This window comes from Erithacus rubecula (assembly GCF_903797595.1).
Source record: "Erithacus rubecula genome assembly, chromosome: 10".
Classification (NCBI taxonomy): Eukaryota; Metazoa; Chordata; class Aves; order Passeriformes; family Muscicapidae; genus Erithacus; species Erithacus rubecula.
The window spans coordinates 20488038-21421947 of NC_136662.1; the positions used below are offsets into that span (position 1 = coordinate 20488038).

The 933910-nt window shown below is 39.3% G+C and overlaps 4 protein-coding genes across 20 annotated transcripts in view; 1 reads left to right on the forward strand and 3 right to left on the reverse strand.

The window, feature by feature from the left end:
• Positions 1 to 47071: 47071 nt before the first annotated feature.
• Positions 47072 to 596528, reverse strand: LOC306806119 (BEN domain-containing protein 5). 3 transcript variants are annotated; one of them, XM_079314569.1, is made up of 11 exons: positions 596479 to 596528; positions 579475 to 579597; positions 550781 to 550905; positions 383551 to 383645; positions 250736 to 250952; positions 138808 to 138847; positions 63923 to 64056; positions 61906 to 62281; positions 55702 to 55850; positions 51086 to 51299; positions 47072 to 47270 (listed from the first exon to the last, which is right to left on the reverse strand). In XM_079314569.1, exons 1-11 carry the CDS (start codon positions 596519 to 596521, stop codon positions 47110 to 47112), a joined length of 1677 nt encoding a protein of 558 aa, XP_079170695.1. In that variant the 5' UTR covers positions 596522 to 596528; the 3' UTR covers positions 47072 to 47109. The 3 variants fall into 3 exon arrangements, with proteins under 3 accessions (XP_079170695.1, XP_079170693.1, XP_079170694.1); XM_079314567.1 differs by lacking the exons at positions 138808 to 138847; positions 250736 to 250952; positions 383551 to 383645; ... (1 more) ...; positions 579475 to 579597; positions 596479 to 596528 and adding an exon at positions 77352 to 77696; XM_079314568.1 differs by lacking the exons at positions 63923 to 64056; positions 138808 to 138847; positions 250736 to 250952; ... (2 more) ...; positions 579475 to 579597; positions 596479 to 596528 and adding an exon at positions 77352 to 77481.
• A 264-nt stretch (positions 596529 to 596792) lies between these two features.
• ELAVL4 (ELAV like RNA binding protein 4) lies at positions 596793 to 695387 on the forward strand. Of its 14 annotated transcripts, none has more exons than XM_079314553.1 (7): positions 596793 to 597508; positions 654413 to 654653; positions 676976 to 677079; positions 686938 to 687091; positions 687475 to 687700; positions 689100 to 689138; positions 693119 to 695387. In XM_079314553.1, exons 1-7 carry the CDS (start codon positions 597305 to 597307, stop codon positions 693465 to 693467), a joined length of 1317 nt encoding a protein of 438 aa, XP_079170679.1. In that variant the 5' UTR covers positions 596793 to 597304; the 3' UTR covers positions 693468 to 695387. The 14 variants fall into 14 exon arrangements, with proteins under 14 accessions (XP_079170679.1, XP_079170686.1, XP_079170685.1 ...); XM_079314559.1 differs by having other exon boundaries at positions 596794 to 597508; positions 693140 to 695387; XM_079314565.1 differs by lacking the exon at positions 596793 to 597508 and adding an exon at positions 615800 to 615898.
• A 161006-nt stretch (positions 695388 to 856393) lies between these two features.
• DMRTA2 (DMRT like family A2) lies at positions 856394 to 858937 on the reverse strand. 2 transcript variants are annotated; one of them, XM_079313717.1, is made up of 2 exons: positions 858298 to 858937; positions 856394 to 858111 (listed from the first exon to the last, which is right to left on the reverse strand). In XM_079313717.1, exons 1-2 carry the CDS (start codon positions 858788 to 858790, stop codon positions 857234 to 857236), a joined length of 1371 nt encoding a protein of 456 aa, XP_079169843.1. In that variant the 5' UTR covers positions 858791 to 858937; the 3' UTR covers positions 856394 to 857233. The 2 variants fall into 2 exon arrangements, with proteins under 2 accessions (XP_079169843.1, XP_079169844.1); XM_079313718.1 differs by having other exon boundaries at positions 856394 to 858109; positions 858266 to 858937.
• A 13108-nt stretch (positions 858938 to 872045) lies between these two features.
• The window catches only part of FAF1 (Fas associated factor 1), a 148881-nt gene continuing 87016 nt past the window's right edge, over positions 872046 to 933910 (reverse strand). The window contains 12 exon segments of the mRNA XM_079314543.1: positions 872046 to 874321; positions 886784 to 886969; positions 886971 to 887000; positions 889902 to 889979; positions 890301 to 890381; positions 899656 to 899744; positions 902173 to 902309; positions 913059 to 913213; positions 920618 to 920699; positions 921670 to 921733; positions 922618 to 922744; positions 923395 to 923490. Of these exon segments, the coding sequence (XP_079170669.1) occupies positions 874238 to 874321; positions 886784 to 886969; positions 886971 to 887000; positions 889902 to 889979; positions 890301 to 890381; positions 899656 to 899744; positions 902173 to 902309; positions 913059 to 913213; positions 920618 to 920699; positions 921670 to 921733; positions 922618 to 922744; positions 923395 to 923490 (1209 nt within the window). The 3' untranslated portion in view covers positions 872046 to 874237.

Sequence of the window (933910 nt, forward strand, 5' to 3'; positions counted from 1 at the left end):
TTGTACCCAGATACAAAAGCTTGCTTGTCTGCCATGAGCACTAAGACTTCAAACTGCAAGCAAAAACCTGATTATTTGGTATTACTGAGAATGCCACTCTTACAGAAATTCAGCAGTGTCTTGATAAGGTTTTATCAGCATTTCAGAAAAAAAAAAAAAGTATCATTTAGGTGAAAAAAAAACCTTCATGCTTATGAATTTGTATCCTTCCAATGTTGAGATGCTGCTGATAAGCTTTGGTTTGACAGGAGTGATGCAGATGACACAGTGGAGAGAGAGTGAATATTTGCCTGTCTTTGCCCAACAGAACTTGGGTTTAAGCCACAGTCCAGTGTGCTCCTCTCCTACCCATCTCCTTGCAGACTGAAAGCTCTGCCATCAAGGCAAAAACCCCAGAAATACAGAAAAGACTTGGCAGGGCCCCAGTTGTTCAGCCCAACTGTTCAGCCCCTCTGTCTCACCCCATAGGCTGGGGAATGGCCATTCCAGACCAAGCACAAGCCTGGAGGGTGCCACACCCCAAGTGACACAGGGATGGGTGCCCAGGGTTGACATGGCTCCTGTGATCCTGACCTTGGATTAATGGAAATTAGAGGGGCATAAATTATCTCCTGTGCTGGGCTAATTCCTTCCCTCTGCAAGGAAATCCTTGTCTCCAAATAAAACAAAAGCTTTCTCCTTCCTTCCATGGTGCCTCCAAGCAGATGTTCATATGTTCCCTATTCTGAGTGCTGATACAGCCCAGAAAGGTTATCTAATTACAGAAACAATACTTATTGGATGCACTAATGCTTCTGCAATTTTAATAGCAATATGATAGCTAGGATTTATATTATTTTCCTTTTCTGATTAATTATTTACATAGAGACAAGCATAGATTATTAAGTACGTGTGCGCTGTACCAGGCTGCAAGGAGATTTTTTTAAAAAGAAAAGGGAAGAAACAGACTCTAAACTTTTTTGGAAACAATCACCTAAGTGCTTTGATACCCTGTGATCCAGCAATTTTCATTTAGGCTCCTGGGACATTGGTTCAGAGCACAGCTTTGATCCAAGACACTACAGGTAATGTGATTTTGGTAGCAAGCTACAGTGGGGAGAGAAAACACTGATGTCAACACATCCATCCAGGAAAGCTGTGTTTAGCCATAACCCTGACCAAATGCCTCAGAGAAGTGCATGGCACTGGGAAATATAATGAAATTTAGTTTGTTTTGCAGTGATTGTTCACCTGTTCCCATGTACTGTGTCCCAAAGGTGCTAACTAGAATCAGGGGAAAATTTAGGAATGACCAAGACTTCAGAGACAGACATCTGTCATCTATCCAACCCATTTCAAAGCATGGCCATGAGTTCCTCAAGTAGACTGTACTCTGGTGAAAGAACACATTTCCCTTCTTTTTAGTTAAAAATCCTCCAACATCTGTCTAAAACTTATTATCTTTTCCTAAGATCAAGTAGTTCTCAGAGACTCACCCCAATATACTTTAACAGACAAGTCAGATAATTACTACTAAATGGCAACATTGAGCCTGGCCAGCTATTCAGGTGGGATGATCTCATTATCAATATTTCATTTAAAAAATTCAAATTAGCTTAAGACACTCTTAAGACTACAGATAAAATTCTGCCCTTTACAGAAAACTTAAAAACATGACCACTGCACCACCATTCAGCTTGAATGACAATCCTCTGTTTAACATCTGTGCAAATTCATCCACATTTATTTATCATTCTGCATACCAAAAAGCACTTTGCTAACTTTCTGCAAGTCCAGATATTTCTATGAAATGGTGTTGTGGTAAAATTAATGAGAGGAAACTCCTAAGGAGGAAAAAGACAAATCTTTATGCTTATATCATAAAATTAATTTGGCCTGGAAAGAAATTAATCCTATCAAGTTTTAATCAGGTGGTGACTTTGCTTTGATTTGTGAATAACAGTTTTAATAAAAGATATTTCACAGAACAGAAGAATCTCTAGTGCAAAATGCCCCACAGTCTCCTCCTTTGACTGGGAAATTCTGGTCATTAAAAAAAGCCAAAGCAAAAGCAGAACTATCACTACTCACCTCATCTGCAGCTATGAAAACGTGAGTGAGAGGTCAGAGGAGGGTGGGGGAGAAAGCTAGTCCTTGGGAAAAAGGGCTGGAAAAGATAAAATCTAATTAGACTCTAAAATCCCACCACCCTTCACAGGTTAGGAGAGAACAAAAGCAGGAGTCCATGAGCCTTAGCAGGGCATGCTGCTCCTCCTCACATCAGCTTTCATGGTATTGCAGGTGGATTAGGAAAATCACTTCATAAAGGCACAAATTCACCATAAAAGATGGAGGGCATTCCTCCTCCCCCCAGTAGGAGCAGGCAGCTGCAGCCAGTCCAGCCTCAGGATCATGGGCTGGGCAGGGGAGGGATGGGATGCCCTCCAAGTGGCTGGAGGACACAGAGACACAAGACAGCCCTCCTAATCCCTGCCTCTGGAATACAGATGTGCCACCCTTTCAGCTTCCAGACAGGGGAACAACAGCTCCAGAAGAGGAAGAGATTTGGGAACAGAAACATGAGTGCATCACACAGCTCACAAAGGGCATGGCTTAGTGGAGTTATTCCACAGCCACAGAAAGAGCCTTGATCCACATCAAAGGTGGCAGAAACATGGACCAAGGATAAATCCCATCTTCTCCAACACCTGGAGGGAAATCAGACACTCTGGGAAAGGAGCAGGAAGGAATGTGGCAATTTGTGTATCTGGGAACTGGAATAGCCTTGGTACCTTTCCAGCCTCGGCTGCTGGGGATGGTGGCACACCCAAGGGAAAGCAGAACTCCTCGTGCTGGGGATGGTGACACACCAAAGGGAAAGCAGAGCTCATGGATGAAAGCAGACCCATTCTTGGTGTTTGTAGTCAGGCTGCAGCCTCTGAGCACTGCAGCAGCATCTCCCTTGTGCCAGCCCTGCTCCCCCAGGCTGTTCCTGCAGCACTGGGCTGGGAGCCAGCACCTCTCTGCCTGCAAGGAGCAAAGCAGATCCAGACAGAACTCCTGCCCCCCTATTTTCTGGTGAGGCCTTCACAATAGAGTAAATCTCAGGTAGCAGTGAGCCCTGCTGTGCAGGGCAAAGCTGAGTGTGACTGAGAAACCCTTCCATCACACTGTCACAGAAAGCAAGTTCCCTGGGGCTTGAAGGAAGGCTGTGCCTTAAACGATTTGCTCTTTAATGGGCCTTTTCTTTGCAATCAGCATGGGAACTTGGAAAAACCACTGGTTTGGTTTGCAGAGTGTGCAGTCCTGAGCCCACGGAACCCACGCAGCTCCCTGTCCCCCCTGCCTGATTGGCAGCCCTGCCAAAAGAGCCTCCCTGCAATTTCTGCAGCATGCATTGTATTAAAAATAATACCCTTCTGATTTTAAAAAGAGTTTTTAAAAATACGCCATTGTAACATCACCTTGCTAAAAACTGAAAAAGATGCATTTTTAGTAACAGAAATGTTACTGAAAGAAGTCTAGAACAGGGCAGTTTGGCCCACATGAGCCCTGCAGACCCAGAGTGAGACAGCATCCTCAGAAAGAAGAGGGATTCAGGGTGAGTGTAAAGGAACCTCTGGGGCCAGTGAGAGGGGAGATCAACCCTGACTTTGTTCTTACCCTCTCTAGAGAGAGAACAGGAGGGATGGGAGCTCCTGAGGGTGACCTTGCACAGCTTGCAGGGCAGTGCTGAATGCTCTCAGTGCAATGCACACACTGCACCAGAACTGGGGGGTGCTGCAAGACTCAGCCTCAGCCAGAGCCAATGGATGTGCAGGGAGGAGCCCTCCCACTGTCTGCCATCCCTGCCACAGCCCCCTCAGAGCCTGCTCTCCATGAGCAGTCATGGTTTAGGCTCCAGCACACACCTAGGGCAGGACAGATGTTGTCCCCCAGGTCACACCTGGAGCGTCCTGTGGACCAGAGCACTGAGCCAAGCCACCATCTGTCATCTCTGCAGCCAGACCAGCCCTATTCCCCTTGTGCCCTGCATCTCCCACCCTGATTTCTTCCTGGCCTCTTTCTCCAAGGGCTCAGTTGCCATTAGCATTTCTCACCCTTTAGGAGAGATGCAGAGGACTAAGGCTGAGCAGCAGCCTCTAACCCCTTCTCCTGAAACAAGCTTAGTCTTTGTTGCACTGTATTTACTTCTGTTTTCCAAGGGTAGGGAAAAGCAAACAATGTAGAAAACCTTTAATTTCACATTTTTTCCCAGCTGGTAAAAATGATAGCTGGATATGCACACATCAGTATAATCGTCTCCTAAACAAATGGCACAATGACAAACCGAGGGGGCGGGGAGAGGGGGAGCAGAGCACAAGCTGGTGTTTTCAATTTAGAAAGTATGCATTATTTACACTGCCATTATTCCACTCAATTTGAGTTCACGCTTTAGTCCTAATTTCAGTATAATCAAAGTCAATGAATATTTAATCAGCATTGCTTCCAGAAATTGAGTAATGCCATTAACATAATGTCCCCAGGACTTCAATGCCGATTTTCCTCAAAAGCATGGGACTTCCACTCTTCCTGCCCTTCCCCCCATCACTTTAACCAGTTGGTGCTCTGATCCCCACCTTTGCTGGGCTCATCTAGGTGGGACCTGCCCAAAATGCAGTGAATGGGAGCAGCACTTCCCAAAGGCAGAGATGTGTCCCCACTGATGCTGATCCAGCCCCAGGATAGGTAATAAAAGTGGAGCATTTCACTTCAATATGGCTCAGTGTGGATAAGCATCATAATAACAATAATCCATTTGCACTTCTGGAGCACCTTCAAGTGGAGGGGCTCGAGTCATTCTGCAGGCATTAATTAATGCCTCCACCCCCCTGCAAGGAAAACACTTATTTGTGTGATAGCTAATCTACAGATAGGAAAACTGGAGCATGATGAGGTTAAGTGCCTGGTTTTCAGCCACCCAGGAATCCAGTGGCATTTGGGCAGAAGTCTGGAGCTCTGGCTGCCTCCAAGCTTCCTTCCCTAACCAACAGACTGTGCTGCTTCACCTAAAATGAGACCAAGAAAAGCAGCAGTACCTATGAATATTTATGAACAATACAAAATTACAGCATAAAAAATTGTACAGACATTTCAGAGCTGCTAAGTGATGGCTCCAGAGCTGTATCTCTATGTGCACAGAGCATTCAGCAGTCAGTGCACACATGCCCCCTCCAGTGGGGCTGCATCTAATCTATCATCTTTTCTAACATGACTATCACTGTAATATCTCAGCAATGCCTTCAGCTGAAGACCTATCACAGCCTTCCATCGATCTCAGCTGGTTTATAAAGCTTTTCTCCATGGTGCTGGAAAATCTGTGGGGCATGTATCTTAAAATATTGGATAAATTCCCCACTTTCCCTTCTGTAAGTCTAGATAGAGCTTTAATGCAACCTTTATCAGTAATGAACAATCTCTTGTTCTCTCATAAAATTAGAATTAATCCTTTTTTATGTTAATAAGGGAAGGAACAAAGTTCAATTTTGTTCACACAACATATACAGTTGGGAAGTCTGAGGTTACATACAGAAAGTACTTAGAAAGTTACTCTAACCTGATTTTTTAGACGGTTTTGATAGTTTATGATCATCACACTTTCACAAACTCTTCCCTGAACAATTTCTTGTTACATATCAGTTCACTGATCCCCTATTTGCAAATCTATCTGTTGATCTCAGTAGGCTCCAGCATGGCACAGACTCACTTCACTGCAGGTCTCCTCTTCAGTAATGGCATTAAGGATCATTTGTCAACTGCTGGAGGTTTCTGGGCTTCACAAGTGCATGTGGTATATGGAAATTTTCAGTCCCCACCTCTGAGAGAGGTCTTCAAAAGTATTTTTTTTTAAAGTTTGCAGAACCAGTAATACCAATATTACTAATTTTGCTGAATTTCATCATAGTTGTAACCAAGTTGTAAGTCAAGCACAGTCCTGCTGGCCTGGCCATGCATTTAGGCTGAGGTGGGCAAAGATAAAGTAGCACCTGACTAATTCACCCTCCAGTTCCATAGAATTACCCTGATGTGGGTAAATATGAAGATAGAGTTTGCAGTCATTTAAAAAGCCTTATTCTTGTCTCATGACAAGAGTCTGCTCCTGGAGATAGAATGGAGGAAATAAATGGTGCAGGTGGAGCAGGGATGGAGGAGTAAAGCCTGCAGAGGAAGTGAGGAAGGAGTTTGCTGGAGTAGGACTGGGGAGGTATTTGTTATGGTCTGGAGAAAGGCAGAGACTTGCTCAGCTCAGAAGCTCAAGTCAGCAGCAAAGAATAGCTTGTACATGTCACTGGCATCACAGGATGAAAGCCCCCTGTAATCTCCAGGAAAGCACTTCTATAAGCCCAGGTAGCATTTTTCCAACCTATCTTGTCCTTAATAACAAATATTTTGAAGGCAGAAGATTAATGGTTTTGTGGAAGTGACATGTTCTGCTCTCTCTTGATGAAGTTGTCTCAGCCATGCTCTGCCAACACCCCCTGCCACCCCCCACTTACCCCAAAGGCTTTAAACATGAACCTTAGCAAACACCACAGCCACCCTGGCTGAGAGAAGCACACCTGGCAGCAGCTGCCTTTCAGCAGTAAAAGGAATGAAACATGGAGCTGCTGCCCTGGAAAACCCCACCCTCACCAACTCTGAATGGAGACCAGCAGCTCTGACAACATCTAGGGATACTCTCCTAGAAGGAGGACAAGGCAGAGTCTCGTGTGGTCTGCAGCTCACCAACACCCACAGAAGGGCAATCAGCTCTCACAGCACTGTTGGGAAGGTTTTCACAGCCCAGCTCCTGACAGGCACAGAAAGAGTTAAGCTGGAGGGTGGGGGAGAAGCCAGAGGATTGCCATAACATATCATCAGTGGGACTATTAATAGGGTTCAGGTTATAACTTATTCATGAACTTGTGCACTTTTCACTCGTACAGTATGGCAGGGTAACTCAGGAACACTTATGAATGACACTGCTAATGCACCAAAGAGAAAGGAAACACAGTTCTGCTGCTGTTGCACATTAAACCTATCTATTGCTCTTCAAGACCACAGCAGATCAGTCAAGCAGACATGGATACTGCAGTTAAAGGATCAGCCCTCAGAGCATCACTACCCCCGCTGGGTCTGGGATGCCTTTGGCAGACAGGCAGCACGTGAAATCTTTTCATCTTGGCAATACTCACACAATTTGCTGTGTGATTCCTGTTTCAGCAAACACTTCTGAGCATTGTCAGGCTCAACAGGTAGCACCTCTCTCCATGGCAGTGGAGGCCCAGTGCCAGCCCAAAGGAGTTTCTCTTGCTCTCTGCAAACCCAATGGAATTCAGACCACTGTGGTGGGGAACCCTCCTTGGAGGTTCCACAATACAACTCACAGTAACCTGATGCTGATAAACTGGGACAAAGCAGAGTCCAAAAGGCTTCACACCCTGAAAAATCAGCTCTGTGGGTTTTGAAGTTCACCTCCATGGTTGTGAATAGCCCCGAGGACAGGTGAGAACAACCCCTGGCACCAGGAGGTTGTGGCTGACAGGCAGCACCTACAACATCAAAATAGAGCTCACAGAAATGTGAAGGCTCAAATTCCCATTGCTACTTTGGCTCCTGAGGGAACTGAAGACTTACACGATGGCACTAATAATTTAGGACTTAATAGATGTGGCAGAGGCAATGGGGTGTGTCAATGGCAAGGCTGAGGGAAGAACCTAGCTACCCCTAGGGACCAAGTTTATTCCTCTCACCTACACCCCTGAAAGAGATTTAGCACTTGTCACTGGTCACTGTTTTATCTCCAGTGTCTTAATTGTCTGCCTGCTAGTTAGGGCTCATTGTATGTTCTATTGATTGTTGTTTCCCCACTAATTGACTGTGTGGTTGTTGGCTTCTTTAATTGCCATCCTGAAAGGCACTGTAAATTGTCCTACATCAACATTAGTGATGGTGAGAAAACCAGAGTGGTGCAAGGAATTTCAGTATTAATATAGTGGGGAAACAACAAGGTCTTGGAATGCTCTCAGCCCATTTAATCCTCTCTCTCAGCCAACTCATCCTAACCTTCTACACCAAACACTAAAGTTTTCACTTCCATATTCTGGACTCAAGTGCTGGTTTTGATCTATATTCTGGTTCAGTATTGATTAACCCAGATGATGGATGTACAGGGCCCACAGCACATCCTTTCCAACACATATGCTTCCCAGCTCCTCCTCCAGTTATCCAAGTCTGGCCCAACACACAGAAGTCAATGGGTATTTTCTTTAGACTTACACAGACCTTTTGGTCCAGGTCTTGAAACATTTATTACTTCTCACAGACCTAAGGATACAGACAAGGGACCAAGGGAGATTTTTAAAGTTGTCTAATTCCTACTAATTAACTCAGCTGTGTTAGAGCCGTTGAAAGTTTGACAGAGCACTCACAAGCATTTTTAGAGTTGAATTGCTTTACCTGGCTCAGTGCTGCAGCCCCCATATTTGCAAACACTGTCTGCATATGCCAAACTCTTAATCCAGATACACAGGACAGGATGAGTCAGTCATGCGATGCATTTAACTGTTCCAGAGATGACAGAAGACTATGAGAATAAAGATTAATTAAAGACCCAGACAAGGAAAAAAAAAATCTTTTTTTTTTCTTTTTTTTTTTTTTTCTTTTTGTTCTTTTTTTTTTTTTTTTTTTTTTCAGAAACCATTTAGCAGTGAAAGGCACTGGGCATTATTTGAGGCTTATTTAATTCATGCTGGCTCTCTTTCTTTTCTGAAATAGCATCAATACTGCAATTGATTCCAGGCCTTTTCTTAGAAGAATCCCAGTTCTAATTTAATCCTATTGAGCAGCAGTCAGAAGCCCACCAAGGGAGGAATTCCACTCATTTTAGCAAAATGGCCAAACAGTGGTGGGTTTGACAAAACCAAAAGATATGCCTTTTGCCTGTTTTTGAAGGGTAACTATCACTACAGCAGTCCCTATCTCTGCCACTGCCTACTCCCAAAAAGGCAACATCCAGCACCTTGCTTGTTTTCCTATTAAGGCAACAAAAGTGCTTTGCTAAGTTTTGTGTAAAAATGGAAATATATTTTCAAAGATGATAAATGGTCCTTTTGGCTCCTGATGCTTTTTTTTTTTTTTTTTTTTTCTTCTAGGTAAGAAAAAATCCCTCTCTTCCTGTTCAAGTGTTCTCAAGCTGAAAGTTCTTTTTCACACAGCTTTTCAACCAGTCAGTACAGGAGGTCACATATCAGCTGATGAGAATATGCTATGAAAACTTGTCTTCCTACATATCCTGACCTCTCTCTTATTCCTTCTCACCTCCCCTCCCTCCAAGATGTAAGAAAAGCAACAGAAAAAGAGGAATTCCCCCCTCAACATTTGAAATCTATCCTCAGCCTTCTCTAAATCACTTGAGTAGTTCTTACTGTGAGCGAGGAGCTGAGGGGGACTATGAGTTATCCTGCCACATTTACAGGGCTTTCTCTAATTTCAGGACACTGCTCTTGAACTTTAATGGAATGATTAGTGATGTGCAGCAGCAGGAGCAAGAGGAGAAACACAGCTCAAGCCAGGAAAGCCTAGGGATGCAATCCCATCCATCTTTAGATGCCACTTCCCCAACAATATCTGCTGTGAGCACCAATTCATTAGACTGCTGCAATCTCTGCAGTAACAGCCCCAGCCTGTCCCCACTGCCTCCACCAAGCCCTTGTTAAACCCTTACAAGTCAGTGTAGAACCAATTTGCTGAGGCTTCACTGCTTCCCTGCACTAACCTTATTAACCTTTAGGCACAGCAGAAGGGTTGTTGTGTTTATTTGCTGAAGCATCTGCCTTGAAGTGATAAGGAGTGTGGGGAAAAGGGAGGGACATCTCCCAGCAGTGCTCGCCTGGCCTGTCCCACAGGTCCTGGCAGGGCACAGGTCCATCAGCCAGTGAGAGCAGGCCAAGGGGGCTCTGTCTCATGGCCTGAGCAAGTGCCAGGCTTAGCTGGGCTTTTTTCAGAGATGGAAGGAGGAGTTCAATTTCCATGGTCCTGCTGCTCTGTGCAGATGTTCTGTCTGGCTTCACTTTGCTCTTTTATCTACAAATAAACCAACTCACCTCTCTCTCCTTCAGAGTTCTGCATTTGTGTGCACCCAGGGTTAACTGTAGACCACGTCTTGAACTTCTTCTAAAACTTAAACTCAGAATTCTTTGGCTGCCTTTCTGTCACCTCTTATATGAAGCTGTCCCTATTTTCCACACTACCTTGGATCAACTTGTCTCTGGAACCAGATTCATACTCAGCAGCTTGATAAAGAAGAATACACATGAACACACACAAACCAACATAATCCACATCTAATTCTAAGGAGCTGATGGTTACCTAGGATGGTTCACTTTATAAATGAGAATACATGAAATATCCTGCTGAGAAGACAGGACTACTCAGTAATTCTGCAGCTTTGTGCAATGCTCAGGTATTCTGAAGTTTTTCTATCTTTTGACAGTTTAAGCAAGACCAGCTTCTCTGTCCTAAAGCCTTTAACTCTCACCTTTCTCCCACAACAGGGGCCTGTTTCTCCCACGCCTTCCAGTCCAGTCTCATCACCTACTGCAAACCCCACAGGGAGTAAAAAGAAATAAATATTTCCTTTACCCATAGTTTTCATGTCCTTGGTATGTACTTGTCAACATTAGTCAACTGAAAACTTCTTGCTGGAACCTGATCTGATGGACCACATTATTTCCTAGCTCTGCCTTACTGTAGGAACACAAATAGAGAAGGTGGCAGAGGCTCTTAAACAAGAGGGGGAATAGAGAATCTCTGAGAGTTTTATATCTGCATTTTGAGGTGCCTGACAAAAGTCTGCAAGCACATTTTGCCTGTGAACAGCACGCTACCCACCACGTCTGAAGGTGCCAAAAAAGCAAAACTTGGAACACACACAGGGGAAGGACTGAGTTGAAAAAAATCCAGTTCAGTATCTACAACCAAGAAGCACATAAATGAGTCTTGCACTCCTCTTTCCTCATCTTCACTCTGTGGCCACTCTCCAAAGAGAAGGCAGTGTGATGAGCCAGGGGAAAGCAAAGCAAAACACCCCTGTTTCAAGATCTCATTAACTGGGAAGCAAATAAGTGCACTGAACCTTTCATTCCTCAAGCTGAAACAGGAAAAGTTAAGAGGAGGGAAAAAAAAGACTTTTAAAGTGTCAGAATTTTTTGTTTCTCATCTCTAATGGTGCCTCTGCACATCTTTAATAGCTGATCCTCCACGAAACCCTTGGGAGCAAGGTTTGGGGAGCCAGGACTTACTGGAGTGCTTACATCCACATTTCAAATCCCAAAGCCCTTCCACAGAAAATGAGATGATTGAAAAACTGCATGAAGTGTCTCCCCCATTTAATCTAGAAGCTTATTAGCTTTTTTTTTTACTACTGAACCATCAAGATTTACTGGCTCCATGCCTTCACTCTCCTCTCCTCTTCCTCTGGGCCAAAATTCTTCCTTAGTTTTCCTGCTCCAACCTTCTCAGAACTTCACCCTTCATCTCTGCAGGGAGGGGAGGAAGGCAAGCAGCCTTTATATAGCAGCTAGAGGGGGTCAGAGATTTAAATTTACCCAGAGGACAGATTATTTTTTAAAAAACCAAAACCAACCACCCAGAAACAATAAGTGAGAGTCAAGGCTTTGTCTTTGTTTCAAGGAGAAGAACGGAGTCAAATGCCTGTGATGGTGACCAGGGATCCTCCCACCTTCAGGAAAACAAAACATCTGAACACAAAGTTTTACACAGGTTATAGTTAGCTAAAGGGTCTTTTTTTATGCAAAAGGAAATTAATCCTAAGGAAAGCAGAAGCCTGATTAATTTTTCAAGTCATCCACTTTATTAAATAAATACAGGGAAGAATCAATGTCTTCTGCTGAAATTCAGCAAAACATCCTTGGCATTTTGGAACATCCCTTTTAATTTCCACTGGGGGTGATTTTTTTTCTCTTTCAAACTATTTTTTTCTTTTTTTGAAGATTTAATAATTCAAGACCATAATTCCTCACTTACTACATGTTTATTTGCTTTCAGCTTCTTAAGATCAATGTACTTATGTCTAAAAATGATCAAAAGTTCTACTAAAAGTGCAAATAATTTCTAAGCAGCCTACCAAAGCAATGCTTCTAAACAATGGTCAATAAGCAATCCTACAACAACAGATGTGATAAAGAATTAACTATTGATTGTACTGCCTTAGGACTTCAGATCACTACAGAGACTTGGCCCAAAACATCTGCACAAACCCTGAGGTATGCATGATCCCACTTTTCAGAAGGTCTCTCCACTCCAGCTTGTGTCGTAGCACTCAGCCAAAGTTAAAAAGAACTTTTCATTTGCCTAAACTGGAGCCCACTAGGCTTTGCTAATTTTTATCTGCTAAAAGTGCCTCTGTTACTTAAAAATCTGATATTTGACTGGGAGCTCAGGCCAACACCCCTCAGTTTCAAGGGAGAGAAGGGCTGGGGTACCCTTCAAATCATGCCCTAGAGATACCAGGCTGAATTTCTTTCTTTCTTTTTTTTTTTTTTTTTTCCCTTTTTTCCCAGTTAATATTTAAAATTACTAAACTGACATGGAAAGAAGCATTTTTAAGATCACTGAATTCCTTTAATTTCCTTGAGGGAAACTAAAGACACCTAAACACACCCATGAAACTTGGGGTCCAGTTCTTTGCCTTTAGATTCTGTAAAACGTGTGGCATAAAGATGCTGATTACACAACACCACAGTGCTAAAGGAGAAACTGAAACTCAGGGATGCCCAGATCCTTTATCTGTTAAATATCTTTGTAAAACCATGAGAAAAATGCACAGCTCCAGATCACCCCAGCCCCTTGCCCAGCATGCCAGGAGCATGGTTGGGATTGCAATTACTGCCAAGCCTGGAATTGCCCAAGCACTGACATCATCACTGTCATGGAAACCCAGAGGATTTGTCACAGGGAACTGAGACCTGGTGCCTGGGAAGCAGCAGTGAGAGCTCGAGTTCCCATTCCAGGGTTCCCATTCCAGGGTTCCCATTCCAAAAGCAGCAAGTGCCTCTGGCTCATCTCCCTGCCCTGGAGAGCTCCTCTGCTCTGTGCTGTGCCCACAAAGGTCACTGCTGGAGGGGACTCTCAGCCTGCTCCCCTTAAGCCAGACAGCAACTGAAGCTTAAGAAAAGTTTTACTTTCCCTTGTGCTCTGATTTTCACTTTGGGTCACTTCCCTTCCAGCAGCACGAGAGGCAAGAGGATTCACCCTGGCTGATGGAGTCAGCTGCTGACAATACATTACACTTAAAATTCCTTTTAATATTCTGCTTAGACACACTGTAAAAGAAGAATGGATATCCCGAATAATTAAAATATGTTTAATTTGCATGGAGCTCAGGGCATTGTTCTGACATCAAACATCACTGTCAACCATATGTGGAATTTCAACTGCCAAGTGCTTCATTTATGTGAAAATTAGCTTAAGTGTACAAAGAATGAAAAATTTATGATTATTTCACATTTTAATAAATGCAGTGCTATGCATTAATTTAGACTTCTAAAACAATTTTGACAGTGACAGGGGAATCCTTCACAGACTAAGTGCTGCAGCACGTCGTGTTTCACATGTCCTGCGGAATTATGTGCTGGAGTGTTAAGGCAGTTAGATTTTTATGTTTTTAAACAAAGACATTATATGACTATATCACTTAAAATACTGCCTCGCTTTTCCCATGAGATGGCACAGAACCCATCAAGAGCTTTCAGACAGATCAGCGTCTCACATTGCACAAAAATGTTTGCAGTGAGAAAAAAAAAAAAAAAAAGTGCACATATTACACTGCTCAATGTAACAGGCGCTGGCAACTTTCCCCAGACTTTTGTTGTACAGGAAAATCACTTGGGTGGTGACAGGATCCTCCACAAGGTGCTAAGATCTGGCACCAGTGCATTCTTTTTCATGAGCATCTTCTGTTCTTCACAGTAAAACACAAAGCTGCTCCACCTCTCACTCCTTTTAGGCCAGGGGGGATTTCTCCAGGCCTAAATGGAAATATCACAGTGTTTTACAGTCTGGGGTACCCTAGACTAAGAGAGGAGACATTGGCAACACCTCACAAACTGCTCCCTCTTCAATTGGCACTTTTCATACAATGGTCAACTTTGACTTTTGCATGAAAAAACTAATAAAGCACTTCTGTAAATATGGAATCATAGGATCATTGACTAGTTTGGGTTGGAAGGGACCTTTAAAAGTCATCTGGTCCAGCCTCCTGCAATGAGCATCTTCTACCAACATCTGAAATTCTGCACAGACCCCCTGAACTCATAATATAACTGGCACAAAGAAAGAAGAGGATTTCAGCCATTGTCAGCCCACATAAGTCTGACTTTTGTGCTTTGTAAGATCTGGCATTTACAGACATGTTAAACACAGTATACTCCCCTCTCTGCATGTATTGCATGCTCAAAATCTACATTAAAAGGAGGTTATTAGCACCATCCTGCCAGAGTTCAGAAAAGAGACCAAAACCAACTTCATTCTGCCATTTCCTAAGGTGGGGCTCTTTGAACAAATCCCTTTGGTGTATTTCCATTTCTTCTTTTCTTTCTTTCTTTTTTTTTTTTTAAAGAAAGCAAACTTATAAAAATGGAAATTCTATCACATAGCTTCACCTTGAGCACAGATGAATTATAAACAGAGTTTGATCCTTTAGATCCACCTAGAGTTCTCAGCATGTGAGCTTATCTAGTAACCAAAAGCAGCAAAAAGCCTTCATCCTATCTGAGAATCAGCTCTGAAAGGAGATGAGATCAGACACATGCTTTGCTATTGGCTTTCATGGCTGTTTCCTGACAGCAAAATGGCACTAAGAATAAAGAACCTTAAGACCCATTCCAGCTGCTTTAAACAGGTGTGATCTGGCAGGCACAGCTACTTCTGAAAACTGAATCGTGACTCAAAATCTCCACTTCATGGTGTGGTTACTTCTGGCTTTTGTTGTCCAAATGCTGATCTGATTCCTTGCTGCAATGACACCAGGAGCAGGACTAACCTCTGCTAGGACAGGGGAAAACTTTTGCCCTCTGTCTTTGGCATAAGAAAGCTTGGCCTGCCACTCCCTGCCACTGCTCTGATGCCTCTGTAGCCCTGAGGCTGAGTTTGCACTCATCCACTCAGTATCTGTCAAAAAACATCACAATGCAAACAAGAAAATCAATGTTTAGGGGTTTTTTTAACAAGTTATTTTACTGACATTTATGCTGCAAGTGCAAGGTGGTGTTTGATAGCACTGGCCTACCAGGGCAGGGGAAATAATGGCTCAAAAAAAACCCCAAAACCCTGGAATGAAAACATCTCCACGGGCTTTAAACTGGATAGTAGATATCTCAAAACTTACATAATCACCTCAAGTAGGATTTCAAAAGTATTCTGCTCCAGTCTTGTTGCATTTCCACCACAAATTGAAGATAATTTGAAGCACTAATTTGAATAGAGACCTTTACGAGCCTTAATGTTTCCCCAGCACTTTTTACTAAGCTTTTGTGCAGCCTGTAAGTCAGATGGGAGTGGTATTTGCATATTTGTAAAATAGCAAGTGGATCCTTTTTATCTGGAGAATACAACTGAAAACTGCCATCAGAAATAAAGGGAAAATCTAGAAGTATGCATTTAGAAGCAGATGAGGGGCTGGCCCTTTATTTGGCTATCAATTTGTGCAGAATACCACTGTCTGAATTTGTAGGGGGAAAAATTTCTTGTGATTTGAGGAGCACAGTGGGATGTTTTCAGCCAGATGAAATTGAGATCATTCTGGTATTAAATATTTGCTGGAGGAGGTTAGGCCTTCAACCTAATACCAGCAGGCTGCCCCAAGGAATTGTTCCTAACTGCAGAATATTTTGTCAAAAGCACTATCAGCACATGCAATTTTCAAACCAGTAACACTAAACCAGAGGGCTGCAGCTGGGGAGAAGGAAAAGGCAGTGAAAAGGCAGAAAAAAACAGAAGGAAAGGGGAGCTTGCACCAGCCAGGAGACCAAGGCAGCAGCCAAGAGATAAGATATAAAATTTTTGTTTATATCAGGAATGACCAAACCTCAACTTCCCCTCCCCATTTTGCAGCACCAAGGCAAGGGACAAAACAGGATCAGCACAGACTGAAACCCCACAAGTGAGACTCTCACATTAAATAAAAATGAACTGAAAACTTGACAGTCACCTGTCTGATGCCAAAACAGGAATTGTCCCTTCCCCTCACTGAATTATATGACCCCACACTGTGCTCCAGAGCAGTAAAAATATTAGAGATTTTGTGTGCAAGCAATGCTGCTGAACTCTGATGCTCATACTGTGGGGCAGGGTTTCTGCACTAGCCCAAGGCCATAGTCCAAGAAGACTTAAAAAGACAAAGCTCATTAGATGTAAATAAAAAGGCAGCATGATTCAGGTTGGTCAACACATTTTTAGTGATCATACATCTGCCTAAATACAAATCTATTATACAGCTACAAATCCACCAGGTGCAGAACACCTGGAGGAGCCCAGGGTGGCTGTAGAGCCTGGTGATACAGAACACCCAGCCAAGCCCTGCAGAGAATCACTAAGCTTGGAAAAGACCTCCAAGCTCATCATCCTTGGACAGAAAGCCACCAGGAGCAGATCACCTTGGAGCAGCTGTCTGGACAGCTCCAGCCTCCAGCCCAGAGACAAGCAGAGCTACAGCAGCACAGCTGCCCCCTCTCACTGCCTGGCACATCAGCCAAAACTGATTGAAGCTTCACCTAGGTCTGTCCCTCCCCAGCAGGTCCCTGGCTGCTGTAAGGCTGAACGGGGTTTGGACCCCTCTGGACAGGTCTGTACAAATCTGGGCCCTGCATGTGCACAGCCAAAAACCATATTTAGTTGCTGTGTTATGCTGTCCAGTTATTGCTGCACATTCTGCTGTTAGTTCTCATGTCTCTCTCACTCCCTAGCTGTTTTTGTGTATTTCTAAGTGTTTACAACAGGTGCACAGCATGAGAAAGTTTTGGGAGTTTTTGATAACTTGTTTGAAACCCCCCAAGGAAGCTGGAACATCAATATGCTAAACTGGGAGAGAAGACATTGAAAACATTGAATACCAAGATTAGAAGATTCAAGATAGCAGGGGCAGGTGAAGATTTTGAAGACCACCAATTACAAACTTCTGGGGGGTTGAAGGATTGGATTGATATTCTAAAACTTCCTGCAGCTGGCTGTGTGTGCAAACAGAGCTGTGCTCACACAGGGGAATCCCCAGAGGGATGTGCCCCCAAGGTTCTGCAGTGCTGAAAAGCTGGGCTTGTGCCCCTAATCCTCCAAGCAGGAGGCAGGGGATGAACTCAGTGACTGGAAAAGGGATGTTTTCCCCTCCTTCCCACACCTCCTGCCAGCTGCTTGCAGCAGGGCTGGCGTGGGATTTGCAGCCAGCTGCTCACCTTGGGAGGTGCAGTGCCAAAGAGCAGGTAGATGGAACAGGGAGAATCTGTCAAGGACTTCAGAGAAACAAAAAAAGGAAAAAGAAAAGGAAAAAAAGAGAATTAAATAGAAAACGGGGTTGGGGGATAATTACAAAACAAGTATTTTTAATGGTTGCTGGCAGAAACCCCAACCCTTGTATTTAAATGGCTTTTTTAATTAAAAAACAGCAGGCTATGAATGCTAATCTCTCTGAGCAGAAAGCTCCTGATGGTTTGCCTGTTTCCAAAAGACTAAATCAATCAGCAAGAAGGCTAACCCCATCTTGGGAGCAGTCACTGCAGAAGGGCCTCAACTTCCAGAGTCTACGTGTGCTGCACTCCTGAGCACACAGGGCAGGTGTCAACTAACACCAGAACTGCAACATTCACAAAACATGCCCAATAATACTTTAACTTTTGGGTTTTTTTTCCTAGATCTGATCTGTCTTTCCTTGTTACTTCAGAATGTTTCTTTTTTTTTTCTAGCTAAAAATATCAGTGGAGGCCTGCCAGGCTAAAATGTGCAGTTTGAGTCCCTAAGTGTTTGGGTAGGGAATATTTCAATTGCTCCACATTTTTGCCTATGTAAACTATTTAACTTGCAAATCAGAAAGCAATGTTGTATGACACACTTGGGTTTTTCTTGGAATCTCAGCAGACATGCAGAGAAAAAAACAGCATATTACCAGCAGAGAGAGTAAGAGGAGAAGAGAAAAAGAGAGAGAGAAAGAGAGAGAGAAGGATGTCAACCATGTAGTACAAAAATAAATTGTTAGCAATTTTTTATGAACTGAGTTTTCCCAAATGTAAAGCAATTTAACAATTTTGTGCCATTGCAATTCACAGGATCTGTGGGTAGAGGGATTTTAAAGGAAAACCCAGCCCTATTTTATTCTGTGTCGAGAATTATGTGTCATTTTGTTTCTTTCCCACATTTTATATTTGTATAAAGTGTGAGAGAAAGTAAGCCTCACTGGGGAAGGCCACTAGCAGGAAAAAGCAGGAGAAAATCCTGTTGCTGCAGAGCAGTGGAAAGCTTCCCAACCTGGCACTGCCATGCAGTTTGCAAAAAAATAAATCCAAATATTTTGTATATGCATTTAAGTTAACCCGGTCTGCTGGTCTTACAGAGATGATCAAGAAACATTTTGTGCCAAGCTGCTGCAGAGACAGAGAGATAAAGAGGTCTGGAAGGTTTCTTCAAAGGCAGTGAGAGTTTATTCTCCACCAAGGCTGTTTCTGAGACAGGTCCAAGTGAAAAGCTCAAAGATATCACCCCTAACTCTGTGTGACCACACTTGATGTGCCTGGATGCTTTGTGCAGCTGGTGCCATAACTCTGAGGTGCCCTGTAAGACTCCAGGATGAAAGAAGCTTTGCAGAGGTCCTATTCAAATTACTGCCTGGGTGCCCTTTCCTTAAATCAGCCTAAGCTTTCACTGGGATCAAGGTAAGGAACAGCTCCAAGGAATTTCTCAGCAAATTCATTTTGCAGGATGCTGATTTCTCATTATGAGAGAACACAAATCCATTTGACAAGAAATGTTCTCTTTCCATTCTCATTTTGTTTCACAACCTATGGCCTAAACCTCAGGTGAATTTTCAAACAAGCCAGAGTTTGTCCTTGCAAAGGAACCTCTGCAGGAAACAAACACAGAGAGCATGTTGGCATCCTTTGTGTTATTGCCCAGTGCAGCAAGAGAGCTCAGGACCACCTTGACAAAAGAGATGTGTACCCCTCACTCTGCATGCAAGAAACCAAAAAATATTGTGCAGATTTCTGTGAATTGTTGCCAAGCTGCTCTTTCCCTCCCATTCACAGATGGGGGAACCTGAGGGATGGCTGATAGGAAACCAGGCCTGTGGAAACTCCAAAGTGATTTGGGAGCTAGATCAAATGAAACCTCTTGTATTTCTGGAACTAGACCACTCTGTGCTCCAAAACCAATAAACTGATGTTTCATGAGGTGATGGCTGACTTTATACATTTTGCATTCAAGTGTCACACTGACACTTGCCATTCTTGGCACTGAGGGGCTAAATTTATCACTTTCTTTGTTAATATGCCCTAGGAAAGACAGATTAGAGATGTCCTCTTGGCCGGGTTGCAGCAGCTCCCTGTTAATGCAGCCAGGAGCAGCCACAGCAGAAATCCCTTCCAGCTTGATTTGCTCTCTCCATTGAACAGCAGCCTGTGGATCAAACAGCACTTGCTGTCCACCTGCTTCTCAAGTGCAACAGAGCAGAAGAAAACTGCTCTGACAATTTGAAAGAGGACTACAACCAATTTAGAAGGAAATGATTGCACAGAGTCCAGCCCAGTGCCTCGACCAGCGTCACGGAGCAATCCTTCACTAAATGTGCTGGGCCTGGCACTCTGCTGCTTCAAATGAGTTCAGCAAAACCAGCTCCACAACCATGGCTCACTGCAAAACACTTCCACTCCAGGGCATCACTCTGCATCACTCATACTTTCATACCTTCAAAGGGTATTTCTACCGTGCTTTTTATCTCTTGAAACAGACTAATATAGATAAAATATGGCAAATGCAGCCCCTTTGATGACTAATAATCTTATTTCATTAAGGGAAACAGGAAAAGCTCTGGTATAGATGTAAACACCAATTTGTTCATCATATCTAGACCTAGTTCTCCACTTACAACAGATCTCTGCTAGTTAAGTATGGAGCAAATAGCACTGGGAGCTATACTTAGCTAAGATTGATCCTTAAACCTCTGGATTTTCAGATGAGAAATTCACATTTTTGTTTGGTTGAACACTGTTGACCTAAACATCACTTGCTGTCATGGAACTGCATCAAGTATTCATTGACTTTGAGACCCAAACTACAGTTCAGCATTTTCTAAGGTACTTCAGAAAGAAGCTTGGGTTGTAGCAGTTCATCCTGAAGTCTCTAATGCCACCTACAATTAATTTCTTTGCCAAGAATCAAGTCAGTCAGTGTCCCTCTGTGCTCCAGAAGGCTGCAGGGACTGTCAGAGCAAACCTCACAGGACACTGCTTGAGAAATCCCAGGAAGTCAGTGGGAAGCCAAGCTGAGCTCTGGTGCTATTGGGACAGCATAAATACCACAATGGATAAAGCATCCACAAAACAACAACAACAAAAACCCCCTAAACAAGGAAAAAATACACACAAGCAAACAAAACATGAACATATACTTCCAGGAAAGCCTCAGGGAGAGGGAAACAGCTTGTTGTTGTGGGTGATTTAGGTTAATAATGGTCAAATAACATGACCTAGAAGGGATCAGCAGGAAGGGCAGAGTTCCTTTCTTTAAGAGCTATATGGCTACAAGTTGCACAGCTACCAGTTACATGGCTAAAAACTTCAAATGCTTCTGCAAGAAAACATCACAGATAAAGCACAGCCACAGATTATCTTCCCCTTTCCATATACCATGGAAATTTGTTTGAAACTAAACTGACTGTCTTTTTCCAGCTTGCCATGGCTTCTGAAGGGAACAGCACCAAAAAGCTGCAGAAGTGATGACTAATAGAGGTGGGGTTGTTTTCCCTACAGAATTTGAACAGCAGAAGGAACCACTAGACTGCATTGCCCAACTTGTAACAAAGCTCTTCCCTCCCATTAAGTTGCTACAGACATTTTTAGCTTCTTGATGGTTATAATGGCATTAGGCTGATTATCAACTCATTAGGGTCCCAAGTCTTACTTGTGAGGTGGAGAATGAAGTCTAACTCCTTTATGGTCCTGCCCTACTTCCTAGGAAAGCCCAGCAAGGTTGGGAACAGGAGCATCATCAATGTTTTCAGGTGAGCATTGCTCACACACTGAACCAAGTTACTGTTATTATATTTTAGTCTGGCATCTGGAATTTGAATTACTGGAAGACCATCTTCATGTAACTTTTATCTGCAAATCTGACAGCTGTAATAAACACTACTGTACATTTCCCCTGGAGGAGAGGAGAGGAGAGGAGAGGAGAGGAGAGGAGAGGAGAGGAGAGGAGAGGAGAGGAGAGGAGAGGAGAGGAGAGGAGAGGAGAGGAGAGGAGAGGAGAGGAGAGGAGAGGAGAGGAGAGGAGAGGAGAGGAGAGGAGAGGAGAGGAGAGGAGAGGAGAGGAGAGGAGAGGAGAGGAGAGGAGAGGAGAGGAGAGGAGAGGAGAGGAGAGGAGAGGAGAGGAGAGGAGAGGAGAGGAGAGGAGAGGAGAGGAGAGGAGAGGAGAGGAGAGGAGAGGAGAGGAGAGGAGAGGAGAGGAGAGGAGAGGAGAGGAGAGGAGAGGAGAGGAGAGGAGAGGAGAGGAGAGGAGAGGAGAGGAGAGGAGAGGAGAGGAGAGGAGAGGAGAGAAGCAGTCTGTAGGGTGGGTGGACAAGGGGGAGGCATCCCAGCCCCAGTGCTCCCAGGAGCTCCCCCAGATGAGTTCCCATCCCTCCTGACCTTCCAGACCAGCTGTTCCAGACACTCTGATGTGGTTTGGGACCAAGGGAAATCAGGGGGTTCAGACTGCAGGGAGGCCATGGCACAGATCCACCGGGCTGGAGCCATGGTGGGAACCCTCTGCTCCAGGGAAGTGTGGAGGGAAGCACAAGCAAAGCAGCATCCCCAGGCTTTGGGCACATCTGGCTGTCACTGCACAGGGGGCTCCTGCCAGCGAGGCACCATGAGCTGTGCTCATCCTGCTCCTCACCACCTCCCACAGGTGAGGAACCCATCCCTGCCCTGGATCCCTGAATTTGACCTCACTGGAGCCAGATGTGCTCCCTGGTCTCCAGTCCCTCCCTTTTAAATGTCCCAGCAGCTCCTCTTGGGTGCCTTTCAGAAGCTCTGGCTGCAGCTGCAGAGCTCACTCTGTTCTTCACTAAGATCAAACTGGGCTTTCAATGACATAATTACAGCTTTATATTAAAATGTTATATTTAAATGATCTCATTCTTCATCAGCAAAGGATATCCCTAACCAAAACAAATTCTTCTATATCATTTATTGTATTTAAGATAATTCAATTCATGCTGGAAGGCAGCGAATGAATAAATTCCACAGCACTTTATTTAAATATTTTTGAACAAATCTTGAAAGATGTTTTCATTTAGCTGAAAGCAGACTAATAGCAATTTTTTCCTCTGCCACAATAAAAAATATGGGTTTCTTTTTATTGCACTTGTTAAAATAAATGGCATTTTTAATAAAGACTGTCCCCATAACAACATATATGATTTGATCACATTATGAAATAAATGTCATGTGAGATTATACATTTCAAAGCAGACAGTTTATGTTCCTTTAGTTATTAAATTCAATCAGTTCTACTTTTTTTTTTTTTTTCCTGAAGGCAGGTATGGTTTTGATTAAAACGTGACCCCAAAAGCAGAATAATTTTAGTGAGAGTGCATTTTCATTTTTTGAAGGTTTATCTACCTTCCCATAGGAACTTAGAAGGAAAAAAAACACCATGACTTTCAATGGCAGAATTAAAATTTGGTTTTCTTTGACTGACATTTTTATTCCCAAGAAGACCATGTTACAGCACAGTGCTGAGTGGAAAACTTCAAGCAAACTAACTAGTTACTTTGCTTTTAGCCCATACAATGGGTCTGATGGTACAATTGGTCCCAGTACCCATCTCCTTGTACAGAAATCCAAAGGCAGGAGACTGCCTGTGACAGGGAACCACACTGGCCCATAGAACCTGCAGGGAAATTTGATTTCCTCCAGAAACTACCTGAGAACTATTAGATGCAAACATGGGAATGCAGGGAACCAGCCAGAATTCCCATTGCTAATTTCTGGATCATTTTAGGAATGCAAAAATCACTTTGGAAGGGAAGGCTTCATGGTGCCCTTGAGGTCTCACAACACCAAAGACAGAATCTGGATCTGCCAGCCCCAGGCTGTGACTATCACTGCTTGCTCTTCAGACACTGAATTTCTCTCTAAACCCTCCATCCTTTTCAGACACTTCAGCAGCACAACAGTCTTGTTTCAACAAATGAAGCTCCTGTTAAAAATCACTGACAACACGGGTGTCGGCTTAATAAAGAAATTACTTTTAATCTAAACATCACCATCTGTCAGGCCCTGAAAAGGAAAAAACAAGAAAAAAAATGTGCAGTGATGCACAGCCATGGAGCAACATTTGAAAGCTCACATGCCAGCTCTCACTGAGCATGAACACTGAATATTAAACAAACACCTGAATGTGCCACCACCCAAAACTATCACTGCATTTTCTGTTCCCTGCTCTGGCTTATGGGAAGCATTGCAGCCTCCACCAGCTGTGTCACCTTTAATTATCCATGGGAAGCACACAGGATGTTCCTTCAGGAATCTCAGGGTGGGCACAGAGCTTGTCCTGTGATTGGGGTCAGGGCCAGGGAAGCCCAGCAGGAGGGATGGGCTCAGCCTGAGGGTCCCACCCTGACACCTGCACTGCCCCAGGAGCTGCTGGCAGCTCAGGGTGACTCTTACCAGCACCTGGGCCAGGTGCTGAAGGCAGAGCTGTGGATAAAGGATGAAGAGGGGAGGATGCAGAGCCAAATCATCAGTGAACACAAGGCATGGAGGAGCAGCTTTCTGCAGTACTGTCAGGAATTTTGCTGGAGAAAAGGTTCTTATCACTGGCTCCTGTTGAGGTTGGATGAACTGATGGGAAGCTGGCTGGGTTAGGAGCAAAGTCAGTGATTGACTTCCCCATCACTCCCAACAGCTCTGAGCAAAAATAATCCTGGGATTAAACGATTCCACCAGCAGCTGAGCTCTAAGGAAGCTTGGTCTGTGCTTGCTGTGCCCCTCCAGCAATCCCAAGGGCTCTGTGACCCTTCCATCAACCTGTTTATTAATATTAACAGTAATAATTAAACATGACTGCCCAGCCCTCCCCTGGTGCAGAGGAGCAGTAGTGTGTGCCCACCCCATGCCACCACCCAGGGCAGCTGGGCCAGCAGGGAAGGGGCTGGCAAACCCAGAAATGCCCTGGCAGCCACCACTGGCAACCGAGGATGGCTGTGGGCAAACCCAGAGTGAACAGTCAAATGTTTTACAGACACTTAGCTGATCTCCCAATATCCTGCTAAACCTCTCAGGAAGTGCTCAGCAAACCCTGCTGCCTGTGCACTGCAAGTGACAGTCTCCTGCAATTAAAAATGCCTGGAAATGGTGCTCCACTCCTCTGCACAAATAATCCAGACTACAAGCAAATGCACAAAATAAAATTGCTTTCTCAGAAGCAGCTGTGGGGCATCTGGAAAAAAGATGTTCAGGAAACCCAAGCAGAAATCAGTGACCAGACTTGCTCCTTCAGCAGCTCCTGCCCCACTGTCTCCTGTTTTCTGGAGCAAACTCTCCTTGTGGAGAATTTGTACTGAACTGCTCTGAAAAGGTAAAAAAATGCACAAAAATGCATCTTTACCAGCCAGCATCCCTCTGCTCACAAGGGTTGCTTGCTGTGCTGGTGATGGTAGAAATAAAGCCAATTAAAACCAAACTCCAGAAGTCAATCAAATTTTTTGCCCTTCATCCCTTTGTTGTGAGGGAACACTGCATGTTCTCCTCAAGTTACCTCCCCAAGCAACAGTCCCATTTACTTTTTGACCTCTGTAAATTAAAACAAGTTTGGAGCTCTCTTGTTTCAGAGCTGTGACTCCATTTACTTGTGAAATTGTTTATTCAAGCAATTCCCACTCTGTAGCATCAAAGTTTGTTGTTAATAGTTGCAGACCACTAATCTACACGATGAATATAACAAAGCTTGTGGAAGAATCCCAAATGGACAGGCATGATAAGAGATGGGAGAAAGAGGCTGGCAAAGCTCCAGGTACACAGTATTTTTGTGCCTGACCTCTTTAATTACTTCAACACCAAGCTGACTGGCAGATGAGCTTCAGAGCTACTCCAGTGACTACCAAGGACTTTCATTTCTGTTAAAAAGATGAGGCTTAATTTTTATTCCACACTACGGAGGTACCTCCATCCAGAGCAATTCACCACAGCACAAAGAGGAAATCATTTTAAAACTTTAAAATAACAAAACTTCACAGCACAGCAAATGTACACATACACACATATTACCCTTCTGAGTGTCACTGCCAGGGAAATATCTGATTGCCAACAGGGGATTAAGGGTTGTGTTGCCACCTCAAGGTCTCAGCTGCAGGAAAGTGAGGGTGAGACTCTGGAATGATGCTCTGCTGCTTGTTTGAGCCACTCATCCTAAGGGAACAACACAGGGACCATGGCTGCAGCCACTGCTCCTGGCCCTGGGGGACCAGTGGCAATGATGTCTGGGTAAGAGGTTACTGGCAAATGAAGGTTCTCCATTTCAAAGGTAAAATTCTTGGTTTGTGTTGGTGGGTTGGGTTTTTTCTTTCTTTTTTTTTTTTTTTTTTCTTTTTTCTTTTAAGATTTGCAACACTTCAAAAGCAGCAAAGTATAACACTTTGATTTTTTTCTCATTTTATCTGATGGCATAAAATCATAATGTGTATCTGCAGCTGAAATCAGCATCAAGCTGGAGAGATCCTGACTTTTGGAACTTCTCCCTAGTAGCTGAGATTTTGCCTTTCCTCTCCCAACTTATCAGGAGCCTGTCTCCTTTCCCCACACCTTGCTGTAGTCTGTAACTGAGAAGGTTTAAAATTTCTTAAAGATTTTCACCAAATATCTGTAACTCCCTTCACCCTGGGATTGGAAATTGGAGAGGGAAAAAAGATGTTTCAGCTGCAATTTGTCTAAAATTATGAAGCCAAGACAGAATCCTTCACTAGCTTTTCTGCTATATACCTTCTATTAAAATTAGCAATATCTGATTTTGGAATAAAAAAAATTAACAGACCACAATGTAATACTATCTTGCACTTGACAACTGAAAAGATCTTGCAAGAGTGAATAAAATTTCATGAAGTACAAAAAGTTATGATTATCATGTGCATTTACTGAAGAAAAACATTTAAATGACTGAACAAATGTTAAATGGCAAAAGCAGACCTCCCTCCCAAAATCAGTGAAAACTACCTGGTTCAACACTACTGATTTGGGTGAGCAACTTGGGTTTGACTGATGCTCATCATTTTTTTCACTGCAAAGTGGAGTTGTTACTGACCCTCCAGGCTGAACTGGACAAATAATTTTGTATTACAGTCTTGTCAATCCAGAAAGTATCAAGACCTGAGCCTGAAATTTCATTTTTAACCTGAGATATGGAACAAAACTCTACTGCTGGTGAGAGATCTGCAAGATGGATTAGGAAGAATTTTGCTTTTGGTTTGATGTTCAAATTAGATTACTAATTCAGAGACTCCTTTTACTGTTTAATAAATTCAGATGGAAAGGAAAGATACAAATTCTCTCAGTTCTCTTGCTACTTAATATATTCAGATGAAAAGGAAAGATAGAGCATAATCAACACGTGTTAATTTATGCAGATCTTTCCCTAGCTCCATGTTTTAAAATGTCTTTTTTAGATAAAAGGCCAATAATACTCAGCATTTTTCATCTTCAAAGTGCTTTGAAAATATTAACTAGCAGATCAGCACAGCACAACCAACAGGGTCCATAAAGATTAGCATCCCTGTTTAAAGAGCAGTTCCAGGCAGAAAGGTTATGGGATTTCCTCACTCACCAGAAGCCTATGCCAAGGAGAGGTGCAGATTAGCAAATTCATAACTTGAGGTGCAGCACTTAGATTACACCCTGTGCTCAAAGCCATCCAGCACTTGTGATGCCTGTGCTGAATCTTGATAAAGCCACACACTACTTGAAGCTTAAAAGATGCAAAAAATGGGCATCCTGTAGAAAAAAGGTGCATTGAGGGGGAGTGTTCAAGCAGTGCATCATTCTGTTCAGGAGCAGTGCCATGAGATAAGAGAGACTGTCACTAAGTGCTAAACGCAGCTCTTACACTGGATCCAGCACCTGGCACTGGGCTGCTGCCAGCTCCTTGGAGCTGCAAAGACCCTGCTGCCAACCTCAGCACTGGGGATGAGTCTGGGAAGGGACCCTGCACTGCCCTGAGCACAGGGCTGGGGCAGCACGGCCAGGTGAAACCCTCAATGGAGCTCAGTGGACCTCTCAATGTGCTCAGTACACCCAGTGAAGCTGTCCATGTGCTCAGCACAGCCAGTGGAGCTCTCAATGGGCTCAGCACAGCCAGTGAAGCTCTCAATGGGCTCAGCACACCCAGTGGAGCTGTCAATGTGCTCAGCACAGCCAGTGAAGCTCTCAATGTGCTCAGCACACCCAGTGGAGCTGTCAATGGGCTCAGCACACCCAGTGGAGCTCTCAATGGGCTCAGCACAGCCAGTGGAGCTCTCAGTGGGCTCAGCACACCCAGTGGAGCTCTCAGTGGGCTCAGCACACCCAGTGCAGCTCTCAGTGGGCTCAGCACACCCAGTGAAGCTCTCAATGGGCTCAGCACACCCAGTGAAGCTGTCCATGTGCTCAGCACAGCCAGTGCAGCTCTCAGTGGGCTCAGCACACCCAGTGAAGCTCTCAGTGCACTCAGTGAGTGCCTCCCAGCTCACCAAGCTCCTGTCTGCTCCTCCCAGAGCTGATAAGCAGATCCAGCTCTGATCAGTGCCAAGGGTTCCGTGGGCACATTCCTGTCTCTCACAGAGGGCATAAACAGATTGCACTGAGCAGTTTCAGCAGTTTGTTTACAAAGGAAGAACACTTTCTAGCTCACCCATTGGCAGGTCCTTCCTGTCACCCTGGCTCAACCTGAGCTATGCCACTGGAAAAACTTTCACTGTGAGCAGTTTCTACACTTCTCCTTTCAAGTTCATTATTTCCTTCCTGTTCATTATTTTCTGCCAATAAAATAAAGGCACTTTCCTGAATATCATCAGTAAGGAAACAGGGAAAGGGGTGCACAAAGATGGGTGTGCATTAGATTCGCCTCAGCTGCTAAGGGCAGGGAATGTGAGAACAGGGCATACCCCACAGAAAGGCAAAGCAACAGAGACACACAAGAGCAGGCCAGTGTGAAAATCATAATGACAGAGGGATTAATGCAAGCCACAGATATAGGGAACCCTTCTTTGTGTGTATTTTTATTTCCTTTCCTTATTAAAAGTGGACAGCATAAGGGAAAGCGAGGATCTCTTGATGAAAAAAAAAAAAAAAAAAGCAGAACTGAAAATATTCCCAGGCTGTAAGTGGGTCATGTGGAGCACCAAACCTTGCTGTAACATCAGGGCTCTGTGAATCCATGCAATGTCTGGTTTTTTTTAGACCCAGGGTGTTGCTGTGAGTTGTTTTGGGGAGTGCCCCCAGCACTTTCTCCAGTCATTCATAACAAGCTCAGTTATGCAAGGGCGATGGGCTGTGAGCCAGGAGGTGAAATGGCACAGCAATGTTCTAGCCCAGGGCCTCTAAGACAAACAGCAGGGTGAGAAAGGAGAGTTTGCCAGAGTTCAGTACTCAGTGCTGGCTAGGGCTGCCCTTCTGCAAGCACCAACCCAGGGCCCTGCCTCCCCTCAGAGCCCCTCCAGCCACAGACACCTCTGAGAACAGTGCTGGGAGCTGGGGGTGCTCAGCATGCAGAAAAGGAGACTCAGGGGTGACCCCATCACTCTACAGCTCCCTGAAAGATGGCTGTGCTCAGGTGGGGTTGGTCCCCTCCAGGCAGCACTGACAACCAGAGGACACAGTCTCAAGCTCTGCCAGGTTGGATATTAGGAAAAAAACTTTTTCATGGAAGGAGTGAACAAATACTGAAATTATCTGCCTGGGGAGGTAGTGGAGTCACTATCCCTGGATGTGTTTAAAAGAAGACTGGATGTGGCACTGAGTGCCATGGTCTAGTTGAGGTTTAGGGCTGGGTTGGACTCGATGATCTTGAAGGTCCCTTCCAACCCAGTAATTCTGTGAATTCTGTGAATTCTGCTGGAACTGCCACTGAGGGCTTTTATCCCAGATAACCCCAACCCTTCCTGGCAGGGCAGCTTCCTTCCCTGCCTCTTGGGCAGATGTAAAACCCCTGGCAGGAGGAGTTCTCCACCAGGGATAAAGGATGGGGTTCCCTTCTACCACAGTGCTCCACCCCACAGCCACACCTGCACACCTCCTGCCTCATCTGCCCTCAGCCCTTGCAGAGGGAAGCCAGACACCAGCCTCAGGCAGTGGGCTCTGAGAGAGCTCAGCACTGAATCAAAGGCTGCATGTCATCTGTCAGCACTATCTGTAATTATAACTGCTTCTCACTACGTCTCTCAGAGTAAAATACTCATCTGTTCCAAAAAAACAGACCCACCAAACATTTAAATACTGTCTGAATACAATGCCTGGCTTGCAGCACACTTTATCAAAGGTCTGGGCTACCAAAAATAGTGTGCTCCATGGGAAAAGTAATATCCGCTTTAGCTTTCAAATATTTGGGGTTTTTTATTAAAAATGTGTACAACAAAAGCCTTACACTGTTGTCATACACAAAAGAGATAACAAATGGCATACACAAAGCAGATAAAAAATGCAAAGAAGTGGAAATCTGTCAGCTACTAATATCAAAAGGCCACACAGAGAATGAAAGGCAAAAAAGTTTTTCGCTAGATGAGCAAAGCAAGCAGCACATGAGGGGACAGCCATTCCCACAGAACTGAGCAGGACAGAGGTGTTCCCTCAGCTGATGGCTGGGAAAGTGACAGCAGGGCCAACCCAGGGTGGAGGAACTGGTGACAGGGGAGCCCCTCCTTGGCAGGTCCCAGCTGCCACCAGCCCCTTCTGCCTTTGTGAGCTCCAAACTGGTGCAGCAGCTTTGAAAAGCTCACTGATGTCAGTGCTGTGAAATCCACACACCCATTGTCAGGTGGCATTAGACTGATCAGCTTCTGATCCCGCCATTTGCTCCTGCACACACAAAGCAGAAATGGCTGTCTCTGGAGATTCCAGACGTGCACAAAAACAGAAATCTCCACAAATTGCACTGAAGGCTCATGGGGAAAGCTTTGGGCAGAATGGAAGTTTGTTGGGGGGAAAAAAAAAAAACCCCTTTAAACCTGGGGCTAATCCCTTAATTTCTAATAATAAAAATACTTCTAAAAAAAAAAAAAAATAAAAAAAAGAAAAAAAAAAGAAAAAGAAACCCAAAATCAAACTGGTAACAAACAGAAATTTGCTTTAACTTAGCATTTTAGGTAGGGTAGAAGAGTGATGTATATAACAGATTTTTCTAATGAACAGGAAACCACATTGGGAGGAAGAAGGAACAGGAGTCACAGCTCTGGAAGCAACCAAGGCAACCAGTTTAAGAAACCTCTGCTACACAACTTCTCCATTTCCAGGTGCCTGTTGAAAGGAAGACAACCCTTTTCTGACTTCATCAGGCATTTATGAAAAATATTTCCTACCTTTTGTTCATCTCTATTCCTGTGTAAAGTATTTATGTTTTCACACTTCAGGATCCTTTAAAAGATAAATTACTTTTGACAACCTATGCTTCTTTTTAGGGAAATTTAGGGAAAATATTGATGTCTGCTGGTTTACATCACTGTAATGGATGATTTGAAGATCTATAAAGATAGAAAATGAAATCATGTTTGTTGGGGTTTTTTTTTTCCTTAAACTGATATTAAACTTTCCTTCTTTTGACCTTTTGGACTGGCTTGCACATGACACCATTTCATTTGCATTCCAGCCAAACATAACACTCTCAGTGTCATGTCAGGTAGAACAAAGTCAGACAAACTCAGAAAAATAGCTGGTTTGGATTTTCAACCACTGGCAATGACACCAAGGTTGAGAAGATGTCAGTTTTTTTAGGACAGCAGTTGTGTCACAGCTGCTGTGAAAAAAAAACTGCTGAAGGAGCTGGGCATTGGAAAGCTCCCAGCAGAACCATCTATTGACAGAGCAGGCTGATCCAAACAGATATTTCACCAGCTTCCATCTTTCTGCTGGGAAAGTTTGAAGATGAATTTCTTTGTATTTGGCTAGAGAGTTTGCTCAGCAAGTTTGCTTAACTGGTTAAAGCACTGAAAGGGGAAGTACACAACAAAACGTGCTCCCACACAGCAGTGTGAGCTCTGTGGGCAGGAAGGGACAATAATGCTGGAGAAGACTCCAACTAGAAGCATGGGCCATTGCATTCAGAGCCCAAATATTTGGCATTTACAGAGCAGTAATTGACCTGTGAACAGGACACTCAGAAGTTCAGAAGGGCTGTGTACAAAATGTCAGTCACTGATGAGTCAATCAGTACCACATCTGGAGAAATGAAATATAGAAGCTCATGGCTTTGGGATCCAATATAAATGGAACATTTTGAAAAATGCTTTGCTTGCCACTGCTTCCCTGAACAAAGGTGAGTTCCACATGAGGTATTTGTCATCCTTAGTCACCAATGCAAAGTTCAATTAGTGACACTGCAGCCACACAGCTCCAGCTAAAGCTCAGGGTGTCCTTTGCTAGCACGAGCATCCCAACACCCTGAGTACATCCCAGGAAGGTTTGTCTCATCTCCAGGGCACCTGGGGGAGACTGAGCACATGTCCACAGTGTTCACACTCGGGCCACTCCTCCCAAAACATTTCCTGCAGTCAGGCCTGCCTCACTTTGGTTTCATTGATGGCCACCCTCATCTCTCCAGAGTGACATTTTAACTGTGCATTCCCTTTTTTTGGTCTGTCAGCTCCCAGTCTCACCTAAACAGCTGGGTAGCTTTGGCTGGAGTCCAGAATTAACATAAGTTGTTTTTAACCTCTCGATGCAAAGGCCTTTCATGTGGTTCCCCTGTGTGACCTCTGGGCACTAGGGTCTGCTATTAAAAAACACCACCACACACAAACCACCAGCGTCCTGAGACAGCTGTGCAGAGCCTTGGGCCTGAGTGGTATCTGGGCACTGCCATGGTACAGAGCATTATTCTCACCACTTCTGAGCCAAACACCCTAGTACAGCACCAGAAGCGGCTCCGAAGGATGCCCCTGGGGTATTTAAATACCATTCAAGTTTTAATTTTTACCATTTTAGCACCCAAACTCCCTTGCAGTGTCAGACAATCAGGTTTCCTGCCTAAATGAGCACTGCACTGCATCCTGTCCACTGTCCAAGGCAGGCAGGGCTGCTGCAGGGTGAGGAGAGGGTTTGAAGCACAGGTATGAGCTTCACTGTTGAAGATCTTGGCCATGATTACAAAAACTCAAGCTGCCAGTGATCAGTGGCTCCTCTGCCCTGCAGCAGCAAATCCCCACTGCAAAGCGCTCAGGCACAGCTGTGCCAGAGCTGGGTGGAATTTGCTGATGAAAGGACTTTGAGACTAAAAGTTAGTCTACTTTTTCCAACTTTCCAGCTCTCAAATGGAGATATTACTGCTTTGTACAAACCCTTGAAACATCAGGCCATGTGTGCTTCAGAGGTCAGACGAGGACTTGGGCACAGCTCTGCGAACGTTGGCTTACATAACGGAGCGTGGTGTGCTCAGGCTGGCTCGGGGATCCAGGTGCTGTGCCACTGGCACAGGAGGTATTAGTAAGTGCTTAGCAATGTGGGGTAGGCTGCTCCTCTGTAATTGCAGGGATGCACAAAGCATGAGTGGTTATTTGCTCATCTGAGCAACTCTGTCAGCGGATGGTTATCCAGGGAGCAGCAATCCTGCCCCACACTCGGAGCCTGCCCTCCCTGCTCTGGCCATCAGGGCACAAAGCCTGGGAAAACTACACCCACTTGAGCCTGCATGCTTGACAGGGCCCCCAAATATTTGTGTTGACTCAGTAATTCAAGAGTTATAATCCCATCGCTAAATATCAGCTGGCCCTCATCATTTCCCATTCGGAGAGGACAGAATGAGAAACCATTAGTTTACTTTTGGCTTCTGTACAAAACAGTGCATTCTCCCAGGCAGCAGCCATCCATTCCATCAGTGCTAGCAGAGCACTCACAGCAGAGAGGTCCTGGTCCAGGACAGGGGTTGCTAAGCAATATGGAAATACAAACAATAAATGAATAACAGCCACCTGCAAAAGATTACACACTGAGGTATACCTTACTGTGAAAGCCTGGGTTTCAAACTTCATCTCATTTGGATTCAAATTTGCTGAAATCAAATTTATAAAGAAGGAATGATTATTGTAGAGGATGTTTTGAGAGATGTAAACACTTTCTTTTCTATTACTGTGATTCACTTTGGGTTGCTCTCTACTGTTAGGCATTTAAAGCATGCAGCTCTGTGGAATACAATGGCTGGTTTGCTTATTACAGCACACACTGGAAACTGCTGAAATATATTTTTCTGTCAACACATATTTGCGATTCCCATATTTAGGAGTGACTGCTACCCCGTGTACACGTGTCGTCAGCGTGACTGATGTCAGCGCGGTGTTTGCACAACTCCCTTCGGCAGAGATGAAAAGCTGCTCCTAAGAAATCCTCTTTACAGGCCCAGCTATGCCAACACCCCATACTAGGCCATCTCACTGAAGAAACTTCCTCTCAAGGCCACCTTGCACTCTGTACCCGCCCTGAGCTTGAGCAACGGGCTGCTACTGTGAGAGGGCAGATTCCTTCCCCCCAGGCTCGGTTTGTGACCCATTGGAAAGGTTCCCGTTGCCTCTGGTAGGAATTCAGAGCTGCTCTGCAGCACAGCCCACGCCGAGGGCTGCTCAGGGCAGCAGAACTGCACAGAGCAGTGCAGGCAACCAGATCCTGCAGCTGGGGCTTCAGGATTCCATCACGCCTCGGGAACGTGATCCAGAGAGTAAAGCACAAAAGATGCACCCTCTGGTCCAGAGTGTTGGTGCCCAAGGACCTGTGAACCAGCACGGGTATGTGGTTCTGGGCACTCCCACAAGCAAAGCCAATTTGGGGTTTTTTGGATTGTAATGGGAAATAAGGGGGAAAAAATCCCTCACTTTTTACCAGTGGAAACCCTGCAACACAATTCACTCTAAACCTTGACATCCAGTTCAGCCACAGCAGCACTCAGACTCCTGTTCTGGCCCTCTGGGAACCAAACTGACCCCCATGTTGTGCACTTTCACAGTAAACCCTGAAGTAGTTTGACTTCTTTTGGCTCACAGAGAGAGGGGGTAGGTTTGCAGCCACTGTAGTGCCATTGCTCTTGCACACACACACAGAGCTATGATTTGCTAAACTGCAGCAATTTAATTGCCAGCTGAACCTTTGTGATCAAAAGATTATCCTATCTGGGGCTAAATGCTCTTCTCCTCCTTTGTACACAACTGGTATAGTCTTACCCTGTACCCAAAACAAACAACAAAAGGTAACATGCCCCGGTTTATTGGTGTTTTGTTTTGTTTTTTAAGAAGCTTTCAGCTGGAGTTTCCTCCCTGGCTCGGAGGCAGAAGGGCGGCTGCAGAGGATGGGAAGGTAAAACTGTGTGCACATCCCAAATGGGCAACTTCTGTGGGAAGGTGTGTGGTGTTTGGGATCCCGGGGAAGTGGAGCAAGGCAAGGCGGTGCTGAGGCAGCAGAGGGAATTAGACTAATCCCAGGCACCAGGGAGGTGCCAGGTTACACTGCCAGGAGAAGCTCAGGTTCGCTTTCTCAGGAATGCACTCCCTTGTAACTCGGCTAACGAGGAGATTTCACTCCACATTTTTGCTTAAGCTCACAATCACTCCCAGCTTCGAGATTAATCTGCACAATAAACACAACAACAGCAACTAGAACTGGGGGCATCAGGGAGCAACATGGACACTCGGCAGGGTTTTTTCAGGGATATTACACATGCAGATCAGGAGTTAAAAAGTTCAAAATGAATCTTGCAACAAGTCCTCAAGGCAAGTGCCACTGAAAGAGCAAATACAGATGAGTGTGACATTACACACCATCAGCTCGTCTGAGCTATTCATATCTAATAAATACATAAAGAAAAAACAATGGTGAAGCTCAGTCTGATATTGCAACAGCACCATGGGGAAGTGGAAGTACAGTACCCCAGAAATCAGATCCATCAAACTATAGTGGCTTAAATATCCAAGTGTCACTATTTGAAGCTACCCAAGAACCTTGAAAACTCAGTTCCCATTAAATTTATCTTCCAGATGGCTTTCCAGATCCCAGCCTCAAGTTTTCACCAACATTCCCCATTTTATAAAAGCCTTTGGATGGTTTCCTGGTAAAGAAAATACAGTGCTATTTGACTTTTAGAACAGAGAATTTGGGGTTGTGTCATCAGTGCTCATTTCTGACTCAAGCCATGACGCTGAACAAATCACCAGCTCCCTATTTCTGAGAACTATCAGTCATTTACAGGAAGGAAAACTACTTGCTCTGCTGGGACAATTTGAAGCTTCATTAAATGTTTACAAATAGTTTTAGAGTGGGTAAAAATCTCCATAAAAGCAAAGGCAGTTTGCATTAATGCACTGGTTAAGGACAGACTCTAGAGAGACAAGCTAAAGGCACCATACTGGGAGGTAATATCAGTATGATGTGGCAACAGAGAAATACCAGATGGGAAGTAGAGATGCCTCCAGATGACTTTCAGAAGTGGAATAATGGAGGTGAGATTAAGTTTGACACCAAGTTCCTACAGTGATAGGAAGTCTGGTATACATTAACTCAAAGGAAGGATAACAACCTCAGCAGAGCCATTGATTGCAGCTGAATTATGAGCCCTCAGTATGACAAAGCCATGAAGATATTTCTAGAGAAAGGCATTTCTGGAAAGATAATGTCTCTGTAAAATGTACTGTTACCACTCAAGATAAAACTCAGCACAAAAGCATCACTTTTGTGATCAGGCAAGTGCAGGAGACACTGAGTAGGATAACAGCAGATGAATTGGTGAGTGTATCTCCCAGGAAAAATTTAAAAGACAGGTCAGCCTGGCAAAGGTAAAGTGGATATGATCTCTCATAAACTCTTCAAAGATAGGGGAAAAAAAGCTGCTCAAAATTGGCAGCAATATTCACTCAAGAACAAACAAATAGACTGCAGCTCATGAGTAAATTCAAACTAGAAGCTGGGTGGAGGGAAACAAAATAATCAAGTCCTCTAGAGCTATATTCTCAGTTTATCTGCCATTAACGTAGAAAAAACAAAATTGGAACAGATGAACCTGTGGAATATTGGGACTTCAACAGCACAGGACCAATAACTTCAATCCTGTGTTACGAGTCCAGCAGCAGCTCCAGACACTTCCAGTGCTACAGAATAGTGGAACAGATATTCTTGGAGAAATTTCCAAAATGAGCAAGAAGACTCTTCCATCTTATAAATTCTTCCGTTCCATAGCAGACTGTAATGTTTATTTTAACTCACCCAAAATATCATCATCTTATTCCTCCACTAGCCCAAGCCTTCTAAATGAAACTGAACTATCTAACACATTCATACAGTTTGATGTGACCTGCAGCAAGGCAATTCAGACTACAGCTGGAATGATTATTTCACTATTTATTCCCTCTTTCAAGAAAAAAACTCACATATATCATGATGTATGAATTCCTGGCTTGATAAGGTGCTGTGTTCTTTTTAACACATCCTTTCCTGGGTTTCAGTGTAATACACCCAGTATCCATAATGCTCAAGACACCACCCACATTTTCTACCAACATCTTTAATACAGAAAATTCATTTGTGTCCTTCTACAGGCAAAACACTGCCAGGTGATTTTAGGCAAACAAGAGATTGTCACATAGCTTCCAGCACTGGGAGTCAGGGAGGGATTAGCAGCAGCAGGAGCTTCCATCCTGTGCTCAGGCTCCACTAAGCAGTGCCCAGGGACTCTGGCTCTGCAAGGATGTAGGTCATGCCCGAGGGGACACGGGCAGTCCTGCAGGAGCCTGCAGGCAATTAAGAGCAGTGATGCAGCTGAGCATCACCACAGGCACTGGAAAGGGATTTCCCCTGAGACTGCAAATCGCAGGCAGGAACAATCTATTCATCTTCCATGTCCCTGACAAGAAGGGATGACTTGGTTAGAAAGCCTTTAAAATGCAATGAGTCACTTCTCAAAGGAGGTCACCGGTTACTGAAATTTTGCTGAAGTATTAAATACAGAGAAAACCCTTGAATAACAAATATGAATCCCTTTAATCGTACCACATCTGATCCTTCCAGTAATTACATTTGGGGTACCTGACAGTACAAATAGGTGATTCTCACATGCAGAGCAGAGGCAATACTGGCCAACAAACCATCTCTCTGCTAAAAAAGCTCTGCTGAAGTTGGTTTCCCCAGAAAAGAGTTTGTGGAGCCAGTGGCACTCTGGATCTCACCACAGGCAGGGATTGAGGAGAAACAAATCTCTCACATGCACAGGATGGAAATCAAGCAACATCTTGCACCACAGAGGTGAAACCTCTCAGGTACAGGTTCTGCCTGAGCTCCAGAATAGGAAATTGGATTAATCAGGTAAAAAAGGAGACCTCAAGAGCAACTTCTGCACCACCCACAACCCTGCACAACATCACCAAGGCCTTGCCCAGAGTGTTTAATAATCCTGCAGCACTGGGGTAAGGGCATCGACTGGTTTCTGCCCTTGGTATTACAACATTCACTTAAACTGCTCTGATCTCACTCCTCCCATCATTAAGCCACTAGTTAGTTAAAACCTACCCAGCCCCTCCCAAATCACATGGGAAAGGGCCACCTTCCACCAGCACCACAGAGGGAAGGAAGAACTTTGCCAGTATTTTTTTCTTGAGGTCATAATTTTAACTAGATTGGCTCAGCAATGATGTCCTGTCCATTCTTTGGAAGCTGGACAAATAAGCACATGAGCTTTAAATTGGCAGAGATATTAATTTCAAATCAATAGGAAGCATAAAAATATCAATTGGCATTTAGGAGTGAAACATTAATTACTTTTCAAAGGGTGCAGTACACAAATTTTCTGGTGCCTTTACAAATAGAAAGAAGTCAATAACATGATTTCATAACATTTATAAATGACTAAGTTAATTAAGAGGGAATCCTCAGAGAGATGATGAAGGAAATTTAGAAGAACCTTGTCTAGCACTATTCAAAATTCTCAAAGGAAGGAAGTGACTTCTTAGAAGAGATTAATTGTAAGTTTTTTTACTTTACCTTGATAGAATATTTGTTTACATATATAAGCTGGTTTTGACCTTCAAAATTCTGGCAAAGAACAATTTTCATTAAACCATCCCAGCGGAGGAACTTGGCAGTTCCTCATCTCATCTCTGAGGTTAAGAGAGGATTTTGATCATTCAGCAGGAATGGTCAAACAAAATGTGTGTAATTCCTACCCAAAGCAACCTTCCATTTATTACAGCAAGGGCTGATGCACAGCAAGCTCTTCTGTCAGGTCTGATTCCTTCATGGGACCTGGCTGGAGGCTGCAGAGTGAAGTAATTCCACAAAAGTTGAAGTTTCTCCCTAAGGATACCCTACCCAGTTCTGAGAAGGTATCACAACATAATGGTGATCTCTCTTCACCATTCCTTGTCAATTCAAAGGCATTTTCAGCCAAGGAAACCCTGCACACCTTCTGAAGACACATTCTACAGCAGTAAAATGGCTCTGGTTGCCCTTTGTTCTAAGTTTTATTACTTCAGTGTCCCATTTTCTGTGAAACTCTGTTCACCTGCTGCCCTTCACAGCCCTGTCACCCACCTGCCTGGCCCAGCTGTGAGCACAGGAAAAAGCAGTTGGGAAAGCAGGAAGAACATGCTCTGTCTCCTCACTGGCATGTGAGAGGGACAGAATCAAAGAAGAAAGTGTCGTAGAGATAAACACTCCTTTGGAGAACAACATTTCCAGGACAGAGCTATACTCAGTATTAGAGTCAAAAGGAAATACCCTGGGACATCAACTGGTTGAGAATCAAATAATATCAGGGTTTTGGGTTTTTTTCTATAAAATTAAATTAAGGTTGGCCCACAAAATGAAATTACTATTGTATATCACATTCTAATACAAAGTGACATGTGTCCTAAACCACCAGATTGTATCACATTAACTAAACCAAACACTCCTAGAGAAAGTATTTCTATTAAACTAAAATGAGTTTGGGTAGGCATAAAAGAGAACTATTATAAAAATGAGTCAGTCATGAAAATCTGTGGTGGTAGGAGAGTGAAAGCACTCAGTCTATTGAGGTGTTCATGAGCTGCATAAATACTGGGAGAAGATATTAAGGCAAATCAAGAACCAGGGATAAGAAGTTAAGCCAAAAAGACTCACAGAGAAATAAGGCACAAGTTGAGCAGCAAAGGTAGCACTAAGCACTGGAATAAACTACTCAAAGAAAAGATGGATTTTACACTTTGATGGATTCTCAAGAATGCTTGATTTTCTGAACAGCATTGCTGTGGTCCAGCCAAGGCTTCTTTCCAAGGGAGCAGCTGAGTGAAGTTTTGTGATGTGTTCTGCAGGGAGCCACAGCAGCTCATGCAATGGCCCAGCAGCTTGCACACCTTTAGGCACAGCTAAACATCTTCATCAAGAGCCACACTCAGATCACAGAATTGGAAATTTCTTCCTTCCCCAATTCACCAGGTGGCTGTTTTCACACAGCAGCTGGGAAAAGGAAGTAACAGAGGGCAGATTAAAGCCACAGATCAGAATAAATCTGTCAAGGTGCCCCAGGCTTTCCACCACTCATCTGGGCACTGCCATTAGGTGGGAAACTGCCAAGCCACTGACCCTCTGCAAAAGCAGGGGAACCTCTGAGAAATGAATGTTTTTAAGAGATACTGCTGAAAGATTTACTCATTCCATCTTATCACCTAAAGACCTCCACATGACAATTAAATTTTCTTTGCTATAATCTAGGGATTGCCAGGGCAGGGGAAAAACCCCAAAAAACCCCAAAAAACAAATCCACAAAAAACCCAACAAGAACATGCTGCTATGTGAAGTTCCTGAATGGCAAAGTCTGTCTTATGGTGACAGCAGCACTACCAGATCTCCCAAGGAAATCAGATCTCACTCTCTAACTCTGTGTCAGTCACCCCCAGGAATTACAAGCAGGTATTTCACTTTAGAGCCCTGCTGACAATTCGCAAGGCAGGAATCATGAAACATTCCCATCTTGTCCCTCTGAGGCAAGCACAGAGGACAGGCTCCCATTTGCAGAAGGAGCAGCATGGAAAAAAGAAAGCCAGGAAGGCAGGGCTGGGGACCATCAGGAACATTATCAAGTTGTGGATTTACACAGAATAATAGCACATCACACCTGTACACATACAGCTGTGTATGTGCACTGGATAGAGGTCCCTGGCTGCAGAAGAAAATGGTGATTTTGCCACTTCTCAAAGGTTAAATTCTGGGAACATTAAGAGACTTTTGAAATTAATACAACTTTTCACTGATTAAAACCTCAAATGCCAGTTAAACTGCTTGGGATTTTGCTGTTTGGCTACTGACTTCACCTCAATTGTACATACCAAAAGGGGAAAGGGGGAAATGCCTACATGACCCTTCTACAACCTCTTCTTTGCCTTCCTGCACCATCAGACTTAGGATACTCCTCCACATGGGGCTGGATGAGTGAATCCCAGTTATTTTGTAATTCAGGAAAGCCTGGGTGGAAGTTGCACATGTCCTCCAAAGTGGCAATAAACAACCTTTCTTGGATGAGCTGCATTAGGGGACAAAACCTAGAGAGAAGCCAACCCTCAAGGTTGTCCTTCCCCATCCTAGCAAAGAGCAGAGATGATCCTACAACAGCACCTTCATCTTTGCTTAGCCCCAGATGGCACCCCTTGATTGCTTATTCCTGTAAGGATCTACAGCAAAAAGCAGAATTTGGTCCTGGAAGATGAAAGAGTCCTTGCAGAAGCAAAGAAACCAGCAAGTGTCAAAGAATTTTAATATACAATGCAGGAAAAGAAAGCAAAATCCTACTTTACAGAGTTTTAGTTTTTCATAAGCTAAGACTCTTAAAGAAATGAAAACACAGAACATTAACTTGGAGGCAATGCTTTGACCCATCCACCTTCAATCCTACACATTCTGAGAATTAGTCTCTAAAGGTACTTCCATAAATCCTGCAGAGGACTCCATAAGGAAAGGTAAAATCATAGTTCATCTGGCTCACAAAACCAAAATGTCCAAATGGACTATTTTCAAGTATCAGTGGCTTAATACCCCAGCTGAAACATGGAGAAAGACATCTCCCAGAACACTGATACTCAGTAAATTACAAGAAAAATGAGAAACACATGAAAGCACATTTTTTTTAAACTATACTACAATTCAGTAAGATTTATATAAACATTTGGGCTGACATTAAAGATATATTTGAGTATAAAGAATATGAAACTCCCAGCAAAGCATTTTCATGTGAGTCTCCTGTGGAAGGAGCTGGTGCCAGTGTGATATGGCACTATCAAGGCACATTCCCTCTGCTGCTGTCCCAGGACATCGTTCACATGCACCAGGGTGAGCCCCAAAGGGTGTTCAGAGCCACTTCCTCAGCCATGAAACCTGCACCCCTCTCCATTCCAAAAGCATGAAAGCTCACGGCAACTATAAAGGATACACAAGCACCAACACACATAATTTCTTATCTTCTATTGTGCAGAACTTTTAGTGAAAGTTACTTTTTACAATAAAAGCTAAATCACCCCCAGCCTACACCTCTCTTGGGTTGTTCAGGAAATTTTCTGTGACTCTTTAATTTCAAATCACCAAAGAACAAAATTCAGCATGACAGTAAGTGGCCTGATGCAATAAACATATATATTCATAAAGACTTTAGTTCCATTAAGGCTTTACTATCAATAAACAAGGAACATAAAGTTGATATTCTGCTAAAAGTGGAGGAAACAATTTCCTTTGTAGGAAGAAGTTTTCTAGCCAGAAGGCAGCATAGAAAAGAATCCTTTAGGCTCAGCTTCTTCCTCCCCTCCCAGACTCACTTTCACCTTTGTTCTGAACCAGCCATAATGCAACTTCATCTGATGCTGTAAGAGGTATTCTCCTCTTTATGATAAACAAATGATCTCACAACCACAGGACCATGATCTCACTGCAGGACAAGAGGGTATCTGACGCACGGAATGAAAATTATTGTTCAAACATAAATAGGAGAAATAATTGCAAAAGTAACACAGATGAACAACCACACAAATTAATTCCTTCTTGAATCACTGTTCCTGTTTTCCAAGTCCAAATGATTCTGTTTTCCTATTTAGGAACCCTGAGGGGATGAAATAATATCCAAGATGGTGAAATTAAAAATTAGCTATTGAGCATGAAACATGCAATGATTGCACTTCATAACGCTTTTATTGCCTCGGTATTGTATGAATCACTTCAGAGTTCCACACTGTTATGATGAAAAAAATGACACCAATAAAGTCTGAGCAATTGATGTTATGACTTCATCAATCCGAGACTAAAGGCACGCACAGAATGACAAATATTTTCAAAAGTATGGATAAAGCTACCACCTCATTCTGAGCAGGCACAAGTTGTGTCTTTGTCTCTTTCAGAAGAGAATTCTCATGTCAAAAAGATGGAATACTGAAATAATCCTCAGTACAGCTCCATGTGACACAACCTCACTTTCCCTTTCTGAAACCAGCCAGATTTGGTGTTCTCAAGAGCTATGAACACAGTTAATACACAGTGAAGCTACAGCTAATACACAATGTTCCCAATTCACACAATTCTCTGAGGTTCTGCATCAAGATTGCATCATTTTAACAATGACCTGCACTTAGCTTTAATCTTTAAAGTCTATAGATTCCAGAAGTATGAAGTAGAATTATCTTTGCAATTTCACTAAATCCCAAGAAGTTCAATTTATTGCGACTAAAAACTTCCAAAAGGACAATAATCTCTGCTTAAGAGAACAAAGCAGCCATCACAGTAATCTCTCAGACACAACATCAAAGGTAAGGTGCAGAGAAGTGACCTCCCACAGGGAGAATGCACCTGCTTTTGACAGCCAACAGCTAGCCAATGCAACCTTGAATTCCTACTTAGAGTTCAACTTCAACATAATGATTTTATTATTTGAAAAAAAACCCCTCCCAACTCTATAAAGCAACAGTAAATCCCAACCTGTTCTGGAACACCAGAAACTAACAATTTTTTCCTTTCTGTAATAAATACTAGCTTTTATTTTTTTTAATTGAGTGGCTAGATTTCCTGACTCAGGTATTAAAGTTCCTGGTAGGATTCTTTCCTTTAACACAACAGCTCATATCCCTTATAAAATCACTAATAGAAAATAAAGCCCTTTTTGTTAACTCTAATCTTGCTACCTTGCAAGTGTGCCAGAGGCATTTTAATATGGATCAGTTCATGAATATCACAAATTACGGCAGCAATGTGTGGCAACAAAAGATCAGATTATTCATATAACAGCAATACCTCCTTCCTGCTTTGATTAAAAAAAAAAAAGAAAGAGTAAACAGTCCCTTCCTCTTAAATCCGTGTCTTTCTGATCCTTACAAATCCAGGTTTACAGTATGAGGTAATGGCACAGCACAAATCTTAGAATGACAAATGAGGGGTGTTACAGGGTGTAATAAAAACTACTTTGTTTTCTGTCAAAACTCTCTCCTGTTTCTCATGATGTACAGGTATGAAGTTACCCTAGAGCAGGAAAAAGTTAGCAGGGACTATTTCTATAAAGTTTCCTATGGTAGATTCACAGCAGACTCAAATGAACAAACTACATTCAGGCAGGCACAATTATGGAAGAATTAATGTACCAACAAGAACAGCCCTGGCCATAAATGCAGTGTAGGAAAATGAAATGAAACTCACAGTTAATTTATACATCAGTTTTGCAATGCAGAAAAACACACCCCATTAAAGTTCCTATTTTTCTTGGGTATTGCTGGATCACCTAACTGCAGCCTATTTCCTTACTTCAAACACACTGGGAAACAATTGTACAACCTTGTCACTGGCTCATATGGAGGGAAAGACAAGAGTAATGACCTAATAGAAGTATAAAATGTTATTCATACACCCATTACCCCTGCTGAGCCCCAGCATGCTGCCATACAACCACAGTATGCAAAAATGGCTTATTAGTAGCAAAACGATAATTTCCAGTATCAAAAGATTTAGTTGAAGTTGTAATATAATAAAGAGGTGTTCTACCTTTAATATGTCCTATTCCTTTAATATTACTCAAAGTTTTGAGTGACACATTAAATGCCATTTGTCCAGTCCAATGGACACATTTCTTAGCTCCCATTGATACTACATTTCAAAAGGAACTGAACTTTTTTGTGCCACCCAAATATCTCTGTTGAACTAAAATAAAAACTAACCTGGGCTGATGAAACCTCTGGGAAAAACCTTAATGAAGCCTTCCATGACACCCTGCCCGAGGAGAACATGTAAATTCTTCAGCAAAACGCAGCATTAACATCTGATGGGACAAGTATGTCAAGAAGCCATAAAAAGATGATGCTGGTTTTGCAGAAGGAATTAACACCTGATTTTTGGGGCCAGGCTGGAGTCCTAACTCTAATTAAATTCTAAGCTGCTTTTTCCAGGTTTCATAAAATACTGTCTCAAATAGGCTTATCTTCTAAGAAGTACAGCTTGATCTTCTCGTTAAAGAATCTGTTACAATGGAAACACATTAGTACTAAAGCCGTGAAAGACTGAGGAAATTATGGACATTTTTCTCAAAATAGTGGGTTGCCTTAATATCACTTAAAAAAACCCCTAACCTTGTACATTCACAAGTCTGCTTGAAATGGGGTAACTTGCTGTTTAAATGTTTTTTAATATCATCTCTATTTTGTTCTTTAATTAATAAAAGGCTACATGCATTGACATTTTAAACAATAATTTGTTATTTACCATCCCAAACTAGGAATCATAAACACTTATGCACTTCATTAAACACTAGCTAAGAACACTTCTTATATTAGGGGACAGGGGAGGCTGCTCAAAGAAACTTCAGGGCACACGTAATACACTGGAATAACACATTCCTGCTCTTTCCACCCCTCACCACAAAAGCTCTGGCTCCATCCTCTGGGAAGCAACTGTTGTGAAATAACCCTGGAAATCAGTGGGATCTGACACACCTGTTCAATCACACGTGTGGGGCTAAGGGGAGGGACAGGAATGCAGGAACACCAGAGGTGAAAGTGGGGTGTTCCTGTTTGGCAGCACAGCATGGGGTTGGTGCAAGGCAACCATGAAAGTGGACTTCAGAAAGCAGAAAGCAAACACTTAGGACTTAAGACATTGTTTACATATAGGTGATGTACAGGGAGAAACAGCCTGGTGTTTGTCTCATTTCTTCCAAGAGAGGAACAGCAGTTCCAGCACACCTCCTCCTCCTCTCCCCTCCTTTTTTTCTTCCACCCACCCAACCCTTTAAAAAATTATGGAATCATTTAGGTTGAAAAACACCTTTAAGATCATCAAGCCCAGGCATTCATCCCACCACTGAACCATGTCCCCAGGAGCCACACCTACACCTTTTAAATACTTCCAGGCATGGTGAGCCCACCCCAGCAGCCTGTTCCAAGTTATCTACATTTACAGGACACTGAAAAAGGCTTCACATCAGGGTGGACTGGTGCATAGGAAGGTGATAAGAAACTGGAAGTTTTTCAAAACTACAGGAAACAGAATTGCAGTGGTAGAAAAGGAACAAATCCTGACACTCAGGAACAAGCACCCTGAAAGACAGATAATCACATCTGTGAGTATAAAATAAATGGAAGGTGAATTGAGATCACTAATATAACAAACCCTCAAAATTCATCAATCCACACCTCAAGTTATCTCTAAATCCTTCATGAAAAGAGACTTCAGGTTATTTTGTTTCACTTACACACAATAACATATACTTCAGTTGACAATGTTTTTCTAAAAACTTTGCATTGCAAGTCTAACTTCAATGTAGAAAATTATTTTTATTTGTAATTAAAATTTGTGCTAAAAGTGTCCATTGTTAAATTATGGACCCAAACAAAATTGTACTAAATTTTCTACTGTACATACTCTTGCCATAGTGTGGCAATTTTTAAACTGTTTGAAAGTACAAATACACTAAAAAGGTAATATTTCAAGAACAGTAATATGGACACACTGAGGAATTTCATACCACAACAAGAAATCTGAAGTGTCTTGGTCCCTGAAAAAGAACTGGTTTTAGATTTATTTATTAAAATGAATTATCATGTTTTTACAACTTACAGCTTTTCATTCTTTGTTGTTTATTGGTGGATATTTTTTTTTTAACTGTGTTGGTAATAGTGATCTACCTACAAGATAACTGAAAAAGAAACGTTCTTTGTGTATTTTTGATCAAATATATTGTTAGAGATCAAAACAAAGATTTATAAAAACAAACGATTGAAACTTCATTTCAGAAAAAACACTTTGTAAAACACAATAAAACCCTTTTCAATAGCAAAGTGAATTTTGTACAGTTCTTCCTTCTAAGCAGATGTTTTACTGCAGCTGAGATCCACTAACTCCAGTAAAACTCAATGTAGGGCAAACGGGTCGGTGTCCACAGAACCACAACCTATGTACAACTGCAGGTAACAAACTGCAACTCACTGGAGAAAGCTTGGAAAGTTCAGTTTTCATTCTGAGTGAACTTACAATATATCTTACATTAGTTAAAAGCAGTTTACACCATGACAGAACCGCTCGAAAAACGAATCAGTTCTAGGAAGAGAGAACACTTCATGTCAGCTTCTTCCATCAGCAAAAATGCCACACAAATCAAAAACCAACACTTAAGTAAAACACTAAGACTTTATTAAAAATCCAAAGTTTATTGCAAATTGTACTTTGCAATTTCTCTCCTTTCTTCATTTTTACATGATTTATTGATATCCATGATTTTTTCACAGATGTACTTGTTGACTTTGGAGAGTCTCTGTGCAATTTCAGTTTCATCCACAGTTTCTTGTGCTATTCTATCATACAAACATTCTGGGGAGAAAAAAAAAAAAAGAAAGAGTTATTAGGATATTTTTAGAAAACAATACAGCCCTGAGTTGGGCTAACTACTCAAGAGACAGCAATGAGTAAGCACTGTGTATATTTGTTGCAAGACAAGAGAAGTTTTCCTTGATTCACTGTCTATCTTGTTAAAGTCAAGATTTGTCACCAACTTGAATCAGTGGCATGAACAACTTCCAGTTATGCTGTGACTACATTAATAGGCTTTCCATACAGAAACAAGGCTAGACCCAACCTTTTACAGTGGCAGCCTTGCCTGCCCGACTCCTGCACTTGTCTGAATCTCCACAGCAGATTCAGTCTCTTTCCAGGTGAAGTCCCACCAGAGCTGTGTCCACAGTAAGTCACTCCCACCTTCACCCCTTCAGGAGGGTATGGAAATGACAATGCTTAGGAAGAGAAGCAGTAACCAGCAGAAGACTTTAACTCATTTATTTCATTTTTTTATATCTCTTCCACATACATTAATGCCCATTTTTTTGTTGTTTTTTTAATCAGCTGCCCTGTCCCTGGGCTTATTTCACTTTTATTAGTGGACTATTCAGGATAAGCAACATTTCCTTGCATGTTGAACAATACTCTTTGTGAAATACACATTATCTGGAACACAAAAAGCAAGAGATAGCAATAACTGCAAAAGCAATGTGGGCAGTGAAAGTTGAGACAATTTTTCTTCCAAGTTTTGGAAGTTTGGTGCCAGAATTCTGCAGAAGTTACTGAAATGTGAAGTGGTGCAACACATGCAACTCCTTAGTGACAGGCAGGTCTGGGTTTTTTGGTTTTCATAAACAGATCGAAGTATTTTATTGTGTAGGCTTCCCAGACTGGTTAAACAAACTCTGTTCTGCTTTGCCTAGTGATCTATTCCATTAGCTGTTTATTGCTTCTTATACAGAAAGCCATAGAGATTATTGCTTAATTAACGTGGTTTACAACATTTCTAATGCACCATATTAAAAAGTTATGAAAATTAAGTACTATGCATGCTTTGTAGTTCATTTGGAAATCTCTGAGAAGTTTTATAAAAGGTTATTTTGCATTAACAAGGTTTATAACAGTGCACATCCATCATACTTTTTATCATTTCTTTATTACATACTACACAGTGGGGATTTTTAAGAAGCTATAGAGATATCAGACACATTAAGAGCTAATGTTGTCGTTCAAAAATCTATTTTAAATAAGTTAGTCTGTGTCCACAGAATGATGAGAACATCTAAAGCAATGAGAATTTTATGTTGTAAGACGTACTGAATATAAAATAAATGAAATTAACCAGCATGCAGCCTGATAGCTGAAATGCTGATCATCCCTAAACTATGATTGGAAATACAACACCTAAGAAAAGGCACACCACTGAGAGACTGAAGAAAGGCAGTGTGTTTGCAGGACATAAGCTGGCCCTACAACAGTGTTAGGAACACTCCCAGGCAGATACACCCAGTAAGGTGACCTCCCAGTGAAAGACAGGCTGTGTTGTTTAGCCACAAAGTCAAGCAATGAATCACTTGACAGAACTCATTCAAAAGCTGTAATTTTAAAAGTTGCTCTGAACCAGACAGATCCTTGATCACAGTTTTCCCTCTCCATCTCTTCAATTTCTGTGAGGGGGTGCAGAAGTTTAGTACTTGCATAAGGATACTGGCTTAGGGCTTCAAAGACTAATTTGGGGTTTCTGCTCCCTCATCTTTCAGCTTTACAGGAGCACACAGACACCCCTTTGTACTGCTGAATACCAAAGATTCACGTAGAACTCAAAGGCTAACCAGGGGCTTCACTACTTTTTGTGATGCCTGATCCAAATCACTGGCTATGCAAGCTCCCTCACATTTCACCTATTTGTCCCCTTGCTGGTCATGTTTTTGTCTTGTTTTGCTTTCTTCTCCATGGTGGGGCAAGACCTGCTAACACTGACGCAAAGGACACGACAACATGGAAAATCATGGTTATGAGCTACCCAGTCCTACTGATAAAGGCAGCCTGACACCTCCAACACTGGCCATGCAGTTTAACTGGATCAAGAGACTGTACAGGCTGCAGTCTAACAAAAGGGGAATCAGAGACAAGGTGAAAGGAACACTAAAAAGAGGAACATGGAAAATCAGGGCATGTAACAGTAGAATTCAAATGAGGGTTGAGGCTTGAAGCAGAAGTATGACAGAAAACACAGAAAAACGAGGAAATAGGGAAGAGCTGAATTGCTGGTGAGGGTAAAGGTATGGAAAAGAAGAAAGGGAAGGACCCCATCTGCCTCTCATCATGTACCTGTTGGAGCAGACTCCCAAACTTACTGTAGTCAGGGGAGTTAGAAGAAAGCTATCATTTAAATGGCTCAAGAAACACAGAGTGACCCTGACAGAAGTAGAAAAGGAAATTCTCACAGAAAACCTTGCCAGCAGCATTGAGGAGCAAAAGCCTCCAGCAGGGAAACTGGAAACCACACTGCAATGGGTCAGTGGAAAATAACCCCTTTTTGCTGCATGCTTGTAAACACACACCAGGGCAACCAATTCTGCTTCCCACCTGGAGCTGACAAGGGGAGCCACTGCCACAGAGTGGATTCCTTATGTGGCCAGCACATCACTGCTCAGCTATATGTGTAAGAATGGTACCTAAAGACCCCAGACAGAACTAGAAAATCAGCATGGAACAGCTTCCACTTCCACATATAATCTTGAAGCAGATTAATGAAAAACCCCATGTCTTCTACTCATGTCTTACAAACTAAGAAAGATGACAGCACAAAGGTAGGTTTCCAACTTTTCCCCACACAACACAGACACAGACACACGCACACACTCAGAGAGGAATCCTATTTCCTACTCCAAAACATGGTACTTTCATGGCCGATTACAACACCTCTTAATGAGTTCACAGTTAAGGGCACGTAGCAACTAAGACCAGGAAATGCAGAATAATGAAGTTCTACCAAATGGGGAGGTTTCTTTCAGCCCTACTGCAATTTAGTATGAACACAAAACCTAAAAATCCAATTTCAGTATGTAGTCCATGAGGAACCAACTCACTTCTGACTTAAAAAGAAGCCTGAAATACCAAGAGAGACAGAAATGATGCAACACAGGCATGATGATACAAAGGGACTGAAATTCACCATTCAGCTTAAATAAAGGAGAAGGCCTCCTCCCTCTCAAAGCACTACACACATGGACTCAGGCTTGCAGTTACTGAAAGTGTCATTGCAATTTTCCCTACCAGATGAGGTCAGGATTTACACTTCCTGTCCAAATTCCAATTCAAGTGCAACAATTAATTTTTACTATTTCCATTTTCTTCACTTAAAAGGGTAAAGCTATTCTTTCTTGCCTTTGAAGGTATGTGTATTTTTATAGTCACAGCTATAATAATTTCTGTGCCTCATGCCAGAGCTGGTTATGTTCTGGATGAAAGAATGTGGTAAAGCTACTCTCATTCTTGTTCAAAGGAATATATGCACTTTAAAATATTAGCAAGTTATAAATGTATTCTAGAACAACATGTTGTTCTCCAGGCTCAGAGTCTTGCCCTACAAGTGGTCTAAAATGATGATCTTTTCAAACCTTACTGAAGTCAATGTACAACTCTTCAGCTGTGGAGGCCTGCACTGTGCACAGCTATTGCAATGTGTTTTACTGTTCCTGGGTACGTATGCACTTCACAATGCAATAGCAATCTGAATTACAATTTTTAATCAGTTAATTTTAAATGAGCTGAAAAGAAGCATCTTTCAACTCGGTGATTAATGGTTAAACTCCAAAGCAGGAAGCAAAAGTTTTCAAATAACCTACCTCTGACAATGCTTAATTTGTGAGGTGAGAGAGGTGGCTTGGGAACGGCATCTTTCTTTTTTTTGGTTGCAACTCCTGTGACACTTCTGTTCTTGAGAACATCTGTTCCCCAAATCATAACCGCTAGATTTTTTGTATACTTTGAATCTCCTTGTGTTACTTGCAGCTGGTGCCATTTCTCCTCATCTACCCAAATTCCACTGCCAAGATGGACCTAGAAGGTAGTAATAATAACAACTTATCTATGGTATGTAGCACACAACAGTATCCAAGTGCTGTAGGAACATTAATATTAGGAACTAAAATAACAGTAATTAGGGCTGAACAAATCCATTTTGCCTAACTCTGAAACTTTTCCAACTTTGTGGGTCAGGGAGTTCAAGTCAACCTCAATATATAATATAGTTCCTTTTAGTAATCTCTACTTTTCCCCCCCACATAACCTCTCTCCTGAAAGACTGTGGTCAGGAATAGAGATCGAAGAAGGAAACAGTGAACACATCCATTATTACAAAATTATGCACAGCATATAAACCAAGCAATTGCACCAGCCTAATTCAGGAGCAAGATGAAACACTTCCCTTCAGCTAAAACAGACTTTACCCAAAGCATATTCCAGAGGCAGTAGAGAGGGAATTACTTCCTAAGTTGTATTCTGTACCTGTTGGCAAGACCCAGCCTGATTGTTTAAAGTAACTGGAAAGGGAGAAAGGATCTTGAGAGCTCCAGTTTCAATACAAGCCAGGAGAGTTTGGAAGCTTTGTAAAACTTCCAGTTCTAACACAAAGTGTGTCTATCATGTACAATCAATGTAAATGCACCACATGAATACTGTTTTGTGGTTAGGCAATGACCCATTGCAGCAACATCATAAACTTTCCATTATCTGAACAATGGGAAGTGAATGTGCTTCACTGAAGTAGTAAAGGAAGATAATACAGGTACTGGGAAATGCAGTGTGAAGCCACTGGAGAGTCTTTAAAAGGAAGATGCTCAAGTCTGGTTTTGCTTATTAGTCTTGCTCAGCACTGACTGCTTGGCTGTCTCCCACAGGGCTACCCTGTCTCTACCCCAAGATTCCCAGTGCTGCACTCTTAAGACAAATGCTGGACAAGATTCTGAGCACCATCCTTAGGCTGCCACTGTGTGTTGGAGCTGATAGTCCTGCCACTCAGGACACCTTCACACAGCAGCATGGAGACAACTCCACGAGTAACCAGCACAAGTCTGACACAAGTGCAACAGGACACACACGCTGGCCCGTGTGGAACCACAAATACTTTGTACCCTGTACATCCCTGCTCCAGTTCCTGAACTACCTCTGCACACAGCAAGCTTTGTTCACATGGACTTTACTCACTGGGACACACACTTGCTCTCATCAAAGTAAGGGAAGGCGTGAGCTACACCTCCCAACTGGATCAGAGCTCACTGCACTTACCTTCAGACAATCTGGACAAGTGCAAAACAGCAAACAGCTGGATTGCTACATACACAAAATCTAGCTTTGATTAGATCTGGTCCAATCAGGGTCTTTCTGTAATATTAACACTTAAAAAAAACTTCTGACCTTCTTATGACTAAAAAAAATCCTGTCAACAAAATCCCATAGCAAAACTGCATCAGAAGACTGTTTGCCTTAACTGCCCTGCCCTTAATTTCCTGTGGTTTTACTCATTTCATCAGGCTTTACATAAACTGTGCCTGCTACCCATACAAATTTGAGCTGTATCACAGAAGTCCCATTAAATGCAATGAAAATTGGACAAAGCTACTTTAAAATTTTATATACCAAACATTATACTGCCTGTATTCAACTGAATACCATTTTTCCTTTAAATAGAAACCTGCTTTAACTATTAATGAGGACTATAACCCCAAGAAATTTTTTATTACAACAGTATCCTTCAAAAGCAACTAGATGTTTAAAAACTTAAATAGAGTAATATGACTGGTTTGGCTACAAGCTATGTTATATATAAAAAAAACTCTACCATCCTTAAATCATAAAACCATGCAGCAAGCTGCCTCTCCTGCAGAATCTTCTACACTAAAGGGATTCTAAGAAGTTTTTCATAAATCTGCATGGGAAGAAATTAAACTAGTAATAACCACAACACACCCCTGTTTTTAATTTTTATCTGTTATTGAGCCTCTTCATAAATGATTTTTTAAAAAGCACACTCTTTTGGTGCTCTCTACATATTCTGCAAGGCAATTGCAATGAGGAGTGAGCAGCCTGTGCTCAGAAAACAATCTCAGTACATTTTTAAATTCAGTTATTACTCGTTAGATCTTGGAAAAGTTCTGCAGTAAAATGTTTGAAAGTTACCTAGAAAATAACTAAGATTAGAAATGTTGTGACATAGCAAATTTTGGGTGTCTGTATTACATTAGTTGTAGGGACTGTTGTATTTGATCAAAAATTCAATTCCTCTCTGCCAAAATTAGGGTTTGCCTTTGCCAAAGATTATTTAGTCTCTTAAGCTACTACATTATTCATTAGCTTGAAGTTACTCAAAAGAAAAGAACAAGTCACAGGAAGTATTTTGAATATTTATGCTTCAGACAGATCATCTCTTCTTTTAACATGATTCATTTATTAAAAAAGCAATTGCTGGTATGAAACACCTATGGCAACAGCAACGATGTGACAGACAGCCACAGCCAGAGCAATCTTATGTCTCCCTTTTTCTATTTCTAGCACATTTCTAGCACAGTGAGGAATTCAATGTGCTCGTGTCTCAGTTTACCTCTCTACAACAGGCCTGGTACTGTTTCCTATCAATCCCAAAGCTCTGTACTCCACACTCAGAATACATTCCCTTCTTGCTGGAAGAGCTGCCCCATGAGCCAGACTCTTGTCTTGATGAAATCAATGGGAAATTTACTCCCAATTTCAGCAACTGCCGGATCAACCTTCAAGCACAATGCAACAGAGACAGCAGTGAATTCAAAGCAACGCTCACCAGCGTGGCTGTGCTAACATCTGCAATAGATCTAAAACCTGCCTCATAAGATGAACTCTTTTTTTTTTTTTTTTCCTTTCTTCTTCTTCTTCCTTTTTTTTTAATGAATTCTATAGGCTCTTTTTCAGTGACTCCGTTTTCCCTCCAGAGGGAAGAGATTTATCTGCTTTGAAAGAATCCTACTAAGATCAAATCTGGTGCCACAAAGGGTAAGATTTGTAAAAAAAGTATTTCAACTACACTAGTGGTGCATATCAATAAAGGAATACTGAAATAAAGCCATAAATGCAGAAAACTGAAGAAAACTACTCTCCAACACTCCAAATACATTATTAGTTCACATTTTTGGCATCTGAGCTGGCTGTAGACCCGGTAAATAGGCAAACCAAGAACCAAAATTATAAAAAGGGAATTAAAGAGATACTAATATCTGTAAAGACAGAAAACATCAGCAAAAGAAGTGTCAAGAAGCTGACAGATGAAAAAAGAGTGCAGGAAAGCTGTATACAAATACTAAAGGATGTGCCCTATCCCACAGACCTTAAGTGGAAGAGAAGGAGGTAAAGAAAACTCACACAGTAATACACCCTAAGTACTCACTGCACAAATTTACACAAAATAATCAAGCAAGATGCATATTTAAATATATTAGGGAAGAAAAGCTATCTGAACCAAAATCCTGTCAAACTGTCATGATTCTACTATTTTTCATGTACATTCTGTCCTCAATGATATGCTGAATTCATCTTCAAGAGGGACAGACATTGTGCAGTCAATATTTTAGCACAAATCTGAAAATGCAGTTTCATGCTATATTCCATCAGTAATTCCACTGTAAGGCAAAGCTGGAATGATGTTTCCTCCCTAAGGGTTCTCAGATTAGAGTACCAAATGCATCTATATACACCAAGAAACAGGATCTGCACAGGCAGTTCTGAAGGGCTTATAGTTTTGGTTAAGAAACATCACATTTATCTAATGAAAACAGATGTAAAAGCAGGCCTAGGTAGAAGAGCAGTCAATGTGTTAAACACACTGAAACCTGAGAAACTCTCAGTCAGGTTCTGGAAAACTGGAGCAAGATGGTATTTCAGCAACTTCACAAAGTCTCTGGAAAGTAGCACTACATCAGCTCAATGCAGTGGCAATGCTCCTACCAGCATCAAGGGAACCCATTTTCCTTCCAGGGTTCATAATGACCTCCTGCACTCCAACCCAAACATGAGGGCTTCTCTGCAATATGACTACAGCACATTATAAATATTAAAAAACTTTTGTGAAGAAGTATTTTTGGTAAAGTAGACTCATGTAGCTTTATAATGTGGGTTACTGACTTTGGTCAATATTTGGTGCATTTATGGATGTTACCCACTGAAGACTATGTCAATTTGCCTGTGCATGCATATTTAATAACTATATTCCTCATGCTGCACAGCATTCAATGATCTACCACTGAGGATATTTTTCTATGCTACTCATATCTGTGTAACTTCACAATTCTCCTCAGCATAACTGCACACCTTCATGAAAACTGGGGAAGCTTGTATGAGCTGCTACCATGCAAAACCCCACAGTCATGAAAATTCCACAAGAACATCACCAGATGGACATTTAAAAATTACTCATGCTATATTTAATATAAAATACCTTTCCATTCTCGAGAATATACTTGTCCATTACTGGAACTGGGGCAGGGTAGTACGTTGATGTATTTGCTTCCTCACTGAAGGTCTTCTGTACCTCAGGTTCAGGCTCAATTGATTCAGGTTTTACTTTTTCAACCTCAATGGCAGGTCCTAGATAGTTAAGAAAAGAGAGCTGTCTGCTATCCCAGAGAACATGAAATCAATCCCTTCATCACCCATGATTAGCATAAAATAACATATTAATCATGTTCATTTTAAAGTTAGAAGTAATCTAAACCAAAATGTTACTTCTGAACATCAATAACTAAAAGCAGGATAAGTATTCCTGCTTTATAAACATTAAAATGTTTAATTTTAATTTAAGTGCTTAATTTTATTCCTAAAGCATAAGGACAATTACAGATATGGGTAAGATTTCTTCAATGCACACTAAGGAAATTATGTTAAAATGACACTGAAATTATAAACCAAAAGCAACAATAGTAATTCTTCAAATAAGAATTGCTATATAGTTGCATAGGAACCTGCGTAATTTACTGTTATAATTACATAAATTATCCACACAGAATTACAGATTTTATAGAAATCCAAAATATCTTTAGATATAACAGAGGTGTATAAAAATAGTGAGGATCTGAAGAAATGCTATGAAGGAAACAGGCTCCTTATGCTGAAGTATCATGCACAGAAAGAATATCAAAGGTTAGAAAAACCCCACATAAATTAGAATTTTGATTGTCCAATCCATCCAACACTGATTTTTATTTTTAAGGTAATTAACAAAAATTATGCACACATTAAACAGTGGAATACTACTAAGCATATGTTTGAGACGTAAAAGCAGGATAATTATTTTGTCAGTCATCAACTTTTCCAGATCCAAGTTATAAATGTTCCTAAAAGGACAGAAGCACAAACTAAAAATAATCTGTGAACTGGATTTCATGACTCCATTCATTGCAGGGGTTCCACCAGAATCCTAGGCTATGGCCCCAAGCCTATCAGTGTCCCTTGATGTGCGGCTCTAGGATCCCAAGAAGCTCCAGCAGGCACTGAAGTTCCATGCAGGGCTGGTGGCTCCACAGCACAGCAAAGCTTAGACTCTGGACACCACGGAAATACACCACATCCAGAACTCTAAGGATAACTTGTTGACACTAGATTGTACCAGGCTGGTGCTGAGAGCACTGCACCACTCTGCAGCCCAACCTTGACATCTTCAGCCAGTGACAACTCAATCATCAGAGCACCCTTGAGCTCCCTGCCCAGTGTTTGTGCACAGGGACCCAGCCCTGAACTGATCCAACTCTGCAAGTCATGCTGGCACCACAACTCAGGTCTTAGTCACTCATCTTAAATAGTTCCTGTGCCTGGAACAAGCACAGCATCCATCCCTCCTACTTTGTGCAGTTTCATTTAGGGATTATTATACAGCGATAGCAGTGCTTCCTCCGTTGTCAGCATTTGACATTTATCCTATAGCTTATTCTACACCTACATAGCCAGCTAAATGTTCTCAGCTGGCTGCCACTCCACGCTCATCAACGACTAGAAGTTGTCTTGGCAACTCAGACAATCCTACACTGCAGTTCCACCAACAAGAGGGTCTTGAGAGCCAGCCCCAATGCAAGCATGGCACAAAAAGAGAAGAAATCACAGAACATCCCATCTGCATTATAATTTCACAGTGATCTTAGTAAGCACCTCTAGTACCAAACTTCCTAAACTTGAGCCTGTAAAGCTGATTCAGAGTGGGGCAAGACCCAGATTGTTTAAAGCACCCAAAGCCTGTATGGGCACAACTGAACCAGCAGATGCAGGGATGTAATTGCCAGTGACCTTAAGTCATTTCTGAAGCTGTTAATTTAAGAAAACATTCTTCAGCAAAGGGCTATTTTCTCATACTTTGAAAGTCACTTCGAGGAAGACACCTAAGTATAACCACCTTCTTCCTGGCAGGAAACGTTTATTTCCCTTTAATCACTTTTTCTAGTCCCTACTTAGAAGTCTCTTACTCTTTTTAGTCATATATTGACACAGCTGGAATTTGGTTTCCGGAGCTTCCCCAAGGAAAAAGCTGATTAAAGTCCACAACAACCACAGCTTTCACAGGTCAGAATACCTCTGCTCCAATTCATGCTTTACTACTTGCTTAGAAGTCACCAAAAGAAAGCCTTTAAAACCTCTTTTTTAATATCCTGATTTTTGATTCCCAAACAGAAACCTGCCTCTAACTAGGCAGTCTCCACAACTAAATTCTGCATTTTCAGCCCTGCATGCTGTGAATTGCACATGCAACCTGCACTCCTGCCTGCCTGCCAACAGAGCAGTGTGCCCCATTCACTACACTCTAAGTTCCTCCTCTCTGCATCTTATTTTAAAGATTATGAATGGGACATATAAAAATATATACATCTATCTAAAGGCTTAGTAATGACAGCACTTAGTAAAAAGGATCAGAAAAAAAAAAAGAAAAAAAAAAAAAGACAATTTTTGGAATGCAAGAAGGAAACACGTTTTATTGCAAAATCTCTCTCCTTCTGACTGCAGTTTTTTGATAATATCCGAGAGGCCAGCAAATTCAAATCAGGATGAAGAAGTGCCTTTACCATCCCTTTTCCTCTAAAATGCATCTTAGAATGCATGCTACTCCTAAAATTGGTAAGAAAATAAAAATTAATTGACTGATAAAGTGGTCAGCATAAATTTGTAAGCAGTAAGTTTTTACACATGAACTACCAGAATTTGAAACAAAACAACACAAATCTGAGAAGTGATAATACTGGTACTTTCTGTACTTGACAGAAACCTTGGGCCTTTTTTTTTTTAAACATCAAAATGCCAAACAAATCTAGAAAAGCTGAAAAACAGTAATTCCTGACATGTGCTAAAACATAAATCCCACTTCATTCTCTCTACTCTGGTGTCAGTCCCAAGACACTGTAAACTGGATCACTGAAATTAAACTGGGATTAAAAATAAAACCTTGAGGGTCTGTGTGCACGTGCTGATGAATCAATGTTTCTGAATGAATATGAATATGTGTCCTGACTTTGGAGCAACACTAATTCTCAGCAATATAACGTGAAAATGAAGAAACTATCAGGGAGCTAAAAACACACACAGCATCATCCCTATACAATTTCAGTACTTCTGACCGTATTTCCAGCCACAGGAAGCTGCTCAGATCTGCCCAGGCAGACAGATGTTTTTTCAAGAAGCTATTGATATTCTTCTTTTGCAATCCAAGGGCTATTTAAAGTCCCTAGAAGGGAGAGTCAGTTATTTAATTCTTTAAATTATCTTATTCTCTATTGATAAAAAGAGGCAAATTAGTTGTGTTTTCAGGTGCAACAAAACAAACTGCAAAGGCCTACAGCTGCAGGGCTTCTCCAAGTGAGCAAGGCAAGAGGCTGCACACATTATTCCAGGAGCTCAAGAGGGACACCATAACCTTTTCCACAACAGTCATCACATTTTTTCCACTGCTCTGCTCCCCAGAGCCCTGGTGAAATGCCTGGCTCCTCTGTGAAGGCATGTGCTGGGAAACAATACCCTAAAATCATAAAGATGGTATCAAGCACTTTTCCATGGATCAGTACTGATTTCACTACTGTCATCTGCTTCCAAGGTTTCTTTTGTGACAAAGAGCAATTCGGTGTCACCATGAGGAAGATGAACCTCCCCACTCCTGCCACAAAAGTGGCTCCAGTTTAGCAGCAGAGCTGAAGTCTCAAGTACAGTACATTGACTTCCAGCTCCTCACTGAATTCAACACGTTGATGGGAAATTAGGAGGCTGACTACTTGACTGCACGTTAGCTCAAGAGGCTGCTCTATATTTGATCTGCAAGTCTAAAATGGCAACAGGCACGCATTTCCCACAGCTGCAATTCATCAGCACAAACCAGCTGTCATCTCATGCAAAGAAATCACAAGTCTCTAAGGTGAAACAGAAATGCAATTAGTTTGCATTAAGTCCAGCCTGCTGGAAGTGCAGTGTAACATAAATTACATGTAATTTGAAACTCTAGGTTTAAGAGATCACTGCAACTGTAGATGAATTCAGGATGTAATTTATTTTCAGAACAATTTTCAGAGATTATTCGCATACCCAAACATACCTCATTTAAAAGATGGAAAATTAAGGAAGACTAAAAAGTCTTTACGTATCTATTCTTGATTAAAAGTAGTACTTTTTCATACTGTCATCAGACTCTCTAATTTAGAACATGCTGAAGATGTCTCCCTTGCTAATTATTCATAAGTTTTGTATTGATCTTTCTAGAACATGGTTGTTTCTCTGCTGTGAATGAGGCTAAAAGGAAAAACAACAGAGTAAGCAACAGTTAATACTGAGTCTTTAGAATACAAACCCTGTGAAGGACAAAGCCAGCACTGCCAAATTCTACCTTCATCATCTAGTGTTCCTTACAAGTAATAATAATAAGGGATTTTTTTGGGAAGTGTCATATACTTGATATTTTTCCAGGTGTGTGATTAATATTAAATAACTTGTCTTCAATGCAATTGGGATTTGTTTTCAGTTGTCAGAATGATGCATACAATAGAAATTCATGCCCAATATTTAGAGAAGATTCAGTATTTTTCCCAGGGTTTCTTTTCCTCTTTTTGTTTTTTCTTTTTTGTTTGTTTGTTTGTTTCCTTTTTTGTCCTAAGGTTTCTTTATTTGGCTGAAGCACAAAAATGCATCTTCTTTTTCTTAAAGTGAAAGAGACAGAATTCAGTAGCTGTCTTCATTTCACTGCTGGTCTCACCACTCCAACTGCTGTCAAGTCTACCAACTAAATTGGTACTTTATGCTGTTCAGCCCCATTGCCTACCAACATCTGGCTTGTGCTCCATTCTCATAAATTCCAGCTAACTACTTGCAGATGAAGAAACATCTTTCTATCCAAGGAAAATTTTAGAAAGCTCAGTGGAATCTCCTGCCAACCACATCGTGTTTTTCAGGCTGCGGCAACCTTGCCTATTTAGTTTTATTTAGAAAGTTAACTGGAATGTTTATGGTAAGTAACAACATTTTAATTATGCACAGTGTAACAATGATGAGCATTCACAATCAGACACCCAGTTTAGGTTGTGGGACACTCCAAGAACCTGGCTCCAAGGGTGTGGGCACACCTGAACACATGCTACAGCACAGGCACATGCTCTCCCAGGTCCAGCTCTGTGAGGGTAACTCAGACCCACATGCAAATTGCATGCACTCGTTCCAGTCCAGGAGAAGAGCCAATTTCCAATTGACATGCAAAAATTAAGTTTCCAGATACACAAAGGCAGACGTAAGAATGGCATGCTAAGTTTGGATGCACAGATTTCAACCAAGTTTCAGTGACCGAGCAAATCTTCAACACAGCAGTACCACATTCTAATTGCAAATAAATGTAATTAGTCAAAATTTTGAAGGTATTCCAAGGCTACCATCTTCAATGAAAAGGATGAACTTTTTATTTTGTCTTTTTTCCCGTTTATTCCAACATAATGCTTAAATAACTGTTATAAACCCAAACAAAGGAGCAATTGACCCAAGATATTTAAAGCTGAAATCCAAATTACAAAAGCCTGCATTTTGCAACAAGTGTTGATAAGCGGGATGCTAATATAAAGTTTTTTAATTATGCTTTAACAATCCATTGTTTTTCAAATAGCATGGCTGTTTAAAGCCACTGCTAAAACTTCAGGAATATATCACATTCTAATAAGCTACTAATGGGAAGAGGGGTCAGAAAATGGAAGATAACATAGTCATATAACAATAAACAAAATCCCTAACTGCAAAGGATAAATTCATTTTAGCCCAACTATTCATTCCAGCGCCTTTTCTTTACTTTCTCTTTTTTTTTTTTTTTTTTTTAAACTGGAACATATTGGTATATTTTGCAGATGATGCTTTATTAACTTTTTTAGCATATATTGGAAAGTCAGAGACTCTTTATAATACAGCTGCTTAAAATGGAACTCTGATTCAGCCATACCAGCACAAAGACCTCTAGTTTTTAAAGAAAACCCCAGACGTACATAGCATACAAATTCGACACATATTGTACAGCCACAGCAGAAAACCCTTTTAACATTCAATGTCCAGTTTAACAACCACCGCTATTCTTCAAATACATTTCCATTACTACTGATCACACCTGCAAAATTCATTCAAACCAGTCCCACTTAAGTCCGGCACTTACCACTACCTAGTCTTAGCAGCAGTACATCCTGGAGCCTCCTGTTCAAGTCTCTGAGCTCTTTCATTTCTGACACGAGTGCCCCATACTCCTTTAGCTTCTTTGCCTGTTGCACAAGCTGTCTCCGCGTCCTCTCCAGCTCCTGTTGAATGTGTCTCATTTCTTCCTGTTGCTGCTGGTAACTCCTCAGCAATTCCTCATAGAGAATCCGAGGAACTACAGCATCGTCCATATTGTTCATGCCCTCTGTAGCCTCCATAAAAGCCTCCTCAGGGCTGGAAGTATTACTGAGACTCATCCCGTTCTGTTTCTCAAGGCGAGCAACAACTGCTTCAATGCTTTTGTGTGTACCTTCACTTTGTTTCCTCCCATCTTGTCTCTGCACGTTACAATAAAAAACAAGTAAATTAGGAGAGCGGTAAGACCTAATAAAATCAAACTTCTACAGTCTTGGGAACTATTAATATTCTTGTTTTCCAAAAAACTAAGACAAAGCCAGTCTGCAAAAAACTTTTGCTGAACAGGTTCTTATGGACATAACATACAGCATAACCAGCAACTGTAACTCAGCTAAATGCATGTACAAACTTTGAGGCAGTTCCTGCATTTGTGCAATGCTTACAAAATCAGTATATATAGGTCACTTGATTCCATATCATTAATTTCTTTTTTTAAAAGTGGATCTAGATCTGTCTTTCTTTAAAGTTTACCCTTAACATTCAGATTTCTGACAGCAACTGATTTTCTGATAAGCAAAAGAAAGAACCAACTGTGTGCTCCACTTGTCACCTGTGACGACACCAGAGGTGAAAGCAGCAGAGGCACAAAGCTGTTCTGTGAACTGAGGGCTTGTCCTTCCCACACTTTGGGAGACAAAACCTCCTCTGACTATCCCTGCAGCACGTTCACCCAACTGCCTGATGCAGGTGACTGAGTTAACACTATCAGCAAACACTGAAAGGGATTTGAAAACACTGAAGCTGGAGACAGAATATATCATCCAGCCTCATCTTCCTTATCAACTGATTCCTTCTATATTAGTACTGCATTGCAGAGGCTTCAGGTCCTGAGAACTCTCAGTGGAATTTTACCTTCAGTCATCTGCACAAACCCTACAAATTAAATCACACAACTTTCTTGGGCCTGGATAGTGGGATTAATATGTGACAGTACAGGTAAAGTCACTAAGTTTTACTGGCCAAATAGGAAAAGACATTTGAATTTCCAAGCAACTGCAAGGAAAGCAAATGCAGCTCATAGATTAGGGCTGAGAAGCTGACACTATCAAATGCCCATACCACAATATCCACGAGTTATGTGGCAGAAGACAAAATTATTTGATGATATACCTGCTGCATTCATGTTCTTAAAAAAAAAATTAACCATTAAATAAAAAGCTGGCCCACCACAAGGAAATGTACTAATATCACTCCTGCAGCTGCAAAACACATAGAGCCATAGAGCAATATCTTATTCTGAAGGTTGGCAGAATTCGAAAGAAATAATTTGATATCAAAAAATAAATACATTTCCATAGTGAGTTTCTAGTATTTGAACCTAAAAAGGCAACTGGGAGTTATAATGGAGTGATCCAGTCCTGTCAATTCTTTTTCTCAGTCAGTGCTGTAGCTGGGCAGTCTCAGAGCACCCCTCCCGATTCCAAACAAGCAGTGAGCAAAATGTCACAAGTGCCACCAAGAGCAGCTAGCACAGCCAGGTACTGGTGACTTTGGAGGCATTCTGGGCCTGAGTGGAAGAGCATTGTTGCACCAGGCTCAGATGGCAGTTACACTGTGCAGACAGTATACACAGGAAAACGTCTGACTGCACTCAAATCAGGTTTTGAAAAACCCATACCCCACCCCCCCACACAATGTGACCCAATTTCACCAAACACACTGTTTTAAGGGGATCAAAAGCAAGTCTGGAATTCTTAAGCTAGGACACTTGTATATGCCCCAAGCACTTATAAAAAAAATTAAAAAAGGAAAGGAGGTAAAAAAAAAAAAGACTTCAGTACCTTACTGTGTCTAAGCTCCACATCTTCTTCCCCATAATCTGTAACCTCCCCAGCTTCTTCTATGTGATTGAGAGAGAGTTTGGGGATTTTAATTTTCTTCTGCATCACACTGTTCTCAAGGTCAGTTTTGTCCTCTAAAAGGTATATTAAAAATAAGGTTTTGTTACATTAATCAGCGTTCTTACATCCAGATACTACACAACTTAGGCAAGACCAGTTAAAAAACCCAACCTCCCATGCTCCAATCCCCTCATAATAGCATGATCAAATTAGTCCATGGTGTAAATCCACTGATACCCACTGGCAATTCTAGAGTTTCAACTGGGGATCAGTCTGGCCCAACAACACGAACAAATACTGAAAAATGCCAACCTAAATTCAAGCAATCAAAAGTGCTGATGAGTGGCTTGTACTGTCACCAAAGTAAGAGTTGAAGAGGCTTTAAATAAAACTTCCTGTAATGTTTTAAATTATGTTTACCAATGTTATTTTCATATTCATAACCCTTTCCTGCAGTTCAAACTCTGCTTAGGGTTAAAGTGAAAATAAACTTGATAATTCATCCCATACTCTAACCATCAACTGTCAGCAGCACAGATCTATTTGCACACACGACAGATTCTGCTGTTCTGCAAAGTGCAGGGCTGGAAAAGGGAATGCTGCTGGAGAGCTTCAAAGTGCATTACACAAAAGTTGCATAAGAATCAAATTTGTAACAAAATTACTACACAACTCCTACTTCATTAATTAATGGAATGCATCCTTTTCCTTTAGACACTACTGGTAAAGCTAATAAATATCTATATGAATCTTTGCATCTCACTAAAAATTTGAAATAAAATATTTTCAAGTCTCAATATCTCCAAATTAGGTATTTAAAAATATTAAATCTGAAAATACATTCAAAATATTTTAATATTCCTGAAAATGTAGAGAGGGGACAGTGAACCAAGAGTACAGTCTCCCAAAATGAGGCTGTGATGGTTAAAATTCTTGCAGAACAGACAAGGTCTGAAAAGATTTACTTGCTCCTGACAGTGTCAAGGAGAATTGCATTTAAACTATCAAGCATTGCCTTCATACACTGAGAGCTTATGAACAGGAAAACATTTTGAGTCTTCTTATCCACCTGCAAATTTATTCTGCAAAGTGTCCCATGAATATTTTTGAAAGTGCCAAGGAGGATGGTCCCCATGAGTGCTTAGTTGCATTGACTTTTGCTTTCTCAAATTAGCATCTCTCCACAGGACCTCAAAATGGTTCGTGTTGACAGTGTAGGAAAGGGAAACAAAGGTAAATCACTGTTTAATGAGGAGCAAGGCATTCATTAGAAATGAATTACACAGATGAATGCAATTCATTTTGTTACAGATAGAAATGGATCTCTTGTAGGCAAATGGTGATATTACAGCCCAAGGCTATGTAAAAAGAATAGGCAAAGAACATGCAGAATGAGACATTAGACAACCTGAAATGAAACGCAGATGGTAGCAATAAATACTAAGACAGATGCAAAAAGAAACAGATAAACAACAAAAAACAGCTAGGCTTATTTTAGATCATTCTCCATTCCCCAGAGCACTGTGGATGCTTATCCCAGTAAAACAAAAAGGCAATCCAACTGTTTCAGTTTTGAAAGATAAACCTCTATGTTTTCATTTATCTGGAAAATGTAGGTTCATTAGAAAAGTGAGATAAGCCAATTCTAATGCCAGAGAGACAAGAAGAAAATAAGGGAGCCCTTCCCAAAAAAACCAAATATTGCAAACTTCCAGACTGAAGGATAGACTGATGGGTATTGGTATGTTCTTGGAATTAAGAATAAATGAATCCACATTGAAAAGGGCAAAAAGAGAAAACCACCAACTTTTTCTGTGTTCACGTATTTTGGGACATTAGACAGACTGAGGAATCATTTGCTGAAATACGTTCTCTCAGTTCCTTGGAGGAAGGGCAGCACATGCACACTGCAGAGCCAGCTTCTCCAGACTGCTCAGGCAAACCATCTTCCATAGGCCATGCAGGTGACCTCCTCCTTCACTTAAAGGACTGAGAGCAGGTTTTGTCCTCTGAAATAAGCCATGGCCTCACAACCAGATGGTGACAATCCATTACTTGATATGGTTAACAAGTTTGTCTGCTGACAAGTCATTGAGGGCACCAGAAGCCAGAACCCCAAACCAAGTGGACAGGGGCAGGAGCCATCCTCCCCATGGCAGGGAAAAGCAACCCTTGAAACAATCAAGGACAGGGTCACAGAGCAGTAAGTGCCTGTGCAGACTACAGAAGTCAGCAAATACTTTCCAGTGGAAAAAACCAACATTAAAACAAAAACAATTTGGGAGAACAGTAATATTTATCTTTGATTTTGGCTTTTAAAGTCAATTCATAAAGGTTAATAACACATTCAGGCACTTAACAATGAGAATACAAGAAAATACTTCGTTTGGAGTCAAAGAAAACAAATGCAAATAATCTGAATTCTTCATTCTCTTCACTCTCCACTCAATTTCAGTTTGCCTATGAAATTTATGTTTGCAAAACTTCACTGGTTTTGAAGTTTGTTTATACATCTCCTTACAAATGCTTATCTTGTACATTGCTGGCATGTAACTATCAACACAGTTCTCTTTCAGTTCATTTGACTTTTTGGTTTTACTGTTTATCTATATGAACCAGTATGATGAAGAAAGGAACTGTTTTCTCCACGCACAAAATTTGAAGAAACAATGAGAGAAGTTAAAGCACAGGAACTTTCAATGTAGTCAGTAAGCAAATAAATGTCCCTCTGCCTTCCAACAACAATACATATAATATTTTTTTACATATGCTCTGGTCTTTGAAAGCTTTTTTATACCTAACACAATCCATCCAGTGTGTTGAATATGAAAAGGCCTTTTGTTCTTTTTCTTTTTTTTAAGTGCATTTCTAACCTCTGTTGTCTTCTGCATTAGCTGCAGATAGAGCCAGAAAAATCTCAGTCTGAATTTGAGATTAATGCTAGAGCTCTGGTTCTTGTTCTGTAAATATTAATGGAATTTGGGAAGGGGTGGGAGGGAGAGAGTGGAGACTGGGGGAAGGGTAGGAGAAACATGAACATGCATTTACAGCAACTCTCTTTAGGATTCTCTGTCTGTTGTGGCGGCAAACAAAAGGTACAAAAGAAGAATCCAGCAAAAAACAAGATCACACCTGTGATTTTGAGCCAGAAGAAAACCATGACAGGTACCAGATACATGGAGAAGCTGCAATTCAGTGCCTGAGGCTACAGAAGAGAGAGAAGGGCAGCCTAAAAGCATTGTAGCTCAGAGCTTCATTTTGTAACAATCCAAATCACTTGTCTGGACTTTGTTCCGAGTCATTTAAACCTTGCTAGAAGTTAAAAATTACACCTTCCCTTAGGTGGCTATGATCAGCTTGTTATAAAGTTGTGCCTATTGTTTTCCCTAGATATGCAATGAGTGGTTCAGTGATATCAATTACTGAGAACTAGCACTTAACATACTTAATTAGGCACTCATAACAAAATATGCAGGGTGGAATGCACGATACAAGAATGGATTCCCTCTGTTCTTTAGGAAGGGACATTCTGAAAGACACATGTAAATTAGGAAAAATTGCTTTTGTTCACAGAGAATCTGGCATTCCGTGATTCAAGATAAAGTGTAAAGCATGCTGGAATAATTGTACTCCAAGAAAAGGTCAGACTTGGAGAGATGTTGGCAGTCAGTTCCTCACGGTACCGAGCTCAAGAGCCAGGGCACACAAGACAGCATCTCTCCCATCCAGACTTCTCCCAGAGCTGAACAGGCAGTCAGAAATAAGTGAACTGCTGAGGAATTTCAGAGTGCCTGGGAACACATTTGGCCTCAGCAGTGCTCAAAGAAAGAAAAGCCTAAACAGCAACACTACATTAGAAAATCTCTATCAACTAGCAAAGGATAAACTGTTCCTGGAATGCTTTCTTCAATGAGGCCCTCATTTCAGTGTCTGGATGGATGGATCCAGTCCAAAAGGTAACAGCTTTATGTCTGGAGGGGAACCGAGGCAGAAAAAGAAACTTTAACAGGGCAGGGAGTTGGTTAAATCCAAGGAGAAGTATGTTAGTGCTCTAAAACTGAAAACTCTATTGTGGGAAGTAAAATAAAACTATGAAAATCTCAAAGTCTCCTTAAAGCATCTCTTGCTTTCCAATTTAGAAATAAGGACTGAACAAACTAATCCCTTCAAAAAAGAGCTCAAATGCTGATTTTTTTCCATCTTTGGAATGAAAGCTGGAAAAATAAAGGAAGAGAGCTCTGCACTCCAAATGGATGAGGGAAGGCAGGTCTGGTATCAGTCCAAAAAAGGGGCTTGGCAATGCTATAAATCTTACAGTAATAAAATGAAAGAACCTTGAACAGAATTCGTCCTTCCCCTAAGCCTTCAAAAAAATTCCACTCCTTGTGAAAAATGATATGCTGACAGATGAAAAAACTTATCATCAGCCTTCCCATTTCCAGGCATGTACCCAGCACATATGGACAACACCTGCACAAGATTCCCCACACACTGCTGCCCTGAACTGGCTTGCTACTGATCCAGCCAGCTTGCTTCTACAGAGAAGGTAAGATCACCTGCCTGGGCAGGCTGTGCACTGGTTACAGATCAGGAAAAGCAAAAGATGCATAAGAACCAAAGCAGAGATCCCATAACCAAAGGTGTATGTCGTGCTTTAAAGGAAACACACCAAGCACAACAGGGTATGGATTCCCAAGTGCCACTTACACACAAATAAACAATATTCAGTACTGCTGTGACTGAGAAGGAAAACAGCATGATAATAATAATAATTTTAAAAAGCCACCTAGCTTATTTGAAGCTGGGAAAAAAAAAGAACTATAAATTACTTTCTTAGCTAATTTAATGCAAACATTAAAGGAGGATTTGAAGAGGAAGGAGATGAGGTTTCAGAAAACGGAATGATCCTGCTGGCTCAGAAGATATTCAGGATACAAAACAAAAAGAAATGTGCCTCACATAAAACAAGTCTGAGCTAGGAGTACACCGAGATTACAACCACTACCAAAGAAGAAACTGAGAATGACAGTAACAAACACAGGCCAACAGACAGCAGCAGAAATGCAGAAGTTATTTGAAGAGGACAGGTGCCACCAAAATCACTGCAGCTAAAAAAGGGAGGAGTGTGCTAAAACAGGGTCAACCAGGTGCTGGCACAGTCAATTCAGGATTTGGGTAGTAAATTGTTTTGCTATATTTTTTTTTGCAGACTAGAGGAGAGCTTTATTGGAAGGACAGAGAAAAAGATTCCAGAAACAAACACTGGGTAGAGAGAAAACACTTCAGAAGTATATTTAGCTGGACAGAAAGGTAGGGCTGAGTGTAAGTAATAAAGTGGATGAGGAGTATGTAAGAGACAGCAAGATTTTGAGCTGGAAATTACAAACGAGATTATTCTTCTTCTTGACTCTAAATTCAAGGCAAATGGACAAAAATTGTAAAAAAATATGTTGGGACATCCTAAATATAAGCTGAAAAAGATTTCTGCTAAGGGAGTCAGAAAGGGAAGCTGAGAAAAAAATGTAAGTGAGAAAAGTTAGCAATAAAAAGGCAGAGCTGAGAGATGCCATCATCTGGGCTTGTATGACTCCCAAAATTTTAAGAACTAAGTAGTTCTGCAGCACTTTGCCAGAAAGAGAAAATGACAGCAACACACAAATGAGTGACTGGAAGGTTGTCTTCAGAGCACAAAGAAGAGTGAGCAAAGAAGTCAGGGAAGAACAACACATCAAGCAACACTGTGACAGGCAGGGCTGATAAGCACAGGAAGGTGAAGACGTGCACTTGAGGAACTGGCCCAAAAGGCTGCTAAATCTTGTGAAGTGAATTTCAATAATGTCTAAAGAATAGCAAACAGGGTGAAAATAATTCTTAATCAAACTGGGGAAAGGCAAGATAGAAAGGTCTTAAACCACAGCTTGACAGGTTTAGAGATGATGGGTAAGAAGGATGATGTGCCTAAAGCCTGAACCAGGACTGCTCACTGATGATGGAGGGAAAGCCACACCTGCTTTGTACAAAGGCACTAAAGAAGGGAGAGAAAGATAAAGGAGCCAAAAATCCTACAGAAGCAGAGCACAGATTATATAAACCTCTTAAGTCTTCTCTGAAGTCCTACATCAAGACTGCTCTTGCTCATTAATATTTAATACAACAACACAAGTTAATGCATAGAGCATGGACCTGCTGCTCTCACAAAACCCAAAAGAAACTAAAACCAAAAAACCCTACCATGCCAGCTACTGAAGCAAACAATGTTGAGGTCCCAATGCGACTTTTCTTCCAGAGGAACAACAGATACCCAGGCTAATTCTAGTAGGAGTCAGAGTTATTGATATGGCCACCTATTTGTAGTCAAATTTCTAATACACATGAAGACTCTCAAGTATTTTGGAACATTCTCCCTTTTAACGTGCTCACTTACCAGCAGATTGTTCAGATCCACAGATCTGCAAGAAAAACTTGCATGTATTTTCTTCCTTAATTTTCATTATTAATATGAAATCTGTTTTTCAGTTCAGAAGTGAATACAAAGTCTCATCAAAAATAATTAATCAAAGGCTACAAGGCTCAAACTAATACAACTAAAAATAGTCATTATTCTTTGTCAGCAAAACTCTCCCTTTATTTAACTTTTACTGTTTCTAGAACTTGGCTGCAACACAAACACATGGAGCTGGACAATAAAGCTAAGAAAAGACTATGCTGAGAAACAGGAAATCAGACTCTCTACAAGACTGAGGATGGTTTTAATCCTGGATCCAATATTTACTTAAATAGTGACCTCGAATAATTCAAACTTTTCATCTTACTGTCCCCATCTAGCCCACTGAAGTGTTGTACAGATTTGTTAATATTTGTACAATACTCTGCACATGTCAAACACAAAGGATTACAGCTATTATGGAACAACTCTCTTAATCCTTTCTGAAACAAATACACTAATACAGCATTACCATTAAATTTAAAAGAAACTCTGAAAACAAGCAGGATGTGAAAATGTCATCCTTTAAATCCTTCCTCTGCACCTACACATGAAACTCAACTATGGGCTTTACTTTTCAAAAACGTGATAAATATTTTACAAAAAACATTTAGAACAAAAGCTATGCATTTCTTTAGAAGTTCAAAAGTTCATTTAAAGAGATCATCAATCTCAATGACAGCTATAATTTGTCAATCTGGCTGCCCTCAGCAGCTCATCTGTATTAGACTGTACAATTATATTAGGACCAAACCCTGTGATGATGTGATGATCACAGAGGCCACAAAGCCATGGAGATGCTGCCCACGAGCTGCACTGCAGGTAAAGCTGCAGCCCACAAAGAGCACTCCAGGAATCCTCCACATCTCTGCCCAAGGAATAAGCTCACTATGGAAATAGAAGGTAGATTCAGGTATTTCTTCATACAAAAATAACAATGTGGTTCAGCCTCTATTAATTTTAAAGGAAATCTTAAAAAAATGCAAATAATTGACTGACTGGCACCTAGGCAATACACTGGAAAAAAAATGTTTTACTCTTAAATTATGAAAACAAAAACATTAAGTTACATTTTTTCCCTTTTCACTCCCCTGCAAATTTTAGCATATTTTAATTAGTTTTAGTTACCATAGCTACCATAACCATACTATCTTTGAAGTCAATTTTATTAAAATCCAGAAATTCATGTTTTTACTGTATGCTAGCTGAGCTTATACAACATTTACATGCATAACTGGTATTAAGTGGTGCAACATAGGTACTAAGACCAAGAAAAACAACAATAGTGTAAGTCACCTGTATGTCTTTATGTTATAAAAATAAATCTGACTATTAAGGTGAACCAAAAGGCAAATGTGATTGAGAAACAAGCAGGTCAGTTGAGAAGGGTTAACGACAAATAAACCAAAAAACTGTATACTCCAAATAAGCAGGGTAATACAGAAATATAGCAAATTAAATATAAGTGCAAAATCTTCTTGCACAGATAAATCCCAGATTTTAAATTATTTTTTACTGGTATTTAGCCTGCTGATGACATCACCACTCTCATTAGGGTTATTTTAAACCATTACTTAGCAAATAGTTTTAAAAGTTCCAAATTTTTTTTGCTGCTGCCATTTAGCTTTGTGTCAATGTGCCATAATAAGGCTTCAACACTGAACAAACAGAAATTACACCAAAAAGACTCCAAAAAATCGTGCCTTTGTACAAGTCCTTCATACCTCAGATATGGTCCTACACTAGAATTCAGAAGGGAAAAAAAATCCTCCACCCTTCATCTTACATGAGTTAAAAATAAACCAAAATGGATCAAATACAAAATGAGTGTGAAATTTAGCTTTAAATATTTTTCATGAATACTGCCACACTTGTGTTCAGAACTATATTTAGGAGTGTGAAGTAGTTAGTTACTCTGTTATAGAAATTGATTTGCTGAACCTCTGTGTACAGCCAGCCTTTTTACCGGCTGAAAAGGTAAAAACACAGCAGCAGCACTTCAGCTGAGAGTGACAGAGTGGCTGTGCACATCAAATATCACAGTAAAAATTAAAAAAAAAAATTAAAAATAAAATTGCTATTCTGACCAAGGTTACTTCAGCAGTGGCTGAACTGCTGGGTTTGGTTTCTCTCAGTGACTGGAGTGGGCCCTTGGCATGGCAGGCACGGGAGGTGACACCAGCATTAGGGACAGCTGGACTTGCTGCTCAAGGACAGCGACACAAAAGCTCATCCCAAGTATTCCCAAACCAACCAAGGAAGAATCAAACAAATTTAAAAGAGCCTGTGAAGAACCACTACCAGTACTGGGAGGTTTCCTGCAACCCCTTCTTTACTCAGGACAACCCCAGAAGCATCTGCAGGTGCTCTGACATTTTTCCTGGTGCCATTTCTCCCCAGGTGTCTGTCACACATCCCAGCAGGGGACAGGCTCAGAGACTCCCAGGAACAAAGTATCAGCTGTCCCTACCACAATGTTTCATTCACCCTACCCACCGCCCTGGGAAAGGAAACGGGACAGGTGGAGCATGGGATGGAGCAAGGGGACAGTGGCCACAGGCAGGACCTGCTCTGTGTGCTCCAACTCCCCAAGCTGTTGGAATGATGCAAGCAGGAAAACCCACGGAGAACTGAGACTACAGAAATACTAATAAAAGCTTGGATTTAAATATTACACATCAAGATGACTTCCTGATCTAAATTTTGTGTATTAAAATAATCTAAAACCTCATGTGGCAATTTTTTCCCGTATTCCAGAATTTGGCAAAGGGTCTTTCCTCCATAAACTTTCCACAGCAGAGAAGCTTGGATGCACACTAAGAAGTTGAAACACTCTCAACCTTACTCAAAACTCAGTCCTAGAATAATTTAATTAAAATTTTTTCTATGAACAGAGATTTTACATCCTTCTGAAATATACAGTAACATCTCACCATGACCTGCACAGGCTCTTAAAACCTAAAAAAAAAATAAATCTCACATAACCTACTCCAATAAAAAGTGGAGCATATAATTTTATAAAGGAGCAAGAAAGGATAGAGATGCACCAGGTATTAACACATTTGCTGTGGAAGCTAAGGAATTGCTATGAGAATCTGATGGAGATATGTTTGCTATGAAAGTGTGGGTGGAAATGTTGAGGGCAGCAGCTAGAAAGCACAATTATTTACTTGTTAAGAAACACAGCCTGAAGAAGGGAACTTTTAGAAGTCCCTGAAACTCAATTAATTCCACCTAATATTCATCACTTAGAAAAGAAAGAAAAAGCTCCAGTGGAGTCATCCAAAGATCATGCTGCTAATAAGGTGCATATGCTCATAGCTAAAATTCTGCTAGTGTCTATAAGACACATGTGGAAAAGCTGCAAGTGGCACATGTGTGTCAAGGAGAGGGACCAGAAAACACAGCTTTGGAGCATTTTGAGAAAAGAAGAAAAAGGAAGGATGTAGATGATCAGGAAACAGACTCAAGCTCTTCCTGAAAATTGTCTGCTATTTTTGTATTCCCAACAAGACAGACCAGCTAACGTCACCTCAAGAAAGTGCTCTGTAGTCAAAATCCAGTCTGCTGAGTTCTATTTTCAAGAGGCAAGCAAAACTATTCCTTTATTAGTACATAGCATCAACTGCTGGTAGCCAAATGGTGAAATTGTTAAAGCAAGGGACATTCAGTTTAATATGCCTCTGTGGTTGGAAGGTCTAGAACAATCTGAGTCAGGTCAGCCTTTCTGGTTTGAGCCCTGCATTTTGGATAACTTCTGAAAGAAGGTTCCCAGGCCAGCACATCCCAGCAGTCTCAGCAGTTCCCAACCATGCACACAGGGACACAAGGGAAGCACAGCTGCTCACAGCTCATCTGCAACTCTTCTCTAACACTGTCATGTACTACTCCCCACAGAATAAAAGACAGCAGCATTTATCTCCACAACATACCAAGTCTCTCACAATTACCTGATGCTCTGAGCATGTCCCAACACACTTCCCTCTTGTCTTTTTCATTTTTAAACTTATGATGCCTTTACAGCAGCACTCTCTGCTCTTCAGCAACTATTGCACTGGCTTCCAAGCATCCAACCTCAGCACAAAGGATCAAAGAATTGCTTCCAAACTCTCCCAAAAGAGGACAATTGTTTTATCAACTCTTTACACAACCAATGCTCCAATAAAGCTTTGCATTATGGGCATAAATCTGTACTTAGGCCTGTGTGAATTCCTACATTACAAGGGTAGAAGTCTGAAAGGTATCTAATTTTTTTTAGATATAACAGGAAATTAAAACTTTCAAAAGAAAAAAAAACATTATTATGCGTCTTGTATCTGTGTTCTTTCTTTCCTTTTTTCAAGTTGCTAGAAAGGAAAAACAAATGGATCTGTTTCTCAAACAGTGATTAATTTCCACTGCATGGACAGTGTTTGATCATGAAAACATATATAAAAAGCTAGAACTTTGCTTACTTGAGCAGCTTTACGTGCATGAAAATTGGTCACCATTCAAACTGTAAAAGAACACTTTGCAGGCTCAAAACCCCCCATTTCCCCCTCTTATTCTTTCTTGTTGTTTGTTTAATTTAATATCTGTAGCATAACTTTGATCCTGAAACCTCTAAGGGGAAATTCTTGGACCTAAGCAGTAAACCCTTAAAGTCACTGATGTATGGTTTATGCAAAAAAAATTCAATCAGTTATATTTTAAATATAAAAGCAACTTTATACACATTATTTACCTTATTACTAAAATAGTCTGGAAACCTTCAGAACTAAAAGTTCTGTACTAGTATGTGAAACATTATTACAGACTTGCAAAATTATTTTTAACTAAATAAGCAGTTAGTATAACATTACACTTCCAGTGTTTGCCATAAAAACTTGTCATAATCTGAGTTGGTCACTACAAAGCAATAATCGTGCTATGATGTCTTCATGGAAGACCCAGATTTCTCTTCAGTGTTTTTAACCAGAATAAAAACAAACACCAATATTAACATTTTGGGGAGAAATGACAACTTTAGAAATGACCCTTTGTATAAAACCTCTGTTGAATTCACCTAAGGTATTGTTACATGGTACAGGGTGGAAAGAAGCACAAGAGTAAAGACTCATTTGGTGTTCAGGTGAGAAGTTTTCCAAGAATGCAAAACACTGATCTAGTCAGAATATACTCAGATCTGACAGCTGTAATAAAGACAGCTGTGTGTTTCCTTGTGTTCCTTGCTCAACAGGAGAATTTCCTGTAGAAATTAGAATCTCTGGAGAGCAATTAGTGCAAATCACTAATACAGGTAACAACTCCTGTTCTCTGGAGGAAACAGCATATATTGGTTTGTTCTGGTTCAAGAGACATGAAACAAAGAGAAAATGCACAGAGAAAATCAGGAGAGCACATCTTGAGCAGACAGAGGCTCTGCCTGGAACAAGGGAACTGGCAAAAATAAGAATTTGATGGTGGAAAACTGAGGCACCCTGATGGGCTCAACATGTGAGCAAAGGGTCTGTTTCTAAATATTTCTCTGGAGAACTTTAGCTGTGTTGAGACAGGAGGAATGGAAAGGGCAGTGTCCTCCAGTGGGACAGAGGAAGGAGAAGTCCAATGGGATGCTGCCTTTGGAAAGAGAATGTGGCAGAGAACCTGCAAGAAACACTTCACATACACTCCTCTGCCTGAGACAGGACAGACAAAACATGGGCTGGCACAGGACAACAAAAACTTGGCAGGAGAATCCACTCCTCTGCTAGAGGGCCTAACTAGTTCTCCTGAACTTCTGGAGTTGAGAATACTCAGAAACTGGAAGAGCTTTGCAGAGAACTCATGTTTGGCTGCTCCTCGTTCTTTTGAGGTATTTATTTATGGCCAATGCTAGAAGTAGGATAATGGCAAAAGTCACTGGCTGACCAGGGACAAACTGGGCCACCACCAGACTAAACTGGTTTAGGAGTTGCTAACTTCCAAAAATAAAATAAGAAAAATACCAGTTCTACAAGACTTTTACACCAAGTTACTCTGTTCAGACATCAGAACTGCCTTCTAAGAGCTCAGTACTAAACAAAATTGTGGTTTAGCCCATTCCATATTCAGGGAAACAGACATAACCACTACTTAACCAAAAGTGGAAAGGTCAGGATAAGAACCGTGTCCCCTTTGCTACCCAGACTGACATTTCAAATGGTCATTACAATCTTCGAAAAGCCTATTGGGCAAGTCCACACTAACCAGCAATTTCCTACAACCACAAACTTCCTTTCCATGTCAACTATGACTATGGCAGCGAGGAAACAATACAAAGTGTTCAAGGAAACACTGTGCCAAAGAGTCGCTATCTGGGGACAATGTATCAACAGCACTATCTCCCACGGGCTGAACACCTTCAAATGGGCAAAACACGGGGTTATTTCCTAGTACGCGCTCTAATTGGTCCTCTTAGCTTGGAGACATTTGTTTTCTTTAAACATGAAGCAAACCAAACGAAGCAAGCCCCGGTTAACAAGAGCAGTACCTGGAGGTCTGGTTCCACTACTGCCTTCCAATTCGTGAAGTCATTTAAACTAACACAGCGGACATAAAACAGCACCCCTCAAATTTGCCAACAACTGCAAAGGTACACAAATGACTCCATGCACTATAAATAAGCCGCAGACGAAAATCTAAACTTTTTTTTTTTTTTTTTTTTTAAGTTTCCACCGTCCCCGTCCCCATCACCAGCACCGCGCCCCTCCATCCTCCGGGTCCCGCGGGGGGCATCTCGGGGGTCGCGGGGATTTTGGGAACCGACCCTGGGGCCCCTCCCCGGGCCCGGGCCCGCTCGGAGCGGCCCCTCCCCAGCCCGGCCCCGCTCCCTCCGCGGGGAGGGGGCGGCATCGCGGCCCCGCCGCCGGCCCGGCCCGCCCTCACCTGCCAGCGCCAGGATCTGGGCCTTGTGCAGCAGCAGCCGGTCGCCCCACTCGCCGGGGCTCTCGTCGTCCTCGTCCGCCGCCTCCTCGGGGTTGCGGTACACGGTGTAGACCTTCTGGTTGTCGAAGTCCTGCTGGGAGGTGGGGCTGAAGTCCCGCACGCGGGACACGGGCAGCGCGTAGCACACGTTGTCCTCTAGGAACCGCACGAACGCGTACATGGTGCGGGGCGGCCGCGCGGCTCCGCGCCCGCCGCCGTATTGTTCCTGCGGCCGCCTCTGCGCTCGGCTGAGCGGGCCTGGCCGCGCCGCCCGCCGGGCCCCAGACGGCGCCGGCCAGGCGCGAGCAATCCAGCGCGGAGCGACGCGAGCGGGGCGGGCCCGGGCGGGGGGAGCGGCGGCGGCCGCGGCCCCTCTGGCTGCCCGCCGGCAACAGCGCCACGGGCCCGGCCCGACGGGCACACACGGACCCGCCACCGCACCGGGCACACAGCCCGCACGGCCCGCACGGCCCCGGCACCTGCGCCAGGGGCACGGGTCCCACGTTCCGACCCGGAGCCCGGCCCCAGGAAAGGCCTCGGGAAGCTCTTTTTGCCCCCAAAACTCCGTGCAGGTGTGCCGCAGAAATAGGCTTTGTTCCAGAGAATCATGGAGTGGTTCGTGTTGGAAGAGATCTTAAAGATCATGTCGTTCTTACCCTGCAGACGGGCAGCACCTTCTGCTGGATCAGATTGCTCAGAGCCACATCCCGCCTGGCCTTGGACACTTCCAGGGATGGGGCATCCATGACTTCCCTGGACAAATTGTACCAGGGCCTCACCACCCTGACCACCCTCAAGAATTTTTCTGATAGCCAATCTAAACCTACACTCCTCCAATTTGAAGCTGTTCCCCCTTGTCTGGTCACTCCATGCTCTTGTAATAAATCTCTCATCTTTCCTCTAAGTCCTTTTCAGGTGCTGCAAGGCCACAATAAGGAAAGCCTTCTCCAGGCTGAACAATCCCGATTCTCTCAGTCTTTTTTCCTTGGAGAGGTGGTCCATTGCTCTGATCAACTTGGTGCTCACCTTTGGAGGGCAAACAGAGGGGTGGCACACTGTGAGATTTGTTCCAAGGGTTGGAGCAGATCCAGTGAGTGCAGGGAATAGGGGCAAGAGGGACCTGTCCAGGAGAGTGGATGATTCCCGGCCAGACAGCAGGACTCAGAGACCCGCGCTCATCTGCCACTTGGCAGCAGCACTCAAGCATCAGCTTTTACATGAAGCTCCTCTTGGTAACACAGAACCACCTGCACTCCATCATTCCATTCCCTGGGGGTTGCTGGAAGAGCACAAAGCTCCCCCATCCTCCCCCAAAAGAGCACAGAGAGCTGGGGAGTGCTGTGCAGGTGCGTCAGAACATGGGTTAGAGACAGCACAAATTTTACCACTAATCCCCAAACTTTTGGAGACTCCTAGATACTGAGTTTGGGCTTCACATATGAAAAGAGCAATGTGGCGAAATTGATTATGGTTCTGAGCAGACTTGTGGTGCTGTTTCTGGTCCTGAGGTTTGTGTTACCCAACCAGACTTACCAAACAGAACAATCACGAATAGTTGCCTATTTAGTGTAAAAATAGAAAAGAAAAAAAAAAAAATCACCGAATGAGTATGAGAGAAGGGGTATCACAAGTTTTTTGTTTACAAAACACCAACACAAAATGAAACCAAAATATATAGTCTTTGTGGGTTTTCATATCCCTAGGCACTTGCAGTATTATCTCTGCCTGTTGCACTGAGTAAAACCACGCTGAACTTGTTTTTCCTGGTTATCTTTTATAGTCTTCTCTTAGATGGGGACAAACCACAAACTGGAAAACATGGAGTTCAGTTTTGACTGAGCACTGGCACAGGTTTCCAGAGAGCTTATGGAGTTTCCATAAAGCTGAGTTGGAGGTAACTCAAAAGCATCTGGACGTGGTCTTGGGTAACCCCTTGAGCTGGGGCTGGATTAGGTGAGCTCCTGAGGCCTCTTCCAACCTCAGCCATTCTATGACAGTGCCAGAAACTTTTGGCTGTGCCCAGCAGAAATCTGCCTCTCTTAAACAGCACATGAAAACATAAGGAATCCATACAGGTGTAGTTAAGCCAATGTAAGCATTTCACCCACAAGCTGTAAACTTCCCATACAGTAATGGCAGCTTTATTATTTTAGCAATTACAGAGTTTTGCAAATACTCCAGTTTAAGATTGGGAATTTAAATGGCAGTACTTTTTGTTAACAATAAAGTATTGCCAGACTGGTGTGTAATTACAGGCAAATATAAGCGTGCTACAAAGTATGGATGACAAATGTATTCTAGTAACAAGTCTGCAAGGGAAATTAAATTCCAGCAAGGATTGTGTTGCTGATCAAACAATACCAGCTGCTGTAGCACTGCTGTCTCCTCTACCTCATGTTACTGTGGGGTACAGGGAACTGCAGAGAGATGACAGGACAGCCTGATTGCTGGAATTACTCCTTGGACTGTTAAAATTACATGAAGGACAGGTTTGTCCTACTGAGTGGCCAGAGGGATTGGGTCAACTCCCTCCTGCCAGGATTGTATTCCCACCACAGCTGAATTCCATTAGGGGTGTGTAAGGCTGCTGTCCAGGGAAAGGAACTTGGAGCAATGGTAACACTGGAAATAAAAGGAAACAAAGAGAGGACTCAAAAATTAGTTTGAGTTTGAAGGGGAGAGATCTCTGGGTACCAAGGACACCTGGGCAATTCGTCCCTATGAAAGAAAACCAAAGGCTTCATGTGAAGGCAGCTAGTACCATAGTGAATTGGTTGGTTGGTTGGTTGGTTGGCTGGTTGGGGTTTTTGGGGAAAGGAACACTCTTAACTGGTGTAATATTTTATAATATTTTACATTTGAATGTTCAATTACAGGGAAGACTGTAAAGATTTTTGTATCAGCAGCAGAAAAAATATAAGGTCTCAAATCCTTTAGGCAGGCTGTTTCACAGTTCTCCACTGAAGGACATTTTTGGGAACAGATAAAAGGGTCGGGATAACAAATGCATGTTTACTCTTGGTCCCTTGCACACAAATTGAGCTGGAGGCATTCTAATGCTAAAGAATTAATAATGATCCCATACATTTTTTTTCTTCTGCCTACAAGGAACAGTGTTAATTTCTGGCTTTAAAATCTATAAATAATCTGCACTGGTTAGCTGTGAAGCTGAGGAAAAATCCATTAAAGCAGCGAATGAAACACAAGTCACTTGTCACTCCTGTCTTTTGGACCTTTCCCATTTCTACTAATGGTTAGCCAGCTGCTTTAACATAGAGTTGAGCTTGAAGTTTAAAGGTGCAGAGCTATTTTAAAGGTGTAGATTTTAAAACTCATTGTTAAGAGAATTACTGGAACCTCACTGGATTTAAATCCTCAAGCCAGTCCAACCTTTTAGAAACAGCACAGTCCTACTGTGAAGTAAATTGTTGTACTTTCAAAATGCAAATCAAGCCTCAGCTTAGAAAGTAATACTGTCAATCCAAGAGTGGAGAAACCACAGAGCACAGTCCCAGCCCTTGTGGGACTCCTGAGTGGCTCTTTCTTGGAACACTACTTATATTTTCCTAGTGTTATTTTTCTTGAAAAGTAAAGAAAGCATCCAAGCAAAAGCGGATGTCTGCAGCTTTCCTGTGCACTCTGTGTTTTCACTTAAAAACACTAAATGAAAAGCTAATAGTTCCAATAAAAGTTATGCAAGTGCTAAATCTCTTTTCACAGCAAAACATTAAAATTAGGCTCATCATTCACATTATTCCATATTTAGTACCACATTCTCCAAGGACACCATATTGATTTGAAATCTGCTAAAGAAAAATTCCCATTTCCTTTTACTGTTCTGGTGGAGCTGATTCCCTTCTACCTGACTCTTCAGCAGTAACCATACATTGAACTACTTCTAGGAATCCCTACACATTGAATATGTGGTTTAGAAAACTACTGTTTTCTTGTGGATTTATTTGTCCTCCAAGTAGTGCATGTCTTACACAATTGTTTTCAAGCTTAAATATATCTTGAAGGAAAGATATATTCACAATTTTTTTGGGTAACACTCTATTGGACCAATGGCATTAAAAGTCATACAGGTTAAAGAGGAACTCAGCTAACAGTGCACAAGAACTGAAGACTATTCAAATGTTTATATATGTTCAGTCATACAATATACTCATAATCTGGCTAATTTTTATAAAGAACATGATCACAGAGTGATCAGAAGATACCTCCATTCCACAGATTGCATTTTCTGTCATACAATAAAGTGCAAGACAAAGTTACTTCAATGTATAAATTAATTTTCCTCTGAACAAAGTCATGTACAGCTTCTAGGTGTTTTGAGAGAGAAGGTGGTTGGAAGGAGGGAATCTACTATCCTGATGGAGCAGGCTAAGTATTCCAGAGGGTTGTTTCCCTTTATAATTTAAAATAAAATTTAACTGTTGAGACACTGTTGCCACACTGTTACTTTCAGCATCACAGTGATTGCATATAAAAATATAAACAACAAGAAAAAAAGAGAGGTCCTGTTCCTGTGTGATCCTAGAAGATGGATAAGAAAATATTTGTGTCCATATATAATTCTAAAGCAGTCCATTACCAAGAGTAAGGCAACCTAGATTACACAGATAAATTCTGAAGATTTAGTCTTTTGAAATCTATGGCCTTAAACCATCCTCAGTCCCAATTCCTCTGAGTGATCTAACTTTTCTCAGGGCTGTGGATAATACTCAATCATCTTTTACAGTAAACACTCACACCCTCACAGAATATTCTTTCAAAGAAATGAAACCCAGGGAACACTTTATGGATCCATTCGCATAGGAGACACTTATTTCCCAGCTGGTGCATTCTGTAGCATGAAAAGGTAACGATTAAGCCAAAGTGTCCACAGGAGAAGGCACTTTTCTCACTGCTAATGACTGGCTGGAGAAACCAAGCACCAAAGAAAAAGCCAGACAGTCATTAACTGCTGAAAATTCCTGACCTAAAGGTCATTATTGCTATTACAAAAATGGAAAATGAAAAAGTAATTATTTTCTTTGGGTTTTTATATGTATTAAAAATATGAAATTCTGGTGTCTGTTGCTGTGGATACTGGTCTATAAGGTACTTGTCTTTCCCATTCTGGCAGGCTATGCAATGGATAGATCTGGGACTGGCAGCCCTGCAGGAATGTGTGCCAGACTGTATTTTCCTCTTCCAAATTACAGGTTAAACGTGCCCACAGAAAGTCAACAGGAGCCAGGAGACGCTGCCAGTCGGCACCATCGGTGAGAGCAGCAATTCCCCACCCTCACCCAGCCTTGTCTGGGAGCTGCAAGTGACTCTCAAACGTGGCCTCAAACAGCTCCTACCCTCATGAACACCATTCCAGATCTTGCTGAATGCCATCTTTTGCACTCAGGGGAAATGCTGTTTTCCATGTGATGAGCTCCTTTCCTGTGAGGAAAGCTGGCAGTGCTCTGTGTGAGCTGGCTCGTGCGTGGACTCACCTGTAAAACGCGTCCTTCAGGTGCCATTGCCACCGTCTGCAAAACTGCTCTAGAGACGATATTGCTCTTGCAGCACAAATGATCTTTATTGCTGCTACCATCCACTGATGGCTTCAGCCTATATATTTTCACTCTAACTGGAAATTTTATTTGAGATTTGCCCTTTCCTATTATAAACCAGACTTTCCCCTGGCTTTTGACAGGCGTTTTACTAATATGACTCTAAAAGTAGCTTTACGTACATAGATTTTGCACCACTGCAAGAATTTGATTCCTTCTGTACTTCAGATGAAAAAGTGACTTTCTTTTGGCAAAGACTAAAGCCTTTTTGTAACCTTTGGGCTTCAGTGTAAAATATCATTACTAGACAGTGCCTGTGATGATGTTATGGTTTAGATGGATCCTCTAAGTAAGATGGTATTAATGACCCTTTTTCGTAATCTTTTCATTTTGGTTTTCTATTTTCATGTCTGTACAGCACTGTTCTGTCTTGAACGAGTTTTTATGTCTCATACTGACAGGGAAAATGATCCTGCAGCCCTTTTCTGCAGAGACCTATTCTGCTTGAGAGGTTCATACAAGTAATGTAGGATAGGCACAGAAGGAAAGGAGGTCAGCTACTAAAAATGCAGGACTGCATTTTTTCCAGAAAAGTACCTCCACATACTCCCACTTTCCTTAAGAAATCTGATTCTAGCAAGAGTGAGGACAGGCTCCAGAGATGGTTCTTGCTGTTTTGGAAGGTTCTGGACAATCAGCAGCTGCAGGAATTGGATTGAGTGAAGGCAGAGTCAAAACTGCTTAAATAGATGTTTTTAGAACGCAGTGCTTTTTAATTTATACTCCTGTCATATTCCTTCTAATCCCTTTTAAAGCTGGTTATATTTCATTATAAAGTGAGTTTTTAGAAAATGTTCCCAAGACTTAGTGCTCACATCTCACTACTTCAGAAGGTAGAGTTTTCTGCTCCTAATGAAAGTCACAATCAGAGATGGACCAGCTGCTCTTCTGAAGAACAACTAATGTGAGCACATAAAATCCTGTTGTGGAAGGTGAAAGGGAGATAACAGAACAGGAATAATCCTTGGAATATTTCAGAAAAGTGCCTTCCTCAGCTGTGTATTGTCAATAATCATGTTTAAATTAAAAGAACAGAAAATGAAAGCTGAAACTGCTGGCAAGTGAAAGTGCTCCCTGATCTAAAATCCTTCACTGTGCTCTCTGAACCTCTCCACTCTAAGTACAACCAGACATCTTTATCATTTATGAGTTACAAATGAAGCTGCACCTAGTCTGCTCTAGTAGGTGAATTTAAAAAAAAAACAAAACAAAACAACAACAAAAAAACCAACAACACATATTAAGCAAATGTGAATTGGAAGGAGTTGCTGTGACCCAGCTCCCAGAAATTCATACAAGGGGGTAACTGTGATAGACCCCTCCAAGAATTGTTCTAGTTTTTCAAAGCAGAGTAACTCCTCTTATCTCGCACGGCGTTGATGATTGTCCCACTTACAAGGAAGGTGTTCCCTCAAAATAGAAAATGGCATAGGAAACTGATAATCCAAGAGGTGTTTGAAACCTCAAGGGTGTTCTTGCTTTGCTGGTATTTTCCACAAAAGCCTGAGCAACATCTATTGTTCCATAATATTTAACATTCAGGGGAATCAGGATCTTTTTTAAAGTGTGATCAGAAAGCAGGGCCCTTCCTAGGCTGTCCCAGAATTCCTCATAACAAAGAAAGCTTTGTTTCATAAAGAAATACCTTGCACTGGAATACCCTAGGGAAACCAGGGTTTGGATTTTTTAAAACAAAGACGGGAATGTTCGAGTTCGAGGTTCCCTTTAAGTACTCCTCTAACATGAATATTTTTAAGGATGCTCTATCAAGTTCATGCATGAAATGTCATCCAGCCGTTAGTATATTTCTATGCAAATACAGCTGTGAAAGCTAATAACTGAAATCTGCATTTTTTCCACATTTCCAGTGTATTAAGCAACTTCTCATTCTTTCCTGTTTTGCAACTCACATTAGCCTCTTGTATCAATAAAACAAAGCTTGGGTTATACTGCTTCCTGCTTGAATTCTCTGCAAACATCAAGGGTGGACATTTGAATAAGCAATTTAATGTATACATTTTTATTCAGTTCAGTGTACTGATTTTCTCCTGGTAGGAATAAGAATTCTGCAAGATGACTGCAGAGAAACACACCATCAGAATATGAATTGGAATATTCTTGCAACGCTTTTCAGTGCGGATGGTGTGATATTAAGATTAGAATCCTGCATATAATCAGATTTTGATGCTTGTACACATAGTCTGGTATTTCTTTTCCTTTACAAGGTTTGTATGCAAAAACACATCAATCCAATATTTGGAACATGCACTGTCTGCAGATACTACACAGTCCAAACTGATGAAAAAATAATGTCAGGGAAAATGAGAAAGTGTCTGGGGCACTGCAGCATACAGACTTTGCTAAATTCATCAGAAGTAGTTTTACTGTTCTGAAGACAGAAAATATTGCAAAACCAGTCCTTCCAGAACAGTGAGAGCAAACAGGGCTCGTGTCCATCCCTTTATTAAATCTTGGACTAAAGATTGACTCTTTGGGAGCTGTAAATATTTCTCTAATCTTTCAAATTCTCTGATATGATACACAGAGAATTTCTTCCAAATGGCCTGTATTTTCCAAATTCCCTCTCTTATTTTTAACAGTACATATAAGAGGCAATAAAACAGAAAAGATAGGATAGGTGGGGATTTTATTAGAAGCAAAAGGGGGCATATAGAGAATATATCACAGTGTTTAGGGAATAAGGCATACCTTCAGCCTTTATCCAAAAATGCAAGAGAAAAGACCACAAAGCAAAGGAAGCCAGAATTTTGTTTAAGGGCTAAAAGGAATCAGACTAGTGCAGTAGCTCAAGATTCTGCTTGAATAGTTAACTGATTGGCAAGTAAGCTAATAATGCTTTAGATAAATTTTCACTGATGAGAAGTGATGAACTGACACATTTCTTAAGAAGTAATGACAGTTCAGGAGACACCATTGTCTGTCCTGCTTCTGACCTGGAGGCATTAGCTAAAATCACAGAATCCTGGGGTCATTTAGGTTGGAAAAGACCTTTAAGATTATCAATTCCAATCATTAACTCATCACTGCCAAACCCACCACCAAACCATATCCCTGAGCACCACATTTACACCTCTTTTAAATACCTCCAGGGATGGTTACACCACTTCCCTAGCAGCCAGTTCCAGGGCTTGACAGCCCTTTCAGGAAAGAAATTTTTCCTATCTAATCTAATCCAAGCCTTCCCTGATCCAGCTTGAGGCTGTTTTGCCTTGTCCTATTGTTTATTACTCAGGAGGAGTGACCAACTCCTGCCTGGCTACAACCTCTTCCATGGAGCTGTGGGCAGTGGTAAGGTGTCCCCTGATCCCCCTGTTCCCAGGCTGAGCCCCAGCTCCCCCAGCTGCTCCTGCCCACACTGGGGCTCCAGACCTGCCCCAGCTGCAGTGCCCTTCCCTGGATCGCTGCAGCCCCTCAGGGTCAGCTGTGTCAGGAGGGGCCAGAGCTGGGCACAGCCCTCGAGTGTGGCCTCACAGTGCCCAGCACAGGGGACAGTCCCTGCTGCCACACCATTGCTGCACAGGCCAGGTGCCACTGCCCTTCCTGCCCACCTGGGCACAGCTGGCTCCTGTTCAGCTGCTGCCACCAGCACCCCCAGGACATTTTCATGGTCTCTCCAAAAATCTCACTAAAATCACTCTGGACAGTTCTCATGGGTTTAGTTTGTTGTGGGTTTTTTTGACTCTGTTAACCAAAAGAACAAGGATAGTAGCTCTTCTTGCCCTACATCACGTAGCAAAATGAACTCTAAGAGAGGTTGGACCTAGCAAGGACTCTGGTGGACCTCAGATATCTATATGCAGCTTTACAATCCAAGAAAACCCACAGAGTTATTGCTTACCCTGCAGGGCTCTCTCAGTACAAGATCTCAAATACCATCTGTGCTCAGTGTGGAAGCTGCCAAAACCCCATCCACAGAAACCATGGAGCACAGTGTTGTAACTCCCATTGCTCTGGAGCAAAGATTGAAAAAGGCACCTCCGTCCTCTTACTTTAATAGCCTGGAATTCTCACCCCTGGCAGGTGCAGATACAGGGGTCCTTTCAGAACTAGGCCAAGGAGATTTCATTCAAAATCCACCAACAAGACCATGAGATCACCAGAGTGGTGTCTCCCACTTTTAATTGACAAACTCCTCACTGGGACTCTTGCCTGGCAAGGGAGGTGCTTGACTTTGGTTCCCCCATCTGCCTGAAGGGGCTCAGCCTCCCACTCTGCACCTCCACTTGTAAAATCCTTTTCTTCACCTAAACACACATAACTTCCTCGAGTCAGAACCCCCAGGAGAGGAGTGCATCTGTCTCCCAGGCCCTGCTCAATGCATTACACTCCAGATGAGTTCTTACTGATCACTTGTGAAGGCAAAAGCACAGCAAGTAACCAAGATAACTGCAGGGTCATGGATTTCTTCCACTGAGAGCAAACTGCTTTCAATTTACTCATGTTCACAGAATCATAGAATAGTTTGGGTTGGAAGGGACCTTAAAGATTATCTAAAATCACCTCCCTTGACCTGCTGACCATGCTTCTCTTGATAGGTTTGACTTTCTGGGCTACAGGCACACATGGCTGTTGAGCTTCTCATTAACCAAAATCCTCAAGTCCTTCTCCTCAGGGCTGCTCTTAATCCATTCTCTGTCCTGCCTTGGATTGCCCCAGTCCATGTGCAGGACCTTATTTTAAGAGCACATATGTAAGAGCAGCCAATGTAAATCAGCAAATTTGCAGAACACTTGTTATTCCTCAATAATTTCTTTAGGGGTCTGTATTCTAGAGAGAAAAGTATTGCTAAAGTGGGAAGTAAAAAATGTAAGTAGCAATTAGACTTTCTCTTAAATACTCAAATAGCTCCAAGGTTATGTTTTCTCTGAAAAATATTCTCAGTGAGTGTATTTGGTGCTCTTGCAACACATTATATGTTTTAGCTTCTTTGGGGATTTAGTTTTTTTAAACTTTCAGATTTTAAGGCAGATGGAAGTGGAAAAAATGTTTACATATGAATGCCTCGCTTTAATTGTTTTGCATTTTGGGGTTTTTTGATTGTGGTCCTTTCTCAAATAGCAAAATCAATATAAATGCCATGCTTAGGAAGACTAGGAAGAAAACTAGAATTCTTTCTGTCTTAATTTTTTTTCCTAAAATGGCAGCTATGTCTTTGAGCTGCTATTTAATTAACATCAGTGGAAGACTGTCAGTAATCAGTACTGCTGAGTGGTTTATTTACTTGGAAGAAAATACGGGTTTCAGTGCTCAACTTTCATCTTTTAAGTTTAGAAGTTTTGGTACCAGCGATATAATTTGCAAAGTTATCTCTAGGCAATTAAAATATATTCTATCATTTAACCTTTGGATGATGTATAAATATGCATAGACACTCCTACAAGGCAATTTGTCTGCCAATCTGGAAAATGCTAACGCTGTAGTCAATAAGTCAACAGTCTGTAATGTTAAATTATGAAATCAGAGAGAAGTGCAGTTCACATTCATTCCAGATATAAAGATCCTAAGGATTTCCAATTTTCTGTGTGGGACAATAAATTTCAAAGATGACTGTATTGTGCCCCAATAATCATGATCTGCACAGCGTGTTCAGGTATTGTTGGAGAGATTAAAACCACAAAAACAGAGCAGAACAGCTCAGCATCAGATAATCACAAGCAATTCTATGTCAGCAACAGACAGCTGGAGACATATGCCAACAATATTGTAAAAGTGGGAAAATGGAGATTTCGTGACAGCAAGGACGTGGGTTTCATACATTAAGCTAAATCTCAACCCAAAACATTGAAATTGTTCACAAGTAACATCTCTCTGTCACAGTGTTCAGAAAGTCTACCATTTAGCATAAAAACTATGTAAAGCAAAATTAGGCAGAAGAAGGTATTTGTTTCTCTAATATTTTGCATGTTAAGCACCTATTTGATTTCAGTATTATCATGGACAAAGAGATTGGAATATTTTTTGCCAGATCAGCTGGAAGAGCTGTCCAGTTATGGACCAGACTTCGTGAGAATCTTGTGTGGAAAAGCAGTTAGATGGAATTTTACCTACAAATATTTGTCTAAAGATTTTTGCTTCCAAGTACAGTTTAAAAGAAAATGAACAAATCTTGACCTAACTTCAGTTATTCTGTTTTCCCCTTTCCCTTGAGTTTCAAGTGTCCCTGTTCTTCCCTGACACTCATTCCCATCTATCCCCGCTTTTGTCTTTCACTTTTTAAAATTAAACATCTACTAAGAAGTAAGTCCAAGAATAAAGGCTGAAAAAATCCTATTATAATTATTGCTGTGAAGCAGAAGAGAGAGCAGGGAAAATACTTAGACTTGTGAAGCAAAAAATAATCTACCTTTCTACTGCTTTCTCTCAAAGCCTCCTTTATAGACCCATAAAATCCTTTTCTTTCTTTTTTCTTTAGGTGACCATGTAAAATCAAGATAAAAAATTCAAGATTCTGAACCCAAAAAGCCCCAAGTTTCCTCTTTTCATAAACAATTCTCAGAAAACCCTTTGTATGTTGAATTTCTTGTAAAAACAGGGAATAGCTTGAAAATATTCATGAGGAAGTAAAAACTGTTGTGATGAGTTCACTTCCCCTGCATATGAAGAACAGTTTCAAAGTGATGTTTTATAGAGGTGGCTGGGTGTGAACATTTTCTGATTTTACTGTTGAAGAAGATTTTACTGCCTTTGTATTTCAGGTGTTTTATCCTGCGATCTTGCCATGATTCCTGAAGCTGTGACTCTCAGGGAGGGTAGGGGAGGCAAGTGACTTGTGAGGAAGCTCAGGCCAGGGTCCCTGAGGTGTTTGTATTTTAGGACTGGCACGGATTGAAGAGCGATGCAACGCTTGAGGCGCCGATGAAAGAGTTTGAAAAACCAATGCAATAAGAGGCGTCAGCGGGGAATGGCAGATTGATTGCAACAACTAATGCCAAAAAGTTCTGAGAAGAAGAAAAATGTAGTCTGAGTAAAAGAAATAAAGAGGAAAGGAGGGAAAGGATAGTAAGAGCTTGCACGCCTCCGGCAACTTGCCTGCAGATCGATGTGCATCGGGGACAATTAATCGAGCAATTCCTGACTGGTTTTTACACTGGTGTGTAAACCTTAATGATGCTCTTCAGTCCAGATCAGCAGGTTGGATTGACAGGATCTACCCTAAAACTCAACTTTACTAAAACTAGCGTGGCTTGATGAAGCTCATCTTTTGCATGAATGGAAGGCCAGCACGTCCAGATGAGAGATTGCCATCAATTTAGGGGTAGGAGGGACCATGGTCTCTGGAAATGATTACTGGTTCCTCAAATATGTAGCATAGACTGGAAACGTGGTGTGGCTGAAACAATATAGGGTAAGTTTTAACCTACACCTTCTCCTTCTTCCCCCCCCCCCCCCCCCCCCCAGATTAATACCTCAGTTTGTATGATAGCTTTTTTAAACAAACAAGAACAGAAACTCTAAATTTGGGATGTAGTGAATCACTCTGAACCACAAACCTGTATGAACAGAGGCCCCAAACCAGCATACCCAGTCCTGAGAGGTTCACAGGGACACAAAGATGATATTCCAACCCTACAGGCCCCATGCACAGCACCCATCTGCTGTCACAGCAGGATGTGGCTGCAACAATCCTACATCTGATGATTAAAACCTACTTTAACTTGTGTTTGGGGTCACTACCATGCAAAATGCATTACAGCAGCCTCCATGCTCCTCTCCAGCTGGAGAACAGCCCATCAGATTGGCACTGCTGGAGGAAAACTAGAGCCACCTCACAGTCTCACCTTACCCAGGCCAGAACACTGACTGCTGCAAAAAACATGAATCAGGAGTAAAACAGAGCGCTGAATACATTAATCAAAATGATCACCCTTGCAAGATCTGCTAAGAACAAAGAAAACAAATCCAAGGAAAGTTAACACTAGAAGCCATTTGCAAGGCTGCGCAAGTCAGCTAATGAAATAACTGTCAATTGTAGACACAAACCTTTTGTGCTTTCACACAATTTAAATATAAAGTAATTTGCATTCAGGTATCCAAGTCTCCCTGAAAAAAAGATTAACAATAGGATTCGCTTTCTTTCTAACAACCTTTTTTCTCCCTCCCTTCCCCCCAGGGGTGGCTCTGATAAGGTCACCTTATTAATGCAGATCTCTGTTTTTCAGAAAGCAGCCAGGAGTTTAACTGTTTCACTGTGAAATGATCTATGAGATGAGAACAGTCCATTTTTTATCCTTGATTGATCATTTCAGCATATATAACAGCAAATCCTAAGGGACACCACTCAAATCCCTGCCTCAGAATGACCTAGAGACTCAGCTCTAAAACGTGTTGCGCTCCACTACACAATCCTTCAGCGTTTTTTCTTAACTTCGCATTTTCCACTGAACATAATAAAGTTGCTTTGCATCATTACAGTTCTCTATAGGAAAAAAAAAATCTCATAAATAAGTAAAAAAGTTTTAACGGCTGAGAATTGGGTGCCACTGCAGCCTGCTGAGGGACTGAGCCATCAAGCAGTTAATGCCTTTTCCCCAGACACAAAGGCAGGAGGGGGTCTATGATCTCAATTCAGGTGTCACGGCTTCTCATTTCCTTCCCTGGCCACCAGACACCTGTTTCCCTGCTCTTAATAGCCTGTGATGGGAACTGCCTGGTGCCAAAATCACAGACTCTGCCTCCTATATGATGAGTTGAAAATAAAGTGACTGCCCTTTATTTTTTTTTTTTTTTAGTTATTTACTGTGTCTAAGCTTTATCTCAATTCCATTGTTGGGTTATTCTTCTCCATTCTGTGCGCTTCCAGCCAACTAATCTTCATTTTGCTTTTTTTTGATGACTTTATGCTGACATATACAGAGACCTTAAATAAATCATTACGAATATAAATAGCAATGGCTGGATTACAAAGGATTCTGGAACACTTGTGATAGTAAATTAGCAGGCAGGCAAACCTACAGCTGCCAGCAGCTGATGTAATATTTTAGAGAATTGTTTTCTAGATTGCGTAAGGGAGAATTGCTGTCCTTTGAGCTTCATTCTCGGTTTCTTTCAATCTGTCAAACAGTTCAACAATGTGATGCTCACACAAAGTTCACAGAGAAACAGCTTATAAATCCCAAATGCCATACACATAGAGTGGGGAAATGCAAGCCTGAAACACAAGCTAGAATTTAGGGGGAAAAAATTCACAGAGATATCTATTGCTAACAGCACCCCTAAACAGATAGACATTATATCCACTGAAACAGCTACCACATCAAGGAACAGTTGAACAAATTTCCCCCTTTTTCCTTCCATCCTTTCTTCATAAACATTAAACTCCAACAGACAATTGTATTATAATAGTGCAGCCTGTAAATTCCTGTAATCAACTGATGGAGCAACATTAATTATGGAGACTTTGTACAGGCCACACATATCTTTACATCCCTTTATAAAATGCTGACACATTCCCCATCTAAAAGGGATTACAATCACAGAGGATGATCCTGCAAATGCCTACTATTGAATGTAGCATTTGCTATCATGAGTAAGCCCACTGAAGCTACCAGAAACTCACATGGCCAGACAAAAAGCTCTGATTCACATATATGACTAACAAAGGTATTCAGACCACAACATTTTCTATCTGACTATGCTTTTGCAGACTGAGATTTAGAGGGTTGATGCTCTCAGACTTGAGAATCAGTCTGGGACAGCAGGCTGGCTGTGAGATGACGCAGGTAAGAGGTGCAAGAACAGGTAGTGGCTGCCCTCGGAAATAAGCTTAAAGAAGGAATACAAAATTTGGGAAGCTGTGCCAGAAAGGCATCAGGTATTTGTGTTGTAATGATGATGAAGTTGAGATGGGAGGGGTACATGACGTAGAAGGGATACAGGAGATAATAGCAGAGATGTACTAAAGACAGGATTTGGATTAGGTGGGATTTAGCCAGCAGGGACAGAAGGCTCAGCGCTAATATCGAAAAGATGGGGAAGCAATAAAAGGATTCAAAGAGCAAGAGGCTTAGTTGTGAGCAGCAGGAGAAGTGATTCTTAGCCAATCCACTGCACTTTGGTAGTAGCTGTTGCTCCAAAGGCAGCAAACAGAAGTTACAGAAGACAAAACAGTCTCATAAAACTCCGTGATGACAGCAAAGAGTCGGGCTCCTGATCTTGTGCCGGTTTGGCAGGCGGGTCTGTGGTGACTCAGGCAAATGAAGCAACCTTACAAATATCATGTAAAAGTAGCTCATGTAGCAAGCACCCTGAGATGGAATGCCCTTGAATTGGAAGGAATATGCTGTTCCCTGGCACAACATGTAACTGCCTTTCACTTGTCTCATTTGTAGAGAGTGATTTCAGTCTTTGGCAGCGATGAGTGGCACATGTTGGAGGTGTTTTGCCTAAAGGTGTGCTATTTCATTAGCTGGATGTTGCTTAACAAAGTCTCATCATTTCAGAAGGCACACTGTAATGAATTATTTGCAGGTTATCACTGATGGATACATAAAATCCACTGAAAGCATCAACTGTCACTCAGCAATAGCATGGCCTGAATATTTATTACCTTTTATTTACTTTATGTCTATTCTATATCATGGACAGGTAAGAATCCTAAGACACGTTAAAAATCATTTCTGCTGATAAACATCCACAATGTTAAAATCAATCTCTTTTCATCCCCACCCAAAACAAAGCAATTCTCCCTCCTCCTTTGCCTCTGTATTAGTAAAGGCATGAGTTTAGGGAGAGATCTTGCTACAGTGCCTGGTGTTGGCCAGCTCATATCCTCCCACAGGCAGTAAAAATCCCCCTGAAAAATCACCAGTGGCACACAACAGATCCAGGGACAGAATAAAGCAAGAAAGCAAGATTAGTGTAACAATGGTTAGCTTTAGTGTAGAGCATTATAAGGTCAAATTTCTGGTTGCTGGTCTGGGTGACTATTTTTACAGCACAGTGTAACTGAGAAAGGGGCTGCTGCCTATTCTCAGGTTTGTGTTAAGGCTCTTGGTATGCCCAGTGGGAATGAGAGCCTTCCCAACAGTTTGGCACCACACGGGGCTGGCTTTACCTTGGTTTTCATAATAAATTCCTGCCTGTTGAATATTAGAGATACCTTCAATTGCAGACATTGTAAATTGCAAAATTGTAAATATTGGTGATATTCTTCTGAAAATCTTATACTTCCCAAAGTGATTTTTTTAAAGGTTACTAGTACTTGAGAGATGGGGGTCTGTGGGATTACAGTCTAGGTATGGCAATTTTGGGATGACACACCAAAGAGAAGTATGTCTGGCAAAGGTGGAAAAACAACAAAGAGAAGAATATTTTTAAATTACTTCAAAACACAACTTGAAGCCACAAACACGTCCCTTTTAAGAGAAGGAATGAACTCTTGTCTTCTATGTTGCTTTTCAAAGAATAAAACAAATGAGAAAGGGATTGAGATCTCAGGGTAGTTCAGAATAGCTGTAACACTGCAGCTAAAGGGTTGTTACTCTTCACTTTGCAGCAGTGTGAACTTCCATAAACATAGAATGACAGGTACAAACCCAGCAGTGGCAGTAGGTCAGAACACAATAAGGGTACAAATGGGGAGTGCTGGCAGCAAATCTAGATCATGAAATGTAAAGCCCTCCTGCAGAGACAAGGAAGGTGAAAAAGTTGCACTTTTTGTAATAAAACACATCATCTGATTCACATTTCTATCATCAGGTTGTTTTTTGGTTTTGTTTGTAATTTGCATGAAATATCCTGAGTTGAGCCTGGATTTCATTGAAGTAAATAGACTAAGTTTTTTAATGACCTTCACCTGCTGCTTATATTCTGGTCTCTTAGGTCCTAGAGGGATTTGAGGATAAAGGAAAAAATAGAACCAAACCAAATCAAAAGAACAAGCCTAACTGGATTAAAATAAATAAGCCTATATATACAGTCCTCAATTATTGACAACTCTTTGGATTATTACTTCTGAATTGAAGCTGACATGCCCCCATGTGATGCACTAAAGCAGTTTAAAGCTGATACAGTAATTTAAGGGCTCAACTCCTTCCTTAACATAAAACTAGAGTGTTTTGATTTGTTGGAACTTGGGCAATTAGCAATGATACATTTGCTGACAGGTCTTGAGCAGGAACAATCACAAACACTGTGCACTTGGTACAAGATTTATTTGTCAGAGTGCATGCTTTTTAAATCTGAGTAAAAATGGATTTTGTAAACTGATTGAGATTAATTAAAGGTATAACTCAGGGAAGGAAAAAAATGACTCACTGCACATTTATTTTCAGATCATTTTTCTCTGGAAAGTTTGCAGGTCTAACAAGCAGAAGCTACTGACACAGCGTGCAAATGGTTCTGCTTTCACATCACAGAGAGAGGGATTTTTTTTCTCATTTTTCTTTCCTTGGCTTGTCTGGAAGCCAGGTGTCCAGTCTGTGAGGTTCCTGCCAAGGAACCAAGGAAAAATGTGTATTTCTGAGGAGAAGCTGACCTTACCAACTTCAGGAAAGATTAAGAGTATGATTCTGGAAGACCTGGGAAAGTACTTTCTGTATGAAATTCCTCAGAAGTCAGGAGGCAAATATAGAAGAGCTTAAAATATAAATTTGCTCATGTATTTTTTTTTAATGCTTAAGTCTGTAAACACCAAAGAAGAAAAAAAAGTGATGTAAATTATAAAAGTTTCAGCAGTGGTCGCAGGCTGCAGTGTCCCAGTGCAAGCCTATGACTTTATCCACTTCCTCAAAAGGCTTTTTGTACAACTGCAGCTTTTATTGTCATTAAAAAAAAAAACCAAACAAAAAAACCCCCAACATATATATATATATATATATATATATATATATATATATATATATATAAAACTGAAAGCCCCAATATATTTGTATTTCAGATGATTCAGCTACTGTAAATTGACACCCCAGGAAGGGGCTGAAGAGACACCCGTGCAGTTCTGCCCCATGTCACTGCTCCAGTACAGGCTGGTGCAGCTGCTGAGCTGAATCCCTTACTCAAACCCTGCTTTTTCCCTGGAGAAGCTGGGAGCAGCTCTCCTACAGCACACACCTTTCACACAGGTGGTCCAGACCTCAGCCCCAGAAGCCATAGTGCCATAATACCTTATAGCAGCAGCAACCCAATTATTTTCTTGCAAGCAAGAGCAGACATTCCACCCCCTTCCTGAAAGGATCATTTTCTGTGGGATAACACAGGGAAGTTCAGTGAGAGAGATCCCTGAGAGTGATGCACTGGGAAGTGAGTATTAAACCAGACAAAACATACCTGGTTCTTTTATCATCCAGTGTGAAAGAGAGATGAAGCAGAGATTTCAGGACTTAACATGAAACATCAAAATTATCAGTTGTGCCCAGACCTAAGAACAAAATATTATTTATCAAAGTATTGGACAAAACTTCAATGTAGAATGGGCAGCCAGAAACAAAAAACCATATTTTTTAAGATGCCCAAGTTCCTTTGGGTATTTTTACTCAAAGGGGTCATTAACAGACAGACTTCCCAAAGTCTGCACCATTTCCATCCATGCCACTGCCCTTGCTCAGAGGGGCAAGTCCTCAAAGCAACTCGTTTGAACAATAGAAATGAATGGAAAGTGAAAAGAAAGTCCAGTGGCCAGAGCTGCTGCCCATGCTTGGTTATTCTGGTACTGCTCTCTGGGGAGCACTGCTCCCAGCCAGCACTGCAGAAAGGGACTCTTGCTACCTTCCAGCCTGGCCAGAAAGGATAATCTATCTGAGTGCCTGTGAAAATCACATAATCCTTTTCCATCAGGATTAATATCCAATGTCACACTAGTCTGATACATACAGGATGAAGTCTGACACTTCTTGTTATAAAGGTCATGCAAGGAAACAATCTCTGCATCCCCAAAGCAGGACCCATAAGTGACAAATTTCCATTCCCCTTCTGTGTGTGTTAAAGAGGCAATCTTCATCATCCCCATTTTTATTTATTCCTGGGAACAATTTCCACCTGGTGAGCCTGGAGCCTGTACCTGGGTAGGTTTGTTCCAGCTGCAGCAATAGTTTAATGGGAGTAAAGCTAACGCAGCATCCCTCCTCCCCTGTGTGGTTCAGCTGCTGCCTGTCCCCCTGCAGAGATACCTGTTGTGATTCTTGCAGGAGAAAAATGACCCATTTTCAGGTACACACAAAGAAGCATTACAAAATAAACCAAACTGCTGCCTGCACTTCATCACAAGTTACAGCAACCTCATCACCTGCAGAAAATGTGTTATTACATATATGAGACAGATCATAACTGGAAGTTGGAGGCTCAAGAGTCATAAATTCAGGCACAAACAGTAAGGAAATGTATTTTTCCTCGTTCATTTTTAGCCAACAGTATGTGAACAGCAGTTTGAAAAGCTGGTGAAGCAAGGAGGCTTGGAACAACTACAGCACATTCAGTCGACATAAGGACGGGATCAGGTCTTGTTATGTATTCATCTTCTTCTACCTTGTTAAAATCTAATCCAACTTGCACCATCTTCAAGACCTGGAGCAGGCCCAGAAGAGCAAATCAAGCTTTCCTCGATGGCATAGAGCAGGCAGGTCCTGCCTTTTGGGATTATTAAAAGATCCCATTTTACATCTTAACCCCGCAGGCAGAAACAAGTCTGCAAGTCACCTTACATGAAGAAATGAAGGAAGGTGTTACATCATTAAAAGCCAGGCTAGTATTTCTAAGTGGAGGCACACACATTAACTAATTGAATCATTATCTTCTTATCTTGGGGAGCCAAGCTGGTGTTACTCCAGATTAAAATGCAAATGTTCACCATCTTTCAAATAGTAATGTAAATTTGAAGTTGGGGACTAACCTTTCTGTAAGCTTTAACTGCTCTCTCTGCTCTCCAGGCTGCAGACAGTGTTATTCTGATTGCTCACACTGCTGAACCCAGAATGTCTATCCATATTAGTATTTTTTCAACTTTTGCCATCTTCAGCTTCAATATTTTATAATTTTTCATAACAGCTCAATACTTCATAAACAATGTACCTTAGGAAATAATAGGTATACATACATCTTACTGATAGTATAGGCATCAGCTTACTAAAAAGCTATCAGCCTTTCATAGAGACCAAACAATTAATAATAAAATACAGAATTAGGAAATAAGTTATCCAGACTGAGTGTCCTGTTCCTCCCCTTTCATCATTTTCAGGGATTCTTTCACTGGTATTGACTTGAAAATACCACAAAAAGAAATATTGTAGGACAGGATTAAAATTCAGAATGAGCATGACAAATTGAAGAAAGAGCCTGATGAAAAAATGGTGACAGATCAATAAGGACAAGGTTATACAATAAGAATACCTAACTGAACAAATACAAGCTAGAAGATGACCTGAGAGAGAGAGATTTTGCAAGAAACTGTGACATATCTTAAATCAGAAACTCAACCCAATTCAAGAGCATTAGACTTTGCAAATGAGGCAAATATGAAATACAGGATTTGATCTGCCTGCTCTGTTCAGCTTTTATAGGGCCTTAGTGGAGCACTGAAGAAATTGTGCAGGGGGTCCTGGGCAGAGCAAGGACTTGTACAGAGGTGACACACCCGAAATGGCTGGAAGGACTGGGGTTGTTTGGTCTTATAAAATGCAAATTTCAGGCCTTTAAAAGTCTGTTGTGGAAAAGGAAAGGAATTATTTATTCTATTTTGTGAAAGGGGTAGAAGAAATGGACTTTTTAGCTCTGCATGATCAGTTTAGTTCAGACATCAGCAGACTGCTCTGACCTGAGGCTGCAGGATGGGGATGGGGAGTCTCTGTCCCTGGAGGTTACAGAAACATCCCCAACCATGGTGTGTGTTTCCTTGGCTTGGGTTGGGCCAGATGGCAATCCAGGAATCTCCTGGGACAACTGTCCAAGACTTTGGATATCCTAACTATCCTAACTTTGGCTAGGATAACCAGAGAGTGAGTGATAAGGGTGCTAACCCAAGAAAACTAGGGCACTAACCCTAGTTTGGTGGTAAGGGTACTAACCCAAAGGAAACAAGTTCCAGCTACACTCTTCTTGCAAAATTCCAGAATTGCACCATGTATTCCTGATCCCAGACACCCGGTGTTTCAGGAGAGACCAAAAGTATGACAGTGAGATGTTTGCTCCTGCATTGTGCCTGCAGCAAACCCAAAGACATCTCTGTGCCACAGGGCCCTGCAGATCCTGCAGCAGGCAGGGTGTTGTCACTTGGGGCAGAGGAGATGAACAGGCTCCTCTGGAGTTAGAGACTGCTCAGCAATGTGGTCACACCAGTCACAGCCTGGAAATATCCCATGGGAAGTGCTGGTGTACCTCATAAATGACAGGCTACTTCAGCAGGAGCAAACAGGAGGAGTATAACCATGTGGACTGAAACAATAAATTGCTGTCTGATGTGTCAATTCCTTTTATTTAGTCAACAGCTATCCAATTCAGTATATTTGCTGTGAAGGAGGCAGAGAAAAGCTGGCAAAACCAAGATGAACTCTGAAGGGGGAAAAAAACCCAACCTTTTTAATGTTGTTTTTTTTTTTTTTTTTTTGTGACCCATATTTTTAAGCATTTATTCACATTGACTTTTTAAGGGAGAGAAATACACATAATTTGCACTTTGGGATAAGTTGAAGGTGTCCATGCAATTTCATGGATGGCAGAATACCAATTTTGTTTAAATGATAGAGTCCCACCACATGTCTCTCATTTAAATGACCTGAAAATAAGAGATATGAAGGCATAAGCAAGAACAGAAAATGAACCTAAATATATAAAACTAGTGCATTGTGTGATATTTTTTGGTGTGTATTTCACTGTGAGTACCAAGCCCACTCTTGGACATTGTTATCCCTGGCATTAGTCCCCTTCAGAGTGGTTATCCTCATCACAAGCAACCCAGAGTTCTGCTGGGTGTTTACAAAACAGGCAAACACTTAGGGAAAACTCCCAACTCACTAACAAAGCCAGGAGATGGAATTTTTGTTCATAAAACCCATACTGTGTTGGAAGAGCAATATAGCCCTTCTGTGGGACCCATGGTACAATAAAAGCAGCAAAAGCTGGATGTCATCCAGGATTCCCATAGCATTGGAACATTGGCATTGCAAGAATTTTATTTCCAAGTTGCAACAAACAAATGAGGGGAAAAAGCAAAGAAGTTAAAAGTGAAGTGTCCTGAAGACAATAATACCAGATTTTGTTTTCAAAAACTGAAATATTTAGGTCTTGTAGCACAAAAAATATTTCAAACTCAGCATCATTCCACATTTTTTTCTCAACTTCATCCAGTCAACTTTGGCTTCATATACTCTAACTCCTCTTCCCCTATTTATTTGCTTTGTTTTTATTCACTTTCCTGAGATTCTTCTATGTCCTCTCTCACTTTTCCTATTTCTCAGAGGAACAGATGATAGAAAGTTTTCATACATTTTTCTCTCTGTCTTTCCCAGAAACTACTCTGAAATCAGCTGTCCATCTGAAATGCGACAAAGCCTTCAACATCAAATTCTTTGCCTCAAGTTTACCCAGGTATTGTCTTCTCTGAGCTTGTAGTCTCACATCTCCGTGAAAATAAAAAGCCTCTCCTGTTTATTAGGTAACACGTGAATTCTGAATGAAGTTCCTTGAGGTCCAAATCAAGCTGGGATGTTTGGCTCCCAGCAACAGCACCCAGTGTTCTAATCCAGGAGGTCACTGTCTTCTCCAGGCACATCTGTCCAGCACATCCTTGCCAGCCCTGAATCTGAGCATAACTCTACCCACACATCCTTCATGCAAATAACTTCTTAAAAATACTTTTCCAAGAAAGCACATCAGTATAAGTCCAGAGGAATAAACAGAGGCAAACATGTTTTGAAAATTCAGCATGAGTGAAGTGTAACCTCCTCTGCTTGGAAATTTAACCATCATTAAATTCTCTGGCATTGTGTATCTTTATTTACTATTCCCATGTAGGATCTATTCCTGTTTCCACTCACCTTAGTGGCTTCTGGGTGGGTTTTGAGATCTTAACTTCCACTGAGAAGAAAGCAAATGTTCATTTAGCATCAGCCAAAGTGGCAGAGCACATGTGTTATCCTCAACATTGTCAGTAGGTAAATTTTTCCACCTGTGCAGAGGATCATTCTGTTGTGTGGCAAGTGGAATCCCACTTTCAGATTGGATCATTTCATACACCCAGCACCTTTCTGAATGCCCAGGGGGCCAAACCTGGGTGAGCTCTGGCTCAGGACCAGGTAGGACATGAAAGATGGTGCCTCACTCCCCAGCCACGAGGCTGCAGTCAGCAGCTCTCACAAATGAATCACTGCCTCATTTTTTCCTGCACATTCTTTATGCACTGTATAAGTGTTTAATAAAAGCTTTACAGTAGTGCTTTTATTTTGCCTAATTCTTTTTAATTTTCCTACGCTTTAATTAGCTGCATTTAATTCACACAAAATAAAGTATTAGGTTTGTGCTTTCCTTTGGGCCAAGTCATCATACTTCCAGGAATCATTAAAGTACACATGGGCCCAGCAATGTAAACTTACTTGTAATATTAAAAGGACTATTTAACAAGAGCTGTAACTGTTGATTTCCTTTCCAGATTTGTCACAGTCCAAATGCTGAAAGCGAGTAAATAGTATATTTCATTACAGACATTATTCTGACATTTGTTCAAATAACATTCCTTGTTTTGTATGACCTTAAGAAAAACAAGTGCCTTACTTCAGAGCAGGATACGTCCCTTTGACTTGTAAAGAGCAGCAGATTGCAGCATGGTTCAGTACTATGACATCCTTGTGCAATTTCACTGCAATTAATTCTGAGTTTGGGGGGCTTTTTGAGGCTTCTTAATTTATTTTAACTGTGCCATCTCTGGGAGCTATGAAGCAGTTGCCCTGGTCATATTGGGAGGGAAGGTGTGTTAAGCAGTGAACAGCAGTGTTTTCAAGTGTTCATTCCACTTACTGAAATAAAGGAATGCACTTGGTAAAGGTGCCCTAACTACAGCACTGAGCATTTCTGCAGCACTGAAACTGCAGTTTTCCCCACTCCTTGGATGGGGAAAGGTGCAAAAGCTAGAGGATTTGTACAAATATAGATGTGCAATTCAGAGCAAACTAGGACAATAGAAACATCCTAATAGGCAGTGCACAATGAATGCAGAAAGAATTTCATATACACATTCTCCAGTTGCTTTCAGGGGGAAAATAACATATTGCATAGTTCCATATAGCTGAGGAATCCTTTCTTTTCCTGAGTTTTCTGTTGAAAAGGATAGTGTCCCTTGACTTTGCTGCTGTTGTACATGAGCTGTGGCTCTGCACAGTCCTGCAGCAGCATACCTGTCCCCAGGCCAGCACGTCCTGTTTGGAGCAGCCCAAAGGGAGCAGCCCCAGCCCAGGGAAATGGCTCAGCCAGGCTGGAACTGCAAACCCACCCAGCAGAAACATCCATCACGTTATAAATATCCCATTCCCATCCTCTAGCAGATGGAGCACAGCACTTGCCTCGCTAATCAGCAGAATATAATTCACCTAAACTCTCAAACCCAACACATTCCCGCTGGAGGAAATTACTCAAATTCACCTGCAGTTTTTCTGAAGAAGTGCAAACTGCAGAGGGGAGCGTATGCCTTTGCTGACAAAAGCTCAAAGGAAAATAATGAACATTAGGGAAAGACAATAAACAGAAAGCCCCATATGTTGTGAGGGGGGAAAAAAAGAATAATCTGATGTGCTTACTGGCTTACCAAAATAGAGACTTAATTTACTTCAAGAATTGAGGTATTTTTCTATATTTTATTTTAAACAGAACAGAGAAGGTACTGTGAGGCAGATTTTTGAGCTATTTAAACATAAAACTTCTAAAAAATTATAGGTTTACCATTCTGAGTCCCATTCACATTTTCTGGCTGTTCATATACCCTTAGAATATGCAGCAAGTAAAGGTAGAGAGCAAGAAAAGATAGTGGGGAAAGGGAAATGTAAATACATTTTTAAAAATCCAACACATAATATTGTTGATATGAAAACAAAATGAAAGGCAAACCCAGAAAGGCCCAAATTCTGAACACAGACTGCTAACCACCAAAATAAAGGTTTCATATGGAGGCTTATTTCCTATTTTAATCCAGTTTTCAGCTTTTCAATGCTACCAGTTCATTCCATGGGGTATCATTGTTCTTTCTTCCCTGGATTCTCATGTTTCTGTACCAGGTGACAACAGGCAGATCTCAGATGTTCAGGAGAGCAAGTGAGCACCTCAGCTCTTCTCCCATAATCAGCAGCTGCTATTTAAAATCTCCTGGCTCAGACTTCAGGACCCTTGTGCAGAGGGCAGTCAGTCATAATTAAAACAGAAGTTTCTACCCCTCTTTACACAAAATGAGACAGATCAGGAAGGCAGCTCCCTGTGGGTATTGCTCAGCATCATCTGATCACCCCCTATCTGCTGAGACAAATGAATTTCTAGCAAAAATCATGAACTACAGAAACATCAAAAATTCCTGCAAGTAGAACATTCCTAGAAGTGCAGAAATTGCTTTTGACCTTGAAGGGGAAGCATAGAGAGCAAAACTATAAAATTCAGAAGTCAGGAAAGAGCCTGATTTAGAGCTTGATTTTAATCCATACAGCTGAGTAACTGGCAACTTTACAAAGCCAGCATTGTAATCTGTGTGCCCACAAAGGGCTTGGTGGCAGCCTGCAGTGTGTGCTCCTTGGGAAGAGGGAGGAGTTCCACCTGGAGCTGTGCTGGAGGCCCATTCACAGCCCTGTGTAAAGGACATATTTTATTGAACTGAAAATATGGTACAGAAGGCATTACCTTGCCTTATCCAAGGAAGTTCTGTGCAATGATTTGTCTGATTTTCTTGCAGTATTTAAATTAAAATGCTGTTCTGTCTATTGGCTTATTATCTTACCAGAACTGAGAAATTAAAATTACATAGGTCTTGTGCATGGGCATGTACACTTTTACCTGAATTTAAAACTTTTTGCAAAACTAACATGAAATTTGCATGTTTCACAACAATTCCTCTAACAATGGAGTTCTGTTCGCCTGTTTATCTAATCTTGATGCAAATAAAATAAAACAAAACAAAACAGAAATAACCTGACGCTTCAAAACAACCAATGGTCACAGACAGACAGTCAGGCAGATTTGAATTTTGGGAAACCTTTAAACTTTTGAAATTAGAGGGAGCTGAATCCTCCTTTAGGCAGCCTGCAGCTTTCAGCCACGCTTGAAACACTGATGGGATAAACTGCCACCAGACTGGAAATGGCTCAGAAAGAGCTGGAAAGTGAGATGCCAAGAGAAAAAAGGGACTGCACAAGGTGGGAAAGAAAGGTCGTGCTAGTGTTGGGGAAAGACCAGGAGAAATTTTGGAGAATGTTTCTCTTTGCACATGAGCCATAATGAGCTGGGTGTAAAACTAAAGGGCCAAATGATGTATTATGAAAGAGCTCGAAATGACGGAACATATGCGTTAACATATTTCAAGTGATATGTTTTAAAAACATTATCAAGCTTTTATGCACATGTTGCATCGTTCATCTCCTAAATTCTGCTGCGAGATCTGTGGGAGGAGATAGCCTGCTTGCTTTGATTCCCAGCCTTCACTTTGTGTGCTGCCTGCACACAGTCCCAAATGTGCCTGGAGAACAAGATTAACCCCTGATGTGCAACCACACAACACAGTCGTGTTGTCCCTGCTTCTTCAGTGAAACAAGGAAATCCATGGCCTATTGCTTCACCACCAGGTAACTCAGGAATAGCTGCACTGCACTGATGGGACACCCAGGGATGGCTGTACAGGTGCCCTTTTTGCCTCACAGCTCTAGAGGTATATCAAGAAATAACATATGTGCACAGTAATGTTTTAAGGTGTATTTTCAACCAGACATCTGAAAGCACAAAGGGCAGTGAATGTTAACCCAGACCTGATGTGCAGCTCCTTTTTTGCTCAGTGCACCCTTGACCAGACTGCACAAGGGCAGGAGCATTACCCTACAAAAACACTGCTCAAGCCAATCCTAAAACACACTGACACACACAACTGGTATTCATATTGAGCATTTCAGCATCAATTATGGAGATCAAGGAGTTTGTTTGATGAAAAAGCTTCAGGGGTCTAACAGGTATTTACTGTACAAGTCAAATGAAAGACATCTGAGAGCTGCAAGAGCACAAACCCGCAGTGACTGTGGGGCAGGATACAGGAATTGGAAACAAAACTTTACAATGGTTTGAAACCTCAGAAATGGTCATTAGAGATTTTTGGATAGAAATAGCTGTACAAGGAAGCCATGAATGCCAGCTTTACTTTGTCTTTAAATGGGCATTCAAAATAGAAAGTCTGATTTACTTGAAGGAAGCTACAAGAAACCTGAAGTTCACGTGTAGTGAATAGGTTCAAAAGAGAAGTTGTGGTTACAGCAAGAGGCAGTGGATATTTCATGTTAGCAGTTGCTGCAGCACCACAAGATTATCAGTTCTTGAGAAGAGTGATCTGACAACTGAAAATAGGAAGAGAAGTGGCAGCAAGGTTAAGGCATGGTCAATGCTGTGGAGAAAAGGGTTCTGGCTCCTGTCTCAGTAATTTCTGTACTAGCATTGGTGGAAGTAGAACAGGGATCTTGTCAGTCATCTTAATTTTCCTAAGATTTTGTTTCTCTTATGAGTAGGAAATTTAAGCTGGTATGTGGGTGAAAGCAAGAACTCATGAAAATAAACATGAAACATACTGAACACCCCACATGTCTGTGGTTTGATCCTGTGCAGCACATGCTGCTAGAGCCTGCAATAAGTGACACTGTGCACAGCCCTGCTCTCCCATCCCTGTCCCTGAGCAGTGCCAGTCAGCATAGCCAGGGGCAGGATTTCTCCTTGGCACATGAACAACTTCTCTTCTCTTTGTGGCTCCATTTTTACCACCATCCCAAAGAGGTCTAGAAAACCTTTCCTGCTGGGCTGCCAATAAGATGCAGAAATTATTAATCACACACAGAGACTCTTTGGCAGCTCAAGGCCACATGGTTCTTCATCAGACACTGGGTATCAGCCACTGATTTTTAGCTGCAGTGGCACACCAATAGAGAGCCTGCTCTCACCAACACCTGCAACATCACTCACAAAATCTGCCCTTCACTGCACAACTCCACTGGCTCCCTCCCTAGCACACAGCAGCCACCCACCTTAGAAGAGATGATAAACTTTGCTCTTCACCACTAAACTTCAAAAGGGTTTGTCATTCAGGTGGCAGAATAGTTCATAGCAGCTAAAATTGCTGCAGTGACAGCATTACCTGTTAATCGTCTGCCCACTGATAGAATCTCTCCTTACAGTTATGTATGCCCTCTCTTTAGGAAGCAGCCAGTTTCAGTAAAACATCATTAATATAATTAATATATTTCATTACCTTTGTTCTGCTTCAGTTATTTTTCAATGAAAAAGCTGAAGAATTTCAATAGCTAGGAGAAGAAATAATGTCACCTTGAATACAGAATTTCTTCATTATGATTCCTGAATTTGATTTCCAGCATGGAAGTAGAATGTATTTGTCAGGATAATGGCCAAAAAGGGAAACAATAGGAAGCCTTTGTTATTTTAAATAGTTAAGTTGTTACACAATATGATGGACTTCTTCTGTTGTACCTTAATGGATAGTAACACAATCAATAAATGGCTGTAACAATTTCATTCTGCTTCACCTGCTGTAATTGAAAAATAACTCAAGCAGAACTTTGGAGTAGTTTGTGATGTATATTTTTTTCTTCTGCCCTACTCTGTCCTTTTCTTTTTTTTTTTTTTTTTTTTTTTGATTAAGATAAAGATTACACTTTAGTGATTGGAGTAGGTGTGATTGTTATTATAAACACCTTTCAACAAGCTGTTGTACCCTGAGAACAATCCTGCAAGGCTACAAAAGAATGAATGAAATCAAGGGGAAAAAACATGGATCTGAGTGGCATGAACAAGGATGTCATTGGTAGAGAGAGGAAATAGGAAGGAACAAGATGCTGCCATTCACTGCCTGAGACTGTTCAATCTAGAGTGGACACCACTTCCTCTGCTAGAAGCTGACTAACAGAAAACTACAGACCTAAAGTCCATCAGTTCTGTTTGTGACAAATCTGAAGGATCTGAAGGAATTCCAGGCAGAGGATTTTTGTGTTATAGATGCTGTTTCAACTGTATTTTTACCCAGCTTTAACTTTTACCCAGTATTAAGACACATGTACTGAAATCACATCCAAAAGAATTGTTTATAAGAACTTCTGTATGAGAATTCCAAATGGTGATGCAGTAATCATGTAAAGATGAATACTACAAAGTATGGAAATTTGGAATGGATGCCATGTTTAAAAGCAGATATGGAAACAGTTAAAGAGCACTAAGCCCACCATGTGTGCTTCAAGTGCACAGGAAAGACTAAAAACATTATAAAAATATTGTTTTGCTTTTTAAGAAGTGAAATGTAACAAGCACGACCCATTTTCAAAGTAGGAGCTCCTAACTTTTCCCCCCTAGTACAAGACAAGGACAAATCTTAGAGTGGAATCTACGAATCTAATTCCACAGACCATAGAACCTAGTTCCAACCCCCTCAATACTGGTGATAACAGACAAGAGGTGCCATTTACTCCCTTAATTACTTTCTAGAGTGATTGGTTTGGGAGTTTTAGGTTTTTCTTATTTGGTTTTGGCTTTTTTAATATAAACATTGCCTCTCTATATTTTGTACTAAAGAAATTAGGGCTATAGAAATGTGACCCGAGCTTGTGGCAGAGAGAGATGAGATCATCTTGCGTTCCTGTGGATTTGTTTCACCACCAGCCTGAGAAAGTTCTGCCCTCCACAAATGAGTTTTCCTGTTACTACAAAGAGTGAGTTTTGTTGTGTGGAGAGACTGTCACTGTGGTCCTGCTACAAAGCAAGGGGCAGCCTGATCAGGGAAGTGTTTGAGTTTAAAGTTTCCGGACATGACCTTCCATCTGATGTCTGGAAGCTTTGTTTGGAAGAAACAATAGTGACAGTTGCTATCTTTTAGTGTTTCACAGAGCAGCCATCAGTCATGTAAGGTCTTCAGAGGGAGAATGATTTGCTGCATTGTGACCTCAGTGCTGCTAATGAGCCAGTCTGAGCTGAACAGCCAATGAAGGCACTTTGGTGATATCATAATGGACTGTAACACTAAAAAGTTATGAATTTGTCAGCTGTTAACTGACATAGTTAACTCCTGTAGCAAACCTAAAGATTCCAATTCCAAAGAAAACACAAATGTTTTTTGTCATATTTGTCAAGCATCAAAGCTGATTGTTTATACAGTTTCTCATCCTGTTTAAAGAATACTTGGGGGAAAATAATCCACTTTAAAATCCCTTCCAACTTAAACTCTTCTCTTTGGGCACTTCAGTCCACAGCAGTCTCATTTTCTGGGTTCCCTTACTGCTCACTTCTCGCTAATTAGAGCCAAGAGAATAGATCACAGCAAGTAACTTACTCAACAAATTTAGCTTCTTTTCTGCTCTCCAAATGTCTGCAAGCAGATTGCAATTTCCTCAAAACTGTTCATTATTCAAATTTACTGTATATATTTTTTCTCCCTCTGAGTATTTCTCTATGGATTGATCAAGAACAGTTTGCTTTAAGTATTCTGTATTCAAAATCCCAGCTGCCTTCAGTAGTTGTGATTAAATATAGAAGTCATGTGATATCATTCCTGCTTCTCAAATGCAAAAGCATAACTCTTTTTCAGACCCCAATTTGGCAAAGAACTTAAGCATGTGCCTAAAATTAAGCCCAAACGTTCTGCACCACAGAGATGAAACTATTTACCTCATTAAAGTTTAACATGCTTTTAAACACTTTCTTGGATCCAAGCCAAACAGCATCTCCTATCCCCCCTCCCAAGCAACACAAGGAATTTTACTCATTTACTTGGATTATTTGTTCCCCTAGCTCCAGTTTTAACAAAACATTTAATATATAGGATACTGCTAAGTTCATGATTTGCCTTTACTGAGTCTCTCTCCCAGCCACAAAAGTGCTAGTTCCAATGATCTTCCCAGTCTGGGAATTATTTTAACTAAATTTCATTCTTAGTTATATGACAAGGCTAAGAACACATTATATTTAACATTATTATGGACAAACACACAGTCCATATGGGAAACCAATACCCACCTGGTGTCTCCTGGAACCACCACAGGGTCCTACTGTTTAAAACCCACTGGAGCAACCACTTGAAAATTCAGATGGAAATTATTTCTGTAATGATGGTCTCCAAGAGGTCACAGGAGAGTACATTTGATAAAGTTTAACACTTCACTTTGCAGGAGTTCACACATTTCCTCCTGCATCAGAGATCAGTGTGTTCCTGATGGCCTGAGGTGTGAAACTGTCTCCTGTCCCATGGCAACAATATTTTCAGATGCTTAATAGCAAGTAAGACTTATGTAGAAGAAGGTAACAAATAAAACAAACAAAAAAACCCAACAAAACCCCCACCTCCCAGAAAGAGAATTCACAACTGTTAACTGTTAACTGTGAAGACAATGTGTTTATCATTATCTTGGCTTGTCAATGAGAAGTTCTAGAACTGATTTACCCAATCAGTGCGCTCAGGATTGCGCCCTGAAAAACTTCCTAAAAGTTTCTTCTGAAATACCTTAGTAGTTTTTACTAAAAGGCTGCAGGAACATTATGTCAAGACCACATCCAGATTAGGGCTCATGAAAACATCCCCCACAAAGAAGTCACTGCTCACATGGAGTAAACACAGGAATCCCTGCTCAGAGCAAGAGAATCATTTGGGGATGGCAATGATGTGTAGCTCTGATGTGTTGTACTCAACTCAAGGAAGAGCAGCCCAGGGAAGCCCAGTGCAGCCATCCTTATGTCCAGGGCCAGGAGCAGGACAAGGAGGAAACAGCAGTTTGAAGAGGGCAGGTCTAAGCCACAAGGAACTCTCAAAATCCTGGCCTAATTATGGCAAAAAGCAATCAAACTTTTTATGCTAAGTCACCTACTGATCTAGAAGCTCAACTCGTTCTGCCTAAAGAAATTTCTAACTGGAAATGTAGGTTAAACCCAGAAGTTGTTAATCTAACAATGTGGAGCAGAAAAAACACTTGGAAGATTGAAAGGAAGACCTTGTAGGAGAGGGTGGAAGCAGAAAAGAGATTTTCCTGTTAAAGATTTTCATGACTTTCAATAGCAAAGAATGCCATAAGGAGTCAGACCAGCTGAATGTTTTCAAGACATGGAGAGATAATATCTAAACAATGCCAAGTAGTCCAATTTATAAACATCAATGTATTATATCCACTGTGTACATTTATTTTTAAATAGTGTATATATTCTTTGAGAGGTTTTGTAATACCTCATGAACCTATGCTGTGTGTGACAGATGCAGATTCTTCCTGATTGCATGTTGGTTTTATATATTTATATTGAAACATGGTCACATTCGGGTGTGATACACAAGGTGTGGTCAGTGCATACCTTTCCAAAATAGTGGTTGATTATCTGTAACTCAATTGATATACACAAGGGGAATTCTGAGGGTTTATGCTGGATATTATGTGGGAAAGAGCTGACTGTGTGTTTTGTAATGGGTTGTAGAGTTCATAGCAGGCAATTCCCCTCAAACGTGCAAGGTTCCACAAAGTAGAAGACATGAAGCAAAGTGCAAAAATATCTCTGATTTTTTTCTCATGTCTCCTGCTGCAACTGAGTCATGCCCATCATTCTCTCACATCTGGTCTTTCAATGCTGTCACTGTGAGCAGGACGAGCTCAGAGGGGAGACTGCAAAGTGACTCAGAACAAAAACTCACTGACAGACTGGATGACAAAAAATCCAAACCCAAACCAAAGCTTTAAGGACAGATAGACCCTGGAGTCATTCAGCTTTTGATCTTGGTGGCAATGTGCAAAGCCTGTGGTTTCTCACTACATGGACCAATGTGTCCAAACTTATCATATCCAGCACAACTTACCTGGAGCTGGCATCTGATGCATGTGCTGAGATAATTTGAAAGAGATGTTTCACGTCACTGTCTCAGACTCTAACTTCGAATGAACACTAATTTCCAAACGTATCCTTAAATAAACACACACATAACACAAATAGGACTTGCAAGCTCATTTGAAAATAAATTAGTGCATTCAGTGTATCACCAGGAGAGGGTGTCTTCAATGCCTTTCAGCAGTTCTATGAGCTAACCAGGCATCTAGCAAGAATTGCAGTGCAGAAACAGAAATTCTCCTCTGGTGGGAGTTTGAATCAGTAGGTAAACAATTTCAAGGTAATCATTTAATGGGAAAAAAAAGAAAAGCCATTTTTTAGTACACATGAAAGGACAGGAATATGCAGCCTAGCAATCCTCACTGTGATGGTTCCTCTGAAGCTCTGGAAGGTACAGTGGTGCTGGTGGTGCTAAGCAGACAGTGTCGCACAAGGCGCCGTTGCTGTGGTGTGAATGCAGATTCTGGTTACACTGTCAGCTCTGAGCCAAGCTTTTCCTGTAGCCTGCATTTCCAGAACTCAACAATATTGACATAGCATCCATTTCTGTCACACCTTCCATCCCACAGAATCCCGGAGCGCGAGCTGAACTCAGATCAGCTCCATACGGGATGGCTTCGCCCAGCGCCGAAGCGCAGCAGCCGTGGAGCTGCACATGGCAGTGCCCAGACCCCGTGTGACAGGGAATGGCACCAGCTGAGTGCAATGGGGACACCTGCCCAAATGCCACTGCTGAGGCTAAACCTGGTGCCAGCATGCCGGGGAAGGGGCTGAGCAGCATTGCTGCCTTAACGTGCCCCAGGCCGGCTTAAAATCCTGCAGATTTCAAGGGTAGTACCCTAATTTATCTTCCAGTGCCTTTTCATCTCTGGCTTATAATTCCTATATATTTTGGAGCAGTTGTAATCAAATGCACATGTCACTTCAAAGAGCTAATGATAAAGCAGATTCCATTGCTCTGGAAGGCACAGTTTCCATGATGTATTTTGGTGAAACCTTTGGCAGCTAGAGGTCAGACTGCTTTAATTGTACAACAGCAAAGAACAAAAGGACTAATAAATGTATTTGCACCTGAAAAGGCCACCCAAAAAAAAAAAAAAGTGCAAAGCAGTAAATTTTTTAATGCTTATCAGCTGCAGAAAGGTATCCACATAATAGACTTCACAGAACAAATTTATGATTCTGCAAATGTTCCCCTCATTTAAATCAGCATCCCAGTGACTTTATATCTGCAAATCACCCTAAAATCCTGATGGCCTGAAATACTAAATGCCACAATGGACCATCTCATGTTCATTCTTCCTGGTAAACAGGGAGGAGGATCTATCATAATGACACTGGGGCCTTTTTGAGGAGCCCAAGGTCTGGCAATTATGCATATTAGGCTGAGTGTTTAAGTCCAATAATGGGGTTTTAGTGATGGATGGATCATCCTTTCCTGTACTTCTAAGATGCTTGTGATAGCTGAATTGTCCCCAAGTGGCACCCATAAATTTTGGCCTTTCAGAAAGACCCACATATTGTGTAGGTATCACCCAAAGCCCTCATTAGTTAGACTGTGACCTTTGGTGCGTGACTATCAGGCAAAGCCTACAAAAGGCCCGTGTTCGATTAGCACTGCAATTTGTTCATTATCTCCTGACAGGAATTTGCAAGTGTCAAAGACAATTCTGTTATGAAAAGGTCAAGATCTGAATGGTGGGGAGAGAGGGCATCACTCTCAGAAATTCTGCCCCAGCAGTAGAAACCACCACCTGATTCTCACCCACTTTGTCTGGGTACAAGAAGCCAGGAGCAGGTAAATTGCAATTTCACATAATTCATCATCACAGGAGTTAAATCACTTCAGGATAAAAACGGGTTTTCTGCTTTTTTACTTAAAATTATGGAAATTGTTTCTGACAGCAAATTGCTCCTAATTAATTTACGGTCTCTGCTGGGAAAACGCACTGTACTGTTGATTTCTACCTTCTACAGACTTAATTATTAAAAAAGCAAAATTTTCCTAAACTATTAACTTGTGTGCTGCCAGAATTAAGAGTTATAAGAACTGGAAGGGAGGCTGGGTCTGGTGTGCAGCCAGTCTGAGGTTACACAGCACACCTGCAGACAAATGATCCCTCCCGTATCACCCTGGTAATATAAGCAGGATTATCGCCATTTCAGAAGACTCGATTTTGTTTCATTTTGGAAAAAAGTCAAGCTTCTACAATGGCACCACTGTCTGTCACACCATTAGGCTGCCCTGTAGCTCTGGCATCTCTTGGCTGTTTCCTTGGATGAGCTGAGACCTGCAGTGGGTGATGGACACCCAGCACTGGCTCATCCTCAGCTCTCGGTTTTCCTGTGCCCTACCTGAGGCTGTGAAGCAGTGCACAACACTATAAATACTTCTCTGATGACAAGCTGTCATGTCACTAATGTGGGAAGGGGGGAAAGTGACTGTGCTGAGAACACCAGGTTCTCAAACTTATGGAACGTCTGAGTCAGAGCAGAGTGGACAAGATGGAAAAGATGGAAAAGATGGAGAGATGCAGGCTCATAGTCAGGTGAAAGCCAGAATGCAGAAATACAAATTTCATCAGCTCTGCTTCCCTAGAGAGGCTGAGGAGAAGAGAACCATTGCTACTTTGAGAAAAATGGGTATTAGATCTTTAGGGCTGGGGACTGCAACCAACCAACAAAAAGGAAAGAAACAGAAGGATCACAAAATCTCTGTAATTAAAATTAGGGGAGTGAGAGGTGAATGGCCAAGATCAGGACTAGGCTACTAGTACTTGAGGGGAGAAAAGAGAGAAGCCACAAGCCATGTTTCCAGTGCAGCCCACCTGCACCTCCTGGGAACAATAGCACGGCCTCAGACTAGTGGTATAGAGGTCTGAGAGGGCACTGAAATGTCTCCTAATCCACAAGGATAAAATTCTCTTGTCTTGGATGTTTTCACCTTTTCCATCTAGACTCCAGCTGAGTCTCAGTGCCAAACTTCCTCAGCAGCACAGAGGTGGAACATGCACTGTGATCCATTCCCCTGTTATTTTCTTGAGGTGCAGGACATTCAATTACACTCTTTATTGGAATTCAAAACTTGTAGTTATCTCTTTGGCAACTGATGATAAAACCTTTGATAGTGCATACTGGCATTGGCAAAATGTCAAAAGACCTACTGTACAAGCACAGAAAATTTGACCCACTTTTGTAATACTACATGGGTCAGAGTCTTACAGTAAATCCAGTGGGAAAGTTTGGCACAAGCCCATTTGATCCATGATATTTAGTTCTACAAGTCAGATTTACTCAGCTGCTATCATTTTCTAAGCTGTCCCTGCTGAATGATTCCCATCACTTCCTGCATGAGAGAAAGCAGCAGCAGATCACAGAAGAATCTAGAAAATGTTGTTCTAATATTTTTTACATCACTCCTTTGCTGACAGCTGTGACATTTAAGAGGAGAGGAGGATTGGTGAATGAGGATTCACGGCACTCTTGGTTGCCATCAGGGAAACAGCAGCATTGGCACAGAGGGGATGTGCATGTTATTAAAGTACAAACAAATACACTTGAGCCTGATACACTTTAAACCTGAGACTACACGAAAAGGGGCATTGTTGCCATCTGAGAAAACACTTCATATTATCATAGAGAATAAAAAAAAAATAGAGTTTGAGGGCAAACAAACCCTGCAACAATTTGCACAGCTATTAAAAAAAAACAAAAGCAAACCTCCAAACAATTAAAGGAAACAAACAAAAAACAAACAAAACCAAACTTCACAGCAAAATCAAGCACTAAAAGGCCAGAAAAACAAATTAAGGCTAGGAGCTATTAGAGAATTACACAGCACACATGGCAACCTGAACTCTACCCTTTCAGCAACAATTTGAAAAAGAGTCAAAATAAAAGAAGAAAATTGTTAGAAATCAGGATATTTGTGATTACTGTGAAAAATACTGCAAACACCATAAAATATTAATACAAAATTGGTCACTCAATAGTCTTCATTCTTTCCTTTGTTTCTTATAAACAGACATTAGTCCAATTTGCTCAGTGTAAGGAGAGTGGCCAATTTAAACTTGTGGTAATAGTTTTTCTTTAAAATGTCAACCAGTAATCAATATTGCTTCCTGCCCACAAAACATTTAAGCATGTACCTCATTTAGAATTCTAAATAAAAATGTATGATGTTTATGAAGACATGTTTGATGTTCTTCACTGTCTCATGAAGCGAGCAAAGACCACAGTCTGAGGTCATGTCAGGAAGTGATAATCAGTGAGTACAGGCAGCTGGGCTGGAATGTTACCTGAGCTTCCTGCTGCCATTAGGGAAAACACCTGAGCTGAATGACAATAGAGAGTCACACTGCGAGTTCTGCCAGTTCAGCTGGGAAGGGAGCACTGCTGGGCTTGGTGGTTAATACAAAGAGGAGAAGTTAATAATTACAGAATGTAACAGTATAATTTTGAAGCGACTTAAGGGAAATTCCCTTCTTGATAAAGGGAAGTTTACTGTTCCTATGGATAAAATGCAGGATGAGCAAATGATTCACTAAAGATAATAATATAAAAAGACATCAATGATAGTTAATGTGCTATCTCATCAGATGGAGAAAACTAAAAATTTAACATGCAGTAGGAGACTTCAACCTCAAAACAAGTCCCCTTTATCCTAAGGACATTCTCTAGGAGGCACATGGAATTATACTGGGAGTTTTTTACTGACAGGCTCAGGTAGTGACCCTGGCAGGAACAGTCAACAAAAGCAAGCAGCCAGTAAAACTCTTGACTGCTGCAATGCGTGTGATGTGGGACTGACCCCAAGGACATCTGGCAGCTTCAGCTGGTGCAGGAGGTGGCTGCCTGCCACAGAGGATGAGTAAATGGACAAGAGCATATTGCACCTGCTCTTGGGCTCCTGCTGGCTGCCACTCTCGTTCCAGGTGCAAGCTGAAGTGCTGGTTATTAACTATGAAGTCCTTGGTGATGTAGCAGCTCAGCAGCCTCAGAATGTCAAACACAAAGGCTTGATTTTCCTGTGATCTTTAGGTGTAGTGAAAGTACTGTCCTAAATGAAATGTTTCTTGATCAGCATCCAATCCAACTGCCCAGCATCCCCTGTGGCAGCCTTCTGGTGCAACTAGTGACACTCTGGATGCACTGCTCCACTTAATGGTCCCCCAGATCATCCTCAGGTGAGGCACCCTGGATCTGACCTTTCTGTGACAGCAGTTTTGATCCCATCAGAAATCCCCTTGGTGCAAATCAAACAGTTTTTCATCAAAGCTTCAGCATGAGCAACAATTCTAACTGTAAAGCAGACAGTGATGAGTATGCACTGTTTATTTAGAGTTAAGGTTTTGCCTTTCATTTAATGCTGTGACACTTGAATGCTTCTGTGATGGGCTTATAAATGTCTGCAACTACAAAAATGTAGCAGGTAAGGTGGAGCAAAAATCTTTGCAAAAATGGAAGTGGAAAAAGCAGAAGTACACTCCTGTGATATAATTTGCTGGGTAGAGGTCTGGGACAGAGGCCATGACTTCCACAGCCTGTTCCTGAATGTGACACTGAATGACATCATGGCAGTTGTGTATCTCTGCCAGTTAATCATAAGAGATGAAAAATCCCCAATTCTTACATAAAGACTGAGATCACAAAGTGACAAGCTATGAACTATACTGCTAAGATTCCCACCATTAGCATTTGTGATAACCAATTTAAACATGAAAAGATTTCCAACAACCTAAATCCCAAGTGCCCAAACAAGAAGTCATTTTACAAACAGAAAAGAAAAACCATCATGTCATGCTCAAAAGAGAAACAACCATCAGATTTCAGAAAATTCCCACTTTTCCAAATGCTCTTCCTGTGCAAGGATAGGGGACCTGCTGGCCAGCTGCATCTCCTTTGCCACTATGGTATGGCTTTATAAATTAATTTTAAACCCTGAATTCTAGTGGGAACAAAGTTTCACAGGTACAGTAAGTGAAGACAGCGCTTTTCATGGTTATTTAAGTAAAATATCCTAAAATAAAGTGTTAGGCTGCCAAATTCACTAACTTTGTCAAAATCTTCTGAAGGTAAATATTATTTGTTAGCAAGAGGAACATTTAGCAATAACTAGCATTGGAGAGAAAGCATGAAGGGTTTTTTGCAATTGCTCTTTGCCAGCACAAATGCTCCAGGACAGTGTTAGCTTGGCAGAGGTTAGAAATAGCATTCCTGACTATTTTGACAGCTTAAAGACTGTATTTCTTATTAGTTTGGATTTCTTTTGCCTGCAGTATGCATACTTAGAGTAACTCTTGAACCTGTTGAACAATTTCAAGCTCTTAGACAAAGGCTAGTAGCCTGCAAAATCAGAGGCTCCTTCAATATTAATGAAAACAGGCAGACCATTCAAGGAGAAAGAGACTATTAAAGTGTCTTCATCAGGGGAAAATTTGTAGTATGAGCTCAATACTTATTAAAGACCAGGAAACCTGTACTTGCAAGCAGGCATTATTAATCTTTCTGCTAAGAGAACTGCTTATTCCAAAGGAGTGCATGGTGCTGCTGTGCTTCCAAGATATAAGATGACAAATTCATTACGTGTCAAAGTAACTGTTTATACATCAGAAATGGAGCAGACACAGGCACTAATAGGGCTCTTTGTGTGCCTTAGGTGAGCTGCTTTCTCTCCAAAGCCCCAGCCTGTGCAGCTGAATTCCTCACACTTGTTTGTGGATCACAGTGGTACACGGAGAGAGGATGAGGAGCAAATCTTGGGGAAGCAAACAGAGCCAGGCAAAATGCAGAGCCTCAGCCAGAAAGCTTTTTGCACAGACCTCACATGCCTCTGCTGGAAAAGAGGAGAGAGCTCTGCATCTGGCTGGTGCAGCTGCCAAAGCCACCCCAAGAGTGAGGGAGAAAAGCAGAGCTGAGGAATGCCAAGGGCAGCACAAACATCTCCGCCAGCACAGGGATGTGATGCCAAGTGAGAGCAGGATTGCCTCCTCCACCTTGAAATGGCATGCCTCTTTAATAAAGGAAATTTGGATGGAGGAACAACTTGCCTGGGCACATGGCTTTATATGTAAAAGGAATAAATGACCAAAACACTTGAGTCTGCACCTACAGCAAGCCCAGTGGTAGTGTGAAAGCTGCCAGCATAACTAAATGAAATCTGCATTGGTGCCAACCACAATCCTCAGCTGAGCAGAATATTGCAGAGCTTGGCAGCTGGGGTCTCTGACTGCCTTTCAAACAGGTGGAGAGGAGCACAAATGAGACCTCAGTATCTGGTGATCCCAAAGAATCAATGGATTGAAATGATAGTGCCAGGGACTGCAGGAAACCGTGAAAAGGAAAAAAATGGACAAGAGTGAAGCTAAACTAGGACATGAAAATCCAGGGTAGGCCAGAAAACATTGCATCTCTCAACAACAAAACAGCAAAATCAAACTGTATTTCCTATTTGTATTTAGGTTATGGACTTTTTTAAGGCGTAAAAGCACATTAGACTTAGAATAGCCTCTGAAGCAGATGAAGACATTTACTCTGCAATTCACTGATGATATGACACCAATGTTGTCATGTATCCAATTGCAAAAATCCAGATTATTCCTTCTTTTGATCCCTGGAAAAGAGAAGCCTCAGACACCTTTGAGAAAGTATCGTCATCAATACTGGAGCACGTACTGCCACAGGGAGGGAAAGGACTGAGTCTGGAAAATGAAATATTTGAACTTCAGCCTTCCTGTATTTCTTCTACAACAAATGAATAGAGGAGGGGTGCAGAGTCCATGGGGAATAGCAATAAATTAGACAACTTTTTCAGGTCTGCCATGACTTCAGAGCCCAAGCTGATGGTGAATGAAAGTTATGTCCATCTGTGGGTTGCTTGCTGGCAGAGTAGTTTAGCAAATGCTTTTGTGGCACAGGTCCTGTTCCTGGCTGTCATAATTGACACTAATTAACCCCCTTGCTGACAGCCTTGGGGGAAAAGGCCAGGGGCTGCATGGGCACAAGGGCTGGACTGTCCTTTCCTCCTCCAGCTTGTCTCCTTCAGGGAGGAGTGGAGGTACACTGGGGCATGCTTGGCCTCCAAGTGTCTGTTCTGGCCATGAACACACCAAACTCCTCTGCTGGAAATTTCTGGACTGCCTGGCTTTCTGCAAATCTATTCAATAACAAGGGTAGGACCAGAGGGTGTATTTTACAAACAGAGCCCAGCAGAGACATTACCAAGGCAGACATAATTTAATTGTTTGTCAGCATTCAGCATACTCTCCATTAAAATTCAAAGAATAACCCGGACCCCAGAAGAATTATGGATAAGAAGTATGGTTTATGCAATGTTATTTCTATTTCTTATGCACAGGAGCATCTTTCTTCTAACACCGTGCTGGAAGTGTTAGGTTACCCTGTTAAATTTTTCAAGTCTGCCACTGAGAAGAAAAGACCAATGCTGTGATGAAACTGAAGAAATGTTCTCAGAGGTTTTTAATGTACCAGCTTTTTCAGAAGATGGCGACTTTGGTGTGTCATTGAATGAGGTCTTCACACTCTTAAAGCTGATATCCAGTGTGTAAAAGTCTAGAGCTCTTATACAAACACAGAGTAACCCTGGAAGTTGGACTTTGTTTATACCAACTAGCAAAAGACTGCTACCAAGTGAAAAGTCATACAAACAAATCTGCTAAACAGAGCAGTATTTCTGGGTAAATCAATCTCTCATTTGGCTTTACTTCAGACTTCTGTCAACTAGATGCTCTCCTTACAGACCATTTAGGGAATCAAAACTAAACAGATAAATGAATAACAGAGCATAAAAACCCTCACTTTTCATGGTATGCAATCCACTCGCTGGTCAAAGTTTTGACCATTTCCCCCATTGAAGGCAAAACAAAAAATACCTTCCCACTGTTCAGTAAGAATTCCTACAAGTTTAAGGGGAGAAGAGAAAAAAATGCTTCATAAAAGGGAAACCTCTAAAAGTAATTCACAGAGAAGCCAAGATAGTATCAAGGATACTTATCAAATCGTTCTTGAAATGAGATCAATTGATTACTGTGAGTTCCACAAAAATAAAGCATTAACATTCAGGAACAGACTCCACCTTCTGCATTCTTTCCAACACCAACCCATGTCAATTCTTTCCCAAGAGGAAAAATGCCTTTGGCAATGGAGGGTTGTAGTATGCTGGGACACTGTGTCAAGGCTTGGTGCATGAAATGTGACAATTCTCCAAGGTTTTCATACTAGGCAAGGTTTTCATAAATAGCAAATACAGCATCTAAAAGTGTCGTATTAATTCAAATCAGAAAACTGAAAAAAACTCCACAACAACTTAGAATCTTATTTTGCCAGTTCCAAGAGGAGAGACTGCTCCTGCATGCTCAAGGATCCACCCACAACAGGCTTTACCACACAGATCTCACAGCAGGCTGAAGCCTTAAATATTGCATGCAACTTTCAAGGCTTGCAGCCAAACTGCAGGTAGCAACATGTAAATTCTTAGAAGCCTAGTGAGCCTGTTATCCTTATGTCATTTGTCCATTCTGATTATTATTAGCCCTTTTAAAATGGTAAAATAGTAAAACATGCTTCCAGGTAAAAGAGCTCAGGGTATGAGCACATATTTCATTAAGAGAAGTATTAACTAGCATTTCTGAAAGGTTTCACATTCAATGGCAGCATCATTTTGCTTATCAAATGAAGAAGTCCAACCTTCCAGCTGTAAAGATAACAATGACTAAATATTGTTCAAAACATAAACCAGCACATACTTAGATGCTTGCCTTGCCTTTCCACATGATGCATTGCAATAACAGCTGCTATTTTACTTTGTTAACAGAGATTTTTCTCTCACTAAATTTAACAATACTCAAAGCAATTTGAGTGCATTTTGGTGGTGCCCTGAGTTAAAAATAATTTGGGATAAACATGTTTGACAACTAGTAAGTTAATGGAACATTTATTTCCTCCATATGACATCCTAAGCATTTTAGGTTTTGAAGCCTGTCTTCTGCGTATCTGTGCATCTCATGCTTTGGTTCACATCACAGAGCAATCCTGGAGCACACAAAATGGATTCTCCCTGGATGGAATTTAATTAGAAGATGTGCTCCAATCACCAACAGGCATTCCAGCCACAGAAGCAGACTAGAGCTGATCCAATGGGAAAATCTCAGGAATGCAAGGAGTAGGTATGGTCATGTCTGCAGTGCCAAATGTTCTGCTACAAAAATCCAATTCTGTCAGTCCATACAATTTGCTAATCTAAACACATCTTGAGCAACAGGAATTGGGATTAACTCTGAGTATTTATCTCAATTGTCTCCACTTGAGTTTCTTTGCATGCTCAGTGTAAATGTTTTCAGATATTTCAGTTGCATGGGGCAAAGAGGAATGAACGTTTTGGTTCTTTTCATTTCTTGTTGAGGTGACATAAGTAGTGGCTGATGGGAAATAAAACAAATACTGCAGATTGTTTTGATTCCTGTCAAGGCTGTTATTACACTCTTCACATATGACTTTTTTTTTTTTTTTAAACACTTTGCAAAATAACATGTCTGCTGTTTCACATTGCTGTTGTCAAATAGTCCAGGCTATCTCAACATTCTTCCTGTCATGTTGCAGAATATGGCAGAGGATGGATCAAAAATTATTTTCTGGGTTTCTGAGCTGAGAAAAAACATGGATTCCCACAATGAATACTCTTATTCTTTGAGAGCATCCCCCATCTTTGAATTTCAGTTGCTCTTCATAACCTCTCCAAGGATGTGCAGAAAAAAAACAGCTTTTTTATTGCATTTGGAATAGAAAAGGACTGTATGTGTAACTTTTAAAACAAATCTCTCAGGCACAGTGATGTTCAGTACATTGCTTTAATTGTTTTGAATCTGAAAGTTAAATTCTATTACCTGCACCACAACTTGAATATGAAGTCCTACGAAATGCTCTTATTTGTCAAGTTGGCTGAGTGAGGAGAGCACTATCCTTACAGGGATTTCAAATCAATCCTATTCCAGGAGGTAACTGCCACTACTAATAAGGATTTTGTTTGCAATTTGCTGTACGTTTCCTCAGGATGTCACTTTGCACATCAAGCAAGCCTGCAGGCACTCACTCCACTCCAAACAATATAAAGCCATTAAATTCTTTTGCCTTGTTAAGGTGAAACACAAACTTCCAACCACCTAAGTGGTAGGTAGAAAACTAATGTTCAACCCTATGCAAGTGAGTTTCTTCCATGTTATTATTTTAGCAATGTGATCTCCCCACCTCCAGTTTGATCTTTAACTTTTGTGAGACTGTCAGAGTTTCACATACAAAATAAGAATAATGTGGGTTTTTTCCAGAAGCAGATCTGCTCTGTTCACTCCTTATTCTCCATTCTTCCAATAGCTTTTGCTTTTCTGGTACATTGCAAATCAACCCAAAGATTTCCAGGGGTAGTTCATCACACTGGACACTCAAAGTGCAAGAGGAGGGAAGTACAACAGTACAATGTCTTTTTTTGGTGGACTGCTCAATCCTATGCCTGATCCAACCATTTTGAGGGGTTTGTAAGCATCATCCCATTTGTCCATGTAGATCTATTAACTTCAGAGTACTTCAGCAGATGAATTACTGTGCTTGACTCCCTGTTCTCTTGTCTCTTTCTTGCTTATCACAGCATGAAATACTTTACCTGGTTTACATGGTGTAATTGAAATCAGGAAAAAATGCACTGACTGTTTGAGAGCTGACCTGTAGCTCTGCTCTTGTGCTGGATCTACACAGACTCTGTTCTAAAACTTCACATATTCTATTAAACTCTGACTTTACCACTTCTCCTTGGTAGCTTTTCTAGCTCTAGTGCTATAACTCTTGGCTGTGAGCACACCCTGGTAGCACTTGGATGTGTTTATCTCCTCTGACTAAAGGGCAGATCTTCCCAGAAATCCATCTCTGATGCTCTGCCCATTTCAACACTGTCTGAGCACTACAGAGAGACTCTGAGCAAAACAAAGCTGTAAATTATTTACCTACTTCATTCTAAACCGAGGCAAGCAATGATTTCATCCCTCCACAGCAAGTCCATGTAATTTCAGGCAGCCTTGGAGAGCACCAGTCCAGCTCATGCCCCACCCAGGGCAGTTAATATTACTGCAAATACTCTGCTTTAAATTTCACATCAGGCCACACAAAAGACCTTTGCCTGTTGCCATGGGATTCTGGTCCTGATTGTAAGAGATACACAAAATACCTTTTGACAGTTCTTTGCTGTAAATATGTTCTTATTGTAAATTGATCTCTTATTTTGTGTGTGTCCAGGGACATAATTCCCATGAAAACTTTGGATTGTAGCTCTCCCATTTGTGTAACACAAACAGGCATGTGCACAAAAGGCTGCTCTACTAAAGGTAAATTACATATCTGATTTGGAAATTGTTTTGAAAGACAAATACACACATGCCAGCAGCAGGCTCAGAGCTTACCTTCAAATGTGTGTTACAGCATCTCCCTGTCTCACTTTTGATGACCTAAACTGAGCTTAATGTCATAATTTAAACTGGTTTCTCAAATTCTGATATTTCAGTGCATTTTCTTTGTAAGTGGAAACCAGAATAGATGTGTTGAGATATAAAGTATTTTGAGATACAGTTTTGATTTTCTGGTCCATTCTGTGTCCTTCTGTGTATATTCCATAAAAAAAAAAAAGAAAAGAAATTGTTTGAATATATATCTTTTCAGGCTTCATCCTACTTAATTACTAGAGAAATACAATCCCACATTATTTTGGTCAATGCTGCTCCATCAAACAGGCTTTGGTTCATTCCTGGCTTTAAGAAGCAGAAACCTAGGGGGTTTTTTCTATGCAGAAATGCATGATATTGTGTGAAGGATCCAGCCAGTCAGGAGATCAAGGTTGCATTGTGTGACAAACCTTTCTACATCTTTCTTTACCACTCAACAGTGATGTTTTAATCACTGAGAAATCATCATTAGAGGTTGCATTGGGCCCCTGCTGTGAAAGGAACCCATTAAAGAGAGCCCCATTCAAGGGAGGCTCCCCCATGATGAGTGATGTGTGGGATGTGTCAGTTGACTGAACTTTACCTTATTTAATGCATTCTGTATTTTTAAAAGGCTTCAAGGCAGTAATCAAACACCTTAAAAAGTTTACGCAGCTTTATCAACTATATAAGTTATATACTGAAAGGCCAAAAAGAATTGTTGGAAAAATCCTTTTTCTCACTAAACACTGACTGCCTTTCATTAGTATTTAACTTTTGCTAACTAAACCTTCACCAGCCTTTTAATTAGTTTCCTGGAGGTTGTTGTCAAAATACCAGTCTGGTCTAACCTCAGTCACAGGAGCTGCCTTTCAGAGTATTTGCACAATAAAATGCCAACTCTCCATCTCCAAGACATGTTCATTTAGCAGAGCATTGGGTCTGAGGTGATGCAGCTCCTCTAGAACTCCTGTACTCCTGATTTATGAGTGTTTATCCCCAACAAAATCCCCCTCTGTTATTGCTGGACTTGAAAGCATTTTACTCCAAGTAGAAACTAAAAGAAACTCTTACCAAGCACATTGACCTTTTGAACATTATCACTTTGAACTAAAACCTGAGTTTTAGTTTATTTAGAATTAAAGAGATCCCAGAAAATACACTAAACTAGAACTTTTAGTTTTGCCCACATGGATTTTTCCTTCATGTCTTTTATTTTCTTTTTTCTCCCCTCTTTCCTTCCCCTCTCCTATTTATACATGAAAGCTATTTATGTCCCCTATTCTCATTAAGGCTAAACATTTGCTATTAATTTTAAATGCTTTCTTCATTGTACCACTGAACCATAACGGATTTTTTAGCTAAATTGTTTTCTTTCATGTTGAGGGATGTAGCTTTGGAGATACACAATTAATACATTTTCTTACCAAAATAGCCCCCAAAAAACTCACACAGAAAAAGAACAGAAAAGTATTTTCTGTTCAAATATTTGCTAAGAAATTTCTACAGCTGTGGGAATTTAGTCCTTCTCAAACACACCATAGGACAGCTTTCTCTTCTCCCTTAATGAATATAAACTTGTTATGATCCTTGGGCCAGTAGTAACTTGTATTTATTGCTGTATTTATCCACCATCATGTGGCTCAAAAAACAGTTATGCAGCAGTGGATGCAGCATCTTTAACTATAAAAAAAAAACCCATAAAATTTAGAAACTCAGTTCAAGCTCCATTCCATAGTGGTAGATCCTACAGGAAAAAAAAAAAAAAAAAAAAAAAAAAAAAAAAAAAAAAAAAGCAGCAAAAACCAGAAAATCACAGTTCTACTTGATTTCTTTCCAGATGAAGCAATTTTGCTGATCATCCTCATTGTCTTTCAGAGTACCTCTGCTGGCTCTGCCACCTATCTTGTAAGCCGTGCATTGTTACACCTAATTTACTCTTTAGTTTTGCTGATATCAAACACTGAATTTTGACTGCCTTTGTGCTCTGAGCAGATGTTTGCAGAGGCTCTGGGATGTCACTCCTGAGGGGTAAGAGCTCCACAGGTCAAGACAACAGCACAGAAATTTGGGGCACAGCATCCATTCTATCTCAAGGAGCTTTCAGCTTCCATATGATGAAATGCAATCCCTGAGCAGGGGGTGCCTTTCTGGACCCGGCTGCCCAAGGTGAGTGTCTGTGCTCCAGGGGACAACTTTTGGAAGGTAATGCCAGCATGGACAGGGTGTTTCTTTCTTTGTGGAACTGATCACCTGTGAACAATGGATACAGATAAAACACGGGAGAAAATGTTCTGGCTTTTCCAACCACTGATCTGTGACCCACAGAGCTGCTCAGCTAACACAATGGTGTAGTTTAAAGTTTCAGGAACACGCTGCAGGTTTCCAAACTCCCTCAGCTGTTTGCTGGGAAAGGTTTGAAGCTATACTAATGAGCTGTGCAATCTAGTGCCCAGCTTTTCAACTGTTCCTATAGATAAGTCCATATAGATACTCCTCATATAAACAGGAGCTCTGTTTTGCATTTAACTTGGCAAATAAAGACCTAAATATACAAATATACAGAATTTAATCCAAAGTGTCTCCTTTGATGTTGATATAAAGTTTGCAATAAATAAGAGATAAAATATGTAAGTATTTGAACAAAAACATAATTAAAAGAAATGAGAGAAACTCTTGTTTCCACAGCTGGCCATTGGTGCTAATTGCCAGCCTCACATTCCATCTTCAGGGCTCACTTGATTAAGGTAGCCATGACATATTTTCTGTCAAGAAGCCATTCCTGTCTATAAAGATACATATCCCAACTTCACTCTCCCAAAATAGCAAACTCATTCTGATTTTTTAAGACATACAAGTGCTGCAGATTCACTCATGCTCATGGCAGGGATCTGCCTCACTTGGGATACATGCAAAAGAATTTTATTATTTCTTTTTTAATCACCTGCTATTGTTTTTCCAGCTCTTCACTTTCCAATACAACTTAAAACCACCCAACCTCCCACTAAATCCATTCCTCAGCAACAATAACTCTGCAAGAATGAATGTTACAGGAATGATGTTTCCTTACTACCAATAATTTAATTATAAAATCCATCTTGGTATCCTCACTCTCTGTTGCCAGCACCAAGTGGACAAGGCTGGGAGGCTCCTCCACTGCCTGGTGTATCTCAGCCTTGGTGCTGAGGAGCTGTCTTCTCCTGGGATAAGAGCCTAATTTATCATCTCTATAATGATGCATGTTTCTTGTATCATCCAGCTGCCTTCTTTGGAAGAAACGGACAGCTAAATAGATTTAAATAGATTGTATCCTAATTAATAATTAACATTTAAAGCAGATATACAGAATGGCTCACTGCCAAGTGGGAAATAAACCCCTTTTCTTCAAGATACAATTAATTTCTTCCAGAGATGAAATGATAAGAAGTACAAGAAAATATTTAGCAACATTTATCAGCACACTGAAATAGAAGTATTATGACCTGAAAAATGTATGGAAAGGTTCCTAACATCTGGTCCTCCTTGATAGTATTCTTCCATGGTGCTCAAACAAAATGCTGAATAACAAACATGCCACAAAGCTCTGTCTCCTATCCCTAAAGTCTGCTTTTCCCTACTCTTTTTTTTTCTCTCCCTTCTGTCTAAAAAAAAAAAATAAAATGTATGAAATTAATCCTGTGAAGAAAAAAATATCCAGGATTCAGAGGAGAAATCCTGACATTTCTACTTATTCTCAGCAAAGTCTGGAGAAAAGTGAGATTGAACACTGACCAGCTTTACAGACCCTCTCACAGCAAAGACTGCAGGACCACTTTGCTGCCACTTTTAAGCTCCAGGCTGTTATGCTGTGAATATAGGAAGGGATATTACTCCATGGCATTTGAAGACAAGCCTGAAAACATGCATTACACATATATTTTTATAGTAAATAAAGCATTCTTTCCCCCATAACTCCAGCAGTGCAATCCAGTGCTATTAAACTCAGTGCTTACATTTTGCATTTTCTCAATCCCTTTCTATCCAGGGAGCATTTCCTCTTCCCTCCAAGCACAGCTGCTTTAATCCCAGGGCCCAGAATGCAGATCCATTTCAGCCCTGACAGCAGGAGCAGAGAACAAGGAGCCACAGCAAGACCTGCTGAGCCCCAAGGCTGCTGTCACTCCCTCTGCCTCAGCTTCCATAGGTGCTATTTCCCTCTAGCCTGCATATTTTGGAAACAGCAGGCAGAGATGGGGTGGTAGCCTGTGCTCCACCCTGACTTTTGACATAATGATGATTTTTACCATCCCTTCCAGTGCAAGCCATTCTGTGATTCTATGGTGTATTTCAGGTGGAAAAAAAATGAAGAATTCAGGTCTTTTCCAGATGGGGACTGCTCCCAGCAAAGGATTTCCCTGCTGATGGATCCTTTGGTGCCACTGCAATAACCCAGATAATTCCAAATTGTTATCTTGAGCCAGAGCCTACAGGTCAAACTGGCCAAGAGGCTTCAAATGGAAGTTGACATCATCTCTGAGTAAGTGAACATTAAAAGGAAGGAACAGACTTTATTGTTAAGGCTGTGCTAGGCAAACATCTCTTGCAGAAAGTGAATAATAAATATGCTGTGTGCCATAGTAATGTCCATGGGGGAGGTAAGGAATTGCTATAAAACATACTATTCTAACTACTACAGATGTTGCTGCTAGAATTTACAGTTTTCCCTGTGTGCTTATCTCTCCTCACCAGTTTCTGCACGTTGAATCACATTCAAACATGGGCCATTTTAAGCCATCTTTTTATTATTTTAACCTTTTTTTTTTTTTTGGAGCTACAATTAATTTCTTCTGTGCTATTCTATAATGTTAAATAGATTCAAGACCTGTATTTACAAACCACATGCAATCCTATTTTGGCACATGGAAATTACATGCAAATACATTCTAAATTAGTTTGTTTATCACTCCAGAATTCTAATCCAAAGGTTTTGTTTTTTTAAATTTAGTTTTTATTCTGACATGTTTACAAATGAGTTTGACTCTGGAAAATAACTTAATAAACTCAGGGTTAGCTATGCAATTAAAGGAGGCATCTGGGAACCATAAAACCTGGAAAACAATATTTACATCTTTTGTACATCCTTTTTTTTTTCCTCCCTTAAATTCATAATTTCAAAATATTGCTGTTATTTTCATGTGAGGACAAACAGCAAGAATTCATTTTTATATCCAATGACCCCTCTCTCCAACAAGCAATTCATAGGGTAGCACTGGATAAAATGCATAGAGATTTCATTAAAAAAAAAAAAGAAAAGAAAAGAAAAAAAGGAGAAGATGAAAAATAACTGAATTAACATTGATCATGACTTTTCAACAGCATTTCTTATTATTACGGCCAGGCAAAGTCTCCTGTGGGCAGTAAAGCTTTCCCATGTATTATTAGCCCTCCACAGAAAGCTATGAAAAGACACAAATCTGTTTTGTCACAGGACAGAAGAGCATTTAGTTATAAGAGAAAGTATGGCCATAACCCATTGTGGGGTGGAAGGTGAAGAAAACAGAGCCATGGACGGAGCCTGGGGAGAGCAATTCGCGCAGTTAATTGCTGAGCAGCACGGGCAGCCTGGGCTGCAGCACACTGCAGGGCAGCCTGGCCTCCCAGGCTGTGCAGGTGAGCAGCAGCCCTGCAGCCTGCAGCCCTGCTCCTGCAGCCTGGGAACACCACTGCTCCTGTCTCCAGAGGAGTTTGGGGATGCCACAAGTGGCCGGTGCAAAGCCGGCACCCTGGGTGTCCCCCAGAGCAGGGAATGCCTTGCTTGGCTGTGCTGCTGCTGCTGCTCCAGCCCAGAGCCCACAGGAGACCATTCAGGAAAGCTTCCCAGTGTACAGAATGCATCTCCCAGAGTGAGGGGGCTCAGTTCAGGATCAGTGTGAAGTCGCTCTTGTCAGGTTTGTCCAACCTTTGACAAGAATTAGGGGTTTGGTCCAGGTCAGCTGCAATTTAACTGTTCTGGATCAGATCCCAAAGCAAACGTGCAGCAGGTCTAAGTGAGGGTTCCATTTGCATCCAACTTCAGGCCCTACACCCTCACAGTCCCTGCAAGGAAGCTGGGCTCAGCACAGGGCACAGGCAGCAGCACAACAGAATTTTGCATCACTGTGAGGCTCCCGGGAGGAAGGGCAGAAAATCAGGGTCTGTGCAGATAATCCTTTCTTCCTTCCTTCCAGCAGTCCCCAGAGGATAAGGACAAGGGATGCAGCTGTGCAACAGGGCAGGTAATATAATAAAGCATCAAGAATAACACAATCTCCTGCTATCTCCTAGGTATTTTGGAAACAGTTATTTTCATTTTGATTCATATGGCCCAGAAATGTGACTCTGGTTTATGCTGCCTCCCCCTAATGCTCTCTGCCTTGTGCCCCTTCCCCTCTCTGCCTGGCTCCTCTGGCAGCACTCTGTCCTGGCACTCACAGCATCTTTGCAGTCCAGAGCAGGGTCTTGTGCAATGTCAGGAGCAGACCATGCTGTTAAAACAGTATTTCACCTTCCCTTAACCCTCTTCTTAAGGACACTGCAGTGCTCCTACTGCCTAACAGTGCTCATGTTATCTCACTGAGCAGCATCTCAAATGACTCCCTCCAAAACTGCACTGAGCTGTGTGATGCACAGGTCTCTTTTCCACCATGGCTTATGCTGCACTTACAGTCTGAATTCACAGAACCAGCACACCTTCCCCATTCAAATCTCTACTAAAAATTCCTTTCTTACAAGCTCAAAATAATAATAAGGGCTCTAGGTTATCCTTTCTTGTGGGTTTCCCTGTGACCTTGGCTGACTGCTTTAACAGAATTGTTCTGCATGCAAAATAAAAAGAGCCCACTGGCTATCCTTAGAAACAAATGAGCTTAGGGAAAGTCCTTTGTGCAGTTCCAGCTCCCCCCTTCCTCAGTCCCACTCATTGTTGCTGTATAATCACCACTGGTTTTGCTATTTTCTGTTACATCAGAGATTGGAGGAAAGGGGGAGCAAAGAGACACAGTTCTGTGAAAATAACATTTTATTTTTGACATTCTCTTTCCATGTTTCCCATCCACTGCTCTGAGCTTTGTCTGCTTAAGTTGCCAACTGTTCAGGAGCAGCTTGATGTTACTGCATCCAGTGATACCTGTGGACTGGGGTACATGGATGCTGCTAAAATAGAAATGAAGCACAGGTGCTGCCTCTGCCTGGCTAGGTGAAAACAAAAAAGACACAAGCTGAGGTTCAGGCCCAGGTGCAATTCTGCTGCACTGGAATCACAGCACCCTAAAGCCAGTGGAAAAAAAGGACTTGGGGCTTTTCTGTCTCTAGTACAGCACCCAAGAAATGGGGCTTGGAGGCATCTGTCCCCAGACTGGTGAGGCTGCAGCACAGCTGTTCAGGGCTCTGCTGGCTCATGCATTTCTGCATTGTGTTCTATTTTGTAGTGTCAATATAATCCTCTGCTGCCTTCTAGATATTTAATACACTGACTTCTACTTAGTCTAATTCAAGTCACTCAGCAAGAAGAAATGTGCCTAAGTGAAGAGTGACAGGTGACCTTGAAAATTAAAATTTCATTAAAAAGGAAGGAAACTTTCCATCCTTTTTAAAAACATCTGATACTGAAGAAATAAGGGGTTTATAAGAAAAAATAAGTTTCTATTTTAAGTTTTCCCTGAGCTTACACAAAAAGAGAAGCACAATACACCTGTGCACAGACTTGCTCCTTTTCAGTCCCTCTAAAGGAATGAGATGCTCATTCTGCACATTGTGAAGTAAAACAGAAAGTATTATGTGCAAACATTTACAGCATAAAAAGCCTTGTCACCTGGGATACTTGCTGCTTCTGAAAATTCTGATCAAAGATAAGAACCAAGACAACTCATTGTAATCAATTATGCACAGATAGTCCTCAGCCTGTGTGCAATTCATAAAAATAATACTAAAAACACAACGTGGATTTACATGCAGAAATGAAATATGGACATGGTCAGAACACTAATCTTCTGATTGCTATCTGAAATTGGCAATCCTGGCGCTTTGAGGGAGTCTCTGGCTAGGAACTGTTCCCTTGAAGAAGTTCCCAGCAGTCCTTCAGCAGCTCCAGCTTACACAGGAGAGCTGCAGAGCCACAGCCCAGGGCTGGGGGTGGCAGGAGGCAGCACCCAGGGAGTCAGTGCTGCAACAACCTGCACATGGGATTTGTGTCTGTGCAGCAGAGATTATTAACACTCCCACAACCCCAGAGTCCTCATGGTGCACAGAAAGCCATTATTTGACAACCTGACTGAATTTAACAGAAGAAGGGTGCCAGGCCATATCCCATGTGTAGCACAGGGTCCCCTATATGTGACAGTGATCACTGGTCACATTAGCCACTAAATCTAAAAGGGAAGTTGAAAATGTGTCCAGGTTTCAGACAGTATGAACATGCCATGACTGTTGTCCTCACAAATACCAAATTCACACTTTGAGGTCTTTTCAACATCTTTTCCACTCACCCTTATAACAGTGAAGTCAAGGAATTCATGTTGCAATATCAATCGTCTCATCAACTTCCCAGCCCTCAAAACCTGCACAATATTCAGATTTCCACGTGAGGATTTGTTCTGTTTTGCTGCAGCTGATATCCTTTCGTCACAGGTCTTACACATTTTTGCCCAGGTGAGCCCCAAAGAGTACCTGGTGACTTAATGAGCAGATCAATTACTGTTCATAAGAAAAGATACTGTCTCTTTAAAGGTTATTTGAAGGTTGATTGCTATCTTATTGCTTATATCCTGCAAATCTATTCAGCCTTATGAATGAATTTGACCTTTTTATACTTACTGGGGGAAAAAAACAGAACAGAAGTTAATTTAGAGCTCTATAATACAACACTTTTTCCCAGAGAAATGAAAGGGCATTCAAATCGATACCTGCACAATAACACTCTGATGAATGTTTGCACCCAATTTTCTCATTTTGCTAACTTGAGACTGGGCATTTTGAATAGTTCTCAAAGAACATATTCTTTATGTGCTGTGAAGTATGTGGTATTGTGTCCAAACAATGCTAGAGGATAATCATTATAGGAGTGTCACTGGGCCTGAAAAGGTCAGTTAGTTAGAAATGTCAGCTTTCAATGCAACTGTGCTGGACCTTCCCATGTAAGGATCCAATTAAAGGGACATGCCAAGGTGCATGGAAACACCATGGTGACCCAGAATAATAATAAGGGATTGTGGTAAAGCTTGATATTTTTCTTCAAAAGTAATGGATTAGCCTTTAGAATATCATCTCTTCAGTCTTATTTTGGTTTTGCAAATATCACTTCTTCTACATGTATCCAAAAAAAGGTCACTTTTTTAAATGCAAAGGTGGGGATGAAACAGCCTTACTGAAAGTAAACATTCTACAAGCAAATGGGGATAAAGTTCTGGTTTCATTGTTGAATCAAGAAAGTGTCATTTCAGTAAAACACAGAACTGGGATATTTGAGATGGATGTGGGCAATCTTTGGGGACACAGGTGGAGATAGGTCAGGGGACAGGCAGAAAGATCAGGGAGGACTTATTCTCTTGGGACATGTGTAAGGGAAGGGAAAAGGGAATTGGAGCAGGAGGCATCTCTGCAATTATTATTCTCACAAATGCAGAGGTAAAACTGAGAATTAAGAAGGTACTGATCTGTATGAATGAGCAATTACAAGTAACAATATTATTTCTCCTTATCACAGCAAATGGAAATTCTTACAGCTCTGCAGATACTGTAAAGATGAGAAATTGGATATAGTAAAATTTTCTAATTAGCCTCAGGACAGCTGAAGCCACCTAATGGCACAAAAAGAGTAAAAAGAGTCCACGTCTTCCTTCTGCTCTCTGTTAGTGCAATCATCTTGCTAAAGTTTCATCAAGTCTGGAACAAACTTCTTCCTGTAGTTTTATGGCTCAGCTAACACAGACAACATGGGAATTCCACTTTGAACTGAGATTTTAGCATTTATATTTTATTTCTATGGTAGGGAAATTCTTGTACTGTGGGTTCAGACAAACCAGTTGGGGTCTATTGCCTTGCTGAGATTCTGACTCCCCTGGTTATCTCATATTGTGGGCAAATAGGTGGATTAATACCCAGTGATATGGGAAATAATTCACTGAGCATTAAAAGAGTCAATTATTACTGGAATTCTAAGTAATTTCTTTTTTCCACCAGCTTTGCAAGTAAAAGAGCATGCAAAGCTTCACTAACAAACATGAGCCGTGGTTATGTTGGGCTGTTTAAAATCTTCAATGCCATCCTTTGACATATACTCAGACCAAAATCAATGTGCTATTAATTAATAAGGACTTGCAAAAAAAAAAAAAAAAAAAAAAGAAGTCCCCGAGTTTTAGCAGCAAACAACTTTCTGTCACATTCTATTAGTTGGTATCATTTTTACTAATACCTGTCTTATAGCTTCATGACTTTGAGTTCATATTATTTTCATGCTTCAATTAGAAAGAAGTTGATAGCCAGACTATCCAGGAAGGTAATGGAAAAGTCTTGTAGCAGGGCTTAGTGGTGGAATTTATAGTTAAATGAAACTTTGAAATATACTATAAAACTTGTTCTTCCTTTACATACTTTTACTTGAGGTCTCATAAGCAGTAATATGTAGAAATGCAAAACTTAATCAGCTAAAAAATATAGCAAATCCCACATATCACTTTATGCAATGCCAGGAGAGCAGAAATATATTTTCCTAACCAGAGGAAATTAACTAGGCAACAGTCCTATATCTATAATTTAAAGCAGTAAAATATGTATGGCAGAAGCTAAAGCCACCTTAAAAGAATTCAGAGTAGCAGTATATCACAAATTAATGAAATGGAGACATTTTTAGAGCATGCAGCACTGATGATATTAAAGGGGGCACAATATTTCACCACATAGATCAGACTGATAAATACTTCTAAAGTCAAGCTTTTTTCCCTGTTTAAAAGTGTAAGAGCTTGAATATTAGGAGGAAGCACACACAAACCATTAATATTTCTGATCAAATCTCAATGGAGATTAGGATTATTTTACTCTGTCCCTGCATGTAAAACTGGGATGTGGTTTAGACATTAGGAAAATCCGAGTAAATCAAAAGCCAGGAGTCAGCATTTATATTTTTTTCATCTAAAACAGAGCTGAAAGAAACTTTAAAAAATTACTTTATATTCTGTGCTTTAGCCAAGCTGGACACTATGGAATATTCAACTACCCCAAGTTTTTTAAATGCAATCAATTTACTGCTGCCAAATGTAGTAGGTTTATATACATCTGGGAAACATGCACCTACTGTGCTGATGAATTTCTCCTGACATTGCACTGATTTCAAGAGAATGTTATTTTAAATTGGCAGTAGAGAGACTGGTAGAGAAGGATAAAGCCCTGAGGATGGCTGAATCAAAGAGAATTTCAAAAGAATTTTCCTGATGGTTCTTGGATAATATCACATGTTAGCTATTTTCAAAGCCAATAGTTTCCAACACACTTCCATTTATGGTATCAATAATTAAAAAATACTTCAGTGGGAGAGGAACTTACCTTACTGAGAAGAGAAATTGGAAAGCTGTATTATTATCATAAACACAGGAGATGCAAAAAGCTGTGTCTCCATGGAAAAGCTATGGAAACAGGGGTATCTTATTTGCAGCTGTTGAGTGGTTACCACAAAATGTGATGTGATTGCATGTGCGTGTTCAAAGTGCTACTAGAACATGATCACAGAGAAATGAAGGGCAGATCCTCATCTCCTTTGTGCAACAAGGCCAAATTAAACTACCTCAAGCTTTGGTCCTAAACCTCAAAGACAACTGGAATAGCGTTAAGGAAATATTTTGGATCCAATTCAGAGGTAAAGCTGGCTTTAAAGAAAATTTAAATTACCAAAACTTAAATCTCATTATGTCCCACTCCCTGCCAGCATGTCCCTGCCAGCTCCTAATGAATTTTTAACATCCTTCCCCCACCCCACTGCGCACATCAGCTCTGACTCGGGCACCCTGAACTGTACAGCTGCACTCTAATTGTACCTCACATGTCAAGGGGCAGGAAGAAAGGAGTGTGGCGAGAGCATTGATGAATTTAACTTAACATTCTCCAGCTACTCAGCAGCAAGGCAGAGCAGTGAACTCCCCTCCACATTTTACAGGGGTGTCAGTTACTTCAAAGGAATATATTGGAGCACGAGGGAGTCTGGCTTGTTCCCAGCTTATGCATCATTTGTGTCTGGCTGTTTCTGGAGATCCACAGCAAAGCAAAGACTTCCTCCAGTTTGGGGCACAGTGTGGAGCTTTCCGTGCCTGCTTCATTAGGGTGCTGGAAGAGGTGAGCCCTGCATGTTGCATACAAACGTGTAGCTGGAGCTGCAGCTCCAACCATCTGTGTTTCTTCCTGTTCTTTCATTTTTTTCACTTTTGCTCAGACTTCTCTCAGTCCAGAGTATAGATTAAAGGTCTGTGCTTGTTCAGTTTAACATACAGACGTGCTTTAAGGGCAGAACCTGTTCAGCCAGGTGTCAGGAGGCCTAGCACACTCTGCTTGGGGGTTGGAAGCCATGGGGAGCAGGGCAGGAGGCAGCGCTGGGACTAGGGACCAAGAAACAGGCACAGATTGTGACCCTGTGGTGATTCCTGGGGAATCATGCAACAGCCATGGCCATGGGGAGCAGGGTGACTGCCAAGAGATAATATTAAGGTTTCTGTGATTGCACAAACTCTCTTTAAATGTTTTAGTGCTCGGATCTCAACAACACTTAACTTACATTAATGGCATTATTTTACCTTGAAATTAACCTCATTAATCGGCTGATGAGTTTTTGGAAATCGTTTTAGTAGCACATGGAGAAGAGCTGTTGTACTATCTGCAGTGGATCACCATCAATTCTTGACTAAAGGTAGAAAAACTGGCTCAAGATCTTCACACACACACACAAGAAAGAGAGACGATATTCATTGTGACAGAGGTGCAAATCTCAGAGGTCACCTTTTCTTTTGAAGCCCTTTGTCTATTCTTACAATTAAGCAATAGGGTTTTGGTGGCCGACACCCCTTGTGGGACACAGAGGACTTTCACAGCTCCAACTAAAGCTGTGTGACCTCTGCCAAAAGCAAAGGCTGCCTGCCTGCGGCAAGGTGGAGAACAGAAACAAGTCCCAGAGGATTGCCAGGTGCAACTAAACAGCTCAGCCCCTCATTTGAATCAGTAAATTAAGGGTTGACAGTGATTATGGCTGATCTCAGCCATCATAACCGATATCACGACTTTGTAAAAGCAGACTGTCAATGTCAGATCTTAGAGCTAGGACTCAAAGAATTAAATATTTTAAAGTAGCAGTCTCCAAAGACAGATAAAAGCCCCAAGGCTATGATTTATTTTATTTTATTTTTGTATTTGTAGGGCTGAAACTAGACCTTTTAATCCACAGGCTGACATTTTCCAATTCTACAAGGAATTGAGTGCCTAACTCTTTGAACCTCTTTGAAAAATCTCAGCTGTAGGCTTTTTGGTAAATTCGGCCTGATCCAGAACCAAGCTGCTTTTGAGAATGCCTCACTGAAGGTAAAACTACAGACACTTTATTATGCAATCATGAACAAGTATTATATTTTTCCTATGCATCCAGTTATGGTATATTTGTGGTAAAATATCAAAGGGTAAAACTTGCATTTCAGAAAAGGTATGCATTATATAAAGCTTCCTCCCCCCTTTTAATGCAGTATGCCTACCTACACAGTTATTGAAGATCCTTCTAACTAATTGCTGTGTTCATTTAGTAGATCACCTTATTAAAAAGAGATCTGAAACTACAGCTACTTACTGATCACACCTATGCACAAACTCAATCCAATCAACCCTTTTACAGTGAATACTGTATCAGAAATTATGAGAAAGGTATCATAAGTTTGTTTTACAGAAAAGTCTCATATTAAGTCATTCTGGTCCCCAACCTTCTTTTTCCCTTATTGAAAAAGTGCCTGTGGACTTCAGTGCCCTTATCCAAGATCAGAGATCTTTATTTTTTCTTTTTCCTCTAGAAACAGAGAATGCTGAAGATATGGAAGATGAAAAATGTGCCATGTTTGTCCTTGAAGTTAGAGTTAGAATAGTGACAATAGCTGTATCACACTGTATTGTTGCTTTTATCAGCAAGTGCCCTGAGCATACATTAACATAATTGCAAACTGCGTGAAAAGTGAACATGCAGAAATGTGATGCAATTGCCAATAGCCTCAAACATCTGTCCCAACAAAGTGTTCCTCCTCCTTATTTTAATTCTTATTATTTTAACAAGGTTAGTGAAGGAGAAACCATGTCACAGATTATATCTACATTTAGAGTGTCAGAACAATTATTGATGGAAAATTGTTATCCAAGCAAATGTGTGTCACATTTTGTTCACTTCCCATAACACCTGTTCACTCTGCTAACACATGATTACCAGTTAGGGCCAGAATTCATTAGTCTCAGTTAAAGCCCACCTGAAAGCTTAATTCCTACACACATCTGAAAAACGAACAAAATTAACCAAAATGTGGCACTATTGGAGCAGGGCTTCATCTGGAGCTGGTGGGCAGCAAATTTCTGTAGCAGCTAATGGAAAGAAAGTGAGCCAGGCAAATAGGAATTCATTAAAAGCCACCCAGCCTTAAGGGCTGAGGTCACAGAGAAGCTCAACTGAACTAACCTGCATTTCCACCACGGGGCTGAGACCTTCAAAACTCAGTCTTGCCAGAGGCACACACTTTCCCAGTAAGAATAAATTTTGGTTTATCTCCTCAACAGGCACATTGCAAAATCCATAATGAAGCAGATAGTTTAAGGCATTTTAATTCTACCTAAATATTTTCTGACCCACTTTGGGGTTCTCAGCCCGGAGCCTGGACCTTGTGTCTCCTTCCACACACATAGAGTGTGACCATCTTCCAACTGCCCAAACTGCTCCCATTTGCCACCAAGGAAAGTCAAGCTTGCACTTCTGTGATACTTGAACACACTTTGTGAATTTGAGGGCATCTGCCCTGCAGATATACCACTAACTGTAACCCCAGGAGGCTTAAAGAAATATCAGCACTCCAATTCATAGAGTAAAGGTCTGAAGAGGCAGCTCTGTGAACGGATAACTGCCCGGGGCTTTGCCAAGCACAATATAGCTGTCACTTGTTATTAGCTGAAAGATTTTCTGGGGAACAGTGTTTTTCATTTTGCATGTCAGAGACGGGGGAAAAAACACATTTAGACAACCATGTGTTTAAGAGAAGAGAAGGGAGCGGCGCGGCAGAGCTCACTTACCGGGGCTGGTTATTGTCAGGAGGTCAAGCCGCCGTTTCTGCTGAAAAACAAATTATAAAAGGAATTGTTAAAAGGGGACTAATTTTAGTGGGTCAGCTTAGACCTGCAAAGTAAGTGTTCTGACATTTACAGCAGGATTAATTACAAGTTACATGGCTCACAGTAACTCTTTTGGAAGGGATCCACGTGTACTTTATAAGGGAGAAAAAAAACCCCTTCCTCAGTCCTTTTAATGTGTTTTTATTTGCACTTATAAAGTGTTACTATTTCTTTTTTGGAACATATACATGAAATGGATAGCTGGAAGCACAGATGGACCGATATATTTATAAAAGTGATTTCTGATTCCACAGGGAAGAAGACATGGAACCAGGACAAGCAGCTCTAAGTTCTTTATTCATATCAATCACTGACTCAATGCCTGTATGTGATCAAACACAATTATATTGCCTTGGGGTGAACCTTTCAAAGACATGTAAGAGGATCTAGACAAACTCAGGACTGATAAAAGAAAAGCTTCTTTTCATGCTGAGTGCAGTCAGCCCATGGATCCCGTTGCCACTGGATATCCCTCACCCCAAAGCTTGCCAGATCTGATCATCACTGGATATGTGTACAAATACCAAAATGCATTTATGGTGGCAAATAATCAAGTTTACACGGAGGACTGGTTTCTGGAATGGCTGCAAACCTTCACAGGGTAAACAAATCCACACTATGAGAAAGTAAGGATCTCTTTTGGCCTGGAACAAGCTATTCCACCAAAGCCTTTGTGTTGGTGGGGTGCATCTGAGGTTCCCTTTTCCCATAACATGTAGCCAGTGCTTTTGCCTACTCCATGTTCCCAGGCTTAGGTGATGTCTCCACCACTGTCTCTCTGTAGCTTGCCCCTTAATTCCAGGTGTTCCTGGACCATGATCATCTTTTTTCACTTTTCTGTGGGCAGAGAATTTTCCATCACAAGCAGGGCTTTCCCCATCCCACAGACAGACTGTTACTGCCCTTTCATCATAGCACTTTCCAACTTACTGTCTTCTTCCTAACTTTGCCCAACATCAGTGTGTCTAGCAGGTATTGAAGATTATACTGTCCAGTTTAATTTCTCTCTCCTAATTTGCTCAATAATGTCTGTGTTACTTTCATTTATTGTCAGCCCTATTGATCTTCCAATCTAATTCTCATCACTGCACTCACTGTATTCCCTATGTGACAGCTGAAAGTCCTTGAGGAGGAAACATTGACTTGGTATTCCCTACCCTGAGTGCTCTTCCTTGGAGATCATGACTGATGGAACTCCTTTCCAAACCCATCATTTCTCTGTGGTAAAGCTCCACTGGTTGATGTGCATGGACACAGTTGGTCATCCACTGAATACACTTGAGCTGTGTTGGGCACAACAGCAAATTTGGCCTGCTGGGAAGGCATGTGGGGTGTCAGGCTGGAAAAAATTTTCTGAAACTTTCCCCGCCTTCAGTTCCTTACCTCTGGCACAACACAAAATATATTGGAGAGAAAATTCCTACCTGTCTTTTTCCACTCCTTATTCTCTTAACTCTGCTGTCATTCGAGCATGACCTCAGCAGTGTGCTCGAGCACATTTGCTTTAGTGTAAAATACTGGGGCCAGTGTATGCCAAACCTTTCTCCAGGTGTGCCAGGGTAAAAGAGAGCAGAATATCCTGCTGCTGCCTTGTGCCACCTGCTCACCCCCCTCCTTTCCTGGGAGCAGCAAAGCAGAGCAAGAAATATTGTGTGTGAGCACAGGACCCACCTCCCAGTGGGAGCCGTGAGACAAAACTTCTCCTAATGAGCTAAATTTTCTATAGATCCTGCACCTTAATCCTGATTCATATGTACAAAGCTGTGAAATGCCAGAGCTTAGCCCCCACTGGGCCAAAAGCTTTGCTTACATTTCTCAGCACAACTGGAACTCCAAATGCTGTATATCTAATGAACAGCTAGAGCAGAAAATATATATCCAAAGCCTATACTCCATGAAAGCCTCTCCACTAGGAAAAAAGGTGGAATATAAATATCCTGCATCAAACAAACTTGGAAAATGTAAAGATATGGAACAAAGAGAAAGAAATGCAGCCCAACTGGCCCCCAGTCCTGATCTGAGTCTGTTAAATGGGGTAAAAATAAATATTAAATAAAAAACCAGAATAGCTTAGCTTTGTCAGGAAAACAAAAGCACATAGGACAGGTCAAACAAATGGGAAACAAAATGAAATTATTACAAGTCAAATGTTCAGTTTGTAACGTTTTTCCAGTTTGAATACTGCCTTCAAGCTGACCTTGGAAAAAACAAATTAACTCCAGATCCAGGAAATCTTTGTGTATATGTTGAACTTTAAGCTGAAGTTATTTCTCTGACTTCAAGTGGAGCAGCACTGATCTTTTGCATCTAACACCCAACTGCTGCAAGGGATTTGAAATGCCACCAGGTTCTTGGCACTGGCTCCACCCAAGTGCTCCAGCCTGGAGCTTGGTGGTTCCTGCCTGGTGACAGAAAGAGGAAAAAATTCTCAGCTCTGACCTTCACTGGTCCTTGAGGAGGTTTCTCTGATTTAGCTCATCGAGGGGAGTTTGTGTACACTCACCCCAGCCCTGGAGAGAAGCAAACAGCACAGTGCATTTCAGAGTTGTGCATTTAAACATGCAGAAATGCCCTAATTATGGACACAATCACTTTCCAGAAATTCCTGCCTGCTCTGAGATCTCAGGGCTAGCTCTGCTGTTTCCAGGGCTCAGCTGGATGCAAGCAGCCTAGTAACTAGATGGATTTAAAAAAAAAAACTAAACAAAAAAACCCAGACAGACTCACTTATGAGTAGCTATAAAAACAGCAGTATTTGAATTTAAAGAGAGAGACATTACAAATGTCACACCCATTAATAAAATAATTTAATCAGAAAAATCATGGCTGTGGGGCTTTATATATTTGCTTCTTTCTTCAGTGGTGAAAGATGCAAATTGCAGCTGTGGCCCCCCTCCAGCATGATCACCCTCTCCCTGTTTTGACAGATTTCTTGAAAGACTCAGCTCACAAGATGTCTGGCTTTTTTTGTTCTGCCTTTAGGAATTTTCCACTTCTCAAACACCTGCCCCTGCTGAGATGCTTGGGACCATCCCAATCTTCAGGCAACCTACCGTCCCAAGAATTTCTTACAATCTGAGCACTGAAATGCAATGAGTGTCATCCCTTGTGGGGAAGGTGGTGACAGCTTCCCGTGTCCCTAAGGCTGGATTTCACCCACGTTGACAAAAGGGCATTCCATGAGAGACACAAAGATGATCCCCACTGCATCAGCCCTAATTTATAAGAGCCAAACAGAAATATTCCCTGCATCATCACAGTATCCCTGCTGCTGTAATCCTGTCCTGCCCTTAAGGGGCAGCATCCTCTGTCCCTCTCTGCTGGCTGTTTGAGATCCCAAGGGCAGGAAGAGGCCACTGGTGATTCATTCTGCTTCCCACCTGGAGCAGTTTCCATTGCTGGCACTACCCAGAGGCACAGTCCCTGCAGTGCACCAGGGCTCCCAGCAAACCTGCAGCAGATCGTGCTCACTGCCACAAAATTAACACAATCTTTAATTAATGCAATAAGCACTGATGAGTAATAAATCATATTAAAATACAAGGAAGGCAATTTTTTAATAAATTAAGCATTGATTCACTCAATAAATATTAATCTACTAAGCATCAAGAATTCATTACATTTTAGGAAACCAGTTGAAGGATGTCACTGGTGAGCTGGTCTGCAGTGTGCAGAATGTCCCTGTTCACCCATAATGTACACTTGCTTTTAACTAATTCCTGAATTTATCAAGTTAAACAACTTGCCTGAAAGTGAGTCTGGATTACTATTCCATTGCAAGATGCAATTTTCTTGACACAGATTCTAACTCACCACTCGGATTTTTTCTGTTCCTTAGAAACTTCTTTTCTAAGTACCTCCTTTCTCTTCCTTGGTTTTGGAGGTCTTTAAAATATTTGCTGACTGGTGTCATTTAATTTTCACCTCAATTAACTTAGCAAGAGTTGCAAAACTGGGAAAAAAATTGCAAGGGGAGTGTAAATTAACTCATTCATTTAAGTTTAGCTTATCTATGAGATGTTCTTTCACACTTTACTCTCTGCAGAGTTCCTCCAACCTTTTATATAGATGTGGGATGTGCTGCACTTGCTTTGACTCTTATCTACAGATTAGCAAAAGAGAAGGGAAAAAAAGCCAGATGCAAAGATGCCCCACGAGACTGATATGGAGCTGTTTCTGTAGCAACCGGTGATTTTCTTCTCATGTAAGAATGAGCCTCGTCATATCTAATTCTGAATGTATCTGGGCCTTCCTTGCCAGCCAAAGCTGTGTCAAGTATTAAGTCAATATAGTCAGAAAGAGTGATAAAAAAGCAATTATAAAGTCATCTTCCTACTCCTCCTCCAGCCATGATCCAAAAGCTATCCCCATCTCCAAGGCCCCAGTGCCCAGCAGTGCAGGTGAGTGGGGATGGAGCTGGCAGCAGCTAGTCAGGAGCTGCTCCACACGTGAGGCTGGAAGCTCCTTCAGCTTCCCAGCCATCCCCATCCCAGGAGCCAGCAGAGGTGCTTCTGGACAGAAAGGCATCTATTCCTGCCTTGCTCTGAGTCTCCATATAACATTCCTAAGCCCAGAGCTGGGATCAGCTTCAGCTCTAGAGAGCTGCTCTTGGGTTTGTGCCTTTCACTGCCTTTGCTCTGTCAGTTTTTGCTGCAGTGAACCCAAAACCAGGCTGCCCATCACTGACAGCTCCCTCACAGGAAGCTGGAATTGACTCTGGGACCTCAACAGGACTTTGTCTTCCAAAATGTGTTTTACCCAGCCTGGTCTCTGCTATTGATTTCTTTCCCCTAATTTGAGTGTGTTTTGAACATGTGTCTGTCCCTCACCACCTTCAATTTACTGTGCAGGGGGTTTAAGATTGAAATTAAGTCCATGATGTAATTTTTTTTCCTGGAAACTTTGCCACAAGTTGTCACTAATAGCACCTTTTCTTTTTGACTTCAAACTAGTGGTTTTTTTCTGTAAACTTTGTTGACATAAGAGTAATTGAAACCAGTGTATCTTATCACAAATAAAGCTGAGGATGTACTGAAGGGTGCATTTCACATTTCTGAGGGCTTTATGACTGCCACACTCTGTAACATCAGTGCTTTGGAAATCTGTCCTTTCACATTGTGGCATGAAAGAACCCAGGAGCTCAGAAAAGGATCAGGGATATCCCAGGTGTGCAACTGGGCACAGTTGGGTGGCACAAGGTGACTGCCCACAGGCACCACCATGGTTTGCATTGGACGGAAAATGTGCAGGAGGGGCAGGTTAAAGGCTCTACCCCATTCTTTCTGGTTGCCACCTATTGTTGGACAGGTTAAGAATTATTCAGTGCTGATCAGCACCTGGATAAATTTTCTAGGTAAGGCTTTGATGAAGGAAGATGTTGGGGGAAAAGTGAGCATTCATAACTACCTCAAATGCAAGTTTCACTACTTGTATCTCCTTTCTTCAGAGTGCAAGAGTTACCTCCAAAGATAAACTCTTGATTTAAGTAATGATAAAAAAAACTACTAATTTGAATCCTGTAAAAATTGATAATTCAATGATTTAAAGTTACCCTTTTTTTCCCTACATGATGCTGAGCAATAATCTTTTCTTTCCATCCTGAAATCACAGGCTTTTGTTCACATAATGAAACAAGATCTCACATTTTGTACTTCCTTTATGATTAGCTGCTAAAGTTTCCTGGTATAATGATAAAATGAACCAGTCAGCTTGTTGACACTTGACTGGGATTTTAGCAAATTGCATCTGCTGTAGCCTACCCTGTGGAATCAATTATTGATAATATAGGTGTGGAAGAACATTTATAAAGTGGTTTGGGATATGTTATTGCTCATGCTAAGAACTATAATGAGCATTTTAAACCATTTTGACAGTGACCTATGCAGATATTTGATCGCTGCAATATGTGGTGACTCAATTCTGGTTTAGAAACAAAACCAAGTCCAAATAATGACAGACAGTGCCAAACCTTTAAGCTACTTTACTCGTTCTTCCAGTGCATATACTGTCCTGCTTAATATCTGACACTTGCCTATTTCTTTCCCAAAAGATGATGCATGGTACCTTCCTTCTTTCCCCAAGCACTGCCAAACAAGTAGCTGAGAGTTGTCCTTCTTCCCCCTTAACTATTTGTCTCAGGAACAGGAGATCCACACATAATGCTCTTACAGCCCTGTTGTGCTCCAAAGCTGTGTAGAATGAGCATTAATACAACAAAGGGTCAGAAAAGGTGGAGAAGCCATGTGTTAGCACACAGTCAGTATAACCTGTGGCAGTACAGGAGCCCCCAGGTGAGCAGGTTCCTACCAAAAGCTGCAGATCATTGCCCAAGCCATGGGAGGCTGAGCTCCCACTGCCAATGGGCACTCTCAGCTTTAGGGGCCCCACAAATTCATGGTCTCTTCCACATATTCTGGAGTGACATCTACTGGTACTTCATCTATACATTGCCTTATTGACATAAGCAGCACTCATGAAATAATAACCAGATTCGTAGTGAACCACTAGAAATCCAAAGAGAGGCACCTCTATGTTCACTGTAATATTAACACTCACAGCAGAAAGTTGGTAATGCTGGCTTTCTCTGGAAAGTAAGGCAGCAGGAAGGAGCTGCTTTGGAATGAACTGGTCCTTAACTTTGCCAATAAAAGTTATGACAGCAGAAAGCCTCTTCTGACTGAGGGACAATAAAGTGATGTAGCCAATACCTTTGTTCTGCTCCTTCCCAAAAGCTCTGAGCCTGCAAGAAATGAAGGAAGAGAAGAGATCCATTTCTCCATGCTCTGGCCTCACATCCTTATTGGCATCAAGCCTTTTTTTAGCTGCACTAAAAAAAAAAGGTGGCTTGTGCATGTTTTAAATGTACTTGCATAGCAAGGACTCAGAATCTACTCATTCCACAATTTAACTCAGCACTCCAAGGGGTTTGTTTTGGTGAAACACTGCCATGCAGGTTTTTCAGTTTCTTGTATTACTATGTAAATTGCAGAGCTGTGGTTATAATCCTGTGCTTGTGACATCAATTACTTAACGCCTATAGAGATTATTGTAATGCCACAAACAACAGATTATGTTTTAAAGTACATAGGAAGCAGCAGGAGCTAATAAACTCTTCTATTTAAGATTTATTTATCTTGAAAAATAGAGTAAACAAGGGCAGGAAAACCTGCACAGAACCCACACAGTGCCATTAACAACCCAAATCTATCCATGACACAGATCCCTTTGGGCACTGCCTTGCCATTCTTTAGCTGTGATTCCTTACACTGAGTTGTAGCAAGGAAAGGGAGAGCATTTCTGAAAGCAATTATGAACTTTGAAAGTTCACCATTTGTTGGGGGGTGGGGGGGAGAGAAGCAACAGTGTTCAATGAATGTTTAATTAGAAACAAAGCATATCTGCCTATACCAGTAATGGGATATTGACTGACCAGCAATTGTTTATGGGCTGGTTTAGATAACAGACAGGACAGATTAACCCCCAAAATTGGCAATTTTAAAATAAACATGCAATTGTATGAGCCTGTAATTGCATCATAAGGGAGACACAAATCCAGGGGTTCATGTCCCTGCTCTGGCCCATCTGGACCTTGAAACTGAGCTCTGAACCCACAAATCATTTCTCCCAAACATTCTTTTGCTATCTATACCTAAATAAATATTTATTCAAATTAGGTCTTAAGTTCCAAAATTCATGTCTGACCTAAGCAGCTTAGCTACCAGTTAGTAGTTTAGTAGCAGTTTTCTATTCTCTCCACATCAACTAATACTAAGTTTAATAAATTGTCTTCATGCCAGAATAGAGCCATGACACTGGTGGGGAGAAGAATGGCTTGGATTCAAAGACATTATTGGTGTGTGAAAAAATGGAATTCTAGGAGAAGAGGGGAAAAAAACCCCAAACACCTAGGATTCTGAAAATGTTGGGAAAATTTCTGAAACATGAGAATTTTTCACTGGAAGAGTGACTGACTCCAGCCCTCCAAGCTTTGTTCAGGCATCACCACAGCCAAAGACTTGTCTGCAATAGGGACAGGCAGGAGGGAAGGGGGAATAACTGTGTTTTCACATTTAAACTAGGAGGATTGTTGAAAATCCCTCCCCAACCCCCACATATTGTGTAATGTTTCTTAATCACTGCATATAACTCAAGGCAACATGATAAAAATTGCAGCAAAAAGCCAAATTAGGATCTATTATGTATGGACAAATATATAAATTTATATGTCCAACTATTTTGGTCTCATCTAATTTCAAGCTTTTCATCTAATTTCAGTTTGAGTCTGTTTCCTTTCACAATCCATGGCAGTGAGTTTGTTTTTCTATTGCTCAAAATTATTTTTTTTTCAAAACCAGACCACTGCTTGTCATATTCACTTCAACAAATGAATCAGAGCATCCCAATCTTTATTCTCCAAAACCTGCCTATTTAATTACAGCCCATGACAGCACTGTCTGGAGAAGTCAAATGGCACAAATGAGCGTGGGCTCTTCTGAAGGTAAAAGGAACAATTTGACTTTCCAAACAGACCCATCACTTTCTCTTTTTTTTTTTTTTTTTTGAAGTAATGTCGTTGTACTTCCCTATGAAATGTGCCAAAATCATTACTAATTCCTGCAGCTGAGTATCTGGAGCCACTGAACTTGTGGAACAAAGAACATTCAGGCTGCAACTGCTATCAGAATTCCTCAGGACTACCAGGGCAGCTCTGGGACTCCCTACAGCCACTCCCAGGGTCACTCTGCCTTTGTACACTACCTGGTGTAATCCACGTTTAATCAATGGGTGGTGTCTCTAGAATTGCAATTAAAAAAGTCAAAGGGAGGCTACTGGAGCCAAGGCAGCATTTGACTCTATACATCTCAACTGGGACAGATTTATTTTAGTTTTTAAATTTGGCAATTTAAACCCAAATCCTTCACCCAGGTTCTTTAAACTGTGAAAATCATTGCAGGGGAATTTTCACTTACAGCAGTTGAAGAGAGTTATATATGTTATAAATAATATGTTATGTTACATTAAAGGAGAAAATAAAAGTTTGGTTCATCAAAATCACCGAGCTGAGTTAGTTTGCCTGAAAGCAGCCTCAAATGGAGACCATCCATCTCATCTTAGAAAATGAGGCCATCCAGATATTACAAGTTTGCTCCTCTCCTCAGTCCATGTCAGTTTATTCTGACTAATAAAATAGGGGACAACATTTGTCCTGTCAGCCGAACAGAGATAAGAGGTCTGAAATCCTCATTTCATTAGCCTCATTGCTAAGTGGTTCAAATTATCTCTCTTTTACAGTTGTTCTATAAGCAATTCACTGACACCTGCTACCTGATGTATATCTAATGGTTAAAAAACCCAGAGCACACACTTGTGAAAAGTCTGGCAAACTGGGGACTACTTTGAGCACCAGGACCTAGGGGAAGAGAGAAGGGAACCAAATGCCCTATTAACCAATTTTAACATGAAACTGCTCATTTTTTGTGTCACAAATGTGGAGAGGCTTCAGGGTTCAGTCTGGCTGAGTTTCCCCAGCTGCCCCTGGTGAGACAAGCACTGAGGGCAGATCCTGCCCCTCAGAACCAGATCCCACAAGACTGAGGCTGAGATTTGCTCACGTGTAACAAATATTTAACAAGGATGTGGTAACTCTGTCATGAGATACTGCAAAGCAGTTGTCCTTTTGGCTGCACAGAAAATATGTTTCTCTGAGTAATGTGAAATGTGGATGTTTAGCTGTGATTTGTGACTCACTCTGAAGTTTCCATTTTTTTCAGAAATAGATAGTTATGTATTTTAATTGCTGCCATGGCCCTCATTTACATTCTTCCGTTTTTAGAAGAAATCCAAGAGGTTTCCAAACATCCATTGAGCATTAACCTTAAAAATTAATTATCTGGATGTTTACAAAAACATTTACACACTGTTATGAAAAGCAATCTGCTTCCCCAAAGAGCACCTATTTTTCAGTTAGCAAAAAAGCTGTGGAATGTCAGGAATAACTCAGGAGGAAGCATCAGTCCATCATTTCAAATCAATTTCACAGTTGCAGGAAAGGTGAACAAAGTTTCCACAGGTGAAAATGCCAGGAAAATTTATCTTTGTTCTTAGCTTGAACTCCATTGTGTCAGACAGCAATATTTCAGAGGGATTTTTTTGTTTTTCTTTTTTGGTTTTGTTTTTTTTTTTTCTTTTTGAAAGACCAACACAAATGTAAATGTTCCAATTTATAGTGGCAAAATTAGGTGTCAGATTCATTCTTGTTTTCAGTGAGCTTAAATTTTTCTTTTGGGCACTGAAGACAGAGAACATTTTTCCTGCTGAAATGTGGCTCCCCTTGCCACAGTCCTGCAGGTTTGAGTAACAGAGGAGATGCAGGAGCCCAGCTCAGCTTTGCCCTCTCCAGTCCCAGCCTCCCCAGAGAAAAGTTTATTGCCCACAGACCACTGCAAAAGAAAGTCTCTCTGCTATTTCAGCCACCAGAAATATGTATGTGCTAATTTACAACTGAAAAAAAAAAAAAAAAAAAGAAAAAAGAAAAAAGAAAAAAGAGAGTTCAGGTATTTTATATCCCCAAATAAATAAACTGAACTGTTCAGACAATACAATAGAATCAGTATTTTCAAATGAGCTTTTTAATGAAGCCTGAATAGATTTCCAGCCCACATGAGCGGAAAACTAAGTAAAATCATTGGGGATTACTGTTAAAAAGCTCCGTGGAAAAAAAAAAAAAAAAAGAAAAAAGAAAAAGAAAGAGAAACTGATCTTAGGGCAGAAAAGGCACTTTGCATACAAGGAATTGGCAAAGCAAGGACCAGAGGAGGAGAAAGTGTTAAGAGAACTGAAGATAAAAAAGGTGTCATTAGGAAGATGGCTTTGGAGCAGATTACAAAGAAACAAGATGAAATTTTTCTTAAAACCAAATAAGCAAACAAAGCAGCTCCCCCAGCCCTCTGATCAGCAAAGAAATCAGAACTGTCAGCTTTCATCTGCCTCGTACAATAAACCTAAACTCAAAAGAATGGTTAAGTTCTGATTCAAGCCACACAAAGCTAATTTTTGCTGGCCATGGCTTTCCCTACCTATGTGTTTTGGACTCTGAGGAACATGAGATTTTCTAGGTTGGAGAGTGTTTTAGTATTTCTACTGTGTCAACTTTGAATTATGCACGGATTTTTAAATATGGAACTGTTCCTCTGCTTATGATGACAGGCACATTCACATCATATAAAATTGGGAATGAGGAGAGCTAAACAAAGCCAGTGAGTTCTGAATTGATCACCTAAAACATCTGCTGTATTGCTTAGGAATTGCAGCACATATGGTATATCAGAGCATCCAATATTTGGAGGCACACTACCTATGCAGAACATCCATAAAATGTCAGAAACACCCATTTTGGCCATTTCAGTCTTAACTCTGAGTGTTCTTTTTTTTAAATAAAATGCCTAAAATTGTTCCTGGGTTTATTTTTCTGTTTTATCATGTAATTTGATTGCAATCAACTTATCTGCTGCCCTAAGTCTCCCCTGTGTTTCTGTGCACTGGGAATGCTAATAGTGTTCAAAACAACAAAAAGAACATAATGGAAAAGAGAAAAAGAAGTGATCATCTAAATGTGATCCTTCCTATCTCAGCCAATCTACTCCTTGCACTTATTCTGAGTCTCACCACCATTAGGGTACAATAATCCCACAGCAACCCTTACACAATATTGATTAACAACAAATCAGAAATATGCATTTAAAATGGGATTTTGCTCTGATTTAATCATCCTGCTATATCACACTCCAGATCTTGTTAAGAGAATGGATGTAACATTTTTCAACGACTGACCTCAGAGTGAATTAGACACCCAAATAATTTTTAGGCAATAATGTATTTTTCAGAATGATTTTAAGCATCAAAATCTCACTAAACAGATCAGATTGGAGCCTCTGATTTTGCATAAAAAAAAAAAGAATAGCAAGGCAAAACATCTCAAATCATAAATAAAAGTATTTTTTTAAAATCCTGTTGGCTAACTATTTGCTTTGCTTTGCAAGTTTTGCTTTGATTTGGGGGAGATTAGAGAGGCTGGACTGTCAGACTATATCCCAAAGGGAGAGAGAGCTGCTGTGCAAAACAGAGAGATACCAAATGGGCCACTGGAGCCACAGAGCCAGAGGAACCATTACATTGAAAATAAATTCTTCAGATGGGAACTAGTCTAGGGAACAGTACCAGTTCAGAAAAGATGGCAGAAATCAGCTAAAATACTTGCAGTTTCTTATGCCAGAGTTTCCTTTAACCAGTTCAAGCTCAGAAGGAGGTAAGGGTGAACCATGAATCAACACTCACTGAGTCTCTATGGTAAACTTATTATTTGTTGTTGCAGTCTCTTACAGAACTCAAGACAAAGGCTTTCCCTCTGCAGGTAAACACTAATAAAAGTGCCAGTATATTCTCTTTCTGCTTTGAACCTAATCCATGGGTAAAAATCAGTAGCAAGTTGCATAATTCTTAAAACCCCTCCAAAATGTATTGGATTACATTCTACAAGTGATTACAAATAAACCCAGCAGTAATTTACATTTTGTATCTTCAGGCAGACTGGAGAGATCCTCCTCACCTGTCCAAAAACATTCAGAATTTCAGAATTAATTCAGTATTTCAGAATAAAAACATCATTCTGGGGTGGCCAAGAGGTGAATCAGGTACTGGTTTTGACAATTCCAGCTCACATAAACAGAAGGCAATGTGAAACACAAATTGCAACACACAAAATCATTTAAAACAAGTGCTGTGCCTAGCAAGCATTGTCCAGTTTAGCAGGATTGTTATTTCTAACACTGGAATGCTAAAATATGGTATTTAATGAAGCTGCATTGTGCACTTAATGATAACCAGCTGAATAATTCTGAAAATGAAAAGCTTATTTTCTCTCTTTGTACTCTGAGGTCATAGAAACCTAAGAGGACAAAACTCACAGCTCACATTATCTGTGCCATAAACTTATTCTAAACCTAAAAGGCCTCAAATTTTGTAAGAAAAACAAAATTCAGAGCTTTATTAAAGAGCAGTTCCCAAAAGCAAAACTATTGCTGGAGCAGAGAGAATTCTGTGAGGGCTCCCTCTTTTGGCAACAAAATAAAAACTCAGACCATCACAAAAAGCTTTTCACAAGGGGCTCTTTGCTTTCAGGAGTACAAAACTCACATCACATACAGCCTGGCCTGATTGTGTTTTATCTTCCAGGGAACACCTCAGCTGCCCAAAAGCCTTCATTTAGCAATCCAAAAAATGCTGCTGCGCTTGAATTTTGGAGTTGCTTATACTGTCCCTTGATTCTGAAGAGCACTTGGAGCAAGAGGAACCACCCAAAATTCCTCATTTTGCTGGGAGCAAAACCTTCCTGGGAGCTAAGAGTCATGGGACTGGCCAGGAGCAGGCAGAAACAAAAGCAATTTGGCATAGGCTGGGATAAAAATCACAGGATTAGTCAAGAAAATAGGTCACAGAGGACAGGCCAAAGAACAAGTGTGAAAAATGGCTTTTTCTGATTAGTCCCTTCCTGGGAAGTGTGCCAGAAAGTACAGAAGGTCCCCAAGAAATTTCCTCAGGCCAAGTTTCACTGTGCAGCTTTTCCACAGAAGCTGTCAAATGGAAAAACATCTCGAGATTTTTTATTGCTATTGGGATTGCTGGCATGGAAGTTTTTTACCTGGGCCTGGAGTTTCTAGGAGCTGCTGATGGCTGGGGAAGGGGCTCTGTCCTGAGGGGGCTGCACTGGCAAGGTGCAAGGTGCTGCACCTCAATAGGTGCATATATATATATATATATATATATATATATATATATACTTTTTTTTTTTTTTTTTTAAAGGTAAGAAAGGCTTTGGATAACTTTTTCCTTTGTTTCTCTGTACATCGCCTACATTCTGAAACTCTATTTTTACAATGGGAGCTTCTTAGCAACTTTTAGTAAGGGTTATTGAAATTTAAAAGTTCATTATGTTATAATTGTCTCATCTAGGCCTCAAAGGCTTTTGTGTTATTGCTGTCCTGTGGGGAATCAAAGAAGAGGGTGCTGGCTATGTGAACTCAGGGAGAGCTCCATATAAACATGACAGATATTAGGGGGTCTTTCAATTTAAATACCCTGTCTGCAAAAGGCAGATTATTCTGGATTTATACACATAAAGAGAATATCATGCTAACTTTTTATTAAAAATTAAAATCTTTTGAGTCACAACAGAAATCAATATACCACAATTTGAGTGAAGTAGAATGATGATCCTGTGGTTAAGTAATTGAAAAGGGAATTGAGTAATCTGTCATTCTCCCTGCTCTGGGCAACTTAGCTCTGGGTGTTTTAAGCACTGCGTGGTAGGCTCCTAAAAGAGTTAGACATCATGTTTCCAAAAGCAATTTCAGCAAGCAAGGCAGCATTTTGGGTACATTCCTAAATAAAAGTTGTATTTTTTACATTTTGCACATCCTGGAATTGTGGCCTTTTCTAACATCCTGGGCTAAGAAGGTTCAAGGAGCTCAGCAAGGTGTCCAGCAAGGATGGAGGGCATGGCCACATGATCTGAGACAGCCAAGCATTGCCCAGCCTGGCAGGTGAGAAGTGACCACAGCTGTGAAATGTGAGGCTGGGCAGGAGCTGCTGAGAGCTCTCAAACTGCAGGGCAGGTCTGAACCCAGCCCCTCTGCTTGGAGCAGCACTAGACCTGGCTCTGAAAAGCATCCTGAGAAGCCTGACACCTCAAATCAATGCCAAAAATGAGACTGAACTACCTAAAGTACTTATGCATTACTGTACATAGTGTTGTGGAGGTCAAGCTCTAAATTCAAGAACTCTTTGGAAATCTGAATCCCTCAGCTCAGCAAAAAGGCTGCAGTATTTTCTTTCTTTTGTTCTTTCCCTCTCTTACCACCATAAGTTTGTCCTGTCTGGGAGAACATCGTGCAGTTGAGGTGTCAGACTAAGTTTTTTGTGCAGATTGTCCTTTGCTGTATGTATATACACAGTTCCAAACATCACTGCCTGTTATCCTGTGGCATGAACCAGAGTGAGGTGGGCATAGATGGATAACCACAAGGATTTAAAGGCAACACAAATGCAGAAAGGTGGATGGTGAAGACAGCAATGATGATGCAATTCTGTATGAAAATATATCTGTACAAACAGTATGGGTAAAATCTGTCCAGGTTTCAGCATGGACCAGAATAACCTCCAGAATCTGGAGTGATGTTTCCTTTCAGTACCTGCCATCAGTGCCTTTCCTGCACCCAACTGCAGCAGCTCAGGAAGAGAAGTGTTTGCCTTCATTTTGAATTTGCCTGTCTTTTGTCACAACCTTAATTTCATCGAGTTGCTGAGTTTTGTATCTTTATAAAATGCACTATTCAAGCTTCCAGCAGACATGCAGACGAGCCTTATCCTAAAGCACCTCATCTCTATTTACCCCAGGATAATTAGTCACATAAATTAGAAGTCATTACCAAAGGCTATAAAAACCTTTAGCAAAGGCTTTGTTGACGGGCTAAGCATGTTTAAAACACTTTTAGGTCTGAGGGTGGGAAGAGAGGGGAATGTATGTGGGGGGAGGTGGGGGGGGAAGAGAAATATCATCATCAGAGGAAGGAAATTCTGGCAGAGAAAATGGGGCTGTGTTAATCTGTATTCATTCCTAAAGAAAGACTTAGACCATTGTGTGCTGCCACGGTGATATATAACAGAGGACATTTAAAATGCCAAGCCATAAAAGTGTATTTTCTTCATTACATTTTCGTTGAATGCTTTGATCTTCCCATTTTACGCTATAAGTTTGATTCATCATTACTTTCCAGTAAGAAACTGCCACATTTGATTGTGGAAAGAAGAATTCTTATCTAATTGCAATTTGTAAGCACAGGATTTAGTGTATTGTTGCCTGAAAAATGGAACTGTCTAAATTATTTTCCCTGAAACTAACATCCTCAACAAATAAAAGCAACATATGATAGCTGGGCATAATTAAAGAAAAATGACACCTACTGTTACATGAATAAAGAAAATATGTTGATGACTAGAAAGAGGAAAAAAAACCCGTGATTTCCCTGCAGTTTTGGTAAAACAGAAAAGCATCGCATTTTAGTTCTTTTAACACATTTGTTCAATGAATTGGAAAAAAAGCAATCCCATCCTCCAAAGCAGGCTGTAATGTACAGTTATTTCCCTGCAGTCAGAGCAGTGCTCGTCAGACATTTTGGATTTACTGTGCAAGCACAGCAGCCCTGTCTGAGTGCTGGACACCCAGCAGCCTTTTCCTGAGCAATGGCATAGCAATGAGAAAACAGCCACGAAAATCTGGGCATGTCCAAAAACCTCCCTGAAAGGTCCCAATTTGCAGCTTCACTTTCCACAGCCATTTTGATCTCTTAAGGTGTCTATACATATTTTATAAAATCAGTTTTCAAGCAACTTTCTGCTTCTTCAAACCTTTTCTTTTTTATTTTCTGCTTTATTTCTTGTCATCCTAGTTCCCTCACATGTGCTTATCTATTCCTTTCCCCAATATTAAGCAACTCATAGAAAACCTCTGGTAACAAAACACGTAATATTCTGTTATCATTTGGCATTTTACCATCCAAAGCTTAGAGTATTTGTATTTTTCTCCTTTGTTTTCAGCACTGTCCTGTCTCACCCCTCCCCACAGCATTCACATATTCATTACAGATGCCTTGATAAACTCTTTTCCACTCCATGGGGTATGAATAGGGTTATGGAAATCACCTATCTATAGCAATACATGATAACAAATATGCAGTGATAGCTCTGGGAGATGAATTATTCCCCCTTCTCAACAGCATCAGAACAGTATAATTTGTAACCTGTTGGAGGAAATGCTATCCTGATATTAGCAAGTTTTCCAGCCCATTCTGAGATCCATTCTGCTCTAGCTACTCCCCCAATGTACTCAAGAAAGTTTGAAGATTGGATATTTCTACCCAAGCTGGCAATGCAGCTTTGACTGCAGAGAAGATATATTCAGACAATAATGTGTAATGTACTTATAGAAATATACCTAGAATATGACTAAGTGCTACAGGAGCACTATTACAATCTATTATAATTATTACTTGTAAGCAAATATAAACACAGTCACAAGAAATACTATGAGTCCCTAAAAATAAAAAAAAATAATTATGTCTCTTCCCTGCTTAGAAATTGTATTGTCTCAAAATACAGAGTTTTACTCCCAGTAGAAGCATAGTAGTAATGACTGAGTTTTGCAAGACAAAAATAAATAAATAAAATGGTTACTCTGGAATTCAGGTCATACTGCAGCAGCAATGGGGTTGAGCAGCTGTGTGAGGGATGTAGCCAAAACCTGGTTAGAAGCCACTGGCCTTTTCTAGAGATAGAAGAAACACTGACATGAGTCACCTCCTGAGCCACCTGCAAGCTGCATATCAACAAGCTCTCAAAATAGCAGAATGGTGGGGGGGGGTGTGGGCATATGCATCTCTTTCTTGGAACAGGATCTCCAGTTAGTAATAATAAATAAGTAATGAAAAGAGGGTTTTATGCAAGAATAAAATATGTTTTTCAGACGCCCAGGTACTGAACTGGGTATGAAATTTGACAACAGCTGCACAAGAATTCCAGAGCTGGAGAAAGAGTCCTTACTAAGGTAATGTGATAATAGAAGATTAGTGCCCATTTTACCAAGATTTTTCCCTCATGATGGCTCCAGTGTCAGATCCCACCTCGATTCATTACATGGAATTGTTCTCTGCATTGCCAAACATCAGGACAAGCCCCAGTATTGGGGCAGAAGAATTTTGCTGTGCACCTCACGTGAATATCATGTAAAATCCAGGACACTGAGCTCCAAACGCAGTTATTCCAGTGTCAGTGTGGGTGCTGAGCTTGCCAGGCAGTGCTTGTGTCCCAGCACCACTGGGAGCTGCTGTCACAGGCTGGCAGCAGCCCTGTCCCTGCCTGCAGCCACAGTTACCTCTCCTGTATATGGAGAAGGACCAATCGGATTAGAAAACACTTATTGGCATTAAGCATCCATTAGATGATCTCCCAAGGTCCCTTCCAACCTCAATGATTCTATGAAATATTCTTTTATGTCAATAAACACAAGGAGATCTGATCAAATATTGATTTCCAGCGCTGCTCTTCCCGAGGCAGCTTCTCTATAACATTGTGAGGAGTCAAGAGATGGGGAGGATGAGGGATGTTATCCTCTACCCTGTCTCTCTTTTGAAGCCTCAGGGAGCTCTCTACAGATTCAAGAGAAACAAAACACATATGGCTTTGAAGAGAGACAGCTCCTTCTTAGGACCATTTGGGTCTGAAGGGTTTTTTTTGGACCATTCAAAGGAGAAGCTTTGTACCAGGCTCTGGATGTCCCCTTCCCCACGTGAACTCCACTAGCTTCTCCAAATCTAAGATATTAATAAAAATAAAAGGAAAAAACAAGACCATATCCTGGCATCTTAGCCCAAGCAGAATTGTTGTTGTTAAGAAAATTTCAATTTCTCTCAAACAAGTTATGGCTATTGCTGTAGACACTCAGTTCACGTAGAAGATTTCTGGATATTGCAATGATAGATAAAAGCCCTAAAATACCTGGGATAAAGGACTGACCCTGGCCCACACTATTTCAAAATATTTGCCTGGCAAAATCAAAATGTGATCTTCTTCAGTAATAAAGAGAGCATTATTTAATTATTTTTCAATTTCCCCTAAAAGTTCCACAATGTACAAAGAAAGTGACATTACTGCAGGGCACATCACAAGCATTTGGGAGAGTAGGAAAGAAAAAGGAAAACTCTCCCACTGAGCTCCTCTTTTTCCAGAAGCATCATTCTATGATCAGGAATGATCTGTTTTGATTTTTTCTTTTCTTAATAGCTTTCCTATATTGTACCAAAATTTTTTTTTTTTCTTGATTGCAGAAAACATTTTCAGTCTGGAATAATTTTTAGCTACTTCATTAAATTGTCCTAAAACACAAAGAATTTCAAAACAGTGTGCTTTTATGATGTGAAAATCCATTCTAGAGCTTTATGGAGCTACTGCTGTGAAATCATAAATCAGCATGGGCAAAACAATGAACCATAATATTTCGCACTGATGTGGGAGGAACAGTTTCTGGTCTTTTATATAACTTCTAATCTATGTTAAGCAAGTAGCATTAAGTCTGACTTAGAGACTGTCAGAGTTTGAAAACAGGTATGATAAAGAAAAAGAATTCACTATTTCCTATCAAACAGTGTAAACTAAGGGCCTTTCATCTGAGCATCCTCAAATCCAAAATTAATTTGGTGGAGTCCTGCAGTAGCTCTGTGCTTCTGAAACTCAGTTGCCCATTTTTAATGGAGAATGGCAAAATACCTTGTGGGGATACAGAGTAATTTAAAGCATTATGAAGACAAAATACTAAGTACCACTTCTTACTGTACACACCATTTCATCAGGGCATTTTTAATCAGCATGCCTCTGAGAGAGCCGAGCTCAGCTCCACAATATTTAATGTCAATGGCTGCTGGTTAGCAGGGGTGGCAATTCTGCTTAGTGGGGACATCTTCCAGTGATTTAGCAGTGATTAGTGCTTCTCAGTCTCCTGCTGACTGTGGCTGCTCCTTTCTCTAACAATAGCTGCTTGCTTTCCTCAGCCCCTCTGCCTGCTAGAAATTGCTTTCAGTGTTTTTCCAGCACCCTCTTCTTCCTGCCATCCTCCTCATTTCCTAGAAAGAGCTTTGGTCCCAAGGGCTTGGGAAGACCCTACTGCACAGCCAGAGATGCTGTGACTGGCCCAGCTGGCAGCACTGCACTGCTGTGGGAGCATCCAGTCCCTTTCTCAATGCATTCAACATTTAACTCCCCCTCCGTGGATCTGTTCAGTGACAACCAAACACTTTGATGCAAGTTTTCAGTTCCCTGGGTATGTTGTAGGAAGGGAGTTTTTTAATGACCTACTTCATCCATTCAACAGGGAGCTCAGCACACACTGGCCATTTAAGAAATTCAACGTTTTGATAATTTTTGTTTGGTCCTTTTCTCTGGAACAGAATTACTTTGCACATTCTGTCTCTAGTGTGCTCACATATTAAATCCCAGTAAATGTATCAGTGGTGCTGAAGTCTGCTAAAATTCCAGACCTGCAATTTCAATCCTTTACTTTAAATCTGTAATATCATTTGACTGCTTCCTTCCCAACATTGTTAAAAAAGTGGTTGTTCTTTTGTGGGTTGGACTGGTTAAGTGATGATTCATTAAATTCCAAGAAAAAAAAAATTAAAATATTTTTAATAATTAGTTTCATTAAAATTTAATAACAATGCAGCTTGAATAGAATCCTGATTTAGTGACAGAAAACGGCAGAAAGAGTCCTTGCTTTTCCTTTCTTCTCACTGCAGAACAATATCCTCCTCTCACAGGACACTTTGGGCTCATTATATCAGCAGTAGATGATACCATGTCTAAAATATCAGTTATCTGTTATTGGTTTTGCCATAAACTTCTTGTGTAATCTTCAGCAAGTTACTAGTTTACCATCTAAAGCAATTAACCTCATATTGTGCTTCACCTGTTCTAGACATTATATGATTTTATTAATAAATATAATGGCAAGAACAGATAGAAGGATATTTTTAAGTGTTTTAAAGGAGAGACAATTCTAAAATACTAGGGGTTTGTGGTTTGTCTTTTTTTCCTTTGCTAACAACCAGGGAACCTTAAAGGAAATCTCTGAGCAATACCTCAGAGGAATTCCTGGTATCCACTGCTTTTAGAAGAATTTGCAAATTTTTTGGTATTCAAATGGCATCAATAAAATGATGGTTTATGAACACTCTTTAAAATGCAGAGAGGGAAAGAGAATACAGAAAGCTGTATAATAATACAATATTCCAAAGACTGCAGCCTATGAACCCAAGACAATAAGGACTCTATAACAATGGAATTCTACAGTGTACATAGAGTTTTGATATCAGACTATTTTTTAATCAGAGAATGAATTTTATCAATGTTGGTCTAAAGTAACCTTGGGCACCGTTAAGATTGCTAAAGGGGGAAGGAGTCTGGATAAAATAATTACATATAAATCTCCAAGAAGAAATTGCATTTGATCCCAAGTACACATTGAATATATTACAACCAGGCTATTTTTAAAATACTTACTCAAAGAGATTGAACAATAAGGATTTTCTTGGGCATGAAAAGGGAAAAAAAAGCACCTACTTTTAATAAACATTTTATAAATTGTCCTTATACTTCTTTAAAGACTGCAGAAGAAATATTCTCTTGACATAAATAGTTCTAGATCTGCATCTTCAGAAAAGCAAGGCCCATGAAGTCTCAAAATTTGTACCTCTAGATTGCAAACTACAAGTAATTTCAGAACAGAAACAGAAAATTATGAATCCAGCCACTGTTGGAACTGGAGTCCAGCTGAACTGCTGCACTGACAGCATTTGTAGGGGCTCACTTTTAGCTCCATTTTCAGCAGTGCCAAGAAAGACAATTTGGGGCAGTTGAGAGCACTGGGGCCCCCACCAGCACTGCAGCCATCCTGAGCTGATCAGCCTCTCAAGATGCCTCAGCACCACACTCAGGCTTGGCACACAAGTGGCAAGATTTTTCAGCATTGTTCAGGAATCAAAACTTTTTTATTTTCCTTTTTTTTCTGTTCATTTTACGGTGAATTCTACACGTGTGGAAAACTATGCTCAGCAAGTGAAAAATGTCCACTGGAGACCAAAGTTCCTGAGATTGGGATAAGGTACATCTTGAACTTCTCCCTCAAAAGTTGCTGCCATGCCAAAGCCACTGAAAACTTGGTATTATTGAGGCAGCCCAAGTGAAGCTTAGCTGTATTTCTTGCTCAGAAACAATCTGGTGCACTGATTTGCATAATGGTGCACACATTTGCATTGTGAGCAACTTTTGTAGTATTGTATGTGAATGTTCCATGTGTCCTAGGACTGACTGAAGTTCACAGCCTTGGATATTTAGAAACTAATCATTAATGTAAGTTAGTTATCTTGTGTCTTTAATATCAATGGATGGATAAAATCCCTTCTATAGGATGAATCTTTTTACTTATCTTGGATAAATATCTTAGGGGAGAGTGAATCATCTCTTAGAGTTTCCTTGCATACACCAGCAATTTAGAAAGAGCCCAAATTGGCTCAAACAAGATCTTAACTAAGGTTTATCATCAGATGAAATTAATTTCACCCTAAAGTTTGTCAAGACTGGAAGGCACATGAGGACAGCTACTTCCCTGAGCCATCCAGCTGCTGATGCTTCTTTCTGGATTAGGTATTTTAAACTTAATCTTTGTAGGAAGATTCTCAACACAGTAGTAAAGAAAGGAGGCAGAAACTTCCATTTCTAGTTTAAGTCCCTTTAGCAAGAGATGTTATAGAATAAAAAAATCTAAAAATAGAGAAAGGAATTTTGAAATACTTAAACCACATTACATAAGCAGAACTAACAAGCAAAACAAGTCAGATGAATTTCAAATGGTACTAAATATAACCTTGTAAATAATAGCATTCTAGAAGGATGATTTTCTGAACCAGAAAGCCAGTGAGCATTAATGGACAGAACTTCTGTGAGAGATAACAAAACGAATGGAGGTTAAGGGTTGAACATTTTGTTCTGTTTATTCTCTGAAATCCAATTAACTTCAGGTATTTGAGAAGACAAAGCTTGAAGAACACATCTGAAGGAATGTAAGGGATTGAAACTCCTGAAGGAACAGGAAGAACTCTTGATACAAACATTGCCACACATCCAACAGGGTAAATTCTTTGAATTAGGCATGAAAGAAACAAGAGCCCTTCCCAACAGTCTGGAATGGAGGTATTTTTGTAATTTCTGATCTTCTTTCTGTGCCTCTAAAGTCATCACCTCCAGCAGCTTGAAATCCAGCCCTGCTGCCTGTGCCAGATACCTGTATTCATTAGCACCAGCACCTAACAATTGCTGTGTGGCACCCACTCACCATTGGGGTTAGGGGCTCATTTGTGCTCCTTGGATGCACAGGAAAAAAGAAAAGTTGAGATGCATAAGCAGATCTTGCACAAACAATTTTTTAGTGATTTAAAAAAAAAAAAGGGAAAATCTTCCCCCAAAAGAAAGGAAAAACTCAAGCTATTTTACTGGAATATAGGTGTGGTACAAACACAGCATAAGTTTGTAAGCTCAGTAACTAGCAAAACTTTTGACAAAGATGTATGAAGGTGGATCTGTCATGAAGCTTCTGCAGCACTGAGGGAAAAACACTCAGTCACAGTGGAGAACAAGAGAGAGGAGCAAACTCTGACAGGATGAGCTATAACCTTCCAGTCATCAGGTCCATGCATGCTCAATGTGAGCCTCACATGTTGCTCTGCTTTCACAAGAACAAGCACAAAGCAGCTAAAAGAAAACAGCTCCACACTGAACAGTCAGGATTGACCCAGGAGAGAGGCACAGCATAAAACCAAATATATATACACAGGTATACATTCAGCTTCCAGAAACTGATCAAAACCAGACCATGGGCTCAACTGCTAGGATTAGGTGTGCCTGATGTTATTTGTGTTTGCATTTGTATATGAAGAAAACAACCTGCTTGGAAACAGCTCGTGGGCAATGACAGGTACAATGTTAATTTTTTTTCCATCTAATGGCTGGGTTGAGGAAACTTCTTTGCAAATTAAGCCGCTGCAAGAAATCCAAGGATGAAGTGACTGTGTTGTACTGAACAGGAGTTTCAGCTAATTTCAGGCAAAAACATTCTTTCATTCTCACCTAAAAGTTCTGTATCTCCATCATGGAGCTTTAGTGCAGAAACTGATATTAACTTCTGCTGGGTTATACTAAAAATAAAAAGTCATAGGAAAATAAGCTCAGAGATACTAGATATCAGTAAAATACAAATGGTTGCACAAAACTAGTTGTAATTTGTATAGCTGGAAGCAAAGGTAGATAAACACCTGAACAGAAACCATAAAAATTGAGGATTTGTACTCTCCAAAATCAGTAGAATTTCCATATTTCTGGACCATCTATATTCTCTCAAAGACTAAGTTTGCAGGAGAACTTTCTCTGTATAGACATGTTTTGAAAATGGCAGTCTGTCAAGTCACACTATGTGGGATCCATCCCACTTACCTTTACAGGATATGCATCAAAGCTGAACTGGTCAACTGGGATTTTCTTAAAATAAGAGAAACAGGTCCCTCCAAAGGACTTTTAGTCTCATCTATTGTAAACAACAAGCTCAGGATGGAGTACAGTACCCTGTAAATGTGGTTTTTTTGGCTTTTTGTCTTCATCTATTCCTGAAGAAATCCAACTCTAATTGATAAGAATAGACAAGAATAATTCTCCCCAGTAAGACAACATATTAGCATGTTCTCCTGGAGTCACAGACATGTTTCAGAAATAAAGAGCAGCCTTGGCTGAGGGAGGGAATGCAGAATTGGATCCCTATAGTGCTAGACAGAGTGCCAACAAAATTGGCTGTAGCTGAAAGGTATCAAATCAGCTCTCCATCTCATTGCTGTCCATGCAACTCTGTATTCCCTGTAGTGCTGCTTCTCCTCTTTCACCCTACTGTGGTTGATTTGGGATTAAAATATGAAAGCAACTAGAGCAGAGTAGTTTTATTAAGCAGCTGCTGTAGAGGAGGGCTTTGAGCTACCTCCTGTTACTTTGAAAGATACAATGCCAATAAATCTACTTCTGAGTAATGCTAACAACATGCTCAGTGTTAGTGCTGGTCCTGCCCTGTTTGCTTGTCCTGTGAGAAAGATGAATGGCTGTCATGCCTCACATGAGAATCATAAATAGCCTGGTATGAGAAAACGAATTCAGTGTTTATGGGGCACCAGTGCCAGTGAAAGCATTTGTTGGGAGCATTCCAGCTCTGGCTTGCTTGTGAAAACCACTGAGTTTTCTTTTCTCACATCAGTCCTTCTAGTAAAGAGCCTTTGGAGTTTATGCCCACATCAGTATGAACACTGTGAGGGAAGCAGTGCCTGCTTTTACTTGGAGAGAGGGTTACCAATGCTTCCATAAATTATGTTCTAAGCCTGTGGCTGTAGCAGTAAAAAAACCCCAAAACTAAAAACAAAACAAAACGTTAAACAACCAAAAAAAAAATAATCTTTATTCTGCTTCTATGAAAACTGAGCTCAGAGATTTCACAGAAATGGGAGCTAGAACTGAAAAGCTGGACAGCACTGAAGCCAGGAAAGGAAGCAGGATTTCTCTAAAAGGTCTGGGACAAGGTTATCAATCTATATAGGCAACATTCTTTAATGAGGAACTTGTAGGCAGAACAAAATAAACAGTATGGGTGGCAACTTGCAGTCTCAATTATCTGGAAACAACTGTATTTGTTGAGAATAATTTTGAAATCAGAATGTCTCTCCAAGTAAATATCCAATGTCAGTTATATTGGATGACTTGTTTACTCTACATTAAGGAGGTTCACATCCATTTGTACCCAGCAAACTAAAACAGGCACTGCCAGCCAATTAAACTGGTCCCAGATACTGTCTATAGATCTGTAAATGGCCATTTTTTAATATATTTGTCAATTCCTATTTTAATTATGTAAGAAGTACATTTTATAATCATCAAATTAAAACAGAAGCTAACCCATCTCATTAAACCTCTCTGAAAGGAAACAAAATGCATACTGAAGTGACAAATACCAATTGTTGAATCATCTATCAGTATTGAGAGCCAACAAGCATTTTCCTTAAAAACCCTGAAAAAAGTGAAGCAGCATTTCTGAAATAAATGGCAATATAACCTGAAATGGAGAGGCCACTCCTGCTTATTCTTCACCCTCAGTGGGTGCCTTGGTTTTGACTAACTGGGAATGTCGTGTGAAGAGACTTCCACAGTGCAGTGCAATAAGGAGCTCCTGGGAGTGGGATTTTCTGGGGTAGATTTTAAGGGAATAGAAATAGCATTTGGCTACTAAACTCCTGACTCCATAGCTCCTACAAATTTGAGCCAAATTCTCCAACAGGGAATGGTTAGTAACACGGATAAATGTGTTTCTACTCCATACCCTGCAGCATCTCCAACCTTCATTACACAATGAGAACCACAGCCCATACTCCATCCTAGCTACCCTGAGTTAAACCATGCTGAAAATTTCTGGGCTTCTTGGAGTCTATGGACAGACCACTTGATCAGACAACATTTGGAGCCAGATTTTCTGCTGGCTTAACACCATTAGTGTTGGTGGAGTTGTGCCAACAGAGAATTTGGCCCTTGAACCTGGAGTCTGTTTTCTGAAAACCTGTCCATTTCTGAGCAACCACAGAATGTGCTGTGGAGGGCACACAGAGACCAAAGCAAATAAGAAGCACTTTTTTTTTTTTTTTAATCCATGTGAGTACTTTTGGTCTGCCACCAAAAAATAAATAGTGCCTTCAGCTTCTCACCATCTGCAGCACCTGTAATTGCACAGTCCAGGCTCCAAAGGGGCCTGCAGGCTGAAACTGGTTTTGGTTTTTGATCTTACAAATGCTCCATCTCCTGTGAGGTAATGCTGATTTAGTAAGACTTTTTCAAGGTTTAACTGTCTGACAGTACATGTGCAATTCACTTGTCACCTGCATGCAAGCACTGTCTCTAATATGTCCTGCCTATCTTTTCAAACCATTTTTTAGCAGTCAGGAAAGATTTTTTTCACTGTTTTCTTTTCCCTTACTGTTCCTTTTTTTTTTTTTTTGCCTGCTGGCAATAATTATAAGTTGTGCAGACACAAAAAAAAAGCGGATATTAAATACTCTGTATTTTATTAAAAATACTGTCATAGGCTTCAGTCCTGAACCAGCAGTCTGACTAACACATATTTGCCTTCCTTTGGGACATAAACATAGTCATTATTCCTGACAAAAACAAAAACATAAACAAACAAAAAAAAAAAACAACAAAAAAAAACCACCCAAAAATAAGAACAAGAAGAAAAAAGGGGGTGGGGGAAGAATTGTAGCTATTTAGTATCAATTTAAGGTTTTCATTTACTGCCTTGCAATGCAGTAATGTACATGCATCTGTGTAATTGTTTTTCATATGCATGCTAGTTGAAATGCATCCCACTTCTTAGATTCATACCAATTAAACTGTTATAGCCTATATTCTGGGATTAATTTATATTTTTTATATTATATTATATTACATTATAAATATTGACATGTCACTCCTCCCCTTTAATTGACCTTTTCATAATAATACCTTCTGTGAAGAAATCCAGTTTGCTCAAAATTCTGCACAAAATTTTTTATCCTATCCTAGTCCAAGGATGTTTGGCCAATTCTTCAGGTGTTATAGCATTAGCTGATTTATACCAGCTGAAGGTCTCATATCTCATTTCAAACTGTGTTTCACTTCAGTTCTCAGACTGTTGTGATAATTCTTCAACTTGATCAGCTCCATTTGTGCAGTTGTCATACCTTTTCTTTCACTCCTCATTTGCTGAAGAAAGGTGTAGGTGAAGAACTTACCCACAATGTTAAATTCTATAAAAATCTCTGATCCAATGCCCAGGGAAAAAAAATCCTCTTTATAGGCTTCATGCTGTATTTTCTGCTTACTGCTTGGTTTTTAGAAATGTTTGCTGATCACTGTTCAATGCAATTCTGACTGGAATCAAACAAATTGGACTGGGGTTGAATTGCTGGGATAAAATGCTGTTTTACAGCTCAGCTCTATTTTCTGCAAAATGTGAGAAAGAGAAGACCCTCTGCTGAAGTTCTATTGGAACAGCAGGATTAAAGTAAATGAAATTGGGCAAAAGCTCTAACTTCTGAGCTTTGGAGTCCAGAGATAGTCTTAGATAAAATATCTTTAATCAACTTAATACCACAACAGTTAAGGAAAGACCTTGTGTCATGTTCTTAGGGTGAGAGATCAGAGCATTCTGAATTTGTATATAGATAATACAGTGGCTGGGATATTGGTTTCATTTCTGTCTGATCCAGGAAATGGAATTCACTTCTTGGACATACAAAACACCAGATAATACTCTCACAGTCCTTTGCTTCTGGGTAGTATCTATCCTCAAATGATCTGAAAATGTATTACATGGAGTGAACTGCACAGCAGTTCAGTAAAGCATGAAGATTGGACTTGATTATCAGACAGCATTAGTACTCCAGACCTTAAAAATATTTCTTTACCTGCTGCATTACATTCTGGTCACTGTATCTCAAAGAGTGTTAACACTTTGAAACAGATGAAATAAGTGTTGTGGGCACACAGCTCAGAGCATACAGCAAAGGCTGGGGCCTCCTCATTTAGAAGGAAAAAACCATTACAGACAGTAAGTAATGGTGTAAAAGAATTAATCTGACTGACATTTACCACTATTAAGTGGCAGGAGACAAGGACAGTTCAATGAAATGGAAGGGCTGAACATTTGAAACATTATATTAATAATTCTTACAATGTGCATAGCTAATCTCTGAAACGCTCTAGCACGAACCAGAAAAGAAAGATTTAGTATGATTTAAGAATTACTTGATTTCTGTACATCTAATGAGAATATTCAGGGGTACTTTTGGGTAGAAACAAGTAAAGGAATTAGCTCTTTGCTTAGAATAAGACTTAATAATTTTCTGGTATTTTAAGAAGAAATCAGGCCATAATATGTAATTCCATGGCTGTCCACTTTAGGGACTCTCAATGATGTGTTTGTTACAGCTCATTGCTGGTTACAGGATGAAGTTGCTCTTTCATCTGATTTGGTGTGGTCACTCTTTTACAAATGGTTGGGGTGAGGTAAGAGTGATTTACATGAGGTGACAGAGAGAATCAGTGACACAGCTGGGAGCAGATCCCAGGAGGCTCTATCTCAGCTCCAATAGCTAAGAAGTTGACACTACTCACTTCTCAGTTTTGTAAATAAAGGAACAAAGACTTCTTCAACAGAGAAAAAAGGCACATTAACTTTGGAAGGATGAGGCATTTATTATCTGTATGCACATATAATATAACAACAGTTAATGGCCTCTTCCGATTTATATTGCCTGTTCACACACTGGTAACTAGCCACAAAATAATTAGCAACTTGAACTTCTGCCCTGGGTGAAAAGATTCATTTCTAGATACCACTGTTTCCTCAAGTACCTGAAGTTTCTGCTAGAAAGTAACAGGAAAAGAAATACATAGAAATACATCACAAATTAATTTTCTATTTGAACCCTGTTAAGCCTAAAGAAGGACACACTTCACTCATCTCAGACTTTTTGGGATATACTGATGTACTTTAGCACCTTCATGCCACTTCCAGTACTGCCAGCAATCCTCCCCAAATCTAAAGCATCTGGTTGCATTTCTGATCAACATCACGAAGGAATACAGTCCCTGTAAAAAGCTGAATTTGACTTGGACATAAACTTAATTATCAGACTCAGACCATATAATTCACTTGGTAAATTATATCCTGCCTTAGTGCTGCTGAGGTCACTGCCAGGGGATCAAAAAAGAGTGAAAGTTGGATGAAAGTCCAATATATCAGACTAGTGAGATGTTACAAAGGAATGTGTATTTTGAATTCAACAGAGGCAGTTCTGAAACATTCAAAAAATTATCATTCATTGTCATGGCTTTCATGGTCCAAAGGCTCCTGGTGTCTTGTTTCTGAGAAAGCAAGCAGACTTCTCTTTCTAAGCACTGCTCTGTGTATGCATCAAAATTTACTTTGTTTTGACCATCTTTGTGCAAAACCCTATTTTCTCTTTAATTATCACCACTAAAACTTGTGTTTAAATAAGCAATCCAATCTCTGTGTGGAAATCCACTGCATATCTGTTTGATCTGAAGGCAAACTGATGTGTTCAATCTACTGAAAGCAAATCTGTGACATGAATATTCACAGTCCATTTAAACAAAGCTTCACAAAATAATTTGAGTGGTTACTGAAAAACACTGCAGAAGGTGCTGTGCCTGGTGAATTCTCTCTTCTCAGATGTTTGAAAAGATAATTGCTGCCTACACCTTCTATATGGAGAGATTAAAAAAAGACTTTAGACAATAAGATGCAAGAATACATTACTCTTACCAGTGGGCAGAAATATCTCATCCATGTGTACAGTTGACATAAATCCAAATTAAGGCTGATGTGGAGAGTCTTATACTCTGATTGCCAGTTCTGTACTTGCCTTTATACAAAGTCTTTAGCCTCTGAAAGACTGTCAAGTTTATTTTCCTTAGCTCAGCATTCATGCATGCAGATACATGCATAAGCATTCAACCTCTTATCCATCCTTCAATTTTTTGTATACACTGAGAAGGCTCAGAAAGCAAAATATGCTGATATAACTTCATTTAGCTTGCTTCTAAGATGGTTTTAGTCATCAGGGTGTAGGCTGCTGTTTACACTAGATGACTGTCCCCTGGGTAAAGAGCTACCTGAAGGAATGGGGCTTTGGGGAGAGCTGCTTTTCTCTGTGAATTCAGATCCTGCCTATGAATTCCCAACTCCCAACATTCAGAGCTCACACACCACTGAAGGGGAGAAGAAAAAACGCAATTAGAAGATCAAGTAGGTATAAGTGTGAGAGCTGAGCAGGAAAGTGCTGGCACATCTCTGTTTCCCTCGTGCTTGTGCAGCTGCTCCCTTGTGGCCAGGCACGTTTGGTGTCAGCCCAGGTCACCGGAGCCAAGCCAGAGTCAGGGTTTGCACCCCCAGCTGCAGCTCAGGGAGATTCCTAGAGAAACACCAGTGCTGCCCCTCTGCTCAGTGTCCCTGTAACACCCATCACTCGCTTTTTCCCTAGTTATTTAATGTTCTGACTATTTGTAGCTCCTGTGAGGGCCCCAAGAACCCCTGACCCATGGGGCACACTGGAACAGTGATCAGTGGTGGAAGTTCAGTAGGATCAGGAATCCACTCTGGTAACCTTTCCCTGACTGCTGACCACTGCTGGAGCAAGAAGCTGGAATGCATAGGCCTGTGGTCTCCCCCACAATTAATGTTATTCCATTATTTACTATTATTCCTGATATTTGCCCAGTCACATGGATGTAAAAGCACCATGCTAGAAGCTTCTCACAGAACCTGTGAGCTTACCACACTGTCCTCATCCACAGCCCTGTAAAAATAATCCTAAAAACTTTACCATTTGTATAATGTGTTCAGGGAGAGTTACGAATACCTGCAAACTGAGGGAAGCCAGGTATCCATTCATCCATGCACCTGCACCTGTCTGTTTTTCAAGTATGTGTTTTGTATTTGGTGACATCAGCATTAGTGACCCAAGGGAGCACTCCTGATGTCCACAAAATGACTTTTATTTAGAGACTGCAAGCCTTTAAATAATGATACTGAAAAATGTTCTTATTTAGCCACATCTGTAAGGTTTTACTCATGCACTGCTTAGTATTAACATGCTGTGTTTATCTCTAAGTACCAAACTCCTTTCTGTCCAAAAAAATGATACTGAAAATGCATAAAAGCAACATACTGTGAATAAACAGCTTATCTTGGGGGAGAAAGATAAAATTCACGAAACTAAAAATGGGGAAAACCTCCTTCACTGTTGAATTTACCATTTATAGATTAATCTGTCCATTGTGCTGCTATGAAAAGCTTTTCTGGCATTCTACTCAGAAAAACAAAATCTACATTTAAATGAATGTAAGGGTGTACTACAGCAGGAGCCTGTCAGACTGTTTTATACCTCATTGCTATAATTTAATGTTATTGATGCAACCTAGATTATGTTTGAGAAATGAGATCGTGCAAATTCTCTCTCATAAATCAACCAATGTGGCACAAAATATTAGGCTACAGCATTATGTAGTTCTGAAACTATTATATGACCTCAAAGTTCCCTAAAAGGCTTCAAATTGGCATAGACTAAGAATTTGCTAAGGGTATGTTTTCAAAGGGAAATAGCTGTTGCGTGTTCATGGCTTCAACATTATACTATGCCAGTAATAAAACACCAGTGATGCATGCAAATGGAAAATCGTGCTGCTTTTTGTGGTAAAAAGGTTAATTCCTTTGGAAGAAACCAAGTCCCTGGATAAAAAGCATATCTCAGCCACCTGACTAAGACACAGAGATTTCAGTACAGTTTTATTGTATACGAGGGCTAGGAAAATCTAATAATATCCCGCTTTTTTCCCTAAGATTCAGCAGGTAAAAGCTCTGATTGAATTTCATCTTGATTTCATTAAATATTCATAAAGGCCAATTAGAAGGGCAGCTAAGTAGGCCACAAGGCTCCCTTCCATCATCCTGTCAGAGGCAGTCCATCAGACAGTCCTGTTTGCATTAGGGCCTGTAGTCAATATCTTCATTCAATCTTTATGTAGTATCCCTCTAAATCACTGCTCCATCCCACTTTACGGCTTTTATGGACAGACAAGGGGGGAAAAAATCTAATAATTCTGAAGGCAAGATGCTTACTCGGTAGAAAGCAAAATGCAAATGAGAAAAAACATCCTCAATCAAATGTTGGAATGAAAATCTTTTCTTTAATGAGCAATGACATTGGTAGAGCACTGATTACATTGAAGAAAAACTGTTTAAAATTCATAATCAATCAAGCAAGTTTATTTTAACCTTTCATGACTAAACCGCTGGGTTACAGTTTAATTTATTGATGGTGCTTATCTCTCCCTTCAACCACTAATTTTAAAATTACAACCCATATAGAATATGCTGAGTTGAGTCACAAAAATATATACTGATGTTTATATTCAAAGAAACCTATTAGCTCTGCCTGTTTCCCTTTAAAGATTCAGTGGCCTTTCTATACATGCCATGTTATATATATTTGCAGTTTATGCAACTGAAATGCATTAACTCCACTGATGCCTTGCTGGACTGAACTATTGTGGCAGTTTTCATATTCAGGTCTGTTTGTTAGATAGAGCTGAGCAATTATTGCTTTTTTTAGGTTAGCAGAAGGTAGTGCTTCATCCTGCCACTAACCACCCACTCCTGGCTCAGATGGCATTGTCTCCCTTGAAACTTCATGAAATTCAAGGATTTTGCAGATCGGCTTTCTGTGAGCTTTCTAAATTTGTCTATATCAGGTATCATTAAAAGAAAATTATTTTCTTTACTATTGGCTGTCTGTCCAAACAGACTTAGAGAATGCTGTGGGTTATAGCAAGGTAAGATTGGTTTATATCATTTGAAACAGTTGCCTTTGCTTGAATTCCTGGGTCATACAACACCAAAATGTTGTCCCAATGTGGTTTTAAAAGACTCTCAAGCTCTCTCTTCCATTTCCTGAAAATAATCTTTCCAACCTAACACTGGCCATGGAAATTTAAGTGCCACCATTCTGTGTTTAAAAAACTATTACCATAAATTCCAGAGACCTAATGGGAACAAGCCCCACCAGTTTCTAAGGGCTGTGTCCATTTCCCTCATCACGATTCCCTGAGATCCTTTTGCAGAGCAAACTCTGTAGGTTTTTTTCCTGTACAGCAACTCCATGTTTCCTTCCTACAGTATTTCCATGTGCTCAGTTAAACAAGCTGTACCTAATCCTTAATTAATATTTTCTGTTCATTTTCTTTTTTCAATGTGTTTAATTAGTAACTACCTACTTCTCTTGGTGACAAAGAAATTGAAGGATGGATATCACTGGGAGTTGTTAGCAAGTAGGGGAGACAATTGTATGTCTTTGTTATACAGCTTCACCTGAGGACACTTGACAGTCTCAAAGAGGTTGCCATGAGAATAAATATATTTTTGAATAGTCTTCTTTTATTTTCTCAGCAACATATTAGATTATTAAAATGTACTTCCAGCATTCTTTATATTAAAAATTGTAATAAAATCTACTTTACTCAATTTTGAACAGACATTGGAATATTCTTTTCCACCCAACTCTCTGTCCTCCTTAGTGTTTGTACAGCTCCATTAGAGTGAAATGTGGATCTCTGGGCAATTCTGATTTCAGTCATCTGAGAGGCTGAAAAAATATGGTCATCCCATTTAACATGCCCTGTAAACTACTGACACACAACATTTTGTCTTCTTGGTCTGTGCTTCTTCTGCACCTGGTCCTGCTTCCTCAGGTCAGGCCAGAACCATGAGCAAATTATTCAGGGCTCCCAGCAGGGTGAAGCAAAACATGTTTAAGCCTTCCATAGGCCACTAGAATGACAGAGCCTTTAAAATATTTGAGTATCATTATAATGGAGTAGGCATTTTCTACCTGTTCTCTGTTCACTTTTTAAAATCTTGGTCCCATTTCAGTACCAGTTAATTTGAAAAACAACAAGAATAAAGCACACAGAAGCTGCTTTAGGCAGACTAAAAATAACTTACTGTGTTGGACATTCCTACCCATAAACTGCTGGCATTAACCATAAACCATCCTAATCACCACTGGAACTACATTTCTGTAGCTTTCTTAAACTGTGAGCAGAGAAAATCCCTGACCTGTAAAAAAACTAGAAAAATGTCAAATGGCTCAGTTTGTAGCTTGTGTTCAAATGATTATTTAAAGACTCCATCCTGAAAAATTTAAAGCTTAAGTAAACTACTTCTTTCCATTCTTCCCCCTCTGTGTTAAGAAAAAACATGTCAAATATTCACTTGTATTTGCTACAATGGCAGCCAAAAAATCCCTGACAGGATGTTGGGAACCACCAGGAAAGCTGTTGCATACAAGCCAGAATGATTTTGCTGCTATACACACCCTTGTGAACATGAATGTTTGGAATCCTGTGTTTGGTTCTGCATTCTAGGAAGGGCACGTGGAGTACTGCATCCAGCTCTGGGACATGAGGAGGATGTGGACCAGCCTGAGAAGAACAAAGGTGATCAGGAGATTGGATCACCTCTCCTGTGAGGAAAGGCTGGGAGAGTTGGTGTTGGTCAGCCTGGAGCAGTGAAAGCTCTTGTGCTTTCAGTACTTACTGGGGGCCTGTAAGAAACACGGGCACAGACTTTTTGGCAGGGTCTGTAACAGTAGGACAAGGGGGAAACCAAAAGGGAAACTATTATAAGTAGAAAATAATAGATTCAAACTAGATATAAGGGTAACTTTTATTACAGTGAGGGTGATAAAACACTGGCACAGGTTGCCCACAGAGGTCATGGATGCCACATCCCTGGAAACAATCAGAGTGAGGTTGGACAGGGCTCTAAACATCCTGATCTAGATCTCCCTGTTCACTGCAGGGGTTTGGACTAGATGGCCTTTAAAGGTCCCTTCCAACCCAAATCTTTCTGAGATGCTACATTTCTATGACTCTATGGCATAGCAGAAGGAGAGAGGGTACAGAGAAGAATTAAAAATGAGTGAGATGATGAAGAAGCTGCCTAGTGAGGAGATTTTGAAAATGCTGATATTTTTTCAGCATGTAGAGAAGTCTGTAAGATGAGACAGAGGGTTACAGAATCCTGGAGCTTGGGGATAATATGGAATCAGACAACACAGTTGCCACTCAGCAAATGTCCTAATTAAAACCAGGTGCCATTATTCTTACTGAAACCAGTGAAGCAGAGGGTTAAACCAGACAAAATTATAGTGTTTAAATAGCAGGGACTGAACTTCTGGAATTTGTAGCCACAGGAGGCCATGGAGACAGATAACATTGGCAAGTTTAAAAAGAACTCCAGGGACATCAGGTCCACAAACAGATCCTGAAGTGAATAGGAGAGGATGTATTTTTAATGTCCCTAATCCAATGCTGGTGGCTGCTGAGAGGCTGAGAAGGGAAGGCACTGCAAGCAGTGGCCAGCCTGATCCACCCTCTTTATTGAGCATCTCTTGCTGCCACTGTGGGAAACAGAGCCCTGAGTTAGACAGACCCCTGCCTGCCTCAGCAGGGCCTCTCTGATGTTTCTGTATTGCTCTGCAAAACTGAATGTTCTCTGAACGATGTGCAGATTGCACCTTTACATGGTAGGTTTAAAAATAAAAAGAGATAAGTTGAGCAAAAAATGTATGACATGTTTTTAGGAGGTTACAGAGAAAGGATACTGGAGTCTATAATAGTGCAGAAGAATTTGAAGTGTCAGGGACCAGTGGTGAGAGGAATGGAAACCAGAAATAAAATGGGAAAACGGTTTTCTTAGGGCTGAAAGGATGGTGGATACCCAAGTGCAGATGGAAGAGCATGAATCATTTGTGGCCTTAGTTCTGCTTGTCTGTTAAATGAGGTTTATGCTATTTATCCTGACAGAAAACACAGAAGCTTAATTTGTTATGTTTCAAAGAATTTTGTAGAAGCTGAAATGCAAATTGCTTGGAGATGGATCCAAAATGTGCATAATTCAATAAGGCAATTTTCAATAATTTCCAAGATGCCCTGTGGAAGCCAGCTCTTAGCACTGCACACCAGGTTTAACAGCTAGCTGCTCCATGAGGGCATTTGTTTTGCAAACCATGCTCTCATCATCTTCTGGAGGAAATCAGGGATGGATGAACTTTTAAGTTCCTAACACCAAATGAAATTGGAAGTAATTTCCCCTTTAGAGCACATCATGTTGTACTCACCATCCTAGATCATCGAGAAAACAAAAAGTGACTTCTTTTTTTTTTTGATAAAGAGGGCTATTTGAACTGAAACACTATTCTTACTCCTGTACAGATAAAATCTGTTCAGGAGCAGCCTTTAATGATTTTAGTTGCTTTCAGAAATGTTTGCTGATCTACACATCAAGAGGAATCAGAAGAATTTGTGGGGATTTTTCTGCTTCTTTTTAGGAGCACATTTCTCTCTCCATATTTTTGCAGTTTCTCACATTCTTGCTCTGGATACACACAATTACTTCCATTAGGCAGCCTAGATACACCAAGAGAGAAATAGGAATGTTTCCCTTTATCCTCCAAAAGCAAATGTAATCATGTTCCCTTGCTGATTTGTGTTTTGAAATTACCATTCTAATCCAATAGTTTAATTTTATTATACCCTTCAGTCTAACAGACCAGGCAGAGAATGTGTAATCACAAACAAAGGGCCAAATCCTGCTTGCCATACTAATGGGAGTAGTCCCACTGATTATAATGGGACTACATCAAGCTTTACCCTTAACTAATGTGAAATGAGATAAACACACTCAGACTCTGCTGCAGGGTTTTCTTGGAGCATTTCTTGAGGCTTGTTACTGAGATTTTAAAATACAGTCTAATGCAGTGGTTAAAGTACTGCCAAAGTGGAAAAAACATCTTCATTGGAAAGTGCAAGCATTCTGATATTTAGCCTATGTTGAGATAAAAAGCCTCAAATATAGTATTTATATACAGGCATTTGAGGTGTTTAAACAGAATATATTTTACCATCCATTTGCAAAAGAAGCAATGTGATCTTTCAAGTCTAAACCCACAAATTTAACTACTTTCTGCTTCTAAACAGAATTAGTTATAAATCAGAGTGGTGATGGGGAAAAGGACACCTCATCAGCTCCCCCATTAGTTCAGGTGCTCATCCCACACAGAGGTTCCTTTGCCCTGTGTCCCTGAGGTCACACAGCATCTGCAGAGCTTGTGGGGGGAAATCACTCTTTGATTTCTCTCAGCTCCCAAACCCATGTTTGCCTGATATTCTCAAACCTTTTCAGGCAAGGCTTCAAGGTAAAGAAAATCTAAGTTGTAAAGGGTAGCTGAGACTTATAAAAGAAATCAGGTGGGAGACTTGTAGAGAGAGGTGTTAAATAGTTGCAATATGGGCAAAGAAAGAGCTATAAAGTGAAAAATAAATCCTGGGAAAGACTACAGCAAACCTATGCTGCTGCCTAAGCAGTAAAACCATTGCCAGGCTATTAAAAACCTACTTTTAAATAATATAATTGATTCCCTACCTCTCCACCCCAACCTTCTGTACAACCAGAATGGAAATATTTGGAAAGCAATTCAGGACAGAAAAGAAACAAGGGGAAAGGAGAGGTTTAGTACTTGGATTTGGCGTTTTTGGTGAGCTTTTTAATACTTTTTCCCCTGAAATGGTCTGTTCTCAGTTGTTTCAGAACCTAGGTGGCTCTGAGTAATATTCAAACTTTTCAATTTTTTAACATTATGTTTATTTCTGTCAGCTGAATGATCTCTTTATCCAGTTCTCTGATTTAGTATACTACAAACAAAATACAGCTTTAAAGCCTTCATACGTTTCCATTATCAGGTCCTATGTGCACATTTGGCTTTTTATTCTTGACTATATGTTATTTACACAGAACATCTTTCCTTGGACTCATAAAAGTGTCTAACTGACCATGTTTCTGATATACAAGAGTCAGTCAATATAAAAGATGTAGAATGAATTGATGACCAAAACTTGACTTTTCCAAGCCATCATCAGCAGTGCAATAAAAATGATTCAAACACCCAGCATGAGTCATACTGGCAATCTGATGGGATCATTGTTTCCCAAAAAGGAAGCCTATACAGAAGCCTCTGTGCTATTCACTTCACCAGCCTTCTTTTAAAATAATAAAGCAATACTAGGCTTGTCAGAAATCAGGTCTTACCCACTCCTCAAACACCCCTGCCATTCCCCTCTTCCTAAGAAAGCCTGGGGACACACTACAGCCTTAGAGCACATCTCAAAGGGGAAAAAACAGAATCCAGACCACTTCAGAAGTACTTCCCAAAACCAGGGTTCCTTTCCAGGAAAGAAAACCTGGTGCCCTCCCTTTTACCCTGCTTTAGATCCATTCAACTCTGGATTAGGTTAAGGAGGTCACACTCCTTTGCAACTGAATTGATGCACCTTATTTAGGAGTTAAGTCACCATAAGCAACCTAAACAGCTAAGGGAGAGAGACAGACACCTCCAGAAAGCATGAGTCAACCTAAGATCAAATTCACTATGGAAGTGCCTTTTTCTTCACTGATTACTAAGAAAGCCCCAGATCAAGCTCCTAGCTTAGAGTAAATCTCAGCAAAATGCTAAAAAAAAGATCAGTTAGGGCTGTAGACATCTGCAGAGGCAGGCCAATACCTTAATCCAAACCAGACAGCCAGTAGCTATCACAGCTCACTAACAATATCTACTCCCATTTTACACCAGCTTTCTCTAGAGAAAATTCCTTATTCTGTAAAGACAGCCAAAGCATGCAAAGGACTTTGGATCAGTGAAAATGAGGGACAAAACTGGCCTAAATTCACCTGCCTTCTTCCATTCCCCTATGGCACAAGGGGAAGGTTTCACTTTAGCCATTTCTATTCATATATGTTCTAGACACACACATATATATATATCATTTTTTATCACATATATATTTCTATTCATATATGTAAATAGGGAAATATATTATGCAGTGTTCTAGCCTCACTGCAGTGCTGGTGAAGTGGACAAGATAAGCCTGATCCAAGGCCATGGTGATGTGGATGGTGCTCCTCATCCACCACTTATGTTAGAGAAGTTGTGCTCATAGCATGTGCCAGCTGTTCACACAAATGACAGCAAAATGTGTCAGTTCTGTTCAGGAGAAAATAGTACAAAAGTGGCCTTACTTTTTTAGTTCTCAAACTGAGACACCAAGATTATTGATATTTTTGCCCAGAAGTGATATGTGGCATCCCAAAATGCATACTTTAAAAAACATTAAATAATAGTTACTGACCTTTCCTGTCCTGCTGTAACAAGATACAGTCCAGCAAGCTCCTTTTGAGTTTCACTAAGGAAAGGAAAGGATTTTAAATGCCACATAAGGCACTCCACAGCCTTCTCCCCACTTTATTCTTCTAAGAGCTCATGTGAAGGGTTCTCTTGACACAGAATTTTAGAAGCTGAAATACAAACTAAAGGAGACCAAGAACCATCAGGACAAAAATATCTGAACCTTCTGCCCCTTTAGAAGGAACATATGAAGAGCATCCAAAGTGCTCAAGCTTCAGCTCCTAGAGAGGAAGCTATAGCTGGAGGTAATGGGGATAATGCTCTTCCAGCTTGGAGCAGCTCACTGAGCCACCCTGCAGGGGAAAAAAGTGGCACAAAAACTTTGAATGGCTCTGATTTTGTACTCTTCTACCCTCCTCTGGTGGTTTGTGTGGACAAGCAGTCTCCTTGCATGGCAAAAGTCAAAACAGCATTATCCAAGCACATTTAAAGCAAATTGGGAGATCAAGAGGCAGACAAAACTCACAGACTGAAACTGGAGGTGCCACAGAACTGTAATATGATAAATAACAGCTATAGCAAATTCAGAGGATATTTTGTTTATTCTTTGCCAGAGGTAGAACAAATGTTGAGTGACCAGCAATGGATTGATTTTTCTCTGTCAGCTAGTGCTGTTCAGCTTCTGAATTGTAATTATTATACTACTATTACCTGAGAGTCAAAAACCTACTCAAGGGTTTCCTTCATCATGCACAGAACAGGAAACCTGGGAGTAAAAACTCAGCAAAAAATTAATACAACTATAAATATAAATGGTTAACAAACGTTGATGTGAGAGGCACACATTTTCCTCTGACTGGAGCTGCTCACACTTCCAGTAACTAATACCTCATTCAGAAGGTCTGAAATTCAGCCATCCCATAAAGCAAGGACAAGGACTCATGGTCAGCTACAATGTGGTGCACCAAGGCAGGCATGCCAGCTTTCTATTATCATGGTGAGATTCCATCACTGCATTAAGCCAAGTTGCTTGACAGCTATGAAAAAGACAGCTTCATCCACTTTTATCAGAACACTGACCTTCTCAGGAAATAATAGGATATATCCTGCTATCATTTCTCACATGAAACTCCTGTTGGGGTCAATAGGAATTTGGCTTAAAAATGTGAAATCAGTACTTGGCCCATAATGTTTAGTGCCACATAACAGGCTTTTGGGAAAGGATCCAATGTTAAGCATCAGCTCTCATTAACTACACTGCAGATTCCATTTCAAAAGACTTTCTGAAATTTACTGTGCAAATTAAGTACCAAGAGCCAGATCCTGAGCTGAAGTAAATCAGAATACCCATGATGGAGTCAAAGAAATAAGCTCAATAAAAATCAGTCAATGAGCTCAATACAGCTAAAGAAAACTACACAACAGAGAATCTGGCCCAATGAATAATTTTTTTAGTCCAAGCAACACTGCAGAATTTTTTATCTGCAATGACTGATCTTTTCTGCATATTCTGTGGTTCTTCACCTGTGAAAGGTCATAAGATGAAACTGCTGGAAACCCTAAAACAACAAAGGCTGTACCATGAATAAATTCAGTTTTGGACTCTAAAACAGAATTTTATCCTACTATAACAAATAACATTCTCTTTGGAATTTTGTGATTGTCTGACTTTTCTTGTGATAGAATAATAGCATAATTTACTATCTAACACCTGCCTACAGGAAGGGGTGAAGTTCTCTTTTGCCTACTTATTGTCCTGAATTTTATAGTCCTCTCTGTTATGTACAAAAGGAAATAGGCCCAAATGTTTATTTTGCAATGAAGCCACTCCTAAATATGTAGCTTTCTCTCCTCTTGTTTGAATATATCTTACCCAGTCTAAAGCCCTGCATCCACATTCCTAAGAAAATGTATTTCAACTATCTTACAGATTACAAGTCTGTAGCATTAAGTGTTTGTAGAGATCAAAAACCTCCAAACAGGCATTCAGACAACTAGATATAAACATTTGGACTAGAATTTTAATCAAGTCATAAAACTCATTTTTCCAAGGCACAAATATTACAGTTTTTAACAATAATTTTTAGTACCATAGATGTCCTAACAAAAAAACAGGGCTATTTTAAGCTAAGCACTGCACAAATGCCAACCAAGGTGAGAGTTACAAAGATAATAATACAGAAGTCCTGTCAAAACCTCTCCAACACTCCAGAGAGCAAAAGATGGAGCAGTAAAAGCAATGCACTTTAAAAAAATGCACTTTATGATACTGTATTGCAACAAGTCATCTTCTCTCTGTGTATAATTTGGGTTTACAGGAGGTCTTTGCACCTTGGAATTTATCTGGTAAAACTAAACGCTGGAGATGAATCTGGCATGTGCCTTAGACCATGCAGCATTCTGGCAGGATCAGCAAAGCCCTAAATAGAGCCCACATAAAAACCAACTCCATTACCCTCCTCTCTCTTTGCAATATTCCTTCAGCTTGTGCTTGAAGGCCATCAAAATATGAAATTACCTTAAATATGGAAGCTGCATGACAACATTTCAATTAAAAAGCTTTTAGGAAAGGTCATGGAGAGCATCCATAATATATTTCCAAAGGTCTTGGGAAGGAGAAGGGTACAATATGGGTCACATCACAATTATGGTAAATTGGGTAAAATACAGTTTCCTGAGACTGCTCTGAGCAGAATAAAAGTGATTGAGAAAGTCACAATATGACAGGTATTAATAAGTACTACCTATCATAATGTCTGATATCTTTTATCAAAAGGATCCCAGAGCACTTTGTAAAACTCCACATGGAGTAATTTCTTTTATCACTAACACATTCCCATATTTCTAAGAAAGCAGTGCACTGATGAACTCTACACAGCAGCACAGCATGACATTTTTCAGAATCCCAGAAAGGGAAGAATACAATTTCTGCTTGAAATTTGGGCAGGGAAATCTACATTTGGGGGTAAGTTCTCACTAGCATAGTACATTTTCAATAGCAAACATCCTGAAGTGCTGCTTCCTTCTGGCCAAAGACAAGAACATCCAGCACAGCTGTGCACTGTGTAACAACTTTTTTAGAGTAAGTTCAGAAGAGGAGCATTAGTTACTGAATCACAGGGAATATGCCCTGCAAAATCCATGTGCAATACCAAGGTTTCCTCTCAAAGCACTGCCTCAGATCAAGATCACCTGAATTATCAGAACAGAAGAGATTCCAGTCCATGTGTACTGCAATTCCCACATTCTATGTTATTTGACAGTCAGTAAGCTGTCCAAAACCTTCCTGGAATCTCACCTGAGTATCTAGGAAAGATGAACTGTGTTAAAAGCCATAATGTGCTTAAATGATAAAAAATACAAACAAAGAAACAGATAGATTACTAAAGAGGAAATCTTCAAGGGCCTGGATCTGACAGGTTTGTCAATATCAAGCAACAATATATGCTTAGAGTAAGGAGAGGATGAAAACAAAGACCTATTACCAAGTATCAAATATTTCCACTTGGTTCAGACTGCTATCTTCTTACTTTGTCTTCCTTGAAGTCTTTGCCCATTCTTAAAATATCTGTCTATCTATCTATCTATTTATCTATCTATCTATCTATCTATCTATCTATCTATCTATCTATTAATCTATCTTCAGTGAAACAACAATGCAAAAATGTGATTTTTTTTTCCTATGCCCATAAGGCTGGGAGGAAGCATGCCTCATGTCAGAAGGATGCAAAATTACAGGGAAAGAGCTCTCAGGAAACAAATCTGTCTCTTGTGTCTTGGGAGTTTAATTTCTGTGACTATGGATTTTTTTCTAGGTATTATTATTTTTTTCCATGCCTGTGAAGGCTAAAGGAATAATTATATTGCAAGAGTTCAACCTCAGAAAACTTTTTATTTGCAAAGGTATATACAACTTCATCTGTTAATCTTAAAATCCCTCCTTTTCCACATCATACAATTGAAAATCTGCCAGGTTTTTTTAATATGGTTTCCATAATTTTGATGATGTCGAGACAAATATTCACGCGGTTTTTCAAAGTAAGGAGAGTTTGAGGTCTTTAAAAATCTGTGAAACTCTTTTATTGAATGCAATGTCTCAAATGAGGACTCGATTTTTTGAAATATGAAACCCTTCCATATTTACATGCATTTCTCTAGGTCCTATCTCTCCCTTGCCTTGAATTTTTCCCTGTCTTCATAATGTCCTGGCAGGGCTAAGGTAAGAGGACATTGCAATCCTCTGGATGCTATGGATAACCATTCCCATCACTTCTATTATTTCTTAAATCCTGTGGGATCTGCACATGGGGATTCCTGCCTCCACATGTGCGTGTGCGCACACACACACACACACACACACACACACACACACACACACACACACAAAAAGGATTATTTTATGCTGACATTCAGCTGCCAGCTCATTTTATCCTGGTCTTTATAAAATAATATCCTAAGTAGCCTATTAGCTTTAAGGTCAAAGTCTTTGTCTATTTCGTAAATCTGCTCTCTGCTCTCCCCCGCCCCCCGCTTCCTTTCCTTTCATTACCCTTTCCTGTCAGTGATCTGCTCCCGCCTGCTGCCCATGCGAGCGGCGGGTTCCCCTCGGTGCGGGGAGCGCTGGGCCGCCGCCGGTTGCGGTCTGTGTTCATTGCCCAGCGCCGGCCCTGCCGAGCCCTCGGCCCTGCCTGCTGCCGTGCGGTGCGAGGCGCTGGCCCGGGCCGCTTCCCGTGCCTCGGCTGGCCCTGCCGAGCCCTCAGCCCTGCCTGCTGCCGTGCGGTGCGAGGCGCTGGCCCGGGCCGCTTCCCGTGCCTCGGCTGGCCCGTGCTCGTCAGGCTGCTCCAATGCTCGGCCTGGTCGCCGCTCTTGGGCTCTGTCTGAGGCAAAGGGCGCCTCTAAACACGCACAGCTCCGTGCAGGGCAGCGATCTGCGGGTGTGGAGCGTGCTGTGAGAGCGGCCTTGGTGAGCTGGCAGCTGCAGGTTTATGAAGCGTCTGCAGCCACTGGCACTGCTCGGATGGGGAAGGTGTGCTGGAGCCTTCTCTGATCTGTGGAGGCTACCCAAAAGGGCAGAGTTCATTTTCCTTGTTCCTCTGCTGAACTAAAACAGTTATTAGACACTGTTAGGCAGCCTAAAGTCTCCCAAGTGGTGATTTGCCTTCCCAAAGGAGCCGAATGCTTCTTTCAAATGATCTCAGGCACAGATTATCCTTTTCTCTCCTTGTGTGCAAATTGCACAAGTTCTTATTTCGTCCTCTGTATTTATTGCCCTTCCCTGTAAAAACCCATCTTAAAATTTCACTCTTCCATTGGGAAAGTAAAGCTGAGCAGTGCTGCTGTTTCTAAAAAAATATTTATTAGGGGAAGATCATTCTAACATCAGCTAAAAGCTTCTGTGTGTCTTTTGTATCTGCTCTTCAAATCCTTAATCTTTAAAGTGCTCACAACGAGGAAAATGCCTTAATGCTAAGCAGTCTCTAGCAGATTTGAAAGTTAAATTCAAGCAGCATTTATCTCAGCATCAATGGGAAGGATTTATCCTATTACCTATCCCTGCCATTGACAAGAATAGGTCCTGTGTATCTCCAGCACACAATGGGAAGCAGACTCATCTAAAACTTCTTATAAAAAAACCACCTTTGATCCAAGCAGTATCAAACTGTATGACAACAGTTATAGTGATAATACTGTATATCACACGGAGGATAATTGATAAACTGAAAGGAAGCCAAAGCAATAATTTAAAAGAAAGAAAAAAAAAAAAAAGAGAAACCTTTCATACCATAGAGTTACGAAGACCTTGCCCCTGGATTTGTTTGCAGTGCTTTGCTTAAGGTTTAATTCTATTGATTACACATTCCATTTTCCAAAGTGCCATTTGCCTGAAGGAGCAGGTGGTGTTTGCTGTTTCCATTTAACTGATATATTAGCCATGTGGTGCACTGCATCAGTGGGCAGTATTAATCAATTTACGGCAAGATGACAGAGAGAATCACTCACAGCAAAATTGCAAGGGGGAAAAAAAGGACAAAAGCAGGAAAATAATGACCATTAATGGGGAACTTGAAAACAGAAAAAAAAAAAAAAATCAAAATCTGGGCTTTTAATACTTCTCTTTCATAACAATTGGAATTGGAAAAATTTAGGAGCAGCCAGTGTTTGAAAGGAGACAAATACCACTATGTTCAGCGCAGTACTTTTTGTAAGCACTTTGCTGTTTGGCATTGTGTGATGAATACACAGTCACAGACCTCGATACTTGCTGAGAAACTTAGATTTCCCTCCCTTAAATAAAAGCAAAATGCATCATACAAGATCGAAGCTAGTACAGCTCTTTTCTTGGAAGATCCATTAAGTTTCTACATGTGAGAATGATTTTTGTGCTATTTTATATATTATTTGAATAAAGATTTTCCATTTGTGAATTTAGCATGACAATTTCTATGACACTGAGGTCTTTAGGTTCAAATCAGCCAGTTCCTTCTATTTGCACGATTTTTGTTTTTATTAAAAAGAAAATAAATAAAAAAGACTAAATTTCACAGTGCTCTGTAATTGTGGTTTTTAAAAAATACATCTTGATTTAAATTCAGTGAGAAAATAGAGAAAGACACATGCATAGGAGGGCAAGTGACTTCCTCTCTATTTGCAGTCAGGAAATTCATACCTTTCTTCAGAAATCACAGGAAAGGCACCAAACTTTAGCTAAATAGCTTTGCACTCCAATTTGCTTCCACATCCACAAAATAAAGAATTGACAGAGGGGTTTCAGGTTCCCCAAGAGTGTCCCCAGCAGGAGCTTAGAGGGCCTTGCCTTTCCCAGTCATGTCAGTCACACCAGAGGAGGAGCAGCACAAATCTCACTGTTCTTCCTGTCCCCATCCAACATTTTCACCCTGCCAAACTGGGCCAGGCCCACCCTGCCCCGCGGTGTCCCCATTCTGCTAACAAAGAAATGCCCTGGCCACATCCACAGCTGGGTTAATTTGGATGGTCCAGCAGAAGTTGAGTTCAGGCTCCAAGGCCAGCTGGATCAGACCCTAAAAACCTGATCCAGTGAGTGCCACCCCTGCCCATGGCAGGGACCAGCTGAGCTTCAAGGGCTTTTCTGCCCAAACCATTCAATTATTCTATGATTCTATAAGCCACAGGAAAGAGCCAGGATGGCTGAAGATTCCTTGAAGTTTGCAGAATCAAAGGATTCTGCAAGAAATGCAAACCCTCACACTGAATACCTAGCAACACACTGACAAAGAGCTGAAAGGAATGTGAGCCCATGTAAAAGGAGAGACTCCATTTAGGAAAACTGTCAGATGTTCCTGAATGGCATGTAATCCATCTCCTTTGTCTCCTCACACATGCTGTCTCCTATAAACTGACTTATCCCTAAGTATCTGATGCATTTTGTTGTTTAATATTCTATCCTTCCTTATTGTTATAAAGTATGATGATGCAGTGAAACTATGCTTCATAAATTAACAAATAATAATAAAACACTGCTTCAGGAACTTGTCTAAATGATGGAATGTTATCATGAATCATAGCCTTAATGAGGATAAAGGAAATGTTTGACAATGGAGCATCATATTGCAAAATTCAATGCAATGAAGTTGTAACAGCTCTCAGTAGCACCACGTCATTAAGTAAATTTAGCAAACTTTTCAATTAGATGCCACATCCTGGATGTAATAACCTTGTGGAGAGTTTGCTTTTGTATCTTTTGTGTTTTTTCTTTTTTGCATCTCTGGACAGAGAGGGAGTTTGAACATCTGAGCAAGTTTACAGGGTCTAAGTGAAGATGACAATAATGTGAAAAGCAGAACTGGGAAAATCACTTTAAAACATTAAGTGAAATTGTACATGGGCTAATTTACAGGCTAGGGACTCTTAAGGGAAATTTCTTTTATCCTCCTGAGCTACTTCATAGCAAAACATTATCAGGAAACCATTTTAAAAAATCATGCCAGCTTAGGAATTGCCACAATTAATGAATCTCATGGACCGATCTTCCCCATTGTTCTTTCCTTAACAATGTCTAATAGCTTGTATTTTGGAAGAAAATGTGAAAAAGCCCCACAGCCTTGCTGCACACAGCTGTAAGGTTACTCCCTTTGGTCTCCTCACAATCACTGAAATGAAATAATTTAATGCTGAAGCATATGCTTTAATATTATGGGAAACTTGTTAGGCAATTAGAACTCCAGCTTTTCTTTATAAGCACTCAAGGAGCTGATCTTAAGGGAATGTTTCTATATTTTTGGTCTCTGATACACCTGGTGTCTAACAGCTCCACAGTGGATTTTTTCATGGTACTAGTCCAGTAGCAGGCACTATTCTTGCCACCCTGTGGATTACCATTGTTTTTCATGGGTTTTTATCTGTTTGCTGTGATTTTTGTTGCAATACATTATGTAAAGACACAACATAGCAGCTGCTGAGTGTTCCATCACTTTTGCCAAGCTTTGCAGCTCTCACTCATACAGGCACACCCAGGATATGAGATGCTAAGTAGTTCAGGAGATGCAGAGTGTCCACACATCAGCAGGAAGGTCTACTCACATCTCTACCCACCAAAATAGAGGACATGGAAATACAGCTGTGATTCTGTGATTCCTGCTTTAGCATTTTCACTCAGTGCTTTCTGCTCAAACATGAAAATCTATTTAGTGATGCTTTAAGTAGCTGCAATAGATTACCACAAGTCATGATGCAGGAGTAGGGGACCTTAACATCCTCTACATTAATATTTCTTTTTTGTTGTTGTTTTGTTTTACACATCCAACACAGTTCTGGTGTCAGGTTGCTTATCTGCTGTTGTGAAGGGACTCAGAATAATGCTGCTCACACTTCCTGAGAGAAGGGACAGATGCCTAGGAGCTGCAAGTGCCTTCATCTCTCTGAAAGGAGTCGTGGGACAGCAGAGTGACCTTCCCTGGCAGTAGGAATGATGCCATTGATGACTACAGAGCACATTCCCAAAGCACTGCAGAGCACCTTGCAGCTCTGCTCTTTACCTCCATCAGCATCACAACCTTCCAGGAGTGCTGTGATTTCAGCCCTGAGCTCATTCCTCTCCTTGTCTCCTGAGGAAAACAAGCAATTTATTTTCTCCTCTGTAGCAGTGCCCTCCTTCCTGGCCTGGCACATCACTCCCAGTCACTTGGTGTGATGTAAGGGTGGGCAGAGACTGGCCCTCATCAGCAATTCTGCACAGTTGTGCCCATGTAGAATAAAAGCAGCTTTCTCCACACCAGGCTGCTTATTAAACAGCTCTTAATGGTTTGTGAGACCTTCCCTCTTCCCTCTGCCTCCAAAAATGTACACTGCTTTATGGGACTTGTGGGAACTACAGGCTGACTACGTAGAACTAGAAAAGGATGAATTCTAATTAAGAGATAATGTCAGTGGAATAGAACTTTGTCACAGGATAATGATCCCCTGCTGTTAGATAAATATGGAAGCAAAACTTAGGGAGTTTTTGAAAATAAACAGTGAGGTGATGCCAAGATGTTTATATTCAGAAAGGGAAACATTTATCCCTCTGCAGTATTTCTATTTCATGGGGTTTTTTAATTAAACAAAACCAGTCCTTCCCTGCCATCCAACAGAAAACATCTTCATTAATGACCTTGGCCTAGCAAACCATCAACAATGTACAATCCTCACTGAAATCCAAGAGAGGTGGAAAGCAGCACTGGCAGGTTCACCTTAGGGAAGTAATAGAGTTTTAAGAATGCCATCAATAAAGCTTAGCAATGATTAGTAATATTTTTCCACTTATTAATACTCAAATTACTAGCTATAATGAGCCAAACTACCTTCTGGCAAAACTCCTTTTTGTCAATGGATGTATGCCAGCAGGCAATTTGGTTCAGTGTTTTACATTTACTGTATATGTATTCAGTGGGCAAATTTTGATCTGTTACCTGTTTATATTTGGAGCACATCAACAAAAGTCAGTGGAATCACACACTGAAAACTATGCAAAATTTGCTTATTAATGCTTTCACACTGTATTTCTTTAATTTACAATTTCCTGGGGAAAAATAGAGCTTGCAAAATACAGTGACTTACCAAAATCTAAAGGAAAAAAAGCTGCAGAAGTCAAACTGTATGGCAGTGACTTTGTTTGCTATGTCTGCCAAAAATAGTTCTCTTCCTCCAATGCAGCTGGAAGTCACATGAAATTTAGTGAGTTGCAAATGTGTGGGGAGAAAACCTGGCTGCTGCTTCAGGCTGCAGAAAAGGGGATCAGAAACACCAAGCTTGGAAATTCCGGGTAACCAACCACAGGCTCTGTTTTTGACTCTCTGTTTAAGGGAAAAGCCTTGTTATCACTCTATTTTCTGGTCTCTAGTGAATCTAGGATATAATCATGGTGCAGTTGTTGGTCCCAAGTTCTTGGATATCTTTGGGGTAAATCCCACAAATGAATATCAGCCCTGCACCAGTGCTGATGCCAGCTCTGGAGTGGTTTCTCTACTATCTCCAGCATAAAGGAAGGAGGAAATTTTTGAAGGATGCCATGGAGGCATCAATGTGGCATCAAGAGAGAAGCAGCACTGACATGCCATCAGTTGGAACTTGTCTCACATGACAGAACCTATGCCACAAAGATTCAGCTGCTTCCCCACGCAATTCAGGCTCCATTCTATCCCAAATCACAGATTTTGTCAACTGACAAAAAAGCATTGCACAGATATTTCAGCAAGAATGAGCATAGTTTTAGTAAAATTGATTAAATGAATCTGGTACACCTATACATTGTTTTTCTGTTCTGTTCTTTTCATAATATGGTATTTAGCTGTCAGGAATTAGGATCAGGAAAATTCAGTGGCTTGTGGTTGTTTTGAGTCTTTTTTTCTAGATGAGCAAGTATAAAATAAAATCAATTAAAAAGCAGGAATGCAATTTCTAGTGACATTTTGCAATGACTGATTAATATATTTTGAATATTTTTCTACCATAAATCTACTTGGTTTGATTTTTTTCCCTAGGAAACTATTTAAAAATGAATCAACTTGTCAACATTTTGTTTATCCTTAAATAGCATCATTGCTGTTGTTGTTCTTGTTGTTATTAGTGGAGAGTAACTTTGTTTTTTCCATCCAGAGTATTCCAGGAGCTCTGTCTCCCTGCCTGGCCCAACTATTTGATATTCAGGATGCTTTGCCCCTTCTTCCATTGCTATGACAAGGTTACACAAAGTCTGCAGCTCTGTGAAAACAGGTTCCTCTGGAAGCTGCAACTCTGACAGACTTCGTACACAGCAAGGCACCCGTGACATCCTGGCGTCTGCCAGCTCCATTCTTGCTTGATTAGCTCTTGGTTACCTCAGTGATAATGTCTGGAGGCACTGATTAATGCACAATAATGGTACATCTCACTGGAAAGATAAGCTTATAGAAGATCAATTAAACAGTGGCAATTTCACAGGCTGCAAGCTGGAAGAATGGTACCAGCAGCCTTTTCTGGGAGCTGTTTTTTAACCAGTCTCCTTTGCTTGCTCTAAAATTTTCATTTAAAACACTGACTATCATCGGTGGGGGGAAAAAGAAACACTCTGAAAATGAAAGGTGATGGTACCCATTAAAATTACAAGGGAAAATGAATATGAATCAAGGCCCCTGAACATTCCTTCAGCTGTCAGAAGGCTACAAATTCTGCTTTGATGATAAGACAAGAAGTTTTTTCAAATGCAAACTTGCCATAAATGGTACATAGGAGAATGCCATTGTTTCATGCAATTACATTGTTGCCTGGGCAACCATGTACAAAAGTTAATGTAAGTACAGGTTTAAAGATGAAGTGTCTCCTGAATTGGAATAAAACCCCATTTAATAGTATAGATGATCCACAGGGAAAAAAAATGACCTGAATGTAACTATATAAAGACCTCTTCTTGAGAAGGAGTATAAATTAAAGGTTATCTTCCTCCTTCAGTTTTTAGTCAGTCATTTTAATAATAACAATAATAAAAGCAGAAATCATGAGGTACTATATCTTAATAGATATAACAATGAAAATTCAAAGAACATGACTATTATCTTCATATCAGAAAACTTTAGAGAGATTCATCCTCTAAATAAAAATTTCACATGACAGTTTTTCTCATAAGGGCATTTAGCACAGACAACAAATTATTTTGCCCTAGAAAACAGTACTATGAGAAAGTATTTCATTGAAATGCATCCAGAGATTGCTCTTCCAATAATTATATTTAATGCAGATGGGGAGGGAGAAAGCCCATATTGTACTGGGCAGTCACTTTTATTACTGGAATGACTACACTTCTTCCTATCATCAGGCTGGATTTAATGGCAGAATTATGGCCCATTATGTCCATTGCAATGACTTCTCCGGAAGAGGGTGGCCAAAGATATATATTTGAATGTGGAACTAAAATACACTGTTGAATGTATTCTTCAGGGAATTTTTCCTCTCTGGTCACAAGCCAAAGTGGAGAAACATCCAGAAATCATGACAGACGAAGGCCATGAAACAGCAAAAGAGCACAATTTAAGAAAGACAAAGATGCCCCTTGTTATGCAGTCATGGGTTTGGGGGTTTTTCAATAAAAATATAATCTGCAAGGCATCCTGCATTTACATCCCTATTTACAATGACAGCAACTGTCTCTGCCTGTCAAATCAAAAGAAATAACTTTCTCAATTTGTAGTGAAGATTAAAAATACTCTTCTTTCTTTTCTTTACAAATACAAGTATTATTTTTGAAGGAAAAATAAACTCCTGTGCAGCCTTTGTCGCTGTAAAAAAAACTCAAAGATGTGTCCTGTATTTAGAAAGGACAAAACACAAGAAAACTTATTGAAAGGAACAATGCTGTACTACTGCAGACATAGAGCAGCTGACCTAGCAGGTCTTTTCCATCTCTTATTTCTTTGGCTCTGTGAGAAATGCTACAAATGCATAATAAAGTCTAACACATATTCACTAAGACACCGAGAAACTGAAATAAATATTAAAATAACACAATTTTGCCTGCTAGGAAATGGTAACTGTGTTTTGCTGAAAATGTCAGGTAGAGAGAAAGGAGATTTCTGGCCGATGTTGGAAGAAAAACCTCTTTGTGTTAATCCAGTTGGGCATGATTTTCACAAGTGCAGAACACTTAAAACTCCACTTGAAGTCAATAGAAGCTGCAAGTGCTCAGCACTTCTCAAAATCAAGCCCCTTGGGAACTGGTGAAGAACAAAGAGCAAGGAACTTGTGTGTCAGATAAACTGACTGTCAAAATTTGTAGAGCTGCCATCATCTTTTCATTTAAACGTGTTCTTAACACCTTCCTCTGCCTCTGAGTGATAGCTATAAGTCACTCCAATCTGGCACTGGTTAGGCAAGCAGCAAGCTAAGATTTCTGCATTTATGTTAATGCATTTGATTTGGAATGATCATCTTGCATGTGGAACTCCGCATCTGTACTTTTTAATGTATTTAACACACTTGTGTTGTTTCCTACCCATGTTGAAGTTATTAGAACAGATACTTTCATAAAACATCAATTAGATGTAATCAGTTCTCTCCTTATTTTATTTTATTTTATTTTTATTTTTAAGCATTATTAAGGATTTCTCCAAAGATGGAAGACCAAAAAATCAACAAATTATCCACCTTAAGCACAGTGGTTATCAACCTGAGCTTGTAGAGATTGCATGATTATTAAATTGACATTACAAACCACAGGTAATTGGAAGGTATCAATCTTTGGGCGTCTGTCAGATTAGGGTTATAAATCAACACAGTTAAGAACAAAAAAGGAATCGGACATTGAGCCATTTTCTTAAAAATATACTGACAACTCCAGCAACTGTAGTTTGTCTCTGAGGAAATAGGAGAGCTTAAAACACCATCTCAATAAAGAAATGAGATCTTATAGGAATTATTATGAAGAGGAAGAAATGTCTGGTTATAACTCATATAATAATAATAGTATGAATAATACTTTGCATTGGTTTAGAGCCTTCTCTCTCAGAAGCTGGAAAAATTTATAAAATTTATAAAAATTTATAGATCAATCTTGACACCTTGGAGGTGCACTATTATCTTTGTTTTACAGATATTAAACTAAAGGCAAACAGATTCGACACATCTTGCTAGATTAACACTTGGAGCAAGCATTAAATCCAGTCTTTGCAAGAAATGCTGGCCTTCTGTGGAAGCAAGGCAGAATTATCAGTTCATCTGTTGGTATAATCCAGATCATACGAAATTGCTCTTGAACCTGATGGTCAGTGACATTTGAAAGAACTGAAGTCTCAATAATTGGTAATTTCCTCCTGAAGTCTGGAGGCGAGCAAAGGCAATGATCCAACATAGTGTCCCTCTGGCATCAAGGTCTACATTTTCCAGACCTTTCTTTTGGCAACAATACCTGATAGCCAACATGAACATAAAACTCAGGACAAGCCATGGTTTGTTTTTCCTGCCCAGAGGATCTCCTGGAGCGCATCTTGTGATAAGGGGAAGAGGTGGGGTTATATTGGGGCTGGGTGACACAGTAAACAGAACTGTGGGATACCAGGGTTAATCAGCTCTGCTGAAAGAATATTTATGTGTGCTTAGTTAAAACATAAAAATTTATTTCAGAAGCCAGTCCTTTTGGAAAAAAACCCATCAAACACCTGAGTGCTAAAACACATCTTTCAATATCTATCCTTCATTTTTGCCTAATGACATATGCTTGGATAGCCACCAATCCAGAGTACTTTGGAAAAGATCTTAATCTGTCTGAAATGGAAGAGCTGTCACACTGAGATAAGCTCAAGGACTAAAAATTTGTTTTACTAAAAATTGCTATCTGGAAATTCTTTCTGTAGCAAGGTAAACAGTTCCAGCTAACCTACTTTCTCCAGAGTCAAAAGAAATATTTTCAAAGGATACCAGAGGTTCACATACCAAAACGCATACGAATTCTCTGTGCTTGCTTATATACTTGTGTTTATCATGACTGGGTACCTATCACAATGCCAGCCTAACAGAAGTGAAAGTCAATAAGCATCTAAGTATGTGCTCCCATGCACAATGGCAATAATACTTCACTGGATGACTGAAGGCATAAATGCATTGCCACAGCAATGTGAATAGGTGAGGTTCAAACTGATGGAAACTGTTTTTGAGATGCATATCCTGGTGAGGGGCCAGAATTATATGGTTTATTAGGATCCTTGGGTTCAGCCAGTACAGATCTTACTGTCCACAGCAAATTCCGGGATTGCACTGTTGATGGTGCATTATCCATGTAGTGCTACATAAAATCAACACAACGGTGAAGAAATATTGGCTACAACCAAGTAATAAAGCTCCCACCTAATATGAGGCCCATTATTAATGAGGAGAAATAAATTATGTGCTTTATGTCTTCTTTGAAGTTCCCCAATGTAACATGGTCTCTTTTACGCCTTGTATAGATTTTGAAGACTGGTGTAAGAGTCATATGGATCTCTTTGAAAGATAAAAGGTTTTTATGTATGAGGTATGGAAGACCATGTAGTTCAGTTCACCTCAGCTGCAGAGCTGTAGTGATAATATATAAATCATCATGCCACCAGGGCTAGGTATCTTTGAAGGATCTCTACATTTGAAGCTCTCCTAATCTCAGATCTGATTCTCTTTATCTCTTCAATCAGAAGACGAGGCAATATATTAGAGAGCAAGGTGGAAGCATAACTGACGAGTTCCCCATTTAACAATGACTCAGGCTACAAAGAAGAAATTTCCAGGATTTCAGAACTGCCCCAAGGTCAGCTGCCTTCACTCACGCTCGTTTTGGAAGCAGTTCAGTGGAAGATTGGCTTTGGAGGATGCCCCCAGTACAGGAAGTTTACACAGGACCACAAGTTTGACGCATTGCACGATGTGATGCTGTGGGGAAGACAAGCATCTTCCCTGAGCTTTGGATCCTCCCAGTTAGTGAACAGACCAGCTCAGCACACCGGGGGAGAGCAGCACAGTTGACAGGCCCATTCGATTTCAATTAGCATTTCAGCTTCAGCTGACAAGTCAGAAAGACAGAGTAGGGGAAAGCTGAATGCGAGACAGCGAAACATGGCACAGAAACTCAGCAGACAGGGAAATAATGTAAAGGCTGCTTGATTTGCAAATTGACTCAAGCAGCAAAATCAGTTTCCTTATTATTATTTTACAAGACAGAAAATTAAGGGGGGTGATGCAGATATATAACTACATGAAATTATTTAAACCTCAAAGAAAATATCTGGAAAATGTGAATGGTTCATCCCTTTAAAGTGGTGCAGAAGTAACAGGCAGGGGGAGCTCCTCTATTGGTCACAGGTGAGATTAAAACCAGAAGGTCTAGAAGCTGCTGCCATTGCTGAGCTGGGGCAATACTGGCCACCTGCTCATTAAAGTGTCTGACAGAGCTACCAAAAAATTCAAGGCTATGGGATTTCCCACCAGTTACAAGATGAGTGGACACAAAAGTCAGGATCTATTACAACTGGCATTTTTGGCGAAAATAAGCTACACTTCAGATCTATTTTCCCTGAGGGTTTTGAAGAAGGGGGACAGATGGTTGGATAATTTATACCATTTGGCATGAGGTTACATTTGAAAAAAAGAGAGAAGAGAAAATAAAGGAAACCGAGAGAGACAGAGAGGCATGAGCTATACATAACTGAGCTGAGAGGCAATCACTAGACACAGATTTGCTCAGGCAACACTACCAGTATGTGTCACCAAATATTATAATGGCAATTTTAAATGAAAGATAGGGATTGGTGACTCCACCAAGGAGAAATTAGAGTGGACAATACAAACATTTATTTTTTAAACACTCCCATCTGAAGATCTCAGAAAGCTCTTGCATCCATTTGTTTACATTAATACATGATCGTGCTCTTCACTTCATATTCTTGCACATCCAAAGGTATCAGGTTTCAGTGGCTCACTTCCTCCAGACTTCAGCTTGCAGCAAATACTACCATTTTTCTTGTACAGCAATGAACAGGTAAAGTTCCAGCTAATACCAGATCAATTTTAAGAGTGATCATATTAAAAAAAATTCAAATATGATGGCCAATTGCAGTGTAATGAACTTCAGAGCACATAAAAGTGGAGATGAGCTCAATGGAGTAATAAACGCTACACTTTCCAAAACTGAGAAATAACAAATCATCTACAGGGCACTGCAAATAGAAACACAGTAAATTGAAGGTCTTTTTCAGCCTGGCTTGTTGAAGAATTAAGTTTATGTAAAAATCCCTGTTAATCTGTCAGTCTTTTCTACCATCACTGCACCCACCAGCCAACCTTCACTAAACTCTCAAGGACATCTGATTGATACATGCATGTTTGGTGGTTTAGGCACAGGAATGGGTTGCTCTGTGAAGCTGGGGATGCTGCATCCCTGGACATGCCCAAGGCCAGGTTGGAGTGGGCTCTGAGGAAGCTGCTCTAGTGGAAGGTCTCCCTGCCTATGGCAGGGTGTGGGACAAGGTGATCTCTAAGATCCCTTCCAACCCAAACCAGGTTATGTAGGGGTAAATAAAGGAGAGACAAACTAGATCCACATCTTAGGAAGAACTCACAGGCTAAATAAACTTCCCGGTGTGTTACACAGCACAGCTGCCATGCAAAGCAGCACCACAGGGAGCCTGCATGCACTGCCCATTGCTTCCATGTTGATCTGCAAAATAAATCCAAACCAACAAATTTCCCTGAGCTTCTCTGGCTGGTGGAGCTGTGACACTTACCTCAGCAGCCTCAATTTCCAACCCCAGCACTGCTCAGTAGCTAACATTTACTCTCTTAAATGTGTTCCCACCTCGGGAAGGTCTTGGAAAAAGCCAAAGCAATCAAAATACATAAGGAGAGCTGTGTCAAATCTAAAGCTGTAAATATTAAAAAGCCATTGCATGAATATTGCAAAGCTAAATGCTGCATGTTGGCAGGAAGCCCACAGTTGCCAGTGACCTTCTTTGGGAAGGGAAGGCTGACCTCCAAAGAGGCGTGTGGGGGCTGCCTGTGTTTGTGTTTATTGTGCATATAAATACATGCTGGTCTGTTGACCAAGTTTGTGGGACATTTACAGTAGTTATTAAACTCAATCTGTATTGTTTCAACCTTTCCAGAGCTCTGACAATGTTTGTACAATAAATGCTGTCATCTACAAAAGAAACTGGGTGAAAAAACTAAAAGGAAAGCAGGATAAAATGGGGCAGAGAGGCTGTCACAGCCTTGGTGGCTTCCCAGGTGGTGACAGGAGATGCTGAGACCAAGGTGGGCAGCCAGTGCTGCAGCCTCAGGAGAGGCTCCACCTCTCAGAGCTGAAGCAGAAAGCAGCTGCTCTGTCCTGGCCACACACAGGCAGCTGTGGCTGCACAGACTCTACTACATTTGCACCAAGAATCTGTTTGTGCTTGGTGCAGACTGGGAGAGGCACAGCATGAGCCAAGATGGTGAACCTTTGGAAATGCCTGAATGTTCAACATTTACAGTGACCATGACCAGGCAGCCTTGCTGTGCCTCTTGGATTTGACATTTGGTGTGAAACCATCTCTGCCAGAATGAAAAATCCAGACAAACCCACCACAATTAATCTGAACTTGCTCCAGTGGAAAAAAAATCAGACCAAGTTTTGAAAATCCCCATCACCTTCACAGAGGGAAAGAAACCACAGAAGATGATCTTTTAGTAGAGGAAGGGTTGGTGAACACCTTAGACACATCTCTGGCACTAAGGTTTTTATTCACTGGGCTTTTAATTTGTTTTCACAGCGGTTTGAACAAATTGAATTTGTTAATTAAAGCGGTAAAATGAAATGCTGAACATTATTGACTAGATGCTAATTACATTAGAAGAGATATCGGGGGAAGGAGGAGTCCTTGTTTTCAATAGCCAGGACAAATCATATTAAGAGAGACAAGTGATCAGTCTGAGCCTAAATTCTGCAGGGAAAAAACTGTTTACATGTTGTGGTTTAATGTTTATCATTCATGATCTTCAATTGGCAATACCAATAGAAACATGATTACTGCAGCTTGCTATTGTACCTCTTTTCAAAATTCACTCTAGTTTATAACATTCACTAAGCAGAGGTCATTACCCAATTAAATGCAATGATGCTCACTGTGCTAATCAGGAAGGACATTATTTTAAAGTTGGCCTCATGAAAATGCAAGCAGTTCACATTCCATGTCTGAAAAGCCCTTTGAGTGTTCAAGCTGTAACTTTCAGTATTAAAAAAATTATTATCAAGTTGATTGTTTTGTTTCTTCATACTCCCTTTCATTTAATGACCTTAATTTCCATATTAGCATATTATTTTCAGCAAAATTTTAATTTCACCCTTCATCTATTTGCATGGGAATGGCTGGAATTTGGTATTACTTTCTTCAGTATAATTTAACATAAATATAATCATAGTCCTTCCTGTTAATGAGCACTACAAAATTTCTGTTATGGGGGTACCCAGCCCCAACCCTGTGTGAGTTATTTGTAAACAAAATGCTTTGGCCACATGACAGCAATCACTACCTTCAAAAAAATCTCTGTAAAATCCCACTGCTATGAAAATACCAAGAGATTTTGGTTCCTGGGATACCTAAATAATGTCTGAAAATAGAACTGAGCCCCTAGATTACTCAATTGATAATTAATATTGTACTCTGCACGCAGCAGTTCCTTTCCAGATTGGAGCTGTAGATACCAATGTGTGATCAAAGTGCAGTGCAGCTTAAGCCCTCAGAGTTATACTGACTTTGCAGTGTGAACAGGTGCAATAAAGATTACCAGCAGCTTTCTGTGCCACTACCATCCAACAGCTCAGGATCCAGAGAGAGGGGATTTGCTGAGTAAGAGGAACCATTTTTAGACTGACCATTTTCTTCCTCTCCATTGTACTCATAATCATGACCCTGTTTTGAACACCATCAGGATACTTAATGCTTTACAAAAACACAAGGAGACTTTTGGAAAGAATGAAGGCATTTTGTTCTAAAAGGATCAAGTCTCTGCTGCTCATAAATACACTGTAAACAATAGATGAAGGCACATTATAAAGAAACAATTGTAGCACAGAGAATCAGTGTCAAACCTTGCTGGGCAGAGGGAATAAACATTGTTCTTCCTTTAGAGTCACAGCAGAGAAGTGGCAATAAAATGATAAAGGACTGATTAATGTAAATGGAATAAACTGAAGCATCAATTCCTATGTCTAAGAAACAGGAGTGGAGCAAAAAAAACCTGAACTGCAACCATCAGGAACAGAAAAAGCAGCTGCAAAGCAGGGCATGACCACCTGCATTAGCTTAAGCAATGAGTGCAATAAAGCCCCCAGCACTGGAAGGTGATAAATTAAAGGTTCTCAGCTCTGGCATTTTGAGAGTGCCTTAACAGACACAAAGAGAAAACAAACAAATGTTCTTCCTGTTAGCTGTTAAGAGCATGTACTTTGTTCTCCTTTCCAGTATGTACAAACAATGCAGAGAATGGCCTAAATGACACATTTCAATTTTCTTTCTTTTGGTAAGTTAATTGCCTGACAGCAACACAACCTGGCTGGGCTCAGTAGGTCCCAAATGTGTAACTTTATCCATTCAGGCAGGCTCATTGAATTTGTGGGTTTGCACAATGGACCCTTTGAGCATGGTCAGTGCTAGGGAGAGTGGTGGCCCTGGGAATGGTGGAGCTCCAAAGCCCCTTGAGGCTGGAAACAAAGCCAGTCAAACCACTGAATACATTGGGAATGACCCCATGTATGGCCAGTAGGTCTGACAGACTCAGGATAGATCCATGATGCATAAGAAAGGACTTATGATGCATAAATAAGGCTGAAATTGAGGCTGATTTTCACAATGGTTCTATGTATTTAGAAAAATAGATTCCTCCAATAATAGTTTGGGACTTTTTTTCTCACACATCTTTTACAGAGAACATAGAATGCGACCTTATAATATGTAAAAACCAGGTACAATACAGAGAGCTGACAGGTACAGCACTGGCTGATGGGTCTGCAGAGACTCCTTCAAGGTACAGATGTGCAGCCTGCACCTCTGGGAACCCACCTCTTCAGATGGCACCAACTTCAAATAGAATCAGCCACTTATTCTCTGCTTACTCCTTTTTGAAGTTCTCAAAGAGAGCAGAATAGCAGTCAAGAGCCTGATCCTTCCTGCCTAACCTCATTCTGGTCTTTCCCTGAGCATGTTTTGAGTTTTTTGGTATCTGAAAAAAAAACAAAATCTGGTTCTGTGTCTATCTAATAGTAAATCTGTTGAAGACTACTCTCCAATAAACCAGATTTATTCCAATTAAGTCTGCCCTTTGCTAGTTCTAACTTTTTATTGTTATGTACTTCATTTACACTCTAAACTATGAGTAGCTTGGGTATTGAGTTTTTGGAGTTGTCTCCTGAACAAGTTTCCTTGAACATTTTTGAATGGGTTGCATATAACACAAAGTTTAAGCTTGAGCCAAATTCTTGCCCAAAGAAATGGAAGAGAGAAAAAACCAGAAACCTGAAGTAAAATCCATGGAAATGCCACAGTGGAAGTTATTACCACTAATACTTCCGAGCTCCTGCTGTGTTGATGGGGCTTTACAGATACTCAGTGTAGGTCTGTTGCTCAACAAAAGAATTTTGCTCTATGTTTGCATGGAAGAAGTAATAAATTTATTACAATCAGTGAGCAAAATCCAAAAAGATTGGACATCTGCCTTGGAATCTGCTCGCTATACAGAAAACTGTTTAATATTGGCAAAGAAACAAATCTGAGAAGAGCACAGGACCTAATTAAAGGAGACGTGCTTAGAAAACAGATACCAAAATGACAGATGACTACTTTTGGACTAGAGATGAACTATGAAGAGAGAGTATGAGGTTTAGGGTGTTTAGTTTTTGAGGTTGTCAGGGTTCTTGTTAGAACTCTGTGGGTGCCAGCACAGCACAAGGCTGGTCCCTAGCAGTCCCCTCTATGCCTCTGTGTTTCAGAAAGGTTTGCTTTGCAATCTCTTCAGGGAGGATTGAGCACACCCTGCTCCACCAGAAATACACATTACAGAGAGGAGAGGCTTTAATTGATCTCCTTCAATATAGCTGAGGGGAAATGCACAGAACAGACTTACCATGAATTTACTGTTTAGATGTTTTATTGATTAAAAATAAATGGCCGATATGGCAAGTCTCTGTCTGCACATTGTTACCTTTTTATTTCAACTAATGCTCAAACAGAAAAGTAGCCTTGCTGCAGGGCCCCTCCATTTCATTCCTGTTCTGGCATGAAAAGTTTATACCTGACATCAGAAGGATACTCCTTTTTAAGTTTTTATTTATTGAAATGGGCAGTTTATTATCATCCTTTCTTTGGCTTAGACAGTTTAATGCCTGTTCTGACATCACAAGAGAAAGAATTTCACTTTTTCCATGTGACAGAAAATCAGTTCTTAAAACTTCAAATGTAATGTCACCATTGCCTTTACCAAGCCACTGGAGCTCAGGACTGAGTTCTGCAGAACACACCTGTGCACAGTCAGAAAATTCTAGGCAACATTACCCTCTGGAGCTGTCTGTGTTTTGAGAATTGTGTCTGGATTCCAAAGATCAAAACTTTGCTTTCTGCTTGCCTTCCACCTGCATTTCAGAAAAGCAAGAATTCTAACTTCACAAGGATTGCTTGTTAGATAGTGCTCCTGGCTCTCAGGAAACTTTCAGAAGCTTCAACTGGCTCAGAGGAATCTAAAATTAAAGGATGACCTTAGTGACCTTCATCATGAAAGTCTGTGCCAGCTAGCAATAATCTGGTTCATATTTTGGGAAGTCAGTAAAAACATCACCAAGGAAAAAAGTTTTAAAAATGAATGTAAAAAGCCAAGGGTATTGAAATTAGCACCAAATTTGGACAGACATTTAAGTTTCCATTTCCAGTAATTTCTGAGTGTGGTCAATGAACACGAAGAATTTCAGTACATTTCCTCCAGAACAGATTAATGCTGCAATCAAAAGCACTAAACTAAAACACTAAATATAATTGAAAAAGTAGGAACTGGAAGTCCTTGGTCAGGCTAATGGATGTAAGAACTGAAGCAATTTGTGAGCTCTTGTTGCTCCCTCTGAGCTGTTCCCTACCACTCTGGTAATGACACTGTACCACAAAGTTTGTCACTGGAGTGCTAGAACAAACCAACAAAGAGTCAAAAGGTATCTCACCTCTGAAGAAATTGTCTCCAGATTTGTCTTAGAAGCAGAAGGAGTTCATATTGCAGTGGTTTGAAGTAAGCCTGTGGGTGTTTGGACTTACTGAGATCTGCAGCTGTGTACTGAAAGTGTTACTCTAACCTTGCTACAGAGACACGTCCCACTCTTGTGACAAAAATGCACCTGTATGTACACAAAACCTAGGCTGTGTTCTACCTAAAATATTCCAAACCAGACAAGCTAGGGATGTCCCTGTACCCCCTGCAGGCTGTTGTGCAGGATATCCCAAGTGTGGGGGCCACCCCAGCACCACAGGAGGTGACACAGTGAACTAAACACTACAAGGGGTAATTAGGGCACACTCCATTACCAGCAGCACTGCACCAGTAATGACACCCCTCTCACAACACTGGAGCTGGGTGCTTTAAAGAAGAGGACTCTGGACCTTGAATTCCTTTGTTTTGCCATTCACATGCTATGGAGTCAGATCCTTTTCAGAGCTGATGTTCTGTCAATGCACTCATTACGGTTTAGCTGAGGTCTGTGTATTGTTCTTCATATATATTCACAGCATACAGTAAACTCTAATAGCTCCTTTGGAGCTTTAACACTGTATGCTGTAAATGGTTATTAACAATAGTATTCATTCATTTACATGTAATGGATTCATAATAGCAAAAGTAGAGTGAAAATCTTATGCTGTAATATAAAAAAGTAGATACTGCATAAAGGCAGCATTTTAATACTCAATATTCTGACTGCTTTAATTATTTTTTAAATATCAATAGGTCCTGCTTCAGTAGCTTGTAAAATTATAGAAACCAAAGCAGCCCTTGTGTCCAAGGAGCACAATTAAGAGGGTGCACAAAGCCAGGGATCCCCACAGGCCCAGTCACCCCACAGACCTGCCCGTGGTGGGGGTGGGAATCCATTCCCATAATGATCTCTGCCAGGGAATGGGCACCAGGATGGAGATGATCCCCTCCCTGCAGTGCCCAGCATTGGATGTCTGCCCTCCAGGCACTCACAGGTGCTCCAGGAAGTTGCAATCCGTGTGCTGGAAGGCAGAGGAGGGAAAAGAAGAAAACCACAGGGAGGAATTCATAACACTTTCCAAAATCTACAGGCAGGTCCTGTAACCTCCACCTGGTCACCTTTAATAGGACATCCTTTAACCACTCAAACTTCTCTGGAAGGGAAACTGAAGCTGACATAAATTTCCAAAATGGCTCCATGGAACTGAGAAATGAAGTCCTGCATTTCTGAGGAGTGCTACCACAGAGGAACAAATTTCCAAATAGGAAAATCCTCAAAAGACTTCCTCACCGAAAACTGTGCTTTTCAGCCCCAGTGTATATCACCAGAACCTTGTTTTTTTTCTAATGCTTCAAATAAAAATACCAGCAAATAAGTCAAATGGCTGCAATTTAGGACAGACAAAGACACTGCACAGAAAATGTCTGAGGCATGCACTCCCCACAGCCACAGTGGCAAACATCTAATGGAACCTTACAAAGGCAGCTCACCACTGGTGCAGAGAAAGGGACAGAGAGAAAGCAGCAGCTCTGGGGCCCTTCCTAATAAAGTGAAGAAGAAATAGTATTTCTTTGTGGGTTATTTTAGGGTTTCTATTAATTTAAACCCAGCTAAAGCTAACCAAAGGAACAGATTTGAAAATGGAGTTACTAGCAAACCATGAACACACTATGAAGACTGACACCACTGTGAGAAAGCAGTTGAGCTTCCAGTATAGGTTTGCTCAAGTCATGTTTTATTTATCTAAGAGTTTGGTACTGCTGGGAGTGCATTTTCTGTGGATTTTTTTTTTTTTTTCAGAACTTGAGATGGCTTCTCTCGGCACAGTCTGAGATGGTAGAATCACATAAGGATATCAGGTCTCATTATATCAGCTTAATAATTAGTTTCTTTAGTAATCCAGAAATCTAATGGAAACTGTAAACATCAATACAAATTTAGCTTTAGTTGGTATCCTCTGAATACCACTAATTTAGCCATTAGTTAGATTGCTTCATAACATAAATGCAATGCCTTTCTTCCCAAGCAATAAGATTAAATAGAAGAGGAAAAGCATGCATGTATTCATGATAGTGAGCAACAGATATGCCATTAAAGGGATTTTTTGGAATCTGAGAGGGTTCATGTATAGCATAAAGGATATTGAAGCTTGTGTCTAGCACAGACACAGGAAAAGAAATAGATTTTTAAGGTATTCACTGCATAAACTGTTTTTGGAAGCCAAGTCCAATGCTCAGTAAAATCCACCAGCAGTTATTTATCACACAAGAATAATTTGCTTCAATACTTGAATACTTCACAGTGAACAGTAAAGAGCAAATGTTGCTCTTTGTTTTACTGTTTCTTTTTTTTAATTTGGCTATACAAAGGTACTGTAATCACACTGACATAAGCCTTGTTCTAATTTACCTGTGGTTTACAGCTGTTGTTTTCAAGCTTACACTAAAGGTCAGCAGGGCTACTTGTATTCCTGTCAAGGACATTTAAAACATCTTATAAATCAGTAATATTTGGGGAAAACAGAATCAAGAAAATTACAGCTGCAATGCCATTTATTTTTGTCTGCTTATTAAACTACTATTCCAATGTATTTTATATCTGTAACTATTTAATATAATTAACTGCAAGGCAATGACATTTTTTATAGCACTGGAGATAAAAAGCTAATATGTTAACCCCCAGGACCCAATTTTTGTGAGGTGAGAGTTTGCTCATTATATTCAAATTAGTAGAGATACAACAGCACAGGCAGTTATATAGCTTATCTTTTCTGCAAATATATGTAGACCACTCTAAAATGATTTGCCTTTTTTCTTCCCTGGCTATAAATAACTGGAAAGATAGATTTCTGGTTCATGCTAAAAGTGAGTCTTAAACTGTGAATATCACAGAAAAAGAACTGTTATTTTACATTTGAATGTAAATGTTTACTTCTTTCTATATCATAACTATCTCTTTGTTCATAGGAATGAAAAATAAAGCTTAATATATTCAGAGTTTCATTGCTATTAGCAACACAAAAATCAGCTTCATCTCTGATCACAACTGATTAAAAATAATATTCTATTGTAATTATCAAAATTGTACCCAATCAAAAGAGCTACGGTATTGCAGGCATATTCAAAAATTCATGGACAGAGGGCAAGGAAGGAGGTTAGAAAATCTTAATGTGAAAGCAATTTGTATGATCTGCATTGTAACTTAATCAACAACAAAAACAAAGTCATTTCTTCTGCACTCCTAGTTTGTATTTTTATATTTAACTGTGTTCTGAGTGGTGCCAATTACCAATGTGAGAGTTACAGACTTGATTATCTCCCTGATTCTAGAGAGTCCTGTTCCATTGATAAGAATATCTGGTACACAGCCTGTATCACACAATGCTGCTCCATCGCCTGATATTGAGTTAAAAGGACCATAAATCCTGCTTGGCAACCTGGTCTGCTGGAATAATGGAAAGTACTTGGCAGCAGTGGCTGAGCTGTAATTCAAGCTCATCTCCTCAGACAACTGGAGAGGGACACACATGGCCGCAGAACTCATTTCGGAGTCTGAAAGCCATTAAACATCTTTTGCTGGCTTCTACACCAAGGACTGTGATGCCAGAGCCTCAGTGCCAAGGGATACCCAAAGGGAAGGCATATGGTCTGCTTTCACTTGTGCTGAAGAGTTCATTCCTGTTATTTAAAGAAATAATGGGATGTATGCTTCTTTCTTTATCAACACCCTGTCTATTTTGAAGGAGGTATAATGATATATAATTAAATCTAATACTGTATTTAAGCCTCCTTCACACTGTGCACTGTTGTATCTGTAAAATGGTGGATGTGCAAGGAAGGGAGCCCAGCTCACCTGTGTGCTCCTCCAAAGAGTGAGAAGTGTCAGAGGCATCACTCCTCTGTGCTTTTCCAGTTCCACAGTAAACCCTGCTGTGGACATTTTCTATCAAGAGGGCAAGGAATGCTGCTTCTGATGTATAGCAAGTACCAAAGACTCACTCTCTGGCAGAAATGAATGCTTGTAAAAGCAATCAATGTTTCCCCTTGTGTAATCTTCCCTTACATGATCTAGTCTCACATCAAACCCCTCATCTTAGCACACAACTGAAATCTGCAAAATTAATGTCAATATTAATAAAGTTGTCAGTGCAGTGTGTTAGAACTGTGTGCAAAAAACCTAGAGTTGGTTTAGAGAAACAGTACAGCACTAGCTTATTGTGAGTCTTTATTTCATTCCATGTAGGAAAGGAAATCTTCATTCCTGTAGGATTCACAGACTGGCTGTGACACCAACACTAAATATAACCAGCAGCCAGAAATAAGGAACAGAAAGAGCAGGTACAAAGTAATGAGAGAAATCTATAAGAAACTGGAATGGGGTTAGAATTCTTTGCATCTTTTTATCAAGCATACTTATAGGGAAAAAGGAGTGGAGCTGGTGCTGCTGGATAAGCAGACCAATGCTCCAGCCTTTGAGATCTGCTGTTCTTACAGCTCATTTAAAGCCTTGCCTGCATTCCTTGAATCAATACCCAGGCAGCTGTTTTGACAATCTCACTCTGATGGTGTTTCTCCTGGAAGGATGGACAAAGGGGAGAGAGCCCTCAAAGACTTCCAAGGCAGAAACAGACTGAAACATCAGATACCAATTGCTGAGATTGACACCACAAAACCCAACACCTGGTCAAGGAACATTAGGTGAATGAGTCAGTGACAGAATGGATGTGGCAAGATAAACAAGCTAGTGTTTATAACAAAATGTAGATCGATTTAAATATATAATTTCTGTGTTATAAATCATATTTTTACCATTAAATGCCCACACTGGCAACACTACAAAAATATGAATCCCAAAAAGATCCAAAAAACCAGATACAAATCAAATCTGAAGTATCTATTCCTTCTTCCCCTCACCTTTTATTCATCTAGGGAATGGAAATTTCACAATCAGATGATTTCATAAAAAGCAAGTTTCATAAAAGAGTTAAAAAACAAGTCAGATAAATGAGAGCAGGTACTACTGCACCTCCCAGAGTAAACACACTAATGGAGGGATAATTATTCCATTAAGACACAGGCTACAACAAGACAATGAAACTGAACATAGAAACATCAATTTTATAACTCACTGTGCTATAATTATTCTCTGGCTCAGTGAATGCATATACCCTTTCAGAAACCTACCGTGCCTTTCATCTTACATAAAGGATTTAACCCACACACAGGAAATACAGCCTTCTGTAACATTCCCACATTACTCCCTGCACACTGCTAGATACTGCTCATTTATAGTAAAATCTGACTATTTGCAACATCTGAGGAATGTTGTCTGAATGGCTTTTTTTCAAATATGTGTCTGACCTGATTACATCTTCCTCAACCACACATCCAAGAATACAATATATTCCTAAGCTTCAAACTAAACTGTTCATGGGGAAAGCTGGGAAGAATTCAAAATCTTCAATGTGAATGCTAATCATGATGTATAATTGGAGGACAAAGATATTTCCTTTTAAAATCCAGGAACAGGAATGACCCCTTGTAAATAACACAGTACAGATTCTTTTATAGATATCTAAACACATTTTCCAAGCAACATTCACCCATTTAAAATCACACCAAAAAACCCCAATACAAATTAATGTGATTCAAGAGTTTCATTTATATCTACTACAGGTCCTGAACAAAAACCAATGTACTATTGACCCAGCAGATACTCTTAATAATATTCTGTTGTTTCTCCATGCATAGGACACCCATTGCTATGAAGAGGAGTTTCTATGTATAGGGAGATGGAATCCAAATAAATCCAGCAGAAATTTGAACAAAATTTGTCCTGTAAACTATTTGTGAAGTCTGCTTGGTAAAGCATTAACCATTTTTGTCGTGCAGTGCTTTCAAACACAGCCAGTACTTTGTGTAGCACATACTGCTGATTGTGTTTAGTTTATATATGAAAATACTGATTTACAACACTTCTCTCTGCCCAAGCAATACCACATGAACACACACATCTGGTAAACTTGCTGATAACTCACACAGAGAACCCTGTGAGTTCATTCTGAATTATAATATCTCTGTACAGCTGAGTAACAACAACCAGCAGAAAATCATTCAAAGGTTTTCCTGTAAAACACGAGGTTAGTAACCAACGGTCAACTTCACTGGGTTCCTTTATCCCTATCAAAAGCAAATCGTTGCCATGCAATTTGTTTGCCCTGAAGCTACAGAAACTAGGCACTGACTCCCTCTGCTCTGTCATTCCTGATCCCATCCTTTCAGCTGGTAAAAGTGCCAGTTTAGTGCTATCAAATGTGAAAAATCAATATGCTGGCAGACACCAGTAGCACGTTGAGCCATCAGACCATAACAGTCTGAGATCAGTTTTATTTTTTTCCCCTTTGTTTTTGTGCTGCATTTTCCCTACTGTCTTATCTGGAGTCACTGGATAGAAGCCATCTATCAATCAAGTAAAGTCTCAACAAGGTTTATTACTCAGCTGCTCAAAACAGGGAATATAGATCAGGCCTCATTATTATCACAGAATATGTTAGAATCTACTTTATTTTTGCAGTGATTCTTTCTCTTTGCCACATCAACCTAATGGCATAACTTTAATTGACCCACAGGCTACTGACTTACTGAGAAATGTATCTGAGATTTCCTATAAATAAAAGGTCCCTGAACAAATTGGAAAAAAAACCCCCAATTTGCAATGTCATTAATATCTGTGGTCAGTATTTTATTTACTTTGCTCAATTGTATTTGTACATGTGCCTGCAGGAACCAATGGCCACAAACCATTTCTTTGAATTCTTGGAAATGTCTTCTCCACAGCAATTAAAATTTATGATCCCTCCATTCTAATGCAAAGCAGGTTATTTTCCAAAACTGTTTTTCAATGTGTGCTTCTTACAGCAAAGAAAACAGAATGCTTCATGTTTTCCAACTTCAGTAGAACTAATTCTGGAATAAGAGTTACCCATCTATTTATGTACATCAGTGGATGTAGGCCACAGAGAGAAGATTTGCAGAGGTGTGGAACTCTTACATGAGCCAAGCACCACCTCCACACTGGCTTCATCTGTCCTCATCTGTAATGAAGCTGATCATCTGAAGGATGAGTCAGCCTGGTACAAGCCTGGCACACAACGCTAGTTTTCCTTACTGCTACATAAGGGGCAGGAACTGGGTCTAATTTCTTCCCCCTTAAAATCCCAACTTTCAAAACAGGCAATCCCATTGTAATTTTATCATAATTAAAGACTGAGGCGTACAGTGACAGCACTGCTCTCTGAATTCAGAGATTCATTCCGGGATTTCTTGCTATCCTGTAATTAGCACAATGAAGAACCTTGAAATTCACTTAGCAATTAGCAGTGATGAACAAAAATGAGTTGCCTTTAAGGCACTTAGGCCATATTCACACATCTTATTTTAAGAAGCAAGCTGCCTAATTTCCACACCTGCAAACTGTGCTCCTGGATCTGGAAGGATGATTCAGACAGCTTAAGTTAGGACTGAAAGTTTTTTTGTAACTGACACAGTTTGGATCCAACCAGGCACTGCTTTCCTCCCCACTGGCAGTCACACTGAGTCCTACCCTGTCCTCTTATTCTAAATCTGAGATATGCCACATCTAAAGGCTTTAAATCCCAGGTCAAATAGCAAAAGAAGCCAGCTAAAGGCCAGCTTTGCATGTCATGGCTGCTGCTGTCCAGAAGGATTTCCAGGATGTGTCAGTATTACATGTGTCAAAGAAGCCAGGAGAAATGCCCTGGATGTCAGGAGGCTTGTCAATAACTCTAAACCTCAGAGCAGGAGAAGCAGGTAACCAGAAAATGACTCTTTGCATATTCAACTGTTTGATAAACTCTGAAAATGCAATTTAATGGTGCTGTACAAATGCCAGGATTGTTGCTCTTTTAGAAATGAAAAGATTAAAAAGCAATATATATTGCATTATCCCTCTCCTGTGCCACCAAGGAATGTGCCAGCCAATATTCGTCATAGAAAAGCCCTCATTCTCACCTTTTGCAGTTTACATCTACTCTTGACAACAAATATCTCTATGATTAAGTGTATAATCCCATTTCTTTGCTGTGATGGATTGTTGACCAAATAATTAAACTATTTCTATTTTTTTTTTATTTATTTTGGATCTGTACTTAAATAGGCGAGATCAGTAAGAGGCATTACTTTAATCCCACTGTGGTTTTAATTTGTTTTACTTTGTGCATGCTGAGAAGGTCTTTCTTCCACATGCTTCCAGAAACCAAGAACAGTGAGGTCAAAGCCTGGTTCTTTCCTTGGATTGAGACACAGGATTCCTGCTGAGTGCAGCAGCAACCACCCAAGTGCAAGTGATGGGAAATAAAAAGCCACTGGGACATCTTCAACTTTGTAAAACTCAAATCAAACTAGATGTTTGATTGATTGATACATATATTTATGATGTGCTGTCTCAATATCAGTAGATTAAAGCACATTAATGACAGACTAACCCCCTTTTTTTTTTTTACTTGAGAAATGTTTATAATATGGAAGCAAATTTTTTAAAGTATTTTAAATAAATCAGTCTTCTATAAGGAACTTAGCTGCATTTTTTCCTCTTTCCATGTACTTAACTATGGTTTGTGAGAAAGAAGAAGTCTTTTTTCTGTTATTGGATTCTTCAAAAGTGAAGAAAGCATACCTATTTGACATATGTTTCATAAACCACTAAAAAAAATAAGAAAACTCTAATGTTCACCCAAAGTTCACAGGAGGAATAATTTTGGTTCACACTGGTAATCATGAGCAGCAGTGGGCAAAGGCTGACAGGAGAGTTCCTTGGCAGCCTGAGAAGTGAGGCCACCATAGCATCCTGCTGATACCTTATTTAAAACACATCCTACTCAGTCATACCCACTTTATCACCATGGCATACCTCACACTGGAAAGTTTTACAAAAACTGCCACTGATCTATGTCATTTATTTCTACTTGAGCCAATTAAAGAACAGTGACTGGAAAAGCTTTCTCAGTGAATTATTTCCATTTGGACTACAAACTTGGGCAAATCTGGAGTTTTGTGATAACCTTGTTTCAGTATTTTTAAGCAACTGATAGAGAGAAGTGAAACAATACCAAACAGATTAGGGCATTATCTATCCAATTAAGAAAGAGAAAGGAACACTCCAGTCTTGGATGATTTGGCAAGTAATGCATTTGTGTGCACTTTTTTCCCCTTTATTGTTACAAAGCAATGACTTGGACCCAAACTGCTTTATTGTTGTAAATATTAAACACTTTACTCAGGGATGATTCAGCTTCATTTCCCTAAACCAGCTTCTATTCACCTCCTTAGAGGCAGGCAGGGATAGGGAGGAGGAAGTGCACATTAAAGGGAAACACATTCACATATGTTTTTGGCCTGGACCCAGGAGTCAGGTCTTGCTGCCTCTCAGTACAATGGAATTTTGCCACTGACTTCAATGGGAACAGAAATGGACCACTGGGCTACAAACCACCCCAACACTGTAATGGAACAGGAACACTCTCATGGATCAGTGTGTTCCTGCACTGGTTAGTGGAGGAGCTGCCAGATGTCATTCAAAATAAAATTTCTCAGTAGAAATTTAAGCCACAACACTAAGCAGATAGTTGAAAAAGTTTAGGTGTTATCAGTGGATTTCAAGTTAACTGATACAGATGCAAGGAGTTACAGCAGAATAAGAAATCACCTATTGCACCTGGATATGCCAAAGTATCTTAGAACATATTTCAGCTCTAACCAAGAAACTAATGAAGACTTTGTGGATGAGCAATGGGTCTGAGAAACAACTTACTCTTTATACCATCTTCCTTTGTGACCATGGGAAAAGCATTCATCTTGTTTACTCCATCTTTAAAATTGGGCTAAGTGTATATTATTCATCTCTAGGAAGGCTGAGTTATTGATGGCAATGGCTGAGTAACTGTTCACCATTATTTATTATTATCAGAACTGAAAGCTTTGCAATGGATCAGACATATAAAATCTAATAATTTCTCTTTATCAGTGAGCCAAGCTAAACAGAACTTGATTTTCTTGTAACAAAACTAACATAACTGTGCTTTCCTTCTCTTCCTCTGGTAATCTAATGATTGCACCCTCCTACATTTAAAAAAGCTATTGAGAAAGCAAATGTGCAGAAAGTTTTCCATGGAAACCTATTGGACTGTAGATCCAGAGTTCCAGGCTTTTGACCTTAAATTTTTCTCATCTACTACAAAAGAGATTGTGAAAGCTGAAATAAGTAGTTAATCACAGTGGCATCTTCTAAGTATCATTTTTATTCCAAGAACAGGAACTTTATCATGTTAAACCCCATATAACCCATCTGCAACCCATTCCCAGTGAGCCAGAGATAAATCCCTGTGACACCAGCAAAGCCTTCACTCCATGCTTTGCAATTTGCAGGGGCAGCTGAAGCAAAGTCCTGGAAGGAGCTGAGGAATTGGCAGTTAGAAGGAAACACAGAAAACTTGTGCCCAGTTGCCAGAGTCAGATATCTCCAGGCTAGTGTTATTTCACCTTGAGCACTAAAAAAATTGAGATAAGAGTTGAAATAGCACATTTCATATTTTTTTTTTAATTAAGTACAGTTCACTTTCAGAGGTAGGAAGCTCATTTAACAGGATGCATTACTGCAGAACTCATGAGCACAAACTTTTCTGAGCTTACCTGTTCTTGTTTAATGGAAAATAGATTGGTGTACTGAAATCATGTGCTATCCTTTGTCAATGGATCTCCCATAGAAACCAGTGAAACTCCCTTCTCAAGGGATCCAGAGCAAGCAGAATGTTTAATCAAGAATGTGAAAGATCTTGACTATGTTTGTTACAAATCTCATGTACAGACTGATGGCACTTATATTCACATTAAAGGAGTGCTTAGAGCTTCTAAATTCTTATTGTTTTCCAACACAGTTTATATTTTTTGACTTTAAGAAATTATAAGCAAGATACCAAATGGATCTTCAGTAATCAATACAGATTGATTGATACAATCAATCAATCAATCAATATCTTCAATCAGATGGATTGAAGATACAGAAATCAAGGGCTACTAAAACACCACAACTTGGTGTTACTTTATTTATGCAAGGTAAGAAAAATAAATAAATTTGCTCTTGTTGGATGAGTGTCACTAGTGGACATGTAACCCACAACGTTTTGGCTACCTCCATGAATGATTAATTAAAAGAAAAAATAGTTAATCAAGATAAACTTCTATACCTACCTAACTGAGGACTGAAAGTTTATCATGTCTAAATATGTTTCTCATACATTTACTGCAAATTAGTTTTTGAAAGTGAATTTCAAGGTCTACTGACTCCAAGGTTCACTAACTCAGTTTTCATTAAGTTTTCACAAATGATCTACTGTAGCATTATTCTTTTATAGTAGTGGAGATTTAAGGCCCGGTATGAAAAGCAATTATACTGTCAGAAAAGTGTATTTTGACTTATTAAAAAATTGAAAGGTTTCATGAAACTATTTATTTTGGTGTTCATTTGGAGTGCATGTTGACAGTGCTATGAAGAAAGACTATTTCTGGGTTGTATCTCTCGTTGTACCTTCTTGTTGAAAACTTGAGATAATCTTAAACAGCAAATATGTTAAATACCTGTGTAGGTAATAAATACAAGGTACTTTGAGATTCTGCCCTGCAAATGGCCCACAGAATTTATTGTGCTAGATCTGTTTTAAATTAATGATGCATGTATGTTAGTTAAAAGTATATTAATTTTATTTCTGTAAATACTGAAGATGCTTTCAAGAAAACCTGATGAGTTATGCAAGCCATATCAAGAAACAATGTTGTCCATTTTTTTTGGATCAGTTGTTTCAACTGCATTGCATTAACTTTTTCCTATTACCTTATTATCCTGCAGAGTTATTTTTATATCCTGTTTGAGCACTACTCATCTCGAATAACTGTGACTTAGAGAACAACCACAATGCTCTCTTCTGGTGAAAGGCTGGGGAAAGCTTAAAATATGAGGAAAGGATTTACCCTCCAATTGTTACATGGCACCTAGGAATAAATTCAGCTGTTTGCCTCTTGACTTCCTTTTCAGAGCAAGTGACTAAGAAGTATTTAAGGAAAGGACAAAAAGTGGGTGATAATTGATTCAACTTAACCCTTGATCTTGTTACACAAAAGCCATTGTAGAAGAGAGGAGGAAGGGATGACATTGCTACTTAGCTGCTTCTAAAAGTCAATGCCTACACAAGCATCAGAAATTAAGGGGTTTTTTTCTGCCTCTAAAAAAATAGCACCATGTAATTTCTTTTTTATCCATCTCAATTAGGTTACTTCAATTATTGTGTATATTAGTCATGAAAAATAATAACTTCCATATCTATCCTTTTTGCCTGGCCTTGTCCAATCGTATAATCATGTAAATTGACATGAAATTCTAGGAACTACTAGAAAGGACTCAGATGGTTTTCTTTGAAGGAATCTCATTATGTCCAAGCCAGAAAACAACACTAGGTGTGAGATGAATGTATATGCTAATGCAAGGCTTGTAGGAAATAAGCAGGAGGAATAGGAAGTGTTAAATAACTAATAAAAACCTCACCACAGCTTTTCTGAAAATGTGTTGCATGGTACTGGTCCTACCAACTCCTGGTTAAATGCTGAGACATTGAGATTTTGCTATTGTTATTGATTTCCCTTAATTACATTGATTCTAGAGGTTATGCACTGGTATTGTTTAAACTATAAATACTCATTACATCCATTAGGATCTTTACTTCGAGAAGTGAAGAAGAAGCTCTGTAATAACTACAGAAAACAGCTTTAGTTATAACTTATGGTACTAGAAACAAATTGTCAGTAGGATCCAGTTCCTAGGTGTTAGTAATGAGTCTCTTCATTAACAGTTAGCTATTAATTAAGCCTCCAAGCTCGTGGTCTATTTACATACTCTCTCTAAATGCATTGATACTCTAGCACTCAAGACAAGGGGTTTATTTTCCTAATTCTAAAAGCTAAGGGGCTGTTCCCCTTCTGGCAGGTTTACAAAACTCTTCATACTTTTAATAGTTCTACATGTAAAATCTTGCACTGAAAACGACCTAATTAGGTTTAAAGGAACAGATATAGATTTACATCAGTTAGTGTGGATTCTTTATAATTTACCTTCTGTGAGTTCTCCTGGAGTTTTCCCAGCCTCATGTGTCTTTCTCTTAGCTCTTCCCTTCTACATTGTCTGCTCCTCTAAAGGCCATAGATCATTTCCTGTTCTGCAGCTGAAATAGCACAGCTTCAAAGGCTGTGACTAACATCATTTAAACCATTATCATTTTTTACCCAACTATTATTAAACAAATTGATTTCCCCCCAGTCTTCACGATAAAGAAAATCATTCATTCAGTTTGTGTGTTCTTGGAAATCTATGTTTCTTCTTTGAATCACATAATAGCAGGAATTAGAAAAAATGATCCTTTATCTGATGTCAGTAAGTTGGGCAAAGCTATTACATTTGTCATCATGTAGGAAACTGCCAATTTTTGCAACTAATATTTTTTGATTCATTCACTACTCAAAAATTATAATTGCCTTTGAACCTTTTTAATTGTCTCACTGGAAAGAAGAAAACTTTGGACTGTATCTGATGTGACTTTATCAGCATGTTGGAAAAACTTGAAATTTGAGATGTTGGTTTAAAATAACCTCTTCATGTTCCAAGTAGCAAAAACTTTTCTAGACAAAACAAACATGTTTTGAAGATGGGAAATGTTAGCAAGACATTAAAATATTTTTTCTTTTTTTATCTACCTTAAAATCTAAAGCACTTGCCCCATAAATATGGCATAGAGACTGAATGATCTGCCATGTGTCATATTCCATCATCCCCCAGTCCCTTTCATCCCCTCATTGCATATTTTCTCTATGCAGTAGGACTCAAGTGAAAAGGATGATGGTGTTTTTGCCAGCCATAAAGTCTGCATATCTCCACAAAAATCCTTTGTAAAAAGATATAGAAAGTAATACAATGACATCTGTGATGAATCTGGGTAGTCATGTGAGAAATACCACGCTCAGCACACATTCTGGTAAGAAACAGCTGATATCTGTTCCCATTTAATAGAACTACTCTTGCTAGTAGAATAAACAAAGTTTTTATTTATTCTGCTGTTAGTTATATAAAATCATTTCATGTGAGTGCCTGCTAGCAGAATCTGAATAAAGCAGCCAATCCTGTTCATTTCCATGACAGATGGTATAAAGCAGTGTTTAAGGCACTGGTGGGAAAATGGAGAGAGAGATTTTAATCTTGAATTCCCCATGGTGCTGCAGAACAGCAGCAATGCCAGCTCACCGTTCTGTGCCTCTGTTTACCTTTTCTGCATTTCAGAGGGGAGCTTTTCTCTCTGGGTGCATTCATCCAGTGCCTGCATGAAAAGGCCACAGCACCAGTGGGAGCACTGAACAGTGTCCCAGGATGTGCCCCAGCAGTGATACCAGTTTTATGTAAACTTCTTATTTACTCTATAAAAGAACTGCAGTGTACAAACAGTATTCACTGAGAAAGGCACGCTGGTAGAGATTTTCTCCCTGAACTGTCATTCTGCCACATAATGTGAAAGAGCTTAAAGTTCACTGAAAGGGTTATCTGAATTCCATGGCTAGTAAATGAGCGAGTTTTTTGGCAATAAATTCATGCAAAGCCAGGGCTGCTGAACTTCAACAGCTGACACTGGCTTCTGCAGGTGCGAAATCACAGATGGCTACATGTCATTACTGCCACAGAAGTGCTACTGAATTCACTAACATTTGCCAGGCTGTGCAGAATACTGTACACACAATATGCTATAGAATTCAGGCAGCCCTGGACAACATATATTCAGGATACTCCACTGTGCTCAGTAATAAACAAATGACTCGATGTGTAGGTGCTACATTAACATCCATATCTTTGTTCTTCAGACATCACCTTGTCCTTTTAAAGAGGATTACAGTTCACACCCAGGAGGACCTGGTTTTGTGCACAACACATGGCAAGGTCAAACTAGACATATATAAAGCTTTAGTCTCCAACATGGTGTCCCTGACACTGTTGTTAGGGATGAGAGTTTGGCCAATCATCAATGACAATTTTGTCCTTGCTTTGCCTCCTCCTGCTGCAGGAAACAAGCCCCAGGCTACTGCAAGCAGTTCATACACTGGGACAGAGCAGGCTCAGTAATTCAGGACCTATTATTTAGCAAGAGAATGAGCTGTGATCCTTCTTATCCCCCACAGAAAATAACAGAAGCCAACAAGACCTTATGTTTGTAAGTCAGCACACACCTTCTCACTGATTTAAGTTCTCATGTTTCTGCCTCACTTTAAGAGGAATTTTTTTATATTGAAATTGCATTCAGGGTAATAACCAATTTACAATTTTTTTTTCACATTCCTATTGCAGACAAATAGATTGTGATCAGAAGTGTTTTAAAACTACAATTCTACTAATGTTATCTACTTGACAAATTGCCCATAATATGTGAGAAAACCAAACAAAGTTATACTAATCCAGACTTCAGAGAACAAAAGTATCAGCCACGGCTCATTTTGTAGTTCATTTTGCTTCTACTCAGATACTTAGATTCTTATCCCTAAAATGGAACATAGATGAAGGACAAAAAAAACCTGAGAAGTCACTCTGTTACTTAACAGGAGCTTTAAAGATTGACCACTAAGTTGCAGGCATCCAGAGGGCAAAATCTGGTCTTTATATATTTTCTGAGATAGAGAACACTTGCTGTAATGGGAGATTATAAAAGTGGAAAGAGATATTACATTTTTTTCCCCTAAAAGATAGTGGAGAGTAAGTAACTACAGGCTAAGAATTCTCCTTTGCTAACCTGTCTAAAATACAATAATTACATGACAGAGTAAAAGTGATCCTGTGCCAACAGAAATCCATGGCAGCTAATCACACTGCTGTATGGCTGACCACGTACTTAGTGATATAAACAAATTAATTCCCAAAAGATAGCTAATCCAGCTTTTCTAGCCCCCTAGTAACATTGTGGAGCCTGTGCACTAATACCTAACAGCATGTACTTTATATCATTTGGTGGCAACTTTTCCATTAACTGGCAACAAAGGACTTTTTTATTTGGATTTAGAAATTCCCAAAGCAAATTTCTGAAGGGCAAACTTACATAACGCCATTTAATTTGCAATGATTCCAGATCCCAACAGTGTGAGAGCTCCTGCTGAAGCCTGTTCTGTTTCCTTTAACCAGAAATGTGATGGTTATAACAACAGACCAAACCTGCAGTGTGCCTGCAATGTAAAAAAAATAGCACCTCCTCAGATAAAAGACAAATACACATTCCAGCACAACCTTTATCACACATTTTGGTTAGACTAGCATGGGGCTGGATGAAAGGACACACAGTTGTCTAATGAGCTCTTGGAGCTGCTCTAAACAAAAAACCAACCAACCAAGAAAAGGGGCCAAAATCTCATTGCCTCATTTGGAACCCTCTGCCTGTTCAATGGAGGAAGGATCTGTCTCCACCCAAGTTTCACCATCTACTTTCAAGAGACACAAAAAAAAAAACTATGTCATGTCACATTCCTGTAATGATGCAGGAATTATTAGCTCTCATAAATTCAAATCACTGAAATAAAACAATCTCATATGATCCTCTCTCTTCCCTCCAAAATAAATACGTCAAATTTATCTCTAAAGCTACTTTCCCTAAGTGTCCTATTTTCCTTTTACAATATGTGGCAGCATTAGAATATCATTATTCTCTGGCAGTAGATGTTTAAGAACACTTTGATAGTGTTTAAATATTTTTTTTCCTTTTTAGACTGATTTATTGTACATTCCAAAAATACCCTGGAGCAAAACATTTGTTTTAGTTTGGGAAAGGAAAAGTCAAAAATATATTTGCTATATTTATCTCAGTCAAACCCAAATTTGAACTCAATCTTCCAAAGTACAAAAAACTCCCAGGAAATGAAACAAAAACATATATACCCCTTACTTCTGTCCTTCTCCTTCATTCTCTGTATTGATACAGAACTTGTGTCTCCAGAGGCATAACCCTTTATTCTTTGAGTTAATTTTTTTTTCCTCCAAGTGGTTATATTGATAAAAATTTAATAACATGTTCTGAAGACTCTGACTTTCCCTTGCATATCTTCATTCCTTGCAATTTCTGTTGTGGACCATAATCTAACCTCCACATACTTTTACCATAGGAATGTAGGAAATAATGAATATGTGCATAGTTAGTGAAAAGTGATGAAAACCAGGACAGGACAGCTGCATAAATAATTCTAATTGTGAAGGAAAGTCTAATGACCCACCTGTAATTCACTCTGTACCCTGGTAAAGACAAACGGGTTTACACAGGGGCTGAAGTTAGATAAAGCTGGTCTGAGTTTCAAGTTAGAACACTAAGCACTTAAAATGTACTTATTAATGATTGTTAAAAAGTCCTTTTTTACTTTAATGACTGTATAATAGAGGCTTGCCTGTATCCTCAGTCTACAGATGGCTGACAAATATTGGTTAAGTAGTGAATTCTGATATACTGGTAACTGAACAAAACAAACAACTTAGCAATGAAAAATTTCCAATGGAACTTTCTGACACAAGTTCATATATTACTTAGTGTAACTTCAAGAGCCTCCCTCTGCCATTTTAGAATGGTGTTGGTCTCCTAGGGATCTCTGCTGTCCCAGTGCAAATACCTCAGCTACTCAAGGTATCTAAAGCCTAGAAAGGCTTCTGAACAACTGACTCTTGTCTCAAACAATGCCAACAACAAGTGGGAGGAAGATCAAATAAAAGGGCTCAATTTCAAAGATGTTACACACTTTCCACTCTGCAAAATCAACAACCATGGTGAGAAAATTATCTCATTTAATTTATGATGAATGTTTTTCTAGATCCAATAAGCAAATATTTTTCTCACGTTTCTGACTCCATTTTCTGCCTTTGATAATCTTTTACATTGTCTGAAGCAGCTCTCTTTCATGATCAGCTCTCTGAAAATACTCTCTAAGGGGAAAAGACAAGTCATTCTGAAGAAGAGTTGTTCTCTTTGGACTAACCTGAACTAGTGTAAGCTGACAGCATCTTCCATTTATCACCAGGTCAGTTACTATGGAGCAGTTCATGCACTGTAAATTAACACCTCTGTTTAAATATCACTAATTTATTCACATGCTCACTCTCTTAATCTTAGCCAGAGAATTGCATTAGACTGCAACAGCCACAGAAGACAAAAATTTAGTTATAAGCAAGCCACATCCATATATATGATTTTACAATATTTTTAAATACTCTTTTGACACTCTAGTCCTCAGTATTTACAAAACAAAAATTATATATTACTAAAGAGATGATTATGTGCAATCCCACTAATATTTGAACCATTCAACCCCATTCAGCTTTCTACACAAAAAATACATATTGGGGAATGGTGCATATGGAAAGCATATGGAGTATGGCTAAAATGGAACAAAGCCACCTTTTGGGTAAGAATTCTGTATTAAGTACTCACACCTGCAGACTAGCAGTGATGGCACTCTAACACATGCAAGTTATTCTCCCCTCTGAATTCAGCCAGTGGCTCTTTAACTGACAGACACCAGTATGAAGCCATGGCTTCATTCCCAGCAAATTCATCTGTCTCAGGGAGCAAAGGAGAACGTAACATTGGAATTATGCATGAGAACCAACTATGGAAACTTATCTGGATTGACCAAGAAAGGAAAAATAGCCCAGACATATGGGGTGGTGTAGGAAAAGGCACAGATTCTCCTGTAGGAGCATGGGACTGCCAGAACAGCTAAGCATAAACAGCCAGCTGAGAGCAAGAAATGTCTGAGAATGAAGGGCAAAATGAGCTGGGTAGGAGGAAGAAGCCAGATAACTCTGAGCTGAAAATGAAGGGATTTGGTTTGGTTTAGAAGGAAACTCTAATCCAGCTCTTAGACCTCAAGGAAGAGGGTAGTAGAGAATATTAGGCTAGAAAGGCTAAGGGTATGTTTCATGAATTTCAAGGTTGTGCACTCTCCTTCAAAGAATCCAGAGAAGTTTATAGTACAAGAAGCTAAAAATATTTCTAGATACTAATACAGCAATGCAGGTCACATTAACATACAGTTTTGTAAGGAATGGTATATAAATTAGAACTATTTGAAAAGGACTGGAAATAATAAGCTCATATAGAATGATAAATGTGTGTTATTAATGCTCTGTTGTCTTAATTGCAAGGCTTTTGTTCTCTATTACAGAATGAGAATATTCCCTGCAAAACAATTATTCTCTTGATTGTTGGTTAGATTAGCATTTGCCACAGGGTTTTATGCTTCACAAAATATTTTTCCTTGCATGAAGAAACCATGAAAGGCAGGCAAAGAGCAAACATTGAAGTCAAAGAAAACAGATCATGTTTGCTCTGTCATTCTGCCTTAATCATCTAACTGGTCATTTATGGATGGGAATGCTTCCCACCTGAGGAAGAAGTGAACAGAGCTCACATGCTCAGTTCAGAATTTGATGGGTGGGTATTTTGTGTGTCATTCCAGAAAAGCAAACAAACAAAAAAACTATGGAGGCATTTTATTGGAGCTGTTTCCAACATCTTGTGGCCAAACCTGAAATCTTATTTGTTCATATGCTGCCTACTGATAGAGTAATACAAACATCATGGAACTGAAAATACAAGTAAAGAAACCTTTATTTTAAGATATTTATGACTCAGCAGGTCATAATTTTCCAATCACTAGGTGAGTCAGAATTAAGCCTGTGAAAGTACAAGACTTGATCCTTCATCTGCAGTGCAAGAATCACTGTCCTGACCATTCCTGTAATCAGGTAATCCAGGGCTGTTGCAATGGAATGTGTCTCAGCCAAATTCCCAGTCTGGTACTTCCCCCTGTCTCAGCTTGCTCCTGCAATTTCATGTGGATATAGAGCTCAGTCTGTTCTCCCTGACCAGGGAGGTGAGGCTGTGTGTGGCTAAATGGCTGTTGCCCTGGTTAATGTTTATGATAATGCCACTTTGAGATACTTTTGTGAAAAGCACAACAGAAATACAAAGGACAAGTCCCTGACTCCAACCCGGAGGAAGCAGATCAGATAGAGACAGACAGAAAACCACCCTGTGAGGTTTGTACCCAAGCAATGAATGCAAATGAAGTCTTGCAGCATTTTTGACAGCAGCAGCAAGGTTAGGGGATGTGTGCATATCATGGTTTATTGCTAATCGAGATTATGGGCCGTGTTTATTCAATCAATACCAGCATGTCTGAGGGGACTGAGAAGGCACTAATAAGGACACACATTGCTTAGGGTAAACACAGAACTGATTACAGCCACATCCACTTGATTTGGCAACTAAGATGTAAAGGGATATTTTCAAGATGCTGATAGTGGCACGTAGAATTCACCTGACAATGAGAGAAGCAGACAGCACCTTCTGGGTTCTCTCTTACTCTTAGAACAACAATCCTGGGACTCACCATGGGTCAGGCTCAGCTCCTGGCAGACTCTCAAACCACTGCATTGAGAATATTTAGTGTCTAGCCACACTCTGCAGCAGGGAATATAGGCACAAGCCAGGTAAGTCATAAAGATATTCCTCTCTTACTCTGTATACCCAGGCTGCCAAATTGTGCTCCCTAAGAGACTGCAAGCCAGCAAAGGATCTGACACAGAGACTATGTGCCATGGGACAATGAAGCACAGAGATGCTCAGAAGTTGGCTCTAAGATCACAGTGGGATACTGAATGTAAATTGCACTACGGAAGTCTATTGCACATCTAGATTTGATCAGAAAACAGAACTGTGTGATTGCTGTACAGTGAAGAAATCCTTTGAGAATAAATATTCACACTGTTATTGTTCCAAAGATGAATGATCATACTGGCCCCCAAGAATGCCCTCACAGAAATAATCTGTTCAGACTTTTCAGGCATACATGTGCATGCCATTTTAAGTGAGGAAAGAAACAATCTTGCCTCGATAGAGCTTGTATTCTGACAGGAATGTCAGCTACATCGCTTGGGACTCTAAAAAAAGGACTTGAAGGCATAAAATTGAAATCAGGAGGAATTTTGGTAGAGAAACCCAGAGCTGCAATCCTGAGTTGTGAACCTCAGCTGCCACTTGTATCCCATTCATTCAGCATTTTGTGGCTGTAAAGCTGACTAGAGACTAGCAAGTTCTGCTTTGGCACCCACTCAGAATTGCCTGAGTTGTGACAGAGCTGAGCAGTTTGGCTCTTAACCCAGTCAGGCAAAAGGAGACTTGGCATTGCTGATGATGAAAAAAAAATAGTTTTTTGGAGAATTAAATGCATTTTTTTCAATTTGCTGAAATAGAGTAATTCTAATCATTAGCAGAGGTACAGAATGGCCTGACTGCTGCATTTAAGATCTTGGTTTTTCTATGCACACAATGGTACAGCACATTAACTCTTCTGCTAAAGTAGCCCTGGATGACATTGCATCTGCACTGTGATGGATCTCCAGCCACTTCCTGGAACACACTGGTGCAGTGCACAAAATCTAACTTTGTGGTTTTTTCCTACATATATTTTTTCAGATACAGGAACTTATAAAACAAGACCAACACTGTAATCACAAAGCACTCAGACTCTGTCACTATTTTCTCATCTTTCAGGAGCTTACTGGTGACACTTGCCTCCAGGTCTGGTGGTGCTGCAGTTCCTGTGAAAGTCCAGTAGAACTGAGAATGCCTGACAATTTGACAAACTCTCACAGGAATTTCATACTTGGTGCCAGCAGAATAATATGGAAAAAAAAAATAAAATTGGTATTTCCTTAGAACTTTGTCACAGAGCAGTAACTATGAAGTAAAATAAATCACATGGTCATCATCCATAGGCAAGTCTGGAAGCTGATACCTGGAAATTCTTTTGAAATCAATGACAAAGTTTATACCCTTTAACAGTGCAAGAGAGAACAAACGAAAAGGTTCTTTGACTGTTCCCCTCTGAGTTGTAGCATCAGATAGACACGATTCTGGAAGTGTGCTCACAGTCAAAACCTGAATAGCAGCCACTGAGATCTTTGACAAGGCTCAGAAATACCTCAAAATGAGCAAGTCTCATCACCATAGAGGAAAATTGCACATGGTACAGCATCATCCCCTCTCAACCTCCACCTCCCTGGAAATCCATCAAGTGTTCTGAGGGAGAGGCACTGGGGAAAAGGGCTGGGAAGGCAGGTAGGAACAACACAATTTGTGCAAGAACTGTTAGATTTCTTTCTCCCTTAAGCTTTTGCACGTAGATCCCTCACACTGCAGGGAATATTAAACACCACTGTAGACTAAATGTCATTCCCTGACTACCCACACAAGTTGGATAAAGCCAGGGGGAACTGCTCTCCCAAAAGTTTCAAAGAGGAGGGAGTAAACAGAAGTTCTTCCAAACCCAGGTAAGAAACTGAGGTGGCAGCAGGCTCAGGTGATCCTTGCTCCACCTGGTCATGGGGACTTTTGCAGGCTTTAAGCAGAGAAGGAATTGCTAATTCCCAAGTTTCATACATACAAGTACATATGAACATAAAATACACCATCTTCAAAGAGTTCCTTGATAAACTACCAACATTTCAGCAAAAGAGTTGTAGTTAAAGAATGAACTGCAGTATTGCAATCCAAACAATAAAACAAAACCAAAACAAACCAAAAAAAAAACCCCAAACCCCCCTAAAACCCAGAGACAAATCCTAAACATATGGCAGTAGAATTCAAATACTTCTTTTCCCTTTATTCACAGTAAAATACTTATATAGACACACAAGCTGCAAATGTCAGTGTCTAATGTATCAAATATGCAATATATAGTGTAATAGCTGAAACTTCCATCTTCTTCATGTAAAGATGAATGCACTCTTTAACTGGAAGAAGCAATCATAAGGAATGCATCACTAGGGCTATTTACTATCTGTTATTGGCAGTCCAACATTTCCAAGCATGTTTGGAAGGAATCTTTAGACAGTGTATTCAGCAATTTTAAAGATTGTCCTGGTATTATTTACAGACTCCAAGCAGAAGTGTTATTTCTAAATAATTTAGGGCACTGTTCTCAAAACTCTCCTAACAGTTGTAAATGTGTCAACTCTCACAATGACACATTTACCCAATTTTGCAACCTCTCTTAAATCTGGTTATTCCAATCCTCATCCCACCACCCATCCCACTTTTGCTAGTCCCAAAAATGCCTCTGGCACCCCAAATGCCAACAGCAGCACTCTGTTATTCACCCCTCCTCCTCTTCTGTCCATTATCTACAGGTAAATATCATATTACTCCCAGGATTACAGGTGTGCTGGGCTGGGCTGGAGCAGAGTTAATTTTCTTCACAGTAGTTCCTTTGGGGCTATGTTTAGGATTTATGCTGAAAACACTGTTGGTAATACAGGGATGTTTTACCTATTGCTGGACCAAAGGCAGAGCTGCCTTGTTGTTCATGCCAAAGGGTGTCAGAGTTTATGGGATTCCTCCTCGTTCTTTTCTTCTGCTTAGAAAAACTCCTGCTTAAGAAAAGTCACTAAAAAGTGCTATCAGAAATACCAAAACTGGCTGATTTATACCTGCAGTAGTGGTTTGTCATAGCCAGACTACATTGTGTTCTTAGAAAAATATCAAATAGGTCTTCAGGATTTTGCAAATGGAGGAAATACATTTGTGGGTAAATCTTCATCTCAATCTTCTCTCATATGAAAGGAAGCCACAGTTTAATCTGAGACTGGCATAATTCTCTTAAGTCTCTGCACCTTCAGACTAGCAGTCATCCTCAGCAAGGTCAGCTCATCCAAGCCATCCTTGCCTTTTTCATGTGACAAGATCAAACCAACACATCAAACCCAAAATACAATGAAAATATTCTCATTTAATTGCTTTGAAGAAATCACTCACACAGAAGTTCTTCCCAATTTGTCACACCAATGGCAGACTCAGTTTAATGTGATGAGCAGTGAAAATTGCACCATTTTGGCCAACATTAAGACAAAAGGTGTTTTGAACATACATCATTACCTGTTGAATTAATGCTTGCCTGTGCATATAGGCTTATCTGTGTGTGCCTATATGTAATTACATTTCACCCTCCCCAGCCTTTTCCTCTCTCACATTCCCACACATGCAGCCTTGGAAAGGAGAAAAACCTTCTGTGTATTTTTATTGGCCTGTCAATCTGCTAACTTTTTTTTCTTCCATAACTAGAATGTCATGTAGCATGTCAGTCTTCCTGCTTTCTCTTTCACCAGAATTAAGCACCCTGCATGACTGCAGAGAAAGCTACTGGAGGAAAAGGCAATTTCTTTTCAACATTTAGATTTGATACAAGAGGTGCCATACACTGTGCATCTAGGAAAAGAGACATTATGATCAAATCCAACAAAGTTTAGATCTAAAGTATCCTGTCTCCTGTCCTCTATTAAAATATATCTTGAGAAAAAGGCACAGATTTCACTTGGTGGAGTAAAAACAAGCAGAATTCTTATCAAACTAGGAATCAAATCCAAAGCATCCATGAAGAGGCTTAGATATAAATCTTTGAAGTCTCACTTTGAAACTGACCCCTGAGGTTTGGGTGACCACCAAAATGTTACAGCATGAAATTTAGGAGACAAGGTTTATCAGTGCTTCTTTAAAGAAATCAGCAGGTGATGCTTGCAGTGATGCTGGCACAAGGATACTCACTCACCATTCCAAATTTTCCCCTTCCATGCTGATATTCCATCCATCTCCCTCCCTCCTTTCCCTGTGCCCCCCCAAAAATGCAATGCTTAAACTGCATGAAAAAATACAATAACTAAATATGTTCCTAGAATAATCTGGGAGCTGGCATGACTATCTGTCTTTAAGTGTGAGCATTCATAGCTCTGTTTCAAAAGCTATTCAAAGCTGCATAGCCTTTTGCAGGGACAAATGGGGCTGCTGCCAGTTTTCACCAAGTTATAAAAATTTCAGCGTCACAATAAATTGTGAGACAAGGAGAAGAGAAATTCAATTTAACAAGGAACTCGTAACTTTTCATTGAAGGAGTGCTCAATTGTGGGACAAGGAAGAAAGAGTGAGAGGTACAGTGTGCATCAATATCTTATCCCTTTCTTTCTGGGTTGTCCTTGGAGGCTTGTCCATAATTTACTTTCCCAGGGGAAATTTAACACAAGTGTAGCAATTTTTCCTTTCATCCTACTGATAGACTAAGCTAGCCTCAGAAAAAAGGGAAGGGAAAAAAGAAGGAGAATGGGAAGATCCACAGATATTGTTTACCCTGCAGATCATGCATTATTTTTACCTTCAGATGTACATATTTTGATAGTAGTGCTAACTGGGCACACACACTCATACACTGGGGCAGTGTGATCAATGGCAGGGGTCAATAATCCCATTTTCAGAAACAGTTCTGCTGCAGACTGAAATGAAAAAGAGTAAAGTCTAGAGTAATGAAATGTGACAGAGCCACATTCACTGCCATCCTCCAAATAGGGAGAGAAATACATTTCTACATGAGGAAATCCAAACTTCCAAATTAGCTCCACTCATATAATAAGCAAGGCTACACATGGCATCATCCTTAGAATTTGACTTCTTCAATTAACTATAATATGATCTCACAAAGTCTGATTTTTGTTGGAGTATGAATGACTAACCTTCAGGTTTCCTTGTGAGCAAACAACCTATCTCATTAGTTCACAATATTAATCAAATCTTTTATTCTCTCTTTAGATTTGTTGTATCACAGTGATATTATAGCTTCTTCAATTGGTTAAATCAAAAAATGATCTATAAACAATCACAGTGCATTTAGTATCATAATTGTCAATGCATCTCATTACACTGGGCAGGGCTGGTGACAGCTGGCAAATCTGTCCTTGATCTATGAGCAGTCCCAGACCTGGATGAAGCTGCCCCTCAGTCAATGTAAATGTCAGAAGCAATAGCACTGTGTTATAAAGTGTGATCACTGAAACAGGGGAGCCTCCTTCCAAAGCACTGAGCAGATCCAAGGGTAGGAACAAGCCTAGGGTGTTCTCCCTGTGGCAAACTGTGGGTATAAATGCAACAATATTAATTTGGTGGAACTTTGCAGCCCTGTATCAAAGTGGCTTAGAGGAATAGGAAAACCAGCAGAGCAGGCATTAAGGACTTTAACTGCTGGAAGGAAGCTGCAAAGAGATGGGTATTTTCTTGTCCTGTCCTTGGGTTTCCCCCATGTCACAAATAAAGTTCTGTAATCTGTTTGTTATGGATAAGATGGTTGGGTTTGTGTATCTCTATATTAGCCATTTACTCATCCTAATCCACCCTTTCCATTCTACCTTCCGTTTTCCCAAATTCTGCTTCTGGAAAAGTGACTTCCATTTCTATAAAATTAAAAATCTCAGTATAGACAAGAAATGCAAATGTCTGCAGTAATAATTTCATTAAGTTTTTGACTTACTTCCAATTGTCACCAGGATTTAAAATGGGTAATTCCATGAATTCAATAAAGTATATGTTCAGTGCATGAAGTGATAATTGAAGAAAATTCCTTAGAAGTAGTAATTAAAGAATTAACATGTAATGAAGATGTTTTTGATGCAAATTCCAAAAAATAGGTATTACTTAACACTGTCCAATCTCTGAATTTAAGATCTAAAAGAAAAGGTGGAGGTACTGCAGCTGTGGCCAACAGCTGGTGAGGTGATGGATGATGAGGAGCAGGTTAATCAGAAAACTGGTCACTGTGTTATTTGGACCACTTCAAACTCTGTGGTCTAGATGCAAGGAAATGTGGAAGTAAATATTTATGAATAAAAATACCCACAGACAAGGACTGCTACAGCAATGGAAAGGAAATACCCATCTGGTAGGGATTAAAGGTGAAAATCCAAATAAGTGTGTAGATGACACACATACATGAAGAGGCATCAAGGGTAACAAAAACCACTTTATAGATACTCCATTAAGAGGGATATCAAGGAAAAGGCTACCCTGCTTCTTAAGGAAGAAGTGAAATGTGATGGATGATGCCAAAAGACTAATGAATATCTATTTTTTCACCTCAGTCTTTACTATAAGGTCAATCACAATCATGTATCTATCACAATTAATATCACTGACAAAGAGCCAGACTCAAGCCTCAAATAGGGAAGGTACAATATTCAGGGTACTTAGATAAAGTGGATGTTTTTAAACAGGCTGAGTCTAATGAATTTCATCCACCAGTACTTATAGAGCTAAATGGGAATCTCAAAGTCATCAGGGCTTATCTCTGAGAACTTAAAAAGGACAGTGGATAAAGTGGAAGTCCTAGAAAAGGCCCAGTGTAATGTCTACCTTTAAAAAGTATTCTAAAGAAAAAGGCAAGCCTGACAATTGTGAGCCAATCAGCTTATCTTCAATTCATGGAAAAATACTGAAACAAATAGCCCAACTCTGTAAGTGCCTGGAAGGTAATGAGAACATGTATAACATCCAACATGGATTTGTCAAGAACAATCATGTCAGAGCAATCTAATTTTCTTCCCTGATAAGGTAACAGGCCTTGTGGACAGAGGAAAAGCATCAGATGTCATTCGTACTTTGGACTCTTTTTGATCCTCTTCCACTTATCAATCTTCTAAGCAAACCATGGAAGCATGATACAGATGAAACAAGCAAAAGTGGCTGTAACACTAATTAAGAAAAACATACTTGGGGGTGTGATTAGCAATGTTCCTATTGACATGAAAAGTTACCTCACATGCCAATCTGAAGGAGGCCCTCCTAAGCCTGGCAACGTTTAAGATTTTGATTAATGACCTAGAAAATAGTATCACATATACACTTGTTGTGACAAGATCCTTCTCAGAGGCATTATAAATACACTGGATTTATAATGAACAGGGTTCAGAGAAAACACAATGAATTTAAGGATCTGATTTGGAAGCCACAATGCTTGTTCAGTAGGGATAAATGCAGAGTACTTCACTGAGCCAAGAAAAATTAACTACTTGGGATGGAGAAGCACTGACATTGGTAGCCATTCTGTAGAAAATTAAAATTTACTGTGGATCAAAGCTGGATAATCCATCAACAATATCATGCTGCTCCAGTAAAGATGAATGTCCTACTGCAATGGATAAATTAGTTCTACTTTGCTTGACACAGAAGAATCTTTCTACTCAGCGCCAGGAAAGCTGCAGCTGCATTATTTGATCCAGTCTGAAGAACAGCATCTCCAAAAAGCAAGGACCAACTTGTGATAACCCAGAATAAATTTGTGATTTAGAAAACACAAGAATTGAGGTTGTTAAAAAAGGGGGGAAAGTACAGATATAACTAAAATGCTGCTAAAAAAACCTAAAAAAAATAAAAGCAAACAAAAACATGGAGGAGGAAAAAAAAAAAGAAAGGAAAAAAGCCCCAAACCACAGAACTGGTAAACTGCTCTTTGTGCTGATGTTAGATAGGGCAAGGCATAAATGACTTAAAGAGCAGCCAGGGAGACTGAGGCTAGATTTTAGGAAAAAAACTGTCAAGCAGCAAGAAGCAATAAACAGTAGAGAAGACAGATTGCCTGTGGAAGTTCTGGAATACTCCTGGAAAAAGCTGTCAGAAATAATACAGAAATCTGCCCAAAATAAGTGTGGATTTTGCCACACTAAAAGGGTGATCCAGATTGTCCAAAGGTCCTTCCCACTCATGTGATTCCATGAGCCCTACTGAAATGTCCCAGAAATGAGATCCTTGCACATGATATTTGGGAACAGTGAGCAGGATTAAATATCTGCATTTTTCCAAACAAAGTATTTTATAAAGCTGAACAAAACAATGGAAATTTAGAAACTATATTTTTTTTAAAAGATGTTGAGAAAGTGAAACAGACACAGCAAGAAGCCACAGAAAATACTTAAGGGCTGAATATAATATCTTGACATGAGACTCAAGTACTACAATGTGTTGCATTTCCATTACCATTAACTTCCCATCTCTATCCCCCCATCGAAGCTAATGACTTCTTAATCTTGTAGCAAAAAATTAGCTACCAGAGGAAAAAATATTATACAATTCAAGATTAATTCAACTCACAAATTAGATTTATGTTTTTAACAGTGAGAGTAATCAGACACTGGAACAAATTACCAAAGGAAGCAGTAGATACTCTGCTTCCTGATGCCTTGAAATCAAGACTGGATGCTTTCCCCAAAGACAGGCTTCAGTCATACCTAGGTTAAAAGTTCAACCCAAGGCAATAGAGGTTTAATTTAACAGTCTGTGATATCCTAGAGGGATCCCACAATTGTTGAAAGTCCAGGAATTAATTTAAAGTGAGCCTGAACTTCTTTTCATCTGAACAGGAGGGTCCCTACACTCACAGCCTGGTATTGCAACCTGAAATGGCATTGTTTCCACTGAGATATCATATTTTCATACACTGGGTATTTTTTTTCCACAGCTCTATGAACTCAGAAATATCCTTTCCCAACAAAAAGTTGGGAAATGAAAAAAAAAAAGTTTAAAAATCACATCTTCCCTCAAACCCTTGAAACATATTTTGCTCAACCAACAGAAAACAAAAAGTTATAGAAATCTGAATGGTAATTTGAAGATATGTTTCTCCTTTTCAGAACTTTGAGAGTCTACTTTTTAATGCCTTATTTAGTCTGTAAAAGTTCTGCCTGCTTTAAGAGCAAAAGGATTAATGGTTTCAAATTCCAGTGTGTTGACCTTTATTCAACATTAAAATGCTTATTTGAGCATTCTGCCATGGTACCAGTAAGCCCCTGTCTAATGAAAATTGTAAGGGAAAGAAAGTTTAACTCCCTTATGCCCACAAATAGAATTATTTTGCATTAGGAGGTTTAGGGGATCTTTTCTGCACACACACAAAGATAACATTGATGCAAAGTGCACTAAAACCACAGAGTATACATGCTATTGCTCTGGCTGCAAGTTGAATGTTAGAGCAATATTAATAATTATGAAAAACAAAAATGGTTAAGAGCTCCTGCTCCCACGTTATTGCCCTGTATTACTTGTGACATCCAATAATTTTAGGTGAAGTCAAACAAAATAAAATCATACTAGTTACTTCTGAAATAAATTACAGAATTTTATGCCAAACACCAAAAAGCCTGATGAAAACTAAAGAAGCAATTTACATACCAGGGCACACAGTGTGCTAAGGCAGCAAATCAAAGTGGGGAAGAGGAGGCCAAGATGGATTTTGGGTGGTGCTGAGAGTAGGGAGGGTGAGCAGTAAATGCTTTGGCTGACACAGCAGGAAGGGCTGGGGAGAGGCTGAAGGCAATAAAGGCACAGTGCTGCTGCAGAGCTGCAGGGCACCTGCACTCAGACAAGCATTGTCTTTGGAGGCTGATGCAGAGGAGGAAAGCCTTAATCACTGAATCCTTACTCCTCTGATATTGACTCAGATAACAGCTATGCAGAAAGAGAGGCAGGGAAACATTTTTGTCAAGCAGCTCCCAGTCACCCCTCGTCAGCTGAGAAGGAAACAGGAACAAATGCAATCCAGAGCATCAGCCACGCAGAGATGGCACATGCAAGAAATTAATTGCCAGCTAAGGTTTGTGGTAGCAGCCTTACCTTATTTCAGTAAATATTTTTCCTCTATAAAACATTACAGGTTAGTCTTTTAAGTACTGAAAGGTTTCTTGTGCAAAACCACAGTTGTTGCAACAGTTTGTAGAATAAAAAATAAATTGCTCAGAACCTAAAGAGCTAAAATAACTTCCCAGTGATAAAAAAGTAATCTACAGCTTATCTGAAGAAGAGGCTTTGAGCAAGCACATTTTAAAATGTTACAATAATTTTGTAAGAATTACAAAATGTGTCATAACTAAAGTTAGTCGTGACTAAGAAATTATGCATAGGACAAGTAAGGAACAGCAGAATCAACACTGCAGGAATGTGCAGGTTTAAGGAGATGAGAATAGTAGACAGGAAAATCAATTTATTGCATGATAAATGTTCATATGCAAAATAGCGTGAGCAAAAAAACCCAGCTGTGAAGAATGTGGCAGTGAAGGGGATCAAATCATTATGCATCAGAGTGAATATTTCATCATTCTAATTCCAACTTCCTGTGCAAATATTAACAGAACCGCAGGAAAAGAAAAATCCTACAAAGCATGCCAGCATTTTGCTAAAAATACATACAACCACTCCAGAACGGCAAATATAATTCAAAATTCCCAACTCTCTTAGAAGTCTGACTTCACTGAACATAGAATAAATTCAGGCACAGAGAAAATCAGAATGGAGAAGGTAGAGGTGGATTTATTTCTGCCTCTTAAACAACTTTTAAATAAACTTAAGGCAAGGCAAGATATGCTCACAGTAAATAAAAGGAATAAACTTAGAGAGAGGAGGACAAAAAAAAAGTGTTCTCTAAAGATTTTTTTCTAATTATGTTCTTTTATTGCACATTGAAATTCAAATTAATTATTTTAATATTTTTTTAACCTAACTCTAAAAGGAACACAAAACCTTTATTTAAAAAACACATTCTGTGAGTGACTGCAAAAATAATGGTGCCTGCTAGCAGCACTGATGCCTCTAAAGAAATATATATTTAGTTTGGCTTACTCAGCAGTGCTCCAAAAAACTAGTATTCATTCTGGGCAGAATATGCATTTTTAATAAATACCAACAAAAAAGGGGGGAAATCAATTCAACACAGAAAAAAGGGCCATAAAGTTTTTTCTAGCTCTAAAGTCTTAGCCCAGTTCCTTTTTCAGACATATAAAGACAGCACAACAATGAAACACTGCAAGATTTAACTGAGCTCCCCAAGTTTCTGCAGGTAAAAATGAGGACACCATATACATCATTCCTGTGGCAAGCAGTTGGCTGCCAGGACAAGGACTGGGGATACCCCCAGTGTGCCATCCTACCCACAAGGGACATAGGGATTGCTGCCAATCTATCCAGTAATTGGTCCTTACTTCAGCCATGAATCTCAAATATAAACACTGCTGTACTGTGAATCAAAATATTGTTTGCCATAGCTCATTGTTCATCTCATTCCAAATTTGATGCCACGCAATTAGCAAAACTACTCTAAATTTATCTCCAAAGCTTATGTGCAGCATGTTGGACTTGTGAAAAGAAACAGGCATGTGGTAAAACATGTTCCTGTTTTTGCTGATTCTCAGCATAAATGTTTCCTTCTCTCTTATCAGCTGCCTGAACACCAGCATGCTACAATCAACTTCCTGCTAGTTAGTTAAGATTCTTGCTTGCTTGCCTTTCTTCTCTAAATACAGCTCTCTCGTGCTGCTATTGATCAGTGACTGAAGAAAGAAAGCCAGGATGAAACCTCTTTTTCTTTCCTTTCTTTTTTTGTTATTGATATTTTTTAAAAGGTCCTTTCATCTCTTCCTCTACCAGGAAAGCATTACTTGATGGAAATACAAGAATAATGAATCTAAAGCTGTTCAACACCAAACTACCTAGAAATGGAAAAGATCCCCCTAGAATTGAGCCTCCTGCTTCTCAGTGAAGCAGCACACATGCACTCCAATTACTTTCTCAGTTACAACGTCAGTAACTCATGGAAATTCTGTTCCAGTCAATAGTGCTTCCACAGATTATGTGCCATTGGGAACAAGGATGGGACTTGACCCACTTATTTTTGGTCATTAAAAAAACTTCAAGGATGATAGGTAGCAGATCAAAATATTAAATATGATTTTATAGTCCAAGACTTATAGCCTCACGCTGCTCGTGAAGTCTCTACTTCCAAGCAGTTTATGCCATTAGCAGGAGGGGTTAATTCCAGCAGAACTTTTGAAAGCCACTTCCCACTTCTCTGGTCATCCCTCTAAACACAGGAGTAGCAGAGGTAGCTGAAAACAGAGCAATGTATATTTAGCCTGCAGTGTTATACAACCTGTCTGTTAACAAATGCAAGACACAAAGTAAAGTCATGTAACCCAATTGAAACTGTTCGTACTGGAGGTTGATTTCCCTTGGGAAACTGAAACATCAAGTAAGAAACTGAACCAGTTAAATATAACCTTTTTAAAGGGCAAAAGAATTCAAAGGTAATCAAGGATTTTTTTTTCCTCAGAAGGGCATTTATAATTATATTCCACTCTTATTTATAACAACCCTTTTAATGTTGGTACTACAAAGAACTCCACAGAAACCCAGCTTTTCTTTATATAACAGGATTCAATCTCCACGTGGTTTTCATATGCAAAACATCTTCTACACAAGGTATACACTGACAAAAGCACATTTCCCTGAAGAAACAAGGAATGTGTTTTCAAAGTGGTTCATGAGGGTTCAGCCATATGCCTTTTGCTAATATTGTGGGAGACTCGAGAAGAAATCCTTAACTCTTGTTTTGAGAAAATAATGGCAAGTGACTCCAAGTGCACACACAGTGAGCTCACAACCTAGTGTTTAATTTTCTTTATTATCCTAGAATACACTTAATGGCTTGCTTTGATCTACTGATTACTGAGGAGAAGGAGACAGAACAATTATTAAGCTGATTGTTTCAGTTTCTTTCCACTGGTTCAGCAGGTATAAGTTAAGAAGTAGAAATGATGGGCACCAGAAGCATATTTCAAAATTCAGCATCAGAGTGACCAGGTGTTCTGTGATTAATCATTCAAGATCCCAAGTTTCGTGTTCATGTTGTGTTAGGACACAACATCTTGTGTTATGAAAACAACAGTGGGAATTTCAGAGTGGGATCTGGAGGTGCACAAAGCCAATGAGAAGGAAATCTACAACAAAGGGTAAGGATAGATTTGGGTGGGACAAGCTCTTGCACAGAAGGTCTGCTGGATGCAGTAGAAATGAATTATATAGAAACCTGCTGCTGTGCATGCTTCCATCTTCTACAGACCCAGCAGATACACAGTCTCACACTGCAGTCTGCTCCCCTTGAACAATAAAAACAATGGAAAGGGCAGAGCCTTCACACAGCCAGAGATGCTATCAAATTATGCTGCACAGATTAAAAACATGCAGGAGTTTCCCAGGATGATATAAATTATTGATCTATCCCATTTCTCATGTTTCCCAAATGCTTGTAAATGTTACTATACAAAAACATCTGTACAAAACTGCCTTAATAAATTTATTCCACGAAGAAAAAAAAAGTTAATTTAATCTCAGAATCACATGAGAGACATTCTGTTTGAGAAGCAGCAAGCATGCAGAATCCCAGTGTGGATTCCATTGTGCATACCTGCTCAAACCCTCAGCATTCACCCTCTGAACACCTGCAAGTGCCTGACAGAGGCAATTGGGCTGGTGATTTCTTACCCACAACAGGCAATCTGTTGATACACTGTGAAACCAGTATTAGGAGATGCTTTAGTCAAAATGCTGCAGGTTATTAATCACAGCTTTGGGGTTTCTGACAGGATGTTTTGATAAAATAAATCTATTTTAAGTGACTGTAATGAAATACTAACCGGTTTTTGAAGGGCTTTTAAGATGTTTTTAAGAAGTTTCAGATCAAAGACTCAGTTAATGTAACCTCCATGCATTAAATATTTAGTACTTATTCAGTCACTTGAGCACTCAGGCATCTTGACATTGTAAAAGGAGGAGAGGGAAATTGAGTTTAAGTCAGTTTTACACAGTGGGATTTTTCAGTTTTTATGTTAAAATCCCAAGCATGTAATTTTAATACAAAGGGGTCTATTCTTCTACAACAGTATATGCACCACCCATTAAAGGAATTCTTTGTTCACCTGCACAGATGGGAGAATAAATCCTCTATAGTGTCACTTCAGTAGAAACTGTTGTGCTGGGATTAACATCATGATTGAACATTATTCTGTCTCTGAGCTCTCTGATGGACAAAACCAAATGCACACACTTCTCTTTCCTGCACAAGTAGGCACTTAGAAGGAACACAGATTTTTAACAATGGCAGATAAATTTAAGCAAGTTCTTTTTAGATTTGGATTATGTGATTATAAGATATTTCCATTTTCTAGCATCCCTGAATTCCAACAGCTGCTCTTTACCATTTCATTTCTTCCAAGAAATGCGCAGAGGTCTCCAAAACAGATCAGGGAAATAATCCTATTTGGGGACTTATTAAAAGAGATGTCTTAAATTAATAAACTGCAGATTAGTAGGGGCTGGATATCCATTCTGAAAATTAAACACTATATATAAATTTTACAATTTCTGAAGCACCACCTTTCTTGTGAAAGCTTGCTGAGCATAGTAGGAACTTGAGGATGACTTCAAGCAGAATGAAGACACTCTTGAGTGCATTTCTTGGCTCACTTGCAGAGGATTATAGACACTAAAATATTAAAAATTGCCTTTACAGCTATTGCCGTGACCCACATTAACATCTATTCTCAGAATCAAGGAAAGTACTGTGCATTTGTATCTTGTTTAATACAAACATGGACACATCCAAGTTCTTTGATTTGCACAGTTGCTCTAAGGCTATGGTATTTCACATTAATTTGTAATACGTAAAGGAAAGAAACAACCTTACCTTAAACACTACCAATATATGAAAAAAAAAAAACCCAGCAAATGGTTCTGCATGGTTTTCACAGACATTTCCCAAATTTCATCACAAACATTTCCCCAAAATTTACAATGTGATTGAAGATGACTGCACCCTAATTTGAAAAAATCTAAAACTGACCTCTGAAGTAATGGCAGCAATACATATTCCCAAATCTGGTAAGGCATCATCATTGCATGACCCTATTTGTCATAAGTGTCTTCTGAATGTTAAGCAAGCACAAAGGCTGTGTGTCACCACAGGCTCAGCCCTGACACTGGAAGACAAACAGCACTGAAAACTGCACATGGATCTCCTGCTACCCACATGATCTCATCTGTTTTTATCAAAGAATTGTCTCGTTTTTCCCTGCTTTCACTGCTGGCCATGGCTCTGGAGCTCCTATCTTCTCTGCCTTTCTAAATTATATAAACACATGGTGCAGGAAGGTGCAAGGTGATTTTACAGGAATAAGACATTTCTTGGTATGTAACTTGAGTATTTCATATGCATGGTTGCCTCTGTGTGCATGCCACACTGAGAAACTCCCAAACAGTAAATTAAACAAATTAATCCTTGCTCTGCTGAAGAAGAAACTATGTCAGAATGTCTATGCAAAGAATTCCAAACCACAAGACAATCCTCACCACATAAAGGATGTTAAGTACTCCAACAGGTCCCTCACTGATTTACCCAACAGTCAGAATGTATCTACAATGTCCTACTGAACAACTTCATGTCTGTGTTTCTTTTGTGGTTTCTTTGTTTTTGTTGAGAGTGAAGACCTGTGTTAAAACCACCTAAACAGCCAATGAATCAAGATGAATCCTGAATAATTTATCTGTGTGAAAGTAGATCTCTAAAGATTTCCTGGAATCTTAGAAATAATTATATCCTCAAAGCAGGAAGTTTAGGAAAAGACAGAGATAATAATTTGGTTAATTCTGAAACAACTACCATCTAGATGCAATCTAGGAGAACCTTTACTGTAATGAGGCACAGCTCAGGAGAAGTCAGGTATCAGATCCTGTCCTGCTGCGTCTGTCACTGACATTGTACTCCAAATGAAGGCAGCTAGGACAGGGGCAGGGTAAGAAGATTGTGACCAATGCTCCAGTGCAGGTGTCATAAAAATGAGAGGAAGTGGTTTTGATAATAACAAAAAAAAGTCTTTATCCAATTCCATACTGAATGAAGCATTTTGAAATACTCAACTTGACTGCTGCATTTTCAGATGCTCTGTGGATTAAAAATGAAAAAGGAAGAAATAAAGAAAAATGGAAAGGGGAGGCTGTCCAAAATTAGCAATATTAAAACATTAAATATTTCAAATGGTATTGATCAAATGACAGGAAATGTGAGAATTATCACATATGTTTACCTATAGAAATTAATGCCATTCAGATAGATTCCAGTTTATTGTAAGTTATAATGTTTCAACTTATAATGAATATGACCTTTTGAAATCAGGATATATCCATACATAATGTTTTGAGATGTAATGGACTTCTGAAAATAAGCAATCTTGGCTATATGTTAGATATTAACAGGAGAATTATTCCAGGCTTTCAGAATTTGGGATCATTTGAGTAACTATCAGTTTACACAACTCTGATAGGAAGGTGTTTCCCAGAGAGATTAAATGTGGACTGTCCCTGGAACCAAAACTGTAAAATTTTGTGCTCATGTTGGCTGCAGCCAGGGGTGCAGATGAGTATTCCCAGCACACAGGATGTGGTATGAAGCTGCTGTAAGGAATTCTATCCATGATCAGTGCTGAAATGCATCTGCCACCAGTGCTGAGTGCAGCCAGGGAGATCTGATGATGTGTGATCAGCTCCAGAGGTTTACTATCATGACACATGATTGTCATGCAGTCAGCTTTGTTCCTTGCCTTATCATCATTATGGGGCTTTTGAATCCAAGAAAGAATATGTTGAAACACCTTTGTAATTTCTAGCAAATTCAATGCAATGCCCAGAAGAGCCCAGTGTTCTGAACATGGGTTCCTGTTAAAAGTCTCCTGTTGATGTTTTCCAATAAATCATGTAGTGTGTGCTGCTAACAGAGTACAGGCTATCCTGCTTTCTAGCACATGGAGAAACTTCTGCAGCTAATCAAAGAAGTGAATTAGTATTTTAGGGATGCTAATCACCATTAGTCCAAGGTCTTTCTAAACCTCTTGTTGTGATTCAGAACTATTGCATGTAAAGTTAATAATTTGTGACTTTATGAAAGAGAAGAGAGATTGTCTGCATCTCAAAAAATACATAAATATAAAAAAGGGTCACTCCCCTCGTTTATTTAAAAAAAAAAAAAAAAAAAAGGATTATGGAGCAATCATTCTGTGGTCCCCTGTTGCAGGAAAGAACTACTTTCTTTCCAAGTTTTCAGATTGAGGATGTCAGGAAATTTGTGCCATTGCATGTAAACACATGAAACTGGGGTGGAAATAATTTCTTGTTAAAAAAAGAACACAGGTGCAGTTCTTATCAAATAATAAAGACAGATGAGAACAGGAAAGGTTTTGACATGCAATTGTCATTCACTTCTACCAAAAATTTGCTTGGAATATTCTGGAGATGGCTGCTACAGGAACCATCAGTTTACTTTTCTTGGTACTACCTGATGGCTCATACTGGCTTTGCAGTACATAGAAAGGGAAGCAGTTGTTGTCCAGGAGCTTTGCAATACATTGATTTTCCTTTTTCTTTTTTTTTTCTTTTTTTTTTTTTTTTTTTATTTAACTTTATAATGAGCAGAGAGAGAGTGGCATATATAAAGTCATTGTATTGCAACATTTATAAATTCACTGTAGTTCTAAAGGAAGTCCAGATGTCTAAAAGAGGAGTTTGTTTTTGCCTGTATTTCTCTGGGAAGATGAAAAATCTGAGATTTCAGAGACCACAGTCATTCTGCTCCATTATTGTCATAGCAACAAATGATCTTGAAGCACTGTATGCAACATCTATAGCCATTTGCAGTATAGCTCTAGCTACTAACTTGTTTCTGTTAATGGCTGGCATGAACCAGTCTCTGTAATCTCTGCAATTTAATTGATGAACCACAAAACAAATGGTCATAGTTAATAAAATTATATTTTGCCATCTGTGTCCAGTAATGAGAAAATCTGAATTATAGGAATGAAAAAGAATGAAGTTTTCTTCCAAACAGATCAATGCATCCCACCTCTTTGTCAGCATTAAATTAGATGTTATCTGTTGCTGTGCATTTCCCTCCTTGGTTGCCATGGCTAATGGGAGTTTCAGCCAAGATGGACAAGAATTCTGTTTGACCATGGGGAATGTAATACCTTTTTCTCTGTTTTCCTATGAGTCTGTGTAGTATGAGTCTACAATCTTATTTGGTCTGAGTGCATCCAAGTCTCACTTATAGGAGGACAATTTTGTTCAGCTCTGCAGTGCTATTTGCTGTTACAAAAACTTATCTATTTCTATAAAAGAAATCTAGGGGATATGTGTAGTTTTATTCCTAAAGCCCTGAAGGATTTCAAAATCAGCTGGAGCTGAAGGCAAATCTGGTGCTGCCACAGTATCTCATAAGGGTGATTACAACAGCAGAAAAGTACACCTTTGGAACACAAATTCTGTTTTCCTGAGTTCACATTCTGAGCAGTTTGTTCTCTTGAGAGTAAGGATATAAATTGTGTGGACTCTCCATAAAGAGGCCACTACAATTTAAAGGAAAAACCAAAACAAGAAACAACCCATCCCAAAACCTTTTATAAATTCTCTAGGAATTGCTATATCATTAATTCCCACAAAAGATAGATGGTCCCCACACAGAAGATAAGCAGAGTAATTTATGGTGATAACTTGATTGCCTAGACCATGCCAAAGATTTGGACCATTTCCCTAAGCTTTAGAGAGGAAGACAGACTAAGGCAAGAAGGAGAGCATATTGTATCCACTCACAGGAGACAAAGAACATGCAATGCTGCTGAGCACCCTGTTTTGTGCAGCAAAGCTATTCTTGTTCTACACAGCACCTTCCAGATTTTGAAATATTCATTGTTTGGATTAATATCTATGTCTAGGTCTCAGACAAGACTTGATGGATCTCACTGTATTGCCAAAATATCTCCTTTTTTTTCACCACAGTACCATCAACCTCTGTTTTAGTCGTCATCTGTTAATCTATAAAGTGCCCTTAATCAGTCATCTCTGACATTCCTATAAATTTCCCATCAGACATAACACATTACAGGCTATTTTTCATTCTCAGAAGGCAAATAAGAAAAACAGACTTGAGGTCCTGAATCACATAAACTGTACAAAATAGCAGACTCATTTCCAGCCCTTTTCCTGAAAACCACCGCCATAATTTGAGAAGCTCAGTACCTACAAATAGGGCCTAGTTTCCAAAACACTAAAATTATTTTTTTGAGGGGTGTAAACGTTAGAAGTTGGGGTTCAGTTTTGTGATCAGGAGCTCTGAAAAGGGAAGTTTGTGTTCCCAGCATGTGCAGAAGAGGATGTGCAGAGGCGCGGCGAGGGCGCGGGGATCGGCTGCGCTGTCCAGGGTCCTGACAGGGACGGGAGATCGGTCCTGCTCCCAACTCCAAAATCACCTGGATGCCACGCTGACCTCTGGAAATGAACATCCAAGGCTTTACACAAGCTGCTTCCAAGCAGTCCAGGTTTCTGAAATAGTCTCCTTTCCCATTCTTCTGCAGTCAGAAGAATGTCATGAACTTTAACTCACTGATATTTATGCAATATTTTGGAGGCTGACAGAGCAAAGTTAAAAAAAAAAAAAAAAAGGTTCTCTTTAAAGACAGGCATGAAATTTTCCCTTATTCCATGCTGAGAACTGTGCAGCATTCATAAATATGGAAAGACTAGTTAATATTTTAATTCTAAGCAACATAGATTTTTTAAAAGGGGGGTGGGGGGAAAGAAAAACAAACAACATTTAACAATATGCAGCTGTTACTAATGAATTAAGAAGCTGATTAAAAATAGAATTATGGATATTAATGCATTATTGTAAACCACCACAATGCAGAAAATCTAAGTGGAGGAAAAAAGTATGTATTATAAAATCATGAAGTTGCCAGATTTTGATAAAGTAATAATCATCTTAAATTTTAACTAATTAGGAGTAAGTGTAAAAATGGATGCAATTAATGAGAAATTAAAAATATATGGAAGGAAAATTATTTCTAAAACAGATTTTTCTTTCATGCATACTCATGAAAACTCCTGAAATGGATGGTGTCTCTTCTTTGTCTTCCTCCATGTTACACATTTGTTAGAACATCTGAAAAGGTTGCTCAGAAAAACACACTTTCTGTAGAAAGGTATGTCCACAATTCTAGGGAATTCTGAGTGAAAATATTTGACTGTGGGCCTAAGGCTGGCTTTTTTTTTTCCACTGGAAATGTCATGTAACTGGGGCCTTTTCAATCCGTGTTCATTTTCTCAGATTGTTCTCTGCTGCCACAGTATGGTGCTCAGCTGCTGTTTGAAAACATGAAAAAGAGGATCTTTATCAGAGACTGCAGTTCTTTTCATGTACCAATATGACTGGTTGCCATGTAAGAGCTCTTTTAAAGAGCATTAAAAAGGCTTTAAGCTGTATCTTACATTTCCTGAGTGAAAAAAACAGTTTTCAATTAAGTACCTACTGCTTTACATTAAAAAGCTCATGTCTCCTCGTGTTGTTTGTATGTCATTTTGTCTTCAAAACAAAGATAAATATTGCTTTCAGTATTTGTGGATAATAGCAGCACTTCAACAGCAGCAGGCTTTTTCTATGAAAACACTCTTTTTTGTCTTTTCCAGGAATATCATAATCTTTTAAAATAAAATATATTTGAATGTAACATGATGTCTTAAAAAAAGGATGGCACTGGCCTCGTTTACATGTAAGTTTGATGTTCTCCATCATTACACTATTCTTTGATTCAAAAATACTTTGCTAACAGTGTAGAAAAGGGTCATTAACATCATACTGAAATCAACAACAGACCAATAATATCTCTCAGCTGTGCTTTCTTACATGTATTATGTTTTCATGAGCCTTACTTTCTCTCTTCAAGTACATATCTTCAAATACTGAGGTCAACAGTAAGGATGCACTGAGCCAGCTGGGGCCACCTGAGCTAGACTGCCTTGGTATCTACTATCTTATAATCTGCATCAAAAATATGTTCTTATGTCTTTATTTTCTCATTTCTATACGATATCTCCCCAAATCCCTTCTGACATACAGGCAGAAGTCTTCTTAGAGCCAGCTTTTAGATTAAGGTTTAAGGACAAAAGAGATAAAGTCTTACTGAACATGTGCATGGCAAGGACAAAGAGCTCCAGGATTAGTACAAATCTCTTATGCAGAAGACCTCAAATTCACACCTTACTCATATACTACTAAAAAAAAAAAGATTGCTGAGCAGTAGAGGGATTCACTTTATACACAGACATTCAGCATATTTATAGAGAAGTGCAAAAAAGGAGGGGTTTATTATTATTTTTTTCCTGTGGTCATGTTGTTATAGTGGTAGTACAAGTTCACAACAAAACACTAGGGCACCAAGCCTAAGTGCTGATTGCTTTGACACTGGAGCTTAAGGACATCTTTACACACATTCAGCTTGAAGTCATGAACTGCCAGTAACTTTACCATGTCTATTTAACATGCTTAAGTTTAAATCTACACTTAAGTGTTTTGCTGGATCAGAGACACAATACTCAGTTTACATAAATTATGTGAACGAGATTTTGCCTGAGGTATTTAGAGATTTTAATACATTATACTTACATTCTAGAACTGGTATAAAGTTAAATCAATAAATAGTTCTTTCTTTGGTTAAATTAAAAGGCATAAATCCAAATCCTTTGGACTGAGCAGACTTTAAAATTGTTAAATAAATCTTCAATCCCAAGGTTTTAGCCCTACAGGTAATGTGTGCCAGGCTAACCATCTTCTGGATCTACAGTCAAAGAATAAAGATAAAAATACTGCACCAGTCCCACAGATGCATTACACAGTCACCACTCAGGAGATCTAAACAGAAACCAACTCAAACACAGCCAAAATCCCAGCAGAGTCAATGCAGTGAAGTGCTACGGGGCAAATGTAGTTAATAGCTCCACATAGCACGATTTCCCCTCCGTGCGAGTACATTCAGCATCACTATCAACATGGTAATTATTGCTTAATGCTGTGCTACAAAGCAGAGAAAACAAATCTCTGGGAATGGAAGTGCAAGAAGACTGAAGGCATTCTAGGGTTTTCTCAGGGTTCTAAGGGCCCTACATACCCTCAAAGTACACAATGGCCTGCAGGGCAACTAAATAAATTTTAAAACCATGAAAAAGCTTTATGTTGGTGTACACACAGGACCTCAGACTGAGGGGGTTTTTTATGAGATTATATTAATTGGTTCTGCTATGTTATTTCCCAAGCACCAACTAAAAAACAGGCATTCTAGTCAGCACTGAAAATGGAAATTAAAAATGTATTCTTCATGTCCCCAGAAGCTTAGGGTGCAGTAACTAAAGGCAACAGCCTAGATCTGAGGTTGAACTTTCTGTGTGGACAAAACCAGCAGGTTTCCCACTGGGATTCAAGTCACTCCATGGAGCTTTGTGGCACTCAACCAAGTAGGAGAAAGTGCTGAGAACAGGGATGAGTAAAACCTGCCTTTTACTTGAAATTTGCCATTGCTGTGAGAAAAGGAGTCAGACCCCAAAAAGCCTTCCTGCACCTGGCTGTTAGTTCAGCCATTTCAGGACATCTGACTAGATCATTAGTGTTCCCTTTCCAGGTGGAAGCCTGGACAAGTAACATGTCATTTCAACCTTTCTGGAAATGCAGCAGTACATATTAAGGGATGGACCAGATAGGGAAGACAATAGACAGAAGGACAAGGAAGACAAGTCCTAGACCAGGATATGGAGTCATGTGAAATGGTACTGAGATGGGGATATCGAGTGCCCAGAGGAGAACATGACTACCTTGTGCAGTCCTGGTATTTAAAAGACCTCACAGCTATTTTGGATTTGCCCTTCACAGCTCAAAGAGATAAGGGGAATGAATAGGAAAGAACAAAGCAGGATAAGTAACATAAGAGCAGAAAACAAATACCACAGCTTCTTTCTTCTAGCTATCTTAGGAGAGTATAAACTAAATGGAAAGAAAAGGGAAGGTTAGATTTGAGGCAAAGAAAGGGCAAGCCAGATGAAGGACAAGTGTGGAGTAAAGGTGAGAAGAGTCTGACTTGGAAATAGGAAGAGCCATGAAGCAAAAGGCCAACCTGAACAGCTACAAAAAGTCCAGTGGAAACTTCAGAAAGGTCACTGACTTTCCAAAGGTTTCCCTGAGTGGCTACAAGATCAAAGGGTGAAGCTTGGAACCTGTGCATGAAAACAGTTTGCATAGACTAACTTTGCCACACATAATTCATTTATTGTCATTTCTTTCAGGAAGTTCTTTTCTTAATAAAATAGATCATAACATTTTTATTTTTTTCCTTCAGCGGATTTCTTACCTCAATGGACTTTTGGCACTCAAAGGTTCTTTTTTGGTGAAGTGCTTTTTCCATTAGGTTTTTTTTTTGTTTTTTTTTTTTTTTTTTTAATGGTGAATGCTGGTTATAAAATGTGAGCTGCAAAACGGACTTAAGATTTGAATCCTTCTTCAAAATTTATGATTTTTTTACTCATAGTTAGATAAAAAACAGTTAAAGCAAATCTTTCTAGAAATTATTTTGCTTTATCGAACAGTCTTCTTTCTGTAATTTAAGAAATAACCAGTTTATGCATTTAGTAACCTTGCATGATAATAGCTGCAAATGATGATATTATTGAGTTTGGGTTTTTTCAAAAATTATCTATTGCTCCCAACTTGAACCAAAGTATTTCTTGGTTTTACCATTAATCTTTGTATATATCCTACAGACAGATGGCAACATTCAACAGTACCATCATTTCACCTATCCTTCCTACTCTGTGATTCCCACAGGCCCAGTTATCTCCCAGAACTCCCTTTAAATTGTAACAAAGAAATTTTCCTTAAAACTGATGGTATAGAATAGTCCCCTGTAATTTTTCATGTTATTTATATAATCTCCCTGGTAGCACACTGTGCTATTATATGCTATAAATCATATTTTATTTTGGAAAGAACTGCTGGTGGTGTTATTTTTAGGTCCAACTCTACTTCTGCTGATATCCAATCCAGCTAAGAAAATAGCTGTAGGAACATTTAAAATTTCACATACAGTGTTGGGATGACATCCATATTATGAATGTTTTGGGAACAGCAGTACTATAGGAGTAAAAAATACACCAGTGACTAAAGAGAACGTGTCCTGAGTATATACATAGCTGAGCTTTTACGCTACTGAGAAATGAGAAAGGAGATTTGCTTTTCCTAAGCACATTTCTGTGGCCTTTTTCAGGCCAAGTAAATTGCCACAAATTACATTTACATGACATTTCAACCTAGTTACAGTCAAATCCATTGGAAAATACAGTATCTGACACCAACAGGATTTCAAAGGTACCTTACATCACCCAGAAGCCTGTAACTTCTATTTTTTTTTTCAAAGCCTGAGAATATACTTTTCTTTTACAGAGCTGTTATTACATAACCCAGAGATGAATGCAGAAATGAGAAATTTAACCTTAGAAAAACTGCCTATTTTCTTTGCTTCATGCTTTAAAACGTTCATAACTGAGCAGTTAAAAATGGACCAGTAGAAAGCGGTAGAACCGATCAAGTATTTTTACCAGGGTACGAAGTCATTTAGTCAGTAAATAAAGGAAATTTGATCAACGAAGCGGCAACGTGACATCTGCTGTGCAGTTTCACAGTCTTAGGGCATCATTCTGCTCTCTCTGGTACCAGCATGGTTCAGGAGTAACTCATGTAAATTAAAAGCACACCCCAAAGTGGTGTGGAGTCAGGAGGAAGCACTGTGTTCCAGTCTGTGTCTTTCAGTGTTCCATATCTGACTTAAGAGATCGGCTCATTTACAGAGCCCTACATTAGACATATTGCCTTCTTGTTTTAAAATATGTGTGTTTAATATTTAATTTAACAGAATTCCATATTCCAGTCTCTGTGTACTGTGCAAGTCCCTTTGAGGCTCGTGGTTTGTATGTGCAGTCACAACTCTCCTCAAGTGTAATTTGGAAGCACCATTGCCTAATGGAGTGAAAGGAAGTATCTGGCTCTGATTAATCCTGGTTCTCTTTGGAGTGAGTAATGAAAATAATGCCCAGTCAGTGTCAATTTGTGAAGTGGGCTGTAGGAGTTGAGCCAGGCTGCCCAAAACTCATTTAATTTATTATGTGTGTCCGTGGAATGCTGGTGTAGGTACAGGTGCTGTCAATTGTCCACACACTTCAAGCACACACAGGCAATTTGAACTACCAGCTTCAAATGACAGCACACTCCAAAATTTTGCCAACTCTAAAAATTAATTATACTGCTGCACACATAGCTATTGCATGTGAGACTGAATAAGTATCATAAAATAGGTACTGTAAATGCAAAATGTGCTGGTGCTTACCTTTTCACAGAAATACAAAAATTATTTTTAACTCTCTTGAGCAGTGAAATACTGCATAGTATTTGTAGAGAGGAGAGACACATCAATAATATGCAGAAAAGTAATTCCACAATTTTAAAAAAAGCTCACAGATTTTGAACTTCTGATCTGTTGAGGCAAACCAAAGAAAATCTGAAGTTACCCAAGGCCAATAACAGCAGAATGAAAATAGGAGTTTAAATGGTACCTGGGTGACCATATCAGCTCACTTGCAGGAGAGACTATTTTCAAGAACATTTGGCACATCTAGAATGTGGGATAGCTCTCTGAAGTAAAGAATATGAACATTAAAAGGTCAGAAATAGTACAGCTAAGTTTTCCATTTAAATGGGAATGGGAAACTGCCATTTGGCTCTGAACCATTTTGTCATTCTGCATCCTAATGACAATTACTTGTCCCATACTGATATTTCACTTTCAATTTTCATAGAATTAGTGATAGTATTTCAGGAGTTAACAGAGGCAGAGTACTTTCTTTAGAGAAGACATGAAATTAGATTAGAAATTAGATTGCCTTGAAAACATTATATGCAGCAAAATGTGCACTCAGAAAGCCTCCAGGAGTAATCCTCTAGGCATGGCTTCTTGTGACTTGAGTTTTACTTTTCCACAGCAAAGGAAAAAAAACATAAAACAACAAACCAAAACAGCTCCAAAGATCTGTGGTGAGATTCTGCCATCTCCAAGACACACAACTAAAAACCACATAATCCAGGAGAAGTGAGATTGTTTCAAACTTCCCCAGCCCCACAATCACAGACTGCAGCAGGGGGCTGTGAAATTCCCCTGGAATGAACCCGAGGGGACCAGCAGCTACCTGGCAGCTGGGCAGATGTGCTGCAGCTTCCCCTTCCACCTTATCCCCCCTCAGCCCTGTGCCAGCATGAGGACTCAGGAGCTTGTCCTCAGAAGGCATCTCTAAACTACCTTTCACCAAGAGCTGCCAGGGTACCCTCCCTTGGCCAGGAATAGAGCTTCTAAGGGCCTCTTTATGCCAATCTGATTCCTCTTGTCTTACATAAGGGGCCAGGGCAGGGACACAGCTCGCTTTCTGAGCTCTAAATCTATCCTATATGGCACGCAATTCTCCAAAGTACAGCCAGCTTCTGCTTTTATGGAGCACTGTGCAGTGAAGAATGAAGGATCCTGTTTTTCACCATTTAAAGATGTATGATAGCAACAAAGCTCTATGTTAAAATATTTAACTCGCAGAGAACTTATGGAAATTGTCTATTCAAGCTCAGCAAAGACATTAAATTACCAAGCTGTTCTAGGACAGTTGTGTGTGGAGAAAAGCCAGAAATGCTCTGAGATTGTAATGTTGCTCACAAAGATTACAGTATGAGCCTGATTCAGAAGCTTTTTTATACAGCTTGGTGAGCTGCAAAATGTTACCATATCAATTTCTGCAAAACATACTGTGTGTGTACATATAGATATAAAAGCAGGACTTATACACAGCACATTTCCTGCCACATTTTGAGTGGCATCTGTTTGTTTAGTGTGCTGAAATATGAAAAATAATATTTAGCGACTACTGGTAACACAATGTTAACAAGATTTAAGAGTATAGCTCTGTCTGTCAAAATGCAGATAAAAGACAAATCCTTCTATCTCTGTGTTTTAATCAGTCAGATCAGAGGTTTGATGAATATGCAAATGTGACTGTTTATACACTAGTTTCAGAGTGAAAGGAAACAAATTCAGTTTCATTATAGAATTAATGACATCTCTGTCCTCTAAGATTAAGAATTAAAGCCCTACGTGCATTTAGATGATAGTGCTCTTTCTGCCCAGCCTCTGCTGATTTTACTTTTCTATTTTTCAATACTCCTTTCCCTTATAATTGTTTGCCCCCCTAATTGGAATGATCAATAATTAATGCCAGCTCATGGATATGCAATAGTCATCTTTAGAACCAGAACTGTACTGAACGTACAGAAAGGGTTAAAAATTACTTCTTTTGTTAATTCTGTTTTTACTCTTGTCTATAAGTTAATTTTTTCATCCAAGTTTTATGCCACCATAGGATCTCAATGGCCTTCTTCAATGATGGAAGCCTTTTATTTGTTTCAGTGCAGGGTATACATATGATTTCATTTTGATGTTCACAATATATGCTGGGTTTCTTTTCAAAGCCCCTGCTGCTGGGATCAGCAGCCTTCACAGCTTTCTGATTCTGAAACACACACTACAAGTTTAGACCAAATCAAATCTCAGAGAAAAGATTAAGAGTGTGGTACAAGTGCATTATAAAGTCTGAGAAAGAAAAAGTTTTTTAAAAAAGAGATTTAAGCTATTATTTTTTAATCTGATGATTTCTGAGTTGACATGGGAGTGGCTGAGTCATGCTTGCCAAATCCCCTGGACAGGCAACATTTCAGAAGAAGATTACAGCAAAGTGAGCAGAAGTTCAGCCTTACCATTAACCCTCCTTCCTGCTCCAGAAGAACCATGACACTTCATTTTATGTGGCCATTAGGATCTACACAGACACCACTGAATCCCTTTTAATTGCAAATCACCAAAGCACAAATTTTTAAGAGAAAACAAAATTGCTATTTTGTGAATGTTTTGCATTATTTTATCAAGAAATGTTATCTTCTGGGTTCAACACCCCATATTTCTTTCTGAACAGAAAAGCTCTTCCAGAAAGACAAAAGATCAGAGTACTCTAAAAATCACATTTCTTCATAAAGATGTTTCAGTTTCATTTTTTAATGTCTTTAGAGGTGAACTGATCCTACACAGGAATCTAGCATTGCCTTGACTATCACAAAGGAAATATTTTATGTGAAATTAAATTAGCATTTGTCTACATTTCACCATGCAAGTACACTTCCTCCTGTGTCATTGATAGCAAGAAAACAAATAGGTGTTTGTGGGTGCTTGGGCAAGGATGATGAACCCTACTCTGGGAGCATTGAAGGGTAGGTAGCCACAAAGAATCATGCTGGCAGGTGTGCCTGGTGCTTACCACGCTGAGCCCCAGCAGCTCCCTGCAGAAGTAGTCCATGTTCCTCCTCTGGAGGTTGCCCAGGTAGTGCTGGAGGCGGGTGTAGGTGTAGGGGTAGCAATAGGCAAACTGGTAAGTGTCGTCCTCTCGGTCGAAGCAGAAAGCAAAGGACATGACATAGTTCTTCCTGTGGTCTGGGCAGCGGTAGTAGTACACGTTTTTGGAGGGGATTCTTTGCCTGAAAAATAAAAACATGTATGGATTTGTGTTAATTGTTGCATTTCTACATGGATATATGACATCTGAACCAAAATGAAAAAATGAATCTCTGTGTGAGATTCAGATTTCCTCCAAAGCAAAGGAAGGGGAACAGCTTGAACAGCCCAGGAGCTGGCCAGGAGATCCCAGAGCCTGTGTTTGGGAGCACTTGTGCAGACCAGGGCTGTGACAGCTCTGGGGCCACTGTCACCACAGGGACTGCAGCACTGCCCAAGCTGGCAGAGTCACCACTGCAGGGAGAGCATCATGCAACCAGGGAAACACATTCCCATAAAGTGAAAAGGATGGCAGGGTGTCCAAATATCCTCCACCTCACTGTCAGGCTGCTGCAGCCTCCCTCCACCCACAGCTCAAACACAGGCCCCAGTCAAACCTACATCCTTTCTTAGAGTTCAATTCACCAGCACACAGAGGGGACACAGCTAATGAACAAATGTCAATATAAGGCAACTCTGACAAAACTATTACTGAAATTCAGAACATCTTTATATATATGTATGTAAATATATATGTATGCATATGTACATCCTTAATAGTTAGGATACATATCAACATCTAGCCAAAAAAATGGACCAAAAGATAAATTCTTGAGGTTAAAAAACAAACCAACAAATAATCAAAAAATCATATAAAAAACCTTCAGGTATGGAAAATAACTATGTATTAAAATAGAAACAAAGGAGAAACGAGATTTTTTCCCATTCCAAATTGGACTGCTGCCCTCCCTGACATTTTCTGGTTTGTCTGACAAGATAGAAATGAATATACATGGTAGTAAATTATTATGATAAAGACATTTATGTCATTTTTATCAAGGTGGTATCTCTGAGGAATAACAAATATCTGCCTGCAATCTCTCACACAACTCCAATTATTTTCTTACTTTTCAAGAGAAATAACTAATATTTCAGAGGTGGGGCAAAAACTTGTTCTATGGATGAGAAATGTTCACTATTTCTGTTTGTATGCTTTATTAATTTCTTAGGTGGAATTTCCAGCTTCATTCAAAGAGGAATAGTCTCCAATCATGCCATGCACTTGTAATTTGTTGTAAGTAACTTACCAGTCATGTTTGGCAACAAAATGCTATGGTCCTGCAGACTCTACCTGATTCAATTACAGAACCTTATAAACAGGTCTCATCTAATGATTGAAGCAGATCTCAGCTGATCTGGGATCATGGTGAGGGAAAAGCATAACAAGATTTACAGACATAGCAGCAGTAATGTGTCTCTGTAATCGTTCTGAGAAGCTGGTCTGCTGCAGAGCCTCAGCTTTGGCCTCTCATTGCTAATATGGACTAGAGGACAAAACCCTCTCATTATACACAGGTACATGTTTGCCAATTAGCAGCAGTTAACGAGTCTGACCAGCAAGACTCAGGATCTACAAAGAGAAACAGAAAGGAACTGAGATTTTCTTGACAAAGCAAAATAAAGAACCAGTGAAGCAGTTAATTACACCCAGAAAAAGAATTTATCTGCCCTTTTTAATGCCCTGCTTCTTGAACACTCAGAGCCTCAATAACTTCACCATCATGACCAAGCATGAGCCAGCTGTGCCCAGGTGGCTAAGAAGGCCAATGGCACCTGGCTAGTACCAGCAATGGTGTGGCCAGCAGGGCCAGGGCAGTGACTGTCCCCTGTACTCAGCACTAGTGAGGCCACATCTCACATTTAGATTGGATATGAGGGAATATTTCTTCAATGAAAGGTTGTCAAGTATTGGAAGAGGCTGTCCAGGCAAGTGGTGGAGTCACCATTCCCAAAGGTGTTTAAGGGATGTGCAGATGTGGCACTTGGGGACGTGTTTTAGGGGCAGCACCAGCAGTGCCAGCATAAAAGTTGGACTCAATAATATTAAAGGACTTTTCCAACCGAATGAATCTATGGTTTGATGATTTTTTTTGTTAAATAAGACACTTGCTCCTCACTAAGATCTGCAAATTATATTTAACACACAAATATAAAAGACAGGAAAACAAACCTTTTATTTTTTTTTTTAAGTATCAGTAGGGAAAAAAAGCCACCAGCCATCTGCATGCAGCACTCTTACCTAATGGTTTTCTTCAGTATCTTAACATATTTCTATCATTCACCCTCACTCTGGAGTGCTATAGGACATCCCTCATTTGATCTCAAATCAAGCAGATGATATGGCAGTGGGTAAATGTATTCCAGCTCCCAGTCCTCAAACCGTAATGCAAGTTTAAACAGTATGTTGCTGAGTTGTTGAACTTTATTTGTTTCCAAATTAGCATGGGAAAAATAATAAAGGACAAGCTTCGCTTTGTGCTATAAAAATTTCATGTAAAATGAGACCAATAGGAGGAAATTCAGGATTTTAGAAAGGCTAATGCCAATTGAAATTCATCTGCTGATAGTTAATGTTTAAATGACACATAGTTCTCCTTGGTTCAATAACTTTCTACTTTTAAGCAAGTTGAAGACAACTTTGTTAATGTATTAAAGGCACTTTTGATATTTCATTCCCTTTCCCCTTCATTATAAAAGCTAAGCATCTGTTTTATTATCCACTTTGACACATCACTTTATGGCTGCATTTGGCTATTATGGCTAATCTTGATGTCTAGGACATCTGGTATTGACATTTCACTATCTGGTGTCTGACACAACAGCAGAAACCATCCTCAGTTCCCAGGTTTAAATTCACCCTCCCAGGGCAAAAAGTGCCCAAACTCTTAATTCAAACCATATCTTCCAAAAATAATTATAATAGTACTCCTGTCACTGCTAATCTATTTTTATCTCTCCTAGCACTTTGTCACTGCTAATCTATTTGTGAGTCATATAGAGAAAGAGAGTTAGCGTTTAGATCCCAACAACACATCTTTACACACAGGAGCTTAATCAGATTGAGATCTTATCAGGGAATTAAAGAAGAAAAGAAAAAAGGGAGAGAAAAGGAAAGAAAAGAGACAAAGTGCAAGATATCACCAACTGAGTTTTTGATAACAAAAAGACATTGCTCAGTTCTTGAATTAACCTTTGTGTCCTAGACACACTATTGTTTACTCTTTCCCTTTTTTGTTCTGTGCCTTCTGGAAAAGGACACCCACACACTGTGGCAGCAGCTGCTCCTATTAATTTAAAGCTATTACAAAAATTAAAATTAAACCCAATTACTTTGGCTGGTTTATAGCTGGGGAACGGCTTAGTCTGATTGTTCCCTCTGGTTATGGACAAAAACAATATTCCTACCTACAGGCAGCTGCCAGTGGAATACTAATGCATCTAGGGCCTGGCAGGAGCAGATTCAGAATGCAGTATAACTGCATATCTTACTAAAGAAAAATATCTTATCATGGATCTGCAGAAATGCACCAACTTCTGACGCTGTGAGTCACAATGAAGCTGATTTGTAGTTAGAGGCAGGAAGGCAAAATGATGGTGGAAACCTCAGTGCTCTGATTTGTCCCTTTGCATTTCCAGGCAGCTCTCACTCAGCAATGCATCCTGCTAATTGATACACAACTGCCTGGATCTCTGAGTTCCTGAATGGTTATTTAAAGGAGAAATAACCACCCCCAGTCCAAGTGCAGCCACAGAGAACAACGTGAAAACAACTCATTTCCAGTCTGTTTTCTAGATGCATTTAAAGAAACGAAGCTTGATATTATACATCAGTTTGACACAAATTCAGAATGCCTGTTCTTAAAGATAAACACAAAACTCTTCTGTCCAAGGAAGAAGGAAGCACAGAAATGTGGAGTCTCTCTCTATTTTGATGCCAATAGTCCAGTGCCAAAAGCTTGAGCCTTTGAGTGTCCTCTCCTCCCACCTGACAAGGCAGCACTCCCAGCCCAGCAGATTTGTTGCTCCAAGTGTGAGTGTGCATGTGCTTGCCTGTTCCTGTCTCCTTGCTTCAGTGCAGTCTGGATTCAGGACATTTGCTCTGTTTTGGTACTGTGCAATAGGATCAAATTTTTCAGTGTACAAAAAATAACAATTCCAACTGTAGTCCTTACGCAGTGTCAAAACCTGATGACTTTAGAGGTCCATGAGTTTAGTCTTTGGTACTACAAGAGGCAGTAAGGGATATAATACAGAACTTAAAAAACTTCATCCTAACTATACATCTAATTTGAACATAATTTCAACTTCAACTCTAAGAATTTTGACTTTAAAATCAAACTTTACTATCTCTCCTTTCTTTTTCTTTTTCTTTTTCTTTTTCTTTTTCTTTTTCTTTTTCTTTTTCTTTTTCTTTTTCTTTTTCTTTTTCTTTTTCTTTTTCTTTTTCTTTTTCTTTTTCTTTTCTTTCTTTCTTTCTTTCTTTCTTTCTTTCTTTCTTTCTTTCTTTCTTTCTTTCTTTCTTTCTTTCCTTCTTTCTTTCTTTCTGCTACTTTCTGCTTATTTCCATTTGAAAACAGGGAGTTAATAAATTCTTTGGAGGACAAACACTGGAGGTACTGGTGGTACTGCTTTGTGGCATCTAATTTTTAAACATCCAAGGGTGCTAATCAAGTCCTCTTGTGCCACCACAGCACAAATAATTACAAAATAACAATTTTTGGAAGGCTTTCCTCTCCCTATTGCATGACCAAAGCAGGGAGCTCTGGCCCAGCCAAATTCCCAATGACTTTAATGAGCAGCATAAATAGTCTTTGGACTGCTTTTAATATGGCACTCACAAAGTAATTATTCAGTTCCTTGCCTCCACAGGATCAGGTTAGACATACCATAGTCAGTAGACTTCAAAGGAAAATGATGATCTTTGGAACAAAAACAAAAAACTGCAGGTGCTGTGAAAAATCGATGGCCAAAAGAAAAATCAGGGGATCTGACTTGTAGAGAAATGCTCAAGTTGTGGTGCAGAGTTAGCTGTGGTGACACACTGTGGTGATCATTTTCAATTGCCATCAGTTTGCATGGGTAAAGGTAATACTTCACAAATTTTCAAATTTCCAAGCCTGCCTACAGAACTCAAAGGGGTGGGCCTGAGTCACAGTCTCAGGCAGCACTAAGCCCACTGACCCAAACCTTGATTCTGCTTCAACTTTGAAAAATAACCTCCAGGTATTTACTGATGTTGTCCTAAATACTAGACTTGGCCACTCTTTCTGAGTGCTTAAATTTTAGTCCTAAAGCTGGATGCCCCCAGTTATTAACTGCAAGAAATCCAACAAGCTCTGGATAAAATCTAAGGATGTAAATCATGTGCTGAAAACTCCTCTTCTGGGAGGCAGCCCTTTCCCACTGCAGGCCTTCCTGACTACTTTCTCTGTAGTCTAAGTCATTATTTTTCTTCTTGCTTATTCTTGTTGACAAGTGGAGCTGACCATCTTCAAAATTCTTAGCTTACTTGTGACAAAATAAGTTTGTAGGGTTTTTTTCTTGCACATAATTTTATATTTGATTCACAGAGCATGGAGTGACAGTGAATATGTCAGATGGTGTTAAATATTTTTTGCAGACAACTGAATGGGTTTTGGCACAGCTAACTCAGTTCCAGACACTGCAAAATAGGTCCTGCTTTTATTCTTCCTACTGTGTATTACAATGTTCCCCAAATAATTTCATAACTTAAGACCTCAAGGCTTTCCACCTCTAACAGTACCTGTTTTCTTCTTCTTCTTAACTGTAAAAATCAAAATATTATGTAATTTTGTTTTATAAAAATCAGAAACTACACATTAAACACGCAGCTTTCATTTTTTTATTGAAATAATTAAACAACCTCTATCAAAAATGTGTGGGAATTCAAATATGAACTCTTCATTCTTTACAATCTCAAGGAGAAAACACTGCATTTTTAACCATTTTTTCCATAAAATTTCATGAATTCATTAAGCCTTTTTTTTAGAGAGAGAGACAGAGAGAGCTAGCATGTTAAATGTTTATAATAGACATTTGTTGAGTACCTGTATCAGCACTAGTCCTTATTTTTTAATGAGACCAACATATCAGATGAATCCGTCTCACTAGAGTATCCAGAATATACATTACTCCTTTTTTATTACTTAAAAGCCAAAACTTTGAATTAGATTTTTGTGAGCAAACGCTATGAGAATTATTTCCCAGATTTTATACTTCGGATGTGTTCAGGAAGAACTTGCTAATAATGGTTTTTATACAAGCTGTGTCTTCAACATAAGGAAAGCTTTGTAGTGAAGAGAAGCAATAAACAAAATCATAGCAGTGGGAAATGTCCTTGGTCCTCTGTTTGCAGAACACTTTACACAAATGTGGTCCAACAGGCCAGTCTTGTAGGTCCTACAATAACCAAAACATAAAGAAACCTTTTCTACCTAAAACCAGAGGAAATCAGTGGAATTCATTACTCTTAAGAGTGACAAGAAATAGTGAGGAAAGGGAGGCATGGGGAAGAAGCAGGGAAGGGATTCCTGATTATGATATATGAAGCAATGATGAAAACCTGTCCCCAGGTTCTGCTGGCAGAAATGAAGTCACCATCCTTCAGTTTGCCAGAATTAGGAGAATGAAAGGGAGGGCTGATAAAGTATAAACTGGCAAGAAATAAATTTTTAAACCACTGAATTAATTTTTAGCAACTTCACATGAGATAGGGAAACACTCAATATCTCAAATGGAGAAAAGTGCTAGTTTCAGCTTCTGCAAACCTCAATTTGGTTTTATGGGAGGAGGTTTCATTCATTGCTATTACTCCTCACTTGTCTAGCTCCCCTAAACACGAAATTTGTCCACAAAAGTCAAAATTTGTCACTTTTTCGACAAAACACTTTAATATGCCTGAGAGCAGCTGTCAGCTGATAGCAAAATCCAAAATCTTCTGCCAGAAGCAGGTACAAGTGGGATTTCCAGGGCACAAGCAGCCAGTTCCCCTTCTTGCTCCCTCCTGCCTACCCTCAGAGCCAAAGCTATACTCCCCCCTCCATCTTTTGTTTATTCTGTCCAGTTGCTAAATCTTAAACTGCAGTGGATTTCCTCTGAAACAGCAGCTCCAATACTGCAATTATTCTACAGAAACTCTCTTTTAAACTGCAGCGATAATGAATGGTGCTGATTTTTTCTTCTGTTGAAATATGATTTGCCTACTGACCACAGGTATTCCAGCCATGGATTGTTTCAATAGAAATATCTCTATGCAGTGTTTGTAAATTACAAAAAAAAAAGAAAGAGAAGGAGAAAAGGCAACTTTCCACAAAAATACTAGTCAGCCATACATTTGTTGTGATCCTCTGAAGATATCATGAGTGCAAGAGAAGGATGCAGGGGCAGGCATTTATGTCCTGAAATGCAGCTACCATGAGAAAAAAACCAAATACAGATTAAAAATTAAATTTAAAAATAGTTTAATTGGCACATGAGAATTTGTGATAAGAATCACTGAATAACGTAAAGAACAAGGGAAGTAAAGGATTGACACACCACTGCAGTTCCAAAGTTTTCAATGTAGAAAAGGAAAACACAAGGATTTTGAAGAAACTGAGAAAGAGTAGCCACAAATGCTGTAAATAAGTGGAAATATTTAAAAGAATAAAGTCAGCATAAATAATGCTGTACCAGAAAAAAGGTGAGGACAAGAAATGTTCCACCTCAGCACAATGCCTGTCCTGGCTGTGACCTGTGCCAGACCCTGGCCACAAAAGATCAACACTCCTGACAACTTCAGAGACAATTTGAACACACTGACATCAGGGAGAAAATAAGCAAATGAAATGCAGAGGACTGTGTATCACTGACTGCATTGGAAAAGAAGGAAGGTCAGGAGACAGAGAGAAGGGGACAGGGCTGGCACACCATGAGTACACCAGGTTCAAATGCACCAGAAACAAGGTAATGGAATTACTTAAATGCTCTTTTAGGCCTTTGCTTATCTACTACCTCTGGAAAGAAAAAATATTCTTGAGAGAATCACGGCCTGGACAAATTTTAGGAAAGCCTTCTGGTGAGAAATAGTTAATTCTTACTAAGAATCTCTTCAAAACACATTTATTTCAATTTTTTTTCTACAGACAATTCAAATTAATTCCAAAGAATTTCACTGAACAATTTATCCATTAGCATAATAACTTAACATCTTCATGACAAAATTCAGCATTTTACTCCATAATTCCTTCCTGTCTCCACTATAATCTGACATACAATCCCTCCAGATTATTGACTGGAAGGCACAGGATGATACAGGCTGTGAAACTGAGTCCTTATGATGTTTGGAGCATGTGTTGGCCTGGGAATGAGGGACCAACCTCAATCCCAAAATCAAGTCCCTAAACTGTACTACCAGTAGACCACTGGGTCAGCTCTAATAGCCTCTTAGCCTCAATTACCTAATTAGCCTTTTCTTCAGTCTCCTCTTCTCCCTTTCCCATCTGTTCATCTATTCCCACCACTCCCTGTTCTTCTGCAAGAATAATTTTTTAAATCTATGTTAACTTCATTTAGGTTAGTCTCAGGTGACTTCTCTATGCAAGAATAATTTATAAGTCTCATAAGAGCCCCAAGTTGAAGAAGCTTTTCAGTAACATATGAATTCTGAAATCCATGTTTAAAATGTTGATGATATCAACAGTCTAAATACAAAGTTGAGATTTTTAATTTATGTCATTTAAATGTGAATTTTAAGTAACTAACAAAGGAAGGAGAACAGACAAGAAAGAGGTTTTTGCCAGTTGTAGCTTGGTTGACACTGAACTGCCCTTAGCAAGATCTCAAACCCTCTGGAAGTCTTTGCCTTCCCAAAGTATATTATTCCTGATAAAGATCAGTGCATCTCTGATAGTAGATGATGTATGAGCAGGATAAAGACAAGAGAAAACAGGAAATTGTCATCATGGATCAGACTTTGTTAGCTGGGGAAACTTCCCCATAATATTTTGCTTTATCCTCTCATCTGTCTACACACAATAAAGACTGAGTTCAGTAATTCATTTTTAATGCCCCATTTCTTACGCCTTCTAGCACCTTGTTCATTTTTTCTACCATAACAGCATCTCAAATGACTTCTGCTGTGGAAGTGCCAACAGCAATGTTCAGGGCTTTTCCCTTTAGTCACAAGGTAACGTTTTTGTGTGGTTTCCTCCACAGACTACTTCTCATTTATCAGGAATGAGCCTTCTTGCTAGATCACCCAGAAGTTTGCAACAGTGTGCTACAGGCTTAAATTACTTAAGTAATTACACATCATTTGTAAATGTTACCACCTAATCCTTCACCTCTCTCTCTCAAGATCATTAATAAAGATATTTAGCATGTGACCTGATAGCTAACTTTAAGGAACACAGCTGCTGGCCTTTTACTGGGATGAAAACTGACCACGTAGCCCTCTGCCTTTTTGTCTCCTTGTCGGGTTTTGATCTATGGGGATACTTGCCCTGTCACCATATGTGACTACTTAGCCTTTGCAGCACTGTCTTGTGACAGACTTTGTCACATGCTTTTAAAAAGTCAAAATACATTATGTCAGGCAGCTGGCCTCATAAGCCTGGGAGCTGAAACTCAAAGGTGAGGAAACATTCCCAGGAATTCCCGGGGGAAAGTGTGTACCTTGGCATCCAATGCAATCAAAGGGAGATAAACTGGAAAGGTTGGTGAGAAAGCCAGAAACACCTTCCTTTGGCACATATTGTAACTATACATCTCAGTAAAATTATATTTTTTTTCTGTTGCAAAGGGAGTTACTTCATTGCAAGGAGAAAATGTGGAAAAGCCCACATCAACCAACTGTCCAAGTGAGTCAATCCAGGAAGAGTATATAGCAACAAAATACAAAGGTTACATCTTAGGGAAAAAAAAAAACAACAAACCAACAGAGGGGGATTAAAAGGAGACTTGACTTAAAGCCTTCTGCAAGACATGCAAGTGCCAGAAGCTGCCTGGTTCCCATGGACTGCAGAGCACCCAGAGCTGTGGCCAGCAGAAGCAATAAGTGTGACCTGCAAGGGAATGTGTGGCTGGGAGAGAGAAGAGCAGCTAACAAAACAACCCAGTGGTACAATGATACCTCAGGAACTGGTTATTGCTACTCTGAACATCCAACCTGACAGAGTTCTCTTTGATCCTTTTCAGGAAAACGTTGTTTATTTTACCACCTTATCCCTTTTTGTGAGTGGGGGAAATTCTCTCTCTGAGCACCAGTGAGTTCAGGACTGGTTTTTGGGAAAGGGATGATGTCAGCATATCAGCAGATGATCCCCTTAAATTCAGACATGGCCTTTCTTGCTGTCAATCAAGTCCAGGGGAAAAGGGTTATCTAACTCTTTTATTCCTCTGTCTTTCCTGTGTGGCTGTGACAGGGCCCTGACAGAGGCGGGATGCTGGGCTAGAGGGAATTTTGGTCTGATCCAGGATGATCATTCTAATTCCTTTTTATGGGCACATTCACAGAGTTCTAAGCAATGTAGTGAAACATGGTTTTCCTTTGCTGAACCTGTTCTCATTAGAGTCTCTCACATCACGATCTTCCAGGTGTTTTATTATTCCCTTTCAAATTCCTGCTTCGACCATTTGCAATGTGCAGATGCAATGCTTACTGGTCTAAATATAGGATAAACCCCAGATACTTACCAACCCTCTGGAAAAGAGCTTGGTTTTAATGAGAGTGCATATCTTTGTTAGCAGTTCAGCTAATTCATTCCTAATCTTCTTCAGAATTCTTTTATACATAAATCATGTGGGACTGATGATTTACTACTTTTTAATTAATGTTTTTGCTCCATCTTCCCAATCTCTGATAGTGCCTCATCTTTATTCCCAGAGAAGAGAAGGTCTGAGATAGGTACCTACTTGTTTGGCATAAAGACTGATTTATGCTGTAGAACCTGATTTCTTTGCATGAAAACACATAATTTTAAAACATGTACAAGACATGACAACGTGAGAGCAAAATAATTTAAATTCAGCATCGCCAAGTTTTCTATTTCTTCCCCAGGCTACACATCTTGCACGTACACAAATTTTATTCTCCATGCTCTTCCATGAACTCCTTCAAATTCCCTCCTTTCACCTCCCTCCATAGAAAAAGTACTTTATAATATCCTCCTGCTTTTGAGAGTGTTGCAGAGTACCCATCTCCAAGGGTGCTTGCATTTCTCTACAGCAAGGAGAGGCTGCAGGTCTCCCATTCATCCCCAGTGCCAGCATGTGGCCTGTTAGCAATAGCAACACTGCATTTTCAGGGCTAAACCTGCATTGTGCTGGGCAGCCCTGCCTTTTGTGTCCTTTAGTTATCTCTTCTTGAGGCAGCACTCAGAGCATTAAACACACAGCAGAGGAAAACAATGAAGCCTGGAAGGAAAAGCCTCAGTTTTCCCAGGCAGAAGGGAGCAACAAACATGGCAAGTTCTTTTCTTGGAAGATGAAAATGAATGAAACAGGGCTTCAATACTCTGGCTCACAGACCAAGAGCTACTGCTTTGCAAGCACCCTGGGCCTCCCAACTCCAGCACATGCTGACCTCAATCCCTCTCCCCACCAAGCCCAGCTCTAAGAGAAAACACCAGCTAGATGGCCACCTCAAGAAAAATTCTTATTTTATGAGGGGAAAAAATTCCAAGATTTTCTCACTACTTAAATTCTTTGCCATCTTATTCACATTGGTCTTTTTGCCAGATGATGCTGGTTCAGAAATAACCCAAGCAGGCTTTCTTCCCCAGGTAACAGAGATGAACCTCATGCAAAGGTGCTGGCCTCAGTCTGCAGGGGAAATAAAAGGCAATTCCCTCCTTCCCTCTTCTCAAACATTCCTAGCTGCTGACCCCACAGCAGTATTGATCTAAAGAGCAGACTAAGTGTCCTGCTCTCTCAGTCACTCCTTATTTTTAGTACACATGGAAACACAGGAGCAGAAGAAAAAAACTGGGACTGGGAGGACATAGCAGTCAGAAACCATTGTACACACATGGGATTTCTCATCCCAGACACAAAGTTAAAAAAATGAGATGCTGCAATGTTTGGAGCTGTTGAGGACAGGAGAAATTGAAAAATGGTGTGTTACAATAATCTTGTTTTTCCAAACTGTATGTGTGATATCACCCAGGCCACTCCAATTTTTCATAATAATACTTACAGCATCATTTTTCTTGATAGCCCTTTAAAAAATATTCATTTTGGGAAAACTCTGTGGTTTGTTGTTTTGCTTTTTTTTTTCTCTCTACCTGAACAGTCAGTGTCACAAAAATGGAGCAACTGCAATCCTTATGCATATTTAAAAATACTGCCCCATTTCACCGTGCTGAGTTTGTTTAGACTACAAGAGCATTACCTCCTTTACCCTCTTCTGCAATATAACTAGACATGATGGTGAGGGGAAGGGAAATGCAAGATGCATTTTGTTAAATTACAAGTTTTATTTAGCCTTGAAAGACACTTCACATTTTCCTGCAGCTAACAAAGTTCTAGACACTTTCCTTCCTCTTCAGACTGTTATAAAACATGGTGAGAGAAGACAGGCACTGCTCCCAGGTCAGCATGGAGGCTGATACCTGTGAGAGGATGGTGTGAGCTGTATAAAAGGTACTTGTCTAAAAGACAGTGATCACCAATGCAGGTAGAACTTGATATCTAGTAAAAAAAAAAAAAATAATTTCTGTGCTCTCAGGGAATGTAATCAAAATAGAGGAGACCCTCCTCCCTCTTCACCCCTCCAAGATTCTCTGAGCTAAATCTTCAGGAAGCTCTGGGAAGAGGTATGGAGGTTTATAACACTTTGAGTTCCAAGTGACAGATTTGTACCTGTAAAAACTATGCCTCCAATGATTTCTAGGCACACATTGTAAGGCTCCAGAGAGGTAACTCTTAAAATCACTGTTCAAATGTTTGCACTTCCAGGGCCCAATCAATGAGACAATCTAAGCAGATGCTGCACTAGTTGCTAGTCCAGGTCAATCACCACATATTTCTAGTACTGTGAAATACATATGGTTCTCATAGATTTCAGCTGAGGAAAAAGTGGGCAGAGGAAACCATAAAAGAAAGTCTTAGGTCACAGACTCCAAAGATAAAATTAAAAAAAGGAAAACAGAAAAGAACCCAAGATGATGGAGTAGCCTTCCATGTTTCTCAGTGTCTCCTGAACTGATCAGCACCAAAAACTATGAAATACAATTTAAACATGAAGTCATACTTGGAAGAATGTGAAATCTTTATGTAAAGCAAAATATGATAAATTCCATCTGCTTTGTCTTTCTGTTTTCCAAATGAAATATTAGTAAGTAGCAGTAATGCTCCTCAGTTTCTATCAGTTTTTACCCTGCTATTACCTTCACCATGTTAGACCACCCTCCATACCAAAGATTAACATCCACAGAAAAGCCAGTAGGACTATCACTGCATTTTATTTATATTTGATGTAAGGTTTCCTGGGGATTGTTTTACAGTTCTCCCAGGAGCTCATCTGTTTCACATTTCTAAAGGTTTGGTCCAAATACTAACTCCTATTTTGGACAAGTAAGACTTTATAAGACTGGCACTTTTGTTAAAAACAGCAGTCTTTACTGCAATCAGGCTGAGGTGTTGAAACAAAGCATCTAAAAATCTTCCAAACAGTGTCAAGAAGCAGTAATATTTATGCTTAAATAAGAGAAAATAAGAGAAAGCAACATATGGGATACAAAAAACTTTTATAAGCAAATCATTTTCAAAATGCTCCATATATCATGTATTTCCAGCAGAATGACAGGACATTTGTCAAAATACTTGTAGGAAATTTTTGTAAGCATACTTGACAAATAATATACACAGCTATCAGTTTAAACACACAAATGGTGAAAAGTTAGCTTGTAATAACCTTAAATATTTAAAGGCTTTCAAGCAGGAGTGACAATTTCTTATCTGTTGTTTTTCCAGGCAATATCATGTATTAAATATTGTCCCTCTGGTCTTTAAATGGGATCAGAAGGCATAGAGGTGTTACATATCCAAACACAGGTGTGTGTTAACTGTTATGGCCAGCATCTTAGGAAATTCAGACACGTTATACTGAAGATAAAATGTATGATATTTTCACTGAAATAGTGGGGAAAGTTCAATATACATACACTGTAATTAATAAAAAAAATACATCAAGGTATTACTTAGCCCACTGGTTTGAAATCTTCGTAAAAGACTGCATCAGTATTATTTTCTCACAGTTGTACATTAGCTTAGCTTTAAGCAGATGCACAGTCCTGCTGAACATGAGCCACAGTTTTAAGCAGGATTCATAAATTAGTCTTTAGCATTAAGAGGCAGGAAGGTAGATGCCATTTCCTATTCCATTAATGACTATAAAAATTGAAGCACGGGGAAAATATATGCTGAAAGGTCTTAAAAGTTAACAGCTGACTTTTAAAAAGGAAGCGTACACAGTACATTAAAACATGAAAACAGAAAAACAAAACCTATTTCTGTGTAGTTTCATACAACATTTGTATGTATAAAAACATAGGTATGTATTTGTTTAAGTCCCACAGCACTAAAAATGAAAATACAAAAATTCTAAAAGTTCTTTAGCTTTATTTGCCCGGATTAGAACTAGGAGAAAAAAGATGTTATGGCTTACAGCATTTTCAGCTGGATGTGATCATGCCCATATTCCTTTATAAATCTCTGCCCCAGAATCATTAAACTTGATGTCCATTAGCCATGAAGGCCTGGCTGTTAAACACTTAGACCAGCTATAATCCATGGCACACAGCAATGCTAGTGCAGATAACTGGCCCTGCAGTGTTCCTGCTGCAAGGTCGCTGGAATGTCCCCCAGGAGATGCCTGGTTTGTGTTTGTCCCATGCTGCTGAAGTGTGTGCTCACATCACACTCTCAGGGGAATGGGCTAAAAGGCCAGGGCATTGCCATAACTCAAGCAAACCAAGTCTCAACCCAACTTTCAATGACAGATCTGTTTGCACAGTTGCTGCTGTCAGCCAGATCCTAGCACTCCATTGTTAGAATTCAGTGTGGTTTAAGTGACAAGACACAGCTACTGCAGACAGCCAGCACAAAAACTGCCTATCACTCTTATTATTTTAAAATTGCTACTATTAAATTCAAAACAGACAATATAAATGGAAACATCAAAAAAAAGTATTGTCTTAATTTGAAATTATGAACACCAGAAGGGAAATAAAATGACCTCAGGAATAAATAAGAAGAGCACACACCAACCATCAGCCATGCTTTTGTTTTACAACTGTCTTGCTAGTTTCTGACTGGCTGAAGCCTCTGGTGTGCCAGAGAAATGTGCTGTAACTCATCATTCACCCCCCCAAAACCCCCTGATCAGCCAATAGCTGTTACAGCCACACAGTGTCCCAGGATTTGCACAATCAGGAAAAGCTCTTCAAACTGCGCAGCAGAAATGCTGCAAACCCAAAAATGAAGACCTAAAGAAAGGCTTGTAAATGCAACATTGCATTTCAACCTCCTGGATGATGACACAAGATCTCTCTGACAGTTGCCTGATAGAAAGCTAATGGAGCTAGCAAATTCGGGAGAGATAAGAAAGGCACAGAAGCACTGCCTATTAGAACAACAGATTGAACTGGCATAAGCAAACACATCCAGCCAGAAGTGCTCATGGGCCTCAAAGCTTTCTGCTTTTCTCAACTTGGCCAGTTCATTTCATAAAATATTTTACCTTTAGCTCGCATCCAGTTCATGACTGAGCATACTTGTTACAGGTTGGTTGTGCCTTGGATTCCTTTTCGGTCTCTCCCAAGCAAACACTCTCAGTGACTCATCCTACATCTCCACTTTTCCCAGAATCGTGTCTCATGATTTCCTCCCACCTCCTTCCACCACCGTAACACATTTCATCAGCAAAATATGCAAAAACCCACCTCAGACTTCCTTTGGAAAGCCATGGTCATAAGAGAAGTGCAATGATTTAGAATAGTATCCAAAAATCAGAATTGTTATCTGTCAGTCGAACCTGATAATCTGAGTAAAGACCTTATGTGTAGTTTAAAACCTGGACTATCCCCTAAATTGCTAGGCCACATTCAAGCTGACCAGGGAAATATTAACATTAAACTTACAAATGACACCTGCAGTGACAGAGATAAGTGACTGGCATACCTGACTTCAGCATTTGCAAGCATTACTATGTAATACATTAAGCCAATTTAAAAACCCAAAAGTTATATTACAGTGTTGTCTGTTTTCCACTGCGTCAGGCAGCCTTTTAACCTGCAAAATCTCATATATTAGTATTAAAACATTTTGTTCCATCTCAGAGAATGATTCTGTCTCTGTCAATACCTCACTGTATCTCACCAGCCTTTTAAGAGCAGTTTCAGGCATGTAAAGAATAATGAAAAGTTCAGAAATTTATTTTGATTTCCTGCAATATGCTACCCAACAGTTTTCTGTTGTGTTATATGACCTTTCTGCCTAGCTAGTGTTTTGCTATTGATTTTAATTACTCAGTTTAATTTACTGCATGCCAACACAAAGCTGTTTACTCCTACTTGCCAAAATGTTGTCGTAGTCTCCCAGAGGAGGGCAAAATGAGAAAACTGTATATGTTTTACAGTTACATGCTATTCATTATAAAGAATTTAATAGATTCACTTCACATAAATGTCACTGCGCTCACATGTAGCCACTAAACACACCAAAACATCACACGGGAATGAAAATTCTGAGCCATTCAGAGAAGAGATAGAATATAAAAGCCTTAATTCATGAAAGGCTTTGACTAGAAGCAGTTTAGACTTTCTGCTTTGCCATTCTCCTCGGAACAAGTGAGGGAGTTAGGACCATATGTTCCCCTTCTGCATAAAAAAAATCATGGACAGAAAGGAATGAGTCCTAGAACCACACAGTGATTATAAATGCAGGTAAAGTCTACCTTGCTCCCAATCCAACTGCAGGGTGATAAAGATGGAATGCTAATTTCTGACCACTCTTCTGTGCTCCCCTTCTTGCCACACATGGCAGAAATGAACAAACCTCTTTGTGAGGTTTGCAAGTATTAGCAGAATGTTCTTCCAAGAGGAATTATGTCGGCATGATAGAAGTTGGCAACACTGGAAGATGAAGGAAGCTCATTTCTGAGGTAACAGCTGAGCCCTTTTACTGAGCAGTGCTTATCAGCCCAGTTCCTCTGTGAGGAGACATAGGAAGGGATAGGAGGGTTGGAGAAACTCTGGAGAAGAATCTCTGTCTCTTACTACACCTTGGAAAACCTATAAGTGAATTAAACCTTTTCCTTCTTCAGAGAGAAAATGTTTTTTTTTTAAAAAAAGGCAATTTCAAACCCTCACACCAGCTCGACATTTCTGCTAGACATGAAAATTCACAAAGAGGTAATTTAGTTCCCATATAATTATTTTGAAACCTACTGATCCATGGTTATGGGATCCTATTGTGCTGGGATTCTAGAGACCAAAAAAAAAATGCCCAAACTTGCTCCAATGATGAATAAAAATAGCTTTTGGTGCATTTGATCATCTTTGAAAGTGTGCATTATACTGACTAAGATTCATGTTTTTTAAACACCAGGTCATCTACCAGCTCTTTGATTTCAATTGTGTTTAAAAATAGGATCATCTGATGATAGTACTGTGTTATAAAAGCTTCACCAACTTAGCTCAATTGTGGAGTGCACTTGAGGAATGATAAAATCTTTGGACAAAGTTGAATATCAAGATGATACATGCTAAGAATATGAAAATTCTCTATTTGAGTACCTTGTTTACAGAGTGAGAGTCAATCTCCTGCAGAACCTTTGAAAATTGTATTTTAAATTAGGGGAGAAAATGATCGAAAATACTAAACCCATTAATTTTTCATAGTGCTTTGTATTTGTTTATTGCGGTTTTATGTTTACCATAATATTCTTCCCAAATTAGAGATTTTTATCCTGAGACTCTCACCACTACAAAGCATTTGTAAAACTATAAAGTCAAGCTCTTAAAACAACACTTATTCAGAACCATGATGATTCACAATGAAAATATGTATAGCCTAAAAATTTCTTATGACCTTGATGTAAACCATAAACTGAACAAGATTTCCTTAAAATCTCGGCCTGTGTTTGCTCAGTGCAGGGACAGATTTACATGAAGGTTTCCAAAAGGTTGAAATGAGGCAGGAAAACTATTGCTTCATCTTCCATGTACTTTGTGCAGACCAAAAGGTCTTTGGAGGGCAGACTCTTCCTTAGAACATTGGCTGGTAGTTTAGAACTAAATCTTCAACAGATTCTCTAGTCTAAATAAAGTGTATTTGCTGCCTGTCCAATGCAAGCAAAGAGTCAGACATCTCTGAATGTGAGGCTGCAGGAAATGCCCAGGACCAGGACAATGTCCTCTGCTCTATGCTCACAGGATAATTCAAGTTGGAAGGGACCTCAAGAGGTCATCAAATCCAACTTCCCTCTCAAGCCAGGGTCAGCTGTGAGATCAGAGCAGGTTTTTCAAGAGGTTTATCCAGTCAGGTCATGCAGTCCTGGTGGCAGTGGCAGTGTCATTTGCTGGCCACTATATCAGCAGTTAGCAGCACTCAGGACAGCCCAGCTTGAAGGAGACCTGCCATGACTCTCACCTCTGCCTAAGAGTTGTCCCCTCAGGCAGGGACTCACCAGCCTGCTGCTGGCTTGGCTTGGCCAGGAAACACCTCTGTTCTTACATACATGGTCCATTTCACATGAGGGGGATTTGGAGATTTGTTGGATAAGAAAACTTTCACCACCTACCTTATACATACTTGTTTTCTGCACACCCTGGGAAGTTCTCTCTGACCTGATCCCACCCAGCAGATCAGGCCCAGAATAGGCTGAAGAATTCCCAAGTCTTGGCAGAAGCCAAAGATTAGGACTTGGCTCCTGACATTATTACAAATGATGAATGTATAGATGCATCCAGGGTCTTTAACCATCCAAGAAATTCAGAAGTCAAAGCATAGGAACTTAGAGACTAAAAATGTTTGTGAACTTACAAAGCTAGACAGCAGCCCTGAAGGGATTTTAGTAACTTCACATCTATACTTGGGTTTCAATAACTGGAATCAAACTCGATTCTAACCAAGTTCTTGTGAAGATCCATCTCCTAGACCAGACAACTGGCAGAGCGTCACAATACCAACTGATAACAGCACCAAAACCCAGCAGACTTCAAGAAAGCTCATTAATAGTCTCACAGAGCTAAAATAAATATGAAGCAAAACTGAAGAAAAAACATAATTCAATATTCAAAACCTTATTCCCAAATTCTCCAGGTGGCACTGTGTACAAAATTATACATCTAAACTCAACATCTAGTCTTCCAACATCCAGTATTAAAAATGCCAAATCTGAAATAATTCACCAGCCAGTGAAATGCTTGCTATCATTAGCAGCACTGCTCAAAATCAGAGTGGTAAATAGTAAATCAGAGAAACTTCTCATGGCAGTAAGCATTATGCCCACAAGTAAGAGTTTATAGTCACCAGCCCAACAAATGTCATGCTATGACTTTTCTAGCTATAGCATTAATAAGATGCCAAACTATACTGTGAAAAAATACATAGATGCTGAAAACATATTTGGCTTTTCTCTTTTTTTCTCTTTTACACGTTGTCTATACAGATTCAATGAGGAAATGGAAGTCTGTCACTCCAATGCTGTGAGAAATAAATTATTTGCACTGCATAGTTTATTGTTCCATCTCACAGATTTTTTTGACCACTAGCAAGTGATTTTTAAGTAGCATGCAGACATGCAGCCTAGTCTTCTGCATGCTTTCATGCTTACAATCCTTTGCCAAAAAGGAAACATCTTCACACCAGGCTCTACACCCAACAGGACAAGTAAAGTACAAGTTGTTTATTAATAGCCCCCAAGTGTTTGCAGGGGGACTCTGCCCATGTGAACAGGCCTGTCACCAGCTGGTCCTGCTGAAAGGACAATGCACTTCCACAGCTGAAGTCATGGGATGGACTGTAGATCTGCTTTCAGCCTTGAGATCTACTCATGTGCTGCTTTATGACATTTCAGATTTGAAACATTCAGGTATCTTTTTGTTTTTCTTTTTCTATTTTTTTCTAAGATAGCTTTTTTCACAGGTTCTGTAACTTATTATAAGCTTGTGTGAATCTTCAGGACATAAAGTCCTTGATCCTAGGAGACCAGTGAAAGGTGTCTTATACCTATCTGACAGTTCCTTATACATCATGACTATGAAGGTTTTAATGGATCATGGACTGAATTATGAAATTCTAATATGCTCTGACTTTTTTTCTTTACTCTAAAATTAGGATTTTTCCCTTGAAAGATCATTAAAACTTTCCCCTATTATTTGTTATGATAAATCAGCCTTTACCCATAACCAGCTTGGAGACCTTTAAAACTTCTGAGCCCAGAATTTCCATTTGAATGAGTCATGGTTGTTCTCACAATAACCCCAATTCTCTCTCCTTGTTAATATGGTTGCCCCTGGTGCTGCATTAGCTAATCCCTTCAAGAAGCCAGCTAGCTGGACCTGGAATTGGAAGTTCAAAGGTCACCCCCAAACTGATATCTCTCCTGTGGCAACATGAGGTGAGCCATGATACAGAGGGTTTCCTTTTTTATTTTTTAATAGATCTAGCATCCTTTGCTGCTGACAAAATTACTCCCTATGACCTAGTAGCATGTAAGCATTTCCTATTTTATACAGTAACTAGAGTTTTTCTGCTAAAGGAACATGACTCTTAAGATTTATACCCCTGGTTATATTGCATTTGGAAATATTTTGGGCTACTCTGTTTATTTATTCTTCTTTTCTTCCTTACTCATAATAATACCCTAGATACCTGAAAACGGTATCACTTTTATATGAAACTGGGCTGTCTGCCAGTTTCTGGAATTTAGCTTTCTAGCTAGACCTAGTCTTCTTTAATATTCAGGAGATACAGACCTGTTATTTTAACCAGAATACATTTCACTATCTACAGATTCTTGGAGTATCTCTATTAGAAGTGCAATGATATACAGCACAGGGCTTAACTTAATTTAAAGAGTTAGTTATGCACTGCCCAAACAATATAGATCTGCTTTTACAAACTTTCAAAATCAAAACAAGCCAAAGGTATATAAAATTTATTGTGTCCACCAAGGATTGTCAAGCTTTCTCCCATGAAATAAAAGGCACTTAAAAATACCAGATATCTTTTTCAGAATGCTCAATCCCTCACTGAGAATTACAGGGTAAAATACTTCATGGCCACACAAAAATGGCTCATGTTTAGAGGTTCTTGTTATGTATCTCTCTGGAGATAAAGAGTTATCTCTCTGACTGTATAAAACATTGCCTTTTCCAACTGTAAAACCTTTTCATATGTTCTGCTGAGTCTGATTTTGGAAAGACAAAAGGACATTTTGTCTCTAACAGTCTGCTTCAGAATAAGGGATTTATCAGAAAGGAAGATGCAAACTGAGAATATGCAGGTGCATGTTGTAATTTACTGTACATTGTGGCATCACCTAAAACACTCCTTGAAAGTGATTATTCTGTTTTCTGCTTTTCCTGTATTGTCTCTGAAATATTTTTTTTTTTACCAATACATGTGTACATACTTCTGCTAGAAATTTTGCAAAGATGGTTTTGTGATATTATCCTTTGACATTTGTACTACAAAGTCCAGTTTAGCTCGGGGGGAAAAAAAGGTAAATAACAGGAGTTTTAAAACATACACCTATGTAAGAAAATTTTTAACAGATGTTCTTCACAGGGTTATTATCCCATTCATAATTCCACTTCTTAGAATGAAACAGCTACCTTGCTGGTACAAAATAACCTTGTGTTATACTATTTCTGCAAGGAAATAAAAAGGGAAAGGTAAGTTATAATATATTTCAGAGGTGAAGGAATACTTATGTTACTGTTTCCATTGCAATATCATAGCCTTGCTAATGGCAGCCTGCTGCGCAGGTAAAAAGAAAAAGGGAAAAAAAGGAAAAAGGGAAAAAAGGGAAGAAAGGGAACCTGGTTAATTAGAGTACAGTTGCTGCTTTATTGCAGCATTACTGCTAAGTGCACTGAGATGCCTTCCCATAGGCAGGTGCTGGTGGCTGTACAGCTCATTTAGCCTGGGTGAGTAATGTCAGATCAGGAGGAGAGAAAGGCTTGTGTCTTCAAACTTTCAATCTGCCTCCATTATCTGTGATCAAGGTGGAACCACAGGGGAGTGGAATTACTGGCAGGTCTAGGACAAGTGAAGAGACAGTGAATCTATAAGACATATTAATCATCTTTCCCTTCTCTTGGCTGGCGCCAGCCTGTGCCTCCGACTCCCCGGCGCCAGGCAAATGGATTCTCTGTCCCCACAGGTACAAGCCAGTGCCTTTCAGGGGCAAGTCATCAGAATAATAATTACTGACACTGCTGAGATCAGCCCTAACCAGTCCAAAAGAGAAGAGAAAGTAGGAGAGAAACGCATTTCCTGAACTTTCATACTGGTATTTACGGCATTACAATATTTTTCAATTACATTAAGGACTTCCAAATTATATAATTCTGAATCTAGGTTTCTCAGTATTGTAGTAGCATCACCAATGTAGTATGACTATTTAAAATCTTCACAGTTTCTCTTTAAAACATAATTTAGATCTGTTGCTGAGGTGTGAGCACAGAAAAGTGGATATTGCATCAGCTATATTATGACAAGTGTTGTAACTCAGTTGATATTAAAAAGAACATGATCCTTACATGTGTTCCTTAGCTTAGCTCTGAAACAGAACACAACACAGGTTTGCTATAGCTACTCTTAGTCATAAATATGAAATAAGCATTAATATAAGAATCACTAGTAATACTATGCAGCAATAGCCACATATATACACATATAAATATACAAACCCAGAAATCTTTTAAAGGCATAAAAAATTTAAAACCAGATAATTTAACACAGTATCACTATTCTGTATTTTATTATAGCATGGAGAATTTTTAATGCCTTTCCTCTCCAAAGCATTATTTATAAACACAAACAATGTAATACACTGCATTATCAAACTTAAATAGAAGGATAAACTCCAGCAAAAATCTATTTCTGTTCTGTTTCAATTCAGTAATTGTACCAATATCTGAAGATTTAAGAATAAGAAATAAGGCAATTTGTTACATTTTACACTGTAGAGAAAATGTTACATTATAACATATTGTACATTAGAGCATAGAATATGAAATATTTTCTTGGTCCCGATTACAATCAGTTCAATATCTGACTGTTAATGATACCAAGCTCAATATAAGAGTATTACAGAAAAATGTCAAATTACTTGCTAGAATAACACGACAAAACTGGCTCATTAACATATGCTGCTTGATGCACCCTCCATGTAAACACAAATCTTAATTTCAAGAGTTTACATCATAAAGTATCTGACCTTGAGTTCAGCTTGGAGTTCGCCACACACCTGCAGCCATGTAAGCAACAATAATGCTAATGTTTGTGTTTGCCATTTTGTGTTAAGGACCAAAAAAAATTTAAAAAAAAAGTAAAATAAATGGATTCAAACAGTAACATGTGTTCATTTATTTTCAAATCAGCAATTTCGAAGTTTACTGACAGACAGTACAGAGCAAGAGAATGACTTGAAAATGCAAAATCAAATCAAATCCCTGCTTTCTTGGTGATCAGCTGCAGCAGCAGCTCCAAGTCAGCCAATCCACACTCACTATTGATTTTTCTGCTGGTCTTAAGTGACTTTGGACACTGATCAATGTTCTAAAAGAGAAATATTAAATCTCATAAAGAAAAATGCACATCTGACTAAAGAGCAGCAATGAAAGCAAAAGTTTGCCAAAAGATAAAAGGATGTGCATAATTAATGATAGTCAGGCTCTCAGAACACAGACAGCCACTCTAAGAGCAAAATTAAGCTAATATATATATTCTTGTGTGTGAGAATTGTAGAATCAAAATTTCTTTCACATGCTCTCCAAACTATTTCGAATTTTATCTGCCAAAATAAACAATCCTTGTGCCTGCAGTGCTTACTGTTATTATAGATATATAGACCCTGAGAATATATAAAATAGCAAGGGAAAGGTGTTGTTAGATTTTTTAAGTAAAAGATGCTTTAAAAAATAAACCATTAAAAGTTCATAACTATTCCATTATTTCCATATTCCACTGTTTATTGTAACTTTGCTCCTTTTTTTTTTTTTTTAATAAAGACCACAGATTTTTTCAGGAAATTTATCATTAATTTAATGAGCTATAACTGTTTGGTTTCTTTTTTTTTTTTTGAACTGTGTGCAAAGGAGAACCTTGATGTACGAGAAAGCCCAGCTAAGACCCTTGGATAGATACAGTGTATTCAGATATCAGCTGGCGTGACAGTGCCTAATCCTGAGTAACGTGACCAAGAGCCAAGGGAATGCTATTTCTCTCCGTTGTTCCAAACAACAGATGCTGTCAATTAACTTTAAGCAGCGTCCAAGAAAACCCTTTTGTTATATTTTGCAGTATTATGCAGAAAGTGTCACCTCTGGAAATGAGGGAACAAGCTGTTTTTCATTATCATTCAATTGTCCCAATCAATCTGACAATTACAAAGAGAAAAAGTCTTAATCACTAGACACATGCTAGTTGCTGCTAGTTTTACCAGCTGCAAAGAAAAAAAAAGGGAAGAAAAAGAACTACAGCCCCCCACAAACAACAGAAACAACAAAAAAACACAAACAGAAAAATCCAAAAACTGTTTTCCCATTTAGAGATGTAACCCAAAAGCATACCTGCATTAGGGTGAAAGATAATTGAATACACAGTGTTATGCTAGGTATGGGAATAGCCACTGCAACAAATTAGTAATTAAATCAGCTTATGCTGTTGATTTACTGTGGCTTTTATAGAAGTACCATTTGCTGTGTACAAAGAAACAGCCATCAGCATCTTATTCATTTGAATACAAGAAAAGTTGTTCATTAAAGTTGTGACTAGCGAATTTCCATATCATTAAAGTACTGTATACATAAGCAATAAAGGAGCTTTCTGGGAGCTGGTGAGACAATGAGTGTAAATACAGATGGCCAGATTCATTTATTTGGCCGGAGGGACTGAGGCTGCATAAAGGTGGCATTGCCAGAAGGGACATGGGCAGGGCTGGAGCTACTGCTTTGGTGACCCTCCTCAAGAGCCTCAGACAATAAATGCAGTAACCTCCACAGGATGGAAAATCTCCTTTGATCTTCTGAGCTGTGCTTGCCTGCACTGATGAGGAGCACATGTAACATTTTTATGCAGAAAATTCAAACAATGTCATACTACGTCTGTGAGGAAAGATACTCTCACTCTCAGTTTCTGCTCTTTGAGTCCCAACTGTTTGGTAAACTGACTCACCATGATACCTTCACCTGGGCTGCTCATCCCACCAGTGTTCATGAGAAAACAAAGGAAAAATTGGTGGCCCACTCCTCAGGGACCATAAAGTTCCTACATAACCTGTATTTGAACAGTAAACAAGCAACAGATTTGGCCTGCCATCAGGAATTTGAAGGATTTGATCTACCTGGAATTTCTATAGCAATAAATACCATCCCATGGAAAAAATAATGGTACTTTTCAGCAGCATTGAAATGTTCTCTTTCCTACCATCAGCCAGACTAGAGCAGCAGGCAGCAGCTTTTGGAACAGAACTGGCATCCAGAGTCGCTCGGTGACACATGCACTGGCTGGTGAGTGACATCCATTAGAATAGGTATTCCAGTAAATGCCAGATATGTGACACTGAAAGTATCTGTCTGATGCAAGTCTTTCAGCATATGCCAGTTATGTTTTGTCATCTCTTCTCAAACAGCTCCCCTGTCACTAAAAACACAGCAAACATTCTGCATTCCCCACCACGCTGCTCTGGCCATCAACATCTGGCCACTAAAAAAGGGCCACAGATGGAAATTATTCCAGAACTATTGGCAACCTTGTTGAATCCTTCTGCCTGTTGCCATTCTTGAAGCAAACAAGGGTGAAAAAACAATGCCTTGGTTTGCTGACATTCTCACTCAAGAAGATACACGTGGCTTTTTTGTGCATTTATCAAAAAGGGCCCACTCTCCTTCATCTGACTGTGCAGGACAGGATCTTTCAAAAAACTGCATTACAGTGAGATCCCTGGGCCCTGATGCTGTTCAGATAAAAGTGTGCTTACACTCTGGAGGCCAAGACTATGATGCTGGCACATAAACCTGGATTCCGGTTTTTGTCCTCAGGAAGTCTGCTAGTCACAATAAATCCAAACCATACACATAAAGATATAAAGATCAGTGCACAAAAGAGATTCACAATAAATATTAAAACAAAACACATATCTTACAGCAATCCATAAGACTTAGATGAGAAGGAAATTTTATACCTGAGGCATGAAGAAGAAAGAACAGGTAAGCTTTTTTGATAAAAAAAGAGAACTCTCAGGTGCTGAATTTGGCAATCACACACAGGTTTGCACACTCTGACCAATAAATCTATGAAATTGCAGTCCTGGTCTACGAGGCAATGAATATCAAAGTGGGACAACTCAGATTAAAACAAATAATTTCCATTTCTAGTCCCTTTAGAGATGAGAATTATGGACATCATGGGCCCTGCAAAGGCCACCTGCCCAGGGTGTAAAAATAGTCTTTGACCCAAACCTGTCTAAAACCATGAGATGACAAGGAAACCAGGGGCAGCTGGTTCTGAGAGTTTTCTCAAGAGGTGGCAAATTTGTGCCTGGTTGTAAAACTACTCATTCTTCTTTGCAGGCTTTTCAGATTTCTCAACTGTTCAAGCTAGTTCAGGTTTTACTAAAGGCACACCACATAAAGATGGGAAGAGGATTTTGCCCTCACTAGGCCCTTTCAATTGGAGTTTTCTGACCTCACCCCAATTAACCTGTAAAATTGATACAAGTCACTCAGAGGGGGAATCTCAGTTACTGTGGGATTGCTGATCCATTAAAGATTTTTTTTCACTGTAAAAGATCCTTATTTTATAGCATAAGGTGTTATTTACTATCTACAGTGATAGCATAGATCCCACACAGACCTGATTTGCTTGTGTGAGGAAAATTTAGCTCTTTCTATAAAATATAGAAGATGGTACTTAAATTTTTATTTTTGAAAGACTAATATCCTTTTGAAAAATAAATTTTAAAGAGGCAAAAAGAGCATTTTTTGAGATGTGTATGTTCATTTGCATTAAAGAGAGGAAAATAATGCTAATTAGTCTTTTAATAGATCTTTGGTTTTGGTTTTTTGTCCAAAGCTGAGAAAGAAGTTTGCTTGATCCATTTCTCTTTGCAGGGTTCAACTGCTCTTGCTATAAAATTAAACACTTCTGTAAGATAAAGTCAACATCAGAATAGAGTTAGCATATCCTTTCCATTTTATCTTGATAGTGGAGAAAAAAAGTAGTAACTTTTTATTGTAAATATACTGATCTGCATGTGTCTGTTCAGTCTTTCAAGATTAGAGTCAAATAAACTCTTGAGTCTATGTTGCTTCATTCTTGAATTCTTTATTCTTCATTCTGCTGTGTAGAACTTACAGAACAGAGAAAACAGGTGTATTTATGAGGTTATGAGGCACTCAACTAGACTCTTGCCATTTTTATTTACAGTTGGACTGCAAGAGTGCATGTGTACAAGTGCTGCTTCAGAATGACCAAAACTGTTCAAAACACTTTTCATCCAGAAGAAAAAGGAAAAAGGACTAATCATCACAGAAGAAATGCTTTGCTTTTACTTAGAATAAAATGTCCTAGTAAAAACCAAACTCATTTTGAAATTAATCAAGATTTAATTTGCAAAACATATAGGCACCTGGGAAAAAAGTAAAAATTTTAAAAGTAAGAAACGTGAATGATATTATGCACAAAGCTTATTTCCAAATACAGCACTGGGCAGCCTTAGAGGACACAGTGGCCCCCTGAGAAGACCCAGCTTGGCACCATCAGAGAACACAAATATTGCAAGTGAACCTCAGCACCTCCAGGGGAAGGTTCAAAAGGAGGAATGAAGCCAATTCAGGATTATAAAATGTGTAGAGGAGAAAAAGCAAACTTTAAAGGAAAAACATTCTCTTTGGTGTATTTAAATAGAATTAAGAAGTTGCTGCAAGGAGCATGGGCAGTGATGGAGGGGTAGCTCTGGCTTTCCACAGGAACTCACAGCCATCCCAGGAAATCAACAGCAGCCAAAGCTCACCCTGTGCCAGCCCTCACAGGCAGTGGGGTTAAAGAAGGAGGAAATTCTCCTCTGCTGCTTTGGGCTGCGTGTCTGGAGACAATCCTGCTCAGAGCCAGAGGGGCAGGAAGTAATTCCTCATCTCACACTGCTGCTTCTTGGCCTTCACCAAAATTTCCCTGCTGTCACTGAGGAAGAGATGCTGCTAGAGTACCTAGAAAGATGTATAAAAAAAAATAACCTTCCAGAAGCCAATTAAAATGTAGGCCAAATGCTCAGGGAAAATTTCTGTAAACACAGGTGGAGTGTGCCAGCTCTGTGGAAAGTGGGTGTTTTTAATAAATGTGGTGGTGAAGGGCTGCATGGCAGACTGCTGGGGGGAGTCAGAAACCTGCAGCTGCTTCCTGGGGATGAAGGGGGAAAATCCAGCCATGGTAGGGTCTGAGTCAACAGGGCAGGCCTGGCTTTTGTCATCAGGGCAGCAACCAGAGAAAACAAGTATGAAAAGGAATTATTAGAGAAGGTGGCTATCTGAATGCAGAAATGATTTTAAATGGTAATAAATGAAAAGAGTAAGAGGAAAAATGGCACTTTGGACAGAATGCCAATGTGCACTTAGATGACCTGGAATTGTTTGCTTAACCCACCAGAGATGAAAGGGCAGACTGGAATACATTTAAAAACTCTCAAACATTTTGTAATACATTTAAGTAGGGATGAACTGGGGAGAAGTTATGGAACAATTCTTAATGGTATTTAGAAATCTACACAACATTCCCTAATCATACAAGGATCAGGCAGGAAAGGACATTCCTCAGTATTTTCACCAATACATTTTTGATAATCTCCTCATCTTGGCCCATTCCAGGGGAAATCTTACTACTCAGAATGTATTTACCACAATGGATATAAAAATAAAGATGGGAAAGAAACAGAGCCCAGCCCTCCTGCAGCTAATGGCACTAATCAGCTATTGATGAGAGTCTTCAGTGTTAGTAATAGACCAAGCATGGATGAAGAATGCTTACTGTTGATTTATTAGCAAGATATTCCTATGACAGGGAAGAACTGCTGTTGGAGAAAATGCCTGTTCAGTGGGAGAATAATATCAGGTAATAGGAGCATTGTACACAGGTTCAAGCCCTTCTGTCCTGCCCATCCCTGGCAGGCTCTGTGAGCTGCTGTGAAGATGACCTTAGTGGGAAGCATGCAAAATACAGGATGCATCTCTGCCTCAGGAAGCTAATTAAAAAGAAAAAGCAAGATAAAATATGTGGAAATACCTTTAGCTAATTCAGATCTTTGGCTGATAATAATACAAGACAAATTGCAAAGATCTGATACAAGTTCTGTGTGGGTTTTAAACTATGTGAAGTATTTTCTTTGCAAAATTGGATGGAGTATTTTTATTCTTAATAACTGAAAGTGTAATGTACTGTATTTTATGCTATTATAGAATTGTGTAAAGGTTATTTTGCTGCTAGTTCAATGCATATTTTCATATGCAAATGACACAAATTAAATTATCTTGAATACTAGCAGAAATTCCAGGAGAATAGTATTTTAAATATAAATCATCATCCCCTCAAGTCATGCTATAGATAGAAAATTGCTTCTGTATTTATATTTTTTCATTAAAAATAAAATGATTAATTTCACAAGTTAATTTACCTTCCCCAACACAACACCAAAATTGAAATTAAATATTCTAATGCTTAGAGATATTAAAGAACCATTTATTGAAAGCAACTTATTGTTTTAGGAACATCTTCTTGATAAGTGCATGTTGTTCCTGCACTACTACAATATTTGTAATGATTTTATTGAACAGACTGTGCATTGCTGCTTGGGTTTTGCTAAGATTTACAGAATTCTTATTTTCTCAAGAACATACAAGGTATTTTATGCACAACTTTACACTGAGTGTTTTTCCAATTTTGGATATTTGAAGAGAACTCTGCAGCAGCCTTGGCTGTGAATTTTAGGGTAAGGCCTGACTGCAGTGCAGTGATGTCTCAGGATAGTCTCAGGATGGTTGATGGGAACAACCTGCTCCCCCCACACACCATGTGTGTGAATAAACTCACTTTTATTTCCACACAGCTTTCTTTCTATTATAACCTGATCATAACCTTCAAAGATGAATCTTGGTGAACCATGGTAATGGGTTTATAAGAATAAGACATGAAAACACCTCCAGCATTTTCATAGCCTCATCTTTTCCCTCAAAAGAAGTCCTCCTTTCATTTAATAATAGGGCTTATTCTTTCTTCTATTATTAAAATGATAGCTTTGCTCTCTTTTAGATTTTTATATTGTGCCTAACTAAGGTCAAAGAAAGCTCAGCTTGGGCATCTCTTTGCAATAATTTCATGTTGGAGGGACAAGAAATGTATGTAGCAGGGAAATTATCCCATCAGCTAGACAAGAACCTGTGTTTAGTCACTGAGCCACTTGAAGGTTAATCAGATCTCCAACCAATCCCATCAACACGGATGTGATGAATATTTGATTCAGACTAATTAGTACGCAAATCCAGACATTCTGAAGGTATTTGGAATGGCTTAGACAGTGACCTGGAAAAAGAATAGAGATGGCAATACTCCCCATTATTATGCTCCAAAAATTACTACAGTCCCCCTTAGGTCACCTTCACAATCCCAGAGAACTTGCAGGTGTGAATAACAATAATCAGAAATTATGGTGGATGTTGTCATTTCTCTTTTTTTTGTCAGTATTTCCCTGGAAATGGAGATCATGGACCTCATGGTTGTGCTCAGCCTGGAGGAGAATGTAGTTCCAAAGGGTGAGGATACACTTATACCAAAGATGTAATATTTGTTACTTTATGCATTCCCAAAGGCTTGAAATAAGATGATAAAACTTAGTCTAGCCAATGCTTTCAGCAATTCCATCTTCATATCAATGTTATTTCTGTTACAGAGCAAAACACTACCCAGGCTAAGGCAGAAAGGAAGTGCTCCCTCTAGCTGGATCTCTCCCTCCCCAAGGATTTCTTCCCTGGGACAGTTTTGTGTACTGCAGGCACGTATGGCACACAGGGCTTCAGAGCAGGATAAGCAATTACTGCATTAGAAGCAAAAGAAACTTTAAACCTGTGATTTATATAACACCATGATTGGCAAATTGTTATCATCAGTCTTGCCAAACATGCATTTCCCTTCCCACCAAAGTACTGCACTGAGTTACACTGAGGTTTATAAACCAAATCCACCAAGTCCTAACACTGGCCTGCAAGCAGTGACATTTAGAATTTCTAAATGGGTGAATACAAAAAGAGAAAAAAATGCCCTAAGTGGCCTTTCTTCTTCACCAGACAAAAGGCTTTACAAGGGGAGCACTCTTTGTTGGACAGATCATTTTTCTTGTCAGCTTTTGACACTGTTTTGATTATAGAGTCAGGAATAACTCTGTGAGAACACTATTATTAACTAAAAAGGTTAATATCTTGACTTGGATTTCTCTTCTTTTTTAGAAAGAAGTTGAAACAAATTTTAGATTAAGATTTAAAAGAAGGGCCCACACAAATTCTAAATCAGAAATGTCAAAAGTAAAACAAGTGGTATGTTCTCTCAAAATATGATGATGTAGTAAAAGAAAATTTTTATCTTGAGTGGTTACCTAAGTATGAGCCTACCTTGCCTTACATGATTCCCAGTCAGCAAGTGTGCAAACTTTTCATTTTGACTGTGAAGAAATATCCAATTTTTACTGAAGCAAAAAAGAACTGTGCTACAGAAGGAATTTCAAGCAGTTTTACTACCACTGACAGACAGAAACAAGAATATAGAAATAAATGGGAAAAGCCATTCATTGAATAAAGGGTGCCATTACACAGGGTGCTAAACTTCCTCCCTTTAATGAGGCTTGACCATGTCCTAGCACTTTCCATGGTCACTTTGACTCAACATGACTAACAAATTGCAGACTTGAACATGAATGATGGATTTCTGCACATTAATAAAAAATGAATAATTGGAATACATTTTTTTCTTCTTCAGATCAGATTACTGAGGGATCTATACAGGCTTACATGTACACAGAGCCACACAGTTTGCAGGAAAATAAAAAAAAAAAAAAAAAAGACTAAAAAATGTGATCCATTACCTATCAGCCTACAGGATCAAATGGAGATGCTCCAAGGATATCTTTACTCCATGAGTTTGCAGGACTGGACCCTAAACTGACCAGTCAAGTGACCTAAAGGCTTTTAAAAAAAGACTTAAAAATACCCCATAGCACTTAAACCACCTCACTTGTCAGTTTATAATGAGCTGTGAAACAGATGCAGAAATAGAGCAGAAGGGAAACAGAAAGATGGGAAATTGCTGAAAGAACCTCTCACAGCTTTAGCCTGCAGAGAAATCCAGTGCCAAACCATACCTGTGCCTACCCAGCAACTGACCACTAAAATTACATTTCCAGGAAAAAGTGTACAGTTTTTGGAATAACCTGAAGAAACTATCTTATTATAAAGCTCTACTGCCTTTATGCCAAAAGTGTGCCTAGAAAAATGTCTCAATTTTTTATATTACTACATTAATGCATTTGAAAATCCTGTAAAGCCCAGCATTCATGTTTAACAAATGTATAAAAAAAAATTAAACACTGAGATAAATTGTGAGAGAAACATTTTATAGGTATCTGACAGCTTTACTCAGGAAAAAAATAACTTATTGATAGGTATTTCTTTACAAGATAATTAGATTTCTTTCATGGTTTAAAGAAATATATAAGATATTTAGAAACTACACAGGCAAATTTTCCTTCATGTTTTCATTACACATCCTAGAAATATAACAAAAATGGCACATTTTTGAAACAACAAAAAAATGTCTCTGAATGAGCCAATATTTCAAAATGATAATACATGACAAAATATATCAAAATAATTATAAAAATGATTCAGACAAAAGTGACTGTACATATTTTAAGTTAAATAGCAAGCTGGCAGTCTAACCAAGAAAATCTTCAGCTTCTCATTCATTTTTCTTCACAGATTTTAAAGAAACAAGAGAATGGCTGAGGTTGGAAGGGACCTCTGTAGATTGTTTGATCCAAGCCCTGCCTAGAGCAGGATCTGCTTCTGCAGGTTCTTCAGGAATGGTCTGAGTGAGGCTTAAAGAACTCCATGAATGGACACTCCACAACCTCTCTGGGCAACCTGCTTCTGCATTTGACCACCCTTATCACTAAAAAGGCTTTTTCCTACACTTAAAGGAAATTTCCTGCACTTCCATTTGTGTCCATTGCCTCATCCTGTCACTGGGCACCAGAAGGAATAGAACTGGCTCTGCCCTGTCTGGTCTGGGACATCAGGTATTTATAGACACTGATAATATTGCCCCTGAGCCTTCTCTGCTCCATGCTCAAGACTCAGCTGTGCAGCACCTTCCCATGGCAGAGATTCTCCAGCCCCTGACCAGCTTTGTGAGAATGAGCTCTGCATGTCTGCCTGGTACTGGGGAGCCCAGACTGAAGCACAGCATCCCAGATGTGTTCCACCAGCACTGAGGGAAAATGAGGATCTCCCTCCTCCTTCCAGCAGTGCTTCCCTGCTTCCACTTATGGCATCCTATGGGCTTTTTTAGATTAATGAAAATATATTAAACTACTGGAAACTGTTAACAAAAAAATTAAGATCAAAGGCAACAGCTAAAAAAATGAGATGAGGGTTCAGTATGGAAATATGGCCCCACAGTCTCAGATTCAATATAACAGCTTCTATATAAAGCAGAGCTGTTCTGAGAACAGTGTTGTAAAAAATCCACATGCTTTGCTTCTAAGAAAAAGGATGTTTTGACATTAGTTTTAGGTAGGTCAAGCATTTACTTTCAGATTTTATTTGTAAAGCAAAAAACTGTTATCACAGAGAGGAAAAAGAAGGTATGCTAGCTAGCAACAGGGAGTTGATTAATGCACAGCTGAAGACCTAAAAATGCCATGAATTTCCTGGCAAAGTATGTTAACGAGCAACAGGGAGCTGATGCAGCTGAGGACAAAAAATTCCATGAATTTGTTGGCAAACCCATAGAAACTGCACATGTTACTGCAGGACACTAAATGCATAGTCCTGCAAGATGCTGGGTCTCACCCCAGCAATTAAATCCTTCACAAACTCAAGTCCTGTTCTGGGCTAACGATTGATCAGTTTAAGGGCCCTATTTTTGTTATCTTCAGCACATTGTTTACACTTCTCAGAATTAGTCTATTTCCTTTTAATTACAGTTTGGCAAATCATTGCTCCCAACTGTTTGTTCAAAGACACTTTGAAAAACAAGCCTTTAAGTTTCAGAAGTAAATTATTACAACTGCACACAGTTATGCTCAAAATCCAAACAGGAGCATGGATTTCTCACTGAGGGACTCATCACACTTCTTTCTAGAATCTGGATGAACCTTCATGGTGTAACACTTTTGCAAATATTTAGTCTTTCAGAAGAGGATTCATGCCCAATGGCATGAATTACCAGGGGGGAAAAATGCACAGAGAAGATGTGTTTGTGTAAAAAGATCAAAGATTCATCCAAATTGATGTCCAATGACTAATAATTAACACAAACAGGTTCTGAGGATAAATATAACAACATCAGTGCAGGTATTATGAAGGGAGTTAAAGTGCAAAAGGATTCAAAATGTGACCTTTTCATCTCATGTGCAATCCACAGACAAACGTAGAGATATGCAAAAATCAGGAAGGAAGAAAAACAGATGATAATTGTTAACAAACAATAGGATTTGCAGACAATAGGTAATTTCTAAGAAATAAGATTGCAGGTTCATAAAAATAACAGGGCAGCTACACAAAAAAAACCGTTATCCCATCTAAGAGATTGCTGAGGAAACAATAAGGCTACAGAGATCCTAACTTGGGTCCTGGAAATGTGCCTTATCACAATATGACACCTCCAACAGAGCATTTCCCACTTCTCAGGAAGGCTAGAGGTGAGGGAGAGGATCACAGGGAAGGAACTGTTCTGTTCTCACTTCTGTGGCAAGCTGGGCACACCCTGGGGTGTGGATCTCCCCTTTGCAGGGCAGTGACAGGCACTCTATCAACATCCCTTGCTTCAGGCTTCACAAAGTATTTGGCTTCCTCTCTCATAATATTTGGAATGAAAACAGCACTATCCAAATGTCATGAACCTCCATTTTCTTTAATTAAATTGACTACACTGATGGAGCCAGAAAGGTTTTTGAACATGAGGAATCACTCCATGAAATATTTCTAGTGTGGGCCCCTTGTAAATTTACCCTTCTCTGGCAGCTTTATGAATAAAAAAAAAAGAAAACTGGACTGAAAGAAAACGTGATGATATGCTGGGTAACATATGCAGTATACACTTTGAGAATAATGACATGGAGAAATCACTGGGGTATTCATACTTTAATATAAGGAAAGTCATATTGAGTTAGGTCAGTGGTCCATCTAACTCAAAACTGTCTCTGCATTTGGCAAATACAAGTTCTGCAGAACACAACCTAAAAAGAGAGAGAAAAAATCACTCAGCAGCTATTCCACTTTAGAACAAGGAGCTTCTGGATAGGATGAACACCATGGTAATTAGGGATTCAATGGAAGAGCAAAACCAAATACAGATCATATACATGCAATGAGTACAGGTCTGCACCATCAGGCAGAATAAAGTTTTGATAGCAACACTTCAAGAAAAAAAGAAAAAGTTGTAATAATGGAAAAGTCTGGAAGAGAATCATATTTCATCTGTGGCTCACTGAAAGGGCATGTCTGCAGTAGAGCCTCTGCTGATGCTGCAGAGCAGCTACACTCAGATGGGCAGCACAGCCTGGGAGATGGCACAGTCATGCTCGGGCAGCTGTGACAGCCCAAAAAGCTGCCCAGGTTTGTGGGTGACATTTAGAAGGCAGAAACATTTGTAACCTCAGCTGAATAAGGGCCAGTGAAGGCCCAAGACTGAAAACTGAAACTAAAGTAATTCAAACTAAGAACAGCGTGTGCATTTTCAAACATGGGGATTATTGATCATCGAAATGAAAAATAAATTAAAAATAAATCTTAAAAGATTCTATTAATCACCCTGTGTGACCTGACATCCATAAATCAAGACTAGAAGGTTTTCTGAGAGATGCACTGTAACTCAGACCAACATTTTGAGCTCACTGCAGAATTTATGAGTATTACTCTAAAATCTGTTGTGTGTGAGAAGCAGTACCAGATGACCATGGTGGTACATGGTATTCTTAGCAGCCAGGTGAGCAGTGCTCTCTGCATTCTTATGAGTGCAGATACTGGCTTATTCCCCTGGGCTTTCTCAGTGTTCCTAGAAGCAGGTATTCCAGCAAAGGAGAGGAGACAGGCCCTTGGACTCTTTCTAGAGCACAGCCAATGGAATCAGCCAGATGATGAGTACAGGGTGCTGTACCTTTGTGAAAGATAAACTCACTCCATGCAACTCACAATTTGTGGTGAGGATAATCTGGGTAAAGAGAGAGGCCAAGCAGAGCTCACACACACATACCAGCAGTAAAATGTTTACATCTGGGTTCTGTTTACTGGCCACATCTTTCACAGACCTCTTAGCTTCTATTTACAACATATCTTCTTCAAAAATTATAAATTGTTTTAGCTGGAACTGTCAGCACTATGCTGACAATGCTTAGCTGTATTGATTTTATGATGGAATATTATTTGCTTTGTTGAAGGTTTTGCAGAGCTGTTTCTAATCTAGTGATAGATGTTGGCAAACTATCCTTAGGAATTTTAACATTCTGACAGTTCTTGCAGTCTGAATATAATTAATAAAAAAAAAAAGCTGTAGCAAACTGCTTAGTGGAACAAGACTATGGTTTGAGTCATTTCATTACAGTCTTTGACTAACAAATTGGAATCAATTTGTAAGGATAGAACAGAAGATTATTTTGGCATTTAAAGTATATTTAGAATGAGGGAAAGATAAGATACCTCTTTTTGTTCCAACATTTAACTCTTTGTCTCCAAGATACACATTTTATTACTTTGGGGATTAATAATTTTAGTTTCTCTTTTTTGCTTTTACTCTCTGTTCACCTGATATACCTACTTCCACCTCTCTTCAGACTCATTATGAATCTAGCCAATAATTTGGGATGCAGTGAGTTAAACTGAGAATTACTAGAGATTTTTTTGCTTTGTGTGTAGCAAAAGAAAAACAGGAAAAACAACAATAAAAATGAAGCAATATTTTAGAGCAGAGCTAAGCTGGTTTGATATGGTTTCTGATACAGTTTCCAATACAGTTTCTCCACGACAAGCAAAAGAAATGAGCCCATTTGAGCAAATTAAAAGTTGGCTGGGAGGAGCACCAGGGAGCACAGCACAAGGAACAAGAGCAGAGCCCTGAACAATGAAAGCAGGGAGATGTTGGATTTTGTTGCACTGAGGCTTGCTTTTCAAACCATCTGCTCCTCAGGCGTGAAGGAGTTGAAAAAGTGACCTGGATACGTGACTGGACCATACAAAACACAATAGGAGGCACATGCTTTTTAATTAAAACAGGGATGAAACAGCAAAACATCTGCTGAAGAAAAGTCTTTATCTGGCTTTACAAATTTATCGTATGTTCTCAGTTAGAGGAAAATCTTAATAGTCCTATTTGGGATGCTGCAAGTATTTTCTAAACTGAAATAGGGATAACTTTATGTGGGAAAGGACCTTCCATATTGTTTTTATCTGAGAAGTCATCTCTCTTTTATCATCAAGTAAGACACACTGCTACATAAAGAAAATACAATATGGATGTTCTTTCATATTAGCCTTTAACCATGATTAAAATAGGGTTCTATAAAGCCAGAGATGCTAAAGTCTCTGGGATTTGCAATTATATTTGGCAGCAAACAAATGGGAACTACAGCATATAAACAAAAGGCAGGAAGATAACTATGAAACATTTTATCAATGCTCAGCAAGAAAGAACATTTATATCTTGAGCTGAGAGACGAGCCCATCCTTCATGGCTTAAACAGAAAAAAATGTTCTTTTGGATCCATGCAGACAGACTGAAAATGACTGTGGGAGCATTAGATTCTTAAAATTCCAAGCTAAGAAAATTTCTGTGGTATCTGATTTGTTTTATCTTAATTTCATAGCACATAAGTATTCAAGATAAGAATTTCCCTACTTTTGAAGTGATTAGAGGCAAATCTGTTAGCCAAAACAGCTAAACAAGGTATTATTATTTTTAAATGCTTCAGAAATTCTGTATGTGTTTAAAACCACCCTGCTTCAGCTTTATTTCCATTCAAGGGCACAAAGCTAGCTGCCAATAAAAATAAATTATCTGGGAAGCAATCAGAAAACCTCACAAACATTAAATAAAATGCCATAAGGTACTGTACCAGGAGTACCATACCATAAGGTACCATAAGCACTGAAATATATTGTATGTCAAACTGTGTTAGCAAATATGCTTCTCTAACACTCATCAAGGAGCAGAAAAATCCCAGCTTCTATTCCCCTAATCCTTAGAGCAGAAAGCATTCTATAAATAGATGTTTTAAAAAATGGTATATTGCTGTTGTTCCAATATTTTACCGTTACTGCTCACTTACAGTATCTGACTTGCTTCCTAAATGTATGCAAGGAATTTAATATTTAGAGCTCGTATGGAAGGCAAAAATTTCAATCTTAGATTGAAATTAAAGATGAACACTTCCTGGACTCAGTCAGAGCTCTCTTAAATGCTGCCCAGGTCTTCAATACTCAATAAAAACCATTTCCAAGTCCTTTCTCTGTACATCTGCAAATCTGAGCAGAATCCTATTGATAACATATCCTGAATTTGAGCTTCATTTGCTGAGATAAAACATCTGATATAGATGATGGGGGCACACAAATGAAGGTTTAAGCTGAGCCAGGGGTGTCAGGATGGGAGAGGAAGAAATGAGGGGACATTCCTGTCACTCCTTGTGCCCCACTATGGCAATGCCACATTGATGTGTTTGTACAGCACCTGCCTTTCACAAAGCTGTGGTTGGTGCATAAATGGAAAATGCTGAGATGGGGAGGAGCTGGATACACCATTTGCACCTTCAAAGAGCAAATACAATGATTTGGGTAAACCAGCAGCACTAGTGTAAGCCTAGCAGAGGTTTCTATGTCCTCTCCTCCAGTGTTAAAGATATCTCCTCAACAATGCTTCGTACTTTGTTGTCTATAAAAATTAAATGCAAAATATAAATACACAGCTCTGTTCTACAGGATAATTTAAACTCTTTGTTCATCACCACTTCTCCTCCTTCCACTTGAAAGGCAGAAAAATAAGAAGTCTAAAGAAAATTGTCGCTGTGTTCAGCTATTTCTCCTCTCTGGGAACTCCCTGAACTGCACAAAAAGGAGAAAAATAGGGTGGACACTGAACATCAGATGAGACTGGACACCTTCCAGAGCACTCCTGATGCACCTTCTGTATGTTTTCTCAGTGTTCCTAGAAGCAGGTCCATGCTTTTTAAAGAATACAGCCCTAAAAACAGTTCAGGCACCTGAGCTGCAAACTTTGGACCTGTGTCCTCAATTCACAGTGACCCACAAATAGCCAAATAGACTTCAATTTATAATTCTCCTTTTCCCTCTTCTTTGTAAAAACAGCTGCCCTAAGAAGAAGGTTAAAGTGACACGTTGCTTAAAAAACATCACCTGCTAACATCTTTATTAAGCAATTGCATTTGAATCCTTAATGCCAATTGTAAAGTTTCTATTGGATTTCTAGGATTCTGTTTAAAGCAGGACTTATTTTACTTCTTTAATGTTGGTGGATCCCTGACAGCTTACATCATTACTCCAAAGGATACAAAGGACTTAAAAGTACCTTTCAGGCATTGATTTCAATCAAACAGCAGTGGAGGAAAATGAACTTGTGTGTGAAAGGTTTGAATCTTCTGACATAACATTTCCTCACATTTGCAAGTAGGTTGAATGCTGCAATTGAATAACTGCATTGAAAAAAATTAAATATATGAATACTTGCACTATTTTTTTTTATTATTTTTATGTCCCAGTGATGATAATCTAACAAGGATACGTTTTTCAATCACATCTCATTACTAAATGAAAGTCTTTTATACTTCTTTGAATGGAGATGCGGAAAATGGCAAAGTCAGCACTGGAATTCAGCAGTGCTGAAATTTGTCACCACTACAAGACAAAGTAGGCTTTGTTGTCATTTCAGCATGATTATTTTTCCCATAAGATTCTGACTCACCCCCACAATCATTTTCAACAAAAAAAAAAGTAAAAGGAGAAAAAATGGGCTTTTTAAAGCAAAAACATAGCTTCTAAAATAAACTTCCCTGAACAAAACATTTCTTGTTTTTCAGATTTCATGTCCTTGATTAAATATTAAAGATGAAACATTGCAGAGCATCAGCAACTTTCTTCATTAAACCAAAGGGACATCCTGAAGATATCCTTGTGTTTTATTTCTGCCTGGCTATACCACGGGATCAGCAGAATATGCAACTAACATAACCTTGACCACTGCCTTACACATTCAACAGGGACCTGGGTTTTACATAGCATTATCCCTGGAGTTATCTATTTTAGTTTTTCTATTTGTATGTGTTTAGACACAAATTATTTACAAACTGTTGGTTTGCAGTGACTAATTTAAGGAAAACAAAAACAAAAACAAAAACAAAAAAACCAAAAAAAAAACCAAAAAAAAAAAAAAAACAAAGAAGAAAAGAAAATCAGCAAAAAGATCTTTCAAAAAACTCTGTGCAGTCTTGAGTAAGCAGGAGATGGAAAACAAAAAAACAGAAGGAGCAAGTGAACAGGGCAACTCCTGAAGCCAGAGCTTTCTATTCAAGAGCAGCTTATGATGAAAGGCACAAAACAGAGATACATCCCAGGCAATTCCTGGATCAGAAGAGTATTGATTATCAAGATTATATTCCTGTCCACAAATCAAGCTCAGTGCAATATAAAAATAGTAGGAAAAGGAAAATTCACTGCTGAGGAGAGCTATGAATCACTAAGGAGTTAGAGGCAGGTAGTTTGACATAAAGACAAATATCTTAAGAGGTTGTTTCCTATGATGAATTATGAAAAACTGGTTTTTGACTTGAAATGCTGCACTTTCCATTACACCTATGCATGGGTTGAAATATTTCAAAAGTGTTTTTTACAGAAAATAAAGGTGTGGTGGGGTAATCAACAAATACAAAGAGAAGGTCACTGATCAATGGCTAGAAAACACAGAGAGGCTAAAGTGACACTTCCACCAAATTAATACTTATTTAAACAAATCCAATCCAGGAAATGAGCACAAGGCATTTTCATAGGAGCCAAGAGCATGGCAATGGGTGCTCCTGCACGTGGTAAAACAGGCTCTGCTTCAAGGTTTTAGCTGTGGCAAGGCCTGAAAAATACTTGAGCCAGTGTCTTACACATCTTCAATAACTTCATAAATCTCACCAAAAGTCCACCCTGAACCTAGGAAATTGTAAGCCAGTGACATCTGAAGAAATATTTCTTAAAATACAAGAAAGGAAAAGAAAAAAAGTCCATTACTTTATCTTCCATTTTTCAAACACTTCATTTAATTAAAACACTCCATGACAGTTCTTTTCAAGACATGCTCTGACCAGACACAAACACAGTGAAGTGCTGCACAGAGAACAATATGACTCCAAGATCAGAAGAGTTTGCTTTTAAATTTTGTATATAAGAATCCAAGGAGAATGCAACAAAAAAAACCAATAAAAGTCTCTTTTCATTTAGAAGGTTAAATTACTATAACTTTTTTTGTGTTAATTTGTGTTTTTTCTTAAAATAAGCATTGAAGATTAAATGAATAGAAATTGACAACTGAGGAAATTCTGATTCCTGAAAAGTCAGTTTGTAAAACACCACTTCAGAAATTAAACTCTTCCTGTACAACTTCTTCTAACAGTAATGGAGCGTGTAGGACTAACAGCATAACAAGCTAAAAATAAGCTCTCACAGATATTAAAAGTAGATGCCAAGAAGGAGATCTGGACATTTGTCTGAATTCAGATTCTCACTTGGCAGTGTTCTGAAGGCAAACCTAATTAAAGGTTACAGTTGGCTACATTGCATTACCCAGACATCACAGACTATAATTGTTCTAGGACCATGTGAGTGTTTAATTTCTACAAAAAAATACCTCACAGTTAAATTAAACATTTATCTATTTAAGATAGTGAGCTAAACCACCCACTCAAAAGAAAAGAAAAGAAATCAGAAAAGGTAACTGAATGAATAGCAACATAGCAGAAAACTTTTGCTGGTTCAACTTCCACTACCATATGCAGCATGAAGCTCACAGCACTACCACATGCAGAAGGCTGTTGCATAGGGAAAATTAGTTTATTTTCTGAGAAATACAGGAAATCTCTCTCTCCTCTCTTGTTTCTGTACAATTAATGCAGCACTGGTTAGGCACGTCTGGAATTGGGCACCTAACACAATAATAGTCAAGACTGAAATGAAATTAAACTTAAGAACAAAGTTCCACCTTTCACTGAGCATAGGGCAGAGCACTACTATGGAGTGCCAAACACTTACTAAATTAGCTCCTTGGCCCAAGTGCATCTCAGCTAAAACTGTCCACCTCTCAAGATGCAGGCTGTCTTTTTTTGGGGGTGAACTTCTCTCCTTCCCTGCTGCAATGAATGCTGAGAGTTCCTTCCAAATGGAGCAGGAAGAAATTGGGCCATGAAACTTGAACCTGGTCCATTGATGCACCTGAAGCCCATCAACCCACTGGTTTTCTTGGGCAACTTAACCCTGAAGACACAAAAAACTGTAAGAACCCAAAAACTCTGGAATTAGGCCTTAATTTCCTGAGCTGAGCCTCCATGATCTGATTTTAGCATACAACAATCTCTCTAAAGCCTCCCAGAGGCACTTGAACAGTCAAATTTGGTCAGCTATACTCTTTGGTGCTGATGCCTCACTTTTTTTGTAGCAGTATGATGGGTGGATTACTCACACTGGGAGTAGGAGGCAGTGGATTCAAATCTCTGAACAGTCTGATGGAACCAAATTTGTATTTTCCATGTCCTGGGAGAATGACTAAATCCCTGCCTCCAGCCTGATGACTCTAACTGAGTTTCCATGCTCCACTGCCTGCAATATACATGTATTTTACAAGAGATCTTCACTGGATAAAAAAGAAATATTGTGGGTCACCTGATGTAAATGGTACTATGGATCTTTAAGTATTTGATGAAAAGTTGAACTGTTCAAAAAATGTTACCTTCTTGGACTTCAAAGATCTGTGAAGGATCCACACTCCAAGTAAAAGTTTTAATTCCTGAGAATAAGAGGGAGGAAAATAGTGCTAGAAGTGGTTTGAGGATATCTGCCAAATTTGATGTGCAATTGGCACAGATCTGGCTCAGTGTCCATGCACATACATCAACAACTTGGGTTGCCAGGGAATGTTGGAATTGAACTGGATTAGTGCCCCCAACACACCTTGCAGTTTCAAGGATCTCAGCCGCAAAGAGCATCCTTAGATTTGAATCTTGGGAGACCCAAATCCAGACAGGTACTCATCACCTCATTGCTGTTTCCCCAAGGTCAGCCTCAAGTTTCACATTGATCAGCTACAACCCAGGGAAAAAACACGGCCAAAGCCTGGTTTCAACTAACAGCTCCTGCTGAGGCAGCTATTTAATTTTGCTGTCTTAGAACAAAACTTTCAGAGGTGTTCTGTTTGCTTAAAGACAAAAGGCTTATTTATACTCTGATTTTATATCCCTATCAGACACTTGCATTTCCAGAGGATGGATATGTTTAGAAATTCATCTATGTAAATAAAGTGACTTACACAGCTCTGGGTCCCTGAACAACAGATTTACAAATAAATCAATGGGTTTGTTCTGTTCCAGCTGGAAATCTTTCACCTGAAGTCATGCAAAGTGGATCCTATCTTACTTTGTACATCATCAGCAAAAACTCTCAGCTGAATTTTGGCAGCATCGTATTTGCTATGAGTGACAAAGAGGAAGAGACAAAAGAATTGCTCTGTTTTCAAGAGGAGGTGGAATCTGCAGAATCTGGCTGCAACAATCCATGTTTTTCAAGTGGCTACATGCCCCATGGGGTCTTTTGCACTGGTGAGAAGGAAATGCTAGTGTGAAAGAGAAGAAAGCTACAAACACATGTGCTACCCCCTTTATCATAAAGTCAGTGTTCTGTGACTTCAACATTTTAAATTAATTTATATTAAAATAAGAAACTCACATAAAACATGCATTAGTTAGGCTGGCAGATTTAGACCTCTGTGCTGAAATGGACAACTCCAACACAAGAGAAACATACAGTAATGCATTGAAATTACAGTGTATTAAATACAAAAAACAAGGTTATGGTCGAAAACAATATGAACTTAAAAATTCATGGTTACTCATGCTACACCATATGTCTTCCACCACCTAGCCACAACAGGGTGCCCTTTAATTACTCTGCTAATGTGCTCTTTGTGTCTAAGTGCTGGAGGACATATGGTACATTTCAGTTGTAGCCATGAATTTCATGTCTTTAATGCTTTCTGTCAAAATTGAGATGTCCTTCTCAATGTATACATGTGTATACATTTGAATTCATATGCTGGTATTGTCACCTCTTTGAATCCCTATAGTGTTCTGCATCTCGTGGTGGAACTCATTTATACTCCATTTCAGGAGCAAATGGATAAAAACATTGAAATCTTTTATATTTTTATTGTAAAGATATATTAAAACAAAACAAAAACACAGCACCACCTATTTAATGACCTGGAAGAGGGAGGGATAGGCAGCTTAATCACCAGTTACATAAAAATGGCTTTTTAGTTTCAAACTTTCTGGCTGAGCTTACACACAGAAATACTAAGTGAATCGACTGCACTTCTGGCTCATTCTTTGAGATTGTATCAGAGAGCAGCTTTGCAATTTATTGTCATGTGCTGCTGTCCATTAACAGACAATATTTTTAATATATTTTTTCATTTCAGGTTGAAAAGGAAGAAGGTTTTGTCAGTCTCCTCAATTTTTCTGCAAGTGACAGTTCAGATAGGAGCTGATGAATGAAAATGCCATTCTGATGTGCCTAATGTACTGTAGGCAGCAATCAGATCTTTGGTATAAACAAGGTGCAACACGGACTTCAGAACATGGTATTCCTCATCTTAAAAGGTGTCAGTGTCTAGACAAAGAGGATGACATCCTTCAAAGTGCCTTTGGAAATTAGACAGCGATTCAATGCACCCTGGACTCAGATGGTGGTGATGTGCCTGATGTATGTACAGTCAAGACAATTAAGTTACATTAATCACATTCTGAGTCAATTACAGTTCCAGAGAGATTTGGGATTTGCCCTATGTAGGAAGAAAGCTCATTTTATGTTCCAGTTACAATAAAGAATTTTTCAAGCATCTCCTGTGTCATTTAGGGGTTTAAATCAGACACAGCTCTCGCATCAGCCACTGAATTCTACAGCACTTCTTCCAGACCCCTGAACTGCAACCTGCAAAGGCTTCAAATGCTGCTGCTCAGCCTGAACAGATCAAGGTCAAATATTGTGCTAGAAAATATAGGTTTAAAGTACCCCATGCCATTTTACAGGTTAGGAAACTTACAGACTGTTCCATTTTGCAGTAAATAGCTAGTGAGAAAATGTAGCTCCATGATGGGTTGAGTTTACTCTTTCAGGCTTGATGATGTTGCTGCTACTTTTAAATTAACCAATATTCTGATGATTGTCTTTGATCTGTAAACTCACATGAAGTGCAGTTTCTTACCTGGAGGAATGTTGGGTACAAACTGGAAGTTCAGCTGTTCCTTACTCTGGAGACCATAAATAAATTCCCAATCTAAACTAGTTTCTGAATATGACCAAAACACAATAATCTCTAAATTAATCACAGGAAAAGAATTGTTAAACTGAAAAACACAGAGAACTTCCCCTCTACAATGACTGCCTAGAACTAGTGTCCCTTTTTGTTGCCTTTTATCAGCATATGAGCTCCATTAGAGACAAGGGAGCAGGAGAACCATGGCATGAGGAGATTAGGTTATTGGGGATTATGTGGACAAATTCCACACATTCTTACATAAAATGAAAACTCTCTGCAGCCATTTATGATTTATTTTGCTTGAAACTATGCCAACTGCATTATAGCTGTTTGAGACCAATCTGCCAAAATTCACAGGATAAAGCAAAATGTTTACAAGGTAATGCAACTTGCTGCACAAGATGGCTAACAGCACATACAGCTAAAGATTCACAGCTATTCAGGGGAAAAGAGACAAAGTGCTGTAAACAATTTGCTATGAAATAGCTTTCAAAACACTGCCCAAACCAGATAAAACACTAGAGGCTATAAAAATTGTCAGAAATTGCAAGTTCATGCTTTCAGTAACCCTCCAACTTGGCAGTGTCTTTCTACAATTGCATTAAAGGAAAATAAATTCTATTTACATGGGCAATGAGCTCAGTTTCCATATTTGCAACTTCCAAAGACAGTCCGAGTGCAAGGCCGACCTGGGAGGTCAAATTAATTACAACTGTCTCTTGTAAAGGTTTGTATATTGGAAAATTGCAGCTAATCTGAATTCATATCCAGTGCAATAAAATGTCATTTGAAGTAGAAAAACAGAATAAACTATTTCGTGGAGGATTAGTTAATTGCAAACAAAGTATAATAGATTACTCTGAATCAAAGTCTCCTTATGGGAGATCAAGGATTATGCTTATTTTAGCACTGGGACAATGACTCAGATTTCTTCACACAAATTTAGGCAGCAAAAATAAAACTAAAATGTAAAATCAGCCATACTCATTATTTACTATTACTGCAGCTAGAACTTGCAAAAATAAAACATATTGCCTCAGAAATATGACATTAATTTTTTAAAAATTGTTTTATAGTAATGAAAGGATTAAACAGAAGCATATAGCACTGATAATCTAAAATTAGAGAAAGTTTTAAATCCAACAGGCTTTTCTGGTATATTTCCATTAATGTGGGGTGTTTGACAAACACCTTTTTCTTAAAAAATATGCTTGTGTGGTTCAGGCTTGACTTTATATCTATGACTGCACTGAAATTAACTGAGAAAAGACCTGAGCAAAATGATATTTAGATAGGAGGATACCTTCAACTATCAGTCTACATGCAATGACAGAAGTCCTAGATGGCCTATTATGGTGAAAGAAAAATAAAATGCCTTTTTTCTTTTAGGTTGGAGGGTGTGGGGTCTTTTTTGATATTTATTTATTTATATATTTATTTATTTTTAGTTTTCATTAACTGCTAAACATAAGAAGATTTTTTTTTTTCTTCTGTCCAGAAAATAAAAAAGTTCCCTTGTGGTTGATTTTCATCCAGTTTCTTCATGAAAGAACTATCAAAGAAAGTTACAGTCTATATTACTTTTCATTTCAGAAGGATTTCAGCAATCCCTAAACCTCCAATAGTATCTTCTTGACAACCTAATCTCTTTGTAGTAATAGCTAAATTAAACCAAACTGTCATCAGTGAAAGCTCTCAAGAGTGACTCAAGGATATTCAGTACACATGATCTATAAAAGTACAATAACCCATCTTTTAAAAAAACTGGTTAGGATAGAAATTTTTACTGAAGACCAAAGTCTTCACAGGATATTTAACAATTATTTTTGTCTATTCTCATCTTCCAAATGACCTTAATTGCTCTTATTAGAAATTTAGCTTCAGAAATTACATCTTCGTTGGCCATAAAAAACAAACCCACACCAAAAAACTAATATAAACTAAAAATTATTGTTGCTGAGTTGAACATAAAAACAACTATAAAATACCACAGATTGTATTTCCATATAATTAGTGTAATGCCCAGACACTTAAATCATTTCAGGTATTTCTATGAGGGCAAGAAAAACAAGTTGTGCAAACAATGCAGGAATGCCACACTTCAGTAAGGAATGAAGGCATCCAATCCTGCTTAACACAATACCACCTTTGAGAAAGAAGGGAAGAAACTGATTTTTATTCCCACAAATTGAAACAGAGGAAGAAAAGAGGTGTGAAAGAAATTTTACTTGAGCTGCCCATCATTCTTGACAAGCATTTATACTTGGCTGGAACCTGAAATGCTCAATGATGAGAGCAGGATACAGATCTGGTCAAGACAGAATATCTGACCACAAAATCCACCTCACTACACAACCCCATAATTCAGATAATGCCACTTTCATTTAGTTAAAAGAATATGTGAAACATGCTGCTAAACACAGGAAAAAAAAGCCCTGAATTCCACATTTCACCAGATTTCCCCTTCCATGGAAAAAAGTAGGGCTGTTTTAAAATATCAGGAACATTTTTCATTGTGAAGTGTAGCTATGGTATTTTCCTTGCTCTGAGTGGAGAATGGGATATACACCATGATAAACTTTACACTAAGTGTGATAAACATTAACTTCCATATTGAGAATCCCTAAAACCACTGATACCAATTACACAGCCTGAAAAATGTCAGAGCTCCAAACTACTATCGTGATTTGCACTTCGAGTTCTCTAAGGCCAGAAGGATAAATCCATTTCAGAGCACCTACAGATTTTTGAATACTGATTTTGCTGCAGGTAGTGTAGCTTTGCAATTGAAAATCAAACTCCTTGTTACTGGCTGTACATGTAGATTTAAAGCAACAGTTTAGAAACCCAAGTTTAGAAACAATTTACCTATATTCTTAATTAAGGAGTGTTAAGAAGATGAGACAGTCCCAGGAGCCCCTGGGACATATTGCTGTGTAAAACAAAGTGGGGATGAATGCTATTGTGAGCAACAGTAGATATCACTACTTTATCCCTCTGGTTTTCTCCAGTTTTGGGGATTTTTAAAAATTAACATATGAGGAGATGATAAATAAAAACTCTCAGACATTTTTTTACAAGACATAAAACTAATTTGCATGCTGTCTTGCTTTGAGGTTGCAGCAACAGATACCATTTTCAGAGACAGGGACACACTTGTCACCACGATGACTAGAACTGAATTCTCGTTATCTCTGGAACACAACAGAATATGTTTAAGATGAGGAAACAAAACAAGGAGAGCAAAAACATTTTGTTTCCCCATTTGTAGGAAGAGAATTCAAAAAATGGGAGGTAGGAATATGCACAAACCAGCACTTTGCAATTCCTGAGCAGTCAGGTGGGTTCAGCACCCTCCAGCTTTACTCAGCTGAGTAGGTGGCAGCTATTTAATGAAACAGCATTTTAAGAGCACCAAGTGAAAAGTCCATACTGGGTGTTATTAGTGCATTGTGTCCTCCGTGAGAGTGATGGAAAGCAGGAGCTGCTAAGTGGCATCAGTCAAATACAAGGATCTGTTAGTGATGCTGTCACCTGCACTGAGCGCTCTGCTCTCGCCCTGCTCTGCCACTCACAGCCCCTGTCTGTCAGCCCGAGGTTATCTCTGAACTTTGGCACCTGCAGGCACATTTAGACATGGTAACACGCAAAACACCTTTTTCTCACTCATCAACACTTTGTATTACAGTGTCAGAGAGAGGATATTGCACAAAGGACCCTGACTATCCAAACTGGCTGGTGAGATGTCAAAGCCATTTTGTGGCAATCAAATGAACATATTTATTCACAGATGAAATAACTGAACATAGATTTATCATAGTTTTGATTCAGTCCTCGTCTTTCCTGCAGGAACAAACAAAAGCTTTCATCTTGGACAGCAATGCAGATGGTAAAAGCAAAAGAACATTACAGAAAAAGATCTGTCTTAAAATTCAGACTTTATATAACAAATTACTTGAAAGGGCAAACAGAATGCTGTCATATTCCTTTCCATGTTAGAAGGAGCCCCACAGCACAATTTCTATTTTAAATAAAAAGAAATACTGTAAAAGTTAAATAATTAAGAAAAATCTTCAAGCCCTAGTAATTGGAAGGGTCCCAAAATCCCTTTGTGTTTCATGTTGAGATGCACAGAGAGTTGTTCGTATTTAATTGAAAATGTATTAACATTACAATTTCAAAGGATCAAAAATAAAAGGAGTTTCCTGAAAATTTAAACCAGGCTTTCAGTGTTTCCTGTTGTGCAGAAGAAAGATCTATTTTTAATAGTATAAATTGTAGAAAAGGACCTAAAGAGGGCAATTTCTTCATTCTTCAGGGAAACTGGTGGGAAGTAAAATGGTGTATAATTAGGTTTTGTGGGTTTTCTTTTCAAATATATTTAAAACTTTGTGAAGGTTAACGCTCCCATACATCTGCATTCAAGCACAAACTTTATTTGAATGGTGTTTTCACTAATTTTAGATCCCATTAATTTAAATTTACAAATACTAAAGGCTACTCCTTTGAAACCCTTAAAAAGGTTTACACTTTCTTTTTCATGTTTTAAAACTCTTGCTTATTATAATATTGCATATTCTTTAAATGTTAATTATTTTTCCTTCTTGATATATTATGGATATCCTTATAGCCTCAAGAAAAGACCTAGATTACATTTATAAAAACATATATATGAACTAAAAGGTAAAAAAAAAAGGAAATTAACCTACTCATAGGAAACATAATTGTTAAGGTGGGGAAAGGCCTTTAACATCACCAAGTCCAACAGTCACCATGTTCACTATTGAACCATGTCCTCAAGTTCCATATCTACACATTGGTTGAACACTTTTAGAGATTGCAGCTCCACCATTTTTCTGGATAACCTGTTCTAATGCTTGGCAGCTGTTTCTGAGATTTTTTTTTCCGCCCTGGAGCAACTTGAGGCCATTTCTACTTGTCCTGTCACTTCTTAACTGGGAGAAGAGGCCACCCCTGACCTCACTACAGCCTCCTCTGGGGGACTTGTGGAGAGTGATGAGGTCCCTCCTTTCCTCCAGGATAAACATCCCCAGCTCCCTCAGCTGCTCCTCACAGGACTGCTGCTCCAGACCCTTCAGCTTTGCTGCACCAAGATCCTATTTCTGAAAATTAATCTTCCCAGGTGGATATTTGCAGCTAAAGTGAAAGCAAGCACAATCAATTTAAAAGAATTGTCAGGAAGAATTGTACTCAAACACCCCAGTATTTTATTAGATATATATATATATATTTAAAGCTGTTTTCTTACACCTTGTGATGCCTCTTAAAAACTGTAATTTCATAGCAAGTAGTCACTCACTGCTCATGCCATTTTATGAGAAAGTGCAATCAATGGCACAACAGTAATTGGGAAACATCATGCTTATCAAACTGTACTTTTACTTTGGTCTCCAATTATCCAAAACTTTGAAAGGTCTAATGCATAAGCCAGACAGAATGCCTTAGATCAATACTAGTGGAGTGAGCAGCTGACACTTCTTAGCACCATAAATTAAATGATTACATCAATCATTTTTCTTTTTTTATGTAAACAATGTTAAGGCAACAGAACACTGCCACGGGATCAATGTCTCCTGCTTGGAAAATAAATTCTTCAACACTTATGCAGCAGCAGGAGATCACTATTGTACAACAACAGTCTATACCATTTCCTTAATTACAGCAACAGTCATTAGTGTTTGTGCTGGGTTTGGGTAGGAGAGAGTTAATTTTATTCCTAGTAGCTGCTATAGTGCTGTGGTTTGGATTTAGGATGAGAACAATATTGCTAAGATCAGTGCTTCAATGTTGCTGAGCAGTATTTACATTTGTCAAGGACTTTTAAGCTTCTCTGCTTTTTGTATTTTATTTTTGGTATATCAATGATATTATTATTATTATTATTATTATTATTATTATTATTATTATTATTTAAACTATTAAACAGTTCTTGTCTCAACCCATAACAAGTTTTCTTACTTTATCTTTCCAGTTCTCTTCCCCATCCCACTGCGGAATATGAACAAGCAGCTGGATGGTTCTTGGGGCTAAACCATGACACTTATAAGAAGAAATATTGAGTTTCTGTTACAACACACTTCCTTTTAGGGCATACTTTTACAGCTCCAGAAAGGGCAGGAGCTGGTGCTTCAAGGTTTTAACAAAACACAAAATGATCAGAAAATAGAAAGGAAGTGCACCCAGTATGTCTGATCAGTACTCAAACCCCTACATAGGAGCTGGTCAGCAAACAGCAAGGGTGAGGTCAAACTGATTTGCTGCACAGAAGCATCCACATCTCCTTAGTGGGGTACAGCTCCCCTTCAGTGCCCCTGCACACGCCTGACACGCACACGAGCAGCAGGACACTGCAGGAGCTGCTGGAACCCCTGCCCATGCATCCCTGCCCTTCTCAGAGCTGTGCCAGCACTCTTGGCTGAGCACCTACAGAAGGCATATGGTGCACCTTGATGTGTGGTAACAACTCCAGAATGTGTTCTCACACCTGTGTGACCCATCCACACAGACTTCCCCAATCCATCCCCACACTTATTTCAGCCATGTGTCCAACCCTACTAGCTGCTGATTTTGCCAATCACTCCTTATTCAGAAGTCACTCCTGCAAATGGAGGTACAGCTGGTCAGGATTTCATCCTTTGCCAAGATACAGGTAGTTCCTGGTTTTCTCCACTGCTTGCTGTGAGCAAACTACAAATGCAAGGATGATGCTGGAGCCCAATATAATTTCACTATCCAAATCTACAGGTGCCAGTTTTTATTTCAGGAATGTATTTGTGTCCTGAAAATGCAGCTCATCAGTGATATTGACTGCTCACACACTTCTATCAACACAGAAATGATAATTCACCTGTTAATACCACAATATCAAAAACATAATAAATCTGAGATACACCAGGTTCCAGTTAACTCCTTTTAGAGACTGATATGCTCCCATCACCTATTGCCTAATCCTTTGTGTTAAGAAGATCTGCTCCTTTTCCAGTTCAGCACTCTGGAACCACAATAGATCACCTCAAACCATTCCCAGGAAAACCCATCTCACTGTGTTGAGTCAGGCTTTGTAAGGCTCAGCCTCCTGGGGGGGTTGTTCCCTGCACTGCTATTCTGCTCTGCCTAATTCTTCATCCCTTATAGTTCTTTATTTAAATATATTCTTTATGTAATCTACAACAGAAAAATAAGAATCCAGGACTTATTAATTTATGTCAACTTTTTCATATACAAGCATCAAATAAACCATATAGATTTGCAAATCACAAATCTCTGGCCTTTATTGCAGGTGAAAATTTGCAGGGACATTTGAGAATAATGTCCAAATACCTCTGCGTTTCTCCATGGGCTAATGAGTAGTTTAACATGGTAAAAACAAAATGCTGGCTTGCCAAGCATATAATTCAAGCAAAATTTCCAAGAAAATGTTTAAGTAGATATTTTCTCCCTAATCAATAAAATTGGAGTCATAAGTTCTTTGTGCTTTTTGTGTTTCTATTCAGACAGTTTTTTTTCTATTTTATTCTATATGCCAATTTGGATGTGATGCTCCACAAAAATGGATCATGTTACATTTCAAGAATTAGATAACTGGAGTAAGGGAAACAAAATATTTTGATCACATCTCATCCAGCAAGAATATCTGATCTCCTCCCAAAAAAAGCAACAACTCAAGGCTTCAGCAGAATCATATTACTCTGCTGAGGGATATTGGAGAGGCAGCTTCCATTACAAGTGTCTGCCACTGCCTAATTAACCAGTGGGCTTTGGGGCACAGTTGCCTCAGAATACCTACTTTTGTCTTTGACACTTGGAAATGAAGCTCTGTAAGAGAACACTGGGCCCCTGGGAATAAGCATGCAATTTCCAGAACTCAGCTGAGACCTCCTGCTTGCATGGTAATGAAGCAGGCAGACAGAGCAGGGCTGAATTTGGGAGAAGTTTCTTAAAGAGGGTGACAAAGTGGAGAGAGAGGCTCCTTTCCACTCTTTTCTAAGTTGAGTAAGATGTCTCTGCTACCAAGATTGCAGTGACTTCATTATTACTTCTGAGAAGGAGCTGGTGGAGGTGACTAATGACAAGTGTGACAGATGTGATTGGGAACATCGGATGTGACCCAGGCTGTGCTGCTCTCCTCTCAACAACAATGCAGTCAGAAGAGACTTTCACTCTGAGCCTTTGCTAATAGTTCATAATAAAAAGAAATTCCATGCTGGAAAAAAAAAGGAATCAAAAGCTCAGCCTTAACCTTGAGGTGGTTTCATCATTTGAAGCAGCTGACATATTGCCTTACTGGATCAGACACACACTCATATCCTCCAAAAAAAGATATGGCAACAGTAATAGATGTCCTAAAGCAAGAGTTTCAGTTTATAATGACTCATGGTGCAACTGCATTCTCAGAAATTAAGTATAGTGTAAATGATATGACTATTTTGCTAGAGTGGGGTGTAAGCTTAGATGAAACATCCAAGAGAATAATCCTATTATGGCCTGGCAGCTGGGTAGCTGTAAGAAAAGAAACAAGTTGTTTATACATCTGAGTCATCATCTACTGAACTAAATTATTTGAATGTGAAGGCTTTGAGACCTTTCATTAATGAACATGTGGGAAAAACATGCCTAATGTTAGTCTATAAAGACAAGTGGGGCAAAAAATTGGCTGCAGAAAAAAGCAAAATTATATGTAATAATATTAAATAACAAGAAGTAAGATTTTGGTAATAATTACAGATCTGGAGGAGAAAAAAAAGAGTTCCAAAGACAGTAAAAATTTTGTTCAGGCAGTGAATTTATCCCCCTGTCTAGTTCATCTTTATATATTGAAAGAATGAAAGGTTGCAACTGAGAACTACCATAATGAGATATTTTACTGACATATTTTTACCCATTAGACAAAACCAGCATCTTTTCCACAAGTAAGAGTTCCTATTGTTCCATTAAAGCTAGACAATTTTAGGCCAGGCTGTTTTGTCATCAATCTAGTCTGGTCTCACTGGTATCTGAAATTTGCATCAAATGCTAAAGGTTGGAATGCCTCAAATCATTAATTTTGGGCAGCTGTTAAAGAAGTGCAAGCACAGGCCAGGCACTTGCTCTTTGCCACACGTGGGTGCTTTGCTACATTGAGCATCCATAACAAAAGACACAACCCCACTGAATCCAACTCTGCAAACAGAACACACAAACACCTAAATGACACTGAAATTGATAAAGTTAACCACAGCCAGCAAAACACATGTTTTGATGAACAGGTGCTTCAAGGAAATATTCTGAAAAGTCCAGTTTATTCACAGTTGTGGCTATAAAATAAGGAGATGTCAACACTTATGTCACCCTCCCAACTCTTGCTATATTAAGTTATTGACTTTTACCTTTCCTAGCAATAGCAAAGCATTTGGAGTAAGTGCCAAATTGGGCCAGTACCAATGATAATCAGTTAAAAAAGCAAAATATATTTGGCACCAGATACCAACAAGGTTCACCACTACCATCCTTAATGAATAACATTACTCATTTCTTGTGTGCAGGCAGCTGTCATTTTGAAGCAGATAAGACAAACCTTCCTTTGCATGTTCTTCTGGAGATTACAGAGCACTACTCAATTCAACTGCTGCAGATAAACTTTTGGGGATACCATTACCCTGCTGATAAAATCTCACAGTTCTGCTCTAGCATAGGGCCCAGGCACATTGTGATAGGATCATTGGAGGCAACTAAATTAGTATGTGAGCAAATGGTCAATAACAGGAAATGGACAGAAGGACATAGGACATCAGAAAAAAGGTACAGAAGGATGTGGTAATAGATGCCTCCCCAGAGCTGACATTTGCTCATAATCAGGGTTTCTCCCAGCTGACCTACTTCACCTTGAAGCAGCCAACATTTCTGGGCTGTGTCATTAATTTCTCACACAGAGACACACTATTCTTAAATAAAAATTAAAAACAAAATCCAAGCTCCATACATTTATGTCTCAGCTTCACCACTCACATTCCAGCTAATTTTCCCTCTGTGATAAAAAACAAATCTCTGTGCATTTATAGACTAGTAGCTGGTAGCTATTAATGTTAGCACTTTACCTTGCTGTCTTTTAAGGTGTTTGGCCTGTTACAGGGGACAACAACCAGGGGGTGAAGATATTGTGGTGATATTGGTGCCCATACCTCACTGAGATCAACACTGCTCTGTATTGTTTCACTCCATGCAGGTATCATCACACAAAGGTGATAACACCACTGTTAATTTTTCACCTTTTTTCCAACAATCCCACTTACCCAATGCTTTTATTACTTAGCCTATTCCATACTGTTGGTGAAGCTATTAAATACACACATTTCAGTCTCAGAGGAAAGCTGTAGTAATCATACTATGCTTGAGCATGTTTTGAGACAAGTGACACTGGGCCAGCAGTTTTAATTGCCTTGAGTTGGTGAGAATCAGATATAGCCAAACACTGTCACACTATAAATGGAAGTGTAATGGGTATGAGATAAACAGAAGCACAAACAACTCAGCTGCAAATGAGCAAAATCTGTTCACAAGGCAGTCTTATGAAATATTTGAGCACTTCTGTGCATTATGCTTTTGCTTGGACTATTACCAGTCAGGTGCATCAGCCATTACTGGGAATTACAAACCTGATTTGTCATGTGCTATGGTAAAATTTGCCCTGAAAACAAAAGGCCATCTAAACCAGGTTCCAGCTCTTTTTCTTAGACTGCTCCAGCTTGTTCTAGAACTCCCTCCCTGCATTTCACTCCTGCTTTCAGCCCTTGGCTTTGACAAGAGTTTAATACTTGTTAATAATCATAGTCCTTATCCATAATGCTGACCACAGTGAGGAGTTCTGGGCTCTGCACAGCCAGCATCGCTGCTGCTGCAGTGTTCCAGAACTGGCCTGCCTCCTGGAGGGACCATGTCTTCCCTCTCCAATGATTTTTCCATAGTCTGGCTTGTGCTAATCCTGACTAGCAACTTCCAGCACTCCAAGGTTCTTATTTCCCATTCTTAGCAGGAATTGGAAAATACCCATTTCTGCCTGTTGACATGCCAACAAACATCTCAAGTGTGGGTCATTGACTCAAGCATTGTCCCCCTTGCTGGCAGCCCCCTCAAACATTTCCTGTAACCACACTGCTCTGAACCAGCTGTGGCTTCCAGCCACCCTCCCCTCTAAACACTAATCTAAGCCCAAGGAAATAATCAATCTCAAAGTTAACCCCTTCACTGATTCAATCCTACAGAAATGTAAACTTGAAAAAGATATAGTAGCTCTCTAGCAAGTTTAAACATCTGTATTGCCAGGATAACACTCTCCCATGGCAGCAGCAAGTTTGGCCTGTGATTCAGTGAAGCACAGATTCATATTCTCATATTAAGAAATTTCACTGTGAAGAAAATTGTTCATTTTTTACAAAATTGTCTTCATAGTATAATAATTTAATATCTCCCTACTGGCAATAGATCCAAATATCCAGGTTATTCTTAGAACCAACATTTTAAAAATATTTTTAAAAATTATTATTATAGCTATTTATGTGGCTGCCACAGCATAGCATTAGACTATTTGGTCCCTGAAGAACTAATTCTAAAACAAGTTTCTGGCACAGCAGGCTGTGCTTTATGGATTGGAAATTTAGGAAAATACTGAAAATTAACCAAGGAATGAGCACAAGACCTGGCAATCATACTTTCCACCCCAGTTCAAGTCCAGAATTTGTTATTTAGATGGCTAAAAAACCCAAAAAACCAACCCACACTCCAGTGGGCACTGTGTCCACCCTCACAGGATGCTCTCACAAACCAAGCAGGCCAGTGCTCAGATTTCTGGTGTGGGTGAGCTATCTAAAGCTTTAGCACAGCACATGAGTACCACACACCACCATATGCTTGGAAGTGCACGACATCTGCTTAAAAACAAGACATTTCTACCCTACCAGGAGGTGTGTGCATGCAAAAAGGAGCCCCACCACACAATCTGACACACACATCCAGCCTTGATATAGGAGGCATTCATAAGACATTCACATGAGAGGAGATGCTGACATTTCAGTCCCAAGAGATGACCTGCAGCCACTTGAGGAATCCTCGAGCAATCTCTTAGAAAGGAGTAGCAGAGAGCAAGAGAGCCAGGTCAGTTTAATGACAGAGAAGGTCAGCAGCCCTGATTTAAGCTACATTTAATAAAAATGCATTGCAGTAAAGACCTGATAAGCTGAGAAAATGAATAGAAAAATAGCTGCAATTCATTAGTTATTTATCATTTTTATCAGTCCTCTCATTTTAAATGTATAAGTTATTACACAGTTTGAACAAAACTGCTTAATAAAACCGTATATCAACTGCAGAGTCTAAGATGGCCACCTGCTCAGCTAAAATTATAGCATCAATACATTAAATAATTATTCCTCTATAGATGTATATATATCTACACTTTTTCAAGCTTTGGGATTTTGGATGGAATTTTCAACCACTACTTGTAACTACAGGATGCAATCAAGAGGTGGCAGCAGAATTGTCAAGTACTCCTCTCTAGAAATACATTTTGTGTGCTTCATTCTAGAAGCAGACCATTTCCTTGACATCCCCCACAGAGGAACAGTTCTCAACTCTCATTATAAACTTGGATTTTTAATCACTTCTTCTTACAAGTTTCGTGCATGTAAGAACACATGTTCATATATATCCTGTACTATATTGCCAAGTAGGCAACGTAAGAAATGTTCTTAAACTTGACTGTGTTTATACTTTCAGTTTTTCTGGGATCAGCTGACTATGCAGTCACTACTACCAGCTAATTTAAACAACTTAAACTGACAGAACATCTTACAGCAATTTCGTGTTGAACCATGACACGTGTACAAGCATTAGCATCATAGCCAGAGTGTTACAGCTGAAACACAAAAAGGAGCACAGGAAGAAATCACTAATTTTCAGGATGTTCTTTGTGACTACAAATACATAATTCTAGGAGGACGATTCTGTTCCAGACAACAAAACCTCAACATTTAAAGACAAATTTTAATGCACAAATGTGTGAATCAACACAAGAATGCATGAGGTGCTTTGCCTCCTACTGTCATTCTCTGCATGTGACCAACAATAGGAATTGGAAAAACTCCAGCAGCTGTGTTGAAGTGTCTGCAGTTTTGCACAGATGCCCAGTTACATTCTGGTCAGTGCTTGTACCATACATAGCACATGGGAAAGCATGGACAAGCACAATGGGTAGAAAAATAAAGGGCATATCAAAATAGCAGCAAGTCTGCAAAATTAAATAGATGAATTTTTAAATCTTGACCTATACCCTTTCTGCATATGCAAAATAATGAATTTTTCATTGCATAGCAAAATCTTCCTTGTATTTTCCATGGAATCCAAGCAACACTGAGGAAACAAAAGGCAGGACAGAGTTACTGATGTGCAGCTGTTCTTTGCTTTGCTTTCTCTTTAGCACTCAGTACATGACTTGCTGCACACTCTGCAGAAGGGGCAATCAGCAAATTTGTGGTTGGGTTCATCACAAGCAGTCATTTGTGTCCCATGTTCCCAGACTTTTCCAGTGTTACATTCAGAGCAGCTTCACTGCATTCTGTGAGGAGGAGCAGAGGTAAAACAGAGCTGCTCCTCCTGCCTGGAGAAGTGCAGCTGCCCCACCTTGGGCTGTGTGGGCAAAGCTGGGGGATCCCCAAATCCACAGCTCCAGAGCAGGTGGAACCAGAGTTCCCAGTCAGTCCTTTGAGAGAACCACTATTCCCAGCTGGTCCTTGGTCACACCCAGCAAGAGTGGTGGAGGACACTCCTTGACCTCAACCCAGTGATGGCAAACATTGACCCAGGGTAGGAGACAAGCAAGATAGTGGCACTGTCTGGGACATGTAGAAAATACATCAGTTTTTTAAAGTAAAATAAATAATTGATCCTAGGTCTCTTTCTGTCAAGAAGGCAAAACACAATTATTCTTTATGCATTTTGTGGGGAATTTGCATCAAAAAATCTGAAGTACTAGGACATTCATAGATCACTTACATTTGTTAATGCTGTTCAAATAAAAGCCTTGTTTTAACGGAAAAATAATGACACTTATGTTGAGATTTTCCATGGTTGAAACCAGTGGTACTACTAGAAGATATATAAAATATAAAGCACATTGCATAACTCCTATTTTTAGTTAATTATATTGCAATTTGATGCATCGTTCTGGGGTTATTTCACCCCTCTTACTTAGCCTTCAGCCAACACTGAAAATGCTTTTGTAGAGTAAATTGAAACCAACACTGGAAGCTGTTTCACACTTAGGAATTAGGTCCTTTATGATGAAATGATACACCTCATGATAAAACCTGATATCACACTGATGCTGCTGGAACTGAATCCCCTAAGCTGCTGAACAGACACATCAATCCCTTCAATTTTGGAACAACAGTTTTGTAACTCATTTATGACCTTATATGTCTGAAGTAAGGAAAGAAAACCATCACAAACTAGTATAGCAAACTATTCAAGGAAACACCAATATTTTGTGATTTAAGACTGAAGTACAAAAGTAGTTAAAATGATAACACAGCTTACATGCCACACTCTTTTGCTAATAATTTTGGCGTTTTAGCCAGTCATAGCAAAAGCACCTGAGTTCCTGGTGATCACTGGCATGAATGTAAAAACAAAACCCTTGCATGCTGCACAAATCCCCATCACCCAGGGCTTTACTGCCGGCAGCCCTTGGCATTCATCACCATCCCACTGCTACTGAGATCCTTTGCACACAGTTATCTCCATAGGACCCGCGGTAATTTAGATGAAGAACATGAATTTGCATCAGAACAGAAAAAGGCCATTTGGCCCCGGATCCTCACTTTCCAAGTACTTATCTCAACATAGAGATTGACAAAAAAACCCAACCAACCTTCCTTTTTGAACTGAATCCCAAGCTGCTGTAGGGACACAAAACAAGTAAGACAAAATAACAAACCAGATGCCACAGGGAAGGCAGGTAAGAGGGGAGATGGAGCCTCTCAATGACTGCTGACTTTGAGCCATCTTTAAAACAATTCTATTAAAATGATTCAACTTCAGCTCTCCTTACCCACAGAGTACTGTAATGCCACTGAAATTAAGAGAATTATTTTGCATTATTATTTTGCAAGAGTGCCAAGGGCAGGAAGATTTGCCTCGTAAATCACTTACAAGTCTTTAAATCACCATACAATAGAAATAGCTCCTTAAAAATCACTCATTCAGTAGTTAAGTTCCATATATTAATGTATATCTTGTGTCTTTATCTATATTCAGTATAAACTCATTTGTAGAATAAGAAAAACCAGGAATGAACTGTGGAGGGCCTGGTAAGGATTGAAAGAAAATAACAAATTCCAATGACTTCTCCTATTTTAATAGCAGAATTAGAATGTACAGATGAGGGAGAAGAAGTCCATTCAAATAGGAAACACATAAAAGCCAGAACTGAAGTGACAATCCTAAACCAGTTGTTTCAGTGTCTGCAGTGAAGGGTGATGGGACAGACAAATCTGATTCACAGCAAGGAGCAGGATTTAGTTGTACAGCAGCAGATAAGAGTGGAGATGAGGGATGGCAAGCTTTTGTAGAGTTGTGTTGACTAAGAAGAAATATGTACCAGGGACTGGACAGATAAAATATAGCTGGTGATATAAACCAGAACAGTATGTCAGTATTTCTGCTGGTAAACTCAAATATTATACAGCCTCCACATCTGCATTAGAGTCTGGAAAGAATTTACCAATATTTATGTTAATCAAATATTTAAAATCTAATATATTAAAAATTATTATATTAAAAATAAAAAGTCACTGTTCTCTCATTTTTTGTTTATGCTGTAACACAACAGCTGTGATAACATATTTTCAGTTATCTGATGCATCCACAAACCACAGTCTCTAGGAAGACAACAAATTAAAACTGAAAATAAATAAATAACTGCATTAAATGGACAAATTAGAGAAGCCATGCTCAATAGAAGAAAAACCTCTGAAGTAATGAGCTACTGATAACGTGTCCAATCCAAAAGAGGTACTCTGTACAATGCATAGACCTTGGCAGGTCACCAAAAGGTGAGAGACGTACAGGTTTTACCAAAAATATTCAGCCTTCTCGAGCACCTACTTCTGGTGCTCCCTGCAGGTAGCCCAAACTCCATCCCAGCCTGGAGTTTTATCTTCACTGGCTCCAGCTGCCAAGGAGGGTAAGTTAAATGGAGGCACAAGATGCAGAGGCTGAAGTGTAATTTACCCCACCTGAACAGAGCAGCAAGGCAGCCCCTGCACTGATGCCCATCTTTCCAACAATATGGGAAGGAAGCCTTGGCTTCTGGATTACCCCTCCTCCCACTGTCCCTTCAAGTCACATTGATTTTAAGAAAGACTAGAGTTCAGTAAGTCTAAAACCAGTAATTTGTGAGCCTAATCCTGCACAGCCTACAAGGAAAAGAACACACAAATGGTGTTTCTGAAATTTCACAGAGTTTACTCATGACTGAAACACATCTACCCTACAGCAGGAAGCTGGTCCTGCTGCTCCCTGCACATGCTGCAGATCCAAGTAACTCTCCAAAAGTAATCTTAAACAGACCCCATTACAGTAAACCCCAGCAAGAGGTGAAAATCTATAATTAATGATCACTGTCAATTTAGCATCTCTCATGAGCGATTCCAGAAAGCTGAAGTCTTGACATTTTGAGAGTTATCAGAATCAATTTAATTAGCTGAAAAATGGTTATTCTCAGTATAATGACCACTCTAAATGTTCCTAAAGTACCTGAGGATGTCAGGATTTAAAAGCATTCAGAAGGACTTACCTGTTGAGAGACTGATGCACTCCACGAAGTGGAAGATATGGCAGATATGGTGCAGGGAATAAAAGGCTATCAAAAGGATTACAAACAGACACACAATTCTGATGTTTCATAATATTTAAGTACCCTGAAACAGTTATTCATTACTATACAGTACAGTACTATACATTCATGATTGATGCAGACTTTCCCAGTTTTAAAATTATTAGTGTAAATTATGATTATGCCATAGCAATTCCAGAAAAATGATTGATCTTCTTTTCCCATTAAATTAAGATTCAAAGAGAATGTACTGGGGAGAAAGTCACCCCACAACTCAATCAGTTCTTTAAACAGATAACACAGGATACAGGAATTATTCAGGGTTTTAATGAGACTTAGTGCAGAAAGCAACAACAAAAATCCTGAGGCAAAACCTCACCAATTAGGAGACTTTTTATCTTGCTTTATGTTTAGCTTAGAAACTTTTGCATCCCTTCAGTCTACAAGCAAAAAAATTCTTTACATAGCAGGTTTCAAAGATTGCCTAACAATCAATATTTGGGAAGAGCTACATGAGAAATTTCCCCTGTGAGTTGGCAATGACTCTGATTCCCCAAGGTCTGTGTTACTGACATTGCTGCAAATGTAGTGCAAGCAATGAAAAATGGAAGCTGCACATACTGTGCTTTCCCTGTTGCCTTTACTCAAGTCATAACTCACTCTTGCATATACTGTAATTTAACCTGTGGAGATCCCAGAGGGGGCTGTACAAACACCGTGTGGAAACTTAACCCGATCATTAAAACAGTATCACAGATTTTGCAGATTATTGAGTGTTTTCCAGTAGATCACTCAGCTGAATTTTCTTGGGTTAAGCAGGGCTTTGACCAATTCAGAAATTAATTTTTCATATTAGGTAAATCCCCACAGTACTTTGGCACCTGAAATCAGCCAGAAGTTGAAAAATTAAAGCCATTTCTGCATGTTTTCTGACAGACCTATATCTCTCCCTTAGCATGTCCCTTAAGGTGTCATAAGTCACTTGATAAAAAAAATAAAATACACCTACTGGTTTTACCAGTATATTTATACCTCTACTGGTTTTAAATTTGGAGCTGGGCAGCTACTAAAGTTATGCTTTGAGGAAAAGCTCGATCTTTGGGCAAAGACTGTTCTCTCACAAAAACCCAGCTGAAGTCTGGCACCCATTCAGACCTGATACCCACCACTCAAATTGTTAGCAGGTATTAGCTGTCACGTTCCATTAGCCCCTCATCATGCTATCTTGCATCATGCCAGCATATAATGTGATTTAATGGGACATGACGTGACATATGTGATGTGACGTGATGTGATGTGACAGCTACCATTTAAAGGGGAACACACCTATTTTCGAATTAGATGTCCATTATCAATTAAAGCTGCTCTGGTGATGGTCAGAAATTTATATGTCAAGCCCAAGCAAAACTAACCAGCATGTGTTGCCTGTGCTACCGAACTGATGAGCTGGGAATCCGCCAGCTACCCAAATTATCCTTGGGTAATTTGACAGATCTGTAATATAAGCTCTGTGTATCAGTTCCATGTCATATTTGCTCAGTACTACTGAAAGCATGTTTTTGCCATTTTTCTCCTTCATCCATCATAATTAAAATCACCTAAAACGGTGATTTCCAAGCTGCAACTTGAGTTCTGTTATTATCAGCTGCTGTTCTCAGTACGTGAGAGAAAAAGAGGACAAAGAATATTGTGCTGTAGCCGCAGTGAACAAAGTGCTGAGAGCATGGCAAAAACGGTCATTTAACTGACCACATACAATGTGGAACTAATAGGGAAGTTAGGAAGAGCAGCACACAGTGTGAGCAATAAAACCTTTCTGCATCCACTCCTGCGTGATGATGTTTTCTCCCTCGGTAAAGACATTAAGTGCTTGATGTTTAAAACCAAAAAAAATTTGCATAGGTGCAATGAGATTGTCATAAATCTGTTGTAGGCAACAGGCTATGCAATGTATGCATAATTCAGAAGGAGAGAGAGCTTGCAGATGAGTTTAGCGTACGGGTGAAATTCAGACGCTGTAGTGCAGCAGCTTTGTAATGCATAAGGAATGCACATTACCCTTATGCAGATTAAAGTATCGATTCTTCATCATTGCCTAGTTTAGCCATTAATATTCATGGCAAGCCCCGGGGCTGGTCACCTTGCGAGGACAGCCCCGTGCTCGGGTGCCTGGGCTCTGCAGAGCGCTCTGGAGCATCACCCTGACATGGCTTCCCGGCAGCGAGATCCCTGCGCTGGCTGCTCACTTGACTGCTTCTCATCATCTTGCTGCTGCTGCAAAAAAGGGGAAAGCTGCTGCCTCTAGATTTCCCGATGCAAAAATTGCACTTCAAGGCCGGATGGCAGCTTGAAGGTCACACACGCTGACGCCTCGCATGCCAGAGACAGGAAGCCTAATTTTAGCCCACAAGAAACTAGAGTGCTGATTAGAAAAAATGAGATTCTATAATGCTTCAAACGCTTTACAGGGGAAAATTATTCTTAGCACAAGATATCCCATCGTACCTATGGGATGCAATGCTTCAAGGATGTAGAAAGAAAAGGTTTCCATAATAAGTGGTGGAAATGAATGAAAAGTAATTACACAATTGTCTAAAGCAGTGAATGTTGAAAGAGAGTGTGTATATAATAGGATTATATAGTGATTCTTTACCTTATGCTCATCCAGCATTATAGGATAATAGAGAAATAAGTAGCAGGCTATGGATTAAAGGCACTGGAAATATTTATAGTTTTATTTCCTGGCATAGCAGTTCCTAAAAAACCTGCAACATGCACTGTAGACTGTGCCATCTTTTCCTCCACAAAACACTCCCAGATTTAGTATGAAGGCTACTACACGGGTCTGTCTTATCAGAGAGCCTGGTCTCACCCGAGTGGCCAGGCAGGAGCAGACAGCCTGTGTGGGATCTGCCCCTGATGCTCTGCTAAGTGCCAGTGGCTGTTCCATGAATTGGAGCCTGGTGCCTTAAGAAAGGGAAGCTATGTTGCTAAGAGAGGTTGTTTCACAGCCAGTTCCATTCATGATCATGCATATTTTCCCCTTCTCCTCTTTGAAGCCTGTATCATTCTTGCATAATATGTTGCACTCACTTTCAGAGAAAAGCAACTCTCTCCCAGGTTTGTAAAACTGTGCTTAAGAGCATTCAGTGGCCAGAAGAGATGGGCAGGTAGAAAGAGCCATGACCAGCTCCCTACATATCACTTGCAGCAGCTGCTGGGAATCACACCAGGAGTCTCCAGATGGGCAAACCCCTGGAAGAGCTCAGCAGGAGCTGCATGGCTGCCAGACCAGCTCTGCTCTCTCACACTGGATACACCCAGTGTACCACTGATGCACATGATGACCATCAACGAGAAATGCTGTGCCTTCCACGTCCTTTGTCTCAGTAAAAGAGCAGCTTTGGGAAAGCTTTGGGAAAAGATTAATTTGGAATTTTCACTTTCCTGTTCTCAGTTACATACATTACTTAACATTCCCACAGTCCTCACTGTAATTATCAAGTTCTCAAATAGTTGTAAGAACAATTCCTGAACTTCCTACAATGCAATAACAAAACAAGCACTACCAGTTCATAAAACATGATACAAAGATTATTACCAACATTTCTCCTCCCCCAGACTTTTTGTCTCTTTCAAATCATAAGAATAACATTGAGTTCTGGATTTACTTTGATAAGCATTTCTGAATGCATTTTTTCCTAAAGCATTTTAATAGAAAAATGGAAATAAATGTACCAGAGCATGGAGCAGCAAAGTTAAAGGGAGCGGTGCCCCATTCAAAAGTTTCAATCAAATTCTCCTATAGGCACTTGACCCATCAGATATGGTGAAACTTGTTTGCTTACATGTGCCTATTGATGGAGACTTGACAGATCATTGGCATGAATTGCTGAATATATGCTCATTAATGTACAGAGCATTTTTATTACTTCTTTACATGATAATTTGGAACTATATGCTTGTCCCTTTACTTCATTCTATATAGAGTTCTTGAAAAAGCATTGCAAACAAGCAGGAACTGGTAAAGGGAAATCAGTGCTGAATTGCTTGGGGTTATATTCCTGTATTTTGCACCTTCAGGCACAGTGTTTATTTAATTATAATGATATATTTACCACTGGGGAATTTCTGTTCCCATCCAGATTCAAAAGTTCACATTAAGGTCAGAAATTGCATTTTAGACTCAAACTTCAGCTTCCAAGTCTGACCTGTTTTTTTTCAACACACAGAGAGTACACAATTCCTCAAATTCAGGTAAATTTGAAAAGCAGTTGAGAACATAAAAACAGCCACATTGAGACCAGAAACCCCTCTAGCACAGTATTCCATCTCCAAGAATGGCCATAAGTGGATAAGTAGGGAAAAGTATAAAAAACAAAAAAAATATAAATCATTATTTCCCCTAATATTCACCCAGGTTTCACTTATTCACAGCTTAGGGACTTACTAAACCAGACACAGTATCCATGCGCTCAGCTAAACCTCAGTGAATTTCTCCTCCATGAACTTGACCATTCTCCCCTTCAGCCAACAGAGAATTTTACCACCCATCAATCTTTTGGCAAGATCACCTACCCACTACATGAGATCAGTGTCCTTTTATTTCTTTTAAATCTGGCTCCTGCTACCTTCATTTGATTTCCCCTGGCTCTTGGACAAGATACTGTGAAGAGAATGTGAACAACTGAGCCTTATCTGCACTTTATGATTTTATAGACTGCTATCACAGTCTCCATCAGCCCTCTCTCTTCCAGACTGAAAGATCCTCATTTATTTAATCATTCCTAATGCAGAAGCTCTTCCATGCTTTCTTATCTTTTAGCCCTTCCATGGGGCCCTCTTCAGATCTATCACAGCCTTGTGGAGACTGGGGAGGAGGGAGGTCTGTAGGGGTGGCAAAAACTTCTCAGTGTCTAGATGGAGCCAGATCATGGATTTTCATACAACACAAAAATTATATTCTAAATTTTTATATTTTTAATTTTCTAATGATTTCTAGTATTTGATTTGTCTTCTTAGATCTCAGAATACATCTATGCAAAGCTGCTCAAAAAATCTCAGACACGTTTTTTAGATGACTATTGAAACAAAGACACTTTGCAGAAATAGTTCCATGCCTCTTGCCTGTGCCTCCCAGCTCAAAGGCCAGTCTGGTTTTCTGCTCCTTGGTCCTAGTGCTGGCTGTTCCCAGGTCAGCAGGACTGTGGTATTCCCTGGATTTCCCAGCTTCCAGTCCCTCTGGAGCCAGTTTCCAGACAAAGGCCTTGTGGCAGCTTATTTGGGTCTTGGAAACTGGCAACTGAACAAAAAAGCTGCCAAACGTTTCCAGCTTTGTTTATACTTAAAGGAATTGTTCTAACAGGCTGATCAGCTGCCCTGTTGTTGCTTATTAGTGGGCAAACACAACCAATGGGAATTGTGTTACTTTCTGCCCACAGTTACAAGGAATTTCCAAGGCTTTGCTTTTGCAAATATGCTTTTGCATATTACCTATTTCCCCTTGGAAAAAATCTGGATTGCCTTTGATAAGGAAAACAATGCAGGATTTTTACAAAACAAATATTTGCAGAATTATATTGTGGATTTGGTCTTGTTTCCTGATTTTGCACCCACTTTGAGAAGAACTTTTTCACAAATAATTTTTTCAATACCAGGACCAAGCACAATTTGTTTACTGAAAGTGAAAAAAGAATACATTTGTTTAGATTTCTGCCACCTTCAGATGACTTTTTCACAGATGTTAAAGATGTACATTATTTAATAAGTCACATCATTAGAAGGATATCTAAAATCAAATCTATTGAATTGTCAATAGACAGAATTAAGACTTCAGATTTATTTCAGCAGGGAAATAACTTATTTATATGTTCATACTGGTAACTGTTTCTCCAGAGGAAAAAAATTACTATCCATATACACATTCCAATTCCCTGATGAATTCTTCCATTGCCATGTGAAAACTTTTACACCTGAATAATCAGCTGTTTGATGGCTTACCATTAAATCAATCAATAATTCAAGCATGGTTTAGATTCCCATGCAGGGAGGTGGCAGCAAAATGAAACAAACAAAAAAAACCACAACTGTAAATATTCCTAGAACATATTTTCATTTAAAACCAAGTAGCATTTATTTATTAAAAAGCTTCAGCTATATTAGAAATTCAAAACATCTCTTTTCAGAGCAGAACATCCCAAATTACTAAACTTTCCAATTCTTATAGAGACCTTTTCTCACAAATCTATGCCTTGTACTCTGATTCTTGGAGATGATCTTTACTCTCACTGGTTTAAAAGGGCAGCTTGAATGATGAAGTGTTGCAGTAGAGGTCTACTGCATTTCAAATTTTAGACGCCCCCCCAAAAAATGAAAAAAATTTTGGCAGCTTTATGAAAGTATCTGCTCTTCCTAAAATAGAAGCAACAGAATACGCTTCAGCGACTCTTTGACTACACAAATCAGCAATTGCAAAGATCAGATGATTGTTCTTTTAGTACAGGAAAGAATCTCAATAGTTTTATAACAGAACAACTCCCATGTGATTTCTTTTTTTATTTTAGAAGACAAAATATAATCGTTTTAACCCAAGGATTAAAGTGCCTTTCTCCTTCAGTTATATAAATCCTACACCAGATTAGAAGACAAAATCATATCTCTGTCTACATTATGACCTGAAATGAAACAGGTTTTTTGCTATATTGACAGAAATATTTATCTCTAGGGGCCTGCATTTGCTCTTACTGAAGTTAATGCAAAAAAATCTAATTGGTTTCAATGGCAGCAGGAAACATTCTGGGGCTCCATTCATGCTCCTTTCTGGAGGAAACACAAGGAGCACATTTGTGACCATTATCCCCTCCCTCTTTTATCATTTATCCTTTCTTTTCCTTTTGCCCCACATTTCAAAATTTTAATAGCCAGACATAATTGCTGGGGCTAGAAAGAAACTGCCATGTGGGAAATGTATTTCTTGGGCACCTTTGAATTATTTCAAACTGTCAGCTCTCAGAGACTTCTGGCTGGCAAGACTCCTGCTCTGTTCCACAGTGTCAAATTCTATGTTGGATATTGTCCATTTCTTGGAAAGATGTACAGAATTATACTTGTACTTTGCATTAAAGATATAGCTAATTTTTTATACATGAGCCTGAAGATGCAAAGTATTACATTAACTGGATCAGATTTTCATGAAGGAAACAAGGGAAGGAAAAACATGGAAAAGGCAAAAATGTTTTAAGTACAAGTGAAAAACATAAAAATATCCTGCTTTCGTCTAATTGTTTTCCTATAGGGATGCTTTTCATTGCTGGTTGGAAGGGTTCTTTTTTCAGTATACTTGAAACAAAACAGACATTATTAGTGAAAATTCACAAAGGGATTTAGTGAAGAAATTAAGAATGAAAGGACAAGGGCTGATGGCCAGACAGGAATGGAAAAGCTAAGACACTATTCCTGGCATGGGCTGGGTTGGTAGATACCTTAAGCAGCATCTATTCCCAGCCCCCTGCCATGGGCAGGGACACCAGCCACTGTCCCAGGCTGCTCAGAGCCCCATCCAGCCTGGGGAGCACCCTGGGGATGGGGCAGCCACAGCTTCCCTGGGAAACCTGTGTCACTGCCCCCCTGCTCTCACAGTAAAGAATTTCTCCCTAATATCTCATTCCTAACCACAACGACAGAAAAGGTCAGAATTCACACTGCTCACATTAATATTGCAAATCCACCTCTACAGAAATGGGAAACAAATTGAAATTAATTCATTGTTTGCTGGTTTCCATCTCCTCAAGTCTTCTGAGCAATCAAATCTAAAACTAGTACAAGGTGACTACTCAAGTATCTTTCAAAAAGAAGCCAACTGCAGAAGAGTTTTTTCTGTGACTTTGTTCACTCAAACCAAGTGTTTCCACACTGCTAGAAGTATTTCCATAAGTAAAGCCCAGTTGCAATCTAGTCACACACACACTAATCATACACAGCTCTTTTTCCAGGCATATTATTTACATTATGGATTTATTATTGTCTTCTGTTATGTTGACACGAAATAATCTTTCATCTCCTTCTATGTTAAAAGAGTGCAAGCGTCCTTTGCTCAGTAAATAATTCAAAGACATATAAATATTTTAAGAACAATAAGCAGTATATTTTGCAGCAGTGGAAGAGAACTGAAATTAGTTATTTGTAGCTGAGATCTTGATTGCAGCAACATAATTGTTTTTCAGTTTTCATTATCCCACAGTGAACCAAATTTCTCCCTTTACTTTCAGACACTGAATATTTAGTTTCATCTGCTAAAGTAATTTTTATGAAAAAACACAAAAGCATTCAAGCATGAATTTCCAATGCTTCCAAAATATCTGTGCTAAACAAGAAGAAATTTGCTTATAATAATTTGCTTGTCCTGCATACAAAATCTTAAACCATGGTATATTAATCTTTTTTGTCAAATATTGTGTTTATGGGTTAGTAGATACAACCTCAAAGAATACTTGAATATAATTAACTCGTGAAAAAGTTTCAGCTAAAAGGAGCTTTTCTTGATGACACTGAAATAACAAAGAAGAAAATTTCTTATTCTTTTTATATTCACATAGTAACTATAGTTGAAATGATAAATCAAAACTGACCCACAGTCAAAAGCAATAGAAGTTCAGAAAGCTGAATAATGTGCAGACACAGCAAAAATTCATTTGGGAATCGCTTATTGCTAACTATTTCTCTATGATCTGAGGCTGGCCTTCAGATCTGCAATGCAGATCTCCAAAATCTGGAAGGAGACAGGCTATAAGGCCTGGCAGGAGATCTACATTAATATTGTCAATGCATTCACATGTCATCTTCTTTCCCTTAAAAGATTAGCACAGAATTTGTGTCTCCCATTCTTTTTTCAGTGTTGGATAGGCCTGCCCTAAAACATATATAAGAAACAAACCTTGGAACTCTATGTAGTAGTGAAATTCTAGCTACAGTTGAGTTGGTATTAATTTCAAATTATGAAGGATGAAGAGTTTCAGAAAAAAAAAGAAAATATATAAAGCTATAGATTGCTTGCAGAGCAAACAGTCACCCATCTCTGAGCAGCCAATCCCTGTCACTCCCTCTCTCTGGATAAGGATATTTTGTAAGGAAGCATTTGGCTGCAGTTCTTCAACATGGCTTTGACAGCAGCAAACCTCAGTGCTGCAGACAAATCTTTGAACCCTCAGAAATTTACAACTTCAATTTAAATCGTGCTTCTGAAACACAGACAGTGCAAAATCCAGAGAAAAACATCTATTTGATCAGGTATTTTCTATGAAGGTGATTAAAAATATACTTGTGGGGGTTTTTTTAGCCATTTGTGGACATAGATAAAAGTAAGCATGTCCCATGCCTCAGTAAAATTTAACTGGAGACTGCATTCCAGCTCCATCACATTACACTGCATGGCAAATACAGGGCTCAGAAAAACTTTGTCAGAGGAAAGAGAAATATTTTGAGGAGACATGACCAGGAGTATGAAACTCAGGTATTGACCTCACCCAGTCCCTTTTACAAAGTAACACATCCTTTCCGAAATCTTTCTCCATTTAAAACAAGGAGATTTTACAAGTTTTTGGGTTAAGTCCCTTTTTCTTCATCCTATTGTGTCTTTCCTTTGCTTTCTCCTGAATACAGCTTGTTATCCTTTGGTTTTTCCCCCTCTTCCTGTTTGTTTTAGAAGTCTGAGGGTTACATAAAAAACTCTTTCAAGTCCAACAGAAATTTAGTAGCTGCCCTTGTGACATTGATAAAGATGAAGGATACACTTGACTTAAAACAGTAGCAAAAAAAATTGGAAATATCCCATTATAAAATACAGAAGAAATAACCCCTTCAGCCCTCAGAAATATCAGAGATAAAGCTGACACATTTGCATACTCCCAAAAATGGAAAACAACAATTTGAATACTGCAACTACCTTTTCAAACATATTTCTAATCTTTCAAGAGAGCAGGTTGTAAATGTGAGTGCTTATTTAATTATCTGATGCACGTTTTGCCATAGGCATTTTATTTTCAAATCCAGATGAAAGTATTGGAAAAAACCTAACCAGAATTCTTCCAGCTCCAGACACCTAAGGCAAGACCAGTATTTTCCCCTCATGCAACAACTTTACAGACCTTGTACCTGGAAACCTGCAGGACCAGGTTGTTTTTTTTTATTTTGACCAAGTTTCCAATCTAAATTTCTGTCAATCTCTACCTCAGCATTTTGGGAGAGACATGATGATTCACATGAGTTTCACCATAGAGACCAGTGAGGACCATTACATACACCACAGTGAAGTATTTGAGAAAAGGTCAATCTGGGACCTTTAAGAAATTACTGGTATAACCATGGATTTTGTTTAGATTACTTTATGAGTAAAAAACATGATAACAAGACTTCCTAATTGACTATATCCCATGGACTTTAAACGTGTCAGAGCAATTTAGCCTTTAAAGCACTACATAAAATATTTTATCACATCTCTGCCTCAGTAACTTTAATAAACTACACAGCCTTCAGGGACCAGGCTCCTTATAAATTAACTGCCTTCAACTTGCTGCACAAGGGTCTTTATCTGTTGTCAGCTTAATTATGTGTTTAATTTTATTTTTAACATTTTTTTAAATGACCCACACTAAGAGAACCCTAGATTGTTTAATTAAACAAATGAATATGGTTATATCTAGCATGATCAAAGCACTAATTTGTCATACTAATGTTTTATATGAAGCTGATAGTTCCATTGTAGTGCTGATACACTAGTTTAGTCTAAAGTTTATCAGCTCACCTTTGCAGCAGTAATTTAAAGTTTAACTTTGTTCCACCGCCCTCTTACAACTAATTGGCTGTAGCTTTTCCCTGGTGTCTCAACAGAAGCCAGGCTCTAATAAGTTATTAAGCAATTGCTAATGCATTATTGCTTATGCATGTGTTCCAAACTCACACTCTGCTCCAGAAGGGCTCAGATGAGTGTTGAGTAGCAGAACACAGCTGCACAAGTTGTTCACTTCAGCTGCAAAGGCCTCAGAGCACTTTAGCCACTTATGCTAAAGGGTAACAGGATGGGGAGAAGAGGCTTTCTGCTCTCCCTGTTGATTTGGCTGCAACAGGGAGGAAAGGAAAGAGAACCAAAGTTTGTCAGCCCCAGTCCTCAGAAAACACTCACCTGTGTTGGGGAGTCTTCATCCCCCTATATGCTCCCAAAAAGTAGTTTACTTTTCACACTGAAGTATGATTAAATTAGAACAAAATCATTGGAAACCAGGCTGTTCTGCTGTTCTGTGACAGCACAGAGCAACAAGGTTCCATCAGACATTCAGTCTCACTGTGTGAGCAGCTGTGATAGGCAAAGATATTCTCCCTTCCCTTCCAAACCAACCTCGAGATTGGAGACATAATTAAGGAATGAGACCCTGATTTTGTACACATAAAACCAGGAGCTGAAGCCAGGTCTCCCAAACCTGAGAAAGGCTCTAACACTACATGGGTGCATAACAGTGCAGAATGAAGGACAACAGTAGTTTTAGGGGTGCAAACAGGATATTCAGAACCCATATTCAGCACAGCTCCTCACTGCAAGGTTACAATGAAAGGACACAGTCCCAGGGCACTGAGGCAGGTACTAAGCCCTTCAGCTGAATTTAAATTACCCATTGCCCTCACTTTGCAAAGAGTAAGGAAGTGAAAAAGGGAGCTAATGGGATTGTAAAAAGAGACCCACAGAAGAATTTGGGTGTTTGGGATTTAGTGAGAAGGCACAGTGGTGATGGCACCCTGTCTTTATGGAAGTTGTGTCTCCCTTTGAGGCTCTCCATATTCCCACTTTCCCCCAAGAGCAAGCCTTTTCCTTCATAGAATTATTAGTGTTTCATTTTCATGACTTTTCAGTCAATATTGTATTTTTTTTTGATGGACTGACTCCTGACCCATGCACGCCAGGACTGGCAATAAGGGCAGACACATTTGCCTGCTTTAATATTAATATTAATATCTCTTATGTTGCCCTTTTAGGAAACTGCTTAGGAGTCGTAGTCATGTAACACAGTAAAGGGAATCAATTGTTTCACATTTACTGCAGGCCACAACAACCCTCCTTCCCCAGCCATGTGACAGAGCTCACAGAATTGACAAGGCAGCAGATGTGGGAACAGGATGAAGCACTAAGCAGGGGCTGTTTCCCCACCAGGCTGCAGGGTCCATTTGGTCCAGAAAGCAGAGAAGAGGGCATAGTAGGGTGTGACAAAGTCCTTCCTGCCACAGGGATGCCAACTATCACAATGGCTAATTTATACCAGGGCTTTTTCTAAGTATGGATTTAAAACTCAGGTCAGTAGAAGTCAAATATGTATTTTTTGAAACCTTCAGTGCCAGGATGACACCAGGCAGTAGATGGGAATGGTGCAGGGTGACACAATTTGATTGATGATGGCTCCACAGTGCATATGCAGAGCAACTTCACAAAATGATAGAAAGCACCTGGTAAAAGTCCATGGTGAAGGTCAGAGCTGACAGAACCTTTATATATGTGGGAAGATGCCAGGGAAAGAGCTATAACTTTTAGGAATGCTAAAAGAAGTAAAAAGCTGAAAAGTACAATTGCAAGATCTTGTGGAATTTATGGCTTGCTTGGTTAATGTGTCTGGCTTGCTGAATGATAGCTCCATTGTGGCAAAAATACAATAGCAGAAAGTGAAGTTCAACTGCCCATCTTTCTGGACAAAATGTAGAACTTTCTCTTTGTTCACAGTGCCCCTCAGACCAACAAGGATTCACTTGTTTTCTCAAATGCATTGCAGATGCTCATAAGTTATTACCCAATTACTTTTTTTGCCACATGCATCCAGGCAGTTAGTACATAAAATTTAAGACTCACGCTTAATGGAAAACTTTGAGAAGGATTTTAGTTAAAATGCTTCTCTATATAAACCCCAGATTTTTTTCTGTTTTCTTGGATAAATTTTCTGCAAGTCTTTTGATTTTAGGAATTTCATTTGTTCCTCTGGTTTTGTCTTCATCTGAAACCATTATGTTTTACTCATTTTTCTCCATAGAATTTATGTCATCAATGAAGCATGATGACTTCAAGGCAGAAACAGCAAATAAACATTTAATGTTTTCAAAATTAAAATATAAAAATATTGGTTTAACACAAGCAAAATGTGATAGCTACACATTGCAGAGCTGCCAGTGGGGCCAAATCATCAAATGAAAGCAATAATTGATTTAAAAGGTACTGTGCTAGGTTTCCCCTAGCTGAAAAGCTAGCTGAATTAAAGATATGATTGACAACTTCTTCTTTTCAAGCTTTCTGAATCATAACTCACTAAGAATGGTTTTTCAGTTGTTGTAATTATGATGAAGCTCATGACTTAAGCCAAAGCTTCCCACACTGAATGTTTGGACTTAGATGTTCCTTTGACTGTTGTATGAACCCTGTCCAGATTAAAAACTTTCATATCATCACTATTTGCTCCTCTCTGTAAAAGTTTTTAAAATATCAACTGAACTCCCCCAAGATTCATATACTGATTTGTAGTAGTCATGTTTTCCTCTTGGGTTCAGTTGCTGATCTAGAAAATAAGCCAGGTTTTTCTCCCATACTCCTGATTTCTGTCTTCCCCATGATGGAGTTCTGTGGATGAGGAAGCCTCTAAAGAAGAGAAACAGACCAAGTGGCTAAGAAACTGAAGATGGGGTTTATTCCTAATGGCTTATCCACTCCACTGGAAATGTCAGAGCTAGGTTTGCAGCCAGAGACAGAGAGGTTTTGCAATTGGAGCCCTGCACAGCCTTGTCTCAGGGAGGGCATTCCCACAGCCCACAGTCCCTGCCCAGGAGCCAGCTGGAAGAGCCTCTGACCTGCCCATACACAAACACAGGCTCTGGGTGTGCACATGGAGGCAACTGGGCTGGCCTAATAACTCCTCTGGTTTTACAGGTTGGTGTCCAGTTATATTTTTACACATAGTCCATTAGATGAAATAATTACTCCACATCTATCAGGTAGGGGTGAAGGGACCATCAGCTACTGCAGCTGGTAAGAAATGGCACATAACAAATTACACTTGATTTATAAATTAGAAGAATCAGATTCCCAGTCCAACTCTCAAAAACATCATTACTTCAGGTAATGTGGTACATTACATGATGCACCTAACTTCTGCAAACTTCTAATTGTTGCTAAGAAATCCATTCCTTCTCTGAAGTCATCAGATATTTCACTTACATTGAGAATTCTATTCTATGACAGTACCAGTTAAACATCCATTTATTTTTTTCTATGCGTTTCTCATTTGCTGAAAGCCTGGGCAACAGTACACCTTAGGTTAATCCTAACATTTTAATTAGTTCCAAGCTGACAGCTATTTGTACTTTCAGTAATAAATTTTAAAGTCACTGAAAAGTAGATTAGTGTGTAATTTAGGAAAGCTTGCTCATGTGTTTCACTCCTCTGTGAAAGAGACACGCTCATGAGATTAAGCTCTAGCCTGGCAGAGAACCTGTTTTTCCTAGCACATATTTGCTTCTGATGTCATAAATTATGTTTAAATCCTGACTTAGCCAGCCTGTTGGTGGCAAGTAGTTCACAGAAGACAGATCATTTGCAGGTAGAACACTCAGGAAAGTGGCCCCACTCTTGGAGATACTGCCTGGTTGATGAACTAATTTGACCTTCCTCAGTTCTTTTTGTTTTACATGAGCTGTTCCAGTACAACTGCCCATGGAGGTCACTGCATTTGCAAGCAAATTAAGTTGGCTTTGCCATAACTCACACCTCTGGATGGTCTCTCTCTCCATAAATACTTCTGGAAGACCTGTATTACCAGTGCTCCCGTTCATCTCAGACTACTGTATGTCATTTATGACAGAAACAAAACTACTGTGCTCAAAGGAAAGGTCTTATTGGAAGGCTGGTGTGTTGTTTTATTTATTTTGGAGGAAACTGGTTCTCCAACTAGAGAAAGTGACCCTGGCAGTGGACAGGGTCAGGTCAGACTTAGCCAGTCATAAAATTATGCAGAACTCATCATTCTTCAATATATACTCCAGGGAGTGAAAGAGAAATGAAAACCTCTTCCAGAGTATACAAGTCATCTTTCTTTGCAACTCTAGACACCACACAAATACACCTGATTTTCAAATGTCTTACAATATTGTGAAGTTATAATATTGAATTTTACAAATTAATTCACTGCTGTACCATCAGTTTTGAACCTTCCTTGTGCATCCATAAATAAAATAGGAATGTGTTTTCTGTTACAGATGCTGGAAATGACTAGATAATGCATTTCACAACCATGCCAATGGTTATTTTCTTTCACTCATCATCTTTTGTTCACTGCCAGTTATTTCAGTTGGCAGATGTGGTTTCACAATCCTCTATAATTGTATCTGCTAACATTGCATAGCTGAAAGTTCCTCCCAAGAGCATCTTTAGATATTTCTTATGTCCACTGCAGGTCTGTTTCCTATTAGTTATTTCCTTACAGAATAATTTCTTTAGTAAATGCCTTTTACCCAACAGTGGAAGGCATTCTCCTTATCTAACTGTGATAGGAAATGGCACCACACATTCCCTTTTCAGCTTCTGGCTAGCCCAGCACAAAAATAAAGCAACTGTGCTCCTCAGTAAGAGCTCAGCTAACCCCACTGCTAGTGTTTCCTCTTTCTATATTAATTGTTCACATTCCTGCAGGGGATGACTAGAGAGGCACCTACCAGAGGGTTTTCCCAGCAAAAAGAAGCAGAATAATGTAGGATATGCTAGGTCTGATCTGTTTAGTGATCAGTAAATGTAGACCACAATAAAAACTGATTTAAAATGTTAAGAAATTCTCTAGGTGTTTTGACAGTAGGCATAAACAAGTGGCACATGACTGATATTAGAACAGATACAGCAGTTAATTCAAAAAAATTTTCACATTTTGACTCTTCTCCCCACCATCCCAATCTTATAGAGAATCAAACAGTATCTAATCAATATTTAATGTTTTCCCTACTGCTTCATAAAAATATTTTCAATTCCCTTCAGCCAGTCATATTAATCACAAAAAGTTCAGTTGCTGTTCTAGAAATATTTTGAAACCCCATGCATACATACATGCAGGAAGTGAGAGTAAATAGTTGCTGTAAACATAATGAAAAACTGCTAAAATTTAGACTTTGCTAAAAACTAATTTGATTTCTCAGTTATGTTAGAATCATCACAAACACTAATCTACAGCTGGTAGTCTCAACTGTTCCTTCACTTGTATGTGATTAAAGATGGGTATAAAAGTCTAAAACAAATGTGAAAATTAAAATTGAAATTTCAAAAATACACTGCTGAAAATAGGACAAGATTTTTTTCCTTCTTTAATTATGTCTGAATTGTAACTTATTTCTTACATCATGGAATGCTTTATATTGGAAAAGATCTAGCTCCAAACCCCTTGCCTTGGGCAGTGACACCTTGCACTGAACCAGGTTGCTCAGAACCTGCCCTCTGAAGAATTTCTTCTTACTATGCAGTCTAAACCTACCATCTGTCACTTTAAAGCTATAAAAAACAACAACAACAAAAAAGAAACAAAAAAAAACAAAACAAAAAACAAACAAAACAAAAACAAATAGCCACAAAAACTCAAACAACAAAAATCACAAAAACAACACCCAAAAAACCAAACCCACATGCACACAAAAAAAAACCCCAACAAAAAAACCCCAAAAACCAACCAACCAACCAACCAAAAAAATCCCAACAACAACAACAACAACAACCCCCACCCCAACAAACAAAAAAAAAAATTCACTCCACAAAAAACCCAAACCACAACCAAACAAAAAAAAGAAAATCCAACTGCAGAGATTCTGCTCAGGATGAATGATGATAACTAGACCAGAAAAAGGGATTTTTCTAATTTTAAAGGTATTTAAACATTTCCTTAAGGAGTTTTAAATATACTGTGCTGGTTTTGACTGTGACAGAGTAGGTTTTTTCATAGCAGCCAGTATGGAGCTATATTTTAGGTTTTGCTGAAAACAGTTTTGATAGCACAGGTATGTTTTAGTTATTGCCAAGCAGTGCTTACACAGAAACATCAACTAACAATAAACAATTCCTGTGATTTACACCCTTCCTTTGAGACAAGAAAATTTACATCATAATAAAACTAGTTTCCCACCCTGGGGGAGCAGCTGTGCTGAACTCTACACAGCAAATAACATTGGGATGTGTCCTGTCAAGCAAATGGGAAGAATAGCTGGGGTGCAGTCTCACAGCATCCAGCCTGGGAAGCACAGATATGCCCTGACGTTTGGAAAAGCTATCCAGCAGGGATGTTACAACAGAAGAGCAATATAACCCACTTCTCAATCCTCTAGTCAATTGGAGCTGTCAAGTGGCACCTTGTACTTGGCTAATGTGAAACTCTCAAGAATGTCCAACAGTTGGGTGCTGTCAAGTATTTTGCTGAAATCTCAAGTCCTTAAGCAAGAAAGTCTAATAGGATATGTATGGAAATCATGCAAAGTACTACTAAGGATGTGACAAATCATAAGATAGGAATAGCTTCAAAGCCCAGCAGCATGTGCCAATCTGTGCCCTGATTACTGATTAACATTCAGAAACATTTCAGAGAGAAGCCAGACTCAAGACAGGATTGGAAGTGATATATGTTATGTGAGAGGTACATTCATTTTCATAAGTGACTCTTCAGAGACTTTGATAATTCCCAGAGGGACCTCCCTCTAATGATTTAACAAAGTGATCAAGGATCAAGGCACCTAGAATTCATGAACAGCATGACACTGCCTCCCTTTCATGTCTGACATCCTAAGGACAAAGAAACTATGAAAGGTTCACAGCTGTAACAAAAGTGAGAATTGTTAAAATACATCACTGTAGTGGCAGTGATGGCAGTTGCAAAGGAATCCATCTACACTCACCAAAACTTTCCAACAAACAAATTATTCTAGTAAAAATTCCCTCTAACCTTTTTCAGTATGATACCTTTTCACGTGTTCCATACTCTTCTACTATGACTCCACAAATGTAGCATCATATTAGGTGGACTATTCTTAGATCAGTAGAGCAGCCTTTATATCAATTCTTTGGGATTTGCCTTGCCTCTATGCCCACCCAGCTACTCTCAGCTGTTGCTTGTATCTGTTTTTTCTAAGGCACGTTCACAACCAGCATAAACTGCTGCGGTGCTATGACAAAGAGAAGAGAGTGTCTGTTTGCCATATTCAATATCCCAGGTTACTGTAAGAGAGGAGTAACATGAATTAACAGGCCTGGTTTACTATGAAGATCCTGTTCATTTTTGCTAGAACATTCCCAACTACTAAAAAACTCCCCATATATTAAAAAATAGCAATGCAAACAAAGTGTGGACTGGCACATATAAAACAAGATAAGACAGGACAAGAAGTCACTCAGAAAACAGCATTAATATGTCTCAGCTTCCTTTGGAGAAGTACAGAGACACAGAAAGGAGCAAGTAAAGCACACAGGGATGCTGAAGTCCATATGTTATCTTGAGAAAAAACTCCTCCCAGTGATGGGCATCTGGGACCAGCAGATGCCAGGTTTGCCTAATGAGGGGCCACAGCAGCTCCCAGCCCTGTGACAGGATGAAGGGCAGTGCAAAGAGACATTCCCCACCACAGCTAAAGGCAGATCTGCCAATGCTGCTGCCACAGCAAAGAACACTGTGATCACATTAACTTAAAAAGAGTGAAAGGGAAGTGAATTTAAAAAGCTTAAATACCAGACAGGTGTTTACCACTCCCATACACTGCAATCTAGATTTGATAGCAATGCAATATTTGATTATGATAATTAGGCACAAATTTTTCTGTCACATATGGAACTGACTCCTAGGCTCCTTTTCCCACACCCCTTTTACTTAGCAGTTACTAAAATAAAGTTCACTGACTTCAATATGAATTTTGCTCAAATTCTGTTTCAACTCCTTTTGTCCTACTCTTGAAGGGAATTTTTCTCATTTGCCTGATTAAACTGCTTTGGTTGCTGAGAATCCAGGAATGTCTCAGCAAGTCAGGATACATTTTCCTGAGAAACAGGAATTCTGGGAGGTCTTATTCTATTAATTGATCCATTTCTGTGAGTGCAGATAAATATGCACTGAGCAGTATATAATTTGTTTGCAAAATAGGTAAACATAGCTTAAGCTATCTCAGCTGAAGTCCATGGAAATCACTGAGTGACCTCTATTAAAGGGCCTTAGGCTTTTACACTGAAGCTGTAAGATCCAAGGGGCAATTACTAAGGAAGGAAACCAATAAATTACATGAACTGAAATGTGTGTGGTCTGTCTGCTGCTATGGATGCTTTCTACAGTAGTATTTGAAATATTGCCTTAAGGGAACACTGATCATTTCAATGTATTTCATATTACCCTAGGAAAAAGTTCCAAGCCAAACACCAAATATTTTTTGAAGCAAAAAATTAAATAAATAAAAAATGCCTGCTTAACATTGCTAAACATTGAGTGTGGAAATGAGGTTCAGATAAGCATTAAAAAATTTGACCCTGAATCAATATATAATAAAATTTATATTTAAATAAATGTAAATTCTTTAAAACAAAGATGAGACACTTGTGAACTCATGAAGAGTCTAGCCTTTAATATTTTATACATATTTTAATAATTCTGCTGTTTGTATTCTCTTCTCTCTAAGTGAAGGTTATACCTGGAATTGTCATGAAGACGGTAAGAAGTACTTCAAACTATCTACATCCAGATTTGCATTTTCTTAGAAGTTTATGTCATTTGAATGTAATGATTTTTTTAAAGGTCCTCGTTGTGTCTAGCAGACAAGATAGGATTCCAACTAATTCTTTTCTCCTTTGATCCTTTACAGGACCTTGCAACATTTCCAAACACAGAGTTTCTACATTTTCTCAGTGGATAAAATCCAAATCTCTGTGAAAAGAGTGAAAGAATCCTCCTTGTTCCTAGCAAGTTTTGGAAAAGAACCAATATACCATGTTGACTGCAGGTATACTCAGGAGTGAGTCTTCATTTTCTTTTCATTTTACTCAGTTATCTTTTCTCATAAATTAATAGCAGTGGCTTGTGAAATTTAAAGTTTTGGTAGAAATATTCTACTTGGAAGACATCATAAAAATAGGTGTATCTTTAATGTGAGCCAACTGCTTAGTAGATTATAAACAAACTCATAATGCCAAACACTGCAAGCAATTTTCAGTGAAAACTCGTTTAGTAACCCCTGTCTAAAATTTGATTACTGTATTTGGTACATTGATTTAGCAATGAAAGTAACAACAATATCATCATTTTAAACTTCCTTGCAGGAGTGTTGTAGAGATACACTTAAGTTCATGTTTGTGTAGCTCTCCCTGTCTGCTTTAAATTATGAAATGCATTATTTAAGGAGAGTGATAACAGCTCTAATTGCAAATAAAAACAGGGTGTATCTTTGAAAAGTGCCCCTGTGAGACGTTACAGCTAAACCCAGTACTACAGGAACAGCACATAAAACTTGATAGATTATAGAAAAAAGCCCAGTGACAGTTTTCATGGTCTGTTCACCACATATTGTATTTCTGAAGAAAACATTCTTAGTTAAATTTGCTCAGTGAGCAACAGAAACACTGTTATTTATGTGTACTTAGAAGCTCCTATTACAGACTAAGGCCTCACTGTGCAAGGTGCAGTACTAATATAACAAAAACTTGCCCAGCTGGAAAGGATGCATGATTAATATTATAAATATGCTCTGTTTACTGTTGTACTGCAACCTTTATATTTCAGTTCAGACACTTCCTGTCCATTACCAGCTGCTTCTGATGTCCCACTGAATTCCCAAGTGCTACCATGACATCTCACACTGTGTTGGATCTCACTAATGCCACACTTGTTCTGGAAAAAGAGTAGGAGGGGTTGTCTGCTATTTAGTCCTGATAAAAATCCATAAACATTGCAAACATTGTGTTTTCTTCCCTAACTTCCAGAAATTCTACAGCTCACCCTCCCAGGACATTCAGTGTTGGGACAACACTCTCAGACACACAGTGGGGCTCTTGGGGCTGATGTGTGCAGGGCCAGGATATGGACTTCAGTGATCCTTGTGGGCTTTTTCCAACTCAGGATATTCTATGATTCTATGAAAAACATAAGAATAATTGACATGTTTTGCACTAGATTTAGGGTTGGGTTTCACTGCTGCACAAGCTTGCTGATTTTAGTTTTAATGGTATTAAAAAGTGGTAACACTATCAACAATGGGAGTAGGCTATCTGTTATGCAGATACCACTGCCTGATAGAGAACCTACTTTACTCTCAATTCATTTCCTTTCTTTGAGATATGCAAAAATTGAAGACAAAGTTTTACCTTGATAAAGGCCTGCTTCTTTTTCTGCAAGCTTTAAACTCAGGTTGGCTGATGAAGTATGCAATGCTCTCACAATGCACCTCCCAACTAGTGGGACTGGTGACTTTGCCTTCAGTTTGAGCTGTCTCTCACTCATAAAGCATAAAAATATAATTAGTGTATCACTCAGCACTCAATGGTATGTTCTTTATGTTCATGTAATTTATCTCCAATTTGTCAAAGCTCCTGTCAAATTGCCTACCGCTACATGGTGCCTTATTCTAGGTCTGTCCATTGACATGAAAGTCTTGAAACCAGGCAGATGGTTTTGTGAAGTAAAGACTGTTTTGCCTCCAGCAAGAAGCTTGTAGATTAAAAGAAAGGTTAATTCAAAAATAATTCAAGGTAAAGATAAAAATTTGACAGATGCGCGCAGTTCTTTCGCCAATCCCTTTTTCCATGGTGTCACTGTAGTATTTATATATTCTAGATCATACCTATGTGGAAGTGTACAAAATTTATCATGGGAGCAAGGATCTGAAATTTATTCCTAATCAGAAAAGAGTATCCTGGCAACATTGCTAGTCTAAATTCCCTTAGCCCACAGGCCACGAGTAACCCCCGCAGCTCTGCTTTCAAAGTCCTCTGAGCAGATATTGTCAAGACTTTGTGGTATAGATTATCTGGTTTGGCAGTATCACATTCTGCTCATGTGGAATGTCAGTGTAGGCTTGTGAAATGATCTTTAAAAAGCAAATTAATTTTTAGAAAAATGCTATCTTCCAAAGGAATGTAATCAAGATGTCACATGGGAAATTGCAATGCCTCCTGGTTTCAGAAGGGTAGTGAGCAGAAGAACAATCTCCTTTGTATCTGTCGGTTTTATGTCAAGTTTTACATATATAATTCTAAAAAAACCCCAAGCTAGTGAGATGTCCTGTGCCTGTCTATTTTAGAAGGGAAGAGAAAGAAGTAGGTAATATTCTAACACAGTAACAAATCAAATTATTATTTCAAATTTGCCCACCAAATCTGTTCCACTCATGCCCAAGGAGCTTTACAAACATTAATGACTTGAAAGTATGACTTAAACTAGGGCTCCTTTTACTAAAACAGACATTAAATGAATGGTAGCAATGAGAAGTTATGAATGAACTTTACAGAGTTTGGATATTTGGCTTAAATAATTATCCACATCTGGCAGTTAACTACAGCACCATCATAAAAAGATTTTACTTTGAAGTAAGATGAACATCTTTGAAATAATTGGATCTTGGATGTTAAAAAATTTCTTCTACTTCATGCTGCAAGATGTGTTAGAAATATCTTCAACACAGCCTTTTCCATGGCATTCTGGCATTATTTTAGAAGTGTTTTATATATCTATAATTCTATTTTAGAATTGTCTTGAATAAGCCAAACAACGCTTAACAAAACAAGATAATTTGTGACATATGTTCTTTGTGGCTATGTCTCAGATTTAACTACAACAATTTTGACACAGTTAAAACAAAGTTTTTTGATAAGGATTTCTCCACATTCATATCTCAGCTTTCCTACTGTTTTGTCTCAGGACAAGGAGATGACTTGCACAACATTTCACTACCAGCAACTGAGGGCCAAGATCCAGGCAGGGCTCCCCCAGTTTAGCAGTGCCCATCTGGTTTGTCCCCTGTCTATGGCATCACAGCAGTTTGTGTATAAAAATTGCAGTAGGGGTAAAACTGGCACCCAGCCCTGCCAGAGAGCACAGAGCAGGGGTAAAGGACAGGCAGGAAAATTCCCTTGGATTTGGCTCCAGCCACTTAGCTCCAAGATCTTAAACCAAATCTCAAGCACAGCTATTAAAGAGACACACCCCAAACAGACTAAGCTTTGTGTTCAGAAGTGATGGATTTTCCTGAAGCCTCAGTGCCTTAGCTATGCAAGACACATTTGCCATGCTGAAATAAGAACTAAATACCTTTGCAAATCACAACTTCAGAATTGAAACAGGGACAAAACCTGTGAGATCTATAAGCCTCCATCCTTTTTTCTTTTCTTTTACCCTTCCTTTCTGACCACTAAAACTATTCTCATCCTGTATGTTGGTTCCTCCACTCATTTCAGTTTCATTTGTATCACTGTCATACATCTACTAGGTGACTTCCCTCGCCCAGATTTAGGGACTAGATCTTTCCAGCCTGTGCCAGAAGATTTTTGAATTCCAGTATTTGCAGAGGTTGTTTCTGCAGTCAGGCATAGCTAATGGTAGCTATTCTGAAACAGACAACATCTGTTTCAGTACTTTTAACTCAATTTTATCAGCCACTCCATGTCCACCATTCTTATTTTCTCCTGCTGTCATTTTACAGGACATTTTCTCAACTTTGCTTTTTGCAAATATTACCCTGATTGAGACTAGATAAGTGAACAAATGCCACTGGCAGTGCCACTAAGCAGCGATGTTTCATCCAGCTTACAGAGGTTAATACTCAGGATTTAATGGAACAGAACTGCGACTTCTGTAGCTTTAAGAAAGCTGTCCATGCTAACCTTAGTTTTTCCTTTCAGTATGACTTCTAATTTGATCAAACCCTGTAAGTATCTAGTGTGAAACAGATGGTGTGTGTTTGGGAAAGTTTAAAAAGGGAGCATAATATACTCCCTTTGGCGGGCGCCTGTGCAATGCATCTGTTCTCTCTGCAGCGCGGCTCCTCTCCCGGCTGCAGGCGGGCGCTGAGCCTCCCCACGCCGCGCTGAACCACATCACCCTGCTCCCCTCTGCTCGGGCTCCCCTTGCAACCCACTGATCAACTAATCAAACCTTCTTCTTCTTCTCTCTCTATCTTTTTTTTTTTTTTTTTTTTTTTTTTTTTTAAATGAAGGACAAGAATTAACGTAATGAGGACTTTCACAGAGCCCTTTAATTCGCGACCTGCGGTTGAGGTTTGGGAAGGTTCAAGATGCTCTGTGTGAAAAGCACAGATAACTGCAGAGAGTTTTGGATGGGGGCAGAGCAGCTCCTGTCCCACCCAGCCGTGTCAGACACTGAAGAGCAGCAGGGGGATGCAGCACACCTGGAGTGCACAGTGCCCACCTTGTGATTGCCTCCAAAACCAGAGCTCAGCAAGAGCAAGGAGCTAAACTGATCATCAGGCTGAGGGGCAGCCCCACACCTAATCCTCACTTTCTCCTGGCAGAAAAAAGAAAAGCAATACAGGTGGGCATCCCCCCCTCCCTCTTTAAATCTACATTAAAATGGTCACAGAATTATCTCTTAGCTCAGAATGGCAATGCCCATCAGTTTGCTCCAGAGTCCAGGGTTGAGATCAGGTGATTCAGTGGGTTAAATCAACATTCATACTGACATTGATTTGGTTTCCTGTGTATCATCCAACAGAGACATGGTTTTAAAACTTCACCCCACACACATAGCACCAGTGAAATAATAAATCAGAGCCTGGCTTAAGTTGTCAGCAAAAATATTTTTGGGGTCTAGTCACGAAGATGAGGATGTGCATAGCACGTAAGCTTTAAGGAAATTAGTAGCCAAGAGCACTAAGATCTCATCAATAATCACCTTTGCATTAAAACACTGATGAGTCATGAGCAGTACTCTGTGATTATCCAGACTTCGTGCTGGCTGCACAGACCCTGGCTTTAGAGAGAAACTGGAGCTGTGATTCCAGCTTCACTACTAGAGAAACAACACACAGATCAGGAAAGGAGTCTGAGCCAGAGAGTAACAAAAAAAGCTGAAATCTTCTGTATCCAGAATGCTGTTCATTCTATGCAACCTCTCGCCAATATTTTTTTTCCTTTCAGTGATTATACACCAGTATTATGTGAGGAAATAATTTGAGCCACAATTCACCGATGTTATTTCCAATATTTTGAGCCTTATTTTTATCAACAATTGCCCACCGGCCAAAGAGATTCACACATCTGTTTATAATCAAAACAGCTTCAGGTACTGATCCTGGAAAATCTTAATTGTTTCAGGCATTTCAGTATGATACTTCTTTAAAAATCAAATCACTGCAATGCTCTTTGAGATTCCAAATATATTATTATATTTCTGAACTCTGCTAGTTCTAGTGACATATTTTGATTTCTGACATTTCAAACTGGTTCTTTTCATCTGTTAAATTTAAACCAAAGGTAGAGAAACCAAAAGCTAAATCTCAGCAGCACTTCAGGGTAGTAATAATCTTGTGAAATGACCTCTTGGTTCCTGTATTCCCCCAATACCATTTTCAAAAGTCACTTTTAAGGTAATATAAAAATTTAATTAAAGTTAATGAATTGCTTTGAGACTGCCAGATTATTGCAAAAAATAAAGTAAATGAAAAAGTGTTTTCTTCTTACTGAAGAATTCAGACAAGGAGGAAAGCACCACTGTAAAAATTCAGGACAAGTATAGGGCCTTTCTTTAGATAAAATAGATTTTATTTTCCTCTTCAATTTTCAGAATAAAAGGTTGGCCATGGAATGTACAGCTGCTTCTGTGATATACAGCATATAAAGCAAACCTAGAAAGTAGTTGCCTGTTCTATAGATAGTTTCATTAATCTAAATGATTAAGCAGTTTATATTATCATTTTTTAAAAACATAAATCAATTAAAAAGTAATAGGGAATTCTGGAAAATGGAATTCCTCACTGCATACTGCAAACCCCAGTCTCACTTGTTATAAATACTTAAACAGAAAAAAATAAACTTTATTATTTAAAGGCAAATAAAGCTACGCTTCTCTCTCTAACTGGAAAGTCCCAGAGGCTTTATATTCTAAAGTCTTTCCTCTAAAAGATTTTTCCAATTTATTTTCAAAATAGAAACCAGCAGGACGAAGGACTAAAGGGTCCCAATGGAATGGAAGTGTAGGAATGATCTTCCTTTTCATTCTACTCAGATTTGTTTAACTACAAAAATTCTAACACATTTGGCCACGACTGGGACGAATCAACTTAACTAACTTTGCTTTCTTGCTGTCCGTGACCTTGTGGTCAGCATAAAACTAAACAAAATGAATTCAATACTTTTGGCTAACTGCATTCCAATACAAGAATTAGAGAACTTCACTGAGCTGGAATGTGCAATCAAAAGCACCAACCACGGACGGCTAAGCTGACTCTTACCTGCACTGGCACTGAGACCAGCGCTCACCTTTGGCAGCAAAGAAAGCCACAGAGCCAGGGGGAGGCCAGGGCTCTCCACCTGCAGCTGGGGATGTGTCACCTGCAGCACAGCCTGACACCTCTGCCCCTCTCCTCTCACAGGGCTGGGCACTGGGCAAACCCTGCCCTACTCAGCAGAGCTCTGTTTTTCGGGGACAGAAGGCTGAGAGGTGTCCGTCCATACCACCAGCACTTGCAGCAGGGCTTGTGCTGATCAGGAACCAGGTGAAGCCAACCAGAACTTTCTGTTTTCCAGTTAAGCACCACATGCAGCCCTGATGATGGAGATCCAGGTAATAAAAAGATCCCTGATCAGACCCATCGTTTAAAATGAGTTTTGCATAAAGTGACACACATGTAAACATTAGTTTTCTGATGAATACCGTGCCTGTGATAGCGCTGACATTTTGCTAGAGCTATTTCTAAACATTTATTGTTTGTTCCCACAGAAGAATACTGGTGAGTGAGTGAAATATCTGGGGAAATGTTGCATCTCCAATCAAAGCCAGCAGAGTAGAACAGCAGGCACATTTTATGTACAGGTTTAGGCATTTATCAATAACTCTCAGTTATGAGACTGATGCTCAGTGTTACTCAGGCATGAGGCTAACAAACCTCTTAATAGACTAGGATTAAAATTCAAATGCTCAAGAAATATATTTGTAGCTGCAGTTTTACTAGTAATAGAATAAACTGCATAATTTGTAAAGTTTTTGGCATAGTGATTCTCTCAAACCACAATATATAGACACAACTTGAACATAATTTGGCTTTAATTATAGTTGTAATAGTAAGCACTATATGAAGTTTATTAATCTCTGCCATAGTTAGCAAGGTGGACTTTACTTCTGAAAGCATGAATCAACTGTAGAATAAAAGCAAATGTAAAATCTCCATTTTGTATATACTAGCAGCATCAAAAAAAAGGGGGGGATGCAGAAAAAATCAGGCACAAAAAATCACATTTAAAAATGTAAAGCCATCGACAGCACAAGCTAAACCTTTAAACATGATAGATAATTACATAGCATTTGAACACTGATTATTAATTTGGATTCTGTACTATGCTTGTAGCTAAAAATTACTCTGGCATTAAAACTAGAGCTAAACCCAGGCAAACAGTGTGCTATTTTTACAGAATATCTATGTTTGATTACAATACCAGAGGGAGAAGGAAATACAGACAGAATGGCCATACCTACACCTCTCACACAATAATAAAGTGGGCAGGAGTTCCAACAGGATTCCTGATTCTCCTGTGATGCTCCTGAAGGAAACCTACTCCCAAGCTCTGCAGTTGGGGAATCAAGCACAGGCACAGCCAGAACAAGATAGAAAATGCTGCCTCTGCCCACAGAACAACTGAGACTTTCAGGAACCTTTCTTGTGACAAGATCTCAGACATTTTTCCTGGATAATTCTTATTCTACTGTGAAAGACCCATTCAAGGAAAAAAAAAATGCTCCTGTTGATTAAGCTGTTCATCCAGAAGATAGGGTAAATTTTACCCTTTCTCTGACTTCACTTTACAGGAATAAACAAAAAAGGTATTCTATATGATTGCTCTTTCCTTCCCTGACCTTCTCTGTACCTGTGCCAAGCATAGTCACCTTTTATGAAAATAGATAGTAAAAAATATACACAATACTGCACAGAGTATCCTTTGGCTTTAGTATACCCCAATTCAGCCCATTTTTTGAGTACTCAGAAGACAAAGATAAGGCACACATGGACAAATTTACATTCTTTGTATGAGTAATTCCAAGCCACAATTCTACCTTTTTCATTTTGTATAGTATATAATAGTTCCATAAAATGAGACAGTCATTTGGTCCACAAAAAACACACTAAGAAGTGTACAGGTGTAGATAAGAACAAGTCTTTTTATTTGCATAAAGTAAAAATTGGGTCTGTGTTATTTCATTCCTCCTATCCTGGCCTCAGTATTAATTTAAAGGGTGACTTCCTAATCATCTAAGAAGGCTGGAGTGGGAGGTATTAAAAATATATTTTAACTAGATCTTGAATGACCAAAAATATAAATTGGCCCAAATTTGACTTTCAACAGACAGAATGGAATCTAGTTAATGCTGGATCAACAGAGAAATATATTTAGAAATGCAATAGAAAATGCCCCAGTAGATCAAGGACCTTTTGCATCTCCTCACTTTCATTCCTATGCATGCATAGAAATATCCTGCACACTTGCTATTTTTTGGTTTTTGCATTAAGTCTGCCTTTATAATACATCTTCTCTATTTTTTATATGTTGGAGATGAGTCATGTCACACTCCAGTCACCACTAAAATCCTACTTCTTGTACCTACGTGGGTATCAACATATGCTTGGGTTATTAGAGATTTCAAGTAGAAATTAAAAAAAATACCATAAGGTACTCTAGCTCTGTCCATTAACAACTGGTCAGACAATCAATGCTGAAATATACTGAAAGAATTAATTATTTAAAAGAGTAATAGAGACAGTTCTGCTTATGCTTTTCCTTGTAAAGTAAGAAAACTGTGATCTGAAAATCTCCTGTCTCATCACAGGGCTCCTACATGTTCTGTTTCCAGAGACTTTTTGCTGTTTGAAATTACTTCTAATTTTAGGGAGACACTGAAACTCAAGATAAGATAAAATGCTAAGAACCATGCATACCTTCTTTTTCAGTCCTTTTAAGTGCATATGTTATTGCCCACACACATCTAGCATATAATTGTTGGCAGTGATGTTTTTTGGCTGGCACATCCTTTGGTGGTTGAAGGTTTCTGTATTGCTAAAATGAAATGGTATGACTGCCTCAGAGCGAGACAGTTAGGGGGGTGGGAAAAGTTCATATTGACATACTGCACTTTCCCAATTAAGTTAAATATCACCACACTCAGAAAATGCTCTGCTGAGAGATTTGGTCTCTACCTTTGCTACAAGATTTTGGCAGTTTGTTGGCATTTAGCAGTTAATTTTGCCAAACTGCAGACAAGGCTAAGGGACAAAAATTACTCCATTATATTTCTGATTGTCTGGCAGACTTACATTTGCCCAAGGGCAAATCTCTCAGATGAATATTTTTAAAGCTAGAGTGGCTCATCCAAATTATCTCTTTTCAGCTGCTGGGGATGCTTGGTATTCTCTGGTAATCAGAGAGCAGCAATTGCTTATTGGACACCTGAAAGATCAAAAGATAGAGGCCACATAGAAGCCACTTTTGTTTCTCATCATTTACAGGCTTAGGATCCCTTGATTAGACAAAGGATAGATAAAACTTGGACAGTGTCTGCAGATTTCCACACTGTCCTGCCAATTCGCCTGAAGCCTTATCTGGAAAGATTGCTTTAAGATGTCAGAGGGAAGTTCATCCTCATGCTCACAGAAGCTGCCAAAAAGAATGTAATTGTGACAGGTTTTGTTTTTTGTTGTTGTTTTTTTGAATGTGAATACCATCAGTTCCTTTCACACAGACTCCCAAACAACCATCAGATGATAATGAATTTCTGTCAATACAGACCCGAGCCAAATTTGAACTGGCAAGCTACAAATGAAAGGCTCTCTATCTGTTACCTATCACCTGGGCTATCCATTCCTTCCTACTCACACTTATTCCTAATTTACAAATAAACTGTCATTCAAAGTCAAAGACTAAAATTAGTTAGGGAAAATAAAGAAACACTGTTTAAATACACACTTCACACCCAGATTTTACAGTAGCAGCAAACAGTGAAGCCATGAAGTGGTGAGGAAATACACTGGGTGCACTATTACTGCAACTACAAGTGCCTTCTCTGACATGTTAAGCACAATTCAATATTCAGCCAGGACTCTTCATTTATGGCCTAGCCTCACCCACTGTCACTTGAGGAGGACATGGGAGAAGAGCTTACACTTATTTTACAGAAAGATGTTTCCCAGATGAGAAATCCTAAACAAGAAAGCTCTGAGCCCCCCATTTTTCAAGCATGCAACAGCCAAGATCCCTCACTGCTCTGGTCATGAAAATGGTAGTAGAACTCCAATGATTCCAGAACCAGCTCTGCCAGCAAACACTTTGATACCTACTGTGGTCTCAGCCTTCCCACATAAGGAGTTCAGCAGAGCTATCAATGGGAGATGCCACAATGCCACTGACAGCAGCAGGAAATGAAACTGAGACTAATGGGTCAATTTGTTACATCTCCAGCAAGTGGACTGGATTCTTTTAGAGGCTGCTGGTATTTTTTTAATGTGTTCTGACATTCAAAGGAGTTCTACATAGTCCCCACTAGGAAAGAACTGAAATTCAATTGACCACTGATTTTGCAAAACACTTCCCATTTCCCAGCCTGACTGCATACACTGTATTTTAAAAGAGTATCATCTATTAAGTGAATCAGTTTGCAATGCACATGAGATATCTCGGGATTTGTTTTGTGCAGCAGTGAGGAAATGGCTGAGAATTAAAGACCAAGAAAAAGGATGGATATGGAAATGGACCTAGGGCTGAGAGAGACATCTTAACACCCAATAAATGGAAGAAATACCTACCCAATAAATGGAAGAAATACCTACCCAAGACCAGCCACAAAGTATGTTCACACATAAACACTACTGAAACAATGAGCATGCAAAAAAAAAATTCCCTTGAAGACATCTCGACATGGCTTTCTAAACAAAAAAACCAATCCATTAGCAGACTTGTGTTCAACTCCCAGTGTTCTTCCACATGAAACTCAAGTCTTTCACAATCCCATAAAACCTGGTATCAGCACAGCCTAATTAAAATCTTTGTTCCAGTAGAATTAATGAAATGAAGGAATAGATGTAGCTAAGCAAATTTTAAATACATGTGAATGGTATTTAAAAATATAAGTATTTAAAAATTTAAAGAAAAGTTCTTTGTCAACATGAGGAAGCTGTATGCACCAATTCTACAGACCAAGAAGTGGGAGAGTGTTTGTTTACCTCAGGTACCTGTGATTTTTGGCTCTTAGCAGGGAGCTTCCAAACACTTCTAACAGAACAGAGCACACACTGTTTAATTTAAATTGAAAGATTTCTAACCTGAACTCCCTTGACTTTACCATGAGTATTTCTTCCTGCCAGGTCCCTCAATCTCTGCCTCCAGTGGAGCAGGATCATGGTTAAAATTGACCCTTCTGCTGTATCCTCCCCCCTGCAGCACTGAACCTGATGAAGCAACCCTGGGTATAGGTAAGGTTCTGAGAGCCTGAACCCAGTGACAGCAACCCACTGTGATACATACAGCTCATGAGACAAGGTTGAGCAAATAAATGAGTTTAAATGTTTCAAGTACTGAAAAAGCTGACAAAAATTAAAAAAAAAAAAAAATTAACCAACCTCAGCCTACATAGAAAAAAAGGGACCAATTAATAATTTGTTTAATAATTAAACCAAATGTCAGATAAATGCCTCCAGTTTTGTAGCAGTGGCACATGGTCCATGACTATATACTGTGGTTTCAGAGAACTATTGTCAGTGGTTTCCATTTAAGAGCAGCAAAGGTCCCATCTATAGGTGGAGACCTTTGTTTCTCTGCCACCTGCAGCCCTGTGGTTACTGAGAATAAGGACTATTACATGTGCAGTTTAGCAAACATTAGTATTTCATATTCCTCTATGTTAATTACTAATGGAATGCAATTAACTGATTCTCTCATGAACTGTGATACCAGATATAACAAGCCTGATTCCTTTCTCACTGTGACATAAATTAGCAGTAACTTCATTAATGCAAATAACATTATATTGTATAAAAAGGATGAATGGATGAAAATAGAGACGAGTTAGGATAATCTAATACCAGGGCAACACATTAGTACAATACATCAAGCCAAGGAATAACAGAAAATATTTTACAGGACTAATACATTTTTAAAACACTGCTATGATAACATGCTCAAAACTGCATTTGTTACATTTCTAAAAGCCTCACAAAATGCAAGGAACCATTCAGAAATGCAGATTAGTGAAGGCTACCTGATGTCTTGGCCATCCTCTGCTGAAAGGTAGCAGCAAGCAGAGAATTTGGTGTTTCAATTTTCATTTTAAGGGATTAACATTTCTCCCTCATACTAATTTAAATTTCACCTTAATTTGCCTCTCTAAGCTGTGTGTTTGAGTTTCCTAATTAAATGTAAATACTTAGTGCATTTTTAAAAATAATCTGGTTTAAACTCTGTAAGAAAGTAGCACGTAGTCTTTAAAAATGTCACATCTGAAAAAAAATTAAAGCTTTACGTACAAATAACAAGATTTGAGTCACTTCAAAGGTCAGAAGTTAAATGTTTAATTTCCATGGTTGTTGTCTAGAATCTTCCTAGCCTCCTACTAGTGGTCCTTTAGGCACAGCCACCAAAGGTCAGGATATTAAATGCGATAGGAATTAAGAAAGGTACAAATATTTCTTAGAGGCTGCAGTTTGGCACACAGATAGTTAAAAGCTCCATGTGTTAATAAGTTGTCCATGATTCAGAAAAATCTCTATTTATCAAGATCCAAACTGCACAGTCTGGTTGGGGGAGAATAAGTGAATAAGAAGAACAAGAAATACCATCCCCCGCTGGATACACACCACTGATTCTTTTGCACCTACCAAGTAGAAGGGCTTGACAAGATATATTTGTTTTTCAGTTAATATTCATAAAAGGTGTGAATAGGATTCAGAACTTTTTAGTACAAAGCAAATCCAAACAAAAGGAATACTCAAATTAAAACTCTCATTTTTTTCAAGACACAGCAGCCTTTTCTAAGCTTTATTAGAAAATTATCATGCCAGCTGTCTCTTTTCCCTGACTGTTATTCACACAATATGCCTCTCTCTTGTTTCTTTTCAGCTTTGTACATGTATAATAATGAGTTTTCTAGAATGGAAAACCCAGTGGAATATTAAAATTGCAAAGAGCAGCTCTTTGAGTTAATTTCACTAAAGTGCATCACAACATAATACAGTGTAGTAAGAATGAATTTCTAATAGGAATTCATTCATGGAAAAATTAATTAAAGAAAATGTTATTGCTAATATAGCATTTCATATACATACTGTTATGTATTGGCAGCAATAACAGCTAAACATTCAAAAAACCAAACTGCACATGACATAGTTCCTGCCCTGTATCATGAAAAATATCTTTTCACAGTAGCACAGCACATATTGACTTAAGAAACTTACAAAATACAAAGCATGTATAATACTAACATTACTAAATACAGAGCATGAGGAAGACCACTCCTCACAGATATTTTTTACCAAATGCTTAAATTAAAAAAAAAATCTCTATCAGAATTTATTATACTGATAAGTATACCTTATCAGAATGAAAATTAGTAATAATAATAATGTTGGTCAAAAAATATAAGAATTAAAATGAAATTTTCTAATAAAAAGGAGACAATGTCAACATAAAAGATTGGGATATCACATAGAATGAAAAACCTTGAGGACTAAAGTAATAGAAGTAGGATGAAATTCAGTGCAGTGAAGGGTATGTAACTGGAGACTAAAAATTATGAACCTGAACTACAGGACACTGAAGAGGGGAGGAAGAAAAATACATATAGGATGATACAAATAGACTTTTTAAAAAATGGCAAATCTGATCACAGCTAGGATACATCAATCAGTTCATTTCCCAAAGAGGTTAAAAATGCTCCCAGGACTATTTAAAGCACTGACAAGGCCCTACCTGGGTACACAAAGGAATTGGAAAAGATGCAGGGAAGTATAATACAGGAATTAGGAAGGGCTATACTATCAAATAAAAGGAGCCAAATATGAATTGCCTCATTTGGAAAGTTAAAAAAGCCTGCAGATAGAAATATTTGTTTAAGGGGGAAAATCAAGCTAAAAATCAGAGCTGTAACTGAAACAAATGGTCATGAACAAAATCAGAATAAATCAGTCATGAATAAATTTAGCCTAGGGATTAGGAGGCTTCTAACCATCAGAGAACCAAAGCACAGACTCAGAATCCAAAGGTATAAAAATATGTTTCTTTTAATTTGGAATGTGATAGATTGTGAAAATTTTATGTGAAATAATTGCCTGTGATAGAAGAGGACCAAGCAATATGGTTTCAGGAGATTCCTTCCAATCCCAAGTTCTTAAATTCATATTCAACTATGCAAATTACCCTCACTCTATGTCAAACAGCATACATACATCTCTGTCTCATAAAGATCAAAATGTTTTCCTGTTTTTCAGCATATTTCAATTATAGCTTTCAATGTTTTGAATTTTTGTTTTTCCTAATAGGCTCAAACTTGCTTTAAATATTTGCTCATGAAACCACATTTATACATCTGACTTCTTGTCCTAGGTACTCAGTGTTCCTGTTACATAACATTTCTGTAGCAGAACAAGCAGAAGCAATCCCAAAACAAAGCAGTCTTTACCTTGGTATTCATTTATCATGGGATATGCAAGTTTTAACCTCCTTCAGCAAAGGGGAAATCACAACCTCACATACTACATGAAAACTTTTAATGCATCCCACAGTATCTGTGTCACATAAGCACATCACCAAGCACTTTGGATTCTGTCTTGGAGGTTTTTCTAGATGTACACACCCAGATTTGACTTCATGAATATTTTAAACACAAGTTTCAAATGTTTAGCCACACACAGGAAAGCAAGTAATGAGCAGACAGCAATCAGAAGGGGATAGACTGCAATGATCACAGGGACAGGCTGATAAACCAGCTGCTGGCAAGGTGCTTCTCTCCACTCAACACCACCTTCCTTTGTTTTTTTTAGTGTGTAAAGTGCTGTTCAGAATATCTGATAAACAGAAAATAAAGTCAAATAATGATAATTTTCCTGCAATATATTACAGATGTCTAGTCAATCATGTGTCACCTTTATTTAAACCTGTGAGGAATGAAAGTGATATGAAAAGCCTCACTGTGCACAAAGTTATATATTTAAAAGCAAATTTACAAATCTGCAGTTTAGCCCTTTGAAGCTTTTTGGAGCTTTCCCATTTATTTCAAGGCCTATAGACATGTTCTCTTTTTTTTCTATCATCTAAACATTAAAATTGCAGCTCCCTTAGGATGAATGACTTGTGCTCAGAGTTGACTTTTTATCAATCATGTTAATTTGGAAATAAGCTATTGGTTTGACTTTTTATTCATCATAGTCAAAAGGGGATTGTGTTAGCCCTGTCCCATTTGCCCTTAATTAACAACCATTGAGTCCCCATATTAATTAGCAGAGCTATTAGTAATGTTACATCACTCTTCACTATAGTAGATAATTAAAAGTCCAATTAATAAAACTCTGGTATTCATAATTTGTATAAACCTATTATGAAACAATAAACCTGATTGCACTATATCTTTTTACATGTTTGTTTATTGATATTACACTGTCTGAATTTAAAAATAATCCACTGCCTTATAAAGGTGTTTAAGTGGTGGCTTTAGTTTCATCCAGCTGGTACATGAAACTTCTGAGATGACAGATTTCAATACCTCCTGAAAGAGCCCAAGAAATAATTGCCACTATTGGAAACGAGCAACACTTGGGTACATGTTGTTTTGGGGACTTTTTTTACATTTACACAACCACGAACGTTCATTTTTATTTATAACACAGCACCAGAGCCTGATTGATTCCTGCTTGTGCACAGGAGGTGCGATCCAGAAGACAGCAACTTTAAATGACAGCTACAGCTTAATTGGCATCATCCAAGGGAAGCTGTCCTGCTGAAGCACTGAACCATCATCTCCCTAAGGCACCTTGGCCCTGCCACATCCCCAGTCAGCATCACTTTTGCATTTTCAGATAAAGTGCCTCAGGGCCCTTTGCTGGAAGATCTGTGCCAAGGACCTCTGAAACCATAAAACCCAACGCCTTAAAACTTTTTGTCACAGTATTTGATGAAAACAAGGCAGAGATTTACATCAATAAAAATCTGGACAGGTGAAAATTGTCAAAGATGCTCAGGTGACAGTGGCAAGATACTTAAAGCTGAATTAGTCCTGCTTATCTTGTACCCACAATACAGCTTCTGGGGGATAACCATAAAATCAATGGGTTATTCCTCAAAATTTAATTAATGCCTTTTGATCATTTTCACAAGTCTACCAGATAAGCTAAAAGGTAATAGGTAGAAATATCATTTGTAGATTCCTACAGCTTCTGAGCTGCAAAGGAAACAACAAATCATAAATGAAACCTGTTGGAAAAGTGACACCAAATTTATTTTCAGATACTTGCCCAAAACCTTTTGTCAAGGCTAATTTAACTCTACCTGCTTTCCTAACAGTATTTCCACTGCTTTTAAGTGGTGTTTATAAATCCTTGGTCACAGTTTCCAAGGGCCTTCAAGATCTTCTGTGAAATCTGCTGTTATATGAGGTTTTGAAATCCTGATACATGTTAAATATTTCCTGCTCAAATCATTGCAGTGACTGAGTACTCACAGCCCCCAAAGATGTTAATTCCTTTTCTTTTGGGTTTTTATCCTGGGTTATAGTCTCTAATCATCACTTAATATTTTTTTATAGACAATTTATAAATACAGTGATAAAAGCCTATTCTCCAGGATTTTGAAATCTTCTGTGTGAAATAAGCAACGACTTTGATTTAAATTCTAGGAAGACATTCAAGAAGTCACTGTCTCCTCACCAAAGAAATTCATTTAAATTTCAAGTTTAAAGTTAAATCTAATTCTGCAACCCTGTTTAATTAAGCAATCTTTAGCTCTTTTCACTGAGGATTTGTAACTCCCTACTGCATTCTCACTAGAACTAGTTAGATTTGCTGAGTTTAATTTTTATCACAGTTCTCTGGCTTTCTACTTCTGTCATGTACTCCCAGGCAAAAACCACCTGTTAAAAAGCCCTACAAGCTTTCATTTGTAATAAGAGGTTAAAAATTAGAGAAAAGCGGCAGAAATGTATGCCAACTCTGACATTCCCTCAGGAAACGTTGCAAGTTAGGGAAATTTTTCAATATTATGAACTAAAGGCTTAGGCTGTCATTTCTGTGGGAATTGCTGATATTCTGCTGCTATGACTTTTGTGCAAATGAAACTCTGTGTGGGTGAGAACTGTATTTAAGTAGAGTGGCTGTGAATTTATAAAATGCAGACAAGATGTTCTACTGCAATTTAGTAAGAATTCACAATTGCAAACAAACAGGAAACATACCTCAAAGCCAGCTTATCAATATGCAGGTGAAAGACAGAGAAAAGAGTATTTCCCACTACAGCCTCTCTTCTCCACCTTTTCCTTCAACTAAATGTATTCTCATGTCACAAAGTACTGCTCATGAAAGCAATAATATGAAAAGAAATGATACCTATTTAATATATTAGCATCTTGAAAGGATGTGCACCTCGAGTTGTGGTTCGTGGAAAAAAATGATACATCTATAATATAACCTGATTTTATAATTTACTCTTCCTACATTGGAAATTCAAGATAGTGACTCACTTTCCAGCACATTTTCAACACAATGCAATATTGATACTGTGAAGTAATTTCCTAAAGCTTCAAGGAGTTTCCAGCATCCAGGTATTTTGATCATCTCCGTCACTCATATTTTGTAGTTCTTTGAAAGAAGCTTTGGTTATAAACCAAATGGCAAGGAAAATACTTGTCATATTTCTTAAAATCTATTTAATGTCTCTTACAAAGCCCCATTTAGAAGGATTTTTAAATAGCTAGAATACCAAACTTCTAATTTATTTTTTTTTAAACAGAAGTATTTTACCCATTTCTCTAAAGAAGAATGAAAGCATTCTTCTTCTTGACTTTTTAAAACTTTTCATTACAACAGCAGCCAACAACAGCAATCTTGGCAACATCAGTATAGCTGAATTGCAGATATGCATTTTAGTGGTGTACCCAACCCCCTTTTTTAATTTTGTGAGCAGTTTATCTGCTGGTATCATTACCTTACCATAGAAAGCTTCTCCCTGCTTTTCCCTCCTGTTAGTGAGGAAAGACTCTGGACAAAAAGATTAAGGTATGAGAACAGAGATTTCAGAGTGCAGAATACCACAGATAATATGGTGAAGTAGGGAAAACCTATACCTCATTTCATACCCTAAGCATGAATATTTAGACTCAGTTTCATGCTATATTTAAAATACCTTCCCTATAATCAGCACATCACACTGACACATGCTGGTGGTGGATCTGACCCTTTATCCACAGCAAGGCTTCATTCCTAAGCAAAATACAGAGTCTTGCATCTGAAGTGGCTATCAGGCACTTCACAGAAACAACATGACATGACAGCTCATCAGAAGAGGAAGTGAAGATGATAATTAATTGGAATTTTGAGGGAAAATTTTGGAAGAATATAATTAGAATACTAAGACTAACTAATTCTTACTTGTGTGAAAAGAACCTTGAGGCTTTTTAGTAAAAGAGGTTACACACATCACTGACTTTCCAAGAAATAATGCAGGACACCATTGACCTCAGCCTCAAATGTTCCTGAAAGTAAATTACAGCAGCTATGCCTGTGTTTGTAGGGTTCAGCTAAATCACTACTCAGTTAAAATAAATGCTTGCTTTTCATTAGATTTGATGAAATCACTAATGATGTTTCTAGACTAAAAAATTACAATCCTTTTATCTGAGAAAAATAGTCATAGATTGGTGGGTATTAGAACACCTGAAATGACTGTCTGCTTGTTCTACATAACCAGGAAAAAGTCAATGTCCACAATAAGTAAACTTTCTCCCTTTAGCTGTTTTAACTGTTCTACAGAACATAAATTAGGGCATTGGTTTTTTATTATTAAAATGCTACAACAAAGATAATCAGAGTAACATCCCATGTTGTAATGAAGTAGCCAACAGAGCAAAGAAATTAAAACAACAATTGAGAAATCTGGAGAGCTATGACTCCTTTTTATTAGAGATGCTTTAGACTGTGTGCCAACAAGGTTCCAAACTGAAGTGGAATCTCTCACCCTGTCCATGTACACTGTCATTCATCCTATCAGCTCATTCCCTGATGTGACCCTGGAGATACTCATTAAATGAAGGGGTCTTAAGTGACAAGATGGTGAAAAAAAGACAAAAAATAATAAACCAGTTTCAGTAAGCTGAAAATTTTAAACTATGCTAAGGAGATCTGCCATCTGGGATGTTGGAATGCAAAGAAAAGGAGCATTTGGAGTTGGAATATGAGTCTAGTATGGGGGCATGTTGTTTCTACTCCTATGGATTCATCACTCTTCTTCAAGCCAGCATATTCTCTTTTCTGTAACTTCATAAGCAAGGATCAGAATTCATCCATCAATTCTCAGCAACGTCCTTGTGTCCAGCATAGCAGGAGATGAACATGGATTGATTTTGGTTCAGCCTTTACTCTTTAGTCTGCCTGCAGAGACATTCCCACCAGAAGGAGAACTACACACATTATACCCTACACTGCTATGAAGAGTCACAACTGCCCCACAACAGCCAGGCATTTTTGAGAGTAGCAGTAGATCCTTGCAGGTTTTAAAAAGGATATTTTTATCACTGTAGAGGTGTGCATATGTAAATGATAGGAAGAGAGAGACCCGCCAAGTCTTACTCATCTGATGGCAGACAATTTCTTCACCCTGCACCTATTTTAAGACAGCTTTTAAAACTATCTGTACCTACAAAGAAATAGGCAGTGTGTATTTCAAGGAGACATTTAGAATCACACAGCTTGACAGCAGAAAAGGGGGTAGAAATTTCTCTGCCCAAAGAGTGGATGGCCTTTCAATAAATCTTCAGAAACGAACTCATCCGTGACCTTGAATTTAAGAGTAGAAAAATTCTGTTCTGCATAGGATTATCTGTTAAACATATGCTATACCTAAAGTAGGCCATTGAATACCAAACAAATAGCAACTAAGAAGGAATTACCTGAAATTTGTGATTTCTGTGTTTTGACTAAATAATCAGAAGAGTCCTTCCTCAAGTAAGTATTCACAGCCTGTCTCCTGCTCTGCTACCAGGAGTTTAAATTTGCTGTTTATCCTTCCTATAAACATCCATCCGTATCATGACAGGTTCAGAAGAATCTGAGACTTGTCTGTCACATCCCCAAATCAGCCTGCACAGATGACTCTGCAAACACCCTGCACTGCCACCTGGGCATTCAACAGAGCAGAGGCTGAGCTCCACCTCAAACAGGCAGGTGGGCAGCACGTTGCTGCTTCCCTGAGTCAGTGAGCCCTGAAACAAGGAGCATCAACAACAGGAATCCTGTCACCTTGCCAATTCTGTCCTGTTCTTTCCCCATGTACCCAGCAGTAAACTGAAGAGCTAAACATACCAGTTGTTTTTCCTGTTTTGAGCATAGAGCACATATTAACAAAGAGCAAATTATTCTACTTTTTCATCATTCCTTGAAAAATGAAGCATTGCTGTGTGCTATCACAATGGTTTATTTGCTGTGGCACTCAGTTCAGCACGTTCCTTTAGAAATTTATAGCCGCATTAAAGTGAGTCCTTGTGAGGAGAAGGAGACTGGCTGGAAGAACTGAGGTGAACAGAGTTTCAGGCTGTGTCAAGGCTACAGATTTCTGCCAGAATCAATGCAATGGTTGTGGACAAGTACCAATTAAATTCCTGCTGTTGGAAGGGTTCACTCAAATACTCATAATCTAGATCTACTGACCAGCATAAAGTGCAGCAACTCCATCATAATGTTACCAGGGAAAGTTTCTGCTATAGGCATAGACCTGGTACATGAAACCAGAGACTGATACATGTTTCAACTTCTGTGGAATATCTGTTCATTTCATTCATTCTTTTTATCCTCCAACTCTAAAATTTTGGCTTCTCTAACTCAGTAAAATCAATTCTTCAAAGAAATTCAGGGAAATTATACCTGGCAGGTCAGAAATGCACAACAAACATGACAGATATTCAACAAAGTGGATTAACAAATGCTTAACTTGCCACCTTTCTGCCTATAGTCCCTGTTGCCTTGTAAATCAGGCTGCAGAAGGACACAGCAAGAAAAAGTGGTGCCCAGAGAGGTCAGTGCCAATGCTGAATCAGAGCTCCCAGCAGAGCTGGGATCATCGCTGCTCCCGGCAGCGCCAGACTGACTCAGCCCGAGCAGGAACGAGTGTCCCGTGCCTGCAGCCTGCTTCCCATCCAGCACCTGCAGAGCCCACCCCAGCATCATCCACTGACTTCCATCCAACAGGGGCCTGGCTGTGAATGCTGCCAATGGTGACTTTGCAGAGGCTGATTTACCAGGGATCTAAAGCACCAAGTGTTTTAGCACCACTTTTAATTTGCTCTATGAATGCAGTAAATGATTTATCGTTGTCATCCACACTGATTTCTGTATCATTACAAAGTCAGTCAAAAACTTGGAAAAGTCCTTAATTGAATTTTAGGCAAATCTGAATTTGCCCTCCCTAGAAAATTTGAATAGACAGCTACATTTAGTATTTTTAGTGTTACCTTATCACAAAGCCACTTAAAAGGCTTAATTTGAGACTACAGCCTGACTGGAATGTTTTTTTTAACATTTAAAATTTTTCAGAATACTGCTTAAGTGCTCCTCAGTAGACAAATTCACTTAAAGATATTTTCAGTTCCTGTGAAGGATTTTCTGAACTTCAGCTATGACATATTCCTGGATTCATTTCACCCTTTGTCAGCTGCAACTCCCATGTCTACAATAAAAGGCTGGGCCTCTCAGATATAGGTGTTTATATGATTCTATTCTCTATGGACTGGCTTGACTAGACAATGAAATACCTGGAAGCCTTTAGATACAATGGAAGAAGACCAATAAAGTAAGTGGAAGTGTGTTTTTAATAAACTGATTTTAAATTTCCTTATATGCATCATAAGCTCTTGCATCCCCAAGAGGGCTTATTAGATATAGATAAAATGTTTTAGAAAATTCCTATCACCTAACTACTTTAAGCCGCATTAATCATTTTAAATTCCACCCAAATCATGAGCAAAAACTCTGTGCTCATTTAATGAATATAAATGCTTTCACTTCCATAGCTAAATTTCTTGGGCTGAAGTTTTACAAACATTTAATGGAAGATATTCACAGAAAATCCATTAAACAAATAAAAGGTTGCATGTGCAAATTTCCTGTGCAGTATGCTGTGTGGAAATTCATCCCCTTTATTACTTAGCATTTTCTTTTCAAATATCAGGGTTGGATTTTAAATACTTAAAAGTCATTCTTTCAATACTTTGGATTTTTTTTTATTTTTTCCATTTCATTACTTATAATATTTCTTAAAAAGAAAAGTCTTTCCTTGCAAATCATTCCAAGACTTCCCTAGCCAAGGAATGGCACAGAAATCTGTGGACATATTCTTTATTCATTCTCTTAGATATCTTCATTGTATATATACTGAAATGCAGATGTTTTTTGAGAGATTAGATTTCCTGGCTACTACATTTATTATCTAAATAAACAGCACTTATTTCTGGCAGTTTTTATTCTGTGTTTCACACTCCGAAATCTCTGATCAGAAACTTTCTGTTTTCCTTCGAGACCCACAGACACTGTTCTTTCCCATTTTATAGTCTGTGCCTGTGCTGAGCTGCCAGTGGGCATCCCATAATGCCAGGGCTATGAACAGGAATATGCAGATGACGCTTCCTCTGCATTAAACTCCAGCCAGCTGTCCCAGGGTAGGATGACACCAACGACTTGATGAAGGCAGCTGGCTGAAGTGAAACTCAGATCACAAGATAGCAGATTAGTCAAGGATAAATGGCAAAGGACTGGGGTTTGGGAATTCTCTGCTCAGTTTCTGTTTCTACTCCATTTGTGACCTTAAGTAAATCACTCAGCCCCAGAACCCCAAGAGGTAATTAGACATCAAATTTCCAAAGATTTCGTCGTTTCAGTTTCCAAACCTAAGCAGATCTAAACCCTAATTAAAATTTCCAGGTCAGATCTGAGTCAAAGCTGTGAACACCAAGACTATTCTTTCTATCCTGGTATATGCAGTTATAACAGACTTATTTTGGTGAAGTTTATGTCAGGGATGCATCACCTCAGTGCACTTGAGGCTTCTCTCAATTAGGCAAAAACTCTTGAGAAGCCACCATGTCCTTCAGGCTCACAGCACAGAACAGCAGCTCATGGGCAGAGAGCAATGCTCTGTTTGTGAGGCACCCATAAAATACATTTCTGGAATTCCATAAATGAATTTAGTTAGACAGAAAACCAAAAGAGAAGCAAACTAGTTAGCCTGGATTGAAGAACTCTGCCTTCTCAGTGTGAAAAGGGTACAAAATCTCCAGTGCCACTTAAATGGAAAGTGCAGGAATAGAAACAGTTGCACAAAGCAGCTTCTTCCATCCTTTTCTGACTGAGCAAGTATGCTAAAAATTCAGACTACTTACATTCAGAGAAATACTAATGCAAGAGCTTTCTTGGCATATCACCTAGCACTCTGGGAACTCCACAGAAACTAAGCAACTGCCTCACTAGGTAGGATATTTTTAAAAGTTCAAGAAGATTAAGTGCCCAAATGCGAGAGAAATAAAGTAGAAGTTTTATATTTAACTCTTTTCAGCCTTCTTTGAAAAAATCAAGAACAGTATTCCCAGGTGAATTACAGCTTTGACTTCCTAACTCCCAACTTTGCACATACTTTCTGTATTAGTAATAACGTCTCCAATAAAACTCATCCATGCAATAAGCTCACTGAAGCCAAAGAAATTACAGTGATGACTACTTTGGTCTACTGTTTCTTAATTAGCTTCTTTCACATTCAATTGACTGTGTTTTAGCCAGCTCTACAAAACCAAAGGTTATTGTATAGAGAGTCACTTCTTTGCCGTGCTGGTTGTAAGTCACAGTGATCTGCAGAAGCCTCTGCACCCAGCCCTGCCCATCTCAGGGGCAGGAGGCAGCTGCCCTGTGGCTCAGCCAGCTGGGCTCTGCAGAAGGTTCTCTGCAGGGCTGGATGTTTGCAGCTGGGAGGAGTTTGGCCATAGGCACAGGACAGGTAGGCTGCCAAACATTCCCTCCTCCAGAGGAGGATGAATACTTCCAGAAGCAGTATTTGGTTTTTGTTTTTGTTTTTTTTACCTTCACTGGCAAACTCTCTGAAGAGCACCCTGGAGACACAAACTAGCTGGAAGCACCTGGTGCTGCAAATGTCCCCTGGGGCAGAACTTCTGCAGTTACAGCAAGGGCACAGGGACACTTACTGACACTTACTGACCTTGTTGGATGTTTGGATCTACAGAAATCTCAGAGAAGCAGAAAGTTTTAAAGGCTATGTCCCTGGGGTCTACAGGGAACAAAAAAACACATATTTTCCCAAGCTGCAGATTTTCAGTGCATACACTAACAAGAAGAACCATGTGCAATTTCTTGGCCTTCCCATATGTATTTCCCAAAAGGATACAAAGTGGGTCACACATGAATGGAGACACAGATGAATTTCTACCATCAAATATTAACAAGTCTGAGCAATTTTTTGAATCTGAAACTCATTTCATTAGGCATTCCTGAACATATTTGAGGTTTGGAGCTAACACACACAAGACTTCAAACACACAAGCAAGTTGTCTCTTAAATGCCCTCCACCACAAAACACTTTTGTGCTTCCACACAGTTCTCTTCATTCTATCCTTCCATATCTCAGACCAGGGCTTGACATCTCTTTCATCCCACTTTAGATTCTGCCTGTAGACTAAGTGGATCTGCTCTCGCTTCTCCAAAGGCCACCCATCCAGCCCTTTGGTTTGGAGCTGCCTGGATAAATTCCCATAGTGAACCTCACTCAGAGTGCACACCATGGACACATCTCAATGGACAGGACACATCTCTCACCCCATTCCTACTTTCCAACATCAGGGTTCTTCTGATCTTTAAACTGTATTTACTGCAAGGGTTCAAATCCAGTGTAAAGTGGAGTATTTCACAGGTCCAGGCAGAGGTGGAAGGGCAGAGAAGCAGAACCTTATCTAGATAGTTTGAGCTTGGTTGTTTGGTTGGGTTTTTTAATAGAGATGGTTTGAACTTTGCATAATCATTCAGGATTTTCTTAGCTACTCAGGCAGATTAATGTATTTTACCTGTCCCTAGAATGCCACTCAGTATTTTTTTGGACTTGCTTAAAATTTGCCACTGCTTTTAACGGATGTCCCTTCAAGCAAAGACATAGATGTCTTAAAAATGTTTATTTTCAAGACATAGATGTCTTGAAAACACAGGAATCAAACAAGGAAGTTCACTACTTAAACTGTGCTAAGGAGACACCATTTCAGTGGAGACAAGAGAAAATCAGCAGTGCAGTTCCATATGGCCAACAAGTACTGAAACTTATTTTCTATTTTCTAACAATTTTTAATGACAGGAAAAAAAAAAAAAAAAAAAGAAAAAAAAAAGGGGAAAAAAGAAAAGGATAAATATTTTACAATCACATTCTGAAATGTCACAGTCCCAATAGGTCTAGAAGGATATTCCAGAAGGATTAGCATATTTTTTTCTCTTTTTTGTCTTTTTCAGGATAGCCACAATATTTCAGGGCCTAACATAGCTGGAGCCCAACTTTAACAGCAATCCTCAAATACTTCCTTTATAATTTAAATATATACATATAACTAAGGAAAAAAAGGAATAGAAAGTTAAAATAGAAAGTTAAGTTAATAGAAAGAATATATATAACAAAGGAAAAAAAGTAATAGAAAGTTAGAAATCCATTTTAAAAATCCTTCTCTCAGGAATGTAACCCAGAGTGATAAAGAACAAGGCATTTATCTTCATTTGCAGGGTATAATATAAGACAACTTGGTCTGCTTTGCCCCTTGTGAATTGTTTCAGCACCCCAAATGTATGAAAAACAACACTGCTATTGTACTTAGCAGAACTCTTTCCATATATTTATTTATATTTTTTTAATCTTTTAAAAGGCACAAACAACCTGTCAGATATATTCAAGCATATGCAAAATTCTAACTAGACAGACAAAAATAATCTTTGTTCTTTTTCCCCATGTGCTCTGTGGGAGTTTTGTCTTGTTTGTGTGATTGATCAGTTTGTATTTTACTTCAGCAAAATCATTTTTCAGACACGGTACATGCAGTTTGGAAGCAGAAGAAAAATATTCCAGGCAGAGCTTTTACTGGACAGCATAAAGTCAATACAGAAAACTGCAGTGTTCAACTAGATTACAAAGTGTCCCACCAAATAACATTAGAATCCTTCTCAGAAACAAGGATTTGAGTTTTTCTTCCCCAGTACCCAGGTTGTTTCCTGAGTGGTTTGGGAGGGTGGGGTGGGTGATGAACCCCAAACAAGATTTTTAACATCCACTTTATTTTCTGTGAAAAATAAGCCTTTTGGGGATCAAATGGCAAATGAAACACCAGAATATTGGCAGACAAATTTAAAGACAGCAATGAATGCATCAGTCACCTTCAGAAAAGGTCACATTTCTTTTGATCATTCTTCAGTATGCTGTAATAATAGAAGCATAGCTGTACTTCCCATGTATTCCTCTTCATGTTCTCCCTTCCCATCTGACCTTACAAAGATAGCCTCTATGAATTCCTATTTTGCCATCAGAGTATAGTAATGCTCTTTTTGTCAGCAATGAAGGTGAAAGATAGTCATGCTATCTTTCAACTGTACTACTTGGAAGGTAGTTCCTTGCTCTTGCCCTTGGCAATCTTTAAATAAATTTGTTAATCATTAAGATTGCTTCCTATAACTTATCCCACAGCTGCCTTTCTTTTTGACACTAAGTTTTATAACTTGCATTCCTTGTACATCTCAAACATCCTTGTCAATGGGAGATTGAGGCATGTACAGAAGGCAGAATTACAATCACTGTCTGTAAATTACTTTTAATTCATAGCAATTCTTCAGAGTTCTTGACACAAAAGTGTTGACAGGCTATGCATTTCCTCAACAGAATTTCCTTCCACAAAACACCCATCTAAAACAAATCACTCGCATTTTCTTCTCTTTAGTTATGGCAGCATTTATTAAATTGGGTGAAACTTTACAAAATTTCTACATTCAGAGGGTTAAAAGCCACAAAAGTGAAAGATATCACTAGAACACTGCAGGCACTTTTGTGCAGATTTCCAAAGCTAAAATTGTACTTCACCCTGAGCGTAGCGTTCTCCCCTCGTGCGAATGCATGTATTCTGCTAATCACAGTCATCACTGCATCCTACTTCACTGCTCAATGATGGGGGAAAGGATCTTTCATTCCCAAAATAGCTCTGATCTTGTAAGTGTGCTCATCAGCCAGTTTAGACAGTGCCATCTAATTGAAGTCAATCACAGAAAAATTATTAAAAACAAGTTTGAAAAAGCAGCGTGTATGTGACAACAATGCAGCAAACCCTCTCACAGCCTTCTGCCTCCACAGTATTTGTTGCTTTTGCAATATCTAACTTGATCATTTTTCTAGACAGGAATTTTTAGAATCCTCTGCAAATAACTCACAGTATCAATAGTAATCAACACAGCAGGAGTCACCATCTTTAACATTCCTATCTTTTTTTTCAGAACCATACTGCTGTTTACCCAGAAGTTAAAGGAGAATCCTGTAATTTCTGGGGGGGAGGGAGGAAAAAAAAGTAGGTTGCTGTTTTAGTGTGTTTTCCAGATACTCATCCCTTACTCTGACACTCTGAGTGACCTTAGGCATTTCAATTGACCTCAGCCAGCTTCAGTCAGCTCAGCTAAAAGACAGAGTCTCTTTGAAAAGCAGATGTTGTACCAGTGCTGCGTTTTCTTGGATAAATGCATTTAAAATTAAAAGAAAGCTATGACTGTTCAATGACCTTTCAGTACACTTAATGTCAAGGGCCTTTCTTTTGGAGACTGAGTGTCTATCTGGAATTGCTAATGCAATTTAAAGGAAAAAGAGAAAAATCAAATTGTAACAGCTCAGAGAGATGCAGAGGTAGGGATTGCCTTTTCATTGATATTATATGCTTTGGCTCTATCACATCTTTTTTCTGGGTCTAATTCAAGATAAATCATGCATAGTATTGTAATAGCTTATATTCATGCAGCTTTTCATTTTAAGTTCTGTATTTATGCTGAATCTTTCATGCCAAAACATCTCAAAATACAACATCCAAACCTAAACTTTTAATCAAAAAAACCCCAAACTGACAGGAAGCTAAGAAACAACCCCGGGTATGTGCAAGAAGAAACAACAGTTTACATAATGAGGATACCATCTCCCTCAATATCCCTGGGCCCTGCCATCTGAGCAGGGATGTTTGCACTTGTCAGGTACTGATCCCACACGCTGTGCTAGCAGCTGTGAGCCACCAGCAGGGCGAGCAGTGCAGGCTTTGGTGGCCTGGGTGACTGACAGCCCCAGGGCTGGGGACAGCTCTGCCAGGGGCTGGAGCAGCTCCTGGAGTGGGCAGGAGTGTTCATCTCTCCTCTGCCAGTGACTCAGCACATGCACACACATTCCAGTGCCATCTCCTATAGAATTTAATCATTTTAGTCACTGCCTGCTCTTTTCACCATTGTACTTGCCTGCTTTTGCTTTTTAAGGAAAGATATTACAATATGGGCTGATCTTTTTTTTTTTTTTTTTCCAATCCAGCAAACCAGGTGTTATTTTATTCATCTAATAAGGCTAAATCAGTTACCAGTTACTTCTTAACTGGATCCACATGTGTCTTCATTTAAAGGAAACTGCTTTTAGTGCAGCTCTCCAGGAAGTATTGTCTTAAGCCAGGCACCATTCTGCTTACTGTTACATCTTCTATTAACACAAGTGCAATGCCTTGCAAAGAAAAAATACATCACTATTTCACACAGTAAAGCCATCCCAAGTTTCTCTCATCACCAGTGCTCCCATAAGTATGAGGAAAAATGGAAGGGAAAAGTAAACAGTATTAAAAATTCCCATATTCCAAACCCATGACTGCTCCTAATCCTTTGCCAAGCCTGTATGTGCTGTAGATCCTTGCTGTAAATGTGCTGGACTGTCAGCTTTAGAGGGCTGTTAACTCCATCTCACGATGAACTGCACCCACAACTCAAGGAAAAGGTGACAAAGAAGGTGTTTTGGTGTTTGACTTGATCCTCATCCCCTGTTTATCTGAAGCATCTGCTTGCAGCAGACTGATGTGGCAGAATCCTCCTGCAGAAAGTGAATTCTTTGCATGTTTGCTGAGCTACTGTACAGGGGGGGAGGAAACCTGCCCTGACCATCAGTGCCTGTCACCCTCCCAGTGGCCACTGCTCACTTCTTGAGGAGGACAGCACATGTTCCTGCCCCTCTAGCTCTCCCAGTTCACAGCCTGGTATTACCAAAAAATGAACAAAAATCCAGTAATTATTTATTAAGAAAAAGGGATAACAATTAGGAGTTTTAATGTTACAATATTACTATTAAATAAACATGATTACTGTAGTTTTAATGCATACTCTTCATTATCTTCCGTTGGCTTGAGTTGTATGTGTGAAAAAAGAAATTCTATGGCCTTCCTAATAAATAAGATTCAAGTACTGTTTATGCTTTGCAAACAGTAGCTGACTTTATCACTTGAAAACATTGTGAATAATTTTGAATCATTCTCTGAAGACTACTAACTGAATTCCCTTAGATATTTTGGGAGTCTCTTTTTACATTTAGATACCTGAGTTGATACCTGCAGACTGTTTAATTGTCCATGCACTCAGACCAACACAACTGACACAAATATCCTCAAGGGCCATATCAAAAGCTTTGTTAAAGCTGAGGTAAATAACAACTTTCCTATCATTCACCAATCCATTTATCCTATCATAGAAGGCAATCAGGTCGATTAAGCATCCAAATGCCTTCCTCTTCACAAGCCCAGAGATATCTTCAAGAGCACCTGCTCCATACAGGGCCCAAGGTGAGTTCATGTGCCCTGTGCTTCCCCAAGCTGACCTCTTGGCCATTTTGAAGATGGGGGCAACATTTGTCTTTGTCCAGTCAACAAGAAACTCTCCCTGTTTCCATTTCCATTCCCAGGCATGGACAGTGGCAGAGGCCATCAGCCAGCCCCCTGAGCACCTTGGATGGTGCCCATCTTCCTCCCTGCCCTTCCTTCCTGGCACTGGAGGGATGGAGCTCCTGCAGTCTTGTCCCTCAATCTGTCACTCCAGCACTGCAATAACCAGTGTAAGAGTGGGAACTGCACTTAACGCATTTGCTCTGCACAAAACACTTTTTATGCTGTCTGTGTCTCACAACCTTATCATTTCCTCACAACAGAAAGATCAATCAATTTCATAAGCAATGTCTTCCAGGCTGGCTTTGATATTAAATGGTAGGATAGCATTCCCAACACCTTAATCCTCACATGCTCATACATGTTCAGCTGCAACAATTTTGACATGCGGGTCAAAAGGTTGATTTGAGAATAACCAAAGCAGTTCATAAGGTTAATTTGATAACATCCAAACCTGTAATCTGCAATCAACTGAAGGAAGGAAGGACCTCCTGCTGCACAGGTGGTACAAAGATACCCATGTTAGCCATAGCAGCTGGGGAACAAAAATCAACAACGTTGTTGTAGTAAATTCACAATGTGTACACAAACCCTCTGAAACAATGTGCATAAACACCTCCTGTGAGAAACAAAAGCAGTCAAAAATGAAAATACAACAGTCTGCTGTGATCTACACCATTTAATGTCTCACATGCAGTCATGCCTATGATTCTGCATTAATTTCATTTCCCATGATCCCAGCTTTATAATCTGGGACTGCTGAATTCTCAGACAGGAATATTGACCTGTCAGACATTTCTGATGTGGGATCATATATTCCCAGTACTGTAGTTTTATCGCTCACAATTACAGTCTGTCAAAGCCACACTACCTGTGCCCGCATGCATGACAACAGTGCTTGTGACTGCCCCTGTCTGCTGGGGCTGCAGAGTCAGCTGGACAGCTGATTCCCCCAAACACTCACAACACACAATCCTACACTCTGCTTCCAGGCAGACACAAAAATCACTGAAAGGACCTCATTGAGACCCTGCTGGTTGAGCACACCAGCAGAGCAGTAGTGAATTATTGTTTCTTTATCACACCCTTCACAGATTCCAAAAGCTAACTGGTCTCTGCTTCTTCCCAGCCCAGAATGCCACCACCCCTCTGTAGCAGCTGTGTCATGTTCCCCACTCCTCTCACCAGCCCAGGCAACGTGTTCCCCCAACAGATTTCACATTTCCTACAGACAGATCCCCTACTCGAGCTGTTCCCCGAACAGCTCTACAATGTTCCTTCCCAGAACCCTACAATATTTGCCAATAATTTCTCTTATAGATTCCCTGTAACACATTGTTTGTGTGCTCTTGATTATGTTCTACCAGGCTACTTACCCCATTTTCTGTGTCTAATTCTGATGTTACCATGGTACCATAATCAGTGTGAGAAATAGAGATTCTACAACAGTAGAACACCTTTTACTGCACCACCCTTTCACTGAAAAGGAAGCAGTCCACCTCAAGATTGACTCTTTTTTCTTCTTTTTTTAACTGAACTATTACCTAAAATCCCCAAGAGCTTTCTAAAATATTTGCCCTTTACTGTTTAAACTTTTTTTTCATATTTGAAGTCTTCCATTGAGCAACACAATTCCCAACAAAGTGATTTCAGAGAGAGAAAAAATAACACAAAAACTAAAAAAATACAAAAAAAAACCATCCCCAAAAGAAATAAACAAAACAAAAGAAAAAAAACACCAAACCAACAACAACAACAAAAACAACAACAAAAACCCAAATCACAAAGAGAAACCACCAACCAAAATGACAAAAAACCCCTCACAGATCTGAATACCAGATATGTAATGGGTGGTTATGGGAAATACAGACTCCTAATCACCACACTCCTGGTTCTTGCTAGACTCTCACCAACAACAGAACAAATCTGTCATCTATTTCAAGCTTAGATGAGACCAGATTATTAAAAGCATAAGGATTTTTGTAAGATACTGGCAAATATCTTATGAGATCAACTGATATTTCAAAATTCCCATCCAATGATGGTTTTTGCATGCTCTGAAGAGAATCAGACTTTTAAAAACAGCACCCATCACACATAGAAGCACATGCCCTGCAGGAAGCAGCAACCCCACCAGTCCTGTAGGCTCCAGGAAGAAAGGTTGGATCTCATCAATGACCCAGGGGCCACACTGCATTCATTCATAGGCACTGAATATTTTTTCACCACTGTCTGGTGTATCACTGCTACCAGGAATGAGTGGTAATTGATCCAGCAGTGCAAGCACCATCTCAGTCTTACACAGCTGTGGTGGAACTGCTTCAAAGTCACTTTTCCAGCAGCCAGGCAGCACCTATAGCTTCATTACTAAAAGCAGCATGCTGGAAGCAAGAGAACAGATAAGCCTGGGAGGGTCTTTGAAATTATTCATAGTCTTTCTACTGACAGTTTCAGCAGAACTTTTAACATTAAACAGCTTGCAAACAGAGATCAACAGCACATCAGCTCGTACTGACTACAAACCTTCTGCAGGTTTCAAGCGATACGCAGTGGGCATTAGCACAGCTCAAAGTGTTTTAAAAAAAGACTGTAGGAAGCTGGAAAATGCAGATATTTCAAGCATAATTCATGATCTAACTGTTGCTTATGATAATTTTGTTGTGCAATATATCCTGTACAATTCTTGAAGGGAATAATTTGTATTATTTTCTCATTATAAAACTCATTTTTTTAGCCATTGGAAAATAAAGAATGGCTGGATTTGAACCCATTTCTTTAGCAATGGGACACTATGTGATTGACAATGCAATTACCAGTGTAAAGTTTTTGATATGGCAAGTAATACTTAAAATAGAACTTCAATATTTTTCATGTACAGAGCTGTGGGTTTTGTAACAACCTGTTTTTCTGCAACTCAAGAAATCTTCACAGGTTCAAGAAAAATTCCTTTAAACTTGATATTTGTGAAGAGAGTCATGCATATAAGAGACATTCAAGCATTCCATGGAAAGGTTGGTGAAATTAACGTTTCAATTACACGAAGAGAACAGTTACACTTTTATAGATCTGCGTGAACTGAAAGAACCTTTTTTATTTAAAAAACATTAAAAATCTGTCTCCTCTAACGATATTGAGAGATATTTTAGACCTCAATTTCCATATCTACTTTAAGCCAAGTTAGTATGTAGGCATGTAACATTAATGTCGACATTCCTTCCCCTCCACTATCATTTTTCTCATCTAAGCTTGCCAGGTACTTTCTGACAGCTGGAAGCCACTGAGATTTGCCAGATTCAACCTCTTGTATGGAGGTCCATCTATTAGTGCCAAAAAAAAAAAAAAAAAAAGAATATACCATAATTATTTAGTTAGGCCATTTAAAAAATACTTATTTCACCTTTTGACTTAAATCTTCACTTTTCTTGAAGAAAATATGAATGTCTATTCACTTGCCTTTCTCTTCTGTGACTACACAGAACAGGGTCTGGATCCTGTACAATGTAGATGCAGTTTCACAGAGGCCAATGTTCTGTTTTGTATCGTGCTTCTGTTAAGACTGGTGATTTGTTAGGATATTTCCTTCTTTCTCTTAGAGCTTCTCCTACTGCTATAAATCTCTTAACTTTTTGTTTTGTCTCTACCCTTTCTTATTACCGGTTTTCATCACAATTGCTGACAGAAGCTTTCCATTTCTTTATGGAGGATGGTAGGACTCCTCACCCTTCCAATCTATTCTGGTAAAAGAGATCAAAATGCAAACCCTGCTGAGGAACTTTCTTTCACCTTGAACTTCACTGCTCATGATCAAGCCTGTCTCTTGGTTATCCTAGGCCAAGACACATGGCAGCTTCTCAGCCAGGTATGAGTGCTGCTCAGCACTGAGACTAAGCCTGGAACTTGCCTGTGTTTTCTGAGGACACCAGGAAGGCAGCACAACAGAACCTGCAGTAGCTGGTACAGCTGAAGAGAAGCTGCAGGTGTATTCAAACATGTCTTGGCAGGAATGCAAGCGTGGAGGAGAATAGAGTGTTCCAGCTGGCCACTGGGGGAATGAATTGAGGGGGATTTTTATATGCCACCACAATTTTCCACAGGCAGCTCATGATCCAGAACCATTTTCTAAAATAAAAGAGAGAGCTTGACTTCAGCTACAATCTGTCTCTACCTGCCTTTAGATTGACCTGAGCCAGCTGCTCTTCACACAGGTGCAGATCCCACCCAGGCAAAGGATGTTTGGGACACAGTCCTTAGGAATGGAAGCAAGTGGGATTTAGGGTTGATGGCCACCTGTGCATTTCTGGCATTTGGGAGAAGTCTACATCCATCAAGGCACTTAAAAATGTGCTCAACTTTGACTTCAATCCAGCTCTCAAAATAAAGTGAATGCTTCACCTGAGACCACAAAATCCTGTGATATAATGGAGGAAATGAGCCTACCTTACACTGGTTTAAATCTAAAAATGACTCCAGCTAAATCCAGAGGTTTCTCCAGATTTTCCCTGATGTGAAAATAAGTACTGACCTACTGGATTCACAAACCCCACAGCCACTCAGTTCTTTATCTTGTAAGTTCATTCTTTACTTTCTCAACAGAAATATCCATATAATTATTCTATGCATGAGTAATATTGGCTCAGAAAACCAACTAACATGGGATTCAGCAGACCCAAGAATTATGCAAAGACTCTTTTAAGCAGCTTACTATTTAAAAAAACTTTTTTTTTAAAAGTGCATCTACCAAAATAGCAATAAAGTTCTTTGCATACAAGCAAATTAGCAATATTTCTTCAGTTCAACTGAAAAGCTGTGGACATTGAAAATTAAAAACAGTCATTCCATGAGGAGAGAAAATCTGCATAATAATAAAAAAATATAGTTTTAAAGGAAATGTGAGAATGTCTTTTTGTGAGAGTGCATAAATGATAATTAGATGGGAGACAGAAGGAAAATAAGAATAAATATATATATATATATTTTAAACAACCCAGAGATATTGCACCCACTACAAAAATGGGCCACAGTCCCCCTTTTGTCAGGTGTAGTTTTACTGCAATTAGTGAAGCCACATCAGTCTGCTTGGACTAAGTATAACATCACCTAAATATTTTAAATTTCTAAGCAATATTTCCCTACAATTATTTCTTTCTCATTGTTCCTACCCTTTCCCTACCTTTATACTGTCTTTGGATGCCAATGGGTGGTTATGGAAAACATTTGCTGTCATATCAAGAGCTTTCAGCCTCCAGTAACCCTGTTAGAACAGGTCTTTAATTAGCATTATAAATAATTGCTGACTACATTTTTGTTCTGGGATGCAGAGAAAAGTTGATTTGAAACTAATTCCAATTCAGGAATTCTATTTCTTTTTCTGCAGTTCAGAGATAGAGATGGAAGAATGGTCCTCGCTCAGAAGTGACTGGCAACCTCTTTATACATTATTTTCCAGGTCATTTCACTGAGTGTTTTGCAGGTATTTCATTTCATTCTTTGGCAACTGACCCAAAACTTTGAGCTGGATTACTTGAGAGATAGGCATTGTCTTTGGTATCCTTGGGTAAAATAAATCTATTTTTCTAGCCTATAATTCTTCCCAATATACCAGTAAAGACTTCTCAGCTCTCGGATTTTTTCTTTACAATGGCATTTTGGCCTTAATTATTAGGATCAGAAGAAAAACATCCATATCATTATAAATTAGAAAATGTTTAATAAGAATGAGCTTGAACAAATTTTTGTTATAATGAAAGGATTAAGGTGCCTGATAGCATTAATATTTAGGAAAAATTAAACAAAATTGCTTTTTATCTGCTGCAAACTATGTTTAATATTTAATATGCCACATTATAAGGGCACCATTAGCACAAAGGGTATGACAACCTTTGTGTTACTAACCTTCATTTCAGAGGTTCAAACTTAGTTGGAAAAACTTCTGAAAGCTAAATTTAAAACCATGTGTAGGGTGGTGGTTTTTGGTTTTTTTTGGCAGTTAGACCTAAGAAAAACTTCAAACCTGTGCAGAGCTCCAGCAGAACACTGTGCAAACAGTGGGGCTAAAGAGGCTGCCTCTTGCTGGCTCTCCTGACCCAGCACATGGTTTATTTAGAAGGGAGCATGAGTTTAATTGTTCTGGAACTTTTGGGAAGCCTTTCTGTTGCTTAACTTGGAGTGTCTGGGTATATTTTTAGACAGCTTTAAAACATTAAAAAAAGTATTCTGAGGTGATGAAATGTGATTTCTTTTTCAGTAATCTAGCTAGAGATAACTCTTATGTAAATATTGTGAGAGGAAAATTCTAGCTCTCAGATTATAATAAATGAGAATAAATATTCCTTTATAACTTATAAAATGTGCTAAATCTGCTAGGACTGGTAGTATGCTTCTGAAAAAAAAAATCACTTTCTGAAGTCTGAAATCCTGGAAACTTTCACATTTTCCCTGGGAGTTCAAACAAATAAATCTCCAGAAAAAAAAGCAAAATAAGTAAGCCCCAGAACCCATGTTGGACTTGCTTACAGCCACCCATGTATGGCATGAAATTTTAAGGTAATAATGTAACAGTATAATGTAGTAAATTTGGTACTAGATTTTTTACTGCTTGCAGATCACTGAACTGAGAAACAAATAAAATGAAAAATTCTGAGGTTGTGCCTAAGCTGCTCCTTACAATGACCTTGAAAAAAAATCTATTATCTTTTGCCTTTATCTCTCCTCCTGTAAAATGTGATAATAAATACTAATTAGATCTTCTATCTTGGGATGGAGCTCTGAGCAGAAAACAGAAAAACCTTACAAACACTTTGTTTTTGCTGGCTGAATTTCCAAAGTCAGCCTCACATTCTATAACTCTTTAAAACCTATCAGATCACTAGGAGTTATGTTTAAAGCTCTCCTTCCACCTGAGCTGACTTTCATTTTATCCATCCAAGTCAATTCTTTTCATCTCCACCCACATCCAAGGCAGCTGCTGGACTGGGGAGCAGGTTCAGCTCTGTTGTGCAATCCATGTCTGGTGCCAAAATTTCAAGAACCATGGCTTTTTCCATTCTCTATTTCTTACAGATTGTTACTGATTTGTTACTTTCCTCCTCTGCAAAACAAAACAAAAAAAAAAAAAGCTTCACAATTATTTTATTGTTACTGTGGTGTAACTGTACCCATTGCCAGCTCCTGAACACTCCTGAATTTTCACAGCTGTAACACACTTGTTTCCAAGGCACAGCTTTCTGAAGTTCACATCTCACATTCAAGAAAATCCAGTATTAAACAGGAGAAAATAAGTTCAAACCATGTCAGAGACACTGCAGTTCATTATTAGCTTCAAGATCTTCAGACTCTGGCACATATAGTGGCATTTAGATACAACAGGAAAAATTAAGGGACATTTGCAGTCTCATAGATAGGAAAAAAGAGTAGTTGATCAGCATTTCAAAACTACAACTGTTCCATTTGAAACTAAGATGGAAGATATCCAGCAGAATCTTGAATAAAATGAAGGTAAAAAATGAGTACTGTTCAAAAATTCTCCAGACTCAAGTCTCAGTAGAATAGTAACAAGATACATTTCTTGGATCTATACTTTAATAAAATGGACTTCTATTATAGGTTTTTTTTAACTTTGACTATAATATCTGCATCGTGTCACTTAGGGTCAGAATGTTTTTTGATATTTTAAAGTGTTTATAATCCCCTCCCAATGCAAAAGTGGTAGGATAGCAACATGAGAAATGAGTACAGAAATACATTTTGAAACTGGAACTCAAAATATCAAGTATCGGTACTTAAAGGTATATCTTAAAAATATATTCCAATAAATTGCTTTTATTGAGGCATTAGTGATGATTAAGCTCTCATGCATGTGGCTCATGCTGTCAGGCAGATCATATTAGTGATACTTGTAAATGTTGTGCATCTGCTATAAAGTATCTCAGCTTCACTTACCAGAAGGTTTTCTAAACATTAATTCACGTTTTTGGTGGCTTCAAGAGAGATAGCTTTTATTAATTACATGTTAAATTAAAGCTACAAACAGCCTTTATTTATGTTAGTGCAAGATTCTATCAGTGGATATCTTTATTTCATTGCACTGTACTTTCCAAGAACTAAAGCCTTCAAAATAAACTGTAACAACAAGTTTGGTTTGGACCTAAAATTTTGTATCAACCTTTGAAACAAAGAACAAAAGGAAACCTTCAGTTTCAATTGAAAATATTAAGGTATTGAAATGTCAGGTTGTGCTGAAAGCCTATATTTGGAGGGCAGAAACTTCCCCAGTATGAAATCCCTCCTTCAAGGAAGGCAAACTGAAATCCAAACCAAAACTAAAAAAGCAAACCTTTGGAAATGCACCGTGCCATTTTCACTGCCATCACTCTCCCTCCCAGGTGTACGTGCTGCTTTGAGTGTCCTGACCATTTGCTAGAGAAGAGTTTCCTTACCTGCAGAATTTCAGGGGAAACCACACAGTGGCAGTACTGTGAATGCAAACACTCTGTTCTGCTGTGCAGCAGCTGCTAAGAACGAAAATACAGTTTTCCATCCTTGGTTATGGTTAAGTTGGTTGTTTCTTTTCTATATAGAACATGTACTTTATTTCCTTCTTTAATTTTAGCATCCAGAGGCCCTGGGCACAGTCACACATTTCACTCCAGGCTACTATTTTCCTGCCATTTGTATCCACTCCTTCACTTCCTCTACTCAGATATGTTTGTAAAGCCCAGTTCCTTAGTGCACACTTGGAATTCTTTGCCAAAAGAAAATGAAAGGGAAACAAACTGAAGGAGCATCCCCCATATGAAAATACCAACACACCCACCCTAGACATTTATGATTCATTGAGGTTGCTGGTTTCTGTACTTTCATAGCACACAAAAACAAGTTGATGAGTATTAGAAATGACAAATCCAGACTGCTCTGTTCACTTTCCTGTTTGCTGAGACTCTTGTCAAAGACAGCAGCCACACAGATCACAGATGTTAACTTCTGATTTACAGGTACCTCACATCAGCTGGGAAATTTCCACTCTTGTGGAAATTTCCTCCCAGTGAATATTCTCCAATTGCAAATAATTGTCTGGTTCTAAATACCCCAGATTTCAGGCAGGAATGTAACAGTTAACATGAACATGTATTCTTGAAGAGTGTGACATACAGCACAGGGTCTGTTGTTTGCTTGTTTTTTAACTTGTACAGAAAACTATATTTATATCCATTATTCCCACCTAAATCAATTCCCCTTCATTTCACCAGGTACACACACAGTGCACAGTATTTCTCTTTTTTTTTCCCCCCTCCTTTCAAAGCAAGCTTTCTCCCAGCAGGGGTTAACACTCAGACAATCTGAATGTGTTTCCTTCCCTACTTATCTTGACTTACTTTGCTTTTAGCTACAGAAGCTGCTCCTGAAGGTAAAGCCCTTCTGACTGCACATGCAGCAGCACTTTTCCCCTGGCTGAGTCATTCCTCAAGTTCACAGAGTTGAAACAAGCCAAACACTTCCTGGGCAGGATTTGCATCACAATCCTTTCCACCTGTACCCCCAGGATGGAGACAGTCCCTCAGGAGAGCCCAGAGAATTATGTTTAATAAAAAAACTACACAGAAAAATACACATGCTACATGACTCCCCTTCACTGACTGAATGACATTTAAAAAACAACCATAAGAACATTAAAGTATCCAGTACTGTAGCAGATGGGGGAAAAATTCTTTTTCTTATCAAAACTAAATAATTATATTACTCTGGTGGTGAAGCCATGAGGTACGGGTGTTTTGTAACTCCACTAGGAAAAATATTAGGAGAAGACTTTATTGAATATTTAACTTGCATATTCCTCAATTTCTTTCTATGGTAAACCTATGCTTTAAGTTGAATCTCTTTATCTTGAGCTGAAATGTCCCCGCCCAGAATTTTTCTAAATGGCATCACATATTTACAATAAAGAATTCCAAAAGAATTCTCCACAGAATGAATTCAATCTTTTTTACAGCAGCACCTCAGAAAGGCTAAAAAAAGTGATATCTTCAAACAAAAAGCACACAGAAACACCATTTTCTTCCCCAATCTCAACAGCAATTCCTATTAGGGAAGTTACTAATTTTACCATTTTGCATCATTTTACCAGAAGTCCAGTTACTCAGTGTAAGTCCATAACAAATTAATAACCAATCCTTAATAAAAATCCAACCCTTGAGCTGCTGAGAGGACACAGAACACTTCTGTGCTTCTCATGGCACTGTCCCTTTGGTCACACATTTTGGGGCAGATGGCAGCAGGGTGAGCACCCACACCTTGCTCACACACTGCAGGTGCCTCTGAAGGGACAGGCTGTGCCAAGACCCACATCCTCTCACCATGGATGTCAGCCTCTCATGGGGCTGCTGGTGTCTGTGCAAGACCACAGAATGGGGAATAAATAAAGAATAAGCCTAGAAAAGGTAAGTGTAGGAGCTGTGGAATCCCTTCCTGGCTGGGATGTGTGGGGCTCCCCTCCTGTCTCAGAGCCTCTGGCAGCAGGTACAGCCCTGAGGGTGGCACCTGAATGGCTCAGAAACACCCACCTGCACTGCTCTCCTGTCACCTGCACTGCTCTCCTGTCACCCACCTGCTCTCCACTCCTGTCACCCACCTGTATGGTTGTGTTGTGGGCAAATCCAGTGTCCAGCCTGGGAATGCCAACACAGGTGCTGGGGAAATGCCCCAGACCAGCTGCCCAATACCCCAGGAGTCTCCATAAAGACAAAGCAGCCCTGCATCCCACCCAGACATGCTGGGCAGAAGGCAGGGAAACCTGTAAGGAAAGCTGCAAGGACACCTGAGGGTGTGAGGGTGGTGATGAAGGCACTGTGTTGTTCAAACCTCCACTAAAGATCCGTGGTTTCCAGAGGGATGCTGCTCCAGCCAAGAACCATCCCTGCCCAGACCATCACCCAGCACAGCCCATCCCCTCTCCAGCAGCACTCTGATTTTCCAGAGGCAGGGAACTGTCAACAAAGCTGCCAGCTTTCCACTGAGAGCCTGGAGCCTCACCTTTCCATTACCCAAAGCATCTGACAGCCAGTTATCCTCGTGCTGCCTGAGCAGTACTAGACAGAATGATTGGAATTAGTATTTGCTGCCAAAAAATATTGGATACTTTCTAATCACACTAGGAGAGCTCTTGCAAGGCTTTCAATCTCAGAGATGCTTAATATAGTGAAGCAGGAAGAAGAAGTTTCACTTTCAAGCTGGAATTCAATAATCCTACTTGAAAAACAAACTTTAACCACTGCCTCAGCATCTAAAGATACAGGAAAGATCTTATCCCTATTGTATTATCATTAAATTTTAATTCTCTCAAACCTGTGCCATATCATACAGAAGTTAATTCATAACTTATCCCTAGTAATCACAGCATAAAAATGAGGTTTTTATCTTTTGGGTTTGTATACAACAGTTGAATCCCATGAGTCCAAGTTCAATATACAGCACCTATTATTTTAATGTTCTGTTCCTGCATTATCACTTGCCATACTTATTTGCTGCTTATTTTCTCAACAGTTCTCAATTTCCACAGTACAGCAAAATGTATTTGTCTTCTATTTTAAGTTCTATTAAAAGAGAAATTGAACTCTTTGCTTTGACTTTTACCATGGCACTTCGAATATAAGGCAAGTCTCACTTTTAACAGAAGTTTGCACCTTTCCCTCAGCACTAAACATTGTTTCTTCACAGCAAATGAATAAAAACTTTGTTGTTAATGATTCAAGCAAGCATTTAAAAATATTAGGCAGGATATTGCAGCCCTAACTTTGCTTAGAATTGTATTTCTCATGTATTGCACATTCTATGCTTTTATGTCATATGTAAATTTAAACAGTACTATGTATTTTTAAAACTCTGTGTTGAAAATCTTTAAAGTTGCAAGGCTAAGTGAAGGAAAGCCAAAATTTAACCTGACTGTGCTGCGTCCTGGTGCATTCTCAATTATATTATGCCATAGGTTATTACATCTTGTTAAATTCAACTTGTCTAGCACTCTTCAGACCATTAAAAGATTCTTAAAGAGATGTTACATTTTCTGATTACAGTTTTTGGCTCTTATTTGTGTAGTCTTGTGTTAACAGTCTGATTTTCAAGTACATTTCTTGGTGACACTCAGCTTTGTCTGTGTAGAGCTCTTACTACTAAGTACTTACAGCTGATAAATGCCATTCTTAACAGAGGTGATTTTCATTCTGCTTCACTCCATTAGTCCAAAGTATAAAATTGCAATGAAAAGCTGCAATGTCCTCTTGGTAGTTTGACTCTACTTTGAGCTCACTGCTGCCCATATTTATCTAACTTACAGACTCATTTTTGGGGGAAAAAAAAGCTTCAATTTTATGTACTTTTTGTTAAACCTGCCAAGGTTGGGGACCCAGTTCTGTGAACACTTTTCATGCAATCAGTTCCACCAAATGCCCATCACCTGAGAAGAGAGAATGACCTGTTTCAGGATGGGATATAATGCACAGCTCTGGTCATATTGTGCAGCTATTAAACTCAATACCATGGACAGTAGTGGGAAAAACCGACAATTCAGTTGTTTCAAACTGCCACAAAATCTCCCAACTGCAAATTTCACTGTAGTTTGCACCAGTGATGGGGGAGATATTTTCAAGCAACTGTACACTTTTAAGATTTTTGAATTTCTCATCAAAACCCCAGTAATTAAGTATTTATAGATGACAAAAATGCACCTAACAGGAACAAACCCATTTGTTTCTTATGTGCTTCAAACTTTTCATGAATAAAGTAGTACCAAGGGTAACCTTTCATGAATACAACCTTAGGGATCACAGGGTGCCCTCAATCAACGCAGGGAACTCATGTTGACAGAGTATATGGGAAACAGATTGAGGTATTAAAGCACATAGCCTCTGGTGTTTCAGATGTAAATACTATAACCATCAAATATTTAGACTCTTATGTAAGCAGTATGTCATTTTTTAAACAGTTACTGCTTGGAATAAATCTTTAAGGATGGAATTTTCAGAAGTGCTCAGTATTGGCCTAACTTTGCTCTTACTGAAATCAATCATAAAATTTTCACAACTTAAAAAAGGACTTTGTCTGTTTATATGTTTCCACAGCACTAAACACAATAAGTCTTGATCCTGGCTGGGGCCTTTTGACTCTGCTGTAATCTAAATAAATTGATTTATAGGAGATCAGTTAGATAAATGATGAGGGAACACACACATACATATAAAACAGCTAGGGTTTTTCATGATGGCCTTTGGAACTTCTTCATCATTTTCTCTTTGAATCCTAAAACTCATTTGCCTTCTTTTATATTAATTTCCTTGTTATTAGTTTTCTACAACATAATTCCATCTTACATTTCCAGTGAAGTATCTCTCCAATAGAACGTTACTTGACACAATGACACAAACAAATCCCATTTAATCTACACAATAAACATATTCATTTTGGGATCTGACTCACACATTGTTTCAGCAGAATATAATCTCTCCTCTATTTCCACAAAAGCTTTTGTCAATAACAGTGATATGGAACCTCCTCTATACTTCAGGAATTATCACCTTTGCTGAGCTGGGAAAGAGGAAGAGACTGTGTTCCTTTTATAGGTTTGTAGATTGGTTAGAACTGTTTCTTTTGTTATTTTGCAAGATTCTCACAAACATTAATTTACCCAGGGTCTGGCAGTTACTTCACTTTAATATACATGCCAACCTGAAACCTGTCTAAAAAGATCTTATTTTCTTCCAAAGAGCTGCACTAAGACCAAGACAAAACTGCTTTTCACTCAACGTGGGATTTCAAGAGGTCAATACGAAAACGCCTTTCTCTCTCTTTTCTCCAAATAAAATGCTGCAAGTTGTTGAAATGGAGCTGTGGTTCCACAGACAATCCTCAAGGCATTTGTGGGAGCTGCTACCCTCCCTCCCTTATTCCCAGCTCCATTACTGCTCCTGTGGTTGGAGCTCTACAGCTGATTTTGGATCTCTGCAATGACCCAGTCCAAGACAAACTCCTCTTTTTCTCCCTGGAAAGTTTGGTTTTACCCTGGGCCCACTCCCAGCCTGGTGCTCCTGTGCAGAGCTGCTCCAGGATGAGGGAGGGGGCAGCTCTGAGGAGCTGGAGCTGCTCCTGGCAAGGACTGCACCAACACCCACCTGTGCCACGGGACACATTCCTGAACCTCCAAAAGCATCCTCAGCACATCCCTCAGGAAAGCAGGAGCAAGCACACATGACAGTATAAAGTTGGCAAAAGAACAAACCTCCAAGAGTAGCCAAAGTTGTAAAATAGGCCAAGGAAGGAATCAGGTAATGATAACACTTCTTTACCTAAATTCAGGTGATGTTATCACTAGCCCCAGCCTGCTATGTATTTTATAGTAAGCAATTTTAGTCTTTCAGATTAGCAAGCTATATATATATTTAGTGCTTTATTCTCAAAGTGTTTCACCACAAATGACAGCTCATTTCACAAACAGCTTATCTTATGGCTAAAGATATATAAATACATACTAAAAATGCTGCTGAAAGTCTCAGAATGTATAATGCAGCCTGGTAGACATGGTAGTGATTGTAACACTGCATTGTAGACACAAATGTTAAAGAAACTTGGCAAGAAGCAACACTCAAAGCTACTCAAAATTCAGATTTTCTCAGACTTGTCCCCTTCTGATGAATGGAACATATGGGAGTATTGTTCATAAAACTTAGATTGCTTTTCTTGATGTCTACCAAAATTCCTCATCATGACAATATTTACCAAGATACATACAGATTCAAATTTGAATTAATTACCCAGAAGTTTTTCTGTGCTTCCAGGTTTGCTGGAAAAGAAAAGCACTTCAGAAGCAATGTGTTGTGAGCATTTAGCAGTAGATGTTGTAGCAGCAGAGGTAGCAGCAGAGTGCTTGCTGGGGAAGGGAGCTACCCAGTTAAAAGCCATCAATGCTGACTGAGATAAAAGACAGGGAAGAAAGCAACTGCTTTGCCAAGAAGCAGTTTGAAATCTGACATTATAAACAAAACACATTTAGATGTAGACATAAATCTTCTGTATGCTAAGGGCTCAATAATATTTTAGCTAGCCTTATTACTCACAAACAAACAGTTCCTGAAATACAGCATCAGAACTCCAGAACAGCCTTTAACCTTGTGTTCATCCACTCAAGAGCCATGTTATTTATTATCCTTTATCCCTTAATTATGGGGACTTCACCTACTGCTCTCTGCTCATTTGAAATGCAGAATAAAATACAATGGATGTCTGAAGACTTAACAGGTGTCAACCAGATATTTGCCAGCTACTGCTACTATTCTACTGGGAGGAGCTGCTGTTCTATAAATACTAATTAGAGTTTTGCACATGATCTTGCTGAAATACCTAAGGTGATGAGTGGCCAGTTGTTACTTTTAAAAGATTAGCACAATTTGAAAAACTAATGTCCCCAATGAGGCAATGCTCACACTGAATAATCAAGAGTTATAGCTGTTCTCTGCCCAAAGGGAATATTTGCTCACTTCATCATTTGGAAAATCTGCTGCCTCTCGAACAACTCACTCTTCTATTTAACTTTGAGAAACTTGCAAAACTTTGTGCAATCAATATAATAGTACAGTATATGTAGTTATATGGTCTTCCACTGCTATGCCCACATGGCAGCCTTTATTACCTTTACTTACAAAGACAGAGCTCTTAGTGTGAAATCATGGTTAAGAAACTGCAACAAAAAAATTTTTTGCTTAAATCAAGCGGCAAAGAAAAATAGGATTACAGTATAAAGTCCACAAAAACAGCCAAAATTCAATTTCCTTAAATCCCTCTCCCTTCAAATTCTTCACCCCCACTAAATAGGAAAAACAGACACAGGCAAAACAGAACAGGTCTCTGTGATACTGAGGTTTTATATTAAATTTTTTTATATAATAACTTCTTATTTTAAAATCCTCTCCAATTCTCTATAATCTTGGTGTAGTACAGATAAAAAACCAGTTAATTTTAAGCAAAATGTTAAAGTGACACGGCCCATTTCCTTGGTTTATAATAAAATCTTGAGTTTCATCTTGTCCAGTCTGCTATGAAAAGCAAGTGATGTCCCAAGGTGTGACACATTGCTGTATTTCTATATGTGAGCTGTGCTTCAATGCAGTGAAATTTGATACAACTGATACAATCCCTTATTAATTAGTGTCAATGACCATGTATGGGGAAAACATATATATCATTTTAATCAGCATTTTTTTTCAGGCTTTTAAATTTTTTTTTAAAGAAATCATTTTCTTTACAGTGAAACCTATATTTTTCCTTATCTGTCAAGGATATCCCTACTGCTTCCTCTTTTCCAGTAGCTCATTACTGGAAATGTTTGGCCTTACTTCAAAAGAGAAGAATATGTCAACACCAGAACATCTGTGTCCACATAGAGTGCTTTGATGACAGTGATATACTCCATTTACATCAGTAACACTGAGCTGAACCTTGATGCTGTCTGCATTTAAAGATCTTACCCCACAGGGCAAGAGAATACAGGTCAAAAACGTTGATCTCTGTTTGATACACTCTCTACTTCAAGAGCACTTGGCAGCAATTTGTTCCAGAGTCAAGAATCAAACTCACAAAGTGTTGCAAAGCTCGGAGCCATGTTTGCATAACCACATTCAAAACAAATATTAAAATTCACAGTCTCTGGAGGCCAATCTACTTTTGATATGCAGGGGTTTGTGAGCAATACGGTCAAATTCTAGCCTGAATACAGTAGGAAGTTTCTCATTTAAATCAAAAAGCCATAACTCAGGCTTGAACATCTGTTATTAAGAGAGATAATGTACCTATATCTCTCAAATGAAAAAAGGAAAACAGGCACTTTATTATCTAAAATTCAAATTTGAGTATCTAAACAGGGAGTGGAATAGTTATGTGTGACACAGAGTTGTGCCTGTCAGTGTGGCCAGAGGAAGTTGGGTGATTTTCAGTATGGAACAAATGCCTCCACAGGCAGGCACAACAATGATTAATTCCTCAAATATGTCATACAGAAGAGTTCAGAGGTGAAGCCTGAGCCACAGAGTGTTTGTAGCCCATGGCTACTGGCAATCTTCCTTTTAACTGGATTTTAAAACCTTTAGTGTTTCTTCTTTTTGTAATTAATATATAATTTTCTAATTTAACTACATTGTGTCCACTAAACAGCTATGCTGACATAAACCCTAATATGAGGTGGAGAGTTTCAATAATTTCCTTCCACACCTTCCTCCCCTCATGTAAAGCTCAGCACTTTTGCAGCAGGGAATGATCCAGTATTGCTTACAAGACTAATACATACAAAACATCAAACAGCATCCAATCAATGCAGCTGGATATTGCCCTGCTCGTGCTCAAGGACCACAACCACCTGTGTGCTGCAATAGCAGCTGCAAGTACTGGTAAATCCTATTTCAGCAAACAGAGAAAGAGAAAATTCTGTTTACAGGTTGCACTAGAATGCCATGGAAACAGATACAGAGGTAACTGTGAAAGGCATAATCCAAATGGAAGACAGCCCTGATAGAGCTCATATATCCAAAAATAATATATATGTTTTCCCACTTGGAAAACACATGCATAAATCCTATTAACATCAAGACAGAAAATTATACTGAGTAGACCCCAATATCACTAAGGTCCCTGATAAGAGTATGAATTAATGTGCACCTTCAAAGCAGAGCAAGATGTTTTCATATGCAGACTATTAGAAAAAAATAAAAATATCTTAATAGAATAATCATCTTTTTAAAGAAAAAAAAAATTACATCTTGAATTTTTGAAACGGGATTAAAGTGTGGTAGTAGCCCTGTAAAAGGAAGCTGCTCAGCACCTGCTGCCTACACTGTGCCTGGCTTCAGGCAATGTTATTCATTCCTTGCTTTCATGGGAGCAAAACACATCCTCTAAAAATATAAAACACAAAAATAAATAGATCTCTGGGGAAATGGAAGAGAAATCTGTTTTAAAAATAGTGAAGGAGCCTCTACGTTCTAAAAAAATAAGTCCATTTTGCATTGTTTTGTAAGATTTACACTTTAATTTGAAACCAAAGTAAGGCATAAAATTTGTATGAAAGCAATATCTGATTTATAGATAAACTTAAAACACAATACACTTAGCTGCAAATACCAGACCCCAGCGAGAGAAGGAAAAGGTTTTGAAAGATGATTAAAATAGGCTTGATAAATTTGGCCCTGAAATGCCCCAAAAGATTTTTCTGAAGTTAAATAGTAAACACAATTAACATGACTTTTGCTACAAAAACACTAATGGATTCTTTTAATTAATTTTAAATGTTATTCCATGTTCCTATTGAGCTGGAATTGACTCAATGCACTAACTGTACTGTGAGACAGTTCTTTTGTCCACGACCTTCTCATCTAGACAAAAAAACAAATATCCATTCTGTTGGAAATAAGAAGAGGAAGCCACATAATGAGAACAATCTTATGACCACCATTTCCATTTTGTGAGTGAAAAATTTGTGAGAGTTGAAGCATTTAAGAGAGATATATTTATGAATCCCAGATAATGTCCAGCTTGATCAAATGTATTACCAATTAACCAATAAAAAGTAGCAGCTGTGAAGGCTGACAAGAATAACTTACTGTACACCTCTGGCCTAACCTCACAATCCATATTCAAACAAATCTCTTGGCAAAGGCAAATCATACAATTCTTGGGAGTCTTGCATGCATTCAGACTCACTAGATTTACATATTATTATTCACAGTAGATGTTTCATTACATTTGCTTTGAGAAAATGTACAATCTATATGGGTATTCACATGTTTAATATGCACATGACTTCCCATTTTGTACATTTTCTGTAGCTGATGATGAGGTTGTTTGGTCTCCCTCTGTCTTACACCAGGCACTGCTCATTCACTTGAGATCAACTCGTGGCAGAACTCACATTCCTCCACCAAATCCAGCCACCCCAAAACAGGCAGAACAATTCCAAGCAGCTTTTCAAAACCAGACCAACCCCAGTCCATCTCCCATAATATTTGCAGGGCTTTTTTTGGAGATTAATGCAGGCCAAAAATGGTACAATTACTGTCCTAAGAGCAGGACAGTCACTGAAAAACAATTTTCCCCAAGCCCTGACTGCTCAGTTTGCTCAAATGGACATCTCTTCAGTCATGCCACTTGAAACAAGGCACTGCAAGGGGCCTCCAGAGTTCACACTGCTCAGCTGCTCCAAAGAGAACCTGCCCTCACAACACTGCTGTATCAAGGTTCTCATACTCCCATGCTCCTCAGCCATGGGGTCTTTGGTACAAGTGCCAAGTCAAACACTGATATCTCATTAACTCTTAGAGAATAACTCACCATTTTGGTCGGCTTGTGGATTTCACCATTGGAGCCATCCCATCTCTGTAGAGGCTTTTTGTTTTGCTGAAGTTGACAACATTGAAAATTACTCTCTAGAGGGAAAAAAAAGAAAAAGAAAAGAGATCAGGTATAAATTCTAAAAGAGCTTCAACATGTGTTGTCTATACCAGATGCATAAAAATTTACACAGATAATATATGAAATAGATATGTACATTATGAATTGCTATTCTCCATAGACTTCAGATAATGGATATCCTGTCTGTTCTAACTATTTAAAATGTCCCTGTTGTTTTACACTGCATTGATATATCTGAAATATATGTTTTTAATTTAGCATGCTGATTTTTCAGTAGGAACCCTAGCCAGACAAAAAAAAAAAAAAATAAGCAGAGCAAGTCCAGTGTGCTGCAGTTAACATTACAGAGATGGATGGAAAGCTGGGAGATGGGGTAGCATTCCTTGTGAAAATCTTCACAGAATTAGAGGATAGAAACACAGAATTGCTGAAGCTGGAAAAGGCTTCCAAGATCAAGCCCAACCATTAATCCAGCACTGCCAAATCCACAGCTCATGTCCCTGAGCACCACATCTCCATCCCTCTGGAGAAAGCAATGACTTCCCTGATCAGATAGTTCCAATCCTTGACAGCCCTTTCAATACCTAAACAGAAATTGCATGTAGTCATCAGTTGTTTGAGTGTGATAGATAAAGAGAAAAGATTCTAAATCTGATATTATTTTAAACTAAAACTTTGGGAAAGCTGTAGGTGATATTTAACAGGTCAAGGGAAGAGCAAAATTTAGATCTTTAAGGGTAATGGACTGATACTAAAAGCAAATTAATGCAGGGGGAAGACAAGAGAAAACAGCGACAAAACCTTTCTTTTTGCCATCTGTTTGCTTCAAGTCATTTCATACAAAATTACTTATTCTGTGTCTGTTAAGAAAGTCTAAATTGAATCTAGCTCATCTCATGGAGTACACTGACTTTTCAGATGGTAAATGCAGTGTCCCTCATTTGTTGTACTCTTTTGATACCCAGCATGGATGTACTGCAACAAAATAAAATATGAAGTCTAAATTAGTTTTTATAAAACAGTCCATAATATAGTGGTACATTCAGTTTCTAGATGTCTCTTTACATTTGTTTTTTAAAGGTAGAAGTGAAGACAAACCACTAAAAATTATATTCACACTTTTCTTTTAGAATAAACTATTGTAATATTAGCACCTTTCATAATGGTGCATGAGAAGCTTAAGAACTGATTGATCACTATTTAAAATCAAACAATTTTTGACTAAAACAATAAGATCAATTAAGCTTTCATAGGTAAAACTTTCCAAAAACAAATCTGGACTTTCCAGGCAGTCTGCTCAGGCAACAGGGAGTGATAAGATTAAAGTGAAAGGAATCAGCAGTGGGACACAGACAGGAACCAGGCACATTTATCCTTTCATATGGGGCAGGGAGGAAGCCAGGGAAGCTGCATAGCCCTAAGAAGCTCTGTACTCAAGAAAAATTAAGCAAGTTTTTCAGAGGTAAGGTAGTGCTGAAGATTTTCTGAATGGGTGGGAACACATACTGCCATGTTGCAAATTCTGCAAATCAGTAAAAGCAAAATCTAAAAATAACCTGTAGGTTTGACTAGAACTGACATGAAAAACTAGCAAGTTGAGAAAATCACTTTCTTAAAGGTGGTAATTTGATTTTGCACCAAAGGTTGTGAAGAAACTACATATCCCCACACAAGAGTTTTCATGTATTTTGAGATTTTTTTCATGGTCATGAAATTAATTTATTTTTATAACTCTGGATAAAAGAATGCACTTAATTTACAGAATGTTATGTTTGTAATTTGAAGTATTTAGGATATTGCTTATCTGATGAAATATCCACCTTGGGAGGTCTCTAGTTCTCCATCTTCTTATGTTTACCATGGATGACTTCAATCTAGAGAATGGTGTTTAAGTCTCTACATTCTTTATGCTCTACATGCAAGTATTCCTCTCTATTAGAATGCTCAGATTTTCCTCTATTACTTAACTCTCTTCATATTTTTGAAAACAAATTAAGTTGCAACAAATTGGTTTGTTAATCTTGATGTTTGCATGGAGTGAATGAAACAAACAAGATCTCCAAACCAATTGCCTTAAACTTTGGATGCAATCATGTCACTGTTGGAAAGGGAAAGTTGCTAATTTTGTTACATACTGACTCAGAGCAGACAGCTGGTAGAGAATGTTCTTATTCCAATCAAGCTTATTTTGTATAATGAGTTGGGCAAATGTACACAACTGGGTAAGCAATGTATATAAAAACAAAAATATGCAGCTCATTTAACAAGACAGTGCAGATGATAGCGTTCCGAGCACTGCCGCTGGCCGCGGAGCCAGCAGCGAGCAACGCGTGCACTGCCCCAGCGTGGCACCCAGCTAGGCTGGCAGAACCTACAATCCAGCAGCACAGAACAGGACTTCATCTGCACACACCACTGAAGTGATGAAGCACACAAACCAAGGCACTCAAATGAGCAGCTGAACCCCGTCAAGTATTCCTGGTGATAGTTAAAATAGTCCGCGCAGCTCAGGCAGTGAAGTGTGCGAAAATGTAATGACTGCAGGATACACACTGGAAAAATATCCAGCTTGCTCAATAAGGTATGCAAACAGCTTTGAACTGAATGCCATCATAAAAGGCTGTGATACAGCAATCAAAGTTTTGCTGAACAAATCTAATTTTTAGTCTATCTAAACTTCTATCCTTTAACGCACCCGTTATGCAGCATAGAGAATAAAAGAACTAGAAACAAACTGTGCACATTAAAACACTTTTTTCCAAGAAAATTAACACTATTCTGAATGATTATATAAGTTATAGAGATGTACAAGATTGTCATCTTATAAGCAATATAATTGAGATACTCTAAAATGAGTGTTCAAGAATTTAAGAAAGGTCAAGTTAAGAAAATAAAACTAGATTAAATGTACCTAAAATTTCGTAGAAATTTTTCTGGTCTCCAGAGCATCAATACAGAGAAAAATGGTGGGAATTTTGGCAATAAAAATACTTGTTGGGAGTGCATGAATACTACTAAAAGAAGCAATATTCAAACTGATACTGAGATTATAATTCTGTGCTTTCACATCAGATTTAAAATAAAATCTTAAATCTATTGCATTATTTTGACAAACAGATCTGCAGTTTCTGGGTAGGTGGAAGAGGTGTGGTGCAGAAAAGCCTCTCAGGACAGCACAGAGTCAAACCATGTTCTTGGGGATGCACCAGGATGTGTTGTGGCCTCACAGCACGAGGAGAGACAAATGCTGCAGTCCTGGGCTCTGTGCTTGGGCTGCCAAATCTGAGACAAAACTCATAGAGAACATGAGACAAGGCAGGCAAGTTCTGCCCACTGGGAGAAGAAGGAGGAGGACCTCTTTCCATAACATGGGCATTAAGTTTGAATTTCAAGGTATCTTGCTGATGAAACCATTTTAACAGAAAACAAAGGAAAAGCTTGGTACTTCCTTTAGCCCTAAAATTTAATGATTATGTCCTGTTTTCCTTACAGTCCATTGCTGACTTACTTCAGGAATTAAAAGCACAAACAGGTGTTAAGGGATACTCAGTGTGTTTAACACAAGCAAGATGATGAACCATAAACAAAAGGAGGAAAGGTGGATGAAATATGTCACATTTTTTTCTTCTTGCCAGCAGTTTTCCTGACTGGAGCTGGAAGGAGTTGCTGTATCTGGGGGCAGGCAGACAGCAGGGTGGTTTTGGTTTGGAGCTGCAGGCACTGAGAGTGGATGGTTGTATTGAGCATCATATTCCAACAGGCTGGAGGGAGCACAGAGCTCACCCAGCTCCCAGCAGCTTTCCAAAAGAAAGTCACACCTCTGACAAAGGTCAAGTGCCTTCCCCCAGGATAAGGACACTCTTAGGTCCCTTCAAAAAGTCTCCCAGTTTTATTTTGCATGGTTTTCCCTGGCCTGCTGCTCACAGAAATAACTGTGCAGCTCTGGCTGACATTAAAAGGGAAAAAAATAAAAACAAACACACCATAGAACACCACAAAATTCTGCCTGAGGCAGACACCTGGCAGGGAAAATTTTGTGTCAAATCATTACAAGTATGAGAAGTTTTAACTAACTGAAAATAGGGTTTGCAGTAGGAAGTGTCAGGCCTTCTTAATATTGATGTAACATACATATATTAAATATTTTAAATTATAGAATATATTTAATAATAATAGAATAATAATTTCAATTCAGTGAATAATGCTTAATGCTACCAGTATGAGCTATCAAAGTACCTGGGGACCAATTGTTTGAAGTCAGTCATGAACAATTTCTTCATTTAGCCAGCCAAAATAAAAGAACTGGGCACTAAGTATTACTACTAAGATTTTCAGCTGAAATTAAGTTCTGAGGTTTTGTGCTTTGAATGAACATTAAAGATCCAAAATTGGATACCATGGGGCTCTGCCTTGCTTACCCTGCTTGATATCTTGCTTTCCTCTCCTATAGATTCTTTAGATATTACAGTGTTTTGTGAATTTCTGAAACCTGCATCTTTTTTTGAGTTGAGTTCTTGCCTTGGCAAGAATCTTGGTTATCCTTTCCTTTCTCCTTTCCTTCTTTAAAAAAAAAATAAAAATAAATAAAGATGTGTGTTTTCATCTCTTTAAAGGGCAGGTCTACTTCAGAAGGAGAAAAAGAAAAAAAAAAACCAAAAAAACACAAAGAAAGAAAAATGAACCAACCCCATGACATGTGAGATTTTGAGACACCATTTATGAATGTGAGAAAGTGGCAACATGGGATTGCTGCCTGCTCACCAAAAAAAGTGTTGCATTTTGGTATTTGAGTCAGAAGGTCCTTAGGATCTTTTCTGACAAAGCACCTTATACAAACAGTACAAAAAAAAATTACACTGGAGGGACTTCCAAATGGAAAGAAAAAAAGTGTCACCTGCAACTGTTATCAATGCTGAAGAAAACAAGTAATATAACAGTCAGGTCTGTGCAAAATCCCCAATGAGAATGTACAAATAGCGTTTTTCTGACCTTTTCAAATTTAAATCATTCATTACTGCTAACATTTTAAAATAACCCATGCTTTTCTTTTCCCTTTGTAGGAACATTTGTCCTTTCGAATGGAAAAGTTTTTAATATTGACAGCATTTAGCCTTTTTCTCTTCAGCTAAGGAGCTTTCAAAACCTGCTGATGCTCAGGAGGGGAACATGAATTCTCACTTTCAGAGGGGGGAGGATGCTGGGGACCACTGAGAGCTCCTCCAGCCTCTCTCATCAGCTGCACCTGTGTCTTGTTAACAGTGGAAACTGTCGAGTCTTTAAAGCACAATGAAATTTTAGGAAAGTGACGCAGCAAATGTATAACAGATTGTGAATTATTGGTGTTTTTCCCTTGGTAGAGATCTTCACTTAGCTACTTGAAAGCAAGGAATGCTGAAGTCTGAGATGTTGCAAAGAGCAACATTAAAATGAGACCCCAAGGATTTTAATACAGCAAGACCTCTGATACGATGCTTTGCCAACTATTAAGTTAGTTTAGCATTTATTGTGCTATTTATCTGTTTGTGGGAGATTTTCTTGGGTTTGATGCTAGCCCAGCACCCTTAAGCTGTGTGAGTGTTTTTCAGGTAATGGGGTTTAACAGTGTGTCAATGCCAAAAAATATTTTAAAAAATAATGACTAGTCTAGGCATTTTCCTAGTTATATGTTCTTTCTATCCTTTCTTTGCCCTCAAACTAATATACTTAGGCATGGACCCACAAGAGGGGTAAGATCTGTGGAGGCCAGTGCTCCTTTCCATTTGGAATTTCACATTTACCTCATTAAGTTCCATGGAGGGGAAACTGTGGAGAAGACCCTTTTCCAGCAGAAAGCTTCCAAAAGTATTTACAGAGGAATTGCTACTCCCTGTTTAATGTCATGCTGTGGACTGACCACTAACCTGGCTTCTCTGTGTGACCTGCTGGACTTGAAAATTATGAGAGCAAAAGTCACTCCAAGTTATCCCAACTCAACTTTTCTCTGAAAAACAGCAACTTTTTCAATGAACAGAACAGCAATATTGTTCTCTTGCAATCATAAGTCAGCTTTCTGTTTTAACTTTTCATCTGAACATCAATAATCTGACACTTCCAATTGAAAACTCAGAAATGTCCATTTGGAAAGCCAGCAGTTGTGTAATTAGACTGACTCCTGTTCCTTGCTCCCTTGGGCCAAAATCTCCAATAGAATTGCAAATGTGTCACAAGACATATATTGGATTGTGTTGATTCATCAAAAAGAAAATAGCACAAGTCCTGACATGGCATATAACCAGGCTACAGAGTTATTTAAAATAGGTTTGAAGCTGAAACCTTCTTGCCATTTTTTCCATTCTTTGTAGCAAAAGGTCAAAATTTTTGCAAAAATAACAAAGGCATCTTTATTTAATTAGCTTGGGGGGAATAAAACACAATACTTTTATTATTTTCTATCTCTTAATATATATGCAGGCTTTGGCAAAAGAACCATTGCTGGGAAATTGCAGAGCTGCAGGAATGTGTGAGCAACTTTTTATTTGATAACTGACAGGTGCCTGAGCCCTGTTGGTCTTGTCATTGCCTTTCTCCATACCCATGAATATTTTCAGCAATCAGTAATACAAGAATACAGTGCATAGTCTTTCTCTGAGACATTCTCAACCAGCTAAATTATTTCCTAATAGATTCCATGCCACATTGCAGCCACTGCCAGATGACATTTGAAGTAGCATCATGTATTAAACTCATTCTGCATAATTACAGAAGCTATCCATGTTTAGGTTCTATATTCTTTTCAATCAATATTATGGCTGCAGGTGGATAGTAACAGCTGGCTGTTCTGGAACGTGTTAGCAAAATTTGCGGATATCTTACATCCCTCAAGAGGAAGCAGCTGAAAAGACTTACATTTTCCTTTTCCTAATAGAAATTATTTAGCCAGTGAGAAGAAATGCTACAAAGTTTTGTAGGATTTGAAATAGTTAGAATAATAACATCTTCTTGGTGGTACAAAAAGATAATGCTATCAATGAAATGTTTTCTAGTCCAAATCCCCTCCATGCTGCAGGGCCCAAAGGAGGCATCAAAACAAGGAGATCAGTCTGGAAAAGAGAAAGAGCCACAAAAAGCCACCACATACAGGAACTGTGGTAAGAACCAAAAGCCCATCTTTATGAGTACTGGCATAAAGTGTGTCCTGGAGAGCAGAGCATGAAGTAGCACTAAGTTCATGTGGGAACATTCCCTGCACAGGCTGCTTTTCTGGGCCACTCATAAAGTGCAAACCAGCCCATGATCCAGAATCAAAGGCTCCCTCACCACCAAACGAGACCCTGGTGATGGACACCAAATGATGCAGAGCTTAAAGCATGCAGGTGGAGCGCTGAGCACTCTCACCCAAAACACTGCACACAGCAGGTGACAGTGGCACTAACAATGATAGAGTGGCACTGCTATTTGTATGGATCATGATTTTGCTCAACCCCTAAACACACAGAAGGTAATAATCACGATTTAAATAGCATGCAAACAGAAAGGCAGAAATCCATCTGATACCCAGGCTGGAAGATGAGAATGAAAAAGCCTTTTCAAGTGTGGGTCCTTGTGAGGAAGATAAAGAAAGTCCTGTTAAGAGAGAAATTTGGATGAAGCTTTTCCAGCAATTGTTTACTCTGTATTTTTGCAGCTGGCATTTTTCACAGTTAAAACCTAATGTTTGTCTGGAGCTTGTGGGAAAATTCTGTGGGGGGAAAAGAAGGAGAGGATAGCACATAGAAGGCAAGACAGGATATATGGGAGAGCTCAGAAACCAGCACTGATGTATTTGCCTCAGTGTTCTCTGATGGGTTACAAAACAATGACATTTTGATGTGTACAAGCCCTGGTTATTAGTGCCAGTGGTCTTGGTCACGTTACTGGGATCACAGCCTTGCAAACGTAAACCTCTCTATTTACTTCTCCTGTAACTAAGCACAGATGGGCTTTGTGTCCAGGTTATTCATGGAGGTCCTTGGTTTTCCCTTTATTTTCTTTAATTCAAGCATTTTAGTAGCTATTACAATGAAACCTTTGAACCTTCTATGTTCTTCCATGCATGGCTCTGAATAGTAATAGAATAAAGGTTTCCCATATTATACAGCTCCTTTATATTTAGACAGAATTTGAATTGGATCCTTACTGGAGTAGCTGCAGTGCTCCTGAAAAAAATACTTTTTTTTTTTTTTGAGGGAAAATATAAACTATATGCTATCAATTTCATTAAAATAAGGGATATTGTTACAGCATGTACCCTCTAGTTTTCCTTTGCAAAATTAATAATCCCTTCTATTTCTATATAGCAGGGTTAAAATATTATTGGTTTCTTTTCCTGCTCTTTCTAGCTGAATCCTTTTGCATACTGCAACATTCACACAATTCACTGATTTCTATAAGAAAATGTAATCGATGTGTTAGTGTACATTGGAATTTTAGCATTGACAACCAGGAGCTTGCAGTATTGATTTGAAAAAAAATGCTCATGATTTCTACAGTTCTTCAGCACTATTTCTTGTATTTTCAATTTTCACTGCTTAGAAGTCTACTCCAAGAGTTTAACTCATTTACTAACAGACTATTCAAAGTTTTGTGCTTCAAAAGAAAACCCAAGAGTAAGTAGAAGGAAATCTGATGTAATACCTGCTATTTTTTGTATACCTATTTGACATTTAGAATAAGACCTCAGAACTGCCTTAACCAGCCCTAATAGTGAAGGGATATATGAATTGTACTCAAAGCTTTGAAAATCCCATTCTGAAGCTGAAATGCTGAATGTTAGATTCAAATGCTGATCTCTGTCTGTTTGCAAAGGTGATTCACAGCATGTGGAATAAACATGTTTTGGCAGTGTCAGGAGCTAAACAGCCAAACAAAAGAACAGGGAGGATTTCAATAGAAAAGTTAAGTGTCTTAAAGCAAGGTGCCCTGTGCTGTGTTTGAGTAACACAGGTGTCATTCTCCCCTGGCATTCCTCCCTGGCAGTGGAAAGGGAAAAAATGCTCAGCAATGGCAAATTCTCATTACTGGGGTGAACAGTATAACTGCAGTCCAGTCAGTCAGGTCCTTTTTCTCTCAAATGACAGAGGTAAAATTTCATTTTGCCCTGCCTGAGCTTAAAATGGAGATTAAAAAATCTGTGTTAAGGAAAGCTCTCAAATACATAAATATTTAGCCCCACTTGAAGTGTTCCTAGAAGCTTAAAGTTAAGCAAACATTCACACTTTCTACTGAAAATGGGTGGATTTCTGATTCAGAATTTAAGACAGCCTAGAATTATGGGAGAAAAATGCTGGGTTTGCCAAAAATCCCATAGGCACCATTTATCCTTAGTAAGTGATCACTGTAGATTGGAACTGATGTTTCTGCAGCTTTGGGATGCAGCAACATTTTTATTACTGTTACAGATCAACTTTAAGTGTAATATTGTTTTGTTAGTTTATGTAAATCAATCTGCTGTATGAATAAAAGGAATTTGGAAATGGATCACTCATCTTTATTGGCTTTGAAGTACAAAGTATTTGGTACTTTGCTCAAACTATTATTTTATATTGAGTTACAAGAAATATTGCTCAGATACTCAGCACAAATTCTGGTAATTTTCCATCAAAAACAAGACTCCAAAAAGATATAAATATGGTACAGTGCTGAACATAATTCTAAAAAAAATTGTATCATGTATGGCCAAAGCCTCTTTCAGTATGATACAGATTTGATTTTCCTTCAGATCACTTCCAAAAGGTAGAGCAGAAATCTGCTGTGAAGTGCCCTCCTGGTAGAGAAAACATCATCTCTAAATGGTTGCTTATTCTTCTGCAAAGCAACAGCAACAGCAGGCTGCTATGAGGCAACTATGAATGCTCTGTGCATTTTAACAGGTAAATTCTGCACTCTTTAATATGCCAGGTTGATGGAATATTCAAAGTTGCTGAAAACCCTTCTGGGGAAATGTGAAAATTGATAACATTGCTTCTCATAGCTCAGTATTTTAATACAACATCTCAATATTAACCGTAATGCTGCAAAAAGATCTTTCACACTTTATGTTGTTCAATTTTTTCATTTTGGAAAAGACTCAAGAGTTTTTTTGGAAACCATATGTAAATTTAATTCCTAGAATTTTAAAAAATCGTAACAGCAGAAGATACAAATTATTAGCAAAAAAAATTTTTAGTCAAAGATCCAAGATATTCCTCAGTTCCCTTACAAAGTAATCACAGCTGATCATCTCTCATTTCCCAGAGTATCATTTCAACCCTGAGTTTCCAGAACACTAATGCAGTTTACACTTAATTCTGCTGCAATGCATATGATAAGTTTTCCCCTGATTTTACTCATATCTATAGTTACATCACCTCATGAGCACTGCTCTGACAGCCAGCCTATGACTGTGCATCACAGAGGCAAAAGTCTGCAAATACTATTTTGGTGGCCAAGCCTGGGGAGGGAAAGGAACCCACTTATCACTAGGGAGGCAGGAAGATACAAACAAAAAAAGTGCATGCACTGGCAGGAGCAGAAGACTTTCAATAAATAAGTATGCTAATATGACCTTACAAATAATGAGAAGTTTCCCACAAATCTGAAACAGTGCTCTGTCACCAAAATGCAATTCCCATTGCAAGGGAGAATGTTTTTCTGTGGTCCTCAGTGCTTGACACTGGACTCAACAGGAATTTTAGCTATGCCAGGAATAAAGACTGAAGCTGTAAATGTGACTGTGAGAAATAAAATGGTGACTCAGATTTGGGATGTCAGCTGCAAGAGCAGCACACTGTGAGTCCCAAGAGGGTGAAATCCATGGCTTAGCACTGCCCTAGTTCTGGATCATTAGGGATTTCCTCAAAGAGCACAGCCTCACCCCAGCTGCTGAGATCCCCAGGGTGGGAGAGCTGAGTCATCCAGGCTCTGTGGCAGCACTGAGTGCAAACTTTGCACCCAAGGCTCTCTGAGATGGGGACCTTCCCTCCAGGGGTGACAGTGACAGCACTGCACTGGTGACCTGGCACAGCACAGCCTCAGACCACAGCCTGCAGACAAACAGCCCCTCACATCAACTAGCCCCTGTGCTTTCCCTGTGTCTAAAGGCAGCTCTGATAGTGTTTATTTGTCTGTACCATGCCAGCTCCTATGAAATTCTAACATAAAAATATGACCATGAAGATTTCTCCAAGGTAAAAAATGCCCATCTTCCAAAAATGAGTGGCAGTCAGGTTCCCTCTTTTGGAAAGAACAATTCCTCTTCTCATATTGTTTCTTATAACACATGCTTTGAGCCTTTTCTTCCTCAAGGAATTGACTTTTAAAAGTGTGCCTATAGGAAAAAAAAAACACAACTGCCTTGCAGGATAGATTAAAATTTTGTCCAAGTTTGTAACTCTATTACCCTAACAATAAACCAGATTATAGGATATTTTACTAGAACACTGACAATTCTAAAACCTATTAAAAATATGAACAAATCAATAAAGATAAAGCTGAATTATACATATAAGGAACATTTTCTTTATTGAACAATTCTTATAGATCGCTTTGAAATAACACTGTTCTAGATGTTTGCTTGGATGATCTTATTGCTGAGTTTCAATGTGATAACTATAGCAGTTCTGCATTATATCCTTATCAACAGCAAACAAGAAGAAGAATGGAAAGACATTCAGATATAAACATATATGAAGTCTCTTGTAAATAGCTTCAAGGGTTTAACCACATTAACAGCATGTTTATTATTAAAAAAAAAATTGCTAAAACACAGCTGAGAAAAGAAAGAGTTTCATTACAAACACAACCCTGGTAAATATGTTGAATTACTCTAGTTAGTTACTTCTGCTGAAACCTGTGTTATAGAATAGAATTAGTAAAGAATTATGATCTTTTATGTATGCATGAAATGTAAACCAGGGAAATGGCCTGGAAAAATTGAAAAAATCTGTTTTGATGTTTATAGAAAGTTTTCTTTGCATTTTATAAGTTTCTGTATATAAATACAAGGTTAGCAGAGTAAATTATAGTCTGAAACCAGGGCAGCTCTGGCCCCCAGAATCTGACATTGCTGACCACAAAAGGATTTTAAGGTTTATTTGAATCCTAATAGATTTCTAATTGAGCTAAAATAGCTATTTCATCACCAGAACATGTTATGGCAGACTACATTTTCTAATATTCATCCAAGTTTCCCAAAGAAAGATACCATTGCATAGGCAGATTTTTCATAGGAAAAAGTCAGGGTAATTCATTTCTCTTTGCTTCTCTCACCCCTGGGACGACCTCTCACAATAAGAATTGTCAGTGCCTTATTTATAATGGCAGATCTCAGGTTTGATTCTGGCAGCTTTTGATCTCTTGATGGCCCAAAAGCTTTCAAATACAGAGGAATCTGATGCTTTTTTGGCATCCTGCAGTGTGCCTAAACCTCAAAAGCAAGTTTTAGTCCCAGAAGTGAATTACTGAAGCAGTGTAAACAAAACACAAACGTCACAAAATGATGAATATCTCAAACAAAATGTCTTTGTCAGACAGATGACAACCTCAGATCACTTGAAAAGCATTTGTAGAAACTCTGCAATCTGCAAACAAACTTCTGTTTTACAACCCAAAACTAAAAAGTACATGAATACAATGAATTATTAAAACAGCAAATATTCTTTTTTTGACATTCATGTAAAAATTCAAATATCTCCATTCTTTTAAACATTTAGTCCATGTAAAAAAAAAAATCCCTGCATGTTTCTACACCACAGAAATGTACATAACTACCCAGTCACAACATAGCTGTCAGAAAAAGGATATAAGAGCTCCACTGAACACTGTCTTCAACAAAGCTCTCATATCTGATTTATTGAAAAAGAACAGAATAAATGAGAGGCAAAATATTTTATATTATTTGAAGACATAACTTTTGAGGAGTATGTGACAGTGAGAGCTATTTTATCCCTACAAACCTCTTTTTGAGGTATGACCTCTAGACAGATGCAGAAAACATTTGTTGCACATTTCAAATAGGAGAAGGTCTGGCTTTTTGCTCTATTAATACATTATTGTTAAACTCTTAGCAAAGCTTAAGGTTTTCTTTTTTCATTGTGATGATGGAAAGGGAAAGCAGAGAGGAAGGAGAGGGAAAGGACCACGCTCTGCTATAAGAAATGTCAGGTTGTTTGGTTTTTATTTTAGCACAAAGATGCAGTAAAAGTGGTTTGACAATTTTCAGTTGTATGTCCCTCAGTGCTGCTTTCAGGTTGCAGTGGATGCTGTAAAATACCAGATCTATGCCTCAGTCTATTAGAAATCATGCTTTATTTTTTTTAAAGCAAACTGGAAACACAGATAAAATGTTGTAGACTAGCAGGCTTGATACTGTAACCTTTTTATACCAGCTGTAACTACATTAACAAAAAGATAGTTGCTATAATATCATTACTGGGAATCAAGGCACTTTGAAAATCTTTGGTCTTTGTGCCAGTTTCTAGTGGAGTCAAATTAGCAATAATGCTCTGTATTAGTAACGCAGCCACTAGTAAAAAAAAAAAAAAAAAAATTCAAAAGAAGTGAGAATACATTTGGAAATAATTCAAAGAGATTGGGGAATGACAGCAGAGGATTTGCCAGACTAATGAAATTCCTTGTTCCTAACCTTTAAATACCCGTGTGTACTGTACCAGGCCCCATTCTGACTAAATCTGTGCTGTTAGGTTTACAAATAAAACTGCTAACCTTTTGCATTATTGATCAGGGATGGCATGCCTAGCCCACAGTCCTATTTACATTCTATTTCTTTGACACTTCTAAGATATAATGTGTCTTCTACAAAACAAGAGCTCTTCCCATTTCAACCCTGCAGTTTGTGTTCTTCGTGCAATTTAATGGCTGTAATCAATTTAGAAGCTTAGTCTTTGAATAGTAGATAAAACTTGCAATATTTATTGGTAAATAAATGCCTAATTATAATAATTTAGGAACATTTCCAGTATCATGTTTTTTTCTAAATAAATAGCTCCAAAAATTATCTCCTTCATATAACAATAATACTTAAATAAAGATTGTGTAACAACTTACATCACTCTAATGTTATCATGAAGAAATTTTGCGCCTATTTTAAACAAAATGCAAGACTTTTTTAAACTGAAGAATTAGAAATAAGTATGTAGTTTCGAAGATAGAAAATTTAACCTCATGTTCTGGACAGAGATGAACTAAGCCTTCCTTCCCAAGGCTTGCAAAATGGAAGTTGGCACAGCACCAAAGACAAATTTAGATAAAATGCGCCAGGTCTTGAAAAATTTTGTGCTTCAGGACAATTGGGAAAAAATCTGACTCCTTATTCCTGAATGTAGTGATCAAATGCTCTTTAACAGTAGGTGTGCTGCTCACCCACACACTTGCTGACCAGAATCACCTTATAAATTCTTCAAAAGGACCTTGAAAGTTTTAAAACTGTTCCTCAGGTTCCAAATGTGCCCACTCGTACCACAAGGCACTTTAAGTATCAGTGTTTCTGAAGTTAGAAAAGGAAAATCATCAGCCACTTCAAGCAGGTCCTGCTTTGACACCAGAAAGTCAATTCACTCAGCTTAGCAGCATTCAATTCTCAACAACATTTTGTTCTGGGTCTCTGTCAAGTTATTCTAGGCTGTGAAATTGTCAGGAATGATGGATGACTATCAGCCTTCTGCTATCTTTTTCTTTCTCCTTAGAGATTTGTGGCTGCTGACTGCAAAGCAAATTCCTCTTTTCTCTTTTTTTTTTTTTTTTTGCACAACACACCAAATGAACAACAGTAATTATGAGAAAGCCTACACTACAATTATTTTAGCACTTAACTTTGTATTGACATCTTAAGAGACAGAGCTCTCTAGATTGATTAGCAATGATATAGCTTCCTGCCTTTTACTACCACTGCTGCAGTCATCCTTTACATGCAATTTCTTCAAAATAAAAACCCCCACTGTTATTTTATCTTAATATTTAAATTAAAATTTGAACTAATATCTGAAAAAAATCTAATACTAATATTAGTCCAGGGCATTATTATTATTATACTAGAATTTCAAACTGTGTAGTATTTGTAACACAATCAAAGCTGACTAAAGAGAATAATTTAAGGATAATGGGATTTTGTTGGGCAATATGCTAAAGCTACATTATTTTTCCAGGTTGAAATCCTTGCTTGAACAAATCCTGTTTGTCCAGCCATTGCAGTCCTGGCATGTAGAGGGGAAAAATTACTGAAAAATTACTGACAGAATTTGATCTCAAGAATTTAAACCATTTACTAAAATTAAATACAGAAAGAAACATCTGGCCTGGAAAATGAACAATTTTGGAAGGAAAAATGCAACAGTGAGAGAAAATAAACTGGGACATCCTTCAAACCCATGCCAATTATGATCCAGTCTCCCATATTTCTATTGTATTCAAAATAACTGCAAAATTTCTCACAAACAGTTCTCTAGCAATAACAACACATTAATTAATCTCCATTACTCTCAGTCACAAAGCTGTTCCTTCCAATTACACATCAGATCTGCTCAACTCACTACACAGGGCTGCACAACACAGTGAAATGGAGTCTGCTCCACCCCAGAGCATGGACAATCCTGAAAAACACCTCCAGCACCCCCAAGGAAAGCATTATCAGATATCATCATCATTGCCTTTAACACTAAATTCAAAGAAAAGCAGAACACTTCAAAAAGCCTAAATAATGCAGAAATAAATGTATCCCAGCCAGGCCAAAGGCTGACATTGATCTGTTTATTTTATCACATGAAATACATGGGAGAGAGAAATATAAGTTTGTCCTTCATAAGTTCCTTTAATAAGGCAGGAAACATTTTTGGGATTTAGAATTTACAAAATCTGAAAGTGGATGCATACAAATGGTATTCACATACAGACTTCCTCCTTGACCTTTTTTTTACTTTAAATTCACTTTTTATGTTGTGTCCTGTTTCTTTTAACTAACAAGTATTCTACCCACAGACATTTAATCCAGATTTGATGGGGTTATTAACTAATTTGCTACTGTTTCAGTATTCTCTCATTTCCCTCAGCTTCACTAATGGAAAACCATTTTATTATGGGATAATTTTCAACAAGTAAATCCCAACTAAATGATGCAGACTACAGAAAAATGGAAACTCTGCTACCTAGAAAAACAAAATTTGAGGAATAATGGCAAAATTCAGCTAAGTGCCTTTGCATGACATCCTACCACCCCTGGATTCCCCAGAATACACTGCAGGTCCTACCATTTGTTATGGGATTTATTTATATGTTCACTGTACAGAGGTTCTCACCAGGAAACCAGGGAAGGTTTCAGCTGGTATGAACAGTAAATTTCCTTCATGCTTTGGACTGCTGCGACAGAATTCTCTCATAGCACTGACAGAGGGATTAATAAGTGTTTAAACTGCATGGTTCACTCCCACAAAAAGTATCAGAAGGTCAGTTTAATTTTTTCTGAATTTCAGTATATAAAAGTTTACTTCTCCTAGGTTTAGAAAATTAAGGAGTTTTGACCTGTGAGCACAAGGTGCCTTTCAGCACAACTCTTGCATACAGGGATTTGACCACTTTTATGGTGTACCAGAAGTTATATTGACTTTTGCAGGAAAAAAATGACTGAAATAAAAAATCAAATCAGCCCAAACTGAGGTTTCAGAACTTGGCCATAAGTAGGATTGTCCCTCCCTTACTCAAAAAAATTACTTTCAAACATGGGGTCACTACCAGGTCAAAGACTATCAGAATCTTTAATCTAGAAATCTGTAATATACAAAGTCAAATTTTCCATTGAAGGTACCTAATCACTGGGACTGTATTATCCCAATTAATCCTTAATCAGATAAATTAACTCACTGGTATGTTCAAAAAATTTTTCAATCTTTTCCTGGAGTAGGAAAATGAATATAACCTCTCCTAGGAAATGTCCTAAATGTCTCCCTCAAAAAGTCATTAGCTGGAATCTGTGGTATATGGTAACTTAATGTCAGAAAAAGAGGTAACAGACGTTAACAGTCCCTTAATGAGATGAAATGCAATTTAAACCGTAATCTCATTACCTAAAAATAAATAAACCTCTTCTGCTTTACCTTTTGGACTTAGCTTAGGCCTATTTGTTTTATCTCCATTTAGGTTTCAACTTTAATCATATCTCAGAAGCTTTTACACAGAAGAACTGCAGGGGCAACTGAGTTTGTCTACAATATTTGCTTACTTGTGGCTGTTTACTCTGAAATTCCTCATTTGCTGCCAAATAGAAGGCAATGTCCAAAGCCATAGAGCAGAGATAAGAGTTTAAATCTCACTATCAAGAGAATCACCTTCTCAACAGAAAAGTTGGAACCATATTAAATCAAATATTACTTTACTTCCAATGCATTAATTTATTTTTCTTATGCCAGGAGTATCCAGATATGTGTACAAATAAATGTGGTTTGAACCCTTTTTTATCATTTTATAACATTTTAATATTGTTATCTTCCAGCCTGTAAGAATGCAGAATTTTATTGGTAGCTGTGTGAATAAAATATGTATGGATATCTGTCCATATTATATTAAAAAAGAGGGAATGAGAGAGTAAAAGAAGAACTATATTCTTCATGCATGTAATGTATTAAATACTGATACTTAATATCTGCAGGAAGCATGAGTTTAAAAAGAATTTCCAAAAAGAAAAGCAAACCACTTCCCACTCCACAAGACATTTATACACAAAATACTGTATGAACAGTCTCCCAAGGAAACCACATGAAACAAAAAGCCAAATTAATCTCCAGTTCTCCAAAATTTCAAATGCAGCATATTTCCTTCTAACCCATTACTATGCTCCAGCTAGGCAAAAGGCTCACATTTACCTATTTTCCTTGATTATATTAAATTATATTACATTATATGTGTAACATACATACCCCATGTATTAAGTAGAAATTAAAATGCTTCTCCCTCACAGTTTATGAACCAGGAATCATTTGACACTTACTGTATTCACAAATTTGCAAGATGAGAGTGGGTGCCTTTGGAAAAGGTCATCTTTTCTCTGTCATTCTCCACCCCTCTGCAAACTATTTTTTATATCAGAAAGAGAGCATTTTCTATGTTAAGTTACTCTTAGCACCCCAAAATAAATGATAGCACCTTGGAAGCTGAGCTGTTCTCCTACACCACTCCACCAGGGGTTCTCCGGCACCACTTTCCACAAGGGCATGGCCTGGGACATGTTGACTCATTCATAAAAATAAACAAGGAGTGACAACTAAAATAGTGAGGACAACTGGAATCCCAGTTTGTGGAGAGCAATGCCACAAAGGGAGGTCACAGCTGGGGCTACACAGAACTGATGATGTTTTTATGGAAGGAGAGGTAAGAGAGCTCACCCTCCTGGCTGGCACCTTGGGACAGACACAAGAAGAAAACTTTGTAATACATAATTCAGGGGAACAGCATTTTACTTGACACATCATGTTTTCTAAAAGATGTGCAAGTCTACTCTTATCAGGTATCAAGTTTAGTTACTCAAATTTTTTAAGCTCTCAAGTCTATCTTTTCTTTAATAAACTCATGAAGTCCTTCTTGTACATTGCTGAATGACCTGTCTTTTCTCTTGCTGTATTTGAAAATGAAAACAGAAAAAAATCTGCAAAATTTAAGTAATGGAGAAGAATTGAAGGATTTCAACATTTCCTAGCTGAAGACTCTGGAAGTATGTATGGAAATCTCTAGGCCATGGTAGTTTTCAGAAATTAAATACATTTTACTGAATAAATCCTTTCTCTTCCTTTCAGTTCTGTCATGATTTGTTTTCACGTGAGTTGCATTTTTTGACAGAACCTGTTGCAAACATAACAATGTAAACTATCCATTAATTAAGGAATTCTTTTAAAGCTGAGGAATGATCAGATTTTAGACATCAACAGAAAACATTCTGAAGCACTGTGACAGAAACTCAAGCAACATTCAACCAATGCTGATCATGCCCATCTTTTTTATTCTCCCAGAATTATAAGATTAAAATTGAGCAATCTTCATATTCAACTAAAAAAGTTTTGCAGATAAAACATTTTTAAGACTTTTACTTCTACAGGATTCAAAGATATTTATATCATGGCCATGTCCCACCCTTTTCATGTTTGAAAGGCTGACCAATTGAGGTATCAGTAATATTTGAAGAAGAAATGATCAGGACTCCTGTTATATGCCTACAAGTAACAATTATATTTCTATATTATGCATAATAGGGAAAATAACTGAAATCAAATATTTATTCGTATTTTCTGTTAGTCTGCAGCCAGTCCAATCCCTCTGTAAGTGAACAGTAACATTATCAGCTGCAAAGGAAAACACACTCTCAAAGTTCAAAACGTTTGGTCACACTGTACCTTTTATATTATATGATATTTCAGAAACATTTTCACTTCCTTCTTCAAAGTAATCAAATAGACATATAAGGCTGGAAAAGTATTAAAAAAATTTGATATTGTAGTTGTGAAATCTCAGGAGCCATGGAGAAGAATATACCTTTTCAACCAAGCTTTTAATTATTTTTTCCCCAGCTGCAGACAGGAGCTAGCATAGTTTATTCTGCAGTATCTCACACATCTCACAACAATTTCAAACACACTGACATTCCCAACACTGAAAGCCCTCCATGTCCCCTCTGCCATACCCCCTGGAAAAACCTTTTTGACCACACCAGCCCTCCCAGGGGCAGCAAAATTCAATTTTGCCTAAACAGCTGACAAGCCTTAAGCTGCCTCTGATATGAATAATAAGCAATGATCCCATTGGACTCAGCATTGCACAGAGACATAACAATGAGTTGGTCCCTGCCACAAAAGCTTACAAGTTAATTAATGAAAAAACAGGTTTAGCCCTATCTGTAAAACAATACAAAGATGTTAATGGCAATCCCGTGGTGGGGGTCCAGTACTGCATGAGGTGCTGCAAAACTTTTAGTCCAAAAAGGCAGGACTTGGGCATATTTCTGTTTCCTTAAAACTACTCTTCTAAAGCCATCCAGAAAGTAGTAGGAAGAAGGGAAATGTTAAAGGAAGAGGTTAAAATTAAAGCTGTCTCTCTGCTATAGTCTGGGGTTTAATCCAGTTATCCCAGACTGTTGGTTTTTTTTCCCTAATCTTGGCATTTAAGCATTTTGTGATTCTTTCAATTTGCTAAAAAAACAGAATGATCATATTAAAGTATTTCTCCTTTGTGACTTTTAACAACTTAACACAAGAGAATATAATCCTAGGCAGTGTTACACCCTCCTACAGATAGGTAGAGGTGATAACTCTAAACTGTGTGAACTGCACTTTTTATCTCTCTGATGTTACTATTATTAACTGTTTCACTGTGGATAATTTTAGCACAAACATACAGGAATTCTAACTTATAGTCAAAAAACAACATTACATTTCTTCAAGCCATGAAGAATTCAGCTTCCACAGTGCTTCCTCAACCCCAACAACTTTTTTTTAATACTTTTGTAATGAACTATTAGGCAAATCTGCCGCAGCATGAGAACAAACTATTAAATGCAATGAAATATAAATAGCTCGAGGTGCTACTGAGAAAAAAGATGCACTATAACACTTTAAACAGTGGCTTCTAGTCTGGGTGAAAATACCAGTTCCAGTGTTATTCCCACTGGAAAGGCATTTTAAGTGCAGTGGCACAAAGCCTGTAGGATTCATTTGCAGAAGCCTCCACAAATGTTTTCTCCAGGGTTTACACCTACCTGCCTGTGTGCTTTAGAGTGTGGGGAATTCCCAGGGCCATACCTACAGTCTCATCACTTTTTTTACAGATTCTGTATGGCTGCAGGCTCCAGGGTGTCATTGCTGTAAATAGCAGGAGGCTTGAGGAAAGCTCCCTGAATAAACCCAGGTAAAACTCTGTCTAGACAGGTGAGGCAGTTTGAGTTTGAATTTTGGGGTTCAAGAGGAGGGAAAGAAAACCCCACTGTGCATGGAGTGTTCTGCCTGCAGGTTTCTGCCTTGCACAAGGAAGAGCTGACAGGTGATTCTTTGTTAATTCTTATTAAATTTTACTTTAGCTATCCTGTTGCCCCTGGGACAGCATCTCTTTTTTCATGCAAACTAAAACAGAAATAAAATTTCAGGGAAAATGTCACACAATGAAAATAACTTGAACTAGAAATAGGGGTTTATTAGAACTGTGGTCTTCACAATGCAAACCATGTAGAGTGACCACAACTACTCACAGGAAGGCTCTATGCAAAGAATATATCTAAATGTTTAAAATTAATTATGCCAGTCTATTATTTCTATCCATTAGGGAAATGTTTGGTTTAATTTTTCATCTACTTTAATTAACAAATATAAAATATAAATAAATTAAGGAAGAGGATGTTACTAGGGTGAAAAAAACCTCAGTAAACTAGAAAATTCTTTGCACATTGTCCAGACTGTTGTTTTTTTTTTAAATTCCCTAAACATTTGACAAATCAAAACTTATAAAGAAACAGATAAGAATAAATTTAAATAATTTGTGGTTTCTAAATGTAACAGAAAATTACAGGAAAATAAATATTAAATAACTTTGCCGTTCCAAGGAGAAATGGGAAAAATTCCCATTATCCAACATAACACAGAATTCTCTGTTTCTTATTTGCTGCAGTTGATCTAGCAGATACACAGCAACATGATGCTCCTAAGCATTTCTGAAATCAGACAGAATGGATCTCTGAATTTTGTCTGTGTCACAGACATCTGACTTAAAAATGGAAAGCACTGTACTCTGACTTCTATTTCTGAAATTTCTATTTATCCTCTAAGGGCATATTTTTAGGATATTCAGAAACTCACAGATGAGATTATTCTTATTTGACTCTTCCACTTGTCCTATATATAAGTTGAGAGAAATTTCAGCTAAATGCATCATTTAGTATAAATTTATCTAGAAATGTATTCAGCAATATTTGAGGAAAGTGGTCCTTTTAAACCTCTGAAAATTCCTGATGCTTCCCTAGGTCTGGAGTCTTCAGAATTTGCTTTTTCTTCTCAGAACACTTTTGATTACCAAGACTGAATTGTTTCAAATTACTGTTGTGGTGAAGAAGAGTTTGTGTTTCCAAATACTTTTATCTCCTGTCTGTTTTCCAAAACTTTCAGGCTCTGTTCTATTAATTTTTCTCTGCCTGGGTGCACTGCTAACTGCAACATAAATCATCTAAAGACATGGATTTATCACATCTGGAAGATTCTCTTCAGCACTGTCTGCAAGGTTAAACCTTTACTTTTTAATTCACTCACATTTCTCATTTCCCCATTTTATCTGGCACATTTAAACGAGATGCAAAATATACTTTCTACTAACTCACAAAATAACTGTGACAGGGCATAACAGCTGTGGAAAATGGAGAATGGACCCTCAAAATGTTCACAGAAGGGATATCAGGACTCTGGGACACTGCTCCCACATGTAAGGTCAAGCAGGAGTCGATTAATCAGGATCCTATAGCAGGAAAATGTTTTCTCAAATCTGAGGCACAGAGCTGTGGCTGGTTGGGCACTGGGCACTTTCCCAGGAGTGCTGCTCCATCCCATCTCACAGCCCTGAGTCTGGCACGTTTTTTAACCTCAAGGTAAATCATAAGACCTCTGGTGGACCCCACTTTTCCATGACCAGAAATAAAATGGCAGCCCTAACCTGTCTTCCCTTAGTTAATTAGTCTTATCCAATTAATATCTGAAAGCTCCAACATCAAATGAAACACTGTTTATAGACTGTTACTTGCATAGCCCTGGTAATGGACAAACAAGACAGAAAATGAGAGGAAAGAGAACATTGATTGCCAATGCATCAGCTTTCTCCTATTGCTATCCTATCTCATCAGTCCTTCCTGCTTCAAACACTCCCATTGCCACTTTTCCAGTGGAAAAAAAACCTGAATGTACTTCATAAGGCTGGAAGTATATTTGCAAATGAAGTGGTACAGGCAATGTGCACTGATCAGGTGGGAAGCTCTGGATAACTACCGAGTGCCAAGGTGAAAGAGCATCTGACCACAGGCAGTGAAGCAGGATTTTATCCCTAATAATATTGCAGCCAGATGAAAAATAAGAGCTTAGATCCAAAATCCTGCAAGGCTTTCTCAGCCTGGGACTTCAGCAGCAGCAGCATCCCAGCAGAAACAGCTCTGGTTTGTATCTGACTGCCTCGTTTCAAAGAGTGGCTCACACCAGAGATATGCAAGTAGAAAAAGTTGAAATGTGTGTTAAATATCAGGAAGTACAAAGACTGACATTTATCTGAAAGTATTTTTAATAATGGTTCCACTTTTTCACAAAAAAAAAACCTATTCTCAATAACACCTGCCTCCTTCTGTTATCTGGAGGAGGCATTTCCATGACTCTAGTGTGAAATAGGAAAAAAGGAAATAGAAAATTGGAGCAAGCCTACATGTGCTGCTAAACAAAATGGTTTCTGAATTAAAACGAATCTGACATGCATTTTTTAAAGCTTGCTCTGCCTAGATAGGTTTAAAATATAAGCAGCTTTGCCAGTAAATAAGCAGGTAAACAGCAGAGGAGGGCATGATAAGGGAAGGACCAAGTCAACACCCTCCCCAGAAAAGGAGAGCCTGCAATTAAGAAATAAGATAACACCAGGAGTCTTATCTCCATTTCAGTCGCAGATGTGCCCATATGATTTATATGTGAAAAACAATATCAAAACAAGCCAAATCAAAACAGTGCTCACATTTATGGGGCTGTGAGTTTGTACTTCTCTTCAGTTACACAGTGATAATTAAGAGTAGACATTTGAAACACCCACTTCAAAAAACCGAACATACTTAATATAGGGTAAGATAACACAGAACTTAGTAAAGATGTCAGCTCAGTCTAAAATCATAATTACTGTGTACAACTTGCTCCTGAGAGGTTTTCCCAGTAGAAATAATTGCATTACTTCAAGTTCCTTTTATTAAAAAAAAAAAAAAATTATAGATAGGCATAACATGTAATTTTGCAAACAAAAAATACTGTTTTCCTTTTATTCCCAGATTTTATATTTCCCCGGCAAAATGCTGCAGACTGCAGGGAAAACAGTAACATTCAGCTTGGAGTAAACTTTAACACTTTGAATCAGATTATATTTAAATTAAACAGCTGCACAATTAATGATAGAATAAGCAAACTTCCTAATTACCCAAAGTATAACTTTAATTTTTATGATCTTGTTATCTGTTACCCACCAGCTGGACTACTGCATTCCTTTCTGGCCCTCATCCTACCCAAAAGAATATTTTGGTTGTTCTGAAGAAAAAAAAACAGTTACAGAAGGTTGATATATTGAGATTTTGAACACAAGTAGTAGCTTTGCTTTTGCATTTTAAATTATTGCCTAGGCTCCACAGTGCATATATCACCACCCCATAACCCTCATCAAACCTAAAGTTTTTGATGGAATGATGTATTTTTACAAAAGATATCAGGCTGATTAAAGATTTCAAATGATGGACAAATCCATTATTTCCTAAGTTGGTTGAAAATGTTGAATATCTCCCACTGCTGCAAACGTGTGGTGCCTTTCTAGGGCCTGGATTTGTTCCCACTGACTGGATATTCCCACTCCTTTGGAGACATGAAATGTGAGCTGTCCCTACCCTGTGTCTGAGCAGTGTGGGCACAAAGGTCTGCAGGTCCTTGAGTGCTACAACAATAAAAGAAAATCACAGGAAGCAGGTAAAAATGGCATTTATGGTATTTATAGCAGCCATATGCTGAAAACACTGGTTCCTTCAGTCAGTCTCCTCAACTCTCTGTATCCCCCACTTGGATTATATTTGGCTTCATTTAAATTGAAGGGAACAAAACTCTCAGCATTTCAATCTATTAGTTCCATTAAAAAGAGGTTTCCTTTTATTGGCACAATCTGATCTTGTGGTTGAAAGTATTTACTTATAGAGATGTGTTACATTTACAGAATTGTGCAATATATTAATACTCGATCAGGATACAAAAAAATAATTTTCTTGTTTATCTGCTTCCCACAGAGGCTCTTATCAAATGCTGCAAAAGCAACCTCAGTCTTTATAGATATTTCCAAAATTTGCAGACTATCAATTACAAATCAGCCTTGATCATCTGGGGGTGGGGGGAGAATAAAAAAGCACACTTTACTTTAAAGTCTCCATATCCAGTTTTTCCCTCATATTTGAAGTTAAGGAGAAAAGATTATTTTCTTTTACTTTTAAATGAATCAGCATTTACTCACAGTCTGGTAACTGACCACAGTCATATTTCTCTCCAGTAAGTTTTAAGCCCCTGAGACTGCAGAAGAGACTTTTTTTACCCCTTCTTTCTAAAGTGACAAGGCTGAAAGTGGAGTAGAAATACAGCAAATGTACTCAGTGAATGTCATAGTTTGCAAGCAATTAAAAAAAAAAAAAAAAAACCCAAAACACTCTATGTGTTTTTACATGTTAATAAACCTAGATAAAATCCTAGAGTAATGCCTAAATTTATGTTTCTGAGTTTATCCATCAGGAATGTAGTGTGAACCAAACTGCAGCTGGAGTGCCCTCATTTTCTCCTATGTGATTTGGTGTGATTTTTTGTAAAGAAAAATTTCAAAGGGAATCTCACAACAGCACCTTGGTCTCAAACAACCCTAAGCTTAGAAAGAAAAATTGGAGGTTCAATCCAATTGCTGCAAGTGGGCTGAGCATGAGGGATGATCCAAATAAACCTTTGATGTGGGAGGAGTTCACTTTTAGGTTTGAACTCTGGGCCCATCTTCATGAATTTCACAAATCAGCTGTGAAAACAATTGCATTCACAGTGTGAAGATTCCTGAGCTATTCTATAACTCATTAAGTGTGTGTTAAAAGTCAAATCAATTATTTCCTCATAGACACCAAACAAGTTCTAGCTACATAATAAATAGAAGAAACACTATTTATTAAGTAACAAGTGTAATTATTTCCTGAGCAATCACGTTCTCTTCCCTTTGAAATAATAATTTCCTTTGTTCTCCCAGCCTTCGGCTTCTTCCCCACTCATTTTCATCTTCTATTACAAATTTCCTTGTGGATTGCTGCCTTGTTTGGATGTAGAAAATGACTAAGAAAGGAGGAGATTCTCCCAAACAGCTTTTCTAATAGACAGTATTTACACCCACATTTCAGAGCTGGGGAAAACTGATATCTCTTCAAGTTTCATTTGCTATCCAGGGTAGAGTCCCCCTCACTGGAAGTTTTTGAGATCCCATTGCTCAAGGTACTAAATAATCTCATCTAAACTCATTGCTCACAAAATGGCTCCCACCAAGCTCCCTTCCAAACTGGGCTATTCTGTGATCTTGTACTTTGAACAAAGAGAACTTTTCTCCCTCCCCAGCAGCAAATCCCATGGAAGCTACAATGCTTGCCAGCTCTGTAAGAAAATGGAAACAATTGGAACGATTGAAATAGTGACAGGGAAGGACATGTTCTCTCTGAGTGACCTCTGTGCAAGAAGACCACTGAACCTATGTGGAGCCTTACTATTGTTCAGTAGAACTTATTTGATAAAATGATGATGACAACTTTCTTTATCAGAATCTTCCCCTCCCATTCCATCTTCATTTTAAATTTGAGAATTCAGCACTATATTTTATTAAGCATAACTTGATTACGTGAAGACACTGTGATGATATTACTATTGACTAGGATATTAGAATAACCTTGAAAAACAGAATTCTTTTAGAACATTAAATGATCCTATTAATAGTTTCAACCTCTGCTCCCTGCTACCACTACTCTCTATGGACTCTGTAGCACAAAAGTAGAAATTAAAGGAGAGTGATAATGTGCACTCTCGATTTTCTCTATATTTTTATATATGTACATATCATGTTCACCTACAACTAAATGCATGAACCTCTGCTCTTCTGCCCTGAAGTCAACCTCCACATGAAGGCTGACCATTTAAAGGACAGCAAATTCCAGACATCAGGTGGTAATCAAGGTTGGTCACATCCAAAGAACAGGCTGAACAGAAGAGAGTTCTCCTCATAGGTGGCAAACGAAATTTCATGCTGCCCTGCCTCACCCATTCTTCCTTCAACAGCCTCTGTGTGAGGTAAATTTCTCACCAGGGAGAGAGGAGCAGCATGACAGAGACAGTGCTCCAGCCCTGACATGGTGAGCTCTCACTCTCACTTCTGCCTGTCAGCAATAATTCCCTCCAGCAGGGCCAGCTGAGATGTGTCCAAGCACACCCAACCCCACACAGGCACAGGGCAGCCCTAACCCTTCCCCCAGAGTCACTGCACACACCTGGAAAACAAACTGCAGTGGGGAAGGCTGATTGAGCTGCTGGGAGAGAAATAAAAGCCATAATTTGTGCAACAGAGATGTGAAAATAACTGATTTCTCAGCCAAACAGCTGAACAAAAATGTTATCAGCTTAATCAGGTTAGCAGATGTGATGTTTTTAAAGTAATTTTCTTTAGCCTTAAGAAACTAACTGAAGTCCATTAGAACTTGGTCCTAGAATCTGGGAAATCTCAGGAAAATCTCCACTGGATATGGCCACTGCCTTGTAGTCAAACAGGGAACAGACTCCAAACTTTCCTTGCACCACCTAGCTGAGTGTCTCTGCCTCTAGGTTAAAGGGTTTTTGCAGATTTGAATCATCTCAACATTATTTTACATTAATAATGTCAAAACATCCCTTATCAGGTAACTTCTGAGTGCTTGTGTCCTTGCTTAGATCAGAGTTGTTCAAGAAACTGCTGCCAGAAATTCATTCTCCAAGTCAGTTTTTTTGACCATGTTAGTCTTTAAATCCCTGTACACATTTTTTTCACAGCTGTATCCAAGTTATTCACCTTCATTTGCAAAACTCTTTACAGCTCAGATTAAAACACGCTACAATAATTTTGTTTCTCTCCTTAAGCCCTCACACAAATCCCAGCATACTGTATATCCAAATTTGATGAGCTGTAATGAGAACAAAATAGTAAATTATCATGTTCCAAACCATCATATTAAAATGATGCAGTGGTTAGGAAATTATGTACTGAATAGAGCAGAGCATTATTTAAACTCTACAGAGTTTAAATCTATATTAACTCCAGTGAACTCACTGAGATTTACATGGATGTTCCTGGGGACAAATTCTGACCCACAGACCTTTGGGAAGTATATTAGGGCTGTGAGGTTTTGTAAGTAGGGCATAGTGAGGATTACATCGCATTTTAATAGAAAGCCTGTCCTTAGAAGTGAAGGGTTTTGCACTTGTTGGAAGGGGCTTGTCAAATGAGAAATAGGAGAGCAGGAGGAACTGAAGAATAGCAGCCTTATGTCATGGGTAGTCATATGAAAGGCAGCCTTGAATAGACTGCACTATAAAGAAAGAATATTGTTATGTTTTCTGACAAGGATCTGGTTTGCTAAGTGATTCTTGAACTCCACAGGGGGACTTGTCTCTTCACCTTGATTTAAAAGAACGTACAAACAATACCACTTAAAATATGCTCAGGCTGTCTTCTGATTTCACTGAAAGAATCTCAGAACAAGGCAAAACAGATGGTACTGAAGCCCTTTCCTTTAGCTAATACTGGCTGTACTTATAAGTCTGGAAAGAGCGAGAGGTTTAAGAGGAAAAACAGACCTTATGGTTTGTTGTTTTTTTTCTTTTAATTGTCAGGGTTTATAAATAAAGAGAAAGTTATTAATCCAATTATTTTCTCTGAAGTATTGATTCACTGCAGTGATCCAAGCTAACTGATACTGTGAGTTGCCTTTTCATCAACAGCAGAAAAGAGCTTAATACATTGGATCAGTTCTCCATAATAATAAATGGACTAGAGTTTATTTATCATTTTGATTAAAGTAATTTCCCTGTAGATCTGCAGTTTCTTATGTTAGAAACAGAATTCTTTGATGCATTTATAGGTATTCTACTTGTTATACATAACTCTCTCATTGTCATTCTTTTCTAAAAAGACAATGTTCATTTCACCATTTCTTGCATTTTTACTCATATTCCCAAGGAGAAAAACAAAAACCATGCATCACCACAAAAGACCGGTTCTCTATAATCCTGGAGAAAAGCTTATAACAACAAGATGCTTGGATTATTACAGGAAATTTATAAATACTAATAGAAATTAAAACAAACTGTCACAAATATTTTTTGTTATCTATTCTTCCAGAGGATAAAAAGGCAGAAAAGAGCACCAAGAAGTCTGAGATTGAAGAGAGCCTTTGTTACCATAGATACTGGGCAGGTGTGTCATTCTCAACTATAAGCACACATATGATAAGAGTCTTCTGACTGCAAATGCACCTGAATAAAACAAGGAAGAGTTGTAACAGAAAAAGAAAAGGAGGTAGAGAGACAGAGCTGTTTCACACCTCCAGCTTATCTCCTAGTTGATGTGTTATCAAGTCTCTGAAATTTCCATCTAAACAAAGAGCAAGCAGATTTTTAGAATTTGCTGGGTTGTGAGCTTTCAAATCTGTTCACCCTGTATTTCACCACTTTCACGTAGATTTTAATACCAAATAGTCATGAGATGAGTGATATTTCTAGATATCTAAGTCTGTCTTTCAGACCTTTCTGTCTTCACACACAGAAGTTGAAAATAATATCTTTTTTTCTTGGAGATCTGTGAGAAAAGCAGAGGAGAAAAAATAGCTGATGGCAACAATTGTTGTTTAGAAAAGAGACAAAATGTTTAAAAATTCTGTTTCTCAAAACTTCTAAATGTATATTAGAGATGCACTTGCTAACACCCAGCAGCAGTAACAACCTACACAAAATGATAGAAAATTCTTTCAAATTGCCAGTCCCAACTCTGTATTCTTGAAATGTAAAGAAAATGTTCATGCAAAAGTTTAAAGGTAGGAATCAACCTTCTTTGGATGCACGTGTGATTATCTTTGGAAGACTATTCAAGCTGTTTTCATTAAATGGCTTCCACTATTCACCAACAAAACAATTGATAGTTTGTATCAACCATGTACATATCAAAGGAGAAAAAAATTGAAAGAAACAACAAACACTACACCAAATTATTTTTTAATTATTATGTTCCTATCACTGTAACTGAGATATAGGAATTTCCTTTCCCTTGCAGTCAAATTCACTGGGGATAATGGCTTGGAATATGAGTTGTTAAACAAAAAGTCAATCTGCCTACTTAATCTACATATTGGCTTATTTGTGAGATAATCCCTATGAATCTTATTTATTTCTTCCCAACAGGCAGAAGACTGTCTTTTACAACGTTTGCTAGAGATAAAAAATAGAGACAAAAATGCAACAAAACTCTGATTTAAGCCTTTCTAAAAAAAAAACAAAAAAAAAAAACCAAAAAAAAAAGAAAGAAAAAAAAGTTTTGTTTCAGTTGTGGATAGTGATTTTATCTGAATGATCTGTGTATCTGCCCATCTCACTTCTGTTATAGCAACTTCATGTGCGTTGTATCAATGTCACCAGATCTTTTTTCCTGAAAGATGTGCAAGCAGAGTTTCATTGAGAAGGCAGAAAACCCTGTGTGAGCCAAAGCTTAGCAGGTATTTCATCAAAGAAGGGGTAGACCTCTGGGAATATAAAGCATTAGTCATTACAGGGAAATTAATGATGATCTTTACCTTAAATATCTTCTTCATGTCTGTGAATAATAACAACTTGATGTATCTAACTATGTTTCTATCTCAATCCACAAATGTAGGCAGAAATTACTTCCAGTATTCCAATAATAAAATCACATTTCTGAGGAACTATTAGAACATTGGCTGCCGCTTTTCTCCAGCTGGCTACTCCCTGGCCTTGCAGAAGAGCTTCTGTTCCTCCTGGAATTGAAGAACCATCTTGTGACCCAGAAGGAAACTGAGTTTGTCACCCTGAGGTTCCCAGGAGGTGACCATAGACAAGGTGCCACCACCACACACCTCACATGTGACTTTCAGAAAGCAGGGGGGCTTCATCCCTAGCTTTTGAAAATGCCTTCTTTCAATGCAACAAAATGAGTCCCCACCACAGGATGTCACTGAAGCTCATACTTCACAGGAGCATGGGATTTTGCATTGCCATCCGAGTCAGAATGCAATTCTTCACATTAGCTTTAATTAGATAGAGTCATGTTCTTCAGCTTGATGATAGTATAGACTTCTATGACTAATTATTCTCAGTAATCACAATGCTAACAAAAATCTTTATATAGTAGAAATCATCCATTAATTGAATGTTAATCTCATGAGGCCATTTACCCATTTATCCATTTATGTTTTCACTAAAAGCTAACAGCACATATACGTTTTTCAAAGAAGCAGCATAAAATATTTTTCTGATATTATCTTGAGGCTGTATGCCAGATGAAGTAAACTTCATTCTTCACCTCCAGCCATCAAGTCTCACTCCAAAAAGCTATCCAAACTCTGAGATGCATCATCAGTCTATCCACAGACAGCAGTACTGCCCAGATCCAAGTGCCAAGAAAATCCTGCCCCACCTGCTTCCAAGATTATTTGAATTTGGAATCCTTAGTAATATACAAGCCATGGCCCTCTACCAGCTAGGAAACTACTTGATTTCACTTCAAGAATTCAACAGGTCTTCATCAAAAAAATAAGAATGATTGTCCAATTAGCCCTCTCATCTCTGTTTTCCCAGCTGGTAAAAGAGAAGTAGGAGTGACAAAATCCTCTCTTGGCCCAATTTGACATTTTCTTTCTTCTTCAAGAATGCAATAAGTTGTCTAATAGTGAAATCTCTTTCCCCTTCCTTACATACCTTGATAAAACAAAGTCAATTACCATCCAATTCCAAGCTTTGTTTTCTGAGGGTATTCACAAGGAAATATATCAAAGGCTGCATAAAAGATCAACTGAGGTGAACATCTTCCATTAGCACAATGTGGATTGCAGCAAGGATTAGGAATAGAGGTTGCCCTAACAGCATCATTCAGTTTTTGTTGATGAAGGGCATTTCTTTACCTTTTTCCCCCTGGACCACAGCAGCATGCAATAGATTTCATCTCTATAATTTTCTGATACACCACAGGAAGGGATGTCTACTAAAATTTCTTCAGAGACCCCATGTCTTGCATGGAGGGACACATGCACAGGGCAGACATGAAGCACTACACAATCTCTCCACATTTCAGTTGCAGAAACATTCTTTTCATCCAGATTGACTTTGTGTTAAGCCAAGAGCATCAGTTAACCATCAGTGAACTGCTGAAACTTAATTGAGGAACAGCACTGGTTCTGAGAGCTCTGAGAGCAGGTGATATTTTGAGGCATTGCCATTGCAGTGAAGGCTTTTTTGGAAGTTCCCAGCTGGGAATGTCTGAGCCATTCTTCAGTCTGATGATTCTCAGACTCCACCTCATTGCAGAATCTGTGAACTGCCTGGCAATTTGACTAGAAAATTGTTCCATATTTAATGTGATGGCCTGGTTTCATTGATGTCTGCTGCTGTAGTCTGCTGCCATGTATTTCCCTCATCCCACCCTCTCCCACAGGCCATCAAATTCTTCAAACTCCCATCTGCAGAACACACCAGCAGCAGACACCATAAGGTTCAGGGATACTTCCTTTTCTTTGGTGCCCTGTTTTCCTACAACTCCTTCTGACAGAGAAACCATTCATAGGAAAATTCAAACAGTGAAGTACAGCAGTACATATCCTTAGTCACTAAGATTTTCAAGAACAGTTCTGAATTCCACTCTCTGCTTCTCCTGAAGTTTAAATAATTCTCTCCTCCAAGTGATCTATGTGCCCATCCCAGGGCAAAAACCTCCATGAAAAGGACTTTATTATCACAATTCCACTTCTGACACAAAAGACAGGTACAGCTCCATCACGTATCAGATGAAATTTTTTAATGAGCTGCTTTGGAGCCTGGGATAATTTATGTCACAGTCTGTCATTCCAAGTACAAACACTCATTTGACCTGTTGTCTGATAACAAAACCCTAACATAATTTTAAAAACAAATGGAGGGGGAGGGGGTTACATTACATGATTGCCCTACAGGAGGGCAGGACAGAAGTATCACTCATGATGAATCATGGGTCTGTGGCAATGGCTTAATGAATATATATGCTGCTACTTCTAATCCAGGATTGTGCTTTTTGTCATGTTTCAGGAAAATAAATGGAAAAGAACCTCAGTTAGCTGGGCTGCAGTAACACACAAAGAAGACAATTGGTTCTGTCCATGCTAATTTCTGGCATCCTTGTATTTTCCTATAACTTCAGGGTTTTATTATGAAATTATAGTTCATTTATGAAAGCTGTTATGGAACAGACATAAAATCCTCTCAGACTTAGGTCAAATGAAAACTAAGCATTAACTAGTGCAGAGGCAGGAAAGGACTACTGTATATTTTTTGTTGTTTTGTGGGGCTTTTTTTTTTCCTTGGGAATTTAAAATCTGCATTTAACAGTGGTAATGGTTGAGAGATAATCCCTGGAACCACTTAAGACAGAGAACTTTGTTACTGCTTGTCCTTATCTGGATAATCAAATAATAAAGTCCAACTGGCTACCAAAGCAGAGCTTTCAACTTAACTCTGAAATACTTTAAATGTAATTTGTTCAGTAAACTGCAGTACATTAAATTTCTATATTAAGTAAATTATAAGGAAGAGTGCACTTTGCAAAATTAAAAAGTGCTCCGTTAACTTATCTATTACTCCTCTGGGAAAGTTTCCAAAGTGTGTCTAGTACAATTAGGTACTTTCTTTATGGACAGTCTATAGCCAGGAAAGTATTCTTGCAGCTCAGCAAATGTGTTTCCAGTATTGTTGTAGACTTCTTTTCATTTTCCAAGGTGAAACTCTCTGATCACAAACACCATTTTCCTAGGTTGTATGGGCAGATTGAAGAGTTTTAGATAAAAATAACTACCTAAATCAGTATCTGGCAGTTAGAATCAAAGAAATATTGATCACATGCTTTTAAGTGGCTTTTTAAAAAAGTACTCTTCGGAAATGCATTTAGAATAAAAGTAAGTGGGATACAAGATACAGTGGATTTACTTCAATAAAGTCCCACCACAAAGCAATTACAAACTGCCTTCATCACATGCTTTAGAATAAAAAGGAGATACTACATTCAAGATGTCATTTTCATAAGAAAATATACCAATGTTTCACAGGGATATGAAAAACAAATAACCCCAAACAACAAAACCTAAACTGATTTTCACTATTTGGATACTGAAGTCTGAGTGTGTAGGAGTCTCAGTCCCCTATCAGTGAGATGAACCAACTGATCAATGCTTTTTAGTTACAGTCTCTTCTTAATTACTGTAATGGCAAAAATCTTATTTGCATCATATGCTTCCCTTTGGACCTTGCCAGACAACGTCCAAGAGTAAAAAAAAAAGGGGAGGAGGACCCCTTGCAGTGCAAGAAATGGCTGCCAAAACCCCCAGAAAGTTAACATTCCTAAAAGAACTGTTGTATTTTGTTAGTGTGTGTCAGCCAGAAAATAAATATGCTGAAACTGCATCTGTGGAAGCTTATAGAAGTATCAAAGATTAAGGTCACAACATAGCCAGGCTTTCAAATCATCCATATTGAGAGCTCTGCAAAAGCTGAAGACCCTGGATGTTAGCGACAACAGGCACCATCAGAAACATCCTCTCCCAAAGAAAAACTGCACCAGCTGAGAAATCACAAATATCTACAGCAGAATGTCTGAACTCCAAGTCAGTGATGTGCTTGCTAGTATTTCAATATCACCCTTCCCACAGAAAAAATTCCCACAACTTCTGATTTTAAATGCCATGATCCCAGAAAGAATTTCCCATGAACAGCAGTCATGCTAAAAGCAGAAAATAACTCCTAGCATGTGTGTGGTTTTTTACCACCACAACTCATGGTCTCTTTTCAGCCACCTACTTTTCAAGGCCTGGGTTGTGCATGCCCAGGCTTCAGCAGCTGACACACAGCTGGCCATGACTTCTGGACATGTTAAAATAATGACCACTTGCCAAATGAGAGAATTGTTTGTGGCTGTCAGGGAGGACCTTGGCAGTGCCCTGCTGCTGCTGTAAGTGGCTGCTGACTCCAGTGTGATTAGAGAGGTGGCTTCTACACACCTTTTGCATCTGTATGAATGATGCATTGTTGAAACAAGATCGTCCCAAAGAGTCATCTTACTGAAATATCTCTCAAGGATTTAGACAGCTTTATTACCAGTTGAATACTCAGCAATTATAAATATATTACCCGTTTTATTCCAAACTGCCTTTTCATGAGCTGGCTCTGCCAGGGCACAGGCACAAGGTGAACCACACACTGCACACAGAAAAGCCCGTAGAAGAATAAATAATCTGGATAGCTCTCTGGCTGGAGACAGCTGGTGCTGACTCAGGTACAGTGGAGCCTGGCAGACACTGTCATTCACATCCTCGAGCCCTTAGAGGAGTTAGTTTGAAAAATAAGCTCTGGAGATGTGTGTATGTGTGTCATCATGCCAGCTGTCAGGGCTCTGACAGTCCCACCTCAGCATGTGAGGACTGGATCAAGGCAACCAGGCCAAAAAAAAGGAAGTGTTATCTTGTCTTTCTGAGCTCTTTAACAGTGTGGTGTCACTAAAGGCACCATTTAGAACGAGTTCTGATTCCTTAGCTCAGGCACTTCTCTGCCAGTTCTTGATTTCCCCAAGACAATGCCAGAACTGTCACACACAGTCAAACTGAGGAACATCAGGGGAAAATCCCAGTCATCCAAGAAGCCATAATAAAGACCAAAGATTATCATCCAGCCCACCTGGAAGCTGCAAACACAATGAGCTATTTGGAAAAGATGGTGACAACCTCAAACTCGAGTGACTCTTGTTTGTGCCAAACTGAACAGGTTCTGCACCTCTCTGAGCTCACTGCACACAGAGCAGGTCCTGCTGAGTGGTGGAAGTCTAACACCAGCTCACTTCCACATCTTGCAAACCTGGCTTTGTCTTTGCTTGGAGCTCTTCCCAGCAACGTTCTTTCTGAGAGGCTCTTCAGCTACACTGAGGATGTTACATCTAAAAACAGATGCCAGCTCCTGCCAGCAAATGCAAAATGGCTCGTCGCCTTGCAGTGTAATCTGCCCACGCTCGCATTTTGTATCAGTGGCTATTTGCAATTTTCTTCCAGGATTTTTGTGATACTTGTGCACATTATGAACCTAAATTTTTACAGAAAATGTCTAATAGTTATCATCAAGTAAGCTAAAGTGCTTATTGAATATTCCCTGTTTTAATTTTCAAGTAGATCTACAAGTACTGAAAACCAAGCAGCAATTTGCTTCCATCCCCAGGATTCTTTTCCTTTCCATTCCTCAAGTCTATGAAACATTTGTCACAGGTAGCATATATAAAATGCATTGAGAGACATTTGCCTTCCCACTCTTCCTTACAGAACAATCTTTAAACCTTTTGGGATGCATGCTGCAAATAGGATTTTAATTTTCAGTATTTATACATTTAATGCATAGCAGATGACTTAACTCCTACTCCTATTTGCTTGGAGTCTTTTATTGTGGATAAATTTGGAGGATTGCTGTGGCAAGTGTGTGTTGGGGGAAATTCTACTATTTCATATGCTGTACTAAAGTCATAGGACTGTATTTCAGCTTAAGAGGGGAAGAAAAATACCTCCTATTTAGAGGAAATAATAATTGGCAACAGCTCATCACCATCTCCAAATGTAAGCAACTGAATTAGGGATCTGGGCCACTTGCTGGCAAAACTCACCTCTTCCAATATTTACAGTACCACTATTTATATCCACAGGCTTTATAGGAAATGATGTCCTCAAAAAGGTGTCTGAACTATAGTATAGTCAGGTATCTACAATAATCTCAAGTCATCAATGTCCATCAATGCAAACAAAACAATTTGCTTAGAAGAACATTTCACAAAATTCCTCTTCTCTTCTTTCCACCTTCAGGAAGTGCAGCCTGCTGACACAACTTCTCATCCTTTTCCCATATTTTCTTTCATTCCCACAGCTGCAGTACCAGGATGCAGCCTCTGGATTGATCCTACTCAGCCTGAAACCCAAAGTCAAGGAGGCAGTGTCAAAAGACATATTTTCCCCAAACTGGGAGTTTCAATCCCAACCTTCCAGCTTTAAACCAGCACCTACATTGCTTTTGGTGCCCACAATGTGAATGAAAACTGCTTTTGTGGACAGAAAAATCTTGAGTGAGCAAACTGGCAAGCAGATTCCCACCTTCTCTATCATGTCCAGAAGTCAGGGAACTGTTTTTTTGTTTTGTTGGGGTTTTTTTTGAATGCTGCATCTTATTGCAACTGGCACAGCTTTATCAGGTCTCTATTGAGCTGTTCCACAGGAGCACATCCTGGCTTTATACAGACCTGACAGAATACAAGAAATGTCTTCTCACTCATCATCAGATTGTTAGTAAACAAGGCACATTAAGCAGTGTTTCTGTTCAACAAAGACCCTGCTGGGTAATTTTGGATCATTTACCCCCGATTAACCATTAATTGCTACATAAAATTTTAATCTCCATTTAAACAGACTAAAGCTCTGTGTCTGTTTCTGTGTCAGCCTCAAGACAGCAGTAACTTTGCAGCTGTGGAATACTGACAGCTTTGTACTTCCTAAACAGAAAGGCAACATCATGCACAACCCAAATTGAAATGAGTAATTAAAAAAAAAAAAATTAGAAAAAAAGAAGATAAAAATTGCAGTTGTGAAGAAGATCAAGAAAGGGTGAAAAGGGAAAGAGCAAGAAGGTCAAGAAACTAAAAAAAGGAAAGTGTGAAAAGCAGAGTTTTATTTTTGATAATAGGGTAAGTATTGCCTTTAAAGGAACTGAAAGTTCTTTAACACCTTGAAGGAGTTAACCCCTACAAATGATTTTTTAAAAAGAATTTCTAATATAATTACTCAACCAAAACCTAACAAATTTTGCTGCCATACCACTTTCCTCTGTGATTTGTGCACAGAGTGATCACCATGGGCTCACTACATGGGTGATTTCTGCTGGGCTCTGCCACTTGGCAGAACAATCTATAGTTTGGTGACTGATGCTAAAAGGGATATATTGATCCAGAACACCACATCCTTAAAAAAAAACCCAAATAAAAATAGCACGTTTATAAACATCTTCTCCTGCCATAACCACAAAGGATAGAAGGAAAAATCACTCTTTCTCATGTGCATCTCCACACACAACCAGAGGAAGCTCCAAGATTCTTGCCAGGAAGGGACTGATCACGTACTGAAGGGAAAAGCAGATGTCCCATGGGCAAAGTCAAATGTAAAGCAAATAGCTCCTTGGAGCCTGACTTCTAAAGAAAGGGAGAAATAAAGAAGATCTATGGCTTCCCTCAGCCAAAGAGTGAAATCCTGACTCCACTGATGCCAGTTGTTCAGTCAGGATGGAATATTAACCAGAATGTTTAAACAAAAAGAAAGAGAGCTGCTTGTAACAAATTTTGCCACCTTGTTTTATCCTAGATGTTAGGGAATTTACTCCCAGCTTCAATTTTGTGCCTATGTAAAACCTCTTTTTTTCAGTTTCTCCCTCTTCTTGGACTTTGCAAGCTCTGTGTGCAGTCCTAGGCAGTATTTAATCCTCATTTGCATCCTGAATTAAATGAGGCACTATTGAAATGTTGAGCTTTGTGCAGGCCCTCTAACTAAAAAAGAATTTCCTGCTGACTTTGGGATATTTTGACACGATCCTGCTCCTCAGTTCTTGGCATCATGAGTCTTTTCTGCAAATGCATGCACCTGCTTTAGGAAGAGCTTGACATATTAAGGACTTATAGAACCAGATCCATCACTGAAAATAAATAGAGAAAAACTAACAACAATGCATTTTACTAATATGCTTCTCCTTAATGTTATGAAATTGCTAAAAAAGCATTCACAGGAAAAAGTTACAAAAATTTATGGTTCCTATGTTGTTAGTTATACAAAAATAATTTCCTTTATCATAAAAATGGCCTTACAAATGATTATTTTTATTATTTTTAATGCTATTTGTATAAAAGCAAAAGTGTAAATCTCCAAGCTAAGACATATTTAAGGCATATTTAAACAGACTCAGGAAGGCAGATATTCACATTTTAATTAATAGGCCTTCAAAGGCAGATCCTGGTAAACTATCTATCTGGACACAAATCTGTTCCTTGCTCCTCAGAAAAAAAATACAAGATGTCTCATGGATTAAATGTAAATGTAAATGAGGGAGATAATTTGTTTCTTTTTCTGAATAAAAGTGTGAAAAGAGAAAGTTACTGTTCTTTGTTTTCTGATTTCTGTGTTGAGGTTAAAATAATGAACAACAGCCATGGGAACAATAAGAATTTCTTACCCATATAAATAACAAACATCTGAGGAAAAGGATTTTATGTGGGGTTTTTTTTCTATCACATGAGGCAATAGTGGAAATAAATGAATTTTTATGAGCCATGTGAAGATCTTCCAGACAAAATTATGCCAAGGATGTCTGCCAGAAAAATTTGGGCTTTCTCTGATTGATCTCCATTATTACTAAAATCCTTGACAACACACAGCAAATACAGTCTTGGAATTTCAGTTATGACTTCTGTGGTAAATACATCCAATCCCCTACCATCAAAAGACTGAGACTACCAGTAAAGGAAACCTTAAATATGTTTTTTAACTGAGGAAGGAACTGTTAGTGGGGCACTTTTCTTAGATATGTATTTGCTTTTGATTTTAAAACACCTTTAGTTGGAGTAAATTCAGTGTTGGTAAGATTAAATCCACAGCACATCCCCAAAAAATCCATCAAAATTCTGAGGCTGTAGGGAAAACTTGCATAAAAGTAGCTGTCTTAAGCCACAAAAAATGCTTTTCAAAATACTCTGAAAAGGACAGTAAGTGTTGATCCTTTGTGTATATCATGGTAGGGAAAAAGTGCATCAGTCAATTGCTGCTGTGTATGAAGAGGGTTCAGGTAACAGTGAAATCCTTGCTCATCACCTCCCTGGACATTTTGAAGGGCATCCAATGAAATGTCTGAGTAGAAGATTTGTAAGACAGCACCTATGTATGCAGCTAACATGAAAACTCAAGTGAATTTGGGATGCTGACTGCAGGCACCAGCACAGTCATTCCTCATCTATGATTTGAGTTTATTCATGTTCCTATAAGGAAATTAATTAAAGCCATGTTATGTGATGGTCTTCACAAAAACTCCTTAAATACAGAAGATATTCCTTACCAGACAGAGAGCAAAGTCACAAAATAAAATTGCAAGTTAATCACCAAACTTTGCAGTTTTGGATTATTGATAATTATGAGTATTCCCACAGATTGCTCTGGCAAAGTGCAAACAACAAGACCAAAGTGAAAGGGCTGTCAGCTAACATCCAGCCCCCAAAAAACATCAGTAAACAATTTGCAGAGCCTGGCTGAGAAATTTGACTCAGGAGTGTTGTTTAATGGAAATATTGGGGCTCAGGGTCCCATTCCAGCTTGGGAAGTGTCATCACTGAACTCCTCCCAACTTTCCATCAGGAATTCACTGGACAGGATCCAGCTCTGTGCCCCCTGGCATTTCTGTCCCCATAGCAGTACAGGGAAGAACCCACAGCCCATGTCCTTCCTCTCCATGAGCCCAAAGGGTGGAGTGCTCATCAGTTTTGCCAAATTCTGAATTGTAGGTGGCTTTTGGCAGCCCTTGGTAGTGGCTAATTTTTGTTTAATCTTACAGTTTAATCTCCATGCATAGAAATGCAATGTTGGTGGCTAATTAAACTGAATTGTGCAAACCAAAGGATCCATGCCTCTGCCATGCCCCAAAGATCCTCTACATTTAATAAACTCTTCCTGTACTGCATTTCTACTTTATTATAAAGCACCCATTCAGATTTGGGACAATTCCAAGCAGCAGACAACTATAATTTTCAACAATTTGAACTGATACAATAAAAATGCTATTTCCTTTTCTTGCTAACTTGCCAGCTCCCCTAAAACCAAGGCTTTATGTGAGGAAGAAATCACCTGTTCCATCTTTTCCTTTCTGGGTCAGTATGAGTACAAATTCCTCCCCTAAGTCTCATGAGATTCTGAGGTGCTTTCTCAGAAAAGCTTCTGCACCAAAGTCGTTACTCTGATTTCATGGAGAGATTGTGACAGGACCAGAAGGAATAGTAAGAAAAAGGAAAAAACAGACTTGGGTAGGACTGGAAAAAGATAAAATTCAAATGTTTGTTTTTCAAAACAGAATTAAAGATACATGAAATTGATGGTTGACAATCATTTATGGACCCTGAATGATTGACTACAAATTAGATTTAAACTTACCATTATTTCAGAACAGTTTGGAATCTGAGCTGAATATTTTCCAAGGCCTAATAGTAGGAATTTGATAACATTATGCAAAGTAGTATATCCAGCATAATACTAAACCACCATAGAATAAAACAGAAACAGCAATCACTGCTATAATATGTAGGAGTTTAAGGCGTGAAGCAAACACAAGCCATTGATAAAAGTCAACATTTGCCAGGCATTACCATACAGTTCCTGCAGATACCTCCCATTCTGAGTGGAGAAAAAACCCAATGAATTGTTATATACTACTATGAAATAACTGATGGCATGTTTATGACCTTTTCAGATCAAAAGCAAATTATAGCTTATAATGAGAATATTTACACAATAATGTGAATTCAGTATGCTGCATATCAAATTTAACCACAAATCAGGAATTGGAATGGTAAAATGCCACACAGTACTTCATTATGATTCAGGATAGCCAGGTGATAATTCTAGTGCTTTGCTGATTATAATTTCTTTAGCACACAATGTAATGAAAGAAAAAATGGGAACAGTGGAAACATTTTGGCATGATTAAATGGCCACTGTGTTCAAACAAAAGTTCTGATCTAAATCTATTCTGAATTAAATAGCTGCCAGAAAGAGTATTAATCTAACGCCTGGGCAGTGGAATGGGACTTGTGATTTGGCTTCTTTTTCCAGCCCCATGGGACACTGCACCAAGCCTCTGTTTTTTAGTTTTCATATCCATTTTACAAATGGATATCACCATGCATTTTACAGCCAATGTACTGACGTATTAACACACTCAGGAAATAGACAGGAGTGCATCTACCTTTTCCAAGAACAAGTCCAACACAGAGGGTCCAAATAAAATTTAATGTGGACAGCATGATGTATGAGTTAAAATCAAACCCAAGTAAAATAGGTATTTGGCACACAAAGATATTTTTTATGTATTTAACTGTCGGTATGATTTAGTTAAGTTTTATTAAGCTTTCTGTTCCACATCTTTACAACTATGATATAAACAAAAATTTATACTGTCAAAACACCGAGTCTAAATTGTGTTGTTTTATTTCTACTATAATAAATACAGCAGATATGGCTCTACTAGAAATGCATGGCAATATTTTGTAAATGGAGAGGACCAGAGCAGGGGAATCAGTCAAAATGTCCAAGGACAGGGCTGCCACCCAGGCTGGAGAAAAACGAAGTTAGGAATCTTATGAAACTTAGCAAGGAGAAATATAAAGTCCTGCAACCCCTTGCCATGACAGAGGGCTGGGAACTGCTTGGCAGAACAAGTTTCAGAGGAGCCAGCCATTTGCCCTAGCAGCAAAGGACAGCAGCATCCTTGGGTGTGTGAACAGGAGTATGGCCGGGGGATGCAGCAAAGCAATTACTCCTCTCTACTCAGCCCTTGTCTAGTTTTGCCCCTTCAGATAAAAGAGAGGCACTGATCATCTGGAGCAAGTTCAGCAGAGGGCCACCAGGATGGCTGTGGGGTGAGCACTTGCTCTGGGGCTGGAGGGGCAGGGTTTGCTCAGTCTGGAGAGGAGACACCACACCCCAGAGCCCACAAAGGGCTGCACAGAGAGAGACCTGGCTCTCCACAGCAGTGCATCCCAGCAGAATGAGCACAACTGACACAAACTGAAATTAGAGCAGGTCTGATGGCATAGAAGGAGAAACTTTTTTCCCATGAGGACAGCACAGAGAGGTTGTGCCACTGCTATCCCTGGAGGTTTTCAAGATCTGACTGGATAAAGCCCTGAGCAACTTGGTCTGATTTCACAGCTGGCTCTGCTTTGAGAAAGAGGCTGGACTACAGATCTCCTGAGGTCCTTTCCAATCTCAATTATTCTGTGATTCCACGATTCTGTAATTAACTGAGCATGAAACCTAAGCTGGAAAGAAATTAAATTGCTTTCTTCTTACCCCAACCCTCTGTCAAACTACTTTTTGTTTAATTATTTCTGAGTGCTGACATGGAGAGCTAGCTTTCAGTATTCTCCAGTAAATAAAGTTATGTAGCTTGACTGACTGCACAAAATTTGACATATTGGAGCTTGGTGCAGTGAAGAAAGCATGTGGATTTTTAGTCTGATGTGTATATTTTTATATTGAAACTGCCTATGACTCAGAACAACTCAAGAAAGAAACTACTGCACAGCAGGATTCACAATCAAGGACCAGCTTACTGATTTTAAATTTCCTGCATATTTACTAAAGCATTGCTTAATGTACTTTTCTCTTGTGTGTCCCAGTCTTAAAGGCAATAGAAATTGCAAAAGATACAGTGAAGTTCAATAATTATAATCCTATCCTAATTAGCATGATGCATTTTTAGTCAGACCTTTAATTATTTGCATATAAGCAGGTCTGTGGAATCTCATGAACAGAAAACAACAAATAGTGGGCATTTGGATTTGGAGGCAGAAGCCTTCTATATGTATTCTGTCAGATGTAGAGGCCAGATGACCTGCTTCTTTGGAGGCTTTAGAAAATGAAATGGAAATGATTCTGTGAAGAGCAGAGGCCATGATCTCTTCACATCCTACTCATATTCCCTTGCCCTTCCTGCCTGCTTCTCTGGGATTATCTATTTTGACTTCACACAGAGAAGTTTAAGCACACAAAACCCATGGACCTTTTACCCACCCCAGATGTAAGCTCATATGTCTTCCTTAGTGGCTGAATATGAACACTGTGCTCACAACTCTCAGTGCTCTTGTCCCATGAGGGAGTTTGGATCATGTTTAAATTAGTTTTTAGTGTCTCAAGATCAAATGAGAGGATAAACATGATCAGCCAAACACAGAGAAGAAACAGTTAAGAAAGTCATGGCTAAGTTGCAGCTGTTTTTCTCTCCTCAGCACACATCCTCCTGAAGGCAGCCAGGGTGGCTTATTGTATCTCCAATCCTGGATATTGACAGAATGAGGTAGAAGTTAATGGCTGAATGCAGCAACAGGCCTTGTAGCCAAAAAAGCAAAATAAGCACATTGCACACAGCTCTATTTTTTATTAAATACAGTTTAAAGCCTGGCATTAAGGGTGTTGTTTTTTGTTTTTCTAAAAATCCCAGATCGTTTGAGGACAGGCTGCCAAGTTCATCCATCAACTCAGCCACTAAAATATTGGTGTTCTAAAAAATTTATACAGCATGAGTTCTCCACAACCTGCAACTGTGGAGACTTTTGTTTTTAAATTATAGTCTTCCACTTCATTTCAATCCTTTTTCTTAAAAGGCAAGGTCTGTGTTTTAGAAAAACATCTTTGCCTTCTGTGAGCTATATGGCCTTGAGAAGAACAGGTATTTTCTGCAGGATGCAGGTCCCAGAGGCTGGAGGATGGGAATTTTAAGTATGTATTTAGCTGTGTCTCCATGATAGACTTACAGCTTTCTTCTGGGAAATCTCATTTTCTGTTACCACGAGTCAGAATGTTCTACAATGAACTCTGACTTCTCAAAAACAGAATTTTAGGCAATGAAACGTCTCATTCTACAATAAACACACACCTTCAACTGTTGTTTTTATAGAATCAGAATAATTCAGGTCAGAAGCAACCTTGGGAGGTTATCTCAGCCAAGTTCCTGCTCAAAGCAAATTTTATATTCAAGAAGAAAATATAGGCTATGTGTAATGATTATGCTGGAACTTAATTAGCCTCAAAAAGATAACATCCTAACCTCTGTCCAGTTCTCTTTCATGTAGAGGGATGACATACAGTCAGAAGTGTACAAGAATATAGTCTGTATTGTGAAACAAAAATACATCTGACACAAATGTCATAAGGCATAAAACAGCACAGGGAAGTTATAAAGGTAAAAACTGAACTTTGCACATGAACCAATACAAACCCAATCTCCCTTCATGACAAGTTTCCCTTTTCAAAATAATTCAACTTCTTTAAGAACAGCAAAAGGGAGAAGAAAGTGATTATCATGGGTTTATTAAGGAAAAATCCATTAAAATGCATTTCAAATGCATTAAAGTCTGTGTGTTGACACAAAATCCTGATTGTATTTATTTATGACTAAAAAGAGAATAAAGACACAGAAATTCCTGAATTTCAGGGATTTTGGTGAAGCATCCCTTAATGTCACTGGTATGAAGTGCAGCATTGCAGGGGGCTCACAGCTGGCCCTGCAACCTCAGCTGCTGCAAATTCCAACCAGAGCTGCAACTCTGAAAAACACTTTAAATGCAAAAATCTGCCTCTGCTGATTCCCAGAGCAGTGTGTCCAGCCTTATAACATGTCCCACACAGGGACAGGACTCCTGTGCTCATGAGAAACCTGTGCAGTATTTGGTTTTTACCTACAGTGGCTTTAGTGAGGGAAACATCTGTCCCTCCTTCAGCCACACCTACCTGGCCATTATAACTTGCATTATAAGCAGCACAAGCATAAAACTTTCCCTGTTCCTGGAACAAGGCTGGACTCATTCATGATTTGGATATCAACTGACATGGAGCCTGCAGAAGATGAGGATCATGTCTCATTATTATCACTAAGATGCCAAACAGTGCAGTGACTCCTCTTCAAATTCAGCTAATTTTCCTCAATAAAACAACAAAAAAGTGCTCACTCTAAAATTCTCTGCAAATCCCAATGCAACGTCTGGTAAATGACAATAAAATGCAACCTGTGGCTAATACTTTTATTAGATATTGACAAGAATGTAAAACTATTCCTGCAACAGACAAACCACCAGTTTTATTAAACTATGACAGAATTGTTCCTAACATGTGGTAGCAAGCACATTAGTTCTGCATGACGGTGTAACTTTGCAAAGTAAGCCATATGTGGAAGTTTAATTGTTGTTTGTTTATTAAGCTAGTTGCAAAACTGTTAATTATGTACTAATACAATGCTAAAAATTGTCCAATAATTATCTAAATACGTTTGCTGCTTTCTCTGATGAACCAATCTCATGCATTCTAAGCAAATATTCACATATCCTGCTCAAGGGTCAGATTTTAGCACTGTTCAGTCTCTCTGAGACTCAGCCAATGGCAGCAAAGATATACATGATCACCACAGGTAATTGAACCATTCCAAAAGAATTTTTGATAGCAAAAGATCTCCACATGCAGAAATACAAACTCATGGAACAGAAAAATAATGTAATTAGTTCAGAGAATGTTAAAAGTGTGATAGAACTCAGCTTACACAGATTGAGCCAACAGTGAGCCTGTAATTTAGATACAGAGTTTGTCAGGAGCTGATGCTGCTAAAACAATACATGGCCAAAAATATTTTTACAGTAACCACTTAAAAAGGTAAAAACCATAAAGGGTTGGTGAAAAGAAAAATGAAGGGGAAAAAGTCCAAACAAGCTGAAAATTCCTATTAAAAATAAATACAAACAGCTTTCCTTTTCCTCTATACCATATTTAAGGGGAGCTCTCTTTAACCAGCCAAGAGATTAATCCTTCTTTTTTTCTTTTTTACAATATCACACAAACACAACCAAAACACACAAATAAAACTTTGAATACACCAGCACCCTGAACTGCACATACAACTGTTACTGGCTCAGGCAACACTTAGTGACAAAGCTTATGGCTTTCCATCTGTCACCCAAAAAGCCGGCAGCAACACGGCACAGCCTCGGAGCTGAGCTCGGTGACCTGCTGCACGGGGGGAGGATTCCCTCCTCATCTGGCTGCTGCAGAGCTCAGCATGCAGCAGGGCTGCCCAGGACAGCTGGGCACACAAAAGAGGGGACAGCTCATCCCAGCTGGGGAAACTTCCCACGTCACCCTGGAAGCATTTCTTGATAAAATCGGGAAATCGGAAACAGGCGCAGCGAACTCCGAGGGAAAGAGGAGAGCATGGAAGTTCAGCAGGACCATTCTCTGGTTTGCTGGCAGGCCCTAGAAGTGGGTTATGTTCAGTCCAATTTCTCCAGCCCACCTGAAATGAAGTTCCTCTCAACAGAGGCAAATTACACCATCTTGTGCAAGAGTTTCCTACGCCAAAGACAAAATTTATATTGATGTGAATCCTAGCTTTCCCCAAGAGACAGGCCTTTCAAGGTGAAAAGCAAAAAAAGGCTACAATTTAATAAAAAAAAAAAAAACTAGATTAGGCCTTTCCTATTTCTGTCTGTGGTATTGTAGGGGGAAATATGTGCAGTCTTTGTGCAATGAGTGCCTTGAACTGATTGGCAATCAGCAAAACTGCTAGTTTCCAGAGAAAATGGACTGAGGACATCCAAAAATTTCTGAAAAATACCCAAAGCCTTCAGCTTGTCCTCAGAGGAGATTTTCTGATATTAAAAGATGACACAACTAGAGAAAGCCCAGATATATGATTGCAGTAGCAAAGAAGAATTTTCATGAACAGACAAAAGTTGTAATTAGTTTAAACCCTCCTTGTCTGTTTGTATAATATTTTTGAGCAGATGGCTTTGGCAAAGAGCTGGGATTTGCACGCCCACTTGCATTTTGCAGTGATAAAATAGAGATGAAAGACATATCTTAGGTCATCCAGTCCATTGCCCTATCAGTGAAGGATTGATCCCTGCAGCATGTAAACCAGCAGTCAACTATTTGCCATCTGATGCACACAGTTATCCAAACAGAAGGGATCTATAGGGAAGATCACCAGGCATAGAGAGAGGGGGGTGAGATGCATAAGAAACCAGGAACGTTTACATTGGTAAAGGAAAAAATATTTACTGCAGAATTAGCTTCATGGAGAGTCAATAGTCACGAGAGAGCAAGGCTTCAGCTACAAAAGCAAAATGTTTTGTAAGATGGGGATTTAAAACATAGCAAATCGTTGGTCTTACTACCAGTGTAGAAGAGCCATCTCTGCTGCTTCCAATGCTTGTGAAGAAAAGGCAAAGGAATCAGAGTCATCCTTGCAAAGTTAGACATTTTGCAACCACAGATTACTGTATGGCTTTCAGGCAGCCTTCCAATCCTGAAACAAGGGAAGTTGGGAATGCTCTCACATGGATTCTGGCATTCTGAAACATATTGATCACTTCTCCAGGTATTTCTAGTATATGTTTCATTTTACTTCCTATTTACCATTTGTTCAGTGTTATAGCCCCCCAATTTTCATAACTAAGTTTCCTTTCCTTTATGCTGTTTCTTTGAAAAAGTTCTTCTGACAATTGTCTATATCAAAACCAGGTTGAAGCAATGATTTAGACTGTCCATACTAAGAGGATTTAGACTGTGCCTTTTACTTTTTGCATTTAAATACAGAGCCATTCTGCAGGTCTTTTACCAATTCTGCTCCTACATAATCCATATTTAGCAGTTTCATTTACTAAAAAAAGCATGCAGTGCTTCCTGTAAAGAACAGTTCTGCAAAACAAAGGCAAAATACACATAACTCTAAGTTGTGAGTCAATCCACACAAGTGAAGATCTGTATTATATTCTATTTATATATACATTAAAAAGCCCAAACCCATTCCATTTGATTTTCTCCCTCAGATACGTACTTAGCATCTAAATATTCTAATTATTATTTGAATGATGGTAAATGAAAAGCCCCAGTAGCCTATTGACGTGTGCTTATCACATCTTCAATTCTCATCTGAGCACTTCTAAAGCCCCTTTTGAGCTTGTATTTCAGCATTTCCCTAAAAATAATGGGAGCTATAATTAGAGCCATGCAGTAACAAGACTTAACAAATAACAATCAAAAGACAGCCACCAACAGTTAAAATACAGAAGAGGAGGAACATCAAGGCCATATATCAATGAGAACTCTCTATAAATCAGAGCAGCACAAACAGTGCTCAGACCTCTGGTAAATGTCTACATCAGAATTGCACAGGTTAGATTGGCAGATTAGATAAATAAATCCAATTCTTTCTCTCTCAGAGGGAAAAGATACAATGCCAGGTACACAGATGACAATAGAAGCTTTTGCATTATTACTCAAAAGGCAAATAATAAGGACCTTTTATTTAACAAAAAAAAACAAAAAAACAAAGTGGTTCTATTTATGCATTCCATGGATTTTCTCACCCTGCAAGGCTACTGTCATTGAATGACACTGAGTTCAGACTTCCCCACAACCCAAAAAGAAAAGGAAAAAAAGAAAATAAATTAAGAAAGACAAGAAAAAAAGATAGCTTTCTTTCAGGAGAGGTGGCGTTTTAAAACTATAGATGTGTAATAGACTTAACGACATCATCCACAGACTTGGAAATAAATCTAATAACTACACCTCTGGCTAGATAACAGAGGTAAATACAGTCCAGAAGGCCTATTTTTGCTTTACTTTCAGCTTCTTACTTACTTTTAGATTTAACTGGATGGAGACTGTGAATTAAGGGAAACAGAAATCAGATATGATGAAAAAAATTCCTCATGCACAAAGAAATAGCACAGAAAAGACAGCGGGCTTTAAATTTTTCTTGGAAACAAAATACCATTTTGTACATCCTATTGGAGGACTTCAGTGTATTCCAAAATTACAAAATACACCTAAAAATACACATCATGAGGGGGAACACTCAGGATCTTACTGAAGGTTGTTCAAACACCAGCTGCAAACCTGAGAGCAGATTTCAGAGTCAGAGTCCTTCAACTTTGTGCTCTTTCACCACAAATACTTCCCTCCACTGCTGACAACAGGGAAATCTCAATGTACCAAAGCAAATTTTGATTTTGCAGTAATCAAGCTATTTCCTAGGCCAAAATGGCTGCTGAAAAACTCTGCCTGGTTCAGTAACTAAACTTGTACAGTATTGCAAAGGTGATTCTGTAAAGCAGCACAAAGTCCCAGTGACTGCCAAAAGGAAAGGAATGGCAGTAACAGGATCTACCTGCTCTGCCTCCTCCAGTTCATTAAATATCCTCTGATAGTAACAAAAATAAAATCAAAATAAAATAAGGGAAATTCTCCAATAAGGACAAAATTACAAAAATTATGTCACACATGAGTACACAGAGCCTCCGTTTCCTTTTGGGTATTCCAAAGAGAATAGTGTTCTTCATCATTCCACCAATTTACTGCTGCAAAATTGAACAGATCTAAAATTGAGTGCACTGCAAGGAAGTCTAGAGATCACACCCTTCCCTTTCAAAAACTGCCTAGGAGACTGTTTATTAAGGTGTATTTTGATGCTCCAGAGACTCTAATTCTAAGCACTGTGCTGCTGAATTTCCATCACAAGTGCAGCTTGTTTCATACCATGAAAACTACTCCTTTTATTGGCATTTCTTAACAATGGAAATACAGTGTTTCATAGCTTTGGAATAAATAAAAAGATTGTTACACAAAACCTGTCTATTGTCCCAACTTATGAGAATGTTTTTGTCAGAACAGTGCTAAAAAACCTGATTCCAGTTGGCTAAAGAAACCAAAAAAAACAACCCAGAACAAAACAAAATCAGACACAAAATCAGCTCAGTGTAACAGATTGATCTCATGGTAGCAACATGAGATTTGCAATTGAAAACGTGCAACAGAGAAAAAGCTCTCCCCAAAAATACTGATTTTAGCTGAGTCACTTCTCTTGGGTTACCCATAGCTCATTAGGGGATGGGGCAGGGCACTGGCAGTGAGGTGAGAAGCTCTCCCTGCCCTACACTCAAGCAGGCAGAGGAAACAAGGGCACTGCTTTCCCTCCATTCCCTTGGAGTGCAGTTCTGCCACAACTCAGAGCCATAAACAAGGCTTCTTGCCCATGAGTATGGAAAAAAATGAAATTATTCTAGACGGACAGTAGTGAAAATTATGATTAAAGAACAAAGATTTGGTGGGAAACAGGCTCTGGGAATTGAAATGCAAGCCTGTCTTGGTGTGTTTGAGGGAAATGCAATGTCTTTTACCCTAAAAGACCATTGCTTCCCTTTCCTACAGAGACTAAAGCTTCCTTTAGACTCTGTGAACAGAAATGTTGTAAGGGTTAGACAATAGTCCTTAAACACCTTTCAAATGCTTCATTTAAACATGAATGCAATAATATAGACACTGAGAAAAGAACCAGCTGATTAGCCAGTCTGATTTAGCATGTGTATTTAATAAAGATAAAAAACCACCTTTTTCTGCTTTCCAGCAAGTAAATGCCTTATCTATGAACTTAAATTTTTCCAATGTTTTATCCTTTGAAATGAAAAAAATATTAAAATAAGACATAATCAGCACAAATTTGTTGGAAGAAAAAAAAAAGAAAATAAACCTTTTTACAGTTTCGTTGCTATTTGCATGCCAAATGTAAACTTGAAGCAAAGTGACCTTGGTTATAAAAAATAAGAAAGCAATGTCAGAATTCATAGGACCTACCATTAGTATTTCATTCTGACAGGTAGGAAATAGGCATGTCAGCAGTGAATGTTACAGACTGAGCTGTGGCCCTGATCGCAGTCAAAGCGGTAAATTTCTGCCTACAAAAGTAATTTCCATCAAAAACAAAAAGTGCTTAAATAATACAACTATCTCGATATGAAAATAGCTTTCTATGGCTGAGCTCAAAGGCAAACAAATGGAAATGCAACAAATAGCTTTTGTATTGTGTAAATGCCAGAAAAGTAACATTAGGTGCCATTAAATTGTACAATGGTTAAATATTCGGTGAGATTTCTAGTTCCTAGAAACTTTTTCCACAGGAAAACTCTACTGAAAAGAATGGTTACACAAAGGCTTCATATATGGGTTTATTATATTCAAAAATTTGAATAATAACACTGAAATTAAGAAAGCAATATCTGTACCTATTCAACTACTTGTGATGTGATCAAATAATCATTCAAATGTTCAATAATTAATAGATGCATGAGCCAAAGTTTCCATTACTAATATAATCAGTAATGAGACTTACTACCTTTACTTAAAAAAATTTAGGTGGAAAGACTAAATTAAATACCAGTGAAACCAAATTTTTACAATCAAGGCAAGCCCATGAATAATGCAGCAAAGTTCTAATAAGTTTACTTTTATTTTGATACATGAAGTTCAAAGGGCATTCCTGCCTTCATTTTCAAACTGCATTACCAATTCTAATATTTTATCTCCCTGGAGAATCTAATGGAATTTCACATTGTATACTACCACCTACATTACCAAGAAAAGAAAAAAATCTTCTTTGTAATCAGAAAGATCTAACATACTTTGCAGGAGTAGTAAAAAATTCGCAAGCTGCAAACCTAATAATGGAGGTCTTTACTAAGAGTATTCCCTGCCATACTAATAATGGACAGATTACTCAGAAAATAATTTTGAATTATAAATAGTTGGTTCTTCTCATGGTTTTTTTTGTTGTTGTTGTTGTTTTTTTTTTCCCCAGACTGTTGCTTTTACCATACCAAAAAGAATCAGGAAAGATGCAAAAACAAACTGGAGTGGTCTGGGGAAGAACAGAATCAGGAATGGTTTCCACCACATTATGTTACTCCTATTAGTGAACTTGCTGACTGTTCTCAGCAGGTTCTGCATAGAGACTTTCCACTTTCATTTAAGTGGAAATTGGACATTGAAAGTAAAAGGGGATGGAACTGGGGAAATAGGGAATAATTGATTATGGGTTTTACAAGCACTACTAAAGGGAATGTCAGTTCCCTTGGCTCCTGACCAAGATTTAGTCCAATTCATCTGTTATACACACGTTTATCCTTCTACCTACAAAAACAATGTTCTTAAATATTATCCACTGTACAAATATACAGCCCTATACTTCAGGGAACATAATTTGAGAATTGTTTTAATGTGAAAAAATTAGACTAGAGCAACATGGCTTCAACATGTTCTCTTTTTCATCATGTCTTTAACAAAAGCTAGAAGGACTACTCCCCGAAGGATTAAAAAAATAGGTCATAGATAAATCCAAAGCAAAATCATTTAAATAAAGATTTGATAAAATAAAATACTTTGTGAGCATCTAGTAGAAATAATGTACAGAAAATCATCTAAGATAGGAGCCAGTGGTTCAGAAACATTTTCCCACACTTAGCCTTTATTTTAGCAATGTACTGTGTAAGGGATTTATCGTGACACAGTGGGAAGAAAAACACCCAAGTGTCTCTGACCTCACCTGCTGTTGTTGGCACCTTTGAAACCTTCCCTTCCCCCTCAGTGGACTCTAATACCTCTGATCTCATTTCCTTCTTATAATTGCTGAGCACACACACAGTTTAATATACGAACTTGTACCTTTCATATTGTCAGAAGAACTATCAGAATACTTACACTAAATCCTTGTACATTTTGCCTTATTTTACCAAAGGATTACGTATCTCTCCCATTCACATATAAAACATGTCTTTTAATGATGTACTTCTAGAAAAGTCTAATTAAAATTCAATGCATAAGAGCGTGCAAGGGTTGATAACCCACAGAACTCAGCAGACCCTAGTTAACATTCTAATGCATCCTCCATTTGGAGAGAGACAGTAAGACTTTTCCACCTCGGTGGCAGACACTAATGATACTTGCAAATATGACTAATGTCTTCATTGGTGAAAAATTAATGCACCACAATAATTTTTCTACCTGGGGTTAATGAACATGTCAGATGCTGAAAATGAGTTGTTTGAAAGTAAATTACTATAATCTATATTTAGAAGACTCTGCTCTTGGAAAAAAAAAATCTATGGTGTGTTTGATGTCTCCTGCTTATTTTTGTCATGAATTTTGCTGTCCACCCAGTGAGACTACACTATGCTGACTTTTCTGTTGGTACAAGGGAATGTTTTCTTTTTCCTAGAATGCCCACTTTTTTATGGGGAGAAGTCCAGTTTGACTCTACTTGCCACAAACATTCTTTCAGCTATACAAGCAGTAGGAGCAAGCTGACATCTGTGAAAAACAGCTAATCTTCACTAAGGTTAAACCCAAAGCAGCATCTCACTAAGAATTTTGGAAAATCCAGATCCTCACTTTACAGCTTGTCTCTCATCTGAAGAAGAGGGAAAAGTTTTGCAATTTCTTCCTCTCCCCCAGCTCCCCTTTTCCTTTACGAAAATGAATGCTCTGTGAAGCTGTATGAATAGAAAATAGCTTCAAGAAATAGCCATAGCAGAGAGAAAGGAGTTGCTCTGCCAGTGAAGGGAGTTTAAGTCACTACAGATCAGCCTAAAATTTTTAGAGCTATGCTCCTTCCAGAGCACTTGGGGTTTCAGCTGCCCAGTGGGGACTGGTACAATCTGGTTATGGGAATTAGTAGCAATTTTGAAATATGGGGCTTATTCCTCATGTTGGAATCATCCTTTGCTTTCAACTGTGATCACTTTTTCAGAAAATATGCAAATGCATTCATCTTCTAAATGCCATTTCTAACAGAGCACAGAACTCCAACTCCACATTTAGCACTGCAAGTGTAACTCCACAACATTTCTTTCAGAATGTGCAAGCAGAGAAAAAAAAGGGTACAGAAGAGTATGCCTGGCCTTTATTCAGGTTTCAGCAGCAGCTCGTGGTGAGTTTAGGGAGTTAGCAGGATTCTGAATCAAAATGTAAAGGCTTTAAGTAATGACAGATTCAATACATTCCTTCACAACCCATCCCAAAGGCTAAGCATTCCTTCCTACTGTCAAAACATATGCACATTATTTACTTCTGATACCATGCTGACTTTAATTCTGGCCATAAGACATTTTCAGCTAGTTTTAAAAGCTTTCCAGTAGGAGATGCCTTTACCTACATGAGCAGTTCCACACTATGACTTGGCGACTTCTTGGTTATGTGCTCAAAAATAGAGAAACAGAACTTGTGTAAATGACAATGATTCAGTGCTTGAGGCTGTATAAATATTCCATGTCTCTGCATTTCCTGGTCACATATGGGTGTCTGGCAAATGTGAGCCAGCCCTATGGAACCACAGTCAGTACTCAGAATTAATCCTGTTCCAGGGAACACCTGGAACTGAGTGATGAATCCAGTCCACTTCCAGCAGAGCGAAGACTTTTTCTGAGAATTATCAATTCATTCTAGCACAGCAAATCTGCTCAAATCTGGGTCTCACAGGCTACTGAAATAATCACTTCTCAGATGACAGTATGTTTACTATTTTCTAGATTCTTATGGGTAAAACATTAGGAATTTTGCTGTAAACCATTTTTTCCTCCAATTTTATTTCAACTTTTTGAACAATGATTGCTTTCCCTCATTTCTTGTTTTTTACAGTGCTTGAGTTAGGATAGCAAACACACAATAGAACTTTACTATTCTTAAATAAGCTGTCTACCCACAAAAATTTTGTCACTCCACTTTGACAGATCAAGTAATAATTTTATCTACCATGGGAGAGTATAAACTGTACCAGTACAGGAATCATAGTGGGCGTATAAGCTGTAACCATCATAAATGACACTTTTTATTCCCTTTGAAAATCCTCCTGATTTATTACATTTACTTAGAGACTGTCACAGCTTATTTTTACTAGACATATTTTTTTTTAACATTCCATCAAGTGAGCTTCTATGTGATGCAGAGCAAACTGATAGAAAATGGTGACACTCTCACCCAAGCTGTCATTATTCAAAATGATTTCTTCTGCTCAGGTTGTTTTCATTTAGTAAAATAATTTGATTTTTCTATGTCTGCCCACATTCTATTCACAGGAGGAAAAGGAAGCTCAAAACAATGTCTTCTGCATTTAATATGCAAGGAGAATGTTTAATAGAATCATTTGCAGGATAATTAAAAGTCTGCTGATACATCTTAAGAAAGTGTGAAACAAAGTACAAAATGAATAGAGCCAAATGGCAATTGCTTATTTCTGTAGAATAAGTGCTAAGTCAAAGAGGTCATAATTGCTGTTTTGCATATGGAAAACAGTTAACAGGGTTTTATAGATATATTTTCTGCAGTAAAGCTAAAGCTGATTGTTTTCATACAGAAGTTCATTGAATATCACAAATGAAAAGGTTACAGGGTAGTCCTGCTAGCTCTGCCTGTGATATCAAGGAAAAGAAGTCCATAAATTCAAATACAACTAAGGAATGGCTTCAGTTGAAGTTCCATTCCTGCTCACATTCATAAATGGCACATTCAGCTTCACTACAGCTCTTCTGAAACAAACCTGACATTTTCTATCAAACCAAAAGAAATCTACCCATTTCATTTACATGACACCTATCAAAATGCTAATAATGTATAGTTAATAAATGGTTGTACTCTGTTCCCCAAGCTCTGTCCCCATACACTCTAAGTTTTTAAAAGAAATTTTCTTAAGTCCACCTTGTGAGGCAGATACCTAAGCCCTATTATGAAATATGGGAATTGTGTGTGCTCACTGAGGACAGACTATGGCCACCAGCTGTGCCAGTTATCCTGATTATATTCATTTCTCATGAAGTGGATAGCCCCTTATCTGGCTTTTTTATGACTACAAATTAGTTCTTAATTACAGTCAGTCATTGTAATTTCAGAGCAACTGCTAGCTCAAGCATTGACCCATTTTAGTGAATTATAAGCAAAGTATATATCAGAGATTCCTTTATTCCCCAAACACTTAAAAAAAAAAAAAAGAAAATTCTTAAAATCTGGCATCCCTGTTCCACTCCTGCCTACTGTTTAGACATTATCACAACTGTTCCCTACATCTGCTGATGTTCACCTCCAAATAACTGTTGCCATGAGACTGTGCAATTTAAGTAAAAAAAAAAAAAAAAAAAAAAAAAAAAAAAAAAAAAAAAAAAAGCAAAGAAAATAAAACCCTAAGAAGTAATGTAAAGATCCTGCCACCCAAATTAATGCAAGTCAAGGATCTGACTGTAAGCACAATGCATTCTGTTAGCTCTCTGAGACAGTAACCAATTGCTGCAGTGACTTTACTTGTGACTGCTTTTAGGTCGAGGGAGAAGAGAATTATGCCACAGCCTCTAATTATCTGTATTTAGAGAGTGTAAGCATTGTAGTGATCCCTATTCAGAGACAGAAAAACTTCTGCCTGACTTGAATTGTTAATGCTATTGTTGTGATTTCAGTAGCATGGAGGAAGTTACAAATCCAGGTGGCATTTGCAGTGGGAATCTTACACACTGCATTGTTCTGATGTCACATTTTATGCCTGTGCAGCTATTTGGCACCACCACAGACTCACTCATCCAGTGGTGATCTGATTTGAAAGCCAGTTAAACCCAGTGAAACACAATGGAAAGAGTGGATTCAGCATTTCGTTTTCTTAGATCCAATTGTTAATAGAGCAAAAACTTTCACAGCACATTGTAACGTGGTGATTTTCCTTGATTCCAGTGTTCCTGGTGTGCTAGACTGTGCATGGATGCTCAAGTCTTTGCATTTATGTTTTCAACTTACATGTATTTTGCATTCCACATCTTCCCACAAGGGTCTGTTTTCCCACATTGTGTCAGGTGCCAGGTCTGTGTTCAGCACTCCTGGGAGAGGCATCAGTGCCGTGCTCTGCTGATTCCCCCCTGGGGAACCAGGACCTGAAAATGTGCCCTGGCTTATTTCTCTGGAAAGGGTTCAGCCTGCTCCCCAGCTCCAGCAAACTGACACAAAGGTCAAGGGCTGGAGACAGAGGCAAGGGCATGGCCTGCTGCACTGTCCACCTGCCCCAGGGAGCAGCAGCAGAGCTGCCTCTGCAGTGCTGTAAAGTGCCAAGGCAGAGGAAGCTCCTCACATCCTCACCAAAGAGTGTGCTTGTCACACAGAGCCCCGAGCAAGTATTAGAATTCAGCTGCCAGAACTAGAAAGACCAAGACACAGCCACAGTCCCAGTGTCTGTCATGTTGGGAAGTGAGAAAAATGTAACACATCCACTTGGAGCATTGACAGATACTGAATCGGAGCTGATGCTTTTCCTGCCTAAGAGGTAACACAGAGATCAAAAAAATTCATGCACTTGTCTTACACATCCTGCACTAACTTGAGACTAATGCCATGTCCCACACAGAGCAAATGATACATTAATTTCTTTAGCAAATACATAGAGATCCATTTTGTTTACTTTAAAGGAAAAACACTGCAAGGGTTTCCACAGTGAAGAAAGGCAGAATGAACAAACTAACTATGATATGCCAGGAACCTCTTCACCATCAGTTTTCAAGTCATTCTTCCTTACTCTTCTGCTTCTGGGCTAATTAATTATACACTAAACATACTGCTAGTGAGATACAAATAATTAATTAAACATGGTCACAGGCTAGAACATTAATTGTGACAATATATTACACTTACTGCTGCCTGTCTCTCTTAGCTAATATGAACTTAGCAACATGTAGGGATTCCTGCCTGGCAAATATGTCTGCACATTTACTGTAATAAAAACCTGCACAGAACAGTATTTATTGTTTCTATGGGGCAATGTCTAGACAGTAGTAAGGAAATCTGCCTTTCTTTACACCATGACAGGAGGTCAAAACTTCATTGTGCTCACTCAGATCTCTTAGAAAAAAAAAAAAAATCACTGATTTTCTCTGTTTTTTTTCATGGGGGTTCTCTGAAGAAGCAGAGTTTGAGCTGGTGAAAAGGGAAGGAAGAAGAAGAGCTGGGCAGAGAAAGAATAAACTTCAGCAAACACAATATTAAGCCGATTTTAGGGGTTCCAGGGCTAGCAAGCACACAGGTATTATTCCCAGCAAGACCAAGAAGATTCCTTAAAGAGATTAGTAACATTTACCTTGAGCACAGGAAATGTTCTGAGAATTCATCACTTGATGCCTACAGTGCTGAAAACACAGCATGCTGCAGCAGCATTAAGTATTATTAGTGTGCTTACCTGCAGCTCCTATATCCTACCAGATGGCACCCAGAGTTTACTTTGCTTTCTCTTTGAAAATTACCAGGAAAAAAAAAAACAAAACAACACGCTATTCATGAGAAGGTATTATTGCAGTTTTTGGTGCATAAAATATAAAAATAACCATTTTTAAGACAATAGTGCTGCTGGATTTTTTTTTCCTTCAGTTTTGGGGGGAGAGTCAGATATGGCATGTACACAGGAAGAGAATAATTCATAGCACACACTTAAGTGAACAAGACTTTTGAGGCAGATTAAACTACATAAGCATAAGAGAGAGAATCAAGAGCTAAAATACCTTGGCAAAGGTTGTGAGCTTTTTGAGGTCTTTAGAAAGAAAATTGTGCCATAGATACATAACCATTTAATAGATAAAACATTTAAATTATTTGTGCTGTAACTTTTATGCATAGTGTGTGTGCTTAAATTGCTTTTAAAAAGTGATGGTTAATTTTTCAGTTGTTCTATCATTTCTCTTTGGCTGGAAAGAGAAGAGTTTTATGACACCTTTTTTTGGCAAGAGGATTTAGCACCTTCGAGTACTGAAGTTCATTCATTAGCATAAGCTTTTATTATAAGCCATAAATTCTTCTTTATTTCAACTGCTAGAGGTGAGGACATCAAGGCACCATCTCCCATCAGTGGTAGATGGAAACATCTCCCATTTGATTTTAATATACAAAGCACATGTTTGAATATTTAGTGCAAGCATCCTCATATTTTAAAGGCTACCATTAACAAACCAGCATGTAAAATTCATGTCAAATATATTATAAAAAAACCCAAAACCCTAAAACACAAAACACAGAAGCAAAAGAGAAATGTAAGTGAAGTGCCTTATTTCTATCACTAATTTCACCTCATTTATGAAGACGGGCTTTTTTAAAATGATTCATTCTACAATTCTGATTATTTTTAGTACAAGTATCTGTGCTGCAGTCATGCCACCAACCTGAACTATGGGCCAGGATATTATGCTAAACCATTGCAATCATTAAATAAAATCTAAATGAATAGGTTTTTTTAATGCAATAACTATAATAAATAAATATAAGAGCTAAAACACTCTTTTATCCAGGCATCTCAATTTACTTTTTTCTTTTTCAGAAATAAAAACTGAAATGACACTGTTCATTAAACTGATATCTTCCATCTTTTATGGATGGCATTTTGTAGACTTTATCCGTATCAGTCTGGTGTAATTTGACTTTTATTAACACTTACCATCATCAGAATATTGCAAGCAATTGTTTTTATGAAAATAAGATACAAATGAGAGACCAGTATAAAGACTTCATAGAAGTCTTGCATTTCAAGAGAACACAATCAGAGACATAATTTTAGTTTATATTATGTTGCTTCCTAAAGACAATGAACTAACTAGAAAAATACTTCTTTTATTTTAATGTTCATTCAAAGAGAGGGAAAAAAACTCATCAGAATAAACCTGTAAAGATCATAAATTTTGCCTAGGGGAAAAAAGTATAGTGTTATTGTTTAATATTCTTGTTTGCTGTCAGGTGTTTGGAAAACAGAAAACACTGCTTTGCTTTACAGAAATATTTTACAGCCTCACATACAAAGTCAATCTGAATCTCCAATTACAAGGATCAAAATCAATGGGATGGAGATGACAGGGACACAATATAAAGTTCAGTTTGTCACACCAGTAAGAAGTACCACTGTGTTTTATACCATAGCACTCATATCCCTGAGATTTTAAGCATTAATGTCAAAATTCCCTCACAGAAAAAAAAAAAGAAAAAGACAATGAAGTCATATCTTCCTTCACCCCTCTGTGAAACTCTTGCTAAAAGTAATTAGAAATGAGTACTGTGCTTTTCAAAAAAAAAAACAAAAAACAAACAAACCCTTTGTTCTTTGATAAAAATAAAGATTACAGGATAATGTTTTCCATTTTCCAAAGAAGGAATAATTTAGAAAGCTTTCTAGGATTTTCTTTGAACTACATTTATATTCCTCTATGCTGATAGCAAGCACAAGGAAATGTGCTTTCCTATATTTCAGCACTTAAGCCCCACTCATAAAAATTAGGTGCTTAGGAACCAATTAAATAGCTTTGCCTTAGTGAGCAGAGTGTTACAAACGAGTGAGAATAGTCACCTGTGGTCCCAGTTTGGACTCATATTTCCCATTAATAGTTGTTTCTTATTAACAGTTGTTAGGAACAGAAAAAGAAAATATTTTGGAAATTTAATCACACCAGGATAACTCATAGGTAATTACATATGAAAAACTACAAATTATTTTGCTTTGTACTCAAAGTTTGAGCAAAAAAGACACCACTGAGGACTAGAAGCTTAGAAGTAACATAGATATTTTCTGATTTCCTGATTTGTTGGTTTGATGTCATGTGAACAGGCTGTTCTTGGGATATTTCATACTGAATATTCATCAGTGGCAGAGAAGAAGGAGGAAAGGGTGTAAATAAATTTATTCAAGGTATCCATGTGTTTTTCTCTTTGGGGACAATTTCACCCACTTTTTGTCAGAGGTTAATTACCTCCCATAAAGTAAAATGAAGACTTTGGATTTTTACTTCAGAGTCTTTTGGGCCTCAACATCCACAGAGATTATGTCATATCCAGAAAGGTAAAACCCCAGAGTAGTTAAAACCCCAGAGCAATCCTACTTGCCTACCATGTCTTTATTACTACACCCTCCTGATGACAAAGCATTCTGCTCAAGCTCAGAACAAAAGATCGTAAAATGCATTTTCATAGCACAGCCAAAATTGCTGTGGTAATAAAAATTTATTTTCTTTTTCTCTTTGAAGGCTACTGCATAGGCAATCCATTATTAGTGGCTCACAGCCAGCAACTGACTGTGAATTGAGCTGGTGAATTAATCAGCCTATGTAGCAAAGCACCCAGAATCCTGGGTATGTGAGTGTGCAAAAGAGGTCCCAAACAATGACAATTTTTCCATTTCTCTAATGCAAATGGTTTAATGATGGAACACCCCATTCCTCTAATGTCCATTTGGGTGTTTCTTATAACTACTTGAATATTCACTTGAACTTAATTCCTTCCACCATCAATTTGGGAACTGATGAAAATACTGCTTCCTCATATATTCCCAAAATAGCAATGTATCTCCCAGAGAGTTGAAATATGAGATATACATTGCTAAATCTGCTGCTTTCATAGCTGAGCTGCTTCTTCACAATGGGGAGAGTGACTCTGCATATTCTTTCTTTCCTTTATAAATCTGGCATTATAGTGCTGCTTGTTATCACTGGATTAATCTGTCTTCAAGACAACTGTAAAGTTACATAAATATTTGAGCTCTGACCTTCGGTGTATTCCCAGGTTTCTCCAAGTCTTTTACCTGATGATGATCCAAGAACATTTTTAGTGCTCAATGATGGATGCATCACTTTAGCATTGCTTGGCAGAGGATTAGAGGAAAAGGGATATCTCCATATGTAGCTGAGATCTTCCCATAAATCTACCCAAATTTAACCTCCTTATTTTGAAGGACAGATAAAAGCAGGATGACTCCAAAATTCCAGATCAAGGGTCATCTTGAATAAAACCTACTCTTTCAGTTCCAAAGAACTGTCTTCTCTAGATCTCTGTCTCTAGCCATACAGATACTTTGGGAAAGGTTCTGAAAAATACTGAAGGGTAAGTATAGCCCAGAAATAAAGGTAATAATCTGACTGATCCATTGTTTCCAGTTTCTTTGACTCCAAAATTTTTTGAACAATTTGTAACCACGAGAGGAATGGTATAGATTATTTATATTAATCATAACAGCTTTTAAACTAATCTTCCCAGACATAAAATAGTTACACTTCCATTTTGGAACTTCCACAGTTCCACTTTGCTTTCACGGAAGGAAAAAGCAAATCATGAGTGTAATGCCTTTTCTTATTTTTTAATTTAAAGGGCAAAAATATAAGCCCTACAAGAGAAAAACAAAACAATAGCCTATGAATTCTTCAGCAGACAACTGAGATTCCCATGAACCAGCACCAAAATCCAGAGCAGACTGCAGTGATACTAAAACCTAAATATCTCCATAGACTTATATTAAAAATCCCCTCTGCTTTCCTATTAGTGTAAATTGCTGAGGTCCAGTCATTTCTTGTCGTTTAAATCTCCTTGTGGAGGTTTCTTTGTTTCTGAGAAACAGGGAAATGTTCACAGCACACTGGAAGCTCCATGTGTCACATGTGTGTCCCCTGTACTCATGGCAGTGGCTTTAATCTGCCATTTCTGTAGTGCAGTGTCAATTCTGCTTTCAAGTTTAGAGATTGTCCTTGACTGTAGATCCCAACAGAGAGGACAGCAACTCTACAAATCAAAAATTTCCCTTCTGCACACCTTTATCAAGCTTCACTGCTCTTTCTCTGTACATGCAAAGGCTTTTGTCAGGTTTCTCCAAAGCGTGCCCAAAATATCCTGGATGTGTAAGAACACTGGAAAGGTACAATGTAAGACAACAAATTGCCAGAGCAGCAGAATTTGCTGGGAGGTTTCAATATCACATTGTCAGCTCCCTGTTTTAACTTCATGTGCTTTCCTCGACAGCAAGGCTGGAACAGAACTACTGCCTGTGCTGTCGGCACACCAAGAAACTTGACCCCACAACTCAACCAGTCACATATTCCATGTTCCCAAGCATGGATCCCACTCACAGACCATGCACACTAAGGATTTGCAGTCGCCAGTGATGAAAGGACTGCAGGACAGCAAAATTCCTTGTCTTCAACGAGCAGAGGTGAAACTGCTCTCTGCAGTCTCTAAAGACATCATGCAATGCTTGCAGCACAGAGGGTGTTACATGAAACTGATAAAAAGATGTGGTGTTTGCCATTTGGGCAGTCAAAATTCCTGACATTCCATCCTGGCCAAAATTTTGCTGCCAGTCCACTGGGAAATAAGGAGAGAGCAAGCAAAAACCAAAAAAACTAAAACCAAACAAACAAACAAACAAACAAGCATCCCTATATCTGCCTTGATAGTGTAATTGTGCAGAAACCTCCTGAAACTAATTTTATGAAACTAAATTCATCCACTGCAATCATTTTAAGGAATATTTGATTGCAAAAAGTACTCTGGGCTGTACCTTACCAAGATGAAAAGCTAATTTGATTGGAAATTCAGTGAACTCAATAACTTCAACGCTTGACATTGCTCAGGAAAGAATTTTGTCCAGCAAGTAAAGAAAATGATATTTCTGTGACTAACACAGCACAGATGATCTTTTTCATTTGTTTCCAGAGGCAGATGTTTTCTCTTGGTATTTGAACTCTAGAAATGTGGTAGAGGACAGAATCACAAATACACACAAATATAAACACACTCAGCTCCTGCCAGATTTGCAGAGCAAGGGGGAATGGTGCCATGAGGGTGGGTATTCTCTGAAGTCTTCCATGCCCCAGGAGCAAGACTGAAGCAACTGCTGTGTTCCTACAGAGACTAAGGATAACCCTGCCTCTTGGAAATCATCCTTGGAACAGAAAGCCTTCATGACCACAATCAGTGCTGCTGATCTTACTTTGTTATAATTACTGTCAGAGTAAACAGAATACTCATGCAAGAATCCAGGAGAATGATATTGGAATTTGGTGCTGTATAGAACAAAACACACAAAGCTTAGTTGTGTGCCCACACCCACAGCATTTTTCAAGTAACTCTGCTTATTGAAAACTCTTCATGATTTGTACAAACATATTATCTCTGTTTTCTACTTGGCCAATATGTCTTTCTTTGTCTCCATCCCTGCAGGAATAAACATTAATTCCCAATAAGTATATTATTATAAATAAGTATATAATATGACTATATATGAATATATATAATCATTATGTATTATAAAAATATGAGTATATAATGAATGAATGACTATACCATTTCTGTAATTTTTTTTTTTTCAGAATGCAAAAGTTTCTTGTCTTTCTAAAATGTTGAAATAAAAGGATATCTGCATTAAATAATAGATTCTGGGGCCATGCTCAGAGCCATCATCTCCTGGATTATTTTCAGGCAAACACTCATAATCCAGTTTTTCTTAGCAATAGTTGCTTTTGTGCAAGTGACATGAGTAGAAGTGTGTTGTTGACATTTCAGTCTACATAAACTAGCAGAGAAAAGACCCAGTGTGGAGGTGACATATGATATTTGCAGTATAGAAAGATCTTGTTACAACCTTTTCCTGTTCCATGAGGGACCTCTCCCTGAGGCAAGCCTATAGTTTTCTGCAGTCAAAAATGGCACACCTTGCTATCAACAGTCTCTTGCTTCAGGGCCACGGGCTCTCCTGCCTGCTCCTGCTACCTCCATCTTGCAGCAATTCTTTAAAGGTTATTCACTGTTATTACACCCCAAACGCCCCTGATTTCTTCCCCCTTGCTCCTACAGCTCCCAGCAAATCTTCAGATGGTATTAACACCTCCCAGCAGCACTATTGTGCTTCTGCTCCTCACTGCCTACTCTACTTCAAGGTAATTTTTTTCCAAACCCTTTTCAGAATGCCCTTGTCCTCCACTATTCCCAAGCTGTACATGGATTACAAAGCTGGGCAAGTGCAGCACATAACACATACAGGGGCAACATCATCCTTACAATACCAAGTGAAATCTCAGATGAGAGATATTTCTCATCTGGACCATTGCCATTATCAGTATATTTCCATTAATTTATCATTTTTATTTCTTCCTCTGGTATCTCTTCATGAATATTTCCTTTCTGTGCTAAAATTACCTTTTAAATTTATGCTGAGTAGTAAGACAATGTGGTTACCGTAAATAATTCAGCAATGTAAAATATTTGAAAAAACTCTGGGGGAAACTGGTTATTTACATAACTAAAGTTTCTAACGAATATGAAGCTGACAATTTTACTTGCTTCATCATCATAAAACTTCAGAGTTTTTGTCATTGACCAGGACTCTGTTGTGCCAAGTGCTGTTCACTAAATGCTGTGTAAGCAGAGAACAAAACCCCAGCTCCTGCCCCAGACAGCTCACCATCTGCAAGACAAGGGGAATATGGACAGATGGAGAGGGATGGAAGGTGACAAGATGCTTGTGATCACTGCTGTAGGCAGGAGTCAGAGCAGAACACTCTCATCCAGTTTTAAACAGGCATCACAGAAAAGAAGGGTTTTAGGGAGATACAACACCCCTAAGCCACTGGAATAGATCAGCCATTTGCCATTTGTTTTCACTTTTTAATTTGAATGCTCCTTTTTCCTCTCTCCACTCTCAGGTTCTCTCTGAATAAAAACTTGTAGTAAAAATCAAAAACAGTGCAACTTTCACTTGGAGAAACTCCACTTGCTGATAAATTCACATAATGTCATTTAAACACCCCCTTGGAGTTTTATAAATACATTAGCATATTTTATAATGTATACAAGATTATGCACTTGCTTGAATGCAAGACTTGTACCTATTTTACTGTTGTTAGCAAAGACATGGCTTGAAATTCAGACCTAAACCACTCTGTCAGAGGAAAAAAAAAGGTGAAATGACTAAATATAATTGATGATGATATAAGCAGTAGGGTTTAATCTACTGTAATATATACCAACACATCAGGCAAAATTTCACCTCAGTCTGCACAGAACTCCTGCTGGAGACTCTGGGAATAGCAGTAACAGGGACACTACACACAGACAAAATGGAGTTTATAACTTTTACAAAAGAAAATAAGGGAGATTATAGCTCCAACAAATCAATATGGATGGGAGGAGGAGAAATACACTCTCTGCATCTCTTCAGATTACCTACATCCTGGTAAATTTAATAACTTGATTTTTATAGTGAAAAGCAAAACATGCATCCTTTAAAAATTTGTACTGCCTGATATAGTAGATTTTAAACAATTAAAGCCTAACTCCTCTCTAAGTGAATGTAATTTTAGGATGAAAACAAAGCAGAACAAGTATTTCAATTAGCACTTACATTTTTACTCTGAGAAGCATTTAAAAAAAAAAAAAAAATTATCACAGGTCCAAGCCAGGAGTGCACACTTCACAGATGCAAACACAAACTGTGGCTGCAGGGAGGAATCTATGTGTACAAATCTTCATTTCTAGTCACAATGGATTTTCTGAATTACTAATATATTTACAAACCAACTAAAAAACACAAACCAAATTATATGTTCACATTTCTCCTATCAGACCAGGATCCTCATCTTGTCTCAGACTGAAGAGATACCAGCACAAATCATCCTGCTGACATAAAAATCATCACTGAAGGGTAGAACCAAACTTTAAGTAGGTAAATGATTTTACTTTACTATTTGGCACAGTTTTCCCCAACTTCATGTGCATTATTCCTATCTGAAACTTCTTTATGCAGCCACATGTCAGAGATGACTTGGACAAGGCAAAGACAAAGCAAAGACCTTCCACAGGTCAGTAAATGTATATAAATATATTTCAAAATAATGCACCATGGTGTCCAGGCCCAGCTGTGGCCTCAGGTATTGCAGCTGCATACATTTTACTCCAGTAGGCTGCAAGACATAATTCCAGTGTTATCTTTTTCCCTACCAGAAAAGTGCAGCTGCTACAGCCATTTCACTTTATTCCTCCTCATCACTACCCTGGTTGATTTAACTGTGGTAATATCTCAAACTTATAAAAATACCTTGCTGATTCCACAAGCTGCAGCACTGTATAAATTGCTTTCCAGTGCCTTTGCATAGACCAGGCTTAACATAAAAGGGAAATGCTTCCATCCATGTGTCAGCAATATGATAAATAGCAGTGATGGAAGGCAGAGAGGAGGCTTTGTGTGAAAAACTTACTTAAACTTCCCCCTCCACTCTGGTACATCAAAGAGGGTTTAATTGTCTGAAGCAGCACAAAAATGAGGCACATGGTGCTGGGAGCTGTGCAAGCAGAGGTTTGCTCTCTGCACACTGCATGGAATGCTCACCAGGAGCACAGTGTGTAGAAGAGGCTGCTTGGGAGGAGAAGCAAGACAGAAGTTTGGACAGGGGAGAGCAGAGTGTGATAGGAGACAGAAGATGCAGAAGTTAAATAGGTACTAGTTTAAGCTGCCATGACACATACAGCCAGACAAAAAGTACAACCTCTTCCTCAACAGCACTGAGCTGCAGGAATGAAATGGAGAATAAAAAGAAATTATTAAGGGGGAAAAAAAACCATGAAAACATCAACAGAGGAAAACACAAGAGAAAAGAAAGCAAAGCTGACTGAGATATGAGACAGTTCTAGAAACAAAACAAAATCTCCTGACAGCACAAATGCAAAATGGGGACAAACTGTGAATAAAGATGGTTAAAGGCAGGCCTCAGTTTACTGCTGGCATAGTTAATATGCTGCACCAGGTTGGAGGGAGATAAGAGCTGCTGCTGCTCTGCTGAAACACCCAGCTGGAGCAGCACTCAGTGACCGCAGCGCGCCTGCAGCCACCCCACTGCTCAGCCCAGAGACACCAAAACACGGCACCACAGCACAGGGCATTCCAGCAAAGACAATCAGACACCAGTGCCACATTGCAACAGCAGCCAAAGGCAAGAAAAGAGTAAAAGAATGAGCATTCTTCATGGGGAGAAGTCTTTAATGTTTGGCAGATACCAGAAAAAGACATGTATTGCACCTGCAGCTAACAACACGAATAAAAGGAATTGTATTAGTAGAAGCTAAATAAATGTTTGCTAAATAATACACAATATGTATAATTTGTATAAATTTTTATTTTTCAGTTTTCAGCCATTCTTTTCAAACACCTCTAATGATTCAGTAGCTGAATTAACTAAGAGAAGAGAAAAAAAACAGCCCCAATCTCTGGAAAGCAGCTTAGGTGTGGAAGGACAAGTATTCTGAATTAAGATATCTTGGTTACCAATCTCAGGGTTTAATTTATTCAGTTTGCCTCCAAGAGTTGAACAGACTTGGGTGGGCAATTCGAAAACTATTTAATCTCATCCCTAAAAACAAATGCAGTGATTCTCAAGAAGTTGTTAACTGAACAAACAACAGAAAGATAATCAGCTTTCTGCCATATGTTCCTTTTTTTATTTAAACAAAAATATCCATTCTTTGTTCAATCCAGTGTCCATCCAAGTTAATGGAAAGACTCTTACTAGCTGGAAAAGTCCTGGAATAAAGTTTATGTGGTTTTACATTTGGAATAGTTTTGTATATTAGCAGTACAACTGTCCCAAACTTCATCAGTTGAAAAACTTTTAAAGTGTTCTCAGTCGGTGTTAGTTGACATGTTACAACTCTGGGCTCCAGGAATTCAACACAGCAACTGGGTTCTTAAACTGTATTCACAAATGCTCATGTGTGCACTCAGCTTCCTGCTTTGTTGATGAAAAAATTCTATTTGAGCATAAAATGCCCATTGCTTTGGGTACACAAAGGTAAACCTTTTCTCATTTCAAGATGTCTTCCTATTTGCATTCATTCCAGATGGAAGACTTGGAGAAATAAGAAATTAGTTTCTTGTGGGCTAAATAGATTCCCTAAAATTTGAGATAAAACCTGGTTTCAGCAAATAAAGGTATTATTTAAGTACATTAAATACTTGGATTTCAATTTATTCAAATATCTTAATTATTGAATTTAAATACAGTATTTAAATATTTAAATATAGTGTTTAAATAGATATTAATTAAAGATAGGGGGAAGCATTACTTTGGAATAAAATGTAGAACAGCCCTCAAGAAGTTATATTAGCCTTAGTTCTGAAAAAATATCTTTGGTTCTGGTCCTCCTCATAAAAAGATGGAAGATCATTCTAATTATATCTGCTTCTGATGAACTGTTTCCTATTTTGCTCTCAAGTGGCTCAAGTCATGCACAGAGACTTCATAAGCCAAGCTTTCCCTCATGCAAATATTGGGTACCACCATAAACGTTCCCATTATCACCATATCCTGCAAACCTAAAAGAGGTGAAATTTCCCCCTGAAATGATATTTTTCCCATTTACAAAACATTGAGTTTCACAACAGTAACAAGTACCTTTTTTAAATTAAATATTGCCATCTTGCATATATAAAAAATAAAAAACAAAGCAAACCCAAACCACAACACCACAAAAACAAGAGGCAAGGAGGAAAGATGTCTTTGATACTTGTACCTGACCTCAAAGAGCCATTGCACAGCTACTGGACCCAGAACATTTTTAGAAACCAGATGTTTTTCCCTACTTGGAAACCACAATGGGGACGTGACAGCTTAGGAAGCCAGTCCACAGAGATCTGCTGCAGAAGCCAAACCCAGGAACCTCCTCTGTGCCTAGAGGAGGAATTCTGACCCAGCCAACCATGTTAGTGATGGATACAGTGACAGACAGAAATAAAGTCTTATATAATTTCCCCCCCTGCAATTCAGGCTTTGCAGCAATCCTTGACCAAATTCTGGCAAACGAGCATACAGGAATCCAGCATAGTCTGAGCTGCAGCCTCCACAAATATTGCAAAGGTGCAGCTTGAAATTTTCAGGCACATTAAGTGCCTGGAAATTTTCAAATATTCATTTGCAAGAATTATTGTACATCAATGCCCAAGTCTTCAGAGCAGCAGTCCCCAAAAAGGCTGTGCTAGAGAGCAGGAATGGAAGGCTTCTACCAACAGGTGGGCAAATTGATTTTCAGTGCCCTCCAGCTTGGGTCTGTGCAACCCAATGAAATGTAATCTCATCACTTATTAAGTTTAACTACTTTTATATCAAGGCAACATTGAAGACAAACATTTTCAAGTGAATTCCAAATTTTTCATTTTCAGTGAGTTCCCCTCATTCAGACATGGCAATAAAATAATCAGCTGGTGGTGCAGTACCAGTATGGCAGAACACATAAAAGAAATTATATGGACTTAGCCTACATGAGAAAATTGCTCACCAATGTGAGAGAAAATGGGGTCTGGACAGAAGTTTCACATTACTGGGATACCAGTGCACCTTTTGCTTCCCAAGTTGCAGCAGAGCTCTTTGGCTATTGCACTCAAGCTGCATCACACCCTCACACTCACACTCCTCCTCCTCCTCCTCCTCTCTCTTGTCTCCCTCATCCTCCCCCAAAATGACTGGCACTATGAACACTTCTGTAGTGTATGATCCAGATCTGGGTGGCCTCACTCCTCCAGTTCCCTCTTCCTTTTCGTATTGAGAAGCCTGAAAAACTCACATAATTTGTTTCAGCATCAAGCAGATTTTACTTTAAGTCAATGACAGGATTTCCATGAGCTTCAAAGGATGTGGCAGTAGATCCTCTTGGTGTCAAGGTATATTCCAATGCTAGATTAAACATAGCATTTCTTTCACAAGTTTATTTTCTCATCCCAGATCACTGGCAAACAATGAATTCTATGCTATTGCATAACTTGTATTTTCTGTCAAGATACTTCCATATAACATTAGAGGCATTACCTTTTATCAAAAAGAATTGCAAAATAATATGTGGATGAAATTTCCTACCATGAAGATGTTAGTCTAAATGTTTTGATTGCATTATGAAAAACCTCTTAAAATGAAATTTCTACACTATAAAAGCATTTTTAGTAGATTACAAAACACTTAAGTAGCGGATATGACTAATTCAATAAAAGTCAATAGGAAACTGATATGATTACACTTTTTCCATTTTTACTTCCGCTTCATTTATCATTTTCTCTCAAAACACATGCCTGTATCTTCATGAAATTTCATTTATATAAGCAACATTACTCATGTTTCATGAATTTGACCAGGTTCAGAAACTAAAATTACCTTAGTGGACTCGTGTATTAAAGTTCTGACCCTGCTGGCCCCAGCTAATAGAACAAACTCTGGTGTGAGGCAGGTTTTACTTAAGCTGAAATAAAGAATCTGTATTTTCCTTATAATGCTGCAGCCACATGTCAAAGTAAATTATTTAAGCAAGTAATTCTGCTAGCAGATGTATCCATGAAGTGCCAGATTGTGTAGGAGAGCAGGAAGATAGCCCTGCTCCAAGGCCAGCCACAAGTGTCCCTCCCACACTCTCCCACAAGGCAGAGCAATTCACTACTGCAACCCAAGTCTGAAGTTGTGAATGCATAAAGAACCATGTGGTTAAAAAGAAAAAGAGCAATCTGCATAAACTGAATCCTGAAGTTCCTTATTTAATTTAAACTTAAATCTTGTTCACCATAGATCTCAAAGTACTTTACAAAGCAGCATAAGCCTTATTATCTTGCTGAAGTTAAAAGGAGATTGTCCTGAGGAAGGAAAGAATAAGGATTTCAGGATTTGTCTCAACAAAAGGTATAAAAACCTGCTAGAGTTGAACAGATGTGTTACATCACAGAAAAGCTAAAATTTTAATTTTTTTCCATTAAGTTTTCTTTATCAAATTAATAAAAATAGCATCTTCTAATACATTGTAAATCAATATTAGAGCATTTACTTATTTAATTAGTGGTTACAAGTTTGGGAACTTTTTAATGTACCAATGAAAATTTTCAGATAGGAGTTATATATATCATTTTCAGAAGAGATTAAGGGCAGTTCACAAGAGAGCAACAGAACAATTTTACAGTCTGTCCATGTAGAAAGAGGATTTTTGGTGAGTACAGAGCATAACTGCAATGGCCTTTTCTGGTTCAGTTTAGCAGCTACAAACATAAAGCACTGCTAGATGTAACAGGAGCCCCTGTTGTGATGTCTGGATGGAACAGACATCTGGAAGACACCTAGACAAGCTGGGCACACATTTTCCCCTGGAATTTAGAAGGCAATAAGGTATGGGACCACCAAGAGACTTGGTCCTTGTGACAAAGCTTGTCACAGCTGAGGAGCAGAGACATGAACCTCAGATGCAAGAAAAAATTCCCTAAATAGTGTTGGAAAAGGCCATGTGCTTTAGGAATTCCCAGCAGGGACACAACCCTTGGGGAAGCCAGTGAAACCAGGGGAGTTTAGGAACAAGAACAGACCTTAAACACCAGTTTGGAAAGGACACTCCTTCCTCTAGGATCACTCCAGGCAGGAGGCAGAGGAGATTCACACTCTATTCCAAACTAAATTAAAGAATCATGGACTGAACACTCATCTCCAGAGCATGGGTTGTGCTTTGGGTGACCAGGAATGACCTTGGCAGCTCAGGCAGGCAATGGACTGAAGACACAGAAAGAACTTTAGTGGCAAAATCTCAAGTATCTACCAGACTTCAGACATCTGATGGCTTGGAGGATTTAAAAGATCACATAAATTAGGTGGAATTTAGACACCATTTGCTTGCCAGTTTCTGGAAGTACTTTTCTTTTTAAATCACATCCTTTCTATCTGTAATAGAAGGCAATTATATATTTGGACTTGAGATCATGTAATATTTTGAAAATTTACAATATAAATATTTCTCACAGAGTTGTAATTTTCTTCAGGTGATCATAAGAGCTACAGCACATTTATCTGACTAACAATGCAGGAAGATATATACATATTTCAGGATTAATGATAGGGTGCTTAAAGCAGCTTGCAATAATACTCTGAGAAGAATAAGAGGTTGTCATTAAAAAAAAGGCAGAGAAAAATTTTGGGATTGCAAACTAGAATTATTCTGCATAGCTAGTTCTACTTGTTACTTTAATATGCTATAACTTTGCTGATGTGAATGAAAGGCATATTATCAGATATTGTTTTGTTTATTGTCACTTAAGTGGCTCCTGATTGCTGGAGGTATCTTCATCAGACTGGGCATAAAACCATGCATTTAACATGGGTGCATATTTTGCCCATTTTCACAACATATTTTTGGCTAATACAGCTAGAGAAAACTGTAAAATAAAATTTTCTATTTTTGCAATGACAAGGTCACAAGTTCCAATTCAACATTGTTTAAAAAAAATAGATGGCATTAGAGCTTGAGAAATTTATTTAACATTCCCTAGCCTGCTGTCTAAGCCCCTTGTTACAGGCAAAAATGCCAGTGGTAACATGCTCTAAAAGCCTCATCTTCTACAATTGAAAGGAATACAACATTTGTGTATCACTCACAGTATGAGGTATTTATTTATAATGCTGCAAACTGTCAGCTCCTGGTTTATTTCCATTATATAGAGGATGTCAGGAACTGTCAAGAGGAAGAGCTTTACCAAGGGACAAGCCATGGAAAGGCAGAGGATGGGGTGGATGCTGCAGAGAACATGCACTGCTGGGAGCTCTTATGGGGCAGCCACAGACTGTGGGGTACCACAGCCCCCAGGGTGGGGCTGAGCACAACTTCCTCCACTCAGGGTTCACTCAGGGTTGCTGAGATGAAAAAAATGAAGAATTAAAACCTGTACATATAAAATAGATCAAGGAAACAGTCATTTAAGGAAGGAAAAAAAAAGCATTTATGCTAAAGAAAACCCAAAAAAGGAATAAGGAAACAGCCATGATTAAATTTAGACTGAGAATTAGTTGACTATTTCTAACCATCTGAGAAGTGAAATTGTAGAAACCTGTCTTACTATGAGTGCTGGGTTAATAACCTAACCCATCCAATCCCTGAGGCTCAGCCTCTGAAAAAACCATCATCTGCACATCTCCATGGAAGAGTGTCAGAGATATAAACTCACTGAGAACAACCAAGGATATAAACTCACTGAGAACAACCAAGGACACGAGAAGCAGATTAGGAGCATTAGCACAGTTCTCCACCCACTGTTTGCTTTCTCGTCTGCTTCCTCTTTCCTCCACAGCATTGCAGAGAAGTTTATATAAATGACTTTTGGAATCTCGTGTTCCCTCTTTCTTCACACTTATTTTATCTCTTTCTTCACTCTGACTATGCATTCTAAGCCCTGCCCTTGATTTTGTCCACCTCTTTTCCCACAAAGACTATTCTCTTTGAATGTTGCGTTCCCTTTCATAATTTAACAGTCCTTTCCTCTCCCACACATCCTGGCACCCACAATTTTTATTCCCATCTGCTGCTTTATGCCTAGGATTGAAATATTTACCAGAAACATAGTAACTAGTGAACTAAATGAAGAAATGGAGCCCATTTTCCAGAGACAATATGTAGAGAGCAAACCAAATCATTTTGTTCAGCTCCAGATAGATAGACTGATACCTCTAATCCATACTGGGAAGACAAATAAACAGCTTTTAGCAGGGATGAACAAAAGTATCTAAAGTGAAGCCCAAGACACAGCAGCTTTGAGAAGACTATTTCTTTATGACCTAGAAATATACGGTAGTTGCAAGAAAGAAAATCCTGAAAATCTTATCACTGCATATGGAAATTCCTCTGAGTGTGTTCTTCTCAAACTCAAACCCATGTTTTCTCACATTCAACCAATGTTGTATAAAAAAACCTGAAGAGTCCTTACTCACCACGCTTTGTGGGAAAGAAAGAACACTTCATCTTTCCTTCCTGACTTACCACAACACAGCACTTTTGTGTTCCTGAGGTGAGATTACAGGTGACAGCAAGACAGATTAGCAAAAGAATAATAGGCTGCCTTCAGGTGGCTGTTCTACACCAAATTCTTCCACCAACATCTCCTTCTTCTCACTGCTCTCAGAAGTGGCACCTGAGTGGAAGCAGACCTGGTCTTGGAAGTTCTGTTCATCCCATGTTTCTCCAAGGGGCTTCCTCCACAACACTGTACCCAGCTCTAAACACACAAATTTTGTGTGATTAGAGAAATCTTAACAAGCCTGATACAGCTGTTACAGTCTGCCTTGCCTGCTGTGGTGGGAAAATTGTCCTTCACATAAGCAACAAGGGAGAGCAAACTGGAAGTGGCACAGCAAAACAGTAGAAGAGGGTTCCTTGCTCACTTGTGAGCACCCCTGAGCTGCAGACCACCAAACACTGCCAGGCTGAACCTTGCACGGACATTTCCTGGACATGTCAGTCCATTTGGCTGAGAGTTGCAGCAATTGTTGATTTTTTACATTTTCCTAAGGTTTATTTTATTTTTATTTTGCTTTCGTGTTTCCCTTTTCCCCCAGACCTGCTTGCTCTGATGAGTTTCTGCCCATTGGGGAAAAAACACCCACTGATAGAGCTGTATAAAAATCAGGAATAATTATAACCATTATGTACCTTTCCCAAAAATAGAAACCTTAAAGTTTTAGATTTCAGGAGGTCTCTTGCATCCAGTCTGCATTATTGGTCTATTCAATGAGGAAAATAACTTGTCATTAGCTTAACACAGAAACCACTGTAGATACTCTTAATCATACACCAGGTTTCTTTTTACTTTTACTTTCCACAAAATGGAGCAGAGGAGCCACTTTGCTTTTTTACATGCTAATCACTTTCAAAACACCTGTATCTCCTTTGTCAACTGTGCATCTTTTATTAGTATTGGCGAATTGTATTTAAACAGAATCCTCAAAAGTCCCAGATATGAAAGAACAATCAACATGTCAACTCACATATTAGTAAGAGACTATCACACATCAGATCTTTTCAATGTTTGTGATTCTATTGGGATAATATGGATTGAAATAGTATATCACAAACACAGAAAGGAAAGTCTCCAGTGACAACAGTACATCAATGATGTCAAAACACTGTCAAATAAAGCTATTATTCTTCCAGCTGATACTTTCACTTACATAGTTTGCCTTTGTTATGTTGTAATTTCCCCTGTATTTTCATTGTTCAAAATTCAAGCAATTATTAATTTTATACGCGCACGTCAGATCAGACATTAAACACAGGAATATTTTAAGCCTTGGGAGTTATGCTGTTCATTACAGAACTGTCTTCCCTCTGAGGAAAGCCTTTCATGCCTTACAGTGTACCATAAATGGAACCTCTTTGTTTTTAAACACCACTGAACATATAGATGAAAACTAGGAATGAACTGTGTAGTTTATTTCATTGCTTGCTATAACAGTGGGCAGAAATAGTTTAATAGGGAAAAACTTTTGTGACATTATGCCCTAAAGCCCTCTCTGAGCACAAAAAGACATGACTTTCCTGGAAAGATTTAGCAAAGCCACCCAAAAAAAGCAAGATATAAATGCTTTTTAAGTGCTCTCATCAGCTTCTGCAAGCTTTGAAGTTGTAGCATGCATTAAAAGTAGGTTATTGCATGTTTCTGTACACAAAAATATTTTTTTAAAAGGATCTCTCTTATAAAAAGAGTAGATGAGCAGCAATCAAGTAACACTCTTTCTAATTTACTATCCATTATCTGTGCAGCTTTGAGTGAACAGAACCCCCTGTTCTAAATACAACATCTGTGGAAAGAAAGTATCTTTCCCAACTTCGTAAAGTACTACGAAATGCTGGATAAAAGGTTATTTCTTAATACAAAATTTATCAACCCTACAAAAAAAGCAGTATAATTGATATTAAAGTGCTAAGCACACTCAGTAGGAACTAATGATAAATACTGCTACCAAGCACATTTAGTGTTACATTCTTCCACCTGCCTCTCTTCTGTGCTCTTTTGTGGAAATTATCATCTTTTGCTTATTCTTGGGGAAAACAAAACCAAAAATATCAAAATGTCTTGCACTTCTTACTTATGGAAAGAAATAACTCAGTGTCCTGTCCCACAGTACTCATATATGCAAGTCTAGGAGTAGAGCAATTAAACACAGATAGATATCTCTTTAAGCTCCAGTCACAGTTGACATCCCTGAAGACCTAAATCTCTTCAAACACATGGATTCTTCAGGCTGAAAGACAGGATATTATAAATAGCTGCAAAGAGACAATTCCATAATTATATTACATTTTCACCCAGTCTAAAAATATTCATAAAGTAGAGACTTTTAGTAAGTTTTCAGAGTGCAGAAATATGACTGTGAATCCATTATTCTATTCCTCTTTTGAGTATGAAAGAGCCACACAACTTTCCTCTGCTTCTAACACGTAGACAAAAAACAAAATATAATACATGCTTCCTGGCAAAACAAATTGTTGCATATATCTCTGTAATGGCAAAATGGAAACACTGATTCTTTCTCCTTTAATCTCTGTACTTCTTTTTGAAGATAACACTGGGCTGATTTTTGCTTTTTTTTTTTTTTTTTTTTTTTTTTTTTTTTTTTTTTAAGGAAATAATACCTTTGGCACATTCTGTCAATAATTCTGTCATTTTGCAACCTGCCCACAGAAAACCTGTCTCCATGGTCCTTCTTTCATCTATTTGGCATCACTTCAGAAGAAGAAGCAACTGCACTTGTCGCTGTACCAACACCCCAGTCCTGGGCTAAAGCCTGAGATTACAGGTAAATATTATCTGTCTGGGGAGGTGATGCTGCCCTCAGGGCTGCCTCTGGCAGCCAAAATATAATAAATCATAGGGTTGGGACTGCCCTTAAATAGAGAGGGAGTTCACTTCCCAGGATCTAGTAAGCAGAACTACCATACTCATATCTTATGACTGTGACTAAAGAAAGCCATTATTTATTGATATGACTGTTATTATTTTAGATCCCTAATAATAGCTGGCACTGGGCATACACGTGGTCCTTGGACTGAGAATATTTTTAAATAAGTCTAAAGAGCATGTGGAGACTTGAGGTAATGCTGTTAAAACAGAATATTGTTACATTTGAATAAGAGGTGGCTGCTTCAATCTTTGTACTGAGACAGCAGGGGCGAGTCAGGGTTTACCACAGGAATTCTGCATTTTCACACGACTCAATTAACCCACTTCATGATTTGAAACAATTCTGTGATTCCAGCCAGGGGAGAAGGCACGAAGAGCACATCCCTAGGACTGCTCTGCTGGTGCTGTAAGAGAGATTCTGAAGAGAGCTGGCATCTCTTATTCAGCCAAGTAGGGTGCCTGGGTGGGACACTGGCAAGTTTTTGACCCCTCCAAAACACTTCCATGCTTAATATTTTGCTTATTCCATCCTACAATAATTTTATCAGTACATCTGGTTTAAAAAAAAACAACAAAAAAAAAAACAAAAAAAACCCTACTGCTCACAATCCCTAATCTGCTTAGAAGATGGATTCTCCATGTCAAATGAGACTTTAGTAGGACCCTAACTCAGCTGAATAAGGGATAACTCAAATCCTTCCTTCAGTCTTTCCCCTGACTTTCATGTGCTGAAACCAAACTGATTGGTTTGGAGTGAAGTTACAAAAAATGGCCAAAATTTTTTTCCTCCAGGAAGAAGTTTCAATAAACTTGAAATGTAAAAAATATTATCATATTTTGAAAACATTTTTTCTAAGTCTGTAGTCTGGTCAGATCAAACTTTCTTTTAGAGTGGAGATTTCTAAAAAATATCCACTTTTATGGCTATTTAGTTTGCATTTAAATTAGATTAATCAGAAAGGCATACTAATGTATATTTATTTGGTTCAATCATAGCAAGCTGACTTTATTTGGAAAGTGGTATATACATCTTGCTGAGTCTAACACATTTATATTTAATGAAAATAATTTTCACCAAGTATTTTTCCTCATATGATCACTCTCAGTAGTAATTTCCTGTTGTTATTCTCCTCTCCTTAATCTAAATTCTGTTCAACTTGCTTAAGTAAGTAGTAATTTGTCCTTCTGTGCATGATGGTTGTGGTATCTCATCACATTTACAATAGTTTTTCCACTATAATGGCAACTTCTTTTTTGAGAAGAAGAGCTCCTCTTGATGATGATGACTAAATTATGTGTGTATCAGAGAATGTGGCTCAGATTAAAAACAGAGCTGAGTGGACATTTTATGCCTCTTGCCCATCAGAGCTTGGAGGGGAGACAAAAATATAGAAGGAAGACCTAGAGAAAGACTTCTGAAAAAGTCTTGTGAACTACAGCCAGGCACCCAAATCACCAATTAAATCACATGATTTAATGATGCTGCTCAGGGGATTGTACAGTGGAGAGAAAAGGGCCAGGTAGATCTAACACTGGGCTTGGTGTTTATATTTCATCAGTTCAGGGAGCAATAGAATGTGGCCACAACCCACAGAACCAGGCTACAAAGATTAAATGTGCTGTAGAATTGTACCCAAAGTGTTTGGCATGTTGCACACTCATTTGCACAGTGCTGCAGTCCAGGAGTTCTGGTCAATCTGAAACTAATTATTTCTTGGTAGACAAGTGTATTTCTGTCGGGTGAAGCTCCATTCAGTACTTGTCTCCAAAGCATTTAGAATCTTATTATAATCCATGTGACCTGTTTCTATTTTAAGTGGAGTAATTCACCAAACTGACACTGATAATTCCAACTAAAGTTTTACAGTCAATCACAGGAAGTACTGTGTGGGGAGACTTCTTTCTTTCTTTCTCTTCATGATTTTTTATTTTTGTTTTTGGTTTTTGCTATCTTTGTATTTTATAAAAGTAGGAATTAATCTTGTATCAATGCAGTTTTTGCACTGTAGACGCCTTATGACACAGGCAAGGCTGGCAGCAACTGCTAAATTGTCACATTTGATTTCTTAGATGCTAAAATAAGGTGTTTTGAGAAGGATCATATTTGGATAGTATGTTTTCTTAATTACTTGGTTTATAGCATAGGAACAAGATAAAGTCAATCTGGTACGATAGGAACTCATGTAGTAACCTGCACCAGAAGCAAAAGGATCAACCTGTGATCTCAGGCTATTCTACCATGTTTGTCTGTCAGATAGTTTTAAAATATATTTTTATAAAGAATCAGAAGACTGGGTGATTTCTCATGTGACTTAGCACCTTTTCTGTGTGACAGTTAAAGAAAAGCCAATACCTGAATGTTTCCCAGACTCAGTGTGTGAGATGACCTTTCAAAAATCACTTTGCCATGGAATGGCTCAGTTCCCCATCTGTGAGATGGCAATAATATTTCTTATGACATACCTAAGCACCTTCAAGATCCACTCACAAGTGTTCATATCGGAACACATCAGTTAACTTAGGCAACAACAACAATAGTTTTAGGCAATAAACTAAATTCTTAAAAACGTGTAATTAAATGAGAAATAAACCCCCCATTCTGCTCAGCACTTGTTCAGACCCACCAGCAATAAGATGTCTACTTTTAGTCCTCCCTGGATCTTGACAGACACTGAAAATCTGCCAGTGGTCCAGCAGGAGGCCACCACAATGATTAAGGTGTTGCAGAGCTTAAAATACAAAGAAACATTGAGGTCTTGGATTTGTTCAGCTTAGAGGGCTGAGAGCAGTGAGTAAAAACACTGGCAGTGAAAAATTGCAGCTAACCCTGGCAAGAGCCATGTCTTGACAGATCTTAATTCTGCTGAAAAGTATTCCTATAAAAGCCTACATAGTTTGTCTTGCTCTGGAGCATTACAAATGTAAGAAATGCAAGGAAGGCCTTATGGCATTTGAATAGCCAATTCCATTGATCCAGTGCAGGCACAAAGATCAAATTCTTGACTGTCCACCCCAGACTTTGTGAGAAGTGTTTGCCAATAGGACTTGCCAATGCATTTCTAAAGCAGAAGAGATGAATCACAGATATTGTTATTCTGTGGGAAAACACACCAGTTCCCCAGACAAATCACCCCTTTGCATTAAGGAGCTGATGTGACACTTCCTTGCTTGTTCATGCAAAGCACAGCTATGCTGGTGTCTGTCATTAAATGGATGCTTTAACCAGCAATGGCCAGGAGCTTTCTCCATTGCTCTGTCACACAGCAAAGACTGAACCTCTTCTCACAGGAAACCACCCAGGGAACATCCCTTGAGTTGCTATGTTGGGATGGATATTCTGCTACTGGCTAAGGGAATCATGTTGTCCAGTAGCAATATATTTAAAAAAAAGAAAAAGGTAAAAAATAGAAGTGATCCTCAAAGCTGGTAGGCTAAGTAGAATTCAGATATTGGAGCAAACAAAACAAAACAAAATCAGCAAATTATCTGATTACCAAACAGGCAGAGGTAAGCTGAGTAAGTACAGTCATCTCTGAGTTGAAACACCATGACTACTTCCATGAATATGAAGAATTTTTACCTACACACACAGAATGAGGGTAGACACAATTATCCATGTTTGTTCTTCATAGATTAGAAGGGAATATCTGAAGACTATAATACAGCACATGAAACTTTTTTGTCTGTAAAAAACTTAATGTGTTCTTGAATTTAAAGTATCTCCTATAAAAGAGAGGAGAACTAAAGGAAAATGAGCACCAACAATTGCTTACCAGAGAACCCAACAATAATGCTCTCCAAATATGGGTCACATCGAAACGACAATAACAAAATGATAACTAAAAACTTATATAATGCACATCGTTGGTAATGCTGTCAGAAAATCAATTCAGACAAATTTAAGCCTCATATTGAATTCATTACTTTTCAAAAGTATTTCAGATAATCTAAAATGCTTGCCCATGCCAGGAATTTACACACAGCTGCATAACATGTTGGTGGGGACAATTTCCTTAAGTGTAGGAAAGGATACAAAGGAATGCAATTGTAAATGTAATGGGCACAGGAAAATAAAACCTATATATGTGGTTTATATGTGCATTAGATAGCCAGACAGATATATTACTGCTCAATTATCCTGACTATGTGCACAATGCTACCAGCTTTGAAATTATTTGAAACTTTATTACGTGTTTCAGTGTCATGTTCACTGCTGTATCCATGATGAAGTAAAAACACTAAACCTTTCCAAAATGGGATCCTGGAGGCCACCCAGTTATTAATTTTACTATGAAAACTAAGAGAAGAAACTGAATGCAGGTAACAAAGTTTGTGAAGCACATAACAAAACAGTGGCCACAAACATTTTTGATGAGGATTTAACAGAAGTCTGTGATCTTAGCAGATTTGAGATAAACAAAGAGAAGCAATAATCATATATAACTAGCATGAGGCACCTCTGCATCCAGAGGTGATTTGTATACATCATTTACTCTTATATATTCTAATTTTGTGAGAAAAGAAAAATCTGTACAGGTTTTAGAGATGATCTGTACAAAGCTGTATTGCCACTTGTGAAAAGGAAAGAAATGAAATAAAAACAAGTTGGACATGCATTAAAGAAGGAATATCTTTCAGTATTGTCTCAGGTGAGGCGAGACTTATCTGCAAACTGAAATAAGATCTTAATATTTGGTTTAAACTATGCTACATGAAAATGGAGAAAATTCTTATCTGTACTTAAGGCAGGAGTTTGAAGTACACTGGAATATTTGTCTTCTATCTGAACTGTTGGGAAAAAATATGGATAATCTTTCTGAGGAATGCAATCATTGGGGTTCAAATTTGCTCCACCCTTATTGAGAAGCCAAATAAAAATAGTAAGCTTCCACTTTGAATAGATGTCTAAGCAAAACAGAAAGTAACTCAATGGAGACTTATGCATGCAGTTGTGTGCCTACAAAATGCAGGTGGTTATGGAATATTTCTGTGTTTTCTCCTACAGTGACATTTATACCACAGGTTATTCACATTTACCTGGTACCAGAGACTCAGGCATGATGCAAAGGATTCATCCTGTACTTGCAATTTTGCATTCAAGAGGAGTTGCTGTGGTCTAGGTATCCTAGACAGTAAGCAAGCTTGCATTCACAAGCCATATTTATCTATGACACAAAACTGATTAAAACAAAACAACTGATGGGAAAAAAGCAAAATGAAATCAGTTGATATTAATATCAGCTCCTAGAAGTGATTGCAACAGCGAGCATTTAGCATTCCTAAGCATTGCTGTAAAAAGCAAAAAAAATAATGTTACAAATAATCAAATATACATTAAAAATATAATTTAATCATCATTCTGTTCCAGCAGTCTTGAATGAAGATTTTGGCTAAACAATAATGCATAAACTACATGTACAGCAGCTCCTTTCTCAAGGAAAGGTTCACAATACTTTTCTATGATTTGTGTATGCCACCAATGTACCTTTTCTTTGCTTGTGCCATTTCACAGAGCAATTATTTTGATTGTTTTTTATTATGTTCACTTTTATCTGCTCAGTGTCGGGGCAGCAAGGAACACACTCAGGCCTCACTCTTCAAACACATCTGAGATGCTTCCATTTTTGTTTTTTTTTAACTTTTAAGGCAAGGAGTTGAAGTCTGCTGAATTTCAGAATTGCTATGAATTGATTACATTCAATTAGATAATATTTTACTGAGCATTTGCTTTAAAAAGCATTTTTAAATTTGACTGCACACTTCATGTTCTTTCCAGCTTACACAGCTATACAGCACTGCATAAATTATATTCATATTGAAGATTGATAGTTTGGTCTATAAATTGTGCATTATTGGAGAATAGGTGCTGTGTAAGTAGGTGACAAAACCTGCTGCCACCAGACATCAATCAGCTCTGGATATCACCAGCTCCTGCATTACTGTCAAAAGATGGGAAGTGTCCCATATGAGGAGCACCCAAATGCAGAGAAGGGGACAGCAGCCTAATAAGAACTCTGTGATTAGTAGGAATTAATAATTAATCCCACCTTTTTAATCTTTGCTTTTAAACAGTTAAGCTGCCACTTAGAAGAGGCATATTGTCAGCAAAACCTAATTCTTTTTAATCCATGTGCTGCCTGCATGACATTCCTGTGGTTTTTCCCACACACACTGAACTCGGAGGCAATGCCAAAGAGACAATATCTTGCTTAACACAAAATCTGTGTTAAGCCTTTCACTGAGTACAATAACTCCTTAAGTACCCATGAAAACCCACGGCAAGCACTTTCAGACATGGGATGATGTCTTTCATTTTGACTTTAAAGCTGAAAATTCGGTCAGTTTGAAATATTCTGTATCAAAAGTTGAGACAGAGCACCCATTAGCTCCACTGAACTTCAAATGTCTCACCAATGACAATTTATACTGCATTTGCAAAGGCAACAATTACCTCTAATGCCATTTTTCCTTTGTTCTGATGGCCTTTTGTGATCTCTTACCTCATTGAAAAATCCTGTGATTTTAATCAATACATAGTTAACAGCAAAATGTTGTAAAAACATCTTCTCTGACTATGTCAAAACTCCCCTGTATACCATATCCAGCATCTACAGACTGATAACAAAAAACATGTCAAGTGCAACATCACTAAGCACTAGCCAGCTCTTATTTTAATAGTATCCATAAATGGTGGCTAATTTAAGTGCATTGTATTGGACTGATAATGGAGTCTCAGTTATTGCTCATCTCTAGAAGCATCTATTCATATGTAAAGCAAAGACATTAGCCATGTAATTAGCCTGCAGCATAACTATCATCCTTCACTCAATCATTTCAGTTCCAACTGCCCAAACAATAGTAACATTTCACAATGTTTTCACTTGAAATAGCTGGTGCCTTAATCATAGTGTGAATTTCTTATGAAAAGCTCCCACAGATAGTGTACATCATGCTGGGAAAATGAGTTTAAGTACAAGAAACCGATTAAAACTCTAACAATCTCCTAAGGATAATTTGTTAAAGGGGTTTTGTTACTTTGCGTTTGCTCTAAAAATAATCTAGTTCTTTATTAAAAGGTTCAGCACCTTAATAACTACTTAAGATTGTATAAGAATTATCAATGTTTTTCCTTTTGTTGGCTACATACATTTATATTAAACAGAAATGCAATTTTACTGTTAATTTTAATAATATTTCCACATATTTCTATTTCATTATTCATGATTCTGTTCTGAAAGCAAAAAAAAAAAAAATCTAATCACTCTAAGCAATTATAGGAAAAATCCAAGTTTATTTTAGGATGGAATTTAAACTAAAAGGGCCTTTATGATGTTTTCTGCCATAGTAGGGCCCTAGTTCTGACTTGTGTAACCCATCTTCCTTTTTTCCTATATTCTTGCATTTATGAATGTTGTTTTCAAGACATATTAAGTTTCACATGTTTTGTAACATATTCCCTATTATTTTAATCCATGCTTACAGTGTCAGTTAAAGCTGACTTTGAAGGTCACACTTAGTCTTAGACATGAGCTATCCATCCCTCCTTGTCCATGCATTTATTGGTATCTACAAATAAAAAACATCCCCACTGCTTACTAGAAATGATCTGCCTCAGGCAGGACAAGCAAACCTGTTCCTGCTTCCCAATGCATTTGTAATCATGGGATCTTGCCCACACAGGGCAGGAAAGCATGGGCTTGTGGAAAGGTTTATCTCAGATCCTGGGTTCTGTGAGTCTGAGCTGAGAAAAGCTGTTACCAGGAGACTGCAGAGATTTGCAAGTTGAGGATTGCCAGCTCAAGAAGATTGTAAGGTCAGTCTAACATATTCCAAGACCCTTTAGTGTCTGAAACCCAAAAAATTAACTATTCAAAGAGACTCCAAGAATGACCTCGTGTGTAAGATACTGCAAGCAGTGTTTGCTTTTTCTAAAAAGAGCATCCTCAGAAGCAATCTGACACAAAAAGGTATCAGCAGAGGGGAAGGAAAAAAAAAAAGAGAGGGGAGGATTGCGATCTAGAAAAGCCAAAACAGTCACTTGGAGCCTGGAAATGCTCAGAAAAATAATTTTCTCCAGCCATATCACAGACATTCTCCTTTGTATTCCACTCATTTATGTAAGGAACAGTAAAGTGAGCCTTTAAATTTATTCTCTTTCTACATTAAATTCCTTCTTTAGCATTTCATAAAAACATTCAAATCTTTTCCTCAAACATCTCCAGTTGAGGAAAAAATAATTGGAAAACTACTACAATTTGCAAGTACAGTCTACATAAATTTACCTCAGCATATTATGTAAAATGACTGAATACCTCAAAGCCTCAGTGTTTGTTAGTTGGCAAGTTTCCAGTGCTGTTCCAATAATTTCTACTCCAATAACAGTATGATAAATAATTTTACTGAGCTAAGATGGAACTGAAGTTGTGTGCACTTTCATGAAAATATGATTATCTTAAAATCAAATATGAGATTTCAAACTGAACATATGAATAAGAGCTGCAAATGTGATGTCAGTGCCTAGTAGGGACCCTAAGAGTAATGGAAGTGAAATTACATGTATATTGTATTATCTTTACAGTAGTTTGGAGACCTGGTTTTATGGATAGAATAGCAAAACAGCACAGGAAAATGTGAATTAATTAATCCAAATGATAGTGCAGAAGGTACTCTCCGACCTAAGCTGCAGATAATGAGAAAAAAACAGGCAATTGCACTTCTTAACTTGCCAGAGTCCCAAGGTGAAGCAAGAGTAGAGTTCTCAGTTGCTCAGGGAAACTTTCAGCAAGCCCAAAATGGAAAGGGCCACTGAAGTACTGCGTGCTGGACCAGCTCCATTTGTTTAATTTAAGGGAGACAGCTGCTGCGATTTACATAAATTGTGCTTTATTGATCCACAGAGATTCTTGTGGCAGCTTGCCTTCCCCCAGAAAAAAAAAGAAAAGAATGCCTTGTCATCCTCCCCATGTCTTAGAGGCAGCACTGCACCACAAGAAATACTGATCAGGTTTTTGCATTTATTCAGAGTTTAGAGTTGAAGTTTGAAGAGGTGCAATATCAACTTGCAGTATCAGAGATTAGGTTTTGGTTTCATGTGGGAAAAAAATATATCAGAAATAGAGACAGGAGGAAAAGCATATTGTAAAGCATGTTAAACAGCAGGAGAAAGGTGGGAACATGAAAATATTTGTGCACCATCTCTGTTTTCTTTCTGAACAATTTTTTTAAGGACAGGAATAAATAGATTTTTTGGGGATAGTGGTAAATATATCTCTCTGAGGGCACAGCATAGAGGAAGGCCCAGAGGATCCAAGCTTTCATGTGAGCTGCCACTTCAATATGTGCATTGCAGGAGACAGGTAGGATAAATTAAACAATGTTTGTACAGTGTTGTGAAAATTGCAAATGCTGTAAAAGTGCTAAGAATTACTATTAGGTTCAAGACATATGCAAAGGACTCTGTAAGACAAAAAAAAAAAATCCACCAAAAAATTAGTACCAGCTAACCCAGATATATTCTAATTACACACACCTACTTCTATCAGGTACTCAAACTTGTTTCCATGCCAATGTCAGCCTCTGGATTAGCCATGGGCAACTACTGGGAAACAGCAAGAGTAGAAAAGGAAGAAAATAAAATATCTATTGAGCCACAGGGTGTTGGGGAAAGAAGAAGAGGCACTGGAGAGGCGCAGCAGGATCCTCAGGCAGAACACTCCGAGTGCTTTGCCACCCACTGCCCGCACATTGCTCTGGGCTAAAACCCAGCTCAGCCCAATGCAGCCAATAGAAAATGACATCTGCGACATCCTAAGGTTAGCCTCACATTAATTAAACCATCACAGTGCTGCACTGTTATCCTCTTTACTTATTTCTTTTGTGGATTTTACTTTTCCTTGAGAAACAGTCATTTCCAATTAGAATTTTGTAATAAATCTGAATGTCAGAATTCCCCAAGTATGAATGTCATCTTTGTTTAGAGGCTGGAAGGAGGAACTGAAAGCAGAGATGTCCTTGAGCACTAAAATTAGCTGAAATACTCATCTACCACAGGAACCTGAATGTGGCATTAGACCTCAAACTGGCTACATGAGAATTATTGCAAAAGAACATTCCAGGACTCTCTGCTTCCCCAAAAGCTACGGGCTGTGTGTGCTGATCCCTGCACTGCCGAGATTCCCAGGTGAAATCAGAACCTGGCAACTGCAAATCCAACACCATCAAACCACCAAATGCTACCTACAGCCTTCAGATTGTCCCCTTCCCACCAGTATTTTACCACTGAGGATTTCCTGCTCCTACAGTCTCTGCTCTGATGCTTCAGGATCACGGGAAAGTTTGGACTTGAGTTATTTCATGCAAGTGGCCAAGAGGGAGCCCCTGCTCTCTGCAAGGTTCCTGTGCAAATGCCACACCTCTGTGCAGGGGATGCAAATCCACCTTCCCAGCCAAGGACCAGCTGCCTACATGGCAATTTCCCTCCCATCATTTGCTGCACTGAAGATACTTCAGGGAGACAACCAAGTAACCCCTTCATGCAAAATTTGCAGTAAGAAAACATGGATCCCATGGTCCAGATTGCCTTTGAGGTATTATTATATCAGATGTGTGATTACTCACTTCCATCTATTGTTATACACTCTGCATTCTTCCTACATTTGCCTAAGAAAATTATGGTACTGGTTATTAAGCAACAGATTTTTTTTCTTTTTTGCCAAAGGGTACACAACAATAAAATGCATTTTTTTTTTCAAATATAATTGTTTCTGCTCAGAAGCAAGAGTTTATAAACATGTTGCCATGTGAACTGAATCAAGAAAACTGCCCTTTCTACTTTTATCTCAGCCTTCAGGAAAAGTGAGAACTGCATTAAAGATGGGGTTTAACCTTTCAGTAAAGTTGTTGCAGGCATTTTGAATATTTTCATATGGCTAAGTTTGTTCTGTATTTCATAAGAATTACAGAGGTATTACTTTGTACTGAATGCCAGAGCTGCACACTTAGAAAATGGCAGTAGAATTTAGCAATATTGCTGCATACCAGAGGTAAACCTACATTCACTACTCCAACATTTCACTCAGCCATCCTTCACTCAAAGCAATTTAACGTGGAAAAAAAGAATTAAATCATTGGAATACAATAAGGAGAAATACATCAGTCATCTGACAAGAGGACTGTCACTGCTGCACAATGTACAGATCATTTGCCAAAGTCAGAGGTGACAGAAAATTAAGCAATATACAAACACAACTAAAAGAACCAGGTAGGCCTGAAAAGGCATAAAATAAATCACTTTGTCCTGCCAAGGTTAAGGCTGAACCATGAACTTTCTTGTATTTGGGATTGTATAGAAGAGAGTAGATCTTGAGATCTCATGCACAGAAGCTGAGTTTATTCCACCTCAAAGTTTTTTACTCCATGACTCATCTAGAACAGCCAATGCTGCAGCAGCAGCAGTTTTAAGCAACCCCAAGGTTTGGAATAGACAAGAAACATGGAATTATTTACTACAGCTTGGGCCCTGATAATTGCCAGGATAAGGGAGATGAACAAGGTAGAAGCTATTCCAAACACAGAACTCTGGGTGAAGCAAAACTTGTCTTTCCTATTATAACAAGACATTATAATCTGCACAATTAAAGTCTTCTGGACTGGGCAATCTTTTTTTTTTTTTTTTGTTAAATGCTTCTTTCTTGTCAGTGTCAAGGTTTGTTGCTTTATAGAAAATTCTCTTTTTTAAAATAAAATAGTTGGTTTTGACATGCAAAATTTGCTCTTCAACTGAAAAGTAACAGAAACACAATATTTATAACCTGAGGGTGCCTGCAATGAAAGTGCAAGCAAACTAAGATATGATAAACCACACAAAACCAAGCAAAAGTGTTTCTTTGTCCCATTAAAGCATTAGGTGGAAGAAATCTGTTAGGCCTTCTGATACATTTTCTTGTAAATGAACATTTTTACTGACTAGAGATATTTATGTATGCGAATATAGCAGAATAATTAACAGTACAGTAATAACATGAGTGTGTACAAAACTGCCCATTAAGATTCCACACACAGTCCTGATTACTGACATGGGAGAGATTCTTATGACTTGGAAAGTTCAGCAAGAGACTTCTTTAGTAGTAGAAATTGTATAAAATAGACAGTATTAAAATATTTCTTAAACAACTGTCAGCACCTACAATGACAAGAGGCTTTGGAATTTTAACTTTTCTATTCTTTGATTTACAACCCTCCCCTCAAATATATTTTCTTATAAAGCTATTTATCTTTCTGTCAATCAGCCCACATGGTCTAAGGTGGTGGTATCATGTTGTTATTGTATTTCACAACTCCAATTGTACAAAAGACTCCTTTCAAACAGTTAAATCCCCAAAAGAAAACAGGATATGAGCCAAAAAATTTTAAGTGAGATGAACCGAAGCCTGGAATACATCTGTGTTTACACATGGTCTGTTAGTCTGCAAATATATGTGGGCAACTGTGCACACCTAATTCCACAAATCTGAGTTCATAAATTCATTTCCTTCACTCTGGCTTGACACTGTCAATGTATTCTTTCGTCTTTTTGCTGAAAGAGGATCAAGTGTGCCAACCATGAGAGTGACTTTCGAGGCTGCAAACACTTTCCAAGAAAAAGGGACTGATAAAACTGCCTTACTTTGCATATGGTAGGAAAACAGAAGATACCAAAGGTTATTTGCTATTGATATGTTCCACATTTAAAAGAACAATCCTAAGCCCACTGCCTGTCCCTTGAGCCATCTGGTCCCCCCATTATTAATTGTTCTACCCGACCTTCACAAGAGAAGAAAAATATTGTTGTATCTTCTTTTATCTTGTCTTATAATAGGAATCATGTTTCATAGTGTTGAAATAAATTACTTGCACAGTGATCAAACATCTTAGCTTCGTTTCAGCATTTAATCACCCGTGAAAACCTTTTATTGCTTTGTATACTCCAAAGTCATGAACATTATTTCCTATCTATTGTATGGAAAGTATCTTTCATTTTATTTTTCAATTACATCTTAAATTCTATCATTCTTACAGCAAGCATTTTGGTGCAATCCAAATGTATGAAAGATCTTTGTTTCTCTAGTATTTATTTCTTTTTAAAGTGTTTTTTACCTATTGCATGGGAAAAGAAAATTCCAACCTAAAATGGCTAAAGTAATACTAATTTCATTGACACTACTTTATTTCCCCTCAATATACATTTAAAAAAAGCCTCGGAAAATAATAATAAATAATATCAATGTATTAGACAATGCAACAGACAATGGTTGTTCTAAAATCCATTATGCTTTCCAGGCTGCTTGTCAAAGAATCATCACTATTTTAAAACAATAGTCCTGCATCAATTCTGCCTGAAACTCTCACCAAGATTATGGATGTGTCAGACAATTATTTAGTGTCACAAGCCTCAGTATAGTCTGTGCAACATACATAGATTTCTGTTTGGTGAGCTAGCTCAAAGTCAAACTGCTCTTTCAAGTGCATAAGGAAAATCCACATCTTAACTAATTAGTGAAAAAAACCCACACTTCAAGATTTTTAATAGCAAAACACACCCAAACCAATTGCTATTCTATAAAGCCAGATTAAGAGAGGTATAATGGAGAGAAAACATTACTTGAAAATCCAGTTGGTCTGATTAGGAAGTTTTATACCACATCCTACAAGTATTAGTCCAGCTGAAGTAAGTGTAACTCATTACATTGATAGAGGAACTATCAAACTAAAGCCTCATCTAACATATGTGACAAGGCCACAAACAATTTGAACCAACTTTAAAGCTGTCCCTGTTTTGGGCAGCAAGCTGGTTCTCAGAGGAACCCCACCTTTTCTGTAATTCTGTTTATCCATAAACCACAGGGGTTGCTATCAAGAATACTTAAGGATATATTAATTTAAGCCATTCATAATAAACTTTTCCAAACTGTTCTAATTTTCAAATAAGTCAAGCTTTGGGACAGTGTTCTAGTAAACGTATTGGTGGCAAAGCAAAATAACCAGTTTAAAGGTGAAGTTTAAAAACTTACTGCCCCATCAGCCACCTGCAGCAATGCAGGACTAGCACAGATCAAACAACAATTCCCTTTTCAATGTTCCTATGTTCTACTGAAAGCCTTTTCAGTAAACAATCATTATATACTCTTCTATATAGAATATTAAAAAATTCTGATATGTGAAGAAGAAATATTCACCCTTTTATATCTTCATCCAATTTCAATCAGATTTATGGCTAACAGTTCACTAATTCCTGATTGTGAAAATATAAATTATTTCACATCTTACATAAATTCACTTTTATTGAAATATGATGGCAGTGACTTTGGATACCAAATTCCAAAATGAGACAAATGTTATTTCTGTTACAGTGGCTTTTTCTACCCCTTGAGAATTTTTCCACTCTCATCAGTTTCCTAGATTATGAGCTTTTAGATAGTAGTAAAGCTTCTTATACATAAATATGAGAAAACAGTAGAAAAAGAAAGAATAAATAAACAGCATCTGTTTATTATTTAGCTGATGGATTTTGGTCTTAAGCAAACAAGGAAAAATGCATCCTCTAAAATGAGGAATATTTGAGAATCTTAGTTATTTACTTGTCCAACCTAAGGCTGGGGATATTTTTCATTTAACATTACAGAGAGCACACAAAAATACAGATTATATTGATTTTAATTAGAAAGTCATGTGAATAGATCTGTCACCTTTGATAACTTTTCACTGGAACTTTGATTGTTGCATTATGAGCTGAAACTGCACATATTATTAGAGACAATACTCAAGTGAAAAATCACATTTATTCTAAAGATTTATTTTTAATGGTGTTAAGTATCAGCAGCACTACTACCAGTATCAGTTAGGTTACTAGTACTATCATAAAATAATGAGGGGTTTGGGGGTTTTTTTACAATATATTTTTAAAAAAACAAAACATTTCTTGGTAGAAGATAATTAAAAATTCCTTCACAGACATGAATTCTGTAGAATTCCACACCAAATTTTCTAAAGCTTTCATTCCATTCAGAACACAAAGCCCAGGCTAATCTGCTCTGGAAAGTCTAGAAAGACAAAAAGCACATTCCTCAGACTGTCCACTGTGACCTTCAGCCAAACACCCAGCACCACAAATCCCTGGTCCAGGTTCAGCAAGAAATGAAGCCGAACTCCATTTAAAATGTCTTTTTTAGGCTATGTCTAAACTTTAGGTAAAGGTGCAGCAGCAGACATGCAAAATATGTTGGCAAAGAGTCAACATACATTGGGAGTTATATCACTGTCCCAGTAATCCAGATATGCCAGAATTCCCCAGATACAGAAATCTGAGGGACCTTCAGTATTAAATTCATAATGAACAGCATAAGCATGAAACATCTGAAAACAAGATCACTGAGCTTTCACCTAGGAACTCCAAACTTCAAACTGTTTCAAGTCAATTTGTAGAGGGTTGAGTGACTGAAGAGGAATATATTTCAAGCTAGCCTGTACCAGAGAAAAACTTGAGATATTCAGCCTTTTTTCTGAAATGGGCTTTTTTTTGCAGAAACTGTACACATCTGCAGTTTGGAAAGTCACATCAGAAAGGAGAGGTGCTTCTCCTTTTTTTCTCTTGTACATATGTTCACCAATAGGCAGAGACCACAAGACTCAAAAGACTTCAACATACAGCTCTGGGAGCACAGGCACTGCTCCATCCTAAACATCCTAATAAGAGATCCTGAGAGCATCCTGAATGGGCTGATCCTGTCTCTGCTTAATCCCCCTCACTGGAGATCACCACTGGAGAGGAGTCTCACAATCTGGTGGAAGGAGTCCCTGCCCATGGCAGGAGGGTTGGAATTTTTGATGATGATCTTTGAAGGTCCCTTCCAGCCTAAACCACCTGGTGATTCTACAGCCATGTTCAGCCATCTGTGTTCAGCACCATAGCTGACCTCTTTATTGCCAGATTATTCTGATTTTAAAGGCCTCCCCATGACCTTCTGGCATTTCTTTCCATAGTTTCCTGTATGAAACTCCTGATCTGTCAAACATTCTCCCTCTCCCCAGTGATCACAGATGCCCTTTGCACTTCAGTCCTTACTGAGAGAATAACCAGAACCAGAGTATCTTATTTGCTCCTGTGATTTCTCCTGTGCTGTTTATGTAAGTGCAACACACACTGTCCTGTTTACATTATATCTAGATTTACAAAGTGGGAAGGCTACAGATGAGCATTTCACTTGTAAATGAACTAAACCACTGCTATTTTTAATCTCTCTGTATATTCTCTGCACATATAGATTCTATATCTGCACATAAAAATGTCTTCTTTTGTCTCTTGCTTGACCACAGACTTTCCTCCCTGAGGCCTGCTCTCCTTTTTTTTTCAGAATTTGTCAGTCCTGCCTGTACACAGCCTGTTCTGGCTGGGTCAGGCTCAGCACTAAGCTCCCTTTTGTCCAGCTGCCTCCCCAACACAAAGGGAGCTCCACAGTCAGGTTTGATTACACCAAATGCCCACTGGTGCAGGTTCCTCCACTAATCTCCACCCAGACAAAAAGAAGGGGTTTAATCCTTGAAATCCTCTTAATGACCTTCCAAAGATATGGCCATCAGTCTTCCTGCAGTCCCTCAGGCAGAATGCCCTAGGTTTAAAATCTTTCCAGATAACTTTCCATAATGTTGACTGACACCATAAAAATACATAAGGCACACATTGTAATAACTGTAATATAGTAACTGGCAGTACTAAGAGGAGAAATAATAGCTTTTCAGGCAAACATTAAAGTCAGGGCAAGTTAACTCAGTCTGAGTAAACAAATTGTATAAAAGTCCAATTTTTGTGAAATGAGTCCTACTGAGCACAATTCTTCCCATTAGTCACACAATAATTATGCAACCACACAGCAAACAAACCTCAGCCTTTCCCTTTCTTCTGTCTCAGTTGCTGAGGACTCATGAGGATATGGACATTATTGAGTAAAAGCATTAATCTCTGAAAAAGCATGTTTGTAATGCTCATTTTGTCCCATGAAAGAAATATGAAACCAGAAATTACCAATAATTTCACTGTGGAGGCACAGGAAAGTATTTGTGAGGTACACCCCTCACAGTGCTCTGAAGGATCAGAGCACAGAACTGACTGAAGACTTTTAAATTATGGGTATTTATCTTAACTAAAAATGTGAAATAATTTAAAAATTACAATCAACTGGTCAAAACATCAGCAATATAGGATGTTGTGGAGCATACACATTGTGAGGTTTTCACTCCTGTCAGCAAAGTATGTAGTTATTAAAGCTCCCACTGTTGTCAAAGTATGTTAGAGTTTGCATAAACTATGTCCACAGTTCTTCACACACATTCTTAAAAAAAAACCAGAAGTTTCAAGTCCCAGAACATTTTTAGTTGCAGTCTACAATTACAGTGGCTGTAACCCAACCATCTTTCCAATGGTAGAGAAAAAGTCTTCTCTCTTAGTTTGGTCAAGAGCTTGTGATTGGTTCAGATCACTATTTTCAAGCTAACCAATATTGCATGTTGCATTAAAAAGACTTAATTTCATTCTGTTTAGTGGGATTTAATATTTAGCTACTTATTTGAAGCTACCATTTTAATGATTTCTAAAACTTCAAATATCCCAAACTCATTAAATGACATACTCTAGTTAGAGCAAATCAAGGTTTTGAGGGTTTTATTTCTGAAAAAAGCCCAAATATACATGCCACTTCACATTTTAAATAATACAAGAAGGCATATTAGAAATGAAAAGGAAAATAATTACAGGGATTACATTTCAGTTCCTAGATAATCCTGTTACATAAGAAATTTGAGTTACACCTTCTCAAGATTTGAGATGGACTAATAATTATTTCTTCAAATAATAATTCTTATTTCTTTAAATGCCCAAATGAAATTATTCCATATAATGTATTTGGGGGGGGGGGGGGGTGGAGTGGGACAGGAAGGGTTGTTTCTACCAAATGGATTTTTAGCTTGCATGTGTTGTACTTCATTTTAGCGTTTTTTCTTGGTTTAGGGGAGAGGGGGGATTATTTGGTTTTATTGAGCTGGGGATTTTTGTTTATCTGGGTTTCTTTAATCAGGCAATTAAGAGTATGAACTGTTTGAGGGACAAATTATGTCCAAAATGTCACCTAAATTTTCTTTGCATGTTAAAATCAGCTATATAAATAGAAAAGTGACAAAATGCTCTGCAGCAAATAATTCCAAGTCTTTAGTAATTAACTGTGGGCAAGGATATAAAACAAAGAAAAATCTTAAGTAAATCCAGAAAATATGGAAACCATCTGATTGATGTATAGACATTTTGAGATATCTTTTTTTAAAAGTTGTCAGGCAAATTTAAACTATCTAATGTAATCTGTGTTTTGGGGAACTTAAAATGTTTTAAACCTTGATTGGTATTGACAACACACTTCCCTTTGTGATCAGTTTCTGTATGTTTTCTGATTTTTTTTTAATATGATAAAAGTGGATGTAAAAAATTCATCACTTTTATTCTTTTCATTCCTCTCTGGAAGATATTCATAACAATGAAAACTTTCATTTAAAAAAATCCCTAAGGAAACTTTACACATAAATTCACATCTTGAATTCTGGATTAGAAATGTTTCTGAAAGATAATTTGATATTTCTATTATACCACAAAAAGAAGTTTAGAGATTAAACAAAGTGTGCTCGGATTCACTTCAATAAGTTATCACAAAGGTTTGAGCCTGCAAAAACTCCTTAAGAGTATTCAAACAGCAAGACTTAGATGCAGAAACACAAAGTTGCCTCCAGTGTAATTATTCCCCATCTAAGGGATAACCCACATGCCAATGAAGAGGAAAAGGTAAAGGTTCAGTCACAGGTGACTGCACAGTTATAGACATTAAAGATCAGAACATCTCAGGGAGACAGGGAAGCTCAGTGAGAACTGCCACTCAACAGTGTACAGCTGCCTTTCTAAAATTCACATTAGAGCAAATGGCCTCAAAATCACTCAAAGCCAGGACACCAGAATGAACATTTAGTTTAAGTGGTGCAAAGTTAAGGGAATGAAAAAAGCTTCAAACTCCTGCCAGGCTGACATTTTTATTTGTCACCACCGAGTAAAAACCATTTTCTAGAGCAGCAATGATGAGATGTTTAATATGAATTATATATCTAATGACACAATCTCACCTCAGGATCAGTTGCATATCTTCCAGCAACAGCAGTTTTCCAAGCTGTTGTGATTTCTACTGAATGTGTCACATGTCTGTGCCTCATGGCACAAAACAACTATTTTTAAAAGTGGTTTCCATGGTTCAGTAATGGCCTCGAGATCAACAGAGCCACAGGTGTCAGAAATGCAAAGACAGGGCTATTTCCCACCCCAGAAGGATCTCAGGTAGCAAGGACAGCCTGAACACAAGATTCACGTGGACAAGGTGCATCAGACAGCCAGGAAAACAACAAATAGCACATCAAGCCATTTTTTTTCATAGCAAATACTCTTATTACTTCAGTATTATTTCTGCTGTGACCAGAAGCGAGGCCTGAGCACAGGCACAGCAAGAAGCAGCAGCACAGACTGTGTCAGGCTACACCTGAGGAAAGCAGTGCAGGGAACAGACTGTCCTGGGCTGTCCAGGAAAGCCACACTGATGGACTGCACCACAATCTGGTCTGCAAATGCTACAAGTTTTAAGGCAATGATCCCAATAACCATATCTTGGCAGGACACCACTTTTACAGCTCAAATATGCATTTAAATTGAGTTTCAATGAAATTTGGAGAAGAATTGTGAAGGAAAAGAACCAGATTACCTGAAATTAAAATCTGGCCATTTCATCAAGAAACATTTGACCTAATAAGAGCTTATATTAATGTAAAGCATTGAAAAGAGGCCCAGTTTGGACTCTTGTGTTCCTCCTCTCCCACAGAGCCATTTGCTTTGGTTCATCAGAGCAGGTTGGGAGAGACACAGGCTGGGACAAACCCAGCTCATAAGCAGGCCTAAGTGCTTTCTCCCTAAACAGACTGCAAGAAATGACTGGAAAACTGCAAAAACCATTAGCCTGAGGCAATACAATGTGTCAATAAAGCTGCCAAATATCATCAGCGCAGCTGCACTCCAAATCCTTAGTTTAATCATTCTGCAGTCTTATGTCAAACATGTCTTGCCACCTATTATTCAAAATACAAACACAAAACAAAGAAAACCCTCCAGTGTTTTTTATAGCTTTTCTTAATCTTAGTAAGGCTCATTGTATCAGCCACATGGCAAGAAGTTGAAACAATGTTGTGGGACTTAGAAATGTAATTTCTCAGAAGGAAAAGTTGGAAAAAATTTAACTGTTTACTATTCCTGCCAATAAATGTATTCTTGACAGTTGCAATTCTATTACTACACATTGTCATCTAACAACAAGAAAATACAATGTTGTAGAATAAAACAATAATGCAAAAGAGCATGAAAATAGAAAATATAAGAGAAAACACTATTTGTTTTGAAAAGTCTTCCTTGGGTAGCTCTGCAGATTGCAAAAAAAAATTTTACAACAGTTTGACAGAATTGCACTTATTCCAGGGAAAAAAAAAAATGGCTGCTGTGTTTCTAGGAAATAATTCTCTTCACTTACAAGTGAAGAAACAAGCTTATGACATCAAGTGCTGAAAGCCACAAAGGTCAAAAAATGGTCCTTGCCCTGTCCCTTTGTGCTGAAGGATAGTTCTGTCCCATTGTTGGAATTTCTTTTCTTTTGTAAGGCATACTCCAAAGCACATTCTGTTGCATTATCATCATTATTAATTAAATTAAAATACCATTTTCAATTAAAGAATAAAGTACACAACATAATGCAGTATCTCTGAGATATTTATTCCATGTATTCATTTGCTTCCTAATTTATAGTTTGGTCTTCTCTAATACAAATAGAAGTCATTAGTGCAAATTACTGATGTTCTTATTAAAAGTTTAATAAGAGAAGTGTTCTAAGAGTGTGACTCTTAGTCATCTCCGTGCTCATCTTGGATTGTATTTTAGAACCAAAAACAGAACAGGACACTATAGTCTTTACAGTCCTTTTTACGTATTAATACTGTCATTAATTGATATGAATAAAGAACTTTAGGTCCTGCATGATGAAGAAAATGTCTAAGAATAATTTCTTTACATAACCTTTAATTATTTATGGCTGTTGTATTTTAAAAGAAAATTAAAAGTACTCTTTATTGCTAAAGAGGGTATAAAACCCTATTAAACAGAGGAAGAACCATGACTCTCAGGAAGAACTGCAAATTTCACCAGCAGGGATTGTGCCATTTCTTGAGAGGACCTAGAGAACCTGTCTGAAGGGAGTTAATGGAGGAGAGGAAGAGTATGAAACAAAGACAGAGAACAGCATGAAAGAAGGTGGGCAGCTGTGTGGAAATAAATAAAAAGGACTGTTTAAAAAAAGTCTTGCAGGAATTTATAAAGCGAGTAGGAATATGCCATTAGAAGCACCCTGGCCTCATGATACAATAAAAGACACACATTATTTTTTTCATTTATATTATACTTTGAACGTTCTCAAACTACAACCCTTTTAGAATGCAGCTTTAGTAGCATTCTGTAAAATGTGGGACTCTCAGAACTAAGATGCAGCCTACTAGAAGAAAAAAGCATGGAAGAACAGCTTTTGCATAATAGTCCTCAAAAATCAACATTACAGATATATTATATTATGGTATTATATAGTAGTATACATGATATATTATATTCTATTCTATAGATGCATATATTATGTAATCTCATTTTCCTAGTAGGAAAGTCCCAATGGTAGACACTTAGGAGTCCATGATATGAAATTTCCAGGGATTCTTTCTCTGGAAATCTCCTTTCTTTTGTATGATACAGCCTTGACACCCTCTCCCCTCTTTTGGGCCACCTAAATTTAGCAAGAACCAACATTTCCCCTGCTCAGCCTGACTACTCTCCCTGGTGTGGCTGGGCTCTGCACTCCTCCCTTCCTGCAACACCAGCCAGAAATTGCAGCCAAAATGAGAGGAACCAGGACCCTTCAAAGTCACCAACAGCTTTCTGTTCTTAGCTGCTTATAGGAGGGCATTTTAAGAAAATCTCATCTACTTTCTACATCCAGACAGGCAGGAACAACAGTGAATTTTGGCATTTATGAACTTCTCAATTCTTCCCTTGCTCATTTGTAACTCCTACATGTGCATTCAGTCTGTTATTCAAAAAAATTAACTGAAATCTAAATATCTTCTTCTACCCTCACAAAATCTTTATGGATTTCATTTAGTGCTTTCAATATAAAATAGAAATACTTGGGAACAGAAAACAAGCATATCTCATTTCACCTTGCAGAAATGAGTGTAAGAAGCAGAAATTTAGAGTTGAGTCCTTCTGTATTGACTAAATATTTCCCCCTTTATTACCCATGACACATAATAAAGATCTCTTTTCTGTTTTTAAATGTTCTTTCTCGTAGTGACTAAAATTAAATCAAAACAAAGGTAGAAATATGCTTTTTAACAGTCCTAAGACAGTGTCTAAAGAAATCCCTTTCTGTTTGCCTTCTCAACCTTCTTTTGTCACTCATCTATTAATTATGTGATGTTAATTTTATGCACAAGGTTAAAATTAGTATTGGACAGACAGTGACAGGAATTCAGCTCCTGCTCTAAAAACTCCTGTCATGTCCTGGAGCTGTACTTACAAATATTGCACCAAGTATTTGAAATATGTGCATGATAACATGAGTTGTGAAACACTTATTTGACTTCAATAATGCCTTACTTGCAACATAAATTACTACTTCAAAACTGCCATGTTAGCCTACTTAACTTTAGGGTGTCAGCATTTATAAAATACAGATGCTGAGCCTGTACATTCAGATACAACAGGAAATTAATATGTATGCTGCAACCACTTGCACTCAGAGACACATATCCTGGAGTAATAGGTATATTATATTTCCAATTTAAAAGAAAAAGAATTGATCAGATTTCAAGTATCCTGAAGAAGCCCCTCATTGTTTCCTTTTTTTAGCATGAATCAATAAAATAAGCATTAAAGTCTCTGACTGAGGAAAATAAAATGAACTCATACCATTTAGAGACATGAAATTTAATATTGAAGAGAGTGACAGGAACAAATATGCAGCTGCATGAAGTGAATATCTTAAAAAACAAGCTACATCAAAATGGTTCTTCCTAATCCCAGACAGTCAATATTTTATTATTAAATAAATTTATTTTTAACAAAGCTCAAGATTCTTTAAGTCCTGAAACTTGGGCATTTCTCTCCTAAGACTGGTCAATTCATATTCCAATTTCCATATCAGAGTGTGGCCTCCAAGCATATGAAAGCTTCCATTTTGGGTAAGTTCTTTGTATTACCTATCAAAAACTTTTTTCTCTACTCAGGCAAAAATTACCCCAGCACAGAGGACCAGAGTAAAACACAGCTCTTAAATAGATGGGTTATGGTGCACCAGTAGCACAGGCACCTTTTCTTTTGCTCAGAGAGATTCAAATAGATGTTGAAGCCCATTATAATTCTGAAAGTATCCATAGGAATAAGCAATTTTCTTCTATCAGCAGAAGCAGCCTTGGTGCAGCACAGTTCTCACACAGGCAAAGATCCCATGAAGTTATGCAATTAAATCAGAACAGTTTTACTTGATGACTTTGAGGTAAATTTTGAGTGGAAGAAATAATCTCATTTTTTTTATAGAACACACCCAAAACGAAATCCAGTGAGAGCTCTGAAGACCTAAGAAATCTCAAGGAAGTATTTTTCAGTCTGCAGAGCACCTGACAAGTTTTCTGCTTCCATTTGAATAAGTGGTACTTCAGGTTTTTTATACTTTTATCAATTTACACACATATATCCTTTTGGCCTACTGTACTATCAAACTTATCAAACTTGCCAGAGCTATACAAATATTAATTTCTTTTGTATTGTCTAACCACTAAGAATTTATCTTGCTAGCCAAATTTTGGCCTGCTGCCTATCATCAAACTCATATACATATATGCAGCATTATCTGTATAATCTGCATTTCATAATGGTTATTTATCAAAGACACAGGAAGGAATGAAAATAATTCTTAGAAGTTCGCTTATGAGTTTTGCTGTATGAGTACCAGAATTTCTTTATTTACAGACTGTATGAGGAGCCCAAAACCCAGAGGAAAGTTGCTTTTCTGTGTTCTACTCATGACTATCTTAGACTTTCTGGCAGATAATCAGGCACAGGTCAGTGCTGGAACATGTCCCAGTAATCCAAACACAGCACAAATGGTCATGTAGAAATCTAAGCCTATGCTGCACAGAGTTTTCAGTCTAGAAGAGTTTCTGTATGAACCAGATGGAATAATTAAAATAAAACTCTTAAGCCCATTTTACTTTACAAATTCAATGCCACAGAAGTGTGGATGAGTTGTCAGGAATTGTCTTCCCTCCCTTTGTGGCACCAACCACACAAATCAGTTCATATGTAAGCCATTTATTTGCTCAGATGATTAAGCTAGATTTAAATAACCCCCATTATAGTTCCTATTTTTCTGTCTTTTTTGATTGGAGAATATCTTCTTTGCTCTTGCCTCAGAATAAAATATGCTTTCTGGGGAAGGGAATTCTCAGCTTTAAATGACAGCTGTCATATTTTGTTATGGAAGTGCAATTCTATTTAATGGACTTGATTGCACAATTTGCTGCACCTACCTCACATTGTGTGGGCTCGTAGGAGAGTGTCTGAGAAGAGCTGTAGGATCAATGCCAAAATAAAACAGAAACATGCAGAGGGGGAAGGTGTGGGGGAAAGAACTGCCAGGAAAAGCACTTGCACATTGTGTCATAAAAACCAGGCTGGGCTAATTTCAGCCACAGCTGCAGAGGTGACTCCTCAGGTGAGCTCAAAGACAGTTCCACATCTCCTAAGTGGGAGCAGGGGATGAAACTCGGAGCACTGAAAGCATCCCCTCCCCAGGGCAGCTCTGACAATCAGCATTCTGCTTGGGCTCTTGTCAAGAGTACACAAAGTGACTCAGAGAGCTTGTGCAGCACTGAACTACAGCATTTGACTCATTCAGGAGTTCCAAAATCGTTTTAAGAAAGGCACTGTTCAAAATAAAATTCTGTTCTGTTATAGATGTACTATAATACATGTCCAGCACTTAATGTGGGATACATATGTCTTTTTTCCCTTAAAAAATACATTTGTATCAGAAATCAGAGATAAAGGACTAATGCTTCAAGCCCTTAGAGTGCGATGTGCCAGCAGTAATGAGAAATCAGTGATTATATCTGAGATAATTTAATAAATTCAACTTTTTTCCAGTGAGAATATGAATTGCCACCTACTGATATTCAAATTTTCTATGGCAAAATCTAGGAATACAACTCTACTGCTGTGATTTTTCTCCACACATCCCTCCCCCTTTCCCTCAAGGAATTCCACATCTTACTGAAATCTGCCCCCTGCCCTGGGCTAACAGATGGATCAATACTTTCTCAACACAGGTATAAACACAAAAGAAAGGAGGAGTCACGAGGGGGAAAAGTCAAGAGTTAGGGCTAAAATTCCTGTTCATCTTCCTCTGCAGGCTGACTCCCTAAACCAACCTTTGGGAAACACAGTGTTGCTGCAGCAATCCTTTTCCCACTGTAATTCTGAATATTTCAGAAAAACAAATACATGCAAGAGCGGCCAGTGGCAATTACAATTTCCATCTGAACCAGAAAAAAAAAAAAAAAAAAGCCAATTCAATTTCATTAGGGGACCATCTTCTCCTTTTCCTTGAAAATTCAAGGGCCTGACAATGAATTAAGACTTATAGAAAAATCCTTTCACTACTTAAATGGAATTATGATTTTGTCATTAATGCAGAGTCAAGATGTTCACTCTGTGTATGAAGATAACTTTTTAGCAGGGATTGCATGGGTAAGTAATATTATAAACTGCAATTCTACAGCAATTTCCTAATGGTCTGCAAGGAGCAAAAGACACAATGAATTTAATGGTGTCCAAAAAGACTGATCACTGCCAGGACAGGAATAAATGATGCTGAGGCCAGAGCACAGCAGACTCAATGATAAAAGACTGGTGAAAACCTCCTTTCCTGCATTTTCTTTACTCTGCAACAAATACTGAATTTATTTCCTTTCTTGTCCATTTCTCTTCAGCAAGCTGGCTGCAGCAAACAAAATTAACAATTGCCTCTTATAAATCTTGTAAATGCAGATTTAGAGATAGCAGAACACATGACAGGCATTTGTTATCTTGGATGGAGTTTCTGGAAAGCACTCTATTTTCCTGTAGCAGAGACAACAGTAAGGAAATTCAGGGCTGGAATCAGTCCTGAATGTCACAGAGGACGGTGCTGAAAAAACACAATCCACGATGGCCAGGCAACCTCAGACCAGTTTTGGATTTTGTACCATTTTGCTGAAATCTATCTGAATTATTCAGACCTTTTGTGCTTTAGTGTTCAACTATAGTAACTTTGGTTTTATTTTTTTTTTAAGCAGTTACTCTTAAAAGACTTATGTAGACCTGTACACTAAAGAGATGCTGAAGTGATCTTGATCTGCCACTGGTTGCTGCTTTTAACAAAGTACTGTGGGGAAAAAATATAAATTCTTACAGTCTTAGAATGCCATAAAAATATTAATAAGGAGAAAGGCAGATTACCCCAGTTCACACCATCAGTCCTGAGGAGGTTGGAGGAAAAAGCTGACAGGGGATTCAATTGATAACAAATTAAAGGAGAAAATAATTTTAAAAAGTCAATCAAAATTATTTTATGGAAAATGGGACTTGTAAAAAGGTATTTTATTATTTTAATGTGATGTTGATTACGTTAATCTCACCCATAATATAGTTTTTAAAACTATTACATTTTTAAAACTATTTCAATCCATACTGCATGCAAGTAATTTACAGATTAGCTTGACAGAATACCAGTAAAGCATGTACTAGGTGTACCAGGAGACAGCTAACTTGGTAATGATTCCCACTGGAAACTACTCTGTGAAACTCATCAGCTGTTTCAGAAAAGCATTGGAGGGATTAATGTGAAATCTGAAGGGGACTCATCTGAATGTAAGGATCCAGTCTGCCAGTAAAACCTGCAAGCAAATAATGCAGAGGACAGGCAGCTACAGAAGTGAACTGAAACACCTATTTTGCCTTATGTGCATCTATTCAATTACAATTTCTTTTTTTAACCTGTAAAAAAAATTCAGAAGGAACAAACTTTTTGCTAAGCATAATATCACATGCAGGAAATGCCAAGGTCATACTGGATGAGTAATTAAATATTGCAACTTCCTAGAGTGTTGCAAAGAGGAAAATTTGACTCTGGAATGCCTAAACCAGAAAATAAAGAATAAAATAAGAACTACAACATTAATTTTACTTAAGACACTGGAAAGTCTGACATTTGGGCTGTATATAATTCTAGTGTTCCTGTTTTTAAGTGGTTGTTGACAAGTGAATTCCCAAACTGAATTGAAAGTACCTTACAGCAAAACTGCTGGAGCTCAGTGCTTTTAATTTAAAAAAAAAAAAAAAAAAAAAAGGCTAAACACAAGCATAAACCAAGAAGTTACCACACTGTTAAAGTGTCATTTCACAGAGTATGAATTATACTGCATTAGCTCTGTATACAAACAGTTTTAAATTATACTCTGGCCTTTATCCAAGGTAGCTTCTTCCACTACAGAACCAGCATAAGGAACTTGTATCACACACAACTCTCAAGGAGCTGGTGCTGATCATGATGAAATTTCACACACAACTTTGCCAGTGCAGGCAAGGGCAGAGAAGTGGCTGAAATACAGTATGTTAAACCTTTCCAAAGGACAATAAATACTTTGTTCTAAGTGCTTTTTAGACATGCAACCAGCCAGACAGTTCTTAAGAACCTGTACTGTTAATTTTTTTATTTAAAAAGCAAAGGTTGGAAGATACTACTGAATTTAGCAATTCTTTTCTCCATTGACTGAGATCTTTAAATGATGACCAAATACATTTTCAGGAGATATATTTTGATTAAACACTGTTTATCATTAACAGATTAAATGCAAGATTGATGTCATGTAATAAAGCAGATTAATTCTATTATTCTGAAAAGCTTTAATTGTAACTACACCGTACAGTCAAGTTACTGATTGCATTTCAAAAGTTTAAGAGACTAAAAGTACAAAGCATAGTCAGATCAGTACCACAGCCTCTGAAAGATACTGCAAAAGTGAACGTGGAGATCTCAGGTCAGTTCACAGTCAAAAGCTGGTTCAAACTGAGAATTATGCTAATATAATTTATATATTTTATGATAAAACATTATAATTTATATTAGCATATTCTTCAAATACCTCAGAGAAGTATTACAGCAAATAGAAGTATTTAAGGGCAATGACAACCACAGGAAATTAGGAATAGAGAAAAAAAGGAGCTATATAAAGAGAATTAAAATCAAGCACATTTTTACATTATGCATCATACAAATTAGTCACTAATTATGAAAATGTTCTTCAGTTTCACAAGTGGTATTGCATGTACTATTTTATCCTTTGCTATGCATCTTTTTGAAGCACTTTTTTTTCTATCTTCTTTCTATTAGGCTGTCAGCAGTAATCAATGTTAATACACTCGATTACACGCAGCAATTTAAGAAATAATCAGTTTCAAAACACTACAGTGTTGCTATACTCTTGGTGGCTTTTATTATTAGGCCTTCACTCTGTAGTACATATTCAATGCAGAGTTTAAAATGCTGTGAAACATTCACTTTCCAGTTGTAAACTTATTTTTCTAAGTCAAGTATGTATTCTCCTCTCAGAAAAGCTGATTTGCTTGATGTTCTAGGTGAGAACATAAGACTGAAAATTTCTGGTGTTGCTAGCAGCAATAAAGTTAATGATGTTTTCTCAAGAAGCATTCCTTTCCTCTAAAGATGCAGTTTAGTTACATAATAGATAAATTATCATTATACAGTGTTCACAAGGCAGATATATTGCATTTATTTAATTCAGATATGCCTCTTTAATAGCTTTCAACGAAATTTTGGAATATTGTTAAAAGTTGCATGCAAAGCACTTTCACATTAAAATTTTTGTCCTATTACAATGATATGGTTATTATTTCATCATCTTTATTACGGAATAAAAGCGAAAGCAATTTTCTGAAAGCATCTAAGCTCATAAACAAGTTATGTGCTTTTGAAAATGGGAGTCTACGTTGTTGAGCAATTTTGAAAGTTTTTCTATCATTTTACTCACCTGTCCCAGCTCAGTGAAGATGATAAACAATTCCAAACATTCAGTTCCTCGGAGCATTGTAAACCACTGCATCTAAGTCTAAACACGACAGCAGGAGCACACAAGATCCCACTTATATAAAAGTACAGCTACACATAAGGCTTTTCTCTACCAGAAACTTCAAACACTGAAAGCAACTCAAAGGGGAGATTCTCACAGGTGTTCCCTATTTAGTTCAGCTTTTCGGTTGGAGAGTTGTGGAATGGTTGAATAGTCTCAGCTGCAACTGGAGAAAATAGGAACTGTACATCAAATGAAGTATTGTATACTGGTGAGTACGCACAAAAATCAAGGCTCAGATGTTTCAAACTGGGCACATACAATATGCCTGACATTTGTCTGTGCTTGAGAGCAGAAATAGTCTCTCCTCAACAAACATGCATTAAGGTGGCAATTTATTTCACATTGTAAGACACTCCAATCTCACCACAATGAGTGCTATAGAAAAGCCCATGAGGAAGTTAATTATTCTGCCTTCAGCACAGCATTTAAATGGCATATAGTAAACAGCCTATACTGCAGCCTGGGACCACACACTGAACATGATAAAACAAAATACTGGATCACTGCTCATTAAATTCTTATCTCTTATGTGAGATTACATATTTAAAGATTGTAGAGCAGTGCATGCTCACAAGGCAGGCTGCTTGGGCAGCCCACAGCACAGCAACCCTCCAGCTCCACAGCAGTCCAGAACCAATCCTCACACTTTTCAGAGGTGCAGTCTCTATCCTGGGCTTGTCCTACCTCCACTTTGCATATCTTTTCCTGTTATCAATTATGGGCATTTAACATAATCCTCAGGTGAGTCACCATTGACAAGACAGAATATTGTTTTATCTCTGCAAGAGTTCCCACCATCCCCAAGCCCTCACAGTCTCAAAAACATCACTAAACCTTCACTCTAAAAACTGTAGAAGCAGAACACTCCACACTTCTCATCCTCTGCCTTCCCCACCCCTTATTTGTATCATCTGGTTGCAAATCCCTACTCTCCCAGTCCTGTTATGACTTTCAAATAATCATCTTTCAAAACCAACTGTTTAACCTCTTCCTCCCTGGTGGGAAAAAGCAGTATCCCATCATACAGTTAAATTAAAACTGCAGGCAGCCTAACTTATACATGTGAGATACTGAAACTTTTGCATTCTTTTTTTAGTAGGTATGGTGGGTTTAAAGTATAGAAAAGATGGTAGTGTTTTGAAATGTGATGCATTTCACAGCATCTCAGCACAACAGGAAGTTTCCTCCTTTGCACTCCCACTATGTTTCAAAGAAATAACTTTGCTTAAAATTTTTTCTCCAGCTTTTTACAATGTGAAGAGTAACCCTTGACTACCATAAGCCATATTCTGCTGGTTTTCAGAGTATACTCACACAGTAGAAAAGGGTGGCAAAGATAGCATTGTAGATTTCCATGTTAGTTTTCTTTCAGCAATGTCCATATCTAATTGTTTAAATTACTATTAAACTGATAATTAGTCTTACTGCTAGTCAGGTAAACATGGCCTTGTGTATGACAAGTTGGGTTCTTCCTGCCTGGATCTGAAACAGCAAAAACCAGTTTGTGGATGAACTTTCCAATCACTTTTCTCCAAGATGCACTGCCAGAAATACAGCCAGGCTCACTTGCACATATTTGTGGAGAGTGCACTGCTTGGCCTAATTAGGTCTGAAATTAAACCAGACTCAGATGCTAACATGATCACAGATACGGCCTCTAAAAGAGAGAAGAAAGCTTCTCTCTTGCCTCTAGTGAATCACACACCAGCTTCTGACAGAAATGCAATCTTGTTCTCAGTGCCTAAACTAAGTACAGAGGGAAAATACTGCACTTTGCTGTGGAACAACCAGGAGTCATTGGAGACTTCACAGCAAATACTGCAGGACTCTGCATGGCCTGGTGCTGTGTGTAACAATGCATTGACACAAACACACATAGCCCAATCTATGCTATTTATGCACTAAAACATTGGTCTGGTACTCATCACCAGTTTTCAAGAGTAGAAGCATTACCTTATCAGGCCTCAAAAAGAGAAAATGGCAAAAACATTTTTGGCAATTCAGAAGTGCCATCAACAGACCCAGCTGAGGCTTCCTTGTTCCCAGTCTCCAGATTGAGATGCCAAGTAATTGAATTAATTAATTGCAGTACTTCCATAATTTGACTGAGGCAATATGACCAATGGCTCAAGCACAAGGCCTGGGATTCAGTCAATTCTAATGCAACTATACAGTGGAATTTTTCTGCAAGATCTTAATCAGCTCATGTACTTTTTATGACTTAAAAGAATTAAAGGTTTGACCACTATCCAATTTCTTCACTTTTGCTGCACAGGAGATAAATAAAAGCAGACCTGGCTGTTTTACTTTCTGTAGTTATTATTTTTAATCCTACTGTACAAGAATTATCAAGGATTTAAAGTCATCTTCTCAAAGACTTGCTGACTTCCTAATTCCCACTTATTTCAATGAGTCAAGAACCAAAATGTCACTGAAATAGTGTGCCAAAATATTTGTGATGTGTAAATATTTGTAAAAATGTAAAAAAATTTTGACCTTTAAGTGAGATGAATTAAAGACCATTAATGACTTCTAGAATTCTATTATTCACCCACATATTTCTTTGACTTGTAAAACAAGCAAGTTAGGTGCCTGTATCCAACAGAAGCAAAGCAAATATCCTGTCTTCAGTTTCTGTATGCTGAAATTGACATCAGAACCAACATAGAGATGCTAAGAAAAAATATCAGAGATCCCTCCTCTTAGCAGAACTTTTCATATCCAGTTTCTCAGATCCACAGTTACAGAAAGAAACTACCATATGCAGCACAGGAAAAAGGGAAGAGGAAATCAGACTCCCTCACCATCCACTGGCTTCCCTGTCCCTAGCTTTTATTTAAAGAGATATGAAAATATTAGGATTTATTATAAACTCTGAAATTTATGCTCAGTGGACAAACTAGCTTATATTTTACTGTTGTGCAACAAGCAGGAACGTACAGAAAATTCACATTCAGACTGTGTACTTTTGAAGCTCTTTGAATCTCAGAAAAGGCAATTAATCTTAGTAACCTCACAGAGAACTGACAGAGTGTTTTAACATAGTCAAAATGCTGAAGGTCCTTGAATGCTTTCTAATAAAAAATGTTATGAATTTTTGAATTTTATGTTTACTGTCTCATCTCTGTGGGGAACCTAATGAAAAATGTAGTACGGGAACACAGTATGGATATTTCATATAAATAATTGCTATAAATGTTTATTATTGGAAATGCAACCGTACATGACTGTTAGTGTCATCTATATTAAAGACTAATCAAATAATTGATTGTGATTACTGATCATATCAAATTTTTGTTCATGTTAATAATGTTTCTAGGAAGAGATAGCATGCTAGGTAGAGCATGTGCATAAGGGAAGCAATGCTTTGAAGAGCAGGGAAGAATATATTTATTATTTGCTAGTATTTATTTCAAAACATTCATGCAAATTCTGCATGTGAGTGAACTGAAATAAAATCTCCACTGCTGCTTAAAGTATACAATGATGCAAAGAATTCTTGCAAAGCATTCTTACAATGCACTGTCATTTTCAAGGCATTAACACCATCCCATATTATCACAAATTACAATAAAGAAAGAAGAGGTCATCAGTTAATGTTCCTAAGAACAGTCCTTTTTCTTATTCTGGGTGAGCATTTACAAAAGAATAATAGTCCATTTTCTTTGATTAAGGGATTTGTTAGTTGGGAAATGCTTAAATACTGCTCTTTCTGATGCAAAAATGTACTTTCTTTTATATTCACACAATCACAGAAAAGCTGAGTTTGGAAGAGACCTCTGTAGGTTGTCTTGTCCAGCATTCTTGCTTGAGCAGTGTGAACTAAGGCAGTCTGTTCAGGACCAGGTCCTGACAAGTTTTTAATATCTTCAGAGACAGACACTCCCTCTCAGGGCAAGTCGCTTCAGTATTCCATCAGACTTACAGCAAAAAAAAAAATTTTTTAAAAATTCTATGCTCACAGTGTCCCCACACCAGTCCCACTCTCCCTCCTGAGTGCCCTGCTCCTGCCCTGGCTCTCAGGGTCCCCTCACCTGGATGGTGTCACCTTTGTTAACCAAGGGCTGGCAGCTCACAGCCTCTGGTCTCGGCTCCCACCCAGAGCTCAGCCTGAATCTCAGCCTGCAAACTGAGCTGTGCTCCACAACACCCCCTCTGTCTCCTTTGCAGCTCCCAACAATGTTTATGCACATTGATTAGATCCACTTCCCTGACAATCTACTTTGTTTACATACTCCTTCACTTTATTCTCCTCCATCCTTAAGCCTTCCATGCTCCAGAGTTTACATCAGCCTCAGTGAGCTGAGAGTCTTGAAAAGCAGCCTGACCAACAATCACTCAGAAGTTGGTCAAAATTCCTAGTCCTAGTCCTTCTGTGTCTTGTATCACCACATGGCCTCTCTCACTTGGCAGCAAACCCACAATTTTTCTTGTTTTGCTTTTACTGATGAAGTACTTACAGATGAGTGTCTTGCTTCCCTCAAAGTCCCTGGACAAATACAAAACCCAGATGGGTTTTGGCCTTCTTAACCCTATCCCTGTATGTCCACACAGAGTCCCTTTACTTTTTCCAGGTCACCTACCATTCTTCCATCTCTTATCCTTTTTTTTTTTTTTTTTTTTTTTCACATTTGAGCTTTTTCAGGACCAACTTATCCATCCACGCAGGACTCCTGTTGTCTTTACCTGATTTCTTTCTCACCAGGATAGATGGGACTCCTTTAAAACAAATCATCTCTCCTGGACCTCTCTTTCCTCCTGGGCTGTAACCCATGAGATTCTTCCAGGCAGGTCCCTAAACAAAAGTCTGCTCTTCTTAAGTCTAAGAGGTCATTTTAGCTTTGTGCTTCCTCTCAGGAGGTTGCATTGTATTGTCCTGTCTCTTCCAGACTTCACTTTGCAATAATGAGTAAGGATGTGTTAATTTTATTCAGAAATAAGATATAGATTTTTTTTTTTCCTCAGCCTTTGATGAGCTAGACTGCTCTGGAAATTTGACTCCAGCCTATTTCTAATAATAATGGATGTATCACTTGGAACCTCTGCAAAGGGAATATCAGTGTTTTCTGTGGCACTACCTAAAATTCACTTCGATACACCCCTTACAGTATCTGCCAGGCACACAATACTACAATGATTAGATATTTCAGCTACAGATTTTTATATCTAAACTTTTAAAATCTACTTATGACAGTTTCTATTCTTTTCCTGGGGTTCACTGAAACTTACTAGGGCAATAAACCCATTAATGAAACACCGTGATTGAGAATTTTAATGCAATGAAGTCAAGAAATGAGCTTGAAATTATAGTTGTGCATATGAACCAGAGCATATGAATAACCTATCCCATATGCATATTGACTCAAATATTCATCACTCTCTCCAGCAAGACAAAATTCATCACACATACACAGTAATCCCTAATAAATGCTGAAATACTGAGGTTCACTCTTTGGCTCCAGAACTATGTCAAATGCCATAAAAAAAGAAAAAAGTGTTGATATATTTGGATATAGGGTATGAACCAAGGTATCTGGCATCAAATAATGTACTATTCCAAAACTAAGAGGGGAAGAAATTAAATACAAGCTTAACCATGACAAAACTGTAGACTTGTGCTTACAACTTCTATTTAATACAAAGTATTTCTCTCACGTTTTTCTTTCATCTTGCTGACCCTGACTACAACTTAATTGGTAAAATTTTTTTTCTAAACACTAAATGAACATCTTGCTGCAACATTGAATGTAATGTATGAAAGCCAAGTAATGAAGGCAAAGTTTGTAGACTGCTCCTCACACACAAAAAAGTCACTTTTTTACATATTTTACTACGAATGTGCATTGAATAATTGTCATTTGTATTTTAATAATAATAGTATTTTTTTTTGCTTCTCTTTCCTTAGATACTCCTCACAGTTGAAAAGCTCCTCTAAAAGCATTCATGGTAATAAATATTATTTAACGGGAAGATGAGAGATTCAAGAACAGAAGCAGTCTATAAAGAAACACTCTGGCCATGAAGTGTAAATGTATCTGCAGTCTTTGAGATAAAAACAGTTCTATGCCCAAAAAAAAGTGTGACTGAATAGAAGCTTCTCCACAAAGAATCACTGAACTATTTTCCTTAAGATTTTTTAAAATAAAATATATTCCTTTAAGACTTTTCTAAGAAAATACTGATTAATCAACTATAGCAAAAATTGAGAGGCATGTACTCTAGAGAAGTTGTAGGGAGAATGTTATTTGAGTTTAAGAGGAACTATAATCAGGCTTCATTTTATTTATATTTCTCCTATTTTGTATTTCAAGAAGCTGACCTACATGAATATATTTTCATTCAATCAGAATCAGAATTTTCATACACAAGAAAACTGTTGATACGATGGATTGTTCTATAAAGGACCTAAGGAAGAGGACTAAGGAAGAGCAGAATTCAAACAGGAAGTGTTAAAGCATAAGGAAGCTATTTTGAGCAGGAAAGAAAACTTACATGGCCTTCCATAGCCATAATTTCCATTTTGTGCTCATCAAGACTGTTGAGATGTGCTGTGGAAGATGGCTCAACAACCACCCTGATGGGTGGACTGGGACATTGGGATGAGTGGTAGGGAACTGATGTTCCAGGAAATACCTGGGCTTGGAACTAAATCTGTACAGAACAGACTACTCTGTTTCTCAAAGGAGCAATTTAACCCCTGTGTCTGCAATACAAACATGCACCCTGGAATTATCTGCCACAAGTAAATCAAAATCTAGTCAACAGTTAAAACCTCCAGAAGCTGTATGGAAGTTGCCCCATTTAGACACACCACATTTTGTCAGTGCTTTTTAAAGGCCATAAATCTGGAAATCTCTCTCCTAAAGGCTTGCAAATTCTTACTCCAAATAGTTTCTAGACACAAAGTGTCACTTTGGTTTTGTAATTCTCTGTTCAGTAGATTATAAACAATACACATCTCATATATGGAATGATTCAGTATTAAGTGCTGAAACTGCCTTAAAAAGCAAATCAATAACATTTTTGCCATTATATAGATGTGGAAAATGAAGCAAGTTGATAAGCAAATTTTCTCTGGCCACTGAATATGATCTCCTAAGTTTCAGTTCAGTGCTCTGTCAAATAGAATCACTGCTTTTAGCAATTAATACAAAGTAGTTTATCATTTTCTTATTATGCAGGGTTCATTTAGCTACTCTCTGATAAATGTCTTTTATATATTTACAGTATTATTTATGTAGACTGCATTTACACAAGGGTTGCCTGCTTCAGTGATGGATCAACATACAGTGAACTTGCAAATGAAACCCTAAACAAATACATTTCTAGAAAAGAGAGGCATTTCTGAATAACTCTTGCACTATCTTAACTATGTGATGAAGATAATAAAAGCAAACATGTAGTCATAGCACAGCCACACATTTTAAGCAGACATTGAGAAAACTAAATTGGTAACCAAATTTTAAGCCAAACAACCAAGTGTTTGATCTAAGCGTGGAGTTAATACTGCCACACCATTGGAATACAGCTCTCCATAATGTGTCATCCAGAGGTATCACTAACAATGAAAACCATCCAATTCCAAAACACACAGACAAAGCCCTTCCAGAGCAAGGACTGCAATTTAGGAAAGACTGCAGAAAGCTAAGTCTGAACAGGAACAGATAATCAAGTACATTTGTATTTTTAGAAAGCCCAGATTAACAAGACCTACTGTAAAAAGTAAGTGCAGCTCTCAGTCACAGCATGCCACTGCTGCAAAACAACTCTGCTTCCAACATCCATCTCTGGAATACAATTTAAAAGTGGGGTTAATTTTATTCTCTAGCTAACAACCAGACCTAAATTGCTTTAGTATTACCCACCTACTCAAAAGCAGAAAAAGCATTTTTTTCCTGTGAATACTGTCTCTCATGACAAAGTTGTTAATATTAAAGTAGCACCAATTATTTTCCAACTTGTAAATGTAACAAAAAACAAGCTTCATGCTGTTTTCACTAGTGGTACAATTTTTTTCACATGGTGAGATACAGAACCTGCAGAGAATTGAGTCAGGTTCTAGATACCTCAATCCTGCCTGAATCTAACAGAGCTGCAGCATAGAAAGCCCATTCTAATATTTAAGAGTCAGCCAATCAGTTTGTTAGGCCCAAAGCAGCTTTGACCAACAACAGGACTTGTCAGGAATGTTTACACATTAAGATCAGGATTGTTTACACATTAAGGCATTGCACTTCAAGCCACTTTCAGACCATTTGTAGAGAAAAGTATGAATTGTTAATGCTTACCACGTCCAGCATTTGTTTGAAAGCAAATCTGTGTCCCTTTTCACAGATCCAAAGGTTCCTTGATGCAGAAGGATCCAGGTCTGGAAGCCCTGCAGTACTGACCCTGTGGCACTGGGGTTTCCCAGAGATTTCCTTCCTCTGTCCCTCTCTTTTCCTTGGGAGTGTCCAATAAGGAAGATACAAGAGGAGCAGTGCTGGGGCTGACACTGAGCACTGCAGTGCACAAGGCAGTCCTCTTGCAGAAGTGTAACCTAACATATGCATGGCTTGGATGGAAATGAATATGCAGTGACAGTCACTGAGGAGTTCTGTGGTTTTCTCACGGTGCAGTGAAAGATTTCAGTCTATGCCCCAAGAATCCATCAGTAAATTCTGCATGGCATTGGGCAAAAGGAGATCATGCCTTGTCCCTCAGGAAATGGTGCAGTTGTGTATGTTTGTATCATGCCATATAATTCAGTCAACAACTCTTTCAAAGATCCAAGTGTGGTGAATAAGAAAATACCTGATTCAAGAATCCACCACTTGTTAAACTCAGTCTAAACAACATTCTTTCCCAGTGCCTATGAGGCCATTGTTTAGACAACCAATACAAAATAAGGTAACAAAGACTGCTTTAGCCACTTCCAGGAGCCTGCTAAGTCTGTTCACATGCAAACCAGAAGATGCCTCAAATACTCAAGGGAACCTTTTAGGTTCAAGAGCTCTCGTTGTTACACTTTTCAGATGCACCTGCAAAGAAAACAGCATCAAGAACCCAGTTCAGTTTTCAGATTATTGGCTTCATAAAAGGCACCAAGGTACAAACAAGGTGCTGTCGCTGGCTTTTTGTCAGTCTTCCAACTTTTCTGTGTCTCTTGTGCTTGAATACAGGTGTTCATTTGTGCCATTCTACACTTAAATCCTGTGCTCAGTAAATGCTGAGCACTCACCAGCTCCCCAGCTTGCCCTCAGGTTTTGGCTTTCAGCTTGGATTTAGCCCATTCCAGCAGAATGAGCTGGGTTTCTGCATGTACCTCCAGCCTTCACTAACCTGACAAAGAGTGTCTATCCTTCCTGCACTGCAATACCATATAGAATCCTTCAGTAGTTCATATTTTCTTTAATTTACATGATGGCATCTATTTTAGGACACTCTTTCTTTAGTTTGGCAAAAATACACATGATAGGCAGGTGAATATCATCTTAATTTGGTTATTTCCACTTTTTGAAAAATTTCATGAAAAATTTATTATATGATAGACTGCTGATCAATATGTGTTTGATAATAAATTAATAAGGATAATATAAATATTTCTTTATTACTGCTTTGCTTATTATTTTCTTTAGTATTCAATTAAATTCTTTAATATTCCCTATTAAAAGATAATTTTTTTCCATTGTTGTCAGTTGGAGTTTTAATAGACATGAAATAGACATTTAATAGACATTTTGATACTTTTCAATAATATTCATGCAAGTGATTATAATACTAGCAATTATCTTCTCTAATATTCTTGTATTCATGTCCTTCAAGTTTTGTGAACCACTGAACTGTCAGGAAAAAAAAGAAATCAAACTGATTTTTCTTTTAGCAGTATTATTTCAATTAGATTAATATTTCCCAAGTTTATAATTAATTTGACAGAAATGTCATTATAGTAAAAAGTCAATACTCCTTCTGTTCCTTGCTGGCAAACTTTCCCTGCAGTGTAGAATTTTATAACAGTGCCAGAAATCATCAATTTGCCTAAATATGGATATACACATGTCAAATATTTGTTTCTTTTTACTAATTTCTATAGCACCTATTACTGTGCTAGATAGATGAATCTTCTGTTATTTATTATTTGAAACACAATAGAACAATTAAAATAGATATTTTTATACAAATGTCCAGCACCTCTGCTAATGTTGCCACAGTTCTTTGGGATCTAAATATTTCTTGTGCTAGAGCACATTACCTTAGAAAAAAAGGAAGTATCATTTTATATTTTAAAAATTAGAGGTCAGATTATGGTAATTTTTTCAGCCCAGAAATTCTGAAAGCATCAGATATTTATTATATGAATGGCCTACAAGTGCTGTGATGGCCAACAGCAAATTTCACACAAAGAATTGTGCATTAACTCTTACAGGTTTAAAGCCATCTTCATTCTCCCTAAACTGTGCATAAGAGTGAGAGAAATCTCATAATTCTAATACTGAACTAATATACCTGCTTAAACCTCTTTAAATAAGGAGGCTGGTAAATTCTTAGCCACTCCAGATAATTTTGATGATTTTTCTTGATGATGAAATCACATTTCTTAAGATAGATGTTTTGAAATTGGAGAAGGAAAAAACAAGTAATGCTCCCTACTCCAATAATTAGTGATGCATTGTTTTTACCGTGGTACATTCTACTAATATTTGTTTCTGTTTTTTAAATGTTAATTAGTGTAGCTGCTATTTAGTCTCACCTACTTTTATTTTCTAATTTCAGCATCTGCTGGTGGCCACAAGAGATTGTTATAGGCAGACATTTTATCTGACCTTGTACTATGACCTCTATGTCTTTATGCACCACTAGTCTTGGAAAACTATTGTAAAGTGTATTGATCTCATGATCAAATCTTCATCCTCAAGTGTATTTGGATATTGTCACTTCCTGAAATTGCACTAAGGTAGTATTTTATTTCCCTCCATTAGTTTTTAATAGTTTCCCATACTGTCTCAAAATACTCTCCCTTACTTTTAAATATTTACAAGGCATCACCATGTACCTTTCCCAATCTTAGGTATTATTTAATCAATTCTTACCCAGGGGAGCATTTAACCAAATGATTCACTAAATTTGATGCCAGCACACCTATTTATACCTTTCAGCAGGCATTTTCTCTTGCTGCACCATGGCCTTAGACAATTATTTGCCATCTCTTTATTACTTCTGCAGTTTTTCTCTTGACTTCAACAAACGACGGCTTTTCTGGATTGAATGTGAAGTACAAAAAATTTTGCACACACATTTTAAGCTGCTCCAACATGAAACTCACACTTTATAACACTTTCACAAACTCTCAATGAAAACCTAATTTTCAGTACTTGAAAATTTCATATCTGATTTTAAGAGTGGATTTTGTCCCATATGAAACTTGTATTTGATGTTGTTGATCTACACTTTTACAGAAATTAAAACACAGAGGTAATTAGAGGAAGAGCACAAGACCAAACATTCAAGAACCATAGGAAAAAAGAGCTGAAAGGAACCATGAGGGGTAATTGCAGGACCATAAGAGAAAATTATGATAAATACTGACAAAGAGCAAAACTACTCAGATATATACCATTTCCATTCCTGTGATTTCATCTTGTTCACATATCCCTTACTATGAGAACATTTTTATCTAAATCTCTAATGAAAGAGGCTTCACAACCCAGACAGTGTGTTCCATTCACTAACTCTGTACTTAGAAAAGCTCTTTGCAATCTAATTTAAATCTTTTGCTGTGGGTAAAATTCTATGACATGATGATATGAAGAACCACTGTTTATTGTATCCTTAGACTGCCCTCCAAAATTTCATCAAGTTACCTGTACCTTTTTTGAAGCAAATCCTAAAGCAAGAGATGTCATCCATTTCAACATCACCAGCCTGAGCAAAATTGTAATAATTATCTCACATCTTAAACACAACACTCCTCATTACACATCACAGAAAAATATGTCCTTTTTTGCCATTCAATTGCAATAATTCAACAGCAGTTTTTATTTCTCTATCGCCCTCCTACTTTCAGATAGTGCAACTCCCTAATCAGTGACTTTATATTTTGTACTCAAGGTTTATTCTTCCAGTTCTGTCAGGATCACTGGGAATACTTAGACCTCCTTTCAATGGGTTTGCATGCCCTCCCACTTTAACTGATTACAAAATATTAACTGATTACAATCTCATGAATACCCAAGTGAGGAAAACACAAAATATTTCACTTGCATTTTCACTTCTTTGGGGTTTTGTTATTTCTTTTTTTTTTTTTTTAACCTTTAATGTAATAATCAAAGTGACCTTTTGGACTGTAGCAGTAAAAAATTAGGCTTAAATTTATTATGAAAGAAATTTATGGGCGTGTTAATGGCCTGCAAAAATACTGTTTGCATAAACACTTATGCAGACACATTTTAATGAAGAATAATCCATCTGGAGACACCCCACTATTACCAATATTCAAATTCCAGAGAGTCAGAGAAAGAACAAGAGAAATCCTTTGTCTGGACCCTTCCAAGGTCCCTCCCCAGGCCCCTCCATCTTCCCACTCTCCAAGGATGAACCTTGGGCTGCCTGCTCAGAGGTTTTTTTGAGCACATCCTTGACAACGCAGAAACTGTTCCAGTGGGTTAATTGCAAACGGCCCGAGAGGCAGCTGAGTTGCTGGCAGCATAGCACTAAAAGTCACATCTTTCTGAGCTACAATGTGCTAATTTTTATTAATTATTACAAGTATTAAATAACAGTACCATTAAAGCATGGTAACCACTGCATTTCTTCCACAAAAATTACAGAGAGTGACCCTTGGCACAAATAAGTAGCTTAATAAATCAGTTATACCGTAACTATTAAGCAAATTTATTTATTGGTACCTGCACATTTTTAAGACTCAAAGCATAGATAAAAGATTCCGATATATATCTTTACAATAAAAAAATAAGAGAGCCTATTGTCTCAAAGAGGCAATGACAGTGGAAGGGCATATTGCTGAAGTAAACTAATATATGAAGCAGTTAAACTATGACAAAAAGGTGAAATATTATTAAATATAATTCATTTATTCACTTATGAATACTGTATGTGCATCTACAAAGGTATGCTTCTTAATGTAATTTAATGGCTTTGAATGTAATTTTCACACTATTTACAGATCTGACCCTTCTCTGCAACATCAGTTTCTCAATAATCAGCACTTTTATGTTTGCTAACTCCCAATAATATCTGTAAAATAAAGGACATCACAGAGCAATCTTTGCATCTTTTAACTTCAATCTAACCTGCTCCTTGTTCTGCATAGTGCCATCCTGAGAACCATCTTTGCTAAGCATTCTAAACAAAGGAAGTCTCAGTTATCTCTCTTTCCTTCTATAAATATTATCAACCTAGCAACAACGTGATTGACTATGATTGTTACTAATAAAAGTAGTAGGTAGTTCCCTGCATATTTCCATTTTAGTTTCTAGACAGAAGAAAAGCCTTTTTAATATTGGCAGAGAATGGATTTTCTTCCTACTATGAAGTATTATAGCACTGAATAAAGTCTTTCTGATCAAACCATACCATAATAGCTTTTGTCTTGTGTCACTATATGTTAGCCAGCATCAGAAGAGAAAATAAGCAGAGGCTTGCTATTGTGCCTCTATTTTAAAAGGGCCTTCCATCTGGTAGGAAGCAGAAGCCATCAGCACTGTAATTAAAATGCAATTACTGTCCCCCGCCGCAATCCCAGGACGACCATTCCATCTGTGTGATATACAGTGGAAAAACCACAATTTTTTGCACTTTTCTAGCCCCATTAAGTTTATTCTCTTTCTATTAATTAATCTAACAGCACTAAGGGATCATTCCTGTTTTGCAAGCCATTGTGTCACAAACTGCGCGCTCACAAAGACCGAAACCACATGAATTTTTAAAACTCTCTGCTATCCCTGTGACATAAAACCTTAATTACTTCTGACTAAATCTGTAATTAAAATATATCACCGCAGCAGATTTACCTGCGTGTGGGTGTTGGAGTGCATGCTTCTGTGACTGTCACAAATGAATCACTCAGAGACGGAGTTATAAAAAGGGGGATTAGCATGTACGGCAGAAAGGATGGAGAAAAGGGACTTGAAAATGAAAAAACTGGCAGCAGGCTAGGAAAAAGTTGTACACTTGTAAAATAAGAAAGACTAATTCTCTTATTTTGTTTATTTTTTTAAAATAAAAATATTCGTAATTCATAATTCATGGAGACATAGCAAATGTTCAAAAGTAAAGTTTATTCCTATGCAGTCCTCCTTTTTAATGTGCAACCTTGAACTTTTAACAATAAAATGACAATAAGTATAATCTCTGATACTGCAAAACAAAATCCCATAATATTTTTCATAGCAATCCATCTGTATTCACAGAAATAATCTCATAGTCAATCCTTCATTTCATTCACAACTGTGCAGTCCAAGGCCTTCCACCTGCAAAACTGGAAAATCTTAAAATCTTTGTGAGAAGTACACACATTGTGCATATCAAGGCAGAAACATTAGCTAAATATTAAGGTGAAATCTTAGCCCTGTCACTGCTTGTTGGAGTTTTGCCTTTGACTTCAGTGAAGTCAAAGGGTATTTTTTCTTTCTTTTAATGCATGTTGCTAGGGGAAAACAAAGAAACAAGGCTCTCTGCACATGCTCAGCTGCAAGAGGTGAGCAGACTAGCAGTGAACCTCAGCATGAGAACCCTAGCTGTAAAATGTCATGTCAAAATGATATTAGAAGTCTTGGCAAATAATAAATTCTCTAATTCCTTTATTTTGTGTGTGTGTGTGTGTGTTTTGAGCATCTTGGAATCCATTAAGGTTCAGCATGTGCATAAGTGTTTTTTACAAACTCAGCACTTGGGCTCAATATGTCTCCAACAGAAGAGAATTTTGGCATTTCATAGTTTTAACATAGGGGAAGGACAGAAGTATTCATAAAATGCTTCCTGCAGCTGACAGGTCATTAAATGTGTCACTCACCCTCTTATTTAGTACAATGCCATGATTTTAGCCAGGGCATAGAGTCCCTTTTCAAAGGTACCCCAGGACATAGAACCTCAATTTCAGTTTGCTCCAGCACACAATGATTCTGATCTGTTAGAATTTGCACCTCACTCCAACTTGTTTTATCTGATTTACCTGATTTAAGATTCCAGCATTAGTTTCTACCAAGGTTCTGTGCTTGAATAAAAAAAAGCTTTTAAATACACCATATTTTCTTTCTGTGAATTTACTTGCACACTGTAATCATGTTACCTATCAACCTTCTTTTGATAAGATAAACAGATTGAGCTATTTAAATCTCCCACTATAAAGCATTTTCTCCAGCTCTTAAAATGTGTCTTCTTCCTGCACCTCCTGCAATTTTAAAAATGGGGAGAACAGTGTGTAAAACACTCTTGATTCTCAAGGTAAGACATAAAAGACAAGATTTGCTGCTTTATGTGTTTACTAAAATAACTGGACTAGGATTTGGTCCTCAACAAGGAGAAAACCAATCTCCCACGAGTGGCTCCAGCCAGACTCTGTGGAGAGTGGCTTCCCACAAATAGTGTGGAGATCTTTAGATTGCATGCAGTAGGTTACCAACGATACCCTAATTGGCAATGTCTTGTTTACTGCAAGGAAAGTCTCACAGGACAGTCAGCTACAGAGAGCCTACAAGAATTTAGTGGGTTCACAAGTTACTGTCTCACTGGAACCAGATGGTTTGGCTATAGCTTGTCTCTGTGTAGGAAAGCAGTTCTCACACACTTCCTATAAATGTTGTCATTCAAACTGGTATTTTTTTTTAAATCCAAAAGAGTGATGATTTGGTGTTGCTTAAAAGAAAAAAAAAAAAAAAGAAAAAAAAAAAAAAAGCAATATCACATGTTGCCCAGCCTCAAATGCTGAGTGTTCCATTAAATATCGGTCATGTATGAGGTATATTGGCACTTAGAGACTTAAAAAAGAGCTAAATTTGCATTAAAACTTATAACATTTTATAGCAATCTCTCAAATATAATTGCTTATAATTCAAGCAACGATAAAGAGGTTAGATATGTTGGCTTTCTAGCTAAAATGCAGTTTCATGATAAAGCTTAATAAAGTAATTGTTATTTTAAATTACTCAGAACTTGCCTTGGAAAAGGCATGAATATCTAAGTGGGATTTTTCATTCTGTTCCAGGGCTGCTCTTCTCATTACCTAGACCACTTCTTGTTCTGGGTAAGCGTAGTAAACACAGAGTAAATATCCAGTAAATATCCAGTTCTAGTGGCCTACTTCGAGGTCTTTTTCACCTTCACACCCCAGTGATGCAATATATTTAGAAATAAACTGCACACCAAAATGTCCAGTCCAAGAAAATATAAACTTGACACGGTGGGCCTACATAACTCATTTGATGGGGGCAAGAGTTGAATAAGACTAGATACACTCTGCCAATTATTTTGTCAATACATTTTTAACTGTTTGGAACATAATAATTGCCTATCCCCAAATGCTGTCCAGTGCTATTAGTTTCACCTCCTAAGGACACCCTATAGAACACCAGCTATTGTTTTGCCACAGGAAAAAGAAAGTCTGCAATAAATAGAAAGACCTAGATGGAATTAAATTGACTAACAAGAATCTGGAGAATAACCAGGGACTTGTCTCTGCATGCCCTCTCAAAAGCATCTCCTATATAAACACATTCTAAATTGGAATGGCAACCCATACTGACAATGAGTGTTAAGGATTTTAAAGGAGGACAGAAGAAAATTGGAGGTGTTTTTTTTACAGAAAAAATACAAGAATATATGTTTAAAACATGGTGTCTGCTTCAAGCCCTTCTCAGTGCACAGAAGCTGCCTGTGCAGAGGTAACAAAGACCTCTTGACTGCCGTGGTGAGCAGCAGCCACACACTGGGATCTGTTTTGCTAACATGCTGCATAAAGCAATACAAAATTAGCTTTCATATCATACAGTCTATCACTGTTTGACCCTCTGGGCTCTTTTTATTTATAGCATGTAGTTTCTTGTTTACTTTAGTGTTTTCATATTAAATAAATATTCATGAAAGTGCACTCTTCCTGAAATTGGGTCATTTAGGGACTATCCCATTAAAAATAGATTCACTTTTTTTTACAGGTGTCATCCATTAAGGTAGGGAATAGGCAAACTCAAAGCCAATTGTATCTGTCAAGAAGATGTCAGTCCTTCCAGAAAGTCAGTCTTCTGTCCTTTACATATATAGCACTTAATAGCAAAATGACTAACATCATACTTTGGGGAATTTTTTATTGTTGCACGATTTGTATCTGAGGGTTTGAGGAGATATTTTAGTCCTTCCAAGTTGTTCAGATGCTGGCACCAGGCTTATAAATAAAAGCTTTCTCTTATTGGCTAAGATGTAAGCAGCCTATTGCAAAAGTGGCTCAGGGAAGAGGAGTTTAACTCCTCACTGGGATTAAACACAAACCAGTGACAGCAGAACACTGACATGGTCTCTCCTAGGGCTGAGGACATGGGAATCTCCACAGAGCAGTGGATCCACTAGGGCTTGGTTTAATGAGGCTCTTGGTCAAATGAGCTCGTGTAAGGTGTGTGCATAGAACAGTGTAGGCTCTTAAATCCAGCCTTCATCTCCCAGATACCCAAATGTTGGAAGGAGTGTGGAGTAAGAGTTCTAGGAGCATGTAGAGAGAAGTAGTAACATCTGTGACAGATGCCATGGGAAGAATTGACAAGGCTTGGACATGGGCTGAAAAAAAGCCTGGGATTGGAGGAATGGAAAGAGGCAGGCATCTCTACAGAGCCATCCATCACCCCAGTCCCTCTCACAAGCTGTTTTAAAATGGCATGAAAAGCCTTTCAGAGTGACTTGAGTGGGGTGAGAAGCACAGAGGGTGTTTGGACACCTAATCTAGGCTGGACATCTAAACTTTGGACTGTGACATTTAAGTAAGATGAGTTTTAGGATTAACGAGGACACTTAATCAAAAGATCCAAGCAAATTTGTCTGGTGCATTTCCCCAGTCACAACTGGTATTTTTAGTCCAGCCACCACCAACAACTACTATGGATATTTCACACTAGTTATGAAATAAAACTGTTTGAAAATTAAATCTTTGCAGAAAGAAGGCATGAAAACATTTTGATCATTTTCATGCCAGTGAGCCTGTGATGAATCAAAATTTCATCACATGGCAATAAACTCAGGTCCAAATTTTCAGAATGTGACTTTCTGCTAATATAATAGTAATACTTTTATATTGCAGCCATTACCAAGAGATCAGCTATATCAGCCAACAAGTTATACAGTTTTCTCTTCACCAGACCCTGTTGTACTAAATGACTAACAAAATAAAAATACAGGTTTTCAAAATTTTTATGTTCAGGGGAGAGTTAAAAAGAAGAAATTATCCATTTTCCACGGATATTTTCCTAGTAACTTGAAAAATATTCTTAATGTGTTCAGTAGGACATTAATACAGAAGTCAATAACTTCCATTCAAAGGATAAAAACAACTATAGAGAAAAGCAATTTTCAAATGCAGCAATTGTTGCAAACATTTGTTTAAAAATAAGACAAAGAATATCATAGAACTTTAAAAGTGAGAGAATTCACAATAACTAACCTTAAATTAGCCTTGTAAAGTCCTAATTGCCCACTGCCTGGGGTGAGAAATTTTTTTGACGGGCAAGTAAATTATCATTAGTCTTGTCTATTATTGTCAATCATTATGGTAAAACGCTGATGAGTGAATTTATGTCTGGGCTGGTGCATTTTCGTGTCAACTTTCCCACACGGGTTTAAATTAAGTCATAAGTCAGGGCACAAAAGAATCTAAAATCAGCTGTTTAAATTTCTTCATCTGCATAGTGATATGCATAACCCCTACAACCTTTAGTGTAATAAGAATTCCTCTAAGTGTTTTTAAATATCAGAAAAGTATTTGTGTGTAACAAGGTATATAAGTGAACATTTAACTAAAAGATCCATGTAAGATCTTTTGTTTCCTTTAATGGAAAACTGTTCTCCAGTACTTCAGCCTCTGCTGAATAAAACTCCAAAGCATAACTCAGGTAAAAGAGCTGAACACACTTCAGAAAGGAGAGTTCCAGTTCTGGAAAAATGTAGCTGATTTATTCCCTGGCTGACTGACAACAAACACTGAGGAACCTCCTACAGCACCACTGCTCTTGAAAGAACTGCAAATTTAAGAGTATAATATGGCATTGCTGAGTGCAAGTGTCAACAATAACAAACCACCATTATCAGATACCCAATATCACACTGGAGCAGCTCTTAGCTAAAGAAATTATTATTATTAATAGTAATGAACTAATAATAGTCCCTACTTCAAATAAAACTTGTTTTCCTGAATTGCAGCAATTTGTCAAGAATGAGAATGAAGTTTCTCTAATACATTGATACATGGCTGACATAGGTAGCAGAGCTGTTAATCACTGAGTTCTAATGGTCTTCCTTAAAACAGCTTTGGAGTTGTCTGTAACTCCAACAAAATGAACATGTCTGAAATATTTTAGGCAAAATATATTAAACATTTCTGTGGAATAAGCTAGAGAGGAATACTGAAGAGAAGGAAACCTAACAACCTTTTTACTACTGTTTATATATTACTATTTTCTCAAGTTTGAGAGTTTATAGCCCTGAAATTTAATTTCCATTCTCTTAATACAATGACACATTTGTTTTGGGCATTTGCCTAGGATAGACTTTCTGTTCATACAGGTACTCCATCTCAGGCAGGCACACAGGCTGGGTTTGTGAATGACTCCTCAGAATCCTCAGGATGATCACTTCATTCTGACAGTGTGTGATAGTATTGGGGGGGAGTCCTGAAATAAGCATTATTTTGTATTTCACTGGAAGAAAAACAATTGAATCCAGAGTTTATAACAGAGATAATACGTTTCAATAGATTCACATTAGTGTGGCCATACTGAAATACATTTAGATGCAGTGACCATCAGCAGGGTCTCAGTGCAACAGAGCAACCACACCAGCTTGAGAATTTCATAAATTTACAGATTAAAGGCCTGAGGGGATCATGGTGATGATCTAATATAACCTTTTTTCTAATAAAGGCAGGTATTAATTCTATTTTGAATTAAAGTCTACACTTTTTAGAGTGAAAATATCCATCAGTTGCCACTGATGGAGAATGAACCAGTCTATGGTAAATCATTCCAGCATTAATTAAACTTCAGTCATAAATAATCTCAGCTTCAATTTCCAGTCATTCTATTTATACTTTTATTTACTGAATTGAAAATCCTATTATGAAAGTTTTGTTTCCTAATATTTTACTCATTCTTGTCGTTCTTCTCTAGAGGATTTCTAATTCAGCCAAATTTCTAATTTTATAGTTGCTTGACCTTATACATTGAGTTCATAAAGCAACTTGATTCATCTCTGTTTTTCTCAAGGTCCTTTTTCCTATGCCAAAGTTCTTTCATCTAGATGGACATGAACACCTATCCCTTCCATTATTTATTACTTGCTCAGTTCTTTATCACTGTGATCTTCCTGTGTTTTATGTTTTCATTCAAATCATGGTAATGATGTCAAACACTGTAGATCTAAAAACCAAAAAAACTACCTGCCACTGAAGAAAGAAAGCTGTTCTTTGCTGAAGTCATGCAGACATACACAAACAAGCAAAAAAAAAAGATTATTAAGTCCTATATTCAAAAGTTTGAGTAATACTTCCAGTGAGTAACTCACATATCAGTTAAAATTTCCTTGGAAAATAAAACCTCACATTCAGACACCAATTCCAAATATGAGGGTATTTTCTTCTTAATAAAAAAAAAAAAAAAAAAAAAAAAAAAGAAAAAAAAAAAAGTTTTAAAGGAGAAAAATGCACAGGAGAAGTAACTTGATTTCAAACTTCAAACCTACCAAGCTTTATTTGATCATCACCTGTGTGACTACTGTGGTACAATAAGTAATAATAACTGCTGCTACACAAAAATTGTATTAATGTTGTCTTTCAAACATGCCAAAGGATTTTCTAGTCTGACATCATGTCTAAAACCACTTTCTATTAATTTCATCATTTTATTCTCTTTTATAATGAAATTTGGTGGGTGTAAGACACAATTCTGACCCTGGATTCTCCAGTCAGGTTTTGATAAACACATATTAGCCATTGATGATTATATGCTATTCCCTGCCAACTAGATGATTCAGATACCTGTTATCACAGTTTCCACACTTCTCTAGACTTAAATAAATCAAAATCAGAAATTGTTCCATAGGAATTGTGGAATTTTCATTCCTTTGTATCAAATCTAGTTACTTTGGCTGACACAAGAGAGAGTTCTCATGTCTTTGCCCCTTATTTTCTCCTGTCTCCATAAAAGCAAATACTATGCAATAAGACAAGAAGGATATAAAAATGTAATTCATATGGACCATAGGAAATGGGAATACTCATCTGGAGAAGACACAGTCTGTCCCTCTGTTTTCAAAGTGCAAGAGGCACAGCTGAAATAAGTGCAGATGCTTTTGGGAATTTTCTCTGTCTAAGATTGGACTGGGACTGTTTCATTTGCATTAACAAGAAAAGAATTTTAAAATAAATTGCATAGAGTTAGGCATGGCAGCAGTTACATACTATAGCAAAATATGCTGAAACAATCTGAATTATCATATAAAGGCCCAAGACCTCAAATCAGAAGATTAATTACAAACAGCTATGCCTAGAATAAGTGTAAAATAATTTTGAACTAAACCCAAGTTTCCTATGGTACTTACACACCTACATAGTAATTAAAGTTTAGCCTTAAGTGCAGGAATCCTTTGAAAACCATGAAAATAAACTGGTAGCCTCTAGTCATTTCATTTTAAATACTTTAGTGATTTATTTAGAGAAAATAACATTGAAAAGCTTTGAACAAAGTAGACAGTTGGCATTATGACCTGTTGTCATTTTATGCTAAAAAATACTCTAAGAAATAAAGCCTCTTGTTACCTATAGTAAACAGCCATTTATCACTTTGAAGAATATATGATCTAATCTTTTTTAGAAAAGTGGGCAGAGTTTTAACTTGAATACAAGGTAGATTTACACTCAGAAAAAAAGTATTTGGATAGGTCACTTCCTTATCAGATTTCTAATGTTTATTCTGTTCTAATATGAGTAACCTATAATCACTGGTAAAGAGCTGATAGTTATTTTTCCTATAAAGGCACAGAGTACTCAATTTTGACTACTTTTAAAACCAACAGACAAAAACTAAAATAACTACAAGCACTGTAGAAAAACCTTATTGCCAATGGGTGTTAATTTTGAAAAGAACATTCTTTGCAAAAACCTGGCCATTATTTGATGCCTTTTGTAGGTGTTGAAAATAACTAGGTCATTTCCTTGCATCCCCCATAGATCCTTTCTGTCCTTAAAAGTCTTCATAAACACAAGCTATCATTTTCCCTGTGCATACTGAGAAATGTGCTCGTTACAGGAGTTATATTTTGATCAGGCAGAAGGGAATGAAGCTCAGTTGTGATTCACCATCTACAGAAAATCTTCTCCCAAGTGCAAACTAATTTAAATGCTACATATATATCCTCCTTTACTATATATATCAGCAATTAGCATATATATGGGCCCATACACTATATATTAGTGAGCATATTAGTGCACACACATAGTGATTCAGAGCTGAAGGAATCTTTTTAATGTACAAATGTAACACCATTATTGAAACATTTCTTAGACTCTATCATGCTAGACACTGTGCTTACACTATGCCTATCTTTTGTCTAATTAACTCTCTTGGGATTTCATCGTTTGTACACAAACCAACCACACAAACCCCATTAATAATAGAATACATCTTCAAAATAACCTTACCTTGAACTTAGGGTTTAACCTTAAAATTTCTTTCCTTATAAAATTACTTTTAAAAAAATCATTCTGCATATCATTAGAACTTGAAAAAATAATACTCTAGGCAAAAATCACAAAATCAAAAATTTAGATAATTCCACAAAAATTAACAGAATACAGTACAAAATACATATATTAATATATGCTGCTCCCTGTGCTCTGAAATATTCTTATTTATGGAAAACATTATGTAATTACACTTAGAGTGCAATTGCAAGCTGATATGAAATTCAGGCAGCTCAGTAAAACCATTAAAAAAATAGGACACTACACAGGTAACCAAAGAGCAAATATACTTCAAGTTTCACACAATTCAAAAATAGACTGCCAAAGGCTGCAGGGGAAAGGCATGTCAATGAGTTTGTTCAATCCACAGTTGCACTGATCTCAAACACCTGAGATCACAAAAATGACACATCTAACAGTTTCAGCTCCCAAAGAAGAACTGGTGTGTGAGTTAAGAACAAGTTGTTCTACTGGATTAATATGAAATTATGTAGTTGGCCTGAAACATTAAGAAATTCTACAGATTTTGCTCCCTTTTTTGTTTTAGGTGAAGTATTGTGTCAATAGTATTGAGGTAATCTTGGGGGTGTTCCTTGTCCTGGCTATATGAAAAGAATTTGGTTCTGCAGATATGGGTCACCTATAGCCTATTTCCTTCTGAATTCCTATTCTTAGAGATGCAACTCTCCCAGTTCACTGTTAGGATGCCACAGGCTCCTTGGAGGTTGACATGGTAAACCTGGAAATTTATCTCTGGAAGTGGATCTTCACCCTACTATTCTTATTTTTATAGGATTAATGTTTGAGAATTATTATTTCTCTAGTCTGAAAACAGAAGTTTTTATACTACATGTTTGTACCACATCACATGGATCACATGATATTATCTTTTCTCAGGGGCTGGGAGCAAAGAAAGCCAAATAGTTTTCATTTACTTCTTATAGGGATTTGTGGATTTTGTTTGCTTGTTTGGTTTGGGTTTATATGTCATCCCTACAAGAATTCAACCACACCCCAAGTCTCAGAAGCTCTGGGTACTGTTCTCACACATAACTCAATGCTCTATAAACATCCTTGCACCTAATATGACCATAGTTCTTCTACTAACCAAGCTAATTAAGTTAGAGTTAGATCACTGGCTTATGCAGAAAAACCTCAGAAGGCAAAAGTTGTGCAGAATAGAATAATTAAGTGATTAGTTTGCAACAGAGTATATTTTGCTTTTAAGTGATTTTTTAAATTAAGGTTTTCTGCTTCGTCTTTTATGTCTGGCATCTCAATAGTAGAATAGATAACCTTATTTTTATTAATACTTCATAGCAAAACTTCTTTTGGAGTGATATGGTCGGATTCAGGCAATAATATATTGGGTGAAATTGCTATACTTGACTATATTTTGATGAATAAAGGGTTTTCTTATTTAAGATTCTAGATCAAACTTCTCTACTTGAACTCATAAATAGAGCAGACCTGGTAATTAAGTTTTACAGTGACATGAAATGAAAAACTCAACAATAACTAATTGTGCTAATATTTAAATACGTATTAGCTTTCAATCATTAATTAAGCTTGTTTTGTATCAGTTCAGCAATTAACAGAACTTCAGTTTGTTTTCACTTTCAACAAGTAACAGTTAAAATAAATTGCTAGAATTTAAAAATCAAATTCTATCATTCTTCTAATGAATCACACCTCATGTTTAGCACCCTTTATTCCAGAACTAATTATGTGGTGCACACAAGCATTCCTAAGATAAATGTTTATTACGGAAATGATAACATGACTGCAACATAATGGCAATATCATGATGCAATTACAATGAATCACTACAATCCGTGAAGCGTTCTGAGATACTCAGATATGCACTACACTGCAGATACACCATGTTATGTTGTCTCATTTATCCAGGCAGAGCAGAAATCTACGTTCTTCACATTATTTTGCTGCTGTTGTGTACTGCTGGTATTACCTTCATGGTTGGGAATTTCAGGCCTTGATTCGTTTGTTTGGGTTTTTTTTCCTGGATTGTGGCCAAAATCAGAGGGAAGAAATGGTGTTGGGTGAAAGAGTTTAAGATCAAGGCAGACACATGGCAAAGCACAAAGAAACAATAAAATTGTTGGTCAGCCCCAACCACTGCACGGAAGTCTGGTCACATTGCTTCATCATCTGTGCCAAGGGGGAAAAACCAGTTTTACAAAAGAGGGAAAGAGAATAATGGATTATTTTCATGACTGTAACCACAAAGCAGTAAACTAAATAATGATCCAAATTCACACCTCTTCATGCATTGCAGTGTGAAGTCTGAGGCAGTTGTCGGTGGAATCAAAGCTTTTCTTTCTTTTTAAACGTATTTGCTATGTGTGAGCTTCTGAGATTTTCTAACAGAATTTAGATGTTCCCTGAGAGAATCTTTTTTTTTTTTTTTTTGTTCTTTCCTGGAGGTTTCTTTATCTCAAAATAGATGTCCTCCCAACTGTAAACATGATTTTCCCCTTTGCATTTAAGTCAGCACTACATCTTTCCCATTCTTGTCTCAATATATAATTAATACCGAATTTACTATTTCTTTTTGGCATTCACAAAAGAAATGCAATTATAATAAGCCATTTGTGACTTTACCTGCAGGCTTTTGGTATTCAAATTGTCACTTTGCTCTCTTCTGTGACACTTTTTCATTCCACCCTTTACATCTGGAAACCCTTCCTTGGCTACATCCTCTTTTCTCACTAATTGGATACTTTTCAGAGACTCAAAAAAAAAAAAAGCTTAAAACATATTCCCAAAATATCTCTCCAAGCCAAATAAAGATCAAAAAATTAACTAAAGTGTAGTTTAAAAAAGCCCCACTCAGATTGTCCTGCATTTTATTACCATCCAATACTGGATACTTTGAATTTAAATTCTGTAAGAAAGGAACCTTCATCTCCATGTTATCTGCAAAGCACTGAGCACACCTGTGGTGTTAAATGAATAGTTATAATAGATACATGTGTGAATAGCATTAAATGGCAGTGGGGACAAAGATATTCACTGGATCACCTGTTTTGACCAGCCTGATTAATGTGCTAATTGTGCATGCATTATTTAGTGCACAGACTTTCCTCAGTGACAAAAGCCATATTGTGAGTGGCTGCTAGTCCCATCCTGCTAATTTCACTCACATGCAACTTCCAGTGTTAAAATCTCTGTCCCACGTTAAAAAGAGAAAAGAAACCATGCTATGTTGTGGCAAGTGACAAAGGAATTTTTAAGTAAAAATTCAGGAAATAATTGCGCTAATTTTTAATTCCATCTTCTTTCATTTTTGAAGGGAACCAAATTTAGTATCCTTGCTTTCCAAAACCTTCGGCCTCCTAACTAGCTTAATTGGTCTCTGTTCATTTCTTACTCAGATCATTTATAAACTGCCTCCATGGTCCCTGCTGCCTTTTCAAAGCAGCATATGGTCCCTCCATTCATGATAGCCACAATTTCCATTAGTGAGTAAAGGGAGAAAAAAAAGTTAATGTCATATTCAGACTACAGCAGAAAAAGCCTGAAATGAAATTTGGGATTCAAGAATTAAGGTATCAATGGAGACAATAACTCTGAAACACCACCCACCCTGGAGGATTTATAGTGTATTTTTAGTGCATAAACTTCTATAATACTCAGTGTAGATATTAGGCTATGTTTAAAAAGAAATTCAGGTTTAAATACACTACAATAAGCATCTGTTGCATATGTTACTCAAACCTCAAGGACTGTCTTTGTTGTTGTGCTTTTACATGTGATTAAAAAAACAATGCCACTTATTTTCTTATATTTCAATAGAGCCAAGACAATTCATTAAGAAGAATGTCTCAGAACTGAACTGATTAATGCAAAAATACAGAAGATAAGAGAGCTAAAAAGCAGAGTTAGTGTCCCATCCTAAAAAATTAAATATCACAATTAAGAGACAAAAATACAAGTGACCATTATATTTAGCCCTCATTTTTATAAACTATGTTATCTGAAGGATGCCTTTTATAAAATAAACAAATGTGGTTTAAATTTAAATTTTAACTCTGCCAAGAAATGTTTCCACAGCTATAGGAACAAAGGCTGAGGTCATAGGTTCTAATTCTTTTCAGTGGTTAGCAACAGGTATGGCTTATTGTTATTCCAAAGATATTTTTAATTCTTTAAATATTCATTATTAGTTTCAACCTTTAAAAAACAAATATATATTCCATCAAACTTAGGAATACTCATGGTTTAATGTTATTTTGCCCATTCTACTAGTATTTTTTTTAAGTTACTATCAAAAATAAAAATGTTTTTAACTTCTCTTTTTGTTCTTAGATTTTTATTTTCTTTTTTGATATTTAATCTATTTAGTTTCACTCTGCTAGCCAGCTTGGATGAAAGGTTAGCACACTGCTAATTGAGATATACTGGGTATTACTTTGAACAGCAGAGGCAGCTTTTATGGATGGTGATATGAATTCAATAAAGCTGAATTAGCATGAAATAAGGCTAATTTAGTGCCTGCATACTTATCAATTGATTTCAAATTTTCTTCTTTAATGTTTATTTCTTTAATTCAGGAAAATAACTATTTGTTATACAGGTCATTAACTTGTTTCAGCCCAATAAAAGCACCAGAGTTGTGTCAGCTTCAGAACTATGTATTAAAAAGTCTTTCTGTTCTCACCACATCTCACACTCATTCCCATCATGTCACCATTTCTACAAATTCCAAACTAAAATGACCCTACATCTGGATTTTGTTCTGAGATCCCTTGAATGAATATGTTTTAGGTGTATTTTCTATCTGTTGACAATATTTGATAAAGAACTGCTTTAAAAAGAAACCAACTCTCTAATTATCTCTATTTAGGATATATACATCATGATTAAGTTACTTGACCTGTTTTAGGAATGACAAAATCCAGCTCTGTGAGGATGCAGTAGATATGAGTAGGGTAAGAATCCATTATTAAATAGTTCCCAAGAAAAGATAAGCCTTCCCATATATGAATAAAGTTCTTATTTCTCAGTAATTTTACACAGGACAAATTTGTTTCATACAATAAAAATTATAATAGAAACATAAATTTTAATATAATAGACCATATTTCAACGAATTCAATTTGTATTACCTCAGAGCAGGTGGTTATTTATTACAGTGTATACACACAATAATCTTGATATTTTGAAGGTGACTCAGAGTGGCTGAGTGAGTGAGCCAGGGACAGTCAGGGAAAGCATTTACTCAGCATCTAGAGTACATATTACAAGCTCAGCTCTGCATGAAGGGCAATTTGGACTATGAAGAAGCAGCAAAAGGAATCAAGGACAACTGTAGTTTAATACTTCCAATCTCATCAACTGAGAGCAAAATCCCATTTTTAAAGGAAAAAAAAAAAAAAAGTCTAAAGATAAAAGCCCGGTTCACAAAAATAGTTCAAGTACAGCCCTGAGAATTTACCGTAATGAAAGTTTGTGCATTATTGTATGCTTAAAAACATAACAGCTGCACTTTTCTGAAAATTATTTCAAGGCTAGTAGATTTGTTTCGGAATTTTTCTCTTTTTTTGTTTTTTTCCCTTTTCCCTTTAAAAAAAGCAATTACATTTTATGCCACTGCTACTTAAAATATGCATATAACCTGGAGCAATGGGGAAAAAGGAAAGGAGAGAGACAATTAAAATGATGCAAAATCAAAGAAAAAGAGAGAAAGGAAAAGAGAGGTTTGAATCCAGAAGGACTGACAGAAGACAAGTCCTGAAAACAGTGAGGAAGGAAATAGGCATGAGAAACTGAAGGTAAAGACACAGATGTTACACTGAGTTGGACAAATACATTTCTTGTAGAATATTTTACATAAAACTCATACTTTTGGCAAAGAGTCCCCCCAGGAAATACTTCTAAAAAAATTAAAATCTATGTAATAGCAACATATTTACCCAAGAAAAGTGTTCCCCAAATTCGATTCCTTTTTCGTGACAGTTTAAAAGTAATATATCATGTTTACTCAAAATTATAGATTACACTTTTCCCTTATTTAACACTGAAAGAAAACAGTTAAATTAGCTCTTAGAGATTTATCCATTAATAATTTTGTCCCAGTCTCCTTGCTGTGCCTGATACTGCTGATTTACTCTGCTGCAGCACTGGCAGTCTCATTTGTAACGCCTTGGCAGTAAGTCCCATTTAAATCAATAGATATACATATATGTACTCAAAATTCATCTTTCTGACAACAGCCTTAATTTAGATGCCCACAGTCATAAGGATTTCATAGGCTATTCTGTTTCTTTTATGTTATATGCAGCCAACTTCCACAAAGTTGTTAATTTTTCTAAAAAACCTACCAGCATTTGGGCATTTTGCATCATTACAGTTATTATTCAAATCTAATCAGAGACAAGCAACACTAACAGTTCTAAATTGGAGGTGCTTGTGCAAAATAAATAATGAGTAAGAAAAAGTAATTTAACAAATATTAATAGCAATATCTGTGATGCACATAGTATTTTACATGTATGTCTACAGTACTTACAGAACACAGTATGTACTAGTGTCTTTTACTAATTAGTGAAATTGGAGCAAAGTTTTAGGTAGCCCTGGAAAGAGAGTAACGAAAGAATCTGAGCACACAATTTCCTAATTCCCAACTTTTTGGGTTCACATGGTTAGCACCATTATTTTCAAGACATAATTAAGCTTTGATTGTCTCAAAGATGATTGTACATCATAATTTTCAGACCTAGAAAGTAACAAATGAAGCTTTTGAACAAATAGGATGGAGTCCAACCAGCTTGAAGCCTATCCTGGCCTTTATCCAGAAAAGCACACTCATCCCTTCCAACAAGACTTACACTGAAGATGGGCATACCTAGTTAAATATGAGCTGACACTCATTTCTAAGTATCATTTACAGAGTTTAGCAGCACTCCTTCCAAACTATCCTAATCCTGGAACTTATTACTTATCCCAAAAGTTGTTTAATTCACCTACTTGGGTAAATCAGGTTTCCACCTGTGAATTAAGGTTTATAAACTAATCCCTATTATTATCATTAATCAAAAGGAGCATGTGAAAGGATGCTAATTTCAATGCAAGTATGGTTGCACTATCCTGTTTGCACATATTTCATTGTGAATATTTTACATTGTTCTATATGCAAGCCAACTCTAATGCAAACTATTTAATTTCCCCCAGGTAATGAGAAGGTAAAGGAGGTAATCAAGATGTAAATCTAGATCTGCTGTTTTCCAGCTAGTACAAATGTAACATGAATTAGTTTGATTTACCAACAAAATAGGTGTATCTCTAAGACAAATGGCCTCAAATGTCATTTCCTTCATGTCACTACCATACTAAATAATTTGGCACTCTGGCAGCTCCCTGTCTAATCCAGGTTGCAGATATCTAATGATGGACGCCATAACTTTCCTAGGAATGTCATTTCAGGGATTCTCTGCCTTTGCAGCAAAATGCTTCTACCTAATACCTACTCTGAATTCTCCTTCAGAACTTCCAATGTGCTTCAACAGTTCATTACTTACTGCCCAAATCATGAGACCACACACACTCAAAATTGTTATGTTCTATCTCAAAATTCCTTCCTAATAAGTTAAATTATTCCATTTTTCATAGCAGATCACCCATGAAATTTCTGATAATCATTTCTGCTTTACTTTCAGTTGCCTCCATCCAGCCCACAGTTTCCTGGAAGTGAATTATACAAAAACAGGATGCAGTTTGTCCTTGCTCATGCTGTAAAAAGTTAAAAAATTACTCCACATGTGTTCTAGGCTTTGTTTCTGCTTACACAGTTCAGAATGCTTTTTCCTCTCTCCAAGTGAAAGATCATTTTGAATTCTAATTTCTTGTCTTAAAATCTGTCCTAGAATGTTGTCAACACATAGAAATTTAATTCCATCATCTAAGTCTAATGAGGAATAGAATTCCACAGAGTCCTACCCAATAGGTTTTTTCACAGCTTTGACTGTGAACCATTAAACCATTCTCTGGATAAGCTTTCAAAGAAATATTGTATCAGCTATAACATAATCTCATCTATACACACATTTTGCTAATGATATCATTTGTTAATGATATCATTTGTTAATGATAATATTATTAGTAACAAGGACAGAAGCCCTGCTAAACCAAGATTATATTGCACCTACCATTTCTTCTCCAACCATAAAACTTACAAAATATTTGTGTTTTAAAACTGTACAGACTTTGTTGTTGAATTTATAGTTCAGTATCTATTTGATTTCACAGAACTGTTTCACTTCAGAATTGTTTTATAAAAAGTGCAAAGTTAACCCATCTATATACCTCCTAACCATAAGCAAAACTTTAAAAGCATTCTAACACTAACTCTCTTTTGTTAAACAGAAAGAATCACACTGCTTTTACAGTTTACTGTGGGGAATCTTTCGTCTTCAGAGACAAGCAGAAGATGTCTGATAAGAACAGAGATGGGAAAAAAAATGCCCTCCCTAGTGCTTCAGCATTCACAAGATGTGTCAAGTTTAAATGAATCACAGAGAGAAAAAAAAGCTTATTCTCTTATGGGGGATCAATTTTGAAAAAGAACAGTCAAATGAGCATTTTGCAGAACATCACAAAGTGCTTGGAATGTATAAATAACAGAGTACTTCCCTTGTACATCAGTTACACCAATGCACAGTTACTTTGTCCAGAAAAGAAATAAAATTTATTAGCCATGTTCTGTTGCCTCGTACAGTATCTTAGCGACCTAATGGTATTACTTGAGCAACATTGTTGTCGGAGTAGAGATGGCCCCAAATTGAATTCAAATACCCTTGAGCCTCACTTAGCTGAGAAATAGGCTAGGACACAGTTGTTAGACCAGGTCAAAGAGGAGAAAGGTAGAAGAGAGCTCACAAATGCTTGAGGGAAGAAAAGTGAAAATGAAATGGACTACACTGCAAACAGAAAAGAGCAAACAAAAAGGATTATTTAAATAGGAAATGCTGAAGAACAAAAGATTTTTAGAAAGGTAAAAGAAATATGAGTAAGCAACTATGAACTATACAACTATGCTATGTTCCAGTCTTCTTATTTCTTTTCTTACATGTATTAAGTTCGTATATAGGAAGTCAATCACAGGTTTAGATAATTAATTATCACTACAGACTATGCAAACTCTTATTATCCTGTTGTCCTCTGGCACCAGGATACCTCTATGCTGACTTCAGTGGGAATGCTCAAAGGATGTGATGTATATGTACAAATCTCTCCAGGAGCACAGCTTTTCAGAGTCTGACCTCAAAAGAAACCCCACAGGCATGTTAGTTCTGCCTGGCAAGTCTTATGGACATCGTCCATATTCAAAGCTAATACTTTGTCATTCCCAGGGAATCTCATAAATAGTTAATTGGGAGAAATAGTTTTTTACTTCTCTGTTCCTTTAACAAAGTAACCATAGTAAGTGCATAAGATCTTCATTCCTCCGATCATATTGCCAGCCAAATTCTACTTAAAGAAACTTAATAAGTCTTTTTTGATGGACATGCTGAGGTTTTAAAATGTTTCTACCACTTTTTATTTTGATCTATGTAGAAGGAAGGAAGCTTCAACAATTTACAGTTTTCCATCTTCCAAGGCCCCATAAACTAGTCACCTACACATTCAGAGAGGAGGTTAATCCATGTATCTGTAAGACTTCCTGCCCAGTACAGGAAAGACATAGATATGCAATATAAATATTGCTCACCTTCTTCTATGGTGTTTGTTTAAAGCTATCTTTGGAACCAGATGACCGTGGAAATAGGATAAAATTAGGGTTGAGGTGGGGGTGAAACCCTCCTGAAGTCCTGAATTATGGAATTTCCTGTCCTGTGGATGCTAGATACCCTCAGACTGGCTTTGTGACCATGACAGAATTATTTGGTTTCTTCTAACAGATGCTGGCCTAAAAAGACCATGAGAGTTGCTATTTCTGCTAAATAAAGGAAAAGTTTTCAGCTTCAATGTTGGACACACTTAGTGAAGTGATAAGGGACTTCCTCTACATCCCTAAGTGTGCTGTTTAAACTGAAGGGAAACCACACCAGCTCTTGAAATACATAGAATAATCCCATAATCCAAGCTACCTTTGTACAGTTAATATTTTGTACAGTTAATATTTCTGCAATTGGTATATACAAGCAAATAGAAATAGCTCTTGCTCTGCCAGTAATTTTTATATTGAGAATTTTTATTCACTGTTTTTTAATGTGCACTTAGTCACTTATCTAAATATAGCAGCCTTGGAGACCTGGCATTTGGGTGAGCTTCTTTTCCATGGGAAATTTTCCACCACTTTTGCTCCCACCTGAGAACATTCTGTGAAAATCACCACAGTGTACCAGCATCTTAAATGAAATTGTTGCAGAGAAAGTTAAAGACATAAACCAAAACTTTTGCAAAGAGTAAATTTTCTGTGCATTCCTTATTTATTCTACACTCTGATTGTAGGTAAAGATGAACTTCTCTGCTCATGTATATTTACAGGCAGATATATACCTGTAGTTAAACTACTTAATACAAAAAGTAAACCTTGTTTTTCTGGAAAATTGCATTGTTAGAACATTTTTGGGGCTTTTTCCCATCTTTTTTAGAACCAAACCTTATCTAATTTTGCATTTCATACCTGTAAGGTTTCCATAACATGTTGGAGCAGAATCAGGGGGAATTTTAAATGGAAAGTCTTTTCCCTGTGAAATTAATGTGGATGATAATATTGTAGAAAAATACTCAGACAAGAAACACAGACAACTAGGAAAGTATTCTAAATATGGTTGGAAGGGGATTTCATCTTCCACTATCCTGGATAAAATGATGTGGGATATAACTCTGTAATGTGAAACACAGGAATCTAATTAAGCCTCACAAAATTAAGCTGTTTTATAAAAAAGTCTGTTTGACTGGCATGTATTTTGAGCCTAACTTTCCAACTGTAGCAGTGTACCATTACTAATGCATGTGCTCAGCACATGAAACACAACCTGCGTTATCTAACAGCAGGAAACCATGAGATGAGAAACAAAAACCAAAACGCAATCTAGTCAATATATTTAGTCAATACTTTTATCTTTGAAAAGGGTCCCAGAAGCTTTAATGCTCACCAGAGATCAGAATCTCAAGTTTATCTGCACCTTCAGAGAATAACATCTCCATCAGCAGTCCTTCTGGCATTACTAATTAAAGAATAATCTACTGATTTACTGACATGAGCTGGAATATAAGAAAATTCACACAAAACTGCTTTGGAATGAATAGTCCTGCAATTCCAAAATCCCAATACACTAAGCTATGCTAACTTTAGTGCCATTTGGTGGGAAAAACAATATAGATATCTGTAAACACGCTTAATATGCAAATGAGAATATAATTATATTTTAACATCTTCCCTTAAAATTTAGGTCATGTAATATAAATATGATCCAAAACTTTGAGACCATAATATTTTTTATAAAGTTGTAAAGGCACCATATGCTCTCTGCCCAGGATTTAAGGATTCACTAAAAATGTTCAAGTGCACAAAAGCAAACGTGCATTTCTCTTTTCAAAAGTCAGAAATGTAACTATACAGCCACAATTCTTACATAGAGATTGGAATTTTTCTGCAATTTTGACAGCACAATATGAGCAGCAAGTTATCCATCTTCCTTCACTAATCAAACAAAGAAAAAATGAATTAAAAAGAGACTTAAGCAATTTGATTTTTATTAAACCAAATGGATGATGTGGCTGAAGTTTAGTAGAAAATGCCAGACAGTAATAAACAGCTATTTTCTCTAACAGAAAAAGGCATAATGATACCCAATGGTTTGAAGCTGAAACTCAACAAATGCACACAAGAAATAAGGAAAATCATGTTAATGAAGATAGTTAGCAACTAAAACAACAACTGGGACAATTTTTTCCCAATTTATGGATATTAGGTAAAGAAAGCATCAGCCATTTCTTGTAAGATAGGCTTTGCACTTATCAGTAACTGTAATCAGCTTTATCTGTACTAATTCCTTTCTCAATTCCTTCTAACTCCATGGACTGGAGACCATAGGTATATTCAAGATTGTTTTCATAAATACATTATATTGATGTCTCACAGCCACAGCTGATCAGCTCATACACTCATCCATTTCTCACCCTTTGTGTTTTACAATGAATGGATTCCTCTTTATGACAGCTTCATGTGATTAACCACAAAATCTTACAGTTCACACAGTCATAACTTGCTTCAACTGTGCTTCTGAAGCTCCCTATGAGACAAATATAACCCAGCCTGATCCTTTGCTTTTAATGGCCACACTTCTCATTGTCATATTGCTTCATTGGTGTGATCCAACTGTGAGAAAACTCCTTCTGAAGATATCAAGAAGCAGATGAAAGCTGTGTTCCACTGAGGAACCACTGAGTTGCTGTTCTGACATTCTTTCTAATGCAAATAAAAGAAAACCTAGAATACTCCAGAATCAACAAGAGAAAACAGGACTGACATGCACAGACAAGCCTGAGACATGAATGGCACACATTGCTCCAATGGCTGCTGTGATTGAAAGGAAACTGAAGGGAGCCAGAGAGGGGCTCCTGGTCAGGACCTGTAGTGACAGAACAAGGGGTAATGGGTACAGATTGAAAGAGGGGGAATTTATGTTAGATACTAGGAAGAAATTCTTTATTATGAGGGTGGTGAGGCTCTGGCACAGGCTGCCCAGAGAAGCTGTGGGTGCCTCATCCCTGGCAGTGTCCAAGGCCAGGCTGGATGGAGCGCTCTGTCTCTGCCCATGGCAAGGGGCTTGGGGCTGGATGATCTTTCAGGTCTGTCATAATCCTTAAAATTCTGTATGTTTCCATGATCCTATGAAGTGGTTTTCTAAATATAATAAAATTATTGTAAATGAGAAGGCACCTTTCCCCAGTATCCCTTCATAAAACAAGAGGCCCACATCTGTGTTTACATGAGGCAGAGGGATGGACATATGGAGAACAGACTGAGGAGTCTCCAGGGGCATGAGGTGGGAAAATAAAGCAAGGAGTCTATCACGATGCAGACAGTAAAGACTGGGAGTTAAAGTTGGTGTCTTCAGAGCTCGACTGAGGTTACCTGGTGCACCAACTATTACATTAACTAGGAATCTCTCATCCTTGAGCCAAACACATGCCTAATTTTTGCAGGATCAGGATCACTGTGCAAAATTAATGTGACTTCAGAAATCACTGCAATATGTGAGCTGGATCAAAATATGCAACTCTGTTGGGAGGTGGCAAATAGGAACTTAGGAGTAGCAAAATATAACAAGAAAATGAGAAACAGATATAAGAGAATAACTTTTAGTAACATAATGTCTTTAGAGAAGTAAATGTTTAGAACAATAAAAGAAGTAAACCAATAATATATGTGTTCCTTTAATAAAAGCAGAATGTGATACTCTATTTTAATTGAGTAAATTGAAATGCAGTAAGCAATTTGGTATTATTTAATCCTTTAGCTAAGTTTCTATGATTTTTTAAAATTTATAATGATTTTTTTAAATTATTACTTATGTAACATAGGATTGAAATGCAAGCTTCATAAATCAGCTCATACCATAATAAAAATTGCTTTATTTCTTATTACAAGGGTGTTAAAGGATTCTGCAATGTCATCCCATAGTCTGCCCACTCTTTTTTAACTTTCTAAAAGAAAAATTGGAAAAGTTCATCCATGAAGGCATTATTACTTAAAACTCTGCATTGATATATTTGCAGACAAATTATCAGTCTATTTTTGCAGACAGCAGTTTGCAGACAATCCTACAAAGGCATCCATACCTCATAACTTTGTATTATTTACCTGGAGTAGACTTATTCATTGTAAAATTAATCAAGGTACAAATCTCTACAGAATGTAAGTCAGGATATTATCATGTCTGGGAATATATTTCTGCAGATATAAACAACCCCTCAGATTTGGAGAAGAGGCTATGTAATGTCTCTCTCTCTCACACACTCACACACATACACACACACACACACATATATATATTTGTAATTTGCATCATGAAAGACAATGAGAGCTATTTAAGTAAATATTTTCACATTGCAAGAAGACTTTCAAAGGAATGCAATCTTGAAAAGTAATAAAACCCTCTCTTTTAAATCACCAATAGCTTTAGTTCAGCAAAAACATCACTTGCTGGTTGTTTCTAAGTCTCTGTTTTTCAGTTTTTAAAAATATGGTCAACATTTTCTTTATGGTTTAATTTTCTTTTCAGGGCTTCTCCTTTTTATACTCTCATTTTCTACCCAAACTGAAATAATGTTATTACCTTATATTCACATTTCTAAAATCTTCCAGTACCTTTGAAGTATTATTGTCCTCATTAATATACAGCACTTTCCAATTTAGTACAATCTAAGAATGTAATTCAAGGTCTATTCCTCCCCCACATCATTTATGAAATTGTCAAATAAAATTAGACTTATCACCAAACCTGGCAGGTCTTTAATGAGCAGTTTCATCTTGGTTGTAATTATTTTTTGTTTGTGTATATTCAGTGATTTTTCATTCTACTTCCCACAAATTATATTAACTTTTACATTTTTCCCAATGGAAATAATTTTTTTTCCCTTTGCACTTGGAAATTCTATGTACCACATTACATACACTGCTTTATGCCTATATAAACATTTAAAGAAATTATTAATAGCAGCCTAGTAGAATGTTTTGTTGCATTTTCTTGCTGTTTAGTTATTGTTGGTGTTGCTGCTTTGCTGCTAATTATTCTAAGAGGAACTCAATGGTAGTTGCACATGTTCATGAGGAAGTGCATAAATCACTGCTACCTACTGGTCCCTGATTCCTCACTGCCTCCTTAGACTTTGTCCAATTATTCCATAAGGCTTTCCAGGATGCTTTCCAAGGTAATTCTCTTACCCTTACTTAATTACTCCATTTATAGTTTGCTTTTTCATATGTTCTGTTACTTTCCTGCTTTCCTGACAGTTGGGGGGGTTTATTTAGGAAAAAAAAACAAAAAAACAAAAAAAAAACCAAAACCAAACCAAAACAAAAACAGAACAAAAATAATAAACCTAAAATTCAAAAATATATTTATTAATTGCCATTAAGAGTGCCATATCCAACTAGCATAAACTCTGGGTTTAAGTCATGATCCTGAAAAATTCCTTTCTTCTACATGGAAAGTCTGTAACCATTAAAGAGTACCTTTCACACTCTTCATATGACAAAATAAGATCTGATTGATTTCCATAGGGTAAAATGATGAAGATTCTGTTAATTTGAGGGAATTCCCACCATTAATGTTGCAAAAAAAATTTATCTCTGGTTTAAATCAGTCAATAAGTATTACATCAAAGGAATTATTTAAAATAAGCAAGAATGTATATTTCAAATCATCTCAGTACAACTCATTTTTGCAGAACACCTATTTTTCTCCACTGATGCTCTTGCTAAAATGATATTTTCCTCTGCAATGTGAATTGTGGAATTTCTGACCTCTACCACTCAAAAAAAACAAAAAGCCTGGCAAAATATGGCAAAATAATCATCACTTTATCACTGAACACTATCATTAAGAAACTGAATTTGAGTCTTGGAGGGAAAAGGATAAATGATACCAGAAATATGAAACATTTCAATGAGGTATAAGATATTACCTGCTATTATCAAGTTATGAATAACATCATCAAATGCAATTATCAAGCCCTATTATTATAGATCTGCTGCTGCACAAACTGGAGTTTTCTCTCTAATTTTGAATCTATTTTGTTATAGGTATGTTCAGCTCTGGCTTTTGCATCTTTAGTTCCTATATTTCTATAAAAGCCTTGAAGATCATGTAAATAACAGCTAGATTTATATAAAAATTTTAAATTTTCTTTATTACAAGAGTACAGGTAAAATTTAGTCAACAACTTTGGGCCATCAATTTTTTTGTACTTTGGCAGATTTTTGATTTGCACTTTCCCAAGCACACCATATATACAAATTGAACATTAAATTGTATCCTTGGGCAGCAGAACAGACACTCACAAGGTAACTATCTTTCAAAAATCTTTTGAACTAAAGATCTTGAGGTCATACAGCCTTCATGATTGCAAGGTGATACCAGTTTTCAGGATGGTATTTTGTGATTTGTGTCTCATGACATTACAAAAATAACTTTTCATTGTCTAACATGGCAGCTAAATGAGCACTGCACTACTTATATTTACTGTTCATGCATCTCTTCTCATATTCATCTTTAACTATCAATATTCTACTTATTAATCCATGACAAGCTGTTAACCAGTAAATGGAAAATTCAGGTAGTTGTTATAAAATTATCACACTCCACATTTTATGAGTTCCTGAGGTCAACTTTCTGCAGGAACAAAGTGGTTTTAGTGAATTGCAGCATTGCACTACAGTGTAAAAGGGGGGCTTCCACAAATTTTAGTAGATGATTAAGAATAGTTGTTAATGCTTAAAATGCATCTGTGTTGTTAATTGAAACAGTATTATGAGAAAGAAAAACATTTCACTGATTTCCCATATTTGATAAAATTCCTGTTGAGTAATAACCTGAAACCTGAAAAAAACACTTCTGTGGTTACCAGCCTCACTGATCTATTTCTTCCACTGTTTTACTGCTCAGGGGCTATCCAAGGAAAATAACAGGTCACAATTTATGTTCATTACTTTCTTATTTATTATCTTATGATTTTGAGATTACAGTTGATGCTAATGGAAGTAGAGAATTAATGTATTGATCAAAGGCACGTTTGGCACAGAGAATTCTTTGTGTAGTCCTGACACTGTTATTTCAGCCTTGAGGTAGAATTCCAGTGCTCTAAAAGAAACTGAAAATTTGCACCTGGTATTTTATGTGAGCCAGTAAATGCAGGCACATGAATTTGAACTGGCAAACTCTTGTAACTATTTGGGTACTCTCACAAAAACATCCCTCACTTTTGGATGGAAATTGATAATTGTTGTCCATAAGTTGTAACAGGAATGAACAAGTGGGAGGCAGAATTTATGGTTAGTCTTAAAAATAATAATGTCAAAAGAAGAAATGAGTATTAAGTGGTTATTAGTGCATTTAGTTAAGAAATTAGAGGGCCTTAAACTTTCAGAGGACTAACATCTCAAACAGGTTTGCTAAAAGAATAATTCATTTTAAAGCATAGCTGGCCAAATTTAGGAATTTATAACAGCAGAGAATTCAACTGTCTACAAGAGAAATTCTCTTCCTGTCCAGCACTGTATTATTTCTGTATCTTTCATGTAGCAGGCAGGATGGCCATATTCAACCACTGACCACTAAGTTCTTATTGTGTCCTATATTCCCTCCTTTCTCCAATTTTAGCCTTTTAAAATTGAAATCTTCAGTTGCACATATTTTTGTTCATCATCCTGTTTCAGCTTGGAATGAACTGATATAACATCCTTTTCCACATTGAGGACTTATTTATTTGATGTATATCAAAAAATACACAGTAATCACAGAGGGTTTTTGATTCAGTAGCAAGACAATATTCCTATATAGAAATGCCAAGTTATTCTCCTATCTGATTGCACTGTTGGGTCATGGAATCCTTCATGAAGACAAAGCAAGTGCTTACTGTTAAATAAGCCTATCCAAATCATGAATATAATGCTGAGTTTCTCTAGGGACAAGAAAAACAATCCCACAAAAAGCGAAATTATAACAAGCAATGTGCTGGTTGAACTGCATTTCATTTTCCATTCAGTAAGCAGTCAAAATAGAAAAAGACTATTGTGTTGGGTATGTAAATTTAAGGAAAAAAGCCATGCTGTTTTGACTCTATAATATGGATTATTTTAAACAAAATGGCAGCCATCATCAGTGTCTGTTGCTTTAAAGCAGTATATTGTACAATACAGGGAGAGAACACCTTTGCATATCAGGTTGCTTACACCATACCATAAATGTGTGTAGGAATAACACCCTGGCACCTAGAGCCAAAATGATCTCTCACATTCTGTGGTGAGAATTTCTTCCTAAATAATATACAGTTAGCAAAAAACTATCAGAGAAGCATTTTCTACCCTGATGTTCTGCAAATTGAATATTAGAAGTGATGCTCAGCCTTTCAGAAAGAAATCATTATCTAGTCATTAACTTCTCTTTTACCCTCCCTCTCTTCTTAAAAAACCAAAGTGTAAATGAAACTGTTTAAGAAATAATATTGCAAATAACTAAATGCTTATGCCCACACAAATGACTAAATAGGAAGGTGAAACATAATTATGTTCATTTACAGTCTGATTTCTGACATCAAGCACTGAGTGTGCTCATTCACTCTTTTATGGGCAAACACCAATTTTTAATTAATTCACTCAATTTGAAGAAACCAAGTCAAACTGTTGAACACATTCATAGCAATTATAATTTAAAACAACAGAAAGACAGTGAATGCATCTTGTTTAAGTAAAATAGGAATCTCATTAACTGTAAAAAAATATTGCTCATCTTCAGAGAGAGGCAGATACAACAGTTATTTAAAAAAGGAAAAACTGAAGATTGTAAATAGTACAGCATACATAATATAAATAGGGATAGTTTCAATTTAATACACTGGCACAGGTCTGTGGAGAAAGACACTGTTGAACAATTGTGTTTGTTTGTTTGTTCCAGTGTAAAAATCAGATGCAATTACTTTTCAAATGCATTCATTTGACACTCTACTACTGTTTCTGTAAGTACATCTGTGTGTCTGCATGCCCCTCAATAGTATGATATTTTGAAGAATTTTGCCTTCTCTCCTGTTAAGTACCACCTATCCAGAATGTCAAGCATCATTCTTCAGAAGGCTGCATGGAAGTTGAGCATGCAAAAATGGGCAAACACACTGCTCAAACTGCAGGACTCGCTGTGTTTACAAAAGAAAGCTTTTATACACACTCAGCTAAATCTGAGTGGGCAGCCCTGGGAACCTGACCAACATGTTTCTAGGCTTTTAAATGCATTTGTAGCATAGGCAATGATGATACATTCATTTAATAGGTTAATGTATTTAAATAATTGGCAAGTTCAGTGATAAAAATGCTTATTTTTCACTTGCTCTAAGGGCTACAAATGTATCTAAAATAATTTTCTACTGATTTTATTCTCTGGTCAAATACATGCAACCACTGCCTCATGAGATAACTTACTTCTTACCCAAAATTTAATCATAAATACTTAATATTGTTTAATGTCAGTGAAAAATTGCATACAATTGAGCTTCCAATGCAGTTTCAGACTCTTTGTCATTCAGCATGCATCCATGATGCCTTTAATCAGAATAAGGTACTTTACAGAGCAAGGTAGAGTGTGGACAATATATACATCTTGAGCATATACAAAACAAATCTTAGTGTAAAGGGTATAAAATTATTTCATAATAGTTTTTTAATTTAAAAAAAAAAATTCATCAGGGCAGAAGCCTTTCTATGTTTCTGTATTCTCTCTGTGACTACACTTTTGTTTCCTACAGTAAAGTATCTGCTTGGTTTACTTGTTGAAAACATTCATAAAAGTGCAATAAAAAAAAGTTCATTTACAGCTCAGCACTGAGGGATCTGTGATCCATACTGCTCGAGCTGTGATTAACAACAATTTCTGAGGCCAGTAGTGTATATGGGGAACACTATTCTCTTTTCTTTCTAATGTCACAAGGTACAGTGGCTTCATAGATGAGAGAATTGTGAGAACACACTGGCTTTAACTGGATGTCCCAGTTTAAAGCCCAGGGGTTGGTGGTGAATGGGGTTACATCCAATTCACAAGTGGCTTCCCCCAAGGGTCAGTGCTGGGGCTGGTTCTGTTTCATCTCCTCACTGGCAGTCTGGACAAGGAGACTGGGGCACCCTCAGTCAGTTCACAGGTGACACCAAGTCAGCCAGCAGTGTTGATCTGCTGGAGGCTGGAAGGCTCTGCAGAGGGTTCTGGACAGGCTGGATAACTGGGATGAGGCCAACTGAATGAGGTTCAATGAGACAAAGTACCAGATCCTACACTTGGGTCACAACACTCTGCTGCACTACAGGCTGAGGGCAGAACAGCTGGAAAGTGCCCGGGGAAAATGTCCTGGGGGTGCTGGTGGCAGCAGCTGAACAGGAGCCAGCTGTGCCCAGGTGGGCAGGAAGGGCAGTGGCACCTGGCCTGTGCAGCAATGGTGTGGCAGCAGGGACTGTCCCCTGTGCTGGGCACTGTGAGGCCACACTCGAGGGCTGTGCCCAGCTCTGGCCCCTCCTGACACAGCTGACCCTGAGGGGCTGCAGCGATCCAGGGAAGGGCACTGCAGCTGGGGCAGGTCTGGAGCCCCAGTGTGGGCAGGAGCAGCTGGGGGAGCTGGGGCTCAGCCTGGGAACAGGGGGATCAGGGGACACCTTACCACTGCCCACAGCTCCATGGAAGAGGTTGTAGCCAGGTGGGGGTCGGGCTCTTCTCCCTGTAACCAGTGATAAACACTCCAACTGCACCAGGGGAGGTTGAAATTGGTTATTGGAAAGAAAATTCTTCCCTGAAAGGGCTGTCAAGCCCTGGAACTGGCTGCCCAGGGAAGTGGTGGAGTCACCATCCCTGGAGATATTTAAAAGAGGTGCAGATGTGGTGCTCAGGGACATGGCTTAGTGGTGGGCTTGGCAGTGCTGGGTCAACAGCTGGACATGATGATTTTAAAGGTCTTTTCCAACATAAACTATTCCATAGTTGTATCTATTCAGTCTTGATCACCAGGATCCCTGCTCTAATCACATTAACTTTCATTTTAAAAAGCCAACATGTATATTCTGTGGCCTGACCAAAGCAGGCACTCAGAAGAGAACGCCAGACACCCTTTCACATTTGAACTAACATTACTGACTGCTGCATGTTCACACACAAATAAAATGTTAAATTAATGTGGTTTATTTGCACATGCTGATGCGAGTGTGTATGTAAACCAATGCACACACTGCAGCTTTGCATAAACAAAACACTCCTCTTAAGGGAACTATGAATAAAAGCTTTATTTAGCACAGCAGTAATTTATCCCCTAAACAACTTCACACAGTTAGAGGGAATAAAGTGAAAAACAAAGGAATAGAAATTATTAAAAGCTATTTGCTGTGGTACTTCACTAGAAATAAAGATTATAGAGGCCAAGAAATTTCCAGTCAGTACAAAAGGATTTTAAATCTTTTAAATCTTTTGTTGTGTCTGTGACTACAAGTTGAAATGATTGATTTTCTTCTATGACAGTGTCTTAAATTGTGTGTCACATAGTCAAAATTTAAAGCATGATAGGTCCACAGTACAGTTTTAAAATCATTCATAGAAGCTCAAAATTTAATTAGGGAAAACATTAGACCAATTAAGACAAAATGGTAGTATAAAATATTAAGGTAAAACATGTATTAGTGTGACATTTGCATTTTTATGAAGTATGAATCACAAAGAAATAAAAACTGCTGCTAAATTTCAGTTAAGTCCCTTTTAAAAATCTTGTTTCCATGGCAATGCTGGGAGTAAGTTTTCAGAGGATGTAAGATATGGATTTTTTATTTAAAAAAAAAAAAAACCCACAACAGTTTAAATGAGAAATAGCAACATCATGGCCTCTTTTCAATTTTCTAATATGCCCAAGAGGCACAGAAAATAAGTCACCAAGACATCAATGCCAGGATGAATGCAGACCCCTACTTATTCCACTGTTTTGCAGTATGCTGCTAAATAAAGACATTCACCAGTGTAATTTTGCTTCAAACACACTAATTGTTAACAGGCAACAGTATTCTTGCAGTCTGAAGGCCTAGTAGAGCCCATTCAATCAGGAAAGCTTAATAACAACACTCATTACCAAGATGAGCTGAAATTCCACTACAAAGACTACCTATGACAAAAGTAACCAAGTGATTCTTCTTTTACATTCCAGATCTAAGAAAAGTTGTTCAAGTCTCTAATGAGTAATCAGGGATTGAGGTTTCTAGGCTACAAAAATCCTGTTATGGCAAAAAAGGCAGAAACCTAACACCCAAATCAATACTGTATTACTCTCTCCACAGGCAAGAGCTGCTGGGTCAGGAAAATCATGAAAAATTCATAGTGAAGGTGGTCAAGTCATCCATAAGATAGAGAAAATAATGCTATATCTAAAGATCCCTTGAGCAATTGAAGACATTTTATAGATTTCACCATGGATAAGTGCTGCTTTGTCTCATCTATGTGCCTTAATACTGTTCCTCTCTTATTCCTAACAGTAAATGAGGATGGTCTGGTCTATATTTACTGTCTTTCCTATTTACTTTATTAATTTCTCTGTCTTTGTGCTCCAGTGTTGTTGCAATAGCTACCCTCAAGAGAATTCTGAGTCACTCCTGCTAGAAGAAAAAGCAGGGAACACATCTTGGAGGAGTCCTCCACCTAAATTCCTCAGCAGGGATGAGAATAATTCGGCCCAAGAGAAAAAGTTAGGAATGTCCTGCTCCTTTCTTTGACATCACTTCTGCAAAGGGGAGCAAGTAACAGCCTTCATTTTTATCAAGTTACAACTCTCAAGCATAAAAAAGAAAAATACCATTTTATTTCTTATAAGGCTATTAGAAGGAAAAGAAGTGTTTCAAGACACATAAGAAAGATCTGAGCATGATTAATAACTGGGTTTGCACATCTTCATTCCTCCTGCAGCATCAAATTTATTCCTAACAAAACAGTTTAAAATGTAAAAAGACAAAGCAGGTCCCCCTGTACAATATATAATAAAGTAAGTAATAAAAAGGAACCCTAACAATAACAAGAAGAGATAGAAATCTAACTGCCAGATAGAAGACACAGCACTTTCTAAAGCTTCATAAACATTTCTGAAAATTGGGGAAATGTACATTCTTCCATAAGGCACAGAAATCCAAAGCTTTCCAGTAGGATGATGCACAGTTATCCCACACCTGTAAAAGATTTAAACATTCTATGATTCAAGACACAAGACACTTTGTGGAAAATGGATACAGTCATGATTAAATCTGTTATGCCAAAATAAGATAAACAATGTAAGAAAGACTATGAATCTCTCTGCCACTGAGGAAAAAGAATCAAATTAAGGATGAAAACTGCTAGTCCATTTTGTCAATTGTCTGCAGGATGCAGTACTGTCTCCTGTTCTGTAACAGCAATCCCTATCTAGTGAGCCATTTAAGAAACTGTTAAAGTTTTTTATTGTGTTTAAAAAATATTATTCACCTGTGAATGCAATTGTCCAACTATATTGCCTCTCTGGATATACATTAGGCTCAATCATGTGCAAATTCTTGGAATAATCTAGAAAAGAATGAATACAGGGGCAAGACACGTTCTCTCTTAGACTTGAATGTGCTGGACATACACCTAGAACACTAACAAACATCCCTGACCTTGTTATATAATGCCAATCAGAGACAGAAATAGCAATTCCATACATTAAATGTATTTTACAGTTTTTGTTTCGTTTCTTTTTTTAATGAAAATTAAGAAAGAATAGTGGGAACTAAAAAGCAGGAAAAAAATTAATTTCAACAGTAGTAGTGGGAGACTTAGCTCTGAAGGTTTACACAATTTTACTTGAAAGCACATGAAAGAATTTATAGAGATTGGTGCCAAGGAATATAAAGGCCATTGTTCCAAGGTGCTAATAGTACTGAAATGTCACTAAAGTCAATGGAAACTTGGGTTATTTTGCACTTCTTAGAAAATGTTTGAAAATAGCGAGTCCATACCAGGGACCTTGTGAAATCACTTGTGGCACCTATATTCCCCTAGAAGAGCAAATACCAGTGCAGAAAGCAGAGGTTATTTCAAAGCAGAGGGGTGAAATTGGCTCCAAGGGAAAAAAAGACTTACTATTGGCATCATGTAGCATGATCTGGCTGCATGTGTTCAAAACGTGTGCCAGAATCACACAAGATGATGCATGCTAATGTGTGTCACCAATATATTGCTGTATGAAAAAAATGTTCAAACAAATTTACCAATGATTTTTCTTGAATAGTAGACCAGAATATTTAAGGTTTGAGGTTTTTTAAACTACATTGACCAATGTCCAAAGTTATTAAAGGTTCACCGAAAAAGTTTCCCAAATTCAACACATTCAGTAAGAAAACAAGTTTTCTAGAGAATGACAAAGTGTCATGAATGATATTTCTGGGGCTGCCAGTACTTCACTATACATGGATTAATATTTTCACCTAGGTGAATATAGAAAAATGTTATCTTGGTGAGATGAGAGTACTGGAAATCTGTATCTTTGTGAAGCTCTGGTACTTCAGTGAGAGCCATGTGTGGGGCTGAAACACTGATTTTTGTCAGTCCTCTCCACTGCCACCAACTGAACTCAGCTGATTCCAGAGTAACCCAGCCTGTGGAAACTTGGCTGTCCCTCAAGTACCTCATCCAGAAGTTCCCATTTACATGGCTTAGATTATAAATTACCTGGGTTAAATAACTTGTGAGAGTAGCACAAAAGATGCCACTTGGCTTATTTTAGGTTATAGGTGTTCATTATGTATTACTACTAACATGGTTATTTGCATGGCAGACAGGATTTTTCTTTTTAAATTTCTCCCCACAGAAGTTCTCTAAAATACACTATTCTAAGACATTCTTATAATAGTATGCAGATACAAAAAACAAAAACAAAAAAAAAACCAAAAAAAAAAAAAAATTCATTAGAAAGGAATGAATGATTGGGAAAAGGAATACACAATTTAAATAAACAAAAATCAGTGTTTCTTACACAAAGATAAGGATACTCCCTAGGAAAACTTTGCATCTGCTCTTGTCAATTATACACTTCATCTTCAAAACAAGGAAAAAATGCAAAATATTTTTTATTCATTTTCCACATATATATAGCAGAACTATTAATAAAATAATCTTTGGGTTTAGTAGAATACATTTTACAGCCTGATAAACATTGCATTGCACACAAAGTAAAATGGCTGTATCATTTACTGTGCTTCTTTCATTTAATATATCTGTAACTGCCTGCATCTTCTCACAATATTCTAACTTTACAGTACTACAAAACACAGTTTCATAAATTGCAAAGGTCTGTACAAACAAGGAATGTATTTTAATGCAGAAAACTTGACACTATCACTGCACTTTTCTTCAAAAATATTCTTTTCTTTCTTTGACATTTTTTTGGCTCACACAACAGGGTGCCAAACATTTGTGACAGCTTACAATAGAAAAACAATATTGCTTTTAGTTAACAATGTTAGCTATGAATATATATTGACAGCATTTTCACTGCAGATTTGCTGCCAACATAATACAAAGCAAATAGCATTCAATATGTTGGAACACTCAGGGGAATTAAAGAGTTTCAAAAACAAATTTATGGCATTAGGTGCTGAATGCTAAATCTAATGAAAATGCAAATTCAGAAGTATCTCCTGCACATACTTCATGCAAAGGAACACAGTTGGGCAAAGTGATAAAATTAAGATTGTTTAAGTCAGGAGAAAATTATGTTAAAAATGCCTCTTCTTGTTTGGCTTTTTATAAAGCCAGTTTTACCACAAAGATTATTTTTTTTCCAAAATTCTTTCTGCTTTTCTTCCTTGAAGTACATCAGAGAGAGATCATAAAAATACCTCTGAATTCAAAATGTTCCCAAACATTTTGATAAAATACAACTACACCATTTTATAATTTTAATATTTGTAGCTTCAATCGTATACAAACCAAATCATCACTGTTCCCTTGAAACAATGGAAGCTGAGTTTTTCATCTAACAGTACATTTATTATCTACAAAATGAGCAAAGGAATGCAATTTTGCATTGTATATGTATAATTAAGTAATTACTATTTAAATCTTATTAAAATACAGTAATTTACAGCAATATTGTAGTCTCATCTCCTAGATACTAAAATTTATTTTTAAAACCAAACATTTATTGACAGTACCTTATAAGTGGCATGATATTAATAGTTTTTACACCATTTACATAGGTATATTTATACAAAGGCAAATTAATGGAGGTTAACAATACCACAATGCCAAGAAAGCAAAAAATGATCAGATTTTGTAGCTGTTGAAATAATACATTTTTTATCTATTTTTTAGATGAAGTTGGTATTTATCATGACTGAACCATAACAAACTGTTCAACACATATCTAACAGTCCTTGTAAGACATAAAAATCTTTTCTAAGTTTTAAAATAACTTGTTTAGATAGATATAAAATGATATTGTTATAAAAACAAATTTTTCATAGGTTGCACTCTGGTATTACTGAAGGCATTTTGTACTCTCTAAATAACAAAGAAAAAAGGAAAAGAAAAAATAAAATATTGTAGAACAATATTTAGGTTTAAGCATCGAAGTGTAAAATTATTATAATCCATAATTATCAAACTCACTGTAACACACAGAACTTTATGAATTTCAGGTTTATTAGAAAGCTGAATGACACACGTTTTAGGATTAAGCTGGGCCATCACACACAGTCTTCCATGAGGCTCATACTACATGCATTACAGAACAGTCAAAACTGCAAAATCATACAGTACTTCCCACTCTGGCAAGAGAGCCACAACTCCACTTTTAGATCTGCAAAGGAAAATCAGGAAATGCAAAGCTTCCTTTTTGCTCAGCTATGAATTTCAAAACGTGCTTTCGAGCTCACCCAGTGCAATATGGACCTGTATTCTGTAAGCACCAAACAAGCTGATTTTTTAGAAACTGAAAGACTCTTAAACTGGTGAAGATGGAATAAACACAGTTAATTTGTTAACGTCTACTCTATCTCTTTTTACTAACTGTCAAGGAAATCATATTTTACATTTCTTTCAGTATGTACTTGCAAAGGATTTCCCAGTAACCTACCCTAAATCTCACTGAAGGGTGACAACAGAAATCAATATGTGTCTCTGAAGAATAATCTAGCCAAACATTTACATTTAGAAAATTCATTTGTATCTATGCATGAGAAATTCCTGGCAAAAAAAAAAAAAAAAAAAAAAAAAAAAAAAAAAATTATCTCCCTGTATACATGCCATCTCTTTTATAGGCTGATTTTTATAATAAACAGGCTTTGAATCAATAAAAGAAATATATATATATAACTTCATCTAAAATAACAATTGACCTAGGTAGGTAACTATATTAACCTCTGGTTCAAAGAAATCCTCCTGCAGCCATAGGGAAGAGACAACCCACAAGGAACAGCAATTGTCGTTTCATCCTGGATATTCCAAAGCCATGGAATTGCCATTCCACATGCCTGCCAGGAAGGATATTTTGTTTAATCTGACTACTGAGGTGATCCTAAACCTAACAGTGGAAGTACTCAGCATCACTGTAGAATTTGCAGGGCCAGGAAATGCGCTGCCACAAACCCCACAATACTCTGTGGTGCTCTGTTTGTGGGATCAGTTTTAAATTTTCACAGAGAGAGTGAACACAACACCCTTCAAAAATTATGCTACACAATTAGAAAATTAAATGAGTGTCCTGTAAAGGACCATTAGTCCAAGATAGGAAAAATTGCCATTCCAATAAAAGCTTGTTACAATGTTCAAAGTTAAGGCTCTGAATTCATAGACTCTGGTGTTCAGTAGAACAATATATATATTAAGTGGGCAAAAATTTTGGTAGCAATGCACTTCTCAAAGTTGAAAATTATAATAAGGAAGTGGTTGTCCAATGTGTTGTCTCTTATCTTGGAAAATTATTAGGGAAAAAAGAGACTGGTAAACAGAAGCCACAACCCTGCTTAGTGACTGGCTGCGAGAAAACAAATATTTTGGGGCAGATTATTTGTATTCCTTATACCAAGCTACTAAAAGCTTCAGAAATATTATCCTTTCCATTACAATGTAAACGCCATTCAACAACATGCACTAGATTTAGCAGAAAATATATGCACTTGTTTTAAATCTATGCCGAATGTGTTCTGCTGTATATACATCCTCTAGTAAAAGGAGTAATAAAAAACTCATTTCTACTTGAAAAAACCTGCCGAGTTTTAGTTCCTACATAACATAATGCATATTTAGACTATCATGTTATTCTGTAAAAGATGTCCAAACAAGATGATTTGATGTTGGAATAGTCATCTCAGAACAACCAGAGCAATGTAAGGTAAAATAATTGTCAAGTCAATCTCCAGCTTACACTTTATTGCAGAAATAAATTGAACTCTGCTCTAGCTTTTTGACACGTAATTCTGATACTAATGGGTTCAAATCCATTTCTCTTTGCTCTCCTTCCTAACAGGAAGCCTTATGTAATACTGTGTCAGAAATCTACCAGTTACTGGCTAATGTTTCCCTTAAATAAAAAGTCTCTGCCTGTAATAGTATTAACAGCTGCCATCAGTTTACAGTAATGAGCCACAGTTCATCATGGTAGTGCTACTATGAAAATTAGAAGCTTCCACAGAGCTTCTCAAATCACAAAAAAATTACTAAAGCCATCCTGAGCTGTGGTGTAACAGCAGATGTTGCATACCCAGGGTGTACAGGTCAGATCCTAAACTGGGGGAACTGTACTCAATCATCAGAATCACTCAGCTGATTATTCTGCATCTTATATATAAAATACAGCAGCTCTATGTTGAGATGAGTTTATAAACCCAGTGATAATTTTCCTTAATTTCTCAAAGCAAAAAAAATTGCACAGTCATTTTACAGAGTATTTCACAGCTTCTCCAATAGATGAATTAAAATATATTTTGCTGGAAGAAACATAATAGTTTAACTACATATAATGTAGTATCTCGAGTAACCTACAGTTTTCCAGCTTCAATTAACAATAAAAACAAACAAAAGTAGCTACAAATCATGGCATTTTATTTGCTCCCTAAAAAAACTCAAAGTGTGTATCTCAATGTGTGATAGCTCTAGAGTTTTATAAACTAAGCATACACTTATAAGTAGTACAGCAAAGCAATAAAATATTTAATTGAGATCAGAATGGAATTTTTCTGCAGCATTTAACGTTGTGGGAACTTTTCTTCCTCAGAAATCAATGGGAGAAATAGATTATTCTGAATTTTTAAAATTGAGAATTATTCTGAATTAAAAGGTATAAAAATCCAGGAAAGTTCAAAACATTTCATCTTTGCTTCTCCAATGTATGCTTTCACATTCTGATATAAAAACTTTTCATTAATAAAAGGAAAATGAAACCAAATTTGATGGAAGACAATTCATTCTGGAACTAAAAAAATGGAGTATGTAATCAGAAATCAAAAAGGTTTTAAATTGAATGAAAAGCAAGCATGTCACATCACTGACATCAAGATCATCACAGTGCTGATTTTGTTGATGGCATCTATAATGTATTTTTGACATTTTGAGTGACAGCTGCCACCATCATAGGAAATTAAGCACACCTGGCCATTAGTTTCCTGTAGGCAAAAGGCAGTGTTAAATCTGTAGGGTACAGTGTGTGTGCAATAATTACTGAACACTGGCATCTGAAATGTTCTTACAGACACCTGGAACAGAAAAAGTTTATGAATTTAACACTGCCTTGCCAAGAGTGAATATTTCACCAGACAGATGCAGTTCTGGTAACGCTGACTGTTTCCTGTGTTTAGCAAGCTACCTGCATTAATTACTTTTCATATTTCATGGACATGCACACTACATTGCACTTACCAAAGTTTCACATGCAGCCTCAATCTATTCCAAGCACAACTGAATTATTGATCCAAAATAAAATTATACGTTCTTGAAAGGATTCCAACTTGGAAGAATCATCAGTTATAAATCTAATTTTATACATGACCAATATAGGCACAACTTTCCAAAATGGTACCATTATTTTTCTTCAAAACTGCAGTATGTTCAATTGATTTTTCTTTTTTTAAATGTTGAGAGGCACATGCAATCTATTTTAAACATTATCACTTTGTTTCTTATTTAATTATCATTTCTTATGCTTCCTCAGTAAGTAAATGATTACCTCAACTACTATAGGTATGGTCTAACCCTATGAACTTTTGACTTACAATAAAATTGTACCAGTTTCCAACACAGGGATCAGTAAAACTACTATTAAAAAGACAAAGGCTCCTTTGAAATAATCCATTTTGATTTTTAATATAAATTTCAGATAATTCAAGCCCTCCCTAACAAAAAGTAACAGACTCACATTACCCAGTGCTATGGTACTGCAAGGTCTTACAAAATTTGCTTCATGATTCTACCTCCATCCTTCTTTTCCCATTGTTTTCAAGTTGAAGGGCATGTGCTACTCAAAGAACTAATCAGCTTACCCTGTAGTAAAGCTTTACTAAAAAGATATTATCCAAATGCACTCCCCTTAGTCTCTCATGTTTTCTAGGCAGATAGACATAGATTTATGCACACATTTATATATAAAATATACATTTGCACACAAATACAGCTTTAAGGAACTTAGTCAGTGCAGGATATGCAGTTCAATTTTGTCATATATGCCATCAGGGATGCCATCAGATTAAAAGAAAACAACTTAAAGTCCAGACTTCTGCTGCTTCTAAATTCTGAAAGGAATCCCAAAGGATACAAACACATAACTCTTATTTTGTACAACTTTTGTCATATTTGCTAGTGAACCCCAATGAATTTTCACTGAAACCATTCTCTAATTCAGATTAATATTTTTACTTGATGTTTCCTGAAGAAAATTTTTCAAGACAGCTTTCTCTCCTTTTTAATCTTAGAAAAATTATTATAACTTCAACCTTTATGCAGTATTTGCTTTTCTCCAAGGAAAAATGACATGATAATGATGAAAAATAATGACTGACAAACCCAACAACCTTAGGTGCACGTCAAAGTTTAAATCTCAACCAAGCTCCACCACAAGAAATGAAATCCACTATTTGATAGCTAAGAGAAAAGCAAAAATTTCACTCATGTATGAAACAAATAAAAATTTGATACTGCTCTAACTAAATCAATACTAACACTACAGTAAGCAGTAAATGTAAAGTTATAGCAGTGATGCTACTCACAGTTACATGTTGAAGTCAAAATGGGAATGTGAGCTGGTAGTGTCAGCTGGGTTACCGATACCCATTTAACTTCTCAAATATAGAAGGTTTTCAAGAAAAATATCAGCAAGGAAACAAAATTAATTCCTATGACAAAACAAAACTGGGACATGAAGAAGATTGCATTTTGGCTACCTGGGTAAACAGTGACTAAAACACCAAAATACAGGAAGAGTTGGACGTCTCTTCCTAGTGTGCTAAAAATTCACATAAGAGTACATAAAGATGGGTAACAGTTGGGGACTTCCAAAAAAGGGAAAATTCAAACAATCTAGTGATTCTCCTTGCAAATAATTATAAATAGCTATTTAGATAGATTACAGGAGCCCATCAGATGAGGAATAATAAAGCATTCATGTAAATTATTGATAAATGAGTGATATATACCTAATTTATTAAGAAGGCATATGCAATGAAATGCACAAAAGAAATTATGCATTTAAGGTTGGTTAGGAATTGTTGCAAAAAAATGCTTTATTCATTCACTTCAAAATTTCAGATCTGTACTCTCATGAAAACATGCCCTTTTACATATGCATATTCCAAAGCTAGGTAAATTCAATATATAGCTTTTAATGTACAGTAAAGAAAATATCTGTCTTCTCAAATGAGAAGCTGAAAAGAGTATAAAATGTTATAAAGCATCTTGATAGCAGTAACTTAAATCCCCAAATGACAGTAGAGCAAAGCATGTCTGCTTAAGAAGAAGAAAGTAAAAAGGTAGCCTGTTTCCAACTTTAGCCTGCTTTTGATGTCACATTCACTCCATCTTACTTGGGATGCAGCTTCTGCAGGAATTAACTGCACAGAATGAGTTCTTAGGTCAGAAAAAAAAGGTTGAGTACCTCAAATTATGCCTGCTTTTCTTTTTTTTTCACCCTGCTTCTCCAAAATGTGTCGGTTGGTATAAAGAGAGACATTATCTCACCCTAAACATGTATCACTCATATCTTTAAACAATCACAGCTGCAACATCATAAAGAAGCAGTTGTCTGATAAGGATCATTGACTTGTTTTAGGACAATCAAAAAATGCTGGACATATTATAAAATCCACTGTCAATAACAAATATTTCCTGAATATCTAATCAATTAAAGACAACAGAAATCTTACAGCCTTTTATATTTTAAAGAACAGCTTAGGACAAAAAACAAGAAAATTCTACAATGACAGTTTCATGCATTCATAATAATGTCCAGCTATGATAATCTCTGTCTTACCTGTGCATCCTGTTTAAATTTCTGAAAAACAGGCTATCCTTTTTCCTGATCCATACTCACACATAAAAAATCACCAAAAAAAATTCATGAGTCAAAATTCTAGTTCCAGTGCAACAGCAACTGAAGTAACAGAGAGAATGCCTTTGAAGTAAATAACATTTGGTTCTTTGATTTTAACCTCAATCTGGATTGATTTATTAACTGTAAGTAATGATCAAGTCCTAGCTGCCAAATATCCATTCTTCTCCTCTATCCCTCTTGGTATATTTTGTCAGCACCCTTGTGATGACGAACTTCAAATGTGTTTATCAACACTTACAGAACAAAATTTGGCACTATTAGGAAACCCCTTCTGTTGGAAATTCTTTTTTTAATCTCAGTGAAAATACCATTTCTCAACATGATTCATCAGACAGCAGAGCTGCTCAGGGTACACACACACACAGAATTTGTCATGAGGCCTAGATATGCATTGCTTAGGGGTATAATATGGCTGCTGTGTGTTAAATCAAAAATCCTCAAACATTTTTAATCCTTTCATTGCTTTCTTGTATTTAACGCTTATCTTTTCTCAAATTGCTCAAGAGTAAATTTTCCAGGACAAAGATCATCTTTTTCCATTGTGGTTACAGTATCTGAAACAGTGAGTGTCAAGCACTTGAGAAGAATTTCTGGCTATGGCCCTCAAAAACAATAATCATTATTTTCACCTGTAAAATCCTTCAATATCTGTATGCCAGTGTATTTTTTATAATTTATCACACGTATATAGTTTTCTTTTTTTTTTTTTTTCCAAAAAGCTCAACTGAATCACTGTTGCTAGTAATAGCATTACAGCCATTTTAGCTCAGAGGTAATCTTGCACCTGAAGCACTGTGTATTTAAAATACTTGAAATGCAATTGGGAGATGAAATTTGTTCATCCAATTTCCGACTGCACAGAGAAGAAATTCAGCAAAATCGTAGATGGTGTTTTAAGGGCCATGGCTGAAGTGAATAGGAAGCAAACCCTGCCCAGTAAAGAGCATCATCAGGAATAGAGAGCAGCCTGTGACACGTATATAATTAGAGAAATTGGAGGCTTTGCCCATGAGAGCATGTGTTCCACAGCAAATCCTATTTCCTTCACTCTCCCTTTCATGGATATGTGTAAATCATAAAAGTCTATGTATTTTCCTTATATATGACATATCCGTTTATTTTTTTTCTTTTCTATTATTGGCGTTAATTGAATTCACCAAACAAGAGACAAAAAAAATCATAGCACAGATCTTTTCAGACCAACTGACTTGCAAGACAGAAACCATAAAAAGAGACCAAAAGACCAAATTTCACAACTTGCACATATCTTACATGATGATTCATTTCCTCACATAAATATTAGGCATTAGCTATTTTTTTAAAATCTTTTTTCCTGGTCAAAAAAAGTATAAAATAAAACAGACAACATAAAATGTCTGATGTAGAAGTCCAAATCATAAGGAGGAAGAAATTAATTTACCAACTTCCAAATTAAAAAAAAAATTATCTGTTGGTTCTACTTCAACATCAGGAAGTGAACATCAAATAAACCAAGTTTATAATAAAATTCCAAAAATAATTCTGGAAATATTAAGGCTGTCACTGGCATGGTACAGAGCTTAGCTCTATTACCTATGAAGCACAACAGTAACCTCAGACATACGTAACAGGAGCAAGGAAGCAATCACTCTGAAAAAAGACTTCTGTATGATAGGGAAAAACAAATTAGGCCTGAGTTTCCATAGTGATACAGCAACAAAAGGCTGCTGCAATTTCCAGCTGCCTGTAGTGAGGCAGTAACAGAGCAAAGGGACTCAAGCCCCTTCTCTGTAAATTGGGATTAGCATACTCAGAATTATCCATTAAATTTTAGTTCCGCACTATAAAGAAAACATTGAAGGAACTGGAAGAGGAAGAATAGCAATAAAAACAAGAAGTTCTGCAAGAAGCAAAATTACTAAATGCTATGGATTTGGATTTCATGGTTGGATTCTCTGGTATCTTAAAAATGCAAATTCCAATGAGTACTTTCTCCTATTCATCTCCTCTGTGGATTCTCTGATGTTTAATAAGAAATGATCTCATACTATAGCCTATCTGCCAGTGGGAACACTAATGGGTCTCTTGCCCATCTGGCAGCCTGTTTTCCCAAAACTTACAGGAATTCCTGTCCAGTGGTGCTGAAACTGGCCAAGAGTTAAGAAGCTATTGAAGGAGAAAAGAGAGGAGAGGGATCAGAAGCCATACAAAAACCTAGGCTAGCAAGTAGACTGTGAGATCATATAAGCTTGGCTTCCTTGGGAAACTGGGCTAATTATCCAAGGACTGAAAGATTCACTTATGATGAAAGTCCAAAGGCCCCAAAGCGGAAAAATACTTAAAAGGTAAAGTGGTCTATTGGATATAGGGCTGAAAGAACCAAACATGATAGCTAGGCTGAGACACAAATGATGAGGAATGTTATAATTTACAGAAATATAAATGTTAGTCAGGGATGATGAGGATTTATTTGCACCACAAGGAGTTATTACTAAGCAGAATATCAACTGGGAATTGTGGGATTAAATAAAGGAAAGCTTTAGGCTAAAAATCAAGCAACACTGTGGAGGAGTCTATAAAACAGTTTTCAGATATAGGAAATGGAAGCTCCATAACTTAAGAAAATTAAAACCAGAATTCAAAGAACCTGTTTTCTTACAGAACAATAATACATAGGTGGTAAGACTGGCTGGAATGTCTAATTGGTCTTTCTTTTCATTTGTCTGTAAAGTAATAACACAAAATACTGTACTAATCAATAATATAAAAAACAAAAGTAGCTACTCTTTGTGAATCCTTATCCGAATGGCTGAAACCAGACCTAATAAATACAAATGTATAAATGTGCCTTCTTCATACATTAACTATATGATACATCAAAAATAAATACAATATTATCCAGGTAATGATTTATAGAGAGCTATTAAAATAACTATTTCTACACATAATGTGACCAAAGGTCCTCTATATTTGTATTAGTGCAAAATTTTGAAGCAATACGCACTAGTTTGGGCTTCCTTGTTATTGTTTTCTAGTAAAACATAAAATAAAATAATCAAAATGCAGAAAACAGATTACATTACACAGTATGTTTGATGTTGCAACTTCTAACTTTCATTTAATATAGCTGAGCTGCAATGACTAATGCTGCCCATGGTCTGCAGTACAAAGACCTAAAAAAGGTTCCAGACTAGATTACATCCAGGCAGGTCTCATTTTAACGGAAATTGGAGAGATGAGAAAAAGATTATAGGAGCACACATTATAAAAACAGACCTCACAAGTCAAACTTAATAGTGGAACCATTCTCTTTCATGTAGACAACCATGAAAACAAATATCCTGTAAGCACTAGATATATATTGTATCTTTCTACCCGATCTCTTTGCCTCCTTGAGACAGATTCCCATTCATCTCATGACTATATAATTTGATCATAGCTGAGTAAGGCACAGCAGGGGAAGGGTCTGTCTGATAAAGTATCAGGCTCCAGGACGACAGATAAACAATTTCATGATTTCCAGTTGTAACAGGAATGATGCAGTGCTGGATATTAAGATATTAGTCTCATATGAATACAAATATCAAGCTTCTGCAGTTTTTTTCTCTTACTAAATATGTTTTATTTCCATTAAGCAAAAACGACAGACTGATTCTGATAAATTAAGGCACACCACCAGAACAAAATTCAAGGCACTTGTTAAAAGTGAAATGCATTTTGTTTTTAATGTGAAAGTTAGTATATAACTTTCATAAGTATACAAATGAAAAAATAGAGCAAGGAAGTGTCTTTCTTAAGAGGTATCTTTACAACAAAAAGCATTATTTAAAAGTAGGTGAAACAGTTACCTATCAATTTGCTTCACATTTAAACCTCTTTCACAAGGGACACACTGGCAAAGCAACTCCTCTGCTACAAATCACAAGGGAAATGCCTGTTTGCAAAGCTGCCCCATTGCTCTACACATATTAAATGAAGGCTTGAGTGATAATGTTTGAACAGATATGATGGACTTCTTTTTCTTATATTAACACACATATTTGGTTGGAATGCAAAAGCACAGATACATGACAGCCATTATTAATACCAGTTCTCTTAGTCAGCAAAAATTATACTTTCTTTGCAATTACCTCCTGGCTTGGATAGCTGAAAAGCATGGTCATACCCACTCCTACTGATATCTGCTTTTATTTATAAAAATTCAAAGAACAAAGACACATTTTAAAGAAACTTTCAGTTGCAAACCCTGGGTGTCACCTTTTTTTGTTAAAGAAAACGTGTTCTGGAGTAACTCAGTTTTTGAAGCTGTCACACTGTCTGGATTGTTGTCTCTTACCTGTGATTCCTTCGCGTTTTCCACGGTGAAGTTGAACCAGACTCGGAAGCGTGGGTTGCAGGTGTCTGGCCTAATGAAGAGATCATACTCAAACTCTGTGACGTGGTCAACCCGGCCCAGGTTCCCTGCCAGGAACAGACAAAACAGGGTTTGTTTTAATGAATGGCTGATCAACTCTCCAGGAACAACACTGAGAAAAGTTTCTAAAACTTCTACCTCCATTGGTTAAAATATACAAGTATAACAGGCCTTACAACAGTTCAGAATTAATTTTTAAAGGTAGTTTGGAATTATTTTTAAAGGCTTAATTGTAGTCATATAATAAAATATATAGCAGTAAGTTACATGCATATGAATACACCAAAAAGAAGACAACACAGATTTTTATTATTCAATCAAACTGACCTTTTGTCTCCTCTTATCTGAATATTCCAATTATGTGTCCTAACATACTTTTGTTTCCTTTTTTCACTTTTTCACTTTGTTTAAATGATATCTCAGTCCATCTTTTTAGTCCCCACCTGTTAGGATTCCTTTCTTTCCAATTGCTGCTCTTGTTCAAGTCCCTGTAACATTAAAAAGTCCCCAGATTTCTGCTTGGCCCCTCTGGCTGTTGCTCTAAACATCCCTCTCTCCCCACAGATGGTCCAGCCTTTATCTCCTCTGTGATTCAAAAACCATCTCAATCCTTTTCCTTCACCATTTACAGCCACTATCACCTCCTTCCAAAGGACACAAATGAGACTTTGCTTCAGCTTGTTCCTAGTGAATTTCATGGAATAGTATTTTTAAATATAGTCAGAGCTACATTGTCCCCTATGGCATTATTCAGCGGGCAACCACACTGGCTATAGAAATGAAGTTCAGCCCTGGGAAAACTCACTAAGTGCTTTTAAATTGCTAAAATGGCATTTTTTCTTTGAAGTGTGCCAAGATTTTTAGAGACAGGGTTTAGACTGTCCATTCCATTTATACACTACAAAAATAAGACTTAGAATTTTCCTGATCCAAAACCCATCTCACCAGGTCTTGTAAGACAGGGCCATATTTTAGCTCACATGATAAATTATATTCCTTTGTAAAAAGTAGCAATGAAAACCTCAGTTTATGGTTTTTCAAATATATTTTGGGGGTTAGATATATATTTTTGGGTTGGAAATATACTGTTGGGTTCTAATGTGTATTTATAAGGTTATTTGAGCTAAACAATTCCCTCCTCAGCAAGTCCCACTGCAGTCAATAGGACTGTTCTCTGGCAACACATTGCTCAATACCAGCACAAGCAGCTCTGGGCTGGAAAAGAAGCAGGAAAAAGGCATTTTTAATTCTGTTTATCAATACAGTTCCAGGATCTCTACCTTATCCTAAATTGTTTCTGGCTTTACTAATGGAACATGTTTAATCTTCTCTATTTTTAATGTTATCTTCTACTTTCCTACCCACAACCTTCTTTTCAGAAGAAAATTCTCTCTCCTGCTTCCCTCTGCTCCACGCTCTCAATCTGCTCCTGAGGGCTCGCCTCAAGGAGACAGTTGGCATTGGAAATATTTGAAAAAAACAGCTCTATTGGGAAGCCAGAACACCTGTGACAAACACAAATAATGTCACCTGCCATGGTGAGTGTCAGTGTCCAGGTGCCTCAGTCTCTTGCACCGCACCTTGTGTGGGGAAGTTGATTCTGGGAAACAGGGAAGGGCAGGGAGAAGGAATTGTTTCAGTTTCTCCTTGATTTTTACTATGCAAACCTATTTTAAATTAGTCTCCCCACAGAAGAGTGTTTTGCCTGTGCAGGCCATCCCTGTCTGCACCTGCACCCATGAGCTTTTTCACCTTATTTTCACCTCTGTCCTGGTGAGGAGGGTGGGTGAGAGAGCACTGGGTGGGCAAAGCCAACCCACCACAGCTCCTGCTTTAGCTGAAGACCCTGACACTCTAAGTGCATGTTCTGCCACAGGGGTCAGACCCACCCATTACTGACAACTGAACACAAATCTTAGTGTAAACTATGATTTCTTACAGATTATTATCCAAAGTAACTAAGAATGGTAAAACCAAGCTATTGCATTTTAATACCTTTAATTAAGTGATTTTGTTTTGCTGTAATTTTTCATTTTCACAATAATATTCCTTGGATATTTCAGGATTTAGGTAGCCCAAGGCATTCATCCCAAAAAATTCTATTCCAGTTGCATCACAGGTCACAGATTTAGATGTCTCTGGACAAAGTTTGCTGTGTGGATTCACCTCAGCCTGAGCTGTGCATGTGATCCTGGCAGACTCTCTAGGGTTAAGGCAGCAGGCTGGGTGAACACAGATGGGGGGCTAGGTCCATCTTGTCAACTAATAAACTAATATACATGCCTCCCAGCAATCCCAGCAATTCCAGATATGGATTAAGTTATCTGCAGCACAGAGCAGAGGTGCAAATTCTGATAGAATTACTCCCAAAGAAGGACACAGAAGCAATTAAATTCATATTTAAAGTTCAAAGACCATTAAAAACTTGTACTGCAAGGCATAAGAAACTAAAAGATTATTAAGTGAATAATTAAAACAGAGCAAAATGAGACCTTAATTTTGACCTTTTGCACATTTCCATTTCTTTTTTAACATGAAGCTAACCCAAACTGGATCTGGAACAGATGACCCTCTCAGAAGTGCTTTACAGAGTCCTCAGGATGCCTAAACTAGCACTGGAGAATTGTACTGATGTCAGGGGAATCACAGATGGTGAAGAGCTGATGTGCTGGAGCCACTGCCATCCAGTCTGCTCTGAAAAACCCATCTGAAATCCAGCAGAGCCCTTAAAATTTAATCATTTGTGTGCTTGATTCCTAAGGAACCCCAACAAGGTTTCCTTCCTTTATTTGAATGCTCCCTTCCCTGTTAATGAACTACTTCTTCCTTTTGTGAGTTTATTAGTTTATTATTAGTATTTGCCTCTTACCAGGCACATGTCAGCTGCCATTGTCACCTGCAGCCCTTTGCAGTTTGGTGCAATTTGGACATTTCATTAGCCCACTATTTCTTCTCTGTCTTCCAGATGCTAAAGAGGCTGGACTGAGCACTAATGCCTTTGGTAACTAATTCAACAAGTTCCTCATGCTCAATAGACTATTGTTTGTAATATCACAGCCTTTGCTCACAATCTGTCAGCCTAATTTCAGCCCACATAGCAATGTCATTAAACAAGACAGCAGTTTTGGCATAAAGAAGCCAAGAACTGTAGGAACAAAACACCTCCTCACTTTAAGAGATGCTTTGTAGAAAACTGATAATGCCACTGAAAAACATTTCTTGGTGTCCAAGAAAGTGTATAAACTTCCTAAATGTTAATCTCATAAACAAACTGAACAGTTTTTTGTCCTGCCTTCAGAGTGTTGTAATCATGGGAAATACGTTTGCTCTGATGGATGAGAATTATATTCCAGTACCACAGGTACCACAGTAACATGCATTAGAAACTATGGAATAGGAATTAAAACATTGATTACAGCATTCCATTTAGATATTAAGCCATATTAACATTTTAACACTGAAAAGAAACAATTTTTTCTTAAGTGCAAACCACCTTTAAACTGATTTTTTTTTTAAATATTTGTAAAAGGTTCCATATTTTTTTGCTTGCCTTTTTGCTAAATATATAGCAAGAGAGAAAACTATTTAATAAGTGGCAGACAGCAAGCTCCTCCTGTGCCCCAGGAACTTCTGTGCAATTCCACAATGCATACACTGTCCTTTGCAGCACATGCAGCCAACAGTTTCTGTGCTGAAATTGTGAAAGTCAGACAGCACCAGTTTTATGTAATGTAACTAATAACAGTTTTCACTGTATGACCCTTTGTGTCCACAGTTCTTATTCTGTGCATATTGCTAGTTTGGTCATTTGTGATGTCAGTAAGAGTCTGTTCACAACTTCATTGGTTAAGTACATTCTTCTAAAATCAGAGAAAAAAGTCTCATACTACCAAAACATCAGCTTTGCTTTACTTAACTTTGAGTTCATGCCCACATGAACTCATCACCACTCCATTCCATAAATACAGAGGTTGTATATATGAGAATATACAGCATTCTCCAAAGCCTCATCACTCCATATCTTGTGATTAGCACTGTATTTTGGGGTTAAAATTAAAAAATACAAGATATTGATGTTATTTAAGGTACATGCATGATTAATTAACTGATTGAGTAACGTGACCTGCAAAGGAAAAAAAATCCAACAACATTATGAGGAATAAAATCTGAACTGGTTGGCATTCTAAGACAATTCAACCTTTTTTTTTTTTATAATTTGGGTGCATGTCTGGATGTCAAATGACTTTCTGACTATATCTTAAAAATAAAACAAGTAATTTATTTGAGTAGCCGGCACTTTTCAAGACATTTTGGATTTTCTCTCCTATGCACTCTGAAATTAGTTGCAGGGGTTTTTTCCATTATTATTTTACTCTACAGAAATATTAGCACAGATCTTTTTAAACTGATGGGAAGATGTGAATAAATCAAATTCCCAAATGTCTATAAACTGACTTTCACTTAGCCTTGGGGTTTGTTTTTAAGACACACTCAATTTTCAGTCACAGTTCTGTTCAATACTCTTAGCATACTGAGAAAAGAGGAGACATACTTTCCTTTAATCATTCAAGCTGAAATTCTTAATTATATTTGCTTAAATTGCTTTACAGAGTAATGTTTAGTGCAATGCTCTTAAAATGTGAATAGTGAAAAGGGTCAATAGCATGTTTCAAGTTTCTTTAAAAGTCAGAAAAAAGCCCAATGATACTATTTTATTAATCATGCAACATACACTTAGTCCTCATAAAATATTAATGTATATTGCTTCCTACATCAATAAAAAGTGTACTTTACACAAAGAAAGAAAACCTGCTTAAGAAAATGCTAGCTAAAGTTACTAAACATTCTAACAATTATCATCAAATGCTAGAAAAGAAAATATAGATATGTTAAGCAATCCTAAAATCTTCTTAAACTGCACATTGTGCTTGCCTACAGTGAATTTTTAAGATGAAAAATAGACCTTGAGGGTCTCAGACAAGCCTGAGGCAATATAAAGAAAAAGGTCAAACACTCTGCTAAAAAGGACCGTTATCTTCAGAACAACAACTTATCAGCCAGCTTGCAGCCCTGCTTATTTACAGTTATTGGTCCCAGAGGAAGTGCACTTCAGCGCAGGGCGCGATTACTTTGTAATGAGTTTGCCAGAAATGGTAAAGGAAACTAATTTGTAACAATGTGCTGTTCCCGGCACATGAACTTTCTCAGAGACTTTTTTTTTTTTTTTTTTTTTTGTCCGGCCATGAATAACTAACTTCAGCCTCCCTAATAAGCAGTGAAAACAGAAGTGCACTAAACCCGGCTGAGCGCGAGCATAAATGTGCTGAAATATCGGTGATTATCCCTCTCAGCTGTCCATTACAGTACTCATGATGACCACCAATTCCCCTGTGGTGGATATATAGAATGCAGGTTTCAGGGGGTGGATTTGCACATGAAAATTAACACCATTTGGAAGAAAATAGCCTGCACCTGTCACAGATTAGCAACAAAAGGTCAAATGCCTCCTTTTACACCTAGAGCACTTGCATATTGTATGCCTTGCTTATAGGAGCCTAATTCTACTTTCTTAATTCAGAAAAGTGAGCACCATGGTGAACTGAGGATAAAAAAGAATTAAATCTTGGCTAAAAGCTATCAATAAATCTATTGATCAAGATACATATGAATGGAAGTAGCTGAGGCAATCTCTGTCTCTAAAAGAGGTAGTTTTTCAAAAGAGAATTACACAAAGTGCTCTTCTGTTTTTGTCAATATGCTGCCAGGTTTTGAAATGCTATTTTTCATCCACACAATAAAAATCTTGACAAGTAAGCAATAGAAAATCACTAATACACTTGCAGCTGCATTTCAATCTATACAAATTCTTTAAACAAAAACAACCAAGGAACAGATTGGAATATACATCATTTTCACCAGTTGAACCTGGGATCAAGTCCAAGATCGCCAAACTGTATTAATCTATATTTCATGCAACTCTGTATTTCCCAAAATAAGGTAAAATGCTGAATATGGAATAACCTCAATGGAATTCATCCCTGTAGCTCATAAAAAACATTGAGATGATAATGCAAGGAAATTTTATTGATATGTTCTAAATGGAGCAGGAACTACAGGGAGACTGAGATCTGTAAAAACTTCTCTCAAGTGAAAGATTAGATATCTTCTGAAAGGAGTGCATCTAGGAATATCAGATGTAAATTCCCACCGCCTTTATGGTCTTTGCCTGTGAAAAGAATTCACAAAAAATAGTTTGGCAATAAGTCATAAAGAACTTCTAAATAGCATTTGATTTCTAAATAGGAAAAAAAAAATCTAATGAAATAGGGATGATTTCTGAAAACCCATGACAGCTTCTGCATCATTTCCTAGATTCATTCCCAGAGCATATGTCAGCACAAGATACCTGAAACCACAAAGCATGATTTGGAACAATAGGACAATACTATAAAAACCACATACACAACAGTGTAAATCATGGTTTAAATTATTTAAATTGCACATATCAAGCTCTGCAACACAAAGTAATATCTTCAGTACCACAGTTAAATCAATGTTCTGCAGAGAATCTCTTGGTACTCTTCAGCAATATAGCATTCTTTTAAAAACCTGATGTTTCAGTTAAAACCCCCGCAATGCTCATGACTCCACTTTTGGCCAAAATCCTGATTTTCTTTTAAAAAAGGTCAAGAATATCAAATAGACAAAGCATTTCAAAAGTACATGGCTCAAAAAGCTGGAGCTTCAGACATGATTTGCAGTTTCTTTTCCATCTTCCCTCCTCAATTAAGTTGAAAATGTTGTTTCCATAATGTTTTAAGTTTTTATCAGTAGTGACATCCAAATAACAGTAAACCAGTAGTTTTTGTGAAAAAGACTGCATGGGAGCAATGACTTAGGTCTTAGCAGCAGCTGGTAAAAGGCCAGGTTCCATCTCTGCAAAGGGTAGGTCAGGATGTAGCACTCACAGAGGCCTAGAAATTATGATTGAGCTTTTATTGTAAACAGACAATGTGATAAAATCTAATTGTGAGAGCACATGAGAATTCTAGCTTTAGACATTTCTTATTTAGCTATGTAAACAGCATTAAAATAAATTATATCCATTTGATTGGGGGGAACATAAGTTATGGATCTCTACTGGGTTATTTTTTTCTTTTGTTGTTGATCTTCATCTATAACAATGAAAGCCTGATCTGATTTTCCAGACTTTTTCAGGATCAAAGTTAGAGTTCTACTGTCTCCAACACTTTTCCTCCCAAGTGACACAAGTAAGGTGCACTGAATCCATTCCTGGGGATATTCTGCCCATAGGCCCTGGGAACAGTTACTGCTTCTCAGTGGTCCCAACAAATGTAATGAACAAATCTTTAATTCCTTTGTATTGAGTTAAATTGCAGAAATATTAATGGTGTGTGGCCTAGACTAAAACACCCACAGGAGTTTTATAAATTAAAACTTTTATCTGAATTAGAGTAGGAGGCAGAATTGTCTTCCACACAGAAAACTAAGGGAATTGAAAACCTGTAAGAAAGAAAGACTGGTTGAAAAAGGAGAGACTCATAATCAATCTTAAATCTATTCATTGAGTATAAAAAAACAGGAGGGGTGGCCAATGCCATTATTTATTTTACTAAAAACAGTTAGAAAAAGATTCTCATATTCCAGAAGTCCAGACAGTGCTGCCAATGGATAGCTTTAGGATGAGTTCTTCCTTTCAGAAAAAAATACTTTTCTTGGTCACAGGTGTTTAAATGTCTGGACAAACGGGAAGAGGGAATAGAGGGATTAAAATTTATTTAGTAGGCTTGAGGTTCCTCCTTCAGTGAGGCTACAGTTACAGAGATTTCACACTATAAATAACTGTAAAGTTCTAGCATGTGTTAATCACAAAGGCCACCTACTGACATCACTTGCAACTTTCTTTTATAGTCCAGGAGAGTAAACAATACAATTTAGAAAGACAACATAAGCAGCTAAACTGGAATATTTTCTGTCTTTTTATGTTCATTAAGTAGAGCAGTCTTAATGGTGATGTCAGTTTAGAGCACAGTGAAAAACAGCCACAGGTATTCCTGAATATTTAGTGATCATGATTGCTCAACAACCACTGTGAGCAAAATAGCACAATATACAAGTAACAGATATCCCAAAATATTACAAAGACCATTGTGTAAACAGCAGGCTCACATATATATTAAGAAATTATACAATACAGTCTTGCTGAAAGAATTCAATAGTTTTGATCAAATGAGATTGATATTTAATCACTCGCAGCCAAAGAGCCTCATTTCAAAATTGCCCTTTTCAATAAAAACTAATGCTTTCAGTTAAAGGACCTAAAAAACCTGGTGCTGCAAAGAATAAAATGTCAATGTTCACCATGCAGGGAAATTGTAAAGGATGAATAAAATGGAGTTAGTCTCTTGACTCCTTCTCCTACATCTGTAAGAGTCATATAAACTACAGAAATATCAGCAGAGCCTAAGACTGCAGGACAAATGCTCCAAAAAGTCACAAAATCATGTAAACCCACAAACTGGCAGTGGTAAAGCAGCAACTTAGGGAGTGTCAAGAGTGCTTAAAAATCAGAGGCCTGTGCCCTAAGATGGCCATCTCACACCCACTACACCAAATCTACCAAATCCCCAGAAAAACAGATTTCTCTGCTCCCTCTTTGCCAATTCCCCAAAGGCCTCCAATGACAGATGGGCAGTTATTTATCCACGGCAGTGAACCTTTGTCAGAGGAGAATCAGAATACAAAGAGGTTTTGCATTAGTGTCACGAAACTCAGCTTTCTTTAACAAAGCCTGCATCCCCAAAATGGGTCTCTCATGGCTGTGCTTGGACCACATCCTTCAGAGCAGAGCTCTTAAAGGAAAAGCATTTGGGGAAATTTCTGTTTGGAAGTCACTTAGCATATAATGGGTGCTATCCTAAATAAATAATTAATGAGTTAATAAATAAATTATAACAACGTCTGCAGCCTTAACCACAGAAGCAACCACCCAGCAAGGCAGAGGAGGGAATAGGAAGTGCAGTACCACAGAGGGATGTACCACCCTGGGGTGTCACACACAGAAACATGTTCCAAATACTGACTGGCTTAGGGCCTGATGCTCAGTTAGGGCCTGAAATCTGTTACCCTCCACAGCCTCTGATGTAAAGCACTCTCATACATACCTGCTGCCTAACAGCACCAGTGTGCAAAGAAAGTATTTAAAATGGTAAAAAAAAACCTAAAAGCTGCAAATTCTTTATTCTTTAGTACATCACAGCCATCCTAGTTATGTAATGCTTCCTACACAATATATTCATCATTTTGCAAAGACCCTGAGAATTCCTGTAATGCAAAAGACAAGGAAGTTCTTTCATCCTACAAGAGAGGATATTCCTGTTGACTTATTACTGCACAGTAATGCTGTAATTCTGCATTTGGCCTAGTTTGGTGCCTTATATACAGAATCACCATTTTTCTAGGGGAATCCTTCCAAAGTATAACTACACACTGACACTTGAATAAAAATTAATAGATGGAAACCTTAATCAGAGACTTGTATTATATTCTCAAGGACCTCTCAAAAGTCACCAGAGCTGTAAATAAAATCAGAAGTTTTCTATTAAAGAGTATTAATGGAAAAGTTTCAGGTATTGCCTTATAAAAGAATCTTTCTTTTTGACATGGATCCTGGATAAGAACCTTCTTTAACTAAGAAATTACTGGGTTTATAGCTGATTTTTTTTTTATCTTATAAAAAAATCCTTGGAAAAAAGTACTGCCAGGATAGACTTTCCATACAAATACTGAATGTGAATAACATCTGTCCTACATACAGCTTTTGCAGAAGAAACAGTCTTATTTTAGTTCATTATGAAACCGAATTTGATTCTCTATGCCATTATCAATCTAGTCACAAAAACAGTTTGGGGGCTAGAAATGTTATTCTTATTCAATACATTAATCCCATCATTTCATTGACTAAAAGTGGTATCTTACCATATAATCTCCATGATAAAATTTACAGATAGATTTTCCTGCAGTCTGGGTACATTTTTAGCCATTTCATCAGATTAGACTGATACACAACTTCCCTGCTCATCTCCTCCTCCTCCGTAGCTCCTACTCTGACATTCTTTTGTAGAACAAGGTGATTTCTCTACTTTTCTCTTTATTATACAGCATTTTGATCCTTCTGTAGGTAATGGAACTTGCTCCTATATTTTCCCTTATATAATTTTCTGACTCCTCTGTCTTGCTATTTTCCTTTCCTCCAGACACCAGCCTGTTCTGGAAGGCCCCCTTGACTTTCAGATTTACCAATAGTTATGAAATGCCAATAACTACATTATGTTGGTTTGTTTTTATAATGCTGCTAGAATTTATACAGGCCTTTGTAAATGTACCCACAAGGAGGTAACAGGAAACTGCTTACCCTCATTTATCTTTGTTTAGTTAAAGTTTAAATTAGACCTTAAAAAACTGTCTAGTCAATGTTACTTTTTCAATCAGAAGTGATAATTTAAATATTGACATTTTAGATGGCACCAACATGTTTTTGATTTCTGCTATGGTTGCAATGGTTTTTATATCTGAATGTCTGTCTTAATTTTGTTGGGGTTTTGGTGTTGGTTTTTTTTTTATTTTGCTGAATCCAGAATTCCTTTTATTTCAAAGTATTTCTATGTTTGTAGTAAATTAAACATTAATCTTTCTCTGCAAATGTCAAGTGATATTTAAATGTTTTTTCTGGCAGATAAATGATTATTAATATTAATGCAATAAAATCACAGCTCTTTGTCCTTTCTTTGATATTTAAGAAAAAATTAAGAATGTCAAAACAGTTCTGCAAAAAGAGAATTCATTGGTCTATCATCCACTCTTCATTAGCCTGAGAGGTAAAAAATTACTGATCTTGTGAGACAATGTGTTTATAGAATCAGAAAGGGTTGAAAATGAATTACTCTATCAGTGGTAGAGTGTGTATCACTTCAATGTGAAAATGCCTTGTTAAAGTTCATTTTAATTTAAAGCCCCCTTTTGTCATTCAAAAGACTTTAGCACGACGAAAGAATCTTTGTCACTTTCATAATTAGCCCCTCTTGCACTAAATGAGAATAAAATCTGATCAGAAGTCCATAAGGCAAGGTCATAAATCAAAGAGAAAAGCTCCACAACAGTCCTGTAAAATGTCCAAAGGCACACACAGCTTGGAATTAAAGCACTGTAGTCAGGATCCACTCCCAGAAACACAGCACAAAAAAAGCCCCAATAATATCTGTTTGACAGGCTAAATTTATCTCCATATTCTGTAGCCCTATAAACACATTTTGCTGTTTAGATACAAAAGCAATTTCAGCACCAAGGACAATCCAGGAAAGCAAACAGCTGTTAAAGTGCTACTATCACCATTTGCCTAGCAAAGTCAAATTAATTTAACTTAATGCTTTCACTTCAAACTGTGGCAGTAAAACAAAGAAAAAAAAAAAAAGCCATATATGATAATTGTCATAAAGAAGGAAAAAATTGTATTAACAGAAAAAACTCCTTAGGAAATCAAGTTTGATTTTATATACAGAAGTGAGTATGCAGCCCAGCTCAAATGTAAACTGGATTTTATTCAACTTATTTTCATTTTCAGATGAAAGTAAAAAGACATTTTGAAAGATGTAATAGAATTCTCAACCTTGGACAGTTATGGAGAGAGTGACAGCACATCACTCTCTCTACTCAGGGATCATGAGAACACCAACAGATATCCAAGCCATCAACATATTATTTTACTCCCCATGTTAACACAAAATGAGGATTTCATCAGAAAATGATGCCTAAAACATGGGGAAAGAGAAGGGCAAGGAGAGGGCAAGGTAGGAAGTTGAGAGGAAGATTGCTATAAAGTGGCAACCAGCAATGAAAAATTGTATTCTACAATAGATACAACTTTTACAATTTCATGTATTATGTTAACATTAAATGCTAATCTTAAATTTTAATCAGACAAGAGTACTTTTAAAGTACTCTCAGCTACATCCATACAAGCAGGAACTTTTATGAAAATTCACATTCATGTCTATAAAGTATACATACACGTATAGATATTTGTATTTGTATATCTCTACCTTCAAACACACTGTTATGTCCATTAAAATTGTGCAACTTCCCTTTATGAGATTTTGGGTTTTGACAATACTTTCTCTGCAGAATCAAGCTATTAGCCTCCTTTCTCCAAGCATGCAAACACCAAACTACTTTCAAAGGAATGACATGTCTTTCACATGTTCCTGAAATTTCTTGTTACAATAATTATATAATGAGCACAAGTAATTAAATTCCAGACATTTGGAGACATGTAGGATTGGTCTGCTAAGCAACAGACTGAAGAGTATCAGTGTGACAAAAAGAGAGCACTGCCTTTCTCATCCACCTACAATCTCACACTTCAGTTCTCTAACACTGAGTTTCTCTCCTTGGTTTGGGTAGTGAGCACTCCAGGACACAGCCCCCCGTGCTTGAGGCACAAAATAAATGTAATTTCCCTTGTCTCTCAGACATACAGGTACCTAAAAAGTGCAATTTGCTAACTGCCATACAAGCAAAGCAAGCCTGGGAACTGTGACGAGGACATGCAGGTGATTAGAGAAAGAAAATGGATTTAAGATGGATGGGATGAGAATCTGAGTCAGACATATTATTGAAATTGAACTGCCTAGATCTTTTTCTTATAACTGAGTATTCTAAAAAGCCAATAAAGCTTTTAAACAAAAAGCAGGCTTTTTTTTTTTTTTTTTGCTATATAATAAACTAGATTAATTGGTTTTTAAATACAGAAAACTCAAAATGACAAAATATGAAGGAACAAAAATCAAAACACAACTCCCATGCCCACTGTGCTCCTGCTATTACTTTTCATCTTTATCTGAATCTCCCAAAATGTGGACGAAACTATGATTTTAAAGCCAATCATATCACATACTCACTTTTTCAGCTCCTCTAATAATTCTTTGATATCCAGAAGTTTCTAGCCTACCAAGACGCCCACTTCAGCTTGATTTAGGATTCCAATTAAGTAGATTAAAATTAAATTTTCTTTTATTTGACTGTATCTAATTTTTTTTTTCTCACTGGGTTTGTGTTTGGTAGAAACATATTTTTCCAAAAGGAAAGAAAAAAAAATCTAAAAAAAAAGGGAAATATGTAGATTTTCCAAATAGACAAAATTTTCTCATAAATTATTTTATGAACCCAGAAAAAAAAAAATCTATATTTCTAAAGCAATTAGTACTTAAATAACTTTACAATGATTGTTGAGCTGTATTATTGTGTCTCATGGGCACAAAGTGACCTTGACCAATTATACAGATCCAATGTTGCTTTTGACTCTTCCAAAGCAGGGACATACACACACTTCTCAGTATTATTTCTATTCAAAATTAGGCTGAATTTCTAAGGAGGGGTGCCAATTTACCTCTACACAAGAATTTAAAGAAATCAAAATTTTCAGTTAAAAATAAGGCATGCTATTTTTGTTACATATTATGTTATACTTCTAATAGTATACCTGACAATATAAGAAGATGCTGATGTAATATGAGCTCCTTAGAACTATGTGATAACTACATATTCTTTAAATATATCCATGGTTAATTCCAATTTTCAGGTTGAATCTATGCAACACATTCATTCATTATGACATACAAAAATTTTTTTCTTACCAAATGCATTGGAAAGTTTTAACACATTATGAAACATTGAATAAGGATGTATAAACTAAAACTGTTATCACCTTAAGAAGCAAGTAGTTATATTTGGCTCCTAACTTATTATATTCTATACTTTAACCTCAATAACCTGTATTTCTTTAGTTTATTTACTTAAAAGTAAAAAATCAGATATTTAACATGTTAGTAAAAAACTTTTTGCATGTTACTATCCTTAGTGAAAACTTTCAAATAAACAATTCAACAAATGTCCCTGGCTTTAACCAAACAGACCTGCTTTTTCAAAAGCCAGTCTTCAAAACCACGAATTTTTATGAAGTCTGTCTATTCATTTTCATATTTTTACCATACTGACAGGAAGACATTATGTCTGTGACTGAAAGATGACTTTCTGTCACAGTGCTGATGTGAAAGGCAGCAGCAACAGAAGGACCTTTGACTTTAGAACATCCCGGACTCACAGGAAACATGGCAGTCCCACTGTCCTCTCTAGAGATGGAAATAGGTTATACTTTGGGAATTATAATTAGAACTTGAAAGACTTCCAATTCTGAACAGGTGGGCAGTTTCTTATAATAACTAGGATGGCAGCGGTGTTGTAAATATCAATTTATAAACTCTTCCACAAATAACTATATAAATAGGAGATATTGGGAAACCTACAGGGCTAGCAGCTATATTTCCATTTTCTAAAAAAATTAAATTTTTATTGTCAGCAAATTGATATTTTTTTAAGCTCTTATAATGCTTCACCTGCAAAAATCAGTTCTATACACGCTGAGGGATTTGGCCTCAGCAATTCCAGAGTCACATGGATATTTGTGTCTCTTTTTTTCCCTTTCTCTCATTATTTTTGCATTTACTGCTGCATTTTGCTGCTCATCAAGGCCTACAAGACCCTGGAAGTGAACCCACATCCCCAGGTCTCACCCTGAGCACCCTGCATTGCAAGGCTGTGGCCCGAGGTGGCCCCACCCTGTGTGTCACACTGGGCAGTGACACTCACATCTAACTGAGCCCCCACGCTGCTCTGCAAGGAGTTTGACACCAAACCACACTGGGATGTTCTTCCAGTATCATCCAGAAAACAATAATAATCATCATGGAGGAATTATTGACTAGCAATTTTAGGGGGCAAGATAATTTTATAGGACTAGGCAGGTTAATTAAGAATACTACTAATAAAGAAGGTTATTTTATTTGGTTAATTTTCTTGGTGTTGAAGTCTTTCTGCAAGATTGGAAATAGTTCACAAACATTATCTTTCCAATGCAACATCCAGAGTTAAATGACTTTGACTGCATATTAATTAGCCAACGCTAAATTTTCTCCACACTTTCGATTCATACCCTGTGGAATTTTATTTTCTTAAGATACAGTAGCCTATATTTGCTCTCACTATGAAGTCATGTAGATAAAAAAGACAAAATCATAATAATCAAATTACAATAATACAACTCTCTGATTTCAGCATTCTTCCTTTCTCAGAAGAACCAACAATTTAACGTCTTCCAGTTATTATCAGTTAGCAAAGCTTGTTACAGTACTGTCAAAGAACACAATATTGCTTTTCTCCTCATCTAGGTTAAATCAGCCAAAACTGAATAGGTTGCAAAAGATAATGCTTGTTCTCCCTCCTCTTTCTTTACTCAGCTGGTTCATTCTTCATTAGTCTGAGTCAGAAGAGATAACCTAACACAATTTTTCCAACAGTATTTAAGTTTCCCTGGTACTGCTGAAATAATATCAGTTTTTGTTACGTTCTATCTGAAATAGTATCTATTATTCCTAATATCTGTTGAAGCATGGCAGACAATAAAATAGCATCCCTACAAAGGAAAGTCCATCTTATCTGCCATGGTTCAGGATGACACATACTTTGTTTAGTTTTAAAGAGTAATCAAAGGTGTGGGCTTAAATCCAATCAGTGTGCTTCAAAGAAGATAATGTCAAAATGCTTCAAATGGGGATTCTACCATGTAACACTGAAGCTCTGAACTTCTGGGAGCCTCAGATTTCTGAAACTATAAAATGAAAACAAAAGTACCTGGTAAAGCACACAGTGATCTTGTGCAGTAAAGTACCATCAGCAAAAGTTATTATTAACTAGGCTAACATTCAAAATAGAAAATAAAATCAGGGGTCTTGAAAGTCACGTATTCACATCCTAAAAAATATCTAGATGTCATTGTGACACTGCAGATATATGGGACAGACACTTTTAATTGAACTCCTTGTAATCACTGGGAATGTTCTCCTTCTCCTGCGATTTAATCAGTTCTGATTCCTCTGGCATTCGCTCCCACTGATCTTCAGGAAATGGAGTGACAGAGCATTTACCCACTTGCCACATGACAATTCATCCATAGAAAGTTTCATGAGCTTATGGTCTGACCCAAAAACCAACAGAAACTGTAATTATGCAGAAATTTTTCCACTGATTTCTGCCCAGGACCAGGCACTGAAGATTTGGCATCTGTCAACACAGATCTCCCATGCAAGAGAAAATATTTAGAGTGCACAGCTGAAGTTGGAGTTTTGGGCAAGAAATATCTCATGTCCAAAAGAGCATGCAGATTGAATAAAGACAAATGATAAACAAACATCAGGACAACAGGATCCCAGTTCCTTTAAATGTTAAATATATAAATAAATATAAATTAAAATATTTTGAAAGAAAAAGAAAGGAAGCATTTTCAAAAGGCAGATTTACAATAACATTTTAAGGAGGGATACTGGTAGGGGAAATCATGAAAATGGAAAACCTTGACTAAAATAAAACAGACAAAATGTTTATTGATGAAAATGAAATGCAAATATAAGAGAAGGAAATAAACTGATCACTAAATCCAAAAGGATAAAGAAAAGCACAAAGATAGGAATAATGAAAAACAAAACAAATGCTAATGGCAGACTGATAACATGGAGTCCTAGAGGTGATAACAGCAAGGTTTAATTTGATATAGCAGTTAATGTACAGGCTCAAGAAGTGAGGCTCAACATTTCCTCAATATACAAAAGAAGATACTTAAGCAGTAAGATTTACACAAATGCAGAGAGGAAAGAAAAATAAGAGGCAGGATAGCATAGAGATAATCAAGTAAGAGGATGAGAAGTGTCTGGAATGAGTGAGAATCATCCTGAAGCTACTGAAACAGAAGGGTCACTGAAAATACATGCAGTAATAACCAGAAGTCAAGTTCCAACTTGTTATCAGCTTTTCTTTTTCAGAGGAAAGAATAAATTAATCATAACATTGCTGCCCCATTCTTTGTCTTAGCTTTACTTTTAGTAAGGAGCACAATCCATCACCCCAGTGAGCTCAGGCTCAACGCTCTGGTATTCTGACAGCAGAGGATCTGTAACAGCAAAAAACTCCAGAGTAAACTCACCCTCTCAGTATCCATCCAATCTCAAGACATTTTGGGCTGTGCCAATAGTGCTAAACAATCTAATTTAACTGTGCCTACACAAGTGGCCAGTGCAGGTAAATGGGCAGTCTTATGCTGCATTGAAGGTGTTTCATTATGCAACTTAATAGTAATATGAAATATATGCGTAAAGTCTTATATAATTGGATCCAAATATAATAAAAACTGCAAGTAAGAAGAAAGACTAAAAAGAAATGCAAGTGTCAAAAAAATTCTTAGTCAATCATTCAAAAACCTCACTGTGAACATAATTTCTTAAGCTGACCACCAAAATGCTAAAAGGAAGAAGAAAAAACCCTAGATGTATTATTCCTTAGATCTCCATATTTTATATTGCATCCATGATAAAGGCTTAAGAGTTTTTCACATCAGAAATATGACATTCACTTACAATCTTAAAAAAGGCTACTAAAATGAATTATTCATAACATAGTACAGTAGCAACAATAAACATTCAAACCAATTTTTTTTTAAAACAGAATAAATTATTGTCCTTATGAAAAAGCTGCAGTTTCAGATGAGAGAAAAAGAGATGTGGTTCCACCAGAAACTGTTAGAATATGATAATAACCCTTAATATATTATGGTAATTTACCTTCAGATTATGTTATTGTAGTAGATACTGGAATTCCAGTAGCTGTCTAAAGAGTACACAGTGATAATTTATGGTTTGTTCCCAGTTTGTTTTCAGAAATACAAACACTAAATCAAAATTAGCATGCTAAAGGCTGAACCTAGAAGGCAATTAGGTTACTAAATAGCATCGATAAATGCAAAATGAAGCTCTGCATGTATCCAAAATAATGTGTTGCCCACCTAATAACTTGTACCCAAATTCCTGTTAGGCAGAGCAAAAAATACTAAAATATTTTCTCCTGAAATCAGATAATATCAATCCAAGAATAAAAAAGCTTCTTGTTTATGAAACACCTCTTCTGAAGTATGTTTTCCAGCCAGTATTCTTTCAAAAGTACAGACCACTGTTTATTTCACAGCGTTTTGTCTCTTCTTGCAATAGAGTGGCAGCTCAAACAAGCAAAGATCTTAATTTGGCTTGTTAACTTTGGAACAGCAGGCTGTTGAGAATTTTTAAGTGATTTAAAGAACAACAAGAACAGAATCTATCTGAAGTGTATTCTAATTTCAGGGCATAAAAAAGAGAAAGTGATACTCTTGTAAGTGATCTCTTAGGGATTTCTGGAGATTGTCTAGTCCCAGAAGAGGGTCAGCATGAGGAGGCTACTCTGAATTGCATCTGCCCAGGTTTGGAACACCTCTGTGGATGGAGTCCCTCTGGGCAGCCTGTGCCAGTGTCTTCAGTCCACTGGGGAAAAAAATCAAACATGACCACACAAAGGATAGGATCTGTGAGAAAAGGGTGAGGGAGCTGGGCCTGTTCAGCCCTGGGAAGAGGTGACTGAGAGGTGACTGTCTGTCAATGTCTGCAGGGATCAGAGCAAGGACCAGGCTCTGCTCAGTGGACCCAGCAATGGCACAAAAGGAACAGGCAGAAATTGAGGTACAGGAAATTCCAACTGCACATGAGGAAGAATTTTCCTGTGCAGTGGCTGAGCACTGAAACAGGATGCCCAGATGGGCTGTGGAATCTCCTTCACTGGATATATTCCAGAATTGTGTGCACACAACCTTGTGCTATGTGCTTGAGCAGAAAGGTGGGACAAGGTGTCCCACTGTGGTCCCTTCCAACCATGCTGTGATTCTTTGAAAGGTATTCCTGTATTTGGGGCTGAGAAAGGAAGTACAATGAACTTGTACTTGTTGTGGTCACACAGGGACAGAGAAGCAGCAGCTCAGCACTGCTGTGCCCACGGCCAGCAGCCTTTCCAGGGCAGGGGCTCACAGAATATCTCAAATGTTTCTTCTCTGCTTCAGTCCCTTTCCTTCTGTTCCCCTATTCTTTATGGCATCCCTATTTGATTAAATCTACTAGACAAAGTACAAGATACGAAATTTCCTACATTTCAGTCTGAATTTGGTTCATATCGATCTGATGCAAAGCACTCTTAATGTTTCTCAGCCATTTTGCACTCATTTCACACAGCTGAAATTCACTATAAAAGGACTAGGCAGCCAAGAACCAGGGCTTTTGTGTTCCTGACTTCTGCAAAACAGGGATAATATTGCAGGTTACTGAACTAACTGAAGAAAATACCACTATTTAGTAAGGGAGAATATTTCAATGTTCTCCCAAGATGAAAATAGAGCCTTTGCAATACCTCTTAGCTCCCAAATATTTACTGTTCTGATGCCACTTTCTCTTCTGTTCTGAGTACAGCCACTCCTTGTGATAGTCTGTATAGCACCATCTGCATAAGCACAGTTAAGAACACTTCAATTTCTTCTAGCTCTGAAGGGCTCTGATTTCAAAAGACAGAGGTTAAGCATATAAACAGGGCAGTGAAGGCAGAGCACTACTTTCAGAAAATAGCAAGGAGAAGCATTCCTGGAAAAATAAACAATGCCAAAATTCTTCCACTGGCACTGCTCTACACTGTATTTTCCCTGGGTTTGAGAACCCAGCAAGATGATATTTGGGAAGGGTGGTTGGCAGCTCTTTTAAAGGCTCAAAACCAGATAAAAACCTAAGGTACATTTAAGGTCTGCACTGCACCCATCTGAAGAGATTGACCTGGACCTACCAATCACTCGAAACTAACACAATTCTCTATTTTAAGAAGCAATTATTCAAAGCAATTATTTCCTTAGTCAGTAATTGAGGCAGAGGTCACCTGTTATTCTATAGAGTAACCACAGATTTATTCAAATCCAAGGACTGTATATGAGAAGAATTTTGCATCTCCTCATTAGTGACTTCCAAGGGTGTTTAAAAATCTTTAGGTACAGCACAAACTCATCTAGACATTTTTCCTTCATACTTTCAACTGTCCCAGGCTTCTATTGTGTCACTATATATACATACCTCTGTACATTCCTGAGTGATTAACTGATGTCACATTCATGTTCATATTAACATGTGCAGTTTGAAATAAACACAGCTGCATTTATGGCAATGATTTTATATTCAAATATATCTGATTATGCTGAAATAAACACAGCTGCATTTATTTCAGTGATTGTACATTCAGATAAGGATATTTGTTCAGTGTAATGTAATGTTCCTTCACACTGGCAGGGACATTGCTATTCTTTCTTGTATTTCCCTCTATCATTTTTCCAGATGGAAAATTTTGAAGAGAGCCAGAAAAATGGAAACTGGAAAATTCATCTCAGAACCTGATATGTAGGAAAATTCTTTTGCTTATTCTCAAAAATTACTTAGCCAACTTTATATAAAGTATCTTTGTTGTTGAAGTTCTTTTTTAATTCCTTCTCTGTCAGAGAAGAATCTTACAAAAATCCCATGAAAACTTTTAAATTTGATGGAAATGTAAGCACCACAAATGCAAAATCTTGAGAATGGATCTGCATCAGGTCTGTTTCTGGACAACACCATCTTCAGTCACTGTCCTCCTAAGAAAATAGTTTGAATGGAAACAAGAATTGTAAGATTTTCCTTCCTATTATTTGATGAAAGATTAGTTTTGCATGATGTTAATTTTGGTTTGCAACTATAACCTTTAATATGTTTTAAGAAAATAATAGAATATTATTAAATGTATTGACAGTGATTAACCATTTAATCAGATATATCTATCAGGTGAATCAAGGTCCAGCTCAGTAACTACCAGAAATGGATCCCAAGAGAATAATATAGGAAAAAAACCCAATAATTTGAAGACACCTCCCAGTATAATTCACTAATTTACAATGCACTGTTTATGAGCCTTCTGAGCCAGAAATAGTGTCAGTGTTTAGTAGCTCCCAACTAATTTTTCTTTCCTGGGCTTATCAGTTGTTCTTTGGTTTTTTTTATTGAAAGCATGACACATTTCAAGTTTTAGCATCCACAGTGTTCTGCAGGAAGAAGTTCCACAGCTTAATTAAACAACATGTAAGGAGCTATTCTCCTTTGTTTGCTTTAAACATATAAACTGCTAGTTTCATTTGATGGCCCTTAGTTTTTGTACAAAGAGAACACACAGGGAAACACTAATATTTTAACTAGAAATCATGATTTTACAGACTTTAAATATATTATTCCTAAAGTTGTCTTTTTCCCAGACTATGGATCCATACCGTATTTGGTTGCTTTTTATACTGAGGCTGTTGAAAATCAGCTGTGAATTTACAATATCTGATCATAGACATTGTTTCCAGTTCCTTATTCTGGTTCCTTTTGGGTCAATCAAAGAACAAATCAACATATGTACTTTAATACCAGCTGAGGAGATGCAAACACATGGTAGGAGGGAGGAAAGGATTGGTTCTGAAGAAGGTAGTGTGAGAATCAGATGGTAAACTGACTGTGAAAATCATAATCAGCATTAACAACTGCAATTAACATCCTAATTCTTTACTCTTGTTGTTACAGTAATACTTCCTGCATTTTCATGAGTTCCATAAGTCATTAATATCTATTTCCCACAAGTTATACTATCTGACTAATGCCATATGTGTTGGCTGGTATCACATTGATACCAAGCACTCCCCATTTGTAAAAATGTCTTCCATACTATATCTGTTTAGATATTTGAAAGGTTAATATTTAGTTCCATTTGCAATGCTGACCCAGCAAGAAAGAAATTAATTTGGCATTAGAGCAGTAACATCAATTTCCCATGTAACTTTAGTAATGCATTTACTGGAAAGAGATTAATATCAATTCCATAAATCATTCACGTGCTTTTTCCGGAGTTTGAGACATCTGAGTAATGTCATATATGTTAACTGATAGCACTCTGTGCATGCTGCCTCCATTAATCTATGCCTAGTGTCATCATTAAAACACACAAAAAAATTAAAATCAATCTTTTGCTCTTACTTTTTCCGGAGTTTTAACTTGCAGTAGTCCAAAGGTATTGATACTCTGTTAGAGTAACACTGCTCTGAACTGAGAACAGACATGTTCAGAAATGGGAAACATTTGCTAAATTATCCCTACTGGCAGCAATAACCACTTCGTATCTTCCTGTGATATGTGGCATAAATTACTGTCAAAAAATAAGGAAATAACTAAAATGTTTCATTAATCAGACACACCTTGAAGCCCCAAAAGCAGGCTGAAAACAGACATCACTACTGAAATAACACAGTGACTTTCATTCCTTTGTTTCTACTTTAGAGGTGAGAATCCTTGTAGAAGTGAAAGCCAAAACAGTTCCACCTAACTCAGTGATTCTTGATACACATGGGAGATTATAATACAGCAAATTTGGAATATCAACTAATTTTGCCAAAACACAGTTTTGCCTACTACTAAAAGTGTTTGCACTGGAAGAAAGTATCCTCATACAGCTTTGCACTTTCTGTTTCTGCTGATGTCCCATTATGACACTTGTCTGTATTGCTTTATTCCTGTTCTAGGATATCATCACAGTGCTACTGAAATCAAGGGGAAGAAGGGTTTTTCTGTTCATTTAAACATAAACACACAGAGAGTCAAATTGTTCAATAATTTTGGAAGCTCATTACAATTCCAGGTTGGATTGCAAAAATAAAACTATTTCCAAGGTTGGATTTCATCTTTTCTTTGAACACAATACATAACAGTATCTTCATTTGTACTCCCTTAGTTTTCATTTTTAAACTTTTTGCAAACAAAAATGTCCATTTCAGAAAATGCTTTGCAAATCAAATTTTACGATATTTTACTAATCACAACTAAGATTATTCATCCCTAATTTTAGCTGTCTAAAGTTACATGTCAAGCCTTAACAACTGGGACACAAGCACCCCCAAAGGGCAATCCATCCAATATTATCTGTGCTTTTGTTCAGAAGATATCTTTCATGGTAAAGCTCAATGGCCTATTTCACGCCTGTAAGTGGTTACAATGAGATCAGCGGAATTACAATCACTTATTGCAATTTTGAGTGTTGTGCAAAGTGTTTTATAAGTACATTATCCTATTTTTGAAATATAGAAAGATATTTAAAACCTTAACAAAATGATATGAGGGTACTTCTCAGTCATATGAGATCTCTTAATACATTGTAAGTTTTAACTTTTTTCAACTGATTAATATCACTTGCAATCCAGCAGCACTGAATTTTTAATCAGGTTTCTAATGCAAAATATTTTACAAACCTGCTGTAGTAAAAGACAAAACTGATGTTTGTGAATCATTTTCATTGCAAGGTGGTGGTACAGCAGTTAACATAATTTGAGGCTTACAGTAATTGAGATTGAATCTAAAATTTTACAAAACTTTAATTACAACCTTTTGAACATAAACCACAATACAGAAATTACCCAATCATAACATTTTTTCATAAAAAAATAAGAATTCATCCAAAGGATAGAAGATTTAATGACTCTTGGCGGAGTTCCACTTTTTGGTTGAAATGAGAATAAAAGCAGACAGCAGCTTCATTTCTAATTTCAAGAAACACAGTATTTTTTAACAGTTAAACAGAATTATATTTGACTAACAAGCCAAAATATATATTTTCAAAGCCTTATTAAAAGCCCCTGTATTTAACAGTGTGAATGCTGAGATTTACGAACCTCTGTGAGCCAACACTGCTCCTTCAATTCTCAAAAGTAATTATAAAACAAGCAATTTGAGCCACAAGCAGCAGAAACTGTCAAGCTTGGGGTTTTTAACCATCCTCACAACAGATCCCAGTCTGCAGCCCGACTCCAGCTCCCTCCCATACTCCCTGTATGGAGTATGTATGTATGCATGGAGTATGGATGCCCTGTGACATCCCAGGGCAGGCAGAAGGCTGGGGTGCACCCCAGAGAATGCCCAGGCAGAGCCACCAACCAGCACCTCCCTGGGGACTGCCAACCCAGAGGCAGCAGGCAAAAGGAACAGCATTGCAACTCCCACAGCATTTCCTGCAGCAAAGCCATGCCTGGCAGTGCCAGCCTGCTTTTCATCTGCCAGTTCTCTTCATGGAGACCCCAGGGGGGCAAAAGCTGGAGAGCCACCAGAGCCCACCTTGGAATCACTCTGTGATGGAGCCTGGAAGGCAACTTGTGGCTACACCCAGTAAACAGCCTTTGCACAATGAGAAAAAAGGTTTAAGGGCTGAGTCATTTGGTTTATGTTTTCTTTGTTCACTTTGCAAAAGATATATGATAAGCTTCTCATGTATCATGTTAAATTAACTAAAAATTTGTGACCTCATACAGAAGCAAAGCTACTGAAGATATGTAAACACCCAGAAAAACAACTGGCTTCCAGTAGTGGAGGTATCATCTCCAAAAACATCTCTTACAGTTAAAATGACTAAGCAGATAAAACAGCTCTTAGCCATAATACAGAATAGGCTGCTGACTTAATGTATGCCATCAGAAATCACAAGCACTAAGGCAACACAAGACAGTAGGGGCAGCTGGCTAAACTAAACTTTGAAGTCCTTTAGATAAAGTGTCTGAAACACCAACTCACCTTGAGTAGGAAATGCCACATTCCCTGAAGAATATGCTCATATCAAAATCTGGGCCTTCCTCAATCAGGAAGCACTTCTTTGCATATCAGAAATTAATACATCCTTATACCCAGGGCTCTATAATCTGTAAAATTCCCATTTTTACAGAACAGTAGGTAGGATGAGAAGTGAACATTGGTACAGTTGTGCATTGCTGCTAAACTGAAACTGTGTTAATAATTTAATGCATTAATGAATATTAGGAAACAGAATTACAACTGACCAAATGTATGCATTTCAGATTTGGCATTTATTCCTTTAAATTTGTACTGTGCATAGGTAGCTGTGCTTCTATTTTTCCCTAAAATTAACTCAAACTTCTTGTGAAAACTGAAATTATCCAAAAAGCACGGTATGGTATGCAAGAAATCTGACTTCATCAGTTTATTTTATGCAACTGATAAATCAGTGTTAAAAGTTTCTTTTGGCTATATATATTATTCAATATTAATAAAGATAACAAGGAAGATTCCAAGTAGAATACACTAGCTTGAACTATGGGAAACACAAATTCCTGACATACTTGGAAGTTGATAATTCTCTCTTCTTTAGTCCTCTGTCAGTTATTAATATGATAAAGGGCTCAGGCACCATTCTTCATTTTCAGTAATTACATTTATTTTACAGCAGCGATTTTTTTCCCTAGTAATATATTCATTAAGGGTAAGTAAAGTGCAAGCCACCAGCTGGTTTAGCTCCTTCTGAAAAGGATCTGGACAGTCTAAGGTTTCATGAGTTTTACAGAAGTCAACAGTACCATGCTATTGTGAAAAAGATTGGACTGTCACACTGCAGAAGTAAATAGATTGCAAGGCATGTCATATAATAAACTCTACATAGGACTGGCACCAGCTTATCTGAGTATCATGCTCACCTTGGACCACTGCCAATCAAGAAAGGCACAAAACAGCTGGGGATAGGCCAGAGGAAATAAAGCATGAGAGAAAATTTGGAAAATGTGAGCACTAAGGAACCATTGAAAAAAAAATAGCAGTTATTTAACCTGAGGAGGGAAAGGCCAAGGAAAGATATGATAGCAGCTTTCCATTAAGTTAAAGAAGAAAGGAATAATCTGCTTTCTGTGTCCACAGGACTGGACAAGAATTAATGCCTTTTTGGTAAGAACATTTCTACATAGAAAGAAAATGTTTCCTATATTGAGCAAATTGCAGTGTTAGAATGGATTGCTGCTTTCTCATTGAAACTCACACAAAGTCTCTGAAAAAGATAAACATCTTTCAGGAATGGCAAAATAGTTTATTTTGCCCCTCAACAACAGAACAGACTAAAAAGAAATCCCAATGCCCAGTTCTAATTTTTAAGTTTTTTTGAAAGCACAGTACTTCAAAACAACAAGTTGGACATTGGTTTTCAGAGTACCTCTGTCTCAAACCAATTAATACATTTCAATACTATTTAATACCATAATTATAACCATTTCAAAAATGAAACCACATTAAATAGCATTTATTCTGTATATATTAATATTTTTCCTGATTTCTACAAATGTAACACCCCTTCTCTATTCTGAAATCTGTTTACTTCCATTTCTACAATATAAAACAATATAGTCATTGAAAAAAAGGTCTAGTAGGAAACCTTCAGTTTAATCAACCAGACCTTTCAAGAAAATAGAGAATGCAGCCAAAGAAAGAAAAGCCACTTATGGAATTACATTTAACACTGCTTCTATTTTGGAATCATACAACGGCTTGGGTTGGAATGGAACATAAATAAAATTTAGTTCCAACCCTCTGTCTGGGGCAGACCCACCTTCCACTGTCCCAGGTTGCTCAGAGCCCATCCAACCTGGCCTTGGACACTTCCAGGTATGGGGCAGCCAGAGCTTCTCTGAGCACCCTGTGCCTCACCAGCCTCATTGTAAACAATTTCTTCCTCATAGCCAATCTAAATGTACTCTCTCTCTCAGTTTAAACCCCTTTCTCCCTGTCCTGTCCCCACAGAGTGGGGTAAAAGTCTTTCTCCACCTTTTTTATAGGCTCTCTTTACATACCAAGAGGCCACAAAAAGCTCTCCTCAGAACCTTTCTTCTCCAGGCTGGACAAGCCCAGTATTCCCTGCTGTCTCCATGGGAAAGGTGCTCCAGCCCCTGGAGCATCTCCTCTGGGCCTCTCCAGCAGGTGATTGTATTTCCTGTAGTGGGGACCCCAGAGCTGCGGGCGGTACTGCAGGTGGGGTCAATTTTACCATCTGCTCTTTTAAAAAGGCATCTTCAATAGGATTTTATATTTAAGGTGGCACTCAAAGAGCATCAACACAATCTCATAAATGTTATATCTTACTGTTTGGACAATAGGATGGTAGATTTCAACATTTCAATAATTTCATAAGTTATCCAATATCAGTTAATTTGCTTTGACCAGTAAAGGTACTCTAAGCAATTACTTGGCTGACATAGAGCAAAAGATTCAGTGAATTTACATATGAAGTGTACACAATATTACTCTCATTCTTGCTAATATATTGTCATCATGAGAAAGTAAATGAAGGTATTAATTTCATTCATATTTGTGTTTTAGAAGTGTCTGAATATGCAAAGCAACAGCACAGCCTCATCATGCTACAATGTAAATAAACACAGTATTTCAAACAGCACCTGCTTCTATCACATTCTATTATTACCAAAGTATGTAAAGTATGAACATTACCTTTGAACTGAACAAATGTTTTAATTTAAAAATACAATTAATTCCATTGTTCAAAAACTGGAATTAAACCATCATGCAATGACTCACAATACTTCACAAATAATTTGATGACTGCTACTGATCTTTTTCATTGCAGAGAAGTTGAGCACAATAAAGTAAATTTCCCAGCTTGGCCATGATTCATTTCATAAGCCATTTTCTGATGCAAAAATGTAAAAAACCCACATAGATATTATGAAATAGCACACAAAGTATTTTTTTTTAATTCTGAACTATTGTCAGAACCTTCAGAGACACACCTTAAAAAAAAGATACTCTTTATTATTCACTGTATCATTTGCACTTTTTACATAATGTAATCACAGGATTTAAATAACTAAATTTAATATTTATCCACAAGTGGCAGCCAATATTCTACCCTGAGGGATGCAACTCTTCATAAAAAGCTCATTTTACAAGACACTGGAGCAGTTTTGGCATTACCAGCACCTCTCACATAAACCATGTTGAAAACTATAGTTTATCCTGCCAAATGCCTTTTCTACATATGGTGTTTAACAGTACTTTGTAGGTCTGAAAGCCAGTAATAATAGATTTAAGCAAAAAATCTGGTAGTACACATGTATATAACACAAAAATTTAAACAATGCTACTTTGTCATGGATATATTTACCTACATGCTCCCACATGTATATAAGCAATTAAAATTACTCTTGAAATTAATAGGCTAGCTATAGTTCTTGTAAAAAGTACTTTTAGTTTCCAGTAGCTTCCTAAAGTTTAATTCTCCTATTGACATCATAGGTAGAACTGCCATTAACCTCAGCAACAGAGGATCAGGCCACAAGAAAACCATAGTACTATATTTAAAGATAGCACATATGCATTTGTAAAATTTCTAAATATGCAAGGATGGGCTTGGCACTTTACTGGGTTAACTGCCCCAGTAAAGCTCTAAATTAAATCTTTAAATAGCATACTTTAAATGCCACATCATAAATACATAAATACTATCACATAAATAATGACAGAATAAAAATCCAGAATAAAAGGTGGACCTGATAAAATTTTTACTGTAGGCAACAGCAAACTTTACAAACTTTTTGACATTTGAAGTCTGATTTGAAGTCATACTGTGACTGATGGGAATCAGCTAAATTTGTTTAGTATTTAATGTTTTCTTTAGAATAAAGACACTTTATATATAAAAAGATGAGTGATAGAGTTTAAAGTGTTAATATATTGGCAACTAGATAACATAATGCTGAAAATACTCACCACTCTCAAAACAGGCATCAAATATAAGATGTCCTTTTTTAGGCTGTCCACAATAACCAGCTGGGAGAACAATGTACTTGCTCACATTTCCTGCTATGATATCATCACTTCTGATGGCACTGCCTGTTGCAGTAAAAGTGAAAAAAACACCATGAGCATAAAATATATATATATAATATATAAAAACCAGTAAAAGGCTACTCCCCCATGCATTTCTACTGAAAAGAAAATTTGCGCCATTTAACATCTGCACCAGTAAATTAATCCCTTTTTTCCAAGTGGATATAAGATATAATAATGGCATCATCTGTTAAAGCCTCTCTAAGGAGCAAACCACCCAGCCTGGTTTCCTGCATGTCTGTGACCTGTGGCTGAGCCATCTCATATGCATTAGACTGATAATCAGCTGGATCTACCTCTTTCAACAGGAACACCCTAGCTCTAGATCCTGATGGATTCCCTGGAATTGCATTGTACTCCTCATCAACTTCTTTATCACAATCCTCAGAAGCATCTTCCTTTCTATCAGCACTAATGGGATCCTTCTCCTGAATCCTGCTGCTTATTTTCCTGCATCATAAATTAACTTAGAACCTTTGAGACTGTTAGTCCCACTCATATTTGAAATTTTAGAATTATTAGAAGGAAAAGGCATACACCCATGAAGCCATGTCATTATCTGAGCCCTCTTTGTTAGGAACCAAAACTCAGAAAAAGAAGTTGAATAAAGATTTTTTTTTTAGTGCAGCTTTTATTTAATGGTAAAATATATAAGGACATAAATTTTCCACACAATGGCATAACTTTTGTCAAAATACATCAGGAGTGAATAAACTGAAAGCTTTATCCTTATGGTAAAGTTATATTAACAAATTGCAGTCTGCAAAATATTTGCTTCCAAATAGGGATAGAAGAACAGTATTTTTTTCCATTTGAGATACATACAAAAACAGTAAATAATTGTATATTACATCATCCATTCATATTATAGTAAGAAACACTCAGCACATTCTTCACTACTTACATCTTGGACAAGAAATATTTAACAATAGAAAAACTATCTTCTGTATTATAGGAAATAAAGAAATGGTATGGCTTCAAGTGCAGAAGGCATGTGATGGGATAATGGGATGATAATATCTTATTTCTCTCTGATAAATAGGGCTACTAAGGCTTCTAGAAATAGACTTTTGCTCTGTACTGATTTTTTTGACATTTAAATGGGTTATGGAGGATGATAAATGTGACATATAGCTCAATTTGTTTTATTTTTATATTGAAAACTATTTCACACAAATGTTACAAGCAATTCATATTGTCCCTGAATGATGAAAACAGCTTATTAATTAAAAGTGACCTTTCCACACATAAAAGTATTCCACCTCTTGAGGCAAAACACCTTAGCTGAGGTAACAAATTATATCAATGTATTAGTGACACCATAGTTAAAGGGTCTGTCAGGCTTTCTATCATATACTCATATTTTCACAGGTACATAAATCCCACATTAAAAAATATGCCAATCCAGGTCAACATTTGGCATATGAATACCCAGTCTTCCCCAGGAAGTATCTGGAACTTACTCTCTTTGAGAAGTACTACAACAGAACAAACAGAATTTAGACCTTTTCTTACTTTATCATAATCTGAAAATGTAGATAATTAATAATGCATGATAGTGGTTTTTTAGCAAAATTATTATTTGTAACCTCTGGGTTATTTGTTTTAGACTGAATAATTACACACAGACAGCAATCTGTGGCATTTAAATTGTTTTCTTAAAGTGTATAATTGTTACTTAGGATATTTTAGCTGGATGTTTTTTACCAGCAAGCTGAAAAAATTTGCTTAAAGCCTGGGAACAGCAGAAGCAAACTGAGGCCTGGATCTGTGCATCTGCATGGCTGTGATCCTGTCCCTTGACAAAATTCACCCCTGTGCAAGCTGCAGTGCAGAGCAGTAGCCAAGAGAAAATCACTTCCTCAGTTTCACCTGAGTTGGATTAATATATACGTGTTGCAGTTAAGGTTAGTCAAGTTGGTCATTTGCAATCAAACATTGTGGAATCAAGGACAAAAGAAAAATTAGTGGAAAACCTGCAAATCACCATGAGTGCCTGAGCTGCCAGGGACCAAAGTCAAAGAATGGCAGGCAGGGGTCAACTGAGTGGAGCTGTTGGAAGACTGAACTCCTCTTGGTAAATGTTCTCTTTTAAGTCTCAGCTAAAAGTAATAGGCCTCTCAGAAATTGTAAAAGATAACTAGGAGACACCCCTTAAAGATGAAAAAACTAGAAAGGATTACATTCATAGCACTGCCACCATAAGACAGTGGAGGAAAAGCAGGCAGAAGAAAGAGTTACAGTTCCCTGGCAATTTAGAAAATCTGCCAATGGAGTCTTTACACAATGCAGAAGGAAGCTGTCAAGTAACTGTGTCCCAGCAAAAAGTTTCCATCTGCTCCTCCTGACCTAATGTAGCCCTCAAGGAATGAGAATAAAATCATCAAATAGCCTGTAATTCATAGTCATTTAACAATATTACTCTCCTAGCATGCTTTTTCTTCCACAGTACTTAAAATATTCAGAATGCGCTGTTGCTATATTTTGAATTATATTATCTTTAATCTCTAAACATGCAAAACCGCTGTCTTTGAACTTCACATTATTAAACAGCACAACAGCACCACGTCCCTTCTGGCATGTTCTCCTTGGGTGATAAAGAAAAGGCCAGACCACTGCCCGAAAAGGAGCCTGTATGAGTCCATTATAAAACATGGCTTCGTGCCTGTCTGTTCAGCAGATGCAGAGTGGAGCTGGGAACACATTACCACCCTCAGATGGAGAGATGAGCTACCCTGGGCTGGAGTCCTCCGGCCAATAAAGAGATCACAACTGGGGAGCCCTAAGCAGATTTTCCTGGCTGGAGGCAAAGATGTATGACAGAACCTTGCAGGGAAGGGAAATAGCTCTTCAATCTAAAACAAACTGAAAGGGAAAGAAGAGAATTAACAGAAGTACATCCTGCACTTTCTACTTAAGGAGACCAGATTCCCCTTTGAAAAAAAGGTTAGATAAGAAAAGCAAAGGCAAAACCTAGCAAAGAAATTGTCTTGGAATGTAGTTCTTATTTTGTCAATTATTTTTCTTATGGCTTGTAAGACACATAGCTATTTTATTCTAATTCTTCATAGCTTAAACTCCAGGAGGCTCCAGCAAATCCCTAGGATTTACTTTTACCACAGTATTAAACTTTAATGGTAATTTTCTATCAGGTATAAAATCTGTAGGTGCCTGAAATCTCTGTAAGTATATAAGGCTTTAAAATAAAACCTGGACAGAGTCTTCTGGTATCTGCATTCATCACTATTGTCATTGTGGATATATTTCACATCAGAGTAGTGAAAATGAATAGAATCAGTTCCAGGAGACTGGGATTCGTGGGAGGGAGAGTTTGGAAATTTCCAGTGCTTCTTTGCCCTTCTTAAATTCAAAGGGTAAAACCAACTTTGGTTGGTTTTTTTTTTCATTTAGGAAAAGATGAAATCAGTATTTGCTACAATAAACATCATGCAAATTTAAATATATTTTCTTTAAACACAGTGGTTTCTAGAGGAAGGTACCTCATTAGAATCTTTGAATTGGGTAAACAACGAGCCCAGCTTCCAAAAATGCCAGTCATGAAAACTCACAGAGTTAGCAGCCAGAAGCTACCCTCATGCTACATTAGGTAGGAGAGAACAGCAACATTAAAACAGACATGGAAAAACACGGTGGGAATTTGCCTGGAAAACCTGCATCATTCTAACAAAGATAGCCTATTAGAAAGGTGAGGTAACACAAAAACCTATAATAACTGCAAGGCAACTTTGTAGAAGTCTTTCTTTAATTACAATGTCATCAAGATACTCTGTATTCTCTTATGAGATTCTTATTTTAAAACAAAAGTAGGATAGATTTTGCTGCTGGAAACATCCATGATATAAAGATCTAATAGCCAGATCCCCATCATCCAAGGACCAGGAAAAGTTTCCAGGTATCCTAGAAAACTTCATCAGCCTTGAGCAGTACTGTTAATAGAAACCCACACAAAGAAGTGAATCTGAACTCTCAGTACAGTTTTCAACAAAAAAGAATAATTCAGATGACCAACAGCAACTCCTATTAGCTCCAAAACATACCAAGTCTTTAGATGAACACTGCTCAACCCACGCTTTGGCTAAGTAGCACCTAAGGAACTTATGCCAATAACAGTGTCTGCTCCACAAACCTGAAAACAATGTCATTTTAGCAAAATTCTTTTAAATTATAGCATTTAATATAAGTCTATAGTCCCAATAGTTGATTATGTTCTCTTGTTCTTTGACCTTTTTTTTTTTTTCTAATAAAAGCTTTTATATTATTGTCTCTAGGCTTTAGAAACACAGATATTCAGGAAGACAAGCTATTTCTGCTGTGACTTCTGAATGCTCTGCAGCCATTCTAAAAATCCTACAGGCAGCAGCAGTCAGGAACTTGGATTTCCAGCTCCACTGACTTTAAAATGCTAAGAAAAAGAAGAAAACACAACTGTCATTTTGATCTTCACAGCCATGTATCCCGAAGCAAGGCTTCGGCATGACCCAGAGAATCTAAACATACTGCAGAGTGCTGTCAATCTGAAATGTACTTAAATCACAGGCACTGTGATCTGAAAAGAAAGGGGAAAAATATGTTTAGACTACAAATCCCAGGGTTTGAGACAATACCTGGCATGGTAGCAGCCACACCTGCTGCCTCACATTGGAGTACTGTGCCCATTCTGTCACCGTTACCTATTTCAAAAGTCTTCCAGAACAAGGAAAATACTGGTTACCACAAGAAGGCATTGTCATACAGCTTGGTCTAGCTCTAAAAAATAGTAATATCATGTTGTCATTTAAAAAACAAATTTGAGATAAAGCAGCTTTACAGCAATTGTCTCTTCAATTACTTTCCTCCTACGGTTTGACCAACAGACTGCTTGTCAAGTCTGTCTCCAAACTCTGAGATGATATTCATATTCAAGAAAACAAGCAAAGTAAAGATGAACTATAGTTTAGCAGGGATTATCAGGCAAATTCTGAGATCTGCACAGGTTCTGAAAGTAGTCAGGAGAAATAAATTGCAATCTTATTGCCACGGACTTGAAAGAGCTTGTGGCTTGTTGCATAATAGGAAGGAAACTAAATTTATGGTTTGGGTCTTTGATTACACTGCAAAAATTACTCTTTCTTCAGAGGCTACCAGACAACATTACCTTTCAACCTTCCTAACACGACTCTTTAGCAAATCCACCATGAATTTTTATTTTAGGTTAGGAGCATAAGTAGAACTAAATACCTCATTCCTCTTTACACGCACCCAAACTCCTTTACTCTAGCAGAAGGTGTGGAATAGATGTCTGAGTCAAAGCTCAGGGTGGAAAATCTTGTTCTTATATGTAAAGCAAAATGATCACTAAGCTGGTGACACTTAGTAGGGTGGCTATGAAAGGCCAGTGGCACCACAAAGAGGACTTTGCCTGCAATATACTGAGAAGAAAGCCCAGGGCAAGTAGGGACAAAAAGGTACATGAGGTGTTTATCCCAAAACAAAGCATTGACCACCAGGCTGGTCAAGTGTGAAAAGGTGATGAGAAATCTTCACTACATGGTCTTTTTAAAAAGACCAGATCCACACAAAGATACAACTATCAATCCAAGGTCAATTATAGCTCCTGTCCAAAATCCAATGAAGAACATTCAACTGAAGATATGTGGCAGACAGATACTGCTCTGCACAATGACTCCCTCACTCCCAGGGGCTGGCACTGTCTTATGAGTTTATAGAAAAAGAAGAAAAGTCAGCTTGTGTAGACTTGCACTTGTTTCATACGTGATGTTTGTTTCCAGTCTTCAACCTAAAAGCTTTACTTCAAGACTCCTCATTTATTATCTCAGTGTGGGCTGTCCCCAAGGATACACCTTTCTGTTAGAGGCAAATGGCAACAGAATATTTTTATCACTTTAGTGAAATCCAAAGTGTCCAAGAAGTTATGAACAGATTTTTCTAATGAAATTTTTTAAAAGCAATTAATACTTTGAACTCAATGAACAAGAAAAAAAATCCATTACTCTTCTGATTGTACTTTTAAGCTCTAAACTAAAATTGTACCACAAATGAAGAATGGAAAATGCAGCTGTGTCAAATACATTATCTGAAAAGATGTTTATTTAAAAACATTGTAAGGATCAGTGAGTTTCATTATATATAGATTTATTTTTTAACAAGTATTTCGTATCTTGATAACATCAAAGGTATCACATGATGCAACAGTTGCTATAGTAGCAATACTTAAGTAAAAAAAACACATCAAACAAAAGCATAAAAGATATAAACAGTAAACAAAATACAGTACGTAATATGCAACCCCAGCTGGCAGAGAAAAGAGAAGATAATAGCTATTGAGTTGAACTAGTCCTCAGAGTTGCATCTGCAAAAAATATCAGCAAGACCACCCTTTCTGGGAAATAAGGGATAACTCAGAGAATTAAGTCTGCATGTGAATGAGAGGAGATGCTGAAACAATTCAAGTTCTGGGTCAAGAAAAAAAAAATGGGGATATTCCTACCATTCAGTGGGAAATTATGTGTATAGGGATTCTGAGGCAGGAAACTAACTGAAGAGTTAAAGCCAATCCCTTGTGTGGTTCTACAGAACTTCAAGAAGTGAAACTGTTCCATAGCATCCCATATCTTTCTGAAATTTGTATACAACTGATTTCCCAAAGACAAGGGAGGGCATGGGACCTGCAAAAATTACTGAGTCAAGCAGGGAGGCAATTGCAGGGTTTGGAATTGTAGTGTAGGAAATTTCAGGTAAGGGCAAAACCTGAAATTATTCACAAAACTGGAAAAAGAGGGTGGTGGTTGAAGTTACTCCCATCCTAAAATGCTGTAAATATTTCCCATGCTGTTTAACACTGAAAAAAATCAGCTTTTACATAGCTGGGTTTAGGTTATATGTGAGGGAGTATAGAAGAAGTGGAAGGAAAGAGATTCATGGATATATGCTGTGCATGCACCCATATATACTCCTGGATAATACATATATACCCATGTTTCAACAGCTGCCCTGGGTGTGAGGCACTGATTCAACAAAAGCATGTTATCTTCCTTAAATTTGACAGCATAACTGGAAGAAGTCATGACAAAACAAATTTCTAAACAAAAGGTAACTCACATTGAGCCAAGCTAAATGTAACTAAAGCATCTTATATGTAGCAACCGATGCAATGACCCTGACCCAAGATTATAGAGCCTTCAGTGAGTAACAAAATTTAATCTCTCCAAGTTAACAACTTTGTGTGTCTCCTTTCTTGAGGTGGGGACCAACTGATTCTCAGCTGAAACTGAAGAAGACTCTATAGGTAATAAATATTGTTGATATAACAGAGAAGTAGGTTGATTTCAGCTTTTGTAAAAGGCCAAGACTTGATTTCTTGCCCTATTTTTCAGACTACTCAGCTACTATTAGCTGCTCATGCCAAATTCCTGGCGTTTTTCATGTCTTACTATGCCTGCTGATTGAAAAGGAACTTTCCAAATTTATATTTAAAGAGATATCTATGCCATAGTGTGGAAGGTCAAAGGGAGACAGCGTAGCTGTGATGCTGAGCTAGCGAGCTGGACATTATTCCAGGGTTAGCACTGAGGAATACAGCTCTGCTTTCTAATTTGCATAGGGCTTTTATCTCATTCTCAGTTATTCTTCACAAGTGATCAGCCTAGTGAGCCTCAACACAGGTCAGCTGTGGCACTACGCCAAACCCACTATTCACAGCTATTTTAAACTTTTCATACCTAAACTGCAACTATTGTAAATTCTTGCAGATGCACCTGTTCAGATTTCTTACAAATTGTTTATCACTAATCCAAGTGTTCAGGAGACTTCAATTCAATTCCTGACTCAACCACTAATATCATTATGATTGTAACGAATCTTTATCCATGGGAAACTGGGCATTCCATGAGGGCTCCAGGGCAGGTACAAAATCCTGTGGGGAAACACATCAGCAGCTTTGCACAGCACCATCTTTCTCTTCAAGACCTTGTATTTCCCAAGTGACTGGAAGAAAGGTGGTCACTGCAGTGCTTGGGCTCTCATCATGACTGCGGTAACTGAAAACTGGGCAACCTCAGCACATGGACAATTCCCATCCTGGTTATTACATACCATCCATGTGTCCTTCTTGGGATTAAACTGCAATTTTCCTTGGCCCCTGTTTCCTATTCACCTGTGGTTTAGGGATGTAGGGATGTCTTCTGCCAGTTAACTTAAGCCAGCAGTAGTTTTAGCCACAGTTTCTCCACTTTTGAGTTACACTCCTCTTCACTATTGCATATTTAAAATAATTTGGGGATTTTAGTACTACTGCCGTAATAATTTGTTCCTCCAGGTTGCTGAAATCAATTACACTCTTAATTACTGACATGGTTATAATTACTCATTGAAACAATTCCTTTAACTTCTTCGTTTAGAACAGAACTTCCCCCTATTTTCCAAAACAGTCCATTCCAAAAAGTAGCATTTTAATCAATTGAGAATTTCTTTGATCCAAGCATTGCCATTCACATTCCTTTTATTTAAGAACATAATCTAGTATTTTATTTCAAACACTTAGATAACTGCAGTTCTATTTTATTCACAAAGTATCATATAGCAAAAAAAGAATTTCAATATTGTTTCAGAATTCCCATTTTCTAACATAAAAAAATGTCAGCAAAAACAAACGATCTGTTAACTGCCTTGCATCAGCAACATAGCAGGAATAAAACTACAGAGAAGGCTACTAACTAATACAGCATATTCAGCAGTTTCTTTAACTAAGCAAATACTAAGTTGATACAATATTTATGGGAATATGAAATGCATACAAAATATTTCAAATATTCAGAACACAAGCCAACAATTCCACCTTCAAGAAGGCTTACACAGAGAAAGCTCTGAGATCAAATTACTGTTTATTTGTACTGCACAGAAATAAAATAACCAGCAGATATAGTGGTATTGTGCTTGGTTACAAAACATCTGTTACTCTGGAGCACCACAGGCTTTGGATAGTAGAGAGGCAAGTTTATCTCACAATCCTATTTCCCATGGACAGCTCCCATGAAATAATGCTGCTGCTTTTGGATTTGTATAGGTTATTTGAGGAATTTTTCATTAATCAAACACATCATACTACCCCATCTGCATTTTATATGCATGAAAACCTGATAGTCACTTGCCAGGCTTCCCAGAGCTGAAGTTGTCTGTAATGGCAAAGTGACTGTGCTGCTTATTGCAAATGAAAACACATCAGCAGAGCTGCAATGAATCCAAACAGGCTCTCCTGGCAATGGGTTGCTGCTGCTCTGCTCTGGTGATTCACGGGAACTGATGTTCCACTTGCTTTAGCGGAGATTGAAATTCAACACCTTTTTCAAGGTGCTTATGAAACAAAATGTAAAAGGAAAATCTTGCCTGTTTTCACTCAAGATTGTGAGATCCACTGCTAAGTAAGCAGCTCTGTGAATTAGCAGGTAAATGGAATCATTAGAGTTTGCTCATCTAATAATAATAATTTAAGACAACTACTTTTTCATCCATCCCCTTTTCTATGTTTGATTTTTACATACTGAAACTACGAAATCAGCTAGTCTACCATATTGAGAGAACAGGGGTACACATGTATATTAGAAAATATATGTATCAGAACATTTAGTCTCTAGTGTTTATACATTACTTATCCTGAAATAGAACCAATCACAAAAAGCATTAACTATATACAAACACATCAAATTCATTGCCAAACATTTTCAGGATGAGAGCCCTAGATTTAACACTAAAGTCCACATCCTGAGTTTGAGAATCTGCAACAAAATGAAATGGAAGTTATTATTATTTTGGTAGAGCAGTTTCCCAAACCATTTAAATATACAAACAGTAAAATTATTTCAAAAAAAGTATGCAAAAATCTAAATACAGGACTTCTTAAATGGCAGGCTTGGCCTCTGTGGCAAAGTAAAAAAAGAGAGTTGTGAGGACAAAGTGACAAGAAAGCTGGGATATGAGATAATTGATGTGTACCCATAACCAACTTCAATTAACTGTAAATTGGCTTATCTCTATTATAGAATAATGGTAGACACAACTTGAGCCCAGAAGAACTTATTATCTCAGGTACAATGCAATCTAAACATGGCAGTTTTGCATCAAGGCTCAGCATGCCAACTACCTTGGGGGACCTGGTTTCTATAGATTCCAATCATCTGGAAAAGAGCAGCACGATCAATCCTCCAGAAACAAGAGGGATGCAGCCCAATGCACACACCCAGGTGGCAGTGCTGGAGCTGCTCTGCATCCAGCAGCACCACTGTGAGCTGCATCTCAGTAACATCATCAAGAAATGACTGTACAAACTCCCCTCCAGCACCTCCTTTATCCAGGGGTAGCTGCTTTCTGTTACCAAGTTATCAGACACCTTCATTAAAAATCTCAAAAAGGTAACGATGACTATTCAGCCATTTTCCCTGTGCCTTCTGTCCCTAAGCAGGTGTTGTGGAGGAGGAGGGAAATTTCCCAGCGTAGACAAGTTGTCCATCTCTTCTGTGGCAGCTGACAGCTACTGTGTGAGGTGTCCCACCTGGAGGGCGGGCTGCTGCTGCAGATCTGAGTGTCCAGTCCTGCTAGTGGCCCCACGTGGAGATCAAGCTGGTTCCATTGTAACACAAGGAGATGACTTTAAAAACCAATTTTATTGAGCATTAAATCTATATAGCTCCACTTCCAAAACCAGAAAAGCTATGTGGGCCACATAAATGCATTCTGAGGTTAATCTGTTTTTTTGCATGAGACTTTTGCCTACTAAAAGCAGTGGCTGTCACACTAAAGAAACTTGCAGAAACTTCTGTTTTACAAATTTCAGTATAAAACCTATTAAAATTCTCAATATGCCTCATTTTACTTTTTATAAATTCAAAAGCCTCCTCTCACAAGTGCTAGTAATTAATAGGGTGCTTTGAACTTCACCGAAAGAAAAAACGTTGGGAGGCTTGAGGTAAGTAACTTTTCAAAGCTTTGATTATTCGTCAAAGAAAAAAAATGTATGAAATATGGCTAGGAAATGGTAAACCATTCAAAAATGGCTACTGGAACACCCAACACATTCCTGTTTCTTTCTTTTTCTGAAATTATATCTTCAGGCTGTATAAAGCCTTCATTAGTATTTCTCAGGTCTCCTTATATGGCAAATTATGTAACAAAAATATGATCAAAGCTTTAAGTACCAAAAATATATTAGCAGCTCTTCTTCGATGAATTTTTCTAGTGGGAATTTTTTTCCACTGGATAACTGAAAAACGTTGGAAATTACTTGAATAGCAGCCTACTGGCAACAGAGTCTAATGATCACTATAATACCTTTTTGCAGCTTCTAGAGTTAATTTCTGTACAGAACTTCAAGGACTATTTCAACTTATGCAGTTAAACTGAAATAGTTAAGAGTCTTGCAAAGGGCCTCAGATTTATTAAGAGACCTTTCTCTAATGTCCTCTAGACTTCCAACTGCTCTGGCTGAAATGTACCAATGCAATTGGTAAATTCTGGCAAATGTCTTTATTGAACAAAACCCATTTTAGATTTGTTTGCAAATCCATCCTGCAGCATTTTGCAAACAACTGCAAACAGCTCTTTCTGCTGCATGAACATCTGCAAGGCTGGGCCCAGTCCCCACAGTTTTCCACTGATGTTTGAAGCCTCCTCTTACTGATAGGAGGATACAGTGGGCAGATCCCTTTCAGCATCAGGGCTGCGATGTCTGCCCAAACCCTGGAATTCTGCTATGCTTACAGGTTAGTTGTGTATATTACAAAATAAGCTCTGTTGTTCATATACACTTTAAAATTCAGAAATAATTGAGAAGTTGATTCAATTGAGGAAATTAAGTTTATCTGGAGAATCAGAAGTACTGCTGATGCGTGGTGCTATTTTAATGACCAAGATTAAACAATATTGTTAATTAGCTGATCTCTCCTATTTTAAATTTCCTCATGATAAAACCAGTGAATTAGTTATCAAAAAAGTCTTTATTTAAAGACAAATAAATTAAGTTCTTATTTAGTTTGGCTTTTTATTTAATAATTAAGACCACTGAAAAGAAAGCAGTTATGTTCCTGCTACTAGAATGTTGTCATACCCTATGTGATTAAATATTTTTAAAAGAATAACTATTCTTTTTTGAAAGGATAATGAAAAGCTATATTCAAAGCAATCCAGCTCAGCACTATCACATTAAAATCAATTAGAAAACACTGCAGAATTTACACAGCTGTTCAATTGGCCCCTTCAAGTACAAATCTCTGAAATAATGAGCAGAACTCCAAGTGTTTTAGGAACACTAATTCCTACACACACTTTGGGTCGGGCTTGAGCATCCAGCAGAGGTTTGCAGATTACCTCCCTGAAGCCAGGTCACAGCACAGCTGTGAACACTTTGAAAATTCCAACCACTCTTAACATGAAAAGTGACTCAACACCACTCTGCAAGGTACCAACTGTGACATGCAAAACATAAAAAACTCCACATTCAGCTGGGAAACCTGTTTATTCCGATAACTAAGATTTTTTGGTCTAAAGACATTTATTTATATCCTGTCCAAGTACTGTGAGTAAATGCCTTCCTTTCTTTCACTATGATTTCAGTGATGATGACACAATGAAATACCAGAAATACTAATATCCACAAAATGACTAGCAACTGTGGAATAACATATATTAGAACTGTCAATCCAGGCTAATATGCAGTTGCCTCAGATAGAAAACTATTACAGAACTCAGAGATAACCTGCACCCTTTGATCATTCAGGTCTCCAGATGGAAGTCTTCTGAAGGTAATACAGATGCCTTGAACAGAAATGTGGGGAGAAGGAGATAACTAGTGAAATTCTAAATTGGAAAATACATTCATCTGGTTCATGGGTCAAAAAAATTTAGCAAATACAGGCATTCTGTACTTACTATGACCTATTCCTAAACCTTCCTTAGAGAAGCTACAATGTTTCCTTTACTACAGAACTGGAAAAACAGCATTCATATGTTTACTTGAAACAACTAAACTGGTTGTTTTCCCAGGTCTTCCAGAGGTTTATGACAGCAAGGTCAGCTGAGCAGAACAACTGGAAGTCAAACCAAGAAGCTCCTGAGAGTAACTAACTAGAATCAATCACTTTCATCCTCCTGAAGACTCCGTTTGTGAAGATTTACGTTGTTTTTAAGTTGGATTCCCAGCTTGAGACATGAGGGTTTTAGCCTGGAAAACCAAACAGGAGGCACAGAAATTCAGAATTTATTGCAAAAATTGATTTAAATACTTTCAAGAAAGCAGGTAGGACTAAGGAACCAACTACAATGGGAAAATGATTAATATAGAGTAAAGTGAGTTGATTAGCAGCACTCTAACCCAACATCAGAATACAGAAACTATTTTAATGGATTAGAGCAGATGTCTGCCTAGTCCAGTGAGGATAGCAGCAGAATATGAACTCTACACTAGACAGGTGTGAGATGATCTACCTTCCATATTAAGTCTCAATTTTACTTGAAATACACAGGTTGGCTGAAACCACGACATAGAGAACAATGCTGAGCCTAACAGTAGACTAAAAGCTGATTGAAATCCCTCTTCTGAAATGCTATGTGCAAATCTGTGTGTCTCAATCTCCCTTCCCAATTAAAAAAAATAAAGGTTCAAAATTCACAAAAACAAAAACAAAAATCTTTTACAGGGGAAAGGAATGGAGTATGAAAATATTTTTATATAGGGAAAAAGTAAGAATAATTACCAGTACGAGACAGATTGAGATATTTACTTCCCTATAACAGAAAGAGATACTAATAAAACTGAAATGAAAAATTCTTGTGTTATAAAAAGATGTATTTTGCATAAAGTATATTTAATTTACAAAACATTTTGACACAGTGTATTTTCAATTCTAAGAGTTTAGAGGGGTCATAAGCATCCTAGATGTGCATAATTCACAGTCAGATAACTTTTAGCAAGGAACCTAATTTTTATAATCCCTTATCTCTAAGTGCACACAGTATTTTTTCTGACACAGACTCTTGTCAAACCTGGTTCTGAACTAAATCAGTAAAGAATTGTCCATCACAGCAATCTGTGCTGCTATGAAGCATGAATAAGTTACCTTCAATTTCTCTGTAACACAGTTTCCTTATGCAAAAATTGTAAATAACAATCAGTATTGTGAGATGGGAAGATTAGATTATGAGAGTTATTACTTGTGTTTTCTGATTCACTAAAAACATGATGCTACTGTTAAAAAAAATCCAACAAGTATAACATACTTATACTGGCTAAATTGATTTTTATGGTTTGAACAGTGTTCAGTCCTTCTGGTAATGGGTTTATTCTCCTTGCATTTGTGCAAAATGCAGGTTCCAGAGCTACATTCCTGTATGACTGCTCAAGATCCCACACATGATGAAGACACACTAAGCAGTGAGGATGCAGCAGGAGCACTCCCCAGTTATGTGTTCAACAACATTGTCAGTGTCACCCAGCAGTAAAGGGGAGGAAAAAAGAGATTCCTTGAGGGATTTGCCATGGAAAGAACCTGCCTGTCAACTTAGTGTCAGTTGACAGCCAGAAAAAATCAAATCACTTTTTTTTCCCACAGCATAGTTTCCATGACCTTTCTTAAAAGCGGGCAAGCTCACAAGCTTGCTTCCTTTTCTCTGATGGTTTTGGGTCTCTTCCCTATCTTTGTGGCTGTTTGCATTTTTAATTCCTTATCTGGTTTCTCCAAAACAGAAGGACCTGCAAATTAAACTTGAAAAGTGACCAGACAAGCATTGTATAACTCAAGTGGACATATACCAGGACATGGCACAAGCTGAAACACAACATTTACAGGAAAACCATTGATTAGTTAGCTGCAATGGTCAGAAGTGAAAAAAGTTCTGGACAAGGTTAAAATTAAAAAGTAAATACTTTGAAGCTGCAGGTTTAACTAATACAGCAGAGAACACAATGTAAGTTAATCTGGAAATAGTATGAAAGTTACATTCCATGCTGAAGTTACTGACAAGGACACAGACACAGGGGTAGGGAAGCTGACACAGTCCAATGGCCACTGGAGATCAGTTCCCCGATGCACAGCTCAGGCAGGGCTCATCACCTGTGTTAGCAGTGTTGCAGAGTGCAGAGGATGAAAATAATCACCTGCCTCATGGACAAGTTCAACACACAATAAACCGTTTTTCCATGTGTTCATAAATAGTATGGCTGAACACAGGGAGTTCAAGAACCATACAGCAAATGCATTCAGATGTAGACTCTGTGGTATCATTTCCCAGAACACAACAGCATTTGACCATTTGACACACTTATCCCTTTTTTTCACCTTAAATGACCCAAAAATCCAAGATTATTTCTATAGGTAATGCATATTTATTTGGAGCCACTTCTGAGGCTGAAAAGCAGAGGTGCAGCAGCTAACACAGCAGGCTGGGAAAATGAATTCCTGGTTCAGGAACCCAGATAATTTATGTATGGTACTGTGGGAGATTAAATATTCAGGAATACTGTCATCTTTGTTCCATCTTCCAAATGTTAGTATCTGTAATTTTTGTAATGTATTTTGAGGGCTTTTATTTTCACGTGGATTGGAAAAGACCTTAACTGTGTTTTGTTACAACAGGAAAGACCCCTATACCTGGAGGATCTTTATCATTTATGAGACACAAAACTTCAGTTTCACAGACAAACTTATCTCACATACACAGTTAAAGCTATTGTTAATACACCCTGAATAGGAAGAGTAACATTTGGCACCTTCTTTAAAGAAATCCTCAGTAACAGTGTAAGGGATGGGAGCTGTCAGATGTGCTGCTAGCTGTTCCCCTGCAGCCTCCGGGTACTTTACACCTCCCAGACAGGTTAAGCAACACCTGTAGGTCAACCCGCAAGCTACCAGCCTTGTGCTGCAGTTTCAATTCCAGATCTGTGTCTTCACGTATTACTTTTTCATGCTAATTCACGCAGGCGGTCGTTTCTTGTGTAAGGGGAGCTCCGCTGCACCGCAGGTTTGCCCTGCTCTTCGCCACCGCCACCTTTGCCCCTGCGCGGGAGGATGGAGCAGGGTGCAGAGTGCGGGAGGATGGAGCAGGGTGCAGAGTGCGGGAGGATGGAGCAGAGTGCGGGAGGATGGAGCAGGGTGCAGGCTGCGGGAGGATGGAGCAGAGTGCGGGAGGATGGCGCAGGGTGCAGAGTGCGGGAGGATGGAGCAGGCTGCGGGAGGATGGAGCAGGATGCAGAGTGCGGGAGGATGGAGCAGAGTGCGGGAGGATGGAGCAGAGTGCGGGAGGATGGAGCAGAGTGCAGAGTGCGGGAGGATGGAGCAGAGTGCAGAGCGCGGGAGGATGGAGCAGGCTGCGGGAGGATGGAGCAGGCTGCGGGAGGATGGAGCAGGGTGCAGAGTGCGGGAGGATGGAGCAGGGTGCAGGCTGCTCCACCATCAGCCTTCTCCTCTGCCCCGGCGGGGCTCGGCCCCGCAGCGCCGGCCGGCTGAGCCGGCCTCAGGCCCTCACACCTTCCACCCATAGCGGGTCAGTCCCGCTCAGACAGGCCTGGAGCGCGGGGGGCTCTTCCCTCTCTACCTGCCTGAAGGACCTTTCCCAACGATCACCGTGTCCCTGGGAAGACTCTCCTCATCCCCCAAGAGAAGGGGCTTTGCCCTTCGTCACAGCTCCCCGGGCAGGAGCCTCTGCCGCGGTCCCTTCAGCACCTCAGTGCCCTCGGCCAGAGGTGCTCCCTCCCGTCTCCCCTAGGAGAAGGGCTCCGTCTCCGCACTCCGCTGCGAGCCAGGTGCCCTCTATCGCCAGAAGCCCCTGGAGAAGGGGGGCTCCCCCTCTCCCCCCGCCCAGGCGCCTGCGGCTGGCACTGACCCGTCTCTGCCGTCCTGCTCCTCTCCGCCATATTTGTTGTCATCCCGCCACCCCCCCCACGCCGCCCGGCCGTCGCCATGGCAACGCGCGTCACCGCCAGGTGGGAACCCCGAGCTCCCCCGACATGGCGGCGGCGCTGACGGCCCTCCCCGGGGACAGCCGGCCCGGGGAGAGCCTTCCCTGCGAGCGGCTTCCCGGGCTCACCCTGCCCGGAGAGAGCCCTTCCCTGGAGCGCCTGCCCGGGAACGGCCTGCGCGGGAAGCAGCGCCCGCTCCCATCCTCGCGCAGCCCGGCGGCCGCCGCGCTGATGGCGGGCGGGGCGTGAGGGGAGCACCGCCGGCCGCCCGCCCCTCACGCAGCACGGCTCCCTCCCGCCCGGCCGCGCCCGCCCCGCCCCGCCTCCCCCGGCCGCTGTTTACCGGCGCTGCTCGGGCCGTGAAAGGAGGTCTCATTTTCCGCTCCCTGGTGGCTGCCCGCCACCTTGGCAATTGCCGTCACTGCGCCCTGGGGACGGGGCTGTGCCGGTACCGGAGCTCCTCCTGGGGCTCGTGCCTGCCCGTGGGAGTCGGTGTGGGCCTGAGGTGCTCACGGGGCGCTGAGGAGGAGATGCTCATTATCACTGAGTATCAGTTAGGTTAGAAAAGAGATCATCGAGTTCAATCTAAGACCAAACACCACCATGTCAACTTGGTAGACTAGGACGTCACCAAGTGCCACGTCCAGTCTTTCCTTTAACACCTCCAGGGACGGCGACTCCATGGCCTCCCTGTGCGGTCCATTCCCACGTCTAACCACCTTTCTGTGAAGAAATTCTCCCTGTTGTCCGATGTCCTGGTGTTCGGAGGTGCGTGTCCCGCTCCGCGCAGCTCAGGGCAGCGGCGGCCAGTGTGGGCTCAGGGTGCCTGTGGCCCCGGGAAGGGAGCCCATCCCTCCTGCTCCGATCCCAGCCCCACGCACTGAGGTGCAGCACCGGCAGAGATGGGCAATTCATGTGTGCGTGACTGCCCCACCCTGCCCCAAGACTCAGCAGGTGAGTCTGGTCATGTGGCACTTATGTCAACTTTTATTTCCTTTTTTTTTTTATTTTTATTTCTTAAGGCAGCCCAGTGGGGAGCTTCATTATGTGTGTGTGTTGCCCGTCTGTCTCCTTGCCCCAGCCCCAGCAGGTGAGCCTGACCATATGGCAAATGCAGTGCTGGGGACGGGAGGGCTGCTGCGTGCGCGTGTTCGCGGGCCCGCTGGGTGACACTCACCATGTGGCAAACACGGCGATGACGGCTCTGGTGCACAGGGGCTAATTATGTGTGTGCGTCCCGGGGGACCCGGCAGGCTGGGTGTGATCATGCGTGTCTCACTAATGCTGAGGCGCAGGCTCCATTGTGCATCCTCTCCGCGGGCTGCTCCAGCCTCTCGGAAGCGAGGCTGACCGCGGGACGAGCGCAGTGCTCCAAGCACAAGCATCAGACTCATGTTTATGTGCAAACACGGGCAGACGTGGGGCTGAACGCACCCTGAACCAGGGCGCTGTTAAAACTCTGCAACAGGGAGTGCACGAGCAATGCTAAGCAATGGAAACGGGCAGGACTTTGTTTATGGTTATACACACACTCAGGTGTTTGCTTCCTTAAATCTAGTAAATTAATGTAACCACTTCCTAATGACCAGTGACTAGTCAGGGAAACAAACAACCCAAGATGAAAAATTAAAGTATGTAAAATTGTATCTTTCTCCATCTAAATTCTGTTATTGGAACATCACTTTACCTCTTTGTCTCCCTACCTAGTATGTGCCTTTTCTGCTCCACTTCAGCTTCTCTTAACACTCACGTGGATGATACCTACAGGTTCTACACGCCTACATTTTTCTGTGGGGCCAGTTGCTTCCTTTCTCCCTGGGAAAGAGAAAGCCTGCTCTTCTTTGTAGCCTTGTTCATTCTTCTTTCAGTTCATAGTTCTCTGGTTATTTTTGCAGCATTTATTTTTGTGGTTTCACTTCCTTTACTGTTTCCTTTCTTTTCCAGTGGCACTTAGGCCTCTTTCCTTTGTCTATTTTTCTTTGCTCTCAGTATCTTACTTTAGTATTATATAAGCTAATTGAACATTACTTTAGCCAAATTCCTGTTCTGTGATGAAATAAATACCTGTCTGAAGTGGTGTACCAAGGGGGCTTTGTCATGGGGTTGGAAAGATATACCCTTGCACAGAAGAATGTTGGAGGCGCCATCTAGATCCAAGCCCTGCAAAAATATTTTCTAGACTTTCTCCTCTGCAGTCTTAATAAACTATAGGTGGTCACTTGCATACTAAAAAGGTGGATTTGTCTCGCTGCTGACAGTGAGCTACACTAAGAGCACACACCCCCACAGACACATTGTTTCCCTTACAGCCTTGCTCCAGGCCAGCAAATCACCCAGGCCTTCTGCTCTTCCTTATTTATTGCTGGGCAAATGATCTTGGGACTTCCCTCTTCAGAATAGGCCACATATACTCTGATCATTCTCTTCTTTCTTTTATGTTCCCTGATAGCCATGTCCAATCACAACTCTCCTTCAAATAATTTCTCATAGTATTGATCTCTTCATTCCTTTATTTCATGTTTCTTTTTTTTTTTTTTCTCTTTTTAGATCTTAAACAATTCTGTCCAAGTTTGCAGCTCTAGTCTGGTTTCTTACCATGTCCCCACATCCCCTTATTCCCTTTGTTCTACTTGCTATTCCAGCTTTAGTGTCCCCTCATCCATATTTCATTCCTATCTATTAATACCCATGTAGCATTTTTCATCTGTAAATTTCTAAGAATTAAGTGCCTGTGGAGAGACCTTCCATATCTGTTCTTCGGGTGACCTCTTTATTCACATTTCTCTGAGACTTGCTTCTATGGTGACCACAAATACTAATCCAAAGGCCTTTTGCTTCTAATTGCCAGCCGATTAACTCAACTCAAATACCTGCAAGAAGCTCTATTGAAATCAGAGACATTTAGGGGAAAGCACTTTTTTTCAGTCAAATTATCTCTTCTGAGTTAACACACTTGAAAAACCTAGAAATGCCACACTCATTTTTTTAGTCTGAGTTTAATGCTATGTTAGAGTCACCTCACCAAGCTGAAGTGGTGTTAAATATAGATGATATGCAGTCTTTCCAAAAACAGTAAGATAATTTGACAAGAGAGAACTGGAAAGTTCATATAGAAAGTTCTTTTGGAAATAGATAACTGAATGGTGTAACTCAAATCGGGGCTGAAGAATCAGAGAAATGGTTTCAGGAGAAGCAGTTGCTTATTTTTATTTGTGCATTTTTAGAGCACCTGGGAACATGTTGGGGTTTTCATTAGTACAAAGAGGCCTTTGGCCCCAACAATCTGATTTTGTACATTACAGAACACCAATGAAAAACAGAACACTGTTGCAAGCCACTGGCGCCCTGGTTATCCTCACATGTGCAGCTTCAGCCCTATTCCTTGTTCCAGCGTGTCCCCCCGCTCCCTTCTGCATCTTGGCACGCAAAAGCTGCCTCACTTCTGTGGCTCTTTGCAGCTTATTCCCACCCCATCATCTTTTAATAGCCTATGGAGAAACCAACGGCTTCCCCCCACACATTTCATTCAGTAATAACTTCTCTACTTGTTACATTTTCCAACCAGCACCTTCATGCTTTCCCTCGCTGCTGCTTCGCACTCCCACTCACTTAATTTTCCTCCTTCAAATCCCTCCCTAAAAATCTCCTCTGCTGTGATGTCTACTGAAGGAATGATAATGAATCGTCAGCTGTGTGCCAAGCTGAGTGTCTGTCATGGGGACTGGTCTGATGTGTTGGGCAGCCACTGCTTGTGTGGGACTGGCAGTGCCTTGAAGCAGCCCCTCTTCACTCTGCTCTTTACGGGTCCTGGGATGGGCCCTCAAAACTCGTTACATAAGCAAACAAAAATAAATTGAGGCAATCGAAATAGAAATGGAAATGCTGGCCAAAACCAGGAAGATTAGACAATATTTCAGTTATGATTCATCAGCTTAGGTAAATTTACATAAAATTAATGTGACTGACAGCTCCCTTCATTACAAATATTGAGAAGTAAATTATTTTTCTAAATACAGATTTGCGCCATTTCTCCACTTATTTATAATCTATAAGGACTTGAGGAGTGTGCTTTACTTTTTTTATTTGTGCTTGTATTTGAAACATTAGATAGTCCATTGTTTGTTTATCTTTCGTTTGCAGCCTGCAAGGCTGTGGTGATTAAAGAACATAGGAAAGAATGATAACACAAGAGCAAAGACTTGAAAGGAAAAAAGATTCCTGATCACTTTTTTTAACATGAGGATAATTCAAATATGTTGAAGATCGAATTATTTGTGTTATACATTCAATACTTCTGATTCAGCTAGAGGTGGCTGCTGTCAATACATGTCTGTCAAAACCCCAAAGATCTTCCAAGAAAATCAATAAAAATCCAATTTTACAATCCTGATATTTTCAGTGTTTAAAAAATTGGCAAAAAAATGCCGTTTCTTATGCATTACAAAAAAAGCCAGTAAGGTGCATTATTGATTTTTCACAAATCATTTGTAAGTGACTGTTAAGGCTGGATGAAAAGGAGAAGATGGAACATTAGCACTAGTTTTGCATGTGTTTCACACACCACATGCATGGTGCATGTTGTGGTGCTCAACTTGTAGATTTAAGAATCCAGGTGTAACTGTGTAGAAATCACATAATTACTCTTTTTTTTTTTTTTTTTTTTTTGTATCCCTTTCCCCATGTAGAATAAAGTAATGCAAGCTTTCAAGTATATTTCCACTGTGACTGCTCTCAGAGAAAAGGCCATAAAAATGGTTCTGATATGAACAGGGCATGGATGGTGGCTGTGCAAGCAGAGCAGGCACAATCCAAATTTAAAAAGAAGGAAAGAAAGAAAATCAAAAGTCTGGTCAGAGTTTATAGCCAGGTTATTATAGTCTGATGGATTCAGAGAGACAATTAAATCTGATAAAGAAAGAAAAAGCCAAAATGAAAAACCAAATCCCAGACTCAGGTAACAAAATGGAAGTGGATTTTAAACTACACTTACATAGTGGAGGAATCCTAAAATCTTATTATTGTAACCTTGATCCATTCGTTCTCCCAGCATTTATTGCTCTCATTAGTTATGTGATATCTAAAAGCACACTGTAATTTATTTTTTGTGTGTGTGTGTGTTAGGACAGTATCTTTAATGTATTCTGAGCATGCCTAGTATAATTAGAGAGCTTTATACAAAAATAATATTACCTGCTGGGTTTTTTTCTGTATTATTTGTAAGCATAGGAAAAATTAAAATGCAGAAAGTCTGCAAAGGTCAAACTGATTCTCCCCTCATTCTGTGCATGATTTCAGAAATAATCAAAAAGTTATGCTGAGATAACTGATATGAAACCAGTGACACTATCATCACAAAATCTGGATCAATTTGTGCCCATGCAGGCGAAGCATCATCTCATTTCACACCTGAAAATATTTTTTTTAATTCTATGTTTTATAGATATTTTGAACTGTTTGTTCCTAACGCTTTGTTCTCACGGATGTGCATCAATATTGTGTAATTACACAGAGACACTGTCGGCCCAAAGGAGCCCAGGCTGCAAACTAAAACTGCTGTAGGGAAGGTGAACAACTTGTGCCTCAGGGATATGGAATGCTGCCTTGCCTTTCCACTCTTCCACAAGCACTCTGGGCTTGTAAAAGCCAGGGCTCACCAACGTGCAGAGCTCTCTCAGGGGCACATCATTGCTCTTTCAGTGTCCCTCTGAGCCAGGCAGGGCTGACAAGGGTTTGGCTGCCACCGTGCACTTCTGCCCTGTGTTTGACTAGGAAAGGGAAGGAAGGTCAGTGCCAGCCACCTGAGTGCAGAATGGAAAAAGAAATGTTACCCAAGTAAACCTTTGTATTACAAATCTGAGACTTTGAAATTCTTTTCAGGAAATAACCTTAATTTTTAAGTTCCCATCAGAAAGGTATACACACATATGTGATAAAGGCACAGTTTATCTGGGAAAGATTAAGGGCTAAGTCAGTTCTCCTGGCATTTGAGCATGTGGATCAAAATAGTTTAGAATTTCAAACCCAAAGAATAATGCTAAGCTAGAATTCTGCACCAGTCAGAGAAGCAGCCCTAAGAAATCTGCAATGCTGGAACCCTGGAATTCCTGGGAAGCCCACAGTGGGGAAAGCACTTTCAGGGGGTTCTATCTGTGTAGCTGCTAAACATTGTCTGTAGCTTGACAGGTGTTCCCAAAGGGTCTACAGGATCCTGATCCAGTGACAAAGATTACTACACCTATGCTTAAAAATTAAAGTATAGGCTTGTGTGATGTTTTAATATACGTACTAGAAATATTTAATATCTAAGTATTAGTTTTTCATTAACATTTCAATATAATTATGGACATTGTCCAGACTCACTCCCATGTCTATATTTACAGAAACATTTTATACATTGCATTTTAATAATCTATAAACCTTAAAGTTCTCTGCTATGTTTTAATCCTTTTCAGTATCTACTCTGATAAAATTCTTCTAATGTGGCCAATGAACATCTGGAAAAATGAGAGGGGTACAATGAGAATTTAATTTCAGATTAACAATTGTTTGCTGTCTTGAAACTGATTATTTGGCCCTCAACTAAAATTTAATTATTTAGAGAAAAGGAGAATTAGTAATGAATTTAGGAACCATGTTAAATTCCGTACTTATAAAATAAATGCATGATTTCTCAAGGTTCCAGTGGTACAGAAAAAGGAGCAGCAAATCTCTGAGAGACAATCACTATATGTAGCAGCTGGGAGAGAGGAGGTAAACTGAAATGGCAGGAATTTACTTGAGAATGCAATAAGCTTATGTTCACTAACACATGGCAACTAATACACGATAAAATCCCAGTGCAGAAAGGCCATTTTTAGTTTTCACATTTGTTAGCAGATCATGGTAAACAGTTGGCTCACCCTAATATGCACTTGTCTTCCCTAGCATTTTTTTCTCACTCTAAGTGGCAAGGAACTCTCTTTTGCTCCTGTCATATACAAGTCCTACAAGTACTCAGATAGGAGTACTCAGGAGGAGATCTATGCCAATGTCAGTCACGTGGATGAGCAATGATGGGTTTATTCCTTTTAGGAATCCAAGGAATGAACTCAGGGGCTGCAGGCTGATTGCCTTTGGTAGCTAAGTTGGTATAATAGTAGTACTATAAGGAAAGCTCATGCTCATAGCAGCACTGCATCAGCTTAGGAAAGGGATAAGAACACGTTATACCCATTCTCTGTGGAATCAGAGTACAGAGTAAAGCAAAATATGGGACCTAAGGCTAACAACCTTTCCTCAAGAAAACAAAAAATACAGTTGTTCAGTGAATCTAGTCCTAAATGCTACCTGCTACGGCAAAATAATGAGAACTCAAGAGAAAAAGATCATTATGGCCCTAAGGACGATGTCATTTCTGATGATGGTCAGAAGATGATCAGGGATTAGTGCTCCCCACACAAACTCCAGCCTGACCATGGTGAGACAGGCAGAGACCTGGTTTAGTGGTGCTAGAGAAACATTACACCAAGGCCACATTGACAGGAACATTTTAAAATCTCTGTTTTATGTGTTTGGAGACATGAAACGCACAGCATCTTTTCTTTAATCTCTCAATTTTGTCCAAGTAATACAAAATTCTAGATACTCTTGAACACCATGATTACCGAAATTGTTTCCCTTGTTATAATAGCAATGCTGAGAAGTGAATATCCAGTAAGACCTAATCACACCCAATTATCTGTCCCCAACCTTGAACCCAGAGTCTGTAGAAAAAATTCCATTAACTTTTTAAGGTTTGTATCCATAATATTTTCTGCATTCTAAAGCTTCAGTGACCTTTCCAGCCTGAAAACTTTCTGCCATTCACTGCAACCTGACCCTATAGATGATAAAAATCTCTTCAAGTTAAGATTGTAAGGAAATGAATGGGTATACATGTATCTGATCAGAATCTGCAGAAATAATTTAATGTAATTACTAACTAATCCATCTTAAAATCAAGGACAATTTAAAAATTAAGGCATTAATATGAAATTAGAATCACTTGAAGTTTGGATGAAGGAAGCACAGATTAAAAAATGTGGTTACATTACCATGTTTATCTTCTAAATGAAGATATTTGGTGAAGCACAGATGGGCTACTTTATTCTGTAATCCTCTGACCCATAAGGATTGGCACTGAGACAGTGTTCCCACTAATACATCTCTCACTTCATACTTCTTCACGTGGCATTGAAATACTACATTTGGGAACTCATTGACTCACTTAGGAGGGCGGCTGCTGTACCAGAGAAAGGAGGCTGATTTCCTTTTCATATTTTAAGCACACATAAAAGAACCTGGAATAGAAAAGTGCTTAAAATCTTACCTGCCAGAAAGTAGTGCTCCATTATATGGGAGAAGGGAAGCTCAGTACTGGATCTGATTAAGGAGAGGGCACAGCACTGTCCAGGACAGCTAATCTTGACCATTCCTGAAATGAGAGGCAGAGCTGCTCACAGGCCAGGCACAGTATCTGCACCTTAACAATGGCTGTAGAGGAGGGCTTCCAAGCAAATTCCAGCTCTACTTAAAATTCTGTGCTGGAGCCTGCAGGATTGGACACTGCATCAGTGACCCCATCAGCCTCCTGAAGTTACACCATACTGATGGGGTCAGGTGTGACTTAGCAATCACTTAAGGATTCTGCTATAGCACAAGGAACTGATTTGGATTCCCAAGTCCCAGCCTTGCCCATCAGCACCTTCCTTCCATACAGAAAGCAAGAGCTTTTAAGGGGAGCAGCTGCAGCCAGCCAGTGAACCTGAAAGTGACAGAAATGTGGGTAAAGTGTCCCACTGTGGCATGACACTCTGACACAGATCAACACAAGAGGCATGAGTAAAGGAAACATAAGAATAGATGCTATTTAATTAGGACCTCTACAGAAAGGCATCTGTATAATTGGTTAAGGGGAAGTCTTCACTCAGGCAACATTTATTGCGATATAAGCAATGTCCAGTTGTAAACACTAATTAAACAGCAGGCCTAAGGTAACTGAGTTTGGCCTGCCTGCCTAAGATGTAAGGTTTATAATCCATGCTGCTATGGGACAGACAACTGCAAGAACAAATAATTGCATATCCAAAAAGTGAATTATGCCCTTCTTTTTGTAATGAAATGCTCCAGATGTCAGAGAATACTTTAAGTAACATAGCCAGTTTGTGGTAAGAGGTTGAAGCTTGATTGCTGTTTAGTGTTGGTGAGGAAACTGGCAGTGGCAAAACAAGCCTGATGGATATCCCACCCTGCCACCCACCACCACCAAGCTTTAGGGACCCTCATGCCTTTGGTTTCAGCAAGCAAATTCTCTTGATTTTAAGACATCTGGCCTGTAACAGTTCTTCTAGGAACTCATATCATTGACCATGTATTATTTCAAAATGTCCTTTCAAAGCAAGTTCACTCAGAAGTTTTGGTGATAGTTATATATAAAGTTTGAACTAATCCAAATTCCATGCAGGTACACGTCCATGTAGCTATAAATTCATATTGCAAATGCATATTGCAGAACTTCTTCAGACCTTCAGCCTGGCTTTACCTCACCCACCTTACCCACCCCCGGGTTGACTCCAGGTTTATTCACAGTCAAGCCTGGACCTTCTGCAACATCTGCAGCATCCTTTCTCCTTAGCAGCACAATACCTGCCATTGCAATTCCTTCAAAGACAGTCTCCATAACAAAAAAAATTCAGATTTATTAACTTCCCTCTTGCTTATCTTCCTTGTACTGTTGGAATGACCTAATGCTGCAAATGGGAAGGAAAATGAGAGGTTTAGAGGGCAGTCATACAGAACCACAGAACATCTCAAGTTGGAAGGTCCATAAGGATCATGGAGGCCAACTCCCTGCTCCTTGCATGACTCCCAATCCATGTGACTCAGAATGTCATCTGTGAAGAGAGAGACGTGTGCCCTGGAATGCCACTCTAGGCACTAACATAATCTGTGGGATTTAGAAGCATCATTTGTCACGTATGATGAAATAGGGAACCTCCCATGAAGAGCCTGGTCCAAACCAGTGACACCCGCAGGAGCTTTATGTCTTTTATGTGAACACCATTAAGGCTTTTTTAAAATAGTTATCATGACATAGTATAGGCTACAGTGCATTTGCTGAACTTTCAAACTGTGGCTCCCCAACAATGTGAATTCTGTGGGGCTGCAGGCTGAGCGGTGACAGACAAATGCACTGACATCTTAAGTTAGTTTATAGCCTTTTAAAGAGCACATAATTTACTCACAAACTAAACACCTGCAGCAAGTGAAAACCTAACATTAAAAACTGGTAATTTTTTTTAAGTTCATAGCCTCTAGAAATATATTAAAATGAGCAGTAGGTATAAAACTATACTCAAAACCTTAAATGTTTTCACAAGAATTTTTACTTTTAATAATTTAATTTATTGCATTTTAGGTTTGAAAGTAGCAAGGACAATTTCAAACAAAAACTTCAAAACCAAGATATAACCAAAGACTTTTTCAGGATGAAAGAACACATGTAAGGAGGATCAAGACCCTACAGTGAGATCAGCTATTAGCTAATTAAATATGTGACTAAAATTCATCATTTTAAATAGCACCGTATTGATGGTGAGCAATCTGGTAAGCAAACAAATGGTAGTGGATTTTTTTTTCATCTCTTCAGAGAGAAACATTTATCTTAATAAGATTCACTGTGCCATAATACACGTGGAATAAGTCAATGTCTACTAATTAAAGGACATTGTCAATCTGATTTTCTAAGCAGCTAATTAAAATATGTAGCATATAACAACAGCCTTTCTTGCAAAATATGCTCTGTTTAAAATACATATCCTTGGAAAAGTTACTTGTTTTTCTATTCCCTTGTCTTTGCCTTTTAAAATGGTTTTTCAAGAAAGGAGGATCTGCTGAGCTGAGGTTCTATTTCTGTACCAAGTTCCACTGATACACACCCCTGTACTAAGGCAGAAGCCCAAGGATTTGTAGGTCTAAAAGGCTAGACAAGACAACAATGACACTAATCCAAAGGGTTTGCTGTTGTTGCTTTTTCAGATACGACATGATATTCCCCTCTCTGGTTTTTGTGAGGATTTTAGATAGTCTAGATGTTACTTGAAACTGTAACATTTTCAAGAAGAAATGCGATTTTCATATTGATGAGGAATCTTTAACCTCCCATTTTATGTATTACATTAGTTTCTCAGAATAAGCAGGCTTCTCTCTTTCTTATTCTGATTCTGTAAGTAGCTTTTTCATGAAAAAGAAGTTGTTGTAGATCTGTCAGCAAGGCTCTGGGAGTAGGAGGATGTTTGGATTTCCGGCATATTGCAACGCAGTTCTTGGCCACCAGCAAAGCTATGTGTGTGAATCTCATTTTATATCCGTTGTTTGCAATACCACATATTTTAAGAGGCATTTGAAATAGTCTCTGTACTCCTAATCACAAATCATTCCCTAAAAGATGCTGAGAAGGCAAAATACAAACCTTTACAGGATTCATGTCAAGAGAGACAGTGGATGAAATGGTGTCATCATGGAACTAAAATAAAACCAGTTATATCTTCAAGAATTTAGTCTATGTTCAAAGTTCTTAGCTCAAATCAGCTTATTGCTTGTTATGTTTGCTTTTCTGTCCCAATTTAGATTGTCATTCTCTATGACATACCTCCTACATTAAAACATTAACCAGCTAATCTCATTAGCCAATTTTAAATATATATTAAAATACATTTTTGCAGTGCAGAAACCTGAGAAAGTGGACTACTCTGTGAATAATTATTTTCAAACCTGAAAATATACAGAGCTCATCTTCAATTTCCATTTGCATTATTTTTTTCTCTAAAGATCACCCGAGTCACCACTCCCACCATTTCCCTTTCTTTTCTATCCTTGACCAGTACAAAGAAAACATCATTTTCCCAGCCAAGGCATATGCAACATCCTTCAGCATGCGTCAGAGCAGATCCCTCATCAGCCAGAGGAATCACTGTGTTAATATGAAGTCCTTCCTGCCCAGCAGCGCAGAACAAGCTTGGGATCACCACATGTTTTTTGTTCTCCAGCAAAGAGGTGATTTTAGCATTGTGATACCTAATACATTATAAACCTTTCCCTCTCATGTACCTGTGCCCTTTTGTGGGCAAGCATCCAGCTCCTCCTCCCTAATAATGGCAGCTCAGTGACTGACCAGAGGCTCTGGCAATCTTGTACACGACAATGACTTGAAACCAAACCTCTCTTGCAAATAATTCCAGAATAAAATGTACCTGAGGGCTGTGTCAACAATGACTTAGGAGGGCAAAATATGTTTTACTTTTCTATAGCTCTCTGCATTCTGTAATGTTAACAGGAGTTAAAACCTAGTTTAGTCATTAAAGTAATCAGGTGTGAATCAAAGAAACTCTGGAGATGCTGTTGTTGAGAAAGCAGAATTATTTTCACACAAACAAGCATTTTCCTCATTCTAACTTCTTCTTAATGGCCATGTATCTTTAATAAAAAAAACCCATTCTTTTGAATTGTATCAAGAAATTTTCATCTGTAATATGGCTCAAACAAAAAATACTAAAATGCTTGAAGCATTTTGTTTTTTTAAATACACATCTAGCATGTTCATTGCCATAATGCAATACTCTAAATGCCAAAAAAGTGAATCACTGATATATAATTTTAAAATGCCAGTGATTTCCCAGCTGTCACTGATCTTGGAAAATTTCCCCAGTAGCATGTGGAGATCAATAATTGTTTACAGACTTTTTAGTCCCAGTTTGTAAGGAGGCTATCACTGTGGACTATGTCAAATCTTTTAACTATGAAATTAAAAGACTGGTTTCACACTTTAATCTATCCAAAAGCCCATCAGGCTCAAGAAATGCAAAAATGATGATCCAGGGAACTACTGCTTGTCCTCTGCCACAATAATGGTGCAAGTCTGCAGAAGCTATTCCTAAAGAAAGCAAGCTGATTAGACGTAGTATCCAACCTGGATTTTCCAAGTTTGCCCCACCTGACCAAGCCTAATGACCTTCTGTGATGCCCTGGAAAATGTGCAAAGGCAGAACCGTAGATGTTGCCTACCTTGCCTTCAGCAAGGCTTCTAGGATGGTCTGCAGAGCACACTCGTATCCAAGCTGGAATGTTACAGTGTGGATAGGCACACTGCAACAGGGGTGAAAATCTCCTGTCCATGGGGCTAACCAGTCCTACTCCACCTGGCAGCTGCTTACCAGCAGCATTCCTTGGGCATCTACCCTTAGACCTAAGGCACAGAATATCTGTCAGTGTCCTGGAGGAGAACACAGAGCACAGATCATTTATCCCTTTTTATTTTTTTCAGGATATTTAAGCACTGAAACAAGTTGCCCAGAGAGGTTGAGGAATCTCAATCCTTGCAGGTTTTCACAACTTTGTTGCATCACATCCTCAATAAACTGATGTGATTTCAGTGTTGACCCTGATCTGAGCAGGAGTTTGCACTAGAAAACCTCCTAAAATCTGTTCCAATTGAATGACTTTATGATTCTGAGAAAGAGGCTTTTCAAAGTTTGCCTTGCCATCCATCCTACCCTTAGGTTCTCCCTATACATGTGTAGCTCTGGGCTGATGTCAAAAGTAAGTAAATTAACATGTCCTTCTCATCCTTGTAGCTCAGAAGCAGGTTTAAGATCAATACCCTGTGCATGCTGATGCCAAATTCCATGGCAACGTTAATGTATCCCATTAGCAGAAAATACACTTCACTCACTATTTTTCTCTTCTTGCACACGTACTCATGTGAAAGAGGGTCAAGAACCTTTCTCTTCTGAATCCAGATGATTTTCTATTCAATATTTTTCAGAAAAGGTACTGAAAAATAATTTTGTCTTTGATTATGTCTCTTTACAGCTTATTCATCAAAGTTTTTAGTTATGGCAGATCAATTTTTTTCCGTGCTCATCCATTTCTCTTTTGTTTCATCTAATTTTTCATCAGCTGAATCTTTTCCTTGTTTAACTGAAATGAGAGCCAAGGTTTCACATGCATCACTGTGTCCATAGCTCTGAACATTAATTGGATAAGAAACTGTGATTCAAATTGGTAAAAGGGCATTCTATATCCCAACATGGTAAAGAAGTAGGAGTTTTGCACTATTCTTGTGAAACCCAAAATTAATTACATTACTCCATGTAGTGAAGTCAAACACACTGAAGCTGGTGTCCCTTAAAACCTTTCAGAGGTTTCATCTCTTCACAACTACGTTAGTACTGCAAGCTCCCTGCTTAGCAAATCAGACATTGCAGGCAATCCTCAAAATGAACAATAACACTGCAGTGTAGTCATTTGTCACAGGACTGCACATTCTAAATGTGACACTATTTAGCAAACAGTAGAAATGCATACTGGAAATGAACCATGTATTTTCTCCCCAATTCCTTTAGTAAGAGTAGTTAAACACATTAAGTTGTGCAGTTTCATATCCAAGGTCTTATTTCCAGCATTATAAAACACCACCAGAAAGTATTTAAACATTCTTTGTGTATATCATCATAAAGAAAAAATTTGAATTGTAAGGAAAACTTCCAAGCATACACATTTAAAGTGACAACTGGAATTCTCCAAATTTTTGCAATTAAAACAACATAAAATGGAATTTGTAAGACATGATATATATACAAAATGATTAAGCATGAAAATAGCCAGAAGCCTTTTTGGGGCAACTATAGCATACATCAGTAGCTTTGCCACCAACTGAAGCCAAAGATCAACTTCTTTTAAACCCATGAGATATCCAACATTTCCTGAGGTGCAGTACCGTGTATATCAGTAGAGGAAGCAGTTTAAACATTTTCAAACAGAAAAAGAATCTTAAAAGTCCAGAAATATATAAACAATACAGTCTTCTTATTTATCCATGTTCTTTTTTTCACTCCTGGCTATGCAAATTAGAAACAAGTAGAAACTTCTGATAGCAGTGGAAGACTCACCAAAATACATTTTAAAGCTAAGGAAAAAAATATTTAAATTGGTATATAAAAAAAATCAATAGTTATACTGACAGCTGAAGGCAGAGTGAATATGAAATCATGTGGCACTGAGGCCTGATCTCTTAAGCTGCTCCTAATTAAATGCAGCTTTGCTCTTACGGGATGTTAAGAGCTTTCCAGGTTACTGCCCATATTAAGGAAAATTAGATACTTATCTGTATGAATGTTGCAAAGTTGATTGAAAAAAAGATAATATGTGAAGACTGTGTCAAAAAATAATATTGCTGATTCATTCTAATGTGCTTAGACATTCCTGAACTCTGATAGTTCATCAGTACCTCATAGTATGGGTCATAATCCTTAGCAGATAAATGCTTAATCCGAGATAAATCGTAATAAATCCAAATGAGATTAGACCTTTACCAAAATACCCAATGAGTGGTGTAAAAACACATTTGAGTGACTGTGACACATCAGTGGGAGTCACCACTGAATTCTTTACAGAATAGCAGAGAAGGTGCAATAATACTTAAAAGCAAAGCAGAACTGTTCTGATCAGCACCACTCGGGGGCTGGTGTTGAGTGTTCTTCACCAGCCTCCCTTCTTAACAATATTCCTCTGATCTGCAGGGCTTCATGGTTTACATCAGTGTTCTGTCAAAGTCACCTACTTTCTGAAACAAATGTTTTATTTATCTCCTCCTTCCCACTCCTACCATTGTGAATCCGAATAAAACCTGCAGGAGCCTTAAGGCTAAAACATTCAGAGGGATGCACTGGCATTTTCATCCCCTCTGTATTTGGTAGCTTATGTTATCAGGTTAACTCATTAAGTATTTACAGTAAAGGACATCTTTGCATAGCATTTTAAAAAATCAAAAAGCCACAGTTACTAAAATTCATGGTGATATGACTGAGTAAATGCATTACAGTTCGAGATGGATGAAAATATAAGAAAAACTGTTTGCTGCTAAAATCTGAGGTTGCTATGAAAATCTAGACTCTTTATCTGGAAGAAATTTTGCCTGCCTTTACTTGTGACACAAATATAACCTCTTAACCTGCTAAATGTAAACAAAAAACTGTTGTCTTGAAGAAAAAGTATTTCAGCTAAATTTTTAAGTTTTTTATTCAGTAATAATAAAACCTCCATGAAATTATATTCTAAAAATTAGTGTTGCCTTACATCCAGCAATTTAGAGGAAAAATCATTACAAGAAATCATTATTTAATAAATTGCAACCTGAATTACATTACACTTGTGAATCAGGCCGCCCGTGGAAGTCTGAGTTCCATTAGCATTGCTGAACATACTCAGAGTCGTGATCCCGGGACATTGGCTTCATGGGAGTTTTGACTGTGGGAAGAATTAAAGTTTGTATCTGATGTCCTCAAAGCCTTTGATGTCTTTATAGCTTTTATAGGTCAGTTGCAAAGATAAGCTTTGTAATGGCTTTCTACACTTACCCTGGAAAAGCACTTCCACTCTCTTTCCATTGCTTAAAATACAGAACTATTTACTTCTGACATTTGCTATTTGTTCTAAACACCGTGGTGTGCATTACCCGTGTATCGATTCACAAAGCATCTTCTGAACGGGCAATTTCCTCGCCCCGCTCTGACAGCACAAAGCCACCAGATGTTGTCACCGTCTGACTTCGGCTGCTGCTGCCGTTTCATCACCAGGTGATGCGAGCACAGCTCTGCCTTGGCTGTTACGATTTGAGCAGTGATCTGGGTAAGCGCTTCTCGTTGGCAGCTCCCGCCCCCTCCGTTCAGCCCAGGCTTCCAAACTCCAGCAGATCCCATTGCTGGTGGCTCCGAGGAGACAAAGGAACGGGGCGGGCGGTGGGAGGAGAATGGTGAGCAAGGTGCTCAGGTGGAGACAGACACACAGAGCACACAGGTGATCTCTAGGGCAGAATGAGCACGCACGTCCTCTGAGCTGAGACTTCACCTCACTTTCACTGCCTACAACACACGACTCATTTTTCTGAAGGAGAAATGTAAGTTCTTATTTTAGAAGGTGTTTTTGTTGGTGGTTTTGCCATGTAACTAAGAAATGAAGTAACATGAAAATGAACTAAATCTTTTACTTTGTGTAGTCTCTAAATCATGGATTTGCAGTATTCAGTTATAAGAAACATCCACAATTACTTTCTATTTGGGCAGATCTACCTCTAGTTCTCTTTTCATAATAACTACATTGGGTCTCTACACTTTTCAAGGGCACAGAAGACTTTTCTATGACTATTTTTGGTTACATTTTTAAAGAGTTGGTAGGAATATCCTCTGAATCGAAACTTCCATCATCAACCCAATGCCACATAATAATAATTAGCTGTACCACAGTGTAGACCTTTCTCTACACCTTTAGAGAAATATTTGCACTGTGACCAGATCCAGCAAGAACTATAAAACGGTAGATGCACATTTTTTGGAGTTTTAAGTGGTTGGAGTTTTTTTTTTTTTCCTGAGACCTAAAAAATCAAGGCAAATCACTGAAATCCTGAATAGTGCAGCCTGGGTATGCCACAAATAAAAAAGCTGTGTAAGAGATGTCATTTTCTTGGGTATACAGAGCTCAAAGTGAAACGCTTTTAGAAAAGCTGTTGTCTAATGTGGTGATACCTTATCATTTAATGGATTGATGCCCTTTTCCTGACTGTTGTTTGAAGCTAGACTTCTCAGTTTTTAAGAATTTCAATACCTCTTCAAAAGTTGTAGAGGCTGTAAGTCAGGAAGGATTTTCCATCATTCTGTCAAAATAAACACAAGGAAAATATCCAGTGCACCTAAAAGTGAAGCAACACTACTTTGGGTAAGAGAGAAGCATTCAGAGACCAGGACACTGGTTAGGGACAGATGATTTAATATGAGTGCTGTGAGAAAGTCAAACTTGTTTACAGAAAAACAAATAATCTTACTTTAGTTTTGTCTGGATTTCTGACAATGGCATTTCATATCTCCTCCGTTTAGAATAATTCATGTATTTTCGGGGCTGTCTGCACAGAGTGTATCACAGATCCTTTCCCTATGTGATAGCATGTCTCTAAAACAAGAGGATTTGGACCAAACTAATAGACAGATGAAGCCAAACAAACAAATTGCTGCTATGCTAATTTCTGAAACAGATGGCTCTGATCCAGCATTTGCTGGGAAATGCAATTCCTTGTCAATCTACCACAGAATCGTGTCTGCCTTTCTCTAATCCTGTATGTATAGCATATAGGGAGGAATCTGGCTCAGGATACTCCACCCACAGCTAAATTTATACACAAAGAACTGAAAATCAAAGTGCATAAACAAGTACAAATTCCGCCGTCCTTACTGGAAGCGAAGATTGGACCCTGTTTTGAAGTTTCAGGTACAGATCTTCAAAAGGCCCAAGATGTTCAGTCTTTCCTCACTTTGTGGTAGAAATACCCTTGAAATTAATGCTAGTTGTACATATGGCTTGCAGCACTGAAGTAAACCAGGGAAGCTAAAAGCTAGAAGCTTCTCATTCTTTTGGACTCCAGGTATCTTATTGAAATATCTGAGATTCTGTTACTTTTAACTAAGCTACCTGAAACAAAAATAAGTCAGTAAAAATGTAAATAATTTCAGGCCCAGGTTCCTGACCAGGCCACAGCTGAAGCTGTGGGTCTAACTCAGCTTCCTCAGACAGTCTGTCTTCACTGCCGGTACATCTCCATCTAAATTTAGCCTAATCTTAAGAATGACCTACACAGCTAGAAAATAAACTGTTTGAAAAAATATAGGACAAAGCTTATGTCTAAGGAAAAGCTTCCCACAATGTTCTATTTGTGGCACACGATCATACATTTGTGTCACATCATCTTATCCTTTCCTTGAGCGGCGATTGAAAAAGAGGCTTTTTAACCTACTCAAAATTCTTCCTCAGACATCTTTACAGCCGAGGGTCACGGACCCAGTCAGAGACAGGGAAGCACCTGCACGGTGGGGACAGCACAAACCTCACCCCGCCCGCCGCGCTTCACTGATTTCCATTCCCACACCGGGAGCCCCCTGGGAGGGAGCGGAGCCGTGCGGACCCTCCTGGGTGCGTTACCGCGGCTGCGGCTGTTCCCTCCCGGCACCCCCGCGCCCCACACGTGTGCGCTGTCCGCGGCCAGGGCCTACCCCCGCGCCCCGCGCAGCTGCCGCGGGTTCGGTGCCCACAAGAGCGCTCCCCGCGCCGCCGCCGCGGCCCCTCGAGCACGGCCGGCCGAACATGGCGGCGGCACCGCCTCACGCCGCTGCCCAGCGCCCCGCCCGGCAGCGCGGGAGACCCCGTAGGCGCCAGCGCCACGTGCAGCCGCGCGCCCCCCCGGCGGCTGCCCCGCAGCGGCGGAAGATGCGCGGCCGGAGCGCGGTGAGCGGAGCGCCCGGGCCGGGGCCGCGGGGGGACGGGCCGCGGGGGCCTGGCCGCCTTCTCCCGGGGGCGGAGGTTGAACCCCCCTCTCCCCCGCTGCAGGCGGTGAATCTGCCCCCGGGCCGTCGAGTGCCGCCGGGAGCGGGGCCGCGCTGCGCTCGCACGGGTTTGGGTGATACCGTCCGCGTTCGTTCCGCTTCTAAAGAAAAGCTTTTTTTTTTTTTTTTTTTTTTTTAGCAAGAACAAAAAAGTAATTTTGCTCTGTGTTTCCGAAATTAGAAGTTCCAGAAGGAACATTTATCCATCGGGGGGTTGCAGGCTGTGGCCGCCGGGGTGGGGACCGGGCGCGGCTGCTGCCGGTGGGGGCTGCCGGTGTCCGTGCCTGGGGGTGCCTTTGCCGGTGTCCGCGCCTGGGGGTGCCTTTGCCGGTGGGGGCTGCCGGTGTCCGTGCCTGGGGGTGCCTTTGCCGGTGTCCGCGCCTGGGGGTGCCTTTGCCGGTGGGGGCTGCCGGTGTCCGTGCCTGGGGGTGCCTTTGCCGGTGGGTGCTGCCTGGGGGTGCCTTTGCTGGTGTCCGGCCTTTTCACCTTCCATTGCCTCTCCTTGCTTCTCTACTGTGTTACTCTGTGACGCATATGCGAGTTCCAGCCTCAGTCCCGTTTACTGTGATGAGTTACAATTAAGGTGTGTTTTTAATTAAAGTCATTACCCATGGCTGTGTAGATTTGCCTAATAGTTACTCTGGAAGTTAGCGTTGGTTTTGTGTCGACAGCGGGTGTTTTTTCCCCTGCACCAGGCTGATCATATATGAAATACTCCCAGCTGTTAAAAGGTTGGCACGGATAGAGTTTAAATTTCTGTTCATTTGTTATTCCGTATATAAAAAAGAAAAAAAGTTCCTAAAGCAACTTCTAGCAATGAACATTTGTGTTAAAGAATATAGATTTCCCTAAATATTTTCTTGGAGTTCTTTTTCAGTGCAATGGCACGCCTTGAGTGAGACTCACTGGTTGTGCAGGCTGGCTGGCAGTAAGGCTGCCTACAGTGATAAATCATCTTTTAAATTTCACCAAAGCAAGAGCAGGACAGCTCATATTGCATCACTTGCTCAATTTGTTTATTGGTTCTTAAGTAGGCTTCCCACTGGCATCACTGGAAGGTCGTGGTATCCAGTGGCACCCTCAGTGCTATTTAAGACTTTTATTATCTCCTTGTATTAATAGAGGAGCACTGAATATTGTTTAACAGGTATATTGGAGGTTTGGTTTTATGCCAGCACTCGGCCTTTTCTTGTAAGAAGGGCCAGTGAGAGCAGTTGAGAATTATTTTAATAAAAACAAGCAATAGTTCCCCCTATTTTTTAATTCAAAAATTCCAGAACAATATTGGAAACCTTAAACAAGAAAGTTCTAGTGATTGAGAAGCAGAGCCTGCAATGCATTCAAAGCAAAAATGAAATTGATAGTCTAATTTTACTATCCACACTGAGTGACATCCAAAATAGTAAGGAAGCCTAAATGATGGAAAGTAAATTAGATTTTTAAATTAGGTAATGTTTGAAGATGTTAGAGTATTACTACATTTATTTCCTTGTTAATATTCTGAGATGTTTTAGGAAAAAGTAAGGAAAGATAAATCATACCAAAATAATTTAAATGACACTTTAAAAAAAAAATCAATTACGATGTGAGGCTTATTGCTATGCAGGGGAAGAAGCTTTTGCACAGGAAAAAAAGCCTTTTTCTTTATTCTACCTATTGAACAAAAAAATGTAGACTAGGGAGAAAGTGCTTGTCTAGCTTTGGCAGGAGAAAAGCCTGGAAATAGTCTGAGGAAATGGAGATTCCATCCCATTTCAACATTGCTGGTGAGTTACCTGGCACAAGCATGTGTATTTTCACCTAAATTTTAAAGGGCTTTTGAAACACAATTAGTTTGTTTGGTTTTTTTTAGCCATATGTAGGAAGAACTTGTTATTTTTGTCTCAATATGGAGAAAACACTTGAAATTTACAAATTTTAAATTATTGACTTTCAAGGAGGATATGTACTATGTCTTTAGTTAAGAGAAGACTGCTTTACTGGTTTTGTGAAAGGGGGGAAAAGTGACACCCTACAGCCATAAGTCAGAATGCTGCAGGCAGGACAGCAATTGCCTATAGAACTTTTAAATGTGGAGTGAGAAAGGTGCTGTTGTGGGCAGCCAAATCTTCCTGGGTAGTTTAAGGGTTACGTTATTAGTGTATAGTGATACATCAGAACGGAATTTTAGGAGGCCGTAGACTTGTCCTGAATGTAAGAGGATTTTTTTAAAAAGCTGGAATTTGGCATCTGTGTAGGTGTAGAAATAACTTGGAAGATGGTTCTGGAGTTTTTTTAATCACAAAGAGTTAACATGTATCCCAAAGTAGTGTTGGGTTTTGTGCCAACATTGTAGGGGAGAGGCAGAAGTTATTAATTGCAAGTCACTTTGCTGTTTGCATTCTGGGCTGTGGGTGGGAATTCCTTTTTTACCCAGTTTTACTTTGTCTAGGTATACTTGTGGTTTTTACAGCTGGGAGTCAGCAACTTTTTATTAATTTTGTGGAAATAGATGTGTAGCAAATAAGTTCTTAAATAACTCCGGGTTGTGTCAGCATTTTTCTTTGCTTGTTTCTATCAGCATTAACTGTTACTGTTCAAATCAGCCTAGTAACAGTTTTGAAGAATGGCAAAAGTAATGAGAATGGATGTATTTTCATGAAAGGGTAGTATATAAGAGGAGAGAAGTAAAACCTTAATATTGCCAGTTAGATTCCTATTATCTGTAACTGCTTTCTGGCCCTAAGGGAAGTTGATACCTCTAACAGTAAAATCTGAGTGAAACAGCATCATATTCTTACACTGGTCTAGCTGCCTGGATAAAAGAAAAACATGTGGAGTGTAGCATTATTGATGTGGCAGTTTTATCAGGATCCATTTGTAGTAACTGTGGATTTGTTCAGGATTAATGGGGGGAATGTATAGTAATTATAACTTTGGCCCTGTAGGAATGATACTGTCCTAGGCAGAAAAGTGTCTCAAAACTAATGACAACATGCCTGCCATACAGAGTTAAATCTCTGGTATTTTCTTCACTTTTGCTCAGTTTTTGAATAAATTGATGGAAAAATCCTGCATTCAAACAACAGAAGAGTTCAAACAAGGTGTAGGATTAAAGAGCAAGCTGAAAAATCATGGTTAAACTCAGTAACAGTGACAAAATAATTGTGGTCACTTCTAATTAGCCGGTTTACCTCATGGTTCCAATTCAGATATTTCTAAGAAAGCATATTCGCTTGTGTTTTTTTAATTAGCTCTCCTTGATTTTTCTTACATATCTTAATTAAAAGTTTGGTGGTAGTTGTTAATTGTGATGTACTTGTTTAGCCTTTTGTTTAGTCTTTGTTCTGTTTATGAATGCTGCTTTCGAGCAGTACTGCTCTTACTCAAACATCTTGCACGATAGTTTTCCTTGGGGGTTATGGAAATGATAATCAGCCTTATGCTTGCTCTGTTTCCAGGTGCCAGAAAGAGACTCTCTGGAAACGAGAGCTCAACAAACTGACATTTCATGTTCTACCATCGCCTAGTCCAGTTTGTCAAAGGTGGAATTTTAAAGTGTTGGATTAGGCTATAATGATAAGCAATCTGCTAGGGGATTTTTATGTTTCTGCCTTGGTTGGACTTCAAAGTTCTGGTTTCAGCGACCTTCTTTGTTTTGTTTTGTGTGAAAAGAGGGTTGTAGTGGAGAATCTAAAAGTGTGTTGTCCTTCTTGCAGTCTTTCAATGTTTTGTCAGGTTTTTTCCTCTCCAAACTCTGCAGCAAGTGTAGGATAGAAGCACAGAAAACTCTTAACCTCTTGTAAAAAGAAATAACATGTCAAATATTACAGTATATAACTGGATTCAGAAAGCAATTGACTTGTGAACCAGGCTTGGTGAACCATTTTATTTACAATGTCTTTTCATTACTTATTCAGATAATTGATGCAATGTTTGAAGTCCCTGAAGTGCTCAGAAGCATCTGCAATTTCATTGACATAGTAAACTATTTTAGAAAAAAAAGTACTTCAGTATCCTTACAATAGACAAAATATGCAGCCTTTGTTTCCATAAAGATTTCAAGTTAATGCATGGGAGATTGGGTTTGGGATTTCCATAAATTAAGGGGAGTTCTCACCTTTCAACAGTTGGGTTTTTAGTGCTGAAAAACAAGTGTCGTTTCTCTGTGGGTTTTGTATGACTTCAGTAAAAATAAGCATTCTGGTGCTTCCCCCTGGTTATAAAAACTACTAATAATAAATGGTGGTATTTGTAAAACTGCTGACACTTCTGCAGTCTAAGAACACATTGAACAGATGCCTCCTGTTGCCCTCCACTTCAGTGTGTTTACTGGTGCTTCATGCAGCCTAGGTCATATTCTTGTTTTCGTGTTTCTGAGTGCTCCTCCAGCCTCTTCCCTCTGAATGCAGTCAGCTGCTCCCTGATTTGGTTTACATGCTCTTAGTGTCTCCCTCGGGTTCTCTCCATTCACCCGTCTTTCACAACAGGCTCTGCAAGCTTTGTTAATCAGCTCATCCATTTGCATTAGAAGGTGGGTTTTTTCCCAGCACAAGAAAAATTTTCACCCCTCACTGCTTGCTGTCATTCCTTAGTTTGGAGCTTCCTAGTTTATTATCAAATTTATCAGTTGCTGGACTTAGAGCTACTTTTCTGTTGTTTTGGGGTTGTTTGTTTTTGTTTGTTTTTTTTTTTTTTTTTTTTTTTTTTTTTTGCATGTGTGTCCATCTATGTTCTCTGGCCCCTTGCCTGACTTTATAAAAAAAAAAAAAAGCTTACTTTTTCTTCTTGATTGATTTCTTCCACTTGGTTCCTTTCATTTTCTTCACTGACTAGTAGTTTTATCACTTCTGGGATTTCATGCACTATTTCCAACACAGTTGACTTTATTTGAACCATTGTCCTCCATATTTTCATGCAATGTATAGCTAAAGAGTCTTTGTGTAGCTGAAGTCATTGCATCTTGCTGTTGTTTTCCCTTGGTTTTTTGGCCTTTTTCAGTTAGGCACAGCCACTTGCTGTAAAATACCTACCTGGCAATGTTTTCTTATGTCCAATATATATGCAGTGGATTTCCTGAGCTTCCTGACAATGTCTACTATATATCATTTGTATTTACCTTTTCTTACAAGTGCACAATTCTAAGTGTCTTTTAATGAGTTTTAATATCTCAATTAATGCATTTTTTATATGCCAGTTTCTTTAGTTGCAGTAGCCCATGTAAAGTCACTTTTTGCCAAGCTGTTGCTCATTACTTTTGCAGAACCCTAAATTATCAAAGGTATATAAAAATGGATCTTGTTTAAAAGGAATAACTTCTATTGGAGGAGCTTTGTATGTTAAAAGAGAAACTTTCCTTTTAAGCTGATGTGATGCAAAGCTGGTCTGATACAGACTCCTGTATCCAGGTCAGTCAACCTGTTTTTATTGTTGTTCCTCATTCAAGTATTTCTGGTTTGAAATAACTTCTGTTTCATTATGCTCCTAGTTTTTCAAGAGAAGTCCTTTCTCTACCCTGCTTCTCTGTTGTTCATGTATTCCTTGCTTAATAGATTTCTAACCCACTGACAAGTCTTCAATAGGGAGGAGAAATGTGCAGTTTTCAAAGATGTTAAACTACCACAGGTTTGGTTAAATCAAATGTCCAAAAAAGGTCTTAATTTGATCTCATCCTTTAGAAGGGAATTGCACAGCAGCAGAACTGAATGCTGAAGCCTCAGAAAAGCATTGTTTCCACAGGACAGGGTTCCTGCTAGCAGCCTTAATGTGTGGGAGATGATATCTGCCATGCCATGATAAGAGATAAAGCACTTTGTATACACTTACTGGCATCCTGGGTAACATCTCATAATCCAGACAATTTACTTTTGGTTGAATTGAGATGCCTGTTGGTGTTCACAAGACCAAGCTTTCTGTTAATGTACTCACTGCTGAATTCCACTGCTCTGAAGAAAACATCAGCTTTAATTATGTCTTGGAAGAGTCGTTCAAATCGCTCTCACTTGGGGCTCCACACTGTGGTTTGCACTGGGCTCACTGGAGCTCTTCTCGGGCTCTCTCAGCAGCACAGAGCACGCAATAGCACCAGGTTTGCTCTCTGCAGCTCTCCTTGGACATGGTATACCAGTCAGAGGAAGTTAATAAATGCAATAGATGAAAGCAGGGAAGGAATCAAAGATGAAAAAAGATTGGTAGAGAAGGGGAAAATGGCATTTCTGGAAGGAAGTAGTGTGTTAAGCAGATTTGGTCTGAATGGTTTGTTTTGCATGTTTTCTGTTCTGAGGAGAAAGCATGTTTGTTGCCCAGAAAAGCAGTTTCTGGAAGAATGGTGTGCCTAGAAAGAGAGGACTAAACCTCAGCGTGCTTAAAGAAGTCTGCTGCATGTTTCAGGGCTGGGATGTATCCTTACTGTCCTGTACTCCCTCTGATCTGCATCAGCTGTGTAGGCTGCTCCTGTAGGAGTCAGCTCAAGGATCTCAGACATTTGTGCAGGTAGGAAGAGCCTCCAGGAATGTCCACCAGGCAGCTTGTCTTAGCAGATGTATGATACAGAGGAAGGAGCAAGAAGCAACAAATACTTTATATTGGGAATGCAATTCCACATCATGCTGGGCACTTTTCAGTCCATCAGATAATTTTCACTGACTGAATAATATCAGGAGGTTTTACTGTGTCACATGTTCTGTGATGCCTCTCCTTCCCAATAAGTCAGAGTCCTGTGATACCTAAACTGGACTTACCCTGTCATAATAGGACAGCCAAATTTCCCACTTCACCAGTGGGACCTTAGGAGGAAGAGCAGTTGCCACTTTGCATTTGTCACAGCTGGCAGAGTGACTGAGGAGGTGAGAAACTTCCTCTCCAGACCAGATATCTTCCTCTGGCAGCAGTAAAGACAAACCTGATGCCAGATTTCTCTCCTCTTGTCCTCTGCTGGTATGTGGGGGAAGATATTAAGGTCAGCCCCAGGCTCCGTGTGCTGTGGCAGCGTAGGTTGTTCCCTTTACACAGATGGTCTGGCTAATGAGAGTACATTGCTGAACAGTTCTGAATCAGGGTTATTAACACCCAGAACTAACTACACTTCACAGAACCATGGAGTTAAATCATCTGTAGTACTGGATGCCCTGCGTGGTACAGACACTCACTTTTGGTGTGCTTCTCTGTGTGTGCATCCTACTAGTCTTACCCTGCAAATGTCTGACTGATGAAAATCCCAACCTGAGATACACTATAGATTAGAGCTGAAGCTTTGCAACCATTGTCTGGTTTTCCATCCACTTTCTCAATAGTAAAATTATCTATTTGGAAACTGAAAAGCCAGAGTTTTGCCCTCTGTGCCTGAGCCGAGTTTAAAGGGAGCACCTGGACTGGGAGTGGTGGTGGGGGCTGCAGGTGGCATCCATCAGGGCACTCAGCCCTGGGAATTCATGGCAGTGCCATGCTCCCAGCTCTTCTTCCTTGCCTGACTCCCTGAATCTCATGCTGCTCTCTGCAGGTCACTCTACTGGAAACCTGTTTGAAATTTTGCCAGGTTATGTTGCTTTTTGTAGTGTTGAACAACACATTTGGGATCTTCTTGCAGTATGGGAATGTCATTGGCTGATGTGGTTGGTTTTTTTTTCCTCTGTTCTGGTAACCTGTCAGCTCTGATGGCCAGCAGTTGCCTTTTCACAGAAAAGCCTATCCTGCCCTCACTTTGTGGGCAGGATAGGAAAATGCTGATAAGAAAATTTGGTACGCTGGAGCATCTGGCCTGTTCTTCTTAATCTGAATCTTACAAGCAGTCTTTTGCTTAGAAATTGTGAGGAGTTTTTTCTGGATTCTTAAATAGATGAATCAAGTAAAGCCTCCATTAAGCCTGATTGCGGTGTTTTTAAAATTATTTCTATCTGGGTCTTGTGGAAGCATTTGTAGCAAGATTTTACTGTATGCACTTACATGTTGTTTTTTTCCCAACATTCATTTTTAGTATCTGTTCTTATTTTGGTTTGCATAGTTGATGTGACTGTATCTGTGAGATGTTTTTTTTCCTTCATTCATTACTTAAAAGCTTATGAAATGTGCAATAGCATCTAGTTTTGACAGATTTTTTTAATAAATTACTGTTATGATCCTAATGATACAGAAGGAGAGGTTGGCTCTGCTTTGCACATGGAACAGCAAGTGATGAAATTCAGGGAGTTCATTACTGGAAGGAATTCAGCATCTGTCAGCAGCATGTGCAGAGCTGCAGTTCTTCTCATGGCAGTGTTCATCCCTGGTGTTGTGGGTGCAGCCCTGTGAATGGGAGGCTCTCTGATGGAGATGGCTGGAGTCTTGAACATACTGAGGCTGACTGATGCCAGTGCAAAGAGAAAACCTTTGTGTGTGTCAACTCACCCAGGTTGCTGAGCAATGTTGTGTGCTGGTAGGAGTTTCCTAAGAATCAAAGTCTTTGTGCCCGTGTGGCAGCTGAGGAGTGAGAGCAGCAGGAATGGATGAAGCCATGTCATCATCCTCCAGCCTGGGATAGGCTCCCAACCAGCCTAAGAGGGTGGCTTCCTGAACAGATGATAGCTCCTAAATAATTGGCCTCATTCTCTGTGTTGACAGTCTTCCAGTTAACAGTGAGGTCAGTGGGAGTAATTGGTTAATAGCTTCATTGTGTCTTAAATTTAAATAGCACCATTAACCTCAAAGGTCAGGAGCTGAAATTTCCACTACCAAACCACAGAATTTTACGGTGTGCACCTATACTGCCCTGTGACTTTAGCAGAAAGCATGAAATTGTGGGAGTGGTCTGGAGAAAGATACAGCACAGGTATGCTGGAGGGTTTTTGCCATTTGTTGACAGCAGTTGAAATTGTGTGAAATATTCCATAGCATCATTGATATCTGGTTTTCCTTTGCCTATAGAAGTAGGACCCTCTACCACAGCAGAATAAAATCTTATCCTTTATTCGACACCTTTACATTTATTTTTTTTTCTGCACACTAGGTCTATGTTGGTTATCTGCTTGCTTGGAACATTTTTAAGTGAGTTTTTTCAGCATTGGGGCTATGGAAAATGTTAAAAATAGGACTGTTTAGTTTATTATGTGAGTTTAAAGTTCCTTCATTGTACGATGTCAGAAGAACAATTAAGTTTTATCTGAGCAGAGCAGGGTGTCCCTAGGTGCAGGTTACAACGCATCCAGTGATACTATTAAAAGAAAGATCGTTTGTTGTTGCATTAGGGAATCCTTATAAAACATCAGGAAAACTGCCTGGAAGAATATAAATGTGTTCAGGCAATGGAGTGAAATATTCTTAAACTGCAGGGTGATGGCCTGTAGCTGGATAGGTTTTCAGAGCAGCTGTTTTGATGTGATTGTTGCTTTTCCCAACAGTCATAAATTGGATGTACTAGAACCCTTTTTTTTTTTTTTCCTTGAGGCTTTGCTGTTTGGAGGTCCAGAATCAAAGCTTCTGTTACAAAAGCCAGATTATTTAGCCCAGAGTTCATGAAATAAACTTTGTTGTTGTTTTTTTTTCCTTTTGATAAGTTGTTTACATGCTTCCAAGGATGTTAGGCTTTTTCCATGTACAGACCAATGTAGTCTTGCAGGATTTGCTTTGTGTGGCTGTTACAGGTGGATTGAGTGTTGGCCTTGGGTGTGGGTCTGTGCTGTGTTATAGCAAGAACTGGTGTTAAGAGACCCCAGTGTGGACAAACCTCATTTAGGTGAGGGTCAGCTGGAGACCACCTGCCTTGGTCACCTGGTAAAGCCTTGGTGGGATTGGTCTGACCAGAGGTGGACTTTCTGCTGGAGCAAGGCTCCCCTGGTGGTCACTGGGGTCCTCCTTAGTGTGCAGACAGTGAAGAAGAGCATGATTTATCTTTGAGATTTGTAGAGCAGGATAGATGAACTGTGCCTTGGAAGTGCCCATTTCCTAGAACTTCCTGTCCAAAGGCTGGAGAGAGCAGCAGATGGGTGACCTGGGGTGAGGTAAACTCATCCACACTGACCTCTAGGACTGGTCAAGCCTATCCTTTCACATACAGCTTTTCTCCACAGACTGGAGAAACCACAAGCAGCCTGGCTGCTGTGGGTTCTTACCTTATACCTGCCTGTTTAATGAAAAAATAGAACAGCTGTGGCTATGGAAGAGGCAGTTCAGCACAGAAGTGAACTCACTCTTGGGTGCCAACCTGCCAATTTCTCCAGTTGGGCTGCACAAATCCCTTGAAACCCAAGCACCAAATATCTATTGCTAAGTAATTGTAGCCCAAAGTTATTTATTAGGAAGTTTAGCCTGCAGAACTACTTTTATACCTACTAGCATATTTTTAGGGTTTTTGGGTTTTTTTTTTTAAAGGACGGTATTAAAAATACCCATTGTTCACCTGCCCTACTTTAAAGGAAGCTAAAAATCATCTGCTAAGGTATGCCACACTTTGCAAAGAGAAGTTTAAAGAAAACCATAATCCACAAGAAAAATCTGAGAACTGGATAGGTAAATTAGAGTCATCCTGATCCCAAGAGATGAGCTCCAGGAACTCTAGAGGGCAAGAAGAGGAGCTGCAGATTATTTCTTTCAGTTGTGTTTCTTTAGCCTCTCCCTGCTTTTTTTGTCAGTATGCAAAGTTCAGTGTTGGCATTGCTCTTGTCTTAAATACTGCATCAGTTCTGGTTTTTATGCCCATTATCCTCTCTGTATTTTTACCTTGTTTTCCTTATTATAAAATTCTAATTTTTGTAATTAAATTATACGCTAAAGACTTGTGTGAGCCATATTAATGAGGGAGCTGTTTATCTCTGAAATTTGGGTACCTTATTAAGGCAGCTTACCTTTATTTCTTAAGGGGTAAAATAAAGCAGATGTACACAGGAAGCTTCTTGAAAGTCCTGGCACTTGTAGATACAGGTGTAAGCTTTGGAGCATGAGGAAAGCTTGGTTTCTGCAGTAAAGCAATCTTAAACTTTTTCTCCTTTCCAGCATCCTTGATTTGGGAATAGGTTGCCTGAAAGGGTTTATCTGGAAATGACTGAGGATTGGTTTTTTTTAAATGTATAAAATGGTAATACTTGTTTACCTTCTGCCTGCTGCTACTAAAATACTCTATGTAAGTGCCAGCTGCTTTAACAAGAAGTAATTTGGACAATTAATAGCTCTTGACACTTTATTGTCTTTATTCTCTTTTGTATCTTCCCTGGTTGTGCATCCTTCCTGTGTAGTTGCAAGTTGCAGGAGACATAACCCTTCTGCATGCTGTTCACAGGTCTCCTTTGATTCCTCCTGTACCTCTGTTCTGATCCAGCCACCTCACACTCTTCCCCACATCTCTTTCTGATCACTGTCTCAAAGCTTGGAGACATCAGCCCATTAATCCTCTTTCAGCTTTTTATCTTTGTTCTTGCTATTGATATTATTTGGCCTGAGTGCAAGGTGTATAGCACACTGTATTACAGATGGGCTTAAAGCAAATCCATCAACTGTTCTAAAATTAGGCAGTGCTGGTTGAAAGACCCTGTTCATATTTTTTGTGAAGGTTTTTGTGCTTATACATAGGCACATTAAAAATGGCTGAACTCATGTAAATCTCCCTGGTAAGTCTGGAGTTCTTCAGTGTCTAGGTCCTTTCATTATTTACAAGTAAATACATTTTAAAAATGCAGTCATAAATCTTTGAAAACATCTTCATTTGTGCTCAGCTGAAACTTTGCTAACTGTATTATACAAAATTGACAGCAGTGTAGAAATGTTTTAACTCTCCCTGTAGGTAGGATTGAGTTCTGCTTGTAGTGATAGGAAAGCAAGCTGTAGGATTTAGGATGTCTGTCGCATACAACTTTTAGTATCTCTGAATTTAAAAGGAGGAAAACAAAATCAGGGGACTGGAGGCATTAAAATCTATATTCCTGAGTCAAAAGTAAAATAACTGAAAAGGGGAGAAAGAATTACTGGTACCTTACTGCTGTGTTAACATGCTTACCTGCAGTGTATGCTGCCTTTTGCTTTTCAGTCTTGCAGTGCTGGCAGTGGGTTCTTTAAAATGTATAGAAAATTGGCCAGGCAGGACGTATTGGGACAGAGTGGATGCTCTGTGTTGCAGAGCAGCAGCTCAGCTGGGAGAGGGGTGTGGAGCCAAGGGCATTGCTGGCCTTCAGACTTGCTGGGAAGGTGCTGAATCATATTCTCCAAACCCTTCCTGCACTGTAGCAGAGCTGCTGGCCCCTTTCCCTGGCTGGCCTGACAGTCACAGGAGTCCTGTGCTGAGGCTATTCACTGGCACACACACGCACACCTCAATCTGTCTGGCTGCCCAGCTTCCAGTTGTGGAATTGAGGACGTGGTTCCTATCACTGCTAAGGCTTCTCTCACCATCAGAGCTATTTACATCTATTCATTTTGTTACCTCTGTGCTCTGCTGTGCCCTGGAGAGTTTTGTTCCAGTCTCCCGGCGTTCAAACATAAGTATCCACAGTGGGGTTTGCAAATACACACATCTTTGGAAAATTGGCATGTGATACTTAGAGCAGCTATGCAGCATCCAAATTACACATCTCATAAGGCATGAAAAAGAAAGTGGGCAAGCAATGCTAAATAGCATATTTGTGCAAAAGCAGCTGAAGTGTGATTTCTGTGGTAACTGTGACTACTTGCCTAAGCTTTGTGCATCTAAATTCCTCATTTAGGGTTGTAAGTATTTAGGAAGACTTTCTGTCTTGTTTTGTATCTAGTGTCTAGCTCTTTAAGGAGCTAGATTTCTGACTACTCTTGATTTTTCTTTTTTTCCTTTTTTCTGGGTTCAGTTCCAAAAGGTGATGGTTTTTCCAGGTAGCTGTGTTATATTTCATCTCGGCATCAGGAGGAATTTCTTTGCACCACACAGGTCATTTCATTGGCAGCAGAGCTTGTACAGCTTGTCAGTGGGTTCCACAGCAGGGGCAGGACAGGAGGCAGGGACAGGTTCCTGTGTTTCTGAGTGGATCATCAAATAAAAAACTAATAATAGATCAAGACCATGTCAGTCATCTTTTTCATCTACTGTTTTCTCAGAAATTGTATGGTATTTCTTTTTTATCTGGCTAGTGTTCAGTTATCACAACTTTTGTATTTTGCAGTGAAACCTTAAAAATTTGACTGTTTCATCAAATACATTAATTCACTAACCTTTAAGAGTCTGAAAAACATTTTCAGTGTCATGCAAGGTTAGTCTCAATTACCCACTCCTGCTGGCTTTCCACAGGGCAGTTGATAAGGTGTTTTATTTTGCTGGGTTTTTGGGGTTTTTTTAATTACTCAGTAGCTAAACAAGTTATGTATAGATACACTTAATTGTGAGCTGTTCAAGTAACAGTGGGAAAAGAAACCTTGTTGTAGAAGTAAATAACCTGTTTAGCCATTGTTTTTCTCTCTACCCCCTAGTCCCTGCCACCTTCTGCACGCATGTACAGCAAAGGGCAGTCAGCTTAATTAGGCTGATTTCTTTTTTTTCCTTCCTGTTCCTTTCACTAAAATCTGGCTTTGGGTTAGATGCCATGAACAAGTCAGCTTCAGCTTTCTTCTCTGAGTTTGTGACTGTCAGCATCACATGAATTATGTTTAGCTTTTCAGTTTCTTGTAATTTCATGGATGATTTTAAATCAGTAATTTTTTTTCTCTGTGTGTATATTTATAAAGGGTTTGCACACCTTCGTGTTCCTGTTTTCTCCTAGTACTCTTTTTTAGTTAGTTATGCAGTGCATTTGCATGGGGTTATAGGTGATGTAGGATATTTTAAATTATTATGAGATCTTCTGATGAAAAGGCTGTGTGAGCTCAGTGTTGCTGAAGACTGTGTTGATGTGGTATCTTGAACTGGAGGCTGCTTCCGCAGAGGTTCTTGAATTACTGCATAGGACAAACCCGGGTGCTTGCATTGTGTAATGTCCTTTCCCTGCCTGTTATCTTTATTAAATCATTTTGTACACGAGATCCATCTCTTGCTCACACATGCCTCTCCTTGGTTCCTCGTCCACCTGCACCCTCCCATCTGTCAAACAACAAAATAACTCTTTGGTAAGAAATAAGTATTAATTGTATGAGAGGAATGTCTTGGGAAAGAGTAAAACTGTTGCAGAGATAAATGTTTAGTTCTCCAGAAGAATAGAAAATGAGGTGATGGAAAATGCCAGGTTGTAGTTCACAGGCAGCAGCATTTAAATGGTTTGCTATAATCATATTAGGATAGAATTAAATTGAGTTCTTTATTTTGTGCTGCAGTGGAATAGGACTGTTACTGATCATTTTCTCCTCCCTCTTGCTTTGATGATTAGTAGCAGCAAAAATTACAGAGTTCTGCAGCAGCGCAGGGAGACAGTGGTGTGAGGAGGTCTGCCTTGGAGTGTTGTGTCCTTGCACATGAGAGCTCTGGTGCTTCCCTAATAGACTGAAAATGAGACCACTGCTGCTTTATAAGAGGTCTGTTCCAGCCACATTGCTCTACAGCATGGCAGATGGTGGCATGTGAATGGTTTCGTATTGATTGGATGGATTTGCCTCAGGGTAATAGGAGTGTGGGTCCTTAAAGATGTAATTCTAGATATTTTTTTTTCAAATGAAAAAAAAAATAAATCCAACAAAAATGTGCATTTGTAAAACACTCCTCTTTACATGAGAGGAGCGTGTGATAAAGCACTGAAGTTACATGGAAATAAAAAGTGCTTAAATAGATTATCACAAAGACCAAAAAGCCAAGAATACTTATTTACTAAGTGATTATGTTTTTACATTAGAAGAAAGTGACACTTTTAATTAGTGTTCAAGGCATATGGTGAATGAGAAAATAAGCTTATTTCATGCAAACAGAAATCGATGCAAATAACCTTTCTCATATAAAAAGGGATGACTTGAAACTCAATACATATTCAAGGAGGTTAAGTCATTACTGCATCACTTTAATATTAGTTAAAGGCCAGCAAAGAAAATCACTACTCTGCATATACTTACTCAGCATGGATTGCTACAAATGAAAGAAATAGGTAATGGTGCTTTGTAGGTGACAAATCTAAAGAAGCCCTTGTCTATCCACTGCATTTGTGTTTAACCTCACTAAATAAACTTTTGGGTTCTGCCTTTGCACAGGTAAGTTGCCAGAAGTGCCCTGTTCTTCCAGCAGTTCTTCCCAGCCAGTAAAGACATTTTGTGATGCTCTTTATTGTTCTTTCTCACATCTCTGCTTTGTGTTTTCAGTCTTGTAAATGTTGTTTATAAATCCTTCGGTATGAAATGACTTTTCAAATGTGTTTGTACGGCACCTGACACAAAGATCCCAATCTCATTTAAGCCTCTGGGTGTTGCTGTAGAGCGTTGAGTGAATTGGTATTTTTTAATAGTAATGGAAGTATTTCTTGAGGTATTTGACCTTAAATAAAGTGGAGGAAAAATATTTGAATAGCTTGCAGGCATGATGGAATAGGGGTGGTTTGATACCTTGGGAGACTTAGGTGCTATTGAACACTGGATCCTTTCCATGTATTTCGGTCTTGTGCTCTGATGCATGCAACAGTGGCTTCATAAATGAATTTAAAGTCACAGTAAGTCATAGCAGTATCTTATCAAGTTGTCTTCAGTTTGCTTGAATGTATAGTTCATATTTTAGAGCAGAATTATTTACATGCTGAATTTTGTCTTTCCATGAACATAATGCTGATTTTTGTTCTTCTGTAGTACAAACCAGTTAGTTGGGTGTGCTTTTCCTTTTAATTTCACTTTGTTCTCAACGCTGATTGGATTTTACCACTTTTGCTGAATGAAAAGCTCCTGCATAAATTTTAAGGTCCCTTTAAAAAAAAAAAAAATCTGTGTTAAAAGCTAAGTGATTTTAGGGTTTTGTTTGTGGGCTCGCTGCTGGGGAGGAAAGGGCATAAAACAGTGGCAATTTTTTTTTCCTCCTGCTTGATAAGTGTAGGGGGGATTTACGTTGTATATCACAACCAGCAGCTATTCCAAGAAAAATCTTTAAGATGGTTACTTGGATCTGTGTACACTGCCCACCTGGTGGTTATGGAGTGAACTGTTACTTTAAAGAATAGTTTAAACAACAGCCATGTTTGGGGCAGGCTAATCTTGCAAAGAGAGCAGTACATATAACAGGAGTCTACAGTGTGATAAGGGGAAAATTCAGCTCACTGACTAGATGTTTTAATGTGCGAACTCTAGGGAAATAACATATTGACTATTCTGTTGTGCGCAAGAAAATTGAAGAACCCTTTGCAGACAGAGGGCTTGCAAAGGATTCTTTCTGTTTCTCTTAACCAAAATCTGTGGCAAGATGTTTGAAATCAGCAGGACGCTTAATGCTGCTTTGTTAAATAATGAGGTAATATTTTGTCACTTTTTCTGGGCAGCATCTGTTTTTTCTCCTTTTTCAATATGTTGGTGAAGGATTCAGTTTAATCTTATGCAAGTAAGAGATTTTTTTTTTTTTTTCAAAAAAATCATTCTTCAATTTATTATTTTTTTCCTTTTGATGCTTTTGGAGAATTGGGTTGTCTTTTATTTGCGGTTTCAATCGGCTGCTGTTGCCTAGGACATTATGCCACGTAAGGCTTCTAAACTGCACAGAGTAGGTAGTTATTAACGCTGAATTGGCTTCTGGTATAGTCCATCTGGGCTCTGTATGAGAGAGCTTGCTAGCGGCTACTGATGCTAAGATACCCGCAACCTTTGGGATGTATGCGTGGTGGAGAGGGGCTCAGTGATATGAGATCACTTCTTTTAAGGGAAACTGTCATTAATGAGTCAAGAAACTGCTCATTTATGGTAAGGAGAGGGAGGGGGGGGGCTGGGAAACAACCCTGTGATTTCATTTTGATATTGGATTAGCTGTTTAAGACAAGTTTCTTTTTTGTGGGGATGGAAGATTGCACTAAAAATATGCTTTGCTCAGGGGCTTGCTGGCTGATGCTAGAGAGACTGTGTAGAGAATCTGATGCTTTACAAATGTCAGCACCGTGATGCGGTGGTCAGTCCCTTTCCCTGAAAGATAAATGGTACTACTGGAAACACGAGAACAAGGTTGACTTTTTCAACAATAGGATTCTGCCTTTGTCTTTCCAGAGAGAGGCCTCTGAGGATGTTTGAGCATTTGTTTTAGTGTTTCTTGGAAAGGCTGCGTGTGTGGGGTGCTTTTTGGGAAAGTGGTCAGTGTGCAGAGTACCTGGATTTATAGACGGATAAGATTAGCTAATTTTTTAGAGGAGCAGCGTGTGATTATTGTTTCAGAAAAATGGCTGAATCTTGATATGCATAACGAATTTATAGTAACAAAGTAGGCTGAAGTTGAAAATACTTAAAAATAATTTCTGGATGCTTTCTCCGGGGTTATTAAGCCCTGAAGAGACCTTAAGTAAAAAAATATGCATTACAAATCTAAGTTTAATATTTGATGTATGTTTGCACAAGAATCTATGGTAATATGCTAGCTGTTGTAGCATTTTGATGTCTGTGTGTTCAGTCTAATGGGTCACCTAAATTTGAGTTAGGAAATGTATCTTACAGGCTAGTTTAATCTATGCTAGTTTTTACTAAGCTACAAATGTGCTCAGAAAGATGCGTGGTGAGAGAAATCCTCTGCAGCCTTTCACATTGTTCATATTTTAATTGAATTCAGTGCTCATTCCACAAATAGATTGTATGATGTCTTTTAAATGTGATTTTTCTCCTTGCTTGGTTTGTGTATAGCTGGATTTTATGAGCTTTACTACATTTCATACGTTTTATTGGTATGTTTAGTCTCTGTGTGTGTTTGAGTGTGTCTATGGTTTAAGGAAATTTAAAATGTACTGAATGTCAGTCCCTAGCTTAGCAGTGTGAATATTTATACTTTTTTAAAAATGAAACTTGTAGAACCATTATGATTTGATTTACATGTTTTGGAAATGGTTTTGGTGGTTTGTAGTCAGATTTTCTTTCTCTAGGAAAGAGCTAAGTGAGCTTATAACGTGGCCCATTCTAGCTTTCTCGGTTTTCAGCTCTTACATTTAAAAACGCTTGCAGTGATACTGAGGTTTTTTTTTTTTAAAAACCCCCAAACCTGTTTAGTTGTTGAAATGAATCTGTGGACAGTAAAACTAAATGATCCTATGTGTATTAATAGAGTAATACTCGGTTGCTTTAGTTGAGATAAATGTAAATTCAAGGTTTGTTGTAATTAGAGTGCCGTGCCTTGTTACTTTGGACAAAACATGCTTTAGGAAAATACCTCTCAAGTAAAGAGAAAGAAATGAATGCTTCCTAACTTGTGAGAATTCTTTAAAAACTTGCCGTGGTCGGAAGGGGGTAAAATATTGCTGTTTGGAAGTGAAGTTTTGTTAGTTTGTCAGTGGCAGCGAGCGGAGGATTAATGAGTGTGCATTGTTAAGTTAAGCACGTTTCTCTAAGGCTGGAAAAGAAAATTATTTTAAATGCCCAAAGTTTGCTGTCGTTTTATTTCCTGTCGAGCTGAAGAATAGTGAAGCGAGGTGGCAAAATAATTCAGAAATACTACTGTCGTTTGGGGGGAGAGCCCGATAAAGAGGTGTCTGCTGTGCCTTAGACATTGTCAAGTGGCAGCAACATCAAATCCACTCCTTTAAAAATACGTATTTTAAAAAACCTCACCGGGTGGAAGGAAGGAGAGATGGGTTGATTATTAAAATCAATAGTACCTGAAAATAAATGCAGCTTTAAATGCACGTCAAAGTGCTTTTGTTGTGCCTTTAAGCCTAGAGGCAGATCATTAAATATGCATTTCTCCGGAAAGCAACTGTCGAAAAAGATAAGGTGGTTAAAATACGCCGGACCTGGGAGCGGGGCGCGCAGGAGGTAAGGAGATGTAGGCACTGGAGCATGGCCGAGGTACGGCAGCGCCGGGCCCAGGGGTGGGAACAGGGGAACCAAAAAAAAAATTAAAAAAAAAAAAAGAAAAAAATTAAAAAAAAAAAATACGGGGCTGCGTGTTGTTTCTTCAACCGGGCCTTAATTACTAGACACAAGCAGCAGTTCAGAAATCTGGTCTCTGTTGTTGTAGAGGTCACCGCATCATTAACATTGTCAATCTGGCAGCGGCTAATTTCAATAGCACCTGATGTCGCAACGCCTCCCCCCCACACACACCACACACACCCTCCCCCCTCCCGCCCCCCCGCGCGCGCCGCGCGCTCGGCCAATCAGCGCGCGGCGCCGCTGACAGATGGTCCCATAAATGGCGGTAAAGGGGCGACGGCGGCCGCCAGTCGCAGCAGGGCCCGCGCCGCTCCGCGCGCTCCGCTCCGCGCGTCCCGCCCCGCGCCGCTCCGCGCTCCGCCCGCCGCCGGCGCCGCCGCCCTCCCGCCGCAGCACCACACTGAGACAACGAGATAATATACTTAGCTCTTATTATTATTATTATTTATTATTATTATTGCTGCCGCTATTATTATTATTATTAGCGATAATAATTTCTCGCTGCACAAACGTCTAGCAGTGTGCTTTGTGGATCTTCCAAAAAAAAAAAAAGAGAGAAAAAAATAATAATAATAAAATAATTCCCTGAAACCTTAGCAAACCGTTAGAAGAGTTGAAGCCTTTCAAGACACCCAATATTTGCCATTAAGAATGGTTATGGTAGGTATTAGTAGATTTAAAATCTGATCGTAGCGGGTTTATATAGAGGTAGATATAGAAGCTAACATACAGATTTTCCCCAATCTGCATCATTCTCAGTCTGTGTTTTCCCATGAATTTAGTTTTCTGCTACTGATCTGTTTGTACATGATCTCTCCCTTTCCCCCCCTCCCTTTCTCTTTCCCCCTCTCTCTCGCTCTCTCTCTTTCATATTTAATGTCTGCGTATCCTTTAATAAAGGATGTACTTTGTCATTTTAAGGTAATTGCGATTTCTCTCAGAATAAAGAGAAAAGCTCATTTCTAATGCAAGGCTGGTATGTGGCTAACTGAAATGCAAAAGGAAGAGGCTTTTTTTTTTTTTTAAAGGGTGGGGGAGAGTTAATTTCCACATTGACATTTTGGAGATACAAATGCAGAGCAAAATCCTTGGTGGGGGGGGTTGTTTAAAAAAAAAAAAAAGCCTCGAGATTGGTAATTTTCTTTTTGGTGGACTGCGCAATAGGTATGGTAATTTTAAAAGAGGGTGATTTATATGAGCTTCAGTAAATGCTGCATATTGTATTTCAAAGAGTTTCCTGTCGTGACCTCATAAAAAGAGGAGGAGGCTTGTATGTGTTGCAGTGCCTAGTATATGTCGATTTTGTTGCATCGTTGGGCAGCAGCGCTGTAAGAAGGAATGTCAGCTTTTACATAACGCTCTTTTTGCTTTTGACTCTGTGAGGGGCTGTAAGGGTCCATCTTTGTGATCACAGATGGAGTGGAATGGCTTGAAAATGGTAAGTGAACGGGGAGAGCCTGCTCGTGGGGTTTTGTCTCGTTTCTCGTGTGCCTCGCGAATTTCTTTTGTTCAGGGCGGCGGATCGTGAGTCATAAAATAAAATTAGAGAGCCTTGTTTATTTTAATTTTTTTTTCGGTGGGATATGTCTGCCTGTGTGTGCATATGCATCTGTACATCCATTTAGCGTCTGTAGCCGCGATGGCACTCCACGGCGTTTCCACTGAACGTTGCGTTTCAGTTGAGCGCGGATGGTCTCTGCTGACAGTCACGGTGTCATGGTACCGCGTGTGCCTGGCGGAGCGGGCGGCCGATGATGCCTTTTCATCTCCGTTCCTATTACACCAGCCTTAAATACAAACCTAATAATCGCCTCTAAAAAATACAGGTATCGCGTTTCCCATGGAGCCGGTGCTGTCGAGGATGGATGGGTGGATGGATGGGTGGATGGATGGATGGAAGCAAGCAAGGGTGTGTTTTTTTTGTGTCGGGGTGGGGGCTGGGGTGGGTGGTGGGGTGGGGGAGAGCCGTGTTGTTTTGTGCTTTTTTAAATGCCGGGAGAAGTCAAAGCCATTTATGTGAAAAATAGTATTTCTATTTTTAGCCCGTATTCTCCTGGCGGAGGAGCCCGGACGTGCTCATCTCGTCCCCTCTTTTGTGCTTTTCCTTACAGATTGTGCAAAATGGCATGATCAGACACACAACTGCGGGCACCGGGGCTGCGCCGAGCGGGGCGACCCGGGTGGGGGCTGGGGCCGCCCGCACAATACCGGCCCTCCTGCCAGCCCCGGGATGGGGGGGCGCCGGGGACCCCCCTTCCCCCTAATTTAACGTTTTGCAGACTTTTGCCGCGGATATTTATTATAACCGGGGAAACAAAGCGACGGTCTTTTCCCATTCTTACAGGATTGTCTTTGTCTAGCTGCTTGTTTTGATGGGTGTAAAACAAATAAGATTAGACTGAGCAGCCGAACTGAAAGCGATAGCTGGGAGGAAAAGCCAATGAAAGGTTGCCGGGGAAACGAGCATAGGGGAAGCTGAGTGGGGGAGCAGGTGGCAATCATGTGGGAATACTGCAAACAGTGTAAAAAAAAAAAATCTAAAAAAAAAAAAAAAAAAGAAGCAGGGGCTACCTCGATTATCTCTGCTCTTCTTTGTGGCAGTCACAACTTTAATTATTCTTTATAAATAGGTGTTAATTACATTTCTGGCTCAGGCTTACAGTGATTTCTAGAAATCTGGTTTTAAGCATCTGTTCTTTCTCCTTTGCAAAAGAGGGTTATCTTTTTTTTTTTTTTTTTTTTTTTTTTCCTTCCCCCCTCCCTGCTGTGAAATTGTACGTGCAAAAAATTGCAAGGAATCCTGTGAGGCAGTATAAAAAAAATGTAAATTATATTGAATGAAGTTGACAGAGGTATAATAGTGAACTCCCACAGCTGATAGCTTCTGCAAATCATTTCTTAGAATTTTCCAGCAAATGTCCCTATGAGAACAGTAGGTAGAATGAATTTACCCTAAGCAGTGATTTTGTGTTAAGTGATATTGGTATTTTTACGAAATCAGATGGTTATATGGCAGAATGATCAGTTCAGGGGAGTTCACCATATTTTAGGGTTTAGGCACCGAGAGGAATTTATAAAAATACCGAAATTATTCTTCTCTTCGTCTCCAGCCCCACCTTTAGCCACAATCTATTCTGTATCTGCTGGAGCAATATCCACTTCCACTGTCAGGCTCCTTGTGGCAACTCTACTTTTTAAACCACGGCTGAATATTTTGTTAATTGTGATGGTCTTTTAATTGTAGTGGCAAACAATAATGGGAAATAGCTGGTGGTGCTAGAAGTGTTAAAAAAGCGTAGTAGACTAGTAAGTGATAGACGGTAGCGTAAAAGATATAAAAATGTGCTTGCCCAGAAAATGTTCATCTATCACACATCAGGAGGCATAAGAAGCAAAGCAAGAATATAGAACACGCCTTTCTTTCTGTCTTTCTGGATTTGCAGATATTTTTACTTTATTCCTTTCTCTGGTGCAGGGTTATTTTGAATGCAAATTCAAGCAGGAATGGTAGTGCTTAGTTGAAATAGGAATAAAAAAAAATTAAATGCCCCTTTTAATTTGCTTTAAGTATTGCTTTTGCTGCAGTCCTTTCTGTGAAAAAGTGATTGAATGGCCCTCTGAAAACTGCACTGCTTTACAATGTAGAGGGGGAGAAAAAAAATCTTGAGGGGGTGTGTGCGTGTGTAAAATTCCATATTTTACAGCCTGTGCATGTGCAGAGATGTATTCTGACATGCATTGTAGTTGTACGTGAGAGTAAAATAATTTTTCTTCTGTCCAAAACAGAGATACTGTGTTCTAAATCTGTTAACTTAGTCATGACAATAAATAAGGATGCCTTTTATTATACACAGCTGCATTGTTTAAGAGTCATCAGCTAGTAGTTACATTTTCATTTTCTGTTCAATTTTGTGTTTTTACGAAGATTTAAAAATAATGTAATCCTTGTTTTATGGTGCACGTGTTCCTGCCCTGATCTTCCTCTTTTCTTTGTTTTAACATTATATTAATGAATACAGCCTGCATGTACATAGTGACATTTTCTTTCTGCATGTAAAAGATTGCATTGTAAATCTTCCTATAGAAAAATAGCTATTAAGTCAGCGAAATAGAATTAAGGTTGCTAGTAATACTAAAAGATGAAAATGTAAAACCTCTTTCTCTTGAGATAAAAAGATAGTAGTTGTCCTTAGACATGACATTTTTCTTTTTTTAAAAACTGTTGTCTTGGTGTACTAGTCAGAAAGGAGGCAATCTTACAGTTGGATATTGATGCAATGTGAATACCAGCCATCAGTTTAAAATCCTGTCCCCTGTACTCTGCTAATCAAGTTCCCATGTTAGATACAGGGATGCCTCTCCACTGGTGACTGGCTTGGTTGCCTCCTTTACTTTCTTCCTCTTTATTAATTTTACCTTTTTGAGCTCTCTCAAAGTGAGCCCGAGCTGTTGTGACAAAGGATGGTTACAATGAGCTGGAAGGGGTATACTTAAAAATCCCATTTGAATGGGTTTGAAATAGTCTTCATCATCTTTATTTGGTCCTGTTAAATATTGTGACTCTATTGAAAGAAATCTGGTTGCGTTAATCTTACACATATTTAATGAAGTAATTTCTTTAAAATAATATCTTCTAAGTTACAGGGAATTTTTTTTTTTTTTTCATCAGCCTTCCTACTTGGTATGCTGGGAGTGTACTAATTAAATGCAGGTTATTTTCTGTGAGTAATTGTCATACTGGTGGTACATAATCTAGAGCCACTCTACACCCTGAGGTTTTTCAAAAGAAATAAGGTATGATTGCGTCCCATATTCTGGCAGGGGAATTTGGTGTCTTCTTTGGGAACTTGGACTTTGAAAATAATTTCAGCAAACAGCCCAGGCAAGAAATGGACAGTGGCAGAGAATACTATGGTGTGAGAGAGAAAGATGCAGATAACTTGAGAAATCCGCTTGTCCGTTTTGGCAATCTGTGTCCTCTGGACACTTCATTTAAATGCCTGGACACATCAAAATGTACATTTGTTTGTCTGTGGGACAGCTAACTGGATACACTCCGATGCACTGGCAAATACTGCAATGCAGTATTTTTTCAATGTCATTGGGGTTTTGGGGGAGAAGTGGGCACAAACAATTTTCTTGCAAGTGAGGTGACATTAAAAAGCATGGTACCTCTGTAAAGGATAGGCCAGATTTTGCAAAATTTGCTAATCTGTGATGGAAAGTCACCCCTCCCCCTTGCACTCCTCTGCTCTTGCTCTTTTCCTTTCCGTGTAGGGTGGAGAAAGAGATACGTACGCATGTATTTTTGTGTGTGTTTGTGCATGTGTATCTTCCTTTCCCATTTCAATGGACATTAAGGAAAATACTGGGATTTGGATGAGGAGGGAAAGGGCTTTTGTGTAATGTAACACTTCCCAGTCATTTCGGTAAACGTCCAGTTACCAGCAGTGTAGGTCTTGGAGCAACTTTAAAAGAAGGCACATTTTTAATTTTCTAAGGAACTTTGTGGAGAGGAGGGCAGTGTTGCAATTCAACAAGTACTGTAGATTAAATCCTAATAAAGCATGTTTAAAGGGTACCTGTATCTTGCCTTAGCCTTTGGGTTCTTTTTACCATTAGATATATTGTAAAGGGAAGATGTTGGAGAAGCAGATACTTAGATGTTTGCTTGATTTTTGCCTCAAATGATCAGTCTTCTCTTTTTTAAATACTAGGATATTTTAGGTGCATGGGGCTTTTGTAGGTCACTAGCTTTACAGCAAGAAGAAGAAAGAGGGGAGAGAAGGTCTCAATGTGTCAGAGGCAGTAATTGTATAAAATTAGCCATCTAGAAAAGGCAGGAGAGGCTTGGAGGAAAGGAGGCACTAATATGTGAAGCAGCACTGTGCTAGTCGGGGAGATAATGAGTGATAAATTTGAACTGGTGCAGTGGTGTGATGCCCATTAATTTCTCAGAACCTTGACTTTGCAGGTTTGTTACTCTGTTGTTCACACCTTTAATTATAACTAGTTTTGGATGATAGCTTGGGGCACTGAAGATGAGACCTTTTGTTTGTTGTTTACTCATTTAAATATTCAGAGTTTGCAATAGCGTTGGAACATCAGTGTTAGAAATTAAATACTCTCAGATGAGATTATAATAAGAATGCAGTTAATTCTTGGAACTGCCTAACATTGTCTTATTTGTAGCATTTACATTGCTTGCATGAATTCATTAAGAATTAGCTCAGCAATGTTAAGTTGAGCTTTATTTTCTGTAGTGAAAATCTGTGTTCCCTAATGGAGCTCCTGATACATTATTGCTTCTTTAGAGCCCAAAAAGTAGGGAAGAGGCGGCATGCCCATCTTGCCTATTGTTCTACCCTTGACAGTGTCTTTCTTACATGAGGACTTTCACCTCAATAGCTAAGAAAACCTGTACAAGTCAGGAAATGCTGAGAACCAGTTAGGAATCGTTAATTAAATGGGGAGAGAAGACAGAATATTAATAAAAACAATTAAGTAAAACAAAGGATAGCTAAACCTTTGTGTGTCCTCTCTGGAAATGAGATGTAGTTGCACAGCAAGATGCAAACCTGGCTGTGACAATATTTAGAGGCACGATGTATATAAAATGCTGTAGTATGCCTTCGTTGCTAAGGCACGCGCAATTGCGTCAGCAATGCTGTTGTGATGGGAAATTATTTGTCCTTGAATTCTGGGGGAAAAATAAGCTTTCATTAATTTTATTCTTTTAAAATTAAACTTCTCTAATTAGTATAAAATCCCGTACACGTTGCTGCTGGTAGTTTTCCCGGTGTGGAGCGGTGCGCCAGCATTTCTGGGAGCCGGGGCGGTGGCGCTGGTGGCTTCGGAGCACTGGCAGCCCGTGGAGGTGAGGGCGGCGCGGCAATGCGTGTTGGTGTCGAAGCAGACGCCGGCGGCTCCAGGAGGCGGCTCCTCGCACGCTTCCAGAAGGTTCCGCGCGTAAGGCTCTGTGCCCTCCTGAGTGAGGCCGGCGTTGGCAGAGGGCAGCAGCGCCGCTGGAGCCTCTCCAGCAGCGCCAGTCCTTCGGACCCGGCCGCTCCGCCGCGCCCCGCGCACGGAAACCCAAACCGCGCTCGGGGAGAAGGTCCCACCTGATCTCCATGTAGAGGCCCCAAAAGGCTGCTCCTGGAGCAGGTAACCGTGCCCTGGTGCTACCTGTTGGCCTGTCATTGCATGCACTTCCCTTTGGAGAGGCTGAGTGGTTTCCTGAGCACTTCCAAGTATTTTCTCCCAGGCTAAGTGCTGTTGAAAAGCCTTTGTAGGGACATGAGGGATGAAGGATGTGTGTCCTTCTTGCATTTCTTCCTTTTAAGTATCTCTCATGGTTGCCTTCTGGAAAACTAGCAAAGACAGCAGTTTACTCACAATTTATAATTGGAGGTAGAACTGCGTCATCTTGTAACATTGCATGTCTGATTGCCCAGCAAGGACATGGAATTTCAGATCTTGACTGCTTCTGCTGGTCAGCACAGCTGCCAGAAGTCCATGTTTCCCTACTGCTCTTAACAGCAAAACTGGTATTTGTGAGTTTGAGAATTGTTATTACTATACTGAAGTTCATTGGAACGTTTGACATTGGGAATTTTTTTGTTTAATGCATGGATTAATTGAGAGTCTTGGTGTCTATGAAGTGCTTGGTGTGTGTAGAAGTCAGCCTGGTTCTAGAGCTCTGGTTAGAGAGGGTCATAAGAAACTACATGGACAAAACACCTAACAAACCTTTTTAATGAGTGGAATGCTAATCTGATGGGAAGGCCAGGCCTTTTTCTCAGTCCCTTCAGCTGATACTTAGACGCCCATAGTCAGCAACAGTTTAATGTTAGATAATGTGAAATTCATGACTCAACGGCATGAAATAACCCATATTTAAGTCACTACACTGTGGTGGTGCGTTAACGCATTCTGCTTTAGGGATCAGAGCTATTTGGCGTATTTGGATTTTCTGCCTGCTTAAAGGGTTTATAAATGTGACTGTTAATTGCAATAACTATTAATCTTCTGTTGGTCCTTCTTGATCTTTGCATGGTGGTCAGTGACTTTTTGCTTTACTATATGCAGAAGATCTTGTGGGCAAAGATGCTATTTCTGTAAAGCAGAAGGCACAGTCACGACTCCGTAGAAGTAATAATGTATGTAAATAAATGCTTCTTAAATAAAAATAGTTCTAATATATCTTTGTTCCAAATGAAGTTGCTGGCAGTAGATGAGTAGGGGGAAGTTGATTTTTAGCAGAAAGCATGAATGCTGGAAATTCTTCCTAATATGCCTGTGCCAGCTATACTGTGACAATGTTGCTGTCGATTCCCTTCCTGTGAGAGCAGCTGTTCAGGGAATTAAACTCTTTGCTTGATACAGAGGGTCCTGAAAATTTCAGCGTGCAGCTACGGTGTTGGCTGTGGCCATTTTTAGTGTGGTCATTGATAGGAACTAACTCAGAGATCCAGCACAGTAGCATATTGTTCTTTAGACTAACTGGGCCAGGACAAAATTATCATTCTGTATTTCGTGTGCTCTGTGTGAGATTCCGGAGAGCACTTCAGAATTTGACATTGTGTTTGATAATTTATAGAGCACAGTTTATATTTAACTGTAGACACGCTAATCCGGGGAAAAAGAGTAGTATATTTTTAGAATCCTTTTTTTATTGTCTGTGCTTGTCATCACCCAACTACTGAAAGAAGTGCTCGCAAATGTAAATGCTCAGATAGAAATTGAGTTTAATTTCCATCGTTAGTCTTTGCTAAGTGCAAAAGTGAATATTATTTGTGTGGTGTTCTTTGTGGTGATCAAGGAGCTTTGCAGCCGTACATAGCTGATGCAGCTGCTGGAGGAGCCACGTTCTCCTCCAGCATTTCAGCACCAGGGCACTTGGGCTGAGTGCCTCCGTGGCCAGGGTGCTGAGGTGATGTAGTAGCTTTAATAATGACAGTGTGGCTTTTGTCACCAGCTTGTTTGAGGTGAAATGGATGGAAGTGGATCCAGCTCCAGGTTTAAAGCGCCTGCCTGTGGCTGTTGTGTGTTGTAAGGAAAGCATAGCCAATAGAGGACAGCAACTTGGTTGGTTTGGCTTTGATACTCAGGCCTTAGTTCATGTGTGCTTAGGCTCTTAGGACATTTCTCCCTGCTGATCTCTGATAGTGGCTGTTGTATTTCAGGTTGCCTTTTGACACCTGAGTGCAATGCCATGAGTGGGGCTTGGAGTCAGGCAGCAGGGGTGGTCTGGGTTCCCTCCGTCCCCAGGCACCTGAACCTGAACAGGGACTGAGCTTGGCAGGGCTCCTATTGGGTGCTTGAGCAGAATTGTGTTCTAACCAGGAGATTGTTATCTGTGAGGTCTGCTCACCTTTTTAAGGGGAGTTTTGGTACATTTTTAAATTTCTTGCTGTTCAGCATATGCTTGTTAATTTGCATTTATTAAGGAAGGTGTTTGGTTTGGCCCATGGCATGCTTCTCTTATGTGGTGCAGAGATTAGTAGTTTGTCTAGGATAAAACATAAGGTTCTGGTAGCCTGACCTGTGACAGATATATACTTGATATTGTCCTTTATTGATGAATAATATATTCCTAATCTATAATAATGTGTCTTTGACCTTTGCATAGACGCTTTCAAGCATGAGATTCTTTGAATTTCAGCATTACTGAGATACTTATCCCATGCAGCACTTTAAAACTTACTCTCATTTAAGCCTTTTTGTAGGTAGTTACTTTGTGATACCATCAGAGTAAACAGCTGCCTCTGTTTACTCAAAGGTGATTTCTGGTTATTTTGCTCCCATAAGCTTCTCAGGTTTACAGTTTGTATTATCTGCTCACTATCTTTAAATGGTTATGGCATAATATTTTCAGTAATTCATGGTAACTTTGTCTACCATAGGTATGTTACAGAAGTAAGAATGCTTGCTTGTATTTTATGAAAAGGTTGTTTCCCTAAGCAGTATTAGTGTAGTACAGAGCTGTAGACTAACAGGTGAATTCTGGAAAAGATGTAAATCTATTTTTTATTACTAATCTGGTTAAGTTTTAAGAGAAATACTGATAGCTTGCAGCAGGCAAACATTTCTAATGATGGAGATAGGACTTAGCTGAACATCATAGTTTCTATTTTGGGGTCTGTCTCGCTTAGACCTGCAAGCTGCAGTATCCATAGAGATGCTGTTGCCAGCAGTTGAGATGTACACATGTTGATTAGTGTTTCCTAATTGCATTTAGCAGTGTGTCTTCATTAAGGTCCTGTTGAGGACAGAGCCTTAAAGCATCTCGGTTGGGGCGTGTGTTTTGCTAAGCCATCCATTCCTGCCTAATATAAGCCTGTCTGCATGAAAAACACACGGGCAGCATTTTCAGAAGAGCTTATGGCTTAGGAGCTGAAATCCTATTGCAGTGAACTTTAATGAATATTAAATTGCCTAAGGGCTTCTAAAAATTGTAGCTTTTTGTTTCTAGAACTTCAGTAGAAATAACAGCAGTGGGGGGTTGGATGTTCCTAGGCTTCACGGAGTGCCCGCGCTGTCCTTGCTTTGCTTTGCCTTCTGGTAAGTAGATGTTTTTAGGTTTCAGTATGGCTCCTAACGCAGGTTTCGCTGTCTAAACTCCGGGGTTGCAAATGATTCAAGATTATTTTCTTAAAGGGGGGGGAAAAAAACCATAAAGTGGAATTGTGACAGGTCTACAGCAGCTGAAGAGTTGCAGCTGTCTGCTTCTTACATGAACATGTACGTCCCCGTGGGAATCTGTGCGTCAGTACACAGTGCTACATACATATTCCCAAGTCAGTAATAGAATTCAGTTACAGATTAGCAATATATAACTCAGTGATAGTCAGTAAACCAAACAAGTAAGCAGTGATTAGGAAACAAAATTGAGCTAAAAATAAAATTCAGAAAGTAACAAGAAATATAAAAAGACTCTCTCAATTTCCTTTGCTTTCATTTCAGTATATTTTTAGGCTGCATGTGCTTTTGACTGAGAATGTCTTAAATGTTGATCTCTACCATGCTCTTATTGTCTAATATGCAAGCTTTTGAGAGACCCTCTTCAATCTTTCCGTTTTCCTCTTGTACTTAATTCTTTTGGTGGTATATCTGTTTTTTTTTATCACCCTGTTGACACAGATTTCAAATGTGGTTTCTGTTAGTCACAGTCCCTTTTTTACAAGAGGGACAATGCAGTCACTGAAGACCTCTTGCCTTTGTGGTATGTAGTAAACTGCAGCCCGTGGAGAACGAGGATGGTTTCATCAAATTTCAAGCAAATTTTTGGCTTGACGTGTCGATCGGAAAAAGATCTCTTTTTGCTGAGATTTGTGTTTTGGACTTTAGCCTTCGTAAGCATCCTGAGAGAACAGGTAGTAGCCTCAGTGAAAGGACAGGAGGGAATAAGAAGTGGTCTGGAATGATGAAATTGCTAAAATAAAGCCCTTGTAAATTTTTAGGTACAGGTTTGCCTGGTATGAATTTGGCAGAAGTAGAAGTGTGATTGAAGAAGAAATAGATGTTCCTTCAGAACCGAAAGCCTGACCGTGTTGTCTTTATTTCAGTTCAAAAATAGTGCAGACCTTTGAGCAGAGGCTGCGGGTGACCCCCAGGGACGCGGGTGGGCAGGAGCCATTGATGGCTGTGTCCCAGGACAAAGTAGGACACAGCCCTGCCACCAGCCTCTGTTGCAGTCTGTGGTCTGTGGGATACAAGTGGTTGTAAGGCTTTTTAACCTGAGCCGCTTGGATAGCCCATCTAATAGACAGGACACCATCCATTTTCCTCTCCCAGAGGTTTCAGTGATAGCTTTCTCCAAAGCTGTGTTCCAGAGTGGTGTTTGAATGCTGTGAAATCAAGGCTGTGTTTTCCCATCTCTTCATGTATGAATTGCATTTAATGGCAGAAATTATCATAAATTCTGGTGAAATCATTCTAAATAACACAGGGGAGACCTGGCTGGCATTCCAAAACTCAGTTTGCTGTAATGAAAAGGACAACCCTGATCCAGGGAGAGAAAGGAACTTCTGTACCCATCACCTATTACACCACTTTCTTTCTCACCATTTCCCAAGTGCTGTTGCTGTAGACTTTAAGATATTGGGAGAACACTGAAGAATAGAGCCAAACACCTCTGAGGTTCCAACAGGCATAGTTTTTTTACAATCTTTGCAAAAGGCAAAGAAAAAGCTGCAAACATTTGAAAGTAAATCTCAGTAGAAGTTCATAAAGGATCTCATTGTGAGTTCAGGTAGTACACAGCACAGAACTATAACTATGTTCTGCTTCTGGACAAACATTGTTGTCCTTACAAATATGCCATGCTTCCCAGAAACTGCTGTGCATGCTCCCCAGTCCTGTGTGCTTCCTCTGAGCTTTGCAGAGTGCTCAGCTGTATGAATGATAATTGGAGTTCTCCTCCTCCAATTTCTTACCCCCAGAGTACCTGCAGGAAGAGTAAGAGATTATGCAAAGTGTGCGATATGGTGCCTTTGTTCCTATCTTTAGTGTAGCTATTGGCTGTGGAGTTCCAAAAGTGTTTTCCCCTACTACTCAACTAGTAGCTATTGATGTTGAAATAGTTGTGAATCATTTTGGTGTCTGCTTTTCCCCCCTTCTCATTCCCTTTTGTCCTTTAAATCAGATGCAAAACTGTAGAGTCCGTGCTCTGTGGGAACAGAACACATTTATCTGAAACCCTCAAAAAACCCTCCAGTTTGATGCCATCATTATTATACTGGTTTTATTTTTGATAAGGTTGTTAGGAGTTGTACCTTAATCAGTGGACTAGGTTGGAGGGTAAGGTGGTGTGGTGGGGCTGTTACAGCTTTCTATATAACTTCAGCAGTTTGACTAGATACTTTCATCTGGATTGACTTTTTTTATTTCACTTCTGTGAAGTCTGGAATAAAAAATAATCTTGCCTTTCTCCTTTTTGTTACTGTGTTGGTAGAGCAGCAGTCCTTGCCTTACTGCCCATTTGTGCAGCACAACTTGGTGCTGCTATGGGTTATGTCCTTCAGGCACTGCTGTGATAACAAGTAATATTGCCAATAAACTTTGCATTCACTTCACTGCAGATTGGGGACAGAATATTTTGTTATATTAATGCAAAAGTTTATAATGGACTGGTTCAGGATAAATTTAACTATTAACGAAAATTATTTTCTTCTTTATTTGAACTGAGGCATCTTAAAATGCATGCATTTGTTGTCTTTTCCATTTGGATCATTTGTGTGCTCTGTACAATTATTGTAGCACCCATAAATGCGAATTTGCTGAAAGTGTTTGAACACCATTTCAACCTGAGTGCAGCACACTGAAAGCAAGTTGAGACGGCTGTATCTGTGCCATGAGAGCCAGAGATTACTAGTTTTCTGGGCTGAGACTTTCAGCTATATCTATATTTAAAGTATTAAATATGACTTTTACTCCCAGGAAGGTAAAGATGTATCATGGTGAAGTGCATATGAGTGGGGAACATGTCAAAATACGGAGGGTTAGATAATGATTTGTTTCTGGGGTATTGAATTTGCCTCCAGGCAGATAGGCTAAAAAACTTCATTTTCCTTCCTTATTTCATGTTCATGATGTATTTATTAGGTAAATAATAGCAAAGTCTAGTTGTGCAGTACATAAGCTTTAATAAAAATGTAATTGACAGTGAAATTTGACAGTTTTTAGGGTTAAGAGAACCTGTTCTGGAGCTGCACACAGAGCATCATTTGCCACTCCTGAGGTCACTTTAGAAAGAAGCCCACGTGTGGTTCAGGTGCACCTGCTTCTTGCTCTGGCTGCAGTTGTGATTTTGAGCCAAGGAAAGCTGAAAATCACTTTTTTTCCTTTAACACTCCCATGGGAAGGTGGCATGATGTGTCCTGAACATTTTGTGATCCAGTGCCTCATTCTGCAAAAATGTGCTAAATCCCCATGGAGCGGGTGGCAGTGCGTACATTTTAAACTCGCATGGGGTTCCTGGGCTGGAACAGGGCTGAGGGACCTGGATGTGTTTGTGTGTTCCACTCCATGCCCATGGACCAACCTCCTGGCCTTGGCATGGCTATTCATGGCTCAGCAGATGGCCAGGCTGTGGATGGGTTGGTCAGGCAGCTCCTGTAAATGGGGTTTTTCTCACCTGCAGAAAAGTTCTGGGGGAACAGAGACTTGTACTGTGCTGCCTTCCATTCAAAAAAGCAGATATGCAGGGAGTTAAAGCCTGCTTCTCATTGTATGAGGGAAACCTTTGTGAATCTACATTTATTTTCTTTGAGAGGTTTTGTTTGTTTCTTCTTTTGTCATCGTTTTTCACGAGATGGCTGTGGGACCTCTGCCATGGCACCATTTGTTTTCACTTGTAAAAGCAAACAACTTGCAATGCTAATTAAAGAGCTTTTTTAGATAAAGTAAGAGCTTTGCATTATTTATCTAAACTCTTTTTTATGGGAGAATGTTCTGAGTTTGTTCATTAATGAACACTTAGAAATAATATAAAATTAGACTTCATGAATTCTTCATGAGATGTAATTTGCCATGATCATTTTTCTTGGCATTTAGGTGCTGTGAACAGTTCATTATTCATAGCTAACTTTTTTGACTTCTGAGTCCTCAAAATGGATATGTCTGCATGAATTTTCTGAGGTTTAGAATTTTTTTCAGATTTTGATTTTAGGAAAAGATTGTTTGCGGTATGTTTAAAAACACTTCTCTTTAGTGCCTATAAATAACACTTATTTTTAAGACTCTTAATTGTGACTTTTTTTATACATACCAAATCAGTTTCTGTTTATTGTGGAATATGGTCAGTGGAGTATACATAATTCAGATAGCAAGAATGGGTGCTGATTATTTGCTGAATGCAAGCTCCTCTCAGTGTACATTTGTGGCAGCCTCAGTTCAACATGCAGTTCTTTTTATACTGCTGAGAACAAATTTTGTAAATACAAAAAATGTATATTTGCATTTATCGAGCCATTGGCTATTGCTTATGCATGCAATAGGGAGATAAGGCTGTCTTAGTCTGTGGGTAGTTTTCCAAATGATTCGTTAACTGTGCTTTGTAATGGTAGATGGATGTCACACATTTACTGTAATAAGTGAAGATTAGTGTCAGTTACTCCAGTTTGTAATAGTTTGTAATTGTAATAGTTGTGTTTATACAGACAGGTATTTTTTGCATTATTGTTGCAGCTGATATTTTAGCAAGAATAAATTGAAATTAATTGAATTAATTGAAAAAACAATGAAGATGTGATGGAAGTATTTCTGAAATGTTAGTAATGTAGGAGTTGCTCTAATGGGTATTTGTGGCAGATACTCTGTGGGAGTGGTTTATACCAAGCCTTTTGGTAAGCAATGTTTTGCAAAACACTGGCAAAGCTTATGTTGTCTTCCCCAAAGCATTTATTTGTGAAATCTGTCAAACTAAAATACCTCGTGCTTTGCTGATACATTACCATAGTGAGAAAAGTAGTACACCAGGAAATCATCATTTTTTAAAAGCAGCAGTCTGATGAAATGCATGCACAATTTGAAACATGTAACTTGCAAAATCAGTGTTGAAATTTTATCACAGGTAGTATTTGTCAGTGTTAGGATATTCAGATTATTGGTGGCTAAATGGTCAAATGTCTATTAGCAATAACTGCAGTTTATTCTTCAAAAATATTACCCTATATTATAGAGTATCAAATTGCAGTATTTGGAGTTCGGCAAGTTATTGTCCCCCCCAAAAAAAAAAGCCTCTTTATACCAGTAGCATGTGAATGTCATCACACATGACATTTGCACTGTAATATTTCAGGAGCGGTAGTAACTGCCTAAATTGGGTCAGAAAAGGTCTGCAGAAAGAGGTGTTGCTCAGAGCACATATTGCTAATTTTACTTGCTTATGGAGGTTTAAGAATACCTTCAGGGATAACAGTATATTTTGTTTTTAAAAAAGGGGCATCAGGGTTAAGTTACTTCTGAATTTTCAACATTTGCTTTGTCTGTGTCCAGATTAAGCCCTTGATGAGTTAGGCAGATTTAGAGCCTTCTTTGATATTTTGGTAGAATTTAGTTGCAGTCCAATACTTGCCTGTATTTAAAAAATGTCATTACCAGTAATTAAAACACAGTAAGTTACCTGTGTGCCCTGGGAACTTGGAGTATTTATTTTAAAAATGTTTATATTTTGGTACAAATATAGAATTAAAAAATTAAATCTTAGTGTTGTGGATAGAGGAAAAAAACATACAGTGACTGTCATGTTGAAATCTGTTTGAATAAATAAAATTCCTCTTATGTAATGTGCTGACTGATGTGGAATCAACAGCTACTTAATATTAATAACAGTGTTGACAGTAAACATCCCAGTGCATGCACACTGAACTCTGCCTGGGGTTTGTGTTTCAGGCATGTTGGGAACAGGAGTGAATGTCTGGGAAGGAGAGCCAGGGCTTACTTTTTTGTTACCATTAATAATGTAAGTCTTTCCTCATGATAGGAGTCAGTATGCACACCTGAAGTAAGTGTTATTCCTTTGTGCCTGGGAGAACTTCGAATGCAAGCTCTGCTTTTGCACAGAAATCACACTGTAAATGGAGAATTTAAATTATGCAGTAAAAAAAAAAAAATCTGAAATCCTTTATCAGAAATGCTTTTAATAATTCTTCATCATTTTTAACCACTATCCTTTTTTTTAATATCTATATAGCAAATGGATTTTCAGTAACCTATGACTTGGCAATAATTTGAAGGGCAAATAAGTGCCTTGATTTTCCTTTCTACCATTAAAAAATCAGGAAAACCTAATTGGAGTTGAGAGTAACTAGGAAGAAAACCTGGCACCTGGTGCAAAATTAGTTTATGCCAAGATCCTTTGAAGTATATGAGGAAATGTACTGGTTCAGGAACAGATTTTTACCGAGCAGCTTACTCTTAATGTTCTGAATGTGTTAAATGTCTTGGGTTGAATTCTGTTCCTTTGCTTGGTGGGGAAGGTATGAATGCTGAAAATTTAACTAAAAAGCGTTTGCAAAATGCCTAAGTAGGACACCAAGCAGTTTGGAATTTTGTTTTCTTTCACAGATTTTAAAAGATCCGGGGTTATTGTCTACCGCGGGGGACTATAGATAGCTTTTGCTTCTGTTGCTAATAATAGATGATGTACCTTGCTCGGTGTGTTGTGCTGAAGTCCTGCTTCTGCTGAAACTGAAACCAGTGGGGTGGTATTCCTGCCGGTTCCAGAGGGGCAGGATCAGTCCCTAAATCTGCAGCTGTATCTTGTGGGGTTTCATGTTGGGAGGAATATGGTCCAGCGATGAAAAGGCACCCGGGAAGCTGCGGTTAGCCATGTCAGCGGCTTCGCTCATCCTCTGGCTGCGCGTTCGCGTCGGGTCTGGGCTCTTCCCCCCAGCTGCGGTGGAGCTGCGGGAGCAGGAGCTGCGCTGAGCTGGAGCCTTGGGGCGCGATCCCCGGCCCCGCAGCAGCTGCTGGCGGGGCTCTGAGCCCGCCGAGGTGCGGGGATCAAAGGATGATCTTCCAGCTGGAATCCCGAGCTAAACAGATTTAGCAGCATCTGAACCGTTTAAGTAGTACGTGTGAGTAAATAGACGGATGGAATTAGACGGGAGAAGGGACGGAAGCATGGCCGGTGCCGGGCAGAAGGGGAATCTTGAAGGAAGAGTGTATGGGGCTGGCACAGCTTGGCCAAGGATGCCAGCAGTGCTTGGTGCCACGTGGCTGGTAAAATTGGCAGGGGGATTCTGGTTTGGATGTGCCCATGTCTTTCAAGGAGTGACTATTTTTGTGCAGTTTATTTTCAAAATGATTCTGCTGTGTGGTTTTAAGGCATTTCTGTTAAGCACAATGTGGCAAGGCTTCTTTTTATTTAAAAGCTGTTAAACCAAGTAGCTATTCCTGGGCTTGATAATAAAAATAATGGTAATTCAAAACTTATTTCCATTGATAAAAAAGAGGGTTATTTCCTAAATGAGGCATTAAACTAACACTGAAGCATTTCAATTAAAAAAAAAAAAAAAAGACATGACCAGAATATAACCTATTTAGACTCTGAGCCACCCTCATGCAGTTAATTTTAGAATAGACACCCTTTTTTTGGTCTGTGTGTGTGTGTCCCCATCCTCCTGAATTACAGGCCTAATTTGTCACAACATGTACCTCCCTGGATTTAAAAAAGAAAGCAAATTAAGTCTTGAGTAATTATAATAATTACAGGGTCGGAAGAATTCCAGGTTCAGAGTGTGTGGAGCCTTAGCCCTCTGTTCTCCCGTGTTTGTCACTGTCCCTGGGCGATGGAATCTCCTGCCTGGGGCAGCAGTTTGCATCACTGACCCTCTGGTGGAGGGAGGCTGAGCCCGTGCGAGGGATGATCAATCCCAGTGAAGCTGCACATTGCAAACTTCACAGCAGGCAGCAAAAGCCACCATTTGCATTGCTTTAATTTATCCAGATTGGAGACTGAGATGATGCCCTTCCTTTGGCAGCACTGGTGACAGTGAAGTCAGGCTAGAAGCCATAGTAGAGGCAAATGATATAAAAAAAGCTTGAAGTACCCAGGTACTTCTCTGCTTCCTTTATCTGCCTGTGCAGTTTTGGGAGGAAAACTTGTGTTCTGCAGATAAACATGCAGGCAGCTTTGCTCACATGATGGGTGGCACTGGTGACAATGGGGCTACTGTCCTGCAACACACTTTGCTAGGCTGGATTCTTATTTGTCGTTTTTTGGAAAGGTCTATTTGAGTCTCTCTGTGAAAACTGGAGTTTTGTGTTTCAAGATAGATATGCTTGTTACCATTCCAGCCTTCACCTGTGCCTGATAAGCCTTTCTTTCATTAAACCTTTTTGAGTCAAGTAAATATCTGAAGACCTTTGTATCTGTGAAGATTGCAAATCCAGGGCTTTATTATTTAAAGAGGTGTCAGTTCATTAGTGAAAAATATAGGTGGAGAATGTAGGTCATCACTGGAACCAGTAAATGGTATGTCTTGGGACACTAAATTTATTAATTGAAGGCAAGCTGAGTGACGACACGGTGCAGATTGACTGTGCCTGGTTAATGTTGTTGTCATTGCACTCTGTGATACAGTTATTAAATAGGTAAAATATTTTACCTTTTCATATAGAGCCATACACTTACTTCATCTGATTTAATGGAACTATAATTTTAATTATGATTATTACCTTAAATTATAATTAAATTTATGTGGTTTAAATTTACATTTGTGAAAATGGCTGCGTGATGAAAGCAGAAATCAGCTTCGCATTAACAAAAAAGAAGGTTTTTTAACTGCATCTTAGTATATGCTCACAGCCAAAGACTAGCATGACCTACTTTGCAACAATAACAGAGGAATCAAGCCGGGTTTTTTTGTTGAAGTATCTAAATTGGCCATGAATGCTACCTACTCATTCGTTTGTGAGTATCTTTAAAAATAGCTATTGTATCTATGAAACTTAAGGGTGGTTTTTTTTCCCCCTTTCTCTTATTTTGCTGTAGATAATTAGCACCATGGAGCCTCAGGTGTCGAATGGCCCTACTTCCAATACAACCAATGGACCCTCCAGCAACAGTAGAAACTGCCCTTCCCCCATGCAGACAGGGGCTGCTACAGATGACAGCAAAACCAACCTCATAGTCAACTATTTACCCCAGAACATGACCCAGGAGGAGTTCAGGAGTCTCTTTGGGAGCATTGGTGAAATCGAATCCTGCAAGCTCGTGAGAGACAAAATCACAGGTAAGTGCTTCATGTTCTGGATTTTGCCTGCGTTAGGGTCAGCTTGTATTTGAGGTCAGCAGAACCTTGGTGCTTGTGTTGCAAGTGCTAACACAGGGAATGCAGCAGATGCAGTGCTAAACTTCAGGGGCAAGCCTTTAGTCTTCAGTGCTAGATGCACTCTGCATCTAGAACAGCTGAGAAGCCCCTTGTCTCTCAGCCGCTCCAGATCTGGGGAGAATTCTGAACAGTGCCAGTCTGCATGTGTGTTACACACTGTGCAGCTTCTTGCAGGAGAGCTTAGACAGTGGTCTTGCTTTCCTGTTCCTTCTCATTTTTATTTAACATGGACTTGTCTGAATGGATTGAGCCAACTGATGGTTCCTAATTCTGACTCTGCCATTTGAGCTTCACCAAACCCTGGATAAATTTCTGCCTAAGAACACAAGGTGAGGTGGTTCTGCATGTCCATCACAGCTTATTGACCACGGTGGTCTGGAGCAGCAGTGGGCTGTAGTTGAGACACACTGCTCTGGCTTTCATTCAGATTTCTGTAGGTAGTTAATTAACTCTGGTCCCCAAAAACACTTTAGTTAGCAGGAATCCTTTCTCATGTGAAGTAGCACCCATTGGTAGATGCCTTCAGAATAAAAGCCTTCCGTGGCACATGCTGCCTCAACAAGGAGAGGTGTCTGTGCTGGCACTAGAGGAGGTGTGGATGGGTGCAGATGCACCTGGCCTAATCCACATCCTTGCTGCCACAGCCAGGAATCCACTGCTGCACAAGATGGGATGAACAATCAGCTTTTATAGCTTGCTTTATAGGTTAGTTTTCTAGGTTGTGTGTCTACTCGCACCGTAGGTGGGAGCAGCTGAGATTTCACTGCTGTTCAGTGCATCACCAGTGCTGTTATGTTTAGCACAGAGAGCAGCAGCCTTGGGAGGGAAAGGGTTCCAGAAAAGGAATCAGCTCCCCTCTGAGGCTCTCCTGGCAACTTGGGAGTGTGCTCTGTGGGAAGAAGCACCATGGAAAGATGAGGAATTAAAATGCAAGTCTTCTTACCTGCTTCCATAACATCCTGGCAGCCATGGTATTGGCAGAATTAGGATGATCTGCTTAGTGCTTTTCAACATGCAATGCTTCTTTTTTATTTACTTCCTGACACACAGCAATGCTCTGGTTGAAGACAAGGCACATAACAAATGGCAATAGCTGCAGGGCAGCTTGAGTCCTCACAAGTGTTGTCCAGCAGAGCTTTCTTTAGCACCATGATGTATCTATTGCAATAAATCTGCTGATTTGGCCACAGCTTCAGGTGTTCTAAAAAGAAGATTGAAAAATGAAATTGACTTTTATTTACTTTTTTTTTTTTTCCTACAGACTTTGTTTTCCTTCTAGTCTGAAAATAATCTGAAAAATTTAACTGCAGGTCAGTTCAGTTATTTCAGGCAGAAGTGAAACCCTCATCTGCAGGAGTCTAGGGTGCCTAGCTTGAATTTTGATCTTGTGTTTCATGAGCTTTTGTTGCTTATTCTATCCCTCAAATTCATGATGATGTTCTTACAATATATTTTGAAGACTTTAGATATTCGGTGTTGTTTTCATAGGGAATGGGTTGTCTTTGGACAGAGAGCCATTACTTCATCAGCTAGGAACAGTATTCTTTTTGTTTCACTCCATCTCCAGGCTTTTGTCTTTCTGCTTGAAGATATGATAAATTTGCTCTATGATCTTCTTGGGTAGTATTTTTGCCTATGCTTTTTCTTTCCATACAAAGTGCATAAATCTTTGATCACTAAAATACTTTAAAGGAACTATTCTTTAGAAAAAACTTACACAGATGCCTTGAGGACATCACCCCTACTTGTTGTTTTAGTGGTGATGCAAGTACAAAAGAACCAAATTTACAAAAAAAAAAAAAAAAGTTCTCCAAATTATTTGTGCTGTTTTTGAAAACAGAATTTCATCTGCCAAGATTTTTAAGACCTGTTATCAAGGCATTGTGCAACATTACTGAATTTGAGGATGCATGTTCATTCCTCACATTGAATTCAGAGTTAGTAAATCAAATGCAGTCCTCTGCCAGAAGCAGTTCATGTTTTTAAGAACACAGAGAGTAACAAAATGGAAATGCACTGAGGTCATACCCAGCACATCCTTCTGAATCATCATGTAAGCATGTTCTTCATTAGGCCCCTGGATTGGTTTTTTGGGAAGGGAGGGGTAGAAGTGTGCCAGTGGGCTGGTACAGGAGTGAGTGGCTTTTCAAGGGTTCTTTGCTTTTTCTTTATTAAAAATCAATAGAAGTATTTTTTCTGACAAAGAAAGCTGTATTGTAAAAAAACCCCAGTGAATTCTTAAGCTATTGCTGAAACAGTGAAGATGTGAAACAGTTTAGATTTTGTCTGCTTTTGGATTTTTCATTGTTTCTGTTGAAAATTTTGTGGCTTTAATAGATCTAAGCTAAGCTTTGTTAGGCCTTTAAACAAATGTGCTGATCTTTCTGTCAAAAGTCTGGTTTGTCTTCATATATTGTAAGTTTGCTTCCTTCTTGCTGGGCTGAATTATCAGGCAAATCAAAAAAAGTCAGAATAGAAAGCTGGAGAGAGCTCTTGCTTCAAGAAAAATAGAAAAGGTCATAAACCAAATCATGATTCAATAGTTATCCTGGCAAAACCATAGTAGAAAATCTCAAATGTAACTGAAGCTAGGTAGCATTGAATTGGCTGATGTAAAAGATTTTATTTTTCCTGTCAAAGAGCTGCAATTTGGTTTTTTTGGAGGTTTTTTTGGAATTATGTTGAGTCTTCTGAAATGGTTTTCTCAAGGAGTTAAAAGGTATAGAAAGTCTGTTTAAACATACTGGATATTTCCAATAAAATTCATTACCTGAACTCTTTTATTAATTTTAAATTTGGTTAAACAATGTATGACAGGAATAGTCATCTGCTCCAAATCTTCTTGCAGTCTTAGAACAGTAGTAGGAGTTTTTAATAAAATTGGTTTGTGAAGTTGCCCCCTCGCTTTGGAAAGGCACATGTTAAAGCAAGCATATTCCTTTAGTAAAAAACTATGCTAATTTGGTAGTACACTGCACTGAGTTGAATAGGAATGACAGCTTCTAAGACAGCCTTTAATTTGGTATTCAAAACCAAAATCGTAAACTTGGGTTTTGTTTGGTAGCTTCTCAGAACAGGCAGGATATACAGTAGCATTTTTTTTAAAGATGCTAATGACTTGAGAGAGGAGATGGAAGTCAGGCATACATTTTAATTATGGGGGAGGGGTTGCAATGGCAAAAATTGTTTGGTTTTTTTTTTCACTGCAGAGATTTTAAGAGAATGAGACAAGGAAAAACAGACTGAAGATAGTTGCCTTCGTTTGGCAGGGGTGTTTAATAAAAGCAGAACTTGTGGTTGTAAAGTGTGCTTATTAAATTCTTCATTTACACTACCTAATTAATTCTAGCATTTTAAATTAACAGTGAAACTGGTCCCTGCTGTACCATTTCATAGCTACAGCATATTTCGTCCAACAACCCAGTTGTTCAGGTTTAATCAGCTGCGCTCAAAAAATGAGAAGGAACTTGGGTTAAAAAAAAAACAGCTAAGTGGCATAAACATTTTAGAACAGAATTAGATGAGAGGAGGTGACTTCAGGGAGGAAACCTATGGCTTCAGATGGATGGGAGTGAGGCTCTGCACTAACCAGAAATGCTAAGCTAGAGAGTGTTGCAGATGCTCTTTATTTCTTATTTTGTCTGAAGTAAACCAGTGACAAATGTCTTCATCTCTTGAGGGAGAGGGCTTGAATTCATGAGAATTTTCAGAGAAGAAATGCTGAACTTGTTTTGTCCTGTGTTTGCAAACAAAATATCCAGTCAGTGTAGTGTCTGTCAGACTCTGTAAGTGCTGCTGGTCCACTGAGTTGTCCTTGTTGACACAGTTTGTATGTGGGAGAAGGGGATATTTGTTATTAGTTTTTTAATTCATTTGGTAGCTTTTAAGATTCCTTTTTTTTTTTTAATCTGTAACTTACCCAGAAAATTATGGCTATGAATGTTGAGATGCTCAGTATTCAAAAATCTTTGGCTTGCAAATCTTTTGCATCTTCAAATGATCCAGGAACACTGTAATGCAGAATATTTATTGATACAAGATTTCTGTGCATCCCTTAAGTTATGGCAGGGTTTGCGTAGTTCTGTTCTTTGCATGTATAATCAGAAACTTTGTTGCTCCTCTTCCCAGAATGTAACACTGTTGTTTTTGGGTTTTTTTTAATTGTTCTTTTTGAATTTGCAATTCCTTTAAGATTATGTACAAAGACCGAAGTCTTTCACTTGAGTTTCAGGTCATTTTAATAGTACTGATGCATGTTTAAATTAAAACTGCAGTTCAGAAATAATCATGGCATAGTAAGTATAATTTAAATATCAATGAGTGAAAAGGAGAGAAATAAACACTGGATTTACCTGAAATCCTCTCTAGAAGTTATGGATTGTCCACTCCTTACTCCTTGGATGTTCAAGCATAGGATCCAAGAACCAAAACCTACTAAAATGGCAGAATCAGAAGTCATGCAGCATTATGAGAGTTACAGGAAGATGTTTTTCACCTGAGAGGTGTGCAGTGCTAGTTCCTCTGTGGAAACCAGTAAATTGTTGACCTCAGCAGTTTGTTCTGCTCCTTCAGAAGTTTGTCCACACCAAGTTAAGCTTGTATCATGTGCCCTCTAGAAAAGAATTTCTTGTAAAATGAGAAGCTTATACTGAAAAGGTGCTGCTGTGAAAAGCAAAGACCCAGATTTTATTTAACCAAGAGTGTGTTCAACAAGTGATGGGGAACTAGTGTGTTTCTATCTAGAACATGCTGTTCAGAGCTGCATACTTGCAGTGTGCTGAAATTTGGAGCTTAATTAAGCAGCCTTAATTTCAGCATCTGGATTTGGTGGCTGCTTTGAAAGCAAGGGATGGAGAAGGTCTGTATCCTCAGGAGCAGAAGCCATTAACTGCACACTGGTGATGCCCAGGGAGGCAGGAGACAGGGCAGGCAGGAATGGCCATGTTTTCCAGGAGGAAAGCTCTGGGGTGCAATGGCAGATGTGCAGGAGCATGAGAACACTCCCCTGGTAAGCAGACATCACCTAGTATTGGCCCAGTGATTGCAGCAGGCAGCAGCCAAGTTTTATGTGTTTTAATTGGAGGTTTTGAGGCGTGATGGAGCAGATAACCAGGAGGTCCCAGTGGGTTTTTCTGGGTTGGAGTCAAAGGAGGACTCTGAAATCTCATCATAATGTAAAGACACAAAGCAAAAATGGTACTAATGGCTAAATTTAATTCTAGGGAACAGGTCTTTGGTAATGCAGTTCATGACAATAGGTAACTATTGCATGGTTAAGACTGCAGGTGAAACACTTAGGCTGGAAATTGCAGAGATATTAGTAAAATTGTGCTGCTTTGTCAAGGGGAGAAAAGATTTATTTTTATTTAAGGGAAGTAGTTCACAGCTATTTATGCTTGGAAGCTGCAGATAGAACTTTTATTCACTGGAAAATTCGCACACAAAGGCTGGCAGTGTTTTGTCTCTTTTTTCTTTAAGAATTTTGTAAAATGGTGTGCCAAAAGTGTCCTGTGGAAATAAAAAAAAATCCATATGCAGATAAATTTAGCTTACAGTAAAACCCAGTGTTAGGGTACCTGATCTGAAATGACTGAAAGTCTAATCTGAGCATAAACTACTTCTGCATTTGATGTCCAATTCACTGATTGTGCTTTGGAAGTGCCTTCCATTTTGAGATACTACTGGTTCCAGCGGTTTTCCCCATGTAAAATACATTAAACAGATAGGATTATAGAATGCAGGGATTATGTTAGATAAGACTTATAAACTCTTTAGAAAGTATGTAAACACTCATGCCTCATGGCATAAGCCCACCTAATAACAGGGTTTAGGAGAAAAATACCTTGTAGAGGTAGTTTATTCCCTTGTTGACTTGGAAAGGGGTTTTAGTAATTCTATGTAAAGCAGTGGTAACTAGCCACTGATCTCTGATCATTTATTTGGCACAGATCTTGTTGCCCTGGACTGAGTGTTAGCAGCAATTTCATTGCTCTGGTAGAAGAGGTGAATTAATACCACCCTTCAGAACAGGAAAAAAAAAGCTTCCATAGTGTAGTGTTCACCATAAATTGAATATGTATTGCTGGCATTTGTCTTGATTGCATTTAAAGGCCATATTTAGTAGTGCCCCTCAAATTGACTGTATAGGGAATATCTGTTAGAAGCAGTGGAGTTCTTGCATTTTATTTCCTTGAAAGCAAAAGACTTGGTATTTGCTGAAATAGGAAAAATATTTATACAGCAGAGTACTCAGCTAGGGTTCTTTTGTCTGAAAAAATAATACCAAATTAAGTGAATTGCCTTGGGTTTTTCAGGCAGTGACTGTGCGTTGGCCTCGCTGTGTTTATTAGGTAAAGGAGATTTGTATGTAAGTTACTTCTTTGTGTTGAATGCACAGACAAATGCAGTGAGGAAAGAGTGGTCAGAGCAGTATTAGTGCAGCTGCAAGTCAAGTGCCCAGAGAAGCAGAAGTCTAAGATAATGTAGTTTGGAAATGAAAAGAAAAAATTTTCTGTTAATCATATGGAATACAGACTATGCTTTTTTTTTTTTTTTTTTTAATGCAGAAAATTAAATATTAAAAGATACAGAAAACCAGACGACTTTGAGTCTTTAAAATTTGAAATCTAGAATTATTTTTAAAGGACTAAATATATGGCTCTGAATGTTATTAAAGACCTTTGATAAATTGATCTTAATTTCATAGCCTAGTTATTTTTATAGCTTATTTCCTGAAGTATATTCTGTTCTGGAGCAGAGATAAACGTAATTTCCATGTTGCATATCCTATTTTAAGGGCTGCAGATTCAAGACAATCCCCAAATATTGATTATTTTAATGAACATTTGCATTAAGTATCTGAACTTCACACTGTGGGGGAAGAGACACAAAAACGGTAGCGAGTGTCTCAGTGCTGGATCTCTAAAATGTTTTTTTGTGTGGTTTGATGTCTGTGCTGAAGAAAATGGTCAAATTAGCATCCATCATTTTCTTTATCACTTCTCTGCAGTTGCCTGCTGCAGACTTTGTGCCGGCGAACAAAAGAATTTTGATTTCTTGATTATTGGAAAAAAGCAATTGAAATGAGTGTTGGGGCAAATAGGCAGAAAGCAAGTAGGCATGGCCCTTGTGCTGCAAAAGAGCTTTCTAATTAACTTCACCAGTTTCAGTCCTGAGCTGCTGCTGAAGTGTATTAAATGCCTCTAATACATAGTTAGAGTATTCTTCAGTTTTTTGCTGCTTGGTTTGAGTAAATACCATCAACTTCCCATCAAGCCCAGTGTTGAAGGATTACCAGTGTGATTTTCCTCAGCAGCACAAACACGCCTACACCTCTGAAATCATGACTTCTAGATACAAGGTTACTTATGAGGCTCTCCGGTGTGTGTCTGCTGACCTTCTGCTCTGAGCCTTTTTTCCATCCCTGGGATCACCTGCACTGAGGATAGCTATCTACCAGGGAACAGCCTGGAATGTGAAAAGGCTCTGGTGCACCCCTCTGTTCATGGCACTCCACCCTTCACTTTTAGTGTTCTCTCTCCTTTTTGGATCATTCTGCCCTCTCCTCAAGAAGCCCAGACCCTGTACTTCAGCACTTGTGCACAGCTGCTTCTCTCTCTGTCTTTTCTTTCCTTTTAGCCCAGGGAGGAAAAAGGGGAGGAAAGGAATGTGAGTGCCAGGAAAGCTCAAGGAGACTGTCAGCCACTAGTGGAGCCCTCCCAGCTGAGGCAGGTTCCTTTGGGGCAGCAGCAGACAGCACATCAGGTACTTCTCAGGGCTCCAAGGCTGACTTCCCAGCATTTATGCACCCTTGCTGCTCAAGGAGTCCTGTCCTTCAGCCACACCTAGGAGCAGCTCAGCTGTACTATGGCTGTCACCTCTGCCTGCTTCCCCTGTGCTCTTGCTACACAACTTGTCCAGAAAGAGAAATGACCTGTGTAAAACCAGTTCAAATGCTTTGGAAAGTGATCTGCCTCCTCTCCCATTTCACAAGGCTGATTTTCACCAACACAGCATTTGGAGTTTGTTCTTGACTTTCAGATGGTGCTCAGTAAACTCGTGACCTGCTTGTGGTAGCTGATTCTCTGAATCAGTGAGCCAGGGAGTCCTTGCCCCTTCTGTCTTGCAGAGCTGATCCATCATCATTTGACTTGCCCCTAGCAAGCAGTTTGTTTTCTCCACAGCCACCAGAGTTCTGCTGAGGTGATCTTCACCTTGGCTTCTGGGAATGGCCAGTGTGAGCCCTTCAGACTGGTATTGGGTCTGCTGCTCCTAGGAGTGTGAATGTCCTCAGCATTCCTGCCTCTCCTCTCTTCTCTGCTACCTCAGTTTATGTGCAGTCCCTAAACTGATCAAAGTCATCATTCAGGTTCCACCCCCTCAGAGTACATCCTTCACATTTTTGCTTTTGGAGTTACTCTAACTGTGGCTTGAGGAAAGACCCATTTGCATGATCAAGCCAACTTCTTTTCTATCTTTTTGTCAAGTGAGATGCAATTTGTAGAGGGCAAAGTTCCTTTTGGGATATTTACAGCATGGAGTTCTAGCCTGGCCTTAATTTTTTTTTTCCTCCTTTGTTTCCAGAAAACTTCAAGGGCTCAATCTCACTGCTTGGAAACTTAGGCCATCATTTTAAATTGGCTTACAGTTAAAACTTCTTCTAATTTTGCTGTTACACGCAAGGACATATGGAGAGGGTGTTTTCTACATCCTTAACACTGCTCACCACCTCTTTTCTCTTGCTTAAAGCACAGTTTCTCTTGCTGCCTGGACTGGGAGTCCAGCAGCCTTTGTGTGCAGCTCACTGGCAGTCCTCTGCCTAGAGTCAGCACAGATAACCATCTCGGGAATCTGGGCTATTGGAAGCTGCTCTGATGCACAGTCTTTGCCAGCAAATCTCTGGATTTCATCAGCATTCTCTTCATGTCCTGCACTTCATTCCTGAGCCAGTCATTGGTACTGCAGCCTCTGCCTTTTCAAACCATTTGTGATACAGCCCGAGTTTTGTTTGGGCTCTTCTGCATCTCTCTACATCTATTAAGACAGGTTTTGCTCAGGTACCGTGTTTCCCATTTCTGTGATGCCACAATCTTGTGGTCACTCTCCACTCTCATTCCTGTGAAATTCTGATTCTGTGAAAAGAGGGAAAGAAAACATCGTGGCCAGTCCATTTCTTTGATTTTGCTCACGAGCTCTGCTTTGGCTGACTCACTGCTGAACATTGTTGGATATAGCTGTTGTTCCTGAGCAGGGTCTCTCATTGACTTTGCAGATGGTGCTGTGTCTCTGCTAGGAATTTCAGTGCAAGTTACTGACTTGCAGGTGCTGCTGGAGAGGCTTATTGGACCAGGCAAAGCTCTGCTCTGACACAGTACTACTGTTCTTGTGACTCTCTCAGCATCTGTTTAATCAGTGGAATATATCAGCTTGAGGGGAAAAAGACTGAACACTTACTACTTTTATTCACATGAGCCTGAACTGCCTTTTTTTTCCAGTTAGATGGTTTTCAAGGGGTGTTGTAAAAGCAGATGGACAAAAAGCTGCGTCATACTCACCTGCAAGCAAACAAATGGCAGCATTGCCAGTGTGATTAATTGTTGCTATACTCTAGGGGCTGCTGTTCCTGCAGTGCAAGCTCTAATCTCCCTCTGCCCTATTCAGATAATAGCGCTCACACAAGTTTGGAAGCACCTTAAGCTGGGTTATCAACAGGCTTCCTTCCTCTTGCTGCAGAATTCTAGTACCCAAAAAATGAGGCTACCTCCTCCTTCCCTGGGAAGCTGTTGGCTGGATGGAGGGGGTGTATTGACTTTCCTGGCTGTGAGGATGGTAGGTAGGGCATGAGAAGATAGGACATGTAACAAGAAGTATTCTCTAGCAGTTCCTTTTTTAGACTCCTCTGTTCTCCTACTTGCTGTATTTGTGTCATTTCTATTTACCAGTGTGTATCTTTGCCCAGTTCTCTGTTTCTTTCAACTTTTTCTCATCTGGAATCCACTTTGTCTTAAAAGAAAGAAAAGCCACAAAACCCAGCCCCAAACATGAACAGCTTGGGAGTTGACTGGTAACATATTTTTCCCTTATGCTTTCTGCTGCATTGGAATAGTTGTTCGGGTACCTTCATTTTGGTTGTTGGTAGTATTGTGGTACTCACTTGCTCCAGGTTAGGTATTTTGCCAAACAGGAAACAAAAGAAACAAGTTGATTTACCACCTACCTGTTTAATATTGTGAAAAGCCTTTTATAAGAGTTGTGTATCACAGAAACTGCACTGGTTTTAGTGGTGATCAGCCAATAATGGCATCAGTCAATGGTACATCCAGTGCCATTCATGTAGATAATGTCATAAGGGAAGGTGTTAGCTGATACAGATGAAATCTGCCACCTTGAAAAGAACAGAATTTTTTATGCTGGAGAAGACTTACTGAGGACCATATTTTTGCTAATATTCTTCTCAAAAAAATTACCAAGATTAAGTGATAGAGCTAAGTAATATGTGCACACAAAGTCATAATATTTTCTCCTTGAAGTAGTTTTCATTACTTTTGTTACCTGCAGGTATGTAAAAGGAATATTTAAACATTTGGAACCATACTTATTCCTGTTCTTGCTTTAAAATTCTTGTAAATTGTCTTAAAGCTGAAACAAATTTGTGATGAGGTTCCCTGCAGTCTATATATCAGTGCATAGCAAAATTTTTTTATAAGGTAGCATGTTTTGGAATATGATAAAGTAGCTTTACCTTTCTCAGCATCTTTCCAGATGCTGTGTAAAGTAATCTACGTAAATCTAACTATTACAGATTAACCTTCTTAGCTGTCAGGTTGCAGCTTTTATTTATGTTTCTGCTGATCAGATTAAAAATGCTGCAGTCACGAGTTGTGTTGTTAATATTAAATTTTGTATTCCGGCCTGTAATAAATTACTTTCCTCTGTGCATTGGAAAAAGTGGTTAGTAGAGCTCAGAGTTTAATTAGTAGGCTGTTGATGAGACAGAACAGGTATTGAGAGTCATTGTTCTGAATTACTGTGAAATTTGTTAGTATTGTGGCTTTTGTTTTTTGCTGTTTGACAGAGGCTGAGGTACAAAACCTTAAATGTTGCTAAATTAAATCATTTAATGACAAAATTACAAGGGCTTTTTGAATTTGCAGTCAAACAGGTTTCAGATATTGATGTTGCAGTATAATATTATGTCCTACTTAATATTCTTGTTTTGCAAAACATACTCTTGTTTTTCACTGGTTTTGTGTTCCTCTGCCATTTCCTTTAGACTGGTAGCTTTACTGCCACCATTTCTACAAGAAATTATTCCAAGTTTGATGATGCACTGGCTTTTTCAGATCTTAGCTGTATTTTTCCAATGTTCTTTGCTTGTCCCCTTCTTATTGACTGAGTGTATTATTGGCCTTTTAATAAATATCTCTAGCCTGTGAACTAAGATTTTTTTGTTTTGCCAGGATTCTTTACACTCTGCAGTTCTCTGACACTTCATGCAAGTAGGAACCCCTGTCCTGGTTCTGTCCTTCTGCCTGTCTTCTACCACTCACTGCCATCATTTTCTAGTGGAGCTTCTCATAAGCTTTCACTCTGGGTGTCTGGCATTGCTCTTTTTTGTACAATTTTGATACATTTTGCACCAAAACTGTTGGTGATAGGGTGTGGGCTCACTATGATCTGAACTTCCTGTGCCTTTGGTTGAAGCCTGACCAATGAATAATCACTCTGTTTCTTTTGATTTGCCTTAAGCTTCTGGTCCATTGTTCACTATTAAATTTTTAGTTGCATTCTGCTTTCATCTGAATTTCAGAAGTGCCAGCATTTGGGATGATATGCAGGAGGGAAGATGCATCTGCTGTAATGAAGTGTGTGCCTCTTCTGTGACCTGCTGGCTCATGATCTCAGAATGGCTTTTCCCTTTGGTTCCAGATAGTGATTCTTTCCACACTCTTGTAAATTCATCTTTTTTTGCGTAGCTGTATTAAAAGTAGCACATTTCTAATATTTCATCTCCAGTCATAGTCTTTACACATTTGAGATATCTATAGGCTTTTGTATTTCCCTTTGGTCAAACTTCATCCAAGGATTTTAGTGTTTTAGCACTGGACCCTTCTAAGCTTGTATCTTAAGTCACTATTGAGCCTTGGCTTTTATTTTAACAATACAGTGACTGTTGAAATTTGCCTTCATTTTTTTACCTTCCTTTTCTCTGGTACATACATTCCTTGTTGGAGTTGTGTGGGCTTTACCATTCTTTCTGTACTGCTTGTCCAGTGATGCTGTGTCCTTTCTCCCCACTGTGACATCCCCTGTTTGGGATAAGAGCTGCTTTCCACAGCATATTGCATGATTAATATAATGCAGTGACTTCTTTAATTCCTTTTTCAAATTCTTTTTCTGCACTGCTGATAACCATTTTTATCTGCTGTTACAACTTTCCAGGTTTTTGGGGTTTTTTCTGGTTCTATTTGTTTTCACTTTTTCTCACTGCATCTTGTTTTCACTTTGCCTGTTCGTTTCTAATGTCTGCATTTTTGTGTTTAAGTCGTCTCTTCAGCATTGAATTTACTGTTCAGGATAGACAAGTCATGGCTGTTTCTTGTCCATTCATGCCTGTCCCCAGAACACTGGATTTTTATAGTACAGTCCCTGCTCTGTTCTGGGACAAAGCGGGGAGGAGTGCAGCCTTGCTCTTCTCAGAACAGCTGCTTATTCAGAGGCTGTGTGCTCCTTGAAGGAAGGGGGAGGAGAAGATGAAAAGAAGGGAGGCAGGAGATGTCAACTGAGGGGAGCAAAATCCAAATATTTGTTCAGAAATGGAACTCACTTGTCTTGTGTATGTCAGGAGCAGTAGCTTTTCAAAACCTATTTAATCAGTTGCTTGCAGTAGTACGAACACACCCATGCTGAAAATCCAGTTTTGCATTTAAAGAAACTTGATAAAAGCAAGCAAATTTAAAAGAAAAAGGAGGATAATATATTCTACAGAGCATGAAATGTGTGTGTTGTTTACAAGATATCTCTAGCCCAGCACAACTCTCAATGGGCCAGTGATAAGATTCCAGTCTTAGAGTGGGGAAGCTGCAGTTTTAGCTCTCTTAGTTACTCTGTCCAAGTTCACCCTGGGAATTGTGATGCCTTTCAGTTTTTCTTCTCCATAACAGGACTAAAAGTGCTTTCCTCAGTGCTGTTTGTGAGGAAAGGTATGTTTCAGAAAAATTCAGTATAATTTTATGTTTCAAGTAAAATGTTTCAATGCTATGGTAATGGGAAGCACAGAAGACTCCAGCCAAGCCAGCAGCATCTGTCTCAAACTGCCTCTTAAGCTTTGCAGGCAGATTAGTCCATGTCCTCAAGCACAGCAGTGGCACAGCTGACTTGGTAGAACTCTGTAGTAGAGCAAAGCCTTGTTTCAGGTGAGGTGCACAACATCTGAAATCATAGAAACCTTTAGGAGGCTGTAAGGCACAACTTTCAAGAGCAGATGTGTCTTACCTTGCTGGTGTGGTCAAGTATAAAATGGAGTAGTTGCATGGTTTTAGAAGCCCTTTTGGGGTTTCTTGAGGGTCGGATTTTGGGAAGGATCTGGTGGTGCTGGGTAGCAGCAGGCTGTCAAAGCATGCCCCACCTTGTTCTGTGTTCCATGTTGGATATATGGGGCCATTCTAAAGTGAAAATAATACTGTATCAAATTTTGAGAAGTGACAGTTACTGCCAATTGGTATTTAATTTACACAAGAACTGCTACTGCTTCAGCATCTGTGAAAATCAAGACATGAAATTGCACCATCTTGCATGAAGAGATTTGTCCAGGCTGTAGAAGCAAACAAAACTCCTGTAATCTCCTCTGGCACTGCCTGGCAAAATCAAACTTTCTAACTCAAGGTGCTGGATGAATGATGCTTCTTTCTATTGGGGGAGCTTGCAGATATGTTTGGGGAGTCTTGATTTGATTTTGAGGTCACTATGTCTAGATCCTTGTGGTTCCCTTCCAATTACCACACCAGCACTAATAATTTGCTTTAATTTTTTACCTAACTGCTTTAGGTACATTTATAGCATTTGTTTCACATTTCGGGCAATGCTTCTTTTTATTCCCCTTTTATTTTTCTAGGCTTGTTGTCATGGTATCTGGCACTTCCCATTCAGATATTAAAATTGAGTGAGTGGTGTCTGTATGTCTGGTTCATTTTCCCTCTTATCCTCTCCCTGAGGGAGAGTTTTACGTGGGATGTAGCACACTGTTTGCAAGGGCTTCCTTTGGGGGATTTTTTAATCACGTACCACGTCTCTGTTGGGGAAGGCCTGGTGAGAAGCCCCTTCCACTTGGGCTGGAGTTTATTAAATCCTGTGTGCATAGGGCTCCCATGGGACCTCATTGTCTCCCCTCAAGCTCCCCAAAAAAGGCCTCACTCCTGCATTGAATGAGCTTTTATCTGAGTCTCTCTGGCATTAAGGCAGTGATAGGAATTTTCTCTGTGCAGGTTCCTGGTGGGGAGGGCAGTTGCTGTTTGGGTATCGGGGCCCTGATGCCTTGGGAAGAGAGTTCACTGGAGGGATCTTCTCCCACCTGAGGATCTTTGTGCCATTGTGTAACCTTTGCAGGGGCTCTAGCTGTGGAACATAGAGGATTTTTCCCAGAGGTTTGGTGTTAGCTTTATTTTTTTTGTGAAACAATAGGCATGTTTCTTAGGAGGGAATCTGTTAAAAGTGCATTTCACTGCTAGACTGCAACCTGGCTTTCCTCCAGTAAGAAGGATCTACTGAACTCTGATGATGCTGATGGCTACTTTTAACTGAGGACAAGTCATACTTCTTAATTGTAGCATCACACCATATCTGAGGCTCTAGGTGGGATTGCATTTAACTACAGCTAACCTTTCCTAATGTAGAAATGGGATCTTCTCAAAAGAACTAAGGATAATCCAAGTATAGTAACGTCACCCCAGGACAAGTAATTTGATGGAAGGTTTCAAAACAAAGCTTGTACCCAGGCATCTTCCTGCAAAAGGCAAAAAACAAGTGATTTATCATTCATGCATATCTTTTTGCTTTGAGAAAGATGTGTGTATTTTTCCTGAAATTCTTGCAAAAGTAAGAGTTTATAGGGGAAGAATATTTCTTGCTGTTCATGGACAACATATATTAAATCCTAGTTTGTACCAACATAAGGAGTGTGCATTGTAAAGCTGTAGACTAAATGGGTGCTGTGATGGAGCTGCACTAAGCACAGAACAAGTTACCCTTCATACATGGGTTGCAGTGAATTGTGACAGTGACAGCCTTAGCTTAATTGTTTGGTCCTAGGAGCACTGTGTGCAGAAGATGCTTCCCTCCTGGTTTGCTTCTCCTGAGACTGTAGTGTGTGTTGCTGGGGTGACAGCAGGTAATTCTCCTTGGTAAAGAGGTGGAGGATGAATGAGGCTGACATTACTGGTATAAAAAGGCGTCAGACAAGGAGCAGGTTTTGAAATGGTCTCATGATCAGATCTCATTTTCCCTTGATCTGAATTTTCTGTTTATGGTTTACCTCCTTTTTTAGGTGAACAGCTCTATTTGTTGGTAACTGTTGTGGAAACAAACAAGAAGAAAAAAAGAAAGTTGTTTCACTTGACCCCCTTTGTACATCATGAATATATCATCTCAAGGGTATTTATGTAACCTTCTCAAAAAGCCTCTACTTCATATGGCTTTTCATATGAGCTTGAGTCATTCCTTTTCATCCCAGGAATGTGTTTAAAACACTTCTGAATTGGTTTGAAGGCTCACAGGGAGGTGTTCTGAAATGGACCTGCCAGCTGGAGCAGGGATTGCCTTCAATGTCAGAATTCTTCGGTTACTGTTGCTTAAAAGACAGAAGGCCATCTCCCTGCCAGCCATGCATAGGTGCTATTTATTACAAACATCTCAATTTTGGGAAACACTGGGAAAAGTGGGAAGAGTATGTGCAGGTTTTGCTTGGAAGAGCCACAGGTGGAGAGCAAGTTGCGCTCAGCATTTACGATAGAGAGAAGCTGACCCCTGACCAGCTTCTTCCCTAAATTTCACCGAGGTTTGAACAGGCAGAAAGAGCTGTGTGGAGACGTGGAGAATTCGTGGTGAGCATTATTTATCTTTTGTCCCAAACCCGAGTGGCTGGGGGCTGTTGCTGTCTGAGGCTGCTGCCTGGCTGATGCGGGAGGAGCTGTCAGACGTGCCCTACTTCCGAAGGGAGCGATTGTGGCAGGGCAGCGTCCGCGCCCGCGCTGCGGCTCTGGGGGCAGCTTTAATTAGCTCTTGCATTTGGGCAGGGCACAACAAAACCACAATTTAAGGCAGTTTGGGTTGCTGCTGTCCCATTCTGTGCTTGTTCTCGTGAGCAACTGCTTGTAGTGGGGACCAAAGTCCTTTAATGTGACTCTGCATTCCGCAGTCATTTTTTTTTTAAATAAATAGGATGTTTCTAACCATTTTTTTAACACTTGGTCACAGATGGGCAATTCAAAGTTGTATTCATCTCAGAGTTTTCTACTGAAATAGTTTCTGCAATAGAAGGCTTCAGAATTTCTGAGAAAGTAGTTTGCTTCTGCTTTGCTTGTGGCAATGATTGTTCTTCGTAGAACCAGCAGGAACATTTGTATTTGTAGAGTTTCAGAGTAGAAGAGATTATAGAGCACTTAACACATATTGCCAAAACTGGATTAATTTCTGCTTGAGCTAGAGCATAGCTTTCAGGGAAAATAAAAAAAAATCAAGCCTTCAGACTTTCCAGTGGTAGAACTGACAAAATGGTTGGTAGGTACTTAAATTCACCTTATCTTCAGTGTCAAAAACACAGAGCAAATGGCTTCCAGAGGAAAACAGCTTTTGCTGTATTGTTTCTAGTCTGGTTTTGCTTGCCAAACAATGGGACTTGGGATACATAACTTCACGGGCAGGCATTTGTTTAAAAAAATTTAAAAATCTGTGCTTTAGGGGAATGCTAATGTAGTAGTGTTCAGGTTCAGCTTCATTCAACTCACTATCACAACTTTTTGATCAGGTAGGCAGATTGACCCCCTTATCTCAACCGAGAGTTCCTGTGCTGTAGCCAGCTCTCATGGCCCCATCACCAAGGCATCAGTGTCTTGCTTGGAGCATGTGCACCAGGACTGGGCTCTTCCTCAGCAAAGCACAGGCAGATCAGAAACAGCAATTCTTTCCCCTTCTCACTGGGTGACTTTTATGGCTCTTGTATCAACGGTGCAGACTTTACCTAGCCTGTGTCAGTCTTCCATTTCAGCATTCTGAAAGCACCTTAACAGTTAACTTGGTTTGTCAGGGTGTAATCTTTGTGCTGTGTAAATGTGTGTATTTGTGGTTTGCTGAGGAACTTAAATTGCTTTGTACCTTCCCTCTGTCCTCTTTGTACTTATCCTCTCCTTCTCCTGTCTTTCTGCAGTCAATTTTCTCAAGCAAGGAGTTTGGGTTTTTTCCACTTACTGGGGAAATAAACAATTTAGGGCCAAGATCTGTTTCCTGAGATAAACCTGTAGGAAAGCATCTTTCTCATGATTTCCTGTTCACAATTCCTAGTAAGAGATCTGTTGGCTTTTTAAATCCATTTAATCTGTGCCATGTTAATTTTGTTTTAGTCAATTAATAAGCAGTACCAAATCAAGTTCTTTAGAGAAGACCAAGTATATCAATGTTGATTTAATGGCATTCTTAAAAATTATAGGTCAAACTTGTAATCTCATCAAGAAGGTTGTCAGTTCAGTTTGACAGAATCTATTTTCCATAGACCTAATTTGATTGACATTGATTTTTATTACCCCTCACTAATTCTTTATTATTAAAGTCCAGCATTGAATATTGTGTGATTTTGCCTTGCTCGTCATTCAGCTGCTGGACCTGTAAGTACTTGGGCCATCCAGTCCTCCCTCTTTGAATTTCAGTGCAAACATTTTGCCTCCAGGCTCCTGGAAATTTTTGATCACAAAAGAGGGATGTTAGCCCCTTTTTTTTTTTGGAGTCTATTGTCTGCAAGTAATCCAGATCACTTCATTTAAACATATATAATTTTAGGAGCTCCTGTTTAGCATTCACCTGGGTTGCTAGTTATATCTTCACATACTTCTTCAGGTGTACATAATGCCTGTTGTCTCTGTACTGTTACTATTAGTATCTCCTGGTGAGTCAGGATGAGTGTTAAGATATCTTTTTTTCTGTAACCTAAAAAAAAAAAAAAATTGTTATTCTAACCTTTACTAGCCAGAGGGGTTTCGTGCTTTTTTTTTTTTTTTGGTGGGTTTTTTGTTTTTGTTTTCTATGACAATTCTGTTATAACTTACAGGGGTTTTTCTTATTTGTTTTCCCTTTACCTCTTAATATAAATTCAGAATTGGCCAAAGCAGACTGGCTTACAGAGGAAGTAAAGGAAGGTACAGGTCTTTGAAACTGGCTTTTTCACAGTTGCAGGTTTTTGGATGTATGAATAAAGGATACAGGGTAAATTGTTTTGTAGTTTTTTTATTTTTGGGGTTTTTAATATCTTCTTTCTCATGGCTTGTTTTAAGCATAATTCCCAGCTCTGAAATGGAACTTTCTCGAATGCAAAACATGTACATTACCAGCTTGGGCTTGGCTTTGGCTGTTGTTTTTTGTTTGGTTTTTTTTTTAAGACTGTCAAGTCCTTGATAACTTCTAACCATGTTACTGCTCATTTTTAGACCTGTTCCTTACCAGGTTCTGGGAGGTCCACTATACATTTTCTGCTGCTAGAGAAAACATTGGGGAAGAACAGTGGGAATAGCAAGATAACAAGGTGTTGTTTTAGGATCATCTAGAAATATCTTTTGCCTGACCTACTGAATCACAGCATGGGATGAACTATTGGATTCCAAATCACAGAAAATATTTACTATTTACGGTGCTGTTCCTGGGAAGTGTAGCATGGGAATGAACTACAGTGTCTGTGTGGGATCCCACTGAGAGGTCCAGCTGCTTGCTTTGTGCTGCCAGATTGTGTCCAAAGAAGTGTTACCCTTTTGGAGTACATGCAGTAAGTGTACATGATGAAGAAAATAGGCAAGTTCCTACTGTTTGCTGTATTCTGGAACAAATCCTTTCCTTTCTTCACTGTAATAGTTTTTAGTTCTTTCATCTCTAGAGTCTGTTTGGTCTGACACAAGGTACATTGCTCTTGAGAGGAATTTGAAACTCATGTTTTTAGCTGCATGTATACATTTTTTTTGGCTGCTTAACTGTAAAAGTTTAGCACAGTAAAACTATGATGTTTGCCACAGTCATCATAAAGCTTTTCATGGGCAAAAAGCTGCCTGAGTTTCTCTTTTCAATTTTTTGAGACTGGGATGTTTGTGTCCATCTTCAAACACGCAATAATATTTAGGAGAGATGGTTGAAAATGCAAAGTAACCAAAGAAAATACATCCCCGAAGTGGAAGGCTCTTCATGGAAAGGTTTTCTCCCTTCAGCTTCACTGGTACAGTGTGGTCTATGCCAGGAAACAGCAGAAGGAATTTGCTGATGGAAACAACTGCACCAAGATTTCAATGGGCTGTGAAGGGTGTGGAGTTTGAGAGTTTTTAAGATAAAAGGGGGTATTCATTGAATTAACAGAAATTCAATGCACAAAATTCTGAGCATTCACCATTTTTTGTGAGAGTACAGTAAAGCTAATATAGAATCAGTGGGATATGAATTTGTAACCAAATGCTTCTGAGTAACAGGCCTGCAGTTCTGTTACAAATTTCATCTATTTCTGGATGTTCAAGGGTATGTACACTAGCAAGAAGAAATCATGTTTCTGCAGACCTGTTATTTGAAAGAAAAATGGTATGACAGTGTAATAGTTTTCATTAAGCCGGGTTCTGCAGTCCTGCATGCAGACAAGACCAGCTTTATTCATTTTGGTATTTGTTATCCTTCACCTTGGAGAAAATATATTTATCCATCGCCACTTGGTAGTGAGAATGAGAGATGATGATATCTAAATAATTTGAGTGTTACTGGGGACTAAAAAAAAAAAAAAATACTCTCTGTACTTATGATCTCATTATTTTCTTGTATTGCCATTTATTTCCCTCTCCTACTGCTAGTGCTGTCTGTGGGTTTGCTGTTTGTGGTCTCTTGTGCAAGTACTTACAGAAGTGAGAATGTTTCTATGGGAGATTGTTGAAAAACAGTGTATACATTGTAGGGGTTGGTCAGTCCATCTGCCTTGAGAATAACAGTGGCTGGACATGGAAGCCCAGGATCAGACTTTGGACATAAACCCCAATCTCATAACAATCCCATAGAAAGATGTTTATTTCTTAGAGAATGGCTTTCCTCTCCCTAGGATTGTTCAGGATTAAATGTATCAAAGATTTGATATGTTCAGGGGCACAGGGATTGGGGCTGTAAAAATATCTCAGGTAGGCAAGCAGAGGAAGGCATGGCAGGGAAAGTATCTTTGCAGTATTTCTGCTCCAGGCTTCGTGCTCAGCCAGACTTCAGGTCATTCTTGGTTAATGTCATGTAACTTGGGTAAGAATATTTTTGTTGAGATTAGTTCAGCTCTCCAGGAAGACTGAGTATGTTTTTATACTTTTTTCTGAAGTTCAATTGATGGGATGGAATTGCTCCCTGGCTGTATTGTATGTTAAAACAGCCATTTCTTCTCCTTACGCCTGCATGTGGGCATTTCAGGCATGAACTGCAGTGTTTCCATGGATTTTTAAAGTCTTCCATTGCATAGTTAGCAGCTTTTAGGGCTTTGATCTGATTTCGTAAGACAGAAGCACTGCCTGTATTTGTGTTACAGCAAACGCTGTATTTTTGGTGGCGTCTGACTTTGAGAAACACACAGATGCTTTTTTGTAGTCCAGGAGACAAAGAAACAAAGCTTTGTGCTGGGAGGCAGGATCTGTGCCTCCAGGGGACATCAAGGCCCTTGGTGTGCAGCTGCCTTCCCAACCTCCCCTTCCTCCTGGTGAGCAGGAGCTGGGTCGCTGCTTGCTGCTCCCATGGCTAGAAATCTCCCCAAATGCTGCTCCCCTCCTCGGGAGGGATTTTCACATGTTTCCTTTCTCACTGCCTGTGAGCAGGAGCATTTTGATCCCTTGCACATCAGCGCTGAGAGACAGGTGGATTTTTGGCTTGCTGTGCTCCTGATACACAGAAGGCTGTATGAGAGGGAGTGTGGTTGGAATACAGGATGGTTCACCTGCCTGCTTGGGCTGACTGAATCTTGAAATGTGATGATCAGTGTGTGTTTCTAAGTCCATGTGCCAAAACAAACAAAAAAAAAGGTGGGGGGGGGGGCTGGAAATCTGTGTTTTCCACACATGCAAAATAAGTTCAGTAGGATGCTCGAAGGAAGGGATCTGGAAGCGGTTGTCTGTCACGTTGCATTAATAGAATTGGTGCTGCAAATCTGCTGCTTGGGAACTAGGACAGGATCCTTGTGGGGTGGGTTTTCACAGCCCTGTGCCTGTCTGTGATCCTCTCCAGCCCCGTGTCACTGATCCCGGTCATTACCCGGCTCTGTTTCCGCTGCAGACGCACGCGCGGGTCTCGCTGGGCAGACAGAAGCTGTTGAAACGCTTTTGGCTGCTGAAGTGGGCTCCTGCCATCCCATGCACAGCAGCAGTTGTTGCACTGTTTGGGTTTGCTGTCATCTCAAATACTCCGAGGGGAGCTTTAACGCGATCCCTCGCCCGGCTGCAATTTGGGCTGTCCCTTCTCCTGTTTACTGGCTGCTCACTGAGCAGTAAAACGAGATGTAAAGGTGGTTTTCTGTTCCTCAGCTCCTTCGAGGTTAGTGTAAAAATGGGATTTAAATACTTCAAGCCTTGTTTATAAACAGTAGCAAAATTGTACGTGTGTGTTTATTTAATTCTAAGAGGTGGCCTCGTTACTGGCAGGTCAGCCAGTTATATTTATTAGGAGCTCAGCACAAAACTATTACACGATTCTGTTGCTGTCAAGCCTCATATATGCTTTTCAGTAAACTTCTGGGGAAGGCAGGGTGAGGGGTTGCTGCTTCTCATTCTTACAGAAGGATCTTCAGAGCAGCGATTTAAAGTTATGATGGCTCCCCCTGTTATGAGATAAAGAAATGGTGAAAAACAGCATACAGACCATAAGGGAAATAAGGGATGAAATGAGCAGTGTAAGAAAATTGTGCTTCCACTCTTGGAAGTTATTCCTATGCTGAAAAATACTGAGTCCTTTTTTCTTTATTTCTTGTGTTTCAACAGGGCAGAGTTTAGGGTATGGATTCGTTAACTACATTGATCCAAAGGATGCAGAGAAAGCCATTAACACTTTAAATGGACTCAGACTCCAGACCAAAACCATAAAGGTAAGACAATATAAAATGCCATTTGCTCAATTCAGGAAGGGGAGAAAGTAGTTGGAACTGTTTCTGGCAATTTCATCACTATTTTATTCTCCATTGTAAGGGGGTTAACGAGCTCCTCCTTGGAACAATGAGCAGACATGCAGAAGATGAAATCTCTCTTCTCCGAAATTGCTGCTATTGTTAAAGAGAGGGGAAAGTAACAGGAAGCTTTTTAAAGCATGACAGTGAGGCTTAAATGTAGAATTAAACAGCCAGAGAGATACCATTATCCATAAACAGGTGAAGTACGTGATGGTGTATTCACAAGTTACATGTTTCCTTATGTTTTAATGGGAAATACTTTGTCAGAGTTCTCTTTTGGTGACACTCCTGTCACTAAAAGGTGTTGAAAGCATGTTTCTCACAATTTAGAATATGTCATTCTCAAAAAAAAAAAAAAATTCCTGCATTTCCACATCCTTAATTTGATTTATTATTTTAAAAGCTGGAGGCTTCCCACTGAAGTCTCTTATTTCATTGTTTGTAATAGACCATTAGTTATTCAATGACCTTCTTTAGTGGTCTCACAAGAAAAGCAAGCTTCTACACTGTCACAGTTTTTGCTGCATGGCTGATAAAGCTGTTCTGAAACAGCTTACAGAAGATTTCCACATCCCAAATTCTGACAAATAATACAGCTTAAGGGATGTGAATCAAAAAATTGAAGGGGAACAAACAGCAGATCAGATTCAAATTATCTGAAACTGCTTTGATCATTTTTTTTTGAATGCTGGCTTTTGATTTGCACCATTTTCTTAATTTTTCTTCTGTACTTAATTTGTATTTCAAAGCTAAAAATGGTAATATAAAAATAGAATCTTTACTGTGCTGAATATTGGTACAAGTAATGTTAGTGGTGTATCTTGCAAAAAAAGATAGTGTCATGTGGTCAGTACTGTAGGTTTTGGCGTTCTGGCTAAAGATTGTGGTTTGGACAAAGTGATATTCCCTGAAACAAAAATATTTCTTGGATTATGGGGTGTTACTTCTAAGGATTGTTCCAAGCCAGTTTTTCTCCTGATCTGTTTGATCAGTGAAGAGCAGAAGTGCTGAGCTGAGGGTTATGAAAGTGGTGGAGCAGCTGCAGGGATTTCTTAGAAAAGGCTGCTTCCAAACCTCGCTCAGACCATCCAGATTCTATCCCACAGATAGGCATGTGGGCCATACATCAAAATGCTCACAGCATGGTTTTGTAGAGTTAACAGAAACACTTAGAGGAATATGTAAGGCAAGGCAGCAAAATCTACCATCTTATCAACTGCTGCAGGTGGAAATGTAGGCTTGGACTCAGCAGTTTCCACTTACAGTGGAAAGTTGCTCTCCAAATTGCTTTTAAAGGTACATTATCAGGGAGAAAAAAAATTTAAAATACTTACTAAAAACTCAGTAGAACTTGAAAAATCTAGATCAGTTTTTCATGCAGCACATGTGTATTTTTGAGCCTTAGGTAGAAACTGCATTTCTTGTCCCTGAATACCTCTGTTTTTCTTTTTTATGAGCAAGAGCAGTGCTATTGCATTCATAATATTTCAAGGTTACAGGAAACTCATGCTATATATAAAAGGCCTCTAGAAACTGCAGCCCATGCCAATTATTATTATACATGTCTCACATGCAAAATTAAGCCATTATGCCTTTCTTTATCACCTGTAGTAAGACTTCTCTTATCTGGGAACTTCCTGTGCAAAATCTTACTCATGGTATGTCTTTTAATTCAGTATAAATTTTAGAAATTCAGTGATTTGTTTGTTTGGGGGTTTTGATATTCATTAAGAGCTCACAGACTGGCATAGTATAAAGGACATCTGGGGGGAGGCTCTTGAAGCTGTTAAAATTCAATAATAAGCAAAGAGATTGATCTAATCTATATGCACAGGAGCTGCCTGAGTTCTTCTGTGACAGGGAGGAAGCATAGGGTTTGGGGCTTTTAAATAAAATTGGGTTTATGCAGTTGCCTAAAACTAGCCCAAGGGAGCTTTCTATCCCAACAGCAAACATTTTGGCCACAGGGACATTTAATCAGCAGTTTCCAACACAATTTTTTATTGCAGAATCACATGCAATTATCTCACCTTTACCCCTTTGGTGTTTTTATTTTTAATTACGTGTTACTTCTGGAAATCCTGATAAATCAGGTCTGCTTTCCGTAGTACTGTGCAGTGGGGATGAAGGTTTCCCAGTGTTGAGGCTGAGGGGTAAATCAGATCTGTCTGGTTTCCAAAGGGTTTCAGGGTGATGAGGAGCAGTGCTCAGCATTGCTGAGCCTCCTCACTTGCCTGTTGCCCCCAAGTGCTGCTTTCCAGCATCTCACTGTCATTCTTTGTAAGGCAGAAGTACTTAAACTTGTGGAAATACTATATTTAATTATCAGACCCAATTGCTTTAGCTACAGATGCCCTTTACAGTTACTAAAAATGTGCTGTTGGTGTGTTAAAAAAACCTCTCTCAAGAGAACATCTAGAGAAAAATCCAGTGGCATATAGTTTTATAGGCTAAAAAATATTTAGTAAAATAACATTGAGCCAGAAAAGTACTGAATATTACTTGGTTCTGCTTTCTTCATGAATGTGGCTGGGTTTTTTGCCTCAGAATCAATCTGTAAATATCCTATTGATGGATAGGCCGAACCTTGGCCCCTGTCCATGGTTGTTGGGTAGCTGACATCCTGCAGGTACAATTTCTCTGGCTGCCTTTTGGAAGCTGTTTTGATGGAAAGAAAGTTGCAATTAGTAATCTGTGAAAGCCCTTTTACAGTGGCAGATTGCTTCTGCTTGCCAAGGTCACTGTGGTCCTGCTGGCTGGGTCCCATCTGTGTCGTGGGCTCTGCTGTTCTTTGCACCTAGCCTGAATACAAGGTGGCTCTGGGGAGTTGAATTTGCACTCCTTTTTTTGACCCCAAAAGGTTTAATTCCTGTTTAAAAATAATATATGTATTTTATACATGTGGCCCCAAATGCTGTCTCTTTAACTTCTGTAACATTTTTGTGGCATCTTAATGTTCTTTCTCTCCTGATGCCTTGCAAAACAGCCATGCAGTCACAGGAGGAACTGGCTTAATAGCAGGATCAGCAGAACAGCCAGGCACAGTCGGCTCTGATGTGTGGACTAAAATAACTGAAGAAGTGCTCTTTTTATTCTTTCATTGTTATGATAAATAATCCCTTTTCACTCTAGCAGCTAAAATATTTATGTGCATTTTATTTAAGTCAATGATGCCCTTTCAAGTCAAAGTTGAGAGGTGACGATTTGCAGAAGATCTGTTTGGGAAAAGCATTGGAGGGAGTGTTGTGTTTGGTGGTAATAGGTTATAGACATTTTGTTCCTCCTCAACTGATCATAGTGCATATTTTATTTACGCCATTTTATAGCAGCATCATCTTCTTGTGAGAGAGAAAAGCTTCACTTTATTTTTACAGCTAAAGCTTGACATAATTCTGCAAAACAGTTTAGAATGAGGGAAGAGGCAGTGTGTGTTGAAATAAAGATATATTCCAGAAATTGAATCTATTTTTAGAAATTAAATTTGCCCATCCATAAAAGCATATGAAAGGTCACTGCTGCTGTTGAAGATTGCCTGGCAATTCAGTTGCATCAAATATCAGAAGGAAAATAAGAAGTGTGATGCATGGGGTACAGATTGTTTAAACTGCTGCTTTGCCCTGAAAAAAGGACAGCGCCTGAAAGGATGTGAAGGAAGTGTTTTACAATTTACTTCAGGATTCAGGTGACCTGGCTTCATTGGAACAAGGGCAGAACAGTTTTGAAAGGAAGTTTGAAATCTAAAAAGAGCCAGTGACCTCCTGAAGTGCAGTCTTGTGCACCCCTCTCTTCCTTTTTCTCTGTTGCATGAGAAATAGGTTTGCTTCTTCCTTCCCTCCCAGGAGCAGGTACATGCTGTGACACTGCTGTAGCAAAGGGAGATGTCCCCAGAGAGGGGAGAAGGAATCTGGGTTCTCTGAGCCCTTGGTAACCTCTAGTTTTGAAGTCCATCATATCTATCTGATGGTAAAATACCATGCTCAGAGGCCTTTTCTAGTAATTTTAATTTGCAGTTAAATTTAATAAATAGCATGGAATTACGTATTTCTGCTTTACTTTCCTGTTTTAATCAATAGGTCTGGATAGTCCTAGTTTAAAACACAGCAAATAAGACTGTGGGAGAAAGTAATCTGCTTTTTCTGAAAATAAAGTAGTAACATCACTGCTGAAAGATCTTCCTATTTATCTTGGTTTCTGTGGCATTTTTCAAAATGCCAGCTATTTCCACAAAACTCAGGCTCTAAATCTGTCCATGTTAATTCTTGTAATTGTCCACAAAACTACAAAGCATCCTGTCACTGTAGGGTAACCAAATAACAGCAGCCTCAGATTTCTCTGTCCTACAAAGTCATTTGTCAAAAAGATTGCCTTCCAGCCGTGCTCGGCAGAGGAGGCGGCGGGGAGGCAAGGAGGAGGAATTGCAGCAGGGAGTGCTGGGGAACAGCCCTGCATCTCCTACACCCCATCCTAGACTCCTTGGGAGGTGTGGGTGAGCTCAGCACAACCTGGCTTGTGCCAGAAAGGGCTGGGTTGCTGGCAGAGCTCTGGTGTTGGGTGCCCTTGGTGCAGTGCTCAACCAAAACCAGGTGTTTTCCAGCCGTGCTCTTCCCCAGGGCCACCGAGCCGGCTGGGCTCTGCCTGCAGCCTCCTCTCCAACTGAGGAAATGGGGTGTTATGTAAGGCTGGGTGGTAAGGAAAGGCTGTACTGAGAAGTAAAACAAGGAGGAGCTTGGATGCTCTGCAAGGAAGAGAAGGAAGGTTGGGGCGTTGGAAGGTGATGGGAGTAGCTGAGGATGTTGGATGCAGCAAGGAGGGCTTTGTGGTTTTGAGTGTCTTGTGTGCAGTTGAGTTGGACCCCCTTTCTTCGTTGCCTGAAAATTCACATTACAGGTACAAACTGCAGGTTTGGGATGTAGCTATTTTATAGCACCTTGTAAAATTGAGGTAACTGCTTGTTCTCTTTAATGGTAGCTCACAGTTAGTCAGAGCAGGGTCATCAGCTGTGGCTGTTGCTCCCCAAGAAAAAGTCTTGGACAGGAAACTTTAAAGATGCTTCAGACCTTGAAAACCTCAACTAAGTTTTTTTCTTTAGGACCCTCTGTTAATGTAATCTTTGTGATTTAGTAGCACTTGTTAACAATCCCTCCTCCACCCTTTGTGCCTGCAATGGTACTAGTGCTCTGAGGACATTTCAGTGCTGCATTTGAAAGTTCAGCTTTGGTTCTGCTGTGTTCAGCAGGCACCAGAGAGTCTCTGCCTCTTAATTTCATGCATCTTTCTCTTCATAGTGATTTCTCTCTTTACTGCCTCAGTTTTGCCCAGTGAGTCTTTTTCATTCCACAGAGCCAGAGCAATTATTTCTCTTAGGCTTGCTCTTGATACAGCCAAGAGTGTTTCTAGGTTATTATCTATGGATGTCTTTCCTGAAATGATGGGATAGACCATTGTACCTGCAATTATAATTAATCTCTGTAAAATGGCATTGAATTGCTCAACAGTAAAGTGCATTGTCACTCCCCACCATCCCCCAGCCAAGGGCTTAGGGAAGAGAAAGGACAAAGCAGAGCAAGCATCAGATGTGAAAGTATTCTAGATCCTGGTCTTCTGCCTCTGGACCAGAGGGCTTTTGTGTCTGCCTGTTCTGACAAAGCATACAGCTTTCACAGGAGGGTTTCAAATCTGGTTTTGCACAAAATTAGGGCACAGTTGAGGGTCTGGAAGTGGCTGTGGGGAAATGTCTTTCTGCCATAGCCTTTTCACTGGTGCTGTGCAGATTTTACTTCTAGTTCTGGATGTGCATTAAACAAGTGAGGCTGTGCTTTATTTACATGTGAGGCTTTTGAGCAGTTGTGCTAATGTTCTTCCAGTCTGTACCAGTGGGGTAAGGGGCAGCAAGTGAGGAAAGGGTTGTCCCCGTTTTAAACTGGACTTCAAGCAGAAAAAAGCCAAGTGACTCAGCCCACAAATCATACAAGAAATCCTTTATCTTGGAGAGTGTCACAAAAGGAGAAAGCAAAGTCTCTGTATTAAGGTCATCAAGAAGTCTGGTGTTTTTGAATGTTACACAAGCTTTTTGAAAGTTGCCCAGGGAGTCACTTAACACTGGCTGGACCTCAGCTGCTTGTGGCTGGAGAGGTGTCCCAGGAACTGCAGCTACCCTGGGTGGTAGGACTTGGGAGGTCCTTGGGTGCTTGTGCTATCCTGATTCAAGGCTCCTGCATGGTTTCCCGTTCTCCAGGTGCAAATAGTAGATGCAGAGCAAGAACCTCTCTAAGAAGGTCAGTATCTGCAAAATGAGCTGCTTGGTTGATGCTCAACTGTGTCCAGGGCAGGGTGGCTGTGCTGGCAGAGTATATCATTCCAGGAAAGTACGATGCAGTTCCTCTTCAAAGAATTAAATTTTAGAAGGAGGCTTCTAGAAATGGACTTTGATTTTTTGAGAAGTCCAGGATTAGCACAGGAGCTGAAGGCTCTTACAGGGAGCAGCAGCAAAGTGGTTAAGTGTCAGTGTTCAAATGGCTGCTGTTGCTTGTTCCATAAGACAAATGGGATGCGTTCATGCCTCTGGGTGCCTTTGCTCTGGGCTCTGGCTCAGAAAGGCCAAACCGCTTCAATTTATGTTCTGAAGAGTCTCGAGGTTAGTAATTCTTCAAAAAGTTTTCTATATGGGAAAACAGGTAGGAAATCAATAAGGAAGATAATTACTTGAAGTTGGAGATATTTTCTGTGCACATGCTTTGCCATGGAAGATATGAAATGTGAGACCTTCTGATGCTGCAGTGGTGTTGGGAGATAGTGGTGCAGCCTCTGGAGATGGCTGTTTATTATGAAGAGAAGCCCTTACACAGGCTAATGCTCAATGTCAGATGAGAAATGTCCTATTAAATGCTTTTCATGGTTATTATATATGTATTTATAGAAACTAACATCTGAGGCCAGCAAGCTATTAAATGAATTGTACAATATTTTATTATCTTCCTGCAAATTTGACCGCAGAGTGCCTAAATGATCCTATGCAGTGAAATCCAACACCATGGTTCGACCTTCAACCGTTGTACGAGCAGACAAACATTTTAATGCTGAGAAATGCCTGGGTCAAACAGCAGTTTGGTCTTTTCCAGCTCATTATTTGAATTCTTTGTGGTGGCTAGGATTCCATACTCTTTTCTTTTTCAACGCTCTGTTTTATTACAGGGTGCTAACACTGCCGTGAGCAAAAGAAGGGAAAAAAAAATCATTTTTAAGTGTGAATATAAAGAATTAATGCAGCGTCCTCACGCAGCGCTTTGCGGTTTGCAGTGATAAAATGGGAGCTGGTTTTTGCTCCCATTTTAACTTGCACAGCATAAGGAGCTTCTGGTGTGATGGAGGGTCAGGGTGGGCGATTTCTTCCTTTGATAGCTCACACACGGGAAAACATCCCGTCCTCAGCACTAACTGAATAATAGCTTGAAAGCAGGATGGCACACTCTAACCGATCGATTTGTCATTGGCTGACCTCGGAGGGAAGATGAAAAAGATTCAAAAGCAGATAAATAATTGACATTACTAGCCTTGAGTCCACTCAGCTCTGCAACCTTTTCTCCTTGGTATTAAAGACGGCTGAGTTGCTTTTGGCAGCTTCTTTCTTTGGCTCAGGCTCCCCTGCAGCCTGAATGTTTGATTGTGGGAGGAAATAAAAACTAGACCTGAGCAGCCATAGGTGTTCACATGTGCTGTGAGTGGAGGGCTGGGAGTGTGAGCAGCCTCTCCTTCCTCTGCCTGCCTGCGCGGCCCACGGGAGCAGAGAGCCTTCTCTAAGTACAAGTGTATATATGTACAAAATGTCAGGCACTCATTGCTCTGGGAAGTAGTGTTTTTTGCATATCCCAACACTTTTCATCCTCTCTGTAACGTGGCATTTGGTTAATGAATGTGCCAGAGTGAGAAACCCAAAGGAAACCCCTGGCTGTTTGCCCAGGAACTTTATTCATTTTGCAGTTCTCAGTTTTGAGGAATAGGTAAGATCCCTACCCTCACTCCAGAGAGGCTCTTAAATGTTTTTTTAAACTGTTATTCCTAAAATAGTTTAAACTGTAGGTGCCTGAACTCTTACAGTACCCTCTCAAGGTGAGGCATTTGCAGAGTGGGGAGGGAGAGTCTGTTTTTCCAAATGCCCCAGCACCAAACCAAGCTGTAAGTGAAAGCACCATGTGATTATCCCTGGTGTCCCCTAGAGCCTGGATTGAGCTTTGTTGCATAAAAGCCAAGTGGTGCCATCCATGTGTACTCTGGTCCTGGATCAATCAGAGGGGTGTTCAGGACTGGCAGAGAAGTGATGTAAATGCTGCACCCCATCAGGAGCTGGTGGGCTGTGGTACAAAACAATTTCTACCCCGGTATCTTTATTTCAGCAGCCTAAGGTTTCTCTGCTCTTCATGTCTTCTTGAGCCTTTGTGCTGTATGCCTGAGCTTGCCTCCATTGATGCAAATATTTTATCTATTTCATATTTCTTTCCCTGAATTTTCCACCTCCTCTCTCCAGCCTTCTCTGTAAATGTTAGATTTAAAAGGTTATGGACAAACATGTAAGTTATAAAGAAATTGCCAAAAGCCTTAAAATCTAGAATCTTTAGAGTTTGTCTGCTATTATGCAGAGAAGATTGTGGAAGCAAATATTAGTCATTAACATAATTTTCTGTGTTGAGTCAACATCTATTTTTAGTTGTATAGCGCATAAAGACAACTCTTTGACACATAAAACACATAGACATCCATTTGACATCATCTGTTCAGGCTGAGGCTCAGGAAGAGGGGAAGACAATTGCTGAATGTATTGTATTCGTGATGGGAACCCCCCCACTTCCTTCCTAGACACATTTTAAGACACAATACAGGAGAATACTGATATGTTTATATTGAAATAAATCAAAATGAAGTGCAGAATATTCAGCTTGGGTTCCAATGCTTTTTCAGATGTGCTGCAAAGTAATTCATGATCTGTGCTGAATATTTGCCATTAGGCTTTATCCTGGAAGTGTTTTTATGATGTTAAATGTGTTGATTCTAAATGTATATATTATTTCAAAAGTGCAGAAGGCTTTTTATGCACCTCTTATAATTATAAATCTGATTCGTAGGTAGAAGAGCAGTTAAGAGGCTTGAATCAGTAATTTTCCAACAGCACACATGCAGTGCCACAACTAGATTTTCTTGTTTGCTTGGCCATAATATTTTATGGTCTGGTTCTGGGCTTTATAATGCAAGGGAACTTCTCATGATAAATTGCAGATCTGACAATGAGTGTCAGTCTACAGCTCCCTGAGCAGATGTTCATTTAGTCTAATTTCACCAGTACTTTACTGTTCATCCAGAACAGATCTTGCCAGCTCAGGATGCAAATACAAAGAGAGCACAAAAGATCACTCCCCAAATAACCTGATCTGTTTCAGACACTTGGAGGGGAAAAAGAAAAACACACAGGAACTCCAGCAAGTGAGGTTGGCCATGGCAAATCATCCACACACCCACCCATGGGGGCAAATTTACAAAGCCATGCATGGGAAGTTGCAGATTAGTGCACCTCTGAACAGTATTTTATCACTTCAAGAACCCTTGTGTCTGCTTTAAGGTCTCTGTAGCTGTTCCTTTGTTCCTCCAGCCTTTCCTGACTCTGCTGGTTTCCCAGAGCAGGTCCTGTCTGAACTGTAGGGTTATTTCTAGTGGAAGAACAGAACATCATCTCCTAAATGCCAAGGGTGGCTGGAGCTCACTAACACTCCTCTCCTTTTCTCTCCCTAGGTGTCCTATGCCCGTCCAAGTTCAGCATCCATCCGGGATGCCAACTTGTATGTCAGCGGCCTTCCCAAAACCATGACCCAGAAAGAATTAGAGCAGTTATTCTCACAATATGGGCGCATCATCACCTCACGGATTCTGGTTGATCAAGTCACAGGTTAAAACAGAACTTTTCTTGATAAATGCATGTTTTTATTTTCTGGAAATGGCAAAATTCCAAATGTCTGCAGCTGTGGTTTTTTTACTTTCAGTGTGAAGTGTAGTACCTGTTTTCTTATAAATATGATCAGAGGTATAACTGCTGCCTCTTTAATGAGGGACTATCAAAATACAGACTATTGTTTACTTAAAATTGTTGTTAAATACAGTCAGGGCTGATTTTAGAGATTACAGATTGGGAAGAGAATTTTTCTTTACAGGAATTTTCTTAATTTGCAAACCACCTATTGTGCAAAGTCGAGCCCAACATTCAGTTTGTTCATTACATAGATGAGGCTGTTCCTACAAATATTCATCTCTTCACATGTTTTTGCTTCCCAGGGGTTTCTCGAGGTGTGGGATTTATCCGTTTTGATAAGAGAATAGAGGCAGAAGAAGCCATAAAGGGACTAAATGGCCAGAAGCCTAGCGGTGCTACAGAACCAATTACTGTGAAGTTTGCCAATAACCCCAGCCAGAAAACAAGCCAGGCACTCCTTTCACAGCTGTATCAGTCTCCCAACAGACGCTACCCTGGACCACTTCACCACCAGGCTCAGAGATTCAGGTAATTACCTGGAAAAGAACTGAAGTTCCACCAGCAACGACAGTGTGGGGCAGGTGCTGTGCAGGAAAATATGCTTTAGTTGCGTAGGCTGACCTGATTTTCTTTGTAAAATTAAATATTCTTTCCTGGAGAATGAGGAGGAAAATCTGCTGACAGCAGTAGTCATGTTGTATTTACTAAAACAGCTGAAGTACTGTACAATCAGATCTCATGAAGGCTCATAGAAAAAGGGAGAACTGAATAGAGTTACACTGGTAATCAAATGAGCAGTGACTGTCCTGTTCTTTCTCTCTTTTTGGGTAATGCTTTTATTTTCTGCTATATTACTATAGTTTTGATGCAGCTTAGACTTTGATGTTAATGACAGTGGATTGGTAGCAGGAAAAAAGCTGAGTCTGTCCCAGTCAGCAGGAGTATCATTAAATTTATTAGCCTGAGATATCTGCTCTTAGTATAAAGAGCCCTTGTATTAGTCTTTGGTGTGAGTCTTCAGATGCTTTTGGGGATGTTTTATGCCTTGCACTCTGAATATATTGTTTCCATCTGATGCATAAGGCAGAGTTAGCAATATGTGATGTTCCTATTACTTTTATGCTTAATAGTTCTCAGGCAAACCCAGCTTTCAAATAAAAAAGTCTGCCTTCCAGAAAGAAAAGAAAATTTGAACATATTTGCATAACTGAGTTGCACACTGGTTTTAGAGAATTATTCAGAAATAATTTTAGTTTGTCAGTGATGAAAACTGCTAATGAATTAAAGATGATAAAAAGTCAGCCATTGGATACATTAAATTTATACTTGTTTTTGTGTCTCTGGCACGCAGCTGTGTCCATTGAGGTTATCACTGAATCATTCAATGGACAGAAGGACTTTATTGTGCTGCCATGGAAAGCAGACGATTATGTCCTGCAAAATTTGGTGGTCAATTTAGATTGACATGTCATGAAGGATTAATACTAAATATATATAATAAAATGGGGAGAATGTATTGCATTAAAGCAGATTATCAAGAATTTTTCCAGTTCCAGCAGTTTTGGACTCGACATTTTATTTCCAAGTTTACTGTAAATATAAGGTGACAGTTGAATTACCAAAAAAAAGTTGAATTATTAAAAAGAAAGACAAATCCTAAGTGGATTTTTTTAAAACCAAACTCTGGAGGTTAATCTTTTCTCTAAGACTGTAGACAAGTTATAAAAAGGCTTTTAAATGCTCTGGTGAAAATTTAAGCACAACCTCAGTCTTAACAAAGCAGGCGGGGAGTTGTTAGGCTCCGTAGATGTGTGGGAAACTTGTTGAACGTTTCTTCTTTGAAAATGGAACACTATTAATAATAGTTCCATTGAGCGATCTTGCCATCTGTGAGACATTAACCCAAAGACCCTCCTTCTCTTTTCAGGCTGGACAATTTGCTTAATATGGCCTATGGCGTAAAGAGGTAATTAGAATTCCACAGATTGCCAGATGTCCGTGTTGGCACAGATTGGTGCTACAATTTTTTTTTTTTTTTTTTAATTCACTAACTTTATTTTTTTTATCCCTTCTTTTCTTCCACCAGCATGTCAAATTCTTTTTAAGTTTGGACTTCAGTTGGTTTTGTTACTTTAAGGGCCTCACGCACAAGTTCTGTGGGGTTTTTCAACCTTTTTTTTTATTTACAGGTGGGCTTCTCAAATGGTTTAGGTGCCACAGCTACAGGCATTGAAATTGCATTTGCTCTGCTATGCAGTGCTTTCTCCAGAATCAAAACTATTAACTTGAGTTTTTAACAAATCTGTGATCTGATAATGGAAAATTTAAATCAAAAATCAGAATTAGGCTGCAGTTGTCTCTCAGTTGAGACTGCCTTTCTCCCACATCTGGCATCATAAGTTTGACTTGAAAATACAGCTGTGTGCACCTCAATCAGCCCGAAGTTTCTTTTGTTGCAGGTTTAATACTTGGGATTTTTTTTTTTCAGTCCTTGAAATTTATTTTTTTGTTTGTTTAAAGTAGCTGTGTGTTTGTATGTGCACGCATGTGTGAAAGCTCAGCTGATTTGTCAACATTTCTGCGGTTCCATGAGTGTTTGGTAGCTAAAATGAGATGATGTGGTGTTAGTGTTTCTTTTAATGGCAACATCAGTGTAAGCAGCCCTTGCAGAAAAACAAAGGTATAGTCTTATTTCTGATGTTACCTTAAAATGTCCAAATTAAGATGAGAAAGTACTACTTAATCTTCTGAAATGGTCTTCTCACCACACTTGAAAATTACTTGAGCTTTTCTTTTTTTAAGCTCATCCTCTAAAAAGGCATGGTAAGTATATCTTTATACTAGCTAGCTTCAGACAGTAAGGCAGGGTTTAACCCTGATACCTTGTCAGAAACATGGAAAAACTCCCAGTTGAGTGTCTGTCCAGGTGCAAGTCAATGTCAGAAGGATGGATTTGTTATGGGAGGTTCCCCTGGGTTTTTTCTGCTGCCTCTTCTTCCCTGGAATTGGGCTGGCTTGTGGTGCAGGATAGGTTGAGTCTGAACAGAGGAAAAGAAATTACCTGCCTTTGTAGGTTATACATCTGATTTCTTGACATTGTCTGCATTGTTGCTTAAAAAACACAGCAGTGTTTGCAGGCATCTTAAATTAGTTCTTATCTCCTCTCAGCAAACCTTGGCAATTGTACCTGCACTAGCAAAACTTGAATTTATAGGTGCGGGGTCACAAAAAATACTGCACTGGTAATTTCTGAAGCTGCTTCAGAAACAGGAGATTGGCTCTCCCCGTTCTAACTGTGTGGTACTGACGGAAAATGAGACATGCTGATGTGGAAAAAATGTTTTATTGAGGCTAATTTCAGATCACTTTGCTAGTAGCAAAGCTCCTTATGCGATAGATGATCTTGTATTTGTGTCAATGCACTTGCACCAGTTTTGTGCGTGTTTTGTTTGATTTACAGCAGCTGCTGTGGTCGTGGCACATAAATAGTTGAAAGCTGCATAGCTCCTGAAGGTGTCCAGGGAGAAGCTGCTCTCCAGTGAACTGTAGGAGGCTTTAACTCTTACAACAGTGCAGTTTTCTTTAAAATGCACAGCCTTGTAATGCATTGTTACATGCATGTCTTTGCATTGCACAGGTTTTACATCATCCTTCCTTAGAGCATGATGTATCCCTTAGTGTTGTATTTCACATTAAATTTAAACATTCCAGAAAAGCAGTGTTTGCTGGCTTATGTATGTTACTGGCACAGTCAATACAGGCCAGCGATGGGCTTGAAGTCCCATCTTCCCCGTTTTGAAATGAGCTGAAGCTGTTGGCTTGTACAAGCCCTGGCTGTGCTTTATTTCCAATCCTTATTTCCACCTGCAGTGGAAGGAGCAGTAGAAATTGGCCTTGTCCAGCCTTTCTGTGCTGAACTGTTGTGATAATGTCACTGGTTTCACTGTGCGGGAGAGAAACTAAAATGTGTCGAGAGAAGGATTTGCAAAAGTGAAGTTGAGTTGGAAAATTGCCACGTATTTTTAATAAACTGTCTGCAAACCTTACTGAGGATCTGATGCTGTGAGCATTTGTGAACTGCTCATTTACAGCATAGCTACACCCCAGTGATGATCCTCAGCTTAAGATGTATATTCCAAGCGTCTTCTTTTTCCCTGATTATACATAAAAAGTGCCGTCAGGCGTCAACAGAACAGTGAGCAACCATCAAGTGTGTAGTTTCCTTTATGGTTATTTAATATACACTGCATAATATTGTGCAGATTGCTAAATGTGTGTGGAAATTATTACAAGTGTAAAAAGTTTTGGAGAGCACAAGAGCTCGCTCAGCAACAGAGTCCCTCCCTCTGCTCCCTCAATCATCGCTCAGAAAATCCTGAGGAATTATTATTCTGTTCTGGTATTAAAACTCATCATATTGAAGGTACACGTGAAACTGGATTTTTAAGACATTTCCTCTGTGCAGTTGTTATTTTAAAACATGTCCCAAAGTGTAGCTTCAGAAAGCATGTCAATTTTTTTTCCACACTGATGAAAGGAAAATTATGTTGATCCTGAGGGCTGATACTGCTTAACATCTTCATTAATAACCTGAGTCATGGGCTGCGCTGCGCCCCGCTCGCATTAGCGGGTGACACTGAGGTGGTGAGGAGCAGGGGCTGTCACTGCTGCTGGCCATGGCTGCCACTGGGGAGACCTTGGAAAGCTGCAGGAACATGCTGAAATTCAGGGAAGGCAGATACTGAGGAGTTTAGCTGCTGACTGCTGCTTTCAGCTGCCTACAAGGGGCTTTAGAAAGAAGGTGAAGCCAAGCTTTTCGCAGAGGTCAAACGCAGGAGGGCAAGAGCCAGCAGCCACAGGCTGCAGCAGGGAAAGTCACACTTGAGAAGGGAAACTCACAGTGAAGATGGAGCCCTGCAGCAGGGGCTGCAGTAGCAAAGTTCCTGTCCTTGGAGATGTCCTAGGCTTCCCTCTGCAGGGCCTTGAGCAGCAGATCTCATTTGAGAAGTTTTTCTTGCTTTGGAGCAGGAGGCTGATCAGATGATCCCCATAGATCCTGCCCAGGCTTTGTTATCCCATGATGGATCTGTGTTCATAAACACCTGGCTTTATCTGCTCTCTTCGGATATTTGAGGTAAAGTCCCAAAGGACAATGAGGGAGAAACAGTAGTAGGGTGCTCTATTGAATTCTGGGAGTTAGTCCCTGCACTGACTTTTTGAAGAACCTAAAGCCTGTCATGGAGATGAAGCCTCACAGTGTGAACGTATCAGCCGATGTCCTCATTAATTGTATTTGTGTTCTACTTATCCTACAATTGCTGCATAAACCTTCTTTGATATGTGGCTGGCTTTAGGACTTTTTATTACCTGGATTTTTTTTCCCCAGTGTATGTCAATTAAGGGTCATGTTAGGAGGGGAAGGAAAATCTACCACTCAGAGACATCTCTCTAATAGTATTTTTAGCTGAAGACTCTACCGTTACAGCTGAATCCTGACAAAGGCATTTCTTATTAATCTTTAAAATAGGTCTTGAAGTTTGCTTGGGTTTTTTCACTGCAGACTAGTAGGAGATAAAGCATTAGATCTCTGTTGTCCTGAAACTTATATCAGTGCTGGGAATAAGTGGCAAATTTCTACAGGCCCTTTTTACACGAGCTGTTGTTTATCACAGTGTGTGCAGGCCCTCTCTGACTCAGATTGTTCTCAAGCATTTCTTTTCTGAGGTCTTCGTACACATCTAAGCAGGGCTTATCCTCGGAGGGAGATGCATTTATGCCCAGATTTGGCGATTTTATTCAGTGCATCTCCCCTCCACTTCAGCAGGAGTTAGAGAGCAAGGGTGGCTCTGTGGTCATCTTCCAGGGACAGCATCCAGAGCTGTACCATTGCCTTGTTTTTAGGTCTCGGAGCCCTCCAGCTCGTGCCAAGAGATGTATTTAGAATAGACCCCTCTTTTTGCTCGGTAGGTTTTCTCCGATCACAATTGATGGCATGACGAGCCTTGTGGGAATGAATATCCCTGGTCACACCGGGACTGGATGGTGCATCTTCGTCTACAACTTGTCTCCCGACTCGGATGAGAGCGTGCTGTGGCAGTTGTTTGGTCCCTTTGGAGCGGTCAATAATGTCAAGGTGATCCGTGATTTCAACACCAACAAGTGCAAGGGATTTGGCTTTGTCACCATGACCAACTACGACGAAGCTGCCATGGCCATTGCCAGCCTTAATGGATACCGTTTAGGAGACAGAGTATTGCAAGTTTCCTTTAAAACCAATAAAACCCACAAATCCTGAATTTCATATCCTTACTTACTAAAATATATATATATAAATATATATACGAACAAAACAAAACAAAAAAAAAAAAACTCTTCAAGGCTTATATTCAACCATGGACTTTATAAGCCAGTGTTGCCTAAGTATTAAAACATTGGATATCCTGTGAGGAACAGGAAAGGATTTTATAATGCTTAGAAAAAAAAAAAAAAAACCTTTGATGCATTGAATGTTCTTTCATAGCTGTCGTTGTTGAATATAATATACATAGATAACAATGTGCAGGGATTTTTACCCGGCCAGCTAGTTTTACTACCTTCCTTGAAGGTGGGTCTTTTTAAGATGACCATTCACTCATTTGAAAAAATAATAAAACAAAAAACAATTTTTACGAACTAATGGGATTAAAAGCGAGAAAAAAAAAAAAGATTTTTGTTTTCTTTTCTGTTTTTTCAAAACATTGATTGAATCAGATTGGTAAACCCCCCACACAAATTAAAGAGGAACAATAAAAATTGCAAAAAGAAGAACATAATTTTGCAACTTTTTTTATTTTTCCTTTTTTCTTTTGTATCATGTGAACTAAACAGTCTTCTGTTAGGGAATGGGGTAACGGGGGATACCTGATGACATAACAATTTAAATAACATTAACAATGTTGCCAAAGAGGTGGTCTCTTTGCTGAAAATGGGTTTCAAGAAAAATCTATTTTTATAAAATATAAAGAATTTTTACAAGAGAATCTGGATTTGAGAAAAAATATTTTGACTGGCTAATTTAGGGGAAATTGACAACTTTGTCATGTTCATACTGCACTGGTAACTTTTTAGAGATCAAGATGTGTGTTTTAAACTGGATTAGTAGATTGTTTTTTGAAGGATGGGCTACAAACAGATGATCTTCGTATCTTTTCATAGCATGTAATAAAAATATTAAATACAGTACGGGAGAGTGTTCTTCCCAGGCACGCAGTTACCCACAGTCAAAACCCAAAAGCAAGGAGATGAGTTGCAAGACGGTTTTTCTTTAAGTCATCAGTATGGGATATCAGCAGAACAAAAGTTAAAAAAATTAATTTTTTGATCAAAAACTTCCTTGGTTTGAGCAGTAGGTGCTACAAAATTATTTACATATCTTAGTATCATAGTTAAATGTAATGTGTTTAGAAAAAAATACATTTGCTTTAAATTTGTTAAGAATTTTCAAATTCACTTTATAGCCCAAGCTAATATAATTGGGCTGTGTTGGCACATTTGGAACACTGTTTATGTTGCTTGAAACACTTATTTATTTAATTGCCGATGTGATGCATATGGCCAAAATCAAATATAGCTAGTTTGGCTAGTCTACTTATTTGTTTACTTAAACTATGGGAAGAAGCATATTATTGTGTCATTTTGTTGTGTGTGTATGTGTATATATAATATAAATATATATATATATAAAGTTATTTTTTCTTTTGGTTAATTTATTATAAGTTGTAACACTTTGCTAGTTTTGTTTGTATATGTCTTAAAATGTTTTCTTATGATACTTAAGTGACAGAGGTATCAAGGTAACTTGTGTAGAAATATTGTTTGATATATTGTCATGTTTGTTGTGAATATTTTTTCTTACTGCACAGTAGAAAAGAAAACAACTGGGTCTTTATTTTAATGTAATTCAGATTGGGGAAAACAGAGCTAAGGGAACAAAATGACTGAGGGGGTGCTCTCCCATGTCCAGTGCACTGATCATTTTAGTATGTTTGTGCTTTGTACGGTTATATATTTAAAACAAAAAAGGGTCATGCTCTTCCCTGAGTACTAGAAACAGTTACTCGCTATGCATAATCTAGTTGATAGTTAAATTTGCTATTGCTTTTCTTGTCTTGTTATATAAAATCTTTTCAATACAAGTTTAGTCTTAATGGTAATAAAACGTTATGGTTATTTATAACTTGTGCTTATTTTGTGCATTTTTTCCATGCTATACCCACTAACTGCATGTAGACTAAGTATTGTTTTTTCACACTGAAGAGGCAAACTTTTGTAGTAGACAAATAACTAAAAGCAAAGGCTGCATCATAATTTTATCAGTTTTTTACTTTAACAATGTTAGATTTTAGTTTAAAGGAACACTCATTCAATGTTCAGGGAAACCTTTATACATCATCTGCTATGAATGAGCGCAGTTTGCTGGGAAAGTTTTGATGCATTTGCTAAGCATTAGTGGGGAAGGCATGTCAGAATCTTTTCTCTACGATGTGTTTTACTATCTGAATAATAATAATAATTTAAAAAATCTTTCTTAGGACCAGGCAGTTGTATACTTTAGTTATAATGAATGACTTCATGTTAACCTTGCTAGTTTAGATCATTTCTGAGGGAAAGTATTGTAAATGTTTTTTTCATAACCTTGTTGTGTTTGAATTATTTGTACTTTAATTGTCCAGACAATAAATGAAAGTGTGTAGAATGGCTATGGACTTTCCACCTTTTTAAGTGTGTTCAGATGTTTTAGTATTCCCAGCCGCACCTCAGCCGAGGCAGAGGTTTAGTCTCTGATTTCAGAAGCAAGGTCTTCAAGAGAGAAACGTTCTAGTCAAACCAGATTGAGCATATTCATGATTTGTTTTTCCTTCCAAAGGCCAGAAAGAATCGGCCGTTTAATTTAAGATGTTGAACACCAAATACCAAACTGTAACTTTCATTTATTTGAATGTGGAAGATGCTGAAGGGTTTCTACTATATACAGTATTTTTACACAATGAAAATATTAACTCAGTCAATATCAACACTTTAAAACATAGTGAGCAAATTTCAGTGATAATAACAGTTTTTAAGCCATCATTTAGTTTGACTTTTCTATGAATATGCTATGAATGTCATGCAATATGAAACAGTGTACATATTGTCTGATGTACAACAGTATATATGATCACATTCCAAATTTGATTCTTTTCACCATGTGTTATAACTAGAGTTGATACTTCTTTCAGTTGACTTGTTTGAATCTCATTAATACAAATATTCACTTCATGTTTATGTTCTGTAACATTCACTGATTGAGAATATGTACCTTGTAAAACTGCAGCATTGAATTTCGTAACTGAGATTAGGAAACTCTATCAGAGGGCTGGATGGACTGTGTGGTTCTTCAGCTCCTTCACCTATTAATAAACTCGTGTTTTTGTGAGATTAAGTTACCATGTTGGTTATAATAATTAATTTCAAGCCACAGAATGAGTTTGTTCTTAAATTTACAGCTTGCTTAATTCGTCCTTAAGTCCACCTCACCGTGCCATAGTGAAAAGCAGAAGTGGTTTATTTGGTCTGTTTAAAGACTTGGCTCTGAAAAACATCATCCTTCCATCTACCTCTATATGTATATACACATATTTTGGTTATATACATATACGTACACTTCACAACATGCACCAGCCCATTTAAAAAAAAAAACAACCTGCACTTTCTGTTTAAGAAAGTGATATTTTATCACGAGCACTATTTAATATGGTTCCCTCTGCTTTACAGCATTTGTTAGGGTTGTCATCTAATTTTCTTCAGAAAGTAGTGAGACCAAAATCAATCACTGTGTGGTCTGGATGCTTTTAAGACAGAACACAACTGGCATTAGGGCCAGTCTTGGTGCAGATTATCTCCCCACTTCCACTTAAGGGTTGGCTCCTAGTCTTTGCATCTCATAAGGTACCTGTTTGTTCATTCAGCAGCTTGGTGAGCTGCTGTGAGCTGAAGCACACAGTAACATGAGAGAAAGGACTCTGCCAGCTCTAGGGGTCTGGGATGCAAAGTTCAGTCCCCTTTTGAGACTATCACAAAGGGGAAGAGGATAAAAACAGTCATAGAAGGTTTCCCATGCTGATCCTATTAGGAGCATTTTCAGTAATTTTTACTGAAACACAGTTTCTGCCCAGCTGGGATCAGAACCACATTTCACTAACACACATTCAGAGTAATCAAGGTTTATATTTTCTTCTTGAAAGGGTAATCACTCTTTCTGCAATTAGTGAGCCTGCTGCATAAATGGAAAATCACCTGGGGGAGGGTGCTTCAAGTGCATTCACTTTGTGTTCCATTTCAGTTTACCTTAGACACGGACTTGGGCTTGGAATGCACTGAGGGGAGCGTGTGCTGGAAATAATGCTGACAGATCCAAGGGAGCATTGGATTCATACTGGGGCCACTCAGCTTTCCTGCTGCCCAGAACTTGTAGCAGCCAAGCACTCAAGTACTCTGGTGCTGCTCCTTTCCAGGGGGAAGGGTGGGTAGGGGGGTCTGGGTCCTTGCATCAGCTTCAGGATTGCCCAGGGCAGAGGCACACCCAGAGCTGTGCCAGGGAAGCCTTTCTCCATCACCAGAAGCCAGGCAAGGCTGTTACCTTGCACATCTTACATGGCTACAGAGAGATTGGGTAAACCCAGGTCAGAGTGTGGTGGCAGCAAAGATTTGCTCCCTGCCCTGGAGATCTCACAGACTGAGCTCCTGCACAGAAGTAATTCACTGTGCATACAGAGCAAAATGAAAGGAGATCAAATCCAGCATAACTTCACAAAAGCTCTGACATCTCAGACTAATACAATCTCTCCCTTCTAAAAATACCTAAACCCAGGAGATGGGATGGAGCAAATCCAGCTGAGCCTCAGTAGCTCACAAGGGGACACATCAGCTGGGCACAAACAGGGACTGCTGCAGGAGGGGACACAGGGCACCAACCACACACAGACACAAATGCACAAATCCTGTGGCATGCTGCACTGGGCATTGCTGCAGTCTCCATGCTCAGGACAGTGCTTTCATCCCAGGTGCTTTGGGAGTACCTGCAGCACCCAGGGGAGTGCAAGAGGCACTTCTGAGGCCTCTCCAAGAAACACTGTGCCACTGGTGTGCTTGAGAAATTCCGGTGGGATTGCGTGCACTATGGCACCAGGGTGATCAGGAGAATACAAACTCTGAAGAGTCACCAAGCTTGAATTGTTTCTAACTCACATAAACACAAAACCTGTGTGTTTAAAAAGCCTGTTTCTATAAATCTTCCAGAGCTGAGCATTAGAAAGGGCTGTAGGAAGAAAAGTACCCAAAAGGAGGGGTCATACAAAGGTGGCCTGATTTAACTCACCCACAGTTAAAGACAAGAAATCTGACTGCTTCTTTTAGATTAGCAATTTTCTGAAATACTTTTTCTACTCACAGTAGAAATAACTTGGAAGATGGATACACACACACAACAGCTGCTTTTCAGACACAGTTGGAAGTTTTGCTTGCCACACTCCTAAGGTATCACTGATATTTTTAAATACTAGTCCGGCATATTTTAAAATATTTCATCTTAAATTTCATTGAGATTTAAAATATTATAGAGATGCACATTTTTTCTTGTGCAGTATCAAAAAATAAAATCCTAAAACCTCTATTCTATTCATTCCACACTAAACCTCCTGTCTCACATCATTGGGGTTTGGAGCTGCCAGCAAGTGAGACCCAGCTACTGCTGCTTACAGGTGAAGACAATCTGAAGCAGGTTCATATTCCCTCTCCTAGAGAGCAAGCAAACTCATGTGCTAGGTGGAGCACTGCTCTGCCAAGTGCAGAAGCTCGTTTTTGTCACCAAAACGCATGTCTTGTCCCCATGCCCTCCAGCCAAGCCTCATGCTGCTGAGACCCCTGGCCCTTCTCAGGTGTGACATCCTCATCCTGCCACTGGGTGATCCTTGGGGTGAGCCCAGCCTTGCTCTGGTGTCTGAAGGACAAATGGGGCAGGATTACTTCTGTCACCCCATGGCACAGGGTCCCCCACAGTGGGGACTCTCCCTGCAGGTCATTCTCCTGCCTGGCCCACAGCACGCACTGCAACAGCCCTCACTTAACCAAATTCCCTAAATCCTGTTTCTGGTTAGCCAGCCACAGTGTCCCAGTAGCCATCACTCAGGGAGAGGAGCAGGTGAATGATCACCTCTGGCCTTACTTTATCCACCCTGACCCCCTGCTTAACACCACAACCATTCAGGCTCTGGCTTCCCCCCTTTCCAAGGCCACCAGTGTGACCCTGTCCTAGACTAAGCCACATTTTCAGTGCCACCCAAGGTTGCTGAAGCAGGCAATGCCATGGGGCTGGTGAGTCTGGCAGTGCCTGACCTCCCCTGAGCTGTTCCCACATTCTCTTTCTCCTCCAAGACCCAGGCAGGAGCCCGAGATGCTTCATGGCCAGAGCATGGGTGTTTCATAATGACACAAGAGTCTATCAAATTGGAGGAAACAGAAGTTCCCTGAACTCTTAAAATGAACATAAGCAATGCCACTGAAAGAACCATCATTTAAATTAATCCCTGCTAAGGATAAAAACCTGCCAAAGGAAAAGGGGTTCAGTTTGGAGCCTTGGCAGTGCTGGGGTGTCACTGTGTGTGTCACTGAGCGCGACTGAACTGACCCAGAAACCTTATGAAGCTACACTGAGGCAACCTGGCCATCCCAAAATACTAAATTTTATTTTGTGACTTTCAAACACACACAGTCATTACCTCCTCAGTCTGAACATCAGGACTGATTAGAGTTGCCACAATCCATTTGTTTTAAAGCAGCACTTAGACTTTTCTTCCCTTGCATTTTATTGGAATTGCACAGGTCCCAACAAAATGATATGCAAGAATTAGCTTTTTACAAACAATACAATTCTGATTTTAAATCAGCACATGAGACAATTAATTTTGTAAGATAAGGAATCTGTTGCAAATATACAGCAGTACACCCACACATCACCATCTGCTGTGGAGAATTAAATGTACAACTCACAAATTAAATCCTGCAAAGTTGGTGCAAAAAGGTCCTTGCTTGAATTTAAACAAGGCTGTGGAAACCTGCAAACACATTGCAAAAGATCATGAAAACAATAACAAATTTGTCCATCTGTGAGTCAGTTCTAGCAGGGTTGGGGTTTTGTTTCATTTTTTATATTGGTGCATTTGCAATAAATGTTGCAGCTCACAATGCAAGTTGTATAAACTATATTTGAGCTCTCCTGGCCAGCAGAAGTCACTCTTGGAGGTGCTCCTTACAGGTTTCATAACTTTACCCCAGGTCTTCTATTCTTACAGGGAGGAAAAACAAAACCAAAACAAAACAGAAAACAAAATTCTTTTTTTTCCATACTCAGTTTATTGAAGGAAAAAATTTGCAAATCTGGCAATTGTTGTGGATGTTTTATTATTAGATTTATTAACAAACATTGTTCCACTGAAGAGAGGAAAAATAAATATCAACAATACTGCTGCCATGAAAAAAACTCTGACAAGCACAAATATCTGCATCTCTTTGACTCCCCTGGAGCCAAGCCTTCATTCTCTGATTTTGCCTCCCATGTTTTTTTAACACACTGCTCTTAGTTTTTTTTACACCTGGCGGAAACACCTGAGGCTAAGTCATATTTCCTGATCTGCACTGAGGAAGTGTCTATGAAACCTTGATAGCCAAGAAAGGCAGTGAAGCCTCTGGGCCTGGACACACCAGTAAAACAGGGTTGGGTCTGGGGAGGAGGCTGGAGCAGCCTGGAAGCCAAACTCTTTGCAGCTCTGCCTTTTCCATGTTTGGCTTTGACCTGCAGGTCTGCTGGGCACTTGCTGGCAGCCATGGGCTGTAAATGAGCCTGGGACCTGCTCCTCACACTCTCACCAGCTGTGCACCTCAAAAAAGTTGTCTTTTGCAGCATTAGGATGGCCAAAGCTGTGCCAGTGATCTCTGAAATGCAGGTGCCCTTCTCTTTTTTAATAGGATGCCAGGAAAACATACTGGCATTTTCCCTGGTTCCTGCTTGATTGTATCAATAAAAGATCTACAAACACGCTTATGTCACCAAGCCCATCAGCACCTGGAGTTCTACCTGCACATCCCCAAACCATGGGGTAAGAAATATAAGATACAGCATTCCCCTGCCACAGGCAAAAATTGCTCTCAGGGATTTTAGCAGGGTGGGGTTTTTTGAAAATGAAATGATTTCCTGAACCTTTTCTGAGATGCATGTGCTGCTTTAACACTCACTTATCCTCTCACACACCTGGGAAGTGCTCTCAGTGCACACACCCCGAGATTAATTTATGCTGAGGGGCCTGCTAGGTGTTTAACTCAGATAAAGTGTATCTGTAATTAAGAAATGCAGCATCAGAGGTACGGCGCGCATGGAAATTTGCGGACAGGATTCTATCAACGGAACGAATGCTGCCGAGGACTATTTTAAAACCACAGCCTAATCAGAATACTACGCCTCTCTGTATATTTATATCAATATCAGCAGCCCTTTGACATCCCCAGCACTGCTAACACTCTGCCTGGAAGCCGACTTATCGCAGCTGCCTTGGGCACACTCGCATGCATAAAAAATCCAGTGCCTTGATGGAGCAGTGGAAGTTGCTGAATCATGGGCTTGTAGCCGTGCCTGTAGCCCTGGCTATCGAGGGGAAACCAGCAGCCTGGCATTGAGATTAATCCCTATCAGCTGCTCCACAGACCTGTGTGGGCCTTTGCCAGCGTTTTTATGAGAAATAGAATCTTGAAAATTTCAGCCCTGAAAAATAGCCGTGTCAAAGGGGTGAGAGTGTATGTTTGTGAGAAGAGACTCCAACCACAAGTGTCAAAAGGGAAGTGGAGCTCAGGGGAAGGGAGAGGAAAGCTGTGAGCAAGAAAATCCTGACTCCACCTGGAAGCTGCCTCCAGCAAGCACAGCCTGAGGCAGCAGCTGCAGGTGCATCCCAGCTTGAGCAAGCCCTGTCTGAAATTCAGCAGCCCCACCAAGGCAAGAGCAGGAAGAAACGAGGGGCGTGTGATACCGGTGGGGGTGGAAAGCATAAGTAGCCAGGCTGTAGCACCAATGCAACCATAGCAGGAAAATGGGAGCATTTCTGGGTCTCCTGGGCATGAGCTACATTGCCTTGGGCTTTCAGAAGTCAAAGAGGCTGGGACAAAAAGTATTTTTCCTTAACCTATAAAGAGCAATTAGTCCAGAACTAAAAAAGATAAATGTCTAGGGGATATGTTTTATTGACACTCCTTGTGGAGGCTCCTTGCAAGGCTTACCCTGCCCAGTGTCTGGCAAGCTTCACCTGCTCTCAGGACGGCTGGAGGCTTTGGGAGAAGGAGCTTCCTTTTTGTGCCAGCCTATGTCTGGGAAAAAAAAAAAAAACAAAAAACGTTGGAAACAATTCACTGAACCCTACAGGGACCACGTGCAGCAGCCCTGCTGTCTGGCCATGTGCCCCAGATGGGAATGGTGCTTTTTTTTTGTGGAATTTAAACCCTCCCATCCAATGACATTATCCTTTGGTTGGATCTTCAGGTGAGACGAACAACCACTGCTCCTCTGAAGGACTCTGCCCCAGCTGCTTTCTGCTAGGAAATCAAGAAACTTTTTGTTTAAAGAAACACATTTGCCAAATCTTTACTGCCAGGCAGCTGGTCGAGACTTTTGCTTTGCTTTTTCACAGGGTAAGCTAAGTGTCCTTGAATGAGTGTCTGGAATAAAAGGAAAAGGAGGGCAAGCACCCTTTGTGCCAAACCTCTTATGCTTCCTCCAGTGTGACTCTGCTGCACTTGTGAATAATCATATTAACATATATTAGAGGCGTTGTGTGCCAGTAATGGAAGAGATTGTGGTACCACAGTAGCTTATCTATTAAAATAGCCAGAGCAATAATATCATGTCAGCTAAATTAAAAAGCAGACAAGACACCAATCAGGTTGATCACTGCCTAAACCCAGTGGATCTTTGGCTACACACACATATATTTCAATATGAACTGACTGTGTGTATTTTCAATATTAAGAGATAAAATACTGCTCTTTGTCATGTTATAAACTAAGTTTGTGCAATGGAACAGATTTTTAAAGCTAAGTTAAAACCTCTTGAGACCAAGGGGTTTATAATGGAAATGCTGACAGACTCTTAACTGGAGCACTGGGATCTCTCTTGCTATTATGACCAGATAAACCAACAAGGTAATTCAATGTAGTGTTCCAGCTCCAAGACACTAACACACTCCTTCTGGTCCCAGGTGCTGAGGGGAAGTTAAATATAAAACTTAATGAAACTGCTGTGACTGACTACAGGGCTGGCTGATTGGCCCTGCACCAGGGAAAGGTGAATTTCCCTCCTGGGAAAGTGTCTGAAAGGCAGGCAGTGACCAGCTGGTTCAAGTGCAAGCTCTGGCTGGAGCTTTCTTAACTTCACAGAAGTCAAATGGCTTTCTAAAGTCTAATGGGTGGCTAAAGTTGGAAAGCTGTGAGAATCAAACCCAGTCTCTGCACACACACCAGACCAAGAATCGATTAGAAAAGCAGAGCAGGTCCAACACTCCCACCACCCACCAAACAATGATGCTGGGGGCAGGATCTCTGCTCACAGGGGCTGGGAGACACAGACCTGCCCTCCCTCCCTGCAAAATTGCCCCAGAACCCTTCAGTTTAGCAACTCAAATGCCAGGGAATCCAGCTCTGTTCTCAAAGCAAGAGCTGCAGGGAAGCTGAGGCTGGATGGGTGTTCAGTCCCTGCTCTGTTTCCAGCACTTTCCCCAAAGGCAGGAAATAGCTGTGCAGTTGTGCTAAGCTGGCACAGCAGTTTTCCAGCTTCTGTCCAAATAGACTCCAAAGCTGCCAGCATCAGGAATGCCATTCATGCCATGCTTTGACACCCAGAAAACTTTGCTACTCCTTTTTTGTGCCACTTATAATATGACCAAGCCTACTAGAAGGTGCTGCCTCTACCTACACATGAAATCCTGAGCAAACATCCCGAGGTTGGAGGGCTGGTAGCACTGCCTACTGTCAGGACTGTCTGACATTTCCAATTACAAGACTCTATTTTCAGCTGCTTATAACTGTCATATTTTGACCAGTAACTTGTCATTTTTCCATCCTGGGCATCTGCCGCAGGCTGAATTTTTTTGGAAAGCTTCAGCCAAAACAATATAGCTATTCCCAAGGGCAAGGCCAGGGAACAATGCACTGTTTTGTAATGGTAAAAGAGAAAAAGAACTGACATCCTCTTCTTTAAGATGCACCACGACTCTTCACAGTTTGGATAGGAGAGTAGAAATTTAGTTGATCTGTGACCTTTGTATTAAGGATCTGCCTTTTTGTTACTGCCTGAAAATCTATGCAAGTGTGGCCAAGTGAAAGCATTTGGAAAAATTCCAACCTGACTTCTTCAGCAAACACTTTTCTTTCATTGAGAATCCTAAAAGCTCTGGGGATCCTGTTCTGCTGGACTCATCTTGCCCTCCAGCTTGTGCAGAAGGGAGTAGCCCCCATCCCAAAGGCAACGAGATGGGGAGAGAAAAGACAGAACTGGAACAAGGAGGAGTTGCAGGGGAACAGGCAGAGTGATTTGCACCCACCAGAGTTGCTGGCTTTCCAGGGCTGGGAATGGGATCCAGGATCCTGAGTGTCACCATCAGGGGCTGCCAGGAAGAGCTGTGAGACCCCACTGTGCCTGGTCGGAAGCAGCAGGTTTTACAGCTCTGAGCTCGGCGTGGCTTTTCCTGGGTTCACAGCCCACCAGCAGGAACTGCAGCTGGAAGTGCTCCACACTCTGCAAATCAGGTGCCAAAATGAGCAGCAAACATTTAGCACCCCCATGCAAAACGCTGGGTTAAAAGCCCTTCCCAGGCCCACAGAGCTTTTGGCAGGACCATTCACTGAACTGGGACAGCCTCCCGTGCCCAGCTGCATTCCCAGCCCTCTCAACCTGCACAGCAAACAAAGCAGGGACCTGTGGGGAAAGCATCCCTGACTCACCTGGGCTCCAAACCCATCCTGAGCAGCAGCCCCTCCTGCACCCAGGGTGGCAGAGGAACGTGTGACACCAAATCCACAGCGTGGTTTGCACACACAGGTGGTGCAGGCACCTTCTGTTTGTGGATTCCCTAAATTTTGATTACAAGAATATAATCCTTCACTATGCCCTTTGAATATGGAAATCCAGGAGACAGAAAATGGAGGGTGCTTTCTTTCTTGAGAGTTGTCTTTGACTGGCACATCCTTCTTTTGCAGAAAGCTGATGTTTACTACTGCGATACATTTATTTTGAAACTCGGTTCATCTGCTGTAAGAAATTACTCAGACCATTAATTTTGGAAGCCAATGCTGAGAGATCACGAATGTTAAGAATTCTAATTATGTTGGGTCTGGAAAATTTAATGAATAAAAGAGACTTTTCATAAGCATCTCAAGCCATAATATTTTAATGCTATTGGCATTAATTAAAATATCAGGAATTTTTAAAGGAGCCCTCTCCTTTTCCCTTTAAATATTTTACTTCTACCATTAGAACAGAAACAGAATTTTGCTAAAGCTACAAAAAAGTGTTCTCTGTGGCTGATCATCTCATTTATAATCGTGTCATGGTAGGAACAACCTTTCGCTGAAATTTTGTTTATGCTTCAAAAATTTTCTCCTAATAACTTCTTCCCCACCCCCCTTCCCAAGCACTAGCAGGCCTGGATTTGTCTTCTGTGCAGGGCTAGGAAGGTAAAAATCCAGGTGATTTGGCATCCTACAAGGGACTGAACTCTCAGTGCCTGGTTAATGATACTCTCCATCTCAGAAGGTAGTGATTCCCTCCTTTAGAGCTTAGGGGCAAAAAATAGCCTAACCTTTGAATTCATTCCTCATCATCTTCCTCTGGCATTTGTGGCTTTCTGCAGGACATTTGGCTCAGTTCTTCGCTGCTCCCCACACCAACCAGCACATCAAACACCCTGGGAAGGAGGGGGGCACCTGCTCCTCTGCTTCAGCTTTGCAAATCCTGGTTCCCATGGATTTGGTGCCGTGTCCTGGGTGCCTGGCAAGAGCAGATTTCCAGGGGACACCCTCTCACTGCAGGGTGGGCAGATTGTGACTGCCAAGGTCTCTGCTGCTTGTGCTGTGACCAGTGGCAGCAAAGCTGAGTGCAGAGGTTAGAGACAGCTCTGGCTCTGAGGTCTTGGGAAGTGAGAGCTCAAATGAGCTCAGAAAGATAAAAGGAATTTTTTTTTCTCTCTGATCTTGAGCTCACGGGTTTTTACTTGGATTTTTCTTAGTATCTAAATATACAGTCACTTGCTAGTTAGTAATAGTGGGACCTCACCTTGTTTGATGGTGTTCTCAGCTTTTAGAGTGTCTAATTAAGGGAGGGACATAGGAACTGTCAGTGCTCTGCCATTGAGAAAATGGAACCAGTGGGTTTTTCAGGCACTGAACATGCCAGGAACTGCCTCAGATGGAGCCAGCACTGTGCCATTGGTGGGCAAGGCAGGGGTAGGTGAATGGAACATTAGGGGCAGTGAAGAAGCTGCCATGCTCTCAGACACATTTAAAAAGGCATTTTCTCTTGAAAAAGCCACAACTCCAGTTGTGAAATTTGAAAAGTGAAAACAGCAAAACAGCATTTTGCAGTGAATCGGGGAAAGCAGTTTCCACAAGAACAGCAAATAACAGAAGGAGGAGGTTGAGTTTTATTTCTCCCAAACTGGCCACAGCCTCCTCTGTCTCAGAGGTGCTTGGCACACAACAAGGCTGCTCCTGTTGGAATGCTGCACATCACCATTGCAGAGAGGCAGGTCATTACTTCCTGGCAGCACTTTCTCCTCCAGCACAAATATGCAGATTCAGCAGGCTGCCAAGCCTGCCTGTGTTTAGTTCTGTGCTGGGCACAGCCAGGTGTCACACAGGTGAGGTTGCACATAGACATACAGGAGGCCCAGAGGGCTTTTATCTATTTTCTCCATGTGGCTAAGAGAGCACTCAAAGGCACCTGCTGATTTTGTATGTTTGGTGCTGCGGAGAAGAAAATCGATGTGGGAACTGCAGATGGCTTCAGTGGTACAGGGTATTCCAGCCTGCTTTCTGATGGAAACAGAGCTGATTTACTCTTAGTGGCTTAACTTCACTGACCAATATATTTTGTTTCATTATTTAAAGGCAAACACTGAAGAAACATGTTGTGAACATGCCCGGTTCTTTCAGGTGGAAGGAGGTGAGAACCATTTGTGTAGCATTTCAGAGACTTGTTTTAGTGACTTCACATGGTTTCAGGAAGCTTTTCTTCTAATATTGAGATGCCTTTAGCAGGCCTTTTTTTTTTTTTCCTGCACCTTGGGATCCAGTACCATTTCCTTGTTTTTTCTGCACTCCAGTGCTATCAGCCATCCTCAAGTGTTTGTCTCATCACTTTCAAGACTGCACCCCTACCCAGGAAAACAGTGAGGGACAAAGTTTCTGTTCTCTGCAGGCTTTTCTCCCAATAAGCTGGAAAATAATGTTTGTTTGGCTCATATTCTAAGCTAGCTGCAGGCTCCCCACTGATACCCCCTGCCCTGTCAATTGCTAACTAATCGTGCCTGCAGTAAAAGTAATCCAAACTGGGGAGTTGTTCAGCAGCAGCAGCAGAAGGATCCATTAAAACAGATTATGCTCAGTGCTCCATTTCTGTCCTCATCCTCTGGGATCACCCTGGCTCTGCCCCAGGGCAGCACAGGCACCCACGCTCTGCAGAGTCACCCAGGAGTGTCCCCTCAAGGGCTCATCTGGAAGGGAAGGACAAACCCAGGCCAGGGGTCTGTCCCTGAGGAAGCTGGCTGAGAGGTGATGCTGCCAGGCAGGCTGTCCAGGAATGCTCATGGGCAGGAAGCTCTCCAGGAAGCTGCTGGATGCATTTTCAGCTTCCTTATCCTTGACACACAGGCAGCAAAGCAGCTCTGTATTAGGTTTGACTGAGGCTTCAGGAGGAGCAAGCCCCTATAGTATTCAGGCCCTAGGGAGGCAAAAAAAACCACTCACAGTAGTGATGTCCTGGAGCTAATTCAGCCTAGAAACTCTGTGGCTGCTTGGCATCAGGAGAGACCCCAGGCTGGAGTGAGGAGCAAGGTTTCTGCAGGCCTCTGATATTTCACAACACCATAAACTCACAACGTGGTTTAGGTAGGAAGGGACCTTAGAATCACCTTGTGTCAAGCCCCTGCCATGAGCAGAGACACCTTCCAGTGTCCCAGGCTGCTCCAAGCCCCGTCCATCCTGCCTTGGACACTGCCAGGGATGGGGCAGCCACAGCTGCTCTGTGCCAGGGCTCCCCATCCTCACAGGAAACAATTCCCTCCTGATAGCTGATCCATACCAGCTGTCATCACTTTAAAGCTGCTCCCCCTTGTAAAACGCCTCAATCCAGAGTTACATCCCTTTTTCCAGAGTGGGTTGGTTCCAAGGCCTCTGTCTGCCCCTGTGAGTGCTGCTCAGGCCCAGCACCCTGCTCCCAACATTGCCTTTCTGGAGATCCTGCTGTGCAGAGCAGCAAACACAGTCCTGATACACCCATGAGATACATCCAGCCACTGCTGGCAGCACAAGCTGGGGCCAGAGGCCCTGGAGCTGGAGTCAGCTCAGCTGGGTGTCAGTCACCATTGCTCCAGAGAGCTCAGTGCCCAGCTAGAGCCATGGCTGCACCCGGCTGGCCTTCCTCTCCCTGCTTCCTTTAATTGTGTGACATTAAACTACCCCTGAGCCAGCAGGGCAGGCGTGTGCAGAATGTACCTATTTACCTTGCAGGTTTTAAAATTCAAATGGGTTATGTAAAGCAGCAAAGTCTACACAATTTAAATTGGCCTGACTTCTGAAAGCTGCAGGTTCCAGGACCTGAAAAAAGCCTGCAGCTAGGCTGAGTATCCAAGGGAGGTCCTCTTGGCATACAAAGATCAAGCACAATCTGAAATTCAAACATACCTTTACGCTTAGTTTTTATCTTATTTCAGTTTCACGCAAAATAATGTTGCCCTAGAAATGAAATTTCCCCACATGTCTGGCACAGCTCTACAATGGCCATTTAGTGGAGCAGTAAAGCAAAGCACCAGGTACTTGACAGCTCTTTTTGTGTCACTCGCAACATGCCTTCTAATTCTAGAGAGCTGCTGCCATGTACTCCAACAGGGTTTCTTTGCTTTCCTGAAGCAGTTACACGACTTAAGAGTTTGGTCATCTTTTCTGTTAATAGGAAGAGCACACAGGTAGAAAGCCCTGCACATTAAAATCAAGATTGCTCAGGACACCACTAATATGATCCATGCAGCTCTGCAAAATGAATTTTTATTATTTGCCCAGCTTAACATGCTAGCATTAATATTTCATTACTAGATTTCACTATGATTTTGGTCCTTTTACTGTCTCAACCAATTTATTGCTTGAGAAGGTTATTTTTAATCTTCAGCAGTAACTGAGAATATACCCTCAGAAAACCTTTCCCAATGTGGAATTTCTTTGCTGTTTCATTATAATTGAGGTGATGCTGTATCCAACAGCTCTTTATGAGAACAAAATATATTTTAAGAGAAGAGAGAGGTTTATCAGTGTCTAGCTGAAAGTCTATATTGCCTGCTTGTCTTAATTTGCAATTATAGAATTTCAGACATTATAAATGAGGAGAATGAGCTAAAAAGAAGTGATTTGATAGAGAAAGGCTGGGTTTAGCACTGAGCACTCAGGCTGGCTTCTGAAATGATACAGCACTGGTCTCCAGCATTTTCCCTTTGAAAAATGAAGGTATTTATTTGGGCTCTGATTCAAATAAGATGGAGGATGTAAAAGCACAGGCAGCATTAGGCCAGGTTTGTTCCTCTCTAGGTTTTTTGATATAAGACCATGTCTCAGAGGCTGTTCTGGCAGACAGAGAATGAGAAAGGGCCAAAGACTGCACAGAGAGTCTGGTCTTGACCCCATCTCTCACCAGCCTCAAGGCACCGGAACAGGGTTTAGCACACAGGCTGTGCACTGCCTGAAAGAGAAAAAAAAAAAAAAAAAACAGGTCTCAAAAAAAGATCTCTCAAAAAAAGATCTCTCAAAATCTGCTTCAGAGTTACAAAATGTTTCCGAGTGTCAGGCACAAGCAATTAGTGTTATTTATTCATCCCCTTAAAACATCTCGCTCCCCAGTTCCAATTCCCTCCAGCCAGGTGCTGCCAGTGATATTGCACCTCTCCTTAATTCCAGTCTGAAGGATTTAGGACAGGATGTGCCATTTTGGTCCCTTATCCTACCCTGGGGAGTCTGGTCTCTTTGCTTTGTGGACAACTTCTTTGTCCTAAGTGCAGGGTTATTTTCCCAGCTGTTGTGGGGATGGGGCAGGGATGCAGGCAGTTCTCTACCAACCACAGGCATAAAGAATAACTGACCCTACACCAGCCAGGAAATTCAGACTATTCCCAAAGGTACACAGAAAGGCACAGGCATGCTGGCCTAGACACACAACGAGAATATTATTTTCCTTTTTGTCCCCTTGGATAAACTCAAAATGTCCCTTTGTATGTTGTCACATCTCCTAAGGGACTCTTCCTTCCTCAGCTGCACAAACCCTCCCCTAAGTTTTACCTGGAGTAATGTCACCCTCCATGTGTACCAAACCCCCTGTGCAGGGGCTCCCCTGGGCTGCCTTGTACCTCTCCAGAGTGTATCCCCAGTAGTTCAGTCCAAAGGAAAACGTGGATCTGTGCAGCCTGGGACAGCATCAACCTTCCAAATCCCCTTATAGACCAGCCCAATGTCCCAGGGCAGTCTGTTTAATGATAGTGACACATGCCAACAGCTCTCCAGCAGACCTCACCAACCTGCATTTTGAGGGGTTTTGCTGCTCAAGTGCTTATCTTAAAACCTTTTCTGGGGTAATCATAGCATAATTATCTAATTTGGGGAACTTAAAACCAATTCAGAGCAGAACCAAAGGACAAAAATTTTTCACTCTGACTTTTTATGGTTGTCAAATCTCTCCCAGCCAGCTGGTGAGTGGCCCAAAGAGAAGAGATTGAATGAGTTCATCAGTACTTGGGCAGGTATGTTTTGGGCAGAAACCAGGAGGTGGGCTCATACTTATTCCTTTAACAGACTCCAGGAATGAAGCTACTCCAAATCAGATTATCTGTCCTTGACATAGCATCAAACAATTTACAAAAACCTTTCTGGATCCTAAATATTGGGTACATTCTTCACAGGGAAGATGAGCAGCAGAGCAGATTTTTCATTGAAAACATTTTCTTCTGTGATTTTTCCTGATCTGAGAATTGTAACGAGTGCATGGAAATTACAAGCTACTATAAAAATTACAGAGACTAAAACTACAATTTTATCCTGCATTAGAACAATTTTAACATTGTTAGAGGAATATATCTCTGCAATTTTAAAATTATTTGAGTCATGACAGAAAGACTCACAACTGCAATATTTATCTTTCAGATTCATCTTAGGATATTCCTGAAGACTTGTGAGATGTCACATTATATAGCATTTTGTGGGGACTGGAGAAAGTCACTTTGACAAGCAACACATGTAAATTGGACCCATTGATTATGGGGAATTTAATTTTATCTATTCTGTATTCATGGTACAATAAATAAAAAGACTTCAGTGGTCACTGTAGGACTGCAACAACTTCTACAGAAATGCAATTTATAGTTGCATATTTTTAACAGCAAGCTTCAGCGTACATTTGATTAAATTCTGCTTTCCAGTGCACTTAATGAGAATTCTAATTCTCTAGAGATTTCTGTAGGCATGCCAGGTAAAGAGGAGTCTATCAAGTCAGAGCTGTGGTTGTTAGTACAAGGACCTGGTTCCTTTGAAGAGAAATAAAATTCATAAGCATGCAAGCATATATTTTATTATTGCCAAGATACATATTGGCAGAGCAATAAATAGTGAGAAGATTTATTACCCACTCTATTTCCCAATGTATACAAATGCAAGTGATATTTGTGAGGTATAACATCTTTCAGGCATGTGTTTTAACTGAGTGGCTGGAGCAAAGCTTATTTATTTTGGGTTCTCAGAGAATTTGAGGTTGATTCAGTCTCTAAATTTCTTCAAGTTATCCCATTGATTTCCCTGCCTGCCTGACGAGGAAGGTGAAGAGATGCACCTCTAAGAGATGCAGTGTCAAGTCCTGACTGATGGCCATCCACTTCTCTAAATAAACAGGGTCAAAAAATAAAAAACTTTTTCTTACCTGCTCCTATTTGATATCTCCCTTCTCCAGGTCTCAGATCATGATCATTTTTATAGGGACTATCTCACCACCATAATCATCTTATTAAAGCAACCTAGAAAATAAATTTGTTCTTCATGGTAGAAATACTGCGGGTGACCAGACAGGACAGCTCTTTCCTATATTAATCTGTAGCCACAGCCTTACCTCAGGTAAATTCTACCAGAGCTAGTTTAGTTTTGGCAAGTGTTTTTCCTTGGCTGCAGAGCTGGGAGAAGGACAAACCCTGCTGAGCACAAGGGCAAGTTTGCCTTGTTCCAGTTGGGTGTTGGAAAGGGTGAGTGAAACCCTGGACATGTTCACCTCAGTGGCAAAACTCCTTTCATAGGAATGGGACTAGGATTTCTTCCATGCAGGGACAAGTGTATCTGCCAGATCTGTAAAAATTATGATGGCTGTTTGTCTCCGAAACTTGGCCTTGTTTTACTGCACAGTTTATTGATTATTGGGTGTTTAAGTCATTTTTTGGTGTCAGAGTACAAACAAGATTATGTGGTCTTATATCAGTTTTAATATGTATATTTCAAATTAACTGAGGAGCTCATTAAATTTGCACCCACCTTTCTGGTGGGGACCCCATGAGAGTTGCTATTCAGGATAGCAAAAGGGGGACACTGGTGAGACAGGGAGAGAGCAGAATGTGAAGCTGTGCCCCACACCAGTCATCAGGTCACAGTGTCATTCTTCAGGTGACTTGTCTTGCTGTCACTACTATTAGTCCTGGAATTAAACTCAAAGTCTCCCCTAAAGAATATGAAAGAATATAGTAAGCCTTACTTTTTGTCTTCTCAGATGTTTCACCCTGAACCAGTGGATTATTGTAATATTGACCAATGCTCAGTTTCTTATTCTTACACTGGAATTAAAAAAAAGAGAAGTTGGGAGGAAAAAAACCAAAAAAATCAAAAAAACTATTAAACCCAAAGCACAAGAAAAGAACAAATTAAATACAGCTTGTGCTTATGCTGATTTTCAGAAATAGGTTAATAAACATTGCTTAGAAGAAAGGAGCCTCAAGCGTTAAAGAAAGAAATCAGAAGGTCTCACTTAAGTGATTTTTTGGCAGGAATCAAATTAACGAATATAATGTGGATTGCTGACAAGGTGCTTGATCATTCTCAGCAGTGAGGATTTTTTTATGTATATATTACGTTTATTTATATAGATATATATATATGCATGAGTTTGTGTTTGAGTTGATTCCATTAACACTTCATTTGATAATGATAAATAGCATTTTTATTGAAAAGGAAAATATCATGAAGTCCTGATTTGCAAGAGCAAGTTAGAATGTATGACATTATTATGTCCTACTGCATTTTCTTCTTCTTTAAAAACCACAAGCCTTCAATGCTAGTACAAAAGAATGCAAACATTTTATTTAGTCCATAGAAAATTTTCCTCTAATTCAATCTGCAAATAACAAAAAAGTACTTTTTTTGTGTGTGAGAGGGTAGAGGACAAAATGGAAAGGGAGGCATAAAAGACACTTAATTAGATCATGGAACTCTTTCTTAAGCAGCTCAGCGTCTTAATTCCTGGTGAGTTCAAGCCACATCCGTCTGGGGCTGGTTCTGTCAGCGTGGATCTGTGTCTGTCTGCTCGATCCATCTCTGCGGGCACCCGTGGCTCCGGAGCGGCGGCGGAGGGTCCGGGCTCCGCACGCAGCGAGCGGCAGGATGCGGCCCCTCTCTGACAGTGATTGCGGCTGACACCGACAGCCACTCACACCCCCTCCTCGGGCTCTTTCTGTATGGCCTCAGATACGCGTGTTGTCTGGCGAAAGTTAAAAATAAAGCGTTTAGGGCTAGGCTGTGGTCAGCTCTCCGGTGCCTCCGCAGTGCGGGCGGAGGGAGGGGAGGCAGCGGCGGCTCCGCGTTCTGCGCCACTCGCGTCAAGGTCAGCCAGCACTGCCAGAGCAGAGCCGAGCCACCCAGAGCATGTGGTGCGCTGGAAAAAAAACCTTCTCCTCCGAGAAATCTTCACCTGCAGCTCCGGAGGGGCTCAGAGATGCTCAGGCATTGCCCCCGCTGAACCAGCAGCGGATTTACGGCCACACCCCGGTGCGAGCAGCTCCTGAGCCCCAGGGCTCTTTGAAAATTTTCCATCAAAACTTTCCGGGGAAGTATCTGATTCCCTTGGAAATGTCAGCATGTTTTTTATTTCATTCTGCTAGACAAATTGAATATGGGAAATGGAAAAGGTATTAGCAGAAACCCAGAAACCCTAATGGCAGGGGAAGGGGACGGTATTCATTTTGTCAATGAGAAGCTGATATTTCCAGCTGAACATTTAGGATTAAAATAGTGATGTCCTGACTAGGCAAAATTATACCTGGACAAGCCACCTCTCATTTATGAGGAGCTGTATTTCAGATATTTATGCAGCAAAGTTGACTGCTTCACAACCCTCCAGCCCCCACATTTCTCACTGCCAAAGAAGTGGATACAATCAAAACATTCTCCTTTCCCCAATTTCCTAAGGTTGTAGAATCTCCTCGCTGCCTCTGTATGCCAAAGCTGCAGAGCTGTTGTAACCCTGCTCTGTATCAGGGGTGCTGGGGGCTCACCTGAGGGGACTTCAGGGGTAAAAGCTGCTGGATTTATGTGAATATGGGACCAGAATGAATGAGAACAGGAGGATGGGACAGAGCCCAGTGTGCTGCTCCAGCAGATATCTGCTGCATCCCTCTCAGAAATACCAACAGGGGCTCTCCCACGGCTGCTGTGGAAGGCTTTTCCAGAAACTCCCATCTTTTATTAGAAACCTTCTTCTAAAACGCAGGGTCACTTACTGATGACTAGTTTACAGTAAATTATGTATCAATATTGTCTAATCTGTAAAACAATCCCCTTCATTGCTATCAGGTTTATGGATGATTCTCTGCAGGCTTTAGTCTGGTAAGGCACAATCCCTGTTTTCCCATTGAACTATTCACCATTCTCTGCTCCTGCTCTAGGTTGAATTTCTTTCTTTCAAACACAAGTGGCTGCAACTGGCCCCTACATTTCTGAAAAAGTCTTACTTCTAAAGGGCATTCATTTTTTCCCAGCTTGACTGAAAATGTTTGTTTTGATATAGTGCCAAAATATACCCCATTCTTTTGTATCTGTCCAACCAACAAGCTTTACCTTTTATTAGAAATTGTCATTAGTTCCCAACTCTCTGACCTTGCTAGTTGAACTGTTCGGTGAAATCCCATTTATATCTTCCTGGTCCCTGAGGATATTCTGGTTTTCTGTAGGCTCCTTGCTATTGACAAACCCTCCTACCTCCAGCCATCAGCACATTTCTCTAGTAGGTTCTTTTTTGTGCCTAGTTGATTAATGAAAATATTAAGTGATATTGGTCCCCAGACTGTGCCTTCAGAAACTCCACTTTTAGCTCTCTCCAGCCTGGTATTTCCTCTTTCAGCATCATCTGTTATTATCTCCTTTAGCCAGTTTCTATTTATTTTACAATCCTGGGCCTAATCTTCATCATTCCCAATCAAGCAATTCTCCATGTAGCTTTGTCAGATGTTTCCCTCACAGTGTGTACACATCACATCTACTGCCATTTTCTTTGTCTAAAAAGATCAGGATAATCTAAAGATTATCAAGTTAATCTCGTAAATCTGCTTTCAGTAAACCTATTCTGTGTGTTATCCTACTTCTTCCATTTGCTATGCTCTCTATTTCTCTGCTTTCCAAAAGCACTCAAATGCCTTGTGTACTACTGATGCCATGTTAATATGCCTACATTTATCTAGAACATACATTTTTTTTCCTATTTTGAATATAGGAATCCTATTTGAAATTTCTCTTGCCACTCCTACTTTAACACAGTTCTAAATACCCTTCAAGCAGAAGTGCAGTTTTGAATGCCAATTCCTTCAGACAGCTGGGACACAGATGCTTGGAAACCACTCCTTGAATTTTACTTCTACCTCAAAGGCATCATTTTCACCCTTCAAACTCATTCCCATAAAGCCAGTTTTCTCCCATCCAAGCTCAGATCCATTGTCCAAATTGAACACAGAGACACAAAATCATCTCAGTTTTGGAAAGTAGCTATGCCAATCTTAAACCCATCCTCCCTCAAGCCAATCTCACTGTTACTTTCCTTACTGCCATCTAATTTTGATGGCTGAAAACCCCACTTTTTTTTTTTTTTTAATTTATTTTGCTACTCTTGTGTTGACTTCAATTCCCATTTTACCTCTGTGATTCTGGATCTTATGCTTTCTGTTGATCACTGTTTCCAATCCTGGGAGACTTTACCATTTTGAAATTTCATAATTTCCTCTCAGCAAAAATACCTGCAATGGAACAATATCAGAAGAACATTCTATTCTAAGACATTGCCAAAATTTGCTATTATCCCTTTTACTATATGAAACAATTTCTTTATATTTACTGACTTCAATAATGTCTTAGATTTGAAAGCATTGCTCCACACATTCAGAACAGCAGATTCACTGAAGCTGAACGTGCAGGTCTGATTTGAAAACAAACTTCTGGTGCTGTGAGCAGTTGGACCAGTTTTCTGTATGGCCCATCCATTAAGCATATTGATTCATGCAAGGTGTCATTGCAGCTGGAAATGTCCCCCATCACAACAAAGCTCCTGGATTTAATCTTTCTCTGACTCTCTGTTAAGTTTGCAAGTGAAAAGAGGGTTTCTCTAATGTCACCTCTGAAATCTCACTTTCAGGTCCCCAGTCAAGCCCTGCCTTTATTTCCTCCTCCTTAATCACCAGCACCAGGCTGCATGATTAGCAAATGAATGACAGTTCAGGACCCACTGCAAAGCCCAAAGTGTGAGCTCGTTTGAGGATCAGGCCCTTTAATTGGAGCTGCAGAAGGGATATGACAATCCATCCACTTCTCCATGGTAATTTTGACTTTGTAGGGCTTTGAGCTGAAAACTGTATTGTGGAGTCTAATGGAGATTGTGTTGACAGAGGGAAAAACAGCTCTCTAGAATATGAACTTGACAGATTTCCAGGTCAAACACAAGGCTGCACGTATGCAGAGCCCTTTCTCTGTGCACAGGCACCCCTAGCAAGGTGCACAGTTCTGGGGGTTTGCAGGTTTGGGGAGGGGAAATGTCTGCAATGCACAAAGAGCCACGCTGTTATTGCCACCTTGCAGTTTAGTCCAAAGCAATCCCATGAATCCATAGCTTATTTCTATCATATCAAAAGCTAAAATTAAAGTTTTGAATGGTTTTGGCCACGGTAGTGCTCTTGTTTCATAGAGAAGCAGATGTATTTCAAACAATTTTTTGTAATATCAAAGCAGTTAATTCCTAATATCTGGTGTCTTAGATATGCTCAGGGATGCTTGATTATAACTGTAGGAAGGTTTAGCACTTGCAATAGTAACTTATGGAAGGTTTCATGCATAGGAATGGAAACATACAGATTCCATGATTTATCTAATGACTGGACTGAGATACAGCTGCCAAGCCAAAACTGAATTCACCATTTCAGCCTCATGCACATGGTCAGCTCACTTTAATGTGAGATTTGTCTTTAACTCATTTCAAAACTAACTGAAATTCCTACCCTGCTTCATAAATCAGATTATAGTTTCTCTGTGAAGTAGGAATTAATTATTAAATATGGCTCCAATCTTAATTTTAAGTATCTGCTATTAGTACACAGCTATATCCTGGACTTGCTTCCACTGAAAAGGCTATTCTTGTCTTAACATCTAGAAAAGATGATTAATGTTCTATACCTCTGGTCCTGTGGTATTGATTTGCTGCCCCACTTAACAGGAATATGTTGCTAAGGTAAGTGACTTATTTCTATCCCTTTCTTTATTGAATTGTCCTCTAAGTGCAGAAAGCTGGCTCCCCTATACTGAAAATTATCTTGCTTCCATTAACAAGATGGCAAAAAAAATATTATTTCATGCTTCAACATTTCAAGTAAACCTTTCAATTTTGTTCATTGGCACACAAAGAAGAATATTTATTCAGATAACCATAAGGCCATATGTAATAAATGGATAATGTGACTTTTAGCAGTAACTTTTTTCTATCATGAATTTTGCTTTGATACTTGTCTTCTGTTTCATTTAGAATTCCCAGCCCTTCATTATTAAATTATAGCCTACAAACTATTAAAATTTACCAATTAGAACTGACAGATACTTTTTTCAAAGTGAAGATTTAAGTGTTGATTTATTGCAAAAAATATTCACATCCTTCATGCATGAGCAGCATTTGCCCAGCTTGTTCACAGTAGCTGCTGGATTTACCAGCCCAGGCTCCCCCATGATTGCAGGTACTGCAAGGTGTCAGTGTAATGCACTTGTCAAAAAGACAAATACAACTTCAGGATGCATCCAGGAAGGTAATTCCAACTGCAAAGGACTGACACCACTGCACAAGGAACTTGTATCATTGCCTCCTTTGAAACCACCTGAACATTCCCCTTCTTTAGAATTTAGAATAAAAAACTCGACCACGTGCAAAGAAGGACAACTTAGACAAGAGGAATGAGAGGTGAAAGCAAAAGAAAGAGGGATGAACAGTTTAACATGGAAAAAAGTCTTAGAGAGAAAAAAAAATCTCTGCTGCAGATGGTTACTGGCACTAGAGCAAAAAGTATAAATGGGATAATTTGAGAAGATTTTTAATCATAAGAGTGAAGTTGTTCTAGAAGAGATTTCCAGAAAGTAGTGCAACAAAAGACAGTCCAACTACCTGCAAGATGGAACTCAATACAAATGTACAGGATTATGTGATTTGAGCTCCTGTAACAACTGGGGGTTTGGCTTCCTGCTTGTTTCCATTGTGCATTAACAATGCAACAATCAGACTTTCACTTGAACTGTATTATCAGTAACAATGTGTAATTTTATGGTTTGTGTATTGCTAGAACTCAGGTCATCTTCCAAACTCCCCAAAGGAAATGCAATGAGTGCAAAAGCAGCTAACAAGCTGGTGAATTTGAAAATGTGGTTGAAATGGAATGTCTTTAAAAGGAATGAGGTGGAAAGTGACTGCAGCTTAGTCCAGGTTCCAGGTCCAAACTTGTCTGGAAAAGCAAAGGCGGAAAACCATGAAAAAAGACAGATTCTCCCATTTTATGGGAGATGGAAAATGAGGAAGTTTATCACTGAGATCATGTTGTATTTCAGCCACTTCCATGTGGTAGCAGGATGATTAGGAGGGGTGTATTGGTGTGACAGCTTCATGGCAGTGATCACCATCATCTGCCATTGCTGATCACACCAAAAATTCAAAAATTAATCAGAAAGCAGATGCTTCTTGCTCCTTATTCCTGTGATCAGACCTCATATCCATCAAATTAAAGGAGTCAGGTCTTTCACATACACATAGCATAGTTTTCCCTAGAAATTATGTCAATCTCTGCACTTAGTGTAAAAGAAAAGCCATTTTCCAGAGGAAGGTCACTTCTGCAGATATGTCCCTGCAGGAATTAAAACTTTCCTCTTGTTTCAGACACTTTAGCTTGCTGGTAATTAATTATTTTGAGAAAGCTTTTGAGGAAGTTTATTAGGAAAAATTACAATCCATATATAAAATCATCTTATGCCAGGCGTGAATTTTGTAACTAAAAGTGGCAATCCTCATACTGCACAAAATGTACACAGAGGTAATAAATCCAGCATTAAATGATAATTTCACTCTGCCTTTGGCTATACAATGGTTTCAACTGCCTTTCTTTTCCACATTATAACCAGTCACTGATAAGTGTTCTTTAGATCCATAATGATGGCAAGGAGTTAAATTTAGGAAATATGAGGAGTTTTTCTTCATGACACTTTTTTGACCAGAAGAACACCATAAGGAAACTTATCTTGCATTTCACTGTGACAATGTTTTCCTATCGTTTCACTCAAATTATCATTCGTGTACAGTATTTATTTTTAATTTAAAATTAAAACGCTGAATAATTAAGTACCACAGAGAATACTGATGTGTGGAACAAAGTGGGACAAATAGACTCTGTCTACAAGATTTCTATGATCCTCTCTCCATTAACATAAGCATGAGTTCTACTGGGTATTTACATATTAGATTTGGCAAGCAATAATACAATGAGAAGTAATTTCTGCATTAATATTTTTCTTTCAAATAAGACAAGTTCCTGAACTTGTCAAACATAAATGCTAAATTATGAAAAACAATCCTAACCAAAAACTCTTGTTATTAAAATGCATGGCAACTAATTATTGATCTGATGCTATTCTGCATAAAGAAGATATGCTTGACTGAACAGAAATATTTTAAAATCATTAATATACATGTGTTTATTTTACTGAGTCTAAATTGGAAGTGGTAGATTATTCTTATTGTCTAACGAATTAGGAAGTGTGACAATACTGCTCTACAGCACTGATGTATGATATCTTCCTCCTTAAACTTATTAATTTCTGTCAAATTAAAACTAAAACACTACTGCAAACCTTGAACAGCCAGAGTATGAAAATCAAATGTGAATTGCTATTAGAAAAGCCATAGTACCTTAGATTGCTCCAGGCAAACACACAGAGATACAATACTAAACACTGTCTTTGTATAAGAAAGGAAAGGAAAAAAATCTCTTGTGGGACGTGCTGCCAGTTGAAGCTGAAGCCCTGTCAAAACTGCAGTTCTTCTGTGGGAACATGGTGAAATCGAAAATCTTTGTGCAGCTGGGGTTTCTCTTCCCTTCAGTTTTCCACTTAAAACAAAAACCTAAGTGAAATTCAGTTCGCTGCAGATTTGCCAATGCATCATTTCACTCTAAGGACAGATTAATAATTTCTGAACTTATTTCAACTGAATTTCATGGTCAAGATATCCTGTAATTTTACACCTCCCCACAATGACCTTTATACTGTACTTATTTTACAAAATATCACTGCCAACGTTTTTTCCATTCCAACAAGCTTCAAGATACATATATCTTGATATTACTTTGGAATTACTATGGTGTGGAGTGCTCTGTAAATAATCAATGACATGTAGCTCGCTCCCTATAAAATTCTGAGGAGCATAGTACTGAAGACTGTTCATCTTTAATGCATTTTTACAAGTCAAAGTTAACCTTTATGGAAGGTACAAGCTCATTTCAATGAATTCCTAAATCAGCCCTGCTAATCTAACTCTGGATAATCAGAAATGTATAATATAACAACAGCAACATACCTGCTGCAAAATGTGCCTTCCCCACAGAAAGTGCTGCAACAGAACAACTCCTCTCCATAGCCTGAACACCCCAAAAGTTCTTTGATAATTTCTCTAAAAGCAGGTTCTGACACCCTTGGCATATTTCCTCTCAGTTATTCATGGAGGCAAAGTAGCAAATGCTGCTGAAAGTTTTTCTGAGTTTTTATCCCACTGCCAGAACACACAAAGCACCCAAATGGTAAGTGATGCGCCCAGAGGCATCGAGTAGTTAAACAAGTCCCCCAGAGCCTTCTCTTCCAGAGAATATTAACACATTGATACACTGCCTGCATATAGATATGCTATCTGAAAGTGCAGTGCTACATTTCTGGAGACAGATCCCAACAATCAGACTCCTGTACATCCCTGATTTTGGGAAGCACTCGTTGCCATCTGTGAGTAGTTGTTGCACAGCACTGCTGGGGGCAATTAGGAATTTTTTTCTAGAAGGTGGAATATTCTCTAGGTTATTCTGGTGATCCAGGGGCCAGCTGGGTGAAGGACTGTCCACTGTGTCCACGAGACCTTGACTTCCAAGCCTTTCCTTTGCAGCATTAGGTCCCTGGAGGACAGGAGCAATGAGTGCCATACAGAAAGCATACAGCTCATCTCATTCATTAACTCCTGGTTTAACAACTCTTTTGGAAAGGTGTTAATTGCTCTAGACCTGTCTTCTCTTTGCAGTCAGGCCTCTCACCCTCCCCTGTGCCCTGTTCCTGCTCTGTCAGTGCTGGGTGTGGGACACGGTGCTGCTGTGATCCACTGCTCCTCACCAAGCCCAAGGCTCTCCTGGCAGGGGAAAATTGCCCTTGAACTGCTTATGCTGTCCTTCTGCTGAGGCCTTTTACTGCTTTTGTAGATATTGATCTGCTTTTGGAAATGTGGGAACCAAGCATCTTTTCCCATGAAGATGTCCAAGAGGAGAATTTCTTCTGGAATGATAAATTCCAAAACTATTCTCTGACAAACTCCCTGTAAGCCATGGTTTGCAGAAGCACAGCAATGGTTCATATGGAATAGGCTACCAATGCAGACTGGAACAAGCCACATTCCACACTCCAACAGGCTATGCAAAGGGATATTCAGAGTTCTACACCAATATCTCCACAGCCTGGAGCCTCCAGGCTTTCTCTGGGACCAGTGTCTCCCATCTGCTCTGTGACAGGAAAGCTCTCTTAGAGCAGAGGTGGGACAAGCAGTACAATGATTGCTGTTTTCTGGTGAAGTCACTCTGCCATGTCAAACATAAAATCATATTTCCCTGAAAACTGAAGGGAATTGCTTAATTTCATTTACAAAAGAATACTATACTAAGATTTTCCTGCTGTTTGCTCAGTAGAATATACTTTTGATTTTGGCAAATACAGTTCCCTCAAACTCCATCAAAACTCCATTACAAATACAAAGTAATCAACAAAAAAGGGCTGATGCAAACACATCACCACAGTACTGAGGATTTGGGTAAAAAAATTGTCCAAATTCTTTTCTTGCCTTCTCCCCTGTACAGTTATTCTTTCACCTTTATTACCTGCCACTGCTAGATGAGAAAAGCAAAGGTTTTATTTGTGTTGTGGTGGCACATAAGAGCTCATCTCATAAATGGACCCCACTGTTTTATGTTATATAAACCTCACAGTAACACATTATTTCTGCAAATGAACACAGTTAAAATTGTAACAATTGGTCTCACATTGATCTACTCCTTCATCTCAACCTTTCCCATCACCGAAAATTGACTAGGATATAAACATGCAAAAGCAGAAATAAAGATTTTTAATAGGTCAGATCTCTATGAACTGGAGTAGCTTGGAGGAGGTCAATAGAGCTGTACTGATTTACAGCAGCTGAATATGCATCTGCCATGGCATACTGGCCCCATATGTATGTATGGGAAGAAAAATTGCTACAAAAAGAAGGAAAAAAATCAGCAATACTTTTATAATGTTTTACATGAATCTCTAATGCAAGCAGATCAATAAATGTTTCGAATCTCTACTGTAAGAATATAATGAATAGTGAAAATTGTTATGTTCTTTTGATGTAGTAAGTTGAGAGCTCTTAGTGAATCAACTCTATAATGAATTCTTTCAGATACTGATGAAAATGGTTTATTTACTAAGGAACTTAGCTTGATTTTAAAATTAATGTGATGATTTAAAACTACTTTGGTGAAAAAAGTTTAATGACAGCTGAAACCTGGAAAGTATAAAAGATGGAGGTTCAATAGATAAAGCATTTGCTCCTTCTGCTTTCCAGGTTTAGCTGATGGTTAAACAAGTGCTGTTTTCCAGGACTATTAGTTATTATCCCATAACAAATTGGTTGAGTTCAGCTCTTCATATGGTGGAAAGAAAAACTACATAAAAACCCCCAAATAAACTCTGGCTGTGACGAATGTGGTGGCAGAACTCCATTATTTCCAATGTTCTCAGCTTGCTTCCAATCTTCATAAACTCACTGTAATGGCAAAAATTGAGCAACAGAAATGGTGGTAAACTGTGGACTGCCAATTCTCTGTTATCTTGTATCCTAGAGTCACACAAAACTGCAGTGTTCACTCTTGATGTCTAAAATTATCAGCAGCAGGAACACATTTCTGATACAATGTGAGAGATGAGGGCAAGCAAAGGATTATTTTCAGAGGTTTGGATTTGGTCATCAGTGAAAACTGTTCACATGACCACCAACAACCTAATCTTATTTTCTCAACACATGAGGAAATGATTCATTATCTAATCTTATTTACATCATGAGCATCCAAGTCATTCTCTTACCCTCTTTTTTAATCCTTAAATCCCAGCTAAATGGATTATGCCAGTACAATTTGTGTTTAGAAATCCTACCTCTGATTGCCTTCTGGGCAGAAATAAATACCATCATGTGTATTCAGTCTAAACACTGGAGTCAAGTCCTCATGTGAGCTACATTAGCAGAGCTTTGTCAGATGTATAGCAAGTTGCATCTACTTTATTTTTTTACAGCTGTTGAAATATTGGCTGTTACTGTAGGCAGAGAGAAATTCAGGACTCCTCAGATATTGTCTTTACTACCTGAATGTAATTAAGCATCATCTTTCAACAATTTGTACATATCTATTAAATACCTGTAACAATTTAAAATCTATAAATATTAAATGTACTTAATTAAAAATACCTCTCAATGGCACCCTGTTGATATCCAGGTTGAAATAAAGGCAGAATGTGAAGCCTGAACAGCAGAAAGGAGTAGAGGAAGACCCCAGATGGTTAATGAAGAACTTTACATGTATATCTTCTCTAATTTTTTAAGGGATCAAGTTATCCAAATCAACCTGGAATATTCCCAGTCAAAAGTCATCATTTTTCCTGAAAGTCTTCATAGTAGCTTTGCTCTCAGAGGACACAAAATATTTTTTCAGAATACAATGTCTAGTTACAATACAGATCTCCAGGGAATTCTGGCCCATGTTTTTAGCCCATGTAAATCCTCTTCATACCTTTATGGCTGCACTTGTTTACAAGGATTCATGAGAAATGTGGAAATCACATTTTTCACCAGTAAGTGCAGGAGGCAAACTGGTTTAATGATGTGTGGCTGCTCCAGAAAAAGCTCTGTCCTTCCCTCCAGCTTATTTAAACCCAGGCAGGACTTCTGGCCATGTCTCAGGATTTGGTCATCAGCAGCTTAAGTCTAATTGCTGCATAAAAGCATTGCCCTTGCTTCTGGTAAAAGGGGATTAAAATGAGCTTGTCATCTGAGCCCTTTATTTTGTTATATGGTCTCTGTGACTGTGGGATCCAGGGCACTCAGCATTTACAGGGAACCTGTCATCAATGAGAAACTGAGGCAAAGATAAATTACATGACTTGCCCTGAAACTGAACTCAATTGAACTCAAACTGAACTCAAATTTCCTAAGTCCCAACCCAACAACTGCTGGAATCATCTGTCAGTAAAATAATAAGGAATTTAGAGGAAAATGGTATGCTCTACCCATCCTCCTCTCTACCTACCTAGTATGGTGTTTGATTCTGTTTCTTTACCTTGGATCAGCATCTTATAAACTTTTAGGAACAAAGTGTCTTGATTTATGATAAGGCTCATAATTCTGAATCTGAAGGTTCCGTGCAATCCTAGGAAGATTACATGACAAAATGTTTGAGAGAATAAAATTAGGCTTGACTTTGCCCAGAAAATAGGATCATCCATGTTTGCCTGGACAGAAACTTTGTCCACATTACATGTGAATTGTGGGAGTTGTTGGTTGGTTTGTTATGGTAGCAATTTCTTTGGGTATTTTACGAAAAATATGAGCTTGTACTTCTGAGAAAATCAGACCAGCAATTTAGTCAGGATTTTTAAATTACCTATATCCCTACTCTGCTATCCTCTGATTGTTCCATTCAAGAATTTTCTCTATATTTATTAAAAATACAAATGACACTAAAATAGGGCTGGTTATTGAAACTCTGAAACATTTCTGCTTATAGAATAGCTTTGATAGCACTAATGGAAATGTGAAGGGCATAAAGGAAACATGAAATGTAAAGCAGAAAAGACAAATTCCAGTGAAATCGTCCAGGTTTTCAAGGAAAAAAAAAATCACTGATTAGTTTCAATATCCTCCCTTCCTATTGCAAAGTCCTCTTCTTTTCTCTTCACAGAAAACTAGTGCATACACAGTAAATAATGTTGGTATTAACAGAGATGCACTAAACCAAAAAAGGATGAGCTGATAATGAGGTTAACATGCAGAGGAAAAAGTCCTGGGTGTATTTGACTGATCCAGCTCATGCTCTCAGTTCAACAGGCAGCAGCAGTGAAGAAGGTTGGTAAGATGCTAGTACACATTAAGAAGGAGGTATATCTGTTACAAAACCAATAAAATTACATTTTTACTATGTAAGACCCTGTGGTGGTAGACCAAATCTGGAATATAATGTCCAATTTTGGTCATGAGAGTGGAAGACAGATGTAAATAAAATGTAGAAAGTACAGCAGAGGGCAACCAACATGATTAATGTACTGGAGAATGCTGGCAGAGTAGCTGAGAGAATGATGAAATGGGAATTATTTAGCCTCAAGGAAAGGTGATTAGGAGGTGAACTGACTGAAATATTTAAACTACCTGTGGGTTATTATAAAATTAAGCTTGAAGGCAAATTTGAAATTTTTTGACAGAGCAGAAATAAGGGAGGCAGGATTAAATACACATTAAATTAATGACCTCACAGGTCACTGGGGTACACATGTTGGCTGCATGAGATGCCAACATGTGGAGACTGCAGCACATTCTTTGTGCTCCAGTGTGTGGGTGCACAGGGTCTTTGAACAACCTGGCACTGCTGGTGGGAGCTGAGGGCTCAGGCAGTGACAGCATCAGCAGCAAACTCCCTTCTGGGCAGTGAGATTGCTGAGTCCAGGTCAGGTCCATGGGGAGGGGGCTGCCTGCTTCTTTCCTCACCTGCATGGTGGCTAAAAGCCTGGATCCCAAATGGACCAGTCAGTTCCTTGCTGCTGGATTTTGGGGTAACATATTCTGCATCACTGGATGCCAAGCTCTGAACCTGAGGGTGGGATTCACCCCACCTGCCTTTGGCCACCCAAGGCTCTAACTCTGCTCACCTGAGCCCCCACTGCAGGCACTGGGCAGAGGAAGGGAAACTGCCAGGGCAGAGCTTCCTGCCTGCCCTAAGGCAGCTGCCTCAGAAAGGGAACCTCAATTGCTCCCTGGAGGTGTCTTTCCATTTTCTCTGCTGGCATCTCACATGGAACCAGGCTGGAATCCCAGTGCTAGGTACCTTTTTGGCAACCATTGCCATGATGGCTCTGAGCTGACATGAAGAGGAGAGTCCGTGAGCACACAGAAAAAAAAAAAAAAAACAGAGACTACTGTGAAGTGGGGCCAGAATTTAGACCTGGTAGATGGCATTGAAAACAAGATTTAAGTCCCTGGGGTGAAGTGAGGGAGATGATGGGGAGAGGTAAAGAGTTCAAGCTCACTTATAGTCATTCAGGAATGTGGGAGTTAAGCAAAAATTTTTGATGAACAAACAGTTCAGTTTGTCACTGATGGATGAAGGCTCTGAATCTGCATTGAGGCAGTCCTGACATGGTACTTAAACATTGCAGACTAAGAAAAATAAACTGTACATGAACAAAGAAATGAAGAGGACACAGTGGCTATTAAGAGTGAAATATGGTGTTTTTAATTAGCAAATGCTAATTGTAGGACTGGATATACAGTGGAATGGAGACATTGAATCTCAGGTGAAAGTAGGTGATAGCAAAATGCTATTAATCTGAAAAGATATAATGAGAAAAACAAAGTAAGAGAAAATGGAAAGGCTGATTGTTCCTTCCAGCAAGAAAATGTTATTATCAATAAAAAAATTAAGTGAAGCCTGTTTTTTCTGTATTGGAACAAATTTTACACAGTATGTATAATGCTTGAATCACATTTTTTGCATTAAGAAGCCTAAAAATGGATAATATTAATTTCCAAAATAATATAGACTTGAGTAAGTCATGGAAATCCAGTAATACAGAAAAAAAATCCTGTAGATTTCACAGCAGTGATATAAGCAGGAGAAGGGGAACATAAGAAGGAAGAGCTAGAAAGAGTTATACATATAAGTAAATCTTCAAAACAGAGTATAAATGTGCAGATAGATTTAAAGATAACCAAAAAAATGGTATTAAGCAGGATTACCAATTTTTACAATTTGTAAACTATGTTAGCAATAATTGGGGAGGAAAAAAACAGCAGCAAAACCATAATTTCAGATGGACTCTCTCTATTTCAGAGTCTGTTGGATTTATACCCCACCTGCATGAGATGCAAGAGAATCATAATTGCCCTGGACTTTGTTTCCAAAAATGAGCAGAGCTGAGCAATAAAACACACAATTAGAATTCAGTGATCATACCATTAAACCTGAAATATTTGTAAGGAAATGGCAGTGACATCATGTAGTGCTGTTATTACAGTCAGATTCTAAAAGAACATAAAACAAATTTTTAAAATGTCTTGAACAAAGTGTTGGACAGAAAAGAGATTATGGTGTACTGGTAAATATTTAAGAGCAGATAAAGATGATAAAATCAAAATTAATTCCATCAGAGCCCACCAGATTGCAGCTGAAGAGTTTGGAAGCTGCATACAGTTTTGCTGAAGCACAAAATCACAGATAAACAGGACTAGTCACAAATACTGGGGAAAAAAATTAACATTAGTGTCTGCACCATACCCAATCTATTGATTTCTTTTTAAGGTAACATAAAATAGTTTGATTTTACAGGGTGAAAACATAAACTTAATGTGAAGAGAAATTGCAGATATTGGGACTATTTACACTAAAAAAAAAGATTGAGAGGCTATGATAAAAGCCAAAAAAGCAGTTTAACAGCCCTGCTCAGTTCCTTGTGATTGTGTTTGTCCTTCCAGAATTCAAGGAAAACACAGTGAGACTGAACAGTGACAAATTCAAAAACATTAACTTGATAACCCTGGTACTGCTACCACACCAAGACTCTGAAGGTAAACTGCAGCAAATAGGCAGCATGCACAAGATAATTCTTCTTTTTCCCTTCTTTTAAATGTTTTTGAAGCACTTTGCTTCAGAATCTGCACCATCCTTCACCTATCAGGACTGGCAGGAAAGGATGGCTGGCCACAGTTATCCTATAACTGCACCTTTGCCTGCAGGAGCTGCCATAGATTGTTGTTAAAGGATTGGACAATGCAAATCCTTGTGAGTCAAATTGGGCAGTCAAATCTTCTTCTTTGTGTGTGTTTTTTGGAAGAAAGTAAAGCACAACTTAGAGAAGAATGAAAGAATCCATCCATATTTCAAGTACTAAAATTGCACATATGAGTGTGTTTGTATGCACATTTAAGAAACACGAGTTTTGCTGTGGAAACAAAATTATTATGAACTTAAGAACATCTAGACAGAAAGATATGACTCCTATCCTTACTTTCACCTTCCTATCAGAGAAGAAGGATGATGAACTGGCTCCTTATAATAGCTCCAGAGAAATGGCAGCATGTTTCTGCTCGCACACTGACAGGGAAGGACTTCACTGCTTGAAAAAATAGTGGTTGCAGCTGTGCTCTGAGTAAACTGGCAGTCCAAGTGCAAGATAGGAAATGAAACCTTGGCAATATCATATAAGGAGAGGCTGGAAATTATTTCATGTATTTTATCAAGACTGAACTCTGAATATGGCAGGTGCCTGAAAAGAGTGGAGGCCAATAACAGGGTGTCTCAAAAACAGGCTCATGGCTGCGTGGCCCCTGAGACAGTCTCTCCCTTTCATCTTTCACAGGACCAAATGTTAACAAGATGTTGATGTAGAAACAGTTTTCAGTTCCTCAGCCCATTTGCTCTGTGCCTTCTAGGGGAGTATGTGTGGGGATGTTGATATGGAGACATCTCCTGAAATGCTGCTGTGACCTGCAGCTCATCCACACAGTGATGCAGAGAGAGATGGAGGCCCTTGGGTTTTGGAGATCCTCCACCCTCCTGTGCCATTGACCTCAGCACGATGGGAAGGATGCCAGCTAAACCCTGTGCCTCAGTTTCCCACTCACAAATGAGGACAGCAAAGCCCTTCTGTTGTGCAGTGCAGGATAACCCTCATCACTGCAGTCTAGAGCATATTCTGATATCTCAGGTAGGTAAACACAGATGAGCTGCACAGCATTACCAATCTCAAAAATGGCAGAGAAGAACTTAGGCTGTTACAAGGCCTTAACCTTTTTTTCCCACTTTACTTTCTACTCAGAAGGCCCCAAACACATGCTGAGGAAATAACACTGTGGTGGCAGCTAAGGAAGGGCCAGTGGGTGCTGAAGTGTGGCTTTGTCAGTTTAATAAACTGCTGCTCCTGCAAAAATGGCTGCAGTCTCTAAACTTAACCCCTGAGAACTTCAATTATTTTATCTACCAATCTTTTGGATTACTGACACCCTCTAAGGGAAAAGCTGTTGTTTTAGATTAGCCAAAGCAGCTACAATGCTGTCTTCCTTAGAGACGGAGGATGACTTAGCTGTTTTATCCTTGGAAAATCTGTATAATCCGAAGATTAATCCAGAAGACCCTGATCTCTTTGCACCAAAAGGCCATTCCTAACAAACTGCTTTCTCTCTAGCAAAGATAGATCTTCACTTTCTCTTTCAGCCTAGAGTAAAAAGAGCTGTAATTGTCCTAATAAAAGCATTTTAGTGTCATGGATAGCAACTGTCATAATACAATTTCTTGCCTAGATAAAATTTATCCAGAGAATAAAATGGTTCCTATATTCCTTGCTATGAAGAAGAAAAAAAAAAAAAAAAAAGAGAGAGAGAGTTAATTGCTATCAGTTAAATGAAAGCACGGAGGAAACTGGATGAACAGCTTTCCCTTGGATCTCCTACAGGTGTCTTAGGCTACAAAATAGTTGGCACTGTATGTGTATTGACTTTAAAATCATTGTGGGATACAAAATAATGCACATTGCCTCTCTAAGCTACTTCATTAGCCTGATTTACCTCCAAGGTTCCTGTTTCAGGCAAGTCTGCTAGTCTCGCATACAAAAGGAACAGCCATAGAACTGTGCAGTGTGAGTCAAGCCTTTTGTCCTCCCAGTTAGAGGGAATAAAGTACAAAACAAAAACAAACCTTCCCTGCAAAAGTACCCTGTCAAATTAGCAGGGCATTTCAAATACAAAGATCTTCAAATCCTCACTTCTGCTCTATTTTAGAGACAGAGGAGAAAAACCTTATTTAGCAACAAAACACAGTCCTTGACACACGGCTTTTAAAATAACTAATCGATCAATCTCCCCCTCCTTCTGTCCGTCTTTTAATAGAGAAGATTGAATGCAGTTTGAAAAGAAATGTCCAAGAAAGCTCATCTGTGTGACAAAGCAAAAGCCAGACTGGAGCAAACAGTAAAAGCTGAAAATGTCCCTGCTCCTCTGGAAAATGTAGGAAAAGAGGCAGAATCCTGGGGCAGGGTGTGGGAGCTCCATGGGCTGTCGAGGTGCACGGCAAATGAAGGCACAGAAAGTGTCTCACCTGCCCCTTCCAGTGGCTGTGGGACATTTCACAGTGTGACCTTTTGAAATGTACATAAAATACTGCAGATCGTCTCCTCTCCTGAGGGCATCTGTAGCATGAGACTGAAGGTGGCCTCACAGTTGGCAGAAAGTGTGTGGGGCTTTCTGTTTACATTTATTTGTGTACAGACACGGGCTTGTTTGCTGCTTTTTCCAAATTACTGCCCTCTGCATTTCCTTCATTTCACATGCACTGCTGTTAAATCACTTTTTCCGATAAATATGGAAACTTGATGAGTTGAAAAAATCCTTCCATGTCAATTCTGCAGTTCATATTCATGCTGAGATTGTATCTAATTTTGAAAATCTTCACACTTGTGCCCTGCCATCATGTGTAATCTTTTATGCATGGCTACCTCCACTGCTGCTGAAGCAGTTGCTATGCGACAGATGAACCTGCTCCGTGGGGCCCTGACATTAGTAAAAGCAAATTGACCACAGGAGCACTAATCTAGCATGAAAAGCAGTTGGTGCCGTGCATTTCCTAGAGAAGGATTACCTAATCAACAAGCAAAACCTCCTTTTAAACGTGAGCTGAATTACCTGGGTCCGGATTTCCCCGTTTCGCACCTTTCTGCTGCTCCAAATCACTGAAGAGTGAAGGCTGCAAAGGTGCATCACTCAAGAGGAGCAGGGACTCACCTGGGATCAGATTCTTCAGCTCTCACCCTGGCCTGCTGGCAAATTTGTCACCTGGACTGATAGTTCCTGTAACTTCTTTCTCCAAGGTTACCAAAAACTGGTAATGAAGACAAATAAAGACAAAAGATGGTCAGACTACAGTAAATGCCACCCTCTTATCACCTCGCTGATAAGCCACATGAACTTTAAGTGTCAGGAAAGGGTTAGATGAGAAAGTGGTCACCTAATCCACATGGAACCCAGGGTATAATGCCTGCTCAAAAACCACCACAGCACACTGCTGCCTTTCTTGGAGAAAGTGATCTCAGGGGAATGATGTTTTGCCAGCCAGATCACTACTAACATCATTATTAGTGATTTAACCCTGCAAGTACTGGGCAATTTTCTTTGAATCCATCACCAAACATACGATTATATTAGAGAAAATGAGTCCTGACTCACATAAAGGTTCAGCTGACCTCTGTCTGGATATTTCTGAGGAGGATAAGGCTGATAATCTACTGTTTTCTCCTAGAGGTAGAAAAGCTTTTTAACCCTTATCTTGCCACAGGAGAACAGAGTTGTTGGAAAAAGTGACTTCAAAAGCCATTTTTGAAGAGGCAAAGATTTTATCATGTGAAACATTTCCAAGGCAATTACAGGCACTCCTGGAGGATCCTCCAGATTGCAAGGATGCAAATTTGCCCAAGCAAGGTGTCTGCAACTTCACTGCATCCCAGTGAGATATGATTTTTCGCATTAAAAAGATCCCCCTGCCCTCCTGTTTCTATTGTGGTGCCCACAAAGAAATCCAACAATCCAGTGTGCAATGCTCCAACATGCTGGAATCATGGATATTACAGAAACAGCAGCTCATGTAGAAGACTTGGGAATGCTACAGCCAAGGTTAAAGTCATATCTTGACTGCATTTTGACTGCAACCCAGTTTGTACCAACAGCTCCACATGCTTACCTCTAAGTGTAAATAAAGAGAGAATTCGATGGCATCTTCATGGAGATAATACTGAAAATTGTAGCATCATAAGCCTCAGAAAAGGATGTCATATAGGAAAACAGAAATCACCTCTTAGAAAATTTTAATCTCTCCCTTAACTCTTTGTTTTCCTCAGCTCCTGAACAAAACAGCAACTACAAGAATACTTGCTGTTCTTAAATTAATTGTTTCATTAGTTGATCAAATGAGTTTTGTTTCTAGTGCTGCTACTGCTTATGACTAACTCTTGTTAAAGCTCATGGTGCAAGGGTTACTGACTATTCACTGAGTGATGAGAAGGGACTTAGAGGAACAACTGCCATTAACCTTGATAGGATCCACACAACTAAATCCCCACCCTGAATATTTAACCTCCATGGTCTCTGTCTCTTCTGCTCTGTATAAATTGCCTTGAAGAGGGAAATAAATGAATGCATCCGTGCTGCCTTTGGTGCAGTGCTTAGGCACACAGAGCAGAGATTCAGCACCTCAGCTCAGGTGGGTCCTGCCCCACAGCCCCTCACTGCCCCACACACAAGAGAACCCTTCCTACCAGCTGGGCTTCTCTCCTGTGCAATGCTGCACCAACAGCTCTGTGCAGGGCTGTCTCTTGCCACAGGCAAGGAGCCATCATGTTCTGTGCTGTAGCAGTTTTATTTCGACCCATCACAAACAAACCAAGATCACATGTTGGACCAGTGAGAGCTTGGGAGGTGGGAGTTCAGTTCATTTTCATGCACGACTTATTTAGTTCATACCTAACCAGTGCTCTAGCACAGATCTCAGGGCACCAGCAGACACCAACCAGTAGCAGCATCATGCACTGGGTGAGTCCAACACAGAATTTCACACTGTACTTTTTGCCATGTACATTAACTGTGAAGCAACCTCTGTACCACAGAACCCCAGCCTGGTGACTAGAACTCAGTCTCCAAAACACTCTGCAGTTTTAGGCAAATCTTCTCTTCCATGTCCAGACTTTGCAGAGGTTACCATATGGTGTAAATCAAGCTCTCATCCATGAGAGCTGAACAACTTCAGCTGGTAACACTGTGCTGTCCTTCAGCTGGCTAGTGAAGGCAACAAATATCTCCTATGAACCCGGTTCAATATTCCTCATGAAAAGCCACTGCAAAACTGCTCTTCTGCCAGTTGGAGCTCCTACTGTTTTCATGACCAGTTTAAGAACATCTTTTCTTGCCTCAGGTTTAACTAGTTCCTCTTTTCCTCCTTCACTCACCCTTCCCACAGTGAGCATGCACACAATTCAGTGTCTGTCCTTATGAAGAGAAAAATTATACTCATCTGGTCTTGTCTTGAGTAGGCTCAGTGAGATTTTAGGCTGGGTGTTATGGCTCAAGGAGAAGAGCTGTGCAAGCCAACTCCAGTTCTAGAAAGCTGTAAAGGTGCTTCAGCACATCATTCCACCTGCAGGGTGCTTCAGTGGAGGTTCAGGGCTACACTGAGGCTGCCATTGCCAGATTTGAGTGCACCATCTGGATGTAGGAGCTTGGGCAGGTGCTAGCTCAAGGCTTTCTTTGCTGTACTTCAATACACAGAATAGATACATCCCCACTTGTCAGGCAGGCTCTCCAGTTCCCCCTTGTCACCCCACTGTCCTTTCCAGCACCTGTTTCAGCTTGACATTGTTTTGTTTGAAGGAAAATGATGAGAATTATAAGGGTGAGATTGCTCTGAACTCATCAGTGTTTTGTGCAATGTGCTAATACCTCCCTCTTTCTCCTGGAAATACCTGTCTTAATGGAGCCTGTGACCACATATGGGGCTTCTGCCCATTCATGTTAATTGAATGTCTCCCATTGTTCATCAGACCTTTTTTTCTGCCCTAACAGCCACTTCTTTTTTTGGAGCAGTGACACAAATTACCATTAAGCAGGGCAGTGCTCAAACCCTCAAGGGCTACAATTAGGTTTCAGGGTTCCGTGTGGGAGGACTGCACCAGAATACTATAATCCTTTCTTTATTCTTTAATGATCATTACACTCTCCATGTATTAATAAAACTCATTTCCTATCCTTCTGGATATGCAAGACAAAAGTAATTAAAACAAAAATTAGGAAGCTCTTGTTGTATGTAATAACAACGAGGGTCCAAATTCAGTTTTCAGTAAAGCTCCAACAGCTTGATTCTGTGCCCAAAAATGTCATTGAAAAATCTCACAGAATCACAGAATGGTTTGGGTTGGAAGGGACATTAAAGATCATTTGATTCCAATCCCTCTGCCCCAAGTAGGGACACCTTCCACTAGACCAGGCTGCTGAAAGCCCCAGTGAGCATTTCCAGGGATGGAACATCCACAGCTTCTCTGGGCAGCCTGTGCCAGGACCTCACCACCCTCACAGGGAAAATCTAATCCTAATATCCAATGTGATTCTCCCATTTTCAATTCAAACCATTGCCACTTGTCTTGCCTCTCCAGACATCTATCCAAAGTCCCTCTCTGTTCTCTTGTAGCCACTTTAGGCAGAGGAAGGTGCTCTAAGATCTCCCTGGAGCTTTCTCTTCCCAGACTGAGCAATCCCATCTCAGCCTGTCTCCATAGGAAAGGTGCTCCAGCCCTCTGATGATCTCTGTGGCCTCCTCTGGACTCACTCCAGCAGGTCCCTGTCCTTCTGTGGCCTTCTCTCATATTTTGGTGGCTCTGAGAGTTAAGTTTCTGTCCCTTTCTATACGGCTCACCAAGGGCTGGGAACAAGGCTGGGAACAGAAATGCATGAACTTCAAAGTCAAAGATGGGAGGAGAGGAGTGTCCTAAAAAATTTGAAGCCCAAACTCATATGTTTCCTGTGATGAAAACGAATTATAAAATCAGAATGCATTACCATAATTGTTTATATCTGTGTTTTAAGGAATTTACTGTCTTCTGAATCTAATAAACGAAGGAACTGAAGCTTGACTGCTACAACAGTTTTTAATCTGTTTGGAAATTAATCCAAACAATGAAGAAATGCTTTCCAGTACTACAAGAAAACGTTACAGTAAGGAATGAAAATGGAAGGGAAAGAGCAACCTTTAAAGAAAGAGGAAAAAAAAATAAACTAACAAAACACTTAATTATTATCTGGGTATAATTAGGGGCAGAGTGTACCTGCTCCTCCTGGAGTGCAGGGTGGGAAATGAGGGCACTGTAAGCATTGCCTTTGGCTCTCTGACCCCACTCATCCCTGGCAGGTGCCACACCTTGCTCCCCAAGGAAGCAGGAGCCAGGGGCCCCTGTGCAGTGCCCAGGTGGGGTTGGCAGGTTACAGGTGGGGTATTGTGATCCCACCCCTCAGAAAGACTTGTGAGCTCCACAGTCTCCCTAAGGTTCAGCTGCAAATGGATATGGTACACTCCTGGCAAGCTGAATGTGAAATACCTGTCAAATATCACTATCTCTGTGTTTTCGGCCCTCTCAGCAAGGTAGTCTTCAAGCACCTGCTCATACCTCTGCAGCTGAGGCAGATTAATTCAAAGGATAAAACATCAGATAGAGAATAATTGCTTTAAAGCAGCCAAAGCAGACAGAAGTTTAGTATAACTATGTTTAGAATTAGCACAGATCCTTCATCCTATTCTTGGCCATAAAAGAGAAATTATTCTATTTCCCATATCTCTCACTTCTACAGCTGTTCACCTCATCACATTGTGCACAGAGTTGTTAGAGCTGCCGAAGATTAAACAAGTTTTTGGCAAAGATTGCAAGGTAGGCAGCTTTCTGTCAGGTGGGGAGGACTGTGTAGGAGGTTAATAATATCAGGCACACCCAATGAGAGCAGTCATGGCACAGAGGCCAATAAAAGCCCAAAAATCAACAGCACTTTTGAAATCTATCTCAACCTAATTTTTCACAGACATGGTCAGGAGGCTTTCGTTTGCTTCCTCATGAGAACCTGTTCACATCACCTGAGCTCAGCTAATTTCTGCAGTTCAGGGTCAGCAAAGTCTCCAAGACCCAAATGAGCAAAGAGAGTAAATAAATGGTGTTTTTATCCTATTCATGACCTTCCAGGTGCACACACAAACGCAGCAGTGGAGAGAAGCAGGCCAGCTAATAATGCTGCTACCTGTGCTACACCTGCACAGGGCATCAAAGCCCAGCTTTGGCTCCAATCTTCCCAAGCATACACAGCTTCCAGCAGGAGCAAGCCTGCTAATTTCATGGTGCATCCCCTCTGCCTAAAGCTGAGTGTCACTGATCCCATGCATGGATGCTGGGGCTGTCAATCCAATATTAACACCCACTTAATTATCAGCCAAGAACAGTAAACTCAGTCACTCCACACTGTAATATTGCAGGGAGTGCTCCAGAAACTCTCTAAACAAAAGTTCTATCTCTGACTCAGAAACAAATCCTCTGACATTATGTCTGTAGAAGCAAGCTAAAAATATCATTTTAATCATGATTTGGCCAAAATAATCTTTAGCAAGTGTGAAACAGCAAGTGTCCAAGCCCTGCTGTGGAATGAATATGTCAAAAGTCCAGCTGGGTGCCCAGCTGAGGCAGCAGTGGGTGCTGAAGGCAGAGATCAGCTGGTTATCCTCAGGGGAAGGCACAGTGGAGTGAATTTCTCACACTTTCTCAGCCAGTGTAAGGTTCTGTCCCTCTTTTCTTTTAGAGGATAAAAGTAGCATTTGTGGCTTGCTGGGGAAAAAGAAATCCAAAACAAAACAAAAAACAAAAGGAAAAACAAAAACAGAAAGAAAGAAAATTAAGCTTGCTAGAGGACATTCTGTTTCTAATGCAGCTTGTGTGCATCTCCCACATGTTCCTGACATTTCTGCAGCAATAGGTGTTTGTTGTATTCCTGTATGGAATCTCAAATAACTTTATAACAGGGTCTCCTCAGGTGTCTCATTACTCCTAAAAACAATGTTGTGTTAGAAGTGCTTGATTTCTTTCCTTTTTGTTTCAAGATTTAAAAAGGCAGCTGCTAGAGATCGATTTTCAGTTTTTAAAATGCCCCACTCCTAAATAATACAGCATCATGTGCCTCTCAGATGGAGATCACGGTTTGGCTGCATGCTTAACCAAGCTGCTTTCCTTGGGAAAATATCACAGCTGGGATGTGACCTGCTCCTAGACTTTGGTTTCCTTTCTGCTCAAGGCAGCCCACCACAGCTTGTTAGCCCTTGGAGCAGGATTTGCATATTACTCACTGGGGCCAGGCACAGTGCTGGCCCTCAATAACAATAATGAGTTGTGAAAGGAGTTCATAACTGGATGTGTGAGATAAAGAATATTTGAGGAGCAAAGGTTGACAATATTCTCGGGGATAATGGCATTATTTCTGGGGAATCTCTCTAAGCAGCATGACTGAGAGGAATTTGTCCCTGACAGACCACAGTGTCAGCCTGCACCTACCTTAGTTCCCCAACCATTATCCAAACATTTCTTCTTCAAACCCTTTGGAGCCATAGACATTTTGAAAACATAGGAGGAGTTTAGCACACCAAATAAAATTAAGTCATTAAATATAATAAAATTAAATACCAAGGTAACAAAGCCGGAGACTGATTAGTAATACCTGTGCAAACCTTGCTAAAAGTGCTACAGATTTTGTTGCACGTTCTTCCTGCTAGGACAAGTACTTTGTAAGTAATCACAGTTTTGCTGCCTCAGAGAATGTGATTTCAGCTGCTTCCTGCTCAATAAAGTGAACATCCGAATCAGAGTGGAAAAAATCTCAATCAGAAATCTCTCAATTTTCACCAGTTTCTTCCAGGTGCTCTGCAAAGCTGCTCACACAGTGTATTCTGCATGCTTTAATGAACTGTTTGTTGTTGCTACAACAGGAAACACTGGTGTGAGAGTATGAACTCCCTGGCAATACCTCATGCATGGGAAGCAGGACTCTCTTGACCTCTTTCAGCCTCTCCATTTTTTGTATTCTCATCAAAAGATTTGTGCACTGAAATCAACATGCACAAACTCAACTCAACTCAATGCTTTTGCATTTGAATCATACGTAGACATCAGCTTTCTTTCCTCCCCCCATTCTCTTTTGTATATCTTCCTGTGCCTGTAAAAGCCCAGAAAAAGCTGTACAGTATATCCTTTTGGGTCCCAATTAAGATTCTGAACTGCTGTTCTCTGTATGATAACAACCTGAAGTGCTGACAACACGCTACCTGTCAACAGGCAAATGAAGGCCAACCATCTGTTCTACTATAAATTGTCTCCATTACTCTCAACTTGAAAATCTGCTTTAAAGACTCCCCAATTATCTAGTAACCTGAGCCAAACGCTGCAGTGTTATTTTAACTAAAATCTTCATTGTGTACAAGAAAAATAAACATAAAAAGCTCTGAACAAAGAAAGATTTTTGAAAAGTTGGTTTATATCTGATTTTGTGTGTACAGCTCTGATGTTTGTGCTGGAGCAGCTCAGAGCTGCAGAAGCAGAGTATCAGACTACTGCTGGTTGAAATCCTGAATTTCACTGGATAGGGAGCTGGCTATACCCTCCTACTCAGAAGCCTTTTTCTCAAACAAGTTTGATTTTATTTCAGATAAGTTGGGCTTGTATCCAGTCCCAGAATCTTCATGTCCAAAAGTAAAGATCAGCAAAACCAAGCACCAAAGGAAGAGTTCAGCCTTTGCCTGCTTACCTGTGCCAGAACATTCCCTGTTCCTCAGGCTGTCCCCAAGCCCTTGCAGTGTTAGCTGGCTTCTTTCTTTGGGGCATTCCCTGCTTGTTACAACACTGAAACCTCTATGGGGAATTTAAAATGGCACCCAGTATAAAATTTATATTGTTATAAATGAACACATGCTGATAGTCTAACTCAGATTTCCACTATTCAGTAACCAAAAACTTACATCAGCAATGGGGCAAGCAAGCAGGCCAGTGTTAAATGCTGCTCAGAGGATTCATCTACTGATCTACATCCATTGAACCACATGTAACAGCACTCAGGTTTTGAACACAGGGCTCATTACATCTGCATTTTACTCACAGAGCCAGAAAGCTCAGTAGACTTCCTATGTACAAAAAAATATATATTTTTAAACTATCCATAGTTTCAATGTCTAGAGATTAGAGATAGCAAAGACATCATTGACTGAATGAAAAACGATAGAAAAGTACTTGGGTTTAGTTTGCAGATACAAGAATTAGGATGTGGAATTCCAATGGAAAAGCTGCAGGCATCCTCAGAACCATCTTAGGGTGCAGGTGGTAAATCAAAGATTCAAAGACAGAAAAGAAGAAAATCCTAAACAGGGAGACATAAGCATGTAAATGTTTTTGTGACTGTGGTGACTTTTACAAGGCCATTCACCTGTATAAGGCCCTATTGACAAGACAATGGTTGCAATTTGCAGTACTTAAATGACACAGAAACACTCCAAAATACTCAGCAACAAAACAGCAGTACTTGATCCCATGCTATGGATCCAGCAACATGAAATAACTGCTTTTCATACAGCCTTGTGTTGGAATAACAGTTTGTGCTCTGTGGTATTTACTAGGGAAGTTAAACACAGAGAATAATAAGATGACACAGTTACCATCACTATGAAAGGTTTTTTGAAGGTTCATACTTCTTCTTTCATACAAAAGAAAGGCAGGAACTTATAAACTGTACTAGATATTTCCAAGAAATTCAGAAAATGAGGCAAAGGTAAAGAACTGGTTTAATGACTCAGAAACATGTCAGTGTAACCATTGTAATACATAAATGAATCAGATCATTGTCCTTCAACACAAGGTGCAGCCTTCAACAGTGGTACGAATTTGTGTTTGTGTCATGACCCTTGAGATATTGTTTTCCATTTACAGATTTTCTTTTTCCTCCTACAGATTTCTGTGTAAAGGAAAGTCTGTCTCGTATTTTGATGCACTCAGTTATTTCTGGGTTTTGCTGGCTGGCTGACCTGATGGGAGTTTTGTTTTGTGGTTAGCATGTCATTCTCCTTTGCAAAATCTGCAGCAAAGATTTTGATCCAGAGCAGTTTTTGCTTTTGCACCAGCACCACCAGCCTGTACTTGCTGCTGGCATTTACAACTTTCCACTGGAGCAAGTAGTCCTAGGAATTAACACACCCAAGTGTTTCCAAAGAGTAAAACACAGAGCTGTTTGCATTTCTGCCAGCTTCCTGTGGTACATAATCTGAAAATATGCAGATTGCTTAAATTCAGTTACCCACTCTGGCAGCCATACCCAATACGTATTCCATGAGTTTTATATTACCAAATCCACACTCACTTCAGGCTCTGATCACCTCCTAGTAGTCTGGAAATCCTGTGAATGGTCAGTTAGTACAAACTCATTAAGCAGGTGACTCATCCAAGAGCTGGTCCACCTCTGAATAAATGCTGTTACTAACTTGAGCCAAATTGGAGCAATATCACATTATCTTAAATCTAGAATTAGATCTGAAACAAATCTGGAGATAATATAGGAAATCTATCTTATTACAAGTCCCAAACCAAGAGATATTTTACATTATGGAAGAGAAGGCATGTGAAGAGCATCATTTCTCAATATCTCAAAGCAAAATAAGGCTAAATCAGGCACCAAGTGTAGCCCAGGTTAGATCTCACAGCCAGACACTCTGTGCTATTTCATACTCACATCTCTAGTCATCAACTATTTGGAGATTTGGGGCAGGGGGAGGATCTCCAAGGATAAAAGTCTAAACAAATAAAGCCAAGAACTTGTTTGCATCACACAATTGCTTACTCTGTGAACTGCAACTACCTCATTTGTTGTTTCAGTCAGAAACAGTTCATAAAGGATCTGAGTGTCACCTTCTAATGCCAAAACAGCAATCCAACAAAAAGTGAAATACATGATATATAAATACCTATTAGCTGATGTCATATACAGTAGGGGAAGGAGGAAATGTATATTCAACTATGTGACAGGTATTTCAAAGCACCACATAATTAGCTTTGTTTAGTTATTTTAATTTTGTTTTTATCGGCAAGATGCAGCATTAAAAAATCTACTAATTAGATAGGAAGTTCCCCTAAAGACATCTATCAACGGTTTCTATTAATACAGGCAACTGTGAGTAAGTAGGTAGGATGGAAAAACATTCAAAACCAACTTTTAGTTAATTAAATTGAGGTCTGGATGCAAAATACTTTTCCCCCATCAACAAATGTTCAGTCACATTTCTTATAAAATTGGAGTGAAAAATAATGCTAAATCTGAGGAACCTGTCAGAATTTAGATTCCCATCTACTTTATTTCTCCTCATTTCAACACAATAAAACCATGTATGTTATCTCTATGGCTTGCTGGGCTTCACAGAGAAATCCACTGTCACCAGTAGTTGTGTATTCACTGTTACAAATGTGTAGGATGGTAGAACTTTTTCAACACTTGCACTCCTTGGCCTTACATAGTTATAGATTAATAGTAATGGAAGTACCACCAACTGTTGAGTCTGTCTTCTCCCAGACAGAAAATTTGGATTTTATTTTTTTTTCCCTTGACTAAAATATTTACACAGACCTTTTGTGATACTCATGGCCAGCAATTGGCCGTGTTGCCATCTAAGGGCTGCTGATCAATGGTGCCAGAATGAATCAACAGCCTCCAAGGAAAGATTTCAATTTGGTGGGTTTCAGTAAGACATGGCCATAACTTGAGGAGGTGTGTACTCTGGTTCTAATGATGCCACAGAGCAGCAGGGAAGGAAGCAGGGCAGTAGCAGCACCCATTCATTGAATATTTTGAGTTTTTGTGCTGTTCTGCCTGGGCAGTCCAGGAAGGGCAGGAAACAGCCACATCCTCTTCACTGTGTGGGCTGGAGCAATCCTCAGTGGGCCCTTTGTGTGGAACCTGTGTAGACAGCTGGAGTGGCATTAACACCACATCTGGAGTGCACACTGCCATTTATCCCACTGAGCTTCCCTGGGCTGTGTGTGCTGGGTCTGGGGAGAGCAGGCAGGATGGGCAGGATGGGCATCACCAGGCAAGAGCAGAGGCAGCATGGACAAGCACCTAAGCAGCAGAAGTGGTTATGGATGCCAAGAGAGCAGGCTCTGGGTGAGCAGGAGCCCAGCGTGGAGCCTGGGTCCATGTGGGAATCTGGGGGAGAGTCTCCTTCACACACAGAGCCAGGCAGAGTCCAGCTGCTCAGGAAGAGAAGGATGCAGAGCCACTCACAGGAGATTGGCAAGGCAAGGGCTGCTCAAGGACAATCAAACTGAGCCTGCTCTCCCTACAGATGTGCTACCAAGAGGGGCAGATGAATGTCCAAGATGGAAAAGAAACCCTTCTTTCATTCCTGCTGCACACATCCATAATGCAGGTAGCAGGAAAGGAACAGCTCAGGAGTGAATTTGCTAAACAGATACAGCACACAGTGCTCTGTGTAGCATTTCTCCTCACATTTAGAAAATAACTAGATCTCATGCTTATTTTGCTTTCTTTCTCTATATCTAAATTCATATTCTTTACCACCTGCGTGTGCAGAATGGAATAAATAATGATTACCACTGTGATAGAGAGCTCCTGCTAAAATCCCAGTAAGTCATCAAATGGTTGTTACGTACAAAGATAATGCAGTCAATAGTGAGGCTTTTTCAGCAGGGTTAGGCAGCAACACTATATGTGCATGTTTTATTAGTTACAAAAATGGGTATTTCAGTATAAGCACCACATGTAGATCAAACTGACAGACTCCTTTGGGATTAAGCCCCATCGCCTTCTGAATGCAAGACAAGCATAAAACCACTGCAGCAATGGGGAAAAAAAATCAGCTTGAAAATAATTAAACAGCAAGGCAGCCACCCATAATGATATTCAGCAGAACACATTAGGGACAGTTTGCTGGGAATGCACAAGAGCACTCCAGTTGTTTAATTAACATTGAAACGGCGGTTCCACAAGAACTAAAAATCCTGTTAATTTATGTGTCTCTTAATGATGCTCATTTAAATACTGTCAACTTTTCTCCAGTTTAATATTCATGATTTTTAGTCATTAAAACACCACTCTCAGCTTGTGGATTCACCGAGAAACACAAATTGTTTGATGATGATGTCAGTTCTTTAAAAGTTTTTTCCCCCCTTAAAGTGTAAATATCTCAATGCTCATCACGAGGGTCATTGTAGTCTGGTCTATAAATACCATTTTTATCATTGTATAATATAATAAACCACAATGTTCTCTCTCACCTTCAAAGACAAGCCCTGCTTGCATAGTCAGGAGTTATTTATGTAAAGGTAGTTATCTTTTTATGACGGAGCATCTCAGCTGGTTAATGTAATGGCTTTATATATTGGGATACTGGGCTCAAGTCCCACTTTAGATTATAAAAACTATTTTCATCCAGGGTAGGAAACATTACATTAAAGATAATTTTAGTGCTGGAAAGCTGCTTGCAGCTGGATATTAAAAAGATACTGCCAATGCAGGCAGAAGTCAAGTTTTGACCTCCCCAGAATCTGTACATCCATGGTCTGAAAGAACACTTGATTCCATGGAACCTTTGTTTACCCTTTCCCTGTGTTGGCAAGTTTAGAGATAGTCCCCAGTGCTGCCTCTTTGGCAGAAACTATGATGGAGCCTCCTGTGACTGGGACTTCTTCAGAAAAATATTATATATTGATCCTTTTCTGTCAGAGAAAATCCATTGCAGCTTTTATGAATTAAGAAAATATGGCTTCATAGCACAGTTAATTTTTTCATTGCATAATGAGAATTTAGATTTCAAGGAAAAGCTGAACATTTTCAGCAAGACAGAGAGCAGGACATTTGGAACAGAAGGATGGACAACTACATCATTTAAATGATCTTCCCTTACAAGGGCATTTCTTCCTACAATTTTTTCTTCTAAGTACCAGCCCTTAACACCTTCTTAATTCTTTCCTCTGATGATGCCATGTTTTCCTGGGCAAGATATTATTCCTTTTATTCTTCTTTTTAATACCCAAACAATTGGAAGTGTCTTTTATTAGATACTTTATTTTTTTCTCTAAGTGGATTGTAAAAAATATTAATAAAAGACACAGGTTCAGGCTTAAAAGAGGTCATATACAAAGAGCAGAGGAAATCTTGTTAGCACTCCAATTCCCACTGCATACTTTTAAGACCTAGCAGAGTTCCCCGTCTCAGGGTTTTTTTATTATTCCTGTCAGATTTCCAGTACACATTGAAATGCAACAGTGCCATATAATTTTTCTGAAAGACAGTTTGTTTGGCATTTTAGACAGACATCCAACACAACAAAATGTACTTTATTATACAGAGAGAAAAATATTCTGTGAACCAGGCAGCACAGAACTTACACTACCTGATTAGTAGCAAAGCCAATGTTTATCACCTACTTCTGCTCATTTCAGTTTTTGCATTTTATTCTCTCCCTGTTGTTTCATATTTACAATCTGCACTTCATAACTAAATATCTTATTGTGGTTTGCCTCTGAAAAAAACAGTTGTAACTACATGGTCTAGACATAATCTTAATTACCAAAATGTTATCCCATGTCTGAAATGCTTTTTATGCATTTACTGTTGCTATTTTCTTCCAGAAACATTTCAATTAAGCAAGTAATCTGTATTAACTTATTGTGCACACATTTTAATGTAATATACATTATTTTCACTATCATTCATCAATGAGGAGATCTTTCTATTTATTTTAGTAGTCTAAATGTTCTTTTTTTCAGCAAAGGATTCTTTTTTCATTATATCTTATGATGGCCTAATTATTAAATGCAATTCCTTGAGACCATAATTTTGGGATGAAGCCTGATACATAGTTCTAGCATGAAATATATTACCATCTTTATTCTCCTTTAATCTGTAATAGATTTTCTCCAGTAAAAATGCATTATAGCTGCAGATTGATTTATGAATGGCCTATGCAATTCCAATGTCCTTGTTGTTTGTCATGTTGATCAGAGAAAAAAAAAATATTAACATCTTAATTTTTATTTTTTTTACTAGAAAAGGATGCAAGTCTTAAGGTAAAATATATTAATTCTATCAATGGCAATTTCATCTGTTTACATCATTGCAGTTTAATTCAAGAAGATAAACCTTATATAATAACTTACACAGCTCTTCCATTTTTGCATTTATATTTCCATATCCAACCCTTTTGACATTGCTTTCAGGAGGCACTTGAAACTCAGGCATTGCCTGTAAACTGCTTCCCAAGTGAAAGTTCCATTACATTAAATTGGTATTTTGTATAGCCAGCATGAAGTAATCAGCATATGATATCTATTCCCAGTACATTTATTTACTAAACTTCTTCAGTGTCCCTAATCTTTGGCACTAATGGTTCAATAATTAAACAAATTATAATGAACAGTCTTCTCTTGTTCCTTGTTTTTGAAGCACTTGAACCCAATGCACAAGGAAAGTCGTTTCACATGCTAATTCAATTCTGAAAGCATTTTTCATGTTTCTCCAACATCCCAATTAAACACAAAGATCCTACCAAGAAAAACTGAACACTTTCTCTGTGCCTATATATTGTGAATAAGCCTCATTTTCAGAATCTGTGATGTGCTAAATGTTGCACAAGAATTTCTTGCACTCACCTAAGGGAATTCTTTTCCCAAAACACAGATTGGTTTCATCAGCATAAGCTTTCTTGTCTCTATCCCCACCAAGACCTAGTGGAAAGCCTTTGGCTCAGGAGGGAGGTTGATTAGGTTCATCCTGGTTTGTAAGGAGTTTCTAAACTATTTGTAAGGGGGGAAAGTTGTCAGCTGATTATTCCATTTCCATCAAGAAAAGAACCTTCTGCAAGAAGGAAGGTACTTGAGTCCCACATATTTCAGAGAGGCATCCAGAAGATCATGACTCTTCCCTATTTTTAATGTACCTACATCACATTTTTCAGATAGTTTGAAACCCTGCAATGTATCAGCTGACCCTCCATGTTTCCATATTTATTAATATGCATTTGTGCAGAGCTATGACACCTGCATTTTACAAATCTCTTCATTTTGCCTGACCTTGTTTCTGAGCACTCCTTGTTCTTGTAACTGTCTCAGATCATCTATTAAAATTAAATCTGGCTGCTAATGTGTCTAACTTCCCTATGGAGAAGAAAAAAATGCCAAAGGGCACTAGTTTGCAAACAGAAGTTCTTTCTGGGTTTTGGCTCTTGTTTACGTCAGTGATGGCTCTGTCTGAGGATGGATGTTTCATTTCTTCCCTCTCACAAAATGTTATCTCATTATGGCTCTGCAAAGTGCAAACCTGTTGCTCTAAGTCTACATGTTTGTGTCTATCTCATGTTTTTCCTAAATCCACTATGCAAGCAAACATATATCCCTTTATAATTGCTTTAAAGGCCCCTTCCTAGGATTTTGAAGATAAATTCTGTAAGAGATGGCCCAGCATATAATTATTGTGTGATTTTCTGGTTTATTCACTTTCTTTCAGTACTACTTAATCTCCCTCTTTTCCTCTGACATGGACTTTATTTTTATGAATACCAATGCACAGTCAGAGATACTGCTGTTCTTATTCTAATACTGAGAATCTCACATAATAGACTTTTTGATATCAAAATTAAATCACCTGGAGTATGTATTTTAAGAGATGCAGAGAAATAAATATATTCTGTTAAGTCATAGAAATCTTCCAAAGTCCATCAACTCTGGGGTTTATAAACTGATTCCAATATTTAAGCTTTTTCAGTGAAGCTGCTGGAAGAATTGTTTATGTATCCTGGGCAGGGCTGATGCATCAACAATTATGTGTGAATCCAGAGCTGCTGCAAGCACTAATCAAACACTAAAATTTTATGTGGGTAAACATCAGTGGCAAAGTCATCTTCCTTCTGCCTCTGGTTTAAAACTTTTTCAGTCCAGCTCTACTTGTACAGGCATTAATAAAAACACAGTTTTTAACAGCAAAACACTTCTATAGCAAGCTCCCAATGACCTTTTGGTGCCATCAATTTTTTCCTTCAGGTGAGCTTCCTGATGAGCCACCACCCACATTTCCCTGTTTTACAGTTTTTGATTTGTGCTTTGGTGAGTTTTGAGTTTGTTTGGGTTTTTTTTCTTTTTAATAAAGGGTATTTTTTTAATTGCTTGCTTTTGCTCCATATTTAAAATCTAGTGTGCTGATATCTGTTTTTACTCTTTCTGTATTTAATAGCAATATTAATCTTTATATTTACTTAGTAGTGTCTCCTCATTATGCTTGTAGGGGGTTTTTTTGTATCTGCATGTCTCCTAATCACACTTCTGATTATACTCAACATTGTACCAAATTACAGCACAACTTTATACTATAGGTTAGCCCTATGCTACATTTTTGCTTTGTTCTATGTTTTCTGGTATTCATATTAGCAATGACAAACTTTCTTAATGTTAGCTCTTGTAGTTGTTACTTGTTATTTGTTGGAAAGTTGTTTCTTAAACTGTATCTTTATAATTTTAGCACAAAACTCATTATATACAATTTTTTTGCCACCAAGGCAGTATTTTTTCACAGCACAAGCACAGTGTTTTATTACATTCAAAAGGCATATGAATTCCCTTTCTCCTATAGTTAATGAGCCCTCAGGTGAAATGCACTTAACTTGAGTCTAATCAGTGCCTATTTGTTCTTGCTTCCAGCAATGAGGTCAGGAACTTTTGGACTTCCCCTGGCACAGAGAAAGCATGGGTTTGACTTAGTTGATACATATTTAGGGTTGTTGAGAACTCTGGAGCATAGTGCTCCTATGGAGATGTTTGCAGATTTGTGTTAATCAAGTCCCCTTGGTTGTGCTCTACTGTTGTCTCTTTTGATGTCCAGAAAACTAATCACTATAATAATATAGCTCTGCTGTGCCTGGATGACTTCATTTACTGCATCCTCAAACCCTGATACTTTCTGAATTTATTTGACTATAATAATGCAAAGTTTTAGGCATCTGCTTGTCAAGTGGCAAACCAGTTGTATGTCTGTGGCCAGGTTTTTAAACTCTGGTATTGTCTCACACTCTTGTTTTTCAGTTCTATGCATTAGGTCATAGACTTCCCCTTGCTTGTTCCCTCTCTGTCCCCATGACTCTTGCATAATTGGTTTTACATTGGCCCACTTTCAGTTGGAGATGTGGAAGGTATCCCTTGCTAGCACTGTAAAATAGCCAATTTGCAGATAGGAAGAATGTTCTCATTGAAGGTTGGAGGTGGATGTTTGAATCTCCTCAGCTGGAGCAAAATTTAACCTAAATTCCTTCATTTTGAGAACATTCTCATCACAAGCTTTTGCTGCTTTGTGCTGTTCTTTCCCCTGCCCCTTGTGCATTTTAAGCATAGGAAGTATTACTGTCTTTGTACCTTGTTCAGAGAGTTCACTGACTACAGACCTCAAAGAACTCCCTAAATACAAAAGAGCCAGAGTTTTGGATGTTCCCACTTGCACTGCTTGTTGCCTAGTTTGAGTTCCCTCCCACTGCTATGTTTGTTGGCTTAACTCTCTTTAGCCCATGTACAGAAATCTCAAGCACTTGGCTTTTACTTTTTAAATCTAATCCCACCACTGAGAACTCAATTTTTAATCCAACAGTAAGCACCAAGAGCCTTAGCTCCTTTTGGGATCTATCCTATAGGTTTGGCATGTTTTTGTCCTGGATTCCTGAATCTGCAGCCTAAGAACCATCTATTTCCTACCCCAGACATACCTCTAGTCTCAGAGAAGCATGTCCCTGCCAGGCTCACCTGGGGACATCTTGACCTCTAGAAAAAAAAAATTACAGGACAGTTTTATGATTTTTTCTTTCACCAAATAGCCAGAAAAAAAGATATCTCTTCTTTAAAACAGTAATCAAAAAAACCTATCTCCTTCCTCCTAACAGCCTATTGAAAGGACATTTAAATAGCACAAGGCAAAATCCTAATCCATCATATCATGATAATGACATATTGTTTGGTATGGGCAGAGAATAGTCCTACAGTATAGTGATTAAAGCACCCATTTATAAAACTATTTCAATTAGTACATTAGTAAATATTTAAGTCAAAATTCAGCAGTGCATAAGCATATGTTTAAATCACACAGAGTATACAATCAGTGGGGTGCACACGTTCCTCTTGTCTACAGTTGAACATTTTGTAATTCTTGGCATTAGTTTGTTTTAGTGGGTCAGAAACACAGAAGGAGATGAAGTGAACCTAAAAAGATACAGTGCACAGTAGATTGGCAGTTATCTTTTGGCAGTTATTTTTCTTCTTTTTTCCCAAGTGAAAATCAAACAGATTCTAAATCCATTGGCACAAAGGGAAGGAGAGCACAGGCTTTCATCTTCTGGACCAGCAACCAACTTCACTAGGATTTCCTTGCAAGAATGGACAATTATTTGGTCAGCAAGGACTTAAGAGATGTCAGCCCTGTACTAAGTTGAACTGGATCTTTGTGTTTATCCTGTTACAGTGCAAAGCAGATTTTGTCTAAAAACAGGTTTAGGATGAATTCATAACTCTTTGTATAAAGTGTCATGGAAGATGCCTCAGTACAACTCCCTGCACCCCTTGTGAGGAGCTGGAGTCTCACATTTTCAATGTGCTGCTCCTGCTGACAGCCAGTCAATGCCAAACTGACTGTCAAGAAAATTTCAGTGCAGATCCAGTGAAGATTCAGAGATCAGGTTTTATAATGTTTTCCTCATCTCCCTCCTGCCCTTCAGGAAGCAGCAATGCTCTCTTCAAAAGCAGGATTTGAGAGAGAGGTGCAGCCTTGCAGTAATTTACAAACAGCACAGCAATTTACAAACATATTTCATTACAGTTATCTATTTAGAAAAATTAAAGTAAAATGTTTACTCTCCTAATTGACCATAGGGAACCAAATACTTTGTGAATGTAAATTATAACTGTGATTAAAATATAAGCTGCACTTTCTTAATATTCATAGTGATGTCTGGTGCAAGCACCATTAACATAAATTCATATACTTTCTTATCTCTCCAAACCCATACTTTTATTCAAATGAAAAGTTTATTATTTATTATTCTCTTGGTGGGAGTTGGGGTTTATGCCTCTATAAAGAATCTAAGCTGTCATATTTTCTTTATCCCATATTTGCCAGGTTGCCTTGTGGTTCATTTATTTGTTAAATGTATTGATCTGCTCCAGTCATTATGCACTTCATAAACAGCTGTGGACTAATTGATATTCATGTGTTGGGAGTATTTTCTTATAGTAGTGAAGTGATACAGTGAAGTTTATAACCAAATGATAGTTCAGTGCACTGTTTTTGAAGTTCAAATACTAAAAAAGCCCAAGTTAAAAAATGTTGTAAGAAATATAAAGCTAATTTTTATAAAATATTTTTTCTGTTCTCTGAAAATACAAGCAAAAGAACACGAGGGGAAAGCACTAATCAAACCAGTCATTCAAAAACTACATCATCCTGTGTCTAGCAATGTGTATGCAAACACTTGCACCCTTCTTGAACTCCCTGCAACTCCTCAAAACAGCTTAGAACAACTTCTATTCATAAATAACACTGCTTACCTCATTTACAACTCAGCTCTGGCTTTTATCTCTTGCCCCTGGAAGGATGATTAAAGCCAGTCCTGATTCTGAATTGAGCCATGCAGACCAAAACCACAGCCAAGATTCAGGCTCTCAACAAGAGCAATCTCTTGGTACACTGGTTTTACATAAAAGTTTTCAAGCAGCAGTTCAACAGTCCTTGCCTAAGCCTGTGACTTTGACCAGCACAGGTATGAGCTAAACACTTGAATATTCTGAGAGATCCAATTTACATTCCTTTTTGATTTTGCCTGGGGCCTGGCAGCAGCAGCTGGCAGCTGGAGCTATCAGGAGCAGCCCCACTTCAGTGAAGCCACTTTATTTTGATCCTACCTTGTGCCCTGCTAGGCTGTTCATGAGACTGTCCAGCCTCTCCTCCTCTGCTGCCAGAGGAGTTTTACTCCTCCTCACCCAAAGAACAAATAATAGTGGTACTTATGATGGACTCAGGTGTTGAGAGCATGGCTAGAAGTCACAAGGTTACAAGGGTTTTTAAGGATTTATTAACTAATAAAATACAGTCAACAGAGATATTAATGTTATTGAACTAATACTAAAAAACGTCATCTAATTATAGTGTGACTTTTTTAAGCCAATCTTGTTCTGACACATAGACTTATTTTAAGGCTTTTTGTAATTTTTGTAACTACTTTTACTTTTTCTATATATTAAATTCTATAGCTAAACTTTACTTAACGTGTCTCTGCTTTAAGGTTTAAATCTACGTTTTTCCTTCTAGCACCTAAGCTTGGAGGCTTTCCTCAAGGCTTTAGGTCAAATTCTGTGCTCTTTTCTAAACTTGGATTTACAGGTCCAATGTTTTGCGAATCCTTTGCATTTTGAATTCCAACAAACAAACACCACACCACCTCCTCCACCGTGCTGGGTGCAGCTCTGAGTGGTGGCAGCCACCTCCCTCCCCCCAGCCTGACCATTTGAGCAAAGGTAAATGCATTTGAAATGTCAAGATGAAGTCCAGAAACTTCTTTAATCACTTCTCAGCAGCAAGGAGAGGGTTTCCATTAAGGGACAGGTCAGCCTTCTTTCTGGGGTCAAGAGATGAGTTTCCTGAGTGTATCCACCCTGACATTTGCTGTTACCCATAGAAAGCAGCAGCACAGAGCAGAGTCACAGATTGCCTGGTGGCTGAGTTCAGTTTTACTCCTTGTCAATTGTGTGGTTTTAGCTGGTGGAAATTGGGACTGAAGGCTTTTGAGCAAATATTCAATATCAACATGGTTCCTGGTGTACCAATAAATCTTGTAGCTACACAGGAAATATTATATCTTTGCTTGCTTCTGCTTTAAAGGCATCTTCAGTAAAATTTGGGAATGAAAATTGTCCCCTTACTCTACTAATATGATAGAGCATATACTGATTGTGTACACTGTGAGAAATATGTTAATGTTATTATTTAAATTATCATCATATGCAACAGCTTTAATCATAGACTGACATTACATTGTGTTTTTGCCACATGTGCACAGGAAAAAAATTCTCTGTTCACCAAATGGTAGAACAGCCATAGAAAAACAAAGGGAACAATTAAAAGCGATGTGTTTATTTTTGCATCAAATCAGTTATGCATAAAATATTGATCATAAAGATAAAATATTAACATATTAGCAAACTTTTTTTTTTTTTCCCTTTGGATTCAAAACAGAGCTCAGTAGAGAGGTTCACCTTTGTTTGTACATGGATTCCAGTCAGTACCACTTCCAGGTTTTCACAAACCAAAATGATGTCTGACATGCCCTTTACCTTAAGGGAGTTTTTCCACATCTGAGGAATTCCACGGAGATTTAAACAAAAGATAACAATCACACTAATGTTACTTTATACCTTATTAACACTGATGCAGTATCTGGAGTTTAAGAAAAGGTGAGTGCTTTTGAAATCTGAGAGTTTACCTGATTTCTAGGCCCTGCTCTGAGCCTAGAGAGGAGAATATATTTAGCAATTTTCCTAGGCTTGCAAGAAAATCACGCAAAAATGGTGTCCCCCTGTAGACTTAATTACTTCTCATCACCACTAATAGAAATAGGGATTGTCCATGTGACAGACACTGTAGTACAGATGAAATAACTTCTGTTATTGTAAGAGAACTGAAACAAGACACAACTAGATTTCAGAGACATTATACATGAGGAAAAGCATTGGTTTAGACCAAGACAAGGTGTTTTGCTCATAACCAATACCAGCAGAATCACCTGACACACAACAGACTAGAAGTTCTGCAGCTGAAATCCAGCAAGTGAAGGAGCTGTGGCTCAGAGTCTCAGAAGTGCTGAGCCCTGACTCCACAGAAACCCAGGCACCAAATACCTGCAGGGGTGATGGCTTTGTCACCTCTCTGTAAGGGAAAGGCTCATAAGGCTGCTGCAGTCCAACCAGAAGTTGCAGAAACCACTAATCAGTCAGCTAATTAATTGCTGTTTTTGTTGATATATGGGTGCTCCTCACAGCTTTGCTCCCAGATCTGCTCCAGTTGGTCGTTTCAGTCATCAGTGTGCTCACACTAAGGCTGCTTTAGCCAAAGGCAACTTGCAGCTGGATCTTGGGTTCTGGACTCCTTCCAGAGCATTAATGTGTTCTGGGTGTCTCTCATTAATCAGCAGGGCAAGGGCGCCACTATCCTCTATATAAACATAGCAGTCAAGGCTGCAAAAAGGTTTGCAGTGTAACTCCATGAATCTCCAGATGTGCCCATGTAGGGACCAAGGCCACATGCCTTTCACCAGAGGTTTTTCCTGTGCTTTGCATGCCTGAGATTTGTCTGGTATGACTTTAGAAAGTCATCCATTCCTTCATCTAGGGAGGACCTAATTTATCTTTGTACTTCTGCTGCACCTCGAGTCAGAAGGCAGACACGTTCATAATGCATGGCTTTGTGATGTGTGCTCCATGACAGCTACAATCTGGGAGCCACACACCAAAACTCCTTGAGAAAAGCACTTGCTGAGACAGAGGCCAGTCACACATAGCACCCCTCTCCTCCAGCCACACTTTACAGGGGTGAGGGTCCTGCTTTCTACCCTCCTTCTCCAAAGTTTCACTGCTGGAAACTCATCAGAATCTGCATACTGAGCAATGATATAAACACACATCTGCCTCCAGCTCATTTCACCCTCTGAAACAACATATTTGATTTAAAGATACATTTAAACAGGGGAGATTTGGAAAATTGCATATCATCTTCAGAGCCAGTGAAAAATTTAACTGGCAACTACATTACAAATACATTTAATCCATTAGTCTGTCTCATGTAACTGAGATTAATAAATGCAATGCTTAGATTTGTTCCTTCAGTATGCAGCAGTACATGTTTTTTGACGAGTCATCTTGCTTTTCAGATTGCTCTCATTACAGCTCAGGGAAGAGTGCAAGTCACTTTTTAAAATGTACCCACTTCCTGAGAGTGCTTTCAGAACAGCCAGAACAGCAATCCTCTTCTGTCAGCAAGCTGTGGCTGTCCTGGAATGTGGATCCCCCTCCATCCAAGCCCTTCTCCCCTGTCTCCAAGGCACTCCTGCATGGGAGCAGAGCTGGGGGGCTCTCATGGATCATTTCAGGTGAATGATCTGTCTTCTTCACCATGTCCCTTCTCAGTCTGACTGGACTCACAGCTGTGTTTGAAACACTGAGCAGGGTATTTTCCCCAGCAGATCACAATGGCTAAAATCAATGGGAAACTTTACAGTAATGCACTAATGATCCATATAAAGAGGACCAGGCTGGAAAATTTCTAGTGAAGGCCTGTGCCTGAGGAATCTGTACCTCTGTCTTTAAAAAAAGAGGAGGGACAAGGTTTCATATCTTTTTCATGGCTCAGTGTAAAAGGTTTCTCTTAATTCGCACATTCCTTACATGCAGTGGCTATGGAATTTATGAATATTGTCACTCATGTAGGCAAATGCTGTAAATAACCCACCTAAGAATGTGACTTGAAAAAAGGAGGAATGTGGAGCCCTTTTGGGTAGAAAAGATATCCTTCTGGATGATGCATGTGACACTCCAGTGTTAAAATTAAGGACTATTCAAATTACATTTCTCTCAGATCTTTCTCCCTCTCTTTGCCAAGGCTTTCAGAGAGGATTTTATTTTTTTCTTTATGATACCCTGAGGAAATACCTCTCATGTTGGGTCAGCATCTTGAGCTGTCTACAGCATTTTCAAGCCTAGCTTCCTAGGTTTTGCCCTCTGAGAAAATCAGTAAAAGGGAAGTCATGATGCGATCATTCATCAGCTGGCCACAATCTCCCTGTATGGCTGCTCCTACTGCAGAGTGGCTCCAGAGGAGCCTTTGCCCTTCCTGAGCAGCAAGAAAAGCCACCACACTGCGAGTGATGCACTACAGTCCCTGACCAAATTAATGCAATTACTGCATTAATTTAAAATTTCAGTCCCTCAGAACCATAGTTCCCTTTATCCAATTTTCCCTGAATGTTTCTCTGTTGTTGGCCAAGGGCCTCAGCTGGGAAGAGGTTTCAACCCAGGCCCCCTCTAGTCCTCCAAGGTGTGTGTCAGCAGCCCATGTCATTCCCAGATTTGTGTACCCATACTCCATGCAGAGGTGTAAGACAGATTCTGGTTCATGCCTGTTCCCTTGACCAGGGATAAAGCCTGACCCACAGTGTTGCCATTAGTTAGTTTTTAGAAAACTAACACAGGTGAGATTTTATCCCCTTTGCTCACTCATTTTTCGTTAGCGAGATCTCCAGAGTATTGTTTGTAATGAGTCCCCTCAGCAGATGAGTCCAGGACTTGGTAATCACCAAGTGATCTGTGGAGGAAATTAAAACTAAACCAAACAAGCACTTTCCATGGTGCACCTCACCCACTAACAATCCTGCACAGAGATGGAAAATTTCCTTCCCAATGTCCACAAATGATCAGTTTCTGCCTTGAAGCATTGAGCTGGATTCAATTACACTGAAATCATTATTTCAGTTCATGTAACTCCAGACTAGTAGTGGTACCCAATGACTTTGGCACACTGGGAATTCAATCAAACGTTTATACTAAGGGGGACTATTTACTTCAGCCCCTAGAGGTACCACTTTAAAAAAATCCCCTGAATATAGCTGAAATTAATATTAAGACTTTATACCCTCATGTATTTTTGAGGATTTATATATGTTGAGATATCATTTTTCCTACCACTTATCCTCTTACATACTCCCACAATATCTCATCTGTGGCATTTTCCCAGATGGGGCCCACAGCAACGTTCTCGTAGTTTTTGGCTCACTTAACACTCCCTCTCAACAAAATCCTTGATTTGATGAGGTCTCTGTTGCAACACCCAGTTCTACAGCCCCCAGGCAGTGCCTGTTGGTAACTTTTTGTTTGCTGCATGGCATCCTCTGTGCACAGCACACCCCAGAAGTGGCCACGGGTCTAATTCTCCTCTGTCCCACGGTCTCCTAAGGAAAAGGAAACTCTGGGAGCACCCACGCAAGCCACTGCCAGAGAAACAGCAGAAATTTGGCATTCTGCATCTGTGTAGGCAACAAGACAAAGTGAAAGGCAGCAGATAACTGAGCTCTCTGTTGCTTCTCTACCATAATTTTCCCGTTTTCAAAGGCGTTCCAAATGGAGCGACGGGATGACAGCCTGTGCACTGGCTTCCATGGGCTCTGCCTTGGATTTCTATTTCTGGGTATGAAGACCTAATTTTCAGAGGCAGATAATTCTTGAAACTGAGCCTACATCCCTTTCACTGCTCCTGATTTACGTGTGATCTGTCATACAATTAAAATGTGCATATTGTCATCGCAAGGCCAAAACATCTCTTCATCTCTTCTTCATTTTCATTTCCCCACAGCACGGTTTTCAACAAGTGAACTTGGCACTGAGCAGAGCCTCCTTGCCACTCCTGGCTGAATGGGGCTTCAGTCACCCTGCAAATGTTCACATGTGGCATTTCATCTGATTTCATCTTTGTGTATTCAAGCATACACACACATCTTCTCTTTTTTCCTCCCATCATGAGCTGCTTTTATTCCTTAACAGCCCCTTAGCTTGTACAGACTCTTCTACCTAAACCATTTTCATATTTACCTTTGAATTGTGCACTAGTGGTGTGGTCTGTGACATGCAGACCTTTTTACAGGTATCTCGCAAATTCTCATTATTTCTTAAATTTCTAAAGTCAGCAAACAGGGCAAAACACCTGCCAATTATTTCCCTGAACTAAGCCAGCTTTTCTAAATCAATCAGTGTGTTCCCATTCAGATATTTAATCATCCTCTGCTTCTCTCAACCTGCCAATTCATGCTGCACTTCTGGCAGACCAAACTGATATTTAGATACCATTGAGCATCAATTCACACGATTGTTTGCACACAGGTGTGCCATGAGGTTCCATCACTTGTTGCAAACCTGTCAGGAACCTGACCCACACATCTTATCCAAAGCATTTACACAGTGGAGATAACAATTCTGCCATTCTCCCAGGAGGGATTACAAAAGATGGACACAATGGGAAGATTTGTATTTTTTGTACTGTCACAGACCCTATAAACTCTCTACCATACAACTATTTTAAACACTGTTTTTAAGAAAAATGAAAAAGTGTGAAGAAAGATTGGGCACTAGGAGAACCAGCTAAAATTTTAGAGAATCACCAATAATCTTCTGCATATCAGACAATGTTCCTTTCACACTGTATTCAACTGATTTTTCTAGGAAATGTCAACATACAAGTGATTGCCATGTGTTCCCTGAAAATTGATACTATACTTAGGAACACAAAAATTTAAAAAAAAATCTGCTAATTAATGAAGAGCTTCCACTGCCAATTACTACAGCTGAGTTCATCACCTACAAAAATCTTCGAGGTTCCTTTATTTTTAAAAATCTATTAATACTAATCCTAAGTAGTGTCAGAGTTTTGTGATGTAAGCAAACTGGGCTTTCTCAGATGTGCAAAGCAGGTTTGGTCCCAGACTTTATCTCAAAGGAAACAGCATTTCATGCAGTTTGTTCAAGACAAAGCTGGCTTCTCCTTCCTGAAAATTTTTCTGCAAGTCTATCTTCCATCTGTGCCTTGGCTTTGTCCTACAAATCATAGCAGACAAGGCACTGATCTTCAAAACAGCAATGTTTTCTTGTTTAGATGCTCCACATCTAATAAATAGCCCTTCCCTGTCCTCCAGTGATACCATGTGCAGTCTCAGCACAGAAGTGCATCACAGGGGACACTATCTAGACAGTGGCCTATCAATGCACCCTCTTAACTGACGTGTGCTTGGTGTTTACAGAATACTTCACTCAACATCCAGGTCAGATTTCCTTCCTCAGGAGGTGAACACACAGCCAAAGTCATAGCTGCAAGTGAGCATCCTGCACAGACAGTGTCCCAGCAGATCACAATACAGCCTGTACAGATCAAACATTGACAGAATTCAGTCCCTTCCCATTTTTTTAACTCATTAAAAATTACTGAGAAAACGTCATCTCCATGAGTATTTGCATAAAGAAAAATTCTCCAATGGACAAGCAAAGCAGTTTGAAATATGTGCCAGGATACTTGTGACCATCTTCTACATAAGGACAGAGCATCACTCTTATGACTGGAACACAGTTCCCCAAAAATCATGCTGGCTCCTTGCCATACCATTGTGTTCCAAAAATCCCTACTGAAAATTAAGCTAATGCCCTTGGTTAGTGCACAGCCACAGCTGAGATGGTGCAGCTGCCTCTCCAGCTTCTCCAGCAGGTTATTCTGCACAGTCATCCTCATGGCAGATGCCAACCTTTTGGGGTGCCCAGTACCACAGTACACTGCTTACTACCAAGGAAACATCAACAGCCTCATGCACTGATTACTGCCTAGCTTGTCTTTGTCAAACACTTAATGAAGCACATATTGGGTCTGCTGATCTGACTGTCAATTTATTCTAAATGAATCCACATGCCAAAGAATTTAGGTGCCAAAAGCTGGAAGAGATTTCAAGATTATTTTTTTTAGATCTGACCATGATAGCTGCACAGCAATATGCCATCTGAAGCAATAGATGTTTGAAAACTTAGAATACCAGGTAGTTCAAAATCACAAATTTCTGTGACTTCCTCTGAAAAATGACTCTTTGGCTCTACCCCAACAAGCAGAAATAACAAGCCTACAAGATCTCTTTTTTACTACAGAGCATAGGTATTAATTTTGTATTGTAAGCATAACCTGTGACCAGCCTGGGAAAGTGGCAATTCTATTTTTTTTTTTTTTTTTTTTTGGTTTGTTTTGCTTGTGTCCCTGTTTTGTACAGCCCACATGCAGCTGAACTAGCAAAGCTTAAGAGGGAGTAAGAGCCCCAAAACAAACATCACAAAGGAAAAAAGGTTGTGTTTCACTGGCAGCAGATCTATTTCAGGGCCTTCCCACTCCACTCCTGATCTCACCCTCTTGTAGCTCCTCAGTTCTGTGGCACACCAAGCCTGCCTCCCTGACCCTGCTCCAGCTGAAGGGATGTGAAGGGGAGAGGGCAGGCAAGGGCAGGAGGGAACAAAAGCTGCCAGGAACGTGGGAGGCCAGGCTTTCCTAAAACAGCAATGAAAAGATAAACTAATTACCAAGTGTGAAATTGATAAATGATAAAGCAGGCATCGTTTAGCAGTCCTAGTGCTGAGCACAGATGTTCTGTGTGCATGTATGGAGTGCTGCTGCTGGGCTTTCTACTGCTGCTCCTGCCTTCTCATTTCTGCCCTGAGCAAGGACAAGGTGTTTATCCCAGCTCCTGGCCTTTCCCTTCTCACTGACTGAGGGAAGCAAGGTCAGCCACCCCAATCTGCCCTCCAAAGCAGAACTGCCCATCACTCAGAGCCTCCAGAATCAGAGGACAAAGGATTTTTAAACTCTTCTCTGAAACAGTAAGGAAGGAATTTGCATATGGGAGGATCCAGGATGAAGCAAGGATCTCCAAGCACCTTAACTGATCCCTGCAGCTCCACCCTTGAGGATGCTGTTGGAGGCCCTTGGCCCAATCAGAAATTTTGCAGTGGTGGATGAAAGTTCTCCCTTCAGACTGCATCCTCCTTGGCTTTGGAGCCACTGAACAGAGTGGGCTGCAAGGCATTTTCACAAACTGAACACCAGAGAAGTCAATACTAACTGAATTAAGCTCTGCACAATAAAGGAATCCTTTTAAAAATGCAATAAATGCCCATTCAAATGATAGTGGAACCCCAGCTGCATGTGCAACACTAGCCCATGGTTATTCCAAATCTTTGTTAAAGTACTTCAGGGAAAGAACAGCACCTCTGTAGCACTTAGAGCTGGTCACCAGAATGACCCTGATAACTCAGACATGCAAAACAAAAAGATTGCAAACTAATGTAAACAAACAACAAAAAAAAAAGTCTAGAAGGGAGAGTCTCAATTATAGGACAAATCTGCCAAAGTTTCATTTAAAACCTCATTTAAACTGAAAGAAATCAGGAAAACTCCAAAGTTGGGCCAAAACATCATCCTTCATTTATCCTCTTGTACCTGCACATCAGAGCTAATAGTGCCTTCTCAGAGCAGTGGGTGACCTTATGTACCAAGTGTGCTGCAATAACTAAATACAGCAGGGGTGAATTGAAGATGACATTTCAGCCTTTAACTGAATTTCCCACATTTCTTCAATTTACGCCAGACCCTTACATTATTTCAACTTATCTTTCCTCTGATAGCATACGAAGCCAGGGGCTCAGAGAGCGGCACTGACACAAACAGGCACAAACACACACTGAGCAATTATTGCACTGTAAAATAATCTGCACAATCTCTCATTAAATATTTGTCTTCAGAAAGACCTCCAAGAGCTGCTCTTTTCCATACACAACCCCTCTGCAGCCCTTGACCAAGGAAGCAAACATCCAGCCAAAGCACCTGAATTTCACTCATGTTGCACTATTAAAATGAGTCAAGGATTTCGTCAATCCAGCAAGAAATTGCAAGTCATTTCATTTATAAACAGGCCTTTGAGGGATTTTATTTTTCAGTAACAAAAGGAAAAACAGAATGACTTTCTTTACAGATAAATGCTGCAGGAGATAAAAAAAGACAATTTTACAGAAATTCTTCAGCACTGTTAGCCTGTTGGTACAGTGTACACCTTGGCTGCACATCAGCTATTATTGGATAGCAGAAGCTGTATCCATCTGTAACTTTCATTAAAATAGAATGCCACTGCATAATTATATCTGGATTTTTTAATTCAAGTTTTTTTTCATGGAGTACCACTAAATCTCTCTTTCTCTGTTGGAACACACACAGTATGTGAAATCTGCATTTAGAGCTAAAAATGGGTGCACAGCATCAAAGCATAGCATGGAAATTAAGCATGATAAAAACAAAGCAGCAAGAAACTGAAACATCAAATGGCTCTTACTTGATATTTCTGCCATTCACATAATCTCCAAATTAAAAAAAAAAACAAAAAACAAAAACAAAAAAAAAAACCTAGAAGAGCCAGAAAAATAGACATATCAGATATTTCCATATGAAAACTACATACATATCTAATTCCAGAGCAAACAGGGATAATTCTGTCTTCCCCTTGTCACACAGAGCACAGACTGCTCAAGTGAACAATTCAGACTAAAGCTCCCTGCTTCAGGTTACCAACAGAATTGCCTTGATGCCTTAGCCCTGATGACCGAGGAGTAGCAGGCAGACAATACTTCACATTTCGAGCTTCAGTCACTCTTGGAGCTGGCTCAGTTACAAGGAATAATTCTGATTCTCAGCAAGTTTAACACATTTGCATGAAAGAAATAATTTACTCTGTTGCACCCCCTAGTGGGATTATTTAGAGCAATCAGATCCTCACGGTTTTGTTATTTTTCTATTCATAGTACACGTTAACTAAGGAGAGTCACAAAAGGATGTACTTAGGTTCCCAAATTAATTTACCTCAAGGTTAACTGACATTTCTCTCTTTTGTTGGTGGTTTCCAATAAGGAATAGTAAGGCATGTAGCACTCTGTGATACATAAACGTTTGATATAATCATGAATTTCTGGTTTGTGAGCTGGGTTCTATTTTCAGTTTAAACCCAGAGTAGAAAGACTTTCTATTCCAGGGGAAAATTACTCATTCTCTTTTTAAGGTCAAGCAATACGTGTAATAAGGAGAGATCCAAAGACAGGAGGAGAAGATGTGGGGTTGGTACATTATTAATGCCAGCTATCTTAAATGCCTTCAATAAGTTTTTGCAAATTGGCAAATGGCAAAAAGTCACGGTATTGCTAACATGGTTATTGGACTTTGTGTCCATGTTGCTCCTACCTTGGTGAACTTACCTGAACTAAAAATCATACCCATAATAAATGAAGCAAAGGGTGAAGGAACCAAATTACCAGGTCTCAAATCCTGGAAAGACTTCTGTGCTGTTGGGCTGATCATGTTCTCATTGCAGAGATATTTGCCGAACACATTAGCAGGAGCCAGCCACAGCTCCCAGATTCAGCATGGCCAGGGTTAACACTGCACATGGACCATGCCCTGGAAGCCTTTGGAAAATCAGGCCCAAATGTTGTGTTCAGACCAGCAACACCTGGATAGGACACAGGGCTGGTAACAACAGCTGGGAGCTCCATCCTTGCTCCTATGCTGTATAAACATCCTCAAAACCCCAATCTGGCCATTGTTGAACTGGAGAAGTGGAGCACAGACAATTTTCCCTTTTCTGGAGGGGCCTGCCTGACCTACACAACCCATTAAGGGCAGAGTAAAGAGCTGGTGTAGAGACAGGAGCCACTGGACTGCTGGAAGGCATTTCCCCCTTTCCCCAGGCTCACAGCCCACTCTGACTGAAGCTCTCACCCTATAAGGGTTTTAACTACACACATAAAGATGTACAGACCATCCCAAATTGCCTTCCTCACTGCATTATGATTTAAAATATCAATGCACTTCCAGCAAGTCCTGACATCAGATGGCAAGAAGGAGCAAACAAAGAGATGTAGCTTATCTTTTGTGCTTAGATATATTTTATACCAGAGTATAAAGGAAATCAATATTCCCATCATAAATCTTGCTTACTCTCCTTATAGGGGTGATGGCTGACTTCCATGTGAAAATGTCAAAATAAAAGCACTTTGCTCTCCAAGAGACTTTGGTTCAATCAGGCATAATACAGCACAAACAACCTTAATGTAAATAAATGCACTGAGAATGCAAACATCTACAGGAGACAGGACTGTTAGAGCCCTCTTACTTCCACCAGGGGTATCTATCCCCTCCTAGGCAGACGTGGGAGCATCTCCTGCGTGCTGCCCACCAGAACCAGCGTGGGCTTTGTGATCTGAGGAGCCGTGATTTTCTCTCATTCAGTAACATCCAAAATGGTTTCTTTCCACTTCCTTGCAGCCCCTTAGATGGTTGACCAGAACACAAACAAGAAAGACCATTCATATTAGGCAGGGAAGGCTGGCTCTGGCTCGCTGCCTGTGTAACTATGATAATAAGCCATTCTTAAAGCGTTATCAGTGTGAACCGTCTTGAAATCCACACACGCTTTGGAAAACACGAATCTGTCCTGGTGAACCCTGTGACGCAGCTACTGCTCTTCTGCTCCCCATGGCTGACACAGATCACATCAAAGCCATTATGACCAAAGGGAAGATAAATAACTTTGGCAATTTTAACTATAAATGTGTTAACAGAACTATGTTTACGTATTTCGGGTTAAAAAAGAATCAACATTAACAAATAACTTGAGAATGTCATTACAATTTCACATTAGTGAATTACCAATAAATTATCTTAGGAAATTGCTTCATTGTGAAGCCAGGACAGTGGAAAGAACAATATTACATATATAAAATTAAATTCTAGCAGACCTGTCTGACAGACAATAGACACAGAAAGTATGTATTTCCAATAATGGGCATTTGCAATTCACAATAATTTTATCTGTGTATGTATCTGAGACGGGAAGAAAACACAAGTGAAGATTTTGTAGGAAAGTGTTGATAACAGAGGTAACAGGATGAAAAGAATAAAAGTAAAATTGCTTCCAGTAACCTGGCGGCAAAAACTAAAACACAGTGCCATCAATATCCATGACATCTGTGAACAGAGTCATCACAATGCTAAAAAAATCATATTTCATTTCCTCTGTTAAGGTTAGCCCTTCGATCTGGCACCTCTGTTTCTCGTTATGATGCTGTCAGTGGGTGAAATTCACAGGACAAGGGTTGTGTGTTACTTATGTCCTACTTAAGCCTGCATTTACTCAGGGTGTGTACTCTAATCTGTTACACCTAAATGCTTCTTTTCATCACTGATATTTCGTCTAAAATTATTTTGATCCGAATATTAGAGGCATTTTATCTTTCCAGTGACACACACGTAAAAGTAAAACCTTACGATGCCACAAGTTTGGATTTAATTTTCCATAGAGAAGGAGGTTTTTTTAATTTTAGTGTTCCTCATTTCCTTACACTCATGCTGATATTAACACCTGTGCAAACTGAGTGTAGAATGTGATCAAATCACAATTCCCCAATCACATCAGCAGTTGGTATTTTGCACCCGCTTGGCACAGATGCAATTTATTATATGAGATTAAACACAGTGGTGAATCAGGCCTTCTGTATTTAAAACAACAGCACACATTTTCACCTATAGATACCATCTCCAGATCCAGGCAGGGGGGAAATAATGTTTTGAGTTCATCTAAAATTCTCATGGCTTCCTGTAACTGTCACCAAGTAATTCCATGGCTGAAAGGCACCGCTCAGGAGCAGCCCAAGAAGGACTGAGTTTTTATAAATCAGGCTCAAAATGCACAGGCATGGCTGTGTCAGTAAGATGTCACAGTGCTTAGCTGTTACAGACCTCCTGGCTTTGAAAATATTAAATACATGCAAAATGTAAAGGCAAAACAGTCGAAATGTCATGATAGTGCAACAACATAACTCTGTAAGGAAATACTGTAACCCGAATTTTACTGCCTCTCAAGGATTGCTGATTCAAAGGGGGAAAACAAGCCGAGTTTCCATCTTTGAAAAATACCCTTCAAAATAGGTTCCCTACGTCACATCAACATTGTCTGTAATGTGGAGATTGTACAGTGGGAGAATAAATTATCAGCAAATTAATTGGATATAAATAGAATGCTCCTATGTGTTTGGCTTTAGCTGTCAGCAGCTCAGTGCTCAGAGCTGATCATGGGTGTTGTTTTATTCAATCAAATAAGACCCTTTATATTACAGTGTTCTATATTCTGTAACCAGGACTATTATAATTTGAGCTGAAGCAGTTATCTTTACTACCTTGTGAATACAATATGAAAGAGTTACAGAAAATGCTGATATACTTAGGATGACCTTCTTTGGTTCAGTGGTGTTACAGGCATACATTTTTTTTCTTTTTTTGTTACTAGGAAGGAGAAAATTACGTTGGGCTAAAATGAATACTAATGAAACTCCTTAGTTAGCTTTCTTTGTGATAAGAATAAAAAATTGGAGCTATGTTCCTCTAGAATCTCAAGCAATTTTTGTCCTTTATTCTGATAGAAAGATTACTGACAGTAGAGAAGGAGAGCAAAGTAATTTCATAAAATATCTGCATTTTTAAGAATGCTTTTGTTGCAAAAATGTTGGTGTGCAATTTCTTCAATCTACTTTTAAGGCTGTAAAGAAAAAGTACCTATTTGTTCTGCACTGCAACAATGCCAGCTGCATTCAATCAACTAAAAAGCTGCAAGCCATAAACCTTCCTCCACAGCTATAGAAGAAAAAAAGGCAGGGCCATAAAAATTCATCAGGATAATGTAGAGATGAGGCGTGTTTGAATCACCATCCCTGCAATCAACCAATCACTCATCCTGTGGCATTTACAGCACATCTCATTCCCCTGTTCCTTAAGGACAATTGATTTTCCTGATTCCATTAGCATAACGGCAAGGAAAATGACTGCAGTGCAATATTTCTGGAAACTTCCAACAAGTATGCTGTGTGCTGGAGTGTGACCATAATAATAAGCTACCTAGCTAGCAACTGTGTGTGCTGCTGCTGCTGCTGCTGCTGCTGCTATGGCATCACATCCAAGGGAAAAGGACACAGACTAAGCAATTTTGGGTTCGTGCACAGGGAAAAAAAAAAATATGTTTTCACAAAATATAAACCAAAAACTCACTTAAGCAAATAAACATAATTTCAAGGCGGGCTGATCAGTAGGCAACGTCTAGCAGGCCTTGAGCATTATTGTGTTATGGTTAATAATTCCATTTTCTGAAACATTAGTAATACTTCTGCATTCCTCGATGGCTTTTATACTCCTGCTTTAGCTTAGGTTTAAAATAGGATGAAATTAAACTTTAATACAAGAGTTTTGTTATAAATATACAGGAAGAATGCATCAGTGGATTCCCCAAAGAATTTACAACCATACACAGCATTACACAGTCATCAGCACTAAGCAGGGGTCTCCACATTTTTCAGTTTTCTCTGTAAATTCAGTGGTAATATCCACGCTAGCTTAAATTATTCAAGATGATGAAACTTTATTGGTGAACATGCACTGCCTAAATTTAAAACTGTACATTATTATCTTCCCTTGTGAATGTATTTTAAGAATGTGTTAAGCTTTTTGAAGTGTAATTCAGAGACTACTGTATCTCAAACAACATAAAATACTTTTCATCTTGTGAAGGATCCTTTAGACTTCTAAGGTCCTATCTGTTGTACATTTTTAAGTCCCTTTATAGTTTCAAACCCAGTGGGTTACGCATGTTAAATTCAATCCCTAAATTGAATTCAAAGTTGATACGAGCCTGCCTGCAGAACTAAGGGAAGTCTTCCTATTATAAGAACCAAAAGTCAATATTTTTAACCCCTCACTACATGTTTTGTTGTTTTTTTTTTTCTTTATCCCTAGAAATGCTCCTGTATTCCTTACAGAAGGCCAAAAAAAAAATAATTTCAATTGCATCCTGTGACAGGACTAGCAGCATGGCCCAGACTCTTCTAAGAATTTTTAATGCAGAGGTTTTTTACTACTATTGTTTTACATCCTATAATATTTATTCATAAATATGGATCCTTTCTTCCTAAGCATGATAAAGACAGGGGAATTGCAGAGAACGTAAAACTCATATGCAAAAAAATAATATTGTAATAGATATAAAGAGGAGGAAATCAAGAGTTACTTTGCAAACTAAGAGTTACATCTCAGTGTGAAAGCCCAGTGGTTCACCAGGATCAGGCACAACCCATAGTCCCACCTCAGGCCTTGGTAGGATTGAAAATTCATAATAAGGACAAATACCCATCAGTGTAAATCTGTAAATCATATCAACACAAAGTGTCCTACAGAAATGCTGCCTTCTGCACAAAGGCACCCCAGTAACTAAGTGCCAGGGTGCCCCACTATTGAAGTACCCCATGGGGGATGTCAGGGACCCTCGGGGATCAGAGACAAACAGGAAAGGGATCTGGCAGAGCCCAGTCTTGGGGCTGGTCCCTTGACCCTGTGATGCTGATGGCAGCTGCTCCTGAGCAGAGTGAAATCTTGTGGCTACTTCAGCTCATGCCCAAAACTCCAGCAAGTCCCAGTGTGCCCCTGGAAGTCTGTGCTGCACCCAGTGTTTGCTGCTTCACTGGCTTCCACCCTCTGATTAACAGCACAGGCGAAGCAAGCACAGCTTTGGATACACTCGAGACAATTAGCTTTCAGGAAAGGCTTTTGTCATCAATTCTGTCTATCTTACAAAGTTAGAAATTCCCTTGATACGCTGCCCATGTCACTATGCTAAATAATAGCAACTATTCTTAATTAAAAATGATCTCTGGGTGTAGCTTTCCATCTTCGTGGCTGTCTACAAAGAATCACAGTATAGGGATCACAATGACAGAGAAGACTAAGCCCAAATCTGTCTAAACTCTACAGACCTGCATGCTCTTCTCTTATATAAAAAGTCAGTTTCTCAAAAAAACAAGGGCTTGTTTTGATTGCTTGCAGCATCTCATTTTGCCCACACAGATTAGCCCATTTTGGCCCTGGGTGTATGGTTTTAATTTCTCTTGTTTACATCTCAGCCCAATGTTTTTACATACTGCTTAATGTCTGCCAGCATTTTGCAAGCTGAATGCAAATGTCAGATAACCTTTTCAGGAGAAATAAAATGGTCTGAGGCAGGTCATGGGCTCGTGCTCTGGCAGATCCAAGTTTACATCCCTGGCTGACAAACACTAGATGCACAGATTTAGACAAATGACATAGATTCTCTCTGCCTCCATTTTCTTGTGTGCATAATGAGGATAAGGATATACTATTGCTTTGGAGAAGTGTGATCAGATAAGCTGATATTTGGGCAGCAGTGTGACATCATGGTCCATGTCACCACTGAAACAACCATTCCAGAGTCTGCTTAAAAGAGAACAGCAAAATGCCTACTTGATAGAAAATGAAAAAAAATGTGATTTGAATCTCTGTGACCCACTGTAATCTTACCCCACAAAAATATCTCCAGCTCATGGCTATCAATACCACTCAATGCTCCCAGTGACTGTCAGTCCAGGCCTTTTCTGGGTACATTCTGCAATTACAGTGGGTGGGGCCAGCCCCACAGCCAGGATAAAGAGGCGTCATTTACTACAGGAGGTCATGAAGAATGGAATTAGCACAGCTCCTCCCTTAGAGCAGATTTCTCCTCCTAAGGAGGATGAGGATGTTCATGTGCACTTGTTCAGCACCTGGGATCAGAGCCACAAGCACAAGGCAGCTTCAGTGGTTTCAAATTTAGACATCCCAAACACAAATTTTATTCAAAGTAGAAGCAGACCAATATAAAGAGAAAAGATTGTTTTGTGGGGTTTTATAGTTGGTCAGGAACTCATCTTTATAGCTGCTCCGAAAAACAGCACTATCAGCAAAGACACCCTACAGAGTGAGGGCATCAGCTCTAAACTAACTCAGAGGGAAATGCAAATCTATTAAGTCAACACCAGTTGTCTCTGACCTATTTAGTCCTTATCTGCCCACAAGCTTTTTCTGATTTACTTAAAGCAGTTTATCCAGGATGAGCTAAGCCCCTGTTACTAATTGGTGAGCATCTTGTTTCACGTTGGCCTAAATGTCTTAAACTCAGCTAAAAAACTCCAGTCTAGAAAGATCAAAGTGTCTACACAGCTATCCACATTGCTTTAACTAAGGTCTTTTTAAATTGAATCTTAAATTAGCCTGCATTAATTGAATCCTTTTAATTAAGGTGCATGCTTGAGCTCAAGACAGTGCCTATTTGTGTGCTGACCAAAGACCTGGTTAACTGGCACGATCCGAAGAAAATCCAGCAGGCAAAAGACACCTCACATCCCAAATGTTTCTTTTCTGTTTTGCTTCCAGGCATCAGAACCATAAAGCCTCCAGGTCCACTGAAGTGTGCTGAACCTTGATCCTAGAAGTGCTGTCACACAGAGTGAAAATGAGGTACATGAGAGCATGAATAATATATATCACATTGCACTACATAGCTCCTTGGCATGCAAATGTCAAGAACTGGATCGTCAGCACAATATTCAGTCCAGTTCACAGGCTGAATATAGTATTAGGTGCTGTTGTTTATTTTTCAAACTCAGCCCAAAATGTCCCTCAGACAAGCTAACAGTTTAGGCCAAAATAGTGAGAAATGCCCCCTACCTCAGGAGCCAAGGCAGGGTCAGTCTCAGATGGGTCAGGGAACCCTGGCTCTGGTATAAAGCACTGTGTCTCACCAAGACTGATGTTGAGCAGACAAGTAGATTTACTTCTTTATTTCTGACTCCTTCCTCCTGTTTCCCAAAGCTGCTGCTAACAGCTCCTCAAACCTCAGCACTGGCTTTTCTGCTACAAACCAGACACTCAGAGATCCTTGCAAATCCCTCAGCACCTGCACTCCTGCCCACATAAGGGCCTGAGTGGGGGCAGGGGGAATAAACATCAGAGTGGAAATTTTCAGGAAGAAAATGTGTGAGAAGGGGTCAGGAGAGGTTCCACATTTTTGCTGTCACTTGTTTCTCTGATCTGATTCCTTCCAATTCCCAGCATGGCTTGTTCCTCATCCCAGCTCTCCCTGTAACCATTACTTATTCCATGCTGACATGAACACAACCAGTTTGCAAGGGAAACTGACTTTGGATGTAAATAATATTAAGCTTCACACTATGAGAAATCCCAAATTATACAAGGCACAATATGACAGAGGAAGGAAAAAGGACCCACATCTCAGCCCTTGACCCCTGTGAGATGATGCTACCTTTAGTTGCCAGAAAAGGTCTTTTTATGTCATCTCTCAGTCACTTTGTGAATAGTTGTTTATATTTTTTCTTTCCTTTGACATGATCTGAAAAATCAGGTTCATATGCACAATGCTGATCTGCAGCTCCAGCATTTACCACCTTTTTTCAGCTATAGAACCAGATTCCACATTCAGGGAGAAATCCTGCTCCACTGAGGGCACCAAGAGATAAATGCAAGTGAGGGACTCTTGTACATGTCGGACATGATTTAGAAAAGAGCAGGGCAAGCTCAGCAGATATCCCTGCACCATGTGACAAGTGACAGCAGGGCTTTTAAGGTCGTGTAGAAAAAGGGTGACCAGAAGAGACACTCAAGGCAAGCAGGGATCCATCGCTTTCTGCCTCGACTTAGGAAAATCTCCTCTCTTTAGAAGGAAGTGTCTATCCCTGGAGAATAGACACAGCCTTCAAGACAAGGCCTCCTGTTTTCCACTTGCAATGTGCCTTTTAACAGCGTTAAATTGCTCTGCACATTAGTGAGGTGGATAATTAATAAATAATAATAATAATTACTTGATGCCGGTTCCATCTGGCATCCGCCAGAGAGCTCAGCCCTCGGTGTGGCTTGGAAATGCTTTCAGCACTTCCCAGTCAGACACCATCAGGCCACTCCAGGGCTGCTCTAAGAGACAGTCTGGGCAGCACAGGGGAGGGGTTTGCTGCTCAGAAGGCCACTAAATTTATTTAGTATCATAGAAAAGCTCTTAGAAAAAAAAAACTTCTTCCTTTCATTTAACTCCCTGCCAAGAAATTACTTGGGGGAATGGGGGAAATGCTCTTTTAAAGGCTATTAAATGTTATTGTTAAAAGAAAAAAGTGTCCATAATGCCTTCCCCACAGCAGTTCTTTCCTCTCCCCAAAACAGCATCTCAGTTTTCTGTTTGTTTTGCACCAAACTCAAGTTGACACTGTGGCTCCTGATGAATTGGTTCTTGATGTCATTGTCAACGATAATAGTTCTCCAAAAGGAGGATATTTGGGTTTATAATTGCAGCAGCAGCTACATTCAGGGACTCACAAAAGAAACAAAAAATATTATTTACCCTTTCATTACTAGACTATCTTAAAGGTCCCTTCCAACCCAAAGCATTCTATGTCTACCTCAGAGGACAGCAACTCCCTTTTTCCTTCAAGAATTTGGGTGAGAAACTTGGTTAAATACCACCAAAGTCCTGCTCATCCATCACTGCATGTGCAAGGAGAGCAATGCCATTACCTCTGGGCAAGAGCTGACCCTGTGAAGATGGAAGTTCCAGGGCTGCCCAAGGTCATGAGCACTGCAGGCTGCTACAGTCCAAAACTTCAAAGCAAACTTCCAGTATTACTTTAAATCATTTTCACCCTCTATCATCACATCTGAGGAAATCTGAGCCTGATCTGAGGCTTGCATTCCTGACCAAATCTGTTAAGTAAACTGTATAGCAAGATTCTTCAAACTACTATAGCACTGCTAAGCTCACTAGCAAGAGAGCAAGCCTGGAGTTTGTTACCTTTGGCAATTTTTGGCACTTGATATATATGTGCAGAAACATGCAAATAGTACACAGAGGCTGGAGAAATTTCTCCCTTCCCATCCCAAATCTGAGTGCCCATCCTACAGCAATTGGTGAGCTGGCACCAGTTCCAACACTTGTCTCAGACTGGATCTCAATTTATTACATTAGTTTTAAGCAGAAACAAGAGCAAAACAAACAAACAAAAGCCAAAAAAGAATGAAAGAAAAAAAAAAAACCAGGAGGCCCTATTTTCGTATTCTTGGCATTGATTTGACAACAAGCAGGGTTTATTTTAGCCCTGGTGTTGCTGTCTCACTGGCAGAGAAGTAAGAAGGAATTTATTTTTCTTTTTTTTTGTTGTTTTAAAAGCCTAGTAATGTTTATGTCGGCACTTGGTGTACACACAGCCCCCGGGTGACATCACAGCTTTGAGGTTCAATGTGGAATGTGAAGCTATTACAGTGGGAGGGGAAGAGGAAGAAGTCATTTTAAAAATCAGACTGACAGCCAACATTCAGAATGGCAGCTACCAGCAGCTGTCCTGGCTTTGAACTGTAACTACTTTATTTTTAAAAGTTAGATCAGGAGTATAAACCCCCCATCCCACTTTAAGCTTTTTTAATAAAAATTCAAAGTGAAGAGTTGTGATAGCCCTGAGTAAAAGCAATCGAAAGAGCTACAGTGGGCTACGAATTTGGAGAAAGGAAATTTTCTTGCTAAATTTCCAGCAGCAGTGGAAGGAAAATGAGAAAAGGGAATTAAAAAAAAAAAAAAAAAAAAAAAAAAAAAAACAGAAAACCAGGAGTGGTGGAAGGGTCAAGAAGAAAACGAGAGGGACAAATTCAGTTTGTTATGTTGGAGGACAGACACAGTTAACAGCACGCTGAGTGCCACTTGGATGTACAGTGGCACTGCTGACATCAGGACACTCAAGAGAGCAAATTCTGTCAGCCCCAGTACCCTCCAATGTTTTCATTGAATTGCCCCAGTTCCACGAGAAACCCACAGAAATATATCAGCATTGCCACTGGGATGTCAGATAAAAGAAAAAACTCCAACCCCATCTCCAAAATCTTGCTTTGTCCTTTCCCACCCCTGGCAGTGGCTCATCCAGCACCAAGCAGTGTGAGTGATGTGTGCTGGGCACTGCAGGTGCATATTCTGGGAATCATGAAGTGGGAATGTGAAGTGTAAATGGACCTAATACCTTCACTGTGAAATACTGTATGCTAAATAAAGAGAAATTAAACCCTAAGGTTATCCCTGTAACAACTCTTTTTTTTTCTTTTTTTTTTTAAACTTAATCAGAAATTCTTTATTACTCCCAAATAGTGTTTTAAAATAAAAACCAATCCCTTCCATCCTGCCTTGGGCATAGAGTGCTGAAACTTGCAGATGGAAGTCACTCTTGCAGACAGTGCCTCCTAACCCTGCCAGGAGTTGGAGTGGGGACAAAGAAATCTTCAGGGTAAAATAACGGGAGCAGAGGTCCTGTAGGACAAGAAGATGATGAATTCCAAGGGAGGAAGGAGAGCAAACCATCAGAGGAAGCGATTCTGGGTTAAGGAAGCAGAACAGCAGTGGAGGGAAAAGCCTGATGGGAAAACAGAGAAGCAAGAGAGGTGAGGCATAGCAGAGCCACAGAGCCAAATCTAGATCGCCCTTGGAATGCAGGAACCAAAATTGCAGGAAAAGGAGAATAATATAAATGCAGTGAGTTGGAGGGGAGGTTGTATCTAAGGAATTACAAAATGAAGCTTACAGTCTGGAACACTCTAATAGAGCCTTTTGCATATGTCAGAGCTGAAGAAAAGTCACAAATCACTCGAGATACTGCTCATGGTGCTGAGAGCCACAGCCTGCTCTGTCTAGGTATCCTTCAGTGACTTTGTATAATATTGAACTGGTTCTTGTACTGTGCCCACCACAAGCTAGAGCTAAACTGAGCAGAAGAAAAGCAGGAAAATTTCATATTTTTCATCCATCCAATTTTCTCAAACTTTATTCTTTAAATTTGCTGTTTTCTAAGGTTGGAAAACTTCAGTAAAAAGTATTCAAGTTCTTCTAATAGAGGACAGAAAGAAATTAATGCAACTACAAGAAGAAAAAAAAATACAGCCTTTAGGGATTTTTTAAACACATGTGGAACCAAACTAACCACCAAAGAAGGATGAATTCTGAACTGAAAATTGACTTTGCTGGTTCCCCATGGAGACCAGCTCATGAGTTTTGACTCTCTTGGTTCTCACTCTGACTTGAATATGAGTTCAGGTCAAAGATTACATGTGCCACCATCTTTTGACCTTGTATTTTTGTCCAGTGTTAAACAATGAGTTCCATAGATTAATTCTCTCTCTGTACCATATGTACAGTTATATAAATGGTTTTCCATTGAGATACAGAGCTAGACAGGAAGCTATGGCAGACACCAGCACTGAGATTATAGATAATCACTGTTCATTTACTGATCCCTACCCCCCACAGAACTGTGTAAGTTAATGAGCTCTGAAATATGAGTTTCAAAAAAACTTTCATTTCAATAATATTCTACACCCTCAGGCTCCTCTTAAACTTTTTTTGCAACAATAACACCATTCAAACTAACATTCATGTGTGAATTACAGTGATACTGCACCCCATGAAAAACGCAGAGAAAATGAAATAGAAAATAAAAGAAGGCACAGTCTGCCAGCTATCTTAGCCACATTCAAATTAATCAGCAATAGTTCCCAAGGACAGGTGAATGGCCCCCAATAAAACCAGAAACTGCCCAGCCTTCCACCATATACTTGAAAGGAGCAGCTGGAAAGCAGAAAGATCACAAGATTTATTTCTGAGATTTTCTGCCCTGCTCAAAGTGCAGCAAGCACCAGCCTTCTTGGGGGACTTTCTATCAGGTTATTGATGCCATCAGTCTCCTAAAGAGATACACACACACTCCACACTGCTCATCAGCAGCATTTGCACCAGCAATTCCAAGGTTAACCTTGCCCCAAGCCTGTGTGTGCCCCACACAGCAGAGACTCATTCAGTAAACTCTGCTGTTTCCAGCTTCACCCTCGCTTGCAGGGAAGCAGCTCCAGAGCTGCTACAAACACTGTGCAGAGATCTCCCCCAGGAAATCCCACGCAGAAGATTTGCAGAAAGATCTGACTCACAAATTTATGCCCAATTCAGATGGGTGAAACTTGCCCTCCCAGCTCAAGCCAGAGCCTGTTTTTGAAGTCCTCTAGCAACATGAACAAGTCAGCTAACACTTAATGAAATTCTAACAGTTCAGTGGAAATCAGAGGGGCCAGGCACTTCTGTAATTCTGGTTAGGCAGCTACTGACACCAACACCATTCAAAATGTGGCTGTAGAGCTCCTTAGAAAAGCTGCCTTTCATATGTTGCACATCATTCATATACACATTGATTTGGGTGCCTATCCAGGAAAGCTACAATCCAAAAACATGAGTTTCACAAGCGAAGAAGGCCAAACCCACATCACAGGACCCTTACATGCTTCAGGCCCACAAACTTTGAATTCTGATCCCAGTCCAAATATAATCCAAATTCACCTCCACATCAACTTCTGTGCTGGATATTTTTGTTGAAGCTTCATGCCACAATGCTGTAAGAAGAACCCAAGGTTTCCAAAAGCAGTGAGGGTAAGCCAAGATCACAGATCTGGCCTCATATCTCAGTCCTTGGATTTTAAATTCAGGTTGCAGGTCTGGTTTGCCTCTGAGCCAGTGAGGAGTTCTGTCTGGGGACAGGAATTTGAGCTGCCTAGTGCTCATCACAGGACTTGGATATTTCTTTCCTATTTTCATTATTTGGCCTTGGATCTCTCTGATTCATAAAATAAAGTAAATGAGACTGAAGTGTATTTTTTAAAGGCTCTGTTATTTCTGTCTCAGCTAATTGTGTAATCCAGTTCTGTGCAATAACAATCACATACGTTTTCTGTACGAGGTTCAGCCTTCTACACAAAACCTTTTCAACACAGTTCTTTTAATATCCCTGTGCCTACACAATTCCAGTGCAATCCAACAGAGTGGGCTGGCCAACTCACAACTGGTGGCTGTTGATTTTTTTGTTTGTTTATTTGCAGATCATCAAGAGCATGTGAAGAGTGGGTATGTGTGAAAAGAACTGCAGACTGAGCAGCTTAAAATTGGATTGCTTGAGCAAAAAAACACTCTTTTTCCTGTTCAAAATTGTTCAGGACTGAATCCTGACCTCAAGGTAAAGCAGAGAAAACTGAATTTGAAAAGGATGGAATCTTCAACTATTTGAAAAAAGGAGCAGTTTCTATTTATAGGAGCAGATTGTTCTCTCCCAAGGCAAAGGACATGAGAAACATCATTCTGCACTGCAGCCCCATAGCTGCTGGGGTAACCTTTGTATCTGCACTATCTGCAATCATCTGATCACCACTGTCCACGTCTTGCCCACCCTATTTCAGAAGTTGTGGTGAGGACTGTGCACAGAAATATCTCTGATCCTGCCTGGTTCTGCTGGCTTCTGCAAATCCAGGGATTTGAAAGCCTCTCTTCTAATGCTTACCTGGAATAATAGGTGGATAGAGAAGCACTGTGGCTTGGAGACAAAAACATAAAGATGCTAGATGCTCTTTCTTCTCAGCAAGGCCTGCATTACCTTTGCAGTGAAGGATAATTATGGTATCTCAGAACAATTACAAGACAAGCATCTCAAAACTGAAACAAAAGGGCATTTTGGATAAGAAATCAATAGACTTCACCCCCATTGGCAGGTGAGACAGCAGGAGAGGCTCCCTGGGCACAGGGTGCAAGCTCTGAGCATCTCCTTTGCTGAGACAACAGAGAAGGCAGGAGCTGCTGTGGAAGAGCTGCAGAGCTGTGCAGAAAACCAGCAGCTCCAGGGCAGCCCTGAATCTCAGTGTCCCCACTGTGGTGACAAGGGGTGAACCCCCAGACCCACAGCACACAAGGGCAGGCTGCTCCCCACATCTGTCCTGCAGCTGGAGCCAAGGCAGGCTCTGCAGTGCAAGAGTGAGGATTTGCAGCAGGGACCTGGGAGAGGCTGGAGAGGGCTCTGACCACAATTAACTGAGTGCCTGGGGGCTCTGTCTCAGCCAGAGCACGTTAATCCAATTCCAAAGTGCTCCAGTGCTCTAACAGTGCTCTTTAATCAGGTGGAGATGACCTATCAGAAAATGGGAGATGACTGTGGATAAATGGTCCATATGCTGAATACCAAGGCATTTAATGAAAAATTCTCCTAATAGAAAAATTTTCCATGCTCAATATTTTTCATTGACTACTTTTTTACAATTTTACCCATTTAATAGCAACTGTCATTAAGTTATTTTCTATGTAATATCAACTGAAAATCATTTATTTCCTGCTCCAAACAGCAATTAATGCCAATTATTTTACACAGCACCATGAACTGCTACAGATTTTTCAATTTTCCACTCAGCTTCTCTACATAGTTTTTTATTTTTTTAATTTAGTTTATTTTTCAGCTATTTGAAACAAGAGGCTGAACTGGTGATTTAATCTTTTTTGGCAAAAAAAGACTTTAAAAGACCCAACTATTACAGCAAGAGGAATCTTATTAAAAATAATAATAATAATAAAGATGCATTATTGTCTTTCTGACTTTGATTTTAACTTAGGGAATGTCAATATTCACAGCAGAAAATCCAAGGCAGAGCTGTGTTGTAATGTAATGAACATGGTGCCTTTTTATGTTACAAATAGAAGTTTCTTACATTATTCTGTCCTGTGACAAGAAGGCAAATTTGAGACCCCAGGACTGTTTTCCCTCTTGATGGTAGTAAATGCTACATCTTGAAAATCTCTAGAATGCCAGGCCAAGGTCAGAGCTCTAATGATCCAAGGAGTCATCCCAGAAAGAGTTAATTCTTTCCTTTGACTTAGCTCTGGTCTAACATGCTCAAGGCTGAAGAAATACCAGCACCATCTGACAATTTCCTGAAAGTTTACTTTTTTTTTCCATGAAATTGATTACATCGTTACAGGTAATGGAAAGGAATTTTGGGGTTTTGAATGTTAACAAATGTTAGGTTTACATTCAATGAAGATATTTTCAATTTTTATCAACTTTTTTAGAGAAGAAACCTATTTTCCTGGTGTGCTGCAGATGGATTTTGTGAATTCTGTTTCACAGCAGTTAATGCTTCCTCACACTTTACAATCATTAGGTCTGCCCTAATCTACTGTTGCCTCCCCTAAATCTGCCAGACTTACACAAGGACCAGAAGAAAATACTCCAGACAACATCATGTGTAGCAGTCTTCAAACTCAACATTTTCTCCTTAATCCTCATATTTCTTGCCGAATTTCACACTCAGTAACTAATATAATGGAAAATTCCTCTTCTGAAAGTTTTTTTAATCAAATGAAATGATAGACCCATGTTTTACTCTCTTGGCTGAAGTCCAAAAATGCATACTCTGTCAATGGTGTTGAATTTAGCATTTTTGTGATAAAGTTCTTTGAGTTCCTTTTCAAATAAACACGTACAGCTTTAAATGAATAAATCATGCAAATACATGTTAATGTATACATAAATTAACACAACATAATAAGGAAAATGAAGAAACAAGATTACAAATTTTCTGCACCTCCAAAATATGAGAGTGATATTTGCTTCCGAAAGAACAAACTCATTTAGAGAAAAAGCTTCTATAGATACAAACAAACCCAAATCGCCAATGAAAGCTGATTTTATGTTCAGCAAAGAGGGAAGATGTGCTTCCCACTACAATAGACAAAACCCAATTAGATTAGGCAAACGTAGAAACACAGAGACAAAATTTCACTTAGTAAATAAAATCTCAGAGCTGAATTCTGTTGTCCACTCCATGTTCACAGCTCTCACAAAATGAGTCAGAGATTCTGGGCAATAACATTTATTGTGCATTAAGAATGGGGGAAGTCAGCAGAAGAATCTGCCTCAAGGATTCAACTTCTTGGATAGATTTTTCATGAAAAGTATGTATTTTCTTTTTCCTGATTTATTATTTCAGTTTCTCTTTTTCAGCTTTGAATGTCTTTAAATTAAGACTACAAAAACAGTACTTGGAGAATACTGCTCACCAAACACTACCTCAACATCCATACACCCTCTGCAATGGGAGGAATTTTTCCAAGTACTCCCCCTTTGCCCAACCCTGTTCCCAGGCCACATTTCAATGGATGCTCAATTACACATTGCTGAGTGGTTTATAAATTTCTGCACAGTCCTGGTTTCTGTTATCACTCTTACCAACAAGCTGCTGTTTTTACTAGAGGTTCATAAATCTGTGTTTTGTGAGGTTACAAAGAACTTCTCTTGTTTACTAACAGCCACAGACAGTAGTTTTCTAACATAAACCCAAACTCTAGAGCAATGCTGCCAAGTTTAGAAGAAAAACATCTCCTGATAGATAGCCTATATTGTTGCTTACTGCCACTTATTTGAGGATTTGTTTATTAATATCAAGTGTATTTTGATAAATGATACTCAGTTAGCAAAGACCAGGTTTCTGCTGAATTCTGCTTTCTGTTCACAGGAATCAAACAGTATAATAAAGACAACTCACAGCTCAGAAATGTTCAACAGAAACATTTGCTTAAATCAGATGTCTTTCACCCTGAGCAACCTTCCTGAGAAGAGCAGAAAAATTCAGCCTGAGTCTCCCTGATATTCATCTGAAGATGGAAGTTTTTATCACAGTGGAGCAGAGTATAGAGTAAGGACACCCATCTGATGCCTCTCATCTGTCTAATGCATTTGCCAGACCCTTATCACTGCACCTGGATGCCACAACTGACTCCATTTACCAGTCACTTTTGATACACAGACTCATAAGATGATTCTCCACATTACCACTTTAAATATCTGATTGCTTATCTGGAATGACAGCCCTGTTAGAACCAATTCATTCTTCACAGTGTCCTGCACCTTGGCCCTCTCCTTAAGCTGCAGAGAAGCAGAGCAGATTTTTGTTTGCAGCAGCCTGATGCCTGCAGGTCCTCTGCCCTTCCCAGCATGTCAGCCTTTACACAAATGCATATTTTTATTTTAGGATTCAATTCAGTGGCAGAATAGACCACATGGAAAAATTCTTACATTAAATGTTAGCTGCTCAGACTGTGGTCATTTTCCCACACAGTGGTTAAAAAATAAGCACAGCCAGACACATCCCCATGCTCTGTCCTCCCAAACACCCAGCTTCCAACCATTTCTTCTGGTGATTCCAAGGCTAATATTGATATGTCAGAAATGTTCAGATGTATTTCTCCTTCAGTGTAAAAAATATGCCATTTCCTGACACACTTCAGTACAAAACTGTCAACAAAAATATCAGTACAATAAAGCTGCAAAGTTAACAACCCATTCTGTGGTTTCTGGAGATGTCAGTAGTTATTATAAATGACTTTCCAGTTAATTACCTGTTTTGAAAATTAAGGAGATTGGGGGTTCACAGCTGCTCCAATAAGTAGCTTCAGTGCCCGCCTCATCCCATTGAGTATGATAAATAATATATTCTCTACCACCCAGACTGCCAGACAGTGGCTGTGTCAAACTCCTCAGAGAGCACACTTTGTCTGCCATGTGTTAGAGGCAACATTTATGACAAAAGTAGAAATTAGATGGTGGTTAATCTTGCTTCTCTGAGTCCCATGTGGGGCACAAGCACAGTTGTAGTGTGGCTTGCTGGATGACAGTCAGAAAAAATGATCTCAGCAAATGGTGTGTACGTCAGGATACAGCACAAAGAATGGGCTTAGGAAATTATTTTTGGTGAATTGGGCAATGAGGTAGTCTCTTAAAAGAGAAACAAGGTGACAGAAGAGCAAATTTTATTTCCCTTTAAAAAAAAAGCAAGCTTTACATTACGGTTAGATCACAGTGAAGGAGAATGAAATCATACTGCTCTGGGGTTTTTAATTTGCTTCTCATTGCTGCTTAGGCTATTTAGCTTGCAGATCATAATAAACTCTGTTATAATGACAGCACCAAAAGATGGATCCAGCTTTTAAAAATACTACTAAAGTAATAGCAGTAAGTTCTGCATTTTACTTCCTCTGAAATGCAAAAGGAACAATTCTTATTTCAGTTACATGCTTATAAACAAGGAAATGTGATAGTCACACTGAAAAATTAAGTGAGATCAGCTCTGGAGTTACATTTAGGCTGCCCTCACACTGTAACAACACAGGACAAGAATCAAAGTTTTGCCTGAAGAGAAACTCTGAGGGAGTCCTCAGTAAGCCTCACCTGCTTCTAAATGAGATTTGATGCAGCTCACAAAGTAACTTAAAGTCGACCCCCAGCTGTGACTTCCCTCTGAACACTTTTTTTAAATATATAATTGTAGCATGAAGATCATAAGAGGTAGCATAAGTTAAGAGAATCATAATTTTTTAAAGGCACTCACTGGCTGGAGTTAGAGATTCCTTATATCAAAGCACAAGAACAGGTAACACTGGTGTCACTTCATTCCTCAGCATCTCCTGTCTATCACACATCACCCCAAAAAAGCAGCACCATTCATGACCAGCAATGCCATTTTTCATTTAGACTCCTGCTTCCAACAAAACCATGCATTTGTATCAAGGAATTGGGAGCTGTGGCTACACTTCATATTGGAGCTGTCCAAATTTCAATGTTTCTGCCCACGGTTGATAAATTTTACTGAAGAAAATAAACACAGTGATGGATCTGAGCACCACAAGGAGCAGCCTGCACATAACATGTTCTGTCTGAGGCTGAATTAAATGTACAATAATGCCTGGTCTGAGAGGTGTTAGCTCATCTTGGGAGTTTCTGAGAACTCCTGGGAATTCTTTTAGGAGAAGCAGAATTTTCACTTCACTTTGATGAATCTTTTATTTCCTCCCTGATTTTTAATGAAATGCAGGAACTTTAACTCCTAAAAGTTGATAACAGCTGGCATCCTTTTGCTTTCACGCTTCACATCTTTTCATTCTTAAGAGCCTTGCCAATCTTGTTTTGACCCCTCAACTCTGTATTTCTTTCTGTCTGTTGATGCAGTGACTGGTTTACCACCACGGAAGAATAGTCATATAGAAGATCACTTGCTGTAAAATAAACTTTAAACTTAACATTTCTTTCCAGTTCTGTGTAGAATACAGTAATTCCTCAAACATTCAACTTCATATAGGCTAGGCTGGAATAAACAAACCAGCCTCCTGCACTCTCCTCTGAAGATTTTCAAAGGCTCTACAGCACTCGAATCAGGAATCACATTGATTTTCAGTAAATCCTTTCTCCTAATTCCTCTAAAGCGTTTCAGAAAACCTCCTGGAAAAAGCCTCAGAAAACATATGTAGTGCAGTTTCAGGGACATGAAATGCAAGGTGACGTTAAAAAATGTTTATATTTGCTATACCAATAGCATGCTGACATGAATACCCAACATAAATTTCTCTGTAGAAAGATACAGGGCTACAGGGCTCTAGCTTTACTAAAATGGCCTGCTCATTATCATGAAATCTATTGATCCATTTTCATTAGGTAGAGCTATCCTTGCCTTCACTGGAAAGATCTAGAAATCATAATCTTTTTTTCTTTAATTTCATAATACAAGGCCTTCAGCTAGGATGACAGTTTTGGTCTGCAAAACCGTAAATATTTGTCTATTCAAAGGCAGCATTTATCTTACAAAGGCACACATAGCAGTTTTGCCTCTGACAAGTTCCTTGTTTATTTATTGCTCTAATAACAAATAGACTGTCATTCCTGCTGGGCCTCAAAGATGAACTAAATCTGCTGACACAACTGATTGGGAGCGGCTGCAAATTATTTTATTAAAAACTGTGCAATAGCAGATTCATGGTGGGGAGAGTGTTTAAATCATAATTCTGTTACTGGTCTGTATGTTCCATAGTGACAACATCCAAAGAAGCCAGAAACACTTTTGTAACCCTCATGTTTATACTGCAGAGTTTGATTTTCATTTTGTCCAAACAGGAGAGAGGCAGTGAAGGGGAGACAGATTTCTTTTGTGTCGAGTGCTCTGTGTGCACACACACCAGGAGCAAAGCACAGCATCTTAATTAGATGGGTCCAGAGGCTCTGGCAGACAAGGGAGAGTGACAGTCACTGGACATGCTTGATAGCTCTCTAAAGCAGTGCAGAGACTTTCTGGGAAAAGCAAGACAGATCCATACATCTCCAATTTGGTACAGCTGAGCCAACCAGAACGTGATAGGAAAGAACGAGAAAACAGTGAGGAAAAGGCTCTGCACAATGAGGGACAACAGTTCTAAGACACAATGTCCCTTACCAGGTCACCTGCAGTGCTGGCCTTAGGGACCTCCAGCCTCCTGGACAGAATGGACACTGGGGAGAAAACACCTGCCTGGCAGTGGTACCTGGCTCCAGAACCACGAGCTCAGGGCAGGGCAACCCAGCAGAGACCCACCCTGTGACCCACTACTAGCCCTGGCAATTAGGTAACAGCAACAGCAAAGAGGAAAATTGCCTCTTTTAATTTCTTTTAAAGCATTACCATGTAATAGTCCTGTTCAGCAGCATCACTCACAGACTCTGTACATGCAGGACGCAGATGTTTGCATATATGAACAGTCAGGCCTTAAGAAAGAGTTTGTGACACTCATTGTCCTGACTGCCTGCCAGGCTTAATGCCTCTGGGTTCTTACAAAGGTCTCACCCAGAATGAGCTTTTGGAGCACTGGAGATTTAGGAGAGGCACAAGAGAAAGGGAACAGATTAGAAACACATAAAATTAACTCAGCCTTTCTGTAAATCACCTCCTTGTCCCACAGCTGTCACCGGAGCTCACCAAGCTGTGCACTAGAATTAAACCTCTCTTCCCACACTGGTGCAGTAGGAGCTGCACAGCATTCCACCTTCTGGTCCATACAGCAAGCTGCATCCCCAGCTGGCTGCACACCTACCTGCCTTTATTCACAGGCCCTCCCTGCCACACATCACTGCCTTCTCTAGTTTGGCAGCTGGGCTATTACTCCAGCCCAAAAGAGAGGCAGGCTGGCAGAGATGGACTAATCACCCCACTTCAGACAAGGTGGGCTGTATGGCAAAGAGAAACTTCTGAGACTGGCCTGCTTTCCATGAGAAGAGCACATGTGAGGGCAGTGGGATTCTTGTACACCTGGATGGACAATTCAGAACCTGGACTGGAGGAAGCAATTGCCATTAAAAAGCTGCTGTGCTGCCCAGCTCTGGTTGGGGGTGAGAGACTTGGAACATGCCCTGAGCCAGGGGTGGCTGCCTGACTCATCACCAGGACGTTTCTGGGCAGAATGAGAGTGAAGAAAGGGGAGGACTGTGTGTCAAAAGGGTTTTTTCTGACAACATAAATTTCCTGGGATAAACCATTTACAATCAAGGAGGTTTTCAACAGCACAAACACACATTAACATCACTGGAAATGTTTTTCTAGTCCAGATGTTTAGTTACTTGCAGAGAATCTCTGCCTCTTTTAGTCTTCCTTAAATGTATCCAGGTACCTGAACTTTCTGGACTCTGCTCTGAGAGGCATTAGGTGGGACTGACCAGCTGAGCACCTTCTCCCTCCCTGTGTTTGTTGGCTCCTGAGCTGGACAGTTCTTACCCTGCTCTCTGTACTGTAATAGCTGTTGTAGTCATTTGGTCATGTGGTTTGAGGCATTTCCAAGGAAACCTCTCAGCAATTATTTCTGGAGATGGAAAGCAGTCTTTTAGTATGTCTTACTATCTATTCCACATACTTTATATTATAACAATTTATTCTGCAATGTGATTACATGTTGGCATAGAGTCTGATTAGGGCTTTAAACAGGAACGAACAGCAGTTATGTTGAATATGTTTTTCATCTGATGATGCACAATACCATTGATTGGATGTAGATTATATTCAGCATTAACTCCAGCTATATAAAAATATCACAAAGAAAAGTCTATCTCATGGCACAGAATACTCTTTAATTGCATGGATGCTTAGTACATGTTGTGACTTCTGCTTTTTTAAAAAATCCTGTGCACAAGAAAAGTCATGCCTGTAACAGAAACATTAATCCAAGAAATTACCAAGCATTGTTTACTTTTCCTCATAATCTCTGGAGGTTTTTTTTATTTTCACCCACGCTCTGTCACAAACCTAAAGTGATTGAGGGGAAAAAAATGCTGGATATGTCTTTGTCCAAAGATAAAACTTTCAAGTTCGTCATGTCAGGATTCAGGAAATGTATTAACTGTTTCTTGCTGACTGCAGATGCACTGCAAAGCTCTGATAATGTTTTTTTTTTCCTTCATAATACCCCTTGAAACTCATATCTTCACTGCACCTTATACTTTTGCCATCCTACAGACTCAGAGCATCTTTAACAGATCTGTACCCCTTGGAGATGAGAAATGTCACTAAGTGTCCAATTTATTTACCCATGATCATGGGGCCTGCAGCAGAACAGAACTGAATGAGGACAGGTCTCTAAGTTACTTTTTTTATCCCTGGAAACCTAACTGCTGTTGGCTTTCTAGGGCTGGGGAAGGAGGTTGGGAACAGATATTTCAGACTCCCTGACAGGATTTGATAGGATGTACATGACAAAAAAAATGAAGAAGCTAACCGTGATATCACTACAAATTCAAAAAAGACTAAGCTGTGCAGAGATTTCCAACTGAGTTCTCTACATAACCAAAAAGGAAGGAAATGCTGAAAAAGGCAAGTATTAAAGGGCAGGGTCAGATTCAGCCCTTCCTCAGCACCATCAAAGACAATGAGGATTTGCAGGTGTGAAATGAAGAAAGTGTAACCATGGTATGGCCTTGGGGAATTGCTGTAACAAATTCTGTTCTGTTTATTCCTTTATTGGACAATTTATTCTTCATTTATTTGGATGAAAATGAAGGAGACAAAAAGGTAGGAAAGAACTGATCTGATAGGGACAGGACCAAGGGAGGAAGATCCTGGTCAGTTTTTTGATAAATACAAAGAGGAATTTCTACTGCAATTGCCTACAGCCAGTGGAGGAGCCTCCCTTTTCCCTCAGGACAGGTTTAGGGCAGAAACTTGTATCTGTGCTGTATCATTTGTAATTGCAGCAAAGTCCATGGTTTTTTTAATTTATTTTTTACTTTTTTTTTTTTTTTATTAACTTAAACTTCTAATATAATCTTGTCTTCCATTGGTACACTTGTAGTTTTGCTAATTATATTTTGGGCTAGGTGTCCAGCAGGAGTGCTCTATCAGCAAGCATTTTTACTTTAATTCAGGCCTTACAAGTTTGAGGACCACATCTTTGGTAGAAGAAAAATAGTGATTACCAATAGTCCTAGAGAATACTCTGACTCATGTTATTATCTGCAGGTAGAATTTAATAGGAATTAAAATTTAAATCATTTTAAAGGCACCATCCCGACTGAAAAAAAAATTTGGAAAAAAAAAGTAAAGGAAAAAAGTTTATGTCTTATGAGAAAATTTCTTTTCATCCTAACTTCCTGTAATATACTGTTATTTTTGCACTTATAATTAAAGTAATTCTCTTCTGAAAATTGCATATAGCCAAAAGAGAGCAAAATCAAACCAATAAAGGGATGGAAAGAAGGAAGGAGAAGATTCAGTGATGGTCTTGGAAAAAAATTATGTTAACATACAGGAGGGTAAAGCAAAGTCCATTTAGGTCATTATTTCTGCAGAGAACATTATGAAATGAATATGCAGCAACAGAACAAGAGAAGGAGGGAGTGCAAACCTTCCCCAAACTGTGCCTAATGTATTAGAAAAACTAATGGCTGGTGAACAGTTAGCAGAAAGGAAGAGAGCACCTTTCCACACAGAGAAAGTTTAATGCTGGAGCATTAGAGATAAAGGTTTCAGTATTCATTGGTGGCATTATGTCCACTCATAGCAACATGGTCAATGGACCAGAAGGGAATATTTCATTGAGTTTTAACACAGACGAAGAAATGTCTTTAAATTTTTTATATTAATCTCATCCAAGGTAATAAAAAAGCAAAAATGTGGCAGAAGAACAGAAGACCTTGATGTACCCATCAAGAACAGCTCAAGTGGATTATTATGAATAGGGTTCTGCAAGGATTTTAACCACCATAAAGGGAGTAAGCTTGGATAGGCAATTGCAGAAATGTACAGACACTACCAGGATGATATTAGCAGGACAAGGATGAAAGAGGCTGATTCAACACACACCACAGACAAAACAGAAGCACCATCAAAACAGCACGAGCATGTGCACTTACTCTGCTGTTACAAGCCCTGGTCTAGAGGCTGCAAGCTGCCAGTTCCTGACAGCAGAATGCATTGCTAATCATAGAGCAGGATGCACTGGAGGGTTTTCAAATGGAAGTGGAAGTATTCATCTACAGAAGAAACAAGGTCAAATGTCAGTGAATTCTTTGCATACTTTCATTTTTCAGATACTTCTATGGTTTATCTTTTCTATTTGAACTACATAGAAGACCATTTTGAAGAATGATCTCAAAACTGTACTGACCCACAGTTTGTTATAAAATTATTTCTTTATATTTTCAATATTCAGAGTGGAACAGATCACCAAAGACCACATGATCTCTCTACTTCTTATAGTCACATCACTTGAAGGAAGCAATTTTTTTTCCTAATAAAAACCTATCTAATAACTCTGGCTACAATATATCACCTTATTATTTATATATCATGCCTAAGACAATAGTGCCTTGGGGCCCTGTTCATGATGACCCTAATCATCCACTGTGACAGGCAGAGTTCTGTTTGGACTTGGATTTATTGTTGTCCTTTGTTGGCTACCTGAAGATTCAATTGTCCCTCTCTTTAAGGAAGGGGCTCTATAGATGCTCTAAACTGCAGAAGAAATTTGGACCCAAGGTGTTCCTTGACACCTTCTCTTAATTTTTCAGCCACAAATTTTTTGAATTTAATATTGTCAATTTTCTACTTGCTCTTTCCTGAACCTCAGGAGAAGTTTCTTCAACTGACCACACAGCAAAAACTGTAATAAATAGTCTGGATAATCTATAAGCAAAATGTTAATGTCTGTCACATGTCCTGAGGTTCATCCACACAAAGAAGCATCAATCCACAGATTAAGAATGGAGACAGACATGGCTAAATACATAATCTATCATGCATATTGTCAGGAAAATAATCTCTGTGACAGGATACAAGAATTCAGACATAATGAATACCATTTCCCAAATGTACAGGTTACACTGAATTAGAGACATACCAGACTCAGAAGAATTTTAGAAAGCTGCAAGAGAAAACAGTCTGATGTGTGAATTAATTACCTGACCCCTGCTTCAAATATGTCATATCCCTGTCATTTCATTTTATTAAAAGACTGTATGATCATTAACATAATCATAAATGCAATGTTTAAGGAAAATCTGATTTGAACTTTTCTACTTAGGTCACATGTAATGTAATTCAGTTTTACTGAATTAAAGTGATTCATATACAGAACTACTACACAAAAATATAATACATAGAGGAAAAACTCTGTTCCAAAGAAATAGTAACTTTTCAAGCAAAATATTTAAAACAAAATGGGTAAGGTCACTAATCCCATCACAATACCATGTTTTCTAATTGGACACTGAAATACTGACATTTTGTGTGAATAGATTGTAGCATGCATGACAAAATCACATCATTCTGATGGCAATACTGGAGGCATAATCCTTTTGTTTTAATTAATTAATTCTTTTTACTGAAATACATTTGAAATCATATCCTTGGCCTACTAAAATAGCCATATAAGAAAAGCCTTGGAAGCTGAAGTAGCTCTGACTTTGTTGTTGACTTTTGCTGTAGTGTGCTGATGGAATGTCATTGCCCTGTGTGTACTCAGATGATCATTCATGCTCATTTGTGATCAGTTAAAGTATCTTCACCATTTCAATGCAATAAATATCAGCCTGTGCTGTACAAGTCAGCAGGGATTGCTAGGAATATATTATTCTGAATGAATGAGACTAATATTAATAACAGGATTTAGTACTAATCATTCTCCTCTCCTTACTTGCAGGACTGTTTCTTTCAATTTTTTTTCTATTTAGAGACATTGCTGTTATAAATTTTGTTTGTGCCTGTCTTTCAAAGGTTTTCATTAAAGCCTGAAAACAGTTATTCTCTTGACTCAACATTTGATATTTACAGGCACACTTCACAAAGCTTTTGTTAAAGATCCCCTGCACCTATTACAAGTCTGTAGGAGCACATTGTTTATGAACTTGAAATAATAAAGACACATCAGGGTGGTTTCCTTTTAGACAGCATATGGCACCTATCTGGATATACTGCAGTGCTATGGATCATTTGCTACAATTAATAGATCTAGCCAACACAAAGAAAGGGCACTTGGCAAAAAAAAATTGTCTTTTAAGGTTTTGCTCCAAATTGGATTGAAATGAAGATTTGAGACTTTCCAAAAAATTGCATTTTGAAAGGACTGAAACCTGCCATTTCTCAGATTGTCTGGGAAACAATCACAGGAACCAGCAACATGAAATGGAAAAGAAAGGCCCCTAGTCCTGTTCAGTCTCACTCTACTCACTGTGTTCACAGCCCTCTGCTTTTGGAAAGGTTTTCTGGGCTCACTTCACTTGCCCCCAAAGCGAAATTCCAGGTGAACTGATCATTAAGAAAAAGCTGAAAGTTTCTCTGCAACTGCAGACTGGGAGCATCTCCAAGGAGACCACAGCAGGTCACACCTCACAGGGATGCCTTCCTAAGCAGAGTTTGACACTCCCTGTTTCGGGTGATGCCCCAGGAGGGCACCTGGAAGCCCTGGCAGGCTGTGCTAGAGCTGGGAGCCCTGTGAACACCCCAACCTTGTGTGGAGGCTGCTTGGATCAGCCCAACCCACAAGCTGTAGCCACAGGACTTCCAGAGTGAGTGGCTCTAGGACACATTAAAAATTAAAGCACAGGTCTGTAGCCTTGGAAAACTTGTTCTGCACAAAGGAGTCCTTGAACCTTGAGAGAGAAAATCTGAGCAGCAGCTGCCACAGCATTCACAGCCTCAGAGCAGCCTGGAGCTGCAGATGATGGAAGCACCCCTGGGTGTGGGCAGCCACTCCTCCTGTATCAAATATCAAGTATTTCCATGAGCCATGGACACTGGGACAGCCCACCTGAGAGCTGCACTGAGATGGCAGAGAATTATCAGCCCCTGCTGCAGTTCAGGAAAGGCAACTCGTTGTTCAGGCAACAAACATGAATACCCAGCCCTCTGTGAGTAAATGTTTGGAATACAGGGAACTAAATGCCTACTTTAAGGCTTTAATGTTTCAAACATCATGATGAAAAATTGAAGCAATGTTACTTCCTGCAGAGGTGAGACAGAAATAAATCAGGGGAGTAATTTACTTCAAAGGTCTCTATGTTTACTTCTCCCTGTCTCCTAACTGGGACACCATCTTACTGACTGAAACCAAGAATGTAGACAAGAGAAAAATGTCCACAAAATGCTGAAAATAGTCGAAATTAATGTAAAGTCTGATGGGTTTAGAGTTGGTTCTGAGAGTTTTGCATTACATGACAGTGTTAGGTGTTAATTTTCATTTTTGTTTGCATTTCTTGTCACAGTTAGGATCAAAATCTCCCTAAGCCTGAGCTGCCTTAGCAGGTTGACTCTCATCTGTGGGAAATCAGTGGGAATTGGTGCTGGACAGAGTATTTCTGTCTTCCATGAAGAGCCACAGCACTTGCCACAGGCCCAGAGGGCACAGCTCATGCCAGAACCTCTGGATAATCTGTGCCAGGGAGGAGAGAAACCACAATATAGCACATGGATCTTTGAGATACTTTTGGGTAATGGGCTGCACTTGTTCTGTCACTTCCCATTCCTGAGTCCTGTAATCATTCACACAATCTGCTGTATTTTGCCTTGCCCCAAAAGCAACAGGCTATTTTAAGTTGTTATATTTATTTCAGATTAAGAAAGCAATAAATCAAGAGAGTGGCAAAGGTTTTATAAGTGAACGCAAAGTGAATTGCCATGTAAGAGGAAAAGCCACACAACTCTGAAATGCAATAAAAAGGACTTACAGAGGAGATTGCCTGTTGCTTGTTAAGCACAGCAAACAGTAAGGGTTTGATTTTATCAAAATACATAATTTTTGAACAATAAAATTTGACGGAACCATCCTAAAACACCCAGAAGTTTTCTGCCCAGATTCCCTGCCTGTGTCCACTGTACACAATTATTGCCTGGCTCTGCAAGACAGAATGTTTAAAGATTAAAAGGTGCAGTGCACAGAAAAATGAGACTTAAGAGTGACATCATCAAACACAGCACAAAATGAGGCAGAATTACTAAAGGATTCCCTGGAGCAACCACAAGTCCTGCTGAGAACATTCCTGCTGGGGCTCCCTAATTAATGTACCCATTTTCCACCTGTCACACAGCAGAATTAAACTCACTGCATCTCTGCTTTAATTCTCCACTCAATCAATAATTCGGATAACAGATTCAAAGTTCTGTAGATTCTATGTATTGATCTTCTCCCACCCTCAATTTGCCAGTTGTCTCCACTAACTTTGAGCAGTACGTCACAGAAAGTCCATTTCATTTAAAATGTAATCACTTTGCCGATGCTGGACTGCTTGCCAGTTTCATTAGTCTTCAGAAAACTTTCCCAAAATATGGAGCTGTGTGTAAACACATTGAGTATTGCTTAAAAATAGAAATCAGTGTTCAGTCCATGACTTCTCTTGCAATAAAAATTACTCTGTGGAGATACATAGGCAGAAATTCCATATTTTAACCACTAACCCTTGCAGAATTGGGTTACAGCTTCAAATGCACTTTTATTTTTGTTTTTCTCTGTGGCAACTTCAAATAATTTTTGCTGATTGTAAAAAAAAAAAAAAAAAGTTTTACTTATAATATTTGAACAGAAAAGATTTGCAACAAAGAAGGCAAATAATAAAACCCTACCCTTATTCTGCTGAGGCAGCCTCTATCTTTTGCAACCCCGTAAAGATAGATCTCCAAACCTCATGAGATTTCACAGTAATTAATGCAAACCATTTAGATCTGATTCTGAAAGCTGAATGGACTAAACAATGGAAGGTAAATTACTTTTTGCTGTTTTACATCTTTTCAATTCCTCAGTAAGGGTCAGAGCTGACACAGGGAAGATTAAATAGCATACAGCACAAAACGACCCTTATCACTGCCTTTCTGGAAAATTTGTTTTCTATGTATGTAAAAGGTATATAATGCTCTTGACTAAGAAGATACATGGGCATCATTACTATGTTTATACCAAGTGAATAGAAATAGATCAGAAGATGCTCAGTTATTGGCAGAGAGATAGCAGAAGAAAGTTATTAAAATACAGAGAAAGTACTGTTAGCAGCATCCAATGCAAGACAGGTCCCTGCATTGTTTTCCTGAAGATAAAATTCACTGAGAAAAAGTTAGCAGTAAAAAGTAAGTTTCTGATAGCATTAAAGTCAGACATGAGGAAGGATCCCAAGCTACTGTATTCAGCTCCTAAAGCTCAGAGTCTCTCCAGCAGTGTCACAGTGATGAATTTTCCAGAAGAATCTGTGCCCAGCACAGTGCCTTTCCTGCAGGTGTGTCATGGGGGAAAGGCTGATACATGAAGCCTGGAAAATCTGCTATTTGGTCAGCTCCCTTGCTTTCCCTAGTAAGAGCAGAGATTTTTGATCTGTGTAGTAGCTTTGAAGTATTACTAGATAATAATTTTTCCTTGATCTACCAAGTTAGTATACCAGCAGCAACCTGTCACCTTGGAAGGAACAAGGGAATAACTTTGATCACTTCTATGAAAAAGGGAGTGGAAGAGAATCAGAAAGGCTCTTCCAGCTGGTCTGACTGTCAGTTGTACCCAAGAGCTCAAAATATTTTTTTTTAAAAGTAAGTGGGATAGCCATAAAATCATACATCATAAAAACCAAATTTGGTTTCTGGTAAGTTAAGAGTTTCCAAATTCAGGTCTCCTGTTATCCCAGGTCACTCAAAACCTGTGTTAGAAGTGATCTCAGAGCTCAGACCTCTAAGAGATGAGATCTCAGATTAAACGTTAGCCTTGGAAATGAATGGTAGGCTTGCAGTAGAAGAAAGGATTAGATTTTTATTATATTTTCCATTCTTTGAAAAGGAGTTGGAATATTATTAATTAGCTTCATTTCCTGGAAAAGTTCTCAAATTAAATAATCAAACATATTATAAGTGCCTGCAAGATAATAAGGAAATGGGTTACACCCAACAAAGATTTTGTCAGGAAGTCATCTTGCCAAGAAACCATCATTTATTTGTTAATGAGATAATAGGCTCTGTGGATAAGGGAGGAACAGTTAATATTGTACCTTGAATCTAATAACACTTGCCATGTGATCTAACATGATAGCCTAACAAAGGCACGAATTAAACCACTGCAGGTTAGGTACACAACTCTTTGGATTATCATGCTCAAAAAGAAATTACCCCTGTCATTTTTCCATACTTAGGCGAGATCACTGCATGGTTTCTGCAAAGGATTTGTCCTAAGTGATGCTAGGCTCAATACTTTCTGTAATGGCACGATCACAGGACATGTAGCTGTCAGCTTCAGATGACAAGAAACTTGGAAAGATTGACAGTTTATCAAGAAAACAGAAATAGATTTCATAGTGATTGTGGCATCCTAGAAAAATGTTCAGAAAAATGGGGAAAACAATTTGAGATATGGTACCTGTGAATAACCAGCTGTAGATGCATACAGTATAAAATCACTGAGTAGTTAAGAACTTCATTGAAAAAAAAAAATAGTTAGAATTTCAAATTATTTGAGCTGAAGATGAATTAGTAGTAACATGCTGCTTCACAAAAGGCAGTCATGGCACAGGAACAGAGAGAACCAGGCATGTAAAGACCATCCCACCATGATTCTGCTCACTTTGCTATACTGTCACCATCTGCTTCAGAAAGATGCAGACAAGAAACCACACCAGAGCCCGCTGTGTCACAATGTCAGAGAGCAAACTCAAAAATGTGGCCAGCCAGAAAACACAGAGAGTTCTGGTTGTTTCTAAAGAAGAAATACCTGAGAAGGAATGCAAGCACTTAAATTCCTGTGTACATAAATAAATAAGTTAATAAATCATGCATACAGGAAAGGGCCGATTTGTGCCCAGTGTCCTTGAGAAGAGAACAGCTAATGCAGCAAGCAGGAGTCAAGGAAAACACACAGCAGAGAAAAGGACAATGCAGCACTGGAATGTGATCCTTAGGGCAGGCTCTGGGTTTCCCCTGAGCAGAGACCCTTGAGAAGAGACTTGACAGAAAATTGCTAGCAGTGACAGGAGGGACTGAGGGGTGGACTGAGCCCATCTCAGACACCCCAGCTGCTCTGAGCTGCACAGCTGCATCTCAGCCAGATGTTCTGCAGGCAAGAAAAACACACACACACGTGCAAGAGCTCAGTTATCTCTGCCCAGCAGTGGGAAGATGACTGTGCAGATTTTTATGGATACATTAGTGGTCTTTCCCAGCCTGGCATGGACACTTGCAAATTTCTGCCTTCCTGAATAGGAAAATGTGTTTTTCAGTTGGAATTTCAGACTTAGTGAGCAATTCCAGCCACATTATCAATGAGATCATGACAAAAATGGGCAGGATCAATGCTTGCAGATACATGGCTATGCACAAACTGTGGGACCTGAGAGCCCTTCTGAGCTCTTCAGTCCCATTCAATGCCTCATTCACCCCCTGGCTCAATGCTGTTCCTCCCCTTCTGCAGTCTCCATGAGGAAGGAATACAGGTGTACAAGCCAGGGAGAAATTTGCTTGCCACCCTTGCACGAGGCTAAACCTGTAGATAGCCAATATGAAACAGTGCCTGGCTTTTCAAACTCAGATTATGATGGTTTTTGGAAATTTCTGTGACAATTTTTTGCTGTACCACTTTGTTGCCATAACCTTGAAGCTTTGGTTCTCCACACCCAAGGTCTCAGTGTTTAGCTACAATAAATCTAAATCAGTTGTTCTGTTCTATTCATTTTCTGTGGATCCAGTGCTAAATGAGTTGGTCTTGAAGAGAATCTATTCCACTAAGCTAAAATGAAAAAAATCCCTATCCTGACAGTATTTATTAGAAGTGAGATAGTAGCAAGTGGGGAAGAAGACCAGCAGAAGTTATGTCTATTTCACAGCTGGACTGAAGAAAAGGGCATTTCACTAGCAAAAATTGTAGCTCATTTACTATTTGAACAGAAAAATCTCATAATATATTAGCTAGATTTGTAAAGCCTGCAAAGTCACTGTTGCATTGATTTATACCAACAAATGCACTATTTAAGTTATTTATTTAAGTGCTGTGAGAACACTTTTAAAAAATGCACAGGATTTGACAAATCCATAAAATTCCTAGGTTTCTGTCAAACAACAGACATCACTGAAAAATCATAGAATGGTTTGGGTTGGAAGAGACCTTAAAGATCATCTCATCACAACCCCCCAGCCATGGGCAGAGCCACCTTCCACTAGACCAGGGTACTTAGGGCCTTGCCTTGAACATTTCCACAGATGGAGCAGCCACAGCATCCCAGGGAATCCTGTTCTAGTGCTTCACAACACTTCCAGGGAAGAATTTCTTCCCAACATCTCATCTAAACCTGCTCTCTGACAGTTTAAAGTGCTAGAGTAGGATTCCTGCAACCTCCTCTGTGATACCCATTTAACAAGGCTTTTGGAGGGGTGAATAGAGGAATCCATGGGAGGTTTTAAATCAGTCCTTGACAATACCAGGATGCTACCTCAGCTGTGGCACAGAGCACACTGCAGCAGCAGAGGTTTCCCTCAGATCCCACATGTATAAACTCAATAGCTATTTGTGCAAGAGCAGCTCACTCTTAACAGCATCTCTATTTAGACTACAAAGTTTGTTTTGTCCTGATTAGGATATTTCTGTCATGTAACCATTTATTATTGAATATAAAGATGAAAAAAATGTCATGCTACAAGGGTTTTAGACTGCAGTCTATCCTGCAATGATGCAAGGCTCCTGATAAGACATTTTAGTTGCAGACTATATCAAAAACAAACCTTGAAAACAATACCTCCAAGCAGTGGTAGCAATGAGTTCTTTCAATTTCAATAAAAGCTTTCCATCTCGAGATCCTAAAGAGCTTTTTAAATATTAATCAAGCCTCTAAGCAGCCCTGGAGATGCTAAAATACTGCAGCCAATGATCAATTAAACCATACACAGTTTATCCACTTTATAGATAAGGCATGGCACAAATGCAGAAATAACCAAAGTTGCTCTGCACAGAGCCAGATGAGTCTCTCCTGGGTGGATGGGAGCCACTTTATCCTCTTTGCAGTGTCCCATGATGATTATACTATCCAGGCTTGTCCATTTATCCTGGGGATCCAAATCCCTATTAGAGGAGAAGTGACTGCTACTTCTATTTTATCATAGATGAGTGACTGAGGTACAGGGAGATAAATGATTTGCCCAAGGTCACACAGGAGACCTGTAGCAGAGCAATAGGGTATTGCTCAATATTCCTGTTTCTTCTCAACAGCCCAAATAGTTCTTTCTTTATTTCCCCCCCTCCTTTTTTTTTTTTTACATCCTTCTTTCAGCATAGTCCAGAGGGTACTAAATCAGCCTGAATGACGTGTTATCTGGCAGTGTGGGGATTTACTTTTTGTTATAGTTTTGACATGTGTAATGAGTAAAACATTCCACACTTGTGGCATTATTTATCCTCTAGCCTTAACTGCAGTGTTCAAATACTCCCAGTGACTGCACCTTTCAGAGCACATGCAAGGGTAGCCTGTTATTTGTCAAAGCCCACAAAAGCATTGCTGAGAGTGCAAGCTTTGTTCCTCAGACAGAACACTCTTCCCCCTTTTATGCTGCAAATTTCTGGGCAGTGTCAATACCCGTTTAAGAGGTCTCCCACTCTCTGGGCTCTTTCTGTCATGTGTTGACATCTCCTAGGAATCAGCAGATTTTATGCTTCTATTCAATTCACTTGACCTGCCTCTAAATATGTTCCCAGCATCAGAAAAGCCATTCCCCATACACACATATGAAGCCCAGATCAATAGCACAGGATAAAAACAAACAAGCTAACTAAGGCAAGTCTAAAGTCTTAAGAGCTATCCACAGATGCTGCTATCTGGACTGTTCAATATGATGTTCTGAATTGCACACAGCAGGGTTTCATTTGCTACAAATAGCTTTGCACCAGCAGCATCTTCAATAATTTTATCATGCAGTGTTCCCTAGATAGACCAATATTTCATTTAATAAACAGCAAATTAAAATAGCAAATGTAGTGAAAGACAAAGCATGAAGAGATTTGCTTCAGAGTTTTAAAGGGAAAGATTGAATTTTTTTGTTTTATTTTATTTTTTTAGTATTTCTGTAGTTGCTCATAAGGTCACCTTCATGACAATTCCAACAGGGGTTTATCTTGTAGTGCTCACTGTGACATACAGCCTGATGATTTATTATTGCTTAGTTCTTGATACTGTTCACTGCACAATCCAATCTAAGAGAGACACATATTTCTCAATTCAGGGACTTCTTTTATTTTATGAAAAATCAGCCTGGTGCTTTGTGGTAAAAACTAGACTTGGCATTTGATCTTAATTTTTTTAAGCATTTCCTTCTATTCTTTGTTTCTCTGCTGTATCTATGATGTATTCCAGGACCATTTTTGTTTTCTATTCCTTTGCTTTTCTCCTCTCACCCTATTTTTCTGTGGCTACACCCTAAAGAAAAATCTGGCACAGCAGCAGTTTCTTACAGACGCTCTTATCTAGATTTCTGTTTCATACTGGTGGGTGACATGGTGATAGATTTCATAGGTTTTCTCTTCTCATTTGGGAGAAAGAATATAATTATGCAAAGAAGGGTTAGATGGACAGTAGGAATATATCACTATTAACCCACCAGAACACATGCAGATTCACTGTGGTTATGTGCTTAGAGCAGGGGGGAAAAAACCCTTCATATGCTAGACAAGATTTTTTCCTCTCCTTGTATTAATATCAATTCAAGGGTAAGCCAACAATTCTCATCATGTCTGTCCAGTGCCCATTGTGTTGTGATGTGGGTCTGTTTGGGCTCTGCTTGGCACCAAAGCTGTCTCCAGTGCTGCCATAGACTGTCTAAGCCATTTGGAATCGTTAACCCACATGGACCAGGCTGCCCAGAACTCTGAGACATTCCTTCAAGGCTGCCAGTCATTAGCTGGTACGTTAAGTAGCTAATGGTGCTCTCACAATATCTGCTGCATCATGCAGGTGCAACAGAATAAACATTTTTTCCCACTGGTGCTTTGTCCTAAATCATTTAGGACCCCAATCCTGCAAAGATTTATGTCTGTGAATAAGTTTACTCACATGAGCAATCCTGTTTCAACCCTCTTAAACATGCTTGTAGGGTCAGAGTCTTGATGATCAAAATACCAGGTGGTTGGCTAAGAGCTTATGGAAATGCATACAGCATCAGAAAACAGCAAAAAACCCCACTTTCTGCTCTGTATTTCTTTGTACTGAGAAATATTTGCAGAATTATCCAGCTCAAGAGCAAAGATTAATAGTCACACCTGCTACCCTATGACCCCATTAGTTCCCTGCTAATTGATCAGTATATAAATATATATATATATATATATATCTCAAAGCAGTCTGAATATTCCCCAACGAGTTGGCTGCTGGTAAGGGAGATTAACGGAGGATATGTAAATTATTAAAGCCATCAACTGCTCATGGAGCCTCCTGGCTCCCCTGGGTGGGGTGGGGGGATCAGCTGGCTGTCCCTGGTGGGGCTGGGCTGCAGGAAGGTGAAGGGAGCACCCCCATCCCATGTCTGCAGCCAGCAGACACCTTTGCTGCCTCGCTGGCGCCAAGAAGTCAGGCACCACCCTCTACCCTCTGAGAAGCACAGGAGGCTGCAAATGGTAAATTTAATACCACAGCAGGAGGTGCCATTTACAGTCCCAAAGGATAAGTCTCCCCCTCTTCTCTTTCATGCTCACATAAACAAATGGAGGCTGATGCAATTTTGAATCCTGTTGGCTTGTTTTGTTTTTAAATATGTAATTTCCTCCTTCTTTTAGCATCTAGACAGGGTAACATTAAGGGATTTTTGTACACATGACTGATGGTTAAACTGCAATGAGGATTTGTATTTTATGAATCCATTAAAGCATGGGCAAATGCAAGCAAAAAAAAAAAAAAAATAAAAAAAGAACTACCAGTAAAAAATTTGGGACTTATTAGTAATATGCAATTTGAAAGAAAAGGAGATTAAGGTGCCTGCACAGCCAAGTCTTGCAGAGTATTCTTTATCTTACTTTAAAAGACAAACAAAATTTACTGCAGAAAAGACTAACAAATATTTGTATAATGCTTGCCTGCTGTACTACATTTTTGTAGCATAGTCATTCTTAGAACAATGTCTTTAAAAGGTTAGAATCATGTAATATTTTCATTTTTAAAAAGTTACATGTTACCAGGCACTGTGTGAAAGAATAAAATAATATCTAGTGAAAACCACTGCTTTATCAATTCAAACCATTCCTTTTATACATTGCTAGAACAATGCAAGAAAACATCTTTTGTATGATCAAAGATTTGTAAAAAATAACTAGTCTGTATTGGAAAGATGTTTCAAATCAATATTTTTACAGAGTGTGTTTGAGATTAATGCATTAATTAAATAATTGGGAAAATGAAAGGTAGGAGAAATACGCAGCTCCTAGAAATAGATATAGAAAACAAAAATTATTACATCTGAGGAGAAGACTGACATGTTTTCAGAGGCTCCAAGGCTACATCCATTCCTCAGTCCAGTTTCCTACGTAATGTGGACCAGAGAATTCCACTTAGTGGCTTCTGAGTCATACCTGGTCATGTGAGGTTGGATGATCTCATCACTTTTAGAAGGGCACCAATCCCTCTAATTAGAGAGTCTATTTTATTGCCAGACAAACTCTTGCAGTCATCTAGTTACTTTCACTGATAAAATAAATGGGGCAGCAGGGGGAAAAGTGCCTTGGCAGCTGTGAGTGACAGGGTAGATGGCAGAAATGGGAAAAGAGAGAGATCACAGAATGCCTCAAATTGGAAGGGACCCATAAAGATCATTGAGTTCAACTCCCAACAGGACAAAAATGCATCTAGAATTAGGAGATCAGAGGAGTGGGCCAGCACATTAGCAGGAAACATCGAGCATTTCCCTTGTCAGCATAAATATCTGAGACTTTTCAGCTGTAAATCACACACCAGGCTGCAGGCTCCTGGCTCCTGTTCCAGGCTGTTCTGCAGCACAGCCATCAGCACCGGGTGGGATTGATCAGCTCAGCCTCCAGGATGCCCCAGAACCCCGAGCAGGGCTCCTGCAGGAGGCAGAGAATGGCATTGGGCACGGACAGAGCACACACCCAGGACTGCACACACCAAGTGCAGGCAGACAAACAGTAAATAATTCACTGCTGCATCCATTCAAGTGAGGACGGTAGGAGAATCTGAGGACACAGAAATGTTTTGCTCTCCTGCCTCGCACACAAACTTGCCATGGAGGCAGTGGTGAAGGCACACAGACTCCCATTATCCCTGTGCTTCTGCTGCTCAGCACACACACCTTGGCTCAGGCCACAGCCACAGGCTCCCAGACAGCTCTGCATTACCCCCACAGCTCCATCTATACTGTAGCCCTCTCCCTCTCCAGGAAAAATAACTCTGATTTTTTCTCTTTTTTGTCCACAGTTAAAGTGCAAGATTCATCTCTGCTTCTTTATTAGTACAAGGAAAGAAGGCCTGCATTTGACTGTCTGACACATCACAAAAACATGGAGCATTCATTAAAGATTTATGGCAACATCAAACATTCTGCTTTACTTTCAATTTTGTCACATAATCCCAATAAAGCAGTGATTTAGCTGTATATGTTAAAGTTATTTGTCAGTGCTGAGTCCTTCCTGTATCACTGCTGACAAACACATAAGCCAGTGAAGTCAGCCTCCATGGGGTCTGTGTCTTTTAGGAGCATTTTAAGGATGCTTCTTCTGCAGGAGTATGTTCAGACTGGGCTCTATATTATTTAAGCTTTCCAAAAAAAAAAAAAAAAAAAAAAAAGAAAGAAAAGAAAAAGGAAAAGGAAAAGGAAAAAAAACCCTCTTAAGTAATGCATTAGTGTTATTCTTATCTGGAGAAGGCTTGTGGGACTGAGTGAAAAGATAAAGGAAATAACAGAGACATGTAGCAGTGCTAATGTTAATATTTGATTAGAAATATTCCAAACAAGATGTCAGGACAAATTCAGCTCTTGTTATGAGCACACACCCAGCTCATTGAGGCTGAAGTAGAGTGTTCAGAGGTACAGTTTAGAACTTACATTATTTGAAATTAGTTTATCCATAAAATGAAGATTAAGTCTAGAAAAAACAATAAAACAACACCCTAACCCTTCTAATGTAATGCTCAGAATCAGTTAGAAAGGATAAGAACTACTGGAATCAAATTCATACCTGTTCTTCTATTACATGTTGCCTGATTCAGAACAACACTGTGTGCAACATCAAACCACTTGACTTTGTCTTCCCAAAGTCTTAAATTCAATAATGTAAGTGTCTAAAGTCTTCATACTTAACACATTTTCAATTCACTCTTTGACCACATCTGCCACAGGCATAATCTCCTGAATTTAAGTGGCATGACAGCACTATCCTCTGCTACACCATGTCAGTTCACTCCCCTTTTCATGCAGTTTCATGTATTCAATTGTTAATTGTAAATGGTTTTATACAGGACTTGTCTACTGCAGCAAGGAACAAAACAATCTAAAAAAACAAGCTGCCTCAGGTTGTAAGTCACCGTGATGGTGCCAATATTGTCATTGTCGACAATGATGTGCACGGGGAAGATGGAGAAAGAAAGGCACACAATTAAGTCTAAGCTGATGGCATGATACCCAGAAGCAATTGTCAGAGAGAGAAACAAGGAGATGGAATTGGATGCAGAGCAGTCAGGAGCAGAGAAATAGAGCTGGGTCTCAGTTGGGTAAGGATAGCAGGTGAAATTATGCAACTGGACAACATCATCTGGAGAGAAAGCAGGCAAAATTTTAAAATGGTAAAACAAATAAAACAGGAAAAAAGGGGACCTAAGGAAGTTAAGAGTTGCTAAGTACGGATGGGGAAAGGATGTTGTAAGTGCCAAGGGAAGTTGGAATGTTGAGAGGAATTTAGAACTAAGCAGAAAGACCAAGACAGCTGTATATGGCAATCTGGCCAATAAACCATTGCTTGAGACTTGGCAAAATCCCATTAAAACTGAACCCTGAGCCAGAATGCAACTGCAGGAGAAAAATTCACAACAACATTTCCTGACTCTGCTGTGGCCTTCTCAAAACTCCTTGGTGGGACTCAGGTTACTGGGTGTATCAGAGGACTCACATGTTCTCTCTGTCTGAGCTCCCCCATTATCACATGGCTGAAATAATAATTGTTTCCTGCATGGTAGTTCTGTACAGATTAGGAGGGGAGACAATACTGGAGCCAGAGAAAGGCATGAGATGTGTGAAAGCATTTCAAGAGAATGGTTAAGAACACAGTTCTTGTTGATGGGCACAGAAGTCAGCAGCAGCCAGAAATGGGAAAGAGGGGGAAGGAAAGACACACCCAAGGCAGTGGACAGATGGGCTAGAGAGAATTCTCAGGAGCATCCAACATGGACAAGGGCATTGGGGGCTTAGGCCATTTATTGTGCATCTCTTAGAATTGCCTATTCTAATATTTAGACCCCTTTTCCATTCCCCCCTTTTATATCTATTTCCTGTGCTCTTCAAGATATCTTTCATAGAAATTATGATTACTGTCATTTCAGGTATCTGCCTCTATTTCAAGATGTCTGCATGCACTTTAGCTCCTCTATCAAAAGTGTTTCACAGCAGTCTTAAGGAAAAGAAAGAAATAAGTAGGAATCCAAAGCCACCATAACTAATAAAGCTTACTTAATTAGACAGCATACAATTATTTTATGAACCATGAGGTTGCCTGCAATAATTTGGTCAGTGAAACAAAGCACATGTTAGATTTTTTCCTTCCATGAGAAAACACCACTTCCATAATGTTTAAATAGCATTATGACCCAACCAGTAATAAATACAAGGCTTTCAAATACAGCTGCAGAGGAACCCATAAACTACAGAATGGTTTGTGATATATTTACTTCAGCTTGCTTCAAAGCAGAACCAGCCTTTCTTAAAAAAAACAGAAAAAATCCACAGCAAAGAACTGACCTTGGTTTTGCTGAAGAAAATCATTGACAACATTTCATGGGGAAAAGATAGACCTGTAAAACACCAAATCTTTTTATATTAAGACATGTCAAGTTACATCAGGAATAGTTTTGGACTAGGCAACTGTATTTTGTCTCAGGCATTTGCTAAACTTAACAAGCTGAAATAGACAACAGTAGAGTTGTTAAGATTTATTTCTTATTTCTTCAAAACGCCTGTGTTTGTTTCTGAGCAAGGGGATGATTTTCCCATCCTGAGAAACAGTGAAAGAGACAGTATTTTTCAGTGTAAGCTGGGAGATGGAAATTAATGAAAGATACTTGTAAATCATTCATCAGCCTTGGCAGTTCCAGGCATTTTGCATTTCAATACATCCATGGTTCTAAGAACAGCATAAGGTAAGTTTATAGACACCAGACTATTTCTTCATCAAATGTATCACGGATTTACCGGGAGAAGGATTTTCACCCCTTCTATCTCCCGATTAGGGAAGAACCGACCATTGTAGCAGTTCTCCTCTGAAATGTTCCTGGCATGCTGACAGACTTTTTTCCCAGCACTATTACATCCTAATGAGCAAGACTCCAGCCTGCTGCAAGAGCTGCTTCTCTCGCTTACCACAGGGTTTTGTGCACATGTGTGTGACTCTTCTGAGAATATATTGTGCACACTGTGTTTTCCATGTACAAGTATTTCTTTTTTGAGGCACTGCATTTCCTCATGGAAGACATTCGGCTCCTTCCTAAGGCAGCAGGATACTGGTTGTCACATTATGTTTCAATCTTAGATGACAGCATATTTTTCAAGTGTCCCTGCATTTAACTCAAAGTTTCCTCTCTCTTGACAAAAAAAATTGCTCCTAAACAAGCAAGGAATTGTGAACTAGGGGGTGATACCTCCTTTCTAAAGTCCTTAGAAGTTCTCTGCTTTCTCTGATTGTTTTTCCTTTTCCTTCGTTCATACAAATTCATCCTGCTTGCCCATATCAACATTTAGAATGTGCAAATTTAATTAAAAAAAAATAAAAATAATAAAAAGCACATCTGTTTTGGTAGAATTACAACAAAAATGTGAAGAAGCAGAAATACTTCTGGCTCAGCTACAAGAACCGTGGTAGAAGTCTGAGGGCTCGCTTTTCTGAGTTACAGCATATTCCATAAACGTGATTGTGCCCTAATGATGCCACTGTCCTTTAGCAAAGCCCTGGGGCCACGCAAAGTGTTCAGTACCACGGACAGCAGCTCATGTTTTGCTCACTGCCTAAGGCCTAAATAGGCCTTTCATATACAGGCCAGATGTTCACTCTTTCTTAGGCCAGCTTAAGGCTAGAACAAACCTTTTCAACCAGGGTTTATCAGAGTTTCTAAATTACATGCTGGGAAGAAATTTAATTGGTTTAATTAAGAAAGTTTATTTCATGGTAATTCAGTTTTGTTATGCTGCAAGACTTAATGTGTCCTCTGATAGGAGTGATTTGTTATAAATATTCATAGCAATCCCCTTCTCATCCAAGCCAAAAAAAAATATATATTCAAATAGAAAGTTGCAAATTTTTTTTTTAAAAAAAAGAGTACTTCCTATAGTCTGGAACATCTAATCTCCTCACAGTAGCATCCATGCCTATTTAAGTCAGGGTAATTGTCATCTCTCTGTATAAATGACATAGTGCTCACAGATTCTTTCTGTTTTCAACAGAAATGTCAAAGGCAACAAGGTCACATCCTGACTGCTTTTATTCCCATAAAGTTTTAGCCATTATTTTTCTTGACCAACTGTTGTGTGTTGCTGAGATATGGGGGTTGGTTTTGGATTTGGTGGGGTTTTTTTCCCGAAAACCATCAGAAGAAACAAAACATTTTCTATCATATTATTCAATACAAATATCATAAAGCTGATTTATTGTGTTTTGAAGTGAGCCCTGTCCTACTGAGATGCCTGACAATGCACAATTGCAGCCAGGGCTAGAAAGGCAGTGTAAACCAGAGGCCCTGCTACCTGTGAAGGTCATGACTTAATCCTTCACACTGAACAGACACCATGACTTAGCTAAAAATCTGAGTTCACAGACATCAGTCATTCCCATAATGGGCCTGCAGGTCAGGCAAGACAACAGGAGGAAAACTAATGTTGATTCAGTTGGGTTCTTCTGAGGCTCAGACATCCTTCACACTGTTCTCTCTTTGCCCCTCACCACCAATCATTATCAGGATGAGGAGGCTGCAAGGAACATTCATTGTAGGATGCAGAGCCCTCTGGTTGCCGAGAAGATCCATACAGATCAATAATTTATTCTTTCAGCAGCAAATTCAGTGCAGGGAAAGGGTGTCCCCTACCCACATACCCACAACAGCTGCTGGCCCCATCACTGAGCCCCCAAACCTCCCAAACTGGAATGAGGCAAAAGTTTATCCCTGTAAATCAAAATTAGAGGGAATTCTGCAAGAATATCATAGGAGAAATCCCTCAGCCATTGTTATGGCCTTTGGAAGATTCTCTGTTACACTAATCCTCAATGCCTCATGCAGGATTCTGGCTCTGTGTTTTAGCTGCTGTCCAAACACAGGTAGAAACAGCATTTCCCAAATGAACAGCTAATCTAAAAGAACACAAGAAAAAGTAGGAGAAAGGGACGTGCCAGAGTGTAATGCGCTGAAGAGACAGGGAAAATATTTTTGATTAGAGCAACCCAAGCTGTTCAGTTCTTAAAATGCTGAACTCTATTTACTAGGCTTTTTCATTAAAATAAACCCCAACCAAACAACTAAGTAGTAATCAAGGCTTTCCAAAAACTTTATTTGCCAGTCACAGCATGACTCTGAAAGTCATTTATTTTGTGGGTCTCAGTTTGGCCCTGAGATAGAAGACATTTTTACACATATTATGCAGATTTGCATGATTTCCTCAAGGCTTTTAAAAACTGCAGCTCTCAGATATGAAAAAACACACAGGTACATTTTCAAATATTTCTTTTCAAACACTTTTACATTTCTGGCAAGTTAAGCAATAAAAAAATACTGGGATTATTTACTAGAATCCACAGTGGAACCTGAAGTCAGGAGTTACACTGAACAGACAAAAAGAAAACACCTTTTGTGCTCCAAGTCTGTTTTGCCTTGTATGATTTGCAGCAGACCAAGCACAGCTCTTGATTCTGTATCTGAGGTAAGGGCTGGTCAAACAACACAAAAAGACTATTGAACTCATTCTAATGTGTTTTAATGTGACTTCCCATGTTTGAAAAAATGAAAAATAAAATAATGATCTGTAAGAATTTCAGCAAAGTGTCTACAAAAGGGTTATTTTTAACACTCATCAGGTAAAACCACTTATGGGCAAGGTCCTGAGCTGCCCTCACTCGTACATACAGCCAAGAGAGACCCAGAATGAAGAGCAAGAACAACTGTGTTTTAAAGGATGTGTGAGTTCCTTTCTTCTCTGTTAATACTATATTTTACAGAACACTTTATCACCCAGTCCCTCTAAAAGCTGCAGTGCTTTCAGATATTCATGCCCAAAAAAAATCCAAACAAACAAACAAAACAACAAAAACAACCTACAAATGACCCCCCACTCTTCAGCAAACAGCAACTTTTTCTCAGCTGGTTAAATTAGGGAAGTGATGAGCCTTCCCTAGGTTACTAAAACACATAAATCAGATATCTTGGCAACACCTCTCTGCCAAATCATAACATGAAAAACAAATCCATTTACAAAAAATCCGATGGATACAAATGGTATTTTCTTTTCAGTTCCCATGGCTATATGAGTATTTGAGGCAACAAGAAGGTAGAATTAATCTTCTTTAATACTGCAAGGAACACATTTCAAAATAAACAGTATTATCAATCTATTCCTTTTTTATCAAAACAAAAAGGATAAAGAAACAGCATTGCTGAGTCTTATTGTGAGAGACTGGCAGAGCTGGGCATGTGTAGCTGACTCCAGCACTGGGAAAGAAACAATCTGCCTTTTTAGCTGGCCTACCTGCACCTGGAGCTTAGATAAGTGCACTGAAGGTTAGAAAAGTGTAGTTTCCTCCCACAATCTAAACGTGGCAGCCTGTCACAGCACTGCAGACAATAGATGGCTGGTGACTACTTGCTCTCTGTCTGATTTTCTGCAGCTCCTGATGACAGCTCTTTCTCTCAAGTTTACCAGATCAACATTGCCATAAAGGCTTATGACAATGCAGCAATGCAGGACTACCTGCACAGATGCACATTTATTCCTTCTGTTGACAGAAGCTCGATTCATTTCTCAGAATTCACAAGATAGCTCCCTACAAAATGAGCTGTGGAGAGCTCTCAACTGCAGTGAGTTGAGTAGTTTTGAGAATAAACCATTGAGAGAAGACATTAGGTGGCAAAAGCACCTCAAATTCAAATGTGCTCTTTCCAGAGAAAGAAAAAAAACATTTTTAAAAATATTGTGACCCAGATAACACCAGATTATTAGTGAGCCAAAAAAATATGTTGCCCTTCTGAGTTCCAGCATCAATTTCTGTATTTGAATGCAATTTTTTAATCCTTGGTTTACAGTCATAAAACTCCTAAGAAAAGGAAGTATATGGAGCAACCTGGTGCTAGCAATGCCATATTCTTGGATGAGAAATCCCCTGAAAGGGTTATAATAAAAAAAGTATGGTGAGGGGAAAAGAAAGAAAATTGTAACACAAAGCTATGAGACCATTATATGAATTTTAAAGAATGGTGAAATGGACAGAGGCAGAAATAGAAGGTATGACAAGAGAAATAAGAGGTTTAAACTTCAGTATCACATGCAGAAAGGGAAAAGCCCATCAGGAGCAAAGTCTTCCAGATGATGGAGGAAATAATTTCTGCTGTGAATTTTTTAATACATCAGAGAGAAATGAGCTACAAAAAACACACAGAAAGAAAAACTCACAGAAGTCTGACCAAAGACACCACATCTTGTTACCAAGATGAACAGTTGGGCTGCAAAAATCTTAGCTTTTATTTCAGACAGATTTATCTGTTCTTCAATAATATCCACTTAGACACCTACAGCAAAATTTACTTCATTCACCTCTCTGACCACAAGTTGCTATATTAAAAACTTGCTGTTAATATTTTCTGTTTCCCCTCAAATGCATACCTTTCTTATGAATCACTGCAATTGCTATACTTCAGCTTTAATTCACCTGCAGATTCATCTGGGGAAAAAAAAAAGATTATTTTAAAAAAGTCATTTTAACATTTCGCTACACTTTTACTATTGCTTTCAATGGAATTTGGTGTAATATATAGTTTTGGCTATGCATTGTGCCACTCTGAGTACAGACACACTATTCACCCACAAATTATCTCTGCTTCTCATTACTAATGTTCATTCACTGTGTGAATTCCATGCAGGAACTACACCTTAAAGCAACATCAGTCCTCTGTGAAATTAGAAACTGAAGACTGTTTCATTAGCCACCTTTTTATTTGATGTCGACATTGCACAGGCTTTAGACTGAAGTTCATAACCTGTTCATAAGCAGTATTTTTTCAGTTCACTTGCTACCATGGAAAAGAACCAAACCAATTAAGAATGCTAAAATTGCCATTTTGTTTGCACTAAGGAAAGAGAGAGATTCTGCTAAACTGACAATAAAGAAAAAATATCTCACTACGGGAATTATCCAATTTGACTAGATAGGTCATTTCATTAACTAAAAAGTAACAACATCTCTAATCATTCTTTCTCACCTATAAATTACCATTTTTATCTCTTCAAATCTTTAATTCACTGTTGCTTTTCTTCCCATTTTCTAGCAACTACTGCCTTTGAAACACTACCATCAACCACATCAAAGGCATTTTAAATAGAGGGGGCTTCACTTTGGATTGTACAGCACATGGATCATTTTCCCCATTTTTTCCCCCTACTGGTATATTTTAATATAAATTTGCTTAAAGTAACATTACAATATGTCATTCATAACATACACTGTCACAGGAAGTAGATCAAGTAAAACCTGTCCAGTGGACTCCTCTCCAAGCACAAAGAGCAACAGGAAGAATCTTTCAAGATGAATTCAGTCTCAAAGGATCTTGCTGCATGACATGGTGCAACAATGTGAAGGGGGAAATCCACACCCACAAGGAAAGCACAATGCCCACACTGGATGGAAGCCTATTTTGGGGGAACTAGCATGCATCCATACCTACATACATATATACACACATACATATGTAGATAAAAGACCTAAAGGCCAGCTGAAGCTGCTTCCAGAAATTCCAAACTTACAGGATGATAACTCGTTCATCCTAGCAGTACCCCAGGATCAAATACCAGACACAGGCCACTGCTGTCATCTCCTCAGATGTGTTTCTCTCTTGTTAACTGTCTAAAAGGAAATTAAAATTGGTTAGATAAAGCTAAGTTTTCAGTTGAGGGCCTTGTCTGATATTCTGTGTGCTCAGCAAAGCCCCTTCTTTTGACCATCTTCAAAGTTCAGACTGAGACTTTTCTACTGAAATGTTCCATATCTGACTATTTTTCCTGCCTTCTCTTTTCTTCTTCTCTTTCTGGCTATCTGTCTCTCCTCACTAAGAAAGGCTGCTCTCACTGAAGCATTGAATCTTCCTTTTTTCTGAGGTTTTACTTTTAGATCTGTGCACTGTCCTAGATACAGTCAGCACTCTAGACAATGGCAGAATAGATAAGGAACTTCAAATTTTCACCAAGAAAATATTTCACAGAAATTCAGCAGAACAGAAATGTGGTAAGTTACCCCAGTTATCCTTTAACAACATTTGGAAAATAATACAGAAAAGAGTCAGAGTCACACCATTACAAGTGTAATGGTAAGTCCAGTCTCATGCCATCACCAGAGACATTAAGCATTGCTCTAAAATTAATGTCAGGGGTTCATTTCTGTTTATGCTCACTGTAGAAATCAATAACTCCACTGGTGCTCTGCCCTATGACTGAACAACTTCCTCTGGTAAAACTTCCCCCAGTGTCCTCAGCATCCTCTCCAGTAGTACAGATATCACAATCAAGCAAGGAAGAAAAAAGCAAATTTTTCTATAAAGATGAGAAAAGTCTTCTTTTTCACCCAGAAACTACTTGACCAAAAGACACTACAATTTACATCAACATTGCAACACATTGATTCCTGCATATGCATATTTTTCAATTTTTCAAAGCCTGTAGTAAGAATGTGTCACTTGATCTATGCAGTGCCTAAAAAAAGCCTGTGTACCAATGAGCTACATTCAAATCAAATGAGATTTGGGCATGCAAATTTCCCTGATTAACAAACTTTTACACATTATTTTTATTTCATGCAACAAAATCACCACCTGTACCAGAACTCATAAAATAAATACCCATAAATAGCAACATAAACAAGTACTTATAAATAGCCTCACTGTGTATGTCCTAGCATGCCATTAAGTGACCTGAATATTCCAGCTCAATTCCCAGGTCCTATTCTCCTACTTCTTCCAGAAGTGTCAGAATACTGATGAGTTTAATCACTAATACAATAGATCATACACAGGGCACAGTCCATCATGTGGGAATGGGTTTAAAAAAAAAAAAAATTATTTCATCTATCAGGGGTCATTTCCTAAGGCTAGAAAGCTGCTCAAGCACTCTCTGGCAGATCAAAAGTCTATTTACCCTTCAGCAAGGAATCATTTTTCTCTGTTCTCTAATCTCTTGAATATTATATGATATAACTGATACTACACAACAGTTTTTGTAGCTCGTAGCTCCTACTATTGAGCAGACTTCCTTGTAGAAATAAAGAGACCCAGGAAATCTGCATTTTTAATGCTTTAGTCTCATTATTGTTTGAATGGAAGATTGTGTGTAAATCATATGAAATCAAATGTTTCTGTACTGTTGTCTCCTATACAGACACACCTTAACATCCTTTCCGAGCAGCACTGGTGTGCTATCTTCAAGCTACCACACCTTGTTAGAAATGCACCTTTTAATCTGTCACATTTTCCATTTACTTTATTCTACTAATAGAAGGGGTTTTTTTCCTCTAGCTTGAAGTACTTTCTACCAATATCCAAACAATAATTAAAATAAAAGCCTAACAATTAGCAATGCCAGCTGATAATTCTTTCAGATTTTTTTTCCATGTAATTCAAACATGTCAAGACACTGAGTAACCATTATTAACTGCAGTTTGTTACAGGCAGAAAAAAAATGACTGCTAGAGAGCTAAAGTGCTCTGTCACATGCCAAACAGGCTGCCAAAGGCATAATGAGGAATAAAACATTGAATACCAGTTTCCAAGACCAGTGATTAATCCATGGTGAGATTGGGAATGGTCATTTGCCAACCCAAACTCTTAAAAAATCTACATGCACCAATTTTTTGAGGAAGCATTAAGATATTGGGGCCCTTTCTGGCCCATGGGGCTAATTTACTGTGATCTTCAACAAATAACCACTACATGCCATGGTTTCTCTGTCTGCATAACATGGATATCTGCATCCACAGGAAACTGGTGAAACTGTTGCTTCCTGGTGGATTTTTGTATAGAACATCATGTCAGTATTAAGTTTCTTTGGACTACAATGTGAAACTGTTTAATTCACATGGGATCTAGCAGGATGTGAGATGCTCAGCTGAATTATCTTTCAAATATCATTCAGTATTACAAACAGCAGCACCAGGCTGCTGGAAATTATTACATTTAAACAATGTCAATGAAAAATAAGGAGGCAGAGTTTGTCTTCTTGCTTGGATGCAGAACATGAATCAGTGCAGTGATACCTGACATTACAGGTCAAATTGAAAACAAATTTGCTGATGGAGTCATAATTTACAGAAGATTTAGAACAAATTTTAAAACTTCAATTGTGCAAATATTTTAAATCACTCAGAGGAAGGAGGAAATTTTTAAGCCATTGAAAAATACCAGTTAACATCCTAGAAATCAGGTAGAAATGTATCTTCTCTGTTTCTGTACTTTAATAGAACTTTCCAAAGGTACCTGCTCCTCTGAATAAATGAATTTTATTTCATGGTGATGGCAGCTATTAGACAAATAATTGTATCATTCCCACCCTTACATGCCAACATAGTAGTGAAAGACAGATTAAATCAAAGAGGAAAGAGGTAAAACAGATTTTTCTGATGTTACCAAACTTGCACTAAAGAACCTATACCACACCTAGTAATTCACTTAAGTGGCTTATTCTTCCCCAGCCTTTAAATGGAACAGTTTGTTCCAAGTGTGAAGGCATTTGGCTGTTCCCCTTGTTCTGTTCCCAGTTCTGTCACTGCCTGGTGACTTTGTCCTTACTATTCAGCCATTTTTGCCCTCATTCACAGATCCCTGATACCAATGTACAGCAAGCCCATGCAGATTACACCAAATTTTCAGACACAATATAAATTATCATTCCTGTTCTGATACTTTGCACACAAATTTTTTTAAAGTGTGAAAAGAAATTAAGTGTATTACTTAGAAAACAGATTTTAGTGTTCTTTCCATCCACCAGCCAAATAAAAATATGGTATGGGCAAGCCTAAGTTTGGGGGTTTAGTCCTGCTCTGGAAGCAATTAAATCACTGATTTTCAGGCTACAATGGAGTCTTTCATAGGCTCATGTAAGATTTTGTTGGGTTTTGGTTGGTTTTTTTAGATAATGTCTTCTCTGTGATATTAACTCAATGTCACACTGTAATTTGGCTTCTGTTTGCTTCCTTTATTTTAGAATATTTCATATGGACTATTTAGAGATAACTTCTTTAATTTCCTGCTGTTGTCAAATTCTGTTTGGTACATTCATAAAAAGCAGTGTCACTTTTGGGGAAAATTTAAAAACTGCACAGACACACAAAGTGCACAGACTTCTCACACTGTGTCTTTGTCTTGCCAAGATCTTGGTATCTTGGCTTAGAGCTCTGGACTGCCCCCATTTCATCAGCCCTAACACTAGGAGCAGTTTTCTGTAAACAAGTTTGAAATGTTATGTTTTTGTTTTATAGACACCTATTTATTCCCTTGGTGCAGCAGTACTACAGTCAAGAAGACTTTTTTTATGACAAGTATTTCAGTTCTGCTTTGCTGTGTTTTTTTGACTCATCATACTGTTTATGAAAATTTAGTTTGCTCTGTGATTTAGCACCCAGATCAATGACTTTTATACTTCTCATTTGTTGAAGAGCACCATGATTTTACATTTTACAGTAGATTCCCCCTGTCAAGCTCTTTTGCCTTCTGAATTTTCTTAACCACCATGGAAAGAATGAAAACTAAGCTCGGATATCCATCCAAAGGAAAAAAATCCATCACAGGCTGCTTTTCAGTAGAACTATTGACAGATTGTCCACCAGTCAAGGCACAAAAGTGTATTATTCAGGGTGTATTTGTATCCATTTCCAAAAAGCAGTTTGCATAGATGTCCAAGTGCAATAAATTTCTTGTGCTCCAACGTATTTATGGAAGTGGGTAATCAGCACTCAGTTTTGAACGAGCCCTTTTTAATTTGAGGTTCTCCCCAGTTTCATTCCAGCCTTGCCAAAGGGGGAGCCACCCTAAAGGGCCTCATTTTGTCACACTGCAGCTGCCAGTGACTCAATGGTTTAAAGACTTGCTGATGGGGAGGCAGAGGGGGGATGGTGCAGAACATGGGGGGTTTAGTCTGTATTTTGAAATGACATGGGGTGAACATCAGAATTAGAGAAATATTTCATTCTAAATATTGGGAGATTTGCCTGTACTAGCTACAGTTGCTCTTTCCCCCATCACTCCTTGACTCTCAATACCTTCTAATCACGAAACAAGGCTTTGCCTTTCTCACATGGGCAGACTGAGTTCACTGGAAGCAGCTGGAGATGGACAGGACCTGCTGCCAGTCACCAGTCACCCTCCTCCTCCGGGGTTCATGACTTTACTAACTTGGAGCTGCTCTCCACAGGTGGAGGACTCCTGAGGCACAGCAGAATGTCCCAGCTCTGCCTTGCACAATGAGCAGAATACAGAAAACATCTGTTTTATTGGCTCTCCCTATGGATTCCAAAAAGGGATGTATGGACGGGCAACTGCAAAAGCCTTGAGATTGGTGGGGGGGGCAGGGAATAAAAGAGTTGCAGCTTCTTCCAGAAATTACAAACTCTGGTGCAGAAATTCCCAGAAACAAAGTGTTCTTTCCTCCACCCACATGCCCAAGTTCTGCAGGAATCCATTTCACTAACCTGTACTGCTGACTAGGGGTTTCATCCTTAGCTTCAGCTTTCAAATTCATTCCAAACAATGGGAATATTGCCACACAGTCTGGTGTGTGCTGGCATTGTGCACAGGGAATGACTTTCTGAGAGAGATGGCTGGGCCTGTAAAAGGAAATGTGCATCAAATGTAGATTGCTATGAAGTAATGGGACTAGGAGCAATTGACCAAAGCCAGAAATCCATATTAAATGGAAAAATTATGCAGTATGCAGCCAAAGGAAAGGACTTAGGGACAATTCCTAAAAGCTGTAATCTAGCTTGGGGATGCAATTAAATAAGAGGAAAAAATAGATGAAAATAAAAATGTGTTGGGAGACAGGAGACAGCAATGCATTCAGAGAGTAGGATACAAGTCACATAAGATGCTGGTGCTCTACAAGCCAGCAGCTGGACCCTCAGGTGGACAGTCCCCATTTGTCACTCTCCCAGCAGCAGCACCCAGGCAGGACAGCACAAGGGAGGGACACTGCAGGCACATTCCATGTGCTCAGATATCCCACAGATATCAGCACAAGCACAGCACACACAGTCCACTCACATAGCACAGGAGCTTTACTTTTTCATCCCAATTCTTCCAGCATCTAAAGCAATCAGGATTCCACCCAGAGCAGAGAAAATGGGGCTAGGACTGCTCAGATTCCTTCTATACCTGTCTGAGATAAAAATAAAAGAAATAAGCTGTTGAGCTAAGTGGCTTTTCCATTCTAACAATCTTCGTGCCCTTGAAATTTAGTTTGAAATGGAGCAGCCTGCTATTTCCACATCAAAAATCAATACAATCAACAGGTTAAAACATTCTCAGTTACAATAAAACTGTATCTGAGGAAACAGTACAGGATACTTTAAGAAACATCTGAAAGCTTAAAAACCATAAGAAAATAGAAAATCTCTTTGTTTGCCAAGGCAATGATAGGAAACTTTGGATGAGCCCCACAGAAAAACTTGAGGAGATGGGGTGTCCACTGCCAGCAATGCCAAAACTATCTGCTTTGTGACCTTGGGCAAGTCACTTAACTGTCCCCTGGCAGGATGAGATAAAAATGCTTCCTCATCTAAAGGGGCTCAAGATCTCTGTGAAGAAATTGTATTTCTCTTAATAATCCTCTAAACTTCAGATGTATATACAAAATATAATAACACCATTGAGCACTGGGCTGTCATAGTAGAAAAGATCTTACACAGACTCTGTGTCTGACTTGCACTAGCTCATCCAAATGACCTTCCAGAAAATATTGTGGACCTACAGTAAAAGTCTAATTTTTATTCACATGAAACAAAGAGGAAGCAGCTTAGCGTGCATCCAATCAGATGAATCAGAATGTACCTTTCCACAATCAAATTAAGAATGAAATTGAATTCCCAAATTTCATGTTTAAATATTGACAGCAGCCTGATTTAAATGTCTTTCTTGATGACCATACTCCCAAAGCATCCAGCTTCCTTACAGGTCCAGGCTCACACACTGCATCTCTTCAGCTGAGCATCAGGTCCTGACCACAGGATGTAGGGACACATTAATTCCCTCCCTTTGCTTTGAGATAAGAAGCAAAAGAAAATCGTATTTTGGGATTGTTTCTAAACATTTTTCATTTGATCCCTCTTTTTATGGAATGATTTAGCACGAGGATATGAGAGTGAGACTTTCCAAAGAGCCTGATCAGGTATAGATCACAAACTCTAGCAATCCATGTACATTTCTAAGAGGGCGAGTGTGTGTGTGTGTAAATAAAATGGCCTAGTTTAAAATGTCTTTAATGCCCAGGATTTGCAGGGTTGAAGCACACGGCTGTGAGCTCCCCCTGCTGAATCTCCAGCTCAAACAAATTAATCGTCTTCAGAAGCTTTTGCAAACGCTTTTGATATTGGCTCAAGGTCAAAGCAGTGGACTGCTATAAGGACATTAATTTTAGCCTCACTAGCATCACAGAGCAAAAACTAGAAATAAGGACATTATGTGTTTTATTTTGATCCCACTGGGGGACTTTTCCAGTGACTACCAATTCAGATTTCAATGATACTGCCCAATTTGCAGACTCATAGAATAAAACCATTTGATGCAATCTTTATTCCTCTAACAAATGTGCACCAAGTAACAGATTAAAAATAGAATTGGTAGGAGAATATGTGCTACCTTTCACCTTAGACATGAGCACTTGAAACATGCCCAGCTACAGTCAGCCACCAGCCACCTCTTTGATCACTTGTAACATCGGTATTACTGCACCACCTAAGTTAAAAAATAAAAGAAAAATACATTATTTACATCCCTCACATTTTAAAGACTATAGAGGCTTCCACAAATGTGAAAGTCATGTCATGGAGTGGCCCAATAATACAACATTACACATTTTAAAATAGACCCTATTTAATATTGTATTATTACTACCAAGACCATGTTTTTTCTGCTTTTCTTCATGTTGCTCTCACCAATAACTTGGGAGACTCAGTCCATCCTCATTTGTTGGCTATATTTTATATAGTTCCTGATTTTCTTGGCAAATGTTTTTATACCACGCAGAAGTTTGGATGTGAACAAGTCAGTTCATTTATTGCTGCATTTCCAGGTCCATTTCAAAAGGAATTGCTGACATCTACTGGTTCAAATTATAAAACACTCAAATTACAGTTTTTCCTTTCAAATAAAATCTAATGGCTCTGACTTCTCTCTCGGATGATGGCAGAAAAGGCAATTCTGTTGAAATTAGCAGAAATAAACCCATTCTCTCCCATTTAGCAGCTCTTCTCCTCTCTATGCTTTCTGGCAGACATAAATGTCTAGAATTATATCTGCTTGGCACCAACAATTTTTTGACTTTGAAAACCACAGGGAGCATTTTGTATGAGGCTGCTCCACCCAGTACAATACAAAACCCTCACATTTTGTGCTGAAAATCCTCAAGCAATTCTGCCAATCTGATGCAACACAGGATTAGCACCCTCATCCTCCCCTCCTCAGAGGAGACCCAGCTCCCACCCAGTGCTGTATTTCTGAACCTTGAGGCTGCTGCTCAGACACTCCAGTGCCACACTGGGCATTCCAGCTCTCCCTGCAATTAAAAAAATTTGGGGAAGGTGTGGAGGAGAGGAGAGGAGAGGAGAGGAGAGGAGAGGAGAGGAGAGGAGAGGAGAGGAGAGGAGAGGAGAGGAGAGGAGAGGAGAGGAGAGGAGAGGAGAGGAGAGGAGAGGAGAGGAGAGGAGAGGAGAGGAGAGGAGAGGAGAGGAGAGGAGAGGAGAGGAGAGGAGAGGAGAGGAGAGGAGAGGAGAGGAGGAGAGGAGAGGAGAGGAGAGGAGAGGAGAGGAGAGGAGAGGAGAGGAGAGGAGAGGAGAGAGAGGAGAGGAGAGGAGAGGAGAGGAGAGAGAGGAGAGGAGAGGAGAGGAGAGGAGAGGAGAGGAGAGGAGAGGAGAGGAGAGGAAGGAGGAGAGAGGAGAGGAGAGGAGAGGAGAGGAGAGGAGAGGAGAGGAGGGAGAGGAGAGGGAGAGGAGAGGAGAGGAGAGGAGAGGAGAGGAGAGGAGAGGAGAGGAGAGGAGGGAGAAGGGAGAGGAGAGGAGAGGAGAGGAGAGGAGAGGAGAGGAGAGGAGAGGAGAGGAGAGGAGAGGAGGAGGAGGGGAGGGGAGAGGAGGAGAGGAGAGGGAGATGAGAGGAGAGGAGAGGAGAGGAGAGGAGAGGAGAGGAGAGGAGAGGAGAGGAGAGGAGAGGAGAGGAGAGGAGAGGAGAGGAGAGGAGAGGAGAGGAGAGGAGAGGAGAGGAGAGGAGAGGAGAGGAGAGGGGCTGCAGTGCTCCAGTGTGTGATTTGGTGTTTCACACTGGGGGGCTCTAGGCAGACCTGTTCCCCTTACCCCTCCTTGGGATCAAGCACTCAGCTCCATCCTCACCATTCAACACCAAGCCAGGCCAGCTGCTGCAGGTGGCTGTGTCTTAGCACACACAAAACCCTTCTTCTCCCACCTCTGTATTTATTCATGACTTCTCCTTACTCTTCTGGAGCAGGGAACAGCAGGCACAGGTGTGCTCTGAGCACATTTCTGGAGTGGCACACATTTACAAGACAGACCTTTCCATGCTGCAGAGGTGAAGTTTAGGAGCTCTGGGGCTTTGGCTTGAGCAGGAACAGCTTGGTGGTTAGGATGGCATTACAGGCAGCTCTGCAGATGCCAGCCTGGAAAACTGGAGACACTCATAAGGCCAGAAAGTAACTCTGACTACTTTGAAAATGTTTCTTAGATGGAAAACTGTGGCAATTAGAGAGGCAGACAGGTACCTGAGGGCAGTTGGAGACACAGGTCAAGAGCAGTCCATTTAGCAGGCAGTAAAACTAGGGCAACTTCCTATGCCAAATCCTAAGGTTTTATCTCAAAACAAGCTCTGTCTTTTTATACTCCTAAGGGCAGCAAACCCAATTTTTACTTCTTCTGCAGACATCCAGAAATGTACTGCTGTCAACTGCATCACTACTGGCAAATCAGTCCCTTTCACTCTCATTGCCAGTACCTGGCCAAAGCATCAGACAGGCAGGAGGGCAATTAAAATATCACTCTGCTCCAAGAAACACATCGAAAGCCCACAGGCTTCAGTGATAACATGTAAGTAGGCTAACATCAAAATGCTCTAGCAGACCTGGCTAACAAGTATCAGGGAGAAAAGCTGGACTTCTCTTTCCATGGGTTGTTTTTGCTCATCACAAATTAAAACACAAATCTGCTCTGTATAATGCAGGTATTGTTTCATATTTACATAATCCTTAATTTCATGTAGTCTTTCAAAAATGCAATTTGAGACACAGAAAAATAGTTTTCACTGCTGTAGTTTTCAACACTTTGAATAAACTCTTGAGATAGTGCATTAATAGAGGAAAACAGGAAAGCACCTGACAGCAACAGGAATGCAGCAGGGCGTGGGTTGACTGGAAAACACAAACAGAATAACCAAAATCCCACACAGAGCAAGATGGGAAAATAGATGCTGGAGAGGAGGAAGAAAGCTGTGGCATGTCAGATTCTGATCACAGCTAGTAGAGATGCAGGGCACTGGCTGCCAGTGCTCAGTACTTCACCAACAGCAGGAATGTGAAAGGCTCTGGTCAGCAGGCTTAACTCACTTTTTCAGAAGGAACCCTTCAAGAGAGGACCTGTAGGATAGAAGCAGTCACTATGCAAAGTTACTACAAATGAGAGAAACTAGCACAAGAATCCATCCATTTTTTCTTACATCCACAGGCAGATAAAATGAAGAAATGGTAGGGTCAGCACTGGCCCTCTAGAGAACTACACTCTATTCAAGACAGAAATGTAAAACTGTCTGAACATTTTCTTGGAGAATTGAATTAGGAAGTTGGCCAGGTAAAGAGGACTGAAAATTGATGGAAAATGAGAGTGTAATTTTGGGTCAAGGAGAACTGAAGTTAAAAACAGTAAGAGATAGGCAGATAGACAATGAATGCACTTTAATGACCACACAGAGACCCATTTCAAGCAGTGCTTTATAACCTTCCTGCTACTCATCAGGTCTCAGCCAGCCCATAGAGGATGTGCTTGACATGCTGCAGTGAATAGAAAAGTTCAAACATTAATTCATCCACACCGAGGTGTGCCCTGCCCTAAGGGTATGCAGTTTAAATTGGATGGATCTAGAACATGAGAGGAGATACAGAAAAACAAGAGAGCAGGCAAATGTTGAGTGGTATTATCAAGGCAAGCCATAAACCTTTTGAACCGTTTTAGTTTTTAATTTCTGTGGTAAAGCAAAATAAGGAATGGCATAACATTGCACAAATAGAGGGACAAAGACATGCCTGAGATGCCTGACCACATTACAACTCCAGGTGGTTTTGATCAGAAGAGCAAGTCAGACACAGAGGAGGGGAAGGTATGGGAGTAGTTATTTTAGATGGTACATTTTATTTCCTGATAGTGTTTCAGTAGCATTTTAGTTTTTTGTTTACCTATGGGTTCAGTCAGTGCAGAGACATACAGCCATGCTAATTGACATGTTCAGTCATTTGTGACTACTCTGAGTAGGAGAAAAAAAGCCCAAGATGAAGTAGACGCAGACTTTTCCAAAGTCAAGATCAATTTAGAATTTATGAGTAAAAAGAGTATACAGATAAAAGACCAGCTGTAAAAAGTAAAATCCAGACTTGCATTGTCCAAGACTTTGATTCAAGCCCATTCAAAATTCCAGGGTATTTGCTGTATGTTTCTGTGATGGCAGTAAGAGAATATGGCTTAAGATCAGCCTTTAATTAGATAGATTGTCCTCTGTTCACCAGCCCATTAAGCACAGATGCTTTTGCCAAGGACAAAAGAAGAACTGCTAGAAATTTTGGAAAGGGATGAAGAGGGAGGCCTTAAGAAATAAATTATATTTTGGAAAACTGTATTTGGATTTAGTCAAAATAGAAGCATATCTCCTTAGTTTTAATGTACAAAACCTTGAGAGATTGTGGTACATGCATGGCCAGGCTCTACAGATAATGTCAGGTAGGTGCTGTTATTAATTGGTCATTTCAGACTTTTATTCAGTTGGTTTTGCAGACAAATATTTTTAATGCCATTTGGCTGCAGCCACGGCAAGGATAGAAGACTGTCATCACTTCATCATGCTAACAAGGCAGTAATAAAAAAGAACTGGCAGTCTGGAATGAAACTGTAGAAAATGTTAATGGTGGAGCCACAGCACTGCCAAATATTTCCAGTAAAGGGATATAATTATTTTCAGGTACTTACACTGTGACAGGAAAGAAATCACTGAGAGTTTTTGGTTTTGGCTCTTTACCCCTAAAGCTGCAGAGGCAAGATGTACCAAACACAGAGAGCAATGATCCAGCCTGGAGCTTCTGCTCTGGCATCCACAGCTGAAGTGACTTTAGAGACCAGGAGATTATAAAGCTGCTGAGCTTTTCACTTTGAATCACCTCATACTCAACACATCCTTTAAGGCCAAGCATATGGCTGGGAAAGTCTGAGCAACTCAAAGTTTTCTCTCTTAATCCTTTGGCTGACTGGTGACAAGTGTCTCAGGATTAACAGAACAGGACATTGAGGGAGAATCCACTGAATACAAATTACCTAAGAAAGGCTACATAATGTTTCTCCCCATTTTCAAACTAAGAGCTCAGCACCAGAGTTTTGGAATTTGCCTGACACTTCCCTGATTCACTAAGATGTTCAACTTCTACAAGTATTTAACAAACTAGGTGTCTGTTGGTGACATCTGTACAGGAGACAAGTTAAATCAGTACCAAGTAGACATTCACTATTCACTCCAGAGGAGATGTATTCTCACAGCAGGAAGAAGAGCAAGTTCTTGGAATTCTGCATTCATATAGAAAAGAAAAAAAGAAAATCAGGGAAAACAGTGAACAGAAAAAAAATACTAAGAGGAAGAAAATCTTCCTATAAGAAAATTAGCCATAATTAGATACTATAGGTTCTTTTTGGGGACCATGTAGTATTAAGCACCTTTCCTACTAGTTTTCAACAAGGTCTGCATTCATTTACCTCAGCAAGGGAGTTACTACACTTTGGGAAGAGAGAAGCAAACAGCCAAGTGAGTGCAAATCACTACAGCAGAGTTGCAAACCTCACTCAGATGGCCTCAGGCTTAGAAATGGAATCATTCAGATCTCACCTCAGTGCTGCTTGCATTCCCTGGAAATCCTCTACTAGGGACAAGGCTGAGTCTATCCTATATTTAGCTTTGTCAGACTTTCTAAAATACTGGGCAAATCTCTTGCTACACCTCTACTTCTCACCTGTAAAATAGGCACTTGCCCTTGGCACATCCCACCTCAAGGCCTGATTCACACATTACAAACACTGTTAGAAATACCAGCACCACATTCTTTCAGAACACTGTTCTGTCTCAAAATGTTCCATTTCCCATTTCATTTCAGGCCATCTGCAAAAGTATGCGTGGATATAAAATTTACTTCTAAATAGTGTGGGAATGGTTGTGTTCAGAAATTCATCTGCAGTCCTTTACTTGCTCGCCTTCCTCTACAACTTCCTGGAATAAGTATAGACTATGCCTCAGGAAAACAAAGCTATTTGAAAAGAGAACAGCTGCCATGGTGCTGAGTCAATACAGGCAGACAAAATAAAATAAAATAAAAAAGCTCCACTGCATCTGTGGCAATGTGTTTTCCCCCTCCATCACAATATCCCCAATGCACAACGCCTTGGCAACAGTTTAGCAAATAGTCCAAGTGTGCTGTGAAGAAATGCATCCAAACCCTGGGATCATTACAATACACTGATTCCTGCAATGGGGCATCCACCCAGCTGCTAGTGCAGCACCTGCTTTAGAAATATTTCCTCTGCCTCAGTCAGGTTCCTCTAAGCCATCTTGCTCTAAGGGATGAGCTCTGAAAAGGTGCAGGAGTTACTTATTGCTGTTAGCAGCAGCAATAAAGGTAAAATGCTCCACAAGCTCCACCAGCTTTTGCTAGGCATTGGCAGAGAGGTGCTGTTCATCTCTTCAGGTTTAGACTGAATATTCATCTCTGCTTCCACAGGGGAAGTTTTGCTCCATTGCAGTTATTTTCACAACATGGTGAAGGGTTTTCTACACTTGGTATTTATGCTGGTAAATTGTAACCAGGAGAATGCAAACCAGCACTTAACTCTTGATCCTCCCAGGGAACACCATGTCCTAGGGGAAACACTAGAAATGTTTGTTCAGTGTTGGGATGTTATCTGCAGCATCCCTTATTTACTCTGTGAGCTGCACTAGAACATATAGTGACATAGAAGATATAAAGGTACTGTAAATACAGCTTTGGAAGCATCCAGAAATACTGAATAAAACAAAAAAAAAAAACCAAGAAAAAATGTTGGCATCATGGCCAGGGAATTCAGGGCTTGGATAATCCCTTCAAACTTTTACTTCAATTGAGGCTGAAAAGTGTTCTGTTTATTTAAAAGACACCTAAAAAAAAAAAAAAAAAAAAAAAAAAAAAAAAAAAAAAAAAAAAGAAAAAAGAAAAAGAAAAAAGGAAGAAAACCCCCACACCCCTACTTTTAAAAGTGGGAAAACCACGCCATGTGTTCAAAAGCAAAGTTTAAAAATGTGGCAGCTTTGTGAATGTTCTGAACCGTAAACTGGTTTTGTGAATATTATGAAAAGCAAAATGTACATTAGCAAATTGCAACATTCATACTCTGTGAAAGAGAATTTGTACAGCTGTAGACTGGTACATTTGATCTGCAAAACTTCAGTAGAACAGTTTTTCACAGGAACAAGCCAAATTCTTTAAAAACCTTTCTTTGCTTTGGGATAGAGCCTTTTAGAAACTAATAAGCTCATTTTTATTGTCCTCTCCTTACTCTGAAAAAACATTTCCATGGATGTAAAGGACTTTTCACTGGGGCATAAAGCAGAACCCCAGACATGGCGGAACTAGCACCTAACAGCACTTCCCTTTGTACAGAATTTCCTATAACTTTGTACACAGCCCTTTATTCCCCACTCCACTGAAAAGAGGGCAGGGTGCTGTTTTTGTCTTTTCCCAGGAATTTTTTTTGAAAACTGAGTCCTTTTTTAAAGTTTCCACTGTATTCCTCTGCTCAGCACCTCCTGGCAAAGGGAAGGGTGGATGGGACCCTCCTCTCTACAATTTTGTCTGACTGCATGAGTGAGTTTTACACAATAATCAAATAGAGTAAAAAAAAAATAGGAGAATATATTTTATGGGCACAGATTAGGAATCTTGACACTACCAATCAGCACTTGATGGGACAAGATATAATTAAGATGTCAAAAATAATAAATTAGCACCAAAATAGAGCATATTTAATAATAAAGCTTTCCTGTTCATAAAGAACTTTTTCTATTGCACAAAAAGCTTCTCTAACATAAAAGAAAAAACTACATTAGACTTGAATTATCATTTATATCAGCTTCTTTGCACTTTTCTAGCAGCATAAATGACTCTATACTGGGTACAAGCAACCTACATTTGGTCTTATCTGTTGATATTGCAGAATTGGTAAAAAGAGGCATTGTGGTAAGGATCATACCTGGTATGTTCACAATAGTTTTATCTAGGGAAGAACTTTATTGGCAGCATGAAACTGAATATTATGTATTATAATGAGAGGCAATCACAGCAAGATGTTCAAATGTGCCTTTGTATGCATGTAGATCGAGCACCTCTGAATTTTTATCATGGTGTATTTGTCAACTGCTACCTCCTAGGGGGCATTCAGTGGTGAACATTGTGGGATCTGCATTCCCAGCTCTAATTGTAAAAAGAGAAATCTTCATACCAGTGGAATAAATGCTCAGTTTTCCTGAGCCTCTCTGACTGAAAACACTAAGGATCTTAGGTAACTGCATCCCTTAAGTACTTTTTGCAGACTTCTGTAACTAAATATGAGGATTGCAGTCCCAAAGTTTTGCTTTCTTTTAGGAAACCACCAATTATCCACATGGTTATTTCTAATAATAGGATTATATTAAAATATTTGCATGAACATTTTTTTTCATTGACCAGCTGTAACTGAAATTTTTCCTTGGCTCTTGCTGCTTTTTCTAGTAGAGAAATATTTTCCTTTCATGCTAGGTATCTCTACAGCAGGCTTGTTATAAATTAGCAACATTTCTATGTTCTTCTTACATTGGAAGTATGCAAGCACAAGGAACTTTACTCCTACAAGTAGTGCCAAAAAGTCAAACAAGACTATTCATCAAATATCTATCCTGTGCATCTAATGTTGGTAGGACTGAAAAGCTGATCTAAAGTACTGACTGAAAGTAGCAAGCATTTCTTTTGGTTTGAAATACAACAAAGCCAGCAAATAATGGATGACAAATCATTCAGCTATTTTATACATGGGTTTTCAAAAATAAAAAATTGGACTTTTGTTGTATGGTCACTATTAACATTTTTAGAATTGTATGAAAATTTTGGCTAAGAACATATTTCCAAAAATTGAAGGAATAAAAAGCCTTCACTGATAGTACCTGAAACTCTTAATTAAACTTGACTTTGAAAGCTGTGAGAAAAAAACACTGCCAAGAAACCACTTCATCATCTCAGGACTAGATTTTGGTGTTTTACCTTCCTACTCAGACAACTACATCAATGTTCTTTATGTGCTCTTCACAGCAGTTGCAAACTATTCCACATAAGCCAAAAAAGCCTGGTACCCCTTTATTTTAAGAGCAGGGTGGAAGAATTTTAGTCATTTTCTCTGAATTGGTTAAATGCTGTCTTGTAGCTATCACAACTCAAAAGAAAAGAGTGTGACCTGAAAAGGTTGGCTAGAAGTAAAAGTACATTATTTAACTACTCTGCCACTACCTAAAGCATTCTAACAAAAATCTGAAACATTTAGACTCATCAATGCAGACAGAATGGAGCTCTTCCTCCCAGCTCCAGGCTTATTCAAAGGTTAGGCTCAATTTAGTGTCAGTTCAAACTCATTTAAAACCCCATCCATGGATTGAGTTTTCTGTCTGTGCTGCTGGGGCAGCTAAAGAAGGAGAAAGATGAGATCAGAGCAGTGCTTCAGCTATCTTGATTCATTGATATCTATAATGTAATGTATACAAACTGGATCTACTCCTGAATTTTTTCTTTTTTTTTTTTTTTTTTTTTTTTTTTTTTTTTTTCAGTGAGGTGCAGAAGGCCAGGGAAGGTTTCTGTTTTCAGCTAGGAACCTGCCTCACAGTGAAGCTAAGCTTCACTCACAGAAGTCTTGGGTCATTCCAAAACCTCACTTCAGTGCTGTGCATTCCCACAGACTAAGGAAAATGTTCTTCTGCCTTTTTTCTTATTGTTTTTTCCCTTGCTGTTTTGTACTCTCAAGAGCACAAATTCTTTCTAGCATGTGCCTAAGCAAGGCAGAGGCAAAGCTTTAAGTCATTCTCTCTCCTTAAAAATAAAGCAGTAGAGCAAGAGGCAGCAATAGCATAAGTGGAAGAGTCAACAACTTAAAGTAGTTTAAAAACCTTATAAGTTCACAAAAAAAAAAAAAAATATCACAGGGAAGTGAAAAAGGCACATAAAATACAGAAAGTCATAATAATGTCTGCCAAAATCTAGATGCAAATATATTTAGGATTGGTTCCACTTGATGTTTGTTTTAGTTCCGCTATAATGCTCAGCTTCGCCTGGAGCTGACTCACAGCGCTTCTGAAAGGAAACAAAGTTTAACATCTCAATTGAGGAGTGCAATCTGCCCAGAGACTGCATCTCCACAGCTTTTACTGACCAAGGAAAATTATCTGATTTATAAAATGCTTGACACCTCTAAGAACTCCGCAGGCTCAAATGCCTTGCCTAGCCTGAATTAGCTGTAGCAGATAATTCTGCAGGAAATGTTTAGCAAGCTTATTAGGCCTTTGCATATTAACACAGAGGGGGGAAAAAAGCTTTTGCCATGGCTATTGAATCCTGCATGTAAAATATATTTCAGTAAAAAGATGACAGCAGACTGCCTTATTGCTATTTGCTTCTGTCACCAGCCTCAGTTTAATTCAAAGTTTATTAAAGTAAATGGGACTCAGAAATTTAATAAACTCATAAAATACAATAATTTTATACATTCCCATGAAAGGGCACTTCAGGACATGGTAGAAACTCACAGAATCAGAGAATATTTAGGACTTGGAGTGGACCTTAAAGGTCATTTAGTCTCAACCCCCCTGCCATGGGCAGGGACACCCCCCAACAGACCAGGTTCCTCAAGGCTCCATCCCACCTGGACTTGAACACTGCCAGGGATGGGATACCCACAACCTCCCTGGGCAACCTGTGCCAGGGCCTCACCACCCTCACAGTAAAGAATTTCTTCTGATAGCTAAGCTAATTTCCCTCTCCTTCAACTTGTACCCATTACTTCTTGTCCTATAGCTACATTTCCTGATGAAGAACTTTTTCCAGCTTCGTTGTGGGCACCTGCAGACACTGGAATATTTTCTCAAGGTGGATGGTCTGGGGTTCACTGTGAAACCTGCCTCACTCTGAAGAGTTCTAGCTGGAAAAAAAATTTTACAAAAATTAGAAAGCAAAACATACAAAATAAGAAGGGGGGAAATATCATCTGGTTTAAGGTCTAAAATAAAGCCTAACCAGACAAAGCACTCTCCTACAATTTAGCTGCAGTGATCTCATCTGGGCTCAGCTGTGTGTCAGGTCCCATCAGAAATGCTCTTGGTCTCTGTCACTTCTTTTCAAGTTCTCAGAATCCAGGGCCCTCCCCAGAGCCCAGCTCAGAGCTGTCAGCCCCCAAACTCAGTGTGCATCAAACCAGTCCAGGTTAGATCTTAAATGCTGTGTTGTCTGGCCAGGTGGGAAGGCCTCATCTATAGAAAGGTTTCCAGAGTAGCATGAGGCTCTTTCACAAGCTGTCTCTTCCAAACACAAGTATTTCCTAATTTTTATTTTTGTCAAAAAAAAAAATTGTGGGACTATTCAAACTTAGGTGATAATATCTGAAGGTGCAGATGGGTGCATCTATTTGCCTGCCAACACCACACCAAGGTTTCTTCTCCTGCTGAGGATCCCATTAACATGTAAATCTTCCCCATTCTTGCCTGACACCTGAATTTTTCAAAATAATTTAGCATCCCTTTTTCTCACCTGCAGGGCAACTCTCTTCCTTTTAAATGTTAATTAGGCATTTGGTGGCTTAGCCTGAAGTATTAAATTCAGAACTATTTATCAATTTCCCTCACCTCCCTTCACCCCCATTCACCTCTCAATCATCACTGTAGAGAAGATGGAACTGTCTTTGGTTCTCCTTCATCCACACTTCTCATAACAACCAAGGATGTTAAGTGGTGTAAAGTATCCCATGGGCAGGCGACAGGAAGATTTTGTTGGTGCTCTTTGGAGATGGTCTGCACAATTTCATTTCTGGATTTACCATTCACAGCCACCATGAGAAAACCTGGATTCTTCTCTAGACTTGTGAAACAGCAGCAGTCAGGAAGCTCCACATCCAAGCAAATACCACCTCCTGCAGACCAGGTTGGCAGATGTTCTTTGCATACCCCTGGAAATATCTTGGTCCTACTGCTTAGCAAGCACCCATCAACACTGACAGAATCAGGATTTCATCCTGCATGGCTTCTGCATTGCCTGTAATGCTCCACTGCATCAGAGTTTGGGTAGCTCCCTTTAATACACTAATGTATATTTACTGTTTGTATTTTGAGCCAAAAGATGCCAGGAGCTCTCATAATATCATAAAACCTGACAGCCTGAATCTGAGTAGTGACAAGCCTGTGGATGACTCTGCTGAAAAGCTTTGAGTAAGGCTTCCTTCAGCTTCAGAAGCTTTACTGAAATCTCCAAATCTCCACAAGAAGATTTGGACAGCACAGCACTGGATAACCAAAGTCAGTGTCACCCAGCTGCTGCTGCCTGGCAGGGGCTCCACTGCAGAAAACAGTATAAATTGAACAGAAAAACTAATGTTTGTTCTGTCAGCTGCACCTGCCTATCAAACCATGCTGCCCATTAGAGGTTATTTTCCAAAATCTCTTCACCTAATAAACTGAGCCGGCACAATGATACTTATGCTGCTATGAAATACTGCAGCCTGTCAGTGCTGGAATACCTAACTATCAAATCTACCACCTAGTTCTCCTCTCCAGAGAATTTTAACTCATGACAGAAGCGAATTGGAAAGGCAGATGTTTTTATGGCAGTTTTGAGAGAGAAGCAGATCCTACATCAGAAAAGAGTGCTTGGAAACAGCCTTCCCTCTCTCCCAGTTACGTGGGAATAAGTGTCTCCATTAAATGTTTGCAAACCCCATAATCCAACAGGCACAGAGCAATAGGTTTAAATAAACAAAACCAAAGGTTTGTGCCATTTAGTGCCAGTGTACACAAATCCAGAGCAGGTTTGTTTTAGTCTGTTACACAAAATAACTGCCTCAGATGCTGTTATGGGCACTCATCTCTGACATGGGACATTTAATTCCCCATCAGAATCAATTAACTCATGGTTGAGACTACAGCTGCAGGGAATACTAATTAATAACTATTAATTAGTCAATTAAAGGTTGGGACAGCCTGTCAGCCTCTGTCTCAGGTGAGTGTTATACCATACAAGGCTCACTGAAACAACCAGTTTGAAACTAAGCACATATTCCTTTTGAGGAAAGCAATTAATCTGCTGCTTGTAATTCTGCTCAGTTTCTTCATTAAAAGCAGCATTTGTACCCCTCTGCTGCAGACTCTGCCCAGCAGATAACCTTCCTCACTGTGCCCACCTGCATCACAACACCTTGAGATACTCAGCTCTGGTCATGGTCCATTTGTCCTCATCAGATCCTGCAAGGGGAGCGATTGCTGCAGCAGCTCCCACAGCTCACTGCTGGGCTGCAGCCCTGGCAGGACTCTGGGAAGTCCTGCAGGCTGGGAGGAGGCTGCTGTGCCAGGAGACTGCTTTCTGTGTTAACCAAACTGGAAAGGGAATCTGCTTCCCCTCCCTCCCACCCAAGAACCAGCTGACAGCTTAGGAATTCCAGCTGCAGAGCAGGAGGTCAAAAATCTCCAAGTTCCAAGCAAGGCCACCAGCACCTGGAGCTGCTTCTAAAAGAGGAAACCACCTTCCAAAAAGCTGGGAGGATGGTTTATGTACAGCCCTGCTGGCTGAGCTGCTGCACACCTGCAGAGCAACTGGAATGGCTTCCTCCACAAGGGTGCTAAAATAGCTTGTCAGCATCTCAAAATAAAGCAAAGTGGTGATATAAGGACAAGCCCAAAGATAGTCAAGGTTTACAACTTGGGTGGGAGGGGAATGGAACTAAAATAACACACAACCTAAGAATATATTCTTCACAATTTTTCCTGTATGAGATTTCTCTTAAGCAGCCTTGAAAATAGTCACTATGAAGTCAAGCTGGAGAACAAAGGAATTAAAACATAATTCCTGCAGAATTCTGCTCCAGCAGAAAATGTATGTTAAAGAAAAGAAGTTAAAGAATAGAAACTAATGACTTCAACTAATTCTTTAAGAATTGGAGAAAGGTATGTCTAGTGCAGGCAAAGAGGCTGAAACCTCTGCCCTGGATCAACCCATGTAAATGTACCTCAAACCACTGAACAGCTGCACAGTTCTAGCACAGAGAGAAAAGACACCAAAACCACTCCAACAACAGCAGCACTTAGGAGGTTTTTCTCCTTTTTGAAGGCATCTGTGCTGCTTCTGGCAAAGAAAACTAGTAAGGGCAAGGCAAGCTCCAACTCTTTGTGATTAAAGGAGACAAACCAACTCCTAGATATCTTTTTGCTGTGCATTATTTGTCTACTCAATGTTAGCTGCACAAAAAGAGATGGCTGAGTTGCATGTGTTACACCATCCTCTAGGGCCTTTCCATACTTCCTCCAGGATCCTGATCAACTCTGGTGTCTAAGAGTGCATGTTTCTGGTCCAGACCTTCTGTCAAAATCATGTCACATAAGCTCTGCCTGCACATCTCCGTTGCTTAAAAATGCTCATTCTCCATTTAATCTATCCAAAAATCACACCTCCCCAAAGTTAATAACTGAGGAGTTCAGATGTACATAAGTGTGGAACCAGATTGGGAGCTCTGCAATTATCTGTGAGAGAAATGTGTCACGGCTATTTGGATACAAAATGGCTAAGACTTCTCAAAATTTCTGTAAGTAATAAAACAAAAGCCTTTCTTTAAAGCACAGAGGCAGAAGAACAAAGGGAAGAGGAAATTAAAGTGAATCTTGCACCGCTGAGCTGGCACAGACCACTAGATCAATGCCAGCACAGAGCTCTGCTGTATGGGAGCACTGCATGCTGATCACCAGCCTGCATGCAAATGCAGCACTAAAGGAAGAACAAAGAACACAGAGAGAAAGCAAATACAAAAGCACATGCACCATCGTGCCACTTGGGTATATTCATGAAAGGAATTTCATTCCTTGCCTCCTCCTCTGAAATGTTGCTTCTAATGTGATGGCTCCTTCTGCACTCGCAATAAAGCAAATTTCAATAATCCCAATTACACATTTCCGTGTGTGAGGCAGGGATGCTGCACCCACCTTTACTGACAAACAAAAATGAATTTTATTAGTTCAAAGACTTTTCTCTAAACATACATTCGGAGAAAACCAATTCTAAGAGTAAGTCTTCTCTTGTCAGCATCACAGTATACACAGGTGGGCTGGGGTGGAGGGGAAGTGCTACATATCTTTGTGAAATTTCTGAAGGATTTCTGCCATTAGTAACTGGGCTTTCTGGTATTCCCTAACATCTGCAAGTCTTCCTCAATCACTCCATCAAAGGCCACAGAGTTTGATTTCTCAACAAGTTGTCATCTTTTAATAGTGTCTCCATAATAATAGTATTTTTTAGATTAGTAAGATTAGGGAGCAGATTTTTAAAGGTTTTCCAGCAGCAAAAAGAATAGATAAGGAATGCCTTCTCAAGTGGCATTTTCAAGGTATTTCAGGAAATTCAGCTACCATTATGAAACATACAACAAGGCCTATAAAGATACATACATGTTACTGATGTACTCACAGTCATCAATGAACTGCACTCAAGTATAAAAAAAAAATCAGAAGTCCAGTTCATTCCCTCCAATGACCTTCAGGCCAGGTCATCCTTTTCCATGAGGCTGGAAGCAATGTAGCTTGCCAGGTAAAGCCAGCTTTACACAGCATCTATGCTCTGCTGGGAAATCAGCTCTGGGTCTCTAAGCCACAGCCTCCCACCTTGGGGAGGTTTTTCTTTCTGTGTCTGCCCATAGAAATATCTGCAGCAAAACCCTCCCTTGCTGCATGGACACAGCCCATGGCACCAGCACAGGTGGTAATTCCCCCAGATGCTTTGGACACAGGCAAGAACACAAGGACCTGCTCTGGATAACACCATGGGGCTGGAAAGGAAACCCACTGAAAGCAAATGTTTACTGAGGAGTCTTAAACAAAGTCTGTGATTAAAGCCAACCCAAATAATCAGACACATTTTGTTCTTTCTAATCATCAAACTGCTGTCCACATTATCCCTGACATGTGAAAAGCAAAGATTGAATGTTGAGTTTATTAATTTACTTCTTTAATAACTGCCTGTGTGATGCCTCATTTGTTATGTGTTTCTCCCTCACACTGTTCCAAGAGCAAATACAAGTTTTAATATTGTTTATGTTACTATCATCTGAAAATTAATAGCTTTTCATATATCTTTTGACTTCCTAGTGGCTACAAGGAAAAAAATCTTAAATATATTCAAGGCTAAGTGTCATTTAAACTGCCTCTGATATACATGTATTATAGTAAATTACCATAAACATGCTATGCAGTGATGGAGACAAATGCCCAAAGAGAAAACCCATGTAAACAAGATAACTAAAACTGTCTTATACATATTTAAGGGATCCATAAATGAGAGTTAGTCATAAAGTTGACAAAGGTAATAGAAGATATATGTTAAACTTCATTGCTATAAAATTCAGGTTAAAAAGGTGATATAAATATTTTAGTCTTTTATCTAGGACTCCATCATTAAAGATTTAGTCTCACTTCAGCTGCTTTGGGGAGGTTGGAAGGTTTTTTTTCCTTTTTCACCTTTTTTTTTTTAACTTTTGCACTTTTTGTTAGTTGATTTGAGTACTGCTTGATTTTATCATAGCTTTGGGGGTTTTGGTATTTTCCCTGAATTCCCAGGTACTCAAACACAATATTTGCATGGGAATCTTACCACATGCAATTTCTAGTTCCCAGGGCTGCAAAGAAGAGTTCTGGAAGAGAGATATAAGGATGCCTTGAAAGTCCAGAGAAATTTCAAAAAATTCTTTTCAAAAAAAGGAAAAAAAAATAAAACCCCAACATAAACCACTTTTATTTGTCATAATGGACCTCAGGAACTGCTTCTAATATTTTGTAAATTAGACACACCAGCCAGCACTGGCTGCAAACACAGAGCCTTGTCATGGGCTTGAGGGCTCAAAACCCTGATTCAGGAACAGAGCTGCCACAGTTTTACAACAACATCTGTCCCAGCACAACTTCTTGACAAATATTTATCCTTATACAAAGAAAATACATCACCCTGAGGTGCATAACTTCCATGTGTAACATGGAAATAGCTGCTAATGCTCCTTACATGCACACTGAAAATAGGTGTTAATGCTCATTACAGGCACTTGGTCCTGGATGCCATGCAGGTGTTGCTCTTGAGTTTTGTTGGCTGTAGCCATCCTTAAATTAAAAAAAAATAAAATTAGGCAAGTGAGGTTTATTTATTGAATCTAACCCTAACCCAAATCAAATCCTATGGGTTTTCCAGATCAGAAAGGTGTAGGAGCAGCAATTCTGGGGCCTTTCCAGGATGGCCTTGCCATGCCTTGTGCAGCCCCAGTGCTGCTGGAGCTGAAGGGTCTGACTCTCTCATGTAAGACCACGTTGGTATCTTGGGTCTTGCTCTGTTGCTCTGTCTCTCAGTGATTTCCTGATGGAGGCAGCTCAATTTTCAAGTGTTTCCCCCTGTTCCCCCCCAACAGCCACTGCTGGTAAGTGTCAAACTCTGAAAGCCAGGCAAGCTCTTTTCTGGCTTACACATTAGTAGCAGCAGACTGTGAAATCAGAGGTTAGCTAAGAAGCCATCAGGACAGTCTGGACTGTCACTACAGTCCTGGCAGAGGTAATTACACTGGTTTAGTCAGCAGAGCAACAAAATGTAGCTCTGAACCTTTCCATGCACCAGAAATCCACAGACTGAAAATCCTTCCATTCATGAGCAATTGCTTTTGAGTCTGGAATCACAGGAAAAGATGCTATCATTTAAAAATTGTCTGAGATATTTTGCTAACAGAGTTACATTTCTAGATGCTATGCCTCAGGGAAAGAGAAGAATTTTTTCACTTTGAGCATTTCTTACTTAATTTAAGAAAAGATGGGCCAGAACAAAGGTCCTTGATCCAAATATTCCTATGCATTCTATTCTTCAAAAATCAAAATCTGACCTTGTGCCTGTGATCCATCTGTCCCCAGTACTGCTGTGTACCTTTCTGTATTCCCTCTCTGAGCCTGCTTGCCAGCTGTTTATTTTCTCTTCATCAACTTTTTTGGGAAGAGGCCATTTCATTTTCCATCAAGACTCTTCTCTCTTTCATTGATTCTCATCTGTATTTTTCCCTTCTGGCCTCACCCAGCTCTACACACATTTTCTTCCCCATTAAGTTAACTCACAATTCATCAAGATTGTGCACTCCAGAGCCAAGTAGATATGGAGCACTTGAGAAGAAAAGGCAAGGATTGCTCCAGCTCGCTAATAAAGGGTATCAATCTTGCTCCCATTTTAATGAAACAAGTTGTAAGCTTCTCTTAGTCACACTAATGAAAGTATTTTGCCAAGTTTATCCCTAGCATGAATTCCACAACAAAAACAGGGGAAGAAGGGGATACAGGACTGAGAATAATGGATGTATATTTTTAGCTAATGGATATTATGTATTAGAAAAGCTAAAAATGTTTTGGGGCTAGGAATAGGATAATAACATCCACCTCTGTAGTGAAGTGGAGGGCCAGAACCTTGACTCTAAAGGGCACATATAATGGCCATGATATGTGTTCACAATGTCAGTGTAAACACATAAAACCACACCTATGAAAGTCTTGGGGAGGGGTGAGGGATTTTGTTCCATTATTGAAGGGAAACATCAAAGCCAGGAAACTCTAGCACTCTTCTTCAGAATTCCTCCTGCATTTCCCCAGAGTAACCACCATTGACATTTAGCACTAAGCACTGCTCTAACTGGATGGGTCCCTGGTCTCACAGGGCTGCTCAGGACATACAGTTCCCACTAAGAACCTTTCACCATCCCTGTACACATGGGGGAAAGGGTCTCTGTAAACTGCTGCAGGAGATCTGGGCTTTATTTCCAAGGATGGAAAAGGACGTGTCTGCACACAGCCCAGGACTGCAGTTTTGAAGTCACTTCACTTTCCTGCTAACATCACTTCAGAGATTTAAAAGCCATTCCTCACCCCCAAATCAAATTATACTTTCCCAGTTTCACCCTCATCTCCCTCTCCCACCAGCACTTAGTGAGGAGATACTCACTAATTACCCACTAGACTCTTGCATAGAGTCTAATGCCAGCTGTGCAGCCAGGAGCTGCTCTGAAGACTCTGTGTATTCTTTACCTCACATTTCTCCAGACAGGAGCTGCAGAGGAGCTTTTCCCCCTTTTCCAGCTGAAAGGGTTTCTCACCATGGGTGTGCCAAGGCCAGTGTGCATCCTTTGCTTCTCCATCATCAAATTATGCTCCGGGCCACATCAGGCCCCAGCAAAGGGCTCAAGAGCAGAGAACAGGCAAGACTGAAATAGCTTCCCACACACCTCACTGCTCCTTTGGACCTCCCCAGTTCTCCATCCCCAAGTTACAGATGCATTATTGTGAGACAGATGCAACCACCTCAGTCTGGTGTCTCCCCTCATCTCATGTTCATCTTCCATACCATTGCAGTACTGCACACCAGTATGAATACTGCTTTTAATGCTTTATTCTCCCTCATTCCCAAGAGAGATCTCATTTGCCTTCATCCTGAAATAATATGACATGTTATCACAAACTACAATTTCTCTCTCTCTCTCCTGGGAAGTGTATTTTATACCTGCTTTCTCACAAAGACTCTTAAATCCTTAAGAATGACTGAAAACAGAGAAAATCTGGGCTACCTGAGCCTTTGAACTAAAATGTGACCCAAAAAAAAAATCCAGGTCTTCATACAGGATCTTAACATCAATAAGTTCACAACTGTCAAAAAGATCAACTCATTGTGACATCAACTCATTTTGTACTTTTATAAGTACAAAACGTGATGTTGATATAAGTTGTTGTGGTTAGATTGGGGTTTTTAAATGATAAATGAACTCCTTGGTTGTTTTCTCTCTTGTGATGGTTCTGAAAGGAGAGACTGTACAATGGCAGAGCATAATTGAATTGTAAAGACAGAGGCACAGATGGATAACAACTCTCTGTCATTTGTTCCCAAAACTTCCTAAATGAAACTCACATCAAAATGTGAAAATCCGTAAAGCATCATTAATTTCAAGGGATCAGAGTAAGATTTTAAGCAGGAACTATGAAATAGTTTCTGTGTGTACTCTTCTGATGTCTTTCCTATTTCATCTAATTAACAATAAAACAGATGTCCCGTGACAAAACCAGCTTTTTCATCCAATAACACCCTGACAATCTAAAAATGCCAAACTCTTCACATATGTAAGTTAAATGTCACTGGAGACAGTTGATGCAATTTAGAAATAAAAGCAAAGAGAATAATAACTTTGGCTGTCTACAGGGGTGCAAAAAAACCCTGTTGTTTGCCCTCCAAGGTTAGAGATCTCCAGTAGTGATTTCTGGACTAACCCTGTTCTTTAAATGTAATCCTCTAATACTTCAAAAAGTTAAATTGGTAAGTTCCAAACTTTAAGAGATGATAGATAGATAGATAGATAGATAGATAGATAGATAGATAGATAGATAGATAGATAGATAGATAAAGTTGAAGTATTCAAAGTTCTTTTAAATGCTCATATTCTGAAGTAGAAGTGATCTGCATTTCCTGCTGCCCAGTTGTAAGAGCCAGGAATAAAGGAAGATTAAACTTCAACTCAGAAAAATAAACCAGTAATATAATAGCAAAAAGGATCTGACTTCCTTTAGGTGGCTACATAGACATGGGAAAACTCACAGCACTGGCATGTACTTACAATAAATAGCTCCAATATTCCAGCATCACAAACATTCACTCATTAGCAGTCTGTACCTGCTGCTAATTTACCACCTGCCCTCCTCTAGATGATGCACAGGTCATTCACATGCAGGTTAGCATCAAAGGCAGGCTGTTCTCCAGACAGGGAATTCTCCATTTGTTTGTTTTTCTCAGGAATTACACATGGAGGAAGGCAGTCAAGGCTGTTTCAGGTGGAGAAGTCTAATATAGAAATATTCACAGCCTTCAGTCTAAGGATGTCTCCTGCTCATGTGTGCCCTCAAAGAAAATGAAGTTATTTTTGGTATTCAGAAGGTACCCTTTAGAAGAGTACAATTATTCTAAGATACATCTCTTTATGAAATGTGATACACAGCACTCAGAGCTGTGACTCTGGAGAAGTTAATCACAGTTGCAGTCGTGTGCCTTTTCCAATTCACGCAGTTGTGTGATTGACAGAAACTCCCAAAGCAGAATCCAATTAAGTATAATTTTGATTCTCATAAGACAAGTCTGCCTTTGTTGTAACACCAAAATCAGTTCTGAAACACAGATAAAACAGATATTAAATAATGTAATCTGAAGCTTCTCAGAGAGAATAAATGGCACCAATAATAATGCTGCCACTGTTCCCTTCTGCAGAATAAAGAGTTGGTTCTCTCCAAAATTGAAATATAAACATCTCAAGTTATAAGATACTAGGGGGCAGATTTTTGAGGTTTTTAGGTGCCTGGAAGTGCAAAGACTCACAGAGATTTTCAGAAACTCCAGGACACCTACTCCCACTGAACCAAGAGAAGTTACAAACTACTCCTCAGAGTATCAGAACTATGAACATATATTGTTGCATAACCTTTAGCAGATTATATTGTTTGTGATTCATCTTCTGTATAAAGAAGTGCTTTGATAATGCTGGCTACATAGCTGATGGTGCAGCAATTCCCTGGTCGTCAAATCACCATGATTTGTTATCCAAAAACCCTGAGAACTTCTGCACTGCCATATTGGTAATTACCTTAATCCACTTGTTTTAAATACTGTCCAAAATTTGATCAGTTCACCCACTATAATCTTTCTTGCTGCACCAAAACTCTCTTCAGCTGTATTCAGTTCTTCCACACAACCCAGAATCTGCCAATGCTTTTCTCCTTCTCTCACATACTAAGGAATAAGATTAAAGAGTTTGCTGCTTGCAGAGTAACCTCTGCCAGACTGGGGTGTTCTCTTTCAGTGCCCACACCATACCAGATGTGGGATGTTTCCCATTACCTGCCTGTTCCATCTATCTGCTGCCTCTCCTTTAGTGCTTGGTGCCACTGGCAGCCACTGTAATCACAATGAGAGCACTTTACAAGTGCAGGTTTGCTCCTTTCCAGCTCTTCCCTTCTGCTTTTTCACAGAGTCAAGAGAAAGGACAAAAATCCTTGAGGTGTCAATACAGACTCACTGCTCACTCCCCTACTCACAGTAGGGGATGGACTGGCCACCACTACAGGAGGAAAAAGAAAATCACTTCTAATAAAGTGCCACATTTCAGAAACTGGGTTTGGGATCTCAACCACAAAGGCTAAAGCCCAGGGGAACGGGAGCGGCCACGGTGAGACAGCCTGGGGGACATCAGTGACCCCAATGGGACAGCAGTGACCCCTCTGGCACGGCAGTGACTCAGTGGGACATCCCAGGGGACAGAAATTACTCCGTTAGCACAGCAGTGACCCCGTTAGGACAGCCCAGGGCACAGCAGTGACCCCGATGTCACAGCAGCGATCCTGATGTGGCAGCAGTGACCGTCTAGCACAGCACTACGCCCCTGTCCCAGTCGTGTCCCCCCGTCTGTCCCCCTGTCCCAGCCGTGTCCCACTGTCTCTCCCCCTGTCTGTCCCCCCCTCTGTCCCTGTCTGTCCCTGTCCCCCCCTCTGTCCCTGTCTGTCCCTCTGTCCCCGTCTGTCCCCGCCGCCCCGTCCCGCAGTCTCTGCTGCCCTCTCGTGGCCGAGCCCGGGCAGCGTCTCCGCCTCCTTTGGGAAGTCCCGTCCTTAAACCTTCGCCTTGGAATGATGAATGAAATGAAATAATGGAACGTTTTGTTCTTTCGGCCCAGCGGGATGCAAGGGTGCCACATCACGCTGTCTTACGGGGCTGCAAAAAGCAAATCCTAAATCCAGCCGTGCTGTAGCCACAGCAGCAGAATTCACACCTGCAAGGGGGTTTACAAAGTCCCAAAGGACAGGTTCGTTCTTCTCCACCCTTTTCCCTGCATTCCTGGATTAGGATCAGAGGGGGGAAGAGGCAGAGAGTTTCCATGAAGAAATCTGTGCAAAGTCACCACCATTTATTTTTGTGACACTTGATCATGCTGTGCCTTGGGCATCTGTCACCTTCACTGGGTGGCACAACGTTTTATTCCTTACACTAAACCATGAAATGGAAGATATTACACAGGACATCACCAAAGCTTTCTTCAGGAGAAAAAAAAAAAGAAAGAATCACCACAACCAAAACTACCCAGCCTGGAGTGATCCACGTGATAAATTCCTTTTTCTATTCCCTTACACATCTATATTCCTTATGGCCACTATAAATTAAAAGCATTTCACACAATTCAGTGAAAGCATAACCAGGGTGCTAAGTAAACATATTGGCACAGACATGAGCAGTTCAGCACACTCATGAATGGGCAAAATGCCTCTACTAGTTATGACAGACAAGTTTGGCACCGGAAAGGATTTCTATTTTTAGCCCGGCTTCCAAAGGAAGTTAGGTTTATGCAATCATTGTTCAGAAAAATATTGTGTGTCAGTCATCTGCACCACAATCCAACTGCTCTGCCTAAACAGCCACCCGTAGCCCAAGTCTCATAAATTATGGAAATGCATTGGAACTTGGTTAGTTTAACAAGTCTAATAGCAGAGAAATTCCCTGGAAGTGCTCTGACTGCAAAGCTTCTACCCACCTTTAAGACCTACAGAGAAGGCTGCAGGATTTATTGCTGACCCCTCCTTTTGTCCATGTTAGAGTAACCAAGTGCAGTCAACAGTTTCCAGCAAGGATCTTCACTCCACAAACCAGACCAGTGCAACATAAATAAATAAAATTTTTAAAAAAATCAGAAAGTATCAAATTTACCAGTTTGTGAGTGAGTCAGCAAGAGACAAGATACGATAACAGGGATGTGAAGAAGGAGGTGGACAGTGTCTGGATGTGGTCAGTGAGACCCAGCAGAAGGCAGAAATCCCACCTGGGTCTGGGTCTGCACATTGCCCAGCCCCCCAGCAAGGACCCCCTCCCAAAGCATGGGGGATTAACTGCACAGAAAGTGGGAGACAGCAGAGAGTCACTTGCTGTTGAGTATAAAGCTGAGACTGCATCTGAGGGCATCAAACGATTGCAAATCAGTTTAACATTTGTGGTATATTTGTTTTTACCTAAATTAAATAAGGGCTTTGGGAAATGGCAGAAATAGGCCTTTTTATTTATTTAAATTGCCTTTTATACTGTGTTAATAAAACTATTGCATGACATTCTCAGCTGCTGTTCCCTTAGTAGCTAGAATTTCCTCCCTCTGTGAATTTCTGGTGCTGACATTTTACTTTTTTCTAATCTTTGGGCTCAAGGCAAATTTTTTTCACCCTGATTTCTTTACAAATATTTGGGGCTTGCTCCTGCATTCCTCAAAGCCAGTGAAAATCCTGAATGTGCAAGGAATGCAGAAGCAAACCACAGAGTAATTTATGTTTTCTATTTCACTCACTTTGAAAGTCCCTAAAGAGACATATCACTGTTTATTACCACAATAAAACTTCCCTAATTCACTCAAGTGAGTTAATGACTGAGAAACCTCCTGGATATTACCAAACCAGCAAAACATAAATGATTACTGTATTATTTTCTAAAAAGCAAACCTAATATAAGCTTTTTTTTTTTCCTTGTTAAGTACACCTGTATTTTATTACTTGCTGCAGTGCTTTACTGCTGAATAGCAAAGCTTCTGTGGTTGGCTTGAAACCTCAACAACTGCAAGAGACCTGTGACTCTTGAACCTGAAAAGCACAGGTTTCCAGAACTCACACACACAGTCATTTTGGGGTGTGCCTGAGCTGTGGAAATCACCACAACTGAGATTATTGAAATCCCACTAAACACTTTTCTCTTTTTGCAGGGCCCCGACTTCAAGCACAAGATTTATCCCTGACCTGTCACTTTTATTTACCTGCTACATACAGGAATATATTATATTAAAAGCTGATCTGGGGGCTGTTTGTTGTTTTTTCCTAGCCTAAGACCCACCCAGCACAAGGGGCCTTTATTGCCACAGGTGCCTCTGGCTGCTGCTCTAACACAAATAAAGAATCCATCAAATTCAGTGCAGTCACTCCCCATTTACAGTGGCATGGAGAAGAATCAGGTTTGGGATGCCAGGACTCTGCTGCACCACACAAATCACAGTGAGAAACAGGAACACCTGAAACACCAGCCCAGCTTTGACCACACAGTGGCAGCAAAACCAAGACACTGCTCAGACAAGCCCTGTATCAAACCTGCCACAGCAGCAAACTTCCACTGAGAAAAGAGGGAGAAAGGAGAAAGAGAGAAATATAAGGTATATAGCTGGAAGTTGTAGAGAATTTCCCAAAGTCTAAGGGCTCAACTTGCCTGCTCCAGATTGCGGTAAGAGACTTGGAGATAGCTCATTTTTCTGGAAAAACTCACTGAGTGTTTTGACTGACTGTTTCAGCCTGACTGAAAGCTGCTCCAAGGACAAGCTCTGACACTGACTGACCTCTAAGAGCTCCAGGGAAAGGGTGAAGAAACTAAGATTAAATACAGCAGGCAGCAAATCCTGTCAGCATTGGGCTGGAAGCCTTCAAGCAGCATTCTGGAACAAATGGTTCCAACCCATTAATTGCAAAAGGCAGTTTAATGGGAGTTCTGATCAGTCAACAGAAGTAAAATTATTTATTAATTAATAATAAAAACTAGCAGGCATGACAAGAGAGTTTGATCAACTTCCCACTACCATGAGTAATTCAGGAACAACTGCCTCAGTGTCTGAATAATTTTGTTTATGCCACTCTCAGCCAGTGGGATGAACAAACCAGCTTGGAATGGCAAAGGAGCAAACCCCATCTCATTCCTGGCTGTCAGCAAAGAACAGAAAGCCCAGGTCCTTCTCCCTGCTATCAGATAGCCAGTCCTCCCCCATGGAGTGACATCCCATGGGAGTCCCTCTGTGCAAAGGTCTCACCTCAGCCAGTGGGATGAGAGCAAAACTCTCCCCAGGCTGCACCACCCTGCACCCACTTGTCAAAACACCCAGGGCAGGACTCCTGCAGTACTCAAATGGAGCAAACAAGAGGCAGCACAGAAAAACAAACACCAGCCGGGATGGAGGAGAAGAGTGAGGAAGAAGGAGAAAAAAACTCTGCAGTCTCCACAAACCCTCTCTGAGAAAATGGGCTGGATGGTAAGTGTGGGAGGGAGGAGCAAGACAAGAGATGGGGAATGTTCCCTCTTGTTCCAGACCCTTGCAGGGACCTTGCTCCAGAGCCGGCCCTGCCCTCTCTGCACACCCCTGCTGAGCTGCTCTAACTCCCACTGGGATGAACTTTGGAGCCTGCAGGAGCCTGGCCTAGGAACCTGCTCCAGATGAGGCAACAACTGCAGCAGGAACAGCACATCAGCACCCACAGCAGCTGGGATGAAAAACTGTGGCTCCTGGAGCTTCACTGCACAAGAGCACAAAACACTGCAATTTAATTGACTCTGTAATCCAGATGCATTGCAGGTGTGAGGTGGGAATGGAATCATTGCTGCAGCCAGGTGTGAGTGGGAATGGGTGCAGCCTTATGGGCAGAGTGAATCACCCACAGCATCAGACAAACTTCTCAGGGGCTGAGTGCTGCAAACTGAGAGGAGGAGAGCAGCATGTGTGCACCACACACATTTTTCAGTTGGCTGTCACCATTTAACTGAACAGAGAGTCATCTGCCTTAATCATTATTATTAAATTTATTATTCATTAACTACATGAATTATTCAAATTTAAGACTTTGGATCCTGGAAGCCATTGAGAGACACTGGCTGCCTTCAGTTTCTGATAGTTGGCAAGAGCCTGTTTTCTGGTACTGCCAGCCTGGACTCCTAAACAACAAGTCAGAGCTGGTCTTGGACTGCTTCAAACATAATATTTTAATAGCTAAGTCATTCCCTTCATTTCATCAAACCTTTAGAATTGATGGCTTTATGTTTTCTTCCTCAGCTAGCTGGCTAAAAGTTTGCTTTAAAGCATGATCTAAGGTTCTTGAGGAATTTCAGGAGTTTGGGTTCCAGATCTGACAAAAATCCTTTCAGTACTAAAAATATTCAGTAAGACATCAGTTTGAGCCAGCACAGTTCAGGTTTTCTGGGTGCAGTAACTGTTCTCCTTTCCCTCTTTCAACTTCAGCATCCAGCTGCACATAAGGGAAGTCTGGGCTGAGAAGGACAGGTAACTCCCCTGAGCCCTCAGGAGCTCTGTGCAGCTCAGGAAATTCACCCCAACCTGCCTCAGGCACAATGAGCTGCCCAAACCACATTTCCTTCTGCATTTGCTTGCACAGGGGACACCCCTCAAGCTCTGCACTTCCACTGCTGACATTTGAACAAGAGCTCAGCAGGCACCTTTAAAGTTAAAACAAGTTAAAGTTAAAACAAAGCGATTAGGAGACACCACTGCTATCACAAACCTCCTGCATTCTCCTAATCATCTCTTTTAGTCCCTCTCAGGAGAGAAGCTGCTTCCTGAGCCCTTTCAAGCACCTGCAACACTGCTTGGTAACTGGATCTCAGGAAACATCAGGCTGAAGAAACAGTGCCTAGTAGGATATTTTTCAAAGGGATTTTAATGGCAATGAGGTAGAAACCACTTTGAAAATTACATCACATGCAGCCACAGGAATCTGCTACCTAACTTAGAGAGAAGGGCTGCAGGTTTAGGAGCCAAAGGACAGAGTTGGTGAAGAGATTCTGTTAAAGAATTAACAGCACTAGACAGCCCATTAAAGTGCAGAATAGGTGGAGGAAAAAACAGCGTTGCTGTAGGAGGACAAAAATAAATCCTTTTTTTGTGAAATTATGAGATATTCATTAAATGCTTCTGTCCAGAGCATGGCATACAGGTCTTCATTAAGGTCAGTAAAACAACATGAGATGTCACAGGAAAAATTATTAAATTAAAAGACCCCACACCTTTTTTCTCAGCTATATTTGTGTTAATTATAATTACTTTCTTCTTGACCAGCAATTCTGCTGTGCTGAAATGGCTACACCCTTTCCATGTTCAATCAGCATCTTTACTATGCTAATATTCATCTGCTTTTCCGCATCAACATGAAGCAAAGAGAGTTGTAACTCATTATTACTGAATTTTTGGCGAATGCTCAGAGCTGTCCAAGACACAGAGAAAAGAAAGCAATTTTGTATTGCATAGACTGCAAAATGCTTAAATAGGAAACATGTCAGTATGAAAGTCACTGGGACCATTCACGTGCATGAAATAAAACAGGACTTCCCAAGGTCAGGTTTAGCTCAGGTTTTTGGAGTCTAAAAGAGGATCTCAGACACAGAGCCATGTAGTCTAGTACCTGATCTCATATTTTACCTTTGGATTTTACAGAGCTCATACACACTATGATTTTGGTTTTTATGTCCTGGCCTAATCTGCATCTGTATCATTATCTTTCTAATCTACACAAAACAAACTTCATCACAAAACACCCATTTCTCATGATCTCCTGAGAATAAGTTTGCCATAATCAGCAGCCCTGCTAAATTATCCTCAACCTTAAATCAGCACATAGTCAGCATGCGTGACATGATGCAGAGGGAACTGCTGTGTTGGAAAATTTAATTGGTAAAGAAACTACAAATGGTAAATGAATTCATAGGGGTAGGAGATGTACAGAAATATTGCATACACTGACATATTTATGTGTGTATACATGCACACACAGAGATTACTGTCACTGGACTCAGCCATGACTTCACACACAGATCTGAGAAATGACCATTTGGTAAATAGTTAATTTCTTTAGACATAAAGCAAAAGCCTATAATGATTAAACAACTGCCATGTGGTTTAGTGGGGGGTTTTGCCATCCTTTAAGTATACCAGCAATTCACTGCATCTCAATGAAGGGAGGAAACACTGTTTTGAAATCTTTTCCTTAGTTATATTGAGCACAATTCAGGGAAAGAGAATTCCAGCCTTCCTCCTCCCCAGTGCTTAGAAATATAGCACAAGCCTCTACAAAACAGCCACAAGGCTATAAACACCAGTGCCCTCCTAAGAGTAACTTGTCAAAGCACTTCCAGCATTTCAACTGGGCCATCAAGTATTTTGCAAGGTCAAGAGTTACATGGATGACATGGAGAAATTGGTAATGTTTGAAAAACTAGGAATAGGCTGAAATCTAGGACCCTTTCCCCAATTTAAAAAATCAAATCTAAAAGAAGTGAAATGCATATTAATTTAATTGTATGGGATGTGACAGAAATTATCGGAAATTGTATTTTCAACTCCACAGCTGGCACTCACTGGCCTTTTTTCTTTTCCATGTTTCATCATGAGAGGTTGGTTGGCTGGTTTGGTTTTATCTTCAGTCAGATTTCTCTCTCAGTTTTACCTGTTCATAAGATGTGGAGTCACCACAGGCACTTTCCTGACTAGCATCAGACACAGGATTGTTTGGATGAGACCACAATTGCTCCACATTCTCTTGTTGCAGACCAAGCTCCACCTTCAATTTTTGAGTGGTATTCCCAAGGAAAAATCCAACTTAAACATCAGTGACATAAAAACAGTTCCATATCATTCAATCACTCTCTTCCATGTCTTTTGCAATAATTTTGCCATTCTGCCAGCACCAGGGTGATGTTTTAACAGTGACTCTCAAGTTTCCACTTTCTTACACCACTATCTCATTTCCTCCTTGGAAATCCTCCTTGGCTACAAAGCAAAGGTGGATGGTTTTGCTAGAATGCCAACAGGATTTTCCCCTTTCCAACAACATGAATGTCTTTATTGTTCATTAAATACTGTTCTGTTAATACTGGCCAATGATATTTCTGTAGCATTAATATTAGAAGCCTATAGGATTTTGCAGATTATATTAAAAAAAATTAAATTTTGGATTTCTCCTCTCCATCCTGTTAAATCTATTGATTTAATAAAACAAGCCATCTAAAATTATTCAATTTTTTAATCACAGCAAGGAATGCCAGTAGGAATAGCTGTTCTCACTGCAAGTTGTCTAGGCAGAGAAAACCTCATAATTCACTGTCTGCCTAAGAAATTCTCTAAGGAGAAGATTTTTACTTCTTCATCTTGTTTGCTCTGTTGGTTGATTGGCATGTATCTCTGTATATAACTATATCTATGGCACAATGTTATAATAGCAAGGAAAACAAAATTACTACCTCTGCCTGACATTTCATCAGCACTACTTGGGAAATATCATCCCTGAAAAACGCAGAACAGGGGGTTACAATTAACACTAAGAAGTGTTAATTAGACAGAGCTGAAATGAGTTATTATAAAGCAGAGGCTATTTTACTTTTCCATGTCTCACAACAGTACAGCCTCCTCAGTGAAGTCAGGAGCTCTGCTTGGGTAGCAGAAAGTGAGGAAATGCATAACCCCTTGTTTGCTGTACTTTATCACTGCACAAGTACTTATTAACAAACATCTTCTTTGGCACATGTTCCTATATATTCAGGACACGGGGTCTCCTTTGCCATTGTTAGAGCTCTGCTCTAAACTCTGAGGAATTTGACACATTTTAATGAATGAAGACAGAGTCCAGGAGAGCTTTCCTGCTACAGAGATTGCACACTTAATTAGGACCCTTATTAAAAATAAATACTCAAGTAGTACAAAAGTCTGCAATTCAAGTCTCGAGTGTCTCTCTCTGAAACTGGAGACTGTCAATATTAATAGCCACTTTTTTAAAAATAATAAATTGTTTTGAGTAGCTCAAGGTCAAACAGTGTTGGTAAATCAGCAGCAGAATTCAGTAAACAGACCAAGTCTTCAGAGACCCATGTGCAGTTTTCACTACAAAACCTTACAGCTTCCTTCATTTGCAAGGTCCCAGTGGTGCTCTGAAATAGCAATATCTCATTCTTATTCCATGAGAATAATCCAGTGAAAGTTAAACAAACCAACATGCAAAGATAAAGGGTAATTGTACCTTCAAAAGAAGTTAGTATGCTTGACTCTCAGTGTAGCACACTCATCTGAAGCATCAGTTATACCTGCTTCAAAATCATTTCATTTTCAGATTAATCTCAGAACTGACCCAGAGCTCACACCCACTGAGCAGGATTGTTGCTGCCTCAGGAAGCACTTTGGTTGTGTGCATCCTGCTTCCAGACAATGTTCTCTCCCTGGGACTATGAAGAAACAAAGGCAACTTTTGCCCAAGAGAGTCCAGAATCTGAGTGTAAAGTCTGACAGCCCCACTCACACCACAAACTAAACTGAGAGGAAAAGGGACTTTCAGTTCATTGACACGTGGCAAAATAAAACCCAAATAGCACCAACCAGTGATATACACCAATATTTTCATTGTTATTGTTGCTCATAAAGCTTTCAAAAGATTTAAGAAAATCAGCTACTACTTGTTTTTCCAAAAGTGATGAGCAATGCTAGGAACTCAGATGCCAAAATTGTAGAAGTAGTCATTTGTATGAAAATTTAAAAGGAAAAAAGTAAAAGCATTTAAAAGGAAAAAAGTAAAAGGCATGGCAGCAGCCTGAGAGTCAAAAGTTCTCAAATATTTCAAATTCAACATATGATCTGAGGATCTCTCCAGAGTTCTTAAGGATAAAAATTTAATACAAATTTCCTTTCTGTTATAACAAAGTTAATCCTTGAACTTAGGAAGCATGTCTTTATTAAGGATAAAAAAAAAGGATTCATGATACCATAAATACCTGCAAAGTAAGAGACAGTCAACAAAGATGGCTCTGTGCAAAACATTTACTGAAAACCACCAACATGATCCTTTTTGCTGTTGCATTTTGGATGCCAGATGGCTGGAGGGAGTTCCAGCAGGCAATTTCTTAATGAGAGTGCCTCTGCCCAATATCATCAATGTCCATCAGATGCAGAATCTGCCCTGCTGAGGCTTCCAGGAAAACCAGACATTTTACCAATGACTTCACCAGGTCAGTCTTAGCTTCTCACAGTTTACAGAACATCATTTGCTGCTGTTCAGTTCAGCCCATCTTATCAGGACTAACTTCCCTTAGATGTTTCAGTGATGAGGATTAAAATAAAAAGGTTGTGAGGCTCCTTGGACAACGTTAGCTCCACTTTTGGCCTGTTTCCAAGGGCAGACCCATCACTTCCCACCTCCATCCCTTCCAGCTTAGCAGAGCCATTTCCCTCTCAAGATCTGAGTGCCTCATTTCACCAGCCCTGATTCTAGTTAGAAACAAACCTTCCAGCCAAGCAGATTGGTATCCTCATCTCACACAGGTTTGGAGCCCTTTCCAGACCCAAGATACATGTGCTGCCTTGCCAAGACAACACAAATTCTTCTTTCAGTGACCAAGGTAGTGAAAACTAGCTGAGCCCTCTCCCAGGAGGGAGATGAGGAAGCCAAAGTGAAATGTGCACAGGACAAGTTAACATTTCAGCCTGGCATCAGAATCCAGAGACCTTTGCATGCAATCCTTAGGAAATAACTGAATAACTTAGGAAACAGTGATGGTGACATGTGTGACAGTGTCTTTACCAGCTTCTCCAAGTGCCTGGCATGAGTGTGAGCATTTTGAAACCATTACACTCTCAGTAAATTAGAGCTAGGTTAACTCATTCATCTGGTGTACTTTGGCCAACAGATTATGTTTGTAAAACACATGATGGGCTAGTTTTGCCCCAAAGCCAGCAAGTTTTACCACCAATTCTTATATCCCAGATATTTTCCAATGGATCTGAAAACAGAAATTTAATTCGTGTTTTGATACCCTTTTCACCCATTGAATGGGAAGAACATTATTATAAATTACTGTGTTTAAAAAGCCCTGAAAACACCTTTTTGACCCCTTCTGGAAGCTTTCATGTGCAGGGAGAAAGGTAGAGATTTTTGTGAGAGGCTGGAGCCGTGTTTTCCTTGCCAAATCTACTGGTGCAATTCTGCTCTTGGCCCCACTGCATCAAGATTACTTTCTCTGTGTCAAAGTAAAGCTTCAATAATGTGGATAAAAAGAATGATTAGAGAAATCAAACATAATTCATCCCTCTAAGCAGGAAAAAAAAGCCAGGCATCTCATAACACACATTCTAGCACACTGGGCTGAGCATCGCAATTTTAGTCCTGTGTGCCTGATCATTTGACATTTACTCCTATTGAACAGGCCCTTAATTAGATTCTCCTGCCAGAATAAGATATCTGACTCTCCCCTTACAAAGCAAAGGCTCTCCAAGTTGTAATCTCCACTACTTGCCCCATTCATTTGGCTGTAAATACCCATGGCTAACCTTGCAAGCAGGAGATTTAGAAAACTCAGGAAATCCATAGGTTCTACCCAAGGTAAACCACGGGCTTCCCCAAGCTATGGGAGGAGATCAATATCCCATATCCCCCTTACAAGAAAGGAGGTGATGTTTCGATACCTTTGTTCCCTCTGAAGCTGTTTCACCAGTGAGTCCCTCCTGCACAAATCCCAGCTCAGTCTCTTTGTCTCCTCGTGCTGCTGTTGCTCCTCCTGGTTAGAGGCTCGTGGTCTCTGTCTGGATGCAGCTCCCCTTGGCAGGGGTCAAATCCCCCTCCCTCCCCTGACTCCAGCTCCTGCTGACCCTAAAGCCCCTTTCAGGATCTGCTCAATGGTTTATAGGGGCCCTGCCTTGCTGGCCCTGCTCCTGTCTTGTTGAATTTCTGTGAACCTCTCCTATGTTCTGATCCAGAGCTAGTACTCCCATTTCACTTTCAAACATCTGATTTTAGCAACAACCTCAGCATTTTAAGGCCAGCCAGTCTTGTTAAATCTCTCTGTAAACATAAACCCCAAGCAGATCTTTTTAAAAGCCTTTGTAATTCATGCTTTCCATCTGCCTGTCAGACCACACTGAAAGTCCACTCTCTATTTCTGGTTTCCCTTCCATTTCCCTCTTCTCCCCAGGATCCTGCCCTGCTGTCATGAACCTACTAAAATTTGTACAGATCCTGCTCATCTATTATATTTTTCCAGTTAAACATGCAAATGTTTTCTGAGGATATGTATGGCAGGTCTGTAACTATTGATGGGTAATAAGACTTTCAAGGGATTTCTATATGTTTTTTTCTGAAATTTATGGGTTTACCCACTCATTTTTTAATCCATTCATGTAATGAGGGGAAAAAAATAAATTTTCAGAAACAACTTTAGCATAACTTTTTTAAGATTCACAGCACATTAACGAGATCCAAACCAAGAAAGGAGAGAATATAAAATAGGAGAAAAACCCCTCTGAATCCATACTAGCTGCAAGTATACTCATATTGAGAACATGCCAAAGAATCCACCCTTACCCCTCACAGATCTGCACTACAGAGCTTCTGTGTGAAGTCAGGAACCAGACTGCATCCCACATAGCACCATCTCTTACAGAAAATTAATCCACAAACCAGTATATGACAAGATTTTGCTCTTCCAGCCTGTCAAAACAGGGTTGTCAGGAAGCAATGGTTTTCCCCCTGTAGTTTAGAGTTTGCAAGGATTTAAGATAATACCTAAGATAAGACTTTAGCTCCCACATACAGGTAAATCCAATACTGCACAAAACAGCATTCCAAACAGAATTATCCCCCAGGCAGGTGTCTCATCATGCCCTTGTCCCCCTCTGCCAAATTCGTACCTGGAGTGAAGAGGAACATGTGCTTATGCCAGGTTTTGGAATGAGCAGGCCTCAGACCAGACTTTGTTATGGTTAGGAATGTTTACAAACAGCCAGTTGCAGTTAAAGTTATCAGTAATAGTCTGGTTTTGCAGCATTTTCATCTCTCTCAATGTGCTTGCTTCCACATGAACAGCCAGTGAGTCACTACAAGAACACCCATCACTGTTCTACACCAAGAGCCCCTTGCTCAGCCTTGGACATGTGAGTGTTTGTGTAATTGAGCCTCCTGACCTCTGTACAGCACCTGGTAACACTAATCTGAAATCAGGGGCTTTTCCTCTTTTCCTTGAAAATGTAAATCCCTCCATATAGGACCACCTCACCCAGCCTGTGCAGAGTATAATCAAGCCTTAAAGCCTCCCTCAGGAAAAGCACATGGATATAGATATTATATATATTATATTAGATCATGCACAGCAAGTGACACATTTTCACCTTGCTTTTGTAACACAGACACCAAAATCACATTTTAGTAAGCCCTAAATATTTCCACAGCTCTTAATACTGCATCCCAGCTCTCCATTAGCTCTTGTGAGCCTTAGACCACATCAGTCCCTTGCCCTGTTCTTTTTCTGTGGAATTCACCCCTTCCCTCCTCTATGCCCTTCTTTTACCTTTAAGCATTATCCAGCACCAGAATTTCTTGCCGATATACCTTCTTCAGCTATTTCAGCTCACACTGCTGTTAGCCAGGGTGAGGCAGCTCATCCCTGCACCCTTTAACCTCTTCCTACCCCGGGGCAGGTCCCTCGCATTTACAGCAACTCCCCCGCACCAGCACCGCACCTCCTTCCTCTGCCTCGACGCTCGGTAATTCCCACCCAATCCGGCTGCTTTCACACAATTCCACGGTGAGTTCAAGGCCCAGGTGGGCTGCCCGGCTCCCGGGGCTCCTCTGGCCGAGCCCCGGCCGCTCCCGGGGAAAGGCAGCGGCAGCTCCCGCCGGGCATCACCCCCCGCCCCGGCAGCGGCCGCGGCTCCTGGGCCAGGAGCGTCCCTTCCGTTGGGTACTGGGTTCCCTAAGGACACGGAAATGAGGGGTGGTGGCCGAAAGGAATAATTTTCAGGTCAAAGTGTGTGTTTAAATAAATTCTATCCCTTTTTTTTTTTTTTCTTTTTTCTTTCTGCGAGGCGTTATTTTTTTCCACGAAGCTCGTTTTGGAGGTAAAATACAAACTAGCTTTGTGCAGTTTCAGGGGTTTTTTTCATGCCTTTTATTTTCCAAACTTATTGCTAACAGCAGATTCGTGGGGCTTTTTTGTCTATTCCTTTGTTTGTTTGTTTGTTTGTTTGTTTGCTTGTTTTCTCCCTAATATAAAGGTAGAGAAAATAAAGGGGAAACTGGGAAGGAACAGTAACGGGGGAAAAAATTATTTTGCTTAGGTGTATTAGTATTTATATCGAAACCCGAGAGATGGAAGTCGGAATGAATTTTCACGTGCTTCAGTCGATTTTTAAGGCAGCAGAAAAGGGTAAAACACTCAGTTCCTCTCCCGCTGTAACTCTGCATCCCTCGCTCGCTCCCATCTGTTGAGTTCCAGACGTGCCGCTGCTGCCCCGGGCTCCCTGGAAGCCTCCGCCAGCTCTTCCTACGGAGCTGCTCCTCCTCGTTTCTTCCACCTGCTTAATCACATTTAAATATATTAAATACTTTCCTATTGTTGTTCTGGCATAGAAGCAATTGTCGCAGTTGCCATGGGGATGTTATGACAGCACGGGGGGGATGCCCGCACCGTGAGAAGCGGCAGAGGTGTCCCCTCGCCGGGGACGTGGGAAGTTCGTGTTCCTGACACCGGGCTGAGATCATCCCGGGTGCCGCGGGGTACCTGGGCTCGCCCCCGCTCAGGGAACACGGAGGAGGGATGTCCGGGAGCGGGGCCGAGGGGTGTGACGGTGAGAGCCACCTTCCCTCCAGCGGTGCCACCGGCGGCAGCTGTGTTTGCTCAGCGCCGGCACAAAGGCCACCCCGCCCGTAGAGGAGCACCCGGGGCCGCTCCATCGCATCCCATCGCATCCCATCCCAACCCATCACATCGCACCCCATCCCATCCCATCCCTCCGGACAGCGCTGAACTGCGGGCTGGTTTCCAGCTCGGGAAACGGGGCAGTGAGTCCCGGGACAGCGGGGCCGCAGCATTCCCGTGGCCGCAGGACTCGCTCCTCGGTCTCCAGTGAAACAAGGCATCCCTGGAGCTGCCCTGACTGCCCAGGAAGCAGGACCGCCGCCCTTTCCTGTCGTGGTGTCCCCCCGGTCCCAGCAGCGGGCGGGGACACTCGGGCCGGAGCCGGAGAGCGACACGACCCCGCTGCGAGCCTGCTCCATCCCCGGGGCCTCGGCAGCCAGCCGGGCTTGCGGAGGGGTGGGAAGAGGCGGCTCTGGAAAGCGTGGGAGGGTAGCGGGATTCCCCCCTCAGGCTGAGAAGTAAACTGGCCAGGCTGGAAAAGCCCCCCCGCTCCCTTCGCTGGGCTCAGCCCAAGCCAGGTCCGCAGTCGGCCGGGGCTGCGAGCAGCGAGCAGGGCGCGGGGAGGTTCATTTTAGGTGAAGGAATGTCATTTCGCTACTAAATGGTTAGTCTAATTTGATCTTTATTATGCCGTGGATTAGGGCTGATTCATATTAAACACGAGTGCAGTTAATATAACTCCGGAACGTGTCCCGCTGTATGTACAGCAGCCGCTGCTGCAGCCCCGCCGCTTCCTGCGACCCGTGGATTAAGATTTAATTAACAGGGAAGTTTGCGAGCGCTCGCCCGCAGCCTCTCTACTTCACAAATAATTTATACTCGGTTCCGCCGAACGCATTTTATTTTACTCTAAAAGAGACCTGAATATTTTATGTTATGCCAGAGGCTTCTGTATACGAACCTCTCTGGGACAGCTTCAAACCCAAGGGATTTTTTTCTTTTTTCCTTTTTCTATATATTTTTTTTTTAATCTACGGGAATTATTTCAGTACGACAATTTATCAAATTCTCTCACGCCCACCCCTTTTCTCCTCCTACTCCCCCCAGTCTAACTGCCTAAACTACCCATATCAAAGTTAATCGTCGTGATCCCCTTTGTCGGTTGTATAAATCCAAGCTCAAGCCAACCTCCAAGACACGGCAACAATTCTGATAAATTGTCCTGCTCGCCTAACTACACAAGAATAGCTTTTATAATTAAAAGGGGAGCTGAGTTAAATCAACAGCTCCTAAGCCCTTCTCAACAGGGCTAGAATGGGAGAAATGTGGCGACCTGATTTCTTTAAGTAGCAGCTCTTTGTAGCCCGTTCATAATCCCAGATATGGAAACCCATCCTGCACAAAGTCAGCTGCCAACCAAAAAAAGGAAAAAAAAATAGAAAAAAAAAGTTTATTCAGATGATCAACGTCCATCTTTTTTTTTCCCCCAGTCTAACATAACCCTAGCACTTTATAACCAAACAGACAACTCCTTTTCCAATTAAAGTGGAATTAGGAAACTCAATCAAATTAGCTCACTATTAAAGCCCTTCTTTATTAAACCGTTTTATTGTAGTAATATTAAGTTTCACCCGCTCTTGGAACACGAGACTTTAAAAAGTTTCCCTTGTGATATTGATTTGGCTGCTCCCAGGATGGATCAGGGTCAAAAGTATTTGCCTAGGTGTAATTTGTAAAATTTACTTACTTTTTGTGTTGGGTTTTTGGTTTGGGGTCTTTTTAAGAAAATTTTAAAATTGTATCAAAATTGATCAATCGGTATGAAGGAACTGAATTTTGATGCAGTTTGAATTTACCCAGGAGCTTCCTTCTGCAGCTGTGGCGGGACTCCTGTGCTCCCAGCCCCACCAGTATATTAACTGGTTGGTAGGAGCCGCGCTGGCAGCTCCCAGCCAATGTTTACACAGTTATATTTGAAGTGAGAAAGTAAACAGTCCAGCTGTGCCACAGAGCGGTTCGGTGGGATTAGGTTTCCATACCAACCAACTTTAGGAGCTTTTACAGTCTTAATTCAACCATGCACTGAACTTGTTCTTTGTGAGTAATAGTTTTCCTGGGCCAAACACTCCCAGGACTGGCAAGAAAGTCACGCTCCGGCCTTCGGCGGGATCGCCCCTCGGGATGCATGGGGCACCCCCCCGCTCATCCCAACACAGAAATAAATAGAGGCAGGAAAGCCCTTCTTACTTTTTGATCTCGGAGAACATTTGGACACCGTTGCAAAAAAAAAAAAAAAAAAAAAAAAAAAAAAAAATTTACAAAATAAAATAAAGCCACGCAAGTAGTCCTTACTCTCGGATGAGGGTGAAGGACACACAACTCTGAAAAGAGAGAAACCTTCCCTACACTGCACTACCTTAACTCATCCACCTCTGCCGCAAATACATCCTTACATTCTGCAAAATGTCATTATTATAGACCCCTTTGCTTATTTTGACACAAAACCAACTGAAACATACATTCAAATTTCAGATACGAGAGGTAAAACCTTACTGCTGCTACACAACCCGGTGGGATTTGCTTTAACCAGGCTTCTCTTTGCAACAATGCCAAATTTCCTAAATATGACAAAAAATATCAAGATACTGAAGGGAGAAGTCCTGCTTAAATTTATACCTCTGTAGGTTTGTTGGGTTTTTCCCCTGCAGGCATAAATAAGAAAAAGACCAGAACCAGAAATAAACGTATTTGACAATTTCAGTTGATAAGGAATTTGCTCTTGCTTGTACGCTTCACTTTTATTTATAAATTTATCTGAAGAATATCTAGTTTAACCATGATAAAAACGTAGTAAACACGTTTGTACTATTTGCATAAACTCCTTTAAATATTGACTGTACTCGTCAAATGAATTTCCCAAAAACATACTTCCATCATCTCATAAAATACCACTTGCCATTCATAAGACCGATTTTTTTTTTAATAGAAAATAACATTTATTTCTATGAAATGGAAACACATAATCACCTGTTAGAAACAGCAAGAAGTTTGCTACATCGGGACAAGAAAGCAATTTTCTTGCAGATCACAAATGAAGGAGGCTCATTAAACCATCATACACCATTGGCGCCGGGGTCCTACGGACAGTTACAAATATATCTACTTTCCAATGTTATATACAGACCATAACGTTTCTGGGGGGCGGGAAGGAAAAGGTTTTCAATTTGACAATGTTTCATCTATATGCCTGGTAAGTATTACAATGCGCTGCCTAACCTTTAGCTTAACGTTAATACCAAGTTCACCTACGAGTTACATTAATAACTTAGATTTCCATTTTATAACATTATACACTTGCTAGTATACATATATATATATATGTATGAGTGTGGGAGAGAGCGCGCGTGTGCGTGCGTGCACAGCCCACGACGCGCTGAGGATATCCATGCTTATGGCCATAAGCAACAAAGAGTGACTCATGTCTGGACAATGAAAGTGCACCTTTATCACCTTAATACACCTACGCCTGTCCGCGCCGGGCTCTGCACGCACCCACCGCCCGCACGGGGGACAGGAACCCCCCGCGTCCATCCACCCGTGCCTACCTAGCTACCGCTACACAGCCGAGCTTGAGGAAGCCGCTATTGCTTCTCGGGGGTGTTGTTGACCATGGGCCCGTAGAGCCCGCTGGAGTACACCTGCTCCTTGTGCACGGCCGAGCGGTCCCGCATCAGGTCGCTGAAGGCGTAGTCCACGGGCGGCCGGAACCCCAGCGTGGGCATCAGCCCGGCCGTGGAGTAGGGGGTCATGAAGGCCAGTCCGCGGCTGTGCGCCGAGTAGGCGAGGCGCAGGGGGTTCAGTCCCAGGTGGGTGCCCAGCGGGTAGGCGCCGGCCTCGGCCCCGAAGTGCGTGGCGTTGGGCTGCAGCGGGGAGAAGGCGGAGCGGCTGCCCAGCGTGCCGATGGCCGGGGCCATGGCGCCGGCGATCAGGGGCCGGTGGTGGGCGGCGGCGGCGGCGGGGCTGGGCGGCAGGCCCTGCAAGGCGCCGTCCCGGGCCCAGCCCTCCTCGGGGCCCTTCTCCGGGCCGCGGTTGTTGAGGATCTGCTCGATGGCCTGTACCACGTCCCCGCCGCAGCCCTGCAGCACCAGCTCCAGCACGCTGCGCTTGTGGGCCGGGAAGACGCGCGTCAGGATGTCGATGGGAGTCCGCTGCCGGCCGCCGGCCGAGGGCGACGGGTCCTGCTCGTCCTTGTCCGCCTCTGAGCCCGAGTCCGAGCCCAGCGGGCTGATGGAGCCCGGGCTCTCCTCCCCCTCCTTCGGGCCCTTGGACACGGGTGAGCTCAGGAAGGACTCGCCGTCCCCGTTCTCCGAGCCCGAGCCGTGGCGAGCATCTGGGGAGGAGGTGCCGGGCACGGACTCGCCGTCCGGGGAGAGGGGCTTCCCGCCCGCCTGCTGCGGGGTGACGGCGCGGCTCGGCAGCAGCGTCTTGGGGAACAGCTCGAACTTCTGCATCTTGGACTCTGCGGGTCGTGGGGGCAGAAGGAGGAGACACCGTCAGTGCGGCTGCCCCGACGGGCCCCGCGGAGCAACCCGGCCGCCGGCGGGGCCACCCGCCCGCAGGTCCGCGCCCCGCTCATCTCCCGCCGCCTCTCCGGGCCCCTTCCCCCCCATCACCGCCGCTCCGGGGGCTCGCAGCGCACCCTTACCTGAGGCGCCGGCGCCTCCCTCGCCGCCGCCCCCGGCGCAGACGGAGCCGAACACCTCGTACGCGGGCCGGGGCGGGATGATGCCGTTGGCGGCCGCCAGCGCCAGCCCCTCGGCCGTGCCGTAGAGCAGCTGCAGCTCGCGGGCCTCGTTCTCCTCCTGCGCCTGCTGCCGGCGCAGCGCCACCTGAGCGGCCATGACGCGCTGGCGCTCGGCGATGAGGGTGCACTTGGCGCACATGCAGTCCTTCCAGCGGCAGTACCGCTTGTGGCCCTTCAGCGCCGACACCACCCCGTGGTTGCGGCAGCGAGCGCACTTGGGCGTCCGCGGGTACTTCTCGGCCGCCCGCAGCAGCAGCGGCGGCGCCCGCAGCAAGCTCCCGGCCACGCTCACCGGCAGCGTGGCCGCCGCCGCCGCCGCTGCGGCCGCCACCGAGCTGGGGGGCACCGGGGGGGGCGCGGCGGGCACGCTGGGCAGCTCCGAGCGCAGCTCCATCCCGGCGAGCCCGCCCCGAGAGAGCGGCCCCCCCCTCCCCGGCCTCCCCCAAAGCGACGCGGGGCGGGGGAGCCGCTGCACCGCACCCGCGCCCGGGCGCGGAAAGGCTCCCGGTGCCTTCAAGCGCAATCACGAGTGGGGGGCACGCAGCGCCCCAGGAGCGGGCATGCAAACCCCAGCGCCTGTCCTCTCCCCTCGCTCGATGCCCCCGTCCCCCCGCGCCGGCACACGGCCCCGGAGCGGGGTTCAAATGAGGAGGGGCCCGTCGGGAGCCGTCCCGCGCCCTCCCCTCCGCGCCCGTTAAAGCAAAGCTAACACAAGAAAATCCAAGAAAACTTAGATCACTCTCTCCTCCTTGCTGTCCGTGCGCATCTGGCGGGGCAGCACCAAGTCCATCGCGCCAGGCTCAAAGCCGAGCTCTCCCGGCCGCGCTTGCGGGGCCGCCGCTCCCCACTGTGTCCCGGTGCAACCCGAGCTGCTCCCTAAGCTCCGCTCCCCTATCCCCCTGTAACTGCAGCCACAGACTAGCAGTGTCCCTCCAAAGAGCAATCCGGCACCTTCAACGACAGGATCCCACGCCACGAGCCGCAGAGGCTAAAATCCAGCAGAGAATAGTAAAAAATTTTAAAAAAATTAAAATCGCCCCGTCTCCCGAGCAGCACCTCCGCAGCCGGGCAGAGGAGCCGGGCTCAGGCGAGCCGCGAGCAGGCGGTCGGGCCGGGCCGGGCCGGGCCGAGCCCCCCGGGACGCGGTGCGTGCGGCCGGAGCGGAGCGGAGCGGAGCGCGCTGCCCGCCGCGCCGCGCGCCGCCACTCGCGCTATTGTTGCGCCCCGCGTTGCCATTAGGCAACATTTGACAACAATGTGGCGCCTGCCATTGGCCAGGGCCCGCGGGCGCCGCGCTGATTGGCCACCCCGCGCTCCGCCGCGGCCGCCCGAGCGCGCATCGCCCGCGGAGCGCCGGGAGCGGCCGGGGGGCACCGCGGGGACAGCGGGGCGGCGTGGGCGTGGGTGTGCCCGAGAGCACTGCCCGCTCCCCCGCCACCTCACGGTCTGGCTCTCTTTTCCTTTCCTTTTTATTTTTTTTTTCTTAATTCATTGGAAATTGTACTTGCCAACCGTTTGGTTTTTTTTTTTTCCCTGGGTGTTACTTGTCAAAAGGGGAGGGGGGAATATGCTGTGGAAAGTGACAATTCAATTTATGGTGTCTCCCCTCCCTTTGGAGATTTTGTTTTATGATAGTATGTAACGATCTTTCCTCCCTTCCTCCCTTCCTCCTTTCCTCCCTTCCTCCCTTCCTCCCTTCCTCCCTTCCTCCCTTCCTCCCTTCCTCCCTTCCTCCCTTCCTCCCTTCCTCCCTTCCTCCCTTCCTCCCTTCCTTCCTTCCTTCCTTCCTTCCTTCCTTCCTTCCTTCCTTCCTTCCTTCCTTCCTTCCTTCCTTCCTTCCTTCCTTCCTTCCTTCCTTCCTTCCTTCCTTCCTTCCTTCCTTCCTTCCTTCCTTCCTTCCTTCCTTCTTCCCTTTCTCTCTCCCCACTCCGTCTCTCTCTCTCACTCGCAGGTGAATGTACAAGTGGTGCCGCATCAGGACAAGCCCGAGGTGAGTGTGATTTTCCATCCTTTCTCTGCACTTTAGCCTAGGGGAGCCCTGCCCTCCACTCCCCAAAACGTAAAGTTCGTTTTTATTTCTCTTGGCAGCTGTTTGCGTGACTACATGTTCAACAGGCGCCTTCCCCGCGGGGACAATAAACCCGAGGGACTGATTTTTGAGGAGGAGGAGGCTGTCGGGCTGGTAACTGTATATTAACCCCGGAGCTTTTGTTTTAGCATCACCACCGGGTTTGACGTCACCTTCGCTGGTAGCGGGAGGAGGTAGCACTTCGGTGGGAAATAACGCCGTCTCCTTTCCCCAGGCTTCTCCCCTCTCTTTCCCATGAGAGATCTCCATCCTCCTCGGCACTTCCTAAAGTTTTTTTTTCACACGAATCCGTAAGTCCTTGCCCGTAGCGGGAACCGTCTGCCGGTCGTAGGGACCTCGTCCCGCCGCTTCAGCATCCCCAGCTGCGCTCCCACGCCGCGAGCCCCGATCCCGGTGATTCCCGGGTGGGTGCCCCGGGCGAGCTGCGGGTCCCGAGCCGGGAGGAGAGGAAGCCCCGGCTCTGCTCGAAGCGTGCCGGCCCTGCCCGCTGCTTCCTCTGCGGGCTGGAGAGCGCGCAGGGCCCCGCTGCAGGACACGCTGCGCTCGCTGATGTTGAGATGACTCTTCCCCTTGGTCACTCTCCTTCCGTGGTTGCGAAAAGCACAATTGCAGAGCCCTCCAAATTTTTCAATATTTTTATTACACTTACGTCCGTCGTCCTTTTTTTTTTTTTTTTTTTTTGGGTGGGGAGGGGTGTCACGAAATGAATGTTTTCCAACCCGATTTTCTGCGGGTGCAGCTGCTACCCACTTCTTGTGATTTAGGTGTTATAGCACCTTTATTTAATACAGCAGCCAAGTCAAAATGTCCTATTTAATTTTATTCGCAACCACTAATTTTATTCTCCGGGTAATATTATTCTAACCATTTGATTTAATTGGGAATTCATAGAGCTCGATCAGACCTAATAAGAAACATTTAAAGTATTGCTTTATGTTGGTTTAACGAGGAGAAAATATTCTCCATTTTTCCGGGCAATTTTGTTTGGAGTTGCGATGGGGTTTTTTTCTACAAATACCTTCACTTCCCCCCCCCCCCCCAAGGCAGCCCACCACCACCGACAACAGCACAGGACGGGTTACGTCGATTTCCCTAATTTCCTTCTTTCAGCTCTGACTTCAATTAAAGGGCTGAATTATTCTTTCCGTTTATGGCGGTTTAAAACTATTTTGAAAACAACCATGGGGAAAAAAACCAAACAGACAAAAAAAAAAAACCAAAAAAACAAAAAAAAACAAACCACAAAAACCAACAAACAAAACAAAACAAAAAAACTAACGCAAGAGTGGATCAGTAATCAATCAGTGAAACGCGGTGGTTTCTGTTCGGAGCCTCAGGCTTTCAGTAACATCGCAAACGGCGGAGTGGGAGCTGGAATGCACAGCGTGCAGCATCTCTATCCCAAGGATGCTCCCGTGGGCTCCTGCAGCACGGGCCCACTCACTGAGACAGGCAGAGTTAGGGTGCAGTGTCCCAGACTCTGTAAACGCCCAGTGCCTGTTTCTGCTGTTCGTCCCAAGTCATCAGAGGACACCCCCTCGCCCAAAACACTCAGCCCTGTGATGGTTTTAAATGTTACACTCAGTATCAGTCCGACATCCTAATAGTAGGGGTTTATGAAATAAAAACTTAAAAATTGCAAGAATATGTAACGCAGCTCCAGAATTCTGCAAGTTCTGAGGACATTTTTCCAAATCTCCCCCGATTTCAGGAGCGCCTGACGGTTTCCCACGCCCCGCTGCTCTCCGGCCGCCCCCAGGGCCGGCAGCAGCCCCGGCAGGCGCCCGGAGCCGGAGGGGGCTGGAGGCGAAGCCGCCGCTCCCGGGATGCGCCGCTCTTCGCCGGGGTCGCTCCTGACTCGGAGCCGAGGCCTCTTCTCGGACCCGGCACCCTGCTCCGGGTGACTCTCCTGCTCAGGGAGACTCTGCCTTCCCGCTTTCCAGGCTGGAGTGGCCGCTTCCAACCGGGACCAAACTATTCCTGTGCTGCTCTTCTCTTACGAGATGCGTTTAGAAAGGAGAGCCCAAGATCACACTTCTGACCATTTGGTATTTTAACAATAATTATTTCTCCCCTGTCCGTATTTTCTTTTGAAAACTTCCACTGTGAACCAAGACAGTGCGTGCATTTCACAGATTTATTAAAACAAACCACCCCTGAGCTGGGAGTTCGCCCGGAGCAGCAGAGGAGCGGCCAGGACTCGCCGTGGGCTCGGGGCTCTCTCCAGCTCTGTCCCGGCCTGCCAGAGCCCAGTGCGTGTGTGAGCGTGGACGGCAGGCAGCGGGGAGGTGGATGTTTCTCTGCCCCCACCCCTCCCTTTTTCCTCCCTTCTCTCTTACTGCAATTCATTTCTGTTTGACGAGGCACAATAAAATCTTCTTGTACATCCCTGCTCCCGTGTCTTTCTGGGGGAGGGATGTTTGTTTTAGGCACGCACAGAGCAGCCGCGCTCCCGCTGCCCGGGCGGGACATGGAAAGAAAAATTCATTTCTCCAAACCCGCTGAAATGCGACTTTAAACCCCCCGAGACTGGTCTCGCTCCCAGCTTGGCTCTGGGAGCATCTCCCAGCGTCAAACCACGAGAGAAGCTAGGGCTTGGACCCAGCTCCTCTCTCTCCTCCCCGCAGGAGCAGCCCGGGCTGGCACCGCCGCCTGGGCCGGCTCCAGGGAGCGGGGCGGGTGCCCTGCCCGGCCCGGGCTCGGAAAGCCGCCGATCTCCGGAGCCACCGGGGCTGAAAGGTGCTAGAGGGGAACCCCACCGTGGTCAGGGCAGCCCGCGCCCTCCAAATGTGAAAGTCGATGCTATTTCGTTTCAGGGATGACCAGAGACGCCGCGTTCCGTTGCGCGGTGCCCCGGTTGCTGCTCAGTTATCCCGCTTGCGTTTGGCTCTGGCAGCATCCAGAAACGCAGCGCTCGGCGGCCACGGCCCAGCGCTCACGTCTGGGTCAGCTCGCTAAAACACGACAGGGGTTTGATATATTTATTCTGAAGAAGCCTCGATTTATCCGGTGTTTCTTTCTCTCCTCACTCCCCGTGATTCACCCAAAGGTTTCCCATGTACGACCGCTCCGGTGCCCAAGTTTGAGAGGGCTGCTGCAGTTTCTCCCAATTGCAGTAGTAAAATCTTAATTAAAAAGCGCCCGGCTATTGGCTGCCATGCGGGGGAAGGGACACGCACGCCCGCAGGCAGCGTAGCCCTCGGAAGCATCCCAGAGAAATATAGTTCTTGATTAGTGTATTTTCATCTCGTTCATAGCGGAAGACAGTTTGTAAGTACCTGCTAATGTTAGTGCTCTTTAAGGTTTCAATTGTTCTAGGGGGTTTGCCATTGACTTTTTCATTATTTACCTACTGAATCAAAGTAAGCAAATGCCATCTGTTTCCCTGCTGCTATCATCTTCACTTTTAATTATCCGCCCAGCCGCCTAATAGAGATGATATTAAACTAAATCTTTTTGACATTAAAAGTAATTATCCCCAAACCAATATTACAAGAATGAATATTACCATCATCACTACCCCCCCTTCAAGAAAAAGGCACATTCCTCCTAGTCCAGGCAACCTCTCCAGATCCGGAGCGAGGAAAGGGAGTCGGAACTCCCGTTAGCCCGGACTTCTCAAGTATTTGAAACATTATTAACTCGATTTCCAGGCTCCCAGTGGGGGAGGGAAAAGCGACAAGGGATAAAGATTTGGGGAAGAAAATAAGAGAAATTCGGGGCACTCCTGCGCGGGCTCCTCTCCGCCCGCAGCCCGGCGGTCGCAGGGGGAGAACCCGCACCGGGGCGGCGGCGGGGCCGGGGCTGCCTGACCCCTCGGGGATCCGCGGAGGCACCAATCCCCGGCTTTTCGGGAGCAGCACATCCTAAGGACACAGACACGCGGCCCTCGAGGGGCTTCGCACCATCCCGCGGCACCGGCCGCGCACCGCGCTGGCCTTGCGGGGACGGTCATTAGAGGGACGGTGGGCCGGGGCCGTGATGAAGGGGCACGGCGGGTCCTCTGACAGATGGCCGCCGGCTGAATTACCTCCACAGAGTCATTTCGCTCACTCTCAGACTTCTCCGCCATTTCTCCTCCGACTCGCTTTAATATGAGCCGGAGCCGCGTCCCCCATTTCCTTTAATATGTGCTAAACTGAGCTAATTTTAATTGCATGTTTCAACTTTGCTAATTAAATAGAGTGGTCTAATTAAAAGTGACTAGGGAACAGTTTTAATTCAACCCTCTACTTTTTTAACAATCCATTATGCAACAAATCCAGGGTAAGCCCTCCCTTTAAAAAAGCTACAGATGATTGAGTTTTTACACCTTTTTACACGCTCACAATGGGGAGATTTGACCCAACATATGTAGCGCTGGGGCCGGGCCCCCCCGGCTCCCCGGCGGGGCATCGCGACCGAGCCGCCTCGCTGCTGCTGCCCCGCCTGAGCGCGGCTGGACCCGGGGGCTTCCCGGGGCCTCCCCGCTGGAAGTGCGGAGACTATTAGCCCAGCAGAGGTTAGAGTAGCACATCCCCAAGACAGCAGACCAGGATTTGGTAAAATCGGGCTCTTTACACGCTTCATCTCTTCACCAAGTGCTCATTAGGTTGTTAACCTCTGGTTCACATGAAAGGGGCATGTGATGAATCCCCTTCTGAACAAATGGGCGCATCCCCCTTCAGGCACTGAACAAAGCCCTTAAAATAACTGCACAAGAAAGCCTTTAGTTGTTACTCTAAAATTTCTTTTCTCTGGGAGCTTGTGCCCATCCACACACACGCACACCGACGCACAGAAAGAGGAAAAAAAGCTTACACACGCAAAAATCCATCCATCACCCCTCTCCCCCGTGTGCAGGAGCTAAAAATTAAAAATCCGTGGTCCGTCCCCAGGGCCTTCGGCGCTGGCTGATGTCCCCCGGGTTTGGCTGAGGCTCGGGCTGGGGCTTCCCAAGTGAGGGGAAGGAAATGTTAATCGCTTTAGCGGGGCGGGCGGGGGAGCAGCCTGTGCTCGTGGAGGGGGAAGGCCACGCGTCCCGGCAAGGGACAGCGCTCTGCGGGGGTATGGGGGGTGTTGGGGTGCCCACGCTGGCCCCCAGCTCTGCTCTGCCCTTCTTCCACCCGTCAGAGAGACGCTGAACTGATCCACAGCGAGGAGGGCGCGGGCAGGAGTTCCCCTTCCTTGCCGGGGAAGAGCGGAGAGGGCCGGGACATCTCGGGGAGCCCCAGTGCCCCCGGTGTGTCCTTCTGCCCCCGGCCCCGCCCTGCGCTGGGAGCGAGAGCGAAGATCGGGTCCTCTCCCAAACCAGACCTATGGAGCCAGCGCTGCCTGCTCGGGGCTCGCTGCCCACGGAGGGCCGGCCAAGGAGCCGAGCCCGGCCCCGCATTCCCACCTCTCGCCTGTGGATTTGGGGCTCTTTAAGACCTTTGCTTTTCTCTCCCTCCCTCCTTCTCCCTCTCCCTTTTTATTTCCCAGCCCCTCGGGCATGGATTAAAGTGACAGACAATTTTCCCCTCGCACCTTATTGATGGTTAAATGCACTCTGAGTTAATGCGCGGGAAGCGGGGAGGGAGGGGGGGCTGTCCCGGCAGCGCCGCGAACCTCGGCGGGCGCACGGAGCGGCCGCGGGCCGGGGGCGGCTCGGCACCGGCAGCGCCGGCGGAGGCTCCGCGGGGGTGCCCGTGGGGACAAGGGGACACCGGGACACGGAGACATCTGGGTTACGGGGACACGGGGATATGGGGGCACAGAGACACTGGGACACGGGGATATGGGGACACGGGGATACTGGGACACGGGGACACCACGACGTGGGGAAAGAGGGACACGGGGACACCGGGACACGCGCGTGTGCCGCGGCCTCCCGGCAGCCGCGGGGACACGCGCTGGCCCCGCCGGGCGCACGCAGGTACGGCGGGGGCAGCAGCCCGGAGCCAGAACGACTCGGGAAAGCCCCGCTCTGCTAATTTACCGTAGGGCGCTCTGAGAGGTTCATTAAAAAGGCTCTTGTCAGCTCCCTAACGATCCGAGAGCTTTTTAATTATATTTTATATTCCCCTACCCGTCTCCTAACTTCAAACACATGGTAAAAAGGATTTGCTGTTTTGTTTCAGGTAAAACCTAATAATTAAAATTCAGACCCCGTCCCATGCATCTGCTTCGCCTTTGCCAAATGAATTGAAGGGAGAGAGAAAAGCGATTTCATTGAGATCACAGATGGGGTGCAGGTTTTTGGAAGAAATTTGAGAAACACCATTGTCCAGAATCAAAACTCTATGTCTTGCCCCACAAAGGGGGCTGCTTTAAGCCCCTCAACTTCTATGGGGCTTGTTTTTTAAACTTTAAGTGTTCCGCACAATAAGCTGCCACTAAAATGTCACAACCACTCTAATTCCAAGTGTGTCTCACTGCAAAGGGTGCAGAAAAATGAAGGGAGCAAAGGGAAGGAGTGTAATTAAAAACCCTGGAGCTCCCTCCTGCCTGCTGGGGCCCGGCGGCCGGTCCGGGGCGGGGGCGGCGGGGAAATGCCCCCGCCCGTGGCAGCGGCACGGACACCCCAAGGTGCGGGACCGCTCCCCCCGCGCCGCTCCCGCATCTGCCCGGCCACATCCCGGCTCAGCACACCGCAGCGCTTCCATATTTTGGAGGCTAAATTGTTTCATTAGCCGAAAGCAGAAGATTAATCCTTTTATTTTTATTCATGATCATGACAGCCCCGCTCGGATTTGCCAGAGGATTCCCCCCTTCAATGTGCATTGCCCCAGGAGCTCAGGAGCCGAACAATCCTGACGGAACGCGATAGATAAACACAGCCTATTATCGTCAAAGAGACATTTCGAGGGGGTTTGCGCAGGGGCGGGAGGGCCGCTGTAACAGCGTCATCAAAAAACACACGCACTTGGGGCAAAAAATGATTCTTGTATTCTTTTTCTAGTTCACACGCGGTATTTAAGGGGCTCTTATACAAACGCAGACTCCTTTCCAAGTTATTGATGAACCCTCCGAGATCTCCCACGGCACCGTCCAGCCCCGGCCGGTGCCACCGGCCCCGCGGGACCGGACAGCGCTGGGGCGATGCCCGAGCATGTGGCTGTTTGGTTGCTTGGCTGTTTGATCATGGATTGTTGTTTCGGTTTTTGTTTTCTTTTTCGGGAATGCCCAATTTTTCCTTGCGCGCCCCTCGCCCAGCGCCGGGCAGAGCGGTCCCATCCCTGCCCACGCCCGCGGGGGAAGGCGCGGCACCGAAGCTTTCCCCTTCCTCTGACTTCGCGTTAATTATTTCTAAAAATAATCAAAAACCATTTTTTGGTGGAGGCGCGGGCAGACCCGGGCCGGGGTGCGGAGGCAGGGTGGCTGCGGAGGGAAGAGGATAGAGGGAAGGGAAGGGAGACCCGCGGGGGCGGCTCGGCGCCCGGCGGCAGCCACAGCGCTGCGGTGCCCCCGGGAATTCCGCCCCGACGGCCGCGGGTCCGGCCGGTCCCGGGGAGAGCCCGGGAGGAGCCTTCGCCCCTGTCCCGCTCGGCCAAGCCAACATCTCAGCATCTCCCGCGGAGCCGCGAGGTGCGAAGGCGCGGGGGACCCGCACCAAGGCGGGGATCACTTCTTCGGGGTTTTTGTTTCTTTATTTGGTTTGGTTTTCCCACGTTAGGCGATATCGCAACAGCCAACAACTCACCTTCGTCTAAACCCTGAAGAAGTGTATTTCAGCTCTCTGTAAATCGAAGGTTGTACTTCTAAAAAATACCTCCTCCCTTTTTTCTTTATTACACCTACAAAATTATAAATTATTTTGTTCATCTACATCAGTGAGTTTATAGCTGTCATTAAGAAAAATTTCTTCCCCATTGCCACCCCAGTTTGGAAATGCTTTCCCTTATCAGTCTTAATTAATCAGGACACATAAACAGGCAAATAGGCCTACACAAAATGAAAAGTATTCCTAAGTGCACATTACAATAATTTTTAAACTTCTAAAACGGCTGAAACAGAATGGGGGTTTTCAAATGACAACAAATAAGGTCTACCTGTAAATTTAGAAAAGGCAAGATGATGAGTAGGATGCCATAATTACAAAGTAAAAAATTCTTATGGGTAATAGTAACTCATGTTAATGGGGACTGTGACAGTAAATTAAATAAAGCATAGAAGCAAATAGAATGATAGAAACTACATTTTTAAGTGAATGAAAACATATTCCCTACTTTACAAAATGATGGTAATTTTAAAAAATCACCAAAATAGCACTACCCTTTTAGAAGCAAACTGCATAAAAAGGAATGTAAAAAAGAGAAAGTTATGTCACAGGTAAAAGACTAAGATTGCAACCAAAACTTTTTGAAGATACTATCTTAGATCCTAAGAGTACTCGTGTCTGACTTTAAAAGATGACAGAATGCCCACAAGAAGTCAGCTGAGCCCTATGAACCAGCACATTACAGGATATAATTGGAAGACAGACTCAAAGTAGGAAACTAGAAAAGAAAATCAGAAAATCCAGGGAAATTTAACTTTTGGAATAGGCAAATCCTGAATTAAATAACTGACCAACTGCAAGGAATAAGGACCAAAGATGTAAAGGATTATTAAAAATATCAGAAACAGGAAACCTACCAGAAGATAATTGGATTAATATATTTTTATGGTGTAAAAGCCTTTTTATTAAAAATAGAAAAACTAAGCTAGTCATTCATAGTGGAAACATTTTCTTGAGCTAAAAAAAAAAAAAAAAAAAAAGGTACATTTTCTGAGATTGATAGCTGGAAGCAGAAAGCAACAGTTTTCACAGTGACAGGAATCCAGCCATGTCCCCAAGAATCTGTGTGGGAATCTGTGTTACTCAAGGTACTCAGACACCACTACCTGGAGAAAGGGATCAGTGGTGAGCTGTTGATATTAATGAATAACACAAACCCATTCAAGTTGAGTGGATCGAAAGGGAACAGCGATGAACTGTGGAATCCTGGGGAATACTGTCACAACACAGAGCTGGGAAAACAGCAAAGGAAACTCAGTGGTACTAAGTACAAATAATAATCCTGTTAACCAGTACTTTGTAATCACAGGAACTAAAGAAGCCTCCTCCTATAACCAGCAGTTGAGTGACATTTTAATTGAATTATATTAAGGCTGCAGTGTGACTTCGGTCTTTATTACACATGAAAGAATCCACAGAGGAAAGCCCTGATAAGCAGTGGATTCTCTGTTATCTAATGAGACACTAAAATCCTCTGAAACTTTTAGAGTGATTGGGTCTGGAGTGACTCCCAAGAGCTGGATCTGGAGGGAGCCTTGCCTTCACTGCACACACTCAAGGGACCTTTCATCTGCTTTCTGATTTCCTGAATTCTGGGCTGCCCACTTTGACATGATTTAAGTTAATTTCAGACAGCAAAACCTTTGTAGCATCTAAATTGCTTGAAATTTAAAAAAAAAGGATGTAAAATGCAAAGGTAGTAATAAGATATTTTTAAAAGTATTTCAAAGGACCTGATTGACTTCATCCCACATAAACCAGCAGTGCTGTCAGCCTGGCCTTCCTCTCATCTTCACTTGACTACCATCAGTGAGCTGCATCAGCCTCAAATCTGCTCCAGGAAAAAAATGGTCACTTTTTAATTAGTTTGCCTGGTCCCAGTGCAAGGTGGGGGCAGAAATAGCTCTGATGGCAGAAGTATACATCTATATCAGATGAAATTGAGTATAAAACTGCCTGGATTCTGACATGTTTAGTGCTACATTTGATATTCCTCCAGCTTTGTCATCTGTGGGGGAAATAGCTTCAGGTAGAGAACAATGTCTTACACTGTGTACACTAATTTCTACTTTCTTTCATGACACATCCAGAAAAAAAAATAAAGGTTACTGCACTTATCTTCTCTTTTATACAAACAAAATAATAAAACTAAACACAGGTGCAGAATCAACATCCAGTTTCCACTCTCAGCTCTTTTGTTCAAAAAGACCAATGGGTGAAATGAGCATCCACTGTCAAGGGCTGGATGGCTCAACTCAGGCAAACACCCATTTGCCAGCCACACTGATTTGCACCCTCCCTCTCAAAGACTTTGAAGGAATTCTGTATTTTGGCAGTCAAACAGCTTAGCTAGTGAGCAGCACACACTTTAAAAGCAGCTGGGCTATGGTGATGTTGAAGCAGACAAGGGAGCATCCAGTACAGAGACTCCTTTCTCCTCAGGCCCTCACAATATTGGAAAAATCAAAGTGTGAATTACAATCAGTGAAAACTACTCCTTTGGAGGAGGCCACCGTCACCATTTCCAAATGAAAATGCATCCTCTGCTTTGTCAGAAGGTGGAAAGTCTTGGTGCTTCCCTTGGTGCTGAGAGCCCTCAGGAGCAGGGCAGCAGAGGGGGAAGCCTTTACCCCAGGGAGGAATGGCACACATCAGACATCTCCATCTTTAGCATTTCTGACTGACTGCTCCAAGAAGGCTCTACTTCTGCCTGGTAGTGACTCTTCACATGTAGAGACACCCACTTATGTGTTTGTGCTAGCTGTGGAAGCTGTCTTAACACACTGACATCTTCTCGTGCATTGTTTAGGGAGCCTGGACAATGAAGCGCTTCAGTCCTGGGACTCTGGGATATTGTGATTTGGTTTTTCCCCACATATGGAAGAGTGAAATCATATAACTGTTTAGTAGAAATATTTCTGCAATTGAAAATTTATTTTAAGTTTCTAATGTCACCGAGTAGCTACAGTTCATGAAAGCCAAAGTCCTCTTCTGCTACATTAAAAAGAATAGACAACCCCCCCAACACAGCTCCATTAGAAACATGCTCAGCACTCCCACTGAGCTGAAGGGTGCATGTGCAGAGAGTACAGAGCAAACACTTGTGTTCTGCATGGTCTCTAATAAAGATTTCAGACACCACTGTCAACAGGCAGGAAGTTTTCCCAAATCCAGAGCATGCCCCACCTTCACCCCATGAATAACAGGAGCTGATGCATAGCACGGGATTCCTTCCAGCAACAGTAACTCCTTAAGACTTAAAACTAATGCATTCATCACGTTAATGGTAATCCATTAATGTGAAGAACCTGAAGATTAAAAGGCAGAATCAGGGATGTGCTCCATAGCAATTGTGTTACAGTTCTAGGGTAATACTGAATTACAAAATTCGAATGACTAGAGGATTATCTGTGCCAGCAGAGCATGTGAAGTGAATACCAGGAGAGCAGAAAATGATGGCATAGAATATTAATATTTCTACACAGGGATTGGCTTATGTTGATGGTGTGATTCAGAAAGGTGACTCGACATGGTTGTTTCTTGAAATCAGGCCCAAAGTATTTAAGGACCAAAATCATTAACGTTTTATTTAAAGAGCGATACACTTGTTTATGTCGTGGCAGAATGATCCCTGTATAGTGATCTCAAAATCTTTATATCACAGGGCAATAATGCCACCACTTTGAACACTTCCAGTTAATTATCACTAGAACATTTTGATAATGACAGTGTATTTTGCAATATGAAGAAAATGAGGGAAAAAATAATAGAGTTTAGAAAAAAAAAAGGCCAAACAACCCTGGGAGCACTGACTTCAACAAGTTCAACAAATATTCAAGCCACATTTAATAACTTTATAAAACTAGTATCAAAGTAAAGAATATATAGTCAAAATACAGAAATCAAGTTGAGTGAGCGAAAACAGCCTGATGAGATCAAACAGAAGTTAAACAGAACAGATTAATATAAACAAGTTAGCTGAAAGGTCGCTTTGCTTTGTGAAGCACTATTTCAGCAACTCCTTTCCTCAACAGCCAGCTTAGAAGGAAAAAAAAAAAAGATATGCATCACTTTAAAATCCTGCTGTATGTTTTACTGTGATTGTAGAAACAGCATCACCCCAATTTGCAACCCACGTTAATTTCTTATTTAATAAACGCAGTGGAAATTTTTTTTTTTGTCAGAAAACAAAAGTTCAGAATGAAGCATCTGCATTCAGCTTTCCATTACACGTACATTTATCATTCAATTGGCTAGGAATTCTTTTATTTGTGAACTGCAAATTATTAGGATTTGCTTACACTTCTAAACCTTTTGTGTGTGAGAGATACTTCACTTCCAAAAGTGTCTGGTGTAGCACTCACTAATTACAGAATTATAAAAGGTAGAATAAGGCTTTGCCCGCTCAGAAAGTCGCATTTTTGGTAAAGGTAACAATATATCAGCATCACTAACATCTTAATAGTAGGCATACATTTAATTTCATATCACCATCCTTCCAAAGAAAAAAAGAAAGACTAAAAGATGTGTGCAACTGGTTTTAGCTTAGTACAAAATTTTCCAATCAGAACTCATTCAGCTACAATAAACACTATGAATTACGTATTAACATAAATGGAAAAAATGTGCCAGGCTTTAAATGGATAAAAAAAAAATAGTTTAGCAGATGATGATCCTGTAGTGCTATTGTGCACTGTCCTGCAAGCCCAGAGGTTGAAAAAAAAAAAAAAAAAAGGAAGGTAAAAATAAAAATTAAAAAAATAGAAAAAAAGAAAAAACCCAAACAAATCAGTTTTTATGCAGGTTTGGCATCAACTGCACGTTATGGTCTTAGCCTCAGTATGCTCATTCTGTGGCTGAGAAATTTAAATTACCAGATTTTTCCATGTCAGGTAACAGGTAGCTGGTGCATACATTTCAGACAAGAGAACTACGATTTCTTTAATTTGAGATGGGATCAATAATGTATTGTAAAAATGTCCAAAGTGTGCAACAATAAGGCAGATTTCTTATTACACCACCCCTTAAAATACTCATTGTTTGATGAACCAAACAAGGTGCTTTAAACCAGCAGAGTAATAGGAGACAAGCAAGTGCCAGAATGAAGAAAAACTGCGAAAATGGGAACTGCCCTTTCTTTCACAAGGAGAAATAAAGAACTTTTGTATCTGGTATTTGAAAGGTTTTTAACAGCTGATATTCAATATCAGCTGATTCCTGAAGTGTTGGCAAGATACCAGGTTTCTGGTACTGGCCATGTCTAATGTTATTTAAATATTCACATCATGCAATAAGCAGTTTCACACTGCAATGTAATGGAAAATACATCCTAAACTGAATTGGAACTGAGACCCAAAGCAGAACCAGTAAATAAATACCTCGCATATATGTCAAACTATATTCTCCAAACAAAACCTTACATCTTATCAAAGAAGTCAGAAAGTACTAACAAAAATTGTATGCTTTCTACTATAATACTGTTAAATTTCCATGGCTGAGAATGTCCCATTAATTTTTTCTGCCTTTTTAAATTAGTTGACAAAGTAGAAATTCAAACACAGAAATAAAATGCATATATATGAGAGCACTGGCTCAGTGAGATATCAAATATACAGCATTCTAGTGTCAAAAGTACAGGCAGAAATGTCCAAGATTTCTTGGTGAAAAAGGGGCATTTGAGGAGTAAAAATTCTACTTAACAATCACTCACATTTTAACAGTGCATTAATTATAACAAAAGCTGGATGATAAGTGAGCAACAAAATCATAATGTTCAGTGTTCATAGCAGAACTTTATCCTCTGCTCATTTAAAGGTTGGAAACATATACTCATGTATGTGAAACTTTAAGTAGCTATGTTTGTTTTTTCAATTTTTCAGGATTCTTGCAAGAGGCAAACTTGTGACATGGAATTGAGCTGGATGTCAGTACAAGGTGGTGCTCAGAGAAGTCTTCCTCTCGATGCTGTGCCTCTGGCTTATCAAAGGATGATTAGTCCTACAATCTTGTTTGATCTATTCTTTTGCCTCTAGGAAAAGGGTTTCTTGAGGATACAGTTTTACCTCCAGTAATGACTTATTTGGATCCAACTGGGTCACCTGTAAATACATGAACAAAAAGATAAGTGTAAGTAGACTTTTGAACTGTTTATCTTCACAGTGCAGACTCTCACTGGGAAGATTTTTGAGTCCCTCCATCAGTGATAACTGAAGCAGTTTTATTTTCCAGGACGCAGATTAAGAAATGGATCTTGTGTTCTCTATTGTTGTCATAATAACAATGAACAGAATAATAAAAAAACAGAATCCCTGACATTAATTCCAAGAAGGTCTGGTTCTCTACCATAAACTAATGCACAAATCTATTTTTGTCAAAGTTAAGAACTTCTGGAAGGTTTACTAGAAGATATGAGTTAAGATGAAAAATAAAACTCCACACCTAGATAATCATCCCAAAATTTCAGTCAAACTGATGGTGCAAGCAGCAAAGCCAACCCAAGAAGATGCCTCCACTGAAAAGGGAAACTTGATTTTCCTACTCCCTTTCTTGCTCCAAGTCATGTGGTGGAACACCCAGCTTCCACTCACTTCAATCTTTCAAATGTTTTTTCACTTCAAACTTCAATGCTCTCCAGACACCTCAGTCATCCCAGGCTGGGAGAAAACTGTTTAACTGTGTGGTTATTATACAATATATTTACTTATATAGACAAATTAAGGACAACAAGTGTCCCAGTGTCCTTCTGACATTCAAGTTTCCATGCCAATGCTGTGACATCCTTCAGAATACTGCAAAGCTTCATGCAGAAAGATGAACCGTTTTCTGAAACATTTCACTTCCATTTTTAAACTTATTTTCCCTGTAATCTGTTTTTGTTTATTTTGCTGTGTGAGCCCACCATTTATCAGAATAGATTATTAGACTAATAATAGATTATTAGTCTTATGCTAGAGGTATAAATGCAGATGCATGCCAATAAACATTTTTTCCACACTTAAATTTGCTTCATCTATGATCGCAGCATGCCACTGCTATCTAAAAACATTTTTTGAAAACATTCAGGGTTTAGCACATGAAATGTTATGAATTAATAAGAAGTGTTCATGTAATTTTCTTAAAAGCCTAATTTACTAATCTTGTTATCTATTAACAAAAATAGTATAGCTTCTCATTCTCTCCCCCCAAGTGAATCAGGCAAACTTGAAATATATTTGCATTTCTATTGTCTTATTGAATAATTAGGGAAAAAATATTATTTAAACAAACATTCAAGGCTTATCATTTCCTAAGACCATCAAAATCAGTGCAATTTCATCTGACTGCAGATTTTTTTAAATGGCATAATTAAAAAATCCAAACCAAACCCAAAAACCAAACAGATGCACTACTTTTATCACCAGAGCAGGAATGTATTTTCTTAAACTTCATGTCCTGTGGTGAGCTACTGCTAAATGTCTGAAGAGAAAAATAATTTACAAAAACCAGACTCAATTTTAGATTCCTATTATCTACAGTCCAATTATGCATTCCTGCACAGATGCTGCTTGAATTATTGAAAGGTTATTATCTATGAAAGCAAACCTGTTACGTAAAAAACAGCCAAAGTAGTGCATTTAAGTTTGTGATTACAGAAGTATGCTAATTAAGTATCTTGTAGCATTTTTTAACGTTTTGGTATTCTGCTACAGTCTGTTACTGAACAGGGAGTGAGGTAAAAAGGGGTCTGTGCAATTCACAGCTTCTGAGGCATTAGGCACCTGAGAGCAGCAATTTTCATTCTTTTCAGTACAAGCCCATATTAATTTAGACACCTCTGTTTTCAAATCCTGCAACCATTTTGTTGGGGTTTTTCATTTGCTTTTTCTTTTCTTTTTCAAGAAAAGGCAGGAAAGTTATAACACATCTCTTTTGCATTGGAAAAAAAGTCTTAGAAGTATGTCTAGGCACTGAACACAACCTTCCAGGCTGTAACCATATGGAAATGTGTTATTCACTTGAGCCTAATTCCAGATACATGTCCTAGTCTATGGTTTGCAAACTTCAAGTGCCTTAAATAACAACAACACATGATGCTCCTTCCCCAGTGAGAAGGGTCCTAGGAGCCTTCTGGAGAACCTGCAGCACAAGGACTGTACAGCTTTTCACCATAATTTCAGTGTGCTGCTTAATTCACTGAGGGACAGCAGAGTTTGCAAATGTTTACACCATTACCCAATTAACTAACAATATGGCTCCTACATCTGTCAACAAACAAAGCTGTTGTTGCTTTGTTTTAGCTCCTTGGCATTTTCTGTTCATATGGGTCGCCATTGTACTTAATTATCACACCACAACCCTTCTGCAGCTTCTACTTTGTTATTTGTGGCTTGTAAATATGTTGTTTACTACAAAGAATAGAAGCCTTATTAGTGAACACACCACCTAACAAAATAAATGGTTTCTCTTGTAAATATATGAAGTATAAGAGCTAAGATGCATTCTACCCCTACAGTATTTTAAAACAGAATTAGAAACCAAAGAGCAGTCTGTAAGAGAGATCAAAGGAAAGAGCTGTAGCCTGCAAAGGTGTGTTCAGTGTAGTGTTCTACTGAATCTCATTCACTCATATTTATGTGCATTATTTCACAGTGAAAAGTATAGAATGCCTTTAGGTGTATATCTGTGTGCCTTGTTTCATCACCATTAGTATAAATTCTGGATTCCACTTCTGAGCTGACTCCCTTGGGCTCTGATGCCATTGCATGATGCTCTTTCCAAAACAGCCCTGCACATGATAAAAGTTTCACTGTCCCAAAGCCCTACACCTGTATTAGTTGAAGATTTATTCTATGTTGTTAGCAATTACACAGAAAATCACTGATCTGTTCTACCTGTGTGGTGGAATGAACGCTTTATTGATTAAGGTTGCAAAATTCACCCTCAGAATTAGTTAAAGGCCTTAACAAAAGCTAAAGGCACATTTTTATTAGCATCTTCAAGCCCTGCAATACCTGACTTTCTACCAGTTGTAAGCACACACTCTAGGAGTCACCTCATGCATCACACTGTGAGACCAGCTGAATGTATTTTTCAAATCTTTTGTGGGTTTGCTAATGCCTAATACTTTATATTATAATGGCACATGAACTAAAACCCCTTGAAAAGAGACTGCAAAGCGTTCCAAGCTTATCCAGTGAGAAGGGTGGCAGAGGAGGGACTCAGTGTCCAGAAGCAGAGAGTAGAACACAAGTGACAGCAAAATTACTGACAGTCAAGCTCCCAGAGCCCTGTACAATACCATGCAGGTGCAGTCAAGGCTGTCCCAAAGCCCTGAACACAGAGTGCCCCAGGAGATTTTATCTTCAGGCAAATACTGTCTGTGCAAACCTTTAACATCCCCTTCCTTTCAGGAAAGACTGCTTTGAGGGAAATGACCAGAGGTGCTGCAGGACTTTATTTCTGCTGGTATTAGATCTTGCCCCTGAGCTGCTTTTACTGAAATAGGTTTAAGCTGATAGACAAAATTTTATTCCAACTGTGGATTCAGTTTTATGTGCCCTTAGGTTTTGGTGCACTGGAGCTATGGCTTCCTCTTTTAAAGAGCTTTGTTACACAACCAATGTCAGTTTGGTGCCAGGGAGATTATCATTTAAAAAGTATTTGTTTAAGTGAATTCTGTAGTGACTATACCAACTAAGCACCAGCTAGTTGGAAGTACTTCTGTGCCACTTAGAAGTTCAAATTATTTATGACTTTACAAGGCACAAGGTAGTGATGTTAATTCTTATATTCCTTGCATTTCATTCTCAATAAATTAATTGGGTTTTTAGATAAATCAAAAATCAAAACAAATGATAATCTAAACAACATTTTATAGCAAAGTCTTTTTCCTTCCAGAATAACACTTGAGCTATTTCTGTCTCCACCTTTGCTGACCTATCTGTTCTATTACACACTCACATCCTGAGCAGCTGTACTTTTGCCACTCACAAGGTGTGGTTCCTTACCCTCCCTAACTCTGCGGGCAAAAGATAAATACCAAAAAAAAAATGGCTTAATGCCCAGGAAGGTAATTTAAAAATAAAGAATCAAATACACAATTATTATGACACTTACACAAGCAGTAAATATCACACCCTTCACCTTTCTCTCCACCCTAGGACAAGGATCTGATTCCTGAGTAGCACAGCCTCTATACCACTTACACACGCATGAATACATTCAATGAATCTAACGGACAAAGAGTTCTTTTACTCTCTTTCCTAATCCTCCTAAAGTATAAATGCAATAGAAATTACTTAAAGGCACACCTGGTAAAGTACCAGATCTGTTTAAAAAACTATATTTTCAGAGTGACACACAAACAAATACAGTGAATCCTTTCTACCTATTGAAATATCTCTGGGTTACACAGATAATACACTCAACTTGAGCAACAAACAAAAGTAGAGTTACTTTATAGAAATATATGCAATTAGATTGGGCTTAGTTGAATAAACTTGGAGATAATTTACATCTGAATTGAAGAAAGCCGTCACAAACAAGGAAAAATATGTCATAGTAAAAGACTTGTAGCCTCAATCCAAATACAAAGCTTTAATCCAATACATCACACTGACTGCCTTATTTCTCTGAAGAGGTTTTCTCAAAACATATTTTAGATTAAGCATATTTAAAAATACATTTACTAAGCAAAGTAGCAGCTGTTGATAAAACAGAAAATTGTGATGCTGTGCCCTCTACCTTGAGCATGCTTCCCATTTTCCCCTTGGAAAGCCGTGCAGTGCTCTGAGATGCAGTCGACCTTGAAATAGAGTCTAAGTTGTCACTGCCTTAACATAACTTATACTTTAAAAAAAATTGTTGCATAGATTTTAACCAGTGAAGGCTGATTAACCTCTCTTGCACTAATTGACTTACTTGACAGTAAATTAAGACAGCAACTGTGTTCTCTCATTTTCTAAAACGCTGAATGTAATGACAGGGTGGTACAAATAACAAGGATAAGCCCAAACTCATTGTTGCTATATTTGTATAATGGCACCTGGACTATCTGATGCTTAATAAAAGTTCCAAATGAAAATCTGATTTTTCAGGTGGAATAAATACCTCCTATTGGCAAAACAAAGCTTAAAACTGCCACAAAAAGGAATTTTTTTTTTTTGGCCAAAACTAAATAAAGCCCCAAGGTTAATGATATTTTTAAAAATACCAGATTTTTACACAAATCCTATACCTTTTTAACAGTGAGTAATGAAAGAAATACATAACTGTAGTTTAGCTGCTTTCCAACAAAAGGCCTTAGGAAGGGCTGTATACACCTGGGTAGCTCTCAGGCAGTTCTGTGCCTCCTTTTAGCCAAGGACCAGAAAAATTGTTTAGTGATCAGTACTTCCCCAAAACAGGGCCAAAATACATCCAGTTACCAACATCACTGAATATCTGTTTTATACTTCTTTCCAAGAATTAATCTCACTTTTAAAAATCACTACAAAAATGTTGCATCTCTCTCCAGCCTTTCAAACAGCTCATTTTCAGTGACAACCAATCTGCTCTTTCATTTTGGCAGAAGAGCAAACACAAAGTATTTCAATTAAGAAAAGCTTCTCTGAATAATGTGACTTTTATTGTTGTGGTGCTGATGGTGCTGAAGTATTACACGAGTTGCCTTGAGAGCAAGAAGATGGAGTTGGAGTCAGTCAGAGGAGTCACTTGCAGGTCCTGACCTGGCTTATTAATGGTCCCACAGTGGCAACAACTCCAAGACTGGAGGACTTCAGTCTTTGAGGAATAGATCTCCTCAGATTTTCTGCTTTCCTCCCCTCCTTCCTTCTGGTTTGAAATCTTTGATTTATTTAGGAATTCTTTGTGCAGTTTCTCAGAAAAAGAGAAGCTGACAGAAAACCCTAGACCTTGTCTTTTCCTGACAAAGGACCTGCAGGAAGAAGAGCTCCACTATCTTCTCCCTCATGCTATTTACCTTAATTTTTCTTGTTGAGCAGAGAGGTTTAAGTACTGGCATTTACAGATGACAGCATTTGGATGTTAAGCATCCTTTCTGCTGTGCCAGGGAGAAAAACAGTCCATTACTTGTGGGCACTGCTGCCTGTGTGCTTATAGTGAGCTAACAATTATTTATGCATTTTTTTTAAATGTGCTAGCTACACAGAAAAAATATTACATTCCCAGAAATACTACAGCTTTCACTCTGGAGACTGATGAAGAACTGAAAGGAAGCACATCCTCTGGAAGTTTGAAAACATACATTTAGTGCTCCAAATGAACTGTAAGAACTGTGCTTTGCATACATCCCAGAAGGGAATGGATGGGAACACAGGCACTCACAGATTGACCCAGGATTGGACTCATGTGCACTTAATTATAATTGCATAAAAACAATCCAAAAGGATTTTTATCACCAGTTCAAAGGATTAAGATGTTCAGATACCACAATGATATCTACAGTATAACATTGTGATTGGTAGATAGGTAAATGGAATAAAGAGAGTGCCTAGGACTGCTTTGGTGATTTAGTCTGATGCATTACTTATGCAATTACCAAAACAGCAGGAGATCATTAAATTTTCTGGTAACCAGACACAGCAGTCTTAGTATCATACTAGTACAAAGGCTCTCTATTGGTATTTTATAATTTCATTTCTTCCTACATGGGTCATAAAAAGTCTACAAAACAAATATTCAACGAGAATTCTGGAGAAAAAGTACAAAATATCTTAGCCCCAGTTTATGCTGGGTAATGTCACATGCAAGAGCAGAGCTCTACAGCTTAACTAAGGCATCTTCCTGCGAACAATAACACGCCTCCCCTGAAATAAATGTTTTGTAAAATGGGGCAGTGCTGAATAAAAGAGCACTTTGGGTGCAAGGGATGTGCACTGAAGGGCTGTTGGGTGGAATATATTAATCCCATGGTTGGCATTAGTCACTGGGCTAACTAATGAGGATGATTCACGGAGAGCTGGCGCCCGCATTGAGCATTCAGCGCTGGGTGAATGCTTGCTCACTCCTGTGAGCCCTGAGAGAAAGAGCTCATCTGAAATGCACACCTATTTCCTGAAACTGGTTAAACATTCCCTGTATTCAAATAGAGTTGCTGTGAGAGATCAAAACTATATTGATCTACAGAATGCAATTCTACTTCTTTTCTTACATCTGTGAGATGAGATCTCCTTTCAGTGACTTGATACACGAAGGGCTTTAATCCTTTGCTTTGGATCAGTTACTTATGTAAAGCCACTGGGTCTGAAAAAACACATCAAGTCTGTCTTTCTTGGAAGAAAACATTGTGAAAAATCCTTCTGTAATATTTACAGAATTTCTACTACCTATATGGAAATTATATGTCCACAAAAGTAAACATCACATTTCAAGATGCAAAATACACTCAATGTTCCCTGAGGTGCTGTCACTGACTTCACCAGAGCAAGAATGTTATCTACTCCCTTTTTTAGGTGCTGACCAAAAGACTATGATAATGTTCTTTGTGAGCAACAAACAAGCAGGAAAATCTGGGAGCTACAAATGCTTCAGTGTCCTTTCCTCTTATACTCGAGGTTAATCTTTCCAATCCCTCCACTGTTACAAGTCATCAGGAAGAAGGGTCAGAAACCAGGCTTCAAAAGAGGCATGGGAATATGCCAGTGTGGAATGGCCAATTTGCTTAGGCAACTTCTCAGTGTCTTAACTAAACCAAACCTAACTGCTTGAATAAATAAAATAACAACAGATCTTAAAAGGAGAGGAAAGACAAGGGCAGGTAGTATTGACTTAAGAAAAGCTGCAAATGATAGGAGGAGGGACATCTACCTTTGTAGGTGGCTGTGGCCTTGTGTAAACTAGATCAGAGCACATGAGCCAGTGAGCAGAAAAATTTAAATTAAGTGAATTAAAAGAGATGACTACTACTTTGTGTAGTAGGAAAGATAAGTATCAGTAACTGAAATTACTGGGGAAATTACAGGTATCACATGTAATTCTCAACATTTTTGGCACCTATCAGAAAAAAAATATTTGATTCATCTGAAATCCTCCAATACTATAAAACAGATATTCAAGCTACTTTTCTTACTTACATGAAATGACTAGCAATACTATAGGGTGTAGCTGTGGTACTGCACAAATCCTTTATCACAATATCACCTTTCTTCCATTTTTCTATCAAGATCATTATTAGGGGGAAGAATGTTAGAAAAAAAGATGGTCCTGGACAGGTAACTCTTTCATGAACTATTTAGAGTGTTTAAACATGACCTAATGAGTTTAAAAGTAAGTTATCTGAAGGCAGTAGTTTGCATGGTGTGAAATTTAGAATAATCCTTACAAAGAACAGCTGTCAGAACTCATACACAAAATTATCAAACTACCTGGAATAACAATAATAACAATCACCCTTCTGAGAATATTAGAGGGTACCTGCTCAGAGGACTTCATACCAAGTGCTGCAGCTAAACTTACTATCCTGTGGCATTATTTTCACCACTGTGAGCATCAAAGAGGATTACTCCTGCCACAGCACAGGAATGAACAATCACATTGGGGTTTGGAGGAATATCTTATTCTATATTCCCATATCCTCCCAAACTATGAATTCCCTGGCCCTAAATTTACTGAAATCCTGATCATATCTGTTTTAAACTGACATGCAATTTGAGTCAATTTTTTTTTCTGCCCTTTCAAGGGAGATTTTTTGTTTCTGTTTATTTAAACTGCTGTTGAAATTGGTTAATTAAAAGGATTTAAAAATCTTAATACTCTAAACAGAGCAAACTGGTTCTGAATTATTAAGCAACATTTTAGATGCATTTAAATAACCTTAAGTGACTTAACTGCCACCTGATCCTAAGCTGTGGCTCAGAAAAATAAAATGTGAAATACTGTACAAGTCTTGGCTTACCAAGGCTTCCAGATACAGTAAATAAAGAGCTTAAGTCTCTAATACCATGTCTGCAGAAGGCATACTCTCAAATACATAACTAATGCTCCACCTCAAGGAGAAATCAGCAGCAGAAATTACAGCCTACAAATTTGATTTTTCTTGAGAAATTAATACATTCAGTCTTTCAAACACAGCTTTTAGAAGGAGGAATCATGCCTGAACCTCCCTATCTGAGAGACACCATAAAACATTCACAAACATATTAACCCTAGTGGAGCAGCAGAAGCACAGTTTGGGTCAATTTCTGCACATTCCTCTTGGAGCTTCAGCTAGACCTGGTCCACTTCAGCTTCTTGTCTAAGTGGGGTAAAATGCCCACCCTGTAAGATGTGAATAGTTTCAGGAAGACTTGTGCACATCACCAGCACTGAAGTAAGGGAGGAACTGATTATCTGGAGGTCAACAAGGCACTGGGAGAAGGAGGATCTTGCAGCTGGGAGGTCAAGAGGACTACCAAAGTCAGAGTTTGGGAAGGCTTTTAAAAGAAAGGGACTTAAATACTGAACTAATACGTTGACTAAGAACACTAATATACATAGAGTAAGATCCTTTTGTTATAGTTAAATATGATTTCTGGAAGACAGAGAACTATAACTCTGAAATCAGCACACACATTTAACAGTGCACACATTTCCTCCCACGAAACCCTTGCAGGTGTATTTCAGAATAATGCCAAGAAATACAATACAGCCTTTCACTCCCAAAGATGTGCTTGCCAACACTTCCAGAGTCTGAGGCATGAGCTCCCTGCTGCCCCAAGCTCACACACTGGTGGTGCAAGATGTGGTGCTGAGGTACTGAGAGAGGAGCTGGTTAATATCTCATTTCAGCACAGGCAGAAAGAACAACACAATCAGTGACAAAGACCCAATAACAAGTCACTGCATGTGCTTAACTGCTTTGGAATGTCACTGCTGCTTTAAAATCTACAAGTAGTGTCTGGAAAAGGTTAATCTGGTTATTTACTCATGTGTAGAAGTTTGTATTTACAGTAGGGTTATGATACCAACTTTAAGTCAGCTAGGGATATCTGTGTAAGCACCTGGAACATAGGATTTAGAACTAATGAATTTTTATTTATGAAAGATGTAAAAATACTTCAACAACACTGTATCGGGACTGATGGCTTTGAACAGCAGGTAAAAATGCTCTAACAAGTTTATCACAAGAAAATGTTGATATGGTTGAAGATAATCCCCTTGTTTTGATAAGACAGAAACACTTTTGGGGGTGTGTTTGTTATTGTAAAGCAGATTACGATAGAAAAAAAACCCACAAACTAACTTTAGAAGACATGTATTATCTCACTGCAGCAAAACACCAGCAAAGTAATTCTGATACTTTCAAACATATTTTTTTTTAAAAATGTTATGTATAGCTCACATACAGACATTTTAAATGCTCTTGTTTTCTGGAGCACAAGCGTCCCAAGTGCTCTGTCCTTGTAGCACAGATTCTTGTTCATGTTTGTAACACACCCCACACTGGAAGGGTCTTGATAACTTACAGTGTATTTTTACAGAACACAAAGCCCATGGCTTTGTCACACAGTCAACTTTGACTGTACTTCTTCCAAACCATGTAACAATGCCTTATTTTATTTTTTAATCTGTCTATGGAGTTGCATGCTTCTAACTTTCCAAACCTGGGGAGCATGACAGATGTCATCTACAGTTCTCAGTGGTTAGCAAACCCCTGGGGAATATTTTTTGTGTGTTGTGGCTCTGGTGGTCACAATGGCAACGGGATTCATACATGGCTGAGTCAATCAGCATGAATCATTTATGTGACTCCTCATACATGGCCTTATTAGGTTGGAATCATAGAAAAAAGATGACAGGGTCTTTGCTTCCCACACAACAGACCACCAGCTCCAGACCCTGCCATTAAATTCTTTCTTTGCCTCAGTCTTTTCTCCCTGCCAGTTTCTCAGATGTACTGACATTACCAGCCTGTTTTAATATAGTGGTATTTTTTCCTTCTCTACTCATTTTAGAACTTATTCTTATGTGATTCACCTGATAAATTTGGGAGTTTTTTACAGATGACTAACATTCATAATGATGATGATGTGATTAAGACCAGAAGCAACCAGTGTAAAGTGAAAAACAAATGCAAAAAGTTAAGAGGGCATACCTGTAGGGATTTTATATTAAATATGTATTACATCAGAAATAAGTTACAGGTAGGGAGGCATGACTTGCAAAATATTTAAAATGCACAACCCATTGTTTAGACTGCAAACACACTTTTTCTTTTGCCAAGTACACTGAACCATCAGTAATCCTGGAAGCACAGGTGACTTCTAGTCTTTGGTTCCACTGGAAATGGTAGTGCATGCTTAAGGAGTAAAGTTAATTAGTGATTAACAAGATTCCTTAAACACTGCTTTTCAGTATGACTGATTAGGATTTCCAATACAGGAAAAAGTGGAAGAAGAGCTGCAAGCACTGCAATCCTGTTCACAGTTGTGCCAAAAACAGGGCAGAAATCACATCCACTCACAAGGTTGTATGCTTGCTAAGGATGAGCTTCTTCTCCTTTGGAGAAGATGATAAAGCAAGAGGTATCTGTCACAAACTACTGGAAACATGTCAGTCAGTCTCATTCCTAGTGAACTTCCCCCAGGGGTAGTGATGGGAAACAAAATGGAAAAGCAATTCAAATTACTGAACTCCTTTGATGAAAAATGGTCTAACCAGTTTCCTGGAGATGTCTCCAGCAAACAAGACCCCAGCTGGTCCAGAGCTGCCCCAGTCCCCTGCAGAGCTCAGGCAGTATGGCCAAAGAGCTGCTGAACTTCACCCATCACTGTGCTTGGCTCTGTCCTGATGTCTCTGCACTGCCCATTCCCTTCACCTTTTATCCAGAGCCCCTGCACACACTGAGCCTGGACTCACTGACTTTCACCTTTGCTGTAGCAATGGCTAAATAAGAAATGAAAGCTAATTTGTGCAGAAAACACAGAGGTGGATTATCCAAGAAATGTAGGAGCCAGCACAAAAATTATCTGTTGATTTATCAACAGAATTTAATTGGCTGTTGTAAGCAGTGAGTAGTATTGATTCTGAAAACCAGCCACAGCAGGTTCATAATACAATTTCAAGGTAAGAGATGTGGTTTATCATACAATTTCAAGGTAGGAGATGTAATTATCTATTGGTATTATGTAACAGGTGGATCAAATATTTATTAGGATGTAGTTAAAAGTTCATAACTGGGTATTATCTGATGCTGAGCCTTGTTCATAACATAAAGGTGCATCCAAATGGCAAAACCAGAAAGATCAGAAGTACCAACCCATAACAGACCTAAACCATGAGGTGATGGAGTCTCCTGCAAAACAGGATGTGAACAAAGTTGGCTCAGCATATTTGGATTTTTACTGAATATGGTCCACAGCTTTTTCTGAAATGTAGGATTTTTTACAATGTCACTGGAGGCAGGTCTCACAGCTCTGTATGTAACATCTGACAGCACTGGTCAGCCAGCACCTGGCTTAGAGCTTGGCAGCACTCGAACATCCCCAGGCCCTCCTTTTACCTTTTGTGCTATAACCCCAGCCCAGTCAACCCACAGGAGCAAGAAGCAGAGGTATTCATTCCTGAAAGGTACAGATACTCACATCTCTCCTTGGAAAGGTGCCCAGCAGCTTGTACTCCTCCCAAGGATACCCCTTGGAAGCTACAAAATCAAAGACAACCTGCAGCTTGCTGCTGGCCAGGAAACGCCGCTCAAAGAATTCTCCACTGGGCGTCCGGATGCGGAGTTTGCTGACAGACTCAGTGCTCTCCTCCTTGGGCTCGGGGGGGCAAAGACTGCTCCAGGGACAGCCTGATAGCCTGGGGAAGGAAAAACAACCACTGCAGTTTGCAATGCCAGCAGCAGATGAAAAGGGCAGAAAGCTTTTCTTTGTATGTCTTCTAGAACTTCAAGACGTGTCGCAGCGCTCTAGAGCCTTTATATCTCAATGACAAAATAATTTTGATTCACTCCTTAATAACAGCCCACCAGACAACTAATTAAAATAAATCCTTCTTTATAACACATATTATTAGGTCTACAGTTAATGCACGATGGGATACGTAATTTAATCATTTGGCAGAAAGCCTTGGAAAAAAATTGAATGAGAGAATAATTGTCAAGTGGCCAATTGCTTCCTTAAAGGGTATAAATTAAAAGGCAGTAAAAGTATTTCTTTAAAAAGCACTTGTCAAATTGCCTTCCTCTTGCAATGGTAATTGACCATTTGCAGTAGACTGGACCCTTAATGGCAGTTCAGAGTGAAAAGAAATATATGCAAGAAATTTACTATAAATAAACTGAAACACTGTTAAAAGATGCAATTAAAAATGCCACGAATGTACATTAGATACACAGAGTACATATAAAAGTAGGAATGATTAAAGAAGAAAACTGGGAGAACAGAAATGGGAGCTTGAAGATTTAAAGTTGTTAGTAGTAGCAATAATATTTGCAAGAAGATGGTTGCAAGTACAGGTGAACACATTTTCTGCAACAATTTGCATGAAATCAGCGTTCAGATAGCAATGACACTACATGACAGTCATTATGTGCATGACTGTCTTCCTGCTAACACTGCTGATGTCAAGATTTTAATGGTAGGACCCAGGTCTGTGTTCTCTGTCTTCTGTCTCTGGGAGCTGCTACAGCACCAATCCTTTGATTAGATTTTTTTAAAAATAAAATTAATGGCTAACATTTGACTGCTGAATGAGATGAGCTTGATATTTAAGGGCATCCTGGTACTCATGGGCAGCATCAGATCTGTCAAAAATTTGATCATACTCAGAAGCAGCTCTGTTACAATATCACCTCACTTATGAATGGAAGAAGCAGCACACACTGCCTGCCCCAAAATGTGCCTAAAAAACAATTTTTCAGACTGAAGAGGCAGTCAGGCAGGGATTTACCCATTTTCAAGGAAATTTCAGTATACACAGTTGCTATTTGTGCCTTTGAAAACCTCCCCAAGGTCATTTAGCAACAGAAACTGATGGAGGGTGATTACATTGCAGGGAAAGGACTGGGCAGAAGCAAGATTATGAAGGCTTTTAAATAGTCTACTTCTTACACACACACCTCTGAGCAAATTATATCGCAGTATAAATATTTATACATAGAACTTGAGTTCATTTTTGCTCATCTACTATGAGATTATATTTTAAATAGATTCTATTTTAATTTTCTCCCTCTCCATTCTCAACCACCTGCTTACTATCTTGCTGTTTTGACATTTCCCCACACAGTATAACAACAGATGCTACATTATTTACTGAACCCAATCAATTATATTATAGAAAAATAAACAACAGTAGCTCATTAGAGCTCCTTCCTTTGTGCAAAGAGTACGTCGCTCCCTAAAGTAACCACTCTCCAAAGCTTCATCATAAAATGGCAATTTACAATGGATATTCTGTACCAGACATCCAAGTCAGAAAACAATGACTTGATGGATCACATTAAAAACTCTTGGACCTGAACAAGCAATTTCAGTTTGTTGATAAAAAGATATTCAGTATGTGAAGAGCTCAACAGTCAGACTTTAAAATACAAACTGAACATAAAGCCACTTCTGTAAGTAAACACTGTTGCAAAACAATTCAGTCCAAGTAATCTGTATACTTGAAAATGGGGAGTGTTAGTAAACATTATTGTTAAAATCCCTTTTGTTCTACTAAGCAAACAGATCCTATTATTTTCATTACTGCACTCTGCATTAAAACAGGGAAGCCCAGCTATATTTTGTTAGCATGGGCCAGTCTTGCAGCCTTTGCATAAGAAAACCATTTCCAAAAGGCCAAGGTATCTGAAAAGGTTCAGGAACAGATATAATGAAGCAGAAATAATTATTGTTTCTATGCATGCATAATAACTTAGAAAAGAAAAACACATTTCTTGCTTGAGCCCGAGTGTGAGCTGATTGTGAATCTGTTCCTGCTACAGTGGATTCACACTCGGCTGCTATGAACCTCAGAGAATTTCCATCTCACATCTAGTCTAGACCCTGAAAGACACTGCAGGAGCCATCTCTGAGAGGCACTGGGACCTTCAGCATTTGCAAACTTGAAATAATCTACAAAATAATAGTTTGAGGAACAGTACTCTTCACAGCACAGGGTTTCTGTTTTCTTACAGAGACCTAGAGACATAAAGTACTCATTCAAAAACAATTTTCATTCTATGAAATATTCGGCAAAAGACTGTTCAGAAATTTTTTAAAGTATCACAAATCCAAATTTCAAGATAATGGATTTTATTTTCTTAATTTTTTAAAATAAGAAATATTTAAATAAGTCTCCCAAATTAAATTTGTCAACTTTTTCTATCAGATTTGCAGGTAGGCTTTGTGCTACTTCCTGGAAAAAATGAAAGGGCTCCATGTTTTTAAAAGGAGTGGCTGCAGAAAACATGTTAGAGCCTCCCAAAGACCCAGCACTTATGGAGCTCATTTCACAGATCTCCTGTGAGCAACTCCATCTGATATCTGGCTATATTTGAGTCCCAGATGATAAATCAGAAAAGCTATTAAACAGTGGATGAAAATTTGTTAGCTGCAATTTGTATCACAGATATATAGTAAGAAATCAATAACAGTAAAGAAAATTGGTCACATAAAAAGTGTGCTTTGAATTGAAGTTGCAGTGTGTGTTGAATGACCGTCTCAGTGCTCATAAGCTTCATGAATTCAAGAAGTTATCAGGAAAGGTAAAACACCTCACCTCACGTTCCTCCTCCTGCTCTTTCCGGATTTGTTCCAAGCGAAACTGCTCTGCCATTTCTCTCTCTTGTGCTTCCCTCTAACAAACACAAAGGACAGCCCCACATAAATATGTGATAAACACAAATGCAAAGATATTTCTCAATTTTTCCATAGAAATTAATATGAGACATAGGATATTTATTAAGCAATTTTCCCTGCCATTCCTTTCCCAAATTCTATTATGAAAAGAAGCCAGGGGGTTTAGCTAAAAGATGTAGCCACATCCAGCCCTAGTGACTTGATCTGGTGCCCCTTTATAGCAGTGAGGACTTCAGGGTCTGATGTTCAGAGCACAGCTGAAGGCATTCCCAAACTCCAAGGGGTTCCCATCCCATGGGGTCTCTCCCTCTGCACACACCTTGGCTCTGTCAGCCTCTAGTGAGATGCGGTACGCTTCGTCCTGCTCTCTTTTCACATTTTCTCTGGCTTCACGCTCATCCTAAAGGGAAAAAAAGAAAAAGAGGAAAAAAAAAAATCAATCAGTGGATCAGTATGATACATACCTTTATGTTCACCAGCACTCTTTAATCCCAGTTACTTCAGCATCACCCAACTACCACTAGGAGAAACAGATCAGAGTTGCCTCAAGGGTGATGTGGCTTTAGAAATTCTGATCACCTGAAGCTTTGATTCAGTTGCCAGGTAAGGGAATGGTGTGTCCAAGCCCTGGCCTGAGGGCTGGATGAGCACCCAGGCCCTGCACTGAGAACCATGGCAGGAACAGAGACATGGGGAGTAGCAGCCTCCAGGGGAGGTGTCACTGCAGGGGGGTATGGGTTGGACCTGGGGGGGGATTTCTCTCCTGCACCCAACAGCTTGGATGGTTTTGTAACAGGGAAGAGTGGTTTAGATGCTGAGGCTGGATTTTCATTGGCTCTCCACTCGGACTGACAGTGGGTAATAGCTGGTCTTGACAGAGAAAGCCCAATCCCAGGTCCTTCCTGGGTCAAAAAGCCCTGGGCAGGGTCCATCCAGGGTCATGACTATCAAACATCATCCAGAAGCCTCCATTCACAGTGCTGAATATTGTACAAAGATGGGAAAGTAGCAGGTCCTGCTCTGAAGTATCTCAAATGGACAGATGCAAGCAAGCAAGGAACAGAAGGTTACCATGCCAGCAAAAAGCATCTTATCCACAATCACAGCACAAAAAATAAAGGCTTGCTAAAAACACACAAATGACAAAGCAAGGCATCATCCACACAGTGGAGGATCAAAGAGTGGATATCCTCAAAAGCTGGAATAACTGCACTGGGGTGATGTCAAATAAAGCAAAGTGTACAATCAATAGCTTCATACTCTGCCTCTGAAGCAGAGACAGTGGCTGCTTCCCTGTGCTTACTCATCTTACATCTCATAATCCCCCAGAGCCCTGCAGAGGCTGCACTGGTCCCTACAAAAATCAATAGGATTTAGCTGTGAGACTGCTGGTGGGCTCAGCAGGTTTTCCCTGCAGTTATCAGTAACACAGCACTTGCACTGGGGCAATCTGTCCCTTATGTTTCACAGGAATTAAAGTCTACTACCTACTGCTTCTTGAAGAATTATGTAATCTTCCCATTCAGCTGCAATATTTATTCCACATAAAAGAATCATTTTGCTAAGCGATCAATTTTATCCTCAAAATATCATTATTTGGCAAAAACTCAATTCTGAATGGGAGGAGCCCATGTTAACTGTAATTATTCCAACATACAAACATGCCAAGATGTTCCTCAAAAAAAACCTCCAACATCTCAGTGGTTAAATCTCTAAAGAAGAATGCAAACACAGGAGGAAAGGACAAACTGCAGAGAAAACCATAAAACTTCCACTTGGAAAGGAGAAAAATATTTTCAGAGGTAATTCTTCTTCCTTACAGAAACAGGACCCAAAGTTATTATACAATCAGTGTGTCCTGAATTTTATTCCAGGATTTAGAAACCATCACTTTATTCAGCAAAGCCAAAACATGAGTAAAAGTAATTCTTTCAAAACACAAAAAAAGGACAATAACCATCCAATGGCCTTTCCTCTGCCTGGCTATTGGTAAATTTTAGGTACTCTGCTCATGGAACTTTACCATGATAGCAAAAACTACCCTACGTGAACATTCAATTTTTGAGACGAGGGGACATTGAAATAATTAAACAGCTCCCTTTTTTATGTTTTCCAAATATGAGGAAAGCTTGTTGAATACACAGAGGTTTCCCAAATTCTTCTCATAGATGGAACATAACAGTAAAAAAAAAAAAAAAAAAGTGTTATTTATACTGAGATTTTTCATAAACATACGGAAAATTTATCTTAGAATAGTGAGAACCAAAATAAACTTTTCAAATCAGCTCACTAAAGGAAGATGACTTCAGGTTATCTGCCAGAGGACAATCCTTTAAAAATATTTAGAATTATTTCAGAGAGAACCTATTCCACTTTCATGTTTTTTGACTCCATGTATCACATCTAACTCCACATGCTGAATTTCAAAGGTCACACAAGTCCAGTAATGCCTGAAAGAACTCTGAAAGATTAGATACAACTATTGCAACTACAGGCTCTTCTCCATCAAAGTTTGTTAGCAATTAAAATAGAGTTACTGCAGTTCATGGAAAAATAGAGCTAAAAAAATACTGATGTTTTACATTCTACAACTAGAATTGAAACATGAATTCCAGACATAAAAAAAGTTAAAATTATTTCTTCCCTACTCATTGCAGTTATCATCATCATAGAAAGGATTATGAAAAAGATGTCAGGAATGTGAAGAATTACCATGCATGACTGCCTGGTCCTCATAGAAATATGTGAGCCTCATCTAAAAGTAAATGACCATGCCACTGAGCCCTACATCTCACTGAAATAATACTGCTCTTACTGAAACAGACCTTAAAAACAAGCCTGGAATCCAGAGCTCTCTGGGTAAGCAGCAGATGTAATGCCATGAAATGCCTCTTTGTACCTACTTCTGTATTAATACTTCTGTTTGCTAACACTGCTCACACTTAACAGGAACCAGCTCCACATATTTTACGGCTAAATTGTGGTATTGTTCAGTTCAGAGTTACACCTTGGACAAATTTTAAACACTAGAAGAAGCAGTTCTCCCTTTTGCAATGCAGTTTCTTATTTTAGTCATCTCTTCCTCTAGAGAAGAATAAAGATACTCAAGTTTACCAGTAAGCAACAAAGGAAATCTCATAATAGTGACAGGAAAAGTGGAAGAAAATATTTTGTAGACAATCTTCCCCTGCACTAACAAAGAATATGTCAAGAATAGTCATGCCACTAACAATATAAAAAAAAATCAGAAGTGTTATCCATCAATAGAATTTGAAGCAGCTGACAATTTTCCTGTTAGACCCTACATAAATTGCAGTCAGTATTGACTGAACATCACTAAATGCATCTCCACAGTGCTTTTGCAATGAAGGCAGAACTGGCACCTTTCTTATTCAAGAAATAAAAGTATAAACAGACACGGCTTATCCTGGGTCACTTAAAAAGCCTTCACCAGCAGCAGGGGTTATACAGAATTTGTGAATTCCACAGCAGTGACTGAAGGCGTGAATGTAAACCATCCACATCCCAAGGGTTTGGGGCTTGAGACAAGGGGACAACACTCCTTTGCATCTAAAAAGGGGAGAAGTCAGGGATTTCTGCTTTCCTGTTTTGACAATGAGACAATGGAAGGACATATATTCAATGGAAGGTTGCAAATTTGAAAAAAAAATGCTTTTATTCACAGAATGTATTCTTCAGCTACGACTTCTCTTTGCTATTCTGCTTCTTAGAGATACAGTCAACCCAAAAATATCAAATGCTTATGAGAGAGCTTCAACTGACCAGAGAAAATCTTCGCCTGAGTAATATCCAGTGCATCAATACTAAGAAAAACTGATAGATAAGATTAGGAAGAAATTTAGGATAACTCTCTCATATAATTATTTCCTAAAGCATTTGTTGAAGCTAATCCTGAAATACCTAGTGACAGGCATTTTCATATGCAGCATGATGGACAAAGAGGGATTCTTTGAATTTAGGACTGCAGATTCTACAAGTTAAAAATATTTGGCTTTTTGAATGAGATATTTTGCTGCAAAAGCCAGAATTGGCCCTTCTGGGCATTTTTTCCCCCCTATTTATTACAGTCATTTCTGAAGGTAGAATTTACTGATCTAGCCCCAGGAATCAGCTTTGTACCTGATTTGTTTCAGGGAGCTGTGTTGCTCTATTCCCCACTGCCCTTTGAGACCAGTTTAACTGTGAAGTAAAACTGGAAGAGACAGAACTTGAAAAGATAACCAGGAGCAGAAAACCTTTCTCAGAGCACCAGTGAGTAAAGGGCTACTATAAGAAAGAAAGAAAAAATGTATTTACAAATGCTGAATGCCTATCTGAAAGACAGTTCATTTCACTGAACCACTCCTGAAATTAAAATCTGCAAATGCTTAAGGCTATTCATGGGAGCGTTAAAGAGGAACACCCCTTTGTCCAAACAAACCAGTGCAAGAAAGGCATTAATTTGACTCACTAAGATGACAGACTTGCACACTGTATAACTTAAACATACGTGATGGGGAATATATGGAAGGGAGAGTGTGCTGGGTGTATGGGAACAAGGAGGACAAAGCAAATGGATGTTTTAGTGGTGGCAGAACCATGAGAGGAGGTAGGATGGGCCAGGGTGAGGGGCACAGAACCACCACAGGATCCTGTCTGTCCACACTAAGGCTGAAAGCTCAGTTCCAGATACTGATTTTTGGGAATTAACTCAAGTGACAAGAAAAAAATCAAACCCAAAACCTTCAAGGAGTCCTACAGTGCCTTTCCATGGGAAAAGAGCCAGCCAGTCCTGATACATCTGCTCAGCTGGGCTGAATACTCAGTGCCTGGAGCCACCAACATGTACAGCCTAAAAGCCAAGAGACTGAAGATATTTTTTTCTCCTCCTTTCTTCCCTCTGCCATTGCCTTGCACTTTGGCAAAGCTCTAACCAGGCTGGGAACTCTTGAAGGCAGCACTTGCACCTACAGGGGTGTGAGGGGCCAAGAGCTCAATGGGAAGCCCATAGTTTGGGCTGCTATCATATTACAAACACTAAATTGAAAAATTTCATCAAATAGATTTTGATTACTGTAGTTTAATTAGTTATAACTAGTAATAATTAGTAAATGTGCTAATTAGATTTGTGAGGGGTTAAATCCCAATCTTTGCTAGAAGACTCTTATCACCACAATGCTTTTGCGCTTTGGAATTTAATGAATTTCATGGATTCTCATAAACCCTTGTTGTGCAAATACTATACACCAGGATACACATGAAAGTGTTAGATGGAACACAGATTATTCAAGGTATTCAGATGCCTGATTTCTACTGATTTACATGTGAGCTTCAGTCCCTAGCAGAGGTCTCATGCAGAGCTGATGGAAGCATTTCCCCTGCAGAAAAGGAGGAAAAGACATGGTGATACCAGGCTTCTCACAGCACAGTTCTGAAAATATCCCTTGGCCACTAAAGCCCCAAAGCACTGTGGCAGGGAAAAGAAGAAAAAGAATTTATTCTACTGTTTTGGAGTTTTGGTTTTCCTTTACATGTTTTCTAAATCCCCATCCAGATATTGGTGAGGAAGGACTTCTGTTTTCCTTAAGCTCTATAAGTATCTAGGAAAGAGATGTCACCTGAGAACAGAGGAAAGATGGTGACTCTGCAGGTCTACAGTTTTCTACAGCTTATCTTCAGTCAGAGACTTTTTACAGCAGTTTTTCCAGTTTAAAAATTCTTAAGTGTCTCTCTTTTACACTACAGACCAGTGTGCTGGTAGACATAGCTTAAAGTGATTGAAAGGTTTTAACTGTTATTTATAAAAATAAGGTCTCTGAAGCAACTGTGGGTATTACAATTCCACCTTGAAGTCTAATCCAAGAGCAGGAGTGCCAGTGTTGCATAAGGACAAAAATAAACACGATCAGAGACCTACTGTTACTTAAATGTGGACAAGTTGGACCAGCTGTGTAACAGTCAGTGCTTCTACAGTAATAAATGTTGACAGCAAAAATAAAAAATGCATTACTGAGGCATCATCAAATGAGCCCTGTCATTACATGGAAACTCCGCCCTGTATAAGCTTGTCAAAAAGTGTTACTGTAATCCTTTGAGAAGCCTCCTCCTCAGGCAATGAAGAAAAAATGTTGAGGATGGGCCCAGAACAGGTGTGCTGTGCTGTAATGCCAGGATTTAATCACAGATCTCTTCACATTAATCTCACAAAGGAACTAACTCGGATCTATTCAGGCCCATCACGCCACACTGAGATGATTATTTAACTTATTGAAAGCAAGCAAGCTCACAGGGTGTTTAAAAATGGACATTCCAGGGTGTAGAATATTTTACAACTATTATTTGTTTTTCTAAGCCCAGCACCAGGCATTGACACTTAAGAGGAACTGATACTCAAGAGGAACTGATACTACACACTCTTTTCAAAGTCAACACCCGAAAAATCTCAGGGCACACCTTGATTAACAGTGGCAGAGGCTGGTTGTCCCTGCTCTGAAATACCCTCTCTTGCTTACAGGAGAAACTTCTTAATGACATTTATTCCCTCTGGAAAACCCCCCCAGCTCCACTGTTTGAGCAGAGCTGAGGTGTCACCTCCTGTAGTGGTGACCAGGGAGCAAACATAGCTAGAAAAAGAAAATATGTCCATCAGATGCATGAAATCATTAGTGCAACTGCAGAATAACTCTGCATACACAGGATGAGGTTGGACTTCAGTCCCAGACCTGACTGCACTGGGAAAGGTGGGACTGTATCCTGGCCAAGTGGCTTCACAGGTGATGGTCACTGAATCCACAAGTAAATTACCCATTGGCCACTTATGCGAGCACATCAGTGTGCTGCTAATCCAATTTTGCTATTTTGTGGCCTGTCTTTAGAGCAATTTTAGTGCAAACTTATAAAAAGAGACAGTAGGCCACTCAGACCATCTATATACAATAGCACATCAACAGCATGGTCCAAAAGAGGCAGGAGGTTTCCAAAATGTCATCTGGTCAACACAGCAACAGCTCATGATAGACTCAGAACCCTGGAGAGGCAGAGAAAAGAATGGGACAGCAGGTTGATCTCCCTTTAAGAAAACTTGGGAGAGAAAACAGCTGCAGAAGTTACACACCAGGACAGGTATGTTGGGTTACTATGAGTACACATGTGCATCCCAAGGTTTTTAAGGTCTTTCTTTGGAGATTATGCAAGAAAAAGCTTAACGGAGTACAACACACAAATCTAAAAACTAAATCCAACTGCTAGTTAAGTGATGGTATTTTAGCACTTGACACTAAAGAAATATGCAAGAGATTTGCCCCATTAAATGTTATGAGGTTAAGCTGATAAATTTTACCAAAACATGGATACAAAAGCACAGGATTTAGCTAAACATATTATTATTACCAGCAGCTAACGAGGTGGCTCATTTAGGTGAGGTAAGTTGGTGATGCTGCTCTGAGCATCCCACCTACACCCCCTGCTCAGTGACAGGGAGCTGCCTGTAGCTACAGCCAACATCAGCTGAACACCTGGAGCAGCAGCTGGAGTGGTACCAGTCCTCCTGTACCCAAACAACCATCAGAGGGCACTGCAAAACATGCTGTGCCTAACAGGATTATGCAATGGCTGTGCTGGAAGCTTTCATGTGCATGAGAATTTCAGCTGCATAAACCCACTCATTACTGACTTCATGCTGTCATTTACAAATGTTTCCAGTTCTGGTTCTCACTCACACACACTTCTGTTTACAGCAATGCTACACTGATGACTTCTCTTTTTAAAGCACAAAAGAATTTTCTGCTTATCTTCTTGTGGTTTTACGATGGCTTATTGTTGCCATTAAGAAAACAGTAACAGAAACCGGACTCTGTATCCTGTTTGCTATTGTAATATTTGGGAAAAATTGCACCAACTGCAGTAAGATCTTAAAAAGAAAAGGTGTTGATGTTTGAACACTTGAAGTTGACAAGTACAAGGCTTACAAGAAAGCTACATGTTATGTACCTAACCACAAAAAGGCAATATTTTGTTTTCAGGCTGAAACTCTCTATTGAACACAGACTGCTTGTCAAATACTCCCTCTCTCAAATAGTAATTTCATAAAGCAAGGTAATTTTTTGTTATGAAAACTTCCTGCTTCAAAGGCAAAAGTGTCTGAGATCATCTTTTCAGTGTGCTTGTAATGAGTGGAGCCAAGGTGTAAGTAAATATTCTATTTGTGTATAGAACCCATAGAGTCCAGAAAGCTGCCCCCAAAGTTTATGAAATTTTCCATCAGTTTTCTGAATGTCAAAGTGTGTTAGAAAAAGCTCCTGCTGGGGAAGAAATGTCACCAGTGCTTTCAGTGACAGAAAAATAAAAGACTGCAAAAGACTTGAACAAAGACAGATTTTGAAGAAATGCATAAAAATCCATTTTCCATTCTCCCTAGACAGGCAGAGCACCTGGAGAAAGAAGCCAGGAGACAACAATCCCATGTGGGGACTGGACTGTCACTGTCACTGCTATTGGCCACCCAGTGAAGGACAAAGAGCAGCCCAGGATAGGAGCCAGTTCCAGGTTCTGCATCAGGTCTGGGGTCCTGCTCCTCACTCTGTTCCAATCCTATCACTTCTAGTTTCTTCTCCTATCCCTTGTTTGCTCTTACCTCTCTGACTTTTTATGCTTTTGTTTCCCTCAGCTTTTGCTTCCCTTCCTTTTTATCAGCTTTTACAGTTTTTAATTCTTGACCTCTTCTGGAGCTCATCTGTGATAAAAATTTCATCTTCTTACTAAAGCATTAAAAAAACTCCCATATTGAACACACTCCTGTTAAAGTGCAATAAAAAATTCAGTTATATTGTGCCTTGGATTTTTGTTGTAATCCTCATGTTTAAATTTGTGTTCAGTATTAACAAAATTAAAGTCAATTTCTCTACCAATGAATTACAGGTAGCATAAATAAAGAAGAAAAAGTGAATGACAGATATTGTGCAGATAATGTACCTTCATATTATAGTCAGTAAATCTTGTACTAATGAGATACAAGATTTAAATGTGAAGAATGTGTTTAGTGAATTATTGTCAATCAATGTCTATACAACAGGATAAGAATAATCTTGAATGGCAACACACCTATTATTATAAATTCCTAAGTACTTCATTACTTCAAAATGTCACTCTCAATTTATAGAGTAACAGATAAAGATCTTTCAGCTGTGTAACTTACTGTGTCTACTTCTGTGTAATTGAAACACTGGTTTTGAGAAGTCTTGTGATCATTTATGCATTCTGCATCATTCTGAATGGTGGTTCTGGTTGGTTTCAGGCCCCTTTTAAACATACACATTTAAGATATATTAATCTATTTCTGTCTTCTACCTATGACTTGGAGCTGGTCAGTGGCAAAAAATCAGATAATTTTCCTTGTATGAGCATATTAAGCTATACAATAATAATTATTCTAATATAAACAATCACTGGTGACTAATGTTCAGAAAAAGGAAAGAAGTTGAAAATAACAAGACCAAAAAGGAGTTGTTCTGAGATACCCAAATACACAAAGGAGACTTTACCTTTTTAATATCTGACAATGGAAGAGACACTAAAACACCTCACACCCAACTCCACTGGCTAAAAAAACGTGGTTCATTTACATCCCCACTGATCAGGGAAGCCAGGAGGTATCTGGAGCAACTTTCAGTGCTCACCTCATCCTTTATGTCTTCCTGCTGCTGGGCACTGAAGATCTCCATCGCAGCCATCAGCCTCATCATTAGCTCATCCACTGTTGTGTTACCTAGCAACAAAGGAAGATAGCTGAACTTCATTTCATTAAAGTTATTAAACAAAAAAAAGGTCATTTTAGAATTAATCCATAAGAAATAGCCAGACTTAAAAAAAAAAAAAAAAAAAAAAAGACAAGAGTAGAAAATGCAAATATCTCAGTATAATGCTTTCAGTTCACCTTTTTACTGAAAATTCAAAATTATTTTTATGAAGGATGATCACAGGTTAAAATATCAGGTGGTTCAAATCTGAACAATTGCTTTTATGTTTGCATATATTAACTTTATTTTGTCTTTTAGTCACTGATGTTAAAGGAAAGCAGTAGATCTGGGATTCCCTTATGTGAAATTGATTTTACAGTTTTAGAATTCCCAGGGAGACTGAAGGAACTGCTTAATCAGGCAACAAAAGGTAGGATGTTGGCAGCAGCATCCAAATGGATTGGTTTAAAACAATGGAAAAACTCAGAATACAATGATTGAATGGATGTGTGTGCACATTTTATTTGGGTATAACTAGTAATAAAATTTCAAATACTCTATTTTCTTCAGTCTATTTACCTCTCAAAAACTTATGTCATCCTTGTGTGTATCATGAAATAGAATGTGTAATAGGAAAACAGATATCTCCCCATATTTTCCTTCCAGCATGCCTCCAGTCTTCATAAAGACTGAAAGATTAATTTCCTACTAAGATGCATTTTTTGTTTTTTCTTTCTAAACTGAAGACTAGGCTACCCATTAAAGCCACTTATCATAGTAGTTAAAAGGTCTTAAACCATGAGAAATGGTCAAAAACTAAAAAGTCTTAACATCTGCCAGCCTAAACAGCTGTTGGACCCCAGCAGAACAAGCACCACTAAAGAAAACAAGACTGTCCCCATAGTTTCCAACCCCAGGAAAAAAAATAAAAATCAAAAGCAAACTTAGACAGTCTGCATTTCAATAAACGCCACTGGGGTCTTAGGTTTCTATATAGTTGTATCTCTTCTGTCAACATGCCTTCTTGCCCAGCCCTGAAAGGCCCTCATTGTTCCCATTTCTAACATTTGCTACCTTAGCAGAAAATGTTATCCCACATGCTACAACATGCTGGACTTCAGAGACTACCATTCATTGAGGCAGTATTGTTAAAAGATACCAGAGTCCCCATTCCTGGGAAAACAGCAAGCAGAGATTGTGTGATTCTTGTTAAATGAGAAATTTAAGGAAGGCTACAATAGGTGATCGTTTTAGTTTAGTGCAAAAGATTGCAGAAAACCTGAGAAATCATTAATTTAATGCATGCAATTAAACAATCTGGATTATTTTTTAATATAAAACTGCACTGTATTATGATTTTGCATTGTAGCTAAAGCAGTTAAGTACTTAAAGTCAGCAGCACCACTGACTTCAGTGGAATGGCAAAGGTTCTGAACTGTACTGCAGAGTCAGAAAACCAAGCTACTTATAAGACTATTTCTATGAAATAACCACAAAATGAAATAGGTTTTACAAGTTACAGGCATTCATACCATGAATTAGTGTTGTGCTGTACCTTGCACTGAGGAAACAAAATCTGTGCAAAAATTAACCACTTTGTCCACAGGAAGGAACACTGCAGATTCCTCAAGAAAAGTATTAATCCCAGATGCAGAAAGAAACACTAATGTTTGTCTGCAAAAGGCAGCATTTCCTGAGGCTGAATTTCCCCAGGAAAATGAAATTACAATAAAGATTGCTAGATATAAGCGATAAAAAAATGAGAACACAGTGTCATGAAGACAAACTTGTGGAGAAAGCAGAAGAAATGAGAGGCAGCCATTCTTTGATGTGCTCTAATTTGAAGAGTTACTGAGAACAGCAGTCAGAGGGCAACATTCCACATCTAAGTCATCCTGCTGTCAGTGAAATGAGAGGAATGGTTACACCAGAAAGAACTGCTCATGTAAGCCAGAAAGCTTCATTTATGTGAGATTATATTAGGAACTTAAATCCTGATCTGATGTGGGGGTCTCGATGCTGCAGGCAGGTCTGAAGAAGCAGCTCATGTCCAAATATTAGCAACAGGAGCCCAGGTATTACAAGGAACTACACACAAAGAACCAACTGCATTCCAGCACTATGCAAAAAGTGCAGCCAGGATATTTTGGAAATTAGGAATATATTTGGATACAAATTTGAAAAACTAAGTGTAGTTCCTTACTTAGGAAATTAAGCTTCCACTGAAAAAAAAAAGAAAAATGTAAACTACAATTCTACTACAGTCAACTTCAATCTCTAACACCATGCTAATGAATACATTTATGAGTAGTAGATAATTATACCATGGCAATTTAATGTGTGCATTGTGTAATAAATTAATATACTGGACATCTTAAAAGAGAAACAGTTAGCAAAGACCTCTCATAACAGTTCCAATACTCACATAAGGAATACTTGTAATGTAAAGAACTGTACCTTGTATTACATTCAACACTTCATTAGATGATCGTTTTCCCATAATAATAAGGAAAAGTGGAAACTGGTCTGTCTTCTGAGTTCGAATTGTTTGGGCTACAACACTCCCAAAATGTCTAGTGCACATCGTCAGAAACCTTGTGGGGGAAGAAAAATAGTTAACATTGCAGAGGATTTTTTGAAGTTAAGTTAAAAAAAATAACTATGCTAAATTCAGCAGTTTAACTGTATGTTACCTACTGTTTAACACGTTCGGCATTCAGTTTTAGAGCTCTTTATCTCTTTGTATGACTAAATTATTATAATATTTACAAACATGAGAGAGTCCACCTTGTCTAAATTGAAACAATTAACAACTGCTTGAGACAGTGATTTATTTCATGGACAATTCAATTGCTTGTTACACTGCATGAAGACCGTAACTCAAAACTACCTCCAAAAATAATGATGCTGAATCAATTGTTTAAAACTTCTAAAGAGAAACTAAGTAGAGCAACAATCTAAAAAACATGGTGAAGTAAAAAGTAGTAAATTTCATATGATAGCATAATTTAATAATGAAAGAGCAAGAAATTGGTTTTATCAGTCACAGAATTAAAACATGGTACTTCAGAATTGTATTTTCTTTTGTACTAGTGCCCTGCCAGTGACATACTTAGCAGTGTGGTCTAAAAAACAATAATTCTAAGCTTTTGACCAAAAAAAGCTCTTAGATATTAGCATACAGAAGTCTAACATTAGTATTCTTAACACGATCTTGAATAAATGAAAAAACTGATAAAGCTTTTCTCTTCCATTAAAGGACTGTTTGAAATTAGCATTTCTTTCAAGAGAAAAGGGTAGCTTATGATATGTTTTCAGATCTGATGGTAAAAAGTAAATGTCATAATAATAATGAATTATGAAAGACCAAATGCAAATATAGAATGCTTTAATAAGATCCAATTTAATAAAGTCTGTAAAAATAATGGACTTTTAATAACACGGGTCACAAAAGGCAAAACAGTGGAAATTCTGAGGACTAGCCACTGGTACAGGCTTATTAATTCTTAATTATGTTCATGAAAGGCAACTTAAATCGTGTGTTTTCTTATGCCTTATGATAATATTTTAGGTAACAACTACTCTGAAATGTATGCTCTAACTGCAGAGCAAAGTCCCGTTGTCACATGCATTAGAAGCCAAATCTATTTGAAAAGACAAACTGCATTAAAATGTCAAGTGCTCCAAGTAATTTCTTCTCAAAGATACTGAAAAGATTCAAAACTGTGATTTTATTTATATATACATATATATATATATATATATATATATATATATAATCCAATAAAATGGGTAAAAATGGATAACCTGACAAGTACAGCATTGGGCTTATATGAGATACCTGAAGTACTAAAAAAAACCTCCTCAGAGAGAATTTGTCTTTGGATGGAAGGCAATGGGTGGGGGTGGCAAGCAAGTATTTCAAAGCCATGAGTGTTACTCCTTGATTCTCTGTATTTTTCAACTCAGAACAATCACCCACAAAGAAGACATCAAAAAAGCTGAACAAACCCTGCTATATCAGAAACAGCCACATAGACACGTAACATCTGGTAAGGATAAAACAGCATCTGTAAAGCCTGGACATAGAAACTCTTCAGATAAAGAATGGTTTTTGATGTTTTCCTTTCAAGGTGGGAAGAGGTAAGTGAAATGTTGGCCTCAGAAGTCAGTAGTGATCTTCCACAGCAAAATTACTTCTGTGAGTTCAAGGTCTCACTCTTGGAAGCAATAAAGACAGTGGACAATTGAACAGAATTCCTGAGACTTGTGCATTACAACAGTTTAAGAACACACCACAGAAGAAAAGCACTCAACTTTCATGGAAAAACAAAATATTTAACTGGAGGTGAAGAAGTGCTGTAGAGAATAATGCTAGAAGAAAAAATCTAAAGGGACTCCTACAGTACTAGTTGTACTAGTCAAAGGGTGCTGGTTTGTTAATTTTTTTAAAAAGTCTATTTTGTATTTTGTCAACCAATAGCTCAGTCCCAAAATATGCTTTTATAGGTATAGGTTTTACATGCAGAAAATTCTGAATGAGGTATTTCAGTATGTTAAGAAGATTTTATAACTTTTTTCATGGGAGATGAATTTTTCAATGCAGGACTTCTGGCTGACTGCATAGAAGCTAAGAGGTTATGACACCTTGGGGTCCTCTGTAATCCAGGGACAGGACTCAGCCCCCTGGCTTCAGCAGGTGACAGGTTGCTGTGAGGGCACACACTTTCCTGGCTGAGTAGCAGCAGCACAGATCCCAGATGCCAACATCTCCCCTCATGGTGGGAATTTTCCATCATGGAGCCACTTCTTACAGCCACTGGTGCCATTGTGCTGCTCTCACCAATCTCCTCTCTTGCTGTGCTGCTGTCACAATCTGCTCAGCTCACTCACCTACCAGTGACAAGAGCAGCTTGTGCCAATTCTGGTGTGAAAGACACAGACTCTCTTGGGGGAGGAATGAGAGCCAACTCTTCTTTCCAGCACTTCCAACACTCAATAACCAATGTCAAGACCACTGCACAGGCAGCTGTGATGAGAATGTTCATGGGGGATGAAGGAGGTTACCAGTGTGTCCCCTCAGGACAAACAAGAACATCTCACTAATATCAAAACACATCCTTCCCCCTGGAACCAAGTAAGACCCCACTTGTCTGCTGAACTAAAAAGCAATAAAGCCAACAAGAATGTGGAGATGGTCAAACACTGGAACACTGAATAGAGAGGCAGCAGCAATCCCCAAAATTGCCACTGCACAAGTCCTGTTCACCAGTGGCCACTCAGCTCACAAAGCTGCTGTTTTACTACATGAGTACAAGTTGAATTTTTATTAATGATTTTTCCCCCTTTTTCTGCCTTTACTGATTTGGTATTTGCAGACCTTTTTTACTTTCAGATTCATAACCAGAAAGAAAGAAAAAAACCCCCTTCCCTCTGTGCTAATATTTACTGTTAGAAGTGAGCAGGACCAAAACAACTTGGTGCAATAACCAGTATCTTACTCTGTTCATCACTTACAAGGGATTTTCTTACTTTCATCTAAACAGAAGTGTGCCAGGTCTCTCAGTGGCATCTCCAGAGCTGCCAAAAAAATGTGCCTGTGGAGTCCATCAAAGAGACAGATGTCCCTTCAGGGAAAAGGGTTTTCCACAGTGTTGGATTTCTGTGATCTCCAACCAACAGTGGAAATAGAGGAATGCTGCCAGAAAGGGAGGGAAAGCAGCACCCTACTAGTCCTTTTATTCTGAAGTTACAAAAATATTAAAGGAAGGAGTAGGACAAAGGCAAAAAAGCACTTTATAAAATAAAAAGCAATAAAAAAATAATCTCAAAAGTTACAAGATAAAAGTTCATCAAGAAAAGTAAAAGTTCTGGCAGGCTGCACCATTTCTTTCATGACTCAGTAGCAGTGAAACCAGTTACAGCTATAGAATAAACATGGACACTGACCATGGCTTGACAAAAACAAGCTAAAAAAATTCAGAAATTAGTGAAGTTTTTAAAATGTAGATTGAACAGGTATTAATGCTTCAAAACAAGTTAAAAGTGGCACAAAGGAAAATTTTTTCTGGCTCCATGAAGATGTTGATTGGGGGAGTTGCTGGTGCCTGCACAGCAATTATCTCTCCACATGCACTTGGAGACAACCTGTGTGAGGAGTTATCATCTTTGCAGCACATGAGTTTTCCAAAGAAGAATGTTATCATTTCCTAGCAGCTAATATGTGAGGCCTTATATTAAAATACACTCCTGGCATAGCTTTTTGGTAATTGTATTTATTTTTAAATAACTTTTAGTAATGTAGTAACTTATTTAATATTACTTTAAAATAAGGTCCGAGAATGCAATTATGACAAAATAATAGCTTTAAGAATATATTGAAAAAAGTTTTAAATATTATCGAGTCTCAAATCCAAAGGAAATATTTATTACAACTTAAGAAATATTACAAAATCCAAAAGAGAAGAGGAATTCAGAATCCTTTCTCTCCATGCAGAAAAGTGGCCTTGAAAGACATGGACACCACCCACCAGCCACCACTGAAATAAAATACCAACTACTCAGTGCCTGTCCTCCTCCTGATCCCCAATGTCCTGCAGGAATCAAACTGATGATGCAACCTGATAGGATTAATAGCTCTGCATATACTCCAAATTGATCTGCCTTCTCAAGGCATCATAAATAAAATATAAATCTCAAGCAGTCAACATAGTGACAGAAAGAGCAACTAAACCTAAAATGTTAACTCTAGCTGGTTTATGCTAATCCAGTTATCCTGCACAAGGAAACCAACTCAGAGGAGTTGTGCTCCTGGAATGTGCTGAGAGACACTTGATGCTACATTTTGAACGTTTTTTTGTATGTTCAAAAAAAAAAATTCAAGTTCTCATTGGCTTTTGCTTTTCTTACCCTCTCCCCAGCACCTTGATGCTATTTAACAATTGTATTAGCAAATGTCTAGTGCACTTAAGGTCAAATTCTCTTCCATAAAGAGAGAGTTCAGCTCTCAAATGTATATAAAAATGCATTAAAAATAAAAATTAGAAATTTTTAGATCTTCATAGTATTCGTAGTAATTCAGATTTTCTTTAATTTTTGTATCAACAGAAACAACAAAGTTCTGGCTATTTGTTACAGTCTTACTCAAATAAATTCCAGTAGTTACATTTTATTTTTATGCACAAAAGGGAAAACTTTGGAAAAGTTTTCTCCTAAAATGAGGCCCTTTGGCACATAGTGCCCACTATGCTTCCTGGAAAGGACTTTTTAACAAAACAGAAAGGCTGCACTGGAGATGCTTTTTGATGTATCTTCCTAGCAGCAGCAGCAGCAAATCTGACAATCTCTCCTAAAAGACCTATTCCATTTAAGAACACAAATTGGATGACTTTGGGCAAAAAAAGAGTGATTTATATATGACTAGATAATTCCCCAAAGCAAACCTTGAACAGCCTTGAACATCTCAGAAATGGGTTTGGAAAAAAAGTAACTTCTTTGTTGAAGAAAACAATTATGAATATTAAATATGTAAGATGTCTGATTGTTTTTAATAATAATTATATAATGTGCAAAGTCAACATAAGACTCATTAAAATGTTAATGTAAAAATAACATTTTTGTATTAGGCATTTACATTTTTAAAAGAGTAAAAGCTGAGGTCCTGAATTGGCATATTAAAATGATCTTGGTGTCCATAATGCAGTTACTGCCTTACCCACACTGGCAGGGTTGTAACTCAGACACAAGGAGCAGCAGACACAAGGCATGTTTTAAAGAGGTATACAGCAGCCTAAATCAAATTATGTGGGTAACATCTTCAGGATCCACATCAGATTCAGATGTTAAAAAGAATGATTTTATCCACTTCTTCTTTATGTAAAAGTAAACCCTACATGAGTGGGTTATCTATCTCTTCCTAAAACATGGAAGATCTGATTCCCATCCTGAAAGGTTCAACCAGATTAGATAAATACTTCACAACCCCATTCAGTCTAAACTAAATCCCTCTAAACCCATTAGTTCATCCTTGGACACCAGGCAAAGTCACTTGTGAAAGTATAAATAAAATTTACCTTGACCCCTTGCTAGAACACTGCACAAAGAATGGAACACACAAGATGCACTTTCATCATCACCTACCCTGCCCTGTATGATGCCCTAAGGAATACCCAAGGCTTGCCACAGGTAGATTTAATATACAGATTTAATAATAGCCTAGATAAGAACAGATAGTGTGTTTAGTTACTTTACAGATGTTGGTAAAGTGGGAGAAGCTACAAGCACATTAGAAGTCAGAGAATACAGATTAATCTTGACAAGCCAAAGAATCATCCTGACAAGTAAAATACAATTCTGTAAAGTCAATGAGGGTCTCCAAACTGGAGAAAAGATTGCACAAATACAGTAGAAGAGTCGAGCAATAGAAGAACACAACCAGATCCTTCCTCAAAACAGTTCAACAAATATGTCTCAACCACCTGTTCTTTTGCCTTCACCCCTTTTGAACAGGACACAAAAAAGGAGGTTTTTTTCACTGTTTCTGTTCAACAAGCTTAATCAACTAGTTGTAGTCTGAGTACAGTGGGATAGAACATTCTTTGAGATTTTGTTTTAGAGTGGGGACTCAAAACATATGCTTACATATCTATCAGTTTAATTAATTCCTTGGGTTTAATATCTATTTTTCTCAGATGACCTTAGAACATTGTTAAAGGCACATAAACTGATGCACCAAAAACCTTGATAACATCAGAGAGGCTGCTTTCTATTTATAGCTGGATATTATAGACATCCATATCTTCCTAATCACGACCACATCAAAATGCATTCTCTGCTGATTTTTAGTTTTCCAAATTTGGACATTTTTAGATTACTAACATGAAATTACCTTGAAGCACATAAATATTTAAGCAGGGATAGTTTACCTTTTCTGGTGGGTGTATAATAAACAGTTTAACCATCATCTATATACAGGCTGTTTTGTTCTCCATCTAAAGAGACAATCACCTTTTATCCTTTTCCTTTTTTTTCCTTCGTTTTAGTGCTATTAGGAAACTATTCACAAGTGCAACCCTGAACAATACTATGCAGTAATTATGACTAAATGACAAAGAGATGCGAACAATTACCGAGTCCATTCTGAAACCCTACACTAATAAGTCATTAGATGCTGCCCTTGCCATGAGCCTTCTAAAAGCTTCTGAAGTTACAAGAACACACGGCATTGTTCCTTAGGACAATTGCTGCTGGCAGAATGCAAACCTTGAGTTAAACCATGCTGCAAATTGATCTTGACATTCTGTTAAGACCGCCACTAAAATCAAAAGCAAAGGAGAAAAGGAGAAAATGAGCGGGTGGGATGTAATCATGGACCAGAAGGGTTCCCTCCTCACCTTCTTTCCTCTTCCTGCTCAAAACAAACCATACAGAAAATGACAAACTCGCCTGGTGTTTGAGAACCTTTATTTTTAAAACATTAATTAGACTTCTGACCTGTTTTTATTGACTGGCACTGTATTGCTATTAAAGTAAATTAAATAAAAAATTGCAGAATACAATAGAAAGGGTTTCACACGTTCTGTGAAACCTTTAAGGATTTAGTGCCTAAAGAACACATCCAACAGTTTTTCAAGCAATATATACAGAATCTGTGGTCACTCCTAAAGAGGCAGTGAGAAATTAACTCACCTCCTCCCGCTCTCACAGACCCCACACCTGCAATATATTTGCTGAAGGATCAATGGGATTGGGGAGCTGGAGTAATAATGGTCAACTGGTCTTCATCCAGGCATGCATCATTCAGTAGGTTAGAATTAAGGGTCAGCAACTGTGAATATGGCTAATCACTTGATGACGGAAATTGCAGGTGAAGACAACCTGCTGCTGAGAAGCACTTCAGTGAATTAACTCTTTCCTAAGCTTAAGCAAGTGAAAACCTATCATTTGAACATTAAAACTAACAAGTACCTGTCATCAGAGCACAACTGGCAACACCTTGATATACGGTGCCCAAGGGCAATGATATCAGAAGCTAAAAAGCTGCTACAGATTTTTGAGTCGCTGTCTTATGGTTTTGGCTTTGCTTAGCAAACACTGTGTGTGCTGGAAAGCCCTTAATATTACACATTATCTGTGTTTGTAAATGCTGTGTGTGTGTATATATATCACAATACATCTTTCCTGGATACAAACATATTAAAGCACATTAATGAATTAACAAAACCAGTTAGGCATGGGTTTGCATAAATACATACAACTCCCATGCATGTAATTGTATTAGAACAATGGTATTGACTCAATTCTTTGAAATAAAAAAGTGCCAGAACTGGAGCTGTTCATGTCTGGCTCTCCTCCTTATCTATCCCAGAATCCCTGTGGAAATTGAGGAATTGCTCAGCCCAAGTGATGGCCCAAGGTGTGTGCTTGGGCCAAATGGCAGGCCAGAATTGCCAGCAGATTGCCAACAGGAACAGATCACAAGAATATTTCAAAGAGTTGCTCCCTAAACTGAAGTCTAAACTACAGGAGATAAAGATTTCATTTATGTTCCTTAACAGTATTATAAAAGTACATTATTTTCCTAAATGAAGGCTCATTTTATTTTCCCTTTATTTATAATTTTTTAATGATTAATGAAAATTAATCATCACAGAACTTACTCAAAGTAGCAATTCCATTTACTGCAAGCCTGATGTCAGAGGAAATTAAAACCCATGGAAGCTAAAACAAAACTTCCCCTCAACTGTATTAACTAGACTTTGTCTTCTTTTTGACAAAGTAACAGTCCTGTGTGGCTGCAGAAAGAAATTTTTTAATATCTGACTCCCAAATTTGTAATGTTTATGCACTTCTGTATCAGTGTCAGCCAAGAAACTCATTAGAAATTGGGGGAAATGACAAGATTTTGGAGCTGGTTTTGTTTTACAGTGTTCAGGATGGACCCTCATTTCATTAATGAGAAAACTGAAAACAACTATTAGGTCTAATTTTGGAATAGAATGACATCCATGTATCAGAAGATTTTTTTGGCTTATACAAGGAAAGTCTTTCTACTTATTTGAACTTACTGATGCCATTGCACAGTACTGAAACCATATCTTTTACTACTGACATTGAGGTGTGCCTCTTGGCTGCTGTAAATCAAGTAAGCCTGATTCCTCTGCTGTCCCACCCTGGCTTTTCCAGCATTTTTACAATGCAACTGTAAGAGTATAAATGAGCTGCTCTTGGGCTACATCATCAGGCAAAACCCAGCTCCTCCTGTTGTTGCTGTTGTCTTCCTACCATTCAAATAAAAGCTACATTTAACTGTGTTCATAGGGATACAGAAGAGAATGGGCTCCAAGACCACTGTGTCACATTCAGGGTAGTGACTGAACAGAGGGACTGAGTATTTATTTATGGGAATGCCCACAGTGCATTGGCACTTTCCAAAGGGAGAAGGAAGCATCATGCCCCCTCTGAAGAAATCACAGTCTAAGGAGCAGGATGTGACACTAAACACAACTGAGAAATTATTCTAATTCGAGCCAGCATGCCTTGTTTACCCCTTACTATTTTTTGACCTCACTGTTAATATGACAGTTTCTTTGTTGTTGTTAACAGAAAGCAAAAAAAATGAAGGCTTAAAAACCCTATCGTCCAGCACAATCAGGGACTAAGTTCATTGAGAGCAGCTATAAAGCCTTAAACAAGCCCTTTATTTTGTGTTTTAAGAAGTGTCATAAGGAGTTAATAGGACACAGCTGTACAGGCTCTTTCTAACAAGCAGCTTCTGTCGCTTTGGTCACCACAGGTGTCTGTGTAACCTGCAAACTCTTATTACTAGTGTATCAAAGTTGTGCTACTTAATAGATTTCTTTAGTAAAACACAACAAAGCAATTACATGGCTGTTGATCGTTAGTCATAAAAAACCCCTCAAACACAGTTTTTCAAAAGAAACTACACTGCAATTTTTTGTCATTGTAAAATAAAAGAAACTAGAGAATTAAATAGCAAAGCAGACAATAGAACAGCAGGTAGTCAACTGAACTTAGCCACTACAGATGGTTTAGAAATAGTGTTTCCTTCTACACCAACTTGTGGGATAAAAGAAAAGGAGGAGGCTCCTTACTGCCCATGAATGGCAATACCAAAAGACTTAAGCAACTTTCCAGTCTATGTATTTGGTCCCATGAAAGAACTTAGATGTTTCTTTTTCCTCTCTTACTTTTTTTCTTTTTCAGAAACTTTTAGTCTGTTTTTGCAACTGCTTTTTTCCATAACCTTTTACACTTCTCTAGAATAACTTAAACCAGAAACATTGCTGCTGATCCCTCCAATGACAAAATGCAGAAGGTCAAGTGAGGAATTTCTAAGAAAAAAGAGTGTCATTTAAAAAGCACATTAGAAAAAGAGACTGTTCTATTCTCCAAGGTCACCTCAGTAAAGAAATATTAAGTATAATTTACATAGTGAAGACTAGAAATGCATAAATGCTCTATTCTAATAATCCACAAGACAAAGAAACATAAATGTATAATTCTCCTTGTTCAATAACCACTGGAATTGTGTAAAGAAGTGGCAACCTTATTCTGGGCCAAATGACAGTTGCATCTTTCAGTCAAAAATTAGTGTAACTCTAATTATAGTAATATACATAGGATGTTATCGTGGCAATACAGGATCAGTCATCTTCTGGGAAAATAAAGGTTATGAAATCATGTCCAGATTTGAGAATCAAACAAGTCTGATTTCTAAATGTTATAATAATAATAATAATGATATAATTATTTTTAGTAGATCATGATCAACTGATAAATAACTAAAGAAAAAAAAGACCTTATTATAACACTAAGAAAATTTGTTGGTAATCTACAAAAGTTGTAGGAGATTAAATCTACAGCTTTAATTTCTTTACACATCAGCAAAATTATGGCCTCTCTAAGACATAAGATAGCTTTTATTATACTAAAACTGTTATTATATTTAAACAGAAATATCTGATCATTCCCAAAGAAATGTTCTGTGAGAAAATGTAATGTAATGTCATGTAATATTGTAGCACTGCAATGCATAACTGTGAAGGCACATGTTTGAATATGGATTCATGTATGAAAATTAACTGGGAAAAAAGAAGAATCTTCAATTATTTTCTCCTGCACAGGAATAAGAAGTCACTTTGTGATGAATACAAGGCCAGTCCAATCCTCAATGAATGTCAGCCAGCACAGCTTCATTGACCAGCTGAGAATGTGCATGAAGTTTTAGCTCAAATAGATATTAAGCACCAGAAGATTTGATAGCCAGATATAAGGGCTCTCCCTGAGAAAAGCATCTCCACTCAGAGTCCAAAGAGTCTTACCTTGCTCTGTTTGCTTCTTTTGTCATGTCCCATGCCCAGGTTATGAAGTTCTGACTCAGGTAGGAGACAATAGATTCAGCGCAGAGCATTTGTGAGCAGAAGACGTTGGTTAGTACACTTTCATCATGGTGGAGGTAGATAGCAAGAAGCTTTCTCTGAAAAAAATGTGACAAGAGATGAGTGAAAAGTTCCTTAGGCAATTTAGCAATTTACAGTTGCTGCTGCAGATTTGTGTGCTAGTACCCATGATGGGGTTCATCAAGGGTGACAAGTATCTCAATATGCACACACAATAAATAACCAGCAGATTTCAAGTGGTCCATCCCTGCAAATTTTTTAATAGTCTTAATGATTCTTAATGATCTGAATTGGACAGAATCTAAAAAAAAGAAACCAGTTATAAAAACCTGAAAGAATGATAGTGCATTGTTACCACCACCACTTTAGCCAAATAAAGAGGCATGACATGTTGAGATGGTGTTTATGGTCTCTTGAAACAAAATATTCTGTGCTGTTCTTCTGGAACCCTATCAAGTAAAACTTGAGCTTCACTGCCAGCAGCTGCATCCCCATGAAAATCTCAGACCACCTTTTGGAAAGCAAGTCTGTGTGCATGCAAATATAGAAAGCAAAAATACAGGGAGACTATGAACTAGCTAAGGACTGTGATTCTGCAACTGGAATTCAATGAATTATAAATATAATTCAGAAAATCACAGCTTTCCATTCCTCCATACCCATATAAATTACTTACTTTATTTTAAAATAGTACTTGAATATATTTGCTAAGATGATACGGTGCTATTTTCAGACTTTTATTTAAAGTAATTTCAAATCTCTTCATCAGAAGTAACACTGAACTCTAGATATTGGTGTGTATTGATATAGCAAGACATGGGATGCAATTTCCAGCAAGCTGTCTTTGCAAAAAAACCCTGTAGGGCTCTTGCCTCATATACTGGCTTTGGATAAAATTTAATGACTATTTATAAAAGGAACATTTGAACACTCAACTTTGGGAGAGGGATTAGTAATTTGCATTACTGTTTGTCTAATTTAATTTAAATGTTCTTCAGAACCACGTACACATGTGCCAGGAAGGGCCATTAATAAGCCCAACATGCAGAGATCCATATAAGTGCAGCCAACAATGTTGACTGAATCTAAACTTGAAAATCCAGGGCACTGATGCACAATATCATGCAATAAAACAGCATTTCTGTGGTGATATTTAATTTAAAAAGAAGAAAGAGGCAGGGGAAGATCAGGCACTGTCTGTTTTTGAGGATCAGCCGTTCTGCATTTCAAAGCGTCGATCCCTGCAATATCCAGGTTACTGTGCTAGAATCTCAACTATTATATAGCAGTTGTAAGAGAGGGAGGGCAAAGATGTGTTTACTCAGTGATTAGGGCCTTAGAATAAGCCTCTAGCTCCTAGAGAGACAGCTCACCACTTATTCATTTGGACCAATTCACAAAGCCTAGAAAGATTAAACATCCATGCTGAGAAGACAAGCGAATGCAGACGGTGAAAAAGAAATAAAAATTCTTTAAAAACTCTGAGATGACTTCATTATTTTTTCCACAAGGAAACTTTAGGAAAGTGTTTAGTTAGAGAAAAACCCACATTGACCTCTCTCTAAACCCTTAATCTTTCCTTTGTGGTGGCACTGCTTTGTGGTAAGCGGATGGCTTTGCTCTCCTCTTTTCACTGGGAGCGGACAGAAAAAAAGGCTCTTGAGAAACACTTTTACTTCCAAAGAAACAACCCCATGAAACTGTTAAATATGAGATTCTGTACAACAGAATGTTTCAAAATATGTACAGTTTTAGGCTTAAAGATTTAGGGACAAATTTTAGTAAACAGAACAGGCACCAACACAATGGAGGTTTACACTGAGTTACTTCCCAAGGGAATGTAATTTTTGTTGCATCAACAAATCTCACCATGCAAACACTAAACTCCATCACACATAAAAGACTGTACTTGTATCTTATACGTCTTCCAAAATGTTAAGGGTGGGCACAGACATAGTGCTATGATAAATGCAAAGGGCAGCAGGAAGAACTGAAGTGCTGAAACAGGATTTTGAAAAATATTCGTGAAAGCCAGGGGATTTGTGCCTTGGAAAAATGAATGACTGCAAAAGGATCACAGCTTCAAGTTTATTGTTGTTGCTGTTGTTGTGTGGGTTTGTTTTCAGGTTTGTTTATTTTACTAACCCATGGTAGCACATATTTATAAGCAAGTTTTGGTGGTGTTTATTTCAAGCTTTGAAAAGTCAGAGTAAATTCTAGGATTCTATTATGACTAATATTGGGTGTTTTGAAGTCAATACTATTTAAACAGACTTACAAAACTGTTGAACAGTCTCAAATTCCAAAAAAGAAGCCTACTAATGGAGCATTAGACTGTTCTGTGATGGATTTTTCAACAATATAATTTGAAGGTTACATATTTAGCATGAAATTTTAACTAAGAAAAATAAAAATACAACAGGGAAAAACTTTCACAAGTCCCTACAATGGTATGGGATACCTGAAAGATTTTAAACATTGAATATCTGATGGACTTCCAAAGGCTTTAGGACTTGAGGAACTTAAGCTGCTAAGGGAAGCATTTTTCAGAGTATGTGCATGCTGAAGACCAGACATTTTAAAGCTTCAGAGAAGTTAACACACTTTGTACAGAATTAAAAGAAAAGTTGTCACTGATGCAAAGTTGAAGGAAAAGTTGTCATGGAGGCAAAAAACCCATAACTCTTGAGGTGACTAAATTAGCCTCAGTGGGTAATGGGATTTCTTTAGCTTCTCAGTCAGTTCCTAATACTGTGAATAACTCAGATAACTCAAAAGAATATTAACTTGAATGGGAACAGCAATGCAATCATAAGGGTCAGCAAAACCATGGACCTGATTGGTAATCTTTGAATCTCAGGTTTACAATTTTGAGTAATGACTGAGACAGAAAAGTTCATGATGTATCAGCTCCTAGAGGCTTGAATGTTCTGTCCAACTGGCAGGCTAACAAAGCAAGATCTTATTTTTTTCCTCCAGGTTTTATGCAGTGAGAACCAATTCAAATAAACCAAGGGATGCATTTGCACTTCTTTAAATGTTTGAAGTGCACAATCTGATCCACCTGTCCAATGTGATCTTGGAGCTCATGGGATCAGCCTTGGGCACAGCGACTTTATCCAGCCTTGTAGAAGAGATCTGAAAAAAACTGCACCCCACCGGTTCCTAAAGTAGGAGTGAGGTGATCTCTGTAAACTTCTGATCCCTTATTTTGTATTAAACATAGCATAAGACATCCCCACACTAGCTCTTAATCTTCCTGTAATTTTATCTCTCAGTAAAACATCTCATCTCAAAAATCCTTCAATGATGAAGAATCCACAGGAACTATGGCAAGGTGTTTAAACAGCTTCCCACTCTCCCAGGTAAAGGTGTGTTAAAGCCTGATTTAGTCTACTTTCATCTCCCAACTATTTGATCCTAGTATACTGTTGTATCTCCATTTCAATCAATTGCACCTGTAGTGATATCTCACATAATGCAAACAGTATCCAGTAATTAATGCCAAACTCGGGAAAGATCTATAATCACAAACTTTGAAAGAAGAGAAAATGTAGAGTGAGGCAGACAAGTTCAAAAAACATCCATTGTTTAGAATCAAATACAGAGGATGCTGAGGAGAGATCCATACCCAGGAGCAACCCTCCAGATTGGAAAGATGAAGCTACTCTTTAGATACGAAAAATGAAGGGTGTGTAGGCAAACAGTGAAGCTACTAAACTGGTGTGTTGTAGCAGAAATTTCTACACAATTTCTACAGTTACCTACAAAATTCAGAACTGCTAACACACATCAGGCAAGACTGGAAAGAAAATGGTGATTAACATGGGACTTAACTGGAGTTTATGCACTGATATTAACCACAGTGCAGCTGCTTCACTCCTCCTGAAAACCTAGAATTATACTTCTACAGCTGTCCTCCAGTTTGAACCAGACCATGTACATGAGTTGTCAGGTTATTTATGTTTGATCAGAATCTGTAAAGTGGTAAATTCCTCCACCAGCTGTAATATGAAATAAGTTCAGCATAAACTTAATTAACTGAAATAATAAGGGACATTTTTCTGAGTTACACAGATAAAAATGATGCTACAGAAAGCCCTGCTACCACCAAGGAAAAGGGGAAAAAAAAAATTATTTGAACACATAAAATAATGAAAGGAGCATACTTTGCTCAAGGTATTCAGGAAATAAAGAACCCATATATGAGAGTGGTGCTGCCTCTAAATTGAACCTAAACCACAGAATTCAAGGAGAAGAAAAACACGGTTCACTTTCAGAATGCAGGAATATATATTGAGGTGACAATACCAATCTGTGCTAAGAGAGATGTTTCACATATTTATTAAAAGTCAGTGGACAGAAAGGTGGAGAGAGGAGCAGGAGGTGAGCTGACAGAGGTATATAAAAATAAGAGCTCCTGAAAAGGCAGAGGCAATGTCTTTATTCTTTCTCTTATTAAAAGAATAGCAACCACCTATAAAAATGGAAAGACAAACAAGCTCTAATAAAAAAATACTTTAGCATTACTCATATATATAACTCAGTAAGCTTCAATATAGCAATTAAAATCCAGTATTAATAACAATATCACCTAAATTAGGATAAACCCTCTGATGTCTCAGAGCACAAGACACCCACAAACTGCTTTCAGACACAAAGACACCTCTCCCAAACACCTTGTTTAAAAATGTCTATTATAGGATTTCTTCCATGGCATCAGGTGTAGCAAGTGCTATGGCAGTGTAGCTCTGTAGCAAGAGTAAGCTCATTCTTTACAAACTTAGTGACAGGGAAACTCTTCTTTCCAATAGACAGAGGAAGACTTTCACAAAAATCAGCTTCATTGTTAATAAACCCCTGTCTCTCCTTCTCTGCCTGATCCTATTAAAAGAAAAATTCAAAATATTTTCTTGTCATATATACAAAAAGCCTTGGAAGTGAATACACAACGTCCTTAACTATCAGGCTGCTGGAGGCACTTGGGAATTTCATGGCCAAGGAGACTGGTTGTTAAAAGCAACTCTCTATATCCTGGGTATTGTGTTTTTGTGGTAGAGAGTTATACAGGTTTTATAGCAGAACTACATTTGACCCCATTCCACCTCTCCTACCAAAAACTGGCATTGTTGTGGCAGCAGTTGCTTCAAAGGTTAAAAGATACCCATCATCTATGTTAATCTTCACTGACTAACAACTCAAACACAACAGATAAGACCTCAATTTCTTCTTACAAGGTATTTGTTTTTCAAGCAACATTTTGTTAAATAACTATGAATTACCATCCTTTCCAATACATGAAAAGACAATGAGATTAAACAGGAAATATCTACTTCTGTAAAAAGAAATTGACCACATATTCTGCATTCAAAACACGTGTTCTGACACCAGTTAATTTTCTTAAAATAAGCCAAATGAAAATATTACTGGAAATAAGCTTCATGTTTATAAACACTGGGATTTTTTTTTTTTTTTTAGGTGAGAAATATCCACAATACAAACTTAAAACACAGCTGATGGCTGTCTCACTAGACATAAACTGTAGAGTGCACCTTCTGCTCTGGACAGCGTTGAGAATTTGTCAAGAAAAGGCCAAGATCTCTGAGCACTCAAGCTGCCAAGTGCTCTCAAATTAAATCAGTTTGAAGCGGTTTTCATTAAGATGGATTGAGTGTGGCATCGTGAGAAACACTCTATCAAATGTAGTGTTTTACTTAGTGATTAAGTATATACCAGTTGATGAAGCTGCCCAAATCCTTCGTAATCCCACCACTCCAATAAACATTTAATGAGTATATAAGTTCAAAAAGCCTAGTAGAGGATTTAAACCTTCAATCTTGTTTTTATTTACTCTTGGAACTCAATTTCTCTCTTCAAGTGAAGAATGCTGGTGCCTGAAGCTCATCTGTTGCCCTGGTAAAATTAAGTGCCCTCCATAGTATAAATTAGAAGACAAGACACACAGGTTGCAATTTCTCCAAAGTTTTTTTTATACTGACATATATATATTTTTTTTCTTTTTAATTATTTTCTTTTAAAACCCTATGAAATAATATGTGCCTTTCTTCAATTCTGAATTCCAGGAACCAGTACTGAAAAAATTACTTTATAACAATAAAAAGCAGTGAAAATAAATGGTATTTCCACATTCTCGTATCTTTGCTTAAAATCAGAATGTTACAATAAAAATAATGCCATTCCAAAGGTAACCAGGGAGGATTTCAAAATAAAGCAATATTCAGAAAAAAGCCCAAAAAATCCAAACAACAAAAGCAAAAATTAATACTCTCCTAAAGACAACTACATACACAATGGTTTTATTGTGATGATGACCTGGTCAGAGTAAGTCACAAAATATTAAAAATGTAAGATGACATGAATTTTAGAAGTGCTATGTAAGTAGCACAAGAAGTCCTTTGAGCAACAAAAAACTAACTTCACTGCATTAATATTAGATTTATAGGAAAAAAAACTGTTATGAAAGTTCTTAATGAGCTTTTGCCTATTATTACACTGTCAACCATTTCTGATGACATGACACAAAATGAACTTCCCAACTCACACCCTTTCCTGTTCAATTCATAGGATTTTTTCTGTGCAAAGCCATGAAAATATTCACTAAACTTAGAGTGTTAAGTATGTGTCAACTTCAGCTATGCAGTGTGGATTTATAATTCTCACATTTATCAGAACAGCCCCTAACATAATATAGAGGCTCCTTCCAATATGAACAACTACATTTTTCATTTTGAAATTAAACATCCATCAAGAAAAAAAAAAAGTAAATTTAAACAGCATGATTTTCTTGTTTGTGTTTCAGCTTTATCTGTGCTTAATTATGCAGGGTTTTGGGTTTCTCCTCAGTGAACCAAGTCACCAAAACTTAAATAAACTGTCCCCATTCTAATTTTATTAAAATACTGATTTTAACACTATGCATGGAATAACAGAAACTTGAGATGCTTGGTTGGATGTATAGAAAAATTAAACAACCAAACCTTGGTACTGGAACTTAGTTGGCAGATAAAGGCTGTACAAAGGGGGAAAAAAGCACACTGTATTTCAGAGACCTTTCTATTTAAATTTACAATTTCATTAGCCATTCTTCAAAGGAGTTACCAACATGCAACAGTGAACTTGTCAACCACAAGACTCACAGGCAGGGTTATCTGGTGCTAGGACACCATTATTTCAGGAAGAAAAGGGAAGAGGGGAAAAGAAAACGAGTAACTTTGACAACTAAAGAACTCCAGTAAAAATACAGCCTGAATAATAGGAATGCATCAGTTACTCACTGCCATTTCAGCAACCATCAAGGTAAGTATTTTAGTCAGTCAACTGAATGAATACAATTCTTCTTAAAAAAGAAAAGCAAAATAACTCCAAAATGTAGCTCAGCTTTTCAAAAATAAAGATGAAACCCCTAAGGTGAGTTCCATTCCCCCATTATAATAAATAAAGTAGTTTTAATACACACTTACATCTCTAGCTTTCCCATAGAAGGCTTCTTGAAAAGCAGCCTCTAATGATCCAATAAAATAAACAGGATGGCAGTCACCATATCTATTCGAGATAAAATTTCAATTAATAAAAAAATGACAAAATCAAGTAATTTCAATATTCTACCTTTCATTATATTCTGTAAATATAATGCATTGGATAAACCTTTAGAAAGATGAAGTATTACACTTCTAAAGGACAAAAAGGAAATATTTAGGGCCCATTTTTTTCTGACAGTGAAAAACTCAAAGTAATGAACTACTACCTTACAAACTTTATCATAAAAACATTCTGTTTACACATGTAGATACTTCAAGATTTACACAATTTTCTAGAAAATGTTTCAATCATTACTTATTTCCTCTCTGTATTATGTTCTTAAAGGTTAATTGAAGGCTATTCTTGCCTCACACATTAATGCATCTCATACACATAAAGGAACATTTCATCACAGGAGTGAAAACAGGAGACACATAAAACTTTGCATTACTTTGCAGCTTCTACCTATTCAATGAAACAAGCAACTGTTTAACAGTGAATGATTTGGGAGTATAAAGTTTTTTAAAAATCCAGAGTTTCTGTGTTTTTTAAAAGCCAATATTTACCCAACCACTTTGCTACTGTGAAAACTCTTACAGCAACTATGTAGATATTTTTCAATATTAATCAGTTTCATCTTTTCTGTTCCTGCATATCATAATAAAATTATCATATATAACCAGCCTTTCTCATCTTCTGGACCTTTACAGAATTAAGTAATGGTACTACATAGTGGCAAAATAAATAAGACAACAATCAACTATTCCAGCTTGGGCTGAAAAATAATTTTATTTCAGAAGCAGTTCTAGTAGCAAGAGTTAGAATTAAAATAAATTAGATTAGGATATCGAAATATGCTATATTCCCTTAGGAGGTCTAAATATGCTATAATCTCACAAGAAAACATGTAAACTTGGTTTATTTTTATTTTCATTAGTTACTAATTGTAACTTAGTTTGTGATAAGAATTGCACAGTTAACAGGCTAAGCTTACCTTGAAGAAAACTCTGCTGTAAATTGTAATAAGGCATCTCCTTCATTTTCAGCATTTTCTGGCACTTTAAAAAAATGGAAAAAAAAAAAAAGAAATGCAACCTAATGGAAACAGGTTGTAATATGCAAACACATTCACTTCACAGGTATTTTATGTTCTCAGCTTACTTAAGTGTTACCAGGAGACCACATAAACTTCACAAAAGATTATCAACTATGAACCTTTCCAAAGACAAGAAATTTCCAGAGGGTCTCACAAATACATTCAGGTTTTCCAAACAGTGAAATCCTGTTTTACTGTTGGTCCAGTAGAAGGTGCAGTGTAATGTGATATATCACTTGCTCAGAGTTAACACTCTGACCTTACTTTAAGGCTTGAAAAGCTCAACACTTCTTATCCATAATGTTAAAAAGTTTTCCACATCATTACATATATTTGCTGTCAAAAAACTTCTAATGAAGTAACACTAATGCAAGCCTAAAGTAAATAAAGAGTATGCAAGAATTGCATGTGGGAAGTAACTGACTGCTCCTGCTCGATCCTTTTCATAATTCAAGGGCAAATAATCACTGAGAAAATTGATCAGCATAATGACTAAAACATTAAGCAAAAAATAGAATCTGTAGAATTTTCAAAACAGAGAAGTGGAAATGTAGTTATCTACAGGTGCACTTGGATAGAGACTTTTCTGACTTTATTTGTTACTCATCAATTTTAAGTTAAATTATTATTCTTCAGTTGAAAGGTTAAAAATTTCCATCCATGGAAAGGTGTTTTTATACTTGTCAGTTCTTTTCTTTCTGTGCAGTATTTCCCTTTGATACATGACATTCAAACAATTCTACCATTCCTATCAAAAGATGCTCTTCAGTTTCTAATTCTGCAGATTCCTCACACCTCTCTGCCCTCACCCCTGCAGTACAACCTCCAGTTAATTGTAACACTCACTCATTGGCGATTTCCTCAAGGCAGATGATGCTACTCCAAACATTTCTCCATCATCAACTCCAAACTCAGTAGCATCTTCAAAGTCATCTCCATCACTATCACTAACCATATGAACATCAGTGCATTGCTGCAGAAAAACAAAGTCCAAAATCTACTGTAAGCTGCTGTTTCAGACATTTTCAGTGAAATGCAAAATGCATACACAGTGGCAAATACTTACAAATTTCTATAAACACATAATGTACTGCAGTTTAATTTATTATTTTATACAGCATTATCAAAGTTAATTTTTAACAGAAGTCTGGGGGACAGAAATATTATGTGACAAAATGCATTATTGAAGAATCTCTGCATATATATAGTTGAGCAAATTTTATCCAAAATTAATGCTGTTTTCCACCTGATGGTACCAGAACTGGTCTAACTGCATAAGAAAGAGTGAGAAAAGCCACACAATGCTGTCTTCCATATTGGTATTTGGCATACCAATATAAAGGAGAAAAATCAGAATTTTAGTGCAAGGTGCTAAGATCTCATCTCCCAGAGTCAGATGCTTTGCTGGCATTTGCTTGCTTTGTTTTTCCTCTTTTTCTTGAATGACTCATTTTCCCAGTTCCTGACCTTGTCACAATTATGTGTTGCAGGAACTGTAAATGGATTGTTCTAGATGCAATTCTATTGCAACACCTGACAACAGGAGGGATGGTGAGCACTGCACACCAGGGTGTCCCTGCCTCTTCCTAGAGCAGACTGGTAAAACACAGATGATGTCCTTACCTCCTCTGACTGCTCCCTTGTTTGTACAGGTGAAGATCTTCTTCCAACTGTGAGTCGATGGCAAGGGAAAGTCAGTCCTGACACAGCTAAAGTCATCTACAAAGCAAGCAGTGGTTCTTCATTAAAGCCACAGTCCCAATTAAAGCTTGGGGGGAGGGTTTAAGGTAGTTTAGAGATTGAAATTAAAGACTGTATTATTTAAACACATATTAAGAAGCCTGAAAACTAAAATGATTCCTTACATTAAAATACTCAAGGAAACATCAACTGAGTTTTACTGAGGTGTATGCACAGAGTATCAAAACAAACTCCATTGAACTGCAAACTCCAAAGTGCCTTGAGTTGTTATTTTCTCCTGAATCAGGAGTGAAGTTTGAAACATTACTGTACATGGCAACTTCTATAGTGCTATGCCTTGCAAATATAGATTTTTCATTGCTAATCAGAAAGCAATTGTTAAAGTAAAGATACTAAGTACTGATAAAAGTAATTAAAAATAGTTAAATCATCTTGAAAAAAATTGTATTTTGGAAGATCTGTTTATCAGCAGATATTGCAATAGACCCAATCACATTGGCAACTTAAAAAATACATTTCATCTCCTTTTTGGTCATTTTAAATGCCAAGGGTACACACCATATTCCTCTTATGAACAAAGGCACACAAGCCAAACTGGTGACACTGCAGACAGCACAGTCCACAGGATGGATGTTCAGTAGCCAGAGCCAACAGAAGCAAAACTTCTCCCTTTGCTGTATGCATAAATCTCAGTTTTGAAGAACTACTAATAAAAAAATTATACTGTCATTTGAAAGACAAAATTATTATGATGCCTGCAAATACACAGTAACAATATTTGAAAATCTGTTCCTATATTGCATTTAAATGCCTAAAAGTAAGAACTGCCCACTCTGTGACCAGAACCACCTGTGCCATCCCTGCATTTAAACTTCTGCCCAGCCTCCTGCCTCTTCTGAAGAGCACATCAGTCCAGGAGAAGCAAGCTTGATGACCACAAATAGCAATTTCAGAAGCACCAAAGACTTATCTTGACTGATTTTACAATGCAAGTAGGTATTAAATAAAGATAATTTATTATTTTGAGTGATGTGGCAAAGGACAGTCCTGGCTGTATGTTTAAAACCTAATTTCTAATGGCTCCTTCAGATGAAACATAGATGACAGAAAAACACCTAGATCCGGTAAAACTTATTAGTATTTTTTTAGGGCACAGAATGAAAGATTCACATTATACATTTCAGAAATATAGCACTCTCCTAATTGGACTGCAAAAACATTAAGGTAAAATACATTTCAATCATTCTCAACAAAAATCCAAGAATAAATCATAAGACTTAAATTTCATTTACTGCCATGAGCACTGAAAATACCCCATTTATTTTTTATACATAATTCAGAGCGACTTTCTCACTTGCCTGCTAGAACTCACAAAGATTTAATTTGCTGCAGGTTGAAGCAGGCTGATTAAGCAGCCTGGTTACCAAATGAATGTTAACCTGTCTGAACTAGCCTACTGTCACATTCTCACAGCAAGGTTAAACACAAGTTTAGCTGTGTAAAAAGCCCAGCAATCATCTTAAAGGAAGCGAGTTATAATACTCTGGAGTAAATGAAATATTAAAGACGACACACGGGTCTAGACCAATTACCTATGAAACTCCTGTGACAAGAGCATAAGAACTGCATTCTCTGTAATAATTCACCATTTCAATTATTATTTTTATAAGCTTTTAATAATATGCAAAACCCAACTGTTATAAAACCTGAAACTTTGCCCTGTAGTTATCACACTATATGAAATGCTGGTAAAACACACACACATTAACCACACACAGACTCCAGCTCCCTCTCTCACAGCATTAAATACCCTGACAGATGCCTGGAAAGGCTCCCAGTATCTTTTACATGCACATTAAAGAGAGTGGTAAGATCAAGCAGGCAGTTATTGTGCTGCTTCATCACTTGGCCCAATTGCAGGGTGTTGCAATTCCAATTTGCAACCCTATATTATAGTGTCAAAGCGTCTCTCAAACACGAGCTAACAGCAGAAGGGGTTCCACATCAGAGCCTGTTTCATCCTACTCTCCAGACTGTTGCTGGAATGTTGGGGGTTTGTGCACTATTTTTGCATATTGGTGTGAGAAATCACCATTTCCTTTGCATCTTTTCTGAGAAGTTTTGTTTTTTTTTTTTTTGCAAAAGAAATAGCAGCTCTGCCTTTATTCCAAAATAAATGACAGGCATCAACATTATTCTAGAATAAAGTTACCTTCATTCAAAGATAGAGAGTTTTCTTGCAAAGAAAGACTCTTGTACCTCAAAAGCTCAAGCTTTATTTTGGAAATCATAAAAACTGCAAGACTAAGCAAAAGATAGTTTTCCAAGCAGCTCAGCAAACCTTTTCCTAGCAGAAACTGTGAATGCAGGTCAAGGTACTGATGGGAGCATCACTGAAGTGTCTCAGTGGAAAGAACTGGAGATCTCACACTGCTTCCTATAGCTTTTAAGAAGGGCAATAAAATTCAAGATTTCAAACATTTCAGGGAGAGTAGCAGCAGGACAGTCTCTCTTCAGAAGACAGCAGAGATACTAAATGGAGTCAGTATCTCTGATATTCAGAAAGGTAACGGTACAACCTGGACTAAAAATATCAAAAGGTTACTTGAAATACATTTTAACTACTAAGAGAAAGATCACTACAAAATCTAACAATTTAGAGAGGAAAGAAATAGTCTGGTGCTCACTTGTGCTTTCCAACTCTAAGACACTAATACTATTGGTAAATGCTCAGTGTGAGATGATTTGCTTTTCAATTGCCAGCATTAGCAGCTGAGGGATAAAGTTCAGCAACATCTTTTCTCATCCAAACATGCAGGATTCTTTGTCAACCTTCCAGATTAACCCAGAAATATGTGCCAAATCTGGAGTGAGACCAGATGCTTTAAACAATAAATAATTATTCATATTAGAAAGTATTAGCTTTATGTAGAAGCTTCTAGAAATATAATTCAGAACAATCTAAATCCACTATTTTTTGCCAAATATTTCATGATACAAATATGCCTGCAGGAGAGAAAGAAATCATTGAGAGCATGTAATTCCAGAGTGCTGCCATCTCATGCTCAGAATAATATGAAAAATTACAAGCCCATAATCTCAAAACCTTGTATCTTCTAGAAAGAGCTTGCTGGCACAACTTAATTCCCACTCTTGCAGACTTCTGACATTACAAATGAAGGAACAAACTCAGTCTTCTTGTACCAGTCCAGAGACATTAAATCAAGATGCTGAAGATGTGAGAAAGATGAACAGTAGAAGGAACATGAAGGAACAATACCAGCAGAGAACTTCAGCTGCAGAACTCCACTGAGAAATGGTGATACAAAAATTATAAGCTTGGTGGACTGCATCAAGAAAGGAGTAATCGGATATGACAAATTGGCCTTCCTCATGTTCAGCCACACGCTGATGGAGAAAAACAGCATCTCAAAAGAGATTTGAATGGCAACCATCCCTAATGAGGAAAGGGAAGAAAGTTCTAAGAGCTTTCTAATGCCTTACAGAATATAGCTGGGACACCCAAAGTGTAAAGAATGAGACATTCTTCCTCATCCTCAATTATTGAGAGCTTATGCTGTTCAGTGGATACTTGCTATCAAGGCATCCCACTTCTGCAAAGGGATAAAGTTTTTCATAAACAAGAACTATTCAGAACAAGCAGTATAATGTTTAAGGAAGGTGGGAATATTGGTTTATTTTGTGCTCTTTGTTAATGTTTTGATTGTTATAACAGCAATGAGAGTTTTGAGGTTTTGGAGTGTGTGGGCACTCTAATTTGCTTTAATGTAGATTAATGCATGTATCTGAACACACCTGTTAATCAGGACAAGTTATTAAATGGAGTCCTTCCTCTGTATTACCCAATACTTGTCAATTAAAAAAAACAAAAAAACCCCAGCTTTTGGCTTTTTAAAAGATCACTGAAAAGGAGAAACTATCAGTCACTGTAATCAGGTAATTTTTTTTGTTCAAACTACTCAAATGACAAATTCTTTCCAACCCACTGGAGAGGTATTTTTCCATGACAAAATATTTTTTAATACTATTTTTCTGGCATAGAGATTCTTGATCATTTGTTCTCAGAAATTCAAAGGTCAAACTGTAAATCTTACAAAGCATCAGACAGAAATTCAGAGAACACTTGATCCATACACAAAGGAGGAGATTCTACCAATTATGCCAGATTTTACTTGCACACACACAGCAAGTGAAGCAACAGGCATTATCTGACAAAGGCAAGCCAAAATCAAAATCGTGCAGTAGACAAACCTGGTGGATTTTTAATATAAAAAGATTTTTTTAAAAAAGTAATTTCTGTATAACTTCACCGCGATGAATAAGTCCAATTATTCAAGGAGCTGAACTTCTAATAGAGAATCACAATTGGCTGTGTACAATCTGCTTCAATAGGAAACTAAACAGGGGAACTCTCATAGCATGATTTTCTATTGAGGTAAAAGGAAAAAAAAATCCATTTCCTGCTTTTAATACTCAGAGATAAAGTAAGCAAACAAGATTCTGGTATCTGAAATAAAAAGCATGTTTTCCAATACTTGACTCTCCCCCATAAATCTCCCATTAAAAGGGCTCTTCCTAAAGGTTGCACGACACACATGGGGGTTTGTAATACACATACATCACACAAAAAAATTCCCAATCAGAAACAAATGCAGTGTTATCTACAGACTGAAACCTAATCCTGCTTCAAATACTCCATGTGACAGCCATTTCACCCTGCCCAAAATGTGAGTTGCTTACCTTTTCCATTTACTGGTTTACTCACTGACAGACAGCTTAAGAATAAAGAAATAAACATGAACAAGTACATTTCATAACTCTCAATTATTCAAAATAACTTGAGAGGTGCCCGTAGCAAAATACTCAATGACTGGCAGGTGTCTCCTGTGTGAAAATTGTACTCCCATACAATTTGATCCTTTTTCCTCATTGGATTAATTACTATGATATTTTTCCCCTCATCAGATACAAGAGATAAGGATAGAGGGCTGAGCAAGGAGCATTATCAAGCCTTCCAATTTTCATATTAAATTTATTTATATTTATCTATTTTGTTATGTGACCTGTCATTACAGCATAAACTGACTTCCTGAGTACAATAAATGCCAGTTTATCAGATGGATGGATGGATTTTCTTGAAGATACATAAAAATAAGTTGCATTTTGAACACAACTATATAAAGTTTGAGACAGAACAAAAAGTTTGATAAGGAAGAAAAACTCTGAGAAGGAACATTTGTGTCCTTGTTTTTCTATCAAATATTCTATGTAATATGTATTATTAGAGGGACTTGGATACAAGGTGTTTTAGGGATCAAATGCTTTCATTGCCTATGTGCACTGACAGTAGGTAAGGTAATAAGACAAAACAAATTATTAACCAATCTAGTTGGAACACGTAGAAAATAAGTTCTTCTTCTTACTGTTTACCATCACAGCTAGATTGGTCAGGCAGTTCCACAGCTGAGGCTCACTCACATTTCCATTTTCCTTTTGCAACCTATCCTTTTCAAGACTGAACACAGAGGAAAAGCAAGGAATATTTGTATGGTGGACAGGATATAGCAGTTAATGTGGCATACAGTAAAAATCCAAGTGTACAAGGCAGAGGGGAGAGATAGAGCAAGTGAGTGGAGTTTTGGTTTTGTGCTTTAAATACAAGAGTAGAAAGTTTTTCATAAAACAAACAGTTGAATAGAATTGTGGCTTCTAAGTGCATTCAGCACACTCCTTGCATGTGGGAAGTTTGGCAATCGTTTGCAGCTCTCCAGAGATTATCAGATGGCTCCACACCCTTTCCTGGCTGGAGATCCTAACAGAGAAATCAATCCATTCAAAGAGAAGGTGGTGGACTCCCAAGCAACTCATGCCATTTCTAAGGATACTCAAAGTCTCATCATTTCAAGAAAAATGACACTATGACATGAGAGAGTTTTCATATGAGCTTGTTCCTGCCATGGCTGCAGCTCCTGGTGTTTACCCAAGCATTATTAATAGTGTGTGGGCAGCCTGTTATGCTCAAACCCTCACTGAATTCCTTGGGAACAAACAGGTGGTCAACATTTCCAAACTCATCGCTTGTCACTGTATAACTATTCAATAAATAACCTATCTTCTTTTCAATGCATAATCTCACAAAGGCAAAGTGATGCATGATTTAAGATTTCTGCATATTCATGTTTAAAAGTTCTGTTTAAAGCTTCAAGAAATTAAAGATTTTCTGTGAATTAATGTTTGTCCTTTGGCTTTTTTTTTTTTTCTCAAAAGCTAGCAAGTATTTTTCCAGTAGTAACAAACAGGAAAATTACTTCTATCCATACTGAAATACATAGTATACATAAAACAAGTGTTATCACACAACAAAGAGCAAGTATCCCAATGTAAAATGCAATTCAAAAAGCAAATCTATTAAATATTTTATTTTAGTTGGCAAAAACAAGAGCTTTTTTGTATTGTGCAAGTAATTGACTCAGAAAGATTTATAACCCCAGAACTGAAGGGCTCTCTTCAGTCTGTGCTGCTCAACTAGACATTGTTACCCAAGTTCTGTACATAATATTTTAAAAAAAGAAATCAAACATCCAAAGCTTATCTGCTGACATGTAAGCCCTTATCCCTCCCTGAATAACAATAAAAAGTGGATGTAATTCCACATTAGCCACTTTGTCTTTAGACATCAAATAGCATTAGCTGGGAAAAACAGTCAAGTATGCTTGAGGTTTGTTTGTTTTATTAAACTACTGCACAAATATGAAAATGAACAGAAGAGTTTAAAAAATTTGACAGCCCTTGAAATTAACTTCCTCTGGAAAATAACTTCATTTTCATTATGCATCTCCAATAAAAAGAAAAAAAAATCTTGACAGGTATTCAACGTTTCATTTTAAACACTAACCGGATGAAAAAAAACATCTCTAGGGTGGAGTGTGTTCAGGTTATAAATCAGTAATGCTTATTTTAACTCCTCACAAAGTGTTGTGGAGATAATTACTGCTGACAGCTTTATTCAAGGTTCATTTCACTTTTTCTCCTATTTTTCCCCTGTTAGAAGTTCAGCAGGGCCCATGGGAAGATCCACCCCTCACACCTGTTGGGGTTCTTCATGTTACTGAGGCCAGTTTGGACACGTCACTTCAAATTAGCATTGTGCCAGAGCACTGTGACAATTACTTATCGCAGGTTTAACTTGGAAAAAAGTTTCTAATCCAGCCACAAGAACAGTGTCAGAGTACGTAATTTAAACCTGTCAACACAGGTTGTAGGAAATTCATTCCAAGGATTTCAGTCGTGTTCCCATGGTAGATCTCTGAGCTACAATGAAGCTTAAAACCACAAAGGAATGCTATAGAGTTAAAACACAGAACCCAGAAGTTTAAAAAGCTCTGAACTGAAGGGGAAAAAAGTATCTGAATAAATACTCGTGTTTTAAAGTTTGATTAATTCTTTAGATTAAGATTAAGAGACTGCCCCATTCAGAAAACCCATTCGGGGTTTTCTCCCCTAAATTTGCCCTAAACCAGGTCATGTTAATTCTCCAAAATTTAGAAAGGCTGCTGCATATGTATCTTATTTCACTGCAAGTGTGAAGGCACAATCCTGGCATATCATTACATGTGTTGAAGGCAGAAATATGGTGAAGCAGCCCTGGAATCATCTTGAGGATGGTGTGGGAGGCTGGAGGAGATGCAGGGCACAGTGAGGAGGCCACTCGTGTCCTTGAGACACCAGATGAGGGATGCTGGCGTTGCAGCAACAACCACTGTAAAGGCAGCTCCACAAAACACAACGAGATTCTTGTGAGCTTGAGAAAAAGAGGTGCCTGGTGCTCTGGGAACACCCAGCCCTGGTGTGCTGGTTGAACACACATGCCAATTTTTGCTAGGGCCCCCGTTAATCACCAGCCGTGTTACTGTGCATCTACCCCTCTCGTTTGCTGGCTGAATGAAAATTATCCCTGGTTTTGATTATTTCTCATTTGACTGAGCCTAGTTAGGCAAATTAGGAATTAAAGCAGAAGGACAGCTACTGTAGTACTTAATGTTGCTTCAAACCACAAATATATTTAAGGAAATGAAAAGAAAATTATATTTCCTCGTACAACAGATTCTACTAAAAAGAGATATACTTGAGAGACTGAAATAAATACCCATGATCACTTACAGAGCTCATTCTTCTTGTTAGACAAAAACTGTAAATATTAAAAAGGATGAAAAATCTGCCAAGCCATTTGCAGCTATTTGAAACACAGGGTAACAGAATTAAATAAACGCTGAAAGACCTGGAACACAGTTAAGTATAGACCATGAGGCTAATTGTGGATCTTGAGTTAATTACTTTCCACTGATACGTTTTCTCAATGGTCTTTTACATGAGTTTTTTCTTTCCTCAGTCTGAACCCCAAGGCAATTCAGCGTGCTAGCCTCCAAACTCTGGGTGATTCATTGTGTACTTCTGCCTTAGGATTTTTAGTTCATGCAGAGAAAGCCAGGCTTTCACATCAAGTTGATGTTAATGTGCACTGACAAAGCAACAGTAAAGGAGCTTCATGTTTGTCACAACGTGCACTCTTTAATTTAGTAATTGCTTTATACTGATATGCAAATAATGACACATTTCCCAAATTTCCAGTTCCTCAGCAATGCTTTTGCTAATTACTCAGTGGTTAAAACATATGCATGTAAATTGGTTCAGTGAGTTTATTAATAAGTACACCTGTGTGAACTGATCTATAAAACACACATGCCTGGGAACAGGTCATAACTCACTGAAAATTCCTGAAGGTCTCTGGAACTGAAAAAAAGAATCCTCTAACTAAAACAAGATAGATTATAACTAACAGAGTGTTATTCACAGATAAACTGCAATTCCCAACCTTTCCTAAGCTAAAGAGAGACTGTCTTTGGGTGACAACAAATACCAGGAGTCAAAGCATCCATCGAGAGAGGGTTCAAGTTAAAGAAAAGAAAAGGTCAATAACAAAAAAAGGACAAGAATCCCTCTAGCACCTGAAAACATGGGAAAGGGCCAGTGTTCACTCATCCATCAGTTCTCTGTGGACCACATGCTTTGAAGTCTGGTTATAGTGTTTTGTGGTATTGCATTCTCTTACTTTTGATACTCTAATATGAAAAATTCCACTGCACTCAAACATGGATTCAGACCCATAACAAGTGCAAAAACACTCAACAGAGTTAACCTGTCTTCATGTATTTCCTTACCTCAAACTTGTCCTGTTTTACTCCTTGGCTTTTATGTTCTGTTAAATTTCTGGTATTTTCTTTATGGAACTATGTAATTGCCATAGAATACAGACAGTATAATAATTGTTTTTACTAAGTCTGATCTCAAACCACTAATTTTTCACTATTCAGACAAGACACAAAACCATTAATAGGATTTTAAGCTCAGGAACAAGTAAAACAACAAACAGTATAAACTAACAATTCATCCACATCACATATTGCCCACAGATATTCACAGACACACCTTGGGAACTGCTTTGCATTCACAAAGAGTATCAGCCAAATACTTGGCACGTTTCTGGTCTATGGTGGGATGCCATTTACTTCACAACATTGTACAACGCTTTGGATGGCAAACAGAGAAGTGCCTGGATATGTTTCCAGCACTATATAATTCCTTGGCACAGTTCAAGCAGTTGTGCTAGCAGAACTGCTTCCAAAAAAATGCTTCAAACACTGATAGCAATTTCATGCTGCCTCTTCTTCATGGATATCATTTTCTGAGGAATTGGATTTTTCAATGTTAGCTCTTGAAAACACATTGCTACTGACTTCTAAAAATGAGCTTCTAAAAAGGATGATTGTTTCCTATTTTCTGTTTTTCTTACCTGGAATGTGTATCTTCTGGTAAAGTTTTGTTCTGCTTATAATACTGGAGCTTCATTACAAAGAAACAAGCACCACTGTGATAATCCTCCAGGAATAATGCAATTACCACTTATCAAACAGGTGTCTGCTGTATTCCAAGGAGATTATCACTTCCTATTCTGCTCTCAGAGAGCACAGAATAAAAGAGAAGCTGCTACTATTAAATGACTAAGGGGAAAAGGAGTCTTTGATAACAACTCCTGCCAGCATCTCTCAGCAGGGCATGAAACAAATGTAGTCCTTCTATAACAACTTGGCACTGAAATGAGTATCTTAGTTTCTGTAAAATGAGTTAAAGCACCTAAGTAAGACCACTCCTGTTAACTCAATCCGAAGCATCTCTCTATGCTTCTTCATGGAATATTCCAAAAATCCCAGCACCTCCAGCCTTATGCCAAACCATGCCCCTTGTGAGCGGTCCTGAAGAGGAACTCTACCTGCTCCAGCAAAAATGGGCAGCAGAGCTGCTCCACATAACATCATCTTTCAGAGACACTTCTGTGACAATCCAGGGCTTGATGAAGGTA

Coding starts and splice junctions, on each gene's coding strand:
- DMRTA2 (XM_079313718.1), bottom strand. CDS start 858,790: ATGGAGCTGCGCTCGGAGCTGCCCAGCGTGCCCGCCGCGCCCCCCCCG. Junction 858,110..858,265: donor TGCGAGCCCCCGGAGCGGCG/GTGATGGGGGGG, acceptor CGACCCGCAGAG/TCCAAGATGCAGAAGTTCGA.
- LOC306806119 (XM_079314569.1), bottom strand. CDS start 596,521: ATGACAACAAATATGGCGGAGAGGAGCAGGACGGCAGAGACGG. Junction 579,598..596,478: donor GAGCAGGACGGCAGAGACGG/GTCAGTGCCAGC, acceptor TTACTGCAACAG/GCAGTGCCATCAGAAGTGAT. Junction 64,057..138,807: donor CCTGACAATAACCAGCCCCG/GTAAGTGAGCTC, acceptor TATACCTTTTAG/AGGACAAAACTGACCTTGAG.
- ELAVL4 (XM_079314553.1), top strand. CDS start 597,305: ATGTCCTGGTGTTCGGAGGTGCGTGTCCCGCTCCGCGCAGCTCAGGGC. Junction 654,654..676,975: donor CGTGAGAGACAAAATCACAG/GTAAGTGCTTCA, acceptor GTGTTTCAACAG/GGCAGAGTTTAGGGTATGGA. Junction 687,092..687,474: donor TCTGGTTGATCAAGTCACAG/GTTAAAACAGAA, acceptor TTTGCTTCCCAG/GGGTTTCTCGAGGTGTGGGA.